Source organism: Chrysoperla carnea, chromosome X (assembly GCF_905475395.1).
Source record: "Chrysoperla carnea chromosome X, inChrCarn1.1, whole genome shotgun sequence".
In the NCBI taxonomy this organism is placed as follows: Eukaryota; Metazoa; Arthropoda; class Insecta; order Neuroptera; family Chrysopidae; genus Chrysoperla; species Chrysoperla carnea.
In genome coordinates this window covers 26289670-27387283 of record NC_058342.1, presented here as the reverse complement: position 1 = coordinate 27387283, position 1097614 = coordinate 26289670, and the positions used below count along the sequence as shown (strand labels likewise).

The 1097614-nt window shown below is 30.5% G+C and overlaps 14 protein-coding genes, 1 long non-coding RNA gene and 1 other non-coding gene across 22 annotated transcripts; 8 read left to right on the top strand and 8 right to left on the bottom strand.

Annotated features, from left to right (window-relative positions):
* Positions 1-58346: 58346 nt before the first annotated feature.
* LOC123303033 (probable serine/threonine-protein kinase DDB_G0282963) lies at positions 58347-109504 on the top strand. The gene is made up of 9 exons (XM_044886128.1): positions 58347-58459; positions 65906-66506; positions 103287-103508; positions 103901-104130; positions 105869-105911; positions 106038-107277; positions 108460-108662; positions 108759-109001; positions 109158-109504. Exons 1-9 carry the CDS (start codon positions 58373-58375, stop codon positions 109502-109504), a joined length of 3216 nt encoding a protein of 1071 aa, XP_044742063.1. The 5' UTR covers positions 58347-58372.
* Positions 109505-155095: 45591 nt separating this feature from the next.
* Positions 155096-155166, bottom strand: Trnag-gcc. The gene has a single exon. It is a non-coding gene; the product is annotated as a tRNA-Gly (tRNA).
* Positions 155167-168925: 13759 nt separating this feature from the next.
* Positions 168926-171242, top strand: LOC123302140. Its single transcript, XR_006535496.1, has 3 exons — positions 168926-169055; positions 169126-169230; positions 171099-171242. It is a non-coding gene; the product is annotated as an uncharacterized LOC123302140 (long non-coding RNA).
* Positions 171243-171612: 370 nt separating this feature from the next.
* LOC123302139 (protein rolling stone-like) lies at positions 171613-196242 on the bottom strand. The gene is made up of 6 exons (XM_044884945.1): positions 196193-196242; positions 177010-177109; positions 175111-175360; positions 173760-173933; positions 173146-173326; positions 171613-172049 (listed from the first exon to the last, which is right to left on the bottom strand). The coding sequence occupies exons 2-6, from the start codon at positions 177103-177105 to the stop codon at positions 171773-171775; spliced, it is 978 nt and encodes a 325-aa protein (XP_044740880.1). The 5' UTR covers positions 177106-177109; positions 196193-196242; the 3' UTR covers positions 171613-171772.
* An 18665-nt stretch (positions 196243-214907) lies between these two features.
* Positions 214908-229321, top strand: LOC123303032 (voltage-dependent calcium channel subunit alpha-2/delta-3). The gene is made up of 12 exons (XM_044886127.1): positions 214908-215063; positions 216798-216879; positions 218734-219341; positions 221135-221891; positions 222329-222574; positions 223776-224186; positions 224601-225320; positions 226671-227320; positions 228424-228625; positions 228964-229052; positions 229129-229151; positions 229305-229321. The coding sequence occupies exons 1-12, from the start codon at positions 214909-214911 to the stop codon at positions 229319-229321; spliced, it is 3960 nt and encodes a 1319-aa protein (XP_044742062.1). The 5' UTR covers position 214908.
* Positions 229322-229547: 226 nt separating this feature from the next.
* LOC123303031 (protein FAM8A1) lies at positions 229548-232981 on the bottom strand. The gene is made up of 4 exons (XM_044886126.1): positions 232783-232981; positions 231125-231395; positions 230590-230722; positions 229548-230184 (listed from the first exon to the last, which is right to left on the bottom strand). The coding sequence occupies exons 1-4, from the start codon at positions 232979-232981 to the stop codon at positions 229834-229836; spliced, it is 954 nt and encodes a 317-aa protein (XP_044742061.1). The 3' UTR covers positions 229548-229833.
* Positions 232982-234573: 1592 nt separating this feature from the next.
* LOC123302235 (U3 small nucleolar RNA-interacting protein 2) lies at positions 234574-238800 on the bottom strand. Its single transcript, XM_044885082.1, has 6 exons — positions 238638-238800; positions 238142-238577; positions 237028-237140; positions 236356-236546; positions 235472-235809; positions 234574-234809 (listed from the first exon to the last, which is right to left on the bottom strand). The coding sequence occupies exons 1-6, from the start codon at positions 238692-238694 to the stop codon at positions 234574-234576; spliced, it is 1371 nt and encodes a 456-aa protein (XP_044741017.1). The 5' UTR covers positions 238695-238800.
* Positions 238801-253055: 14255 nt separating this feature from the next.
* LOC123302251 (lachesin-like) lies at positions 253056-835366 on the top strand. Its single transcript, XM_044885108.1, has 9 exons — positions 253056-253247; positions 624584-624690; positions 649166-649373; positions 650266-650427; positions 818914-819042; positions 830735-831019; positions 831084-831131; positions 833824-834021; positions 835267-835366. Exons 1-9 carry the CDS (start codon positions 253082-253084, stop codon positions 835350-835352), a joined length of 1389 nt encoding a protein of 462 aa, XP_044741043.1. The 5' UTR covers positions 253056-253081; the 3' UTR covers positions 835353-835366.
* Positions 835367-848535: 13169 nt separating this feature from the next.
* Positions 848536-888666, bottom strand: LOC123302135. 3 transcript variants are annotated; one of them, XR_006535495.1, is made up of 9 exons: positions 888240-888666; positions 856552-856605; positions 856181-856377; positions 855960-856108; positions 855100-855235; positions 854852-854980; positions 854269-854370; positions 849711-851350; positions 848536-849619 (listed from the first exon to the last, which is right to left on the bottom strand). XR_006535495.1 is itself a non-coding variant. In XM_044884938.1 (8 exons), exons 1-8 carry the CDS (start codon positions 888662-888664, stop codon positions 850806-850808), a joined length of 1710 nt encoding a protein of 569 aa, XP_044740873.1. In that variant the 5' UTR covers positions 888665-888666; the 3' UTR covers positions 848536-850805. The 3 variants fall into 3 exon arrangements, 2 of the variants coding, with proteins under 2 accessions (XP_044740873.1, XP_044740872.1); XM_044884938.1 differs by lacking the exon at positions 856552-856605 and adding an exon at positions 887893-887919 and having other exon boundaries at positions 848536-851350; XM_044884937.1 differs by having other exon boundaries at positions 848536-851350.
* Positions 888667-921056: 32390 nt separating this feature from the next.
* LOC123303110 (neuroglian) lies at positions 921057-930193 on the top strand. Its single transcript, XM_044886208.1, has 10 exons — positions 921057-921249; positions 921653-921741; positions 922219-922348; positions 923218-923829; positions 923970-926034; positions 926214-926524; positions 926645-926811; positions 927557-927871; positions 928535-928674; positions 930058-930193. The coding sequence occupies exons 2-9, from the start codon at positions 921675-921677 to the stop codon at positions 928627-928629; spliced, it is 3762 nt and encodes a 1253-aa protein (XP_044742143.1). The 5' UTR covers positions 921057-921249; positions 921653-921674; the 3' UTR covers positions 928630-928674; positions 930058-930193.
* An 11447-nt stretch (positions 930194-941640) lies between these two features.
* Positions 941641-950813, top strand: LOC123303030 (eukaryotic translation initiation factor 2D). The gene is made up of 6 exons (XM_044886125.1): positions 941641-941787; positions 942748-943313; positions 943764-944472; positions 945979-946340; positions 948034-948076; positions 950789-950813. Exons 1-6 carry the CDS (start codon positions 941732-941734, stop codon positions 950811-950813), a joined length of 1761 nt encoding a protein of 586 aa, XP_044742060.1. The 5' UTR covers positions 941641-941731.
* An 11395-nt stretch (positions 950814-962208) lies between these two features.
* Positions 962209-970786, bottom strand: LOC123302132 (sorting nexin-17). Its single transcript, XM_044884935.1, has 6 exons — positions 970651-970786; positions 970077-970269; positions 968050-968416; positions 966569-966944; positions 965244-965555; positions 962209-964338 (listed from the first exon to the last, which is right to left on the bottom strand). The coding sequence occupies exons 1-6, from the start codon at positions 970705-970707 to the stop codon at positions 964180-964182; spliced, it is 1464 nt and encodes a 487-aa protein (XP_044740870.1). The 5' UTR covers positions 970708-970786; the 3' UTR covers positions 962209-964179.
* Positions 970787-979431: 8645 nt separating this feature from the next.
* Positions 979432-993956, top strand: LOC123302238 (cytoplasmic polyadenylation element-binding protein 2). 2 transcript variants are annotated; one of them, XM_044885088.1, is made up of 8 exons: positions 979432-980233; positions 988918-989032; positions 990011-990055; positions 991492-991628; positions 991705-991887; positions 992010-992220; positions 992838-993130; positions 993629-993956. In XM_044885088.1, exons 1-8 carry the CDS (start codon positions 979598-979600, stop codon positions 993743-993745), a joined length of 1737 nt encoding a protein of 578 aa, XP_044741023.1. In that variant the 5' UTR covers positions 979432-979597; the 3' UTR covers positions 993746-993956. The 2 variants fall into 2 exon arrangements, with proteins under 2 accessions (XP_044741023.1, XP_044741022.1); XM_044885087.1 differs by having other exon boundaries at positions 979432-980722.
* A 21654-nt stretch (positions 993957-1015610) lies between these two features.
* On the top strand, positions 1015611-1063995 carry LOC123302249 (fibroblast growth factor receptor homolog 1-like). The gene is made up of 12 exons (XM_044885106.1): positions 1015611-1015698; positions 1054305-1054436; positions 1055170-1055904; positions 1056310-1056481; positions 1056545-1056663; positions 1058048-1058211; positions 1058992-1059263; positions 1059328-1059451; positions 1060480-1061043; positions 1062212-1062405; positions 1062513-1062653; positions 1063223-1063995. Exons 2-12 carry the CDS (start codon positions 1054319-1054321, stop codon positions 1063425-1063427), a joined length of 2808 nt encoding a protein of 935 aa, XP_044741041.1. The 5' UTR covers positions 1015611-1015698; positions 1054305-1054318; the 3' UTR covers positions 1063428-1063995.
* Positions 1063996-1071416: 7421 nt separating this feature from the next.
* Positions 1071417-1094088, bottom strand: LOC123302474 (guanine nucleotide exchange factor DBS-like). Of its 4 annotated transcripts, none has more exons than XM_044885396.1 (13): positions 1093834-1094088; positions 1083179-1083416; positions 1081722-1081845; positions 1081024-1081254; positions 1080482-1080765; positions 1079022-1079451; positions 1077479-1077889; positions 1076698-1076853; positions 1076429-1076614; positions 1074760-1075499; positions 1073673-1073910; positions 1073099-1073249; positions 1071417-1073032 (listed from the first exon to the last, which is right to left on the bottom strand). In XM_044885396.1, exons 1-13 carry the CDS (start codon positions 1094039-1094041, stop codon positions 1072938-1072940), a joined length of 3492 nt encoding a protein of 1163 aa, XP_044741331.1. In that variant the 5' UTR covers positions 1094042-1094088; the 3' UTR covers positions 1071417-1072937. The 4 variants fall into 4 exon arrangements, with proteins under 4 accessions (XP_044741331.1, XP_044741332.1, XP_044741333.1 ...); XM_044885397.1 differs by having other exon boundaries at positions 1081722-1081812; XM_044885398.1 differs by lacking the exon at positions 1093834-1094088 and adding an exon at positions 1083494-1083536.
* On the bottom strand, positions 1086867-1092418 carry LOC123302506. The gene is made up of 3 exons (XM_044885460.1): positions 1092374-1092418; positions 1091332-1091692; positions 1086867-1089401 (listed from the first exon to the last, which is right to left on the bottom strand). Exons 2-3 carry the CDS (start codon positions 1091593-1091595, stop codon positions 1088112-1088114), a joined length of 1554 nt encoding a protein of 517 aa, XP_044741395.1. The 5' UTR covers positions 1091596-1091692; positions 1092374-1092418; the 3' UTR covers positions 1086867-1088111.
* Positions 1094089-1097614: the final 3526 nt, after the last annotated feature.

The window sequence follows — 1097614 nt, the reverse complement described above, 5'->3', positions numbered from 1 at the left end:
AATTTGCATCCTCAAGGGTAAACAGTGATGTTTACGAAGAAATGTTTTAAAATAAAGTTGTTAATTTTTTTATAAGGAACATTTTTTATATTTAAACTTTTGTTCTATCAAACTGACTTTTTAAGTCTTAAGCACGCTATAAAAATTTCAGCTCGATATCTTTTTTTGCTTTTGAGTTATCGTCTTCACAGGGGGACAGATAGCCAGGCAGACTACTGGAAATGGAGTTTTAGGTAATTTTATGAACACTTGTACCGAAATTTTTTTGTTAAATATCTTTAAGCGTTACAATCTCTTTATATGTTACTAGAATGAAACCCACCCCCTTGGCTGGATTTAAAAGTAAATATTGATAAAGATTGCTCTCGGTTATCCCTTTTCTATAACACTCGAGATAATGGTAAGGAATGTTTTACACAGGTAAAATATATGTATGGTTTTCTATTTTTTTTAAATGTATAATAGTCGTAATTAATCAATGAGTATATCAGAAAAGATGGCCGTGAAAATTTTCATATTGAATATTTTTACAGAAATCTGTAATTTATGGTAATGTCAAATGACTATTTTTACAGAAATCTGTAATTTATGGTAATGACAAATTAAATAAATTTATTAATTTTTTTTATTTTTTATTAATATATCTTTATAAATTATATCTCATGTGTTATTCTAAAGTATGAGCTATATTGCTGTACAGTTTCATTAAAAAACATTCACTAGTTTTAGCGTGAAAGCGTAACAAACAAACAAACAAACATGCTTACTTTCGCATTTATAATATATAGAGATAGATATAGAGATATCATGTATGAGTGATATAAAAATTTGAAAGAAATGAACTTTTGATTTCATATTCGTAGTAAAAGTATTTCGTTATAAACAGTTTTGACTGTAGCTATGTATGATTCGATAGATACTCTATAGATAGTAGTGTACCAAACTAATCTGTTTCCATTGTCCTATTGTGATCTATTGTCTTTAGTTCATATTCTATCTATTTACTATTAATATTTGTGTTTGTTCAAACATTTAATTCACTTTTTATCTAATTGTTTGATAATTATATTTTATAATAATGAATGAGAAAGCACCTTTTTTTTATTTATTAAAAACACCGATTTTTCAAATTTTCCAATTACGTAGTAAAAGGCCGTCCATATATAATGTAACATAAATTTTTTTGATTTTTTGACCCTCTCCTCTCGTCTTTGTCACAGGAGGTCACATTACCTCCTCCCCCCTCCAAACATATTTTTCAATTTTATATTTAAAAATAATTAAATTAAAACAAAAGTTTCAAAGTCCCTTGTGGTCCTATAAAATTTTTTTGAAATACTTATTTTGGCATCTGGTAGGTATTTTAGGTCGCTGAATGCGAATCGGTTGTCAGATTACACATATTCTGTCACGTATTCCGAAAATTGTGCCTAAAATTCCAGATTTGGCACAAAAACGCCAAGTATTTATCGTCTAAACTGTGTTTTAGGGGGTATGTTTGGGCGCTGATTATGAATCCGATATCCGTATTACACGAATTCTGGCATGTCTTGAAAATTATGCCACTTTTTGCCAAGAATTTCAATTTTTTGGCACAGTAACTAAAAATTAAAATTTTTTTTCTGACCCAAGTCTCTCGAAACAACTGATACCGCCTTTGATATAATTGTTTAAATGAAATATTTAGAATTTTCAACGTCAATATTTAATAATTTTTTGTGACAAAAAAAAATATTGTGCGGTTTTTGTACCAAAAAAGTGAAATTCTTGAATCCGGAAAATTCTCGGATTCGTAATCAACGACAAAAAATATCTCTTAGAGCATTGTTGGGATGATAAATACTTAGTTTACCGTTTTTGTGCCATAAAGCGGAATTTCCAAGTAAAAAATAGCATGATTTTTGGAATACGAGACAGAATCCAGTAATCTATTTACTATATGAAAATTTTAAGTAAAAATAAGCATTTCAAAACAAAAAAAATTTTGGGCTACATATAATCCCCGCTGAAGCCTTATCTTCCCTATGACTAGGTTAAGTTGGCTGCATGTTCCATCCTATAAACAGGTTAAACAAAGTTGCATTAAAATCAGTGATGTTTTCCAACTTTTCCACTATCGACACTTTTTTCCGGCTTAGTATGGTTAATTTGATAAAAAAAAATGGGAGTTTTCTATCGGATTTCCTGTTACCCACTCATCATTTCAAATACTGTACAAAAACTTTCATAAACCATAAACATGCATGAGCGTGTAACTAGTTTTTGGCCCAAGGAGTGAATGGGAAAATAAGAAATTTTTGATTGAAAATTTCGAAAATTCCATAAATCCGGAACTGCTAATATCTATTAATATTTTCTCAATTTTATTTTCTGCAATGATTATTAAGAAGCGTTACAAACCTAAGAAGAATTAAAACAAAGTAAGATAGTCTTAATATAGTATTTTTGATAAAAGCCGTATAATAAAAATATAATAATATTTCATTTATTTTTAATCTATTTGAGACATATTCCATTCAACGTTTTTTATTACAAAGATATATTCATTATAAAATAGTAGAGTGTAGATGTATGCATATATATGTGTTCTCACTTACACATTACCTTGCTCACTCTTACATACTGGTTGGTACTCCTTAATAAATAAATAAATAAATATAAAAAAAAAAAAAAAATATATAAAAAAATAAGAACCATAGATTTGAAATGTAATCTCCACATAATAGCTTTATAATTCTTCATGGGTAGTATATAGCTCTGTTAGCCCTCTATAGCCTTGTATAGTATATATCTCTGAATTATATAGTAGTGCAATACTTATTAAACAATACTACCGCATATAAATATATTTATAATATGATCTAAATATTTTTATTATGATATTTAGACGTAATTAGACAGGTCCAACTAAGGTATCTGCGGCATTTAAGCAGTGCTGTAACTATTCTTTGTGTGCATAGTTATGCTAGGGACAATAAAATCGATGCCAGCGCTTCCAGTGAAAAATTTTGGCGATAAAGGAAGCTGTTATGACTAATTTGCAATTCTTTACATGTTAATGTCACAGAAAATATCAAATTAAAATTATTAAAAAACACTAATTAATTAAACTTCATGCATTAAAAATTGTGAAAATAAGAAATCAAATTGCATAAATATTATTTTTCAAATGTAAATTGTCATAATTATTTATTTAAATTTGTGAGACAATAATATTAAATTTTCAATGTAAGTCATAAATGCAATCCATACAATTATATATGCGTTCATGCAATTACATAACTAAAGTAGTGTATCGTTATCATGAAAATGCCTCCAATAAAACTCACACACGGTTCGAGTAGGGTGCCCCCGACGAACTTTGTGAAGATGATCGTCTCCAAGATTCGGAAAGTTTGTTCAAAGTGAACATATTTTATCGAGTATTGGACATCATTATTAATCAACTGAAATCGCGTTTCCCTTCGATGAATGAAATTGTTGCCAATTTCAGTGTTTTGCAGCCTTCAACTTTAGAAATTTTAAATGAAACAGATTTATACTAGAATTTGTTGATATATAAAAAAAAGACATATCTGAATCATTTGCATTGGGAAATTGTCAGTTTTCGATCCACTTTCAGAGACGAAATAGAAAATTTTCGTGTACCTATTAGACCTTGTTCATTTATTTTTAATAAAGAATCATTTTATTTTCTGCAGCTTTTCTGAAGTATGCACTGCATTAATGTTATTTGTCTATTCCTGTGACTATAGCAAGTGCTGAACGATCATTTACCTTGTCCTTCGGAAGATTGTGATTGAATTTTATCTTTATTCTGAATTATTCCACAAAGAGTAGATTTTGGCACATTAAATTTGACACAGATTTCATTACGTGTCTTTACACTTTCATAAACGGATATTAACTTCAGTTTTTCACGTATTGATAATGATTTGAGCCTTCGTTTCAGCATTTTTAAAATAAACACCCGTGTGATAGTAAAGCAAAACTAAAACTGAAGGTCATGGAGGCTCAAAATTAGTTAAGTGCGGAATTTGCTGGTAGAATAAGAATAAGTAAGTAAATGAACAAAACGATGTTATCTCAGTTAAAATTTACTCGATGTCTCACTAAATCGAAAGAACGAATCCCAGATATAGAGGTTTGCTTCGTATCACAAAATTCATCATGAAAGTTGAAAATACGATACAAATAACTTAAACCCTAAGTCTAAAATTGCCTTGGCGCTCGTACTACCTTATTAAAATTATAAACTTGCAACTTTACGTCTCGTTTCAGAATTTAAAGAAAATACACGAATTTCCAATTTGCTTGGACTAGAAGGATGGTACGAGTTTGTCATCTCACCATTGAATTGAGATAGAATGTTCGATATATGAACTTATATTCACGCTAGCAGATAGCAGATACTAGATAGCAGATAGATAATAGCTGTATGGTGTGTTGTGTTTGAGGTATAACAACATCAAGTATAAAGTAAAAAGTATAAAGTAAAGAAGTGGGTACTATCTATAGAGTATAGAGGTACCTACCACTGTACGGTTATGTTCAATTCATTCACATGTATGGCATGAGGTAGGTAGTTAGGTATGTAGAGGATATTTATCTACCAATCAACTAACAACCAACGACCATCCATTTATTTATATAAATATATATCTATTTATTCTTTATATATTTAAAAAAGAGTATATAATCAATAGGTATATACTTAATAAAAAGTTTTTTGCAAAAAATATAACACATTCCAAAAAAAAAAAAAAAAAAAAAATGCGCAAAAAAGTAAAAAATAATAAGTATCGACCCAAATCAATAATTTCCTTGTGAGCAATAGGGAATTTTCATGAAATTTAAATTTGATTCAAATTTTTTTTCATTATTTTAGTAATTAATATATTTTTAATTACTTAAAATTAATTAATAAAAGTACAAATTCAGTGAGGGAAATTAAAATTTCTAAAACGGAAATTCAAATTTTAAAACGGACGTGACGTCATAGTATGTGGCTTGTTAGATTTGTTGACATACTGAATGGTATAAATTACTTATATTTTGTATGATATTACATTGAGTTATATTGACAAGAGAGAGCACCAAAAGGACTGCGTTTAAACATCTCAAAATTATTTTACACTCAATTACAGTTCTTAAACAGTAAAATATATTTCATCGATCTTGAGTGGTAAAGTGGTGTGTATCGAATTATAATACCGCCTTGAACAAGGCTCCAACCGACATTGCGCCGAACGACTGAGTACTTTGTTTAAGAAAAATTGAATTTAAATAATCTTTTAAAACGATCAAACAATTAAAAAAATCCTGAAAGCGTGCCTTTTTATAGCTTTTCTACAAATTTTTATACTTTTCCAAAGATATCCTTCTTTGAAGCCAATAAATGAAAATCTCTCTCTGCCTGAAGAAGATTGCCTTTCTAGACATCGATTGGCTTGACAACCAATGGTCATATGCGTGGTCATATTTCCAAAAAAAAAATTTGGTTACCTTGAGAACGTCCTCCGTTTTTTCGTCGGTTAAAAATACTAGAGCCATCTACTATGGATGTCATATAGTTGAAAAACTTTCAATCAAACATTGATTATTTTTAATTCTAATTATGAATGGCGTTTTCCTCCGTTTATTAAAGATCAACAGAAGCTTTATACTTACATCATTACACAGGCCAACTAATAAACCCAAATAGGTTTCTTACAGATTTTTATCTACTGAAACTATGTAACATATTAAAAAATTTCTAAAAATCGAAAATTCGAGGACTTAATTTGTCAGTTTGATTATATCCCAACGAATTATTGATATTAAATTAGTTTGAGATATCTATTTTATATAAACAAATATTTTTGATCAATTTTTAAGATTGCCTGAAGAAATACCGAATTTCATTCGAAAACAGTAGCGAATTCAGAAAGTGTAAAATAATTAACTGTAATTGAGTACTTTAGGATGAAATCTAGCAAATTTTGATGGAGTATTTTTTAGAAGTATATAAAAAAAATTAAAGAATTCTAACTTACGTTAATTTTTAATCATTGAAGGATGCATCTTAAAAAATTTGATGAAATAATATTAAGAGTCTATAATAGACTCCAAAACCATGATAATTAAACCTCTCCAAGTGTCCAACATGATAATTCCCTGAAAAATAAGAAAAAATGTGTATATAAATTTGCCAACCAATGAAATGTCAACACTGACATCTACATAATAAATAATGTAAAATTTATATTAAAAAAATGAGAGAAAATGGAAAATGTCCTTTTTGATGAGAATATAGGGTGTCTTAATAAAAATAAGAAAGAATAAGTATCAAATAAGATTGTGACATGATTGTAATGAGTCGTGAGTCGTTTAAGGGTATGAGTGAGGACTTGACTAGATAGATGGAGCCAATGGTTAGTACTATCCATGATCGTTCGCCGAATTTTTTTGGAGGGGGGGCAGGGAGGTAGAAGCCAACATTAGTTACAAACCAATCGATTTCTAGAAAGGATGGTAATCTTGCTTAAGGTGAGAGACATTTTAATTTATTTGTCTCCAAAAAATGTTAGAAATGTCATTTTAAAATATTATTTAAACGCAAGTTCTCTTAAAAAAAGTACCAGAATGCCGTACTCGACCGTTCGGTGTATTACGGTTGCTCAAGCGAGCCTTAGTCTAGACAGTATATGATTCCATAGACCCCACTTTTACTGATCGGGATCGATGAAATATATTCCAACGACAGAAGATAAAAAATATACCACTTAAACAAAAAAAAGGGTCATCTTAAGTACAAGGAGACTCAGCAAATTTTAAAGGTAGTGCAAAATTTCTTTGAGTACAGAATGTAATATGAATTACTCGTAGTGGCTCGTTATCGCCTTGATGTATGAACAAATCGGCGCTTTAATTGTTAACGAAATAGGCAAAAAAAATTTCAAATATTAATTAAATTCCGAAATTCTTTAGGTTTATTTGTACCTTTTTATGACAGTGTCTAGTGCTAGAGTAAATCGACTGAACCTTCGATTTATCTTAAACCTCCTAGCCCTGACTATCTTAAGAAAGCTTTGATGTGTCACCTTTCTGATATCCCAGTGTCCCATTTTAAACAATCCAGCTGAACATTTTTTAAGACATTTTTTCGCCAACCTTTCGGCGGAAATCCACTACAAAAAAAATTAGATTCGTTATTTGACTCTAAGTTTTATTCTCTTACTATTTCCGAAAATAGAGCGCATCAAACACACTTTCTTAATAGTTTAGGACAGATTTTTACATTCGTTTCAATCGTATTTATTACTTTAACGAAAACATGTTTCCCACAAAAGTTTTGTGTTATTTTATAAAGAACAACTTTTTAATTTAAATTGATTAATTTATTACGGCTTCTGTTATGTGCCCCCCTAACTTTTACTTGGGGCATTTTTTCCAATAACAGGGCACCTGGTATATTTTTCAATTTGTATATTTCTAAAAAACATATTCTGTTCGAGAATCGGAAAAATCTTAAAGGTCCTGTTATGAGGGTCTGCCTTGCACTTCTCTGTGGTGCGCCTATGGTGCCATTTACATCGTTAGCGGTGATGGTGAAAGATAGTAGCGATACTGATGAAACAAGATCACGTATTCCAAACTTAATCTGATCACGTAATGAAAAATAACATCTTTGTTAAATATCGACATCAAACTTAACTAATTCTCGTATAGCAGCTCTTTGCCATACGATAGAGTGTAGTAGGTAATATTATTGTTAGTTGCTAGTAAATGTTCTACTAATTATTATTACGTAATATGTACAGTCTTAAATGCGTTTTCGTATTTTTTTTTAACTTCTTGATAGAAAATTATTGGTGCTATCTCGAAAATCATAAACTTTGTGAAATGAAACTAACAAAAAAAAAAACTATTTTTATAGTCTTTGTAGAAGACAGACCGTGGGATACCACGGTTTTTTTTTAAATTACAAGTATATACTTGAAACTTCGTAAGTGGCTTATTTGAGATATCGTTCTGAAATATACGCATCAAGAAATTTGTCGGGCACTATGACCACTTGATAACATTAATAATTATTAAACAATAAAATATTCTGTGCGACAAAAATACTGCACCCATGAGCTTGTATTCTACCTCGAACATGCTAGCCTAAAGTACTTTTGTTTTTGAATACGTTTGCTGAATTGTTTAATAATTATTAAGTTATCAAGTGGTCATAGTGTCCGACAAATTCCCTGCTGCATTTTTTCTAAACCGTAACTCAAATATGGCTTCATCATGCTCATTTGAAAACGCAGGTAGGGAATTTGCAGGGTAGGATATCTCTCTTTACTTATTATGACGTAAAAAAAAACAAACGATTGCATAATCAAGAGCCTTAACATGGTATTTCAACAATTAACTTAGTCGACTGTTTCTTTTCACTTGTTAAAAGTAAATTGCAATTGAAATAAAAGTTATTTATTTTATACTTTTTTGTTCTTTTTGACAATAAATTGAAAATATTTTTTATTTTACTAAATTTATTAATGTTAAATAATGAATTAAATTAAAGTATTTAGTGAGATAATAATAATAATAATTAATTAAAATACATTCATAGTGGATTGAGTAGTTGTGTATGAACTATGGATGTGTTTATTTACATGTCTTGGATTATTGTTAAGTAAATAATAATTTACTTAAGTCGTATTGTAAGTAATGAATGTTATTGATTGATAATAATACGTATTAGGTACATATGCTATCTCCTATCACCTATCTTAATATTATATTATCTTTATCAAAGAGTCATGAGGATAGAGAAGATGTATAACTTATGTGATAACACACACTAAACCAGAGATGGCGAATCTTTCTGTATCAACATGCCATTTTTTCGAAAGAAATTCTGAATGAGGCCAAAGTAAAATAATTTGACTATGGTCCGTTTTAATCAAATACATGCTTAAGGTATGTGATATTCGCACGAAAGGTTGCGTACAAAACTTAATTTACAAAGAGAGTGTAATAATACTTACTTGGATTTTATGGTTTTATAATAATATACGTAGCCAAATAGACTTTTTTTGGTAATAATTTGCCATTTAGAGACGCCTTCCACAATGATAAAACATATCCTCTGTTTAAGTAGTGTTTTATTGGATGAATTTGATTTTGAGGAATGTATTTTTTATTCACCGATTATAATAAGAGTAGGATAATTATCTCGTTAATTAGGCCTTAGATCAAAATTTGGTAAAGAACATTTTCTTCTCTTTTTTCTCAGCTTTTTCAGGAGGCAATAGTTCTGCAGTCAATAATAGGACATCCTGTATCCAGCATGGAATATTTCAAACTCTATATTATTCTCTCTGGTACATACATAGGTATATACTTATCGTGCATATGTTTATAAACAAGACATAATAACATGTAACACAAATAGCTACTTAGATTAAGTGCGTATATATACATCTACATATTGTATTTACAAACAATTAAGAAAAGACACACATTTTGTATCTAAAGATTCCGAACCTACATAGGTAAATCTCTAATATTACCTATTATTTAATGGAAATTTCCATGCATAAGTATTTGTCGGATTATTTCTTAAATATAGTTATCCAAAATCGTTGCTGGCATAAACTCTTGTAAACTATCTTTTTTTTTGAATACCGTACCATTTATTATAGTCCGGGGGAGATGGCCGTAGTTTTTTTTTTTTAAATTCCAGAACTTGTGGTATTTTTCCCAAATAATTATTTCAGACCAATCTTTAATCATTTAACCATAAAAAACCCCAAAGTAATTAACAAAATTCCAATTCGATTGGCCATCTCTCCCGAGATGTCCGGGAGAGATGGCCTTGGTAGTAGAAGGATGATGGCATTTACATTACTCCTTTTTTACTTGATTGCGCGACGCAAAGGAGTAGTAATGTGTCAATCTATATATTTATATTCCTTTGTAACACACTAGAGATCAAACGCGTGGCCCAATTTTGATGACTCTTACGTCAATCGATTTGCCTTAACCTTAACTGGTATGGCAGGTATGAAAATTCAATATGGCGATTACCAGAGGAAAATAAAAAATGCAAGTCGATAAACTATTTTAACTGGGGTATCATTAAATAGCCTATTTTAAGTGGGGTATCACTAAATAGTTATTAAATAGACTAATCGATCGGGAATCTTTGAAATTGCGTCACTGGAGTAACGATCAATGTCGCATTAGTTCCTTATTATTTTGATTATGTTTTATGTTAAAGAAGAAATTCCTCGTAAAGTCGTGCATTTGTTGAAATTTTTCCCTTATAGATATAAGCAGAGTGTCAAAAAAGCGTTAAAAAACTCGACTCCAAACTTTTTTTTGGAATTATTGGTTCATCAGTAGCTTCTTTACCCGGTCTACGTTTAATGCGTTTTAATCACGTATTTAGTTTGAAAAATGATTGCGTATCAAGTTCGGATACTAATTCAATGGCTGTGTTACTATAACTTGTTCGAAACTGTTTGTTTAATACGTAAATTAATACACTGAGCTTAGTTTTCCTTTAGATCGATAGATATTCAAATTAAGTAGCAAAATAAATAATGGCCGCCAGTGCTATATTAATTTTCAATTCAAAGATTGTGGTCTCTTGGAACTCTCGTTTATCCATGTTCGACTGTATATAGAACAATTTTCAAATAAATAAATAAAGTTTAAAAAGTATGAAAGCATTCATAAAAGGAGTGATCCTAACTAAGACCTAAGATTAATATTGAGTTGGTTACTTCATGTGATTGTGATACATAAATGAATCGGAGGAAAATATATACCACAACGACTATTCGCTCTGTGGTAGGTAGTAGGTACACTACCATAGTCACCTACCTACTTTAAAGTACAGTGGTTTGGTGTTACCAATACCCATCCATTACATGTATATACCATACTATACGAATATGTGTCTTATATAATGGTATGTATCTTAGTATCTATACATTTATCTACCTACCCATTATCTCTCTCTCTATCTGTATATACTTATTAACTTATCATATAGTGTATGGTATTTTTAAAATAGGTATATACTTGAGGTTTAGGAAAATCGTGATGTAAGGTGCTTTTAATTTATTGTGGGACGATAGTATATAGAAATTTTAAAGACTTGGGTGGCTGTCCTAAGGTGGGGCACACTAAGATCATAGAGTCCGGCCACTACTCCATGTATCATTTGGAGATGTTTAAGAAAAGCAAGAGGGTTTGTGTCAACGGACTTCTTGTCAAAGAAAGATTTACTCAAATGAATCCATCTTCCCATGGTAAGAGCTGGGCAGTGAGAGAGAACATGAGACATCGTTTCATCCTTTACACCATTGTGTTAGCTTCTTCAATAATCTTGATGAACTGATAGGTTAAATAGCTCAGCGAGCTGCCGCTTAGTCAGTGCCCTGTAATGGCTACAACGATTTTGCTAATAGACGCTCTTTCAAGTGATGTAAGATCTTCGGGACGCCTACCATTGTACTGATCTACTAGACGATATCTGTACTATAAGAACATATCTGTCTTGTATTACCACAAATGCGTCCCTCACTATTCTAAGAGCTTTGGGTTTGGGTTTTAAAATGTTAAAACGTTTCTATGAGACCTCATCTTAAGAATGGAGCAGTTTCTCTGGGTCGCTTTAATGGAGGATGATTTTGACATGAAATAAAATTACCGGAATCAAAATAAATATCATTAAAAGCGGATAAAGATTATCCAAAAACGAAAGTTCTTGTACTGACGACAGCATACTAAATTTTAAATAAAGATTTTTATCTATTACAGGGATTCAAATTTCGATGTTATTTTTGAATAATTTGGCATTTTGTTGTTTTGTATTAGAACACCTTGTAAATTGATATGTGACAAAAGAGTAAACATATTCCGGTAAGCGGAAATGACGAAATATTTGATATTTGAATGGTTTGCCAAATATTTTAATGGTTTGATCGCCCAAATCTTCCTATTTTACGCTTGTTAACTTCTTTCTTTGTATATATTTTAAGCAAAGGTCTACGATAATGACCCTCGAATCACAGATTGACATATTATCAGAAAGTAAATATCATTGATTTCATTTAAGTGCGAAAATGTGTCCAAAATTTGTCCGAAATTTTTGTTATTAATATGTTATTTTCAATTAAAAATAACATCCATCGATACAATATTTCGTCATTTTTGTTAAATTAAATAATATTTTTCCAATTTTTTGTTAAATTAACCATATCTTGGACAATTGAAAACCTTTTTTCACTCTGAATTAGCATTATGTAAGATAAAATTATGGACTAAAAATTGTGAATTAGCAAGTTTATTTTACGCACTTGAGAAAAATTTTCAATCAGGCGCCCCATTTAGATTAGATAATTTATTGCAATATACATGCCTGATTACTAATTTGTTAATCCTAATGCAGCACTTGGGATGAAAGATAATAGTCTCACTGATAAGCCGTTGTCCTCTTAGCTTCTAAGGTGACAAAATCTAGTTAAATCTGAATTAATTAGATATTTTTTTAGATCGATCTTAGAAATATTCTGTCTAATTCGATTCTAGAGTTATAATGGTCTTATTTGAAAAGGGGTGAAGCTGGACATTAGGTTATTGATATGATCCAGTTTCACTTTGTATATTTATAGCACTGATGAAAATACTGAGTGCACTGAAATGTAAAATATACGCACGCATTACAAGATGTCCTGCTAAAAATTTTATGGCAAAAACTTTGATGTGTTTTAAAAAAATTGCAAAATAATGTTTGTTTAAATTGAATTACTTTTTCAGTTTGTGTAGCTATTCAGATTATTAAAATTTTCACCTTTCCAGAAGGGGTAGAGTGCATATATATCGTACCACTTCTTGGAGAAAAAATAAAACATATATTGAAAAACTTTTATACAGGGAGTCTTTTTTAAGTTGACATACGCTTGATTGACAAATTGATTGACGTTAGAATCATGAAAATCGGTCAACACGTTTGGTCTCTAGTGTGCCACATAGAGACCACACTTACATTTTAACAATATGGCGTCTGAGGGTCGCAATATCTTCAGTAGCACTTGCTGGGTGAAGAAAAATAGATAGACGTAGGAATCTAGTGTGCCATATAGGAACAGGCATAGACTGATAAACACATTACCACTCCTTTTCGTTGCTCAGACCGGTAAAAAATCGGTTTATTCACAGAACTCTGGACAACTAACTTTAAAATAATAATTAAAATAATTTCTAAAGTCTCCCGATCAAATCTGGAGAAGTGGAAGCACGCTTTAAAGCTTGTTATTTATGGTGGAGCTTTCTATGAAAGGGCGACATAACACTTTTACTGAGGTACTCTATAATCACAATAATTGTTAAGTACATATTTTTTTAAAATATAATTATAGTTATATTTACAGAACTCTAGAGGAGTTATAGCCAAATAATTTCAGAAGTCCCCCAATCAAATCGGGAGAAGTGGAAGCATTACTAGCTTTAAAGCTTGTTTTTTAACCCCCGAACTAAAAAAAAGGGGTTTTTTACGTTTGACCGCTATATGTGTGTGTCTGTGCGTTTGCCTGTCTGTGGCATCGTAGCGTCTAAACGAATGAATCGATTTTATTTTTTTTGGTTTCTTTTGAAAGATAATTAACGGAGAGTGTTCTTAGCTATGTTTCAAGTGCGATAAACTAAAAAATTGGTGATGATCTTCAATATCGGTTCAGTTTGGAAAAGGTATGACGGATAATTTTAACATATAAATAATGACTATGGAAATGATTGGTCAAATAAACCTGGCTCCATTCATTTCGAAAAGTGAAATGTTAAAATAATTAAGTAATTCAAAACAATAATTCAAAAGAAGAACTCAAAAATTTCAATTTCAATGAAAATATTTCCAAATATTTGTCCCAAAAAATGATAGCTCTCTAAGTATTCTTTTCCTCTCATCTGATGTCCTTGACCATCACGTTGGTATTGATTCAAGAAGGAGTGTTATAAGTTTAAAGTGTTTATCTGTGCGTCTGTGTGTTTCTCAGTGGCATCGTATCCCCAAAACGGTCAAATCGACTTGATTGAGAACATTTTATAGCTAAGTTTCGATTTTATAGCAAAAATCGGTTTGCAAGGAATAAATCACATTTGTTGGGGCATAGAGAGGCAAAACATTTTCAGTGATGAGGACACCCTGTAATCACAATAATTGATACATACATATTTTTTGAACAATATACCTATAGTTATATATAATATAATATTCTTGACTATTTTTCTCAACCCATACCCCTCCCCCTCCCCATGTATACATATTTATACTAAGAACGTATAAAGATAGACGAAGAAGAATATGGAAAAAGAAAAACGAATAAGACAAGACAAGACAAGACACGACACGACACGACACGACAAGACACTACATATACATTCAAACACATATATAAGTTAAGTGAGTGTTGGTTGATAACTGAACAAACTGTTTGATACTGTCTTTGAGTATGAGTGCTATATCTTTTATAAAATAAACTGAACTCATCCTCTATGCTACAAAAAAGAAGAATACAACACCACACCAACTTACCTCCAAACACCCTGACCCACTCCCTCGCCAGTGTAACTCATTCGTAGTAGTCCATACCGTCACATCAAAAAATATACGGGGCTTGAAAACTGCCAAAAAACACGATGCAAGATAGAAAGGTAAGGCTATACTTAATTATTTTTAGTATCTACATCGTCATAATTTCCCCTAAATCGGAAATGCCAAAATGCACTTCCTTAAGGCTGTTATGTACAAATTTTCAACATTCTTTGATTGGATTTTAAACATTCTTTATAATTTTTATACCATGTATATATGAAATATACATAGTATATTAAGTTTAGTCCCAAGTTTGTAACGCTTAAAAATAATGATGCTAAGAAAAAAATTTTGTCATAGGTGTTCATAAAATCACCTAATTAGTCCATTTCCGGCTGTCCGTTCGTCCGTCCGTCTGTGGACACGATAACTCAAAAACGAAAAAAGATATCGAGCTGAAATTTTTACAGCGTACTCAGGACGTAAAAAGTGAGGTCAAGTTCATAAATGAGCATTATAGGTCAATTGGGTCTTGGGTCCGTAGGACCCTTCATGTAAACCGTTAGAGATAGAACAAAAGTTTAAATGTAAAAAATGTTCCTTATCAAAAATTAAACAACATTTTGTTTGAAACATTTTTTCGTAAACATCACTGTTTACCCGTGAGGGAGCTAATTAGGCGGAAATTTTATAATATGTACTATACTTGATTATCAGTTATGTATGTGTCACATGTTTGTATGTGTTATGTCATAAAGAAATCAACACTGACTATGCATGGTATTTCAACAATTAACTCAGTCAATTGTTTGTTTTCACTTGTTTTAAAAATCCTCTCAAATATTCATTGTTGGAAAAAATTTGTAAAGAAAAGCGGTTTTCCAGATAAGAATGGTTAAAGTTAGATTTGAATTTCTCTACTCTATCGCGGGTTGCTTAGATAGAAATGTAAGTAGCTAGGCTGAGAGACCGTTTTGGCAGTACAAACACTCACTCGGAGGCCAAAGAAGCAAAAGTAAAACACCATTGTGTTTTCCACCATTTTCGCTGATTATTTCGGCTCGTCAACTGAGACACATCCTTCATGCATATTGCACTACACCAACCTATTAAATTATTATTTCAGTTTATTTTTTGAAGTGTTGAAAAACGAAATTGTCTTACAAAGTCAATTGCAAATTCAACATAAGCGTCTCAAGCTTTTGAATATCATGGTTAAGGAATACATATATAGTATGTTGTAATACATGCTACTAACTAACCAAGCAAAGCAACCAAGTAACCACCACCTTATATCATGACGTACAACAGAGTATAGTATCAAAAACCCCACTACCATCCCCACCTCTAATCTCACTCCACTAAAAATATATAAAATATATAATATCATCTCATATCTTATTTCTTCTATTAAAAGAAAAGCTCAACTCAACTCAACTGTACTGAATTGAAGTGAACTGTGTGTATGTATGGTGGTGTTGTGTGCATGGGGGGAAGGGGGTAGATAGGTGAATTCACTCATACCAACTGTACAAAAATATTATTCTTGTTACTTTTTAAATGGTGAATTTATTTATTAACGATCTTTCGTTTAGTTAGTTCGTTGTCGTGTCTACTTCATTCATTTTATTTTATTTTTTAATTCAAAACTAAATCACAAAGATCACTTTAATTACAAAAAGGATTTTTATAATTTAAAAGAGACTAAGCGATCGTAGCGAGCGCAACCGTATATATTGTGTATTATACAAGTACCTCTATATTTATGGAAGTATTACAGAGATTTTATATCTTCGATGAAGAAATTTTATATTTTAGTTTTGATCTAGTTTCTAGTTGATATAGTTTTAATCTTAGTGATCAAATAATCACTTCAAGATAAAGTTAATGTTTTGAGTTTATAACTGTAACTATCAATTTAGTGAATCTTAAAACTAAGATTTAACCCATTTCAAATTTTAGTATTTTTTTGAAAGTTTTAATTCTAAAGACAATACAAAATTTGTAGGACCGCCCAACTGATAAAAAATAATGGTGGAGGTAATGGGTTGAAGTGAAGGGTGTCCCAAAATTAACGAAAGAAGTAATTTTTATAGAGAACAAAAAGTTTTTATTTAAAAGTTCTAAATTTTATTCATAAAGTATACATTATAGGGTAAAAATTGGTACTGTAAAATTTATAGTCTATCGGGTGAAAAGTAAAGTCTAAGGCTATGCTGGCACATATGAACTTTTTGTAAAACTTTTCTTTGATCATTTTGTGTAAATGTGGCTGAATTTCGTTGATACAACTTTAAATTTTCCTCGAAGTGTGGGTAAGCTTCGCTTTGTACAGAATCCGGTTCATGTAAAGTGGGATCTCGATAACTCGAACTTCAAGGGAAATGCTGAAAAATTCGAGTTAATGGGTTTTCGACTTAAAAAACAGTTCGAAATACAGAGCGGTCTAAGGTGCTAATCTTAGAACGTTGGACTATTTAGACTTAGGTTGCGGGTTCGAATCCAGGCTGCGGCAGTGTGAACAATTTATAGTTAATGGGAGTGCAGAATTGATCACATTGTCGTCGCTTGGATAAGAACGAAGTAACCGACTCCACTCACATCAAAAATGTAATTGTAAATATGTTTGTAATGGAATAGATAAAGATTAACAAATAATGATGTGGGTGGCCTCTGTGATAAGGCATGCGTCACAAAAAACGAATTTTTTGTTAGTTTTTGAGTTATCGTGTTGTCAAACGGATAGACAGACAACCAAAAATGGGCTACTTAGGTGATTTTATGAACACCTCTACCAAAATTTTTTTCGCAGTACCAATATTTTTAAGCGGTACAACTTTTGAACTAAAATTGGGAGTATATTTTGATGTAAATTACATATATACATGGTGTAAAAAGTTTTAATTTGAAAATTATAAATAAGAAAGTCGCCTTAATCTAAGATAGAGTATATTGTCCGTTCATAAGTGACTTCTGTATATAGACGTTATGTGAAGTTTCGAAATGGTTAAGTATTTTTTTTTATATGAACAAACATTGTATGTTTGTGTATGTATATGTACATGTATACGTTTCTTTAATTTTCTTTACACTCTATTTTGTTACATATAATACCTCCAGAAATAACTAAATACTTTACTACAACCAACCATGAACCAACCAACCATCCAATGCTATACTCTTACTTTACTTTCTTTTATTTGATTTTATATAATATAAGAGTTATATAAAGTATAAGAGTTGAGTTGAACCTTTAAGTCCACCATCTAACCATGTAACCATGTAAGCATCTAACCCATTAAATTTATTCTTATATTTTCATGTTCATTCTTTTCTCTTTAGGTATTATTATAAACATTTATATATATTATATATATATAAATATAAAGCATTAATACCTTCAAACATAACAAACAGATATATATTTTACGAAAGTTTTATATATATATATATTTGTTTAAAATACCAGCTATTTATACTAATTGTTTAAATTCGAGAAATGTGCTAAGCAAAATAGGTATAGTTAGTTATATAATGATCAAATATAATGTAGCTATTGAAAATCTCTATCTCTATATATTATAAACTAGCGACCCGCCCCGGCTTCGCACGGGTGCAATGCTGATACTAAATACACTACAGAAAAACTGTGAACGTTGTATATAAAAACATAGCGGCCCGCTCTGGCTTCGCACGGGTATAAAATATATAGCCTATGTGATTAAAATCGATCCAGTAGTTTTGATTTATTCATTACTGCCCGTGGCCCGCACGCGTTAAATTTGGAGTAAAACAATCCCCCTTTCCCTATACCATGAAGATTTCCTGCTATCTTTGGAATATCTAAATTCATACACTACATTTTTACTTATTTACTTTTTACATTTTTAACTATTTATCTCAAAAATAGCAGTACTTCTCCACTATTTAATGGATGTTATTATACATATAAACCTTCCTCTTGAATCTTCTATTAAAAAAAACCGCATCAAAATCCGTTGCGTAGTTTCAAAGATTTAAGCATACAAAGGGACATAGGGACATAGGGACAGAGAAAGCGACTTTGTTTTATACTATGTAGTGCTAGTGATAAATGCCAAAGTAAGCATGTTTGTTTGTTTGTTTGTTACGCTTTCACGTTAAAACTAGCGAATGGTTTTTAATGAAACTGTACAGCAATATAGCTGATATATCAGAATAACACATGAGATATAATTTATAAAGATATATTAATAAAAAACAAATAAAAAATTTAAAAATTAATTTAATTTGATATTACCATTAATTACAGATTCATGTAAAAGTAATCATTTGACATTACCATAAATTACAGATTTCTGTAAAAATAGTCAATATAAAATATTTCATGGCCATCTTCTCTGATATACTCATTGAATAATTACGACTATTATACATTTAAAAAAATAGAAAATCATACATATATTTTACCTGTGTAAAACAATCCTTACCATTATTTCGAGTGTTATAGAAAGGAGATAAGCGAGAGTAATCTTTATCAATTTTTATATTTATACCTAGCGAAGCGGGTGGGTATCACTCTAGTAGTTCATTATATGTAATTTGTAACTATTATATAGATTTATTAGTTTTGATTTCATATTGAAGAATCGTTTGTAAAGAAGGCTTTCCTATTAAAATTTTCTTTTCTTAAATTTATTTTCATTACAAGTGAAAAAGAACAATTGACTGAGTTAAATGTTGAAAACCAATTTATAGACAGTGTTGATTACGCATTCATTTGTATTTTTAACTCCCGAACTAAAAAATGGGGTATTCTAAGTTTGACCACTATGTGCGTGTGTCTGTCTGTGGCATCGTATTGCCCAAACGGATTAATTGGAAAGATAATTTAACGGAGAGTGTTTTTAGCTATGTTTCAAGTTGCGAGCTTAGAGTTTCGTACTCGAAAAAACTAAAAAATTGGCGATGATCTTCAAAATCGGTTCAGTTTGGAAAAGGTATGACGGATAATTTTAACATATAAATAATTACTATGGAAATGATTGGTCACATAAACCTGGATCAATTCATTTCGAAAAATGAAATCGTAAAATAATGAGGTAATTCAAAACAATAATTCAAAAGAACAAAGTCAACTCAAATATTTCAATTAAAATATTTCCAAAAATTTGCCCCAAAAAATGATATCTCTCTAAGTATCCTTTTCATCTCATTTGATGTCCTTGACCATCACTTTGATATTGATTTAAGAAGGAGTGTTACAAGTTTAAAGTGTTTATCTGTGCGTCTGTGTGTTTCTCAGTGGCATTGTAGCCCCTAAAAGGTCGAATCGACTTGGTTGAGAACATTTTATAGCTAAGAACACATTATATTTAACTTCGAAGTTTTTTAAATATCTTAATTAAAAAGATAAAAATTTCACGAAAATTTTCGTCCGCCAAGACAGTCAAAAGACTATATTATTTTTAGTAATTAAATAATTCCATAACTTTGATTACTAGCGATGTTATGTAATGTAAATAATTAATTTCTTGGTAAAACTTAGAGTGTATTATTGCAGTGTACTGTCCTGTCCAATCAACATTAAAATAACAATTTTAATCTTTTCAATTCATATTTGATTCAGTTTTTTGACTTTTTATTAACTTTGGTACGTGCAACAATCTTATAGTATTTTTCTATTCATAGAAAAACAAAATTAGACTGATTTATGAACGAAGATAATGATGATATTAAGAATTTATAGCTGTATCAAGTTAGAAATATCCTTGATGTATATATATAATATACGGGGTGTTCTCTAATTCATAGCAGAAAAATATACCAGTAAATTAAGCTTATCAAGACAAACGGAAAAGTTCTTTATCAAATTTTGATTTGAGGCCTAGTTCGGTAGATGTGACTATGGCAAAAATAGAAGGATTTATGCATTCATAGACCAATCAAACTCATTAAACGTAGTAGGTATCACTTTAGAATATAGAGGAGACTATAAATAAATACAACAACAAAATATCACATATTTATAAAATTATTTCACCAATACAGAGACACTTAGATGTGGGAGGTATCAACATGCGAAGGGGATTAAATTGTGTATTAATATTAGTACAAAACACTGCAGATAAGTATCAGATAATTTCCTATGATAACACAGTACTCATAGTGTTATCCTAAGACATTTGTGATACATTGTGATACACAATTTAATTCCCTCCGTATGTTGATACCTCCCATATCTAAGTGTCTCTGTATTGGTGTAATAATTTGAGAAATATGTAATCTTTTGTCGTTGTCTTTATATATAACAAAATAGTTTTTTTAGTATTGCCTACCCAATCAAATCAATTTACAATTATTATTTTATGTCCTCTCTATATTGTAAAGTGACACCAACTTCGTTTAATGAGTTTGATTGTTTTGTGAATGCATAAATCCTTCTATTTTTGCCATAGATTTATCTCCCGAATCAGACCTCAAATCGAAATTTGGTGAAGAACTTTTCCATTTGTCTTGATAAGCTTAATTTACTGGTATAATTTTCTGCTATCAATAATAGAACACTCTGTATATAATAAATATCTTATGTATGTTATGGATGTATGTGCATATGCAAATATATGACATTGATAATACTATTTTTACAGATAAATATTTAATTTATTACATTGTATAAAACTATAAATAATGGAAGAAAAACGTTCTGAATGCAATGCCAATATAGTTTCTTAACTCAACTTCTAGAAAGGGTCAATTTAATACTATATCTGTGTATTTTTTTGTTATGAAACTAAATTTTTACATTTTTCCCTCATTACATCAATTTTGCTCCTCATTACTATCATACTGAAAAATTTCCGAAGTCTTAGTCCGAAATTTTAATTATCTAATCATTCGCACTGTTTTTTGTTTTGTTTATTTAATTTTTTTTTCATAAAAATAACTGTAATGTTGAGTTTTATACTATTTTAGGTCGTTACACATGGCGGCGCCCTTAAATAAATAAATCGATATATAATAGATATAATGTATAATATAAATATATTTGATAGACAACGTTATACAAATATTGATGGATAAGTGTATTTATATAATGCTTACTAGCTTTATATAAACGTATAACGTAACTAATATACCCACATATCAAAATATTATATAATTACCTGAGTTAGTAGGTAATTTGCATTTTGTAAACAAAATCGTGAGCCATTTATATTATAGTACCTGGATGACCGAGCTTTACTCGGTATTTTTTGAGTTAAAAAGATACAAATTTAATAACTAATATAAGAACCAGTTAAATATGTTTTTGTACTTTATTTCGTCGGCAATAGATGCCAGGAAGAGTCATATTTTACAGTTTGTTTTTTCTGAAAACACGAATAAAACGACATTTTCTAGAAATGAAACCTAGCTAGATTTTTTTTTTCGCCCAAAAAATCCCCTACATACTAATTTGCTGTTTCCGAGATTGCTGATTGCTCGTTTAAATATATAAGATGAAGTAAGAAGAGTTTTTATGGACGTTCTTATGTATGAAACAGAGTAACAAATAACCATAACACACGTTCTCTCTTTTTTTATACGTAAGAACGTCCATAAAAACTCATCTTTTGTCATATGTATGACTAACGCTTACAATATGTGTAAAATAAAATACTATAATGAAAGCCAGATATGGTATAATTAGTAGTCTAGGCAAGTAGACAATTGGGTTTTGTAAAAATTCTGAAACGAGCAGAAAGAATCAACGTATAGTTTTAGGTTTTTTTCATTTTTTTAAAGGATTTGTATTCTTACTTTATATTATAGTTTTTCTTAGAAAATGGCGACCAGGTGAAAAACCGGCTAAAATATGGAAAAATACTATTTTTTGAAATGTTTCAAAAAACTCTATTTGACTACTTATATTATTATAAAAACTAAGTTTTATTACACTCTTTTTTTTGTAAATAAATTATTTTACGCAACCTAACTTGCGCATATCACATACCTTAAGCATGTAGTTTATCAAAACGGACAGTGTACTCACAGGCAAACCACACTATTATTGATACAATGTAAATGATTTTGTTTTTTTCACTCCTTCACACTATGATAAAATACATCCTCTGTTTAATTAGTGTTTTATTCGATGAATTTTATTTTTATGAATGCTTTTTTAACTTCCCGCTAAGAAAATAGGGAAGTTATTGTTTTCACCCTGTTTTGCCAAAATCGAGTTTTCATCAGATCTCGACGTTTTAAAGTGTCAGGAAGCTTCCCTGACTACTTCCGCGAGGGTGTCTGTATGGCTGTATGTATGTATGAGTGTGTGTGTGTGTGTGTGTGTGTGTGTGTGTGTGTGTGTGTGTGTGTGTGTGTGTGTGTGTGTGTGTGTGTGTGTGTGTGTGTGTGTGGATGTATGTAAACCTCTCATAACTTTTGAACGGCTTGTCCGATTTGATCGCGGTTGGTGCCATTCGAAAGGGCTTGACCAAACTTAGATTTTGGACGAATTCGAACCGATAGATCTCGAGAAATCTCAACAAAACTGCAAAAAAAAAGTCCGGTCAAAATCGGTTGATTCGTTCGTGAGTTATCGTTGACGAAAGAAAACCCAAAAAAGCGTTTTTTCGGAATAACCTCAAAATTTTTTGTTCTATCAATTGAAACTTAAAGATTCTTCATGAAGCTTCAAAAACTGCGACGAATGTCACCAACCGCGTGAAAATCGGTTTATTCATTCTAAAGTTATCGCGATACTTAGCGGGAAGTTACAGGGATGACCTGCAGGGTCAACCGTTTTCCAAATTTTTTTTTTAAATTGATTAATATAAGAGTAGGTTAATTATCTCGTAAATTAGGCCTCAGATCCAAATTTGGTAAAGAACATTTTTTTTTCTCAGCTGATTCAGGAAGCGAAAGTTTTACAGACAATCATAGACCTCTGTATATAATTTGCCAAGTGCTCTGAGTGTACGAATCCCGAAAATCGAATTTAAAAATTAAAAACCAAATATTTTCTATGTAGAAATTGCTCGTTTCTACAATTTTGATTACTTTGAATTTAAGTAATCAAATGTCTTATTTGCTTGGATTATAGTGTAGATAGTTGAGATAGTTTGATAATGTAGATACATGCTAATAGTAAAAGTACTAACGAACAACTATTCTAACTAAACCACATGATTGCTTGTACTGGTTGGTTATTGAGTAGTTGACTAGTAACTAGCAATTTATAGTATCGCATCCCATCGTACACGTACTATGGTTAGATACTATACGAATGGTATGAGTCTATGAGTATGGTATCTATTATGGATATGTGTGTCTGTTGAATGGACATCAAATGATAAGTTAATTAATATATAAGATACATAGCATATACACGTACAGTTCAACCTGTTAATTAAGGATGTATGAGCATGACAACAATGTTTGATTTAAAGGCTCAAAATTTGTTTGTAGGTAGTCTTTTACTCAAAGAATATGTGGTTAAAATTTCAGCTTAGGTATCCGTGCAAATTTTTAAGAAAAAAGTCATTAAAAATCGATATAAAATACATTGGCTCTTATGGAGGAATCTCAAAAAACGACATATTTTGGAAGTTTTTGATAATTTTCATTTGGCATGAATGAAAACAAATTTAAAAAAACTTTTTAATAGAAAGTAAACATATTAGCAATGAATTAGAAAAGAAAAAAACTAAGTGTCTCTCCGTCCATATAAGGGATGTAAGAGCAGGGTAGATTAAGGGTTGAAATTATTTTCAACTTTGATGATGAATTTTGTTATAACTTCATGAATGTAGACGAAAAATAAGAATAAAATTTTTCGATATGTGTCTTGGTTTTCGAATATCGAAAGCTAAATAATTAAACAAAATTTTCAATTTTCGATATTTTGAAAATTAAGCCAGATATCGAAAAATTTTATTCTTACTTTTCGTCTTATATCGTCAAGTAATAATATAAATTTATCATCAAAATTGAAAATATCTATTTTTAAATTTGTGCCCCCACTACCATGCTCGTACATCCTTAATTAAGGTTGATCAGACATTAACGGGATATTTTACCTTGGTGAGTAGAAAGAAATGAAAAATTTGAGTTTAAATTAAAAGAAATATATAAAAGTTATAAATATAAAGTCTTCTTTATTATTAGGACAACAAAATTAAATAAAATATCAGGGTAATAAAGAAAAAATTAATGCATCTTTGAAATTTTCCACAGCTGTTTATTAGGTTGTGAAAACTTCGTAAAAGAAGGTCGACTTCTCAGGGGCAGATAGAACAAAAATTAGATTTAATATGATTAAGGTGATTGTAAACTTATAGTATTGTAAAAAAGTTTTGGTTTCTTGCACGGTACACACATATAAACCAAATAGGTGCTTTGTAGTGAAGTAATTTTTGGCTTTACAATACCACGCAATATTGTGTGCAAGTGATGCTTATAAATTTGATAATGTAGATATCACTCTTCAATCATCAATACCGTAACTATAGTCGTCTCTGTTCATAAAATGATAGATCTTATATTTTTATGGTATATTTTAGATAGTTTTTTATCACACTCTCTAGATTTTTTGATATAGAACCTATATGATTGATAATAATAATGACAAGTGAAAACAAACAATTGACTGAGGATATTGTTAAAATACCATGTTTAGAAAGTGTTGATTACTCTGTCACATTACACCTACATACATATCACACATATGTAACTGATATTACCCATGCCCATATAATATATACTATACGATTTGCGCATAATTTGCGCTCTCACGGGTAAACAATGATGTTTACGAAAAAATGTTTGTAACAAAAGTTGTATATTTTTTTATAAGGAACATTTTTTACATTTAAACTTTTGTTCTATCTCTAACGGTTTACAAGATGGATTCTACGGACCCAAGACTCAATTGACCTATGTTACTCATTTACTTGATGTTTCTTTTCATTTTTAAGTTATCGTAATGACAGACGAACAGACGACAGACAGGCGACAGACGACAGACAGACAGACAACCGGAAATGGACTAATTAGGTGATTTTATACCAAAATTTTGTTCATAGCATCATTATTTTTAAGCGTTACTCAAACTTGGGACTAAACTTAGTATGCCTTTGTATAATTAATATACATGGTATAAAAAGCCCGATGATCTAGGAATTTTTTGTGATTTTTGGAAACTTTGTAAATAAAAAATGTATTTATAAAGTTTTATTGAAATCCCTAGTATTATCCAATTCTTGCATATCTTTTGAAGAGAGGTTTAACTGTATTTATAGTAACTAGATGTAACCAATAATACACATCGATATCTCTATATAAGTGACCACTAATTATTGAATAATGTTCAAAACGGTTACGTTATTTCATATTTGATAATATATTAAAACTAAAACACAATTATTATTTCATATTTGTGTTCATTGTAATTAAAATATAATATAAAATATTTTCTATTAAATTATTGAAAATTTTCTCTTTGTTTAGAAAATTTATAAAAGCTTCTGAGAATTTACGAGCGCTGTTTTATTTTGCCACTTCTTATTTTTCATAATAGAAATCAATTAAGGTAAACATTAGCAGAGTAGCAACTTTTAGTAAAAGGTATTTTTTTTATATGAAATTTAAATTTCCATCGTGAAAGCACTTTTATAATTGTCGTAATATAATAAAAGACTTCCACGAAACTCAAAATCCTGCCCAAACATTTATCATCCCTTGCCGCTTGCAAGCCTGATTGAAAAGGTTTAAATTGTTATCCCTCAATTTATATAAAGTTTAGAAGTGTACCAAACTCTTCAAAAATATTTTAAAACAAATTTGTTAATACCACTCGAAAGAGCATTGAGCTACAAGCATTTTGGACCAAGATCAATCAATTCGCTTTCTAAGCAAAATTGACACTGGATTTAAAACTCTGTATCATCTGAAATAATCGTCGCACTGAATTTTTTTATATCATTCGAAAACTGCCTTCTTTTAAGCCCGTACATATTGTTTCTTAAGAATTTTTACCACTACCTTATTTTTCGTTTTTAAACATGATCAAAAGTAGAAATATTCCATATTTTAGGTGTTTTTTTACCTGGCCGCCAATTTATAAAAAAAGGCTTTATTTAAAATTTTATCGTTCTCATTAGAAAACTAGTACTTTCTGGTTTTGGACCAATAGTATTTTGTTTAAAATAAAAAATTTTTATCAACCCCTGTAGCTTTGTACTGAGGATTGAAATGGTGAGAAATTCGAGCATCGTGGTATTTATTTCAGTAACTAACTTCTAACTTGCTTTTCAACTCTGTAAATTTTCCGCTTCACTTTTTAAATCGATCAATTGTATTTGATTAGATTCAGTATCAGTTCCAAATGGCTCATTTGGATTTCGTTACTATTTTGAAGGTTTATTATTATTTTTATTTCGGCTGAGATATAAAAATGGTGCCTAATGGAGACGCAGCTTTACATCCAAAGAGCTGTATGTGACTCTCAGTTTGCCGACCACTAGCATAATAGAATATTAAAATAAATTATAGAACCTAGTCGGACAACTTCGAGCATTACAGCTAGACTCTTTTAAAACATTGAATTTTTTTATATTCAAAATCACGAATTTCGGAGAAACTAATGTGTAAAAAAAAGAGTTAAATATAGATTTAGAGAGTTAAATATAGAAGTTACAAATTTGCACTAGAAAACTGCTTGCTTCTTTTTTTGACTTTTTTAATCTCTATCTTAGTCTAAAAAAAGAAAACGCAGAAGTTCACGCAAGATTTTTTTACAAAAACATGTTATGAAATACTTTGTCCTGTTCCAAAAAATTTTACCGTTCAAAAAGGGGCACATTAACAAAAAGCTTTGAGTTTGATAAATTTAATAAAAACTTGTTACTTTTTTAACAGCAAATATGAATATGAATTAATAGAAACATTTCCATTAAATACTAATAAATAAAGCACAAACCTTCGTTTAGAATATAAAAAAAATCCTTACTTAATTGCACCAACAAATTCAGTAAACGTAAATTGAATGACACGGTTAATTGAGACCAACAACAATATTTGCATGTATCCGTAAGAGCAGGTAGATTGCGGCTTACAAAACAGGCATGGGGAGGTTAAGGTTACTCAAGTAACCTGTTTGTGGTGGAGTAGGCATCTAACTACACCAAAAAATAACTTTCAATGCATAACAAAAGAGTTGAGTTTTCTGACTTTTATCCGGAAATTTGGTAAAATCACTCCACTTTTTATCATTAAAAAAAAAAAACATTATAGAATATTCAAATAAATTATATCTATTCGGACAACTTCAAGCATTACGGCTAGACTTTCTTAAAAAACATTAAATTTTTATATATTCAAAATCACGAATTTCTGAGAACTAATGTGTAAAAAAAAAAGAGTTAAGTATAGATATTTATAACCCCTGTTAAAAATAGCGTTCCCAAGATGCACCGTTCTTAGATACTAATCCTCGTCTATTGTTATATACCATCGCATCGATTTAAAAAAATAAAAGATGTATTATTTTTTTGAAAATCTTTCTCTAAATGTTTTTGATATTTCACTCATTAAATAAATAGAAAACAATAATAAGATGTTGTGTTGGTATTATGTTTAATGGCTGGGTATTATACACGATACTATGGTGGAGTTGGTGGAGAACTGAGAAGGTTATTATACCGTTTTTATTATATTCGTTGTTTTGGAAAAATAAAACGTATTATATAAATATAAGCTCATACAATCACATACAATACAATGAAAGGGTTAAATACCAAAGCTATATACATATTATACAGAGCTATATGTACTGAGTGTCCCATTGAGTGCACATAATATTTTTATACCATGCATATATTTAATATGAAAGGTATACTAAGTTTAGTCCCAAATTTGTAACGCAAATAGTGATTCTACGAACAAAATTTTGGTATAGGTGTTTATAAAATCACCTAATTAGTTCATTTTCGGTTGTATATCCGTCTGTCCGTCTGTCTGTCACCACGATAACTCACAAACGAAAAAAGATATCAAGCTAAAATTTTTAAGCGTACTCAAGACGGTAAAAGTGAGGTCGAGTTCGTAAATGAGCATCATAGGTCAATTGGGTCTTGGGTCCGTAGGACCCATCTTGTAAACCGTTAGAGATAGAACAAAAGTTTAAATGTAAAAAATGTTCCTTATCAAAAATTAAACAACTTTTGTTTGAAACATTTTTTCGTAAACATCACTGTTTACCCGTGAGGGCGCCAAATAGGCGGAAATTTTATAATATATCCTATACTTCATTATCAGTTATGTGTGTGTCTCATGTATGTATGTGTTATGTGATAAAGAAATCAACAATGACTATGCATGGTATTTCAACAATTAACTCAGTCAATTGTTTGTTTTCAATTGTTTCAAAACTAATATTTGTCACCGAATTACTAAGAATCAATAAGCCCTCTATCCTGAACTTCCGTCTGTTTTGAAGTGTTTGTTTTCCTTTTTTAGAGAATATCTCTAAGTTCAGTGTGTCTTATTGCAAAGGCCTCCTCTAACATTTTCTATTGTGCTCTGTCTCTGGCAACCCTTCTCCAATAAGGGCCCGTTGTGAGATTCAATTCATCTTTCCAACTCTTAAGTTGTCTGTCACAATTTCACTCCAATTTTCCTTAGGACTCTTTATCATGTGACCTGTCCATCTCCATTTTAGTTAGTCTATCTTCGTAAGGACATCGATAACTCTTGTCTTGGCTCTTATAAAGGTGTTTCGTTTCCTGTCTTGTTTCTTATCATGCTTCTCTCCACCGCTCTTTGACAGCATTGCAGCTTATTTCAGTGGTGTTTTGAGAAAGACCATGTTTCACACTTTTCGTTTTGTACCGATGCTAAGGTCGTTGGCCTTCATGATTTCTTTGAGTGGCCAGTATTTGTTCCAGCCGTTTGCTGTTTATCTTTTGATTTCCTTGTCCGTCTGATCCTTGAACGAGATGATCTGTCCCAGGAATATATACTCTTCCACGTATTCGAGAGGTTCGTTGATTATTGTTATAAGTCGGTTATCAGAGTTTGTTAGAAGCTTATTCTTGGTGACATTCATGAAAAGCCCTATTTTCTCGCTTTCCCTGTTTAGGCCTTTGATCATTTTCTCTAATTTTTCAGAGTTTTCTTCGACGATGACAATAACATCTCCGAATCTTAGGCGATTTAGTCTTTGCCCATCTATGTTTAAACCAAGTTGTTCCCATTCCATCTTTCGGAATATATTCTCCAATACTACAGAGAAAAGCTTGGGGGGGGGCAGTGGATCTACTTGTCTGACATCTCTATTTATATTGAAGGTATCCCCTAAGGTTTCTGGTTGTATTCTTGCTTGAGTGATGGAGTAAATAGATTTGATGGTTTGTTATGTATTGTTTGGGGATACCTTGGTTTTCTAGACCTTCCCATATAGTTTTATGGGTAAAATTTTTGTGTGTATATAATAGAAGGATGCAGATTTTTACTCGTCCTTTGGTGTGCGGTTTTTTAAATAGATTTTTAAAATAGAACAAGTCTTTTCTCTTGACTCAAATGTTACATTAGACAAATTTAGTCTGAAAAATATTTTTAAGGTTGCAGGGTCCTATATACGAAAAAATAGGCCCGTTTTCAAGCTAATATACAATAAAAATTAATTCTGATATCATCGATGGTGCCCCCTGTACAAAGATATACAAACAAATAAACAAAAACATTTGAATGACTTACTATTAGAGTCGTAGCAGAAACGTTGTTGGTAGCTATATTAGTAGATAGATTGTATACGTAGAACATTAAACGTAGAACGTAGTTTAAGTTCACTATCTCTAGTCTTTAGTCTCGAGTCTCTGTTTCTACATTTAAAACATTTATATTTTTGTTTAACTGTATGGAAGTCAAAGTTTTCTATTTAATTATTGTACTTTTAATAATTGTCTCTAAATTAAATAAAATATGTTTATGTTTATTTTCAATTTTATCTGGGGAGTTTTGACAAATTTTATTCATATTGTGCTTATTTTGTTTAAATATCTGCGTGTTTATCGAATGAAAACAAAAATACCTGTGAGTTTAATAAGTTTATAACACCTGAAAAATTGAAAATGAATATAAAGCGTTTTTAAATAGATTTACAAATAATTCTATTATTTGATTTCATGGACGCTAGGCTATGAATGTTTTGGTTTTCTGTGAACTTTTCTACCAGCACAATAATGATGAATTATTTAAGTGGAAAATTTTCAAAAAATCAATTGTATTTTTTTAATGTTTGTTACCTTAGAACATTCGGCTGGGTGAACCGATTTTTTGTTTGAAAACTAGTGCTTCCCGTGTGGTCTCTTTTCAATTTGACCCAGTCCAATGGCATCAATGAGAAAACTATTTAAGTCTTAAATTTGCATTAACTATGTGCGGATGAATAAGTCAATATCACGCCAACCGATCTCGATTATTCATTTTTTGGTGACAAATTAGTTAGTGTACTTCAGATTCACTAAAAATCACAAAATAAAAAACCTTTTAACAAAAAAATAAACCGACTTCAAACATAAACTAATCTAAAACAAATCAATATGCACTAAAAAGTAAAAATAATAATGTAGTTACATTTATGGTTATTTTTGGAGTCGGTCTCAGCCAAGTTAATGTAGCGAACTGTTTTTGACAGTTTGTCAGAACTGCGTTTTTGACAGTTTTAAAAAGGTTTAAAATTTTATTTAAGTTTTATTAAGTCTATTCCTTAGTTAACTACGAAAATACGTTTTGAGTCAATAATATTGACCTTGTGAGACATATCAATATATTTTTCAACTTTATTGAGCTTTCAAATAATAATCAATGAAAGAAATATCACATTTTACCTTAGTAAATACTTTGAAAAGTGGAATTTATACTATAAAAAGGTATGTATGCGGTAAACCCCATATTTAAATGTATATGCTGTTTGTTATGCAATGATTTGTTTATACCAAAGAGGTTATGTATAACATAGAGGCTTAAAAGCATAGGAAACGCAATGAGTAAATTATTGACTGTTAAAAAAGCGATCGAAAAAAGGGACCGTCTTCCCTCTTTATCTCTCAGCCTGACAAAGATCTATATTAATATTTGGAATTATTGTATAAGCACGAGCATGTTTGCGAAATTTTTCTAGGGTATCTCTATAACAATCCACTGTTTGGATGGCCACATTACGGTTTTATGTTATTACTTCTATGGTTTATATAGACATCAGATTTGAAAGGTATAACATATAAAGCTGTACATTATACGAGTATTATTCGTAGACATTATAGTTACATGGACTGCTAATTGTCATATTCGCCCCAATAATCATATGAGATTGTACTAACGTCAACCAGTGTCAATTTTAGATTCTTTCGTGCATTTTAACACGTCAGCACTCTTGTTGAAATGGTACATGTGGTTGGAACTTTTTCTTTCTTCATTCAATTTAATCTATTCTCGAGTTTTTAATTTTTCAGATTTTTCAACCCATCTACAGTTTTTAAAAATATATTTTTTTTCAAGTCCTTTAGAAATTGTGAGGGATTCCTTCATTACAAGAGAAAAGGTGTAAGTAAAAAATATTTTTTTTGCATTTTTCGGGCCTGTGTACTTTCGTTAGTTTAATATAAGTCGTTCTCAGTAAATTAAAAAAATTTATATACAATTATGTAGAGGTTATGATTTACAAAAGAATATATAATGCGCGAAATATTTGACGCATGTGCAGAACATGTGAGTGGTTAAAAGCAATTTAACCGTAGACATTAAAGTATATGAACATGAAGGTTATAAAGAAGGAGAACGATCGCTACGTGTTAAAGCATTAGCGCGTCTGTCCCTGAAAATTTGTAGAATTTATAGTTCATTTTTCAGCCACCAGCCGCGCTGTCATCAAGAAGTAGTATCTGCGAAGTTAGCTGTTTATGAGTACAAGTAGATGAAGTTAGTTGCATAATGTACAAATTGATATATCATTTCAAATTAGCGCACAACAGCCCGCTTTTATTGATACTACTTAGCGGTCGCAGCGCCTCCCTTATTTTATCCATATTTCGGGGGACAATATTTTCTATAGCGATCGTTCTCCTTCTTATAACCTTCATGGTATATGAACATGGCCTATAGTAGATGAACTACTACTATAGTACATAAACACGAATACTGTTACATAATCGACCTTCTCGAAAAAAAAATTTTTCCAAAAATACACTGGAAAAATATGAATAATCTTTCTAAATTACCAATACATTTGCTAAAACCAGCTGAAAGTAACGGGGTTTCTTCGAGTGTAGTCAGGTGGGGTCGGGTACGTTTACTTTGACCAATATATGACTAATATTTAGTCCATTATATCCTATGTTCATCTCGATTATCAGTCCATATACTATAATGTCGCTGGTATTATTATATAAATATAAATGTTATATTTAGAGTTGATTGATGATTATACGTTTATTGATGATGGTTAGGTACTTGTTTGTACTTTGAGTACTTATATCTATATCTACCGCTGTACCCACCCACAGTACACACACTGTACTCACAGTACTACAGTACCACAGTACCTGCTAGCTTTTTTATTAAATATTAAGGACTATACGATTTATTTTAGTCAAATATTCATAAAAACTGTCCTATAAAAAAATTTAAGAATAAGCTTTGATTGTACTAAAAAGTAAAAAATAATTTTTCTAATGGATCATTTTTACATGACTCAATTTAAAATTCAATGAAATTAATTCGATAGCAGTATTTTTTTTGCTTAAATCATTCAAAATCATTTAAAGTTGCATGCCGTCAAGTTTCATGAATGTACGTCCTTCAGATAATACTTTTTCGCAAAAAAAAAAAAAAAATTTGCAGTCGCTATCTTTTTTTGCATTTGTCTGAGTTTTTAGACAGACAGATTTGATAAATTAATCAGTTATATCCAGAGGTAATCGATTGTTTAACATATTTACTTTTTTTATCAATTGTTATTATTTTAATCAAAATACCCAGTGGCGGATTGGTTATGTATTAAGAGTAGCAAATGCTAAAAGCCTCATGGATTTGAGAGGCTCGTGCAATGACCCTCTCGGTGGCGACCCCAGGTAGATTTACGAAGACTAAAAAAACACACAAACAATAACAGACACATCCCTTGATATAATTTGCTACTATCTCCGCGTTGGTTTAATCTGCCTCTGAAAATATCTACTGATAATAATTTGACTATCTTCTCTTAATGCTGAGTGTAATAAATAATAGTAAAGTAGAGACATCTGTATAGATTTAGTTTAATTTTATTTCAGAGAGTTTTAAATAATGAATAAGTTGAATCATTTATTCACTTGTTTCATTTTGGAAATTTCCACAAAGAGAACAATGGAATAAACATTTGATTGACATGAGCACAAAATAAAACTATTCTTACCTGAAATAATTATAAAGAGTGCGTTCATATCAAATTCCGTCAGCTTCATCTACATTGTGTAAAGAGGCGAAGCTTTTTATTAGACAGCTTATTAAGTATGAAATTATTTGCGGCTAACGTTTCAAATTTTAAGGGTAGATTCTGTTAGAATTAGAGAAAATTAGAATAGTATTCTAAAATCACGAGTAAAATTTAGTTTTCTTCATATCGTAATATTTTCAAAATATAATTATTAAGTGTGCTTAAGATGCATAAAGTTTCTTTTCTGTCCTAATTGGACATATGTATCAAAGTCTACTCCACATAAAACACTATAAAAAGTATAAAAATCTGAAAGGAATCCGCGTACAAGCTAGTTAAATAACAAAAAAAATATAGTTTCTAATTAAAAAATTATACCAGTTGAACTGGACCATAAAATGAGCACATAAAGTTGTTTACTTTGTATCTACCCACTACTTTGGTTAAATTATTATATTGATGGCTTGTTAGATACCTTCACAGCATTCTAAGTCTGTTCTATTTATCTTGGTATCATTCAGTGTAAAGAAAAAAATAGGGTTATTAAAGTGTTATTATTATCTTTTTTTGCTTAGGTTAGATTGGTTATCCTGGGGTGGGATACACTTACACCACTTGGGGTACTGGACATGTATTTTCCTTTTCAGTTTATATTATAACGCAATCGTGTTTTTTGATTTTTAAATTAAGTTTTTTATTTAAAATATTCTCTCTCATTCAAGAGCAGATTGTAAACGGAACTCCTGGATGCCTATTTATGCCCTATTTTATAGACAATTTACTGGGATGTACCTGTTTATTTCTGCTAACACATATATTACAACGAAACAAATACAACATGAAATTTAGTTTTTTGCCCCAATTTCCTAGATCAATGTTTTGTATTGTATAAATATGAATTTCGACTACCAAGTAGTCATCATCAGTATGAATTAGCTAATCGTTATTATTCTTATTGTGTATGTTACTGGTTTCTAATTTGTTGGCGGACTGCACATTGATATTTTCATGTCTCTACAATTTAAACTGTTCTAAGTATCTGTCAAATTGTAATGTCAGTTACGTCAGCCAATCAGCTAATGCGCATGATCCTTATGCGTAATGATATTCGAGTATTTTTTGACGTTTAAAATGATAAACTACAAAATCAAACTTAAATTAAAAATTATAAATAAATCAGAAAAGTAAATAATCTTGTATTCTCACAATCCATTACTTATTCTAGAAATTCAACCTTGATTTTGCGATTTTTATTAAATCTGAATTTGGAATAGGTCCCTTGACCAAGTTCATTGTTTCATTACCCAGTTTTTGAATGTAGATGCTTTCATAAGCGCCTAATTCGCTCGGATTGGGTACTGATTTTAGAAGTTTTAAGTTCGATTTGTCAATTTTATGATCATTTTCGATAACGTGAGCGGCTACACATTATTTTTCTATTTTTCTATGTTTTAAATGTCCCATTTATTCTTTAAATCTTTTTCATAATTTGTCTTCTACTTTGACCTACATATTCCTTCGAACAATTTCGACATCCAATGCAATAGGGTATTATCGTTAGTCAAAAATAAATCACGAAACTTGAAAAAAATTAAAATTTATGTAAAAATATACTTAAATATACATAAAAGCACATTAACCCTGCCGTGATGTCATAGCGGTATGAGTCATAGACCATTAGTTAGTTCAGTGTAGACAGCTGGGTATAATATATCCATATATAATCAGTATTTTTATTTATTATAATCAGATGTCTATGAATATATCTGTCAAATTTATTTGTGTTATTTCGTATAATGATACCCATATTACGTCATCAAATTGGATGCCCGCGTTTTTTGACACTTTAAAAAAGGTTTATTTAATTTAAGTTTTTGGCAAGAAAGCGTGTGTATTTTTCCGAAATAAATTTTTGGTGGCTTTTTATTAGTAAAATCAACATTTTGAAGTACTTTTTCAAAAATAGTGGAATACCCTATTGATTCCCCACTGTTGTTCGTTGTTAACTTTATCTTTTGGATTTCCAAGTGAAATATCCTAGAGTTCTCATCTTAGATAATATTTATATAAACAGAACATTCTTTCTATCTACCAATATTCAACTCATATTTATATCAATACTTATTTCAAATCAGTCTTTTTTTTCATCTTTATACACATAAAAAAATAAAAATAAAATAACATCAAAGTAAAAATAATATAAGAGAGCTACCAAGAAGCATCATGCATCAAGCATGAAGCTCATAGCTCCAGCTACCTTATGCTTATTATTTCAATACGTTTGAGTTTGTAGGTAGGTAAGTCTTGCTTGTGTATTGATAACTGTTTTTATATCATTTATATGACTCTTACTACCAATCATTATTAATAATATAATATTTTGTATATAAAAATATATTTATTTATATAGAAATATATGCATAAAGATAATCAATTAAAATGTTATGTTGTATTTGTATATAATTATAATTACAGTCAAACTTCTTCTTAAAACTAGAATAGAGAAAAATTTACCCATAAGGCAAGGTTGGCGTGAGTTTAAAAAGGAACGCAACGCGTGGAGGTTTTTAAAAAATAATAAAATTAATTGTGTAATTATGCAAAAAATTACAGCCCGTTGATATTAACATTTATACATATAAGGATGAATTCTTGTTGACTTCGAGTTGAGACATAGTTATTGAAATAAATACCACGATACTCGAAATAAAATTTAGCAATTTTGAAGGAAGGAGCGTTAATGCCAGAAACTATTGGCCTAAAACTTTTGTCTGTTTTATGAATTTTCGGTAAGCAGTATAACCTAGGAACTGATGGATTAGAAAGTTGATATTTTAGCCTATCTCGTTTCGCAACAAGAATTTTATTTCGAGTATCGTGGTATTTATTTTAATAACAACATTTATACAGTTATTCAAATGTATAACAGTCTAATTCATATAGTTTTTGCAGAAAGGGAAAATTTTAATAAAAATAAACAGAAAGCCTTGTAACTCTCAATAGTCAAAGAATCTGAAAAGGACACAAAGAAGATACGAAAGAGAAAGCTCTCAACAGATGAATCTACTGAAGATATTAGTTCTTCATTATCTGGTCGGGAAACATTCAGAGTGATAGTATATCTAGTAATTATAGACTTGTGGTTGAGCTTCAAAAGGGACCAGAACAAACCAACAATTTTTACAGTAAATTTTGGTTTTTATCAATTTGTACACTGAAGAAGTTTAAAATAGAGCAAATATGTTGGTTCCGATGTATTCTTGGGATTTAAAAAAGTGCCTTTTTGATGAATATAACTACGTTCTTATTTAACAACGATAGATCGAGTAGGATAACTGCCCCGAATAACCAACGCGATTTTACAAGTTCTTAAAAACAAAGAACTTGAAACTAAAGAATTAAAAAATAGGTCTTTATTGATAGGATCACCAGGATAAACGATTGATAATTTTATCTTTAAAACGTTAAGAATTTTATCTTACCCGAATCTCATAAGAAAAACCTACGAGGGAGAGCGAATCGCCAAAAGCCTGTCGGGTGAAGGAAACTCGCTCGGTAACAGAGCCGAGGAGATCTTGAAACTAAACAGAGCTGATATTAGAGTCATCGTAGAGTTACTCACAGGGCATGATAACCTGAACAAGTTCCAACATCAGATTGGAAAAAGACAATCTCTCGCGTGTGACAGATGCGGAGAAAATTCAGAAGAAACATCGATCCACTTTCTCTGTTACTGCTCGGCGCTCATACAGCAGCGAAGGAAATGGTTTGGTCCGGCCATAGTCGAACCAGAAGAAATTAGGAAACTCAGCGCTAGACAGATCCTGGATTTCAGTACATCAGTTGGTTATAATAGCCACTGAAAAGCGTAGCGGGGATAGAGTACAAGGGTCTGTTTGGCTAGGTGCTCTAAACAATTGCTTCGAGGCCTCGAGCATGGCCCGCTAACCTCCATACCCATACCCATACCCATACCCATACCCATAGGGACATTTATCAACAAAAAAACATACATTGAATGTTAAATTTTCATATCACAAAATGTTTTACATAAAACATCGTGATTTCACTGAACTTTTTCGCTTTTTGACTTAAAAAAATTACTTATCACGTATTATTATACATTTTTTTCTTACGAATCTACAATGGATTAAACTAAGCAATTACCTCTAATCTTGGCACGCTTAAAATCGTTTGACACTCAGTCTATGTAATGTCAATGTCAAGCCATATGGCTTAAACCTTTAACAATCTCCTACCATACTTTGTTCATTTTTTACCCGTGTAAACTTCTTGAAACATTATACATTATAAAAGTAAATAAATAATTGATTTAGAGTTGGTAAATTAAATTGAATTGGTTGCATTGACTCATACTACATACCATCAGTACCAGATCCAAAGAGTCAAGTATACACATCACAAATACACAAACCATACCCATATTACCATCATCATAAAGCTCCATACCATCATAGTGCTAGCGGTAGCTCTCTGACAGATGTAATGACGTCACATGAATGTAATGAAGCAAGATAGATAGGTAAAGTAAATAATAAAATTTTATCTAATATTTACTTAAAATGATCATCATATCATATCATATCATATCATTCATTTATTCATTCCATTATACACTATAAGTACTTAGTATATTAGTAGATATATATTCAGATACCAGATACTAGATACCTGGTATCTATCATCTCTATATCTAGATATTATGACTAGTACCATTTATGTTCAAAATACAAGATGAACTACACACAAAAATCAAAGCTAGTGTAATATCACTACATATTATAAAACAAAGTCGCTTTTTCTGTCCCTATGTCCCTATGTACGCTTAAATCTTTGAAACTACGCAACGGATTTTGATGCAGCTTTTTTAATAGATAGAGTGATTCAAGAGGAAGGTTTTTATGTATAATACATCCATATTATAGTAGAGTAAGGGGTTGAAATAGGGGTTGAAAGGGATATGCTTCAAAAACTAAAAAAGTTGTGCATCGATTAAGCTCAAATATTGACACGATATACAACCAGCTTCAAAGATCTATTGTTTTTATCTACTTTTAACCTTCGGAAGGTAGAAAGGGGTAGCGAGAAAGTGGGAAGGAATTATCGAATATTTACAAATATACCTAAGTGGGGTATCAAATAAAAGAGCATGACGTGTACATTACAAAACTGTTATCCCACGCAAGGAAATGTGGAGGGAGGGGTGCAAGTGGGGATGTTGCTCAACAAAGCGGGTAGTTCACAGCTAGTTATCTTTATTTAGATGCAAGGAATGACCTATGAAAAGTCCATGAAAAAATCATGAAGAAGCTGAAGATCAGGTTGGGGAAGCAATAGTTATTAATAGGTCGCTTAGTTTATTACATGAAAAATATCAAATATCATTTTGATATAGAAATATCCAATTGAAAAGGATAACCTAAATGATTCATCGTTTTTTTCAGCCAACTTTAAAACGATAAAAAAATTAATAAAAAGCCCGATGACCTAAGAATTGTTTGTGATATTTGGTAAACTTTGTTAATCAAAAAATGTATTTATAAAATTTTATTTAAATCTCTACTTGTATCCAATCCTTGTATATCTCCTTAAGAATATTTCGGTTTACTCAATTGTAGTCCACCCTATAATATTTATACCTTGACACACACATACATGTACGACATCGCCCCCCTCATACCATTAAAACCAAGATCTAATAAAATACGTAGGTTAAGTTAGGTAAGTGTATCTTACCCTTTTATATAATAATAATAATAATAATAATAGTAATAATGAATCAATTCAAAGGGTATATTGAATTTAATTCAATTGAATTAGCTATCATCTATATTATACTTTGATTTTATACAGTAGAGCTCCAACTCCAGTTCTTACAAGCTACAAGCTCCTACAGTATAGGCAATGCTTTCTACTGCTACTACTGATGCTGTTGCTTGTGCTTGTGCTTGCTTATAAATGGTGACACAATATTTAATACATCATATTCCTATTATATAATATGACTAATAAACAAATAAATGATGTTATGTAAGTGGTATGATGATGATGAGTGGGTTGTTATATAAGAGACTGAGAGAGTTATTGGAGCTATTGGTGTATATTGGTTTGATGTTCATTCTCTTTGTACAATATATTGATGAACTATCCATCACTGAACCAACAGAACACCGATATACACTGACGCTCTTGATATAGGTGTAGTCGGTTATAACGACATCGGCTATAACAACTTGGTAGAGAACAAATTGAATTGGTAGAGAATAAACCGACCGATTTTTAACTTTTTTTAGGGGAAAGTGGATGTATATAAAGTTTCCACGTGATCAAATTAATCGTTCAACAAAGACTTATGGCGATGTATAAGTTATTTTGCGTTTCATAGCAAAAATATTAATTTTACTGTTTATGATCTATGGTAAGACAAATTTCAACGTAAAATTTCTTTTTCTGCGTTAATTTTCGTCGGCTGGTTGTTTTACTCTTCAAGAGTCAATGACTTTTGTTTATTATAACACATTTTGATAGGCATAAAATAAATTTTAAGGTATTCAAATATGTCGTTACGGATAAAATGATCCCCTTTATATACATTAAAATGATCCCTATTTTGTGTGTGAAATTATAATAGGTTAAATGATCCCCCATCATGTGTTGGCTCTTGCATGTGTTGATTTAGATGATTTTACCAGTAATTTTTGTGTTCATACTAATCGTTGATGCATTTTTTGTGAGCTGTTTTGTAAGAAACGCAGTGAGAATTTTACGCACCATTCTTACCAGTTCGGTAAAATGACCTCTTTTGAGAAATCTTGAATTGTTCAACCATCATTACAATTAATAAGCTTTAACGACCAAAATTTACTATTTTGATCATTATTCAATGAAGTTTGAGTTGTATTCACTCTGTTTTGAGCCTTAAAGGCAGTGAAGCCTTACCTATAAGATAAATTGAGCTGTATCGCTGCCATGTATTGATAAAAGGGCGTATCTTTTAAAAAGTTATATTTAAAACTCTATTATCACTTGTATAATATAGAAAAGTAGGGCCAAAAATTTAAATAAACACTATTTAGAGAAAATGTCACAAGTCTGTAACTAAAAACTGCATAAAATTTTTAGCTAGATAATTCTTCACTAAAACTGAGTTACTTATATAAAATAAGTGAAAATAAACAATTAACAAGCTAATTGTTGAAATACCTTGTATAGACAATACTGGATATGAGTGCTTACATTTTTATACCATGTATATGAAATATACGAAGGTATATTAAGTTTAGTCTCAAGTTTGTAGTCACCTAATTAGTCCATTTGCGATTGTCTGCCCGTCTGTCATTGCGATTACTCAAAAACGAAAAAACATATCAAGATGAAATTTTTATAGCGTGCTGAGGACGTAAAATGTGAGGTCAAGTTCGTAAATGAGCAACATAAGTCAATTGGGTCTTGGGCCCGTAGGACCCATCTTGTAAACCGTTAGAGATAGAACTAAAGTTTAAATATAGAAAATGTTTCTTATAAGAAACTTAACAACTTTTGCTTGAAACATTTTTTCGTAAACATCACTGTTTACCCGTGAGAGCGCAAATTATGCACAAATTGTATAGTATGTATTATAATCAACACTGTCCATACATGGTATTTCAACAATTAACTCAGTCAATTTTTTGTTTTTACTTGTTTTTTATAAATTAGAAAAGTTGAAAATATCAACAAATTTTTCCTAGATTAATATTTTTTAGAAAAGCTGGAAATAGAAGGGATTGGAAAGACTTGAAAGAGGCCTATATGGTAACTATATGTAATCAAATCACATATAGTGACCATAATTTTATTTTCCCTTTATAGTCTTTATAGCCGATTTTGACTATACTTGGTAGGTGCAAGGTAGGTAGACATAGATATAACATCCATCCATCCATCGTTTCAATATCGTTGATTACTTAAGTTAATTTGATTGAACAAAAAGGAATCAACTTATAATATATCTATTGGTTACAAACTCAACTTAGTAGGTAAAGTAGAGAGTATCTACTATGTATAAACCTATATATATATATGGTATATACCTGTGTACGAATGTACCGAGAGATTAATAAATTTTCACTGTTTTCGAGTGGGTAGTTGAGTGGACAATGGTTCTTGTGGAGAAAAATATAAAATAAAACTTTTAAATTTTCTTTAACTAAATAAAAATTGTGGATTGTAGATATCACCAAACGGTATGGCCCTGACTCGTCCTCTATAACTATTGCTACTGTTAATTTACTATTTGTCCTTACTGAACAAATCAGTAAGGCATTCACAACGATCTTGAAATAGTGATTTTCACGAATCTTACCGCGTGGAGATATCTTAATAGAGAAAGGTTGGATGTTTAAATGAACCGGATTTTCGTAATTTTTGGGTTAAAATTACCTTATAAAATGATTTTCACCAACATCAAGAACCCAAAAATTTTTTTGTTTTTTCGAAATTTTTCAAAGGGGTACCCCTTAATAAAATTGAAAAAATTCGAGAAAATTAAATTTTCTCATAATTTTCGAAAAACATCATTTTTTACTAATTTGGGTACCGCGAAAACGATCTGACCATTTAAAATACTATCTGAATTATGATTCTCAAGATATCGGCCCCACAGCACTATAATAGAAAATTCATAGAAATTAAAATCCTAATATCTTAATTGAGAAAGGTCGAACGTTTAAATAAACCGGATTTTCGTAATTTTTGGGTTAAAATTACCTTATAAAATGATTTTCACCAACATCAAGAACCCAAAAATTTTTTGGTTTTTTCGAAATTTTTCAAAGGGGTACCCCTTAAAAAAATCGAAAAAATTCGAGAAAATTAAATTTTCTCATAATTTTCGAAAAACATCATTTTTTACTAATTTGGGTACCGCGAAAACGATCTGACCACTTAAAATACTATCTGAATTATGATTCTCAAGATATCGGCCCCACAGCACTATAATAGAAAATTCATAGAAATTAAAATCCTAATATCTTAATAGAGAAAGGTCGAACGTTTAAATAAACCGGATTTTCGTAATTTTTGGGTCAAAATTACCTTATAAAATGATTTTCACCAACATCAAAGACCCAAAATTTTTTTGGTTTTTTTGAAATTTTTCAAAGGGGTACCCTTAAAAAAATCGAAAATATTCGAGAAAATTAAATTTTCTCCCAATTTTCGAAAAACATCATTTTTCACTAATTTGGGTACCGCGAAAACGATCTGACCATTTAAAATACGATCTGACTTACGGTTCTCAAGACAGCGGCACTAGAATTGAAAAATCATAGAACTTAAGGATCTTACATTTTTATTATTATTTAAGGGAAGGCCGGATGTTTAAATAAATCGGATTTTCGTCCAAATAACCTTAAAAAATTTTCACCAATATCGAAAGAAAAACTTCCCCATTTGTTTCGCAATTTTTGAGAGAAGCGAAATAGCCGCTAGTTCACAAACAAACCAAAATTCATTGAGTTGAAAAAATTGCATTCGTGTCTAGAACTCGAATAGCCTAATTGGTAGGGCGCTTGACATGAGTCCAAGAAGTCCGAGTTCGAGTCCTGGTTCGAGTGTATTTTTTTCAATTCTCTTTAATTAAAATTACTAGACAAGATATTTATCAATATTTAGTTTACGTTAGTTTATGTGTCATATTAAAACATCAAATATAATCGAATAGACCATGATGTAAATAAATATCGTATGCATGATTAAAAGTAAATAAAAAACAATAAGTAATAAACCAAACATGCCTAATTCTTTAAGTGTGTTTGTCCATTTGTTTCATAAAGTTTAAAAATAAAATATCACTCTGTACACTAATAAATATTGTTATATAATAATATCAATTAAGTATCCTCAGAGTCATAGTCAGAACCAGAACCGTTTCCTCGAACCAGGTTCACAATCAAAATAACTGACTACCGACTAATAAATAGTTGTTAGTTGGTTATAAGTTATGATAGCTACACTGCATACATATACAGGATGCTTCGAAATTAACGCGAGATTTTACCCCATTTGTTAGGTCAAGTGTTTTAAACGAAAAAATATAGATAGCGTTACAGTTTAGGATTCTTAAAAATGGAGAGCTAAATGAAAAAACAATGTTGATACCATATAAATTTGAAAAAAAGGAAACTTTACCCCTAAGCTTGGAAAAATGGGGAATGATTCTTATGTATGCTCACCGATTTCGCCACCAATTGTGATCTGATTTTGATTTTTTGGTGGAAATTTTTCCATCAAAATCAGTTCAGCAGTTTTTAAGATATGATCTAATACCTGCGTGTAACCGACTATGTTTATCTTGTTATGAAGGTAATGCTCACAAAAAATTACCAGATCTAAACTCACTAAGAAGTACAAAATAAAAAGTTTCTGCAAAAATATGATGAAAAATGAAAATTGACGGCAATGAATTGATTTTCAGCTAAGGATATAGTTAGCGTCGACTTCAAAGCACAATTGCTCACAAGGAAATTATTGTTTGGAATTGGTACTTTAAAATAATTTGTTACTTTTTTGTTTCTGTTTCCATGGCAACCATAAACTACTTTATTAATATAATTTTATGGATGGACATATAAGTTTATGGTATGGTGGACATATAAAAATATTATTTTTGGGATTACGTCTCTTATTTTTACAATAGGGGATAATACTGATGTCGGATTGGCCATATTACCCATAAAAATGTAAAACTAGACTTGTTACCATGACAAAATTTGATAGTGAAATTAAAATTGATTAAAAAACAAAGAAGTTATAAGCCATCAAAGATTGCATTCAAAGGTTGCCCATCTCCTCTTAGCAAAACTAAATTTTGAATTATATCTCCATGACGATACCCACGTATGACGTCACTAGTGGGTATTCCTCTTTGTTTAATTTGGAATTTCTAACGTTCATATCTTGCAAACTAGTAAAGATTTTTAAAAACCAACGGAAGTGAGAATTCTTGATCTGAAGTGATAAAAAAAATTTAGTTTTCAATAATTTCAATTTGATATTTACTATATCATTTACATGTGAACAATTGAAAGTTAGTCATATTTTAAATAAAACGCTTGAATTATTGCAAATTTTATAAGATAACAACGCTAAGGTCGATTTAGCTGTCCCGTCTACCTACTATGCTCCCCACCAATTGCAAAATTTAGAATTTTTAAGTAGGTTAGGCTGGGTTTTATTAGCTGTCCACAAAGGACACACTAAAGCCATAGAGCCCATTGTGATACCATATATGTGTTTTACCACCTTTTCGCTGATAATTTCATTTATCAGCTCCTCAATTTGAGAGGCTGAATGCGCCTCCTTCATGCATATACCATGCACTACACCAGCCCATCACAATTATTAATTAAATTAATTTTGTTGTGACGGCGGGAATCGAACCCGCTACGCCTTAACCAATTGAGCTAATAGCGAATGTTTAAGAAAAAACTTGTATTTTCTACCAAATTTGTTTATTGCGTTACTTTTCGGACACCATTCACTACAGGTAAGTATATTTAATATACACGTATGTAGAGTATTAATCTAATTACTTATTATGCTCAATCAATTCATTTATTTTATATAAATATAATATATATAGATATAGTAGATGGTACAGCAAATTGGCTACCCAACCCAATCTAGCTCAAGTCTACCCTATCTATAAATATTATTTTATTTAGAATATATAGATGTATAATGTTTATATAAATCTCTAAATGTAATTAGATGTTACATATTTAATACATATGTGTAATTAATTGTACCTAATGATTTATTTTGCTTTTTTTTTCAAATGTTTAAGGTATTTCTAACAAAATACGAATAAAGGTTAGTTTTTCACGAAAAATTTCAAAGATGTGTTTTTCAATGACATAAAAATCGTTGTAAGCTGTGGATATAATGAGAGTGCCAGGTCAAAAAAATTATCTAAATTTACTAAAGCTAAAAGTTGTTATACAGATAGTACTCTGTGCCCAAAAAATAGGGTGACATTGTATTTATTTTGAATTCTTCCAAATCAATTTCATCCCCTTCAAAGTAATCCCCTCCTGATGCAATGCACTTATGCCAACGAATTTTCCAATCTTCGAAACACCGGTTGTAGATACTTTTCCGGAATTCCCTTCAGTTCCGTCTTCGCTACGGCTTGAATCTCGTCTATCGTATCAAAACGGTGTCCCGGAGCGGTTTTTTGAGCTTGCTGAAAAGCCAGAAGTCGCATGGTGAAAGATCAGGTGAAAACGGTGGTTGCGGAACGATATGGGTTGAGTTTTGACGAAATGATCACGAATTATGGGTGCAGTATGGGATGGTGCATTATCGTGGTGTAAAAACCATGAATTGTCTTTCCACAATTTCGGCCTTTTTAGGCGGATAGCGATTGACCAAACATTTTACGCCCTCAGTACGCTATAATAATTTCAGCTTGATATCTTTTTTTGTTTTTGAGTTATCGTGTCCATAGACGGACGGACGGACAGAAGGACGGAAATACAACCGAAAATGGTCTAATTAAGTGATTTTATGAACATCTATACCAAAATTTTGTTCACTACATCAATATTTTTAAGCGTTACAAACTTGAGACTAAACTTAGTATACCTTGCATATTACATGTATGCATGATATAATTTGTGGTCATTTAACTTGAATTTTATTTGATTGGAAATACCTATCTTTAAAAAAGTTTCATTTAAGAGCAACGTTTTCGTAAATATCATTCAGTTCCAATATCTCAGAAATTCTCAGAGACTCTTAAAGAAGAAAATCTAGTAAAAATTGTAATGTGATTTATTTAGTACGGCATTAACTGAGGCTAAAAGACGTTGAATACTTGATAATAGACTTAATTTCACAACTAGATTTCACATGTACAGATAATGCTGGTTTCTAGAATAACCCAACTTTGTTGATTACTCCGATTTATAGTAAGTGGCGATGTAAATACACATGTAATATGCAATAAATATAAGGAATATAGAATAATATGCAATAAAAGTGTATAAATTCAAAATAAACCTCACAATAAAATGAAATTGAATGTATGAAATAATATACACATATCGATATAAAATACCTATGTATGTATATCTGTAATACTATCTATAATATATATATATATATACTCCAAGAAAATTAGACTTAAATTATGAACCGAACAGTTTCTCAGCGGAAAGTTAAAACAAATTACAAACAATAGATTATTATCGTTAGTCAAAAATAAATTATGAAATTTGAAAAAAGTTAAAATTTATGTAATAATATACTTAAATATTCTGATTTCGAGTCATAAAAGCACATTTTTCTTTAAAAGTATTAAAATTAAAAATCGTAATTTTTAAACTGTAAATCACATGACCTAAAACGCGGGTAAGCCCTGATGTGATGTCATAGCAGTATGAGTCATAGACCATCAGGTAGTTCAATGTAGACAGTTGGGTATAATATAACCATAGATAATAAGTATTTATATTTATTATATTCAGATGTCTATGAATATATCTGTCAAACTTATTTCGTATAATGATATCGATATTACGTCACCAAATTGGATGCCCGTGTTTTTGACAGTTTAAAAAGGTTTAAAATTTAAGTTTTTGGCAAGAAAGCGTATGTATTTTTCCGAAATTAATCTTTGGTGGCTTTTTATTGGCAAATTGAACAAATTACCAACTGTTGTTATCCATGTATACGTTAGGTTAGGTTATATTGGCTGTACACGAAGGACACACTTAGGCTATAGAGCCCATTGTGATACCATATATTTGTTTTACCACCTTTCCGTTGATAATTTCATTTATCAGCTCCTGAATTTCAGCGGCTGAGTGCACCTCCTTCATGTATATACCATGCACTACTTTTTTCCGATTCCTTGCATTGCTATACGGTGTCCATACAGAACTTCATAGGGTCCATTTTTCATTTTTCAGTCATTATTTTCTAAAATTTAGGAGTTCTCAAACTTTTTGAATACTCGGTATATAAATATACCACTAGTTCGAGTTACAGCTAGGCATATAACTATCACGAGTATGGCAGAGTTATATGAAGTTGGAAAAATGACTTGTATCGTGGCTTCGATGTCTTTTATGCTATACAACAGTTCTTCTGTTGTTGCCTGCACAAAGTGAGGGTCAACACAAGTATATAATACCTCTCACTTATATGCATTGCTTAACGCATTTATTCTGTCATGCTCGTGATATTTATATGCCTAAATGTCAATCGAACTACTGGTATATAATTTGCTAGGTTTTGTGAGAGTGTGGGTCTCGAAAATCCTTTTTAAGGTAGTTCCTCCGCGACCGTCCAGTCAAAAAGTTTTGGACTAATACTATCATTCAGTGCATTAACTGTGCTATGACTATTATACATATACCATATATTATTTTGACAAGACTGTAGTTCCTCACTACTGTTTCTAGTATACATATAAACACACACACTATGACATATGCCTTTAACATTAGTCTTCATATCTTTTCCACAAAAATCATCGCTAAAACGAGTTATTTATTTATATATTTTCTAAATATAGTATTCTACATTATATTAGTTTTTCATAGAGATGGTGGACGTCATTCATTGGTACATAAATATAATATTTGTAAATTTGTGTATTTTTATACACTTCTCCCATGTACACGTACAAATTGCGTCACTTTTAATTGCTAATATCTCATGTATGGCATGGTAAATCATCTTCTAATTTTAACAGCAAGTGTATTATGAATTAAATATTTTATATTCTGAGTTTTGAGAAATTCTTGGAATATCACTTTCGTGTAGGGACTACCTTAAAACTTTAAAACTAACAAATTCAAGTTGAGCATCAGCTCGTTTCAGAATTTATAGAAAATACTTGAATAACCAATCTCCACTTTTCTTGGACTAAAACGTATAGGTATAGTACCTAAGTATTATTTAACAATAACTGTGAAGTAAGTATACACTATACTGTATATTGGGTATGATGAGGTTGATATTAGGTTGAATTGGTAGGTAGCTTATATGTAGAATGCAGATGGATACACAACACAATATATACTTACATATCATATTATTCGATGGATACATATGTTAGGTTCGTATATAAGTATGTACACCTACACGGATGTATGTATATATACTTATTATTTGTAAACCATATGTTTATATCTATATTTTATTATTGTTATTAAATTACAGTCAAATATGGTTTAAGGATGTATGAGCATGTTTGATTTAAAGGATTTTTTATTGATAGACTTTTACTCAATGTGGTTAAAATTTCAGTTTAGGTAACCATGCAAATTTTTTATGAAAAAAATCATAGAAATCGATATAAAATACACATGCTCCACATATTTTGAATTTTTTTGATAAATTTTTCTTAGAATGAATGAAAACAAATATGGAAAAAGTTTTTTTAATAGAAAGTAAACATATTAGCAGTGACATAGAAAAGAAAAAATCAAATGTATCCATTCATACAAGGGATGTACGAACAGGACAGAATTAGGGTTGAAATTATTTTTATTTTATTTTAAAATTTAATTATGAATTTTATTATATCTTCATGTATGTAGCTGAAAAATACAAATAAAATTTCGATATCCGCCTTGGTTTTCGAAATATCGAAAGAGATTATTATACGCAGAGTTCAAAAAACATAACTAATAATCAAGTATAGTACTTACATATTATAAAATTTCCGCCTAATTGGCGCCCTCACGGGTAAACAGTGAAGTTTACGAAAAAATGTTTCAAACAAAAGTTGTTTAATTTTTGATAAGGAACATTTTTTACACTGAAACTTTTATCTCTAACGGTTTACAAGATGGGCCCTACGGACCCAAGACCCAATTGACCTATGATGCTCATTTACGAACTTGACCTCACTTTTTACGTCCTGAGTACGCTGTAAAAATTTCAGCTCAATATCTTTTTTTGTTTTTGAGTTATCGTGTCCACAGACGGACAGACGGACAACCGGAAATGGACTAATTAGGTGATTTTATGAACACCTATGACAAATTTTTTTTTCCTAGCATCATTATTTTTAAGCGTTGCAAACTTGGGACTAAACTTAATATACTATGTATATTTCAATATATACATGGTATAAAAATAGCACCAGGTGGTTTTATTTTCGAGATATTAATTTTGACGTAAATTGGTCAAAACTGGGAACTTTAACATTAATTATTTCGTGTATTAAACGGTCAATATTTCTGAAATTTTGGAATTTAATAGTAAGCCTTAGTCTTAGTCTGTCAAAAAAAAATTAGTTAATTTCTATCGAAAAGTGAGTTTTACTATAGTTATATCATGGGAACTGGACATACCATGATGGCGATACCTTAAATCAATTCCATTATGAATTCGTTGTTAAGGATGTATGAGCATGACAACAATGTTTGATTTAAAGGCTCAAAATTTGTTTGTAGGTAGTCTTTTACTCAAAGAATATGTGGTTAAAATTTCAGCTTAGGTATCCGTGCAAATTTTTAAGTAAAAAGTCATTAAAAATCGATATAAAATATATTGGCTCTTATGGAGGAATCTCAAAAAACGACATATTTTGGAAGTTTTTGATAATTTTCATTTGGAATGAATGAAAACAAATTTAAAAAAAACTTTTTAATAGAAAGTAAACATATTAGCAATGAATTAGAAAAGAAAAAAACTAAGTGTCTCCGTCCATATAAGGGATGTAAGAGCAGGGTAGATTAAGGGTTGAAATTATTTTTATCTTATTTTCAACTTTGATGATGAATTTTGTTATAACTTCATGAATGTAGACGAAAAATAAGAATAAAATTTTTCGATATGTGTCTTGGTTTTCGAAATATCGAAAGCTAAATAATTAAACAAAATTTTCAATTTTCGATATTTTGAAAATTAAGCCAGATATCGAAAAATTTTATTCTTACTTTTCGTCTTATATCGTCAAATAATAATATAAATTTATCATCAAAATTGAAAATATCTATTTTTAAATTTGTGCCCCCACTACCATGCTCATACATCCTTAATGAGGTTTTACTGTATTCAAATCATTGTAGTATGTAAAATAATAAGTTGTTTATAAAATATATTATAACAAACACATACTTGAACAGTGTATGTAGTCTCTAAATGTATCTATCTCTAAATACTATCACATTCATATTTATACCAAAGATACATGCATATTATATATTATGAATTCTCAAAGGAATTCAATTCAATTCAATTCAATATTATATTATATAATTGAATACAATTTTATATAATTATATTTTATTATATAATATCTACATGTGTGGCCTCAGTCCTCACTTATATTTTATATGATATTATGCAACACCAAATCTTGTACTTGACGTATTTACACGTACAAATCATTCATTACAAGTCTGTATCAATAAAGAGATATTGTAGAGTTGGTCGATCGCGGCAAGGTTATAAACTATGAATGCTTCGCATTAGGAACCTCCAGGATCTACGATTGTGAATAGTTTTAGATAACGGGTAGATGGTGGATTGACGAAGGTTAAAAAAAAGTGGTGATAAAAAAGATAATACAGACAAAGGACAGACGCCCCTCGATAGACGACAAGCAAAAAAAAAATACGAAAATTGGTAGATCCCACAGGGTGAAAATAAAGAATATTTAGAATCTAATATTGGAGAAAACTTCTAAAATCGTTAATTTTCATCCTACGTTAAACATTCGTCGAAAATTATGATTATCAGATTGTTATTGATGGTGAAAAATTTACAATCTACAAGTTTTATAAAACAGTTGTATTTCTAATTTAATAAAAGAAACGCCGTGAATCATTCTTTAATTGTGGTTAGCTCGTTAGCGTTGAATATTTTTGACAGGTAAGCTATTTTACTTTTAAAAGCTTGTTCGAATTTTTTGATGAATATGCCTTAAAGATGCTTTAAATGTGCCCAAAAACGCTAAAGCTAAAATTTCGATCTTGCTAGAAGCAAAGGGTGTTTTATTTTAGAGGTCCACATCTATGAGTTGGCAACACTCCTTTGTTTGATAACCTTAGAGGGTGGTAGATTTGATCAAATTGTTGTCGCTTGGATAAGAACGAAGTTACCGACTCCACCCACATCAAAATGTAATTGTAAATATGTTTGTAATTAAATAAATAAAGATTAACAAATAATGATATGGGTGGCCTCTGTTATAGCCAAATATGTCAGAGAAACGGAGGGTAAACCCCATTTTTATTTTTATTTTTTGATTACCTTTGACAGCAGACAGTTGCTTTGTGTTTAGTTTGGTATACCATTTCATAATAAAAACCCTCACGCCAGACCAACGCTTGCATATTCGTGAAATTTTTTATTAATTTCACGTAATGGTTATTTGGCCTCCGAAATCGTGCGATTTAAACCTATAAGACCCTATATTTCTTGTTTGGAGAAATTTTAAGTCACTTGTCCACGCCGATAAACCAGAGACAGTTGGACACTTGGAATACAATATTCGACGAAATGTTGGTAAAATAAGACCGCAATTGCTGCGAAAAGCGCATAGAAATTGGACATACAGATTTTGTCTTCTACGCGCCACATGACCAAAATCATATTCAAAAATACATGGCATAAACTTATCTTTACAGTTAAGCCAGTTTCATTGATGTTAAAAATATTTGTTTCTGTTTTATTTTACTTTCAAGTTGTGAATCTGTGAAAAAAAGCTTTGTATATGTAGATAACTTTTTAAACCATTAACAACAAATTAGTCAGAAAAACTTTTAAACCTCAAAATTTAAATCCTTATTTGATGTTTTTATTTAAATAAGAGACTAATCGATAAAGAATAAAGAATATACAAATTTCAAATTTAAAAATATGGTGGCATCGGGAAATAAGAAAAATTAAAATAAGTTTGGTTATACATGCACCACTGTCAAATTTATATCATATAAAGACATTTTGGTCTCTATATAAAAATCACGTTTTTCAAAAATTTAGGTTTTGCCATAAACGAAGTCAAAACCAGATCTTTCCATAAACTTAAATTTCATATAATATTTTCGTCTAACACATATTAAAAATTCGGATTTTTATCTATTCATAATTTTAGTGAATGTAACCTTAATAATGAATAGAAACAAATCTTTCCGGACTTATTCCAATAAATTTTTTTTATTCGATTATTTTTCTTCAGGAAATGACGATTATAAAGACAAGAAGAAGAATATTATGATTTGTTAAATATAATCCAATTCTATCAAAGAAAATTTGAAAAGAGTTCAAATTGAAATTACGCTATTTTTCCCTTTGAATATTAAAAAGTAACCGGTTATTATAAAACCGTTGCATAATAAGCATTGTATACATTACATAATAATTACAATAAAAGAAACAAATAAAATTTTCAAATGTATATTTTATATAAAATTTCATATAAATGTAATTGTCTTAATACTTTATATAATATAAAGTATTATAGATTTAATATATAATAATACTGTATATAATCTATAACGATATTATATAAACGCTATATCTATAGCTATAGAAGACGATTAGCGCAACGCAAAGCATAATATGAAACACAAACACAGTCTGTAGTACTAAAACTAGTTGGAGTGTTTAGTAGTGAGCGACGCCCGTTCACTTTATATAAGGCGTCACGACGTATTACAAAACACGAATGAGATTGAAGGGCGTTCAATGTAAGGCGGTTCTCAATTTATAACATTTACACCTACAGCCAAAGTAACGTTTTATAAACTTTATTATTATTATTATTATTATTTGAAACAAACTTTATAATATTTATTTTTGTATATATTGTATGTAATACTTTGTGCAACTTACAGTACAGAATGATGCAGTCAGTATATACAGTGAAAACCAATTATAACGACATCGCTTATAACGACGAAAAAAAGTTCCCGTTCTAATCCCTATTTAAACGCATATATTAACGTATCGGATATAACAACATAATATTTGGATTCAGCGATCCAATAAATATGGGGGCGATTATATTCACCTATTTCTTAAATATGCTCAGTCCACAAAACTAACGGATATAGCAACATAGTATTTGGATTCAGTGATTCAAAAAATTCCTGGATACTAATTTTAACCAATTTTTTTTGTTATTTTCGGGGCCATTATATTTACCCACTTCTTAAATATGCTCAGTTCACAAAATTAACGAATATAACAACATAATATTTGGACTCAGCGATCCAAAAAAAATTCCTAGATACCAATTTTTATAATTACAGTTTTTTTAGGGGGAGATTATATTCACTCATTCCTTAAATATGGTCAGTCCACAAAACTAACGAATGGAAAATTACTAAAATTGTAGTTGTGAATCAATTTTCCAAGTCATTTGGTCTAATTGACTCGGGAACATGTTTGCGTTTGTAATTTTTGGAGTAAGAGACGGATAAGATCAGTTTCACAAACTGTCAACTGAATTGTATTTCAATCCTTTGGGTAGTTCTAGAATAAAAATAAACACCATTAGGTCTGACTCATCTTTTCGATACAAGGAATTATCCCGATGATTATGAAAATGAAAGGTCCCTGTTGAATCTCTATGTAACGACATAAAATAAAATTTTTAATAAAAGATACTTTTTTTAGAAACAAACTTTTATTGTACTAACAAGTAGAAAATAATTTTTTCATCCATACATGACTTTTTGTAAAAGATGAACAGGCTCAATCTAAAATATCAAAGATAATTCTCAAGGGTCTCAAGCTTTTACTAACAGTCATGTATGGATGACTCATAGGATTATTCTTAAGTACAATAAAAGTTTGTCCCATTCTCTTTAAATGATAAAATACTTCAGAAAGGTCCCGTTTCACTGACCAACTCCAACTTTAAAAACAAAGACTACCGGATTGTTGTCTTTGCTTTCATTACCCTCACTATCCATCTTCTGTTCATAATTTTCTGGATTTTAATTTGTTGGTACGGAGCTCTTATTAAAAAAAAAGAAAGCCCATATTGCTCGCTGAGAATTTTGCTTTTTATGTAAGTGGGTTCAAATCGGTTTAGTAGTTTTTGAACTTATGCATTACAACAAACATAAAAAAATGATACTCAGTCATGGGAACTGTCAACAGAAGTGGAAGCTAAAAACTTTGGAATAATTTAATTTTTAAACTAATTAGAGTATGAAGAAATAGGATTTAGTAATTTATAAATTGAAATTATTAACGTGTTTATACAAAACTATTAAAATAATTTAAAAAAAAATTTTAACCGGATTGGATTTGAAACCCAGGTTTTTTGAGCTTAGTGCTTTTTCCCCATCCCAAAAATGCCTAACGCGTCTCAAGAACACTTGCGGCGTGTTCAAAAAGAATTTTTTTTTTTTTTTTTGGTATAATTGCAGTTCTGTCTTTAACGTCGTTATAATCGATTTTGGCTGCATGTATGAGTACAGGATGTTAGGGAATATAAATATGTGTGTATGTATGTCTCTAGGTAGTTCTTTATATTCTTTTTAAATAATAATATCAGAGCGAGAGCTATAATACAATTTCTTTTTTATTTATTTCTATTTTTATTTTATTTATTTTTTTGATATTACATTTAAAAATATCAATCAATAATTTTAATAAATAGTATAAAATATATTTTTCTTTGAATTTTTATATTTTTATTATAGCTGATAAAAATCGTCAAAATGTCCATTTTTTTTTGTTTTTCGAGTTAAATCTACCCACTATAGAAGCTTTTTTTTTTTTGCAAATTTTGTTCAAATTTACCAAAAACCGAGAAAAATTGTTATTTTCAATCCGATAAAACTAGACTTTAGTAAGTAAAGTAATTTTGACCTAAGAAAATAGATTTTATATGACGATTGAAAGATAAGTTTTCCATTTATCTTCACCTAACGGACTCGACAGACGTTGTGCTATTCGAACATTGGCTTGTCCAATTTTTTTTCTGTAATCGATTTTTTAAACCGTTAGAAATTCTAATTCAAACTTATGGATAATACTTTTATATATAATAAATATATCATGCCCTTTTTACCAAGGTCATGAATTATGTGTCGGTTCTGGAGAATGCACCGTGAAACTAGCAATTCCATCTCATTTGGATTATTCATCGAAAAATATAAATAAAAAACGACAAATTATTTAAAAATCCTGTCCATGTATGAAGTTTGTGGTTCTAAGACCTTTTTCGTAATTCTCCTGACGCAACCTATTAAATATTTTTATTATTGCCCCAAAATTGTACATACATATTAATAATTGATAATTATTAAAAATAATCCATATTTATAACCATTTATTGGATATTTTGAAAAAATTTGTCTAAAAAATGCCTAAGGGTGTTTGCCAGACAAATTGTTCCAAATTTTGCTTATTACTAACAAAAAACTTAAAGAAATCGTTGAAAATAAAGAAATCGTCTTATATTTTTTTAACTTCCCTGATGTCTATAAGTTCTTGTAATAGGTCCGATTTAAAAAATTGCGGTTTTTAACATATTTTAAAATTTCCAAGTGGAATAGCATCACAACTTAATTTGGAGAATAAGTATATGTGTGTTTGTATGAGTATTTTTACGTGCGTATGTGGTTAAAATTTTCGCGAGCAAAAAATGATATCAACTTCGTTAAGGTGTTGATCGAAGCGTATTAACGACCATATGATAAAAACCGAAAAAAAAATTATAGATAACATTTGGCCAAGTCATGTTTGCTAAAAATTAGAAAATTCTGAAAAGAAATTTTTATCAGATATACTTCTCAAGGATAATTTATAAATAAATATATAAATTTTTGATTTGTTTTCTTTATAACTCTTCATTTTACCGGGAGTCATTCGTGTGGATCCCAACGGTCGCACCAGACCTACTTCTCGGCTAATTTTTATTCTTATTTAAATAAAAAAAAAAACAGTTATAACGATGAAATGAAAGGGCGACATGAAAAATCATTATATAAACTCATATATAAAACTCACCAAATATTTCGGTTATAGCGACCAATTGTCTTTTTTCAAAGACTGCAATAACGACCAACATGTGTAAATATACACATATTCTTTCACTTTAATATAAAACTTTACATATCGTTTATAATTACGACTATCGATTGTAACGACAATAATTGTCAGTTCCGTTAAAGTCATTATAGCTTATTTTGATTGTAATATTGTATTTAGGAAAAAATAGACGGGAAAAATGTATCTGTAATGGTGTAAACTTTTGAACGCAAGAGCTAAAAACTTCAGAACTCAACCAATTCCTCTATTCCTCTATAGTCGATAAACTCAACCCAACCAACTCAATCCAGATCTATAAAATTTCCGATCTATTCGGTCTATTTTTTCCGATTACCGTAATGTCTACAAAAAAAACCGACAGAAACTTTTGGATTTCAGTTTTGCCAACAAAAATACAAAAATTGAATTTGTACCCTCAATAGCTCCTTTGAAAACTATCTAGTTTTGGGAATTATTATTCAAAAATCATCCCTTGCTGATTTGTACTGAGGGTTGAATGAGTGAGAAGTGGTATCTCTAAATCTGATAAAAAGTTTAGAAGAATACAAAAAATTTTAAAAATTATTCTACAACAAATCATCTCCAAATTTTGTTTATTTATCTTAAAAATTAGCCATGGAAAGTTCACGTACGAGTTTTCTGAATCAGGATATTCGTTTCGATATAAAAAAAATAATTTACATAAACATTTTAAAAAAAAAAGTAAAGTAATACTTCAAAAATAACGATAGATAAATAATTTGAATAGAGCGCATTATCGTGATCAAGTAATAGTTGAACATATATATAAATATAATACATATCCATCCACTCAAACTACACAAGTACGCTGATTGCATGATCGTATGCGCCGCGACGCATCACTGTATATGTGTAGGCAACAAACACTAGTATCCAAAGAAAATGATTTTGTATAATAAAATAGTAACACTGTATTGTTCATGACGGACGGCAGTATATACCATACAACACTACACACTACTCTTGTATATATCAAGTATATACTTGGTTATATACATATAAGTATATACAAACACAAACACCCGTAATCGTCGCAACCAACGTGAGAGATCCGACAATCCATCGAGGATGATACATTCTTAGTGTTATACACTCTTCAATCGTATCGCATACTGATCAGTTCGATCCTAAATCTTTATAATTCAAAACTCGACTTTTCTTAAAAACTTAAGTGGTGTTTTTTAAAAGTGTTTTTAAAAAAAAAATTGTGATTTATTTTGAAAAAAAAAATTAAAGAAAATGTAAAGAAAACTTGCGGGATAGAAAAGTTAAATTTTTTTTTAATAATAAAAAAAATGGATTTTCAAAGTGCAATGGAAACGTTTGCTGAAGCATGGGTTGCAGCGAATACTAAAACAAATCTTAATGATGTTGCTATACAGGTAAGATGATTTTTTTATTTATTTTAGTAGTTCCTTTATTTTTAAAGTAGGGTTGCCACTTTAAAGTTCCATTTCGTATACTGATTTTTCCATAACTATAAATTTTAAATAAAACCTTTTTTAGAACTGTCTCAATTTACTTGAATATGACATAAATAATCAAAAAATTCCTCCCCTGATATCGAGAGTCGGAAGAAACAATTTCTGGAGTTTCTTGAACAAGTCTAGAGAGGTGGTAACCCTATTTCGAGGTAATGTTTGTATTCTGTATTTATTTAAATTTGGAGCACAGAATACTTTTTGTTTATAATTAATTCGTTTAATTGTATACAGTCAAACCTGGTTATAGATAAAAGTGGTGGTAGTTTTTTTAGCACGCTTATTTTTAGTTTCACTTGTGAATAACTTACTAATAATGTAGTAAAATCTTAGAAGTCAATTTTAACCTACTTCTAATTGTCCGATTAATTAAAAAATTTGCAGAAGTATCAAGATCAGATAACAATACAATAATTTAATCAATTTATCCTTGTATTCTGACTTGATTAGAAGGATAAATGATTGATATTCTTATCCTTATTACTTTAATAATACCTAATAATATTATTTTGAAATATTAACAATGGGAAGGTGCAGTGGCTGGGGTGTCTGCTCCTCATGCGTAAGATCTACAGGTCAAAATTCATCCACGTTATTAGAATTCTATTTTATACAACTTTTTAACCCAAAGAGTACGGAATTGTTAATTAAGCGAGACTAAAAAATAAGAAATAAAGCACGCTTTATTTCACTGAAAATATTATTATTTCACTGGGCCCGATTCAGGGGTAGGCGAGCAGAGCGGCCGCCCGGGGTGGCAAATTCATAAAATGTGATATACAGTAATCTCGATAATCGCTATTAATAAAACCAGAAATATTCCGATACCTGGAATTGTATGGAAAAATTTATTATAATTTATAAATATAATAAAACATGAAAAAAATTTAAAGCGTCTATTTATGCGAAACTGTACATATAACATATAATACTTATTGTTTTGATTCTATTATTTTTTGGAATTACATACATCAAATGAATCGTATAACATGTTTGTTGTATATTAAGTTCTGTCCGTACATGTAGTGTAACGGTAGGCATAAAAAAAGTTACTTAGTCATATACAATAAAAGTTTTATCTATTTATACGAAATATATACAAATTGGGAAGTGAACAAGTTCTTTTCTTAAAGTTCTAAGTGGCGTGACTATGATTTCTATTGAACATAAGGTTTGCGATGCTATAAATTTGTTAAATATTTTTATTAAAGGAAATTGTTAAAGATTTTGCAGAGTAAAAAGTGCGAAAAAAATTATTTTAGTTACGAGTAATATTCTTAGAAATTAATGTTTTTTTTAACCTAATTTTAAGAATTAGAACATAATTTATATGTTGTTGTTGTAATAACATCCCATCTTTGGAATAAGAAGTTCATGGCTTATATAAGTGTAAGGGGCGGCAAATATTATTTTTGCCCGGACCGGCAAAATAACTAGATCGGGCCCTGCTGAAAAGTTCATAATAATTTTAATTGTAATGTAAAATTCAAAGCATGGGGTGCTATTTATATTCATATTTTATGTTAGTTAATTTCAATTAAAATTATTTTCAAAGTTTTAGTGCATCAAAGCGTGTTTTTTAGTTTAGTTCATAAAAATATTTTTTTTGCATATTAAAATTTTTTGATACATTTCAGCTGTATTTGCGATATGCCACTACAAAATTAAATAAATCCTTTTTACATAATTCAATCAGCCTAAGGCTTACACATCTAAATAAAATACGGGATTCAAGTTAGTAAGTTTACTTGGCTGTTGATTTTCTTATAACATTCAAATATTTCTTGAGTCAACGATCTCAGTACTTAACTCAAGTATTTGATTGTTTAAACATTTTTTGCACCAAAAAATGTTGACTAAACTAGTTCTTTTTTTCCCGAGCAATTACAAAATGAAAGTTAACGAAAAGTTAAACAAAAAAAATTTTTTTTTGAGTCAAATAAGTGTAGCCAATTATGACCGCTTTAAACGAAACTATACTTCCGGATCATGCATAATCAGGTTTGACTGTATAATCTGTGTACTTATACACCTGTGCATATTTAGAATAAAGGTGAAACTAGTAACGATATATAAATGCTATTGAATTATAAATATGCAAACATGCGTTTAAAGCGTTCACAGTGGATTAAAAAAAAAAAACATAGCGTTTAATTCAAACTATCGAAAAAAGAGTACAATTGAAAACATTTTTTTTAAGATTACAAAACAAAAAATTTCTTTTGGCTAAATATATAAAATTTAAACTAAATATATAAAATTTAAACTGAATCTAAAGTTGGAATTCTGAACCAAAGTTTTGAAAAAATTTTGTGTTTATTTTGTGAATATCTTTTACTATTCACTAAAATTATTCATGTCAAAAAACTGTACATTTAAAAAAGATCTCATATCCTGAATATTAACAATTTTTTTAAAAGGAAAATTTTGAATAGAAATTTTTTTAACAATTTACCTTAATTACCAGGTCTGTCTGTTTTTTTTAAGAAAAATATTTATTAAAAAATCGCAAAAATTTGGCCTATTTTACATATCATCAAGATGTTTGCCTATTTATAAGTAGTACAAGGCTTATTTGCCTATTTTTTTAAATAACTTTCTATACAATTAATAATTTTTTATATTGGTTTTTTTTTGATTAACCACCAATAGATAATCTAGATTTTGAAACACATATCAGATATTTTGATAACCTTCATTAAATCTTACAGGCTTTTCTATTGCTTATTGTCACCACTTTTTGCCTATTTTCGCGTTCCAATTCACTTTTTACTCCATAACAAAGAAAATCATCAATAAATAGAAGATATCGAACATACAAGATATTTAACTTAGAGTTCGATAAAAAGCATATTTAAATATTGCAATCGATTTTATTTGTGCCAATAAATACGCTCTTTTAGTAAAAGCAAGGACGATAACAGGGGGGGGGGATTCTGGCTGAAGAGGCTTGCCCTGTCTTTGCGTTTTTGGGAATTGTGAGTTCATCATATCCCAACACATTAACGATATCTGATAATAAAAATTGAAAACATGCTCAGAGGAGTATCACGAAGAAGGACAAAATATTTTCAACAATTTCGAAGTTCTTGAGATTTTCTTTTGAGAATTAACCCCCTCAAATGAATCTTATTTTCCGATTTTTTTTCCAAATAAGTTTTGCAAGAAAACCTGACATGATAGAAGGAAATAGATATTATTTTTGGATTCATCACATTTAAGGGTGTGCGAGCACCAGGGCAATTTTAAATAAAAAGCTTAAATTTTTTTAATATAAAGTTGGACTAAGTCTAAATAAATTCTGGAAATTTTAGTGGGGCGGGGAGGGGGATGTTGCCTGATGATTTCAATAAATAAATGTCATATTTAAGAAAGTAGGCATAGTTAACATTGATCTTGATTGATCTAGTCGGTCGGAAAATGTTTAAAACAAAAGTTGTTTTTTTTTATAAGGAAGATGCGTATTACGGATCCGAGACCCAATTAACCTTTGTTGCTCATTTACGAACTCGACCTCACTTTTTACCTCCCAAGCACGCTATAAAAATTTCAGCTTGATACCTCTTTTCATTTTTGAGTAATCGTGATGACAGACGGACAGACAGACAGACAACCGGAAATGGACTAATTAGGTAATTTTATGAACACCTATACCAAAACTTTCTTCATAGCATTAATATTTTTAAGCGTTGGTACTAAAATTTGGTACTAAACTTAGTATACCTTGGTATACTTCATATACATGGTATAATAACGAAAATACGAGAGTGTCTTCATCTTAAATGCGACACACCGTATAATTTAGCAAAAATATCCCACACAACTGAAGAAAAGGTTTTTGCAGACCTGTGTATTTTTTTATTTGCCTATGTTAACCTATTTCTATTAGTGCCAATTAATCCGTTCGCTAGTTATAACAAATAAAAACAATAACAATAATAATTTTTAACACATATCTGTATCAATTATAATATCACATATTGTATATGTAATATAATTGTTGCAGTGATGTAAATGATGTGATTCAATACATACACATAAAGTGAAGCTTCTGAGAGTTTCTTAATCTGGGTTAAGTGGGGTCAAAAAGCATTCAAATTCCTTGAATATAATTATTCTTATTATTATTACAATATCTAATATGTGTTACAATTTCTATTTTATTTATTTTAATTTAGTGTTACGTATTTTTTTTTTTTTTTTAAGTCATATTTATATAATCACACGTTGTGACCACAAGTCTACTATTTACGTTACATAATTTATTTACGCTTGTCTGTTATTACATAATACTTCCATCTATATATCATGTAATATTAAGTCCTGAAAATTCTATTTTTTACGATTTAAAAAAAAATTATTTTCGAACTTGTTAAGGTAGTACGAGCATGGTAACGACTTGCAGTAAAGGGTTTTATATTTAAGGATGTATGAGCATGACAACAATGTCATAGCTCAAAATTATTGTATAGACTTTGACTGATATTTGGTTAAAATTTCAGCATAGGTGTCCATGCAAATTATTAAGAAAAAAATTAATGAAAATCGATATAAAATACATTGTTCTTATAGAAAAATCTCAAAAAACGATATATTTTGAAAGTTTTTAATAATTTTCACTTGGAACGAATGAAAACAAATAAAAAAATTTTTTATTAGAAAGTAAACATAGAAAAGAAAAAAAACCAAGTGTCTCCATCCATATAAAGAATGTACGAGCAGGCTAGATTTAGGGCTGAAATTATTTTTATCTTATTTTCAACTTTAATGATGAATTTTTTTATAATTCCTGCTTGAAAATAAGAATAAAATTGTTCGATATCTGCATGGGTTTTCGAAATATCGAAAGCTGTAATTTTGTTTATCCAAAGCTATCTTTGGAATAAAATTAACGTCTCCTAGACAGAGCCCTGTTCCATAGTTTTCCTTGGTCTCGATCATGCTTTCTAAATTTCTGGAATACATAATTTTCATCCAGGCCTCCCGCGAAGTTTCTCATTCATCAAGCGAAACTGTTAATTTAAAAGTACAGTACTTTCAATTATGAATCGTCTACTGTTATCCCAACATTAAAATTTCAAAAACCAGCTTATCCGGCTTTTCGATATTCTTAGTTAGATTATTCTTTCGATAATTCAATTTTTTATTCAAACAATATATTTTTCTAAATTCCTTTTTTATAAATTTTATGCAAGATTGATTTCTTATAAAGTTTTGATAAAGCCCTTGGTGTTCGCGAAAAAATTCTGAAAGTTCAAAATTTTATATTTTATTCGAGACTCCTAGAGCGACTATAGTATCGATTTATCAAACTTTGGAAGAGGATAAAAATATGAAACGTCTACAAGACCCTTTAAATAGTTTTAAGTGATTTAGAACATTTATATTTCCTAAAGAGGCGAAATCAGATAAGGAATTCACCTTTGATTGTTAAATAATATAATTAAAAGAAATCGTCATGAGTGTTTTATAGCTATTAATTAATTAATTTTTTTTTCATTGGATTTGATGTTATTTATCACGGTTTAACTAAACTGTCTATATATGGTGTCTCGTAATGACCACCCACGGATAATATAATGGTATAATACAAAAATTAAACCTAAGGAGAAAAGTAAATAGTTTATTTGGTCCGAAATACTATCAACGAGATAATTATTCGTAATATTTTATTAATTACATTTATTTAGACCAATCATTTCTACCCTACAAACAAACAATGTAATAAAATCTTAGAAGTCGATTTTAACCTATTTCTATTTGTCCGATTAACATGACGATGATATAAAATTGGTTATCTTATATTACTTTAGTAATATTGGCAAAAAATGGTAGAAAAAAAATTTATTAAGAAAAGCGGTTTTCCAGATAAGAATGGTTAAAGTTACTATTGAACTTCCCTTTACTCGATCGCTTTTATTTCTTGTAAGTCCTGTAAATTTTCCCAGTTGTTCACACCCAGGTACTTTTTCTTATTCCGCTGTACCTGGTCGTGAACAATGAAAAGTGAGAAAATTAACAGGATGTTCCATAAATAAAAAACCCTGGGCAGCAAGAATATGAATACCTATAACATAAACAAGTTTCAAATCGATAGATTAAAGGGTATAATCGAAGTGCTTGAAGTTCAATTGTAGCATTAACCATTCATATCTGCTTTTCTTTACAAATTTTTTCTCCACTAATTAATATTTAAGGGGATTCTTAAAAAAGTAATAAAGTTTAACGCCAATGAAAGAATGTTTCACGCCAATCAAAAGTTTGTACCTAACAGGCTTCAATCAAACATTTTTGTCATACTCATAGATCCTTAATAACGAATAAAAATATCAATAAGTAGAAGATATCGAACATACAAGATATTTAACAATAAATTCGATTAAATCTGTAGCTTTTATCTATTGCGTATTTTCTTTTAAACACTATCCTTAAAGTAACCTTCGCTATAACTAATTGCCTTTTTTCCCGGGTTTAAATTGTAATTCTTAAAAATTTCTTAGAAAAATAAGTAGGATAAACTATGGTTGTCAAAAATAATAAACGAAATATATAATAAATAACACAATCATTTGCACTAGTTTTTTTGATTTCTTTTAGAATGTCAGGTAATAACAATATATAAATCTTCTACCTTCGATATAAACTTTGTCCTAGTATCCTAATCAGGATCACCAGGACAAACGATTGATAATCTTATCATTCTTTCTTTAAAAATATTATTTTGTAATATTAATATTAATTTCAACAAGGAGTTGGTGTAGTGGTTAGAGTATGGGCTTCTCATGCGGAAGGTTATCAGTTCCAAACTTACTCACGATGTAATAATTTTTTTTTTTAAATTCTAATTTGTTATTTTTAAGCCCAAAAGTTGGGTTTAAGCACCCCGAAGAAGGATGATTTTTAGTTTAAATGTCAACAACAACAACATTTCTAAGAAAAATAAGTAGGATAAACTATGATAAACAAAAATAATGAACGCTTTATATAATACAAGACACAATCATTTGCACTGTTTTTTTTTATATTCATTTTAGAATGTTAATAACAATATATAAATCTTTCTACCTTTTATATAAACGTATATACTTCGAATGATACACTTTACTAAACCTAGAAATAAGGATGATACTTAGATATTTTGTAGGTGGTCTAATAAGTATATACATAGAACTTTTATACATAGTATATACATACAAGTATATACCTTTATATAAATACACAATTATTACTAGAAGAAAAGTATATATGTATATATATACATCGGTAGTATGTAGAGTTAGTACGTATATACTTATATAGTAGATAACTGCGGAATTCAATATTTCTACATAGAAAACTGTGTTATAGAATGAAGCATTGGCATTGACTCGTACAACTTCACCAGCTGAACAAACTTCAACAACAGTACAGCAAACATCTACAGCGAAGGTTGAACACGTTCAACAACAGTCTCCGCCCATGTCTACCCTACACACCAATGAGGATAACACACCTGAACAACAACAACAACAACAACAACAACAACAACAATATAAACAGCAACAATCATCACGTATACGCTCAACAATTACAAATTCTGAAACGGTGTTACCGAATACGTTAACAGTGACTTTACGAACTAACAATAAAACACATGAATTAAATAATAACAGTAGTGAGAATTGTGATGGTGATTGTAAAAAAAATCAAACTGAGGGGGGAACAGGTACAGGTACAGGTGGTGGGGATGATGACGAGGGAGATCAACAAACTACTACGTCAACATCACCGTTACCAGCATTACCGACTTCGTCATCGTCGAGTTCGTCTTCGTCGTCGACGTCGATTTGTAAAATTAATACGAATAAAGTCGCGAAAAATTACGAAAATGATGAGGAGGATTTAGATCATGATCTAAGGATCAATGCCAGTAATAATAATTGTTATGATTTGTCGAAGAATGCATGTGGTAAGATTTTTTTTTTTCATTTATCTTAATTTTAATCTAATTTATAAAATAACTGCTATTAATCAATCAAAATATCGATTAATTTATCAATCGAATAAAAGTACACAATGTTATATTAGCAGTGTGAAATTGTTTGTACATAATTTAAACAGCCGATATTCGAACATATTACAATAGTACTTAGGCCATTTCCGTATAAGAGTAGTGGCGGAGAGGATGTCTAGAGTACCTGGGTTCGAATCCTGGCTTCTGTGTAATTTTTGCGTTTCTTCTATTTGTTTAAATAAAAATACGTTATGTGCGTAGTCCATTGAAGTGAAAAGTCTCGTCCGCATATGTATGATGTGTTAATATAGCAAAAGCTATTTAAAATATCATGTTAAAGGAAATTTGACATAAAAAGTACACAAGAATTTGAAACAAATGTAATAAAAATTTGATTTTTGAATATATTTAAAGCTACTCCAGGCCTAATTACAGTTTTTTCATTCATGATTGTTGCTGAAATAAGGTTATTTTCCCCTGGTTTTTCCTTTTGCACATGTTTTTGGAGATATGGTTCATTCACATCCATAAATCGAACAAAATAAATTCTGGGCAGTTCGATTTTATGAAATTGTTACTGTAGATAAACTGCTTAGATAAATCGATAAATCAATATCAAGAATCTTAACTATTATCAATTCAAATGTATATTTGTTTGTTAAGATTTTACGAAAAAGCTACTGGATGGATTTTGATGAAACTTTACCGTATTTTAAGCTTATATATCTTCCTGCGATAAAGGTGGCCGGAGATATAAGGATAAAATCACATTTTCTTATAAAAGCTAGATTTTATTAAATTATACAATGAATAATTATACTTATAGACGGTCGAACCCCATTTTATCCACTTTAAAGATCTATTTATCAACACCCCATGCGATCAGATACGTGAAAACAAATATTTTCATCACTCAGTTAAATCAGTCTCGGGTACATTTCTTATAAAAGGTCGAAGCCCATTTCATCCACTTTAAAGATCTATTTATCAACACACCATGCGACCAGATACGTAACAAAAATTTCCATGAGAACAATAAAAATAAGTATACACAACGGAACCCTAAAACATGCACTTTGTCTATTTATGATTATTATTTGTAATACGATGAAACCCTCTGAACCCATTGAAACTATTTTGAATTGCAGTGAAGAAAGATTAAGAAACATTAGGTATGTACGTGATTTGGTATACGGATCTTACTAACCCTTCTTTAAACTATTAAGGATGAAATGATGAGTCATTCTTGGGACAGGGTTGTTACAGATTTATTTTATTCACCTCTGTATACATGTTCCTACAGATATTGTAGTATTTTTAGGTGGTTTCCTATTTTTGACCATTGATCTTAATTTACGTTAATCATCGAAAATTGGTTTGAAAATTTAAATGCTAAATAAAAACAAGTGATGACTAACAATTGACTCAGTTAATTATCGAAATACTCTATATAGAAAGTGTTAAATGTTAGTGCTTGCATTTTTATTTTATAAATTAGAATGTATTTATTTATGGCGGCTGCCATTTATTTGGTTTTCAAAAATTTCAAAAAAAAATTCGAATTTTTTGTTTCGTTCTATCTTTCACAATTTTGGAGAAAATGGATACCAAAATTTTGTTCTAATTTGCGCTCTCACGTGTAAACAGTGATGTTTACGAAATAATGTTTCAAACACAAGTTATCTCATTTACGAACTTTAATTCACTTTTTACGTCCTGATGCTATAATAGTTCTTCTTATGTATGGAGGTTATGTGGCTTTCTTACATCAGTTTTTATTTATAATTCCACATCATTTTCCTTACGTATAATATATTCGTATACACTAAGTTTGTATGTGTCTAACTAATGCATAGACGAATAATAATTCATATCAATACTCTAGTGACTTAATCCTTACCCGATTTAATCCTTATATTAGGATTAGCACAAAAGCGGATCATTGTTACCCTCTCTCTCTTGAATATTCTAATCTATATGTGTATATATTTAAAAGTATTTACCATATATAAGTTATCCGTTGTACACGAATTCAGCTGTTCACTTCTTGTTTCATCAATATTTTTGTGAAAAGTTTATATACCACGCATATATGTAATATGCAAGGTATACTAAGTTTAGTCCCAAATTTGTTACGCTTGAAAATATTGATGCCAAGCTATAGGTGTTCATAGAATTACCTAATTTTTACAGCGTACTCAGGACGTAAAAAGTGAGGTCGAGTTCGTAAATGAGCATCATAGGTCAATTGGGTCTTGGGTTCGTAGGATTCATCTTGTAAACCGTTAGAGATAGAACAAAAGTTTAAATGTAAAAAATGTTCCTTATCAAAAAATAAACAACATTTGTCTATTTTTGTCTATTTTTGAGTTCATAAAAATGAGAAACACTTTCGAAATAATATCAGTATAGTACAGATTTTTAAATAAATATACAACTGTGGGTAAAAATATCGAGTGTAAGTAAGATTCGTTTTACACGAATCACATGTATACCAACCCAACATAGGTTCATTTAAGTACTGATAGAGACATTGGTTTAGCTTATATAAACGAATTTGTTTTACAAACTTACAAATATTGATTATCGTAAGACCATATGATCAATCGATAATCTTCTAGCTATAAACGTATATCAGAGACATAAACTTCATTATCATATATAAACCACTATGACATTTCAATAAATTTCTAGGCTAGATTTAACGAAAATACAACAATCGATACCTTTCTAGCTTAAGTTTATGATATATCAGAGATATAAATTTCTTTATCACAGTTCAGTGATCATTTTAAGCTGCATTTCTTGACAATAGATCAATCGATAATCTTCTCCGAATCATATTTGATATTTTAAAATGAGCGTCTCAAGCTTTTACAAATAGTCGGGTATGAGTGACTCATAGATAAAATTATCCCTTAAAAAGTATCAGGACTCCACAACTTGACCATGCATTGTCATGCAAACTAAGCGTGCATACAAAATTTCAGCTCAATCGGAAACCGGGAAGTGGATCAAATTTGACTTGCAAGATTTGATTACAGACAGACAACGGGACAGGTGGAACTAAATAAAAGCTTGTAATTAGGTAAAATACAAACCCAAGCCTATTTAATCACATCGGTGCTCGTATCCTGATGCACTAGTGAAAGTGATACGATTTTGTCATATATGTGACGGAGGGGAGGGGGTGCTTACACTTTGAATGTCATTGCACGTTGATGAAATTGCAAGTATTGGTTGGTGAAATATCTGTTTACAAGAAAATAAATAAAAAATACCCAGACAATTAGGAAAAATATCTCATAATCCATTATATATAAAGAAAATTTTTGGCAAGAATTAGAACCGACAAAAAATGAACCAAAAACGTAAATTTTTAATTACCTCCAAGGATCCAATACATAATTTTTTTTCTCAGAAACGACGCTTCAAAGTCGAAACAAACCATATTCTAAGCGAAAAATCGATTCATTGGCGTCCAGTACTCTAAAATTATTTTTAAAATTTTTGTGAATTTTTCGTTAATTCTATTTTTTACAAAGTACTTTTTAGTGATTTTAAGTCCGTCTACCTTCGTACGTAATAAACAAAGTCACCATGTCCTAAAATGTGTGAGTCCATACCTTAAAAACTACTGAACCTATTTTGATGAAACAATTATGGGATCATCTAGAGAGTATACCATTTCCTAAAACAAAAATATTTCAAAATCGGTGAACATGCATACAAAATACATACAACATCGAACTTCGAACATAAAACTTCCTCGTTTTTTGACGTCGGTTAAAAATTACATTACATTATCACTAGGTATTTTCTTTTATTGTGATTCTCGATTTTTATGTGGGAACAATGAAATCCTGTATAAATTGAAGTTTAGTCAGTCAACTAGGAGGTATATTTTAAAAGATTAAGATTTATGAATATTAAAATAAAATATATTTTAAATATAATTAATCACCCCATCTTTGTAAAGTATTATCTTGCAACATCATTATTTCTCTTTATCTAGGTTTGAAACTTTCAAGATTAATATAAATGTTAATTTTAAGGAATTATATTGTAGTATGAGCAAATGCGGGCGACTTAGTGGGAAAATTTCTTCCCTTACTAAACCCCCCCCCCCGCGGCCCCCCGATATTCACTAAGGTAATATAAAATAAAAATTTTTGTGAATTACTACTTTTTATACCATGTATATATGAAATATACATAGTATATTAAGTTTAGTCCCAAGTTTGTAACGCTTAAAAATAATGATGCTAGGAAAAAAATTTTGTCATAGTTGTTCACTAAATCACCTAATTAGTCCATTTCCGGTTGTCTGTCCGTTCGTCCGTCCGTCTGTGGACACGATAACTCAAAAACGAAAAAAGATATCGAGCTGAAATTTTTACAGCGTACTCAGGACGTAAAAAGTGAGGTCAAGTTCGTAAATGAGCATCATAGGTCAATTGGGTCTTGGGTCCGTATGACCCATCTTGTAAACCGTTAGAGATAGAAGTTTAAATGTAAAAAATGTTCCTTATAAAAAATTAAACAACTTTTGTTTGAAACATTTTTTCGTAAACATCACTGTTTACCCGTGAGGGCGCCAAGTAGGCGGAAATTTTATAATATGTACTATACTTGATTATCAGTTATGTATGTGTCACATGTTTGTATGTGATAAAGAAATCAACACTGACTGTGCATGGTATTTCAACAATTAACTCAGTCAATTGTTTGTTTTCACTTGTTTTGATCTCGATTAGTTTTAGTTTTTTTTCCAGGTAGATAATTGATAAAAAGGAATGAAAAAATTTAAAATATTTCGAAACGATAAAATTTTCTTTCAATATGCAGGTGAAATACATTGAATAAGCCGGAACACAGGGTCGATAGTGGAAAAATTGGAAAACAACACGGATTTTAAAGGAAACTTCTTGTCCGTGTAATCTGACATCGAATTCGTATTCATCGATCAAAAATATCTACTAGATAACAATTTAAAGCCAAAATATGAATTTCCAATAAATTTTGGGCTACAGATGACTCTCACTGGGATCTTATGCCCCAGATAGGTGAAGTTGGCTGAATGTTCCTTCGGGTCTTTTAAATTAGTCACAAAAAGTTTCAATAAAATCGGTGCAGTTTCCCAACTTTTCCATGTACCCCGACTAATTAACTGCACTGTAGATAATAGGCTTTCAAGAGTCTAATCTCGAATACGTGTACTATTTTCGAATAGATATAGAAAAAACATATATAGATTATTTATACATTTTTTCAATAACAATTTTTTATAAGTAAGCCAAAACTTTTTTCTCTTCACAAAATTACGTAAACCGTTTAGTTCAAGCAAATTTGCAATTTATTATTAGTGTATTTTCCTTAAAATATGAAACCAAGAGTATCCCAACGTAAAGTTTCAGGTTTTGAAGTTTTATTAAAGATATTTTAAGGTCACGGACCTTAATATATAAAAATCAAAAGAAAATTAACCTCAAAAAGCTAATAAAGCTCTTTAACAAGGTTTTTTAAGCCCTTTTTCAGGATATATATATATATATTTGTACAAATTTGCAAATTTTTGACAACTTTTAACAATTTGTGTAAAAATATTGCATGTATATAAAATTTTTTAGTAAAAAACAAGTAAAAACAAACAATTGACTGAGTTAATTGGTGAAATACCATGTATAGACAGTGTTGATGACGCAATCTTAAAATTTTTGACGTCACGTAAGTAAAGAAAGATATACACTCTTAGATAGCTACACATGCATAACTGATATTCCCATTTAATACATACTATAAATTTTACACCTAATTTGCGCCTTCGTGGGGAAACAGTGAAGTTTACAAGAAAATGTTTAAAACAAAAGTTGTTTTTTTTATAAGGAATATTTTCTACATTTAAACTGTTCTATCTTTAACGGTTTAAAAGATGGGTCCTACGGACCCAAGACCCTGTTCGCCTATATTGCTCATTTACAAACTCGACCTCACTTTTTACGTACTAAGCGCGCTACAAAAATTTCAGCTTGATATCTTTTCCGTTTTTGAGTTATCGTGTTGACAGACAGATTTACAGACGGACAGACAGACAGACTTTATGAACACCTATATCAAAATTTTGTTTGTATCATCAATAGTCCCAAGTTTGTAACGCTTAAAAATATTGATGCTATGAACAAAATTTTTATATAGGTCTTCATAGAATCACCTAATTAGTCCATTTTCGGTTGTCCGTCCGTCCGTCCGTCTGTGGACACAATGACTCAAAAACGAAAAAAGATATCGAGCTGAAAATTTTACAGCATTTTGAAAATAGAGATCGAGTTCGTAAATGAGCATTATAGGTCAATTGGGTCCTAGGTCCGTAGGACCCATCTTGTAAACCGTTAGAGATAGAACAAAAGTTTAAATGTAAAAAATGTTCCTTATCAAAAATTAAACAACTTTTGTTTGAAACATTTTTTCGTAAACATAACTGTTTACCCGTGAGGGCGCCAATTAGGCGGAAATTTTATAGTATGTACTATTCAGTTATGTATGTGTGACATGTATGTATGTGTTATGTGATAAAGAAATCAACACTGACTATGCATGGTATTTCAACAATTAACTCAGTCAATTGTGTGTTTTCACTTGTTAATCTTGTGTTACGATTCATAAATGATACAAAAGTAATTAAAAAAAATAAAAACCAAAGTATGCAATTATTTTCGATCCGAATGATTTGTGAAAAATCGATAATTATGTAATGTGTGTAATTATAAACTCCATAATACTTTTAATCTACAATATGTATTATATAATATAGTTGAGTTTAGCCGTGCTGACCCAACATATCTACAGATTAAAAGATTAGAGGGATTATTTCGGTTGAGTGGTGAAGCATCCTTGGGATTTTCACGTGTTCTATGTTTCTATCCGCATTCTATCTATTTAACAAACCAACGAACCAAACTAACGTATGAATAATATGTTTTAAATACCATATATATCTCTATATATTATAAATGCGAAAGTATGCATGTTTGTTTGTTCGCTTCTTTGTTTGTTACGCTTTCACGCTTAAACTAGCGAATGGTTTTTAATGAAATTATACAGCAATATAGCTAATACTTCAGAATAACACATGAACTATAATTTATAAAGATATAGTTAAAAAAAATACAAAATTGTAATTTAATTTGACTTTTGAAATTACCATAAATTACAGATTTCTGTAAAAATAGTTAATATAAAATATTTTAAGGCCATCTTCTCTGATATACTCTATGAATAATTACTATTATACATTTAAAAAAATAATATATTTTACCTGTGTAAAACAATCCTTACCATTATTTCGAGTGCTATAGAAAAGGGATAACCGGGAGCAATCTTTATCAATTTTTACTTTTAAACCTTGCGAAGCGGGAGGGTATCACTCTAGTATACAATATACATTCGTTCTGTTATTATACATGGTCTAACATATTTTTTATTAACCCGGTTGCAATCTTAATCTGACAAATTGTAACAAATAATGTCCATTTTATACGAAATTAGACAAAGTTTCAAGATTATACTTTCATGTAAATCTGCATTAAGGATACCTGTCTTCCGCAAACTATCTTCCAAGTTTTTAAAAACAGGTTATCAATTCAAATGTCTTAAAAAAAATTAAGAAATACTATTCTAACGATTTTAGACGTTCTATCACGTTAATATTCGAAATTAAGGGGACATATAACTTTGGTGAGTAGAAAAAAGTGAAAACTGAGTTTAAATTAAAAAAAAAAACAAAACAAGTGAAAACAAACAATTGACTGGCTTAATTGTTGAAATACCGTGTATAGACAGTGTTGATTACTCTATCACATTACACATACATACATGTCACCCATTTATAACTGATATTCTCATATAATACATACTATATAAGTTGCACATAATTTGCGCTCTCACGGGTAAATAGTTATGTTTACGAAAACATATTTCAAACTAAAGTTCTTTACTATTGTCCTTATTTTATAAGGAACATTTATTACATTTAACCTTTTGTTTTATCTCTAACGGTTTACAAGATGGGACCCAAGACCCAATTGACCTATGGTGCTCATTTTCGAACTTCACCTCATTTTTTTTTTATAACTCTTCGTTTTTGAGTAATCGTGATGACAGACGGACGGACAGACGACAGACAGACACACAACCGGACAGACACGTGATTTTATGAATATGCCAAAATTTTGTTCATAGCATCAATAATTTTTATCGTTAAAAATTAGGACTAAACTTAGTATACCTCGGTATATTTCATATTTATGGTATAAAAAATAGAATAGTTATAAATATGCAGCCTTGAGAAAAAAATTTTGCCCGATTTTGTCGTAATATTTTCCCTGTAGAAGTCGCAAAAAGAAAAAGGTTTTTTAAACTGTTGTCCAAATATTTCAATTTCGGGTGGTCTTAAACAAAAAAGCAGAAACAATCTTAAGGTATTCGTTATTTTACAAAAAAAAAGTTACTAATTAATTTTACGTTGAAGTTTAAAGGTGCCTTTTTATAGAAAAAAATCAACTTAATCTCAAGGTGATGAAAATCGAAAAATTGAACAAAGTGTCAGAACGTCATTTTCAGTCATATTACCATTTTCCTATGACCTAAAAAGCAATTTGTCCAAAAATGAATTCTATTGAACATTTTATTAGGTTTCATAATATGTTATATAATATGTTATACATATATATAGGTTTGTTGTATTGTTATATAATAACTTTTGAACATGTAAAATAGCATTGTAGCACCATAGCATCGTTATTCGTTGCTAGCTTAATGGAACCCCACACTTATAAATTGCTGAAAAATATAAAATAGTAAATAAAAATTTTACTATCGCCAATCAATAATTTTCTTGAGTACAATCACGCTTTGATTGAAAATCGCTTCGTTGGATTTAAAGCATAATTACTGACAAAGGGATTATCGATTGGAGTCAGTATTTATATTTTCTACTTTTTGTGCATTTTTCATCGATTCTATTTTATATATCAAGGTATACTAAGTTTAGTCTCAAGTTTTTAACGATTGAAAGTATTCATGCTACGAACAAAATTTTGGTATAGTTATTGAAATTTTTATAGCGTGGGTCAATTGGGTCTTGGGTCCGTGGTAACATCTTGTATACCATTAGAAATAAAACAAAAGTTTAAATATAAAATGTTTCTTATAAAAAAATAAACAACTTTTCTTTGAAACATTTTTTCGTAACACTGTTTATCCGTGAGGGCGCAAATTATATAGTATATATTATATGAAAATATCAATTATGTATGTTTGACATGTATGTATGTGTGTCTATCGAAGAGTGGCTATCTTTCTTTACTTACGTGACGTAAAAAATCAATCAAACGATTGCGTCATCAACACTGTCTATACATGGTATTTCAACAATTAACTCAGTCAATTTTTAGATCTACCTTCGTACGCATATAATAAACAAAAGTCACTTCTCGTATTTTTCCATATCTTTAAAACTATTGACCTGATTTTGATGAACAATTATGGGACCACCTGGAGAATACACCCTTTGAATTAAACAAAATTTTTTCAAAATCGGCCCATAATTAGTGGAGAAATTGGTGAAAGTACATAAGAATCAGTTCAGAGATGAAAATTCATAGTAGATGAACAATTAATCATTCCCTATTTTTGTACCTTCGGGAGCGAATTTTAAATTTTTATGGTTCCAACTTCGAACTAATAGTTTTACGTGATCATACATTTAAAAAAAATATATTCGAATTGGATTGAGAGAGAATTTTCCTTGGAAAAGGAACTACGACGAATTGTGAAGGTAAAAACTGAATTCAAATTTGTGTTTTAATCCGTTATTCAAAGTAATTCAAAGAAACCTTGTCCAAATCTTACACCAGTAATTATCACAGCCCAATTGATTTTAAAAGACATATATTTATTATTTATTCGCAAATTCAATAAATTTCTTACAGTTTTAATTCAGAATTCTAATACATTTCAACTCAATATATCTAGAGTATTTAAATAATTACTATTATTTGATATTATTAACCTGAATATTTGTGGCCCCATTTTCATATGACATCCACATATCATCATTTTATTACATTTACATTATAAGCACATTTCTCATTGAACCTACTACACATACTAGATATATCTATACACATACAACATCCCCCACTTTTACCCCCACTACCATATAGTATAGTATTATACCACACATAATACTGAATGAATGCACATACTTTGTTGTATGATGATTTTTAACGCTAATGGATAGTGCAGACATTTTAATCTATGGTATTAACAAATTTTATAATGTTCAGCTAAAGTGCATTATTGTATTATTGTTTGTATTAGATATACATATATATGAATGGATATATGGTAGCAGCGAAGAGCGTTACCCATTTATACAATGGGTCGTTCAGGGTTGTCTTGAGATAAGAGACGCTTGTGGGGCAAAAGTGTGTGTTTTCTAACAGAAATTGACAGTTTTTCCTCAATCAAATATACATAAAACCTTAAATTCATGTACACTCCGCTGAATTAAAAGCATTACACATTTTGTTTCTTTAAAAATACATACAGAAAATGAGCTTTGTTATCCTTGATCTTTTAAGGCTTTACTAGGGCTCAATTTAAGGAGAACGAAGTGAACTTGAAGATGCTACGAATAAAATTTTGGTATAGGTGTTCATAAAATCACCTAAAGAGTCCATATCCGGTTGTCCGTCTTTCAATACGAGAACACATAAACGAAAAGAGATATCAAATTGAAATTTTTATAGCGTGTTTAGGACGTAATAAATGAGGCCGAATGAGTCTTGAGTCCGTAGAACCCATCTTGTAAACCTTGATAGAAATTTGAACGTAAAAAAAAGTTCCTTATAAAAAAATAAACAACTTTAGTATGAAATATTTTTTCGTAAACATTGTTTACCTTCGAGGGCGCAAATTAGGTTAGAACAAATACAGTATGCATACTTTTATTGTATTGTATCAAGTATACATGTTTTTTTATAATATGAATGTGTTTGTTTATTACTATGGACACTAAGAAAGTGAGAAGTTATTACTTTGTGTGGAAGAGTGACTATGTTTCTTGACTTACATGACATACAAAAACAAACGATTGCATTATCAACTCTGTCTACATATAGTATTTCAACAATTAACTCAATCAATTGTATGTTTGCACTTGTTTCCAGTCAATTTGATGTACAATTTACAGCTGTATGATTTTTGGTCCTCGATAAAAGTATATTTGTAAGCGGGAATCGTATAATTTCAGTTAAATTGCATACCATGTGTGTTTGTACCATCTAGGCATATACATATCTGTAGTATGACAGAATACATCCGTTTAGTAATGCATCTAAGCGAGATGTATTATATACATGTATTGAACATTAGTTGGAAGACGCTTGGAGAGTGGGAGTTTTTTAGTTACAGATAACTAGTAAGTATGCAACAAAAATCCCGCTCTCTGCATGCATACAACAAAAGGTCTGTCGTATCGTATCTGTAGTCTTACAACACATGTATATAATACCTATCGCTTAGATGCATTACTAAACAGATATGTATATGCCTAGATAGTACAAACACACATGGTATATCAAACTGATACAATTAAAACATATAAGCAAGCAATGGCTAGGTTGCAGACACTGCACCACTGATCCTCTTGAGGAGGAGGAAGAAACCATGTTTAACTCTCGTCACTGTCCAGCTCTGGCTCCGAGGAGATGAACTCATTTGAATCAGCCTTTTTTGACGATCTCTCTGGAGATCCGTTGATGTTAAAGTACTCCGGCTGTTCTTAAACGGCTCCAAATGTTTCATGGAGTAAGGGTCGGGGATGTGCCACCACTTTTTCTAAGTATGTCCCAGCCCTGTGGTCTAAGTATATCCCAGCCTATCTAACCTAGCACCCGCTAACATTGCATATTGATATTATGTGTTCATGCGAAAAAAACTTAACACCCACCAACCATTAAAAACTTTTGCCACCACAAAAGTTTGTTTTGTGCAGGCAACCCTGGTTGCATGCAACCATGAATATAATGAATGGATGGTACCATATGTGTGTTAGACAAGAAAAGAATTACATCCAAAATAGAATAAATATATCTATCATTTAGATTATTTTTAGTTGTTCATCCAAATCCGTTTATTTGATTACCTATACAACATACATTTATTTACTATTTATTATATATTCACCGGTGATTATGTAATATGCTATATGCGTATATAAAGAGTGATTCAAATTCAGTTTCCAAATTTTTTTTAAAACAGACACAAATTGTAATATTATCTTTGTTATTTGTTTATTAGTCGAATATTAAGTATACTCTATTTAACAGGAAAAAATATGTCATCCAAATGATCGCCTCTGGGTGGCAGTTTCTTTCTTAGAGGTAATTTTCTGTGACTTATCGCAAGTTTCGTGGAGTTATTTTGGCTATAACTTGACGGATGATAGTTTTATGGTGTATAGGGTCTATATGGTATATAGACCCAAGACGAAAATGGCCCATTGTTGTTCATTTACGAACTCGACCTCACTTTTTACGTCTAGAGTGCGCTGTAAAAATTTCAGCTTGATATCTTTTTTCGTTTTTGAGTTGACAGACGGACGGACAACCGAAAATGGACTAATTAGACGATTCTATGTACATCTATACCAAAATTTTTTTCGTATTATCAATATTTTTAAGCATTACAAACTCGGGTGTAAACTTAATATACTATGTATATTTCATATATACATGGTATAAAAATAAACTTCTATAACTAGTATGCTATGGAATGTAAAAACTGGACAAATTGATAATTTAATAGTGTTATGTATTCAAATATTTCAATAAAATTAATAACTTTGAGTGCAGATCAAAACAATGAAAACAAACTTTTTCTAATAGTTTTTTTTTTCGATATCTCTAACGAAGCTAGGTTAATAATCGACACTATTTATCAATTTGTAGTAGGCTGAGTTTAAAGTTATGATTTCGGTTAAGTATCTTAAAAATTTGACCCCATCACCCTGTAAGACTGCAAAATTTCAAATCGATATAGGTGTAAAGAACGAAATATGAGGATGTCTTCATCTTAAATGCGACACACTGTGTATGCAATTTTGGGTCAATCGGGTAAAGGGGGTTTTTTCTATTCCGGGTTTAGTTAGAAATTTAATCCACGAATCAAAAACCATAGGAGTTTTTATACCATACGACATAAAAGACTTGAAAACTTACAAAACATACCTTGAGATCGCAACCGAACTCCCAAATTAATACACAAATGAATTTATCTAATTATTTAATTACTAAAAATAAAAAATAATCATCTTTTTGTGAATTATTTATCTTCACAATTAAGATATTTACAAAACTCTTCGTTAACAATCGAGTTACCAATTAATAACATGTCAAAGAATTCAAATCTTTATCTATACATTGCCTTAATGTTCGAACAATTTTAACGAAATTTGTTATATTTCAAACACTATTGCAAAAATAGAGATAATTCATAGGTAAAATCAAACACAGTCAATCTTCAATTTATATTTTTTTATTGAAACCAAGCTAAAAAAAGTACTTTTTATCGAAGTTTCACTGTATTTTATTCAAATTTGGCTTTCTTTAAATTTAATTGATGTTGGAGTAAATCTGAAGGTCTTATTAATTTGTAGTTATATTAAACGGTACGATCTGGATCCATAACGTATAATAAAATTACATCTAAATCACACACACAATATTTATCGAAGTTTGACTGTATTTATTTTATTAAAACTGCTACTCTATTTAAAATAATTTAATACCTAATAAAGATAGATCAAGAAGGTTTAAAACCAGGAATGAAATAAGATATTTACTTTAAATAGAAAATAGTATTTTCTACCTTATTCAAAACGCTATAGATTTAGGGGTACTTAAAGTATAGATAAATTATTATAAAGATGGTAGTAAGTAAAGTAGCATCGGTAAGAGGTGAATCCTACCTACTTCATAACCAACTAAAGCATGATGAGGTGTCTGTAAAATGGAAATACCACTTAATAACACCAAAAACAGAATATAAAGTAAAATCAATGGTCAGTTTAATCCTAGATGGCTACAATATAACAAACCTCTAGTGTTTTATCTTATAACTTGAGAAAGCTTCTATAAGCTAAGTAAATTCCATATCAAAACTATTCACAAAAGCGTTCTATTTCTCTCCTGTAAAGTTTTGTACCTTTAAAATTATTAAAACCTCTAAGCATTTAGATACCTACAAAACCTTACTTAGTAATCTAATATTGGATGGAATAGATTACCTTAGATATTATTTTAAAACAATCACCTTTATAACATTCAAATAATTAAATCACCACATGACAGTCCTCTGTACAACGTATACTATCCATTGAATGTATATTTACAAGGTAACACTAAGAATGTTCACAAAAAATTCAAATCTTTAAAGTTTTTTTTTTTTATACCATGTATACATGAAATATATCGAGGTACCTATTCGTTGTGTGCGTAGTCATGATAGGGACAATAAAATCGATGCCAGCGCTTTCAGTGAAAAATTTTGGTGATAAAGGAGGCTGTTATGACTAATTTACAGTTCCTTGCATGTTAATCTTATAGAAAATATCAAATTAAAATTATTGAAAAACACTAATTAATTAAACTTAAAGCATTAAAAATTGTGAAAATAAGAAATCAAATTGCATAAATATTATTTTTCAAATGTAAATTATCATAATTATTTATTTAAATTTGTTAGACAATAATATTAAATTTTTAATGTAAGTCATAAGTGCAATCCATACAATTATATATGCATCCATACAATTTTATAATTAAAGTAGTATATCGTTACCATGGAAACGCCTCCAATAAAACTCACGCTGCGAATACTAAGTTTTATAACATGTACATGTGAAATATATCAAGGTATACTAAGTTTAGTTCCAAGTTTGTAACGCTTAAAAATATTGATGCTACAAACAAAATTTTGGTATAGGTGTTCATAAAATCACCTAATTAGTCCATTTTCGGTCACATCGCCAAACTAAATCGATTTTTGGGTCCATTTACTATAAAATCCTTTAATTTAAATCAATAGTCCAAAAAATGCTGTCCTGTAATTGCAAATATTTTTGCTTCTTATTGTTATAAATTTGTCTATGTAAGGTGAATTGAAGCCACAAATACATAAAAACCGATAGATTTCATGCAAGATTCAATTGGAAGAGAATTTCAGATAAACAAAAAATCGAAAACGATATTTGGTAAACCATTTATCAAATCACCAAATTAACCGAAAATTCATATATTTTTTTTTTAAATCTAAAGAAATTTTTTATTAAAACTAAGATTCATTCATATGTGATGTACATCGCATTAATGTGTTGAAAACCTAATAATTACCTAATTATTACGAGTGTAAATTACAACTGATATATTACTAATTTACCAGCAGTTCAATTCCAGTAAATAATTATTATGGCATAATATTTTGATTTAAGGTAGATTGCCAGCTATTCGCACTGTGCGTGAGTTTTATTCGAGGCGTTCCCATGGTAACGATACACTACTTTAATTATAGAATTGTATGGATGCATATATAATTGTATGGATTGCATTTATGACTTACATTGAAAACTTAATATTATTGTCTAACAAATTCAAATAAATAATTATGATAATTTACATTTGAAAAATAATATTTATGCAATTTGATTTCTTTTTTTCACAATTTTTAATGCATTAAGTTTTATTAATTAGTGTTTTTCAATAATTTTAATTTGACATTTTCTATAACATTAACATGTAAAGAATTGCAAATTTGTCATAACAGCCTACTTTATCGCCAAAATTTTTCACTGGTAGCGCTGGCATCGTTTTTATTATCCCTACCATAACTACGCACACAACGAATAGCCTCGCTATCGGCGAGGGAATTAAACAAATTATCAGAAATCTTAGGGGTGAAACATCACTGTTTATCCGCGTGGTCGCAAATTAGGTTATCAACATTATATAGTATGTATATAATTATTGTATTTGTTTTAAATTTCCTTGTCACATATATTATATATGTGTTTGTTTGTTTATAGTTTATTGCTATATCTACTGAGGAAGTAAGAATAAAGATACTCTTATTACTTTGTGTGTAAGACTATCTTTCTTTACTTACATGGGATAAAAAAAACTGTTGCATAATCAACACTGTCTATACATGGCATTACAACAATTAACTCAGTCAATTGTTTGTTTTCTCTTTTTCAATTTGATATTTCAATATGGCAATAACATAATGATAATTGATATGCTTCATCAATACCGTTTAAAGCCTATCAAGGTATAATGGGAAACCATCCAACTTACGTAATATTCTAACTTATAAAAGGAGGCTTTATAGTAATATCATCTCATTTTTGGCCATTGTATGTATGGTTTTTTTAATTATCCGAGGAAAGCTGATAAAATTCAGAGCTTCGCGTATTTCAGATTATATAATATCATGAAAAAAATGCTTCAGCTTTAAAGACGCATATTTGAGTCAATTTTGGTGATAAAAAGTCGAATAAAAAATCAAAATTTGCGGAAAATTCGCCTGGTACAGAATTTATATCTAACTCTTGTTCAGTTACTCCTCATCCACACTCTTGCGGATTAGCCTCGCCAGAGTTAGTGGAAGTGAAGGACTACCACACACTCGACTTGCTGCGGCTGTACACTGCGACTGCTCGCAGTTTTCGACATGAGTCAGAGGTAACATGAGCCACTCAGACGAGTATGTCGACAAACTGAACCCTGAGAACTAGTATTTAGAATAAAATTCGGGATCTATAAAATTATAATCTTTTTTTCTGGTCTATATTTTCCGGGTCTATCTTTACGGATTACCAGTTCAAGTTGCTCTTGTTAATTTCTTCAACATCGTTTTTTTGAGCCATAGCTTTACTTCGAATAACTTTGGCGAGTATACTCCACAACAGAGTGGATAAGAGGCCAAGCTGTTAAAATTTTTGACGCCAGAGTTCATTTTTCTATTGCAAGGCATATTTTTCGATTTATCGGTACTAAATATTGTTATAAATGCTTGAAATGCATCGTGTAAACAGACAAGGGTGGTTACAATGCAATGTGCGATGGGGTGGTAAAGTTGATGTAACTTAGTGAACTCTTTTTTCCACATCATGATATTTATGTATTGTATTATAAAATATGAAGTATAGAGAGTTCGTGGAGTTTAGAGTTTTATTATATAAAATCAGTACATAATAAAATCGTCTTATAACAAAGATTACTACTCGCATATTTGTTAGTACAAAGTTTTAAATCTCTTTTATATATGAATTATAACTAAAACTATATAGTAAGGCGAGCATACATGTATGAATAGTCAAAATCAGTTATAAAGACAATAAAAGGACATACAATCAGGCTAATTTTTTCCACTGAGGACTCAAGTGCCTATGATCCCGAAAATGACAAATGCCTCAGTCTGTCTTAAAAAAAGTCCTTCTTTGGAGGCTATCACTTATGTGTTTCATTCTGGGTCCAGGACACTTCAATCTTGAAATTTATTATTACTAGTTTAATTCTGACCCCAAATTAGAAAAGTATGACATTAATTTAGTAGGATTACATACTTGGTTTATCAAAATTGGATAAAATTTGGATTTGATAGAGCAAAATTGAATTTTTTTGATTTTGATGATTTCATGAAGTTAATAAATTCGATTTTTTTGATTACACAGACAAATTTGATCCGATCTTATTAGAATTTTTATAAATCCCACTAATTTTGGGCTAAAATATTCAGCTGTGATGTTAGTCTTTCGATACCTATCAGCTATATGCCATATACCGAGACCCAGGCTCAACATTCTTGAAACCTATTACAGCTAGGTTAATTTTGGCAACAAATTTGAAAAGTATAACCCAAATTTAGTAGGATTACATACTTGATTTATAAAAAATAAACAAAATTTGGATATGATAGACCAAAATTAATTTTTTTTGACTTTTATGACGTCATTAAGTTAAAAAATTCGGATTTTTTCGATTAGACAGGCAAATTTGATTCGATCTTATTAGAATTTTTTTGAATCCAACTAATTTTTGACCAAAATTTTCAGCTGTGATGTCAGATTTTCGCTATATATCACTTATAAGCTTAATTTCGAGACCAAGGCTCCACATTCTTCAAATTTATTATAGCTAAGTTAATTTTGACAACAAATTTAAAAAATATGACCCAAATTTAGTAGAATTACATTCTCGGTTTATGAAAATTGGATAAAATTTGGATATTATAGAACAAAATTAAATTTTTTAAAGTTATAAATATTTTTGATAAAACTTAGCAATTTGTCATAATAACTGATTTGTCCTTATAAGCGGTGTCGCTTTGATAGATTTCGACTGTTATTATAAAACATTACAGTGATTAGGTTTGCATGTATACAACATTAGACAGTGAAATGAGGTAACAACCTGATAGAGACTAGTTCAAAGTAAGACAACATATAGATAGATGCATAGATACATAGATAGTAGATACAAACTCAGGATAAATACATAGGTAAATACTGTAGCTATTTGAAGTACTGATGATAAGTAACTAAAGTAAGATTTATTAGTTCATCATCATACTTATACTCTTACTTAATACTGCTTGTTTATGCTGTTCAAGCTGTTGTACATCATATATTGGTCAAACTAAACAAAAACACTACACTAGTACATCAGTCTACAAGACTAACTTTTATGTATGACCTGGAAAAATTGGCTCATAGCTTTGGTAGAAGGGTTAAAATCGGTAAAAATGGAAAAATAATTTAAATATTGCTGTTAATCCGTACCAGTAAAGTTAAGTTCAATAATCAACCCAATAAAAATCACATATCAAATCCTTTTAATATCTTTATAGTGATTTTATGGTTTAGGAGTAAAGCTAAAAATTGACATAAAATATGAATTGAGCGACCCAAAAAACGCATAGATACCAATTTTGAGCAATTTTTATAACATTTTTATATGAAATATATCAAGGTTTACTAAGTTTAGTCCCAAGGTTGTAACGCTTAAAAATATTGATGCCAGCAAAAAAATTTTGGTATAGGTGTTCATAAAATCACCTAATTAGTCCATTTCCAATAACTTGAAAACGAAAAGAGATATCAAGCTAAAAAATATCGTGTATCATTTTGTAAACCGTTAGAGATAGACAAAAGTTTAAATGTCACAAATGTTCCTTATAAAAAAATAAACAACTTTTGTTTGAAACATTTTTTCGTTCACATCATTGTTTATCCGTGATGACGCAACGTAGATTAGAACATTATGGTATGTATTATATGGGAACAGTTATGTATGTGTGACATCACAGTGGTGTTATATATACACGACTGTAACTACCTAAGAGTGACTATCTTTCTTTACTTACATGACGTAAAAAAAAACGATTGCATAATCAACAATGTCTATACATGGTATTTCAACAATTAACTCAGTCAATTGTTTGTTTTCATTCGTTAATATTGATTTATATATTTGCCTTTTATAACCCCCCCCCTGCCCGTGTGGGAGATATAACTTTTTAAATAGAAAAAAACTTAAATTTGATATAAAATGACTTGCTCTTTGTCTTACACATTGGTTTTGGTTCTTATATAATTATCTTCTTCTGTCTAGCATACTTAGTGCTGTACTTTGATCTTGCTCTTACACAAATGCAAGATCAAACAAGACTTACAAGACTAATATTAATGAGTAAGACGAAGATGTTCAATCCATTACACTAAATTCGTTAGCAAAGATTTAGCCTTTATTGACTCGACTATAGATTTTTGCTTTAATTCTATGGCGTATTCAACGAGACTGATAAGTTCAGCCATTGTATCGTCAAAACGTCAATTATAATCGAAAGACTTTTTTACCACTTGTATACAAAAATTAAAGAAATATAAAGAATAAATAAATAGGTTTTAAACAAAGCAAATAAAAATAGTTGAAAAAATTACACATTTTGGTTAGAACACGTATGACCCAGTAGTTTAAGATGCTTGACATAAAACTAAGAGATCCTGGTTCGACTTACACGATCGAGACCTCGCCACTCGAGGTAAAACACGCCACTCGAGTTAAATTTTTCTCATTTTTTTAAAAAGTTTATACACATTTTTTTACTACATTTCCAATCGAGATGTTTAGACTGTTTTCAATGACAATATTATAAATATTATATCGTTTGACTTTTAAACATTCTTTTTTACTTTCGTAAATCTTCCAAACCGTTTTTCTACCCACCCACATAAAACCGATACGATATGTATACTCGAATGTGTTCTGATATAGATGATATATAGAATTCTAGATATGAGAGAATAAGTATAAATACATGATCAATATGCAAACGATGTATGTTATATATGTATGCATGTATGTATGTGCTTTCAAACAAACTAACAAATGATAAAAACATATAAAATATTGATGTTGATGTTGACTTGTTAGGTTAGTAACTAATTCTGATCTTATACAACATACCAGATAAAGTATAAGTATAGTAGTCGAATAAATAAGTAGGAAAATATTGAAAACTTATCGTATACCAGCGATTTCAAAAACTATTGAAGTTTACCCCTTAAGGATGTATGAGCATGACAACAAAATTTGTTTGCAGGTAGTCTTTTGCTCAAAGAATATGTGGTTAAAATTTCAGCTTAGGTAATTAAAAATCGATATAAAATACATTGGCTCTTATGGAGGAATCTCAAAAAACGACATATTTTGGAAGTTTTTGATAATTTTTATTTGGAATGAATGAAAACAAATTAAAAATAACTTTTTAATAGAAAGTAAACATATTAGCAATGAATTAGAAAAGAAAAAAACTAAGTGTCACCGTCCATATAAGGGATGTAAGAGCAGGGTAGATTAAGGGTTGAAATTATTTTTATCTTATTTTCAACTTTGATGATGAACTTTGTTATAACTTCATGAATGTAGACGAAAAATATGAATAAAATTTTTCGATATGTGTCTTGGTTTTCGAAATATCGAAAGCTAAATAATTAAACAAAATTTTCAATTTTCGATATTTTGAAAATTAAGCCAGATATCGAAAAATTTTATTCTTACTTTTCGTCTTATATCGTCAAGTAATAATATAAATTTATCATCAAAATTGAAAATATCTATTTTTAAATTTGTGCCCCCACTACCATGCTCATACGTCCTTAAGGACTGTGTTATTGTTGAATTTGGATCCCGGATTTGTGCTCAGTGTCCAAGCCCACCTAGAGCCAATTTCGTAGATAAAATATTCATTTTGCAGACTATTTCTTGCTGTGGTGGTTGGAGAGGAGTGGTGAAACTTTTCCAATTTTTAAAGGTCTATGGAATACGTAGAAACAAAATTTTTTTAAATCGGTGCTGTCGAAGTTTTTAACATTTGACAGTATTTTTCGGTTTATTTACCCGACTACAAATAGTATAGAAAGGTGCTTTGTACTAGATGTATGAGACAGACTTATACTTGATCTAATACATATTCAATTCTTATATGAACTAATATATAATCCATCCTATTACAATTCCTGGATTATAAACATTCATAGAATTTATAAATGAATAAAATACTTGTGTACATATACTTATTACGATATAGAAACCAACCTACAACCTTACAAATCACCCCCTTATTCACCTCCTAGAATGTCTTATGTTTTATAAGAATTTTATTTTTAAATAGATCTAAATAATTATAAATAATTGGGAAATTAAAAATTTAAAAATGTTATTTGGTTTTCTGCAACGTAATTTTGAAGTATAAAAATCGTCTGGCAAATTTATTGCTCCATTTGTCTTAAACGGCGCCGTTCACGTTGCTTTAACGTCTCTATCGTTCAATTTATGCCACCTTTAGGAAAAAAGTTAGTTGTTTTTAAAACTAAATAAAATATATATATGCCATATATAGACATTGTTGATTACGGAATTGTTTGAAAGATAGTCACTCTTAGATAGCCACACAAAACTGATATTCCCTTATAATAGATGCTATATAATTTGCGCCTGATTTGCGCCTTCAAGGGTAAACAGTTTGTTTACGAAAAAATGTTTCAAACAAAAGTTGTTTATTTTTTATAAGGAACATTTTACATATAGCATTTAAACTTTTGTTCTATCTCTAACATATATGTTTATAATATGGATCCTACGGACCCGATTGGCCCATGTTGCTGTCGATTTACGAACCACACTTTTAATTCCTGAGCACGCTATACTTTCAGCTTGATATATATTTTCGTTTTTGAGTTATCAACTAAAAATGGATTAATTAGGAGATTTTATGAACCTATACTAAAATTTTGTTCGTAGCATCAATATTTTTAAGCGTTACAAACTTAGGACTGAACTTAGTATACCTTGATATGTTTCATATATACATCGTATAAAAACGGGACCCATTTCTATTGAAGATTCTACTACAAAAATTTCTGCATCTTTTTTTCAGTATCAACAATGATTTGTAAATTTTAACGATTACCACATTTCAATATCTACCAAATAGGATCGATAGATATTTTAAGAAATTTTTTGGAAATTTAACGCTTTGTTTATTGCTTATCAATGCAATGCTACCAATCAAACTTTTTTTCAAAACATTAAAGCACTAAAAATACAATTTAGTAAATTTCATTGAAATCAGTATTTATTTAATATTAAGCGAATCACTCTGTATTTATATAAAGTGAATAAAATATGAATTATAATATTAATTGAGATTTGACATTGAAATTAAACAAATGACCAGTTAGTTATATTTGTTATTGATATCTATTTTAATTAAATCATAGAATTTATACTATTAGATGATCGTTAATCTCAAAACAAATAATTGTCATTCAGAAAACTAAAGGAAAAATATAGTTATCTAAATAGTATTTGTATTAGTGCAGTAAATCTGTCAACGCTACAACGCATGCTTTCATATTTACATATATCTAGTTTTGCTTGCAAAGTTGCTTTCTGTAGCAAAATTGCTAATTAAAAATGTTAAATATCAAATGTTTCTACAATTTCTTTTACAACGTCATATATCGTTCAAAAAAACAACCTCTTTGGAATACTTTTTACAAAACTGCTTTTAGTCGGATGTCGTTAGAAATACCTTAAACCATTCGAGATCAGCGACCCCAAAACTCCCTTTATACGTCATAAAAATTCTTAATTTGCAAAAAGTATGAAAGTGGGAGAGGTTGGGATTGGTTGAATGTTGTAAAAAGGGCTATATTAGTAAAAACATCTAAAGTTTTGGGTTATTTTATCATTTAAAACTATTTTGACCTCTTTTTAAAATCTTTTAAGATACATTTATTCCATACACCCCTTTCCCCTAATAGCGCGGGGGTTAAAATTTAATAATTTTGCATTGAACCGTACAGACCTTTTTGAAAAATAGTTTTCTGAAGCCAAAGCAAAAAACACCCCCCAAAGCCAGTCCATACACCTCCCAAACAATTATTTCCAAAAAGTGTTAAATTTTCGGTTTTTCGCCAAAATATGGATCAAGGAGTCATTTTACGGGTAAGAAAATTCCATTTTTGACGCCATTTTGTTGATTAGACATGTTGTACCACTCCGCGAAAGTAAAAAATTTCAAAAAATACTTATTTTGATGTGAAAAGAAAAACCACAAAGTTTCGCTGAACGAACTTTTAATCCATACCCAAGGCGTAATTTTACTCTACTATACTCAAAAAATTACATAGTTCTAAGATTGAATAAGCAGAAACTATTTATCTTATAGTAAAAAATCTATGAATATTCAATAGATTTTATCAATTAGATTAACATTGAAATCAAATAACTAATGAATAAATTAATTTCTCACCATATCTGTTGAATCCAGTATTTATTGTTTCAATCCATTGCGTCTGCAATAGAAAAATCAAAGAATAAATGAATGTTTTGGTTTTACCCATTACACAGAAGAAAAAAAAGTACTAGTTGCCAGAAATATGTTCTTGACATGATTTCAAAAGAATATTTTTTTGGTTCATATTTACTTGCTACACTTACGTGTGTCAACTAATCCTTATGGCTTCTAACGAAGCAATAAGGTTCACTACTATATTTGAAAAAGTACATCAAAATGTTGATTTTGCTAATAAAAAGCTATAAAAAATTTATTCCGGAAAAATACACACGCTTTCTTGCCAAAAACTTAAATTAAATTTTAAACCTCTTTTAAACTGTCAAAAACGCGGGCATCCAATTTGATGACGTAATATCGGTATCATTATACGAAATAACACAAATAAGTTTGACAGATATATTCTAAATACTTAGTATCTATGGATATATTATACCCAGCTGTCTACACTAAACTAACTGACGGTCTATGGTTCATACCGATATGACATCACATCAAGGATTGCCCGTGTTTTAGGTCACGAGATATACAGTTTAAAAATTACGAATATTAATTTTAATATTATAAAAGAAAAATGTGCTTTTATGACTCGAAGTCAGAATATTTAAGTATATTTTTACATAAATTTTAACTTTTTTCAAATTTCATAATTTTTTTATCACTACCCTATTAAGAAACAGTATTTTGTACTGAATTAAGAAAGAGTATTTTATACCTTTGGGCGTGATACTTTATTTATCAAGTCTTATGAATCAGTCAATCATTTAAAATCACTCATTACACACAGTATGCATTAGATTCATCATAATACTGGATGTTGGTTATTTTAATCTCAACAGCTTTAATGTTCCCGTTGTACAAATTTATCCATTCATTTATTCCTTTCTCTTAAATACACATTTATTTACATCAATGTATAGTCAAAATCTGTTATAACGACTTTTAAGAAACCGTATAAGGGAAACATCAAAATTTGTTTGTAGGTAGTCTTTTACTCAAAGAATATGTGGTTAAAATTTCAGCTTAGGTATCCGTGCAAATTTTTAAGAAAAAAGTCATTAAAAATCGATATAAAATACATTGGCTCTTATGGAGGAATCTCAAAAAACGACATATTTTGGAAGTTTTTGATAATTTTCATTTGGAATGAATGAAAACAAATTTAAAAAAAACTTTTTAATAGAAAGTAAACATATTAGCAATGAATTAGAAAAGAAAAAAACTAAGTGTCACAGTCCATATAAGGGATGTAAAAGCAGGGTAGATTAAGGGCTGAAATTATTTTTATCTTATTTTCAACTTTGATGATGAATTTTGTTATAACTTCATGAATGTAGACGAAAAATAAGAATAAAATTTTTCGATATGTGTCTTGGTTTTCGAAATATCGAAAGCTAAATAATTAAACAAAATTTTCAATTTTCGATATTTTGAAAATTAAGCCAGATATCGAAAAATTTTATTCTTACTTTTCGTCTTATATCGTCAAGTAATAATATAAATTTATCATCAAAATTGAAAATATCTATTTTTAAATTTGTGCTCCACTACCATGCTCATACATCCTTAAGCGTTACAAACTTGAGACTAATCTTAATATACCTTGATATATTTCATATATACATGATTTAAAAATTTCTGCAATAGTGTCCCATTTTTGAATGTAAGGGCTTAAATCTTCAGAACTAAGCCAAATCCTCTATAGTATAATTTGATCAAAATTAATTTATGTGGAAATAAATTTAAATATTCTGATTTTGAGTCATAAAAGCATATATTGTTTTATTTTGTAAGATAGTAGAATACCCTATTATAACAATACTTCGGGTCTATAAATTGATTGTCTATTTTTTCCGATTACCAGTCGTAATAACTGAATTTTCATTATAAACGATGTCGTTACAATCGATTTCAACTGTAGGTATATACATCCATACATAAATATACATATATATGTAGACATACTAGACACCACTAGACACAACAAACACACTCTAGTCTACTTTAAAATAGTCTATTCCTAGGTTTAGGTTCTTTATATAAGTCTAATCTAAGTATTTATAAACGTACATAACTACCTACGTATGTAAGAGCTATATGGATATGTATTTTATATTATTATATGTAGTTTATAAATCCCTAAGAATAGAATACATTCCTATTATATTTAGTACTAGGTAGGTAGTATGTAGGTAATAGGTATGTACCTATTAGGTAGTAATATAATAGTGAACCTTGTACTCTATGAGCTATTTTTGTTGTTATCATCTTGTCTACTTAGAGAGGAATGTGATTTTATTTGACATCTATCTCCTCATATCATATAAGTATTTGTGTTGTGATTGATTTAAAAATAAAAATATATAAAAAAACTATAGTGATACTCACCCGCTTCGCTGGGTTTTAAAGTTCAGATTGATAAAGATTGCTCTCGCTTATCCCCTTTCTATAACACTCGAAATAATGGTAAGATTTATGTATAGCTTTCTATTTTTCTAAATGTATAATAGTCGTAATTATTCATTGAGTATATCAGAAAAGATGGCCGTAAAATATTTTATATTAACTATTTTTACAGGAATCTGTAATTTATGATAATGTCAAATTAATTAATTTTTAAATTTTTTTTTAAATATATCTTTATAAATTGTATTTTGTTATTAAAACAAGCAAACAAACATACTTTCTTTCACATTTATAATATATAGAGATAGAGATTTGTGAGCAACAGACCTCCTTACCTATGGTCATATTTTCCCTTTATTAGGTGTTTTTACTGCAATGGAATTTTTGGTGGGTGTGAAGTTATGGAACAGTTTGCTTAATTAAATTTAATTAAAATCAATTTCTTCAAATGCCATTCGATTAAATTTTAGGCTTTGATCGATTTCGTCATTCTTTCAACCTAATTATCGCACTTTTGTCAGTTTGTTGAGCTGATGGAGTTTCTTGAACCAGGAGGATTCAAATTGGGAAGCCTGTGAAAGTGACCAAACTCTCAAAAACCGAAAAAATCTATTATATTTCGGCATTAAAAATGGTAAAGGTGAATGGGAAGTTGACATCTCTAAAAGCTCTTCCTTGAAACTAAAGCAATCTAAATGTAGACCTAATAGCTCCATTTGGGTGTGCAAAATTTTTGGAAAATGTAAGAAAACGTGGTATTTTCAGGATAACTCCTCCAAATTACTAAAATTAACCTCTGTCTTAATACCATCGATTTACTGGGGAAACCAACCTATATATCAAATTTCAGACTATTATAACTAAAGGGGGCTGGTATGCCTGTAATTAGTCCGAAATAAAATTTATAAGTCTATATTTTTGTGGAACATATGTTTAAAAAGCAGATCCGAGCCACTTTTAGACTCTTGTCAATATGAATTCTTTATAATTATGTCTTATGATTCCTATCAACAAAAATCTGTAATTAGTTCTCAGAAGTTCTATTTATACCTGCAATAGATCTGCTAAAACAGCAGTGATCTAAGGATAAGCAGTAGGTGCTGGATGGGGTTGAGTGTGCAAAATATGAGTACCGCATTTTGTTAATTGATTCCTGATCAGTTAAGCTTATAGATTAATATTGTAAATCTTAAAAAAACCCTATTGGTCCAATTTTTGTATACCCCCCCCCCTCCAAAGAAACAGTTAAATGACATTTTTTTGGATCAAGTAAAAGTTACTCTTGATTCTATGGGTTATTTAACGTCAAAAAGGCCCTTTGTGATTTTCCAAAAAGGCCGTTTTAAAAGCTAAAAAAACAGGGCATATAATAAAATTTTTGAGTTGAATCATTTAACTGTTTCTTTGAAGAAGGGGGTATACAAAAATTGGACCAATAGGGTTTCTGGCAAGATTCACAATATTTATCTATAAGCTTTTCTGATCAAGATTGTTCGAGATCGAAGTGCAGAGTTATAATTAGTTAGAAAATTCCCGTTTATAATAATATTTATAGTCAAATAATAACACATATTACGTAACATCATAATAAATATTCTTCTATATATACTGATAAAAATATTAAAGGAAAATTTAAAAAACACAAAATTTTACTAAACTTTCAAACAGATGCATCTCTACGACAAGTGAAATTTAAAAAATTTAACAAACCCCCGACAAATGCGATTTATTCCTTGTAAACCGATTTTTGGAAACTTAGCTATAAAATGTTATCAATCAAGTCAGTTCGACCGTTTAGGGGCTACGATGTCACTGAGAAACACACAGACGCACAGATAAACACTTTAATCTTATAACACTTCTTCTTAAATCAATATCAAAGTGATGGTCAAGGACATCAGATGAGATGAAAAGGATACTTAGAGAGCTATCATTTTTTGGGACAAAGTTTTGGAAATATTTTAATTGAAATTGAAATATTTGAGTTGATTTTGTTCTTTTGAATTATTGTTTTGAATTACTTAATTATTTTCCATTCATTTCCATAGTAATTATTTAAATGTTAAAATTATTTGTCATGCATTTTCCAAACTAAATCGATTTTGAAGAACATCGTCAATTATTTAGTTTTTTCTGGAGGGCGGAACTCTAAGATGGCTCTTGAACTAAGATCACTCTCCGTTAAATTACCTTTCAAATGAAACAAAAAAAAATTAAAATCGATTCATCCATTCAGGCGCAACGATGCCACAGACAGACAAACACACACACATAGCGGTCAAACTTATTACACCCCTATTTTAGTTCGGGGGTTAAAAAATCATCGAATTTGGAACTACTCAGTTTAAAACTTTGGTACGCTTCCAAACTTTATAAAAAATTTGGGGATAACATTTGTCATCCTTTCAACCCGTATAAAGCGACAAGAGGTAATAAAATAGAATTCAAACCTGGAAAAAGTTGAGATTTCAAAATTGGAAAGTTCAAGCTTTCAATTAAGATGTTGTGGTTCCAAATTTGATTATTTTTCGCAAAGATACATAAGTTTTTGTGTTCAAGAAATGTTCCTTTAATACTTTTGATGAGTACCAAAGCACATGTTCAATTTTATGGTTACATAGCTAATGGCAATGAATATACATTATCGGATACATATCAATCGCATAACATATGCATTTTGAGCTTGAACTTGAAAACATGTTATTGTAGAGAAAGCGTTAAACAAAGCAGTGTTTGTTCTTGCTAAAGGCCATATCCGTTTAACAAGAGATTTTATTCATCTAATGAGAATAAAATTTCTAGTTAAACATAGATAATGATGAACGTATAATTAAAATTATAGAATGAGCCAATAATCGCACATCGAAATTATTAAATCGAAACAAAAAGCTCTCATTTACTTGCAATTGAAAAAGGGACGAGAGTTTTTTGGGGGTCGCTGAACACGAATATCGTGACAGAATCGGTCTCTGAGGTACCTGGTGCAACGGTATTCTCGTCGCCTATTGAGTTTTCGAGAAATTCGTCATATAATCAGTCCAAACTCGTTACCCGTGGTTTTTTTGCACAAGAATATCGTGACGAAAACTAAACTCGGCGGTGGCGATGCTGTTGCACCAGGTACCTCTGAGACCAATTCCGTCACAATATTCGTGTTCTGCGATCCCTAAAACACCCAATTAACTGATTATATGACGAATTTCTCGAAAATTTCAGGAGGCGACGAGTATACCGTTGCACCACATACCTCTGAGACCAATTCTGTCACGATATTCGTGTTCATCGACCCCAAAAACGCCCGTGTAACAAGTTTGAAATCATTTTCATCTCTATTAACTGAATTGTGAATTTATTATCAATTATAAAATGCATATTAATTATGCTAATTGCATATTTTTAATTTCTTATAAATCAGACTACATCACAAAATTTCCTGACGCTCTAACGAATCGAATTCCGAAAACCGCATTCAAATCCGACTTACTGCTCCAATTTTTCAAAGTTTATTCCTTCGTTTCTTCGTCTAAAAGATAATGTTTCAACTATGTATAACCTTTACGCGAGCGCTGACGGGTTAATTAAGTGATTAATTATATGGTTTTCTACCTCGATTGTATAGAAAATGCAATTCCATAGAGATTTCTCCAGTATTCATAAAACTTCACACGACCTGTGTATACAAATTTCAAGGTAAAAATCTAGAATTAATTTAAAGATAATAAATTCTAGAGTATCTCTATTTTTGAATTTCTTTAATAAGTGATTAATTGTGGGGTGTTCTACCTCGACGATATAAGGTATTGAAGGTACATTTCAATAGAGATTTCTCCAGTTATTCACCCATCATTGATGTATTATTTTGTGAGTTGAAATGAATGATTTTGAATGTATGTAGATGTTTATGTGTGTATGGTAAAGACTAAAGACTAAAGACTATACAGTGTTATAGCATGGCGTGGTTCAACTCTGCTTGGTTTCATTTCGCCTCTTATTTAGGATTATAATATAATCAGATTTGTTGAAAGATTTAGCTTATTCTCTGTCTTCTCTTCTGTTTTATACTCTTCTTGCTTTCTATATATTCTAGTATTCTATTTAGTATACAAGGTTCTAAGTAGCATCTATATTTTGTAAAAATATAGACAGGATGATTACTTCAAAATCAAAGGCCTAAAAATTATCAATCTTTGCGAAAATCAAAATTTTAGACTTAGTATTAAAATATATTTCAATTTGAAGCCCGTATTTAAAAAAAATGTGACATGCTAAGCCAACAATTTGTTTACGTTAAATTAAAGACACGCCTTTTGCAAAAATATAATAAAAATATAAAAAGTAGGGATTTGACAAAAGCCAATGAAATAATTTTTTTTAATGTTTTTCAAAATAATATAATCGAATGAAATCAGTTGATATCCCTTCTTAAGTTGTATATTATTAAATAAAATTTACTAATATCTACTGATTATCATTGGCTGCTGGTTATCGAATGATATTCAGGGAATGAACAAATTTATCAATTTTTGTCATACCTGTAGCGCCCAAGTTAGGGCTCAGATCCAAAAATGGTCAATAACTTTTTCCATCGTCTTTATGAGCTTATTCTGTAGATTCACGATCTGCAGTCAATAACAGAACACCGTGTATACAACATAGAGGCTTAAAAGCATGGGAAACGTTATAAGTGACTTATAGACTGTTAAAAAAGAGACCGAAAAAAGAAACCGTCTTCCCTCTTTGTCTCTCAAAATGACAAAGTGCTATATTAATACTTTGAATTATTGTATAAACACGTGCATGCCTGTGTATTTCATAAAGGTCATATAAGACAGACGCAGGCTATACGCGTACTTTTTTTAGGTCTATCTCTATAACGAGAAATCTTTTGGATGGCCACATTACGGTTTTATGTTATTACTTCTATGGTAAAAAAGCAAAAAAATTTAAAACATCCAATTACCTACCCATTCAAAATTAACGAAATTATGGCGTAACAATTTGAGCTTAAACTCTTGCATTTCAACGCAAGATGCCAGCGACACAAGCAAAAAAAAATGTAAACCATACCTATTAGACTTAGCTGATTTTTTCATTAAATGAAAAGACAAAAGATACCCACTTCTAATTTCCTCCCCTAGTCTTTTATAATTGCGACAGTTTTCCTACTTTTTAATATAAACTTTATAATTTGTGTGGTTATATAAATGTGTATGGTTAAGAAGATTGTATACATCATTTCCGTCAAATATTATATATCTATGCGAGCTAATACCTTTCTATCACTAGAAGAGACTTCTTAGCATTAAAATCCAATTAAGGATGTACGAGCGCTAGGTCAATTTTATGAAGTTGGACTAAGTCTAAATCAATTCTGAAAATGTTAGGGGAAGTGGGGGGGGGGTGTTTAAATAAATAAATAGCTTCAAAAGTAGGCATATTTAACATTGGTCTTATAAGAAAACGGTAGATGTTTTCATAGATTTCTCCAAAACTAGTCGGTGGGAAAAAAACTATTTAAATTAAAGTTAAAACCTTAAATAAATTATTGAAAAGAAAAAAAAACCCGTTGTGAACGACTAATTAAGAATGTATGAGCACGCTAGTAGAGATACAATTTAGAAAAATATATTTTTTTCAATTTTGATGGTGAATTATGTTACATCTTGACAATATAAGGCGAAAAGTATGAATTAAATTTTTCGATATCTGAAGTAATTTTCAAAATATCAAAAAATGAAAATTTTATTTAATTATTTAGCTTTCGATATTTCGAAAACTAAGGTAGATTTCGAAATATTTTACTCTCATTTTTCGTCTACATTCATGAAGTTCATAACAAAATAAGCTGAAAATAAGGTACAAATTATTTCAACCACAAGTCTAAACAGCCTTGGAGCTCGTAATACCTTAAGACATATTTTTCAATAAATAAAATTCCTCGTGTTCTAAACAGAAACGTACGGCGAGTGTTTATATAACTTCTATGACATATAAACAAAAAATTCTGGCACGTGAAACATAGATAGCAAATAGCAAAAGTATGGGATTAGATGATTCTCGTGTGCCGCACGAGCGAACAAATATTAATTATTATTTTGTTTACAATATTTTATATTATGAAATGTTATAAACAAAAACAACACTCAGTTTTAATAATTCTATGAAATTGATTCTATAAAATTCATAGAATTAAATCGTTACTAAATTCATCATTTATTTACAATAAATAGAAAACATTTCGAAATTTATTGTCGATTAATAAATTATGTTCAAATACGCACTGAGAATTAAATTTTTTGTTGGTATTATAATTTTCCCGGTGAATTGTTTTTTTTTTACCCGACTGAGCCACGCAAAGGAGTGGTAATGTGTTTAAAAGTCTATATATGTGTGTTCCTATATGGCATAATAGAGAACAAACGCGTGGACCGATTTTGATGATTCAGACGTCAGTCGATTTGTCTTAACCTTGCGAGTGCTACTGAAGATATAGTAGTAACGGAAACTCAATATGGCGACCCATAGACTGCATATTGTGAAAAAGAATGTAAAGAATGCAACGCGTCGACCGATTTTATTTTTTTTGACGCCAATCGATTTGTCTCAACCTTGCGATTTGTCTCAAGAGTGCTAGGGCAGTAATGAAAATTTAAAATGGCGATCAATAGATGCAATATTGTGAATGTATATGTGTTTCTATGTGGCGCAATAGAGACTATACGCATGGGCCGATTTTGATTATTCTTATGCTAATCGATTTTGCGAGGGCTATTGAAGATATGGCAATAATGCAAAATCTATATGTTGACCACCAGATGCCAAATTGAATTATGTCAACTATGTCAAGTGGGGTATCGCTGAATAGCTGTTAAACAGCTTAATCGATTAACGTAATAATTATTAAAATCGGTTCACGTGTTTGGTCTCAAAGGACCAAACATATATACATACATAAGCTGAAAATAAAAATCAACAAAATAAAAAAGATTATTTAAAAAATCAAAAAACCTGAGTTAAATATAAACTGAAAAGAAAAAAAACAAGTTCAGTAATTTACATAGCGATTTTAACAGTCGAGACCCATTAAAATCTACACCGGCTTAAATATTCCCAAAAATGGATTCCGATTCCAACAGTTTAAATCTATAAATTTGGAACCGTAAGCGATATTAAAAAATTTACTTGATATATAAACGATTTAAAGATGGTCATTTTTTTTTGTAAACATCATTTTTTGTATTATAATAAAAAATTTTCCGATTATTTCTTTGTGTTTCGTCAAATTTCGTTGAACTCTAGCTGAATTTATCGTTAAAATCATTTTCTTGGGAGCTATCAATGAGTATTTGTCCGAAAACACCCTCTATATAGTATAATATTGTTATTGAACCGAACAACCATTTTTACAATACAAAAACATTTTTTAAAATATAAAAATATGAATATTTATTATTTAAGTTACCTAGTTCATATTCATAGTTCTGTTAAGATACGTATAGGACGTTTACGTTTTACGTTTGCAATTTAAATACCTAATAATCCTGTTACGAGCTTAAGAAGCTTTCATTTTTTTCACATATTATTAGAGCTTGGTTGCTTTACCTTACCTTACCTTACCTACATGATCACTGCGTTTAGCGTAACACAATGTGTTTATTAGTGCTTATTAGTAAAAATATCTCAAGTATTTAAAAATACAGTTCAACCTCAATAAAGATTCCGAACAAACTCATTTATAACGTTCTGTTATTGGAGTTTATTGGTGTGTATTCCTTTGAAGAATCGATTTTCATATAAGAAGCCCGCTATGGAAAAAAAAATATAAGGTCGACAAAGCCGTCCTTCTATACCCACCGATATAGAAGGACTACCTATTCAGCCAACGTACATCGTATGTTTTCGGATTTTTTCGAGTTACCATATATAATTTATATTACTTAGTATATATAACAGACAAGGCATCTATTTGAAACTGACAATAACCTAACAGCACATTATACAATATCCAAGGAGTATACTGAGTACGTAAAAGGTGAGGTCGCGTTCGTAAATGAGCAACATAGGTAAATGGGTTCTTGGATCCGTAGGACTCATCTTATAAACTGTTAGACATAGAACAAAAGTTTAAATTTAAAAAATGTTTCTTATAAAAAATTAAACAACTTTTGTTTGAAACATTTTTTCTCAAACGTCACTGTTTAACCTTGAGGACGCAAATTAGGCACAAATTAAATAGTATGTATTATATGGGAATATAAGTTATGCATATGTTACGTGTATGTATGTGTGTCCATCTAAGAGTGTCTATCTTTCAACTTTCAACACTGTCTAAATATGGTATTTAAAAAGTTAACTCAGTCAATTGTTGGTTTTCACTTGTTTTAATATTCTCAGGTTCCTGTCAAATTATATATGATTTTTTTACTCAATTATGCTGACCCGTCTGAATGGCTTGGGATCAAATTTAGCAAAGATAAAGTTTATTATCTGCATTAACACATATCATTCCTTATTTCTTCCTGGACCCAATTTTTAAGTCCATGTAGACAAACACTGGGCATTTTAAATTTCCATAAGTCTAAAACTTTCACAGTATAACAAAGAAGTTGTATCTTTAATAATAAATTCAATTTCAAAACAAGAAGAAACTCTTCTGACTTCAAATGAAGGCAGGAGTAAGGAACACAGTATAAAACAAGTGAAAACAAACAATTGACTGAGTTAATTGTTGAAATACCATACATAGTCAGTGTTGATTTCTTTATCACATAACACATACATACATGTGATACATACATAACTGATATTCAAGTACAGTACATACTATAAAATTTCCGCCTAATTGGCGCCCTCACGAGTAAACAGTGATGTTTACGAAAAAATGTTTCAAACAAAAGTTGTTTAATTTTTGATAAGAAACATTTTTTACATTTAAACTTTTGTTCTATCCAATTGACCTATGTTGCTCATTTAACCTCACTTTTTACGTCCTGAGTACGCTGTAAAAATTTCAGCTCGATATCTTTTTTCGTTTTTGAGTTATCGTATCCACAGACGGACGGACGGACAACCGGAAATGGACTAATTAGGTGATTCTATGAACACCTATGACAAAATTTTGTGCGTGGCATCAATATTTTTAAGCCTTACAAACTTGGGACTAAACTTAATATACTATGTATATTTCATATACGTGGTATAAAAAGAATTTTTGAAATCGATGCTGTTTTGAAACAGGTTTTCAGCATTTTATAGTATTTTCCTTGCTTATCAATTCGATTATAAAGAACGTATTACACTGTAAGTTTGACTGTAAAGTTTCACTTGACTAACATGAGCTGATGAACAATATTCACAATATATTCACCAACATATACAAACATAATGTCTACACTCTTAACAGTATGAATGTAGTGTATAGTGTTGTACCTCTAATACATGTACTTATTATAATCTGTTTATTTACAAAACATACAAGAATGTGTGGATTACCTTACATTTTCACATACTTTAAGTATATACGTTTAAGTATTATATTTTAATATTAACATACATACATATATCTAGTAGGTAGTTAGGTATATACTATATATATATATATGTATATACTTATTATAATTTTAAAGTTCATATACGATTTTAATACGATGATTATAAAATTGATTAATAGCAGTTAATTTTATGTAATTTATGTTTAATTTTATTTTGTGTTGGATTTAAATCATTTTTGATTCAGGAGTTGATTCATGAATTAGTGTTATAATTCTTTTTTTTTCTCTTAAGGTAGTACTATCGGTAATAGACTTTGCATTCAGAATTTAATGAAACTTGGCATAGTTGTCCATTATTATATCATAATTAACTAGTTAAATTTTTAGGGGACTTCAGAGAACTGGTATCACTATACGAAATAACACAAATCAGTTTGACAAATATATTCATAGACATCTGATTATAATAAATATAAATACTTATTATCGATGGATATATTATACCCAGCTGTCTACACTGAACTAACTGATGGTCTATGACTCATATCGCTATGAAATCACAGCAGGGCTTACTTAGGTGACGTGATATACAGTTTAAAAATTACGATTTTTAATTTTAATATTATAAAAGAAAAAAGTGCTTTTATGACTCGAAATCAGAATATTTAAGTATTATTTTTACATAAATTTTAACTTTTTTCAAATTTCACAATTTATTTTTTACTAACGATAATACCCTATTTTGATGTATATGTCGCAGGTGGAATAAATTGAGTAATTTAGATGAATTAAACTAAATGAATCTATTCCTGAATTGATTATAAAGTTGTTGAATCCAATACTAATTCACAATTATAACAATTAGGTAAATCGATACCAGTTCACTGTGTGGTAGAAACAATATACTCAATAGATGATACTAATTATAATTTTACTACAAATCCAAATAATTGGAGACGTCCAATTGTTGAAGTCGATAGCTATGTCATCATTCCAGTCACAACGTACTTTCATGAATTAGTACAAGTGGCATTAAATCGTTTAGGTTATTCACCAGATAGTTCTTCGGCTGCTAAAGGTAAATATTATTCCATTTATTTATAGAAAATAGGTGAGAAAATGATTGAATTTTTCATCTCGTGGTTGGAATTTCCAATCCATTCTTATTAAATTCCGATTCAATCCAATATGATCCAATATGAAATTTCCAATTCGACCCCATTCATGAATTGGAATCAATTGGAAATTTCCGACTAGTTCTATTGGATTGAATCGGAATGAAGTGGAAATTTTTTAATCTGACTTTTTTATCAGGGTTATTTCGTAGATATATGAAAAATTTGTAAGATCAGATTTCTTTTAAAATCATACAAACTCTTGCTTTTTCTGTTCAAATCGACCAACGTTCAATCATTTTCTCAGGCAAGTCAATTAAAAAAAAATACTAATAATAATTACGTTTTGAATTAGGGTCGATTGTAATAAAAAATTGGAAAGCGTTGACATTCGATAAAATAGCGGATAATCCATTGATGACAGTAGGTGATATTTTGGGTGAATTAACGACAATAGCAACGTTAAAAATTCAAGTGTATCGTTCACGACCCACATATGCATCGGATATTAAAGATAAATTGCTACGATTTTTTCTAATACAATCTAGAAATATGCTTTTATCAACCGGATGTCCTTTAGATGAGGTATCTATCATTTTTATTTCGGATTTGTTTAAGTTAGAACGACTTGATTATTTATCTAGCCTTTTTTTTTTTGGTTTTTCATTTCTCGGTTATTGCGCATGTTTTTGGGATTATTAGTGATTACTCGATTTTTTCTAACTTAAAACGAATCCCATAACTTTTTACCCAGCATGCTACCAAATTTGTATTTTCAAATTCGTTTTGTCACCTTTTCAAAACTGTTTGCAAATTTATTGTACACCTTCTGAACTTATAATTTTCCAATGTCACTGAATTGAATAAGTCAATTGGGAAGAGAATGGATCTAGTTTTAATATAATTTTTTATCGATAAATTTCAAAATAATTACGCCTTTGTTTATGGGTTCTCTAGTGTAATTAAGCCCCAAAAAACACAAAAGTCCAGGTCATTTTACGTTTAGATGAATAATCTCTAAAATGCCATTATAAATTGCTCCGAGATATCGCTCATTCTATACTATATCGGGCGATATTTCAAAAACGGCTAGCTAAATCGTCAAATGTACTCGATTTTTGACTTTTTTGGGTCAAAATCACCTTGTAAAATGGATTATATCAAATTTTGTAACAAAAAATTTTTCCCGATTTATTCAATTTTTCTAAAGGGGTACCCCTTAAAAAAATTGCAAAAAAATCGAAAAAAAATGCTGGTTTCCGATTTCGATAAAACTCAGTTTCTAAGGTAAATTTGACCTAAAAAATACAAAAATCGGGTTCATTTAACGATAGGATGTGTAGTTACCAAGATATCGCCTAAAATCGATCCGAAATAGGCGATATATCAGAAACGGCTCATCAAATCGTCAAATAAACCCGATTTTTGTATTTTTTGGCTTAAAGTTACCTTATAAAATGAATTTGATCAAATTCTGAAACAAAATTTTTTTCCCGGTTTTTTCGATTTTTCCAAAGGGGTACCCCTTAAAAAAATTGCAAAAAATCGAAAAAAAATTGTTGTTTCCGATTTCGATAAAACTCAGTTTCTAAGGTAAATTTGACCTAAAAAATACAAAAATCGGATTCATTTAACGATTGGATGTGTAGTTACCAAGATATCGCCTAAAATCGATCCGAAATAGGCGATATGTCAGAACTGGCTCATCAAATCGTCAAATAAACCCGATTTTTGTATTTTTTGGCTTAAAGTTACCTTATAAAATGAATTTGATCAAATTCTGAAACAAAATTTTTTTCCCGGTTTTTTCGATTTTTCTAAAGGGGAACCCCTTAAAAAAATTGCAAAAAATCGAAAAAAAATTGTTGTTTCCGATTTCGATAAAACTCAGTTTCTAAGGTAAATTTGACCTAAAAAATACAAAAATCAGGTTCATTTAACGATTGGATGTGTATTTACCAAGATATCGCCTAAAATCGATCCGAAATAGGCGATATGTCAGAAACGGCTCATCAAATCGTCGAATAAACCCAATTTATGTATTTTTTGGATCATATTTATCTTAAAAACTTAGTTCATTAAATCCGGAAACAAACATTTTTCCAAAGTAATAAAATCGGGTTCATTTTACGATTCATTCCAAACACATCGTACTTATTGATTTAGGACCATAAAAATTCCATAGATATAGAATATAACTCTTTTTTTTATTACTCCACCCCCTCTCCCACAGTTTACTCGATTGATGGCAACACTGATAAATTAATTAAATAATTGGCAATTATATTTCCTGTGCTAATTACAACATTATAATTATTTTTAGTTAACACTAACCCAATTATGTCGTGGTGCTAATAACACTGGTGGTGGGATTACTAACACAAGTACTAACTGTAAAAATAATAGTGGTGGGGGTAATAATCAAAATGGCAACACTGGAGAAGCTATGGATAGTACTATTAACAATAACAATAGCAAAAATGATAAGATAGCAAATAATCAATATGAATTATCAGATGATGATCGGCGTAAATTTGATCAATGGTGGACTTCACAATTATCACCAACTACAATACAAAGAGCTGTTGTTGCAGCTGCTGTAGCGCATGCGCAACAACAACAGTCAATAACAAACAAAACTCAACATAATAGTTCCAATAGCTCTGTAACGGCAGCTGCAATAGTCAATGCAGCCTTATCACAACAATATAGCTCAACAAATGAAGCTCATAGCTTCAATGATACTGAAAATAATCTGTTATACTCGAATTTAGCATCCTATAATGCTCGAATTTTACTCGAATGTCAATCGAATCAACAGTCAACGAAAACAACAACATCGACAATTACAACGACGGCTACAACAACCACAACCACGGCTACATCCACCACAAATAATGTTGCAGCGGCTGTACTTAATGCAGCCGCTGCGGCTGCAATCGTAGAACATTCCGGACATCATCATCCGACACATACTCATATGCATCCCGCATTACAGACAGTACAAAATCAGTATCCAAATCAAAAGACACGTATGCGGACAAGTTTTGATCCAGAACTCGAATTACCAAAGTTACAAAGTTGGTTTTCCGAGAATCAACATCCAAGTCGACAGCAAATCCAACATTACGTCAAAGAGTTGAATAATTTAGAATCTCGGCGAGGACGAAAACCGCTGGATATAAATAATGTAGTATATTGGTTTAAGAATGCTCGAGCTGCCCAAAAACGAGCGGAGAATCGTACGATTCCCGCGGTAGCAAATCATTTATCGATGGGAATGGTCAATGGATATAATAATCATAGTTCAGCCATGGAGAATGATCATACGATTGTAAATCGTTCGTCTTCGTCTTCACTTGCTCCAAGTCCTTCGGGTGGTGTTTCAATTAAATCAAGTTTAATGCATGCGCTAAACGCGGCTGCGGATAATTACATGCATCATCAGCGCCGTCACGAGGATATACAGCATCATCCACAAATGATGTTGTTCAAACATTCGAATCCAGCGAGCGATTTAAATCAAGTCCATAATTTAAGTATGTCTGAAGAATTATCGAATGCGGAATCAGATGACGTGATTGATGATGACGTAATTGATAATACGGATCCTGAGAATGAACATTGTCCAATATTAAGTCCAATTGGTCCATTATCGTTAACCACAAATAAGAAGCATCATTTTGATAATCCGGAAAGTGATCGAGAATGCCGTACACCAAGATCACCTGCGCTGGTCTCACCTACAATTATTGTAAGTATACTCCTTTTTTGAAGAAGAAGAAAAGTGGCTAGAGATTCGCGAAGTCCTATAAGACAAGTTATACCTTTTTTAGTTTTAAAAGAGTCCCATTTTTTAAACATTTTTTATGGGATTGTTTTTCATCACGAATAAAAAGAACGTACTCTGAGGTTTTTATCAGTCAATTATTTTTATTTTAAGATTATGTAAAAAAATTTCAAAGAAAAATTTGCATTGGAACGAAAGTTGTACCACTCCAAAGACTCCCGTCTGAAAAAAAAAACGACGCTAATTTCCTCCACGATTTTGTCTGATTAACTTATCTGAGAGAAACAAACAAATGCATCGAATGAATTAGAATCAGGTAAAAATAGAAATACTCGAAACTTTTAGATGATTCTAGTTTATTACGTGCGTTTACATGTGCTGAGTCTCGAATTTTGATGAAGGAAAATTTAACCTCATGATAACCAGCCACTTTTAAATCACTCGATAACTTTTGTCTCAAATATGCGAGATTCACTTTTAATTTTAAATGACGAAAAAACACAAACTATGATATTTTATGTTCCTTGTACGGGAAATTTGGAAAAAATATTAGGTTAACTTTATTTCTCAACTTTCAAATATCGGGTAGTTGTAATATTAAGCTCAAAATAAGGGAAAAACAAAATTTTAACCATCTGCCAATTGTGGTCAGTTGTAAAATATTTTGTCCCATCTAAAGGACAAAAGTTACCATGAGGTTTAAAAAAACAGCTTTGAGAAAAATACGTTTAAAGTCTCAAGTTTTTATCTAAACTGGCCAAAATTTGCTTCTTCCAACTGCTGTATCTTTACAACATCTACGAAATTCTAAAAAACTACTTTACCAACATATTTAAGAAATAAATTAAAACAAAAAAGTCGGTTTTAAAAAACCCATCACTCAAGGAGACTCTCTTAAAGATAAAAGGGCAAGGAAACGTAGGAATAAGTGTAGGAATAAGCATTCAGGATCCGGAATCATAATCTGGAAACATTTAATCTCCTTTTTTCACCCTTAAATACGGATGAATTTGATATGAAGGGATGAAGGGGCTTTGTCCGATCTCTAGCCACATATTTTGGCTTGTAAATATTAATTCTAACCTTAATTTCCAGAATGAACATATAAAAAATGTGATAAAAAGCGAAATGAATTATCAAAAAATCCATCATTCCTCACCAAAAAACGAAAATACTAAACGGAATAACTTAAATAGTGATAATACCAACATGGACACATCTGACAATGAGGACCATGTCGATTACGATAATGATGAGGATGATAACGTAAATGATGATAATAATAATAGTGATAATGTGAATAATAGTGATAATATAAATGTAAATAGTAAAGATAATACTGATAATGATAATACCGATAATACTGAACAAAAAATTAAGCAAGAAACAAATATTTTGGATAATGACACTTTTTATAAATTAGATTTATCATCTCGTACAACAAAATCATCACTATTACGTAATTATCAGCATCATTATCATCAACGTAACGGATCAACGCCACCATTATCCACGGATAATTTGGGTGAAGATCGTACAACGTTAGATCGTTTAGCAACCAATTTCCCATTAGTACCAAATTCGATGTTTAGTCATAGTATCATGTACATGAGTCATTATATACCTGGCTTAGCTCAACACGGTTTACATCATCATCCGCATCATGGTGCGCATGTACAACATCCGTCACATGCGCATACACCACATCATCAACATCAACCGTCATCAGTTGCACATAATTTATCAACAACCCCCATGAATGGTATTGGTAATAGTTCGTTGTCGCCGAATATCAATACCTTACAAGCGTTAACCGCCGCAGCAGCCGCTGCAGCTGCGGCTGCCGCTTCATCGTCCTCCTCATCTGTTTCGGTTTCCGTATCAGATGAACGCCGGAAACGGAATCGTACATTTATCGATCCTGTTACTGAAGTACCACGATTAGAACAATGGTTCTCGTTAAGTACACATCCGTCACATAATTTAATTTTAAAGTATACAGAGGAGTTAAATCGTATGCCATATAGACAAAAATTCCCACGATTAGAACCGAAAAATGTACAATTTTGGTTTAAGAATCGACGTGCTAAATGTAAACGATTAAAAATCGCGTTGTATGATACAAATGTACATTCACAGTATAATAATTCTCAATGTAAACAGGATTAGTTTGATTTATTTTAGTTTTAAAACACAGGGGTCTCTGCCAACTATCTACAGGATCAAGGGAACGTTATACAGGTCGAACAAAATTTTTTTAAGACCATTTTTTAGAAATGTTTTCGAAAGTAAGTGTATTTTTAAAGAAATGCATTGCCAATTGAATTACATTCGCTTGGAACATTTTAAAATCGCAAGAATAAGTGAAAATGTTGAAAGATTCTTCAGGTTGGTTATAGAGACACCTTGTAAATAATTATATGGAGTGAGACAATGAGTCATTCTATACTAGTTGAGTAATGCTATTTAAATATCTCCCCTTTTATCTGCAATACTCATCAAAAGTATTAAAGAAAATTTAAAAAACACAATGTTTAACCAAAATTTCAAACAGCTGCATCTCTTCATAAAATCAATTAATTTAGGACCACAATTTGAGACCAGAAAACTACTAATTTCTAATTTTGATATCTATTAATCAAAAATTAATATAACCGTTTGTCGCGTAGCACAGACGGTTTAAAGAGTGAGAAATGTTATCCCTAAATTTACAACAATTATGCTAAGACTATTCGTAAATTTGTCTATTTTTCTTGAAAATGAGCTATGCAAATTGTGTTTACAAGCTTTTTGGATCAAGATATTCGGTTTTCAAGCAAAACTGACACTTTTGGATTTAATCCTCTGAAAAAATAATAAGCCCTTACATATTGTAAAAAATTTCATCACTTTTTTTAAAAACATGCCACGAAACAATATTTTTCGATATTGGAGACGTTTTTTCATTTGGACGTCCTTCTTGTAAAAGAAGGTAGTATCTCAGTTGTGAATATCCACTAAATTTATACAAAATTGCAGATTTTTACGCCTTTTTTTTTCCAATAATTTCAGCTGCCAATTATTCAATTTTAAATATTTCAAATCCAGAAATGTTTATTTTACTTGGAAAGCAAATATTTTGGTTCAAAAAGCTCGTACGGAAACTTTTTATAGCTCATTTTCATGAAAAATAAACAAACTTTTGAGTTATCTTGGTAGATTTATCGTAAAATAATTTTTAAAATTATTATTCGCTTTTAAACTTCATATAATTTAGGGATATATTTCTCAACCTTTCAAACTTCAGTATATAAAGCCGCGACAGGGAATGATTAACAGATTTTGAACTAGAAAGTTCAAATTTTCAAATGAGCTATTAAGGTTACTAAGTCAAAGATTTTTCGCAGAGATACAGCGGCTTGAAATTTGCGTAAAATTTTGTGCTTTTAAACTTTTTTTAAAATAGTTTTGGCGAGTATTATCTATCTCTAATATATCCATATCTATAATCTATCTTTATCTACAATCTAGTCTATAATCTCTAAAATAGAATTAAAATATCTAGTAATACTTACATAGTGATATATACAAAAATTTACAGGGTGTACCAAAAAAAATGGCATTATTCTTTGAAAATAGATAAAATTTATCCAAATTTTAAAATCCATTAGTCAAACAAACTATAGTCATAAAAACTGATGACACCAAAAGTGATTGAGTGGCTAGAATTGTTCATAAATGAATTTCATATTCAAGTCAAGGTTTTAATAATCAAGTGTGCATAAGCTAATCGAAAATTTGACTATCAAAGTATGTCACCATTTTTTTGTAACACTCTGTAAAATTCATATGATTAGTGATTTAAATAAATTAAAAAATTTAAAATAAATCAAAGAAACAATGTTAATTTATTTATAATTTTGTGTACAATAAAAAAAACAACACGGCTATACCTAAGTCTTTATTTAAAAAAAAAAAATTATTAATTTTAGAATATAATTAGCAAAATTAATAAAAAAAAACCTGTATATTTGAAAGTAAAAAAAATACATAAAAAAGCATTGCAATATTCTATTTATTATTTAAAAAAATAATTGTTGTTAATTATTATTTATTAAATATAATACAATTTATATTAATTATACGAGCTTAGTGTGTATAAATAAATAAAATAAAAATTAAAAAACATTCATAATTAATATTATTAGAATAAATATTTTTTAATGTTTTTTTTTTAAGAATCCTATCCCTATTTCAAGAATGAAGTTGGCACACAGAAAGGAATCTTCAAAAACATCTTAAGGTATTTTATCATGGTGAGAAAGAACGCGATGTATTAGAAAGAAAAAAATATAGTTCTTTAAATAGTAGTTGTTTTAGCGCAGTGTAGCGCATGGTCGCATCTAGAGATTCGAGAGGACAATTATCTGGACAATTTCTGAATGATAACTAACCAAGCACTTTTATAGAGTTATTTTTTTTAAAGTTACCTATTTAATAACTTACAAATAGTAATTATTGAAATTATTTATTTAATGTTTAATTTCATTTCATAAATATATATCCCGCGTTATGCTTAATAGCTTCGGTAATACGTTGTAGATATGATAAATGGCTTTAAAAACTTATTTGGTTAATTGTCCGGTAATTTACAAGTAGTTTATTGGTCAATTAAGTAAAATATATCTTTTACTGATAAAATCACATTCCTAGTCACAGTAAATGGATAAATTCAACAACGTTGACGCTTGTACAATTCACTTAACACGTAAAGGATAGGAAACCATACTATTTCGAAGTCATTTTTGAACATTTTTAGTTCGCGTTTTTTCTACAGAAAGTAAGGGAAGCTTTGACTATAAATAAGATGTAATTAATATGCGTTGAAGCAATAACAAATTTACTGAACTAATACAACTACTATTCAGACACTAAGATATTGGTTGGACAGCAGAAATGCTGAACGTCTGAGCCTGGAAGTGTGTCACTTCAGGAGCTGTCACAGTGGTGAAGAGGAGGAGACAATGTCTCACCTTCTCTGTCCCAGCTCTTGCCATGAGGAGATGGACTTACTTGAGCCAGCCTCTCTTTGACGACCTCTCCGACCTAAAGTTCGTCGACGTCAAAATACTCGTGCTGTTCTTAAAGACCTCCAAATGGTTCATGAACGGTATCACAACGGACCTTATGGTTTAGGTGTGTCCCACCCCAGGACAGCTACTCTAACCTAACCTAACCTAGACACTAAGAGAAATACTTTAGAAATCTCTTAGAAATATTTCAGGAAACTAAACTTTTATTTCGTAAAATTAACTCCCCCAACGAAAATCAAACTTATACATGAAATTTGATTATTTACCCCTTTCTTTTCAGGTAAATATGAAAGGGTTGATGGGGTTGGGGGTTGATATGTATTGATACTAGATAATCAATAAATAAATGATATAAATAATAATAATTATTATTATTATAATATGTCGTAATAAAGAAGATATGCATGTAAGAAGAAAGGTAAGTAAATACTTGAAAGGGAGTCTTGTAGGGTAAGTATGTAGTATGTAGGGTAAAGTAGGGTTTGGTAAGTATAGATGTGTATATATAATAAAATGATATATAGTAAATGGTATTATTATTGTTATTACTGTGTTATTTGTTACGTACGAAATATGTTGGGGTTGAATATATTTACCCTTCATGCATTGCAGGTAAGTTTATAGATATCCACAACGAATTTGAATTTATTAATAAGAAATTTAACTGTAGGTCAAATTGTTTCATTTGTCGATTCCCAAACTTAAGAAGACATTGTTTTAAAATTGTTTTATTGCCTCAAAACACGTTCCATATATAGCCAAAAAAATCGTGTGAAATCAATTTTTGGATAACATAAAAAACAGCGAAAATATGAAGGATCAAATGTACAAATAGCACGTAGTGACGTCATAACTTGCGATTGCCGTTGAGAAAACATATCAAAAGTTTTTTACAAAAATAATATGGATGAAATGATTTAATTGCTTAAATCTTTCATGTTTATCAAACAATTTTAAATTCTTATTTTAAATCGTTCCATCTATTCTCACTCATTTTCAAATTTTAACGAAAGATACATTAAAATTGACATGAGGACAAAGGCCTATTCTTAAATATAACTCGTTAATTTTCGTTGAGAAACATAACCAAAAGGGAATAATAACAAGTGAAATTTACAAAATTTAAATAACCCCCGACAAATTTTTCGGCTACGGAGCCCTAAACTCGCATTTGAAACATATCTAAGAACACTTTCCATTAAAATACCTTTCAAACAAAACCAAAAAAATCAAAATCGGTTCATCCGTTTAGGCACTGCGATGCCACAGGCAGACAGACACACACACATATCGGTCAAACTTATAACATCCCTTTTTTTAGTTTGGGGTTAAAAATGATAAACTTCTTGAAACTGACATTTACCTCATAAAATAGGAAAGTTATGAGTTCGGATAGTCCATCTGTTTGCTTGTTTCATCATAGTTTCTAATGAACCTGGATCAAATTTTCAATTTTTTTACTTAGATTATGGGATATATACGTTTTATACGATATGCTAGAGAAAATTTCAAAACTACGAAAAATTTCGATTCGGGATCGGTCATAAAATACCTGAACGTCAACTGGGGAGTAAAGAAATGCGACAGTTTATTGATAAATTTAATTTAATTCGTTAATAAGCTTCTTTTTTTTTACTTTTATATTATTTATAGAAGCAACAAAGGTTTTAACTGTGACGTTCTATTTCTTAGAGGAATTGAGCAAATTTTTCTCAGCCTGACTGAAAACGTAGAGGAGTCCAAGAAGGGAAAAATGTTGAATGACATATTTTATGAGATGTTTCCTAAAGAATAAAATATTTTCCATTTAAAATCATATTTTAAAAATAAATTTAAACATACTTTGAAATGCATTGTGGGTAGAAATTTTTAACAAGAGCCAACTTCCCGTATCGCTACTGTCATTTCACATTTCACTAAAAATGATATATAGTAGTAAATGGTATTATTATTATTATTATTATTATTTTAAGAAGGAGTTAAAATACATAAATAAATTTACCTATATAATATTAGATAAATATTAGTGTGTTTATTTACATCTCACTCCTTTTACATCTCATTCTTTATATCTGTGAGTTAAGAGTTACTACACAGCTACACAGCTCTTTTAAGAACATATAGCACAGGCAAGGAAGAAAGCATACGACTTATAGTCAAAATAAGTTATAACGATATTGAAAGAATTTAAAATTATGGTTTTTATGTCATGTTTATATAATAATAATAGGGTTTAACCTCCGTTTCAATGACATATACGCCTATAACAGAGGCCACCCACATCATTATTTGTTAATCTTTACTTATTTTAATTACAAACATATTTACAATTACATTTTGATGTGGGTGGTGTCGGTTACTTCGTTCTTATCCAAGCGACGACAATGTGATCAATTCTGCACTCCCATTAATTATAAATTGTTCACACTGCCGCTGCCTGGATTCGAACCCGCAACCTAAGTCTAAAATCCACAAACAATCAAAGGTAAACGCCTTAGACCGCTCGGCCATTTAGGCTCTCATCAGAATGTAATTGTAAATATATCATGTTTATATTAATTTAGCTATGCAATTTTGTAAATTAATATTTTTGATAACATCTGAATTAGTTGAAGAATAAAAATTTTTTGCAAAATATAAAATCGACGACATATGTATAAAAAAGGAAAATAATAATTTTTAAATTATCGACTCCAATCAATAATTTTCTTGTTAACAAATTAGCTTTGAAATTGAGTATACATACTTAACTTAAAATTGATTCATTAGTCAACTTCAAAGTCCAATTGCCCACAAGGAAATTATTGATTGAAGTCGATATTTTAAAATTATCTGTTTTGTAAAATTTTTATTGTAACTTTTTAGTGAGTTTAGGACTACCTTCGATCAGAATAAACAATGTCAGTTATATGTTTTAGTTCATATCTTAAAAACTACTGAACCGATTTTGATAAAGTAATTATTGTACTATCTGGAGTATATACTATTTCAAACAAAAAATCGATCCATGACAGGGAATATGAATGAATTTTTGTTTTTTGCTTTAATAAAAGCTCGTTCCATAGCAGGTGCTAGATAGAGTTGAGTTTGCAAAAGTCGAGGACCACATTTTGTCAATTAATTCGGAAAAGCTGATAGATTAAAATTCTGGATGTGGTCAGAAACCTTATTGGTACAATTTTTGTATATCCCTTCCCCTCCACAAAAACAGTCAAATGCCACTTTTTTAAACCAAATAAAACTACTCGAGGTTTTTTTGGGTAATTAGACGTCAAAAAGGCTCTTTGTGATTTTCCTAAAGTTAACCGTTTAGTTATTAATAGTTAATGTTTGGAAAAACTCCATAAAGGTTATTTTCAAAGCTGAAAATTATTGCAAATAAATTAAATTTTTGAGCTTTTCAAAATTTTGAAAACCAGCTTTTTACATCTTTTACAAAAGTTTTAAAGAGTACCCCCGCTGTTAGAATTATAGATTTGAGGTTTGCTTTTTAAATCATATAAATGCTATATTGAAGTCTTTTTAAAAGTGAGCTTCATTATGTAATATGGCTAATTTTCTTAATTTTGGAAAACTAATATTAAGTAGTTAAAAGAATAACAAATATTTTCCTATAAAAGAAATTATGACAAGAGGTACGCGTTTTTCCATAAAATTCATTTAAAGTGGTGAAATGAACGGCATTTGTATGCTATTTCTTCTATAAATCTTTAGACATCAATATCTCAAAAACTCGAAAAATTGAAAATATCGAAAAGTATTAAATTTTTCTTATTTTCCCAAATTAAAACAGAACTAACCTTCAAAATTTTTAACGTTAGTCTCAAATATTTGCATACACTCATTTTTTTTGGAAACGTCCTTAAGCGATGTCTTTATAAGAGATTTTCACTATAACAAAATCAAGTAAGCAAGCAGAGAGCTGTATATACCTAAAGAATAATGGTGTTCTGAGATGTAAAACGTTTTTGATCTCATTAATACCATGAAATAATACCAACTAATCTTATTAAAGTAAGGCATGGTTTCAAGGAAAATGTTGTACGCGAATGGGTTCAACATTTTAAATGGATTCGTTCAGCTCGGTGTGGTGAGAGGGTGAGAGGGTGAGAGGTATATCGAAGGGGGTGAGTTGGGTTACTAGTAAGGTGTACATACTATACTGTGTGCGATGGTTTGGGGTTCATAGTGGGGTCCAAATATGTACAATATTTTATTGTGTAGTCTGTTTCTTGTGTTCTTTACTTAGGAACTATATAAGTATTTTTTCTTAATTCTTTTTCCATTCAGAAATTGATTGGGTTTCCAATGTAGGTATTCCGAATTGCATCAGATGAATACATCGTTCTCTTTTAATACAGTTTGGTTGATAAATATTTTTGGTTTGAATTAAAGAGAATTGAAAAAAATACACTCGAACCAGGCCTCGAACCCGGACTTCTTGGATTCATGTCAAGCGCCCTACCAATTAGGCTATTCGAAAAAAAAAATTGCATTCGTGTCTAGAATTCGAATAGCCTAATTGGTAGGGCGCTTGACATGAATCCAAGAAGTCCGGGTTCGAGTCCTGGTTCGAGTGTATTTTTTTCAATTCTCTTTAATCCAGATTACTAGACAAGATATTTGTCAATATTTAGTTTACGCCTGTATGTAACATATTATATCAAAATATAGTCGAATAGACCATGATGTAAATATCGTGTGCATGATTAAATGTAAGCAACAACAATAAGTAATTTTTGGTTTTGAATACATTTCAAGTTACAATGCCCGTAATAAAGTTCAATGTTCGTTTTGAATAATTTTTAGTAGATGTTAAGAATAACCGTCTCCTTGGGAATTTCTAAATTCAAATTTGGTGCCAATCAATTAAAAAAGATTGTTGCTATCAAATTTGTATCTTTTTGCATGCATTTGACAAAAACTGATCTATTTTAAATCAAAAACTTTTCTACATAGTATGTTCAACTACAACTTATACCTTTAATCGAGAATTTATAGAAAATCTTGAAAATTTCATGCGAAAATTGGCCGAATAGTTTCATCAAATTGTAAACATTTTTTTTGTAGTTTTTTCGAAGGGGTTATTTTTAAAAAAATGACAAAAAATCAAGAGCAAATTTTTTAATTTAATTTTTGATAAAATTGGTGGTATAAAATTTGACCCAAAAATTACAAATATCGCGTTTATTAAACTATTAGACGATTATTTTCTGAAATATTATGTAAAATTTTCTGATTTCAATCGATTTTTAAGAATCATGAAACTAATTCTGAAATAAAGACCCAAAAATTAAAAGAAACTGGATTTTTGAAAAAATTGCATTCGAAGAGGGAGCTCCTGTGCCAGAGAAAAACTGTGCCATTGTTTAAAGAAGTAACGCAGTTGGCGAAGTCCTACAACGAATACCTAAAGGACCGTGGATCTAGTCCCGGCTTTCATAAAATTTTTTCGTTTCTATTTTTTACTTTCAATGAAAATACATAATGTACGTTCATCCATTGACGATTACAGTATCGCCTTCATATAGTGTTGCCAATCGAAAATCAGTTTCGCAGGTAGATATGATTTAAAAATTTGGTAGTTTTCATCAAATCGTGCTTAAAAGTGGGTAGATATAATCTTTCTTTTTTTTCTACGTAATCCACCGTGGTGTTCTTTTGTCGGTTTCACTCGCCCTGAACTAAAACTAAATCTTTCATCTAATAATTAAGAGAAATTCTAAATTTTCATTAAACAATTTAGAATTTCTCTTCGATAAGTGTTTAATTAATGAAAGATCATTAAAAACGTTGACAAAAAATAAAGAAACACAATATTACGAGGCATAATTATAAGTATTTTCACGGAATTTTATTAAAATTTTTAATTTTTATATCTCGCTGATTTAAATCCGACTTCAAAAAATCTTTTTTTTTTTTTTAAATAAACATATTAGCAGGTATAATGTTTTTATTTTTTTACCTGCTCGTGAAGTTGTAACAATCACATCAGTATTTTGTTCTTAAATTAATATTATTCAACAATATTTGAAATTTGTTAGAAAGTATATTACTTTCATACAAACAACTCATGTGAGTTTGTGTCAACTTCACCACTCAACCTCTTATGGTAGTTGTTTCACATTCGTTGCACCATTCGCCATATATATTCTCGCGATGAGGTTGAGACAACCTCATATCCGTTGATATTAAGAATTTTTTTTCAGTGTATTCATGCATATATTATACTTCTCCATACCACATATTTTGATCTGTATCTTTAGTAAATATCTTGAATAAAATCTTGAATGATCTTTATAAACCTATATATGTAGTACATAGGTATAAGTAAAATGATAAAGATAATGAAGTAAATCCGATTTATCCAATTAAAAAGTTGACTACTTCAAATAACCATAAATATAAAATACAAATATAAATAAATATAAATATGGTAGATATAAACATACAACGCACGCAGTATTATATCTTATTTAATACTATACTATATACATTGTCTATTTGTATTTTGTGTATTTCAAAGATTTAGTATATACTCTTATTCTTTTGCTACCAAAGATTATAAAATGGATCATATTTCTTTAAATCAATATCATGATACTATTTATACTTAGCTACTTACCGGTGTACCAAAAATATTATGCTAGTATGTAAAAATACATGGGTCATTCTACGATAAAAGATATGTTCGGCAGGCAATCGATATAAAATAGATGTTTTATCCTAATTGTTGTGGTTTTAAATCGTAGCATATTCATAAACTACACGAATTACGATTAAATACCCCATTAAAACACATTTTCTCAGAATTATAAATTTCAGTTGGAAGAAGTCTCTACTTTGACCTGTCACCTTAAGGTTTTTAGTAAAAACTTCTAGGCAGTTCATATCTTTTTTTTGTGATTGTAAATTTGAAGTTAATTTAGAATGAATTTAAATAAGTTTACTTAAGTATTATGAAGGAAAAATTCAAAGTGACGCTCAAAGACACAAACCGTCGTAAAGTTATCTATACTCTAAACATACGAGCCGTTAATCCACTGTTACTGAAAATTCATGAAAAATTTAGTTGCCACTTTGCAGATGTGCACAAATGAGTGGTTTACATAAAAATTTTATATAATTTTGATTAAAATTCTAAAATTTATGTCGTGCCGCTTTTCTATATGAAAAATGTCTCTTATCGTAGAATAACCCTTATACAGAAGATTTGATACGGGTAGTTGGTAGCTATTTAGTTAATTATTAAAAATGTTAATTGTGAATATATTTTGCGAGTCAAATATTTGTGAAAAATTAAATATAACTTTATTAAACAGTAAAATATATCAAAGTTTCAAAGAATTCACCTGCGAGTGTTTTAATTATTAATTAAGAAACCCCTTCTTTTCTACTGATACACTCTGTATATTTATAGTATACCTGTACATCTATCTATAAATAAATAAATGAATAAAATATCAAACGAAATCAATTCACAATTGAAAATATTGTCAACACTGCGTCAGTGAGTCTGTGGTAATGGTCCACGTAGATATATGTTCATGCAGGTCTTATTATTATTTGATGGGGAATATATATATATATATATATATATATATATATATATATATATATATATATATATATATATATATATATATATATATATAATCTTAAAATAGAACTTTATGACTGTTACTTTGTGATAGAAGATTTACATTATCTACCCATACATAAGCAAACTCTTAACAAACTACCCCATCTCTTACACGATATGGTTTGGTTCTCCCTGTACTACTCCCACTACTTATATATAATAGTTACAAGTACTTGTAATAAGTATAATACATGTACTGTGTAAGATGTTCTTTTGTGTTGTATTTGTTATTTGGTAGACAGAGTCTCTTTTGCTCTGATTTTGGATGAGTATTGGTATTAGGAGGTAACTAAGGAGCTGGATACACGCAAGTTTTTGTCGAATTTGTGTATATGTGACTAAAGTAGGTTAGGTTAGGTTAGAGTGGCTGTCTGTGGTACCACCTAGACCATAGGGTCCGTTGTGATACCGAAAAAGGGTTGGCCCATCCTCGGCCACTACTCCATGAACCATTTTTAGCTGTTTAAGAAAGCAGGAGAGCTTTGATTTCGACGGACTTTAGGTCGGAGAGGTCGTGAAAGAGAGGCTGACTCAAGTAAGTCCATCTCCTCATGGCAAGTAACTATCTCCTCATGAATAAAGTAGAAAACTATTAAAAATTAGCGTTGTCATCGCAAAGTTTTCGAAAGTCGGGAGATAAACCAGAAAGATCAGAAGATAATAAAATTAATCTAATTACATTAATTATCTCAATTTTTATATACTTAACCCATCAACACTCGCATGAACCTTTCAGTAATCTTTAGCTACGTGATGAGAGATTTACTCGCGTCCTCTGCACATGCGTCAAGTATTTCGCGTGCTAGATATTCTTTAACTTTCTAATTCATAACCTCTTTATAATTTTATATAAATTTATATAAAATAGTTTGATTACGTGATTATTGAATGATGTGTGAAGGTGAAAATATTAGAGCAGCAAAATAATCTAAATAATTAAATCATTATAATTAATTTTACAAAATTTCTATCACAAGTTTTGTTAATTTACTGAGTACGACTTGTATTAAAGGAAAGTGCAAGAATAGGGCCGAAAATTTTCGAAGTTACTATTTTTGGACTTACACCTTAACTCTCGTGGTGAGAGAAAATCTCACAATATCTGAAAAACTTGAAAAAAAATACAATAAAAGCTCTACACAACTATCCAATTTATTTGAATATGAAACAAGTATTCAAAATATCTATTTATTCAATGAATTCTGGATCATTTATGTTCGTACACCGAGTTAGAGGGTTGAAAATTGATATGCATGCTGAATCCGTGCCTAGAAAGTCTCTTTCGGGGGTGGTTAACTTTCCAACCCTCATCCCTCTTTTTACATCAAAATATCATGGATTTTTGTGGTTTTTGAGGCTTTACACATCATCATATTGCCCCTAAATCAAAATAGAATTTGATAAAGTCGTTTCTGAAATATCACTTGATATCCTAAATAATGAGCAATAGTTCATAATTTTTACCTAAGGAGTAAAAATTCGATTCCTTTAACAAATTGACGAATTGATACGCTTTTTAGGTCAAATTTACCTTATCAAACGAGTAAACTTTTCTAAAGCTAACAAATTTTCGGACTTTTTTTAAATTTAAGAAATTATTAATTTTAAATCTGTAGTAAAAATGAAATCTCCGAAACTTTTGATAAAATTTGGACCGAAAAAATACAAAAATCAGGCTTATTATATGACTCGGCGAATAGTTTTTGATGTTTTTCGAAATTTTAGGTAAAAAAATACAAAAATCATCGGATTAGTTGACTGAACTGAACAGATTTTGAGATATAACCTCAGATCAACATCTTACAGCGATTATAAGCAACACCATGGAAGCTACTCACATGATCTTTGTATATTCTGAGTCTTAGAATCTAAGCCTTAGATTAAGTTAAGACAGCCCAAAAACATCGATTTTTGATTAATTTTAAAGGCCCAGATAAAATTACAAAAAACTGATCTAACATACAGTTTATGAGATATCGATTGAACTCCTCCCTAGAGATCGATTAAAATCCCGCCCGTCCGTTAAAATTTGATAAAAATTTCGACGCCCAGCTCTTATACACCCAACATGTGTACATGTATATGTATGGTATATGTATGTGAAGGTACATTAGTTCATTGGTTTGGTTAACGTTAACGACTGGTTTAAGATGCTAGTTAAATGCTTAAATGCTTCGTTGATGATTTGATGTACGTTTATTAGCGTGACTTCAATCCAACTCCAATGTAAAATGCTTTTATCGTTTCTTTAAGAAGTGTACGATGTGATGATCCGATTATCTCTGTGACAACGCTTCACTTTACGAATACGATAGATACGATAGACTACGATATACGAAACATATTATTTTATAGAAAATACCTACTTTTACTTATCAGTTCAGTTCAGTTCAGTTCAATTCAGTAAAATAAAACATACAGGCTACAAGCTTTCTGCTTACTGCTTACTTCGTATTGGTAAGTATAATATATAATAAAAATTTTATACCAACGCCACATAACCTCTAAATAAAGGTTTAAGAAGAGGGGGAGCGTTGTCACCTATCTAGATTTAATCGGAAGACTCCAGAAATCGTGTAGTTTCTCCTGATTCTCAATACCAACATAAATCCCCCAGAGTTGAGTAAATAAAGAGATTTTTTGGTTGTTTGTTCATACTCTGGTAAATTAATCGGCTCAGTGGTTCAGTGAATAAAGGCGCAATCGCCTTTATCCGTTTGACTACTGACTGGGAGGTTGCGGGTTCGAGTCCAGGCAGTCGTAGTCTCATCAATAATAATTAATGGGGCGGTAATTGAACACACTATCGTCTCTTGGATAAAAACGAAGTAATTGACTCCACCCACATCATAAATTTAAATTTATATTCGTATGTAGTTAAAAATGAATAAAGGTTAAAAATAATGATGTGGGTGGCTTCTGTTAAAGATGGATATCTGAAAATTAACGAAGTTATACGCATTCAAAGATTGTTGCTCGTCTCTTTCTTCTAAACAGAGTTTAATATGTTATCCCATACTACTCTAAGCCTTGTCAATCTGCCCTCATCGATCGACAGTTTATTCTTTCTCCTTATTGATGCATCTCTTGCAACAAATTTATGATCGAATTTTAATAATAGAATTCCCTAATTTCTGTCTGTGTATTATATAATCTTACAGAAAATTTTTTTACAGTTTTAAAATGTCTCATACTTAGGGGAAAAATATTGAAAAGCTACTACTTGCCTCAGAATTGGTGAAAATGAATAACTTAAAAAAACCTACCTATAAAAGTTTTGAAAATAGTGAGGTCCCGGTACCAATATTTAAAACAAAGATGAATGTTACTAAAAAAAATTACATCAAAAATAAAAAGTTTGATCCAAAATTAGTAGAATTCAAAAAAAATTTCATTCAGATTGGATAAAATTTGAAAAAAATCATTAATTTCCAAAAAATTAAATTTTGCTCTGCTAAACGGTCATACTTTTCCAAATTGTGGTCTTTATACTGAATGTAAAGATTCCTACATCCAAGGATTGAAAAGAATCAGGCTCAATTTCAGAGACTTCACTAAAAATTCCTTGACTGTTTCCTGAAGTTTTTTTGAATCTCAAATTTCCTGATATATCTAGATTTATAATGTTTTCCTACTTCTACATACATTTTCAATCCGTGCTTTGTGCTGTGCTTTTGAAAAGAAAACTCTCTCTTAACCATTCTCACAGTATCACAACTACACTCCTCAATCAATCGTTTAATTCAGAAATAGATTGCAATTAAACGGAGGTAAAACCTTCACGATCAAAACTATATCTGTATATAGAGGTATAAAAAGCTTTAGTTGATTCTCTGTGAATAAGATCGTATCTACATATTCGCACTTAGTTTCATAAAGTAACTAAAAAGTAAAATCAACACACAAATCGAATATATTTTGAATGTGAACCAGTTTTACAGTTTCACAGTTTTACAGTATAAGACAAGACATCAAATTAAATCACATCAAATTAAATCACACAGGATCACACCAAACATCAACATCACATACATACGTTACAACGTTACATCGTTACATCGTTACAGCGTTATACACCTCAATATCATTCAGCTTTATCATATTTATCCTTTCAAGATAAATCTGTTATTGAAATCTTTTAACATTGAAAATGATTTATCCAGAGAAAATTATTACAATTTTATTTACGTCATTTTGATTGTATGATTTTCTAGGAAATCGTTCTAGGTAAGTAGTTGGAAAGTAGCTTTTTATACCATGTATATATGTAATATATATCAAGGTATACTTAGTTTAGTCCTAAGTTTTTAAAGCTTAAAAATATTGATGATACAAACATAAAATCACCTAATTAGTCCATTTCCGGTTGTATGGCCGTCGGTCTGTCGACACGATAACTCAAAAACGAAAAGAGATATAAAGCTTAAGGACGTAAAAAGTGAGAACGAGTTCGTAAATGAGGAACATGGGTCAATTGGGTCTTGTAGGACCCATCTTGTAAACCGTTAGAGATAGAACAAAAGCTTAAGTGTAAAAATTGTTCTTTATACAAAAATAAACCTTTTGTTTGAAATATCATTTCGGAAACATCACTGTTTACCCGTGAGGGCGCAAATTGTATAAAATGTATTATTTGAGAATATCAGTATGTGTGACATGGATGTGACAGTGTGATCAACACTGTCTATACATGGTATTTCAACAATTAACTCAGTCAATTGTTTGTTTTCACTGTTTTTTAAATTTTATGTAAAAGAAATGAATTCTAGGTAAAATATTTATCTTCAATACGTTACACGCTTCAATAATCAAATCAATTTATTATTATACAACCTACGATTTCCGGTGTATTAAATTCTTCCGGTGTTTCAAATAAAAAAAAAATTAGGAGCAAAAACCGAAGACCAAATGTCAACCAAATGACCGCCGTTGGACCTTCAGTAGCATTTTATTCACCAGCGCTAATTTTCTATGACTTTTCGCAAGTTTCGAGTGGTGATTTTGGCTATAAATTGACGGATGTTAGCTTTTAGGTGCTCCAAAAGCTAACATCCGTCAATTTGACTATGATCTATGATAGACGCGACTTATAAACAGAACTCTACAAAACGAAATCCAATGCTTACAGTTTTCTCGAACTGTTGCACAATGATGCGAATTTTTCGCTCACTAGGACGATTAAATTGATCCTTTTCTTCCCGTAAAAGTCTATACACAGTTCTTAAAGAATTTCTGTAGAACAATTTGATTGTTGAGTATTAGTTCATATCGAAAATGGAATGTTTTAAACTAACATTTGACGTTTAAAACAAATGAACAGATTAGGCTTCGAGTACATGATTGATCGAAATCGATTCAAGTAGTTCCTTTGTTTTAACTAGTAAGAAATGAGGGAAAAATCAAAAGGATATAACTTTACATAGGTTCATATATACTGGATATTTAAATAGTTTACTTTTTTTGTTATTATGTTTCTTGTTTACATATAAATCTATTTCACTTAATAAATTATAACGACATTAAATCGATTTTAATTAGAAAAACAATAAAATAATTTTCAAATATTTTTTTTCTTTCATAAACAGCTGACTCTGTGTGTCAAATAAATATTTCACACTGAATGGAATTTCTTTGAAAACAAGGAAAATACTTATTCCGTCTTTAAAAAAGCTATTACTATCGTTAATAAAAAACTACTTCTTGGAATTCGATAATATTGAATGTACTGGCCTCTAAAGCTCTATTAAATATAAAGTAAGTAATGCAAATTTTTCGGGTTTTTAAACTCTAATTTATTTTTTCTTATTTATTTTCATCTTGTTAATCTCCAAAATATATTTGTTGAGATTATTAAAAATATGTCAAGATCAAGGCTGAATTAATGCATGGACTAGACTGGTCCCAGTTCGGGGCCCCAAAGTGTTCTAGGGGCCCCCCCAATAATCACAAATGAAAAAAATGTGAAAAAGGGCCCCTCAAAAGTTCAATTCGGCTCTGATCAAGATAATATGATTATTAAGTTGTGGGTCAGTGGGTAATCATGGTTTTTCGAATGGTTCAGCCCATTGTGGATAATTATTTTGATTTCAAACTTATCACTTATTTTAATAAATATATAGTGAGTTGAATTGGTACATCTCGTTAAAACTTTGTCAATGTACACATTTTTAACAATTTGTATTTAATGAGCATGATAATAGTAGCCGTTTAACTGTAATTTAGTTTTTTCAACAATATTTTCGATAAAAAATAAAGTCCTGTGATGAAAAATTTCTATTAACCAAGTATGATTTATATTGAAGTACAAAAAATAAAATAATTTAATGTTAATATTATTTTGTACCTCAAAACAATGAACAAAGTTTCGTATACAGTCAAAATCCGTTATATCGACAAAGAGACTTAAAATTATGGTTGTGATTGATAGTCGTTATAAACGATAGGTATATTTTCATATTAAAGTGAAATAACCATGGCAAGTATTTTTGATTTAATAAGGTCCAATATAAATTTTATAAAGCTCAAAATAAAGTTTTATAATCCTTAATGACTCATGAATTTAGCACTCGCAATACACACTATGTCATAATTTTAGCTATATAATTATTGCGGTTTAAGATCAGCCCGATGACATACTGGCGGACGAACAGGCAAATAGCAATAATAATTGGTTGCTATATTCGATATCTCCAATCGTTATATCCGCGTTATCTCGTTATAGCGTAATATACATTCCTACTTCTGTTTATAAAAGTATTTGGCCGGGACCTTTCTATTTCGTAGTTAAAACCGATTTTGACTGTATTCACGTTAGTTTGGAGGTGCTGAAAGCATTAGGTAAAGAGAATAACTACAGAGCTACAATTCACGATTGCATTGTTTCATATTTGAACATAATATTAAGTCGGTATTAAAATTTAATTCAATTGAACTGCTTTCAATTGAACGTTACCTCTGTACATGTACATATAATTGTTATGTAACTAAATTCTGAATTCTCAACTTAATTGAATGCAATTCAAGTGAATATTATATAATAATAATATTTAGGAAGAGCTGTGTTGTTACTCTGGTGTTATGTTGCTAAATATTTTGTGAATAACTTCACATTATATTATCAACATGTATTTAAAGTAAACTGTGACTGTGGGTATGTTTTGTAGATTTAACAAGTGCATATCATCATCTTTTAACGTCTTTCTATTGTAGAAAACAATGTGTTATACAGGGTGGTAGGGAAATGTTTTGTCAACAAACGTTCCAGAATTTTGATTCTTTATTAAGGCCTTAAATATTAATATGATTGTTTTTTAATCTGGGTGAAAATTATCAAAGTATGCCTTACTAGCTCGAACCGGGCGTAATTCAGCAGTGCGGTACCCGTGGCTAGAAAAATAATACATAGTTAAGTAATTTCCTTTATCTTTATTTGTAGGCAATTTTATTACAGATATGATATACAAATTACCTAATGAACAAAATTAAATGATAATTTTATGTTTTTTCCTACGAGGTACATTTTTAGACCATAAGTCTATTTTTCGTCAGTAGATAGGTAATATTGAAAATGAGGGATAAATCATGAATCGTGGGCAGGAAAAACTACAGAAATAATATATAAGATATCAGTTGCTTTTCCATAACACATACCTACTGATATGCCTACTTTTGAGGTCAATTATTGATTTAAATAATCGAATAAACCAATTTTAAGAATTCATTTAGTAATTTTCCTTTACAAAGTGGCAAGTTCTTCTTATTTTCAAGATTTTATTTAACTTGCAAGTTTGTATGTATGTTCGGGTTAAATCTTGCAAATGGATTTTAAAGTAGTTATCCTCAGCCGATTGAGCTGAAATTTTCATACACGTTTAGTTTTGATGGCAATGTATGTGGTTAGTTAAGTGACGTCATTGAAAATCCAATATGGAAGACCATCCAAGATGGCAAGTAGTTATTTTTTATGAAAATTAACAAAAATATAGCTCATATATCATAATAACACATGAGCTATAATTTGTAAAGATATATTTAAAAATAAAAAAATTAGGGTAAAGGAGATAACTTATGGACATCTACCAATCAAGGTTACCAGACATACTTTTTACATTTAAAAAAAACTGAAAACTGATTAATTATTTGACATTTCATAAAACTTGAAAGATTCCCACTATTTATTTTCTTTTCCATTTTTGTGTCACCTTTCAGGCAATAACAAACAGTTCATTTTATTTTCTTCACTTTTTGAAGATCTTGCCAGTTATTTACGGACGAAAACGCGAGCGGAGCCGCGGGTAAAAGCTATGTTTCTTAGAACTACTACCGTAATCGAATAACTTTAAAAAATTACAGATAATTGCTGTTGAACTATATATACAAAAATAAATTCAATTTTTTATTCCTTACTAAATACATAATACCAACATAATAAATAAAATACATACATGTAGAATACCAAACTTGATAAATATCTATTATCTCAATACATTACACGGCTTGGAGCGGTTTTGAACAAAAAAAATAAAATCCACCACATCGTTTAATAAATAAAAAATGTAAATATTGAATAGAAATTTTTGAGGGTGGATTTTTGAGGTAAACACATCGACTACTTAATACTTTCTCTCCCCCACGCATTTATAAAATAATATAGAAAATCTTTGTTCAGAAAATCTTACACAAACACAATTTACCTATGCATACTTTAAATACTTAATATTTAAAGGAGGGGGAGACAAATTTCTACCTTGTCTGCTAAGAAAAATAGATAATTCTTTGAAATTTATGGGAAAATATAAAATAAATTAATAGTATATCTTTATTAAATATTAATAAATTAAAATTCCACAAGATATTATAAAACAACTAACAAAGTAATTGTTGGAATATTTTGTAATATTGAAAGGACTCCGCACGATAAGGTAGAGAAAATGGCTTCCTGTAAAACTTTTTCAAACCGTCCCCGAAACGTTCTTCGGACCATTTTGACCGAAAGCCCTCACGGCCACAAAATTTTAAACATATAGTTTCCGAGCTATGGGCGTTCAAAGCTGCTCATTGTATTGTCCGATGACGTCAACCTTAGTAACTCAGTTGATTAAAGCGTAACCGATTTCATTCGTGGGATGCTCAGGGTTCGATTCCCGTCTGCACATCAAAAATTAAATTAATTAAGAGTTGTGGTGGGCTGGTGTAGTGCATGGTATATGCATGAAGGAGGTGCACACAGCTTCTCAAAACAATTGAGAATAGCTGATAAATGAAAATATCAACGGAAAAGATGTCAAAACACGTACATTGGATCACAATCTGCTCTATAGCCTAACTATCCAAACCAGGATTACCAGGATAAACGATGGATAATCTTATCTTTATTTCTATAATATTATCTTGAAATATTATTAATAATCTCAACAATGAAAGAGGGTCTAGTGGCTAGGGTGCCCGCTCTTCATGCAGAAGGTCATTAAATTATTGAATTATCATCGAACCTAGAAACGGGTGCAAATTTTCTAGTTAATCGGATAATTCTAAGTAGGTTATAATTGACTTCTTATATTTGATTACATTTTGTCAGTAAGTTACTAGTGAAGTTAATATAAGCGTGTTAAAAAGGGCAAAATTTAAGAGTGTTATACTTATCAAATTTCACTTATTTTGAAAAACAATTCCTTGAATTTTGTGTAAATAAATTTAAAGGACGTTGGAAAGGTACATTTGTTGATTTTATATAAATGGTACAAAAGATATGGTATATATGATAAAAGTTAAAACTAAACTAAAATTGAATTGTATAGGTTATGTATTATTTTATGAATTAATATATTTTGATCAGCATCAATAAATAAACATATACATAACATACGTAGTATCTTCACATGTCTGTCTTCATTTTGATTTCCTTTCTCTACCTATGATTTGATGATTTCCTTACATTTATGTTTAACACCAGGGTTGGCTATTCGACCAGGGCTGACTTAAATTATATCACGTCAGAAATTAGATTTATACAATCATCTTTTAATTCATCTTCAAACGGAGTGAAACTTCAGGGAGGGTTCGTTAAACGAACCCAGGAACTGACATTAGATCACCCTAATGCATAAATCGGGAACTATAATTGTTATCTTTAATACACAGACATTCCAAAAAATGGAAGATTGGGTTCATTTACTGAGCTTAATTTCTTTGAATAATTCTTATATACAGTGTGTACTTGAAGATCTCCTTGACTTGTCTTTCTTAACATATACATTTTCAGAAATGCTTTGACCTCTTGGGTCACCTAGACTTCCTTTAGTCGTCTCTGATCTTTGTTACCTAGAATCCGTGCTTACCTAACTCTCTAACAAAACCTCATTTGATGGTAATGGAGAATTAAGTCGGAATAAATTTTTGAATTGAGATTACTGATAGTTAAACGAACACAGGAACTGACATTGATCACCATAATGCATAAATCGGGAACTACAATTGTTACCTTTAATTCATAGACATTCCAAAAAGTGGAAGATTGGGTTTATTTACTGAGCTAAATTTCTTTGAATAATCTGTAGTGAACAATTTATATCACTTATTTATTTGTTTTATTGACGTTTAAAAAATTTCACTACAATAATTGATTCACAAGAGCTTGCACTATTTTTTTGATTGTTAACTTGATTAAAATGAACTTCTGACCGTATCGCTCGCTATGCGTCGTTTATATAGTTAGAGTCAATTATTACCGTAGAGTCTAGCAAATTCTAGAACATTCACGTGTAATCTATTGCATATATTTTACTTGTATATGTTTTCTATCTCTGTTTGAGTAATATAAAACGATATTGTTTTTTTTCTTTTTAGAATTGTCTAGAATTCTAGACAATTCTATAGTATTTCAAAATTACATTTGTTTTTAAGAAAGTTCTAGAGTATGGTTGACTAACCATAACGAAAAAGTAATTAAGAAAGATATGAATACAACACCACAGTTGTCCTACAAATCCTTATATACAGTCTGTATTTAAAGACCTCCTTGACTTGTCTTTCTTAACATATACATTTTCAGAAATGCTTTTACGTCTTGGGTCACCTTCACTTTCTTTTCTCATCTCTGATCTTTGTTACCTAGAAATCGTTTATACCTCACTCTCTAACAAAATCTCGTTTGAAGATAATGGAGAATTAAATCGGAAGAAATCTTTGAATCGAGATTACTGATAGTTGACAAGGCAGACCAACCCTGTCTCAAACATTTTGTTTTACATAACACACGTTTGTAATATGCTTCACATTTAGATGTCTACATGAGGTTTCTACATTCTACAGATCTACACAGCATCAACCTCTGCCCATTTATAAAAGAACATATCATTATTTATATATGATATGATATCGTATGTTGTCGGTTTTCCTTCGTACTAACTACTAGTACTCTAACAGCTAACACTAGTAGGTACTATTCTAAATAATAAGTATAACTAAACAAATAAGTAATATCATACTATTTAGTATAACGAGTGATTTTGAATCGTTGATACTTATAAAACATGTGTCAAACTAATTTGGTTAAAGCAATTTATCATTGGTGGTAGGTTTAATCCACACTGTCTCAATAAAAGGTAATTCAATTAGTTGGCTTGGGGTGGTGGAATCAGTTAAGCTATCAATGAACCTTTTAGCCTGAGTGTGTCCAAACTCTTACAGCCTTGACAACCTAACTACTTCATTACAGGCTTCGAAAATTTTAATTCTGATTTATGGGCTAAATATTTAAGGCTAAAAGGTTATATATAGTCTCTATTTTTGGAATTTTTAACATAATTTAAGTCAAAAACAATAAAATTTAGTTCAATTAATGATTTACCCAATCGCTTCCAAGCTATTGGCTATAATATTTTTGAAATATCGATTTTCGTGTCCGATTTTAGGCTATATCTAAGAAACTATTGATTCAATCGCTTTATAAATTCGATTTTTGAAATTTTTGGGTTAAAATTATCTTATAAGCCCAATTTTAGCGAAATTGGTAAAAAACAAATTAGCTCGATTTTTTGAAATTTTCTTAAGGGGCACCCCTAGGAAAAAATCGAAAAAATTACAAAAATTTTTTTCTTTCAGACTTTGATAAAACTCAGTTTCTAAGGTTAGTTTGATCCAAAAAATACAAAAATCGGAATAATTTAACGATTAAAAGTGCAGTTTTTTAAATATCGCTTAAAATCGGTGGATTTTGATCGATATCTCAAAAAATGTTCATCCAATCGTCTTATAAACCCGATTTTAGGAATTTTAGAGTTAAAGATACCTTGTTAACCTAGTTTTGGCGAAATTTGGAAATAAAAAATTATTTTCGATTTTTTGGAAATTTTGTAACTAATAAATAATTTTTGAAGTACAAACCCGAACAAATCGAAAAAATTTCAAAAACTTTTTTTATTCCTGAATTTGTTAAGACTCACTTCGCAAGGTAATGTTGACTCAAATAATAAAAAAATCGAATTTATTTAACAATTGGAAGTGTAACGTTTGAAATACCGCTATAAATACCGTAAAAAGAACGGTATTTCCCAGCGATTTCACATGATTTTCCAAAAAAAATCCTTTTATTCATGAAATCTTACAGCTTTTAAAGAACATTAATAAAAAGGTATTTGAAAAGAAAATAGACGAACAACACTTCTTAGAGATGAGAGAACCAGAGAAAACTGACTCAAGTCAAGTCAGTTAGCCTTCTTATATAGAAAAGTTAGGCAGTGATAGAGAATATGGACCAAAGTTTCCTCTACTCCATCTCTGATGGACCCACATCTTTCTCTATCACGATGAATCTATTCAAATCGCTCTGAATATATAATTTAAAAGTAAGTATATAGAACCAAAATCGGTTATAACGACGATTTTACATTTTAACACTTTTTACATTCAAATTTTTGGTCTATCTCTAACGATCTACAAGATGGATCAATAAATAAGCGGATAAACAAATTAAAAAATTTATTGAGTTGAAAAAATTGCATTCGTGTCTAGAACTCGAATAGCCTAATTGGTAGGGCACTTGACATGAATCCAAGAAGTCCGGGTTCGAGTCCTGGTTCGAGTGTACATTTTTCAATTGTCCTTAATTAAGATGACTAGACAAGATATTTGTCAATATTTAGTTTACGCCTGTATGTATCATATTACATCAAAAATAATTGAATAGACCATGATGTAAATATCGTATGCATGATTAAATGTAAACAACAATAAGTAATAAAAACTTTAATGTACATATCGCTTATAACGACCATCGGTTATAACGCCGTAATTTTTATACCATGTATATATGAAATATACATGGTATATTAAGTTTAGTCCCAAGTTTGTAACGCTTAAAAATAATGATGCTAGGAAAAAAATTTTGTCATAGGTGTTCATAAAATCACCTAATTAGTCCATTTCCGGTGTTCCGTCCGTCTGTGGACACGATAACTCAAAAACGAAAAAAGATATCGAGCTGAAATTTTTACAGCGTACTCAGGACGTAAAAAGTGAGGTCAAGTTCGTAAATGAGCATCATAGGTCAATTGGGTCATGGGTCCGTAGGATCCATCTTGTAAACCGTTAGAGATAGAACAAAAGTTTAAATGTAAAAAATGGTCCTTATAAAAAAATAAAAAAATTTTTTTTGAATCATTTTTTTGTAAACATCACTGTTTACCCACGAGGGCGTTAATTAGGTGCAAATTTTATAGTATGTATTAATATAGGAATATCAGTTGTGTGTGTGTCTATTTAAAAGTGAATATCTTTTGTTATTTACATGACGTCAAAAAAACAAACGATTGCGCATCAACACTGTCTATACATGGTATTTCAACAATTAACTCAGTCAATTGTTTGTTTTCACTTGTTTTGTCGTTAAAACCGATTTTGACTATATATTATAATGTATTATTAAAATAGATATAAATGATACTTAGTCAAGGCATATATACATGATTGTATATATCAGTATCTATTTCCTCAGCAAGACTACTATAAGACTATTAGGCAGTAGGTAGTAGGTAGTAGGTAGTAGTGTAGTTATTTGAAACTAAACTAAACGATGATGATATTTATACCTATCATCTAAAACATTTATCTATCTATATATCTATAATATAATATTTATATGACAACTATGTTAACTATATAACTAACTATACAACTATAACTAACCTCAAATAATTTTAATAGAAGTGTCAATCAATCTATATGAATGTTATTTGAGAACATTTATTTAATAATATGTGGTATGTTTATCATATATCACAAACTTCACACATCAATTTTTAACAAATGATCTACGAAGATAAGCTAGTTGAAGACATCACTCATTTCATTTGGAAAATCTCTTTCAAATCATTGATGAAAACAATTGGTTTTATGCCACGCATTATATTTCTATTAACCCACTATTACATGCATGTTGGGATACTTTTAGGATAAAAATAGTGTAATGGGTAAAAATATGACTATACTAGCTGCGCCCCGCGATTAAAAGATTTATATCGTTATTGTGTAAATTAATCAAGCCTCCTTGAGAAAAATTCGCAAAAAATCTATTTCACGAATTTTTTCTCTTTTACGAATTGCTGGATTTTGATCGATATCTCAAACACTATTCACCCAATCGTCTTATAAACCCGATTTTTGTAATTTTTGGGTCAAAATTGCCTTATATACCTAATTTTAGTGAAATTGGTAACAAACAAATTTTCTCGATTTTTTGAAATTTTCTCAAGGGGTACCCGTTAGAAAAAATCGTAAAAATTAAAAATTTTTTTTAATTTTAGAATTTGATAAAACTTACTTTCTAGGGTAAGTTTGGTCCAAAAAATGCAAAAATCGGGATAATATAACGATTTAAGGTGTAGTTTTTTAAATATCGATAAAAATCGCTGGATTTTTGTCGATATCTTAAAAACTATTCATCCAATCGTCTAATAAATACAACATTTGTAATTTTTGGGCCAAAATTACCTTATAATCTTAAGTTTAGCGAAATTGGATCAAATCTCACCTTATAAGATAATATTGTCCAAAATAATGCAAAAATCTATTTATTTCACAATTGGAAGATTAACTTTTGAAATATCGCTAGAAATGCCGTAAAAAGAACGGTATTTCGCAGCGATTACATGATGATATTTCCAAAAACACCAATTTATTCATTAAATCTTAAAGCTTTTAAAGAACATTAAAAGGTATTTGAAAAGACAGAATAGACAATTCTCTCTTACGATGAATCCAAGTATATAGAACCAAAATCGATTATAACGACGCTTTTACATTTTAACACTTTTTACATTTAAATTTTTCTTCTCTTTTGATCTTTAACGTTTTACAAAATGAGTCCTATTCATAAGACCCAATATATTCTGTGGTGCTCATTTACGAAATCGATCTCACTTTTTAGGTACTTTGCACGCTATAAACGACCCTAATCGATGATTTTCTGACCCCTAAACTATTACTATCTATGCAAAAAATCATGTCGATCCTTTGCTCTATGAAGAATTAAAATCACAATTCTGTCGAAAAATATATATGAAGTGAGACTTATATTCGAAATATGGTCTGTAACCAAAATGAATATAATGTTTAGTTTTTACGAATTTTAAGGAAAACCAATTTAATAATTTTTTAATCAGGATTGTAATTTAAGAGATAACAAATGAATTAATAAATACGAAATTTTCTGAAAGATTCTGTCGAGGCCAGACGCCAGACAGAAAGATTACAGCTTCTACGTCGTGATCTTTCCCAGGATAGATGGATCCAATGTTTTGGACCCAAACATTCTGAATATTACGCCCCGCAGATTTCTGAAGGTGAAAATAACCTGTATAGAAGTTTCGCCATCCTCCATACAGGCTCCATCAGTGGGATCATTAGACAACCCCTTATTGTGAAGGTGATAGTTCAATCGATAGTGTCCTGTCATGAGTCCCACCACCCTCCTCAACTGTGCTCTAGCAACTTTCAGGCGATCACAGTCAAATGGCCTAGCTTTGTAATTTAAGGGATAACAAATGAATTAATAAATACGAAATTTTCTGTTTTCAACTTCAAACAATTCTAAACCGTTTCTAAAAAAGTGAATAAATTTGTAAAATCAAAACTTAATATACAGAGTATATAAACAATTAACTATGTAGGTAACAATGTTTCTTGTGTATGAATTGAGATTAAAATAAGACATATTTATATACATTTCAATTGAATCTAAGTTTATATTTTATATTATATTATAGATAGAGTATAGTATACAATATTTGTTATCTATTATAATAAATATATGTACCTATATCTTATATCTCTCACAGTTACAATATAAGTATTTCATAAAAAAAATAACCATATTTATATTTATTTCTCTCTCTCTTTCTCAATTTTAATTTATAATTTAATATATATTTTAGAAAAGAATAGAAATATATAAAAAAAAACAAACGAACAATATCAAAAAACCAAAGAAAACAACTTTTTAGAAAATAAAAAATAACCAACAAAATGGGAATTTTGACAAATGGGGTAAACATATTGAATTTAGTTAATATGAAAAGTCTGTAAATTTTTATAGTTTCTGACATGGAGGTTATAAAGAAGGAGAACGATCGCTATGCGCTAAAGCATTAACGCGTCTGTCCCTGAAAATTTGTAGAATTTATAGTTCATTTTTCAGTCACCAGCCGCGCTGTCGTCGGTAAGTAGTATCTGCGAAGTTAGCTGTTTATGAGTACAAGTAGATGAAGTTCATCCAAATTTATAAAGTAGAATAGATAATTTATAATTTATTCCTTAGTAAATAATAATAATAGTTAATAATAATTTCATTATTTTCTTTTTTTTTCCTTTGAATGATATTATATACACGTATATTAAACGTTGATAGATCATTTGAAATTAGCGCACAACAGCTCGCTTTTAATGAGACAACTTAGCGATCCCAGCGCCTCACTTATTTTGTCCATATTTTAGGGACAATATTTTCTATAGCGATCGTTCTCCTTCTTTATAACCTCCATGGTTTCTGAAGACATACTCATATCCACTGCATTTGAGGTTATAAGTTTTGATTAGGTATGTACAATTCAGAGTCAATGAAAAATAAGGGAAACAAAAAATAATAATGCATTGGAGAAAAAATTAAAGTAATGACAACCTCATTTCGAAGTTGGCCGTTTCATATTGAGATAAAGTAAAAATACTTTCAAACAATTGCCAAACGATTGCAACAAGTACAGCTAAATATTTGTATTTACAATAGAATGGGATTGAATCTAAAATATGAATTCATTGATACAAAATCACTGCAGTTAAATAAACAAAAGCATTACTTCTATGAAACAGATTGATTTTAATTTAAAGTCATGCATTTTATTGATGGAAAATAAGATTGTACTTAGTTGGAATATATAATCGTTTAAATAAAACGAATATACAAATTAAAATAACATATCTTTACGTTTACTTTAAATATAGAATTAGGTTAGTACGAAAACATATCTATCATGTCTAGTCCATATGTGATTAAGGCAACTTCATGAAGATTGTTGTTACCAGTTAACAGAGAGTTTGAAATATAAAATCAATAGTAATCCATACGTATAGTCGCTGGTTCAAATCCAACTTGAAGAAGTCTATTTTTTTATTTAAATAAACCTATTACCAGGTATGAACTTTTTATTTTTTCCTGCTCGTGTAGTTGTATATTATTTTCATACAAACTCATGCGTTTATGTCAACTTCACCATTCAACCCCGTATGGTAATTGTATGAAATTCGTGGCACCATTCGCCATATATGATTTCGTGATGAGGTTGAGACAACTTCAAAGGCTGGGTGCGCTGGGCAGAAATCCAAAGAATCTGGATTAGACTACTGTATGTGTCTTTTTTTTATTTCAATTCTCTTACATTAGTAAGGGAAAATGTTTATCTTTTCAAACATGTAAATGGAGAGTTGATCTTGATTTCGAAGTCGGTTAATAAATACACAAAATAAAAGAGAATAAGTTTTCAGTTGATGGTTTGTGATGATCATTGTTACAGCTGTTATGGTACACATCTCCATCTCCTGACTCCTCTAGTAATGCTTTTCATATCTGTATAAGTATATCTGTTCAACATTTCTACTGTATTATACATTATACATTATATTATATAAACACCAATTCTAAATACGACGATTGTGAATGAATGAAGAAGTACAAGCAAGGTTGAACAGCGAACATTGAACAGGAGTAGGGGTAAGAGTGGGGACTGTGGTAGTGGTTATTAATATGATGTGGTTTGAGATGATGTAAAGTTTAGATAAGTAGATGTAGATGTCAGTAATGTCATAGTAATGCCAAATGTATAACTAACCAAACAATTGTACATATATATATATACAAATACTATAAAATATTGAAAATAATATCATCATCTTTGAGAATTGAGAGAGAAGATATTTTAACAGGAAATTAACTTTCAAAAATATGTCTTTAATAAAATCACAAGTCTTTTCACTTAAACACATAACAAATGAAATCTTTTTACTTACCACTACATGACTACAATTTACAGTTGAAATAAATACAAAAAAAAAAAACACAATAAATAAATATAGATACTTAGAAATTTGTCTTGAGTGACTACCCCCTCCCCCCTCACCATAACACAATTCGCCCTACTCCCAAAACTGTATTAATATTTAGTTTTATCATTTTTCATACTCGTTTATTTTAATAAATATATTTTTTGTCGTTCGAACTTGAGAATTAGACTTGACAGTTTGACAGTTTTTAAAAATTGAATGGATTGATTAAAATTCAAATCTTTTAATTACAGTAGAGTCTTAATAATCGGGTCTGAATTAGAACCAAGGGTATTTCGATTACTGGGATTGTAATTGCGATTACTGGGTATTGCAAAAACAGCATTGGAAGGCCCTTAAATAAGACAATGCATTTAAGCGACACTGTAAAGTAACTTATATTAAGTAAAAATATAAATTCGAATCTCATAAATTGTACTATTAGGCTCGAAAATACACTTTGAAGATTCCAAGGTTGGCCTAGGTAAAATAACTCAAGTATAGTTTGTTTAATAGATTTTAGAAAATTCCTGAGCGATACTTCATTTATTTCACTTTAGTGAAAATCAGTTCATCCCATGGTGTCGTTTGAGAAAGAGGCTTTTACGGTTTTATTAACGATATTTAAATTCGAATGAAAATAACCATTTACTACAATGGGACTAAAAAATTTTTTCGCAATTTTCTCCGATAAGGTATAGTAATAGTATATTACACACATAAGGAGCAAAAGTAAAGAATGTCTCAGATCTCATATTCATGAGATCTAAGACATCCTTCACTTACTCTCGTAGTGAGTACTACTTTTCTACTCGACGGAGGCGCCAGGCGGCAACTTCATTTAACACGCGAGGCGAAAGTTGACTCTTTTCACACGGAGGAGAGAAATAAAAATTGTCTCTGATCTCATGTTTGACAATGAACATTATTTACTTGCTCCCGTGGTGTGTATACTATTTTTCCACCCGACGGAGGCAGAAAACGGCAACTTCGTTTTGTATAGTGGGCAGAAAGTTGACACTTTCTGCATGGAGGTGAGAAAATAATTTTTTTAAATAAAAACTTAATTTCAGACTGATTTGGACACGGCGAAAACTGCTGTCGGCCAAAAATCAAAACCAACTAAAGGTTTTTAAGATAACAGCCACACAATACTGAAATTTACAAGTATAAAAGTTGTAGGCTTTATATTTTAACAGGTGAATATTGGAGGCATGAATCCAAGAGACCTGGGTTTGAGTCCTGGTATATACGTATTTTTTCAATTGTCTTTAATTAAGATTAACTCGACAAGTTACTTTTCTTTATAGTTTATGCTATTGTATCATAAAAACATGAATAATAGTCGAAAGACTTTGACGTTTAAATTTGTACACAAAAATTAAGTAGACAAACATAAATAATAAATGAATCGTATATCATTAAATACAAAATTCGATGAAACGCTCGCGTAAGCTTACCTTGTAAATCAAAAAAAATTCCACCAAATCAATTTTGATAAAAGCATTTTTCTAGAGAAATACCACTTGGTAGAAAATTTCATATAATTTGCAATTCAATAAAAATCATTTTTCCTCGAAAATAATTTCATTAATAAAAAGTACGATTAGAAGAAATTTTAAAAATATTTCAAATAACAATTTTTCCCCTACCAATTTGACAGATAAAGCAACATTGCATACAACAGACATGTGCTATGATAATGATAATGATGATGATCGTTGTCATTATCATTATAATCATTCGTATTATCACTTTATTGAATTGAAAATTGAATAAGAAATGAAGTGATAAGTGAGTCCATCTACTTCATTTATATAAATATTATTATAGACACATACCTACAATGTACCTTCATATTCACAGTGTGGGCTGTAAATAGATATACAGAAATAGAAATTATCACTTTCTTTATTTATTATAGGGGTGATTCCATATGTGACTGACATTATCTTTGATACGTCATGCATCATATTATGAATATTATTAAGTCAACGATTTTATTTTTAGTATAATTTTATGGTTGATTCTACATTTATCCGCCAAATCCATACTAATATTATAAATGCGAAAGTAACTCTGCCTGCCTGTCTGTCTGTCTGTTACTCTTTCACGCCTAAACGGCTGAACGGATTTTGATGAAATTTGGTAAGGTAATAGATGGTTACCTAAAAACGGATATAAGATCAAAATGATCACGTCATCGTACTTAGGGGGTAGGAAGTAGGCAGAAAACTGAATTGAGTTAGTGATTTTTTTATGGTTTTTGCTGGGAGTTTTGCTCTATCATGCCTAAACGACTGAACGGATTTTTATGAAATTTAGTTAGGTGATAGATAGCAACCTAGAAAAGGATATGGAATATGGGGGGAGGAGTGAAAGTGGGAATGTTGCCCAGCAAAGCGGGTAGTTCACAGCTAGTGTGATCATAAAATTTTATCTTATCTTTATCTTAATTATCTTTTCTAAATTTCTTCCCTTACGAGGGGGGGGGGTACAAGGGCGTACGCGCACGCCAAATAATTTTCGACTTTTTTGAAAACATAATAAAAATAGAGATAGTTTATTTACTTCTTTACTATTCTGGACTTCTTTAAACACGTAATAAATAAATGGAAATAACTTATTTACCACATATTATGTGAAATTTTACATATTCGTTAACATGAATCACCTTCTTTCTACAAATTAAATGGATACAAAATATATAGAGCTTTTGTAATTACTTACATTAGACTCTCAAGATACCATCGAAAAACCGTCACTTTGTGAGCATGCTGGTCTGTTTTTAAAATATGATTTAAGTAAAACTCTTCCATGCAAACTACATTTTTTTGAGATTAGTCTTTCGTGGCATATTACCACAGCAACGGCTGAAAGGTCATTTTCGTCACTTTTCAAAGGTCAGACATCTGAAAAACTACCCACGAGTTAAATGGGAGAGGATAGGCTAGCAGGATTAGCTTTCATGGCCATTGAAAGACAAAAGACAGACGCAGGACTCGATATGTTGGTCGAAAAATTTGCCTTAAATAAATACTTAAAATTTATAACGTGTTTATTTATCTACAACTTTTTTTTCAATTAATTATCCATTTTTTCTACTATTGGTGCCCGCCTGAATAATTTGGTCCTAAGGACGCCTATGCTTATATATTTAAACGAGCAATTCTTGTATATCTATATTAACAATCTCGGGAATAGTTTCAACGAGTTTTATGAAATTTAGTATGCAGAGGGTTACGGGGGCGAAAAATCTAGGTTTCATTTTTAGAAAACGTCGTTGTATTCCTGTTTTCAGGAAAAGTACGTGATTCGCTTCGTATGTATTGTATGGTGTGAAGTCCGTGTGGCTTTATCAGTTTTGGTTGATACATAGCTGGTGTGATATATACGTATAACTTAGATAACGAAATAATGTACATTACCGGAACATTCAAGTAACTCTCTATAACTGTACATCCACTCATGTTGCACTCTGTATATAGATATATAAACAGATATAGATGGTAGTTAGCAGTTAGCAGTACCTGGTTCATATTTAAATATGGTGAGGTTATGTTTGTATATTCAGTCTCTTCTTTAAAGATATCTTTTTTAAATGAATATTTTTATCTTTGACACTTTCTTATTATTTGCATTTTGATGTTCTTCAATGTATTAGTCGGTAAGTATTTGTGTATCTCATAAATGTTAACAATGGGAAATTTTCCAACATCCTAGAGTACTATATTCAAGACATATTGGGAAAATTTCCCAGTTTTCTTACAATTCATCAACCCATTAGGGAAGGTGTATACACAATAACCTCCTTAACAGAGAATGCTCATAAATTAAAGGATGAGCGCCCCAGAGTGTCCCTTCTTCAAAAATTAACTAAACTGTATTAAGAATATCTTTAAACCTACTTTTTTACAGAATGAAATAAAATTTTCAGTAGTTGTTAAGGATATAACCGTCCTGTTGAGAACTGCTAACTTCCAATTTTTTTTTACCCATCAATTAAAAACGATATTCGCTATTAAAGTTTTAACTTTTTATACGAGTTAATTGTATCGGTTAACTAAAATTGAAGTACCCTACAGAATCAACATGCGGATCGTTTCCCTAACCCAAAATTTAGATTCGTTTCTACGGAATGTTCACATATAGAAAATGCTTCTTTAAGAATGTTTAAAAGGTGCTTTAAGAAGTACTTTTCACCAGAATGTCAAACTGAAACCCGCAGCATTTGTATGGATAGTTCGATGTATGAGTATTTCGACAAATTAAGTAATTTTCGACGTTTCATCTAAAATTTTATGAAAAATGTGTAACAAGTTACAAGGATGAATTTTTGTTGACTTCCAGTTGAGACAAAATTATTGAAATAAATACCACGACACTCGAAATAATCTTGGTATTTAATTGTATTTTTTAAATAGAATTTCTTAATATACGATTTTATTTCGAGTATCGTGGTATTTCAATAACTAGGCTACAAATTAATTTAGTTGGCCCCTAAAAATAATTTTTTTCTTATTAATATTCAGGAAGTCAAATTCTCAGAAACCTGCAGTGACCCAGGAATAAAATCTAGTTAAAAATATAATGTGATTTATATTTACGAAAATCCCTTGAATTTGTCCCTCAGATTTTATATCAGGATCCTGTTCAATGTAAAACAAATTAGTTTTCCGTATCCTACACGTCGAGTTATTTTGTCACTCAGCTGAGTCAATTATACATACGAAAGAGACAAAGAATACCCCAACTGTCTTTTTTCACCTACCGCCCTGTTTTTATCCAGCCCAGTTAATAGAAAAAATCTCGTTGTTATTAGTCGTGTTTTCAGAATCCTGGCAACGTTTCGTTCGCGTAAGTTTCTTACGCGAAGGCTTAGTTCTGCCTAAGTTTTGTTCGAATATTCTAAATCGATTTTTTTTATAAATTATTAAAATATTTTCACTATCCTAGTCCCAAGATCCTACTGCAACGACTTAGTATTCGTATAAAAACTATTTAGAAACGCTGCTCTATAGGTCACTAAAACGATAACGATAAAATCGTAACTGAATATTGGATATTTGTATTATAAAATGTTTTGAATATTTTGTTTGTTGAATAATATCCTGCTTTGTATAAGCAGATATATTTATTTATAATTTATTGTAAGTTTGATTCAGCACAATTTATTTAAATCCTAATATCCATTTATACAATATAGATAAATATAAAGCATTAATATTATTGACTGGACTGGACCATGCATGGACCATCATGGTCCATCATCATATAGTCGAAATATTTTACAACGACATCACTTATGACGAATCAGTTATTACGTTGAATTGGTCAGGTATAAACTAAAGGACCTGGATGATCGAGCTTTGCTCGGTGTTTATTTTTAATGAAACCTAGCTAAATTGATTTTTGGCTCCCAAAAGCTCCTGCATACTAAATATCATGAAAATGGAGCCGTTTCTGAGCTATAAAAGATTCCTAGCTACCTCGATTTTTCGACCCAAAAACCTCCTGCATACTAATCGTGTAACAACGCTATCTATTGAAACCTATCTTAAGAGTTTCAGTGTCGGTAAAGTAGTTATTTACTCCCAATTAAAGAAACAATAGTTTTTCTAATCGCCAATAGAAAGCAGTAAGAGCATTTTTCAATTTGTATCAATTTTTCCTGAAAACACGGATAAAACGTCATTTTCTGAAAACTAAACCAAGCTAGATCGATTTTTCGTCCCACAAAACCCCTGCATACTAATTATCATGAAAATTGTTGGAGCTGTTTCCTAGACCGATAGACCGGAAAAAATAGACTGAAAAAAATGTATGTAATGGTGTCCCATTTTTGAACGCAAGGGCTAAAAACTTCTCATTTAAGGAACGTTTGTGCAAAATTTCATGCTTCTTGACCAAGAGGTTTTAGCTGTACGTTGATCGATCTGTCAAACAGCCAGCCAGTTTCTTCTTTTATATTGGATATAATGACCACAATTGTACAGTACTTTTAAATGTCATTATAAGCGATTTTGACTCTATGTTTGTGTATATGGTCATTCATAAAAATCAATTACATTTATACAAATACCTAAAATAGCTATATATGTATAATATATATCTGAAAATTGAATTATATATATATTTTCGATATAGAATTCTATATTCTACCTATGAAAATATAGTATAGTTATGTAGTAGCTTTCAAGAAAAGCTACTTATAAAGAGGTCAGACGTTGTTTATAAATATAAGTAATAGATATATAGATATCCAGTTCTATACAAGATTTCACATGTATTCGATTCTAAATTCGAATTCGATTGATAAAAACTACAGTTAAACGTAGTGAAATAAAATACACAAGGGATTTCGATTCTGAGTCTCTATAACATAGTTTAGATTCGACGTTACAATGTCGCTGTTAAAATTTGCCATTTCGTCAGAGTTTTAATAATCTATGATATAATTTTAAAAAAATTTTGTCTCAAATTATGTACTGAGCAAAGAATTTTATGTGACAATCTCCTTAAAATTCCTGAAAGACCTTCAGTTTCATTTAAAACATTACACCATAGAATTTTATGGTTGTTCAAAAAGTTTAAGAATGTTTGAACGACCAAATTAAAGGTCTTTGGACCTCAAAATGTTAATTGTTCGTGGTTTTATCGGATATTTCATTAAAAAAATAGACTATGAATAAAGAAATCTATTTGGGGGAAATGTATTAACTACTCCCAAACACATGTTTTGATTTTATAGAGAGTAAAGACCTGAAAACACAATTTCTTGAAATAACTTTTGGTTAAGTTTACCGGTTTTTCGAAAGGAAGCTATAAAGGTCATAAATTATAGATTTAAGAACTAAAAAGCAAGCTTTATTCCATAAGTGCATAATAATTAATGTGAGGTAAAATTCAACTCGTGGGATGGTAGACACCTATCAAGTTAGCTAATTTAAAGAATGCATGTGGGGCACTCCACGCTTTAAATTTTATATTACAATTACAATTATTATCACTTTTTATTGCAATAAAGTGAAAATGTTACTAGTTCGGGGTACAGAACGGTGGATTAAACTTATAAAATTGCTTAAAATGTGTATGAAAGAAGTTTAACTGTATTATGTCATTTGATAGCTTATAAATAAATGACAAGCAATACTAAAATACTTATTGAATCCCTCTGACTGTTCTAGTCCTTCTATAAAATTCAATATCAATAATATTTTTTTAAATAAATATTTTAATAGATTAAAATGCTTATTATCTATCAAGAAAGAGCCTCAGAGAGCCTAGTTTGGTACGACTTACTTACTTATACTTTATACTTTATACTTTAGCAGCAGTGTTACCAACATTTTGATATATTATATATGGTAACAAACAACAGTAGGTAGGGTAAAATGTAATACCTAGAGGATCTTGTACTTTAGCTAGCGAAAAATTGACATCATAGCTGAAAAAAATGACCCAAAATTAGTAGGTTTCAAAAAAAAATTCAAAAAGATCGGATCAAATTTGTCTGTTTTCTCAAAAAATTCGAATTTTTTAACTTTATGACGTCATCAGAATCCAAAAAATTTAATTTTGTTCTATCACATCCAAATTTTATATAATTTTGGTAAACCAAGTATGTAATTCTACTAAATTTGGGCCATACTTTTTAAATATTTTGTCAAAATTAACCTAGCTCTAATAGGTTTTATGAATATGGAGTTCAGGTCCCGGAATTAAGCACATAAATGATGCGAAATCGAATCGAAAATATGACATCACAGCTAAAATTAATAACCCAAAATTAGTGGGTTTCAAAAAAATTTCAATAAGATAGAATTAAATTTGGCTGTGTTATCAAAAAAATCTAATTTTTTAACTTTATGACGTCATTCTATCGTTCAAATGAATTAACAACAGATGGTATGACATTCCATTAAGTTGAGAGCATTTGCATTGAAATGAGAGTATTTTATTTAGAATATAGGTAGGGTGAAGACTGGTTGTCAATGTGGTTTTGCACTCAAATATCATACTCAACGTTTTATAAATCATACTCAACGTAAATCATTGATTATTGGTAAGTAAGGTGTTGTACCATATTCCATTTTTAAACATAAACTTAAATTTTGAGGAGGTAAAGTTTCAAATCCGGAAAATAAAGTATCTTGAATCTAACAAAAATTTTAATTCATGGTACTACACCTTCCCCGATTATATATGTATATAAAATTGTTGCTTACATACCACAATCTTATAGTTTAAAAACACAAACTACCTATTATTATCTATGATAGCGAGCCGAGGACCGAGGACGGAGGCTGAGAACCGACCGAAGAGACTTACAGTTATCATATCTTTATTTAGCACCAAGACACCACTGTGCCTGTATCCATATTTTATATATAGGTATTTATGTATGTTCCTAAGTACCCAGAGAGACATATTCACGTTAAATTTACACCAAAATTATCTAAAAAGCCATACAATCAGCATTCAAGCAAAATATAACTAATAATCAAAATAAGAAAAATAAAACATAGTTATAATCAATCAAATACAGTGCTCAGGGTGTAAAAAGTGAGGTCAAGTTCGTAAATGAGCAACATAAGTTAAGGTCTTGGGTTTGTAGGACCAATGTTGTAAACCTTCGTTTTCGAACCTTCAAAATGTTGTAAACCTTCGAAAACAGATATCGAGCTGAAATTATAATTATAGCGTACTCAGATTTGGTCGACAATTCCAAATTTTGTTACAAACCGTTTACTTTAAATTACGACGTATGACGCCTTGTGTTTTATGTCAACTACAATTTAGGGTGGATATACCGGAAATTGATGAAATTCAGTTAACTGCATATGGTAAGTCCTTTCAAATATTTTTGTTTTTTTAAATTTACGAGGCCAAAACGACTTAGGATTTAGAATTTCGGGCGATACTATAGAAAATGTTCGTCCAATCGTCAAATAAACCCGATTTTTGGTGATTTTGGATCAAAATTACCTTATAAACTAAGTTTTATCTAATTCTGAAATAGAAAAAATTGTTTGATTTTTTCGATTTTTTCCAAGGGGTACCCCTTCAAAAAATTGCAAAAAATCCAAAAAATTTTGTTGTTTCGGAATTTCATGAAACAAAGTTTCTAAGGTATAATTGACCCAAGAAATTCAAAAATCGGGTACATTTAACGATTGGACGGATAATTTTTGAGATATCGCCAAAAATCGATCCCATTACTCGTTTTTTTTCAAAATCTACTAGCCTAATCGTCAAATAAACTCGATTTTTGAATTTTTTGGGTCAAAATTACCTTATAAACTAAGTTTGATCGAATTCTGAAACAGAAAAAAATTTTTGATTTTTTCGATTTTTTTCCAAGGGGTACCCCTTCAAAAAACGATAAAAAATCGAAAAAAAATTATGTTTCGGAATTTGATGACACACTGTTTATAAGGTATAAATGACCCAAAAAATTCAAAAATCGGGTTCATTTAACGATTGGGCGGGTAATTTTTGAGACATTTTCTTTCATCTTGTAAACTAAACTTTTGTTTTATCTCTAACAACTTTTTTTTTGAAACATTTTTTCGTAAATATCACTATTTACCTGTAAACATCACTGTATTGTATCATGTAAAAATGTTTAATATATACGTATGTGTTTATTTATTACTATGTACACTGAGGAAGTGAGAAGAAAGATACTCTTATTACTTTGTGTGTAGGGGTGGCTACCTTTCTTTACTTACGTAAAAAAGCAAACGTCTGTATATCTGTCTATGCATGATGTTTCAACAATTAAGTCAGTTGCATGTTTACATTCGTTTTATAATGTATTTTTTCTTAAAAATAAACTTAAAAATATTTATTTTAGGAAAAAATGGATCATGGGATATGTTTTGGTAGGTAATTCATGAAAGTCTATCAGTGTACGTATAGATATTAAGAAGTATATAATGGTAGCAAAGCGTGGTAGCAGCAGCCTACAACCAGCCGACGATATAATTCTAACAAGGCAGTAAATCTTAACTTTTAGAAACTAGAATACTTGGTGTGAGTATATTATTATACGTAAGAATATAACACTGTAATATATTTAATGTATATATGTACTACACTAGGGTGGTCTGTTCAAATGGGGTGTGGGGAGTAGTAGGTGATATCTATTCATACCATAGCACAGTCAAAAACGGTTATAACGACATTCCTACAAATATGGTCATTATATCCGGTAGTCATTATAAGCGATATTTTCATTTTATTCATATACCGACATTTTTGGTACATTTTTTAAATGTATAGTAATTAAATACGAATGCAGCAAGTTTTTCAGTTATTAGTACTTTTTTTCAAGAGTAAACCGATTAAGGAAATAACAATTATTTCTTTTCAATAATTGCCTCGCTTAGATATGCAGAAGCCGATTTTAGTTATCCAATTTTCCGTACATTTTGAAGGTTGATTTCGAAGATGTCATTCAGTTCCAAAAATCGTCTAATTTTATCTGATTTAATTGAAACTTTTTTTGAAACCTTCTATATTTTGATCAAACTTTTCAGTTTTGTCAGTTTTTCGTTAGCTAACACTTCTGTGCTTAATTCCGACACCAGGACTCCACATTCTTGAAACTTATCATAGCTAGGTTAATTGTAACCACAAATTTGAAAAGTATGGCCGAAATTTAGTAGGATTACATACTCAGTTTATCAAAATTGGATACTATTCGGGTATGATAGAGCAAAATTAAATTTTTTGGATTCTGATGACGTCATTCAGTTAAAGAATTCGATTTTTTTGATTACACAGCCAAATTTGCTTCGATCTGATTGTAATTTTCCTTGAAATCCACTAATTTTGGGCCAAACTTTTCAGCTGTAATGTTAGTTTTTCGTTACCTATCACATATGTGCTATATAACGAGACCAGGACTCCATATTCATGAAACTTATTATAGCTAGGTTAATTTTGCCAACAAATTTGAAAAGAATGACTCAAATTTAGTAAGATTACATACTTGGTTTATCAAAATTGGATAAAATTTAGATATAATAGAGCAAAGGTAAATTTTTTTGGATTTTGGTGACGTCATTAAGTTCAAAAAATCATTTTTTTGTATAAAAACTAAATTTTATTCGATTTGAATGAAATTTTTTTTGAAACCAAATTATTTAGGTCATACTTTACATTCATTGTGTTAGTTTTTCGCTATCATCCACTTTGTGCTAAAAACGGGACCATGGCATCTATTAAAAGTAGGTTAAACCCTACCAATTGGTTGTTATAATCGATTTGTTGTTATAAATGATGTCGTTACAACCGGTTTTGATTGTATATACTAAAAGTGGTGTACTAAGATGGGTTGGTATATACACCCTAGTATGTGGTATATGTTGTATGAAGGTACCCATCTCTTTTTTGGGTATTTAGGTATATAGGTGGATAGCGTAGACTCAGTTAGTACACTGTAAGTATAATATAAGTAGGTAGATAGGTATTATATTTAATTTAGATTGGTATGTAGTATGTAGATGAATGAGAATGTGAAAGTATAACAGATGAGGTAGCTGACTGCTGAGATGAATACCGAAAAGAATTCGAATAAGAAGAATAAACGAAGTAAACACATACCATACAATATACACATACGAGGTTTTAGGATATTTTATGGTTGTCATTGTATAATTATAACACATGAGATCCAAGACATAACTCGTCGAAAAATCCCTGCCCTATATATAATAAATGTGCAAGTAAGCATGTTTGTTTATTTGTTTGTTACGCTTTCATGCTAAAACTAGCGAATGGTTTTTAATGAAACTGTACAGCAATATAGCTGATATATTAGAATAACACATGAAATATAATTTATAAAAATATATATATTTTTTTTTAAATAAAAAAATTTAATTTAATTTGAACTTTTTTTTTTAATTAAAGATTTCTGTCAAAATTTAAAATAGTAAAAGTCAAACAAATCATGACCAACTTTTCTGATATACTCAATCGAATTACGACCATTTTACATTTAACAAAATTGAGAACTGTGCATATCAAGACGCGAAGCAAAACAAGAAGCGGGCGGGTATCAATCTAGTTAATAATATTCGTCTTTTAGCTGTCAAAATATTCGAAAATATCAAGATAAGGACAAGCTTTAATTGTACTGAAAGTAAAAAATAGTTATTTCTGTGATTAATTCTTGCAAGACTGTTTATAAAAATATCAAGGATAATTCGGAGCGCCTCAAGCTTTTACCACTTCTCTCTCCAGTAAATAATTATTTTCTACTTTTCAGTACAATAAAAGCTTCCTTTAAAATGTTTTTGTATTAAATTTTTTTGTTTAAAACTTTGAAAGGTATATATATACGAATGTTTGAATTTGATATATGCATGAAATTTGAAAAATAAGTTTAATCAAGGAACGTGCTCCAATCGAAAAACGTTAATTTCAAAGGCACGCATCTTATACGGGTATTGGATTCATTCAAGTTTTCCGGTCTAATTAAAATCTCCCTGTAATTCATAACTGGACAAACACTTTAAGTTCTTTTTTTTTTTATAAAAATGCAAACATTTTTTGCTTGAAACATTGTTTTGTAAACCGAATAGTTTAGACAGTAATTGATAGCAAAAATACCCTAAAGAACATATCAGAAACTACATATATCATAGTTTTTTGTGTGTTTCTTCATTTAATTTGAACAAAAATGGCCTTTATAGAAAAACAAACTATCCCGGGTCCAGGGCCGGATTTAAATTTCTGCCGCCCTGGGGCACTGAAGAAAATGCCGCCCTATGACGGAAATTTTATTTTAATAGTTTTGATATCATATTTTTTAAGAATTAGAATAACTAATTAATTGCAGAAAAAAGAACCGCTTCATAACGAGCTGACTATCTGGTTGCAGATAAAGATTTTAACGCAATTCTTTTTTCAGTATGAAACTGTAAGACTTCCCAGCGATGCGTCGATGCAGTAAAAAAGTTGTATAAAGTTTGTACTGTATGAAAGAATGAAGCAGCTTCTGGAGCGCATTTTACTGCGTGAACTCCAACTAAATTCATAGAATGAGCAGCACAAGGAGCATGTTCTGCAAGATATAATTTCATGAATTCTTGCCTGTAAGCCCGAATAAATCCCTGATACATTATTCGCGTTATCATATGACTGACTTTGACAATCTGAGAGATCAAGATCAAAGAAACTCAAGAACAGATAATACAGCAACTAGCAAATCTTCAGCTTTATGTCCAGAGTTCCCAATAAACATGCGAAAAACAAAATTTTTTTAATTCTTCAAAAAAAAAAAACTATATTTATCAATTCCAGAAAAAAAAATATCAAATTTTATTTTTTCAAACCTTTATGGAAATAAATTAATTTTATTTTAATATAGTTTTCACTTAAATTTAATATATTATAATATACAAAATTTTAATTTGATACATAATGCAATTATATTTCTTGAAAGATGAAATGTATATTTAAAAGAATTAGTTATTTATATATTGTATAGAAAATGTTTTCTCACTTTCCAAATTTTGTCGCCCTAGAAAATTTGCCGCCCTGGGCGCTAGCCCCGACCGCCCCTAGTGTAAATCCAGCACTGCCCGGGTCCTTTGGACGAGAAAAATCGTTAAATAAAAGAAACAATGGATTTACTTCAAAAATTTTTTGAAACTTTTATAAGACTTACTTAAAAAGACTATATAGGTTTAATGGCTTTAAATTAAATGTAAAAATGTTAAAAAAATTACCAAAATTGAAAAATTGAGAAAAATGACTATTTTTATTGAAAACTTCATAACTTTTTTAATTCTCAATGTTAAGGCCTAATAATTTAACTCAGTTTTCTACTAGTGCACTAGTACAAGAAAAGAAAAAGTAGTTTAACGGATCTTTCAAAAAGTATATTTATTTTGGAGAATAATTGCTGAAAAAAGATGAAAAAATGAAATACTCGTTTTCTTCAAAATACTCCATTATACTCCAATATATTATATGAGTATTATATTTATTCAAAATCTTATTATTTTATTACAATTATATGAAATTAATATAAACTGAATGAAACATCTATAAAAATATTATTATTTTTTTATTATCCCTGGTTAAAAAAAAAACAGGTTCAATTCGCGTTCAAATAGTCATATTCTTTCGCATTTTGTAATTTTTTATGCAATACAAATTACATGTTTGATGTAAAATTGTATAGAAATTTGGTACCAATAAACATTCATCGTTATTATATTGTTTTATATTTGTTACCTTCAATCTAAAGTCAAAATACAGACCACTTTTCAACAGCTGCCAAAAGTATACTAAGGGCTCTAACGTTACGCAAAAATGTCTGAAGGTTGGTAAAACTCTTCAACTATCGGGAAATGGTGAAGTAGACCAGTTATCATTTGCTCTAAGTACTTACAATCGAGTTGCAAAAAAGGTCTGAGTAATTTGAACCCAGTGTGCTAAGCAAAGGTTAAAATTCATTTGCAAGATTTAACCCGAAAAAACATACATACAAACATTTCAAGTTGAATAAAAACTTGTCAAAATCGTTCAAAGTAGAAAAATATTCTAGGATTATTTCGATCCGTATGACGTGGTATATCCAGATTGAGATGTTTTTGCACATCGTACATTCAATATAATGATATTGATGGTAGCCTAAGTATAAAATGTTGTGCTAGAATGCTAGATAAAAGATCACTAATCCAATAAATGAAGATTATATGAATTATGATGGGTATTTAAACGGTAATTGCAACAAAACTTAACTAAAACTCAAACTACATACCTATACGTATATAACATAATATAATAATATATAACTATATATAATAATATATAATAATTTATTATATTATATATATATATACATTATAGTTATAGAGTCCTTAAATATCTATTAAATTTAATACACATATCTTAAATTGCACTGTACTTTAGTTATGTAATAGTATAGATACATGTGTAGCATTTATTTTCAAATTATATGGATTAGTCTGAGAAAAATATATAAGTCACAGCGCGTCTGTAAAGGAAGTAAGCCGTCTTGGATTGAGGATTTTGCGACTTCTTTAAGAAATAATATGTCGTAAATTATATTATTTTTAATACAACACAGTATTTTTATTATTGAGCGTCAATTAAAAGGGACCATCGGTCCATCGGGGTCAACGAAATGTGGCAAGTCGTAGAGGGGATCAAAAGATTTGTAAAAAATCTTCTTAATTCGAAAAATCATAAAATTTGTGTGACCATTCATAAAATTTATGAATGGATCCGATAAAGGAAATATTTTTATCCAAAATAGTGAAATAATAAGATCTTCCATTCTTAGATAATCTTTTATTATTTTCTCTCATCGAAGCTAATAATTCCCTACATTTCTAAAATTACAAAATATCTTAGCATTTCCAAGCTTTACAAGTCGTTTATCATTCTATTAGAGAGTCGATCGAAAGGGCCACAGATCAAACTCTGTTAGAAGGGAAGAGGGAGGTAAACACGAATGGCCGGTAATTACGAACATGTGGGATTTATATTAGCAAATTATTTCCAAAAAAGTTTTCATTTTTTCAATTTTTATATTTATCCGACAAATTATTTAATTGGTTTCTACTATCATTTAGATTAATAATTAAGAGTCTCTAGTAAGTTTTTAATTAACAGTATCTTCCTAAACAAAATGGGGTAATTAACTTGAATACACAGTAAAAAAATGCATGGCGTTTATTACAATGCTGGTATTAGTATATGGCGTTATTTGCCACACACAATGGCGTTATGTATAATACTATAGCGTTATTTACAATGGCAGTATTGTAAATAACTCCAAAATGTATTGTAAATAACGCCATAGTATTGTAAATAACGCAATAGTATTCTAAATATGTCATATACCATACCAGCATTAGAATAATCGCCATGCATTTCTTAAAGTGTAATCGTAATCATTGTAATCGATTTTTTCTTAAATATTTTGATTAAATATTTAATCAAAGTAGTAGTCACGAACATAGATATTACAACTATTTTCAAGGGAGCTTTATTATTACTTTTATATTTTAGGTAGCTAATTATAATAAAAATATCGTCACTGAATTATGCCCCACCAAATTCGTAATTTCTCCGCCCCAAATTTGTTTATGCTACTTTAAGATACTTAAAGTTTAAATGTGTTATTGTAAAAGTTATCTAATATAATAATGGCGTTTAGCCTGCGTTTCTCTGACATATACGCCTATAACAGAGGCCACCCACATCATCATTTGTTAATCTTTATTTATTTAATTACAAACATATTTTCAATTACATTTTGATGTGGGTGGAGTCGGTTACTTCGTTCTTATCCAAGCGACGACAATGTGATCAATTCTACCGCCCTCATTAATCATAATTGTTCACACTGCCGCTACCTGGATTCGAAAACGCAACCTAAATCTAAATAATCTTAATAAAATAATATGCATCGTCCGGGAATCGAACCCGGGCCGCCCGCGTGGCAGGCGAGCATTCTACCACTGAACCAACGATGCTGTATTGTTGTAAAAGTTATCTTGTTTGTACCTAAATAAGAAGCCAAAAAAAATTGATGTCAAACCTTGAGGCCCCTTAAAATGAATTTCTTAAATACAATTTTTATTCATAATAGTAGTTGAATTTTTTTAAATTTGGAGTTTTTAGAGAGTATGTATTTTGGTGTTGGCGCAGGGAAGTAAAGAAAATCTTTTAAAACTTTTTTTATTTTTTTTTACAATTGTAAAGTTTTGATTTCATTTGAGCAAAGCTTTTATATTTTAGCATACATAAAGATTTTAAATGCTATAAAAATCATAAGCATGACTATTATAACACATTTAACTCTTGTATACATATTTTGTATATTGTTATTGTAGACATGCACACATAATACTTATATATGTAAATGTGTAACAAACTTATAAGTTAGATATTATTATGGTAGGTAGTGTAGTAGCTACTATACCAAGTATTTTGGCTCTATAATTTTCATTATCCACAGTGTACGAATTCAGACATCACGTTTATTTTTTACTCATTACGCATATTGAACAGTTTTTCTCACGCTTGACTGAAGACGGTAGTTGCCTGATATCGAATTTGTAATAATACCTATAAAATTTTAAAACTTGGCACGATAACATAACAAAATTTCAAAATGAAACTAAAACTGATTAAAAAACGAAGAAGTTATAAGCAATCAAAGATTTATGACCATCTCCTTTTAGCAAAGCAAAGTTTTATATGTAATCTCTATGGTGATACCGTGCAATGACGTCACTAAACTATATCTTCCTCTTTGTTTAATTAGAAATTTTAAACTTCTAAATATTTTCCAAAATCAACTTCATTTTTCTGCCCGTCCAGTAAGAAGTCTTCATCTGAAGTGATTAAACAAAAATTTAGTCAACATCCCTATTCAATATGCATCCTCCAGGCCATTAACTCTTGGATAGACCATTATTAAAATAGGTATTCATTTTGTTAAAATATATCCCCTTCAGCCTGCAATAAATCTAGGTAATGATTGTAGGTCCTGAAGGGGATATATTTTATCAAAATGCATAATACAGCCCACAGAAATTCTCACCTTAATTTGAATAATAAAATAGTTATTGATTGATTTCCGTGGCAACTTAATATAGGAGAATAAGAATGTTTGAATTATTGAACAATTGAATCGTTTGAAGATTGAATCCTTTATAGAAACTATTATTATAAAAACTATTGGTTCAACTTATTGAGCGCCAACTTGTAATCATATACTGCGAGCCGATCTCATCCAGTATAGACTATCGACAGATTTATATCTGAGTAAATCGGCATGCAGATCCTTAGAGATTTAAGGGTCAATTGATTTCATAGTAGTACTCCTCGGAAGGATCTAATCTTTAAATTTGAAATAATGGGTTTATTTGAAAATATTCGATTAATCATCCCCACTTTCTCGCACCACCTTTCCACCCCCGAAGGTAAAAAATAGATAAAAACAATACTTGTAGCTGGTTGTATATCTTGGCAATATTTGAACTTCGCTGCACAACTTTTTAAGATTTTGAAGCACATCCCTTTCAACCCTTTACTCTACTACATTATGCATAAAAACTTTTCTTTTGATTCACTTTATCTATTAGAAAAAATCGCATCAAAATCCGTTGCGTAATTTTAAAGGTCAAAGCAAAGATAGGGACAGACAGCGGAAAGTGACTTTGTTTTATACTATGTATTGATTCCCAAAATGATTAAAATCAAAAGAATTTTATTGAAAAATTTTTCACAAAACAACAACGTTTCGATAAAATTTATCAAAAATTAAATACCATACTTTTATGAATATTTCCATAACGCAACATGGTTAAAATATGCAAACAATAGCCAAATTCGTCTACCACGGATTATCTCTGTATTATAGTCGTACAACACCACAGTTTATAAGCATTATATTGAATATAATATGGGAATAAAGATATACGAACGGGAATAACTGAATAGCAAGCATAGTATATACTAAACTTGGGATAGGATAGGATAGAATATAGGATAGGGGAGATTAAACCTGTTGCTTATCATCATACAACTCGACGGATAAGCGTCTGTTAGGATTTCCTATCCCGTTTATATCTGTATCATGCTCTTGGTACCCTTCTTACATCTTCTATCTACACGATATACCCACTATATTCAACAGTATCTCATATCGTAGTATATACTACATGATGGGTATAGAATGTATATACGTATATATATTTATTTGTATATAAATCACATGAATACACACTAGAGATATAGACTCTAATTCATTTAGTTATTAACAAAAAATCCTTAATTGCCTCATTACTTTTAATCTAACTTTGATCCGGGATGTGATTCATTAGATTTAATTAATCTTTATTGGTTAATTATGATAGCTTAGATTCTTTGGGAATTAAATGCACAAAAATATTTTTGCAAAAAAAAGATCCGCCAATGTTAATTAAAGAATATTAGATTACAAATATAATTTTAAAATAATTGTTAATAATTTTTTTTATAATAGTTTAAGTCTTATCTATCGTATACTGAAGTTTCAATCATATTTTACCGTGTAAATTTTTTCAATAATATTGACATTTGTTGACAGTCTTACGAGATAGTAAGACCCTACCAACTTTTCTTGAATTATATTACCAGTTATCGATTAGATGAAGTGAAAAAAAAAACTGAAAATTAGTTCGAAATATTCAGGTTTCTGTTTTTGTTACCGTTAATTTATTGAGAAATAAATAATAAACTATAAAAAAAGTACTAGCAGGAAAATTTGTATTTAAGGCAGCAAGTAAATACTTTGATTTAAGACAATACTTTCTTCCTAGTCAAAAGTCAAATACTTATTTTATTGAATTAAGGAAAACGTTTCGCCGCCAATGTTAGTTTAAAAAAAATTCACAATTAACACCCAGGCAGTGAAAAGATTACCTTAAACTCAGTTCATTGGCGTTGACTTTAAAATGATTTTTTACTTTTTTGGAACACACGGCGGTTTAATTTTTTGCAAATAAATTTATTCTTTTAGTGAGTTTAGGTATACCTTCCTAGATAATAAACAAAGTTAGTTACATTTATTAGTCCACGTCTGAAAAACTACTGAATCGGTTCTGATAAAACAATTATGGGATCAACTTAAGAGAATACCGTTTCAAAGAAATTTCAATATCGCTCCACAGATGGGGGAGAAATTGGTGAAAATACATAAGAATCGATTCACAGATGAATGAAAATTCAGTGCGTGAACAATCATTTTCTATGTTTCTACTCTTAAGAGAAAAAGTTTTTCTCAAAGTTATATGGTACCAACTTCGAAGTAAACCCTATCCAATAAAAATGATTTATCGAAATTAGTGAATAGAGAGACCAAAATCAAGATCACGACCATAGTTATCTTGGTTTTCCAAAAATATGTCATAGCCTGGCAGAAACGATTCTTGGTATTGCAGAGTTGAGTCTTGGTCTTACCGAGTTGAGTCTTGGTCTTACCGAGTTGATTTTTGGTCTTGATCTAGGTCATGAAAAAATAATCTCAGTCTTGGTCTTGATCAACCGTATCTTGTTTTTGATCTTGCCTCAACCATGTTTTGAAATGTTTAGTTTCGATTGAGTCTTATTTTTAACAATCGTTACAAAATTAATGAATTGCCTACATATTAGACCGTGGGACATCTTCTAAGATTTTTTTCGAAAAAGCTGCTTTTTTAAATGAGTGTGATAACGTCATGTTTGAGTTATCGTTTTGAAAAAACGCAGCAAAGAAGACACTATGACCACTTTATACAAGTTCATTAGTGCAGTATTTTTGTCGGAAAAAATATTTTATTGTCTAATAATAATTAATGTTATCAAGTATTTATAAGGTCCGACCAATTCCCTGCTGCGTTTTTTCAGAACGATAACGCAAATATGACGTCATTATGCTCATTTAAAACGTAGTTTTTTCGAAAAAAATCATACAGCAAAGTTTGAAAGGCTCATCAAAAAGGAACCACTCACGAAGTTTCAGAATTGGGGTTTTGTCTTCGAGACGATTTCAGTCACATAAATAGAAATAAACAAATAGGTGGACATTTAAAATAATTTTTTTTGAAATAAACTTATATAAAAAAAGATTTCCGTTGTTCGGCGAGGATGTAAGTATTTAAAATCTCCTTACTCAATTCCCCAATCGTAAAGTGAATTATATATCACACATACAAATAAATCTATAATTATAAATTATACGATAATAAATAAATATTTTAAACATATAATTAATAATAATAATAATAATGATAATAATAATAAATATAAATATAAATATAAAATATGAATATATAATATAATATATGTATAATGTATAATATAAATGTTCAACAGATAAATAGCATTATATATAGCTTCACATATACTTTACTAAACAGAAACTAAATAGATACTTTTTAGCATACGATGCTGGTAGTTGGTACTACTTGGTGGTACGATGTCGACATAGCAAGCAAGCAAGAAGAAAGCCGGAAAGCTGGGTACAAAGCTTTGTGTATAATCTGTGCGCTTCATAAACTCAGACAGGTATTTATATTATATAAAATATACTTATTTATATACCCACCATAACTGTTGTAAGAAAAGTAATAAATTTTAGAGTTATAGCCCCAATAGAATGTTATAACAACAACATTATATACGTAGGTACCAGATATATGTGTAACATTGTGTTATGATATGAGGTTTGGGTGTTTGGGAGCTTCGTTTGGCTGTGCTTGCTATATCTCTAAGATATCATCCTTACTAACAGCATTAGGTAGCTATAATATACAGAGTGTCTTTAAGTTAAGGTAGTACGAGCGCCAACACAAATTTAAACTTTGTGGTTCAAATTATTTGTACCTTATTTTCAACTTTGATGATGAATTTTTATATAACTTCATGAATATAGACGAAAAATAAGAATAAAGTTTATCGATATGTGGTTGGTTTTCGAAATATCAATATTTTAAATTTTCGATATTTTGAAAATTACTCCAGATATCGAAAAATTTTATTCTTACTTTTCGTCTTATATTGTCAAGATATAACATAATTCACCATCGAAATTGAAAATATATATTTTTTAAATTTATTTCCCCACTACTAGTCGGGCACACTGGGATTTTTTTTTGTTTTTAATAATTTATTAAGGCTTTAACTTTAATTTAAATAGTTTTTTTTTTCCACCGACTAATTTTGGATAAATCTGTGTTTTGCCATAAAACCAATGTTAAATATGCCTACTTTTGAAGTCATTTATTTATTTAAAAATTCGGACAAGCCCTCCTTAAATTTTCAAAATTGATTAAGACTTAACCAAAATTTCATATTTTAAAAAATCAAGTCTTTTATTCAAAATAGCCCCGGCGTTCGTACATCCTTAAGTTAACATATGCTTGAAACTCGAAAAATAACCTTTATCGCACATCTTACGCAGACATTAAACTTCACCCAGGTTTTCAAGCTCAATGAAAAGCTCACTCTACTCCATAACTGGTAATCGATAGATGAACACTTATTAGAAAGTTGTTACTGAATAAACATTTTTTGTTCGAAATATTTTTCCGCAAAATTGTTTTTTCGCATCAAAATTGTTATTTCGTATAATTTTTTCTGCGAAATCTAGGCATTCTTCGAACAAAATTTTCCAATAAATCTAATAAAAGTGGTTTGTTTTTCCATTTTTATTCAAATTGATTGAACAAACGCACAAAAAGCTAAATTTCTGTGTATCAATTACTGTCTAAACTATTCGTCAAAAAAATGTTTAAAACAAAAAATGTTTGTGTATTTATAAAGAACAACTTTCTAATAATTTTTGTTATGAATCAGAGTGAGGTTTTAATTGAAACCTGAAAACTTTGATCGAATTCGATGCTGGTTTCAGATGTCTCCCTTTGAAACTAATATTTTTCGTTCGAAGAATTTTCCTCGATTACATTTATTTATCCAATTTCAACCATAAGTCAACTTAAAAAAGCCACCCTGTATATCTATGTATGTATTTATATAAGAACAGCTCTCATATAGCTCTCTGATATGTTATACATACGTAAATATATCGTAACAAACAATGTCTAACGACCGAAAATAGAGTACAAATTTTGTTTTTTTTTTTTTTAAATCAGTGCTGGATTGTATAATTTACTAGTTTACAATGTGAGCCTAAATGACCGAGCGGTCTAAGGCGTTTGCTTTTGACTGTTTGTCCATTTAGACTTAGTTTGCGGGTTCGAATCCAGGCAGCGGCAGTGTGAACAATTTATAATTAATGGGGGTGCAAAATTGATCACATTGTCGTCGCTTGAATAAGAACGAAGTAACCGACTCCACCCACATCAAAATGTAATTGTAAATATTTTTGTAGTTAAATAAATAAAGATTAACAAATAATGATGTGGGTGGCCTCTTTTATAGGCGTATATGTCAGAGAAACGGAGATTAAACCCCATTATTATTAGTTTACAATGTATTTATGCCTGGGAAAAGTTTTGCAGTTGTTGGCTAGATAGGGAATGCTAAGCTCAAATATATATGTTACCTATGTGGGCTAAAAGAGGGGGAGGGTAACGAATTAAACATTTTGACTGAAAATTCAAAATCAGCAGCGCCAAAATCCCCCTCATACGTCATTTAAAGTCTAATTTGCAAAAAATTGGTCTTTTTCATTTTGAGGATCTTTCAGACTCCCAAAAGAGAGGGGTGGGGGATTCATAGATTAGTTTATTACTAAAAATATCTTAAATTTGGGGTTACATTAGCATTTTGACCTTTTTATTATCTTTTAAAAGTTATCTGATTTACTTTACGATATAAACCCCCTTCATCCCAATGACGTGGGGATTAGAACTAAAAGTTCCTCTTTGAGCCATAAAAACTTGTTTTTTGATAATTGTCTGCCAATGCAAAAAAATGGCAAGTCAATACATTCAGCAAACAATTTTTCGTAAGAAATAGGTTTGTTTACTATGCTATAAATCATATGTTTAAAACTTTTCCACAGATTTTGTTTAAAAATTTTTAATAAAAAATACTTTTTAAGGTACAAGCTTTCATTTTACTCAAAAGTAGAAAATAATTTTATCTATGTAAAAGCACGACTCATAGATAATAGATAAGTGACTCATAGATAAAATTATTTTCTACTTTTTAGTAAAATAAAAGCTTGTCCCTTGAAAAGTGTTTTTATATTATAATTTTTAATTTAAGACTAAAAAAAATGTATATATATCAGATATGGTGGAAGCGATGGGAAAATTAGGACACCACAACCTTACCATACATTGTCATCAAAACTAAAAGTGCATGCAAAATTTTAGGTCAATCGGAAACCGGGAAGTGGATCAAATTTGACTTGCAAGATTTGATTATAGACAGACAACGGGACAGGTGAAACTAAATAAAAGCTTGTAATAAAATACCTTAAAATATAACGAATTTTTCGGTACAAATAAAACGATTCTTTTCCATTTTTTTAAAACAATTTATAAATATGCAACCGAGTGTGTATAATTTGTATATACATACATACGATGTCCAAGTATTATGTACATTTACACATCTGTTGTCACAAATAATGCACATATACATGAGCAATTTTTTTTTATAAACTTGACTAACTTTTCGCCGATTTAACAAATATATCGAAATCTTTCAAACCACTACTGTTTAAAATAATCATTTATAGATATTATTTATATATTTATTTATAAATACAATTATACATATCAAATAATTACAACCTTTATTCGTAATAAAATAATTAATTATTGAAAATACACACCAAATATATATTAAAATGAAATGTATCTATGATTATAAATCATAAATAAATATATTAAAGGTAACACAAACACAATAGATAAAATAATAATAAGATTCGTATAAGGTATAAAAGGTATAAGGTTTGTGATAATAATATTATTATAAAATATATACTATACTAAAGTGATATCCACCCGCTTCGCTGGGTTTAAAAGCAAAGATTGATAAAGATTGCTCCCACTTATCCCCTTTCTATAACACTCGAAATTATGGTAAGGATTGTTTTACACAGGTAAAATATATGTATGGTTTTCTATTTTTGTAAATGTATAATAGGAATTATTCATTGAGTATATCAGAGAAGATGGCCGTGAAATATTTTTTATTGACTATTTTTACAGATATCTGTAATTTATGGTAATGTCAAATGACTACCTTTACAGAAATCTGTAATTTATGGTAATGTCAAATTAAATTAATTTTTAAATTTTTTTAATTTTTTTATTAATTTATCTTTATAAAATATATATCATGTGTTATTCTTATATGTGAGCCATATTGGTCAACAGTTTCATTAAAAACCATTCGCTAGTTTTAGCGTGAAAGCGTAAGAAACAAACAAACAAACATGCTTACTTTCGCATTTATAATATATAGAGATAGGTAACGATGTTACCTACACACTAAGGTAGATTATTTAAATATCATCTCTTCTTGTAAACTCCCATTTTTCTTATATCTGACTTTACAGTTAACTAAGACCATAAATTATAAAAGTATCTACGCCATTCATAGATAGGTAGTTTTAACTTATTATTATATATCAGAATCAGCAGTAACTCTACGTATCTGCATAGCTCATAGCTTCAGAGCTTCATATACCCACCATAAATATGTAAGCGGTGTAATAGATAATGTTATTCATTTACATATGTGTGTTATATTATGGGCTTTTAATAAATTCTTACGTTTTATACCACAATCTTTATTTTCTTCATTTAAGGTTATACGATCACTATACCATCTTATTCATTAAAAATATATTATATGTAAACTTATTATTCTTATCCAATAGGGTCTTTTATCAGAAATAAACTTGTGTTGCCCTGTAATTAGAGATATATTTTTTAAAATTAAATATTTAATTTATACAAGTTATATAATAAAATTACAAGGTTTACATGTAATTAGAGAAACGGCATTTAAAGTTTATTATTTTAAGCTGTCGGTTTCCCTATCAAAATCTTTTATGAATTCAATTTCACTCAATTATCAATCGAACGAATTTTATTCAATTTATGTGTTCCTAACAATACATATCAATAATGTTGGTTTCGTTGGAGATCTTTGTTTACCGACGCCCGGGAAATCGCGGTAATATTAAAATAAAGAAATATATTTTCTTTAAAAATATATACAGTAAAATGTTATAATCATATTCATAAAAGTTGACCAATTTTATTATATAAGTTATACGAAAAATTTTCATTGACGCACAGCGCTCGGTTTTTATATCATGTGGTTTGGGTGTGATCATAAAATCCATTTCCGATTGTCCGTCTAAAAGTCTGCCCGTCTGTTTGTGGACACGATAACTCGAAAAAGAAAACACCCGAGTAAGTTTGGAATCCTTTTCATCACTATGCAATTATAAAATGCATAATATTTATACAAATTGTATATTTTTAATTTCTTATAAATCAAATTAGGTCACAAAATTCCCTGACTCTCTGACGGATCGAATGCAGAAAACCGCACTCAAATCCGTCTTACTGTTCAAAATTTTCGAACTTTGGCTGTTTTTAGTGTTTCGTTTTCACGGCTAGCATTGAATACTTCACTTCGACTAACTTTGGCGAATATACTGGGCGACCATGGGTATGGGTATGGAGGTTAGCGTAAAACGTAAAAAATTTATAGTAAAGGAATTGAAACGTCACAAGCGGGCTATGCTCGAGCATCGGGCCTCGAAGCAATGGTTCAGAGCACCTAGCCAAATAGACCCTTGTACTCTATCCTCGCTACGCTTTTCAGTGCCTAGCGCTGAGTTTCCTAATTTCTTCTGATTCGACTATGGCCGGACCAGACCATTTCCTTCGCTGTTGTATGAGCGCCGGGCAGTAACGGAGAAAGTGGACCGCTGTTTCCTCTGAATTTTCTCCGCATCTGTCACACGTGGGAGATTGTCTTTTTCCAATCTGATGTTGGAACTTGTTCAGGTTATCATGCCCTGTGAATAACTCTACGATGACTCTAATATCAGCTCTGTTTAGTTTCAAGATCTCCTCGGCTCTGTTACCGAGCGAGTTTCCTTCACCCAACAGGATTTTGGCGATTCGCCCTCCCTCGTAGCTGGTCCATGCCTTTAATTGTTGGTTTTTTAGATTATCTCCTAATCTGTTAAGACCTTCTTGGTATGGCATCCTCGCAAGCTTTTCTTGAGTGGGAGCCATGGACTGGGCGACCATACTCTGCAAGAGAATGTGGGTATAAGGTGAGTTTGAAAACATTTCCCAACCTCTTGTATATGGATTAAAAACCTCGTCCCATGATAGTAAAATTCACCAATTGTTTTATACATAACAATAAAATAAAAGATATAGATAAATTTTACACAAAATACCATTTTTGTCATATTTCATACGCGTTATCTTCAACAAGAAATCTTTCATATTAAGACAACAAACCAAACATTATATAATAATACCGTATATGTATACAATTCTACACCCATATATAGTTAGTTGTTATGTTATGTAACCATATTATATTAGTTGTTATATAATATAAAATGGTTATAATATGTATAATATATAATACAAACATCTATCTATCTACCTAACATATATAATGTTGTAATGTTATTATATTATAGATAATAGATAATGGATAGAGAGTATAAGTATTATATGTATATGCGATTCTGGAGCTAGCTATGTTGAGCTATGTGAGCTTTATGGAACTGAAGCTTGGAGCTTGTTATTGTTATTGTTACAATCACATCATATACAGAATTATATGTATTTTGTATTTTATTATTTGAGTGTTTGTATGTTATTTACACGCTAACGTGATCTAAGTAAAATATCTTCTTAGTTTTGTAAATCGAAATTTTTACGTTTTCGTGTGTCTACAGTGTTTAAGGATGTATGAGCATCAAGGAAATTTTAAATAAACAAGTGAAAACAAACAATTGACTGAGTTAATTGATGAAATACCATACATAGTCAGTGTTGATTTCTTTATCACATAGCACATACATACATGTGACACATACATAACTGATATTCAAGTATAGTACATATTATAAAATTTCCCCCTAATTGGCGCCCTCACGGGTAAACAGTGATGTTTATGAAAAAATGTTTCAAACAAAAGTAATTTTTGATAAGGAACATTTTTTATATTTAAACTTTTGTTCTATCTCTAACGGTTTAAAAGATGGGTTTTGAGTTATCGTCTCCACAGACGGACGGACAACCGGAAATGGACTAATTAGGTGATTCTATACACCTATAGCAAAATTTTGTGCGTAGCATCAATATTTTTAAGCGTTACAAACTTGGCACTAAACTTAGTATCCTTGCATATTACATATATGCATGGTATAAAAGCTTGATCTTTTTTAAATCAAAGCTGAAATTTTTAGAAGGGGTTGCCCAATTATTTAAATAAATAAATGACTTCAAAAGTAGGCATATTTAACATTGGTTTTATGGTAAAACGGTAGATGGATGATATGTCTCCATAGATTTCTCCAATTATGATATGTTTTGATAGATTTTTCCTCTAATAAATGATTGTTAACAAAAAAAACTCGTTCTGCCCGACTAATTAAGGATGTTTGAACACGGTACTGGGACACAAATTTAAAAAATTATATTTTCAATTTTGAAGGAGGATTATGTTATAACTTGACAATATAAGACGAAAAGTAAGAATAAAATTTTTCGATACCTGAAGTAATTTTCAAAATATTGAAAATTTTGTTTAATTATTTAGCTTTCGATATTTCGAAAACTAAGAAAGATATCGAAAATTTTCTCTTAATTTTGCGTCTACATTCATGAAATTATAACAAAATTCATCATTAAAGTTGAAATTTGGATAAAGATCATTTTTATGAGTAGTTTTGACCCAAAAATCAGGTTTATTTAATGATTGGGCGAATAGTTTCTAAGATATCACCTAAAACCGTGCAATTTCTAACAACATTTTATAAACCATGCTTAAAATGATCAAATAATTTCGATTTTTGAATTTTAAAGGTCAAATTATAACAGAGTTTATTTAATTTCTGAAACAAACAAAAAATTACAAATTATCAAATAATGCTTTTAACGCAACTTTGAGTATTGAGTTGCGGTGTAAGTTACAGAGCACCTAATTTCAGATTTTGGTACTTAATTAGCACCTAAAAAGTACCTTATTTAGGCATATTTTAAATGTGATTTCCGTACTTTGCGTCAGAGCTAAAAATATGGACCCCAATTAGCCATAGAGACATTAAAATCGAATACAATTTAAAAAAACAAAAGTAGAATTACTCGTGTAAATTGACATAAAACTCATCATCCATCGTGTTAGCGTGTAAGTAAACGATTGTATAAATGAAAAGTGAACAGTGTTTCAGTGTTTGGAGTCCAACAACTCCAAAAAAGATATCTTTATCTTATTCTTTAGTTATATTTATTTACATTCTAATATAATATCATAAATATCTTTTAAGAATACTCTACCATTACAAACATTTCTACATTTCTACCATTTATGTGTCACTAACCGACCGACTAACATTACTTTTATATGCGATGCGCTTTCTACAACAAACATGCAAATTATTATTATTTATGTCTTAAAGTGGTTCGTAGACGATACATGTTTTTATCCATGTGATTAAACATTATTAATACTAGCTGTGAACTACCTACTTTGCTGGGCAACATCCCCACTTTCATCCCCTCCACCCATATCCCCATACGTAGGTGTTATGGTTTTGTGAGGTACACGTCGTGCTTTCTTATTTGATACCCCACTTTCTCGCTCCATCTTTCCACTCTCCGAAGGTTAAAAATAGATAAAAACAATCCTTGAAGATGGTTGTATATCTTGTAAATTTTTGAACTTAATCGATGCACAACTTTTTAAGTTTTTGAATGCGATTTTGAAGCTCATCTCTTTCAACCCCTTTCGAAAAAGCCGCATCAAAATTCGTTGCGTAGTTTTAAAGATCTGAGCATACACAGGGATTAGGGACAGACAGACGGATTGGAGCGACTTTGTTTAATACTATGTAAAGGGGATGATTTACATAGAAACATGTTACACCACTGGGTGATAATGCCATCCCCTAACTAAACTGTATTTCTAAGAAATGTTTCTTGGGCTATACATTTACCGAATTACTTTTTGGAAAATTTTGAACGAGTTTCAAAAAATATCAATTTCAAAGCCGAAGAAAAATTAAGAAAACTTAAAAATATAAAATCCTTATAAAAATGCATATTAAAACTTTTCGTTTATTATGTTACATCGGCAGAAATAAAAACATGTTTATTTTTCAATTTATTTAAAATTTTCATCAATTAATTAAAATCAGTTTTGGATTTTTAATCAAGAACTCTTTTAATTATTATACAATTGTAGCATCTTTTATATGCAATCAGCTTTGCAGTTTAGTGACATCTATGAACCAAGTTTGATACTATTCTATATAAAATTATGATGGCGTCCTTAGTTTAGAATCAAACCTAGTTGTACCCATACAGAAATCATTATTATTCTTAGTTCTAAAATACGATACGAAAACAGCGCCATTTAATATAAACATGAAACACATGTCAACTTTGACATTTTATAAATAAATTTTACGTTTTAGATAAAATTAAAATAATTATGAGCATAGATTTCATTAAATCCTTTCAAATAATTCCTTTTGATGATAATTTATACTTCAAAAATATTGGCTAGTGGCGAAGCAACCTCAAACAAAATTTGATTTGAATTACTAATTTAAAACTTACCTTGATTGTTGATTAATTACGAGTATTGTTTGGAAAAGTTTTGGTGCTTGAAATGTGAACACGATTTTATTTACACATTGAAGGTAATCAATTTTGAAAACTGCGTAATTTAAATAACGTTAAATTTAATAGAATATGGTATTTCTTTTGTAGACTTGATGGCTTTCTGCGTCGATGCGTTAAATTTTTCGAATTGTTGCTATGCATGCATAAATCTTGGATATTTATTGCTTGGATGTGAATTTATAGTTTTTTGAGGTAAATAGTCAGATTTTTTTTATTGTTACGAGAAAATCGATTTTAATTTTCTGGCTTCGATTTTTATTTTGGTCACAGAAAATTGCAGCTCATAGACTGCAGATATGACCTTCTTGACTTTCTTACAACATTTTTGCCTTTAAATTGTCTAATTCAATCAATTTTAATGCTTGTAGGGTTGCAGGTTTTTTGGCTATTTGATTAACTCTGTGATTGCGTTCATTCACTGATCCTCGATTAGACCATGTCTCTAATAGAATCGAGTTAGTACGGGTCTGCGTGTTTTTGGTCCTTAAGTTAACCCTATGATTCACGAATTTATTTATTAATGCATTTCAAAATGAGCGCAAAATTGTTATTCACAGTTCTATGAAAAATAAAAGCTTTCATTCCCGCTAAATTAAATCTATAAATAATTTTCTGTTCTCGGTAATCATCTAGTCCAGATTTTCTAGTCTCCGACTAACCTCAGTCAAATATATAGTAACATAAATTTTCTTCTTATCTCGAATGAAAATTGCGTACTGTTTACTATGACACACAGTATTAGCAGTTATGTTAGGGGTTCGCATATTTTCAGGGCCGTAAAATTATCGCTTGTTACCTAAGATTATCATCAAATAAAACCAGATACAATCGATAATTTGTTTTTATACCGATTTTCTTTGGTTAGTTAATTTCTCACGGTGTTTTTGAGGAAAATAAATGAAAATAGTTATTATACTTATTAGTGTATTTATTAACAGCCTTGGAATAATTTAAAAATATCAAATACAAAAAAACAAAAAAAGAAATACAATTCTTTTAGAAATACAGGAACTGAATCCAAAAAAACACTTAAAATATGGAATGTGAAATTAGTGAATGTTATAATAAATAATTATTATTAATAATTGAATAAATAATTTTTCACTTGACGATGGTTCTTAAGAGGAAGCACCTATGTAGATCGGTGAAAAAAGTCCATATTCGACTCTTTTGTATCTCAACAATGATTTTCAAAAGTTATCATTCCAAAAATCTCCGTAATTTTTTGCAATGTTTGAGTTTTTTTCTTCAATTAATGCAATGCCCCGATAAAGAATATAAATTTTATTTCGAAAACGATCTATATGCCGCAGCCAACTAGCCGTTTAATTAACTGTCTAGCCTTTTTATTAAACGGCGCTGATACTTTCTACTTTCGATAACGTTTTGCTACTGTCCTAGCCAAGTCTTTAAATATAGTTCCATTTTCTGCCACCTGGTGCTGATACCCACACGCTCTCAATATGGCGCCGATAAGCAACAATATTGTTGGTGTTTCTCACTTGGAAAAAGTTAAGATGTTAACTAAACAGCTAATTAAGCTAGTTGACTGCGACATATAGATAAAAATATTATGAAAATTATCCTTGTAAATAACCCAGCAATTTTCGTTAGCATTTTCATTACTTTGCTATGGCTCTGGTAAATTTTGTTTCTTTCATTGACTTTCACGGTCTGAACTTCTAAAATATCTAGCCGGAAGTCAAAGGATCTTCTAGGACGGACTTCAATCAGTCTTAATTTTTGGACGGCAAACTATCTTTTGTATATTTTATTTCTTGAGCCGAATAAATTCAACAAAAATATACAAAATTTCTTTCAATTTTCGAGTTCAATTTTCAACTAGCTCGAATCAGTTTTCTAAACGTTTTCGAAAAATAATTTCAATTAAATAAGAGCTATTTAATGTTGGCAAGGATAAAAAGGGGAGCTGACAGGTTTTTGAATCAACTTAAGGCATTTTTTGACAAATTTCCCATATTGACAATTAAGAAAAACTAGTAATTTATAAAATTTTAATATAAAACAATCGATAAAAACTTTCTTTTTTTTTTTTCTAGTTCAAAAACTGCAATTTTGTCTATCCTGCTGTGGATACGCGTTTCCAAAAAGGTGTTCGAGGAAGAGTGTCATAAATTTTTTTAATAAATCTTCATAGAAATTGCTTTTTCATCTTTTTTAATTTGTATAATAAAACCATTTTCTTAAAACAAATTATTAAACAATTCTAAAAGTCGATTTACACTTTACAAAACCTCATATTACGGATTGATAACGTTTCATCTTTGAATGCAAAACAATCTGGAAAATCCATTCACAGTTTCATCAAAGTTTACATAATGCAATATGTATTGTCGGTCCGTAACATTGACGTTCTGTAAAAAGTAGTATTTACGTAACGATTCGTAACCTTGACGTTTTGTAAGGGACACATCTATTTTTTAACAATTTCCAAGATCGATTCACACTCAACAGAACTTCGAATTCGAGAACGATACGTCAAATCGTAGTAAATAATTGTTGACGTACCGCAAAGTGGAAGGTCCTTTTTAAAACGTAAATTTCGATAGAAAAAACAATCTCCAAGATCGATTCACACTCTACAGAACTTCGCATTCGAGAACGATACATCAAATCGTAGTAAAAAATTTTGGACGTATCGTAAAACGGAAGGTCCTGTTTAAAACGTAAATTTCGATACAAAAAAACACCAGTCTACATAGGGTGTTGCCCCTTAAACTATGATATCATTTGAACCAATCTGTTGTTCTTGAATACTATTTATAGTAACTTCATTTAAAGATACAGTTGGTATATTATTTGGCGTGGATTGTGCATCATCGATTTGCTTTGGTTTGGCACATTTATACTTACAATATTTCCGTGCGAAAACTAATAAATATGTCATGAAAAATAGTATCACTACGAATAAAATCGCACTCACGGATACGATAATACTTTTAACCGGTCGATTCCAATCTAATACTTCGTATATACTTGGTTGACCCTCCCTAAAAATAAACAAAAAAACACATTTGTGAAAACGAGCTAAATTTAAATTGTTGGAAGACTTGAAATGAAGTTAATAATTCGGGTCTTGAGAAATAAGAGGGTTCGAAAAAACAGGTTCGTCAATATCTGTCTTTGAATCAGTTGTAATTGAAAGAGTGAGGGAAGGAGATATTGGCCACAAACTCAGTTCATCCAATTCTATGAAATATATATTATTACTTTTGGGGTTGCCATCTCAAAGTTCAGGGAAGGCGGGAAATAAATCTGAAAATCGGGAGATAATGAAATTTATATAAATATTTGATCTAATTTGTTTTGTATTTCAAGTTTTTCCATAATTAAAAATTTTAAATAAGTATTCCTCAAATAATTTTAAATAAAACTTGCTTAGAACTGTCCAATTGACCTGAATATGAAATAAATAATCAAAAAATCTGTACTAAACTTTGATTTTTTTCTAAGGATTTTGAAGATTTCTGGGATCTCCCGATCAAATCTGGAGAGATGACAACCCTAACCACTTTAGACGTTTAGAGCCATGCTCGCTCGGTATTTGATCTTAACGTTTCTGTTCAAATTGTGCCCTACGTAAGTAAATGTCATAAAGCAAGCAAGAGAAAAAACTTCCATTACGCATGATTACGGATTTACTTTGAGAAATGTTAAAATCGAACACCAAGCTAACGTAACTCAAGGCAGTAATTACAGTCTTTAAAGCAGGCATGGGCAAACGGGACTTACAGAAGTCCCTCGGATTTTTGTAACTAAAATACGAGTAAGACAAAGAGACAACATTTCTTTTCTACCTATTACTATTCTCATTACTATTAAGGAAGATGAGATAAGTAGAAGAGTCGTATACCCGTCTCACTTCCTCCTCTATGAGCAATGCGGGCTTGGATAAAGAGACACACAATAAAGTTTATGGCACACAATAAAGTTATAACAATAGTGACTTCGACTTAAAATTACTCGCCCATGCCTGCTTTAGAGTTCTTAATTATCACCCAACATTCAGGATCGCTTTGTTCATTGTATGTAAGAGAAAGAAGGGAGGGGGAGTGGTAATAGTAAAATAACAACTGTAATACTTACTTTCCTTTACCGCCAGCTAAATAATAGAAATATGTAAAAAATGTATAAATAATGGCGAACAAAAATGGATATATAACATGTAGCAAATACATCGGATGTGCTACCAACATTAAATCAATCAACATTATAATTGAATTCATTGCATGCATTGCCAAATTTATGAAATTGATTTTATGGATTTCTGAAAACAGATAATTAATCATTTATTTGATAAAAAGATAATTTTTTTTATAAATAATCGGTCAGCACTCGTGTCCATCGTTCGGTAATCTTTAGTCCCGTGATGAGAGATAGGCTTACACGTTCTGCTCATGCGTCAAATATTAAATATTATTTAACTTTGTGAATCATAACCTCTACATAATTTATTATATATTTATTGTTAATGCTCTAGCTAATTAAAAATAGTTTGATTTAACGAATAGGCCCGAAAATTTCAGAAGTTAATATTTTTTTGCTTACACCTTTACTTGCGTTATGAGAGAAATTCTCACAATTTCTGAGGGACTTGAAATAAAAATATTTGTATAAAATGTGAGCAAAATGCTCATAATGCGAGTGCTGACGGTATAAGGGTTTTTTTAAATCTGAATGAAGGCCTACAAAATAAATACCTGGATTGTAAATTAAAACCCAATATAAAACGGTGATTCCAATCGCAAGTACTGCGGCCATAGCGTGAATTACTCCATAAAATTTACATACTAAATTGATCTTGTGCTGTTTTTTAAGATCCACATTTTGGTTTTGATTTGTTGCTTCTGGTGCAGTTGATGGTTGCTCTTTATCTTTAATATTACAGTTATGTTAATATACCGAGTGTTTGGGAAAAATCGTGCAAAAAGTATTTAAAAGTAGTTTGAATTCATCAAAATTAGAAAAATTGTTTATATAAATGGTAGCGTAAACGCCGTGTATTTAGAAAATAACAAATCGATAGTATTGATAAAAAACGTTTCAAATTAGTTCTGAGATATTGTCAGAAATCGCTCCCAGAGATCGAATTTTGGGTAATATTTCAAGTGATCCCAGAAACTATTCGTCTAATCGTCAAATGAATGCGATTTTTGTGAATTTTAGGTCAAACTTACTTTATAGAAGGACTTTTATCAAATTTCAAATTTTTTTCGATTTTTCCAAAGGGGTACGTACCTTGAGAAAATTGCAAAAAAATCGAGAAAAATTATTTTCCTCCGATTTTAATAAAACTCAATTTATAAGACTATTTTGACCCAAAATGTGCAAAAATCGGGTTTATTTGACGATTGGACGGGTAGTTTTCGAGAAAACGTCAAAAAACGATTCGAATTATCGTTTTTCTCAGAAAGTACTCGCTCAATGGTCGAAAGAACCCAATTTTTTATTTTATTGGGTCTAATTGTCCTTATAAACTGAGTTTTATCAAATTCTGAAACAAAAAATTATTCATGATTTTTTCGATTTTTCCAAAGGAGTACCCCTTAAGAAAATTGCAAAAAATCGAGACAAATAATTTTCCTCCGATTTCAATAAAACTCAATGTATAAGCTCATTTTGAACCAAAATGTGCAAAAATTGGGTTTATCTGACGATTGGGCGAGTAGTTTTCGAGAAAATCTTAAAAATTGATTCGAGAGATCGTTTTTCTCCGATATTGCTGATGTAGTTAACCCTTAGGCCAATTGTTTCTGAAATATCACTCCAAATTATGTACGAAAAACGGTATTTCGATGAAATATACCAATATTCGAAAATATATCTACTGTTTCAATCGTAAATTATGCAAACTTTTGTATTTCTTGGGTCTTAATTGTTCTATAAATCCCATTAAATGGACACAATTTTTTAATTATTTGCCGTATAAAACCACAAACCACAAAAAATTGAATACGGAATACAATAAAAAAATTCTAAAGAACTTGTTCACGATTTGAAGCTGTTAAATTTTTTGCACAATTTTTTTCAAAATAGGTCAATAAGTCCTACCTGATATTGTTTTCACCAGCAACTTTTCTTTGATAAAATAATAGGTATGGATTAATGTTGCCAGCAAAAATTGCAATACAATTATTAAATATCCCCAATGTGTCATGTATATAAACCATTTGAAAATTGTGTAATCGGGGTCAACTTCCAGTTGATTGATCAGTGATAAGATCATAATACCGACTGTCGTGATTGTCATTAAAATTCGATAGATCATGAACCATATTGATATATTTTGGGATTTTTGCCACTGTAAATATAAATATCAAAAATTATCACCTGGTAAAATTTTCAAAATTTCCCGACAGTTACGTATACTTTATTCATAGAGAAAGCAATCTTAAGGTTGATTTTAAGGCAATATAGAGATAAAAATCTGAATTTTGATATGTTATTAATTGTTAACTCATACGTATTAAATAATTTTTTTTAAATCTGACGAAGGGCTTTTAAGTAAGTAAGGACGTTCTGAAGGAAGAACCAAAAAATCACATTTTGTTTGGATCCCAACCAGTGTCATGTAATAGCCGCAACAACTTTGCGAACAGAGGCCTTTGGAAGTGATATAAGATCTTCGGAACGCCTGCGATTGTACTCAGACCATATCTGTCTTGTAGTGCTACAAATACGCTACTCCCTCCATCTAAGATTGGCCCTTTTTAAGACATACTCTTTGAAGAGCAACTTGCAGTTCGCAAATGGAACTTCCGGATATTTATTAATGCTTATGTCCGGTAGCATTGTGCCATTTCTGGCAAGTCGGCTTCGTAATTTCCTGGAATGTCGCTGTGTCCTGGTAACCATACCAGGTTTACATTAATTTGTCCAGCTCATTTAATTTGTCCTGTGCTACCTTTGACGTTAGATAGACGGAACTGAAGGATTTAAGAGCTGCTTGGCTGTCGGTGAAGATTGTAATGTTCCTGCACCTAAGGGTGTTAAGTCTTATACATTCCTCATGAATAGCCATCACTTCCGCTTGATACACGCTACAGTGATCCGACAGCCGAAATGATAGACGCAGATTGAGATCTTCAGAGAAGATCCCACAACCTACCTTCTTCTCTAACTCAGATCCGTTAAAGTAAAAAACGACGCCCTTTGACTTGACCAGGTTCGCATTCCAATCCTGTCTGGAGGGGATCTTTACTGAGAACCTGTTCCCGAAGGAGAAGGTAAACCGTAGTCAACGGATCTTGGATCTTCGTAATATCCGTGATCTTATCCTTTTAAGGATGTATGAGCATGGTAGTGGGGTCACAAATTTAAAAATAGATATTTTCAATTTTGATGATAAATTTATATTATTACTTGACGATATAAGACGAAAAGTAAGAATAAAATTTTTCGATATCTGGCTTAATTTTCAAAATATCGAAAATTGAAAATTTTGCTTAATTATTTAGCTTTCGATATTTCGAAAACCAAGACACATATCGAAAAATTTTATTCTTATTTTTCGTCTACATTCATGAAGTTATAACAAAATTCATCATCAAAGTTGAAAATAAGATAAAAATAATTTCAACCCTTAATCTACCCTGCTCTTAGATCCCTTATATGGACGGTGACACTTAGTTTTTTTCTTTTCTAATTCATTGCTAATATGTTTACTTTCTATTAAAAAGTTTTTTTTTAAATTTGTTTTCATTCATTCCAAATGAAAATTATCAAAAACTTCCAAAATATGTCGTTTTTTGAGATTCCTCCATAAGAGCCAATGTATTTTATATCGATTTTTAATGACTTTTTTCTTAAAAATTTGCACGGATACCTAAGCTGAAATTTTAACCACATATTCTTTGAGTAAAAGACTACCTACAAACAAATTTTGAGCCTTTAAATCAAACATTGTTGTCATGCTCATACATCCTTAAACGCACAAAAATTTACATTTACCTGACATAAATAAAAATGTTCCTGTTGAAACTTTTCATTGACACATAATACTTTTAAATGTTTGGTGAATTTTGGTGAAAATATTTTATATACCATATTTCTGCAACAAAAATACACTAATTTAAACAAAAAATTATAATTCACTCATAAACACCTAAATTAATTTTTTATAAACACTCAATTAAATTTTTTATATTAATTAATTTAATATAAACACATTTGAATTTAAAAAAATTAAATTTAAAAATATCGATAATAAAAATATTTTATAACAATAATTTTATTAAAAACAGAACTAATTATCATACATACTAATTTAAAAATATAAACACTGGTCGTTACCAGCCACTGTACCGAAAAAACTAATCAACATCCATTGTATTATTAAAAGATTTTAAAAATGTTTATGTAACAATAAAAAGTTTTATAAGATCTGGTGGTATACTATTTATACGGAGTGGTTATGAATGATTGATAATGACGGAGTACATTGCAAAAAATTTGCACAAAACTATTATTTTGTATCTAAATCATTGGAATTGATTCTAAATCAATGAGTTGGTATTAAGCTCATAAAAGAAGTGTCCATTTGTCAATTCTGGTAAACCAAGTATTGATATCTCAAAAAATTTCGATCATATTTTTCAAATTTGTGATCAAAATTAACCTATCTTTCATATGTTTCAACAATGTGGAGTCTTGGTCCCGAGATGGCGAATGGTAGCGAAAAACTATCATCAGGGATGAAAATTTTGATCCAAGTATAGTTTAAAAAAAAATTTCTTTAAAGTCGGGTAAAATTTGGCTGTGTTATAAAAAAAAACCGATTTTTTGAACTTGATGACGTCATCAAAATCCAAAAAATTTAATTTTGCTCTTTCACATCCAAATTATATCCAATTTTGATAAACCAAGTATGTAATCCAACTAAATTTGGGTCATACTTTTCAAATTTGTGGTTAAATTTAACCTTACTTTAATAGCTTTCAAGAATTTGGGGTCTTGGGTAAAATATTTAGCACAAAGTTGAATGTTAGCAAAAAACTTCCATCAGGGATGAAAACTTTAACCCAAATATTGTGGGTTTCAAAAAAAATTTCACTTAAATCGGATAAAATTTGGCTGTGTTATAAAAAAAAGATTTTTTGAACTCAATGACGTCATTAAAATCCAAACACTTTAATTTTGCTTTATTACATCCAAATTTTATCCAATCTTGATAAACCAAGTATGTATCCAATTAAACTTGGAACATTATTATCAAATTTGTGGTTAAATTTAACCTTTCTTTAATAGGTTTCAAGAATTTGGGGTCTTGGGTAAAATATTTGGCACAAAGGTGAATGTAGAATCGTAGATATCGAAAACTTTTATTCTTATTTTTCGTCTACATTCAAGTTATAACAAAATTCATCATTAAAGTTTAAAATAAGGTACAAATAATTTCAACCATAAGTCTAAAATAGGGTATTCCACTTTTGCTAATAGAAATAAATTTCGGAAAAATACACACGCTTTCTTGCCAAAAACTTAAATTAAATTTTAAACCTTTTTTAAACTGTCAAAAACGCGGGCATCCAATTTGATGACGCAATATAGGTATCATTATACGAAATAACACAAATAAGTTTAACAGATATATTCATAGACATCGGATTATAATAAATATAAATACTCATTATCTATGGATATATTATACCCAACTGTCTACACTGAACTAATTGATGGTCTATGACTCATACCGCTATGACATCACAGCAAGGCTTACCCGCGTTTTAGGTCACGTGATATACAGTTTAAAAATTACGATTTTTAATTTTAATATTTTAAAAGAAAAATGTGCTTTTATCACTCGAAATCAGAATATTTAAATATATTTTACATTAATTTTAACTTTTTTCAAATTTCATGATTTATTTTTGACTAATATCCTATTCTAAATGAGAAAGTTCCCTTAAATGTATGCTTACCATTAATCATTTAAAATCACCCGGTTTATTAAATATTAGTGGTTTAACCACTATTCATAATATACATAATATTTGTCCACTAACACACTACGTAATAAATTTTTAAGAGCTGTTTACTTTTCAAATATAAAATCAACACTTTTATTTTTTAGTTATATAATTAATAAAAAAAAAACTTTTTAAATGACTGTGCATAATATTAAATAAATTGGAGGGATTGTCTCGTGTTGTTGTCCATATAGTCTGACTACTTATTCATTCAATGATTCAATAATATAATAAATACGCAACAATTGAGTATTATTAAACAACCATTGACATATTAAACACATGTGGTACATGTACTAAAACTGAACAGTGCACATGTCAACATCGTGTGGACGATTTAGTATTGATGGTTCGAGGTAATCAAATTAGCTGTGTACTTTTTTTTATTAATTGAATAAAAAAATTAGACCGGTTAATAAGGCAATGTGATGCACAAAAAAAAATTTTTAATAAAAAATTCTATTTAAGGGACAAGCTTTTATTGTACTAAAAAGTAGAAAAAAAGTTTTATCTGAGTCACTCATACCTGACTGTTTGTAAAAGCTTGAGGCGCTTAATATCAAGAATGAATCGGAACGCCTCATCTACTCTACATGCCTAATTATTTTTCGATTCATTCTTGATATTAAGCGCCTCAAGCTTTTAAAAATAGTCGGGTATGAGTAACTCATAGATAAAACTTTTTTTCTACTTTTTAGTACAATAAAAGCTTGTCCCTTAAAAAGTATTTTTTATTAAATTTTTTTTATCTAAGATAAAAAACATGTATATATATCAAATATGGTGGAAGCGATGGGAAAATCAGGACGCCACATCCTTACCATACATTGTCATCCAAACTAAATGTGCATGCAAAATTTCAGCTCAATCGGAAACCGGAAAGTAGATCAAATTTGACTTGCAAGATTTGATTTCAGGCAGACAATGAGACAGGTGAAACTAAATAAAAGCTTGTAAAAATGTGTCTAGCTTCGATTCTTGGCCAAGGTGTTACATTTTTTTGTCATACTTTCATATTGTTTGAATGAATTTAAAAAAAATTGATCCGAAAAAAATTGACCCAATTATATACTGCTCATTTACGAACTCAAATTCACTTATGACTAATAAAAATTTCAGCTTGATATCTCTTTTCGTTTATGACGGACAGACAGACAGACTGACAACGGTCAGACGAACAGACAACCGAAAATGAACTAATTAAGTGATTTTATGAACACATATACCAAAATTTTGTTCGTAGCATGAAAATTTTTAAATGTTAAAAACTTAGGACTAATCTTAGTATAAATTGATATAAACAACGTATATACAGGGTATAAAAATACTGTTCTCGAATTAATTTCGTTGAATTTTAAGTTTAAAAAGTATCGAGTATACTTGAAACTATTTACAGTTAATTATTTAAACAGAATTTCAAAAAATTTTCTTTATTAATTAAATTTTCTTATTAATTTAAAATAATTAAAATTTACACACTGTTTCCCTGTGAACGCACATAGCAAGACAGGTTGGTGAAAAAAACTTCCTTAATTGTTAATACAATAATCAAAGGAAATTGAATGTTTCAGTGTGACCGATGTTATATTTATATTAATTGGACTAAAAACTAAAAAAAATTTTGATTCACATAAAATTAAGTTTACAGTTACACTTATTATTTTTTATAAACACTCAGTTATTTGTAAATTATATCCAAACTGAATGGTGCCCGCGGCTTTCCTACACGTCAATTGGAATGCGTAAACCAATTAAATATACCACTTGCTACTCTTTTCGGATTACTTTTAGATTTAGTCATCGAACGAAAAATGAAAAATACACATCTTATCGAAAGACGAATTACAGATCTATACGTGCATGTATAAAAGCCATGTTAATTAAAAAATTACCTTGGGAGGGAAATTACTTTCATTTTATTGGTAATTAAAAAATAATAATTTAAAATAAATAATTGCCAAATCAAAAAGGTTAATCTAGCCATTAGAGGTTATTATTAATTTGAATAAAATTGAGTTTGTAAGAGTAAAAATCATCCAATTTTAAATTTTATCTCTTTCATATGCATAATAGGTCTTTGCCCTTATGTCGATTTCACTTTATCTTTCGTTAAAATTTGAAAATGTGCTAGAATAGGTGAAACAATCTGAAATCATAGTTAAAATCGATTGATAAACATAAAAGATATCCATTTATAAGCAATTAAACAATTTTTTCTATTTTATTCTTGCAAAAAAACTTCCTTAACAATTGCAGGCTATGACATCACCAAGTGTCATTTTCCTTTCTTTTTACTTGTACATTTAAATTTTTCATATTTTCGTAGTTATTGATGTTACCCAAAAAGTGATTTCACACGAGTCATTGAATCATTGAATATTCGCTTGTTTTACATTGTACAGGATCCTGATATAAAACCCTAGGGATAAGTTCTAAGAACAAATTTTTAATATATTTTTGGCTAAATAAAATAATATGTCACCAAAGTAAGACAAAAAATTGTATGTGTCAGATTCAACGCACAACTGGAGTTTACTCCTTAAGTGGTGTATAGTATGCAATGTCCCTCAGGTTATCGTCAGTTTCAAACAATAGATGCTTTATCTGTTATATATAGTATGTAGTAAAATTTATATATCGCTCAGTAGCTATGTAGATAGGCATTCTGTATCAGTGGATAACAAACAACACTGTGTGTTTCCTCCGTCAGGTTAAGGTAAGTTTCAAACAATAGATGCTTTGTCGACAGCACACAAGTGTACAAGTTATACACATGCATTACTATAATTCAATTCATTCAATCATTAAATTTTACTTCGTTTTATCGGAAAATCGATTTGTAAGGAGTAAACTCCAAAAATAAACTGCATTAGTTTAATTTATGGCCTTGGATAACTTCGTAGTAAAAAATTTCCCTTAACACATGCAGTTTCCTGCTAATTTGACACTTTGATTGTAAATTATTTTCAGGGCCAACTAGAAATAGTTAAGAACAACAGTATTTTAGCTGAGATGCCGAAAATTTATTAGTTTATAGAACTTATCTATTTACTAGTAATTCAGAACTATTTCATGAATTTTATTCATGTCAATTTTTTTTTTTTTTTTTTAATCAAAGCTTGCATTTTAATTTTGAAATACTATAATTTTAAATAACATAAATATTTATTTATAAGTACATATTTGATATGTTTGATATGATCTTGGATTGTAGTAATTATTTATTTATATTTTTTTATTTAATTATTACGTAAACAATAAACATTTATTATTACCCACTATTACTACTCAGAACTACCTGTATTACCAACAAATAACTGATTTAAATGCTATTTAGAATCATGGTCAACGGCAATTTTTATTTTTTTTATAATTATTATAATATTTATTAATATTGAATACATTATTATGCACAGATTTCTGTACCATGTATATGTGAAATATATCAAGGTATACTTAATTTAGTCCCAAGTTTATAACACTTAAAAATATTGATGCTACGAATAAAATTTTGGTATAGGTGGTCATAAAATCCATTTTTGGTTGCATGTCTGTCCGTCTGACAACACGCACACTAAGTGAGGTCGATTTCGTAAATGAACAATATAGATTAACTGGGTCTTGGGTCCGTAGGACCCATTTTGCAAGTCGTTAGAGATATAACAAAAATTTAAATGTAGAAAATGTTGCTTATAAAAAAATAAACAACATTTTCGATGGAGACAAAAGACAAAAAAAAAAATCACGAACATTTTCGTCCGCCAACACGGGCAGAGTCCAAAGACGATTCTTTAAAATTTTTAGTAATTAAATAATTACATAAATTTGATTACTAATGATGTTGGATGTTATCTAAATTTAATTAATTAATTTACAGATAAAAAAATTTCAGATTTTTGTTTAAAAAAAATTTTAAGTGTACTGTAAAATTCCTTCAGTGTGGGTTTGCCTTGGAATAATACGACTGGATTTATTGAACGTTCAACACCAGGAAATTTGGGCTACAAATTGATTTATACGTTGTCAATCTTTCAGAAAAAATTGTCCATAAATCTTCTTCCTGAAATCCGCCATTGATATCTTAATTCCAGTTTTTTTATAATCAGAAAACTTTCATTTGATATCCTTACTGCTGAGCTCAGTGGCAAGAAGCTGTTACCCACTAAGCCGAGGCAGGGCACAACAAGAGGGACCCCCGAAGTGCATTTACGAAGACTAAAAAAAGAGGGGAATAGATAAATTTGCACAAAAAGACACGGCAAAGGAGCACGAAGTTCATAAACGAAAACCAAAAAGAAAAAAAAAAGAAAAAAACAAATTTGTAGGAAATGGCACCACAAAGAGGCACCAAGATGATTAACAAGGACTAAAAAAAAAGGCCCTATTTACAGATTTTGCTCGCTGAGCCCTTTTCCTTAAATCCGCCACTAGCTAAACTTGAAAATAAATTTAAAGAAATCACTTGCGATAAAACTGACAATAGACACTATTTATTAAATTTTCAGCAAAAAGAAATTATTGAAATATATAATCAGTAATTCGCTAAAAAGACAATTTTTAAAATAATAGCTTACTCTTAAAAATTCCAAAAAAAAAACAAAACAAAACAAAACAAAAGAACGATTTGTGCCATGTAATATAAATTTTAACAATACAAAGATAAAACTAAATTTTTGCTAAAAGTAAACACATTTTTTAACTTCAATATTTGAAAGTTAATATTTTGTTGAACAAACATTCTCGGGTTTTCCCTACAAGTCAATGATAGAAATCTATTGTAATTTGGTAGGTAAACAAAAAACTTAAACCTAAGTACATATTTTATTTATTATGAATAATATAACATCACTTTGAGAACATGCATGAGTGAGATTCATTGGAAAATTTATTTGTTATTAAATAAAATGTTAAAATTTTACTCATGTTACTTTTAAACCAGGCATGGGCGAGTTATTTTAAGTCGAATTCACCATTGTTATAACTTTATTGTGTGTCATAAACTTTATTGTGTGTCTCTTTATCGAAGTCCGCATTGCTCATAGAGGAGGAAGTGCGACGGGTATACGACTCTTCTACCTATCTCAGTTTCTCTAATAGTAATGAGATAGGTAGAAAAAAAATGTTGTATCTCTGTCTTATTCATGTTATTGGTTGACACTGTCTTACTAGTATGTTAGTTACAGAAGTCTGAGTGGCTTCTCTAAGCCACACTTGCTCATGCATGTTTTAAACAAAAATAATTCAAGGAAATGAGGTTGAATTGAAAGTTCTGTAGAAAAGGTCATGAAATTATCGACATTTGACTCAGGACGTGCAGGCCAAAAGACACAAGGAAATCATTCGTCATAAGAACCAATAAAAACAAATTTTTGAAATTTTCGCCAGTGTTTTGTCATAAGGGTGATTCGATACGTGACTGGATTTATTTAACAAAATGAAAATGTGACTGTCACTACATGCAAAAGAAAGTCGCGTTCTAGAGTGTTTTTAAATATCGAATATTTTCCTCAAAGCAGGATTTATGATTTTAAATTGTATCTGGGGCCAAAATACATAAAACAAATTATTGTAAAATTGTAAAATAAAGAACCTTAGTATTTTAGAATCAAATTTATTAGAAAAACAAGCGAAAACAAACAATTGACTGAGTTAATTGTTGAAATACCATGTATAGTGTTGCTTACTCTATCACATTACACACACATACATGTCACACATATATAACTGATATTCCCACATAATACATAGTATACAATTTGCGCATAATTTGCGCTCTCACGGGTAAACAATGATGTTTATGAAAAAATGTTTCAAACAAAAGTTTTTATTTTTTTATAAGGAATATTTTGTACCTTTAAACTTTTGTTCTATCTCTAACGGTTTACAAGACTCAATTAACCTGTTGCTCATTTACGAACTCGACTTCACTTTTTACGTCCTAAGCACGCTATAAAAATTTAAACTTGATTTCTCTTTTCGTTTTTTAGTAATCGTGATGACAGATGGATAAACAGATGACAGACAGACAGACAACCGGAATTGGACTAATTAGATGACTTTATGAACACCTATACCACAAATTGGTTCATAGTATCAATATTTTTAAGCGTTATAAACTGGGGACTAAACATAGTATACCTTGGTATATTTCATATACATGATATAATAAATCGTGACTGTCGTCACTTTGAGTTGCAAAATAGCTGTATTTTGAGTTGCATTTTAAAAGAAACCTTAGTAATTAAAATTACATCACACAAGACAAGAACTTCAAACCCATTTTAAAAATTTAAAAATGTACTAAAATGCAATTTTTGAGTACTATTACTAAGAATCATATGGTCACTAATTAAATTTAAAATATTTGTAATTTTAACGTTCTTCTAAATATATATAATGCAATTTTAATGAAAACTAAAAATTTACGAACAAAAAATATTATTAAGGTACTTAAGATACTGAAGTCCAACAGTCTTGGCACCATACTGAACTATTTTTACCATCAAAAACAATAATAGTTTTTTCCCAACCATGGAAAAACATCCATAAATAAAATATATACTAAAACTACCATAAAGAATGTAATAAATCGTTCCGTAATTTTCTATTTCACCGTTTTTCCCGTCTATAAACATACTAACTCGAATCTCACAGGGAAACACAAATAATTCAATTTGCATACTTTTTCACTTCAAGGTTGAAGTTATCGTGGTTTATGCACTTATATATAGAACATTTTTCGCATAGTAAAGATATTTGCTCCGCGATTAAAATGTATTAAGAAATTAAAAAAACAATTAAAAAATTTAAAAGCGATTTACCACAGCATTTATGAGATAGTTGCGATTAAAACTGACATATTTCGGAAAAATTGAAGTTATAATTTTTTTTGTTTGTGTAGTAGAAATATTACCATCTTCTAGTCAACTATAGTAGAGTAATGTGATCACAAGCTGAGTATTGCGTGTGTGAAGCTTCAACTGGTAAAGTACTAGACAAAAATTATACCAAATTTCACTACAAGCTCATATACTCGTATTGTTTATATAATCAAAAACTTTTTAAGAATATTGTAGAGGAGCAACGTCCTTAATTAAGATAGTTTGAGCACCAAGGCAATTTAAGAATTAGGATTAAAATTATTTGTACCTTATTTTCATCTTTCATGATGAATTTTGTTATAACTTAATGAATGTAGAAGTGTTTAATTTTCGATATTTAGAAAATTACTCAGTTATCAAAAATTTGTAACATAATTCATCATCAAAATGGAAAATAAATATTTTTATTAATTTGTGTCCCCACTGCCGTGCTTATACATCCTTAATTAGTCGGGCACAGCGGGTTTTTTTTGTTTGCAATAATTTATTAAGGTTTTTACAATTTAAATATTTTTTTTTTTATTTCCACCGACTAGTTTTGAAGAAATCTATGAAAAGATATCATTCATCTACCGTTTTACCATAAAATGTTAAATATGCCTATTTTTGAAGTCATTTTTATTTAAATAATCGAACAAACCCCACCCCCCCCCCCTAAAATTTTCAGAATTGATTTAGACTTCCAACTTCATATAAAAAAAAATTTAGCTTTTTAATTAAAATTGCCTTGATGATCGTACTTCCTTGACTGATTATTCAAGAAAATTTTTTATATTAAAATTTCCTCAGTTGTTAACCGGATGTAATATTATTAGTTTTACTACATAAATTCTTCTAGAATCTAGATGAAACTTATTTTCGTATATACAGTAAAAAAAACCGTTCTATGTAATAACCGCACTTATTGAGCAGTAATAGAGAGCTCAGATGGTCATGAAATTTGAGCTATTTTTAGTTATTGCAAAATAGAAAAAGAAAAACCGACAAAATTTCCAAAAACATTTAAAAAAAAAACGCAAAAACCAAAATATCATCAATCGCGGAAACGACTCCAACGATTTTCCTGAAAATTAGTATGCAAGAGATTTTTCGGGTGAGGAATTGATCTAGCTGGATTAAATTTGTAGGAAACGTCTTTTTATCTGTGTTTTCAGGAATAACTGAAACATTGACTGCAAAATATGACTCTTCCTGACATCTATTGGAGACGAAATAAAGTACATTACCGAGACATTCAAATTGGTTTTTGTGTGAAAACATTTAAAATGATTCTTATATTAGTGATAAAAATTGTGTCTTTTCCATAGAAGTAATAACATAGAACCGTAAAGTTGATCGTTATAGAGAGAGACCTTAAAAAAGTATGCGTGTAGCTGTCTTCGTCTGTCTTATATGACCTTTATGTAATACACAGCCATGCACGTGTTTATACAATAATTCAAAATATTAATATTCTCGCTTTGTCAGGCTGCGAGACAAGAAGGGGAGGTGGTTCCCCTTTTTTCGGTCTCTTTTTAACGGTCAATAATTCACTTACTGCGTTTCCTAAACTTTTAAGTCTCTATGTTATATAGAACCTCTTTGGTCTTTTCAACTAAAAAAATGCCGAGTAACGCTCGATCATCCAAGTACTAATTTTTAAACGAGTAGTAAACAACACCTTATTCTAACGATTTTGTGATATGGATTACCCCCTCCATCTCCCAATTAATTCATTCGAAGAGTGGGAGGTTGTAGACTACCATTTTAAACAAAATTGATTTTGTGAGAGCGGTACTTACATATCGTAAAAAAAAACTGAACCATGCGTACTCCTAATTTGTAATTAACACATTTTTTAATTGTTATAAATACATATTTCTTTAATATTTTAAACAGTTATTTTTTTGTTATTGTTGTATTTTATTTCTTTCGCACCACACAGTTTGATTACATAAAAACACTACCAACTTAACATTTCAACTTGGTTTTCTTGAATCCTAACTATATTAACATTTATTTTATTATTTTATAAAATCAATAATGTCTAATTTAAAGTATAGTAACATGAATGTTATTTGAGATTAAAAAACACGCAAGAACGCAATATGATATTCTGTGATATAGTGTTAATTTGAAATTTTTAAGTATAAGTAGTAGGTATTAAAGTACACTACTTTTAAAACTTATTAGCCATTTTTTCTTCGAAAATATAGACTTATGAATTGTATTCAAGGTAACGGGAAGTGGTGAGGATGCGTTATAAATCCGTTTTTTTAACCCTACAAATATAATAGTTTTGTTTTATTGATGTTTTGAACACATTAATTATTCATATGATTAAAAAGATAAGAAAGAGCCTAAATGGCCGAGCGATCTAAGATGCTAATCTTAGAACGTTGGACTATTTAGACTTAGGTTGCGGGTTCGAATCCAGGCAGCGGCAGTGTGAACAATTTATAATTAATGGGAGTGCAGAATTGATCACATTGTCGTCACTTGGATAAGAACGAAATAACCGACTCCACCCATATCAAAAATGTAATTGTAAATATGTTTGTAATGGAATAAATAAAGACTAACAAGTAATCATGTGGGTGGCCTCTGTGTTTAGGCATGCGTCACAAAAAACGGAGGTTAAACCCCCCATTATTATTAAAAAGATAATTTAAAAAGAACTCCAAATTTAAAAAAAAGAAAATTAATTACGTGGGTATTAAAACAGGATTTGATTTCAGTAATTTGGGTAACAATTTATTCGCAAATCAATTCAACCGCAATATATCACTTGTTACAAATCACCAGCAGACCGGATCACCCGCGATAATACATCCTCAAATCAAATCTCGCTCCAAGTAGAGATATGACCTATCCGTGGATCAGATAGTAGACAAAATCACAGAGATAATGCAAGAATCAAAAACCGGCCGACACGTGCTAACTCAACCCCATTCGAGGGATTGCCATCACGCAGAACGCATATGCATATTAATCACAGAGGCATGGCCAATCTGTGAATCACAGAGTGGACGGAATAACAGAGTCTACAAAAAGGTTAAAAATCTCCAAACCTGTGCTAACCTTAGATCGTTAAGTACATGGACTGAGCGTCGAACGATTTAAAGTGTGCCAACATCTGAGGTAATTGCTTGGGTCAAATTCATCATTGGGACGGTGTGGAAATGTCAAAACAAAATAATGTTATCATACTTGTCTTTGTAGATTCGTAAAAAAGAATGTAAATTGATACGTGATAAGTATTTTTTTAAGTCAAAAAGCGAAAAAGTTCAGTAAAATCACGTTGTTTTATGTAAAACATTTTGTGATATTAAAATTTGAAATTCAATTTATGTTTTTTTTGATAAATGTCCCTATATTATTTTAATAAATGTATTTTTTGATAAATGTTCCTAACTGATCCAAGCGATTACCTCAGATGTTGGCACACCTCTCACTGTACGAAAAGATCGGCGATGCTCTGTCTATGTACTTAATGGTCTAAGGTGCTAACTCAATCTCATTAAATACATGGCCAGCAGGAATTTAGAAAAGAAATATTTATTGTATTGTCGATAAGTGATTGGTCGTGGGTAATTTGATTTATGGATGTATTTTCATTGGGTGTATTGTCTTTGGATGAATGATTGTTGATGAATTGTCGACAAGTAAAGAGACGTACCACCGGTCATTTGAAGATAATTGCAAGTCTTAAAATATATTTTTTTTTAAGATTTTCACTGTTTGGCGCACCTTTATAGCCCTATAAAATTGAGGTGAAAATTTGTCTTAGATAGATTATTAAATTCCGAAACAAGCCATTTAGCAATTTTAAAGGAAGGAGCGTTAATGCCAGAAACTATTGGTTTAAAACTATTGTCTGATTTATGAATTTTCGGTAAGCAGTATAACCTAGGAACAGATGGATTAGAAAGTTGATATTTTAATCTATCTCGTTTCGCAATTTTATTTCGAGTATCGTGGTATTTATTTCAATAACCCCTCATTAAAATAAAGTATTTATTTATATAAGGATGAATTCTTGTTGACTTCGAGTTGAGACATAACTCGAAGTCAACAAGAATTCATCCTTATATAAATAAATACTTTATTTTATTTCTCTTAAACATGAAATGACAAAAAAATACCATTTCAATAAAAATCATCTAATGAGGGGAAAATAGGACTTAAGTGATGGAACTCTGATGCTCATGAGTTTTTTTTTAATATGAATAAAGTATGTATGGTAGTCAAGGAATACCTATAAATTATTGATGCCTGTCTTTGATGTACGGTATGAGTACATGTGAGTGGTGTAATTACCCACATGAAGTCATGAAATATGTGGTAAATTGAATAAGAAAAGAATAAATAACATTGCTCATTTTGTTATATGTTATTATTTAAACTTAAAAGAAGGCATTCAAAAAGGAATTTTTTAAGTTGGGATTATTATTTTTTGTATCCGGGTTAAATTACTTGGGTGGTCTTCGATGGTCTATTAAAGGTAAATCTTAAAAACAGTTTTTGATAATGTTTACGAATTAGACGAAGAAACGTAGGAATAAAGTTCGAAATATTTGAGCAGTAAGTCGGATTTGAATGCGGTTTCCGGCATTCGATTCTTTAGAGCGTCGGAAAATTTTGTGACCCAATTTGATTTATAAGAAATTAAAAATATGAAATTAGCATAATTAATATGCGTTTAATAATTGCATTTTAAATTGATCGTAAATATTAAATTCACAATTCAATTGAACATGAATATCGTGACAGAATTTGTCTCGGAGGTACCTGGTGCTCAAGGTAAACGGTTTCTCGTCGTCGAGTGGAGTTTTCGGGAAATTTGTTATATAAACTCCAAACTCATTACTCGAGGGTTTTTTGATCGCTAAACACGAATATCGTGACAGAATTGGTCTCAGAGGTACCTGGTGCAATGGTTCTGTTTCGATATTCGTGTTCAGCGACCAAAAAACCCCCGGGTAAAAAGTTTGGAATCATTTTCATCAAGGAATTTAATATTTACGGTCAATTAAAAATTATACAATGCATATTAATGATGCTAATTGCATATTTTTAATTGCTTATAAATCAGAATAGGTCACATAATTTTCTGACGCTTTAACGAATCGAATGCCAGAAACCGCATTCAAATCCGACTTACTGCTCAAATTTTTCGAACTTTGATCATTTTTTTGTGCCCCGTTTCTCGGTCTAAATACACTTTTGAAATTATCAACACTGTTAGAAATCGATCTATACTATTTAAATCGACTTTTCTATTATATTACGACTGATACGAAAACGCAAGTTATCTAAAATTATTCACAAAAAAGCCACAAGTATATATGAATTTCATAGATCATTTAAAGCAATTATATGGCAAGTCGCATGCGGCAGTTTGCAATTGCATGCAGTTCTCTTTGAGACCATCACTTAAACCTACACAGTATATTTGGAAGAAAATCAATTATGTATATTTCCAAGAAATTCAATTATTTAATCAATTAATTTTTTAAAACCCCATTATTATTATTCGTTATTCATTGCGCGATTTGCGACACTTACTAAGAACGAATTTTTGGAAGTTTAACTCCTAAGGTGGTGAAAATGGGGATGAAAGTTTGTATGCAAATTTGTTATTTTTGAATACACTACTAAACCTATTTTAAAAATTATTTCACCTATAGAATGACCTACGTTATCAGCGAGTAACACGGGCTATATTTTATTTTCTAGAAAAATTGGGATACCGCACCAAATAGTAATAATAAATAATTAAAACCTAGGAATTACAAGGGGAAATAAGTTAAGACAAAAGAAGTGAAGGCCAAAACGCGGTGATCGTTGTTGAGATTGCCCATCGATGCGGGCGGATAATTGCTAGTAAAATATTATGGTAATTCCTTTATATTATTTATTCAAGAGAAAACAAACTGTCTGTGCTTTAAGAATGAATAACTTATAGTTTTTCTTCTAATATTTTTACTTCTAATATTCATTAACTATGAAAATTTATTGAAAAATCGCTATTAAAATTTAACTGGCTTAAGAAAATTCACAAATAATAAGTAACAGAAATTAATTTTATGTGTAAACAAGTGAAAACAAATAATTGACTGAGTTAAAAAGTTTGTTGAAATACCATGTATAGTCAGTGTTGATTTATCATATTACACATACATACATGTGACACATACATAACTGATAATCAAGTATAGTACATATTATAAAATTTCCGCCTAATTGGCGCCCTCACGGGTAAACAATGATGTTTACGAAAAAATGTTTCAAACAAAAGTTTTTTAAGATAAAAAAATGTTTTTTTTTGATAAGGAACATTTTTTACATTTAAACTTTTGTTCTATCTCTAACTTTACAAGATGGGTCCTACGGATCCAAGACCCAATTGACCTATGATGCTCATTTACGAACTTGACCTCACTTTTTACGTCCTGAGTACACTGTTCAGATCTTTTTTCGTTTTTGAGTTATCGTGTCCACAGACGGACGGGCGGACGGACGGACAACCGGAAATGGACAAATTAGGTGATATAGTGAACACCTATGACAAAATTTTTTTCCTAGCATCATTATTTTTAAGCGTTACAAACTTGGGACTAAATTTAATATACTATGTATATATCATATATACATGGTATAAAAAGACATGAGAAAATTGCAATTTAAAAAAGGAATTTGATTATGCAAGAATTCCAAGGCGGTCGTATATTGAATATAGGTATATTAAATTAAATTCGTATGTTAAATTAATTCAAATATACAGAATTATATAGATAAGTAGTTTTAAATTAATAAATAAATATTAATGAATTTCAATTTCATTCAATAGCACACCACTTTAACTTGAATAATAATAACAATAATATATATAAATCATGATTATATTAATTAAACTGATAAATTTTATGAGAATTTTATTTTAATGCATCTTTATATATTTCATTTTAATTATATGCAATTGTACCTTTTATACCTGTTGTCAACTCACAATTAGGTTAGGTTAGGTTAAGTTAGGTTAGATTGGATGTCTTAGTCACCATTGTTATAACTTTATTGTGTATCATAAACTTTATTGTGTGTCTCTTTATCCAAGTCAGCATTGCTGATAGAGAAGGAAGTGAGACAAGTATACGACTCTTGTATCTATCTCAGTTTCTCTAATAGTAATGAGATAGGTAGAAACAAAATGTTGTCTCTCTGTCTTACTCGTATTTTAAGTTAAGAGTCCGAGGGACTTCTGTAAGTCCCGTTTGCCCATGCCTGCTATAGGGTTTGTTGTGCTACCGAAAAAGTGGGTTGATCAATTTCAGGCCGCCACTCTATGAACTATTTGAGTTAGGTTAGATTGGATGTCTTATTTTAAGTCGAAGTCACCATTGTTATAACTTTATTCTGTGTCATAAACTTTATTGTGTGTCTCTTTATCCAAGTCAGCATTGCTCATAGAGGAGGAAGTGAGACAAGTATACGACTCTTGTACCTATCTCAGTTTCTCGAATTGTAATAAGATAGGTAGAAACAAAATGTTGTTTCTCTGTCTTACTCGTATTTTAAGTTAAGAGTCCGTGGGACTTCTGTAAGTCCCGTTTGCCCATGCCTGCTATAGGGTTTGTTGTGCTACCGAAAAAGTGGGTTGATCAATTTCAGGCCGCCACTCTATGAACTATTTGAACAGAATTGGGTCCAGAAAGAAATAAAGTATATTATGTGTTAATTCAGATTTAAACTGTCTACTAAATTCCATCTCAATCAGTTCATACACATTCAAAGGAGGCATTTTATGCAAATATTTTTAAAAATGACTGTGACTCACTTGTAAAAATCATGACACAACTCTGTATATTTTAAAAATGATAAATTTTGATTATCTATACATTTTGCAAATGAAAAATCTTCAATATTTCCCATTAACTTTTATGTTTTTATGACGACAATATAAATTTTATCAATTTTCAATAAATTTTCAATGAAATATCTATCTATAATTATTATATAACATATCACTGATTATCCAAATATTATCTCCAACTAAAGAAGTAATCACGGCTTAAAATTTTACCAATTTTCCTAGCCCATGAAATTGAGTCAAAAATACGTTTAAAATTTTAACCCAGGATATACTTTCGTTTTTGAGCAATTTTTTGTCGATGTATCATACGTATATACCACGATTTTTGTTACTATTTCTTCTCTCTAATATTTCTAATCGCTACAAATTTTGGGCTCAATTTTTAATAATCTGAATTCGCCTGCGTGGGATATTTTATCTCATGATGCAAATTATAATCTACCCTTCAATTTTTATCCACATCGATTCAGCCCATGTTTATACCTAAATCCAGTCTTGGCTACATTCTTTTCAAATTTCAATAAGTATGAAAATATCTACAGTAATGACTAAGTGTGGCTGTGCATCAATATACTTATACAGCCACATGCAAGCCATTTCCTTGTCGAAATTCATAAAAATCGGTGTAGAAGTTTTGTCATGATGAAAGACAATAGTTTATACTTTTCTATATATCTGTTCAGCTATGGTACATCTCATAAAAAATCCATTCAGACAGAAAATCCGTTATAGCAAAATTTCTCAAAATATGCTCATATTTATGACAACAAACTGTACATAATACTTAGACATCGTGTGTATACATATACAAATTATAAACACACAGGTGCATATTTATAAATTGTTATTTATTTATTTATTTTTTTTGGAGAACCGTCATTTTACTACCAAAAAAATTCGTCGTAATAAATATTAATTAATTATGTGAAAATTATGCAAAAATGCCGGTTTTTATATTAGAACAACTTATAGCAACTTGTAAAGTCAAGGTAGAATCTCCGTAAACCTACTTTTTTACACAATGAAATAAAATTATGAATGAATGTTAAAAACAATCGTCTTCTTAAGAATTGCTAAATCTAAACTTGTTTGTTATCAATTAAAAAATATATTCGCTATCAAAATTGGTTTTTTTTTGGAGTTAAATGTACCAGTTGACTAAAAGTCACATAATTTAAATAAGATCTTAAGAACTTTTGAACATTATCCTATAATTTCATTCAGTAAAAAAGTAGGTTTACGGAGATTCTACCTTGACTTTACAAGTTGCTATAAGTTGTTCTAATATAAAAACCGGACTGGAAAATTAGATGTTTACTATAATTTTGTTAATTCCCATAAGATGAAGAACTATATTAATTTATTTTTAAAAATCTTGCATAATTTTCAATATTTAAAAAAATTGAATTGCATCTTAAAATGTTTAAGAATAATTCCAACGTTTTTTAATTTGATCTATTGAGCGAAACCGTAGAAAATTTAAAAATTAACAAAAAAAGGCATATATTTGCTTACGTTATATTGGCTGTCCAGGAAGGACACACTTAGGCTATAGAGCCCATTGTGATACCATATATGGGTTTTATCCCCTTTCCGTTCATAATTTCGTTTATCAGCTCCTCATTTTCAGAGGCTGAGTGCACCTCCTGCATGCATATACCCACTACACCAGCCCATCACAACTATTAATTAAATTAATTTTGTTGTGACGGCGGGAATCAAACCCACTACCTTAAGCAAACCGCGGACGGAATTGGTTATGCCTTAACCAACTGAGCTAATAGTGCCCCCTTAAAATGTTTAGGAATAATTTCTCAAAATTTTAAGTTAATGGTCTTTCTTTTCTGTAACGCCTCAACAAGCTTAACATGGGATTTCCGTTTAGCTACATGCTATATTATTTTATTGAGCGGAACCGTAGAAAATTTAAAAATTAAAAAAAATGACAAATTTTAAGTACTAATTAATTTTTAATTTAAAATAAAGTAAGAAACATTCGAAAAATCGAAAAATTCATTCCATTTTCTAATTAATGAATTTATGTTAAGTTATTTTTCATATGTTAGAAGACTTGGGACATTTAATAAAAATAAATTATTTCAATTTAAAATTATTGGATCGATACGAAAATCCATTACGGAAAAAAATCGAATATACGAAAATTAAAAAAAACATCATTTTTAGAATGATATATTTATTTGCGACAATCATTTCGAGATTAGGATAAGAATAAAATTTTATCATTTTGCCATGATGAAGTAATCTCGAAAGAATTGTAAATTTTTTTTTTTTATATATTACAAAATTATTTCAAGTTTTACCTCAGAATAAACTAGGTAAATTATTTATGACTTAAGCTAATTATAATTATTTATGACTTAAGCTAATTATTACTTAAAATCTATTTACTTTAATTTCAAATATTGACTTACATATTATTAAAAAATTCAAACGTAAATAATATAAATCGCAGAACAACACTTTAATGAAAAATGAACTCAGTCGCACATTAAATAATTATTCAAACAATACCTGACCAAAAATATAATTCCAAATTATTTAAAAAAAAAAAGAAGATATTATTATTAAAAATATTTTCAATAATTATATTATATTTACATTTTAAATTAATTTATTATTTGATATAATTATTTCATTTTTTTTCTGTGTTTTTTTTTAGTCAAAATTTTGTGAAAACATTCCGCCAAAAAAGCTATTTAAATCAAATAATATTCTTTAAATAAAAAATTCTTTTTTTTTAATTTCTTTCTTTTTTGTTTAAATAAATATACGTATTTATATTTTTTTATTTTTTTACAAGTGATTATTATAAATATTGTTTCACACTACACACTTTAAAACTCATTAATTTTATTATTATTGGACAAAAGTATTTATATTAATAATATCTATGATTGTATATTATATATGTATTACTTTACTAGATGAAACCCGATGAAAAACTTACCATACAATCACAGAGGAGTGTATATTTTTTGCAATATTCGTGGTAAGGATAATAAAAACGTTGCCATCCAGTGAAAAATTTTGGCGATAAAGGAGGCTGTTATGACTAATTTGCAATTCTTTGCATGTTAATGCTATAGAAAATGTCAAATTAAAATTATAGAAAAACACGAATTAATTAAACTTAATGCATTAAAAATTGTGAACATAAGAAATCAAATTGCACAAATATTATTTTTCAAATGTAAATTATCATAATTATTTATTTAAATTTGTGAGATAATAATATTTTCAATGTAAGTCATAAATGCAATCCATACAATTATATATGCATTCATACAATTCTATAATTAAACTAGTGTATCGTTACCATGGAAACGCTTACAATAAAACTCACGCAGGGTGCGAATACGTCGCTTTCTTCTTCTCTAAGATATCAAAATTGAATCTGAACTAACACGTTTATGAAATGAGTCAAGATGTTTCCCATATAGTCGACAAACTCAACCCAAGCAACTCGTAATTACAACAATTCTCCGGGTCTATTTTTTCGGTCAATTTTTTCCGATTGCCGGTAATAACATTCAAATGGAGCGAGAAATATTCTTAGCTAACTATAAAGACTCTAACTAAAGATATGTAATGCTAGAATTAATCTTTTGAAAAAGATGAAAAGGGCACGATTAACTGCCAAGCGTTATAAGCGCATGGTTCCCATATATTTTTGCCACAAAAGATTGATAGGTTGATTCTATGAAAAAGTTTACCATAAAAGGAAAAAATATGACTGTTTTTGATGGTTACAAACACTGTAGAAATTTTAGCTTTCAGTATCTTAAGCAGGTAAATAATATTTTTTCTTCGTAAAAGTTAGGTTAGTTTAGGTTATATTGGCTGTCCACGAAGGACACACTTATATAGAGAGCCCATTGTGTTACCATATATGTGTTTTACCACCTTTCCGCTGATAATTTCATTTATCAGCTGCTCAATTTTTGAGGCTGAGTGCACCTCCTTCATGCATATACCATACACTACACCAGCCCATCACAACTATTAATTAAATTAATTTTGTTGTGACGGCGGGAATCGAACGCGCTAACCTAAGCATACCTTGGACGGAATTGGTTACGCCTTAAAATTTCATTATTTATGTCTATAAGAACGTTAAAATTTCAATTATTTTAAATTTTATCAGTTTCTTTTTAATTTTTATTATAATTGTACTAAAAAATAGCATTTTAGTATACATTTATCTTTAAAATGATTTTGAAGTTTCTCAAAGTAAAACTATTTTGATAAAGTTTATATATGATAAAGTTTTATGAGCACATTTTATGAACTATAAATCTATATTGTAAAACTAAAACCGTTAGCTTAACACATTTCGAATCAAATGCAGTGTCAGTCACCTATACAATCACCCTGCGCTCGTCTCATGTGAAAATGTGATTTCAGAAAGATAATCTAACAATTGTCACACATTACGTGAAGAGTTATTTAAATGCTTTGCGTAAATCACATTGGAACCAACTTCTGAAGTCGCCCAATTAGCTCAGTTGGGTAAGGCGTAAGCAATTCCGTCCGCGGTATGCTTAGAGTAGCGGGTTCGATTCCCGCCGTCGCAATAAAATTAATTTAATTAATAGTTGTGGTGGGCTGGTTTAGTGCATGGTATATGCATGAAGGAGGTGCACTCAGCTTCTGAAATTGAGAAGCTGATAAATGAAATTATCAGCGGAAAGGTGGTAAAATAAGGTAACACAATGGGCTCTATAGCCTAAGTGTGTCTCTCGTGGACAGCCAATATAACCTAACTTAATCTAACATCTGAAAATTTTTTTAGACATCAATGTCTTGAAAAAATTTACTTACGATTTTAAATTTTACAATTCGTTTAAAGAGCACTAACAATTTCGTTATCAAAATTGAAAATCTTAATTATAAATATCGTAATTACAATTATGACTTCTCACATAATTGTTCTATTCATTGAATTTGTATTAGATGTTTTTTTAAAAGTTCACAACTTTAAATTCAAATCAAACTAAGAAAAATATTTTTAATATCAATGAAACTGGCTTTATTGGAAAGAAAATTTATTGCAGCCATTAATATTTGAATATAATTTTGATAGTGCAATTTTTATGTCCAATATTCACACACTTTTCGCAGCAATTGCGGTCGTATTTCGCCAGTAGCTTGCCTCGAGACTATTGCGCGCGTGGCATCCAATATATACTTGTATTGCAAGTGGGAAATAATCTGTAGTTTATCGGCGTAGATAAGTAACTTTACATATCCCCAAAGAAAATAATCTAAAAGGAGTTTGGATATTTCATAAAAATAATACATTTCAACAATTTGCAAGCGTTCTTCTGGCTGGAGTCTATTCATTATGAAATGGCAAACCAAACAAAATGCAAAGCAACTATCTGCTGTCAAATCATTTATCAAATAAAAGAGTGTTGCCAATTCAAAGATGCGAACCTCTAAAAACACCATTTACAAAAAAAAGCTGTCTGCTTCAAATTTAGTAAATTTTGACTTTTGGGCAAAACACAAAAGACAAAAGCAAATAAAAAGAGGACGCAGTATATTCAAGACAAATACACATATACTTATTATATATTAGAGTATATATAACTTATACTTAGTACGTAATAGTTAGCTTTGTCATGTCATTTAGCGATTATTAATACTATTCTTCTTTTCCTACGATTTTTGTTCACCGTACTTGACAGAATATCCTGCCACTAAGTACAAGGTATTTAGAAAAATACTGCCAATACTCTAAATACCCATAGAAGATTCTTAGCGAACCATTCTCATCATGATTTTCGCTGGAGTTAACAAAAGAAAAATTTAAAACCTAATCGAAGTCGTTAAAAATTTAAACTAGGAGATGGGTAAATCCATCCATACATATCTATTTTTAAAGACTCCCCGAAATTAGTTCAATTTTGGGGATTTATATCTCTTCTCCTGATTGGAGTGACAATATAAAATCTTGATGAAACATAGCAGATAGTACGATATCTCGAACTGAATCTCCTGAACCATTAGGTGACTACAGTCAAACCTGGGTAAGTGAGAAAACTCTATAAGTGAGAGTAATAGCCAGGACCCGTCATTTTAAACTCCCAAAACCTTTATTAGCGAGAAACAGAAATTTCTGTAAGAGAGAGTCGTTTTTCCCTCATGGACCTCCATAAGTGAGATTGCTACTTATCTATACCTCTATAAGCGACAGTCGAGTTTTTTTTATTTATATTATTTAGGAAGAACTATAGCTACATATTTACTACATTCGTACTTGCTGTGACTTGTTAATACTGCGTACGTCTATAAGAGAGAAACGCTACCCATGTATCTGCAATAGCGACAAACTCGGGTTAGTGAGAAACATCTATAATCGAGAATGAGATTGTACTCCCTTGAACTCTCGCTTATTCAGGTTTGACTGTATTTTTTTGGTGTGATCTACGCTTTTGAAATCACGTTTCAAATGAAATTAAGTTGTTGATTGTTGATCTAGTTTCGACCTTGAAAAAGAAATTTATTTTTTATAATTTATATTGTGTGGGTTTTCTTATTATTATATACGCCTCGCATATAATTCACAGCCCTATTTCAGACGACATTTTCGAATATTATAAATAATTGCAATTTATTCAATTTTATTGAGATTGTATAGTCTATTGATACATTCAATTATAATAGAAAAATTTTTGTTGAAAGAATGCTCAAATGATAATAGGTATCTAACCAAATAATAGTTAAGGTTGATGGTGTAATCGATTCATAAAATCCATCAAAATTCGTTGCTCCGGTGTTACCCCAATAAGTTCCAAAGCTCTTTAAATTTCTATCATTGTTCTTTCTGAGCCACACTAAAAAATTCAAGTTCCTCGAAAGCTCCAAAACATTGAAATTTTCACCACTCACCCTGTGATAATGTATTTGAAAACATTTGGGGCCTTCTTACATGAAACCAATGTAGAAAATATAAGTAGATTTTTTTGAACCACTCACCAAGAGATATTCCTTTAAGAAGAACGTGTAGTAACGTTCTACAACAACGCCCCCTCCCTCCACCCGTAAATTCGGTAGGTACAATAAAACAACCCTAATTGAACTCTTTGGAAACTTTGATGCTCAATGCAAATGTCCAATTGTTCCACACAAAATCAATTTCGTATTGAACTCTCCACTGACTTGTAATTTTACAGAACAAGTAACTGCACTTAGACAGCCATCTAAGTCCTTCGGATTCACACCCAATACCAGACTTGTTACAGTATTTTTATCAAATTATGTTTATAACTGAATATTCTATTAATTTTATTGATTTTCCATCGTTTCCAACAATGGTAGACCAAGTTACATGCCTACATCAGGTCTATATTCGGGTTTAAAACAATCACAAATCATTACCCTGGCTGGGAACATTCCAGAAGATCCATGAGTTCTTCAACATTCAAATGGAATAATAAGAAACATAGTGGAACCTTCAGCAAAATTCTATAAAATTATGGAATATTCTAGAAAATTCTGGGACTTTCTAGAAAAGTTGAAAACATTATAGTCTCCTACTTTGGTATTTGATTCCTCACCGATAGCGCCGGAAAATTGAAAAATTGATTATTAGGGATTGAAAATCTAAGGAACATTGAATAATAAATATTTGCCTAGGGCGATGATTTCGCAAGGTTTCGATCAGGGTGTCCAAATCGACGAAGATGATGTCCAGGACTAAAAAAAGATGGAAGATTTAAAAAACAAAAGAAGAAAAAACGTCAACAGTGAAGTTAATTTTGTACTAGACTTCGTTATAAGAAGAAACCCATTGAAACGATAACCTATTTTAACTTCCAAATCTTTGAGCTGAATCTTTTTAATTTCTACTTCACCAACCAACTTAATACTGAATACGTTTTAAAAAAGTCAAATAATATTTCAATTAAGTATTCTTATATTATCTATATTTCATGATGAGAATAATTAGCAATATTTTTGCAAAGAATTTTTGATAATTGTATTAATAAATAATTGATATTAATTATTTATAATAAAATTAATTTTTTTTTATAATAATTAATAATTTACTTATAGAGATAGGAAAATAATATATTGATAGGCATATCAATTTGTATAACTTCATCTTTAAATATAAAATGTAAATGAAACGTCGACTTATTTTTTTCCAGAATAAACTAATTATTCATAACAACAGTTGAAGACGGTTTAAAAAAATTCCAGAAAAATTATAATTTATTCACTGGCTTCGCCTGTTTACAGAATCATTGTTTTTCAATAATTGAGGATGTATGAGCATGACAACAATGTTCTATTTAGGGGCTCGAAATTTTTGTATACATAGTTAGATTTTTACTCCACGACGAAGTGGTTAGATTTTCAACTTAGGTATCTATGAAAATGTTTAAGAAAAAAAGTGTTGAAAATTGATATAAAATACTTTGTTCTTATGGAAAAATCTCAAAAAACGACATGTTTTGAAAGTTTTGGATAATTTTCATTGGAAACTTTTTCGTAGAAACATGCAATGACATAGAAAAGAACAAAAACCAAGTGTCTCCATCCCAAAAAGGGATATACGAAAAGGCTAGGTATTATATAATTATTTGTCTTATTTTATCTTATTTTCACCTTTAATTTTATATAAAGGTAGTAAATAATTTTATCTTATTTTCACCTTTGATGATTTTTAACTGGGAAGTCCAACGGCACCAATCTGTACCCCCTCCCAATCGCGTCCATGTCAGGTCCAAGAAATGAAGCGAAGCTGAAGTTATTCAAAAAGTACAAAATTACAAAAAATTACCGTATTTACCATTATTCCATATTTTTATTTTTATGTTACTCAGTATCAGATTTTTATATTGTTATTAGACAAAATTTCAGCGGATATATGAAACCACAATATTACAAGACAAATTTAAAAGAAATACAATTTTGTTAGGGTAAAAAACCCAGTCAAATATTAACCACTGGTTTCGTTAAGTGCGATTTGGATTCGCGTGATAGGAGAGGATTCCATACAAACATTCACCGTTTCCCAAGAAAATTTGGGATTTTTATTTCAATTTTTCTCTAAACTCTTTTACAAACTATTGTTTGTAGGTATTTATTTTGTGTGATTGAAATATTTTAATAAATTATATTGAAGCAGATACAGAGTGTTTAAACAACTAACTCAGTTAGTTGTTATCTCAAATTTGTTTGTTTGGTATTTTATTTAATCGCGTTTTTAATTACCCCGAAAATATAGACAGGAGTCAGTTTAATGTTCGCCAGAACACAATTTATGGGCTTTTAGAGATGTCTAGTATATTTTTTCTTACTAATTTCGGGCATCCCCGGCCCCTTTTTGTTCAAATGAGCTGAAATTAGATATGTAGGACTATTGCCAAATTTCCACAATTTAGGAAGACACACCTTCTTAATGGCTCTAAATTTCAGTATAGCCTTCCCAAATCGAAGCAGAGGGTTGAAAATCGGTATGTATGTTGAATTTGTGTCAATGATTTTCCTTTTGAGGGTGCCAACTTTCCAGAGTTTTTTTCTGTTGTCCGAAATATTATGCATTTTCACGATTTTATAGCTTTAAGGCTGTTTTCTCGATACAATATTGTAAAAATGTTGTTTACTGCATCATCCAGCAATAGTATGTATGTATACACATGCTTAGTACACATACATCAGGTATTCTGTATGATAAATAATAATGATAGGCATCTGTGATTCTGTATATAATATACATCTCTCTTCAACTACTTATACTCTAAATATAGTTGTTTTTGTTCAACAGTAAAATTTAATAACTTTGTGTAATTTTATCTCAAGAATGAAGCGGTCAATAATTTTGGGTTTTTCTTTTTTTATCCCAGAACAAATACATCAATATTCAGTTAGGTTTTTGAAAATATCTTAAATCTCGTTTTTTTTTTTTCAAGAATTAAAAAACTTGTTAAAAACACAACCTTTCCTATGCTCTCCATGTTAATTATCCGAACTTAATGAAATGAATTTATCTCGAGTTAAAGACAGTCAATCGACTTCAAGTTTTTATGGTAAATGTATTATTATATTCTTAATAAGTGTACACAATTTTAGCATTTTCTGTCGATATGCCCATAACGAGATAACAACCTTAAGCTTCATTAAAACCTCCTTTCGGTATGTAAGTTGGAATAGATATTACATCGGTAAGTTTGCAGAATCTGAAAAAGGTATGGGAAATTCCATTTCAATAAAAACCTTTTTTTTTTAACGAGAAGTATTTAATAGAGGGGAAATATTATTTAAGTGACAGAGCTCTGCTGCTCACAAGTTATTTTTTTAAATGTATGCTTATTATATCCAGGTAATAATTATAAAATAATAAAATAATAATGATAATTAGCGATTTGCAACAAGATATCAAATACTAATGATAGATAGTGAACTACAGAGCATTCAGCATGGTCACATGTGACATATCCTTACAATTCCATGTATGTATGTGAATTATAATTATTTGTAACAAACATAATATCAGCAGATGGACAGATAGACAGATAGAAATAATTAAATGATCATAGGTCATGATACCATTAGTATTTAGTCAATTAGTAAGTCAACTATATCATCATTCAACATCGGTATTCATCACTACTTACACTTAGACACAGTAGTGATGATGATGGCGACTGTGTCACGACACACGGACGCGACGGTAACTCTAATCACTCTGGTCTCAACCAGATATATTTTATGCATATTATACGGAGTGTGTATTCAGGTATTAGGTCATATACAAGTGAAATAATTTAAAGATGTACGAGCGCCAGAGCAATTTTGGATAAAAGGCTCGATTTTTTTTACATGAAGTAAGCCTAAATCAATTCTGAATAGTTTCGGAGGGGGGGGGGGGGGTTTGAAATGAAGTCATGAAATGAGGAGGTTGGAATGAAGTTATAAGCAAAATTCATCATCAAAGTTGAAAATAAAGTACAAATAATTTCAACTACTTGTACTACCTTAAGAATTATCAAAAAATCTTTTTTTTTTACTTAAAAATATTCCTTGGTATTATAGAAATATCCTCCTAAAATTTACGAATCAATTCAAAGTAGAAAAGAAATTATAAACGGGTATTTCTAGAAACTACGTTTTTCAATCTGATTCGATACTTTTAGTCTACGCGAACGATCTTTAAAAGTCAAAAGTTTTTTGAATTTCTAAATATTTTAGCGAACCTAAATAGCGTAAAATGAGGCCAATAAACTTTCGCATTAGCTCAAATCAACTTTTTGAAAAAAGCTCTCTGCAGTGATCAAAATGGACCAAAAGTGTCATAAACAATTTTAATACCATGTAGGTATATATGAAATATATCCAGATATTCTAAGTTTAATCCAAAGTTTGTAACGCTTAGAAATATCGATGCTACTAACTTAATTTTGGTATAGGTGTCCATAAAATCCCCTAATTAGTCCATTTCCAGTTGTCTGTCTCAGTCGGTCTGTCTGTGATCTCGATAACTCAAAAACGAAAAGAGATATCAAGCTAAAATTATATAGCGTGCTTAGGACGTTAAAAGTCAGGTTGAATTCGTAAATGAGCAACATAAGTCAATTGAGTCTTGTGCTCGTAGGACCCATCTTATAAACCTTAAGAGATTGAACAAAAATTTAAATGAAAAAAATGTTCCTTATAAAAAAAGAAACAACTTTGGTTTCAAACATCATTTCGTAAGCATCACTGTTTACCCGTTTGGACGCAAAGTATGTATTATATGGGAATATCAGTTATGTGTGTGTGACACCACAGTCGTATTATATAAACATATACCATTTTCATTATCGGTTTCATAAATGGTACCTACTCCTGTATTATGCCTAAAGAATTCATGGATTTCCAAAATCAAATTTTTTCATAAATAAAGTTAATCATAAATTTAATTGCAGTTTTACTTGATAAAAATTTTACTAATATGAATAAAAACTCTAAATAAACATTTGTATGTTTAGTATAGAAATTTAATTGTATATACGTTATCAGAAACTCTGTATTGGTTCCATTTGGGAAACATGGTACAATTTAAACAAAAAATTATAATTAATTATAAATATTGTGTGACATTGATCATTTATTAAATAGTAATATAGTCGTACTTTTATCAACATTTAGAGACTTTTATATTAATATCAGAATAGTATGACTAACAGCTAAATAAATAAATATGTGCAAATATTGCAACTAACTTTATTTTTAGCACTTAACCTCCTTTTAAGGATGTAGGAGCATGACAACAATGTTTTATTTAAAGGCTCAAAATTTGTTTGTAGGTAGTCTTTTACTCAAAGAATATGTGGTTAAAATTTCAGCTTAGGTAACCGTGCAAATTTTTAAGAAAAAAGTCATTAAAAATCGATATAAAATACATTGGCTCTTATGGAGGAATCTTAAAAAACTACATATTTTGGAAGTTTTTGATAATTTTCATTTGGAATGAATGAAAACAAATTTAAAAAAAACTTTTTAATAGAAAGTAAACATATTAGCAATGAATTAGAAAAGAAAAAAACTAAGTGTCACCGTCCATATAAGGGATGTAAGAGAAGGGTAGAGGGGTTGGAATTATTTTTATCTTATTTTCAACTTTGATGATGAATTTTGTTATAACTTCATGAATGTAGACGAAAAATAAGAATAAAATTTTTCGATATGTGTCTTGGTTTTCAAAATATCGAAAGCTAAATAATTAAACAAAATTTTCAATTTTCGATATTTTGAAAATTAAGCCAGATATCGAAAAATTTGATTCTTACTTTTCGTCTTATATCGTCAAGTAATAATATAAATTTATCATCAAAAGTGAAAATATCTATTTTTAAATTTGTGCCCCCACTACCATGCTCATACATCCTTAAAACTTCAATTTTTTGTCAAGATAACCGTTCTATCTCGTATACAAATCATCAGTTATGAGAAAATCACCCAGTAGAATTTAAGTAGCGATCCGCAATGGGCTACTATCCCCTATTACCATTAAATATAAAATCATCAAAGATGTGTACACTTTGACTTAAGATTGACAACAGATGCTGTAAATAATTTTTTTATGGTTTATTAATTGCTAATTACTGCAAAAATTACTATAATAGGGTTCAATAATCAATTTTGATTAATTATCATTTAAATTCTATCAAATGTAATCATTGATTTATTTTCCCAAATCAAGAATGATTGCCTTCAATATCGAATAAATTAAGACGATTTTAGAAATTATGACCAAATAATTGAAATTTTTTTCCCACATCCACATTTATATTAATTTTAGGTAATAAAAATAAAGTAATCAAGGTTCCTTGTTTTCCCAAAATATGCTCTGAGATCAGTTTTATTGATTTCCCTAAGACTAGCCTAACACGGTCAGTATTATTGAAGCAATATTATATTGACTTAATAAACGGTAAAATTTGCGTGCTTTCACACGAATCAAAATTATTGGTCAAACAAAATCATGATTTGAATAGAGACAACAGTCGTTTAGAAAATGAACGAAGTATTTTAGTTTCACGCGGTCAGTATATTTGAAATAATATTATTGGAATTATTATTACTTAGAATATGGTAAAGCCGAATATCTTTACACTCGTCAATAAAATTGATCAATTTTTATACCATGTATATATGAAATATACATAGTATATTAAGTTTAGTCCCAAGTTTGTAACGCTTAAAAATAATGATGCTAGGAAAAAAATTTTGTCATATGTGTTCATAAAATCACCTAATTAGTCCATTTCCGGTTGTTCGTCCGTCCGTCCGTCCGCCCGTCCATCCGTCCGTCTGTGGACACGATAACTCAAAAACGAAAAAAGATATCGAGCTGAAATTTTTACAGCGTACTCAGGACGTAAAAATTGAGGTCAAGTTCGTAAATGAGCATCATAGGTCAATTGGGTCTTATTAGGTCCGTAGGACCCATCTTGTAAACCGTTAGAGATAGAACAAAAGTTTAAATGTCAAAAATGTTCCTTATCAAAAATTAAACAACTTTTGTTTGAAACATTTTTTCGAAAACATCACTGTTTACCCGTGAGGGCGCCAATTAGGCGGAAATTTTATAATATGTACTATACTTGATTATCAGTTATGTATGTGTCACATGTTTGTATGTGTAATGTGATAAAGAAATCAACACTGACTATGCATGGTATTTCAACAATTAACTCAGTCAATTGTTTGTTTTCACTTGTTATTTTTGTATTATTTATTTAATGTGTAAATCGGCTAAGTGGCTGAGCGAATAATGGCGCAATCGCCTTTAAGCATTTGATTACTTAGACTGGGGGTTGCGGGTTCTAATCCAGGCAGCGGTCATCTGATCAATTATAATTAATGGGGTGATAAATTACTCGAACTGTCGTCGTTTGGCTAAGAATAAAGCAACCAACTCCACTCATATCATAAAAACTTAATTGTATGGATTGGGATCTAGTTTAAATAAATAAAGATTAATAATAATTATGTGGGTGGTCTCTTTTATAGACGTGTATTTCTGAGGAACGGAGGTTAAACCACATTATTATTTAATGTGTTTAGAATACACTGCCAAATTCGTATTATTTTTGAAATTATAAAAAATATGTTTATAACTACTTACAAAGACATGTAAAATACCAATTTTTAGCGTGTTATTTCACGCACGCATAAAATAGGTAGGTAACACTCACTTCTAAAAAACTAAAAACTAAAAATCAGCAACTTGAATTATTTGGCCTATTATATTGTTTAGGAATCGTTGACTAATAACAGGAAAGTATATTGATTGATAATCTATAAACATTAAAAACGTAAACGTGTTTTCCTTGAAATGTGGTTTTTTAAAACGGTTTCCACAATTCTGAAAAAACAATTTGAATCAACTCAAATCTTTATGCAACTTGTTGAAAATAATTAAAACCAGTCCCCAAATGTCAAAAAAGTATACTTTTTTTTATTAGTGTAGGGTAGACGCTGAGTGGGTTTCGTATGCATTTACAGGTCCCACGGAACAAGGAGTGTATTTCGCCTCAGAGTGGGAGGAAATTTGTTAAAAACAAATTAATAGGGTATTATCATCAGTCAAAAATAAATCATGAAATTTGAAAAAAGTTAATGTGACCTACACGTGACCTTAAACGCAGGCAAGTCCTGATGTGATATCATAGCGGTCTCTCCCCACTCTGAGCGATGAGCAAGTTGAAAATTTGGATTCAGTGGGTCAAAATACGTCGAAATACACTCCTTGTTAAAATGTGACCTGTAAAATCATACGAAATCCACTCAGCGCCTACACTACATTTTTTTAATCAATTTTTAACCAAAAACCCGTATTTTTTAATTATGACTAATTTTGACATTTAGAGATTAGATGAAGATATTACTAATTAAAATTAGTTTTACTTTTTGTTTTTTGACCACTAAAAGCGATGCTAGAGTGGGAACCGATTCGCACCCCCTTTTTAGAGGTATCATCGTCAACGTATTGTTAACATGTGTTTTTAGTCTGAATAATTACTCTGTGTTTTTAGTCTTGATTGAGTTAATTGTAGAAATACCATGTATAGACAGAGATAGCCAGCCATACATACATGTCACACACACATGACTGATATTCCCATATAGTACATACAGTGCAATGTTCGAACCTAATGTGTTTTCGAGAAAATGTTTCAAACAAAAGTTGTTAACTTTTTTATAAGGAACATTTCTTAATAATAAACTTTTTCTATCACTAACGGTTTACAAGATGGGTCCTACGGACAAAAGTCCCAATTGAGCTAGGTTGCTCATTTACGAACTCGATCCCACTTTTTCCGTCCTGACCACGCTGTAAAAATTTCAACTTGATATCTTTTTTCGTTTTATAGTTATCGTGTTGTCTTGTGGACAGGCAGACAGACAGACAGTCAACACCTATATCAAAATTTTGTTGGTAACATGGAGGTTATAAAGAAGGAGAACGATCGCTATAGAAAATATTGTCCCCAAAATATGGACAAATTAAGTGAGGCGCTGGGATCGCTAAGTTGTCTCATTAAAAGCGGGCTGTTGTGCGCTAATTTCAAATGATCTATCAACGTTTAATATACGTGTATATAATATCATTCAAAGAAAAAAAAAATCAAATAATGAAATTATTATTAATTATTATTATTATTTACTAATGAATAAATTATAAATTATCTATTCTACTTTATAAATTTATCTATACTACTCTATAAATTTGAATGGGACTAACTTCATCTACTTGTACTCATAAACAGCTAACTTCGCAGATACTACTTACCGACGACAGCGCGGCTGGTGACTGAAAAATGAACTATAAATTCTACAAATTTTCAGGGACAGACGCGCTAATGCTTTAGCGCGTAGCGATCGTTCTCCTTCTCTCTAACCTCCATGGTTGGTAACATCAATATTTTTAAGCGTAACAAACTTGGAACTAAACTTAGTATACCTTGATATATTTCATATACATTTTATAAAAATGGCATAAAAAAGTAAGGAGCTAGGGAGTTAGTAAGTGCCGCTCCTTAAAATGACAGATAAACAATAACTAATTAGTATCAAACCCTCAACATAATTCCTTTATTTACAAGGCAACGATAAGCAAATATACATCGGATATAAAAGCTGACATGTTTGAAAGCATGTAGATAGAATCTAAGTGTACTTATACTAATGGAAAGTCAATCCAGAATCGCTTACAGATTCTTGTTGATATGAATCATCATACATAATTTTAATATATTACACACACAGTGGGGCGTTATTATATTAGTTTCTTTATTATAAAATATTGATTTGTAATGTTGTCTTAGTTTTATTGATTTGTAAACTATCTGAACATATCCCAAGGACGTTGGCAAGTGGAGCAGCCCCCTGGACCACCGGCCGGCGACGCCCTTGCTCATAAATTAATGTTAATCAACAAATTCACTTCTAATTCACAACTAATTCACTTGTGGGGTTTGTAGAAATAATGCATATTTTTGAGTTGGCGCGTGGATGATTAGTAGCAAAAATTCAAAAAAAAAAACATTATTTATGAAAAGTTTCCGAAAAAAAATTTCAATTTTTGCCCCAATTTTTGAAATCTTATGTAATTGTAGGTTTCTGATGAATCGGTTATTATGACACATTGGAAAAGTCCTGACTGTCTACAAAACAATCACCGTTAGTTTGATTAATTTAGTGGCAGGATTTTGACTCGGGGCTAATTAGGTGATACTTGAAGTGAAGTGAAGATGAAGGATAATTTTTAATGAAAGATTCTCCAAATTAACTCCTAGAGACATATCTCTCTGGAAAAGATTTAATTATTAATCAATTCAGACAACAAATACATATTGCTTATAATGACTATCGGATAAAACAATCATAATTGTACGGCCCTTTGAATGTCGTTTTAGACGGATTTCACTGTAATTTAAGTTTTTAACCCATTTGTTCCCTGGAATAAACCTCTGGAAAAAAAGAGAAAAAAGGATGATTAATCTTCTTTGTCACTATCTACCTCTTGCAATGAGAAGACACCTGGATCTGTCATTCTTTGGTATTCTGTCAATGCTCAAAACTGTTGACATCAAATCTTTCCTACCGTTCTTATACAGCTTAAAATTAGGGACAATCTTTATTCAAGTATTATTAATAATTGTTATGATCTAAGTGTGTCTTACCCGGAGAACCACTACAATCTGGTCTAGCCTAACCAATAGAAAATATAACATAATCCTTTTTTTAAATCCATCACTAATATACTCTATTTTGTATGTACAGTAGAGTCTCGATAATCGTGATTTCCGATTACCGGGATTGTATGGAAAAATTCATCAATACATAGTATACAACAAAGTCGTTTCCCGCTGTATGTCCCTGTATCGCTTAGATCTTTAAAACTACTCAACGGATTTTGATGCGGTTTCTGTTAGATAGAGTGATTCAAGACGAAGGTTTTTATGTATAATACATGCATAATACAGTAGAGCAACACTGACAATTTTAGAGGTTAAACGAAATTGTGAACAAAAGGAGGATAAATGACGGCATATGAAGTGGAGGTTACAACACAAAATTTTTTTTGTATTTTCCCAGCGAAGCGGGTACTTTACAGCTAGTTATAAATCAAATAAAACATTACAAAAATAGCATTGAAATGTGTGTATTTAAGCAAGACTGTATACATATTAGATTTATATACAAACAAACAATATCATTTTTGAGTGATTGGAAGAGAGCGTTGTGGAAAGAGCGAGTGTACGAAAATAATAGGTTCGATTACTAGATGTTTCCGATTATCGACACTCTACTATATTTTCTAGCATGACTCATTGCTGAAAAATCTGATTGTTGGTGTAGATAAACTACATGTGGCTGCCTATTAAAAATCATGTGTTGATATGTACTAAAAATAAACCATCTATATACATATATATATATATATATATATATTATATACAGTATAAAAAGTATGCTATAATATGTAAATTTAGATGTATTATTATAACATAACATAAATGTTTTGTTTAACTGTTGCTAGAAGCACTCACTAGTCACTCACTATTCGCTAGCACTCCTCTACTCTACAAGTCTACACACGATACAATACACTTACAGTACAGTCAATTTATTTGCTTGTGTTGGGTTGGAAAACTTCGATTCAGAAATTCATTCTGAAATTGATTCATTTGATTTCGAAATTCAATGAAATCCAGGATACTAAGGCTGTTGTCTCCGTACAATATTGTAAAAATTTTAAGGTAGTTCGTCTGTTTGAGTAAGGACGGTGATTGTTCTTTTATTTTTGCTGTAGATGATAGTTAAAAGTCCCTTGATCACAATAAACATAGTTTTGAAGCCTCTTTTGAGGCAAAATGTTGATTTTTAACTCAGTACCTTATGGAAGAACTCACAATAATGTTAATTGTACAAAAATGAATCGGTGACGACGAAAATTTATCACATATTCCATTTATGCAAAAAAACTTTACCTTACGGCGCTTTCCACAAAGAAAACAAACAAAAAACTTTGGTTTTTGACGCTTTTACGATATTTTTAGAGTATTTTATTACATTTAAGTCATACAAATTGCCTGGTTGACTAGTTGACGGCCGGACTACTTTAACCCTAAGGTACAAAAGCGAAGTATTCTCGTAGTCAATATTATGTATTCTCGAATAAGAGTTTGTGTTATAATAGACATCTCTCTTCAACCACTTGTATTCTAAATATTGTTGTTTCTGTTTAACCATAAAATTTAATAACTTTGAGTAATTTTATCTGAGAATGAAATGGTGAATAATTTTGGTTTTTTCTTTTTTTAAACGAATGAATTTTCAGTTAGTTTTTTGAAAATATCATAAATCAAGTTTTTTTTTTCTAGAATTAAAATACTTGTTAAAAACACAACCCAATAATATCCCAATAATAATTATCCCAATTTTTCATGAATTTTTCCCGAGTTAAAGACGGTCAATCAACTTCAAATTTTTATGGTACATGTATTATTATATTTTTAGTAAGTATAAAAAAAATTTAAAATGTTCTGTCGAAATGACCATAGCGAGACAAGCTTTAAGCTACTACTCTATTTTACTTTCTTGAATTTTAGAAAGTACTACTACTCTCCGCAAAACTAAAAACGCGTCTTTCCAGAGAAATCTCGTTGTCCTTTAGAATAATTGAGACTTTTTCTAATCTTGTTAGTTACTTGAGAATAAGAATCAAGAAATTCGATTCCTAGAAAAATAATTATTTTAACATCTAGATTCAATAAGCAATAAAAATTGAATTAGTTAACAGTTATAATAACTTTCGTTAAACGTTTATTGAAAAATAATATACATATTATCAATGTTTTTATTTTAATAAACTATCAGTACCATATTTTTAATTTTTTTAATTGTTTCAAGTTCTGAGTATTCAATATATATATGTCATTTAACATGTCTTTGAATAAAAGCCGAAACGATTTATAAATAATCAAGTTTGCATTTGCAAGAGAGGGCTATAAAAATTGTTTATTTTGATAAGTAATTTCTCATAAGTTAAAACTATTAAAAGTTATTGTGTTTTATTTCCGGACTTTATAAGTGCAGTAGACCGCTAATTTTATAAAATTATGTTAATTTTTTTCAATTTTGATGCATCGACAGACTTTTAACTCTCAGGAAAAATCTCTAGCTACGAAAATATATAAAGGAAGGAGTACTATAATGATCCCTCTAAGAAAAAATGAAATTTATAGCCAAACTAAATAATGGTAAGGATTGTTTTATACAGGTAAAATATATGGATTGTTTTCTATTTTTTTTAATGTACAATAGTAATTATTCATTGAGTATATCAGAGAAGATGGCCGTGATATTGACTATTTTTACAGACATCTGTAATTTATGGTAATGTCAAATGGCTACTTTTACATAAATCTGTAATTTATGGTCATGTCAAATTAAATTAAATTTGTTTATTATTATTATTTTTCTTTTTATATATCTTTATAAATTATAGTTCATGTGTAATTCTGATATATCAGCTATATTGCTGTACAAGCGTAACAAACAAACAAGCAAACAAACAAACATGATTACTTTCGCATTTATAATATATAGAGATGATTGTAATGGTTCACTTAAAATAACGAGGGGTGATTTTACCCTGAGGGATCGTTTTATAGCACTTTTTTCTACATGCATACATTGCTAGTTAAATAAAAGCTTGTAAAAACGTCAGAAATTGTATTTAGTAAAATTTATTCGAAATAAATATGTTATTATTTCACAATCTAAAATATCTCTTATTATTTTCTGAATCAGAATCATACATTCCACCACTACACTAGTATGTAACAACCATGCTTAAAAATAAAAACACACATTTTCTTCCCAGATATATTTTATTTGGAACAATTACAAAGCGACGCGTCGCGACGCCGCAACCATTCAACTTGTTACTTAAGTAATGTGTTTTAAATAAAATTAAAAAAAGAGTCAAAAACGTGTATGTTTCTGTGTGTCAGTGTGCTTTTATATTTAAAAAAAATTCTAATTAAAAATGATTTAATTAATAAATATAATTTTTAATTAATTTAAAAATATTAATAATTGTAATGAAATATTTAAAATGCTAAAAAATTGTAGTGTTAAGACAAATTTAAATAATGGATATTGTAAACAATATTTATTTTATACAAATATTAATATAATTGTTATACTTTTATCGATTTTAGTCTTTAATTTTAATGTTACATCGACGTCTGCAGGACTGCAAGGAGAAACGTAAGATTTATATCTTTAATAGTTCGTGACACAAACCTTTAATTTCAAAGTAACGCGCTCTGCTTTTGTATATGTTACAGTCAAAAGTTCAAAACTATTTAACCAGTCCAAACTATTTTTGAACTTTTGTTATTTGCCAAAAACTAACTCGACCACCCAACAAAAATCAATTCTAAATAACTTTTTGCAGTCAAAATTTTCTTTGAACAATAAGATTTTTGACTGTGACTTATCTATACAGTAGAATCTCGATAATTGAGAGTCCATACAAATCAGAGGTATTCCGATTACTGGATTGGTTACAATTAATGGGATCATATGAAAAAATTTATTATACATAATATAAAGTATTGTGATAACAGTATAAAACATACACAGCTGTTAACACTTGTTATTGTGATTCTATTGTGTTTTTAGAATCATATTAGATGTATATGTTACAGTCAAAAGTACTTTTACCAAATGATGCTGGTCAAAACTAGTTTTGATTTTTTAGTATTCAATTTTTAATCGCTAGTATCTTTAAAAATTGATATTCAAAACATACACAAAAACAGGAATATGTCATGGTTAGAAACCGAAATCGATCCGACATAATCGTTTTCGTAAGAGATTTTATGCGATATCTCAGGATCGATTCATCCGATAGACGAATGAACCCGATCTTTCTAACTTTTGGGTCAAAATTACCTTATATAAAGAGTTTTTTCGAAATAGGGAATAAGAAACTTGTTCCGATTTTTTGAAATTTTCTTAAGGAGACCCCTTTGAAAAATTCGGGAACAACTTTTTGTTCAAAAACTTCAAAAATCGGGTTTATTTTACGATTGAATGATTAGTTTCAGAGATATCTCCTAAAATCCATTGCGTTGAATAATAAATGTAGCACATTTCACATGATATCTCGGAAACTATTCATCCAAACGATAAATAAGTTTTTTTTTTAAATTTTTTGATCAATTTATACCAATAAATAAATCGAATACCAATAAAATCGAAGATACCTATCACAAAAACTGTATTTTTAATAAAAAAATATTGTTGAAGGTAATTAGAATTCAAAAACATTGTTAATTTTATTAATTAAAAATTTTGTTAATTTAAAGACTGAACTACTAATTTATAAAATATTACGATTTATGAAATACTCGATACTCGTCAAAACCATTATCAACAATTAATGGTTTTGTAATTTTTTATCTAATATCTACAAAGAAAAAAAGATATTTTTTAGCTCAAAACTATATTTCGCAATTTATCCAATATGACGGCGCAAGCGGCAAGGATACGAGGTAGCAAAGTGGAAATTCGAAAATAGTACCTCAAAATCTATAAAATCATTCATTTTCAAAACTACCGGGAAACTTTCCATCTAACCCCTTTTTTTTGAACTAAATGATTAGAGTACTTGGAACAAGACAATTTCTTCCTTTCTATATTTTTTTTGAAATAGATAAATCTTTAGTTACCTAATTTGGAAAATCTTGGTAAAAAAATTAGCTAAATCTTTTATTTATTAAATTAAATTTATACCTATAAAAATTTCAATAATAACTAATAATTACATTATTAAAATGATGATTATTAATGTGATCCGATGTCTCTACTATTGATATCTATTGACGATTTTTATTTGAAAAAGAGAAAGTTTTTATTAAATAATTTATGAATATGATTATTTAATAATAAATAAAATAAGTAAAAGTAATATTCTTTTATTTATTAAATTTATAGAATTGATCGATGGGCGCAAACATTTGGCAATGAATTATGGGAACTTGGTAATACTATTACAAAAGCAGACGAAATTAAAGCTGTAAGTAAAAAAAAAAGTACCTAATATCGTCGCATTTATTTTATCAAATTATCTTTTTTTTATTGTTAATGAAATTGTCAATGTAGGGGTGTACTCCGAAATATACACCAGTATACTGACCAGTGTTACACATAACCTATTCGTTGTGTGCGCATTCATGTTAGGGACAATAAAATCGATGCCAGCGCTTCCAGTGAAAAATTTAGGCGTTAAAGGAGGCTGTTATGACTAATTTGCAATTCTTTACATGCTAATGTTATAGAAAATATCAAATTAAAATTATTGAAAAACACTAATTAATTAAACTTAATACATTAAAAATTGTGAAAATAAGAAATCAAATTGCACAAATATTATTTTTCAAATGTAAATTATCATAATTATTTATTTAAATTTGTGAGACAATAATATTAAATTTTTAATATAAGTCATAAATGCAATCCATACAATTATATATATATCCATATAATTCTTTAATGAAAGTAGTGTATGTCACAACACAGGACAATATGTCACAATTTACTTTATAGGTTATGTGCAATACTTGTCAGTATACTGCATCCGAAATATTTTTTTTGATTTAAATTAAGCGGCCCCAATATCAACTAATTATGAATTAGTCAATATCAGGACCTGTTCCAAAAATTAGTAATCACATAGGATTATCCAATATCACCATATGTTACAACAACAACAGTGCTCCATTGTCCAGAGTTCTTCAAAAAAACGAATAGAACGTACGTACTATTTAAAAGGTATTCTTCAACATACCATTGACGCGAGGAGTCATAATATTAAGTAGAATAATATTAAAAATAATTTATAAGTTAAAAAACTTGTACAGAAGAAACGAAGGAATAAAGTTCGAAAAATTTGAGCAGTAAGTCGGATTTGAATGCGGTTTTCGGCATTCGATTCCTTAGACCGTCAGAAAATTTTGAGACCTAATTTGATTTATAAGAAATTAAAAATATGACATTAGCATAATTAAAATGAATTTTACAATTGCATTTTAAAATGACCGTAAATATTATATTCACAATTCGGTTAAAAGTGATGAAAATGATTTAAAACTTGTTTCCCGGGGGTTCTTGGGGTCGCTGAAAACGAATATCGCGACAGAATTGATGTCAGAAGTACCTAGTGTCCAGGATGAACGGTATCCTCGTCGAATTCTAGAGTTTTCGAGAAATTCGTCATATAATCAATTCAAACTTGTTACTCGGGGGTTTTTGGGTTCGCTGAACACGAATATCGCGACAGAATTGGTGTCGGAAGTACCTAGTGCCCAGGATGAACGGTATCCTCGTCGAATTCTAAAGTTTTTGAGAAATTCGTCATATAATCAGTTCAAACTTGTTACTCGGGGGTTTTTGGGGTCGCTGAAGACGAATATCGTGACAAAATTAGTCTTAGAGGTACCTGGTGCCCAGAATGAACGGTACTCCCGCCGCCTTTTGCAGTTTTGATGTTGAATACGGTAGAACTTGTTGCGTCTTCCGCTTCTTCACAAAGCCCAATCCTTTCTTACAACCTGTACAAAGTAAGAAAAAAGTATAAAGTAAAATTTCTTTTTTTAAAAGAAAAGACTACTAATCTATTTTCCTTATATGCAAAAATTATTACTTTAAATTGATGAAAATTTGTTCCGCAATATTTGAACGCAATATTTCAATTTCTTTTTTGTTTCATACTCTTATCGCTTTTCTATGATTAGCATCGCTGCAATTGCAATTCCTCCTCCCCTTTAGAGTAAGAATCTCCCCCCCGCCTTATTTACATGAAATTTGAATTTTTTGATAGGGAAAATGGTTTTTCTTAAATCCGACTATAAAATAAAATTATAATTTTCAGAGATACACATCGTACAATGCACAAATTGAGAAGAAAAATGTAACAAAATTATTAAAATCCGTCGTTGAAAATGTTAGTCGAATGTTAAGTCGAAAAATGGATGCAATAAAGTGTATCCTAAACGCATCAGAAGAAATAGCTTTAAGATATGAAAGACCAGAAGATTTATTCTACCGATTTCCAGAAAATGGTACTATTAATACTGAAAACATTACATATTATAGTTCCAAATACTCACCAGTGATTAACGATGACGCCGTCGACAGTTTGGATTATTATCAACCTGAATTACCAGAAATTATAGAAAAGAATAAAAACATGTATTTACTAATGGATCTGAATCCGGATACAAATTTTTATAACATACCGGTGAACACGTCACATAGTAGTGTTCATGTTCCGACGAATGTTTACGATTTGTATGAAAATGTGCTCGATACGATCGAATGGTCAAAAGAATTGGATTCAACATTCACACAAAATTATAAATCAGATCCTGCATTATCGTGGCAATATTTTTGTAGTGCAAATGGTGTGTTACGGCATTTTCCCGCTATGCAATGGAATCAAAATAATGTCGATTTATACGATTGTCGAAAACGATCTTGGTAAGTTTATGTAATACAAATTAAAATTTTGTTCATAGATATAGTACCTACATTCACTCGTACAGAATTTCGTCAAACTATTGATAAATGGTAAGTAATCAGGTGGTCTAAATTAGAACTACTGACAAAGCGGTCTACTTCCTGTTTAATGGTACAAATTATTATCGCCAGTCGGCGGGTTTAATCTAACTTGAATTTGAATATTTTTATTGGCCTTAAAAAATGGTAGTAAGTACAAGTATTGCCATCTGGTAGTCGAAATTGTAACTACTGAATTAGGATCTTCTTCTGATTTTAGTTAGTACGAATTATAATCGCTAGTTGGCGAGTTGCAACTCCCAGTTATCAATAATTATCAAAAAAAATTGTCCTAACTTCAGATCTCCGCAAAAAATGATTCGATCTTGTTCGTATACAACTCAATCGAAAGTATACACTGAAAATGTAGCCAAACTATTATTATCATCTTCTACTGCTTAGACTAAATCGTCGAGTGTAAAAATTTATTTACCGATCGTTTAAATTTAAGTTTAACGCCCATATATCAATTACTTTAAACTTCACTAAGCATTCAGAAAAGGCAATTTAGAAAAAGGCAGTTTTCGAATAATACGAGGAAAATTTCAGTACGATGATTATTTCAGATGATACTGAATTTTATATCCAGAAGTGCCAATTTTGCTTAGAAAGCGAATATCCTGGTCCAAAAAGCTCGTACAGGAATTTGTGTATAGCTCTTTTTTCAAAATTTTGGAACGTCTCTAACCTTTTCATATAAAATTTAGGGATAACATGTCTCACCCTTTCAACTCTGCGAACAAAGCGGAAAGGATTGATAAAAATTTTTGAGCAATAGATTACAAAATTAGAAAGTACAAGCTTTCAAATGAGTTATCAAGCCAATTCGATGATTTTTCACAGAGATACTTCTGTTTGAAAAGGATTTTCAAAAACTTCATTTTTCTGTTCGTCCAGAGAGAATTCTTGATTTCAAGTGATAAAAAACAATTGACTGAGTTAATTGTTGAAATACCCTTTATAGAAAGTGTTGAATGCCAGTGCTTGCATTATTTTTAATAAAATAGAAGAGTTTAAAACAATTATGGCGCCATTTATTTGGTTTTCAAAAATTTCGATAATCAGGTATTTTCTATAATTTCTTTTCATTTTTTGAGAATGTTTAACAAGACCTCTAGTTGGTATTCTACTTGCAAATTTTCAATTCCGTATCTTTTATAATTTTGGAGAAAATGGACACCAAAGGTTTGTTCTAATTTGCGCCCTCAGAGGTAAACAGTGATGTTTACAAAAAAATGTTTCAAATAAAAGTTGCTAATTTTTTTATAAAGAGCATTTTTTATAATTAAACTCTTGTTCTATCTCTAACAGTTTACAAGATGGGAACTACGGACCCAAGACCCAATTGACCTATATTGCTCATTTACAAACTGAACCTCACTTTTTTTTTGTCTTGAATACCCTATAAAAATTTTCGCTTCATATCTCTTTTCGTTTTTGGGTTATCGTGTTGACAGACAGACGAACAGACAACCGGAAATGGGATAATTAAATGACTTTATGAACACCTATACCAAAAATTTGTTCATAGCATCAATATTTTTAAGCGTTACAAACTTGGGTCCAAACTTAGTATACCTTGATATATATTTTTTATATACAGGGTATACAAATTTTGTCATCATTCCCATTGTAATGAAATTCTGTACCTGCAATGAGTATATATTTTAGTATATACAGGATATTTAAGAGTTTACGATGATTTTCTTTCTCAGGTACATTGAAGCAGCGACTTGTAGCAAAGACGTGATTATTTTACTGGATATCAGCGGTTCAATGAGAGGCCATAATAATTGGATTGCCGGACTAACTGTATCCAGTATCTTGGATACACTATCCAACAACGATTACGTCAACATTTTTTCTTTTAACAATGACACATATGATTTAATTGATTGCTACAGTGATCGATTAATTCAAGCCACGTTTGAGAACATTAATCATCTCAAAGATGCCGTAAAATCTATAACAAAAACGGATTTAAATTCAACAACAAATTTTCAAATTGCTTTCCAGAAAGCTTTTGAAATTCTAAAAGAGTATCGAGAAATGCGTAACTGTAACAACGAACAAAATAACAATTTACAATCATGTAATCAGTTAATAATGTTGATCACAGATGGTGTTCCTTCAAATTTAACAGAAATTTATTCAATTTATAATCGGGTGCATTATAACGCGTCAGCGGATAATATGACAGCGGATACAATGAATACAACTACTTCGAATAACACGAATTATATGTCGTTAATACCTGTCCGAATCTTTACGTATCTGATTGGAAAGGAGGTTACCAAAGTACGGGAAATTCAATGGTTGGCATGCCTAAATCGCGGTTATTATGTGCATATTGAGGATCTGGAGGAAGTTGATGAACAAGTTTTAAAATATATTCCAGTTATTGCGAGACCTTTGGTTTTACAAGGAATTGAACATCCAACTACTTGGACGCATGCGTTTGTGGATTTAACGGTATGAAATTATTTGGATATATTTTTTACGAATTTCGAGCGGATATCGGGCAATATCTTAAAAACTGCATGCTGTATTACTGTGGCGATACAGCCCATTGGTTCCTCGAAAATCATTTTTCCACTTCCTTCAACAATAGCAGACCCCTTTTTTCTTAGATTTTCTTACATATCTCGCTAATTTTTCTAATTGTCCTTAAGGTCCACGTGACAGCGACTGAATTTTAAATTGAGAGCCTTAAACTTTTACAAATAGTCGCTCATAGATAAAGTTATTTTCTACTTTTTAGTAAAATAAAAGCTTGCCGCTTAAAAAGTATTTTTTATTAGAATTTTTATTTCATGTTATTTTACATCTTTTCAAATACTTATAATTAAATTTTCAACGAGTTGTTTAAATTTTTGTGCTTCAAAACTGTATTTCTTGTACTATTTTAGAGTGAAGACGATGAAGACGAAGGTGATTATCGTTTATTAACATCCGTTACGATACCAGTGTACGATAAGAAGATGAATAGTGATAATGAAACCACAAGAGCGGATTTACTAGGAATCGCCGGCACGGATGTACCTTTAGAAGATATCGAAAAATTAACTTTGCCATACAAACTTGGAGTGAACGCATATTCATTTGTTGTCAGTAACAATGGATATTTATTAAAACATCCCGATTTAAGACCGTTTGTAAGTATTTATTCCTTTCTCTTACCCTTCTGTCCTCTTCCTGTAAAGTAACTCGTCCCCTGATCTGTCTTCAGACGACGAATTGTTTCCAGGAAGGTTGTCTTCGAATGACAGGTTCCATTTTACAAGAAGCTATCGGATTATATAAAGACTAGAAGTGAAACAGAAAAACAAAAACTTCGATGTCGACACTGCCGCGCATAGGTCCAAATTTCTTAAATTATCAAAGTTTACAATTGGTTCAGCTGTTCTTAGGTATAATCTTTTTTCCTCCCGCTACATTTGGGGTCCTGTTGCGGCTCCCTCTTTAGTTTAAATCAGCTAATATTCGGTATGTAGAGTTGTTCATTAAAACGGGGATTCATTTCAGCAATTTGGAGGAAATTCCCAGGGAGAAAACCGATTTTTTCGACATTTAATAGGCTTTGATCATCTGTAAAATCGCTCCTAACCAATCATACGAATTGGAAACGCGTACGTTGATTGAGTGAGTGCCAAGAAAGTGCTTTTTAGAGATATCAACTTCCCAGAATTCATTTCCCTTTTTTATGTCAAAATATCATAGAATTTCGCGGTTTTTAAGATACTTTTTCAAATTGAGTTAGGGGATTGGAAATTTGTCTGAGAATTGATTGTAAGAATTTTTTTTTTTTCATATCACTTCCAAAGGCCTCTGTTTGCAAAGTTGTTGCGGCTATCACAGGACACTGGCTGGGAGGCAAGCATGCTGAACGCTTAGGCCTGGCTGTGTATCACGACTGCAGGATGCTGTCACAGTGGTGACGAGGAGGAGACAATGTATCATCTTCTCTGTCACTGCCCAGCTCTTGTCATGAGGAGATGGACTTACTTGAGCCAGCCTCTCTCTTTGACGACCTCTCCGACCTAAAGTCAGTCGGCGTCAAAGCCCTCTTGCTGTTCTTAAACAGCTCCAAATGGTTCATGGAGTAGTGGTCGGGGATGGGTCAACCCATTAACGGTATCACAACGGACCCTATAGTCTAAATGTTTCCCACCCCAGGACATCCACTCTAACCTAACCTAACCTAATTGTAAGCAAGTGTCTTTTGGTAGTTTCGGCCCTCAGTTGTTCAAAAACATAAAGAAACAAAAATATAATTTCAATAAAAAGCGTATAATTAGGAGGAAAAATATGACCTTGATGATAGAGTTCTGGAGCTCACGATTTTTTATTTTTTAGTATCAAGGAGTATTAAAAGAAAATTACAACAGCATCGATTTAATGGAAGTGGAACAAGTTGACGATCACAATAATTTAGGTGTACGAGAATTGAATAACATCACACTAAAATTACGGGAGTCATTAGTAAATCATGAATTCGGTAACATCATGGATGTTCCAATAAAATATCATTGGGATAAAATGAGACGAATCCATGAACAATCGATGGACTATTACTTCGCACCATTACATAATACACCGTTTTCAATTGGTTTGGCAATACCGAATAATTATGGTGATATGTGGATCAAAGTTGGCGATGAACTGAAGAAAAATTTACATATGGGTCAAGATATTACAAAATTTTTTAATACAAACTTGAATAACAATACCAATGTCAATATTAATTGGAGAGTGCATCCAGAATGGGTAAGTTGATGATTTTTTTTCGATTGTACCCGATTATATACTAGCCCTGATAAAAAAGTTCGATTGCAATTCAATCCAATAGAACTCAATATGAAAATTCCAATTCAATCCCATTCATTAATTGCAACCAATAGGAAATTTCCGATTAGTTTTATTGAATTGAATCTGAATTCAATAGGAAATGTTTTTCCAATTAACCCCGATTCGTTTCAATTAAATTTCTATTCAAAATTTTAATTGGATTCAATTGGAATGAATCGGAATGAATCGAAACCTTTTCTTAGAATTGAATCGTATTCATTCCGATTAGTTGAATTGGAAATTTCCGATTCATGAATGGGATTTTTTTATCTGGGGAGATTGTACTGTATTTGAATATTGGACTAAAATAAACTAATCAAAATTTTCTAACAGGTTTACTGTAAATATCATTACGTCGAAGGTCACGAATTTAACTCCAGTGAAAGTGAATTAATACACTTTCTAAAAAAAATGTCCAACGATTTACCAAATTGGAAATGGTCCGAACAGTATGAAGCCGATCCCTTACTAGACGATATTTCATGGGGTCCAAATGGTACTTTAGCGGAATCGCGAGAATTTAATTGTGGTCGTAAAACACTAAACGATGACGACTATTATTGCAACAAAGAATTGGTACAGCGATTAGTATTCGATGCCAAAGTTACTGAACCATTTTTATACGATAATTTTGATACTTTAAATACCACCAGCGATAATCAACTATATAAATTGTATAACGTTTATTTGCGATTTATTGCAACAATGAGCGGATTAACTCGTTGGCAATACATGAAAAATCAGGATAAACATACACGAAAGGAATTCGGTAATGTTCATCCAAAATCAATTGATGAAACTTGGTATAAAAGTGCGGTTTTCCAACATGAAATCGATGATAATTCGTATATTTTATCGGTACCGTTTCAAGAACCAACAACATCACCGAAAAATAGTTATAATAAAAATGACAAGACGAAATTATTGGTGACGGCTTCACATGCGATTTTCCCGAGAGATGGCGGTAACGAAGCACCTGGTTCGGTTGTTGGTTTTCAATTTGAACTTAGTAAAATGTATGAACGATTTATGGAGATTACGTCGAGAGTTATTGTAAGTATCTAATTTCAGTTATTAAAATTAATCATTTTCGAGGGTACTGCACGATTCTTATCCATTTAAAAATCAGTTTCATGAATGCTAAAGCGAAATTCAGACATTCCGCATAAATTCTAAACGAAAATTAGAAAATTTGACCCAAAATTAGTAGGAATTGATAAAAATTTCATTCAGATCGGATAAAATTTGGCCAACCTATGCAAAAAATTGATTTTTTGAACGTGCTAACGTCATCAGAATGAAAAAAATTGATTTTGCTGTATCACACGCAAATCTTATCACATTTTGATAAACTAAATATGTAATTCTACTGAATTTGGACCATATTTTCCAAATTTTTGGTTAAATTTAACTTATTTTTTCTCAATTTAAGAAAATCACCATCCTAGTACCGACATTCCGTACAAGGGTATCTATTAGCAAACTATTACCCGTAAAACTGAAAAATTTGACCCAAAATTACCAGGGATCGATAAAAATTTCATTGAAATCAAATAAAATTTGACCAACTTATGCCAAAAGTCGATTTTTTGAACCTACTGACGTCATCAGAATCATAAAAATCAATTTGCTGTATCACACGCAAATCTTATCATATTTTGATAAACTAAGCATAGAATTCTACTAAATTTGGGTCATATTTTTCAAATTATTGGTTAAATGTAACGTAGCTTTAGTTAATTTAAAAAAAGGCTTCATCCTGGAACCGACATTCCGTACAAAGGTAAGTATTAGCCAATTTTTAACCATAAAAATGGAAAATTTGACCCAAAATTAGTAGGAATCGATAAAAATTCCATTCAAATCGGATAAAATTTGACCAACTTATGCCAAAAGACGAGTTTTTGAACCTGGTGACGTCATCAAAATCATAAAAATGAATTTGCTGTATCAAACGCAAATCTTATCACATTTTGACAAACCAAGCATGTAATTCTACTAAAAAATTTTCCAAATTTGGTGGTTTAATTTAACGTTTCTTTAGTCAATTTAAAAAAAGGCAACACCCTGATCTTCTTCGTCCTTTATGAGCGTTCATAAACTACCCTGGCTCAATTCCAGCCTCTTTGGAACCCCTCCTTCACTCCATGTATACTACCGAAGCCTTTACTATGATGGATAGTTTTCCCTCCTCCGAATGGGTAATTTTTTTTATTTATCAAGTCAAAAAGACATTTTCTGAAACATTGGCATTGCCATTGTAAGAGTATGGCGTTCAAAGGCTAGGTCAGCGTAGCTTTTGAAGTAATCCCACCCCCCTTTGACTGGGTCACATTTATGAACGTTTTGTTATAAGTTTACCGAAATGATGGTTCTTCTTAAACAAATATTTTTCTGTTCCAGTGCCAAACCGATACCGTAAACAAGGTCAACAAATGTAGTGAGAAATGTCAAGGTGACAAATTAGATTGTTACGTCATCGACAGCAATGGCTATGTCGTTTTAAGTGAACAAATGTCAGATGTAGGACGATTCTTCGGTGAAATCGAGGGAGCTGTAATGGAAACAATGATTAATTTAAATATTTATAAAAAAATCACAATCTACGATTATCAAGGTTTATGTTTCTTCGAGCATTCATACTTCGATGACGCTTCTACAAACACCTTTCATATTCTTTCGAGTGTATTCAACATGATTAAATTGTTTGTAACGAGAATTGTTTATACACTGCTCGAAACAAATTTATATCAATTATGGAATTCAGTGAGCGCATCCATAGAGGAAATTTTACCATCCACGTTACCAACACAAGAATATGTTAGTGCATGCGCAAAACCAGAAAATTGGTCTCAAATGGTTGTGCCAAAGAAGAAATTACGGAAAGGACAGAATCAAGAGGAGGAAGATTTCTTTAATAAACCAAGAGAGTTGATTTGTGAGCGTAAACATCGAGCGTGTGATAAACAAATTGATTTGTATATATTACAGCAAAAAAAATTTATTGACGGGGATATACGATATAATGGAAAAGTTCCAACAACTTGTTCTAGGTTGGTACTACTGTTAGACGTACGCTCCATTCAAACGTCAAGTGACGTACAACGTTGGCGTAACAACTTCTGATTGGTCAAAGCCACTCAACGTCTGCGTTTTACGTTTGTATGTTTACACTATGCAAACAATCTAAAAATTTAGGGATTCAGCTCCCTGTAAAACGATGGCGTTGGCTTCTGATTGGCCAAAGCTCCCCAACGCTAGTGTTTCACATCTACGTGTTTTGACTGCGTAAACAATTTAGCAATTCAAGGATTCAACTTCATTGACTAATTTAATGACGTAAAATAGTGACGTTAGGTAGCGTCAAACCAAGAGAAGCCATATTTGATTACTTTACGTTAACGTTAGTCATCCAAAACCAGCGGTTTACGTCAAGTTTCAATGGAGCGGAATTTTAAACCTTTGAGAACAGTTTCCTAGCAGCAGAGCTACGCATCCCTGTACAATTGAACCCGCGATTTAAACTGTTGTCTGCGTTCAGCGAGTGCAGATCTACTTAAGCGTTTTGCGACCCCATGCCTCTGATGGGGTCGAACTAACACGAGTCTTCGGGTTTTTTAGCTTTTGATTTAATCCTGTGAATGAAATACCCAGACTCAAATAAATCACACTCCGTGTGATTGGAGTCGAACTAAAACAAGTCTGCGTTTTTTTTTGGTTCTTGAGTTAGCCCAATGATTGTAATATCCATGCGTTCTACGAGTTTGTCATGTCTGTCTTGAGGTCAAGTTAGTAAGGCCTTTCCGAGTTATTTGCCCCTTTCGATAACCATGTGATTCAAATACCCAGACATTCCTCGATTTTCCTATTGATGTACTACGGGTTCCGGTGATCGTTTCCGAGCGATGACGATAAGTCAGTCAAGATCAAAACGATTGAAGGATAACTTTTCGTGATTTAAATGACGGGGGGATGAATTTCCGATGAGGATGAATCGACATGGAATCAATATTCTGTATTTACGTTGTCAAATTGTCGGTTTGGCGTTAACTTAGCGCTAATTCGACAAATTATAGACACATATCGAACACAGCTCGTATATCACGGCTCCAAATTGACCAGTGCATCTAAAACTATTTCATTTTTTTTGTTTCAGGCCATTTTATATAAAGAGAATTGTCCATACAAACTTATTACTAGTCGTGGTCGATGGTATGAAGCCAACTTGTTACACCAAAATTTTTGCATTACCCAGAGACATTATTTACGACAATTATACGCAACCGCCATGTCATAAACTTGCATTAAATGATTTACCTAGGCGTCGTTTGGCTGGCTGTTATACAGAACATCCATTGGTAAGTCTATCTTTTATTTGCATCGAACACAGTCTAATTCTGATAAGTTTCAAGTAACAAATTTGAGCCACGTTTACTTGATAAAATCATGCGCAGTGTAGAATTTGTATTAGTCCGGCGCAGAGTTCATATTAAGTAAAAACATCATCAATTCAAACGCCAAGTGAACGTAGCTGTAGGTTAGGTTAGGTTAGAGTGGTTGTCCTGGGGTGGGACACAATTAGACCATAGGGTCCGTTGTGATACCGTTTATGGGATGGCCCATCTCCGGCCATTTTACCGAAATTCGATTAAAAATACTTCAAATTTTTACTTTAAAAATTAATTTGTTGTTTCAGGAGGAACAAGTGGAAGCCTGCGGGGATGCAAGTTCGATAGTTGTAAACACAAGTATCCAATTGTTGTTATTTATTTATATATTATTTATTTATTGTTCATAATTATTTAAAAGAAATTTAAATAAAATAAATTTAATTTATCTAAAATCGTGTATTTTTATTTAGTGCAGACACTGGAAGGGGCCAATGTAAATTTTACCCGAGATATTGCTTGCGTTTCAAAATCATTCTTCATAATGTGAAATAATAGGAAAGAAATCTCAAACCACAGCAAGTTGCCACATATTTAGGATGCATAATCATTTTCTTTGTCCCATAGAATTGATTTTTGATGATTTCAGACTCATCCGCTCGATAAACTTTTTTCAATCCAAACTTTTTTTCGTTTTTTTTATCGGAAAATGGAAATTGCGATAAACTGACCGAGCAGATGAATCTGAAATCATAAAATACTAAAGAAATCTGAAAGAAATACTAAATAAAACACCCTGTATATACATAAATATAATTTAATAGATTTATATAATTATTTACAATTATATGTATATATATAAATATATTATTTATAAAAACTTAAATGGTCCCATCTCTTTTTTTTTAATTTTAATTTTAGTACAGAGTGGCGATGTAAAGAGTGCTTAATTAATTTCTTAAATATTATCCATTTCTTAATCGGTAACATTTTTTTTTCCCAAAAAAATTCCCCTACTTTCCCATTTGAGGGGAAATCTAATATATCATTTCAAAATAAACGATCATCTTTATTTCCCTGACTTAGAAGTTAAATCCCGTGACTATTATAAACTTTTCGATTTCCCAGTATGAATCACCATCTCTGCTTGAATTTGTTTTTGTTTTTTGTTTTTTTAATTAATTAACACGATTTCGATTATTATTATTATGAATTAATTGTTGCGGTACTAATTCAACAACACATGAATTGCAAATAAAATCGTACCCCGTACGATTATAACTAAAGAAATAAATAATAAAACACATTGGGAATAATAATAGAATAATTAAATTTTTAATAAATGATCGTATGAATGCAACCAAATAACCTAAATTTGTACCCGGGGATATAAGCACAACAATCATGTTATTGTTGCGAACATTGACTAAATGATGTATTTGTGTGGCGTGAACGACACGAAGGTTCATGAATAGTTTACCAGGTGTGGCACCGCCATGTCCATCTCTATGTCCAGATAAAAAATATGTCTAAATTCGAGAACAGATTGAAATTAAAACTAAATATCGAAAATGTACGTTTAAATATTTCGTTGTGACTAGATTTTTGGTCTAGAATATTCATATTAATTTTGGTTTTTACCTCTCGACAAAAAAGACGGCGTCCGCATGCCTGTGCCATCGAAGGTCTTAATTTTATTGCAAGTCTGGTTTGTTAATGTCATTTTTGACAAAAATCTGTTCACCGCATCTGCCACCGCAGATGGATCTCTAGCACCTAGATCAAGAAGTCATTTATGCCCTTGTGAACGTTTTTCAAATCACTCTAGATGTGTAAGGGATCATGGACGATATATCGGAATTGAATATAATTTCCCCCACGATTAATATGAATATCAAAACCAAAAAAATTAGCCACAACATGTAAATATTTACCTCGAATGTGCACACAATTGTACGATGTAATATTTCAAATATAAATATATCGACAGTCATATCGATGGCGTCATTGGCATTGCCATCGCTTAATGTTTTATGTATCGTCTCAAAGTCGTATTTTTTTAATGGCCTATAAAACAAAAACAAAAAAATCGTTATAGATCAATTTTGAAAAGAGACTGAGCAAACAAACTGACTTAATTTACGAGAATTAAACGTTTAATAATTTGACGGATCATTCAAAAAGTTAATGATTGTCTAGCAAGTATCTTTTGAGTGTCAATTTCAATTATCATATTTTTTCGCGATTTTTAGAAACTGGTGCACCTCAGAGATAACGTTTTTGCGGTTGGCCGCATCATGAAAAAAATGCACGCTAAACGTATCTCTGCGTCACAAAATGTGCACGTGTTTTACCATTCTAAGTGATATTACTATTTCTGCGTCACAAAATTTGCACGTGTTTTACCATTCTAGGCGTATCGTGTGATCTTAGATTAAAAAGATTTAAATATTAATCAAATATACTTACAATATATTAAATGTGTTAACCAATAGTCCCGTAAAAAAGAATTTTATAAAAAATAGTATAATAAAATCAATTGTTTCAGCTACCATTCGCTTCCATATTGGCGGTATTTGACATCTTAGTGATTGTTGTTGCATTTGTTCATTGTTATTATTATCATTGACATTGTTATTAAATAAAAAACCTGCAGCACCATTGGCGGCGGCTCGTACACCGAATCTATTCGTACGTCTTCGCACATCGTTATTGTTTGGCAGTAAACCCGGTGGTATCGCTATTTTAAATTTTTTTAATCATTTTTTTTTAATGTTCATGTAATTAGATTAATAATATTACAGTTAAACCTGGTTAAATGAAGCCTTAAACATTCCAGAGGTTGGAAAAATAATTTCATTGTTGGGGTAGATACAGAGACGGAGCTTGGATTTAGCAATAGAAACTCGCAACAGTTATGAAAAATGCATTGAGGCACATTTTTAACTCCTGGCGCAAAAAGAGGGGTGTTATAAGTTTGACCGCTATGTGGGTGTGTCTGCCTGTTTGTAAATCTGTCTGTGGTACCGTAACTCTTAAACGGTTTGAAAGATAATTTGATCGAGAGTGTTCTTAGCTATGTTTCAATAAAATTTGCCGGAGGTGGATGGTATCGGAGGTTTATTAGATTTTGTAAATTTCTCTTTTATTGAAGAGCGTTAAAAAGGAAATTTTTGTAATTTATGGGACAAAATTACCTCATAAAGTGAGTTTTATGGAAATCGATAAAAAAAAATTTGTGTGATTTTTTCGATTTTTCCGAAGGGGTACCCTAAAAAAATCACAAAAAATCGAAAAATTTTATTATTTCCAATTTCTATAAAGCTCAGTCTGTAAGGTAATTTTGACCCAAAAAATACAAAAATCTTGTGCATTTAACGATTAGGCGAAAGGTTTCTGGGATATAGCTTACCTCGAGGTCATTTTAGATGATTTTTCGAAAACAAATCATCCAATCGTCAAATAGATCCAATTTTTGTATTTTTTGGGTCAAAATTACCTTATATGATGAGTTGTATCGAAATCGAAAATAATGAATTTTCCTCGATTTTTTGCAATTTTTTTTAAGGGGTACCCCTTTGGAAAAATCGAAAAAATCACCCAAAAAAATTACTTTCCAATTTCCATAAAACTTAGTTTATAAGGTAATTTAGACCCATAAATTACAAAAATTAGCTCTATTTGTTGATTGAGTGCGCGGTTTCCGAGATATCACTGGAAATCTTACTTAAAAAGCAACGTCTCGAGACCATTTCAGGCGATTTTTCGAAAACTACTTTTCTAATCATCAATTAAACTAGATTTTTGTAATTTGTGGATCATAATTAATGTGGATAGCCCATAATCGCGTTCTCTCCCCAATAGGATTCATCCCAAGGCCAAAGGAGACAGGCTGTTGTGTTAAATCAACCGAATCCGACCAGTTGGTTTTTTATTTCATAAAAGAATGATTTTAGTAAGAGAACCACCACAAAAGCCCCTAGTAATACAATAAATGAACTGTCAACCATTAAGAATTTTCGTCCCAAACAGGCTGACCCTCAGGATTATAACCAAGTAGCCCTATAGACGACTTCACTGACATATCCAGGTTTAACTGTAGCAAACTAAGAGCAAAAAATACTTACAATAATTACTGGAATTATTAATATGATTATAATTATTTAATAAAGTATTTACATGACTTAAACATGTAAATAATCGATTAATTTCATACCATCTGTTATAATTATCTAACCATATTCTTAAAGCTTCAAAATATTCATCATTTGTTTTAAAATTATTATTATTTACTATCTTTGTATTATCAATCACCTTATTTGACATTATATATTTATTTAAACAAATATTATATTTATTGAATTAATTAATATCTAAAAACAATTAAATGTTAATTAGTTAATTAATTTAATAAAATGATTATTTTTATCATACTTTTTTTTTAAACTACAAATTTAAAAATAAACATTACAATATTTATTATGTACTTCAATACTGACATACACTGTACGGTGGTTGTGCAAAAGGTGTGAGTGTGTTATGATTTTATGACACTGACAGTCAGTGTTACCAACTGTATGCATTAATAATCCGTCAAACTGATGAAAAAAATGCGCTATTTTCAAAAAAATTTTGATTTTTTTAAAAATATGACATTTTTATTATATTTTTTTAAAGAATAAAGTCATGCGAAACTTGTTTTTGATAAAACTTATTATTTAGGATCCAAAAAGTATTTATTTGATGATCTTTTGATGTTTGAACATGCCCTTTGATTACTGGGATACCCTTTTTTAAGCAAAATCTCAACATCACACAATTTAAGTACTTTCTTTACTCTTTAAAAAAAAATCGCAAAATAATTTTTGTTTCGGAATTCGAAACATATCTTCGAGTTTTATCGAAATCGGAAATAACATATTATTTTCGATTTTTTTGAATTTTCTTAAGGGGTGTACCCCTTTAAAAAAAATCGAAAAAATCGCAAAATAATTTTTGTTTCGGAATTCGATAAAACTGAGTTTCTAAGGTAAATTTAACCCAAAAAATTCAAAAATCTAGTTCATTTGACTATTAGATTAATAGTTTCCATGATGTGGACTGAAATCGGTCTGATTGTAGCTTTTCTCAGAACTTATTCCTCCAATCGTAAAATGAACACGATTTTTGTATTTTTTGGGTCAAAATTACCTTATAAACTGAGTTTTATCGAAATCGGAAATAACATATTATTTTCGATTTTTTTGAATTTTCTTAAGGGGTACCCCTTTAAAAAAAATCGAAAAAATCGCAAAATAATTTTTGTTTCGGAATTCGATAAAACTGAGTTTCTAAGGTAAATTTAACCCAAAAAATTCAAAAATCTAGTTCATTTGACTATTAGATTAATAGTTTCCATGACACGGACTGAAATCGGTCTGATTGTAGCTTTATCTCAGAACTTATTCCTCCAATCGTAAAATGACCACGATTTTTGTATTTTTTGGGTCAAAATTACCTTATAAACTGAGTTTTATCGAAATCAGAAATAACATATTATTTTCGACCCCTTTAAAAAAAATCGCAAAATAATTTTAAAAAACGATCAAATCTCATGTTTATGAACTCCTCAGTTTAATTAATATTTGTCTCCAAAATTGTGAGAGAAATTCATTTATCTGATAGCTCTTTTCTATTTAAAAGAGGACTAATATCATTATTTTAAATCTGAAGGTCATCTTAATTTCTTACTTTAAAAAACTCGAGCAAACCCTGGTCTAAACTTGGAAGCTGATCGGATTTAAAGATTTTTTATTTACAGTAATACCCACTCAAAAATTCACTGGCTCTTGGTCCATTATAATCGGGGGGATAAATAATAAAACAGAAATTAACAAAAAAAATAATTATTCTTTATTTGACAAAATTTTAACTTACAATTAATTTTTTTTATTTTTTTTAACTAAAGGAATTATAATTACAGAATTAACAGCGTCCGTTTTGTTCCACCACCGACCGCTACGATGTTCTCGGCCGATGGCGGCTATTAAATAATCACCATTTTGAGAGAACATCATTTGATTCACAAATCCGTTGACTGGAATTTCCAAAATTTGTTTCATGTTTCGAAATGAATCAGTGACTTTCCATAATCTAATAAAACCGTCGTATGATCCTGCAACAAAAATTTATCTGATTACATACTAAAATCATATTAAAAGAAGGATTTCGGTCTTTACAAGGTACATTTTGGGTTAGTTAGTGTAAGATTCTTTGCGGGATTATTTTATTTTGACTCAAAAAATACAATTAACACATTCCTAAAATTTTTGTATTGCCTCAATCGACGTTCGTTATCGAGCCAAAACATCGTGAAATCAATTTTTGGATAACATCAAAAACTACGAAAATATGAAGGATTTTAATGTAGAAATAGATAGAGAGGAAAATAGCACGTTATGATGTCATAACTTGCGACTGCCATAGAGACTATAGATTAAAAGATATTTTTCCAAAAAAAGATAGAAAAAAAATTATTTACTTGCTAATATCTTTTATGTTTATCAATCGATTTTAATTTTTAATTCAGATTTTCTCATCTATTTTATTATAAGGATACAAATAAGATTTCAGAAAATTGGATTTCGGAATTATCGAAAAATTCACAAAAACTTTATTAGAGTTTGATGAACGAACTGTGACAAATAATAAAAAAGAAAAGAAAACAAACGATTGTCAAAAAATTGCAATTTCTATCTGTATTTTTCTCTAGTAATCCGTGCAATTATGATAGGTTCTACTTATTATTCGAAACATCCTGTACAATATGAAACAAACCTGATGCAACTAAATCCGAATTGAGTAACGCAGCTATACAAACGATCCAATTGGGTAAATCGTTGGTTGAATCGATACCATGTGCATTTTTAATCGTACAGAGCGGTTTCTTTTTCATGCTGCCCCAAACATGTAAGGAGCCATCATTTCCTCCCGATACAAAAGTTTGTTCATTGATTAATTTCACACAGTCGATACTCCCCGAATGTCCATTGTATATTAATTGTGAATCCTCTGGAATTTTCCATACGCGTAATGTACAATCGTATCCACCGGACGTAATGGCACGTTCTCGAAATAACGCATCGATAGACGTTATACCACTTTGATGGCCAAACCTAGAAGAAAGAATTTCATTAAAAACATGTTGAAAGCAAAATGTATACGGGGTGTTTTATTGAGAAAAATTATTCAAACAAAAAATTATTCGACCTGACCTTTCAGGTAAAATGAAAAGCTCCCTCTGCTTAAAAAGTTATTCCTAATTTAAAACGTAACATTTTTTGGAAAACTGCATCTTTAAGACAGAAATTGATTGCAAAATCGTAGCCAAAATTACCTCCTACTTTCTTTTCAAAGATTGAATTATGAAAATTTACAAAAAGGTTTGAAAAAATGCTTCGAATAAAATTTTTTGGCTATTTAAAAAAGTACAACTTTCCAATAAAAAGCATTCTTTTTCTATCTTTTATCACTTATGAAGCTGAATGAACTTTTCATTCTCCTTGAATGTCGAGGTCGAATTTAATGTCTGCGTAAAGTGTGCGCTCATGAACTAAATCTTTTTGTGTGAAGCATATTTTTAAGTTTCAAGAATATGTCAAGTTTTAAAAATACCCCATATTTATTGCTTATGACGACCATAACTGTAAAATTTTACTTACAAAGTTTCAATGTAGCTCATTTGATCACAGGACCATACTTTTACAGATCGATCGTTACTACAAGAAAATAATTGATGACTATCTTGTCGAAATACAACGCCTGTGACGTCAGTTGAATGTCCTTTAAAGATGTGTACTTCATTTAATGATTTCCCATCGCGAATTATTATATTTTTACCCTGCGCCACTGCCTATTCAAATAAAAAACATAAAATTAGTCTATAGAAAAATCTCTACAAGGATTAAAATATCTTTACAAAACTCGAAAAGGGTATCTATAGAAATTGGAATTCTCTAAATTAAGGGCTTTTATTCCTGAAATCCTCCAAATTATAGAGGTTCTTGTCCCAGGAACCGTAATAAAAATCTTGCACACTATGCAGGCTGAAGAATTAATTCCTGTTTGCTGCAGCCAATATACTGTGTTCGCCTGTCAGAGCTAGATAAATTTTGCGTTCTTAAACGGCATAAAATTTTCGAAGTCATGTTTGTTGGCCGACGAAGATCGCCGATCGTCAAATTATGGACGATTTACGATCATTGAACGAGAAAATTTAATTTTATCCAAATAATTGTTAAAAACTCTAAAGGATTCAATTTAAAATTCATCAATCATCTCAAAACTCTTATCGTAACTAAATCGTAGAATACATCGTGTAAAAAAATACTCACCAAAAATTTATTATCGAACGATATCGATAAATCCCGTATATGTAATTTTTCTTGAGGTTCCTTAACCTTTTTAAAAGGTAATGAGTGTGTTTTCTGTTTGGTTTTTAACGAATCTAGAAAGAAATTTAAAACGTTATTAAAATTAAAAAACGATCATCCTTCGTTAATCAAAACATCGAAAAATAAGGAAGATCAAATACATTTAACGTCTATGGACTCTTTAAAAATTACCCTAATTGAGGATTGTACACTTGTTTCAAATTAATCAATAGGGTATTCCACTATTTTTGAAAAAGTACTTCATAGACATCTGATTATAAGAAATATAAATACTTATTGTCTATGTATATATTATACCTAACTGTCTACACTGAACTAACTGATGGTCTATGACTCATACCGCTATGACATCACAGCAGAGCTTATCCGCGTTTTAGGTCACGTGATATACAGTTTAAAAATTACGATTTTTAATTTTAATATTATAAAAGAAAAATGTGCTTTTATGACTCGAAATCAGAATATTTAAGTAAATTTTTACATCAATTTTAACTTTTTTCAAATTTCATGATTTATTTTTGACTAACGAGAATACCCTATTAATCAATTAAGCCAAATTTTGAAACACTCCTTGATAAAATTATAGTTAAACCTCGATAACGCTGTATCAACAATTAAAAAAGCTTCACTTTCCCACCTCCTAGTGCGTTATTTTGATAAAATATGGAATATCTTGAGTATTGGTTCTCAGCAACTCAGCAGATAACTTTTCAAGGTTCTACTGTTATTAACCCGTCAGAATTCGCATCAACCGTTTGGTAATTTTTAGTACCTTGATGAGAGAATTGACCTATGTTGCTCATTTACGAAGTCGACCTTACTTTTTACGTCCTAAGCACGCTATAAAAATTTCAGCTAGATATCTCTTTTCGTTTTTGAGTTATCGTGATGACAGACAGACAACCGGAAATGGACTAATTAGTTGATTTAATGAACACCTATACCAAAATTTTATTCATAGCTTCAATATTTTTAAGCGTTACAAACTTGGGACTAAACTTAGTATACCTTGGTATATTTCATATACATGGTATAAAAACTTAAGAGTACTTACACATGGTAATCACACCACTCTTCGTCGCCGAATACAACGTGTCATTGTCCTTCGATAAAACAATACACGTAACCGCATCTCGATTACATTTTGTTTTCCATCGATGAATACTTTCAACATCAACACGATCAATCGTATCCGCGATATTTTTATGCAGTCGTCCCGTTTGCTCCAATAAATCATCTTTTAAACGTTGTGACACATTCGATTCATGAAATTCTTTTTCTTCAGCACGTTTTTCTTCTTGTCGTTTTATTTCTTCTAAATATACTTTGGCTAATTTTAAACGTCGTTCTTGTGTTGTTAAATTTTCATCTTCAGAACTTTCTTCGGCATCGTTTAAATTGTTTTGATCCGATTCAAAATCTGAATCGGATGATATTTCTTCATTTTCTGGTTGTTTCTTAAATTTTTTGGTACTCTTTTTATCTGAAAACTAAAAATTGGTTGAAATTTTTCGCTAACCTATAAAAATATTTATTTTTGTAGTACATACTTTTCTTTTAATTCCACTTAGTTTCTTGTTTTGTCCTTCACGAATAAAAAATGACATTATTGAAGATTTGCTGTTTGATATATTCAAAAATAAATTATCTGTACAATTTTATTTGAAATTAAATGAAATTTTTATTATTTTACAAATATACATGTTTAATACACACGTGTAGTCATTTTTATAAACATCCTAACATATTTTCATTGAGAACATTTTTAGTAGTTCCATCTATCATGACATTAAACTGTTATTAGTCTAGATACAAACCATAAGACAGTCGCCATCGCTGGTCAGTTATAATAATTACTGTAATTTTTAAATATCTCTTACCCACAGCGAAATGAAATAAAATATTCAAAGCAGTGGCACGTAGATGTAGACCTGGACCACATAGCTAGAGTCCTGAAACGATTCACAATATCTCTAAATAGTCGAGGTTGATCCCAAATGGACAAGGACAGTTGATTTTTAAGAGGGGCATGAGCCTAAGATACCAAGAAAAAAGCATATTTTCGTAATTTTTTTTACAGAGCACCTTATTATACCATGCATATATTATGTAATATGCAAGGTATACTAAGTTTAGTCCCAAGTTTGTAACGCTTAAAAATATTGATGCCACGCACAAAATTTTGATATAGTTGTTCATAGAATCCCCTAATTAGTCCATTTCCGGTTGTCCGTCCGTCCGTCTGTGGGCACGATAACTCAAAAACGAAAAAAGATATCGAGCTGAAATTTTTACAGCGTACTCAGGACGTAAAAAGTGTGGTCGAGTTCGTAAATGAGCATCATAGGTCAATTGGGTCTTGGGTCCGTAGGATCCATCTTGTAAACCGTTAGAGATAGAACAAAAGTTCGTAAATGAGCATCATAAGTCAATTGGGTCTTGCGTACGTAGGATCCATCTTGTAAACCGTTAGAGATAAAACAAAAGTTTAAATGTAAAAAATGTTCCTTATCAAAAAATAAACAACTTTTATTTGTGACAATTTTTCGTAAACATCACTGTTTACCCGTGAGGACGCCAATTAGGAGGAAATTTTATCGTATGTACTATACTTGAATATCAGTTATGTATGTGTCACATGTATGTTTATGTTATGTGATAAAGACATCAACACTGACTATGCATGGTATTTCAACAATTAACTAAGTCAATTGTTTGTTTTCACATATATTGAAATAGTTTCTGCTTATAACATGACGATTTAAAAGTTGGAACGCGCTCTTTTTCAAGAATGATCGAACACTGCTTGCTGCAAAGTTAAAAAAACCTAAACACTCATTGATTTCGAAGTGATTCACTCATTGAAGTATTAGCCTTTGTATAGACATAAGTAGTTATGCATACATTATTCTATTCGCTGTGTGCGTAGTCATGGTAGGGACAATAAAATCGAAACTGTTTACTCGTATGGTATAGTATGTATTATATGGGCAAATCAGTCGTGTGTGTGTGTGTATGACAGTCAATTGTTTGTTTTTACTTGTTTTATTCCATAATTGCAATTTTAATAATTGGAAGCAGTTTAATCCTTTACCTTGATGGGTACCCCGAGGCTAACAATTAACTACATATACTAATCGTTTAAAAGTGTTTGCACCATTGACGTTAGAGTTACATAGACTGAGTGTCAAACGAGTTTAAGCCAACCAATAACTGAGGTAATTGCTTAGGTCAAATCCATTGTAGATTCGTAAGAAAAAATGTAGAGTGATACGTAAAAAATATTACCCCTCCCCCTCCCTAAAATTTTCAGGATTGATTAAGACTTGGCCCAACTACAAAAAAAAAACTTAAGGCTTTTATCCAACATTGCGCTCGTAAATCCTTAACACACACAAAAATTTGTACTTTAATTTAACGTTGTGTTATCGCTTGAGTTAAGACAATAAATTTTTATTTTCCGTTTCATATAATCTGACATTAAATTTATTTCAGCGATCAAAAATACCTACTACAATGAGGGACAAATATGACCTTATTGATAGAGCTTTGCTGCTCACGTGTTTTTAATGTTATTCCAGACAAAATGTAAATATGTATTTAAATAAAGTAAACAAAAAATTGTTATGATATGTTAAAATATACAAGAGTTATTTAAAAAGAAGAGGAAAAAAATGTGTTTAAAGATTATATTACATAATTGTTTCAATTATTTAATTAATTTCATTTTATTTTTACTTTGTACAAGTTTTTCGTAAATAATTGATGTTATGTAACTATCAAAACTATCGTATATACATTCGTCTAAGAGATCCGCAGTTTAGGGTGATGATTACCCCAAAAAAATAATTTTTGTCAAAATTGGAGACAAAACAAGTGAAAACAAACAATTGACTGAGTTAATTGTTGAAATACTAGAAAATAATGTATAGACAGTGTTGATTACTTTGTCACATTATACATACATGTCACACATATATAACTGACATTCCTATATAATAGTTACATAATATACAATTTGCGCAAAATTTGCGCTCTCGCGGGTAAAGAGTGATGTTTACGAAAATATTTTTTTAATAAAAGTTGTTTATTTTTTAAGGAACATTTTTTACATTTAAACTTTTGTTCTATCTCTAACGGTTTACAAGATTGGTCCTATGGACCCAAGACCAAATTGACCTATGTTACTCATTTACGAACTTGACCTCACTTTTTACGCCCTGAGCACGCTATAAATTTCAGCTTGATATCTCTTTTCGTTTTTGAGTAATCTTGATGGCAGACGGACAAACAGACGACAAACAGACAGACAACCGAAAATGGACTAATTAGGTGATTTTATGAACACCTATATAAATATTTGAATACAAGTTACTTATAAAACAATATTCATTATAATTTCGTATTCACTTAATTAAACAAGTTAGAACAATCTAATTGATTTCTGATTAGTACAACAATATATTATATAATCAAATAAAATACTGTTATGTATCAATATAAGTACCAATCATTTTTATAATTGTAAATAAAATTACATATTTATTTATAGGCAATGTTATTTACATCGTTGATATAATTTATTGCATATTTTTATATTTAAGGAATTTATGGACAACTAAAAGACAATAAAATTCTCATATTCAGTTTTGATTGTGATTATCAACGGAAGCTGTGTTGGCATGACAGAGTGTTGAACTAATAATCAATGAGGTTAGGGTTCAAACCTTGGTTAGGTCGTTCAATTTCAATGGTTCAACATGCAACGTGAACTGAAAGTGCAAGGGAACTGAAAGCACAATACCGATTCGTCTCGATTATAATACAAGAAAACTTAGAATAAAACGGATCAAGTCATTCTATTACCAGATAAGTTCAATTGAAAAACATATGGCGAGCCTTTTATACTTAAATATTCTGATTTAGAGTCATAAAAGCACATTTTTCTTTTATAATATTAAAATTAAAAATCGTAATTTTTAAACTGTATATCACGTGACCTAAAACGCGGGTAAGCTCTGCTGTGATGTCATAGCGGTATGAGTCATAGACCATCAGTTAGTTCAGTGTAGACAGCTGGGTAAAATATATCCATAGATAATAAGTATTTATATTTATTATAATCAGATGTCTATGAATATATCTGTCAAATTTATTTGTTTTGTTTCGTATAGTGATACCCATATTACGTCATCAAATTGGATGCCCGCGTTTTTGACAGTTTAAAGAAGGTTTAAAATTTAATTTAAGTTTTCGACAAGAAAGCGTGTGTATTTTTTCAAAATAAATTTTTGGTGGCTTTTTATTAGCAAAATCAACATTTTGAAGTACATTTTCAAAAATAGTAGAATACCCTATTGTTGAAATACCATGTATAGACAGTGTTGATAATTCCATCACATATACCTATACATGTCACACATACATAACTGATTATCCCATATTAATACATACTTTTTAAGTCCTCAGCACACTATAAAAATTTCAGCTTGATATCTCTTTTCGTTTTTGAGTAATCGTGATGACAGACTGACAGACATACAGACGACAAACAGACAGACAGATAAACCGACAGACAACCGGGAATGAACTAATTAGGTGATTTTATAAACACCTATTCCAAAATTTTGTTAATAGCATCAATATTTTTAAGCGCTACTAACTTGGGACTAAACTTAGTATAGCTTGGCATATTTCATATACCGGCCAAGTGTGAGTTTAGATTTTCGTACCTTTTTTTTTCTTTTACAAAGTATATTTAATAAAAAATACATAGTATCTTGTGCGATAGTATGTAACCCTTCGTGTGCCAGTTCAACTTGACCAAATTATATGGAATAGCTATAAAATGGCTCAATAGTTAGGTAATGCCTTTTCTTTGCAAGTGTCCAAACTTAAAAATATATTATTTTTGCATTTCGTGCAAAACTTCTTCTTTACATATAAATTTATCGCGCTATATTTATAAAAATAACTTGAGATATATTTTAAAGAAGTATTATATGTTTCTATTTATAGACAACTGTATATACACAAATGCTATGACACATTGCATATACATGAATGAAGTATAAGCAACAAACGAATTATGAATAAAAATTGCATTGTATGTACATACACACGTATACATTCACTAGTGAATGTACAACAATCACACACTCCCAACACAAGAAAAAAAACAACCTGATCAGATAAACTTTTTTCCGTAGTAATGTTTACTAAAACGAAACTTTGAATATATGAAGAAATATTATATTGTAATGAAAACAGCGCATGCGTTCTATAATATATACACGCGAAAATATATGTCTATCCGTCTGATGATGTCTGACTGAAACTATGAGATACAATGTGATAGCGATGTTCTTCTGTCAGAGAAGCATCGGACGCGAGTTCACCGACAACCGAGACCGATTTGAAGTAACCGTTCGGTGTAAGTTATAACGCGTGTTGTTCACTTTGCGTTCTATACATCGACCGTTTGGTGTTGTGCTTTACTGTCAAAGCGTGTTACACACGTGCTTTCATTTCATATATTGTTGTACGAAGCTTTTTTTTTTTAAATAAAAAGCACGTGCTTTTTTTTTTTAATAACAGAACTTGCTTGGATATTTTTTGTAGGTTTAATTTTTGTTTTCTTTTTGAAAGGAAAAATTTTTTTGGGAGGTGAAAAATCAATGAAAATTTATTTGCAAATTTGTTTATGTGATGAAAATGGTGAATGTTTTTTTCTTTATTGGTGAAAGTGCAAAGAAATGGTTTTTCAGTGATTTATGTGGATAATTTTTATATGAAGTTTCATTAAATTATCGAATACATTAAAATAATTAGAAAATTTTATTCAGCATATGCAAATGATTTTCCTCCGGGAATTTAAATTTAATTTATGATAATGTAGTGGAATTAAAAAGAAAATTTTTCATTTCATAGAATATGAAACTTTATTATTTTTAAAATAATTAATTTGTCGAAAAAAATAAAACCGACTTCAAAAAACTATTATAATTTTGGAATGAAAAGCACAAAATAAATTTGATGTCGGTTAAATTTATATTTTTGAAAAAAAAAAAAATTTCATTTTTTAAGTAGTCACTCCTATTCTTCATATTTCCCAGTACAAAACAATTTTTTTTGGTGGCATAAGTTTTTCTGTCTAAGTTCTACTGCCTTTCTAAAGTAAAATTTCAGTTTTCTCAAGAAAATTCAAACAATTTTAAAATTATAAAGTTTTACAGTAATTTATCATAAGCAAAGAAGTAGAAAATAAATTATACTATACAAATAAGAATTTGTTCTGTAGGTCAGAGAACAGAGAAATTTTAGATTTTAATGTTCAAATACACAAAATTTGGAATTTTATCCAGAAGTAATGGTTTTGTATCCTAAAAATCAAATTACCTGAGTTTATCAAAGTTTATCAAAAACATTTCACATCGTTCCGAAAAAATATTGAAAAAAAACGAATTAAAAGCTTTCTCATTTATTTATAAAAATCGGTTGAAAAAATTTAAAATAGAACTTTGGTGTTATACTTTTAGACATTGAAATAGATTTAAAAAAAAGTACAGAATAACCCAGAGAAATAGAAAAGTGAATTTGAATACAACCCGAAATAAATGCTTCAGTTTAAAAAATTTTGAAGATTTAAATTTGAATTATTTCAGATTTTTAAAACGAGAAAAATAGGATGCATTTTCAAAATAAATTCCTTTTAAAATAATAAAATATCTTCAAATATTCGATCGTAATTCGATTGGCGAGACTCAAAACTGGACAATAAACCATTAAAAAGTGAATTTTTATTATTTTTATGGTTTTTCCAAAAATTTCAAGAACACAATCTTTTATAGGGGTGAATTTACCCCTGTACAAAAACAGTAGGGGTAGTTTTCATACTTTTTAGATATTTTTTGTCTAGTTTTTATTGTAACAAATCAAAAAAAATTTTGGTTTTTAAAGATTAGTAGCTTTGACTACGAAAAAAACATCGTACCAGTTTGAAAAACGTAGTTTCGAGAAAAACGAATTTTTTTACAAAGCGTCAATTTTATAGAAACCGGTTTATGTATATGATTATAACTTTTTTCTACTTCGAATTCTTTTAATTCTTCATAGGTATTTCTATAATACTATGAAACATTTTTATGTAAAAAAAAGTTAATAAATATGGTGGGAGCGCAAATAAATACACATTTTATGTATTAAGAATATATATCGCATAATTTAAGTGCGCTTCCACCATTTAATTATTACATTTTAATACAGACAAATGTCGAATATTCCTTTTTAGTTCAAAAGTTAAGTGAAGAGAATGAAACTTTGGTTATATTTAGTTGAATGGATGCATACTCTGCCAGGAAAATTTGAAAATTAACATAAAAATCAGCTTTTCTAAATTTTTTGTAATATTCCCTTTAACTAAGAAAAAGTTTCATACAAAAGTTTTTGTTGTTTTGACTTTCTAGTTTCAAAATTGTCTGAGATATTCCACTTTTAAATATGAGTACTTTTTCGTATGTTAATATATAAGCTAAAATGTACGATAATGATATGAAAAAAGTACTTGTCGTAAAAACTGGCATATCTTAGGTAATTTTGATGATGGGAAGTCCAATTATGTGCAGAATTACGTTAGTTATTAAGTTATTTCAGGTAAGCCAATAAAAACTGTTTATATTTTCAATTTTTATTGTGAATTATGCTGACGATAATAAAATTCTTCGATACTTGATATAATTTCCAAAATATTGAAAATTGTAAATTTTCTTTAATTATTCAGCTTTCAATATTTCGAAAACCATTGCAGATATCGATAAATTTTATTCTTATTTTTTGTCTACATTTATGAAGTCATAATAAAATTAATCATCAAAGTTTGAAATAAGGACTTTCTTATTGGAGACACTTAGTCTTTTTTTGTCTATGTCATTGCTAATATGTTTACTTTCTATTAAAAAGATTTAAAAAAAGTCTGTTTTCATTCGTTCCAAGTGAAAATTATCAAAAACTTTCAAAATATGTCGATTTTTTCTTAAAAATTTGCATAAATATCTAGCTGAAATTTTAATCACATATTCTTTGAGCATTTAATAATTTTGTGCCTTCATATAATTTTAAATAATTATTTGACATAACTATATATAACCAAAAAACCTCGCACAAATTAGATGTAATCTGCATTTCGGTTAAAATTTTTTAAATTTTGGGAAACGATAGTTTGAGTCATTTAAAAAAAAACTTCCCATGGTCACAAGTCATGAAAATGACAGGATTGATGTTATAGCTAAATTCAAGTTGGAAAATGTACTTATTTGTATAATATATTCCTATGTGTGTTTAGGCAAATACATATACAGATATGTATAACTACATGCATACGTGTGTTTTTTAATGTAAGGATGTTGTTTTTTAAATCTTGTTTTATTTGAAGACTATGTTACGAAATTCAAAGAAGAAGTAGTGTTAAATGTTATGAATTGTTAAGATCAATATTTTCAGCTACATATATACGTAACGATAACTTGAAAATCTGTCAATTTCATGACTTGTGACTATGGGAACTTTTATTCAGAATGACTTAAACTATCATTTCCCAAAATTTTAAAAAGACTAACCAAAACGCAGATTACATACAATTTGTGCGATGTCTTTTGTATCTAATTCACGTAATTTTTGATTTCAAAATCTTTATTGTCTGTTCTATAATCTTCTCCTAAAAATAAAAATTTGAGCACATGTCTTCGTTTGTTTTTAACAATAATATTATTATTTCTCGATGTATTAACATAATTATTCAAGATAAATATATTAAAGTAAAGTAAACCGTAATCTTTGAGTAAGCTTAAATCTGTTTTTGTTGATAACTAGTTAGTAATTGTGTAACCCCGTGCATTAAAATATTTACAAGGTATCTTGAACGCTAGTACGGTTACTATTCTACTATTCTAGTAATAGTTATGGTACCCACTACCAAGTTTAGGTACTATTACCTACTACGAACTTGCAATATTTTGAATTAATGTTTACATTTATATTAAGATAATATTACAAAAGTTTATACAGAACTAGAGTGACACTCACACGCTTCGCTGGGTTTAAAAGTAAACATTGATAAAGATCGCTCTTGCTTATCCCCTTTCTACAACACTCGAAATAATGATAAGGATTGTTTTACACAAATATATGTATGGTTTTCTATTTTTTTAAATGTATAATAGTCGTAATTATTCATTGATTACATAAGAAAAGACGGCCGTGAAATATTTTTCATTGACTCTTTTTTTAGAAATCTGTAATTTATGGTAATGTCAAATTCAATTCATTTTTAAATTAATAATTTTTTATTAATATATCTATATAAATTATATCTCATGTGTTACTCTGAAGTATGAGGTATATTGCTGTACAGTTTAATTAAAAACCATTCGCTAGTTTAAGCGTGAAAGCTTAACAAACAAACATGCTTACTTTCTCATTTATAATATATATAGAGATAGAGATATTGTATTTGCTTGTTATACCCTACCATTTAACCATTTACCAGTGCAATGCACGAAACTTACATTAAATTCGTCCATAAACACTTTCATTTAAGCTTGATCGAACGTTAAGACAATATAATAGATACAAATTATATAGTAAACAAGTGAAAACAAACAATTGACTGAGTAAATTGTTGGAATACCATGTATAGATAGTGTTGATTACTCTGTCATATTACACATACATATTTGTCACACACATATAACGGATATACTCATATAATAATACAATTTGCGCATAATATGCACTCTCACGGGTAAACAGTGACGTCTACGAAAAAATGTTTCAAACAAAAGTTGTTTCATTTTTTATAAGGAACATTTTACATTTAAACTTTAGTTCTATCTCTAACGGTTTAAAAGATCTATGTTGCTCATCTACGAACTCGACCTCGACACCTTTTACGTCCTAAACACGCTATAAAAATTTCAGCTTGATATCTCTTTTCGTTTTTGTGAAATCGTGATGACAGACGAACAGACAACCGGAAACGGACTAATTAGGTGATTTTATGAACAACCATACCAAAATTTTGTTCCTAGTATCAATATTTTTAAGCGTTACAAACTTGGGAGTAAACTTAGTATACCTTCGTATATTTCATATAAATAGTATAATAATTAAAATAATAAAAAATAATTTTATTACTGTTGTATGACTACAAGTTTTTTTATTTGATCTCGAAAATTTTTCGAACTTGCGTTCATTCTCAAGAGATTCAATTTAATTTATACAAAATTTGTTTATAATAAATATAACAAAATAAATACCTTGGTTTTATAAAATTTTTTGACGTTAGTATGAGTTATCAAAATTATAAGTAAATAATAAACAAAAAACTTTAGAAAAAGAAAAATCAGGTATTTACCAAATTAATTGTGTAGAATACGTATGTGGGGCAATGTCTCGTAACGTATGTGGGGCAATCGGGCCGCAATCGGGCCGCGCATTTAAAAAGGAACATAGTGCATCCATTCGACTTAAAAACATTGATGCAACAGCTTTTTCAGACCATTACATTCTAAATGCCCATAAATTTGATGATAAATTCAAAATTTTACACACATGCGAGAAAGAAAAGCTTATGAACGTTTTAGAAGAGTTAGAAATTAGGTTAAATTCAAAAACAACGTGTAACGATAAAGAAGATGTGCTACGAACACCTATTTTGAGTCTAAATTTCAAATTTTGTGTACCTCTTGAGAATGAACGCAAGTTCGAAAAATTTTGAGATCAAATAAAAAAACTTTTTTTTTTCATTTTAATTGTTTTGTAATGTTTTATGTTCTGAAAAATGCTTCTGGCACATTTTTCTTGACATCATTCCGAATCCAACAAACTATTGCACGTATTTTTATGACTATTATTTTTATATTTCACCTATTTGAAATTGTTAACCAAACTATAACAGAGTTCGTTAAAAATACTTATTTTTTGTATGTTGGGATATTCTTGGATAAAAATGAGAAGTCTTGGGCACCTGTTTGTAGATATCAAAAACTAGAGCTGAACGAAAGGTTCTAATTATATGATTGGGCTAACAACAGCAAAAATTTTCCCGACAACAACTAAATTGTAAATTAATGTTTCTTTGAATGTATGGACTGTTTTAAAACTATCAGGTTCTATAAAATAAGAACTTCTAAAATGTAAGTATTAAATAAACTAACTTTAAGTGTCTTAACACTTATTGTTCAAACTTTTTGCACCAATGTGGCGCTTCGCCGCACCGTTCTATACGATACTATACGATACTTCTAAGATATTATTTCTTATTTTATTAGAAAATTTTCAACACTGAATAAAATATCATTATGAAAATTGTTTTAAATTGCAATGGAAAATAATTTTATTGCAAAACCCCGGGCAAATTTCTTACATCCAGATATATTTAGAAATTGAAATGGGATCACAATGCTACAAAATTTATAGAAATTTTTTTCTAAAAGTGTTGAAATGACTAACGTTTTATAAGCATCAAATGTCAAAATGTCATTTTTCCATCGATTTTCCCGAAAAGTGTAAAATATAAAGGAATGAAAGATTGGATAGTACTTCAGCATACAATCAGGTCATTTTTGAAGAATCGAAAATTAAATAATTTGCAACCCAGTCAGCCTTCGCGTTATAAGCATTTTGCTCATGCTCGTTTTAAAATATAAATAACTTTTATTTTCTCAAATCTCTCATCACGCGCTTAAAGATTATCAAACGGTTGACGCAAGTGCTGACCATCGAAACTAACGCAAAGTATATTCAAATTTTGCCAAAACAACATTATTAACTGCCTCATACTGTAGTGTATAAGTTTATGCAACCATGAATTGAATATAAATCATCCGATTAAGGACAATAAAAAAAAAAAAAAAACTATAAATATTGTTTTTTAAATAAAACCATCCTGAATAGAGATAACTACTCGTATTTAGTTAGAATTACACTCATATAATAGAAAATAGTAAACGAGCTTGTTTCAAATCTCTATATATTATAAATGCGAAAGTAAGCATGTTTGTTTGTTTGTTTGTATGTTTGTTTGTTTGTTACGCTTTCACGGATTGAAAACTAGCGAATGGTTTTTAATTAAACTGTACAGCAATATACCTCATACTTCAGAGATAACACATGAGATATAATTTATAAAGATATATTAAAAAAAAATTATTAATTTTAAAATTAATTTAATTTGACATTACCATAAATTACAGATTTCTGTAAAAATAGTCAATATAAAATATTTCACGGCCATCTTTTCTGGTATACTCAAGGAATAATTACGACTATTATACATTTAAAAAAAATAAAAAACCATACATATATTTTACAGGTGTAAAACAATCCTTACCATTATTTCGAGTGTTATAGAAAGGGGATAAGCAAGAGCGATCTTTATCAATCTTTACTTTTAAACTCAGCGAAGCGGGTGAGTATCACTCTAGTTCAAAATAAATAAATAAATATATACATATATATTATTCAAAAAGTTGATGACTATTAATAATATTATTTGCTAATTTTAAAATACTAATAAATATATATTGTATCCTGTTATGTGTTGGCAAAATATGGGAGGAATATAAACATTGCCACGGTAATTCCCATATGTAATAGACACAAATAATTTTATTAGCATTCTATAGGAAAACTTTTCCAATGTGTTTGCATAAATGCAATATGCAAATAAATTTTCATTTAATATGAGCTGGTGTGAAAGACCCAATAGGATAAATATGTTATTTTGGGCCCTATTGGTTATTCAAAAACTGTTCATTAAAATTAAATTATTTCATTTATATTTATTATAATTGCGATTATAAATAATTTTGTTTGTTGAATTCAATGGTAAAATTTATTGGAATTATAAAGCTCTGAAGAGGCAAATCGTTAGGTAATATTTCGATGTCATGGTAGAAAAAAGAACTTGATTTCTGTCCCGGTATCAAGATATTTAGATAAAAGGCTTTCCCTTATAGTTAAATTAAGCAATCTAAGAAGATATGCAAGAATTGAATAATACTAGGGATTTCAATAAAACCTTATAAATACATTTTTTGATTAACAAAGTATCCAAAAATTACAAAAAATTCCTAGGTCATCGGGCTTTTTATTAATTTTTTTATCGTTAAAAGTTGGCTGAAAAAAATGATTAATCATATAGGTTATTCTTTTCAATTGGATATTTCTATATCAAAAAATCTGGAGAGTGTGATAAAAAACTATCTAAAATATTTAGACAATCATGTAGTTTATTATAATACCATAAAAATATAACTTTGCCGATTATATAAAAACAAAATTTTAATTTAATTATGAGTTCATAGAAGATCCATCATTTGAAGAAACAGAGACGACTGTAGTTAGAGTATTGATTGAAGAAAGATATCTATATTATCAAATTTATAAGCAGCACTTGCACACAATATATTATATATGTTTATAACTAAATATTTTGAATATTATTAATATACCTCTCTAGGTGAGAAGTAATTAATAGAATTGAGGAACCTTTCCTGTCCCTTCAATTCTCTCTTAACCATGTTTGACTGTAAATCTCATATATGACATTAAAATTACAAAAAATAGTCAAACGAATAATTTTGTAAATATTTCAACTGAAAAGATAAAAATTATGAAAATTTTAATCCGCCAAGACGGACAGAATCAAAAGACAAATATTTATTATTTTTAGAAATTAAGGTTAGTAGTGTACTGTCTGATCCACCTTATTGGCTGATTGGGCTCATCATCATGCGACATTGAAAGCAATGTAAATTATTAAACTTCTTTTATCAAAAGTGTCCAGTTTGGGCTACTTACCGTGTATTACTTGATTTTCATTGGCTTATTTCGTGAACTGATTCAGTAAATGATCAGACAATAAAAAAACTTCGTCGAAACATGAGGTTTGATGAATTTTCCTTAAAAGTAAGCATAGTTTTGAACAATCATCATTAAAGATTAGGCAATAATAAATTCCTATTTCAGGACACAAAGACAAATTTATTCAATAAATTGTATCATTGAATTTGTGTAAGGATTTAAATATCCTTTTTATATTGGGTGTTCATTTTAATTTACCACCGCCAATATTTAACCAGAAAAGTCACTAATCCAAAAAAAATAATGATTGTGAAACTTTTTGGAATCGAAAGGTCACATCTGATGGAGATATTAAATTTAAATTTGGACCTTCAGACTGTGTTAGCTTTTTAGCTTCTAGCAATCCAGCCTTGTCAAAATGCACTTTTTTAGAAATTTTGGCAAGGCTTTTCAATTCGTCTAATATAATTTGACATAAATTTTGGTATCTTTTCTTTCTGTGAAAGGATGCCAATTTTTTCCGGAATGTTTTGACTCTTATGCTACTGGAATTATCCTGGCTTAATTATTCCTATTATCATGTAAACCGCTTCAGCTTTGTGTGAAGACAGGAGTAGTAAGCCAAGAATACAAACTCACCATCAAAGTTTAAGAAACTAGGTTCCTATTACCAGAGCATCGTGAACAGGGTCTAATTATGTTAGGTTAAGTTATAGTAGCTGTCCTGATGTGAGACACTATTTGACTATAGCGTCCATTGTGATATTGAAAAAGGGAGCTGGTACATCTCGGGACACTACTCCATGAACCATTTGGAGCTGTTTAAGAATAGATACAGTGCTTTGGCATCAACGGATCTCAAATCGAAGAGGTCGTCAAAGTGACCCTGCTTATTTTTGAAAATTCCTCTGATGAAATATTGGCGGTGATTGCTTAAACCAAGGACACCCGTTATATTAATCGCAATTGTTTCTTTACAGATTTTCTAAAAAAAAAAACAGTGAGTGCTTTAATTGAATAAAAAGAAAGAAGACAGAAAGTGGTGTGTGAATGTGAAAGACAAGAACATAAGAACATTGTAAATAATTAAGAGAGATATTTATTGAAACTATTTTAGTTATATTTTACAAAAATGTTGTTGACCAATTACAACAGTGGTGGAGTATGGTCAGTGCGGTCAATTCTTGTGCGACGTCGTGCAACGGATAATACCATCAGAATATTACCAACACAACGGGATACACATCGTAATCACATGTGTCTTCTTGTTATCTACATGGTCACAATTGTTAGTCAAGGTAAGTGCAAGTGCAAGTTGTTAGTGTAGAACGCACACTTTTTTTTTATATACTTCCATTCTACAACGATTTAAATAAAATTAACATTGTAGAACGCACACTTTTTTTTATATACTCCCTTTCTACAACGATTTCAATAAAATTACCTTTGTTTTCACACAATAACTTTTAAAGTTCGACGCAAAAATAAATTAGTATTTTAATTCAGTAAAATTTCTCAAATTTATTGAATGCGGATACGATCTCTGATAAGGAACAATTTTGTAAATTTTTTTTTCTAAAAAAAAATGCAAAAGTAAAATAAAAATTTCATCTAAAATAAAAATTTAGATATATAACAAACAAAAAACAACACACGAAGAAAACAGTGAACGAAGCGAATCATTAATGGAATTGACGATTGATCGTGTGGATACACCTGAATTGGACGGTATGTTTCGTGTATTCTTATGTTGGTTTTTACCAACATGTTTTGGAAGAGTATTTGATAGTCCAAGTGATTTCCAGAACTTTTGGAAGAAATCCTTAACAACTTTAAAGAAGTTGAGCCCGGAACTTCAAGTCAAACGAATAATAGCCAAAACAATACAAGTGGTGAACAATTTATGGACGGACCTACCAGCGAAGGAAACTGTAGATGGATGGGCAAATTTAGAGAAGAAATGTCTAGAAGACCATTTATTTTGCACAGAATACTTCGATGCCGAAATAAACGAGAAATTAGTGACATTCTTAAGGAGTTGGAAAAAAGAGTCAGCCGATACATGGGACAAATTTTGTGGGTCTCAGTCCACGACACAAGTGGATGGGAACACATCCACACGGTCCACGACTGCTCTTTCAACAAAAAACAATGTAGGTGCGGGATTCTCGCTGGATTCGATGTTGCGAAACCTAACGACAACGCCAATATCGCAACCTACAACGTTACAGACGAACGACTCCATGCTCTCTACGAGTATTTGCATAAGAGACCACGATCATTTAGATACGTATACGGCACCGAAACGAGAAGGGACAGATTATTTTATCCACCTGCGTGCAATTCCACTACATGTGGTTACAAATCCGAAAATCGACAAATCGCAGTACTGGATGCATGCGAGGCAAGAGCTGAAATTTTTCGTGAACGAAACAGGAACAACAGAAATTTCTCAGAAGTTTCTGGAACTAACGAGCACAGTGACGAAACAGATAACGGAGGATCCAGAAGTGCACCACGAACAACGAAAATTCAAGAACTGGTAAAATTTATGCTGAGCATAGCGACTTGTCCGATAAATAATACATGTGCAACGGTGGAATATTTAGATTCGAAATGGTCAACTATTAATCGAGAACATAAAATCTTCCAGATTGCTTGTAATAGAATTAACAGAGAGTTCCAGCATAAAACAATAGAATGGTTTAATGAATTCTATAAAACAAGCAATCCGAATTTCAATTGTTACGACGGAAGAAAATATATGTATTATTACGACGAAACCGACTCGACCGAAAAACTTAAAAGATTGTTATTGTTCCAATGTGACAATAATTACGACGCATATACTGATTTTTTAACAAATTTATATAAAACTTTAAATAAAATAAATGGCAAAAAAAATACAATTTTAATTAAAGGTCCCAGTAATGCTATGAAATCATATTTTGTACACATCATTACATCGTTTTTATTAATAAAAGGTCAAATACACAATATGAATAAAAATACATCATTCCCATTGGATGACTGTACTGACAGACGAATACTAACTTGGGACGAACCAAATTTCAGTAGAGAATATTTGGAAGATATAAAATTATTATTCTCAGGAGACCCGTGTGGAGCCAATGTAAAATATCAACACCAAACACAAATTCAAAAAACACCAATTATTGTCACGTGTAATAACGATCCTTTTCCTAACAACGAAGAATTCTCTAATCGAATGGTACGATATACATGGAAAATACCAGATTTCAGTCATACTTACACAAAGCAAATATGGCCGATTGCATTTTATAATTTATTGGAAGAAGCTGGAATAACAAACAACTATTTTGATTTTTAAAATAAAACAATTTATTGTATATATATGTATTTTTTATTATAATAAATTTTTAAAATTACATTATGTTTTTGTATAAAATGTTAAATTATATTCACTTAAATAATAGGCATTAGGTAGCTGGCGATGTAGTCCAAATTTAACAGCATAACGACCATCTTCAGATATACGAGTTAAGTATGAACGCTGATTTATATGTAACTTTGTCCATCCATAAAATTTAACGTTTGTATATTGAAAACGTAAATTTTTTTGCGATTTTAAATCGCTAGAATCACCCTTAAAATAAACTACAACATTCGTAATACGGGATCTACTTTCGGGTGCTGTAATAGGAGAAAGAGCATCACTATCTGTATCAGTAGTTACAGTTGTCCTTGTCTGATCTGGTGTCGATGGTTGAACAGTAACCATAGATTCATCACCTGTGCTTGTATCCATAACAGGAACTGAGGTACTATGCTCTTCAGGTAATGGTTCATTTTGTTCCGTAGTATTACCATCATCTACTACGTCGTGTAGTTTAAAGCTCCGAAAACAGAAGGATAATTATAATAATTAGACACTTTATAACTACCAGTATTATGTACACTTTGTTGATACATTCCCAAATTAGGATCACGTTGCATTACACAATTAATGTCCCATTCTATATCTATTTCGGAATCAATTTGCCAAATCGCAGAAACATTTACAAATTCGGGGGGTACACTTAAACCATCATCAGGTGCATTTGCTTGACAGGCCAACACACCAAAATGAACAGAAGGTTGTAAAACATTCATCGAAGAAGTTTCATTCATCATTCCTTGGAACATATCATCAATGAAAGTCTCGTTGTAACTTTGATATTCACGTGATCTTAAATAAACAGAACTAGATTTAGCTATGTCTACATTATCACCTGTACCAGTTATTTCACAAACAGCAGTTGGTTGAATATTTAAATGAATTTTTTTTGAAGCTTGAACCAAATTATGGACCATTTTTTTATGTTTAATATATCCATTAACGGTCTTATATTCATAATTAATAATAGGTTTTTTAACATGACCAGAAAATTCCCACATAGTAACATACTTCGACAAATCGAATGTTCCAACATTAGAGAAATATTCTGTTGAAGGTTGAAAAACTGAGGTATACCATGGCAACGAACGTATAACACCAAAAGTTGATGGTAAATGAACAGAATCATTTTCGGTTGCAAATAATCTATTCCAATCTGAAGGTGTCACAACTTCTACGGATTCAATCTCCATAGGACTTGCTGCTTTGCGTGATTTAACTTTATTTGCCTTAACAAACCCAGTTCTATTTAAACCAATAGAATGTATTCCAAACAAAGTTTGTGTTGAATTTGTCCAGGCAGCATTGGTTGCATTCGTAGTAAAGCAACATTGTGATCCAACAGGGGTAACTTTTACACGTACAGCAGTTACTTTTGCATTAAAATTTTCTAAATTTATATTTTATACTAAAATAAAATTTTCATCTGCCATTTTTGCACTTTTAATTGTTACTGATTCACTGTATAGTCAACTATACTTGCTGCTGCTACTCTTTTCTATTTATATGATTTTTTCCAGCTATTTTTAATGAAAATTTTTATAATTTCCCTACCTATACCGTCACCGCCGCACCCGAGACGGGTTTGACTTGTTGTTGTGTTTTTCTTTTAACCTTGTACACGTGTTTTTCTTTTAACCTTGAAGAAACTATGGTTCTGATCATGGCCATGGCCGCAGCCGGCCGATCAACCGGTTTCTTCAAGGTTAAAAGAAAAACACGTGTACAAGGTTAAAAGAAAAACACAACAACAAGTCAAACCCGTCTCGGGTGCGGCGGTGACGGTATAGGTAGGGAAATTATAAAAATTTTCATTAAAAATAGCTGGAAAAAATCATATAAATAGAAAAGAGTAGCAGCAGCAAGTATAGTTGACTATACAGTGAATCAGTAACAATTAAAAGTGCAAAAATGGCAGATGAACCACCAACTAAAAAACAAAAAACAACACACGAAGAAAACAGTGAACGAAGCGAATCATTAATGGAATTGACGATTGATCGTGTGGATACACCTGAATTGGACGGTATGTTTCGTGTATTCTTATGTTGGTTTTTACCAACATGTTTTGGAAGAGTATTTGATAGTCCAAGTGATTTCCAGAACTTTTGGAAGAAATCCTTAACAACTTTAAAGAAGTTGAGCCCGGAACTTCAAGTCAAACGAATAATAGCCAAAACAATACAAGTCATACAGTTGAGAAAACAATACAGGGTCATACAGTTGAGAAAAAGTTCTTTTTTCTAAAGAATTATCAGTACAGCAATTGAAAAAAGAAGTATCATTACATGAGTGTTTCCGTAGATAAAAAATTGAGAAATATAAATAGTTGGGTTTTCCAGTATGAATGATATTTTTAAAATTTGAATATAACAAAAATAATTAAACGCCTGTAAGGAAAAAGCAAAAAATTGCAAACAAATTGTTAAACCATGTTAAACCAAACTAAACACAAAGCAATTACAGTAAAAAAGTGTTGCCAACTTAAAGACGTAAACCTCTATAAAAGAATCATCCTGTAAATTGAGTGAAAGATGATGAGAATTAAACTTTCATTATCATGAATTCTCATTGTTAATTTAAAGTTAGAATATGGCTAGAAAGGGGGATTGGAAGTCATTCACTATCTTTACTAGGTTCGACACAGGTTATTTTATAAAAAGAAAAAAAAATTCCTTTCTGTAAAAATGTATTTATGAATTCATAGAAACAAAAAAAGCCGCATGATTGTAGTAACCTAAGCAAAGAAGGAGTTTTCTTTGACATCAGAATGAGAAATAAGAGCATGCAAAAAAACAAAAAATAATAAATTTAGCAGAAAAAAAAAACTACACAGATGAAACAATAAAACAAAGCTTTGAAGATAAAACTAAACTTAATCAACGAGATTTGTCAGGATTTATCTATACTTATAACTCCACAGCTACTCATACTATCAGCTTTATTGTTTGCTACCTTCAGTCACTGTTTGCTATCCTAGCTTTGTTGGTGCAGTATACTATACTACAGTATAGTACTAGTGACTAAATGGCTGGAGAGCTGGTGGTTTTTTGGTCATATGGTTTTAATATAGTTTTGAAAATAATATGGAACGAAGATATTTATTTATAGACCTAGAATAGAGCTAGACATATTTTTGTTCGAGACCATTTTACAGTACACTAAAAAGTTTAAATCTGTAAATTAATTATTTTAATTTAGATAGCTTTTAACATCTCTAATAATCAAATTTATGTAATTATTGAAGGTATTTCGATACCAAAATAATGAAAATGATCCAAAAATTAGAAAAGTTTTGAAGTTCTTAATTTTAGGGTAGCGGGTTTGATTCCCGCCGTCGCACCAAAATTAATTTAATTAATAGTTGTGATGGACATCTTCTTCACATCACTCGTTCTGTAGTTAACTTGAAGAATGTGTACTGTAATCTAACTTCTTTTGTAATCTCTTCGATAGTAATCTCATTTGTTGTAATCTCTCTGTATTGCATACTGTGCCCTGTTTATATAATTACAATCAACAGCCTAGCAAATTCTAGAACTGTCACGTATGTTCTGTTGCATATATATTTTTTGTATATGTTTTCTATTTTTGTTTACGTAATATAAAACGATATTGTTTATTTCTTTTAAGAATTATCTAGATTACATTTATTTTTAAGATAATACTGTATGTGTGTCGCGGGTTAATTGTTAACACCACATCTACATTGCGGTAATGTCCGATCAATCAAAACAGTTTTCTTGGCTTTAAAAATTAGAAAACTATTCAAAAATTAGTTTAAAAAACTAGATAAAATTTCGATTACCAGCTCTCAAACCAATACTGTATAGCCTATCTATGGCAACCACCAAACGATCATTCTACTCCCAAACGAAATTCTTTCTATATTCTCTCTGCTTATATGTATTTTAGTGTTGGGTATATTCTAACAAAGTCCTGTACACAAATCCTTATCCTTTTATGTCAAAAGATAAAACAACTATTATAGTTAATTGTTTAAATATCCTATTTATACTGATATCTATTGACATATGGTGGCCATATTAAAAAATAAAATAAAATTCTCTGACTTCTCTAGGTTTTCCAATTAAAAATTTATTCTATTAAATTATTAAGATTAATAGTAAGGAATTTTAAAGGAACGAATTTTAAAAGTTCTGTGTCTCTGAAGGGGTTGACAAAAGATTTATATCACTTCAAAATTTTTTGATTCGTGTAATCGATATTTGATGGTTTCAGACTCATTTGCCTTTTCCGTTCTTGTCCACCCTTTTTTAGCGGTTGAAAAGACACCCTTCATCGGATCTACTCAAAAAGTATGTCGAACCTCTACCAAGACCTGAAGAAATACGCATCCCGGGAACTCGATAGTTCGAAAAGATCTTACAACAGACATGGGCGAGTTATTTTAAGTCGAAGTCTCCATTGTTATAACTTTATGTCACAAACTTTATTGTGTGTCTTTTTATCCAAGTCCGCATTTCTCATAGAGGAAAAAATGAGACGGATATACGACTCTTCTACCTATCTCAGTTTCTCTAATAGTACTGAGATAGGTAGAGAAAAAAATGGTTGTCTCTGAAATACCAAAATTTAACTCTAGATCCACACCTGTTTCCAGATAAATAGGTCTAATTTTAAAATAAAAAATGAATTTTGCGTTTTCCTATATTTTTACTTGAATTTACCTAAAATTCATACTTTTACCATTCTCCATAAATCAACTTGACCCCTTCTTTGCCATCGGCTCACGACGCTCTTGCTACCTGCACAGTTGGGTATTATCGTTAGTCAAAAATAAATTATGAAATTTGAAAAAAGTTAAAATTTATGTAAAAATATACTTAAATATTCTGATTTCGAGTCATAAAAGCACATTTTTCTTTTATAATATTAAAATTAAAAATCGTAATTTTTAAACTGTATATTACGTGATCTAAAACGCGGGCAAGCCTTGCTGTGATGTCATATCGGTATGAGCCATAAACTATAAATTAGTTCAGTGTAGACAGCTGGGTATAATATATCCATAGATAATAAGTATTTATATATATAATTAGTTGTCTATGAATATATCTGTCAAACTTATTTGTGTTATTTCGTGTAATGATACCGATATTTATAAATAAATTTTTGATGGCTTTTTATTAGAAAAATCATCATTTTGAAGTACTTTTTCAAAAATAGTAGAATACCCTATTGTTGGTCGACTGTATCGCCATTATATTTTAAGTTATTTGAAGCGTGTGTTTAAAGACCCTGCACTAAAATACTGATATTCGACTTGAGCAAGTTGGACAAACGAAACACAAAATTTACTTTTTTTTATGCTAAAATAGATATACATTTTTGTTTTTTGTATATTTATGATTATATATATTTGTTTTACTGTTTTTATTCAGAGGATACTCCGATGAAATATTGTTTTATCAGTACAAAAGCGATTTTTGTACAGTTAAATTGTGTTCAAGTTCAATCCTTAGGATTCCTTATCAAAATCTCCATACTTTTTATAAATGAAAAATTTTCGAAAGTAATTTCTAGAATTTTTATCGTTTTTCGAGAATGTTTAACAGGACCACTAATTCAAGCTACCTGTAATTTTCAACTCACTAAAGTTTTGACCTAATTTGCGCACTCGTGGGTAAGCAGTGATGTTGATGAAAAAATGTTTCAAACAAAAGTTGTAAATTTTTTTTTAAGGAATTTTTACACTTAAATTTTTTTCTATCTCTAACGGTTTACAAGATGGGTCCTACGAATCCAAGACCTTAACCTATGATCCTCATTTACGAACTCAACCTCACTTTTTACACTCTGAAGACGCTATAAAAATTCAGCTTGATATCTCTTTTAATTTTTGAGTTATCCTCATGACAGACGGGCGGACCGAGGGACAGACAGACAGACAGACAACCGGGAATGGACTAATTAGTTGTTTGTGACAAAATACAACTTGAGTCTTTAAGGAAATAATTATCAAATCAAAATCGGATAAAAAGACATTGAACATACCCACAATTATTGGAGAAAAGTGAAACCCCGGCCGTCAAAAGACAAGCTACAATATCAAAGAATCATGTTGGTATGCCCCAACTTGAATGAATTCCAAGACCGTGGGAACATCTCAGGTTACGGAACAACGTCCATGGCTTCCAATACTATAAATCCAGCCCTGAATTAAATCCATAGCCACCCCTCCCCTCTCCTGAGTTTAAAGTATTAGCTGGCACCTGCTCCTTCGCCGACTGCTTAAATTCGTCACTATTCACTGAAAAAATTACTGGATTGTAAACGCAGTAATAATTTCCAATACTTAATTCAAGAAAATAAGTATTTTATTGCTTAAAAATTTTCTCGAACCAAGAAAATATTTACTTCCGACCATATTAAGAATATATTTTTTTGCAATTAGTAATTTTTTTCAACAAAGTTGGCAACAATTCAAAAAAAGGCTGAAAAACCTACGGACCTGCACATAAACAATATGGAAAATAAAATAATAATTTAAAAAAAAAAAAAAAAAACATTGATGAGATGAAAAACTAATTATCCAGAAAACAAATAATAATCAAATCTGGTGATTTTAATTAAAGTGGAACCACTCACAGTTTTATAATAATTATAACCACTTTTAAGTGAGCAATTAATTTATATTTAATGAATTCGAATATTAAAATTATAAAAAAACAAATTCACACACACACAAAGATAGATTTTAATATTGTTTTTTTACTCTTTCTTTTTTGTTTGTTACTTTTTGCTATTTTTAACAAATTAAACTTCAGACTACAGAGAATTTTTTTCTGCATTAAATTACAGGAGTTATATTTTTTATTTAAATAGGGTACTTTCGATAGTGAAAAATTAATTATGAAATTTGAAAAAAGTTAAAACTTATGTAAAAATATACTAAAAGATTTTGATTTCGAGTCATAAAAGCACATTTTTCTTTTATACTATTAAAATTAAAAATAGTAATTTTTAAACTGTATATTACGTGGCCTAAAACTAATATTACGTGGTGTGATGTCATATCGGTATGAACCATAGACCATCAGTTAGTTCAGTGTAGACAGCTGGGTATAATATATCCAGAGATAATGACAGACGGACAGACGACAGACGACAGACAGACAGATAACCGGAAATGGACTAATTAGGTGATTTTATGAACACCTATACCAAAATTTTGTTCATAGTATCAATATTTTTAAGCGTTACAAACTTGGGACTAAACTTAGTATACCTTGGTATATTTCATATACATGGTATAATAAAGTTTTCTCATATTCTGTATCAAAATTTTCCTTGTTGTTGTTTTTGATGTTTTGATTTTTCAAAAATCCAGTGAAAAACTAAATTTAGTTCACTTGACTATTGGAGAAGCATTTTCTGCAATATCGTCTGAAATTTACTCGAAGAGCGTCTACTTTTAAAATATTGTTTGAAATTGGATTAAATAACGATAAAATCACAAAAAATTGCCTATCGGCATATTCCCCACTCCATTTTCGTGTGCTATAACATTACTAAACGTAGACAAAATAATTCTCTTGTTACGTGGGCGAATAACAGCTCACATTTCGTCTAAATGGCATGACAGTAATAACAAATGATGTAATACAAATTGCCTATACGTATTAAAACAATTAAACGTCGATGTAGGTAGAAAAAACAATTGCAAAAAAAGATTTGTGTTCCATTATAATAATTATTAGCCAATAAAAATAGTTTTTCTTTTGTTATGTTATAAGTAGAATCATTATGAAAATTTATTTAAATCGAACAGATTCGAAGAAAACTCATTTAATCTGAATAAAACTAAAATAAATTCTTACAAAAGTGTTTATAAAGTGATCCATAGACGTTCAACATTTATTTTACGAAATAGGGTATTCTACTATTTTTGAAAAAGTACTTCAAAATGTTGATTTTGCTAATAAAAAGCCACCAAAAATTTATTTATAAATATCGGTATCATTACACGAAATAACACAAATAAGTTTGACAGATATATTCATAGACAATAATTATAATGGAGTATAAATATTTATTATCTATGGATATATTATACCCAGCTGTCTACACTGAACTAACTGATGGTCTATGGTTCATATCGACATGACATCACATCAAGGCTTGCCCGCGTTTTTAGTCACGTGATATACATTTTAAAAATTACGATTTTTAATTTTAATATTATAAAAGAAAAATGTGCTTTTATGACTCGAAATCAAAATATTTAAGTATATTTTTACATAAATTTTAACTTTTTTCAAATTTCATAATTTATTTTTGACTAACGATATTACCCTATTCTACTCTAACCAACTGTTATGTCGGTTCTAAGATCTGGGGCAATAGTTTTCTATTGCATACCTTCTTAGTTTTCTGTTGCGTTCTTCTAACTGATGGTTTTATGTGAAGTCTGACTTTCGAATTTATAAACTTAATCGGAAATCTAAGCAAAAATTTTAGTTTTATATGGCGGGTAAATGTAAAAAAAAAAACGCGTCAAAAAAAACAGAAAAGTTTGTTATACAATTTTTATATTTTTATTTAGCTGTCAGGGATAGCTGTTAACCGACTTCAAAAAAGAAGGATGGTTCTCAATTAGGTTGTTTTTATTTTTAACCCCCGAACTGAAAAAGTGGTGTTATAAGTTTGACCGCTGTCAAGCTGTGTTATGTGTCTTTGTGTGTGTGCCTGTTTGTGGTATCGTAGCGCCTAAACGGATGAACCGATTTTGATTTTGCTTGAAAGGTAATTGAATAGAGAGTGTTCTTAGATATGTTTCAAATGCAAGTTTAGGGTACTCGAAAATTTTGTTGAAGGTTTTTAAAATTTTGTAAATTTCACTTGTCGTTTATAAACCGACTTTTTGTTTGAAAAGAGATATTCTCAAAAAAGTGCCCCTATAATTGTTTCATCAAAATCGGTAGTTTTTAAAATATTGTCTAACACATGTAACTGACTTTGTTTTTACATACGAAAGTAGATTGCTATAAGCTTACTAATTGGTACAAAAATAAAATTTTTTGCGTAAAAGTAGAACTATGGACTCCGATAAGTTGTACAAAAAAGTTCCGACTCCAATAAATAATTTCCTTGTGAAAAATTACACTTTGTAGACGACACCAATGAATCGATTAGATAGGAAATGGTTAGCATTGACTTCACACTTAAGTTGCTCACAAGGAAAGTATTAAAAAATATTGATTACTTTTTTGTGCAATTTTTGGAGTCGATTCCATTTTTTTCATTAATTTAATCAGATTCATGTACTCTATAAAATTGAGGAGTACGATTATGATTACTTTCTTCTAAAATAAAATCAAGGGTGCTTGTTTTTTATCAACATTTCTATATAAGAGTTTTAAATTATACATTAAAAATACAACACATACAAAATCGTTGATCACTTTTAACAATTTTAATTGAAAAATTCTCGAAAAAAATATTTGTGTATATATTTTGAATTAGAGAAAGACCAGAAACAGCATATTAGTACAATGAATATACGCGGATTTAAACAAACAAAAATTACTGTATGGCTCAAAATAATTATTCACCATTGTATTGAAAATTTTATATTTGAATTATCGTCTGTTTTCAAACGAAAGTCAATAATAATAAAAAAAAAAAAATAGGCAGTCATAGGGACAGTCGAGGTGCTCAAATGTTATTTCTTCAGTCTCGACCTCTGAAACTTGTTTAATCGTCAACTTAATCTAATTTTCTTGGCTATAGATTGATTAGATGAAGAATAATCTCGATATTTTCAGAATCGGTCCCAAATGCAAGCTTTATGTACAGAATTTTAGTGGATATCCCAAAAACTTATTGTTAGATGAACCCAATTATTGTATTGGGCCAAAATTACTCTGTATTTAAACTCTAAATCAAATTTCGAAACAAATTTTTTAAACACCGATTTTAATAAAAATCAATTTCTAGACTATTTTGATCACAAAATTGTAATAATAGGGTCTATTTGAAGATTGGATCCTATTTTTAACATGTCAAGCAAAATCGAATGCGAAGGTCCACCTTCTACGACAAAAAAAGTCTAACATTACTAATTTCTAAAGAAGCTCATATTTTTTCGTAGACTAACAGCCATACTAACAAAGGCTGAAAAATGATGCGGAATCCCGAATCCTACAGACTTACGGGGTCTCATTTTTCGAGTTTTTAGGGGGAGATTTGCCTCTTCTTCTCCGCCTCATTTTGGTGACGTCCTAGTTTATTAAAATCAATTAAAAACACGTGAAAATAAGCAATTGACTGAGTTAATTAATGAAGTACTATATATGGAAAGTGTTGAATAAGGAATCGTTTCTTATTTTATCATGTAAGTAAAGAAATATAGCCACTATTAGATAGCTACACATTCATACATAACATAACTGATATTCACATATAATATATACTATGTAATTTGCGCCCTCTCTGGTAAACAGTGATGTTTACGAAAAACTGTTTCAAACAAAAGTCGTTTATATTTTTTAAACTTTTGTTCTATCTCAAACGGTTTACAAGGCGGTTTCTACGGACCTCATTTGAGATCGATCATCGGCCTCACTTCTTACGCCCTGAGCACGCTTTAAAATTTCAGCTTGATATCTTTTTTCGTTTTTGAGTTATTGTATCCACAGACATACAGACAACTTAAAATGGACTAATTAGTAACAATTTTTTAAGCGTTATAAACTTGGGAGTAAATTTAGAATACCTTAAGGATGTATGAGCATGAAATGTTTGATTTAAAGGCTCAAAATTTGTTTGTAGGTAGTCTTTTACTTAAAGAATATGTGGTTAAAATTTCAGCTTAGCTAACCGTGCAAATTTTTAAGAAAAAAGTCATTAAAAATCGATATAAAATACATATGCTCTTATGGAGGAATCTCAAAAAGCGACATATTTTGGAAGTTTTTGATAATTTTCATTTGGAATGAATGAAAACAAATTAAAAAAAACTTTTTAATAGAAAGTAAACATATTAGCAATGAATTAGGAAAGAAAAAAACTAAGTGTCTCCGTCCATATAAGGGAAGTAAGAGCAGGGTAGATTAAGGGTTGAAATTATTTTTATCTTATTTTCAACTTTGATGATGAATTTTGTTATAACTTCATGAATGTAGACGAAAAATAAGAATAAAATTTTTCGATATGTGTCTTGGTTTTCGAAATATCGAAAGCTAAATAATTAAACAAAATTTTCAATTTTCGATATTTTGAAAATTAAGCCAGATATCGAAAAATTGTATTCTTACTTTTCGTCTTATATCGTCAAGTAATAATATAAATTTATCATCAAAATTGAAAATATCTATTTTTAAATTTGTGCCCCGACTACCATGCTCATACATCCTTAATGTATATTTCAGATATACATGGTATAATTCTATAAATGAGTAGTGGACAATTTAAATAAACCATTTAGTACAATTACGTTAGTGATTGGTAGTATAATATGCATGGTATGGAGAATCAGAACGATTTAAAACTACAGAGCAAAGCGCGATGTAACCATATGTTTACATGTAGCTTTGTTGTAGCTCTAGTTACTCGTGCTCATTTGAAAACGCGACCCAAAAATAAATTTCATTATACGAGATACAACACAATATTACAATAAACAAATGTTTCGTTTTTTATTTGGACTACGTTTCACTACCGTTTTGTTCTCTGCTACGTGTTACGTGTTTCACTACTGACCACATAACTTTCAAGTTTTTCGAATAATAATAACTGGATAACTGGATATTCATTTTCTCAACATGAATTAATCGTACATTGTGTTTTCTACAAACTACAAAAAAAAAAAAACAATTGAAAACAAACAATTGACTGAGTTAATTGTAAAAATACCATGCATAGACAGTGTTGATTACTCTATCACATTACACATACATACATGTCACGCATACATAACTAATATAACTGATGTTCCCATATAAAACATACCAACTATGCAATTTACGCTTAATTTGCGCCCTCACGGGTAAACAGTGATGTTTATGAAAAATTATCTCAAACAAAAGTTGTGTTCTTTTATATAAAGAACATTTTTTACACTTAAACTTTTGTTCTATCTCTAACGGCTTACAAGATTGGTTTATTTTTTTATAAGGAACATTTTTTACATTTAAAGTTTTGTTCTATCTCTAATGGTTTACAAGATGGGTCCTACGGACCCAAGCTCCAATTGACCTATGTTGCTCATTTACGAACTTGACCTCACTTTTTACGTCCGCTGTAAAAAATTGCATCTTGATATTTCTTTTCGTTTTTGAGCTATCGTGTTGGCAGACAGACGGACAAACGGACATACGGACAGACAACCGGAAATGGACTAATTAGGTGATTTTATGAACACATATATCAAAATATTGTTCGTAGCATCAATATTTTTAAGCGGTACTAACTTGGGACTAAACTTAATATACTATGTATATTTCATACATACATGGTATACAAAGCGATACAATTTTTTTTCTTTTGGTGAGAGTACGGACGGCAACGAACGACATCAGGTGATTTTTCGAATCACATCTCTCGTGTGCTGATCAAATATTTAAAATACAATTGTTAGTATGCGTGGAATCGTTCTTGTGTAGTCTCGTAGTATGAAGCTTGTTGTATAGTTTTTTTTTCTAAGTTTTCCGATAGAAAGTTTTCGTATTCGGTTCGAAATTTGAAAGGCAAAATGGAAGAAAATAAATTATTAAATAATTATACAAGGTCATTTTAATCTATACACCTAAATATCACGCTTTGTATTTGGCTTATCAAAAAGAAATTAAGCAAAAGTTGCAGATTTTGATGAGGGACATCCTCTTTTGACATCAAATTGCACCTACTTCTTCGGGTTTCTTTAATAGCTAGTTTAGTTCCTAAATGGTAAGAGAGAGAATAACCCTTTAAATTAAAAAGTTGATATTTCTTTTCGTTTTTCGTTGATCCTCATAAAAAAACTGACAATTTTTGTTTAAAACACTTTTCCGAAAAACATTAGCTTTCGGAGAAAATGCGACTTGAAATGCAATTATTGGATTTAATGGAATGAAAATACACTTAAAATTTTTTTCCGTAATGAGCGTGTTCTTTCGATTAAATGCAATAATAGAATATTTTTAAGCCTCATTTCCTCCAAAAGCTAACGTTTTCTAAAAAAATGTTTTAAACAAAAATTTTAAGTTTTTTTATGATGATCAACTTTCTTACTTAAAGTGGAAACTCATCTTTTACAGTTTTGGATCTAAATTGGCTATTAAGGAAACTTGAAAAACTTGGTCCAATTTGATGTCAGAGCATGATGTACCCCTTCAAACCCTGTAACTTTTCTTTAAGTTATTTTTTGATTGGTTAATTACAAAACGAGATAGATTAAAATAGCCCAACCTTTATAAAACAAAAATTTGGGCACCTTGCCGATCAATTAAGAGAGTAATTATTAATTAACCGCCTCCAAATGAAAGATGGTGTAGAAACTAAATAAATCTGAAATTTTGGAAAAAGGTTATCTACCATCAAAAAATATTTTGAACATAAATTGATTTTTAATGCAGGGCAACTAGTTTTCGACTATCGTTCGCTTTCCAATCAAATCAAACTAAATTTATCAAAGAAAACAATAATTTCTTTGTGCAGAAAATACTTGATCTGATTTCTAAGACCGTTTTTCTCAGTACGGCTTGTTTTTGTTGTTATTTTTTGCTGTTGTTTGTATATAAACAAGATATAAATATTGTATCTCCCGACATTTAAATATGCATGAAAATTCGAATAGAATTATCACAGTTGTGTGTGCGCGAATTTTTTTTTCCTCGCTCGTTCATATAAAATACAGTTGAATCTCATTATGCTACACATATATATCTATGCGAGGCTCGTTACTACAAAATAGCATTCCGTATTTCAAGAAGACAAATTTCATAAGAGTATATATTCGTAGAAATTCCTAAAATAAGAAAAATGTAATCGTAATTTTGGCTGTAGACTCTTTTATTGATAAAGCTCTTTGAATAGGAAATTTGGAGTATAAACCATTTTTCTGATCGATTAGGGTGGCTGTCCTAGACACACTAAGATAATAAATTTCCTTGTGATTCTGAAAAAGTACTCTATGAACCATTTGGAGCTGTTAAAGAATCGGAAGAGTGGATTGACGTCAACGAATTTAAGAAAATTCTGACTCAAATGAGTCTATCTCTTCATGGCAATACGGCTTGTGTACCTATCGCTAAGCCAGTGTCCAATAAGTCCTGTCAGTCCTAAGATAAGTCTTTCTTAAGATATCCTTATTCAGGATCAACTTTCAGTTTGCAATGGGATCTTCCGGATGTCTATCAGTGCTCGTGTCCGACAGTTTTGAGTCATTTCTAGGAAGCTTGCTGGCTTCACCATTCCCTAGAATGTCCCTGTGTCCCAGTATCCGTATTAATTTTATATTCATTTGTTCCGAGAGCAGATTTAAGGACATTCAGCAGCTTTGAGCTACTTTTTAGAAATTCGCGGCTAACTGCAACAAAAAAATTATCCCTCACTATGGAAAAATGAAAATCCGAGCGTCATTAGAAAAGCTGGGGCACTAATGGATCGGTTGCGGTCCAGTTGTGAACTCAATCCAACAATGAACCTACGGGACTGTTGATGCTAAAATAATGTACTCATAATTTGATAAAGCGATACCGAACCCTTTGTACATGCGTCAAATTCATACTTTTCACTAATTTTTTTTACATTTTTGTAGTAATTTTTGTTAACAATAAGTTTATTGTTCATATTCACCCGAAATTGTCTACATTGTTCAAATTTTTTTTACAGTAAAATCTCGCTTGTACACAGGCCCAAATGTCATGAAACTTTACTTTATCGTACGAAATTTTAATAAATTAAAAACGTAAGTTTACTAAATTTGGATTATTTTAACTTTTCGGTTGAAAGTACCTTGTATATTCTTTTTTAGAAAAGTGATCGCAGTCTAATTTTTTTCAAAATTGGGAAATGTTAGCTCGTAAGGAATATAGCAACGAAAACCAATGGCCCCAAAGATGAAAAATTTGTAGTTTTCATATGGAAATTGAAATATTTTACTTCAAAGTATAATATTTCGAAAACTGTTTAGCTTTGTGTCAATTGATCTTTTCTCTCGTCTACACGATGCGTCACATTCTCCTGTAAACATTACTTGACAATTTCTCGATAACCTGCCCCTCCCCCCCCATAAACAAAATTTTATATGGTTTAAAATAATTTATATATACATTAAGATATTATCTAAAAAATTTTGGTTATTCTATATAATTTTTATAAAATTTAATAATCGAATTTCCACGAAAAACGGTTTAATAGATAACAAAAAAACATGTTTTTTTTTGCATATAGAAAAATGCAAATAAAACATTATAGTTATCAAGTTACAGGTAAAACAAGAGAATTAAAAAATAGAAAAAAAAAGGTTTTTATGTTGTTGTTTAAAAAATATTTAACATCAAATTTCACAGCTAAAAAAATTGAAAATAATATAACATACAAATGCCTACACGATTTAATAATTTTCAATATTTAAATAAAATATTTTATTTTTTTTTCTCACCAAAAAAATTATTATTAACAGTGGCGGATTTTAAGAAAAATCTGTGAAAATAAACAATTGAAATTCTTGTGTATATAATATGCAAGGTATACTAAGTTTAGTCCCAAGTTTGTAACGTTTAAAAATATTGATGCTATGAACAAAATTTTGATATAGGTGTTCATAAAATCATCTAATTAGCCCATTTTCCGTTTTCTGTCCGTCTGTCCGTCTGTCTGTCAACACGATAACTCAAAAACGAAGAGAGATATCAAGCTGAAATTTTTACAGTGTACTCAGGACGTAAAAATTGAGGTCGAGTTCGTAAATGAGCAACATAGGTCAATTGTGTCTTGGGTCTGTAGGACCAATCTTGTAAACCGTTAGAGATAGAATAAAAGTTTAAGTGTAAAAAATGTTCTTTATATAAAAATACACTACTTTTGTTTGAAACATTTTTTCGTAAACATCACTGTTTGCCCGTGAGAGCGCAAATTATGCGAAAATTTTATAGTATGTATTATATGGATATATCTGTTATATATGTGTAACATGCATGTATGTGTAATCAACACTGTCTATACTTGGCATTCCAACAATTAACTCAGTCAATTGTTTGTTTTCACTTGTTTTAATTTTAAATTCTATCTTTTACAGTCTATGTTGGCCGGTTAAATCACCTTTAATGTCCTAAACACGCATAAAATTTCAATTCGATCCTTTGGTGTTTCAGGTTGGCATTTGACCACCAACTTTCGTTTTTCTTCGGAAAATTTTAGTGTAATTTAAGCCAAATAAGTTCTGATAAGTACTGTATTTTTTTGTCAGGGGTCATTGCTCTTTGCCGATTCCATAAATCCGCCACTGTGGTCTTATTTTTTTACTAACCAAAAATCTGTAAATAATTTGTTTATTTTGTAATTATCTGCTACAATTTGTGAAAAATGTTACTACTTTTTTCACTTTACCAGAAATATAAGTACAGTGAAATCTGATTATGAAGTAAAGTATTTAATATGTTGTTGTTGTTTTACAAAATCGTCAGTTGTTTTACAAAACAGTTCCGTTATGCAAACAAAGTTCAGGTGGATTGCGATTGCGATTCGTTTGTGTCAGCACTCGTGCGCACATATTACGCAGACATTAAACTTGACCCAGGTTTTCAATCTCAATGAAAAGCACACTTAACTGGTAGTCGATAGCTGAACACTATAAATAAGAAAATTGTTTTTGATTAAAAAAGTAACATTTTTCGTTCGAAACATTTCTCCGCAAACCGTACAGTTTAGCCAAGAACGGAGTGATAAATTTTACCCAAAAATATTTTTCGTATCAAAATTGTTATTACTTATATCTGTTTCTATAAAATTTAGGCATTCTTCGAAAACAATTTTCCAATAAATCCAATAAAAGTGGTTTGTTTTCCTATAAAGACCATTTTTGTTCAAGTTGAATGAACACACACACAAAAAGATAGATTTTTGCCATGAATTACTCTCTAAGCTATTCGCTTTACAAAAAAATGTTTCAAACAAAAGAAGTTTTCGTATTTATAAAGAACAACTTTCGAATTTAAAGCGATCATCTTATGTTTGTCAGTTATGAATCAGACAATTTTTTTTCAAAGTAACAAAAAAGCAATTTAATCTCTTTGATTGATTTATTGGTTTGCAAATTTTTGATTTGCAAGTATTTTGTTAAAATTTTTTGTCTTTAAATCTGAATATCTTATAGTTCGAGCTTTTTTCTAACCTCAAAAAAGAAGATACCCGCCATATATAAAACTAAAAATGAATAATTAATATCATAATAATTGTTAACAAGTTTAGATACAGTAAAACCGATGTATGATGTATAGTTTAAATAATTATCATAGTTTATTACGTTGTTAATGAACATTGTCGTTATATAATTATTAGTATATTCGTTTAGTTTTAGTGTATTATATAATATTATTGCTTTTAGCATAAATATCAATTTTATAGTTTTCTGTATTATGTAATATGTGAGAACGATATACATTTCAAAATTTACGATAAGTGACTATCCCATTCATATCAACAATGAATTTATTTATTCAATTATTTGTTAACTAGGATTGTCCCTAAGATTTCTTTCTTCACCTTCATATTTGCAAGGATTATCACGTCAGATTGTCTTGAAAACTCTTTTACAAAGGCAAAAATCGGAAATTAGATCAGTTGAAGAGGCTAGCAGGAATCAAAAGGAATAAGTAGGGGTTAATAGCGTGCTCGAGGTCTGAGAAATTATCAGTTAACCATTTTTGTTTTCGAAATATTTTCTGGATATCATTCCAAGAAAATTAATACTATTCACCTATGTACTCAAAATCGGGACCTGGCTCCACATTTTTCAAACCTATTACAGATATGTTTAATTTAACCACAAATTTGAAAAGTATTACCCAAATTTAGTGTAATTCGATATTTGGTTTATTTAAGTTTGATATTATTTCGATATTATAGAGCAAAATTCAATTTTTTTGATTTTGATGACGTCATAATGTTCAAAAAATCGATTTTTATCATAATACACCCAAATTTTATCCGATCTTAATAAAAATTTTTTTTAAATTACTAATTTTGGGTCCCATTTTCCATTTTTGATGTTATTTTATAGCTAACATTCACCTTTATGCGAAATATCGCTACCAAGACCCCACTATATTCAAAACTTTTAAAGACCGGTTAAATTTAACCACAAATTTGAAAATTATGACCCAAATTTAGTCAAATTTCATATTTTTTTTATTAAAATTGGATATAATTTAGATATGATAGAGCAAAATTCAATTTTTTTGATTTTGATGACGTCACAAAGTTCAAAAAATCGATTTTTTTCATAATAACCCTAATTTTATCCGATCTGAATGGAATTTTTTTTAAAGGTTACTAATTTTGGGTCACACTTTTCATTTTTTATGTTTTTTTTTTAGCAAAACTTCACCTTTGTGGTGAAATATCGGTACCAGGACCCTAAATTCTTGAAACCTATTAAAGATAGGTTATCCTCTATTATAGTCATATCGCAATGAAACATTTTTTGGTGTTAAGGATGTATGAGCATGGTAGTGGGGAAGTAAAATTTTTCGATATCTGGCTTAATTTTCAAAATATCGAAAATTGAAAATTTTGTTTACTTATTTAGCTTTCGATATTTCGAAAACCAAGACACATATCGAAAAATTTTATTCTTATTTTTCGTCTACATTCATGAAGTTATAACAAAATTCATAATCAAAGTTGAAAATAAGATAAAAATAATTTCAACCCTTAATCTACCCTGCTCTTACATCCCTTATATGGACGGTGACACTTAGTTTTTTTCTTTTCTAATTCATTGCTAATATGTTTACTTTCTATTAAAAAGTTTTTTTTTAATTTGTTTTCATTCATTCCAAATGAAAATTATCAAAAACTTCCAAAATATGTCGTTTTTTGAGATTCCTCCAGAAGAGCCAATGTATTTTATATCGATTTTTAATGACTTTTTTCTTAAAAATTTGCACGGTTACCTAAGCTGAAATTTTAACCACATATTCTTTGAGTAAAAGACTACCTACAAACAAATTTTGAGCCTTTAAATCAAACATTGTTGTCATGCTCATACATCCTTAAAACACTAGAAGAATCTAAATTTTATTATAAATGTAGAAGCCTAATCGTGAATCGGCAAAATCTTAAAACAAAGGATTAATGCCACCATGTGCACCCTGATTTAAAATACAGACTGTATATAGAGGGCACCATATTTTTTCTTTTTTTTTATTAGTATGGATGGCTCAGATGTTTCACGTCTATAAAGCTTTAAGTAATGAAATTTGTTTATATTGTCAATATAAATGGATTTACTATAAAATTAAAAATGTATATTTTACTATAATGATGTTCTTCAATTCTGTATTATATTTTATAACTTTTTTATTTCATCAATTTACACAATCACAAATTTTTGGAGTTTACTCCTTCAGAATCGATTTTTATATAAGGAGCCGGGCATAGGGGCCCTAGGATCAAATTATTCGGAGGGCATCAATAGTAGAAAAAAGAAAAATGGATAGTTAAGTGAAAGAAAAGTTGTAGTTAAATAAACAAGTTATTAACTTTAGGTATTTATTTATGGATATCAAACAAAAAAAGTACCTATCACGACAAGAAGTAAAAAAAGCCATTTTTTAAAATTACAATGAAAATAATAATAATAATGAGTTTGTTGAAATACCATGCATAAATAGTGTTGATTACTCACATTACACATACATATAAATTATATAATACATATAAATTATAAATACATTTATACAATTTACGCCTAATTTGCGCCCTCACGGGTAAACAACGATGTTTATAAAAAAATGTTTCAAACAAAAGTTGTTTATATTTTGATAAGAAACATTTTTTACATTTAAATTTTTGTTCTATCTCTAACGGCTTACAAGATGGGTCCTACGGACACATAGGTCAAGATCCAATTGACCAATGTTGCTCATTTACGAACTCGACGGACGGACAGCCGGAAATGGACTAATTAGATGATTCTATGAACACCTATACCAAAATTTTTTTCGTAGCATCAATATTTTTAAGCGTTGCAAACTTGGGACTAAACTTAATATATTATGTATATTTCATATATACATATAAAAAAAATCTGCCCATCTTAAATCAATTTTTCTAATATGCATAGCAAATTTTTCGACCGACATATCGAGTCTTACATCTGACATCAGCTCAGCTGTTTTTTGCCTTTCAATGGCCATCAAAGCCAATCCTGCTAGTCTATTATCTCCCATTTTACTCCTTAGACAGGTTTTCAGACGTCTGAGTGACGAATAATATTTGAAAAATAAACCACCATGATTGCAAAGTGACGGTTTTTCGATGGTATCTTCAGAGTTCCTAAAGTTAGTAATTGCAAAGGCTCTATATATTTTGTATCCATTTAATTTGTAGAAAGGACATGAGTCAGTTGAATGTGTATGCTATTTGTTTTTGTGGTGTTAGATATTTTAAGACGTGCTTTTTGAAAAACTTCTTCTCTTTCCAAAATTCATTCGATCGAGAAAAAATTATGATTATCTTGGTACGGTATTCGATTAATTTCTTACAACTCTCAATAAATTTGAAGAAAATGCTCCGATAAAAATTATTACAACAAAATTAAGCTTGTGTTTAAGCGTCATGAGGAAAAGCGTAATCTATGGAAAATATATGCCATACAACCATATATGCTAATTCTAATATTGACACTCATTTATGCTCTAGAGAATCAATTTTTCCATCAATTAATTTAAAGAGAAAATCAATATGTTGAAAACGGTTGAGTGTAGAAGAAAAAAGTATTATCTTTTCGTCAAAAACCAATTTGGACGAGAAAAAAAAAAATGGTCTATGTAAAAGTAAATTTCAAAACATTACAGAAAATATGTCAATCAATTCATATGTATAGAAATTTCTATTTCATGTGAAAATGATAGATTTATTAAATTAATATCTATTTAGGATGAAAGCTTTTCATAATGTTATTGTTAATAATTGATTATAGTTGACCTAATAATTTTGATTAACCTATTAAGTACATTTTCATATACATAATAATTGATATTAATTTTCCTTAATATAAATGTATTTACTATATTCAAACAGGTGTATTTTCCTTACAATTTTCACTAGATTAATCTTAATTCCTTAACAATAATTCAATACTCAAATAAATTTTCAAAATCAAGCTCAATTTCAAGAAGGCGAGAGGGCTCGTAATGCCACAAGAATGACAAGAATGAATGTAAAAATGGAACGGAGCCTGGGAAGTTAATAGCCCCAAAAGGAACTTTCTTTACATTAACTTCTTAACATTATCTCAAATTTAACATTCAACTGATTTGAAGGCAAATATTTTCAAAAAAAAGATAATAGATGGTGTCATTTATTATACCATGTATATGAAATATATCAAGGTATACTGAGTTTAGTCCCAAGTTTGTTACGCTTAAAAATAATCATGCTAGGAAAAAAATTTTGTCATAGGTGTTCATAAAATCACCTAATTAGTCCATTTCCGGTTGTCCGTCCGTCCGTCCGTCTGTGGACACGATAACTCAAAAACGAATAAATATATCAAGCTGAAATTTTTACAGCGTGCTCACGACGTAAAAAGTGAGGTCGAGTTCGTAAATGAGCAACACAGGTCAATTGGGTCTTGGATCTGTAGGACCCATATTGTAAACTGCTAGAGATAGAACAAAAGTTTAAGTGTAAAAAGTGTTCCTTATCAAAAAATAAACAACTTTTGCTTGAAACATTTTTTCGTAAACACCACTGTTTACCCGTGAGGGCGTCAATTAGGCGGAAATTTTATAATATATACTATACTTGATTATTAATTATGTGTTTGTCACATATTCATGCTACGAACAAAAATTTGGTATAGGTGTTCATAGAATCATCTATTTAGCCCATTTCCGGTTGTACGTCCATATGTCTGTCCGTCTGTCTGTCAACATGATAACTCAAAAGCGAAAAATGATATCAAGCTGAAATTTTTATAGCGTGCTGTGGACGTAAAAAGTGAGGTCGAGTTCGAAATGAGCAGCATAGGTCAATTAGGTCTTGGATCGGTAGGACCCATTTTGTAAACCGTTAAAGATAGAACAAAAGTTTAAATATAAAAAATGTTTCTTATAAAAAAAATAAACAACTTTTGTTTGAAACATTTTTTCGTAAACATCACTGTTTACCCGCGAGAGTGCAAATTAGGCGCAAATTGTATAGCATGTATTATATGGGAATATCAGTTATGTATGTGTGACATGAATGTTTGTGTAATGTGATAAAAGTCATCAACATTGTCTGTACATGGTATTTCAACAATTAACTCAGTCAACTGTTTTTTTTCACTTGTTTTTAGATAAATTTGATAAATATAACAAAATAATTAATGAAAAATCGAAGCCTCTGACATATGACACGTTTAAGTTAGAGTTTTCAATTGAAAATATTCATAAACAAATGTTAAAAAAGTGGTGTTAGTAATATTTATCCTTGTCGATTTAAAAAAAAAAAATATCTACGAATTTTTCACCGTGTATTCGATAGAAAGAGATGGAATATATGGTAGTTTAGTAATGTGGTCAACAGTTATTACGAACAACAATTAAAATGAACCTTAAATAGATATTCAACAAAGCATGAAACCGGAATACAAATAAAATAAATTTTCTGAGAAAATACATTCTACATTCATATTCTATGGTTATACGAAAATTTATACGTATATGTACAGTCAAAATCAGTTATAATGACAGAATGCAGGGACAATTGTAGTCATTATATCCGATACAAAAATAAAACTAGCTTAATGCAGTCACGCTTCGTTGTGGCTTTCTCTGATATTACTTATAAGGGGAATAAATAAAAATAGTTGAGTTAATGTCTTAATTCCCGTTTCTGTGTCTATTTTGTAAATTAAAAATAATAAATTTTTAAATATAAAGATATAACGACATCTGTGAATATTTAACGAAACTATTATCAGAGTTATGAATCAATATATGTTACTTATGAATATTAAACGAAACTAAAAAATTATAATTATGATTTAATACCTATAGTGCCGCCTATGAATACTAAACGAAATTATTTGACATTTATATGGATTTCATACCTTCTTTTAGTTATTCAGAACATCAATGCAAAGACCTGTCAAAATTTGCCTGTCAAGTCAATCAAATACTTCTCCAGAATGCGGTCACAAACATACAAAAGTTAAATGTTACTAGTTCCGCTAAAAATCACTCTTCCTCGGAGAAAAATGGAAATACATTTGGTGTTTCCCTCACCCCTGTCTTCTGATGAATGGCTTTCCTTTTTTTTTGGAGAAGGATGATTTCAGTGAAAGAACTACCAAATAAGTGTGTTTTAAAATAGTAATTACTGGTAACTAAGTCATACTTATGTTGGTTCTCTTGCGGGTAGACATTCAGTCGGTTGTGTTAAAAAGAGTGTGGCATTGACGCGTTAACCAGAAAGCTTTGTAGTTGTCCTCGAAAATCAAGTGAGTTCGACTTCAAATTAAGTTTAATTTTCAAAATAGTATGTATTGGTCCTTATAGACGACTTATGATTGTTGGTCACTATAACCAATATGCCCTTTTTATCTCATGTAGTTTTCAATAGTGTTTTCACAAACGTATTCATGTGTGAATTCCTTGTTAATTCGTCGTAATAACAGATTGGTCGTTATAAGCGATGTCGCTACAACCAATTTTGACCGTATTTGAAAACAAATTTTCATTCATTTCCATTAGAATAATTAACATCAATGTTTTAAAGGTGAAGGCAATATGTTTATGTTCCTTAAGTTTATTACAGAATGTTACAGAAGTAACGTTTTGAATTGAACACGCGTTATTTATACATCCTGTATAGGTATAAAGGCCATATGATCTTAATTCATTGCTGGGTTGAATTTTTGAATTCTTGAATTTTTTTTTTAAATCCGCGACAAAAAAATTTAGATTTAACTCAATTAAGGTTCATATCTTGAAAAGTACTAAAAATTAAAGAATAATATCTGTTATAAGTCACTTAAACTTGACTATTTGCAAAAGCTTGAGAAGCTCAATTAAAAATTTTCGTACACTCACCTTAAAAAGTATTTTTTATTTAAAAAAATAAAATACGCATGATAAATATCGAGGAAGCTATGGGAAAATCAAATTTCGATTGCAAAATTCCAGGATATACACACAAAGTTAAGTAAAAGCTTGTAAAACGAACAACAGCTATTTATTACAATTGATTTTGAAGTCTCAAAATTACGTAATTATGATCCAAAATAACGTGAAGATTGTCGTTGAATGTAAAAATTTGGGACAAAATACACAGTAAACAAGTGAAAACAAACAATCGACTGAGTTAATTGTTGAAATATCATGCATAGACAGTGTTGATTACTCTATCACATTACACATACATACATGTCACACATACGTAACTGATTTCACCTTATAATACATACTATACAATTTACGTCTAATTTGCTCCCTCACGGGTAAACAGTGATGTTTACGAAAAAATGTTTCTAGCAAAAGTTGTTTATTTTTTGATAAGGAAGATTTTTACATTTAAACTTTTGTTCTATCTCTAACGGCTTACATGATGGGTCTTACGGATCCATAGACAAGACCCAATTGACCTATGTTGCTCATTTACGAACTTGACCCACCTTTTTACGTCCTGAGTACGCTGTAAAATTTTCAGCTCGATATCTTTTGTCGTTTTTGAGTTATCGTGTTGGCAGACAGACGGACAGACGGACAGACAACAGAAAATGGACTAATTAGGTGATTTTATAAACACCTATACCAAAATTTTGTTCATAGCATCAATATTTTTAAGCGTGACAAACTTGGGACTAAACTTAGTATACCTTGCATATTACATAAAATTAAAAATTTTTTTTTTTGCATTTTTTAACTTTTTTAAATACACAAATAAGAATTTGACTTGGCTGTTGATGTTCACATAAGAAGTAAATTTTTCTTGAAACAACGATCTCCATTCTTAATTCCTGAATATTAGTATTCTGGAGTATAACCGATGTTTCAGTTTCTGGTACACGTAATATATATGTTACGTTTAAACTCTCACAATTTTCACTTTAGAAAATAACAAAGTTTTAAACAGAAAACTACAATAAACAATATAATATCTCAGAGTCTAAAAACATATAAATTTTCTATACTTTTTCACCAATTTTCTCTCTTTACCATTGTAAGATAAATACATTTATTTGTGTTCAAGGAAAACTCCTACAATAGAACACGTGACCATCTTAATTCATATTTTTGTTCACCCTATTTTAACTTTCTTTTTATTTTCCACGTATGTTTTTCTGTTTTTCACAACCAAAGTCGAACAAAAAACTAACATCAATATAAAACATATGTTTTATTAATTATTTAAAAAAAAAAACAGGTATTGGACGTGAATTTTCATTTTTTATGAGAGTTTTCTCTGATTTTACATTGTTTTTCGAAAAGTTTTAGAAAATATGTCACATTAAGAATAAATAGTAAAAAAAATTGGTAAAAAAAAACTAAGAAAGCACGCTGTATTAATATATGGACTAAAATGTACAAAATCATTTTAAATATTTCATCAAATTCAGTGCTGAAAAGTGTGGGGTGTTCTTTACAGTCGTTAGTCTAGTAATAGGGTATTATCGTTAGTCAAAAAAATTATGAAATTTGAAAAAAGTGAAAATTAATGTAAAAATATACTTAAATATTCAGATTTCGAGTCATAAAAGCACATTTTTCTTTTATAATATTAAAATTAACAATCGTAATTTTTAAACTGTATATTACGTGATCTAAAACGCGGGCAAGCCTTGCTGTGATGTCATATCGGTATGAACCATAGACCATCAATTAGTTCAGTGTAGACAGCTGGGTATAATATATCCATAGATAATAAGTATTTATATTTATCAGATGTCTATGAATATATCTGTCAAACTTATTTGTGTTATTTCGTGTAATGATACCGATATTACGTCATCAAATTGGATGCCCGCGTTTTTGAAAGATTAAAAAAGGTTTAAAATTTAATTTAAGTTTTTGGCAAGAAAGTGTGTGTGTTTTTGGCAAGAAAATTTAACTTTAATTAACTACCTCACGTAGATTCGATATATGACCGTAATATGTCAAGAAGATGAATAGATTTGACAGTGATCAAAAGGTTAAAGTAATCGTACAAGGCAAGGATACGGAAGAGGGGTTAGTTAGGAATTGGTGAAAATCAGACTTGCCTTTCCTGTGCCTCTTCCTGTACTATTACTACTACCATTGGCCTTGAAAATTTAAACGAAAATTTTGATCATTATTTTGAAGTCAGTAAAACCAGCCGTGTTTGGATCGATTTGAACTAAATAATATCAGTAATTTCATAAAAAAATCTCACAAATTGTGTTTTAAGAAAATGGAAAAATATTAAAATAAACAAACAATTGACTGAGTTAATTGTTGAAATACCATGTACAGACAGTTTGATTATTCTATCACATTACACATATATATTATATGCATATCACACATACATAACTGGTAATCCTATATTAATACATACTATAAAATTAGCATCTTATGTGTGCCCTTGTGAGTAAACAGTGATGTTTACAAAAAAATGTTTCAAAGAAAAGTTGTTTATTTTTTGATAAGGGACATTTTTTACACTTAAACTCTTGTTTTATCTCGAACGGTTTACAAGATGGGTTCTACGGACCCAATTGACCTATGTTGCTCATTTACAAACTCGACCTCACTTTTTACGTTCTGAGTGCGCTTTAAGAATTTCAACTTGATGTTTTTTTTTTTTCGTTTTTGAGTTATCGTGCTCACAGACGGACGGACGAACGGACAACCGAATATGGACTAATAAGATGATTCTATGAACACCTATACCAAAATTTTGTTGGAAGCATCAATATTTTTAAGCGTTACAAACTTGGGACTAAACTGAATATACTATGTATATTTCATATATACATGGTATAAAAATTTCATTAAATTTATTATTGAATAATTTTCAATTAAAGTATGGTGTCATGTTTTTTTTCTCAAATATTCATTTTAAAATGAGGAAAAACGTTGAAAAAGAAAAAAGGAAATTTTGTAATTTTAAAAATTTCCAGTTGAATAATAATAATAATAATAGTAATAATATGAAAAAATATCTCATAAAAAATCATTAGAAAATTTAAATATTTAATAAAATTTATGAAGTGTATAGTAAGAGAGAAAATCGTGTATAAATTTTGGAAAATCGTCTAAAATACTTCATAAAAAATAAAACGGCAAACGTTTTTGATATACAATATTTTTCGTTTATATAACGATGAATATAATGTAGAGTCGCATAATAACGAGTCAGTCGAGGGTGTTAAAGGGTGAATGAATTTTATTTTCTTAAGGTTATTCACACACCCTCTGTATATAAATTTTTTTATACCATGTATATATGAAATATACCAAGGTATATTAAGTTTAGTCCCAAGTTTGTAAAGCTTGAAAATATTGATGCTACGAAAAAAAGTTTGGTATAGGTGTTTATAAAATCATCTAATTAGTTCATTTCCAGTTGTCTGTCCGTCTGTCTGTCCGCAAGCACGATTACACAAAAACGAAAAAAGATATCAAGCTGAAATTTTTAAAAAGTGTGGTCGAGTTCGTAAATGAGCAATATAGGCCCGAAGGACCCATCTTGTAAGACGTTAGAGATAGAATACAATTAGAGAAGAATAGATTGATACAAAAAATATTCCTTATTAAAAAATAAACAACTTTTGATTGAAACATTTTTTCGTAAATATCACTGTTTACCCGTGAGAGCGCAAATTATGCGCAAATTGTATGGTATGTATTATATGCTTATATCAGTTATGTATGTGTGACATGTGTGTATGTGTAATGTGATAGAGTAATAAACACTGGCTATACATGGTATTTCAACAATTAACTCAGTCAATTGTTTGTTTTCACTTGTTTTAATTTTGAAAATAGCTTTTTTTCAGGCGATTGATACATAAGAGGAGTTTTAAGATTCATTATTGATTTTAATTTCTATTATTATACGAAAACCGTTGTAATCATATCAGTTTTGTAGTACGGGGATTTCAAAAGTGTAAAAACAAATTTCTGCTAGCCGTACGCCGTACGTAAAACAGTTTTCAGAGCTTGTCTCCGAAATTATAAGCATTACAAACTTCAAAATTGATATGCAGCTGTGAATTGTGTTTTTTTTTTGTGCCTAATTTCACAACAATTCTATAGAATAATATAAAGAGAGTGGAAGGGTTTAATTCAGCCCCTTAAAACATTTCGAAATATCGAAAAGTTTTTGTTATTTCTGATAAAAAAGGTAATAAAATAAGGATTTGAGTTGAAAAATTAAAAATTTGGGTTGTTTTAACGATTGGACGGAATAATTTCGCACATTGCGTTACGGTGGATAAAAAGTTTATTGGTAAAGTGGATTCTCAGATTACACGTTCTCGTATTTTACCGCTTAGATTTTAATTTAGAAAATTTAAAATTCACAGTTACACGAAATATCCTCGCCGTTATTATTCGGGAAAAAAACTGCCCCTTTCACCTTTCATCTTTCACCTCAAGTATCAGCTTCGCATTCTCGTTCCTCACCCGACTTCATGCTACTTCGCGTGACAGAGTTCGGAGGAAGATTTGCTCGTGGGAAATTTTCAAATGATCTTTCCCAGAAACACTATTAAGTTCAAAGGTTGTATAAATTTACAGGCATTATGAACAACCTTAAGGGTTAATATCAGTGTATAATAAAGCTTTTTGAAGTAAATGGGGGGGATGGGGAGTACGATGGATACATGGTATGTGTCTATGACGACAATACCGTAACGAGATGTTGACGACGCGTTATACTACACCAGCACACACCATATACATATCTTAATTAAACAACAATGTAGGCCGTGTACCACAACCCCTTCATACTATCAACCCCAACTCCTTAACCCCTTACCATTCGTATTACAACATATTATACTATATTGTTATTTTTTAAATAATTTAATTTTCATCAAAAAAAAAAAAAATTCATTAAATTTCTTTAAAATTATTTTTATTTTCAACAACAATGTGTTTTTCCTCCTTCAATCATTTAATGAAAAATACAATGGGAAAATTTGTTCCCTTGGGTAATAATGTGTCATACAATTAACACGACCATACATTGTGTCTCAAAAAGCTCCAACTATCTCGAGTATCAAATAAGCACAGCAAAATTATGAGTTAAAAGATATGTCCTTAGTAAAATTTTTCCACATCTGTCGACATCTGACATAGGGCGAAAAAATCTGTCGCCCTATTAGCTCAGTTGGTTAAGGCATAACCAATTCCGTCCTCGGTACGATTAAGGTAGCGGGTAGCGGGGTAATTTAATTAATAATTGTGATGGGCTAGTGTAGTGTATGGTATATGCATGAAGGAGGTGCACTCAGCCTCTGAAATTGAGGAGCTGATAAATGAAATCATCAGCGGAAAGGTGGTAAAACACGTTTATGGTATCACGATGGGCTCTATAGCCTAAGTGTGCCCTTCGTGGATAGTCAATATAACCTAACCTAACCTAAAAATCTATCCACATATTCGATTTTCATTTTGATGTACCAAGCCGAAATTTGGTACAGTTTTTTGCTTGTCGTAAGAAGAAAAATTATAGAAAAACTTGTTCCATGCTAAGCGATCTAGCCAACCAGATTTCAAACTTTCATTCTTTAAAATTTCACATCAGATAGAATAGGAAATTTAGAGAGGACACTTTTTCCATTGTATAGGAATATCGTTAGATAAGTTTCTCACGTGAAAATTTTCTACCTTTGAAATTGTTATCGAAATTTCTATTCAGCAACCCAAAAAATATAAAAATATCAAAAATTACCGTGTGTTTTGCATTTTTGCGAAAAATTGATGGCACATTCGCAGATATTCAACGCAATAGGACATTAGGCGATGTTTAACTATTGGAAAAAGCGCTTGGAAATATTGCGACATGTTGATGTTTTAAGATTCAAGTGTGAAAAAAAAGTTTAAGAGAATTTGACAATCTGTTCTTTAGTAACAAGGCTAATTTTCATTTCAATTGTTACGTCAAATAAAAATTGCTATATTGGGCACGTAATAATCTCACAATATTACATCAAAATCTTTCTCTAATATTGTATGGTTTACGATGAAGTCTGAGAAATCGAAAACGTGATCCTATAAAATCGGGACCGCTCCCGCAATTAATTCATCTTCGAATTTTCTTTTTCGAAGCGACATACTTTTTATCTTTTCACTTTATTTCCTCTAGAAGTGGTCAATTTTTTTCGAATTAGTTGTAAAGTTTTGACACACTTGGTATTATTGTGTTTTTTTTAATGGAAATTTGTTGGTTTTCTGTATCGACGCATCAAAATTTTTAAATTGCATATTTAACATACTTTTTTTTTAATTGGGAAATTTGGTTGTGTTTTATTTCTGCAATATGAAAAATGTTTGTTTTAATTATTGTCGGAAAATTTCTCTGTACAATCAAATACAACTATCTGTATTGAAATAGTTTACGGAAGGCGTGTATGCGTTTTCAGATTTTTATATGCAGAGCCTTTATACTCTGTGTATATCAAAATTTATATCAAGGTATACTAATTTTAGTCCCAAGCTTGTAACACTTAGAAAAATTGACGAAAAAAATTTTGGTATATGTGTGCATAAAATCACCTAGTTAGTCCATTTTTACCTAATTCACAAACGAAAAGAGATATCAAGCTAAAATTTTTATCTGCCAGGCTGTAAAAAGTGAAGCTCAATATCATACAAAAGTCAATTGAGCCCTGGGTCCGTAGGGACCCAACGTAGCACTCTTCTTTTAACCTTAAGAATTAGAACAAAAGTTTAAATGTAAGCAAATAAACAATTTTTGTTTGAAACATTTTTTTCATAACACAACTGTTTACTTGTGAGGGCACAAATTATGACAAATTTTTGCTGTCAGTTTTCTGTAAAATATAAAAGATGGGGAGCTACAAATGTTTCAGGTACCTTCAACTAGTAGTCTTGTAAAACATTCTCAAAAAACCAAAGCAAATTCTAGAAAATTCTTTCGAAAAGTACGAAAATTTTATTAAAAATTAGATAGCGGCCTGTAAAACTAATGCAAGCACTGACATTTAAAACTCTCTGTACAGGGTATTTCAACAAATAACTCAGTCAATTTTTTTTTTCAGTTGTATTTAGTTATATCGTAATGAAACTTTTATGGTAGATAAATAATACTACAAGAATCTAAAAAAAACCCAGTCGGAACAAAAATGGCGTAAAAAATCAATCCAGCTCTTCAAGTTCTCCCAAGACGAAACATTTTTAAAGTTTTTGAAGTCGAGTTTTACAAGGAATTTTTTTTTAAGGATTTTGTTGGCATATTTTCAAAAACAACAAAAACAAAAACAAACAATGTATATAAAAATTGTTCTATATAATTTGGTAGATCATACTTTCGAAAAAGAAAATTCAATTTATTTTCGTCTGTAATACTTACACCATGGTAATAGTATTTAAAGAAAACTGTTCATTGATATTTGTTATTCATAGTTGTGAAAATAAGTTTTTCGTCGAGAAACTTTTACACAAATTTATTCATAAGTTCATAAGAAAAATCGTGCCCACATTTTAGCGTACATTAGTAACATAGTATATACTTTTTTGTCATATTTTTCATGAAAATATAGACTTATTAGACATTGTAGCGAAGGTCAACGGGAATTCCTTAATTGTGCCCCACTTATTAAGGATGATTAAACACGGTAGTAGGGATATAATAAAAAGTCGTAGAATAATATAACTCAATGTAATACCATGCAAAATATAAGTAATTTATACCATACAGTATGTTAACAAATCTGACAAGCAACATACTATGACTATGAATTTTCGTTTTAGTAATTTGAATTTCTCTCACTGAATTAACTAAACCATTATTTAAGTAATTAAAAAGATACTAATTACTAAAATAATGGTTTAGTTGAAATGACCAGCCAATAAATTTATGGAAAAAAAAAATTTGAACCAAATTTTTTCATGAATATTTTCTAGTACCCAATAAACAGAAAGCATCTTAGGACGGGGAAATATAACCACAGAGATGGAGCTCCACTGCTAAGAGATTTTTTTATTTTGTTTTGTCTTGTTACCAATTTTTTTTTCTTTCCGTTCGTTTGTTCGTAATCGTATCGATACCAATACGATACTGTGTAGTGTGTACTGTGTCGTTGTAGGTATTATTATCAATTTACGATATTAAATTTAAAACAATATCGATAACGAAAAGTATTAAAGTTTTAGCTTAATTTATGTCTAATTCAATTTTTAAACAAATGTTTTCAATAAGAGGTGTTTGTTTTTCTTTTTATCGGATTTTTCACTAAGAGTCATATACACATTTGAAAAATTGAAATTGAAAAAAATTTTAATCAAAAATACTTTTTAAGGGACAAGCTTTTACTGTACTAAAAAGTAGAAAATAATTTTATTAATGAGTCACTCATACCCGACTATTTGTTAAAGCTTAAGGCGCTCAATTTAAAATTTAAAAAATGAATCGGAACACTTCATCTACTCCACATGCCTTATTATTTTTCGATTCATTCTTGATATTAAGCGCCTGAAGCTTTTATAAAAGTCGAGTATGAGTGACTCAAAAAAATGTATATATATATCAAATATGGTGGAAGCGATGGTAAAATCAGGATGCCACAACCTAACAATGCATGGTCATCCAAATTAAATGTGCATGCAAAATTTCATGTCAATCGGAAATCGTGTAGTAGATCAAATTTGACTTGATTACAGATAAAAAACGGAAGAGGTGAAACTAAATAGAAGCTTGTAAAATTTAAAGAGATTACAATTTCCACAAGCTTCTCCTATGCCACGTGTGTTAACATGAGACAATTGCAATTTTCTCATGTTTGGCGCTGTATGGGGTATGGGTATGGGTATGGAGGTTAGCGGGCCATGCTCGAGCATCGGGCCTCGAAGCAATGGTTCAGAGCACCTAGCCAAATAGACCCTTGTACTCTATCCCCGCTATGCTTTTCAGTGGCTATTATAACCAACTGATGTACTGAAACCCAGGAGCTGCCTAGCGCTGAGTTTCCTAATTTCTTCTGGTTCGACTATGACCGGACCAAACCATTTCCTTCGCCGCTGTATGAACGCCGGGCAGTAACAGAGAAAGTGGATCGATGTTTCTTCTGAATTTTCTCCGCATCTGTCACACGCGGGAGATTGTCTTTTTCCAATCTGATGTTGGAACTTGTTCAGGTTATCATGTCCTGTGAGTAACTCTACAATGACTTTAATATCAGCTCTGTTAAGTTTCAAGATCTCCTCGGCTCTGTTACCGAACGAGTTTCCTTCACCCAACAGGCTTTTGGCGATTCGCCCTCCCTCGTAGCTGGTCCATGCCTTTAACTGTTGGTTTTTCAGATTATCTCCTAATCTGTTAAGACCTTCTTGGTATGGCATCCTCGCAAGCTTTTCTTGAGTGGGAGTCATGGATTTGGCGCTTTAAATTGTTTTTAAAATTTAACAGCGTTTGTATTAGGCTTTTACTTACTTATCTTTATAGCTTAAGATTTCTTAAGCTCAAAAGCTTAAGAAAAAAAAACTCCTGTAGTTGTTTCCGACGTGTAACAGTAAATGTCTAGCCTTCTCAAAACAATAACCTTTGTCATGATATTAAGTTTCTTCTCGTTGCTCATGATAAATTTATGCATCGCTCACCGCCCGTAACTAATTTTAAAGTATATAAACAGTCCCGAAGAATACATAATGTATGGTGATGTGTCAATGTTCGAAACTCAAACTCAAGCTCACATCTGCGCAGCATTATTAAAATATACCTAATAATATTATAATGCGACAAAAATGATGATTCTATGATAAGTTGTAGTACCTATGTGGAAAGCTTTTATCATAAAACATCATTTTCATATGTTAATCAGCTTATCAAGTATTTTCCAATGTGTTGTATTTATAACAACACATATTAGGAAAATGTATGAAAATAATTCAACTATTCGATTTTCATCATATTAAAATATGAAATATTTTTAATAATCAAATATTTTCTTTATTCATACAAAAGAGCTTTGTCAATGTTTATTTTACAAAATTTCTGCACACAAACTTTTCGATGCATTCAAATTCGAGTTTTAAAAGTTATACTGAGATTTAAAATAATAGATCATTCAAGTATTATGTAAGCAGGTTTATTAAGGGAGGTTGTTGCTTGCTTTTTTGATAAACGGGGTGGGGGTAATATAAGGAAACGTTTATTTACGTAAAAAAACATTAAAAATATTTTAAAAACAATTTACCCAAAACTGTGAGTTTTAGTGTAACTGATCCTTTTCTAACCATGTTTTAGTCGGCAAAACGAAATTGAATCAGCGGGGGAAATCTTTTATATGCTAACGTGAGGGGAGATGGGGGAGTCCAAAATCGTCAAAATCATGCTTACGTAATGAATGAATGGCCCCTTAAGGTAGTACGAGCGCCAAGGTAAGTTTAGATTTGTGGTTGAAGTTATTTGTATCTTATTTTCAACTTTGATGATGAATTTTGTTATAATTTCATGAATATAGATGAAAAATAATAATAAAATTTTTCGATATCTACCTAGCTTTTCGAAACATCGAAAGCTAAATAATTAAACAAAAATTTTCAATTTTCGATATTTTGAAAATTACCCCAGATATCTAATAGTTTTTTGAAATTTGTGTCCTCACGACCGTGCTCATACATCCTTAATAAGTAGGACACAACGAGTTTTTTTTGTTTTAATAATTTATTAAGATTTTAACTTTAATTTAAATAGTTTTTTTTTTAATTTCCATCGACTAGTTTTGGAGAAATCTATGAAAACATATCATTCATCACCGTTTTACCTATGTAGTTTGTGCTCTTATATTTTTGTGAGCCTTGGATGCTCAAAATTAACAGAAAATCAGAAAATTAAATGCTTTTGAAATGTGGTCTTGTCGCCAAATTCTGAATGTAAAATGGACTGACAAAGTGAAAAATGAAGATGTGCTTAATAAATTCGATATATCATTGGTCAGAACCATAAATATGAGACAAACAGCATATTTCGGGCATTTAATCCGTAGGAAAAATTAAGAGCTACAAAGAGTAATTTTATCGGGTCAAATGAACTATATTACAACAAAGTATGAGGTAGAGAAAAAGTCAAGTGGATAGTTAATATAAAAGCATGGAAAAATTTAAATTTGGAAAAGTTAATTAGATATATTAGTGATAGAAATAAATGGAGGAAGGTGGTCTCCGAGATTCCTTAAAAGAAATTTGGAACATACAACAACAACCGTTTTCCCATAAGATGTTAAATATGCCTACTTTTGAAGACATTTATTTATTTAAATCGGGCACCCCTCCCTAAAATTTTCAGAATTAATTTAGTCCAATAAAAAAAAAACCTTTTAGTCAAAATTCCCCTATCGCTCGTACATCCTTAAGCTAATGTAATCGTGTTAAAAATTATAAAAGGAAAATGACAGAAGTTACAATAATTGAGGTTTTACTGTAATATTATAATATTTAATATAGTAAGGTGAACTATCGCTCCCATTCCCTTCTCTACGATTGAATTGGCGTAAAGTTGAACAAGTAATGGTTGTTTTTAAAATATTAGATAAAACATTGTTGAACATAATATATAAATGGTAACTGGACACATTAGAGCAACAATATTTTGTGGATGTATATGTGAATGTTGTTTAAGTTGAAAGATAATAGGTGACTTGGTAACATGGTAACATGGTAACGTGGTAATGGTAAGGACGTAAGGACGTAAGGTTCGAAATATAAGTTATGAAGTAGTTTTTAGCATGCGGTATATAAAACTTTTTATCGACTTGTAAACTTTTATTACATTAAATAAAAACTAACAAAATAAGGGAAACAAAATAAATATAGCAAAAGAAAAAAATAAAAATAAAAAATATAAAACAGGACAAATATTCATTCCTCACATATCTAAACAAGAATACCTCTATACACAGGATAAAGGGATCTATTTGCAAATGGGGGAAAATCATTTGAGGATACTGTCGGGTACTATTCTTTCTGACCAGTTTAAAAAAATCAATCTCACAGGAAACTAATTATCTTTGATTTCGGAAACCGGAAACATTCTGTGTATAAACCTGAAAGTGTCACTTCCAAATGGATTGATCTACACTTTAAGTGAAACAAATGAAATGTCGCCCAGGAATATCCTAAAACTAATTAAAGTTGTAAGACTTTTGAAGCACATTTGAAGGAAAAAAACTGGAGGCAGTACAAAAGACTTACTCTCAACTCCAATCTAAAGGACTCACTTCAATCAAAATCTAATCTAAAGGGTTCTATGAAGTTATTGTAGCAAACAGTACTTGAAGGGATTGGCATAAAAAATGGGAATCAAAAGTGTCAACTTCTCTCCACAAAATTGCGATGACAAAGAAAAAACTATAGAACAATTGCGATGTCGATGTGTGGCATTGAAACAGTGTTCTAAAATATTTTTTAAATGGTATGGAAAATTCAGTGCTTTGAGAAAAGCTGGAAAAGCATCAAAAACAAGGTTTAAGAGAGGCTAATGTATATTTTAGAGAAGGGTAGCATAATCGACTTTCGAATGAGTGTCGATATTGTCAAGCGATCCTTTCAATCTCCACCTGAAATAGGAAATGCCAAGGTTTTTATTCGAATCGAGGATCGAAAGCATTGAAGCAATAGCCCAAGCCTGGAAGAGGCTCAGTTTTTTCAGGAATCGCAATTAAATGCTTTTCCAACCCTCACTCAAGGCTCATAGATTGAGCCTTGGTATTCCGGTCTTTATAAATTTTTGTTTTGATAGTTTTGGCCAAGTCTCCGCCAAGGCCATTAATAGCCAAATCTAATTCCGCAAGCCTTATTTTATCACTTTGTCACGGCTAATAAATACAGTTTAACTCAATAAACTAATTTTATCCTCAACTTCTTAATATTTTTGATAGTTTGAGTTCATTCCTGGTATTTCCTTGCTATATCTAAGCCTAATCTAATGAACCAAAGCTTGGTTTGCTAGTTTTTGTTCAAGCTTTGATCGAGGTTAATAAATTAGGTTTTTTGTTCATTGGTAGATGGAAAGAAATGAAAGTGTGTCTCATGAAATATGAAGCTTTTATTTTGTAAATGTATAACGCAAGTTAATCAGTAAATTCTGTTGATTTTTCATAAAAAGTGTGGGGCCTCTGCTTATTTAGCGTTTTTTGATCTTGAAATTCGGTATGAAAGTGGTATTTTTGGTATGACATACCTTTAAAATGAAGATTAATGGAAAATTTACGACTTTAAAGTTTGTACACGGAGATGATAAAAAAAACAGGACAAATATTCATTCCTCCTCTATACACAACACACATATCTGAAAAATGTTTGATAAATTCAAGTCAAGTTTAAGAAAATGTGTTCAGAGAGGAAAAACTAGAGCATAATTTGTATAGTGTGCAATGCATATCTCTATATATTATAAATGCGAAAGTAAGCATGTTTGTTTGTTTGTTTGTTAAGCTTTCACGCTAAAACTAGCGAATGGTTTTTAATGAAACTGTAGAGCAATATTGCTCATACTTCAGAATAACACATGAGATATAATATATAAAGATATATTAATAAAATTTATTAATTTTAAAATTAATTTTAATTTGACATTACCACAAATTACAGATTTCTGTAAAAATAGTCAATATAAAATTTTTCACGGCCATCTTTTCTGATATACTCAATGAATAATTACGACTATCATACATTTAAAAAAATAGAAAACCATACCTATATTTTTAATGTATAAAACAATTCTTACCACCATTTCGAATGTTATAGAAAGGGGATAAGCGAGAGCAATCTTTACTTTTAAACCCAGCGAAGCGGGTGAGTATCATTCTAGTATCTTTATATATATGTATGTAAGTAAGGAAAAACTTTTATGCACATAAATGTATGTGTGTGTCTATCGCGAATGCTGCGATGCATTTTCATTGTCGAATTCATCGGAAAATTCGTTTTATATGCGCCTCAACAATTTGACAAACTATGATTATTCATCCGTGTATTTTGGAGTTGAACTTAGAGTAAAGTATTATTGGTATCGTTCTTCACCGTTTCTAAACCCAACACCCTCTACCCTCTACCCCCACCCCGTTTTACATTTGTTACGGTTATTGTGCTACTTTTACATATATCGTTTATTTCTTTACATCCTATATCCTCCTTATCGGTTCGGTTACTTCCACTTATATCAATTATTTTGTTTTGTTAAAAAATATTATGACGATATATATATATCTTGTATAACATTGACTACAGAAGGGTATATTAAGTTTAATCTAACGTTTCTACCACTAAGAAAAATTGATGATAGAAACAAAATTCATGTCGTGATCATACAATCTTACAATCTTGCTATTTCAGTTTAAAACAGAATATTTCATTAATCCCTAATTTTTGACAAAGGAGGTAATCTTTTAACGTAGTTTGATTGATATAATCCAATTAAAAAGCTTACATCTCTATTGTGAGCAGACCATAAAAGTTATGAGCTGTTTTTGTCTAGAAAATTTGATTGAAATCTTCCCCAAAACTATTTGAAATAAAAATGATAGTTGTATTACCGATTTAGAGAACGAGAAATTTTTTATAAAAAATTTTCTAACAGAAATTTTGTTTTTTTTTACACTGCAAGGAGATAAAAAGATACACAGACTTGTTATGTGTTTAAAATAGTCATGAGAAAAATTAGTGTCGATCTTGCTGTCTTGTTCTTGCAAATTTTTCAAGAACACGAACAAGACTAATGTAGTATCACTTTGACAAGACCAAATACCAAGACATTATCTATATGAATCAAACTCAAGGTCAAGACACAACTCTGCAAGACCGAGACGTAACTTTGATCATGACCTCAAGACCAAGACTTATTCGCACAAGACTAAGATTCATAAAAAGACTTCTAATAATTTATTGTTGAAAATAATAAATGCTCTAGAGAATTTTTGAATCGCAATCGACGCAATCGAAACTTAAAACTTCACAGAAAAGTTGATACAAGATCAAAACAATACTCGACTGACCAAGACCAAGATTGAGACTATTTTTGCTGGACTAAAATCTAGACCAAGACACAACTTTGGAAGACCCTGATCTAAAATGAATGCAAGACCCTGACCTAATAATGCATGAACGATACTCAAACTAATAATTCAATCGTCAAGATCAACGCCAATACCAGGAAAATTTTTACAAGTATCTGGGATTTTTTTTTCTTGAATGTTTCACAAAACCACTAGTTGAAGTAAACCTGAAAATAATAACACTTTTTTTTATACTTTTGGAGAAAATGGACATCAAAGTTTTTTCCAAAGTTGCAGCCTCACGGGTAAACAGTGATGCTTACGACAGAATGCTTTAAATAAAAGTTATTAATTTTTTTATAAGGAATAACTTTTACATTTAAACTGTTGTTCTATCTCTAACGGATTACAAGATTAATACTTTTTCGTTTCATTGAATGAGCAAAAAAATTCAATTTTAAAATTGGCATATCTCGGTCAATTTTGAAGCTAGAAAGCCGAAAGAAAACCAAAATTTGCAGAAATACTTCAGCTAGAACTTTTAATTGAACTTTTTTTTTATTTCATGCATTGTTCTATTGTAATTTGTATAATACTTATTAAAATCCCGAACCCCCAAAAAGGGGGTTAGGTACGCCCCTGAGAGATCGAAAATTTCAAAGATGCATTAATTTTTCTTTATTACCATGATATTCTATTTAATTTTATTAGACTAATTATTTTTCAGTTATTTGCAAACATGTATACATGATATGTAAAATCCAACTTGATGATACTAAAATTTTGATATTTCAAGAAGCCGCAGGCTATTGTGTTCAAAATATAGGCTTTCCTTTATACTAACCCTGTATCTACTTTTATCATCGAAATATAAATTTGGAAAGGTAAATTCGTAGGCGTGATAATTGTTTGGATTAATAAAATGTTTAGATTATAGCCGGAACTATTCGAGTGTAGAATATCATCGCTATCGGTAAAGCCGACCAGAACCATACACGGATTATAGAATAGAATAGAATAGAATATGCTATGAAATGTAGAATGATTCGATGTGTGGTCGGTATTGTTAGAATGAAAGGAAGCGTAAGTAAGTCGAACGTTTTTCTATGAACGCAATAATATTTAAAAGTAATGTATTTGGGTTTTATATGTATTTAAAAAACTTTATCATGTTTTGGTAATATTTTTCACATAAACTTTTAAAGTTTATTATATGTATTAATATACGCATCATGTATGAAACATATGTATATTGTATACGTATAAACAAGTTACAATGATCCTCAAAAGTAAAGAACCATCTGGCCCGCTCAAAATAATGTTTTTGCGTGAACTTGTTCAAAAATAAAATTAAAACAAGTGAAAACAAACAATTGACTGAGTTAATTGTTGAAATACCATGCATAGTCAGTGTTGATTTCTTTATTACATTACACATACAAACATGTGACAAACACATAACTAATAATCAAGTATAGTATATATTATAAAATTTCCGCCTAATTGGCGCCCTCACGGGTAAACAGTGATGTTTACGAAAAAATGTTTCAAAAAAAAGTTTAAGTTTTGTTTAATTTTTGATAAGGAACATTTTTTACATTTAAACTTTTGTTCTATCTCTAACGGTTTACAAGATGGGTCCTACGGACCCAAGACCCAATTGACCTATGATGCTCATTTACGAACTTGACCTCACTTTTTACGTCCTGAGTACGCTGGACAACCGGAAATGGACTAATTAGGTGATTTTATGAACACCTATGACAAAATTTTTTTCCTAGCATCATTATTTTTAAGCGTTACAAACTTGGGACTAAACTTAATATACTATGTATATTTCATATATACATGGTATAAAAACTAAAAAAACAAAAGGTTTCGGCATCTTGTTTAAGACCCTACTAACGCGCAGTCTCAAAAGTGCTGGGATTGCGTTAATTAACCCTATGTATACATAAAAAAACGATTTTTGGTCAATATCTCGGAAACCATCGACTTTATGAAAATCAGTTTTACTATGATATAAGAACTTTGTTATTAGATGACTTACAAATTGCTTTGCAAATTGTATTATGGATAGATTTATTTATTTTATTTGTAAGGATTAATATTCCTTAAATATTTGACTTCTCAGTTGAATTCATAATAATTAGTACATTGAAATTGAAATTATACTGGTTTCATTTTAATAGAAATGAATTTTTGTTTAATTTATTATTTATTTTTATATTATAACATATCTATTCAACTGAGAAAATATTTTAGTTTGATTTATGTAATTTACAGTTTAATTTTTTTATGTACTTCATCTAAGTACCACTTATATTCCAAATCCTTAACCGAATCACACTATGAGTGATACTCGAGAGGTATTTGATATTTTTGTATCAGGTACCGGCTATCCTACCTATGGCTTACCATGGTTTTCCATTAGGTTTGTACGAGGTTAATACCGGGATAGTTCCTAGCAAAGTCAGCCATAGCTGCATACCTTTCTTTATTTTTCCCTTTCCCATTTAATGACATTGTTCTGTACAATATTGTTTAAAAAAATAATGAATATATTGAATTGAATTGAAATTTTCATTGTTATTAAAATTGCAGATGAATTAAGTTTTTGACTTTTTTAAATCATGGTAATATTAAAGTCAGATATCGTAAATGTTCTACACCCAGAAAATTTTCAGCAGTACAATAATAATTATATGTTATTTCACATAAATTTTAATATTTTGTATAACAAGAGAAGTAAAATGCCTATATTACATAAACATAACATACCCAACACCAACACCACTTTTAGTGTAGTTTACTTCAAATTTAACCAACATATACCTACCTGGTATGCTCTTCTTACTGTTCTGTTTTGTTGCTAGCTATAGTCAAAACCGGTTATAGCGATATTGAAGGAATTAGTACTGGATACTGGGGAACAACGTCTAGCGGCCAATTCCTCGGTTTGCTGGGTAAAATTTAATTTTTATTGAAGTGGAATAATTATAATTCTTTTAGTAGCGAATTTGGACACTCTGTTACTAAAACTTATCATTCTTCGAGATAAAATGAAAGTCAGATCGTGCTATAACGATTTTAAAGGAGCCTAACGGGCATATTCTATAAACTACTCGGTTTACGAGGTAAACTTTGATTTTAATAAAAAATTGGAATAATAGGGATGTTGACAAAATTTTTTTTTTGATAACGTTTAAAATTCCTAATTAAACAAAAAGGAAGATATAGTTTAGTGACGTCATTTCATGACATGACCATTGAATTTACATATAAAACTTTGTTTTGTTAAAATAAGATGAGCACAGTCATTGAAAGCTTATGACTTCTTCATTTTTTAATGAATTTTTATTTCACTTTCAAATTTTGTTATGGTATCACGTCTAGTTTTATATTTTTATGGATAGTAAGTTAAAAAGAAAGCACGATCGTCAAAGTTGAAACCCCAGGTTGAAGGTTCAACCCAACTTTTTTGTTTCTTTTGACGACCGGAATTTCGAAACGACCGGGCTTTTTTTTATTGAAAGATTTAATAATATGATTTATTTTTGGGACCTAATTTATACTGGTGTCGACTACATTTTCGAAAGAAGTTCTATTAAGTTAACAACTTATTTCCAACCACTAAAAATGTTTGAAGTGTTGAAATAAGCTTTATGGTTTATGGAAAGTGTTTAGATTCTTGGCCATTATGGTCTGGGCAAGACCGATAATGCTGCCTGATCGATGAAATCGAAAGCTTTCCTACTAGTTAATAACTAATTTAAGATTCTAATCGATGTCACTATACACTATTTTGACTACACTAACAACAGAAATGGTCGAATCTAACGGTCTTCCATCTCATGTAACACACAGCACAAAGGAACATTGTTGGATAATAATATTCTCAACGGGTTTCTCATACTATATATATGGCCTACACATATATATTTATTAATCCTCATCTGAATTCTGAATCAGGTTAGTTCAAACCGTCTTTTCGAACTTTGTTTTGGTACCCTACTAACTTCATTCTGTGTGTAGGGGAGTTTCGTACAAATTATAATATGACCCATATTTTCCTTTAATTAATAAGGTTTTATGTCTCTTAGGTTATAATTTCCTTGTAAAATGATTTTTAACGAAAACAAATATATTGTTATTTCTTCGATTTTTCCAGTAGGTATTTAATTTTATTCTCTTGATATCTTTTTTTGAATCTATTTTATTGGTTAATCATGCAAATTTTCGACAAACTTTTTTTTTAGTTTTGGAGAAAATGGACACCATAATTTTTGCGCCCTCTTGGGTAAACGGTGATGTTAACGAAAGAATGATTCAAATGATTCAAAAGTTGTTAATTTTTTTTATAAGGAATAGCTTTTACATTTAACTTTTGTTCTATCTCTAACGGTTTACAAGATGGATACTTTTTTATTTGATTGAGTGAGCAAAAAAATTATGTTCAAATTTCAATTTTGAAGCTAGAAAGTCAAAAAAATAAGAAGTGTGCGAAAATACTTCAGCTAGAACATGTTTGAAATTTTTTAAATTTAATATACAGTTTGTTTGTACTTTGTGGGTTAGGTACGCCCCTGAGAGACTTTTAACAAAAACAACTTTGGAAATTTTCAAAGATGCATTAATTTTTTCCTTTTAGATATTTAGTTTAATTGTACTAATAACCTATATTGTTGTTTTTTTATAATATTTTGGTAAAATATTATTAATTCTTACCCAAGTTTCCCCTATAACATATATGTAAACACATATAGTGATTTACATCTCATATGTTATAATGTATAATGTAACTAATAGAACATAGAGATACATACACCTGGTGGTTGGTTGAGGACTGGTGGCTGACCCTTTATTAGCATTACTTTATTAGCAACTCGACTCTCAACTACAACTAAATTAACTAATTCAAGTAATTAGAAATATTTTTTATGAATTTCATCAATACCTACATAATTTAACATTAATTTCATTTAATATGTTCACTTTTAGTTTTGATCTAATATAGAAACTATTAATAAAGATTTAACCAAGTTTCCAAAAATTACAAACAATTCCTAGGTCATCGGGCTTTTTATTATTATTTGTATCGTTCAAAGTTGGCTGAAAAAATGATGAATCATATAGATTATCGTTTTCAATTGGATATTTCTAAATCAAACAAATGAAAACAAACAATTGACTGAGTAAACTGTTGAAATACCATGTATAGACGGTGTCGATCACTCTACCACCTCACACATACATACATGTCACATATATATAACTGATATTTCCATATCGAACATACTATACAATTTGCGCCTAATTTGTGCTCTCGCGGGTAAACAGTGATGTTTACAAAAAAATGTTTCAAACAATAGTTGTTTATTTTTTTATAAGAAACATTCTTTACATTTAAACTTTTGTTCTATCTCTAACGGTTTACAAGATGGGTCCTACGGATCCAACACCCACTTGACCTATGTTGTTCATTTACGAACTTGACCTCACTTTTTACGTTCTAAGCACGCTATAAAAATTCAGCTTAATATCTCTTTTCGTTTTCGAGTAATCGTAATGACAGACTGACAGACAGACGACAAACTTGGGACTAAACTTAATGTACTATGTATATTTCATATATACATGGTATGAAAATGAAGAGAGTGTGATATAAAACTGTCTAAAATATTTAGACAATCTTTTAGTTTAATAATACTATAAAAATATAAAGTTGTCGATGATATAAAAATAAAATTTTAATTTAATTATCAATTGATGAGCAGATACGACTATAGTTAGAGTATTGATGATTGAAGAGCTATATCTATATTATCAAATTTATAAGCATCACTTGCATACAATATTTTACATATTTTTATAGCAATAACCCAAAACTTTTTTACAATACTGTAGGTTTACAATAAGCTTAAAATGAAAATTATAAACTTAAGGAGTCTTTTCAGTTAAAAAAAAGCATGCTTCGTTTTATTATATTTTTGAAGTTTGCTTTGTCCTGAATGACTGACGGAACAACGTACGGCCTAAGCTGCTAATTGTAGAGACATGAAATTTTGAAGGACTGTTCTTTGTATGACATAGGCAAACGAAGAGAAAGGATTTTCCGAATTTCTACCCCCAAGAGAGTAAAAAACGGTGGCTAGTAAAAAAGTTTGTATGGAACAACGTGACTTGGTCCAATCTACTTACTAACAAGATGAACTTACAATTTTGTCTCATATTTTTTTATTTTGATTTTTCCTACTGAAATCGATGATAGAGTAAAAATAGTTAAAGTTAAAAGTTTCATCATATGAAATGAAAAACCCTTTATATTTTTACAATCAAATCTCGTAATTTATTCAATAGAACAGTATCGATAAATTATTTGAAAATTAGAAATTTGCTACATGAAAAAAGCGCATAATATATTTCCAGGTATTTGATTGGTAATTTTGGTGCACTCAATAAGTAATCATCGTTAATTTTACACGGATTAAGATGTATAATTGCATGTTAGGTATTGTATTGTAAATTTAATGTATTGTAATGTATTGGATTAAATAAAGCACCATACACACACACACACCACCTTTCTCACTCTATCCCATTTGTTCTATCACTAAATTGTATCATTTTTCACCTAATACAACAAACAGCTATACAACAATGCAATAAATGCTGCTTGTATCCTTGTTCAACACATATATATCTATTGTAATTCATACTCACTTATCTCAATGTAGTCTAAGAGGTGATTGGTTAAAAAAAAAGTATATAATTTATCCCTAGGATATTTGAGAAAAGTAGCTTTTAGACTTTTAATCTATATGAAGAAAACAATATGGTTCTCTAAATAGTAGTTGTATTAGCGCAGTAAATCTGTCAACACTACAACACTCATCTGTGTACACAGAGCAAGCAGTACAATGGTTACAGCACAGAAGTAAATTGAACGACGTTGCCGCTTGTACAATTCACAAAAATTAAAATGGTACGAGCACAAATTCACGTTAAGACTTGTGGTTGAAATTATTTGTACCTTATTGTCAACTTTAATGATGAATTTTGTTATAACTTCATGAACGTAGACAAAAAATACGAATTTTCGATATCTGCCTTGGTTTTCGAGTTTAGACAAATATTTGAAAAAAAAAGACTCAAATTGACATGCAATTTTTATTATACGCCTACCATTGTCTCATCAACTTTCAATGGGTTTGAGGGTCGTTTTTTTTTTGGGTGAACAGCTGCTAGACTATATTTACAATACATAACAATTTCAACACAACACCATAATTATATAATAAAAAAGTTTTTTAATGCAATTGTACCTATATAGAGTAACAGTTCCATGTTACAGCGGCTACAAATACAGTTTACAGTTTACAACAGTTACAGTTTTGTATTTATTTCAAATCCTATATATCTTTTAAAATTTATTTATATTGAATATAATTTTATTATAGACTACAAATCCATGCAAAAAATTTTCGGGGGAAATGTCCCACTAGGAAGCATGTTGAAAAAGATGCTTCTTTATGAAAAAGTTAGTTAAAGAAGCATGGCATCAGTTTTGCATGGTTTAGATGAGAATATTGAATGTAACACCCCTTGGTGTCTCACTCCTGCATCAATAAATATGTAAGGTGTTGCTGGATACTAATGCTGTATAAGTATTCGAAGCAAATTACATAAATGCCGTGCAGAAATAAATCACGTAGTGTTTCGGAAATTGACGGGAGATCAAAACTTCCGGTACCGAAGTTAAACTTGACGCCATGGTACTTAAACTTACTTTTTCAGATAGGAGTTACTTTTTCAAAATGATTCCTGGTGGGTCATTTCCCCCGAAAGTTTTTAGCATGGGCTTGTAGCCTATTAGGAAAATAAATATAGTCCATTCAGAAAATTATATTAAATTTAAAATTAATTCCATTATTTTTAAAACAAACCGATTCCCGCTACCTTGTTCGAAGTTTCCAAAAAAGTCAGTTTTTGATCACTTGAAATATTTACATAAAAAGGGGGCTACTGAATTTATCAAAAGGCACTTCCTTAACATTAACTCAATTCTCAAATAAATTTTAAACCTTTCAGTTCAATTTGAGAGAACTTTAAAGGTTCGTAAAGCTTTTAAAGTTGTGAAATATTCAAAAATGGGGAAGGGAATGGCAAGCTCAACACTCATACGGTTCTGTTTTGGCACTGGTTCAACCTACATAAAGATTTGCTTCTCTGTAACTCAAAAAACAGTGGCTAATAAAGTCTCCAAAATTACTTAAATTCATGATATTTCGACACAAAAAAGGGGAGCGAAATTGTCACTTCCAAAAAGTATCACCTTGACAATAATCCTAACCTTCATAATGATTTTGAACTCTCCAATTTAATTGAAAGGGTTTGTGAAGGTGAGAAAAGTATTAAGAGCGTTGCAAAAAGAGAGCCTCTTCCTTGTAGTCTCTTCCAAACTGCTAAAATCCATTGCTCTTTTTGTAACATTAGCTGACTAGTAAACAACCGGAAATACCGAATATCATCTCATTTGGATTAAGGGAGTTGCTGGAGATGTCCCATGCAGGATATATATCAGACATTCCCGGAATCTCTTAAATCGTTAGAGAACGGGTTTATATCAATTCAAATGGGAATTACAGGCGATTACGTTACATGATCTAACATGTAGAGGAATGCTTGCAATAAGTCCCAGCAAATAACTTCCTGTTGAATCCGTCTGTTCTCCCCTACCACCATAAACAAAAGTGACGACATAAACAACATATTATTAATTGTAATTTTTTTAGAGGCTCAAAATTGGATCACCCAATATAAATGTTTATGGCGATATACTATCATAAACAACTTTTGTACAAATCCTTTTTGCTCTAAGTAAAAATATATCTATTATTACAAGGTAAAATAGCAAATAGTACAACAATAAAGTACCCTCCTTCTCAACTTAGTTTTATGTTTTCGTTCGTTCATTCGCATATCAAAAATGTTGCAGTTCCATAAATATTTTATGTAAATTTTTATTATAAAATAAAAATATTTTTCATTGTTTAGCAAGGAGAAAAAAAGAAGAGAGAGGATGAGAAAAAAGGAAAACAAGACAACAAAACTGAATATTAAAAATATATTTATAGATATTATTTGCTAAGAAAATGCACCTGAAAATGATGAAAATAATTCAGATGTATAGCATATAAAAACCTCATGTATATGAGCCCACTATACTGTTATGTGCATGCATTGATCTCGATAGTCTGTCTGTCTGTCTAACTAGTATACAGTGTGACTCCTACATTGCATTTTCTTGTAAAACTCATTTAAGGATGTATGAGCACGACAACAATGTTTGATTTAAAGGCTCAAAATTTTTGTGTAGGTAGACTTTTATTATTTTAAAGAATATGTGGTAAAATTTCAGTTTAGGTACGCATGCAAATTTTTATGAACACAAGTGAAAACAAACCATTGACTGAGTTTTTTGTTGAAATACCATGTATAGACAGTGTTGATTACTGTCACATTACACATACATACATATCACACACATATAACTGATATACCCATATAATACTACAAATTGCGCATAATATGCGCTCTCACGGATAAACATTGATGTTTACGAAAAATATTTTGAACAAAAGTTGTTTAATTTTTTATAATGAACATTTTTAACATTTAAACTTTTTCTTCTATCTCTAACGGTTTACAAGATGGGTTATACGGGCCCACGATCCCATTGACCTATGTTGCTCATTTACTAACGCGACCTCACTTTTTACGTCCTAAGCTCGCTATAAAAATTTGAACTTGATAGGTGATCACATTGTCGTCACTTGGAAAAGAACGAAGTAACCGACTTCACCCACATCAAAAATGTAATTGTAAATATGGATGTAGTTAAATAAATAAAGATTAACAAATAATGATGTGGATGGCCTCTTTTATAGACGTGTATGCCAGAGAAACGGAGGTTGAACTCCATTATTATTTTAATTTTATAAAGAGCGTAAGTTGTCATTAGACAGTTTTTTTTTCTTAATTTTCTAGCGTGAAAATCATCAAAATATCCAATCTTTTGAGGTCAATTATTTATTTAAATTTTCGGATAGCTTCCATTTAAATTTTCAGGATTCATTTAAACGTATTTTAGTCTATGATACGAATTAAGGTCGCACCTTCACCTTTTACCTATTTACAGAATGAAACTATTTTGAATGAAGTATAAAATTAGAAGAGATTGCCTTTTGTAAAAATACCAAGAGCAGAATTTTTTGTAGCTTTTTATTGACGGGTTTGTCTTACAATTTTTAGTCTACTCGAAAGTAAAAACATAAAAATTATGCATCAGCTGAGTTGCTTGCCTCTTTTCATTCTCTATTATCGCATATATAAAAATTGGTTATATAATTACGTTCATCTGTTAATTCATTGAATCGTATATCAAAATAAAAATAATTTTGTTTCAAAAAAAAAAATTTCGATTTAGATAAAGTTTAGAGAAAATTAGTTTGTTAATTGTTGGATGTATAGATTTCCGAAACAAAAACATTCTAACATAATAATGATTTCACGAATTTTGTAAAGTTTGTATACACATTCTCTTTTTGAGTTTACAAAACAAAAAAACTACATGAAGAAACTTTTAAAAGATTAACTTGCCAAAAAACATACCATCACACATACATGAATATATTTTTTATGTAAGTACAATTGTAAACTCATTGACTTATAACTTATCTACTAGATATTATTATTACTTTTTGTTTTTGTTTACTTTTAATCATGCATACGATATTTATTTACATCATGGTCTCTTTGATTATAATTTATGTTTTTAATATGATACATACAGCGTAAACTAAATATTGACAAATATCTTGTATAGTAATCTTAATTAAAGAGAATTGAAAAAAATACACTTGAATCAGCGCCCTACCAATTAGGCTATTCGAGTTCTAGACACGAATGCAATTTTTATCGTATGCATGATTAAAAGTAAACAAAAACAAAAAGTAATAATAATAATTAAGTGGATAAACAAAGTAAAAAATTCAATGAGTTGAAAAAGTGCATTCGTATCTAGAATTCGAATAGCTTAATTGGTATTGCGCTTGACATGAATCCAAGAAGTCCGGGTTCGAGTCCTGGTGCGAGTGTATTTTTTTCAATTCTCTTTAATTATCTACTAGACCTTATAAGTTCAATTATTGTTCGAATTAACTCAAATACATTTTTGGAAGTTCTTTTAGAGGAAATTTTGAGAAACTTTTGGCTAGCAAGAAGGATTTGTGATTGATTTCAATCATGAATGTGCCAAAAATGAAGTAGAGGAAGGTGGTCTATAATGATTCCCTAAGAAAAAATTTAATTTATAGCCTACTATTCAACATATGTACAACGTCTAAATATTTTTGGATTCTTTATTCAAATGTTACAATATCGGCATGGAAATTTCTTTTGATCTGTTCAAATTTTTAGAACTATTCAATATTTCTCAAAAGGGATCGTTTTGACCGACCTTATAAAAATAGTGGGTAAAATGATCAAATGATTTAGAATCATCTTTATTATTCATTCATTATTAGATTATAAAGAAAAAATTTGTTATTATAAAGAAAAGCGGTTTTCCAGATAAGAATGGTTAATGAATATTTAAGAGAACTCTTAAAATAACTATAAAATTTCACGTCAATCAAAAATTTGTACATAATAGCCTCAATTTACCAAAAATATCCCTTGTAGCTGAAAAATTATTGTAAACTTGTGTAATATTAGAAAGAACAAGTTAAGGATTCAAAAAGTGAGTAAGTCTATGATTTTCGATTCGAAGACTGACAGAATTGCAAGGAATAAACCATATATATAGAGTGATATTGAAATAAGAGACGAGGATTTTGTATATCGGTGGAACGTGGTACGGGAACGAGGAGTATTATAAGTTGAATACTACATATATGGGTAACATTGAAATGAATCCCCATACCATCGTCCTCAAAACAAGCAAAACACTCTTCTATCTTCAAATAACATACAACACCAAGTTCATCAAATATTTACTATAGCCAAAAACGCCAATATTGCCGGGATTCGATTCCGTGTGCAAACTAACATAGTTTTATGTTATGTCCGTGACTATTTTTAGAATAGCTCATCAAAATACGGTTTCAATTTTTAATGGTCGTAAAATGGACGCAGTTGTTGCTGTTATGTGTGTATATATGTGGGAATGGGTAAGTGTGTATGTGTGTATCCCATTACTAGTACCTACTACTTGCACATCAAGAATTTTAAATGCATGAAATGAATGCTAGTCAATAATAAACCTTACTCGCGCGCTTGCTACATATTATATATACAGTTGCTTTTATACTCGCAGTGCATAGTACTACAGCTACGATAGTCTATTCTATAGCGTACAAATATATTTATAATATATGTACTAAACCTTTTAGTTTTTACCTTATGGTTACTGGAAAATCATCCCCCATTCATACAGGAACTAATAATAACAAGTGAAAACAAACAATTGACTGAGTTAATTGTTGAAATACCATGCATAGTTAGTGTTGATTTCTTTATCACATTACACATACAAACATGTGACACATACATAACTGATAATAAAGTAAAGTACATATTATAAAATTTCCGCCTAATTGGCGCCCTCACGTGTAAACAGTGATGTTTACGAAAAAATGTTTCAAACAAAAGTTGTTTAATTTTTGATAAGGAACATTTTCTACATTTAAACTTTTGTTCTATCTCTAACGGTTTACAAGATGGGTCTTACGGACCCAAGACCCAATTGAAATATGATGCTCATTTACGAACTTGACCTCACCTGTTTTTGAGTTATCGTGTCCACAGACGGACGGACGGGCGGACGGACGGACAGACGGACAACCGGAAATGGACTAATTAGGTGATTTTATGAACACCTATGACAATATTTTTTCCTAGCATCATTATTTTTAAGCGTTACAAACTTGGGACTAAACTTAATATACTATGTATATTTCATATATGCATGGTATAATAATAATAATATTGGGTTTTAACCTCCGTTTCTCTGACATATACGATTATAACAGAGGCCACCCACATCATTATTTGTTAATCTTTATTTATTCATTTACAAACATATTTTACAATTACATTTATGATGTGGGTGGAGTCGGTTACTACGTTCTTATCCAATGTGATCAATTCTACCGCCCCCATTAATTATATATTGTTCACACTGTTACTGCCTGGATTCGAACCCGCAACCTAAGTCTAAGTAGACAAACGATGGGAAGACTAGCGCCTTAGACCGCTCGCTCACTTAGGCTCTAGGTATACAGGAACTAGATAGGTATGAAAATTTAATTGAAAGTTTGGTTGTGCCGGTAAACATTCAGAGTACAAACGCTCATGTACTTTTTAATAAGCAAAGGTAAAAATAGAAAAAAATCGTATATTTTAAGGTAATATGAGCACCAAGACAATTTTAGATTTAGGGTTGAAATTATTTGTACATTATTTTCAACTTTAATGATGAATTTGGTCATAACTTCATAAAATGACCTTGACGCTCGGTCATCTTTAGTAATATGTGTACGATGATTATTCTGCATGTGGTACTAGTTGCGACATAGTGCCCACATATTTTTTCATACGTAAGGGGATGTGTTTTACCATCTTTTTCGCTGATTATTTCAGCTTTTCAATTGTTTTGAGTGGCTTTGATCTGATAAAAGAAGACTTTATTCATTTGACGATTGGAGGGAGCTGAAAAAATATTTTTTTTCGATTTTTTTGCAATTTTTTTTTCCTTCGAAAAAATCGAAAAAATCCGAACAAAAATTTTTGTTCTAGAATTCGATGAAACTCAGATTATAAGGTAATTTTGACCCAAAAAATTCAAAAATCGTGATGATTTAACGATTGAGTGAGTAACTTCCGAGATATCGTTCCTTGCATAGAGATTTTCAGCGATATTTCAGAAACTACACCTTCAATCGTTAAATGAACGCGATTTTTGATTTTTTTGGACCAAAATTACCTTAAAAATACATTTTTATCAAAATTGAAAATAAAATATTTTTCTCGATTTTTTGCAATTTTTTTAAGGGGTACCCCTTTGAAAAAATCGAAAAAATTCGAAAAAAATTTTTGTTCTAGAATTCGATGAAACTCAAATTATAAGGTAATTTTGACCCAAAAAATTCAAAAATCGTGTTGATTTAACGATTGAGTGAGTAACTTCCGAGATATCGTTCCTTGCATAGAGATTTTCAGCGATATTTCAGAAACTACACCTTCAATGGTTAAATAAACGCGATTTTTGATTTTTTTGGACCAAAATTACCTTAAAAATACATTTTTATCAAAATCGGAAATAAAATATTTTTCTCGATTTTTTGCAATTTTTTTAAGGGGTACCCCTTTGAAAAAATCGAAAAAATTCAAAAAAAATTTTTGTTCCAGAATTCGATGAAACTCAGATTATAAGGTAATTTTGACCCAAAAAATTCAAAAATCGTGTTGATTTAACGATTGAGTGAGCAACTTCCGAGATATCGTTCCTTGCATAGAGATTTTCAGCGATATTTCAGAAACTACACCTTCAATCGTTAAATAAACGCGATTTTTGATTTTTTTGGACCAAAATTACCTTAAAAATACATTTTTATCCAAATCGGAAATAAAATATTTTTATCGATATTTTTAAGGGGTACCCTTTTGCAAAAAAAAGAAAAATCCGAAAAAATTTTTGTTATAGAACTCGATGAAACTCAGATTATAAGGTAATTTTAGCCCAAAGAATCTCATATACTTTACTGCGATTAAAGGCTATATCAGAATCAATTCTTCCAGTCGTATAACTACCTACCGATGAAATCACAAATCGATACATCCTTATAGGTTTGTGCAGGGTTTTTTGGTAATGAATGTAACACTTTTATGAGCCACAGTGTAATAAAAACGGTGTAACTATGGTTTAAAGTCCATATACCCTTGATATGGTCTAACTTAGATATGTTTGTAATGTACAATACAGTTTATATAGTCTACGGTCTACAATAGGGTAAGGTTTAGTACCTTGCATCAAAATTTATTTGTCTTTACATTTATTTGTTTTTAAAACCATACACTAAAAATAAACTTAAAGGACAAGCTATTATTACACAAAAAAGTAGAAAATAATTATTTCTACGACTATTTGTAAACATATACGTCATGTAAAAATATGAGTGACTCATAAAAATAATTATTTTTTACTTTTTAGTACAATAAAAGGTATTTTTTATTTATACTTTAACTAAAAAAGTTATGTATATCAAATATGGTGGAAGCGATGGGAAAATCATATCAAGCTTATTTTGTTATTCACATTCTTCTCAATAAACCCTTTCATTTAATACCCATGTCATGGACGTCCATAAAAAATAACTAGTGCATCATCATCTTGGGTAGTCCACCATATTGGACTTAGAATAACTTTCACTTAGCTGACCATGCATTGTTATCAAAAATAAACGTACATGGAAAACTTCAGCTCAATTGGTTAAGGATATTTGATTTAAAATTCAGTTGCAAGATTAAAGGCGAACATACACTCAAGCATTGAAAGTTAAATAAAAGCTTATTGAAAATATGCAACTGCCAGCTTTTAATTAGATAGTCAGAAGTCATATTATTAGTTATTTCGAAAACAAAACCATATTGACAACCGGTTTTCAGCCTCATAAAAATGGCCTAGTTTACGATAGTTTTACAGCATTTTCCTACATTTACGTCATACAAATTGTCTAAATGAGTAGTTGATTAGTCACGTGACAGCCGAACCACTTTAACAGCGATATCTACCTAGAAACTATACACTGATTCAAAGATCAAGGCAATAGGGTATTCTACTAATTTTGAAAAAGTACCTCAAAATAATGATTTTGTTAATAAAAAGCCACAAAAAATTTATTTCGGAAAAATTCACACGCTTTCTTGCCAAAAACTTAAATTAAATTTTAAACCTTTTTTTAAACTGTCAAAAATGCAGGCATCCAATTTGATGACGTAATATCGGTATCATTATACGAAATAACACAAATATGTTTGACAGATATATTCATAGACATCTGATTATAATAAATATTTATTATCTATGGATATATTATACACAGCTGTCCACTGAACTAACTGATGGTCTATGGTTCATACCGATATGACATCACATCAGAGCTTGCCCGCGTTTTAGGTCACGTGATATACAGTTTAAAAATAACGATTTTTAATTTTAATATTATAAAAGAAAAATGTGCTTTTATGACTCGAAATCAGAATATTTAAGTATATTTTAACATAAATTTTAACTTTTTTCAAATTTCATAATTTATTTTTGACTAACGATTAATGAAAAATACTCTATTGTACTCCAGGTACTGTATCTCACCCAACACATTTGTATGTGAATTATACAATTTTTATGGTAATAATTTAACTATTTTTTGTTAACAAAAAGAAATACAAATAATAATAAAAAAACTACGACTACGACTAGAGAACATCCATTTACTTCATTTTTGATTCATTTTTCAAACGTACCTCATAAAATTTTCTATGAATTGTCATCAATAATATATATTTATATGCTGTATATTGTATATTGTCTGCGAATGGCAGCTGCGCTGTTTTCCACATTCGTTTGTTTTATTTCCATTATTTTGAATTTTATGAAACCATTTTACAGTCCCATTCTCTGTATCATAACTTTGTCACAGTTTTTATAGTCCTGGATACGAAAACCTTTTCTTCAAATCATTAATAGCCTGGTAGTTTTTTTGTAAGCACTTTTATTTTATCGAGACGTTTCGATCTATATAAACTCTTATAAGTGGAATATTATCTTTCACTCGGCCAATAAATTTTTAATCACTCGTATAAAAGCTGCTCACAAAAATTAGTCGGTTTTTAATAACTTGGAAAATAGTATCCAGGAATATTATTAATGGATAATCAAATTTTTGACATTCGCATTGGTACCTCCAGAATTTATGAAGTTATATCGACAATAACCTATATAATGGGGTTTAACCTCCATTTTTTAGACAGCCTTTCTATAACAAAGCCACTCAAGGTTAGGCTAGGTTAGGTTAGATTGGCTGTCCATGAACATGACACACTTAGGCTATAGAACCCATTGTGTTTTCATTTATCAGCTCTTCAATTTCAGAAGTTGAGTGCACCTTCTTTCATGCATATACCATGCACTATATCAGCCCATCACAATTATTGATTAAATTAATTTAGCTGCGACGACGGGAATTGAGCCCGCTACTCTAAGCATACCGCGGACGGAATTGGTTACGCCTTAACCAACTGAGCTAATAGGACGACAAAAAGCCACCCAATATATTCAATTTATGATGTGGGTGGAGTCGATTACTTTGTTCTTATGCAAGCGACGACAGTGTGGCCAATTTATCACCCTATTAATTATAATTGATAACGGAACCTCTCAATCAATAGTCAACCGATTTGGCCTTGCATTGAGACGGTTCTGCTTCTAAATGATAAAAATTCAAAGCTTGATGGCGTGTATACAACTTTCCACTAAACCATTTGATATTACCAAGATGACAACTTAGATGAGAACTTATCGGAAAAAAAGTAAACACCAATGGTTCCATCTGGCCACAACGCGATTGAGACTCCACTTTTGGGCTTGAAAGGAAGTCCCTTAAATTAAGGAGCTTCTCTAAAGGATTTATATTTGGGAATTTTTCTTGTCCTATCGGCAAGATATGAATATTGTCTTGCGAAGTAGTCAATGTGTACCCAATTCTTGGATTGGATTAATTGGAAGTAGATCTAAAAAAATTCTTTCGTGACGTAAAAATTTTCAATTTTCGAAAAATATATTTTTAAATATACGAAAGTTTTCTAAAATATTCGAAACTGATTTTGAATGTTTAATATAATATAGTTTTACAAAGAGGAATGTGTAAAAAAAAAACACACGTATTTCTGAATAAAACAAATATATTCTGAAATATTCATGTGACTTCTATGTATAGGTAAACACGTTGAATTTCCACGAAATTTTCTTCAGTTGGCCAGTTTATCCCGAGAGACTTACGGAAAACGTTAAAATTTACGTCACTCATTGTGCCTGATCATAGTGAACCCCTCCAGTACGTCCGAGGTCACTTCAGTAACTACATTCCTGGCATAAAAAGAATTTTGGCCTTAATTTAAAAGGTTAATTTAACCCTTTTGTCTTGGGCTTTGACTTTTATGTTTCTAAACCTGATTCGAATGAAATCCTGTGTAATATCATCAATCCATCATCTTTGAAAGGAAATTTGATTGTACTGAATACTTGATACCTAATAAAACTTTCTTGCTTACTCAAGTTCAATTGTAAATGGTCTAAAACAATTCATAATTTTTCGATATTTTGTATCCAAAACTAGACGAATCCATGATTCTGCATAATTACCATACAGAGGTTAAAAAAACACACCTATATACACTGCGTAAACATAACAGGACGAAAAAAAAAAGATAAAATTCCCTAACACAATAATATAACTGTGAATGTTTACTGAAATCATTTTAAATCAAATGAAACGCGAAAAATTAAATTAAATTTTTACAATGTAAATAATACATGGAAAACACCACTCACTATACAAGAGTGCCAACCAGAAAAACATATTATACCAAAAAAAAAAAAAAAAAAAAATACATGAAGTTCGTTTCGTGTACACAAACTTTTAATATTTACACTAAAATGAATTTAAACCATTGTAGAGAATCATATCAAACCATTGTTGCTACACTACAACTGGATATGAGATTCTGTGCGTATAGGCTAAATCGGTAAAAACGACATTGACGTGATCTACACTTATGATCATTTTATCGGATACTACATTTATATAGCAATACTAGGGTTAGGTTAGGTTAGAGTGGCTGTTCTGAGGTGGTTGTGCCAACACCGGCCACTACTTCATGAACCATTGGAGCTTTCGGACGGACTTTAGGTAGGAGAGGTCATCAAAGAGGGGCTGGCTCAAGTAAGTCCATCTCCTTATGGCAAGAGCTGCACAGTGACAGAGAAGATGAGGCATTGTCTCTTCGTCTTCACCACTGTGACAGCTCCTGCAAGCGTTCAGCATGATATCAATACTAGATAGTATACGTTTAATTTGCTGTCGCCTTGACCGTCATTAGAGCCTTCTCTCCGCTCCTCTTGATCATCAAAGAGGAATTCAACCAGACTTTGCTCTTCAACATCAGAGGTCTTCACTTGTAAAACAGTAAAGATGTAATTATGTACCGACTCCTCTAAGACAGTCCTTTAGTTTATGTTCTCGGTCTTTCACCTGGCTTTAGTCTTTGGATATAGAGATTTCCTTCCCTGGACAATTAAAAACTACTAATGGTAGTCACGAAGCCCTTATCGTTGTAAAACTCGCTTTTTAAAAAAAACTAGCTGGTGGTGTCTCATTTTCTCATGTTTTAAAGACTCAAAATAAAGTGAATACGTCAAAAAATTAAGTTGATTAAGATCAAAATAGTGATTATAGACAAGGAGTTTGCTTGATAGGTAACTTGTTTTATCGGATGTTGTTATAAACGAAATATTCACATATGTATTTACTTTGAACCGTCATTATAATCGATGTCGCTATTACTGATTTCGACTATAGCAAAAAACAGACATGAAATGAATGTACGGACACCTTTGCAATATACACAGTTCACGCGGTTAGGTGGATTGGATGGTCTCGGTCACCAGTTAACAATATTTGTTCAGTATTCAATTCCCAAGTAAACCAATAGATGTCGGTCACCAATTTATCACATCTTCATCACTTGATAATGGCTATTCCATACACAACAGATCATATTTCTTTCTTAACAAATTCTTTTATTCTATAATTTTGCACTTCAAATACTTTTGGACTGTAATTCAAATAGATAAGAAATGTATTAATCTGAGTAGGTGATTATAAACTAGGATTCTCTAAGAATACAAAATTACGGGACTTTTGAGCTTGTGTTTCTTTCCCATCAATCCTAACATTAGCTTAAACCTTGTTCTGTAGTCCTTGATTACAAATCAGTGAATTCTCATACCAGAACTAGGAAAATGTCAGAATGCAATCCAGAAAGGTGCTACTATCGCTAAGATCGATCGCTTTAGAATTCAATATCTACTAAATGACCATCACTGACAAAAACTGCAAGATTGTAGCAATCGAAATAATTGCCAGATTTCAAATATTTTTCTGGCCAGGAATTTCAATGTAAGCTCCACAGCTCACATTCGTTAGAATAAAAACACGTGCTTTTTGACATAAACAAATTCTCGCCCCAATCTTATTTGTATGGTATTCATACTGACAGCCTAGTTTTAAAGACAGGGAGTAATGACGTAAATAAATCTTGGAAATATGAAGCTTCGTAAGATTTTAGCCTGACCACAATTTGTGTTAGTTGAAGGTGAGATTAGAATCAATCTGGGAGCTGTAGCTTATGTAGTTAAATATTAATAATGAGAACGCGCATGCGTATCTCGTTGGAAAACTAATAGAATGGAAATTGAATTTGAAAAATTTCTCCCAAAAGATCGATTTTGGGTGAAAGTGTTTTCAATTAGGTATAATATTCTAAAGATAATACTAAAGATTATTGGACTCTTGTAACGTCTTTGAGAAAAGAAGGTAACACTGATCCAATTGGTTGAAGTACAAATCTGATACTTGATTGGCCTCTATGGTAGTTGTCACATACCTAATGAAACTTTCATGGAAAAAATACTTACTTTATAGAAATGGGAAAAATACTTCAAAGAAAAAAGTGTAGAAACAAAATAGAAGGAAATGTGGAAATTTTAAGTATTAGGGTCCATGCTGTAGAAATATATTCACATAAATGTGACACTGATCCAAGCACCTGGACACAAACACAAACACAAAGTATGTACATACAATAATTCTTTGTACAAATGTCAATGGTCACACGTTCTAAATTTGCTTGCTCCACTAATAAAAAATTCATTAAATGGTTAAACATACATTGAACTCAGGTAAAAGAGTGGCTTTTTTTTCTCCAGTATCATTTTCTCAAAAGGAGTCTTATTATCGATTTTCTTTTACAATTATTTTTCATTCGAGATATTTTGATTCTGTTGTTTGAATATGTCGTAACCATTTTCATGTTAAATAGCTCGACCCGTGGAGAATTCCATATTACCGGTGGCTAAAATGAGGATAGAGAAATAATATATAAGTGATAGTTTACTTTCTTTTTATTTATAGGCAATTTTATTACAGATATGATATACAAATAACATAATGAAAAAAATTAAAAATTAATATTATTTATCTAGCCTATTTTTTCTCAAGCAGCATATTTTTAGGTCGTGAGTAGCCAGCACGATAAGGTTTAATATGAGGCGTAAATTATGAAATTTGAAAAAGGAATTAGCAAGATATCACGTGGACAGGAAAAAGCAGGCTAGAGAAATAATATATTGCTAAGATTTAAAAAAAAAATCGTTTTCGGAGGCTCCCGCGAGGGACCTTACGCGCCTACCCCCCCCACCAACGAAAGGCCCCTACTACTGCGCAACGTTTTTCTTGAGATCATTTTAATCATCCATTTAGTAAGTCGGTTAAGTTCCGTTCCATCGTACAAGATATAAGTATTCTTTATTTGCAAAAGATAATAAAATACGTAATCCTTCATGTGTGAGTCCGACTCACACTTGATCGGTGTTTAGGTATAGCGGCAATAGTACTACACATAACATTTAAGCTATTTATCAGATATAGCTCGCTGACAGGCAGATGGACCGATGGACAGCAGAGTCTTAGTAATAGGTTTCTGTTGATTACTCTTCGAGGTTGGAACCCTAAAAAATGGCACTCTCCATTGGTTTTGGTTGAAAATTTTGCACCTCCGAAGCTTTTCCTTGGGACCCCGGGACAGAGTATGCAAAAAATTAACAATTCCGTTCAAAAGGAAATGTTTGGTCACGTTAATCAAGAGATAGATTTTCTGTGCTAAATAGTTAATTTGGTGAAAGAAATGTAAGCGATTTTTTTTGAATTTCTAAATTAATTATAAATTTCATAAATGGGTTTCGAACACAGGTTTTCATAGTGGAAGTTAACCATCAATACCGCTGGTCCACCGATCAGATTTAATTCACTTCACTTCAATAATAATAAAAGTGTACTTAAAGATGATGTTACGAATCACAGCCTAATGAAGAATATGTTTGTGAACATGAAAAATAAAAAGTAATAAAAAGCAAAACATCAAATTAAAAATGTCTACAAATATTTAATATAATCAAATAAGTACATTTACACTCTTAAAACACTTACTTGTAAACAGTTGTAAACAATTATATTTTGCAAGAATCAGAATGAATCACTGGGACAATGTTGTGTTGCTATTATGTCAACCGTGAAATGTTTATAATTACCGGCAAACGTTTACTGCAGTTATATCATAAAGCTATGTACACACTTGTACATAACGATGAGAAATTGTGGATAAATTGATGGGGAACAAATTCAAAAGCTTCAAAAATTGATATGATTGTTTGTTAGAGCCACAAGAACAATGATTAAGTCGTTACGTATATTTATACAAACGTAGGCGTTCAATTGAAAATATCAAAAATAAATCCAAACGCCTCATCTACTCTACATGCCTAGTTAATTTTCGATTCATTCTTGATATTAAGCGCCTCAAGCTTTTACAAATAGTCGGGTATGAGTGACTCATAGATAAAATTATTTTCTACTTTTTAGTACAATAAAAGCAAGGGACAAGCAGTAAAAACAAGTATTTTTTATTAAAATTTTTATTTTAAGACTAAAAGAAATGTATATATATCAAAGATGGTAGAAGCGATGGGAAAATCAGGACGCCACAACCGGACCATGCATTATCAATCAAACTAAATGTGCATGCAAAATTTCAGCTCATTCGGAAACCGGGAAGTGGATCAAATTTGACTTGCAAGATTTAGATTACAGAGAGACAACGGGACAGGTAAAACTAAATAAAAGCTTGTAAAAAAAGGCCGAATCTAGTAATGGAACGTGTCACATTTTTCCTTACAATTATAAAAATGAATACCTATAATATTTATAGAAGGTGGTATAAATTTGATTGGAGTGTTTGTTAGATATGATGATTATTATAAATGGGGTTGAGACTCCCCCACCAATCATCCCACTACCACAGTATCTACACCGTTTTGAATATGATGAAATATATAATATGGCATGTATTATATATGCAGAGGTGTCGTCGCTTTCGATTGTCGATGGTTTCAATAATCATACATACACATAGACAGCACATCACACACAGAGCCTCTCAACCCTCAACCCTCAAGTCGGAGCACACTCCTCTCTATAACATTTTAAATTATTTTTACATTTTTTCGATGATTTTAATCTCAATTTTTATTTGTCTAGAGGATTTGTATGTGCACTGAAATCATTCTCGATATGAATAAAAAAGTCTATCCGTGTGTTTCATACAAAAGGTGTATATTGTACAATGTGTCAAGGAATAAATGGTTAGGGGTTACTCAAATTTTAGATTAGCAACCTTAAAGAGGTGGTGCCTTTTGTTCTTATTTATATGTAAAAAATATTAAATTAAAACTATTTTCAAAATCTAAGTTAATAATAATATTTAATTATTATTTTATTATAGTAAACCGATTTTATTTTCATATTTCTCTAAAAATAATTAAATTAGTTTTCAAAGAATTTATTTTACTCTACACCATCGGTGGGCACCGCACAGTGAAGTATTTATACCAAATTTCCGGACATATTATAATGAGGATTTATATGCTCAAAATTGATTCAATTAATTTTTCAATAATGAATTTTTTTTAGTCATATTGGTCTTCAAACCCAATTAGTTCATTTTCTTCTTCAATTTTTTTTGCTTCTGAGCCACTTCTTATCTTTGTCCTTGCTTTTGTTTCCACGTAAGGTGATTGTAGAATTATAAGTTACAAATTTTCACTGAAAAACTGTTTGCTCCTTTTTTGACTTTTGACTTAAGCTTAACCTCCATTCTTATCTAAGTCTTAAAAGAAAAGACGCAAGTTCGCGAAAGATTTTTATGTAATAAACATGTCATTGAATACTTAAACTTTGCCCTGTTACAAACAATTTTACCGGGCAAAAAGGGCCACATAAATAAAAAGCAAATATGAATCACTAATTAAAATTAAAAACTAAATACTTATAAACATTAAAATTAAGCACAAACATTCAACTTAATTGCACTAACAAACACAGTAAACGTAAATTGAATGACACGGTAAATCGAGAGCAACAACAATAATAACATGCATCCGTAAGAGCAGGTTCAAGAGCAGGTAAGAGCAGGATCTTTTTGTGATGGAGTGGTTATCTTACTACACCAAAAAACAACTTTCAAGCCAAAACAAAAGAGTTGAGTTTCCTGACTTTTGTCCGGAAATTTGGTTTAAATACTCCATTGTGTACCGGTTACTCAATTTACTCAGTAAGTACTGCAGGTAGTTTACGTATCCTCCAATGAGTGTAAGCAAGAGGGGTATGTTCTGAGATGAGACTCACTCATTATAAATACAGAGTATCCTACCGAATTTAAACATTTACCAGGGAAAAAAATTTAATATTTATTAAATTCTTTTTATTAACTTAAAAGCAATGACCTTTCTCATTATTAAAAATACTTAAAAAATGCGTTTTACTTTTTCGATTCAAAGTAACCCTCGAATTAATTTAGAGATGAATGAATAACCAAACAATACTATCCCCATCCCAAACCTTATTATTGGCATGTGGATAGTAAGTTAAAATCCCTCTTGTAAACCTTCTAACAACTGTAAACAATTTTCTGTTTAAACTATTTTCTGTTCTGATTCTAAAATCTAAACAGGTAGCACTCTGTATTGAAACTATTTTTAACACTTTGGAGCATACCTTTCTTGCTAAAAGCCATAAAGTAAACCAAACCAAAGTAAAGTAGTAACCGAAAATCAAAGCCTGCCCAGGTATGATCTATCTACACAACTATGACTTATGAATTTATTTTAAATAAACCGATGTTCAATTTAGAGATTTCCCGGGGTGCTAAGTTGACTGGAAAGAAATAAATATAACGCTTATTGTACTCTGTTATGACATTGTCTATCGACTATTTTATTTTTTTTGTTCAAATAAAAATTATACAATAAAATTTTAAAAGTAATATTTAATTAAATTTAATTTGTTTCTAAACTGTGAATAAGTTAACTATTTCTTTTCGTTGGTTTGTATGTGGTAATAATATCTCAAAATAATAATAATTGCCAAGTTTTGTACCATAAACTCATGTAAAAAAATTATGAAAATTGTGCTAAATTTAGTAAAGAGTTTTAAAAAATTCTTACGTATTATGAAACAGATTTCATGAAAATACGTACTCAGTGGTTTTTTGGGGAGAAAAAACGACTCAAACAAATTTCATGAAAATACGTATACAGGGGTTTTTTGGGGAGAAAAATCGATCTAGCAACATTTTTAGAAATTTTTTTTAATCCGTGTTTTCAAGAAAAACTGAAAAATGTGACTCTTACTGCCATCTATTGGCGAGTAGTAATACTGTTATCTTTTTTAATTGGGAGGAGCTAACTGCTTTACCGTCACTTAAACACTAAGGCTAGGTTTCGGTAGGTGGAGTTGAAGTAACACACTTTTAATATGCAGGGATTTTATTGGAGAAAAATTGATCAACCCAGGTTTCCAACGATTTTCATGAAATTTAGTATGCAGGGGGTTTCGGGTGCGAAACTAATTGCGAGTAGATTCGGTCATCCAGGTACTACAAAATATTATCCACCAAAGACAAACTTTTCAAAAATTTGACAATCATGTGAAGATATTTGTGAACTTCTGATTATTATCTACAGACCCGAAAAGAGTTTGGTTCAAAAAATAATTAAATAGCGTTATCGCCATTTATTCCCGAACATCCTGTATATATGTATGTATATATATATGATGATCGTATTTAAATGTTTCTCAGGTGTCTTGCGAATATGATTTAAATTATTTTTTTTTTTGTGTAAAAAATGGGTGAGAAATATAACAGTTGCAATTTTTTGTGTAAATGTATATATCACATGAAACAAAAGACAGTCGGAGAATAATCGATATTTTTATATCCAACATAATATATATACGATATAAATATAGGGTATTAGGGATTTTGTATTTTTTTCAATGGTTAGGAAAAGGATTTATGTAACTTCAAGTGAAGTGAAACTCTAGAAATTAGTTGTTTATGTAAATTTACATTTTCAAAGAACATATAGTTTTAAAAATATGGGGTACGCAACTCAACCCTTAAATGTTCTCAGTAGTGGGTAGTTTAGAGCACTGTCAAATTTGCAAGAGAAGGGCACTACAAAAAACCACAAGGAAGGCTAAAGAAAACAAAAAAAAACATCGCCTAGGATCCCCGGAGAAATGCATTTCCTAGAGACCCCGGCATAGGTTAATCCGACACTAAGTTTTCTAGCTTGTGTTTTGATAACTAGGACTGTGTGTTTCCTCGAAGTAATTTTAGTGTTCTAGCCATCAAATTAAACCTAATAACATAATAATTACTAGTAACTAATTCATTTTTATGTAAAAATAAAGAGACTCTGTTCAAAATAGTGAATGTTGGTCGTTATAGTCGAGTAATTCTAATGATTCTTGGTCACTATAAGTAATATGTCGTTTTATCCAATATTGTTATACACAGAATTTTCACATATGTATTCAGATTTGAATTCAGTTAGGAATCCTAGCCAATTCGTCGTTATAAAGGTTGTTGGTATAAAAGTTTTTAAGTAGATAACGAAATATGAAAATTGTAAATTATTTTCAATTTATTCCAATTTCCAGAACCATTTCTTTATGGTAAATATGTTCGCAGGAAAACCTCAATTTCACCCGTAAAACATGTTAAATCGGTTTTTCGTGTTAGAAAGATGATGAAAAAGGTTTCAAATCATGAGACTAGAGTTTGAAATAACGTCAAAGTCATTTTGACATTTTGCTCTCAATAATTGTATATGATGGTGCAGTTTAAAACGCTACTCGCCGAAACAAAGCTGATTGGACAGAACAAGATTCTTTATTTAACTGAATCGGGCTCAGTGATCAAGCGAGTAAAGGCGCAATCGCCTTTAACCGTTTGACTACTGACTAAGAAGTTGCTTTTTAGAATCCTGGCAAGGGCAGTTTGATTGATCACACTGTCGTCGGTTGGATAAGAAGGAAGTAGTTGACTCCACCCACATCATAAAAATTGTATATTTTTATGTAGCTTAAAATAAATAACATGATTAAACAGAATGATGTAAGTGGCCTCTGTTATAGATAGATATATAAAAAACGGAGATTAAATCTCATTATAATTATTATTAGTTATTATTTTATTTTCCTGAGCTAATTGTAAGATAGTTTCAGAAATAAAACCTGCAATTGTATAAAATCTTGTCAGGGAGGCTCTTATTTTTCAATGGGAAATTCTCCATTGTGCTGATATATTTCGCGTGAATGCACGATCTTATACCAGCTGGGAAAATGCAGAGATTCGTTATTACTCAGAGTGACTCAAACTTTCATGTGTATTGTTGGTAAATCCTTCAGAAATCAAAGACTTGAGTCTCGACAATGATAAATCTCAGTACAGATTGAGCATTCATTTCCACTAAGTATTAAATACACATAAAAATAAAAAATATGAATTGAAGGGGTACATTATTCATGACCACACAGTAACATCGTATGCAGATAAAATAATTAAGTGTTAGGTCAATTAAAAGTATCTCCATAGATGCTTCATTAAAAATTCATAATTTATTGAAACGATAAAAAAAAAAGCGAGAAGTGAGTAATATTCTTTCATAATAAGTTTGACATAATGTTGGACGAAAGCCTCATACACAATTATTACATTGTGCAGTCTCATCCACTCCTCCGTCCTCTCACCCAACGTCACGAAGAACTTGATTTACTAACAAAACTTTTAAAAAAGTTTTTTTTTTTTAAACATAAGAACTTCTAATGGTTTTTTTTTCATAAAGAGGTTACGTTTGGTTCGTATAGGCAATATTTATAACATAGTTGCATATTGTTTTTAAAAACTATAAATTTTTGCATTTTATATTCTTTTACCAACAATCTTTTCTGGTTTAGTGAAATTGATTTATGAAACGAAATTTTCTTTTATGAGTCATGATTCTTTGTTAGTCAGTTTTTATTTTTTCCCAACATTAGCGAAAATTTGCTTATATTTTACAAGTTTTTGTCGTCCGATTCCGCGATATGCTTAGGGTAGCGGGTTTGATTCCCGCCGTCGCAACAAAATTAATTTAATTAATAGTTGTGATGGGCTGGTGTAGTGCATGGTATATGCATGAAGGAGGTGCACTCAGCCTCTGAAATTGAGGAGCTGATAAATGAAATTATCAGCAGAAAGGTGGTAAAACACATATATGGTATCACAATGGGCTCTATAGCCTAAGTATGTCCTTCGTGGACAGACAATATAACCTAACCTAACCTTACAATTTTTTAATTTTGAAATCAACTCCTTTCAAAATCGCCACAATTTGTGATATTGAATTGAAATCAGTGATTCATATTTAATCCTTAAATTAATTAAAAATGCTTTCACGTTCATAAAAGGAATAAATCAATTTTGAAGTACCACAGGGTACGATTCCAGGTCCTTTGTTATTAAAATAAGCAACTTCTTTTGTATCAAAATCAAATAAAACTTAAGTTGAAAATAATTAAAGAAAAAGTACGTAATGAATTTTTTTATTCTGAGATAAAAAAAACAATGCTTATAAAGCTTTAGTATGAAAAAAAAAAATTAATTTTCATAACAGCGCGCAGCTCGGCGTTTTGTAGTAGTTATTTAGTGAATGAAGTAAGTATTTTTACAAATGGTGTATAAAAAAATTGCATTATTTTATTTTTATAAATATCATATCAGTGGCGTTTCTTATTATTTTTAAGTTATTTACAACTTAAACAAATATAAAAACAAGTGAAAACAAACAATTGACTGAGTTAATTGTTTAAATGCCATGTATAGACAGTGTTGATTACTCTGTCAACACATACATTCATGTCACACAAATATAACAGATTTATCCATATAATACATACTATATAACTTGTGCAAAATTTGCGCTCTCACGGGTAGACAGTGGTGTTTCCCAAAAAATGTTTCAAACAAAAGTTGTTTAAATTTTTATAAGGAACATTTTTTATACTTAAACTTTTGTTCTATCTCTGACGGTTTACAAGATGGGTCCTACGGACCCAAGACCCAATTGACTTATGTTGCTCATTTACCAACTCGAATCCACTTTTTACGTCCTCGGCACGCTATAAATATTTCACCTTCATATCTCTTTGCTTGTTTTGAGTAATCGTGATGACAGTCGGAAAGATAGACAGACGACAGACAGACAAACGTTTCACAAGATGGGTCCTACGCACCCAAGATCCAATTGACCCATGTTGCTCATTTACGAAGTCAACTTCACTTTTTACGTCCTAAGCATTAAATTCACTTTTTACGTCCTAAGCTATAAAAATTACAGCTTGATATTTTTTTTCATTTTTGATTAATCGTGATGACAGACGGACAGACGACAGACATTGTCTGATGTATGCATATCATCAATATTTTTAAGCGTTACAAACTTGGGACTAAACTTAATATACCTTTATATATTTCATGTATACATGGTATAAATATAGTTAAGCCGCCACTGTCAATGATATACTTTTTGTAAGAATAGTAGAATATATAAAAGTAAGAAAAAAGGCCATTGAAATTGAGATAAATTTGATCCCTTCAAGGTAATAGAAGACTGTATAATGTTTAAGTAAGTATAGTGACTTTTTTACCGTTGCATTCGACATGGTATACCGTTTCTACGGTACACAGTTTATACGGTATCTTTAAATGTTTGTTTTTAACACGCGCGTTCGTTTAAGAGCACACTTTACATAATACTTTTTCATTGTATTTTCACTTCAAATAGAACAGGTTTGTACGGTATGGGTGCCTTGAATTAATCGAAAATTTCATTAACATGTTATTAATAAATAGCACCTGGATGTCCGAGCTTTACTCGGTATTTTTTGAGATAAAAAGGCACAAATTTTATCCTAAGACACACTAATATAAGAATCATTTAAAATGTCCTCACACAAACACCAATTTGAATGTCCCGAAGAATCACATTTTGCAGTCAATATTTCAGTTTTTCCGGAAAACATGGTCAAAACGATGTTTTCTAAAAATAAAATCTAGTTAGATCGATTTTTCTCCCCAAAAAAACCCTTCATAGTAATTTTCAAGAAAATCATTGGAGCCGTTTCCGAAATTGCTGATGACAAAAGCCAATCACTGACTTTTCCTTGCTGATTTCAATGTACTGAAACAGGCTATGGAAATAGACTAAGGAGAAATAATGAGCTTCGAAAATAAAATAATTAGACCGGCTCAGTGGTCGAGCGGTCAAACGCGTTAGTCTTTGACCGTTTGGATACTGACTGGGAGGTTGCGGGTTCGAATCCAGGCAACGGAGTGTGAACAAATTATAATTAATGGAGGCGGTAGAATTGATCACAGTGTCGTCGCTTTGATAAGAACGGAGTAACCGACTTCACCCACATCAAAATGTAATTGTAAATATGTTTGTAGTTAAATAAATAAAGATTAACAAATAATGGTGTGGGTGGTTATAGGCGTGTATGTCAGAGAAACGGAGGTTAATTCCATTATTATTATAATAAAATAATTATTCAATGTCAAGATAAATGAGTTTTAAAAACGGGGTAACCTAATGGGACTCGAAATTGAAGATTCGCGCAAACAGAGCGCTTGAACTCAATTTCAATAAAAGCTAAATTAAGCCAAACATTATCATTCATTTGCATTTGAAGTTCTGCTGTGAAAAGTTTTTTTCTCCGGCAAAGCATGGTCTATATATGAAATTTTTCTTCAAAGGTGCTAATATAATATTTATAGTATCACAGTTTGGAGCATGAAAATTCGATTCAACTACCTCGAAGAATATACTCAAGTGTAACCAGCTCCCAGAATGTATATAGAATTTTCGATGGTATAAATGAATTATAAAATCTCATACAAAAATGAATCACAGTTAATAATATTGAGTAATAGAAAATTGATCAGAATTGAAAATGAATAATGACAAGTTTTTAATGAATTAATAACAAAAATGTAATTAAAATGTAATATTATGTAATAATATTATATAATAATATAAATTTTGAAGAAAATATTGTATAGGAGAAAATCTATCTTTATGTATGTATCAATTGTTGGTGCGTCTGTTTGTTATCGTGTACTTATAAATGACTTGACCGATGGATATCAAATTCATCCTATCTATATATTTGATTTGTCGAGACGACCAATTTTAAATTTATTAGACCTTTTTCGGAACTCCTTCCCCAGAGTAGAGAAAACGTGAAATAAATTTGCGCTACTTAACCCTTATGTATGAACACTGGGAGGTAAGTTTCCACACGTATATATGCAGAGATCAAGGTCAAAGGCCATCAAATGGGAAAAGACATAGTCAATGTGACGTACATGAATTTTCATCGCTTGCCTTATTCCCACTTGAGTGATTTAAATCTAAGTGCTTATACTGTAATTGAAGCAAAACGAGGTCTGATGCAAAAAAAAAACCGAAAGCAGGACGAAAGCCTTTTTGTGATTTAAGGTAAGGCACCTTTTTGTCGACAACGAGGCCCTATATTGTTCAAAATAACAAATAAAAATATATAGTGTGGTGATATTTTTATTATCAAGTTGTTAGTATTTTTAATATAATGCGATCAGGACAGATAACGGCTAGTAAAAATATAATATATTGGCGTTACTCCATATTACTTAATAATTATTATCATTCTCGAATAATATATTGTACCAGTAATTGAATGCTACACTTTAATGGAAAATTATTTAAGGAAATTTACTTTTCAATAATTACTCTTTATTTTGTTTTTCACTTCAAATGTACTTAACATGTACCTCGATTTACTTATTATTCCCTCCGCGATTTCAAGATTAGTATATTTTAGAATAGGCGCGGTAGTTAAATGCCTAAGCTAAGGGTTAAAGAACTGGCAGTTTTCTTATTGATCGTTATGAGAACTCTTAGGGTGGAGTTTCAAGTTTCGAAGAGCCGAATCGTACTCTATTTTGCACCAGGCGAAGGTTGCCGAAAGAAATTTTGTAGACTTAAAGCGTAAAGTAGTGAAGGCTATTGATATAAGCTATAGATATTAAGTTAGTAAAATTTAACTGATGGTCTATGTTTCATATCGATATGACATCACATCAGGGCTTGCCCGCATTTCAGGTCACGTGATATACAGTTTAAAAATTACGATTTTTAATTTTAATATTATAAAAGAAAAATGTGCTTTTATGACTCGAAATCAGAATATTTAAGTATATTTTTACATAAATTTTAACATTTTTCAAATTTCGTTATTTATTTTCCACTACCGAAAGTACCCTATTGGAGATTAATTTTGATTTTCTTCAAACTTACCGTTTCGTTTCGTTATATCAATGTAATTTTCTTTTTTCGGAAAACATCGAAGAAAATTTTAACGATAAATTAAAAAATTTGACTACTACAAATTTTAGAAGTGTAAAAACGCCATGGCATAATTTCTGTAAGGAAAATCTTTTCCTACATAAGGTTTAGGTAAACACTGGCAGTTTTCACGTCGATGTGTAACTTAAATAATCGATAACGAAGGGTAAAAATGGTAAACAGTGGACCAAATAGAAAAATCTGTTGTCAATAAAACGTATTCCAATATACTACTTGATAAAACATTTTTATTTTGTAAATTATAGGACGGGGAATACCATCTTTATATACCAAACTGTACCAACAGCAACCATTACGAAACAGAAAAAATATATAAGGAAATATCCAACCAATGAATTCGAAAAGTAAAAACAAAAAATCACTCAACAATCTATGAATTACTTATGAGGTAACATCGTTTTTTTTTCTCTTCTTTAAGATGTTACGTATTTTTTACACCTCCATCTATTCAACCCCTTATTCGGGTTGAAATACGTATCTTATTATGTGCTGCCGGGGGCTGGGAAGCGGACATTACTAAAGGGTACTTTCTTTGCTTTACGCCATTTAGAAAGAAATTTTATAGCTAATTTCGACCTAAAAAAGAAGAAAGCTCCTTAGCTGAAGACAAGATTCTAAAAGATACTTTAAGCTCCTTGCTTGACATTTACTTTGCAGTCATACATATTTTAGGCCCTATATTTTAATTTGGAAAGTCTGTAGAGGTGAATAAATCCTGCAAAACTTGACATTTTGACATAAAAATTACTGAAAACTGACTCAACCCCCAAAAGGAACTTAATTGACACCGACTCAACTGACATATAAATTTTCAACCCGCATGCTCAGTTTTAATTTAAGTACAAAGGTTTTAAAACGCAAAACGCAGTCTTATCCTTGAAATCAATTACCTACTGCTCTCAAATAGTGTTCTGGGAGTAATACAACAAAACGAATCTATAACGTACTTCTTCCCGTCCCTTCTCGATACAGTGTGTGCGTCTATATTTTCGGAAAAAATTAACAAGTGAAAACAAACAATTGACTGAGTTAGTTGTTGAAATACCATGTATAGACAGTGTTGATTACTCTATTACACATACATACATGTCACACATATATAACTGATATTCCCATATAATACATACTATACAATTTACGCATAATTTGCGCTCTCACGGGTAAACAGTGATGGTTACGAAAAAATGTTTCAAACAAAAGTTGTTTATTTTTTTAAAAGGAAGATTTTTTACATTTAATTTTTTGTTCTATCTCTAACGGTTTACAAGATGGGTCCTACGGACCCAAGAACCAATTGACCTTATCCGCTATGAAAATTTCAGCATGATATCTCTTTTCGTTTTTGAGTAATCGTGATGACAGACGGACAGATGGACAGATAGACAACCGGAACTAATTAGGTGATTTTCAATGGACTAATTAGGTGATTTTAGGAACACCGATACCAAAATTTTGCTCATAGTATCAATATTTTAAGGCGTTACAAACTTTGGACTAAACTTAGTATACCTTGGTATATTTCATATACATATAAAAATGAATTTTTTACGGAACTACCTTAAAAATAATATGATATGTATATAGAAGTTAAAGAAGCCTAAACCAGATTTTTTACCATCAAATATAAACAGTCAACTTTAAATACTTCATAACCTCAATATCTCTTTTCCCAAAAAAAAAAAAGAAAACTCGTAAAAGCATGTTGATTGAAACAATAAATTTAGAGCGAGAAAAAAAAAACACAATTTTGCTGGATCCATTTTCAGGAAAATTGATATTATAATTATATAATATCAATCATTAAAAATTTAAACCGATATAAAATGTATTGCCTTCCATAAAATTCATCTAACAAATGCGTTCTAATCAAAGAAGTGTCAGATGAGGTTCGACCATTATAATATCTAATGGCAACCTTCATTCTAAATTCTTATATGTTTTACAAAGTGTTACAAAAATTGAGTAACTGGATGGCATAATAGTCCTTACGTCCTTTTTACATCATGTATATGAAATATACCAAGGTATAATAAGTTTAGTCCAAGTTTGTAACGCTTAAAAATATTAATACTAGAAACAAAATTTAGGTTGTCTGCCTGTCTGTCGTCTGTCGTCTATCGTCTGTCCGTCTGTCATCACGATTACTCAAAAACGAAAAAAGATACCATGCTGAAATTTTTATAGCGTGCTAAGGACGTAAAAAGTGAGGTCAAGTTCGTAAATGAGCCACATAGGTCAATTGAGTCTTGGGTCCATAGAACCCATCTTGTAAATCGTTAGGGATAGAAAGTTTAAATGTAAAAAATTTTTCTTATAAAAAAATAAACAACTTTTGTTTGAGACATTTTTTCGTAAACATCACTGTTTATTCGTGAGAGCGCAAATTATGCGCAAATTGTATAGTATGTATTATATGGGAATATCAGGTATGTAAGTGTGACATGTATGTATGTGTTTTGTGACAGAGTAATCAACACTGTCTATAAATGGTATTTCAATAATTAAATCAGTCAATTGTTTATTTTTATTTGTTTCCAATTGGTTTTTGTTAAATTTTTGAAGTGCTAGTTATCATAAAAATTTCATTACGATACGAATAACATTGAATTGGAAAAGTCAAAAATTTTAATTATGATAGTTTTAATATAATTGTTTTCGGATAGATTCGGGGGGGGGGGGGTGATATCTTATCCTGGCTGACTAAGGGAGTGGAGGGATATTACAAACCGTGCTTAAGTTTTAGTTAGTCAACGACTATTTTATTTCCTAAGTTTACATAAAAATACGTAATGCCAGAACCAGAACGCCTTCCAGTTCTTCAACTATTCTTTTACTTCGTATCACTTATTATTATAAGAATTCTCAAATTTGAAATGAATACGGAACACCCGGTAAAAATCATGTTCTTGACGATGAAGATGAAACAAAATCTATTTTATTTTTTTCAAAGTATACTCGTAACGTATAGTATAGCAATAAGTTGGATAAATAACACCAATTTGTCTTTTGAATCGGCCAACTTAACTGCTGACCGACAGTGCCACTCATGTAAGAGTGACGTCTTTCATACTCTCCACTATACATTCCATACACTTTTCGATATGCGGTAAAATACTCCAAGCATATTAGAAATTGGTTACTGGTGTAGGTACTTTTTTTATATTCTAAAAGGAGCAATTTCGGAACGAAAATTTGTAGATTCTTAAGTTCTAAGAAGGATTTTCGGAACCTGTACTCTCACAACACCTGGAAACTCCTTCCTCTATAATGATACTTCTGAACCAAAATAAATATTTTCCAGTTACGAACTATGAATTCGTAATCATTGCCCTCGAAAACTCTCCAATATTTTGTCGAAATATATTAATTTTGGTTAAAAAGTTTCATTATAAGGGGAGGAGTTGCCAGTTACTGTGAGAGGTACTTTTATAAGTTGAGAAACCTCTCGCTTCAGAATTTCCAAATGTCTAACTTGCTTGGACTAATAATGACCCTTCACTTACACATTGATACTTACGTATGAACATGATACACAACAACAAGCATACAACGAAAATTAACCTCCTACTTTTCCAGTGAGATTGGAAAATCGTTTTTATTTTTCTTGTTATGTTTATCGTTTGATATTTCGTGAATTAACGAAATAATAGCTAAGAATTATATCTGTTTTTTTTTTGTTAGAAAGAAAATGGGTATATCATAAAATAAAAGTCTATACCATAATAAAATTTCAAATTTTCCCTAATACCTTGATCAATTTTTGTTTTCTAAGTATTTCAATCTTAGTATAGTCATCATCAGTATGAATTAGTCTCGTCGATAATTTTGTGACACTTCCACAATAGAAAACCTACAGTTTTTATTTATTTTATATGAATTTTAATTCGGGAATACAGGTCTGCAACTGAAAAACTGCACAGACTTTTTAACTGCTTTTTATAGATTTTTACCTACTAAAACTGAGTAACACATTAAAAACTATCACGTTTTTGAAAATTTTTAGTTGATTGATTCCTACAAATTACCAATATCTGATTAGTCTGTGATATCCATACGGGAAACAGAACATAGTCAGCGAAAACAAGGGTTTCTGGTTTCTCGACCTTTTTTATTTCTCGAGTTTCTCCAGTATATCGAAAAATTTAGAAATTTATTGAAAACACAATACTGTATTCGAAAGATTGCTTTATTACAAATTAAACTTATAGATGAGATCATTTAAATGAAATGGTAAATTTTTAATTAACATAAAGTGCCCTTATTAATTAACAAATCAAAAATGGCCTGAGTGGCTTTTCCACTTAGTTCAAATAATTCATTGTCGAGTTTCAGATTCTCTTCATTTTCTTGGGTTGCGATATTGGAAACTTTTGTGGAACTATAATTTGAGCTTGAATATAATCTATGATTTTCGTTTTATATGCGTGTATTTTTTTTTTACCTAGCGCACAGAATTGATTTCTCGAGAAAATATGCTCGGAGTAGCATCAATATAGAAGAAGACGAACATGTTTCAAAGGGGCAAATATCATCGTTAGGTTAGGTTAGGTTATATTGGCTGTCCACGAATTACACACTCAGGCTCTATAGCTCATTGTGATATCATATATTTGTTTTACCACCTTTCCACTGATAATTTCATTTATCGGACGGAATTGGTTACGAGTTAACCAACTGAGCTAATAGGGCAATATCACTCTTGGTCTTATACAATTCAATTTCAGTGGTTAGTTTCATTTGTGCTAACTTCTTCAATTAATCAAATTTGAATTTTTTTCTTTTTTAAATGAGTTTTACAAGAAAATCTGTTGTGATAGAAGGAAATTGATAAAATTTTTGGATTCAACAAAATCAATTAAAAATTTTCACAGGTAAAGCGACTTTATTTATAAATGCTGACTTTCAGAAATGGGAAACTTCTCACAAAACCAATTTAATGCCGGAAAATATTTTTAATCCTGGTTCTAAATCCAATTCTTTGATGTAGAGAAGTGTTAACATTTAAACGCACAAAAGGTGTAAATATTTGAAGGAAAATGTATACGAAAACACGTGAAATTTATTTCCGAAAGTAATTTCGAATGAATAGATAAGTGTTTGATTAAGTAAGTAAATAATAACATCGTGTTTGATACTAAGATGATAATTAAACTATTATTATTGAGGGTAAAATACAATACAATGGATGTTAGAGGGGTTGTAAGTGTGTAGGAAATACAGAGAGGGGGTAGAGGAATGTGCGATTTTGAAAACACTATATTTATAAATCCAATCGAGAATTCCACTTTATCTCTTTACCACCGTAAACTACATAAAAAACCTTTTAAGTAAATTAAGGTACAATATACGTAAACCGTCTTTATTAAAAAATTTGAAATTTAAAACAAAAATTTTGAGTAGACGTTAATAAAAAACCACCCCTTTGAAAATTGCTAAATTCAAAATTTTCATAAAAAATATCCCTTTTTTTGTACAGGGGTAAATTTACCCCAAAAAATGGCGTGTATTTGAAATTTGTAGAAGAACGTTTATAAAAACGATAAAAATAATAATATTAACTATTTAAAGGTTTACTGTTTTGTTTTCCCTGATCGAATAAGGTTTGAATTTTTGATAAAACTTTCTAAAGAAGGAAATCAGAAAATTGTCGCACTAGTTGAAATGCACTAAATTAGCGTAAATTAACGATTATTAATTAATACGAATATGAATCATACTGGGTTGGATTTATATACCCAGTATGGGCCTAACAGCAAACTAGTATAATAAAACGGTCTACTTTCTGGTTAAATGGTTTACTTTTTTTCAAATTAATCTTCAGAAAAAGCACCGCAAAAGATATTAAAAAATTTACCTGCTCAGAAAGGGCATTAAAGAGGATGCATGTACACGATTTAAAGACTTTCCTAGGAATACGGCAAAAAGTCTGTTTTTTCGTAATTGTAAATGGAAAAGTACGCTTAATTTGCTGCAGTAATGATTGGATTTCTTTTTACAACGTTTTCTAAATCGCACACATCTTTGCCCTACCCTGCACTTTCCTGAGGGGGTGGAAAATTGGAGGATGCTATAGAATGTATAACAACATAACAAAATGAATGATTGCGTGTGAATTTGGTGTTTTATATAAACCTTCACACCCATACTCTCATCCTCGAATTCAATCCAGTCTATGTACGGAACACCCTCGAAAGTATTCGAATGATATGATATACGTTTCGTAACTAAACACCGGAATAATTGGATGAAATTGCTTGTAGTTCTCTTTATTCGATGAGAAAAAATATATATAATAGAAAAGTTTCTATGTTCATTTTCTAAGTTTTATTCCTTGTAAACGAATTGTTCTTTTTGAAATTGAAACTAAGGTTTTTCTCATACATCTATTTTCGATTAGCTAATTTGATTGTAGAAATGCATTGAAACATGGATGTTTTAGTTTGTACAGTCGAACTTGTATAAACGAAAAAACTTCTCTAATTATAATAATTAGCGATTTTCGTCACTTTTGTGCTGGAATGTCTTGTATTGTAGACAAGCGATGAATGAAAACATCCCGGTTGGCAAAAATGGTGAAATACCTACTCCATTGATGAACGTTTGTAAATGAAGGATGTTCCCTTTTTATTTTGTAACTATAGTAACGTCCTTAAGCAGTTGTATCGCTATGGGCATAGTTACAGATAATTTTAACTTCTTAAGTATTTATAATACAATTATCATGAAAATTCGAAGTTGATTGACCGTCTCTAACTCAAGATAATTTTATCCAAAGTTGGAACATGGAGAGCATAAGAATGGTTGTGTTTTTAACGAGTTTTTTAATTCTAGAAAAAAATCCAGTTTTAAGATTTTTACAAAAAAACCAAATGAACGTTCATGTATGTATTTACAAAGCGACTTAAAAAAAACCAAAATTATTGACCGTTTAAGAATGTACGAACGCCAGGGCAATGCTGGATAAAAGGCTTGATTTTTTGTATATGCAGTTGGACTAATTCTAAATCAATCCTGAAAATTTTGAGAGGGAAGGGGGGGGGTTGCCCGATTATTTTCAATCAATGATTTTTCAGTCAATGATTTCTAAAGTAGTCATATTTAACATTGGTATTATGGGAAAACGGTAGATGGATGATATGTTTTCATAGATTTCTCCAAAACTAGTCGGTGGAAATTAAAAAAAAAAACTATTTAAAATAAAGTCAAAACCTTAATAAATTATTGAAAAATATGCACGGTGAGCATGGTAGTAGAAAAACTTTAAAAATATAATTTTTATTTTTTATTTTTCAAATTTGATGGTTATTATGTTATAACTTAACAATATAGTTTTTCGATATCTGGAGTAATTTTCAAAATATCGAAAATTGAAAATTTTGTTTAATTATTTAGCTTTCGATATTTCGAAAACCAAAGCTGATATCGAAAAAATTTTATTCTTATTTTTCATCAACATTCACGAAGATAAAACAAAATTCATCATCAAGTTGAAAATAAAGTACAAATAATTTCAACCACAAGTATAAACTTGCCTTGGCGCGAATAATTAACTACGTTTGATGAATGAATAATTCTCTTATCAACAAAACAATTAATTATTAACACCTGACAATATTCTTGGTATTATAAATAGTTGAAGCAAATTAAACATTTGATTTAATTAATTCTTTTTTAGTTTTTTTATATAATAGATAAAACTTCTTGCTCCTCTCACCAATGGTACGTTGAATTATACCCCATATAACACATACTTTTCTTATTAATTAATGACGAGTTAGAAAAAGGGAAGAAGAATTTCTTCTTCTCTTTTTCTAGCCCATCCACAAAAAAAAAATATATATATATATATATATATATATATGTAATGGGCTGGTGACTCTTATTTCTTTTAAGTTTCTCTTTAAGTTTCTTTTTTATTAAGTTACTAGCTGTGAACTATCCGCTTTTCTGGGCAACATCCCCACTTGCACCCCTCCCTCCACATTTCCTTGCGTGGGATAACAGTTTTGTAATTTACACGTCATGCTCTTTTATTTGATACCCCACTTAGGTATATTTGTAAATATTCGATAATTCCTTCCCACTTTCTCGCTACACCTTTCTACCCTCCGAAGGTTAAAAGTAAATAAAAACAATAGATCTTTGAAGCTGGTTGTATATCGTGTCAATATTTTATCTTAATCGATGCACAACTTTTTTAGTTTTTGAAACATATCCCTTTCAACTCCTATTTCAACCCCTTACTCTACTATAATATGGATGTATTATACATAAAAACCTTCCTCTTGAATCACTCTATCTATTAAAAAACCGCATCAAAATCCGTTGCGTAGTTTCAAAGATTTAAGCATACAAAGGGACATAGGGACATAGGGACATAGGGACAGAGAAAGCGACTTTGTTTTATACTATGTATTGATTAAGTTATAACAAAATTCATCATCATAGTTGAAAATAAGGTACAACTAATGTCAACCCTAAACCTTAAATTGCCTTGGTGCTCGTACTATCTTAAATTATACTAAAACAAGTGAAAACAAACAATTGACTGAGTTAATTGTTGAAATACCATGCATAGTGCAATTTATATAATACATACTATACAATTTACGCCTAATTTGCGCCGTCACGGGTAAACAGTGATGTTTACAGAAATATGTTTCAAACAAAAGTTGCTTATTTTTTTATAAGGAACATTTTTTACATTTCAACTTTTGTTCTATCTCTAACGGTTTACAAGATGGTTTACATAGGTCAAGACTCAATTGACTTATGTTGCTCATTTACGAACTCGACCTCACTTTTTACGTCCTGAGTACGCTGTAAAAATTTCAACTTGATATCTTTTTTCGTTTTTGAGTTATCGTGTCCACAGACGGATGGACGGACAACCGGAAATGGACTAATTAGGTGATTTTATACACACCTTTACCAAAATTTTGTTCGTAGCATCAAAATATTTTTAAGCGTTACAAACTTGGGACTAAACTTTGCATATTACATATATGCATGGTATAACAATAAAATATAATCATCTTAGTTGAAATTAAGTCAACTACTCCAAAATGTACACTTTCGCACATAATAATCCGTGCTCAATTAAGTATAAAATGGAATATAAATTGATGAAACACAGTAGCAGTAGATAAAATACAAAACACACCTTAGCTATTGTTCTGGTAATTAATAATTGTTTGTAAACAGTAATTGTAATTAATAAAATTGACAAAACAAGTGAGAATTTTATTTGATTGTGACTCTCTTTCATACAATAAACCTTTTGGAGTGGATTTGGCTTTTGGAAGCCAGCTCAATGTATTTCTCATGAAAGAAATATCGATGGTTTTTGGCTTTAATAAAAGTTTATTCATGTAACAAACAGTAAAGAAAAATTATTTTTCAAATTTTTAGTTTTTTTCAGAATAGCGGAAATTGTTTTGTAAAACCACATTTCGAGGGAAATACGTTTAAAGTTTTTTTTTTTTTAAATGTATATTATCAATATAGTTTCCCATCAATTAGTCAGCAATTATTGAACCGTCCAATAAGCAAAACAATTCCTCATTTTATTCGTTCTACTCCGAAAGATTTTAAATTTTAGTTTTTTTTTTTTTTTTTAGAAGTGATTGATCTTACGCAGATTCTTTGAAGGGGAATCATTTTACTTATTATAGTTTTACAAACAAAATAGGGATCATTTTAACAAATATAAAAGGGATCATTATTCCCGTAACGACAACTTTTGAATATTGTCATAAAAACTGACCTTAAAATTTATTATACGCCTATCAAAATGTGTTATAATATTATTAAAAGTCAACAAAAGCCAAGAGTAAAACAACCAGCCGGTGAAAACTATCACAAAAAAAGAAATTTAACGTTGAAATTTGTCATACCATGGATCATAAACAGTATAATTTTTGCTACGAAACACATAATAGCTTATACATTACCATAAGTCTTTGTAGAACGATTAGTTTGATGGCGCGGAAGCCCTCTATCTTTAATGGTTCACTTATAACAACGAGGGACTATTTTCCGCTGAGGGATCATTATAGACCACTTTCCGCTATGTTAAAAACGCAAACTTTATATAAGAGCTCAAATCTATAAATTTAACACCGTAAGGAGTATTAATGAATATAAACGATTTCAAGATGATCCTAAGTAAACGCGATTTTTTGATCCAACTTGGAAACGTCCTTAAAAACTTATTTATAATTTCAAAAATAATATGAATTTTACTTTATAAAAATAAAATAATACAAAAAAGAAAAAAACTCGATTTTCTTTTTTAAACTGAGAAGACCCCTAGAAGATATTGTTTCTTTTGCGAAGTCAGAAAATAGATTCACTAAAACTAATAATCTGACAAGCGAATAGAAATAAGTTGATTATTAATAACGCTGGTTTAATTTTGATTTCGTTTTTTGGGATGAAGACAATTTATTTCTACCTACAACGCACGTTAATAATAATAATAATAATAAAACCATCCAAAATTGTTATTGAATTGTCTTTTGTATAAGGTTATGTTTTATTATGTATTTTACACTCACGAGTTACGTTATTTCGTTGGAAATGTATGGTGAATATAGAAGGGAGCACAGTACAGGTTATATGTTCGTACTTTATTATTTTCTATAACTGAATTTAAATTTTATATTTATTCAATGTTAGGTTAGGATCGTTCCTTCTTCTTTCTATATGTTGTCTGTCTCATATGTGTATACAAAATTTACACATACAAAACGAGAAATAATGGAACTTGTATACCATTAGGCAACCATGAATGCATATACAGTGTTACCAGAAATTTTATTCACCCACAATTGGACATGTAGATGAGATTAAATTGTCTCTTCCGCACTCTCGCATTGGATGAGGAACGATAATAAGTAGGTGATTCTTTTGGTGTGTCGTTAGTTCTCGCCTCACGTTGATAGACTTCACTAAAAATGCGGCTTATTTGGCGAGTACAGGCGAGCTTCATCGTACAGTGTTTAAAATTTTAGCAAATATAAACGTTTATGTTTAGACACAATAAAGATCTTGTTCGTTATTCCAGAATCATATGCCGAGAAGGCACAATTATCCATTCAGAATTCTGAAATATTTTGATAGTAAGCAGTAAGTAAAAACATTACATCACGTCTGCATTGTTTTGAAATTGTCGAGAAATTTCTTGAATTTGAGTGGCTCGATCCGTAAGGAATTCCGCAGTGTGATACTTATGGCTGAAAATAGGCTAGAGATAAATGAAACAAAATATCAATAGTAAACTTTCTTCTACTTATAGGCAATTTTATTACAGATATGATTCATAAAGTACATAATGAACAAAATTAACTCTTCTATTTCTTCCTGGTCTATTTTCTCCGGTCTATTTTTTCCTAAATGGAAAATTTAAAAAAACTATTGAAAATCTTTAGGATTTTCAAGTAGAATTTCCAAATAAATTCAAACTTCTTCAAATTAATTGAAAGAAAGTAGTGAAAGATATTCGAGCAACGAGAGGCTTTAGACCTACTGTAAAAACCGAGTCTTGAACAGTATTCCATAATCATATCACAAAAATGGTGATCAATTATCCCTAAATTCCAGAGAACAGCCTGTATATTTTGATAGTAAACAGTAGGTATAATGGTATCGTTTGTGTAAGTATTGTGACAATTTACGGTTTGTAATACGGAATTTGTGTTTGCCTTACTTTTGCCTGTTTGTTCATCTTTATATTTTTATTTTCTTCGTAGTATTTTTTTTCTCATTTTGCTCCCACTCCTCATTCCTCCTTTGATAGTATATATATATATATATTGCTCTATACAACTATTACTACACTCCTATAGCAGTCAGTGTATTTTTAACTTAATCGAAGAAAGCGATTAAAGTCATCCTGAAAATCTAAATTAAAAAAAATCATAACCTCTTTACGTTTTGAAGTGTCCAAAATGTTACTACTTGACAAGTATACGGATTCTACAACCTAACTAAGAAAATGAGTCTGATTTCGGACCTATACTTTTTTGTACATATCCGTTTCGAAATTCAATCGATTATCAAGAATAGAAAGTATTTTAGCCAATTTTAAGTGGAACAGTTAATGCAGGGTGGGCAACTTTAATCTATAATGGCTAATAGCTCGTTTTAAAGCTACCCAATAAAAAAAACTTAAACAAAAGTTATAGCATTTGATGGGGGATACCATGGTCTGACTGGTCCTAGTTCTTCGAGTTTCTTTAATAGCCAGTTGAGATCCCAAATGGTAAGAGGTAGAATAGCACTTTAAATTAGAAAGTTGATGCTCACAAAAAAACTAATAATTTTCAGCTAAAATTTTTTTCGAAAATCATCAACTATGGATGAAATGCAGCTTAAAAATATGTCATTATTGCATTTAATCGAAAGGAAACACGCTAACTACGGATCCTCTGACACTCTGGTTGGAACGGTAATGAGAGAACAGACAAGCTGGCCAAACTGGGAACCACCATGGCTCCCACTCAAGAAAAGCTAGCGAGGATGCCATACCAAGAAGGTCTTAACAGATTAGGAGATAATCTGAAAAACCAACAATTAAAGGCAAGGACCAGCTACGAAGGAAGGCGAATCGCCAAAAGCCTGTTGGGTGAAGGAAACTCGCTCGGTAACAGAGCCGAGGAGATCTTGAATCTAAACAGAGCTGATATAAGAGTCATCGTAGAGTTACTCACAGGGCATGATAACCTGAACAACTTCCAACATCAGATTGGAAAAAGACAATCTCCCGCGTGTGACAGTTGCGGAGCAAATTCAGAAGAAACATCGATTCACTTTCTCTGTTACTGCCCGGCGCTCATACAGCACCGAAGGAAATGGTCCGGCCATAGTCGAACCAGAAGAAATTAGGAAACTCAGCGCTAGGCAGATCCTGGGTTTCAGTACATCAGTTGGTTATAGTAGCCACAGGGATAGAGTACAAGGGTATATTTGGCTAGGTGCTCTGAACCATTGCTTCGAGGCCTGATGCTCGAGCATGGCCCGCTAACCTCCATACCCATACCCATACCCAACTACGGAAAAAAGCTTTAACCAAAAGTAGTCAAGGCTACTAGAAGACATTCTTTTGTGTCAATGATTTTAACTTATGATATGACTTATTACTAATTTTCCATTAAACGTATTAAAGAAGACTAACGTTTTCCGAAAAACTGTTTTAAACAAAATTGTTTTTTTTTTTTGTATGTAAATAAATATGGGAATATTGTACTAATTTACTTAATCAGAAAGTTGTTGGTATGACGATCTAAAGTAATAGCCATGACAACTTGTTTCTTATGTTTTAGTGGATATGTGCTATATATACATCTAACATTATTATTATATGAGAAGTACCTTTTAAAAAATAAAACTAGCATTTGAAGCCAAGTTAAAAATATATTTAGAAGTCACGAACATCCAAAAACAGGTAAAATGTATTTTCATATACAGTCGAAATCGATTACAGCGATCGCAAGTCTAAAATTTCCTTGACGCTGGTACTATCTTAACTTTGAACTAGAATTATTTTATATTGAGCTTTATTGAACTATTTATGTAAGCTCGCATAAATATATAATACTAGCTGTGAACCACCCGCTTTGCTGGGCAACATCCCCACTTGCACCCTTCCCTCCACATTTCCTTGCGTGGGATAACAGTTTTGTAATGTACACGTCATGCTCTTTTATTTGATACCCCACTTAGGTATATTTGTAAATATTCGATAATTCCTTCCCACTTTCTCGCTACACCTTTCTACCCTCCGAAGGTTAAAAGTAGATAAAAGCAATAGATCTTTGAAGCTGGTTGTATGTCGTGTCAATATTTTAGCTTAATCGATGCACAACTTTTTTAGTTTTTGAAGCATATCCCTTTCAACCCCTATTTCAACCCCTTACTCTACTATAATATGTATGTATTATACATAAAAACCTTCCTCTTGAATCACTCTATCTATTAAAAAAACCGCATCAAAATCCGTTGCGTAGTTTCAAAGATTTAAGCGTACAAAGGGACATAGGGACATAGGGACAGAAAAAGCGACTTTGTTTTATAATATGTAGTGATTTCTAAAGTAAGTATTTAAAATGTGGTACATCTTTTGTTTTTTCATTCAATGAAAAGATCAACTGAGTCTAACAAATATGATTTACATATTTTTGACTCGTGACGCTGGCATCTAAGGGTTAAATTCCATAAACCGTGAATTTTTTACTATTGAGCCCTAGTGTTTGGGACAAAAATGGTTAACAATTATTTAAGTTTTGTAAGACACACATTATTTCAAATTTCTATCTACAACGTAGTAATCAGTATGAAATAGTTACTAGTGAATGATTCACTACTCTTCTTAGAGCAAAATTTCGAGTCCGGTCATCAAAAGACAAACGGAAACTGAAGGGTCGGTTTGGGGCACCAAGGCAGCTTTGATGTATCTTCTCTCGCGAGAGGAGTTTTAGTGTTAGTTACTAAAATAGCTCCAAATGACGTTTTTATCTATAAGAGTTTGTAGAGATAAAATGAACATAGCTATATATAACTATCGGATATAATGCCTATGAATTTTAGTGCTTTGGAAGTCACTTTAAGCGATTTTGACTGTATCAATACTATAGGAGTTTGTTGTGTTATCTATTTGCTTTAAGATATATCAAATGTTACGTAATCATGTTATTTTTATTCGACAAAGTATTTTACGTTGTGGTGTATTCTTGTTTTTGTTTTTGGTGTTTTTATTATTTATGCTTAATTTTGTGGGATTTTCATTTTTTTTTAAATGGTAGCCAAAAATAAAGAAACATTATCAAATTACACAATTTTATCGTCAACAAAGTAGTAGCAAACCGACAGGCCTTAAAGATTGTTACGGAACATGTCGTGATCAGCATTGCTGGTAAAAGGCTCCTGAAGAAGGGACAAAATAGGGTATTTCTTCGATTCGAATTCAGGGTAGTAACTATCCGTCAAAGAAGAATATCGATATGACTTATTTTAATGGACCTTGTATCATTAATCCCCGAGGAAACATGAAAAAACTTTTGATATTTAGCTTGGCTTTCTACAACCATGCTATCCGATTTTTTTTTTTCAGAGAAGGATGGTTTTAATAGAAAAGCCCTGGGGGCTGACAAGTTTATTAGTGTTGCCTGATGAGGAGTAACAGCTTAGATTTCATACATCGTTTTCTGAGTGAATTCGATGAAGAATATCAGGAAACTTTATGAAACGAGATCTGTTTTTGTGAGAAAAAGTGGCAACTGCCCGTTTTTAAGAGTTTCTACGAAGGATGTTTGATTCTAGACTCGAAAAAATAATTTATAGATTTGCTACCAATGCAATTCACTGGCATGCCCCCTATTTCATCCAACTTTTGAAAACTATTAATTCCCCTACTCGGTCGAAACGCGACAATGAGGCTCCGTTATCTTACACTGTTTCACTGTCTACTGCATTAATCCTGTTAGATGTGACCATATGGGGAATCAACTACATTGCCCTGTTTCTTCGGATCTTTCAAATTGACCACCGCGGCTACTTTTTTTTTGTCTCCACTTAACCTTAAATCTTAACTGTTTTTTTTTTTTCTTTAATCAATCTAAAATCCGCGGTTTGTACTTTTTTTACGCAAACGATGTCATAATTTCGGCTTGTCGACCCCCTATTTACTTCCAATTGACACCTTATTTTCGCTTTAGGAATGACTGGTTTATAGAAAGTTTTTCTAGCAGTATACGCCAGTTAACGTATATAAAAGTAGGGTCTTTACTGCAATAAAGAATAATAAACAGTCGACTGTGAATTGTGGTTGATGCAAAGTTTTCAACAATAATTCATATTTAAAAAAAATAGCGTAATTCCGTTATCATCCAGGTTGCAGACATAATATCCTATATTTAAAATTGGTTTACAGTTACTAGCAAAATAAAAAAAAAAAACTACTATAAAAATTAATATCCATTACATGAATTGGATTATGTTGGTAACAATAAGTGTATTAAAATTATGTGGAACATATTTGTACGGAACTACTACGGAACAATATTTAAAATAAAAACGAACTTGTTTCCTAAATTCAACAACATCGAAATTGTACAGAATATTTCAAGTAAAACTGGTGAATGTTGGTTTTTGGTACTAACAGGAACGGTGGTAACATTTTACGATACCCAGAAGATTTGTGGGTAGATGAATGAAGAGGTGGGGTTTTAATAGTGGGGATTGATGGTGTTATTGTGACTGCTACCACCTTGTACAACCCCCGCGTGATGTCCCAACGGTGGTGTCTCTTAGAAAACTCATTCCGTTGTAGTGTTGCTCTGTTTTTTTTTTTCGGGTAGGGTGTTGTATGACAGTAGCGACAATTTCAGCTTTCACAATTTGTTTTATTATTTATATATATATAAATATATTTTTCAGTTGTCTTACTTTTTTTTGTGTTTTGTTTTTATTTTTTGTGTCATTTTGTTTCATTCGGGGTACGAGAGATGTTCTTTTTTCCGTTGTTTATGTCCTGTATATTTATTTAATAAAGCAATTGACTGTAGTTTGTTTTCGTCGTGTAATTCTAGTTTTAGTGCTAAATATTGCATTTGTAAATACTACAAAAACAAACTTTCTACAATTTATCAAACGAGACATTTCTCATAAATTAAGGTCTTTTCAGATTTTAAACTTACATATTTATTGCAAATAATATTACATAATATAATGCAAGTATTAAGCCGCCAGCACTCGCGTTATGGGCAGAATCGAATTTTATTTATCAGTGGAGGAAGCTTTTTCTATTTTCATATCATTTGATATATTTTCAAATTATGAATATTTCAGAATTTTTCAACTTATCTGCTGTTTTTAAAAATATATTGTTTAAGTCCTTTAGAAATTATGAGAATTTTTCTCATCACAAGAGTAAATGTGCCAGCGAAAAACTATGAACTTTGGAAAATATGAACTTTAGTTCAATGAATTATTTAGATTATTTCTCTGCTCTAATATTTTCACTCTCAAACATCATTCAATTATCACGTAATCAAACTATTTTTATTTAGCTAGTGCATTAAAAATAAAATAAATTTTAATACAATTATGTAGAGGTTATAATTTACATTTGATTCATGCAAACCTCTTCACGCTACTAAAGATTACCCAACGGTTTAGACATCGCAAAACTTAATTTATAACAAAATTCATCATATCAAAGATGAAAGATTATATAAAACAAGTGAAAACAAACAATTGACTGAGTTAATTGTTGAAATATCCTGTATATAAAGTGTTAAATATCAGTGATTGCATAATTTTTTTATAATTAGGAGAATTTAAAAAACCAACGCAAGTATGGCGGCCTTTCGGTCGTCATTCATTTGGCTTTCAAAAATTTCGAAAACCAACTAACCTTAATTGCTCATTACAAACTTAGCCTCATTTTTTATGTCCTGAGTACGCTATGATAGTTTTTGAGTTATCATGCCCACAGACAGACGGACAGACGGGCGGACAACCGGAAATGGACTAATTAGGTGATTTTATGAACACCTATACCAACAATTTGTTCGTAGTATCAATAATTTTAAGAGTTACAAACTTGGGACAAAACTTAATATACCTTGATATATATTATATCGGTGTGGCTATCCTCACAATACCGTCTACGGTCTAGACCGTCCACGGTATACCGTATACGGTCTATTTAGACGCGGTATGAAATTATTTTTGCCCTTTTATACCGTGGGGCCCTTATACCGTGCACGGTATACTTTTTCACGGTATACTCTTTATGCCGTCGAGCCCTTATACCGTGTGCGGTATAGTCTCGTCCACGGTATACACAATATAGATTGGAAGGCTTATTTGAAGCAAATGAAATATACCGTGTGCGGTATAGTCTCGTCCACGGTATACATTATACAGATGGGAAAGCGTATTCTACAGAAATGTAACATACCGTGTGCGGTATACTCTCGTCCACGGTATACACAATACAGATGGGAAAGCGTATTCTACAGAGATTTTTTTGCCGTGCGAGGTTTTTAACAGCACACGGTAAGCTATAACACACGGTATGCGTTTATATTGGGATTATTAAGCCGTGAATGGTTCTATACCTCACACGGTAAGCTATAACACACGGTATGCGTTTATACAGAGATTTTCAAGCCGTGCGAGGTTTTTAACCACAGTATTTTACTATGACTTGTGCAGTGGAGCACAAGTTCTTCAAGTTCTATCTAGACGTATACAGTCTATTATGACATACCGTGTGCGGTTAAAAACCTCGCACGGCTTGAAAATCTCTGTATAAACGCATACCGTGTGTTATAGCTTACCGTGTGCGGTTAAAAACCTCGCGCTTTCCCATCTGTATAATGTATACCGTATAGACGGTATACCGTATAGACGGTATACCGTCTATACGGTATACCGTATAAACGGTATACCGTGTAGACGGTATACCGTGTAGACGGTATACCGTGTAGACGGTATACCGTGTAGACGGTATACCGTGTAGACGGTATACCGTGTAGACGGTATACCGTGTAGACGGTATACCGTATAGACAACCGTGTAGACGGTATACCGTATAGATGGTATACCGTATAGATGGTATACCGTATAGATGGTATACCGTATAGATGGTATACCGTATAGATGGTATACCGTATAGATGGTATACCGTATAGATATACGGTCTACACGGTATACAGTCTATACGGACTAACTCCCACCAACTAACTTCGGTACTAATTACAGCTACGGTCAGAAATGTCGTCTTATTTCTCTACACTGTCAGTTGGCAAAAGAAGACGGCATTTATGTCCGTAGCTGTACTTAGTACCGAAGTTAGTTGGTGGGAAAGTTAGTACCTATGTGGTCGAACTAGCCCTCTGTCTACTAGGAAGTAAACTACTGTGACTTGTGCTCCACTGCACAAGTCATAGTAAAGTACTGTGACTTGTGCTCCACTCCACAAGTAATAGTAAAATATTGTGACTTGTGCTCCACTCCACAAGTCATAGTAAAATACTGTGACTTGTGCTCCACTCCACAAGTCATAGTAAAATACTGTGACTTGTATCAGTTGTACATTATGTTTTACTTTATTCATCTATTATTGTGCGGATAGCCACTTCGATATTATATATATACATGCTATAAAAATTCAAGCATTAATCTACCATACTCGCACTTTCCTACCTAAACTAAGCTGTAATGTTTGAAGTTTCGAATCAAAATAAAATTTTCGAAGTATGTACAAGGAATTTATAAAATAATGGTAATGCATTGGATAAAAGTAGTTTACGTTATTAGGTAAGTTTGTTTGATAAAAATATGAAGTGTTTGTATGTAGTAATCGCATGTAATAATGATAATAATCGTTATCCGCACAACATATAACATATACATAGAACAAGCACAACAAACTTAGTGATAAGTAATAAAAATGTAGCATAGAGATGATGCTAATACCTGTTTAAAAAGGTATCAAAACATAGATAATCAGTGAATGGTATATAAATATATTCATTCCGTTTATAATAACAATTAAAATTCATACCACTTGTACTTATACGAGTACAAGTACTTCTACATTGTTCATTGTACTTGTTTTCAAATTCCACTAAAAAGGGAAATGGAAAACTTGTATATTATAACAGGATGTCACTCACTCTTTCGCTTGTTTCAAACGTCAAATGTTACTTTGATACAATCCATTTACAATATAAATCCTTTATCTAAAAGATGTCGCCAGAATAAAGCTAAAGGGGGGGGGGGGGGGCGATTGCTTTATGTATAATGATAAAAGTATGAACTGTAGATATATTCAAATAAAAATATACAAGATTTATTATACCATGTATATATGTTATATATATATAAAGGTACACTAAGTTTAGTTCCGTAGCGCTTAAACAAATTGATGCTACGAAATAAATTTTGGTATAGGTGGTCATAAAATCACCTAATTAGTCCATTTTTGGTTGTCTGTCTATCTGTTTGTCCGTCTGACAACACTATAACTCAAAAACGAAAAGAGCTGAAATTTTTACAGCGTGCTAAGGGCATAACAAGTGAGATTGTAAATAAGCAATATAAGTCAAAGTCTTGAAAGCCGAGATAGAACAAAAGTTTAAATGAAAAAATTGTTTTTTTATAAAAAAAATACTTTTGTTTGAAACATTTTTTCGTAAATATCACTGTTTACCAGTGGGGTGCAAATTAGGCGCAAATTGTATTATATAGTATGTATTATATGGGAATATCAATTATGTATGTGTGACATGAATGCATGTGTTATGTGGCAGTGCAATCAACACTGTCTTGACTCAGTTAATTGTTTGTTTACATTTAAAATTTGACCTATTTTACGATTAATTTAATCTGAAAACAGGCGTGGATCTATAGGTAATCGCGGACTTCTTTTTACCTTAAAACTTCTTTTTTTTACTATCCTTTTTTCCCCTTTCAATGCCCTTTTTCCAAAAACTGAAATATATGTCAGAGTATATTAAGTTTAATCCCAAGGTAGTAACGCTTAGAAATATTGATGCTACGAACAAAATTTTGATATAGGTAGTCACAAAATTAACCTAATTAGTGCATTTCCGTTTGTCTGTCCGGTAACTCGAAAACAAGAAGAGATATCGAGCTGAACTTTTTTTTTTATACCGTTCTAAATGAGCAACATGGGTTCATTGGATCTTGTAAACCGCTAGAGGAAGAAAAAAAATTTAAATTTTTGTATATAATAAATAAAAACAACTTTTGTTTGAAACATTTTTTCGTAATTAACTTTATTTTCCCGTGAGGATCCAAATTATGGCAAAAATTAGGTCTCTTTTTCAAAAACTATCTTCATTCTAATCGCATACTAAGCCCATCCGATAAGTAACTGAAATTTGTAATTCACTAGAATTTTACATTTATAAAAGAAGAAGGTTTTTGGATTCATTTTTGTGTATCTCTAGGAGCGGGGGCAGCTGCCGCTACCACCTCCCTGGTGACGCTCATAGTTTAACTATCGCTTAACGCTTACAGTTCGAGAGAGTGTAAGCGTTAGACAAAGAGTAAGGAGTGTGCATCCGTAGCGGGTGCTCAGTCAAGACTACGCCAGGGCATTTGTTTTTGTGGGGCTTTCTTAAGAGTCGTTCCTATGTCAATTAAACCTACAAAGTTGTTACCAAAAACTTGCTCAAAAAGGTGCAGAGATGACCATTTGGCTGACATTATTTTCATATAAAATAATTTATTTTTCTGTTTTGAGTTGCTGGTGAGTCTTCCTGTAAAAATAAGCCGTCTACTAGCGAATAGTACAGTATAGTATATCGTCACTAACTCTAGCATAAGCGTCAACATCATGAGACGAACCAAAGAATATGATAGCTTACACCATATTGTACTAACGCAATACGTGTCTAGATCTCGTAATCATTTTGAAATGTAATACATAACGTACGTTCATTGTATGTGTGTATTAGAGTGTGTGTTCCTGTCTTAAAACCGTTTCAAAAACCTTGTTTGTATCCATGGAATATAACAATGTACCGTATATTATAGGTAACTTATTCTAGCTTTGTGTGTGCGGTTTCAACTTGAATACCAAAATCGAATTTCTCATTGAGCTTTGTAGGAGACACTATTTTCTAATCATGTTATCAAATGTTCGATGATGATATTTTCTGAGCTTCATGCCATGAAACGTTTTTTGGTTGAAACCGGAGTTTCTTATAAAAACATGACATCAAATTCACAAATGAGCGGTGCTAAGAAAATAAATCGATGTTGAAATAATCGATGTTCTAAATAATCGATGTTGAAATAATCGATGTTCTGAATAATCGATTACGTATAATCGATTATTGACTAAAATCATCAGTAAAAAAGTGAAAACAAACAACTGACTGAGTTAATTGTTGAAATACCCTACATAGAAAGTGTTGAATACCAGTGCTTGCATCATTTTTTAATAAATTTGAGTTCGGCCGAAATTTATTTGGTTGAAACTACCTGCAAAGTTTCAACTCTCTATCTTTCATAGTTTTAGAGAAAATGGACGCCAAAGTTGAGTCCTAATTTACACTCTCACGGTTAAACAATGATGTTTACGAAAAACTGTTTCAAACAAAAGTGTTTATTTTTTTATAAGGAACATTTATATTTTTAAACTTGTTCTACCTCTAAGGGTTTACAAGATGGGTCCTAAGACCCAATTAACCTATGCTACTCAATTACCTCGACCTAACTTTTAACGTCCTAACCACATTATACAAATTTCAGCTTGATCTCTTTTTTAGTTTTTGAGTTATCGTGCTTACAGACAGGCAGACGGTCAGACGGAAATGATGTAATTAGATGATTTTATGAACATCTATACCAAAATTTTGTTCACAGCATCAATATTTTTAAGCATTACAAACTTTGGACAAAATTTAGTTTACCTTGATATATATTACATATACACAGGGTATAATAGGACTAACCAAATTTAAATAAAAATATCATTTTTAATTGTTTTGTATTTGACATTAAGTTGTAATTATCGAATGAAAAACGTCACTGTTTGATACCTCTATTTTATTTTACCCACCTTTAATGATGATGACGTCATTACGCACAAAATATTAATTTTTCATGAGAAAATAATTTGATCTAAAATGTAGGTAAAATTCAACCAGAAATTTGAAAACAATAACCCAATTTTCATAAAAATTCATATTAGTTTATTTAAAATAACATAAAATTTGCGTTCAATATAGCACGTTCAAAAAAACGTGCATTAAACGTGTACGTACATTTAATGCATCGTATGACGTTATCCGTAGAGATTGTAAAAAGATAGATTTATAAAATAAAATTAAACATAACATTGATAGCTAATTAATTCGAGATATTTAAACATCATAAAAGCTTTTGCGTGAATCAATGAATCATCAAAAGTGATTGAATTTATTCTTCTTGGTTAGATCGAATTTGTTGACTGTTATGTGTGTCTGTGTGTGTCATCATTCACTACATTTACTACATCATTAGCTCAACAATATTCTGTGTACCATAACAATACATATATCATCACATCATAGGTTGCTTAAAGCATATATACAGGGTGTTTTGTAATTGGCAATAGAACTAACCTAAATAAGCTTATAAAAACGGACGAAAAACTTCTTTACCGAATTCCGATCTAAGGCCTAATTTCCAAGACATTATTATAGAAAAAATTAAAATATTCATTCATTCCACAGAACAATGAAAGTTAGTAAGCCTGGAAGGAAAAATATTGATGATACGAACAAAATTTTTATATAGGTGTTCATAAAATCACATGATTAGTCCATTTCCGGTTGTCCGTCTGTCTGTTTGTCCGTCTGTCCGTCTGTGATCACGATAATAATAAAATAAAAAGAGATATCACTCTGTAATTTTTATAGCATGCTCAGAACGTAAGATGTGAGGCCGAGTTTGTAAATAAGCAACAAAGGTCTATCGAGTATTGAGTATTGAGAACTCAACTGATTACGACGTGACCTACTTCGCTGAACCATATGTGTGTCACGCTAAGTGGAAAATGATATATGGTATTCTTTATCCTCGTATGTACAACTCATTCATCTGAACGATAAAGTCGTTTGACGTATGACACTGAATACTCCCTTATTTTGCGTTGAACACGATCCTATATAAAACTCTGGGAATAAATTCTGGGAAAGAATTTTTTAATATATTTTTGAGAAAATAAGATAATAATACGGCTTTCAGAGAAGAAACTAATAAATTTCATTATTTATGTCTTTAATGTCATAGTATATAAATCACATTACACTTTTAACTAGGTTTTCTTCGAGAGACACTGAAGGATTCTGAGAATTTGGTAACTATGTCAAGAAAATAACTTTAATTCTAAATTATTTTTAGAGCTTAACTAGAAATATATAAAAATAACAATACAATATACAAATAAATTAGATTGTAACACTTTTCCAAAAATATCTACTCACTTTGAGTCCTTCTTATGTCTCTATAACCGATTTTGACTGTAGTTCCAGCAGTACATCTATTATATTCTGTTCTATTAATCAGACAAAGGACTACTTCGATATTCCGAATAAGTATTTTGATGTTGTTTGTGATCGAATAACAGCAATTCTGTATTTGAATTCATGTGGTTTTATGCATGATATTAGGAAAGTATATGTGCGTTTGGAATTTCCGCTACGGTTTAAACCATACAACTTAAACCGATCAATAGCAAGTGGATTCTATGTATTTGAAAATAGAAAAGACGCAGATTAAACGGCAATTACCATTTTCTTATTATAAATAGAACACACGTGCCGTGGGAACTGTGTAAACTAAACGAATTGATTTTAAATTATATTGTTGAGAAAAGTTTATCACTGATTTCTTTCCCTATTGAACTAGGGATGACAGCATCTAATCGCTAGAATATCGTAATTTTATAAATTGAACTAATGTTAACTTATTATCTGTGGTGCCTCAATAACTCAATCGATTACCGGTCCCAAGCCGGATAAGAAAAGAAATATCCAAAATATCCAGTTTTAAGGTAATACGAGCGCCATGGAAATTTTAGACTTATGGTTGAAATTATTTGTACCTGATTATTTCAAATTTAATGATGAATTTTGTAATAGCATTATGAATGTAGTCGAAAAACAATAATAAAATTTTTTGATATTTGCCTTGGTTTTCGAAATTTCGAAAAGTAAATAATTAAACAAAATTGTCAATTTTCAATATTTGGAAATTACTTCAGATATCGAAAAATTTTATTCTTACTTTTCGTCTTATATCAAAATTAAAAAAATATATTTTTTTGTGTCCCTACTACCGTGCTCATGCATCCCGAATTAGTTGGGTACAACGGTTTTTTTTTTGGTTTTCAATAATTTATTAAGGTTTTAACTTTAATTTAAATGGCTTTTTTTTAATTTCCACCGACTAGTTTTGGAGAAATCTATGAAAACATATCATCCATTTACCGTTTTCCTATAAGCCCAATGTTAAATATGCCTACTTTTGAAGTCATTTATTTATTTAAATAATCGGACAAACCACCCAAAAATTTTCAGAATTGATTTAGACTCAATCCAACTTCATATAAAAAAAAACAAGCCTTTTATCCAAAATTGGATAAACAGCGCTTAACAGCGATTAAAAAAATTCGATGCCACTTTTATTACAATAATGTAAAACAAGTTGCCTATACAACTCAAACTAAATAATTATATTTTTGTATAAAATCTTAAAGTCAACTATGTAATGATATTGCCTGCTCTTATATCATATTAATTTTTTGACGAAAATCATAAAAAAATAAAATCAATTTCGATTCATTATCAATAGAATAAAAAAAAAAAAAAAAAACTTTGTTAAAATTTCGACTAAAAAAAGAAAACAGTATGACATTATAAAAACCACTTGTGATATAAAAAGTACTTCATGTTCAATTGATGAGAAAATCAAAATTTATTTAGCGAATTATTACGTAGGTAGGTATAGGTTGGTAGACGTACAGACGTTGGAGTTTGTCGAGTCAGTAGTCGGCAGTCGGTACCGACAGCAAACCAAGATAAGTATTCAAAAACACTCTGAAGTTTCAACGTTATAACACATATCTATCGAATAGATTTCGGCGTTAAAGTATTATCATGTTCCATTTAATATATATAACACAATGGTTGCCCAAAAAATACTTTTATTCATCCTATTTAAATCCTCTAAAATTGAAATGTTATTACCAACCCTTAAAGATATCAAAATCAATTTTGCCTAAAATTTCAGTTCTCATGTAACCAACCAGCTTCAAACTGCTAAAATTCAAAATCGTCCCGAAATAGGACACAGTGACATATCCACAAATTTTCAATTGAAATTTTGAAGGGTTTTACATTCCAAGCAACTTTGAAATCGACTAGCTTCTTAGAAATACTTCAAATGTTAACATACGCTGCTTCTAAAGGAACTTATCTTAAGTAAAGTTTTTTTATATTATATATAGGGTGTCCCGTGATTCGATGGTCATAACTTGAGTGTTTTGGACTTTTGTCCAAAACCCAATAGTGAAGGAGTTATGGGAATTATTTAATTTAACCCAATAAAGACATTGTTTAGGCCGTTCAATCACGAAAATGTTGAACGGACACTAAATGTTCTGTGTTTGATTGATTAAATCATTGAGGTTGGTAGCGCTTATAGTTTAAATATGATTAAACAACTAATAAACGTAAAAAATACGTGTTTTGGACTGTCATTCTGTTCCGTTTTTGTGCCGGCTTGAGACACATGTTCTCAATACCATTTCCTAAATTAATTTCAAAGTTTAATTTCATTTAAGAATTAAGTAAAATTCTTGATTGAGAAGCATCGCTCTCAATTTTTTTCTAAAAGTTTAATTTCTAACGTTTCATTTCATTTGCCGTGGTTTCTTCAGTGCTATATCTTTTTTTCCTTTATTTCACCTTCAAATCGAAACTGGAAATTGGTCATCGAAACACACGCACGCAGTAAGTTATTCAATCATTCAATACAGTCCTACTATCTCTCACATTTACATTTTTGGGCAATTGCTCCGAACAGACATTTTTGTAGTTATTAATTAAAAATATTAATACTAAAGCTATAACTGATGTAATTCGGCACATTTTCGGGTTTGTTATTCAACTTTTTGGTTTCAAAATTGGCTGAGATATGTTTGTCACTTATTACGATAAGTACTAATATCTAGGTTAGGTTAGGTTAGGTTAGGTTATATTGGCTGTCCAAGGACACACTTAGGCTATAGAGCCCATTGTGATACCATATATGTGTTATACCACCTTTCTACTGATAATTTCATTTATCAGCTCCTCAATTTCAGAGGCTGAGTGAACCTCCATCATGCATATACCATGCACTACGCCACTTCTGTCCTGCCCTTATCTTCTTCATTCCTTTATCAAATTCCATGATTCACCCCTAAATTTCCAACTTATTATGTCTAGGTTTGACGAAAAACGACAGACTAAACTACGTTTGGTCTGTCAACAAACTTTTCATTTTTTTATCGTTTTTATTTGGTAGAAATTTAAAAACCCTAATTGTTACAAAAACTGATGCCAAATGTAGTGTTTAAATTCAGGATCCTAAGATTAAAAATCTAATGCTAATATCAACTGTATATGAAATATGATTTTTTTTCCAATTTAAAAGGCTTTATAAATTGGGACAACACTGTATTAAACAAATATTATATAGAATAAATTTGATATCGAGGTCAAATAGAATGTAAAATATTTGAGGAGCAGCGGGGTGAGGTAGTTGAATCGATATATTTAAAACTAAAATAATAACATTTTATTAATGTTATAAATATAATTGATTTGTTATTATTGAGACAACGTAAATTCTTACCAGGATTGGATTACAAATCAATTTTTTATCGAGTTCGATCCTCGATGCTGTGTAATTTTTTCATATGTAACAACTAATGATAAAAATGTTAACATGTCTTTAAAAAAATCTGACAAAAGGTGAAATATTAAAAATAAATTCGACCAAAAAATACTATTCAGAGGGGAAAGTGGTCAATAATGATCCCTCAGGGTAAAATGATCCCTCGTTGTTTTAAGTGAACCATTAAAGACATCTAGTATATTTATCGATAGATGGCTTCCGCGCGATCAAATTAATCGTTCAACAAAGACTTATGGTGATCTATAAGCTAATTTGTGTTTCGTAACAAAAATAATTTTACTGCTTATGGTCTATGTTAAGACAAATTTCAACGTAAGATTTCTTTTTTTGTGTTAGTTTTTACCGATTGGTTGTTTTATCCTTGACTTTTCTTGACTTTTAATAATAACACATTTTGAAAGGTGTATAATAAGTTTCAAGGTCAGTTACAGGTAAAATGATCCTCTTTATACAAGTTAAAATGATCCCTATATTGTGTGTAAAAAGGAATAGGTAAAATGATCCCTCATAATCTGACGGGTCTTGAATGTGTTGATTGAGATGATTTTACCAGTGTTTTTTGTTTTCATACTAATCGTTAATGTAATGTAAAAGAACAATTAATATTTTATGAAAACTATTTGGTAAAAAATTTATTGGGAGCATTTCACTCAATTATTATTACTTAGCCAGTAAAATGATACCTTTTGAGAAATATTGACAAATCAAAAGAAATTAGCATGCCAATAATGCAACACTTGAACAAATAAACCAAAAATATTTCGATGTTATACGTATTTCGAATAGTTTGGCTATAACCTATATTTTTTCTTAGTTGGATCATAATAGGACACCTTCCCCTACAACAAAAATGAAAAAAATTAACAACAAATTTCGCTTTGGTGAAGACTTGGCTTGTGGAAGGATTGAAATACCAAAGCTTAGTTTCTCAACGCTGGTCCAATCTCGATTATCTCGTCAAGTTTAGGATTTCCTACTTGGAAAATATGTCTGTTCGAATAAACAGTCTGCCTTAATCCGATCCTGTAATTTTATAACAATATAAGTAAATAAATTAATAAATTAACAAAATATTGTGTGTAATAGATTCAATTTTCACTTGTAATAAATTTAATAAAAGCTATGGGTTTTTAATCATATCAATGGTAGTGGCAGAATAGATAATACTCCCTCCCCTCCCCAATGAGTGGTAGCAATGAAGCAGGTAGGGTAATGAATTATTATTACGAGCAGATTACCAGCATTTAATTTACCAATTCATCAATCAGTTTTATTTTGATTTAGAATTTCATTTCGAAAATTAAAGCTTCAATTTTTCTTTATTACTAAAAAAAAAATTGTAATAAAAAATACTTTTTAGGGGATAAGCTTTTATTGTATTAAAAAGTAGTAAATACTTTTATTTATGAGTCACTCATATCTGACTATTTGTAAAAGCTTGAGGTGCTTAATATCAAGAATGAATCAAAAAATAATTAGGCATGTGGAATAGATGAGGCGTTTTGATTCTTTTTTGATATTTTAAATTGAGCACCTCAAGCTTTTCCAAATAGTCGGGTATGAGTTACTCATAGATAAAATTATTTTCTACTTTTTATTACAATTAAAGCTTGTCCCTTAAAAAGTATTTTTTATTAAAAATTTTTAATTTAAGACTAAAAAAATGTATCAAATAAGGTGGAAGCGATGGGAAAATCAGGACGCCACAACCTTACCATGCATTGTCATCCAAACTAAATGTGCATGGAAAATTTCAGCTCAATCGTAGACCGAGAAGTGGATCAAAGGTTACTTTCTTTACTAACTTATATAACATAAAAACAACGATTGCGTAATCAACCCTGTCTATGTATGGTATTTCAACAATTAACTCATTCCATTGCTTGTTTTCACTTGTCCAACATAACCTTAAATTGTGAGAAAAAAACCTGGTTTTTATTTCACAAAATTAATTTTACAAAAATTGATGTTTTACCCTGAAAATCATAGACCATTTGAGTTAATCGCTTATTAAACATCGTCCTCGTTACGGCGCAACTCCCTGTACTTTTTCGACACCCCTTAACCGAAGAAAAGAAAGCTTTCAAAAGTTTTAGCTTCAATATGAAGACACGTGTTTAATAAGATTTTTGTAACAATTTAATTAGATATTCATATATCACATAGCATTACGTAGGGGGTGAACAGGGTAGATAAGGTAAACAAGGGTTAGATGAGACACATAATCTAAAGTTATTGTACAAATATATGAAGTTAATAAATTGTAATCCATGGTAACAAAAACAATTAATAGTTTTGTATACACAATAAATACATTCATTCTATTCACTTTCTGATTAAAATTTATGGTTTTCATTCTGAAAACTGAAACCGAACTTTTTACGTATTCTTTAAAATAAGTTCTCATTCAATTGCGAACGTCTGTGAAATTATGGAGTCATATTTAAGACCGTTGCAAATATGGTATCACCTATCCCTAAGAGCCTAAGTGGCCAAGTAATCTAAGGCAATAAACTTTGACCGTTTGTCTTCTTAGAAGTAGGTTGCGGGTTCGAATCCAGGCAGTGTGAACAGTTATAATTAATGAGGCAGTAGAATTGATCACATTGTCGTCGCTTGGATAAGAACGAAGTAGTCGACTCCACCCACATCATAAATGTAATTGTAAATAAGGATGTATTTAAATAAATAAAGATTAACAAATAATGATGTAGGTGGCCTTTGTTATAGGCGTATATGTCAGGGAAACGGTGGGTAAACCCCATTATTCATTATAAGATCGAAAATGTTATAAGAAATGGAAATTTGAGTAGTAGAGGACACGGAAAAATGTATTGTTTAGCGTGAGCGATTATTTTAAGAATTAATATTGAAAAATTAAGAAATTACCTTATTTTCACATGTGGATTAAAAAGTACAAAATAATTATCATTGTAATGTGCAGTTCAATTTTTGAATTGAACTGAATGAATTGAATTTATGACATTACAAGTAATAGTATTTTATCCTTTTTAGTTCATATGTGAAACGGTATAAGGTCGACCTTCATCCATCTGATAATCAGATGAGATATATTTTTTATTAAGGAGTAATAAAATAAAGTTTTTGATTAACAAAGTTTCCAAAAATCACTAAAAATTGGATTATTCTATATCAAAATTATTTTTCAATTGGATATTTCTATATCAAAAACTCTAAAGTGTGATTAAAAAATATCTGAAATATTTAGACAATCTTGTAGTTTATAATAATACCATAAAAATATAAGGTTGTCGATGATATAAAAACAAAATTTTAATTAAATTATGAGTTCAGCAAAGATCAAATTTTTTTATGAACAGAGGCGACTATAGTTAGTGTATTCATGATTGAAGAGAGATATCTATATTATCAAATTTATAAGCATTCCTTGCACACAATATTTTATATATTTTTGTAGTTGCATGGTATTGTAAAACCAAAATTAACTCATTACTTCACTACAAAGCATCTATTTGGTTTATATGTATGTACCGTGCAATAAACCAAAACTTTTTTACAATATTGTAGGTTTAAAATCACCTTAAATACGCCTATGATAGAAAATTCTATCGAAAAGTGTTAATGACTTTTGTAAATTTAATTAATTTTAATCAAGTTTTTTTCTTAACGTTTCATAACATTTCAATTAATTAAATTTCATAAAAAATATGTCTCATCTGGTAATCAGATAGAAGGTCGACCTTATACCGTATCCTGTACTATATGCAATTTTTTACATCTATATTAATAAGACTCAAAAACCACCAATAAATATATTTCTTCCCTGCGCCTTCACCATTTCTATTTTCTACCGTATTTTCGAAGTCGATTATATCAGGTATATGTTCTTGTATTGCATTGTCATCGATTCTCACGTCTGCAAAATAAAATCGATATCCGGAATTAAGTGAAAACATAATTTAAAAAAATCCATAAAATTCATATATGAAGGTGTTTTAAATTGGAAATGGAAATGTTTATCGCCAGAAAGCTGTTAGATTTATCGCTGACGATCATATTCAGCAAAGTGTGTATGTGATGTAGCTGTAGTAATGACATGAACAAGAAACAAAATCAATTTAATTCACAGTTGTTAATAGAAACTTAACCACATAATTACTGAAACAGTTCTATGTATTCAAATAAATGTGTCTATGAATACCGTTCCTGCTTCACACTGTTTCATCCATAAAATGCCATAATTCACTAATTTTGGTTTATTTGTGGTGCTGTCCATGCAGAATACCTGTTCACGTATAGATATGGCATTTTGGAAAAAGTATCAGCAAGTGGACAAATTTTTCTTTTTTTCAAAAATCATTAATTTTAAGTTGTTACGGTTCCGAGTATGTTAATGCTGACATTTTATTACATTTTACGATCAATTTATGATAACATAACCCAAAAATTTGCTGCTGACGAAATTTAAGAATCTATTGAATTATATGAAATAATGATTGAATCACAGATTTTTCCTTCATTGATGATAATTGTACACGGTTAAGAATGTACGAGCGCCAGGGAAAATTAAGAACTAATTAAGGATGTATGAGCACGGTAGTGGGGCCACAAATCAAAAATATATATTTTTCAATTTTGATGGTGAATTAAATTATAACTTGACAATATAAGACGAAAAGTGAGGATAAAATTTTTCGATATGTGAAGTAATTTTCAAAATATTGAAAATAGAAAATTTTGTTTAATTATTTAGCTTTCGATATTTCGAAAGCCAAGGCAGATATCGAAAAATTTTATTCTTATTAATCGACATCATTCATGAAGTTATGACAAAATTCATCATCAAAGTTGAAAATAAGGTTCAAATAATTTTAATTCTAGGCCTAGAATTGTCTTGGCGCTCGTACTTTGTGTGTAAATTCAGTATTGATAAGCTTAGGTAAGGTTGCTATGGTTGTCCGAATTTGTTACACTCTGGCCACAATGTCCATTGTGATAGCTTTTTCGCTGATTATTTGAGCATCGCGCTCTATTTACTATATCTATTTACCGTGTTCACAGACGGACGGACGGATGGACAGACAACCGGAAATGGACTAATTGGGTGATTTTATAAACACCTATACCAAAATTTTGTTGGTAGCATCAATATTTTTAAGCGTGGGACTAAACTTAGTATATCTTGCATATTACTTATATGCAGGGTATAAAAATTTGTATAATGGAAAATTTGAACGGTAGAAAAGTATACATTTATATAGAATTCTTAAAATAAAAATCATATTTTTCAAGAATGTATATATCAATGTTACAACTATTATTTACAGAACGCATATCGATGCAAATACGCTCTTGCATGAGAAATATGTGCAATGAAGCAAACCCTCTCGATATATTGTACGAAAGTTCCCACCTATCCATGTTGTGTCACGCAAACAACATAAGGTTGTTTTGTGTTTTGTACCATTTGGAAAATGTGAAGTAGTCAATGCTGTTTTCATGTAAGATGCACGTATACAGGGTGTCAGTTTATCTCCAGATTGGAATAGCTCAAATTTTTCGGATAATTCAAAGAAAAACCTTATTGAAAAAATAAAATTACCGAAAACATTTCAATTTATCAAATATCTTAATTCGAATATGCGACTGACAGCTATCTAGTTTTTTTAGTTTTTTCCAATTTGAAGGCTGATTTAAAAAAAAATTCAATTCAATACAAAAAAACGTTCATATATTGTTATAACTAGTGAAAAAAAACAATTGACCGAGTTAAATGTTGAAACACCATGTATAGACTGTGTTGATTACACTGTCACATTACACATGCATACATGTCACACATACATAACTGATATTCCCATATAATATGTACTATTTAATTTGAGCTCTCACGGGTAAACAGTGATGTTTACGAAAAAATGTTGTGAAACAAAGTTGTTTATTTTTTTATAAGGAACATTTAAACTTTTGCTCTATCCCTAACGGTTTACAAGATGGATCCTACAGACCCAAGACCCAATGGACCTATAATGCCCATTTACGTACTTGATCTCACTTTCTCGTCCTAAGCGAGCTACAAAAAGCACGCTGTAAAAATGTCAGCTTGATATCATTTTTCGTTTTTGAGTTATCGTGTTAACAGACAGGCGGACAGACAACCGAAAATGCACTATTTAGGCGATTCTGAGGAAATAATAATACTTATAAGTAAACAATTTCTCATTGGACCTAAGCATACAAACCACACACATTGTCACATAGTTTGTTTGTTTACGTCCAATAATTTAATGTTTTTGCAAAATAATATAATCCACTTATAATTTTTAAAGATCCCTACCTTAGTTGAACATTATTAAATGAAATTTAATAATATCTTCTGATTATCATTGGCTACTGGTTATCGAATCATAGTCAGTGAATAAACAAATTTATCAATTTTTGTCATACCTGTAGCTCCCAAATTAGGGCTCAGAGCCAAATTTGGAAAAGAGTTGTTTTGTTGCTCTTGATGAGCTTATTTTGGGAAGTTAGGTTTCTGCAGTTAGTAACAGAACACGTTGTATATATATATTTTTCCCCATTCTACCTTATATCACAACTACAATATGAACAATATTTTATGTATATTTATTTTTATCAATAGTGTCTGTCTGTTCAACACTCCTCAGTCCTCAGTCCTCAATTTTCACTCCTCTTTCCGTTCGAATATTATTTTCTGCTCTAATTTTTGTTTTGTTTATAAATTTTGTTTTCGAACATATTCAAATACGTATTATTTACATAGATACATGTTCTATCATTTCGATGCTGTTTTTTGTTGTTTTCGATTTAGAATTTCTAGTATGTACGGTAAGGATTTATGAAAATTTAATTGAATAATTATTTTTGTTTGTTTGTATAAACTTGAATAACCGTCGATGACGTGAATAGAATAATAATAAGTGCGTTTTTTGCGATTTGATATGTTAAATATGACGATCTTTGGATGATTTCAAATTGTTTGAAATCGGCTTCAAAGATTTTGGACGGTATCATAATAAAAAACTGACCAATCATCAAATGACTCCGATTTTTTAATTATTTACATCAAAATTCCTCCTTTTCTAGGTTTTATTAAATAATTTTAAATTATTGAAACAAAAATTTGATTTCGATTTTTTCTATGGGGCTTTCTACCCCTTAAAAAAATCGCAAAAAATAAAGAAAAATTTTATGTTTCCAATTTGGATAAAACTCAGTATATAAGGTATTTAAGACCCAAAAAATTCAAAAATCGGGTTCATTTGACGATTCGATGCATAGTTTTTGAGATATTGACCAAAATCGCTCCAGATATTGCAATATCTCAGAATTTATTTGTCTAATCGTCAAATGAACCCGATTTTTGAATTTTTTGGGTCAAAATTACCTTATATACCAAGTCGGATCAAAATCTGAGATAGAAAATTTTTTTCGGATTTTTCGATTTTTTCGAAGGGGTACCCCTTAAAAAAATCGCAAAAAATAAAGAAAAATTTTATGTTTCCAATTTGGATAAAACTCAGTATATAAGGTATTTAAGACCCAAAAAATTCAAAAATCAGGTTCATTTGACGATTCGATGCATAGTTTTTGAGATATTGACCAAAATCGCTCCAGATGTTTCAATATCTCAAAATTTATTTGTCTAATCGTCAAATGAACCCGATTTTTGTATTTCTTGGGTCAAAATTACCTTAAATACCAAGTCGGATCAAAATCTGAGATAAAAAATTTTTTTCGGATTTTTCTATTTTTTCGAAGGGGTACCCCTTAAAAAAATCGCAAAAAATAAAGAAAAATTTTATGTTTCCAATTTGGATAAAACTCAGTATATAAGGTATTTAAGACCCAAAAAATTCAAAAATCGGGTTCATTTGACGTTTCGATGCATAGTTTTTGAGTTATAGACCAAAATCGCTTCAAATATTGGAATATCTCAGAAATTATTTGTCTAATCGTCAAATTAACCCGATTTTTGTATTTTTTGGGTCAAAATTACCTTATAAGTTTGATCAAAGTGTGAGATAAACAATTTTTTCATGATTTTTTCTATTTTTTTTAAGGGGTACCTACCCCTTAAAAAAATCGAGAAAAATTGTTTGTTTCCAATTTCGATAAAACTCAATATATAAGGTAATAACAAGGTCCAAAAAAATCAAAAATCGGGTTCATTTTACGATTCGATGCAAAGTTTTTGAGATATAGACCAAAATTTCTCCAGATATTGCAATATCTGTCTCTTGGTTAAAAAATACTAAAATAAAATTTTTTAAGAGAATACGAGAAAAACTGTTTTCTAATTTAATGATACTAGTAATAAACCAATTAACGTACAATTTTCAAGATACCGTTTAAAATTCTATAAAGACATCCTATTGGCTACTGTTATGACAGGATAGATTCATTTGTACAAACCACAGATCACAAATTTCGAGTAGATCGAAAATTAAATTTATACAATATTCCTTTAACTTCCGGAAACGAAAATAATTTTACTAAAAAGATAAACGAAAGAAAATTTACACATAATTTTTAATTGAATTTTCATTTTATGAACAAACAAAGAGCATACATGATGCATACATTAAAATAGAAACAGTACTCGAATGAATTCCTGCCGCTCCAGCAATAAATTAACAGGAATGATGTTTTATTTAATGTGTAAAATATTCTTTTATTATACATTACATGTGTTTGAGATTTGACCACATTAGAAAAGCCCAAAGGATCAAAGGGATGAAAATTTATGCTTATGTATGTATCTTAAACCACCGTCTTAAATAAGTCAGATAGATAACTGTACTATAATGTACAAACGCCAACAGTTTGGCTAATATTTATTGTCTGATATTGCAGAATTATTGTTCTGAATAACTTTGTTTATCGGTAGTTGGTCGGAAAATTCCAAAAAAAATTGGGAGAAATTCTATATATTTTTTTATATACTGCATGTAATAGAGGACCGCCTCAAAAGCCGAGCGAGTTAAGGTCGTTGAGTTGACCCTGTAGACCCCCTGACACACATAGCATAATCTATTGGGATACCTTTTTTGGCTCCTCGCGCTCTGTGCTACAATCTAATAGTACCTAAAGCGAAGTGCTTTAACTACTATTGTGGACTGTTATTTACTTCTTATGAACCCATTTTGAAAATTTAATTGCACATTTTCTTTTTCTATGAAAATTTTATGATGAGCATAAAGTGTTTCATATTCCTCCAATGTGGAAATTCTGGGATTGATTCAAGATTTTGAAAATGTACAGAAAGTATGTATTTAAGACTATAACTATCATAGACATATAAGAATAGACCACGCTTGTAACGGAGGATCATGTAAGTAAGATTCCAGACTCGGTAAAAAGAGAACGATACTCTGACTTACGTTTTGTCTCTTTTTTTTTGGCGAGACTTACTGGCGCACTTGTCTACTTATAGTAAGCACTTGTCCAAGACTGTTAACTGTACTGTTGCGCAAACGCAACTAAAAAGAAACAAAACGTACGTCAGAGCATCGTTCTCTTTTTATCGAGTCTGGGCAGATCACGCCCACTTCTTCAGTCTATTCTTATTGTTCTTAAGTCTATGATAACTATTCATAGAGACATGATTTGACGGAGTTGACAAATTATGAGAATCTGTTGGTATCTGTGAAGCGGTTAATAATGGTAAACTCAAAGAACGCTGTTAGGGCCAAATTAAAATCAAATACCTTTCTAGCTTCGAACAAAGCTTTTTCTTCCTTGGAAAATTCTCCAATACATGAAATTGTTGCCTCATTAGAGTAAATTTCTATTCATGTTATTATTGTTATTAAGTACTATTGTGGACTGTTATTTACTTCTTATGAACCCATTTTTTCGAAATTAAATGTTAAACCAAATTACCTCCCTTTACTTTACTACTTTCCCGGAGTATTTATTTGTCCAAATGTTCCCCTGGAAAAATGTTATAGTCAATTTTATTAATATTTTCGCTGTGTTTTAAAATGAATAAAATATTACCATTTTCGCAATCAGTTCCTTTGTTTTGAGATTTTTCTTTCAAAAAAAATTTACAAGGTATATTAATTCAGAAAAAAGATCTCAATAATGAAATTAGTTTGGAAAATCTTCACTATGTATTTATTCTATATACAGTTTTAAAAAATACAATCCGTAAAGTGTTTATGTATCCCGTTTGTATAATAAAATAAATAATCCAGTGCTCTCTTAAATCTTCAATAAAAAAAAAAAAAAAAAAAAACATTGTTTTCCGTTTGTCAAAATAGAAGTGATGGTCATTTATTTACGGTGGATATAATTGCTAACGATCTGATTGGATTTGGATGTAATTATTGTTGTCAGAAAATTTAGAAAGATCTTCAACTTCTTGAAATTTATGGTTTAATTGAAATATATATACTACTAAATGAAGACTTTGGGTAAGCGCCTCAATTTAGAGCAGCTCATTGAAAGAAGTAGAAAAGAAATAAATCTGAACTTCAGGTGGAATTATTAATGCATCAAGAAATATTGAAGCATGAAAATATCAATTTTTACAAAAAAAATCATTGTTGTTTTTGTTATTAGCAATATTGATATGCCTAGGTTAGGTTAGGTTATATTGACTGTCTACGAAGGAGAAACTTCAAAACCGATTCGCTAAGTTTTGACGCTTGTTGCGCATGTTCCGAGCAGCACAGTAAGCAGTTATTTCATCGTATTGGCTTGATTTTGCTGGCTTAATATTAAGCCAGAGCTGTGTATACAAGAGCTAATAAAATCTAAGCAAGTACGACTCGCCATGAAGTGTCTCATTCTATTTAACTGTGTTGGTTTGAAACGCTGACTTGCTGGGTTGAAAAAATTGTCCAAGTGTGTACGTGGTTTGAGCATAAAATCTCATTCTAGTTCGTTTTTTTTTACTAGTTTGCTGGCATAAAAATCAAAATATGTTTAGCCAGCGTTTATTTGATGCCGTTTTTACGAGCGTGCTGGCTGAAAAACCTAGACAATTTTGTCTACACAAGATCAATTTTACTGGCATGCTAAGGTGAAATACACCGCTAAGGATCAGCATCGCGATTTGTACCAAATCAGACATAATTTTTCGATCATCTTTGTATATAAATTGTTCAAAAAGTAGAGTTGGTACTTTTTAAAGACCATTCTGTATTTATATCCATTCCCAGAGTTATACATTTGAAGTATTCGTTTTACCCATACATTATATTATACCCTTTATGTATATTTTACAAAACAACCCCTTAAACTTGTTTGAATGAATATTAAATGTACAATATAATTGATTATCAACATTTTATTACATTTGAATATATATATCATGGCAAAACGTCATCTACCAACGAATACCAACCAAATTATGTAATTATTGCCACCTTTCCCTTATGTATAAAAACAATTTTTTTTTTTCAAGTATATTTCTCACCAACATTGGATAATGTTATTAAGTTTTTGATTGAAATTGTAATAAAAAAAATTAAAAGTTTGTTTTTAAAGTTTAATGTTTTCAAACTTTTTTGTCTTCTATTTTTAACTTCTGACAAAAAAAAGAATTTTAATTTCAGTCGTCTAATCGGAGATAGCGTAAGCTTCTAATAGAATGACTCAATTTTTAGCGGTTTTTTTTTACAGTTGATGTAAGTTGGAATAGTTTGCGCAATCTTATGTAGTTTTATTCACATCTTGTAAAAAACATCGTCAAACAAAAAAACTTTTGTGCGTTTTGGATGGAATTTGAAAATTGAAAACAAGTTCTGATAGTATTTTCTATTTTATTCAAAGAGATTGTGAATTATTTAACAATTGCGGGAAATCGAAAAATAATTTTCCCTCCGAATCGAAATCGGTATGAAAAACTTAACGATCTGATAAGTGATATTATCTAAAATTGTGTAAGATTTCTGCTTCATTTCGTAAACTATTGGTCAGACAGTTTTGAAAGATATATCTCAAAAATAAAACCATAAAAAAAATTCACTTTATTTAATCAATTTTCAAAGATTAAATCTTAAAATTTTTAGTTCATGGTCTCAAAGATTACAGAATTAAATTCCAAATAGTTTGCCTGAAACGTTATTTAATAAGACAAACAACATCTTTTTAAAAATAAATTCTACTTAATGAAATCTCTGAAATAAATAAATCACATTTGAAATTAAATTTTCAAACTGATCACCTCAATTAAAGTATTTGTTACTTTTAAATAGCCATTTTAAATGGTTGAACATCCTAAACAATATTATAAATGCGAAAGAAACCCTTTCTGTCTGTTTCTCTGTTTGACTATTACAGGCATACCTTGAATCCTGGAGATGAACCTGGACCACTTTTCTGAAAATTAACACTAAAAAGGTTAAAATCTTGAAATTATTGTATTGTACTTACTGAAATTAATAAAATTGAAGGACTTAGAGGCGGATTTAACAAGTGGGTAATGGAGCAGTTGCTCCTTGGGCCCTTGATATACAGCACCATAACGGGGCACGAAGTTCATTAACGAAGACATAAAAAACTGTCTCTATTTATAGATTTTGCCCACTGGGCCTTTTCCCTTAGAGATTTTGTGAGATCATAGGAAAATGTTGAGGGATCTATAAGAGGGCTGAGGGGCATGGAAACTTTGTGTAATCCAACTCAAAAGCAAAATTTGTTCCTTATGTAGTTTTGCAAATTCAATCGTTTTATACATTTATTTTGAAATAAATTTTTATAAATATGGCGGGTAATGGCTAGCTCTAAATAAAATACTTGTAAATTTATTTTTAATGAATTGTAAAATCACTTGATTTTAATTCATTGTACAGAGTTGGGTATTATATTAATGAAAATTGATATGGGTCATTAGAATAATAAAATAAAATATAGATGTACTTTTTGTACTCCCCATTTTCATTTCCTCAGAAAAGTTTATATTGTTATCAGTTTATTTTTCAAAGAATGCTTTTAATCGGTTTTACGCAATCCTTAATTTTGAAAATTTAATTGCACATTTTCTTTTTCTATGAAAATTTTGTAAAGCATAAAGTGTTTCATTTTCCTCGAATGTGGAAATTCTGGGATTGATTCAAGATTTTGAAAATGTACAGAAAGTATGTATTTAAGACTTTAACTATCATAGACATATAAGAATAGACCACGCTTGTAACGGAGGATCATGTAAGTAAGATTCCAGACTCGGTAAAAAGAGAACGATACTCTGACTTACGTTTTGTCTCTTTTTTTGAGCGTGACTTACACTTGCCCACTTATAGTAAGCACTTGTCCAAGATTGTTAACTGTACTGTTGCGCAAACGCAACTAAAAAGAAACAAAACGTACGTCAGAGCATCGTTCCCTTTTTATCGAGTCTGGACAGATCACGCCCACTTCTTCAATCTATTCTTATTCTTCTTAAGTCAATGATAATTATTCATAGAGACATGATTTGATAGAGTTGACAAATTATGCGAATCTGTTGATACTGTGAAGCGGTTAATAATGGCGAACTCAAAGAACGCTTTAATGTTCGGGCCAAATTAAAATCAAATACCTTTCTAGCTTCGAACAAAGCTTTTTGTTCCTTGGAAAATTATCCAATACATTAAATTGTTGCCTCATTAGAGTAAATTTCTATTCATGTTATTATTGTACCACGGGACAGAGTCGTACTTTCAATAAAAGACTTAAATGAAATAAGTATTTTGATCTAAAATCAATCATCTTAAGAATTAAAAATGATTAAAACATAAAAAAGCTCTTAAAGTGAGACGCAATTAAAACATATTTAACGATAGCATTTAAACAAATTAGGGATATAAATGTATAAAAGATTACTATTTAAAAAAAAAAAAAAAAAAAAAAAAAAAAATGTCGTGCATAGTCGCATGACTTCTGTATATAATAAAGAATAAAATTATTAGAACTTTACATCCTGTTACTGTAGTCAGTAGTCATTTGACGTTACCATAAATTACAGATTTCTGTAAAAATAGTCAATATAAAACATTTCACGGCCATCTTTTCTGATAGTGAATGAATAATTATGACTATTATACATTTAAAAAAATAGAAAATCATACATATATTTTACCTGTGTAAAACAATCCATACCATTATTTCGAGTGTTATAGAAAGGGGATAAGCGAGAGCAATCTTTATCAATCTTTACTTTCAAACCCAGCGAAGCGCGCGGGTATCACTCTACTAAGTTCATAATCAGCTTAAACTGACTGTGATATAAAAAATTTTTAAAGATTCAACCAATGAATCTAAACGAATCAAGTGCTGTACATATGGAAGTATAAAAAGAAAACTTTTTATTTTCGTATAATTTTTTCTGATAATTTGTTTATTTACACATTTGTTTTTGTGTCTGTATGTATATTCTTCACATTTTTTTTAGGCAACCCTTGTTAACAATAACGTTACTTTATTGTTGTGAAATACTTTATTCCCCCACTAAACTCATCCCCTAACCCCTCTCACACACTACATGTTGTATATGTAAGTAGTGTTTATATATTATATAGAGTAGTGAACTGCTAAAATAAACTGGTCTGACGCACAAAAGTATGAGTTGTTTGGTGGGGGGTACTTTGTGAGATAGTACGTGGTGCTGGAAGTGGGGAGGGGGAGAGATAGCGATACACAATACGTTGTAGTATGTTCACACGGAATGAGATTTTATGGTCTCATACCATTTATTTATACACTCTTACATTTTCTTCGTCGAATGTCTCTCAACGAATGAAAATGTTGATTCGGGGAAGAGATAACTAGGATGAGTTAGTTTTCTGATACTCAAACATTGTATAACAAGAGCATATATGATAAAATGGCATTTGCATAAGTTCGCACTTTAAACGCCAATGATTTTATTATTGTTATTATTATGTGAGTTTTTTTAAACTAGGGTTGTACAATATTTACGCGCTAAAAAGTCAAAATATTTTTCCATCGATATATTATTTTTGTCTAGATATATACAGAGTGTTCTAAAAAAATTATAAACGAAAATTATAACAGTAAATTAAGCTTATCAAGACGAATCGAAAAGCTCTTTAACAAATTTCGATTTGAGGCCTCATTCGGGAGATGTGTCTATGGAAAAAATGGAAGGATTTATGCATTTACTGATCAATCAAACTCATTAAACGAAGTAGGTGTCACTTTAGAATATAAAGGGGACTATCATAAAACAAAAATTGATTGCACATTGATTTAATTGAGTAGGGAATACTAAAAAAACTATTTTGGTATTAATGAAAAAAAAAAAAAAAAAAACATATTTTTCAAATTATTTCACCCATACAGAGATACACCCACACATACCTTGGATGTGGCTGATATCAACATACGGAGGGCTGATATCAACAGATTAATATTAGCAGAATACAATGCGTGTAGTGTAGAAAATGATCTCTCTGCAGTAGCTACGTTGGCCGGAAGAGTTACGCTACAAATCTTGGTAGCATGCTTCAATGAGATGAGCTACCCTCGACATACCGCGAACGGAATTGGTTACGCCTTAGCCAACTGAGCTACAAGGGCTGACCCATATAATATAAACTATATAATTTGCGACCTTAAGGGAAAACATTGATGTCTACGAAAAAATGTCTCAAGCAAAAGTTTTTTTTATAAGGAACATTTTTTACATTTCAATTTTTGTTCTATTTCTTAAGGTACTTGTCTACCTATGTTGCTCATTAAAGAGCTCGACAGACAACTTTAGCTTGATATTACTTTTCGTTTTTGAGTTATCGTGCTGACAGGCAGACAGATTTATGGACAACCGAAAATGGACTAATTAGGTCATTTTATGAACACCTATACCAATATTTTGTTCGGAGTATTAATATTTTCAAGCGTTAAAATCTTGGGACTAAACTTAGTGTACCTTAATATATTTCATATATACATGGTAGAACAACATAATCAGTATACCATTTAAGAAAGAAAAAATTTATGAATTTCAATTACAAAAACAAAAATATTTACCATCCTTGTGAGAAAAAAAAAGGAAAATTACCTTTAAGTTTTCTTTTTTTTTTCGTTGAGGAGTTTAAATATATATACATATATATATATATATATATATATATATATATATATATATATATATATATATATAATTTTTTTGTATAACAGATCTTTATTAAGTCTTTTATGAAAACATCTTGAAGTATTTTAGAGAAAATTTTACATCTTCTTTTGTTATGAATTTTTCTCTCATCATTTCCCTTGAATCACATACACAGAGTTATATCGTCAACATTAATGGCTTAATTGTCACAATGCTAGATACACATTCAATTTTTTTTATATTTTATTCAAACATAAAACTGAATTTTCCAGACGTGCAAAATACGCTTTTCATTTCATACTACAGTCATTTAAAATCAAGGCAAATTTTTCATGAAACGTTGAGTCCAATATTAAAATTTTGCAGCGTTTCTGCTTAACAAATTTTAATTGCAAATACATATTTAAAACAGTTTTTAAAACAGCCGATTTAAAGAGAGTGATGATCACAAAACGAAAATCCTTATTGAAATATTCACAGGATCCGAAGAAAATGCGATCAAAGACTTGTATGTGTTTTTGTATGTTAGATGGATATATATATAGACAGCTGGGTATAATATATCCATAAATAATAAGTATTTATATTTATTATAATCAGATGTCTATGAATATATCTGTCAAACTTATTTGTGTTATTTCGTGTAATGATACCGATATTACGTCATCAAATTGGATGCCCGCGTTTTTGACAGTTTAAAAAAAGTTTAAAATTTAATTTAAGTTTTTGGCATGAAAGTGTGTGTATTTTTCCGAAATCAATTTTTGGTGGCTTTTTATTCGCAAAATCAACATTTTGAAGTACTTTTTCAAAAATAGTAGAATACCCTATTCACCATTCTAACAAAACAAAATAAAAATTTCTACAACATTTATGCAGCCATTACATTTATTTTCGTTAATACTTGTGAGAATCAATTTACCTTTATTCAAAAAGTGAAACGTTAAAGCCCAAGATGATCGTACTATCTCTTCTTCACTTAAGAAGAATTATTCACATTAAGATGATGTGTGTGCTATACTTTCGTTTATTTTTTCGACGTCGAATTATTATTATTAACTTTACGATTGTATTTTTGTTTTGTTTTTTTCTTTTTTTTTTTAGTGGTAATATCAAAATCTAACAGAAATATAATAACAGTAAAACGAAAAAAATTTGTTCGATAAAATAAAAATTTCCCAATAAAAAAGAAAAAAATTGGTGGAGTTATTTTTTTTCTCCTTTATGTCATAACGTTTATACGGGGTGTTTGGTGAAAAATTTTTTTATATATAGATATTGTTTTTTTTTACACAGCAGTCTTTTGTAGCGTTCTCTTTAAGTCAAGAAGTAAAACCGAAAACAAATGATTTCTATATAATTCTCGTAATCTACTAGATTTAATAGCCGGTAAAATTTAAATTAACAGTTAAATGTTTACTGTACAAATTTTACAGGCTTTGATGTTCACAGAAGTTTCAATAGTTTTTCTAAACTATTAAAGGGTTTTTTAACTAATTCGCGGTTTTGATACTTGATTATGAGACTTCAGCAGAAATTTTCATAAAATGACTCATCTATTCCTGATAGAAGCTTCGGTACAATTTTCTTTGATTTAACTCACCAGCACTCGCGTTGTTATTCAAAAATAATTTTTATTTTCCCAATGGTTTTTGTGGTAGAAACTTTTTCTAACTTCATTTAATTTTATCTATTATCGAATACTGTTTTTTTTTTTCAAGTCCTTCAGAAATTGTGAGAATTTCTCTCATCACGATAGAAAAGATGTAAGGTGTGTATTTCGTTTATTTTATATAAGTCACGTAATAAAATTATTTTTAATTATTTAGTGCATTAAACAATAAATTTATGTAAAATTATGTCGAGGCTTTGAAAGTAAAAGAATATTTAACACGCGAAATATTTGACGCATGCCCAGAACACGTCAGCAAATCTCACATTTTTGGATGAAGCTGTGGTCTCCTTAACAGAAAAGTTATTTGACGCAGGGATTTTAGATAGATCTGTTTTCTTGCCCACAAAACGTGTAGAACTTAACTAGAAACTAAGGAGCATTCTGACTACAATCTTCAGTCATTTTCTAAATCTTTGATATTTTTTCGAAAAAAATAGCTACATTTTTGTTATCAAAATTTGTCTAAGCTATAAAGATAATAATCGCAGACACGATGAAGTGAAGTTCAAAAAATTTATGCAAATTGCATATTTTTAATTTCTTATAAATCAATAGGGTAGTCGACTATATTTGAAAAGTACTTCAAAATGTTGATTTTGCTAATAAAAAGCCACTAAAAATTTATTTCGAAAAAATACACACGCTTTCTTGCCAAAAACTCAAATTAAATTTTAAACCTTTTTTAAACTGTCAAAAACGCAAGCATCCAATTTGGTGACGTAATATCGGTATCATTATACGAAATAACACAAATAAGTTTGACAGATATATTCACAGACAACTGATTATAATAAATATAAATATTAATTATCTATGCATATATTATACCCAGCTGTCTACACTGAACTAACTGATGGTCTATGGTTCATACCGATATGACATCATGCAGGGCTTGTCCGCGTTTTAGATCACGTGATATACAGTTTAAAAATTACGATTTTTAATTTTAATATTATAAAAGAAAAATGTGTTTTTATGACTCGAAATCAGAATATTTAAGTATTAAAATTTCATAATTATTTTTCACTACTAAAAGTACTCTATTTGGTACATAAAATTTCCTAACACTTTAACTAATCGAATGCCGAAAACCGTATTTAAATTTGACTTACTGTTCTTATTTCTCGAACTTTGACCCTTTTTAGTGTTTCGTTTCTGCAACTATATAGGTATGTGGGATAATTGTATATGAGGCGAGATTAAAATCACCCCAAATAGTCTATTAATACAGGTACATATTTATGAATGGTTGTATGCAAGCAAGCCTTTGGAGGTGTTCACACAGCTTTTCCGTGTGTATATCATGATATAAACTTCATGAATAACAGTCGAGTAATACCACATTACCGTGGTAGGTACTCCCGTAACATAACACAGTTACCTATTCTACATATCATGCAAGAAAATTGTATGAAAAAAAAAAGCATAATAATAAAATGTGGCCGTATGTAGTTTTTGCACGTTATATTGTGGTGAAAATTCACGTAAATTCGATATATTTATATGAGGAAAAATTTCGAGCCAGATTGTATACCGATTCTCATCTATATTTATGAACTATAAGTTGAAATGTATGTACGTATGTGTTCGTACGTACGATGGAAATTTTTAGTATGGAAAACAAGTGAAAACAAACAATTGACTGAGTTATTTGTTGAAATACCATGTATAGGCAGTGTTGATAACTCACATTTCACATTCATTCATATCTGACATATTTAACTGATATTCTCATATAATGCGCAAGTGTTGATGCGCATTCGTTTGTTTTTTTGACGTCACGTAAATAACAAAAGATATTCACTTTGATATTCCTATATTAATACATACTATAAAATTTGCACCTAATTAACGCCCTCGTGGGTAAACAGTGATGTTTACAAAAAAATGTTTCAAACAAAAGTTTTATATTTTTTTATAAGCAACATTTTTTACATTTAAACTTTTGTTCTATCTCTAACGGTTTACAAGATGGGTACTACGGACCCATGACCCAATTGACCCATGTTGCTCATTTACGAACTTGACCTCACTTTTTACGTCCTAAGCACGCTGTAAAATTTTCAGCTTGATATCTCTTTTCGTTTTTGAGTAATCGTGTCCACAGACGGACGGACGGACGGACAACCGGAAATGGATTAATTAGGTGATTTTATGAACACCTATACCAATTTTTTTGTTGTAGCCTCAATATTTTTAGGCGTTACAAACTTGGGACTAAACTTATAATACTATGTATATTTCATATATACATGGTATAAAAAAAGGTGTATGTGCGAAACTCATAAAATCGATTAGATATTTCGATATGAGTGAATGTGAAATATAGTTTGTATCGATATCGTAATATAATTAGATGTGTGGTACTCATTTAACGATAATAAAATTGGGTTCGTAAATAAAATGTTATAATTTTTTTGTAGGTAATACTTGTTTTTCAAAAAAAAAATAAATTTGTTTTCTGGTATTTTTATAACAATTGATGCAGTACCATTGCTTATTCTGGCGAGTGATAGTTTTAGTACCTAAGGGGCACAATTTTAGGGGCGGCAAAATTTTAAAGGGAAAATAATTCAAGGGCAATCCGAAATTTTTCAATAAAATGTATTGAATAATCTAATGATTATTCAATAGGTTTCTGTCAATATTAGTCTTGATCGATAAATACTAATACTAATTATTTAAAAAAAAACAAGTGAACACCAACAATTGACTTAGTTAATTGTTGAAATACCATGCAGTGTTGATTACTCTATCACATTACACATACATACATGTCACACATATATAACTGATATTCCCATATTATACATACTATACAATCTACGCCTAATTTGCGCCCTCACGGGTAAACAGTGACGTTTACGAAAAAATGTTTCAAACAAAAGTTGTTTAATTTTTTATAAGAAACATTTTTTTACATTTAAACTTTTGTTCTATCTCTACTGGTTACTCATTTACGAACTCGACCTCACTTTTTACGTCCTAAGGACGCTGTATAAATTTCAGCTTGTAATCTTTTTTAGTTTTTGAGTTATCGTGTCCACAGACTTGCGGACGGACGGATGGACAACCGGAAATGGACTAATTGGGTGAGTTATGAACACATATACCAAATGATGTTCATAGCATTAATATTTTTAAGCGTTACAAACTTAGGACTAAACTTAGTATACCTTGTATATTACATATATGCATGGTATAACAAGAAGATAAGAAGAGTCTAACCCGTAAAAAAGTAATCACTCTCTTATAAAGAAAAAAAGTGGCTTCAAGCCTAGATCCGCCACTGATTCCGACCTTGGTTTATAACTTATTATTTTCCTTTTTAGAAAAGTTCGTTGAGAAGAATTTCCGAAAATATGTATTCTAGATGTGCATTTTAAGTAAATAGAATGTCTCCAATTTTTGAAACATGGATGTTTGAAGTCCAAGGCATCAATAAACGTTTTCAGGAGCTTCTATCTGGCATAATATTTCCTGTAGGACAATCGTTACTGAAAAAATTATATATTCACAATATAGCAACCCCTGAAATATAAAATTTCTAAAATTATAAATTAATAAATAAGAATTTTATTATAAATTTTTGCTGGGGAAATTAAAAATGCGAAGAGAAAATAACTTTTCTTGGTAATAGAAATCTTTGTGAGTCATAAATTATATTTTCAGAAAAACAACCGGTTATCGAAAAATTAACGAAAAGTCAACATCGAACCAAAATTTGTTGAAGTGAAAAAAAAAATTGAGAAATTATTAAACATTTTTCTTTAAATAAAAGCGATAGAACATTTTTAATGAATAAAAGTGTAATTTAAACGCCGTCATCTAAAAAGGTTTCTAAAATATATTTTAAATAAAAATATCTTGTATTAACGCTATCTAACCTCTATGCACAAATTTTAATATTATCCACGTATCAGTATCGTTTATTTGCTATCAATTTTCATGTTATGACAATGAAAGCTCATCATGAAAGCATAATAGTTATAATGTGCCCTTTTTCATATCATATTAAAACACTAACATGAAGACATTTCAAAAGCTTTTTCTTGACAATCATTACAAAATTCTGCGCTTAAAGCACTACTATCAAGAGATATATCGTATAAGACGTGTATTTCGATAAAAAAAAATAGGTCCTGGCGGAATTATTCACTAGAGAACTATGTTAAAGGAATTAATGACGTGGCTTTTCACTAAAACCGTCGCTCATTGAGGAAAAATGGAAGAGTTGCAGTGAAAGTATAATCCGAATCGAGATCTAAATATGAATTAATTGTACAATACCGTCTTATATTACACGTTACCACTTATAGGCGTCTCAGAATTAAAGGCTTTCACTCTGTAGTTGAAGTGATGTATAGTAAGGGTCCTTTTCATTACATAATATTGTGTCAATTTGTATTTAATAACTTACTAGCTGTATCCTTCCAAGCATCGCTGTTGCACTTTATGGTTGGATTGAAATAGATGAAAAGTTTCACAGCTAGTAAATTATATAAAATTTATAAATTTCCAATTACCATTTGCACCGGGGTTAAAAAGATAATAATAATAAGATCAACAAGTGAAAACAAACAATTGACTGAGTTAATTGTTGAAATACAATATAAAGACGGAGTTTATTACGAAATATTTTTTTGTACGTCATATCAGTAAAGAAAGATAGCCAAATACACATCATACACAATATTTCACCTCGAAAATCGTCTCCCGAGGGTTTTTGAGGTCCTTGATCATGAATTCAAGGTTTAAAAGCAACCGAATATCGTTTCAACCCCATTAAAACTACCCCTAGAAGTGATAGACAAAAACTTCATTAAATTCAAAATTTTGCATCAGAAATCGTCTCTTGTGGAGCTTTTAGGATCGCTGTTCACAAATTCAAGCTCAAAAAGCAACTGAGGATGGTTTTTAACCCCATTAAAACTACCCCTGAAATGTCAATGATAAAAAAAATTCGCAATTTCTGAAAAAATCTCAGTCTCTCTGTAGTTTTTGAAGTCGTTGAAAATGAATTTGAGGGCAAGAATTTTTTCTCGCGTATCGTCTTTCGGGGGGTTTTGGGGGGTCGCTGATCACGAATACAAGATCAAAAAGTAACTTGGATAGTTGCAACCCAATTAAAACTACCTCTAGAAGTGTTAATGATAAAAAATTTTTGAAAATTCTGAATCTCACCTCAGAAATTGTTTTTTTGCTGTTTTCGGAATCGTTAATCATCAATTTGAGGACAAAAAGCAACTGAATGTGAAGCAACTAAATGAACTGAACGGACAGACGGACAAACAACAGAAAATGAACTAATTAGGCGATTTTATGAACACCTATACCAAAATTTTGTTCGTAGCATCAATATTTTTAAGCGTTACAAACTTGGGACTAAACTTAGTATACCTTGCATATTTCATATACATGGTATAAAAATGTTATTAAAACCATCTTCTAAGCGGGTGCTAGAGCCGTTTGAAGGAAAGTAGGTACAAAAGATCAAATTAGTTGCAGTACAAAAGCTATTCGAAGATTAACCTACTCCTAATAATTTCGAATTAATTTTATAATCTCTAGTTTTTAATATATAGAGGTTCAAAAATTTTAATAATATAAAATGGATGTTTTCTCTATGAAACAGTGAAAAAAGATCCCTTGATAAAATATAAGTTGAGAACTTAATTAATAATTATTAATATTTTAAATGCATATGAACTGAAAAAAGAACGACGCGACGCGTTGAATGAACGAAAGTTTTTTTTTTTTTTCAAATAAAAAAAGGAAAAAAAAAAAGAGAAGACAAACTGTTTCAGAAATGATATTATCTTCAATGCTATAATGTTCCAATAAACCACTTTCTTTATTTTATGTTCGTTTCTTTAGTCATAACATAGCGATGTCTTTTTCTACTTTATTCTAAACTACCATTTGTGTACCCGATGATAACTGTGAACAATTTTTATTGCTGCAATTTGTTGCTCCATTATTTGATCTAAAATTACATAAAGCGCATTTTACTCTAACTAACATTTTCAAGATGTTAAATGTTTACTAATTTTCAGGGTTCGAAAATATCCGATATTTATTATAAATATCAAAATATCGGATATTTTTGATATATATCCGATATATATCAAAATTTTGATATTTAAAAAAAACTAAAATGTTTTATTTACTTATGCACTTCAAATCAGACAAATGGAACCAAAACATAAAATATTCTTCTAGATCAGACAAAATAATAAAATTTTTATAAATAAAAATCAATTTTAAAAGAAAAAACAATTTTATAAATTGTTATGAGCCAATGATCATACCTACACTTAGGCAATAAACATTACAAATAGTAACTCTAGAGTATAATCAGTCTTTTAATTATTATCAAATCAGTCATCAGTCATTCGTAATAAACTGTTAATTATCAAATAAAAAAAAAAAAATGTCGTTTCATAATTGCGCTTGGTTTGACTGCAAGGAAGATAAAGCTAGATCATCTTTCGATTCTGAATCTTAGTTAAACCTACTCTTTAGTAACGAACTTTTTCTGACACGACACGATTTGAACTTAGTATTAGTAGGTTTTAACTCTACTCCAATGCCATCAAAATTTGGGAAGTAGAAATACAGTTACAAACGGCAAAAATTACTAAATAATATTTAATTTTTTTAAATCATTTTTGTATTGATATATATCATAAAAATTCACGTGATATATATCGGATATATATCATGATATATATCCTCGAACCCTGCTAATTTTTGCGGTAAAAGATCATTGAAAGTCCCTTGATCACAATAAACACTGTTCTGGGGCATATTGTAGGGCAAAATTGTGAATTATTTTATTTTAAAATTGTGATTTTTAACAGTAAATTAGAGAAAAAGTAAATTGTACAAAAATTAATCTGTGATTGAGCTTCAAAAAAGTTTTCATTATGAAGAAAATCTATCGTCAAAAACTAGTCAAATTGAGGTATGAATTTTATCTTTTAAGATATATTTAAAGAATTAAAAAACATTTACGTGATACAAATATTATTTTATTTATAATTTTATTCATAACTTCAATGAATATAAATTAGTTGCTAACTTGACTAGTCATGTGACGGCCGAACTAAGGAAATAATTATTTAATATTTTTGAAAATTTTCTCAAAATACCTGTCCTTGTTCTTCCCTTCTATAAATTTCTTCCCTAAAATTTGCATTCCATAATATCCGCCAGGGGAGATCCATTTGCGAACTGTAAGCTGTTCCTGAGTGAGGAAGTCTTAAGAAAGGTCAATCTTAGATGGGGTGAAGGGAGAATCGCTTCTTCACTTGTGATACTAAAATACAGAAAAATCGTTGCGACTGTTACACGAAAAAAGCTAGGCGGAAAGCACAATGAATGACTCTATTACTTCTAACTCAAAGCATCCCTGATTTGTTTATTTACATATATTTAGTTTTGTTTGCAAGAACACGAACTAAAAATAATTAAAAAGGTATTTTCAAAGTTATGAATATTTATTTATTCGTGTTATGAGCATTTTGCTCACGCTCAATTTAAAACATATAACTGTTATTTTTCAAATAATATTTATATTTACAAAATTGGATACGAGAGTTACGTTTTTGATGTATCTATAGAATGTAAGGAATCGACACGAAAACCAAGACTTGGGAAATTACTTCCCAGAAGTATACTTAACAAAGTAAGAGTGATGACAGTAAACTAGAATGATCGCATTAAAATAGTTGCAATAATCATTTCCCAGAAATATTTTTCTTTTAAAATATTCAACTTAAGAAAAGTTTCTGGTAACGTTTTAAAGAAAACACACGGTATAATAAACGAATAGAGTGTAACATTATTTTGTACGAACGGGAGAACTGAGAAAACGTTTGACGGTGAACGAAACCCTATCAATGATTGTGTAAGATGTCATATCCGTTGTATTTTGCGTTGCTAAGCTGATAATGCAATGTGTTGGAAATTTTTAGATGAAGTAAAAAACTTGATAAAAAATATAAAAAGTGAATCGATAATTTTTTGTACTTTACATGTGCTTTGCTTCTTTTTTTTTTTGAATTATTTATTATATTCAAATTTTTAATAAAATAAGAATTAACGAATCGTTCATTTTAAAGTACCTTTATTTTATTTTTTATAAGATTTATCTTACTCAATACTTCATGGTGTTGTTTTACTGTTTTTATACCATGTATATGAAATATATCAAAGTATATTAAGTTTAGTCCCAAGTTTGTAACGCTTATAAAAAATATTGGTGCTAAGTTATCTTTGGTAAAGGTGCTCATAAATCACCTAATTAGTCCATTTCCGGTTGTCTGTCGTCTGTCCGTCTGTCATCACGATTACTCAAAAACGAAAAGAGATATCAAGCTGAAATTTTTATAGCGTGCTGAGAACGTAAAAAGTGAGGTCAAATTCGTAAATGTGCAACATAGGTCAATTGGCTCTTGGGTTCGTCGGACCCATTTTGTAAACCGTTAGAGATAGGACAAAAGTTTAAATGAAAAAATTGTTCCTTATAAATATGCCGTATAAAAAAATAAACAACTTTTGTTTGAAACATTTGTTCGTAAACATCACTCTTTACCCGTGAGAGCGCAAATTGTATACTATGTATTATATAGGTATACCAGTTATATATGTGTGACATGTATGTATGTGTAATGTGACAGAGTTATCAACACTTTCTATACATGGTTTTTCAACAATTAATTCAGTCAATTGTTTGTTTTCACTTGTTTAAATATAGATTCTTAGTACTTTACCTCCATCTTTATTTCTAGTGTGGAGTGTTATTTTAGATAGCATCTCACTTGTCAGACAAAGGCCTCTTTCAATGAATTCCAGGTCTGTTTGTCTGCAGATAGTTGTATTGAATTTTATTCCCAACGACATTCTTTACGTCCTCCTTCTCCTCCGTTTTTCGGCATACGGTTTTCACGTAGTGCATTTTTTTGCCCAGCGCTTATGCTTCAATCTGGCTACATGACCGGACCAGCTCTTTAGGTTTTTTATAAACAAAATGACGTCTTACGAGAGATTACTCGATTGCCAAACCGATGGCAACACATTCAAAAATATCATCGAAAATGAACCACCTTATAAAATATGCGCGTATTCGAATACAACGTTCTGTCAAAATTTCAAAGTAATTCGAACTTTCGCAGATTTAAAATTTTTAAAAATTTAACAATCACAAACTAGTACTTTAAATTAAAGAAAATTGGAAAAAATACACTCGAACCAGGACTAGAACCCGGACTTCTTGGATTCATGTCAAGCGCCCTACCAATTAGGCTTTAGGAGTTCTAGACACGAATGCAATTTTTTCAACTCATTGAATATTTTTTACTTTGTTTATCCACCGATTTATTATTATTACTTTTATTTTTTGTTGTTTACTTTTAATCATGCATACGATATTTATTTACATCATAGTCTCTTCGATTATAATTGATGTTTTTAATATGATGCATATAGTGTAAACTAAATATTGACAAATATCTTGTCTAGTAATCTTAATTAAAGAGAATTGAAAAAAATACACTCGAAAAGAACTCGAACCCGGACTTCGTGGATACATGTCAAGCGATATTTGTGTATATTTAGCTTACACTGTATAAATCATATTAAATACATCAATTATAATCGAAGGGACCATGATGTAAATAAATATTGTATGCATGATTAAAAGTAAACAACAACAAGTGAAAACAAACAATTGACTGAGGTAATTGTTGAAATACCATATATAGACAGTGTTGATGCGCAGTCGTTTGTTTTTTTGACGTCACGTAAATAACAACAGATATTCACTTTTAAATAAACACACACACAACTGATATTCCTATATTAATACATACTATAAAATTTGCACCTAATTAACGCCCTCGTGGGTAAACAGTGATGTTTACAAAAAAATGTTTCAAACAAAAGTTTTTTATTGTTTTATAAGGAACATTTTTTACATTTAAACTTTTGTTCTATCTCTAACGGTTTACAAGATAGGTTCTACGGACCCAAGACCCAATTGACCTATGATGCTCATTTACGAACTTGACCTCACTTTTTAGGTCCTGAGTACGCTGTAAAAATTTCAGCTCGATATCTTTTTTCGTTTTTGAGTTATCATGTCCACAGACGGACGGACGGACGGACAACCGGAAATGGATTAATTAGCTGATTCTATGAACACCTATACCAAAATTTTTTTCGTAGCATCAATATTTTTTAGCGTTACAAACTTGGGACGAAACTTAATATACTATGTATATTTCATATATACATGGTATAAAAACAAAAAGTAATAGTAGTTGAAAGTTATGGTTAATGGACTAAAATGTGGAAGTTACATGAGCCGTACATTTCGATATGATAATTTCTTATTTCACTTTACACTCGTTTCGCCACTTTTAATAAATTTAATAAATAAAAACAACGACTGTTTTAATCAAACGAACTACTTGACACGTATTTTTTATATTCTTTATTTATCTACTTTAGATAATTTTTGATTATGCCATTTCTCGATGCCTTTTCGGGAAAAAAGCAAACAAAAACGAAAACCTTCATATAAAAAAATAACCGATTTAAAGATAATATTTTCGATGTGATCATAAACTTTGGTGATAAAAGAATGTCGACATTTTGATACCTTATTTTTTCGAGTGTTTGTTCTTCTTGTATTATTTCTAAACTATTTGTTTTCCTAACAATTTACGGTTTAATGATTGATGACGAAGCCAACAATAATTTCTATAAATGTAAGTGATTTTTTGAGATAAAACTATTCGGTTTTTTATTTTTTAGGGTAAATTTGGGAAATTTTTCGAAGTTATACGATTTTGATATGTAGCGATTTTAATTTACGGTTTAATCACTGATGACGGTTTTTATTTTTATACCATGTATATATGAAATATACATGGTATATTAAGTTTAGTCCCAAGTTTGTAACGCTTAAAAATATTGATGCTACGAAAAAGATTTTGGTATAAGTGTTCATAGAATCACCTAATTAGTCCATTTCCGGGTGTCTGTCCGTCTGTCTGTCTGCCAACACGATAAATTTTATAGCGTGTTTAAGATATAAAAAGTGAGGTCGAGTTCCTAAATGAGCAACATGGGTCAATTGGGTCTTGGGTCCGTAGGACCCATCTTGTAAACCTCTAGAGATAGAACAAAAGTTTAAATGTAAAAAAAGTTCCTTATACAAAAACAAACTACTTTTGTTTGAAACATTTTTTCGTAAACATCACAGTTTACCGGCTAGGCGAGGGCGCAAATTGTATAGTATGTATGTGTGACATGTATGTACCTGTGTGTAATGTGAGAGTCTAATCAACACTGTCTGTATATGGTATTTCAACAATTAAATCAGTCAATTGTTTGTTTTCACTTGTTTAGGGTAAATTTGGGAAATTTTTCGAAGTTTAACGATTCTGATTTGTAGCAAATGGTTTACATCGTCTTAAATCTAGCGAAACAATAGCAATGTGGGTAAGCTCATTCCATTTTCGTGTTTCCTGGATGCAAGTTACTTTGTAAAGCGCCCAATTAGGAAATAATAGTTGCTTCAATGATAAGATCCTATTAAAAATGCTCGTATAATCTTCATTACTAATCAAAGCTTGACCAAAGGTGTAATGTAAGTACAGAAAGTATCGTTTTATTTTTACCTGAATAAATCCCTTGTCGATTTTTTTATTCACTTTTTTCCCCACTTTCCTTTACTTTGTACGCATCAATACCACAATCTAGAAGAAAAAAAATGTGTGATTTGATTGAAAAATCTAAGCACACATAGGCGAAGCGAACCATACTGATGACTAAAAATAATTTTTGAGTAACAGGAAAGGATGAAAAACAATTATTTATTGTAAAATAAGACGTCATTCACGTCATGGTTAAATAAGTATTGAAAACATACATTTTATTATGTGAATAGTCCTTTATATCGAATATTCTTTCAATACGCACCTACAGGCTGGTCTATTAACAAACGATACACATAAAAAAGTTTTTTAAAAAATTGTTTTTGACAAACAAGCTTTTATTGATTGTACTACATAGAAAAAACCATTTTTCCTTATGAGTCATTAATACTTGACTATTTGTAAAAGCTAGGGATGCTCAATTTAAACTAACAAGGATGATTCAGAGTGCCCCAAGCTTTTAAAAATAGTCAACTATGAGTGAGTTGTAAGAAAAATTATTTTTTACATTATAGTACAATAAAAGATTACAATAAAAGATCGTTTCTTAAGGAGGGTGACTCACCAGTGATAGAAAAAAATTAATTAGTAGATAATATTCGAAATTTTTAGTATGTTATAGCAAGCAAAACATATTATTACATTTTAAAAATATTGGGGCATCTTACCGATTAATTAAGAGAGTAATTAATTAAATAAAAATTTACTACGTATCATAACCTGTTATGAGAATGTTTATGTTATTTAGTATATCTTTATACAGTTTTTCGCATTTAAGATGAAGACACCCTCACACTTTCGTCATTAAGAGGAATATCAATTTGAAAAGTTTCACAGGGGGATAAATCACATTTTTAAGTTAATTTTAAGCCAAAAATTTCAAAACTGGAGTCCATTTCACGAGAGTTTTGAAAGAGAAGTTCATTTAGGAGAGTAGGTAGTTTTCGAGGTATTCGCCTTATATTTGAGGCCATACTTTCAATAATATTTATCCCATCGTCAAATGAACCTAATTTTCGTATTTTTTGGGTCATATTTACCCTATACACCAAGTTTTATCCAATTCTGAGAGTAAAATTTGTTCAGTTTTCGATTTTTTTGAAGGGGATATTAAGAAAATTTAGAAAATTGCCAAAAAATTGAGAAAAAAATTTTATTTCCGATTTTGGCAAAACTCAGTTTATAAGCTAATTTTGACCCAAAAAAAACAAAAATCACGTTAAATTCGCAATTGGAACGGTAGTTTTGGAGATATTGCAAATTCGCCCAATATTTCTGGCCATATTTCCAAAATTACTTATCCGATTGTTAAATGAACCCGATTTTTGGATTTCTTGGGTCATATTTACCTCATAAACCAAGTTTTATCCAATTCTGAGAGTAAAAAATTTTTCCGGTTTTTTCGATTTTTTTGAAGGGGTACCCCTTAACAAAATTGCAAAAAATTGAGAAAAAAATATTATTTCCGATTTTGGCAAAACTCAGTTTATAAGCTAATTTTGACCCAAAAAATTTAAAAATCACGTTTAATTCGCAATTGGGACGGTAGTTTTGGAGATATTGCAAATTTGCCCAATATGTCTGGCCATATTGCCAAAATTACTTATCCGATTGTTAAATGAACCCGATTTTTGGATTTCTTGGGTCATATTTACCTTATAAACCAAGTTTTATCCAATTCTGAGAGTAAAAAATTTTTGCGGTTTTTTCGATTTTTTTGAAGGGGTACCCCTTAAGAAAATTCATCATCAAAACTTAAAAATGATGTATCGAGCTGACAGATATCGGGAGTGCTCAGAACTTAAAATATGAGTTTGTTAATCAACAATGAAGGTCCATTGGGTCTAAAAGTTTAAATGTTTGAGCTATTTCTTATGAAAAAGGATATCTTTGAAACATTTTTTCGAAAATATCTTTGTTTTCCCGTGAGGGTCAAAATTAAGGTAAAATTTAAGTTTCCATTTTCTAAAAAACTTTAAAAGATAAGGAGTCAAGAGATAAAATTTGAAGCTAACTTCAAAAAGTGAGTTTTTTTTATTTTAGTTTCAAATTAAACCCGTCCAATAATAATTAAGGTGGTCAAATTTTTCAGACAAACAATTTCATTTTAAATTCGCCACTTTATATATTATATACAAACTGTCGCCGTCACAAAAGAAAAGTATTACTGGTGGTGTGAGTAGAGGGGGAAAGGTAGTGAACTTAGTCGTGTGTAGTAAACCTTTTTACTCTCTGAATTCATTCATATCGGCATACATAGTTATTGTATATAGTTTAGTCTGTTAGTCGCAGAAACAAAACACTAAAAACGGTCAAAAATTTAAACAAATCGAATTTGAATGCGGTTTTCGGCATTCAAGACATTTTGTGACCTAAATTGATTTATATGAAATTAAAAATATGCAATTTGCATAAATAATATGTGTTTTGTAATTGCATTTTAAATTAACTGTAAATATACTTAATTCACAATTCGGTTAATTGTGATGAAAATAATTCCAAATTTAGTACTCGGGAGTTTGTGGGGGTTGATCTCCGAGGTACCTGGTCCCTAGGATATCATGAATATCCTGTGTCGCGATATTCGACTGCAAAATCAGATTGTATAACGAGTCTGGAAAACGAGTTTGGAACGATTATATAACGAATTTTCCGAAAACTCGGAATACCGATTACCTTGGGCACCAGGTAACTTGGAGAACAATTCTAAGCGACTCCAAAAACCCTCGAGTAACATAAGTTTTCAATCCACTTCCTCAAAATTAACCGAATTGTGAATTTAGTATATTTACGGTTAATTTAAAATTCAATTATAAAACGCATATTATTTATGCAAATTGCATATTATACCATGCATATATGTAATATGCAAGGTATACTTAGTTTAGTCCCAAGTTTGTAACGCTTAAAAATATTGATGAACTTCATTACACAGTTTCTGCGACTATATTTTCTTCGTTATCTTCTATTCGTATGTTTCACCTTAGATTGTGTTTTTGCTTTTGTTATCCTAGTGTAAATGTTGACGGTCAGTCACTACCGTCAGGATCATACAAACACATACAGATATATTTTTTTATGTAATTTACCTCCAAAACACATCAATCAATATAATTAATATCCCTTTTTCAATCAAATATAAATAACAAAAAAATATTAAAAGGAGAGAAATGTATCATCTCGTTGTTATGAATGGTATGTTTATAAATACGTATTTCGATTACCATGGAATAATTATCAGTTTGAATTAACAAATTATTACCACGAAGTAGAAATTACGTTCTACCTTCTTTTATTCTATACTCCAAGTCAGAAATAAAAAAGTAAATATGGAATTTTTGGAGTATTTTAATATATACCCCTGAATGTTTCTTTTTGTAGTTAATTCAAAAACAAGTGAAAACGAACAATTGACTGAGTTAATTGTTGAAATACCATGCATAGACAGTGTTGATGACTCTATCACATTACACATACATACATGTCACACATACATAACTAATATTCCCATAATGACATACTATATAATTTACGCCTAATTTGCGCCCTCACGGGTAAACAGTGATATTTACGAAAAAATGTTTCAAACAAAAGTTGGTAATTTTTTTAATAAGGAATATTTTTTACATTTAAATTTTTGTTCCGTCTCTAACGGTTTACAAGATGGGCCCTACGGACCCAAGACCCAATTGCCCTATATTGCTCATTTACGAACTTGACTTCACTTTTTACGTCCTGAGTGCGTTGCAAAAATTTCATCTTGATATCTCTTTTCGTTTTTGAGTAATCGTGATGACAGACGACAGACAGACTGACAGACAACCGGAAATGGACCAATTAGGTGATTTTATGAACACCTATACCAAAATTTTTTGCTTAGTATCAATATTTTTAAGCGTTACAAACTTGGGACTAAACTTAGTATACCTTGCATATTACATATATGCAAGGTATAATAACTAAATTGCAGAGTTTGATTTGTGATAGAGGATACCATGTTTTGACATCAGATTTGACCTAGTTAATCGGGCTTTAATAGTCAACTTATATCTTAAAAGTTAAGAGATAGATCAAAACTTTCAATTAGAAAGTTGATCCTCATAAAAAAACTAACAATTTTGACCCCGACAAATGCGATTTATTCTCTGTAAACCGATTTTTGGAAACTTAGCTATAAAATGTTTTCAATCAAGTTGGTTCGACCGTTTAGGGGCTACAATGCCACTAAGAAACACACAGACGCACAAATAAACACTTTAAACTTATAACATTCCTTCTTAAATCAACATCAAAGTGATGGTCAAGGAGTCCATTTTTTGGGATAAGTTTTTGGAAATATTTTAATTGAAATTGAAATTTTTTGAATTATTGTTTTGAATTACCTAATAATTTTACCATTTCACTTTTCGAAATGAATTGAGCCAGGTTTATTTGACCATTCATTTCCCCTAGTAATTATTAAGTGTTCAAATTATATGTGATGCCTTTTTCAAACTTAATCAATTTTGAAGATCATCGCCAATGTTTTAGTTTTTTCGGGTACGCAACCTTATGCTCCCACTTGAAACATAGCTAAGAACACTCTCCGTTAAATTACCTTTCAAATGAAACCAATAAAATTTAAGTGGGTTCATTCGTTTAGGCGCTACAATGCCACAGACAGACACACACATAGCAGTCCAACTTATTAACACCCATTCTTTTTAGTTTGGGGGTTAAAAACATACAATCTCAATAGACATAACGATACTTCATGTTTTCCATATGGTTTAACTATGGTTGATATCCAACTTAATATATTCCAACAGGATTTTAAAACACTTAAGGATGTGTGAGCATGACAACAATGTTTGATTTAAAGGCTCAAAATTTGTTTGTAGGTAGTCTTTTAACTCAAAGAATATGTGGTTAAAATTTCAGCTTAGGTATCCGTGCAAATTTTTAAGAAAAAAGTCATTAAAAATCGATATAAAATACATTGGCTCTTATGGAGGAATCTCAAAAAACGACATATTTTGGAAGTTTTTGATAATTTTCATTTGGAATGAATGAAAACAAATTTAAAAAAAACTTTTTAATAGAAAGTAAACATATTAGCAATGAATTAGAAAAGAAAAAAACTAAGTGTCACCGTCCATATAAGGGATGTAAGAGCAGGGTAGATTAAGGGTTGAAATTATTTTTATCTTATTTTCAACTTTGATGATGAATTTTGTTATAACTTCATGAATGTAGACGAAAAATAAGAATAAAATTTTTCGATATGTGTCTTGGTTTTCGAAATATCGAAAGCTGAATAATTAAACAAAATTTTCAATTTTCGATATTTTGAAAATTAAGCCAGATATCGAAAAATTTTATTCTTACTTTTCGTCTTATATCGTCAAGTAATAATATAAATTTATCATCAAAATTCAAAATATCTATTTTTAAATTTGTGCCCCCACTACCATGCTCATACATCCTTAACTCTCTTAGTTTGTATACCTTCATTTGTTATTATTATAAAATTGAAGATCTTTCATTAACGTTTAAAATGGTTTATGTACCCCAAACGTTCTAAAAAAATATTGTCCATTTTTTTTAGGACATTCATCTACTCGGCAATAATAATGTTGATTAAAACGAAAAAAATTTAAATAAATTCGTTAGTATAAAAATTTTAAATGCAATTTAACGACAAACTTTTTATGGGAATCATTAAAAAAAAAGGTATATTTTTTTTAAAAATAGAGAGGAATAGTAAATATGTTTTTATTTTTAATTGGGACACAGAGAATGATTTGTGTCACCGAATAGAGCTTAACGAAGGAACAAATAGACACACACAGATACAGAAATACAGATACAACACCATCAACCAACAATGGCAGTGGCGGATTTAAGCAGTCAATAAAGGGGAAATTGAGCCTTAAGTTCTTTTAACAGACTGAATTTCATGGTCACTTCAAGTAGGATTAAATTTTTGTTCCTTATAAATTTTACAAGTCAAATTTGATCGACTTCCCCGTTTCCGATTGAACTGAAATTTTACATACACATTAAGTAGAGATGACAAGGCATGGTAAGGTTATGGCGTCCTGATTTTTCCATCGCTTCCACCATATTTCATATATATACATTTTAGTCTTACATTAAAAATTTTAATAAAAAAATACTTTTTAAGGGATTTTTTGGATTTTATCTACGAGTCACTCATACCCGACTATTTGTAATAGCTTGAGGCGCTTAATAACAAGAATGAATCGAATATTAATTAGGCATGTGTAGTAGATGAGGCGTTCCGATTCATTTTTGATATTTTAAATTGAGCGCCTCAAGCTTTTATTATAGAAAATATGAATACGGTCACTTTAAGCGTATTTTATTGAAAATAAGTACCGCTAGGAATACTTTTATAAAGAAAATATTTGTCATTTTTTTAACTTATCAGTTTTTCAAATTAATCCTTAAAAAAATTATCTTTGATGGATAGAAAATTATCCCTTTGAGAACAGTTCCATATTGGATTTGAATGTTAAAAAACGCAAACTTATCATATCTTACTTGAGCACCGTAAGAAGAAATACAACACGCCATAATAATTATAAACAAGTGAAAACAAACAATTGACTGAGTTAATTGTTGAAATACCATGCATAAGTCAGTGCTCATTTCTTTATCACATAACACATACAAACATGTGACACATACATAACTGATAATCAAGTATAGTACATATTATAAAATTTTCGCCTAGTTGGCGCCCTCACGGGTAAACAGTGATGTTTACGAAAAAATGTTTCAAACAAAAGACATTTTGATAAGGAACATTTTTTACATTTAAACTTTTGTTCTATCTCTAACGGTTTAGAAGATGGGTCCTACAGACCCAAGACAAAATTGACCTATGATGCTCATTTACGAACTTGACCTCACTTTTTACGTCCTGAGTACGCTGTAAAAATTTCACCTCGATATCTTTGTTCGTTTTTGAGTTATCGTGTCCACAGACGGACGGACGGACGCACGGACGGACGGCCAACCGGAAATGGACTAATTAGGTGGTTTTATAAGCACCTATGACAAAGTTTTTTTCCTAGCATCATTATTTTTAAGCGTTACAAACTTGGGACTAAACTTAATATACTATGTATATTTCATAAATACATGGTATAAAAATGATACCAAGAAAAAGTGATTATAGAGGAACATCTAAGGAATAGTTATAGGTGTCTGGATTGAAAAAAAAAATGTAGCAACTTAATATTCTTGTTTCAAGTGACTTTTTTCACTCTGGCATGGCGGAAAAATAGTTCTTCCAACTTCTATACATAAAAAGTAAGTTTCAACTTTGGAAATCAAGCATTAAAAAAATGGATCCCGGGTCATTTTTTTTTAAATCCGACACTGAACAACGGGTGATACGATGAAATATTAATTATGAAAAACTGAATAGTGAAATGGCGCGCAATGAATCATATTGTTACAAATACCTTCATACACATACTGGGTCATTCATGAGTTATACACACATTATCTCAGACAGTAAGTAGTATATTATCATAACCTACTGGGTGTTTCAGTATTCTAAGTGTGGAAAACCTTCAACGAAACTTTAAAACCAAATTCGACGCTTCTGGGACTTTGGCATGTAAAAGTTAAATATTGGCTGTCACGATGTTGAAGAAGCAATGCAAACGAAAAAATTGATGAAGCAACCCGAAAAATATTTCATAATTGAACGTTGAAAATCATCTGATCTTCTAAGGCAAATTTCTTGAATAAACAAAATTCGCAAATGTTTGTGGCAGGGTTCGAGGATATATATCATGATATATATCCGATATATATCACGTGAATTTTTATGATATATATCAATATAAAAATGATTTAAAAAATTTAATATTATTTAGTAATTTTTGGCGTTTGTTACCGTATTTCTACTTCCCAAATTTTGATGGCATTGGAGTAGAGTTAAAACCTACTAATACTAACCTCAAATCGTGTCGTGTCAGAAAAAGTTCGTTACTAAAGAGTAAGTTTAAGAAAGATTCAGAATCGGAAGATGACCTAGCTTTATCTTCCTTGCAGGCAAACCACGCACAATTATGAAACGACATTCTTTTATTTGTTATTTGATAATTAACAGTTTATTACGAATGACTGATGACTGATTTGATAATTAAAAGACTGATTATACTCTAGAGTTATTATTTGTAATGTTTATTATTTTGTTGCCTAAGTGTAGGTATGACCATTGACTGATAAGAATTTATAAAATTGTTTTTTGTTTTAGAGTTGATTTTTATTTATAAAAATTTTATGATTTTTAATTGATTTTGCCTGATCTAGAAGAATATTTTATGTTTTGGTTTCATTTGCCTGATTTGAAGTGCCTAAGTAAATAAAACCTTTAAAACATTTTAGTTTTTTTTAAATATCAAAATTTTGATATATATCGGATATATATCAAAATATATCCGATATTTTGATATTTATAATAAATATCGGATATTTTCGAACCCTGGTTTGTGGTCATTCGACGTCATTGAGTTAAATCCTTAAACTGTACGAGAGCCAGGAAATCCTTAAACTGTATAGATATACGAGCACCAGATTAACCTTGGATAAAAGGCTCGACTTTATTTTATATGTAGTTGGACTAAGTTTCCCGATGATTTAAATAAATAAATGAATTCAAAAGTAGCCATATTTAACATTGGTTTTATGGTAAAAGAGTAGATGGGTGATATGTTTTCATAGCTTTCTCCAAAACTAGTCCGGTTGATGTATGAGCTCGGTTTCATCAAAGTTGAAAATAAGGTACAAATAAATTCTCTAGACTTGCGTGGCCCTCGTACTACCTTACACGCACTTTATCCAATTATTTTTGGCATAAAATCGAAGGTAATTGGGAAAACATGTGATTTAAGAAAGAAGGCCACACAATACGTGAAGATTTCGTTAAAATACAAGAATGACCACATAGAAGGGATATATAAATAGTTATGCATTTTATTGGATTATAATCCTGATTGATCCTGTATTTGAACAGATACATAACGAGGCACACTAACGATGATTGGTAAAAGAATTGTTCGGGTAGAGGAACTCTTGGTGAGTGGTTGATGGTACATAGTTATCAAGGGACTCAAACTCATTCCTATTATCATTTCAGAACACTGTCCTGCTGGTTTTTTTTTTATTATGAATTCATTCGTGCTGGTGTACAAGTGGGTCATTATTTTACTAACAAACACCATCTTACCCACAATACAGGGTGACACTCTCTTAGACAAGAAAACCCCAGCACACGAGTAAAGAAAATTTTATTATTTAAAGCTAAGTATAACCATTTGATCAACTGCATGCGTTCTTTTTGCGCAATTATACGATCTTGTTCCATGATTCTTCTTAACTTCAGGTGTTTTTCACCCGTGCAGGATCTCGCAAAGTAGGCTTCAGATCCAAAATTGGTAAATAACTTTTTTCTTCGTCTTTATGACCTTATTCTGTACTCCCACGTTCTGCAGTCGATAACAGAACACCTTGTATACGCAAACCTACCCATAGCATAAGAAGACGAAGATACTATAAACAAATGAAGTCATTTAGGTATAAGAAAAGTACCTGAGTAGCCTGCGTTTTAGGCAGAATGTCAAGAAGACCCGGGTTCGAATTCTAGTGGTATTTTTTCATTTATTTAAGTAGAATTAATAATATGCGTTAATCTATTAATGTATACAGTTTCTCCCTCAAATGGTATGTGGTGTACATTTGCTTTCATAATAAAAACATAAAAATAGGATGTGTAAATTTTTGGACAACTTGTATTATTAAATAAAATAAAAAGTAATATTAAATTAAATCGAATTTATTGACATAAATTAATACTTTAATCATAATAAATTAGATTGTTATTACAATTGATAGAAATATTATTTAATTATTATTAGTATTTATCAATAATTTTAAATTGATTTTATTTTATTTTATTATTCTTATCGTTATCAATAACAATTTATACTTCACATCTAAAGCATCTTCAATTTCAATCATTAAATATAATTGAAAAGGAATGTACAATTTTGTTATATTTCTTTTCGTAAGTTTACATTTTTCGTTTCCTTATTTACTTAATAACATTTGAAGTTTTATATCGCAATGTTACTATCAAAGGACCTTGCATAAATCAAATTCAAACCGCCATTCGGTCAAAACTCTGGAAATTTTAAATCTCTTGAAAAAATTTAATATTAACATGAATAGTGTTCCTGGGTCCAAACTTTTTTTTAAATGAATAGTTTTCAAAAAATTTGAGTTAACTACGGAATATGATTCTAGAAGACTTTATTCTACAGGCTATTCCATAAAATTTTTTCTCTCTTCTTTTGATGTTAAACTTACAATACTAATGAGAAGATGAAAAACTTCAAAACCCAGAATCATGTGAACAAATATTGAAACCAGCCGCCTGATCCAAAGTCTGAACTGTCGGAAATTATTGTCCAGGCAACGTTGATAAAACTGACCGATGAAATCCAAATTTATCCTAATTCAAATTCGTAAAAATTCAAATTCTTTCCTGACCTTTTTTTGTTGCTAAAATGGAAAAATTTGAATTATTTTGGTAAAGAATTTTAAGTATGATTTTGAAATATATTAATTACAAAATTAATTTTGTAAAAAATAGAACCGACTCCAGTGCACAAAACAGTACAAAATAATGTTAAAGTATCGACTCCAAATGACAATTGTCTTTTAAGCAATTACGCTTTGAATTCGTCGCTACTGATATGATTTTTAGCCAAAGAAAGTTTTGATTAGAGTTGGCACTTGAAATTATTTTTTCCTTTTTTATTCTTTTTTTTGCAGGCGATTAAATTTTTTGCTTTATAGTTAGTTTAGGTCTACCTTCGTACGATATAAACAAAGTCAGCTACATGAATTAGTCCAGGTCTTAAAATCAACTGAACTGATTTTGATGAAACATTTCTGAGACCACCTACATCCTATCCTTTACATACATAAAAATATACATACATTCGAATATACAACGACTTCTTTTTTTGAAGTTGGTTAAAAATAAAAAGATATTATCTTTCAGACAAATGAAAATGACCGTTAGTGACAGTTATCGTTCACAAAAATGGACAAGGTAAAAAGAGGTAGATTATGGATAATCATAAAATTTGATAAAATAACAAACACAAAAAGATTGGGTAATTGTCATTTAAACTCAATTATTTTTCAGTTTTTTCAAGAGCCACAATGTTTCATTTGTTATAATCTTTTTTTTTTTTCGTTAATTATTTTTACCAAAGATAATTCATTTTTGTTTGAAAAAATAAAACAAGTTTTCATATTATTTTCATGTATGCGTCCTACACTTAAAAAAATACTTTGAGCATTTTTAATTTTGCTAATTATAACACAAAATAATATTATTAACATTTTTAAAAAAAACCGGTGTGCTTAGGAAAACAAATACTTGCAGAGTTGTAATTGAGTCCAGAATATTGAAGATACACTCAAGTTTCGGGGGACGAATCAATATCCGAAATTTTTTGGCTTCCTTGTCTGGAAAGGCATTAACCTTCTAGTGGCGGTACTTACCGGTTGCTGCAAGTTTCAAAACATTTCCATCCTTCATGGGGCTGAAGGACAATGTGGTGTATTGTGACGAAGTAGATGAGACGTCACTTGGTATTCACGAAACCTGGTATGTCTCGTCCCCGGCTTAACCAAAATGATTGCGTTCGGGGTGAAATAACTAGAGTATAGCTATGTCTTGTCATTGGAAAGAATGGATGTGATGGCAACCAAAGAGCACAGTCAGAAGTGACGATTGGATCGAAGTGAGGTCGCCATTGAGCAGATTAAAATATACTGCGTGTTATCCAGATTGTCGCCCTATTAGCTCAGTTGGTTCAGGCGTAAAAAGGCGATTCCCGCCGTCGCAACAAAATTAATTTAATTAATAGTTGTGATGGGCTGGTGTAGTGTATGGTATATGCATGAAGGAGGTTCACTCAGCCTCTGAAATTGAGGAGCTGAAAAATGAAATTATCAGCGGAAAGGTGGTAAAACACATATATGGTATCATAATGGGCTCTATAGCCTAAGTGTGTCCTTCGTGGACAGCCAATATAACCTAGCCTAACCTATCCAGATTGTGACAAATTGATGATACATTCTTTAACCTTCCGGCAGAATGTCCTCAATTGTCAGACTAGTGTCGACTTACTTTCGACTCAACCAAAATGGTTTCGCCCTAGATGAATCAGTTCAAGTACGTTCTTTCATTTGAAAAACAAGTCGGGTGGTTTTGATAGTATCCAAAAGGCTAAAGGCCCTAAACCAGGCATATTAGAGAGTGGATGTGCTTAAGGTCGTTCATGCGTGTACCTGTTTTGCTATGTGCGTTCCTAGGGAAACAGTATGTAAATTTTAAAGAATTTTAAATTAGTAGAAAATAGAAATTTTTTTTGAAATTCTATTAAAAGTTTAAATAATAGTTAACTGGTAAAAGTTTCAAGTATGGTTATCGATATAATTTTTGAAAAATATCGATTTATATCTTCCATTTAGTCTCATGTTAAACCTTACTTTTAGTCACTTTTTAAACTTAAAATTTAATGAAATTAATTCGATAACAGGATATTTTTCCTGTTTTAAATCATAGAAAATCATTTAAACTATCGCTTTATCATATTGTTTTTAATTTCTCTACGAATATCGTTGACGCATGAACGTCCTTAAGTGAATGTCTCATGTAAGAAGTATCAAACATGCAGCAGGAATCGATGTTGGACCAATATTGCTCATTCCAGCCTTCGCATTTTAGTCCTTGTCCGACTTTTAAACAAATCTATTGAACCAAGCCCTTGTCCAAGCTTTCGGCCAATGTTAATAAATCAAGTTTCGATTATGTAATCTCAATAATCTTTACCAATGAGAATTTAATTAGGGGTCGGTAAAATACTTTTTGGCTTAATTAATTAACATTATTTTAAGCAGTCTATTAATACAGTGGTATAATGTCACAAGAAACAAATTGTCATTATAAACGAATTTCGCCATACATTTTAATCTACATGCAGAGGTTTAAATAAAAAAAACCTGTCTACTTTTATTAATTAAATCCGGTACTGTATGAAAGGTGATAAACGGTAATGTATAGATGATGTGTGGTAAAAATTTTCAAAAGGAAATTGATAAAAAAAAGGTTCTGTATTTTGTTGTTAATCTTTCCTGTATTTAAAAAAAAAATGCTCGACCATATATATTTACATATTACTCGTCTACTTTTACGTACTTTATGAATTTTTTTTATTTATTTATTATGTAATGAAAATTGTTTATCTTATAATCATCATACTTGTTAATTATTAAAAGATATTTGCATTTATTTACTTTTCTATAAAGTGATATTGAACTTTATTGCTTCATTTGATTTTGATCTGCCTGTGATTTATATTTTTGAACGTATTCGTTGTGTGCGTAGTCATGGTAGGGACAATAAAATCGATGCTAACGCTTCCAGTGAAAAATTTTGGCGATCAAGGACGCTGTTATGACTAACTTGCAATTCTTTACATGTTAATGTTATAGAAAATGTCAAATTAAATTTATTGAAAAACACTAATTAATTAAACTTAATGCATTAAAAATTGTGAAAATAAGAAATCCAATTGCACAAATATTATTTTTCAAATGTAAATTATCATGATTATTTCTTTAAATTTGTGAGACAATAATATTAAATTTCCAAATGCAATTCATAAATGCAATTCATACAATTATATATGCATCTATACAATTCTATAATTAAAGTAGTGTATTCTATACCATGGAAACGAAAATATATACGAAATATATCAAGGTATACTAAGTTTAGCCCCAAGTTTGTGTTAAAATCATCTAATTTATTCATTTCCGGGTATACGTCTGTCGACACGATAACTCAAAAACAAAAAGAAATATCAACCTAATTTTTTTTCCGTAAACATCACTGTTTATTCGTGACGGCGCAAAATAGGATAGAAAAATTATATAGTATGTATACAGGTATTGTATATGTTTTAAATTTATACGTTACATATATTATGTATGTGTTTCTTTATAGCACATACTAAATCCACAGGAAGTGGATATAGTATACTCTTTTATTACTTTGTGCGTAAGAGTGGCCATCTTTCTTTTCTTACATGACGTTTACAAACAAATGTTGCACTCAAAACTGTCTACACAAGTTATTTCAACAATTAACTCAGTCAATTGTTCATTTCACTTCTTTTTAACTGAAATGACCTTTTTATGAAATAGATAAAATTGAATGTTACTGTAACATGAACAAAGTGTGTCATAGAAGGTTTTGACTGTAATATTACATAACAAGTAGGATACGCAACGATGTAAGAAGGAATAGAGTTTGTAAATCACACTATCCTTTCATACATAGCGAGAAGGTAAGGATGTGACGCTTGTTAAATAAGGATTTAAACTGACTTTAACATAAATGTCCATACAAAATACTAAGAAATTTTCTAGATCATTGTTATGTCAAATGCATATATAAAATATAGAAAATTTAATGTACCTTAATACCACTATAGACTCTGTATATAGGGGAAAGTGCAATACCTATATTAAAAACATACACGAATGACTTTTTTAGGGGATCTTTTAGTTAAGGATGTATGAGCATGGTAATGGGGGCACAAATTTAAATATAGATATTTTCAATTTTGATGATAAATTTATATTATTACTTGACGATATAAGACGAAAAGTAAGAATAAAATTTTTCGATATCTGGCTTAATTTTCAAAATATCGAAAATTGAAAATTTTGTTTAATTATTTAGCTTTCGATATTTCGAAAACCAAGACACATTTTGAAAAATTTTTTTCTTTTTTTTCGTCTACATTCATGAAGTTATAACAAAATTCATCATCAAAGTTGAAAATAAGATAAAAATAATTTCAACCCTTAATCTACCCTGCTCTTACATCCCTTATATGGACGGTGACACTTATTTTTTTTCTTTTCTAATTCATTGCTAATATGTTTCTTTTTTTCTATTAAAAAGTTTTTTTAAATTTGTTTTCATTCATTCCAAATGAAAATTATCAAAAACTTCCAAAATATGTCGTTTTTTGAGATTCCTCCATAAGAGCCAATGTATTTTATATCGATTTTTAATGACTTTTTTCTTAAAAATTTGCACGGATACCTAAGCTGAAATTTTAACCACATATTCTTTGAGTAAAAGACTGCCTACAAACAAATTTTGAGCCTTTAAATCAAACATTGTTGTCATGCTCATACATCCTTAAGACAAAAAATCGATATTTTTAACCTCCGAACTAAAAAAAGGGGTGCTATAAGTTTGACCGCTATGTGTATGTGTCTGTGTGTTTGTCTCTCTGTAGCATCGTAGCGCCTGAACGAATGAACCGATTTTAATTTTTTTGGTTTCATTTGAAAAAAAATTTAACGAAGAGTGTTCTTAGCCATGTTTCGAAAAAACTAAAAATTTGGCGATGCTCTTCAAAATCAATCCAGTTTGGAAAATTTAACATATAAAAAGTTACTATGGAAATGAATGGTCAAATAAACGCGGCTCAATTCATTTCGAAAAGTGAAATGAAAAAGTGATTAATTAGGTAATTCAAAACCATAATTCAAAAGAACAAAGTCAACTCAAATATTTCAATTTCAATTAAAATATTTCCAAAAATGTCCCCACAAAATAGCTCTCTAAGTATCCTTTTCATCTCATCTGATGTCCTTGACCATCACTTTGATATTGATTTAAGAAGGAGTGTTATAAGTTTAAAGTGTTTATCTGTGTTTCTCAGTCACATTATATCCCCTAAACGGTCGAACTCACTAGATTGAGAACATTTTATAGCTAAGTTTCCAAAAATCTGTTTTCAAGGAATAAATCGCATTTTCGGGGTTTTTTAAAATTTGTAAATTTCACTTTATTATTTATGACAAATTATATACAATGGTCTGCTTTTTGACAGACAGAAGAATCCAACTTTTTGAATGTTGAAGTTTATTGGAAAATAAAACCACATTGACAACCAGTATTCAGCCTACTTGCTTCTTATAAATATCCTAATTTTATTACAAATTTTCCAGTAAATAGTGATATCTGTATAGAGACTACAGAATGATTCAAGGTACATCGTAGTTTAGGTACTAAATCTTACCCTATCTATGTCTAGTAACATGTAGTAACATCTCATGTAGGTACCTGCTATACCTACCAGGGTACCCCCGTTAACGTACACACATAACATACGTATTAGTTTGTGTATTGTGTAACGCTAACGTCACACTCAAATTTAAAGTCGGTATTTAAATTGTTGACATGAAAATGTCAAGTAAATTATAAAATATGAAAAGCCATTAATCTAGATCTAATTTTCTAAGTGTTCGCAGAAAAATGTGTGTTTTTTTTTCTTAAACTTTCTTACGAATAAACATTCTGAGAAAAATAATACTTTCATAGCAAGTCAGAGTTCAAGTTGTTATGATTCAATAAATGTGAAGGATTGCTCTTCAAATTGTTATATAATATATGTTTTTTTGAAGTAATCCTAATCTGGAATTACGAACTTTGATAAAAGAAGTATACTCGAATTAAAAAGTCGAAAAATGTTGAAATTCTGTCGGACAAAAGCAACTTCAAAAATTGTTTTTTCTGTGTGTTCCTTATACCAGGTACATTCAACTCCCTGTTTTGAAACCTCTGCCTTGTGATGGAAGTTCAAATGAAGTTAATTATTTAGATAATTTCTCTGGTCTAAAATTTTCACTCATTTTCAAACATCTTTCATAATCTTTCAATAATGACGAATCAAAATATTTTGAATTAGTGCATTAAAAAAAGAAAAGTATGGCCCAAAACTAGAAGGATTACATACTTGGGCTATCAAAATTGGATTAAGTTTGGATATGATAGAGCAAATTAAATTTTTTAGTTTTTGATGACGCAATTAAGTTTGATCCGATCTTATTGGAATTTTTTTTAAATCCACTAATTTTGGGTACAACTTTTCAGCTGTGATGTCAGTTTTTCGATAGCTTTCACTTATGGGCTTAATTCCGGTACCAGGACTCCACATTCTTCAAATCTGATAAAATTAGGTTAATTTTGATCACAAATTTGAAAAGTATGGCCCAAATTTGGTAGGATTACATACTTGGTTTATCAAAATTGGATAAAATTTGGATAGGACAGAGTAAAATTAAATTTTGGTATTTTGATGACGTCATTAAGTTAAAAAATTTGATTTATTTGATTGCAAAGACAAATTTGATCCGACCCAATAGCATTTTTTTTTAAAACCCACTAATTTTGGGCTAAGCTTTTCAGCTGTGATGTAAGTTTTTCGCTAGCTATCACTAATGTGCTTAATTTCAGGACCAGGAGTCCACATTCTTCAAACTTATTATAGCTAGGTTAATTTTGACCACAGTATGGCCAAAATTTAGTAGGATTACATACTTGGCTTATCAAAATTGGATAAAATTTGGATATGATAGAGCAAAATTAATTTTTTGGATTCTGATGATGTCATAAAGTTAAAAAATTTGATTTTTTTGATAAGACCAGCAAATTTGATCCGATCTTATTGGAATTCTTTTAGAATCCCACTAATTTTGGGGCATTCTTTTCAGCTGTGCTGTCAGTTTTTCGCTATCTATCACTTATGTGCTTAATTCCGGGATCAGGACTCCAAATTCTTGAAACTAATTAGAGCTAGGTTAATTTTGATCAAAAATTTGAAAAGTATGACCCAAATTTAGTAAGGTTACATACTTGGTTTTTCAAAGTTGAATAAAATTTGGATATGATTGATACGATTTTATTGGAATATTTTTTGAAACCAACCTTGCTTCATATAAAATTATGTAGAGGTTATGATTTACAAAGTAAAAGAATATTTAACGGGCGAAATATTTGACGCATTTGCATAAGGAAATCTCTCATCACGCGACCAATGACTGGCGAACGTGACGTGAGTTCTGAAGAGTTAAAGGCGTTAATCTCTGTATCTTTATCATGAATATTTCTATTCTTGATTGTTAAAGTTACTTTCTAATTTTGCAATGAATTCAAATCGTGTTTCATTGGACTCCCATATGTTACTTAGTTGAAATAAAAGCCATGAACATTCATTCAATATTTGATAATTTGCTATTGACAATAAAAATCATATAATTAGCCACAATAAAAGCCCATGAAAATAATGAATAGAAATAAACATATTGTTGTTAAAGTAATTGAATAATAAAAACAATAGAGTTTGGGCTTTTATTAAAAAATTAATAACAATTATTTCAATTATGAATATTTTAGCATGATTGCATTCAATGTGTGTGTGGCTATGTGTGTGTGGCTATGTGTGTGTGGCTATGTGTGTGTACAAATAACAAAACAATATCAACAACATTTACCACAAACAACAACAACAACAAGCATTTACTATCCAAATCACTGTAAGAGTAGCTGTTACTAGTTACTACTGTATTGTACAATTAACTGCTACAGTTTTAGTAACTACATATATGCATAATTATCTGTTCAACTGATGCACTACAGTCAAAATCGGTTATAGCGATGTCGTTTATAATGACGAATCGGATTGTACAACGAATTGACATGATAAGGTATGTTTTTTTAGAAGTGCAAATCTTTGAACTGACAACTCTTTTGTTTTACAATCCATTTGACAGCAGACATTTGCTGTGTATTTATGTTTGATTATGTTCACATCAGAGCAATACTTGCACATTCTTGCATGTATATGTTATATGCAAGATATACTAAGTATAGTCCCAAGTTTGTAACGCTTAAAAATATTGATGCTACGACCAAAATTTTAGTATAGGTGTTCATAAAACCACCTAATAAGTCCATTTTCTTTTGTCCGTCCGTACGTCTGTGAACACGTGACTCCAAAACTAAAAAAGATTGCAAGCTAAAATTTTTTCAGGAACGTAAAGGGCGTAAAAAATGAGGTCGAATTCGTAAATGAGCAACATAGGTCAATTGGGTCTTGTAAAACGTTAGAGATAAACTCACAAGTTTAAACGTAAAAAATGTTCCTTATAAAAAAATAAACAACTTTTGTTTGAAACATTTTTTTGTAAACATCACTGTTTACTCACTAGGGCACACATTAAATGCAAATTTTCTAGTATGTATTAATAGGGATTATCAGTTATGTATGTGTGACATGTATGTTTGTGTAATGTGATTGAGTAATCAACTGTCTATGCATGGTATTTCAACGATTAACTCAGTCAATTGTGTCTTCACTTGTTTAAATCAAAATAATGGTTTTGTTCGGCTACATGGTCGAAATCATATTCTAACATTAATGGCGTAAAATTATTTTCCGAATAAAACTGGTTTCATTGTTATTAAAACTATATTTCTTCAAAACGTAAAATAATTGACCAAAGTGTAAACAATTCCTTTATAGCCTTGAAAAAGACCCTATTGAGGTCGAAACGAGGCAAATAAAAAATTTAAAAATAAAATACACTTTATTTGTGTCCTTGCTTCCCAAGAAAGCCAACACTCATTTACTTTCAAGGACAGAGACACCGTTATTCAGTATTTTTTTGAGTTTCAGTAATGTGACCCTTAATCCGATTAGAAAAATATCACCAAAAATTAAAAAAAAAATGGCCCAAATTTTACATTCTTGGCATATAACGTTTGGACAAAACTTGAATAAGATAGGGTAAAATGGATTCTTTTGGGTTTGGCAGACGTTAAAAATTATAAAAATTTCTTGATCTGATTTTGATGAAATTTGTTTTAAAACTTCACTATTTTCACCAAATATTGAACCGATTTTGGTTCCAAAAACAAAAATTTTTTTAAACAGTTTAGACAGCACTGTTCTAGATTAATTTAATGAAATTTAAGACGAATATGTTTATAAATTGAAGAGGTTAGATGTGGGATGTGAGGAGCTGTTTTCTAACAATCAAAGCAGTGGCTTGATGGAGGAGGTGGTTCATAGAGCTACATATACATTGTCAAGTGGTTCTTCAGTCAAGTTGATCATTTAAAATGATGTACAGCGCTATGTGGCAGTTCTAGAAAACTATATTTTATTACTTGCCTTATAAACCTATATCAAATGTTTATGCTACGCTTTTTTTTATACTCTTTTTACCTGCATGTTTTTGTCTGAGTCTCCCAAGCTATACAGTTAATAGGGTTACAATCCCAGGATATAAAACTGTTTGGAACTGACTGGGGAAAAAAATGTTTTACACAAAAATAAAACCGACAAAAAGTGCACAACAAAGTAAAAAATAGTTTTAAAGTATCGACTTCACTTTTTAATTTCCTGGCGAGAAAATAATTACTCCTTGAAGGCAACGCTAACCGTATCTTTAGCTAAAAATCGATTCAATGATATCGCCTTCATAGCTAAAAATACTTTTGTATTTTAGTGAGCTTTGGTCTACCCTAAGATAGCTACACTTATTTGTTGAGATCTTAAAATTTTTTTACCGATTTTGATGATACAATTATTCTCAATTCAAAGAAAAAAATCCAGTGGGTGAACAATCAATCGTTCCTAATTTTTCTACTTTAGGGATCAATAACTATATCCTATTCAATAATACATGAAAAAAAAAAACGAATTGATTTGAGATTCTCCTTTCCCTTTCTTGATTGTTACGTGCAGTTTCAAAAACGGAATATTGCTAGGAGCGAGCGTCAAGTGTTTTAAGACAGTTCTGGAATACCAAAGGGTTGGGCTGGCATGCCACACTTAGTTTAATTTCAAAAAGAAATAAAAGTGACTTTCGTAGTTTTGCTGCCTTCCTGTTAAACAGGGAATGAAGTTTTACATCCAATTTAAAAACGATGCAAAAAAAATGTTGTAATCTCTTTTAAGAAAGCGGAATCTGGAAATGCCATGGTAATATATTTTTAAAAGCAAATTACCGGAAAGTCTAAGCCTTTAGGTGTATCACGATTAACCGCGTTACCTCGATGAAGAGCAGGATTAGATCATGACTCACTATCTCTGTCTACCTTACCATGAGAACATTTTTTGGTCGACTATTCTGAGACAACATCGCCAATTTTAAGTACGTTGATGTCAAAACACTATTGTTTTAAAACAGTTCCAAACCAGGCTTGAATTGATCCTTATGGTCTTCGTGTGTTTCAGCCATTATGATTTAATCGAATCTCAAAGGGAATCATATATGACTACCGTAATTTTCCAATGAATTTTTCTCGCTTTTTTTTCTGCACATTCAATGTATGGAGGTTATTTGGAGAATAGAGAATATTTGTAGTGTTTCTGTTGTTGTTGCAGTGATAGTAGTCGTTGTGATTTCCGCATGGTATATTATTGGATCCTTCAAACTACTTATTTTCTTAAATACAATTTTTATTAAGGTTATGTAAATAGTTAGTGCGGTTAGGTTTGATGAAGATTGAGGATGCTAACAGACTATTAAATAAAATAATCTTTATATATATATTTTTTTAACATAAATTTTTTTTCTTTTTGAATTTTAATCGTAATTTAATATCAATTTAAGGTATTTCTAACTACATACGACTAGAAGTAGTTTTACACACAGGACCGTCTTTAACTGAGGAATGCAAGGGTTGAATAGAGTCTTGGAGACGTTAGAGTCGGATTCTTCCCTTCGTTGGATAATTTTTATAATTAGACGCTTTTGATTAAAATTGTGCGGAATGAAGAGCGGTTGAAAAGATGACCAGATGTCTGGTTAACTTTGGAGAGGTTAAAGAGATTTACAAATGCTCAAGAGTCGAAAAAAGCACATTGAATATTAAAATAATGACAATCTCATCCCGAAATTGGTCGATTCATATTGAAATAAAGTAAAAATACTTTCAAACAATTTCCTAATGATTGGAACAAGTACAGCTAAATATTTGTATTTACCATAGATTGGGATTGAATTTTAAACATGCATTCATTGATACAAAATCACTGAAGTTAAATAAACAAAATTAATACTTCTATGAAAGAGATTGATTTTAGTTTAAAGTCATGCATTTTATTGATGGAAAATAAAATTGTACTTAGTTGGAATATATAATCGTGTAAATAAAGCGAATCGGCGAATTAAAAGAACATATCTTTACGTTTGCTTTAATTACAGAATGAGGTTAGCACGAAAACATATCTATCATGTCTAGACCATATGTGGTTGAGACAACCACACGAAGATTGTTACTAATGGACAGAGATTTTGAAATAAACTTATTGATCATTTTTATAATATATAGGATAGAGTAGTGCAGTGGTAGAGTAGTGCAGTTGGCTGGTTCAAATCCGACTCGAAGAAATCTTTGTTTTTTTTTTTTTTTTAAATAAACCTATTAGCAGGTATAAACCCTTTATTTCTTTTACCTGCTCATGTAGTTGTGACAATAACACCGGTATTTGTTATAATATTTATGTCATAGAACTTATAAAAGTAACATTGTTTAAAACTATGTTGTATTCCAAAACAACAATATTTGCTCATGCATTTGTGTCAACTTCATCATTCAATTCCGTATGGTAGTTGTATCATATTCATAACCCCATTCGCCATAGTTGATCTCGCTATGATGTTGAGACAACCTCATATTGGTTGATATTAAGACTTTTTTTTCAGTGCAGTTTTTCTCTGAGAATCATATCAAATTTCAACATCATTCCACATCACATAAAATGTGTTGTAAAGGTTAAAGAACGAATTTTTAACACATCCCATATATTCCCTTCGAGGTCGATTTTCCATACAGTGTATAAGTCTATATTTTGTGGAAAAATGACTAAAAAGTGCATTTTTCATAATTAATGCATTACAATTAATAGCGTTGTTTTATTAGCCAATTAGTTTCTATTAAAAAGAAAATTGTTTCACATTTCACACAATCTATTCATAATAATAGGTGAAGAAAATGCCTCAAGTGTGTATAGAAACACAACCATAAATGGTTCATACGTTTCATGAATAACACATAAAAATAAAATTTCAATGATGCATGTAAATGACATTCAGTATATTTAATTCGAAAATGGAAAAGTTATTGTTTTCGCCTAGAAAATGAAGACCAAAATTTGAATATAATGTATTTGTATGGGTTTATTATATTTGTACCTGTGAGCAAGGCTGCCTATGATAAAATTTTGGACACATAAAAATAATGCGATTAAATAGAGTTAGAATTGTTTAAAATGACATTGGAGGAATTCAAAATTACAGTCGTTATAAACGATATGTACTTTTATATCGATTTAGAATAATAATCTTCTTTGAAAAATGACACTAGGAGCTAATTTGTGGGATTATTTCACTTAAAATCATCCTACTTCGAAAAAAAATGCTAGGCAGAACGTCGAGAGACAATCTGTTTATTAGAAATTTAATAAACTTCTACGATATTTATTAGAAATTTGAAAAACTACGAAATTTCGAAGCTCGTAGATTTCCAGCTAGAAGAAAAATGGGGGCTTAGAAGAGCCAGGAGTATAAAATTTAGGTAGGTTAGATTAAGTTATATTGGCTGTCCACGATAGACACACTTAGGCTATAGAGGCCATTGTGATACCATATAAGTGTTTTACCACCTTTTCCGCTGATAATTTCATTTACCAGCTCCTCAATTTCAGAGGCTGAGTGCACCTCCTTCATGTATATACCATGCACTACACCAGCCCATCACAACTCTTAATTAAATTAATTTTTGTTGCGAAGGCGGGAATCGAACCCGCTACCCTGGGCATACCGCGGACGGAATTGGTTAAACCTTAAGCGACAGAGCTACCAAGGCGGCAATATTTGGGTAAAGAGCTTCACAAAAAATTCCGCCTTTTTGGACCTCAGATTCGTTGTCTTACACTTATTTTTGAATATCTTGTAATTTTGATTTTTTGTACTAGAATGTCTTTTGTTTTGACATGTGGGAAATTTAAAAATAACGAAAATGAAACCTAATAAATTATTGTTGACCAGGAAGTGCATGGTCTGGAAAAAAGGTTATACCCATCACAAGTTTGTTTATAATATAAATTACAGGTGAAAGATTTAATCTATGTGTGAAGTTGTACACATTTTAATTAGACGTTATGTATTCAATAAATAAAACATTCATTTTTGGATTTGGAAAATTGTCTATTTTGTTGCGCACGGTCAGTATATTTATGTCTATATAATAAATTATTCAAATTGATTTTATAAATATTTTAATTTTAAATGAAAAAAAAATCATTATTTTGCGACATAAAAGCATCATTGATTGATTTATTTTATTCATGTTTATTTACTAAAGGTATACAAATTTAAACGTTCAAGTATTTCGATTATAATTGATGCTTTTTATATAATGGTGCAACTATAAAAAAATATCCAAATATCCATGAGTTCAGTCGCTTTAAAATTTCGTGACGTTGCTAGCTTTTAAAGAAACCTGATTTAACTTTTTAGAGCAGCTCAAAAGAAAAATAATTTGAAAGTTCAAAATGAAAAAGTCATTTTGAAAACCATGAACGAAAGCACATTTCTACATACTACTTCTATTATAGACTATAGGACATCCACGAAAAATCCACGAGCTTCCCCCTTTCCCTCTATCTCAAAAATGGCCGCTCGGCCATATAATAATGCTCCACAATCACTCAGGAGTTTTATTCACCACGTGGCAGAAAGTTAGCGTTCATGGATTTTTTTTACGTGCTATATCTTAAAATATTCTACTTCAATTAAGCACCTTTTAGAAACAGTTCTTGAATTTTGAGAATAATATTTAAAATGCTTATAAAAATGCTGATTTTTGAAATACATGGTACTCAGATGGTTAGAACTGAATGAAAACAATCATTTGTTCGTTTTCAACTATAAATGGGTATGGTTTTGTATTAGTGCTCTTTGTGTTCAACTAGAGTTTGTCCAGCTATAGTGGTTGTTATTACCTATGAATGAATGTGAGGTTATCAGATTGATACATACGTCATATCCTATGATATACAATGGGGACAGGCGTAAGTATATCATATGCATATACATTAAAAAAAAAATATCGCGACACTTTGCGTTAAAAAATATATAATATTTGCCGGTATATAACTTTGTGATCCTTTTTGGGGTCTGAAAAAGCCCACAGTTTGAAAGTTCAATTCGTTGTAATTAAGATTAAGCCGACAAATTATTTATATATAAAGCTTACACTATTGTATCATAAAAACTATCAATAACAATCGAAAGACTTCGGCGTTTAAATGTGTACAAAACTTTGTTGACAAATAGACCCATTGAAAACCTCTTTGTATTCACGTTTTCAACTCTAACTTTCAGCATTTGTGATTTTACGAAAAGGTTAAAAAGAAGCACTCTATCCAAATTTTTAGAGGATTTCACGTCAAGGGGCTTTCAGGTATGAACAGGGACAGTAGGATTAAGAAAAACTTACGTCACACGGGCTTAAAGGGGGTGGGGTTAAATAAAAAAGGGGAATATATGGCGTATGATAAACGGAAAAATAAGGTAAAAAAGAAATAGTCCGGCAAAACGGACGCTAACGGCTACACGGTAAAAAATTTTATGTGGATTGAGGGGATAGTAACATTATCAATAGCTATGGCGGACGAGTCAAGATCTTAAAAAATAGCTGGGATGAGTTTGACATGCTTTGAATGGCGAAATTGCGAACTTTGCAGCTTTTTATCTCGCTATCTAAACGATAAAAAATTCGGCAAATTTAAGATTTCACAGCTAACTTTATTCTGAGTCTATGAAAAAAAATCTGCCGACAAGAGCATTCATGCTGGAAATACCTTAAATAAAAAATTGGAAGTAATTTATGAAAGCAAAATAATTATTTAAGAAAAATAATTTTTCACAAGATTCAATTATTTCTAAATAAAATCAACATGCTCAATTAAATTAAAAGAAAAAAAAAGCCATCCTGACCTAAAACATGATATCCTGAGGTAATCAGTTCATTGCGATACATTTTTTGCCATAGTTGTTTAAACTGATTCAAACTTTTTCAAGTTTGAAATTTTGACTTTCAAAATTGGACCATCTTAGTAATAGGACCATCTTAATTTTAAATAAAAATGCCAAATGTTGATTAAATTTTGAAATCTAACTAATAGCTTTTTCTATTTTTTGTTCCAGGTAAGAATTGAGGAAGAAAATTATTTAAACTTAACAAGACATCGAAGGTATTTTAGAAAAACAAGCTGAAGTAAAAACAAATTCATATCTCATCAGAATCAAAATTAATTAACCTATAAGTAAGAGTGTACTCAGTAATAAAACAAATATTTAAAGATTTTAGAGCATTGTTTTCATATTAAACAATGCTTGTTCTTGCATCGCTACTGTTATAGAAGATGATTCATAGAATATTTACATTTCATTACTCACACTCCGGTTACTGAATTTAAAACCAATTAAAACCAAAATGACTGAGTAATTTGTTTTAAATAACGTTCGAGTAGTCGATTTCGTACCGTTGATTATTTTACACCCGACGGTTTTCTAATATCTGGTGATTTTTATGCGAAAGTTGATAATCAATTCATAACCTAAATGATAAATCTGTAATATAGACAAAATCGGTTCTACATGACGGATAAATTAAATAAACGGTCCGAAACATTGGACAAGACTTTATTATATTATAAAATTGATATATTATTCTTGTAATATTTTTATTGAAAGCAGCCAATTGTAAGAATTATTTAAAAACAAGGAAAAGCTTCAGTTTCTTAACTTCACTTATTTGGCTAAATTAAGTTTTATTTATTTATTTATTTGATTTATTTGATTATGTGAACAATTTGAATAATTATGCGATTTTATCATGCGATTTTGCATGAATTGTTTTATTTCACCTGCACTTGAATGTAAACAGTTTACTAAAAACCTGTAAGAATTAGTTTTTACTTGAAAAAATCTAACTTGCCTTACATTACCAGAAATAATTTTTAGAAGGATGTAGTTTGGTAAGGGCGAGTTTAAGCAAAGATTACCAAGTAACAAAAGTTACTTAAAAAGACATTTTAAATAATATTTGATCAATTTTGAATAGGGTTGATTTGACCACTTTGACGATTTCAACCTCTCCAGGTTCACGGCTCCATGGGGAGGGGTCCCAGAGGGGAGTTATATCATACCTAGGACCTTGTTGATATAAAACCTGATACGAAGTTTCTCTGCTGTCCTCTCAGCCTCTCCCTAGAAAATCCCATTTTCCTGTATTTGGAAAGGTTTTCCCTAGGGTGTGGGCCTTCTCGAATTTTCCCGGATATGTGGCTTATACCAATCCTAGGGACACCTTAAGGTCTAGCCTTGTGCCAAGTTCAATCGAAATCGTTAGAGCCGTTTTTGAGAAAACCCCAAAAATCTTGTTTTGGTCTAGAGGGAAGTACCCTTGAAAAAAAGCCTAGAGAAAAAATGAAAAAACCGTCTGGAATTATGACCAAACTGAACCTATGTACCGAGTTTGAGAAAAATTGATTGAAAATTAAAGGCTCCAGCTTGGTAAGAGGCATATCAACATTCCAACATACCGACGGACGCAATATTTTTAAAAAACCACTTTTTTGGAATCAGGGAACCCCCAAAACGTGTATTTCCGTTGAAACCCCGATATCGATTTTTTTTCGATCACAATACTTTATTATATTTATAATATAACCAAGTCAAAAAGTCAAAAAGTGGACCATATATCTAGTCGCAGAAAAGAGTTAAATTTTTATTCCTTAATATTGAGAATTAAAAAAGTTATGAAGTTTTCAATAAAAAGAGTCATTTTTCTCAATTTTTCAATTTGGTAATATTTGGTAATTTGGTAATATATTTAAATTTAATTTAAAGGTATTAAATCTATATAGTCTTTTTTAAGTAAGTCTTATAGAAGTCTCAAAAAAGAAGAAAATCTATGCGAAAGTTCCGGGGGTGATAAGCGTGTTTACTCCAGGGAGGTGCGGTAAGCAAAGGCTAATTAAACATGAAAATAGGTCAAGTTAATAAAATCCTGTAAATATTATGAAAAACGCTGTCTCCCCTCTTGCATTCATTTTATAGACACGCGCTTCTCTCAAAGAACAATATGGAATGATGATTCGAGTGCATATTTGTTTGTTGATGGTAAATATGATTTGAAAGAATTAAAATATGTAAATAATATGTAATATATTCAGTTGCATTCACCAATATTCACATTATAATTCCATTCCTAATTAATAACCAATATATAATAATTATAATACGATAAAAACATATCGTATGACAATAATTATTATCAATAATCTATAAACAATAAAACAAAAGTTGTAAGAGCAATCAGCATCATCATATTATAGTTACCACTACCAAATCATTCTATTTATTTTAAATGAAATTTATGTACTGGATCTTCTAACAATATGTGGCATTTATTTTGAATAATTGGGGAGCCGGATAAGTGCCCTTATACGCACATATTGCTCCGATTGTTAGATAAAACTATTCGGTTTTTTATTTTTATATTAAGTTTAGTCCCAAGTTTGTAACGCTTAAAAATATTGATGCTACGAATTTCTTATAAATGTTCATATCACTTACTTAGTTCATTTTCGGTTGTCTGTCCGTCTGTCTGTCTGTCAGTCTACCTGTCCGTCTGTCTGTCTGTCCGTCTGTATGTCTGTCAACACGATAACTCAAAAACAAAAAGAGATATCAAGCTGAAATTTTTACAGCGTACTTAGGACGTAAATGAGCAACATAGGTCAATTGGATCCGTAGGACCCATCTTGTAAATCGTTAGAGATAGAACATACATTTAAATGTAAAAAATGTTCATTATCAAAGTAAATTTAAAAAATGTTCCTTATCAAAAATAAACAACTTTTGTTAGAAACATTTTTTTGTAAACATCACTAGGTTTACTCACGAATGCACATATTAGATGCAAATTTTATTGTATGTATTAATATGGGATTATCAGTTATGTATGTGTGACATGTATAGGCATATTTGTGATAGAGTAATCAATACTGTCTATACATGGTATTTCAACTATTAACTCAGTCAATTGTTTGTTTTCACTTGTTTACACTTAAGTTTTGTTCAAACTCTACCGGTTTACAAGACTCAATTGATCTATGTTCTTCATTTACGAGCTCAAACTCACTTTTTTCGTCCTACGCTATAAAAGTTTCAACTTGATATCTCTTTTCATTTTGAAGTTTTCGTATCCACAGACGGACAGAATGACAGACAACCCGATATGTACTAATTAGGTTACTATATAAACACCTATACCAAAACTATCTTCTTATAAGCAATATTTCTAAGTGTGACAAACTTGGAACTAAACTTAGTATACCTTCATATAAATATATTTCGTATATACAAGGTATAAAAGCCTTTTTTAACTATGTAGGCATTTTTTTTTACAAAAAGTGTACGTACCTAAGCATAATTTTATTAAGTTGACTGTAACGGACATTATACTTCAATTTTTTTTTCATGAAACATTCTGTACATGAATGAAATTTCAATATAAATAAAATGCACATTATAATATATCCATCCTCTATTCTCTGTTCTTCCCCATGTGAGATGAGGCTGTGATCCAATCCTAACCGATCCAATCCAATCGAATTCAACTCGTATCGTATTCGTTCGTATTTAGTTTAAATTTATTGTTATTATTATTTCTATATTATTACGTAGTGTTATGAAAATTATTAATATCATAATAAATATAAATGTGAACATATCATTTATAATATTATTGTATATTTATTATACTTCAAACTAGCTGTTGCTCGCATGCTATTCGTTGAACGATATTAACTTTTTTCAAACATAATTTTTGAAACTATGGTTTAGAACACTTTTCTGGTATGACTAAGAACAAACTATTAATAAGAAGATGTTATTAGGGATAATACTAGGCCCTGAAATTGAATGAGATGATACTCAAGATCTGTTTCCCTCAAGGGCTATCACAAACTAATCAAGAGTCATTTTTCTTTTTATCAATCAATTAGGTATGTCTAAGACTGCGAGGTTTTCTCCTGAGTCATGATTGCCTCCAGAATTCCTCGAATTTTCGATTTATCAAATGCCATCGACCATCTGATTCTATTGCATCAACTACTGATTTAACAATATTCTCTAACTTCTAACTTTTTTTAGTTTAACCCATACGAGAAACAGATAATGAAAAGAAGAAGAAATCAAAGACAAAAAAGTTAAACTGATAGTTTAACAGATCTCAGGGATTTTTTTAGTGTACGTATCAATTAATCAAATTAATCGGATTCCCGTTTACTCCAATTCTAAGGCTTGTTTTTAAATGAGTTTCTATTGGCAAGAAAATTTGATTTTTCAGTATAGCATCCTAATAAACATATAATTTACCTGCTCGAATTTTTAAAAACTAAACGCAATTAACACAGCAAAGCGAGTAAGGTAATACTAAAATGTACCTAAAGTAACACATCTTAACACTACAGCACATGCTCGTAATATGCAAGTTTGATTGATGAGTTCGTTTTAGAACCTCCGAATTATACGACTCCGTTATACAACCAAATCAAGCCAACATCGAGCATAAACTGACGAATTGCATAACGGCTAATAAGGCAGTTACTTCCTTTTCTTTATAAAATTGGTCTTAAATTCTGCAATGAATTCTTGCAATAAATATATAAAAAAACCTTATTTTGCTCTAAAGCTGTTTTCCTGTGATACGCACGTAGTAAAAATTCGTTATCATTTATACTAATATAGATAGGTGGGTAGCTCTGTTTTGTATTACATTTTATGTATTATGTGTTTGTTCTACCCTCTGACGGCCGGCGGCACCACTACACAATATTTTAAATATTCTATTCATCAATGATATATATGTGTTCGGATATAATTGCATAGTTTAGAAAAATTATTCCTATTAATAATTATGTGGGGATATTCTCGATCCTTAAAATACAAAATCAACATGAATTGAGCTTTGAATGTATTGATATCGGGATAAGAACTTATTGCTCATTCTTTTTTGCATCAAATCGCTCCGAGATGTCATTCTCAAAAAAATAAAAATAAAAAAAATCAAGAAACTGCCAAATGAACCCAATTCTTGTGTTTGTTGGGTCAAAATTGCAATATAAATTGATTTTTATAATAATTCTTTGAGATTATTTTATATGTTTCGAGAAAATTACTTTGTACTCTATTAAAACTTGGTAAATAGGGTAAACTTGCTAAAAAAAAAACACAAAATTGGCATCCATTTGACGATTAGTTTTTCAGATAATCGCATCAAGCTATATGCTTTTTGACGACATCTCAAAAATTATTCTATCAATCGTAAAGTAAAATCAACGTACTCAAATATTGTGCTGTTGAATTTTTCAAAATTTTGATACTATATGGAAGTTACTACATCTGTATACGGAGGTATCTAAGAACAATGCTAAAGTTTTGATTTCAAACATTGAAAAAAAAAATTGCCTCTGATATTTATGACTATAGAAAATGACGTATTTATAAGTTCATAAAAATTTATTCATGCAATATATCATTAGTGGAAAATTTCCAGGAAAATTGTGATGAAGTGAGTAATTATGTTTGTTTTTATTTTTGAAAAATTGGTGATATTTTAACCACTAATATCGATGGGTGTTCATCCATTTGAACACTCATCAATATCTGATCTTAATAATAAATCAAATAACAATTAATTGCAATGATATCCACTAACGATTATTGTTTTAAAAATACCGGGTGTTTTAGTGTACATTGCAAACACAGAGTAGAAGAGGCTTTGAAATCGATTTTGGGTGATTTGCAGTAACCTCTGAATAATCTATAGCGTCAAAAAAATTAATCAATAGTTTAAAAGTTGATTAAGGCTCTTTGCATGAATCCAAGACACCCAGTTTCGAATATTTTTGATAACTTTGGGGGCATTGAATATATTAAAAAATTGGCAGAATGGAATTTATTTTTTGAAATGAATATAATCCAAAGTTGGACCAATTTAGGAAGATATTTCCAAAAACAATTAGATTTGCATTCAAAGCATTGCCGCAACTTTCCTAAAAAACGATCTTTTTTCTCTATTTACCGATACTTCTTTGACAAAGTCGCTAAATTAAAACTCGTTTTGCTCTCAAGATGATTGCTCTTGACACTCGTGGCACCCTCCAGCTTTGGCTGCGCGTCTGTGAAATAAAAACCGCATCTTAAAAATTGTAACTGATAAGGGGGTAAGTTTTAAAGGTGCTTTTCCTAATTTCGGGGGTTTGTAAAATAGGGAGTGAAATTTTTCGAAATTTTCTGTTAATTTGACTTTATTTCGGGTTGATTGGTAAAAATCACAATCTTTCTAGCATGTATGTAACAGAAAAACTATCCGTGGTTTTTTTTTACGACTTTTTTTTTCTCTATTTGCCGATACTTGTTTGACAAAGCGTTTTTCAATTTGGATACATATTAATTATACACCAAAACAACGACTTTGTTGTAATTTTTTAACCGCCCGTTCATCCTGAAGCATTTTGTACACTTTCAATAAAACGACAATGTGTTTTATGAATTTAAGGACGTTCATGCGTCAACGATATTAGTAGAGAAATTAAAAACAATATGATAAAGCGATAGTTTAAATGATTTTCTATGATTTAAAACAGGAAAAATATCCTGTTATCGAATTAATTTCATTAAATTTTAAGTTTAAAAAGTGAATAAGAGTAAGGTTTAACATGAGACTAAATGGAAAATATAAATCGACATTTTTCAAAAATTATATCGATAACCATACTTGAAACTTTTACCAGTTAACTATTATTGACACTTTTAATAGAATTTCAAAAAAATTTCTATTTTCTACTAATTTAAAATTCTTTAAAATTTACATAAAGTTTCCCTATGAACGCACATAGCAAAACAGGCACACGCATGAACGTCCTTAAATATACTTTGACCAGTTGTGTATAAACTGTGACTATATAATATATTGCCAAAAGGGCTTCCAACTTTTTATTCATGAGCCCTAATTATTTTTTGGATTCACAACAGAAAAATTTGGGCGAACCACGACCGACCTTGAAGGAAAGATTTATTCAAATACTGCTACTGCGATAGCGTCTGAGATCTTTACTACATTCCTTCTCTTTTGGGATTTTCTATAAAGTCTTGGCAAAGACCAATCAAAAGAATAAACATGATATTTCAATTTTAAATTTTTGAAGCTATTGTTCTCATGAAGGTTAGGTAAGGTTAGGTTATATTGGCTGTCCACGAAGGACACACTTAGGCTATAGAGTCCATTGTGATACCATATATGTGTTTTACCACCTTTCCGCTGATAATTTCATTTATCAGTTCCTCAATTTCAGAGTGCACCTCCTTCATGAATACCATGCACTACACCAGCCTATCACAACTATTAATTAAATTAATTTTGTTGCGACGGTAGGAATCGAACTCGGTATCCTAAGCATATCACGGACGGAATTGGTTACGTTTTAAATAACTGAGTTAATAGGGCGATTATTCCCATGAAAATTTAAAATTGAATCAATTTGGAATATAATTGTTTTTTACATCAAAAACAATTATTTCTTTCAAGAGCTATAAAAAAACGACATATTTGAAAGCAGTATGTTTTTATTTTTAGCATCGCTCACTTTACAAGCAGATGCATATTTGTGTAAAACGTGCTCGTCCCAATGAAAGTTTATTTCAATATAATTGGTGGATTGTAACCGAATATACATTCGATTACAGGATATTATTTTAGAAACAAATATTTTAATCCAAGAGCTAAGCAGTCTAAAATTGTTGTCATTTTCACAGGATTGGAAAGTTAAAATATCATTTTTTCATAATTCACTGGTCATTAAATATTATTTATTTACATAAATAAAGCCAGAATATAGACACTCTATTCATCGATCACGTTTTCAGAAGCAAGTAATTTGAAACAATTCGTTGTGTGCGTAGTCATGGTAGAGAAAATAAAATCGATGCCAGCGCTTCCAGTGAAAAATTTTGGCGTTAAAGGAGACTGTTATGACTTACTTGCAATTCTTTATACATGTTAATAGAAAATGTCAAATTAAAATTATTGAAAAACACTAATTAATTAAACTTAATGGATTAAAAATTATGAAAATAAGATATCAAATTGCACAAATAATATTTTTTCAATGTAAATTATCATAATTATTTATTTAAATTTGTGAGACAATAATATTAAATTTCCAATGTAAGTCATAAATGCAATTCATACATATGCATCCATACAATTCTATAATTAAAGTAGTTTATCGTTACCATGGAAACGCCTCCAATAAAACTCGGTGCGAATAAAAGAATAAAAACCAGTCTAGTGCGAGTTAGATTCGCACACGAAAGGTTGAGTACCATCATACAAACTAGATTATGCTGGATACATAAAAGGATGCTTACCGGGCACATTATTTAGGAGATTGCTAAAATATTTGGAAGACTTCTCATTCATTTTTGGGAGCTGGCGAATGTTTGTGGTTTTCCGAAATGGTTTTTTAGGACATTCAGAATAGCTGCTTCTCCCTTAAAATGATCTCGAATAATTTTGTGTTTCGCATTGGTTCCTCTGATTGAAAGCATATACATTAGGGGATATTTATCTTTGAAAATAGAACGCTTAGCTCTTGGGCTACAAATGATGGACATTAAAGTTAAAATATCCGATATACATACAGGGTGGATTTTAATCAATTGTGACCAATAGTTCGTTTTTAAGTTAACCAATCAAAAATAACTTAAATAAAAGTTACGTTTTGTGGGGGACATCATGTTCTGACAGAGATTGGTCCGACCTTCTGACATCAATTGGTTTAATAGTAAATTAAGATCTTAAAAGGTATCTAAAGGAAACTTTTTGCATAGGAAATATTGCAAATTAAAATCACCTGCCAAGCTATTTTAGCCCCCACCAAATCATGCCATGCAATGATATTTCGTATGATTGAATACTAGACTTTTAAATGGTGTAAGTTTCAAAGTGCCTCAAGAACATTTTTTACATCGGAAAACATTGCAAATTAAAAATTACATAGGTAACTAACGCCACCCCCCCCCAACCTCCCAATCAGGTTGTCGGTTTCACCATTCACACATTCGCAAGCTATCAACCTTTGAAAAGTCACTACTGGAATTGTCAACAGTGTGAGAACCACGTCTCAAAGTAGATTGACAAGGATAGTAAATGTCGAGGCCTGGTCATAATACGCATGTGTTAATATACAACATAGTATCCTGGCGCGTATTTAAAATAAGATTATACCACTTTTAAACAAAGTTAAAACAGTATATTTTGTACAAATTACCATTTTACCATTTTTAAAATTTTTTTTCATTGAATTAACACAAAATTATTTAACAATATTACTCGTTTGAACGTTAAAACAAAATAAAACTTTATTTATTTATTTTAAGCACATGTGAATTTGAAATATAAACACATCATTGAAGCAGCTGATTCCGGTTATACGATCATGCGCATTGAATACCAGACCTCCAAAATGGTGTTTCTCCGTCAGCTGTTTGAATATTGTATTTTCATCTTTGTTAATCTACTCTGTGACGCCAAAATATGCATATATACTTGGTATACACTGGGCTTATCTATTTAATATTTTCAATGTGCCTCAAATATGTACTCAAAAAAGCCAATCAGCTCTCCAGCTATTAAGTTATTTTTTGATTGGTAAACTACAAAACGAGTTATTAGCCATAATATATTAAAAAAGTCCACCCTGTATATTATATAAATGAAGTAAATTGTATTGTTTCAAAATAAATAAGCTAAAATTGTCCAATACCTTTGATTTACAAAATAATATGTGTCCTTGTGTTGTGTCCAATCCGCTTGGTGAGCTAGTATGTTGTGTATGTATCCTATACTTTTCTATTTAAACAACTATCACTAGCTTTTTCGAATATAATTTTATGTTTTATTTGTTTGTGAAATTCAATATTGTTTACGATAAATGCACTGTATATTTACTAGTCGCCATTCATTTATTGGGTCTTTCTACGTTCAATTACAGTTTTAATAAAAGCATATCATAGTATTGACAAGGTTTGAAATACCCCACTGGTCATTTTGGTCATAATCAAGACATTCCTGGATCGTCCTCGTTAATTGCCGTATCTCCCCCCCCCCTCATCCAATTTTACGATACGCCACCACATAAGACTTTTTTTACAAATAATAAATAAATTAGGCTAGTAGAATGAAGTCAAATAAGATCAAAACTTTTTCTAGGCCTTTTAACCGGCTACGTCAGCGAATAAAGGCGTAACCTTTATCCGTTTGATAAATTAGATTGGGAGGTTATGGATTCCAATCCAATCAGTGACAGTCTGATAAATTATAATTAATGGGGCGGTAAGTAATCGACAGATACATCATCAATTTTATTGTATGTATTCGGATGTAGTTTAAATAAGTAAAGAATAAAAATAATGATGTGGATGGCCTCTGTTATAGATATGTATGTCTGAGGAACGGAGGTTAAACCCCATTATTTATTCTAGACCTTTTTTACACTGCGCCATGTCTGGTTTATTTCTTCTTATCCTTTCACTGTTTTAAGAAAAGCAAGATACTAGGTAGCCGATATTAACTTCTTTTTTTACGAAAAGCAAGGTAGAATTTCACTTTAAGTGATACCCTCTGGAATTCTTACATTTCGGTCGTGTCGAAAGATAAATATCTTATTCTGGTTTTCGCCGAGTCTGATTCTTGTCTTCCAATTCTTTCAATGCCGGCACTACCCCTTTTTTTACGAAAGGCAGGATAGAACTTCACTGAAAATGGCCTATGGAGTTCCTTCATTTCGGTTGAGTCGAAGATCAATAACTTGTTCTGGTTTTTGGGGGGACATTCTGCTAAGATAAGAGTTTTAGCGTAGAGGAATGCGAGTTTGAAAACTTGGTGTTCTAAGGAGACGTGACATTTGCAGTTCATGACCAGTTTCAATTTTATTATTTACTTTTAACTATTTAAGGTAGTACGAGCGCTAAGGCAATTTTAGACTTTGAGGGTTGAAATTATTTGTACCTGATTTTCAACTTTGATGATGAATTTTGTTACAACTTCATAAATGTAGATGAAAAATAAGCACAATATTTTTGAATATCTGCCTTGGTTTTCGAAATATCGAAATCTTAATAATTAAACAAAATTTTCAATTTCCGATATTTTGAAAATTTATTCAGACATCGAAAAATTTTATTCTCTCATCTCATCTTTTATTTTCAAGTTTATGACAAAACATTTGTTTATTGACATTAGAAGGAGGGAATTTCAGCGGTAAATACGAATAAATAGGTTAGGTTAGATTAAATTGGCTGTCCACGAAGGACACACTTAGGCTATAGAGCCCATTGTGATACCATATATGTATTTTACCACCTTTCCGCTTATAATTTAATTTATCAGCTCCTCAATATCAGAGGCTGAGTGCACCTCCTCCATGCATATACCATGCACTAGACCAGCCCATCACAACCAACTGAGCTAATAGGACGACAATAAATGACTTATCTATGAATGATTTTTAGCACTCCTCAGTTGCCAAATTTTCAATATTATGTATTTTCAACCACTAATATTCTACGTCTGTGGATCATTATTACAAGTAGAACACTTTATCATAAATATCGTTGCAAATATTGAATTTAAATTTTGGAAAAGTGTTAAAAATATGTGAAAGTCACTGTAATATTTTTGATCATGCGCAATCAAATTCAATTCATGTGCATTTATGTTTATTAAACATTTAAAACGTATTTAGACATTAAATTCTATGTAATATCCATTTCACAATGACATTATTGTGTAAATTGATACTCTACGAAATTCGAATCAGTTCATGACACAATTATATAGGGACGATTTTTAACTCGCAATTCATATTCAATCGCAAACAATTTTTGAAGATAAACATGTGTTCTCATCAAATAGGTTTACTTTGAAACCTTGTTTCTTATCAAAGACGTTTAGTTAGAAGTAAATCAATCCAATCTGAAATCTAAGAAGAAATTTTGTTTTAAAATTCAACTTTTTCAAGATATTATGAAATAACTGGAGTGATACTCACCCGCTTCGCTGGGTTTAAAAGTAAAGATTGCTCTCGCTTATCCCCATTCCATAACACTCGAAATAATGGTAAGGATTGTTTTACACAGGTAAAATATATGTATGGTTTTCTATTTTTTTAAATGTATAATAGTCGTAATTATTCATTGAGTATATCAGAAAAGATGGCCGTGAAATTATTTATTGACTATTTTTACAGAAATCTGTAACTTATGGTAATGTCAAATTAAACTAATTAAAAAAAATTTTTTTTTTTATGAATATATCTTTATAAATTATATCTCATGTGTTATTCTGAAGTATGAGCTATATTGCTGTACAGTTTCATTAAAAACCATTCGCTAGTTTTAGCGTGAAAGCGTAACAAACAAACATGCTTACATTCGCATTTATAGTATAAACAAGAGGTTGTCTTTAAGAATACCTTTGTATTATTATTTGATTGAAGATGGGTCTTTGAACCGATTAAAGTCAAATTAAGTAATGACATTTAACACATTGTAAATAAAATAATAAAAAATTTAACTCGTCATATTATTATTTAAATTGTAAAGTGGCATAGTTTTCCATATAAAAAATAAAAAAGTTTTTCTTCATTGAGTTAAATAAGTTCAAATTATGTACAATTTCCACTCGAGATTATTTTTCTTATTCACTTGAGAGTATTTCCACACTTTATATTTATATACAGATATGATATATCGCAAACTTTTCTTTTTTTATCGTTATGCGAGTAATACTATACGATTTTGTATATCATGTAGAAAATAACATTTACTAGAAATTTTCCTACTTGAAAGTTTCATTTTTATACAAAGAAGTTGACGTTCTAAGTTCTACGAAAATTTTTTTTTAAAACGCATGCAAATTTTATCTGATCTGAATGAATTTTTTTCTTAACTCACTTGGAGTCCAATTTTTATACCATGCATATATGTAATACGGAAGGTATACTAAGTTTAGTCCCAAGTTTTTATACCATGCATATATGTAATATGCAAGGATGCTACGCACAAAATTTTGGCATAGGTGTTCATAGAATCACCTAATTAGTCTATTTCCGGTTGTCTGTCCGTCTGTCTGACGACACGATAACTCAAAAACAAAAAGAGATATCAAGATGAAATTTGTATAGCGTACTCAGGAAGTAAAAAGTGAGGCCGAGTTCGTAAATGAGCAATATTTTAAAATAATTAAAATACCTCCTTCCTTGGCAATATTTCCGGTTACGGTTCCGCCACAGGATATTGAATCATGTACATTAGGCTTCTAAGGGTACATGGGGGACCATAATATCAAAAGAAAATAATCTAGCCACATAATCTCACCATTTTTGGTAAAAGCTTGGATCGTTTCGTGGAAACTACGGCTTTCGGATTTTTATGATCGAATTTGCTTAGAATTAAAATTCAGTTTTCATAGAGTGTCGCCTTGCAACAACGCCTATTACTAGGGTTTTCATTCCAAAACTCAATTTTATTGCAAAAAAAAAAAAAAAAAACGCAAGCCTTAATATTTTCGTAACCCTGTAACTCATTTTTAAACAACCATACAAAGAATTGAGTTTTCTTTTTCGTAGTAAAAAAGAGTAATATTAAATTTAAAGTTTGAATATAGACACAAAAAGGAAAATTTATTTGTAAAATTACGAAATATGTATTTGTAAAACAAATCAGGAGCTTTTTGAAAAAATTGTTTCATATTTTCTACATAGCTATTATATAGTGTGCTTCGTTTAAAAAAATGAACAAAATTTTGGTGTTCATAAAATCACCGATTTAGTTCATTTTCGGTTGTATGTCTGTCTGTCGTCTGTCTGCCCGTCTGTAATCACGATTACTCAAAAACGAAAAGGGATATCAAGCTGAAATTTTTAACGCGTAAAAAGTGAGGTCGAGTTATTAATGAGCAACATAGGTCAACTGAATCTTGGGTCCGTAGGACCCATCTTGTAAACCGTTAGAGATAGAACAAAAGTTTAAATGTAAAAAATGTTTCTTATAGCAAAATAAACAACTTTTGTTTGAAACATTTTTTCGTAAACATCACTGTTTACCCGTAAGAGCTCAAATTATGCGCAAATTGTATGGTATGTATTATATGGAGACATCAGTTATGTATGTGTTACATGTATGTATGTGTAATGTGACAGTGTAATTAACACTGTTTATACATGGTATTTCAACAATTAACTAAGTCAAATGTTTGTTTTCACTTGTTTATTCAACATTCCAATATAATTTTTGGTGTTTCAGTCTGTTTTTGCCAGCCGGCCTTGCATTTTCCTTTGAGAAAGATGAGTTTTAGTAAAAGTGTCGCCAAATTAGGTCCTTTCAACAAAAAATCAGGCAAAACGACTGATATTAAATATACAAAACAATAGTTATTTATAATTTTCTGTGTAAAGATGAAAATTAAAATTTTCATCTGTCACTCGGTATGCATATTTCCTTTTATTGGAATACCAATAATCGAGAAAAATATGAAATACACATAAGTCCAATCAAAATAAAAATGAAAATGGAGGTAGACTTTTATTATTGACAAGCCTTTGTACAAATAAATAAATAAAATTTTTTTATATTGTTTCCTTTAAAAAAAAATTTACTTAATATTATTAGGCCTTTAGAAAGCTTTTGTAAAGGCGATGAAATTTTATTCGGAGCCAAGAAGATTATTATTTTGCTGGGTTTATGTATGCAAAATTACACGTAATGATAAGATAGATTGTTTAACACCCAAATTTTCGAAAAAATTCGAAAAAATTAATTTTTATCATATTTGAATAAAAACATCATTTTTTACTCATTTTGATACGGCGAAAACGAGTCGACTACTTAAAATACGATCTGAATTATGGTTTTGAAGATACCGACCCTACAGCACTAGAATTGCTCATTTGAGTTACCCTTTCTTTGATAAGTTCGTTGACGTCAAAACATTCTTGCCTAAATAGTATCCGCGATAGGCCAAATCTGTTTTAGATATAACAACGGATCCTATCGACTAAGTGTATCTCACCCCAGAACAGCCACTTTAACCTAACTTAACCTATGTTCCGATTCGAATAAACTTGAAGAAGAGTATAAAATGAATTTTATAGAAGCCATTGGTTAAACACAACACAAGACGATATGAATTTAAGTACAAAACAATTATGGGGGTCATAAACTGTGGCCAAACACTCATGTGTGAACCAAAAGTGACTACAAACACTAAATAAGAGCTTTTTATGACGTTCATTTATTTTTGAATCAAATAAAAAGTATATAAAAAAGAAACGAAACAAAAAATTTCGAAACACGAAAGTACAAAACAGACACTTAAATGATATATCACACATAATCGATTCGATAAAAAACAAAAACAAAAACAAAAAAAGATGCGAACTCGAAAAACATGACGCTGTTAATGCCCTTAATAAAAAAACATACATGCCTCTTCACTCCGTCAAGCGTTGTATAGAGTAAGGCCGTTTAGTTAAAGGAAATGGTAAGGGAAAAAATATTGGTGTGAATTTACCGCAAAACATCTATCTTCAGAATAGATATTTCTCGGAATTTTAACGTCTTTGAAGATTGTGGGAAAAAGTATGGTAGCATTAAAATTGTTACTAGTTTTAAGGTTAGGTTTGGTTATATTGGCTTTCCACGAAGGACACACTTAGGCTATAGAACCCATTGTGATATATGTGTTTTACAACCTTTCCGCTTATAATTTCATTTATCAGCTCCTCAATTTCAGAGGCTGAGTGCACCTTCTTCATGAATATACCATGCACTACATCAGCCCATCACAACTATTAATTATATTAATTTTGTTGCGATGGCGGGAATCGAACCAGCTACCCTAGGGCGACAACTAGTTTTTAACTCAACCAAGTGATCTGCTTATTTAAGTTAGATTCACGGAGTCTCGGGGAAACTACAAAAATCTATCGAAACCAAAATTATCTTATTGAAATGCCAATCTCCTCAAGAAATAATTATTCTGCGCCAATCCAGGGCGCAATGAATGGCGTCTATAGTAGAGTCCCGATTAATTTTTTGGACTAAATACTGTAAAAAAAAATTTTTTTTTTGTAATTTTTTATGTTGCTCAAATTGGATCAATTTTTATGAATTTTGGTACCGCTACCAACATTTGCTAATCATGTGCTGTTTCTGTTTCAAGGAAACCAGTGCAGTGCCTATGGCTTGTACTAACATTTTAGACGTTTTTTATTTGAACTGCAAGAAGAAGCAGAAATTGATATTGGGATAATAAAAGCTTTGCTTAAGTATAAAGATACTTCAAAACAAATTAACCTGGAACACATAGAAATTATTTTTTTATGTATGGAGGTGAAAAACAGAATGTTTTTCGTATAAAAAACAATATTTTACACTTTTATTTATATATTTTTTTCTGTTTTTTAGTCATATTTACTCCGATGAAAATATAAACTTATGCCATGTATCGAAGGTCAATGGAGGGGGGGGGGGTAAGTGCAGTGCGTAAGATTTTTTTGAGAATATCTGATATATACTTTCAACAATTTAGGGGGCGGGGGTTGGCGTTGTTTTTCTAGAAAGGAAATTTCGCTATTTTGACATCGCGCATTATTTCAAATTGATCGATTTTAAAGGCAATGAAAATCCAATTGGAATAAAAAGCACTTTATAATAACAGGCACCTGATGAAGGGAAAATATGACCTTAGCGATGGACACATGCTGCTCCTGAATTTTTTTTTCTGTTTATAAATAAAAATGAATACTACTTATATTATTAGGTTGGCACTTCCGAATGTATATGATATGAACCAAAGAAAAGTAGTAAACTTGCTGCTACGTGAATTTACTATACGTAAAGTATGTCTGTCTAAACATAAAACAACCCCAATGATAACATTCTTATATAAGAAGGAGGTAGGAGATTAATATCGGATGTATCCCCTTTTAATATTCAAACTGATCTGTTTAATCTTCGACAAAAAGGAGGAGTTATTAGTTTAAGGTTCTTCTTAAACCTCCTCCACACTCCTGCAAAATACGAAGTCGGGCTTTGGCACGAGATTGTGTATGTTATAATTGAGGTGTCTGGTCTGTCCTGACCTCATCTTGCCGTCTTTTGTAAACAAGTTGCAGGCAACACGAAACATCCGGACGACTACAGAAGGAGTTTATGTCGTTGAAAGCTATCTCTTTGTACAATTTCGCTTAGACAATTTTTTTCGTGTCAGTTTCATTTTTTGACATCAAATTGGTTTTCTTGGCTTAAGAACATACCTTGAATTTTTTAGCTAAAAGAGAAACAATTTTTGCGCAAATAATTCTGGATTCAAGTAATTTTATCTCGCTTCAAGAACATGTGTTTCGTGAAAACATTTCTTGTGTATTTTTTTATGATAAAATTTTGAAAGGTTGATATCCTGTACTAATATTTTTATATTCATTTTCGAATAGTGCGTAAGTTTACTGTTCATCGGTTAGAAAATTTGTATCTTAGAGATCTAACAAGAGGTTGAGAAGATCAAGTTCATCTTTCTCTCTTTATGAAAACCGAAAAGATTATTTTCATTTATGTTATCTTTAATATAAAAATGAATCGCTGAATGTGTTGCTAAGCACAAATCTCGAGAGAAACTGAACCGGGAAAGTGAAAAAATTGAGTAACGTTAGTATCGTATAAATATTAAAGTCAATATTTATTAATTCTTATACTTAGTGTAACATTACTCAAAAACAAATTGTCTGTGGTAAAATGTCAATTGAAATGTAAACGTATCTTTGCTGACCCGGTGTCTCGAATAGCAGAATAAGTATTTAAAAACAAGAATCAAAACTTTTAAATTTCAATTATTAACCCTTTCTTTAAACCATTTCATTGAGAACAGGTAGGTATACAACATTGTCAGTTATCAGTGCAAACAATTCGAACCATAAACTTGTTAATTATGTTTCATACTTGATCGATATTTATGTTATTATTTAGAATCGTATAATATTTGTTATTGTTATGTCTATATAATTTTTTCTCATTGAAAAATTGTTCGGAAAACAAAAAAAATACGAAAGTTGTTTTCTTACAATGTGTTCAATAATTTTGGTTGATTTAGATGTTTTTAGATTTTTATCCAAATACCAAACAAATATTGAATCCATGCTTGATTTTGGAGATTTTATTCGTACGTTTCAATATCAACAAGATTCAAAATTTTGCCGACAAATATATATGGACTTATGATACCATGTATGATACCATTGAAAGTACTCGTCCAATCGAACCTGATTTTAGTATATATTGAACCAGAACTACACTACTAAGCGAGTTTAATCAAATTCCCAAACAAAAAACTTCGTTTTTTCTCTCAAAAAATGACGAAAAATTTCTTGTTTTCAATTTCGATAAAACTTTGTATGTAACGTAATTTTGCCCCAAAATGTACAATATTCGCGTTAACTTCACGGTTGAGCGAATCGGTTTTAAAATGTCGACCAAAATTGTTTCATATATTGTGATATCTCAGAAACTCTTCGCCCAGTTATCACATGAATCTGATTTTTTGAATCATCTTTACCTTATAAAGTAAGTTTCATCAAATTTTCGGTGATTTTTACTATTTTTTTCCAAGGAATACCCCTTAAAAAATTGCAAAAAATCAAACAAAAGAGAAACTTAGAAGTTCGGGTGATACTATAGAAAATGTTCGCCCAATCGTCAAATAAACTCGATTTTTAAATTTTTTGGGTCAAAATTACCTTATAAACTAAGTTTTATCGAATTCTGAAACAGAAAAATTTTTTTGATTTTTTTCGATTTTTTCCAAGGGGTACCCCTTCAAAAAAATTGCAAAAAATCCAAAAAATTTTGTTGTTTCGGAATTTCATGAAACAAAGTTTCTAAGGTATAATTGACCCAAGAAATTCAAAAATCGGGTACATTTAACGATTGGACGGATAATTTTTGAGATATCGCCAAAAATCGATCCCATTACTCGCTTTTTTCCAAAATCTACTAGCTTAATCGCCAAATAAACTCAATTTTTGAATTTTTCGGGTCAAAATTACCTTATAAACTAAGTTTTATCGAATTCTGAAACAGAAAATTTTTTTTGATTTTTTTCGATTTTTTCCAAGGGGTACCCCTTTTTAAAAAAATTGCAAAAAATCCAAAAAATTTTGTTGTTTCGGAATTTCATGAAACAAAGTTTCTAAGGTATAATTGACCCAAGAAATTCAAAAATCGGGTACATTTAACGATTGGACGGATAATTTTTGAGATATCGCCAAAAAGCGATCCCATTACTCGTTTTTTTCAAAATCTACTAGCCTAAGATTTTTGAATTTTTTGGGTCAAAATTACCTTATAAACTAAGTTTTATCGAATTCTGAGTTAATAAAGTTATTCTAATCCGAAAAGGAAAAAATCGAATTTATTTGATGATTAAATGCATATCTTCTGAGAGACTTTTTGAGCACTCTACAGACAGAAAAAAAATGGTATTTTTAATTTGACTTTCACGACCCGTATATTATAATTTTATCTTCATGGTAAAACAGAAAAAAAAACTCGTGAGCAACAGAGCTCCATAACTGAGGTCATATTTCCCTATCATTAGTGGTTTCTTATTGTTTTAACACAATTTTCTTAACACATTAAATATTTACAATGTCTCAAAAACCGCGGATAATTCAACATGAAATAGAGGAAGGGGCCTGGGAAATTGACACACTCAAACGGCACTTCCGTAGCTTTAGCGTAACCCACATACAGATATTCAACCATCTTACTAATTTTGGAGGGGCTGGATATGCGTGCAAATAGTATAAAAGGTTGAAAAAGGAAGTTTACACAGGGGACGTTCCTTCCAAATTGCTGCAATCAGCCTTCTTCGACGATTTGTTTAGAAAACAAACCCACCAACCGGATTTCAGATCATTAGAGTTAAAAGAGGTCGTTGGAAGTACCCAAAAGTAGCGGGAGACAAATGGTTGCCCAGAACCCTATATAAATCATGTTATTAGGGTTATAAAATGAATTTATAATACCCCACACTGTTCCCCGTTGACCTTTGATACTGTGAATAAGTTTGTATTTTTGAGAAAATACGATTAAAAAGAAACGAGAACAGAGCTGGGAAATGGAAAATGGGGAAAGTCTATATACAATGTATTTATACTGCTTTAGTTTTACCCTTTGTGAATAACGAAATTCATCTTATCATCTTAATATATTATTTAGAAAAGTGGTGTAAGTTTCTGTATATTCTTTTTTTTTTTTAATTAATGCTAATGAATTTTCATATTGAGTGAAAAGTGTAAGGAAAAAAATATACTTTTAAATTTATTATTTTCATTTGGATGGAAGTCTTTCTCTCGTCTTCTCAAACATAATTACACACTTTATTTTCGATTCACAAATTATTTATGCGAATCATTTTTTTCCTCTTGTTTTATATACAGGGTGCGACTCTCACAGGGTGCTGTACGATGCTCAACCAGCCAAAGCTATGCTCAAAATAAGCTTTATGTAGCAATAACATTTTTATTCTATGAAATGTTGTAAATAAAACAAAAATTGACGTTTTCCAGCCGGCGAATTTCGTCAAACACCGGACGCTCTCGGCAATCTCCGACTCTCTCGTGCAGCACACGAGAAAAGTTTGCGTTTTACTCGTATTTCATAGAAATTGGATGAGCACTCGCTGTGTGCTTCTGCTTAGCTTAAATTGTTCCTTCATCATTTTCTGAATATTGAAAAGTTAGTAAATCAAACGTTAGCTTCAAAGTTAGTCGCAGCAACAAAACACAAAAAACGATCAAAGTTAGAAAAGTTTCGCGACGAATATCCCGACAGAACTGGTCTCCGAGGTACCTGGTGATCAGGGTAAACTCGTCGTCTCCTGGAGTTTTCGAGATTATCGCTACAGAATCGGGCAACAAGTATCTTGTGTCTGGGGTCCAAATCGAAGATCGATTTGGACCGATTTTATATATTGAATTTTTCGAATACTTCAGAAGACTGGAGACGTGGGCACCAGATACTTCGGAGACCAATTTTACTGATATTCGTGTTCAGCGACTCCAAAAACCTCCGAAAAAGTTTGGGATCATTTTCGTCACTACTAAGCGAATTGTGAATTTAGTATATTTACGGTTAATTTATGTAAATTGAATATTTTTAATTTCTTATAAATAAATTTGGGTCGAAAAATTTCCTGACGGTCTAACGAATCTATTACCGAAGACCCCATTCAAATCCGACTTCCTGTTCATTTTATATTTCAATTCATTTTCTAACTTGTCATTACATTGTAATAACTGATTAATTTTTAAGGGATGTCGATAACCGATTTATACTATATAAAGAAAATATTGATTATTATATAAATATTTATGATCTGTGTAAAAATCAATTTTTATTAGAAATACAAAATTTGAAATACACTTCGAATGTGCTATAACCAATAAATAATATCAGGTTTATTCCACACATAACCGTTGAAATGCTTACGCCAAATGCAATTTGAAGTTTTATAAAAAACTTATTTCTTCATTCTTTTTTTTTTTAAATCTCTATCTCTATATATTATAAATGCGAAAGGAAGCATGTTTGTTTGTTACTCTTTCACGCTAAAACAAGCGGATGGTTTTTAATGAAACTGTACTGCAATATAGCTGATATATCAGAATAACACATTATCTATAACTTATAAAGATATATTGATTAAAAATAAAAAATTGAAAAATTAATTTAATTTGTCATTACCATAAATTACAGATTTCTGTAATAGTAGTCATTTGACATTACCATAAATTACAGATTTGGGGCCGTTCATAAAATACGTCACGCTAAAATTAGGATTTTGAGACCCCCTCCCACCGGTTGTCACACTGTGTCACACTTTCTGTGACCCCCCTATAAATATTACGTCCCAAAAACTAAGTCTCCCCCTTAAAATAGCAAATTTTGATTAATAGTACACAAATTTCTATATTAAAAAATATTAATTTTTATTCCAATAAAATTTAAATAAATTATCAAAACATCTTGTCACACTCAGCAGAACCCCTCCCTCCCCCTTGAGTGCGAACGTATTTTATGAACGGCCCCTTTCTGTAAAAATAGTCAATATAAAATATTTCACGGCCATCTTTTCTGATATACTCAATGAATAATTACGACTATTATACATTTAAAAAAATAGAAAACCATACATATATTTAACCTGTGTAAAACAATCCTTACCATTTTTTCGAGTGTTATAAAAAGTGGATAAGCGAGAGCAATTTTTATTAATATCTACTTTTAAACCCCGCGAAGCGGGTGGGTATCACTCTAGTGTAGAAATAACATTTTCCACGTTTAGTGAAAAACTAGAAAGAAGTAACTTTTTATAACCATAATGAATAATTCTTAGAAAAATATTCATTTTTCTAAAATTGTGTTTTCTTTGTTGTGATGAGTGGGGAAAGATGCTCGTGATTTGCTAGTGCATAATGTTTGGTTTGAGGTGACATGAAAAGCTTGTGTAATAATGTCAGTGAAATTAACTTACAATTTACCATAAATAAAGGCACATTCACACTTTCATGCATTTTCAATATTACTAAAGCGTTTTGTGACAACCAAATTGGTCTGTACATTCCTAGATTCTCAAAAAGTAGGTTTTGATGCTTATGTCTACGAGTAGCAAAAAAACAACGAGTAGCACTTGTGAGCGAGTTGCAATATTAACATTGCAGGTTAGTTGATATAGACGCGCCTCTTCAGAAAGCCCTACAAAAAGAAATCCAATATATTTGGCTGAACGCACACTATGCTGGTAGACACAGGTTACCCTATCCAATGCATATAGTTTCCTCGAAGTTTTGCAGAATGACACAAAACCCGTAAAACCGTTTGAAACAAGCAAAATATTCACTGTATTCTAACAGAGTTTTAGTCGCTCTATTCCGTCCGCGGTATGTTTAGGGTAGCGGGTTCGATTCCCGCCGTCGCAACAAAATTAATTTAATTAATTGTTGTGATGGGCTGGTTTAGTATATGGTATATTCATGAAGGAGTTACACTCAGCCTCTGAAATTGACGAGCTGATAAATGAAATTATCAGCGGAAAGGTAATAAAACACATATATGGTATCACAAGGGACTCTATAGCCTAAGTATGTCCTTCGTGGACAGCCAATATAACCTAACCTAGCCTAACAGAGTTTTAAATCTGGTAGAGCAAATAGAATGACCGCGAATATAATTAAAAAATTTTTCAATAAGGTAAAAAATTTCTAATAAACCTTTAGATATAATACAAAAATCGAGTTACCAACTTTCCTCTATATAATTTTAAATTTATATGTTAATTTTGTACAAACTTTGTCAAGGGAATGGAAAGCATACAATTACTTTGTTAGAACGACAGACATATATCAATTTTCATATAATATTGTTCGGAAAACGAATGCAAAATTTTCTAGATCAATATAAAAGTCATCAAAAACTAACAACGTTCAAATCGTTTTTGACGTTCAACAGACAAAAGGTGAGGTGATTCTTTATTTTTATTATTTGCTAAACAAAAAAGTGAAAACAAACAATTGACTGAGTCAATTGTTGTAATACCATGTATAGACAGTGTTGATTACTCTGTCACACTACACATACATACATGTCACACATATATCATTGATATTCCCATATAATACATACTATACAATTTAATTTGCGCATAATTTACGCTCTCACAAGTAAACAGTGATATTTACGAAAAAATATTTCAAACAAAAGTTATAAATTTCTTTATAGGGAACATTTTTTACATTTTGTTCTATCTCTAACGGTATACAAGATGGGACCTACGGACCCAAGAACCAATTGGCCTATGTTGCTCATTTACGAACTCGGTCTCACTTTTTACGTTCTGAGCACGCTATAAAAATTTCAGCTTGATATCTCTTTTCCTTTTTGAGTAATCGTGATGACAGACGGACAGGCGACAGACGACAGACTACAGACAGACAGACAACCGGAAATGGACTTATTAGGTGATTTTATGAATACCTATACCAAAATTTTGTTCATAGTATTAATATTTTTAAGCGTTACAAACTTGGGACTAAACTTAGTATACCTTGATATGTGTCATATACATGGTAAAAAAAGTCGATCATCTCTCATAGAAAATATGAATCTCGTGTTTTCTTCTTTTTTTTTTCGAAAAAAAATAAAATTTTAGGTATTGTGAAAAAACAAAAGATGTAGTTAAGCGATTTCATTTTGATATTTATAATCAATATAAAAGAGAAAATGTTTAAAATTTGTCAGGCGAAAAATTGAAAATAACTGTTGAAACAAAAGACTACAGTTGAACTTCTTTATACTTATATCGAAAGTTGATGGTACTTACAACAGGAGCAGATGAAATTGACTTTTTTAATTTCCTTTTGAATACATTATGTATTTTTAATATCGATAGTATTCCCCGCACTTTTTTAATAAATAATTCTACGAAAGTTGATACAGATAGGATAACCCTTTTTCGATTACATCGCATTGGCATTATATAAAATGATACAAACGTAGATCAGCTTGGGCCTGGCAGTGTATCACGCCTGGGCCTGGCAGTATATCACGACTACTGTAGGAGCTGTCACAGTGGTGAGAAGGAGAAGACAATGTCACCTTTTCTGTCACTGCCCAGCTCTTGTCATGAGGAGATGGATTTACTTGAGCCAGCCTTTCTTTGACGACCTCTCCGACCTGGAATCCGTCGACATTAAAGCTCTCCTGCTGTTCTTAAACAGCTGCAAATTTTTACTAAAAATCACCGTTTTCTGACGCAAAATGAAATCGTCAGTCGTTAAAAACTGATGATGTCTCAAATCTACTTTATGATGTTCCAGCTTATCTTTTGACAGGCGAGCTCTCATTTTTCCTCGGATAAAAATGATTATAGTGTTGTAGTCACCAAATGAATCCCTAGTTGCATTATAATTACTAACTCAACACACTCGCCTTATTGTTTTTCTCTGGCCTTGCTTATCGGTCTTTTTTTGCAACTGAAAACTCGAAGTAAATAAATGCTTCTAAATAAAGTCTTTATTAAGTTGCCAGTGGCTACACATGGCTACACATTTTCAATGCAAATTCACATAGTAAAGTTATAATTCATGAGGATGTTAAATAATATTTTAAAGAGATTTCACTGTATTTATAAAGTTCATTGAATGGATGGATTATCATCATTGAGTAAAGTTAAACTGTTGTGGAAATGTCAGGAAAATCGTGTGGAATAAACTAGATGCTCTGTAACTTAAATCTGCCTCGTTAACTATTACCAATTCTTGATAAAATATTTTATAATGGAGTTTTTCAAATGTGTATTATTTCACATACATGTAAGTATATACTTTTTCGTACTTTTTACCCCCCAGTCCCGATCCCACTCGCTTTACTGCTTTTTATACAGACAAAATCTGTTACAACGACTTCGTTGAAGGTTTTCAGATTTTCTTTTAAGTGTTAATAGAAGCTGCTTGGATGAAACTTCGACTAAAAAACAAATCCTTCTCCGAAGCAAAACAAATCCTGCTTTTTGAAAGATAAGCCTTAAGGACGACGTTGTTTTATACAATGTTGTTAGAAAAGATATGATTAATTATATATTTATATTTGAATTCAGTTTACGAGCTTACGAATTGGTCTTAAGGTATTTGTCTTTGTACAATATTGTAAAAATAGTGTACTACATCATACAGCAGTGGTATGTACGTATAGATATGCTTAGCACACTCAAATAAGTATTAATTTTAACATGCTTTTAACTCAACTGTCCATTTATCATGTATTCTGTATGAAAATAGCATGATAATAAACATCTGTAATTCTGTATATAATAGACATCTCTCTTACACTACTTATCCTCTAAATATAATTGTTTCTGTTAAACAAAAAATTTAAATAACTTTGAGTGACTATATCTCAAGAATGAAACGGTCAATAGTTTTGGCTTTTTGTTTTAAACTCACATGTATAATCTAGTTTTTTTCTAGAATTAAAAAACTTCTTTAAAACACAACAAAACGCAACCTTTCCTATGCTCTCCATGTTAATTATCCGAACTTTAATTGTATTTAACTCGAGTTAGAGACGGTCAATCGACTTCAAATTTTTTTGGTTAATGTATTATTATATTCCTAATAAGTATACACAAATTTAGAATTTTCAGTCGATATGCCCATAGCCAGAAAACTATCTTAAGAACCGTTTCTTCGCTACAATCGATGTCGTTGTAATCGATTTTGACTATACTTTGTATATAATTTTTATACATTATTTTATTTTTTGTTTTACTTAACTCATTCGTTTGTTTTTTATGATGGCTAATTTTTATTACAAATTATTTTTACCAAAATAAATTTATTCCTGTTGTAAGTATCTCATCATTTATCAATTTGTTAAAGAGTAATCCAATTGGAGCTCGGTATGTTTGCGAAATTCTCAATTACACGTGTGTTTAAACATTAAATTTTATTTGGCTAAAATTAATTTTCGAATTGGGTGGCTTCTATCCAAGAACTGTAGAACCAGGAAAATATTGGTGATTAACACTGAGTTACTATAGCAAGTTTTATCGAAAAAAGGTACAAATTATCTAATAAAATGAATCTGAAGTGATTTTATCCAAAATAGATAGAGTTTTTAGAATATTTTTCCCAAAATATCGGGTGATTTTGTACAAAATACTTGAACAACTGTTAAATGAACACAGTTTTGGTTTTTTAGTAAAACAATACTCTCTTTATCGAATTTTATCAAAAAAACTTACTAAATAAAGTAAATTTGACCCAAAAAATTGAAAAATCGGGTTCATTTATTCACAGTTTCTGATATTTCGTCTTAAATCTAATATGAAAATCGATTTATCTGATCGATTTTACGAATTTTATAGGAAAATGTTTATCTAATATTAGAAATAACCAGATTTTCATATATACCAAGCTATATTAAGTTTAGTTCCAAGTTTGTAACGCTTAAAAATATTGATACTATGAACAAAATTTTGGTATAAGTAAATTGTTTGTTTTCACTTGTTTTTCGTATTTTTTGCAGTTTTTCAAGTTTGTAGTTTGAAAAAATCATAAAACAGCTTGCAACTTTGTTGTTACATTTATCTTATAACCAATTTTCAGCCATTGCCGATATAACAATTTCTAAAGTTTATAAAAACGGCTTCAAAAATAGCTTTGAGAAAATTTGCCGAATGTTCTTAATCTGGCCAATCCAAAAAGCATGCATGAGCCTTTAAAATTAATCTAAAGGGCTAAAAGAGAAAATCGTAATCAAATCCTGAAACACTTTGTATTACAAACGTATATTCAATTACAAATATACTCGTCTTTATAAATGTCGAAATAATATAGTCCGTTTATGGTACCCGTCCTTTGCAATTTTGAACTGAACAGTTATAAACAGTTCGGTTAAGGTATATAAATTAAATAAATATGAACTTCCATACATGAAAAATAATGTATTACTCACGTAAATTGGAAAAACCCTAAGTAAATAATAATATTTTCATCAATTGTTTTTATTCCACAAGTTATATTCTACCTACCGATATAGGTATCGTTATTGTCTCTTTATTTGTATTCTGTATCTGTGTGTGACTTTTTAGATACGTGATGATCTGTAAACTTCGTGAAAAATTTGGAGAAATTTTACTGCGTAATATATAACTATAATTTATTTTCTTTTTATTTAATTTCAATTAAACGATTGTGAACTCTTCGGGTAATAAAGTATAGAATAAAATAAGATTGGATGGGTTTCGCCCTTTGTGGAATGGGCACCCCAGCCACTGCACCATTGCATTGTTGAAATTACTATTTGTATTTCAAGATAATGTTATTAAGAGTTAATCAGACCATTATAATTAGGCTAAAATTGACATCTGGGATTATATTAGATTGTTACTTAGTTTCAAGTGAAACTACTAAAAGTGTGTTAAAAATTTAAGGAGGTCCCTCTGTGTGACAACTAATTTTTTAAGCATTTTTGGGGAAGTGTTTTTGACGAATTAAGAAACAATAGAACTTTCTGGTCTTTTATAATTTATTTATTATTATTTTAAGATTATGTAAAAATAATTTCAAAGACAAATGCTGATTGGAACGGAAGTTGTATCACTCCGAAGAGACCTGCCTTGAAAGAAAAAACGCTAACTTCCTCCACGATTTCGATTGATTGGTTTATCTGAAAGAAAAAAACAAAACGACATTTTAATCTAGAAGTCCAAATGCTTGGAATGAACTAGAGTCAGGTTAAAATAGTGAAAATTTTTGGCAGACTGCTGAAAACTTTCAAATGTCATGACCTTTTAGATGATCTAGTTCATTTGGTGCGTATACATTTCTACCGTATAAATTTCAAGTGAATCGGTTGAGCCGTTCTCGAGTTACGATGGAGGAAAGTTTTGAAAAAAATAGTTTTAAAGTTTCAAGTACTCATCTGAACTTGCCAACATCTGCTTCCTTCTTTTAACTGCTGAATCATTATAATGACTCCGAATTAAAAAAAGTAAATAAATGAACTTTACCAACATATTCTATACATTTTAAAGAAAAAGTTTACGCAAAAAAACTTAATTTTATGAACCCATAACACAGGCGCGGTCTCGCTTAAGCTAAAATTCACAAGGCAACGCAAATTTGAAAAAAAAAAATTGGTATTAAAATTCAAAACTGAATATTACTATTTACTAGAATGTAAAAAGTACTTAAATAGTTTTTCATAAACCGTACAGAGAATCGATTTGAATTTTTTATTGATACACAAAAGTTCAAATTTTTTGTAATGTTTTCAGCTAGGTTTCGAAACTTCTTAACTTTTTTCGAAATCGCAAATATTAATTTTTATGTGCAAGTTAACAAATCAGCTTGTACATTTGTATCCTTTTTTTTACACAACTGTGAACTGAAATCACATAAAACGAGAGAAACGATTTTTATTTGGTACGTGTGTTCGTAGAAGAGATCATGGATTAATTATTATCTGTTAAATTTAATACGAAATTTTACATTTAAATAATTTTTAATTAATTAATTTCATTCGATTTAAATTCATTGTGTTTTTTGATATTTATTTATGATCTAGCTTTTTCACGCTACTGCGCTCTCAAATATATAAATAAATAAAAATAATAAATTTTCGTCGTAGAGACAAACGGTTGATTAAATTACATAGAGAATCGGAGGGGTAAGTTCGATTAAGTTGAATTGGCTATTCGAGGGTTTCATACAATCAAACCACAAAATCCGTTGTACTAACTAACCCTTATTAACCGTATTAGTTCAATTGGTTAAGGAGTAACCAATCCCGACCTCGGTATGCTTAAGGTAGCGGGTTCGATTCCCGCCGTCGCAACAAAATTAATTTAATTAATAGTTGTGATGGGCTGGTGTAGTGCATGGTATATGCATGGACGAGGTGCACTCAGCCTCTGAAATTGAGGAGCTGATAAAGAAAATTATCAGCGGAAAGGTGGTATAACATATATATGGTATCACAATGGGCTCTATAGCCTAAGTGTGTCCTTTGTGGACAGCCAATAGAACCTAACCTAACCTAACCTAACCTAACCTAACTAACCCTTCATCAACACTCTCGCGGATTATACTCGCCATAGCTAGCCCAAGTAAAGCACTCATTATCACACTTTCCTCTTTTTTCGCGAGTATCATTTACTTTATGTAACAGCATGGATCGACTGCAGAATACATACGCCCGTATTGCAAGCGTCTCAAAACAATGTTTATATCTTAGTTCTTTGAGCATCAAAAAACTGAGCCAGTAGTAACGTAGCTATATAATTTGTTTTTTTAGAAATTACTTAATTCGAATTCAACAGCAAACACACAAATTTTATTTTAAATTTATTATCACATGTGACTCTCTTGAATTTTTTTATCAATTTCATTTTGATAACTCAGAATTGTTATATCATGCATATATGTAATATGCAAGGTATACTAAGTTTAGTCCCAAGTTTGTAACGCTTAAAAATATTGATGCTATGAAACAAAATATTGGTATAGGTGTTTATAAAATCACCTAATTAGTCCATTTTCGGTTGTCTGTCCGTCTGTACGTCTGTCTGCCAACACGATAACTCAGAAACGAAAAAAGATATCAACCTGAAATTTTTACAGCGTACTAAGGACGTAAACAGTGAGGCCGAGTTCGTAAATGAGCAACATAGGTCAATTGAGTCTTGGATCCGTAGATCCCATCTTGTATACCGTTAGAGATAGAACAAAAGTTTAAATTTAAAAAATGTTCCCTATAAAAAAAGTTATAACTTTTATTTGAAACATTTTTTCGTAAACATCAGTGTTTACCCGTGAGGGCGCAAATGAGGCGTAAATTTTATAGTATGTATTATATGGGGATATCAGTTATGTATGCATATGTAATGTGTCAGAGTAATCAACACTGTCTATGTATGGTATTTCTCAATATAACTCAGTCAATTGTTTGTTTTCAATTGTTTTAATTATGAGTTGGTTGGGTTGAGTTTATCGACTATAAAGGAATTGGTTGGCTTCTGAAGTTCATTCTTTATTTCTTGTTTTTACCGTCGATATCCGTTTTGAAAACAAAAGCAAAGGGAAAGAAAACATTTTCAATTTTAGAACTTCCAGAAAGTTAAAGTATAAAACTAAATCTAGAAAACTAGAACATTGAAAGTTGATGAAATTTTAATAAACTGAATGAAAAAACTGTTTTTCAATACCTCAAAATTTTATATAGTTCATTGAAATGCCAAACAAGTCTTGCATATTAACCAAAAACTATTTTCACAATATGAGCATTTTCTTTTGTGACTTGGAAAACCTTTATAGGTAAAATAAACATTTTCATTTGTCAGTTTCAAAATTATGATTTAATTTCATTACGATATCGAACCATGGACAGTATCGAAATTGTTTTACCAAGAGGGGTAAAATTAGAATTAACTAATCGAATGGAATTTCTTAAATAGATAATAAAAGAATGAGAAGGAAAATTGAAAATTTCATATTCTAAATAGATATTATCAACTGTAACAATATTGAAAATATTATGGAAATTATGGAGAGATTTCCGCATGATATACATATGAAAATCACTAATGCAATTTCACATTTTAAATAAATGAAGTCTAGCTGTACAATATGCATCAAAATTTCGTGCCAAACTTCATTAACTAAAGGATCATTGAATATCCATGTGGAAAATGACTCATGGTAAAAGTTCTGTGATGTAGTGGTTAGGTTAAGTAAGGTTATATTGGCTGTCCACGAACGACACACTTTGGCTAGAGAGCCCATTATGATACCATATATGTGTTTTACCACCTTTTCGCTGATAATTTCATTTATCAGCTCCTCAATTTCAGAGGCTGAGTGCACTTTCTACATTCATGTACCATGCACTACACCAGCCCATCACAACTATTAATTAAATTAATTTTGTGGCGACGGCGGGAATCGAACCCGCGGCTCTAAGCATACCGCGGACGGAATTGGTTACGCCTTAACCAACTGAGCTAATAAGGGCGACAAATAGTGAAGAATAGCACAAAAGTTTTCACGTTCATAAAGAAGTAAATCTTACTAAATTTTCTTCAACAAAGTATGTTGTTATACTATGTAAGTATATGAAATATACCAAGGTATACTAAGTTTAGTCCCAGGTTTGCAACGCTTAAAAATATTGATGCTATGAACAAAATTTTGGTATAGGTGTTTATAAAATCACCTTATTAGTCCCGTTTGTCTGTCTGTCCGTCTGTCATCACGATAACTCAAAAACGAAAAATGGTATCAAGTTGAAATTTTTACAGCGTGCTCAGGTCGTAAAAATTGAGATCGAGGATCGTTTATGAGTATCATAGGTAAATTGGGTCTTTAGTCTGTAGGAAACATCATGTAAACCGTTAGAGATAGAACAATAGTTAATGTATAACAAAAGTTCCTAATAAAAAAATTAACAACTTTGGTTAGGTTCGAATATTGTATAGTATATATTATATGGGAATATCATTCATGTGTGTGTGACATATACATATGTATGGCTGGCTATCTCTCCTTACTTACATGACGTGAAAAAACAGAGGATTTCCTAATCAAAACTGTTTATTCATAGTCTTCAAGAATTAACTCAGTCAATTTTTTGTTTTCACTTGTTATATCACTAAATTTGGAACAAAAATTTTTGATCTTGAACTCCAAAGCATTTTTTTTTCTGAAAACTCTTAGACGCATGCGTTCGCATAAAATAAAACCTCAACTTCTGAGCAAAATATTTTGATAACGATCGAAACGAAGCATTTCAAATTTGTAACGTTGAAGATTTAAGTTCTCACGAGTTATTCCAAATTTGATTGGGTGCAATTTTTTACCATACCAGGTTTTGAGAGACTGAAAACTTGACTTGTGTGTATATTGTTTTTTAATACTTTGTAGAGCATTTAAAATATTTATAGAATAATTTCATCCAAAAAATAATATGTATTTATGCATCCATCATATACTACATGTAGTCTTTCCAGTAGTGACTAGCGGCGAATGATATACTAGTCACTACTAGTCACTACAGTCACTATTCACCTACATTTATCAACATGACTGCATACATAATCATATTATTAAATTATGCTACCTAACATCTATATTTACAAAAAGTTTTTACCAATTTTAATAAATATTCATACCGGAGTTTCTAAAATTCTGAAATATGTTCAGAACTCCTTCTCTATACAGGTTGTCTCAAAAAGTGCTACAAAGTGAAGTCCTCCCAAAAGCTGTCTTTGACCTTCCTTAGTAGGGAATACCAAACTTGATAGTGGAATCGAGGTTGAATCAATATCGATTTGCCAAGCCGATTGGTCATGGCTATTAAATCATGCCATCATATTTATTCTTAAACTAGCTGTGAACAACCTGCTTCGCTGAGCAACTTCAATTTTAAATACAAAGATTATTGTGTTTTAACCTTCACTTCATGTCGTCACTTACCCGCCTTTTGTTCAAAATTTCGTTTAACCTCTAAAATTATCAGTGTTTTTCTACTATATTATGCAAGTATTATACCTAAAAACAAACCTTACTCTTGAATCACTCTATCTATTAAAAAAAAATCGCATCAAAATCTGTTGTGTAGTTTTAAAGATCTAAGCATACATATGGATATAGGGATAGACAGCGGGAAGCGACTTTTCATAGCCTGGCTTTCACATCCTTTCACCCTTCATTTTCTATGACAAGCTATAGGTGGGGTGATCCAGTAAGTAACCATATTTACCGAGTACTTACTAACTTTGATGAAAATTACCTTAGCTTAAATATTGGAACAATTTCCTAAACACCCTGTTCATGTTTCTTGTCTCGTTACGACATATGTAAATGCACTCGTTGAAAATATTGTAAGCCAAAGCTAAACCACAGTTTTTCTGCAAGTCAATATGCAATACACATACATATTTTTTATCACAAATTATTTATCGATCAGGAAAATCAAATTATGGATTATGATTAAAAAAAAAAATATTGTGGACTATATTCCAAGCACAGATAATGATTATGATGTAACAAGTCAGTCGTTCTATAGATACAAAAAAAAAAATGTAATGACACAACAGCAGAGAGAGACGGCAATAGTTATAAGTTATATAATTAATCATGTTTCCTTTCCAATTTGTATGCATGGTACGGTTATCTGTAATTGGACGGTCGTGTGGATAACCTACAAATAAATATAAGTACGTTACGTTTGTGCTTATGTGCTTTATGTACAGGAAGCTCCCCACCAAAATCTCTCGTTTGAAACTGGCACGAATTCGAATTCTGATAGCGGTTATGGCTAACGAGTTTTAAATGGATTAGGTTAGCTTAGGTTAAATTGGGTGTCCTGGTGTAGGACACACTTAGACCATCCATCCTTTAGAACTGTTTAAGAACAGTAGGAGTGCTTTGACGTCAACGAACTTCAGGAGAGAGATCATCAAAGAAAGATTGAGTTAAATGAGTTCATCTTCTTATTTCAAAAACACTTTTCAAATTTCGTAGTATACCATGAAAATTTTTATCTTTTAAAACAATAACCACATGTATTCCAGGTATAAAAGACAAAATCCGGGCATATGGAATTATTTGTTCTGTCGTCTTGAACGGGTCAGTCTGTACTGGTTACTCTTTTAGTTCGAAAGTCTGTACCTCATTACTTTCCCTATATTAAAAACCCATGAACCTCCGTTAAGCTTTCTATTGAAAAAAATTCCAGTTTTTAGCAAGGATTAAGAAACATTTAGATTGTTGTCTCAATGAACACTTTAGACGACCCATTAGTCTGACCCAAAACCCAATTGACCTAGGTTGCTCATTTACGAACTCGTCCTCACTTTTTACGTCCTGAACACAATATAAAAATTTCAGCTTGATATATCTTTGCCCGTCGTTATCGACAGACGGGCAGACAGACAGACGGACGGACAGTATTAGAAGCTTTACCATTTTTGCTCGTAGTACAATGTTTTTAAGAGTTACAAAATTGGGACTTGACATATACCTATATATTTCATATACAGGATATAATTAACCAATAAATCTACGATTAAGCATTTTAAACTACTAATTCGACCTATTTGTGACGTCATATACTATGTTTGTTATAAAAAGTCTGCTAAATTCTGTTTTGTTAGAAAGAGATACAAACAAATCTTTGATGGCTTTTATTTTGGTTGTATTTATATGAAAAGTAATTTTTCTCTGCTTTGTTAGTTGATATTCCCCATTTTGAAGGACGCTCTGTCTGTAAGAAGCTTTTTACCTTCACTCAAAAAACATAGCCCCCATACTCTTGTATGTGTGTGTTATTATGTCACTCGTAAAACATGACCACACACATTTGAGGCATTCAAGAACCAATCTTAGGATTGATAGACAGATGAGAAGACAGCAACGACACACTAACACAAATGAACATGGGATGTGCACAACCATCCATGGTCTTTCTGGACCAGTAATGAATTGTTATGTTTTTGTTGTACTTACATATAAATATTAGTGTTAAACTGTCTAAAAATTTGTTAGACATTAGAGTCTTCTTAAATAGTTATTTGTGTCGTTCGTTTTTACTTAGACATTTCGATTTTCGAGCAATTCATACATATTTTGGAATTACAATCATTGAAAAAGGTTTATAAAAATTACCACAGAGTAGATTTAATGATTTAGATGGTTTCCATTCAATTTGCAATGCCTGCCTGATTTGTATAGGATTTTGTAAAGAGCCTAAATGGCCGAGCGGTCTAAGGCGCTAGCATGAGGAAGATAGACTATTTAAACTTAGGTTGCGGGTTCGAATCCAGGCAGCGGCTTGGATAAGAACGAAGTAACCGACTCCACCCACATCAAAAATGTAATTGTAAATATGTTTGTAATGAAATAAATAAATATTAACTAATAATGATGTGGGTGGCCTCTGTGATTGGGCATTCGTCACAAAAACGGAGGCTAAGCCCCCATTATTATTATTATAGGATTTTAACAAATCCAATTAACCATTTTTTGAGCACAAATTATTGTTTTTCGAAAAAGGAAACAGATCTTCTTTATTTTCAGAAATTTTTCCCCTAATCATCAGATGAACGCTTTTTTTAGGTTCAAATTCTTAGGTTAAGATTTTTTTGGTTTTTTTCAATTTTCTTTTTTTTTTTAAATCAAAAAAATCACAAAAATTTTTTTTGTTTTAAATTTTGATAAAACTATCTATACATGCGTAGGATAGTTTTTGTTCAAAATATATCCAAATCAGATATATTTAGCGACTTTTTCGAGCTATATCTCAAAAACTATTTGCCCAATCGTAACTGACCAAAAAAATACAAAAATTGTTTTTTTCTTTACAATTGGATTAAATTGAGTTAGTTTTTGAGATATCGCTTGAAACCCAATCCTATAGCAGGGACAATATGTCGCTTGGGAGAGATTTCAAGCTATATCGTTAAAATAATTCGTCTTATCTTTAAATAGTGGCCACATTATCTCAGTTGGTTAGGGCGTAACAAAATTAATTTAATTAAGAGTTGTGACGGGCTGGTGTAGTGCATGGTATATGCATGAAGGAGGTGCACTCAGCCCCTGAAATTGAGAAGCTGATAAATAAAATTATCAGCGGAAAGATGGTAAAACACATATATGGTATCACAATGGGCTCTATAGCCTAAGTGTGTTCTCTGTGGACAGCCAATATAACCTATCTTCAAATAAATCACATTTTTGGGGTTATTTAAACTTCCATTGGTACAGGTGATCCAAAAGTAAAGACACAAGGTTTTGGATTTGTATACCTCTTTTAGAGCCTATCGATTTTATAAGAACAGTTTTAAAAACGAGAACAAATACTTATCGAGTCAGGACAGGAAAGCCCCAGTAGTGTTTCGGATATTCTGAGAAAATTGTGCATATTCTAAGGAAATTTTCTAGCCCAAGAATATATTGATCGATCAAAAGACAAAAATAAAAACACCAAATGTTTTTATTTCATAACAAATAAAAAGAGTTTACATGTATTTTTGGGTAATATATTTAGGTAATATTTTTTTTTTTTATGTAGTCCATTTTCTCTCGTTACTGTAAGGCAAGCTGCCTGCCAGCCAAGCACCAGATAGAAGCACCACACATACAAAAAAATAAAAATAAAAAGTATGTGTTAATGAAATTTTTTTTTTTACCTAAATAAAAAAATTTATTAGAACTGTTAGCAGGACATTTTATAATACAAAGAAGGATGGTTGATTGCCCGCGGTCAAATTTTCTCATATATGTTTCGTAACGTTACGAGTCGAGTGAGTATGAAATGTGTTCATGATACGATCTCATACAAAAATTTAACGCCAATATCAGATTCGTTTTTACCTCTTTCTACACATGTTCTACTCCAAGTACAGGTTGCATTTATATACCATGTATATATACGAAATATACCAAGGTATACTAAGTTTAGTCTCAAGTTTTTAACGCTTAAAAATATTGATGCTATGAAGTTTTGGTATAGTTGTTCATAAAATCAAATAATTAGTCCATTTCCGGTTTTCTGTCTATCTGTCACGATAACTCAAAAACGAAAAGAGATATATGAAATATGAAGTAAAAAAAATTCAGTGCAATAAAAACATCTGACAGTAGGAAGTATATAATGAGAGGAAAATCAGACCTTGGTAGTGGACCTCCGCTGCTCCCAATTTGTTTTTATAGATATTTTTTACATTTTTTCATATCGGATAAAATTTTGTAGTTGAACAAGAAACTAAAATGCAATGCTGTATACAAAAGTTACACGAAGATTTTAAGTGAAGTATTTATTCTTCTAGATTAGAAATCAATCGATAAAACAATTTGTTACAGTTGAATTGTATAAACAGTTTTGTACAGTCAATAACAGTTTCAAACTAAATGAGTTCCATAAAATTGAATGTGGCTCATATGACGTACTTAGTATCCTAAACTATTATCATTATATTCAATTATATTGAATGTTCGATGGGAAAAACTTCTTGGGTGTTTTTACTCATTAATTTTCAGAATTTTCGAACTTCAGATTTTATACAATTTATAGAAGCACTAGCAATTCTTTCGAGATTAATCTTCGATAACTTCGATAGATCATATCTTGAAAGATGTGTCATGGTAGGTACACTGATATCGTCCATTAAGTGGTCTTTTCAGGAATAAAAAAAACTGACATATTTTCTATTTCAAGACAATTTTTACTCCTTTATTTTAAGTCTTAGTGTTTTGGATCGATTTTTAACCCTTTTCTCCTGTAATCCAATCAAGCTGAAGCTTTACAGGCAGACTCGTGGCGACGATAAAAATTTTGAAAAAAAATTCAAATAAAGATAGGGAGTATAATAAAAACTTGGTTTTTATACGTTAATTTTTTTATAACTAGATGTATTTTTAAAGTGATTGTTAGCCTACAGTATTGTAAAAAAGTTTTAGTTTATTGCACGGTACACTCTTTTAAACCAAATAGATGCTTTATAGTCAAGTAAGGAGTTATGTTTTTTGCTTTACAATACCACGCAACTACAAAAATATATAATATATTGTGTGCAAGTGGTGCTTATAAGTTTGATAATTAGGATATCGCTCTTCAATCATCAATACTCTAACTATAGTCGTCTCTGTTCATCAAATGATGGACCTTCGAATTTTAATAATTAAATTAAAATTTTGTTTTTATATCATCGGCAACCTTATATTTTTATGGTATTATTATAAATTACAAGATTGTTTAAATATTTTAGATAGTTGATCACAATCTTTTGATATATAAATATCCAATCCAGATATCCAGATTTTTTGATATATAAATATCCAATTGAATAGGATAACCTATATGATTCATCATTTTTTCAGTCAACTTTGGATGATAAAATAATAATAAAAAGCCCGGTGACCTAGGAATTTTTTGTGATTTTTGGAAACTTTGTTGATGAAAAAATGTATTTATAAATTTTTATTGAAATCCCTGGCATTATCCAATCCTTGCATATCTCCTTAAACAGTCAAATAATATTTTTTTTTTTTTGAAATCCCATGTTAATTCATTACTAAGCCTGCCACAGCTTCATAGTTCCCCCTTCCTTGCATGTTGTCTATAGCTTTTTATGACATGTTCTGTACAAAAGTTTTATTATATAGATTTTCTGTCATATATAGATTTTCTGTCAAATGGAGCATATTGTCTCGTTTTATCTTCAATTCCCAAAAGTTGCGTTAATATTTTTTTCTATTTGTTCTTGTATTATTTGGATTCTTCAACGAGTTTGAAGGTGTTTCGTGTAATCATAATAACATTTTTGTATCCTCTACAATAATTTTTTATGAAAAGTAATTTCTGTATACACAAAGATAGATAGACGTAAGCGTTGACTAATGTATCAAAAGGAGATAAATGATTATGTATAGCCTTCGCTCTATCCCATATATAATGTACAAAATTCTCAATTGTTGTTGAAAATTTGTTGTCAACAATAATAACACGTCATATGTCCCATGTTAGGTGTTATGAGACTACCATATAACATTCGTGGGTTTAGTCATTGGTATGGGTTCATGTTTGATGCGGTGTTCGAACTGAGTATACAGTCAAAAATGCTTAAAGCGACATTGAAGGGACGCACGATTATTGTAGTTGTTTAAAACGCAACGGTTTATTCCACTAAGCTTAACTTTTTGAAAACAAAGTCAACATTTGGTGATATGCAGAGTTTAATGAGTAGAATCCAATAAAATAAGTATAAATATTATCAAAGATAATAAATGAGGATATTTCGGAATAAATTTCAACTTTTGCCCCGATTTCCTAGATCAATTTTTGTATTATATAAATACGTCGACTACCAAGTAGTCATCATCAGAATGAATAACCTAATCGTAATTACTCTTATTGTATATGTTATTCGTTGTTAATTTGGTGGCGGACTGCACATTGAAATTTGCGTGTACCTATTCAATTTATACTATTCTAAGTATCTGTCAAATTGTAATGTCAGTGACGTCAGCCAATCAGCTTCCTTCAGTTGACTAGTGCTTGATCAGTGTTTTGATTATTTTTAAAATTACAAAATCAAACTTAAATTAAAAATTATAAATAAATTATAGAAGTAAATAATATTTTATTTTCACAATTCATTACCAATTCTAGAAATTCAAACTTGATTTTGCCTTTTAAAAGAAAAGAAGATCCCTTATTTATAGTGTATTTCATTATTCACGCCATACTGATTTAATTTTTAATACAGTTGGTACCATGAACTACTTACAATAACGCGGGTGATAGAATAATAACCGCCATTGTACAGTGAACCACAAACTACTGCTCAAATTGACCTATGTTGCTCATGTACGAACTCGACCTCAATTTTTACGTCCTAAACACGCTATAAAAATTTCAGTCTGATATCTCTCTTTTTTCTTGAGTAATCGTCGTGACAGATAGACAAACAGACATTTGGACAACCAGAAGTGGATTTTATGAACACCTATATAAAAATTTTGTTGGTAGGAATATTTTTAAGCGTTACTAACTTGGGACTAAACTTATTATACCTTGATATATTTCATTTATACATGATATAAAAAATTGTCCATAACAGACAGTGTCATTATTTGGATTAAAAATGGTGAACTGAATCATAAATAATTAAAAATTAGGAAGGTTAAAATTAAATAATTTTTTGTCAAATTTTATGTCACATATATTTTTCTTTTGGATTTAATTAGCCATAATAACAAGTTTGTCGCCACAATAGATGTCACTATAAGCGATTCTGACTGTATGTTGTAGTATTTCGTAGTTGGAATGAGCTATTATAAATGGTACATTGTTTTATAATTTATACGATATTTTAAACATTCATAATATATTGTGTTCATTATTATTTAGACATACTGTATGTTATGTATTTATAGTTTATGTATCATTTACAGTGTTCATGATATGGAATGATCTATTATTATAGTTCTTAAATATTCTTAATTATACACTAAGCGAAAAAAAAAAATAGCCCGATACTTTTTGTTTTGTTTATTTTTTTTTTAATACACAAAATTTGCAGGTATATAATTTTGTTATCATTGGTCCTCTTGGGCTCACCATGACTCATTTAAAGGATAAGGAAGTTAGATTCAAACAAAGTGTTTTCATGGCAATCGGCAATTAAAGGCTATTTGTAAAAGGAAAAAAGTAAAACTAACAATTGACTGAGTTAATTGTTGAAATACCATGTATAGACAGTTTTCATGACGCAATCGTTTGTTTATTGACGTCAGGTAAATAAAGAAAGATTTCCACTCTTAAATAGCCACACACACATAACTGATATTCCCATAATAATACGTACTACAAAATTTTCACCTAATTAGCGCCCTCGTGGGTAAAGAGTGATGTTTAAAAGAAAATGTTTCAAACAAAATTTTGTTTATTTTTTATAAGGAATATTTTTTACATTTAAACATTTGTTCTATCTCTAGCGGTTTACAAGTTGACGGTTTAAAAGACCCAATTGACCTATGTTGCTCATTTACGAACTTGACCTCACATTTTACGTCTTAAGCACACTATAAAAATTTCAGCTTGATATATCTCTTCGTTTTTGAGTTATCGTGATGACAGACGGATAGACGACAGACGACAGACGACAGTCAGACAGACAGACATACGGAAATGGACTAATTAGGTGATTCTATGAACACCTAAACCAAAATTTTTTTCGTAGCATCAATACTTTTAAGCGTTACAAACTTGGGACTAAACTTAATATACTATGTATATTTCATTTACATGGTATAAAAAGTTCAAGGTTTATCCTGACACAGTCACTGCATGCCCTTTTTGCGGTTTTCTTTAGAAAATACTATTTTCCCTTCGAATTTAGTATGCGTTTCATACTTAAATTTTGATTTGCTATAAAATTTTAAACATAGATAATTTTACCATTAAATGTATCGGAATATGCACAATAATTAGGGCGCATGTCAGTATTGGTGCCAGATCCATAATGACTTGTGATATCCACAATACTTCTGACGAATAGTACTATTTAACACTCTAATGTCACTGATTATATTAATAATATACCTGCAATATTTATTAAAATCATGAAATAGGTTTAGAATAATGGAGTGATGAACAGTGTGATAACAAACATAGCGTTTATCCCTATTCGTTGTGTGTGTGGTCATGGTAGGGACAATAAAATCGATGCCAGCACTTCCAGTGAAAAATTTTGGCGTTAAAGGGGGCTGTTATTACTAATTTGCAATTCTTTACATGTTAATGTTATAGAAATGTCAAATTAAAATTATTGTAAAACACTAATTAATTAAACTTAATGTATTAAAAATTGTGAAAATAAGAAATCAAATTGCACAAATATTATTTTTCAAATGTAAATTATCATAATTATTTATTTAAATTTGTGAGACAATAAAATTAAATTTTCAATGTAAGTTATAAATGCAATCCATACAATTCTATATTTAGTAGTGTATCGTTACCATGGAAACGAAACTCACGCACGGAGCGAATACCATAAATGCCATGCATTTCTTACCGTATATTTTACACGATTCCTTTTCTTTTACTTCGATTTTGTTCGAAAAACGACATATTTTATGAGGTTCGTTTTTCTGAAAACAATAAAATTGAAAAGATTCCTTTATGGGGGCTCTGTTGATATACGAAGATCTAATTATTTTTGAACCCAAATACATCACGTTGTAAAATTTATATTAAAGAATATTACAATAATCTATTTAGTATAATAATTATACGATCAAAAACATAAATAATCTTATTTTGTTGTCGACTCTAGGCTGGTTCAGGCCGAGGCTTAGGCTGAGGCTGACTTGTACTTGACTGTGCTAGTGTTAGTTTGTGTAGCGTGTACGTACTCTAACTAATAGTATGTTTACATGCGTTCTATTTTATTTATATTTAAGGAGCTGACATGTTTTTTTTGTAAAAATTTTAACCATCTGTTGGTTACCTGGTTGATAGTCTTCTGAAGTATTAAATTACATTACATTATTCTTCTGTTTGTATTAAATTTGCCTGGGGAACTCGGCGATTTTTAGCTGTTGGGCGACGTTATTAATGAACCTAAAATCCAAAAAAGAGACTTCCAGTTACCATAGTCAGACAAAAATTTTCTCTGTACCATTTTCCCACAACCCAAGGCACTATATCTCAAAAAACCCCGAGTTTCGGCCGTATGCCGATACAGCTTCGTTACTATCACCCTGGTTATTTCATAGTCCGAGTATTTCCACGTAAATCCATGGTCCAGTCATTTCATCTTCGAAAATCCATTCTTTAATCAATTGGTTCATGGGAAACTCGCAGAGAACATTACCCCTCGAATACATCACCAGTACTCGTAATAAATACATTCCGAAGTTTATTTTATAAGGTAATTTCTATACCTTCTATTAAAACACAGGGATTAAAATACCCACAGAGCTGTGCTAGTTCGACCTCACACTTGGCATGGCTAACTCGAATAACGTTTGGGTTTTCCAAACATAATATTTAAATAATTTTAATTAAATTTAAAAAAAAGGTTATATTCCAATTAATACAAAGAATGTTGTTAATCAAATGTGGACTTTCTGCAACAGATTGTTTGTTCGAACTAACTTTCTATGACTTTTCACAAGTTTCGGGCGGTTATTTCGGCTAGAACTTGATTTTTAGGTGGTCTAACGTTATAGATTTTGGTTATAGACACAACTGTTAAGAAAATTCATCAAAAAGAAAACAAGATTTTAAAAAACTTACTCTGTGCCGAAAAAATAAGGTGACATTGTATTTATTTTGAAAATTCTTTATTTATTCTTCCAAATCAATTTCATCCCCTTCAAATTAATCCCCTTCCGATGCAATGCACTTATGCCAATGGATTTTCTAATCTTCAAAACACTGGTTGTAGTCACTTTCCGGGATTGCCTTCAGTTCCGTCTTCGCTGCGGCTTGAACCTCCTCTATCGTATCCCCGGAGCGGTGTCCCCGGAGCGCTCTTTTGAGCTAGCAGAACAGTCAGAAGTCGCACGGCGCCAGATCAGGTGAATACGGTGGTTGCGGAACGATATGGGTTGAGTTTTTAACGAAATGATCACGAGTGTAGTATGGGATGGTGCATTATCGTGGTGTAAAACCATGAATTGCCTTTCCACAATTCCGGCCGTTTTAGGCGGATAGCGTTACGGAAATGACGCATAACGTTCAAATAATATTCCTTGTTGACTGTTTGGCCTTCCGGAAGAAATTTATAATGCACAACAAACGCGCGCAGTTTAAATTCAAATGTCATCTTATTTTTTGGACACAGCATTATAACATTTACATATTACCCTTTCGAGGGTGAAATGTACGGGGGCTGAATCTTTGTGTTGTCGTTTAGGACATATACAAAAAAATACATGTCAGCTCCTTAACTAGTCGGTTAGCTTATGTTATTTAAACACCATCCATGTTTTAAAATATGTTTTTACTTTTTTACCTTTTGTTTCTTGTTTCTTGTTTCATATTTTACGATTATTATTATATTGTTAAACAAAATTCTTTATATAATATACACCATGTTCACTTTTGTTTTATTTTCTTACAAATAACCTATTACGTAACATATTATATAATTACGAACTCTTTAACGTTTTTATTTATTGATGATTACCTTGGTGCGCGGCGGTGTGCCACGTTGTTGCTTTTCAATTTATTTTGCCTACAACAAATTAACAATGTTTTTTATACCACGTAAATCATTTCATTTTTTTTTTAAATATTCATTTTTTAATTGTTGTCAAAACTTTTATTGTTCTTACTCTTATAATTTAATATCATAAATTTTAGAAGGCTTGTTAGAATATCGTTAAAAATATGGGTAATTTGTCCCTATTTAGTTCAAGAAGTATTTAACAAGAAAACAATGTTAAATGAAGAAAGTGGAAATATTACATTGACGCCAGGAATGGAAACTCGAACCTCTCTTCTATCGGAAGTGTTCTTTATAGCGTCAGCACTAGCGTTATGAGCATTTTTCTCACGCTCGATTTAAAACATTAAAGACTTTTATTTTTCAAATCGGATATATAGTTGACCTTTTTCTATCTTCATATAATTTTATCGATTATCGAATTATGAAATTTTCAGATTTTTCATGACGAGAGTGAAGCTATAAGCAAACAATATCAACTTATCAGCAATTTTCGGTTCTGTTCGTGCATTTTCATTAGTTTATTAATAGTGCCTGGATGACCGAGGTATTTTTTGAGTTAAAAAGACACAAATTTTATCACTATCACGATTTTTTATCCCGATTTAAAATGTTTCCACACTAATATCAATTTGAATGTCCCGGTAACGTACTTTATTTCGTTAACTATGATAAACATCAATAGATGTCAGGGAGAGTCGTATTTTGCAGTTTGTTTAAAAACATAAACAAAGTATACAATAAACCTTCAAAAAAAAGAAAAATATAAGAAAAACAAAAAAAAGTATGATTTTTGTCGATTCATTAAATCTTTTAAAAGTTCATAAAATATTGTTCAAGACGATATAGTGAGAATACGTAGTGTTGTTGGCAGGAAAAATTGTGTTGGATACTAAATATACCCCTCACCTATGTCAATTACTAGATATGTGTTGTATTTATGACATATGACACACTTATATGTCATGAAAATGTGACAAACATTTTATTCAAACTATATAATTGCTATATACAGAGCTATACAGTTATACAGTACATACTATAGCACTGGTAACTAGTACTATTCACATGATAGAATGTACTACATCATTCGGTTTATGGAGTTTGCTCTTGCTTCCCTTAAATACTCCTTTAATAGACTCCAGAATTATACATACAAAATTCTTTCTTTTTTCCTTATAAAAACTACTGGAATATATGTTACTGTTAAAGTCATAAATTGTATGTTATTATATAAATATATGATAACAAAATATGATAAATATATGATAAAATATATGATAAAAATTTAAAGTCGATTGACCGTCTCTAACTCAAGTTAAAGACAATTAAAGTTCGAATAATTAATATGGAGAGTATAGGAAAGGTTGCGTTTTGTTGTGTTTTTAACAAGTTTTTTAATTCTAGAAAAAAACTAGATTTAAGATATTTTCAAAAAACTAACTGAACATTCATGAATTTGTGCATGTGAGTTTAAAAAAAACCAAAACTATTGACAGTTTCATTCTTACTCAAATATAATTACTCAAAGATTTTTAAAAGTTTTGTTGACAGAAACAATTATATTTAGAGTATAAGTAGTGTAAGAGAGATGTCTATTATATACAGAATTACAGATTTTTATTATCATGCTATTATCATACAAACTATTTTAGTAATAATTTTGAATGAAAAATTTACAAGAGTGCCACATTGTACGTAATAAAAAAAAACTAACATTTATGTATTAAAAGGAATAAATATTTTGTATAAAATTATACGTTCGTTGCTTCCTATTTACAGTTGGTTTGAAAATAAACTTTTTTATGATATTTGTCTCCCGTCTGATTTGCAACTCCGCACACAATAAAAATTATAGTCGTATTGACACACTCAACTTGTGTGTGAATTTGTCGACAAATTATGCAGTAAATGATTGTATATATATATATATATATATATATATATAGAAAAAAAACATATATACGGTAGTTCGAAACTTCGAAATCTTATTTATATAGAACGCCCCCCAATAGAATTGAATATCTCCCCAAACGGTTTATCATCGTTGGGAATATATTTATTATGGTACGGTGCCGTTTTGTTATAATGTCGTTTTTATTTTTATTTTTTTTTAATCATAGCAGGCAAAACTAAACCCCACTTTTTTTGTGTATTGCGGTATTTCGAAATTATTTATCTGCAAAATAAGTAGGTAAGAACAATTAATGTTTCGTGCTTTACTATGATGAAGCTCGTTGAGTAAAAAACTCTTGGTTTTTTGTTACCCGGGCCCATTCAAATATTACATAAACAACCAGGGGGAGAGCTCAATTTTGTCAACCTTTTGTTGAAAGAGGAATCGGGGGAATATTAAAAATCTTACATAAGATAATATTTTTCGATATCTGAAGTAATCTTCAAAAATATCGATAGTGAAAAATTTTGCTTAATTATTTATCTTTCGAAATTTTGAAAACTGAGACAGATATCGAAAACTTTTATTATTATTTTTCGTCTACATTCAGGAAGTTATTTCAAAATTCAAGGTTGAAAATAAGGTACAAATAATTTCAAATACAAGTCTAAACTTGGCTTGGCGTTCGTACTACCTTAATATAACAAAAGCTACCCAAAATATGATGCATGAGAGACTATGACCCTTATAAAAAGTACACAAAAATTTAAAACAAAAGTCGATTTGGTTTGATAATATAGAAATCCTTAGAAATTGTCTGATTCTTAAATAATACTAGCTGTGAACTACCCGCTTTGCTGGGCAACATCCCCACTTGCACCCCTCCTTCCACATTTCCTTGCGTGGGTTAACAGTTTTGTAATGTACACGTCATGCTCTTTTATTTGATACCCCACTTAGGTATATTTGTAAATATTCGATAATTCCTTCCCACTTTCTCGCTACCCCTTTCTACCCTCCGAAGGTTAAAAGTAGATAAAAACAATAGATCTTTTAAGCTGGTTGTATATCGTGTCAGTATTTGAGCTTAATCGATGCACAACTTTTTTAGTTTTTGAAGCATATCCCTTTCAACCCCTATTTCAACCCCTTACTCTACTATAATATGGATGTATTATACATAAAAACCTTCCTCTTGAATCATTCTATCTATTAAAAAACCGCATCAAAATCCGTTGCGTAGTTTCAAAGATTTAAGCGTACATAGGGACATAGGGACATAGGGACAGAAAAAGCGACTTTGTTTTATAATATGTAGTGATGATGATTGGACAGAGGATCTTGAATAAAATAAAATAAATACGTAGGTATATATGGTAGAAGTTATCAATAAAAACGTTGAGCTGAGCGTTTAAATTGTATGGTCTATGGTCGATGGTCGATGGTCGATGGTCTAGTGTATATGGTAAATGGTTTGTTGGGTTCCATTCTACACAACATATACAAATAAAAGTTTTTATCATTATTTTTTTCGTAATTAGTTACCCATTTTACTACACATTAAACATTACAAGTTGCCTATACTAATTGACTTTATCTAAAAACATTGTTGTTACAGTTATGGGAAGGTAATTGTTGAATAAAATTTGTACTTTTTTTTGTAGTTTGTTTATAAATGAACTTTTGTTAGATATTTATAACAATTTTTCTTTTTTGTTTAAATAAAGAATTGTTTCAAAGCCGAACAAAAAATATTTGATTTAGAATTTCAGGCATACCTACATTACAGTTGTTAAAAGCTTTAAACACATTAATGAAAGAATGAATTTCGGAAGCTCCTCATCATAGGATTTCAACCTAAAATTTTCAGGAAGCGGGAATATTGTGAAATTAATCTAGTTTTGTACACCGAGTTTTTCCATGATTCAAAATTTAAATTAAATTTCTCCAAATAATCAAATAATGTTTTTATTTAATAGGGACGATTTATGTTGATATCGGGAGTTGAGTAAAACTACACGATTTATGGAGTACGCAAATCAAATCTGGATAGATCGCAACACTCCGTGGAAAATTGGCCACAATATACGAGGCAATATGTGCCAGTAAGCCATTTCGACCATGGCTGGAAAGAATTATTAAAGTATACTAAGTCCTAGAAAAAACTTGAAAAACCGTGTTTGAATGTACCAAAATCCTATTCGTTGTGTGCGTAGTCATGGTAGGGACAATAAAATCGATGCCAGCGCTTCCAGTGAAAAATTGTGGCGCTAAAGAAGGCTGTTATGACTAATTTGCAATTCTTTAAATGTAAATGTTATAATGAATGTCAAATTAAAATTATTGAAAAGCACTAATTAATTAAACTTAATGCATTAAAATTTGTAAAAATGAGAAATCAAATATTATTTTTTAAATATAAATTATCATAATTATTTATTTTGAGAGACAATAATATTAAATTTTCAATGTAAGTCATAAATGCAATCCATACAATTATATATGCATCCATACAATTCTGTATTTAAAGTAGTGTTTCGTTACCATAGGAACGCCTCCAATAAAACTCACACACGGTGCGAATATAAATTAGAGCAAAATCAAGATAAATTCGAAAAAATCAATTCAAAATCAAAATAACAATAACAAAAATGATTTGACAAGATGAAAAAAAAATAAATAAATCGATTTCTTTGATTTTCTCAAATAAATTCGAACATTACTTTGATATGAAACGGTAAACAATTTCTTGTAGTTCATAAAATGAATTGAAAAATTTCAATATAAAATTGAGTGTTTTTGTTCTCGTAATAATAGCTTTATAAAAACTTTGTTTGTTTCAAGGTAATCTATGACACAATTTCCAAGATTATTGATAACCAACAAAAAGAAAGAAATATTTTGCTAGAACAAATACACAACAATACCAACATACAAAAAAAAATACATTATCTAACTTAGTTCTAGTGTTTTTAGTTTATTAGTATACCACAAATATTATAGTAAACTGTTGTGTGAGCTCCGGCCTAGTTTAATGAAGTGGATCCAAAATGACTCATTTGGTTAAAGCGTTTTAACATCCGTGAGCTGTATTGCTTCAGTTGCGGACTCGACTCTCCGCTATTGCAATGGAAATTAATTGAAATAACACTGGACTGATACAGTGCAATAATCTATCGTAGAAGATATATGCCTGAAGAAAATATGTACTGAGCTTTCGAAATAAATTAGAAGCTAACAAATCATCGGAAAAGCTACGCCCTAAAAGTTTCGGACCCAGGCAACCTTCTCAGCCTAACCTAACCTCAAAATAGTGATTCCATATTTTTGAGTTTGACTTCGGCAGCAAATATTCTTATGAATACATCTTTGAATATGTAAACTTGGCTCTTCTTTTAGTCAGCAATTTTAGTCTTTAGGAGTCAGCAATTACTTTACCTATCAATTTCGATTCTTGAAAATAATTTCTTTTTTCCAAGAGCCCATTTATGGAATATATCAGCGGTTGTTACATATCACTGGCTAGGAGACAAGCTCTTGAGGCCATCATGCTCAGTAAGGAGGAGAAAGAGACAATGAATCACCTCTATCACTGCGTAGGTACTTCTATTAGAAGAAATTTGGTGAGCCAGTGAGCCAGTCATTGACCACCTCTGGGAACTGAAATTCATCGACGACAAATCTACTGCTCTTGAATAGCTCTAAATGATTTAAATCACTTTTTGCGGGGTAGTCTCTGCTTTAGGTATAACAATGGACCAAGGGAGTTACAAATGTCAAGTTCAAAAGTGGACTTACAGAAGTCCCTCGGACTCCTTTCTTAAAATACGAGTAAGACAGTGACACCCTAACTAGTGACAACTTAAAATACTAGTAAGACAGAGAGACAGCATTTTTTTTCTATCTATCTCATAACTATTAGAGAAACTGAGATAAATAAAAGAGTGGTAAACCCGTCTCGCTTCCTCCTGTGTTAGCAATGCGGACTTGGATAAAGAGACACACAATAAAGTTTATGACACACAATAAGGTTATAACAATGGTGACTACGACTTAAAATAACTCGCCCATGCCTGGCCTAAGTGGATCTAATTTGGACAGCTGCTGCAATTCTACTTAACTTAAGATTGGCAGAAAAGGAGGGAAAATAAACTCGTGTGCAAGTAATTTGTAGCATTATGTGTGTATTTCAAACAAATAATATATATATTATTTTTTTCCAACCCTATAGTTTTAGAAAAGTAGATATTATTGCTTGTGTATGTTATTTGAAGGGATGCAATGGTCGAGGGAATAAAGACATTTATAAAGAAAGCAACCAGCACTCAGCTAGCGAACAGTTACAGTTATACAGAACACACGATACTGCCGTCATGTGAACAATTTTATTACACATGGATGGACGGAACGATACGATACACCAACATATATGAATGTACTACACTTTTACTAACTCACATCACAATGTGTTGTACAGAACGGACCCCTTTTGTATTTAATACTCTTGTATTATTTGAAAAATGAAAGGGAAAACTTCTTTTTTTTTTGATGGGTTAACGAATTGTTTGATGTTTTCTTCGAATTTTTTGTTTAATGATTCTTTTCTCTTATACGGAGATGAATGCACCCTTTTTGGTACTTTTTACATTAAATCACATGATATTTTGATGTTTTCATGCCAATTTTTTAGTGTTTTGTGCTCAAATTGTAAAACAGGAAGACTTATGTACTCAGAGGACATTTCGGTTATCTACACCTCTCATAATCGACATGAGACTGATGCTCGTCAGTAAAAATACCTGCCTCTCTTAACCATGTTCGAAAAAAAGTGCAAACTTTTATAAACAAGAAAAATATCCGAGGTACTTCTTAGGTATTTTCTGGAATACAGGAAAATTTTGAACGCTTTTTTCTACTTTGACGGGTTGTAGAGACGAACAAGGCTATTAAAACATCGGAAAATAAGGTTTTTTCGTTGGGAATCCCTCGAAATTAAACAAATTTTTTTGAAATAGTGTGAAACAAACAAGAACACACCCATTTAGGGTTTTTCGATGGGTACGATGCCACAGACGGAACACAGATACACACGTTAAACACCTCTCGTTTACGCCAGGGGCTAAAACGTATAATTTTTCGCATTCATGCCTTTTGTATTATTAATAATTAAATTATATAATTTTTTATGTGACAACTTTCGCCCTATTAGCTGAGTTGGTTAAGGCGTAATCAACTCCGTCCGCGGTATGCTTAGGGTAGCGGATTCGAATTCTGCCGTCGCAACAAAATTAATTTAATTAATAGTTTTGATGGGCTGGTGTAGTGCATGGTATATGCATGAAGGAGATGCACTCAGCCTCTGAAATTGAGGAGCTGATAAATGAAATTATTAGCGGAAAGGTGGTAAAACACATATATACGCTATCACAATGGGATCTATAGCCTTAGTGTGTCCTTCGTGGACAGCCAATATAACCTAACCTAACCTATATGACAACTGTGAACATTTTTATTACATTATTTGAATTTACAAACACTCCTATTTTTCAAATCTGGGCTCCTACGGTATTTCACCCATTAGGACATTGTAATATTTCAACGTTTTCTAATAAAAATAGGGATCGAATTGAACCATTTTCTTTCTCGAAAACTTTTATCTGTAATTTCCACCCTGATTGAATATTTCGAATTGTAATTTTCTACATAAAAGAGAAAAATCTGAACAAGAAACAAGGGAAAAACTCCATAAATAAAATTAAACAGAGTAATTGTATAACGAGGGTGACACACTACATATTCGTTTCAAAACCTGTTTAGGGACCACATTTCTGAAATATATTACAAATAACGTCGACAAAACCTGAAAATTTATATCACCTGAAAAAAAAAGAGAATGTCACATCATTTCAGTGAAAATTGTTTGTTGTACAATATAAACAGTTTCAGTCGTATAGAAGCTATTATTATTTTATTATTATGTTATGTAACTAATATGAAATTTTGTTTTTTTGTTTTTAGTATGTTGGTATTGTTTCATTTTAATATTACGTTAACATTTATGTTAAAATTCAATTAAATTAACAGTCATTTATCTTTTCAATTGACCGACATGTTTTTTTTTTTTGTTTTAATATCATAGGGTAATTATTGTCGGCGTAATGAATTTGATCAATTACAGTGAAACCTCATTTTAAAGGAAAAATTTAAACTTCAAAGTAGTCCGGCTGTTGTTTAGTCAATTAGGCTATTTGTATGACGTAAATGTAATAAAATGCTCTAAAAATATTGTAACAACCAAAGTTTTTTTATGTTTTCGTTTTGGAAAGCACCGTAAGGTAATTTTTTTTTTGTATAAACAAAATCTGTGATAAATTTTCTTCATTATGAAAGCTTTTTTGAAGCTCAATCACCAATTAATGTTTGTACAGTTAACATTATTATGATTTCTTCCATATTAGGTACAATGTTAAAAATCACAATTTAAATTAAAAAATTCAAAATGTTGCCCTGAAGAGGCGCCAAAACAGTGTTATTTTGATTAAGGAACTTTGAAATGACCCGCTATAATCAGATTAAAATCTATAATTTTCTAGAGGAAAGCCGATTTTATTTTTCAAAATGACTTGAATTAATCGTTAGAGCATTCACGTTGGACTTAAAAAATCACAGTCAAAATTGATAACTTACTTTAATTTAAGTCTTATGAGGCGTTAAATAAGGCTAACTTACGTGTAGGCTCAGGTCAGGTCATCACGAGTAACCAATATGAACTGTTTATCAGGAATAATTATGTTACTTGAGGTTTATTTGGTGTCTCTTTGACTAAAAATCTTCTTTCACCGAGGAAAAATTAAGGCCCGGTAAGCAATCATGTTGGAACATCAAAAGGTTGGCAAGGTATATCAAACGATAAACAGTCAGTTGTTATTGACGATATAACTCAATCAAAAACCTTGTAGTACACGGTAAGTAACCCAAACTCAACACCCATTTTGATTAAGGTATTTGTCTTTGTACAATATTGTAAAAATAGTGTACTACATCATACAGCAGTGGTATGTATGTATAGAAATGCTTAGCACACTCAAATAAGTATTAATTTTAACATGCTTCCAACTCAACTGTCCATTTATCACGTATTCTGTATGATAATAGCATGATAGTAAACATCTGTAATTCTGTATATAATAGACATCTCTCTTACACTACTTATACTCTAAATATAATTGTTTCTCTCAACAAAACTTTTAAAAAATTTTGAGTACTTATATTTGAGTAAGAATGAAACTGTCAATAGTTTTGGTTTTTTTTAAACTCACATGCACAAATTCATGAATGTTCAGTTAGTTTTCTGAAAATCTTAAATCTAGTTTTTTTTCTAGAATTAAAAAACTTGTTAAAAACACAACAAAACGCAACCTTTCCTATGCTCTCTATGTTAATTATCCGAACTTTAATTGTATTTAACTCGAGTTAGAAGACGATCAATCAAATTCAAATTTTTTGGGTTAATGTATTATCATATTCCTAATAAGTATACACAAATTTAGAATTTTCTGTCGATATGCTCATAGCAAGACAACTAACTTAAAATGTTCAATTATTTGCATTTATTTGTTGGTAAATATTGCTAATGTTGCCTGATGATTTTCCTAAAATTAATTGCATGCGCGTGCATGATATCATATGTCACATAATTTGTCGTATAATACTCTTCCAGCGAAACAAAATGATACACAACTAGGTATATCATTTTGGGCTCGAAAATTTATATGGAGCGGGTTTTGCTGTAAAAACCATACATATTTTATTCATAAGGTACAGTTAATCAATTTATACATTTTAGGAAACAAATATTTCATTCTCATATCATGCCATTTTTAGATAAAAATCATGTGTTTTTTTTTTCACTATACATACACTTGCAAAAAAAAAGTTACGTGATTGGTATATGTTTCAGCTAAAACATTTTAGCAGGTACAGCAGCTCTCCTCTAAGGTAGACATATCAATAAAGTAAGGAATTTGTTGAATATATCATTTATACCCTACATTTTACAAAACATGTTATCAAAACAATTCCAACATTTTCATATCGGGGTTTCAACGGAAATACACGTTTTGAGGGTCCCTGATTCCAAAACAGTGGTTTTTAAAAAAATGTTGCGTCCGTCGGTTTGTCGGTATGTCGGTATGTCTGTTACAAAGGTGGAGCCTTTAATTTTCAACCGATTTTTCTCAAACTCGGTACATAGGTTCAGTTTGGTCATAATTCCAGATAATTTTTTCATTTTTTCCCTAGGCCATTTTTCAAGGGTACTACCCTCTAGGCCAAAACAGTATTTTTGGCGTTTTCCCAAAAACGGCTCAAACGATTTCGATTAAACTTGGCATAAAGCTAGACTTTAAGGTGTTCCTATGATTGGTATAAGCCACCTATCCGGAAAATTTGAGGTCCACACCCTAGGGAAAACCTTTCCAAATACAGGATAATGGGATTTTCTAGGTAGAGGCTGAGGGTACAGCAGTGAAACTTCGTATCAGGGCTTATATCAACAAGGTCCTAGGTTTCATATAACTCCCCTCTGAGACCCCTCCCCCTGAAGTTTGGGTTTTAGGCCCGTAGGACCCATCTTGTAAACCCTTATAGATAAAACAAAAGTATAAATGTAAATGTTCTTTATATAAAAATATACAATTTTTGTTTGAAACATTTTTTCGTAAACGTTTATCTGTGAAGGCGCAAATTCGGACAAGACTTTGGTGTCCATTTTTTTTCCAACTTTGGGGTTGAAAATTTATCGGTTTTAAAAACTTTAAAAAATTGGCTTTGAAAAATTTTGGAAAATCTTCAGCATTTTTTAACAATTTCCTCACAAGTTTTCTTTTTTACACCTTTTCTAAATTCTTCTTTAATTGGTTGAATCTGCGTTATCGAAATGACTTGAAATACCATAAAATAGATGGTTAATAATAAGCTTCGAAAATGTTCGGCAAAGAATTGACTAAATGAGAGTGGGGGGTATTAAAGTAGTATACGTATAGCAATGGTGTATAGTTCATTAACTATAAAAGATAATTAATTAGTTTTTCGAAGTAACTTAATTGAAACAACAACAATACAATCTATATCGAATATTCGAATATTTTCTAGGTATATTATTGATTTGAGTAATAGTTTTGTAATTATGTAAACTGGTTACTACTAAATTATTTTGTTAATTACATTTATTGATCACGTAAAAGCTTTTCATATCAAAATAATTCGATTATACATACAACATTAGAAAATTTAAGAAAACAAGGAAGTTAGAATGAAAACTTATGAAATATCTATGATTTTCAAAAGCAAGGTAGTCTTGGATCAAACTCTAATAATCTTGGATATGGCATGTAAAAAAATCTATGAACCCTAACTTTCTACCGCGTGGTAAATAAGTTCCTAGTCGTCAAATCCTAAGTTTAATTAATATTTTTAATTATTTTTTATTAATAAAAATTTTTTACATTTAAACTTTTGTTCTATCTCTTACGGTTTACAAAATGGGTCCTACGAACCCAAGACCCAATAGACCTATCTTGCTCATTTACGAACTTGACCTCAGTTTTTACGTCCGGAGTACGCTGTTAAAATTTTAACTTGATATCTTTTTTCGTTTTTGAGTTAGCATCAATATTTTTAAGCGTTACAAACTTGGGACTAAACTTAATATGCCTTGGTATATTTCATATATACATGGTATAAAAACATATAGAATGAAAACTTTACTTACAATTTTCATAAGTTAATTTATGAATAGTTTTAGCAATAAATACAATTATATACTGACTGACTATGTTTAAATAATATCTGATCCTTTTCAATTTTGAACTATTCAAGAAATATAATTCTTTACCTATGACATGAATGTCCTTTCATCACAAAATGTTTCTATGTCATTAGTGATTCTATGTTTGTGAATGTTGTGTTCTCGAATTAATTCATTTGACTGGCTCTTTGTATGTCAATTATTTCAATTTACATTACCGATCATTATGAATCTTTAATGTATTTAGTAATTCTAACAACAGTTAAATCGGATGTGTATAGGATCATTAGCCATAGGCTAACTTTTATATTTTGTAAATTCAATATAAAATTTTTTTTTTTTCAATTTGATTTTTTTATTTAATTTTTGATCTAAGAAATTTTTTGAGGAACATTTCGAAAAAAGTATGTATAATAGGGTATTCTACTATATTTGAAAAAGTACTTCAAAATGTTGATTTTGCTAATAAAAAGCCACCAAAAATTTATTTCGGAAAAATACACACGCTTTCTTACCAAAAACTTTTTTAAATCTTTTTTAAACTGTCAAAAACGCGGGCATCCAATTTAGTGACGTAATATCGGTATCATTATACGAAATAACACAGATAAGTTTGACAGATATATATCTGTCATAGATAACTAATTATAATAAATATAAATATTTATTATCTGTGGGTATATTATACTCAGCAGTCTAAACTGAACTAACTGATGGTCTATGGTTCATACCGATATGACATCACATCAGGGCTTACCCGCGTTTTAGGTCACGTGATATTCAGTTTAAAAAGTACGATTTTTAATTTTAATATTTTAAAAGAAAAATGTGCTTTTATGACTCGAAATCAGAATGATTAAGTATATTTTTACATAAATTTTAACTTTTTTCTTTCATAATTTATTTTTCGCTACCGAAAATACCCTATTCTGCCAAAGAGATTTCTCATTAATTAAGAAAAATTATGAAATAGAAAAAAAAAGTGACTTAATAAACAAATAAAAGAGTATTTTATGCCGGTGTACGCGAGGGGATACGATTATAAACATTTTTTTTTTCTTTCGAATTCGAATAAATAGAATAGAAGAATACTTTCGAATGAAAGTATATTTTGTTGAATAAAAAGTATTTCAAAAGATTAATCATAACATATACAAAATATATACACAAAAAAAAATGTTTGTATAGTCAAAATTAGTTGTTATGACATTGACGAAACTAAATTTTTGTTTTCTACTTATAAACTTCGTGATGATAGACAGACAGACAACCGAAAATGGACTAATTAGGTGATTTTATGAACAACTATACCAAATTTTGTTCATAGTATCAATATTTTTAAGCGTTACAAACTTGGGACTAAACTTAGTATACCTTATATACGTGGTATAAAAACTAAAGAAAAAAAACCTTAAAAGTAGTCGTACAGGGTGCATAGCTTAGTATGCCTTGTAATTAAGGCCTTACTTATTAAGTTCCCTTTTGAAAAGTTTAAAATAAAGAAAATACAATTCAAAATTAAGTAAATAACGTTCGAAATCGAAATAAATATTAAACGTTGTAGGTCGCTATAATAGATTTCGACTTTATCCGTGTATTCAAAGCATGCTGGTGAGTATACAGTGTATTTATTTAAATATTTCTTCACCTGGGACATTTGTCAGTGACCCTTTTGTGTTCACAGTTTTTATTTTGTTTTGTTTGTTTGTTTGCTTTTTTTTTTGTGTGCACTTCTTCCGGATTCCAGATACAAATCAAACACCTTAAGTACATCAAGATATCCGATTTCATTTCTTCGGAATATTACTTGCGACAGACTGACTTAAATAGTCTAACCCTGTGATGATACGGCTCGTGAAAAACCCTGGCCTCGAAAAAAAGCCTTCTTTGACTCAGGTCCTGAGAATTTTTTCTCCAGATTCTTAACCCATCGTTCTCTAAGTTCTCTGGATGAATGATAATTTTCTGGATAAGGGGATATAATGAAACTCTTTTTAGATATTAATTTTTTTTATGAAAACGAAATTTAATTATGTAAGAATATGTAATTACGTTATTATAAAAATATTAATAAAATATATATAAGTAGCTTGATACCCGCCCGCTTCACTGGGCTTAAAAGTAAAAACCACCGCTTTATAGCCTCCAGTTTTGAATTTTCTAAATTATTACTTCTTTAAATTTTTACAGAAATCTTTAATTTACTGTTCAAAAAGATGATTATTCTACTCCATCTGTGATCATCATTTTGAACAATAAATTTAAAATTTCTGTAAATATTTAAAATAGTAAATGTCAGATTAAATTTTATTTTTTAAATTTATTTTTTTTTAATATCTATATCTTTATAATTTATAGCTCATGTGTTATTCTAATGTATGAGCTATATTGCAGTACAGTTTCTTTAAAACCCATTCGCTAGTTTTTGCGTGGCAGCGTAACAAACAAACATGCTTACTTTCACATTTATAATATATAGGGATATAGATATTTTTATGTTGTATCATTGTATTTAAATTTTTTTGATATTTCATTGTTGGGCACCATTTACGAACTCAACCTTACTTTTAACGTCCTTAGCCCGTCGTTTTGGAGTTATCGTGTTGATAGACAGATGGACAGACAACCGAAAACGGTCTAAGTAGGTGATTTTATGAACACCTGTACCAAAATTTTGTTAGTAGCATCAATATTTTTAAACGTTTAAAACTTGGGACTAAACTTTATATACCTTGATATATTTCATACACATACTATAAAAAGAAAACATCATACTATCTACTTGGATCATCAGCAATTGAGATTTCCGACTATGATATTTTAGCAAAGATGTTCTAAATGGTTTAGATTCTAGAACACTTGATGGAAATGATCACCGAAAAATAAAGAGTTTCGCGAATGTCTATAAATATTTCTAAATGAAAAACTCTTAGGGTTTTAATTTCATGCAGCACAATGGGTCTTATGTCTCTCAGAGAGTTTGTTCTTAGATAAGTTAATTCTAAGATAAAATACATTTTTTTCCAAAATTTATCTTCGAAATATTGAAAAGCTCGAATATCGAACCTTCTGCAAAACGGTATTTATGCATGCATGATAAATTTTCTATTTTTTTCCTTTTTTGATTTTTTTTGTTGTGTATTTGAATGTGCTGTTAAGTATGAGTGTGAATGACACTATATGACAGACGTAGAAGTTTTCTGAATTTTTTTTTTCTGTTTCGAGTTCAACATTTGAAACAACTTTCTAATAAAAATGACTCTGGTTTTATTGACGTATCTCAATGTTATATTTATCATAAAGTGTTTAAAATAGTATGTTACTTCCATTTACATCAACAGTATAGAAGATTTCTGCCAATGTTTAATTATCTTTTTTTGGTAGATATGGAAATGTCGTGACCTAGGAAATATTTTGGTCAAGCTTGAGAAATATCTTTATGTGATTTTGAATTAGTTTATCAAAAATAAATATATCTTATTCATTTCTAGATTATGCCAATAATTTTTAGAATATATCCTAAAATCGATTCGAGATTTCATTTTTGGGTAGGTTTTCGGGCGATATTTAAAAAAATACTTCTCCAATCCTTAAATGAACCATATTTTTGAAATTTTTAGGTCAAAATTATTCTTTAAACCAAGTTTTATTAAATTCCAAAACAAAAAGTTGGTTGTGACTTTTCCAAAAGGGCCACCCCTTTAAAAAATTAGCAATAAATTGAGAAAAAAAATTTTTGTTTCATATTTCGATGAAACTTTATATATAAGGTAATATTGACCCAAAAATTCCAAAAATTACATTCATTTAACGACGGAGTTACCTCATAGGTTTTGAGATATCGATCAAAATTTCATCAGATCTTGGGATATCTCAGAATCTATTTGTCCAATCATCAAATAAACCCAATTTTTTTTTTTGATCAAAATTGTAGTAAAAATTAAGTGTCATCGAATTTTGAAAAAAAAAATTCCCCACGATTTTTTCTAAAATTCAAGAAATCGAAAATAAATTTTTTGGTTTGGATTTCGATAAAACCTTATTTATAGGATAATAATGGTCCAAAAAGTATTAAATTGAGTTCCTTTGATGATGGAACGAATAGGTTTTAAGACATAGCCAAAAAGATTAAACTACGAAAAATCTACTACTCTTCCCAGCTACTAAAATTTCTAGCAATTTTCTTTTTAATTTCTAGCCACCTTCTAGTCTAAGAAGGCAACCGGTTAAAGGCGATTGCGTCTTTAATTGCTCGGCCACTTAGCCGATGAAAAAGTTTCTAAGATCTTGTTTTAAAAATTTCAGCTCTAGTCAATTGCTACATTTGACGCATGCAAAAAGTTCCAACTTTGATAGAGTAATAGAATAGCTCTAATTTTGAATGAAACAATTCTCAACAGGACTGTTATTCTTAATATCTACTCAAAATTTAATTCTGTAAAAAATAGGATTTACGGACATTCTATCTTAAACGGACCAGGCTATAAACCGTATCTAGATTAAAAATATTTATAACCAACAGTTAAAAAATAACCTAAAGGCCATTTAACACTCATAAAAAATATAGTGACCAATAATTTGACAACATTAATAATGAGTTTACTGTTGCAAGAAGTTATAATTTGATACCGACTTTAATGCACCAAACACATAATATAATAACTCTAAAAATCCCATCTTTAGTAAGAAGGTATTTACACATAAAAATGTGCTGTATACATGTTGTTCTACTTTTGATAGCAGTAAATTATATCAGTAAATTATGCACATCAAGACAAATGGAAAAGCTCATTACCTTAAATTTCGATTTGAGGCCTAATTCAGGAGATGTGACTATGGAAAATATAGAAGGATTTATGCATTCACAGATCATTCAGACTCATTAAACGAAGTAGGTGTCACTTTAGAATATAGAGCATAAAACAATAATTGATTGTACATTGATTAAATTGGGAAGGCAATACAAAAAAATAAGTTCGTTATAAATAAAGACCACAAAAAAATAACACATATTTATCAAATAATTTCACCAATACAGAGACACTTAGATGTGGGAGGTATCAATATACAGAGGGGATTAAATTGTGTACTAACAATTCACTGCAGATAAGTATCATAATTTCTTATAACACAATGCTCTATCAAAGTTGTTATGCTATGATAAGACATTTGTAATATTTATCTGCAGTGTATTGTACTAATATTAATACAAAATTTAATCCCCTCCGTATGTTGATACCTCCCACATCTAAGTGCCTCTGTATTGGTGAAATAATTTGATAAATATGTATTATTTTTTTGTTGTCTTTGTTTATAAAAAAAATAGTTTTTTTAGTATTTGCTACCCAATTAAATCAATTTACAATCAATTAATGTTTTATTATCTCTATATTCTAAAGTGACACCTACTTGGCTTAATGAGTTTGATTGGTCTGGTAATGCATAAATCCTTCTATGTTTCCCATAATCACATCTTCCAAATAAGCGTCAAATCGAAATTGGATTAAGAGTTTTTCTATTTGTCTTGATAAGCTTAATTTACTGGTATAATTTTCTGCTATTAATAATAGAACACTCAGTATATTGCAAGACAACTCCTAAAAGACAAACCCCCCTCCCACACCTACCTTTGCACTTTCTTCCACTTTTACACTACGCCAGTTGTGCTCAATCATAAAGCAATGAAATCTTGTGTGTAAAAATATCACATGATTTTTCTTTTCGTTTAATGACTAAAACACGCATCGATTGTGCATGACAAATTTTTCTTATCTATATTGAAGGTTGTTTGGGAAATTTTTTTTAAAGAAAATGTTGCTATTGATTTTGTTTTAGGAATCTCGCGAAATTTTCTTCAAATTTTGATCATACCAAGTATAAGGTCTTTCATTAAGAATGATAAAATGAGTTAATTTTTGAAATACCCTATATAGACATTGTTGGATATCAGTGCTTGTATTATTTTCATAAGTAAGTTAAAAAAAAAAGATTCATGTAGGAATGAACGACAATCATTTTTCTTCGAAAGTTTCGAAATTGTTTTTTCATTTTTTGGGAATCTTCGTGGTTTGAAGCGAATTTCAAAATATAACAATTGTTCCCCAAAAACTTATACCTTTCATCCCTTTAATATTATCCGATGAGTTAAATATGAAAGTAGAATCAGCAAAACCTCTTTAGTTTCGCCTTCATTTGGACCTTCACGGAAAAACAAAGATATTTACGAAAGTTTCAAACAAAAGTTATTAATTTTTTCATGAGGAAAAATTTTAATATTTAACTTTTTTGCATCTCTTACGCCTTTCAAGATGGATGATTTTTTCTTTCTGTGATGAAAAACTTGAACCAATTTGGGTATTTTCTTTGAGTTTATTATTATTATTGAGTCATTCTGAATATATCTGAAAATTGAAATATTATGTCAATAAATTACAAAGAATTCTAAATATCAACTTTCAACTTATAATTCAAACTAAAGGATTGCTGTACTTGAAAAACTTCTAATTGGGCCAGTATAAAAAACATTCTTAAAAAAAAAACGAAGTTCTCGTAAATTTTGATTCATTCGAATAAGGCAAATTTGTTTAGCTTACGCAGCTCCTCCACCAACGAATTTTTTTTATGGCAATCATTATTCATGTACCTGATTTTGTGATATTATGACAAATTTTTGGGGGTCATACCGCACCACGAATATTATTGTTCGAGGTCGACAAAAGTTTGTAAAATGAATGAAAAAATTGTAAAATGAATTTTCGGAAAACTCATTTATTTATTTCTAGTACTATGAAAATAAATTTCCCCTAATATTCCCCTCCGATCTCTTTGTCAGCAAAAGTAAGAAAAAATTAAACTACCCCCCCCCCCATCTTTATTAAACCTGTTTACACAATACTTAATATATCAACAAAGTTTTCGATCGAGGAAATTAAAATTCGAAAATTTTTATAAATTTATTCGTGTTTTCATCGTGTAGGAAAATAATTAAAAAGTGGTGAGTGTAATTAGATACGATCGGGTACTAAGGGATTAATTAGAGATATAGATAACCAATAAAAACAGACCTAATTGTTGGTTTTAAGACTGATAGTAGATTTTACTATTTGGAAAAACAATTAACATTTAAAAGTAAAAAAAAAAAACAACAAGTGAAAACAAACAATTGACTGAATTAATTGTTGAAATACCATGTAAGTAAAGAGAGATAGCCTGCCATACATACAGTAACACACATGACTGATATTCCCATACTACCTATACATTGGTACTACTATGTTTTCGAAAAAAAGTTTCAAACAAAAGTTATTTATTGTTTTATAAGAAACATTTCTTATATTTAAATTTTTTTTTACTTCTAACGGTTTACAAGATGGGTCCTACGGACCCTAAATCCAATGGATCCTATATTGCTCATTTACGAATTCGACCTCACTTTTTACATCCTAAGCACGTTGTAAAAATTTTAACTTGATATCGTTTTTTCTTTTTGAGTTATATCGTGTAATCAGCCGGGCAACCGGAAATGGCTTAATTAGGTGATTTTATGAACATCTATACCTAATTTTTGTTCATAGTATCAATATTTTTAAGCGTTACAAACTTGGGACAAAACTAGTATACCTTGATGTGCACATTCGTATACAGAGTAAGTTAAAGTCGTCGAAAGGGAGGATGGGTTTAACACCATTACAGAGATGAATGTGAAACATTAAACTTAACACACGTGGTCAAATGTAAACGTAGCCACTTCAACAAAACATTTACTTAAGGTAGTACCAGCATGAAATCACTTTTCGACAGATTTGGCCGAATTTTTTTTCTCGGGTTTATAATAGCTTTATTTATGAATTCCTAAAATTTCATAATTTTTGACCGTTTAGATCGCGAGATATTTAAAGGCAAAGTTCGCGATTTTGAGGGTCATGTTCCATTTAAAGCATGTAAAATGGCCGGTCTCTCCAACTATTTTTTATGATATTATTATATATTGAAGAAAAAGTAGAAAAAAATGTTTATACAATAAAATTCTAAAAAAAAAATTTAGAAATTAATTTTCACTTTCGAGATATTAATTTTGACGTAAATTGATCGAAATTGGGACGTTGGCATAATTATTTCCCATTTTAAACGGTCAAAATTTCTGAAACTTTGGGAATTAATAGTAAGCATTATTAAATTCTTAAATTTAATTTTTCGTTAAATTCTGTCGAAAAAAAAATTGTACCATTGCTTTAACATAGAAACTGCAAATACCATGCTGGAAATACCTTAAAAAAAAAAACCGACGTTTTTTATATATGTTTAATACGATTTATAAATTTCTTCAAACTGCAATAGGGTATTCTACTATTTTTGAAAGAGTACTTCAAAATGTTGATTTTGCTAATAAAAAGCCACAAAAAATTTATTTCGGAAAAATACACACGCTTTCTTACCAAAAACTTAAATTAAATTTTAAACCTTTTTTAAACTGTCAAAAACGCGGGCATCCAATTTAGTGACGTAATATCGGTATCATTATACGAAATAACACAAATAAGTTTGACAGATATATTCATGACAACTGATTATAATAAATATAAATACTTATTATCTATGGATTTATTAACCCAGCTGTCTACACTGAACTAACTGATGGTCTATGGTTCATACCGATATAACATCACATCAGGTCTTGCCCGCGTTTTAGGTCACGAGATATACAGTTTAGAAATTACGATTTTTAATTTTAAAATTATAAAAGAAAAATGTGCTTTTAAGACTCGAAATCAGAATATTTAAGTATATTTTTACATTAATTTTAACTTTTTTCAAATTTCATAATTTATTTTTGACTTATTTTGACTAAGGATAATACCCTATTTTAAGCATCTATTTTTTTTTTTTAAGTAAGGCCTTTGCCCAGCCAGTGGGCTAAGTAGGCTTTTATTATTATTACTATATCTTACGTCAAAGTCTGTTATGGAAAATGCTTTAAAGGAGAAAAAAACCACGAAACTGTTATTATGACTTTAAAAAAAAAATGATTGCCATCAAGAGATTATTGGCTTCTTTATAACCTTCATTTCAAAACAAGGAAGACGGGAGATGTTTCGAACAAACGTATATGGTGTTTATGTTGAATACAATAACGATAGACATAAATTCATATTTACCCCCGAAAAAAAAACTCTGTATAAAAATTTGTATGTTTTGCCTGTTTTAAAAATGCTTGCGAAATATATTATTCATATATGTAATTTATCAGAAAGCTCGGCTCACTGTGTGACCTACATAATCTAAGGTAGACATCATCTAGTCGCACATACACAGAAAGTAAAAACATTTTTTGGTATAGAAAAAATTCTGATGTGAACGTCATAGTACCTCCATATAAAGTTACAAGAACATTAGCTTATATTACACTTTTATACCATGTATATGAAATGTACAAAGGTATACTAAGTTAAGTCTCAAGTTTGTAACAAAATACTGATGCTGTGTATAAACAAAATTTGGATATAGGTGTTCATAAAATCATCTAATTAGTTCATTTCCGATTATCTGTCTGTCTGTCGTCTGTCGTCTGTCTGGCCGTCTGTCATCACGATTACTCAAAAACGTAAAGTTCGTAAATAAACAACATAGGTCAATTGGGTCTTGTAAACCGTTAGCGATAGAACAAAAGTTTAAATATAAAAAATGTTCCTTTTAAAAAAATAAACAACTTTTGTTTGAAACATTTTTTCGTAAACGTCATTGTTTACTTGTGAGAGCGAAAATTATATAGTATTATATGGGTATATCTTATATATGTATATGTGTGACATGTATGTATGTGTAATGTTACAGAGTTATCAACCCTGTCTATACATGGAATTTCAACAATTAACTCTGTCAATTGTTTTTTTTACTTGTTATTTATAAGCTTGCAGTGATTGTGTTTATTTATACAATTGTCCTTAATCCTTTAATTTCTTCGGCTGGGATGTTGCAGGATCGAATCCAGGCAGCGGAAATCTGATGAGATATAATAAATGGGGCGGTAAATTGATCACATTGCCGTCGCTTGAATAAGAAAGAAGGAAGCTACTGCTTCCCTATCATTAATTTAATTGAATAATTTTTACCCGGCGCAGTGGTCGAGCGGTCTAAGGTGTTAGTCTTTCATCGTTTGGCTACTGACTGAGAGGTTGCGGGTTCGTCCAAGTCCAATTGTAATTAATGGAGGTGCAGAATTGATCACATTGTCGTCGGTTGGATAAGAACAAAGTTACCGAATGCATCCACATCAAAATGTAATTGTGAATGTTTATGTAATTAAATAAATAAATATTAGCAAATAATGATGTGGGTGGCATCTGTTATAAGGCGTGAATGTCAGAGAAACGGAGGTTAAACTCCGTTATTATTATTAATTTAATTGAATTTATTCGAATGTCTTTAAAAATAAATGAAGATTAAAAATAATGATGTGGGTGACCTCTGTAATATGATACCTATGATATTTCAACAATTAACTCAGTCAATTGTTTGTTTTCACTTGTTTTTTACAACTTTATTTCGTTGAAAACTCCATCTTTGCACAATTTCATGCAAATTATGCCCTAAATACCCGAATAAGAAAGTAACGAAACTCAAAGCGCAAAGTGTCTCTTAGATGGAGGTAAATAAACTCACAAGAGATAGACGTATATTTCGTTACTAATGTGTAACAAAGTTAGATGGTATAGGTGCGCCGAGCCGTGTACATATGTATGCTCGGCTCACATTCTTGTATGCTGAGTTGAGGGTTCTTATATCATCGGATATGAGTATGTAACAAAACATATAAGTGTACCGAAAACGCATCAAGTAAACTTCGTTTAAAATACACTTCCCAGAATATAATTTGACTGTATTTCTTTTTTCTAGAAGTGTATACGAAATATATGTGTTTGCTCGTATATATTGTATGAATTCTATATGTACCAGGTGATTTATTTTTGTAGGTTCGTGTAACGTTTCGGATTAATATTAAAACTTCATCAGACTCCTTCATAATACAATTGAGGAACGGATGAAATTAGTGCGTTTTTTGCTTATTCGTTGTGTGCGTAGTCATGTTAGGGAGAATAAAATCGATGCCAGCGCTACCAATCAAAAATTTTGGCAATAAAGGAGACTGTTATGACTAATTTGCAATTCTTTACAAGTTAATGTTAAAGAAAATGTCAAATTAAAATTATTGAAAAACACTAATTAGTTAAATTTAATGCATTAAAAATTGTGAAAATAAGAAATCAAATTGCACAAATATTTAAAAAAAAACTGTACAGGAAATATAGCTTATTCTTCAGAATAACACATGAGATATAATTTATAAAGATATATTAATAAAAAAAATAAAAATAATAAAAATTAATTTAATTTGACATTTGACGTTACCATAAATTACAGATTTCTGTAAAAATAGTCAATATAAAATATTTCATGGCCATCTTCTGTGACATACTCAATGAAAATGTATTATATATTTAAAAAAAAAAGAAAAAAAAAAAGAAAACAGAAAACCGTACATGAATTTTACCAGTGTAAAACAATCCTTACCATTATTTCGAGTGTTATAGAAAGCGGATAGGAATTAAAACGTAATTGGGCAACGAAAATCTCATTTCTATTGAGAGAACCACCCTCTCCCCAATACCAAACTTTTTTTATCAAACAAAAAATTGGTGGATTGGGTGCTGAGAATTAATTAGAGCAATACTTCTTTAAAAGTTTATTATTCAATTAATTTTGAAATCAGATTAAAATAATAGATAGTTATATAATCAACAATGAAAAGATAAAAAGGTAAAATTTTTTGGAAAGAATGCATATTAATTTCTTTCTAGGAATACGTGTTTACACAACTTTTTGAAATTTCTACATTAAGGGCTTGGGTCCATTTAAAAAAAAAAAAAAAAACTTATATATCACGAACAAACACGGTTTAACGTAATTTAATATTTTTCATACAATCGAACATCGAATTTCGATAAAGAAATACAAAAAGAAATGCAATTCATTAAACCTATTTTCTCGATTATTTTACATTTATTATTTATTTTTGTGTACTGAATTTTGTATACAAATTTAAACGTCGAAGTCTTTTGGTTATTGTTCAGTTTTTTATAAAATTTGTTTTTTACATTTTAATTTTTGTTCTATCTCTAACAGTTTACAAGATGAGTCCTATGGATCCACGACCTATGTTGCTTACTTTGCTCAGTTTTTACCACTTGAGAACGCTACCTATTTCAAAATTTTGTTAATGGTATCAATATTACAATATTCCTAAGCATTACAAACTTGGTATTAAAATTAGTATACCTTGATATATATTTCATATACAACGGGTATATAAATACGCTCGTACCAGCAATCGAACCTAGGTTACGTTAGGTTAGGTTATATTGACTGTGCGCGAAGGACACACTTAGGCTATAGAGCCCATTGTGATATCATATATGTGTGTTACCAACTTTTCGCGCAGAAAATTCATTTTTCACCTGTTCAATTATTTTGAGTAAACTTCTTTCATGCATAAACCATACGCTACGCCAGCTCATCACAGATATTAATTAAATTAATTTTGGTTTTGATGGCGGAAATAAAACCCGCTACCCTAGGTATGTCGCGAACGGAATTGGTTACGCCTTAACCAAGTAAGCTACTAGGGCTGATCAGTCGAACCTTGATCTCTTGGCCATACATGGTCTATGAACAATGTATAATTTTTATTGGACATATTTCTGTATTGGGGTGTAAAAATATGGTTAGAACCACGTATGTAGTATTTTAGCATAAACATGTAAAATACCATCATATTTCGACCTGATACATGAGTGAAATACGAAAAACAAACCTCTTAACCCTCTATGTGAGATATCATTTATTAGACCTTTTACACTAAACCCACCGCATCTATATCGTACACTGAAAAAAAATTAAAATAATGACAAGTTCATTCCGAAGTTTCATATTGAACATGTACAGCTTAATATTTTTTGTATTTACAATAGAATGAGATTGAATTTAAAATATGAATTCATTGATACAAAATCACTGAACTTAAATAAACTAAATCAAAGAAATAGATTTTAGTTCAAAGTCATGCATTTTATTAATGGAAAATAAAATTGTACTTGGTTGGAAAATATAATCGTGTAAATAAAGCGAATACACAAATTAAAATAATATATCTTTACGTTTTCTTTAAATATATAATTAAATTATTACAAAAACATCTATCATGTTTAGTTCATATGTGATTGAGACAACTTCATGAAGATTGTTGTTACCAGTTATGTAACTAGCTAGCATTGTTTAAATCATTGTTGTTAAAATCAATAGTGGATGTCGCTGGTTCAAATCCGACTTGAAGAAAACTATTTTTTGTGACAATCACATCAGTATTTTGTATTTTTATTAAAATTATTCAAAACATCAATTTTTGAAATTTGTTAGACAGTATTTTTATACAAAGAAGTCATGCGTTTGTGTCAACATCACCACTCAAACCCGTACGGTAGTTGTATCACATTCGTGGGACCATTCGCCATTTTTGAGACAACTTCATATCGGTTGGTTGATGATGATATTGCGTTCATTTCAAGGACCAAACATAGACTTGTCGAGGTTTTCAGAGAGCTAGAACAAAGAGCTACTGCGGCCTCGTAATCAATGATGACAAAACTCAATACATGATCGCGTCAGCTAATAAAACTCAAAGACTAGTAGACATTGAAATTGACAACAGAACTTCCTTCAAATACCTTGGGAATCTGATTGATAATAATGCACAATGTTCAACATCTATCCAAGAACGAATACAAGATGGATTTAGGGCGTATTATACAAATATTAGTCTGCTGAAGAACTCTCCGCACTGCGAAAATGCAACTTTACAAGACATTAATCCGACAACTAGTGACGTATGGCCATGAAACATGGACGCTGACAGAGGCTGATAAAGAAAGATTGAGAAGTTTCGAAAGAAAGGTCATCAGAAAGCTATATGGAGGCGTCAAAGTAGGAGACGAACGAAGAATCCGATACAACTCAGAAATTGACTACATATTACAAAAACAAGACATTATTCGTTTCATCAAGTCACGAACATTACAGTGGTTTGGACACATTCAACGCATGGACGACTCCCGGATGTCTAAAAAAGTATTGAATGCTAAAGTGTACAACACGAGACGAGTAGGGAGACCCAAAATCAGATGAATGGACGATGTCACGGATGATCTCAAAATCATGAATGACGTAGGATGAGGTTCCAAGTCAAAAGATAGGACACAATGTAGGTCGATTGTTGAAGAGGCCTACGCCCACACAAGGCTGTAGCGTCGTTTGATCGATCGATCATATCGGTTGGTATTGAGATTTTTTTTTCAGTGTATCTACCTAATATATGAAGGTGTATATAGTAACAACATTATCTCCTCCAACTAGCTCTTTCCTCTCCTGTTTAAACTAGCCCTGCTCCTTCAATGATATCACATATATAGTGAGCTATATAGCAAACATATCATATTATATTACGATCTTATTTACAATTTTAATTTTAGAGTCAAACACTTCAACAATATTTACAGTCTCTTTTTTTTCACAAACATAATTTTTTTTTTCGTAATAATATTAGCTCAATTGCCTTTGAAAAGTGTTCTTTAATGTGTTTTCAGACGTTATAATTAAATACACTTACGCGATGAGAATAGGGTTGCCAGATCTTTCTGATAAAAATTGGTAGACCGTAGAAGGTGTTTATATTCGTAAAGAGCGCGATGAAAACGACATCTGACGACAATATTCAGGTGATTGTAAACCTACAGTATTGTGAAAAAGTTTTGGTTTATTACACGGTTCGAGTTATTTTTTATTTTACAATACCACTCAACTACAAAAATATATAAAATATTGTGTAAGAGTGGTGCTTATAAAGTTGATAATATAGGTATCAACTTTTCACTTAATCGCGTCTATTTGACGCGATTAAGTGAGTAATTTTTGCTATATCGTCTTAACTAGTTCAGTAGACTGACATATTGTTTCGATTTTAGACGATTTCTTAAAAATATTCAACTAGTCTTCGAGGTCATCTCATTTTAGGTCGAAATTATTCTGAAAAAAAAATTCATAAGTGGTTTAAATTCAACAGAAAATATAGAACTGTTACGTAGAGATCAGAGGCTGATTCATTCTTCAAATAACGATGTGGTTACGGAGCTGATACGAATTTTCACCGGCATTTTTCACTCGAACTATTTCGGCAGTTAAATGCTTGGATTCTATTTTCAACAAGCTTTAGTTAAGGATTTTCCAAATATTGAAATTTTTAATATCATTTAGCTTTCGATTTTTCGAAAACCAAGGCAGATATCGATAAATTAATCATCAAAGCTGAAAATAAGATACAAATAATTTCAATTACAAGTCTAAACCTACCTTGGCGCTCTTTCTACCTTAAATTGGTCTAGTAAAAACATTTTTGGCAAGATCTGTCGTTTCCTATAACATATCCAATTTTGCAGAAAATATATAACAAAATTTAAATAATTTCCTACCTTTTGAAAAACATTTTTGTATTGTATCATTATATCATTTTATCATTTAATAAATAATTGTAAAGTTTTTCTTTGTATCAAATGCAGTTCAGAAAGAAAATACTAAAAGTGTAGAATTGGTTCGAATTGCGAAAATATAATAACAACAGAGAAACCAGACAACATTTTGTATAGAAAAGCAATGTGTATCATAAGAAAATTCTCTCTCGTACATCTTTTTATTCTAGCCATTACTCGCCCGTTTAGCTAGTCATTTCTAGTAGTCATAAATTCTTTTTAGTCCTTTTGACCCTTGTAGGACCTTACTGACTCTATGTTTTAGAGCTCCATTCGTTCGAAATATGGTATAATTTACTTGCGCTTAAGATGGCACTATTCCTAAGATGGTATATTCTGAAAATATCATACTTGTAAACGTTCGAATAAGTTTAAATTCCGCGCTTATGTTCAGTTAGTGCCATAGATAAAACTGCAAGTTCATATCAAAGGTAGGGAGCCGCCATCTTTGAAGTGGTTTTTAACACAAATTTGCTTCAGGTTCAAGGGAATATCTAAGAAGATAAGTGCTGTTTGTATCTTTTGTTAGTTTTCATTCCACTTATTTCAATTTCCACTCCTCAACGGAGATAAAAGAGGGGTAGTAAAGTTAGATAGTTCTTGACCTGGTTTCGGCACTTTTTCCTTAGCACGCATTTGTCGCAAAATAGTATTTACACCCCTAAATGTATAAATGGTATCCACATTTCTAATGTACATAAGCTCCAAAAAAGGGTCATGTCCAGGGGAGGGGGATATTCTTGAAGGCCTCCGGCCTAGTTTTGACCTTCTGTTTGACTTCACATCTCTAAATAAATTAACACTTCTGGGAGTAAAGTGAACGATGAGATTGGCAGTTCGATACTTTAACGATTTTGTACAGACGCACCAACGATTATTCTTACAAAAATTGTATATCGTCAAATATATAATATGTACACTAGACCATCACATTTGCTGGCTTGTTTGCCTATACTCTAACTTAACCTTACCTCCCCCCCTCCTACCATTGAACGATCATATGATTAATAGTATGGTCAATTCTAAAGTTTATTTTAGAGAGAACATTTTATTCAGTAAAGCTTTTATCTTAATATCTTTAATATTTTATTAGTGTAAGAGTTATTATATCTAAAACCAATGAATTCATCACAACTGAAAAAGGTAAACGCTTTCTCGACCCATCTATCTTGAGAATGCAATTAGGTTAATCGAAAATATTCGAAAAATTAATTGATTTCGGTATAAACAGGTTATAAAACTGTACTTAATGTTCGTTTTCAATTGAATTCATTCGGAATTCGGTCAAACAAATTTGATTAGTTTAACCTCAAATTTTTCTTTCTTATCATTTCCCTTTGATTTTCTTTCTCTTTTCAAAATACTTTAAAGTAATCGTTTAAATATTCACTTAGAACTTTCAAGTTATTTTGTTTTTGAGTTGCTCTTGAAAATTCAAGAAATTTTTCAATAGATCCAAAACTCTCAAGGACGTTCTACAATATTTTTCTAACTAACTAAAATTCTAATTTACTTTGGAATTTCAAGTATTGTGCTCTGCGAGGACCTCTTGAAAATTATTGAAACTCATAATGGTCAAATTTTCAGCTATTGATACACGGTCCCGGTTATAAGATTCTAAACGAGAAACAGTAGTTAATGTGGTGTAAGCGCCTATGACTTATTATCGCTTCCATAAAATAGTAAAATATTGAAATTCTGAACTACGAAAGATAATACTCAAAGAAAACGAACCACCAACTGTAGGTCTGTCTGAGAAATTCGTTTTATAACGTTTGAATTATCCACAAGAGTACGGATTTTAAAGAAACCGGCCGGATTATATTTATTATACATTTAAAAACCTTAAAGAAAAAGAAATCTGGGAAACCGTATTTGTATTATATTATATCGATAGAATAATATTTGTGGAGGCGAAGTGTACGGTATAGATATAGATTTAGAAATAATAAAGCAACATTTAACCACACACATAATACATATAAAAGGTTTTCCAATAAGAATGTCTGAACGTTAAATTAAGCAATTTATTTGTTTAAAAATTCGTCGTATTCTTCTAAGCAAACTATTTCATTTGACATATATCATGTGAATAAAAAATAACTGGTCCAACATCTTTTCCGTCATATTGGATTTAAAATGACGTCACTCAGCACCGTGCATTGTTATATCTGGTAAAATTAATCATCTAAAATTTCGACTTAAATTCATGAAGTTCACTTTTAACTACAAAATAAAACAAGTGAAAACAAACAATTGACTGAGTTAATTGTTGAAATACCATGCATAGACAGTGTTCATTACTCTATCACATTATACATACATACATGTCACACATACATAACTGATATCCCCATATAATACATACTATACAATTAACGCCTAATTAGCGCCCTCACAGGTAAACACTGATGTTTACGGAAAAATTTTTCAAACAAAATATGGTTTTTTTTTCTATAAAGAGTAATTTTTACATTTAAACTTTTGTTCTATCTCTAACGGTTTACAAGACCCGATTCTCCTATGTTGTTCATTTACGAAATCGAACTCACTTTTTACGTCCTGAGTACGCTGCAAAAATTTCAGCTTGATATCTCTTTTCGTTTTTGAGTTATCGAGTTGACAGACAGATGGACAGACGGACAGAGAACCGAAAATGGACTAATTAAGTGATTTCATGAACACCTATACCAAAATGTTGTTCATAATATCAATATTTTTAAGCGTTTCAAACTTGGGACTAAATTTAATATATATATGCATGGTATAAACAAATTTGTGGAATATTTGTACACTCTTAATGGATCTCTTTACATATAGATACATATTATATGAAAGATGACTGGTAAGGAAAAAGAGATTAATGCTGATGATGCCACTATGATTTGAATATATTGATTTTTTAGTAAGAAAAATTTGAATTTTACTGCTGCTTCAAAAAAAAAAAAAGAAACATTGTTATATGCAAACACCAAAATGAATATTTTGTTCAGATTGTTTTTAAGGTGGTTCATTCATCACAGTCAATGCTAAAAATTGATTATGAAACCGGTGGCCATAGACGCTTTAAGAGCAATATTTGCACCATCTGTTTTTTAAGATTTTAGTAATTCCCGTTTAAGACGATTTTCGAAATTTTGGTATAGGTGTTCATAAAATCACCTAATTAGTCCATTTCCGATTGTCCGTCCGTCCGTCTGTCAACTCGATAACTCAAAAACGAAAAAAGATATCTAGCTGAAATTTTTACAGCGTACTCAGGACGTACAAAGTGAGGTCCAGTTTGTCAATGAACAACATAGGTCAACCGCGTCTTGGGTCTGTAGGATCCATCTTGTAAACCGTTAGAGATAGAACAAAAGTTTAAATGTAAAAAATATCCCTTACAAAAACAAAACAACTTTTTTTTAATACATTTTCTCGTAAAAATCTGTGTTTACCCGTGAGTGAGCAAATTAGGCGTAAATTGTATGGTATGTATTATATGGGAATATCACTTATATTAGTTATGTATGTGTGTGTAATATGATGAGTAATCAACCCTGTCCAAGGTATTTCAACAATTAACTCAATTGACAACAGTCAATTGTTTGTTTTCACTTGTTTATTGGTAATATGGCCAAAACAATTTTGTTAATCAGAATAAAACCATTCAGTAATTCCACTTATAATCCTCACTGAGAAAATAAATTTCTGCGTGATCACCCTTAACTGTCAAATACTTACGCCAAATTTCATTTTTTATATAATTTTTTTAATAATATCTCACGGTGTTTGTCATTGCGGTATCAGAATCATTAATTACCACAATGTCATCTAATTTTTTTTTTAACGTTAAGGTTCCCACAAATTAGTGTAAACAAGTGAAGAATGGAATTACTTTTATTACAACATTTATCTTTTATTCATTTTTCTTAAAACTGTTTACTTAACGTCAGGAATACACTTTCTTAAAATTGATGTACTACATATAAAAGATATTTACATTTTACAAAGAAATCGATAAATCAAATTATATGGACATGTCGATCGGAAGTCATAATTACAAAGAGAGTAAAAGCTTTGATTTAAATCATTTTAGTACAGCCAAAATAAGGTATTCTACTATAAAAAAGTACTTCAAAATGTTGATTTTGCTAATAAAAAGCCACCTTTCCAAAAACCTTAAACTAAATTTTAAACTCTTTTTAAACTGTCAAAAACGCGGTCATCCAATTTGGTGACGTAATATCGGTATCATTATACGAAATAACACAGATATGTTTGACAGATATATCGATAGACAACTAATTATAATAAATATAAATATTGATTATCTATGGATATATTATACCCAGCTGTCTACACTAAACTAACTGATGGTCTATGGCTCATACCGATATGACATCACATCAGGGCTTGCTTGATATACAATTTAAAAAGTACGATCTTTAATTTTAATATTATAAACGAAAAATGTGCTTTTATGACTCGAAATCAGAATATTTAAGTATATTTTTACATAAATTTTAAGTTTTTTCAAATTTCATAATTTATTTTTCACTACCGAAAGTATCCTATTGGCTATAAAAACATTGATTATAACAACAATTCAGATTTGAAAAGAGCAGAAAATTTTATACAATCATGACCATGACTTTCAAAATCATTCCAAGGTCAAAGACCTTATAATAAAAATAATGGGGTTTAACCTCCGTTCCTCAGACATAGATGTCTACAACAGGGGTCATTTCAACGTAATTATAAGCAGTTTTGACTGTATTTGTAATACATAGAAGATAACGGAAACTTTGAAAGCTTGCAATTTGCTCGAATATACTTTTTCAATTATGTTTGATCGAATAAACAAATATTTCTAAGCCGAACGTAGGTGTAACGTAAATTTATTAAAAATGTTTTTATTGAAATATCAATATTTGTTCGCCCTCTCATATCGGACGTTATTAAACAACAGTGGGTAGGTATCGATAAACACAGTACAATAACATAATATGATTTTAAGCAAACATGAAATCGAGATACAGAAAGAAATGGAACTTTTTCACCTCAATGAAATCTACCAAGGCTTTATTAGGCTAAAGCTAAAATTATCTGGAATATAATTATTAAAAAAGATCTTAGAAAAACGAATGCGCTGGTCTTCGGATTGTGAAGAAAGATAACCAACCTGAACCGATAGCATAAATTTCATTAGAACTTTTGATAGCTCATCGAGATGAAAAATTTTAATAAAAACTACCTTTTAAGGGATAAGCTTCTATTATACTAAAAAGTAGTTTTATCTATGAGTCACTCATACCCGACTACTTGTAAAAGCTTCAGGCGCTCAGTTCAAAATATCAAAAATGAATCGGAACGCCTCATCTACTCCACATGCCTAATTATTTTTCGATTCATTCTTGCTATTAAGCGCCTCAAGCTTTTACAAACAGTCGGATATGAGTGACTCATAGATAAATTTATTTTCTATTTTTTAGTATAATAAAAGCTTGTTCCTTAAAAAGTATTTTTTATTAAAATTTTTAATTTAAGACTAAACAAATGTATATATATCAAATATGGGTTGAAGCGATGGGAATATCAGGACGCCACAATCTTACCATGCTTTGTCATCCAAACTAAATGCGCATGCAAAAGTGAATCAGATTTGACTTGAAAGATTTGATTACAGACAGACAACGGGAAGGTGAAACTAAATAAAAGCTTGAAACTAAATAAAAGCTTGTAAACAGATATCTACCCCTTGCCGAACTTTGCTAAAATCTGGAAATATTTAAAAATGAATGTTTGAGTGATTTATGGGCTCGAGATTTGAGTAAGGTAAGTTTGATAAACTATGAACTCTAGAAGTGTGTCTATATAAGAAGTATGTCGGTAATCCAGTTCGATGTTTTCGTATTGGGTTGTCGATTGTATAGAAATGATAGCATATTTACTTTGGCGATTTGTGTTTACACTGATATTAGTGTTTCATAATCACATATAAAATCATTTTCATGTATTAATTTATCGAATATGTATATTTATTTGGTTAATCAAATTCTAATTTATCGATATGTATATTGTACAGAATGCTCTATTATTTTGGGCTATATTCATTACAAGATTTTATTGTACTAAAAAGTAGAAAATAATTTTATCTATGAGTCACTCATACCCGACTATTTGTAAAAGCTTAAGGCGCTTAATATCAAGAATTAATCGAAAAATAATTAGGCATGTGGAGTAGATTCGCTCAATTTAAAATGAACGCCTCAAGCTTTTACAAATAGTTGGGTGAATAGTTTTAATACAAGAAAAGCTTGTCCCTTAAAAGCTTTTTTATTAACATTTTTTTATATTTTGAATCACGAAAATAAATTTCGATATAATCCCTCAATTTAGGGTAGAGATCGAAAAGCTCCCAAAAAGTTCATGGAAACTTTTCCATGATTGTACGAAAATAAGTGGAAGAAATGTCCCCTAATTCTGTAAAAAAAAAAGAAATACCTTTTTGTAAATTGACCCAAAAATATCGAGATATCGATATTATTTTGTTTTCCGGAAAAGATTCTTTCTCACTTCTTTTAAACTCATATTTTGTCTTCTTAGCATATTTTCCACTTCTGCACTAATGATATATCAGCTGTCACTCTGAAAATAATACAACGAACACGTATGCCTTAGGTATCGAAAACAAAAAAGTGGTATTGTTGGGCAAACTAAGCTTGTAATTTGTAAAAATAATCATTGAAAATTAAAAATTTGAAAAATTTGCTACACTTTAAATATCTGATACATGTTGTATTGAATCTGGGATAGGGTTAAGTGAATATTTCCACTCCATTAGTGGGAAAACTATTATACATTTAAATGTTTATTTTGTTATTAGAATCACTTATCCTATTTAGGAAAAACTATATATAGAATAACATTGGAAAATACTATATACATATACTTAAATACTTTCGAACTATTAAACGGAATTTAGATTGAAACAAAAGAAATTCTTTTCCAATAAAATTGTTTATTTATATTACAACTTTAATGTTTAAACATTTTTTTTTTCGTTTTGAAAAATTTTGTTGTTTTTTCTCTTTACCAGTAACTATCAAAAATTTACAAAATTTCTCGCTAAGAAATAAAAAGTACCATAACTTTACCAAATGGTTTCGTAAATGGTACCTACTCACTCGTCTCGTAAATGGCTATCAATAGTTTTCTTGGTACTAATAAAATAAAGCAAATAATTCACTGTTAAGGTAGTACGAGCGCCAAGGCAAATTTAGATTTATGGTTGAAATTATTTGTACTTTAAAAAACAAGAATCTAATTTTTCGATCTACCTTGGATTTCGCAATATCGAAAGCAAAATTTAATTTCAATAGTTTTTTTAAAAATTTCCACCGACTAGTTTTCGAGAAATCTATGACAACATATCATCCATCTACCGTTTTACCATAGAGCCAATGTCTACTAATGTCTACTTTTGAAGTATTTATTTAAATAATAGGGCAACCCACTCCTCCTCTCAAATTAAAGACACACCTTTTATTACGTAATTTGTTTTTTACTAATAATCTAATGTTTTCTTGCAAAAATATAATAAAAATGGTAGGGATTTGACAAAAACCAATGAAATCAGTTGATATCTCTTCTTAATTTGAATATTATTAAATGATAGATACTAAATCTACTGATCATCATTGGCTGCTGGTTATTGAATGATATTCAGTGAATGAACAAATTTATCAATTTTTTGTCATACCTGTAGCGCCCAAATTAGGGCTCAGATCCAAAATTGGTAAATATCTTTTTCCATCGTCTTTATGAGCTTATTCTGTAGGCCCACGATCTGCAGTCAATAACAGAACTCCGTGTATACATGGTATAAAAATAGGTCAATTTTGAAATTTTAAATTGATAATATTCATAAAAAAACCGACCAATTTGCTTCATATAAATTAAAAATGTCTGCTTGATAATTGAAATACCTGTAACGTGGTTTAATTAAATTAGATAATCATTATATTATTTATTATCTTTTATAATTAAATTGTTTATTTTTTTTAATAATACAATTTCTATAAATATTTGCTTATATAAACATGAATATTGTTAAGTTAGTATCCGTTTATATTCGTAGTTTGTAGTCCGTACTTCGTAATAGTACATAAACTATATCATGTTAGCCACAAAATATAGTAACATCATTCTACCACTATTATAAAGGAAACAGATAGTTACATTTAAATTGTTTGGTTTAGTAGTATATTCATCAACTGATCAGTGAAGAAAGGTCCATATATTCTACATGTATAGATTGGCACCCTTCTCACTTAAGATGATTTAAGGTGGTGAGGTCACGCATACAAAATATTAAGAAATATTCAAAACTTTTTCTACTCAATTTAAAAAATAATAATAATTATAATGGGGCTTAACCTCCGTTTCTCTGACATATACGCCTATAACAGAGGCCACCCACATCATTATTTGTTAATCTTTATTTATTTTAATTACAAACATATTGACAATTACATTTTGATGTGGGTGGAGTCGGTTACTTCGTTCTTATCCAAGCGACGACAATGTGATCAATAAGCATCTTAGTTGAAGATGTTGGGTGCGTAGGATCCATCTTGTAGACCGTTAGAGATAGAACAAAAGTTTAAATGTAAAAAATGTTCCTCATTAAAAATTAACAACTTTTGTTTGGAACATTTTTTCGGTAAACACCACTGTTTACCCGTGAACGTGCAAATTAGTACCAAACTTTAGTGTCCATTTTCTCCTAAACTACAAAATTTAGGGAGTTTTAAGTTTTTAAGTAGCTTCAACTAGTAGTATTGTGAAACATTCTCGAAAAACAAAAAAAATTCTAAAAAATACTTAAATGGCGGCCGAAAGGTCGTCATAGTTGTGTTAGTTTTTTAAACTCTTCTAATGCATAAAAGAAATTTTGCAAGTACTGCTATTCCAGCCTTTCTATGCATAGTATTTCAAAAGTTAACTCAGTCAATTGTTTGTTTTAATATATTTTTGGGTAAATGCCTTATATGCCTTCAAGATTTCATTAACTTGTGGCTTTTAATGTCGTAAATAAATCACGTTACACTTTTGACTATATTTTGCTTGATAAAACCTGCAGGTTCGAGTCTGCGAGTTCATTCCTTTGAATGGTAATTAAATTTATAGACATAATTTCTAGTTTTTAACACTTTTTTTAGGATTTTGTAGCTGAGACGCGTCAATTTCTTAGTTTCGTGACTGCCCATATGCCATATTATTCTCATAAGAACTTGCTGTTCCCAAAATGTATATGTAGGGCCACTCAATAGGTATAGGATAACAGGAATAGAATGGATAATAATGGTTTCGAATATACACAATTGGTTTGAATAATAAGGTGGTTGTTGATACCATCGCCAAGGGATGAAACGCACCGCATCGACTTATGATCATATAATATAATAATATAATGATTAATATATATTAAAACATATTTCAAAATGGGCTTTAAGCTATCTAATGTTATAAGGTATCGAAAATAGTTGAATGTATTTGATGTGGGTGTAGATAGATACGAAAGAGTGACTCCAACGTCGAGTGGAGTGGGGGGAATGTAGTAGGGAAAAGAAGAAGGTTTGGTACATAGATATGATAGTATTAAAATAACATCATCATCTTTGGAGTACATATTTACACCCTGCTGAATTTATTAAATTGATCATCATCAGAATTATAATGTAAATGTGGGTGGGAGAAGAGTGGGGGAGATAAGCAGTATGTTTTTGGTTATATTATTGCAATATGAGGTTAGGGAGTGTGTTTTTGGTCTATTGTTGTTCTATAGTATCTTGTGTACAAAATTACCTATGCAAATTTATTGATTTTTCATTATATTTTAAAATATTGGGGAGGTACTGTACTTTATAACTCTCTAACCCCCACTCTCCCCCACCCCCACCAAATATCCGCTGTCAGATAATTATAATATTGGTTGATTTACAATATTTTAACTTATTTTAAATAAATTAATTAATGAAGCACAAAGCATGGTATATATTACAATAATGAGGTACATAAGTAGATTTACAGTAAAAAAAGTACAGGAAAGGATGTTAATTTGGAATACTGGTAATTTGAAATACTCAGTTAACTCAATAGGGTATTATCGTTAGTCAAAAATAAATTATGAAATTTGAAAAAAGTTAAAATTTATGGAAAAATATACTTAATTATTCTGATTTCGAGTCATAAAAGCACATTTTTCTTTTAAAATATTAAAATTAGAAATCGTAATTTTAAAACTGTATATCACGTTACCTAAAACGCGGGTAAGCCCTGCTGTGATGCTATAGCGGTATGAGTCATAGACCATCAATTAGTTCAGTGTTGACAGCTGGGTATAATATATAAATAGATAATATGTATTTATATTTATTATAATCAGATGTCTATGAATATATCTGTCAAAATTATTTGTGTTATTTCGTGTAATGATACCGATATTACGTCATCAAATTGGATGCCCGCGTTCTTGACAGTTTAAAAAAAGTTTAAAATTTAAGTTTTTGGCAAGAAAGCGTGTGAATTTTTCAGAAATAAATTTTTGGTGGCTTTTTATGAGCAAAATCAACATTTTGAAGTACTTTTTCAAAAATAGTAGAATACCCTATTAATGTAAATGCCATCAGCGTTTTAGGACCGTAAACATCACATGATATACAAAGTCAATGATTACTGAAAACGCGGCACCACCTTAACTTTTCTGCTGTCAGCCACTCGGGAACAAAATGTCTGTTTTGAAAACTTTTTCGGCTAGAATGCAACCCTTAATAATTATTTTCTACAATATGCAAAATCTCTATTGTAAGTGTTTAAACTATTAAGTGACCTAATTAGTTTATTATTTCAATTTTATTTTGTGAATATTTCTGTTAATACAGATCTGACATGGAGATTTAGATTAGGAAGCCATATTGTTAATTTGAAATACCGAAAGTGAACATATTTTGGAATATTTTTGGTCAGCCTAAACTGGATCCTTAATAACTATTGTGATCTGTATGAGTCCCACAGGAATATTTACGGTAACACATTACGGTAAATCAAGTACTAAGAATAAATATACTTTTATTCTTAATATCTGTATATCCACTTACGCCTCACTTATTGATGCTTATACTAAAATTAATTAATTCTGAATATTTAATTTATGTTAATTATTAATATATCATTTTTTTAAACATAAATAATCCGAAGCTTCGATAGAAAATTATTTATTAACAGAATTAGTCCAGCGGCTAATGTAATATTTTTTTATTACATCGTTTCAAAATGATATTTATTTGAATAAATTGAATTATGTTCTCTAGTTTCAAGTTTGTTTGAAATCTAGTTTTCCTGAAAATTGAAATCAAACAAATATGAACGCATAGTTTTTTACATTTTGAGTGTATCCAAATCTACCAAAAAAATTTGGAATACGCTCCTGAACAGTATTGATACTATTGTTTAATATACCTTGAAAAATAATGTATGAAGATCGGTGAAGGGGGTAGTGTTTCTAAGTAGAGATTAGGCAACATCTGTAATAACTATCAGAGAAGTTCGCTAAAAGAAAAGTTGAATACGCCTGATGTTTTCTTCGAATTCGATATGGACGCGCATTGTTTTAGAGAAAATTGCGATACAATTTCCAATAGATATGTAATAATCCTCGATTCTTTACAAATTTCTTTTTATGTAATTTAAAACTTTAAAGTTTTTCTTTCACGAAATTGTATTTTTTTGTTCACAATTGGTGAATTTATTTTATATATAGCATGTCCCAAAATTAACGCAACACCATTTGCTTGGTAAAATGTTTAAGCGAAAAAGTGAAAAAGCAAAGACAACCTGAGAGCTAAGAATTTTTTAAATTGAAGGACTAGACAAAAAAGGTGCACCTGTTAAGTTTTGAAAAAGTACAGCCATGGCAGCTACAGGTTGTGATTTTCGTATAAAGTGGTTGAAGGACTGTGTCTGGCAGAGGCCTGTGCCTGGCAGAGGAAGTGGAGACAATGTCTCATCTTCTCTGTCACTACCCAGCTCTTGCCATGAAAAGATGGACATACTGGAGCCAGCATCTCTTTGACGACCTCTCCGACCTAAAGTTCGTCGACCCCAAAGCTCTCCTGTTGTTCTAAAACAGCTCCAAATGGTTCATGGAGTAGTGGCCGGGGATGGGCCAACCCTTTTTCGGTTTCACAACGGACCTTATGGTCTAAGTGTGTCCCACCCCAGGACAGGCACTCTAACCTAACCTAACCATGCTTGGAATACTGATTTACTTTCATCAAATGTGAAATGACAAATTTTTAAAAATTAAGAGAGATAAGACATAAATCTGAGGTTTATGACAATGAGTCTACGATCACCCACATCTTGAAGAAGGAAATTTAGAGCTAGATCAACGTAATTCAGCTGCATTTATGCAAAATAGTCCAGGAAAATTTCGACAAACAAATTTTGAATTTCACCTGATATTTTTCGACCTGGAATTTTCGACCTATACTGCGTGCTTTAATAATGAATAAAAAAATTACTACTTTTAATTAAAAAACTGTCTTTTTAATCAAAATTATGTAAACTTTGGCGCACACCCTTTATAATACGTAAATAGTAAATGAAAAAATTTGATCAAAAAAACATTATTTAATTGTTTTCGATACAGTGTAAAGGTAGGGGAGGATCAATATTTCAGGCATCAGGTGATTTTGTTACGATTATTTTTTATTTTTAAGTAAATTGGTTAATTTATTATTTTTGTAACTTTTTTTTTTTTAATTTATTACAATGCTTTGTTATCGATACGTATCGAATGATCGATTCGGTCTCATAATTTAATTTTCAGTCATGTGTTTTCCCGAAATTAGAGCCTTATTCATTTCATCGAGGCGTGATAAATACGTTTTATAAGCCTTAGAACAGGCATGGGCGAGTTATTTTAAGTCGAAGTCACCATTGTTATAACTTTATTGTGTGTCATAAACTTTATTGTGTGTCTCTTTATCCAAGTCCGCATTACTCATAGAAGAGAAAGCGAGACGCCTATACGACTCTTCTACCTATCTTAGTTTCTCTTATAATATTGAGATAGATAGAAAAATAATGTTGTCTCTCTGGCTTACTCGTGTTTTTGGTTATTTAATTATAATCGTTTTTATTATTAATAATTGTATTTTATACTCATGTCAATAGTTTTAAGTTTTCACTTCAGTTGACAGTCCCCATGATGACTGACTATCATTTTTCTCCGTGTAATGGATCAACACATAGCATAATTTTCTATAAAACCAAAATGATCAAATTACATTACATAACCATCAATTATTAATAAATAAAGTAAAAAAACTGTAACTCCATTGAATGAAACAGCTAAAGGTGCTTAATACCTTTATTTTAATTTAATTTTTTTATATTTATTTTAAAATCGTCTATCGACATACTTTAAAAATTATTTTTTTTCAAAATTGACTTTATGGTGGTAAGTAACAACGCATAATTGATTGAATTTTAATAATCCAGATTATATTAATTCAGAAAACATAATTAATTATTATCGGCGAACTTTTTAAAAGTTTCTTTTTTTCATATTTGTTGTTTTCCTTCTTTTTATAATAGAGGATTATTTCCAAAAAGTTTTTTTAAATTATTTTAAATTCTGTGAATAAGAGAAATATACCTTATTGATTTTTCATTGATTTAATATATGAAATAATAAAAATTTGATTGATTCATTAGTAATTTTGACCCCAGAGATTCGAAAATCCAGTTAGTCTAGCGATAGAAATACGGTTTCTAGAATATCGTTGGCAACAATCGATGTAAGACTATAAGCGCAATGCTGGAGTATTCATCGCTCCATTTAATCTAATTGAATGACAGGGAAGAATTGACATCATTGACTTAAAAACACGATATAATTCTTTATTACTTAATTCTCTTAAAATGTTTTTTATGTAGTTTCAGATTGTAAATAGATATTTTGACAAAATTTATAGGATTTCTTGTGACAGCATTTTCAAAATAACACAAATTTTAAGAAGGCTTTGTAGAAAGAACTGAAATCGTATTAATTTGATTGAATTTATGTGATACCTACACAAATTGCATTATAAAATGAAGGGCAAAAGGGAAAAATATGCTAAGACACAGACATTGAAGTGAGATATTTGCAATTAAAGACTTTTACACGAAAAAAGTTTTCAAAATACAGACAAAAATATAGAAGAGCACATAGAAGTTTGTAGTCGCCCAGAAAAGATTTTCTATAAAGATTTGTTGCTTTAAAAAAATTTTTGCTATAATGAAAAAGATACATCAAGATAAAAATTTTTTGAAAAAACAAATAAGTGTATTAATAATTAATTATCAATATTAGTTTTGTGGTACGCTACCTTGTAGATTTAGTGTAATTAGTTTCTTGTAAATAGTTTTTTTATTTTTTCCCCCCCGGTACTGTTACATACTTGGGCATTGGTATTTCTGAAACTTTAAAGCATTAATTTTAAAGAAATAACTAAGTCAAATAGCCTAAGTGGGCGAGCGGTCTAAGGCGCTAGTCTTCCGATCGTTTGTCTACTTAGACTTAGGTTGCGGGTTCGAATCCAGGCAGCGGCAATGTGAACGATATATAATTAATGGGGGCGGTAGAATTGACCACATTGTCGTCGCTTGGATAAGAACGTAGTCACCGACTCCACCCACATCAAAAAATGTAATTGTAAAATATGTTTGTAAATGAATAAATAAGGATTAACAAATAATGATGTGGGCGGCTTCTGTTATAGGCGTATATGTCAGAGAAACGGAGGTTAACTTATTATTTTTTTATGAGTCAAATACTTGTTTTATTGTTTAAAGATTGAAGTATTATGGCTACTTTAACTCTATACTTGGAAATACTTTATGAATTAATTGTAATATTAGTTTAAAAAAGACATACTTCTGATTGAGTAATCAATTCAATGTCGGATTTTGGGGTCGTTTTAAATTGTTGCACATTTTTTAGGGGGTTAGTTTAGCTCATATTGGCTGTCTACGAAGGGTACACTTAGGATACAGAGCCCATTGTGATAACATATATATGTTTTACCACCTTTCCGCTGATAATTTCATTTATCAGCTCCTCAATTTCAGAGGCTGAGAGCACCTCCTTCACGCATATACCATGCACTACACCAGCCCATCACAACTACAAATTAAATTAATTTTGTTGCGACGGCGGTAATCGAACCCGCTACCCTAAGCATATCGCGGACCTCCTTTTACCTCCTAACCAGCAAACTAATTATAACGTGCGATGAGGAACATAGTTTCAAAAAAAGTTAGACTTAGTATGTTCTTTCCCTGTGCCCTTTGAATACCTACAAGCTGACGATACCCGGTACGCGGTACACGGTATTAGGTATTAAAGACATGTCGGTAACGGTATGTAGAATGTAGAATGTAGCAGATTCAAATCTTTCATAAATTTCAATCATCTTTGTTGAAGTACCAATAGCAAAATGATAAACTATGAAATTATTATATAGATACTTGATTATAATTGACGTGAACGAAGTCGAAGCACAATATATAATATACAATATTATGTTTGAAACGAAGTGCATTTACTTAGTACAACCAACAAATGACATACTGCTTATGTTATTCATTTCTGCATAACTTGCTCAATAATATTCAATGGGTAGATATGTATCTATAGATATTTTCTATTGTTCCAGCCAATTGTTCCTTTGGACAATGGAATTTAAATTGGCTAGACCGAGGGTGGCGAACCTTTATGTATCAATAGGTAAATTCAGAAAAATTAGACCCAATAATTAGAAAATACCCACGAATTTTGTTGTACTCACGAATTAGTTGGGTTAAGTTTGTCGACTATAGAGGAGTTCCTTGGGTTCTGATGTCTTTAACCCTTGCGTTCAAAAATGGAATACTATTACAGAAATTTTTCTCGGTCTTTCGGAATTTTTTTTTCCTGGTATTTTTTTCGGTTTTTGGTATTGTAGTCTACGATGTAACTACAACAACAAACGAGGTCGCGTTTATAAGATCACTATTCGTTCCTAATATAATACTTCAAAGTTAACTTTGTGATCGGTGGCGTGTCTAAAATATTATGTCACGTTTCATTTGTTTGCCCATGCCTGTGATAAACAAAACACAATAATTAAAAGTAATTAAGAAAAAATATACGCATGCTAGGGCTTGAGCCCTCTTTTAGATTCATGCCCAGCGCCTAAACTGGGAGCTCCTGGGAGAGACTTCCGATAAATTCCATCTTGTTTTGTTGAGCCAAGTACCTAGGCCGTATATTTAAAGCTATAACGCCTTTTAGCATCCTTAGCTTAAATATTTTGTAAGTAAGTTAAAAACTTTATAGCATCTATCTTATACTTCAACTTACTAAAAATTATTCTATACTAGCTGTGAACTACCCGCTTTGCTGGGCAACATTCCCACTTTCACCCCTTCCCCCATATTCCATATCCTTTTCTAGATTACTATCTATCACCTAACTAAATTTCATCAAAATCCGTTCAGCCGTTTAGGCATGATAGAGCAAAACTCCCAGCAAAAACCATAAAAAAATCACTAACTCAATTCAGTTTTCTGCCCACTTCCTACCCCCTAAGTACGATGACGTGATCATTTTGATCTTATATCCGTTTTTAGGTAACCATCTATTACCTTACTAAATTTCATCAAAATCTGTTCAGCCGTTTAGACGTGAAAGAGCAAAAGTCCCAACAAAAACGACTAAAAATCACTAACTCAATTTAGTTATCTGCCTACTGCCTACCCCTTAAGAACGATGGCGTGATTATTTATAGCCTATGACCATTTCTAGGTTATCATCTATCACCATACCAAATTTCATCAAAATCCGTTTAGGCGTGAAAGAGTAACAGACAGACAGACAGACAGAATTACTTTCGCATTTATAATATTAGTATGGATTTCGACTTTTTAAATCTTCTACATGAGCTACCATATTACTACTATTAGAAATGCTTCCTGTGTGTGTAGCTTTTTTCGGAATCTGTTTCTATACCACATTTTGTGGAATCCCTTTAGATTTTTAAAACGGAACTGGCTAAGCTTTGGAAGCCTGTATTTTTATTTCTGATTTGAGATCAGAAAACAGGTTTTTTATAGCCCCATCGAAATATGCCATTCATATTTGAATACATTTAAAGTGTTCCTCAATTTATTTGTTGGACTATTTAAAAAAATGTATCTTGAATTGATAGTTCGACTGCATTTTCAATTACAATGGGTACCTTCATTTCAAACGAGAGTATCATAATGATATTTATCTTTAATACCTTCTATAAATTGCTGTTCTTATTTTGTACATCGAATTCAATATAACGCTTACATTTACATTTCAATATGATCGGTTTTAGTTTTTCTATGTAATAAAACTATGGTAAGTAAACACAACCTCATCTTTTATGAAATGACAAGAATATTCAATGACAGTCAAATAACAACCGCAAAAAAAAAGTAGTGTGAACAGACACATAATTTATCATAATTCAATTTATTCGCCTTAATTTTTCAACACTTTATTAAATTCCTTCAAAATGTTTTTAAAAAATTACTTTTTATACTATGAAATATACATGGTATATAAAGTTTAGTCCCAAGTTTGTAACGCTTAAAAATATTGATGCCATGACCAAAATTTTGATATAGGTGTTCATAAAATCACCTATAATTAGTCCATTTCGTGTTGTCTGTCTTCTGTCGTCTGTCGTCTGTCCATCTGTCATCACGATTACTCAAAAACGAAAAAAGATATCAAGCTAAATTTTTTATAGCGTGCTGAGGACATAAAAAGTGAGGTCGAGTTCTTAAATGAGCAACAAGAGACATAGGTCACGTGGGTCTTATGAACCGCTAGAGATAGAACAAAAGTTTAAATATCAAAAATGTTCCTTATCACAAAATAAACAACTTTTGTTTTAAACATTTTTTAGTAAATATCACTATTTACCCGTGAGGGCGGAAATTATATGGTATGTATTATATGGAAATATCAGTTATGTGTGTGTGACATGTATGTATTTCTAGCTATCTAGGAGTGGCTATCTGTCTTTATTTACATGTGGCTATCTGTCTTTATCAACCGATTCCGTAATCAACACTATCTACACATGGTATTTAAACAATTAACTCAGTCATTTGTTGTTTTTGAATTTCAACTGTCTCCAGCGCAGGTGTATTCAGAGAATTATATGAGCATTGAAAGAGTATAGTCAGGATATAAATAATTTCCAAAGTTTTTTAACTCTAATAATCAATTTTTGGAGATTTCAACCTCGTCCGCTAGCCTCCACCACCTTTAGCTTGGTTCCAAAAACTCTCTCTTATAAATTGGTAATTTTATTTTCTGACAAATGTATGAATCTTAATTTTACTCGAACATTATCAGGTTTTACCCGATTGAAATAAACAAATACAACTCATAGAAAATGTTGATCGTGTTTTTTGTAGTGTCTTGTTAAATTCATAGTTCAGTCAATCTGTCAAAAAAATGGAACAAAAAAAACTCTCGTGATGAAAGTTGATGAGTCGTAAAGAACAGTTTTTCTATTTAGAGCATAGCTGAAAAATGAAAATTTAAGGGCGAAAAAGTTAAAAAACACTTTTTTTGACACTTTAGCGCCACCTACCGCGCACATTTTTTGTTTGACAACATTGCACCAATGACAGTAATTTTAGATAACAATGTCTTCTACATTTTTCTTACAATAAATTTTTCTGTAGAATGCATAGTTTTCGGGGAAAAATGCTTTTCAAAATTTCTTGGAGTTTTTTCAAAAACCCACACAGAAAGCAAGGTAGCAGGTTGCCATGCCCAAGTAAGATTTCTTACATCATTTTCTAACAACTCACCAACTTTCATCACGAGGGTTTTTTTTGTTCCATTTTCATTTATTTTTCGACAGATTGACTATACTATCAATATAGATTTCTAGAATGCAAGGTCATGATTCGACCATGTTCTCTAAATCGTGCAGTATAATAAAATGCATACATTGCAACAACATAGTTTTAATGATAGTTAAAATATAGTAAATTCAAATTTAGCTCCAGATCCCAGTCCAATGAGTTGTAAAGTTTTATAGCATATTGTAAAATTATATGATTTTAGTATTTCCGTAATAATTATTAGTTTAGAAAAGGAGTTTTACAACAGTCGCTCTTTAAATTTGGTCAAATAGAATCGAGTTGACTTAAATACTTTAAAAAAACAATCACATTCTTGGCATCAATGATTTAAGTATATTAACTTGAGGAGATTGTAAACCTACAGTATTGTGAAAAGTTTTGGTTTATTGCACGGTACATTCATGTAAACCAAACCCTATTACAGAAACTAGTTTTTCGCTTTTCGGGTCTATTTTTGCGGGTGTATTATTTCCTAAACCCTACCAACTCATAATTACAAAAATACTCCTGGTCTATAAAACTTTTCGGTCAATTTCATATTCCTTAGTCTGTAAGCATTCGATTACACAGCTTCTACTATAACGGGGTCGAGTATTTTAGCTTATTTAAAATTTTGACTTAAGTCCTTTATATCTGACGACGAATATTTTCTAATAACATGGTTTACAAATAATAAAGTGCTTGCCAAATAATTGATAGTAGACTCATCATCATACATAATTTATTATAAACACATTGTGTTCTGTTTAGTTTGTACGTCTGATAGTACGGCAGCCAACCGTCAAAATTATCTCATCTTGCTTTTTGTCATGCACAATTTAAAAGGCCAACCATGCCTAAAATATTGAGCGATTATCAGTTATGATCTTGAAACAGAACAAAAATACACTCGCTTGATCCTTTGTAAGTAGCAAAGAAAGGCGAGGGATTGTTTTGAATTGAAAACTTTTATAGGCATGTTAGGCGATTTTTGGTAGGGTAAAAGAGGTTTTACCCTACCAAAATTCACTCAGTTAATTGTACAGCTTTAACTATTATTACATAGTTTCCTAAATCTCGATGTTGTATCTGTTGTTATATCATCGTCAGCATGTTGATGATGATGATGACGTAGCATTGCTAACGCGAATCTATAAGCTACGTCTTCAATCTGTGTCAATCAACTGTGAGATCCCAAAGTTACAAAATTTTTGGTCGTTTAGATCGCGAAATAATCAGCTGCATTGAAAAAAAAAGTAGAAGAGTTGAACGGAATGGTTTTAGACGTAAACTGGTTAAAATTACGAACATATTATCTATTGGGCATTAATTATCTCGTATTGTCAAAATTTCAGAAACTATGGGATATAATAGTAGGTCTTATCCTTAGTTTGTGAAAAAATTCGTTAAATTCTGTCGAAAAGTAGATTTTACCTTAGTTTTAGCATAGGAACTGCAATTACCTTTCACGAAATCCTTTAATTTTCAAAGTTGTCTTGGAATGAAGTATACTTTTAGAGTTTGATGTGTAATGTGGTAAATTCGATGACAGTCATCGATCCAATTTCCACGATGAGCTTCCGCACTATTTCTAAGACAGTAACGTTCAGTAAAACTGTACTGTTAGCTTGTCAAAGGATACTGGTTGCATTCAAATCATCAATACTAGGAGTTAGTAACAGAAACTTTATCAGAACTGAACAAGAGTTTAATATTCATTGAAGTGAATATCTAATCTATATATTTACTATGGTTGCACTCCGAAAAGTACTCAACTATTTTATCGATAACTTTAACTATATATAATAAATAATCCCTCGCCTACCGTCACCACCACTTACACGGAGAAAAATACACGGATTTTATACGATACTACTATCGTAATTTTTCTTATATATTATTGTAACGCTGGACTATACTTTTAAGCAAATAATTTTACGATAAATTATCGTAAATTTTATTCTTAAAGTAATGCTACAATAAAAAATAAAAAGATGTTAAAAAGGTGTTACCATTTTTGTATGTACCTAATATATACGCTCATAGAAGCATCATATCATGATATTGTAACAACATTAGTCAGATCGATATTTACAATCCAACTATCGTAATTTTTACAATTGTAGTATTGTAAAATGTCTTATTGAATTAAATAAAATATTTTCTTTGTTTCTTTTCTCCGTGTACGTTGCTCCACAGTTTCACAGTTCCACTCAAACCATAGACTTTGTTGTGTTCTTTAACAAGATACAATTATTACTATATTTGATGATTTTATGTTCTTGGAAATATTCAGAATACATGAGATATTTTTATTATGAAACCAAATTTTTACCATCAATCATTTGATGATTGGTTCCATAGTTTCTGAGATAACTTCCAAAATCACAAAGTAAGAGCTATTTCTGTAATCAATTTCAGACAGTTGTTTAGAAAATGTTAGCCTGATAATCAAAATTTGATTTTCATGACTACTAACAAAAATCTAGAAATCGAAACAAATTTTTTTATATAATTTTATAGATTTTAATCGCATCTCGTGTTCAGTTTGAGTAAGGCTTTAGAAACAAAATCAAATTTATGATTGTTTCCAGTGTACAAACGAATTGTTATTTATACAAGTAGGATGTTTGAACATAATTCAAGGTATTGGTCTATTAAATTCATTAAATCTGATTAGTACTATTTACGAAGACATGAGTGAGGAAAGTGTACGTATATATTGTGTATCTCATAATAGCAGCCATACGTAGAACTATGCGGCGTAAGTGTGATACATGTAGCCGTAGCGGGTATACAAATGAAGGGCACAGGCAAAAAACATACTTTTTAAACAAAAAATGTCATTTTATATTTCAAAGGTAGTAGAGAATGCTCCGTTTTGCTCTAGTAATCGTAGTCACGGAGAAAACGGGCTTTAAAATTTCTTATACAGTGAAATAACATGCTAAGTCAAAAAATATACCAAGTTCATGGTTTCATACATTGGCTACTGATAAGGAGGTTGCGAGTTCGAATCCAGGCAGCGACAGTCTGATCTATTATGATTAACGGGGCTGTAAACGAAAGATACGAACGGATAAGAACGAAATAAACAGACTCCACCCAAATCATAGCCTTAATTGCATTTTCGAATGTAGTTTCAAATAACTAAAGATTAAAAACGAAAGCGTTGGTGGACTCTGTTATATGTTTTCAGCCCCCGAACTAAAAAAGGGGTGTTATAAGTTTGACCGCTATGTGTGTGTGTCTGTTTGGCTGACTATGGCATCGTAGCGCCTAAACTTTTGAACCAATTTTGGTTTTTTTATTTCGCCTAAAGAGTAATTTAATGGAAAGTGTTCTTAGCTACGTTTCAAGTGCGAGTTTAGGGTTCTGTTCCCAAAAATTTGCCGAGGCCTTTTAAATTTTGTAAAATTTCACTTGTGTACAACTAACATACAATATTAGATAGGGAATTAAAGTGATTGAAATCATTTTAGAATTTTATTAAAGGATTTTATTAAAGACTATTCAAAGATTTTACACAATTCAATATTGGTGTGTTTTAGAATGTTGTTTCCCTGTACCCTTCAAGTGTTGTATACACTTTAGTACTTCAATGGTTGCCCTTATACTACTAATAAATAATAATACATGACAGCCTTAGTTTGTTGTTCAATCATGTTGAGGTAACAAACACTTTACAGTTAAATCTTTGTATACCTCTTCATATAACATTCTCCTCCCCAGTTATTCCTGAATTTATCCTAAAGAGTGGTGAAGGTTTGTCAAAGAGAATCCTGTAACATAAGCTACTAAGACAAGAAAAATTTCCTATGTAAGGATTCGTTTATGGTTGGTATACTTATCGTAGGAGATACAAGAAAAATCCTAAATGAGGCCTGGATGATAAAATTAGAGAAGGAATTGAAAAAAAGGAAAAGAAAGCACGTGAGATTAAATCTTGCCTTGAACCCGTGTACCTAGAAAAGATAATATTTATTTATTGATAAGCTTGATACCCGCCCGCTTCACTGGGCATAAAAGTAAATACCACCACTTTATAGCCTCTTCCTCTCTTGATCTCATTTATCCCCCTTCTACAACACTCGAAGGGATTGTTTTATACAGCTAAAATATCTGCACAGTTTTCAATATTTTTTAAGTGTAAAAATAGTCATAATTCATTGAGTATACCAGAAGAGATATTGTTTTACATTTACTATTTTAAATTTTTACAGAAATGTTGATCATAGATGTAGCAGTAAAATGTCAGATTAAATTTAACTTTTTAATTTTTAATATATCTTTCTCCAACGCGATGGCGTGATGATTTGGTCAGTTTTGCGGATGTTCAATGGTCGTCAAAAGCGAGAGATAGAAACCAATGGCGATTTTTAGGTGAGGCCTTTGCCCAGCCAGTGAGCTTAGGCTTTTATTATTATTATTTATTATTAATATATCTATATAAATTATGGCTCATGTGTTATTCTAATCTACGAGCTATTTTAGTGCTAAGTTTCATGCAAATCCATTCATTAGTTTTTGCGTGAAAGCGTAGCAAACAAACAAAATACAAACATCCCTACTTTCACATTTATAATATATAGGGATAGGGATCTGTCCTACTGTGCTAACCAATCTATACATTGGTTTTGATCAATTAGTAAAACTAAAATATTTTAAGTATCATAAAAACTAAAAAAAAAAAAGTAAAACTAACCCGCCAGAATAGAGTGCCTGATTGTTTGTCAGTTTGTCCTTAACCGCCGTTATATGACATCAATCCAATGACTCAAGGAATGATTTGATGAATGATACAAATGTGGAAGCGCTTGGGTAAGTAAAAAGTGCAAATGACAGTTAAAATTAGAATATAGAGGTATACAAGAGGAGTTTTTCTGTAATTATTTTCAATTTTGAATGGCAATGTTAAAGTTTTTTTTTTTTTTTTTTTTGATTGATTTCTTTTATTAAGTTTAACAAAAGTATACATCGTAGCACATATGAACGCATAAAACAATATTAAATTCTTATCATCCATCATTTTTGAATAGGTTTCCAAGGAAAATCTACCCTTTTTCCATTGAACAAATATAAATAATTGTTTTTTTTTATTAACTTTTTTTTTTTTAAATTCAAGTTCTTTAAAAACTTCTCATTTATACTTACAATTTTCTTGTATATTATCCGTCCTCTGTCTACACACCACCTAAATTATGGATTTTGATTATTAAGTCTTTATTTTATAATTTTCCTTTCAAATCTACGACTTGTCCTTCATTAGAGCAATCTTTTACCAAGTATACAAAAATAAACAACTTTTGTTCGAAACATTTTTTCGTAAACATCACTGTTAACCCGTGAAAGCGCAAATTGTATAGTATGTATTATATGGGAATATCAGTTACATATGTGTGACATGTATGTACGTGTAATGTGAGTGTAATCAACATTGTCTAAACATGGTATTTCAACAATTTACTCAGTCAATTGTTTCTTTTCACTTGTTTTAAATTGACAATTATGAAATATTTTGAGAAAATTCGAGAAAAATGTTTTCTTGATTAACACTTTAGCATAAAACAAATGTACGTAAAAAATTCACGAGGAATCAATTTGATAGTAATTTAAACTGACCCCAAGGAATACAAATATTTGGGCAAACAATAACAAAATAGTACACTAATCTAGAGGTATATGATTATAGTATCGGTCGTAAATTTATCATAATTTTTAATACCAGCGGGAATAATCATTTCAAACAAGAAGAAAAAATGACTATCGTATGTTTTTTTGTCTGTTATTTTTTAACTTTCAACAGTAAATATGAATAACAAATGTGTATCAGTTGTCTCTTTTTAAAAAACATCTTTCTTTGTCTACACATACGTTACAAAAACACGTATTTAAAAATGTTTTTAAGGTAGCATACTCATATCACTTCCATATGCAATTTAAATTACTTATCGTTAGACTTTGATCGTGTATTTAGACTTAGGTTGCGGGTTCAAATCTAGGCAGTGGCAGTGTGAACAATTAAAAAAAAAATTAATGCGGGCGGTGAAATTGATCACATTATCGTCGCTTGGGTAAGAACGAAGTAACCGAATCCACCCACATCAAAATGTCATTGTAAATATGTATGTAGTTAAATAAAAAAGATTAACAAATAATGATGTGGGTGGTCTATGTTATAGGCGTATATGTCAGAGAAACGGAGGTTAAACCCCATTATCATTATTATTATTATTAACTTAACGAATAAACCGGCAAAGTGCGAGTCAAACTCACACACGAAGGATTCCGTACCATCGTACGAGATATAACACTATTTTTTTATAATTTGCATGGTGGCCATTTTGCGAAGTCTTAGTAATAGGGGTTTCGTTGGTTCTAGCTACATCCATTGAAAATAATATCATTTTGGACTAGTTTTTCCCTAAACAGGCAAAAATTTTCTAAAATATACCGTACATAGCATGGAGGTTACACAAAAATATATCGCTTACTCTTAACCGGTATCGTTAAGAGTTTACTGTTTTGCTTCATTTGCATCGTATTATCACAGTACTTTTTTTTTAAAAAGTCACTAAAGATGAGGGGGTATAAAAAAGCTAGCACATCAAGCAAAATACAGGATGCTTCTCTCTCAAAAATGAAATGTGTAAAAGTAAAAATAAATGCTCAAAACATATTTACGTATTTTTTAACCCCAGAACTAAAAAAATGGATGTTATGAGTTTGACCGCTATGTGTGTGTGTCTGTGTGTTTGTCTGTCTGTGGCATCGTAGCGCCTGAACGAATGAACCGATTTTAATTTTTTTTTTATTTCATTTAAATGGTAATTTAACGAAGAGTGTTCTTAGCTATGTTTCAAGTGCGAGCGTAGGTTTTCGTACCCGTAAAAATTTGGCGATGATCTTCAAAATCGATTCAGTTTGGTAAAGGCATAATATACAAATAATTACTATGGAAATGAATGGTCAAATAAACCTGGTTCAATTTATTTCGAAAAGTGAAATGGTAAAATAGTTAGGTAATTCAAAACAATAATTCAAAAGAACAAAGTCAACTCAAATATTTCAATTTGAATTAAAATATTTCCAAAAATTTGTCGCAAAAAATGATAGCTCTCTAAGAGTATCCTTTTCATCTCATCTCATGTTCTTGTCCATCACTTTGAAATTGATTTAAGAAGGAGTGTTATAAGTTTAAAGTGTTTCTCAGTGGCATCGTAACCCCCCAAACGGTCGAACCGACTAGATTGAGAACATTTTATAGCAAAGATTCTAAAAATCGGTTTACAAGGAATAAATCGCATTTGTCGAAGGTTTAACGACATGAGACTGAAAGACAAAATTGTGCAAAGATGTACTTTTCATACTTTTTGGGGCGGGGAGACAGCTTGTACACATGTCTGAATAGCAATGGATGAAAAACTCCTACGCGTACATTATGACTTTGTTTGCTTTGTTTTAATTTTCTATATGAAATACATTCATCTCACTCGATCTTTCACTTGGGTATTCGAAGAGGGAAAACAATTATAAAGATACTTTTATTTTTTCGAATGTAGCTAATTTTATTTATCTGTTATAGCCATAGTTTTTCAATTATACAGTAAGGTGCGTTTTTATTCGACATGGAAAAATGTCTTTTTTATATCGTTTTCTAATTTTATTGTTGTACAGAAAATTTTTTTGGTTAAAAACTGAACTTAACAATTGAAAACAAACAATTGAATGAATTAATTGTTGAAATACCATGTATAGACAGTGTTGATTACACTGTCACATTACAGTGATGTTTACGAAAAAATGTTTCAACCAAAGTTGTTTATTATTTTATAAGGAACATTTTTTACATTTAAACTTTTGTTCTTTCTCAAACTGTTTTCAAGATGCGTCCTACGGACTCCAAGTTCCAATTCACCTATGTTGCTCATTTACGAACTCGACCTCACTTTTTACGTCTTAAGCCCGCTATAAAAATTTCAACTTGATATCTCTTTTCGTTATTGAGTTATCGTGATGACAGACGGACAGACAGATAGATGATTTTATGAACACCTATACCAAAATTTTGTTTGCAGCATCAATATTTTTAAGCGTTACAAACTTGGGACTAAACTTAGTATACCTTGATATATTGTTAGCGTCGACTTCGGCCTTAAATCGGTTGAAAATTGGGGAAGAAATTGTTTAATATACATAAAGAATCGATTTACACATTAATATTCAATGGATGAACAATTCATTCGCCATTTTCTACTTTTAGGGACTTTATATGGTTATTAGGAAATTTATATGGTACCAACATCGAAATTTACCCTAACCAATCAACATGAGAAAATCTTCATTTTTCGTCGGTTACAAAGAGTACTATTTGCAAGAAATTATATTCTTAACATGGTAACAAGTAAATATTTTCTTCATGCATGAAAATATTTACTTGCTACACTTTCATTTTTAAGCAGTAAATTTTGTATTTTCTTGAAGTAAGTATTGAAATCGTTGACTCAAGAAATATTTACTTGTTATAAGAACATCAACAATCAAGTTAACCCGTTTACTTCAACCGAGTATTTTTTTTACTTCTTTGTTCATGGAATGTATCTTTCACCTATTATCTGAGAGAAATGCCACTGTGAGTTAGTTTGATGAAGTTATAAAACATCCTCCCCCAAGGAAAAAGTCGTTTTAATTCGAATTTTCCACGTAGAAGAATGATTTAAGTAAGAGAATCACAAAATAAACCCGATTCGCCGTTACTAAAAGCTGAATTCGATAATTTACGTAAGCATTGATGTCGAATATATAAAAATATCAATTGAAGAATGAAACCATAGATAAATATGAAAATTAGCCTCTAAGAAAATTCTATATTAAGAAATTTGATAAAAATTATTAGAGAAAAATTTAATTTAATAGTTTTCAAACAAAAATATAAAAACGAATAAGAAAGATAAAAAAAAATTGTCTTTTTTTTTTTTAAATAAAAAAAAAATGGAGAAAAATCCGTATAAAATAAATTTAAAAAAGTTAAAAGTTGTGCATAAGTTTTCCTTGAATTAAAATCAAATATTCTTCATAAATATTAATATACGGGAAAAATTATGTATGATAGTAGAAATTTCACCTCTATAGACGAATCATTTTAGATCAAAGAAGGCTAAAATGAAGAATTTTTATGTACCTCAACCTATCAGGCCAGTTTTTTTTTTTTTAAATGTTCAGGAAGGTCCATATATCAAAATCTATCCGTATTATAATAGGTAATTTTTGAAAATTTCTAATCCTTGAAAATATGCAACAAAATGGGCTGGAAACGTACACTTGGGGGGTTTTTGGGATCGCTGATCATGATTCTGAAGTCAGAGTTTCGATAGACTTCCCCCCCCTGATGGGGTAATTCACCCTGCTGGTCTAAATTGAATATTTATAGAAAATTTCATTGTTAGGTCAACGAAGAGTGAAAAACCCTAAGAAGGGGGGAGTATATCCCCATTATAACTTCGGAGTCATGATCAATGACTCCAAAAACTCCCGAGTATACTTTTTTGGTCCATTTTGTCAAATATTTACAGAATATTGCAGAACAGTGGGGGCGAATAACCCCAGAAGAAGGGAGTACATATTCATTCTAACTTCGGAATCGAGCTCAGTGACCCCAAAAACCCCTGAGTATACTTTTTTGATCCATTTTGTTGAAAATTTACAGAATATTGCAATTTTGGAGCAGCGAGGTAAATTACCCCAAGAGGGGGAGATAATATCGAAAATCTGATTTCGAAATAGTGATCAGAGACCCCGAAAACCCCCGAGTATACGTTTCTGGCCCATATTTTCAAGGTTTTAAAATTTTCAAAAATCACCTCATAAATGGATTCTAATGATTTGCCTGTGTGGCCCATAGCCAAAATCAAAATTTTCTAGCGGAAAAAAGTTAGATGTAGGTTCCGAAATATGGACCTTCCAGATCATTTAAAAAAAAAAAACTGGCTCGATAGGTTGAGGTACAAAAAAATTCTCTATGAAATGCTAAAATGACACGACTAATACGGCAACACAAATATACATATTACAATTTTTTAGGGGGTAAAAAATCCTTTTTCATAAGTTACACAACAAGGGTATTATATGGATATTTGAAGGTATAACAGCGAACACGCACTGTTGGACGTATAATTGTCAAGTGGTGGCAATGAATAAATATGACCATATTTATGACACGGTTTGGAATGTTTACAGTATGACAACAATATTTACATTTTAAACTACCATATGTTTCAGGTGGATCATTTTTACAAGCTTTTATTTCACCTGCAATGTTTGTATGCATGTGTGTAAATATGTTTGTTCGGTTTAAATCAGAGCAACTGAATTTTAAAGCATTTATTCGCAACAGATTGAGCTCAAATCTTTAGTACACGTTTAGTTTGGAAGACATTGAAGGGTTAGTTAAGTGACGTCATTGTAAATCCAATGTAAATTTTATCCAAATTCGTGATCAAAATTAACCTAGCTCTAATAGATTTCAAGAATGTGGAGTCCTTGTCCCTGAATTAAGCACATAAGTGATAGCTAGCGAAAAAGTGACATCAAAACTGACACGAATGATCCAAAATTAGTGGGTTTCAAAAAAAATTCCAATAAGATCGGATAAAATTTGCCTGTGTTATCAAAAAATCGAATTTTTAAACTTTATGACGTCATCAAAATCCAAAAAATTTAATTTTGCTTTATCACATCCAAACTTTATCCAATTTTGATAAACGAAGTGTGCCATCCTACTAAATTTGGGTCATTCTTTTCAAATTTGTGATCAAAATTAACCTAGCTCTAGTACGTTTCAAGAATATGTAGTCCTGGTCTCGGAATTTGGCACAAAAGTGATAGCTAGCGAAAAAGTGACATCAAAACTGAAAAGAGTGACAAAAAATTAGTGGATTTCAAAAAAAAATCCAATAAGATCGGATCAAATTTGCTTGTTATCAAAAAATCGAATTTTTTAACTTAATGACGTCATCAAAATCCAAAAAATTTAATTTTGCTTTATCATATCCAAATTTTATCCAATTTTGATAAATAAAGTGTGCCATCCCACTAAATTTGGGTCATTCTTTTCAAATTTGTGGTCTAAATTAACTTAGTTCCAATAAGTTTCAAGAATGTGGAGTCCTGGTCCCAGAATTAAGCTCACATGTGATAGCTAGCGAAAAACTGACATCACAACTGAAAAGAATGATCCAAAATTAGTGAGTTTCAAAAAAATTCTCATTAGATCGAATCAAATTTGCCTGTGTTATCAAAAAATCGAATTTTGTAACTTTATGACGTCATGAGAATCCAAAAATTTTATTTTGTTTTATCATATCCAAATAATATCCAATTTTGATAGACCAAGTGTGTAAGTCTACAAAATTTGGGTCATACTTTCCAGATCTGTGATCAAAATTTACCTAGCTCTAGTACGTTTCAAGAATAGTCCTGGTCTCGGAAGTTAGCACAAAAGTGATAGCTAGCGAAAAAGTGACATCACAACTAAAAAGACTGACCAAAAATTAGTGGGTTTCAAAAAAAATTCCAATAAGATCGGATCAAATTTGCTTGCCATCAAAAAATCGATTTTTTTAACTTAATGACGTCATCAGAATCCAAAAATTTTTATCCAATTTTGAAAAAACCAAGTATGTAATCCTACTAATTCTCTTTTTCATCATTTTTATCTAAAAAAAAACTTGATTGAGTGACCTGATTTTCTTGTTTCCACCATTTTTGAAATACATACATTTTTTAGTTTTAGTAAAAACTTAAATAAAAATACAAGCTTTTATTGTACTTAAAAGTAGAAAATAATTATTTCTATGAGTCACTCATATTCAATTATGCATACATGACTAATTGTAAAAGCTTGAGATGACAACAATACACAAAATTTAAGCGGTCGAACTATTGAGATATCGCGATTCGTTCCATATGCGTATTCGGATACGGAACCCTGACGGTGTGGGTCATAAACCAACACAAAAATCCATCTTTTGTTAGAGATCAAAGAAAACTTCAAGGATTTTCGTCTGATTAAATAAATTTGAATGGAACACTTAGTACGTACGAAAAAAAAAAGTTGTTTTAAATACGAATTTTAAAATGTAACATTTAGTGCTGAATATTTACACTGGCACCTCCCCTCTTCCATCACAGATATCCTCACCCATTTGAATTGACTGTTATGTGTATTCTCGTTTAAACTTGATTAAAAAAATATTCAAATTGTTTGTGTGAGAATGCTGGCAAAAAATTTATTTATTTTAGCATTTTTTATATGTATATATGTCGAAGACGGATTGCTAAATCAATAGGACACTTTCGGTAGGGAGAAATAAATTATGAAATTTGAAAAAAGTTGAAAGTTATGTAAAAAACAAGTGAAAACAAACAATTGACTGAGTTAATTGTTGAAATATCATGTATAGACAGTGTTGATTACTCTATCACAATACACATACATATATGTCACATGTATATAACTGATATTCCCATATAATACATACTATACAATTTACGCCTAATTTCCCTCACGGGTAAACAGTGATGTTTACTTTACGAAAAAATGTTTCAAACAAAAGTTGGTTATTTTTTTATAAGGAATATTTTTTACTTCTAAACTTTTGTTCTATCTATAACGGTTTACAAGAGACTTATGTTGCTCATTTACTTTTTACGTCCTTTACCCACTTTTTACGTCCTGAGTACGCTGTAAAAATTTCAGCTTCATATCTTTTTTCGTTTTTGCGTTATCGAGTTGACAGACGGACGGACGGACAACCGTAAATGGTCTAGTTGGGTGATTTTATGAACAGTAATACATCAATACTTTTAAGCGTTACAAACTTGGGACTAAACTTAATATACCTTGCATATTACAAACATGCTTGGTTATGAAAATATACTTAAATATTCTGATTTCCAGTCATAAAAGCATAATTTTCTTTTATAATATTAAAATTAAAAATCGTAATTTTTAAACTGTAAATCAGGTGACCTAAAACGCGGGCAAGCCCTGATGTGATGCCATATCGGTATGAACCATAGACCATCAGTTAGTTCAGTGTAGACAACTGGGTATAATATATCCATAGATAATAATATATTTATATTTATTATAATTAGTTGTCTATGAATATATCTGTCAAACTCTGTGTTATTTCGTATAATGATATCGATAACCTCCAATTTAACCTCATTTCATTTTGAGCTTAGTAATTATGAAAAACCGCTTTCCGTTGCTTTGCATAACGGAACTGTTTTATTACACAACTATCGGTTATGTTAAATAGCTGATTAGACAATCCATCTGCAACATATATACTTATACGGACGAAACGTTAGGTTAAATAATGTTGTTTACGCATTTATTAAATAGTTTTCCAGAACGTCTATATTTGTGAAATGAAAATGATAATGTTTTTAAGCTCTATTTGCTTTTTGTGTGTATGTGTTTTGAGAAAAAAAAGTATAAAAGTTTCAAAAATACAAACCGTTTGATGGTATCTATTCAAATTGACTTGTACAGTAAGTCCTCTTTAAGGAAAAATGGCAAATTAAAATTACCTACCAGGCTATTTTAGCCCCACCAAATAATGTCAGGTGATGATATTTCGTATGATTAAATATGATTTCAAAGTGCTTCAAGAACATTTTTTGGAAAGGAAAAATTGCAAATTAAAAATTTCATAGGTCACTAACGCCCCCCAACCTCCCAGCCAGGTTGTCGATTACACCATCCTTATTGTCGCAAGTTATCAAATTTAATAAATTCAATGTGCCTCAAATATGTACTCAAAAAAGCCACTCAGCTCTTGGACTAATATTTTCAGCCAATCCAATATAAAATAATGGTTTTGGCTTAGCTCAGGACTATCATCTCCGATTACCTGTATTTCCGATTTGGTTTGGGTCCATGGGCGAATTTGTTTTTTTGCTAAGGCACGGGCAAATTTATTTACTAAATTGTGGTTTAGAATGATTTAAAGTTTATTATCCAATTTTTGACAGAGGAGTTTTACTGTACGATTTTCATTTAAATTTTTTTGTGTGGATCGATTAAAATAGTCAATATTAAGTTTTTATAAAAACTATTTTCGTTAAAGAAACAAAATATTAAAGGGCTTTCTTGTATAAAGAGCCATAAAACTGTATCGTCGAATCGTATTCAAGATATATTCACCTGATTAATATTCCTGATAAACATTTAATGAGATAACATATACAACTTTTACCCGTTAAAAAAAACATTTTTCTTTTTTTGGAAAAGGAAAATTCATACCCAAAGATTAAAGGGATAAGAAAAATATGAAATATTCTGAATGCAATATAAGAACATTATACATAACTTGTAGTTTTCTAAAATGAACGCTTGAATAATTTTCTATCAAAGGTAGCAAAAGTAGAGGATTGTATATAGTCAAAACCGTTTATTACGATATTGAAGCAACTCTGTATTTCAACCATTTAGACATACCTGTCGATAATAAGACATGTCTATCGGAGTGTGACAGAATGCAATATCTTGTTAGTGAAAAAATGTAGTTCTTTAAATAGTAGTTGTATTAGTGCAGTAAATCTATGAACGCTAAAACGAATACTCTCATATAATGCTCATCTGTGTACACTGTAGATGACAATAAACGTAGACAATTCATTGTCGACACAGTATAGCAAGTGTTATAGCAATAAATTGTACAACGTTGCCGCTTGTACAATTCTATAATCGTCAACTAAGCGGTCAGTTACCAATTTAAAGTCGATTCATCTTTCTTCATTATAGAATTAATGGTCTTACAACTTATAAATTTATTTGCATAAGGGGCTCACATAACTGCTCTGCTGTCTTGTATAACGATTTATAACTAAAATATACTTGTCAATTAGTCATAATAACCAAATGGTCCTTATTTAGCATATCGTTATAGCTGCTTTTGACTGTACAATGTAACATATGAAAGAAATTACATGATCATTGATTCAATTTCTAATTCGAATTTATTTTCATTCGAGTGTCCTTATGTCGATTTCAATATGTTTATTTTAGAAATGATACAAGGTAAGTTTATGAAGACTTTTATCAAATGAATTCGTTTTACATGGTTTTACAATCATTTGCTATAATGAAATCGTTTATAACGACGAATAAGTTACTACGACAAGGTGAAGGTACTGACTAAATAAAAATATACTAATTTGACCCGTACAGAATTCCGTAGTGCGGTACCCGTGGCTAGAAACAGCCTGGAGAAATAATATTATATCAATAGTAATCTACTTTATTCTTATTATAGGCAATTTTATTACAGGTATGATATGCAATGTACATAATGAACATAAGTAAGAGGAAAAATTATTTCCCAAGCTTGTTTTTTTCTAAGTGGTACTTTTCTAGACCGTAAGTCTATTTTATGTTATATGGCAAAATGGTAGATGGGTGATATGTTTTCATAGATTTCCCCAAAAATAGTCGGTGAGAATCAAAAAAAAGAAATAATTGAAATCAAGTTAAAACCTTAATAAATAATTGAAAACAAACAAAAACGGTAGTGGGGACACACAAAAAATTCGAAAATTATTGGAGGGGCAAGTGCCTATCCGTAAGGACGCCTATGCTTGTGTGTAACTTCGAACCATAATAACGACGACGTTTTCCTTGCTTTACAGACTAAATGTATTATTTTGAAAGTTTATATTTACTAGAAAATAAATATTTCCTAGAAATATTACCATAATTTTCTTAACACCCTTTAAAACCTAGTTTACTAAAAGTATTATAGGCTAAAATTTTAAGGTTTTATTGGACATTATTAGCATTTTATCGATCATCTATGTGTTTGTTATCAATATATTTATGTTGATAACAACTCCACTACCAAAGTTTTCGTCCTTATCATATCAAAATTGATTATAATCTTAAATGGTGCTACGGTCTTGATAGCTTGCTGGTTCTGTGGTTCTTAAAATGTTTACATAAGATTCTAAAATAATACAAATGGTATTAACAGTAGTTGAATACGAATCACGTTCTTAGCATTAATTCGTATAAATTTTGTTTGCATATTTGTTTTAAAATTGTTTTGTGTATTAACTCTAATATACATATACAAATCAAGTTTATTTGAATTCAGGATACCCTATCATTCCAAGTTACTTAAAAAATGGCCCGTAGTTAAAGAGAATCGACAAAAAATACACAACCACACAACGGGAGTTGAATCCGGGTCTCTTGGATTCAGGCCAAGTGCCTTAACCAACTGGGTCATATGTGCTTTAGACACAATGTGTAATGGCCAGTACTTTCAGTTTTATCATAGTTAGCTGGTTAGAATGGAAGGTATTAGACCGAGGGACAGCACGGGTTTTTTTGAATGGTAAATACATACTTGAAACTTCGTGAGTGCCTTACTTTTGACGAGTCTATCAAATTTTCACCTTCGATTTTTTTCGAAAGTGCTGCGCTTTCAAATGATCTGATGACGTCATATTTGAGTTATCGTTCTGAGAAAACTCCGGACACTATGACCACTTGATAACATTAATAATTATTAAAAAATTCAACAAAAATGAATTATGTGTGTATTTAAAACAAAAATACTTAAGTACGACATGTTTGAGGTGGTAGACAAGCTCATGAGTGAAGTATTTTGGAATATCGGGACATACAGGACATAATTCATCTCGGAGGTACCTGGTACAACGGTATCACCGTCGTTTTCTGGAATTTTCGAGTAATTCGTCATATTATCAGTCCAAACTTGTAACACGGGAGTTTTTGGGGTCGCTGAACAAGAATATCATGGCGACGGGGATGCCGGGGGCGACCGGAATACCGTTGTACCTCTGAGACCTTTGAAACCGAAACCAAAAACCCTCAAGTAACGAGTTTGAACTGATTATATTTCGAAAACTCCAGGAGGCGACAAGGATGCCGTTGCATCAGGTACTTCTGAGACCAAGTACTCTTTTGACCGATTATATAAAAAATTTAACGAAAACTCCCCTAAACGAAGAGAAACCGTTTACCCTGAGCACCAGGTACCTTTGAGATCAATTCCGTCACGATATTCGTGTTCGCCAACTCCAAAAACCCCCCGCGTTACAAGTTTGAAATCATTTTCATCACTATTAACCGAATTGTGAATTTAATATTTACTTCAATTTAAAATGCAATTATAAAATGCATATTAATTATGCTAATTGCATATTTATAATTTCTTATCAATCAGACTAGGTCACAAAATTTTCTGACGCTCTAACGAGAAGAGAAGAAAGAGAGAGCGAAGTCTTATTAATAGGGTCCCGTTGGCTACTCTTCGAGTTCGGAACAATAAAGATTTTTAAAGATTGGTCACTTTCTAGAAGGTAGAAAGTGGTAACAAATTATCGAGCTAACTAATTCGTACGTTTAACACATGTTTAACCACACGTGTATATTGCCAGTTGGTTGGTTTACAGTGCAAACCAGAAATTGTATCATCCTTTCGAACCTTTAGTATGTTCGATTTGTTGTAGTCGATATCGAATAAATAATTATAAAAAAAAAATTATTAAGTCTGTGAATAATAAACACAAATCAATGGTCATAAATTCTTATTAGAAAAGTGGTATTAAAATATGACAGTGTTCACAAAATATTAAATTCGAATATTCGAATAACGTATATTCGGTTGCCTATATATTATTGTTATATGGTATTTATTATATGGATTAAAGTAAAAACTCACTGTACACTGGTACATTGTTGGTTGTAAGACTTTAAGAATACAAATGAAATGATTATAATACCAAACAATTTATTTGTGTGATAGGCAGAAAAATATTATTTCGAATAAGACTTAATGGATTTTTCCATTTTCTTTTAATTTGCTTGTCAGTTTAACAATAACATAAATTCCAATGTTTAAAGATGCTTTGCGTCCGTCTATGTTATATATTGTATTTTTACAATACATCAACTTTAACCTTTTTACACCGCCATATTTAACCCTTAACATAGGAGGTTTTGTGTAGGTATTTATACGTTTTTATACCATGTATATGAAATATACCAAGGTAAACTAAGTTTAGTTCCAAGTTTATAAGCTTAAAAATATTGATACTATGAACAAAATTTTGTAAAATATAATAAAAATATAAAAAGTGGGATTTGACCAAATCCAATTAAATAATTTTATACTTTTTTAAACATCCCTTCCAATTATTAAATGAAATTGACTAATATCTACTGATTATCATTGGCTAATGGTTATCGAATGATAGTCAGTGAATGAACAAATTTATCAATTTTTGCCATATCCGTATCTCCAAAATTAGGCCTCAGATCCAAATTTGGAAAAGAGTTTTTTTTGTTGCTCTTGATGAGCTTATTTTGGTAAGCCGGGTTTCTGCAGTCAACAACAGATCACGGTGTATATGAAAGTAAGGCATGAGTGTCTTTACACAATACAATTTTTTTTCTGTATCGATTTCACACAAGTTATTCAGAATAATGAATTACATGGCTCATTGGTTTAAACTGGTATCATACAAATGCTTTGATATAAATTAACTGTACTGTTCAGTTTAGTACATTGGTTCAGCTTAGGAATAGAGAACAAAGAATCATATTACAAATTTTAAGTACTACTTTGAAAATCAGTTATCCCTTTAGTCATTAATATCACTTTTTTGTATCTTTTCTACATAGTATTAATTGAAATGATGAAATCTCTAAAAACAAGCCGTGATGAATATGATCCTTAGTAGGCATGCTAATAATTTCTTTACGCTCTACAGAGTGCTTTCATATACTACGTCGTTCAATTGCAGAAAAATTTTTTAAATTTTGATTTTGGAGATCAATGTTGAATTCCTTATATGCAAAATACCAGAGAATGCTTTAAGAGATTGGCTATTTATGAAACCGGTTGCCAAAATGTTACTTTTTGATGCATTTTAATAAAAAGCTAAATATTAATAAAATGAAAACAAACAATTGACTGACTTAACTGTTCAAATACCCTGTATGCAAAGTGTTAAATGTCAAAACTTGCATTATTTTGAATAAATTATATAAGTTTAAAAACTAATACAATTATGTCGGCCTTATTTCGGTACTTGCATTATTTTTAGGAAAAGTTTAAAAACAACACAATTATGGCGGCTTTATTTCGGCTTTCAGCGTTTCCTGAAACTATTTGCTAGATTTTTTTTCTTTGTTTGAGAATTTTCACGAGACCACTAGTTAAAGCAAATTTTCAACTCTATCTTTAATAGTTTTGGAGAAAACTATCTCTAACGGTTTAGATGACCGAAAAACGACTAATTATGCGACTTTATGAACACCTATACAGGTTTTGATATTTCATATTTACAGCATATAAAAATTGATTGCAAATAAATTTTTGTTCGGAGCAGAAGAAAACCAACTGAAGAGTAGAACGAAAAAAAAAGAAGTGGTACGGTTATGGCTATTTCCCCTGAGCACTGATAGAAATGATAGATCTAGGGTATCAAGCTAGTACTACATAATCTGAAAGATTTCTTTAAGTCGACGTATAAACAGTGAATTTGTTACTTCTTTTCTATTTCGTTTGAAGTAAGTTAAAAAGATGATTACAAAACAATAAAAACTTATTCTGAATCCATTTGTAAGAAGAACACATGGACAATTGATATTACAAAACTGTCTCATTCTACTTGAGAGCTTCATAGCATGCTCTAGCTCCAAACAAACAATTGCACATCATAACATGTCGTCATGATTTCAATGACTGCATAAAACGGTTGTTGTTCGTTGATATACTTGTACGCTATTGTACGCAATAACGATATCTCATACATACCTACACGCTAAATATATATATATATACTAGCTGGATACCCGCCTGCTTCACTGGGCTAAAAAGTAAAAACCACCGCTTTATAGCCTCCACCTCTTTTAATCTTACTTATCCCCCTATCATTGAAGGGATTGTTTTACGCAGCAAAAGGTATTCACAGTTTCCAATTTTTTTAAGTGTAAAATAGTCATAATCCATTGAGTATATCCTGAAAGATGGCCATGCATTGTTTGACATTCAACTATTTTAAATTCTTCCCGAAATCTTTAATTTATGGTTCAAAATGATGGTAATTCTGTTCCATCTGGATGGTTCATTATTTTGAACCATAAATTAAAGATTTCTGTAAAAATTTAAAATAGTAAATATCAGATTAATTTAATTTTTTTTTTTTAAATATCTATATCTTTATAATTTATAGCTCATGTGTTATTCTGATGTATGAGCTATATTGCTGTACCATTCGCTAGTTTTTGCGTGAAAGCGTAACAAACAAACATCATTACTTTCACATTTATAATATATAAGGATAAAAAAAAACAAAACTCAAAAAAAAAGGAAAATAAAAGAAAATAATATACATATAAATTTTCTGGAGTATCTTTTGTATAAGGTAGTTTACTTCTTGTACAGAATGTCAGTATAGTTGTGATATAAACAAAAGTTTTCCTATATCCATATATGTGAGACTGTGGAAGGCTTACTGCAATGATTTGAAGAGGTAGCAAACACCCCCAAACTAGCTATAATCTAGGTGCCAGGCTACTTTTCATACCGATGGAGATCAAAAAGTGTATCGACGTATTTTTACGTACTTAAGTGTTTTTGGTGTTTACTCCTTAAAGATGTACGAGCACCAAGGCAATTTTAAATAAAAAGCTTGATTTTAAAATAAAAGTCTTAATCAATTCTGAAAAATTGGGGGGGGGGGGGGGGGGGTTTGTCCGATTATTTAAATAAATAAATAACTTCAAAAGTAGGCATATTTAACATTGGTTTTATGGTAAAAGGGTAGATGCATGATATGTTTTCATAGATTGCTCCAAAACTAATCGGTGGAAAAAGAAACCCATTGTGCCCGACTAATTAAGGTTAATTGAAAAATTGTACTTATTCTTATTTTTTGTCTACATTCATGGAGTTCAAGTTGGAACAAAATCATCATCAAAGTTTAAAATAGGGTAAAAATAATTTCAACCCTAAATTTAAAATTGCCTTGGTGCTCGTACTACCTTTAGAACCGATTTTCATATAAGGCGCCTGGTATGAAAGAAATATGAGGAGTTAAATCTAGTGATCAAATGATCGCACCTTTCACTTTTTAGTAATGCGTATGTATACGTATAATATACAAAGCATCTATCATTCGAAACTGACAATCACCCGATGTACACAGCACACAGTGTAGCTGTTACCCACCGATACAGAATGACTACATAACTACTCAGCCAACCTATATCGCACGTTTTCAGTTTTTTTCGGGAAAGTTTGAACTCATGGACTTTTACCCGGTTAAATCGTCCTAGTGAGAGAACAATTTGCATTTCTGAGCAATTTGAATTTCTAGGAAACTATAAGCATTGGAGATAGAGTGCGTTCATCGTTGAATACGCCATTGGATTTATTTTTGTGGGATTTTCATGAGAGTCTTATATCTATACAAACAAACTTGCAACGTTGGAGCACCTAAAATCTAACATCCCCCATGTTGTAGGCTAAATAACTCCCCAAAACTTGCGAAAAGTCATAGTAAATTTTCTCGATCGAATAACCTACTGCCAAATCCCCAAAGGCGGCCATTTGACTGACATCATTTTTCATATTATATGGATTATTATATATTTATATTTTTGGATCACCTTTATATAACATGTTGAAGAGTTCCTCAACACTATTCAAGTTGTAGTTGTTGTAGGCTGAAGCTGCTACGTTACGCTCCTAGGTAAGTTTAAAGTGTAGTGGTGCTTAGTCAGACTAACTATACCTAAACATTTTGACATAAAGAGGATACTTTTCTTTATCTCATAGACTCATTTTATATTCAATCATACCAACTATATACAATATACAATGTTTTAATATTCGACTATATATTACCTACCTCTTACATAGAAGTGTCGTTCTTCGAGTTGGATGGAGTTACTACATTTACTTATGATGCATTGTTGTACCATGTCAAGTTCTTTGTTTATTGTTTAAAAGTCCTCTTAGAGTTAAACATAGATTCATAGCGACCAAAATATCTTGTTCTTGCTGAATTGTGATAGTTCTTAAAGATAGGGGGAAGGTGCAATACGAATCGATCCCCAATTTGTGAAAAAAAATTAAATAAAAAATACTTTTGAAAGGACAACCTTTTATGATAATATAAAGTAGAAAATAATTTTATAGGAATCACTCACTCAAGCTTGAAGTACTCAATCATTGATGATATTTTATATTGAGATTCTCAAGTTTTTCCAGATAATCATGTATGAATACCTCCTACAAAATTATGTTCTACTTTTTAGTACAATAAAAGCTTGTATTTTGAAAAGTATATTTATTTGAGTTTTTTATAACTTAAAAAGGCATGTATATCAAATAAGGTGGAAGCGATGGGAAATTTAGATCATGTTTACCATAAAAATACATTATTTCAAATAAGTTGCACATAGATTTAAGTCAATATATTTATTGTTTTACAGTAAATATACACATATAGGAAATAAAAAGGCGAATATTGGTTCGGTCTAGTCTTGAAATAATATCCGATCTTTGTCCAAGTAAGAGTGTAATGAAATAAAAAAATTTATATACTTAGACAAGGGCTGGAAAACCAAGACTTATTAGCCTTAGACAAGGTTCGGGAAAAATTGTTGACAAACCATTACATATAGAGCCATATGATTGCTTGGATTTAGGATTGCTTGTAGGTTACCGACTAAATGCATGTAATCTTGCAGGAAATGTAATCATGTAACTTTTAAACGCTTGATTGATTGACATAAATTTTTGATATATTAATCAGCCCCCCCACATAAAATTTAGAGGATGAAGTAAGGAATATTGGATTCGAGTGCCGCTTTGAATTTTGTTAAATCGCTTTAAAAGAAAATCTAATCTTAAATAGTATATCTTCGTTATACCATATTTCAAACGAGGTGAACTTTGGTGGCTAAGACCGAAGCCTTAGTTAAATTATAGTCTTATTTGATGTCTAAGGGAATGGGGTCAAAGGGACATACTATGACAAGCTAGAGTAATGCAGGGAATATTCTGTAGTGATGTTTATTTATTTGAAACTAGCGTGATACTCACCCGCTTCGCTGGGTTTAAAAGTAAATATTGATAAAGACCACCGTGTTATAGCCTCCACATCTCTTACTTTCATTTAACCCCTTTTAATAACACTCGAAATAATGATAGAGATTGTTTTACACAGGTAAAATATATGTACGGTTTTCTGTTTTTTAATATTTAAAACAGTCATAATTCATTGAGTATATCAGAAAAGATGGCCGTGAAATTTTTATATTGTCTGTTTTTAGTAAAAATAAAAATTATTTAAATTTAACATTACCATAAATTACAGATTTCTGTAACATTTTTTTAGTTTTTACATTTAATTCAAATTCAATTAAATTTTTAATTTTTTTGTTTAAATATATCTTTATAAATTATAGCTCATGTGTTATTCTGATGTATGAGCTATATTAGTGTTAAGTTTCATTCAAATTCATTCATTAGTTTTTGCGTGAAAGCGTAACAAACAAACAAACATCCTTACTTTCACAATTATAATATATAGGGAATTATCCAGTGAATCAAACGAGTAACGGCTAATACCAAAGAATAAATAACGAATTTTTCTAAATATATTTTATTCAATTTAACGATTGAAATATTCGTTTATTTATAACAGACTATAAAGTTTTATGTGCCACAAACTCTTACAATGCAATTCAATTTGTTTGTTTATTCTTGTTAAATAAAAATCCTGTTTTTTGTATGTCTGCAACCTTTATTGATGAAATTTAAAATGACCTCGTAACAGTCGTTTGAATTAATTGATCTAATTAACTTCAACAAACTCAATTTGGCCTATATTTGTCAATATTTACAATGGAGTTTGTTTATAATTATAGAGCTTTATAATGATATGCTTATTTGAACAAAGTAATCGGACAGGTCTTCCTTCGCCCTCTTAAGGTAGTACTATCCGTAATAGATTTGCAGTTAAATTTTTAGGGACATTCAGAGAACTGAAAGATAGGTATTTTAAAGATAGTTTAACATTGATCCTTATGGGAAATCACAGATTTTAGTTTAATTCACAAAACTGCACGATCAGATTTTCAGTTCTCTAAAGTTCTCTAGGCCCCTAAAAATTTAACTGGTTATTTATAATATAATAATGGACAACTATGCCAAGTTTCATCAAAATTCTGAATGCAAAGTCTATTACCGATAGTACAACCTTAAAATATGAATCAATTTACCTATTTAGTTTAATCACTCTAAAAATTAATTAACTCAGATCTTCTGATCTGAAGGTAGCTTTACTGATCTGAAGATAGCATCAGAAATCTCATTAAATCAGAAAATGATTTGTATGAAATGAAGTACAGTTAAGTCCATATCGAAATCGGTTATAATGACGAATCGGCTTCAACGATGAAATGGAAATGTCCTGACCAATTCTCTATACAAATATGTTCATAAATGAATGTATCGGCTATAACAATATCAGATAAAACATATCGACTATAGCGACCAATATTCAGTGCAATAAGCCTATAATATCGGTTATAACGACCAACGTATAAATTTTATTTTATTTTATAGCCTTATTAATTTTATTTTGAACGTTATTTACTTAATATTCGATCTTATTACCTCCTAAATAGTTAGCGACCAATTGTGATTGGAATAAGTACATGCTTTCACTTTAATACAAAAATACAGCTATCGCTTATAGCGAATATTGGATATAGTGGCCATACTTGTGGGTGACTTCAATGTTCTAATAACTTATTTTGACTATTCAAAGTTAGTCTTGACAAAAGAGGCTGTCAAGACTAATTTGCAGTCCTTTGCATGTTAATGTTATAGAAAATGTCAAATTAAAATTATTGAAAAACACTAATTAATTAAACTTAATGCATTAAAAACTGTGAATATAAGAAATAAAATTGCACAAATATTATTTTTTAAATGTAAATTATCATAATTATTTATTTAAATTTGTGAGACAATAATATTTAATTTTCAATGTAAGTCGTAAATGCAATCCATAAAATTATATATGCATCCATACAATTCTATAATAGTAGTGTAGTGCATCGTTACCATGGAAACGCCTCCTATAAAGCTCCATTATATTCCATTAAAAACGTATCGGGTAGCTTATTAAAATCATCTTCGATTACTAAAGATTTTACCTTTTTATGATTAAATTGAAAGCATTTATTTCTCATATTTGAACGCAGTGTTTATTCTTACCGCTCTCTCTTCTCAAGAATTTGATTGGAAAGAAATTTTAGATGAACTTACACATTTGCAAATTTAAATATCTATATATTTTAAATGCGAAAGAAAGCATGTTTGTTTGTTTGTTTGTTTGTTTGTTACTCTTTCACGCTAAAACTAGCGATTTTAATGAAAACAGCAATATAGCTCATACTTCAGAATAACACATGAGCTATAATTGATAAAGATATATTAATAAAAAAAATAATAAAAAAATTTAAAAATTAATTCAATTTGACATTACCATAAATTACAGATTTCTGTAAAAATAGTCAATATAAAATATTTCACGGCCATCTTTTGTGATATACTCACTACATTATTTCGAGTGTTATAGAAAGGGGATAAGCAAAAGCAATATTTATCAATCTTTACTTTTAAACCCAGCGAAGCGGGTGGGTATAACTCTAGTCTTAATATAAAAGAAACGATTTATGTAAATTTTTATGAATGAGAATGTTTTTCAAAAATACAAAATGTCGAAATATCTTTAATTTAGAAAATTTTCAAAAGTTTCAAATCTTTTCTTGATGACACTCATGTTTCACGCAAAGACATCACAAATATATTAAACAAAATATTACTAAAAAAGTTTTTATAGAAAAAAAAGTTTAAAAATAGTTTTATTTATAAAAAGGTTAAAAAATCGTGGCAGCGCGCTCGCTACAAATAGAAATATTGTTAGAAATATAATCATATAAACTGTATTTAAAATAATATTTTTGTAAAATTGTAGTGCACAAGTAAACAAGCCGTGTCGACAAAAGACGGGCCCATTGGGACTTAATATATTGTACGTTGGGGAAATTAATACCAAGTGTTTTAATGCAGGGGGCGCTCTAACCGATCATATTTAAATAAGCCGCTAACATTGTGTGTGTATATAATGTACGTACCTACAGATATACAGATACAGAGATATACTGTATCTAGATACAAACTCTCTGATATTAATCGAGGCGCCAGACCACTTTTCCCAGCCAATGAGGTTTTAAATAGTGTCCGGCCGAAGGTTCGGTTTCGGTCAGTTTTGGCCAAAAAAACTGCATCAGTTTCGGTTTCGGCAGAAAATCTGCCCAACTTTCGGCCACACCGAAACCTTTGAGTGAGTTTGTGTATGCTGAGTTTGCCGGCCAGTCCGGTGTAATTTTGTTGTGACTTTCTGTGTTGTGTTGTGTATGCGTTCTTAGATTTGGTTTTGTTAATTTTAACCACCCAAACATTAAAATTACTACCTGCTATCGCTATAATATAATATAAGTCTCGTATAAGTATAAAAAATAAGCCAAATTACAGTAAACAATCAATTTTTAACATGTCTAAAAAGGTTTCAAATTCTGTTTCGGTTTCGGTTTGAGACAGATATCGAAGATTCGGTTTCGGTTTAGGTAGAAATTCCAATTTCGGTCGTTCACTAGTTTTAACCGGAGGTAACACTTTTCACTATAATAATTTATAGCAGAATTGTTCTTCTAGGCATCGTGACACTAACTTTTTGTTCAACTGTTTTGGAAGTTTATTTATACTTTTAAGGGGACTTTCTCATTTAAAATTGCGAAAAATGTGTTTTCTAAAAATTTGGAGTGATTTTACCCCTGTTCAAAAACGAGGAGAGAATTTAAGTTTACTGCGTAGTTTTTATTATAATGAATCAAAAAACTCCTGGTTTAACTGGGTAAAACACATCGTACAAGTTGAAAAACATAATTTCCAGAAAAACGCGTTTAATTTTTTAAAAACACGTCGCTTTGTAACCGGTTCATGTATATGGCTTTAACTTTTTTTTAAGTACCAAAAATGATTTTTTGAAAATCTCTTTTGTAGTTGTGACAATCAATCACATCAGTATTTTTTTATAATATTAATATTATACAAAACAGCAATATTTTTAATTTGTTAGACAGTACATTACTTTCATATAAATAGCTCATGCGTTTGTGTCAACTTCACCACTGAATTTCGTACGCTAGTTGTATCACATTTGTATCACTCGCGTTGAGGTTGAGACAACCTCATATAGGTTGGTATTAAGAATTTTTTTTCAGTATATGTTTTAACAAACTGAGTCAATTGAATTGTGTTAAAAAATAAGTGCCTTAACACATTAAATAAGTAAGAGAGAAATTCGATATCGCTTTGCACCTTCATTGGCTACGAAAAGTATCTTGGCGTCTGGAATAAAAAACTCTTCGGTATGGTGTGTATGTTTGTGTATAATGGCACGCTCGCCACGCCAATGCGAGTGAATGTATAACTATATTCTGCCGCAAAACTCGAACATTACTAGACTAACCTACATTATTAGGTTGAATAATATACCTGTATAATGTGTTAGTGTGTACTGGTACTGTGTACTGTACTACTTGATATTTAACATCATCATACGAATGAGTGCTATAACTAAATTTTACTTCGTCAATTTCAAGTTTTTGTTATTTTAATTATAACACTACGTCATAAACATTCTACCAAATTTGTTTCAACAATAAACTTTTGACTTTCATTTGAAAAATTTTACACTTACTTTAATTATTTTACAGTTCAACCTCATAATATTATCTTCTTACTACAGTCAATCTACAAATTATTATATATTCAATTATTCGCTCCGTGCGTGAGTTTCGTTTCCATGGTAACGATACACTACTTTAATTATAGAATTGTATGGGTGCATATATAATTGTATGGATTGCATTTAAGACTTACATTTAAAATTTAATATTCTTGTCTCGAAAATTTAAATAAATAATTATGATAATTAACATTTGAAAAATAATATTTGTTCAATTTGATTTCTTATTTTCAAGATTTTTAATGCATTAAGTTTCATTAATTCGTGTTTTTCAATAATTTTAATTTGACATTTCTATTACATTAACATGTAAAGAATTGCAAATTAGTCATAACAGCCCCCTTTAACTCCAAAATTTTTCACTTAAAGCGCTGGCATCGATTTTATTTTCCCTACCATGACTACGCACCAACGAATAGCTTATCTCAAACTGTTAATAGTATTAAAATAGTTCGGTTGTTTGAGCAAGTGCTTTCCCCAAAAGTAGTCAAGGGCAATAAAGGACATTCGCCTGTGTCAATGACTTTGAACTACAATTATCGATAAACTTTAAGCGTATTTTCTTTCGAATAAATGCAATAATCACATATTTTTTAGTCGCATTTCCTCTGAAAGATAACGATTTTCGAAAAAATGTTTTAAACAAAAATTGCAAGTTTTTTTTATGAGGATCAACTTTCTAATTTAAAGTGTTATTCGATCTCTTACGAGGATCTAAATTGGCTATTAAAGAAACCCAAAGAACTGGGTCCAATCTGATGTCAGAACATGATGTACCCCATCAAACTCTGAAGCTTTTGTTTGAGTTACTATTTAATTGGTTAACAACAAAACGAGATATAAGTATAAAACGAGTAAATGCGAGTATGGGTTCTAGCGTTGACAGATTTTCTCCTCTAATACAACTACTTTTGAGAGAACTTTATATTTTTATACCATGTATATTTATGTAATATACAAATTATACTTAGATTAGTTCCAAGTTTGTTACGCTTTAAAATATTGATGCTACCAACAAAACAATAACTCAAAAGCGAAAAAAGATATCAAGCTGAAATTTTTACAGCGTACTCAGGACGTAAAAATTGAGGTCGAGCTCGTGGATGACTAATATAGTTAGAGATAGAACAAAATTTTTTTGTAAAAAATATTCCTTATAAAAAATTTCTGTTTACTCGCGAGGGTGCAGATTAAGCGCAAATTGTATAGTATGTATTATATAGGAATATCAGATATGTATGTGTGACATGAATGTATTTGTAATGCGATAAGACTCATCAACACTGTCTTTACATGGTATTCCAACAATTACCTCAGTCAATTTCTTTTAAAATATTGCGCCCTCTTATTATTCACTTAGAAACGAACTGAAGGGCGCCTTTCTCTATATAGTAGTAAAGTACGTCTTCATTTAACGAAATCAGGTTAATTTTGAATTGAATTTTAATGATAGTCAATTTCATTTTGAAAACAATTACAAAATGAAATCAAAATAATCGTTCTTAGATTCGATAAACCCAACTATTTACTTCAACTGATACAAAATATGTGAATTGTAATTTCTCAAGCATATATATATATATATTTATATTATAAATATGAAAGTAAGCATGTTTGTTTGATTGTTTGTTACGCCTTTACGCTAAAACTAGCGGATGGTTTTTAATCAAAATGTACAGCAATATAGATAGATATATCAGAATAACAAGAATAACACATGATCTATAATTTATAAAGATATATTTTTAAAAAATTAAAAAATTTAATTTAATTTGACATTTACCATTTTTTTAATTTTTACAGTTAGCGGATCTATGATTATCATTTTGAACCATAAATTAAAAAATTATGTAAAAATTTAAAATAGTAAATGTCAATCAAATCATGGCCAACTTCTCTGATATAATCAATGAATTAAGACTATTTTACATTTTAAAAATTTGAAAACTGTGTATATCAAGAGGAGGCTATAAAGCGATGGTTTTTACTTTTAAGCCCAGTGAAGCGTGCGGGTATCAATCTAGTATATGTATATTCTTTGCTTTTAAATGAAAATATGAATTTTCAAATACATGTATGTACGATATAAAAGTATTTTTCATCTTAAAATATACTTTACGTATGATCGTACTCCCACAATCACCCCCACTCTCAAGTTAGAGTCCCATTGTGTATATATTTCAATGTGTTTATATTATTATAACAAACTTGTTTAAGATTCACACCATTGATGTAGTCACAGTTGTCTAGATAAAAACGTAACCTAGTTCACAAACCAAAAATTTGTTGAAAAACTAATGGATCGATTACGTACACAGTTTCTTTTCACCTCCATATTTAGACTTTGTATATGCCTATATCAAAAAATCGCAAAAATCGAAGAAAAAGTTTTGCTCCAGAATTTGATGAAACTTTGTATACAAGGTAATTTTGACCCAAAAAATTCAAAAATCGGGTTCCTTCAACGATTTGGTGATCAGTTTCCAAGATATCGCCTCACCGAAGTGAATTTCGGACGATTTCTTAGAAACTATTCATCCAATCGTTAAATGAACCCGATTTTTGAATTTTTTGGGTCAAAATTACCTTATATACTGAGTTTTATTGAAATTGGAAATAAAAAATTTTTTTCGATTTTTTGCAATTTTTTTAAGGGGTACCCCTTTATAAAAACCGCAAAAATAAAAAAAAAAGTTTTGCTCCGGAATTTGATAAAACTTTGTATACAAGGTAATTTTGACCCAAAAAATTCAAAAATCGGGTTGGTTTAACGATTTGGTGATCAGTTTCCAAGATATCGCCTCACCGAAGAATTGACGGTGAATTTCGGACGATTTTTTAGAAACTATTCAGCCAATCGTTAAATGAACCCGATTTTTGAATTTTTTGGGTCAAAATTACCTTATATACTGAGTTTTATTTAAATTGGAAATAAAAATTTTTTTTCGATTTTTTGCAATTTTTTTAAGGGGGTACCCCTTTATAAAAATCGTAAAAATCGAAGGAAAAGTTTTGCTCCAGAATTTGATAAAACTTTGTATACAAGGTAATTTTGACCCAAAAAATTCAAAAATCGGGTTCGTTTAACGATTTGGTGATCAGTTTCCAAGATATCGCCTCACCGAAGTGAATTTCGTACGATCCCTTTATAAAAATCGTAAAAATCGAAGGAAAAGTTTTGCTCCAGAATTTGATAAAACTTTGTATACAAGGTAATTTTGACCCAAAAAATTCAAAAATCGGGTTCGTTTAACGATTTGGTGATCAGTTTCCAAGATATCGCCTCACCGAAGTGAATTTCGTACGATTTCTTAGAAAATATTCAACCAATCGTTAAATGAACCCGATTTTTGAATTTTTTGGGTCAAAATTACCTTATATACTGAGTTTTATTGAAATTGGCAATAAAAATTTTTTTTCGATTTTTTGCAATTTTTTTAAGGGATACTTTGAAAAAAAAATTAATATACACGGTAATTTTGACCCAGACAATTCAAAAACCGGGTCTATTTGACTATGGGAGTAGTAGTTTCTGAGATTTCACTGAAAATTTGTGTGTTTGGGTCTCAAATATAGCATAAACTTTCAAAAAGAACAAAAAATTATTTTTTTTTGTTTCTTGCTCTAAAGTAAATATATAGAGGTGGCAGGTGAGTGTTTTGACACCATTTGATATTTTAATTTTAAATATGAGCCATTTATATTGATGTATGAACAATATTTACTAGATAAAAATAAAATAAAAAGCACAAAGCTTTTGAATGTACAGAATTGCGCAGATAATTGTGCGATTTTTTTAACCATACCATCACTCCCTAATCCAAAATTTGATTTAAAGCAAATTTAAGCTAGGCTTAAAGCACTGAAAGAGAGGATACGCCAAGAAGTGGTTTAAATTCCACGTATAATTTTTTCGTTTAAACTTTTGGTCTATATCTAACGGTTTACAAAATGGATCTTACGGACTCAAGACCTCACTTTTACCGTCCTGAGTACGCTATAAAAATTTCAGCTTGTTACCTCTTTTCGTGTGTGAGTTATCATGTTCTAGGATGGACAGACGGTTAACCGGAAACGGACTTTTTAGGTGATTTTATAAATAAAATTATTTATTTCCAACATCATTATTTTTAAACGTTACAAACTTGAGACTTTACTTAATATACCTTGATTTATTTTATATATACATGATATAATAAAAAAATTCATTTAAAAAATCAAAAAACCCGCCTTAAATATAAACTGAAAAAAAAAACTAGTCCAGCAGTTTACATAACGACTTTAACAGTCGGGATCCATTATTGGGAATATTTGAGCCGATGTAGATTTTAATGGGTCTCGACTGTAAAAGTCGCTATGTAAACTGCCGGACTTGTATTGGTGTTTGGTTCTTTGAGACCAAGCGCATGAACCGATTTTAATGATTATTACCTTAATCGGTTTGTCTATTTAGTAGCTATTCAATGATACCCCACTTGACGTAGTTCGCCGACTTTCATTGCTTTTTCTCAATATGGCGTCTGGTGTTCGCCATAATTAATTTTCATTATTACCACGTCTCCAGTTGCACTCGCAAGGTTAAGACAAATTGATTGATGTCAGAATCAGCAAAATAGACGTTTGTCTATAGTGTGCACATAGTTTAGGTTAGGTAAGAGTGGCTGTCCTATGGTAGGACACACTTAGACCATAGGGTCGGTTGTGATACCGAAAAAGGGTTGGCCCATCCCCGGCCACTACTCCATGAACCATTTGGAGCTTTTTGAAAACAGCAGGAGAGCTTTGACGTCGACGGACTCCAGTGTACCACATAAGAACACACATTTTGACAATATGGCGTTAATTGGTCGCCATATTTAATTTCATTACTGCCATATCTTCAGTAGTACTCGCAAGACTCAGACAAATCAATTGATGTAAGAATCATCAAGATAGGACCACACATATGTATATAGACTGAAATCACATTACCACTCCTTTGCGTTGCTCCTTTGAGTCGGGTAAAAAATTAATGTGGTTTATTTCTACAATGTTTTCAAAAATCACACATTGTTTTACCCTGTCCTATGCTATACATGCATATGTATATCATTTTGAACAATTTATTAATAATATATATAAATATTGTATATATTTTGGCGTAATGCCCTAAAATAATTATATAAGAGCTGATGTTTTATTATCAAATATAAATTTTTATTAGTTGTTATATAAAAATTTTTCGTTCGTTATATAATCATCATGATCATCATCATTTTTTTGTCGTTTTTGTTGTTTTAAATTAATGCCCTTGTGTCCATTGTATAAAAATAGTGTTAAAATAACATTATTAGTTTTTATTTACTTAACTGTAAACTCAAATGTATGTACCGGGTCATTGGGTGATCAAAAATTTATTCTACATACTGAAAAATAAAATAAAATAATGACAACCTCATCCCGAAGCTGGCCGTTTCATATTAAAATAAAGTAACTAATACTTTCAAACAATTTCCTAATTATTGGAACAAGTACAACTAAATATTTGTATTTACGATAGAATGGGATTGAATTTAAAATATGAATTCATTGATACAAAATGATTGAAGTTAAATAAACAAAATCATTACTTCTATAAAAGAAATTGATTTTAGTTTAAAGTCATGCATTTTATTGATGGAAAATAAAATTGTACGTAGCTGGAATATATAATCGTGTAACATTTCTTTGCGTTTGTTTTAAATAGAGGATTTGGTTATTACGAACACATATCTATCATGTCTAGTCAATATGTGATTGTGTCAATCGAATTGATCATTTTGATAATATATACCAAATTTTTTTCGTTTATATAAAACAAGCATCGCAAGCGCAGTTGGTTCAAATCCGACTCGAAAAAAATCTAATTTGTTTAAAATAAACTCATAAGCAGGTATTAACCTTTTATTTTATTTTTAAATAATAAGTTTTTATACTTGCTCATGTAGTTGTGACAATCACATAAGTATTTTGTTACAATATTTATAAGTGGTAGAACCAATAAAAAAAAGATTGCTTAAAACTATGTTGCTTTCAAAACATCAATAATTGAAATTTGGTGGACAGAGTACATTACTTTCAATCAATTAATCAATAAAAATCAAGCTAAAGTCTTTGTAAACCTCACGTAGTTTTTGGGATGTAAAAACTTGGAATTTTAACAATTATTTGATTTTAATAACAATTGTTTTTTTTTATTTACAGGTGAGTTTTCCAAAATACTCTACATTATTTTGGTAAGTGATAAATTTTGCCGACATTTTGACAGTGTGAGTTAAAAAAATAAACAAATTTATTTGCAGATAAAATTTTAAGATATCGAATATAAAATTTTTATAGAAATCTAGTCGAAGCAAGTAGGGAATTCTACATTTGAATCCCTCCTTTTCGATTTTCGTTCCTATTGATGAAGCACAGGAGCCTTTGTAAATGTTCCAAAGTATGTGTTATAATGGTTACGTTTTTTTTCAGGATTACCATATGTTTTATTTTTAGAAATATATCATACTAAAAATTAAAGACAATAGAGTATGGGAAATTTATAAATTTAAAGAAAATAAGTATAAAGACGAAAAATCAATAAATGTCAAATAGACATTTGACTTGATGAACGAAGCGAAAAAGGATCGTTCCCAAGAGGTGATTAAGACTGTCAAATATAAAAAAAAATTCGAAAACGTAAATGATAAAAATTAATGTTCAATTGAAAATGATTTGTCTCTGAAATGCAAATAAACAACAAAAAACAGTTTGGTGTTAAATTTCCATAAAACCTCTATATATATATATAAATAAAATTTAATCATAAACTTTTGGGTAATATCTCGCCCAATCGCCATATAAATTTTGTAAGTCAAATTTTATTTATTAAATTAAACGGGGTTTATAAAATTACGAGATCAAATTGTAATTCTTATTTTCTCAACTTATTCAAAATGAACCTTTAAGAAAACTCGAAGTGATTTGCTCACGCGTTCTGCAAATACGTCAAGCATTTCTCGAGTTAAATATTATTTGTAAATCATAACCTCTACATAATTTTATATAAATTTATTTTTAATGCACTAGCCAAATAAAAAAAGTTTGATTACGTCATTATTGAATGAGGTTTGAGAGTGAAAATATTAGAGCAAAGAAATAATCTAAATAGTTAAATTCATTTTAACTCATTTTATAACATTTCCAACACCAATTTCCAAGTTTTTTTAATTTATTGAGTACGACTAATATTAAACTAACGAAAGAATACGACCAAACCCGAAATTTTCGAAGTACATATTTTTTTGCTAACACCTTTACTCTCGTGATGAGAGAAATTCTCACAATTTCTCACACGGTTTGAAAAAAACAGAACTGCAGATGAGTGCTGACGGATTAAAATGTCCTCATTTAGAAACAGATAGCAGTTGGCAAAGTAAACTACATGATGTCTAGTGAAACTTGTGTCCCACAGACTTGTACATGGAGACAAAAAAGGTTTTTGTCAATATTTATTTGTAAACAAACAAGATAGAATATATGTGTAGAACGGAAATAAAGAAAATATCGAATTGAAGAAGAAAAACTCAATTTCACACCATATGTTCGCTCCAAGTTGAAAATAAAAAAAGTATATACCTAAATTATCCTAATAATATACTAATATAGTTTTCATACAAGAAGGGTGCAGCGAGCAAAACAACCCTAAATATTTCAAAATGTATAGCATATCAAATTTGTGATTGGTATGTTCACCCCCACCACTCCACGTGTATGTGTGTTTGCGTGTATGTTTTTGTACATTTTTACGGCTTCGTATAAATGCCTATAAAAAAAATCTAGTAGTATCATAAAATTTAAACAACTCGTTTATTTAGTGTATGTTACTTATCCCCACCCGTGTTTTTTTTTATTCCTAAATAATCATATTTTCCGAAAATATGCCTTCCAAAATTTCATTTGAATGTTATTGAGTACAAATTTATTATTCAGGGGAAATTTATTTAATTCTTTATTAGTAATTTTTATTTTGATCATCAAAATTTTTTTTTATACTAAGAATAAATAGTCTTTACGCATAGTCTCTTGCGATTTTTATCGGCTCAATTAACTTGAAGTCCGTCCAGTCTTATAACACATATGAAATATTAAACACAAAATATTGGTAGCTGTTCAAAAGTTTATTTCTCATTTGGAAGAACACAAAAATTTAAGATAAAGAGGAATTTGATATTAAAAAAAATAAAAAAAACAAGTGAAAACAAACAATTGATTGAGTTAATTGATGAAATACCACGTATAGACAGTGTAAATTACTCTGTCACATTACACATACAATTATGTCACCCGTACATAACTGATATACCCATGTAATACATACTATACAATTTGCGCGCTGACGAACTAACAGAAATGTTTACGAAAAAATGTTTGAAACAAAAGTTGACTATTTTATTATAAAGAACATTTTTATATTTAAACTTTTGTTCTATCTCACGTTAACAAGATGGGTCCTACGAACCGAAGACTCAATTGACCTATGTTGCTCATTTAAAAACTCCGCCACACTTTTTACGTCCTTAGAAGGCTATAAAAATTTGAGCTTGATATCTCTTTTTCTTGAGTTATCATGCTTATGGACAGACAGACGGACAAACAACCGGAAATGGACTAATTAGGTGATTTTATGAACACCAATACCAACATTTTGTTAATCAATAGCATAAATATTTTTAAGCGTTACAAACTTGGGACTAGACTTAGTATACCTTAATATATATTTCATATATACATGGTATAAAAATTTTTACCACTTTATTTCACTCGCCTTCTTTTATTTTCGTCACAAAGATTTTCATAATTTATACTGAATCACTAACTATTCCGAACATAGAACAAAAATTTTCATGAGAAAATTACTCTAAAAAAAAAAATAAACAACTTTTTTTTTAAACATTTTTTTCTAAACATCATTGTTTATCCGTGAGGGCGCAAATTAGGACAACACTTTGGCGTCCATTTTTTTAAAAACTATTAGAGATAGAGAGTTTAAAATTTGCAGGTAGCTTGAACTAGTGGTCTTGTGAAATATTCTTGGAAAACAAAAAAATATAAAATACTTTCAAACATTTTCGAAAGCCAAATAAATGACGATAATTTTGTTGGTTTTTTAAACTCTTCCGCAATAATTGTGGTGGATTTTTAAACTCTTCTATAATTCTATTGGAGTAAAATATATTCTCGACAAGTCTATGAATACTCGTAGTCCAAAAGTTGAGGACAATGTTATTGAAATCTTAAATATTAAATGTTGAACATAGATTTTAATTAAAGATTGATCTTTTAAATAATATATAAATGTTAATAATAAAACAGTTAACAGACAATATGTAGGTATGCATGAATTTTAGCTTTAGTAAATATCTTTAACTCTAACTCGAACCGTGTGTAAAAAAATATCGGTACCCTAACTTTAATTGAAAATAATGATTATAGAAAAAATTAGAGAAAAATACATAAGTTGCAGGGGTCAAAGAATTAGATGAGGTGATGTAATGAACTTTACCTTAAAGTCGATTTTCAAGGTTATTTTGTACCAAAGTTAAGAATTCAAGAAGTTAAAAAGAACGAGGAACCCATATCCCGTAATAACATTGAAAGGTTTAGAAAATCGACTTCAATCAACTTGAAAAGTTTTTTAGGCTCCTTGAAATCGATTTTCACGAGATTCTATTAGATTTGATGCTAACTTCGGGACATGCGTATATGCTTTGGCGTAAAATTTTTTACTCGATTCGTTTTCGATGTCAAAAAAGGTTATTTTGAAAGTCGTTTTCTAGATCAAATTCAATGTCAACTCTTCAACTTTGCTATTAAACATTTTTTTCTAACAGAATTCTTTTCCGAGTAATTTTCAGATAAGGCTTTAGTTTTTTATACCCTGTGTGTAGAATTCTATGTTATTTAAGGATGTATGAGCATGGTAGTGGGGGCACAAATTCAAAAATAGATATTTTCAATTTTGATGATAAATTTATATTATTACATGACGATATAAGACGAAAAGTAAGAATTAAATTTTTCGATATCTGGCTTAATTTTCAAAATATCGAAAATTGAAAATTTTGTTTAATTATTTAGCTTTCGATATTTCGAAAACCAAGACACATATCGAAAAATTTTATTCTTATTTTTCGTCTACATTCATGAAGTTATAACAAAATTCATAATCAAAGTTGAAAATAAGATAAAAATAATTTCAACCCTTAATCTACCCTGCTCTTACATCCCTTATATGGACGGTGACACTTAGTTTTTTTCTTTTCTAATTCATTGCTAATATGTTTACTTTCTATTAAAAAGTTTTTTTTAAATTTGTTTTCATTCATTCCAAATGAAAATTATCAAAAACTTCCAAAATATGCCGTTTTTTGAGATTCCTCCATAAGAGCCAATGTATTTTACATCGATTTTTAATGACTTTTTTCTTAAACTTTTTTCTTAAATTTGCACGGTTACCTAAGCTGAAATTTTAACCACATATTCTTTGAGTAAAAGACTACTTACAAACAAATTTTGAGCCTTTAAATCAAACATTGTTGTCATGCTCATACATCCTTAACAGTTTGGGATTTTAAATAAAATTCTACAAATTTTCCGAGTTATTTTCAGGAATTGGCTTAGGTTTTTACACCCTGTATATAGAATTCTCTGCTATGTAACAATTTGGTATTCTAATACTGTTTAAATAATACTCAACAAATTCTCAATAGATTTTGCATCAGATTACAACTATGTTGCCCTAGTATAGTGTTCATCTGTTCATCTGTACCTACAGTAGCAGTTCTACAGCGACTGTTCTGTTTCGTGTTCTTTACCAAAACTAATACAGCGTTTCTAATAATTAACACTACTTTATACATATATGTATACATAATACCTGTACAATAAACAGAGTGGCCTAAGTAAAAACTGTCTACTAAATTTTCGCAGTCAGTGGTGACTCCACCCATATGGCCATCATGGGCATATCCATCACCTAAATAGACTTATGAATTAATAAAATTAAAAAAAACAAAAAAAACAATGAATCGCTTTAAATACTTAGTCTATTGTTCCTAATTTCATACTGAAGCCCCATCTGATAAGTTTTGAGGGGAATATTTTTTATTCTTTAAAAACGTTTTTTTTAAAACTCGTTTCAAATCATATTGATTCGGTATCGGTAGAAGAGGACATCCGGAAATCAATTTACATACCCTTATATTAGATTCCGTTATCAATGAACCAAATGCCGGTGTCAAGTACTTGAATTTCGATATCCAGAGTGAAAAAAGTGGTTCAGATGCTCCAGTGATGGTAGTGAATTAACTTTGATAAATGAAAACGGACTCTGGATGGCCAAATGGAAAGCAATGTGAAAATAATTCGGCCATATTAGAGTCGGTAGCTCATCTCATTGAAGCATGCGACCAAGATTTGTAGCGTAACTGTTCCGGCAAGCGTAACTCCCGCAGAGAGATCGTTTTCTACACTTCACGGGATAAAATCTTGATTGCGTGTCTCAATGAGTCAGGAAAGATTATTTGGACTTCTTTTCCTTAACATCTAGAAATCGATGATATTATCAAAGCTTTAAAACTGAGGGATTCTTTGAAGAAATACTACTCTGTGTCCAATTCTGTGGACCAATTTGTATAATAGAAAAGGTACATATATCATATACATATAACCTTAAATTAGCCTTCTACAATTTTAATTAGAATATGAAACTTATTTTATTAAGTTCGGTCCTATACCAAATAACTCACAGCTAAATTTGTGCTATATTACACCTTCATTCAAACACACTCGCCAGACTCGTTTTTACTCGTCATTATTCGTGGAGTCTTTAAGTTAAAAGCTTTTATACATACCCTACAAACAAATATATCCGAGTACCTATATAGTACCAATTTTGAAACGCTTAGAAATATGATAAAAACAAACTTTTTGCATAGGTCTAAATTTAACTTTTGTTTGAAACATTTTTTCGTAAATAACGTTGTTTTCCCTTGAGGGTCCAAATAAGGGCAAAAATTTAGTTTTCTTTTTCTCAAAAACTATAAAAGATGGTGAGTTGACAATTTGTGGGTAGCTTCATTTATTCTAATTTCATTCGATAATATTAAGCGGTATTTGAATTAAAAAATCATGGGTGCTTCGAAACAAAAATGTTTTACTGGACAGAAATTTTTTATACCATGTATATAAAATATACCAAGGTATACTAAGTTTAGTCCGAAGTTTGTAACACTTAAAAATATTGATGCCATGAACAAAATTTTGGTATAGATGGTCATAAAGTCACCTAATTAGTACAATTCCGGTTGTCTGTTGAAACGAGATATCAAAACGAAAAGAGATATCAAGCTGAAATTTTAATTTATTAGCGTGCTGAGGACCTTAAAAGTGAGTTCGTGTTCGTAAATGAGCAACATAGATCAGTTGGGTCTTGGATTCGTAGGACCCATCTTGTAAACCGTAAGAGATACAACAAAAGGTTAAATATCAGAAATGTTTCTTATAAAAAAAAAACTTTTGTTTGAAACATTTTTTCGTAAACATCACTGTTTACCCGTGAGAGCGCAAATTATGCGCAAATCTTATAGTATGTTTTATATGAGAATATCAGTTATATATGTGTGACATGTATGTTTGTGTAATGTGACAGACTAATCAATACTTTCTCTACAAGGTATTTCAACAATTAACTCAGTCAATTGTTTGTTTTCACTTGTTTTATTTTGGAATCTTGTAGGACGTGTAAGATTTTTTTTAATTCGATTTTATTAATCAAACCATGATGTCATTAAAAGTAAAATAATTGACATATTCGTTAATGTAAAAGTTAATCAAACATCTATAAAACAATTTAATTGAATTCTAAACAATAATGATTGAAAATGTTGTGCATATTGGTACTTGTACATACAGGTGACATGAGTATTTAAATGAATTTTCTTTTGTTTGTTATTTTCTAATATATGTGGTCTATTGAAGTAAAGTTCGGTATAGAATGATGCTACTTGAGTTGATTAAAACATTTTCATATAAACACGATAATGTCAATCAATTATTATGAGTGAATATACAATGTGCTTCAAAAGTAATCCATTCAAAATACAGTCGAAATCTTTTAAAATGATATTGAAGGGAAGTAGAAATGTCTAAAATGGAATGGTTATCTTTTGAATATTGATATGTTTGAAATCTTTTGAAAAGAACACATCGAAACTAGAAAACACCGAAATCATGTAAAGACAAATGAAATCGTGATCGTAAAGGAAAAGGTAAAATAAAAAACCTCAGGCTGAAAGCTTTGCTCACGGAAATTCAGTGGCATAGCTACGATTTAAGGAACTCTGTTTTAGACCCATTGGAAGTGGCCCCTCGAAAGTCGAGATCTTTGAATGTCACGATTATAGCCTGTGTAAGTATGTAATTTTTCAAATTAAGTTGCGTCGAACTTTCGTTTCTGCAAAAGTATCAACTAACTGTCCAAGTTAATTTCTCAAAATTTTTACAATTTTATATTCGATTGACAGCGAACTAAAACTATTCAAACGGGATTCGCCCGTACTGTTTCTCAAATAAGTTTTGATCAATTTTAACTTTAAAAATTATCGTTCAGCTGTGACCGTTAAATTTTAATTAATAATGATAATATAATTGATTAATAATAATGATTAAAGGTCAAATAAATTGTCTGTTAAACCTCAACTTTTTGGAGTCCCTTGAGTAGTAGGGTCCAGGTGAAACTAGCCTCTCAGACCAGTGCTACTTTTAAATAAAATCTACTCAGAACTGATGAATTTATCTGAATATGAAACATGTAAAAAAAAAATTTTTTTACTGAATTGTAGAGAATTTCTTTTTGATATCATAAATCGCGAGAAATTAATCAACTTTTGGAGTCTCGCGATCAAATCTAGAGCAACGTATCAACTAAAAAATGAAGTTATACGCCCGAATTTACTCTTCAATGAATGAATCATCGTAGATTGCTTAGATAGAAAAATTTTAAATGACTTAATCACTGAAATTTCCTATGCTGTTCCAACTTTGGAAACGCACGGTATATTCTTGTGTATAATGTCATGTATGCGTGTATTATATCATTTACATAGTTGTCACATTTGAAAACACATGTCGATTTTCTTATCAGTTAATTATCTATGTTATAAAATTATTCTCAATAAAGATATAAACTGGTTTAGCTATTATAGTTAACAGTTAATATTGTTTGTGCAAATAATACCAGAATATGCACACATACCTTTTCATCAGTCAAATGTATATTATTGATAAGTATACTAGAATAATGTTTATTGATAATTCCTCCATAGCTAAGTGTTATGCTTTAAGACCATCAAATTTTCCGGAAACATCTTCTCAAGCTTCCATCTAACTTGCATTTATGACTCGATTTTTGCATTAATGAGATTGTGAAATGCGGTTGAAAGACTAATACGGCAACATTGGTTACAGAACAATGCATATTTTAATATACTACTCCATTATGCTATAATAATAATGAACGATACCTATGTGCCCCTATTGAACTAAAGTTTCCCCAAACAATTATTCCTTTTTTAGAAATTTTTAGGGATTTTAATATGTTATGACTAAAGTGCTTAACAACTACGTTAAATAAAAAGATAGACCCCGTTGATGCTATAAAAATTCAAATTACTTTCAGGCGTGTGAAAATATCAGTAAATTAAGCCTGAAAAGATGTAATTAACTGAGACTAATAAAGGTTAGGTTAGGCTAAGTTAGGTTATATTGGCTGTTCACGAAGGACACCCTTAGGTTGTAGAGCCCATTGTCATACCATATATGTGTTTTGCCACCTTTCCGCTAATAATTTCATTTATCAGCTCCTCAATTTCAGAGGCTGAGTGCACCTCCTTCATGCATATACCATACACTACACCAGCCTATTACAACTAATAATTAAATTAATTTGGTTGCCACGGCGAGAATCGAACACGCTACCCTAAGCATATCACGGATGGAATTGGTTACTCTTTGACCAACTGAGCTAATAGGGCGACGAGACTCATACAAGATTGCGGCAATTTTGGTTTTCAAGCTTAATCCAATGCTCAACGATTTCCGTGTTGATCCGGTTCTTATTTCGTCCTTAGATTGCCCGGTAAAATGAGGTAAATGTAAAAGATAAGATGTAGAACCTTTTCTAAAAGTGAAAATAACTCATAAATGATAAATGGAATGAATGGTGTTGTTTTCGAGTGTCGATAATATCAGAAGCTGAACACAAAAGTTAAACGTAATAGTTGTCATTTATGTTTACGAACAATAATCGTGTCTCTAAGGGATGTTATGCTAGCGGTTATCAATTAATGAAAGCTACAGATGAAATGAGACACCAGATAATATTATTGCATCTCATATTCATTTACAATGCTACAATGGAATGGATGACAGAGACAGATGGTTTACCGCTGGCTTTGAGTGGACATTTTACATTTTAGCTATCTATTTATTATCCACTCTATTTCATATAAATTTATGTGTTTATTTTATAGTCAGTCATTATTCTATTAAATTTTCAAAAAATTATGATTATTTTTTAAAGCGATTGATGCATTCGAACAATTTCACAAGACTTTCTCATTTAGAATTTTCAAATAATCAATTCTACTCGAAACTTATGCTTTGTGTCATAAAAATACAAAATTTTATGAAAAAATTCGTGGAAAAATAATTATAACCATTGAAAATATTTATATACATGAACCGGTTGTTATAAAAGGGAGCGCTTTATAAAATTAAATTGGCAGTACATAGTCGGTGTGGTACTGAAGTCGCGTGTGTGTGACCCCTGTAGTACACGATTTAACATCCCAGAGGGGGAATATTAAAAAAAGGTCTTGTTAGCCTTCATAGATTATTCTTCGAACATGCACTGCAGCTTATGCTGGAAAGGTCATTATATCCATAGATAAATAATGACCGTTCTAACATAAGTTAATTTATCTCCATAGATTTTTTATCCACTTTTCAGATTCTGTTTATTCAGTTTTTTCCAGTTTTTTAATTACCATTAAAAAACGGCTCAATTAGTTTTACTGAAAACTCTTTCAGTTTTTAGCGATTACGCGTCGAATAAGTCCAGTCACATGTTAATGTCATAACTGGTTCGCGAGATAATCGAGGCGAAAGAATACGCACATACGAACATACGCACACGCAGATATCACATTGAAAAGGTTTGATTCGGATATTGCCCCCTTGAAACCGCGGAAATATGTAAAACTGGAGATTTTTAAAATCGACCCCATTACATTAACTTCCTCTGGGCTTCTAACTTTCTCGAAATTTTCTATTCTAACACCTACAATGACATCCAAAAGTACTATTACTATAAAAAAGTAAATTGATGGTTTATCTAATTATCATATTCATTACGAAATGAGAATAAACTTTTTAAAAAAGTGGTTTAATGAAAAATTGTTGACAAAGCTCAAGAATTAAGTAACAATTCATTTTTCACGAAAGATTTAAGGTATACCATTAAGATATTATATTATTTGTATAAAGAAACCTATTTTAAGTTCGTACAAAAATCTTTAAAATGTACTGTCGTAGACAGTAGTTTAACAATTCACGAAGCTATGGCGAAATTGAAATTCTAACTCGCTTATTCGGGGCTTAAAATCTATATTCCATGCACCATAACTTTGAAAATATTATTTTCACAGAAGCAAAATTTAATTTCGGCTTCCTAGATAATTTCCTAGATAAATTTTAATAAATACGTATTTGGATTACCAAGCAGTATGAATTAGCATCAATATGTATTAACTAATCATAATTACTGTTATTGCGTATGTTACTTGTTGCAAAATTGATGAGGGTCAGCAGAATTATATCAGGTACAACTTTTATACTTAACTTTTTATCAGTTCCTCCAGTTTTGCAGGAATTCCGTTTTTTATACCCTGTATATATGAAATATATATCAAAGTATACTTATATAAAGTTTTAACGCAAGATTGTAACACTTAAAAATATTAATGGTACTGAAAAATTTTTGATATAGGTGCTCATAAAATCATATAATTATTCCATTTCCGGTTGTCTGTCCGGTTGAGGTCGAGTTCGTAAATGAAAAAAAGGTCAATTGGATCTTGACTTATGATGCTCATTGTTGAACTGTTACAACAAAAGTTTAAACATGAAAAATGTTCCTTATAAAAAAAAAAAAAACTTTTGTTTGAAACATTTTTTTGTTAACATCGCTGTGAAGCCGCAAATTGGATCAAAATTTTGGTTCCCCTTTCTCCAAAACTATAACAACTGGGGTGTTGAAAATTTGCAGGTAGTTTCACCTTTTCAAAAACCAGATAAATAATTATGTTGTTGTTTTAAACTCTTCTAATTGATAAAAAAAAATGCAAACACTGGCAATTTTTATACATGGTATTTCAGCAATTGATTCAGTCTATTTTTCCATACGACACCAACAATTTACATCCCTTCAGCTACAAATAACAAAATGTATTTGGTTTTCAATGAATTTCTAAAATTTTTCATTATCCCTATTTATTGAGCTATATGACTCAGATTATACTCACCTGTGCGTACCTTAGATCATATATTTTAAATAGATAAGCCCAGTGTATACCAAGTATGTATATTTTGGCGTCACAGAGTAGATTAACTAAGATGAAAATATAATATTCAAACAGCTGACGGAGAAACACCATTTTGGAGGCCTGGTATTCAATGCGCATGATCGTATAACCGGAATCAGCTGCTTCAATGATGTGTTTATATTTCAAATTCACATGTGCTTAAAATAAAGAAATAAAATTTTATTTTGTTTCAACGTTCAAACGAGTAATATTGTTAGATAATTTTGTGTTCATTCTATGAAAAAAAATTTTTTAAATGGTAAAATGGTAATTTGTTCAAAATATACTGTTTTAACTTTATTTAAAAGTGGTATAATCATATTTTAAATACCCGCCAGGATATTATGTTGTATATTAAGACATGCTTATTATGACCAGGCCTCGACATTTACTATCCTTGTAAATCTACTTTGAGACGTGGTTCTCACTCTGTTGGCAATTCCAGTAGTGAATTTTCAAAGGTGCGTACATATTTTTAGTACATTCTGTACACTAACAGCCATACATACAATATGCATTCAGCATTCATATATTTGTTGACATAAACAAAATACAACGACACGACACGACACGACAATCTATAATAAGTTCATGGCATAATAACAGTGCATTATATTATTAGATGATACTACACAGAGATATGATTGTGAAGTCATACCTATCTACCTACAATGGTAATAGTTTCAGCCTGATCGTCATCATCCTGAGCGTCATCGTCATGAAGCAAGCGAATGACACGACACGACATACATTCCACAATTCTGCATCCATATCCACCCACATACCCGACACACATTCATTTATGTTAGACTGGGTGACATAAATGCTGGCATTCCGTAATTAGGATTGAATTTTTATTATTATCCGAAATATTTGACCTATAATGGCTCTCAGACTCGAGAAGATACACTGAAAAATCCAAAACAGATTTAGGAAAAACCCGACCGAGTAAATCAAATATACAACTACTGAGAATCGAAAGGTATGTCAGCTTTGGTAAATACGCCTCGATATGCCAAGTTGAAAATAAACAAGTGAAAACAAACAATTAACTGAGTTAATTGTTGAAATACCATGTATAGTCAGTGTTGATTTCTTTATCACATTACACATACAAACAAGTGACACATACATAACTGATAATCAAGGATAGTACATATTATGAAATTTCCGCATAATTGGCGCCCTCACGGGTAAACAGTGATGTTTACGAAAAAATGTTTCAAGCAAAAGTTGTTTATTTTTTGATAAGGAACATTTTTTAAATTTAAACTTTTGTTCTATCTCTAACGGTTTACAAGATGGATCCTACGGGCCAAAGACCCAATTGACCTATGATGCTCATTTACGAACTCAACCTCACTTTGTACGCCCTGAGTACGCTGTAAAAATTTCAGCTCGATATCTTTTTTCGTTTTTGAGTTATCGTGTCCACAGACGGACGGACGGACGGACAACCGGAAATGGACTAATTAGGTGATTCTATGAACACCTATAGCCAAATTTTGTGCGTGGCATCAATATTTTTAAGCGTTACAAACTTGGGACTAAACTTAGTATACCTTGCATATTACATATATGCATGGTATAAAAACTCAAATCAAATAGTCAAGCTGCGCTAAAAGAATTAAATTTACCTAAAACAAACTCCCAAAATGTTTTGGACCACATCGAATTTATTTAAAAACGTGGGAAACACAAGAAAATCTTCATAAGGTGAGAACCTGGATACTCTGGAATCGGTGGGAAATAATTAGGGTGATAAAGTATTCAAAATGGATGTATATTTATCATTAAACGAATAAATAATATACAAGTTCAACCACTGTTCTCAAAGGAGGGAAAATAGATCAAACTGGTCGCTGTACTAAAAATTTTCTAAGACTTTCCTCAAATTTAACCTAATCATATATACCCTAAAGAAAGAGTTTCGTTTCTGTATAACTGTTATATACGATTAAAAATTTCTGTAATAAAGCTCATTTCTGTATAAGAGCCAGAGCCTAAATGGCCGAGCGGTCTAGGGCGTTAGACTTTGACCGTTGGACTATTTAGATTTAGGTTGCGGGTTCGAATCCAGGCAGCGGCCGTGTGGAGAATTATTATAGAACAAAGTAACCGATTCCACCCACATCATGAATGTAATTGTAAAATATGAATAAATAAAGATTAACAAATAATGATGTTAGTGGCCTCTGTTATAGGCTTATATGTCAGAAAAACAGAGGTTAAACCCCATTATTATTATTATTATAAAGGCTCATATTTACATGAAACCATTCAAGAAAGACCTTGAATTTTGTGCCATCATATACAAAAGATTCTGAATCGCTGAGTTTTGTAAACATTCCAGGTATTTGTGAGAAAATTAAATTAGTATCTGCGGAACGTTGGCACCCACACTGCCTAGCCTATATAGAGTGGTTGTTTCTAGTGCATATTTGTAAATGATAATTGAAAATAGTGTGCAAAATTAATTCAAATATTCGGAATGTATATCAAAATATAATATCTGTACATGTATGTATTTCTCTATTTCAATTTGAAAATATGTTTGTTTATGTTATTATTATTACAAAATCGGTTCAACTGTTTATATTTTGTGTGAATGCATTCATTCAGTTTGCAATGGGTATTATCATTGTCTACAAATGAATTCATATCACAAGATTTATCTTTTTTTAACCACGGTTTTAGTAACTTACTTTCTTGTCTTACCAAACAAAGGGATGTGCATTTTATTTCTGAAATGAATGATTTCCGATAGGAAACAGGCCTCAAAATCGCAGTTTTCGTGTAAATAAGATGAAAATATAAAATTACGACTTTACAAAATGATACTCGTTGTTTTTTAATGAATTCGTTTTTTTTCTGCTCAACGTCTCCACAAATATTGATATACGTGTGATTCCTGAGCTTCGAATTTACGCAGCATCAAATTTTCCGACTATAGGGACTTTAAATTTCACACAACTCATCTGATAATATTCAGGGGGTTCATACTAATGTTAACTTCGCCGACTTTCGTATTTATATAATACAAAAATTCATCTAGGGAACTGGGGAAAATCGAAATTTAATTCGAAATATCCAAGAGTTCCCATTTATTTTCTTTAATAATATTTGTAACAAGTGAAAGCAAACAATTGACTGATTGAATTGTTGAAATTTGAAATTTTTCATATAAGTAAAGAAAGATAGCCACACATACATACATGTCACACCAACATATTAAACATACACTGATATTCCCACTTAATACATAATTTGCGCCTAGCTTGCGCTGTCACGGGTAAACAGTGATGTTTACGAAGAAATGTTTCAAATAAAAGTTGTTTATTTTTATATAAGAAACATTTTTTATATTTAAGCTTTTGTTCTATCTATAAGGGTTTACAAGATGCAAGGCCCAATTGACCTATGGACCTAGCTTGTCCACAGACAGACAAACAGACGGACGGACGGAAAACCGAAAATGGACTAATTAGGTGATTTTATGAACACCTATACTAAAATTTTGTTCGTTTCATCAATAGTTTTAAGCATTAAAAACTTGGGACTAAACTTAGAATACCTTGATATATTTCATATATACATGGTATAAAAATTTCTCGTAGTAATAGATTCAAAGTTACAGGTTTAACCAAAGTAGAACGCAGGAAATTGCCACTTTTTATAAAATGCTGTTGGCAACCCTTTTGTCCTATTTTGTGCCTTATTTCACAATATTGGCATTCAGTGCCAAAAAAATCGAGAGTGTTTCGAAAAGTAAAATATAATTTTACAAGATCATATACTGTCGATTCCTCTGAAAATTTTCCCAACATTTTACTTAACACTTAAAGTATTATTCGGCTCTCTTTCAAGTTCAAAGCGAGAAATGAGGCGCATTGACCTGTCACCATCTTTTACAAGTAGTTTCAGATACGATTAATTGAACACGGTAATAACAATAATTGTAAGACAATATGATAATATCCGAGAAGTGTTAATGTACCGTCACAATATTAGACTTTTGAGTGTGTCGTGTGTCGTGTGTCGTAAACGATTAGATACAATAATAATTGTTACGTGTTTGTGACGATTTACTATACCTATGCACGGGAGAGTGTAGAACCAGAGATCAAAATTTATCTTCAGATTCTTTTTTAAAGCCATTTAGCTTTTAAATAATTTAATAATGAAACGAAATATATGAAATAGTCTGTGTTTTTAGCACTATTCTTCCTACACGCCATTTATTTTTTGAGAATTTAATCGTTAAACATCTGTGGTTAGAAACTAGTGATTAAAGAATCAAACAAGTATTTGACTTCTAAAATTAATTCCTTAAGTTTTCAGAAAAATATCTTGTTGATAAAAAAAGTAAGCGCTACATTTATAATGTACTAAGGTACGAAGGGAATATAATTCCTTCCGGGTGTTCCACGACACCTTTAGATTTTTTTGGTCATAAATAATAAAGTTTCCCTTAAAAAAATGTTTGTCTAAAAACCTGAAAATACCTTTTAATATCAAAAATATGGGAAATTTTTACGCTATATCTGTGGAGAAACTGGGAAAAGGTACATAGTAATTATTCGAGGTTCTTCACTTTCTCCCATGCTGCTTGTGTGCGTTCGACTGTTTCTATATAATCTAGTGAGTACATTGCATTCTATATTGTACTAATCATTCTAACTTCTAAGTATACACGTTGCAAATGCTTTGTTCTACCTAGAAATCAGTTATTTGGAGAATGCATACCATGTTAGCAAGTGTCTGCCACATTTTCATTTAAGTTTCCCCACATAATATCTCCTTTGATGAAATGTGATTTTAAGAAAACTTCCGATTATTGAAAATTGAATTACATCAATTCGATTGAAATAACCTGCTTTGCACCTGACAAAAAAATTGATGGAATAAGTGTATTGATTTGTCCATTATTGTTCCAGCATTTGTTAAACTACGATTTTAAAATTTGTTTGGGTCAAATTTACCAGATCGACCGTTTAATGAAGCAGATTGCTTAATTGGTACTGTAAAATTAGATTATATATTGAAAGTTGTATTGGAAACGGGGGCAGAAAAATTTCTTCCAGTTTTCGAAATTTTTTAAAATTTTGGAAAAGATCGACAAATCATCCAAATTTTGTTTGTTTCAAAATTTGATATAACTTTGAAAAGAAGGTAATTTTGATCAAAAAAATTAAAAAATCGAATTCATTTGACGATTGCCTACGTGATTTCTGAGATTATTCAAAAAAGTCTAGCGTATAGGGGATATGTCTGAAAATGCAAGTTTAAACGTAAAATTTGTCACATTTTTAAATTTTTTGGCTCAAAATTACTTTATATTCATATTAATTTTATCGGAATCGAAAGTAAAAAAATTTGCTCGATTTCGAAAAAATCACCCAAAAATTTTGGTTTAAGATTTGGATAAAACTCACTATACAAGGTAATTTTGATCCAAAAAAAGCACACACCCGTTGCGATTTCAAATGTAATGTCAATAACTACTTATCCAACCGTCGACTGTAGAAAATTAATTACATCTTTCTACGGTGTTAACAACTACATAATTCCTGAAAAATTTGCAAAGTCGGTAATATGGTCATATGAGCTACGTTAAACAACAAAAATACTAATCCAATTCGGTTATTTCGAATCCGAAGTCTCAATCAAGTACATGAACATCGTACAATTGTAGTACTTTTCTAGTTTAACATTCAAATATAATAGTCCAAGATAAAGCGTCAAAAAAACGTACAGATGTGTGGCGTTTATGTATTTCAGAACAATTATAACCACTTTTATACCCCTATTTAAAATGTAAAAAAGCTTTACGCCTTCTTTCGTTTGGGACTCTTCAAATCCTTAAGCTACCGTAAAAGCTACACCTTACTATTTTCGAAAAATTAAGATTTTACTAAAATTTCTCACTTCGGCACTCCCAAACATCAATTTGATAATCGTAAGGGACTCATTGTATGCTTAATCAACATTATACAGGGTGTTCCGTGACTCGATTGCCACAATTTAAGAGTCTATTTTCTGAACAATTTTAAGACGAAAGTGCCTTTTGGACTTTTGTTCAAAACTCCATAGTTCAGGAGTAATGGGCACTATTAAATTTAACCAATAAAGTCAAGACAATGTTGAGTAAAGTAGTTACTGTATTAATTATAAAAAATGATAAAATTCACAAAAAAGCGGTGAACCGCATCTATTTTTTTCAATCAAAGGGAAAAAGAATTGTTTGCCAATTCGGTTCAATTCTTAAAGGCATGGCATGGACTATGTAAAGTCTTGATAAAAACCCAAATTGTTTAAATTTAATATTACTAAAGCAATGAACAAATAAAATGATATATCTTTTATCTCTATTCTTCTACATCATAAGAATATAATCCATTTCTTACTGGCACAATAAAATTCAATATATACAAGACATTTCTTAGAGTTTTAGTACGTTGACTGTATTTAGTATATAGTCTAGGAGCTGACATTTTGATTACTGATACTCATTTTAATAAATCGTTTTTTAAATCAAACTTTTTCTTGTTGATAATTAAGTAAAGTTGATCGTACGTTTAATTCTTTAATTGATAAAAACAAATAAATTTATAAAAACTCTGAATAAACATAATTTGTATGTTTAGCTTAAAAATTAAACGTTTTCAGTTGCTCTGTACTGGTACCATTTAGGGAACAGGTTACAATTTAAAAAAAGAAGAAGCCAACATGTCTGATTTTTTGACATCTTTATTCACGTCATTTAACTGTATATTTTCCTTTAGATTATACATTATCATATTTCGCATAAAACTCACCATTTATGACAAAACCGTACGGGAAAATTTTAACTTACACCCCTTCGAACAGCGCAAGGCTCAGTATGAGGATAACTACGGGTTACCAGCCAATTATTAAGAACGTTCCCAAAAAATCACTTTTTCTTAGAATCATCTTTAAATCGTGTATGTGGATTTTCATAAATGCTCTTTTTAAGTAGATAAATTTTTTAATACGCCTTACTGTGTTAAATTTATAGATTTGAGGATGTATGAGCATGAAACAATGTTTGATTTAAAGACTCTAAATTTTCGTCTCAAAATCCACTCTCAAAATTTGAAACGTAAGTCTCAAATATTTGCATACACTCATTTTTTTGGGAACGCCCTTAAGCCCTACAAGTTAAGAGTTTAATCATCAATTACTAGTCATCAGACGATTATGATTTTTTCATGAAATTATATGTCAGCTCTTGATCTAACACTCTACAGCAGTGTATAATCGTATATAACATTATATTTTCTGTTATGTCGAAAAGTGCTTACTATGTCAGAGTCAAGAACTGTCGTTATCAAAATTAATAATATGTTCGGCCGTAACGACACATAACTTCAATTGATTATGTAATATTATTATGTAACTCTTTGCTCTGCTCAAACATTCATAATTTGACCTCAAAACAATCTACTTAACATAATTATTATTAAAGACAGTGTAATTTTAATTATTATCAGTGGCAAATTTGCGCGATCGAAGGAATTTCGTTAGGTGATTTTCCGTAGATCCGACAATAATTATTAAATAGGTACCCTACGAATTTTCTTTTGTCCTAGGATGTAAGTTATCAAGTTATCTTGAATACAGGACTTTAATATTTTTAATATTTTTAACTTTATTTAATAATTTTAACATTTGATTGATTTGCTCTCTATTTGGGTTTATTACCACTCTGCGTGGTAGAATTTGATTATCGGTAAATCTGATAAACAACCCTACCTTCGAAATTTAATTTTATTTCAACAAAAACGAGAAGTGCTGGGACACTTGGTTGGAACTATGCTCCTATAGCTTCGTAGCTTCATATATTATAAATGTAGTGCGTAATTTCTCAAATTTGTTTTGGTTTTTCTGCTGGTTTGAATGATTGATTATGCACATGTTCAATTTTGTAAGATCATTTTGTGCTTTTTCTGTGCATGGATAATTCTGAAAATTTATAGTAATAATTTAAAAAGTCAAATATTTGTTTTATTTAAAAAAAAATTAAATAATGCTACTTTAACTCTATACTTTATGAATTAATTGTACCTAATATTAGTTTGAAAAAGACTATACTTCTGATTTAGTAGTCAACCCAATATGTATGTACTTACCTTCATTTGGCTTGATCAAGATATTTTTTATTATTATGACATAACATAAAATTTCCTTGTTCTTACTTAAAATTATCTCTATTATGTTTAACTTCTTCTGATAACTCACAACTCATTTTTATGAATGAAATAATAGTAATTTTAATAGTATTCTAGCAGTAGGCATTCACTTAAACGCATAAGTCTACATTTTGATTGAAAATGTAATTAAAAAACTAAACTAGAGGTTTTGACCTATTAGAAATAGAATTTTATTATAAATATGCTAATTAGAAATATGTTAATTAATATTACAAAACATTTGAGGTGGTGCTATTTATTATTTATGTTTATTCATATTTTAATGTTTACCGTTTGCATAATCGAAATTCATATTAAATAATTAAAATAATACAAAATTATTCATTTATACTCCCGTATATATCACATCACTCAATTTGAAAGTGACTCTACACTTCCATGATGTCTCATAAACATGAGTCCAGTATTTCAAGCCAGTAAAACTTGTTTCATGTAAACAGGTCTCTCTTGAAATGACTTCTTTCGGAATTTAATCATTTACCCGCACCAGAAAGTTTAAAAAAAAAAATATTTCAATAACTATCGAAGTCAACAAAAATTCATTCTTATAAGTCTCTCTTGGTTTATCATTTCTGTTTGTTTACTAATTGTATACAAATTTAACATTAAAGTCTTTTCATTATTATTCATGTTTTTTATGATTCAAATAACTAGTCGAGTTAAATAACTGAATTTTTTGATACTGACTTGTCTTCTTCAAACCACAAACCCGTGATGTCACTTTTCCTGGCCAGAAAACAAGAAAAATTGGCTTCGTTTTAACATAATTGGCCTTGTTATTAAGCCAGAAAAAACATCCAGCCAGCGTCCTAAGTCTTTAAAATAGAATGAGTTCTGTTTTAAAGTTACTGGCTTGTTCCACTATATTTCCACAATTATTGCAATCATACTGGCTTCAAATTTGTTTGCTCTTGAAGACAGAACTGTTCTAATGTCAAGCCAGTAAAATTAACCTCTTAATGTCTTAATGCCAGTACCATGGAATTCTACCTCACTTTCAAATACCTATTTAGTTATAACATGCATAATTCATCATAAAAATTGATAATAGGTATGTATTTTTTTCATTTTTGTCCCCACTACCGTGTTCATACATTCCTAATTAGTCGGGCACAAGAGGCTTTTTTTTGTTTTAGATAATTTATTTAGGTTTCAACTTTAATTTTAATAATTTCCATCGACTAGTTTTGGAGAAATCTATGAAAACATAAAATCCATCTACCGTTTTCCCATAAGGGTACTCTGGCACTCTTACATCCTGAAAAAAAAAATTGGCTTTAGAAAACTACTAAATGTGAATTTTGATCCCTGAATCTTCACTTCAATCAAGCTTTTTATTTAAAATTGCCTTGGTGCTCGAACATCCTTAATAACATTTATTTGTCAAATTACGATAGTCTGGATCTGATCAGGTAAACTTCAACACTTCAAAGTTGAATAGTTGAGAGTGTCCAAAAATTTAAAATGTTAAATTATGATTAAAATAGTCCAGAATTTGTATTTGCTAAAATCGGTGGTTGTGATTTAAAACTAAAATATTTACAAAATTATATCAGCAAGTTAGTGAACGAATTACTTTAAAAAGCTAAACACTTTGTACTTTACGAAAATTGTATTCACTTATCTAAAAAGAACAAATTCTATAGCATTGTGTGACGTGACGATAAAGTGAACAATCGCGTAACTGTTCAAGCATCATTTTCAAGGTCAATAAAAACGTAAACAATTGAACAAAAAGGAGCAAACGAAAAACACTAGTCATTATGATATCACATAAGGGAATATCTATCCACTTTTTAGCCGATGGTAATAGTGTGATACATATCTGAGCACTTGAATAAAATGAAATAGAGCGGAAATAATATCTACTACAAAATGATTAGAATGATATAGATGTCATCACAGTCGAGTGTTGTGTGTGTGTATCTGTTTGTATGGTATTGGCGACGCCATACTATATTTCGTACACTGTTAAAAATGGGTATTTTATGAAAATGCAGGTAGGCTGGAGACTGATTGTCAATATGTTAGTTTTTAAATAAACTAAAAATTAAAATTAAAACCTGACCAATGTATATTTTTTTATAAATCACTAGCGAGTTGGTGCTTTTTATAAGGATGTACTATACATATATACCTTCCGGGAAAAATTATCCACACGATGGTGAAAACCATTTCAAAATCCATTGGTGAGTTTAGAACAGACGTGAGGGGCGATTTTCTTTTATACAATGTACATATACTCAATATAAATCATCCGTAAATCATTAGTTATTTGTACTTTTGAGAAGGTTTCAAATAATGTACCTTGAATCTACAACATAATGTACCATTGATACAGGATACTGTGTACCTATACACTAAATTTTACAATTATTCTTATTTTTTATGGGTTTCCAAGTAGGTATAGGTAAACGATGTGAAGACAATAAATGCCATTCACCTCAAGTCGTTAAACTATTATTTGGAGCTTTTTCTGGACGGTCGGAATAGTTGATGCTTGTAAGAGAAATGTGTAAGGTTTCCGATGTTCAATTACATGCATTCTATTGAAAGTGTTCCCTAAAGTGAACTGTAACGACTACACATATAGAAGAAAGCGTCTTCATGTATAATCGATTGTGGTGTTTCTAGGTAAAAAAAAGAGTTCGATTCATGGTACAACGTGAAATTTTATCATAGTTCACACATTATATACCATGATTCAAACAGTTTTATTGATAGTTGTTTAAATTCTCAAAAAATTACATAGTGTAGAGGAATAATAGTGCTACAAAGAGAGATTTTCACAAAAAAAAAAAAAATAATAATAATAATAAATGGTACTGCACTTTTCCCTATAATTAAAAATTAATTGCTAACTAAAATTGGTATATTTTTTTTTCTCGTTATTTTGCGTTGTGTTTTAACAGTGTAGTTTGCTTGCATTCTACAAAAGGGCTTGGTGAATTCGAATTCATATATAAATGTATCGTTGATGTTTTTCGAAGTAAAATAAGAGCATACAAAATACGATTTAAATGAGATACTGAATATATCTTTGTACCTTGTTTAATAATCAAATAATGAATATCTTGATGCGAATATTTCACGATACATGAAACAGCAACAGTTTTTATGTTGCACTGATTTTATTCAATTGCTCTTGATAGGAAAACTTCAAATTGTTGAAGTAGTAAAATAGTTTAAAACTCATTATTGATCAATAGGATAATTTTTACTACGCATCGAAATTTCTCAAATCTTTCTATATATTATAAATGCGAAAGTAAGCGTGTTTTTTTGTTTGTTTGTTTGTTACGCTTTCACGCTAAAACTAGTGAATGATTTTTAATGAAACTGTACAGCAATTTAGCTGATATATCAGAATAACACATGAGATATAATTTTTAAAGATGTATTAATAAAAAATAAAAAATAATTTAAAAATAAATTTAATTTGACATTACCATAAATTACACATTTCTGTAAAAGTAGTCATTTGACATTAACATAAATTACAGATTTCTGTAAAAATAGTCAATATAAAATATTTCACAGCCATCTTGTCTGATATACTCAATGAATAATTACGAAAATAGAAAACCATACATATATTTTACCTGTGTAAAACAATCCTTACCCTTATTTCGAGTGTTATAGAAAGGGGGTAAGCGAGAGTAATCTTTATCAGTCTTTACTTTTAAACCCAGCGAAGCGGTTGGGTATCACTCTAGTCATTGAATAAATCACTTCATCAACCCTTGAATTTAACATCGAATGATAATATCAAACTTCAACTTTTTCATTACAACCAAACGGAAAATTGAAAAAGCACTCTCAAAAATTACATTTTTCTGCATGCCAGAAAGGTGGAGCTTTCACCAGTCGACAACTAATAAAGCAACTTTTCAGGCAGAGTATCTTATTTAGGTGTCCTTCAAGCACAATTACAAAATTTTACGTACTGCCTTAAGAATGTAATCCAAAATGTTCACCATCTCTACTATTTTAAGTCGTTAACCAGATTAATTAGTGTTGGCTGAGACCTAGGAGAAAATGGAAAACCAAATATTTATACATTAGATTTGGCTAAGTCTTAGACAATAGTTGTTCGAAAGTGAATTTATTGGCGATGCGTTGGTCTGGCAAACCAATACTTTGTTCGTTTGATTTGATTGAAGCTTATGGAACGGATTTGGGAAAATAAAATCATAGTAAAAGCAAAAGAAACTCAAACGAAAAACAAAACAATAGAGCCAGGTTTTGTGAATCTAAAATATTTTTTTCTTCGTTATCAATCATCATTTGTAGGACGGAGTTTTCTGGTATGTAAAAATATGAACGTAGATAAAATATCCGACTAGTACCTACAAATATGATTGAAGTTCATATGAAACACATGGTACATTTATCTCAGTTGAACAATCTCTATTTCATGTTAATTTGAAAATGGATGAACCTTTATCAAAGAACTATTCAAGGATATTAACTTGTAATAGTGTTGTATTCTCTGTGTTAAGGGTACCCATTGTGCTAAGAAACTTCCATTTACCGTGCTATGATACGGAATACACCGATAGTAATACGAGTATACAGTTAGAATGGATACAAACAAGCCTATATAAACTGTATTTACTCTGGTTAATGTTTACAGAGGCAGAAAACCAGTTGAAAATTCGATGCCAGTCTCACGAAAAAACATAAATTGTCCTTAAGGATGTATGAGCATGGTAGTGGGGGCACAAATTTAAAAATAGATATTTTCAATTTTGATGATAAATTTATATTATTACTTGACGATATAAGACGAAAAGTAAGAATAAAATTTTTCGATATCTGGCTTAATTTTCAAAATATCGAATATTGAAAATTTTGTATAATTATTTAGCTTTCGATATTTCGAAAACCAAGACACATATCGAAAAATTTTATTCTTATTTTTCGTCTACATTCATGAAGTTATAACAAAATTCATCATCAAAGTTGAAAATAAGATAAAAATAATTTCAACCCTTAATGTACCCTGCTCTTACATCCCTTATATGGACGGTGACACTTAGTTTTTTTCTTTTCTAATTCATTGCTAATATGTTTACTTTCTATTAAAAAGTTTTTTTTAAACTTGTTTTCATTCATTTCAAATGAAAATTATCAAAAACTTTCAAAATATGTAGTTTTTTGAGATTCCTCCATAAGAGCCAATGTATTTTATATCGATTTTTAATGACTTTTTTCTTAAAACTTTGCACGGATACCTAAGCTGAAATTTTAACCACATATTCTTTGAGTAAAAGACTACCTACAAACAAATTTTGAGCCTTTAAATCAAACATTGTTGTCATGCTCATACATCCTAGGCAATTTTGAATAATCGGCTTGATTTTGTTTTATATAAACTTGAACTCTAAATAAAATCTGAAAATTTTTAAATGTAAATTGAATAAAATTTGAATGTGATAGAGAAAAATTAAATTTTTCGGATTTTAATGACGCCATAAAGTTAAAAATTTGATAACACATGCAAATTTGATCCGATTTTATTGGAATTATGTAAGAAGCTCTCTAATTTTGGGTTGTTCTTTTCCGCTGTTATGTCAGTTTTTCGCTAGCTATCACTTTATATGCTTTAGTCCGGGACCAGGACAGCACATTCTTGAAACCTATTAGAGCTAGGTTAATTTTAATCACACACTTAAAAATATGGCCCAAATTTAATAGAAATACATACTTGGTTTATCGAAATTCGATAAAATTTGGATGTGATACAGCAAAATCAAATTTTTTGAATTCTAATGACGTCAAAAGTGAAATCGATTTTTTTGATAACACAGGCCAATTTGATCCGATCTTATTGGAATTTTTTTTGAAACCCACTAATTTTGAATCATTCTTTTCAGCTGAGATGTCAGTTGTTCGCTAGCTATCACTAATGTGCTTCATTTCGGGACCAGGACTCCACATTCATTAAACTTATAAGAGCTAGGTTAATTTTAATCAAAAAATAGAAAAGTATGGCTCAAATTTATTAGGATTACATATTTGGTTTATCAAAATTGGATAAAATTTGGATGTAATAGAGCAAAATTAAATTTTTTTGAATTCTAATGACGTCATAAAGTTAAAAAATTCAAAATTTTTTGATAACATAGCTGTGATGAGAGTATGTAAAGAAACTTTTTGAGTACCGAAAATGGGAAAATATAGCACATTGGACGAAGAACAAAATGATGTAAAATGAATGTTTATATATACTGGTGAATACATTTCCTATAAAAAAAGTAAACCTCTAACCCTTGTCTTGTTTGTAAATACGAAATAATTCCAGCTTATTAGTATTTGTTACAAATTTAAGCCAATATGTAATTTTATTCCATTATATAATATTATGTACCATATATATCCCTCTCATGTTGAATGAATATTTTAAAATAGTTTACGAAAATTCTGTTTTGTTCATTATACTTCATACTCGAAAAAGCAACATAGTTTTATCTAGAAGTTTCTAAAATAAAATTGTTTTATTGCTTAGAAGAAATCAAATTCAATCAACTCGAATGTATGTCGTTATCTAATCAAATTATATCATGGAAACAACTTTTTTAAAAACAAGTTATAATTTATTTTTATAATCAAAATCGTTTAAAAAGAAATTTACAATTTATCCTCTCTAGTCGTTATAACCGCACGCTTTATGCTCTCAAGTCGTGATGAGTGAGACCAAGACCAAAATCAAGATCGTTTTTGACATTAATTGTTTAACGGACTCTCTTAGAGTTTTGATAGATCTTATATACAACCCAAAGTATGCTAGACAGAACCAGTTAATTAAAAAAGACCAAGGCCAATGTGTAAAACAAAGAGCAAGTTCAAGCCTGTTATTATTTTATATATTTCCAAGTGAAATGTTACTAGGAGCTAATTTTACGACCCCTATTAGCTCAGTTGGTTAGGGCGTAACCAATTCCGTCCGCGGTATACTTAGGGTAGCGGGATAGATTCAAGCCGTCGCAAGAAAATTTAATTAATAGTTGTGATGGGCTGGTGTACTGCATGGTATATGCATGAAGGAGGTGCACTCAGCCTCTGAAATTGAGGAACTGATAAATAAAATTACCAGCGGAAAGGTGGTAAAACACATATATGGGATCACAATGAACTCTATAGCCTAAGTGTGTCCTTCGTGTACAGCCAATACGACGTAACCGTACCTTATTTTATGACTCTTTGAAAAACTATAAGTAAGGTTCTAACCCAACCCTTTGGTATTCCAGCTTATTTTTTGACAATCTTCGTTTCATTTTGCCTCGGAAAAAATAGTAAAAGAACAAATTAATTGGCCTCTGGTTTACTTGAAAGGCAGCCGCAAAACTTGAAAAGCAGGAAAAGTGTAATGAAAAATCGATATAAAATTATATATCCTATTCGTCGTTTAAAGGAATGTTGCTATAATATTTTTTGACTATAGTTACAGGATATTATGAATGTGTTGGAAGATTAATATCCTGTAAAGATGTTGCTATTTCCTAGAAATATTTGCTGGTCTTCGGAATTAATATTTATACAGCGAATCATTTTGTAAGCTTTCAAAATCCTGTTTTCTGGGATATTTGTTTCTACGAAGATAATCCTGTTATCCTGAACTAATACATATATAAGTTAAATAAACATTTTTTTAACCCATCAGCACTCGCGTCAACTGTTCGGTAATTTATTCGTGTGATAAGAGTGCTCCCGTTCTGCACATGCATCAAATATTTGAAGCGTTAAATATTCTTTAACTTTGTAAATCATAACCTCTAATAGTATCAAGTGAAATTTTTAAAGAATTCTCAGGGCGTAAAAAGTGAGGTCGAGTTCGTAAATGAGCAACCTAGGTTAATTGAGTCTTGGATCCGTGGTACTCATTTTGTAAACCGTTAGAGATGGAACAAAAATTTAAATGTAAGTATTGTTCCTTATAAAACGATAAACAACTTTTGTTTGAAACATTTTTCGAAAATATCACTGTTTACCCATGAGGGCGCCCGTCGGTTCGAACATGGTACAGTATATATTATATGGGAATATCAGTCATATATATATTATGCCTGACTGTCTTAGAGTGGCTTTCTTTCGTTACTTACATGGCGTGAAAAATCAAACGATTCCGTAAACAACACTATCTATACATGGTTTGTCAACAATTAATTCAGTCAATTGTTTGTTTTCACTTGTTTGAATGCTGTTTATATAAATTAAGCAAAATTTTTTTTGATAACTTTTTTTCATTATTTATTTATAATTAATTATACTGTAAGGAAAATGAAATTTAGATGTTAATTATTTTGAACAGACTGAAAGTGGTTAAAAAAGGTGATTGTAAACCTACAGTATTGTTAAAAAAGTTTTGGTTTGTTGCACGGTACACACATATAAACCAAATCGATACTACTGAGTTATTTTTGCTTTTACAATACCACGCAAAGACAAAAGCATATAATATATTGTGTGCAAGTGATGCTTATAAATTTGATAGTATTGATATCGCTCTTCAATCATCAATACTCTAACTATAATCGTCGCTGTTCATAAAATGATGGAAGATAAGATAGTCTAAATATTTTAGATATTTTTAATCACACTCTCTAGATTTTTTGATATAGAAATATCCAATTGAAAAGGATAACCTATTTGATTCATCATTTTGCAGCTTACTTTGAACGATAAAATAATAATCAAAAGTCCGGTGATCTAGGCATTTTTTGGTGATTTATGGTAACTTTGTTAATCAAAAAGATGTAGTAATAAAGTTTTATTGAAATCCCTAATATTATCAAATCCTTGCATATCGTCTTAAATAACTTTGAGAATAAAAAAAAAGAAAAAAAAGAGAAAGTTTATAAGATAAAAAGTAAAAAGTCTCATTTTATAAATATATTAATTTGATAAATTCAAAACTTAATATTTTAGATTAAAATAATTTAGTTGAAGCTTATAGCTTATTTAGTTAATTTCACATCCATGTTAACTTCTTTAATTCTTCTCTTAAAAAGACTAACAACAAAACAAACATATCTGTGTGAGTTGTGGTAGATTGTAGATTGTAGATGTACTGATGTACTCGTGTACAGATGGATATGGATGTATTAAGGTTGTGAGAGGAGGAGTACGTAATGAAGGCTTGAGCCTCAACCATTTAATATTATACATAATTTGCATAATACAACTATATAATAACAAGATTGTTATTATTATTTTCATGTAATTCACAAGAAACTTTTCATTATTTCCATCAGTTTATGTTATATGTACACACAACGCAAATACAAATCATTCCAATCTTTTATTTTTGTCTTAGGGTAACGAGTTCGCTAATTTAATTTAATTAATAGTTGTGATGGGCTGGTGTAGTGCATGGTATATGCTTGAAGGAGGTGCACTCAGCCTCTGAAATTGAAGAGCTGATAAATGAAATTATCAGCGGAAAGGTGGTCAAACACATATATGGTATCACAATGGGCTCTATAGCCTAAGTGTGTTATTCGCTGACAGCTTATCTTTCCCACTTTGAAAATTTTTACACGACTCTTCGTTTCATTCAAATTTTGATTGTTTTTAACCCCCGACCTAAAAAAAAGGAGTTTTATAAGTTTGTCCGCTATGTGTATGTGTCTGTCTGTCTGTATATCTGTGGCATCGTAGCGCCTAAACGGAAGAACTGATTTTGATTATATTTGGTTACAATTGAAAGATAATTTAATCGAGAGTGTTCTAAGCTATGTTTCACGTGCGAGTTTAGGGTTCCGCACAAAAACAAACGATTGCGTTATCAAGTCTGTCTTTACATGGTATTTCAACAATTAACTCAGTCAAGTGTTTGTTCTCACTTGTTTTTTCTTATTTTTTAATTATTTATTAAAAAAAATCCTTGCTGATTTGACTAAATTATCAAATCCGTCACGGAAATTTTACAACCTTTAATAAGAATAATATATACAAAATTTAACAATGATCCTAAGAAAACGTAATATTCCAGTGAAAATTTTTTGTCGAATTGGAAGAATAGGTACTTCCGGCTAATGTACATGTAATGTATATTGGAAGAACAACGCACATAATGAAGAAAGAGAACAGTGCATAACATTTATTTAAGGGTAAAAAGGTTATATGAAACCAAATCCTTACCAACTCATACTCCCGTCATCTGAAGTAATTAAAATTGAATAGTCATCCGATTTTCAACTAATCAAACAAACTTTCATTCTTATTCAGTCTGAGCTGAAAATTCAATTCAGTATTATTACATTTTATATATATTTGCGACAAATTAATATTTATACCATGTATATGAAACATATCAAGGTATGCTAAGTTTAGTCCCAAGTGTGTAACGCTTAAAAATATTGATGCTTGGAACAAAATTTTGGTATAGATTTTCATAAAATCACCTAATTAGTCCATTTTCGGTTGTCCGACCGTCCGTCCATCTGTGGACACGATAACTCAAAATCGAAAAAATATATCAAGCCAAAATTGTTACAGCGTACTCAGGACGTAAAAAGTGAGATCGAGTTCGTAAATGAGCAACAAAGGTCAATTGGGTCTTGTAAACCGTTAGAGAACAAAAAATTAAATTTAAAAAATGTTCCTTATAAAAAACAAAACAACTTTTGTTTGAAACATTTTTTCGTGAACATCACTGTTTACCCTGTTATCAGTTATGTATGTGTGACATGTATGTATGTGTAATGTGACAGAGTAATCAACACTGTCTATACATGGTATTTCAACAATTAACTCAGTTAATTGTTTGTTTTCACTTGTTTCATTTATCATTTTGGTTGTCTGAGTGGTTTTGTTTTTTTTCTTGAAGAATTTAAAATGGTTTGGCGGTTGTCACAATTTCATGTTTATTTTACCTCGTTTATAAGTTTTTCAGTTGTTTCTTCAATTATTAAATTGTTTTCCTTACTAAAGCATTTCTCTTGTACATAAATACAGAAAAGTATAACATAAGTAGATTTTCCATCGAGATAAGGAAAAGAGTTTGCAGTTCAAAAATTATTCATCAAAATTGGATAAAATTTGGATGTTATAGAGCAAAATTAAATTTTTTGGATTCTTATGACGTCATAAAATTAAAAAATTCATTTTTTTTTGATAACGCAGACAAATTTGATCCGATTTTATTGGAATTATTATATTATTGGTTGTTCTTTTCCGCTGTTATGTCAGTGTTGCGCTATCTATCACTTATGAGCTCAATTCCGGGACCAAGATTCCAAATTCTTGAAACCTATTAGAGCTAGGTTAATTTTGATAACAAATTAAAAAAATATGAACCAAACTTAGTAGGATTACACACTAAGTTTATCCAAATTGGATAAAATTTGGATTTGATACAGCAAAATTAAATTTTTTGGAATCTGATGACGTCACAAAGTTGAAAAATTCGATTTTTTGATAACACAACCAAATTTGATCCGATCTTATTGGAATTTTTTTTGAAACCCACTAATTTTTGGTCATTATTTTCAGCTGTGATATCAGTTTTTCGCTAGCTATCACTAATGTGCTTAATTCCGAGATCAGGTGTCCACATTTTTGAAACCTAATAAAGCTAGGTTAATTTTGATGAAAAATTTGAAAAGAATACTTCAAATTTACTAGGATTACATACTTGGTTTATCAAAATTGGATAAAATTTGGATGTTATAGAGCAAATTATTGGAATTATTTTTGAAACCCATAAATTTTGGGTCAGTTTTTTCAGCTGTGATGATAATTATTCGCTAGCTATCACGTATGAGCCTTAATCACAATAGTATGACCCAAATTTTGTAGGATTACATACTTGGTTGATCAAAATTGGATAAAATTTGGATGTGACAAAATTTTTTGTATTTTGCTGAAATCATTGAAGATTTTGAGTGTTTCACTTCGTCTAACTTTGACGATAATACTCCGCGAGAGTGTGTATTCAAAAGTAAGAACCGAAGCAATACCAGAATGCTCCATTTATTGATAACATAAAATAGTTCGCATCGCATATAAAGAATATCATAAAATTAACATATTTGATGAAGATCTTTGTAACTAGAATATTTTCATAGATAGTAATATTTGTTAGTAAATAGTTTTATTAACATTCGTATGTATGTACGTACGTCGCTCGTTCGTTTACTCGTATGTTGTAACTTGTACTCATATGAGTTGAGTTGAGTTGGTTGATAAGTTGAGTTGAATGCGAACAGTCCATCTGTTTGAGTCAGTCAACAGTAAAACAGTGCGATGAAATAATTGTCAAGTGTTTATGTGATTGTAACGCATTAGCATATTCATGAGTTGATTATTATAACAACATAACATATAGTTAGGTTATGGGTATGGTTGCTTATACACTGGGTGTACCATAATGACAGAACTATCGTAACGATTAGCCACTCATGAAAAATACAGTCGAATAGATTATACCGACGAATTGGGAAGGTATACCCTGAGACCAGTGGCGTATCTCGCCTTGGAGGAGCCCTGTATCAAAATTAGTTGGGGGGTCCAAATTTAACCTAAAGATTTCTCACTGTCTGATAGCCATTCCTGTCCCGTCGAACTCCTTAGTCATGATCGTGTTTAATGCATAACAAGGGAATATTCTGTCTCTCATACACCGAGCAACGTCGTCCAGCTGAGTCAAAAAAACAAAGAATTCCACCTGTCTTTTACCGTCAGCTCGGCACAGTTATCAGTTGAGTTATCAGAATCCTAGTAAAATATAACATGGGAAGTTTTCTTTATGTTTTGATACAGTTCAATGTCGTTATAAACAGTTTTGACTGTAGTTTGTTATAGTACACTGTGTAACCATAATGACAGAACCATCGTTTAGGCACCCAATGAAAATATATATGTTTTGTTTATATGTTTATTTGTGTGAAACTCAAAATATCGTGAGTGGTGCGACATTCGCATTAAAATTACTTATTATTTACATGTTCGCAACAATTATTTTATGATAATATGGCTTTACATACTTTTATAACCTTAACACCTCATAATCTTTTACTTGGAACGAGCAAGTGCATTACCTTTTAAAATAAACTTTTTAACCGACTTCAACATTGTGGGTTCTTCTACAAGCTACTGTGTTTAAATACAATTTTAAGATGAAATAAATCAAAATTTTGCCCCGCAAGAGGCCCTAAAACTGGGTTTATTGTGATCAAGGGACTTTGAACGATCATTTACCGCAAAAATTAGTGAACATTCATCGCAGTTGCTCAAACAGCCGAACTACTTTAAGATTGATTCAAATTCGAGGATATTTTAAAATAATTATCTACCTCGTATATTTTTATTTTTATTTGACTAAGAAATAAGTGAAAACAAACAATTGACAGAGTTAATTGTTGAAATACCATGTATAGACAGTGTTCATTACTCTGTCATATTACACATACATACATGTTACACATATATAACTGATATTCCCATATAATACATGCTATACAATTCGCGCTCTCACCGGTGATGTTTTAACAAAAATGTTTGAAACAGAAATTTTTTATTTTTTTATAAGGAACATTTTTTACATTTAACTTAAGTTCTATCTCTAACGGTTTACAAGATGGTTCCTACGGACCCAAAACCCAATTGACCTATGTTGATCATTTACGAACTCGACCTCACTTTTAACGTCCTAAACATGCTATAAATTTCAGCTTGATATCTCTTTTCGTATTTGAGTAATCGTGATGACAGTCGGGCAGACGACAGACAGATTGAGGATCGGAAATGGATCAATTAGGTGATTTTATGAACCCCTATACTGAAATTTTGTTCATAGTATCAATATTTTTAAGCGTTACAAACTCGGAACTTAACTTAGTATACCTTGGTATATTTCATATACATGGTATAAAAATAATGCAAATAATAGTGAGACGAAACTAGAAGAGAAACATGCATTCGTGTTAAAAGAATATTTCGATCGTTCCCACACAACATAAAAAGGGCACTTTATAGTGTCAAGACGTATCAAGTAAATGCATGTTTATATAAAATAAAAGTGTCTTATGAATCAACTTTACCAATATTTCATAATATTCAAATTTAATGATTCTCAATGCTCATTTATCAATTTGACAAAAGAAATTTTTCCACTATGATAATAACACTCGATCATCTACATAGATACACTTTCTACTTCTCTTTTATCTTTGTCTAATATTAATATCCCCATCAAAAGTTCCATAACCGTTGGATAGATGTCATATATACACGACTTTGTTTAAAAAAAAAAACATATCATAAAGTCCACAAATATTTTATAAGCCTTTAGTCTTTACTCTTTATAAGACACATCAGTTGTTGGATGTTGAATGTGGAGTACTGTTCTGTTCCTTTAGTTCGTTCATGTATTACAAATGATTTATTTAAATTAAATAAAAATGTGTAATCATTTATCTTATCAAAATTTTTCCACAAACATTGTGTTTTGTTTGTACAATATGACCCAAATGTTGCTTAATACAAACAAGAAGTTAGCTTAAGATATTTATAACGACATGAGACTAAAAGTATCATATTATTTTTTGCACATTGAGATTTTCCTGGGAACACAGTCCAGTGCTAAAATCCTTGACGTATCATCAGTTTTGCTTCTGCCAAATTAATTACTAGGCGAAGACACGAACAAGTAAGTTCGAAAAATTTGAGCAGTAAGTCGAATTTGAATGCGGTTTTCCGCATTCGATTCGTTAGAGCGTCATAAAATTTTGTGACCTAGTCTGATTTATACCAGGTACCTGTGAGATCAATTCCGCCACAATAATCTTGTTCACCCACTCCGAAAACCTCCGAGTAACGAGTTTGGACTGATTATATGACGAATTTCTCAAAAATTACAAGAGGCGACGGGAATACCGTTGCACCAGGTACCTCTGAGACCAATTCTGTCACGATATTCGTGTTTAGCGCCCCCCAAAAACTACGTATAACGAGTGGGGGCCGATTACATAACAAATTTCGCGAAAACTCTATTAGATGACAAGGAACCGTTTACCATGAGCACCAGGTACCTCTAATACCAATGCTGTCACAATATTCGTGTTCAGAGACCCCAAAAACTCCCAATTGTCATACTAGCTGATCTGCGTCATACCAGCTGATAAACTTTTCTGTGTTCCTAAACTGTACTTATATAATATTAGTACTAAAAAGTAACTAATGCTACGCACCCGTGGCGCAATGCTCAGCACTTTGGACTCGCAATCCAATGGTCTTTAATTCGAACCCTAGCACAACCGTAAAGAACGTCAGCCTTAAATTAAATAATTTGTATATCAAAGTGAGTAAGAACAGTAAATGGGAGAGAAAATTGCAACAAATTGACACCCGATCCTTGTTTTCCATACTTGGCAAGGCGTTACCATCTAGTTTTAGGCCAATGATTAGGATCAATACAGTTTTGCAAGAAATTAAAGCATGCTTGGAGTTAGAAATTGATGAAGAAAGTTCCTTGGACTTGGAACGATTGAAATTGTAAGACTAGCAAGTTCATATGTCAAAAACAGCAATATTTTAAAGATAAAGTAGTGGCAATTTTATTCGACACGCTGAGAATAATTCAAAGAGGTTTAAAAATTTCGACAAAAAAATTTTAGCACATCTTAGAGTTTTCTAAAAAAATTTACAAAACTTCTTAGAATCTTATATTACTTGTGACATCTTGTAATGATATGTAAGTTGCGCATCAGAGTATTGTCGCTTATGATATTCGCTTATGTTGTGTTCCAAAGAGAAAAAAGAGAAAAAAAACACAGAAGACACAGTCGAAAGAAACGACAAACAGTGATCATTTATCACAAAGATGAAAAAAAAAAAAAACATTTGTTAAGAAAAAATTATGCTCAGTGCAAAAATAATTTTTTGAATGACAAAAGTAACATGTATATTATTTTTTCCAAAAATATATATAAAAATGTCAAAAATATAAAATTCTACTTTTTTTTCTGTTATTTCTCTTTAGTTTCTATATATTTTTTTTTTGTTCTTTGCTTTAACAATGAAACGAATGGATACCATTTTTTTTAAATATTTTATAACTTACGTGTCATCTTCTAAGTAAAAACGTATTTTGTTTCGTTTTTTTTTCCTTCGAAACTGTTCTTATAAATATTTACGAGTAATTATCAAAAAAAGGTATTGCGATTTGGTAGTAAAGAAAGGTAAGTATTTGACCCAAAAAATCTAGTTAGACTTTAAAGGGCATCACATGTCGTCTCCAAAAAAAACTGCTGTTTTGAAAAAAAAGGATAATGTAAGCTTTTTTATTTAAAAGCTCATTTAATTCTCTATGAAAATTTTTAGTATAGTTTTGGTGGAATTCGACTTAAAAAACATACTGACTTTATATTTAATTTCTTTCGAACCATTAACAGCCAAAGAGGGATGTTCCAAGTATATTAATTTATAAATATGGTAATAGTTACTTTGAGACTTGGAACAAAAGAAGCTTGAGTTACGAAGCCTTTACTAGCTTTTATATTTAATCATAAAAATACCTATTGACTATCGTTATATCTCTTAGAATGTTTTAACTTATTTGATGTCAAACTTATTGTTGAAGATTTTCAGGTTGGCATTGTCTTCTTCTATGCCATCAAATCAAGTTTTTTCGGACAACCTTGTTCTTCTACGCAAGTGAAACAAGTGTCGCCCTTGAAAAAACTTTAGTTTATTAAATCTGTAGGACTTCTGGATTACTTTTAAAAGAAAGAAGGTACAACAGATCGAACTGGTCGCTGTACAAAATATCTTCTATTACTAACTTCTAACTCAAATGAAATCTAATCTAATCCAGGCATGGGCAAACGGGACTTACAGAAGTCCCTCTTACCTAAAATACGAGTAAAACAGTGACTTTGCTGTTTGTCTCTTTACCATATCACTGGGTTGGCTTCGAAAATAGCCAAGACTTTCGACTTTTGAACTTCAAATCTGAAAAGGCCGAAAAAGATGAAACAATATAAAAAATGTAGGTAACCTTGACCTAAAAAAAAAATTGCCAACAATATTTATATGACATTATTCAAATAAAAATATTTGATTTTATTTGACAATAAATAACAAAGGTAGAAAAAAAAGATGATTCTGAATAGGAAATAAATTTTTAAATAAAGTTGAAGGAATTGAAAAGAAAAATGTATAGAAAAAAAAATTACCTGAAGAAATAATATAATTCAAATTGTTTTATAAAAATAATGCGCTTACCCAAAGTTATTGACATAACAAAATACTTGTACTGTATTTTGTGCTTGGGAAATGTAAGTTTAGTGAAAATACAATATAGCTTACTATAGCTTGAGCTTGAGCTTGAGTTAGTACTTACTTACATCGAGTTTCTGAGACAAGAACATACATTATTTTATACATAAAATAGTGTATCAGAAATCGATATGCATTTACGAATATTTCGTGAAATTGACTTGAATTATTGTATTTTTGAAACAAATCAATGTTGTTATTGTTCGCTTGGGGGTTTTATGATATCAGTTTGTTGTGTGTGTATAGAGAGTACTATCTACCTATTCTGTATAGAGGAAACTTGTACAAAAGTACGTGGCATAAACTAATCACTGATCCAATTTCGACAGTTGGCGATCTGATCGAAAAATTGATAAGCAACAGGTGCCAAAGACGCTTTAACCAGCTGAGTCTCTTGTTCAAATCTTACAAATCCGTATGTAGTATATTTGGGTTGTGGGCTTAATTCGAATTGTCGTTACAACCCTGTCCATAAGTAGCAATACAGTGTACTTGCGTCTAATGTTTTTGAAAATGATGACTATCATGTTAGCGCTACTTTTAGTGCTACACGGCCACGGTAAGCGCTACACGATGAGCGTTACTTTTGCATTTTTTTCTTATATTTTTGGAAAAATTAATGGGTCAAGCACGAAATTCCAACTTCCTTCCTTTGTTTTGCTTGAAACTGTCTTAGGGTAAAATATTCTGAGGAACTCATTTCACTTTTTGATGATATAGTTGCAAATTCTTATGAACATATATTCTTGAATACTTTTTATATGAAGTTGGACTAAGTTTAAATCAACTGAAAATTTTAAGGAGTCGGGGGGGGGGGGGTGGTGTTATTTAAATAAATAAATGACTTCAAACGGGAAATTGGATCACATTTGTCTTGCAAATAAAAGCTTGTAAAAAGCAATTCGCTGAAAAGTTGTTGTAGTTATTTGTAAGCATGCAAAATAAATTAAAGAGAATTGAAAATATTAACACATCCTGGAAGTTGATTCCTGGGTCTCTTGGATTCATGCCAAGCATCTTAACTTTGATGCTTTAAAAAAAAATTGCCCAAATTATAAAAATGAAACCAAATCTCTTGAAGAGCTCAAAAAAAATTTTACGTTTTCGGAGAAATGTGATCATTATTTTCATATTTCGGCTTATCGAGAAGACTGGGTTCTAAAATCATGGTAAGTTTGCTGACGTAATACATGAACGTCCCCTTTTTCAAATGAACGGGCAACGGGGCAGGTGAAGCTAAATAAAAGCTTGTAATGAGCTTCAAATTAACCACGAATCTTTTTATTGTTTTAGGAAGTTGCCAATGAGCTATATATCCCAGGATTCCTCTACTCTATTTATAACATTACATGTTTGTATCAAGTGCCTGCCAACAGTTTGCCGTATAATATAGTTGTTTGGTTTTGCTATTCTGCACCACCAAACACGGCAATTTTTCTAAGGTGCGAATAATGGGGAAGGCTTGACAGTCTTAAGACTTTCATAGTCTTCACAATGTTTGTTTGTGTTTTATATATATGTATAAGCATTTACCCCCCTTTTTCTAAATGTGCTACCTCATAAATATATCTCAAATGACATAGTACTGAGCAAAGTAAACTATACATTTACACCCGTCTCGACCTCTTTACTAAACCATCCTACTTTTTCTATAAACGTAATATCGTGGGTGATTTTTATATCTTCGAATAACCTAGTGCGACAGCTGGCAATTTGTTTGTTAAGATGGTTGAATTTCGAATAACATTTTATACCATGCATATAGTTTGTAACGCTTAAAAATATTGATGCCACGCACAAAATTTTGCTATAGGTGTTCATAGAATCACCTAATAAAACCATTTCCGGTTGTCCTCAAAAACGAAAAAAGATATCGAGCTGAAATTTTTACAGCGTACTTAGGACGTAAAAAGTGAGTTCGAGTTCGTAAATGAGCATCGTAGGTCAATTGGGTCTTGAGTCCGTAGTATCCATCTTGTAAACTGTTAGAGATAGAACAAAAGTTTAAATGTAAAAAATGTTCCTTATCAAAAAATAAACAATTTTTGCTTGAAACATTTTTTTGTCAACATCACTGTTTACCCGTGAGGGATCCAATTAGGCGGAAATTTTATAGTATGTATCATACTGGAATATCAGTTATGTATGTGGCACATGTATGTATGTGTTATGTGATAAAGAAATCAACACTGACTATGCATGGTATTTCAACAATTAATTCAGTCAATTGTTTGTTTTCACTTGTTCTTTATTGAACTTAGATAAGTTTGAAGTCCATCTTTCATTTAAGAGCGGCTGCATTCATTACCGCGGGATGCATGTTTGTACAACAAGGATATTTCTGTCTGAAAAATTAAAGAAATTGCTCCATTATAGGCGATTTATCGTAAACTACTTATTCGATCATGAAATCAACCCAATTTTAAAATTAAAAACAAAGTTTTTTGGGAAACGAAAATAAATAAAGTTTCTAGATTTTTCACAAATGTTGTAGGACACTCTTTTTTTAAAACAATAAAAATAAATCCGTACAAATTTTTTCTCCACAATTTGAAAAATTTAACTTAAAAGGCATATCTTGAAATGTTTTCAGGTGTTATATCGAAAACTATTCATTCAATCGTTAAATAAACTGCATATTTGTGTTTTTAAGTTATTAATAAGGGGCCAGTAATTAATTACGTGAGTATAATTTTGGCGATTTTTGACTCCCTCCTAAGATTAAAATTGAATAAAGAATTAGAATGAAGAAAACGATTGGGCATTCGAAATGAAACTAGATTTCTAATACTTAATTTCTACTTACAATGTATTAGGTAAGAATTAAGTGTAAAAAAATCACTCCTTTTGACTTGGTGACAGTTCAATTTATAATTTACACTTTAAAAAAATGAATTTACAACACAGAATTTACACACGTTATTATTAAGTTTCTAATAAAAAATCGTAGAATAATATAGCCCAATGTAATACCATACAAAAAGTAAGTAATTGATACAATACAGTATGTCAACAAATCTGACAAGCCACATACTTTGACGTCACGTCTGTTTTAAAATTTAAATTTCTGTTTAAGAAATTTGTATTGTCTCACTGAATTTGTATTTTTATTAATTAATTTTAAGTAATTAAAACGATATTAATTACTAAAATAATGAAATGTCCACCCAATAAAGTTACGGAAAAAAAATATTTGAAGCAAATTTCAATTTCATGAATATTCCCTATTATCATGATATTTATACCTCTCGATAAATATAACGGACGTGACGTCAAAGTATGTGGCTTGTCAGATTTTTTGACATACTGTATTGTGTCAATTACTTACATTTTGTATGGTATTACATTGAGCTATATTGTTCAACGATTTTTTATAAGAAACTTAATAATAACGTGTGTAAATTCTGTGTTGTAAATGTGCTCTAGACCGGGATATTATACATATTGACGATCCAAAATTCTCTCGGTCAAAATTTGACCTAGCCAGGGAGACTTTTGAATCATCAATAAGTAAAATAAAAATATGAGGTAAAAAGGAAATAGTGAATCTTCTATGGCAATACAGTTTAGTTTCGTAGTGTATGATTCTCCATACAAAACAATACTATCTTGTATAGTTCGAATATAGTAGTTGTAGTTGTATCTTGTATCTGATATGACAGAGACAACTATATATACAGAGAGCAGACAAGTATCAAGAAAAGAAAAAGATAAACACACATAAACTAAAAGATATATGAGTGGTAAGAAACAAGAAACAAAACATTCAGAAGGTAAATAGCACAAGCAGTAGGAAAATTAATTCACCTAAACCTCAAAGATTTTGGAACTAACTGAAAATTTAGGTATTTAAAAGGATGTAGAATAGCAGGTCCAAGTAATTATCGTTTGGAGTATTTGGAAAATTTTTTTCATTTGGAAAAGGCAAACTGTTCATGTATTACGTCAGCAAACTTACCATGATTTTAGAACCCAGTCTCCTCGATAAGCCCAAATATGAAAATAATAATCATATCTCTCCGAAAACGTAAAATTTTTTCGATCTCTTCGATTAATTTTGGCATACTTTTTTTTAAAGCATCAAAGTACTAAATTAATAAAATAAATAATTAAAAAAAATAAAAAACCCGACTGCGTTAAATCAAATCTGAAAAGAAAGAAACAAGTCCAGTGGTTGGGGCCCATTATTGGAAAGATTGGAGTCGATCTAGATTTTATTGGGCCCCGACTATTAAAGTCGGTATGTTAACTACTGTATTTCTTTCTTTCATTTCAGATTTGATTTAACAAAGACGGGTTTTTCATTTTTTTAATCATTTATTTTATTTTAGACTTTTAGTGTCCTAGCACAAAAAAGGCTGCTTATTATACTATATTAAAACATTTTAAAGTAATTTATTTTTCCTAATAAATTAAATACAAATAACTTATATATATTTTTGTAAACCTCTTTGAATTTTCTTTATTTTGATCCTACTGGATAGATTTTATTAATTAATTTACAAGCTTTTATTTAGTTTCACCTGTCCCTTTGTCTGTCTGTAATCATATCTTGCACTCACCGGTCAAATTTGATCCACTCTCCGGTTTCCGATTGAGCTGAAATTTTGCATGCACATTTAGTTTTAATGACAATGCATGCATGGTAAGGTTGTGGCATCCTGCTTTACCCATCGCTTCCACCATATTTGATATATATATACATTTTTTTTAGTCTTTTGAATAAAAAATACTTTTTAATGGCCAAGCTTTTATTGTACTAAAAAGTAGAAAATAATTTTATCTATGAGTTACTCATACCCGACTATTCGTAGAAGCTTGAGACTCTTAATATCAAGAATGAATCGAAAAATAATTAGGCATGTGAACTATATGAGGTGTTCCGATTCATTTTTGATATTTTAAATTGTGCTCCTCAAGCTTTTACAAATAGTCGGGTATAAGTGACTCATAGATAAAATTATTTTCTACTTTTTAGTCCAATAAAAGGTTGTCCCTTAAAAAGTATTTTTTTTTTTTAATTTTTAACTATAAATCTGTATTTCTTGTACTAAAATGTAAATGTAAGAAAATACTTCTACATCTCTAAGATATTCTTTGTTTTGTTATAAGATGTTAATAGTATTGCAACAAACAGAAGAAAACGCGCCCCCACTTTTAAAGGTTTTATAACACTTTGCACAAAGGTGTAGTATATACATACATATAAATAAAGAGATACCAACCCCCTTATCTAATTTTGAATTATTTCCCAAAAATTTTCTACACGTTATTTATCATGTATAAAACGGTCGAAAACAGCCATACCATATGCTTGTAAGAATTTGGTGTACCAACTATTGTGGTGAATACAATGGTACCAACTTGTTATATGTATGTTGTATGTGATGGTGGTTTGAGTGTAAATTAAAAGTACCAACAGTAAAATATTATTTTTATTAACAAAATACTTTGTTCATATACATAATAAATAAATATACTACTAATTTAAAATAGAAATATGGCTTGAAAATTTTGTTTTCCAATCTTTCCTGGTTTTTCTTGTGTATTTATGAAAGTTTTCCCTCATAATCCTTTTCTTTGCTTAACTTTCTATATTTACTTAAGATCTTTCCTTCAATTCGCTCGAGTAAACTTCGATAGTTTCAAAACTTTCTAGAACATTTTGTCATATTTTTCAAAATGATTTATTTTCAGTTTAAACTATACGCAAAATCAAGTTCTCGAAAAATCCAAAATATTCTATTAGATTCTAGAATATTCCGAATCAAAAAAACCTCCTCGCTGGAAATCAAGTCGAGAACTTGAAACCATTCAAGAGAGACCGTTTCGTGACCAAAGTCTGGCTAATTATTGTTGAGCATTGGTTCAAGCTTATAAGCCAAGACAGCCTCAGTCGTATTTTACCATTGACTGACAACATCGTATCAATCTTAGGTATCAGATAAGGACACCAACATAGGTTCCGTCTCCATCCAAGTCTGACTGAGCTTCTACTTTCTGGCTATATATTTTGTTATGCACACATTTGAGACTCAAATAGGTTTCCCAAATTGGAACGAAGAACTGTATTTGATTTCCAATTAGGCAAGCTTTATAAGATTAATTAGCTTCCAGCAAGAACGGAAAAATAATTATTTACGATTCCATTTTTCAGGTTGGCATTTTATACTTGGGTGCCTTATGTTGTTAGGTTACTGAAAGAGAGATGCGGCGTTTCAAGATTTACTCGTAGGCTAGACGTTAATTGTGTCACCCCCAATGTGTTTTACGACGTTTTTCACTGATTTTTTCATCTCCTTATCTTAACTATTAATTAAATTTATTTGTGACGGGAATCGAATCCGCTTCCTTAGACATACCGCGTAAGCAATTGGTTACGCTTTAAACAATAGGGTACTTTCGGTAGTGAATAATAAATTGTGAAGTTTGAAAAAAGTTAAAATTTATGTAAAAAATACTTCTGGTTTCGAATCATAAAAGCACATTTTTCTTTTATAATATTCAAATAAAAAATCATAATTTTTAAACTGTATATCATGTGACCTAAAACGCGGGTAAGCCTTGACGTGATGTCATATCGGTATGAATCATAGATCATTAGTTAGTTCAGTGTAGACAGCTGGGTATAATATAACCATAGATAATAAATATTTATATTTATTATAATTAGTTGTCTATGAATATATCTGTCAAACTTATCTGTGTTATTTCGTATAATGATACCGATATAACGTCACCAAATTGAAGCCCGCCTTTTTTGACAGTTTAACAAAGGTTTAAAATTTAATTTAAGTTTTTGGCAAGAAAACGTGTGTATTTTTCCGAAATAAATTTTTGGTGGCTTTTTATTAGCAAAATCAACATTTTGAAGTACTTTTTCAAATATAGTGAGCAACTAGCAATATTTTTTTGCACATATATGGTTTGTGAGTGTAAATTAAAAGTACAAACCGTAAAATATCATTTTTATTAACAAAATACTCTACTCGTAATATTGTTAAAATTTTTTGTTTCTGGTTGTGAAAAAAACAACAAAAACAATATCATATAATGCAAAATATGTGCGCCATCTTTGTTTATTCTTCGCATGTTTTCCTTGTCTATTGTTAATGTAATAATATATATATGTTTAATTTACAAGTATATTATTTATTTTTAATTATTATAATTAATATTAATTAATTAGTTTTTACATATATTGTATTTTATAATAATAATAATAATTAATATTATTTTGTTTATGAATTATTGTTATTAAATATTATTTTACAACTGAACTGGAGAAAAACGGAAATTACATATTATCAGGATGAGAGATTACTAACAAAATTTTTATTTTAGGCCGGCCAAAATAACTAAAAACAAACTAGTTCATAGTTTATTTATTTCTAGTTTAACCATACTAACGCGCAGTCTCAAAAGTGGTAGGGTTGGGTTAATTAATGCTATGTATACATAAAATAAGTTGGTTCAAAAAAATATTTGGCTCGAAGCATTCAGAAACGGCAACTGGAATTTTTGAGACACATTAGTCGGGGGCATTGAAGCTGTGGCACTCACGGGGAAAGTTTGGGGGTAAATCCGGTAGGGGTAGAAAAAGAGCCAGTTACTTATCAATCTGCCTTGTGAAAAATGGACCACTGAAAAAATAATCCACACGGTATACGATCGAAGCCTGTAACGATTTTTTGTCAATATCTCGGAAACCATCAACGTTATGAAAAACAATTGCAACCAAAAATTGTCGGAAATTTTTTCCTAAAAAAAATGTAGAATCTCAAATTTTGATATCTTCAGCCATTTTCCTGAAAATTGGGAAAAACGACGAAATATATATTTATATCTTAATAAACAATATCTAGAAACTAATTGATTTTATTTAAAAAATTTTCAGCTAAAATTTGTCAGTAAAAAAATCGAAAAATCATTTTAATGAAATTTTTGACAGAATTTGATTTAACTCAGTTTGTAAGGTAAATTTTACCTCTAAGCTAAGTATTCAAGATGCACTCCTTCAAACTAATTTCAAACTAGATGCACTAATTTTATTTGTCGAAATTCTCTGAAAAATTTTAAATTGCACTTGGAATTTTGTGGTTTTTTGAAAAATCAATCACTTCCATTGGTGTCATCCCAAAGCAACTCTTTTGCGTTCCAAAAGCATTAATGAATTTTGTGTCCTTATATCAAATATTTGTCATGTTTGGACAAGAAACAAACGTGCTGCAAATTTATGACTGTAAAAAAAACAAATCTTTTTAAGTGTATCCAACATAAAAAAAGGTTGGGGTTAAATGGTGGTTTCCTATTATGGTTGGTAACATTGTTTCTACATCCAAAAGAGAATGAATATCTTCATTGAAACTACTAGATCTTTTCTTCATAATATAGGGGTAAGTGATGTACCTTTGGAAAATGTTTAAAAAAAAACTGTCATCTAATTAAAATTCGGACTCACAGTAACCGTGTCCATTGACTTTATTAACCATGCAAGATTAGTATCAAAGTAATTTTAATGAAATTAGTTGAAAAGTAAGAAAAAAATTTTTCGGTATATGGCTTATTTTCGAAATATCCAAGATTGAAAATTTCGATTTGATTATTCAATCTTGTGTCTCAAAAATTAAACAATATATCCAAAAACCACGCTACCTGAATAACATACACTTTCTAGGGTTAGGTCTATCCTAAAATGACTTTCAAAGTAAAATATTTTCTAAATGTCCATAGGTACAATATCTTCCCTAAAAATAAAAATGGTTTTTGGTGTATCACGTTAAGTGTGTTCTCAAACTTATGTGATTGCGTATTCGAACACGTAACAAAAATAATTCAAATAATAAAAAATTAACCTTTATTGCTTGTTGTATGTGATTTTATGACGTTTTTTTTTAAACACACCATGAACGCTACCGAACACAAATAACTTTTAGACTTGAATAGGTAACTTTTATATTTATTAAAATTTATTCGTTGTACAATGTTTAAAGTGCTTGGATCGGAATTAAAAACTACAGAAAGAACAAGGTAAATCCTTAAGTATCCTAAACATAGACTCTTTTTAACATCCCAAAAAAAAAAAAAAAAAAAAACAACCGAATCAATCAAGCCTGGGTGGGGATTGTTGAGCAAGAAAACTGATCTGATCTAATTTTCTTTATACTTTATTTTCAGTGGATAAAAATCTGTTAAAGTAGTTTAACTGTCACTGTCACATGAGTAGTCAAGTTAGCATCTAGTTAAGTTAAGAATAAAATTAACGTTACGAATAAAAATAATATTTGTATCACGTAAAATTTTTTTATACTTTAAAAATATCGTAACAAATAAAATTTATACGTCAATTTGACTAGTTTTTGACGTTTAAACGACACGTTCAAGTTTTCTTTTTGGAGAGCATCGTAAGGTAATGTTTTTTTTTGCTTCTGTGTTAAATTTTCTTTATGATCTTAGTTTTTTAGTTCCAGACTTACGACCGGGATTTGAACCAATGTGTGATGAAAATTTGTCATTTCTCCTAAACCATTCTCGCTACTACTATAACCGTAAAAAAACTTGTTTTATTAGCCAAGAAGAAGATTTGATCTTAAAATATTAGCCATGATTTCATCCTGTTCAACCAATTCACCTAGCACAAATAACTTGCAAAAAGCCTTTCAGGAACATAGAAACAGGGATAAAGTTTCCCTCAGAGCAGAATCTAGAAAAATGGGTATCTTGGTTGGGCGGCTGGCATGCTGAACGCTTCGACCTGGCAATGTATCACGACTACTGCAGGAGCTGTCACAGTGGTGAGGAGGATGAGACAATGTCTCATCTTCTCTGTCATTGCTCAGCTCTTGCCATGAGGAGATGGACTTACTTGAGCCAGCCTCTCTTTGAAGACCTCTCCGACCTGGAGTCCGTCGAAGTCAAAGCTCTCCTGCTGTTCTTGCTCCAAATGGTTCATGGAGTAGTGGCCGGATATGGGCCAACCCATTTTTCGGTATCACAACGGACCCAATGGTCTAAGTGTGTCCCACCCCAGGATAGCCACTCTAACCTAACCTAACCATTGGTAGGAAGCCGTTAATTTAGCTTTTGAAATATTTTATATTGTAGTAAAACTTTTCAAAATTAATATGACATAATTAATTTGTGATAAAGCAAATTTATTATTATTTTCAATATTTTATTGGTCTATTGTTTGTAATTAGATTACAATCAATGCATTGTTTCGATATTTCTACATGGAATTAAATTTTATACAATTTATTGTGGGGGTTCTATACGTCCAATATACAAAAATATGGACTATCAAATGTATTGTTCATTTGTGTCCCGCTGCTGAGATAACCATCGAAATTATTAATAAAACTCGAATAATAAATTTATGTTCAAGGAGTTAACTTTTTACGATCTCATCAGCTTTGTCGAATTCAAAAATTTGTAGTATTTAAGTTGCAAAGGAGAAAATGACTCACCTGAATCAACAATTGATTGAGGTAATTTTTGAAATACCATGTATAGATAATGTTGATGACGCAATCTGTTGTTTTTTACGTCATGTAAGTAAAGAAAGGTAGCCACTCTTACACAGATGTGAACAGGAAATGCTCGATACTGAGCAGAAGAATGGAAATAGAAAGTACCACTACCTTTTAAACAGTTTAACATAAAAATTATTTTGTACTTTTTAGTATTGTATGTTCTTAAGACTATATTTCATTAAGCTCAATTCAAAATAAACTAAACAAGAAATAAACTAAACAAGAAAGCATTTCGAGAGTACCTCTAAATTCTAAAGATGTGAAAAATGCAATAAAATCACAAATCTCCTCCGTTAAGGCGATCTTAAATATTTACAAGCAGTAAAGGAATATAAGCTTTGAATCTTATGTACATATTAAATTCGATACAAATAATCACTTGTGTAAATTTTCGAATATATAGTTCGGACACCAATAATTGTATACCCAGAAAGTAGTTAATATTATAACCAAATAATAACAAAACCTCATATGTATACAGATGTATGTACAGCATACTGGGTACACATAACTGATTCTGTGTCAATCTACAGTCACAACCGGTTATAATGACATTAATTATGGGTACTATAACTATGTTGTTATCCCCGAAAGTTTTTAGGAACAATGCAGAAAAATTCAATTATATGAAATTAGTAGAATTTGAATTAGGTTTTTGGTAGTACATACTATATTATAGTTAATAATTAAAATATTAAATAATAATTTTATTATTGGTGTATGACTAAAATTTTTTTTATTTGATCTCAAAATTTTCTCATTCTCAAGAATTAAATTAATTTATACAAAATTTGTTTATAATAAATATAAAAAAGTAAATACCATGGTTTTATAAAATTTTTTGACGTTATTATGAAAATTTAAAGAAAATTACTTGAAATTTAGACTCAAAATAGGAGTTTATAACACATCCTTTCAATGGTTACACGTTGTTTTTGAGTTTTTCCAAATTTCTAACCCTTCTAACGTTCATAAGCTTTCCTTTCTCACATGTGTGTAAAATTTTGAATTTATGATCAAATTTACGAGCATTTATAATGCTCGTAATGTTATAATGCTCTAATAAAAGTGTTGCGCAAATGTTTTTTAGTCGAATAGATGCTCTATATTCCTTTATTCTTTCTTTGAATGCACGGCTTGATTGCCCCACATGCGTAACGGGACATTCTGTACAATTTATTTGGTAAATACCTGATTTTAATATAAAATTAACAATTACCTACATTATACCATGTAGGTATATATGAAATATATCAAGGTATACTTAGTTTAGTCCCATGTTTATAACGCTTAAAAATATTAATGATACAAATAAAATTTTGATATAGATGTTCATAAAATCATCTAATTAACCCGTCTGTCTGAAATTTAAAGCATGCTTAGGACGTAAAAAGTGAGGTCGAGTTCGTAAAAGATCAACATAAGTCCGTAGGACTCACATTTCGTAATCCATTAGAGATAGAACAAAAGTTTAAATATAAAAAATGTTCCTTATAAAAAATAAAACAACTTTTGGTTGAAACAACAACTGTTTCCTTGGGGATCCATTTTTTTATCACATCAGATTTTCTTGCAAAAATCAATCCAAAATTCGAGATAAATTGAAGGGACTTAAGGAGTGACTCACAGAAAAACCTCGAGATGGAAAATTGCCAGTTAATTTTTTTGGTTTTTGAAACATTTTCTTCTTGATGTTCCTCCGAGAATGTTTTCTCTTTTATTCTTCTATTTAAATATAATTCATTAATCTATTGTCTTAATCAAATCAAGACTTCTAAGTTCCCTCTTGAGTCAATATCCCCCGTATCATACCCAGGGCCGGATTTAAATTTCTGCCGCCCTGGGGCACTGAAGAAAATGCCGCCCTATGACTGAAATTTTATTTTAATAGTTTTGATATCTTATTTAAAAAAAAATTAGAATAACTAATTAATTGCAGAAAATTTATTATGTATTACATATTATTTATTACTGTTCTTTTAAATTTAAATTAATTAGTGTTATTGGATTATTCTCCAATTTTAGGAAAATTCATTTATCAATTTAAGTTTCTGTTATCAAAAAGACATAGATAATTTGAAAATATTTTAAATTCTTCAAAAATCTATATTTCTGGAATTTATCAATTCCAGAAAATAAAAATATCAAATTTTATTTTTGCAAACCTTTATGGAAATAAATTGATTAAACTATTTTAATAGTTTTCACTTAAATTTCCTATATTATAATAATATACAAAATTTTGATTTGATACATAATGCATAAATTATATTTCTTGAAAAATTAAATTTTTATTTAAAAGAATTAGTTAATTATATATTGTATTGAAAATATTTTCTCACTTTCCAAATTTTGCCGCCCTAGAAAATTTGCCGCCCTGGGCACTAGCCCCGACTGCCCCTAGTGTAAATCCACCACTGATTATACCTCTAAATTCGTCGAAGTTTCGATTTTTTCAAATGAATTTTTCAAAAAAAGACGTGCTATAATATTTTACCCAATTCCAGTGGTTAAAAATCTATAAGAAGTCATTATCATTATAAAAGATTTTGACTGTATGTATGTGTTCGATATGTTCGAGGTAGTTAACTATCGAAATCGAGTATACTGATAAAATAGGATCCAATATTATCATTATCAACCATTATCTAGCTTGAACAATGTCCAATCTAGTGGCTTGTATGATTATAACTGCTTGACAATAGGTCTTCTCTCGTTACAACAAACCTATTCACATCATTTTACAAGCTACTGGATGATTCATACGCATTTGTGAAATTTTCTTGATGAGGATAACATTTTTTATGAACTGAATATCATTTATAACAGGTAAATAGTTAATTTCTTTTAAGGTGATTGTAAATCTATAGTATTGTAAAAAAGGTTTTGGTTTATTGCAAGGTACACATATACAACGTGTTCTGTTATGAAGTGCAGAAACCTAACTTCCCAAAATAAGCTCATCAATAGCAACAAAAAAACTCTTTTCCAAATTTGGATCTGAGCCTTAATTTGGGAGCTACAGGTATGACAAAAATTGATAAATTTGATTATTCAGAATGATAATCAGAAGATATTAGTATATTTTTTTTTAAATAATATTCAACTAAGGTAGGAATTTTTAAAAATTATAACATGATTTGGTTGGATTATATTATTTTGCAAAAACATTAAATAATTGTACGTAAACAATCAAACTATGTGACAATGGGTGTGGTTTGTTTGCTTAAGTCCAATGATCTAATGATCCAATGAAAGAACTCTATATCATAGTAGTGTATAGTAAAGCCCATTCTCGGAAAACTGATTTTTGTATTTGTAGTAATAAATTCGGAAATTCGAAATTTAAAATACAAAAATACTAAAAAAATTCAACTTCCTGCGTACCAACGTAATACTTGAATGACCTCTTATAGATAAAGTAGGTGGGTTAAAAAGTTGATGATATATAATTACTGTTTGACTGCTGAATGTTTAACAAGCATTATTTGCGCTTATGTAATAAATATTTGATATCAAATAAGAAGTAATTAAAGCAACATTATTTACCACACAAATATGGTTAATCTATTTTCCATCTTCTCTATGATGAATTAATACTATTTATCATAATTTCTATTTTGGAAATGTAAAATATATTTGTCATAGAACTGTCATACAAATACGAAAAATGATTGTCGAGAAAGAGGTTAGAGTGAACAAGAGAATCGTATTATATAGTATCATTTCATCCGCTTTTTTTTTTCAAGGGTTCCGTTTTGTACATTTAACTGTCCTCGTAAATTTTTCCATCATTTTCACATATATTTTCTACATTATTACACAGATTAATAGAGTATTCTACTATTTTTGAAGTACTTCAAAATGTTGATTTTGCTAATACAAAAGACACAAAAAATTTATTTCGGAAAAATACCCACACTTTCTTGCCAAAAACCTTAATAAAATTTTGAACCTTATTAAACTGTCAAAAACGCGGGCATAAAATTTGGTGACGTAATATCGGTCTCATTGTACGAAATAGCACAGATAAGTTTGACAAATATATTCATAGAGAAGTAATTATAATAAATATAAATATTTATTATCTATGGATATATTATACCCAGTTGTCTACAATGAACTAACTGATGGTCTATGGTTCAAACCGATATGACCTCACATCAGGGCTTGCCTGCGTTTTAGGTCACGTGATATACAGTTTAAAAATTACTATTTTTAATTTTAAAATTATAAAAGAAAAATGTGCTTTTAAGACTCGAATCCAGAATATTTAAATATATTTTTACATAAATTTTAACCTTTTTTCAAATTTCAAAATTTATTCTTGACTAACGATAACACCCTAGAGAAATTTTAAAATGTTCAAGAACTCTTTGAGATACAATATTTAACTTCGAATTTTCTAACTTATAACGAAACGCAACAACTCTCTGTGTGCCTTTTCATTAAAATTCAAGTACAATTCATATCAGCTACATAATTTTAGCACGACAGATCTATTCGAAAGAGAAAGTGACGCTGAGTAATCTATTTTTATACCCTGTATATATAAAATATATACAAGGTATACTAAATTTAGATACAAGTTTGTAACGCTAAAAATTTTGATGTTACGAACTAAATTTTGGTATAGGTTTTCATACAATCACCTAATTAGTCCATTTTCGGTTGTCTTTCCGCCTGTCTTTCAACAAGATAACTCAAAAACGAAAAAATATGCCAAGCTGAGATTTTTATAGCGTTCTTAGGACATAAAAAGTGAGATTCAATTTGAAAATGAGCAATATAGGTCAATTAGGTCTTACCGACCCATCTTGTAAACCGTTAGAGATAGAAATAAAGTTTAAATATGAAAAATAATTGTTATAAAAAAAAAAAAACTTTTGTTTGAAACAGCACTGTTTACCATCGAGGGCACAAATTAGATCAAAACTTTGGCGTCCATTTTCTCCAAAATTATAAAACATAGGGAGTTGAAAATTTGCAAGTAGCTTCAACAAGTGGCCTTGTGAAACATTTACGTAAAATGAAAAAAATTCTAGAGAATACTTTCGATAATTTTCGAAAACCAAACTACTTGATCTTTCGGCCGCCATAATTGTGTTAGTTTTTTAAACTGTTCTTATTTATAAAAAATTACGCAAGCTCTGATATTCAACACTTTCTGTACAGGGTATTTCAACAATTTACTCAATTCAAGAAAAATTTTTTAATCATTAAAAAATACATGTAGTTGTTTATGCATCAAAGAAACAATTCTTCGCTTGTGTGTTATATGTACAAGAGAGTGAAGAGCAACGAGCAATTTTTGATTTAAGCGATTTTAAATGATTACGCGACCACCATAAGTAGCCATAACAACGCCATTTATGTGTCAGACCGGGGACTTATCAGCCAACCCATTATGTGAAAGATTGAAATCTTATGCAAAGATTGCTAGAAAAGACGACAGAAGGTACTAGAAAGGTAGGAGATATAGGGAAGTTTGGGAAACTTTCCTAGGGAGTTGGAATTATTGTATTAAGTTGCGGGAAAATGCTAATAATCTTATAAATTAAATTTTGTGCACACATGAACCATATTGACATCGATTTTCGTTCTTGTCGCGAATATTCTGTTTGAGTTTAAAATGCTATTATATCCTATGCATCATAGCAGCAAAAAAAAAAAAAGAAAAGATGATTGTGAAACTTGAACATTAAAGTGTTAAGTTAAGGTAAAGTAGAAAAATAGATCTATAACAGTCATGGATCTAGTTACGATTCTAAAATAAACTCCAACAACAACCCCTCCATTCATATATTACCTACAGTTTGTACAGTTAGTTGTACACACTTCTCGAATGCAGTAGGAACGTTTTCGCCTCTTTTCGAATAATATATTTGATATAAAGATATACCTATGTGGATAATAGCTGTTATAACACTTCTGCATTGTATACAATATATTTTGTGTATAGTTTGTTTCATGAAACTCGCGATTTTAGTGAAAATCGTTTATCGAACCACCTTCTTTTTGATTCGACTTATCTTATATCAGTGTCATTTAATGTTTTCCGTGGTATGATATGCTAAACTCGAATATTACTCAAATATTACTTATCTTAAGAATCACGATATTTGGTAGTATTTTTTAACCAATTGTACTCTTGGGAAAATAGGAAAATTCAAAATATTTTAATGTTACGTATACGTCAGTCATAATGATTTTCTGGTACCGCTTGGCCCCAAATATATTAGCTCAGTTGGTTAAGGCGTAACCAATTCCGTCCACGGTATGCTTTGGGTAGCGGGTTCGATTTCCGCCGTTGCAACAAAAATTAATTTTATTAATAGTTGCGATGGGCTGGTGTAGTGCATGGTATATGCATGAAGAATGTGCACTCAGCCTCTGAAATTGAGGAGCTGATAAATGAAATTATCAGCGGAAAGGTGGTAAAACACATATATGGTATCACAATTGGCTCTCTAGCCTAAGTGTGTTCTTCGTGGACAGCCAATATAACCTAACCTAGATTAAAGCATCGTGAAACATCTTAATAATCACGAATTTGGTAGTATTTTTTACCAACTGTACCCTTGGGAAAAATCGGAAAATCCAAGATATTTTAATGTTACATATACGTCAGTGATAATGACTTTCTTATACCGTTTGGCCCCAAATGAAAATCAGACGATTCGATTAATAGAATACATGACGTTGTGGTTTAAAGGCTCCTGTCTACGATTTTAGACGATAGTTCGTCCGCCCGCACTTTCTTCACCGCTCTGTAGGTACTAATCAGTTAAAAATAACATTGTTTGTTTGTGCATCCATCTCATAATGTTATGATTCTAATAACGCAATACCTGCTTTTTTCTGTGGGTACAGTCTCACTTAAATACATATTTTGTGAGAGTCTACTTAAGACTGTTTTTGCAATACAATTTACTTATTTAATTTTTAATAAATTTTTATACCATGCATATATGAAATATATCAAAGTATATTAAGTTTAGTCCCAAGATTGTAAAGCTTGAAAATATTGATGCTTCCAGCAAAATTTTGGTACATGTATTCATAAAATCACTTAATTAGTCGTTTTCGGTTGTCGGTCCGTCTCATGATACACTCAAAAATTATAACTCAAAAATAAAAAGAGAAATCAAACTGAAATTTTAAGAGATATCAAGCTGAGGTCAAGTTCGTAAATGAGCAACCTAGATCAGTTGAGTCTTAGGTCCGTAGTACTCAAAATTTTTTTGTAAACAACACTGTTTACCCACGAGAGCGCAAATATGATGCAAATTTTAAAGTATGTATTTTATGGGAATATCTCAATTATGAATGTGTCGCTATTTAAGAATGGATATCTTTCTTTACTTGTCGTAAAAAAACAAGCGATTGCGTCATCAACACTGTCTATACATGGTATTTCAACAATTAGCTCAGTCAATTGTTTGTTTTCACTTGTTCTACACAATTTCAGTAATTGGAAACTGTGCCGTAATCGAAATATCTCTGCCTTTTTATTGAGTCCATTACGGTGACTGTATTTGTTTTGAACAAAGTAGAATAAAATTTCGAATAAACATTTGGTATAAACACTTATAATACCATCTCACTCATACATTTCAGTTGAACTGGTGATCGATGATCCCTCTTTCGTTTCTAAACAGTTGAATTCTCTCGGTAGACATGGTGGCATGGCATGCATGGCAGCGAGTTGGCTACCACTTCAAGAAGCCCATATATTTACTATGAGAGGTGTATACACATACAATATATCTATCTACACTATAATAGGTAGGTAGCTCTGTAGAAGTGATAAACCGTTACAAAGACTACGAGGCGGCACTTTAAAAAAACATTAAAAACACCCTAATATATATACATATATGCACATACCTTTTTTTCCTTTAACGCTTTCATTTTCGTTATTTTTTTTATTTCGTTTGAGGTATTAATATCTCAATATATATATTTTTTCATTTCAAAAATTTTCATTTTTATCCGAGTTGTTTGTTTTCTTGTTTTTTTTTTTTTTTTTGGGATATAAGTATGGGATTCATATGCGACACTTGTTGGTAATGGAAAATTACGAAATGCAAGGCAATGGATTGGTTATTCAGTTTATGTCTGTTCCTATATGGCACATTAGAGGCCAAACGCGTCCGCCGATTATGATGATTCTTAACGCAAATCGATTTGATTTTATCTTACGAGTACTACTGAAGGTATCGCCGTAATGAAAATTCAATATGGCGACCTCCAGATACCATATTGTGGAAAAAGAATGTATGTGTGTTTCTATGTGGCATAATAGAGACCACACTCGTGGGCCGATTTTGATGATTCTGCCGTTAATCGATTTATATAAACCTTATGTACAGTGCTAGTGTACATAAAGCAGTAATGAAAATTCAATATGGCGACCACCAGACACTTTATTGTGGAAATGTAAGTGTGTTATCATTATCTACTCATTTATTTCTTTCTATTACTGCCGAGTCATCTTTCTTAACAAATACATACTACACCAAATCTCTTATTCATAAGTCAAACGTGGATCTAAAAATTTAAGCACTCTTCCCAAAAGTGATTTTGAATATCGATATCAACACATTACCATATTATGTGAGATTATTATTTGCAAATAAGCGGTCTGATCTGAAGCAGCAAAATTAGGTTAGAACAGTATCAGCAAGAAGGGAAAAAATCCTCAATCACTTGCATGTCACCTAATAGACCGGAAGATTTAGAATTCGACCACTTTAATAAAAATAGAAAAGTTTGCAGAAGGATTAAACCTCCAAATATTTCAAGAATATCTCCAGTTGTAGTTATTGTCACGTTTATAGCAGAAATTATCAAGCTTTGGAAAAAAAAAGTTCCCATTCTAGTGAAGTGTAGTTTTGTAAGCAACCTAGAGGAGAGGATCGAAAAGAAAATAACTCGTTTTGAAGTTGAAAATGCAATCGATTTCGGGCAAATTAGAGTCAACAATAGGCTAGAGGGCTGTAAAAAGTGCGGTTAGTGGCTCAAACTTAAAACTTCGCCAATCTCTCCTCCTTCTTATCTTCATCTTCACCACGACAAATTATTTTGAGGCACATTTACGTATTTTTTTGAAAAATTTTCGTAACAACGGTGCTTGTATATCCTATTCTATATGGTACGGCGTTGCCAAATACTGTATTAAAGTTTAATTATGTTATTTTGTATTCATATTTTATAATTTAATAACTTTTATGGATTAGTTTTGACTTTTGTAAATATTTTTCGTTTGTGAAAAAGAAATTTTGTAACAAGATTTAGCGTGTTGTTCTTTTTCTAGGAATAAGTTATTATAAAGTTCATTTACATTTAGAGAAGATGCTCATTATCGCGTGAGCAAATGAAAAGATACAAGTTTGAAAAACATTAGTCATAAATTTTTTGAAAGTCATAAATTAATAGGTACAGCCTGGGAGTGGACAGCAGATAGGTCTGTATAGATCTAATCAAATTCTTCAGTTCAATTTTTACTAACTTTCGTGTAAAATCTGAATACGCATTGGAAATTAGAACGGTTGTCGTGAGGTGAAAACATTTGTCTAATTAGTGTGATTGACGTTTTTATACCATGTATACATGTAATATATATCAAGGTATACTAAGTTTAGTCCCAAGTTTGTAACGCTTAAAAATATTGATGCTACGGAAAAAATTTTGGTATTTGCGGTAATAAACTCACCTAATTAGTCCATTTCCGGTTGTCTGTTTGTACGTCTGCCCGTCTGACAACACGATTACTCAAAAACGAACAGAAATATAAAGCTGAAATTTTTACAGCGTGCTAAGGACGTAAAAAATGAGCCGAGTTCGTAAAAGAACAACATAAGTCAAGGTCTTAGATCAATAGGACACATCTTGTAAACCGTTAGAGATAGAACAATTAGACGCAAATTGTATTGTATGTATTATATGGGAATATCAGTTATGTATGAGTGACATGTATGTATGTGTAATGTGAAAGTGTTATCAACATTGTCTATACATGGTATTTCACCAATTAACTCAGTCAATTGTTTGTTTTCATTTGTTTAATTTTCACTTTCAATAGTTTTAGCCCGTAAGTGCTTCATGAGGCACCTGAGTACCCCAGAAAGTTTTAAAGTTTTAGATAAAAAATTTTTGCGTTTATGTATTTAACTTTTGCAGTAAGTAGTTGCCATTGACTAGTTCTGCAGCTTAATTCTCCAGATACATGAGTCCGGGGGTATCCAAGTACCCTATTGAAAAGCATTAACGTATAGGCATATTAAAATTGTAATTGTAAGTTTGTGATAATTTTCTGAGAATTTTATCTTATACTACCTGTGAACTCCCGAATCGATGGGTAATTTCAATTTTAAATACAAAGAATATTATGTTATAACCTTCACTTCATTTGTCGTCACTTACCCTCCTAAAAAACCAAGTTTTTTTTTTCAAAATCGCCTTGGTGCCTTGTACATCCTTAAATTCAATTTCCTTAATAAACATTAAGCAAAGCATGCACACACGACGAACTTTTCTGTAAGTTATAGTCTTAAGTCAGTGTTACTCATTCTGTAGTTCTTAAGTGTGCCCAGTTTCTTTAGAACACATTGTATAACTAATATAAAAATGAAAATAACATTTAAAAAAATATGAAAATTAAATATAAAAATAGAATTTTCACTATTAAATATAACATGTATATGAATGCTAAAAAAGAAGAAAAAAAAATTGTTCCATTGGTGGAAAAGCAGTTACAACAACACGAAAATAATATGGTGGGTAGTGGGTATTAGTTGTACGACAACTAGCATACGAAAATTTTGATATATGAATATATAAAAATATCCAAAAACTATCCATGCGCGAACATACCATATTTTATAAGGATACTTAGGATGAATTCACACTCTGCTGCGCACCATTACCGTTGATATTTTCTACGCGGGATATTCTTCAGGCACACAAAGAATGCACAAAGATAACATACCAAACAAGCGGTTAACATGCTTTTTTTTTGTAACTCATACCGTGTTAGGTTGTTAGTCCACAACCGAAGTTTACTTATATGTGAATGTGTTTAGTTATAACAAACTCTTCTCACAAGTTTATCGTCAGCTTTTAGTATCATACCCCCTCCCTGTCCCCCTATTTCCATCTTTATCACACTTATTTAATCATCTTATTTTCTAAAATATTCACAGATTATAGAGCCGCATTTTTAGATAGTTATCAAAAGCTATAATTAAATATAACATAGCTTCTTATTCGAAATAAAATATATTTTTCATACATCCAAGAATATAAATGTGCTTCTTAGGTTTCGGCTACACAGGCCTTAAAACAAACAACTCGTTTTCAATAAAGATCAACATTACATTATGTTAAATATTCAGTCTTTTGACTGCTCTGTCATTTTTGCTCCAACAAAAATGATTTGTAGTGAAAAATTCACCAATTTAATTCCTAATGATATTGCTCTCTTAAAGGTGCATAAAATTTTTCCATAACTTATAAGCCTTGTTCTGGCGTAAGTCTGTCCTTGGACCATCACTGTTAAAACTTAGAAGTCTAAATAAGTGTGGTACAAGAGACAATGCTGTCAAAGATCATTACGGCCCAAAACATTCTTGCAATATCTAGCCACAGCATTGATTGCTTGACTTGTTTTATCGAGGCTAACATTCAAAAGAACAAAGTAAATGTTTAAGGCACACAGTTTAATTTTTTAAGTAGTTTGATTTTTAATTCTGATTTAAAATAACTTATATTCAGCAAAAATATTAATTCGAATCAATTAAATTGTACAATTAGGCTCGAAAACACACTTTAAAGTTCAAAAAGTTGTCCTGGATAAAACAACTGAAGTATAGATAAAGCAATTTTTACAAATCGTGTCACAAATCTAAGCAAAGTTATTATTATTTTTTTATATTAAAACATGCCTGATACCTGTCCTGTTTGCTGGACAAATCAAACTTAAAAAAATGCTTTTTCTCTTATTCTATGTAAATCTTCCTTGCCCCGAATTAAGCTTTCGTCCAGACTTTGATCTCTACTATTCGACTAGCATCGTTCGTAATGGTACGAAAATTTAAGCTCATACAAAAAGAGTAATCATACAGGAAGGAGAGAAGTCAAGAAGACCTTTAGCAGTAGAGCTTTCGATCTGGCTTAGGACTTTTTTAACTCGATATTATCCTGACCTTACACCATCAGGGAGGGGATGATAGAACATCGTCGAACACCATGGATTCGACAAAAGAAATATAATGTAAACCAAGTGAAAACAAACAATTGACTGAGTTAATTAATGAAATACCATGTATAGACAGTGTTGATGACGCAGTCGTTTGTTTTTTGACGACACGCAAGTAAAGAAATATATCCACTTTTCATCAGCCACATACATATTCATAACTAATATTCCCATATAATACATACTATAAAATTTGCATCTAATTGGCACCCTTGTGGGTAAACAGAGATGTCAACAAAAAGTTGTTCATTTTTTTATAAGGAAAACTTTTTTTTCAAACTTTTGTTCTATTTCTAAAAGTTTACAAGATGGATCCAATTGACCTATGTTGCTCATTTACGAACTCGACCTCACTTTTCACGTTCTGAGCACGGTGTAAAAATTTCAACTTGATTTCTTTTTTCGTTTTTGAGTTATCGTGATGACAGACGGACAGACGACAGGCACAGACAGACAGGCAGACAATCGGAAATGGACGAATTAGATGGTTTTTTGTACTCTTATACCAAAATTTTGTTCGTAGCATCAATATTTTTAAGCATTACAAACTTATTTTCAGTCAAGTTGTTCAAAAGCTGAGCGATAGCAACTCTTGGAAATCTTCCTTGGGGAAACATTTTTTATTAGATTTATTAATTAAATAATTACTTCGGCAAACTATAAGCAACGTTTTCATAAAATTTCAAATAATAGAGAAAATTGGAAGAAGCAATAAAACATTCTTGCGATTGTATTATATAAACAACGTAAGGTAAAACTTAGTGTCCCGATCACATAGCACAGCTCATTTAAAAAAAACTGACTTCACAACAAACCTAATTATTTAAAAACCACTTTATTTATCACACACATGTGACAACTAATATTTATCAACAGCAGAGCAGAGTAGAGCAGTAGCACAGAATAACAGCATTCAGAAAAAATAAGAAGGAAAAGAAAAACAGTAATGGCAACTTTATATTCTTACACAATATTATTATGATTATAATAACCGTTTGTGTAGTGAAAATTTATCAAATGATATGAACGAGGTTAAGAAAAGAGTACAGCCAAGTGTACTATAGAGGTGTTGGAGGCTAATGTGAGGTGTGGGGATGCCATTCAATGCCGGGGAACGGGAACTTTGTTGGTATGAAGTGTTACAAGAAGACATAAGTTTTGTTAAGTACTATTTACTGAGTGGTGCAATAAAAGTGCTACCCTGACCTTCTTACTAGCCATTGTAAACTCAAGAAGCATATAGGCACACAACCAATCTCACGGGGACCGCATACATCAGATTTTATGATGGCGATGAGGAAATCGGACTACATATTTTGTAAGGATGCGAAAGTTTCTCTCTCAAACGAAACTACCATTGGGATGAACTGATCACCACTTAGGTGAAATAAATTGAGTTTAGTCTAGGAGTATCATAAAGCTTATTAAAGCTGTAGTACCTTTGAAGGACTTTTGAAACATAGGAGATAAATCATCAGAGCAAATAAGTCGCAATACAGGAGTCTCGGAATATTCCCAGACTTACTACTAGCTAAAATCTAATATAATCTTATCTATCCTGAAAAAAAACATAAGGTCATTCACTTGTGAAATCAGTTTTTCATTCATCTGTCCATCCAAAAAAATCGGAGAAACTACACCATTTTCTGAAGTCTTCCGATCAAATATGTAGAAATGGCAACCCTATTGAAAATTTACATGATCTCTGAAGGACCATCTTGTAAATAGACGAACGATACTAAAATTGGAGAGTTAAGACGAAGAAGACGAGGGGAATGTATTATGTAGTTATACAAGTACACCTAACCTCACAAAGATGTGAGTTAAGTATTAGAATGAGATAGTATGGTGTTCACACATACATATGGTATGGTGCAATCTAGGTATAAGGAAATGGGGGGAAGAAGTGGGAGGAGGAGAGGTATGTGTGTCTTAGATTATTATAACTGGAGCAGTTATCATATTTTATTTGTATCATCCTAAAATATGTTTAAACATGTATGTATGTTGAGTTCGACGGTATACGCTGCTAGCGAAGCACATGCGGGCGTATCTGACGGGAAAAAATTTCGAATTCAATATCTTGAAGGATGTACGAATGCCAGGCCAATTTTAGATAAATAGCTTGATTTTTTAAAGAAGTTGAACTAAGCCCAAATCAATTCTGAAAATTTTAGGGGTGGTTGCCCGATTATTTAAATAAATACTTCAAAAATAGACATACTTAACATTAGTCTTATGGAAAAACGATAGATGGATGATATGTGTTCATAGATTTCTCTAAAACTAGTAGGTAGAAATTATAAACAACCATTTGAATTAAAGTAAAAACCTTAATAAATTATTGAAAACCAAAAAAAATCCATTGTGTCCGACTTATTAAGGATGTATAAGCACGGTAGTGGAGACACGAATTTAAAATTTTGATGGCGAACTGATGTTATAACTGACGATATAAGACGAAAAGTTAAGAATAAAATTTTTCAATATTTGGAGTAATTTTCTAATAATTGAAAATCTCTTTAATTATTTAGCTTTCGATGTTTCGAAAACCAATGCATTAAATTCATAAAGTTATAGCAAAATTCATCATCCTAGTTGAAAATAAGGTACTAATCATTTCAATCACAAGTCTTAATTTGCCTTGATTTATAAGAAATTAAAAATATGCAAATTAGCATAATTAATACGCATTTTATAATTGCATTTTAAATTGAACGTAAATATTCAATTCACAATTTGGTTAATAGTGATGAAAATGATTTCAAACTTGTTACACGGAGGCTTTTGGGGTCGGCAAACACGAATATCGTGACAGAACTCATCCCATAGATACCTAGTGCAACGATATCCCCCTCGCTTCCTGAAGTTTTCGAGAAATCCGTCATATAATCAGTCCTAACTCGTTACTAGGGGGTTTTTGGGATCGCTGAACACGAATAACGAGTTTGGACTGATTATATGACGAATTTCTTGAAAATTCCAGGAGGCGACGAGAATAAAGATGCACCAGGTACCTCTAAAACCAATTCTATCATGATATTCGTGTTCAGTGACCCCAAAAACACGGGTGTAACGAGTTTGGACCGATTATATAACAAATTTCCCGAAAACTTCACCAGACGATGAAGAACTGTTTATCTTGAGCACCTTTGAGACCATTCTGTCACAATTCTTCGTCTATAAAGGAATGTCTTTTATAGTTGAGAAATAGTATCGGAAATTTTTCCCCAAAAAATGCGCCCGTATGTGCTTCACTATGCTGTTTGCTTGGATGAAACTAAAAACCACAGCATAAAGACGTTAAAGAAAACCTGATGTTTTAGTTCTTATATAGTTTGTATTATTATTATAACGTAGGACTTTCAACTATGATAGGTATCTCCAAGCCCAGTACCCAGTACCTACCCAGTACCCAGCTCCTTACCTGAGAGCTATGAGCTTGCTTGTGAGTATGAATCAACTCCAAACTAAAACTTTACATTTTAAAACATAAAATATTAATTTGAAACAATATTTTAAATAATATTGTTACGTGTGCGGTATGCATACGGATGTTGAATGTGTGCGATGTTTATTTTGCTGGTGGTATTATTATTCGCAAAAGATAAAAGATATATTCTTAGCATCATCCACACTCAAATAATGGCTTTGAATATGTTTGGATTAAATATGAAACAATCATTCTATTGTGTATAATATTTATTATATCATTGTTTTGAATGTTCGATGTATATAGTAATCTTACCTGAGTTTTAACACTATCATTTTCACACTGAAAAAAATTCAAATAATGACAACCTCATCCCGAAGTTGACCGTTTCATATTGAAATAAAGTAAAAATACTTTCAAACAATTGTCTAACGATTTTAACAAGTACAGCTAAATATTTGTATTTACAATAGAATGGGATTGAATTTAAAATATGAATTCATTGATACAAAATCACTGAAGTTAAATAAACAAAATTATTACTTCTATGAAAAAGATTGACTTAAGTTTAAAGTCATGCATTTTATTGAGGGTAAGTAAAATTGTGCTTAGTTAGAATATATAATCGTGTAAATAAAGCGAATCGATGAATTAATGGAAAATTCCCTTGCGTTTTCTTTAAATAGAGTATTTAGTTATTATGATCGCATATTTACTATGTCGTGCCCATATGTGATTGAGGCAAGATCATGAAGATTGTTGTTACCAGTTAGCAGAGAGTTTGAAATAACAATATCAATCGTTTTTATAACATCTACCAAATTTTTTGTATATATGTAACAAGCATCGATGGCGCTATAATCAATAGTAAGCCATATGTCCCTGGTTCAAATCCAACTTGCAGAAATCTAATATTACCAGGTATAAACCTTTTAGTTTTTTACCTGCTCGTTGTGTATTTTATTATAATATTTATAAGTGGTAGAACCAATAAAAAAAAAATTGTTTAAAACTCTGTTGCATTTCAAAACAACAATATTTGAAATTTGTTAGACAGTATATTACTTTCATACAAACAACTCATGCGTTTGTGTCAACTTCACCACTCAGCCCCGTATACATAGAGTCACATATACATACATGTCACACACACATAGCTGATATTCTTATACATTATACACAATATAATTTGCTCCCTCGCGAGTAAACCGTGATGTTTACGAAAAAATGTTTCAAACAAAAGTTAATTTTATTTTTTTATAAGAAACATTTTTATAAGAAGACATTCAAACGGATAACCGGAAATGGATTTTATGAACATCTATATAAAAAATCAATATTTTTAAGCGTTACAAACTTGGGACTAAACTTAATATATCTTGATATATCTCATATATGGTGTAAAAATACTCTTGAAAGTACAACTCCTTTTGTACTATAAAGTAGAAAATAATTTTGTAGAAGTCACTCATACAAGACTATTCGTAAAAGTTTGAGGGGCTAAAGTAAAAAAAAAAATAAATTACTTTAAGTTTTTTAACGGGTTAGTGTGTCATTTTAAGATAAATTGGAACACGTCAGTGTATGTAATGAGAAACTTGTATAACTAAACAATCATATGTGACACATTTATGATACGATTAATGGCAAGTCGATTATAAATAATTGGTTAAGAGTTTTAGTGTACGATCTACGTTCTACGACCTCTAGACGATGTCAATCATTCACTGTGTATCTGTCATGATCGTTCTCATGTTATTGTGTGCTGTCTTACATATCGAAAACATTGCAATAAAATCAAAAAGATATCATAAAAAAGAATTTTATCTTTTTTTATTTCATCCTAAAATTATCATGAAAAGTCTAAAACTTTTTCTAAGTGCGACTGAATAGTCGGCTCTGTAGTAATTTTTTTGATAAGTTGTTTTTGGTTAGCTAGTTCAAGCCCCCAATTAGGAAAGTTTTTTTTTTTTGAGGTACACACGTCGTGACCATGGGATATGGGTTCAAAATGTTATCAAAAACAAAAATCCAAAAAAGTTGAACAAAAGTTAGCCCCGGAACGATATTTTTTGGCGGATTTTTTGAAAAAATTGACAATCAGGCGGTTTTTTGGTTTTTTTTGTGAAAACTATTGATTTTTGCTGATAACATTAAATAGGAAGACTGAAGATAATTCAAAAATACATATTTTGAGTCAAGATTCAACTCTTTATCTTTTGACATATATAACTCCTGTAGTATATTTTATGTAACCTCTTTGGTTAAAACCCAGGTACGAATAAAAAATTAGGACTAAATATGTACAAAATATTTGGGGTATTTTTCCAAAATTAATTACAATTACATTTTTAGTTAATAATAATAATTATTTATTTTTTTTTTTTTAATATTAAAATTATTATTAAAAAAATGTCCAAAATGCCTAAATTTTTGAAAAACATGCAATTACTGCCACACAAGTTAATAAAAAAAATTTGTTTTTTTTTATATTTTGTAGATTGTCAGCGGGGTCGATCAATTTTCAAAAACAGACATAGGCCCATTTCTATTATTAATACTAGTTCGAAAAAAATATCATAAATAGTAGATAAAAAATGCTTGATTGTGCCCCCATTTACAATCAACTTTAATTGCTTATAACTAAAGAATGGGTAACGATAAAGGGTCGAATCTTGGCTCTAAATAGGTATTTTTGAATTATCTTCAACCTTATCATTTAATGTTATCATCGAAAATCAATAGTTTTTCTAAAAACCCAAAACACCACTTTTTTTTACAATATTTTTCAAAAAATAGGTACCGGAGCAAATTTCAACCCCCTCCCCTTATGAACTTAGTCCAACTTCATTAAAAAGCCCCGGCGCTCGTACATCCTTGACAAGAAAATTTTTTTGAGATCAATGAGATTTTCTTATCTATAATAGCGGATTCATGAAACCGGTTGGTGATACTTTTTTATGGATTTAAACAAACTCCAAAAATAATAATTAATAATTCTATTCTAATATCATGGATATTTCTCCCTTAAAAATGGCTGGCTAACTTACAGGATTGAATGAATCAATGCATACTAGAAATGTAACATGAATAAAGTGATAAAAAAAAAGTAAATGAAATATCACGAGTTAATGACTGAGCCATAGTAGTAATTTTATTTTTATTATGACATATTATTTATGTTTAAATGTACGTACTACATATAAAAAAAATGAGAATGGTAGATAAATATTGATGGTTAAACTTAGTCCATTCTAGCCTAAATACGTTACAGAATTTGTACAGCTGTATTGGGAATTGGTTGCTCCCGCTACAATTTTGATAATGGATATGTAGAACCAACTGCTTGAGTTGAGTTGTGTATGCTGGATTACTCGATGTGTTCCTATGTGTTCCTACTCAAACTGTAGACCAGGTGAATAGAGAGGTATTCTGTCTCATACAAAATATCTATATCTGTTTCAATCGAGGGGATAGTAGTAGATCTATTGCTATGTACCAGGTGTCTTGGACCACACGTCCCACCTGTTTCCAAATACAAAATATATTGTTGAATATAAAACAAATTGTACCTATATTAGTTAATTTCAAATTGTACCTATATTAGTTAATTGGCCATGACGGATTGAATCGAAATTTAAAACACTTCCGAGTGAGGAAATGATTTCGTTCTTGTTGGAAAACTTGATCTCGTTGCAAGAGATAAAGGAATACATCCAATAAGAAACTTTTCTTTGTTGAAAATTCGAACCCTAACAATGGAATTCAAGTTGGCCCAGTTTTACTTTGACCGACTTTGCGCAAGGTATGGCCAGAAATGGTTTATCAGTCCTTGCCAAAGTATTGCTTTCAAATGCTTTCCTGACTTAAACAATGAAATTGAGATTGGCCCAGTATAAATTCGACCGACCTTGCGCAAGGTTGGACCAGGATTGGTTTTTCTGAAATTAGAAGATGTATTTATTTGTCAGCCATTACCGAAGCATTGGTTTCAAAAGCTTCTCGTATTCTGGATTATGCTTCAACCACAAGATTTTCATTTTTCTTCGGAAAAGGATGATTTGAGTCAGTCAACAAATCAGCTAGCAAGCGATAAATAAGTAAATATCGCCTACCACGATTATCTGATACAATATCGTTTCCTTCAATATCGTTATAACCAGTTTTGACTTAAGAAATTTAATTTTTTGCATTTAACGAAATATTAAGAAAGAGTGGCTGGGTGGTTTAAGACACCCGTTATACCCTAAGTGGAAGAATTTCTTATTTTCGAATGTGATACCTTATTTGATATCAATTTATTGTACGTTTTCTAGCCTCGCAGATTTCACATTCGATACAAACATAAGATGATAACCAAACCATTTCTACTACTATGTTCTCTCATCCCCTATCCTATATTCCCCCACTCTTCTCTCCATCACATACATGTCAATAAATTTTCCTTGTATATGGAAAATAAATTTTTATTCTCTTACTTAATTTTCTAAATGTGTACTTGATGATACAAAAGTTATTGAATGTTGCGTGTTTACCAACCGTTTTCGGCTTTAGTCAAACTCACTTCTCAGATCCTCTCAGGATAACGTTTCAAGCATCATTCTTGGTAAAAAACCGATAAAATTTTTATATTTTTGTTCCTTACAAGAATAAAATTGGTTTTTTTCTTCAAAACGCTATGCGAAAAATTCCGCTTCAATCGTTGCTAAGCTTTCCTTAGCACACAGTTGCTCGTGTAGTATTCCATAAGTTTGGTAACCTTTTACCACACATAATTTCAAAATATATGTACAATATCGAAGGTCAACGTGGGAGAGGGGGTATATTATAAATCCCATCTATAGCCCACCCCGAACACAATTTATATGATTTTAAAGATGTCTGATATAAATTTGTTTCATTCTGAAATAGAAAAAATTGTTTGATTTTTTCGATTTTTTCCAAGGGGTACCCTTCAAAGCAAAAAATCCAAAAAATTTTGTTGTTTCGGAATTTCATGAAACAAAGTTTCTAAGGTATAATTGGCCCAAGAAATTCAAAAATCGGGTACATTTAACGATTGGACGGATAATTTTTGAGATATCGCCAAAAATCGATCCTAGGACTCGATTTTTTCAAAATCTACCAGCCCAATCGTCAAATGAACTCGATTTTTGAATTTTTTGGGTCAAAATTACCTTATAAACTAAGTTTTATCGAATTCTGAAACAGAAAAATTTTTTTGATTTTTTTCGAATTTTTCCAAGGGGTACCCCTTCAAAAAATTGCAAAAAATCCAAAAAATTTTGTTGTTTCGGAATTTCATGAAACAAAGTTTCTAAGGTATAATTGACCCAAGAAATTCAAAAATCGGGTACATTTAACGATTGGACGGATAATTTTTGAGATATCGCCAAAAATCGATCCTAGGACTCGATTTTTTCAAAATCTACCAGCCCAATCGTCAAATGAACTCGATTTTTGAATTTTTTGGGTCAAAATTACCTTAAAAACTAAGTTTTATCGAATTCTGAAACAGAAAATTTTTTTTGATTTTTTCCCATTGATTTTTTGATAAATGAAATTATCAGCGGAAAGGCGGTAAAACACATATATGGTATCACAATGGGCTCTATAGCCTAAGTGTGTCCTCCGTGGACAGCCAATATAACCTAACCTAACCTACCCTTGGTACTGAGAAATAGAAAGTATGTTTAAAAGAATCTGACAAAATAGGTCCGAATAATTCTGTTTTCATATTTCAATAGAAACATAAAATTGTTCCGCTAATTAATGTCAGTAAATAACGTATTAATTATTTAAATTGCCAGTGATAATAGAACTTATATATAACACAAATTTTAAAGTCGATTAACTAACGCGAATATGCGATATGGTGTTAGGGAGTCGAGCTTTAAGGTGCGAGCTATAAGGTGACTGTAATAAGGGAAACACGTTATAAAGCTGAATATAAATAAAGTATTATTTTTTTCATATTCTTTTCTGTATACTAAAAAAAAAAATAACATCTCGAAAAATTTTTTTTAATAAACTTTTTTAAATGTTGAATGATGTGGTAAATAAATTATGGGGATGGGTAATATACTTTGTGTAGTTTTATGTAAAGGGGATCATGAACGTTCTCTATTTTTTTATCGAATGCTAAAGGCAATATAGTCTTTATTTTTGTTGTTACTTTATACGAACTGTTTGGGTAACAAGATTTGAAGAAGTATTCTACGCGTCATTAAAGGTTGCACTGAGAACTGTCAAGATTATTTTCCATTAATACTGGGAACAGAACACATATGGAACTGCATTCCAGAAAATTGTAAAAGTAACGAGCCCGATAAAATTGTATAGAGCTGCCAGCCATAATCATTTTTAGTTTCATTCTATGTGGTCCAAAATTCTTACATAATATGAGCAATATTAATTATAATAATAATAATGGGGTTTAACCTCCGTTTTTCAGACATCTATCTATAATAGAGGCTACCAACATCATTATTTTTATGCTATGAACAAAATCATAATACTATGAACAAAATTTTGGTATAGGTGTTCATAAAATCACCTAATTAGTCCATTTTCGGTTGTCTGTTTCTCTGCCATCTGTCTGTCCGTCTGTCATCACGATTACTCAAAAACAAAGATATCAAGCTGAAATTTTTATAGCGTGCTAAGGACGTAAAAAGTGAGGTCAAGTTCGTAAATGAGCAACATAGGCCAATTGGGTCTTCTTCTTCTTTTATCTATCAGTCACTTATACCCGACAATTGTAAAAGCTTGAGGCGCTTAATATCAAGGATGAATCGAAAAGTAATTAGACATGTGGAGTAATGGAGGCATTCCGATCCATTTTCGATATTTTAAATTAACCGCCTCAAGCTTTTACAAATAGTGGGGTTGGAGTGACTTAAAGATAAAATTATTTTCTATTTTTTTAGTGCAATACAAGTATTTTTTATTAAAATTTTTTTGTATTTTAGGACAAAAATATTGAAGGTATTTGGATAACTTTACAATAAGAAAGAATTTAGGGGTATTTGATATTATGTGAAACATATTATAAGAGAATGACAATATCTCCATAAACGCGTACATATTTTGATATTCAACTGTTCACACACAACCGCTAAAGACTAAACGCTTACAGAGATTCGTTCATCTTCATCGTTTTTTTGAACATAATCAAATTTTTGTTGATTTTATCATTTATTTTTAAATGCATGTAAAATATATAACTTTCAAATTGTTTTAAACATATAGAAACTTAATGTATATTTAACAAGTTATGGTGCATGTGTATATGTTTTATAGGTTATGATATAGTGCAATCATCTTGGGTTTTCACCTATCATTTATTGCATTTTGGTGACATAAGTCAAAAAAAAAAAAAATTGATTTGTTTAACGTGAGCCAGACATTCAACTTTTGACTTTTTTTGTCATCATCCACGAATAGTAGCTTTCGGTTGAATTGTTCCTGTTCAAAATGTCGGTTGAATTCAAATACGATCCCATTTACGGTTTTCAAGATATCATTTTATAGTTCCAAAAATCTGAGAGCTTTGAGATCCCATATCATAAGATCCTTAAGTCATACGTACAAAAGCAGATTTCGTTACTGATTTTCATTAAATTCGAGAAGAATATACTTTTGTAAATAACGAAATTTTTCAAAGCGCAAGTTCTTAAGAAACTCGCAAAAATTTGAGAAAATCTATTTATCTACGATTTTACGGCTAATTTGGACCCGCTGATTAAAATACGATCAAATTTAGGTATCGTTTTCAAGATATCATTCTTATAGTTCCGAAATTCCAAATTCGAGAAATTGCAGATTCAATATCTTGAAATCCTTATGTCAGGCGTTAAAAACTATCTGATTTTCGTTATTTTTGGACAAAATTAGCCCAAGCAAGTTATTTTTATTTAAATCCGGAACAAAATATATTTTTGAAAATTACGAAATTTTTTAAAGGGGTACCCTTAAGAAAATCGCAAAAATTTGAGAAAATATATTTACTTCCGATTCTGATAAAAACATGGTTTTAGCCTAAATTGAATCCGGTGTATACGATATCATTGGCTAAAATAGAAAGTGGGGATTTTTTGAACTACTGGTGGAGAATGTAGGGAATTTTAACACTGCAAGTAAGTGAACTAAATGCTGACAGCAACACTGGTGCGAGGTAAAAACCCAAGATGATTGTAGTATATGTGTATGGTTATGGTTATAATGTAGAAGACAAGACTTTAAAACCGAGTTTACGTTTTGTTTATTTAAACTGATTTCAATTTTGTCTACACATCCTTACTTTGATGCTGATGCTCTTAACACCAACCATACCACTTCTCTACTAACTTTTAATACTTGTAACATATAAATTCATTATTTTTTGTTATGTCTGAATTTAAACCATACTGTCTGTCTGGATGATAAAACTTTTCGAGGTAAATAATTCCTTAAGAGTTAACTAGAGCTTTTTTTCTTGAAAGGTCTATGCAAACGCTCTACGAGATAAATCTCAAAATAGGATAATATTGCTTTTTTTCAATTTAAAGTTTACATCTTTGAGTTGGCAACAAAGGAGGCCAAGGGGAGGGGGTATTCCCTTGGCCTCCTTGGATTGGAGGAGAAATCGATGAAGATGTATAATTATCGGTTTACAGTTGAAAATCTCAGTTGAAAATATATTATTTCCGACCCAGAATAAATAAGATCAATAATATGTTAAGAAATCAAAAGTTAAATAGAACAAGAGAAAACAAACAATTGACGGAGTTAATTGTTGAAATACCATGCGTAGCCAGTGTTGATTAATCTATCACATTACACATACATACATGTCACACATACTTAACTGATATTCCATATTCCCATATATACAATATATACATAGGTACTATACAATTTACGCCTAATTTGCGCCCTCGCGGGTAAACAGTGCTGTTTACGAAAAAATGTTTCTAACAAAAAAACAGTTGGTTATTTTTTTATAAGGAATATTTTTTATATTTAAACTTTTGTTCTATCTCTAACGGTTTACAAGATGGATTCTACGGACCCAAGACCAAATAAATTGACCTATGTTGCCCATTTACGAACTCGACCTCACTTTTAACGTCCTGAGTACGCTGTAAAAATTTCAGCTTGACATCATTTTCCGTTTTTGAGTTATTGTGTTGACAGACAGACAGACGGACAGACAACCGAAAATGGACTAATTAGGTGATTTTATAAACACCTATACCAAAATTTTGTTCATAGCATTAATATTTTTAAGCGTTACAAATTTGGGACTAAGCTTAGTATACCTTGCATATTACATATATGCATGGTATAAAAATGAACATAAAATAGAAAAAGCGAGTATCAGATTGTTAATTATTGATAAAAATTGTTGGTTAGCTTTTCTGAAAAGATCACTCACATACAAACAAAATAGACAATGCAATTATTCTAATAATAAAACTAATTGTCTATAATCGACTATAAAAAAATATAAAAAAGTGTGGTTATGTTTTAATACAAATAATAAAAAAAAAAATAAAATAAAATAAAAAAGCTAAGAAGAAAAATAATAGATTTTCATCTTGTTCAGTCACTCACTCAGCTTTTCATAATATTATACTCTTTATTCACAAACTGATTGTAATAATCATATTTATACAGTGAAGCCAGATATGCGCATTCATTGCTCAAACCATGCACCACTCACTATACGATGGATCTAGGACACATAACAGGGATGATTCTCGAATTCTGTTCGAATTTTAATTTTTTTATGTATCGATATTGGTAACAGTGGCAAAGATAAAATCCTCTGGTTGTGGAGTTTAATGGTTATTGTAGATTAAAAAGGCATTTATAACTAATGGCAGAAAGTTCAAACAAATTCAAAAATGGAATATATAGACTTCGACTCGAACGAAATGAAGGAATCGAAAGTGAAACAAGGGGAGCTCTGTCTTGGCTTTTGTTAAGGAGGTAGATAGAGAAAACTAGCTACGTCTAGCAGCAGGATACGGTTAAATTGAAGATTGCTAATAAAGTCCAGTAAAGACCTAATACCTTCTTGCTAGGCTTATGCCCCTCGACATTTCTACTTCTCCTGATATTGACAGCATTTTCGAAAAGTGCACGTCTATGTTTTGCATTAAATAATAGATACTTTATAATGCAATAGACGAATTTTTTTACTCAAATTTCCAGAGGTTGAACGAAGAAATTGTAAAAACTACATATGAGTGCTATCAAATTCCGTAAGTTCTTTGTGGTATTTTCCAATTTTCTTATCGGAAACTAATTTATTTCTAACTTTAACTAAGGGAGGGTTGATCATGGATAATATAGTACTTAGATTGAGCATCCGTATAGTGAGAGGTGTGCCAACATCTGAGGTAATTGCTTAGGTCAGCTAGGGATATTTATTAAAAAAATACATTTATCAAAAGAATATAGGGAAATTTATCAAAAAAACGATACATTGAATATAAGGACATTTTACAAAAAAACAAACATTGAATGTTATATCACAAATTTTCATATCACAAAATGTTTCACATAAAACATCGTTATTTCACAAAAATACTTATCACATATAACTTTACACGTTTTCTTACGAATCTACAACGACTAGTATGAAAACAACGCTTTGTTTTGACATTTCTACTCCGCCGCCATGATGGATTTGACTTAGGGAATTACCTCAGATGTCGACATGCTTAAAATCGTTTGACGCTCAGTTTATGTCACTTAATGGTCTAAGGTGTTGACACTTATGTTCGATGACTTTGAAATCATAGAATGTCACATTTCGATATCATATCTGACTATGAGATTGTGGTTTGAAATATGTATAACGGGATACTATCCGACTATATATTTACGTATAGAGCAACTATAGTATGCCATACTATATTCTATAATATGGTAAATACAATCGAAACCGGTTATAATGACATAGGTTGTAACGATGAATTGGCTAATTCAACCAATTGGTAAAATCTCAAATTAAAATATAAAAACATAATACGGTCTATAACCTTAAGAATTTTCCAAACAACAAATACCAAGTTTTGGTGTTTAAACCGGTATAAAAATCGTCACAATCGGCGCGTGTTTGTTGTGCATTATGAATTCCTTCCGCCCGGCCAAACAGTCAACAAGGAATATTATTTGAACGTTATGTGTCATTTGCGTAACGCTATCCACCTTGAAAGACCGGAATTGTGGAAAGACAATTCATGGTTTTTACATACTGCACTCATAATTCGTGATCATTTCGTCAAAAACTCAACCCATATCGTTCCGCAACCACCGTATGCACCTGATCTGTCGCTGTGCGACTTCTGGCTCTTCAGCAAGCTCAAAAGACCGCTCCGGGGACACCGTTTTGATACGATAGAAGGGACTCAAGCAGCAGCGAAGACGGAACTGGAGGCAATCCCTTAAAGTGACTACAGCCAGTGTTTCGAAGATTGGAAAATCGGGAGAGGATTACTTATGAAATTGGTATGGAATAATAAATAAAGAATTTTCAAAATAAATACAATGTCACCTTATTTTTGGGGCACAGTTATATAGAGACATGGATGTAGTATCAGATGTTACAACTATAATTGTAGGTCCTTACAATGTCGTTATAAGTGGTTTTGACTGTACTTTAATATGGTATAACACAGAAAGAATATAACAGAACGTTTTACTAAAAATCGTTTAACACGACACACTAAAACCGTTCACTCATATGATTAATGTTCAAATCTTTAGTATAATATTCCACCCGTTCTGATAATATTTAAAATTAAAATTTGTCATACAAATGACTCATCATAATATCTCATTCTCATTCAATATTATATTTTTTAAATACAATCTATTTTTATATCCGTTTTTCATTCTTCAATCGAATCGATCATCGGGGGTTTTTTTTTTTGATTTTTGAAAACATTTCATATCAAAATATTTTTATAAATGGTGACCTTCATATTTTAATAATTTCTTCATATTTTCATATATTGAGTTTTTGGAGCTGATTTCATTAGGAACAATAACTCCTGACTGAATATAGGTACCTTCACATGACCTGGGAAAGTGGTCTATAATGATCCCTCAGGTTAAAATGATCCCTCGTTGTTTTTAGTAAACTATTAAAGCCATCTAGTATATTTATCGATAGATGGTTTCCGCGCGATAAAATTAATCGTTCAACAAAGGTTTATAGTGATGTATAAGCTAATTTGTGTTTCGTAGCATTTTACTGCTCATGATTTAAGACAAATTTCCATGAAAGCTTTCTTTTTTTGTATTAGTTTTTGCTGGCTGGTTGTTTTAACTCTTGACTTTTATTGACTTTGAATAATATTTTAACACATTTTCATAGTCGTATAATTAATTTTAGGATCAGTTTTTATTATGAGATTCAAATATGTCGTTACGGGTAAAATGATCCCCTTTATATAGGCTAAAATGATCCCTATTTTGTATGTAAAATTACAATAGATAAAATTATCCCCCATCATGTAAAGGGTCTTGAATGTGTTGATTTAGATGAATGTACCAGTGATTTTTCTTTTCATACTAATCGTTGATGCAATGTCAAAGAACAGTTAATATTTTATGTGTACTGTTTCATAAAAAAAGCAATGGGATCATTTTACCCACTACCCTTACAAGGTCAGTCTAAACGATACCTTTTGATAAATATTAAATAGTTCTAAAAATTAGAACAGATCAAAAGAAATTTACGTAGATATCAATATTGTAACATTTGAATAAAGAATTCGAAAATATTTCAACGTTTTACATATGTCGTATTCTTTGGCTAAGATTTACATTTTTTCTTAGGGGGGGTCATTTTAGACCACCTTCCCCTACTTTGAATTTAATGAGTCGAAATTACTCTAACGACTTTGGGCGGTAAACTTTTTTTTACAAAATAATTTAACAAACAACTGAATTTTTCTTGATAAATCTTTAATTTTCTCGAGACATGTTTATATTTTTTTTAAACAAATGTAAACCATCAGCACTCACGTTATGAGTATTTGACGAGCAGTTTGCCGAACAGTTGAAGAAAGTGATTACGGGTTAATAATTTTGACTTAAGAAATAGCATGTACATTACTGCCGCTCCAACCTTAACCAATCAAATCATGGAGGACGTGTGCTTTCTCACACCATTCAATTTATTTTCTTAGTATAGCTTTGAAAAAGCAGTTATGAAGAATAATTTTAAAAGATTTGAACTATAACTCTTCATTTAAATTGATCAATTCAAATCAATTTAAAAATATTTTTTCCAGAATAATTGTTTAGATTGTATGCAATGAAATAAACTATGGAATAATGAAATAGTTACGATGCTCAATTCTAAAATGAGGTCAGCGTCAACATAGCTACATCGAAGTTGGTTTCGTACTCTCTATGCATATGAGTTAATTTTTAATAACACATTTAGTTTAAAACAACAAAGTCAATTCAAAATGTTATGATACAACCTCATCAAATTTAACGTTGCCCTATTGACGACTGACGAGTACCGTTGAATATCGTTCGTATCGTCGAATAGAGAGAGTGCCAGTGTCGTCCGACTAACAAAATAAATATAATAATTTGGCAAATCTCCAATTAAATGTTCGAACGACATTTATTATTCGAATAATATTACGATATATAGAAAAAAATCTTTTATGATCGTCCTATAACCTCAATATATAAATTATAGCATTGTCCCGTGGCACATCAACTTATGGAGAATCCTAGCCTTCCAAATGAAATTTTTCTTGCTTATTAGCTGCATATAAATAGTCACGGATTTACAATTTAATTTAAGGATGTATGAGCATGGTAGTGGGGGCACAAATTTAAAAATAGATATTTTCAATTTTGATGATAAATTAATATTATTACTTGACAATATAAGACGAAAAGTAAGAATACAATTTTTCGATATCTGGCTTAATTTTCAAAATATCGAAAATTGAAAATTTTGTTTAATTATTTAGCTTTCGATATTTCGAAAACCAAGACACATATCGAAAAATTTTATTCTTATTTTTCGTCTACATTCATGAAGTTATAACAAAATTCATCATCAAAGTTGAAAATAAGATAAAAATAATTTCAACCCTTAATCTACCCCTACTCTTACATCCCTTATATGGACGGTGACACTTAGTTTTTTTCTTTTCTAATTCATTGCTAATATGTTTACTTTCTATTAAAAAGTTTTTTTTTAATTTGTTTTCATTCATTCCAAATGAAAATTATCAAAAACTTCCAAAATATGTCGTTTTTTGAGATTTCTCCATAAGAGCCAATGTATTTTATATCGATTTTTAATGACTTTTTTCTTAAAAATTTGCACGGATACCTAAGCTGAAATTTTAACCACATATTCTTTGAGTAAAAGACTACCTACAAACAAATTTTTAGCCTTTAAATCAAACATTGTTGTCATGCTCATACATCCTTAAGGATTTGAAATACAAAGATTTTGAATTACAAATATACAGGATATAACGTTTTTTACCGTTAACAAAATAGTGTCATCATTTTATATTATACACATAATAGTATGTATACATACTTGTCATATCATAAGTATTAAGAAGGGGAGAGAAAAGAGTGGAAGGTGTTTGTGGGGTGAGATGCGATATAGATGAGTAAGAAAATAGACAAAAACTACTCAGTAACATACCAGCATCGTCACTTAACACTTACATTCATACACAACAGAGAATAGAAAAATATAATTAATTGTTTTCAAAGAAAATGTCAGGAAAATTGTTGAAATTCGTATGAAAAATGAATCGACCTCGCTTAGAAATACTTCATACCTCATAAAAATACGTTATTTATATTATTATTGTTACAATATTTGTCCTATAATCATCACCTATATTATATGTGTCGGCCATATTTATTTGTGTCATTTTCCTAGCTATTGTCTTCTATGTATTTCAATTGGTTCATGTTGGTAGAACTTACAAAAAAATAAAAATAAACAAGTGAAAAACAAACAATTGACTGAGTTCATTGTTTAAATACCATGTAAAGACAGCGTTGATTACACTGTCGCATTACACATACATAAATGTCACACATATATACATAACTGATATTCCCATATAGGTGAGACATACTACACAATTTTCGCCTAGTTTGCGCTCTCACAGGTTACCAATGATGTTTACGAAAAAATGTTGCAAACAAAAGTTGTTTATTTTTTTATAAAGAACATTTTTTTCATTTAAACTTTTGTTCTATCTCTAACGGTTTACAAGATGGGTGATACGGACCCAAGATCCAATTGACCTATATTGTTCATTTACGAACTTGACCTCACTTTCTACGTCCTGAGCATGCTATAAAAATTTCAACTTGATATCTTCTTTCGTTTTTGAGTTATCGTGGTGTCAGACAGAAAGACAGACGGACAGCCGGAAATGGTCAAATTAGGTGATTTTATAAAAACCTATACCAAACTTTTGTTTGGGGCATCAATATTTTTAAGCGATACATTGGAACAAAACTTGTGAAGCTTGATATATATTACATATATACATGGTATAAAAAGTCTAAATAAAATTTGATTTTATTGAAAGCGGGAGAGTTTTAAGTCAGATTTTTTTAAATTTTTAATTACATATTAAATAACGATGAAGAATATACAATACAGTTAGAGTTTTTCTTCTCTTCCTCATCTCTGTAATGATTTTAACTCGGTTAAGATGGGGTTGTAAACCTACAGTATTGTAAAAAGTTTTGGTTGATTGCACGGTACACACATATAAACCAGATAGATACTTTGTAGTGAAGTAATGAGTGATTTTTTGGCTTTACAATACCACGCAACTTCAGAAATATATAGAATATTGTGTGCAAGTGATGCTTATAAATTTGATAATATAGATATCTCTCTTCAATCATTAATAAACTAACTATAGTCGTCTCTGTTCATCAAAATGATGGATCTTCGATGAACTCATAATTAAATTAAAATTTTGTTTTTATATCATCAACAACCTTATATTTTTATGGTAATTTTTATAAACTACAAGATTGTCTAAATATTTTAGATAGTTTTTTTATCACACTCTCTAGATTTTCTGATATAGAAATATCCAATTGAAAAGGATAACCTATACGATTCATAATTTTTTCAGCTATATTTGAACGATAAAATAAATAACTATAAAAAGCCCGATGACCTAGTAATTTTTTTGTGATTTTTGGAAACTTTGTTTGAAAAAATGCATTTATAAAGTTTTATTGAAATCCTTAGTATTACCCAATCCTTGCATATCTCTTTAAGACATATTTGAACCAGTTCGTAACCTAGAAAAAATCTCGTATGCTTTTTAGAGACTTAGGTTAGTTTCTTAAACCGCAAAACAAAATTTCTAGACTTTCTTCTAGATATTTGAACTACTACGCACAGATCCGCTATTGAGAATTCCATTTCAGTTGTCCTATTTGCTAATTTCATCCACTGTCAAAGCTCATAAATCATTCAGTACAACAAAAAAAAAATACTAATTGTAATTGTGAGTAATTTTTACAACATATTCATTGTTTAAATAATACTTGAAGAAGTATAAAGCTCATTTATAGTATTATAGTGATGTAGTAGATATGTATAGAGCTATGAAGCTCATCTCCACAGCTCCAACTCCAGTAAACAGTAACAGTGTCCATTGTTTTCATGTATAAGTGTAACTAACTATACAACATAATGAATTTTCCCTTACGTCATAAATTTATTGTTTTATCGACAATAGTCGTATCGTTAGCATCTTTATAAATAATAAAATATAAACGATGTGTTTCTGTTTACTTAAATAAATAAAAAAAATAGAGAAAAGTTTTCATTTATTTAAGGTAGTACGAGCGCCAAGACAAGTTTAGACTTGTGGCTGAAGTTATTTGTACCCTATTTTCAATTTTGATGATGAATTTTGTTATAACTTCATGAATGTTGACGAAAAGTAAGAATAAATTTTTTCGATATCTTCTTTGATTTTCGAAATATTGAAAGCTAAATAATTAAACAAAATTTTCAATTTTCGATATTTGGAAAATTACTTCAGATATCGAAAAAGTTTATTCTTACTTTTCGTCTTATATTGTCAAGTTATAACAATCACCATTAAAATTGAAAGTATATAGTGTGTCCCCGGATAGAGGTAACTATACTTGTAAATTTTTTTATTTTGCATTTTAAGAAAAAAAGTCATTCTTTATAAGAAGTTTTGCTTATTCTGAAAAGTATGTAGGTATATTTAAGAATTCTTAATAGTAGCCAAAAATTTGGAATCTCCATTTTTATTTTTAGTAAACTACCCTTCTTTTTTTATAAATTGGCGAAATGTTACTGAGAAAAGTTACTGCAAATAACAATTATGACTCAATGCAAAATATCAAGAAGATCCGTGAACTTTAATTATTGCATCATTTTTTATTTGAACAAAAGCTGTAATTATAAAAAAACGTAACAAAGAAAATAATAATAAATCTTTCTATTTAAATTCTTTTTGATTCTGAGTTATCGTGTCTACAGACAGACAGACAACCGGAAATGGACTAATTAAGTGATTTTATAAACACCTTTACCAAAATTTTTTTCGTAGCATCAATATTTTTAAGTGTTACAAACTTGGGACTAAACTTAGTATACCTTAATATATATTACATATATTCATGGTATAAAAAGAATGATTTCTCTTGTTTAATGATATATAGGAATCAATTTCTCAATTAGAGATCTGATAGAAATCTCTAATTAAAAATTGAGCATTTGAAACCATCATTTAACAATAGAAATTTTCGTGAGTGTAAATATTGAATTGCCAAAATAATAAGAAATAAATTTATAACGAAATAAAATAGTACCTACCCATTTTCGAAGAAATTTGATCCGAGGATATTTGAAGTCCTACATTTATAATCCGAACAATATTCCAATTGGATTCACAAAGAAATTTACCACAATATGTTCTAAGAAAAATCGAATTGCAAAATCCTTTTTCTCTCGATATTATTATATATTCCCAGAAAATATATTCATATAGCACAGTTGATTATCAACAACAACAGAAAATGGGAAGAAAAAAAATATGAGGTGGTAGAAAATAAAAGCCGAAGAATTCACTTTGATATTAAAAGGACACATCAATGAACTGATTCTGACGATGGGTATTAGATTTGTATGTAGAGTAAGTAGGGTAAATGTACGATTGGCATTTAAATATTGCACAAACGAATTTACTTATGAATATCTTTAACAATTTCTTTTTAATACAGTCAAAATAGATTATAACGACATAAATGGAGAGTCCTATTCGTTGTGTGCGTAGTCATGGTAGGGACAATAAAATCGATGCCAGCGCTTCCAGTGAAAAATTATGGTGTAAACGAAGGCTGTTATGACTAATTTGAAATTCTTTACATGTTAATGTTATAGAAAATGTCAAGTTAAAATTATTGAAAAACACTAATTAATTAAACTTAATGCATTAAAAATTGTGAAAATAAGAAATCAAATTGCACAAAATTATTTTTCAAATGTAAATTATCATAATTATCTATTTAAATTTGTGAGACAACAATTAATTAATCATGAAAGTTGAAACTATGTTAAATTAGTCGTAATAACCAATATGTCTATCTAACCGATATCATTATAACAGATCTTGACTGTAGTTTTGAATATCTTTATCACTTTCTTTTTATTAATTTCAAAAGAAAAACGTCGTACCAATTCTACTAAATAATATTATTATCGTCGAACGAATCTTTTTATCTTTACGAATTTATTATTGCATATATTTTTGACTTGATATCTTATACGAATATTCAATTGATATTACATACAGAGTGATTCAAGAAAGTACTGCGTGTTTTAGTAAAATGCACACAAAATTTTTATGAGCTATCTATCTTTTAATTTTTACAAAAATTATCCTAAATTAAAATAACGCACGAAAATAATTTATCACTAAAATCATCCTGCTCATTTAGAAATTTGAAAAAATCGATTTTTTTTGTATTCATATTTTCAATGGTTTAAAAATATGCCCTTAAACGGATTTTTCAAAATTAGAATTATTTTCGGAGATACTGCGAGCTTCTGCTTCTTCAAAAGAAGGCAGAACAGCTTGTATACCAGAAATAACTTTGCAAGACATTGCTAATAATGTAGAAGAAGGCCCAATGTATGGATCGCCGATGAATCCAAAGTGAGTAGGGAATATTATTTTCCGAGTTACTCTGTCGAAATTGTCTCTCAAACTTAAAACGTGTTTTTATCGAAAATACATTTTTCCAGGTGGTGGATATTATACCTCAAGTACTACTCGACTGGTTCCTTTGAAATTTGGTGGGAATCTTTTTTCTTAATTTGTCTATCGTCTGTACCTTGGATTTTAAAAATTCCAATTTTGGGTATTTTTAAAAAATTCGAAATTTAGGTTACTACCAGAATACCCCATTAATTACTGTATTGTCATTTGACCTTGTTACCTGGGCAAATTAAGTAAATCGGACAATAAGAAGTAAGTTAAATAAAATTGACTTCCAAGATTTTTATACCATGTATATATGAAATAAATCAAGTTTAGTCCCAATTTTGTAACGCTTAAAAATATTGATGTTACCAACAAAATTCTTAGGTATTCATAAAATCACCGTAGTTTTAATTATTAGCCCATTAGTCCATTTTCGTTTGCCTGTCCGTCTGTCTGCCCGTCTGTCTGTCCACCTGTCTGACCACCTGCCTGTCTGTCTGTCAACACGATAACTCTAAAACGAAAATTAATCAAGCTAAAATTTTTATAGCGTGCTCAGGCCATAGGCCGTAGGACTCCTCTTGTAAACCGTTAGAGATAGAACAAAAGTTTAAATGAGAACTTTAGCTTGAAACATTTTTTTCGAAAGCATCACTGTTTACCCGCGAGAGCGCAAATGAGGCGCAAATTAAATAGTATGTATTGTCTGGGAATATCTTTAATATGCGTGTGACTATCTAAGAGTGGCTATCTTTCTTTACTTACATGACGTAAAACAACAATCGATAGCGTAAACAAACTGTCTACACGTGGTATTTCAACCATTTTTCTCAGTCAATTGTTTCTTTTCACTTGTTTTACTTTTTTGTTGGCTAGTTACAAGTGAAGTTAACAATTTTTTACAGTCAATTTTTGTTTAAGAATCCAAGCCCACAAGAAACTGTAACTTATGTATAATAGAAGAGTCACGTTTTTTGTAAACGTATTGTAAGACGCATGCGGGATAAATATGCTTTTTTTTTCCTACAGAATTGTGTTTCTTATACACTTCATGTTATAATATTGTGTATAGAGTAGTATAGCATAGTTTTATGCTACAGGGGTTGGAAAATGTTTACCCTGACATGATAAAGTAATGAATTCATTAGTTTGAGTGCCAGTATTTCATTTAAATATTTAAAAAAATACAATTAAGAAAGTGCAAACATGCCGAGAATGGATGAGAAAATGCATGATTGCATGGATAAAATAGAAGAAAAACGAAATGAAAAAAACACATAGCAAATAGCTTATATCGTACTCACTTGACGCGCGACGCCTTCTGGTGTTTTTATCTTTACACATTTTAAATTTACGTCTATGTACAAATTGGGTGCTGACCGCGGGAAATCCAACATGAAGTTAGTTCAAAATTAATGAAAACAAACAATTGACTAAAATAATTGTTAAAATGCCCTGTATAGAAAGTGATGAATGCCAGTGCTTGCATTATTTTTTTAATAAATTATAATAGTTTGAAAAATATTTAATAAATTATATTTTATTTAAACTTTCAACTGCCTAACATTTATAGTTTTGAAGAAAATTGACATCAAAGTTTTGTTCTAATTTGCGCCCTCGCGGGTAAACAGTGATGTTTACGAAAACATGTTTCAAACAAAAGTTGTTAATTATAAGAAACATTTTGAAAAATTCCAATAAGAATTTTTAACATTATGACGACTTCAGAATTCAAAAATTAAACTTTGCTCTATCACATCCAAATTTTATCCAATTTTGAAAAACCAAGCATATTATCCTACTAAGTTTGGGACATACTTTTCCAAGTTGTGATTAAAATTAACCTAACTGTAATAGTTTTCAAGAATTCGGGGTCCTGGCCCCGGAATAAAGCACATTAGTGATAACCAGGAAAAATTGATATCACAATTGAAAATAATGACCCAAAATTAGTGGGTTTCAAAAAAAATTCCAATCAGATCGGATCAAATTTGCCAGTGTTATCAAAAAAATCGAATTATTTTACTCTTTCAGAATCCAAGCATTTAATTTTGCTGAATCGCATTCAAATTTTATCCAATTTACATTTAAACTTTTGTCCTACCTTTAACGGTTTACAAGATGCATCCTACGAAGCCAAGATCTTGACCTATGTTGGTCAATCTCATGTTTTACGTCCAGAGTAAGCTTTAAAAATTTCAGCTTATTTTTTTCATTCTTGAGTTATCTTGTTTACGGACAGATAAACAGACAACCGGAAATGAACGAATTAGGCGATTTTATGAACACCCATACCAAAATTATGCGCGCAGCATCAATATTTTGAAGCGTTACAAACTTGGGACTAAACTTATTATACCTTGATATATATGTCATATATACAAGGTGTAGAAATGAAAAGCGAACTCAAATTACTTAACTTTATGTTATGAATGCAAACTTAAATTATATGCCAATACTATCTTAAATCTATATATAGAGGTTTTATGGCGTTTATATCTTATGTTTTTCTTACGTTTAAACGCTATTTGACGTGTAAGCGCAAATGTAAATGTAATTTTTTCACTAACATAAGTTAAAGACTTGTTTAATAAGTTATATCTAATAGTCAAGTTATCAAAATTGATAATCATTTTTTTATTATTTTTAAAGGCATAAAGTCAAGATTATGCCAGACATTTGTTAAGTGAAAATGAATGGTCATTTTCTCATTTCTAGATATCAGATTCTTTACTAAGAAGTTCATGGTGGATATTTATGTATATAGGGGAGAGCAGCCAAATACGGACCCGTACTTAATTCCTAATACGTACTGTACGGTTTTCTCATAACTGGTGGTTTTATCTGGTAAATCTGACGAATAATTCATATAAAATGGAAGATAAATCGATAATCTAAACAAAAATTTGTAGGATAAAGCAGAAAATAAAATAATAATAATATTCTTATTGTACTAAAAAGTAGAAAATAATTTTATTTATGAGTCACCCTTATCCGACTAATTGTAAAAGCTTGAGGCGCTCAATTTTAAAATATCAAAAATGAGTCAGAACGCTTCATCTATTCCACATGCCCAATTATTTTTCGATTCATTCTTGATATTAAGCGTCTCATTCTTTAACAAATAGTCGAGCATGAGTGACTCAAAGATAAAACTATTTTCTACTTTTTAGTACAGTAAAAGCTCGTCCTTTAAAAAAAATTTTTTATAATCATTATTAATTTAAGGCTAAAAAATGTATATATATATATATATATATATATATATATATATATATATATATATATATATCAAATATGGTGGAAGCGATGTAGAAATCAGGACGCCACAACCTAATGTATTGTCATCCAAACTAAATGTGCATGCAAAATTTCAGCTCAATCGGAAACCGAGAAGTAGATCAAATTTGAATTGCAAGATTTGATTACAAACAGACAACGGGACAGGTGAAACTAAATAAAAGCTTGTAAAAAGTAAAATCAGACTGATGAAAGTAAAGCGAATAGTGAATCAAACTCTCCCCTATGGATTTACGATTGTTGCATAAATAACATATTTACGTATAAAAGTTTATAAGAAAATTGCTGAACATACAATAGTTGATAGAATTCACAAAAAATAGATGGAAAATTAAATTTTCTTTAACAAAAAAAAAAAAAAAAACCATAGTAATGTATTTGTTAAAAATGAGAATTGATTATAAATAAAATGTAATCATGAATAAAATAACATCAGAAAATAAGTAATGTTTCAAAATATATAGACTACTCTAGCTATTACAATGTAGTCTTGTACAGGGTGTTCAAGAGAGTTTTTGTATTGAAAATCTTATCACTAGAGTCGACCTTGGATAACCAAATTAATAGCCAACGAATGGATGCATACGTCCAATTGTGATACCTAAAGAAAGGTTGTCCAACAAGAAGCTTCTACTCCGTAACGTTAGCCGACTTTAGTTCCTAAAGGACGCCAATGAAGGACTGATGAAAGTGTGGTAGTTTTTTCATTGAAAGTGCTGAGCGGTGTCAAAGGAAATACGTCAGAGTGGTCAGTATTTTGTCTGCCAGTCAGCTTTTTGAACTAGCCGCTGCAGTATTACGTATAATGCATCCGATTTTATTCTGACCATGACTGTTTTCCAGTGCCATAAATACGTCCGTCTCCCCACCAAATGTATGCCTCTCTAAATATGGTCTTATTCCGAGATATCTAGAATTCAGAATCCGCAATTCTGTGTTACTTCCAAAAACACAGACAGAGAATAAGCTCTTTTTTGCTCTCTTGTATAATTCCACTGTAGATTTTCACATCCACCAGGAACTTGTCTACCGAGATATCTCGTGATATGCAATTACAGCTATGACCTTGACCTTCTGTATGATATTTTAGGTTTAACTGATACATTCTGTAAATATCGCCCTCTGAACCAATTTACTAAATTGATGTTTAGCCCCCTCTAGTGCAATTTTGTTTAAACATTCCATTCTATATGTATGTTTTGGTGATTAACTTCTCTGTATTATAAATTAAAACCAACTCGATGTCTTGTCTAGTTCTAGTTGTTCGAATTCTATATAAATACATATTACATGTATCACTCTTAGAGCTGGTGGTACTGACAATAGAGTTTTTAGTTTGAGAATTAATTTCTGGGGTCCCTTTATGAAGGTCAACATTGGAGATACTGGAGGAAGACAACAGGAGAATAAATATTTGGGAAGCACCTAACACAAGAAGGACATATTCCTGACCAAGATATGGAAATTTTGCTTTTTGCCCTAAAGGGTTAAATATTAAATCTATGAGAAGCCATTGAGATATACAAACATAAGAGATGAAGTTCAACTTTACTTAACGAAAATTTTATTTCGACCAATGGGAAATATTTTTTAAAGGACAAGCTTTTATTGTACTAAAAAGTAGAAAATAATTTAATCTGTGAGTCACTCATACCCGACTATTTGTAAAATCTTCAGGCGCTAAATATCAAGAATTAATCAAATAATAATTAGGCATGTGGAGTAAAAATAATCACGCGTTCCGATTCATTTTATATATTTTTAACTGAGCGCCTCAAGCTTTTACAAACAGTGGTTCATGAGTGACTCATAGATAAAATTATTTTCTACTTTTTCGTACAATAAAACTCCAAGCAACGCTACGAATTAAGCAATCATTATACCATGCATATATGTAATATGCAAGGTATACTAAGTTTAGTCCCAAGTTTGTAACGCTTAAAAATATTGATGCTACCAACAAAATTTTGGTATAGGTCCGCCCGTCCGTCTGTGGGCACGATAACTCAAAAACGAAAAACGATCTCAAGCTGAAATTTTTACAGCGTACTCTGGACGTAAAAAGTGAGGTCGAGTTTGTAAATGAGCAACATAGGTCAATTGGGTCTTGACCTATGGGTCAGTAGGACCCATCTTGTAAACCGTTAGAGATAGAACAAAAGATTAAAAAATGCTCCTTATAAAAAAATAAATAACTTTTGTTTGAAACATTTTTTCGTAAACATCATTGTTTACCCGCGAGGGCGCAAATTAGGCGTAAATTGTAAAGTATGTATTATATATATTGTATATGTCTGTGCAATGTGATCAACACTATTTATGCATGGTATTTCAACAATTAACTCAGTCAATTGTTTGTTTTCACTTGTTTTGGTTTGAAATATGATGAAATTATCTTGCGTATCTCGAACTAAATTTCAAATTCTATCATGACCAGCTTCCGGAGTGTATAGTTACTCGAATACAATATATAGTTATTTCTATGTTACATGATATAGTTTTCGATAATAATTATTATTTAACTGTATTGTTTTAATAAAATTATTATCTTGTTTTCATTTGACTTGAATGAGAAGAGGTTTGAGAAGTAAGGGGTAAGAGAGGGTTTTAATTGTTTTCACTGTTTCTTAATGAAGTTTATTATTTTCCTAAAATTATCTTTTGATTTGTTGATTTAATTTGCATTTGTAATAGAAATTGAAATAGAAAATTGGAAATTGTAAAAAAATTCTTTGATCTAGGATCTTGATCGCAACAAGTTTTAATTTTTATTGCTAATTCATTTAATTTTTCTGGAATTATTTTATTTAGGTTTTGTCACCTAAAAAATACCGTTTTCTACTGTCATAAGCTATTGATTTATTTAAACTTCAATATCTTTGTTTGTAACAGTAATTGCTTACTCTTTTGCAGATAAGCCATTTTTCAAGATGATATAAGTAAGAAGTTGGAAATTACTCTCGTCTTGAGAGAAATAAACCGAATTTTTGATTTTTTTGGGTAAAAATTACTTAATGTAGACAATTTTAACGGAATAAAAAGTACAACTTTTTGATCGATTTTTTGCAATTTTTTACCCCTTGAAAAGAAAATCGAAAATAATCAAAAAAACTTTTTGTTTTAGAATTTGATAAAACTCGTTTTATAACGTAATTTTGACCCAAAAACTTATTCATTTGACAATTATTCGAATAGTTTCTCAGATATCCTTGAAAATCCCCGGAACAGGAATTCGTAAAATAAACCTTCTTTCCAGTTATAGGCTCTCGATTTGGTCCAATTTGTATTGTAAAATATTTTCTCAGGAGACGTAAATAAAAACCTTCTTCCCTGAACGTTAATTGGTTCGTTAAATAATACTTTGTTTTTGTTTTTTTTCAGTGATGACAGATGATCCACGATTTGCTGAACCAATTCCTAACGTGACAGTGGCACTGGGACGTGATGCGAATTTGCCGTGTGTGGTGGAGAATTTAGGCTCGTATAAAGTAAGTATTCTCATAAAATTTATATCATCTTCGAATGTGCTATGTCCGATTTACAATGTCCTACCTAGAAAGTTGACATTTTACATGCAAAACATTTTTCGCTGAGAACTGTTGTCAAACTTTGTTCATCAAACACACATTTTATGAATAATTTTTCCTTTACAATCTTCTTATTTAGGAAATTTTCCCAACTCATACAGAAAACTTTCACATTACATAATTTTCTTTGTCAGATAAGGTTAGAATGACTGTCCTGAGGTGGGACACACCTAGTCCATAGGGGCTGTTTTGATATCAATAAGAGAGTTGCCCATCCCCGGACACTACTCCACGAACTATTTGAAGCTGTTTCAGAACAAAAAGAGTGCTTTGACGTCAATGAATTTCATGTAGGAGAAATCGTCAAAGAAAGACTGACACTCTGCACAGTGATAGAGAAGATGAAACGTTTGCTCCTTCTCTCCACTGTACTGATAAGCCCAATCATACAGCGTGACTGCTGCCAAACCAGTGTCCTGTAATATCCCCAATGACTTTACTTATAGAGGACCTCTGAAGCAATATAAGATCTTCGGAACAACTTCGATTGTACTTAAGCCATTTCTGTTCTGTAGTAACACAAGTGTTTTCAACCCTCCATCTAAAAATTAACCTTTCTTAAGGAAACCTCATTAAAGAGTAGCTAGCAGTTCGCAAGTGAAACTCTTGGATTCCTATCGATACAATTCCCTGGAATATCCCTGTGTGGCGGTACTTATTTTAGGTTTACATTCATTTGTTCCGCCAGCTTATTTAATAAGGACGTTCAATAGTTCAGTGATAGGTTAGGTTAGATTAGGTTATATTGGCTGTCCAAGGACACACTTAGGCTATAGAGTCCATTGTGATACCATATATGTGTTTTACCACCTTTCCGCTGATAACTTCATTTATCAGCTCCTCAATTTCAGAGGCTGAGTGCACCTCCTTTATGCATATACCATGCACTACACCAGCCCATCAAAACTATTTATTAAATTAATTTTGTTGCGACGGCGGCAATCGAACCCGCTTCCCAAAGCATACCGCGGATGGAATTGGTTACACTTTAAGCAACTGAGCCAATAGGGCTATCAGGATACGTTGAACTGTTTTTTTTAATCAAATTTGGAAAAGTATCGCCCTTAATGGAAGACTTTCTTTTTTTCAACGGATTTTCCATCGCGTAATATTAATAAAACGCAAGAAAAATCATTTTAAATATTAAAATAAACATTATAATTCAAGGAATTATTTAAAAAAAAAATAAAAAAATCTCTCAGGTCATATATTTCATTCCACATTCGTTGTGGATAAAACTTTTCACCATAACGTAATAATATAACCCACTCATTCAAGTTGTTTGTTTTACACTCACAAATGGGAAAAGTTCGTAAAACTCTTTTGCATAGATTAAAATTATGAACATTTTTAAATTTTACCTATGAGAGATAAGATATTTGCCAGCAAAAAAAAAAAAAAGAATCATGTCGAAATTTTTATTAGATTATTTTTGTGTATGTTTAACTTTAAATAATTTTAAATCATTTTTATATATATTCATATCGTCACATTACTTCCATGTATTATGTTGTTTTCGTTAAGTAAATTTATGATTTCTTACTCTCAAAATTCCATTTTTTAATAACAAAAATGCAAAAATTTACTTCAATCATTTTATGAGTCATGCTCGCTTGAAATACCTTTGTGTAATTACTGTTTATTTATTGAATTTCAAATAATTTTGATCCTAAAATAAAAAATCCCCATTTATTTGATGAGGAGGCGAGTGATTTTTAAGATATCGCTTAAAATCTCTATTTAAATCTCGAAAAACGCACAACTTCAAAAGAATATTCGTCTTATCGTGAAATGTACCGACTTTTTGCATTTTTCGGGTGAAAATAACACCTCAACCTGCCAGCGTTCAATCGCACGGTATTCTTTAGTCACGTGATGAGAGATTTGCTCACCGGCTTTACACGTTCGTCAAATATTTTGCGATATAAATATTCTGTTACTTTGTAAATCATAACCTCTACATGATTTTATATAACTTTATTTTTTAATGCTCTAGCTAAGTAAAAGTAGTTTGATTACATGATTATTGAATGATGTTTGAAAGTGAAAATATTAGAGCAGAAAACGACTTATATTAAACAAACGAAAGTACACGAACAAGTCTGCAAATTTCCGAAGCTAATTTTTTACAGCTTTCTCTCGTGATGAGAGAAGTTCTCACAATTTCTGAAGGACTATAATATATTAAAAAAAACTGTAGATAGGTTGAAAAATATGAAAATTCATATTTTTCATATTTTCATTCGAAAATAGATAAAATTATACGGATAAAAAATAAAAGTTATTTATGTTTTTTAAATCGAGAGTGAGCAAAATGCTCATAACGCGAGTACTGGTGGGTTAATCTGTCGAAAAAATTATTTTTATATCAGATTTCGATAAAACTTAAAATTTTGATAACAAAAAATTCAAAAATCGGGATAAATTATCGATTGGACCAGTTATGTCTATAAAATATCCTCTTAAGTTTCTACACGATGAATGATACCTTACTTTGTTTTGTGTCCTAAAAATCCCAGTATGATCCTTTTAAAGGATTCTAAATAGAAATCAAGTAAAAATGTAACTTGGAACAAGTTTGATTAAGTATGTAAAAGCAGTAGTTAAATCGAGACGCTATAAATGTTTATAGCTAAATTGTTATGTAGTGACATCGGTACATATTTATTTTATAGCTTATAGGTGAAGGGTACAGCGAAAGAACATGTTACGTCACATTTATATGTTTTTATAACTAAAAATTTTACAGTGCAGGGGTAGTTAGAATGCTACGATGGAAACCTTTAGGCGCAAACAAGCGTAGCCATGTATAATTTTAATATCCTAAGTCAGATAGGTCTTGCAATAAAGTTATCTGTAACTACTCGTTAGGATTTTGTTAGAGGATTATTAACAAATTTTGGAAAAGTGAAAATTTCATATTTAAGCATTTTATTGAGCCCTTAAAATAATAACCAGTGCAACTTTGGAAAAAAGGCTTAATTTATTTTTAATATGAAGTTGGAATAAGTCTAAATAAATTCTGAAAATATTAGGCGGGGTTGCCCGATTATTTAAACAACTAATTGACTTCAAACGTAAGCGTATTTCACATTGGTCTGATGGAAAAACGGTAGATGGATGATATGTTTTCATAGATTTGCTCCAAAACTAGTTAGTGGAAATTAACTAAAAAAACGATTTAAATTAAAGTCAAAACCTTAATAAATTATTGAAATAAATAAAAAACCGGTTGTACTCGACTAATTAAGACGAAAAGTAAGAATATAATTTTTCGATATCCCTATTAATTTTCAAAATATTGAAAACTGAACAGTTTGCTTAATTATTTAGCTTTCGATTCTATTTCGCACCATTTCGCGCCAAAATTTCACGAGTTATGGATCTTACTTTAATATTATATAGAATTTTATCAAATATTTTTTGAATATCTGTCCCTATACCATACCAGCAATGTAATAAACGCTATGCATTTCTTACAGCGTGGATAAATATTTTAATTAGTTTTTTTGTTTCCCATAATGTTATGGATTTGTTTCCCATAAGTGCATTTTTAGAAGGTTTAAAATCTTTAATTGAAAATATGTCAGTTCAATGGCTGTGTGACTTAGTATGTTCTTCTCATGTTGTAACTTCATGTATATTCCGGAAGCAGGAGCACAAGAAATACATCCTGAACATCTCGTTATTACAATACGACTATCCAGAGAGCCGTTATTTTACACAACTAAATTATAAATTCAATTTTCACTATTGCATATAATGAATGAACAGCGTTTCAAAAATATATTATCATACAAAAAGCACTTAGCTTTAATTAAACTGAAACAACTCGTATCAGTTTATAAAGCTAAACATTACGTTATGTGTGCAGTGTGCAGGGTTTGTCAAATACTTTTAATACCCTGTATATATGAAATATACAGGGTGATTTGTTATTGACTGCAGAACGTGGACCTACAGAATAAGTTCATAAAGATGAAGGAAAAAGTTATTTGCTAATTTTGGATCTGAGGCCTACTTTGCGAGATAATTAACAAAATAAATTAATATAATATTAATAAAAAGTAAATAACTTTATCGAATCACAGTTCAATAAGATATACAATTCAATTCGGGATTGCACTAAATATTCGTCTATAAGTAATCTTTGTTTATGGTTTTTTCGTAAACTAAACAAATAATTACATCCTATTTAAGCTCAAAGCAACCCTAATTTGCTTATTTACAGTTTTGTTTGTAAAGTTACTTTCTGTAAGTAAAACGCGAACTAAAAATGTTTTAAAATGTCTAAATAGAATGGATTCCTATCCGTTACGTGTTAAGTATGCACAACTTGAAAAATTTGTAGCAACTAGTATAGACGGCCAATGGCTGTACAATTTTTTTTAAACCTTATGTCGTTGGAAACTATTCTTTTGCATAATTTCTTGGAAAACTACTTTTATCTCATATTGTTAGAAATACCTTAAATGATTACCGCAAAGCTGCATAGTGCAGCAAATAAACAATAAAGAAGCAACAACTATAGAAAGTTGTTTTTAAAAAAGTATTCGAAATAAAAGTGTATATAAATTTTATTCTAGGTAGTATATAAAGTTCAGCAAACCAAACAGTTTGTTTGTTCTCTGGTTTTATAAAACATATATAAATATAGCTAACTATCTTTGTCTGATCTGCAATATAACATATCATGTGGGAGACAGAACATAGAAATTCTATATATATACAGAGTGTCCGAAAAAAACAAATGTAGACACTTTTTTTATCTATTGTTTATGTTTGTTTACTAAATCTTGTATCCAAAATTTAAACTTTGAAGTCTTTTGATTAGCATTAATGTTTTTTATGGAAAGATATTACTTTTCGAGCTAATATTAATTAAAGAAAATTAATACCAGCCTATAATATCTACAATAATTAAAATTATTTAAATTTTTAGAATTTCACAAAATTTTCAATTTTTCTATTTAAATTCTGTTTTTATATACTTCTATTTTTGGAACATGAACGTCCTTATTGATTAGATAGCCTTGAAGAACAAAAATTGGTTTGAAATATCTTTTTTATCTTTATAAGCGTAAATAAACTTTGTGAACTCTCATTTCATCCAGCACCTCAATTGTGAGCCATGCAGTTTCATCTCAGTTTCATTGAAAACATTTTAGTAGGCCACTCTGTGTATGTATATTTGTCACCGAATTTCGTAAGAATCGTTAGTTTATAATAAATCTAGTAAAATTATAAACTTACGATTGATTGTGAACAAACATTAAAATTCAATTTACGCCTATCAAAATGTATTATGAAATTATTAAAATTGAACAGAAGCCAAGAGTAAAACAACCAACTGACGAAAACTAACCCAAAACAAGTGAAAAAAACACAAAGGACTGGGTTAATTGTTGAAATACCCTGTATAGAAAGTGTTGAATATCAGTGCTTGGATTATTTTTTTATAAATTAGAAGAGTTTATTTTATTAAGAGCCATTTATTTGGTATTCAAATTTTTCGAAAGTATTTACTGGAAGTTTTTTTCAAACATGCTTCACAAGACTAGAAGCTGAAGATACCTACAAATTGTGAACTCTCTATCTTTTATAGTCTTGGAGAAAATGGGCACCAAAGTTTTGTCCTAATTTACGACCTCACGGATAAGAAGTGATGTTTAAAAAAAAAGTTTCAAACACAAGTTGTTTAATTTATAAGGAATATTTTTTAAATTTAAACTCTTGTTCTATCTTTAACGGTTTACAAGATGAATCCTACGAACCAAAGACCCAATTGACCACCTATGGTGCGCATTGCCGAGTTCAACCTTACTTTTAACGTCCTGACCATGTTACAAAAATTTCAGCTTGATGAACAACCAGAAATGGACTAATTAAGTGATTTATTTCATCAATATTTCTAAGCGTTACAAGCTTGGGACTAAACTTAGTATACCTTTATATATATTTTTCATATATACATTGTATAAAAAGAAATTCAACGATGAAATTTATCATATTTCAAAAGCAGTAGAATTAATATTTTTGCTACAAAACTCCAAATATCTTACACATCGCCATTAGTCTTTGTTGAACGATTAATTACATAGCTTGGAAGACATCAATCGATAAATCTACTAGATGGCTTTAATGGTTCACTTACAACAACGATAGATCATTTTAACCTAAAACATCCTTATACGGCTAGTTCGATTAACATTTTTGCATATAAATATCACAGAGTATGACAGAGTATATGTGTTAAGCAATGCATCTAAGTAAGAGGTATTATAGATGTCACATGAAATTGCAAAATTGACTTGTATCGTAGCTTCGATGTCTTTTAAGCTATACAACTGTTCATCTGTTGTGTACCTGCAGAGAATGGGGATCAACACATGTATATAATACCTCTCACTTAGGTACATTGCTTAACGCAGGTATTCTGTCATACTCGTGATATTTATATGCCTAAATGTCAATCGAACTAGTGGTATAGCACTTTCCTCGAAATCTAATGTTGATGCACTATTGTCAATTTACAGTATGACTAGATTTATTATAAACTAACGATTCTAACATTATTCCGGTGACATATATAACACAAAAAAAGAAGGGTATCACTTTACAAAGGTATCATATAAATTAACTTGTTGCATTATACAATTCTCATCATTGAATATATCCAACCTCCTTTTCAATACACATAACATATACAATGCTATCCATTTCGATAATCGGCTTTATGTTGTCATTCAAGAAATTCAAGAAATAGAAGAAAAAAAACTTCATGTTTCCCATAAATAACTAATGTTCGAACTCATATATATTACTCACTTTTGGTCAGTAAATATATATATAGTGTTTATTGGGTATTCCTTTATGTTATATTTTAAGGGGCGTTCAAGTATTACTAAAGTAGGGTAGCCATCATCCAAGATTCGATCGGGGGCCCAAAATCTAGTAGTATTTCCCGACTTCCGATGTCAACATAAATTCTCTCGAGCTCAGTAAAAAAATATTTTTTGATTATTTTATATATGTAAATTATTTTCTGTTCTTCTTTATCTTCCTTATTTCTTTATCAAATTCCATGATTAACCCCTCATTTCCACGGTCTAAAAATGTACCGCTTTGGAAAAAACACGCTAGACAAATAATTTAAACGAAAAAATATCATAAATTTAAGTAATAAATTTATTAGGAAAACATGTTAGTATTTACAGATGTTCTCCTAATACTCCAGACATATAATTACTACTTTTTATACATGTTCTCCTAATATTAATTTAAGAACTTTTGATTTTTTTCTCCACTTTCTACGAAATTTGTTGTTTGTCGTTTTTAGCCACCGGTACAGGGTAACCACGGGTTACGGTAACTAAGCGAAATTCCACACGGGTTAAGTTAGTTTGTTTCATATTTAGATAACTTGGACAATTTTGAGCAGCTTTTATTTTAAATTACTTGAAGAATATATATTTAAATATTTAATTATGAAAAAACTGGATACACTAAACATAAAAAATATCGAACAGTTTATAACCAAATAAATTTCACTAAATCTCCCGACTTCTCGGAACTTAGAGATGGAAACCCTATACATAAGCAAACTTTCTATTATTTTAGACCCCAACCTCGTTGTTATAGCATACCCCACTATTTCTAAAAGCTTAAGGCGCTCAATTTAAAATATCAAAATCGGAAGGCACCATCTACTCCACATGCCTAATTATTTTTCGATTCATTCTTTATATTAAGCGCCTCAAGCTTTTACAAATATTCGGGTATGAGTGAATCAGCGATAAAATTTTTTTCTACTTTTTAGTACAGTAAAGATTAAAAAAATGTGTATGTATCAAATATGGTGCAAGCGATGGGAAATCAGGACGCCACAATCTTATCAGGAATAGTCATCCAAACTAAATGTGCATACAAAATTTCAGCTCAATCGCAAACCGGGAAGTGGATCAAATTTGACTTGCAAGATTTGATTATAGACAGACAACGGGGCAGGTGAAACTAAATAAAAGCTTGTAAATAAATTCGTCGGTATATTTATTTGTTTGAAGCTATCCTAGCACGCTGGAAAATCTCTGAATTGAACATTAATTTATTTAACAAACACTGTTATGCATTTTCGATTTAAAATATATCAGTTTTAGCCAACTTTTACTTAAAAGCTCATGAAAAAGTTTCAACTTTGATAACTAATCTCTTTTTTAATTGATGGGTAAACAATTTGAAATTTAGCAATTTTCATGGGAGCGATTATTCTGAACATCTATTACACAAAATTTTATTTCATTCTGTAATAAATTGGGTTTACTACGACGGCCATTTTACATTAAACAAATCGTAAAACTAAGACCTTAAAACTTAACGTCTGGTTTTTCAATGTAATTTTTAATCAATTTTTTCTCTATACTCACTAAAATTCGATTCCAACAATTTTATAGTGTTTTTTTACAAAGAAACTTTTCTAATGAAGACATTGCTTTCTAAATTGACTTTTCAGCTTGTGTATTCAAAAATAGTTAGATAAAAGTAATATGAGTGTTTTTAAATTGGAAAAATTGAAAATGAGTCACGTTTTCAAGTAAAATCGATTGTGTATAGTATATATTTTCACCAATAAAATGTTTAAAATAATTAAGTAGCTATGCTCTGACTGAACCAGTGAACGATTGATATAAATTAAATAAGTTTACCGTGAACACTCCGTGCTATCATGAAAAGAGCCATAAAGGGGTGATATCAGAGTCCAGATGTTCAATATATATTTATTCGATCTCGAAAAAGTATCTATCATATTATTATTCAGTAATGTAATTGATATAAAGCAGATTTTACACTGGAAAACCTTGTTGCGAGAAAATATGTTCTTGGTTCCAGATAGGGTTGCCAACTTGGTCAGGTCTCTGGCCCGGCACATTATGAAAGTGGAGTTGTGGAGGGAGGGGGTTGCAGTGAGAAGCGGGAAATTTAAATGAGTCCAATTTCGGCATATTTAATTTATTTCAACTACATCAAAAATATAAGTATGAAGTTATATAAATATATCAGACATTTGCACATTTTGTCCATAATTTTTCACAAAACTATCAGTCAGTTTGTTTTGGCATTAATCCTTAGGTATCTATCAACACTTACAGACATACAAATTTTACACATTCATGACTCAAACAAAACGAACAAACATGAAAATTCTGCACGATCGTGACTTAAATAGAACGAATATAAAAGTTTTACTACTGACTTTTAATCGTGATATCAACAAAATAAGCTGAAAAGTCCTATGAACACTAAAATCATGAACAAAATCAATTCTCACTACTCTAGGTGCTGAGGTCAAATCCATCGTGATGGCGAATCAGCAAACAAAATGCTAATTTTTTCTTTTTCGACCCTGACCACGCAAAACCTTCTAAGCCCATCACTGCCCTAAAGAAAATATTGTTATGCTTTAATTTTTAAGTAGCCAAGTTCAAGTATTATGTTTCCGATGAACGAAACGAGTCGATATATGGTCGATTCATTTTGAGAAATATTAAAAACTTTGTTTATCTAAATTTAAAAGAAATTTTTTCAAATATTGAAACTATCTATGGAGGGTAGATGTAAGAAGAATCATTTCTGTATACAAAATCTTCATTGAAAAGCAGTAAAAGGATAGCGCTGCTGTAGCAAAAATGTAAGTTTAAAAAAATAATAAGAGTAAGACAAAGATCTATACAATTTGTAAAAGAAAGATAGTTCAAGTTCATATCAAACACCGTTTACTACACAAGCGCCATTCTGAGCCATTTTAGAACTGTTATTATCTTTATTCAGCTTGACACTTATTAACTTTGACCCCTATTTAAGGTTGTCCCACTTACTTCTACTTTCCATAGAACTATCGAACAGTGGATGCTCATTTTTAACAACAACAAAAAATACTAGCTATAGTATAAATGAGGCTTTACCAAATGAATGTCATTTATATTGACAAACGAAGAGGTCGTATCTATTTTCATAATAAAAATGAACAAATTCAAACATTCTTTCATCAAATTTATCCTTTTTACCAAAGTTCTTTCGATTTATTTTTTTTAAAATTTATTTTCGTTTAAGATTAATTATCGTGTTATCTAATTCCGTAAAGTGATAACTCTATACCACACAATAGAATGATATTTATACCCTGCATATATGTAATATGCAAGGTATACTAAGTTTATTCCAAAGTTTGTAACGCTTAAAAATATTGATGCTACGAACAAAATTTTGGTATAGGTGTTCATAAAATTACCTAATTAGTCCATTTTCGCTTGTCCGTCCGTCTGTCAACTCGATAACTCAAAAACGAAAAAAGATATCAAGCTGAAATTTTTTCAGCGTTCTCAAGATGTAAAATGTCAGGTCGAGTTCGTAAATGAGCAACATAGGTCAATTGGGTCTTGAGTCCGTAAGACCCCTCTTGTAATTTGTAGAGAAAGAACAAAAGTTTAAATATAAAAAATATTCCTTATAAAAAAAATAACCAACTTTTGTTTGGTAAAGTAATGAGTTATTTTTGTCTTTACAATGCCACGCTACTACAAAAATATATAAAATGTTGTGTGCAAGGGATGCTTATAAATTTGATAATATAGATATCGCTCTTCAATCATCAATACTCTAACTAAAGTCGTCTCTGTTCATCAAATGAAAGATTTTCGATGAACTCATAATTAAATTAAAATTTTGTTTTTATATCATCAACAACCTTATATTTTGATGGTATTATTATAAACTACAAGATTATCTAAATATTTTAGATAGCTTTTTATCACACTCTCTAGATTTTCTGATATAGAAATATCCAATTGAAAAGGATAACCTATTGATTCATCATTTTTTCAGCTATATTTGAACGATAAAATAAATAATTATAAAAAGCCCGATGACCTAGTAATTTTTTGTGATTTTCGAAAACTTTGTTAGTCAAAAAATGTATTTATAAATTTTTATTGAAATCCCTAGTATTATCCAATCCTTGCATATCTCCTTAACTGCATATGATAACGAAAACCAAGCCTTACCCAGTATTGATTTAGCTGCGAATAGGCCAAACATGGATGAAATGCCTCGACCCAAAATATTTTCTTCTCGGATGTTATGTTGTTTTAATTCCCATTATTTTCGAGGATACGGGCGCAGTCAAAGCTAAAACGATACACCTTCCTAAGTATTCTAAATGAAAATAGGATCGAAAATTGTTCAGTATATTCATTTGTTATATAATATCTTTTTTCTCTTCGTTCCCTTTCTTTTTATTGTGTTTGTATGTGAAAAATTGAGGGGGGAAATTGTAATTAGTTAAGTATTGTTTTAAGAAACAGTTTCATCAATCATGTTCTCTTGTTCGAATAACCTTTTAAACTTTCGATAGTTTCATTTTTCCAACAGGGCAAAAAAATAATAATCGTTAATTATCAGTAATAATAATTAGTTATTGGAAAGTTTATTAATTAAAATATTGATACATAATATAATAAAAAAATTATGTATATAAGAATCACTATATTGTTTGGAATCCGATATTCTAGCCCAACCAGAATAAGTTTTAGATTACTCAGCTAATATTATTGACTCAATAAATGATAACATTCGGGTGCCCTCACATCAATCAATAATTTTGGCCAAATACAAAGAGTATAAAATAGAGGAGAAGGCTTTCATTACTGGCAGTGTTTGGCAAAAGAGTAAACGAGTTTCAATGCCTCTAGTGATTGGGTCTAGTTATAAACGCTTTTCACCTTCATAATTTTTTTCTACAAATTCTGTTAGCAGAACATAGTTTCGATCTAAGGACCTGTGTTTTATGAGCCCAGCAGATGTTGACTATAAGTATGGTTTGGCTAGTATAACAGACACGCTCGAATATTAAAACGATATACGGAAGATAGTAAGAACAGTAGACTTCGAAAGAATATTAGTTAGAATGTATGTTTGCTATATTCATGTATGTTCGAGGTAGGCTGACTGAAATGTCATTTTGATAAATGAACGTTTGCTGCAAGAAGAGTCTCAATGACGTGTCTCAACATTCTTTTTATACCCTATATATAAAATATATCAGAGTATACTAATTTAAGTTCCAAGTTTTTAACGCTTAGAAATATTCATGCTAAAAATATGAAGAAATATTGTCCGATAACTCAAAAACAAAAGGAGATATCGAGCTGAAATTTAGAAAGCGTTCTCAGGGCTATAAAATGACTGAGAGTTCGTAAATGAGCAACATAGGTCAACTGCGTCCTAAGTCCGCACGCCTCATCTTGTAAACCGTAATAGACACAGCAAAAAATACAAAAAAATGTTATATAAAATTTAAAAAATTGAAAATTTGTAGGGAGCATCATACAGTGAGTCTATTGAATCCAATTTCATATTAAATTTTCGGGGAACATAACAATTTACTGTTTTTGTTTAAAAATTCCTTTCAAAGCATATGGACACCAAAAAAAATTTTTCGAGAAACAATGACCGTCATTTTATCCAACGTATCTTTCTTTTAAAACTATATTATTTATAAAAATAATACAAGAACTGAAATTCAACACTGTCTATATCGGGTATTTTAACAATTAACTCAGTCAATTGTTTGTTTTTACTTGTTTTTTATTCTATTTTATATTGAATAAAAACTTTCAACTAACAATATTTGCGGCATCTTTCAACATTTTGTTATTGATTATGCTACTAAGACAGTTTACACCTAAGGCTGCTATTATCAAAAAAATTAACGAAGTACGTAACGAAATCGTTCTTGTCGTCAAATATTTCCAATCATCTACCAGACTTTGTATTTTGCTTCTTTATTTCTTTAAAAGAAGAGTAGCCTATTGACTTCTGGTGTTTTAAGCATCGGGCGGTACTTAATTATGTCTCACAACTTAATCTTGATATTTAGTCGCTATAACCAACATGTATTTTTATTCGATTTGTTATAAACGATATTATATAAGGTTTTATTTAACTTCCAATGTTTGCACGCAAGTATGATTGGATTAAATGTTGCAACTGAATTTTAACTACGATGTTTTGCATACACGTTTAGTTTGGATGACAATGTATGGCTTGTTAAGTGACGTCATACTTAATCCAAAATGGCGTACTTCTCAAGATGATGGACTAGTGTGCTTTTTATACATTTCCACTATATGGGTATCAAATGAAAGGGTTTCTTGAGAAGCATATGAACTAAATGTATAAATCAGATGAAAATGGATTTTTAAGGTTACGCATGATTTGATTTTTCCATCACTCCCACCATATTTGATACACCTACCATGCATATATGTAGTATGCAAGGTATACTAAGTTTAGTCCCAAGTTTGTAACGCTTAAAAATTTTGATGCTATGAACAAAATTTTGGTATAGGTGTTTATAAAATCACCTAATTTTTACAGCGTACTCAGGGCATAAAAAGTGAGGTCGAGTTCGTAAATGAGCAACATAGGTCAATTGGGTCTTGGGTCTGTAGGACCCATCTTGTAAACCGTTGGAGATAGAGCAAAAGTTTAAACTAACTTTTGTTTGAAACATTTTTTCGTTAACATCACTGTTTACTCCCGTGAGGGCGCAAATTAGGCACAAATTGTATGTATTGTAGGGGAATATCAGTTATGTATGTGTGACATGTATGCATGTGTAATGTGACAGTGTAATCAACGCTGTCCTTACATGGTATTTCCACAGTGAACTCAGTCAATGGTTTGTTGTCACTTGTTTTTTGTTTAAATTTGTATTTTTGAGATACCCTGTGAATTGAGAATTTTTTATTAATATTTTTTCACACAATTGTATTGTGTTATTTGAATTCAGTTTGTACTTTATCAATTGGTCGTAATAACCGATTCGCCGCTATAACCGAATTTGACCGTATAAATAAAATAATTTGCTTACTCAGAAAGTGTTTTCTTAATGCCAAATTCAACTCATACCTTGTTTATTTTTTTGCATTCTTGGAATCTCTGTATTAGATATGTAAATAATAAATATGAAAATTTTATATTAACATATCTCATATCTTAACTAATTATCCCGTCTCTTTTACACATTCATACACAATCAAAATACTTCATTAAGTTTGAAAGTCAATGAAAAGAGAGACAGAAATGGTAGGGATGAAGGGGGGGGGGCGGTAGTTGTTATTATTGTAAAGGGATTCACAATGGAATTCGTGTGTTGAATATAAACTGTTTTATTTATAGTTGCATTTTACGAACATACCCACTTGCATTCGCGGTAGATCAGTAAACATCTCACGAACTTTATTAAAACGAATATCATGTTTCTGTTTTTGATTGTAGTCAATTGAACAACAACGAAAAAATTGGGAAATGTCCCCGTATATACCTTGACCGTTAATTAAGTTGATAAATTCCTTAAATATATTCTTGATGGCTTTTTTTGGGGGTGAAAAATTGAATAATCTTATTTATAGTAATACTAGCTGTGAATTATCCGCTTCTCGGGCAACTATCATTTTTTATTGTGTTATAACCATAGACATATAAAAATAGACCACGTTAATAATAAATGATAGTGTAAGTGGGATTTCAGACTCGGTAAAACGAGAACGATGGTCTGACATACATTTTTTTCTCTTTTTTGAGCGTGACTTACTGGCTCACTTGTCCAGTTACAGTAAGCACATGTCAAAGACTGATAAAGACAAAAAAGCAACAAAACGTACGACAGAGCATCGTTCTCTTTTTTATCGAGTCTGGGCCGATCCCGCCAACTTCTTCAGCCTATTCTTATATGTCTATGATATGTATTAGAAGTGAGGGTTAAAAACTAAACTTAACAATTGAAAACAAACAATTGAATGAGTTAATTGTTGAAATACCATGTATAGACAGTGTTGATTACTCTGTCACTTTACACATACATACATGTCACACACATATCTCACGGATAAACAATGATGTTTACAAAAAAATGTTTCAAACAAAAGTTGTTTATTTTTTATTATCATTTTTTACATTTAACCTTTTGTTCTATCTCTAACGGTTTACAAGATGGTTCCTACAGACCCAAGACTCAATTGACCTACGTTGCTCATTTACGAACTCGACCTAATTTTTTACGTCCTCAACACGCTTTAAAAATTTCAGCTTGATATCTCTTTTTGTTTTTGAGTAATGGTGATGACAGACGGACAGACAGACAGACGACAGACAGGCAGACAGATAGACAACCGAAAATGGATTAATGAGGTGATTTTATGAACACCTATACCAAAATTTTGTTCATACCATCATTCTCAAGCGTTACATACTTGGGACTAAACTTAGTATACCTTGGTATATGTCATATGCATGGTATAAAAATACTTTCTACTATTGAGTTGATATTTTCGATTGAATCTACTTTAGTATTCGCATTCTATTAAATAATTAATTGAACAAGTATATTGATGAAATTGAATAGTTTCCACAAACTGACAATAATGATAATAATAATAACAATCATAATAATAATAATAATAATAATAATAATAATAATTCGTGAAAAACATTTTCTATTAATTGAATACTTCAGTAAAACAATAAAATAATATATAATTTACAGCGTGTCTTAAAAGAATGTATACAAACGAGATATATTAAATTAGGTAAGGTTATATTGGCTGTCCACGAAGGACACACTTAGGCTAATTTCATTTATCAGCTCCTCAATTTCAGAGGCTGAGTGAACCTGCTTGCACCATATACCATGCACTACACCAACCCATCACATCTATTAATTAAATTAATTTTGTTGCGACGGCGGGAATCGAACCCGCTACCCTAAGCATAAAAGCAAATGATAATCAAAATATAAAAACTTCTATGGGACACATCGTAAAAAAATTTATGTGGCACAAATCGTAGGAGTCACTGTACATTTTATATAATATATAACATAGTCTATTTTAAATCTGTATTTGTAAATTTATTTTAGTCGAATTGTAATTAAATATTTATTAAGAGTAATTAATGAATTACTGATGAAATTTTCAAATAATCATTTCAATATGAATATCTAAATAAATATACAGTGGTAAGTATATATACAATATACATGCTTTTATATTCCATATGTACGGGCTGTATCTTTTTAAACTATACATAGGAAGAATACTCATTCAATATAACTCTTTTATCATATTATTATCGTCTTATGCAATGAATCGAACGGAGAGCCTATAAAACACGATTTATAGGCTTTTGGAGAAGCCTACACCCTCGGCAAATAAATGTATACGGGGTGTCTACAAACAAACAATACCATTTTTGAGTGGTTTCTGGAGTGAGCGTGAATGGGCGAAAAGTGTTCCATATCTACTTCTTTTCCTGAACGGTTCGGCTTTTCAAACAGCCCCTATTTAGTTTATATGAAATGTAGGAGGGTTTGAAATCTTTTTTATTGCTTTAAGAATATTTTCATGTTTTAAGGCTTTACCAACGAAAAATCTAATTGAAACGCAAATCTAATCGAGCTGACAATCCTTACCCTAAAGAAGTGAAAACAAACAATTGACTGAGTTAATTGTTGAAATACCATGCATATTCAGTGTTGATTTCTTTATCATATAACATATACAAACATGTGACACATACAAAACTGATAATCAAGTATAGTACATATTATAAAATTTCCGCCTAATTGGCGCCCTCACGGGTAAACAGCGATGTTTACGAAAAAATGTTTCAAACAAAAGTTGTTTAATTTTTGAACAGGAACATTTTTTACGCTTAAACTTTTGTTCTATCTCTAACGGTTTACAAGATGAGTCCTACAGACCCAAGACCCAATTGACCTATGATGCTCATTTACGAACTTGACCTCACTTTTTACGTCCTGAGTACGCCGTAAAAATTTTAACTCGATATCTTTTTTTGTTTGTGAGTTATCGTGTCCACAGACGGATGAACGGACGGACGGACAACCGGAAATGGACTAATTAGATGATTTTATGAACACCTATGACAAAATTTTTTTCCTAGCATCATTATTTTTAAGCGTTACAAACTTGGGACTAAACTTAATATAAGTACTATGTATATTTCATATATACATGGTATAAAAATGAGCCATGAACCTAAAAAAAATTAAGGATAACAAAGTTACATGCCTTCAAATATTGTGTATTTTCCACGAAAAAAAAAGTGTCTTTTTTTTGTAAGTGTATAATTTGAAAAAATACAGTCTGTATGTTTTATGAACAAATCGGCGATAGATACCCTTTTATCCCGTTGCAACCACTACGAAACAACCCCAATTGTATATGTATAAACAGTATAAATATATACATTGGAATTTATGTTCATATGCTTTAATAGGGTGATTTATTTATTACCAGTGGTATGGAAAAACTAATTAAACATATACCCCTAAGAAAATTGCAAAAAAAGAAAAAACGAAAAAAATATTTTATTTCCAATTCCGATAAAACTTTGTATATAAGATAATTTTGATCAAAATAATTGTAAAAATCGGAGTCATTGAACGACTGGACGAGTAAATTCTGAGATATTGCCTATATAAGATCTATTTTCGGCGATATTTCGGAGACTAAAGATCCAATCATCGAATAAACCCGATTTTTGAATTTTTTGGGTCAAAATAACCTTATAAAGTAACTCACTATATCAGGTAATTTTGACCTAAAACATTCAAAAATTGGATTTATTGATGACTAGATTCAGAGATATTGCCTGTATAAGATCGGTTTTCGGCGATATTTCGGAAACTGTCGGTCCAACCAACGAATAAACCCGATTTTTGAATTTTTTGTGTCAAAATAACTTTATATAGTTTGTTTTATCAAATTCGGGAAATAAAAATTTTTTGGGGTACGTACTCCTTAAAAAAATTTCCAAAAATCTAAAAAAATTGTGTGTCTCCGATTTCGATAAAACTCAGTAATTTTAAAAAAAAGTAATTTTGACCCAAAAAATTCAAAAATTTGGTTCATTGAACGATTGGAAGACTAGATTCTGAGATATTGCCTATATAAGATCGTTTTTCGGCGATATTTCCGAAACTATCAATCCAATCATCGAACAAACCCGATTTTTGAGTTGATTAGGTCAAAGTTACATTATAAAATGAGTTTTATCAAATTCGGAAACTAAATATTTTTTGTGATTTTTTACTAAGGGGTAAGTAAATCCACCGAAAATGTTTTCCCATAAGATTTATTAAAGAATTTTAATTATAGGAACTATTATATTAGGAATCGAATCATCTAGTAACTATATTGAAAACTCCAGCTGTGATTAACATCGAATATTGTTATTTCAAAAACTCAACATAATATCACAAAATAATATTGTGTTTACAATATAGTTAGTCTGTTTCTGAATTATATACTGAAAAACATCTGCCAAAGTAATTGCGAAAAACCTCTCCTTTTACCAGTTTACAGTTTACAGTTTACATTACACCATTACAACATGCAAATATCCACCATTCTATCCAGATTTTAATCAACCGGTAGTATTCACTATTCGTATATTTATCGTTTAATAATTGTTTTTTCAATTGCACATTCAAAAAAAAAAACTGCATTTGATGAGTTTTGATTACGAATTATTTTTACTTAATTGTTTTGGCAAACACAGTTTATGCTTTAAGGTTATACGATCACTAAGGCAGGTAAGGGCAAACGTGACTTATGGTGGGTTCACACGATACAGACTATTGTTTGAACAGACTGAAAGTCTGAGTAAAAATGTTCATGAAAGATTTTACCATCATACCCACTTTTGTTTGTACTGATTTGTTGCGCAGACAAAATTCTATAGAAGTCTGTGTGAAGTTGGTATTGTGTGGACCTACCATTAGAGAAGTCCCTCAGAATACGAGTAAGTAAAATACGAGTAAGACAGTGACAGCCTAACTAGTGACAACCAAATATATGAGTGAGACAGAGAGACAACATGTTTTTTCTACCTATTTCATTACTATAAGAGAAACTGAGACAGGTAGAAGAGTCGAATACCCGTCTCGCTTCCTCTTTATGAGCAATGCGGACTTGCATAAAGAGACATACAATAAAGTTTATGACACACAATAAAATTATAACAAAAGTGATTTCGACTTAAAATAACCCGCCTATGCCTGCACTAAGGTCATAAAACAGATGGTGTTGCTGAAGCGGGTGGTGTTGAAGAGGATCAGTGCCTTTGTCCAACTAAGCATGACCTGTCAAAAGCTCCGATCATTGTACAACGTGAAGTTGGAATGGAATAATCAATCTAAGGCTGCGTAATGTGGTAGATGATTAGGAAGGAAAAAATCAACTAAATATTTTGTAAACTGATGGCTTTGCCATCTGTTAGATGTCAGATGTCCCGAAAGGATCAGAAACGATCGATTATAGGAAAGAACCCATTGAAGCTGTGATAAAAGGAAGAAAGTGGATATAAATTGGTCTTACACTTCAAAGAGGATTATAGAAATTGCCACACTAGACTGGAATCTTCAAGGGGTAAGGAAAAGTGCGTGACCCTAGAAAATATGAAGAGGGACAGAGGAAAGAAAGAAAATTATAAATCGAAGCAAAACTAACTCAAGACAGAAATGGGTGGATAATATCCTATGCGTCTTATGCTCTAGGACGAGCGACTGGAACTACTGATCATGCTGAAGGTCATACTTCCCCTCTGTAAATGTTTTTTTATTGAATTGGGATTTTTATCTTTACTTCCTCTTGAGAACACAAATGTTTACATAAAAGGGCAAAAAAAGGGAGTGGAGAGTCGACATCATCAAAAACACCCTTGACACAAATTCATTTCACATAAAAATTTAACTCTTTAAGAAGGGGTGCAAAGATTTAAAAAGGGGGACGAGACTAGGTAATTGACAACACTTTATAGCATTCTCATCGCTTTGCGTTGATTTTCGATACAATAACATATACTTCCGGGGAAAATATGACTGAATATTTGATCTGTAAACTGTAATTTTATTCTTTGAGAGAAAATTATTCGCAGAATTTTAATGAAAAATGAATGATGAAATTTATAAAAATTGAGATACACACAAATCTCAAAATTTTACTTATTATTTTGAACAGTTCGATGTAGTCCCGTGAATTATTTCCAAGTATTACAAACTGTGCGATCACTGTATGGCAATTAAACTTCTCATTCTCCAATAAATCTTTTAATATACTGTCATTTTCTTTATTAAATAATAACCATCTAAGAATGGTCGAACATTTACTAATTATAGTCTTTACAGGATGCTTGTTTAGATATTAAACCAAAGTATGTTATTGGAATAACATTAAACTTTTCGATTACTATTTGAAGGAAAACATTACTGATATTATCATTTATAATAAAAGTATTTTTATTTCACCAATGTTACGAATTTTTTTAAAAACATAGATTCGATACTTTGGAGTTAATTTCAGAATCTAAGATTAACTGTTAAAAATCTCATATAGGGAAGCCTATTTTTGTTTTTTTTTTGCTTAACGAAGACTGATGAAAAGCGCTGTTCACAAAGTAGGATGATTTAAAAGCAAAGATGTCTGGTGTATGTTTATAAATTACTCATGCTCAAAATAGGAATTCACGAACTTCTCATAATTATTTAAGACCTATTCACAAAAACCGTTACTCAAATGGAGAATAAGAGGAAGTATTATCTTGAAGTGTGTCATAGGAGAGGAAATTCATCAAAGAAACATGCCTCTGGAAATTGTGACGTTATATTAGCAAGAGGGTGGAAGAAAATGTGACAGCGGAACGATTAGTTCAAAAAGACGAAATTTTGCATGGTCTAGTACAATCCTAGGCTTGCAAAAGATCTTATTTCGCTTCAAAAGGTCTCTATAAGCAAAGTCGTTGTCGGCATTACAGGACACTGCTTGAGGTTTGAGGAGATGGACTCTGCCTTTCTGGGTCAACCTTTCTGGGTCTGCCTTTTTGGGTCGACCTGAAGTCTGTTGATGTCAAAGCACTCTTGTTGGTCTTAAACATCCCCAAATGTTTCATAAACGGGACTCTATGGTCTAAGTGTGATCCCCCCTCAGAAAAGCCACTCTAACCTCACCTGACTCACATGTTCATGGCAAATTAATCCTAAAGATGAATGTGGCTCAATCATAAATCCAGAACAAATAAAAACAAACTAACAAACTCGACTGGTTAAATAAAATGATATTAACTAGAATAATAATACTCATCTGGTTTGGTATATAATTTGGAGAGTTGATCATACCTAAAATCAGTATAGGAAATGAATAGGAAACCACATAGGATTGGTAGACACGTCAATGTCTACTATAACTGAACTACTCACTACCAGTCACAGACCATATGAGCTAATATTAACATATTCTACTCGAATATTACTTAAATGACAATTTTGTACCGATGCTGTATATGTGCGGGTTTACCTATCATTATCATTTTCAAACAACATTTACCAGCTTGTAAACGGTGTTACAAAAGCAAGATATTCACGCCATTTGATACTTTTTATTGAAAATGGAATTTTCTCTTCTCACATTTTCGAGTAAATAATAACAAGGCCCTTTCTTTACAATAACCAGGCTAGGTAAGATTAATGTGGCTGTCCTGGGGTGGAACAGACTTAGACCATAGAGTTTGTTGTTGATATTGAAAACTGGGTTGGTGCATCGCCGGCCCCCTACTCCAAAAACATTTGGAGCTGTTTAAGAACAGAAATAACGCTATAATACCAAATTACTTTAGGTCAGAGAGGTTGTTATTACATTCCCGAGAAGGGCTCATATCCTATTCAAGTGCGATTTTTCGTTTTTAAGATATGAAAGTTCTTTTAAACGATGTTTTCACAATATCTTCAAATGCTTGTATCCCGCAAGCCCAGACGTAAATGTTCTTTGTAAATCATAACCTCTACATGAATATGAAATACTTTTATTTTGAAATGCACTAGCTATTTTTTTGCTTACATCTTTAATCCCGTGATGAGAGAAATAATCACAACAGCTGGAGGACTTGAAAAACAAATTTTAGGAACTGTGGATAGGTTGAATTAACCTGAAAAATTCATAAGTCGGATATAGATAAAATTATATGAAAATAGAAAAAGTATCAACCACATATACGCTGACGCGTTAGACATGCAGGTTTTCGATAACAGTTTTCTCGGATCCTGTAAATAATACGAAAATTTTCTTAAGAAATGTAATAATAGACAATTTTGCATTCTTTAAATCGGTTACACAACTTTTTATTAATTTAAAATATTTTAGGAGATATTTGCAAGTAAAGTTTTTCTATGCAAAACAGGTCCAAAATTTTATATTAGACTCACGTAAGAGATATTTTTACTTGATTCTACCCATCAAACTCCATATGTTACAAAAAGTTCACCATGTTTGAAAAAAGTGCGATGTTGGTTGAATAATCTAATGTGGTGTCGGTTTTTCAAACACCTTGTATTAAAAGTAGTATGAAACCAATGACTATTAAATATTACCTCTCTCGTAATATTTCCCTTATAATATACTCAAACATTATCAAAACCGTATTGAAACCCCTAAAATTTTTCGTTAGGTACCATTTCATATGTGTATTGTAATAATGACTGCGTTTCTATGTGATTATATTTATAATTTGTTTATATATATTCTTTAGTCCATGGTATTTACTCTTTAATGGACCATATAGTGAAATGTTTTGAACTTTTTCTATGCCTTATTTTTACTTTTTCTATGACTATCTGTACTCTTTAAATTAATTTTTTTCAATGTCTTTTTGGAAGTAAAAGGAAAATTATGAAAATTATTTGTCAAGGCAATTTTTTGGATTTAAATGACATGATTCAGGTCAAATAATTTTTTGATAACATTGACAAATTTTATCCGACCTGAATGGAAATTATTTGAATCTCTCTAATTTTGTAAGTAAATTTTTTCGCCTTTGCTGTTAAATTTTCGCTACCATTCATCATTATGCTAAATATCGGGAGCAGGACTCCACAATCTTAAAACCAATTAAAGATAGATTAAATTTGGTACAAAATTCGAAAAGTATGTCCCAAATTTAGTAAGATTACATACTTGGTTTATCAAAATTGTATAAAATTTGGATGTGATAGAGCAAAATTAAATTTTTTTGATTTTAATGACGTCATCGAGTTCAAGAAATCGATTTTATTGATATTACAGCCAAATTTTATCTTATTTGATTGGAATTTTTTTTGAAATCCACTATTTTTGGGTCAAACTTTTTTTAGTTTTTCGCTAATGTTCATATGGTGCTAAATATTGGGACCACGACGCCACATTCTTGAAACCTATTACAGATAAATGAAATTTGATAACAAATTCGAAAAGTATGACCCAAATTTAGTAGGATTACATACTTTTATCAAAATTTGATAAAACTATAATATGATTGTCATCAAGTTAAAAAAATCGAATTTTTCTACAGCTAAATTTTATCCGATCTGATAGGGATTTGTTTTGGAAACTCACTATATGTGGGTCAAACTTTTCTCCATTGATGCTACTTTTTGGCTGCCATTCACCCTCGATGGAAATGTTGGAATCAGCCTTGAAACACCTTGAAACGTAGTAAAGTTCGAAGCCAAATTCAATCTGTCTCAATGAAATTTTTTTAAAAACCAGTTAAAAAGCTAAAAAATCTGTTATCAGGATGGTCAAATAAAGCGCTAGTGTTCACTAGTTCAGGTAACAGCAAATGGCATAATTTTGGAAAAAATAGATAGTTCACAATAATATTAGTACAGACAATAGAGATTTTTAGCTCAAAAATTCCGTGAAAATGACGATATTTTGGCCATATGTAGTTGTAATAATTTTGAATACAGACCGAAATAAAATATAAAAACTTAAAATGAGAATTCGGTCATGAAAAACGGTATATGGGTAAAAAAAATATTCTAATCAACTTTTTCTAATAATTTTTGTTCGATATCCCTAACCATCTCTGACACTAGACAAAGTATTAAGAATCGGTCCTATTTGTCAATATGTAGTCGGCTGAGTTCAGAATTCATAGGATTATATGTCCATCCATACAATTATATTAATAAAGTAGTATATCGTTACTATAGTTACTCCCTGAAATAAAATTCATGTCCAGAACGACTAGCATATAAATAAAACCAGTTTTTCACCCATGTGAGTTAATACATCGTACATTCTTGACAAGTGAAAACCACAAAGACCTTAAATAATTTCTATCCACAATTTCAGTATTTGAGACCATATTAAAATATTTAGACATAAGATACTTGCTCGTATAGAAATCCGTTTCTATAAAAAGCCACATATGTAAATATGTTTGGATGTTAATGTTAAATGTAAATGTTGTGTTATGATTACAGGTAGCATGGATTCATATAGACCGTCAAATGATATTAACAATTCACCGGCATGTAATATCACGTGTGCCACGATTTAGTGTGTCACACGACAATGCTAAAACATGGCTATTACATGTAAGCAGTGTACAACAAGAGGATCGAGGCTACTATATGTGCCAAGTGAACACCAATCCCATGATCAGCCAAGTTGGTTACTTACAAGTTGTTGGTAAGTTTAATCAATGTATATACAACCATTCACTACATTACCTATCATATTAAACTTCTATATACAGGCTGGTTCTACTTATTATAAAACAATTATGTACTATTGTTGACTTGCTTTCACAAAGAGAAGCAAGAACTCGTACGGGATTGGATACTAACTCACCCAAAAAAAGTGAATATTAAAGTTCTGTTCAGTAAAGTAAAGACTATGAATTAATTGCTTAAACATCGTTAAAATACTTGGTGTCAAGGCTATTCATCTGAAGACAAGTCGTCTAACGACATTACGCTCGATCAAAATACCCTGCAGACCAAATGACCTTTGACAAATCATTCGACTACAAGTGTCTTCATGGAATTAACAAATTTATTGGTCAAAGCCAAAAATTAACATAGTTCAATTTTGTTTAAATAGTTAAAACGACCGTAATATTCTAAATCGCTTGCTTCCGCCCATTCTCTGTTTCAAGGATTGGCCATGCCTCTAATGTGATTGAGTTAGCACGAGTCTGCGAATTTTCTTTTACTTGGCTTTGTTGTGTTAACCCTTTGACACCACTTACTCGATAATCCAGGAAATCGCTATATTTTTAATGGAATAAAGATTTGATTTGTGAGTGATTTTTCGCAAATGAATTCTCACGCGTATATTCACTAAAAAATAACCGAAGGCTACCCAAAAACAGAAGAGGGTTCAGATTTGAATGTTGAAAAAGGATACCTAAAAATTATGGAAATACTGGCGATTGGAAAATTCAACGTTTTATGATCATTGAAGCGAAATGTAAACTTTAAGATTAGCTTTTTAAAATGAGTCTTTTCACAGTCTCTTGCTCGTGCTTCAACTTGAAAATAGTTTAAGTAGTCACTTGAATATTTTGTTTTTATTACAGTACCGCCGAATATAATTGACTCGGACAGTACACAATCTACGGTGGCTATAAGGGAGAATCAAAACATCACACTCACATGCCGGGCGGATGGTTTTCCAACGCCAAAAATAATGTGGCGTCGTGAAGATGGTCAAGGCATCACTGTCGAACGGCGAAAGAAAGGTAAGAGTTCCATATTTTAATATATTTTTTGTTTTGTTTTTGAGTTTCATGAATATGGCTTCAAAAATTATTTTCAAAATATACTGATCCTAAGAATTAATTGAAATCATAGAAATTAGACTTTTGTAATTATTATAAAGTGAAGATTATGATTTAATTTACGACTTGTTAGCTTAATGTTGAATGCAAGTCTCTTTAATGCAATCGTCCGCCATCTTAAATCGTGTGGAAAGTTTATTCTACGATTTTCTGTTTGTCTGTCCGTTAACAATTAAAAAACGAAAAGAGATATCGTGCTCAATTTTTTTATATCGTGATCCGGATCCAAAAAGTGAGTTAGCGTTCGTAAATTAGTAACATGGCTCCTTTGAGCCTTGTAAACCGTAAGAGAAAGAACAAAATTTTTAAATGTAAAAATTTTTTGCATATAAAAAGTCTAAATTAGGGCAAAAATTAAGTTCACTTTTTCTCAAACTCTATATAAAAGATGGTTAGTTAAAAATTTGATTCCACTTTCATACTAAACTCATCCGATAACTGAAATTTTGAATTCCGTATAATTTTACTTTTTTAAAGCAAGTGGGTGCTTTGTGCCATTTTTGTGAACCTCTAGAGAGAGACAGACGCACATGCTCAAAATAAAGTCTATACGATTCAAATTGAGTAAATTTATTTTAAAATAGTAAGATTTGTTCGTTATAAACTATTAATTCTAATGCCGTTTTATTCGATATTGTTACAAAGAATATATTCACATGAAAACCAATTCGTCGATATAACCGATAACTTGGTGATGGATTTTATTTTCAAATGAAAATCGATTTAAAAAAAAAAAAAACACAATCATAATAAATATACTAAATTAATTGATTTGAATTGATTACACTTATATAATTGAAAATCAATTAATTGAACATAATCGACTTAATTAAGTGTCAATTTAAATAAAATCGAATTAAACTGTTTTAACATTCATGTGTACGTTTATTGAATTGTATGAAGCTATTTGTGTAATCTTGTTCAAAGACTAATATACGTATACATACCATCCCCTACCTCAACATCCAACATCCCCACACATTTTAACCCCTAGCTCTAACACTTCGTACCTTTTGTTATGTCACATAGTTTAAACACTGTTCAAAGATGTTGAAGTTTATTACGATATTACTTCACTTTATAATATAGATGTATATATATTGGAGTATTAACTTTTTTATAGCACATTAATTGCTTAAATACTCGAAATATACTGAGTTTTATTGGGTGATTAATTCAGCCTTCCAACACTGTAAAATAAGTTTCTGGACTGAAGTAAATCAGTTTAATTGGCTGTTGATGTTTTTATATAAAGTAAATTTTCTTGACTCAACCGTTTTCTTGAACCAAGAAAATTTTTAATTGCAGCCATGCTATGAACATATCCAGTAATTTGCAATTTTTCAGTGTGAGACATATATCGATAGTCGGAACAAACAGACTTAAAACCTTAATAGACCCGGAGTATTCTTGTATTTACGAGATGGTTGGGTTGAGTTTGTCGACTGTAGAGAAGTTTGGTTCAAAAGTTTTTGCGTTAAAAAATGGGACATTTTTTCCGGGGTCTATTATTTTCAATCTATTTTTTCTTAATTCCACACATATCTTAAGAGGAAAAGTTTAACATTTCTGATTTCAGTCAGGGAAAATTTTTACGAGATTAATATATCGCAAAACTGGTTTTTCAGGTATGAAAGAACATACCGGGAGTATTAAAAATAGTATCAGCATAAGGTCTGCGAATTTGCTTAGTAAAATAATTGTCTGCAAAATGAAAAACTCAGCTTACTCGCAAATTTTACCCTTGTTTGACAGTTTTCTCAAAATTATTTTTGTCGATCTTTTAGATTTGGTAATAATCGACTTAAATAACTTGGATCTTAATTGCTTTTCATTTCTTACTAATATTATAAATACGAAAGTATTTCTGTCGTAAATGTTGGTTGCGATTTCATGACTGAACGGCCGAATCGATTTTAATCAAACTTCACATGGGAATACCTTGAACTCTTGAGATAAAAAAAGATTCTGTATTACTTATATAGTGAGCGAAGTGATTTCTGAGACCAGAGCTGGAGACCTCAATAAGAATCAGGTCGGATATGTTTATCTGTGCACATGGTTTTCACAGAATAAACTTTTGGGAATAGCTTGTATCCTGAAAGTGAAGAAGATTATTTTACTTATTAATTAGAAGGGGTATCATGAGATAGAAACGATAGCTTGGAGGGGATAAAACGGTTAAGGGGCTATTTTGCTATTTCTCATATTGATTTTGATAATTATTTTTGAAGAAAGTTGAGATCATTTAAGGAAACGGGTGTGTAACAGCTAGTGAATAAAGAAACGTATTACGTTATACCACTGAGATTGATGACGGTAGATGGCTTTTACAGCCTGAATGCACATAAATTTTGATGAAGTTAAGGGGGATACCTTCAAGCTTGAGAGTGAAGAAGGCTTCTACTAAACGGGATACTAGCTATTAAGCTTTTAAGCTAGCCTCCAAGTTGACTAATTAGAAGAGGTAATGAGGTAGGGAGATTTTTATTGACGAGGGAGGAAGCATACAATTTTGACAATTAATTTTGATAATTTATTTTGAAAATTAAATTTAATAAAAATGTTAAAATCATCCAGTGAAGCAGGTAGGTAACAGCTACTGGAAAAAATAAACATATTACGTTACCACAAAAGCCATCATAGTTTTTCCAACGAAATCATTTTTCAAATTTTAGCAGGAAATTGTTTGATTACACATGAATGTACGAATTTGTCAATTTGATTGTGAATGGATTTGTCACATAAACAATTTTTTGTAAATAGGTACTTCAAAATTAATAATTTTCACGTCAGCGTCGTGTTGTTTGATGTATAATGATATAATTGCACACAATTTTCACACTACAAAATATTTTGTTTTTCATAATGATTAACTAATCACTGTAAATTAAATTGCAAAATAGTGATAACATACAACTGTGTCATTAATGTAATGTGATACATAAATACTAAACAGTACACTTTATCGAGTTCAATTTTATATAAATATTCGAACTTTGGGGACCGAGTTCTTAATTTTTCGTACTTTTTCACAAGAACGACTCTAAAAATATGTTTTTTTTCTCAACGGTACCGAATTTCACTATACATATTATATAACATTTCGTTCAGATAGACTTATCAACAAAAAAACACGAATTTTCGGTATCTCCACGAAAAATGATCCGATCTAATGATTGTAATCGGTTTAAAACTCATTCACTATCACGCCCTTTCAATTTTTTGAAAATATAGCTCAAAATTATAACCATTTCTCCATCGCTTTGCAAATTTAATTTATATTTTGCCGAGTGCGTGAAAAACAATGTTATTATTTTTGCGTTACCATTTACCTTTGTGCTAAAAATTGGAACCTAGACCCCAAACTTTTGCAACCTATAAACGGAAGGTTAACTTAGACAAAAAATTCGAAGAGTATGACTCAAATTTAGTAGGATTACATACCGGATTTATCAAAATTAGTTATAATTTCGGTATGATAAAGCAAAATTAAATTGGATTTTAATGACGTCATCGAGTTCAAAAAATCGATTTTTTCGATATTACTGCCAAATTTTATCCGATCTGATTGGAATTTTTTTTGAATCCCACTAGTTTTGGGATCAAAATTTTCATTTTTTATGTTAGTTTTTCTCTACAATTCACCGTTGTACCAAATATCGGGAACAGGACTCCACAATCTTGAATCGATTAAAGATAGATTAAATTTGACAACAAATTCGAAAAGTATGGCCAAAATTTAGTAGAATTATATATTTGATTTATCAAAATTGGTTATAAATTCGATGTGATAGAGCAAAATTAAATTTTTTGGATTTTAATGACGTCATCGAGTTCAAAAAATCCATTTTTTCGATATTACAGCCAAAATTTATTCGATTTGATTGGAATTTTTTTAGAATCCCACTAATTTTGGTTCAAAATTTTCATTCTTGACGTTAGTTTTTCTCTACGATTCACCATTGTGCTAAATATCGGGACCATGACTCCACATTCTAGAAACCTATTAAAGGTAGGTTAAATTTAATCACAAATTCGAAAATTTTGATCCAATGTTAGTAGGATTACATGCTTGGTTTATCAAAATTGAACATAATTTGAATTTGATAGAGAAAAATAAAATTTTTTGGAATTGATTGACGTCATTAAGTTCGAAGAATCGATTTTTTCGAAGTTTTTTTAATCCTACTAGTTTTAGGGTAAACTATTCATCTTTGGTATTATTTTTTATAAATTTGATAAATCAAGGCTATCTCAATCTTTTTCCAAACTGGACAGAAGTCTGAGAGGGAATTGTCTTAAACTTTAAGGAACTGCATCACGGATTCTATAAAAGTTATTGACCCTTTAAAAAAAATATATCGTTTGTATCTCTTTAAAAAAATTTTTTTTCATAAATAATAATAAACTACATAAGTTGAATAATGTATTCGGTTTGAATATAGTTTTAGAATAATGTCGAATAGTAAAGTAATTCTCCTACACAGAAACTTGGTTAGGAAGCGAGGGGACTACAAACTTAGGCTCTGTATATATACGTATTTGTATGTATTATAGTATGTAGATCTTTAGAATTTCATGAGAGGCAAAACATATGCTCCTCGAAGTACATATAACGTCGTTTCGAATACGAGGCTAGCAGTGTAATATAATATGGGGAAAGTCGAGTACCTTGATCAAATATATGTACACTCTTTGTATCAACAGACGTGCTATTGTACATAATACTTAAACATCGTATGTATACATATAAAAATTATACATACACAGCTGCATATTTAAAACTAGCTGTGAACTACTCGCTTTGCTGGGCAACATTCCCACTTTCACCCCTACCTCCATATTCCATATCCTTTTCTAGGTTACTATCTATCACCTAACTAAATTTCATCAAAATCCGTTCAGCCGTTTAGGCATAATAGAGCAAAACTCCCAGTAAAAACCATAAAAAAATCACTAACTCAATTCAGTTTTCTGCCTACTTCCTACCCCCTAAGTATGATGACGTGATCATTTTGATCTTATATCCGTTTTTAGGTAACCATCTATTACCTTACTAAATTTCATCAAAATGTATTCAGCAGTTTAGACGTGAAAGAGCAAAAGTCCCAACAAAAACGACTAAAAATCACTAACTCAATTTAGTTATCTGCCTACTGCCTACCCCCTAAGAACGATGGCGTGATTATTTATAGCCTATGACCATTTCTAGGTTATCATCTATCAACATACCAAATTTCATCAAAATCCGTTCAGCCGTTTAGGCGTGAAAGAGTAACAGACAGACAGACAGACAGACAAACAGACAGACAGACAGACAGACAGACAGAGTTACTTTCGCATTTATAATATTAGTATGGATTTTTTTGGAGTATATTGGAGCTTACTCCTTAAGAGTCGTTTTACATATAAAGTATGAGAAAATATTAGGGTAAAAATCGAAATACCTCTTTACGTTTTTGGTGCGCAATCTATTGTCCGCACCTTTCACTTTTTAGTAATATGAGTGTATAGCTTGTGTGTTGTCGACAAAACAACTATTGCTTTAAACTGGCAATAGCCTGACGGACACAGCAGGCTATATAACATTTAAGGAGTAAATTCAGTCATGCGTCGGAGATAGCACACACAATTTCTGTATTCATCTTTTTAACCAAGCGGACAAAAACCATTTTCTGGGTACCAAATAATTCGTCATAAATTAAGAAAACACAATTCAATTCAAAACCAGAACTCATCAGGCTTTACCTATAAGCATAAAACGACTATCAAAATTAAAATTTTCTGTAAATGTCTAAGGTACATGAGCTTCCCTTACACGGCTGGCTCATACAGCCCAACCGGTTCAAACTTATATAATGTTGAGTTCGTCCGTCATTACCTCATTGGTATGTGTCTTCGACTTATGCATACATAATTTACTATGAAATACTTTCGAGTTGTCAGAGCGTTCCCACTAGAGGCTTTTCGCGAATATTAACCTATTATTGTTAATCTCAGTTTAGTTAAATGATTTCCTAGTTAATGAATACAATTAATTAATATTCATTCATGTCGATTATCTTTTGTTTTTCTTAGTTATCTTCTTTACATTGCATTGGTCGAGAAGAAAAAGCCAGCTCGAATGTACCAACAGGAAACAATAGAGTTTAGGAAAGTCTAGTATGCATAACCACAGGAGAAATCATAAGAAATATAGTTGCTTGACTGAACTTGAAAGGAATATTAAAACTCCTGTCTTAATATCGGTTCTAAAAATTTCCAGATTCGCCCAGAATTATGGATGTTCCAACGGAGTAGGTATTTTAACCAGATCAAATTTTCATTCTTGTTTATCTCTTGATTTAGCTTGTTTTGAAACTTATTAAAACTGTTTGCTAAAATAATTATTATAACAACAAATTATTCACAAAAGGCTTCTGTGAAGTCCTCAAGTAAAGGCTAACTTCTTTCTTTACTTTCTTAACATACGCCTAAATTGACCTTATCTGATTACTTCTGTTTGAACCATGTTTATGCTTCTAAATTCTTCATAAAGAGCTCCTGAAAAGCTTCCGAGAAGAGGCGAACTTTAACCATAATTTGTAAAGTTTATGTTGTAAACTACCCTAATCTGATCTCCTGTGTACAAATAGGCGATGAGACGTTAATCTCTTAGTTCTATTCTGAAAGCTTCATTTGAGAATTAGAGCGGCAAAATATAGTCTATTCATGTTTCGACATCTTTGGATTAAAATACTATGAGATAACGTAGTTGTGCCGTTACATAGCCGCAGATAACCGGCAATTTTTTTTTCAGGCAAGGCTTTCTAAACGCACAGGAAGAAATTTCGTAAGTCGACACAAGTAATATACATACTTAGAAAAGAAACTGGGTAAGTGGAGGATTAAGAAGGGCTATTTAGTTTTAAAAACAGGTTAACACAATGGGCCGCAGATCTCTAAATTCAAGTACTATTAACGTAATATAGTGAAGTTGGATGTAAAAAGAAACCAATTTGTAGGTCAATAACAGAAACTTAATCATTATATTTGAGAATCCTAGCAATATATTATTCGGATTGAATTATTAACAGGACATATAGTGTGATATGAAATAAATCTTTGATACATCAACTTTCATTTCAATTTTCAAATGTGTCGTTTCAGTTCGTGTTGCATTTTCCATCGTTTGACATGCGACTAAAATTTTCATGTTTTTATGGTTACTTATAAATATTTTTCATTGTCAATTAATCAGAAAAATTTTCTATATTTAATTTTTATTTTAACGATCGAAAAGGGTCGTAAGTGTAATAAGTGGTGTCGTTTACTAATTTCAAAATAAAGTCTATCAAGACTAATCATTTTTATTCAAAATTAGTTAATTTTAAGGTATTATTTGAAAAAAACAAGAACATTTTTGATAGTTTTACAACATTGTACAAGATTTCAAAATTGTACAAGTCATTAGGTTAGCCAGCCTATTAGCTCAGATCATTACCATTTTTGATATGAAGTGCACGGTTATGGAGATAGAGACCAAAACGGTTTTCCTTAAAATGGAGGCACTTCCCCCTCCTATTTGGATATTGTGTATTAACATTCAGTACCTGATACTGAACCTATTTAACTAGAAAAATAACTCTTAAGAGCCTAAATGGCCGAGCGGTCTAAGGCGTTTGTCTTTGTCTGTTTGTCCATTTAGACTTAGGTTGCGGGTACGAATCCAGGCAGCGGCAGTGTGAACAATTTATAATTAATGGGAGTGCAGAATTGATCACATTGTCGTCGCTAGGATAAGAACGAAGTAACCGACTCCACCCACATCAAAATGTAATTGTAAATATGTTTGTAATTAAATAAATAAATATTAACAAATAATGATGTGGATGGCCTCTATTATATTCGTATATGTCAGAGAAACGGAGGTTAAACCCCATTATTATTATTATTATTATAGAAAAATAACTTCTGTAATTTAATGCAGAAAATAATTCTCTCTAGTCTGAAGTATACCTTAACAGAGCAAAATAAGAAAAAAAAAAACCAACAATACTTCTAACCAGTTTTCAAAAACAATTACGTAAGAACATCAGTCACTTTTACCATACATATTATATAACATAATAATATTATTCACTGTGTATAGCTCTCAAGCTCATATTACGTTAATAACACAAAAAACTAATTATTATATAAAATTAAAATTCATGTTGTTTTTACAATTGGGCAATTAACTAAATTACATTTTTATTTTAATAATAAAAAATAAAATTTTAAAAATAATAATTTTTTGTTCACTGTTAAAAAAAAAATTGTGAGCGCCAAACATATAAACTGAGGACATATTTCTCCCCTTTTTTATTAATATTGGATTTATGTATTTATTCATATTTTTGAACATATTTACAAAAAAAGGATGGAAAACATTTCAGGTAGTCAACACAACCAAAAGGCACTTCCTTAACAGTAGCTCATTTTTGAAACACATTTGAAATTGTCTAACTCAATTAGGTGGGGCTGTAGAAGTATGTAAATTTGTAAAAGCTTTAGGAATGGCTAAAAAGTTGACACTTCCCAAAAGGCGTTATCTTAGCACTTTATTCATCTGTACATCGATTTGCAAGTTTCTAACTAAATTTAGCACGCCTGTTTAGGTGCACAAAATCTTAAAAACGGCGAAAAGCACGGGATTCCCTCTGCTATTGAATTTCAACTCATCAATTCATAGTAAAAAACAAAGTGGCTTTCCGCCTGTCTGTCCCTAATCCCTATGTATGTTTAGATCTTTAAAACTACGCAATGGATTTTGATGCTTTTTTTTTCTAATAGATAGAGTGATTCAAGAGGAAGGATTTATGTATAATACATGCATAATTTCACAATATAGTAGAGTAAGGGGTTGAAAGGGATGTGTTTCAAAAACTCAAAAGCTGTCGATTAAGCTTAAAAATTTATTGAAAGATATACAATCAGCTCCAAAGGAATGTTTTTTATCTATTTTTAATCGGGGGGGGGGGGGGGGTGGAGCGGGAAAGTGCGGATGAATAGTCGAATATTTTCAAATATATCCAAGTGTGGAATCAAGTAAACAGTACATTACAAAACTGTAACCCCTACGCAAAGGAATCAGGGAGGGGAGAGGGTGACAGTGGGTAGTTAACAGTTAGTTTCAAATAAACTGGGCTGGACTGAACCTATACCACACCACCATCTGTTCTCGTTGGCCTTCGATATAGTGCATAAGTCTATATTTCCATGGAAAAAACGGTTATTGTAATCTTTCATGAAAATTGCGATGCATTTGCACTGTGCAATCTTAATTATTTTACTTCGAGTCTAGGAGCAGAACGCCTTTTTAAGAACTGACTAAACTATATACTAATCTACTGATTGGAAAGTTGATAACCTGATGATAAGACCAGACCTTTGTTTGGTCTACACTATACTTAGCTGGTAACCCAGTTGTTTTTAAAATATTTAATGTTGGGCAGTTTGGAGTTTAAAAATCTACCCAAGTGTAAAGGAAACAAAAGCATTAGCCTATCACCAACTACCACCCCAAACAAATCAGTAGACAATGGGCCTTTGTCATACAATTTTTTTGTTGCTTCGAAAGATGTACGTTATCGAGTGAAAACATCGTGTGAAATAAATTTTTGGATAGCATCAATAACTACAAAAATATGAAGGATTTAAATGTACAAATAGAAAGAAAGGAAAATAACACTTGGTAGCGTCATAACCTGCAATTATTTTCTCTGTTACTGCCCGGCGCTCATACAGCAGCGAATGAAATGGCTTAATCCGGCCATAGTCGAACCAGAAGAAATTAGGAAACTCAGCGCTAGGCAAATCGTGGGTTTCAGTACATCAGTTGGTTATAATAGCCACTGAAAAGCATAGCGGAGATAGAGTACAAGGGTCTATTTGGCTAGGTGCTCTGAACCATTGCTTCGAGGCCCGAGGCTCGAGTATGGCCCGCTAACCTCTATACCCATACCCCATACCCAACCTGCAATTGCCTGCAAAAGTTTTGTTGCAAGAATACGATTATTTAATTGCTTATATATTTTTTATATTTAGATCTTTTCATCTATTCTAACACATTAAATTTTAACGAAAGATTGAAATTGACATCAGGACAAAGGTCTATTAGGATAAAAATGAGATTCAGTTCCTAGACTATTCTTATGCATTTGTTCAACCCATTTTTGTGTCCATAATATATTTTTAATTGGTTCAAATGTATTTCTTTTGCTGAAACGAGTACTAAATGATAATTGAAATTATTCGTGGTGTGATAACTTTCTTTATATATTTATAAAATAATCATCAAGTTGTTTGTAAAAGTTTAAACGACCCCACACTTTCCTTTTGAGAAATAGAGCTTGGTAAAACTATTTAAAACAAAATTCGGAGAATTATAACAAAAAAATCTCTGCTGGCATTATATCCTAAAAATTTTAGTTTCAAATGTCAACCTTACCATCTCTGAAACCTACACGGTAAGAAATTTCCTGATATCTCTATTTAAGTATAGGCGAGAACGCAATACTGTATGGTTTCGATGATTTTGATTTGCTATAAATTTTTTAACCTTTAATTGTGCCGTAACATGAATAATACTTAGCGCGCATAAGCTGATGTCAAGCACATACTGAGTAGTGATACCCACAATACTTCTGGCGAATAGTACTATTTAACACTGAAATGTCACTAATGGCACTACTAATGGCATACCAGACCAGCAATATTTATTTAAATGACATAATAGGTCAAGAATAATAGAGTGCCGAGTAGTGTGACAACAAACATTGCGTTTACACCTTTATTAAATAGAATCGTAGTTCAACAATGCGTATTGATAAACACGCCAAAAACCATAGGGGGGAAAACAAGTAGCATTGCGATATTTGCAATTTCGTAGGGGACTCAAGATCATAATGTCTAGTTGAACTTAGTATTTACTAAAGTAAGTGGCGCCGAAGTTTTTATACCATACAGTATTGTAAATATTTTTTTGAGTACCTGCCCCTATACCATACCAACATTCTAATAAACGCCATGCATTTCTTACCTTGCATCCATGTTATTAACATTTTATTTAATTTTACTTTTTTACCCAAAGAGTACACAATCTTTAACTTAGCCAGGCTAAAAAATAAGCAAATAAATCCTACTTTCTAAAATAAATTTTCAACAATTTCTATCTTTTATAAAAAACCCCAGTAAAATTTAAAACTAATTTAGTTTTACTCTATTAAACCCAAATTATATTCAATTTTTATATACCAAGTAGGTCACTCAACAACCCAACACTCAACCCAACCCAACCCAACACTATAGTCTTGCTAAATTTGGATCATACTTTTCGAATTGGTGGTCAAATTTAACTTCACAATAACAGGTTTCAAGAATGTGGGGTCCTAGTCCCGATATTTAGCACAAAGGTAAATGACAGCAAAAAATTCACATCAAAGATGAAAAATTTGAACCAAACTTAGTGGGTTCCAAAAAAACTTCCATTCAAATAGAATAAAATTTATCTGTATTCCCGAACAAATCGATTTTTTAAACTTTATGATGTCACAAAATTAAAAAAATTTTATTATGTTAATAAAGCTAAATAGTGGATAGTAATTTTAATTGAAATGTAAAATTTAAAGCGTGGGGTGTTAGCTACATTCTTTGACTCTATAATGCAGTAAAATTAAAAATCCACTTTTTAGTGCAATCAAATGTTTTTTTTTTTTATTTAACTATAATTTATTTACGTTTGTTTCACTATCAAATTAGTGAGACAATTTTGAGATACCCTGTAAATTGAGCATAGCATATACATATCTATACTCAAAACTGTTTAGAGACACAGAATCGCTTATGTAATACTACACATGTACACATTCAAAGAACATAAACGGGCGTATTTATAGAAAAGGGTACCTACAGGATTTTGGTGGAGACACATACCAGAATATTGAGGGGTTTTAAGAGAAACGGGTAAAATTTTGATAGTGTGTGGTACTATACGCTCTCTACATGTAAGACTGTATATATATTGTGTAGGTATGTATTCAACATTTTGGGGGGGTGTATATTTTGTAATGTCATAACGGGGAATATACAAACACTTTGGGGTGAGTAATCCCTGATCTGCACAGTTTGCTCGCTTGTTTCTCTTATGATAACATACATAGTTTATATATAATATATACATTCATACATACATATAATATATATATATATATATATATATATATATATATATATATATATATATATATATATATATATATATATATATATATATATATATATATCAACTATTACAGGATGCTATCATACATTCAGCCTACTATTTTTTAAAAAATACTGTAAATGAAATCATAAAAACTTTAGAAGAGTTTTCTTTTGTCTAAACTAAAAGTTTGGGGACGATTTTTCAATGTATGTCATCTAAAAGACCTGGTTCCCATACTTAGCACAAAGATAGGATAAAATTTGCCTGTACACACATATAACTGATATACCCATATAATACATACTATACAATTTGCGCCCTCACGGGTAAACCGAAATGTTACGAAAAAATGTTTCAAACAAAAGTGCTCATTTTTTACATTTAAACTTTTATTCTATTTTTAACAGTTTACAAGATAGGTTCTACGGACCTAAGACTCAATTGATCTATGTTACTCATTTACGAATTCGACCTCACTTTTTACGCCCAAAGCCTTTTCGTTTTTGAGTTATCGTGATGGCAGACGGACAGACAGACGACAGACAGACAGACAGACAAACGTAAATGGACTAATTAGGTGATTTTATGAGCACTTATACCAAAATTTTGTTAGTAGCATCAATATTTTTAAACGTTACAAACTTGGGACTAAACTTAGTATATTTCATATACATGGTATAAAAAGATACCTACACCTTAAAATTTATTCTTAGGGAGACGAAATATTTCAGCCCAAGCGAAGCTGCGTATCAAAAAACATCCTTTATAAACGAAACGACGTTGTATGTACAATATTGGAAAGATGGAGTCAACTTGTTATAAGTAGTTACAATATTAACTTTCTTGTTGATGTAGAGTTTTGCATAATTGCATCAAATACTAAGTTAACCGACACCCTCTCAATACCATCCAAGTATCTTCTATGTATCTAGAATGTTTGTATCAGAACAGACACAGACACAGACACATACTGTGATGCACCAAGCACCATCGAGAAAGACAAGCAAGCACACTGTCTGATTTACATCGTCATCAGAATACTTTTCTAGTGGAAACATTTAAACACCCATATTTATGCCTTATTACACATACAATTCATTCATAACGACCACCATTACACCATATCAACCCCAAAACTCCCTCATTCCAATCTCAATTCTTAAACAATGTTCATTCAATCAGTTCAATTACTTTTTAGTATACCATGACTGTTATTTAATCAAACTAGTTAAGGGAATCAATTGAACACGCTGTATAAATTCGAAATTAATCAAACTGTTACCCCAGTTATCGATGAATCTTTACGTACAAAACATATTTCATAATTTTTTCATGCAAAGTAAACCAGGGATGAAATAATTATCCCTTCGGTGACCCCCTCGAGAAAAACTTATCAGCAGAAGGTGAAGCGTTAATAAATCAAAGGAGCTATTTTAAGCAAACTTCGGATAAGATTCTGTCGAAGCCTACAGAAAGTCCTCAGTTCGTGTTCCAGGATCGACGGGCTCAAAATTTTGACCCTACGCATTCTGTATCTGACTTCCTTTAAGCTTCCACAAGTGTAAATAACATGCATGGTGATCATCTGAGATTCCCATATTATTCAGATGATAGTTCAGCCGATAATATCCTATAAAGACCCTTCTCAAGCTGTGGTTTTGCACAATTGAACCCATCTTACAGTGGAGTATTTATATCAAATTACTGAACAAAAGTTAGAAAACTCAACTCTTTTGTTTTGCTTTGAAAGTTGATTTTTGGTGTAGTTTTAGAACCACTCCATCACAAATCTCTCGATTTACCGTGTCATTCAATTTACGTTTACTGTGTTTGTTAATTCAGTTTGTCAATTAGTGCAATTCAGTAAGATTTTTTTTATCGAATACGAAAGTTTGTGCTTTCTTTATTAGTATTTAATGTTAAAGTTTCTATTAATATAATTAAATATTTGTGGTTCATTAAAATTTCTTTTTATTATTGCCAAATAAAAAGTACTATTACTTCTAAATAATCTTTTGAATCAATTTTGATCATAAAAATCCCTTCTTTATATTTTGTCCATGCGCAAAAATTTTGTATAAATACTCCACTCTGCGTCCCTTGCATTTCACATTGAATTTAGGGAAACAATCTTCCTCTTGTCAAAACCCTTTTAACATATTTTGAAACAAATTAATTAAGTCAACTCAATTTCTTACCTTTTTTTTCTCAAACAGATATCGTTTGGAAATTGTCAAAAATTAACAAAAAAATATCAAATCTGCGAAAATTTATTAAAATCCTCACAAGGCTTTGTTTGGAGAGTAATGACTTACTAAATTTTCCCTAAATCAAATATATCGTGACTAAAATTCCATTATATTCTCGTATTCTAAATTTATTATGGAAAATTCTATGGGAAAAATATTTTTATTGATCTTTGAAAGTAATAAAATTTTAATATTCATTGAAAAACACTTAGACGAAATGTTAAATATAAGTGTTAGTACATAAAATGTACAAATATTATCTATAAAAATATGCATTTGTAAATAATCATGTTACTTCCGTTATTTAGTATAAATTTATATACTATTATCTGATAAAGTTTTAAATAGTTTGAGGGGGGAAACCATTTGATTTTATGGAATTATATTCACATTTTAAGTTGTAAGAGATCTTTTAAGAAAGTTAGGAAATTCGGATGCATACTTTAGTTTTGTTTTTATTATTACTAATAGCAAAGGGAATCTCACGATACGGTGGTCTCTTTTGGTATTAATTAGACATGATCCGTGGCGTATATGGAAAAGACCCAGGTGAAATGTTACCAAAATATAATTCCGCCATTATGTGACTAAATTCATACATCTGTCAAGAAAACTTCCTTCCTTCTTCAGTACTTTAGGTCAAACATTGAAGGTATTTTGCTTTTAAAAATTTAAAAATCATAAGTCATGGCGTCTAGTGGTTAAAATTCTAACTATAATAAAGTTGCATGATATTCAGCCAATACCTAAGATTCATTCTATAAATAAAATAATATAAAATAAGACTGAATTAGTCCGTCAGGTTACTGGAATTTATTTTACAGTTAGTTACTGGAACTTATTTTACTCTTCGAGTAAAATGCCATACTAAAAATTACTGTACTTTAGCTTAGTGGTAATCATCGCCTAACTTATCGATAAAGTTGTCACACGATTATTTATTATATTTAAGGTCTTGGCTAATACGGAAGTAGTTTAACCGAAAAAAAAATTTGATAATAATTTATTTGTTCTAAAATAATTACTTAGAATTCGACCCTATAACATTTTTCGAAGTGTATATATATTTTTATAAAAACAATTTTGAAGACTTGGCAATGTTCCTAATATTTCATAAAACTTTTAATAATTTAAGAACGAAACTTATTGCAAATATTACTACTTGGAGTTATATTACAGTTACATTCAGAGCTATAGAGCTCTATACACACTCAAACACAAGCCTTGAAACATTCAACTAAAAAAAATATATATATAGTTACAGGGTGTCTAACAAAAAACACATAAAAATATTTTTATTTGTATGTGTTTACATTTTTAATAGCTTTTCTGTATACTCTCTTTTCGAATAATATCTTTGTTTATATTTATTTGGCTTGTTTACTGGTTCAGAACCAGATGTTTTTGTTCACATTACATAATCATAACTAGCATTAGTCTGGCAAAAATTTATTATTTAATGTTATTATATAATATACCTATAACTATATGTATATGTGGGTGCTATTTATTACGATTCTTTTATGCTTTCTTTACGATTTTCTCTTTTTAATCTTTGATACACTTAACGGTTTAATACTTTGATAAATACCAAGAAAATTTTGCAAAAAAATTGAATCGACGAAAACTACACAAAAAAATAAATAAATTTTAAAGTGCCGACTTCAATCAATAATTTTGTTCGAAGCAATTAAACTTTGATGTCGACACTAATCACTATGTTAAACTAACAAACTTAATCGATTTATTCTTATTTTGTACTTTTTAGTGAGCTTAGACCAGGCATGGGAGAGTTATTTAAGTCGAAGTTTTTATTGTGTATCGTAAACTTTATTGAGTGTCTCTTTATCCAAGCCCGCATTGCTCATAGAGGAGGAAGCAAGACGGGTACATGACTCTTCTACCTATCTCAGTTTCTCTAATAGTAATAAGACAGGTACAAAAAAAAATGCTTTCTCTCTGTCTTACTCGTATTTTAGGTTGTCACTGTCTTACTCATATGAAAAGTTAGGAGTCCGAGAGACTTCTGTTAGCCACATTTGCCCATGCCTGGTTTAGACCTTCGTATGTAATAAATAGTCGTATTAGTTCATATCTTAAAAAATACTGAACCGATTTTGATGAAACAATTAAGGAACTAATAATAATATATAATGTAATTTAATCACCATTTTTCGGACATCCATCTGTAACAGAGGCCACCCACATCCTTCTGTTTAATCATTATTTATTTTAAACCACATTCGAATATACACATAAATGTATGATGTGGGTGGAGTCGATTACTTCGTTCTTATACAAGTGACGAGAGTGTGATCGATTTATTCGAACCCGCAACCTGCCAGACGTTTGCACCTTTACTCCCTCGACCACTGAGTCAGTTAATTCTGGCACTATACCTGGAGATTATACACTTTCAAACAAACAAAATTTTCAAAATCGTACTATTGGGGCAGGAATCGGTGAACATACATAAGAATCGTATGAAAATTCAGGGGTGAACCTATTTTTCTACCCGCAAGAGTAGAAAAACAGTATCTGGACAAATAACAAATTCTAGACGAAACTATTATTTCAGATTTATGTCATACCAATTTCTCTGCTCTGTAAAAATTTATGAGGGTTATTATGTCAGGTTTCGATAAAATTAGGATTATATTAGGTTAGATTAGATTTGAGATAGAAACAAGTCTTTAACTTTGAACATCTTTTGTACTGCGAATAGTTTTATCTTTTGTACCCCCTTTGCATCAAAGGTACTCATAGAAATACTGTAGCTTTAATAAAGTTCAAAATATTCTCGGAAGATACTTAATTTATTTCACTTGAGTGGAAATCAATCCATCGCAATTGGTGGTTTGAGAGAGAAAGACTTTCGCATTGACAAAGAATGTGTATTCCGGTTTCCTTCATAACAGGGATCGTTTGCTGTTAGATTAATTTTGTGAAAACCCTTTAATATGAGTTTGCTGGTACTCTTGGACATGGATGGTTCCCCAAGAATTGGTATACTATCCATTTTTTTTTAAATTCTTATAATACTTTTCGTTACCCAACGCAATGGTTGATATCCTATATTAAAATCGATATCTGGGGGGTAATTTCAGTTAAAGGTGTCATTGCGTTAGTGTGTTTCGAAACGCTCGGTGTATACAAATGATCGTATTTGCTATTTGGTCGTGTTTAAAAAGATGTCACACATGGTTATACTTATAAATTTTAAGAGATATTTATTTGATATTTTAAAATTTGTTATTTATTTTCTTCGTTTTACTTCCATATACGTAATTTGCATGAAGTTTTGAAGTTTTAAGATAAACAAAACATTTTATCCTCCATGTTTCTTTGTTTGTGTTCAACGCAAAGTGTTTCAATTTTAATACGAATGCTATTCAGTAATTATCGTTTTTATTTCTGGTGTCGGAGAAAATTGCCATTTTCTTCCAAATAGGCTTCAATGATTGAGGGAAGTTATTTATTTGCTGTATCGAAGACAGGAATAAACGTAAATTTATTGGCTTGATATAAAATTACTTAAATCAGGCAGCTTGAGGCACTTATATCAAGAATGAATCCAAAAATAATTAGGCATGTGGGGTAAATGAGGCGTTCCGATTCATTTTGGATATTTTATGTTTAGCGCCTCAAGCTTTTACAAATAGTCGGGTATGGGTGACTCACAGATAAAATTATTTCTACTTTTTGGTACAATATAAGCTTGTCCCTTAAAAATTATTTTTTATTACAAATTTTTTTTAAGGAAATCAACAGCCAAAGAAAAGCGTAATTCAATCAAGTAATTTTTTCCTGTGAATACTTGGGTGTTTTCTAAGTTTTCTTTTAAAATATATAATACGCAAGTCATTTTGTGTTAAGGAAGTTTCCTCACCAGTAATAGAAAAAAATAAATTAGTAGAAAATGATCCAAATTTTTAGTATGTTGTAGTTAACGATACATATTATTAAATCAAAAAAAAAATTGGGTATCTTATCGATCAATTAAGAGAGTAATTAATTAATTAAAAATACACTAAATAACATAATCATCCTCATATCATGCTTTGTTATTTAGTATTTTTTTAATCAATTAATTACTCTCTTAATTGATCGATAAGATACCCCAATTTTTTTTTTTTATTTAATAATATGTATCGTTAACTACAACATACTAAAAATTTGGATCATTTTCTCTCTTAATTGATCGATAAGATACCCAAATTTTTTTTTGATTTAATAATATGTATCGTTAACTATAACATACTAAAAATTCGGATCCTTATCTACTAATTTATTTTTTTCTATTACTGGCGAGGGAACATCCTTAATAACACAGTTTACACAAAAAAAAAGAATTTTTCTTCACCTATGTCAGTCGAAATAATAAACTAATAAAATTGAAATAAAAACTTTTTGAGTCGTATAAAATTATGACCGACCGTTTATCGTTACTTCTTAGCATGACATATGAAATTCAGTGTCTTAAGCGTATACTATTTTGAAAGGAGGCGAGCCAAGTAAGCAATAGTTCGTTGACGTCCTTCTCATATTACACTTGTTCCTTTATGACCGGTGTACTAAACTAAGTTTATGAAGAAAATGATAGTGCTGTTATTACAATGCTATAGGACTTTCCTTTTCTTACACTTAGATTCAAGTGCATACACTTGGGTATAAAGAGAACGTACACACTATTTGTTCATGGTATGTACTGTAACTGACTGTAACAACTGTACTTATTGCAATATGTTACATAAACTATTATCCTATTACCACAATTTCACCCACACTTTGGCCAAAATTTATTCTTATATGCATTGCTTTCTGACAATAATTCACGTATGTTATGTGAGCATGTATATATTTGGAAATTTTCGATACAATCTACGTTTTTATTACTCTTAACATTAGGACGATTGATTCATGACTGACTAATGGAACGGTTTTCCAATGTGAATCAAGAAAACAATTTGGTTGATTACATAAGAAATCTTGGAATATTTTTTTACTGCGACCAAGATCTCTTGTACCTCCTATGATTCTTGAAGCACAATAACTTTACTAACTTATAATATTCCTAAGTGAAACTTCATTTGTTTCACTTGAAGGAAGATCAGTCCATCCCAACGTATCGTTTGAGAGATAACTTTCGAACTTGACTTCATGCGTATACTAATTGAATTTGCAATGGCTAGTTAGTATCCTCAAATATAAAGTTTTTTAAAAGAACTTTTGCATGGATTTGACCACAAGTAGTTTTTACTGGTCTTTTGATGATTTTACTTGCTTTAAAGAGCACGAAAAATTTTTGTCTCTGTTATTATTTTAATCATTATATAAGTTGTTTCTGGAACATCGTTTGAAAACACTCTGAGCAATCGGATTGACTATAAGTTTTTAAGTGATATCTGAAAAATTACTCGTACAAATACCTATATTTGTATTTTTGGGGCAAAATTATCCCATAAAAGGAGCTTAATCGAAACCAAGTAAGGGAAAAAATTACAACAAAATTTTTATTTCAAAACTAGGATAAAACCTACTTTAACGATAGGACGAACATTTTCTGAGAAATCACCCGAAATTTCTTGCGTGAAGAGTGAAATTTTAATTCGATTTCGTTTACTGTTCCCAAAAACTAAGATGACATTGTATTTAGTTTGAAAATTCTTTATCTATTCCTCCAAATCAATTTCATTTCCTTCAAAGTAATCTCCTCCCGATGCAATACACATATGGCAACGGATTTTCCAATCTTCGAAACACTGGTTGTAGTCACTTTCCGGGATTGCCTTCAGTTCCGTCTTCGCTGCAGCTTGAATCTCCTCTATCGTATCAAAACGGTGTCCTCGGAGCGGTCTTTCGAACTTGCTTAACAGCCAGAAATCGCACGGCACCAGATCAGGTGAATACGATGGTTGCTGAACGATTTGGGTAGAGTTTTTGACGAAATGATCACGAACTATGAGTGCAGTATGGGATGGTACATTCTCGTGGTGTAAAAACCATGAATTGTCTTTCCACAATTCCGGCCTTTTTAGACGGATAGCGTTACGTAAATGACGCATCACGTTCCAATAATATCCCTTGTTGACTGTTTGGCCGGGCGGAGGGATTCATAATGTACATCAAACGCGCGCAGTTTAAATTCAAAAGTCACCTTATTTTTTAAACACAATCAAAAACTCAATAATATTAATTTAATAAAAAAGTGATTTGATGAACAGAGATATTAACCGCAGAGATAAAACAGCGGAAAATATGAAAACTATGCGTCCATCAAATATATGGACAGTCCTTCAATAAAAATTTAAACCGTTTTCATTTTTTTCCCTGAGTATTCAAGAAACTCTTCAGACGATTCATATATTATGTGAGCCTACACTAAATGCGGATAAAGCGGGCAATCCATTATAATTTCCCGTATCATGATTTAACTACAAATTCTTCAGATGGTTTTTTAGGTGTGACAGGTAAAACCACATTGTTTTTTCTGTATGTGTTAAATGGTGTTTATTACCAATGGGAACTACACACGGTTGAGGTAGAAGGTAGAAGGTAGCAGGTAACAAGCTCAATTAGTGGTTGTAAGCTCAGATTTTCATGAGTAGTTTTTAGTTTACCTGTTTTTACATTCCTTTTCTATATCAGTTTTGTCCAGTTGTTGTCAAAAATATATACAATATGTTTAAATAAAGTAAACAAGTGAAAACAAACAGTTGACTAAGTTAATTGTTGAAATACCATGTAAAGACAGAGTTGATGACCCAATCGTTTGGTTTTTGACGTCACGTAAATAAAAAAAGATATCCACTTTTAAATAGCCACACACCCATAACTGATATTCCAATATTAATACATGCTATAAAATTTGCACCTAATTTGCACCATCACTGGTAAACAGTGATGTTTACAAAAAAATGTTTTGAACAAAAGTTGTTTATTTTTTTATGAGGAATATTTTTTACATTTATACTTTTGTTCTATCTCTAACGGTTTACAAGATGGGTCGTACGGACCCAAGACCCAATTGACCTATATTGCTCATTTACGAACTCGATCTCACTTTTTACGTCTTGACGGACGTAAATAAGACGGATAGACAACCGGAAATGGACTAATCAGGTGATTCTATGAACACCTTTTTTTCGCAGCATCAATATTTTTAGGCGTTACAACTAACTTGGGACTAAAGTTATTATACTATATATATTTCATATACATGGTATAAAAATAAATGTATAAATTAAATGTATAATTTAATTGAAAATTGTAAATTTACCGATAAGATAATTTTCTTCGAGAACCACATATGTAATTAACCTAACGGAATCTAAGGGACTATTTTCAAAAGACAAGAGAGACCGATAAATATAAAACGATAAAATTCCCGTAGGTTAAAAGAAAAGAATTTTTTTTAGTTTATTTTTTTAAACAAATTCTTGGAAATTGTTTATTAAGTTTCCCTCTCGAATATGATTGAAACAAAGTTGTACACTATTGTTTACATAGTAAACATACGGTATTTTAATTATAAAATGTATTTCGTACATAAATACATAAACATGAGTACAACAGTGGTATTAAAACAATCTTAACAAATATAACACTGACATACTAGTTTAAATCCACCAAAACCGCATCGTACCGCTCGCTTCACTTTTATCAAAATATAAACAACTAACACTAAAGTAATAGTCGAGGAGCTGACATGATAGTGACAATAGGGTATTATCGTTAGTCAAAAATAAATTATGAAATTTGAAAAAAGTTAAAATTTAATTCTAATTTCGAGTCATAAAAGCACATTTTTCTTGGATAATTTTAAAATTAAAAATCGTAATTTTTTAACTGTATATCACTTGACCTAAAACGCGGGAAAGCCCTGCTGCGATGTCATATCGGTATGAACCATAGACCATCAGTTAGTTCAGTGTAGACAGCTGGATATAATATACTTATCCATAGATAATCAAGTATTTATATTTATTATAATCAGATGTCTATGAATATATCTAACAAACTTGTTTGTGTTATTTTGTATAATGATACCGATATTACGTCATCAAATTGGATGCCCGCGTTTTTGACAGTTTAAAAAACGTTTTAAATTTAATTTAAGTTATTGGCAAGAAAGCGTGTGTATTCTCTGGAATGATCTCTGCAGATTATGTAATGAAATGGAGAAAACCGGAATTAATATTCTGTGTGAATGCGAAAATCTATTTTTCAAACGACACCATCTCTTGCGATGGCCTGACTTCCACTCCAAGTGAAATAAAAAATGGGTCAACTGGAAACATCCGATTGTGAAGCGGAGCATATAATTTTAAACTTGACTGATAAACTCAGCGTTTTCGAGATATTATAAGCCTTAGACTGCTGGAAAGCTGTATATTCAAAAATCTTATCCTACCTTCCAAAATGATGCTATAATTAGTGTCTTATCGCATGGCTATAAGTTCATAGGGTATTCAATTACACCCAGAAAGGATTACCGAAAATAATTTTCCATTTTAACCACTTTTAAGTCCTTGGGCTATCAATGTCTCGTAAAAGCTGAATTAACCATTCAAGTAAAAAAGAAACAAAAGCCTTTGGACGATTAAAATTTTTACATGCAAATAAATGTCAGCCCCCATTCTATAATGTTACGTTGAATTAAAAACTGCTTTCTTTTCATGGAAGGTAAAATAACACGCAAATTTGGGCAGTGATGTATGAAAATTTTCTCGAGAATGTTTTCAATATTAGACATCAAGTTTATGGCAAGTCGAAACGAGATTGAATTTATGATTTTAGTTATCTTGTTGAGATTGTTTGTAGTTTCTGAAATGAAAAAATTAGACTAATTTAATTCAGAAACAATTGAAGACTCTAAGTATGAACATTCATCGAATAATTCAAAACAGAATTGTTGTAATCGAAAAACTCCGACTTAAAGGATAAATTCATGCCTGCAAAAAAGCTGTTGAGGACATTGGAACGAAGTTTTGTGCACAACATAGCTACAAATTGTTTATTACCCAATTTTTGAAAAGTATCACTCGTATTGTAAGACTGTACGTAAGACCCCGCTGAAAAAACTTTTGTAGGAAAACATTTCATATTGATTAAAATTAGATTAAAGGATTAAATACAAGTTAATTATAATTAAGATAAGTTGTCATTATGATTTAGGAAGACATTCTATGACTTAACACACCGTACTTTTGTTTTAATGTACCTACAGGGCTACTCAAAAGTGTGATAACATCTTATAACTTAATAGTACAGGCAATAGAATCAAATTATTTTGTTGTTGGGCAGGTTTGATTTATATTTATTTTATTAGTATCTTATTTTGATTTAAATTTTAAGGGTAGTAATTCTACCCAGATTTATTATATTTTTTCTTTTTATCTTATTTTGGTATTTTATTTTGAATATAATTTTAAGAGTTTATACTAATTCTAGAGTCTAACTATTTAATAATAATTTGATAAATCCAGCAAAATATTTTTATTGTGGATCCGGAAAGGTATATATTTTAAACAAATACAGCCTACAGAAATACTCATCTAAATTTGTTAGGTTTTAATTTGTTACAAACACTATGTTAGGTTAGGTTATATTAGGTTAGAGTGACTGTTCTTAGGTGAGACACTTCGGTGACAATACCGTCCGTTGTGTGTGATACCGAAAAGAGGGTTAATCCTTTCCTGTACATTACTAGGAAGGTAGTAAAAAAATTTATTTTTGTCTTAGCTCTGTGAATTTTCATAGGTACTACTGCAGCTCATTTTGCTAACCTTAATGCTACCTATCAATTCAAACGTTGAATAATTCGACTTGAATTGTCGATGAATCAAATCCGACATTCAATGAACTATATGTCGGAAACTGTTATTTTTACTCGAATTACTTCCAAAATTACACGAATTACAAAATTACTCCTTAGCCATTTATAGTATATGTAATAAGAAGACTCTCATATATGAAGTAAGACGTTCTTATGCAGTGTTGTACAGCAATCACATAGCCAGGCAGGTTTTGTGTGTCTATTGACAGCGATCATGCTTTATTTAAGACACTGTCTCTTATGTGTTATGATCACTTTTAATCGACACACCAAACCTGTTTACCTATGTGAATGCTGTACAACACTGCTGTGGTGTTTGCTTTGTTTTATAGATAAGAACGTCTTACTTCATACATGATAGTGTTCTTGCTTCATATATTGTAAATGGCTAAGGAGATGGTTGCCAAACTGATTAGTATTATTTCAATTAAGTGGACGGTTTTTCGAGTTATCCGCGAAAATAAGCTTATTACTTCTCCTACAAACTCTCGCAAAGTATTTTCACCGAGTATACTTGCACAAAGTTAGCCGAAAAGAATCACTGACTATGGCTGACAGCATTACTATGACTCACATCGAAATAGCAACAGCGGCTGTGGTATTTTATACTTTTGATGCGCCCTGTACGTCTTGCCACATTGTACTTTCATTTGAATATATAATTTACGTACTTATAAAGTCGTCTTTTATTTTGTGTTTATAGAAATCTTCTCTGACGTTAGTGCCAGTATGAGACATAATAAGTATACTCTAGCAAGCATAATATGAGATACTATATGTATGTATACATATATATGACTATATGACTTGTTTATGTTACGTAATATACAAATTGTACTAGTTTACTATAAACTAAAGTCGACTTACATGTTGAGAGGGAAGGGAATTTTCTAAACTCTGTATAGACCATGGAAAAAGTGATCCAAATTGAGATTCCTTATCTTAATTTAAAAAAAATCTAATATTAACTAGAGAAATTTTGTCTGCCGATTGGCCGTCTCTAGATCTTCTGCAGCAGTTAATTCGTTCGAGATACCAGCTTAAGGTAGTACAAGCACCAAGACAAGTATAGACTTGCTGTTGAAATTATTTGTACCTTGTTTTCTTTGATGAAGAATGAATGAATGTAGACGAAAATTTATAATAAAATTGTTGGAAATCTGCCTTGGTTTTCGAAATATCGAAAGCTAAATAATTAAACAAAATTTTCAATTTGTGATATTTTGAAAATTACTCCAGATATCGAAAAATTTTATTCTATAACTTTTCGTCTCCAAATTTTGGAAAAATCTATGAAAACATATCATCCATTTACCGTTTTCCCATAAGACCAATGTTAAATATGCCTACTTTTGAAGTCATTTATTTATTTAAATAATTAGGCATACCCCCTTCCCTTAAATTTTCCTCATATAAAAAATAATTCAATCCTTTTTCCAAAATTTCCCTGGCGCTCGTACATCCTTAAAACGTTAGAAAAATCAATAAAATTTTATTTTGCTCTATCACCCCCAAATTATTTGCAATTTTGTTAAACTAAGTATGCATCTTATCCTATTAAATTTCGATCATATTTTTCAATGTTTAATCTAATTTTACATATATTTAATATATTTTAAGATGGGGTCCTGGGTCCTATATACACTCGAAATCTTCCTTATTCCTTTATACAATTCCCTGATTTTCCTCTCATTTTCATCCTTATCGTGCTGGCTAATGAATAATGAAAAAAAGACTGATGGTCTAAAAATATACCGCTTAGGAAAAAACAGGCTAGCGAAATAATATTGAGATTTAATTTTATTTATTAAATACTTTTTATATCATACCTGTACTAAAATTGCCTAAGAATAACAAGAAATTATATTACTATTGATATTTTTTCTTATCCCTAGCCTGTTTTTAGCCACGGATTCCGAACTGTCGGACTAGTTACTATCTAGTATAAGGGCAAATAGTAACATAGCACTAACATCAAAAATCAAAAACTTGTCCCAAATCAGTATTTTACAAAAAAAAAAAAAAATACTTCGTTTAGATGGGATAAAACAACCGGTTTTATTAACTTTATTAACCTATAGGATTTCTTAAATACGCCCCTGTGTAGATGTGTACGTATTATATTTTACAGTAAACATAATATAAACAATCTTATTTGCTGTTAGTGAAACAATAATGTTATTATCTAAATTTAGGAAGGAATAACATAGAATCGAGTTCGAGCAATGTTTCATACGAACATTATGACATCCCAACATATTCTTACTATACCATAAGTGTATTCTTGACAACTGTCAAGTATGTACATATTAACATCTTTGAGGGTTCGAAATTGTATATAAACAAACGCAAGCTTCAGTATAATCAAACCTCACATGCCGTTCAAATAATTTTTTTACCTGTGGCTATTCATGATTCTAAAAAAACACATACCAGGAACTGAACCTTAGTCCCTTGGATTCAGGTGAAGGGCCTTTACCACCTCAGTCATATGTACTCTAAGCACAGTGTATTATTTTTTTAACTCATCGAATTTTTTTTTTTAAGGACTCCCGGCAAATATTTCGAATACGAAACTCTGAACTGGCATTTGAAACATATCAAAGAACACTCTCCATTAAATTGCCTTTTTCTTTAAACCTTTTCCAAATGGATTTGGAAGATCATGGACAATTTTTAGTTTTTTCGGGTACGAAACCTTTAATTTCCCACCTGAAACATAGTTAAGAACACTCTACATTAAATTACCTTTCAAACAATACCAAAAAATCGATTTTAATACCAATTGATTACGTGATTATTGAGTGATGTTTGAGAATGAAAATGGTTGAGCAGAGATATAATATAAATAGTTAAATTCATTTTAACTAATTTCGTCATATTTCTATCAAAAGTTTTTTTTAATTTACTGAGTAGGACTTATATTAAACTAACTAAGATTACTAGACAAGATATTTGTCAATATTTAGTTTACGCCTGTATGTAGCATATTACATCAAAATTAATCGAATAGACCATGATGTAAATAGTGAATGCATAATTATAAGTAAACAACAACAATAAGTAATAATAATAAATAAGTGGATAAAGAAATTTAAAAATTCATTGAGTTGAAAAAATTGCATTAGTGTCTAGAACTCGAATAGCCTAATTGGTAGGGCGCTTGACATGAATTCAAGAAGTCCGAGTTCGAGTCCTGGTTCGAGTGTATTTTTTTTTTCAATTCTCTTTAATTAAACTAACTAACTTTTTTGTTTACACCTTTACTCTCGAGAAGAGAAATGCTCTCAACATTTCTGAAGGACTTGGACTATAGATAGGATGAAAAATTCGTAATTCGTAAATAAATAAAATTTATATGAACATAGAAAAAGTTTCAACCGCATACCATTTAAAAAATTAAAGTTATTTATGTTTTAAGTCGAGCGCAAGCAAAATGTTCAGACCGTGAGTGCTGACGGAGTACCATTGAAAATTTTGTTTTAATAGAAAAAAAAGTTTAATGAAAAAAAAAAAAAAAACAAATTCATTTTATATTGAAAATTTTAAACAAAAACGAATTTTCGAATATTATATAACTATGAAGATCTCATTAATATATTAAGCCATTGTCAATAGGAGGATTTAAACTTAATTGGAGCGAATAATAATTCAATTTATAACTACATATATGTATATTTATATATAGGGTCTTCAATTGATACATATTTAGAAAAAGATATTTAAAACTTTTCGGTCAAAAACAAGTTGAGATCTACCCTTGTAGTTTGACTATTGCATCTACATTAGCGTCTGTCGTCTGTCTGTCGTCTGTCTGTCGTCTATCTGTCGTCTGTCTATCGTCTATCTGTCGTCTGTCTGTTGTCTGTCTGTCGTCTGTCTGTCGTTTGTCTGTCATCTGTCTGTCGTCTGTCTGCCGTCTGTCTGTCGTCTGTCTGTCGTCTGTCCGTCTGTCATCACGATAACTTAAAAACGAAAAGAAATCTACTTCGTAAATGAGCAACTTAAGTCAATTGAATCTTGGGTCCGCAGGACCCATTTTGTAAACCATTTAAGATAGAACAAAAGTTTAAATATAAATAATGTTTCTTATAAAAAAATAAACAACTTTTATTTGAAACATATTTTCGTAAACATCACTGTTTACCCGTGAGAGCCCAAATTCTGCGCAAATTGTATAGCATGTGTTAATATGGGAATATCAGTTATATATGTGTGACATGTATGTATGTTTAATGTGACAGAGTAATCAACACTGTCTATGCAAGGTATTAACTCAGTCAATTGTTTGGTTTCATTTGTTAAAATAAAGAAATAACACGACGTCGTTTTGTTTACGACATAAATATTTTGACGGAAATTGTCGAAATTGGCAACGGAGGCATGAATTATCTCGTTTTTTAAATGGTCAAAATTTCCGAAACTATGGGATTTTTTAGAAAGCCCTATTCTTAGTTTGTGAACAAAAATTTGTGAAGTGGGTTTTACCACAGTTGAAAATATCTTAAGGATGAAGAAAAGTAAGAATAAAATTTTTCGATATCTGGCTTAATTTTCAAAATATCGAAAATTGAAAATTTTGTTTAATTATTTAGCTTTCGATATTTCGAAAACCAAGACACATATCGAAAAATTTTATTCTTATTTTTCGTCTACATTCATGAAGTTATAACAAAATTCATCATCAAAGTTGAAAATAAGATAAAAATAATTTCAACCCTTAATCTACCCTGCTCTTACATCCCTTATATGGACGGTGACACTTAGTTTTTTTCTTTTCTAATTCATTGCTAATATGTTTACTTTCTATTAAAAAGTTTTTTTTAAATTTGTTTTCATTCATTCCAAATGAAAATTATCAAAAACTTCCAAAATATGTCGTTTTTTGAGATTCCTCCATAAGAGCCAATGTATTTTATTTCGATTTTTAATGACTTTTTTCTTAAAAATTTGCACGGATATCTAAGCTGAAATTTTAACCACATATTCTTTGAGTAAAAGACTACCTACAAACAAATTTTGAGCCTTTAAATCAAACGTTGTTGTCATGCTCATACATCCTTAAGTAATTTGACAATGAATGGATAAATTTGACTTAACATCAAAAATTAGTCAATAAATTTCGGTTTTTGTTTGCTCTATCATTCAAAATATGGTTCAAACACCCTGTGTATGTGGATGTATGGATATACGCAATTGTATATATGTAATATTGTTGTGTTATTACAATTACTGTAACATGTCGAGTAACAAACATATGTTTAAATTTAGTCATGCGCACAATTTTGAACATAATGAATGACGTCACCTGCTATTAAGGGTGACAATGCATACATTGAACAGTGAACATCAACTGTTCACTAGTACAATATGTCTACTAATACCCCCTACATACACAATGACATACTAAATTCAACCTCAAAACGGAACGGAAGGATATTTTATTTATGAATGTACTCTAATCATTTCATGCAAAATTAATTTTTAGGGTAAACAATATTCCAAGATAATTCATTCCTTGGTTATATTTCCTAACCAAAATACATATTAGTCCGAGCAAATTTGCAATTGGTTTTTAGTGTACTGTATTTAAATTCTGAAACGAGCAGTTGTAGGTTTTTGTAACCCGTATTCAAATGATGATAAAATGAGACAAATATGTAGATCAAATATTAGTTTAACCAAAATTCCAGTAAAACCCTCATCAGAGTTTTTTGAATGCTTTTTAAAAGCTTCTCACGACAGGAAGACTTAGACTGCCGACTGCCGACTATGACACATTACATACTAAGTATGTTATGAAGTCCATATAGCTTAATCAGTAAAGGTGTGACTGTCTAATTTGTTATTTTAGTGATAACTTAGTTCGAATTCAGAAGCAGTTTCAAAATTTTTGTTATTTTATCATATTTATTAAATTGATTAGGATATCTAAGTCTTGTTTTAAGTACGAGTTGATTGGGTTGAGTTTCTCGACTATAAAGGGGTTTGTTGGGTTTTGAAGTCTTTAAAGCTTGCGTTCAAAAATGGAACACTATTACAGAAAACTGAGATATTTAATATTAAATTTTATTGACTTTACAATATATACATAATAATATAATTATATATAATAATAATAAATTTAATGTAAAAATAAAATTAAATAATATTTAATTTAAATCTAGTTGTATTTGATTGTGTCACTATTGGTATCGGCAGCCGGCTGCCTATTTGTTCCTGTCGCGAAACGTTCGTTTTTCTGAAACTTATATTTTTGTCCAATTTTGATCAATTTTAGACACTTTTATACTATATTTAACATATTTGTGTAATAAAACTGCCTATATTTATACATTTTTGAATTAAGGAATTCTGTGTATACAAAATTAATAGGCGCTGTTAAGGGCTTTAGAGGCATTTTGTCGTCAAAATAATACTTGAATTACATATTTATATAATTTTCTTTCAAAAATTTCATTTATTTACTGAATATATAAACATCAAGATCTAAAAATCAGCAAAAATAGATACATATAAACATAAATCTGTATAAATATATACAATTTTCTAGATTCTTTGTGGGTCCCGAAAATCCTTTTTAAAATCTAAAAAAAGAAAATCACTTTACATTGAAAAACTGCTGATATCAGAATTTTTTGCTCGGAATATATGTCAAATATATATAACAAATGTTAAGGTGGTGATCGATTTGAGTATCTCAGAAATGAGATACTTGATAATAAATTATACGTCAGCTAGTAACATTTTCGAAAGTTCGTTTTTAAACTTTTAGTAACGTAAAACGCTGACCTAGACACTGACGATAAACTACGTAAGGGGAGAGGGGGGCTTTTTAAATAACCGTGTGTGGTCTGCAAACTGTTGAATTTAAAATATTGAAAACACAGAAAGTCAAAATCAATATAAAACCCGAGAATATTCGCGTTATTTTGAGCCACACTGTTTTCAAATTATATTACTCAATTTAATGTTCGTATAGCGATTATTATTATTATTATTATTATTATTATTATTATTATTACAATTTTATTGTTCAAAAGTAATGGGGTGGAGGGGGGAGGATGTAACACAATTCATAGTGAATTCAATTGGATTTAATTCAGATATTCTCAATAAATTCAAATTAATAATTTCAATAATTGAATTATTAAATGAACTATTTTTAGTAACCACCTGCTAGTTTATCCTACCTGCGAGACTGTGTGTGGGATACGTTCATTCTAGGTAGCGTTCTTAGTATTACACGACCTTCAGTGGCGGTTTTATAATAGTGCGGGTGGTGTCGTTTCACGAGACGCCGTCATAAAAAGGCGCTGAGAATAGAAAAAATTTTCTTAAATTTTTAATTTTAAGGTTAAAATTCAAATCAGTTATATCGCCATCGCTACACATTCTCGTTTTTTGCGCGACGTCCTTACTTCTCGAGAGTGTGTAGAACATTAGATGGGAATGAAATGAATTTCAAAGCTCATTATGTCAAGTCATTGGAGACGCTATAATAAAATCTCGCATCATCTTTAAAAATTTTAAATAAAAAATACTTTTTAAGGGACAAGCTTTTATTGTACTAAAAAGTAAAAAATAATTTTACCTTTAAGTCACTAATACCCGACTATTTGTGAAAGCTCGAGGCGGTTAATTTAAAATATCAAAAATGAATCGGAACGCCTCATCTACTCCACATGCCTAATTACTTTTCGATGCATCCTTGATATTAAGCACCTCAAGCTTTTACAAATAGTCGGGTATGAGTGACTTATAGATAAAATTATTTTTTACCATTTAGTACAACAAAAGCTTGTCCCTTAAAAAGTATTTGTTATAAAAATTTTTTATTTAAGACTAAAAAAAAAGGTATATATATATCAAATATGGTGGAAGCGATGGGAAAGTCAGGACGCCAACCTTACCATGCATTGTCATCCAAACTAAATGTGCATGCAAAATTTCAGGACAATCGGTTGAAGTTGTCTACTTCAAAATTGAGTTCAAAGAATCCACCGTAAAATACATACATACATTGCAAGCTAAATAAAAGCATTTAAAATTGGCAAGGACCGCTCCTGAAAAATTCATGCTAGACAACTGTTTATAAAAAGTAAAAACACAAACATCCACAAATATTTTATATAACTGAATATTTTAATTATTTCTCACTTGAAAAACTTTCATAAATATCTCGAGGATAGTTTTCGCAATTTATTAAAATACTCGAAAAGTTTTTCTGGATGACTTGCACTGATATATTAAATGTTCAAAAATTATATTTCATATGTTTCAATATTTTAAATGGATTTGCAACAAACACTTTACTATAAAGGATGTTCTTAAATTTTTATACAAAAATAAACATTTCAGTAAAAAATACTTTTTCAAAGAGCAAAGCTTTTATTGCATGTACATGAAATTAGAAAAAAATAATTGCTAAAAGTCTATTAGACATGATTTTTAGTAAAAGCTTGAGGCGCTCCTAATTATCCTCGATATTTGGAAGTTATAAATAATACAAGTTTATAAAAAAAAATTCCAAAATATAAGGTGACATTTGAATTTAAACTGCGCGCGTTTGTTGTGCATTATGAATTCCTTCCGCCCGGCTAAACAGTTAACAAGGAACATTAGTTGAATGTCATGCATTATATGCGTAACGCTATCCGCTTTGAAAGGCCGGAATTGTATATAAAGATATATTTTTAAAAATAAAACCCATAAAACCCTTGCAAAATTGAAACCCCTATTTCGAGTGTTATGGAAGAGGGATAAGTGGTGACAAGGCAATCGGAGGCTAATTTTTAACGTTAAGAGACTAAAAGACAATATTACAAGCAAAAATTTCTTTGGTTTTTTCTTTCAGTCCACTGAAAGCGATGCTAGAGTGGAGATTCCCACCCCCTTTTTTAAGGTATCATCGTCAATATATTGCAAAAATGTGTTTGTAGTCGAAAAATTGTTAGTTCTATTCTCATTATTTTTTTTTTGCGAGAAATAACAAGTTTCTCCAAAAACGTCGATTTTTTGTCTAAAAAACTGAAAAGACCCTTTAAGTGTATGTGTTATTCATAACGCCACCTGTATGTATAAATATGCACATAAATTAACCCATTCCTTCAAAATTTCGTGCTACTCGTGGTGTAACCATTACACTGTTGAGTAAACAAACACTATATACCAAGATTATTTCAATATTGCTCTATGTTTATATTATATTTATTACAGGGTGTCACAGTAAGAAGTGCATTACACTTCTTACTGTGAAATTTTAGTACACTCATTTTGAGCTTTCCGCTACTCACTTTTTGCAAACAAGGTAAGCTTTTCATAACATGCAGAGCTTGCTGTATAGACTCCAATAAAAACAAGTGAAAACAAACAATTGACTGAGTTAATTGTTGAAATTTCATGCATAGACAGTAGTGATTACTCTATCACATTACACATCACACCAACATACCTGATATCTCCATATAATACATACTATACAATTTACGCCTAGTTTGCACCATCACGGGTAAACAGTGATATTTACTAAAAATGTTTCAAACAAAAGTTGGTTATTTTTTTATAAGGAATATTTTTTACATTTAAATTTACAAGATGGGTCCTACGAACCCAAGGCACAATTGACCTATGTTGCTTATTTACGAACTCGACCTCACTTTTTACGTCCTGAGTACGCTGTAAAAGTTTCAGCTTGATATCTTTTTTCGTTTTTGAGTTATCTTGTCCACAGACGGACGGACAACCGGAAATGGACTAATTAGGTAATTTTATGAACACCTATACAAGAATTTTGTGCGTTGCATCAATTGCTTTAAGCGTTACAAACTTGAAACTAAAGTTAGTATACCTGGCATATTACATATATGCATGGTATAAAAAGTAAGCAACTTTGACGTGAGCCCAACATAAAAATTTTCAAACATATATCTAAAACTATTATGTCTCTAAAAAAAAATTATGTATGGTGTCAAGTATTGCGTAAGGAAGCTTAGGGGGAGGGGTAAGTAAGTTCAATTGTTTTTCTTATTTTTGTGAAAATAATTAAGTTATAAAACAATTTTATCTGAATAATAATAATAGTATTTAATTACTATTTTGTTATTGGTATACCGAATTTATTTTCATATTAATTACTGAAGATAAATAAATGGCTTTTCCGAGAATTTTCTTTATTCTACACTACAAAGTATAGATGATGTTCAATTACAGGAATTTACGGTAAATAAGGATAGCTTGAAACAAATAAATGCTACGTTCTCTGTTATGGCATTGTCTTATTGAATTTGTACCCAAAACTTTTTAATGTATAAACAAAAAAAAAAAAAACAAAAAAATCATCATTTGTGTCAAAATTTCTGGTCAACAAATTTTTTTGCTCTTAAGGATGTATTAGCCTCCTCGCCCTGTTAGCTCAGTTGGTTACGGCGTAACCAATTCCGCCCGCTGTACGCCTAGGGTGCGGGTTCGAATTCCGCCGTCGCAACAAAATTAATTTAATTAATAGTTGTGATGGGCTGTTGTAATGCATGGTATATGCATGAAGGAGGTACACTCATCCTCTGAAATTGAATAGCTAATGAATGAAATTATCAGCAAAAAAGGTGGTAAAACACATATATGGTATCACAATGGGCTCTATAAACTAAGTGTGTCCTTCGTGGATAGCCAATATAACCTAACCTAACCTAACCATGTATGAGCATGTTTTTTTTTGTGTTGTGACTTTTACTCAAAGAATATGTTGTTGAAATTTCAGCTTAACATGCAAATTTTTAAGAAAAAAATCATTGAAAATTGATATAAAACATTCTCTTAAGGAGAAATCTCAAAATATGTCGTTCTTTTACATTTCTCCTTAAGAGCAATGTATTTTATATTGATTTTCAAGATTTTGATAATTTTCTCTTGGTGTTCAAATTTAAAAAAAAAAAAAAAATTTTTAATAGAAAGTGAAGTTTGTAACGCTTAAAAGTATTGTTGCTTTGAACAAAATTTTGGTATAGGTGTTCATAAAATCACCTAATTAGTCCATTTGCGGTTGTCCGTCCGTCCGTCCGTCTGTGGCCACGATAACTCAAAAACGAAAAAGATATCAAACTGAAACTTTTACAGCGTACTCAGGACGTAAAAAGTGAGGTCGAGTTCGTAAATGAGCATCATAGGTCAATTGGGTATTGGGACCGTAAGACCCATCTTGTAAGCCGTTAGAGATAGAACAAAACTTTAAACGTAAAAAATATTCCTTATAAAAAAATAACCAACTTTTGTTCGAAACATTTTTTTGTATATATCACTGTTTACAAGTGATGGTGCAAATTAGGCGTAAATTGTATGGTATGTATTATATGGAGATATCAGGTATGTTGGTGTGATGTGTAATACGATAGAGTAATCACTACTACTATGCATGGTATTTCAACATTTAACTCAGTCAATTGTTTGTTTTCACTTGTCTTAAATTTTATTAACAGTTCTCATTGTGTTTACTAAAAAAACCAAAGTGTATAGTATACACCCTATACTTGATTACATATATACTGAGTTAACGAATTATATTTTGAACATGTTATGAACAGTAGGAATTGGATGTGAGATTATTGTATACAATTATGATTATGAAACATAACGACAAACAGAATTCCAAAATTAAGTTTGTTGAAACCAGACAATCTAAATCATATTATGTAATATTATATAAACCCTTTTAATGCAGTTGCTCGATATAGTAGCAACCTACCTATACCTACCTTTGAAAATTTATTTCACTTAATTGAGGAAAAACTTTCATTAGATCAATTTTGGTAATTAACCTTGCATTGTGCGAAACAGGGGCATAAGTCAAGCTTGCAAATAAGGTAAATGTGCATTATTGCGGGGTAATACGTTATTTCGGGTGTTTGATATACTTGGGCCAAAACTAGTTTATAAAGCCAGTTTCATCAAAATTTTGAACACACAATTTTTTTGTATTTTTTCGATTTTTTGTACAAAATTGCAAAAAATCGAGAAAAATTATTTGTTTCTGATTCGGGTAAAACTGTGTATATAAGTTAATTTTGACCCAAAAAATTCAAAAATCGAGTTTATTTGACGATTGGGCCAGTAGTTAACGAGATCCCGACTAGAAATTTTCACGTGCTCCCATTTGGGACCCAGCTTGGTTGCCCAATTGGGACCCCAAATTGGGCTGTAACGCAGAAACTTATTTGGGGCCCGGTGGGGCTATCCCAATTGGTTCCCAATTGGGCAGTCCCTATAGGTTCCCAAATGTGCAAGCCCTATGGATTCCCAATCGAATAATCCCGGTCTGTTCCCGCTTAATTTACCTTATTGTAAATCATTTGCCCCTTGTTAATCAATACAATCATGATGTAGCCTATAGCTTCAAATTAAAAATAAACTGGAAATTACCAAGCAAATTTTTTTATTTATAAATTTATAAAAATACAATAGATTCAGTCAATAGAATGATCATTTTTTTAAACGAAGAAGACGATGGCCATCCCAATCTCGAGCACCTTGTATCACTGCTGTCATTGCCTTCAAAATTTCTTTATCGTCTAGTGGGTTTTCGGGACTGGAAGCTAGTTTTTTAATAAAGACATCTATAATAATTTAAAAAAAAAAATTATTAATGTAAGAACTATTTTTTTAAATAATTACAATATAACTTGTGATCGAAATTTTTACCTTGTATACTTGAATAAAAACTTCTGGTCCGTAGAAGTCCAAGTTCACATTTTACATAACCTCACTTTCAATTACACTCAAAAGTTCGTTACACATATGTCAAAATAATATAATTCAATTAAACGTAAATGCACTTAAAAAAATTTTATGATATAGTATGATGCTGAATTTTTATAAATTAAAATAACAAAAAAAAACTATAAAAAATCTCTTATTTTCGATTCATACTCGATCGTTTGTTAATCACAGTGTTTTTATTATGACAAATAAAAAACTTCTCGTAGCGCCATCTGTTGAAATGTTTTAAATAAATAAAACGCGGAAAATTCAAAAATGAAGAACTGATACTTTTGATTCAAATAGAAGGGAAATAGCAATAACAGAATAATATTAAGAGAAAAAAATAGATTATGTAAAAAACGAAAAGTTTATAAATACTCAAAGTACAGAGTTAAAAGTGAAGTAAAGCGTTTTGAATTAAAACTTTTTTAGGGAAATTATTTTTTTCTAAATTTATAACTATTTACTTACTATAAAAAAATAACTTAAACAAAAAAAATTAATTGAAAAATTATGATTGTTTTTAATAAAGTAGGAAATTTTTTAAATCAATTAACTGTACTAAGATTAAGAACATATATATTTGCTTTATTCAAAGCAATCAAATTTTTCAAAATCCGGTAAAAATATAGTAAAGATTATTTAATTTTTACATCGGGCTATCCCAACGTGTTCCCAACCAGGTCCCACTCAAACAATTAAACCGTTGTGTTTATCATTTAATTTAATTTGGGCTTTCCCAATAGGTTACCAAATAGGCCCCAGTTGGGAAAAACTATTTAAAATCGCCTATTTTTACATTGGGCTATCCCAAAAGGTTCCCAATTGGATCCCAATTGGGATAGACCTATTTTAATTTAATTTGGGCTTTCCCAATAAGTTCCCAAATAGGCCCCAGTTGGGAAAAACTATTATAAAATCGCCTATTTTTACATTGGGCTATCCCAAAAGGTTCCCAATCGGATCCCAATTGGGATAGACCTATTGGGACATGCCCCAACAAATCCCAAGCGGGCCCCAATATAAGTACTGGGACAATTTCTAGTCGGGATATTGCCTATATGAAACTGATTATTGGTCATGTTTCACTAACTACGTATCCAATCGTTAAATAAACCTGATTTTTGATATTTTTGGGCCAAAATTAGTTTATAAACCGAGTTTCATCAAAATCTGGATCACAAAAATTTTTTGAATTTTTTCGATTTTTTCTAAGGGGTACCCCTTAATAAAATTGCAAAAAATAGAGAAAAATTGTTTGTTTTGGATTCGAGTAAAACTGTGTATCTAAGTTAATTTTGACCCAAAAAATTTAAAAATCGAGTTTATTTGACGATTGGGCCAGTAGTTACCGAGATATTGCCTATATCAAACTGATTATTGGCCATATTTCATTAACTACGTATCCAATCGTTAAATAAACCTGATTTTTGACATTTTTGGGCCAAAATTAGTTTATAAACCGAATTTCATCCAAATCTGGAACACAAAATTTTTTTGGATTTTTTCGATTTTTTCTAAGGGGTGTACCCCTTAATAAAATTGCAAAAAATCGAGAAAAATTGATGGTTTCGGATTCGAGTAAAACTGTGTATATAAGTTAATTTTGACCCAAAAAATTCAAAAATCGAGTTTATTTGACGATTGGGCCAGTAGTTACCGAGATATTGCCTATATCAAACTGATTATTGGCCATATTTCGTTAACTACGTATCCAATCGTTAAATAAACCTGATTTTTGACATTTTTGGGCCAAAATTAGTTTATAAACCGAGTTTCATCAAAATCTGGAACACAAAATTTTTTTGGATTTTTTCGATTTTTTCTAAGGGGTACCCCTTAATAAAATTGAAAAAAATCGAGAAAAATTGTTTGTGCCGGATTCGAGTAAAACTGTGTTTCTAAGTTAATTTTGACCCAAAAAATTCAAAAATCGAGTTTATTTGACGATTGGGCCAGTAGTTACCGAGATATTGCCCATAGGAGAGCGATTTGAGTCGATATATTAGACCATAGCCAAACCTCAAACAAAACCGATTTTTTACTAATTTAGATTAAATGCACAAGTTTGCAAATTCTGAAACAAAAAAAAAATATGCTATGTTAGTTTTTGCGTGAAAGAGTACCACACATCCTCATAAACTTTCTCGATTATAATATACATCAGATTAAGCGGAATAACAGCGATTTCTAGTTCAATTGAGCGTTTAAGAAAACTCGATAGGTATATCGGTGTAGGTTTAGTGTATGGGACATCACTATGTGATAAGAGAACTCCATATGCTGACAACAAACATGAAGTATAAAGCTGATTCTATATTACCTATATATCTTTCAAGAGATGAGGGAATCAACAAATCCGTCACTCTATGCCAATAAATCTTGTCTGTGAACGATGTTTTCAATACATACACATTAAATACCTACACAGTGTCCTTATTCCAACTTTAAAACGTCGCCGAATTTTAATCGTCCACAGCTGAAGTCGAATCATTCAAGTTTTAATAATAGGAATCCACTTTTTTACAGAATGAAATAAAATTTAAAGTAGATTTTAAGAATAACCTTTTTCTTAAGAATAAATTCAAAATTGTTAGCCCATCAATTAAAAAACATATTCAATTATGAAACTTTTTGCCTGGCTTAAGGAAGTACCAGCGCCAGGTCAATTTTGGATAAAAGGTTAGGCTTATTAAGGATGTATGAGCACGGTCGGGGGGACACAAATTAGAAAAAAAAAATATTTTCAATTTTGACGAAAAGAAAGAACAAAATTTTTCTATATCTGAAGTAATTTTCAAAATATTGAAAATGAAAAATTTTGTTTAATTATTTACTTTTGGATATTTCAAAAACCAAGGCAGATATCGAAAAATGGTATTCTCATTTTTCGTTTACATTCAGGAAGTTATAATAAAATTCATCATCAAAGTTGAAAATAAGGTATAAATAATTCCAATCACAAGTTAAAACTTGCCTTGGCGATACTTAATTGTACCAATTTCACTAAAACTAAACCTTTTAAGCTCATCATAATATCGTAAAAACTTACAGATTTACTTAAGCGCGTTGGGCATGTTTGGGATATGGAAAAAACGCTAAAAATTTATAGGTCAATGGTATCGATGCTGGACTGCCATTTAAAAAATCTGCGTTCGAAGCTCAACCTAGTCAACAAAAATTTTTTTATTATTTATAATCGCTTTTAGTATTCACAGTAATAATTAATTAAAAAAAAAACATTTAGTTATTTAGTTTTAATATTTCACTTCTATCGATAGTACCCCTGACTGGTATGTATTTCTCGATTGGGAATCATTTTCAAGGAATAAATAACAGGATTCGACTTAAGTTTGAATTTGACACTGTGTACGGTATGTACTCTGAAATATTCATAAAACACTAATACATAGCTTGAGTGTTTTGTCTTCTTATATCTGCCTTCATACCATTCCCCACTTTTATCCCTTCTCTTTGTGACTGTCCTATACACAAAAACTCAATCATTTTTATTTTCCCTAGCCACAATTTGATTTACAATCAAAATTGGTTACAACGACATAACATGAACTTACAATTCTAGTCATTATATCCGATAACTGTTATAAGCGAGTAAGTATTTTTTGATCTAACTGGAACATTTATGAGAGAAATGTCACAAGAACCTAGTTTTTACTGAAAATATGGTTAGCGTTGACTGAAAATATGGAAGCGCATTTTCTTATAAGGAAATGATATAAAATTATTTTTACTTTTTAGTACATTTTTTAATCGGTTCTATTTTTTGCAAAAAATTGTTTTATTTTGTACTTTTTAGTGAATTTAGGACCTTACTTACACGTATTAGTCCATATCTTTAAAACAACTGAACCGATTTTGTTTTTTTGAAAAAACACATACAGTTTAGCATAGTATGTATATATAACTGTATCTTCCTTTTTGAAACTGGTAAAAAATAATTATTCCCCGAAAAAAAAATAAAAGTCTAGAAAATTTTAAGATGAAACATCAATTTCATTTGTAATCAGGTGTGATCATGACAATTTGTCATTATAACCGATTCGTCGTACAAGCGATGTCACTATAAACGATTTTGACTCGATGTATGTAGATGTACACAATACATTATAATTTTACATAAACTGATAAGTGACGCAATATCTAACGAATGAAAATGTTTAATGTGAATGAGGATATATCGAATCCATCAGCTAAATTATTTAATATTATCGAAGAAACAAAATATATTGGGACGTATTATGGAAATTAGATATATACAGGATATAAAGTTATTTAAATACCAAAATTTTTGATACCACAAAGTGGGTTGGCCAATCCCGGGCCATTACTCCATGAACTATTTGAATCTTTTTAAGAACAGCAAGAGTTCTTTTGACTTCAGATCAGAGAGTTCGTCAAAGACAGGCTGGTTTAAGATAGTCAATTCCTCGTCACAACAGCTAGACGGTAGCAGAGCAGATGAGTTATCGTTTCCTCTTTCTTTCCCTTGTGACAGCTCCTACAATAATCTTGATGCAATGGTACGTTTAGCGTGCCTGCCGCCTAACTAATGTCCTGCAAAGATTTTGCTTAAAAGGGAAGTTAGATAAGATCATCGGAACGCCTACAATTGTACTTCGACTATATCTGTCTTATCGTACCACAAGTGCGTTCCAACCACCATCTTAAATTCCACCTCCAACCACCATCTTAAGATTTTCTCATTCAGGAATAGATTCACAATTTGCTATAATATACTTTTCGTCTCGTTCCTGCTCAGGTTTACATTCATTTGTTCCGCCAGCTTATTTAAAGACATTTGGCTGTGCTGTACTACCTTTCAAGTTATGTAAACCGAGCTTAATGATATATCATGCTGCTTGGAAGATGGTGAGGATAATAATGTCGCTCCGTTAATAGCCATCACTGCCAATTGATATACTCTACAGTGATTTGAATGCCGGAATGAAAGCCTAAAATCTGTGAGTTAGGGTAAGCCACACAATATATTTTGCTCTCTACTTCCTTTTGTCTTTTGGCTTAGGTTAGGTTATATTGATTGTCCACGAAGGACACACTTAGTCTATAGAGCCCTTTGTGATACCATATATGTGCTTTACCACCTTTTCTGCTGATAATTTCATTTATCAGCTCCTCAATTATTTTCAGAGACTAAGTGCACCCCATTCATGCAAATACCATGCACTACACTAGCCCATCACAACTATTAATTAAATTAATTTTGGTTGTGTTGACGGGAATCGAACTCGTTACCCTAAGCATACCGCGAACGGAATTGGTAAGGCCTTAACCAACTGAGCTACCATAAAACTAGTACAAATTTTAATATTGACTCAACCTGTGTATACTACATAGATACCTTGTGTATATAAATGGGGTGACATAATAACAAAAAATGAAAGGATATGAGGTGAAATATCGATACCCCTAATCTGTCACGTACATTACGACGTGTACCAAAGAAAAACCACTAGAACTCTGTATATATGTATATATGTATATAAAATATCACATGTATGATACACGATGGTTATGTACCTATACCCATCCCTTCTTGCACCCCCTGTTTAAGGAAAATTTTTACCAACGATCATCTAAAAACACATAAAATTTATGCCTCCATCAATATAAGTATTCAAACAACAGGTATGAGATATTCACATCCTTTGCCTTCTGTTCAAAACCTCCGTTGTTCCTTCCTTAATTAATATGATCGTTTTAACTTGAAACAAAATATGTATGTTCAAAATCATTGTTCGGATTGAAACTTGCTACCGAGTTTTAAAACAAAGCTTTAACCGATTGACATGAGAATTTGTAAACACGATTAGTTTAGATGATAATGCATCCTAAAAATGGAGGATGGATTTCGTGAGAAAAAACAAAAACAAAACAGGTGTTTAGTCTAAAATTGATATGAAAATGGCAAAGAAATTTTGTATTTTTGACAGATTTTTTACATTTGGGTACTAGTTTTAATTTTACAAGCTTTTATTTAGTTTCACCTGTCCCGATGTTCGCCTGAAGTCAAATTTTGCAAGTCAAATTTGATCCACTTCCCGATTTCCGATTGAGCTGAAATTTTGCATGCACATTCAGTTTGGATGACAATGCAATGGTAAGGTTGGTGTCCTGATTTCCCATCGCTTCCACCATATTTGATATATATATACCTTTTTTTTAGTCTTAAATTAAAAATTTTAATATGAAATACTTTTTATTTAGCTTTTATTGTACTAAAAAGTAGAAAATAATTTTATCTTTGAGTCACTGATACCCGACTATTCATAAAAGCATGAGGCGCTTAATATCAAGAATGAACTGAAAAATAATTAGGCATGTGGACAAGATGAGGCATTCCGATTCATTTTTGATATTTTAAATTGAGCGCCTTAAGCTTTTACAAATAGTCGGGTATGAATGACTCTTGGATAAAATTATTTTCTACTTTTTAGTACAATAAAAGTTTATGCCTTAAAGAGTATTTTTTATTAAAATTTTTATTCAAAGGGAATCTTTTTTCCTTCACCAATTACCGGTACGGAATTTGGACCGAACATAAATAAATCGATAATTTGAAATTATATATCGCCTCCGTTAGTTGATAAAAATAATTTTTTTTACAAAATGTTCTAATCGGCTTTATATCGATCAACTTGCTGTATTCCAAGTAATATTAGTAACATGATAGAGTATTCATCGGTAGTAAATACTGATACAAATAAGTGTGACAAAGATCGCACGATATAAACATGAAGAAAAGACGTAAAGATGAAACTTAAGTAAGAACGGTATACCCTAGTTACGTTGCTGCATCATGTTAGTTAGTATCGTATCTTATCGATGAGATACATATTATTATTTTTACTCGTCAAATTTTATATTAGGTTATTAATTTTATTATAATTTTACAAAATTTTCATAAATTTCCACTTTACTTTTAACATGTTCATAATTATTATTTGTATACAAATATACATGCATAACACCCCAAGTACCAAGTGTTCAAAAACAATTTGTTACAATATATTATCTTATACAATTGTTTTATTACAATGTTGATACTTAGATTCTTCAATTGTTTCTGAATGAAAGTAGTCTAATTTTTTAATTTCAGAAACTACAAACAATCTCAACAAGATAATTAAAATTATAAATTTAATCTCGTTTCGACTTGTCATAAGCTTGATATTGAAGACATTCTCGAGAAAATTTTCATACATCACTGCCTAAATTTGCGTGTTATTTTACCTTCCATGAAAAGAAAACAGTTTTTAGTTCAACGTAACATTATAGAATGGGGGTTGACATTAATTGCAAAATGTTAATCGTCCAAAGGCTTTTGTTTCTTTTTTACTTCAATGGTTAATCCAGCTTTTTCGAGACATTGATAGCCCAAGGATTTAAAAGTGGTTAAAATGGAAAATTATTTTCAGTCATCCTTTCTGGGAGTAATTGAATACCCTATGAACTTATAGCCATGCGATAAGACACTAATTATAGCCCCATTTTGGAAGGTAGGATAAGATTTTTTAATATACAGCTTTACAGCAGTCTGAGGCTTAATATCTCGAAAACGCTGAGTTTATCAGTCAAGTTTAAAATTATATGCTCCGCTTCACAATCGGATGTTCCCAGTTGACCCTTTATTTATGTCACTTGGAGTGGAAGTCAGGCCATTGCAAGAGATATTACTTTAATTTTATTATTTATTACTTTAATACAAACAACTCATGCGTTTGTGTCAACTTCACCACCCTCCCCATACGGTAGTTGTATCACATACGTCGCCTTTCGCCATATTTGATATCCCGATGAGGCGGAGACATTCATATCGGTTAAAATTAAGAATTTTTGTCAGGGTGTGAATACCTTCGCTTGTTTCAAACTAGTGTTTCTGATTTTTTGATTAAAATAAAAAAACTCCCAGAATAATGTGCTACCCCGTAATAATGTACATTTACCTTAATTCTAAATTTTTGTGTGTTAAAAAAAAGGAAAATTAGGAGACATAATTTAGAACATCCTTTTTTATCTGAGCAAAATTGTGTATAGCTGAGTTCATTTCATTCTCTATATAGTTTTGAGATACACGGTATGTATATGTATGTATATATGAATTTTATAGCTTGAAAATTTTTGAATAAGTAATGACTTGTTTTTTGGGTAACTATAGGAGAGAGAAAAAGAGGTAAAATTTTATAATATCTTCAAAGAGAGATGATATAAAAATTGTTCATTTATTACAAACAATAGGTATGAGAAGCTAGAATCTACAACCGTAAAATATGATAATAAAATTTTCAAAAAATGGAACCGACTTAAATACATCTAAAATACTTTTTAAGTATCGAATCCAATTAAGAATTTCATTTTTAGCATTTAACCATATTCTTAGCTAAAAATCGATTCATTGGCTTCGACTCCAAATGGTGATTGCTCACGAGGAAATCATTTTCTGATGGCACTATTTTAACATTATTTTTTTCCTTTTTTGTGTATTTTTTATCAGTTCTATTTTTTGCAAAAAAATTTTTATTTTGTAATAAATAAAATTTTGTAATATAATAAAAAAAAAATCACTTACACGTATTAATCCATGTCTTAAAAACTATTGAACCGATGTTGATGAAACAATTATGGACCCACCTCGAAAGTATACGTTTTCATTTAGAACTACATGTTTGTACCAGGCTTCAATAGAATCGGTTCCCAGATGAAAATTCACCTTACTTAATAATCTGTCATTCCCTAGTTTTCTACCTACCCTTAAGGAAACCCACCCTTAGTAGGAACTTCAAAGTATACCCTATTCAATAAAAAAATAATTTTTGTAATCGTACTACACTGTAAAAAGTTATGCATGCTCAAAAATTTAAAAAAAGGACACAAACCGGTTAACTTGAGAACGTCCTAAGTTTTTCCGTCGGTTAAAGAGTTGCTTCGTATATGATAATTAAATTAAACATGCATGCCATCATTTTCTAATATTATCCCCAAAAAATATTATATGAAGTGTTTTATTTTCATCACAAACGACATCTATCCTCATTTTTATTAAATAATTTTCAAGTATCTATTACAGTCAAAACTGGGTATAACAACATTAGAAGAACCCACAATTAATATCGTTATATCTGTCATGTCAGTCGTTTAGGTTAATTTTTTATCTATCTGGAACAATTATCTTCTGGAGGAAAAGTTAATTTGTTGGTACTTTTAATAAAAATAATTATTCTCTAGAGAATAATGAATACCCAGTCGTCAAAGGACAAGCTGGAACATTAAAAGGTCAGGTTAAATGTCCCAACCCGATTTCGATCTAGTATTTTGAACAATCAAAAAAATAAATTGTCTATGTCGTAGATGGATTGCCGAATCAGTTGTTTAGCAAAATTGCAAAACAGTTCCGTTTTCCACAACCGTTGAAAGATGTTTATCATTATCAAAATATAAATAAACAATAAATTCAATCATAGCCATGCATTAATTTGACTTGTCATAGACAGCTTCTATTTTCTACCACTAGACAGCTCTAGAATCAGTTCCCATGGCGAATACAACAAACTTTTATGTAAAATAACTAATTTAGCAATCCACCTGTGACATTTATAAATCTGCTTAATTGATAGATTGATATATTTTTGAATAAAAGTAAATACAAGACTAATGAAATTGATTGTAAACAAATATTTGGTATTGATATGAAAACAGTTGGTAATTCTGATAACGCGAAGCCTGTGCTTGTATGAACTTACATATATTTACATTTATCGTTTGTTAGATAATTATTAAACATATAAATAAATAATTATTGAAATTAATAAATTTGTTTAGTACACTCGGATTCAAAAGTGCGCAAATTTTCACAGTACTTATTTAAGGTGATTGTAAACCTACAGTATAAGGTATTCCACTATTTTTGAAAAATGACCTCAAAATGTTGATTTGGCTAATAAAAAATTTATTTCGGAAAAATAAACACGCTTTCTTGCCAAAAACTTAAATTAAATTTTAAACCTTTTTTAAACTTTCAAAAACGCGGGCATCCAATTTGATGACGTAATATCGGTATCATTACACGAATTGACGCAAATAAGTTTGACAGATATATTCATAGACATCTGATCATAATAAATATAAGTACTTATTATCTATGGATATATTATACCCAGCTGTCTACACTGAACTAACTGAAGGTCTATGGCTCATACCGATATGACATCATAGCGGGGCTTGCCCGCGTTTTATTTGATGTGATATACAGTTTAAAAATTACGATTTTTAATTTTAATATTTTAAAAGAAAAATGTGCTTTCAGGACTCGAAATCAGAATATTTAAGCATATTTTTACATAAATTTTAACTTTTTTCAAATTTCATAATTAAGCTTCTCTTTCTAAAATACTGTGTCCACACTCACTCCGAAAAAAATACCTTAACTGATGCTGAGTTCGAGACTTGAATGAAGAATTTAGTCTTTGGAATTCCATTCAAGAGACATATATTTGTATACCAGGTATATTAAATATATCAAGGTATATTAAGTTTAGTCCCAAGTTTATAACGCTTGCAAATATTGGTGCTACCAACAAAATTTTAGTACAGTTCATTAAATCACCTAATCAGTCCGTTTTCGATTGTCTGCCCGTCTATTCGTCTGTCTGTCAACACGATAACTCAAAAATGAAAAAAGATTTTTATAGCGTCGCCAGGATGTAAAAAGTGAGGTTGAGTACGTAAGTGAGCAACATAGGTCAATTGGTTCTTTGTTCTGTAGAATCCATTTTGTAAGCCGTTAGAGATAGAATAAAAGTTTAAATGTAAAAAATGTTCCTCATAAAAAAATAACTTTTGTTTGAAACATTTTTCGTAAAAGTCACTGTTTACCCACAAAGGCGCAAATTATGTACAAATGTTTTAGTTTGTATTTGGAAATATCAGTTACATGTGTATGGCTATATAAGAGTGGCGATGTTTCTTTATTTATATGCTGTAAAAAAACAAGCGATTTTATCATCGACACTGTCTATACATGGTATTTCAACAATTAACTCAATAAATTGTTTGTTTTCATTATTTTCTATACGTGATACTTAAATTTTCCAGCTATTTCCTGAGTTTTTTTTTTTTAATCTCAACCGGCGCAATTTTAATATAGGTACAATGTTTGTTTCTTTTAGATAAAATTTTTTTTAATGTTTAGAAAAAAAATCGTGTAACTGACAACACTCTTGCGCTACGCCTTTTTGATTTGTTTCAAAAAAGTTTGAATATATTTAGTAGACCGTTTAACAAAGCCAAGGATGTTTGAAAATAGACAACAATAATGACACAATAAAGAATATATTTACTGAAATAAAAAAGTTTTTTGTTGTTTGAATGTTCGTGTAAATAAAATTAAAATATTAGATTTGATTGTATTTAATAAATGATGTACTAAATTCAAATTAATAATTATATAATTAATAAATAACTTAGTAAATAAATTTTATTCAATAAAATTTATTCAATAAAATTTATTATTTAATCATTTAATCATATAATAAATATAATATTTTGAAATATTATTCAATTTTGTTTTATACAGCGTGGTTCAAATTATATCAGCAGGACTTCCTTCATTAAGGTTATTGTAAACCTACAGTATTGTTAAAAAGGTTTATTGCACGGTACATACATATAAACTAAATACACGTTTTGTAAACAAATAATGAGTTACTTTTGGATTTGCAATACCACGCAACTACAGAAATATATAATATATTGTGTGCAAGTGATGCTTATAAATTTTATAATATAGATATCGCTCTTCAATCATTAATAAACTAACTATCGTCGTCTCTCTTCATCAAATGATGGATCTTCGATGAACTCATAATTAAATTAAAATTTTGTTTTGATATCATCGACAACCTTATATTTTTATAGTTTTATTATAAACTACAAGATTGTCTAAATATTTTAGATAGTTTTTTATCACACTCTGCCCGAACGTTTTATTTTAACGTTATCCACCGTTGGATGAATTCCAGTTGTTAATATTACTCGAACCACCTTGTCTAATGTTTAATTTGTAAAAATATTGTACATTAAAAGTCTATTAAGTTGCCACGGATATTCGTAAGCCGATAAGAAAATAAACCCTAATCAAAAAGTATTTCGAATACAACATAGCCTTCATCAGTATAAATTAACAAATGAATAATTGTCAGTTTTTACTTATAAAAGTTCTTGCTAAACAGTATTTTAGATGTTTTGCCAGTTTCTTACAATTTTGTCAAAACCTTGAACGAATATAAATAAAAAATAAAGGTAATTTTTTTATGACTTGGGGTAATTAGAACTCAAAAAACACATTTTTGTCGATTTGATGAGTAGTTTCTGAGATATTAGCCGATGTCTCGTAACTCTCTTCAATTTTTTGGGTCAAAATTACCTTATATACTCAGTTTTACCAAATTCTGCAATAATAAAATTTTCGAAACAAAAAATCGAAACAAAAACTTTATTTCTGATTTAGATAAAACTTTGTATATAAGAAAATTTTGACCCAAACAAATCGAAAATATGGTTAATTTCACGATAGCTATAGGGAGAATAAATTTCTGGTATATCGCTTAAAATTTCTCGATATGTCGAAAACTATTCGTTCAATAAAATATACCCACGTTTTGAACTTTTTGGCTTAAATTCGATTTTTATCTAATTCTAAAACGTATTTTGTGAATTTTTCGATTTTTCTTAATTCATTAAAAAGTACTTAAAATTGACACGAATTCGGAATGAATTTGTGACATGTCTTTCATAGCTTGATGGTCTCGGATAATATATTGTCAATTGACAATTATAAAAAAAAGTATACCTATTGTTTGCATTAAAGTCCATTCAATTGTGTGCTAATTTTTACACTTTTGTTTAAATACGCTAATATTGGAATTATCAGTGACGCATGTAAATATTGAACATGGTGTATTCAGCCAAATATTTGCATAGTAGCACACATGAAAATTTAATAACTCTATTTTAGCGTAACGGACTTAGCCAACTTAAACAATAATAAATTGTTCAAAAGTTCAAAGGAAGCCAGATGACCTGACTCTGTTCATCCATGGTGAGCATTCTTATCTTAAAAAGGAAAAATTTGGTAGAGTTTCTTCCTCCGAATAAAAATGAAAGAGCAGTCGTCATCACGTGTGGACGCTTCAAAAGGATTATTGTTTTTATTCAAAAGGTACACGGTAAGAAATTTCGTATGAATATTTCTATGTCAGTATCGGTTTGAACACAATTTGACCATTGAGAGAATACTAACATTAGTAATAGTTATGGCGGAGGAGTCAATGCGGTAAGGGCGTTAATTTCATAGTAACAATTGGCGATATCACAATACTTCTGGTGGACAGCCCTATTCAATACTGTAATATTACTTATGCTAAGAAAAATACTATAATATCTGCCTCTATACCATACCAGCTTTGTAGTAAACGCCATACATTTCTCACAACGTACCAAATTATCTAGTACTGTTACTTCAATCTGGTATATACTCCAAAAGTATTTCTAACCTGACAGGGTGCATTATAAACAAGTGAAAAAACAATTAACGGAGTTAACTATTGAAATACCATGTATAGACAGTGTTGATTACTCTGTAACATTACACATATATACATGTCACACATACACAACTGATGATATTCCTATACAATACATACCATAAAATTTACACCTAATTTGCGGCCTCACGGGTAAACAGTGGCACTTACGAAAAAATGTTTCAAACAAAAGATTGCATACTTTTTTATAAGGAACATTTTAAACTCTGTATCTCTAATTGTTTACAATATGGGTCCCCCGGAGCCAAGACCCAATTGAACTATGTTGCTCATTTACCAATTTGACATCACCTTTTACTTGGAAATGGACTAATTAGGTGATTTTATGAACACATACACCAAAATTTTGTTCAAAGGATCAATATACCTTGTGTATATTTGATATATACATGGTATAAAAAGCACCCGTTTATACTAAATCCGCCTTTACTAACGATTAAAATTGGTAGTAAAGTTTTAGTGCAAAATCATTTAAAATACATCTACTTAATACAAAAGTCCATAGTCATTAACATTAAGTATTATCCCAAAATTCTAAATCACACAAGCTCTAGCTAGTTAGATACTACATAAAGAGAAATGTCCTTTTGTCAAAATGGAACCATTTAATATAGATAATGTAAATATATGAGATTTACTGTACGTGGATACCTGAAACATACATTTCATGAAACGTACAGTTTCATAAATAGTCATATATGTATATATATATATATATTGCACGATTCAAAAATGTAATTGTGTCTGTTCAAATGAAATCTAGTAAATTTATCATCTGTAAATATTTGATGACTTCAAATATATGGATATACACGGTATTTAAAAAGTTCAAAACCAGAATTTTTGAAAAAAAAAACAAGCCAATTGTTGCAAAATTTCGCTTGTGCAATCTAACGGTGAAATTTCAAACTCTGAGGGAATTCTCTCAGCTAACGCAGCTCTTGCGCTGCAAATTTTTATACCATGTATATATGAAATATACATAGTATATTAAGTTTAGTCCCAAGTTTGTAACGCTTAAAAATAATGATGCTAGGAAAAAAATTTTGTCATAGGTGTTCACTAAATCTCCTAAATAGTCCATTTCCGGTTGTCCGTCCATCTGTGGACACGATAACTCAAAAACGAAAAAATATATCGAGCTGAAATTTTTACAGCGTACTCAGGACGTAAAAAGTGAGGTCAAGTTCGTGAGCATCATAGGTCAATTGGGTCTTGAGTCCGTAGGACCCATCTTGTAAACCGTTAGAGATAGAACAAAAGTTTATATGTCAAAAATATTCCTTATCAAAAATTAAACAACTTTTGTTTGAAACATTTTTTCGTAAACATCACTATTTACCCGTGAGGGAGCCAACTAGGCGGAAATTTTATAATATGTACTATACTTGATTATCAGTTATGTATGTGTCACATGTTTGTATGTGTAATGTGATAAAGAAATTAACACTGACTATGCATGGTATTTCAACAATTAACTCAATCAGTCAATCATTTGTTTTCACTTGTTTTTTAAATAAGGTTCTTAAATTCGAATAAAATTGCTGATTGATTTTCATAGCTTTGCTTAGAAAAACAAAAAGAAAAATACATTTGAAAAATCAGATGTTTTCACGTTAAACTTCGCATCGATTGTCGAGAGAAAAAATTTTGTTGTATCTATAAATAGATTGTGAAAAATACCGCAATACTTTTAAAGAACTGTAAGCAAAAAAAAAACAGAAAAATTTTGAAAACAAAAATGTCTCATAACAAGAGAAATGTACATAATTTTAAAAACACCGGCAAATACAGTATTTTTCTTGAGAATCACTCCAACCTGAACAGATTTTCTTGAAAGAAAGCCTCTCGATTAAATCACCAGGAAACCAAAAAATCAAAATCGGTTCATCCGTTTAGGAACTACGATGTCACAGACAATACAGTTAACAACACATTAACATTGCTCTTTTTTGCTGGGAGATAAAAATAAAAAACACTTTTGTTCAAATCAATTTTTCGAAAACCCATAAGGATTAGGCCGAAATTCGACTCGCTATGCAAAACTTCTAACCCACGTACCTCTAAAAGGGGACGTTTGGGATACTTTTTTTTATACAAAAATGTTTGTTTTAGTGTATTTTATCACCCCTTAGATTATTTACCATTTATTCTGACACACCCGGTTTATATAACACCATCACTTCACTGGTGCTTCATTTTACACCAACAGTAAAATACCGAGTGGCTATAAGTAATTGGAAGTCTAAGGTCGTCAGGCTAATTTGTAATAAACATGGTTCTAGTTTTCAAGTTTGCGACGCCTTTTTATGGCATTAAAGTTCTCTTCATTTGACGATTTAGTAATTAGTTTCTAAAATATAAACAAAATTCACTCCGACAAAAAAGAAATTTATAAAATTTAAAATCCCCCATAAATGCGGTTTCCCTTGGGGTTTTTCCTCTGAAACTGAACCGATTTAAAACAAAGATAAGAACATTCTCCATTAAATTACTTTCAAACAAAAAAAGCCCAAAATCGGATCATCCAATTAGGAGCTACAATGCCACAGACAGACAGACAAACACACATAGCGATCAAACTTATAACACCTCTATTTCGCGTCGGGGGTTAAAAACTCTTTCCGTAGAGAGATGTTTGACGAAATCACAAAAACTGCTTGCTTAATCGTCAAAGAAACCCATTTTTTGTAATCTTTGGATCAAAATAGGTTTTTATGGTAATCCTGTCCCCAAAAATTAGGTTCTTTTGTTAATTGTGCGAGTGAATTTTAAGATATCACTTAAAATCCTTTTTTAAGAAGATCAATATCACGAAGCGATTTTTAACAAAATCTCGGAAACTACCCATAAATAAATAAAATGATGTTCCCCCTTTGAAATTAAAGGAAAAACAAGTGAAAATAAACAATTAACGTATTTCTTTGTTGTATGTATAGACAGTATTGATTACGCAATTGTTTATTTTTTATGTAAGTAAAAAAATATAGCCACTCTTACGCACAAAGTAATAAGAATATCATTCTTCTCATTTCCTTATTGAAAATAGTACAGATAGGCGTACAGCCGGAAATGGAACATCTATACCAAAATTTTGTTCGTAGCATCAAAGCTTTACAAAATTGGGACTAAACTTATTTTACCTTGATATATTTCATATATACATAGTATAAAAATTATGGGTGAAAAATTTGGTTGGTATGGTAGTTGAATTGCAACCGAACTGTATCTATATGGTTAGCCGTCTACTCGGTTACGAGTAGAGATACTGGCCATCGCTAACAACATCAGTGTTTTATACATAATATTGCGGAGTATCAATGCTATTGAATTGCAGTATGTTTTCCGCAAATAATATATATATATGTGTACGTTTTTCACAATATCCATCCAGTGGTTTCAAATTCAATATATAGATTAGTCTGTTGAGTGTCCCAGAAAATTTTCAAGTATATAAATTTATCATTTAACTTCTCTACTAAATTATAAATTTCACTCATGTCTTAAGGTATTTCCCAAGAAAATATGTTGTCTTTAAAATTTGATCGTAAATTTTTTTATTTGAAACGTATTCGTTTCTCATTAGTCGTGTGATTTTTTATGATTCAAGAATTAAAAATGATATTTTTTTATTTCTTTTATTTCATAAACAATTATATTTAAGTTGTCAGCACTCGCGAAATAAGCATGTGGTATATGTGGTTGACGCTTTTTACTATTTTCATATCCCTAAATATTATAGATATGAAAGTAAGAATGTTTGATTGTTTGCTTGTTGGTTGGTTTGTTACGCTTTCACGCAAAAACAAATGAATGGATTTGAATGAAACTTGACATTAATATAGCTCATACATCAGAATAACACATGAGCTATAATTTATAAAGATATATAAAAAAATAAAACAAAATTTCATTTCATCTGAGATTTTTCTGCTCCATCGATAGTCATCTTTTTGAACCATAAAGTAAAGGTTTCTGTAAAAATTTAAAATAGTAAATTCAAAATTCATGGCCATCTGTTCTGATATACTCAATGAATTATGACTATTTTACACTTTAAAAAAATTGAAAACTGCACATATTTTAGCTGTGTAAAACAATCCCTTCGAATGTTATGGAAGGGGGATAAGTGAGATCAAGAGAGGTGGATTCTATAAAGCGTTGGTTTTTACTCTTAAGCCCAGTGAAGCGCGCGGGTATCAAGCTTGTATAATTTTATATATTTTCGAATTATGAATTTTTCAGAAATTTTTTACCTATCTACAGTTTTAAATATATTTCTTTGAAGTCCTTTAGAAATTGTGAAAATTTCTCTCACCACGAAGGTAAATGAGTAAGCAAAAAAATATTAATTTGGGAAATTTTCGGATTGTTCTTGTTCTTTCGTTAGTTTAATATAAGTAAATAAGTACGATCAGCAAATTAAAAAACTTGTTATAGAAATATGCTGAAATAAGTTAAAAGGAATTAAATTATTTTGATTATATCTCTGCTCTAACATTTTCACTTTTAATCATCATTCAATAGTTACGTAATCACACTATTTTTAATTAGCTAGTGGCATTAAAAAATAAATTTATATAAATTATGTAGAGCTTAATATGATGTACAAAGTTAAAGAATATTTAACTCGCGAAATATTTGACGCATGTGCAGATTATCGAACGGTTGACAGTGCGAAAAGTGCTGACGGGTTAAAGAACTGATCATTTCAATAGATGATATACATTTTGTGTAATTTTTAATCAAGAAAAAGAAGAAAATATTTCAAAGACAAAAAGATAAATTGACAATTCAGAGTTTAGTATCATCCAAGGGCTTCGCCAAAGGGGGCAGGTAGGGACAGCAAGCCTCTAGAGATTCACAAAAATGGTTCAAAGCATCTACTTGCATTAAAAAGGCCCTCTCTTTGCCAACGGCTGGCAACGCATTTGGTATGATAAGTGCCATCTTAACTAACCCCTTCAAAAATAGAGTTTCCGATTTTTTGCTATTTTAAAAGTTTTGCAAGATAATCTGATGCGATAGAAGGGAATGGATGTAATTTTTGGACTCAGCACTCTAATTAATACATCTTATAAATTACCAAAAATATTCTATTGAGTGAAAAGTTTTTTTTTCTTTGTAAATCGTTCTTGTTTAAGATTTCACCCAATATATTCGAATTTATATACCTATAGCTGTATCACTCCACAGTACTATGAGATCCTATTTTATAACGGTAACGTAACCCATTGTTTCATTGTCTAATTATTAAATTAAAATCTATTTATTACTGATGTAATAAACCAACCGTTTTATAATCAGATACCAACAAAAATTTTAACTATTGTCAGACAGACAATATCTATATCTAAATAAAAAACGAAATCTATTATAACCTCTGTATACTGACCTCTATATACAGTCAAAACCGGTTATCATGGCCTTGGTTATAACGGTGAATCGCTTATTATGACTAATACAACAAAAGTGAAACTTACAAAATTTAAAAAACTCCGACAAATGCGATTAATTCCTTGTAAACCGAGTTTTGGGAAACTTAGGGGCGTAGGTTAGTTTAGGGGCTACGATGACACTGAGAAACAGACAGACGCACAGATAAACACTTTAAACTTATAACACTCCTTCTTAAATCAATATCAAAGTGATGGTCAAGGACATCAGATGAGATGAAAAGGATACTAAGACCTATCATTTTTTTGGGAGAAATTTTTGAAAATATTTTAATTGAAATTAAAATATTTGAGTTGACTTTGTTCTTTTGAATTATTGTCTTGAATTACTTAATTATTTTATCATTTTACTTTTCGAAATGAATTGAGCTATGTTTATTTGACCATTCATTTTCATAGTAATTATTAATATGTTAAAATTATAAGTCATGCCTTTTCCAAAGTGAATTGATTTTGAAGATCATTGCCAATTTTTTAGTTTTTTTCGGGTACGGAACACTAATCTCGTTGAAACATAGCTACGAACATTCTTCGTTAAATTTCCTTTGAAATGAAACCAAAAATATTAAAATCACACACACCCAGGCACACACACATAGCGGTCAAACTAACACCCCAGTTGTTAGTTCGGGGGCTAAAAAATAAAACCTTATATTTATATTTCAAAATATTTTCTGTTGCAATATTGATACTAACAAAATTTGTACGTATTTTACTAACCGGCAGACATAGATGCTATTTAGTTTTGTTGAATTTTCTTTTCTCGGAGCTCTTTCACACGTTTACGACTTTTCTCTTTGTATCTACAATAATGCTGTGCTTGGGTGAAGGTCACATTCCAACTAAAAGTAAAGAGGAGAATTAGGGTGCAAGACGTTACTGTGAACGACTTTCATTTCTTATAAGATCCTTGTAACCAAACTTAATTATGAACAAGTGAAAACAAACAATTGACTGAGTTAATTGTTAAAATACCATCCATAGTCAGTGTTGATTTCTTTATCACATTACACATACAAACATGTGACACATATATGTACATAACTGATAATCAAGTATAGTACATATTATAAAATTTCCGCCTAATTGGCGCCCTCACGGGTAAACAGTGATGTTTACGAAAAAATGTTTCAAACAAAAGTTGTTTAGTTTTTGATAAGGAACATTTTTTACATTTAAACTTTTGTTCTATCTCTAACAGTTTACAAGATGGGTCCTACGGATCCAAGACCCAATTGACCTATGATGCTCATTTACGAACTTGACGGACGGACGGACGGACAAACGGAAATGGACTAATTAGGTGATTTTATGAACACCTATGACAAAATTTTTTTCCTAGCATCATTATTTTTAAGCGTTACAAACTTGGGACTAAACTTAATATACTATGTATATTTCATATATTCATGGTATAAAAAGTCCTACGAAGAAACTTTCTTTTTCGAATTTGGGCCGCATTTTTGGCTTTCGGTCGCATTGTGGGGGATTATTTTAAAAAACGTGGGCTAAAGGATATTCTCCTTAATAAATTTTTGCAACTTTGCTGTAAGTTTTTCTATTACGTGAAGGGAGGGCAGCTTTGAGGATAAATGGCCACAGTTTCGTGACAAGGAATTAGTTTAGAATTTGACAGCATGTCATATGTTTGGTATGTCTTAGATATTCGAGCTTCCATATCTTCTTCTATGCCTCCATCTTCATAAGCTCTGTTGCCAAGGTAGCAAAATATGGTGGATTTCATGGCAAGCACGCCTCCAATCAGAAATGTTTATTATACAGAGGTTAAAAATTTAAATACAAAATCATTAAAAAATATAAATACAATAATATTTTTTTTTTGTTTTAATAAAATTTCAAATATTTTTAATTCTTGAAAATATTTTATTGAAAGCACAGATTTTAGTGTTTTAATTTTAGTGTAGGTGGTGTGAGTGCTTAGTATTCGTGTTGGAATAAATTCGTGTTGGAATTGACATATTTTTTTCTGAAACTGTTTTTATACCACACATATATGCAAGGTATACTAATTTTAGTCCCAAGTTTGTAACGCCTAAAAATATTGATACTACGAACAAAATTTTGGTGTAGGTGTTCATAGAATCACCTAATTAGTTCATTTCCGGTTGTATGTCCGTCTGTCTGCCAGCACGATAACTCAAAAACGAAAAGAGATATCACAACGAAATTTTTATAGCGTACTCAGGACGTAAAAAGTAAGGTCGATTTCATAAATGAGCAATATAGATCAATGGGTCTTGGATCCGTAGGACCAACCTTGTAAACTGTTCGAGATAGAACAAAAGTTTAAATGTAAAAAATGTTCCTTATAAAAAAATAAACAACTTTTGTTCAAAAAATTTTTTTGTAGACATCACTTTTTACCCACAAGGGAAAATTAATTAGGTGCAAATTTTCTAGTATGTATTCATATGGGAATATCAGTTATGTGTGTGTGGCTATTTAAAAGTGGATATCTTTTTTATTGACGTGACGTCAAAAAACAAACGATTGCATCATCAATACTGTTTTAGCATGGTATTTCAACAATTAACTCAGTCAATTGTTTGTTTTCACTTGTTTTTTTTTTTTTTTTTAATTTGGTCGATGCAAAAAATCGTTTATTTTATTTTTAACTTTATCATTCAAAGCTAACACAGATTCCAGAAAATAAATGATTCCAGGAAAAATACCAGTTGTTTTATGATACAGATTATTTACTATTCCCGATAAAAATTAAATCGGCTTTTATAAATTTTATACTTTGTGTAAGTTTGATTCGGATTACACAGAATTTTTTCAAAAATAATTATTATAACCTACGCTTTTCAGGCGCAAACACCATCAGCGAGAAAAATATTGTAACATCACCACTGCCTATTGGCAAGACAGACAGAACAGAAAATGAAATTTTATGAATGTGATTAAAATTATTTTCAACTATAAAGTTTGTTACCATGCCTTAATTAAACTAGTGTTGATTTTTATGATCAGTAACTATGTTTAGTCCAGCAAAATAACGGTTTATCTGCTTAAAAAATTCAAGTGAAGTTTTGTTACCAAAATTATTTTTATTCGGATGCAAGAAATGACCTATGAAAAGTCTATTGCAAAGTAAATTATTCAAGCTCAAAGGTTGCTTAAATAAAAAAAGTTTCTACCAAATTTTCGTAGAATAAATTGTTTTATGTACATGATTTTGCTATGGATTTTTCATAGGTGGTTTTTTGCCGAATAAAGATAATCCCTGTGAAAAAACTTCACTTAGATTTTTTAAGCACATCGGCTCTTTTTTTGTCTTATTTCTCTGGGTTATGTTCACTTTGACAGTGTTGATTGACGTATATAGACACCTGTTTAGTAAACAAAGGCAGTGGCGGGTTTAAGTGGGAGATCGAGCAATGGTCTCATAGGTTTCCCTAACGCACCCCCCCCCCCCCCGGAAGCCCGTTTACCTATATTTATGCCTGTGTGAGGTTGTGCAGTCTGTTTCTAAGACAGTCTCCAATCGTGTACCTTCTCACTGCGATACTGTAAGATAATTTTTCCCCGGAACCGTTTTTTCTTTAACCTGCCACTGAATACAGGTTCGCTATACGAGTGTCAGAGAGTTATTATTGGTTGTATATTATAAAAATAAAAATATATATAACCAATTAAAAATTCTATTTTTTTGTGAAACCGTTTTATTAATATTTACATACTAATTATAGAATGATTTTTTTTGTGACCGATGATGTATGGTACAGCAGTCATAAATTTTTTATACACCAGTAAAATTTCTATGACATAAAATGATAAAAGTTACAATATACCTACACAGTGTACAGAGTATTTCATGAAAATTGGCCTTATTGCGTACCAACGCTTTAATACTACGAAAAAAAATTAGAATAATGACAACCTCATTCCGAAGTTGGCCGTTTCATATTGAAATAAAGTAAAAATACTTTCAAACAATTTTCTAATGGTTGGAACGAGTACAACTAAATATTTGTATTTACAATAGATTGGGATTGAATTTTAAATATCAATTCATTGATACAAAATCACAGAAGTTAAATAAACAAAATCATTACTTCTATGAAAGAGACTGATTTTAGTTTAAAGTCATGCATTTTATTGATGGAAAATAAAATTGTACTTAGTTGGAATATCTAATCGTGTAAATAAAGTGAATATACAAATTAAAATAACATATCTTTACATTTGCTTTTAATATAGAATTGGGTTAAAACGAAAACATATATTTCATGTCTAATCCATATGTGATGGAGACAACTTCATGAAGATTATTGTTATCGGTTAACAGAGAGTTTGAAATAAACATATTGACATAAGATTTACTATATTTTGTTAGGCTTAAATCAATAGTAATCCTATTAGCAGGTATAAAATTTTTATTTTTTGCTTGTGTAGTTGTGACAATCACACTACTATTTTGTTATAATATTAACATTATTCAAAACAACAATATTTGAAATTTGTAAGACAGTATATTATTTTCATAAGAACAACTCATGCGTATGGTCAATTTGACCACTCAAAACTTTATGGTAGTTGTATCACATTCGTTAAACCGATCAATTTCTTCAAAACTGACGTTTGTCAATCGAAACCTGACTAATAAACTAAATGAGAAATCTCTAATCACGACAAAACATTACAAATAAATGTTGTAAATGATGTTTTATTGTAGCGGACCTACGGGGGAATAAAATAGAAAAGAAAATTTTTGTTCAAAATTCCTCAAAGTACACACTCCTCTTCGAAAGCAATAAAAAATGTATAACCAGCTATGGGGACTGTTAACGGACATAAAAACTTAAAACTTTGGAATAACTGTGTTTCTTTTGAATTTTTCAATTACTTATAGCATGAATAATTTAAAATTTATAACATTTAAGGTAGTACAAGGTAAGTTTAGACTTGTGGTTGAAATTATTTTTGCCTTATTTTCAACTTTGATTATGAATTTTGTTATAACTTCATAAATGTAGATGAAAACTAAGAATACAGTTTTTCGATATCTACCTTGATGTTCGAAATATCGAAAGCTAAATACCTAACAAAATTTTCAATTTTCGGTATTTTGAAAATTCCTGCAGATATCGAAAAATTTTATAATTACTTTTCGTCTATATTGTAAATTTATTACATAATTCACCATCAAAATTCAAAATGTAAATTTTTTCCATTTGTGTTCCCATTTCCGTGCTCAAACTTCCTTAATTATGCACAAAGTTATTTTTTTTTTAATTTCCACCGGCTTATTTTGGATAAATCTATGAAAACATGTCACCCATCTACCGTTGTAGCATAAAACCAATGTAAAATATACCTGCTTTTGAAGTCATTGATTTATTTAAATTGCCTTGGCTCTCGTAAATTTATAAAAAAAAAAAAAAAAAATTCGGCTGGGTTGGGTTTCGAACGCAGGTTTTTTGAATGGCAGGCCAACAGCAATACAACTGCTCTACCAGATTAAATTTTTAATGTTTAAGTTTTTTCCTCATTCTAAGAGTTTCCAACGCGCCTAAAGGAGCTTTTATTTTTAAAAAATATTGAATTTATAAGTGGACACCCTGTATACTGTATATAAAATATGTGCATTCAGAGTATCGTTGTAATTAACAATAACATTAATTATTTAAGTGTGGTAGTCATAGAGTATAACCAAAATGTTACAACAATGGATGTGAATGAATGAATGTTTCGACGTCGAATTATCTATGTTGTATGGTACCCATTCCAACACATCCACCTACAAATACCAATGAATTCGTCTATTTATTAAAATTTCATCACTTTGTTGTTACTACACCATATATACAAAGTGTGAATAAAATATAGGAGACAAAAACGGCGAGGACGATTTGTGTGCGATGTTGTTCGACCAACGATATTAACCATTTGTTTAAATGAAAATTTTGTAAATCACGCACCGCAATATCAATTTTAAGCTCTATTGAAATTAGAACAATTATCTATCTCTATTTCATTGAAAATGTAATCAGTTTTGATGAATAAAGGTGGAATGTTTTCGGAAATTGTACATGTACAACTGATGTTCCGTATTATAAAGCAACAAACGACTTTTTTTAATAAATTAACTAGCGACCCGCCCCTGCTTCGCACGGGTGCAATGCTGATACTAAATACACTACAGAAAAACTGTGAACGTTGTATATAAAAACATATCGGCCCGCTCTGGCTTCGCACGGGTATAAAATATATAGCCTATGTGATTAAAATCAATCCAGTAATTTTGATTTATTCATTACTGCCCGTGGCCCGCACGCGTTAAATTTGGAGTAAAACAATCCCCCTTTCCCTATACCATGAAGATTTCCTGCTATCTTTGGAATATCTAAATTCATACACTACATTTTTACTTATTTACTTTTTACATTTTTAACTATTAACCTCAAAAATAGCAGTACTTCTCCACTATTTAATGGATGTTATTATACATATAAACCTTCCTCTTGAATCACTCTATCTATTAAAAAAACGCATCAAAATCCGTTACGTAGTTTCAAAAATTTAAGCATACAAAGGGACATAGGGACATAGGGACAGAGAAAGCGACTTTGTTTTATACTATGTAGTGACTAGCACAAAATTGCCAATTTAATTTAAGAACCATTGCGTTATAGCTTATAGCCTTCACCTGTTTTGCTATCATTTATCCCCCTTCCGTAAAACTCGAAATACTTTTCATAATGATTCCAAACTATTTAGTCTTTTCTTTTACAAGTGAAATTTGCAAAATTTATATAAAAAAATCGGATACGGAATCCCAAACTCGCACTTGAAACATATCTAAGAACAGTCTCTTTTAAATTACTTTTTCCCTTAAAGCCTTTTCCAAGCTGAGGCGGTTTTCAAAATAATCGCCAATTTTTTAGTTTTTTCTCTTACGAAAGCCTAAACTGACACTCAGCAAAGAACACTCATCACTGAATTACCATTCAAACGAAACAAAAAATATTAAAATCGATTCATCCGTTTAGGCACTCCGTTGCCACAGACAGACAGATGGACAAAATCTGTGTTTTATTCTGATGTATAAGCAATCTTGTAAAGTTTCATTAAAATCCATTCATTAGTTTTCGAAATCGTCCAGAGAAGTGGGCGCGCAACTGCTATCTTTCTTAATTATAAGATATGTGTTATCCTCCTGTATGAGCTATATAATTGTAGAGTTTCATTTAAATCTATTTAGTAGTTTTCGAAATCGTTCAACGAAGTGAGCTAACTACTATCCTTATTAATTATAGCCTATAGGTTTTATTATTGTAAACTTTCATTGAAATTCATTCAGTAGTTTTTGCGTAAAAGCGTAACAAACAAACAACCAAACAAAAAGCTTTCGCAATTATAATATAAAAAAATAGGGAAAGGATTTCAGACGCCACTAAAAAAATTGGATGTAAATTGAATGTGCAAACTGTAAATTAAATTTTATGAATTTTAATGACGTGATAAAGTTCCGAAAATCAACTTTTCGTCATATTTTCCCCAAAAATATAGACTTATGTATTGTACCGAAGACCATATTGGAAGAGTGTGTAATAAATCCGATTTATGAAAAATTTGTGTGAGTGCTAACATGGTACCTAGCAAAAATGATATTTCAATAAAGCGCATTTCATAAGGGGGAAATAAGACCTAAGTAATGGAGCTCTACTGTTCACGATTTTTATAAATCCATTATTTTTAAGTTTTTATGTGTTTTACAATATTCCATCATACAGGGTTGTATTTCCAGAAAATTTTGTAGCGGGGGCCAACACAGCTTTTTTTTTTTAAAAAAAAGCATGTAATATTTTAAAATAGTAACGAAAAAAAGACCTATCAAAAGTTTCACTTTGTATTTTTCGCCAGGAGGCATTTCGTTTTTCTTTGGAGGTATCAAATGAGCCACTATCGTTAATTTCTGCTAAATTCTACTCATATTGATTCTTCGCTGTAGTTCAGTGACGATTGCAGTTAAGTCTCACCGCTGATAATATTCAAAATAAAGTAACTAAAACTCAAAATTAAGTTAACAATGTTTAACAAAATATAAATTGGGCATTAAAATTGACTAATAATTGGCCGTTATAACCGAAGTGACGTCACTATCTGATGTTTTTATTGACGATATGTTCACATATTTATTTATATTTAGATTGATTTTCGACTTTCTCAATTCTTCGTTAGAAACGATGTCACTGTAATGGGTTTTGACTGTATGTATTAAAAATTATGATAAAATAAATAATTCAAATTATTTAATCTGAAAAATGGAATTTTGATTACCCCTTAGACTCCTATGATCAATTGAAACAGACAATAATTTGTACATGTTCTGACTGAAGAATGAATATCTATACAATGGTGGTATATCCATTTTGAAGACACATTCATTCAAACCTTTATATATTTATTTATGTGTTTCATTCTTTTAAGGTTCCGTATAAACATATTTCAATTCCATGTGAATTGTCTGACAATTGAAAAAATAGACCCAAAAAATGGACCGAAAATTTTATAGACCCGGAGTATTATTGCAATAATACGTGTTGATTGAGTTGAGTTTGTCAACTATAGAGGAGTTGGTTGGGTTCTGAAGTTTTTTGACCGTGCGTTCAAAAAAAGGGACCGTATTATAGAAATTTTTTCGGTCTATTTTTTCCGAGTCCAGTCTTTTATTCCTAAATTAGAATTGTCTTGTTCATTTTCTAAAACTAGCCTTACATAATTCATTAATATTATAGAATTGGGTTGATGACTGATATCGAGATATCGAATTAATTATAGAATTGTATGGATGTATATATAATTGTATGGATTGCACATTATCCATAAAAATGTAAAAGTAGGCTCGATACAATAAAAAAATTTGAAAGTTAAATTAAAATTGATTAAGAAATGAAGAAGTTATAAGCATTCAAAGATTGTTTCTCGCCTCTTTCTTACAAAACAGAGTTTTTTTATGTAATTTTGGAGTTTCAAACGTTCATATTTTTAGAGCAAAATATTGAGTAAATAATACCGTATTCGCACCGTGCGTGAGTTTTATTGGAGGCGTTTCCATGGTAACGATACACTTCTTTAATTATAGAATTGTATGGATGTATATATAATTGTATGGATTGCATTTATGACTTACATTGAAAATTTAATATTATTGTCTCACAAATTTAAATAAATAATTATGATAATTTACATTTGAAAAATAATATTTGTGTAATTTGATTTCTTATTTTCACAATTTTTAATGCATTAAGTTTAATTAATTAGTGTTTTTCAACAATTTTAATTTGACATTTTATATAACATTTACATGTAAAGAACTGCAAATTAGTCATAACAGCGTTCTTTATCGCCAAAATTTTTCACTAGAAGCGCTTTCATCGATTTTATTGTCCCTACGATGACTACGCACACAACGAATCGCCTCAATCCAATATTAATGGTTATTCAATCAATACTAACTTTACATTTCCTTTCACTTTTTCCAAAAATTTCACCTCTAAGAGGGTGAAAAATATTTTTTATGTTATGAAACCCTATATCGTAAAGTTTTCGCACTTAACGAAACAATTTTTTTTATTAAAAAAAACTTACACGTATTTAGTAAATTTTTTTGTTTGAGAAAATTAACGAGCTTTTTTTCTTCTAGTATAATATTTGTGTCTATATAATATAAATATATATCTAAATTGAATTTTAATTGTTTTTTCTTAATACTTCTAGTTTTCAAACTTTATTTACTAGCATCGTTACCTTTTTCATGAATTCAAACAAACAAAAAAAAAAAAAATGATAAAAAAAATTATTGTTTGAATTTTAGTACTTTTATGGGTGGGGGGGTGTGGTGCTTGGAAAATCTATCTTATAATTTTATCTTCTACTTAAGCGCTATTTTTTATCCTTTGTAAGTTTTAGCACCAATTCTGTAGGCTCAAGCAAGATGTACTGTGTACACTTTTTTGACAGCATGTGTGTAACTGTACATAATACTTATACATAGTTTGTATACATATAGAAATATATATATAAATTAATTTTGTGTTTAAGGTATTATTGAATTGTTTTAGAGTGAAATATATAGAAAAAATTTTAAGATATGATTTAAAAAGATTGAGTTTTAATTAACTAGAACATTTCAGGATGTATTATCCACAAAATTCAGTTTTATTGCCCATTAGCTAATAAGAAATTGTTTAAGAATTATGCAGGATATATTAGTAGTTTTGAATTACTGCCGTTTACTCATAAAATTATTTTGTTTATTTCAGGTTAGTATCGATAGTTTGATCTCCATTTTTGTAAGTACCCATATATTTTTTTCTAAGAATATTTCTAGGTATTAAAAATTAAGGATTTCATGTGGAATATATTTTTATAAATATGGAAGAGATATAAAAATTATAATTTAATAACATATATAATGATTGCATTACAGTGAAATCCCATTATATTTTGTAAAATTTTATAATAAATAAGGATATCCAATGGGATATATATATATATATTACTCTCTTTCTTGGTCTCTGATCACTATTCCGAAATCAGAATTTCGATGTAATCTCCCCCTCTTGGGGTAATTTACCTTCCTGGTCCAAAATTGCATGTTCTGTAAATATTCAACAAAATGGATCAAAAAAGTATACTCGGGGGTTTTTGGGGTCACTGATCACGATTCTGAACTTAGAATGAAGATATACTCCCCACTTCTGAAGTTATTCGCCCCCGCTGGTCCAAAACAGCAGGATTCTGTAAATATTCGACAAAATGGGCCAAATAAGTATACTCGGGGTTTTTGGGGTCACTGGGCACGATTCCGAAGTTAGAGTGGGGGTATACTCACCCCTTCTAGAGGTTTTTCACCCTTCGTTGACCTAACACAGCAATTTTCTGTAAATATTCAATTTGGAACAGCGCGGGGTCACCTCAAAAATGAATTATTATAATGGGCTTTTTTGGCCAAACTTTCTAGCGGCAAGAAGTCAGATAAAATTTTGATATATGAACTTTCCTCTACATTAAAAAAAAAAAAAAAAACTGGCCCGATAGGTAGAGGTACATAAAAATTCTTCATTATAGCTTTTTTGATCTAAAACGATTCGTATATTTCAAGTACGTTAATTTTGAATCGACTATTAAAAAAAAAGAAAAGGAAACTTATGATCTTAAAGGAGTTGAACTGTACATATATGAGCTGTGAAGCTCAGTAGACCAGTAGACCATAGGTACATATATTTTTTGTGTTAAATATTTAATAAATTTCTAATTAAAAATTTAATAGGAATTGCAATATTTTCTCAAAGAGAATAAATACAAGAGCTGAAAACAGTTTTTGGTACGTAACTAACAATCATGCGCTGAAAAAACTAGAATTTACAATGTAATCATAATTTTATTAAAAATTTATTACGAAAAACTCTTGTACCATCCACCTAGTAAAAACTCGTGAGCAGCCGAATTGCGTTGCCAAGGTCATATTTCTCACGCATTAAATGCTTTTTATTGTTTATGGAATTTTTGTCATTTAATGGTTTTGAACATCTCTATATATTATAAATGGGAAAGTAAGGATGTTTGTTTGTTTGTTTGTTACGCTTTCGTGCTTAAACTAGCGAATGGTTTTTAATGAAACTGTGCAGGAATATAGCTCATACTTCAGAATAACACATAAAATATTTTGCTGTAAAGTTAACACCTCTAAAAGGTACATTAACGCAAGCCCTTAAAAGCGCGAAAATCTTAATGACAGAAAAAAGGAAAAAGAGGTCTGGGAAATCTACATTTCTAGAAGGAGCTTCTTGAAGTAAGTCAGACATCCCCAGAATCTAATAAATCAACTTTTTTTCTAAGAGTTATAAAACGGATTTTTAACGCACCCCTATTCTGTCTGGTTGATCTGTCATGATGGATAAGTCTACATTTTTGGGGGAAATATGACACAAAAAGGGGTACGTATATACCTATTATATCTGTTGCTGTTGTCGAGTTATACACGTCTCATATCATAATTTTCACTGATTCACCGATTCATGCAATATCATTTACTAGGGATATGATTTTTATGCCAATAAAGTAACCATGAAACTTTCTAAATTTCTTTCCTTGCATGCGCACTTTTTCTGGATACTAGATTTTCAGATCGAGTGACTTCTAAAATGAAAACACAATGATATATATTGTTTGCACCTATCTTGATGGTCGAATTAATAAGCCAAAAAATGTTGAAAACGCGCAGTTTCTAAATTCTTATATCTACGATATCCGTAGACCTTTAAGAACTTCACCAATTAACTTTACATTCATCTTTAAATTGGGGGAGTTTCAACCCTCCCCCCTAAACCACACCAACAAGAAACATTCTATAAAATGAATCTTTTGCCTCCGGAATTAGAAACTCTGGGAAGTTTTTTTGCTCATCACGAATCTGGGAATCTAAATTAAACAGCACAACAGGACCCATCTCGTAAACCGTTAGGGATAAAACAAAAGTCTTAATGTAAAAAATGTTCCTTATTAAAAAATAAACAACATTTGTTTGAAACATTTTTCGTAAACATCACTGTTTACCCGTGAGAGCGCAAATTATGCGCAAATTGTGTAGTATGTATTATATGGGAATATCATTTATATATGTGTGGCATGTATGTATATGTAATGTCACACAGAGTAATCAACACTATCTATACATGGTATTTCAACAATTAACTCAGTCAATTGTTTGTTTTCACTTGTTTATATAAAAAATTCCACCCAAGATGGCAATCGAAATTTTTTTTTGGTTAATACACCGGTAGGAATTGTAGTAGTGATGAATATAGACACAGTATTCGTGATCAGCAACCAAAAAAACCCTTGAACCAATTCCAGAAACAAAATTTTCATTCTGTCGAACAGAGTATTTTCTGGCTTATTTACTTAACTATAACGAATCCATAAAAATCTTGTCTTTTGTGTTTGCCATATTTGTTGCAGGGAATATATTTGCAATAAAAGCACTGGTCATTCTTTTTATTGGAAAACACAATTAGCATACAAAAAAATGTAAATATTTTTGTGATACTAGCTAATTAATTTTAGATTATACTTCTGTTATATTTATGGTTGGTTTGCATCGTTATTTATATTTCAACTGCACTAACATTTTATCCGACAAGAAAAGGGGAATAAAAAAGAAAAGTTGTCTGAACTGCTTATTCATTGAAAAGTTTCTTATTTTCCTATCATGTTTTCATTATTTTAAAAGTAGTTTTTCCTTCGAAGTTAATAAATCAATTAATAAAACTATGTATTCAAAAAGAAAATTTTCTTTACCAAAAAGATAAAGCACAAAATTTTTAGTTAGGTCTAATTTAATCTGAGAAGGAAGAAAAAACGATGTCTCATCTTGTCACGAGGAGGTGAACTCGCTTGAGCCAGGCTTTCTTTGACGGTCTCTCCAACCTGAAGTTCATTGACATCAAAGCACTCCCGCTGTGCCTAAACAGGACAACCACTCTAAACTTATCTAAGATATAAACTAGACTTTTAAGCACTTTTGTAGTTAGATTCCAATTCAGGCAGTCAAAATGAAAAAATAGTTATTTTACATTTTAAGTTAATGAACTTACTAGGAATGGCACAAAACTTGCCGACACAAGTATCAAAAAATCATCCGGGAGTACCTACTGCGGAAGCGTGCTGGTCCTTCGTGAAACTACGTGCGTGAAACTACGTTCTGTTAACAGAATTTTTTCTAAACACAACTATGGACGTACACAGCGTTTATGACTGGACCCAATCACAATAGGGGTTGAAGTATCTCAATCGCACAAAGGTTTGCGAGGACAAGCGAGGTATCACAAGTATCATAACTACACACTCGTTCCCTACCCGAATTCATTCCACCTCGCGAAAGTATAAGGGGGAGGGGGGGTTGTTAACATTTTTAATCATTGCATGATTTGTTTCATATGTTTAAATATTTATGTAGTTTGAGATTTTCATAAAAATTTTATTTTGTGAGTAAAAAAAAAAATAATTAAATTTCAATATGGTAACTACTTTTTAGATACATATACGAAATTTTTTTTTTATTAACTAAATGCATTTATTTATGAATGATAATGGAAAATTTATGAAAATTTATTCTCTAACATATAATACATAAATCAACTATGACTATATTTTCCAACATTGTACTCACTTTTCTAAAAACAATCCGTAGGCGATTTTCAATTTTTTTTTTATCTCCTATTTTTAATAAATAAATATATAAAAAGTTGAAGTAATTTTCTGTGAATGATGTGATCGATTTTTAACTTCCGATGAACACTATGCTCAACGTGCTAATTTAACAATAATGCACTTTTCACTCCAAAGAAAAATGTTACAAGAAGGTAACTTGATGATGAATTCTTTAAAAAATTACCCATTATGAAGTGAAACTGCAAATCCTGTCATCAAAAGAAAAACCGGAACATCCAAGGGTCAAAAACTTACTTCTTTTTCACCCCGGATTCAAACTTAGCTCACCAAAGTGAAACATACACTACCAAAGAAATTTTCCCCTTTTTCCTCTGTGATTCAAGAGTCTCTTTTTAATCGGTATCCATATTTGGCCACAATTGTTTAAGGAATAACATCATCGATCTTCATCGATCTTTAAGCAGTTAGATTGATACATAGTAAACAAAAAATTTTGTAGAATAAAGTAAACTCGTTGGGCTGTTGATAACATGTAAATATTTCTTGAGTCAACGATCTCAATACTTAAGGATGTAAGATTGCCTTGGCGTTCGTAATACCTTAACTGTGCATTATTAGATTTATTTTGTTATCAACAAGAAAAAGTTTGATTTTGAATTCTATGAGTTTCTTTTATATAATACCGGACTACCATTTAGGAGACAAGTCAGGTTAGCTTAGGTTATATTGGCATTGTAATACCATACATGAGGTCTTGGTGGTCGTACTACCTTAAACAAAACGCCTGTGTGTAGTTCCTTGTTACCACCTAAAATATATCTTAATAAAAAGGACCTCCACATATGCAGGCGTACTAAACCCTCAACAGTGTGGTATATATTCAGACCCATCAATATTTTATTGCTGCAAAATGCATTTTTCATTAAAAGTGTATTATATTCATGTTAATGAAACATACTTTCTCCATATTTGTACAAACATTATGAATAAAAAATTAAAAAATAAAATATAAATATTGCAAAAAAATTAATAAACAGACGTGAACGGAGAACGGAACATGAGATTTGTGTTCGATTTTATGATAATATTTACAAACTAGTGATGCCGCAAAAGACGATGGAGACAAAATCCTTCATCCATACTCTTGCAGAATATCTTTGCCGAGTACCTATTCGTTGTATGAAAAATTCAACGTTGTATGAAAAGTTCCAGTGAAAAATTTTGGCGATAAAGGACGCTGTTATGACTAATTTGCAATTATTTACATGTTTATGTTATAGCAAATGTCAAATTAAAATTTTTGAAATACACTAATTAATTCAAGTAAATGCATTAAAAATTGTGAAAATAAGAAATCGAATTGCACAAATATCACGCACGGTGCGAATACTTCCCAAAATTAGACGAAGTGAAGCTCTCATTATCACACTCGCGTCTTACTTCGCAAGTATCTCATTGCTACAGCTGATAATTACATCGAAGTGGCCACAACTGCTTCGGTAACTCTTTGTGCTGATGATTTACCGAAAATTCCTTAGTTTCGGGAACTACCAGTATATTAGGTACTCAGGACGTAAAAAGTGAGGTCAAGTTCGTAAATGAGCATCATAGGTCAATTGGGTCTGTGGTCCGTAGGACCCATCTTATAAACCGTTAGAGATAGAACAAAAGTTTAAATGTAAAAAATGTTCCTTATCAAAAATTAAACAACTTTTGTTTGAAACATTTTTTCGTAAACATGTTTACCCGTGAGGGCGCCAATTAGGCGGAAATTTTATAATATGTGTACAAACTATTCACTAAATGTCGGTCGGTAATGCAGAAACCTATAAAGTCATATACATATGTACTATACTTTATTAGTTATGTATGTGTCACATGTTTGTATGTGTTATGTGATAAAGAAATCAACACTGACTATGCATGGTATTTCAACAATTAACTAAGTCAATTGTTTGTTTTCACTTGTTAATGCATAAACTTTAATTAATTAATGTTTTTCAATAATTTTAATTTGACATTTTCTATAAGATTAACATATAGAGAACTGCTAATTAGTTATAACAGCGTCCTTTAACGCCAAAATTTTTCACTGGAAGCGCTGGCATCGATTTTATTGTCCCTACTATGACTACGCACACAACGAATAGCATCAAATTTCAAAAGCATTAATTGTTTTTATTATATTTACTGTCAAGGTTCAAGTTTCACAAGCATAAAGAAAAATTGACCTCACGTTACATTTGAAAAACCACACACGTATACTTTTGTTTATTTTTTTTGTCCGTTAAGAACTTTTTTAGTTTCCATAAATGCACCCTTTTCTTGCCCTACTCTTGGTGACTAAAACACTAAATATTACCCTTTTCCGAAAAAAAAAGTAAAAGCTAACCTGAAATACCATTTTAGTGTTTCGGCTTGTCTTTTAACGTTTAACCTTTTACTTTTACATGATATTCTCGCCTTCCCCTCGCTTCGCGGCAAAACTAATACAAACATAGCTTTACATTGGATTCATAAATAAGTTTCTTTGATATTGTATATGTAATTATATTTTAAATATAATAAAAAAAGGATTTATTTATTAAAAAAAATAAAATAATTATTCCTTTAAGATATCACAAAGTCATGATTTAATAAACTTATAGTTTATTTAAACAGGAAAGGAAATATCTATATATTATACAAACTAAGCTTATTTATGGAGGGTAAAACATCTTTCTTTACTTTCTGATCAATTTCTCTTCATTTCTAACTATAAAGTAAAAAGCGATTATAAAGTGACCATTACCTTTTCTAATTGATATTATGTCTATGATGTACTGTTCAAAATTATAAAAATAAGAATTATTATCAAAAAGCTGTACCTCTGCGAAAAATCGTCGAATTTGGAACCCGAATAGCTCATTTGAAAACTTTCGCCAAAAATTCGTTTTTTTCAAAATCTACCAGCCCAATTGTCAAATGAACTCGATTTTTGAATTTTTCGGGTCAAAATTACCTTATAAACTAAGTTTTATCGAATTCTGAAACAGAAAAATTTTTTTGATTTTTTCCCAACACAACCCAACTCAACCCAATTTCAAAAAAATTCAAAAAATTTCAAAAAACGAAAAAATTTTGTTGTTTCGGAATTTCATGAAACAAAGTTTCTAAGGTATATTTGGCCCAAGAAATTCAAAAATCGGGTACATTTAACGATTGGACGGATAATTTTTGAGATATCGCCAAAAATCGATCCCATTACTCGTTTTTTTTCAAAATCTACTAGCCTAATCGTCAAATAAACTCGATTTTTGAATTTTTTGGGTCAAAATTACCTTATAAACTAAGTTTTATCGAATTGTGAAACAGAAAAAAATTTTTGATTTTTTTCGATTTTTTCCAAGGGGTACCCCTTCAAAAAATTGCAAAAAATCCAAAAAGTTTTGTTGTTTCGGAATTTCATGAAACAAAGTTTCTAAGGTATAATTGACCCAAGAAATTCAAAAATCGGGTACATTTAACGATTGCACGGATAATTTTTGAGATATCGCCAAAAATCGATCCCATTACTCGTTTTTTTGCAAAATCTACTAGCCTAATCGTCAAATAAACTCGATTTTTGAATTTTTTGGGTCAAAATTACCTTATAAACTAAGTTTTATCGAATTCTGAAACAGAAAAAAATTTTTGATTTTTTTCGATTTTTTCCAAGGGGTACCCCTTCAAAAAATGGTAAAAAATCAAAAAAAAAATTATGTTTCGGAATTTTCTATTTATTTCTCAAAAATTATCATCACTTACTGTCGCTTTGTACTCAGGATTGAAAAGGTTATGTCTGTAAATCCCTACATATTATAAATGTGAAAGTAAGGATACTTGTTTGTTTGTTACGCTTTCACGCAAAACTAGCTAATGGTTTTTAATGAAACTGTACAGCAATATAGCTCATACATTAGAATACCACATGAGCTATAATTTATAAAGATATAATTAAAAAAAAAAATTACAAGGAAAAAATGGGCTTGTTTGGTTATTTTCTTTGAGTTTATTATTTTTCTTCCATTGAGCTTTTACACTATGTATATATGAAATATATCAAGGTATACTAAGTTTAGTCCCAAGTTTGTAACGCATAAAAATATTTATGCTACCAACGAAATTTTAGTATTGTTCATAAAATCACCTGAAGAGTTCATTTCCGGTTGTCTGTCTGTCAAAAACGAAAGGAGAAATCAAGCTGAAATTAGCTTTAGAGCGTGCTTAGGACATAAAATGTGAGGTTGAGTTCGCAAATGAGCAACATAGGTCAATTGGGTCTTGGGTCCGTAGCGACTGCTTTACTTCGGCTTACTTTGGCGAGTACACTAAGCGAGGATACTGCAGCAATGGTTTTTTTTTCAAGCGATGTATATATCTTACCAATGGATCTAGAACAATTTTCTGTGTTAGAAACATACAGAAAATAATTTTCTATACACCAAAAAATAACAAAATATTTAATATTTTCTAAGGGGAAATTTTATATACTTCTTTCATGTACACAATTTTCACAGCATATAGAGAATACGGACAGAACAAGTGGAGAGGGGTAAAGTAAAGGGGGCTGAATATGAAGGAAGACACACACAGTGCAATACAATTATGTGGAAAACATGAAAATAATGGAAAACATCTCATGCAAATAACGTGTTTTTTGTTGTTATATGTAGGGCATAGACATGTTGTATATGTATGACATATTGAGAGTCCGGAAAAGGGTTATATCATTGCCTAAAGAAGTGCCCTTAAAATGCATGAAGTTTTTTGTGAATTCACCCATGACACATCGGCATTAATAAAATCTTTAAAATACAATGTTTCACAATGTATACTTCACCCTTATATGTTCAAATGTACTCATGTTTTGAGGTTATTCAGTTCACCCACATATAACACGTACCTATCTAAACCTGCTAGTTTTATTTTTATGGTTATAGTTAAAATATTTATAGGAATTTAAAATGTACATTTAATTACCTATCATTTTAATCTCGAAATAGCGAATTCTAGATGTCTTTCTCTGCGTGTACCTGGTAAGGAACAGTTATGTATTATTGGTACAAAAACATGCTTTAGAAAAAAGAGATCGTGAGATGTTTAGTTATGAAGTTAGGTAGCTTAAAGGCCACGTTCGTGATACTGCTACTCAACTATTTCAGCTCCTTTCTTATTTTAGCGGGTTGAGTACACCTTCTTCATACATGTAATATGCCACCAGTCCAACATTACTGTTCAGTTATTACGACGGGAGTCGAATCCGCAACACTAGGCAAACTTCGAACGATATTCATAACGCTTTTACCAACTGAGTCACTAAGGTTGTCTTGAATAATAAAACTTCTAGTCATTTTATTTCGACCGTTAAAACCTTGTAGGCTAAATACGAGGGAAAATACCTCGACGTCATTCTGTGTGGCATTTGACTTCGACAGATCCTTGTAGTTTCATTTGCTTAAAACGATACTCTTCTCTAAAAGATAAGTTCCAAGATATTACAAAAGATCTACAGTTCTACAGGTATTGTTTGTTTTTTGGAAGCCTGGGTGTGGCTGAAGAACTGAGACAACAAAAGTGATTTCTACCTAAAGCTATAGCTTTCACCTTGAAATAAGCTTCACTTTAAGCGAAAAATCTTTGATGAAAAATTGTTTCTTCTTGTTCATTACATTTCCTAAAATATATTTAATTAAAAGTAAACCATTTTTTCTTCTGATCGCAGATTCCAGATATAACTATCTATATATGGCCATGAATCAATCGTATCGATTTTATCAAATGTCTCCCAAATAGAAATCCACACAGAAGAAATAACATACGAGCCTAACGTTTGGACAAAGACTGAGAAAGCAATGTTGGCCAAACCACAATTTTCATTTGACAAGCTTGGATTTTCCTATATGGATATATATATACTCTTCGCACGGTCGTTTCTAAGTCTAAGCATGGAATAAATGGTCCTCACGTATCCCTGTTTATGTCTCTTTTACACAATTTTTGAAATATTTTGGATCTACGAATTCTAAACAAATACTCGTACAATCAATCCAAAAAGAATTCACCCATACTGAATGAAATGAAATATTAACACCCCTCAACATAAAATGAAGGGTGATATAAGTTTGACGTGCCAATATGTATTTTCTTAGCTATGTGTCGAGAAAATCAGGTGAGAGTCAGAAGATTTTCGAATTTTGTAAATTTCACTTGTTTAAGAGATTAACCAGCAATAAGGAATATCATGTATTTTTTTTATATTTTTATTCATTGTTTACGCCGTATAACATAGTAAAAAATATAAATACTGTTTAAGAACTGTAATTAAGTGTAAAAAAATATTTAATATGGAGAATAATTTTGAGATGTTTAAATTTTTATGCAGTCTTTTTGGCGCTCTCTTTTGATGACGTGTTAAAATGCGATCTATCAGTTTTTGACACTTCAATGTACTGTTTATTACAGGTGTCATACCCACGGATGTAGTAATTATAGTATATATCCATGGTAATATCATACAAAATATAAGTAATTAATACCATACAGTATGTCAACAAGTCTAACAAGCCCATAAAAGCAATAACATTATACAGAATGTTCGATTTACATCTAGGCAAATAAATGTCATGAGTAGGACAGAGTACATGCGTTAAGCAATGCATCTAAGAAAGAGGTATTGTAGGTATTATATGAAATTGCAAAAGTAACTTGTATCGTGGCTTATCTGTTGTAGTTCATCTCTTCAACTAAGAAACTCCCACTCTCGAAGCGTCTTACAACTATCTCAATGCCAGCGATGCTTTAACACATCTATATAATACATCTCACTTGGATGCATTGCTTAATGCATGTTTTCTCTCATACTCGTGATATTCATATGCCTAGATGTAAATCGAACATTCTGTATATAACCTCTTTGGACAAGCCACATACTATGACGTCACGTCCGTTTTAAAATTTGAATTTCCGTTTTAGAAATTTGAATTTCTCTCACTGAATTTGTACTTTTAAAAGTAATTAAAAATATATTAATTACTAAAATAATGGTTTAGTTCAAATGTCCAGCCAATAAGGTTACGGAAAAAAAATATATTTGAACCAAATTAAAATTTCATGAATATTCCTTATTTTTTGAATGTTTTTTTGTGGAAGAAGCTTTTTTCTACTCCACACTTTAAAAAAATATAACAAAAATCTGTCCCTTGATTATACTTGAAAAAAAAAGACGGGCATACATTATGAAACAATATTTAAATATTTTTTTTGTTATTTTTTTATTATGTTTTATTTCGAATAAAAAAGCATAAAAATAAGCTAAAATGCTTTTGTATAGCTCATATTTAAATATCCATATGTAAAATACTTTTTATTACCCCCTCTCTCTTAAATTCATATTTACATTTTTTTTCTGTCATTCGTCTAAAAGGAGATTATATTACTTGATGATTATGAGAATAATAATAATAGTCCTTGTTATTTTTAGAATCAACTGTTGTCAGCTGTGTGAATGAACTAAATTCTTCATTTTTAACCCCGTTTTTAATTCTTTCAAGGAAGAATGGATCTAAATTGATTTTAAAACGTATAAAAACTACTTTTTAAAGAACATTTTTTTTTAATGTGCTCGGTTTTCAATGCAAATTCATTCGGTTTCCGTATCTAGCAAGAATCTATCTAGATTCTTTTCTTTTTAAGCCATATAACCACTCTCTAAAATAAAATTAGTGAAATTTCACTAAATCACGGTGGAATTTCACTAATTTTTGCAATTGAAATCCAGCAACCTAGAATTAGTGAAAATTCACTGAATGATTCAGTTAAAATAGAAATCACTAATTCATCAGTGAAAAAAAGATTCACTAATTGATAAATGGAAATATATTTCACTAATTTTCACTAAGTGAAAATTTAAATCACTAATTTGTGAGTGAAAGTAATTAATTTAATAGTGATACAGTACTTTTCACTAATCCATTAGTTACATCAAACGATTTATTGAAATAGTAAAAATCGCCAATTAAATTAACAGAATTTACTCATTCTTTCATTGTTGTGAATTAGCAGAATTCACTAATTTATCAGTTAAAAATACTATTCTATTCGATTAGATACTTTTAGTCGCCCTATTCTGTCCGCGGTATGCTTAGGGTAGCGGGTTCGATTCTTTCCGTCGCAACAAAATTAATTTAATTAATAGTTTTGATGGGCTGGTGTAGTGCATGGTATATACATAAAGAAGTGCACTCAGCCTCTGAAATTGAGGAGCTGATAAATGAAATTATCACCGGAAAGGTGGTAAAACACATATATGGTATGACAATGGGCTCTATAGCCTTAGTGTGTCCTTCGTGGACAGCCAATATAACCTAACCTAGTGGGCAATGAAAAGGAAAAAAATTGTTTATTTTTGAACCAATGAAATACTAACATACCTTCTGTTACAGATTATTCAAAGTATGGTCTCTATACGTTTTTTAAGACACGTTGTGTAAATAAATTTTGAAATATCCATTAGGTACACATATCAAAATATCTTATTCATAATCTGTAAATGAGTTTAAAGTAATGATCGTGTAATTCTATGAATGAGTCAAATAATTGTCTCACTTTCATCTGTAGATGACAGTCGTACAGTCATATTCCATTTAAATAATAATATCAGCATTGTTAAGTATCAGTTTAGTCAGTTATGTTATATACATTGCATACATTTTATTTTAAATAGGATTCATTTGAAAATACAATATGTTTTTGCTATCAATTTCAATTATTTTATATTTTCTTTTAATTACCAACTTTAACAGATTTTTTTGAACATACTTTTCATTCATGGCGAAGAGCAAGGGGACCGGTAATACAGTTCATTGCCCTCACAAAGTATGAAAAGTATGAATAAAATTTTTCGATATCTGAGGTAATTTTCAAAATATAGTAAAATGCAAATTTTGTTTAATTATTTAGCTTTCGATGTTTCGGAAACCAACGCATATTGAAAAAATTTATTCTTATTTTTCGTCTACATTCATGAAGTTATAGCAAAATTCATCATCAAAGTTGAAAATAAGGTGCAAATAATTTCAACCACAAGTCTAAACTTGCCTTGGCGTTCCCGAAAAATTGGTAGGTTGCGTTTTGGAAAATTATATTTTTCGAGCCTTTGCATTCAAATTAATACTGTGGATACCCGATAAATATCAAAAATAAATAATTATCCGATATGTATCATAAATATTCAAAAAAAAATTTATTTGATAACAAGTGAAAACAAACAATTGACTGAGTTAATTGTTGAAATACCATGTATAGACAGTGTTGATTACTCTATCACATTACACATACATACATGTTACATATATTCAATTTGCGCTCTCACGGGTAAACAGGGATGTTAACGAAAAAATGTTTCAAACAAAAGTTGTTTATTTTTGTATAAGGAACATTTATATTATATTTAAACTTTTTTTCTATGTCTAACGGTTTACAGGATGGGTCCTACGGACCCAAGGCCCAATTAACCTATGTTGCTGATTCACGAACTCGACCTCACTTTTTACGTCCTGAGTACGCTATAAAAATTTCCGCTTGATACCTCTTTTCGTTTTTGAGTTATCGTGTTGACAGACAGACAGACGGAGAGACAGACGGACGGACAGACAACCGGAAATGGACTAATTAGGTGATTTTATGAACACCTATATCAAAATTTTTTCATAGCATTAATATTTTTAAGCGTTACAAACTTGGAAATAAACTTAATATACCTTGGTATATTTCATATACATGGTATACAAATGGTAAAAAATATCCCAACGAAAATTTATTTGATGAAAATCATGTCCACTTTAATACAAAGATTCAATTTTAAACACAAACCAAATAGTTACAAGTAAGCCTCTTCACACAAGAAAAACAATAATTTTCCCATACAAAATAAAAAATTCACATCACATGACCTCATAAAATTGATACTTCGATACATACATAAATAGTTATCAGAAAATGGTGTGTTTTTTTCTTCTAGAGAGTAAAACTAGTAGAAAATTTTTGAGTGAATGATCTACCGAATGTTCTGTACTTTGTTACATTGCATCGTTAAAAAACTTTTGAGAATACTTGAGTAACTGTATGTACAGAGTGGTACGTAAGTGTATATACATTATTGTTTTTAGAAATAGTTGTTTGTTCTGACTGTAAGCATTAAATGGAAGACCCAGGTCAAAAAAAATTCGTTGAATTTACAAAATATGATCATTTGAGGATTGGTTATAGTGGATTATATTGGTTGTGTACACACACATACTGCGATCAGTCAAGCAAACGATAGAACAGGGGTCAGATATATACACTATCGACACGTTATGTTTTACGTGGTACTTAAATGAATATACTAAAGCTGAAAATTTTTATACAGATTGTATATTGAATATAAATAACAGTTATGACTGTCAGTCAGTTAGGTGTTAGAACAGAACTGGTCAGTCAGTGCTTATGTATGTATAATAAATAAATAAGATTTACTTATGATTGCCGTGGTATTTCAATGAGTTTATCAAAGCTGAAAACTGTTATAACAGTTATGATAGTCAGGAAGTTGAATATTTGAACATTTCTATTTATTTTTTTGGCTTGGCTCTTAATCCATTACATGTTACAATATCACAAGTTTAAACTTGCCTTGACTTGCGTACTACCTTAACTATGTATTACTAATTTTATTTCATTATCAACCAGAAAAAGTTCGATTTTGGATATGAATAAATTTCTCTTATATATTACCGGAGTACCATTTAGGACACAGATCAGCTTAGGTCATATTGGCTGTTCACGAGAGACAAACTTAGGTCACAGGGCCCATTGTGATACCATATATGTGTTTTACCACCTGATAATTTCATTTATCAGTCCCTCAATTATTTTGAGAGGTTGCACTACACCAAACCATTACAATCATTACTTAAACTAATTTTTGTTGCAAACCGCGTACGGAATTGATTACACTTTTACCAACTGAACTTAGGGTTGGCATTTAGGGTACAACTTAGTATCAACAACTCTCTTTAAAGTTAAGGAGTAAGATTATAGCTACTCTTTCCTAACTGTATATCCATCAATGCTACACTCTGTATATGCTATATATCGTGTAGATAAGTTTGTGCAATATTTATTGTGGCCGACATACGATGAACATAACATAAAATACAGTACATCTGTACCAACAATGGTATGTTGAATGTATATAATTTTATATGGCATTACTAACAATGCATGTTGTATCCAAGTGTATTTTGTTATGCTGAAAACATTGATCCAAACGAAGAGACTATACACGGATACAACCGCTATATGTAAAGTGTTTAGTGCCACGCTCTTATGTTCTTTTACAGTGTGCTCGTGCTTTTTTACAAATCTAAATAAAATTTAATTCTATGCAATTTTTACAAGACGTACCTACACAAGGCACGAGAATGTTGATGTGATGCAACAAGTTGGGACCCACAGTAATAAATACATGACGTTTATTACAATGCAGGTATGGTATTCGTTGTGTGCGTAGCCATGGTAGGGACAATAAAATCGATGCCAGCGCTTCCAGTGAAAAATTTTGGCGTTAAAGGGGGCTGTTATTACTAATTTGCAGTTCTTTACGTGTTAATGTTATAGAAATGTCATATTAAAATTATTGTAAAACACGAATTAATTAAACTTTATTAAAATTATGAAAATAAGAAATCAAATTGCACAAATATTATTTTTTAAATGTAAATTATCATAATTATTTATGAAAATTTGTTAGACAATAATATTAAATTTTCAATGTAAGTTATAAATGCAACCCATACAATTATATATGCATCCATATAATTCTATAATTAAAGTAGTGTATCGTTACCATGGAAACGAAACTCACGCACGGAGCGAATAGGGACAGATACTAAAACAGTATCTGATAATATTGCTATAAGATCCATAACTATTGCGCTATTTACAATACTGTATGGTATCAAAACTTTGGCGCCACATTAGTTAATAGTAAGTTAAATTCAACAGTATGGTCTTGAGTCTCATACTAAATTACAGATGTCACAATTATACTTGTTGTTCCCGCTATGATTTTTGGCGCGTTTATCAATATGCATTATTGAACTACGGTCCTTTTCAGTATAAGTGTAAACGCTATGATTGTTGTCACCCTGCTCGTCACTCTATTATTCTTAACCTATTTTGTTATTTTAATAAGTATTACTCTGGTATACCATTGGTAGCATCAGTGACATTATAGTGTTAAATAGTACTATTCGCCAAAAGTATTGTGGATATCACCAGTCAGTAAAGGTCTGATACCCATCAGCCTGATAGACATCGGTTCATGCGCCTTAACTGTTGTTCATGTTCCGATACAATTAATGGCGAAATCTTGTACGTTTACAATTTTATAGCGAATCAAAATCATCGAAACTATACAGTATTGCGTTCATGCCTATACTTACATAGTGATAGTGGCAAAAAATTTCTTACCGTGATACTGGCTTTACACATAGAGAGCTACCGTTGCATTAGTAGCCATTTCGATGTCAGCCATAACAATGAGATACTTGCGAAGTAAGACGTGATTGTGATAGTAAGTGTTGCACTTCAGCTAACTTTGATACTCGGTGAGGACACTCGATGATATTGTGGATGGGGGTTACTATTGAAAATAAAGTACAAACCATACGAAAAAAAAAAACCGCCTGATCCTCTATATATGCCGTCAACAATTTGTGTCACCCAGTAACATGATTGCTATGTTACACTATCAAATCCATAACTACAGGATACAAACAAATTACTGGTGTAACTGAGGCTCAAATTGTCAATAAATGTAAATTTTCCAAACATAGATTCAGTTGGGACCAAATTTTATATCAATATTTGATACGTTAACCTTACTGTTTGTTTCGATTTCAAAACAATTTTTAAAATTTATCAAGTCTTTTTTTATCTCTATTCTTCTGTTTATATTAAGAGTGAAATGAATACGAACCAAGGAATTTTCGGCATCTTAGTTAAAATATCATGAAAATTGTGTTATAAAATTTTTTGTTTCTGTAATATGCAATTTGGTTAATTTACTATGACATAAGGTCATAAATTAGCGTGTTGTTTAGTCAGACCTGTACAGTCAGCAGAGGAATTCGCGTCGTAATCAATCTCAGAATCATCCCTCTCAGGGTTCTCAGATTCCTCCTATTTACACAGTAAGAAATTTTTGTGGAAATTACTTGGCAGTATTGGTGGGAATTCCATACTGATTTAACCATTGAACAAATAGAAACATTAGCAATAGTTATGGCAGACGACTCAATACAGTATAGGCGTCAGGCCCATACTGGTTGCCGATATCACAATACTTCTGATGGATAGCCCTTATACCAGCTTTGTGGTCAACGTCTAAAGGGCTAATTTTAGCGATTTGATATGTAAGTTTTTAGAATAACGTTAAAAATTTTATTTTTTTTTAAGCGGAAGATGACTTTATAAAAGTATTTACTGCTCGAAAAGAAACAATTTAAAAAACACTTTCTGGCTGTCTAACTAAACACTGTCGCCTTGTTATCCCCGTTGGAACGAAGTTGTAAGATTGAAAGAATAGGAAACTACAGAAAACCTCCACAGACTCAAACGCTCACATCGCAAGCTCATTGAGTATTGCACCTTACTTGAATATAAGCAAAATGGTTAATTGTGAATAAGTATAAAGAGTAAACACAATTCTGCATAACAAAATATGTATAAATTAGTATAAATGAAAACATTTAAAGTGTTTGTTTTCACAAAATTTTCACAGAATTTATATGAAACAAGTGAAAACAAACAACTGACTGAGTTCATTGTTGAAATATCATGCAAAGACAATGTTGATTACTCTATCACATTACACATATACCTATACATGTCACACATACATAACTGATAATCCCATATTAATACATACTATAAAATTTGCTTCTAATGTGTGCCCTCGTTAGTAAACAGTGATGTTTACAAAAAAATGTTTCAAACAAAAGATGTTTATTTTTTTATAAGGAATTTAAACTTTTGTTCTATCTCTAACGGTTTACAAGATGTAACCCAATTGACCTATGTTGCTCATTTACGAACTCGACCTCACTTTTTACGTCCTAAGAACGCTATAAAAATTTCAACTTGATATCTCTTTTCATTTTTGAGTTATTGTGACAGACGGACAGACGACAGACAACCGAAAATAGACTAATTAGGTGATTTTATGAACTATACCACAATTTTGTTCATAGTATCAATATTTTTAAGCGTTACAAACTTGGGACTAAACTTAGTATACCTTGATATATTTCATATACATGGTATAAAAAGCAAGAAGAAAATGAGAAAATGGTTAATTAAAGTAAAAAATATATATATTATGTGGTTTTTTTTAAGCAATTATATGTATTGGGAACAAGTAGGTAGCTGTAGCTCTCTCCCCCATTTAGAATAACGTATTATTCTAGTGAATGAAACTGTGACACATCTCTTTTAGTCCGCCGGCCAGTAGTGTTTTTCTAATTTGTACTTACTCCATGTATCCCGTTTACTAAGAATTTTGTGGACGATTGATTTAAAACTGAATCATCCAACAGATAAAATTCTAGAGTTTTCCTAATTGTAATCTCCATTTTTGTGGTTTTCTAGAGACATTTCAAGAACAGTATGATTCTCTCACAAGAAAATGTGTATGTTTATCATAAAAGGTTTCGAGTCGGTCCAAAATTGCAGCGAAAAGTCATTTCGATCAGTTGAATTTTTGGTGACATTTCTGAAATTAATGCTACAATCGTTAAATGGATGCGATTTTTATATTTTTTGGGTCAAATTAACTTTCTGTACACAGTTTTATCGGGATTAAAAATTGGCTTCATTAGACGATTGGACATGTGGTTTCTGAGATATTGCCTAAAATGAATATCATAGAAGCGATATATCCGAAACTGCACGCTCTATCGTAAATTTTAAATTTTTTGGGTCAAAAGTACCTTATATACACATTTTTACCGGAATCGAAAACCAAAAATTGTTCTCGATTTTTTTCTTAAGGGGTGCCCTTTGAAAAAATCGCTAAAATTTTTTTTTAGAATTCGATGAAACATGATAAAACAATAAGGTAATTTTGACAACAAAAATTACAAGAACCAGAATCATATATTGATTAAACGAATAGTTTCTAAGATATCATTTGATTTTTCTATACGATAGTCCCCAAAATACAGTTAAAATAAACAAAAAAATGTTGTTATTTTCCTGTGCCCTTCATATCCCTTCTGTATCCATTACGTTGCAGAATCTCTCCTGACCGCCGTACTATGCATCTGTTTAGTTTGACTGGCCTGGTTGGTACTGGCTGATGTACGGTTTGGTTTGGTTGCTTGCTTGTCTGAGAATAACAAATAAATTTTATCTAAAAGGGTAAATTGTACAGTTTCATTTCAACTGTAATTTATATTAATTATAATTTACTATATATATATCATCGTAACAAGATTAACAAAAACACATTCACAAGCATCTCATAGGCGTAACTTTCATTTTAAAGGAGAGGGGGTCATCCAAACACACACTGACTGATATGAATATGTGCTGTGCACCACTGTTTAATCATTAGCTTTTGTAAATAAAATATCATTGCCAATATTGTTGGTTTCTATTGAAAGGGTCCTGTTTCAAAACATATAATTAATCTCATTACAATTCAAATTGATCATAACGACTTCGTTGCTTATAGCGATGAATTGCTCGTGCCAAAATCATGTTCGTTGTCTTCCTTATTTTGTACACAGTAAGAAATGCATGGTGTTTATTACAATGCTGGTATGGTATAGGGACAGATACTAAAAAAGTAATACTCTATATAATTGTGCTGTAAGATCCATAATTATGGCGTTTTTATACCATGTATATATGAAATATACATAGTATATTAAGTTTAGTCCCAAGTTTGTTACGCTTAAAAATAATGATGCTAGGAAAAAAATTTTGCTTTAGGTGTTCATAAAATCACCTAATTAGTCCATTCCGGTTGTCCGTCCGTCCGTCCGTCCGTCTGTGGACACGATAACTCAAAAACGAAAAAAGATATCGAGCTGAAATTTTTATAGCGTACTCAGGACGTAAAAAGTGTTGTCAAGTTCGTAAATGAGCATCATAGGTCAATTGAGTCTTGGATCCGTAGGATCCATCTTGTAAACCGTTAGAGATAGAACAAAAGTTTAAATGTAAAAAATGTTCCTTATCAAAAATTAAACAACTTTTATTTGAAACATTTTTTCGTAAACATCGCTGTTTACCCGTGAGGGCGCCAAGTAGCCGGAAATTTTATAAAATGTACTATACTTGACTATCAGTTATGTATGTGTCATATGTTTGTATGTGCAATGTGATAAAGAAATCAACACTGACTATGCATGGTATTTCAACAATTAACTCAGTCAATTGTTTGTTTTCACTTGTTTACAATACTGTATGATATAAAAACTTTGGCGCCAATTACATTAGTAAATAGTTTCACACTCTCTTATCTTACTTTCCAAGTATCTTATTGTTATGGTTGACATCGATGGGGTAACTGTTTCTGCGGTTGCTCTGTGTGCGTCGTAATAAAACTTTTGAACTGAACGACATAAGAATTCACGGAAATATGAAGAGGATATTCGCATAAATGCGCGTGTTCTTCGGAGTTGGACAAGGCGAGGTAAGACCAAAGAGGTTATATATAGAAATAGGAAACGCAATAAGTGAATTATTGACCGTTAACAAACAGACCGAAAAAAGCGACCGTCTTCCCTCTTTGTCTTGCAGCCTATCAAAGCGCTAATATTAATATTCAGGTCTGTGTATTTCATAAAGATAATATAAGACAGACGAAGACAGCTATACTCGTACTGTTTTTAGGTCTCTCTTTATAACGATCAACCGTTTGATGGCAACATTTCGGTTCTATGTTATTACTTCTATGGATAAGACACAAAAGTATCACCCCCTACATTCCCCTTTCTAGCCTAACTTCGTGCTACTGCACGAGAATTTGGAGAAGGAATAAGAAATTTTACTTTCATTTTCCATAGTAGATAATATAGAAACTTACACAACCATGTTCTGTTGCAAAATAAGTTATAACAATTACTTATATTCCTACGATCAGATGGAATGAAGATCTTAGAAGAATGAAAGAAACAAAATATTTGCAAAAGTTTATTTTGAACACAATAATAGAAATCGAAGTAAAAGTAGAGATAATGTCAGTCTCAAATATCCTAATCAAAATACTATATGAACTAATTGACATTTAGCTAAAAATGATTTGACGCTATTATTGAATTCCATTTCAAACAATATATTGTTTATACCGGGTGTTTAGATCACCTGCTCATCCTGTGGCACTTTTTGTTGCGTTAAAAATAGAAAGTATTTGCAAATATGTAACTTTATAGTACTTGACCCGGTTGAACTGAACCATAACTCATTTTAAGGGTACATGAGCTTGAAGTAGTCCTACTTCGATATACTCTAAGACTCAAGTGTTGTCCGAATGCCATATTTTCCAGACTTTTTGTAAAATTATGTTCTTGAAGGTCTTATTTTCTCCGATTTTTGGCTACTATGAAAATCTTATTTAAGGATTTTATTACAAGCTTATTTATTTAGTTTCACCTGTCCCGTTGTCTGTCTGTAATCAAATCTTGCAAGTCAAATTTGATCAACTTCCCAGTTTCCGATTAAGCTGAAATTTTAGGTCGATATGTAGTTTGCATGACAATACATTTTAAGCTTGCGGCGTCCTGATTTTCCCATCGATTCCACCATATTTGATATATATACATTTTTTTTAGTCTTAAATTAAAAATGTTAATAAAAAATATTTTTTAAGGGACAAGCTTTTATTGTACCAAAAAGTAGAAAATAATTTTATCTATGAGTCACTCATACCCGACTATTTGTAAAAGCTTGAGGCGCTTAATATCATGAATGAATCGAAAAATAATTAGGCATGAGAAGTAGGTGAGGCGTTCCCATTGATTTTTGATATTTTAAATTGAGCGCCTCAAGCTTTTACGAATAGTCGGGTATAAGACTCATACATAAAAGTATTTTCTACTTTTTAGTAAAATAAAAGCTTGTCTCTTCGCGAGTTTTTTTTTAATATTACAGGGAATATAATAAATACACCCGGTGTGTGGAGAACAACTTGAACATTTTCATATCACAGAAGTGATATTATTATTTTAAGACAACAGCATATCACACCAACACTAATACTAATATACACGACTTCGTAGTATAAACTACGATATGACTACACTATTTATTGACAATGTAAATGATTGAATTGCAAAGCTTTCTCAAATAACTTAAACTTCTATATATGGTACGTAACGTATCGTAACGTAACGTGCAGTAGAATAGTCCAGGCAAATAAGAAATTTGGATACATAAATTCTGAAATACGCAGTTTCTCATCGTAAAGTAAGGTTTCTAAGTGCTTAAAGTTTTTTCAGAACCCGTACTCTCCCCGTACAGCACTTAGAAACAAATTTACAGCAAGGATTTAAAAAATCTCGTTTAATGTTTTACTGGCATTTTGTAATTAGGGTAGTGCGATCACCAAGACCATTTTAGATTTAGCGTTGAATTTATCTGTACTTTCAACTTTGATGAAAAATTTTGTTATAACTTCATGAATGTAGACGAAAAATAAGAATAAAAATTTTCGAAAGCTGCCTTGGTTTTCAAAATATCGAAACAAAATTTTCAGTTTTCGATATTTTGAAAATTACTACAGATATCGAAAAATAATATTCTTACTTTGCGTCTTATATTGTCAAGTAATAACATAATTCACCATCAAAATTGAAAAAATATGTATTTTTTTTAAATTTGTGTCCCTCTTATCGTGCTCATACATCCTTAATTTTACGGGCTAATCGGTTTTTTATTTGTTTTCAATAATTTATTAAAATTTTATTATCCAAATGTCTAATTTTCTTGGAGTAGTAACGTGGAGTAAAGAAACCTACCTCGACAATCATTTGCTGCTTCATATAGAAATGCAATCATATATTTTATTATTCAAGATATTCATAGATTTAGTATGAATAGATTTGTAATATTCATTGCCCATATTGTTGATTACTTCTCTATGTGTATTATACAGAGTGTCCCAAAAACTGTATACAGGTTGTTTTGTCATTGACTGAAGAACGTTAGCCCACAGAATAAGCTCATTAAGACGAAGGAAAAACATATTTACCAATTTTCGATCTGAGGCCTAAAAAGTAAATTATGTATTTTTTGAGTATTTTTATTTTATGTATGTAAATAGAATGTAGGACAATCTACGAATAGTTTATGTAATACCAGCCTTCAATATCTTTTTGAACTGTGATTCGATAAAGTTATTTGCTTTTTATTAATATTCTATTAATTCATTTTGTTAATTATCTCACAAAGTAGGCCTCAGATCCAAAATTGGTAAATAACTTTTTTTTTCGTCTTTATGAGCTTATTTGGTAGGCCCACGTTCTGCAGTCAATAACAGAACAATCTGTATATTCTTTTTGCCCGTCGACTTATAAATTTTTGACAAATAATTCATTTTTTTACAAAACATTTTGAATTTTGTTTATGATTTTAAATATGACTCATTTTGACATTTAAGGACTTTGTGAAGTATGGAAAACATGCTTCAATTAGATTAGCTACGGACTCTTTGATGGTCGAATTATTTTAACATTCAATCTTTCATTTGGACATCCAGCCGGTACACTTGAACCACTTTTTTTCACTGCCTGGATATCGATATGCAAGTACTTGACGCCAACATTTGGTTCATTGATAACGGAATCTAATATTGGGGTATATAAATTGATTACCGAAAGTGATCAGGCGGGAGTTTAGTATGAAATTAGGAACAATAGACTAACAATTTAAAGCGATTCATTGTTTTTTTTATTGAATCATAAGTCTATTTAGGTGATAAGCATGCTCATAATGGCCATATGGATAGATCCGCCACTGACATCGATCATACACTTTTAAAACTATTCGAATGGATTATAATAACCAAAGAGAAATCTCACTTGTATATCTTAAGATAAGAATTCAATGAATAATAAAGTTGACACTATACGTTATCTTTTTCACCACAAAATTGATAGTTCTTATAAAAACAAAAACCTTTTAGATACCAGAATTGTGTATAATAGGAACGAACTCGAAGTGTAGCGTTCGCAACAATCGTATACATACATACGTATTCAAACCATTTAATATTGATAATAGTAAGTAACCTTTTTACGACTTTGTCACAACCATTGTTAAATATTATTTTAAAGTTTATGTATACCGGGTGTTTTGATTACTTATACACCTAGGGCTGTCATGTCTCCAAGTTTTGGTTGGAGTCTCCGATTTCGAGGTGTATCTCCGGTCTCCGAACAAAGGTATGACTTATCAGAATTAAAGGTAAAAATATGATTATTTTTCTATTCAAAAAAAGTCGATAACTTTTCAAAAACTTTTAAAACACTTGAATCAGATTCTAATCATAAAACTCAAAAACTTTTTCAAGACTGAAAAACAATGTAAAAAATATAAATTTTTTTGCCAACATCCATCCAACATCCAACATTGGTAACAAAATCAATATTGTTAACAAAATCTTGGAGTTATTATAAATTATTTTAAGCCTTAATTTTTAATAAAACTTCCAGTTTTCTAATTTAGTTTGCTTCAAAAACTAATACTTCATATTCAATTTAATTTTAACTATTGGATTTTTTCCAACAAGAAAATATATAATTCGTAAATAGACAATTTAACGAAAAAAGGTCAAATTCTTCTCATATTCCCGGAAATAGTGACAAATAAATAGTAATCGAACAACAAGTGAGACAAGTAAATAATTAAATGCGAAAAATAAAGATAACAAATTGCTAATGTATTGGATTTTTACTGTCCAATTAAATTTTATAATTTTTAATTATTCCTTCCATATAAGATAGTGTATGCCTGCCATGTTTACAGACATTGTGAATGGTTAAATTTTTTGATAATTCTCATTTTAATTTTGTTTTGTACCATAGCCATATCTTGCAAATTAGGCCCCACACCCAAAATTGGTAAATAACTTTTTCCTTCGTCTTTATGAGCTTATTTTGTAGGCCAACGATCTGTAGTCAATAACAGAACACCCTGTTTATATATATTTCTAGAGATGATTATAATGTGATAATGTTTACCACCATTTCAGCATTGTCTAGGCTAAATTATTATATGATATCATACCATTCGCATATATTACTACCCTCGTCTCTTCCACATTCTACAATTACAACAACTACACGAATATTTTAAGATAGTAACAAATATATTTTCTTTGTTTTTCATTTACAGCAACAGAAAAACATTATACTACAAAAAAAAAAAACATATAACATTTATTATTTCAAATGTATTTACTAACTAATAATGTCTTTTTCAAGTTACTTTTGCTGTGATTTATTTATATTGCACTTATTACAATTGGAGCACAAAATATTATATCAAGAGTGGAATCACGGGAGGAGGGATTGTAGTGCTCATAACTCTCTTGCAAATGAGAAAATTAATTCAGCTGCACTAAATATGACAAAAGCGACATTTTTTGTTTCGTTAGATACACAATATTTACAGGTATATGTTATATTGTTATCTTTGGTTCTTTATTCTCCACCAAAGCTCATTTTAAGAGTAAGAAAGTGAGCAATAGGGGATCGAACTAAATTTTTTTTATCACCTAAGATGAAAAATTTCCACTTTAGAATAGAAAATTGAAGTTGAAAATATTTATTATGCCAGATATGAATGTTCAAAATTCCTGATTAAACAAGGAGGAAGATATCCTCTAGTGACGTCATACGTGGGTATCGTCATAAAGATTACATATAAAACTTTGTTTTGCTAAAAGCAGATGGACAACTTTTGAATGGAATCTTTGATTGCTTATAACTTCTTCGTTTTTTTATCAATTTTAATTTCACTTTCAAATTTTGTCATGGTATCAAGTCTAGTTTTACATTTTTATGGGTAATATGGCAAATTCCACACCTGGATTATCGCTTATTTGACTTTCTTCTTAAGTTATACATAAATAAGTTCCATACATAATTTGATAGGTGATTTCTAATGAGTTTAATCATAAACACTTGTTGCTAGCCTACCTTTGATTTTCTATGGTTTTTTACTAGGCTTGTACAAAGATAAATACTGGGATAGTTCCTATCAAAGCTAGCTAGAGCTTCTTATCCCCCTTCCATTCCTTTCATTTTCCGAATCTCATTCATGACATGCTCTGTACAATATTTTTATTGTTAACAAATATTGATGAACATGAAAGCAAACAATTAACTGAGTTAATTGTTGAAAAACCATGTATAGACAATGTTGATTACAGAATTGTTTGTTGTTTTAGTAGTACATAGTATATTAAGTTTAGTCCCAAGTTTGTAAAGCTTAAAAATAATGATGCTAGGAAAAAAATTTTGTCACAGGTGTTCATAAAATCACCTAATTAGTCCATTTCCGGTTGTCCGTCCGTCCGTCCGTCTGTGGACACGATAACTCAAAAACGAAAAAATATATCGAGCTGAAATTTTTACAGCGTATTCAGGACGTAAAAAGCGAGGTCAAGTTCGTAAATGAGCATCATAGGTCAATTGGGTCTTGGATCCGTAGGACCCATCTTGTAAACCGTTAGAGATAGAACAAAAGTTTAAATGTAAAAAATGTCCCTCATCAAAAATTAAACAACTTTTGTTTGAAACATTTTTTCGTAAACATCACTGTTTACCCGTGAGGGCGCCAATTAGCCGGAAATTTTATAATATGTACTATACTTGATTATCAGTTATGTATGTGTCACATGTTTGTATGTGTAATGTGATAAAGAAATCAACACTGACTATGCATGGTATTTGAACAATTAACTGAGTCAATTGTTTGTTTTCACTTGTTTACAATAAGTTTTGGCGAAGCTTACATTAGTAAATAGTAAGTTCAACTTGACAGTATGATCATGAGTCTCATACTAAATTGCAGAAGTCACAATGCTACTTATTTTTCCCACTATGATTTTTGGCGCGTTTATTGATACGCATTATTGAACTACAGTCCTTTTTGAGTATAAGTGTAAACGCTATGTTTGTTGTCACCCTGCTCATCACTCTGTTCTCATCATTCTTAACCTATTTTGTTATTTTAATAAGTATTACTCTGGTATACCATTGGTAGCATCAGTGACATTAAATTGTTAAATAGTCCTATTTGTCAGAAGTATTGAGGATATCGCCAGTCAGTATAGGCCTGCTACCCATACTGTCATCGGTGCATACGCCCTAACTCTTGATCATGTTCCGATACATTTAATGAAAAAATCATCTATTTTTAAAATTTTATAGCAAATCAAAATCATCGAAATCATTCAGTATTGCATTTATGACTATTCTTACATAGTGACATCGGCAAAAAAAAATTCTTACCGTGAAAATACTCACAACGCACCTCAAAATCGAACAATTTCCCATGAATGTATCACGGTAGGATGTATAAAATATTACAAAATAATTGTAATAGATCGTCCCAAAAGTAATCCCTTTCGTATACAAAATATAGTAGACTCGTCGATAGTATCGTTTCGTATGGTACATATTACTAATAAACGCATCCACTTGTTAAAAATCGAAAATTCGGTAACATTTAATAAAAGCTGCCAATCACTTGAAATATAAACAAACTATAAGTAAACTTTTATATGTTTACATTTGAACAATATTGAAGTTTTAGTATACAGTTCAGTATCAGTACTATAATACCATACATATGTATATGGGGTAGTATTGTATATAGGGGAGCTATACCAAAACCCCATCTCTATCCCCAACCCCAACACAATACCTCCAATATCTGTGTTATATATATAGTCAAAATCTATTTTAATGACAGAAACATCTTGCCCTTGGAAACGCATCATTTGCTGGGTTAAACCCATTACTCAGCCTTAGCAGTTAGTTGGACGAACATCTGAAACACCGACTTTGCAAGCCTTACATTCGGCCTGTCTGGTTTAACGTAGCCAAATAGATACTTGTAATCTATCCCCGCTACGCTTTTCAGTGGCTATTGTAACCAACTGATGTACTGAAACCCAGGATTTGCCTAGCGCTGAGTTTCCTAATTTCTTCTGGTTCGACTATGGCCGGACCAAACCATTTCCTTCGCTGCTGTATGAGCACCGGGCAGTAACAGAGAAAGTGGATCGATGTTTCTTCTGAATTTTCTCAGCATCTGTCACACGCGAGAGATTGTCTTTTTCCAATCTGATGTTGGAACTTGTTCAGGTTATCATGCCCTGTGAGTAACTCTACGATGACTCTAATATCAGCTCTGTTTAGTTTCAAGATCTCCTCGGCTCTGTTACCGAGCGAGATTCCTTCACCCAACAGGCTTTTGGCGATTCGCCCTCCCTCGTAGCTGGTCCATGCCTTTAATTGTTGGTTTTTCAGATTATCTCCTAATTTGTTAAGACCTTCTTTGTATGGCATCCTCGAAAATCTTTTCTTGAGTGGGAGCCATGGTGGTTCCCAGTTTGGCCAGCTTGTCTGCTCTGTCATTACCGTTCCAGCCAGACGTAACACAATAAAGTTATAACAATGGTAACTTTGATTTAAAATAACTCACCCATGCCTGTTATAAACGATGTCGATATAACTATTTTTGACTATACGTATGTAGCAGTGTATATCTTTAAAGGGTGAGTATGAGATTCATCCCTTTACATCAGAAGCAGATCATCGAATCAGTGTGTATCATCTATCGTTCAAACTTCTAAACCACATTCAATTTATATAACGTTATATCGATGGAAATTTTTATTTTATATTGTTTTATTATTCCAAACTGAAAATGGATGTTTCACGCGCACAAATTATTATCGAACATCAAACGAGATTCAATCGAACGAATAGAAATCTTTTATTTTTGACTTTTTGTAAATTTAATGCACAATCTGTCTTAGTATAGAATTTCAAATGAAAGTAGTAGCATACTGTTTCAGCAAGTACGGTGTATGTTAATTTTAAGCGGTAAATGGTAGTTCAAAGTCCCTTGATTACAATAAACACAGTTTTGGGGACTCTTGCGGCGAAAAATTTTGAATTATTTCATGTTAAAATAGTGATTTTTAACACAGCAGGTACCTTATGAAAGAACTCACAATAATGTTAATTGTACAAAAATTAATCGCTGAATGAGCCTTCAAAAAAGTTTTCATTATGAAGAAAATTTATCACAGATTCTGTTTAAGCAAAAAAACATTTTCTTACGGCGTTTTCCAAAAAGAAAACAAAAAACAAAAAAATTATTGTCAAACAAGAACCAAAATTATTATTGTCTTTTCAATATTTTTAGAACATTTTCTTACATTTACGTCATACAAATTATCTTTTTGATTAGTTGACTAGTCACGTGACACCCGAACCACTTTAATTAATATTTCTATTCGTTGTGTGCGTAGTCATGGTAGGGACAATAAAATCGATGCCAGCGCTACCAGTGAACAATTTTGGCGATAAAGGAGGCTGTTATGACTAATTTGCAGTTCTTTACATGTTAATTTAATAGAAAATGGCAACTTTAAATTATTGAAAAACACTAATTAATTAAACTTAATGCATTAAAAATTGTGAAAATAAGAAATCAAATTGCACAAATATTATTTTTCAAATGTAAATTATCATAATTATTTATTTAAATTTGAGACAATAATATTAAATTTTCAATGTAAGTCATTAATGCAATCAATACAATTATATATGCATCCATACAATTCTATAATTAAAGTAGTGAATCGTTACCATGGAAACGCCTCCAATAAAACTCACGCACGGTGCGAATAGAGAAAATATCATGAAATACCCAATACTTGTTTTTAGTTAGCCATAGAAACAATTAACCGGTCAGCATGAAGAGAACTTTACTCACGCGTTCTGCACATGCGTCTCAAATATTTCGTAAATTAAATATTCTTAAACTTTGTAAATCATAACCTCGACATAATTGTATACAAATTTATTTTTTAATGCACCAGCTAATTAAAAATGGTTTGATTGTGTGATTATTTTTGAGAATGAAAATATATTAGCAGAGAAATATTTTCTATCATAATTTTTTTTATTTACTTAGTACGACTTATATTAAACTAACGAAAGTTCATGAGCAGGTGAAGTTAATATTTTTTTGCTCACATTTTTATTCTCGTTATGACAGAAATTCTCACAATTTCTCAAGGACTATATATACATATAAAATCTGAAGATAGGTTGAAAAAATCTTTAAAATTCATTATGTTTTTAATCGAACGTGAGCAAAATGCTTCTATCACGAGTGCTGGTGGTTTAAGGATGTATGAGCATGGTAGTGGGGGCACAAATTTAAAAATAGATATTTTCAATTTTGATGATAAATTAATATTATAACTTGACGATATAAGACGAAAAGTATGGATAAAATTTTTCGATATCTGGCTTAATTTTCAAAATATCGAAAATTGAAAATTTTGTTTAATTATTTAGCTTTCGATATTTCGAAAACCAAGACACATATTGAAAAATTTTATTCTTATTTTTCGTCTACATTCATGAAGTTATAACAAAATTCATCATCAAAGTTGAAAATAAGATAAAAATAACTTCAACCCTTAATCTACCCTGCTCTTACATCCCTTATATGGACGGAGACACTTAGTTTTTTTCTTTTCTAATTCATTGCTAATATGTTTACTTTCTATTAAAAAGTTTTTTTTAAATTTGTTTTCATTCATTCCAAATGAAAATTATCAAAAACTTCCAAAATATGTCGTTTTTTGAGATTCCTCCATAAGAGCCAATGTATTTTATATCGATTTTTAATGACTTTTTTCTTAAAAATTTGCACGGATACCTAAGCTGATATTTTAACCACATATTCTTTGAGTAAAAGACTACCTACAAACAAATTTTGAGCCTTAAAATCAAACATTGTTGTCATGCTCATACATCCTTTATATCGAATTACATCAGGATAAGCCGATTAAAAAGACGGTTTGACACATTCAAGTGAATAAATAAAAATCAATCTTCCTGGTCATAGAAATTAGAAACTAACTTCAACATGTAGTTTTTATGCCCCAGTGTGCGCGTGCATCATCAAAATTCACTCTCAGCTTGTTTTTTATAACATGCCAAAAGACGTATAACTTCAAAAACATCCTCTTTCAGCTTCATAAAGTTTTCGTCTCATTCGTAAAATAACTGATACATTCTGTACACAAATTTGATATGAATAAAGTTTAAAAACTTATATAAAATATGTATAAATTGAATGAACTATAGATAAACACAATAGACTTACATAGATTGCAGTAACTGGTAGCTGGTATTAGTAAAAAAGAGTGTACACTGAAAAACATATCACCCAACAATTTAAAAGGAAATTGATATCCTTTGTATATGGTGAATAACTTTACAGATTTTTTTTATTTTTATTTTTGGTTACGGTGTTCTATTGTTTTTTGTTTTCACAATTTTTATGTTGCACACAAACTACAGTTAAAATCAGTTAGAACGATTTCAATTATAGCGACGATTCGGTTATTACAACTAATTTACGGGGCTCACTAAAAGTTGCTACTCTGCTTGTACCTATTTAAATTTGAGGCCCATGATTTTATTTTGAACCTCTTATGAGGCGTGTAGTGTAGGATACCCGGAGAAGCCTACGTGCTCCTAAGAAAAATGAAAATCTTCCGTGGAAAGGCAAGTTGATACGCCAAAAAAACGGGTTAGAGACCCAAGTGGACTTTTTGTTTATAATTATCTTTAATTTTTAGGAAATGTGTTATCCAATTAGCTCCTAGTAATATTTCCCGCAGAAAATGATTTGAAGTTGGATTAAGTCTAAATCAATCTTGGAAATTTTAGTAGGGGGGGGCGAGGTTGTTTGTACATAACCATACATTTAATCGTAATCAAAATGCATGCACAAAATATTAATTCGATAGTTCAATATAAGAAAAGAAATTTTCTTAAATTAAAATAAATTAGAATATAAATAAATTCAGAAAATTATTAAACTAACAATAATGGACGACGAAGTGATTCACCATAATATTTGGGCGTTTTCAACGCCCAAAATAATTACAAGAATTTTGAAATATATGCGGTTCAATTTATAAAAAAATAACACACAACGTTTTTAGAAACAAAAGGCTATGTGTAACCGCATGAACAATCTTCAAAATTATCGAAAAAAAAATCAAAATGTACATATCTTTTGGATACGAATATAATTTAAGGTAATTAAAAAATAATTTGTAATATATAAAATACTTTTCCTAGAATATGCATTTTGCGTTTTAGAATTGCAAAAAGCAAAATACTTTGTGCTAATAATTACTTGTTTTTTTTTTTTTTTTTTTTTTTTTTTAAAGTGGAATAAATTTTAAAAAAGAAATTAAAATAAACTGATAAATTACTTACATTATTTTCAGTTGTGCATTATCGAGTGTATTTATCAAAAGCTCATGTGTTATTCTGATGGTAAGAGCCTAAATGGCCGAGTGGTCTAAGGCGTTTGTCTTCGAATGTTTGTCCATTTACACTTATGTTGCGGGTTCGAATCCAGGCAGCGGCAGTGTGAACAATTTATAATTAATGGAAGTGCAGAATTGATCACATTGTCATCGCTTGGATAAGAACGAAGTAACCGACTCCACCCACATCAAAATGTAATTGTAAATATGTTTGTAATTAAATAAATAAAGATTAACAAATAATGATGTGGGTGGCCTCTGTTATAGGCGTATATGTCAGAGAAACGGAGGCTAAACCCCATTATTATTATTATTATGTTATACATTTTCATCGAAATCCATTCGCTAATTTTTGCGTGAAAGCGTAAAAAACAAACAAATAAACAAAGAAACAAACATCCTTACTTTTCCATTTATAATATATAGGGATTGAAACTTTTAATAAAAGGTCTCTTAAATGTCGTTATAACTAATTTTGATTGTATTAGAGCTTTTGTTTTTACAATTTTTGTGTAGCATACAAACTATTTTTCATTGAGTGAGTATAGTGTTATTATTTATTATTCGTGGTTTTTCACACTTTGTATCAAATTTTCTTTTAGCATATACATGTTATATGTTATATGTTTATAACGGGAATGTAGTTGTGTGGGTACTTTATATGAAATATTATTTTTACAGTACTTGAATTTTCCATATATTTTTAAGATGTGTTTTCTTTATATGTGTATAAAATATAGTTTTACATCTATGTACTATTTTAAGGTAGTGCGATCACTGTGTGCTAAATTGAGATAAACTTTAAAATAGTATATAAAGAGTCTGTTGTAGTAAGAATGTGTAGTAGTCCTTAGAACTTATAAGAATGTTATAAGTGCTAAGGAAATAACAGCTCAGTTCCCTACGGAAAATCATTGACACAACAATGCACTGTAAACAGTTTTTTTATCAAATTTTGAACCAGTATTTTTATGAAATTCTGTAACAACAAAAAATTTCTTCCGGAATCACTCAGAAAACTTAGTGTATGAGGTAATCATAAATGATGACTCAAAAAATCGTGTTTATTTGATAATTTGATACTTCATATATAATATTTGATAATTCATATCTATGGATCGGAAATAAAAAGTTTTTCCCGATTTTGAGCAATTTTCTCAAGGGGTACCCCTTAGAAAAAAACAAAAATTTGCAATAAAATTATTAACCTAGAATTTGATAAAACTCAGTACATATGATACCTTTGACCCCAAAAATTCAAAAATTGGGTGCTTGCGACGATGGGACACGTAATTTCTAAGATATCGCTCAAACTGGAACTCGTACATACGATATATCGTAAAATATTCACCCCATCGTAAAATGAATCCGATTTTTGAATCTTTTAAGTCAAAAATACCTATAATACATACTTTTATCGAAATCGGAAATAAAAAGTTTTTTCCTATTTTTGCAATTTTCTTAAGGGGTACCCCTTAGAAAAAATCGAAAAAATCGAAAAAATCGCGAAAAAATTTTTGACCAACAATTTGATAAAACTTAGATCATAAGATAATTTTGACACCAAAAATTCAAAAATTGGATGCATTTGACGATTGGATACGTAATTTCTAAGATATCACCCAAAATCGAACTCGTACATGCGATATATCGTAAAATATTCACCCCATCGTAAAATGAATCCGATTTTTGAATCTTTTAAGTCAAATATACCTATAATACATACTTTTATCGAAATCGGAAATAAAGAGTTTTTTCCGATTTTTGCAATTTTCTTAAGGGGTACCCCTTAGAAAAAATCGAAATAATCGTAAAAAAATTTTTGACCAAGAATTTCATACAACTCAGTACATAAGGCAATTTTGATCCCAAAAATTCAAAAATCTAATTTATTTTACGTTTGGATGTGTGGTTTCTGAGATATCACCCAAAATGAAAATTTTATCGTAAAATACTCTCCCGATCAAAAATTGATCCATTTTTTGAATTGTTTGGGTAAAATTTACCTTATACGCATACTTTAATCTAAATGGGGGAAAAAAAGTCAATTCGTTAATGGTCTGTAATGGTCTACAATTGGAAACAATAAACAAATTATTTACTTAATTAGAGTGAATAATATTTTCAGTTAAACTACAAAATCTTCCAAAGAGCAGTAAACCCAAAGATCCTCACCAATTTAATAAAATCAAATTTCATAATATGAATGTTCATTGTCCCGGAAACAATAGTTTGAAAGAAATACATGAATGCCTTTTAGTCTAACATACGATATGAGTATGTGTGCATCAACAAGCTATCGAATAGTAGAGATGTTACCCTAAAAGATCTATCGACTTAATATACACAGTGTTCCAAAACAATGTACACACTCATGAAGTTTCAACGAAATGTACTAACGTGATTAAAGTCACAGGCGGAAGAGATGCCATCAAAATTCTGTGCTCGAAAAGTACACAGAACTTTTTGAAGTAAAACTTCTTTACACACACCACCAAAACAAGAAATACAGAGAGTGAATCCGTAAAAACGTCATCAAATTTGAATGTTACGAAACTTGAAACTCCACCCCTTTTTTCACATTCTTTACAAATAGCACTCGTAGTTTTAAAATTTAACTATAACCGCCATCCACATTACAGTATTTAAGGATGTATGAGCATGGTAGTGGGGGCACAAATTTAAAAATAGATATTTTCAATTTTGATGATAAATTTATATTATTACTTGACGATATAAGACGAAAAGTAAGAATAAAATTTTTCGATATCTGAAGTTATAACAAAATTCATCATCAAAGTTTAAAATAAGATAAAAATAATTTCCACCCTTAATCTACCCTGCTCTTACATCCCTTATATGGACGGTGGCACTTAGTTTTTTCTTATGTTGACTTTCTATTAAAAGGTTTTTTTTAAATTTGTTTTCATTCATTCCAAATGAAAATTATCAAAAACTTCCAAAATATGTCGTTTTTTGAGATTCCTCCATAAGATCCAATGTATTTTATATCGATTTTAATGACTTTTTTCTTAAAAATTTGCACGGATACCTAAGCTGAAATTTTAACCACATATTCTTTGAGTAAAAGACTACCTACAAACAAATGTTGAGCCTTTAAATCAAACATTATTGTCATGCTCATCCATCCTTAAGACATAAACCAAGTGTACACATTTTCTGGGACATTCTGTATATAACAAGCAGCAAAGTGAATGATGGTAAAACCACTTGATAACAACACAAAACACACGGAGTGCCTACGACTAGGACTACTAGTGAAATGTTAGCAAATAGATTTGTACTAAACAGTCAAAAGTTTTAATTTCATTTAACAGAGGAAGAATATATATATATATATATATATATTATATTATCATAGTAAATAATGTAAAAACCTGTCGAAAAATTAACAACTTCCTTAGTAGGGCTTTTCATCATGTCTTAAGCGTAAGCATAGACTTCGATTTTTCGTACTGGCATTAATAAGTGAGACTATGTTAGAAGATATTTGTTATTCATGTTATCATCATTGGTTATCAATCATTGTTTTCGAAACAAAAGTGAATCGTTATTTTATAATGAAAGGCCTCTGACCTTATAGCTCTACAAGTAAGGAATTTTTAACGTCTCAGCTAAGTTTAATACACGGATATACCTGCTTATTGCATCTATTTCTAACTGGCCAATTATAAAAATTTAAATTAAAATTAAAGCAAGTGAAAAGAAACAATTTACTGAATTAATCGTTGAAATACCATGTAAAGACAGTGTTGATTACTCTGTCACATTACAAATACATATATACATGTCACACATATATAACTGATATTCCCATATAATATATATTGTACAATTTGCGCATAATTTGGAGTCTCATGGGTAAATAGTGATGTTTAAAGCAAAAGTTGTTAATTTTATTATAAGGAACATTTTTTAAATTTAAACTTTGGTTCTATCTCTAACAGTTTACAAGATGGGTACTACGGACCCAAAACCCAATTAACCTATGTTGCTTTTTACGAACTCGACCTCACTTTTTACCTATTAAGCATGTTATAAAGCTTGATATCTCTTTTCGTTTTTGAGTAATCGTGAGGACAGACGGTCAGACAGACGACAGACAGACGACACAGGCGGCAGACAGACGACAGACAAATGATAGACAGACGACAGACAGGCGACAGACAAACGACAGGCAGACAGACAGACTAATAGACAGATTACGAAATGGCCTAATTAGGTGATTTTATGAACACCTATACCAAAATTTTGTTCATAGTATCAATATTTATAAGCGTTACAAACTTGGGACTAAACTTAGTATACCTTGATATATTTCATATACATGGTATAAAAATTTTCCATCTCTAGTCAGACGGTTTAAAAGGTGGAAACTATTCTTCCTAAATTTATATGAACTCACGGAAAAATTCTGGAAACGTACAAAAAATTCTGTAAATGATTTTACAATTATTTTACAAGTGTACTATGAATATTCAATAAAATGAAAATGTATTGATAGGTCTTATACATGGGTAAATAAATGTTCAAAGAGTAAAGTTTAGTAGTTAATAAATTTGAATCGTAAAGGAGTAAAGCAGGGCTTTATATATCTATATATATACTTTACATGTAGGAATGATGTATATGTTACACCATCTATGTATATAATATATTGAATAATTGAAAAATTTTATAGAAAGAAATTAGTTTGAAACTAATCAAAGATATATATAATGATACAGTAATTTATAATTATGAAAATTAGGTTAACTCTTTAATTGAGTTGTAATTAAGTTGTCAAATTTGACTTCAATATTTGCACTAACTTTGAATATTTGCATTTCCCTGAAGCATCATCATTTCTACTATATATATATACATATATATTCATGTACGTATATACCATATATACAAGGTGTTCTTTCTAAGGTATTTCTAACGATTATAAGAAGTTTTTTGCACGAAATTGTGCAAAAAGGTATTTTTCAACGACATAAAGTTGTATAAAAAAAAATATTTTATAAAAAATGCTTTTTAAGGGACATGCTCTTATTGTTCTAAAAAGTACAAAGTAATTTTATCTATGAGTCACTCATACCCGACTAACAGTAAAAGCTTGAGGCGCTCAATTTAAAATATTAAAAATGAATCGGAACGCCTCATCTACTCCACATACCATGTATATGAAATATACTAAGGTATATTCAGTTTAGTCCCAAGTTTGTAACGCTTAAAAATATTGATGCTATGAACAAAATTTTGGTATACGTGGTCATAAAATCACCTAATTAGTCTATTTTCGGTTGTCTGTCTGTCGTCTGCCCGTCTGTCATCACGATAACTGAAAAACCAAAAGAGATATCAAGCTGAAATTTTTATAGCTTGCTTAAAACGTATAAAGTGAGGTCGAGTTCGTAAATGAGCAACACAGGTCAATTAGATCTTGCAAGCCTTTAAAGATAGAACAAAAGTCCAAATGTAAAATTGTTCCTGATAAAAACATGTACAACTTTTGTGTGAAACATTTTTTCATAAACATCAATGATTACCCGTGAGAGTGCAAATTATGCGCAAATCGTATAATATGTATTATATAGAAGTATCAATTTTATGTATATGTGTGACATGTATGTATATGTGATGTGACAGACTAACCAACACTGACTATACATGGTATTTCAACAATTAACTCAATTGTTTGTTTTCACTTATTTTTCGATTCATTCTTGATATTATGCACCTCAAGCTTTTACAAATAGTCGGGTATGAGTGACTCATAGATAAAATTATTTTCTACTTTTTAGTACAGTAAAAGCTTGTTCCTTAAAAAGTATTTTTTATTAAAATTTTTAATTTAAGAGTAAAAAAAGGTGTATATATCAAATATGGTGGGAAAATCAGGACGCCACAACCTTGCCACGATTGTCATCCAAAACAAATGTGCATGTAAAATTTCAGCTCAATCGGAAACCGGGAAGTGAATCAAATTTGACTTTCAAGATTTGATTATAGGCAGACAACGGGGCAGGTGAAACTAAATAAAAACTTTTAGTTTTAGCCACCCCAACTTTTGTACTATGGCATAGGCATGAGGATCTGAAATCAATTAATCAAGAAATTCATTCTTGGGTTAAAAAAATCAATTTTTAAATCTATATAAAGTACTGAGCTCACCCATTTTTTGTGAATCGATTCATCAGATTTCGATTCGAATCGATATTTTTCGAAAAGAAAAGCCATCTCCACTACGGAAAGTACACAAATTTGTAGGCCATTTTTGTGTTCAGTACATTAACTTTCATATGTAAAAGAAAATATATAATAGAAATCTAGATACCAAAATCATGTCATTAAGTCAAAGCATTAGAAGAGTAGAGAAAGACTTTTTTTCTCGAACACTCAATATATATTTTCTAACATACATGTTGATTTTCAATCTCCTTTTGGGTTTACTGTTTCAATATTAATTATTTTATGATAATTATTAATTATGAGCCACTATAGATTTTGAGGTTTTGAAATACTGATTATTTATTTCAACATTCAAATTTGTTTTTACTTACTAGGAAAAGGGTTTTTTCATACTAACTGTGTTTACTGGAAAAAGTCATTAAGATATATTTATTTAGAAAAATGTTGTTTTAATCAATTAATATTCAAAATCACAAATATAAATGTAATTTTTAAAGGTATAAATGAATAATTTAGCATATATCGGCACTGCAGTTTTGAAAAGAGTTTTTGTCAGGAACATATATAATAAGGACATGGAAGGACTCTCCAGTTGAGTTTCACGTCCCCACATATATATGTTCTTCGTTTGTGCACATATGTCAGAAAACGACAAAAAAAATTTAATAAAAATACTTTTTAAGGAACAAGCTTTTTTTGTACTAAAAAGTAGAAAACAATTTTATCTATGAGTCACTCATACTCACCCATATTGAGGTGCTCAATTTAAAATGAATTGGAACACCTCATCTACTCAACATGCTTAATTTTTCGATTCATTCTTGATATGAAGCGTCTCAAGCCTCTTCAAATAGTCGGGTATGAGTGACTCTCATAAATAAAATTATTTTCTACTTTTTAGTACATTAAAAACTCCCTTCAAAAGTATTTTTGATTAAAATTTGGTGGAGCCGATGGGAAAACACCGATGGGAGGACGCCACAACCTTACCATTGTCACCCAAACTAATACATGCAAAATTTCAGCTCAATCGGAAACCGGAAAGTGGATCAAATTTGACTCTCAAGATTTGATTACAGGCAGACAACGGGACAGGTGAAACTAAATAAAAGCTTGTAAAAAAATTGCAAACATATTGCAAAATCGTGTTTGATCGATTTTGATTAGCACCTGCTTTTTTCTTTCTAGCACATCTTTAATTAAACCTCATGAGGCAAGTGCTAAGTTTGTTTCACCTAAATAAAAACGGTTTTAACAGTTTTTCCAAAAATCGCACAAAATAGAAAATTTATTTTCGCAATTAAAGAATTTTTATAATTTACTTCGTTAATTTTTATCAATATAACTAATTACAATATCATCATACATTTTACATTTTATGAGAAACACTTTGAAAATTTTATTTAAGAACTTAATTAGAAAAAGTAGCAATATTATATACAAAATATTGCAATACATGAATGATATACAATAATATTTGTACTACACTGTCAGTGGCGGATTTTATCAAACGGCGGCCCCCATAATCTGGTAGAATCAGCTCTTTTTATATATATATATTAAATATATCAAGGTATACTAAGTTTAGTCCTAAGTTTGTAATGCTTAATAATATTGATGTTACGAACAAAATTTTGGTATAGGTGTTTTTTCGCGCCGATTTGTTCATAATAACAGATCTTTATCATTAACTCAGTCAATTGTCTGTTTTCACTTGTTATTAGAGAATTTGAAACCTTTATTAAATTCATTATATGTTTGACTATGACTATGAACAAATATAGTCAAAATCGGCGTAACGGACATCGCTATAATGACGAATTGGTAAGGTCTTGACCCAGTCCAAATATAAACAAGCCATATAAGTAATTATTATGTTTTAAAAGGTTTATTTATTGATTTTCACCAAATAAATCCTTCGCCAAAGAAAAACGAAAGTCCGGTATTTTCCATCGAAAAAGATGTGTAAAATTGAAAAAGTCCAGAAATTAGCTTAGTGGCATTACTCCAGAGGGGTACTTAAAATGTAAAAAATAACAAGTGAAAACAAACAATTGACTGAATTAATTGTTGAAATACCATATATAGTCAGTGTTGATTTCTTTATCACATAACACATACATACATGTGACACATACATAACCGATATTCAAGTATGGTATATACTATAAAATTTCCGCCTAATTGGCGCCCTCACGGGTAAACAGTGATGTTTACGAAAAAATATTTCAAACAAAAGTTGTTTATTTTTTGATAAGAAACATTTTTTATATTTAAACTTTTGTTCTATCTCTAACGGTTTACAAGATGGATCCTACGGACCCAAGACCCAATTGACCTATGATGCTCATTTACGAACTCGACCTCACTGTTTACGTCCTGAGTACGCTGTAAAAATTTCTGCCCAATATCTGTTTTCGTTTTTGAGTTATCGTGTCCACAGACGGATGGACGGACGGACGGACAACCGGAAATGGACTAATTAGGTGATTCTATGAACACCTATAGCAAAATTTTGTGCGTGGCATCAATATTTTTAAGCGTTACAAACTTGGGACTAAACTTACTATACCTTGCATATTACATATATGCATGGTATAATAATAATATTTTTCGAATAATTTTAAATTTTTAAGTAAATTTTTACTATGTAAATTGAGGAGTTTATTGTGCTGTGGGCATTGTTTCTTAAATCCGCCACTGACTATTCCATTATTGCTATCAGAAATTTGCATACAAGTGTATATTTAATTAATAATACTAGTTGTAAACAATATTTTACATTATAAGACTTTACTTCTACTCATTATATTACACAGGGTGTTCCCAATTCAGTCGGTACCATCTGGACAACTTCTTTGTTATTTGTTTAATGACAAAAAAGCAAAATTAAATAATTAGAAATCAATTTTTTGCCTTCGTATACGAGGTTTGTCGAAAAATTTCAATTTTCTTCAGGAGTAAAGTTACCTTTACTTTTAACAATATGGACAACAGACATAAATAATAATCAATCAACATAATCGTTATAACAGTTTTTAATTGTAATTTGAATCAAATCTAGCATCGAATTTATAGCAAATAAATATGCGATCGTTAACGTGGAGCACTCAATACTTACACAAATATATTCGTTTATTCAAAACTTAAGAATAGCAACATATTATTTAATGTAACTTCAAAATTAAATATCTTTTTAACAAACACATAAAATTTTGTAATAACAGTATTTTTGAGATAATGAAAAAAACCCGAGCAAAAAATTTATTTATACTCAATTATCATTAATATTTTGCTCTGTTTATTGTAGCAGTTAGTTGTAAAGAGTCTTGGTCTTGCGAAATTAAGTCTTGAACTTGTAGAGTTGCGTCTTGGTCTTGGTCTTGATTCTTGGTTGCTGGATCTTGTGATTGGTCTTGCTCATAGGCGTTGAGACAACATTTCAAACAAGTCTGCTTAAAATCAGAACTACCGGATTTGACGTTAGCTCTGATGTATAAAGTTACGTCGATAAATTTTGAAAGGCTTTATCTCGGAAAGTCCATTTTGCAGCAAATTTAGTCTACTTTAAAATTGTTTTGAAAAGGATTTATCAAAAACCTAGCCTTTTAGAGTTATAATCGCAAAATCCGAAATTTGCACGGATTTTTCGATTTTTGACAAAGTTGAGTTGGGTGCTCGAGGTCAGAAACTTGAATTATTCTTTGGAATAACATCATAAACAAGTCTGAGAAAAATCAGAACTACCGGATTTGATGCAGACCATAATATATAAAGTTACTATATTAATTTTAATGCAAAAACAGAAATCCGTATGTTTGGAAAAACTAATTTTCAGTTTTTTTTTTCACTCCATCTAATCGATAACTGGTAGTATAATTCAAGAAAAGTTGGTAGGGTCTTACTTTCTAGTAAAACTGTCAAATGTTAACATTTCTTAAAAATTTTTGCACAAAAATTTACACAATATAGTAAGATCGAAACTTCACTATACGATAGATAAAGTCTTAAACTATATTAAAAGAAAACTATTTTTCCTTGTTATCTAATATTTTTTAAACATTGGCGGCGAAAGGAACCCTAAATCGCAAATTTTACATAAAAACTTCCGGTCCGAAATAAATGCGAGATCAAACGATGTCATAATACACGATTTTGGCTATATGTAATAAAGTATTTCAGCAACGGACACCCGAACGGCAAAGCAGAAAACTGTGATAAACCATGAAAACCTTCATTTTATTTTCCATTTAAAATTATTTAAATGCACTTTATACACTTAACATACTCTACTCTAACTGTACGAACGATATAGTCAAACAGTCATACCAACCTCCCACCACCATCCCTTCCCTTCACTCTCTTCATTAAACCTGCAGCTATTACCTCACTTACCTCATCCTCGTCGCCAACATTTGAGTTTAGTAGATTTTGGTGTTCATATCAAATATACTAACACAACAAAGATAGACAACACAGCTTCCAAATAAATTAAAATAGATTTACTGATATTGAATGTGCTAAACATTTTGTGAATAAATTGTACCTAGAGTAGTTTCAATTCTAGTGGCTCAGTTGCTAACAGCGGACTAGGGTAGCGAGTTCGATTACCTTCGCCATTCAGCTCAAAATAGTTTTGTAACAAAAACAAGCAGCGTAAAAGGGGAACACAAATAATGAACTACAATGGGCCTCTGGATTTCGAGTAAGTGACGGTCCTACCGAATCTGCCCTACCTTCAACTTACCTACCTTGGAAGAACAATTACTCAAGTAAGACATGCAGAAGTAACGATGCAATTGAGGTTTGAAGAATTCCGATTAAATTATGGTTAGCCAGTCTTGCCATGGTTAATAAATTCATCCATAGATTGCCAACTCTGACCCAAGTCTTGATCAAGGCTAATAAATCAAAGCTTGCTTTGTCAGCCCTGTCTAAGGTTGAACCAACACTGGTTTACTAAGCTTTGGCTTTTTAGCCCTTGTTTTAGTCTTGGCCAAGGCTAATGAACCAGTTGTTGATAGTTTTTAGTATTATAGTAGTAAAGTGAATTGCCATGTGAAGAATAGCGTTTAGCTTACAGCAAGTCACCAAATTAGCTTTTAGTGGCATCATTCACAGAAAACATTTATAAATCGCTTATAACGATTTTTGGTCATAACAACCATAATTGCATACAAATTTTCATTCGTTCTGTATACTCATATGATTGTCTGTTTAAACTATCGAATTAGATTGTCTCAGCACAAAGTTCCACCCACATGTGTAACTCTTTATATTAATAAAACATTCCTATTTAGTTCTATGACAAAGGCTCTATCAGGTTACCGTCTTATTTTTCAAATAAATAAACATAAAATTTGAAAATTATGACTGAAAGAAAGGACCTGAACAAAAAGTCATCATTGCGTCAGGGGTTAAGAGGTTTTGGTGTTTAAAAAGAGGACCGACTAAGTTTATTTGTGTCGCCTTGGTAGCTCAGTTGATTAAGGTGTCACCAATTCTGTCCGCGGTATGCCCAGGGTTCGATTCCCGCCGTCGCTACAAAAAATTTTAATTAATAGTTGTGATGGGCTGGTGTAGTGCATGGTATATGCATGAAGGAGGTGCACTCAGCCTCTGAAATTGAGGAGCTGATAAATGAAATTATCAGCGGAAAAGGTGGTAAAACACACATGTAGTATCATAATGGGCTCTATAGCTTAAGTGTGTCCTTCGTGGACAGCCAATTTAACCTAACATAGCCTAAGTTTATTTCTGAATTCTTTCCACTTCTGCTACAAAAAATGTTATACGGGAGACAGAAACTATTTCATCCTGCATGTTGTCAAACGCATGGAATACTTAACTTTTAAATTTGCTTCCGCCCTTCGCTTACGTCTTACAATTTTTTTATGGCCTGTACCATTTCCGTTAATAGTTTTAATGTAGATGGTTTTGATATCTTATTTTGCGTCAAAACGTTAGAATTCTTCCTATTTGTGTTAATAACCTGGCAATGACCTTCAATTTCATTGGCTTCTTAAATAAATAAATACATAAATATAACAAAAACTCAATAAGTACGTTACCCCGGTTCTTATCCATCAGACGTCAAAATTAAATTTTCAATTTAAAAAAATTTCTTGTAATTTAGCACTTTTGTCAGATCAACCATAATTGGTAACTTGCGTCAAGAACTTCGTTTCAAAATCTACTTTTCTTGGTTCAAGCTGAAACTAATCGACAATAGTATCGGCAAAATTGCATAAATACTTTCCTTTAACAATCAACAAATTGAAAAGAAACTTTTTCTTTGATATATTTTCTTTGCCAAAAGTTAAACAATGAATTTAATGACCACTCTCTTAAGATTGGAAAATAAACTCTCTTTGTGATATTAAAAATGTTTTATTTTGTGTGAACAAAGTATTTTGCATAGCTCGTTCATTTATCATAATACATAATTTACTGAACAATTCCCTGTCCAATCGTAAAGGCTTTTATTTATCATGACTAGGCATGGGCGAGTTATTTTAAGTCAAAGCCACCTTTGTTATGACTTTATTGGGTGCCATAAACTTACTTGTATGTCCCGTTATCCAAGATCGCATTGCTCATAAAGGGGGAAGAGAGACGGGTATACGACTCGTCTACCCATCTCAGTTTCTCTTATAGTAATGAAATAAGTAGAAAAAAAATGTTGGCTCCCTGTCTCATTCGTATTTTACCGCCTTACTCGTATTTTAGATACAAAAGTATGAGTGTCTTCTCTAAGCCACGTGTGCCCATGCACGCATTAGTCCATGTAAGGAAATGGCGTTAATTCTTGTTACTTGCGGTACAATTTTTAGGCAAAAATAAGGATTCGTCCTTTTATTGTACAAATATCGCAATGAATTTTTTTTCTAATTTTCAATCTCATCTTTAAAAGAGATATCTGATTTTTCCTAATAAGTAGTGTCTTTTAGTAAAGACAGTTTCTTTTTTTGACTCAAATATTGAATAGCGGCGAGTTTTTTCAACGAGTTTTTCATTCCAGGCTCCTACTAGTGGTTTGATATTTAACTTACAACATGTTAGGTTAGGTTTAGTTGATAACAAACTGTATACGATATAGCTTCACAGTACATTCTATGTAAGGTCTTCCAATAGGAGTGATACTTTTTAAAGTTTAAAAAAGTCAAAGTCGAATGAGTCGATATAGAAGTCGACATTGATATTGAAGTTTTGTTGTGAAGAAAATATCTTGAAAATATCAATCAAGATTTTTTTTAATCCTTCAGACTAGTGGTCTTTCGTACAGCAAATATTGTGATGAAAAAAAATCTCACGCTATTGCGCAAGCACAAAGAACGAAGTTTCAAACTTTCTTTACAATATGTTTTTAGGTTATATAACGTGTAAAAATACATTAATTCATATGAAAGAATAGTATATTAAATTTACTTATTTATTAATTCTTCTCGATAGATAATGTCACTTTTAAAATATGTTATATAATAATTAGTTATCAGATTTTATTTAACTGTCATCTATAATTGAAAACATAGTGTATCTACGGAGATAAACGAAGTATAACGAAGTCATCCGAAATGCGTTTTTTTAACCGACTTGTGATGAGAAAAAAATCTTTACTTTATATTATGAATTAAAAATTGTATTAACAATCCTGTAAAAAATGTAGTTTTTTTTAAGAAAAAAAAGCGTTTTAAAATAAGGTTGAGAGAATCTATCTACGCAACCATTCGGTTGCGTAGAGGTTAAGGTTTGAACAAAAGCTTTGGTGAACATTTTTAAGATATTTTGTACAATATTTAAAATGCAAAATAAAGCACAATTTTCCTTGATTTTTTTGTATTTTATTCAAATAAAAAAAAAGTATCACTCTTATTGAAAGACCCTTAATAAAGTAGTCAAATGTGTCTATGTATGAGGTATCGTTCATTACACAAAGATACTATAGCTCTTATGTTAGTGCTAGCATCTAGCATCTAGTTGTTAGTGCTAGCATCTAGCATCTAGTTGTTAGATGCTATGAGTTTTGACATCGTGTGTTCTCATTCAATTTATTAATAATTAAATAGAATTTAAAGTAATGGGGCACATATGCTATCAAATAAGCTACAAAACCCACAAAGCTTCACTACTTCTACTTATTTTTTAAGCATAAACCCCAATCCCTCGCGCATTTGAAAAACTTTTTAATAGTTTTTTAACATTTGAAATAAAAATGTTGTTTCTTATTGCATCCTGTACATGTCATGGATGAGGGCTCAATGCCGATTTAAAGTAAAGCAGACCCTATCCATATCATCGCTTGTCGTTTGAGACCAGATGAATACTTTTGGGTTAGGTTAGAGATTCAGTCCTGGGGTGGGACACACTTAGTAATCGAAAAAAATAGACCCTGAGTAGTGTTTTAATTACGAGTTCGTTGGGATGAGTTCATCGACTATACGTTAAATTTAGCCATTACGTTAAAAAAATGGGACACAATTACAGAAATTTTTTTCGATCTATATTTCCCGGGTCTATTTTTTCCTAAATCCTCTAAGATATTAGGCCACTGCTCCATGCACCATTTGGAGCTGTTTAAGAAGAGTGGGAGTGCTCTGACGTCAACGAACTTCAGGTCAGAGAGGTTGACAAAGCAAGACTAACTCATGTGAGTCCATCTCCTTATGACAAGAGCAGGACTTGGAATGAGTACTTTTACTTTTCAGTGAAAAAAATTGAAAAATTATTTAAGTGTTCGACCGAACTAACGTAGTTTTAAACTGTTTCTGATTGTTAGGATGCCCTAGCTCGACCTTAAAGTGAGACTTCTTGTCTTTTGATGACTGGTTTTTTCCTCGAAAAATCATCAAATGAGCCCCTGGTAACATTAAAATTTTTTGTACCTTCTTATTCCAATGGTCTCCAATTTCAGGGCCTTGCCAATTCGCCGTAATATATTTAAAATTGAGAAAATAGGCTGCTACTTTTTTCAAGCGGTTTTGATGAACTCATGATTCGAACAAAAGGCATACGTTATTCTTTATGTGTTTTGTTCGTTTTGGAGTTTAAGGGGGTATTCAAGCCAAAAGGAATTTATACAGCCGGGGGTAGCCAACGAGAAATGAGGAATATTGCATGACGATATAATATTGAAGAGCAGGAGAAAGAATTTTAGGAGAAGGGAGTGGCTACGAGATAATTGCTCTTTTGACCATCACTTAAATTCACCAATGGAGAGTATGTGTATACGATCAAGGGAACTTAAGCAAAGATCAGCTTAAGAGACGTCATGTCAAAAAGACTTAAGCGGGGAGGGAATCAAAGAGTAAACAGGATTAAATATTGTGTGATGATATTTGTTTATTTAATAATAATGGGGTTTAACCTTCTTTTCTCTGGCATATACGTCTATAACAGAGCCCACCCACATCATTAATTGTTATTTATTTAACTACATCCATATTTACAATTACATTTTTGATGTGGGTAGAGTCGGTTACTTCGTTCTTATCCAAGCGACGACAATGTGATTAATTTTACCGCCCCCATTAATTATAGTTGTTCACACCGCCGCTGCCTAAGTCTTAGAAGACAAACGATCAAAGTCTATCGTCTTAGACCGGTCGGCCACTTAGGCTCTATTTGTTTATTTAATTTTAATGGTCCAACGAAGTCGACGAGTATCGGCCGTGTAGTGCGCAATATAAAAATGACTAAAAGAAACTTTTTTTTTCTTTTTTGTATCAAAATAAAAATATATATTTAAAAAAAAAATTGAAATAGAAAAATATATTTTATATACACATTTGTCTTGCCATTTTTCCTCCTTTTGTAGATAATTGAAAACTTTTATACATGATGAAGAAAACTATTTGATATTCTAAACTCATTTTCAAGATGTGCTTTCAATAACTACATTCAGTGAAGTCATTCACCAAACCAACCACTGACTATTATACCAATGCCTTGATGCCATTTGAGTTCGACTAAAGAGTTCGAGTTGGAGTTGGGTAGTTTGAGTTCCCTCATAATATTTTCATTCTTCTTTAAAGCATCATGCATAGTATTTGTAGGTATATGATGCTGTCTCGTTCTAACTGTATAGGCATCGCATCATTATTATTACAATCACTAAGTACTTATTCACTCAAATATACAGTACACCTAGGGTTGCCAACTTTTATTGACAAAGAAAACGTATCGCAGAAACGATACACTAATATCGGTCGAAAGTTCGAAAAATTTAAACAGCAAGTCAGGAAATTTTGTGATCTAAATTGATTTATAAGAAATTAAAAATATGAAATTTTCATAAATAATATGCATTTTATAATTGCATTTTAAATTAACCGTAAATATACTAAATTCATTATTTGGTTAATAGTGATAACAATGATTCCTAGTACTACTTAACTTGTTACTTGGGGGTTTTTGGGGTCAAAAACCTCAGGATACGGCAGGGATACCGTTTACCTTGGGCACCAGGTACCGCGGAGATTAATTGTGATACGATATTCGTGTTCAGTGATCCCAAAAATCTCCGAGTAACAAGTTTGTCACTTTTGGACATCACGAATATGATGCACCTCGTGACCAGAACGGTTTGATTATATTCTTATCCCCAGAATAATCTTAAAAATGTTGTACGATGTCTCAAATACTTCTCGGTTTATCTGAGGATCAGTCACAGACATCGTCTCCAATAACTTTTTATACATTAGATATAGGTTTGTCATCTCTCCAATTTTGGACTGGAGACTCCGTTTATTAAAACTTTTCTCTGTTCTCCAGACGATTAACGACATCTCCGGATGAAAATGAAAATACAAAAATAATTTTTCTAAAATTTACCGGTATTTCTAAACCGATTTACATACATTTACTTATTTAGAATTTCTAGGTAACTTTTGTGTGTTTTATTACGATTTTATTAAAAAAATCATAATTTTTAATTTTTCTTTGCATATAAGTTTTATTTTAATACAACGAAAAAATATAAATTATATTCTCTGGCTTAAAATTTTATTTTTAAACCGGAGATTTTCTTAATCTTTTAAGAGCCCTAATTAGGTATGAAATACATTCAAACACTTCACATGCACAAACATTAAAAACTCTTTTTTTTGTATTTTTATACCATGTATATATGAAATATACATAGTATATTAAGTTTAGTCCCAAGTTTGTAACGCTTAAAACTAATGATGCTAGGAAAAAAATTTTGTCATAGGTGTTCACTAAATCACCTAATTAGTCCATTTCCGGTTGTCCGTCTGTGGACACGATAACTCAAAAACGAAAAAAGTCCTGAGTAAGCTGTAAAAATTTCAGCTCGATATCTTTTTTCGTTTTTGAGTTCGTGTCCACAGACGGACGGACGGACAGACAACCGGAAATGGACTAAATAGGTGATTCTATGAACACCTATACCAAAATTTTGTTCGTAGCATCAATATTTTTAAGCGTTACAAACTTGGGACTAAACTTAATATACTATGTATATTTCATATATACATGGTATAAAAATATTGTAGAAACTTTTATAGAAACATACCTTCAGTTGTCCCATCTACTAACTCATGCGGTTGCCTCATCTATACCAAACCCCGAACGGCAGTTGTATCAGATTTTCGGGGCTGGACAAACTCATACCGGTTGGCAATAATAATTTTTTTCAGTATGTTTAAAGTATATTTATCGAAAATAAAGTAGGATAACATAGGATAACGTTATTAGTTGGCAACCCTAAGTACACCTCATATACCATGTCTCCCATACGTATTGGGTGATTGAAGGAGTGGGTAGCCATTATCGTACCTAGTCCTGAAGGGAATTTTCTCATTTAAAATTATCAAAAAATCATTTTTTATATAAAAATGTTCCTTAGTATCATATAAAACTACGAAAATTTTATTAAGAAATTCGAAGACGAAACAAGTTGAAACAAACAATTGACTGAATTAATTGTTGAAAGACCATGTATAGACAGTGTTGATTACTCTGTCACACTACACATACATACATGTCACACATACTGATATTCCAAATAATACATACTATACAATTACGCCTAATTTGCACCCTCACGAGTAAACAGTGATGTTTAGGAAAAAGTGTTTGAAACAAAAGTTGTTTATTTTTTTATAAGGAATATTTTTTTACATTTTGTTCTATCTCGAATAGTTTACAAGATAGGTCCTACGGACCCAAGACTCAATTGACCATTGTTGCTCATTTATGAATTCGACCTCACTTTTTACGTCCTGAGTGCGCTGTAAAAATTTTTGCTTGATATCTCTTTTGGTTTTTGAGTAAACGTGATGACAGACGGACAGACAGACAACCGAAACTGGATTAATTAGGTGATTTTATGAACACCTATACCAAAATTTTGTTCATAGTATCAATATTTTTTAGCGTTACAAACTTGGGACTAAACTAAGTATACCTTGGTATATTTCATATACATGGTATAAAAATTATAGTCATATACTTGAACCGATTTTGTATACACTGTATATACTCAAACATTCGTTTCTCAAACTGGTATGACGTTTTCTCGTATAAATCTACGGAACCACCATGTTCTACAGGAATGTATGTGAAAATCTGAATTGAATCACCCGTTACAAACACACACACAAAATTACTTTAAAAAAAATCTCTAACAAGTTATGAATATATTTTATTCCATTAGATTCCAGAGTTTTTTCTCTGTATGTGAATTGTGACATAAAAGGAATATTCATTTGTCTTTTTTATTTTAAAATATTAAATGTTTTTTAGTCTTTTGATTAATGTCAGCGATCGTCAAAATTCATCACTTTTATGCACTACAGTCAAAATCAGTTATAACGACGTTGAATTACAGTAGGCCTTTGTCCTTAAATTTTTTTATTGCTTCAATCGACGTTTGTTATCAAAACGAGGCAAAATATCGTTTGAAATCAATTTTTGGATTATGGCAGGTCACCACCATAACCACGATACCAACTTCACGCAGACTTCTATAGAATTTTGTCTGCGCAACAAATCAATGCAAACAAAATTCGGTATGATGGTAAAAGTCTTACATGGACATTTTACTCAGACTTTCACTCTGTACAAACAATAGTCATTATCCTGTGGACCCACCATTTATATAAAAAAAATAAGAAAATGTGAAGAATTAATGTATACAAATAGAACGAGAGGAAAATAGCACGTGGTGGTGTCATGACATGTAACTGCCATAGAAACATCGGAAAAAATAGAACGAAAATTTTATGGACTTGGAGAATTGTAATTACGAGTTGATGGGATTGAGTTTGTCGACTATAGAGGAGTTGGGTGGGTTCTGAAGCCCTTGCGTTGAAAAATCGAACACTCATACAGAAATTTTTTTCTGTTTTTTTTCCGAGTGTTATTTTTTCGGTCTATTTTTTTCTAAATCCATAGAAACTCCACATCAAATGTTGTTTTGCAAAAAAGAATAAAAAACAAGTGAAGACAAACAATTGAATGAGTTAATTGTTTAAAAACCATATATACACAGTGTTGATTACGAAATCGTTTGTTTTTGTTGTCATGTAAGTAAAGAAAGATAACCACACATGCATACAAGTCACACGCATATAATTTGCGCCTAATCTGCGCTCTCACGGGTAAACACTGATGTTAACGAAAAAAATGCTTAGAACGAAAGTTGTTTTTTTTATAAGGAACATTTTTTATATTTAAACTTTTATTCTATCTCTCAATGTTTACAACATGGGTCCAATGGACCCAAGACCCAATTGACCTTTGTTGCTCATTTACGAACTTCACTTTTTATGCCCTAAACACGCTATAAAAATTTCAGCTTGATATCTCTTTTCGTTTTTGAATTATCGTGATGACAGACGACAGACGACAGACGGACAATCGGATCTGGACTAATGAAGTGATTTTATAAACACCTTTAGCAAAATTTTGTTGGTACCATCAATATTTTTAAGCGTTCCAAACTTGGGATTAAACTTAGTATACCTTGATATATTTCATTTATAAATGGTATAAAAATTATTTATCGCATTTAATTTTTATTTGAGATTTTGTCATTTATTCTCTCAAACTGTTAAATTTTAACGAAAGATCGGCATCAGGACAAAGACCTATTATGATATTAATAATTTACCGACTATTTCACTTACAAATACCACATCCCCAAGGAAAAATAAAAAGCACGCTCATCGAAAAGACAAGCAAAACATCAAAACGTTGCCCCAACCCAACATTTTATCCAGTTTTCAAAAAGATATAGAATGCCATTACTTTTCTTTCCCCCTAAATAAAGTTTCAAAAACCGTATGAAAATCGTATGAAAAATTAAACGCATATTCTAAATAATTGGAATGATTTTTAAAATAAAATATCAAATAATAAAAATAAATATTGGCCTTTGCAGTAATAAACCTTGATGTATAATAATATTTCTTGAGTTAAAAGACTAAAAAACCGGTCAAGTGTGAGTTTAACTCGTGTGGAGATGGTTCTGTAATGGTACCTACTTTGTAAAGAAGCCACTGGATAATATATGTTGTCTTTTCTTGAGTTCTGACTTGTCGCATATTCTTGAGTAAGTGAACTAAGCCAGATTGATAGAGGGCTTTCGAATTATTAGAAAATTTAAATTCCTAAACGTATATCTTACTTTTTTTTGCATTTTCTTTAACTAAGGATCTTAAATGTTATTAAGTAATTTTCTAATAATTCGAAAGTCCTTTATCAGTTGATCTTTGAACTTACTAAAGAATACACGACCAGCCACAATTCAACAAACATATCCAGTAATTTCCTTTAAATCCTCCAAACTATAGAATTTTAATCATATATTGGCATTCCTAATAACGAGCCCTTTCATTTGATGATGTTCATGACATACTTGGGAGATCTGATCTAAACTCTACCTTTGTCCCAAATCCCAACTTTTTTCGTCAATTAGATTCGGAGAAAATACCCTATGGCAGTCGGACAAGCAGTCAATGACGTAGCTACCGAAAGGCTAGGCGGTATCGTGCAACTGGACTCCTGAGCCCGGGGGTCCTCAAACGCTGACCAGCGCACTTTGTATTAAACTAACCAAAATTTTTCCCACATTCGGAATGTAAATAAAATGAGATCCAACACGACTTCAATTATGGCAACTCATTTGAAAAAATACAGGAGAATTCCACAAATTTTACTTCTCTTCGAAATTTGTGGGGAATTCGTCCGTATTCTTTCTGTTGCTGTGCAATGTTGCGTTGCCAAGTTGAAAGATTCGCAGTCACATTTATCGAGATAATCCGTTAAAAAAGTCAAAACTTGCAACAAAAATATTTTATAGTGGTGCGTGTAGACTTCTACTAGAAAGTGTGAATTTCTGTGGATAGTGACTCAAATAATGTGGCCACTGCAGATTTGAGAAGAAGAAGATTTGAGAATTATTGTAGGGGCCTATTTTCCTCACAACAAGACCTTTGATTACCTAGCTGCGCTTCTGTAAGCATTCATAAATGTGATCTTATATAAAGGTTCCTTTTGTTCATGGAACAACGGAACCCTTAATATAAAAATGTAGTATATGAGATGATAGTAACAACACTAGGTAACTTCAGACTACAGTAGTATATCTTAAAGAAAATGTTTCAATGTTGAATTATTAATATCATGAAACATACATAGAAATGAAGGTTGTTCTACATCTTGACGCTGATGTTTTACTACGCTGCGATACTGGACTACACCACAAAACTTTATCGAATTGTCTATTTGCACGCCAACCTTCAAATAACTTAAATTATTTCATGTAATTGGCACGTCAAGAAGAAGTTCAGTTTGTGTATACTAAATTTTCAACAATTTTTCTTTTACATTTCATCAACGATTTGTATGAAAACAAAAGTCACAGGTAAAATCATCTAAATTATCGCATTCAAAACCCCGCCACATTATGTGGGATCATTTTACCAATTATAGTTTTACACACTACATAGTGATCATTTTAACGTATATAAATGGGATCATTTTACCCATAACGACATATTTCAATATCAAAAGGTGTAATATTATTAAAAGTCAACAGAAGCCAAGTGTAACACAAAAGAGAAATTTTACTAATTGAATTCATATTAGGTTTTTGGCACTTCATACTATATTATAATAAATAATTAAAATAAAATAAAAATAATAAGTTTTTTTAAGGATGAATTCTTGTTGACTTCGAGTCGAGACATAGTTATTGAAATAAATACCACGATACTCGAAATAAAATTGTATATTAAGAAATTCTATTTAAAAAATACAATTAAAAATCATACAGCGGACTTACATGTCGCTAAATATCGATATTTCGATTGCAACGCAATCATCGACAGTAGCAAAATTTATTCGTATAACACATTACAAACATTTTACACAAAATTAAAAATAAACAAAACATTACCAACAAAACAGTAACGATTTACAAAAGATAAATATACAAAAATTATCACAAATTTGAAGAAAAAATTTCTCAATACCACCAAACTTTTTGGAAACATTGCACAACAAATTATTTAGTGGGTTTGAAAAATTCCTTTATCGACCTTAATTTATATCTAAAATTTGGTATCGTTTGTGAGATGGGTGTGTCCAAGCTCGCTATAACTGACGAGAATTGTTTTATGGCTTGACCTTAAACAGTTGTCCATTTTATCAATTCAGAGTCAGGTATAGGACCTTTATCCCAGTTTAGAGTCTTATTGCCTGCTTTATGGATTAAAATGCTTTCATAAGCATCTAAACTATTGTGATGTCTAACTGATTTAATTGACTTGGCAGGTAGAATTTTGTGTTATGTATTTAAAACATGGTCCGCAATGCAAGATTTCTCGATTTGATGGTTCTTGACATCGCTTATATGTTCTTTTTCGCGGATTGACATCTGTCTCTTGGTCTGCCCCAAATAAATTTTAGGACAATTCGAGCAAGAAATTTGGTAGATACCCGATTTCTGGGCGTCCGGAATTGTATCCTTGGTTTGACCCAAGGTGTGTTGTAATTTCTGAGATGTAAAACCAAGTGAAATTCCAGATTTGTTCAGAATCCATATAGCCTAACCTAACCTACGTAAAAATTTTTCTAACCATAGATCATAGGCAGTAAAATTAATATTTTTGCTACGAAAAACAAAATAGCTTATACATCGCCATAAGTCTTTGTTGAACGATTAATTTAATCACGTGGAAGCCATCTCTTCACTTTAAACAACCAGAAATCATTTTCCTCTACTGCATTTTGTACGACAACAAATTTTTTTTGTTGAGAAATGCACCTTTTTTTCTGTTCAGAAATATTTTTGGAGTAAAAATGTTATCTTACCCCGAAATTCGAATATATGTTATCATGTAAAGAGTCGAACATCGAAACTTTATATAGCAATCGATTATTAAATGGTCAAATCTTTTATATTATATATGTATGTACCGTAAAGTTATTCGATATTAATATACTGTATAAACTTTTCGAAGTACTTTATTTCATTTTCTTAATGTATTATACTACCTACTACTATTCTATAATATTTTCTAGAAGGTAGAAGAGTCGAAGCTAGCACAAAACTTGAAAACTTGACTGAAATTTATTAAAAAACCAAATTAATAAAATATTTTTAAATAGTGTTTTCAAATAATATTTCTTATTTTCTAAGTATTCTAAATTTAGTGTTATTTTTTTTAACGTTTAAAAATAATCACAAGTGAAATTTACAAAATTAAAAAAACCCCCGACAAATGCAATTTATTCCTTGTAAACCGATTTTTGGAAACTTGGCTTTAAAATACTCTCAAACAAGTTGGTTCGACCGTTTAGGGGCTACGATGCCACTGAGAAACACACACAGACGCACAGATAAACACTTTAAACTTATAACACTCCATCTTTAATCAATTTCAAAGTGATGGTCAAGGACATCAGATGAGATGAAAAGGATACTTAAAGAGCTATCATTTTTTGGAACAAATTTTTGGAAAATTGTACAAGATTCAAACTGAATTCAATTATAACGTGTATAACAACATGAGTTAAAACGATAAATCGGTTAAATTGACCGACCATGATTAATATTACTTGTCTATGACGACCAACAGTTACTATTTTAACCCTCCAGAACGATTGCGTAGAAAAAATTTCACAGGCTTATTTTCAAATGAAATGACCACTTTTTTTTTACTTTCACAAAATTTCATTCTTTACAGGCTAGTTGATAACATTTTTTTTTTAAACAGAAAATATAAAGGAAAAAAAATTAATTACCAGGTGTGAGAGTTTTTCTCATCACTACAATAAAGTAGGTTAAAAAAACCGCAATTCAAATGGCTTCGTTATATTTCGGTTATCTCCGTAGATTCACTGTCCGTAGTTCATTGGCAGACAATAAAATATGATAACTAATTAATATTAAAAAATATTTTAAAACTGAAGTTATTTTTCCGAAATACCAAAAATTGAATAATTCAACAGAAATTTTCGGTATTTCGAAAACTAAGCCAGATATCGAAAATTTTTACTTTTCGTTTTATTTCGTCAAGTAATAATTCATCATCAAATTTGTAAATATAAATCTAACAAAGATTTATACCTGAAACTACTTTAACACTGATCATATCCATTTTTTTTCATCGAGGTATAATAATAATAAGAATGGGATTTAACCTCCGTTTTTTAGGTATTTATCTATAACAGAGGCCATCCACATCGTCATTATTTTAATATTTATTTATTTTATTTTAAACTACATCCAATATACAATTAAATTTTTTTGATGTGGGTGGAGTCGGTTACCTTGTTCTTATCCATCGATGACAGTATGATCAATTTTATCGCCCAATTATATACCGTATAATTTCTCACACTGTCGCTCCTCGATTCGAATCCGCAAACTCCCAGTCAGTAGCCGAACGCTATAAAGACGATTTAGATCGCAGGACCACTGAGCCGGCCTCTTCCTTCGAGGAATAACGAAACCCCGATCGTCACAATACAAGCTGAAGCATAAAACGACCGAGAGTTAGATTTCAATCATAGCCCAATTTTAAAAATAAAAACACCAAGAGATATGGACTTTGAAACAGATTCGCAATAATTTGTAAGAACATTTTATAAAAAGCTCTTGTGAAGTAAGCTTTAGTGCAGCCACCACAATAATGTTAACCATCGCAGCGATATTGCACAAAATTATAATTTTTACAAAAAGTAAATAAATAATATTAAAACTGTCAGCGGGATTTTTTAGTATTTAGGGTTCGATATTCTTAAAAATTATTTTTAGGTTAATAGTTCACAGTCATATCTTAAATTGAATTGTTTATTTATTAAAAATTTCACAAAATATAAATAAAAACTCAAAAAAAACATAATTTATAGAAAGTACAAATGCCAATTTAATTTTGGATAAAAGACTTCATTTTTTTATATGAAGTTGGATCTAAGTTGAAAATAAGACACAAACAAGTGAAAACAAACAATTTGCTGAGTTAATTGTTGAAATACCATGTATAGCCAGTGTTTATTACACTGCCACATTACACATTCGTACATGTCACACATACTGATATTCCAAATAATACATATTATACAATTTGCGCTCTCACGGATAAACAATGATGTTTACGAAAAATTTTTTCAAATAAAAGTTGTTAATTTTTTCATAGGGAACATTTTTTACATTTAAACTTTCGTTCTATCTCTAACGGTTTACAAGATGGGTCCTAAGACCCAATTGCCCCAATGTTAATCATTTACGAACTTTTTACGTCCTAAGCGCGCTTTAAAAATTTCAACTTGATATCTCTTTTCGTTTTTGAGTAATCGTGATGACAGACGGTGAAACGACAGACGACAGACAGACAGACAGTCGAATATGGACTAATTAGGTGATTTTATGAACAACTATATCAAAATTTTGTTCATAGTATCAATATTTTTAAGCATTACAAACTTGGGACTTAACTTAATATACTAAGTATATTTGATATATACGTGGTATAACCTTAGATCATATATTTTAAATAGATAAGCCCAGTGTATACCAAGTATGTATATTTTGGCGTCACAGAGTAGATTAACAAAGATGAAAATACAATATTCAAACAGCTGACAGAGAAAACACCATTTTGGAGGACTGGTATTCAATGCACATGATCGTATGACCGGAATCAGCTGCTTCAATGATGTGTTTATATTTCACATTCACATATGCTTAAAATAAATAAATAAAATTTATTTTGTTTTAACGTTCAAACGAGTAATATTGTTAAATAATTTTGTTTAAATTCTATGAAAAAAATTTTTTTTAATGGTCAATGGTAATTTGTTCAAAATATACTGTTTTAACTTTATTTAAAAGTGGTATAATATTATTTTAAATACGCGCCAGGATATTATGTTGTATATTAAGACATGCGTATTATGACCAGGCATCGGCATTTACTATCCTTGTCAATCTACTTTGAGACGTGGTTCTCACTCTGTTGACAATTCCAGTAGTGAATTTTCAAAGGGTATAACAATGTCAACCACTTGTCTTGGAGATCGTAGTACCTTAAGGAAACATTTAATTCTTTTGAAGGTCCTTGATTGTACACCTACAGCATCATAAAAATATTTTCTTAAGAGTTAGTTTTTCAAAAGTAACTCGATGCATTTACTATTTATATCATATATTTTTCTTTTACTTTACCATTTTTTTTATACATATTTATCATTTTTTAATTAAAAAAAATTTATGTTACCAAACATAAAACATACAACAAACATCTCAGATAGTTTTATTTTCAATTTTTATTTAAATATTTTTATTTTAAATGATTATTTGCATTTTCAATTCATATGTAAATACAATTTTCTTTTTTATTTCATTTTTCATGATGATTTTTCTTTTAGATAGGATCAAACTAATCTAGCTCATTTTTCTAGTTGTTATATTCTTGAAAATTTTTTACTTTATTTCCCGTAACATAGATTTTCATAATTAAAAATAACAAGTGAAAAGAAATAATTGACTGAGTTAATTGTTGAAATACCATATATAGTCAGTGTTGATTACTCTATCACATTACACATACATACATGTCACACATACATAACTGATATGCCCATACAATACATACTATACAATTTGCGCCTAATTTGCGCACTAACGGGTAAACAGTGATGTTTACGAAAAAATGTTTCAAACAAAAGTTGTTAATTTGTTATAAGAAACATTTTTTACATTTAAACTTTTGTTCTATCTCTGACGGCTTACATGATGGGTCCCGAGCACGCTATACAAATTTTAGCTTGATATCTTTTTGCGTTTTTGGGTTATCATGTTGTCAGACGGACAGACAGACAGACAGACAGGCGGGCAGACGAAAGAACAACCAGAAATTTTATGATCATCTACACAAAAATTTTGTACGTAGCATCATTATTTTTAAGCGTTACAAACTTGGGACTAAACTTAGTATACCTTGATATGTTACATATGTACAAATTATAAGAAGATCGTGCATAATGATGTATAGACCAGATATTATGGTATTATAAAAATTTAATTTTATAAGACAACAGTCATCGAAAAATGTTACGTAATAATTCAAAAAAAAATGAATACTGATTATATAATATGATTTATGTAATAGAATAAGGATAATAATATAATTGAAAAGTGAGCTGTCAAAAGCATATAGAACTCTTTAGATTTGAATCATATATAGTTGACTTTGAACGTAGTGGACAGATATGGAATAAACGCAATTTTCATTGTTCTTCATGAACAGAGTGGAACATAAATATATATAGCTTAGCATATTGTTGAATATTTGTAATCAATGTTCAAAAAAATTTTAATGAAAAATACTTTTTTAAGGGAATACCATTTATTTCACTAAAAAGTAGAAAATAATTTTGTCTATGAGTCCCTCATACCCGATTATTTGTAAAAGCTTGAGGTACTCAATTTAAATTATCAAAAATGAATCAGAACGCCTCATCTTGTCCCCATGTCTAATTATTTTTCGATTCATTCTTGATATTAAGCGCCTCAAGCTTTTATAAATAGTCGGATATGAGTGACTCATAGATAAAATTATTTTCTACTTTTAAGTACAGTAAAAGCTTGTCCCTTAAAAAGTATTTTTTATTAAAATTTTTAATTTAAGACAAAAAAACTGTATATTAAATAATTATTCAAATATGGTGGAAGCGATGGGAAAATCAGGACGCCAAAACCTTACAATACTTAATAAGCATGCAAAATTTCAGCTCAATCGGAAACCGGTAAGTGGATCAAATTTGACTTGCAAAAATTGATTACATACAGACAACGGGACAGGTGAAACTGAATAAAAGCTTGTAAAATATATTATTTAGTTTATATTTTATATAAATTTGGATAAAGGGCTTGATTTTTTTAAAATATGAAGTGGGAATAAGTCTTAATCAATTCTGAAAATTGAAAGGGGGGGAGGGGGTTTCTTGCCCGATGATTTAAATAAATAAATGACTTCAAAGTAGTCATATTTAACATTGATGTTATGGGAAAACGATAGATGACTGATATGTCGTCATAGATTTCTCCAAAACTAGTTGGTGGAAAACTAGTTGATGGTGAATCATGTTATTACTTTCTCTGTTATTGCCCGGCGCTCATACAGCAGCGAAAGAAATGGTTTGGTCCGGCCATAGTCGAACCAGAAGAAATTAGGAAATTCAGCTCTAGGCAAACCCTGGGTTTCAGTACATCAGTTGGTTATAATAGCCACTGAAAAGCGTAGCGGAGATAGAGTACATAATTTCAACCACAAGTCTAAACTTCCTCAAAGAAAATTCCACTTTTTCCCATATATTTTAAGAACTAGTTTAACAGGTTTATCTGTTTTCTAATAGAATGTTTTCCTCAGAATTTTCGAATACATATTTTTTAAGATTTTTATTATGTATATAAGATTTTTCTATATTTTTTAAAATCTGAAAACTAATATTTAAATTGACAATATTTGCGAATGTTCAAAGGAATGTATGTATGCAAATAAAGATTTATATTTGAGATTCGAAACAGGAATAAGCTCATAGCTTCTTGATTCTTAGGCTATGGATACAAAGGATTTTTGTTTTAAGTTATAGTAGTAAGCTATTGCTATTTTAATTTAAAAGTAAGTAAAACTTGCTTCATGTAGGCACAAAACTTGAGTTATTTCTTAAATTTTCAACTTTGATGATGAGTTTAGAAAAAAGTAAAAATGCATTTTTTCGATATTTGGCTTAATTTTCGAAATATTGAAGAGTGAACAATTAAGTCAAAATTTACAATCGTGGATGTTTCGAAAAAGTCAGATATCGAAAAATTGTAGGCCTACTTCATTAAGGTAGTACGCGCGCTATGGTTTAGACTTGTGGTTGAAATTATTTGTACTTCATTTTCAACTTTGATGATGAATTTTGTTTTAATTTCATGAATGTAGACGAAAAATCAGAATAAGATTTTTCGATATCTGCCTTGGTTTTGGAGATTGAAAGCTAAATAATTAAACAAAATTTTTTAATTTTCGACATTTTGAAAATTACTCTAGATATCGAAAAATTCATACTTTTCGTCTTATATTGTCAAGTTATAACATAATTCACCACCAAAATTGAAAAAATATTTTTATACCATGCATATATGTAATGTGCAAGGTATACTCAGTTTAGTCCCAAGTTTGTAACGCTTAAAAATATTGATGCCACTCACAAAATTTTGCTATAGGTGTTCATAGAATCATCTAATTAGTTCATTTCCGGTTGTCCGTCCGTCCGTCCGTCCATCTGTGGACACAATAGCTCAAAAAAGAAAAAAGATATCGAGCTGAAATTCTTACAGCGTACTCAGGACGTAAAAAGTGAGGTCGAGTTCGTAAATGAGCATCATAGGTCAATTGGGTCTTGGGTCCGTAGGATTTATCTTGTAAACCGTTAGAGATAGAACAAAAGTTTAAATGTAAAAAATGTTCCTTATAAAAAAATAAACAACTTTTTCTTGAATTTTTTCTTGAACATTTTTTCGTAAACATCACTGTTTAGCCGTGAGGGGGACAATTAGGCGGAAATTTTATAGTATGTACCATACTTGAATATCAGTTATGTATGTGTCACATGTTTGTATGTGTAATGTGATAAAGAAATCAACACTGACTATGCATGGTATTTCAACAATTAATTCACTCAATTGTTTGTTTTCACTCAAATAAATTTTCTAATATTACGCCAATTAAGTTATTATTCGTAACTTTAATTAGCTGAATTTGAACTTTTCATCAAAAAATTGAACTAATTTGTAGGTAAATACACAAATATTATTTCAATTATTATATAATTATATATTATTAAACAATAATTAGAAACAGGAGAGTTTATCAAAATAATTAAAATTGTTTTTAATATCAACCATTATTTATAAATAAAACTCTTTTAGCAGGTTTATTGGATATTAATTGATCGTATGTACAACAAACAAAATAGTTTTTATACCATGCATATATGCAATATGCAAGGTATATTAAGTTTAGTTCCAAGTTTGTAACGCTTAAAAATATTGAAGCTACGCAAAAAAATTTGGTATAGGTGTTCATAAAATGAACTAATTAGTCCCTTTCCGGTTGCCTGCATGTCTGTCGTCTGTCATCTGTCGTGTGTCTGTCCGTCTGTCATCACGATTACTCAAAAACGAAAAGAGATATCAAGCTGAAATTCAGGTTAAAATGCAAGTTCGTAAATGAGCAACATAGGTCGATTGGGTCTGGGGTTCGTAGGACCCATCTTGTAAACCGTTATAGATAGAACAAAAGTTTAACTGTAAAAAATATTCCTTATAAAAAATAATTAACTTTTGTTTGAAACATTTCTTCGTAAATATCACTGTTTACCCGTGAGGGCGCAAATTAGGCGAAAATTGTATAGTATGCAATTATGGTAATATCAGTTATGTATGTGTGACATGTATGTATGTGTTATATGATCGAATCATCAACACTGTCTATGCATGGTATTTTAACAATTAACTCAGTCAATTGTTTGTTTTCACTTGTTTGGAATTGCGAATAAAACAACATCGTAATGACTGTAAAAACAACAAAATTTTAAACGATTATAAAGCAGGTCTAGTGGCACATCATATTGATAAACAAAATAGTTTTTTTTTGTTGATAAAACGGTCCTTTAGGACAGAGAAAATTTTTTGGAATAAACGGAACATGAGGGAAAAGAGAAGACCATCAATGTACGATCAGATACTCAAAATGTAAGTGTAGCCTATACATATAAAATGCTTTATCCTGAATGACTGATTAACTGACTGACGAATCAACGCAGAGCCTAAACTGCTGATCGTAGAGATCTGAAACTTGCGGAATGTATTCTTTGAATGCCGTAGGTAATCTATATAAAATTAGGTTTGTAGAGGTTATGATTTACAAAGTTGAAGACATTTAACGCAAGAAATATATGATACGTGTCTAGAACGCTTAAGCATATCTCTCATCATGCAATTAAAGATTACCGAATGATTGACGCGATTGCCGACGGGTTAAAAATAATTTGAAAGGCATAGAAATAGGTAGAATTTTTTTTAATTTTATCAATTTTGAATAAATTTAGTCTTATTTTATTAAGACTTGCTTGATATCCTCCCGCTTCACTGGACTTAAAAGTAAAAACCACCGTTTAATAGCCTCCACTTTTCTTGATCTCACTTATCTCCCTTCCATTACACTCGCAGAAATTGTTTTACACAGCTAAAATATATCCACAGTTTTAAAGATTGTTAAATGTAAAAAAGTCATGATTCTTTGAGTATATTAGAAAAGATGGCCATGAATTGTTTAACATTTAGTATTTTATATTTTTATAGAAATCTTTCATTTATGGTTCAAAATGATCATCACACATGGAGCATTAAAATGTCAGATTGAATTTTATTTTTCTTAAATATATCTTTATAAATTATAGCTCATGTGGTAAGCTGATGTATGAGCTATAATGTTGTACAGTTTTATGAAAATCCATTCGGTAGTTTTTGCGTGAAAGCGTAACAAAAAAACAAACGTCCTTACTTTCACATTTATAATATACAGGGATTGCCTGAAGAAGAATTTGATTCGAAAGTAGAAGCGAGCAATAAACAAAAAAAATATCCAATAAAGCTGCTAAAAAGAGTTTAAGGAAAATAAATTTTTGGGAAAAATTCAAATTAACAATAATTTCATGGGTGTATCGGATGGAAGGCAAATCAGGACAATAATCCTCCTTCCGATTGATTCAGTAGGCTAAGTATATGACAAAATAATGTTAAATTTCTGAGATTAAGAGGAAGATCACATAGTTTTCCTATACCTTAAATAGCTCTTTAAGAAGAATTTCTTTTCTTTTTTTTTTTTGGTAAACATTTGAGAAAATTGAAAACGATATACTGAACCGTTTAAACATGCATTCATTTTTACATAATCGTTGTTTGAGTGAGCAACAATATGTTACGTAATATAGATTAAAATAAGATAGCTAGATGCATAAATTTACCATGTGCATATCAAAAAATGCATTGCATTGATGTTTTCAAGGAAAAATATGGTCAACGATACAATTTTCATATTTTAATGCTGTATCGTTTTCATTGATTTTGTTTTAAACATATCTGTAAGGAATTCTTTACATGTTAATCTTATAGAAAATGTCAAATTAAAATTATTGAAAAACACTAATTAATTAAACTTAATGCATTAATAATTGTGAAAATAATAACTCAAATTGCACAAATATTATTTTTCAAATGTAAATTATAATTATTTATTTAAATTAGGGAGACAATAATATTAAATTTACAATGTAAGTCATAAATGCAATCCATACAATTATATATGCATCCATACAATTCTATAATTAAAGTAGTTTATCGTTACCATGGAAACGCCCCCAATAAAACTCACACACGGTGCGAATACGTGATCCAAGTGGCTCAGTTGGTTTAGCAACATCTGTACATGATATGACGATGATATAGTGGGAACCGATTCACATATACTAACAAAACTGGACGTTCGGATTCTCAGTTCTCTGATGGCCCCTAAAAATTTAACTATGGTTAATTATGATATAATAATGGACAACTATGCCAAGTTTCATTAAATTCTGAATACAAAGTCTATTACCGATAGTACTACCTTAAATTGAATGTTCAGAACGCATGCTGTATATAAGAACGATGTATTTAAAATGCATTCAGTGTTATCTATAAGATATTTAGTTGCTTCTATCAAACGATCAATTTTTAACTTAAAATACTTATTTCTATTAAAACGATTTTCCTCTTTTAATAAATTATATTGAAAATCATTTATTTCTAGTTTTTCCACAATTTTCTATTACACGTTCATGGTAATTGTTTCGAAAATTATAATACATCGTAAAACGTTTTTAAGTTACCGAGTAGAAATTTTCATAGGGGAACGTCCTAAATTTTGTTTATCATTTCAGAAGAAGAATTCACATTTTACGGATAGAAAAGTGAAGTTGGATTGCCGATAATGTATAAAAAACTACCCATGGTTGAAATAATTGTACAAGTATTTTGACTGGGTTGAGTTTCGAACGCATGTTTATTGAATATCAGTCCAGTAGCTTTACCACTGATACATCAGGCAAGTTCAATTTTTAGTTTTTAGTTTTCGACCGAGTCACGCAAGTTCAATGCTTTTTCGCCGCCCCAAAATTAGCAAACGCACTTAAAAAGTTTTCACTTAAAAAAAAAATTGGAAAAATTTATTGGTACTTTAAAAATGATTGATCTCTAGTGTGCTACATAGGAACACACATACATTCTTTTTAACAATATTGCGTTTGTTTGTCGCCATATTGAATTTTCATTACTGTCATATCTTCAGTAGCACTCGCAAGGTTAAGACAAATCTATTGACGTCTGAATCATCAAAATCGGCCCAACCGTATAGTCCCTAGTGTGCCATATAGAAACCCACATATATACACTGATAAACACATTACCACTCCTTTGCGTTGTTCAATCGGGTATAAATGAGCATCCTGTACTTTAAAACTGACTAATAATTCACGTACAAAAATAAATTGATCATATATTATTAATAAGAAATATTTTGTGTTCGATATTATGAGAGTAGACTTTATACATTAAGAATAAACGAATAGCAGTCAGTCAGCCGTACCAACTAGAAAATATTTCTTAAATAAGCTTCTTATTTCGAAATATATATTTTTTTAAACTGAGTGTAGGTAATGCTGTTCGTTCTTCGATGATGAGAAAAAAATTGATATTATTTATAATTCAGTGGATGAAAAATATTATTTTCTTATTTTCAATTTCTATAAATTAATTGTATGTTTAAAAATTAAACGATTTTTTTCTCCAAATATTTAAAATTCAATTAACTGATTCCGACTTCGAATTTTCAATACCGTGTGTAAATTCAATTAATTTGAAGGGTATTATCTGATATAAAGTTGATATAAAATTCGATACTAGGTGACCGAGTTCTGTTATTGACTGTAGAAACCCGACTTACCAAAATAAGCTCATCAAGAGCAATAAAAAAATTCTTTTCCAAACTTGGATCTGAGGCCTAATTTGGGAGATGGCAAAAATTGATAAATTTGTTCATTCACTGAGTATCATTTGATAACCAGTAGCCAATGATAATCAGTAGATATTAGTAAATTTCACTTAATAATAGAAGGGATTTTTAAAAAAGTATAAACTTTTTTTATTTTTATTATATTTTTACGAGAAAACATTAGATTATTAGTAAACAAACAAATTACGCCACAATGGGCGTGGTTTGTTTGTTTACGTCCAATGATATAATATTAACTCAAAATTGTTACTATAATTGCTCTTGATGAGCTTATTTTTATAAGCCGGATTTTTGCAGTCAATAACAGAACACGGTGTATATATCAACAATTCAAAGTCACTTATCTTTTTTGATATTGGAGAGAAAAAACTTCTGAAAACGAAACAACACAATTTAGTATCGTGAGTATGGAGGGTAAAGATAAGGAGAACCATCTTAACTAGGGGCTAAAGTCAAAAAGTGTCCAGCTGAAAACAGCAAATAACAGTAACAAAATTGATCAGAGTGGCGCTTGTGTAGCAAAAGGTGTTTGATGTGAAATTGTCTCTCCTTCTCTAACAACTTATTTAGATTTCTATCTTACTCTTATTACTTTGAGCACTTCTTTTAAAACTTGCACTTTTGCCACAGCAACGCTATCCTTATTTGCTGCTTTTCGATGGACAATTTTTGTATACAGAGATGGTTCTCCTTATCTCTAACCTTGATATCCCAGAGGTTTCCAGACTTTCAGTATGTAATTTTACTAAATTTGGATCACACTTATCAAATTTGTGATCAAATCTAACCTAGCTCCTGTAGCTGGTCCCATAATTAAGCTCATACGTGATAGATAGCGAAAAACTGACATCGCAGCTGAAAAAATAACCCAAAATTAGTGGGTTTCAAAAAAAAATTGCAATAAGATCGGATCAAATTTGCCTGTGTTATAAAAAAATCAAATTTTTTAACTTGATGACGTCATCAGAATCCAAAAAATTTAATTTTGGTCTATCAAATCCAAATTTTATCCAATTTTGATTAACCAAGTATGTAATCCTACTAAATTTGGGCTATACTTACCAAATTTGTTGTCAAAATTAAGCTACTTACAATAGGCTTCAAGAATGTGTAGTCATGGTTCCGTAATTAAGCTCATACGTGATAGCTAGCGAAAAACTGACATCACTGCTGAAAAGAATAACCCAAAATAAGTGGGTTTCAGCAAAACTTTCAATAAGATCGGATCAAATTTGCTTGTTTCATCGAATTTTTTAACTTTTTATGACGTCATTAGAATCGAAAGAATTTAATTTTACTCTATCAAATCCAAATTTTATCCAATTTTAATAAACCAATCCTACTAAATTATATGACATAGGTGGTTTGGTTCAAGTTATTGGTATTTTCTGGAGACGTATTTTCATACCAAATCGATTACTTAAGCCACTTTTATAAGAAATTTAATTGGGCCTCCTAAATATTTTTCAAAGAAGTTGGTAAGAAGAAATTAGAAAATATAGACGAAGAAATATCTGAATTCATAAATGATATTTATTACTGGGTAAAAGCCTTGGTATTCCCACTACCTTAAAAGATCTGACACAGTGGCACAGTTGGAATATATTTCACTGAATGAAGTAAGCATATTAGAGTATATAGAATGCATATAAACATGTTTTTTGATTGCATTTAATCTGGCTTTCAGATATAAATAAATAGATATAATATAATAAATAATATAATTTAAAATCTGTGTACAAAATACAAGATTTAATTAAAATATAAGTCAATGTTTAGTGAATTTAATTGCTTGAATTCATTAATTCAATAACAAAAATGAATATGGTAAACAAATACAAACATACGTTCGTTTGTACATCTTATAATAGATATATATTTAGTCGAAGAGCCCGGCAGTGACGCGCTTAGGACGTTTTGTCGGGTGGCCGGGGTGGCTGGGTTTTTGAAAATTTTACCGGACCGCCGCGGGTCAGGGTGGAAAAAGCTAAAATTAACATTATGATTGCTGAATTGCCACCACGATGGATTTGACTTCAGCAACCTAAGTAGTGAAAATTGATTTAGTTCACGATTTTAGTGTTTATAGGACTTTTCAGCTTATTTTGTTGGTAATGACGAAAAGAATTCAGTTTTAAAACTTTTATATTCGTTCTATTCAAGTCACATTCGTGTTCGTTTTGTTCGAGTCATGCTTGTATAAAATTTGTATGCCTGTACCTTGTGATTAAGTATTTATAGATACTTAAGGATGAATGCCAAAACAAACTGGCTAATAGTTTTCCTGCAAAATGATGGGAAAATGTGCAAATTTATAATATATTTAAATTACTTCATGCTTATATTTTTGAAGAAGCTGAAATAAATTAAATATGTCGAAGTTGGACTTTTTTGAATTCCCCGATTCTCACTGCAATTGTGTTTTTATACTAAGTTTAGTCCCAAGTTTGTAACGCTTAAAAATATTCATGCTACGAACAAAATTTTGGTACAGAAGTTCATAAAAGCACCAAATTAATCCATTTCCAATTTTTTCTCCGCCTGCCATTCTGCCCTAGTTCGTAAATGAGCAACATAGGCCAATTGGGTCTTTTCTGATATACTCAATGAATTATGACTATTTTACATTTAACAAAATTGAAAAATGTGTATGTCAAGAGAGGGTGGAGGCTATAAAGCGATGGTTTTTACTTTGTCCAGTGCAGCGGGTGGGTATCTATCTAGTAAACTATAATTTATTATTTGCTGTATACGTATTTTTCCATTTTCGATTGTTAATTTTAAAGCTCCTAGACTATATACGCTTAATATATAAAGCCTTCTGCAGTCAATAACAGAACACGGTGTATATATCAACAATTTAAAGCCACTTATCTTTTTTGATATTGGAGAAAACTTCTGGAGAAAACTAAACAACACAAATTAATATCTTGAGTATGGAGGGTAGAAATAAGGAGAACCATCTTAAAAAGGGGCTAATGTAAAAAAAAATCCAGCTGAAAACAGCAAATAACAGGAACAAAATTAATCAGAATGGCGCTTGTGTAGCAAAAGGTGTTTAATTAACAACTTATTTAGATCTCTATCTTACTCTTATTATTTTGAGCACTTCTATTAAAACTTGCACTTTTGCTACAGCACGCAGCGAAGCTATCCTTATTTGCTGCTTTTCGATTTTCGATTACTTAATTTTAAAGCTCCTGGACTATATATGCTTAATATATATTATAAACTATCTTGAAGAAGCAATCAGATTATTTCCTAAACATTAACCCTATGTACATAAAGTACACACAACATGGAACATACATAAACATAAACATTATGTACGTATTTTAATGAGGTTGAAATGTGAATAACAATGCTGCAATACTTACAATATACTTCAATTGAGGTACTTGCTTACTTGCTACTTGTCCCACTAGTCACTACAGTCGAAGTCGGTTATAGCGACAAATCAATTATTAGATTCTATAGGGCTTTTCATTTTAAAATCACGATTCACATTTGTTTCGTACTAAATGATTTATAGCCAATGTGATAAAATGAATAACAAATATCTTCTATCTTAGTCCTACTTATTGCTGTCAGTACGAAAAAATAAACTCTGCACTTGCGCTTATGACATGATGAAAAATCCTATTGGTAAAGTATAAACTGAATCCAAAAAAATTTATTTGTCTTTTTCTACAAAATGAACTGGTTGTAATAACAGAAGAGTTAAAAAGTAATGCGAGTAAGAAAGAAGGAAGAGTACGATTTTGGATTTTTTTAACTTAATGACGTCATTAGAATAAAAAAACTTTAATTTTGTTCTATCATATCCAAATTTTATCCAATTTTGATAAACGAAGTATGTAATCCTACTAAATTGAGGTCACACTTTTCAAATTTGTCATCAAAATTAACCTAGTTCTAATAGGTTTCAAGAATGGGGAGTCCTGGTCTCGGATTTAAGCACGTAAGTGATAGCTAGCGAAAAACTGACATCACACATGAAAAGAATAACCCAAAATTAGTGGATGTCAAAAAAAATTCCAATAAAATCGGATCGAATTTGCGTGTGTTATCAAAAAAATCGAATTTTTTGACTTTATGACGTCATCAAAATCTAAAAAATTTAATTTTGCTCTATCACATTCAAATTTTATCCAATTTTGATAAACCAAGTATGTACTTCTACTTAATTTTTGTCAGAATTTTCAAATTTGTGATCAAAATTAACCTAGCTGTAATAGGTTTCAAGAATGTGGAGTCCTGATCCCGGAATTGAGCTCATAAGTGATAGCTAGGGAAAAACTAACTTCATAGCTGAAAAGAATGACCCAAAATTAGTGGGTTTAACAAAAACTTCCATTATGATCGGATCAAATTTGTATGTGATATCAAAAAAATAAAATTTTGTTACTTTATGACGTCATCAGAATCCAAAAAATTTGATTTTGCTCTATCACATCAAAATTTTATCCAATTTTGATAAACCAAGTATGCCATCCTACTAAATTTGGGTCATTCTTTTCAAATTTGTGATCAAAATTAGCCTAGCTCTAATAGGTTTCAAGAATATGTAGTCTTGGTCCCAGAATTAAGCATATATATGATACCTAGGGAAAAACTGACTTCACAGCGGGAAAGAATGACCCAAAATTAGTGGGTTTCAAATAAAATTCCAATAAGATTGGATCAGATTTGAATGTTTTATCAAAAACATCGAATTTTTTAACTTTATGACGTCATCAAAATCCAAAAAAAATTTAATTTTTTTGTCGTATTAAATAATACTGCAGATTCCTGAAAATTTGTCACTTTGAAATAACAACCATAATTTTAGACCCCTTTAAGGATGTATGAGCATGACAACAATGTTTGATTTAAAGGTTCACAATTTTTGTACAGGCAGATTTTTACTCAAAGAATATGTGGTTAAAATTTCAGCTTAGGTATCCGTGCACATTTTTAAGAAAAAAGTCATTAAAAATCGATATAAAATACATTGGCTCTTATGGAGGAATCTCAAAAAACGACATATTTTGGAAGTTTTTGATAATTTTCATTTGGAATGAATGAAAACAAATTTAAAAAAAACTTTTTAATAGAAAGTAAACATACTAGCAATGAATTAGAAAAGAAAAAAACTAAGTGTCTCCGTCCATATAAGGGATGTAAGCAGGGTAGATTAAGGGTTGAAATTATTTTTATCTTATTTTCAACTTTGATGATGAATTTTGTTATAACTTCATGAATGTAGACGAAAAATAAGAATAAAATTTTTCGATATGTGCCTTGAAAATATATATTTTTTAAATTTGTGCTCCCACTACCGTGCTCATACATCCTTAATGTCGTTTTAACCTGTTTTAACTGTACTTGTATCAGAGACATTTTACTAACATACATTTGAATAAATTTTATATTCAAATCAAATGTTTTTTTACATGTTCAGAGACTGTTCATCTATTGAAATAAAAATGCAACCAATTTTCATGAATTATGTAAATACATAATCAATCAACGATGATATGCAGCTAAAATACTGCATGTGTTTTTTTCGAAAGGTATATCTTATGCTTTTGAATAAATTTTCATGGCTGAAAGGAGATGCACAGTTCGCCAAACGTCAGGAGAATTGTCCAGAAGTTTATTTTTTCCGCATTATAACGATCATAAAAGTTACAGACATGCTACTTCCTCTTTTTCGATACATTTTCTCCAAAAACATAACACATTCGGCACAATATCGAAACGGTTTGCGAAGTTTGACGTTTATAGCTCTGACTAATGGCATATACAGTCAAACCTGGGTAAGTGAGAACTGGATAGGTGAGAAAACTCTATAAGTGAGAGTAATAGACAGGACCCGCCATTTTAAGCTCCCAAAACCCCTATAAGCGAGAAACAAAAACCTCTGTAAGACAAAGTCGTTTTTCCCTCGTGAACCTCCGTAAGTGAGACTTATCTACACCTCTATAAGCGATAGTCGATCTTTATTTATTTTTATTATTTAGGAGACATATTTATAACATTCGTACTTTCTGAAACTTGTTATTGCTGCGTACCTCTATAAGAAGTCTTCGAACCAGTTTTTAATTTGTTATTAAAGATCCCAAATCAAATCAATTTACGATATAAAACAATATTTTGCATAATGTATAATATTTTGCTAGTTAGTTTATGCATTTCAATTTTAAAATGATTGTTCCATAATTGGAAATAAATTAAATTCATAATATTCATGCCCATTACATCCAAAATAGTCTATTTACCATATTCAATATAGCCTAATCAGTGGCGTAAGGTATCGATTTAGATGTATTCCATTGAGAAAGATGGCTCCCTTCCCTCTATGGACCCCCACCATTTTTAGTTTTGCAACAAGTAAAAATAACGAATTTTTTTGCCCTGAAATTTATTTGTTTAGAATTTATAGAAAATAGACCGAAAAAAATTTCTGTAATTGAGTCCTACTTACGCACTTGTACTATGGGTGATTCTATATGTGACTGACAATACATAATGTTAATTTTATGTCATATTATGTTATCGGCTTTAGTTTTAGTACAGTTTTATGGTTGATGTTACATTTACCCCTCTGTAGTAAAAAATATGCTCATAAACCTTTATCATATATGATTTATATAACAAACAGCAAATGTGAATGATACTACAAGCAAAAGGAAGTCGCGTTTGAGAGTGCTTTTAAACTTTAAATATCCTTAAACTTTATATGATAAAATAAAGAACCTTAGTATTTAAGAATCAAACTTATTAGAAAAATCAATTGTGACAGACACTACAGAACAAGACATAACTAACACTATCGTCAGTTTGCACAACAAAATAGTTGTATTTTGAGTTGTATTTCAAAAGAAACCTTAGAAATTAATATTCGGGACACAAGATGGCAACTTCAAAACCATTTTAAAGATATAAAAATGTACTAAAATGATATTTTTGAGCACAATTAATATGAATCAAAAAGTTATTAATAACATTTAAAATTTTAATAAAAACTAAACATTTACGGCGAAAAAATATTATTTTGGTACTTAAGCATGTATGAGCATGACAACAATGTTTGATTTAAAGGCTCAAAATTTGTTTGTAGGTAGTCTTTTACTCAAAGAATATGTGGTTAAAATTTCAGCTTAGGTATCCGTGCAAATTTTTAAGAAAAAAGTCATTAAAAATCGATATAAAATACATTGGCTCTTATGGAGGAATCTCAAAAAACGACATATTTTGGAAGTTTTTGATAATTTTCATTTGGAATGAATGAAAACAAATTTTAAAAAAACTTTTTAATAGAAAGTAAACATATTAGCAATGAATTAGAAAAGAAAAAAACTAAGTGTCACCGTCCATATAAGGGATGTAAAAGCAGGGTAGATTAAGGGTTGAAATTATTTTTATCTTATTTTCAATTTTGATGATGAATTTTGTTATAACTTCATGAATGTAGACGAAAAATAAGAATAAAATTTTTCGATATGTGTTTTGGTTTTCGAAATATCGAAAGCTAAATAATTAAACAAAATTTTCAATTATCGATATTTTGAAAATTAAGCCAGATATCGAAAAATTTTATTCTTACTTTTCGTCTTATATCGTCAAATAATAATATAAATTTATCATGAAAATTGGAAATATCTATTTTTAAATTTGTGCCCCCACTACCATGCTCATACATCCTAGATACGGAGAGCTGAAAGTACTACATTGTTGGCACCATACTAAAGAATTTTTACCATAAAAAACAGTAATATTTTCTTCCATAAATGGTACACCTTTTCATGGAATCGACCCCATGGTGATCGACTGTTTGGAATCTCATAAACCGCAATATTTAAACAGCTGAAATTTTCATAGAGTGTGCATTACTATTGCCGCTGTAACAAACAAGATGGGTACCAACTGGTAGTGAATATGAATCATTCTCGTATTATAATATCTTGTACGATGGTACGAAACCTTTGTGTGAGAGTCCAACTCGCACTTCATCAGTTTTTAATTTTTTTTTAATTCATATAGATTGTATCAATTTCACATTAAAGTAGCTACTTTTCTAAATATGCAAGCCAAATTATGTACTACTGATTAATTATAGATTACATCGGAAGTATTTTTAAAAAAATACAATATTTGGTGGAATATAAATTTTTGATGACGCGGTTATAATCACGCAAAAGTTTCGTTGATGCACAATTTTTTTTTACTCTGAATTATGATTACAATAGAATGTATTTAATATAGAAAAACCAATTTTAATTAATCAGCAATCAAATATTATTGGCATATTTGAATAATTGATTAATTTTAGCTGAGCATCTGACAAAATATTTATTCACATTGCCTACACACACGAATATTTCATTTAAATGTCAGAGGAGCATATATGAGCGCATCCGTCGGGAAAAAATTTCTTTGTATATTGATTCGAAAATATCACGAATTGTCAGACAACAAACTCTTTTCTTTTTGCAACTATCAAATGTCAATTTTTTTAAGCAAGTAAGACTTATTATATTATTACGATTTTATTGTTCCTAAAAGGCTGCTCCAATTTTCAAAACTGGTAATAATACTTATAAATTAAATTTTTAACCTTGCCAGAGTCCAACAATAATATTTGAACTATCCTTAACAAATTCCTGAGTAGTAATTACAGAAGGGTTACTTCTCAATTGTTAAAAACCATTATTTTCGAGTAAAGAATTATTATTTTCGACTCTCTTTTTTGCAGGGTTCGAGGATATACATCAATAGATATATATCATCATATATATCCGATATATATCACGTGAATTTTTATGATATATATCAATACAAAATGATTTAAAAAAATTTAATATTATTTAGTAATTTTTGGCGTTTGTTACCGTATTTCTGCTTCCCCAATTTTTATGGCATTGGAGTAGAGCTAAAACCTACTAATACTAAGCTCAAATCGTGTCGTGTCAGAAAAAGTTTGTTACTAAAGAGTAAGTTTAAATAAGATTCAGAATCGGAAGATGATCTAGCTTTATCTTCCTTGCAGTCAAACCAAGCACAATTATGAAACGACATTTTTTTTTTATTTGATAATTAACAGTTTATTACGAATGACTGATGACTGATTTGATAATTAAAAGACTGATTATACTCTAGAGTTATTATTTGTAATGTTTATTATTTTGTTGCCTAAGTAGGTATGACCATTGACTGATAACAATTTATAAAATTGTTTTTTGTTTTAAAATTGATTTTTATTTATAAAAATTTTCTTATTTTTAATTGATTTTGCCTGATCTAGAAGAATATTTTATGTTTTGGTTTCACTTGTCTGATCTGAAGTGCCTAAGTAAATAAAACCTTTAAACATTTTAGTTTTTTTTAAATATCAAAATTTTGATATATATCGGATATATATCAAAAATATCCGATATTTTGATATTTATAATAAATATCGGATATTTTCGAACCCTGCTTTTTTGTAATTTCAAGTGTATAATAGGTAAAATAACCCAAAAAATCAAAAATAGCTTGAATTGTTTCAAAAAAATTGACATATGACACTTCTCTAAGAGAAAATTGATTTTAAAAAAAATTCGCCCAACCCAAAATTTTTCTCGGCGGATGCGCCCGTATGTGCTGCTCTATGTACATATCGATATCCACTATAAATTATAAAAATTGATACTCACTCGTCATAATTGGTATTAAACTCTTGTAATATATTTACAGGATGTTAACCAAATCATTAGACATACTCTAATATATAAAAATCCAGCTTTCATATTTTGACTACAAGTTTACAATACAATCCATGCAATAATAAAATTGTGGCATGTATACTATATGTGGATATGGATTTTATGAACGCGTGGGGAAACTGGCAGACTTATTATTAACATTACGAACAAGATTTTGGTATAAGTGTTCATAAAATCACCTAATTAGTCCATTTTCAGCTGTCTGTTCGTCTGTCTGTCAACACGATAGCTCAAAAACGAAAAAAGATATTAAGCTGAAATTTTTATAGCGTGCTCAGGACAGAAGAAGTGAGGTTGAGTTCGTAAATGAGCAACATAGGACAAGTGGGTCTTGGGTCCGAACGACCCATTTTGTAAATCATTGAAGATAAAACAAAAGTTTAACTGTAACAAATTTTTCTTTAATAAACAACTTTTGTTTGAAACATTTTTTCGTGAACATCACTATTTCACCCGTGAGAACACAAATTATATAGCATGTGTAATATGGGAATATCAGTTAAGTGTGTGTGACATGTATGTATGTATATTGGGCTATCTTTCTTTACTTATATGACGTTGAAAAACAAACGATTACGTAATCAACACTGTCTATACATGGTATTTCAACAATTAATCGTTGAAATTGTTCAATTGAAGTCAATTGCCTTTATGTGGTTTTGCAACACCCCAATTTGTTATTCCCTTATAATTTCCTATATTTTGATACCCTTCTCGACGAGTTTTGTTAATTTTCTTTTATAGACGTACTCCTATTTCGAAATAAAATTTTGCTTTTTTCAAACACTTATCAAAGGGCCCTTGGATTCTTCAAACGAGTATAATGATAATATATCCTGTCTTTTGGAAGATACGAAGTAATAAACAAAACAAACAAACGTACAAGATACCACTTCTTGACAGTCGGTTATAAAAAAGGAAAAAAGAAAAGCTCCCTTCTCTAATAAACTTTTTTGTTTTGTTTTATTGTTGTAAAAAAATTAGCATAGTTACAAATATAAAAACATACATAATCGTTATAAATAGTCTTATAATTAAATCGAAACTATTTAAACAGAAATAATGAAATAAAAACATGTGATTCATATTCATATAAAACAAATATGAAACATTTTAAAACAAATATTTTAAATATAATGTCATAATTGGTGTATATATGTTAATACCATAGGATTGTATTTATAAGCCCTATACAACAACATTTATTTTACACTGACTGGTCTGAGTCTAGCCCCTACCTACTCTACTATAGACTTATATTACACGACACTACACCATTATACCATACCAGTTACTAGTTACAGGGAAACAGGGAATACAAAGTACACTCTAGTAGCTGGTCACACTGTCAGTAGAGAAAATACTATAAAATATTTAAAACCTGTCGGACAGCACCAATGTAGGCGCAGTTCTAGCGCTCATAAAAGGTGATGAGCACGGCACAGCCACCCGAAAATCGGTTAAAATCGAGTGGGAGTATGAACTCGCTCATGATCGATATAGTGCATTCCTACAAAGAAGATGTTTACAAAATATATGACGCCCGGATTAAGATTTTGTACAGTGTATGGTTGCACTTGGGCAAAGTCGTAGGGCAAACACTAGTAAATTAATAAACCTGTGAAATGTTAGTTTGTGCGCTCACAAAAATTACAAAAGTAAATGTGTGTTTGATTGCACATCATTGTGTCACATTTAGACTTAGAATTATATATTTTATATTTATGTCCTATGATCCCGAGTCTGTGCCATGGACTTGACTTCTCTCCAGGATTTGCCTTCTTCAGTAATTTCTTGCTCCAGGGTTCTTCGCCAGGTATAACGAGGTCGGCCCACCCTTCTTTTTCCTTGGGGATTCCATTCAAGTGCTTCTTTGGCAATGCTGTTGTTTCGCCTGAGTGTGTGACCAATCCAACCATATTTGCGTTGCTTGATGGTGTGTGCTACTGGAGTTTGGTGACAGGTGTCCAGCAGGTTTTCATTGGAAATCATGTTGGGCCAATAAATGTTGAGGATGTGTCTGAGACAACTGTTGAAGACTTGCAGTTGTCTGGTGATGCTTTGCGAGACTTTCCAGGTTTGACATCCATACAGAAGAACCCTTTTAACATTAGTCTCGAATATTTTCAATTTAGTGTGTCTTCTGAGTTGGTGTGATCTCCAGATGGGTCGAAGTTTGGCTTTTCTGAATCTTTGTTCTACATCTTTGTCAGTGCCGCCATTTGCAGAGACAATACTTCCGAGGTATTGGAACTGTCGTACACGCTCTATGGGTTGGTTGTTAATGATAAGGTCTTAAAAAGGTAAGATCTTCGTTATTGGCGTTGTTTATTCTCAGCTCTTTGGTTTTTCTTTCGTTGATTTTCAGTTCCATCTTGTTACCTTCTTCGACTAGGTCGTTTATTTTGTCTTTAATGTCATTGATATTATGTGACATAATGCAAAGATCATCAGCATAATCAATATCTTCTAGTCGTTCTGCCATCTTCCACCTGATACTTCTGCGTCTGTTTTCATTGACCTTTCGCATCACTTTGTCAAGTACTATTAGGAATAGGAGGGGACTCTAAATTACTGTAGCAATTTTAATGAAAATTAAATGCTATAAAAAATTAACTTAAAGGCTAGTATACATTTTACATTAAATAATTTTATTTAGGGACTTACTTAAATCACAAATTCAAGCTTTCGTTTTTTTTTTGAGAAAGCGTTGAGAATGTCATCCATAACCAGGTGTTTAAGAGAGCTAGCCCGAATAATCTATCCAGTGCGAATAAGACACGCAACCAAGATTTTTTCCCTCGAAGTGCATAAAACGATCTCTCTGCAATAGCTGACGCTGACCGGAAGAGTTGCCAATATTTGTAACATTTTTATATTATGGTACAAATCTAACTCGCATGTTTTAATGAGATGAGCTACTCTGGTATGGCGAAATTGTTTTCACATTCTGTTTTCCATTTGGCCACCCAGAGTCGGTATTCATTAATAATAGTTGATTGATTCACTATCATTAATGAATCGCCGGTGCATCTGAACAACTTTTTTCACAGAATGGATATCAATATCCAAGTCCTTGACACCAACATTTGGTGCAGGTAGTAAAAATCTTAACTGAAATTGATCGAGTACCTCAGGAGACAATCTTTTCCCCAAATCATTGATAACGGAATGTAATAGGGGTGTGTAAATTGATTTTCGAAAGAACTTTTCTATGATTTCGCTAGGATTTTTTTCGATTTTAAGAATATTTTGAAACGAATTTTTAAACAAATTCCCTCCAAAAATTATCAGATGGGATCTAGTATGAAATTAAGAACGGGAAAAGAAAGAAAATCTTAGCAGCAAAATTGTTTTTATTTCAATTTTAATTCAAAAAAGAGTGTTTTTAGTGTGTTTTAAATTGGCACCAATCCCGTACTGTAGTATGTTATTGTATATTACCAAATTTCGAAACACAGTTTCTCGTACGCAACAGCGTATAGATGAAAATACTAGAACACAAATTTTAAATCATTAAATATGCATCACAAAAATGTAAATGTGCACCTGCGGGCTGTGTCGGCGTTAGTCAACACGAGGCCCTGAAGCGTGCACTTTTTGCGAGGTCTCTGCGGTTTAGTTTAAATTCGAGAAAGAATTGTCTGCGAATTTCACATCGAAATCAATACAGAAAAAAAAAACACACAGATGACAAATGAATTGTGAACATAACCTAAAACAAGTGAAATTAAACAATTGGCAAGACCCAATTGACCTATGTTGTTTTTTATTATTTACGAACTAAGCCTAATTTCTTAGATCCTGAGCACGCAATAAAAATTTCAGCTTGATATCTCTTTTCGTTTTTGAGTTATCGTGTCCACAAATGACAGACAATCGAAAACGGGCTAATTTGGGGATTTTATGAACACCTATTCGCCATAAGAACTGATTCTAGCTCTGTCTAGTGGTAGAAAATAGAAGCTGTCTATGACAAGTTAAATTTATGCAAGGCTATGATTGAATTGTTTATTTTGATAATGAGTGAAATAAAAAAAATAAATTATTTAAACTTTTGACACGATCGTACTCTTATTTCTGTTGAAATTTGACTTGTTATAGACAACTTCGATTTTCTACCACCAGACAACGCTGGAATCAGTTCTCATGGTAATATCAATATTTTTTTTGTGGCATCAAGACTTAACCTAGTATGCCAAAATTGTTTTATGTCCTTTGCCGGATCTGAAACTGCCACTGCCTACATCAAAAAACTATTAGAATATCCAAAGTTGTCTTCCGTAGCTCGAACTGTGCACGCAACTATCACCAGCTCCCAGATTGACAACAGTAATACATATACTTGTACAATGACTGGTGGAGAGTGGAGAATACGGTATGAGTTGAATATGTTGTTCAAAAGAAGTTTTATATGTGAGTAGTAGAATGTCATGATATCCAAACGGCTTAAATTATCTTAACTGGTGTGCTTGTGCAACATTTAACAAGAAGATGTGAACTTTTAAATTTAAATTTTTTGACTAAATCATATTATTTTAACTTTGTTGCTCTTTTTTTTGTCACAAATAAAATAAAAATAAAATGTATCTACAATTATCAAGTATCAAGGGATCTACAATTATGATATTTTTATCCGATATGAACATTTTATTTATCTGGAATAATTATTTTCTGAGAGAAATGTTATTAGGAGCTACTTTAGTGATCTCTTTTTTTTAAGGTAGTACTATCGGTAATAGACTTTGTATTCAGAATTTAATGAAACTTGGCATAGTTGTCCATTATTATATCATAATTAACCAGTTAAAATTTTCGGGATCTTTTATTATTAGGAAGTGGCTATCCGCACAATACCGTCTACGGTCTAGACCGTCCACGGTATACCGTATACGGTCTATTTAGACGCGGTATGAAATTATTTTTGCCCTTTTATACCGTGGGGCCCTTATACCGTGCACGGTATACTTTTCACGGTATACAATTTATGCCGTCGAGCCCTTATACCGTGTGCGGTATAGTCTCGTCCACGGTATACACAATAAGCAAATGAAATATACCGTGTGCGGTATAGTCTCGTCCACGGTATACATTATACAGATGGGAAAGCGTATTCTACAGAAATGTAACATACCGTGTGCGGTATACTCTCGCCCACGGTATGCATTATACAGATGGAAAAGCGTATTCTACAGAATACGCTAATTCTGTAGAATACGCTTTCCCATCTGTATAATGTATACCGTGGACGAGACTATACCGCACACGGTATATTTCATTTGCTTCAAATAAGCCTTCCAATCTATATTGTGTATACCGTGGACGAGACTATACCGCACACGGTATAAGGGCTCGGCGGCATAAAGAGTATACCGTGAAAAAGTATACCGTGCACGGTATAAGGGCCCCACGGTATAAAAGGGCAAGAATAATTTCATACCGCGTCTAAATAGACCGTGTACGGTATACCGTGTACGGTATACCGTGTACGGTATACCGTGTACGGTATACTGTGTACGGTATACCGTGTACGGTATACGGTGGACGGTATACCGTGTACGGTATAACGTGGGCGGTATACCGTGGACGGCTTTCCCATCTGTATAATGTATACCGTGGACGAGAGTATACCGCACACGGTATGTTACATTTCTGTAGAATACGCTTTCCCATCTGTATAATGTATACCGCCCTCACGGGTAAACAGTGATGTTTACGAAAAAATGTTTCAAACAAAAGTTGTTTAATTTGTGATAAGGAACATTTTTTATATTTAAGCTTTTGTTCTATCTCTAACGGTTTACAAGATGGGTCTTACGGGCCCAAGACCCAATTGACCTATGATACTCATTTACGAACTTGACCTCACTTTTTACATCTTGAGTACGCTGTAAAAATTTCAGCTCGATATCTTTTTTCGTTTTTGAGTTATCGTGTCCACAGATATCTCAATTAGGTGATTTTATGAACACCTATGACAAAATTTTTTTCCTAGCATCATTATTTTTCATCAGCGTTACAAACTTGGGACTAAACTTAATATACTATGTATATTTCAAATATACATGGTATAATAATTGCAAGCTAAATCGATTCAAAAAGTGTTTGTTTCCTTTGAGGTCGTTTTAAGTTGTTGCAGATTTTTTGGTCTTATCTCTCAACCAGCAAACAAATTATAACGTGCGATAAGAAGCATAGTTCCAATAAATTAGTGTATTGTCATCGGACCTTGATAGATAAACAAAGTCTCTCAAGTTAATTGGAAAATTAGAAGTGGGTTAAATTTGACGTCAAAGATTTTATTACATTGTTAGTTACAAGTGAAGTTAATTAATATAAGCGCGTTAATAATAATTTAACATCGAGACATAAAATCAAAATGCAAATTATACAAAATAAAAATGATAAAAATACCCGGTGTTTCTGTGTACACATGACCGTATAATCAGTATAATTTAAATTTATATGCACGTTTAACGATAAAATTATGAGCGAAATAAAATGGATGCATGTGAATGGGTCGGTAGGATGCTAACAGCACAAATCAGCAAATCTACTAGACAGACAATCTAAATAACATACATCTATCCGCAGGTGAATGACTTTTGTAGCGTAGTAATTAATTATATTCGGTGGTAAATATTTTGTCAGTAGTTTTTCCACATACCACAGCAATACAGCTGAAAATTTTTGGTATTTATTTATGTGGTATTATATTATTTTTCATTGGAATATCTATACCATTTTATTATATTTGATTTAATTTAAAAACATGTAACAATATTTGATGTGCGGAAAAAAATTTACACACGTTTATTTTACAGTAAATCTTCTCTAACAAATATTGTACGAAATCAAATAGTAAAGTGATGGTAGTTTTGTAAAATTGTAGAACAGTTAAAGAAAATACATACAATATCCATCTATAAAAAGTTTTTCATTCGAAACATGTTTGCCTAATACATTTTCTAGTCTAGCCTTCTTTGTCTACTTTTCGCCAGAAGCCAATATGATAAGTTCGAAAAAACAAGCTGGAAAAATCTCTATATATTATAAATGCGAAAGTAAGCATGTTTGTTTGTTTGTTTGTTACGCTTTCAAACTAAAACTAGCGAATGGTTTTTAATGAAACTGTACAGCAATAACGCTAATACTTCAGAATAACATTTGAGATATCATTTATAAAGATATATTAATAAAAAAATTAATTTAAAAATTAATTTAATTTGACATTACCATAAATTACAGATTTCGGTAAAAATAGTCAGTATAAAATATTTCACGGCCATCTTTTCTGATATACTCAATGAATAATTACGACTATTATACATTTAAAAAAAAAAAAGAAAACCATACATAGATTTTACCTGTGTAAAACAATGTCGAGTGTTATAGAAAGGGGATAAGCGAGAGCAATCTTTATCAATTTTTACTTTTAAACTCAGCGAAGCGGGTGGGTATCACTCTAGTAACATATAAAGATTTGTCGTCATCGAATTATCATCCATCCGGTACGAATTAAGCACCAGTATTCAAATAGGCTACTCTTCCCTATTAAGTTCACATGAATTATGGTTGAAAATCTTCATACAAAGTAATAAGTTTTTTATATAAATTTAAAACTACATAAATGAAAAAAGCACTTTGTAATCAAAATATTAGGAATAATAGATTTGTGGGTGGTTTTATGAAAGTAATAAATGGATAGTTATTTGGAAAGTTTTTATTTAAAGAGGGTAATATGAAAATCATTTATCGATAAAGAAGGTATTTAATATATCATATTCAAGTAAAATGAGAACAAGAAATTTATAATGAAAATTATGATATTTTGTGTTCGCCTCATTCAACTAACTATGTTAGTGCGGTGCGGTAAAGGTGTAGAAATACACGGTGTCTTATTTGATGGGGTAGAATTTATTTTTTATTTTCTTACTCTTACAAAGGCTTGTTTCCTGTTGCATGAAATGCGTTCCTCTCTGTTAAACCTCACCCACACTTTCGGAGAGTATACTCAAAAAAATTCTGATAATGCTCTATTGACGTTAGATCCATAGTTATGGCGTTATTTACAAAACTATATGGTATAAAAACTTTTGACACCACTTACATCAGTAAAAAGTAAGCTCAACTTGACAGTATTTACTTGAGTCCTATACTATAGTGCAGATGTCGCAAAGCTACTTGTTTTTCCCGTTATGACTTTAGACTCGTTTACCAATACGCGTTATTGAACTACGATCTTATTCAGTAAAGGTATAAACGTTATGTTTGTTGTCACACTGCTCGTCACTCTATTATTCTTAACCTATTTTGTCATTTTCATTAATATTGCTGGTATGACATTAGTAGCATTAGTGACATTACAGTGTTAAATACAGTCAAACCTGGTTAAGAGAGAGTTGAAGGGGTCTTGAATTTTTTTTCGCTTATAGAGATTTCTCACTACTTCGTTTCGAGCTTTTACAGGTACAGGTAGAGGGTCTGTCAATGATATTCAAAATTTTTAGTTATAAACAAAGTAAAGCATAAATAATTGGCATACATAGCAAATGTTTAATTGTCGCTTATAGAGGTACAGGCAAGGGAGACTCTCAATTATAGAGGTCAGGGCAGGAAAAACGAACGTTACTTATGCAGGTTTTTGTCTCTCACTTATAGAGGTTTTTCAGAGGTCAAAGTCCTGAACCTGAGAAATATTCTTTTTTATAGAGTTTTCCCTTACTCAGGTTTGACTGTAGTACTATTCGCCAGAAGTATTCTGAATATTACCAGTCAGTATGAGCCACTCATACTGTTCCGATACATTTAATAGTAAATCCCTGTTTTCCTTAGGGGGTTAAAGTTACAGGACACAAGGAGAAAACTCAAGTAATTGTCATTACTTGAATTTTCTCGCTTATATAGATCTTACTTATCCAGGTTTGACAATATAACTAGTTTAAAATGTTTTAAACATAGAAAATTTTATTCGAGTTGTTTCGGATCTCGAAATCGAAAATCGAACAACGTGTACACAATAACAAGTTAGTGGTTTTTATGTTGATGAATAGATTCTAATTGAAACTTTAATTATAACTAGTAACAGTTTCTGATAATAAAAAATAAGGTTATGGTGGAAGTTTTTATCATATTAAAGCTCAGTTCAGTTCACACACCACATGACATTCAAGCTTTCAAGCTCACTTTTTTGTAATAACGATATTCATGTCACACAAGTAAAGTACACCACCACTTACTTTTGTGTTTAACACACACACACACACACAGCAGAGCTAGAGAACTGTAGAGAAAGCTTCATTCAGAGCTTAAAGCTTACATAATGAATTGAAATGTTATGTTATGTAACAATTTGAAAGACTGTGTTCAAATAAATTATGTATTAATTATTACAAGTTTGAGTGATTAAATATTTTATTCGATGAATAATATATCAAAGTATTCGAAAACAACTTTTTTTTATCAACTATCTTATTTTCTATTCTGGTTCTATGTTCAGTTCAATTTTTCATTTCTTTTTGTTTTGTTTTTATTGCCACAAATATTAATTTAGTTGAAAATATCTTTATACCCTGTGTACAAATATGTTATGGGTATCGCTAGACTGATACCGCTTCGCTGGGTATAAAAGTAAAGATTGATAAAGATTGCTCTCGCTTATCACCTTTCTATAACACTCTAAATAATGGTAAGGATTGTTTTACACAGGTAAAATATATGTATGGTTTTCTATTTTTTTAATGTATAGTAGTCGTAATTATTCATTGAGTATATCAGGAAAGATGGCCGTGAAATATTTTATATTGACTATTTTTACAGAAATCTATAATTTATGGTAATGTCAAATGACTACTTTTACAGATATCTGTAATTTATGGTAATGTCAAATTAAATTATTTTTTTATTTTATTTTATTTTTTTATTGATATATCTTTATATAAATTATATCTCATGTGTTATTCTGAAGTATGAACTATATTGCTGTATAGTTGCGTTAAAAACCATTCGCTAGTTTTAGCGTGAAAGCGTAACAAACAAACAAACAAACATGCTTACTTTCGCATTTATGTTATATAGAGATGTAATATATATCAAGGTATATTGAGTTTAGTTCAGAAAATCACATAATTATCCCATTTCCGATTATCCGTATGTGTGTCCGTCTGTGATCAGAATAACTCAAAAATGAAAAGAGATATCAAGCTGAAATTTTTATAGCGTGCTCAGGACGTAAAAAGTGAGGCTAAGTTTGTAAATGAGCAATATAGGTAAGTTGGGTCTTGAGTCCGTAGGACTCATATTGTAAACTGTTAGAGATAGGACAAAAGTTTAAATGTTCCTTATAAAAAATAAACAACTTTTGTATGAAACATTTTTTCGTCAACGTCACTGTTTATTCCTGTCCTGTAATATTAATTTCTAAAGTTTCTTTCAAAATACAACTCAAATAAAACTATTTTGCAATCCAAACTGACAGTAGTGTCAGTCATGTTTTGCTCTGTAGTGTCAGTCACGATTTATTTTTCTAATTTTGATTTCAGATCTTGTCATCTATTCTCGCCCATTTTCAAATTTTAACCAAAGAGACATTGAAATCGACATCAGGACAAAAAGCCTATTTTGTTTATTAGAAATTAACCGTTATCAATAAAAAGTTCGCTACCACGCGTGTGAAACTGCGAATAAAAACTAATTTCATACATAACAAAGTTGATCAAATCTAAAAATATATTTTTTTGGGGGACAATATATACTTTTTTTTTCTGTGTATACAAATTTGTTTCCGATGTATCATCATCATCATTATCACCTATGATCTTTGCCCCTTACACCTCGCCTCTCCACCTCTCCATTCACTCCGTTCATATCTATTCTGCACTTAATGTATAGTTTGTGAGTCAATTCGGTGCTCGGTACTATCGAAACAAAACAACCTCGTAACCCAAACAATTATGCCATATATCTCCGTTCTCGACGATGTGTCGTTATAATACTCGACCCCAAACCAATGTTGAATGTCGACCTATTTATGTATATATTATATACTATGTGGCTCATAAACACGAACCCCTTTGCCACTGAACTAAAAACTAAATGGCCTACAGCTTCTGAGTGACTATAGACCAAGACTTGTAGACATGGTAGCCTCCAAATAACGTTTGCATGGACTTTTTTTGACGTATCATTAAAAGAAGGTCGACAATTATCTTGAATCTGAATCTACATCCTGAATCTTCCAATTGTGTCCTTAATTTGATTCGCCATGTTTTAAAATACCTATGATGGTAATATTATGTTATAGGTATAGTAGTACTTGGTGTATGGTGAATAGTGTATAACAGTAGTATAACTGTATGCTCTGTACAGGGTGTCATTACTAAGGCATTACTAGAGTAGGATACTATACAAATCAAAGGCATTAGTAGAGTAGGATACTATAAAGAATACGAATTTTCTTTAACAGGTTTTGTATCTCTTGCACTGTTAAAAAATTGTAGATTAGGAACCGCGTTAATTAAGCGAATTCCCTCAGAAATTGAAAAAATAACACATTATTCTTTAAATACAATATTGCATTTTAAGTTTTCCAAGAATTTTTATTTCCTAAACTAGGCACCTAGAGAAAAAACCACAAAGATACAAAAATCTTTTTTATTTTATCAAAACTAAAAAATTATGAAAATAATCTCACAGCATGTCAGACATTTTGATTTTTCATATTTTTAAGAAATCCTGTATATGAAATATATCAGAGTATACTAAGTTTAGCCCTAAGTTTGTTACGCTTAAAAATATTGATGCTATAAATAAAGTTTTGGTATATTGTCAAGTACCTGGCTTGGTCCAGAGAATGATGCTGCCACCAAAGGTCTTTGTATTTAGAAAGGAGAGACCTTATGAATCCTTTGTAGAATGAAAACGACTTTTTTTAATATTTTGAATAATATCACTTTATTGTTTGACAACAACATAGCTCCATTATACGTCTTGGGTCCGTACGACCCATCTTGTAAACCGTAAGAGATAGAATGATAGTTTAAATTTCAAAACTGTTTCTTATGAAAAAATAAACAGCTTTTGTTTGATATTTTGTTTTTCCGTGAGTGTCCAAATTAGAGAGTTTTCATTTTCTCAAAAACTATAAAAGATAAACAGTTGAAAACTTGTAGAAAGCTTCAAATAGTGAGTCGTTTGATTTTAATTTCGTACTCAGTGCATCCCAATATATTAAAGACATCGAAGAGGGGGTAATTTTTTTGTTTAGAAATTCCTTTCGAAACATGTTGATTCTAAAAAAATTCCTAGAAAAACTTTCGGAGAAAAAATGGCAAAATTTTCATGTTGATTTTGCTAATAAAAAGCCACCAAAAATTTATTTCTGAAAAATACACACGCTTTCTTGCTAAATTTTAAACCTTTTTTAAACTGTCAAAAACGCGGGCATCAAATTTGATGACGTAATATGAGTATCACTATACGAAATAACACAAATAAGTTGGACAGATATATTCATAGACATCTGATTATAAGAAATATAAATACTTATTATCTGTGATATATTATTCCCAGGTGTCTACACTGAACTATTTGATGGTCTATGGCTCATACCGATATGATATCACAACAGGGCTTGTCCGCGTTTTAGGTCACGTGATATACAGTTTACAAATTACGATTTTTAATTTTAAAATTATAAAAGAAAAATGTGCTTTTATGACTCGAAATCAGAATATTTAAGGATATTTTTACATAAATTTTAACTTTTTTCAAATTTCATGATTTATTTTTAACTAACGATAATACCCTATTGTGTGAGGGAAAGGACACCCTATCAAACACAACACTAAGTCTAAACTGATGGTTTGAGTAACACAGAGCCTAGCAATGTAATGTCATATAATATAATATGATACCTTGTGCATGTAGTGTAGTTTGTAGTCTATGTTTGTGTATAATGCTCACTCGAACTCGACGTCGACGTCGACATTTTCAATGAACTGGTTCGCTTGATAGCATTGTATACAGTTTACCACCCAATCATCATATTTGTATCATTTTGTAATATTTTAAGGTTATATTCACTCAAATAAGTGCACGTTTTTTATGTTTTTTATTTTTATTTATTATTATTTTTTTTTTTTTTGGTTGCTATCATTATTAAGTATACACAAAATAACCCTTTTTTACCTCCACATACACGGAGGTTATGGCGAATTTGTAAGTTTTGATTCGTTTTATTAAAACTCTTTTGGTTCGCGGTACAATAATCTTGTGCAGCCAATCCGATATCACGCCCTGAGAAAATTTGATAAGAATAAGAATTTGCAATGATGAAGATATTAGGAAGCAGAAAGCCCTTTTTACTTCCATGTACAAAGTGATTATGCTCTGGATGTGGAAATCATTTGATGAATGAATGTGCAGACTAAAAATGATGTTCCCAAAGAGTTTAGGAAAAAATAGACCGCAAAAAATATCTGTAATAGTGTCGCCTTTTTTTTGAGCTAAAAAAGGGGTGTTAAAGGTTCGATCGCCATGTGTGTCTGTCTGTCTGCCTGTCTGTGACATCGTAGTGCCTAAAGAAAGAACCGAATTTGATTTTTTTTGGTTTTGTATGAAAGATAATTTAATGAAGAGTGTTCTCAGCTATGGTTCAAGTGTGAATTTAGGGTTTCGTATCCGAAAAAACTACAAATTGGCAATGATCTTAGAAATCGACTCAGCTTGGAAAAGGCTTTAAGGAAAAAGCCTTAATGGATAGTGTTGTTAGATATGTTTCAAATGCGAGTTTAGGGTTTCGTAAAAATTTGTCGGAGGTTTTAAAAATTTTGTTAATTTCACTTGTTGAACGCAAGGCTTAAAAGCTTCGGAACGCAAATAACTTCTCTATAGTCGACCAACTCAACCCAACCAACTCGTAAATTGCAAGAATACTTCCGGCCTATAAAATTTTCGGTCTTTTTTTTTTGGGTTTATGACCCTGCAAACTAAATTTTAACAAAAATTTTCTTTTCCGATTCCGGTGAAACGGTTTTTGATCCAGATAACTCAAAAATCGGATTCACTTCTATGATACTAAGGAATATTTTTATGAAAATCAAAAATAGATTTTATTTAAATTGAATATAGATTCTATAACATCGCTAAGACTCAATAAATGTCATTTATTAATTAGCTATCGATAATAAGGATAATTCCTAATCGTTTTAAAATATGAAAGATATTGACATGTTTTGAAGTTAAATCAACACACATATTGATTTTAAATGTGGCGGATACACTAGTGGCGGATTTAAGCATTGGGTAAAATGGTGACTAACTCTTTCCAGCAGAATTACTTCTATTTCAATTAATTTTATTTCGAAAACTAAACGCCTAGAAAAATAAAACACAAAAGTGATATCTTTTGCTTAGAACTAATCAAAAATTACAAATTTTGTTCCTTGCACTACTCTCCATTTCCATCGGAAATTCGCTAAAAATGAAAATCCGGCCATCAAAAGACAAATTACAAAGCCAAAGATCGAGCCTATTTCTATGAAATAGAATGATTAATGCTTGCGCAAGAGTCACCAAATTGACTTCTATAGACAGTTTGGAAGATTTATAGAATTTTTTGCTTACACTATTTTTAGGGTAAAAATAGATTTGCCCCCATATGAATGACCCCATGAGTCTTTTTTTTTTTAAAATCCGCCACTGGTTATAAATGTAATAAGTAAAATCTAAGCGATTTAATACAATATTTAAAAATTAAGAATGATAATAAAATGGTTTGATGGTTTGATGGTGATGTTTGATGGCATAACATTTATAATTCTATAGAAATATGAGATTACAAAATTATTATTTATCAAACAACCAGATTAACAATCATAATTCTATTTCCTTTAACCTAATCTCTCCAATATTTATTATATACTTATTTTACAGTCAAACTTCTTTTAATCCATTTCCAATTTAAAGCTCTCCGTGTTGAAATTAAAAATGGTCGCTTCCGATATAGTTTTTACAAGATATGGTTTTTACAATTCTATTCAAGATTTGGTGAAACTTAAGAATAGTCGGCAATAGGGAATATTCATGAAATTTAAATTTGGTTCAAATATTTTTTTCCCGTAACTTTATTGGCTGGACATTTCAACTAAATCATTATTTTAGTTATTTATATCTTTTTAATTGCTTAAAATTAATTAATAAAAGTACAAATTCAGTGAGAGAAATACAACATTTCTAAAACAGAAATTCAAATTTTAAAACGGGAGTGACGTCATAGTATGTGGCTTGTCAAACTTGTTGACATACTACATGGTATTAATTACTTATATTTTGTATGGTATTACATTGAGTTATATTATTCTATGACTTTTTTTTAGAAAACTTAATAATAACGTGTGTAAATTCTGTGTTGTAAATTCTTTTTTTTTTCAAGTGTAAATTATACATTGAACTGTCGCCAATTGACTTCTCACATATTATTACGTCATCAACAGAGAGCGCCAAAAGGGCTGCGTTTAAACATCTCAAAATTATTCTCTATTTTAAATATTTTTTTAACACTTTATTACAGCATTTTTAAACAGTATTTATATTTTTACTATGTTATAACGGTGTAAACAATGAATTAGAAATATTTAAAAAAAAACATGAATATTCCCTATAAGGATTTTCATGCCAATTTTCTTGCTAAGAAATGAGGCATTCAATAATACAATTCTTAAAAGTACATGTTCTATTCATAAAATTTCGATAAAATCTGCATTTAATAGAGCAAAATTCCGTCAAATTTGATAAAGCTAGTGTGGAATGGAGCAAAATCGGTGTTTTTTATTTTCGTGACGTCATTAAATACAAATAATATTTTTTTAAATCAAATTTTATTCTTAGATTTGCCCTGGCATCTTCCATTCTCCAGTAAGATAAGGTACCTCGTATGTAAAAGTTCGTGAAAAATCTGGCTAATGTAATATTGGAAGTGGATTTTCATCGTTTTTTAATATTCTTGATGGTGATTTCCAAGACTTAACATACAAACGTGTTTCGACTTTATATTTTGAACTCGATTTTTTTCCGATGTTTCTATTCGAAGTTGGAGCTACAAAATATCCTTGAAAATTAGTTTCAAAAGTAATTCTGAGGTAGCAATAATTTTGACACACCCTGCATGTAAGTATAGACACAATGGCTTCTATACCTGATAAGAAACAAAGCATTGCCCTTATGCAGTTTAAAATTTTCCAATCAATAAAAATTTTATTCAGTTACAAGTTTCACTGTATAATTTTCACTCATTTCACATATATTTTATATACAGTTATTGACATTCACCCTTTCCATTACCCCCATCCTTTTACATTAATTTTCAAATCTTGTCTATTAAATAATTAAATGTTATAATTCTTTAATTCATTGAAAAATTTTGTACAGATTAATAAAAAAAATTTTCCCGAAGATTAGTGGTATTTTTTTTTCCGAGAGTTTAATACAGTTACTTTATTAAGAAATAAAATTAATTTTTGATAGATTTTTCAATGGAAATAAAAAGGAAATTGAGTTATAAATGTAACGAGCTATAATTACAGCTCAATTTAAAAAAAAAATACAGCATTTTAAAACAAAAAGTACCTATTATTAACTTGTTTTATAATTACCAAATCCTCCTACCCATCAAAAAAAGAAAGGTGGGAAATATAAAACGGGGTTATTTTAGTATTATGTTTCAAACAACATGTCTACATATTAACGATGTTACGGATATTTCATCACGAAAAAATAAAAGAAGGAATAACTGTATAAAGACAAAGCATATACTGAAAACACGTTTGAAAAGAACGAGTTAGTAGGGTATTCAAGCTATTTTTGAAAAAGTACTTCAAAATGTTGATTTTGCTAATAAAAAGCCACTAAAAATTTATTTCGGAAAAATACACACGCTTTCTTGTTAAAAACTTAAATTTTAAATCTTTTTTAAACTGTCAAAAACGCGGGCATCCAATTTGATGACGTAATATGGGTATCACTTTACGAAATAACACAAATAAGTTTGACAGTATATTCATAGACATCTGATTATAATAAATATGAATACTTATTATCTATGGATATATTATACCCAGCTGTCTACACTGAACTAACTGATGGTCTATGACTCATACTGCTATGACATCACGGCAGAGCTTACCCGCGTTTGTCTGAGTAAAATATAATATATCTGAATAATATGTCGTTCCAGTTACTCGTAACATCACTAAGAACAATTTAAAATTAGTACATGAAATAGGAGTTGCATTTTCTAACATACAACTCCTGTAAAACTCTTCTCTTGATTTAGAATGTTTCAGTAAAGGGATTTGTTTATTTATTTGGTTGAATGATCCGTAACAGAACTAATAATATATTGATACATGTATTGTTTTTGTGTACATATATAATAATAATTTATTATAACATAAAATAAATCATTAAACGACACTGATTTTTCAAAATTTATATGTATTTTATTACTACCTATTACCGAATAACTATTCGACCCATAAATAATTTTACATGTTCATTTTCTGTTCTGTGTGCAGTGGCGGATTTAATAAAATATGAGCAGGGTAGATTAAGGATTGAAATTTTTGTACCATGTATGTATGAAATATACATAGTATGTTAAGTTTAGTCCCAAGTTTGTAACGCTTAAAAATATTGATGCTACGAAATAAATTTTGGTATAAGTGTTCATAGAATCATCCAATTAGTCCATTTTCGGTTGTCCGTCCGCCCGCCTGTCAACACGATAACTGTCAATATCAAACTGAAATTTTTACAGGCGCACTCAGGACATAAAAAGTGAGGTAGAGTTCGTAAATAAGCAGCATAGGTCAATTGGATCGTAGGACCCATCTTGTAAACCGTTAGAGATAGAAGAGAAGTTTCAGCATAAAAAATATTCCTTATAAAAAAATAACCAACTTTTGTTTGAAACATTTTTTCGTAAAAATCACTGTTTACCCGTGGGGGCGGAAATTAAACGTAAAATGTATAGTATGTATTATATGGGGATATCAGTTATGTATGTGTAACATGTATTTATGTGTAACGTGATAGAGTAATCAACACTGTCTCTGCATGGTATTTCCACAATTAACTTAGTCAATTGTTTATTTTGATTTGTTTAATCTAACTTTCAACTTTGATGATGAATTTTGTTATAACTTGATGAATTAAGACGAAAAGTAAGGATCCAGATATCGAGAAATTTATTTCTGTTTTCGTCAGTCAACACCCTTCTTTTGGGTTGAATTTTTTTTAACGGGCGACAGTGATCCATCTTTTTTGTAAGGAACAACTTTACAAATTTGTATCTACAATATACTAAACATCAGCATGAAATAATTATGAGAGTTGGTGTCTGGTTGTCAAAAAACAAGCAGAATCACAAAATGGTTTGTTTGGGACGATTTGGCTGTTTTATTTTGTCTTAAAAATAATAAGGTGTTTCACTCTTGAAGATAACTTTTCCAACTTTTTAATAAAAAGACTTTTACTTTTTCAAACATAGTAGAATACTCTATTAATACGCTGAAAATGGAATACCCCATAGTAATTGCCTACTGGGCCTTTCTTTTGAAATCCGCCACTGTCTGTGAGTATTTATTCTAGTTCATGTTCAAAACGTAGTACTTGTTACAAATTTTTTTATAAAAAGATAACAACAATATATAAATAAATAAACAAAACTCAAATAAATTTTTATAAACGTTTTGAAATTTATTATTGTTTTCCTCCTAAACAACTACCTACCACCTTGTCTAGTTTTTTTTGTTTATTGATTCGATCAATGCACATTGTTATATCAAAATGCATTGCTATACTGATAATGCTCTAAATTTGTATCTTGTTCTGTAGCAATTTCGGGAGAACTTCCAGTAGCGGATCCGACCAGTGGCGGATCCGGCATGCCCATCACCTAAATAGACTTAAAAAAATAAAAAACAATGACTCGCTTTACATAGTTAGTCTATTGTTCCTAATTTCATATTAAACCCCCATCTGATAATTTTTGGGAAAAACTTTTTTTTTTGTTTAAAAACTCGTTTCAAAGCATGTCTCAAAAATCAAAAAAAAAAAAACAGTGAAATTGGTAGAAGAATACTTTTGGAAAGCAATTTACATACACAAATGTTGGTATCAAATACTTGAATATCGATATTCAGGTAGTGATGTTCAGATGTACCGGCGGTTCATTAATGATAGTGAATCAACTGTTATAAATGAATACTGACTCTAGATGGTTAAATAGAAAACATAATGTGAAAATAATTCCACCATGTCACCAAGATTTGTAGCATAACTCTTCCGGCCAGCGTATTTACCACAGAGAGAAAGATTATTCGGGCTTGCTTTCCTAAACATCTGGAAATCGATGATAGTACCAACGCTTTCGCGAGAAAAAAAAACGAAAGTTTGAATGTGATTTAAATAAAGCACGTAAATAATAAATTTGTACAGTAGAGTCTAAATGTAACACTGTGATGTGTAAACAAACGCACATTTACTTTTGTAATTTTTGTGAGCGAACAGATTAACATTTTACAGGTTTATTAATTTACAAATACACTGTACAAAATCTTGAAAACCTTGTCCAGGGCGTCATATATTTAGTAAACATCTCCTTTGAAGGATCGATCAAGAGCGAGTTCATATCCCGATTCGCATTACGCTGATCTTCGCGTGCTGTGCCGTGCCCATCACTTTTTTTGAGGGGTATATTCGCGCTTAAGAACTTCCTATTTGGGTGTCACATTATTACCTTATACATTTTTCGGATATGACGTAATCAAAATCAAATCTCATACAATATGCGTAAAAAATAACACAGCGAAAATGTTGATCGATGAAATCCAAAACGTCCTCCTAATCGTTGTTAACTTTTTCTTCTCGTGATGCGTTTATAAATGATCCTGGTCTTCCAGGATGGTTTTTCGGGAAATCCCTTTCTAGGTCCTTCTTCAATCTGTCACCCAAAGGAGTAATTGTGAGTCGCGTTCGTACATCTCGTTGAAACTTCATCAGTGTATACATTTTTTGGGCCACACTTTACGAAGGAGTTCAAAAATTGGCAAAACAATCATGTTACTGATGATGGATGCATGTTACTTTGAAAAGTGTAGTTCGGAATATTTTTCCATTAACTTCAAAAAGAATAAGAAAGGGTGTCGGGAAATTACATAAAGCGCTTTGTTGACACAAAGTTCGGTTTTAACATTCGAATTTTTAACTCTTTAGCTCAATTTGGAAGAGCTCTAGAGATACGCAATGGCGAAAATAGCTATAGATATAAATCAGATATCTCGAAATCACCATAGATAGTCGCCCTATTAGCTCAGTTAGTTAAGGCGTAACCAATTCCGTCCGCGGTATGCTTAGGGTAGCGGGTTCGATTAACGCCGTCGCAAAAAATTAATTTAATTAATAGTTGTGATAGGCTGGTGTAGTGCATGATATATGCATGAAGGAGTTGCACTCAGCCTCTGAAATTGAGGAGCTGATAAATGAAGTTATCAGCGGAAAGGTGATAAAACACATATACGCTATCACAATGGGCTCTATAACCTAAGTGTCTCTTTCGTGGGCAGCCAATATAACCTAACCTAACCATGACTAAAAGACTATTAAGAGCCTAAATGGCCGAGCGGTCTAAGGCGTTTGCCTTGGACTGTTTGTCCATTTAGAGTTAGGTTGCGGGTTCGAATCCAGGCAGCGGCAGTGTGAACAATTTATAATTAATGGGAGTGCAGAATTGACCCCATTGTCGTCGGTTGGATAAGAACGAAGTAACCGACTCCACCCACATCAAAATGTAATTGTAAATATGTTTGTAATTAAATAAATAAAGATTAACAAATAATGATGTGTGGGTGGCCTCTGTTATAGGCGTATATGTCAGAGAAATGGAGGTTAAACCCCATTATTTTAATTTTTAAAAGACTATTAGCTTTGGCTTTCAAAAGAAATTAAAACTATTGGTTTTTTTAAACCGAAGAAACAACCATAGTAATGAATTACTTGTGTATGTTAATGAATTATCCGTTTCATATAACAGGAATAATGAATAATATTCCCATTTTCCATTCGCATTCATATGACGTAATGTTTGTGTGTGCAGAGCAATTAAATAATCCACAATTAATAAGGGATGTAATATATAGTTTGAAATTGATACAATTTAAATCTTTAATAACAATGTTATGCGGTAAACATGGGGAAACAGTTTGCATTGAAGGAGGAAGATAAATTGTAAATTATTGAGAATCACTGATTTATTTGGTACAACGATGACACAAATTATGTTTAGTCAATAAAACCAATATATACATTCACAATGTATATACATATATTGGTTGGTGCCGATATCATCAGAGTTTCTAAAACAATGGTCTATGAACATCTTCCACCATCTTGTACGAGCAAATTTGGTTTCTTAAATAGAAACTATGGAAAAAGAATATATTGATACCCACCCGTAAGTAAGAAGAGTTCTTACGGTCGTTCTTATGTATAAAACAAAGAGGGATTGTATATATGTATATATGAACACAGCCTAGCTGCTCAGACTTATCACTTGTGATTGAAATTGTACACATACACTATCAATCACACACAGTAACACAAAACCATAACACACAGTACACATTCCCACTTTGTTTTATACCTAAGAACGTCCATATAAACTCTTCTTACTTCATATATTTTGTATGGCTAACGAGATAGCTCACAATAGAATATTCTACTATTTTTGAAAAAGTACTTCAAAATGTTGATTTTGCTTTGTTGCCAAAAACTTAAATTAAATTTTAAACATTTTTTAAACTGTCAAAAACGCGGGCATCCAATTTGATGACGTAATATCGGTATCATTACACGAAATAACACAAACATGTTGACAAATATATTCATAGACATCTGATTATAATAAACATAAATACTTATTATCTATGGATATATTAAACCCAGCTGTCTGCACTGAACTAATTGATGGTCTATGGCTCATACCGATATGACATCACTGCCAGGCTTGCCCGCGTTTTAGGTCACTTGATATACATCTTAAAAATTACGATTTTTATTTTTAATATTATAAAAGAAAAATGTGCTTTTATGACTCGAAATCAGAATATTTAAGGATGTACGAGCATGGTAGTGGGGGCACAAATTTAAAAATAGATATTTTCAATTTTGATGATAAATTTATATTATTACTTGACGATATAAGACGAAAAGTAAGAATAAAATTTTTCGATATCTGGCTTAATTTTCAAAATATCGAAAATTGAAAATTTTGTTTAATTATTTAGCTTTTTTTTAGCTCGATATTTCGAAAACCAAGACACATATCGAAAAATTTTATTCTTATTTTTCGTCTACATTCATGAAGTTATAGCAAAATTCATCATCAAAGTTGAAAATCTACATCTATAATCTACCCTGCTCTTACATCCCTTATATGGACGGTGACACTTAGTTTTTTTCTTTTCTAATTCATTGCTAATATGTTTACTTTCTATTAAAAAGTTTTTTTTTAAATTTGTTTTCATTCATTCCAAATGAAAATTATCAAAAACTTCCAAAATATGTCGTTTTTTGAGATTCCTCCATAAGAGCCAATGTATTTTATATCGATTTTTAATGAATTTTTCTTAAAAATTTGCACAGATACCTAAGCTAAAATTTTAACCACATATTCTTTGAGTAAAAGACTACCTACAAACAAATTTTGAGCCTTTAAATCAAACATTGTTGTCATGCTCATACATCCTTAAGTATATTTTTTCATAAATTTTAACTTTTTTCAAATTTCATAATTTATTTTTGACTAACGATAATACCCTATCGGTATACAGGATATAAAAACATTTTGATATTTGCTGTAATAATCACTCTCTCTGTACATACACATTCACATATTTTCATACATATTGTATGCAATTCTATTAGTGTTGTATAAACCGAACAATCCAGGTTTTACTCTTTGTGTACTGACTACAAATTATCATTGTTCGAACAACAACAAAAACGGAAAAAAAAAAACAGAGAATTTATGTGAAATAGATGGTATACGTTTTTATTTTGACATCCTCATAAATACTTCAACCATTTATTAAATCTCTAACATGATCGAATCCAATCCTAATTAAAATCAAAATTTCTTTCACTTAACACTAATTTCACATAGCAAAATAAAAATATAGTGAAAACTGCTTATATCGACATTGGAGGAACCTGCAAAAGATCCCCCAACGTTAGATAGGAAAATGGCTTTCTGTGAAACTTTTTCTAAACCACCCTAAAATGTTTTGGGTCATTCTGATAAAAAGCTCTCACGGCCACAAAAAGTTTTTTCGAGTAGTTTTCGAGATACGAGCAATTAACGCTACGAATATATTATAGTTTTAGTATATGACTAGGATAATAGCTTTCTGTGAAACTTTTTCAAATAGCCCCCAAAATGTTATTCGGATTTCTCTGATCAATTGATTCTCATGGTCACAAAATTTTTAACGGGTAGTTTTCGAGAAACGGGCTTTATGACTATGTATGAATAGCTTTGGGAGCTCGTAACTTGAAAACTACTGGTTAAAAATTTTTGTAGCCGTGAGAGCTTTTGATTAGAATGATCCGAAGAACATTTAAGGGTGGGCTAGAAACAGCTTCACAGAACCCATTTTTCTATCTAATATTGCGGGGTTGTTAAGTCATTATATCCGGTAGTCGTAATAAGGGATATTTAAATTTTATTTCTCTATAATTTGGTGCACAGAATACTTAACGATTTTGGTACCCAGAACTATTTTTTATGAAATTTAACGCCATGAACACGGAAAAGGAAACCAAATTTGATTTAATATACGAAAATTATTTCATTATAGAAATATAAAACCCCCCTCCTTCAAAATGCGTCAACATTTGATTTGTATCATTAGATTTTTTTTTTAAACATCTTTTTCATTTTTGACTTATGGTGATGACAGACACACGAACTCAGACAGTTACACAAACAGAATTTGACCTAATTAAATCATTTAATTAACACCAATAAGAATTTCTAAATGACAATATTTACCAAATTTGGACTAAATTTAATATACTCCTGATTTACTACATAAATGCAGGGTATGCAAATTTATAAAAACATTCAGTTTTATTCCTTGTTTAGTCCCAAGTTTGAAGCGCTTAAAAATATTGATACTAAGAACAAAATTTTGGTATAGATGTTCAAAAAATTACTTAATTAGTCCATTTCTGCTTGTCTGTCTGTTTGTGAACACGAAAACTCAAAAACGAAAAAAATACATCAAGGTGAAATTTTTATAGCTTAGGTACTTAGGACGTAAAAATTAAAGTCGAGTTTTAAATTTATAGGTTACTTATATTATGTATGTGTTTGTTTATTTATAACATAATATATCCACTGAGGAAATGAGAAGAAAGATACTCTTATAACCTTGTGTGTAAGAGTGGCTCTCTTTCTTTACTTGCATGACGTACAAAAACAAACGATTGCGTAATCAACACTTTCTGTAGATGATATTTCAACAATTAACTCAATCAATCAACAGTCAATTGTTTGTTTTCACTTGTTATTGCGTATTTTTAAACTTTTTTCGTATTTTTGGAAAATTTACGAGTGTACTTCATATTATATGTATTCGATTTTTATCGATTTTTTCGATAATTTCGTTATTAAAATGATTATTTTTCATTTGTTTCAGTTCATGTCTACGATGGTGAATTATTAAATTTGACACGTATAAGTCGAACAGAAATGGGTGCATATTTATGTATTGCAACGAATGGTGTGCCGCCATCTGTTAGTAAACGTATTATTGTCGACGTCGAATGTAAGTATCCCCTAACACTTTTTATTTTTCGTCATATTATCACTGTTATCAAATCATATTCTTGTCACAAATTACACATATTTAGTTTTATTTGTTTTATAAACGACCTTCGAAAATCTACTACGGGAAATAAAACCAAGACATACTTCCACGGAAAAAAAATACTTTTATTGGGTGATCTAACTTCGATATGATGACTCGTCCAAATTTTCTTATCTTAGTGGGTTTTGGCGTTTTTTCGGTTTAGCCGCTATTCAATTATTTTTGTGGTTTTAATGACTTATTTCTTCTATCTTCTGGAGGAGTATAGGGCATTAATTCTCTCCAGATCTTACCTCTTTCCTTTTCAGGTTCCTCGAAATCTACCTCTTCTTCTGCCGCCTTTAGAATTCCATTCCAAAGCTGGTGATTTTACAGATAATCTTAAAAAATTCCTACAAATTTAATTTCCTGTTTTTGGATTAAATAAAAAAAATTTTTGAGAATCTAAACAACCCAAAATCGTTCGAGATACAGCATCTTCATAAAGGTATTCTGGCGTTATATCAAAAATTACTTGAAAATTAAATTCGAGGAAAAGTTTTTATCCCCGATGCTGATGATACTTTCAATATAAGCTAATTTTGATACAAAAACTTTAAAAATCGGATTAATTTGACCATTAAGCTAGTAGTCTCAAGTGAATTTTTAACTTTTTGGCCCAAAATTGCTTAATATTCTAGTTTCATCGAATTTCTAAAATACATTTTTTTTTTCGAATCTAGCGATTTTTTCAAGGGGAAATCTACTTAAAAAAATACACTACGCAAAAAATTACCAAAAATTAATAAATAAAAGTACAAATTCAATGAGACAAATTCAAATTTCTAAAACGTAAATTCAAATTTAAAAACGGACGTGACGTCATAGTATGTGGCTTGTCAGATTTGTTGACATACTGTATGGTATTAATTACTTATATTTTGTATGGTATTACATAGAGTTATATTATTCTACGACTTTTTATTAGAAAACTTAATAATAATGAGTGTAAATTCTGTATTGCAAATTAATTTTTTTTAAGTGTAAATTGAACTGTCACCATTTGACAGGTCACATATTAATACGTCATCAATAGAGAGCGCCAAAAGGACTGCGTTTAAACATCTCAAAATTATTCTCTATTTTAAATATTTTTTTAACACTTAAGTACAGCATTTCTAAACAGTATTTATATTTTTAACTATGTTATATCGGTGTAAACAATGAATTAAAAACATTAAAAAATACAGGAATTTTCCGTATCAAAAAATATACATCTTTAAAAATACAAAGGCATTCAATAATAATTGAAAATCGAAACTTTTTTTTCGAGTGAGTGATGCCGTGCAATCCAATTTAAAAGATCTGTAAGGGCCTTACATATATAATACTAATTTTGATATCTGCGTAGGTTAGAAACGTGATCACTGCAGTATCAAAATTAAAAATTCAGATAGCCAGGCTAGAATGAAAATGGAAATAATATTTAAGAACGTTGATGATAAAGCATACAATTAAACCACATTGTAAATGGCTCGTTTTTTTTTTACTGAACTTACTAAAATATTAAAATATGCTATGTAATTATTATTATTATAGGCAATGCGTATTTTTTGTTCGAAGATAGAGTAGATAAAGGTTTCTTTTTTACTTCCATATACTGATCAAAATTTCAAATAAAAAAAATGGTTGCGTAACCGATTTTACCCGTCAGCACTCGTGTTCTTAGTATTTTGATCATGCTGTACAGCCAAAATAAATTGGCAGTGCATAGTCGGTGTGGTATTGAAGTCGTGTGAGTGCGACCCCTGTATTGCACACGACTAACTTCCCAGAGCGGAAAAAAACATAAAAAAAGGTCTTGTTTGCCTTCATAGATTATCCTTCGAACATGTACTGCAGCTTATGCTGGAACGATAAATATCTCCATAGATAAATGATGTATTTTGTCCACTTTTCAGATTTTTTTTCCAGTTTTTTCCAATTTTTTTCAGTTTTCTCCAGTTTTTTACCATCAAAAACAGTTCAACTTACAAACAGAGACATCAAATTGAAAAGGTTTGATTCGGATATTAAGGCCTTGAAACCGCGGAAACATGTAAAACTGGAGATTTTCAAAATCAGCCCCATTACATTAACTTCCTCTGGGAAATTAATTATATGAAGATAGCAAATGGTTCAACCACATATATGATTTGAAAAATAAAAGTTATTTAAGTTTTAATAAAGTATAAAACAAATGCTCATATCGGAAGTGCTGACGGGTTAAAAAACAAACGAATGTCGTCAATAACATGTAGATAGTTATTGCGTTAATTTTAGTTAATAATGTACGCGTATATCTTGTTTGTGTGTATGGAAGTTGTGTGGCGATCATATAATATTTTTATGTAACATGTTACCCAAAATATAAAAAAAAAGTGTATAAATAATTAAAACAACACATTTGATGATAAAATTCTGGTAGTGAATAACGTATAAAATTATAGAAGACATAACGTAACGTTAACGTTAACGTTGTAATACAGTGCTGCGTCTAGAAGAACAATCGTTAAAGTTAAAGAACATCGTTATGTTTGAATAAAATATCATATAAAAAAAATACATAAATACAGTCAAACCCATTTATAATGATATCGTTTATAACGACCAATCGGTTTTAACGTCCAATTTACAACGACAAATCGGTTGTAACGATCATCATTGCAATGATTTACATGTTAATGTTATAGAAAATGTCAAATTAAAATTATTGAAAAACACTAATTAATTAAACTTAATGCATTAAAAATTGTGAAAATAAGAAATCGAATTGTACAAATATTATTTTTCAAATGAAAATTATCATAATTATTTATTTAAATTTGTGAGACAATAATATTAAAATTTCAATGTATGTCATAAATACAATCCATACAATTATATATGCATCCATACAATTCTATAATTGAAATAGTGTTTCGTTACCATGGAAACGCCTTCAATAAAACTCACACACGGTGCGAATAGCGAGACAACAGCCTTAAATAAATATACTTCAAATAATTTAACATAAAAACTGCTCCGAACTTTCCAATTTGCCTAAATTGGAAACAAATAATCTAAAAATTTTCCTTTCTGGAAGATTTTTGTTTTGTTTCGATAGTCGGGAGAAACTATACTATTTCTAGATCCTCCTGATCAAATCTGCAGAGATGAGAAATCTACCAGTTTATTTTTTGACAATCCGTCTTTTATTTTTTCGGAGAAGGATGATTTGTAGTGAAGAAGTAATATTATTCCCTAGTCATCCTTCTCTCAGAAGATAATTATCCCAGAGGGATAAGGACCATAATAGGGTATTATCTGGGTATTCTGATTTCGAGTCATAAAAGCACATTTTTCTTTTAAAGTATTAAAATTAAAAATCGTAATTTTTAAACTGTATATAACGTATTTAAACTGTATATAACGTATTAAACTGTATAAAACGTGGACAAGCCCTGCTGTTATGTCATATTGGTATGAGCCATAGACCATCAGTTAGCTCAGTGTAGACAGCTGGGTATAATATATCCATAGATAATAAGTATTTATATTTATTATAATCATATGTCTATGAATATATCTGTCAAGCTTATTTGTGTTATTTCGTATAATGATACCGATATTACGTCATCAAATTAGATCCCCGCGTTTTTGACAGTTTAAAAAAGATTTAAAATTTAAGTTTTTGACAAGAAAGCGTGTGTATTTTTCCGAAATAAATCTTTGGTGGCTGTTTATTAGCAAAATCAACACTTTGTAGTACTTTTTCCAAAATAGTAGAATACCCTATTGTACTGTACTTTAAATGTCATTATAACATATTTTGATTGTATAATGTATAAAAAAATACATATATATGAGTATATGCCAGGCAGGATCAGAAGCAGTTTTTCAACTTTCCGAAACAACTTTTCGACACACATAAGAAAACTTTGAATTGGTTGGAATGTATGTATAATTGTTGCGCGTGGTTTAAGAGGAGTTTAAGCGTAACGATAAAATTAAATGATACTATAAACGCAATTGTATTTTCTCATAATATTATAGCTATAGTTATGCTACCTACGTTTTGTATTTTATTTTACGTTATACGCTATATTTTATTACGTTATGTATATATATATATATATACCTAGTACTACAATTGTAAACCTAGTTGTGTATATATTTATAAACACTCATAATACCGCGTGTTTAATTGAAATGACTGGCAGTGACAATCAATTCACAAACTAAATGGCAAATCGGAAATCTAGACTAATTATTGCACATTTTGTTAAAATATATCCCATTCAGGATCCACAATAAACATATTTTGCTAAATTATAAAATTATTATTAATTAGCTAGACCGGTTTCGATTGCTTTGGCAACCCTTTTCAGTAACATTACTTAAACCTCTTAAGGATGTATGAGCGAGGGCGTGGGGGTAAAAATTTAAAAATAGATATTTTCAATTTTGATGATAAATTTATATTATTACTTGACGATATAAGACGAAAAGTATGAATAAAATTTTTCGATATCTGGCTTAATTTTCAAAATATCGAAAATTGAAAATTTTGTTTAATTATTTAGCTTTCGATATTTCGAAAACCAAGACACATATCGAAAAATTTTATTCTTATTTTTCGTCTACATTCATGAAGTAATAACAAAATTCATCATCAAAGTTGAAAATAAGATAAAAATAATTTCAACCCTTAATCTACCCTGCTCTTACATCCCTTATATATGTTTACTTTCTATTAAAAAGTTTTTTTTTTAATTTGTTTTCATTCATTCCAAATGAAAATTATCAAAAACTTCCAAAATATGTCGTTTTTTGAGATTCCCTCCATAAGCCAATGTATTTTATATCGATTTTTAATGACTTTTTTCTTAAAAATTTGCCCGGTTACTTATGCTGAAATTTTAACCACATATTCTTTGAGTAAAAGACTACGTACAAACAAATTTTGAGCCTTTAAATCAAACATTGTTGTCATGCTCATACATCCTTAAAATTAAAAATAAATTACCAAAATACGATAAATAAAATAAAATAAAATAACTGCAACACCCTAAAACAAATGATAAAAAATTTCCTCTGAAAATTTTGTTATAATATTTTGTTTTCTACTTCCTTTATAAAACTACGATCATTTCACTATTTGAGGCTATCCTTTTTTTGGAGATGGAGATACAGTCCAAAAAGGGAAATTTTTTATGTGATGTATTTGATCAATGAACTATTAAAGATAATTTCTCAAGAATCACAATGTATTTTCGAATATAAATAAAGTGAATGAACAATTTCACATAAAACCGAATTTTGTTGAATATGTGTGAAATAAAGGTAGCTCTTCAGTCTTTTAGCTCTGTCTGAAAGTTGTTGCGACCACATATAACATAAACACTACGTATTGTATATTATAATAATAGATATACTGAAATATAAAGTGAAAATCGGTTATAATGACATTGAACAACATTTCATTCACTTAGAGTACTGCGAAAGAAAATTTTGGAATTTTTATTTCACCATTTTAATTATTTAATTTTTATATCTGTCTTGGAACTATAGAAAGTTTTCTTATTCCGTCTAAGTGTGAAAAATGAAAATTAGGAAAATTAACAAGATTTTCGAGAAATAAAAGCCCAGTACTTGAAGCTACATTGTAACTTAAAACCATTATTATCTGAAAACCCACTTTTCCTTATAATTTTTTTTTAACCAATGAATTAATTAAGTGTATTCTTATTCAAAGACTGTTTAAAATTTGTACATAACAGCCTTAAGATATGATTAAAGGTGGTTCGGATGTCACATGACTAGCCAACTAGTTTATTTTGAGCCCACAAAATTGAAATTCCTTTTATCTTGTGTTTAGGTAAGGATTTTAATTTTGATTTCAGATCTTGTCATCTATTCTCGCATATTTTTTAATTTTAATAAAAGATACATTAAAATTGACATCAGTTTTTATAACCAATGTCGTTATAAAGAGTTTTGACTGTAATGATAATAATATATAAATAAATATAGTACAGTGACGACATTACACATATATAGAAGTACTTCGAAATTCTAAAAGACTACAAACAATATTAGAACATAAGACACAGCACCCACCGTCCTTATTATGTTCAAATCCAACAAGCAACGCCATGTCTGATGTCTGAAACCACCACGTTATTTAAGCAATATCACGCTCATATATGCCATATCCATAGAACATCGGGTGTATCAGTAATTAAATTCAATATCGTAAATTGTCTCATGGTGGATCATATTTTTTGGTTAAATTTTGAATATAGAACATTTTTTATTTAGTATCGAAATTTCTAAATAGTCTAAATGAGAAAAAATATCGAACTTTGCGTCATATTTTTCAAATTTTTTTTACATTTTGACGTCAGGTAAATCTAAAAAGTTTAATTTGTCTCTACTAATTGTAAATTTTATCTAGTTTTATTAAACCTGATATCTAAATATAATTAATTTGAGTAAAATTTATCGAATTTCTTTGTTTGATTTCGAATATCGAATCAAATTTATCCACAACTTTGAAAAAATATATTTTTTGTACTTAATCACGTCATCAAAATCTAAAAAATCTAATTTTTTCGATCACATCCAAATTTTATCCAATTTTAATCAACCAAGTATCAAATTTCACCCAGTTTAGATCATATTTTTCAAATTTTTTGTTGGATTTCGAATATTTACATTGTTTTTGTACATTATGACGTCATGCAAATCTAAACAATTGGATTGTTCTCTACTAAATACAAATTTTATTCAAATTTTATTAAACCTGATATCTAATTACAGTTAATTTGAGTAAAATTTGTTGAACTTCTTTGTTTAGTTTCGAATATCAGAACAAACTTAACCATAACATTGGAAAAATAAATTTTTATACTTAATGACAGCAAATTGTCATAAAAAAATTTCACTTTAATATATTATTATCTCACAAATTTAAATAAATAATTATGATAATTTACATTTGAAAAATAATATTTGTGCAATTTGATTTCTTATTTTAACAATTTTTAATGTATTAAGTTTAATTAATAAGTGTTTTTCAATAATTTTAATTTGACATTTTCTATAACATTAACATTTAAAGAATTGCAAATAAGTTATAACAGCCTCCTTTAACGCCAAAATTTTTTACTGGAAGCGCTGGCATCGTTTTTATTGTCCCTACCATGACTACACACACAACGAATACAAGTTCAAAATTATTTATTAATAAATAATTCACAAGCCAGTATTTAACTTTACTTTTTTCTATCACATCCAAATTTTATCCAGTTTTAATCCACTAAGTGTCTAATTTCAATTTTATATCATATTTATCAAATTTTTTCTTGCAATTAAAATACAGTGCAACCTCGATATAACAAATTGGTAGGGAACAAGAAAGTATTCGTTATATCAAGTAATTCGTTAAACTGAGGCTTGTTATATTGAGGTTAGGTTGGTCTAAAATTTGTTATAAAGAGGTAATTAATTATGTTTCGTGTTATATAAAGGTTTTGGGTTGACAAAATTCGTTAATTAGAGATATTTTTGATAGTTTAAAATTATTGCACTTTTTTTGGATAGTTGAAAATTCGTTATAAAGAGATTGTTCTCAAAAAATGTTCGTAATGTAAAGGTTTATTTTACATTGACTCTTATGGGCAATTCAAAGGGATTACGAAAAATTTGTTAAATCGAGGAATTCGTAATATTGAGATACGTTATATTAAGGTTGCACTGTATTATATAAAATTTGATCATCGTCTTGAAAGATCAATTTTTGGATGTCATCTAAATCCAATAAATTTGATTTTTCTGCATCAAAAATTAATAAACTAAGTATGTAATCTCACTAAATTTGAGTAATAATTTGAGCAATTTACTTAATGAATTGAATTGAAACCATCTTACTGCTACACAGTGTACCTATAAATATATACATGTAATATATATAGTAAAGGGCGTCTGATTTATTGTACGCAAATAATGAAGATGCCACGAACGCTTATCACCTGTGCTTCACACCTCGCACATTTTCATAACACAACAATCATATATACAAAATCCTATAAAGACTCAAACTCACATCCAGTGGCGGATTTAATCGGTTGGCAAAGAAACAAATATTTCAAAGACGTCCTCAACAGATAGATTCCTATGGCACGACATTTTACTATTTCATAGGCTAATTTTAATCGAGAAAAAAATTAATTAATTATTTTTTTTCAATCAGAAATTTTATATAATATATTTTATATTTTGTAAAATAAATCTTAGTAAAAGAGAGATTGATATAAGATAAGATGAGAAAAGAGAGATGAGAATTAAAATTATGATGATAACATAATAAAAATGTATTATTATTATGATGATACATAATAATAAATCAGTTAATTTTATTTGAATTAGATTTAAAAAAAATGATTGAATTATAATTATGTACATAATGGAAATAGAGAATTAAAATTATGTACATAATAAAAATGATTGAATTAAAATTATGTACATAATGGAAATATATGGCACGCCGTTTTACTATTTAATATGAATTAAGATTATGTACATAATAAAAATGATTGAATTAAAATTATGTACATAATAAAAATGATTGAATTAAAATTATGTACATAATGAAAATGATTATTATTATGATGATAACATAATAATAATGTATTATTATTACGATTTTTTTTTTTCGGACATTAAATAGTAAAATGGCGTGCCATAGATTCCACGGCACTCTCTTTACTTTAGATTACTCTTTATGGCGTTTAACAAAAAAGGTATGTTCCGAAGTGTTAAAAATAGTTTAAATATAACGTGTCTACCTGTTTAGAATCTAAACAGAAAATAGTTTACCGTTGTTAAAAGGATTACAAGAGGAATTTATATTTACTATATACATATGTCAATGATAAGGTTTGGGGGTGGGGATAACTTTGTTTGGTTATTCATTCATCTCTGAATTAATTCGAGTGTTACTTTGAATTGAATGAATAAAAGTAATTTTTTGCTAGTGATTTTAATAATGGCAAAGACCATTGCTTTTCTGGAGTGCTAACAGAGTATAAAGAGTAATCGGTGCCCACAAGTGCCTTCAAGACATTCTTCCATTCTTTTTTGTAAAAAAATTTATTTTATTGAAGTAACAGAGAGTGAATCGGTAAAACAACGTGACGTTATCACATTAGATCGTTTCGAAATTTGAAACCACTCCTTTTTTCTTATTTTTCCTGTTCACACATGGCGCTTATGTACTAAAATTTAACAATAGTTTTATTTCCCATTCACAGATAGCGCTGACATACTGTTTTCAAAAGTAAATTTTATACTTTGAAAATTATGTTCACAATAGGAATTATATACAATCTGGGCCGTTTTTCTTAGATCCGCCACTGATCGCTACACAATATACCCATACTCTTATCCTATACCCATCCTGCTTAACATACAAGTTGAAGTTAGTACCAAACCGACACCAACAACCTACTCGAAACAATGTACTTTATTAAAGACGACCACAAGATACTTGTCATATCGGTTGCTCTGGCTGTTCTTGTTTTCTTGTGATCTTTTGACTTTTAACCGAAGCTTTGTACCTGAATATATTTATTTATTTATTTAATTGAAGAGAAGGAATTGAAGAAAATCCATGTTTTCAAAATAATACATATTCACAGCTGGTACCTACATCTAAGACATCTAACACTAGCATGCACTAAACAAATTTTCTCTTAGGAATGTAGGCTAAAATATCTATACCATCTATTGGGGAAAAAAGGTCTCACAGCCACAAAATTTTTTATCGAGTAGTTTTCGAGCTACGACTAATCAAAGCTATACATATATTAAAGTTAAGTATATGACTATCGACTTAATAATGATACATCTAACACACCAACTGACAAGGAAACACAGCATAATACAACAACCGTGGCTCGAAAATTACTCGATAAACAATTTTGGCGGTTTGAAAAAGTTTCACAGAAAGCCAATTTCCAATCTAATCGTACGTTGTCCTTTGATAATAAAAAAATATGACTTTTCCACGAATATTGAGTATAATCCAGAAGTGAATTGTACAAACGGCAAAGTTGTTCAATTTATCAATGTGCTGTGACCATGTGCTGTTTACAGATTTACTACACTTTACGAACTCCGATAGAAATATCTTAAGGTATTTGGATGACTTAGACCACAATAATATTTATAAGACTGCCATATGTTTTAAGATGATGACACATTGACTATGCACACACACACACACACACACACACAAACTAACACCCCCCTCCCCATGCCATGATGATGATAAAAGAGAATGTACGTTATAAACTTGTTTAAATAAATATTTACAAGGATCAAACTCCCTAATCCAAACCTCGAATTCAGCCACAATTCATTTCAACACCAAAATATGAATATTATAAACTGTGTACAAAATATTTTCGAATAAGATACATCTCACGAGTGGCTATACTTGTAACTAACTAATGAAAAATGTAATAAAATCTAAGAAGTCACTTTTAACCTACTTCACATCAAGGAACACAATAATTTACTCTAATCCCCTAATACCCTAACCACGACTGCCAGGATATACGATCGATAATCCTTATCTTGCAATACTAAAAGTTGTCGCCCTGTTAGCTCAGTTGGTTAAGGTGTAACCAATTCCAGCCAAGGTGTGCTTAGGGTAGCGGGATCGATTCCTGCCGTCGCAACAAAATTAATTTAATTAATAGTTGTGATGGGCTGGTGTAGTGCATGGTATATGCATGAAGGAGTTGCACTCAGCCTCTGAAAATGAGGAGCTCATAAATGAAGTTATCAGCGGAAAGGTGATAAAACACATATATGGTATCACAATGGGCTCTATAACCTAATTGTGTCCTTCGTGGACAGCCAATATAACCAAACCTAACCTAATACTAAAAGTAATCTCAACAATGAAAGCTTTATTGCACTTTTTAGTGTGATTTTATTTATTTTTTTCAAACTTAATTATTTTTAAGGATGTAAGAGTACCAAAGCAAGTTGAAATAAAACTTGATTTTTTTGATATGAAATTGAACAAAGTTTAGTAATTTTCAAAATATCGAAAATTGAAATTTTTTTTCAGTTCAATTGAAGTTACTCGTAGAAAGCTGATTTTTAGTAAAAGAGTCACCACATTTGCTTCCACTGATATTTCACTGCGAAAGAAAATTATTCCAATCATTCAATAAAAAACTAGTTTTACCCTAAAATCCTATTACCCTATAAGAATTTCCCCCTGATTTATTATTTCAGAAAGATCAGGTTGGGACGCTTTAACCAAATCCTTCGAAGCTCCAGTCTGTCTTTTTGATGATTTTTATTATAAGAATCATCAAATTAGCTCCAAATTACATTTTAATCTGAAACATAATTTATTCCATTTTTCTATAAGAAATCAATACCACGAAAAAATTGACGAACTTCGCTCCTGTTCGAAATTCAATTTTTTTTTTTTCGATTAAGTAGAGACTACAAATTAATTTTTCTTGAATTATTGAATTACAACAATTATTTTAAACGAATTTAAAACTTCCAAAATTTTATTGCTGACAGAATAACATGAGAGATATATATGTTATGTTTATTTCAGTTTCACCGATGATCTGGGTACCAAATCAATTAGTTGGAGCCCCAGCTGGTACTGATGTCGCTATCGATTGCCATACTGAGGCATATCCACGAGCAATCAGCTATTGGGTTTACGATAATGTCATGATTCTACCAACAAAGAAATATGGAACAGAAATTACTGAAAATAGCTATCGAACACACATGAAATTAATTGTACGTAACATTCAGGCTGGTGATTTTGGTAACTATCGATGTGTGTCGAAAAATTCACTTGGTGAAACAGAAGGATCGATTCGACTTTATGGTAATAACATTATTTATATAAAAAAACGATTTGGAGATTTGGTAATTTGAATTTTTTTTTGCAGAAATTCCAATGCCATCTACACCACCAAGACTCACGGATAAAAAAGACGGTAAAGTATATTATTATTTTTGAAAAAATTTATTAAGGCTACTTCTAGAACAAATTATACAATTTTTAAATCAATAGATTAAACTACAAGCTTTTGGAGAGCTTATATCTGACTTATAACTTTCATCTAGTGAGGAATTATAGACCTAGACGCTAGACAATTGATTTCCATGTATTTTTCATATATGCAAGTAACGGAACTAAAATGCTGTAAACATTGCTTATATAACTCTCAATGATTGATTGAAATGTATACAAGTTTTATAACTAGAATGCTATAAACATTGCCTATAATGTATTACATTAGAAAATTTTTAACATACACAGTGTAACAAAAATCCTAAAACACCTTGAAGACTTTCGTATAACGCCTTTTGCTTTCAAAAGCCGCTTACTAACCGAGAATTTGTCTAAGAGATTGAAAAAACTTTTCAGTAATTTCTTTTTGTGGGGACGTCAGACGACCAGAGTAGTGTTGCCACCTCGACATATTTGAACAGAAGACTCCAGACTTCGTATAGCTTCTCCCGACTTCTAATATCAAGCTAAACCCTCCAGAGCTCAGTAAATAAAGATATTTTTCTTATTATTTGGTTTTTATTCAGGTTAATTGGATAGTTCTGAGCAGCTTTTATCCCTATATATTATAAACGCAAAAACTACTGAATGGATTTGAATGAAACTGTACAATAATATAAGCCATACATCAGAATAACACATAAGCTATAATTTATAAAGATATTATTATTTTAAACAAAAAGTTAAATTTGGTTTATGACATTTCACTCCATCTATGAGAATCATTTTGAAATTTCTGTAAAATTGTAAACGATATACAATTAATGGCCACCTGTTCTGATACACTCAATGTATCAAGACTATGTAGCATTTAAAAAAAATGAAATCTATACATATATTTTACCTGTGTAAATCAATCCCCACCTCTATTTCGAGTATTATGGAAGGGGGATAAGTGAGAGTAAGAAAAGTGGAGGCTATAATGCGCTGATATCTTTACTTATCAAATTTCACTATCTCTCACGTTTTTGAAACTTCGAGGTGACAACCCAGGATCAGGACCTTCCAGAATGGTTTTGCAAAAAATTTCGGACAGTTCTTTCTTCTGCAAACTGATTTCGATAACAAGTACTTATGCTTCACGCTAAAACATGTTGAAGCTTCATAAGTACATACTTTATTTTAGCATACTGTGTGTGTAAAAGTTTAATTCTATTATCCAATTGGAATAATTTTAGTTTTTATGTTTGAAAAAACCGCAGTAAATTAGAAACACATGAATGATAATTCAATAATTTAGGACAATTGTCTCTAACAATGTTTTTTTGACTCTGAACAATCAGACAACAAAATGACAATTTGCAAAATAAAATAATACCTTTCATGTTTTAAAATATTAAATAGTTTTCAAAGTCGAATCGATTCTAACTTAACTTTGTTACATTTGGTGACATCTAATAATGATACAACTAAACGAAACTACCCCACAACACAACACAAGTCAAAACTTTTCACTTAAATTTTAGTACTCTAATGAAAATTATTTCAAGATTAGTTTTCCATCGTTACTTTCAAATCATTTTCTACATACATAGATAACTATGATGTATTTATAACAATTCGTTTGTCTTTTGATCAGGATCGGCTTCTAGAATATTCGAATCGATTTCGGAGACTGATAATGCCTATTATTCAAAGCAAATTAAAACAATTGGTTATTAGTGTATTTTCTTTAAATTCTGAAGAGAGCAATTTCTTAACGTAGAACTTAAGGTAAAACCTTCAACAAAATTATTTAAGCTCTTATTACAGTTTCTATAAGTTTCTTCGGTAATAGGTTTCTATATACCATAATTATTTTTTTAGTCTATTTTTAACATATTTGTGTAAAAAAATTGCTTATGTATTGATAAAATACAATATAATAGCCCATTTGAAGCTGAATGACTCACTGACACACTGACTCATCTATAGAAATTCTAAGAGACTTCTAGGCATGCTAGAAAGGTGCAGTATTCGGCATTAAACGGGAAATTGCTTGAAATCTAAGAGAAAAATCGAAAAACTGTTATCATTAAAACCCCCTCTTCCGGAAATGGGAAAAACCACCTCAAAATAACGAGTTTTAGTTCTATACATGCTAGAAAATGGGTAAGTTCGAAAAAAAGGTAAAAGACCCCAAAAACTACCCTTTATCTTCTTTAAAACCTTTTTTTCTATGATGCGGGGTCATGACCGAATGTGGGCCTCAGGGGTCAATGGGAAACCCCAATTGTGAGAAAAGCTAGTAAAATTTCAACTATATACAATCCGGAAACTTAACGAAAAACATGTCATTTACAGTTTTTTCGTAAAGATAACGAAAATTTTCAAATCTCCGAAACAAATTTGTTATAAATCTTGGTCTTCAGATTGAAAGAATTTCGAAAATCGTAAGCACCTTGAATTCAAAAAGCTTCACCATTGACTCGAAAGCTTTGTTCGGATAATCGAGTATTCAACTATTTTCTCTATTATGTAAATTTGATTTTTAATACTTCTACCAGTTTGAAAGAAAAAACCTTGGGATAGTGAAAATCCTTACTCGCCACTGGTCATTTTATTACATTTTATTTACACGATTTATACTAAATTCAAATTTGCTGTGTTATAATGTTTTAATTATATAATTTTAGGAATACAATCGACAAAAAATATGCTCTCGGAAGATATGTTGCCAGCAACATCCTCAAGTGGAACGAATATTGCAGGATCTGGTTCAAATGGTAATCAAAATACAATGATTAGTAGCAGTGGATCTGTCGATTCTGGATCAAATTCATTAGATACACAAATTGATATATATCCAAATCAAATTGACGAGAGTAATTCTGGTAAAATTCATTGTTTTTATATTGAAATGGCTGCCCATAGACTACGCTACATTCTTGTCATCTATCATTGAGTCTTAATTTCATCCTATTTTTATAGACCGAGGCACACTTTAAAAAGTCGAGTGACAATATTGGACTCATTATACAGTTTTTACTCATGCGTGAGTCAATTTTACGGAATTGTAGCAATAGGGATAACTTGACATGGTATTGATCGACCTGGGAAATCTGAAAAACCTAGATAATGAAATAATTATAATGGGTTTTAACCTCGGTTTCTCTGAAATATGCCTTAACAGAGACCACCCACATCATTATTTGTTAATCTTTATTTATTTAACTATATTCGTATATATACAATTACATTTTATGATGTGGGTGGAATCGGTTACTTCGTTCTAATCCAAGCGACGACAATGTAATCAATTCTGCACCTCCATTAATTATAATTGTTCACACTGCCGCTGCCTGGACTACAACCCGCAACCTCCCAGTCAGCAGCCAAACGGTCAAAGACTAGCGTCTTAGACGGCTCGACCACTGAGTCGCGAAAAAACCTAGGTATGTGAAACCTTAAAATTGAGGACATATTAGTTAATAGTCTGGGAATATCAAATATCAATCAGGGAAAATGGTGAACAAATAGTATGAGTGTCTGGAATTAAATTCTGAAAACATGATTCTTCATCGATATCTCAGAATATATATATTTTGCACCAATTTTAACTACAAAATCTCCATTTTTTTGTTCCATTTTCCTTGAGGAATGTTATTTATTAGAATATGACGTAAATAGAAAATTTTTTTATTTTTCGAAAAGAAAATTTCAAATTATAACACCTTAAAAACAGCTAGAAAATATTTTTGCTATAGTCATGGAAATGTCAGGGAATTTCATAAGAACAATTCGATCGCCACTTTGTCAATATATATTGGACATGGGTGTACCAACGGGGACGTAAGTCATGGAAGTTGCCCCCCTTGCATGTGGACTTGATTTAGCTGACTAAGAATGCGCTCGTTTATGACAAAATACTGTCAAATTTATGATATTTTAGGCCAAAAATTGGGTCAAATGAGGGAGGAATTTTTTCCTCTGTGTTGGTTTTTGGACAGTTTCTAGATAATTTACTTTTCGGGCGTATTTTCGATAATTTAGGTTTTAACCTTGCTGTATTTTATGGGCAGTCTAAAAATAATCCAAGTTCAATATTTTTAAACTTTAAAAATCTTTTTTTCGAACAGGTACATCGACAACAATTCGAAGATACTCCAAAGTGGTAATAATGTTTACATCAACAATTGTATGTTTTGTCTCGTCAATTAATTAAGAAAGAATCCTGTGCCAAAAATTAAAAAAAAAAAAAAATTAATAATTAAAAAGTATTTAGTTAATTAAATCAATATACAAAAAAAAAATCAGAAAACCAAAAAAAATATATATATTAAAATCGCTTTTTGGTTGTATTTGCTGAAATAAGAAAGTCTGGTTAATGTAATAAAAAAAAAATCTTCCTAAACCACACACAATTTATTTAACCAGATCGATTATTTTTTGAAATTGTTTAGACAAAATATTATAAATATTCATAATATTTAATCAATAATTTTCAACAACCACCATTTTAGCTTCATCAACAAAAAAAAAAACTAATATTATGTTATGTAAGTTTAAAAAAAAAAAAAAATTAAAAATCATCAAAATCGACTGAGAAAAAATTTCATTTTTTTCAACAAAATTCATCGAAGTATGTTAGAAAACCATGGGGTTGAATTCTATTCAACTTTGAACGAAAATATCAACTTGCAAATTAATCATTACAACATTTCGAAAAGTCGTGCCCTGGTATCGATTGTAGCGCCTTCTCAATGAACTGTCTGAAACCTAGGACTTCAAGGTGGTGAGCGTGAAGATCGTCCTTAACCTTTTGGAGGCCCTGGGTACATAGGAATCACGAGGTTCCTTTTCTTTGTTAAACTGTAACAGAATTCGGAAATCGATTGGCACTTTCCCAGAATGCCAATTGTAAAAAAGACTATGAGTGTCCTGAAACTATCAGAGATATCCTAGAAATCGAGGAATAGTCAAGAAATTTTAATACTCTCCAGAGAAAATGATAAAATACTCTCTAAAATTGAATTCTGTGTCAATTTTGATCATAAAATCTCCGCTTTTTTGAGATTTCCGTATTTTCGAATAGAACAATTTCAGAAAAAATCAGGGAATTTTTGCTATAATCATGAAAAGGTCAGGGAATTTCATGGGAACAATTCGCTCACCATCTTGGATGAAGTATTTGGAACTGTTACTGTTTAAAATATCTAGTACTACTAGCAAAAAAATTTTTAGAGAAAGGCTGATACACAATGGGATACATATCAGCATTTTCTCAGACAGTTATGCCGCACTTCGAGCTCTCGAAGTTCCAAGAGTCCAATCGAGGATTGTGTATGAATGCTTCGAGGAACTAAACCACATGGCACTAAATGACACAGTCAAGATGATCTAGATTCCAGCTAAACTGTACTGATGAAAACGTTTTGCTGGCGAAAAACGAAACAAATCAATTTTTAAAATAAAAAAAGGTACTGTTTTAGTTGGAAAACGAAAGTGAGATACGAAAACGCTACAGGCAAGAAGATTGAATTCATAGGAATAGACGCAGATTATTCGTAAGATAACCTACACACGTATCTAAGGGCCTAAGGTTACAAAATACCGCATGCGTGGAAGTTACCGCTAGATAGGCACCAATGAGATGTTTTCTTAGGGCGCTCTTGACATTCATTCCACTTCTGCGTTCGAATAATGCCTTGTTTTCTCTTCGAGACAAGGGATAGTAATCAGGCAATTGAATGGCATGAGGACGAGGGAATAGCCTAACTTGAAAATATTAAAAATTCATTTTCGACAAACAACGAATTACTTACTATTAAATTTAAAAAAATTTGTTATAGAAGCTGACCTGTATTTTTATGTAAAAATCCTAACCAAGCCAGCAGAAAAATTTAGCTTTAGCCGCATTTTCGGGACTAAAGAACAATATTAAAAAATAGGAGGCTGGAAAGGGTTAAATTTTAAGATTTGTTTCCTGTTAGCCTAAAATCATTCATTTAATTTTCAATAACACCCAATAAGAAAGACAGAAAAATTCCTTTTTAAGCCCTATCAGCAGCCCAGAGCACAATATTTCAAAAACGTCGGATTTCCCAGTCAAAGGTAAAGAAAACAAAAGTATTAAGTGCCGTATTTAACATTTAGGCAGACTAGGCGCTTTTTAGTGAAAGGACTCCCATGCGGGGCCCTAGGTAGATTAATGAGGACTAACAAAAAAAGAAAAAATGAAGAAATAGAAGGGAAGTCTAACGAAGTAGACAAATTTTTGGTAAAAATGCTCCCGTTTTTGGGGGCACCAGGTAGATTAAGAAAAAAAAGGGGGCCTCCACTAAAAATTCACCTACGGGCCTCGACAATTATAAATGCGGCACTGACTAGAATTTTTACATGAAAATTTTTGTCAGCACCTTATCTATCTGAGTTTATGTGCTAAAAATGCAAATTAAGTGTATGTTGAATGATTAATTTGTAACTTGGTTAAAATAAAAGTGTTAGATAATTTTATGTCTTAAAAAAACATATAAAAATTTACAAAATAAAAATTGCTCATAATTGTGCGCGTTCCTTCTCTCATTTGGGACACAAAAACAAATTAATTAAAAAAAAAATGAAAAAATACTCGTATTTTAACACAAACCGTTAACAAATAATTAATTTTCATTTTTATGATAAGAAATAAAAGTAAAAAAAAAAAACAAAATGCCGTTTTTATTACTGCATACGTATTTTTAAAACAATATTTTCTTAAATTAAATGTATACTTAAAAATTTTACCTAAGTATGTGTACAAAGTACTCTCATACAGTATGGTTCAAAATCATAGAACACCCTCTTAAGGTATGAAAGTTCAGTGGCGGAGTTAAAAAGTACGAGCAGGATTGATTAAAGGTTGAAATTTTTTTAATCAAATTTTCCACTTTGATTATGAGTGGTGCCTAAATTCTATAGAGGTAGGAGGGGTCTAGCGAGCAACTGTTCCTTTATCACTTAAATCTGCTACTGAGAAAATTTATATGGCCTAAAAACAAGTTAATGAATCAAAAACTTAAAAACGACAGCACTTTATGAGAAAAATAATCCTCTTTATGGGTGCTTTGAATAGCTGGGTTACTGATAATGTGAGAATGCCTCGATCATTCTAATTGATCGTTCTGTATCTCTATAGATCTCGAGAAATTTGAGAAAAATAGCCTCCCGAGAAAAATAATATTTTGAGTATTTCAAAGATATGATAATTTTGTTTTTGTTTTGTCCATTTCGTATCTGTCTGCTTCGGAGATTGTGTGGTGTAGGACAGGCATGGGCAAACGTGACTTACAGAAGTCCCTCGGACTCCTTATTTAAAATACGAGTAAGACAGAGAGACAACATTTTTTTTCTACCAATCTCATTACTATTAGAGAAACTGAAATAGATAGAAGAATCGTATAACCTTCTCGTTTCCTCCACTATGAGCAATGCGGACTTGGATAAAGAGATACATAATAAAGTTATAATGGTGACTTCGACTTAAAATAACTCGCCCATCCCTGGTGTAGGAGACAATTCTTTGACGCATCCACTTAAAATTTGCCACTGGTGACACCCAAAGGAGTGTACATTGAATTTGAACCATGCTGTATTAACCTTCTAAAAACCTTCTAAAAATGATACATAAAATATTCAACGTTTCATTTCACGTTTACAAAAAAAAAAAAAAAAAAGAAAAGAAAAGAAAAACTGCACTCTCATATTCTTTTGTTTCTTGTTAATATTTTTTTATTGTTTTTAATTTTCACTAAACTCCAACCATTTTGTTTTTGTTGTTTATACGTGTATCTTTCAGTCGTTAAATTGGTTCATTTAAAAAATAATCATCATGTTTTTTGTGTTTCAATTACATAGAAAAATTCATTTTTCTGGGATTCATTATTAAAGCCAGGGTCATTACATAACCAAGGTCGTAACGCCTTTTCGTCGTTCCAAGTTCGTCGAGCAAAAACAACATCAAAATAATTCATTAAGGCCCCCAAATATTTTTGTTGTTGGTCCGCCAACATGGAGTCCTTAATATAATAATCAAGACTTGTCTGCGAGCATATTGGTGGACTAATCAGACTAATTGTGATCAACTTGTACAAGTTAGGGTTGTTGCTCGTATGTGAATGGAACTTTTTAAGCAATACCTGATTGATTGGTAGATTTTAAAGCGCTGTGAAGCGATTCGTATCCGCTAAACAATAAGAATAGTGACTAAGAATAAAAATATGTTCGAATTAACAAGTATTCTCCGAAAAATCGGCTGTACCTTTTTTGAATGAAAGCTAGAATTTCTCGAATAACAGCATTTCCTTTTTCGTTATCTATAAATACTGAGTCGGTGAGGTTCTATTGTGAAATCGAAAATATATATTCAATTTCCACTCTGTTTTTACAGAACTTAACATTAAGGACACTTTTTTACAGTCGATTGCCTCGAAAAACTTGCAGCTAATCAAAAAGTACTTTTAATTTCGGAAACCTGGCATTTTTTTCGCAAACTACAGCGTCTGATAGTGCACAATCCCTTTCAACTTTACTCCACTTTATGTCTTCCAAAAACGATTTCCATTTCCAAATTAAACAATCAGAATTTTTTAGCGGATAGCTCGAGAAAATTCAAATGAAAAACCCTATTTTCTGGAGATCATGATGCCCCAAAATGATGGGTCATATTGAACGCTTTTGAAATTGGAAAATTGTCGAAATCGAAAGAGGTGAAAAACATGCAAAACATTTTTATCGGCATTTCTCTAATAATGAGTTCAAAGGTCCGCCAACCATGAGTCGCCTTGCCTGAGCAGCCATGAAAAACAAGGAAAAGGACCACAGTAAATCCGATTGACTTCCTCAAAGGGAAAAATGTCTTCGAGTCTTGCAAAAAATTTACTTCTGGCGTTTGAAGCTGGTGATTTTGCTTGATGCCGCAATAGCTCAGCTCAAAATTACATTCTGATTGACTAAATTTAATCGCAAATAACTGGCTGAAAAGAAAAAATGTCTTCGAATTTTACAAAGAATTTACATCGATTTTATTTGAAATTGCATTAGCTCAGGTCAAAATTACATTCCAATTGGCTAAATTCAATCGTGAATAGCTTCCTCAAAGGGAAAAATATCTTGTAAATTTTACTTCTGGATCTTGGATTGTATCAATAATCGCTATTCTTATTGTTTAATCGAAAGTTCTATTTCCAACTGCAAATCTCTCATGCTAGCTTAAGATTCTCAACGGCTTCCTTAAGAATAAAATCCTCTTTAAAAATACGAACATGGCTAATAATGAATCCAAAAAAAATTATTAAGTTAATTGGTTTCTTGTTAATTATTAACGAATAATAGGTTCCTATTTATTTTAGAAGAACCTAAAATTGTTTTGTTTTTTAGATAAATTAAATTAGATTTTAAAATGCTAGTTTGTATATAAAAATAATATTTGCTCATTTCATTCTTTATATAAAATATATACGGTGCCAAAAAATACGATACAGGGCGGCCTCTCAATATAATTTCGACATCGATTCTTTGATATATTACATTTGGAGAAAATTATGTATGATTAATTTGAGCTTTAATTTGGATGTAAGGTTGAGAATACAATGATTGTTTAAAAAATTTGAGAGGACGTCCTGTATACACATATTTGGATACACAAATTTTTATGGTATACAAATATGGTGGATGAATGCAGTTCTTAAGAAATTATTTTCAATTATCAGAGAAAAATCAAAAACCCAATTGTCAACTTGCTTCAATATTTTTATGTTGGCAACTCTTCATATTTTTTATTTAGGTAATTTTACAAAAAGGTCCTAATGCCACGTACGAATTACTTTATCCATCAAAGTTTTGGAAAAATGTCAAAATATCCTATTAAGCGCCATTTTACACTGGAAAGTTTTGGTAGTTTTAATTTTAAGCTCATTATATGTTTGATCAGTGGCGAATCCACGGAGGGGGGAGGTACTTGGTTCAATCCCTCCTCTCAGTACTGGGAGGAGGGACTGAACCAAACACCTCCTGCCTAATAATTCAAAATCTCAAAAATTAAAAAAAAAAAAGAGGAAAATGATTAAATAACCCCCATGGACGAAATCCTGGATCCGTCACTGTGCTTGGTGATTGTTGATTGATGAGAAAGATTCAGAAAGATTGCAGAAATATATTCATTTTATGTTAAAACAAGTTTAAATGAAAAGGGGGCTCGAAAAAAGAGTGAAAGAATTCGGAGGGCCAAAATTATTCAGAAGTTCACTTTTGGAATTGAGTTTTCAGCCTGCATTCCTGCCTTTTTCTTCACTTTGGATGTTATTTAAACTTAAAAAAATAGATTTTAAGTATACTTCGCTCATTTTTTCAATTTTTCCAACGCAATTGACACCTTCTGATGCTTCCCCTTTCTACAAAACTAACTAAGCATTAAATGAGTTTAAAATTAAAATTTCCACAATTTTCCATTAAAAAGCGAATACTAGAATTGGTAACATGGAAAAATGATGGGAAATATTTCGTACAAGTGCAGAACAGAATTCATCTCAACAAAAAAAAAGTGAAAAACGGAAAATTTAAGAAGAAAAAAAACACTTTAATACTTGTCAATTGTAAATTATATTTAAAAAAAAAGAAAAATTTAAAAAGGAATAATTGTTAATTTAAGAAAAGAAAAAATTGTATATGAAAATGTAAATTGTTCGTTTGTGTGAAAATTTTTAAAATGATTAATGTTTGAAGAGAAAAAACATATCAAAGTTTTTGCGAAATGAAAAAGAAAAATTATTCCGTCAAGTTTTTACATATCAAAAACGAATTTAAAATTTTAAAATTGATTTTGTTCATTGTTGGGTTTGAATCTAAGATTAGTTTGTAAGTATCATCATAGATGTCACCAAATTCTTTCAGTAAGAGTTGAATAGAATTATTTTGAAAAAAAAGACTAAATTTTACTGTCCGGCACAATTTTGATAGCTTGAATAACATTAATTAACCAGCTGCACATGAAAATCGGAACCAAATTTTTCCAGCCCGTCATGCCTGAGTTATAATATGAAAAGTATTTCAAGTAAAGTCCCCTAGTTCCCTTTAATTGTTGAAACACTTGACTTTCATCCTAAATCTGCGTTTAAAGCTCGCTTCCTTACTTGTCTGGGCAGGGCTACGTAATTAACAAATGCAAACCTGCTAAAATTCACCTCAAAAATCGATCTAATCACCCTCGTTTTGTCACACAGAGATCAATACAAATTTTCACGTTCGAAATGAAGCCTTAAGTCCAAAGTCATCTCATAGAACAATTTTAGGGGATCAAAAAGCTTTACTCCTTGAATATCTATCAAAATAAATAAAAATGGGCCAAGAAAAACGAAATTTTGGAATCACCTAAGCTCACTTTAGCCCTCAATATAAGTTTTTATATTCAGGATGAATCCTTGAATTAAAAATCAGATCATGAGATAATTTAAGGAGGTATAAAGCCTTAACTCGTTGAGTATCTGCCAAGTAATGAGGGTATATGAAATAGTTTTCACGCTAGGCCTTCAAATCGTGACGTAATAAGTGACAGACTTAGCCACCCCGGCACTTAATGTATTTCGTTACAAAAAATTCCAGCCACTGTGTATGCTAGATAAGCTTACTATTTTCGTGTTGATCAAGATTGTAGAAAATAATTATTTTGATACCAAAAAGAGCAAAATTTGTTCCGCAAAAACCAAGAAAACATAATAATCTGAGTAGTCCAATAAATCCGGATCTCTGAAATAAAAAATTTAAAAAAAGTAACAATAATCTTACTGAAAGAATTCCCAAAAATCATCTGTAATTATTTTTTGATATACGTTTTTTAAAAAACAAAACTCCGTCACTCAAAAAACATATCATTCCATATCGAACGGCAACTTCGAAAATTTTCCACATCGAACATTTACATTTCCATGCCAAGGATTGCACAAAAAAGGAAAAAAATGTTAGGTTTAAAAAAAATTAATCATTTGTATATAAAAAAAAAAAAGTATTTTGTAAAATGAAAAAAAAAATATTTATTTGTTTTAAAATGAAAAATAAGAAAAAAAAAATGCTTCCATTTTCCAAAAAAAAATAAATAAAAAAGAAAAATCGTTGTAAACAAGATATTATGAATCAAACGCTTATCAATATTATTTTTGTTAAACACTTTTCTTGCATGGTATAGTTCCATAATCGTACGGAAAACTATTTTCATCGAAATCGTAATTTTTGGTTTTCTTTTCAGAAAAATTCTAAACCATTAAAATCGGGGAATGATATTTTTTGACCAAGGCAAATAAATCAAAAGAGAGGCATAGCAAATGGGTCCTTAGCACCTAGACCAAGGAGTCCTCTCTGCCCTACTTAATGAAAACAATCACCCGAAAGCGAGACGTCTCCGTGTAAGAGATGCTATTTTAAGCAGATGAAGCTCATAGGATTCTGTGGAGGTTAAAGATCACGCTGAAATCCCACAGCTTCTCTGCCGGGATTTCTCCCTGGATTAATGAATCCAAGGTATCGAACTCAAGCAGTCTAAATCTGACGCCCTGCAGGTGTGAATAACATGTGTGGAGGATTCATCATCCTCCATATACAGGCAGAGATCCTCATGTCCCCATTTCATGAAGGTGATAGTTCAATCGACAGTGTTCCGCCATGAGTCTCACCACTTTTCTTAACTGTACTCTACTAAGTTTCAGTAAATCACTTTATAGATTTCAAAGTACACGATTTTATTACGATTTAACGAAAAGTAGGCAAACATGGTTCCAATAACCTTTGTAACGTGTATTAGGGGACTCCTCAAAGGATCACTTCTCTTGGCTTAATGCAATATTAGAATAAGGCTCGACTTAACCCATGGGCAAACTTACTTCTTTCCGTGACAATATATTCAATAAACTCTCGATTAAATGAGACAGGCTTCAAGTCTTATTGAAACCTGTTTCGTTCCAGAACAAAATAAGTTTAGTGTTGTTTAGGGGGTGAATTTTTATTGATTGTATTTGTAAAGAGGCATTTTATCAACTGCAATCAGAACTCCTTATTTTATAATGACTCAATTAAATCTCCTAAGAAAATTCGCATCTTTATTCAACGAGAAAACCTTTCGAACTTCTCTTTATACTTGCTGAAATCTCTCAGACAAGGTCAACTAATTCACACCAGTTTTCAAATCTGGATATGATAAATCATCGCTTCATAAATTTGCATAAACCGGAGCTTCGAGTTCAATATTAGAACCTCCATCTATCCTCAGAATCTATAATCTAAAACTTTTTCTAGGCTTTCTCACGAGTTACCTGATGAATAGTCGCTTTCTAAACACACTAAGCTCTTTCAAATGTTCCATTTTTTGAAGATCCACGCATGGAAGATCTCCCTCCGCAATTTTCGTTACTTATGAAGCTAAAACCGTCTTCAAAAAAGTTTTTCGGAGTCATCCTTATTTTGAGTTTTTAGATAATGTAATCTGCCAAAATTCTCATTCCTCTCCGCCTAATTCAAGTCTTCCTTTGAAGCACCCGAGTTTTACGGATTTTCATGACATAAACCGTTTATGAGCAGAATTCTGAGAAAAAGACCAAAAATAAAATTTCTTCGAAATAATTTACCGATTCGATTGTGTATCTTATACATTTCTACAAACTTTATCTCTCTCCTGAATGTTTAAAAAAAAAATTTCCAATAACAGAAAATGTTGGAGATCGAATTTCTAGTTTTTATGATTCATTTTCATTGATTTGCCCTCCAACATTTTGAAATTTTTCTAGGTAATAACAAAACAAAAAAAAAAAAACGTATAAATTTAAAGAGATTTAATGTTAAATTAATTGCTCATATTTACGAATAGAATAAAAATTATAAATGCTGTGTACCCTTTTCTCCTCATATCACTCAAAACTTAATCAAAATCGGTTACAACGACATTAAAACGATTTAATTATGGTCGTTATATCCGACTGTCGTAATATGCCATATGTTCATTTTATTTTTTGGAATAATTCATTAACCAACAGAAATTTTGCCGAGAAATGTGAGTTTACTTTTCCGTAGATTTTTGTCGTGCTGAATCCGAATCTAAGAACGAACTATTTTTTTGAGAAATTCCACCCAAAATGTGTAGAGAGGAGCGCGTAAGAAGTTATACTTCTTCGGTAATAACAAACATAATAATTTATAAATAATGTAAGCAAACAATAACTTCTAGAGTTTAATTTATCTATTGCGTTCATAGATGACACTTACTTTATTATCTTTCTATCCTTGCTTATTGTGAGTGACATTTCGTTTATCGACTAACTTCATAGTGTTAAAAAATTGTAACTAACTTCAACATGTAGTTTTCGTGTCACCCAGAGCGTGCGCATCATAAAAATTCACTCCATCTTTTCACAACGCGCTCTAAAGAAGTACAACTTCAAAAACTTATTTTTTCTCTACATTCGAAGTCATCGGAAAGTATTTTGTTTCTTCGAAACAATATATAAAATTATAAAGTGACATTCCTTTCCATTCAAAAACCATTTTGAATTTTTCCAATATTTTTAATTTTCTCGGGAAAATTTAAAATGGCTTTTGAAGGGACCTAAATGATACTTTATCATATTGTTTCGAGGGAAGAAATTACTTCCCGTATAACACGACTTCTAACACAGGGAAAAAAGAGATTCATGCCATATTTAAAGTCCAAATTGTTGACAGTTTTGGATTCAGATTCTGATTTAGCATGGAAAAAACCTTTCGCCAAGTATAATCATGTTTCTTGGCATCAAATTTTGTTGTTCTGTGTTATCTTCTAAACGAAAAGTAACTAAGACCTAAATTGATGAATCTTACACTCGAAATCGACCTTCTTCGTAGAAAATTGAGAGCTCTTTCGTTAAAAGACAAGTTGAAACAACGAAGAGTTAGATTGTGTAGTGACAGACCTACTTTCTTGATGATGTCGGAAACAGCTTGTCTTTTCTTGAACGGGAGTTCATTTTTCCTTGAAGAATGACGGTTTTAGTGAAAAACAAACCATCAAATTAACCCCTTATCAATAAATATTGTGTTTGGGTTCAGTTTTGATCTTCCCAATCGTAATAACCGATTCATCGTAATAAACGATGTCGTTATAATCGATTTTAATTGACCTAAAAAACCAAAAGAAACCAAAAAAACGTAATCTGTCATACCTTTTATTAAAAATTATATAGATGAACTGTAAAAAAATTACTGACCTTTTCAAAATTCCACATATCACCAAAACCAAAAAATTGTATAAAAATTATGAAACAAAAAAAAAAACAAAAACAAAAACTATATCTTATTCAAAATAAAGAATATTCAATATTTAAAATTGTCTTTTTCTTCCTCAATAATCCCATCCCCACTCACCGTTATTGTTCCTAAAAAAAAAACTCATCAAGAAAATTCACAAAACTTAAATAGATAGATTTTCACAGGTCTATATAAGGACCAGGCGAAATATTTGACAGTCGTTTCAGGACGGTTGAAATTTGAAAGGATATTGTTGAAGGTTATAGCAAACAACTTTCTCCTTTAAGAAAATTTTCATATCTAAGGATAAGAAAATTTAAGAAATGGTCCCTGAAATAACATTCATATATTTAAAAATTTCAAAAAGCTGTATCTACGAGAAAATGCTATAATAGGGATCATCTACAACTCATTCAAGAGCTTTTACTTTGCAGGTTGGAACCTCCAACATAGAAGCTTTGGGAAAGAGCCTTCGTCACCGCTTCGTGTTGAGAGTTGGAAGGAATAAAAAAAGCTATCGTATAATTTTCTTAGAACTTAGAAAGAAAAATCCAATATAAGTATACGAAAGATTGTAGATCTTTCTGTAAAATGCATTTTTTCGCATACTCGTATCAGCTTTTTTGACCAAGTTACTCACTGGCAAAGCAAATTCGATGCTTAAACTTCTTTAAAAAGTTTAGTAAATTCTTATTACATTCGACAGCTACATTTCTAGGTAGAATGAGCTTTTACGTACTTTCATCCGAGTCTTTTTGACTAATTTCGAATCTACTATTTAATCAAATTCGAAACTGTCGAATTTTTTTTACAGTGCGTAACTTAGTTAAAAATATATGAGCAAGAATCTATAAAAGAATTTCTCAACGGTGACGGTAAAGTCGGATATAGGTGGTTGTTCTTCGTTTCACAGTTTCAAAATTGCAATTTTAATCGTCTCGAACAATGAACTTTTCATTTTTTCCAGACAAAATGATTTTTTCATTTCTTTTATTCAACCCTGAAAGAAAAGACCCAAATTTTATCAAATTTGAATGAACTTAAAATTCACAAATTTGTGATTATATTTATAAACATCCAAAAAGCGGTTCTCCATTCCTAGCGTGTTCTGCCCATCGTTGAATAGCTCCAAAAAACTATTCCAACGACCAGATACCATTTATTGTCTTGGTTACCATTATTTAGCTTCGTGGTCACAAAAGATCTCTGACGTTCTTGAAAGAAAGCTTCAAGGATTTTGGAAATAATAAAATGAATTGTTATAGAGAAAATTTTTTTTATTATGAATGTGTTTTAAATTACATGATATAATTATTTACAACGAAAAACAATTAAATAATCTTATAAATAAAAATTTATTAGAAATTAAGAAACATGTTTAAAAGATTTTTCACGAAAATATATTTCTTTTCTTTTAAATAGTTTAACTATACATTAATTAGTGCAGGCGTTAGCAGCATTTCTTATGTTTTTTTAATTCGATCAGTTTACCCCCACCACTTATTTGAAGATTAAGTGAAAAAAAAAATTGAAAATGTAATATTTGTTATTTATGTCAAAAGATCCTAGAAGGAGTTTTTCCAAAATTGAGCCGTTTCGAAGATATTTCTGGAAACTTACGGAGGCACAGAAACCAACAAAAATCGATTCTAGAAGTTAAAAAAACATAAGAAATTTTCTTTATCTTGAGTAAATCTTTCAATGTCCCCAAAAAGCCTGCTAGTGCCTGGAGTAAATTTATTGTTGTGTTTACAGTCGAAAGGATCAAGATGTTCACAAAAATATTCCAAAATAAAAAAAAGAGCAATTTCTGAAAGACAAGAAATCTGTTAAAACTCGATATTCGATCCTTTCTTAGCATTTGAAACGTTCTTAAGTCTGAATCCAAAATTAACTCGAATGGCATTGTAACGTAAAATTTAACTTTGAGTTTAACATTCAGAATCAGAAGAAAGTTACTACAGGAAAATAGAAGAACATTTTTTTGAAAACCGAAGAAATTCAGGAGAAATTTATCTGCACTTGTGACGTTAAATTCTCCTCCGAATTTATTTGGTTTTAAAACGGCTTTTTTTTTAATAAGGAACAACTTTTTAATTTATGTGTTCTTTAATTTTTTATCAGCTATGAATCGGATTTAAAGTCCACAGATTTCGTTTGAGACATTTTTCCATGAAATGTGATCCCAAAAAGTTTTATTTAATTTTCATCTCGTCGAACAAAAACCATAGAGATGCTATAAAGAATAGAGGGCGCAAGTGCCTATGATAGTCTTAAGTGAGGTAGTCAGCAGGTAAAAGAGAAAACGCTGTCGAGCTACGATATCTCTATGTATCATATGATGAGGTCAACATGATATGGTAGCTCGGCAGCGTTCTCTCTCTTATCTGCGGACACTCTCAGTCTTCTCTGGCGCCCTCTTGTTATCCACTTGCTCTTTAATATATTTTGTTCCATTTTTCTGAAAATCCTGGACAAATGAAAAGATCGTAAACGGTTACGTTTCCTGTAAATACAACAAACGATTTGTTTTTTTAAAGATAATAGTTTTATAATATGATTTCTCTTTGAACAACAGTCTGTTAGAATAGTTCAACGAATATCGAACAGATGGCGCACCGCACTGCAAAGTATCGAGGAAAATTAAAGAAACTTTTAAATTAAATATTAATTAACAATAAAACATATTTTTTTATACAATCACAATTTTAAAAAAAATTTTGTTTATTTTAAGTTGGCAATGTTGTTTTTAATTTGTTTTGAAATGAAACTTCTTTTTCTTGCGATGTAGAGTCAAATTATAAGGTTACGGGCACGGCGGAATCGATGATGAAATATTATGAAACATTTTGAGTTACTTGACCAAAAATTCATGATTTGCTAGCCAAGAGGGGGGAGGGAAGCACAATTAACGGCTCTTGAGCAAAATTCATGGCCGAGACCATGCAAAAACTCTTGTAAAGGGCTTTTCATAGAAAAAAAGTTCAGAGAGTTTGCAACTGAAGCCAAATTTTTTGAGAATACTTACAGGGTTGGTCACTGAACATTGTCAAAGACCGATCTCTGACTTTGTAATGAGGAGGACGAAACTCAAATTTGCATTCTGTGTGAATGTGAAAGCTTATCTCTCTCGCTCAAACGCCATCATCACTTAGGGTGGACTGATCTCCACCCAAGTGAAATAAATGAAGTCTCGTCTGGGAATATTCTGAAGTTTATTAAAGCAATAGGACTTCTGGAGCACCTTTGAGGCAAAGGAGGTACAATAGATCAAAGTAGTTACAATACAAAAGATCTTCTAGGACTTACTCTTAACTTAAATTTATGGAGATAAAGCTGAAAGTATTAAATAACAGTTCTAGAATTGACCAGAATGTCAAAAGGGCGCTTGTATAGCAAAGTCCTTCTCTAATAACTTGGTTAGTTCTTTATCCTATTCTTATTACTTTAAAATTTACACTTTGGTTACAACAGCACTGTGTCAAATTTTAATGCTTTTTGACGGACACTTTTCCTCCTACCTTCTACCCTCCATACTCAAATCTTAACCAATCGAGTCTAGCCTTCCTGCAGATTCATCAGACCGTTTCCTTTTTCTTTCTCCTAACCCTTTCAAATTTTAATACCTCACATATCACCAAAGAAGTTTCAATTCTTTCACGCGCACTCAATTTGCACATGTCTTTATGTTTTGTTTTCGGGGGAGGAGAGTCATCTAAAAAACAGATGAATGCTTTTATAAAATTCGTCCACATTTACACACAAATTTAAAAAAAAAAAAACGTCTTAATACCCAACGCTCCTCGGGTATGAAAATTTAAAACTTAAAAAAACTTTCACTTTAAATTAAAACAGTCTTTCAATGTTTTTTTTTTATACGATCAAAACCGGATATAACGACATATTGGTTATAGCGACCAATCATTATTGGAATTAGTCGTCTATAACGAACAAAATTTATTTTCAAAATTATTCACTTAATTTAAAACCGAAGTAACTTTTTTTTTTTTAATTTACCAACACAAAGCAAACTGGGCCAAAGCGTCGGGGTGCCAGCTTATTTGGTACGAAAATTTCAAGCCTGTTCCATTTTTTGTAAGGAACAACTTTATGAATTTCTATCTGTAATGTAAATTCATTAAAAGTCATTCTTCTCCGAAGAAAAATACCTGGTTCGACGTTTTTGAGTTCTAGTTTGTCTTTAAGTAACCAGGCTGTTCTTTTTCTTTGGAAAAGCGTGGTTTTAAGTGAAAGAGTCTAAAAATTATCTACTCTGAAAATCCGCGACTATCAGATAAAACGTCCATAATTGTAGATGTCGTGAATGTCGCTATAACCAATTTTGACTGTATATAGTTTAGGAAGTTACACAAAGGTTTTATCTACTGTTGATAGATGTCTCTGTTGATGTTGAATTCATATCTTCTAATAATTTAATTAACTGTTGATTTGTGATAACAATCATCTGATTTTGTATGCCATCTCGTGGATCGGGTCGTGTACCCTCTCGCGGTTCGACTCTATGATTACGATGTCGTGTTCGATGGGTTGTTGTCTCTGCTAACAATGGTGGACCATCATTTTGTAGCAATGTTTCTGTTGTACTTTCAAAATTGATGTTTATACTTAACGGATCGAAAAATTGATAATGACAATGATTACGTTTTAATTCGTTTATTTTGGATTTATCCATATTTGCTGGGATTTCAATTGTGCATAATCTTAAAGTTGGTAAATATGAAAATATTGGACTTTGAGCATCGGTGGTTGTGGGTGAACCGAGGACGTGTTGCCGATGTTCATGGTGTTTTCGGTTATGTTGGACGGTATGCTGCGGTTTGTCGATGTCGTTGGATTTTTGTTGATGGTTGGTGCTGAGTATTTCGTGGAGGTCGTATATTTGTTGGGGCTTTGGATTGTTTGCTGTAAACAATCAAAAAATTAGTATTATTAAATCATGTAAATTAAAAATAGTTCAGAAGAACAATCAGAAAACGGAACGAAATAAACGGACAAAAACACTTTCTGCGATTATCCGCATCGAGCTTTCTAGATCAGTTTTACAGGATTTCAGATAATATTCGGAAGTTAGTAGACTTTCGGAATCGCTCCTTTACCATTTTACTCGCAAATTTGTTTAAAGAATTTTATAAAACCCTGTCTATAAGATAAGTATGACCGAAAAAACACAAAAATGGAATTAATTTATCGATTGGATGAAAAGTTTCCGAGATATCATTCACTACCTGATTTTTATATTAAATTTGAGATGATATCTCAAAAATTATTCGCCCAAGTGTCAAATAACTCGATTTACGAATTTTTTGGGTCATTATTACCTTATATACAAAGTTTTATCGAAATCGGAAACGAAAAATTTTTCTCGATTTTTCGTAATTTTTTTAAGGGGTACCCCTTAGTAAAAATCGAAAAAATCGAAAATAATTTTTTGTAGCAGAATTTGATGAAACTCAGAAAATAAGGTAATTTGGACCCAGTAAATTCAAAAATCGACTTCATTTGACTATTAGACGTATGGTTTTTGAGATATTGCATAAAACTTCAATCCGAAGTGGGATATCTCGGAAAGTAATCGCCCAATCACCGAATAAACCCGATTTTTGAATTTTTTGGGTCAATATTACCTTATATACAAAGTTTTATCGAAATCGGAAACCAAAAATTTTTCTCGATTTTTCGTAATTTTTTTAAGGGGTACCCCTTAGTAAAAATCGAAAAAATCGAAAATAATTTTTTGTAGCAGAATTTGATGAAACTCAGAAAATAAGGTAATTTGGACCCAGTAAATTCAAAAATCGACTTCATTTGACTATTAGACGAATGGTTTTTGAGATATTGCATAAAATTTCAATCCGAAGTGGGATATCTCGGAAAGTAATCGCCCAATCACTGAATAAACTCGATTTTTGAATTTTTTGGGTCAATATTACCTTATATACAAAGTTTTATCGAAATCGTAAACGAAAAATTTTTCTCGATTTTTCGTAATTTTTTTAAGGGGTACCCCTTGGTAAAAATCGAAAAAATCGAAAATAATTTTTTGTAGCAGAATTTGATGAAACTCAGAAAATAAGGTAATTTGGACCCAGTAAATTCAAAAATCGACTTCATTTGACTATTAGACGAATGGTTTTTGAGATATTGCATAAAATTTCAATCCGAAGTGGGATATCTCGGAAAATACACGTCCAATCGTTAAATTAATCTAAATGTTTAATTTTTGGGGTCAAAATTATCTTATATTTTGAGTTTCATCAAATTCTAAAACAAAAAATTTTTTTGGATTTTTTCGATTTTTTCTAAGGGGTACCCCTTGAGAAAATTGTAAAAATCGAGACAAATTTTTTTGTTTTCGATTCCGGTTAAACTTTCTATATGAGATAATTTTGATCCAAAAATAATTTTGATATGACGAATAATTTGGAAGATATCTGCTGAAATTCTTATAAAGAACGATGTTTCTGAGCGATTTCCGGTTTAATTTCGAAAAAGAAACATCCACTGATCAAAATAACTGAATTTGGAAAAAAACTGATCTAGAAACCGAGGAAAACTAGAAAGGAGATTTCGAAATAATTATGAGAATTGTCTTTCGGCTAAATTGCCTGATTTGGTGAAAGGCAACAGGACAACAAAAACTGTTCATGTTAGAAAATCCTTTTTTTAAAACTTCAGCCAATTTTGCCTTTTCGAAAACCATTTCCCAAATAAATTCTACAGTTTTCGTTATTTCATACTTAATTTCTTTAAAATTTCTATTTTGTTAATCAAACAAATTCAAAGAAAAAGCTTTAAGCATATTACATAACTTGGAAGCTGTTAAAAATATACATATTTGTATAGGCAATATAACATTCGTGTATTAAAAGTTGCCTAAATTAAATATTAAATGCAGTCTAATAACATTTTTTATGGCTAATCGCTAAAATAAACAAAATAAAATCGGGAATTAAGCTAAAATAAACTAAAAAAATAACCACGCTAAGTATATGAGTGTATCCACCCGCGCAAAAAAAGAGAGAAGAAAACTTCTTTTCAAATTACTCAAAATAAATCTTAAGGTGTTACATGTATAGGCAATAGTGCACAGCATTCTTGTATTAACAATTGCCTATATCAAATATTAAATGCAGTCTAATAACGTTTTTTGTTTCTAATCGCAAAAATAAACAAAATAAAATCGGGAATTTAGCTAAAACAAACCTCAAAAATAACCATACTGAATATGTGGGTATATCACCTCCCGCAAAGGAAAAAGGGAAGTAAACCTTTTTACAAATTACCCAAAATAAATCTTTAGATGTTAAATGTACATATTTATATAGGAAGATAACATTCTTGTATTAGAAATTGCCTATATCAAATATTCAATGAAGTCTTAAAACATTTTTTATGGCTCATCGCAAAAATCAACGAGATAAAATCGGGAATTTAGCTAAAATAAACTCAAAAAATATCGATACTGAGTATGTGGTTATTTCACCTACCACAAAGGAAGACGGAAGGAATCTTTTTTAAAAATTATCCAAATTAAATCTTAAAATGTTAACTGTACATATTTGTAGAGGCAATAAACATAACAGTCTTGTATTAATAATTGCCTAAATCAAATAATAAATGTAGACACTTTTTTATGGCTAATCGCAAAAATTAACAAAATAAAATCGGAAATTTAGCTAAAATAACCTTTAAAAATAACTATACTGAGAAAATCTTAAAATTATTTCAAAAATTCGTTTGTTAGGCAAAAATACAGCAAAAAAAACTCAAGATCGTTAGTTTTATGTTAAATAATTTCAAAAATTTGTTTTAGAACTCACATGCAGTAGTTTGACTAGCCTGATTATTGTTGAAACAGTCCAAATGCTTGAAATATTTATTTGCTGGCAGCACTGTGCCTTCTTGATCTTCAATCACAACACCTGGAAAATTCGAACAAATTAATACACGAATATTTTTCAAGAATCATAATTGAACGCTAACGTTTTCGATTTGAGGTTAGGTTAGAATGGCTGTCATGCGGTGGGACACACTTAGATCATAGGGTCCGTTGTGATACCATTAAGGGTGGATCCATCCCCGGCCACTGTTTCATGAACCATTTGGAGGTGTTTAAGTACAGCATGAGTGTTTTGACATCAACGGACTTCAGGTCTGAAAGGCTGACTCAAATGAGTCCATCTCCTTATAGAAAGACCTGGACAGTGACATATAAGATGAGGCATCGTTTACCCCCCCCCCACTGTGACAGCTCCTGCATAGTCTTTACGCCGTGGTAATATGGAATAAGTTTTTGAAATTACCGTCACAAAGTAAAAAAAATTACTGCATCTCAATACTTAATTCAAGAAAATAAGTACTTGATAACATGTTTTCTTGAAACTATTACTCTTTGAAACTTACCAAGTCCTAAATTTCGCCCAGTTTTTAGCCAACTTTTCGCGGCTGGTCGAATATTAAATTCAATCCATTCGCCAAAATGTTTATTATCGTATACGTAGATCATTTTGCTGTCAGATAAACGTCGTTTTACTGGAAAATAGAAAATTTATATCATGTTAATTTCATTCTTTGGTTCAAATGTCATAAATGCTTGGTCTGACTCTTCTAAGTTTCAATTTTGGCCACATAGGCGGTAATTTTAGACTTACCTCGATGTTTTTTTAATGATCGTGTATACCAGTAAATGGATACTCGAATTTGACGATCTTCTTGTTCCAAGAAATTTAAATTCGAATTGTCGCCACTATTTTCTTTGGTTGAATGATTTTCATTTTGAGTGAGATTCTAGAAAGAAAAATACGAATTAATTGTATGCGAAAAAGCGAAATACGTTAAGATCAGGAAGCACATTTTCATACCATGTATATATGAAATATACATAGTATATGTATTAAGTTTAGTCCCAAGTTTGTAACGCTTAAAAATAATGATGCTAGGAAAAAAATTTTGTCATAGGTGTTCATTAAATCACTTAATTAGTCCATTTCCGGTTGTCCGTCCGTCCGTCCGTCTGTGGACACGATAACTCAAAAAAGAAAAAAGATATAGAGATGAAATTTTTACAGCGTACTCAGGACGTAAAAAGTGAGATCAAGTCCGTAAATGAGCATCATAGGTCAATTGGGTCTTGGGTCCGTAGGACCCATCTTGTAAACCGTTAGAGATAGAACAAAAGTTTAAATGTAAAAAATCTTCCTTATCAAAAATTAAATAACTTTTGTTTGAAACATTTTTTCGTAAACATCACTGTTTACCCGTAAGGGCGCCAATTAGGCGGAAATTTTATAATATGTACTATACTTGATTATCAGTTATGTATGTGTCACATGTTTGTATGTGTAATGTGATAAAGAAATCAACACTGACTATGCATGGTATTTCAACAATTAACTCAGTCAATTGTTTGTTTTCACTTGTTAAGAATAGTATAAGCTTTTAGCTACTTCTTACTCAGGAAGAGGTAGCTTAGTTGTAATGGAAAAGGAGTCTTAATTAAACCTCAACGTACCTCTGGTGAGATCCTAAATAAACTAAGGGTAGCTTTTGCGATGTATAAATTGTATCCCTCCCTAGGGGATGATATATTTATATTAAAATACAGATTCATATTTGTACTATCTTTCCAAGTTTCTTCATCCGTATTCCTTGGAATTTCACCTAGAAATCATACAAAAAACAAACATCATCATTTTATTCAAAATTTTTGTTGAATGATTTCGGAATACTTACATTTTGGTATAAAATTTTGATATTTTTCATTAATTGCAAAACTTTTCGATGTACCCTTTGAAAACATGTCACTAAAATCGGGCATTGTATCAGAATTGAGTTTATTTGTAGGTGTCGACGTATCTAGAGACGACTCTGTTCGTCCAACCAGAAATAATATTTGTTTTTTTATTTCATTCTTGCGCGTTTCTTTGTCTCTGCAAATGAAAATATAATTTTTTTTTATAGAAAATTTCCTGCATGTTTTAATACAAATGTTAATAATTGAAAGCCGTTCAAAAGCAGCAAAAAAAAAAACAAAATTATTTTGAACAATTTAAAGCTATTTATCAAGCTTCAAAAATATAAATTTTTCATGCAATTTAGCTTACATTTTTTTATTCCATTGACGGTTTAATTTTTCATCCGTTTCAATATTATTATTACTGAAAAGTTTTTGTAATGAAAATTATTTGAATTTAAGAAAAACTAAATAATCGAAAAAGACCTCGCACAAAATAGATGTAATCTGCATTTCGGTCAAACTTTTTCAAATTTTGGTAAATCAAAGTTTAAGTCATTCTAAAGAAAAGTTCCCATGGCCACAACTCATGAAAAATGACAGGATTTCATGTTATAGCTAAATGTAAGTTGGAAAATGTACTCAATTGTACAATATATGGCACTGTGTGTATAGGCAAATACATATACAGATATGTATAACTACATGCATACGTGTGTTTTTTAATGTAAGGGTGTTGTTTTTTAATTCTTGTTTTTTTTTTAACAGTATGTTACGAAATTCAAAGAAGAAGCAGTGTTAAATGTTCAGTAGATCAATAATATGAAGTGTTAAGATCAATATTTGCAGCTACATATATACGAACATGATTTTTGATAATTAAATTACAATAATTTTTTTACAAATGAGTACATTTTCCAACTTTAATTTCGCGATAACTTGAAATCTTGTCATTTTCATGACTTGTGACCATGGAAACTTTTATTCCGAATGACTTAAACTATCATTTCCCAAAATTTGAAAAAGTTTGACCGAAATGCAGATTACATCTAATTTGTAGGAGGTTTTTTAAAAAAGAATCTTTATGGCGAATTGGATGGGTCTAGAGTTGATCTATAATTTGTTGATTTGAATGAAATATGTACTCAGGCCGTTTTTTTCCACGGGGATTCAAGCTTACCCTGAAAAATCATTCTTTGGAGCCATACCGCCATTCTACGCATTAAGTATACGACACTTAATTATTTTACGGTTTATATTACGTTCGACATATTTGGAAAAAAGTTATTCCTAAAAATAGAGAAATTTGAGCTAGGGATATATTAAAATAAGGTTATATTAGCAACCTTGTATTTTTAAAAAAAGTTAATGATTTATGATACGAAAAGAAATTGGGCCTCCTCAAATATATTCCTATCTAAATTAATGAATCATTTTATGTAAATGAGATTATGATATTTTATTTGTAAACAAAATTTGAAAATTTATGAATAAATTTATTGAGTTAGTTTTCACCGGAATTTTATTCTTACAAACAACACAAAAAAACAAGTTTTTTGGAGTGTTTTTTAATGAGGAAATATTTTATAGTAAATATTTAAAAAAAAAACACGAAATTTACAAAAATATCAAATGTCTGAACCGATAAAATATTTTATTTACTTCCATGTAATGGTATACCAGAGGTTCCAACCCCAATCGTGGTGACATTTTGGCATACCAGCTGGATTCTTTACGATCGTGCTTTCATTTTTATTCTTAGAAAGATGCTTAAGCTCCTGGTAACACAACAAATTCTAGTCACAGAATAGGGTATAATCGTTAGTCAAAAATAAATTATGAAATTTGAAAAAAGTTAAAATTTATGTAAAAATATCCTTAAATATTCTGATTTCGAGTCATAAAAGCACATTTTTCTTTTATAATTTTAAAATTAAAATCTTAATTTTTAAACTATATATCAAGTGACCTAAAACGCGGGCAAGCCCTGGTGTGATCGGTATGAAACCATAGACCATCAGTTAGTTCAGTGTTGACAGCTGGGTATAACATTATAATCAGTTGTCTATGAATATATCTGTCAAACTTATTTGTGTTATTTCATATAATGATACCCATATTACGTCATCAAATTGGATGCCCGCGTTTTTGACAGTTTAAAATTTAATTTAAGTTTTTGGCAAGAAAGCGTGTGTATTTTTCCGAAATAAATTTTTAGTGGCTTTTTATTAGCAAAATCAACATTTTGAAGTACTTTTTCAAAAATAGTAGAATACCCTATTGTATGAATTAGTAAATATTATGTTACTAGGGACTCAACTTTTGTTGGCAAAGTATGTGTTTATACCAAAATGGCGTTGAACTAATGAAATTTTTAGGTCAAAAATTCCAAATTTGTCTCCGTCTAGGCCATAAATTCCTGTTTTATCCTCCCATGAGCCAAAACCTTGGTGGTTTACACCAAAAAGTCGGTCTAGGACGAGCTCGCTTGATTTTTTTGATGTCTCAAAACCCGACCCGCCCCATTAATTTTCTTTCAAGGAGGGTGATTTTTTAGGTTATTAGTGACCAAATTTGCTGTGAGTGACCTTTCTTTCATCACCCTAGGATCATCATACATACGGAGGATATATGGAGTCTCATGTCTGAACCGATAAAGTATACATGTATTTTTTTTCATTAAAAATAACTACTAATTTATTTAATATATTTCAGTTTTTTTTTAATAAATTTTGCTTATTCATTAAAATATTTTTACATTTAAAAACAATTCTATTTAAATTTTCACTGAACGAACGATAACAGGTGGAATCCATTTATGAAAGAACAATATTCTAAACATTCTTAAAAATATATACTGTACGCTTACTTCTGGAAAATCTATACGAATTTATTTCAATATTTAAAAGGAAGCAATGGAAAATTAACAAAATTGATTCATTTTTATACTTCCTATCGTTTTTTTCTGAAAAGACAGACGAAATCATTTTTCCAAGTATCATTTTGCTTAAAATAAACATTTTTGCATGTGAGCACGCAAAAAACCGTAATTCTTCATTTGTCATCATTTTTCCCGAGAAATTCCAGCCTTATATTCGATAATACAAACAAAAGTACAATCTCACTAATTCGGCGTTTCAATAAACTGATACGTCCAATAATACAGCAATCGATTATTTTCGGCAGATTTTTCGGGTACGGTATCCTAACCTCTCACTTTAAACATATCTAAAAACACTCTCCATTAAATTATCTTTTTCCTTAAATCCTTTTCCAAGCTGAGCCGATTTTTAAGATCATCGCCAATTTTTAATCCCTAATTATTTTCGATTCGTTCTTGATATTAAGCGCCTTAAGCTTTAACTATTCGGGTATGAGTGGCATATAGATAAAATTATTTTCTACTTTTTAGTACAATCGAAGCTTGTCCCTTAAATATATCAAATATGGTGTAAGCGATGAGAAAATCAGGACAATAATTGATAGATAACAATTAAAAAAATCAAAAATAAAATTAAAAAATTTATAAAAAAATTTCTTTTTCGGACTAATGCATTTTTTGACATAAAGGTTTTAAATCGAATGACATGGGCGTAATATCTGCGGATGATGACTAAATTGTAAATCGAAACATATTCCTTCCGAAAAAAAAAAACAATCAAGAAATAAACGTATTGTACAATTTTAAAATAATAATAAATTACAAATAAAATTAATTAATAATCAAAAATTTTTAATCAATAAAAATAAATGTTTGAAAATAGCTATTTTTTCCTAGTTTTTGTCTGAAATTTTAATATTTGTAATGTTTAATATACAAGTTTCATGACCTATGTAACAAAAAATTGATTTCAGATTCCAAATATATATTATTAAAAGAATTATATTATTAAAATTTAATTGTTCTTGTAAAGGCTACGATTTAACCGTATTTGTAAGATATTTGATTCTAAAATTTATATTTTGATTATTGCAACCTGTTTGACACATGAAAAGTGCTTTTTAGTGATTTGCATATTGACCTTGAACAAGTAACACCTTAATGATGAGCTGACCACAGCTTTCCACCCCCCCCCCTGATATTTATAATTCCCCCAAGTGGCTCTGAGAGTCTCTCAAGGTTGTATGGTAATACGCATGATCTAAATAATTGAATAGAAATCCAATTAAACATGCCACTAGAAATACTTAACCGTGAATTGGCGAAAATCTTGAAAGCCAGGAAGCGCCTCTCTTACAACTTAAAAATTCAAAAAAGGAAGAAGATAATTCCTTGGCCATCCTGTACAATAAAAATTCTTAAGAATTGAGTGTTTGTGAGGAAGTCTAAATGATTTCCTAATGATAAAATGCAAAAGAATGACTATCATAAGATGTAAGAAGTTTAAATAAACATTCGAGTTTTTATCAAAAGAGATTCGTAATTATTATTTTTAGTCACATTTTCCATGAAAATATAGACTTATGCACTGTATGGAAGGTCAACGGGAAAGGATTGGGTTGTGCTATGAATCCACTTTTATAAGGTAACTGGCATAACCAGTTCCGTCCGCGCTATGCTTAGGGTAGCGAGTTCGATTCCCGACGTCGTAACACAAATTAATTTAATTAATAGTTGTGATGGGCTGGTGTAGTGAATGGTATATGCATGAAGGAGGTGCACTCAGCTTCTGAAGAAAATTGAGGAACTGATAAAAATGAAACTATCAGCGGAAAAGGTGGTAAAACACATATATGGTATCACAATGAGGCTGTATAGCCTAACTGTGCCCTTCGTGGACAGCCTATATAACCTAACCTATAATCACTAAAACACTATTTTTGCCAAGTCAAAGATCTTACAGCAAATTATAGGCTATTTCCAGGGTAAAAACCGCTTTTTCGACCATTTTTAAAACTTTGTTAATCTCTACAGCCCTAGAGTGTTAAAAATCGTCATTAAAGTTGGGTTATTGCCGAGAAAGTATCTTTTCGGGATGTCTACTTCCCAGAATCTCTACTTCCTTTTTTGTGTCGAAATACCATGGATTTGCAAGGTTTTTGAGGCTTTGCGTTCCTTTAAATTGACCTAAAGTTCTTTTAGATTGACCACGTTTTTGGAGTTGCAAAGCCACCTCCAAATTAAGCCGAAGTTTTTAAGTGGATTTTTAATGTTTTTAAACATTGGCGCATCTCTAAAACTCCCCAAGTTGAGCTGGAGGATAAAAAATTTAATTAGAATTAAGTTAATGAAAGTGCCTTTTAACAGTGTTAACACAAAAGACAAAGACTCATTTCAATTAAATAATAAGAAGCACCAAATGAAGGAGAACTATGACCTTAGTAATGGAGGTCGACGGCTCATGAGTTTTTTTAATTTTGTATAACGGGACGTAGACGGACAGCACAGGGCTGCGACGGACCCAGACGGACCTGCGACGAGCCACGGACGATGGACAATTCTTAGTAACTAGATTCTAAGATGTCAAATCGTATGTGTCGACCTCAGCGTCAGCTCTAAAGTACATTACATTATTATACAATAAATAAATATATGTTTATGTACTAGTCAATAGTCGCTACGTCGCTAGTGCTAGCTAGACATGCTAACCACTTTCATGCTATGCTAATGTTATCATTTTAATAACCCTTTCATACACGCGTTCTCATTCTCTTTTGATTTTTATCAAATATGCTATTCTTATAACAAAGTCGTGGATAAAGATTTGAATTCGCATTCTTTTACTTTATTTCTTATCTTAAGAGGACTTTCCTATTAAAAATTTTCAAAAAATCAATGTTACATAGGCATAACAATGTTTCGACAATCATTGGTAATTTAGAAACTAAGCCATAAACATTTTAGTCTTGTACATAGGCAAAAAGTATAAATTTTATTAGATTGAGAAGAAAATTAATGAGAGCATAAAACAAAGAAACTGACATTTAAATTTTAAAAATTTAATAATAAAAGTATAAGTTCATACGTGTGCACTGAAGGGTTAAAATATTTGTAAATATTTTCAAGTAGCAATACAATACAATGATAAACATAAGTAAGGAATCATTTTACACTAAGTTCTTTGAATTCATCTGATGAATCAAAGTCCTTTGTGTTGACCCAGGTCAGGCAAATCAAAGACCATATCAACCACAATATTTAAATTATAAATGGTGTGTTGTCCAAGTTCCCTTTGTGTTTCATGACGCGTCGATTCATTACCTTTTTTTTTATGAGTTTAAAGACACCCAAAAATTAAACGTTGAGTTATGTACGTAAGTACCTTGAAAAAATCGTAAAAAATTATGACATCCGATTAATTTAAGGAGCGACACGGCAAGTTTAGACTTGTGGTTGAAATTATTTGTACTTAATTTTGGATGATGAATTTTGTTATAACTTCATGAATGTAAACGAAAAATAAGAATACAATTTTTCGATATCTGCGTTGGTTTTCGAAATATCGAAAGCTAAATTATTAAACAAAATTTTCATTTTTCGATATTTTGAAAATCACTACCGGGCACTCTTAATTAGTCGGGCACAAAGGGTTTTTTTCAATAATTTATTAAAGTTTTAACTTTAATTTTAATAGACTTTTAGAACAAATCGATGAAAACATTCTATCATCTATCTACCGTTTTCCCCAATTAAATATGTCTAGTATTGAAGTCATTTATTTATTTAAATAATCGGACAATCCCCATAAAATTTTTAGAACGGATTTTCAGAAAAAATGTGGTCATTTGATTAGTCGAGTATTTTCAATGATCCAAAATCTATTTATGTGCTCTATATTTTAGAATGATTTTCGACGGATCTCGAAAACTAATCGATTTGTCAATAAATGAAGTAAATTTTTGTGTTGTTGAATCTGTGGGTAGGTAATTAGATTTTCTACGAAACAAAGCTAAGAACACTCTTGAAAAGGCTTCAAATTTCTTCCAATCATTTTCAGCGTAAAATCTCAAAAAATTGATTATCGAAAAATCGAAAAAAAAAAATTAAGCTGTCTTTGGTAAAATGAATCCAATATACATAGTCGTGCTCAGCTTTTGTCTCAAGCGGGGGGGGGGTGTATTAAACAGGAATTCTTTGACTGAACGGGAGCAAATCAGAAATTAGTTTTGGCCTTAAATTTGCATAAATTTAATAGTATTTTTGCTTAAAAACATACTTAGCCAATATGTTATCCAGGAACAGATGCAGGAATACAGCGGGAGGGGGAATGGTTTCTAAAAAAATCCAAATTATTGAGTGTTGGATAGTTTCCTTCTAATATTCAGGTAATTTGGGCAGTTCTGAGCAGCCACATTTTGTACAGACGTATTACTATTCGATGATTGATCTAATAAGATTACTTTCAATCATTGCCAGCATTCTGGTTGATTTCCTAACTTCCGGAAACATTAAGGTGGCAATTCTACCTCGATTTCCATTACAATTTCTTATCAATCATTTTTTTTTTAAATTTTGACTTGCCTTGTAAGCAATCACAAGATTTAAATATATAAAATAAAAAAAGTGTTACTTAATAGGCACCTGAATCTTCTTCGTCTGGGTTGATCATAATAATATACACATAATGTAATTATTTTTATGATCATTAACACTGCATGCTGTCACTGAGAATGTGCCTACCTAGTGCCTACTACCTAGTCACTAGTCACTACTGCACTGCCCAGAAACTACTAACTACTAATCACAAGTCAACTGTTGATTATACTCCAAGAAAGTTAGACATTTAATTACTTAAATTCCGAAACGAACAGTTTTTCAACGTAGAGTTACAGAGTTTTCATTTTTTAATAGATTTCCGGGACCCGTACTGTCACAGTACATAGCTCGGAAAATAACTTGTACCGATAAAAATTCAGCCATTAAACTTGACCTCAAGCTCAATGAAAAACTAAAGCAACTTCACAACTAGTAATCGATAGACACTTTAAATTAGAAAATTGTTATTTATTAAAAACTAGCTGTGAACTACCCGCTTTGCTGGGCAACATCCCCACTTGCACCCCTCCCTCCACATTTCCTTGCGTGGGATAACAGTTTTGTAATGTACACGTCATGCTCTTTTATTTGATACCCCACTTAGGTATATTTGTAAATATTCGATAATTCCTTCCCACTTTCTCGCTACACCTTTCTACCCTCCGAAGGTTAAAAGTAAATAAAAACAATAGATCTTTAAAGCTGGTTATATCGTGTCAATATTTGAGCTTAATCGATGCACAACTTTTTTATTTTTTGAAGCATATCCCTTTCAACCCCTATTTCAACCCCTTACTTTACTATAATATGGATGTATTATACATAAAAACCTTCCTTTTGAATCACTCTATCTATCGCATCAAAATCCGTTGCGTAGTTTCAAAGATTTAAGCGTACAAAGGACATAGGGATGTAGTGATAGTTAAAACAAATTAAACAGTTGATTCAACAAATTCTTTTTTAGTTTTTTTTATATAATTGATAAAACTTGTTGCTCCTCTCACAAATAGTACGTTGAACTATACCCCATATAACACATACTTTTCTAATAAATTAATGAGATGTGATAAAAAAATGAAAAGTATTTTCTTTTATTTTCTTATCACAACTCCACAAAAATAAAAAAAATATATAAATTGTAATGTGCTGGTGATTCTTATTTCTTATTGATCGTATGTCGGTATGCAAGATCAATGAGAATCATGGTTACCATCTCGTACATATTACTTATAGACAAAACAATAAATTATTAACACCTGACAATATTTTTGATTTTATAAATAGTTCAAGCAAATTAAACATTTGGTCCAACAAATTCTTTTTTAGTTTTTTTTATATAATAGATAAACCTTATTGCTCCTCTAACCAATGGTACGTTGAACTTACACCCCATATAATGGAGTGTAGTTCACTCACTTTTTACGTCCTAAGCACGCTATAAAAATTTCAGCTTGATATGTCTTTTCGTTTTTGAGTAATCGTGATGACAAACGACAGACGACAGACAGACAGACAGACAACCGGAAATGGTCTAAATAAGTGGATTTATGAACACCTATACCAAAATTTTGTTTATAGCATCAATATTTTTAAGCGTTACAAACGTGGGGCTGAACTTAATATACCTTGGTATATTTCATTTACATGGTATCAAAATGATAATAAACAGATAGTTTAGAATCATTTTGGTAAAATTTTAAATTTGATTAATTTTGAACTCTATTGTAATAGCTAATAACAAGCCTGTTTAAAAATACACTAGTTACGAATTGCTAATTTCCTTGGACTAATAGTCAACTGGTGATTAGTGACTACTGTATTTAAGAAAGCAACTCCTTATTTTTTTTCAAACCATCAGACATTCACTTCAGACGTTTAAATAAATATTAGCTTTTTATTAAAAAAAACCAATTCGTGAGTAGGAAAGCGCCATCACTAACGTCATATTTCCCTCTTTTTAGATTCTTCTTATTTGATGTTTTCTTTTTAAATGGGATTTTTGTCTTTTATGTTTTTGAAAAAAGGAGTTGGAGATGTCGATACCCTCAAAAAGATTCTTCCTTGACTTGAAAAGGCTGTGGAGACGCACAAAGTCGCAAAAACCGTGATTATCTATGATACTTCAACATACTTCCTTGAAACTTAAATCCAATTTACATACAAACCGATTTTTAACTCGTTAGCTCAATTTGGATGAGGTGCGCAAAATCTTAATAATCGGCCCCCTCTCCAGATGAGCTGAAATTCGGTATGTACGATTGTTTACTACTCTTTGATAGCGCTAGTTGATTTCAATGATTTAAAGGGAATTCTCAGTGGGAAGACCGCTTTCTTTTCGACATTTTTAAGATTTTGTACAACTGTTCAGTTCCTCCGAATCGAGCCAGAAAGTACCATTTGGGGATATAAATTTTCCAATTCATCTCTTCCTTTTTTATATCGGAATATCATTGATTTTCGATGCTTTTAACCCTGTTCTCAGATTTATAAAACAACCCAACTTAGTGCATGAGTCTATATTTTCGGGAGCAAATTATTATAAAAACGATGAAATAAATCCTAGATTTTTAATGTTTACTTTATTGAGTTTATTTATTTATTTTTTTCATTTTTTAAATTTTGTACACAGAGACTCGAGTAGCTTACGACTTTTAGTACAATCAAAGTAGATTTAAACGACATTAGTACGGTGACTAGGGAGATTCGCCTTCTATTCAACATTTTTCCATCAATTTCCGGTTTTGCTAGTCAAATTTGGGATTCAAATATGGAAAGCTAATTCAATCATTCAATTTCTCAGTCTCTTTTAAATCCAAAGTTATTGAAAATTAAAGGTCTAAATATTTAGATTAAAGGTCTAAATAGATTGCTCTTTATTCAGTTTTTTATCGCTTATAACGGTTTTCGGATATAAGGACCGTACAAGTACGTTATTTTCAATGTCACAATAACCGGTTTCGACTATATACGTAAACATTTGGTTACTCACTTATCAATTTATTGAACTGAGTCTGCGATTATGTAATACCTTGCTAAATCTTATTTTGACTGCAAATTTATATGAGTTAAACAATTTTTGGTAAAAATTTTTTCTCTGGTACGAGGCACCCGGATGAATAAAGACAAACTCGTGTACTTTGATTCGGATATAAGAAACCGCCTTTTAAACAAATTCGGGCAAGGTGAGGTGAGATTTAAGAATAGGGAATATGTTTTTTTTTAAATATTTTTAATTCATTGTTTACACCGTGATAACATAGTAAAAAATATAAATACTGTTTAAAAATGCTGTAATTAAGTGTTAAAAAAATATTTAAAATAGAGAATAATTTTGAGATGTTTAAACGCAGTACTTTTGGCGCTCTCTGTTGGTGACGTATTAATATGTGACCTGTCAATTTACAACACAGAATTTACACACGTTATTATTAAGTTTTCTAATAAAAAGCCGTAGAATAATATAAGTAATTAATACCATACAGTATGTTAACAAATCTGACAAGCCATATACCATGACGTCACGTCCGTTTTCAAATTTGAATTTCCATTTTAGAAATTTGAATTTCTCTCATTGAATTTGTACTTTTATTAATTAATTTTAAGTAATTAAAAAGATATTAATTACTAAAATAATGGTTTTGTTGAAATGTCTAGCCAATAAAGTTACGGACAAAAAATATTTGAACCAAATTTAAATTTCATGAATATTCAGTATTAGGGTAAATTTGGATTTTTGTTTATATTCCATGTTATGTAAAGATCACAAAAATCAGGAAATGGTTAGCCCTAGATCGTAATAATTGTAGTTGTAAGAGTAGGAACGTGTATGACACAAGAACGCACTCCACGATGTTATCTCATGCAGTTAAAGAACCTCTTATAAAAAAAAAAAACCATTCTGGTGTCTGTTCTGTTGTAAACTGCCTTAAGTGTCTGATTTCAATAAATTAAAATAATTTTTTATTTTGATGTAAAAAAAATTTACATCTCTAACTTTAAATGAAAGTTAACTGGCAAGTGTAAGTTCAAAATGTCTAATATTGTACACTGCGTATCAAAAATATGCTCTCCAAAAATTCCATTAATTTTTTTAGTTTTGTAAATTATGTCAAAATTGGTATTTTTGTTGAAGTAAACAACTTATCAGTTTTTTTAGAAGCATAACTATTTTTAATATTAAATCGAGTCTGTCATCGTGGTGACTATTAAGGTAGTTTTTAGAAAGAATCTAATAAAGTCTTACACCTAAGCTTGCCGTGAGAATTAAAAAAAAAAAAAAAAGAGGAAGGTGGTTTTCCTGGAAACGATATAAATGAAAATGTGTAGTTATGGGTGCTATGGAAATAATAGCTCAGTATTCTACGGACAGTCACTGTGAATCGTTGAAACAACAGTGTGAACTGTTAAATTGTTGTAAAATATATTAGTTGTAAATATATTTGAAAAGCAAGATTGTAAATTGATTTTGTATGTAATAATTAATAAACCTTTGTAATAAACATTAAACTATATCAAAGTTTTCAAAGAATTCATCCAGTGGTGTTTTATTGTATCGAACCTACAGGCGGTGGGAGGGTTTGTAAAACGCGTTACAATATTAACAAAAATGTCAGTCTTAAGAAACATCAATTTTTTATAGAATTTTCCACATTTTGTTACTTATAATAAATAATAATTAGAACTTGTTATTTTCATTTTTTTTTGTTTTTGTTTACTTTTAATCATGTATGTATACGATATTTATTTACATCAAAGTCTCTCGATTATAATTGACGATTTTAATATGATACATACAGCGTAAACTAAATATTGACAAATATCTGGTCCAGTAAGCTTAATTAAGGAGAATTGAAAAAAATACACTCAAACCAGGACTTCTAGGATTCATGCCAAGCGCCTTACCAATTGGGCCATTCGAGCTCTAGACATTTTCATTTCGACCGATTGCAAATTGGAACTACCAGACTAATGTCAGCCAAACCTTTCTTCCATTCTCTCTTTCTACGATAAACAAAATTTGTTATGTGTTTATTTTTTGCCTGTTTTTAGGACCAAATTCTTCAATTGCAAAGTTGGCTAAGAAAAATCTAGACATGGAAATTTAAAACAAACTAAGAACATGATTTTAATTTGTAGGATGCAGATTTTACGTCTCTTCTGAATAGTGTCTAGAAAATCGACCATTCTCAGCAGTGGCGGATTTACCGGGAAGCAAAGGAAGCAATTACTTGGGGCCCCGCTTGGACAGGGGCCCCAAAAAATGGCAAATTTTGAAAATACATTCGAAAATATGAAAAAATAAATAAATAACACATGAAAAAAAGAAAAAATCCATGTCAACAATATCGATCATTCATTGTCCCCAAACGATTTGAAATTAGTTTAAATCTGTATTTCCCGCGTATAGTTGGCGCTTCGGTCGCTCGTATTTGTGTCTTCGTCTGAACAGCTGTAATTCTAAAAGCATTATCGTCTCTTACACACAGAGTAATAGGTAATTATATTGTACCTCAGATTTCAATAACACAAAAAAACTCACTTCAAACTCACTTTGAAAAACTTGACTTTGATGATGTCATTTGTCAATTTGCGACTGAGAAAAGTAGAAAAAAGTTGTAATTTAGATAGTAAATTATAAGTTAACTGTAAAATATATTGATTATGCAAAATTAACTAGTTATTCATTATTTTGAAATATCGGGGCCCCAAAAACCTGAGGTTGCTTGGGGCCCCGTCAGAGGTAAATCCGGCACTGATTCTCAGGGTCAAAGTACTGTACTAAAAATACCTGGAGTATAATGATTTTTAAGCCCAGTGGTTCTAATATCATTTAACGCGTAAACTTGGATATTTGAACTTTGGGAAGAGTAAAATTTTATGTAACTAGTTCTAACTTTTGATTAGTAGTGTAAATAATTTATACACATATTTTATAGTATCCCATATGTATTGGGAACTTGCACTTAAGTGCTTACTACTCAGTCTATCAAATGTCTGACTAGTTTTTTTTTTTCTAATATAATATAAATTTCTGTATGTTTAGAATTCATAAGCAGTTATTCAATGAATTTCCACTTTGTATTATGCATACGCAATTGCGATTTTTTTTTTTTCAACTTTATGTTTGTCTATTTTTAAGTATTATAAAAATTTATTTTATACTATTTCGTCAACGAGTTTTTTGATTTTAGAACAAGCAATCATTGACTTTAGAGTTATATAGACTGAGTGTCAAACGATTTTAAGCCTGCCAACATCTGAGGTAATTGATAAGGTCCAAACATAGGGTATTATCGTTAGTCAAAAATAAATCATGAAATTTGAAAAAAGTTAAAATTTATGTAAAAATATCCTTAAATATTCTGATTTCGAGTCATAAAAAGAACATTTTTTTTTAAATCGTAATTTTTAAACTGTATATCACGTGACCTAAAACGCGGGTAAGCCGTGCTGTGATGTCATAGCGGTATGAACCATAGACCATCAGTAAGTTCAGTATAGACAGCTGGGTATAATATATCCAGAGATAATAAGTATTTATATTTATTGTAATTACTTGTCTATGAATATATCTGTCAAACTTATTTGTGTTATTTCTTGTAATGATACCGATATTACGTCATCCAATTGGATGAACGCGTTTTTGACCGTTTAAAAAAGGTTAAAAATTTAATTTAAGTTTTTGGCAAGAAAGCGTGTGTATTTTTCCGAACGAATTTTTGGTGGCTTTTTATTAGAAAAATCAACATTTTGAAGTACTTTTTCAAAAATAGTAGAATACCCTATTAATAAGAAAAGTATGCATTATATGGGGTGTAGTTCAACGTACCATTGATGAGGGGAGCAATAAGGTTTATCTATTATATAAAAAAACTAAAAAAGAAGTTGTTGGACCAAATGTTTAATTTGCTTGAACTATTTATAAAATCAAAAATATTGTCAGGTGTTAATAATTTATTGCTTTGTTGATAAGTAATACGTACGAGATGGTAACCATGATTCTCATTGACCTTGCATACCGACTTACGATCAATAAGAAATAAGAATCACCAGCACATTACAATTTATATATTTTTTTTTATTTTTGTGGAGTTGTGATAAGAAAATAAAAGAAAATATTCTTTCATTTTTTTATCACATCTCGTTAATTTATAAGAAAAGTATGTGTTATATGGGATATAGTTCAACGTACTATTTGTGAGAGGAGCAACGGAGCAAGTTTTATCAATTATATTAAAAAAAAAAACTAAAAAAGAATTTGTTGAATCAAATGTTTAATTTGCTTAATAAAATGTAGACACTGGTCTTATTGGAAAACGGTACATGATTTGTTTTCATAGATTTCTTCAAAAATAACCGTTGGATATTATTTTTTTGATAAATGTCCCTATATTATTTTGATAAATGTATTTTTTTTATGAATATCCCTAACTGACCTAAGCAATTACCTCAGTTGTTGCCACGTTTCTCACTGTACGAAAAGATAGGCGATTCGTAGTCTATGTATACTCTAAGGTTAATGCGAACAATAGATAAATTAATTAATTAAATAACTCTAGCCTCAATTTTAGCACCTCAGCTAAGAATTGAATAAAATTCCAAACTTGTATCCTATCTATTATTTATCTAACTTGGTTTTTCCTGTCAACGCGATATTTTCCTCATTCCGTAATTAAATTTTATGATTGAACCCTCATTTTCATACTTGGTTTACTGGATGCTGACATAAAATCGACTAATGGTCTAAAAATGTACCGCTTAGGAAAAATCAAGCCAGAGAAATAATATTTACATTTAATTTTGTTCAATATGTAAACTGTATATCATATCTGTAATAAAATTGCCTATAAATTAAAAAAAGTAAATTACTGTCGATACTTTTCACTACTTGTAGCCATGGATACCATACTACGGAATTTCACGCAGTTCGAACTACTATCCTTTACAAAAATACATAATAGCAGCTACTTGACCTCTTTGAGGAGTTGTAGGGAACCATCGTGTGTTGAGTAAGAACAGCAAGGGAGAGTTCATCCGATCTTTAAGAAAATAACTCTTCTAAGTGAACCAAGTTCCTAGGTCGAAGAAACCTACATGAGGGTGAAGGGGGTAGGTAAGGTTAGTTTATATTAGCCTTAGCTTACACTTAGGCTTTAGAACCCATTGTGATACCATATATGTGTTTTACCACCTTTGATAATTTCATTTATCAGTTCCTCAATTTCAGAGGCTGAATGCACCTCCTTCATGCATATACCATGCACTACACCAGCCCATCACAACTATTAATTAAATTAATTTTGTTGCGACGGCGGGAATCGAACCAAACCCTAAGCATACCGCGGACTTAATTGGTTACGCCTTAACCAACTGAGCTGATATTGTAACTAGGGTGGAGGGGTGTAAGGTTAATAAAAAGTTATGAACGGAAAAGGGAAAAAAGTCACGAAACATACAAGATAATTGTACAAAAAAATTTGCCCTGAAAAATAAGAACAATAACGAGTATAATATATTTTGGTTTTCGCCTAGATTTTGCGATTTAACGTCTGCTGACTCCTGACTTCTGTGTTACCAAAATATTATTCGATTTTTATCACAAAAATTTTAAAATTAAAATAATATTAAAAGATATTATATGCTCACTAAAACACTTTATTAGGCAGACATCACTAAAGAAAGAGTAAAACCACTAGTTCTAATGGCAAAACCACTGAGTTGGCAACAGTGCGATCCAGAGAATACGAATACATGACATTTTAGCACAAAACACCAACATTGGGGCAAATTTAAAAATAACAATGAAAATTTAACACTTTTAGTATGTGCATGATTCGGTATCCCTTAAATTGTAAACGAGTTTTTGATAGCGTTTGACGGGTACAATAAAAAAAACATAATTGAAGATGAATAAAGTAAAGTTGTTAAATGAGGTATCATAAAAATAAATTGCATAATTTTTGCTTGTTAGAAGACAGTCCTCAATTCAAGCCACAGCCACTGTGAAACCACTGACTAGCCAGCCACTGGTCAGTCTATCCAATATAATTAATAAATTAAAAATATATTTACAAGTCTTATTAATGTTGATATTAATAAAAATATAATTTATTGTTTTGTCCAAAGCAAATCAACAAACAAAAACAGTACTTGAATCAAGTACTCTCAAATACATCAACAATTGAACCAGTTACAATGACATTGAAGTCGTCTAAAACAAGTGAAAACAAACAATTGACTGAGTTGAAATTGTTGAAATACCAAGAGAACTAATTGTTGAAATACCATGTATAGACAGTGTTGATTACTCTATCACATTACACATACATATATTTCACACATACCTTCCCATATAATACATACTATATAATTTGCGCATAATTTACGTTCTCACGACTAAACAGTGATGTTTACGAAAAAATGTTTCAAACAAAAGTTGTTTATTTTTTTATAATAAACATTTTTTACCTTTAAACTTTTGTTGTATCTCTAACGGTTTACAAGAGAGAAGAAGAAGACAATTGACCCATGTTGCTCATTTACCAACTCGAGGTCCCTTTGTACGCCCTAAGCTCACTATAAAAATTTCATCTTGATATCTCTTTTCGTTTTTGAGTTATCGTGATGACAGACGGGCAGACGACAGACTGCCTTGCTTTGTATCGTGGCTTATCTGTTGTAGTTCATCTATTCAACTAAGAAACTCCCACTCTCCGAGCGTCTTACAACTATATCAACGCATATCGAAGCTTCAACACATGTATATAATACCTCTCACTTAAATGCATTGCTTAAAGCATGTATTCTGTCATACTCGTGATATTTATACGCCTAGATGTAAATCGAACATTCTGTATAAGTGAATAATTTTCATTATTTTTATTTATAGGCAATTTCCTTACAGATATGATGAAATACAAATTTCAAAATGAAATTAAATTTTATCATTATTGCTCTAGCCTTTTTTTCCTAAATGGTACATTTATAGATTGTTAGTCTACTTTCTGTCATAAGCCAGCACGATAAGGTTTAAAATGAGGAGTAAATCATGAAATTTGATAAAGGGATATTAAAAATTTTCATGATATTTTCAACTGAGAAACCGAAAATTAGTTAGTTTGTACACATATATTTAAATTTGTTTCAAATAAATTGAATATGAGTGTACATGTTATGTTGTAGTGTGGCTAGTCGACTAGTCAAATAGAGTGGCTAGACAGAATCTCCTTGTTATCGGAGTTAGAGTAGCACTAGTAAAAAACAATGACATCATCTCTTTAACTCGTAATCTAGATTAATATTGATAACAAGTGAAGTGAGATTTGACATCGGACAATTCGATTTATGTACCAGACTAAACCAGACCAGACCCCAGACTAGACATTCTAAACTAGTCTATTACCATTACCATACCATTACTTTTTAAAATGTAAATAGTTTTACTGTATGGTTCAAATATACTGGCCACCTCCACTTAAACCTTTTCCACACTCTCACGAAGTACCACAAAGTCGAGCGAGTAACACAACAAAAATAACAAGACAACAAGGAGTCCAAGGCAACTCGAAACACCCAGACGAGTACAGGCGAAAAGTTGCTGAGTTTGATGGGCAATACCATGTTCTGGAATCTGATGGGACCTACTTCTTCGGGTTTATTTAATAGTAAATTTAAATCTTAAACGTTAAGAGATAGAATAACACAAAAAACTAACATTTTTCATCTAGACCATTTTTTTTTTTCGAAAATCGTCAGCTTTCTAGGAAATACGACTGAGAAATATGTCATTATTGTATTCAATCGAAAGAAATAACGCTAACGACGCAAAATGCTTTAGCCAAAAGTTGTCAAGGACATTCGTCTGTGTCCATGACTCTTACCTATAATTATCGACAAAGTTTAAGCGCATTTTCTTTCGATTAAATATAATAATGCCATATTTTTAAATCAATTTCCTCCGAAAACTAACGTTTTTTGAAATTTCTGATAACTTTCTAATTTAAAGTGTTATTCTATCTCTTACTGTTTAGGTTTAGAATCTAAATTGGCTATTAAAGAAACCCGAAGAATAAGATCTTATCTGATGTCAGATCATGATATCCATTTTCACAGAATTATATTAAAATTTTTAATTTTTTATTAAAAAGTTGGTAGATTTTCCTTGCAAGGTAAATACAACCATTTTGGTTAAATTGTACAAGTACACCTCCTTGCTCTCTCAACTTTTGCCGGTATCCTTAATAAAGATTACGAATGTCGAGTGAGTATTTTACACTCGATTTTTAATATAAATTTTTTTTAACTATACTTTTATGACATGAAATTTTACGTACAGTTCACATTTTTCGAAACCACTTTGTATAATTATACAACTTGTATATACATATTTAGATTAAGAACATAAAAAAATAAATAAAATTATTAAAATCATTTAACAAAATTCATAGATCTTAGAAAATTTTGTAATGTGCAAGAATTTTCCAAATGAAGTGAATTTTTGTGTTTTTGGATGCTCATTATTGAGACCAAATAGATGCTCAATCCAGTTTGTGAAATAATAAAATATTTTTTTGCTTGGGTTTAAATTACCTTGAAACTGTTTCAAGTTAAGAGGTATGATTTTAACAACACTCCCCTCCCCTTTGATCCCTAGATAGTTTTTTGGAGGTAAATGTAAGTTTAGTCTGTAAAATGTGTTAAAGCTTAATCTTTATTAAAATGCCATTAGCCACCAGTAGTCGCATCAATGAATGTTTTTACTCAGGAGTGCTCAATAACAGGACTCAATAATTGGACGTTTTTGTCCAGAGGGAGGAAATAATCTGGAGGGGGAATAGGCAATGTCGCGATTGATATATCGACGCCGAGTCTAAATCGCTAATGATAGAAGTTTGAAATTTCGAGAGGATATTGATTTTATACTGTCGGTGTAATTTAAGAAAAGAATTTTTCGAAATTCATTCAATAAAAGGGTGAAATAAGGGATGGCAGTTCGTATGAATATTTCTGATTTTAAATAATGTACAAAAAGAATCATTTTGAAAAAAAAAAAAAAAAACATCAAAATCGGAGCTGTTATTGAGGACTCCCTAAGAATGGCTATTTTATGTATTCCTTTATCCGACTACAGTACAAATATGTCATTAAGGGCTAAAACTCAATTACTCCCTGTGTATATACATATAACCTTAATGAAAATCGTTACTGACACATCTTGTTTTATCATCTCTGATACATTCTGTATAAATTATCGTGTAATCAGTGAATAAACCACTGATCTCAGGTTCTTAGTATTCAATTTAATCGTGTATTTGATATGTCTACACAGGCCAGACCCGACATATGATCGTGAAGAGTCTAGTGATAACAAAAGAAAATTCAATAAAAAAAAATTGTTCTTATTGATTGTTTGAATAAACCGCGTTGTGGGGAGAAAGCCTTTGAGACAGGAGATAATTACAACTAATAAAACCTTGATTTAAAATATTACTATAAAATAATTTCCCTATCAATAAAATACACAAGTTAATTTTATTTTTACGGGGTGTACCAAAAAAGTGATCGGGCCATACAATAACTGATGATTGATTGATAATGCGTAAAGTCGAAGTGAAGGCTATTAAGGGGATTTTCTAGTTTAGGGGACATTCTCGTTCATGGAAAAAGGTTTCAGAATTTTTGCAACTGAGGATATTAATCGGACTGCTTACTGGCCAATTTAAATTCCATAAACACATGCACAAAACTGGAATATTCTGTGTGATTGCAAAAACCTCCTTTTGAAGTTTATTAAAGCTGTAGGGCACCTTTGCACAAATCTAATCTAATAAAGCTAATAACCGGGTAATATTTACTACAATTTTCTACAGAAGAAATTTTCCCGTGGGAATATATTCAGGAGAATCCCGATTCAGTAACCATCTTGAAAAACAGGTTCCATCAAATATCTAGTCAGCCAACTTTGCAGTGCATCGTACGACAAAAATAGTAGGGTTCATTTTCGTAGATAATAGCATTTTTTACAACTTTTATTCAAAACTTTTTTCTGTATAATGCATAGATTTTTATTTATAGCGTTATTATAATATAAGCAATATAGTTAACGGTTCATGATATAGAAAAAAGTTTCAAGTAAAAGATATAGAAAATGTTATTATCTACAAAAATGATCCCTACTCTTATTGTCGTACAATGAACAGTTTACGAGATATTTGATAAAACCTGTTTTCCAAGATGGTGGCTGAAGCTCGAGCCCGCTTTACATTCAGAGGATACCTCTGAAGATATTCCAACAAGAAAATTAGAAAATTGTATTTCTAATATACACTTTTCTTGATGTTTTTATAAGAATCTAATTTTTTTTTTTGTATAGTTCAATTTTTTGAGCACCCAATATAAAAATTTATTAGTGATATATTATTAATAATTTTGATTCATAATAAATATGCTTGTTACAATAACATTTAACTCTATTATTGATTTATAAGCATTATTAATAAATAGTAAATAATTTCATTGATATTTCATTTACATTTATCACTGACATGCGGTGAGTTTTCAATCAATGCAAGACTAAATATTTTTAACTCAAAATATTGGAAAAAAAATCTCGTTCCATCACTCAACTCATATTTACCGCTCATTAGAAATACAATTTTTGTCTTTTTATACCATGAACATATGAAATATATCAAGGTATAATAAGTTTAGTCCCAAGTTTGTAACGTTTAAAAATATGGTTGCTACAAACAAAATTTTGGTGTAGGTGTGCATAAAATTACCAAATTAGTTTATTCCCGATTGCCCGTATGTACGTGAACACGATAACTGAAAAAAGAAAAGCGATGCCAGTCTGAAATTTTTATAACGTGCTCAGGACGTAAAAAGTGAAGTTAAGTTCGTAAATAAGTAGCATAGATCAATTGGGTTCCGTAGGACCCATCTTGTAAACCATTAGTATAAGAAAAAAAGTTTAAATATAAAAAATTATTTATGTAAAAAAATAAACAACTTTTGTTTGAAACATTATTTCGTAAACATCACTGTTTACCCATGATGGTAAAATTACGAAATAAAAACAAAATGTGAAAATAATTCCGCCATACCAGAGTCGGTAGCTCATCTCATTGAAGCATGCGACCAAGATTTGTAGCGTAACTCTTCTGATCAGCGTATCAATCGCAGAGAGATCGTTTTCTACACTTTACGGGGTTAAATCTTGATTGCGTGCTTAAATGAGACAGGAAAGATTATTCGGGCTTGCTTTCCTAAATATCTGGAAATCGATGATATTACGTAAGCTTGAATTTTTTATTTAAGTAAAGAACCAAAATAAAATTATTTAATGTAAAATTTATACTGGGGTTTGATTTAATTTACAGTTGTAAAAATTTCATCAAAAATGGTTCAGTATAGTTTAAAGTGACATGTGGCAATGTGATGTGCAAACAAACACACATTTACATTCGTAAGCGAACAAACTAACATTTTACAGGTTAATTAATTCAAAAATACACTGTACAAAATCTTAATCAGGGCGTCATATATTTTGTAAACATGTCCTTTGTAGGAATGGACTATATCGATCATGAGCTAGTCCATACTCCGATTCGTATTTAGCCGATTTTCGGATGCTGTGCCGTGCCCATCATCTTTTTTGAGGACTGATAGAAGCAAATGTACATTATTTTTGGATTCAGCACTATAATAAAAATTTAAAAATATGTACAAACCGGGAATATAAATTTAGTTCAAAAAGAAAGAGGGGCTTATTTTACCAAATAATAATTACTCTCTCTAGAAAAAGATATAACAATCTAATCGGTTATTATAACGTCACGATTTTACCTGTATCACTAACTGTAACAAGAAATTTATCACCAGAAAAACAGTACTCAAATAATTTTTACTCATTTCTGGGATTCAGTTTGACGTCAAAATATTTCTTTTAAATAAATATATAAAAAATAAAAAATAAATAAAATTAAAAGTCATATAATGAGGTTTGGTCTTCGCCTATGTCTGGTCTGGAGTTTTTAAGTGACCTTTTAATAACTAAACTAAAAAAAAAAAATATTTTTAGTTTTATACTTATAAATAAATAAATATAAATATATATATATATATATATATATATATATATATATATATATATATATATATATATATATATATATATATACACTCTAATATTACAGTTGAATTCTATTTGGAATGAACGAATCTTTAGAATTTAGATGTTGTGATTTAGATTTAGTTGATTTCCGTTCTATTCTGAAACGAACAGTTTATCAATGTAAAGTCGACCTATTAGCTCAGTTGGTTAAGGCGTAACCAATTCCGTCTACGGTATGCTTAGGGTAGCGGGTTCGATTCCCGCCGTCGCAACAAAATTAATTTCAATAATAGTTGAGATGGGCTGGTGTAGTGCATGGTATATGCATGAAGAAGGTGCACTCAGCCTCTGAAATTGAGGAGCTGATAAATGAAATTATCAGCGGAAATGTTGTAAAACACATATATTCCTTCGTGGACAGACAATATATCCTAACCTAACCTAACCTATCAATGTAAAGTTGAAGGATCTGTGGTTAACCCATTTTCTACATATATTAGGGACGTGCTGAATACCCGCATTCGCATTCACAAATATTCTCATATGCGAATGTTTTTAACAAAAAAAAAAAAGAATTTATGTAAAGATATGTATAATGAAAAAAAAATAAAAATAAAAAAAAAATATATATATATATATATATATATATATATATATATATATATTATCTAATCCACAGGCCTAATTATTTTTAACAACACATGTATAAAATACCTCTCACTTAGACGCATTGCTTAACGCATGTATTCTGTCATACTAGTGATATTGGTATCCCTAGATGGTACAAAAACGGCCTGTAAGTATATATATATATATATATATATATATATATATATATATATATATATATATATATATATATATATATATATATATACTTACAGGCCGTTTTTGTACCATCTAGGGATACCAATATCACTAGTATGACAGAATACATGCGTTAAGCAATGCGTCTAAGTGAGAGGTATTTTATACATGTGTTGTTAAAAATAATTAGGCCTGTGGATTAGATAAGACGTACCGATACATTTTTGATATCATAGTGACTCATAGATGAAATTATTTTCAACTTTTTAGTACAATAATAGCTTGTCTTAGTATTTTTCATTTCATTTTCGATTTCATATAAAACCAAGTGAAAAGAAAAATTGACTGAGTTAATTGTTGAAATACCATGTAAAGACAGTGTTGATGACGCAATCGTTTTTTGACGTCACGTAAATAAAAAAAGATATCCACTTTTAAAGAGCCACCCACACACACATAACTGATATTCCCATATTAATACATACTATAAAATTTGTGCCCTAGTGGGTAAAGTGATGTTTACAAAAAAATGTTTTAAATAAAAGTTGTTTATTTTTTTTTATAAATAATATTTTTTACATTTAAACTTTTGTTCTATCTCTAACGGTTTACGAGATGGATCCGTAAGACCCAATTAACCTATATTACTCATATACGAACACGACCTCACTTTTTACGTCCTGAGTGCGCTATAAAAATTTCACCTTGATATCTCTTTTCGTTTTTGAGTTATCGTGTTGACAGACAGACGGACAGACAACCGAAAATGGATAAATTAGGTGATTTTATGAACACCTATACCAAATGTTTTTCGTAACATCAATATTTCAAGCGTTACAAACTTGGGACTAAACTTAATATACTATGTATATTTCATATATGCATAGTATAAAAATCATTTTATCCAAAATAACCCTGGCGCTCGTAGATAATTAACTAGATCTTATAAAAGAATAATTATCTTATTAACAGAACAATAAATTATTAAGACCTGACAATATTCTTGTTATAATAAACTAGCTGTGAACTACCCGCTTTGCTGGGCAACATCCCCACTTGCATCCCTCCCTCCACATTTCCTTGCGTGGGATAACAGTTTTGTAATGTACACGTCATGCTCTTTTATTTGATACCCCACTTAGGTATATTTGTAAATTTTCGATAATTCCTTCCCACTTTCTCGCTACACCTTTCTACCCTCCGAAGGTTAAAAGTAGATAAAAACAATAGATCTTTGAAGCTGGTTGTATATCGTGTCAATATTTGAGCTTAATCGATGCACAACTTTTTTATTTTTTGAAGCATATCCCTTTCAACCCCTATTTCAACCCCTTACTCTACTATAATATGGATGTATTATACATAAAAACCTTCCTCTTGAATCACTCTATCTATTAAAAAAAACCGCATCAAAATCCATTGCGTAGTTTCAAAGATTTAAGCGTACAAAAGACATAGGGACATTTATAATATGTAGTGATAGTTAAAACAAATTAAACATTTGATTCAAGAAATTCTTTTTTAGTCTTTTTTATATAATTGATAAAACTTGTTGCTCCTCTCACTAATAGTAAGTTGAACTATACCCCATATAACACATAATTTTCTTATAAATTAATGACATGTGATAAAAAAATGAAAAAATATTTTTTTTTATTTTTTTATCACAAGTCCACAAAAAATAAAAAAAAATATATAAATTGTAATGTGCTGGTGATTCTTATTTCTTATTGATCGTATGCAAGATCAATGAGAATCATTGTTACCATCTCGTACGTATTACTTATCAACAAAACAATAAATTATTAACACCTGACAATATTTTTGATTTTATAAATAGTTCAAGCAAATTAAACATTGGTCCAACAAATTCTTTTTTAGTCAATACATATTATAAAACAAAGTCGCTTTTTCTGTCCCTATGTCCCTATGTCCTTTGTACGCTTAAATAAATCTTTGAAACTACGCAATGGATTTTGATGCGGTTTTTTTTAATAGATAGAGTGATTCAAGAGGAAGGTTTTTATGTATAATACATCCATATTATAGTAGAGTAAGGGGTTGAAATAGGGGTTGAAAGGGATATGCTTCAAAAACTAAAAAAGTTGTGCATCGATTAAGCTAAAATATTGACACGATATACAACCAGCTTCAAAGATCTATTGTTTTTTTCTACTTTTAACCTTCGGAGGGTAGAAAGGTGTAGCGAGAAAGTGGGAAGGAATTATCGAATATTTACAAATATACCTAAGTGGGGTATCAAATAAAAGAGCATGACGTGTACATTACTAAACTGTTATCCCACGCAAGGAAATGTGGAGGGAGGGGTGCAAGTGGGGATGTTGCCGAGCAAAGCGGGTAGTTCACAGATAGTTTTTATATAAAATAGATAAACCTTATTGCTCCTCTAACCAATGGTACGTTGAACTTACACCCCATTATAGTTCACTCATTTTTTACGTCCTAAGCACGGTATAGAAATTTCAGCTTGATATGTCTTTTCGATTTTGAGTAATCGTGATGACAAACGACAGACAACAGACAGACAAACAACCGGAAATGGTCTAATTAAGTGATTTTATGAACACCTATACCAAAATTTTGTTTATAGCATCAATATTTTTAAGCGTTACAAACGTGGGGCTGAACTTAATATACCTTGGTATATTTCATTTACATGGTATCAAATATTTATATCATGGTAAAATTTAAAATTTGATTAATTTTGAACTCTATTGTAATAGCTAATTAATATGTATTTACAGTCCTAGAGCTATTTAAATAAAAATAAACACTTAATATGTAGTCATATTTTCCCCAAAAAATATAGACCAATGCACTGTATCGAAGGTCTGCGAAGAGGGCTTATGGTGTGTTATACATTTATTCTATAATCCTTAGATTATGATCGATATAGCTGTTTGTTTCCCGTCTACTTTTTGGCACCTTCAGTGACCCTCGTTGGTTCAAATAAACTGAAATTCCGTAAGAGGGCTTATGTACTAAGAAAATATATGTTATTAAGGCAGAGGTTAATTTCAAAAATTTAGGATTTTTAGGGGGAAACCACATTTTGAAATTTTAAGACTGTGCACCTGCAAAGTCCTTCCAAATTATGCTAAATGGTTGAAAATCGAGATGTAAATTGAGTTAAAAAAAAAAATATCATAGATTTTCACAGTTTCAAAGGGTTGTTTCGTACCTTCAAGGCTAAATTTGGTATGTTGATTAAGAAAGTGCCTTTTGGGGATTATCAATATCTCAACAACTATATCCTAACTTATCGAAATACATATAATATTCTTTACGTTTTTTACGGTTTGGCGCTTGAGTTAGAGGGTTAAAATTTTACCATAAGATGAAGTTACTGTTAAGAAAATGTCTTGTGGCAGTGCATTGATTTTCCGCATCACTTTTCACCCAAAAAAGAGATCAAAAACATCTCAAGAAAAGAAAAAAATCTCAACAAAATGCATCTTAAAAAAGAGAGGGAGAAATATGACCTTAACCATGGAGCTCTGTTGCACTGGATTTTGATACCATGTATATATTGAAATATATCAAGGTATACTAAGTTTAGCCCCAAGTTTACACTGCTTAAAAATATTGATGTTACGAACAAAATTTTTGTATTGGTGTCAAATAAAACCACCTAAGTATAGTCCATTTTCGGTTGTCCGTCCGTCCATCGTTCGACTGTCCGTCTGTCGTTTTTAGAGCGTGTTCAGAACGTAAAATGTGAGGTCGAGTTCGTAAATATATACATCAAATAGGATCAATTGGATTATTGGGTGCGTAGGACCCATCTATTAAACCGTTTGCGATAGATTAAAAGTTTAAATGTAAAAAATATTCCTTATAAAAAAATAACCAACTTTTGTTTGAAACCTTTTTCGAAAACATCACTGTTTACCCGTGAGGGCGTAAATTAAGTTAGAAACATTAAATAGTATGCATACAAGTACCTCTATAATTTTGTATACGTTATATATATATATTATATATGTGTTTGTTTTATGCCACATCCACTGAGGAAGTGAGAAGAAAGATACTCTTATTAATTTGTGTGTAAGAGTGACTATCTTTACTTACTTGATGTAAAAAAACAAACTATTGCGTAATCAACACTGTCTATACATGGTATTTCAACAATTAACTCAATCAATTATTTGTTTTCACTTGTTTTTTTTTTTTTATTATACAGCGTAAATTCGTTAATTCATATGTAATAATTACTACCATACATTATAACATGATATTAGGAAGTCCACAAAATATTTCAATATGAACACAATTTTTTTTTTAAAGAATTAGTTTTAATGTCGTCTGACTATAATATTTTTTAAATATTATGTTTGTTTGTTTTTTTTTTTTGTCATTAAAAAATTTTGTATATGGTCGCCACATGACTTCCGTATACATATTGGATTTTGCAATATAAATTGAGCTTCTTATAAGTGCAACACTGTAAGCTCAGTAGCATCTGTAATTCAAACTAAAAATGATATTTCGCTACATCAGCATGGTGAAGGAGGGGAGTGGGTGCAACGGAGAAGGAGAGGTTAGCATGACTCTCCAATAATCCTCAGCTTGATCACATTAAAAAAAGTACTGAAAAAAACTACAAAAATTTTTGATCATATCTCGATGAATTTTTCCTTATATTAAAAAGGTCTCAATATTTTTCCTTTAAAAAGAAAGAAAAAGAAAAGTTAACTCAAACCAAAACATATTGTTACTAGAATTATTTAAATAGCGTATTTTTCTATATTTGAAAAAGTACTTCAAAATGTTGATTTTGCTAATAAAAAGCCACCAAAAATTTATTTCGGAAAAATACACACTGTCAAAACGCGACATCCAATTTGGTGACGTAATATCGGTATCATTATACGAAATAACACAGATAAGTTTGACAGATATATTCATAGACAACTAATTATAATAAATATAAATATTTATTATCTATGGATATATTATACCGAGCTGTCTACATTGAACTAACTGATGGTCTATGGCTCATACCGATATGACATCACATCAGGGCTTACCCGCGTTTTATGTCACGTGATATACAATTGAAAAATTACGATTTTTAATTTTAATATAATAAAAGAAAAATGTGCTTTTATGACTCGAAATCAGAATATTTAAGTATATTTTTACATAAATTTTAACTTTTTTCAAATTTCATAATTTATTTTTCACTACCGAAAGCACCCTATTGCCATCGTAATTTCTGATTAATGATTCTAGAACGTCGAACACGTTATCGCTAGAAGTACAAACTCCGTTAAAGCTTGTATATAGAGGTTTAAAAAAAGTTGTTAGTTTTATTTAATTGGTCAAGGTTAATTAAGAACTGGTTACATAAATTTTTAGTTATTTGGTAATTTGTTTGTTTCAATTTTTTTAGAAAATAGCATTGCTTTTCCGTTCTCAGAAATTTTCACGTAGTAAAATATCAAATGCCATTGTTAATTACAAAAAAACAATTTGTCTGAAACTTTTTCCTGGAAATAAATCTGATAGGTTAACGCGAGGGAAAATGTCTATTATATTTGTTTTTTTTTTACAAAATAACCATTCCGGTCGGATAAATTTTCACGTGGTATTTAGACACAATTATTAATTTTTTCTCAAGCAAGCAAGATAAAATTTTCCACTAAAAAATCAACCAGATGAGATCGTAATTTTACAACTGCTAAGGCCTTTTTTTCGCCTTAAAGCAAATGCAATAGAGTTGTCACCTCTCCGGGAGACTCCGGAAATCATGTAATTTCTTCCCGATTTCCAAAACCAATATAAATCCTTCAGAATTCAGTAAATCAAGAGATTTTTGATTATTTTTTTCATATGCAGGTAAATTTGACAGTTGAGCAACCTTATTTAATTTTTTATTATGGCTTCAGTATCTTTTATGATTCGGTCGTATAATTATTATCTCCTGACTACCTGGAGCTTTGAGGCGGCAACTCTACTTACTTTAAAGATATTTTTGATAAATTTTATATTACGGCTGTACTAAAAATTCCATGCAAAAAACAACAACGATTTGTAAATAATTGCATATGAAAGCTTTTTTTCGACAATTTTTTACATATTTCATTCAAATTGAACAAAAGACAGGCAGAAAATTAATCAAAGTATTTGAAAGTGCATGCGTAAATAAAAACTTACCTGAGGACGTACCTCTGTTATTTCTTTCAAATACTTTGATAATTTTAGGTTAAAATTTCTTTCATTAAAAAACAAAAAAATCAAAAAAAATTTTTAAAAATTTCATGCTTTTGCTATATCAAGTGCTTTTTTTTCTAATTTTCAAAAACATTTATTTTGTTTAATTAATTTTCATTCCATTTAATTTGAAGGATGATCGATATGAAGTCAATTGAAAGTTTTGGAAAAACTGAAAAATCATACTGAGCTTACGAAGTCATTCCTGTTAAACCTCTCGAATTTTTAAGTTTTCTGTAAATTTAATTTACATTTAATTCGGTCTCTGCACACGAGCTTCATTGAGCCTCGATTGCTTACACGATTTTGTCTTAAACATTTCAAGGTCTCAACTTAGTCTCAGAAAGTTGCAAGAACACTTATTTCGAGTAAGAAAAATATTTTGAAGGTTAAGATGATTTAACGTCGCCCTATTAGCTCAGTTGGTTAAGGCGTAACCAACTCCGTCCGCGGTATGCTTAGGGTAGCGGGTTCGATTCCCGCCGTCGCAACAAAATTAATTTAATTAATAGTAGTGATGGGCTGGTGTAATGCATGGTATATGCAGGAAGGAGGTGCTATAAGCCTCTGAAATTGAGGAGCCACAATGGGCTCTATAGCCTAAGTGTGTCCTTCATGGACAGCCAATATAACCTAATCTAACCTAAGATGATTCAAGGGCTACTTGAACGGTAGCAAATTTTAAATAAATGTAGGAGATTTCCATGTCACTATTGTAAAATTAATTTGGTCTTCTCTCCTTTATTTTAACAAGCCTAATTAGTCACACCGTAATGTGACAAGCTTCCGAAATTCCAAATACCCTTTTCTGATTATATATAATTAATTTGCCGTTTCTTCTTTTGGATTGAATAAATTGAAAAGATCTTTAACTCGCATTTAAAAAAAGACATTTTAATCGCAATTATTTTTATAAATATAACAAGATCATAAATTCAAGTAAAATTTGGTTACTACATACTACGCTAATGATAAAAACTTTGATTTAACTAATACTAATCAACAATCATATATTGTTGATTAGTAGATGATTTATTTTTGTAAGCTCAATAGATCTTTATTAATTTTATGTTAAGCTGATGACTTATTCTCATAAACTCAATAGATTTTAATCAAGTAATTTTAAATTTTATGTTAAACTGATGACTTCTTTTCGTAAACTCAATAGATTTTAATTAAGTAATTTTAAATTTTATGTTAAACTGATGACTTCTTTTCGTAAACTCGATAGATTTTAATCAAGTTATTTTAAATTTTATGTTAAACTGATAACTTCTTTTCGTAAACTCAATAGATTTTAATCAAGTTATTTTAAATTTTATGTTAAACTGATGACTTATTTTCGTAAATTCAATAGATTTTAATCTAGTTATTTTAAATTTTATGTTAAACTGATGACTTCTTTTCGTAAACTAAATAGATTTTAATCAAGTTATTTTAAATTTTATGTTAAACTGATGACTTATTTTCGTAAACTCAATAGATTTTAATTAAGTTATTTTAAATTTTATGTTAAACTGATGACTTATTTTGTAAATTCAATAGATTTTAATCAAGTAAAATTAAATTTTATGTTAAACTGATAACATATTTCCGTAAACTCAATAGATTTCAATCAAGTAATTTTAAATTTTATGTTAAACTGATGACTAATTTTCGTAAGCTCAATAGATTTTAATCAAGTAATTTTAAATTTTATGTTAAACTTATAAATTATTTACGTAAACTCAATAGACTTAATCAAGTAATTTTAAATTTTATGTTAAACTTATAAATTATTTACGTAAACTCAATAGATTTCAGTTTTGATAAACAGGGTTTTAAACAATCAAGACGGTTGTTTTTCTTAAGGTATATGAAGCTTCAAATGAATTTTTCCCATATTTTGGGATGATTTTTCAAATCTATCATAAACCAAAATAAAGTTAAAATAAGACTGTTTTTGAAAATTGAAAAAAATTAAAACTGAATAGCAACATTTCATGCGACAGAAAAAAATAACAAAATTTCGCAGGACAGAAAAACTTGTGACAAGACACGAACAATTTTATTAATATATTCATCCAAAATTTTACCTGTCATTGTACTGTTGATCAATATTGCTGTTAAAGAAGAAAATTTTATTCATAAGTAATGCAAAAATATATATAAAAATTTATTACAAAATTTGCAAAAATAAAATTTTTTTTTTCAAAATTTTATATACAGCTGATTTTCATGTAAAACAAAATTTAATCTAGTCGATATAAATATATATATTTTTTGTTATTAAATTCGCATAGATCGCATGATACCCCCCAAAAAAAAAAAATTATTTTATTATTATTTTTATACCAGAGTGTAAAAAATAAATCAAGTCGCCCACCAAATTGACGTAATTCTAAAATTATAATTTCGAAAAAATAATAAAAAAAACACTTACATTTCTTGCCGTTTATATTTCAACGATAAATTATCGTTCCATGTTTGTTGATGCGTTTGCTGTTGCGCAGATGTTGAATTGATCAATTTCGCTAATGTTGTATTCAAAAATGGAAAATATAAGTTTCCAATTGTATTATTATTTTCCTCTAATTTTCCAATTTTATGTAATTTTGTTAAACCACTATCATTATGCGTTTGCATTACACTTTCATCGTTTTGATAATCTTCATCGAAGTTATTAGGTTTTCGATGTTCATCGAAATAATTATCGATATAGGAACTAATCATATTTTTAAGCACATCACTCTTTTTTAACTGTTCAATGTCTTCACTATAATAATCGTCATTATAATCGCTGTTGTAATCGCTGTTTACAAATGTTGGATAACAATCGCTTAATTTTATTAACGTTAAAACAAGCATAATTTTTAAACACATTGTTAACGATTTTTTTTTGTAAATACTCGATTTAAAAAAGTTTTACCATCATTTTTTCCGAAAATTTTTTTTAAACCACTTTTAAAAATTTTTTTCGTTTTTTTTGCACTAAAAAGTAAAAAAAAATTTTTTGTATTAATTCATTTGATTAAAATTTGAAGAACGTGAACGGTTGAGTTGAAATAACGCGATGTAGACTAAATGTCTACTTCAACAAGTCTACAGTCTAGTGTAAAGGTAAGTGAAATGAAGAATCAGAATCAGTTTGAGTTTGAGACACTGTGTATAATGTTTTAGTGTACGTACTCTTACATCTTTATAAAATAATTCTTAGATATGTATTATTTCATGTTCATTGAGTATACCACGATCCGCATGTTATTTTATTTTATTTTTTTTTAAATAAATAAATATGTGTCTGGCTCCGTCTCACTTCAACACAATTCATTTCAAATATAATTTCGAAGCGACTGTTCAATTTATTAATTTGTATTGTAAAAAATATCGGAACACAATTAAAACAATCATCTTGGATTTTCAACTCTTACTTTTTGCAAACTAAACTAAACTTTTAGTGGCATATAAAGTTTGATGAGTTGAATTCAATAAAAAAATTTGTTTACATATCTAGCATATATGCATAACATACAAATTTTGGGCTTTTTTGCGCAGCTGTAGTTATGGAATATAACTCTTTATAAAAATTTCTTAAAATTTTGAATTGTTGGATCTAAGTCAGTGGCGTAGCTCGCCTTAGAGGAGCCCTGTATCAAAATTAAGTTGGGGCACCCAAATTAAGGATAAACATTTCTCACAAATTGAAACAAAAATGCTTGCTTAAATTCAATTAAAAATTTATCTCTATATATTATAAATGCGAAAGTAAGCATGTTTGTTTGTTTGTTTGTTACGCTTTCAAACTAAAACTTGCGAATGGTTTTTAATGAAACTGTACAACAATATAGCTCATACTTCAGAATAACACATGAAATATAATTTATAAAATATATTAAATAAAAAAAAAAAAATTAACAATTAATTTAATTTGACATTACCAGAAATTACAGATTTTTGTAAAAATTGTCAATATAAAACATTTCACGGCCATCTTTTCTGATATAGTGAATGAATAATTATGACTATTATACATTTAAAAAAATAGAAAATCATACATATATTTTACCTGTGTAAAACAATCCTTACCATTATTTCGAGTGTTATAGAAAGGGGATAAGCGAGACCAATCTTTACTTATCTTTATTTCTTTTATGTTATCGTGTTGACAGACAAACAACAGTAAATAGACTAATTAAATGATTTTAGGAACACCTATACCAAAATTTTGTTCGTAACATCAATATTTTTAAACGTTACAAACTTGGGACTAAACTTAGAATACCTTGATATATTTCATATACATGGTATAATAGTAAATTAAAAAAATTTGTATTTGTAATATTAAAAAGTTTTTTTTCTTTAATTAAAAATACAATAATGACAAAAAAGACAATAAGGATTGGCTTGAATAATGAACCTGATTACGTTTTTATTTAAATTTCTGATAATATTTTGTCTAAGCTGATCGTTGTAGTTTCTCTTTTGAATAGAAAATCAATGTCAATTAAAAATTTATAAATTAATTCTCAAATATTTGAATATTTCAAAAATAAATATTAGCTATTTATGACACAACTATAAAGTCTCATGCACACACGTCCTTTTTAAATTAACGCGCGACTATTTATTACCGAGATATATTATTACCTAAGTCTTGAATACTAAGTAACATAATAAGAGTGGTTTTATCGTACACACACTGTTTAGATATATTTAGTCGCCCTGTTAGCTCAGGGCTTGGGTAGCGGGTTCGCTTCCCGCCGTCGCAAAAAAATTAATTAAATTCATAGTTGAAATGGGCTGGTGTAGTGCATGGTATATGCATGAAGGAGGTGCACTCAGCCTCTGAAATTGAGGAGCTGATAAATGAAATTATCAGGAGAAAGGTAGTAAAACACATAACTGGTATGACAATGGGCTCAGTAGCCTAAGTGTGTCTTGCGTGGGCAGCTAATATAGCTTAACCTAACCTTCATATATTAAATTTGTAAAAAAACAAGTGAAAACAAATGAGCTGAGTTAATTGTTGAAATACCATGTATAGACTGTGTTGATTATTCTATCACATTACATATACATACACGTCACACATATATAACTGATAATCCCATATAATACATACTATACAATTTTCACATAATTAGCGCTCTCACGGGTAAACAGAGATGTTTACGAAAAAAATTTTCAAACAAAAGTTGTTTATTTTTTTATAAGGAATATTTTTTACATTCAAACTTTTGTTCTATCTCTAACGGTTTACAAGATGGATCCTACGGACCAAGACCCAACTGACCTATGTTGCTCATTTACGAACTCGACCTCATTTTTAAGTGAGGTCGACATCTTAACACTCTAACATCTTAACATCTCGACACTCGACATCTTAAGCACGCTATAAAAATTTCAGCTTGATATCTCTTTCCGTATTTGATCGTGATGACAGACGGACAGACGACAGACCGACAGACAACCGGAAATGGACTAACTAGGTGATTTTATGAATACCTACACCAAAATTTTCTGCCTAAACATGGGACTACTTAGTATATCTTTATATATTTCATATAGATGGTATAAAAAAATTTTAATTTCCAACGATAAGTTTTGAAGAAATCTATGAAAATCATCCGTGTACCGTTTTCCAATAAGACCAATGTTAAATATGTCTACATTTTACTAAGCAAATTAAACATTTGATTCAACAAATTCATTTTTAGTCTTTTTTATATAATTGATAAAACTTGTTGCTCCTCTCACAAATAGTACGTTGAACTATACCCCATATAACACATACTTTTCTAATAAATTAATGAGATGTGATAAAAAAATGAAAAAATATTTTCTTTTATTTTCTTATCACAACTCCACAAAAATAAAAAAATATATAAATTGTAATGTGCTGGTGATTCTTATTTCTTATTGATCGTATGTCGGTATGCAAGATCAATGAGAATCATGGTTACCATCTCGTACGTATTACTTGTCAACAAAACAATAAATTACTCAGTACTCAGGACCTAAAAACTGAGGTCAAGTTCGAAAATGAGCATCATAGGTCAATTGGGTCTTGGGTCCGTAGGACCCATCTTGTAAACCGTTAGAGATAGAACAAAAGTTTAAATGTAAAAAATGTGCCTTATCAAAAATTAAACAATTTTTGTTTGAAACATTTTTTCGTAAACATCACTGTTTACCCGTGAGGGCGGCAATTAGGCGGAAACTTTATAATATGTACTATACTTGATTATCAGTTATGCATGTGTCACATGTTTGTATGTGTTATGTGATAAAGAAATCAACACTGACTATGCATAGTATTTGAACAATTAACTCAGTCAATTGTTTGTTTTCACTTGTTTTGATCTGAAATGATTCGTCTACTCAGTAGAAATATATCTTGAAGACGCCACGCCACGCCGCGCGTCACATAATACATTTCTACAGAATTACATATATTGGTAACACAATAAATCTATGGTTTAAAATTACGGTCCGGATTTTAAATATTATGTTTAGACTGGCAAAATAAATTTTTAGTTAATCAATTATGAAATAATAAAATTTTGTTGTGATAGGTCAGTAATTGATTATAGAAAGTTTATATTATCCACAATTTGTATATTATTGATTATGATTAATAATAATTCGTAATCGATTTATTTTTGATCATTGGAATGTCCAATTATAAAGCCTGTATTACATTCAGTTCTAATATCATCTGTTTTCAAAATTTATGCTTTCATTTTTTTTAAATATCTAAGGCACGAGATAAAAGAGGCGGTAGCAATAATCGCATCCCTTAATTTTAAAGATCAATGGCACTAATTTGTTTTACTTTAAAAAAAATTTTCTTTATCGAAAATAAAGTTGATTTATTTATGCGTTCCTGAGTAAAAAATGTATTTCTAGTCAATTATTATCCCATGTATATGAAATATACCAAGGTACCTATTCGCACCGTGCATGAGTTTTATTGGAGGCGTTTCCATGATAACGATACACTACTTTAATTATAGAATTGTATGGATGCATATATAATCGTATGGATTGCATTTATGTTTTACATTGAAAATTTAATATTATTGTCTCACAAATTATGATAATTTACATTTGAAAAATAGTATTTGTGAAATTTGATTTCTTATTTTCACAATTTTTAATGCATTAAATTTAATTATTTTAATTATGTTTTTCAATAATTTTAATTTGACATTTTCTATGACATTAACAAGTAAAGAATTGCAACTTAGTCATAACAGCGTCCTTTAACGCTAAAATTATTCACTGGCAGCGCTGGCATCGATTTTATTGTCGATACCATGACTACGCACACAACGAATACTAACTTTAGTCCCAAGTTTGTAACGCTTAAAAATATTGTTTCTATGAACCAAATTTTATGGTGGTCATAAAATCACCTAATTAGTCCCTTTCCGGTTGTCGTCTGTCCGTCTGTCATCACGATAACTCTAAACGAAAAAACATATCAAGCTTTTTTAGTGTGCTTAGGATGTATAAAGTGAGGTCGAGTTCGTAAATGAGCAACATAGATCAATTGGATCTTGTAAACCGTTACAGATAGAACAAAAGTTTAAGTGTAAAAAATATTCCTTATAAAAAATAAATAACTTTTGGCTTAAACATTTTTTCGTAAACATTACTGTTATTAATGAGGGTTGAAATTAGGCGTAAATTTTAAAGTATGTATTATATATGAATATCAGTTATGTATGTGTGACATGTATGTATGCGTAATGTGATACAGTAATCAACACTGTCTATACATGGTATTTCAACAATTAACTCAGTCAATTGTTTGTTTTCACTTGTTATTAATATTTTCGATATTTATTAAAATGTATCAAAAAATATCAATATGACAATCGGTTTCATAAATGATTCTCAACCGTTTCCTAAATTTGATGCCGGTATTTTATATACTTAACTCACTGATCTCCTAAATCAAAGTTTTTCTCATTGCTGATAAAATAAAAGTTAATAATAGACAGTTAAACTGCAGTATTTCAGTAACTTGGTTCCATTTAGGAAACATGGTACAATTTAACAAAAATCATAATAACCTTTGTAATCGGGTATTCTACTATATTTGAAAAAGTACTTCAAAATGTCAATTTTGCTAATAAAAAGTCAACAAAAATTCAAAAAATACACACGCTTTCTTGCCAAAAACTTAAATTAAATTTTAAACCTTTTTTAAACTGTCAAAAACGTGGGCATCCAATTTGGTGACGTAATATCGGTATCATTACACGAAATAATACAAATAAGTTTCATAGATATATTCATAGACAAGTAATTATAATAAATATAAATATTTATTATCTATGTATATATTATACCCAGCTGTCTACATTGAACTAATTGATGGTCTATGACTCATACCGCTATGACATCATATCAGGGCTTACCCGCGTTTTAGGTCTCGTGATTTACAGTTTAAAAATTACGATTTTTAATTTTAATATTTTAAAAGAAAAATGTGCTTTTATGACTCGAAATCAGAATATTTATGTATATTTTTACATAAATTTTAACTTTTTTCAAATTTCATAATTTATTTTTCACTACCGAAAGTACCCTATTAAAAATATTGTATGAAATTGATTTCATCAAATAGAACAATGGATGTAGCGCGATTATATAGCACCTTGTATCCTAGTGTAAGAGGTATTTCTAGTACACGATGAAAATTGAGTAGGTCGGGCTTTCGGTATATGAATTGTCCAAAGTCTATTGATTCTATTTCAATTATGACAGAGAAATATATAATAAATATATTTCATACCCCCCTCTTCTCTTACACAAGACAAAACAAAGTATACTACTATTTTTTTCAATTTTTATACCATGCATATATGTAATATGCAAGGTATACTAAGTTTCGTCCCAAGTTTGTAACGCTTAAAAGTAGTGATGTCCGTCCGTCCGTCTGTGGACACGATAACTCAAAAACGAAAGAAGATATCAAGCTGAAATTTTTACAGCATACTCAGGACGTAAAAAGTGAGGTCGAGTTCGTAAATGAGCAACATAGGTCAATTGGGTCTTGACCTATGCGTCCGTATGACCCATCTTGTAAACCGTTAGAGATAGAACAAAAGTTTAAAAGTAAAAAATGTTCCTTATCAAAAAAGAAACAACTTTTGTTTGAAACATTTTTTCGTAAACATCACTGTTTACCCGTGAGGGCGCAAATTAGGCGTAAATTGTATAGTATGTATTATATAAATTGTATATGTATATGCAATGTGATAGAGTAATCAACACTATTTATGCATGGTATTTCAACAATTAACTCAGTCAATTGTTTGTTTTCACTTGTTTAATTAAAAATTTCTAGAATATCCATAATTTCAAATAATAAATTGAATATTATTAAATTTGACAATGCACAAATTATACAATAATATTTATTGATTAATTTAATAATTTCAACTTCAATTTAAATACAGTTGACTGAATTAATTGTAGAAATACCTTATACAAAAAGTATTGAATTTCAGTGCTTACATTACTATATCCTGTTTATAAGAAAAATCAATCAAGATACACTAAGTTTAGTCCCGAGTGTGTAACGCTTAAAAATTTGATACGAACAAAATTTTTGTATAAATATTCATAAATAATATAATTAGTCCATTTCGGGTTGTGTCCGTGAGCACGCTTACACAAAAATGAAAAAAGATATCAAGCCAAAATTTTTTTATCGTACTCTGGACGTAAAAAGTGAGCAGAGTTTGTAAATGTGCAACATAGATCAATTTGTTCTTGCTATACAAATTTCAGCTTGATATCTCTTTTCATTTATTAGTTATCGTGTCAAGACAAACCGACAAATGGACGGAAATGGACTAATAAGATAATTTTATGAACACCCATATCAAAAATTTGTTCGTACCATCAATATTTACAAACTCTGGGCTTAACTAAGTATATCTTGATATATATTTCATATACAGAGAGACGTATTTATGATAAAGACACCCGTATATTTTCGTTGTTTATGAGAAAATCGAGTCACATTTTTTAAGATACCGAAATCTAAATTGTAAACTCAGCCTTCTACAAATTGACAAATAGGGCCAATTCTTAATATTTTGTTTAGGATCAGACATGAAGAGACATGAAAAATTTATTGGAAAAAGTTTTAAATTTGCATTATTTTCGTCTTTACTCAAAATTATTACATGCTTATTGAAATATTTAAATACATAATACAATTAAATTATCAATTCGTTCAGTTTTTACATTCCATAGCCTCATTTGAGACCAAAGTAATAAAATAATTAAAAATGCGAATTTTGGCATAGAAAAATCGGTATCTCTAATAATCTCTGAAGCTACGCAAAATACTAGAAATCGGTCCTATTTGTCAATTTGTAGTAAGTTGAGTTTAAAGTTCAGACTTCGGATAAGTATCTTAAAAAAACCATCACCATGTATGACAAAATTTCAAATCGATATAATAAAAAATATGAGGGTGTCTTCATCTTAAATTCAACACACTGTATATACAGCAGGCATGGGCAAACGTGGCTTATAGAAGTCCCTCGGACTCCTAACTGAACATACGAATAAGACAGTGGCCACCTAAAATACGAGTAAGACAGAGAGACAACATTTTTTTCTACCTATGTCATTACTATTAGAGAAACTGAGATAGGTAGAAGAATCGTATATTCGTCTCGCTTCCTCCTCTATGAGCAATGCGTATTGGATAAAGAGACACACAATAAAGTTATAACAATGGTGACTTCGACTTAAAATAATTCGCCCATGCCTGATATACAGGGTATAAAAATTAATTTTATTACTACAATTTAATATAATTTCCAATCAATAAAAAATCTTGATAACATTACAAAAAAAAAAATAGTTCAGACTAAATTATTAGTGAATAATAATCGGATTAACTGTTTAAACAACTTTTTCATACAAAAAAAAAAACGTAGACGGTTTTTTATATTCATTCTTAAAATTTTTATTGAATTATTTCATTAATAAAATTTTTAATAGTGCAGGTGACTTACAACATCTATTTAAGGTGATTTGTACATTACAGGAATTAAAAAAATTAATTAATTTTTTATACTCCCCAAAAATAAAAATTAGACAATTATTGTTTCGTTAAGGTAGTACGAGCGCCAAGGCAAGTTTAGATTGAAATAATTTTTTTTTTAAACTTTGATGATAAATATTGTTATAACTTTTTTAAAAATAACAATAACATTTTTTCGATATCTGCCTTTGTTTTCGAAATATTGAAAGATAAATAATGAAACAAAATTTTCGATATTTTGAAAAGATAGATATCGAAATTTCTTCGAAAGTTATAACATAATTCACCATCAAAATTAAAAAAAATTATTTTTTTAAATTTGTGTCCCCACTACCGTGCTCATACATCCTTAATTAGTGGAGCACAACTGATTTTTTTTTTTTTTTTTGTATTAAATAATTTATTAAGGTTTAAAATTTAATTTAAATAGTTTTAATTTCCACCGACTAGATTTCGAGAAATTTATGGAAACATATAATCCATCTACCGTTTTCCCATAAGACCAATATTAAATATGCCTACTTTTTAAGTCATTTATTTATTTAAATAATCGGGCATCCCTCCAATTTTCAGAATTGATTTAGACTAAGTTCAACTTTATATAAAAAAAAAAATCAAGCCTTTTTATCGAAAATTTCAAAATTTTTATCCAAAAGGGGTACAATTGTGGCTACTCTCCCCTAATTATATGAAAATTCATTCCAAAAGACTCTAAAAAGCACCGTTTCTCAAATTTTGATTCACAGCTGTCAGATCACTCTTAATCGGATATAGAATTAATAATTTTGTTCTAAATTAATGAGCTTTGGTTCTTAATAAAAGACATTTATTATTATTTATTTAATAAGCATAATAATTAACAGTGTTAATTGTTTAAACACTTTGTAAAAATAGCATTGTCGTTGAAATTTTCGATCTTTTATTACTTGACTCGAAAAAATGATTCCGAGCCTCAATCTAATAAATCTTCAGAGATTTTAAAATGTTTGTTGACAACCTTTGTTTGAATTTTTCAAAAATTTTGAGAAACTTTACTATAAAGTGTGTTTAGGAAACTAGACTTAATTATATACGTCACTAATTGAAAATTTGTGAAAAATTTACCTTGTTTAAAGATAGAAAACTAATTTTACTTAGAAAACACTTTCCGGAAAAATAACACTAAATACAAAAAAAAAATGTGGATTTTAAGAGCGAAAAAAAATTGAATGTTTAGACGCAAACTAATTTGTTTTGTAAAATAATTCAAAATAATGCGATTAATACGATTCACCTGCCTTTATATAGTCACACATTTCTTGAAATTCATAAATAATTGAGAGGCCCTTTAGGACGAGACAGAATAAAATTTTGATCATTTTAAGTATATCAATTCTATTTTTTTTTTTTTTTCATTGATGTAGCAAAATTAATAGTTTTGAATTAGCGCGCTAAAACAATGCAATCACGTGATTTTTTATAAGCAAAATTTATTTATTTTTTTTATCAAGACGGAATTTTTGTTGAAAATTTTTTAATCAGCAGAAAATTTACAATTACTTACAATTTTAATTTCGTTTGTTTTATTATAACATAAAGCTTTATTTACTACGAGCCAATTAAATTTGAAAGCGGTCTAAAGTGCAAAAAATTTTATGTTTGGGACTGCAAAGGTACGGATTCGAGTTATTTGTACAAAAGACACATTATTGGTGAAGATCTCTCGAATTCTAGACGACTGTTTTCATAATTCCGATCAAAAGTCGACTACAGTCACATTAACTTTCAATTCCTACGCTTTATAAAACATCAGTAATGACCTAAATTTCGGGTTAAATAGCTTGAAATACAAGATCCGTATTCTATTAAGCATCGTCAGGAGCGTCCATAAACTACGTGGCTCAATTCCAGCCTCTTTGGAACCTCCTTTCATGTAGTCTAAGGTGGCCTTTACTGTGATTCTTTGATTATGTGATTATCAAGACATTTTGTAGGTATTTTCTGAAGCATTGGCATTAAGGCATTGTAACAATATGGCGTTCATAAAAATAAATGTTTGAAATCTGACGTAGCTCAGCGTATCTTTTGAACTAATACCCTCCCACTTTTTATCAGGCCACGTGGTTTATAGATACTCTCTTAGGATTTTGTTACATAGGGAAGTAGTCGAGAATCGGAAATAGTAAATGGCCGAGCAGTCTGAGGCGCTAGTTTAAGAACGTTGGACTATATAGACTTAGGTTGCGGGTTCGAATCCAGGCAGCGGCATTGTGAACAATTTATAATTAATGGGAGTGCAGAATTGATCACATTATCGTCGCTTGGATAAGAACGAAGTAACCGACTCCACCCATATCAAAAATGTAATTGTAAATATGTTTGCAATGGAATAAATAAAGATTAACAAATAATGAAGTGGGTGGCCTCTGTGTTAAGGCATGCGTCACGATATTGTTCAAGATTGGTCCAATCTTGATTTAACATCGAATGCCTGATTTTTACACAGGTCTGTATCACCGGACCTTTTTTATTATCTTTAGTCAAGGCATGGGAAAAAATTGTCAAAACTACTATTTGAGGTTTGGGCATCGGTTATCAAATAAAATCTTGATTTATTACTCTTGATCAAAGATTGACTAAAAATTGACTATTAAAAGAATTGGTCTTAGACGAAACTCAGGCAAAAAAAACTGCCAATCAAAGGATTGGCTCATTAGTTAAGGATCAGGTAAGCAATAGCATACCTAAGCTGGACTGCCCAATGTTGAGCAGTCCAGCTTTGGGCTGCCCTTCCTCAAGTTTAACCTAAATTCTGGTTACCTTAACCTGAAAAAATAATCCTTATCTACAAAATTTCCTTAATATTCCTCTTACTGTTGGATAAAATTAAGATATCATTGTAGCGTTGCGTGCATGTGATTTTACGAACACGTTACATCAAAAATATGGTCGTTTGTAGGACAATACTTTATTCCACAATTTGTACACTATTTAGTAGGAAATAAAAATATGTAAACGATATTCAATTTAATAAGCAGAAACGGTCCAGACATCTTCGTGAATTAATCAAGTATCAACTAGGCGATAGGCGTACATAATCTTATTGCGTCGTTTTTTCTTTGTTCATTTACATATGATACATATTTTTTGTCACATCATTCTTTTAGGATACCGTTTCAAACGCATCCTGTAAAAAAAGTACTCGATGTTTTTAAAATTCGATGAATCAATTATTTTATATTTACTATTAAAAATAATCGAAAACAAGTGAAAACAAACAATTGACTGAATTAATTGTTGAAATACCATGCATAGTCAGTGTTGATTTCTTTATCACATAACACATACATACATGTGACACATACATAACTGATATTCAAGTATGGTACATACTATAAAATCTCCGCCTAATTGGCGCCCTCACGGGTAAACAGTGATGTGTACGAAAAAATGTTTCAAGCAAAAGTTGTTTATTTTTTGATAAGGAACATTTTTTACATTTAACGGTTTACAAGATGGGTTAATACTCAATTGACCTATGTTGCTCATTTACGAAATAGACCTCACTTTTTACGCCCTGAGTACGCTGTAAAAATTTCAGCTTGATATCTTTTTTCGTTTTTGAGTTATCGTGCCCACAGACGGACGGACGGACGGACGCACAACCGGAAATGGACTAACTAGGTGATTTTATGTATACCTATACCAAAATTTTGTTGGTAGCATCAATATTTTTAAGCGTTATAAACTTGGGACTAAACTTAGTATACCTTGCATATTACATATACCTATGCATGGTATAAAAATTTATAATAAAATTTTTATCGTGTTTATGTAAGTACAACTTTTTTTTTTTTTAATTAACTATTCATTTTTTCTACGATAAGTGCCCCCTGAATAATTTGATCCTAGGGACGCCTATGGTAATAAAACCTATTTATATGCAGAAAGAGTTCAAAATGACAGCGCGCTGTTTTCAATATTTTCCTTAAATAAAATAATTTTGTTACTAACGTTTTTTTTGTGAATTGAATTTAAATTTTATTGGTCTTATTTAATTAATCATCGAGAGTAAGCATGTCTTTCGAATAATTGACATAATCGATTATTTCGACATCGATTTAGTTTCTTAACATCGCCCATTACTATTCCCTTGATTAAATATATCGATATTCTGCTCATATTATATGAAATGAATATGTTTTCTCTATACCGGACCATTTATTGTCAATGATACCTGCATGGTCAATCGAATTTATGAATTGATATAATAATTTTAAAAACAACAATTCGTTAAATTTTTTTGTTAATTGATTTATTTTTATTATTTTTTATTGGGCAATTTAAGCGCCAAAATTTGTCCTTATAACAAACTGTTCGAATTGATTCAGGGGCTGATATCAGATATAGGAATTATATGTGACTAAAATAAAATCACCTGCCAGGCTATTTTAGCCCCCACCAAATCATGCCAGGCGATGATATTTCATTTGATTGAATATTAGGCTTTAAAATGGTATAGATTTCAAAGTGAATCGAGAACATTTTTGGCATAGGAATAATTGCAAATTAAAATCACCTGCCGGGATTTTTTAGCCCCACCAAATCATACCAGGCAATGATATTTCCTATGGTTGAATATTAGACATTAAAATGGTTTAGATTTCGAAGTGCCTCAAGAACATTTTTTACATAAGAAAAATTTCAAATTAAAAACTTCATTGTTCACTAACGACCCCTCCCCCCAAACCTTTCAGCCAGGTTGTTAATTTCACCATCCACATATTCGCAAGTTATCAACTTTAATATTTTCAATGTGCCTCAAATATGTACTCAAAAAAGCCACTCAGCTCTTAGACTATAATTGTACAACCCTTTACAATACATTTTGACTGTGCGTTGAAATTTTCTAATGCGTTCGTCAAGTGATTATTTGAAACAGATTAGGTCAAAGTTAGTCGTAATTAATTTTGCAAAACAATGTGACCTTGTAATTAATGTCATTTTTTTTTTTGTAAAATAGATTTTGTAACACAATAAATAGAATTAAAAAAATAATAAAAAAAAAGAATTATTCCTTGATATTTCGCTGACATTATTTTCATCATACATCCGGATAATTCTGTATTTTTTTTTTTATGTTTACATGGAATCATATTAAATTGCTGACCTAAGACACATTTTACACAGTGAGTACAGGATGTTAAGACACATTCAAATGTTGTAATACATTTACAAGATAAAAAATATAATTACTCAACATAGGGGTTTTTAACCTCTTTATGTAAATAAAATTCACAAAATATTTATTGTTTGCAGACACCCTGTACAAAACAGTCTCCTCATTTTTATGGTTCCTTAGTCAAACAAAGAACCCTTTTAATAAGTCCCAAAAAATATGTTTCGTTTTAATTATTTTGATATTAAAAAAAAAATTGAGATTAAAATGACTCCTGTCAGAGGCCCTAGGTACCATGGAGGTTATAAAGAAGGAGAACGATCGCTATAGAAAATATTGTCCCCAAAATATGGACAAAATAAGTGAGGCGCTGGGATCGCTAAGTTGTCTCATTAAAAGCGGGCTGTTGTGCGCTAATTTCAAATGATCTATCAACGTTTAATATACGTGTATATAATATCATTCAAAGGAAAAAAAAGCAAATAATGAAATTATTATTAATTATTATCATTATTTACTAATGAATAAATTATAAATTATCTATTCTACTTTATACATTTATCTATACTACTTAATAAATTTGAATGGTACTAACTTCATCTACTTGTACTCATAAACAGCTAACTTCGCAGATACTACATACCGACGACAGCGCGGCTGGTGGCTGAAAAATGAACTATAAATTCTACAAATTTTCAGGGACAGGTGCGCTAATGCTTTAGCACGTAGCGATCGTTCTCCTTCTTTATAACCTCCATGCCAGGTACACTGTAAAAATTTTATACTGTATAGTTTCGAAGATTTTGATTCGCTATAAAATTTTAAACATAAATGATTTTACTATTAAAAGTATCGGAACATGAGAAACATTTAGGGCGCATGAGTCGATATCAGCATGGGTGTCAGACCCATACTGACTAGTAATATCCACAATACTTCTGGCGAATAGTACTATTTAACACAGTAATGTTGATACTAATGACATACTAGCAATATTTATTAAAATGACAAATTAGATTAAGGTAGTTCTTTCACTGGCTGGAAATAAATTGTGAATATTGTTTTAAATTAACATTGGCGGTGGAAGGGTCTCTTTAATTCAATAAAATAAGTATTTGACTTCTTAAGAATTAAAGTATAATAAGAAAATATTATCTTAAATCAAAGTATTTTACTTAGTGCCTTAAGAGCAAATTTTCCTGCTAGTACTTTTTTCAGCTTATTATTTATTTCTCAATAAATTTTACGAAAAGTTCAGTATTTCGAAAAACTAATTTTCACTCCATCTAGCCGATAACTGGTAGTATAATTCAAGAAAAGTTGGTAGGGTTTTACTGTCAACAAAACTTAACATTTTTGAAAAAATTTTTCTCAAAAGGTAAAGTATGATTGAAACTTCACTAAAGTTATTTTTTCTTGTAATCTAAAATTTTTTAATTAACATTGCGGCGAAAGAATCCCCTTAAGAATAATAGAGAGGTGAGCAGTGTGACAACAACCATAGCGTTTACACCCATACTGAATATACTGAATAGGATCATTATTCAATAATGCGTATTGATAAACGTGCCAAAAATCTTAGCGGGAAAAACAAGTAGCTTTACGACATCTACAATATAGTATGGGACTCTAAATCATGCATGAGCAAACGTGACTTACAGACTTCTAACCTAATATACGAGTAAGACAGTAACAACCTAACCACTGACAACCTAAAATACGAGTAAGACAGAGATACAACATTTTTTTTCTACCTATCTCATTGGACTTGGATAAAGAGACACGCAATAAAATTTATGACACACAATAAAGTTATAACAATGGTGACTTCGACTAAAAATAACTCGCCCATGCCTGCTAAACCATACTGTCGAGTTGAAGTTACTATTTTCCAATTTTAGAAACCCCAAAGTTTATGTGCGTCGTTTATATAGTTACAGTCAATTATTACCGTAGAGTCTAGCAAATTCTAGAACATTCACGCGTAATCCATTGCATATATTTTACTTGAATATGTTTTCTATCTCTGTTTGAGTAATATAAAAAGATATTGTTTTTTTCTTTTTAGAATTGTCTAGAATTCTAGATAATTCTATAGTATTTCAAAATTAGTTATGGATCTTACGGCAATATAATATAGAGTATTACCAGATACTTTTTGAGTATCTGTCTCTATTATACCATACCAGCATTGTAATAAACGCCACTTATTTCTTACTGTGCATATTACGATTTTGATAGCTACGGAACTATATCTTCAAATTCGCCTTGCTACGCACTTAATCAAATAAATTTTTTTTAGCTGGCAGAGTGAAATTTATTTGAAATATGATCAGGATTTAAAATTGAATTGCGTAGTAAAACGATTTACGTTTCATAGAGGTCGTTATCCACTTTCGACGACCTTTGATCCAAGGGCATCATGAATGAATCATCTGCCCGTTTAATTAAGTGTTAATTAATTCGCACAAGTGACTGCAGGAATTTTAATTTGCTTCGAAGATCAATTTATTTTGTATGGTACATGCCACGCATTTCATGTACGATGTTTTGTAAGTGCGATGTTAATTATTTAATTAGTCATCTGTTCCAAAATAATTTATTATATAACACTCAACTATACGATTCTAAATTGATCGTCACATGTTTTTTTTTTCTTTTTGAAAACAAACAAAAAACATGTGAAAACAAATAATTGACTGAGTTAATTGTTGAAATACCATGCATAGACAGTGTTGATTACTCGATCACATTACACATTCATACATGTCACACATACATAACTGATATTCCCATATAATACATTCTATATACAATTTGCGCTCTCATGGGTAAACAGTGATGGCAAAAAAATGTTTAAAACAAAAGTTGTTTACTTTTTTATAAGAAACATTTTTTAAATCTTAACTTTTGTTCTATCTCTAACGGCTTACAAGACCCAATTGACCTATGTTGCACATTTACGGACTTTACCTCACTTTTTTCGACAGACAGACAGACAGACAACTAGAATTGGACTAGTTACGTGATTTTATGAACACCTATACCAAAATTTTGTTCATAGCATCAATATTTTTAAGCGTTACGAACTTTGGACTAAACTTAGTATACCTTTGTATATTTCATATACATGGGATAACAAGTGAAAACAAACAATTGAATGAGTTAAATGTTGAAATACCTTGGATAGAAAGTGTTGAAAATCAGTGCTTGTATTATTTTTGACAAATTAAAAAGAGTTTAAAAAGCCAATACAGTTATGGCGGCCTTTCGGCTGCCATTTATTTGGTTTTCGAAAATTTTGAAAACTTTCGAAAGTATTTCTAGAAGTTTGTTTCGTTTTGCGAGAATGTTTCACAGGACCTCTAGTTGCAGATACCTGCAAATTTTCAACTCTCTATCTTTTATTGTTAGTTATGAGAAAATGGACATGTTTTGTCCTAATTTGCTTCCTCACGAATAAACAGTGGCGAAAACTGCTTCAAATAAAAGTTGTTTAATTTTTTATAAGGAACATTTTTTACATTTTAACTTTTGTTCTATTTCTAACGGTTTACAAGATGGGTCGTACGGACCAAAGATCCAATAGAGGCTATTTAGTTCATTTACAAACTCGACCTACCTTTTTACGTCCTGAGCACGCTGTAAAAATTTCAGCTTGATATCTTTTTTCATTTTGAGTTATCGTGTTTACAGACAGACAGACGGACAACGGGGAATGAACATATTAGATGATTTTATGAACACTTATATCAAAATTTTGTTGGTAGCATCAATATTTTTAAGTGTTACAAACTTGGGACTATACTTTATATACGTTGGTATATTTTACATATACATGGTATAACAACACATTGACAAAATTTCGTTAATCGTGTATTTTACTACACTGTGTAAGGTTCATAAGGTTCATTTTTGTGTAAATATTTCTATTGGAAACCATTTTGAAAGGTTTACATTTTTCGGAACATTTGACCCAAAATGCGTGTTGTTTTGCGTCGGATTATAAATACTATTATGTTAAGGTAGTAAGTGTGTTTGAAATGATTTGTACCTTATTTTCAACTTTGATGATGAATTTTGTTATAACTTATATGAATGTAGACGAAAAATTTGAAAGCTAATTAATTAAACAAAATTTTCGATATTTTGAGAATTACTCCAGATATCAAAAAATTTTATTGTTACTTTTTATCTTATATTATCAATTTATAACCGCCAAAATTTGAAAAAATTATTTTTTTAAATTTGTGCCCCCACTACCGTGTTCATACATTGTTAATTAGTCGGGCACAGCGGGTTTTTTTTTTCAATAATTTATTAAGGTTTTCACTTTAAATAGTTTTTTTAATTTCCACCGACTAGTTTTGGTGAAATGGATACATATCATCCATCTGCCATTTTACCAATGGCAAAATGGCAAAAAACCAATGTTAAATATGCCTGCTTTTGAAGTCATTTATTTATTTAAATAATCGTTCAACCCTCCCAAAAATTTTCAGAATCTATTAAAAAAAGCTTTCTATTAAAAATTATCTTGGTGCTTGTAAATCCTTAACATTAAAATATATATTTCATATTTGAACAATTTCACGAAAAAAGGATTGGAAGAGAACTTTCATAGTCAAATTTTATAATAATAAATCTTAAATAGAAATCAGAGACTCCAATAGGGGATCCTGAAGTCAAATTAGCCATATTACCCATAAAAATGTAAAACTAGACTTGATACAATGACAAAATTCGAAAATGAAATTACAATTGATTAAAAAACGAAAAAATTATAAGCAATCAAAGATTGCATTCAAAGGTTGCCCATCTCCTTTTAGCAAAATAAAGTTTTATGTGTAATCTCTATGGTGATACCCACGTCTGACGTATCTTCCTCTTTGTTTAATTAGGAATTTTAAACGTTCATATCTTGCATACTAGTAAAAATTTTTAAAAACCAACTTCACTTTTCTATTCGTGCAGTGAGAATTCTTCATCTGAAGTGCTAAAAAAAAATTTAGTCATATCCCTTATTTTGAAGAATTTCATAGAAAGAGAGTTTGGTGATGCTAGGCAAAGGTATAAAATTATAATTGAACGAATGAAATGGCGTAGGTTTTTCATCTAACAGCTCTTTAGACAAATTTAAGTGGTGTAATAAACAAGTCATTTAATTTGAAACAAAAAATATAATTGTTTGTAGGTATGTAGTAAGTGAAAAAAATTAAAATTAAAAAAAAGACGTTCACTAAAAATATGATAAAAATAAATAAAAAATAATAATATCTTGATTCTAAAGTATCTAAAAATATCAAGTCAATGTTCTGATGCTTCTCCTATCTGCTACTACTTAATGCTTCTGTCTTCACATAAAAATTTAAATTCACAGTTCATTCTGACTCTAGACTAAATACTACAAGCAATTGTTTTTAAAATACCAGTAGAGTCAGACCTCAGACTCAACTCTCAGTACCACCTCACTACCTCAGTGCTCAAGTCTCACATCTCACTCTCAGTAATACAAATTATAATACAACATAGTTATTATTCATTACCTGTATTCACTATTCCAATTGAGCGGAACATAGTATCCTTTATAGTTTTCAGATTCAATCAAGGTTTGTTGTCTTGCTATGGGCATATCGACAGATAATTAACATGGATAGCATAGGAAAGGTTGCGTTTTTAACAAGTTTTTATAATTCTAGAAAAAAACTAGATTATATACAGAATTACAGATGTTTATTATCATACAGAATACGTGATAAATGGACAGTTGAGTTAAAAGCATGTTAAAATTAATGCTTATTTGAGTGTGCTAAGCATATCTATACGTACATACTACTGCTGTATGATGTAGTACACTATTTTTACAATATTGTACAAAAACAACCACCTTAAAACCTCACTCTGATTCATAACTGACAAAAATTAACTGAAGCCTTTAATTAGAAAGTTGTTCTTTATAAATACGCAAAAATTTTTGCTAGAAATATTTTTTTGTGAACCGAATAGGTTAGACAGTAATTGATAGCAAAAAAAAAAGGTTTTTTGTGCGTTTGTTCATTCAATTTGAACAAAAAATGTCTTTATAGAAAAGTCATGGTAGGGACAATAAAAACGATACCAGCGCTTCCAGTGAAAACTTTTAGCGATAAAGGACGCTGTTATGACTAATTTGCAGTTCTTTACATGTTAATGTTATAGAAAATGTCAAATTAAAATTATTGAAAAACACTAATTATAATTAAACTTAATGCATTAAAAATTGTGAAAATAAGAAATCAAATTGCACAAATATTATTTTTCAAATGTAAATTATCATAATTATTTATTTAAATTTGTGAGACAATAATATTAAATTTTCAATGTAAAACATAAATGCAATCCATACAATTATATATGCATCCATACAATTCTATAATTAAAGTAGTGTATCGTTACCATGGAAACGCCTCCAATAAAACTCACGCACGGTGCGAATACACCCAATATTTTTCGCTTGAAGGATTTTTATCGATAAAACTTATTTCAAGCATATGTCAACTTAAAAAAGATGCCAATATGTCAACTTAAAAACTTTCTTTAATCATTTAGCTTTAGATATTTCGAGCCCCAAGACAGATAAAGGCGGGGCCCTGTACACTAGCCCACATTGCCCAATGGGAAAAAGGACCTGTCTAGTGATATATCTCTCTAAAAAATAGTTACTCCAGAGAGATAAAATGTATATATCGCTTATAACGACTATCATATATATCGACTTTAAAAGTCATCATAACAGATTTTGATTGTATTCAAATAATTTTCTCAATATTCGTGAAAAAATATTGAACCGCTTTTAAAAATGTTGAATGTAAATTTTGAGTAGCAAATGTGCCAAAAGTATATTTTTATTTGTAAAAATTGGAGAAAAATTTATCATTGAGTGATGAAGGAAAAATTAAAAATATTTGAAAAATCTAAAATTGTGTAAAAAATTTATTTTTTACTGAATAAAAATTTCAACATCATGTAAAATTTCAAAAAAAAAAAATAATAATTTCTAAATACTCACATCACATGCATAATTGTATTCTAAAAAAACTATTTTCTCAAAGTCTCAAATAATAGCAATCTTTTAAAAGAAATCTTTCTAATAAATTTCTAAGAGAAATTTTAACGATCGGAGAACCGTTCTGTGGAACACTTTTTAATCTTAAAAGTTCATCGACTGTTTTGATAATTTTATCATAAAAATTTCAAGATGAGAATTTTATCTTGTTTCATACTTTTTACAAGCTTTTATTTAGTTTCACCTATCCCGTTGTATGTCTGTAAAATCTTGCAAGTCAAATTCGATCCACTTCCCGGTTTTCGATGAGCTGAAATTTTGCATGCACATTTGGTTTGGATGACAATGCATGGTAAGGTTGTGGTGTCCTGATTTTCCCATCGCTTCCATCATGTTTGATAAATAAATGTTTTTTTAGTCTTAAATTAAAAATTTTAATAAAAATACTTTTTATGGGACAAGCTTTTATAGTACTAAAAAGTAATAATTAGGCATGTGGAGTAGATGAAGCGTTCCGATTCATTTTTGATATTTTAAATTGACCGTCTCAAGCTTTTACAATAGTCGGGTATGAGTCACTCATAGATAAAATTATTTTGTACTTTTTAGTACAATAAAAGCTTACCCCTTAAAAGTATTTTTTATTAACAAATTTTTAGAGCGTCATTTTGTAAAAAAAGGTTTTAATTTTCGCACTTTATTTTTAATTATTTGATTTAACAAAATAAATAAATAATACGACACCATTGCTGATGATACAGTGTCCAAACGTGAATGCAACCTAATTTTGAAGCTGAATCAGCGGGTAACATAATCTAGTCTCAAATAATACCTACTTAATTAAGAAGAGAATACTTTTAAAAACCAAGGACTAATTTGAAATTTTGTCAACGTGTAAAATTTCCTGATTCTCTAATTTCTTAATTAAAAGCGATGCCATGCAGTGTAAATTACATATATTGAAATTTTAAACAAATGTAGGCATATACTAGGGCGCAACGAGTATTTCAAAAATAAAAATTCTTTAAATTTGGTCAAAAACTAAATGTCCAGCAAAGACATTTATCGTAGCTTTAGAACAATTACTAAAAGGTTAGATAGACACTTTGCTGTTCCAGTTTGTCTTTTGATAGCCGGGCTATGATTTTTCTCGATGAAAGAGGATTTTACTTAATTGATTTATAAAAAATTAAAAATATGCAATTTTCATAAATAATATGCATTCTATAATTGCATTTTAAATTGACTGTGAGTGTCTCCAAGGTACCTGGTATCCATGTCGTCTCATAGTGTTCGAGAAGTACGTTTTATAATCGGTATAAACTCGATTATATAAGGAATTTCTCGAAAAATTCAAGAGACGACGAGGATACCGTTTATTCTAGGCACTAGGTGCCTCGAAGATTAATTTTGACGCAATATTTGTGTTCGTTGATCCCCAAAACCAACGAGTTACAAGTTAAATAATAATTTTCATCACTATTAACTTAATCGTCGCTCCATTAGCTCAGTTGGTTAAGACGTAACCAATTCCGTCCGCGGTATGCTTTGGGTAGCGGGATCGATTCCCACCGTCGCAACAAAGTTAATTTGATTAATAGTTGTGATGGGCTGGTGTATTGCATGGTATATGCGTGAATGAGGTGCACTCAGCGTCTAAAATTGAGGAGCTGATAATTGAAATTATCAACGGAAAGGTGGTAAAACACATATATATTATCACAATGGGCTCTAGCCTAAGTGATTCCTTCGTGGACAGCCAATATAACCTAACCTAACCTAACCTAACCAAATCGTGAATTTAGTTTTACGCGTCAATTTAAATTGCATATTATTTATGCAAATTGCATATTTTTTATTTCTTATAAATCAATTTAGGCCACTAAATTTCCTGAATCTCTTACAAATCGATTGGCGAAGACGCCATTCAAATCCGACTTACTGTTCAAATTTTTCGAACTTCATTGCTTCGTTTCTGCGACTATAACTTGAATCGAATGGAATAGTTAACATAGACGGTAGACGCGACGCTACTTATGAAATAAAAATATTAATATTAATACACGTAATTTAATTCTAAGAATTTTTGAAATTTGAGTAAATTTGCTTACTTTGTTATTTCTATGATACAAATACAACCATAATTTTAACTGAATTATTTAACTCAATGAAATATTACAAAATAAAAAAATTACAATTCTCATTCTGAATATTTACTATACTTTGCTAATCAACATTTATTATTTAGTTGGAATATGCTTACAAAAAATTTGTAAATAATCCTAATTCGATAATGCTTACAGGGGCGGAGAGGAATGTCCTTTTGCGTACCAGTTCTGGGATCTTATCACATTTTTAGACAAATTAGACGCAACTTATATAGTATGTATTATATAGGAATATCAGTTATGTATGTGTGACATGTATGTATGTGTAATGTGACAGTGTAATCAACGGAGTCTATACATGGTATTTTAACAATTAACTCAGTCAATTGTTTGTTTTCACTTGTTTTCGTTTTAAATTTTTAATGAGTAATGGTCAAAAAGTAATTTAATACCCTCTAGCGGTGATTTACCAAGTTTTTATTATGCTTCAACTCTAATTGATATAATTTTAATGAATTCGAATATTTGATCTTAATTTATAATTTAATGAATTCATGTCTGGCATAATATTCGTAGAAAGCAAAATAAAACTAATCGAATGTCCGGGTCACTGAATTTTTAATAAACAGTTTTGTCGTTACTGCGAATAATATCACCACGATTGACGACTATACCTATTATCAATCAACAAACAAAATTTTTTTGAATTGCAAATTAACTTCTGTCCCATGTTTAAGGCTAGACTCACACAGATAATTTTATTGAATCGATATCGATATTGAACAAAATATATTGATTGATACATTGCAAATATATACGGTGATATATTGAATCACCGATTAGTATGATAACAAAAAACACTGCTAAAGTCATCTAAATCAACACATTCAAGACCCGCCATATGATGGAGAATCATTGTACCTGCTATAATTTTATACGCAAAATAGGGATCATTTTAACTTATATAAAGGGGATCATTTTATACGTAACGACACATTTGATTATCATCTTAAAAACTGACCTTAAAATTTATTATACGCCTATCAAAATGTGTTATAATATTATTAAAAGTCGACAGAAGCTAAGAGTAAAACAACCAGCCGACGAAAATTACTTCAAAAAAGGTTTGATTGAAAGATTTTGCATTGAAATTGACAACTTACATCATAGATCATATGATCAGTAAAAATAATATTTTTGTTACGAAACACAAAATAGTTTATATATTGCCGTAAGTCTTTGTTGAACGATTAGTTTGATCGCGTGGAAGCTATCTACCGATAAATAGATGGCTTTAATGGTTCATTTAAAACAACTAGGGATCATTTTACTCTGAGGGATCATTCATATAGCACTTTCTCTTACACAAAATATTGAAGAATTGTTAATACAGTCAAGGGATTTCAAAGATTAAAAAGTGTTCCACAGAACGGTCCTCCGAAATGAACATTTAAAATTTTTTTTTACCAATATTATTGACTCGTGTCGAGGCATCCAAATTTTACCACAAGTAATGTCAATAATATTGTGTCAGTAATATTGATCGTGTGAGGCTGGTCTAATGTTCAATATTATCATTATTATTATTATTATATTATGGAACTGGATGCCAAGTAAATATTTTTTTTAAATATTATTTTTCAGAATCGATTTGATATAATTACATATTTATGAGAATTTTATTTTAACAATGTGTATTCAATTTAATCCCACATAAATTCAAATTTTTTTGCCTTAAATCACTTTAACTGTATTTTAAATATGACTAATCTGTCAATCAGAAGCGTATAGATACGGGTCTACGCAGTTCCGTCCGCATTCTAATATTAGAAGCGAGTTCTTCCGCCCCAAATACCCGATAATTTTCTATCTCCAATTTTTCAAAATCATTTAAAACTTGCAAATAAATATACTTCAATACACAATATTTTGAGGATTTTTTTCTGCCTTGAAAGCTTTTTACCACTGGAATAAAATTTACCCCTAAAACAAAAAAATTTTTAGAAACCTTCCTGCTGGCTAGAAAGTTGAATATAGAGCCATCCTCCCCTCTCCTGCCAAAAATTATAAACTGATTATAGTCTCTTCTTTAACAAAATAGTTTTAACTACGCTACTGCTCTATTATTTTTAAAATACTAAGAAAATATATGTTTTTTTCTACCGGGATTTTCCGTTTTTTTTTATTTGGTTTTTGGAAAAATTAGTAAACAAGCATTTGAAAAAAATATTCCATACTTATACATATCTAAATGTAATTACATTGGGTTGACCTTTTTTTAGTTATGATCAACTTAAATCGGTTGTGATTACCCATTACTCCGTGCAGGCGGGGGGAGTGCTCTCTCTTGTAAGAAAAAAATAAGTTATCAATGCATGAGGGTCCTAAATTCACAGAGAGAACGTTCGCTTTTAAAAAAGTTTGGACAAAAGTGAGTATGTTTTACCTTCGACCATTGATTGTCGTGATTTTGATATATATTGATTGCTCTTATTCGACCATAAATGTCCTTACAACATTTATTCAAATTTCAGAAGAATTCAAAGAGTATTTATCAAATAATTTTTAAAAAATAGGCCATACTTTAAAAAGATAGAGAGCTATGCCCTCTGATATTAAAATTATAACTAGAAGAACTCTATTGGAGAATAAATTCTTTGACTCGCATCTTTTAATCAAAAACTTATTTAGTTAAATCATATTTTAATAGATGGCATTGTATTTTACATACATAATTATTTCTATCAAGTGTATACTATATACATAACTATAATGCTGTACACATTGCCTAAGCGAATTATAAAATTAAATAAATTACACGGTCATGTTTAAAATATGACAACAGTAAAAATGTCTTGTCCATTTCGTCAATATGAATAGGTGGTGAAAATAACATCTGTCACTAATCAACCAATTAGATCCCATTACGTATATAGATTATTTTTTGCTGTTTCCATATCTAGATTGTAACGCGAAATGTAAATATACTTTTGATTATGCAAAAAAAATCATCTTGTTACAGAAGTTACAAAACGTAAAAAATAGTATGCCGAGCATTAGAAATGGACTTTTTTTACTTCAAAAATTGCTGAAAATATTTTTAAAAAAGTTATTTTTCACGAGGGTCAATTTAAAAAAAAAAAAAAAAAACAAACTATTTGGTTACAAAAAAGTGTTAATAGCACAAAATCATGGATTTTGATAGTTTTTGGGATATTTTTGGATAGAAAATATAGCGTTTATTTATTAATACATACTCTTATATTATTTTCTGAAGGTGGTTAATTTTTCTAGTTCAAGTTTAAGAAACTTTTCTTCTCCAGTCATCTTCATTCTTTGCTTGAGTCTAAAAAGAACTAAAAATGTGTGGGCACTAGCAGCGATTCTGAAGAAATTGAATAGTTTTCTTATAAAAATTAAATAGATGGCATTGCTTATCACAATCCAAAGCAATCTAGTGAGTATATTGTACACTAATATATACAATACATTACAATAACGTAATGAATATTGCCTATAACACTTTAAAATTACAATTGAGTGAATAAAAACAATATAATTGAATTAATTATAGAGATTGTTAAGAAAGATATGAATATTAATTAAAAACAAGTGAATATACATAATTGACTTAGTTAATTATTGAAATACCCTGTATAGATACTGTTTCACTTGTTAAAAAGAATTGTATGTAACAAAAATGCATACAATAAATCAGAACAGTACATGTGGATGTGGTAATTTCATTTTATTTAAAAGTTGAATAATTAATTATCAATACAAATACGTGACAATATTTATGAATATGTTGATTATATCATACTTATACCTAATTATCAATGAATCATTATTTATATTTTAAACAAATGAAAAACTATGTTTCAAAAGAAATTTTTATACCATGTATATTTGTAATATATATCAAGGTATACTAAATTTAGTCCCGAGTTTTGTAACGCTTAAAAATATTGATGTTTCGAACAAAATTTTGGTATAGGTGTTCATAAAATCAACTAATTAGCCCATTTTCGGTTGTGCGTCCGTCCGTCTGTGAACACGATAACTCAAAAACGAAGAAAGATATCAAGCTGAAATTTTTACAGCACACTCAGGGCGTAAAAAGTGAGGACGAGTTCGTAAATGATCAACATATAGCTCAATTGGGTCTTGGGTCCGTATGATCTTCTTGTAAACTGTTAGAACAAAAATGTAAAAAATGTGCCTTCCTAAAAAAAATCAACAACTTTTACTCGTGAGAGCGCAAATTAGACGCAAATTGTATAGTATGTATTATATGGTAATATCAGTTATATATGTGTGGCATGTATGTATAATGTGACAGGGTAATCAACACTGTCTATACACGGTATTTCAACAATTAATTCAGTCAATTGTTTGTTTTCACTCGGATTTAAATAAAATAGGTTCAATGTACAGTTAAACCTGGATAAACGAAAATTCAAGAGACCGCAATGTGATTTTCGCTTATCGAAGTTTTCTTCGCTAAATCAGTTCTCGTTTATAGTTGTCTTTATAAGTGCAGGACTGGTTTTTCTTACTTATACAGGTTTAAGACAAAAAATGAGTGTTAATAATTTCCACGAAGAATGAGTCACAAATAGCAGTTGTTAAAAAATATAATCAAGTAGCAGTCTCAGTTATAAAGGTCCTTGAGATAAAAGAGAAAAAAAAGACTTTCGCTAATAGAGGTTATACTCCAAGCAAATTGAAATTGACAATTGATTGTTATTGGTCATTCATTAATTACGTGATTTTGACGATTTTTGATTCTCCACCCCCACGGCAGCATACATAATATTTCTCGAAACACCCTCTCTCTTTTTACGTAATTAATGTATACAAATTCTAAGGGACTTCTAGACATGTTAGAAAAATGCGTTTTTTTTTTTATTCGACGCTAAACCGCCCGAAAAATCGGAAAAACATCCCCCAAAATTACGAATTTCTGTTGTATACAAGCTAAAAAGATTCCTTACATCATAATTCCCCGAAAATGAAAAAAAAAAACCACCCCTAAAACTACCCCTATTCTAGCTAACTTTCCTCTTTACAAGCTAGAAAACGGTTTTTTGCTTTTTCAGGCAAATGATTTTTTCTGTGACGCCGAACTAAGGTCGGAGGCACCACAGGCGTCAAGGGGAACACTCTTGCGAGCAAAGCGAGAATACCGCCTAGAAATAATGATGTTACAAATAAATTTTTAACTCCCGAATCAAAAAATAGGTGTTATAAGTTTGATCGCTGTGTGTGTCTGTCAGTGGCATCGCAGCGCCTAAACGAATAAACCGATTTGGATTTGTTTCGTTTGAAAGGTAATTTAATGGAGAGTTTTTGCTTCAAGTGCGAGTTTCTTGGGGGTTTTTTAAATTTTTTAAATTTTACTTGTTGGTATAGGTGTTCATAAAATTACCTAACTAGTCTAATTCCATTTGTCCGTTTGCCTGTCTGTCTGTCATAATGATAGGTCAAAAACGAAAAGAGATATCGAGCTGATCTTTTTATAGCGTGCTTTGAGTACAAAAATTATAAATGCAAAAGAAAAGTTCTAGAAAAATATAAAACTTTTGTTTAAAACATTTTTTCTTAAATTCCTTTCTTTTCCCGTAAGGATGTAATTTAGGGAAAAACTTTAGATTCCATTTTCTCTTAAACTTGAAAAGATAGAAAGTTAAAAACTTGCAGATAGTTTCGAATTAGTAAGTCTATACTGATTATATTTTCATACTAAATTCATTTGATAATATGAACTTTTGGGGGAAAATTTCTAGAAAATACTTCGAAAATTTGAAAATAGTAGAGCCATCTTTATACCATGCATATATGTAATATGCAGGATATACTAAGTTTAGTCCCAAGTTTGTAACGCTTAAAAATATTTATGCTATGAACAAAATTTTGTCATAGGTGTTCATAAAATCACCTAATTAGTTCATTTCCGGTTGTCCGTCCGTCCGCCCGTCCGTCTGTGGGCACGATAACTCAAAAACAAAAAAAGATATCGAGCTGAAATTTTTACAGCGTACTCAGGACGTAAAAAGTGAGGTCGAGTTCAACAAATGAGCAACATAGGTCAAATTGGTCTTGACCTACGGGTCCGTAGGATCTATCTTGTAAACCGTTAGAGATAGAACAAAAGTTTAAATGTAAAAAGTGTTCATTATCAAAAAATAAACAACTTTTGTTTGAAACATGTTTTCGTAAACATCACTGTTTACTCGTGAGGGCGCAAATGAGGCATAAATTGTGTGGTATGTATTATGTAAATTGTATATGTATGTGCAATGTGATAGAGTAATTAACACTATTTATGCATGGTATTTCAACAATTAACTTAGTAAATTGTTTGTTTTCACTTGTTTTATCATAAAATAGAAGTTTTCTTGCATATTCTAGGCTATGAGACGAAACTGCGTAATATCAACATACTTAATTCACCAAACGAATTTTCTAACTACGCTCCTGAACTGTCATACAATCTATTAAATTAAAAGACTTCAAGAAGCACAAATAGTTAAATTTAATTGAATTGCATTATTACAATTAAAGAACTGAATACGAGTTACGACTAATTATAATTATTTATTCAGGAAATAAATAGTTTCACGTCAACTAATAACTTCTGTCTCATTTCCTTATTAATATTAATCCTTCTATATTTTCCTTTGATGAAAATTTATTTGATTGTTTCAAATTAAACAATTGTTACAAAATGAATAAATTTTTAATACTTTTTTAACATGTCAAAAATTTTATCAAAAATAATTGGTTATAACTTACATATTATTTAAATTCAATTTTAATAATCCTTGAACTTCAGAAAGAGTGGGTGTATTTCATTTGAATGACTCATTGTATCGAGATTTTACTAGGGGAAAATTTGAAACCTTAGTCAAAGTATGTACCAGGTCTTATCAAATTCCCAAACAAAAAATTGTGTGATTTTTTTCAATTACCCAAAAATTACAAAAATTGGGTTCATTTACCGATGAGACGAGTAGTTTTCGAGATAACGTCAAAAATCGATCCAAGATAGTGTTTTTCACAGGAACTATTCGCCCAATCGTTAAAATAATTCGATTTTTGATTTTTTTGGGTCAAATTTACCTTCTAAACTGAGTTTTGTGAAATTCCGGTACAAAATATTTTTTTTAATTTTTTCGATTTTTACCAAGGACTACCCCTTAAGAAAATTGCAAAAAATCGAGAAAAACTTTTTGCCTCCAATTTCGATAAAACTTACTTTATAAGATAAAATTGACCCACAAAGTACAAAAATCCGGTTCATTTAAAGATTGGACGGCCAGTTTTCGAGATAACGTCAAAAATCGATCCAAGATAGCGTTTTTCTCTAAAAACTATTCGCCTAATCGGTAAATAAACTCGATTTTTGAATTTTTCGGGTCAAATTTACCTCATAAACAGAGTTTTATCATATTCCGGTACTAATATATATTTTTTTTTTTTCGACAAAATTTTTGTTTCCGATTTCGGTTAAACTCAGTTTTAAAGGAAAATAGAACAAAGGATAAAATAGTATTTTCCTCAGAAACTATTCCCCTCATCGTTGAATTAATTCGATTTTTCAATTTAATTCTAGATTCATGCTTGAATAATATGCATTAATATATTTCAACTTAGAAACCGCCTCTATTTTAGTGTCCCAAAAAACCATAAAAACTTACTTCAAATTTCGGACCCTAACAGACCGCTCCCCTTTTATCACAATGACTAAATTGAGGTAAATTTAAAATTTGATAAAAATCTGTATGTTTAGTGTTTAGTATTTCCGTACACAAACAGGTGGCATAACCGGTGTAAATTAAATAGAAGTCCATTGACTTTCGAATCAAATTCTAAATGAACTGAATCGAGTACCTTGAATAGAATGAAATGAAAATTCAAATGTCCTGAATCAATTTGATAAATCTAAATATAAAAATCTTGACTAGTGAACTAATTAATTAATAACAATCTGTTCTGTTATCGTTGCTAAAAATAAATTTTCAAAACAAATCAAATAACTTGTTGAAACTCGAACAACTGAGAAATATCATCAACATTTATTATATTGGATATTCTGTTTTTAACTTCCATGTACAGTGATATATTACCTCTATATATAGTATCTAATATTACCTCTATGTTCAAACCGCAGTCAAAACTGCTTATCAAAATATCAAAGAGACCTACAATTATATGTACATTTATTTTATCTCTTGAGAGAAATGTCATTAGAATCTAATTTTTCGACTAAAACACTAAAAATCATTGAATCACTAAACAAAAAATGAAAATCAGATTGCCAAAAAACAAGGATCGAGTTCGCGTGCCTAATTTCCATTTCCAGTCCCTTTAACTTACTATGCTATTCACAGGTCTTATGCCAATATTTGAATTTGTCTCACTGTATCTACTTTCACACTTTCAATTGGCAGAAGCTCCTAATATGAAAAGCAAAATGGACAATTTTCGGCATAAAATCAGGTGCTTATTTCAACCCTTTTACTGCTTGCAACTTTTATATCCATGGTTTTTCCGTGCCAAGTTCTTTCAAAGCATTCATAATAAAAGCAGCTATACGGACAAAAAATGGAAGACAAATTTTTCACTCTGTTTGAAGATACAAGCGAGAAAATGGGGTACCAGAGGGGAGGAAAATGGTGGACAGATAAATTTTAGCTGTAAAATGAGGAATACAAAGATTTTTAAAATAAAACAACTGAAAACAAACAATTGACTGAGTTAATTGTTGAAATACCATGTATAGATAGTGTTGAAACGATAATCTATACCATGTATAGATTATCTATACCATGTATAGATTATCGTTTGTTTTTTGACGTCACGTAAATAAAAAAATATCCACTTTTAATGCATACTATAAAATTTGCATCTATTAAGCGCCTTCGTGGGTAAACAGTGATGTTTACAAAAAACAAGAACATTTTTTACATTTAAACTTATGTTCTAACTCTAACGGTTTACAAGAACCCAATTGACCTATATTACTCATTTACGAACTCGACCTCACTTTTTACGTCCTGAGTACGCTATAAAAATTTCATCTTGATATCTCTCTTCGTTTTTGAGTTATCGTGTTGACGGACAGACGGACAGTCGGCCAGACAACCGGAAATGGACTAATTAGGTGATTCTATGAACACCTATACCAAAATTTTTTTCGTAGCATCAATATTTTTAAGCGTTACAAACTTGGGACTAAACTTAATATACTATGTAGGTTTCATATATACATGGTATAAAAATCAAATTAAAGAAATTCACAAGGATAAAATATGATGCGAAATCCTGTTAACTTTCCCAAATCTCTTCTATTTGGTGCCACCCTTACCCTTCCGTCACCTTTTTCTATCTAAAAGCACATTTGCAATGTAGCTCCAGCTTATCAAGCTAGAATCAAAGGCCACATTTACACTTTCTTTAGAGCCAAATTTCTAGCTAACGCACTAGGTAGAGCGTTTGATAAAGATAAATAAAGACGATAAATGTGACCTTTTTCTAGTCAGGTAAACTCTACCTACAGCGTTCTTAAATTTTCTCTTGAGCTCTTGAATAGCTGTCAAGACGTAACTAAATCGTAGTGTTGCCAGATTTTCTCCAGGTAAATCTGTAGAAAACTAGAAAACTCTTCGAAGACTCGTCAAGAAATCTAACTAGAGCTTAGAGTGTTTAGCTAGACTTGTCGAATAATCTGTTTACATAGAGGTGATGTGATGATGACATGTTAACATTTATAATATTGGCCAGCCTGTTTTTGTTTTTATAGAACACACACTAAAACGCTACACTGCTTGTGCAAAGCTGTTCATCGACCGCACCTATATGAATACATACTAATACACTACACAATTATTACTCCGGCAATAGGTGTGTTTTTAAAAACTTAACAAAAACCAAAGTGAATTACAGTGTTGTGAACGAAAAATATCAAAAAATCCAAACAAAACACCCAAAAAAATATCCAAAAATAATGGAATTATAAACAATTGAACAGTGATTTTTATTTTATATAAAAAAAAAGTGAGTAAAACACCGAAAATTTGTTATTGATTTTCCTGTGATTTGTACTTAAAATATATAAACCCATCTTTGTCTGCCATATAAACAAATTAAAAGTGATTACGGTTAATTTACATTTTTCGTAGTTTTTAAATCAAACTAAGCTAAATGACGTAATTTCTATTTATTTTTTTTGAGTCAAAATAAGTGTTTGTGATAGTTTATTATTGAAATATGATTTCATAATTTTTTTGAGTAAGGTATTAGGTCAATACTGTAGTCGGGTCATTTTATAGAAAAATTTCTTCAGAAGATGATTCAAAGATACCGTTTAAATATATACAAATGAGTCATTACATCTTATTAAGATTAATTAAAAACATTCGTTAATAATCAAATTGTGTATTTTTTTTCTCTGTTACAGTTTTTATTTTTTTTTTTAAATCATGGCAACTAAAATCATTTTAGTGAATCTTTTACTATTTAACTTAATACTAGTATCAAAATCTCTATGTAAGTATTATCAAATTTTTTTTTAAATTATTTAATTTGGATCTTTTTTGGAAATCCCGTCCTAGAATTTTTTTGCGTAATGATAGGTTTTGATCTAAAAGGATTAAATAAGGACATTTAAGGATAATATCTTATCCATACCACCCCCAAATATTTACTTTTTTTTTGTGAATGAAAAACAACCTAACGAATTTCTTTCTGCAATGTTGACTAATCTGGGTTGGACCCCAACCCAGCCCTTTGGTATTCCCCGTTTTGACAATCAGGGTTGTATTTTTTCTAGGAGTAAGTTGGTTTTTAGTGACAGAATCACCAAATTAGTGACGTTTCTCTCAAAAGTTAATTATTCCAGAGAGATAAAATGTGTTATTTGTACCATCATGGTTTCGCAAAAAATTCTGAATTAGGGATTCCAAAAATTATTCATAAATTTTTTTCGGATTAAAGATATATTGGTTTTTTTTTTTACTTAATTAGTACATTCGCCTCCACGGTTTGTAAAGCAACCGCCGACTGATGAGTTATTGTTTCAAGTTAAACAAAGTTCTGGAGATGTTGATAAGCCTTTTATTATTGAATGTGAAGCGGAAGGAGAACCAGCTCCTAAGTAAGTAATTCCTATTATCCTGAAACTTCCTGTAATGTTATGATGTCATAATTATGACATCATTCATTTAAATTATACTTCAAACTTTTCTTAGTATTGTCTGCAATGTTATGACGTCATAATTATGACATTTAGTAATGATTGTTTTTTTATTTGGGGGTTATGTTGACAAATAGGAACAGTTCATCGAAACCCAAACATATATAGGATTTTTAAACAATTAACTCTGTTAGTTGATATCTTTAATTCTTTTTATTTTGAATTTGGAAAAAATTTCAATGATTCATTCGATTTTTCCGGCAACTGTCGAAAGCTATGACGTCATACTGTGAGTCAAAAAGTTGGCAGTATCTACGTGTGTTTAAAGCATTAAATTTTAATGGCGATTGATCTGGAAATGGACTTTCAGAATCTGGTATAACTCGGGAAATTTGAATATCAGTTAGGGAAATGATTTATTAAACGAAGTTTCCGTTCCTTTAATTTCTTACATGGATGAGCTATTAACACGAACAAAAATTATTTCTATCCGTGAATTTAGTTAAAGTCACGGATGAAGAATTTTCTCTGGCGTGAAAATTCCTTTTCTTATAGTTGATGTTTTCTTACCTGAAAACTTAAATCGAATTCGATGTCGGTAGTAAAGACGTGTGTCTTTGAAACTATCATTTTTCGCTTAAAGCATTTTCTTGGATTAAATTTATTTGTCGAATTTCAAGCATATGTCATCTTAAAAAGACATAGTTCGGGAATATTTGCTATAATCATGGATAAATCAAGAAAATTCCTCATGATAATTCGATCATTACCCTTCAATATAAACTAGTTTTTAGAATCAATTGTAAATCGTTCAATATTTAAAATAACAGATATCGATGGATAAAGAACGGAAAACCGTTCGCATGGGAAGCGTATGACGATCGTATTCTACAGCATCAGTATCGTGGAACTTTGGTTGTGACAAAACCACGTGACGAAGATTTAGGACAGTATCAATGTTTCGCAGAAAACGAGCACGGTACAGCCACTTCAAACAGTGTGTTCGTACGAAAAGCCGAATTGAACTCATTCAAAGATCAACCCGTTCAATTAGTTGAAGCAAACGAAGGCGAACCATTTAATTTGACATGTCATCCGCCAGACGGTTGGCCAAAACCAAATGTATATTGGTTAATACAGAATTCCGACGGTTCAATTAAATCGATAAATAATTCACGTATGACCTTAGATCCGGAGGGTAATTTATGGTTTGCGTATGTTACCAAAGAGGATATGTCTGATAATTTTAAGTACGCTTGTGCAGCTACATCTGTGTTCCGAAAAGAGTATAAGATTGGTAATGGTTTATGGCTGAAAGTTATTTCAGCTGGTATTTCGGCAGCTCAAAATAAACAAGAACCCGTCCGACAATATGTTACTAGGAAAAATGAAGTGGCTTTACGTGGAAAACAAGTGGAACTGTTCTGTATATTTGGTGGGATGTAAGTAACAATTTTTTTTAAATCGAAAATTTACAAACCTCTACAGCCCTTCCTACTTCCCAATCCGTCCCTTTTTTGAGATATTTCTTATGTCTAATAACATGAAAAACAAAAACCCTATAATTTTTATTTTTGTCTAGACCGCTGCCGCAGATAGTTTGGTACAAAGACGGGATACCTATACGAGCTAGTGATCGAGTTTCGCAAGAGAATTATGGTAAAAGTTTAAAAATCAAGCATGTCACATTCGAAGATCAAGGCGCATACACTTGCGAAGCAAGTAACGGTGTTGGACATGCACAATCGTATTCAATAAGTTTATCCGTACTCTCATCACCATATTTCACACGTGAACCAGAATTCGTAAACGCCGCCGACGATGAAACAGTTGAAATACATTGTGAAGCAAAAGGTATCCCTGATCCCGACATCAAATGGATTCATAATGGACGACCAATTGCTGAATCTCCACCAAATCCACGACGAAAAGTATCATCGAACACGATTCGTATTGAACGATTACAAGCGAACGATACCGGTAATTATGGATGTAACGCAACCAATGTTCATGGATACGTATACAAAGATGTGTATATCAATGTACTATCGTTACCACCAGAGATTACCGAGCCCCCAGGTCATGAAAGTACCGTCGATTTACGAACAGTTACGTTACGGTGTCGTGCTTTCGGTGCCCCTAAACCAGAAGTGAAATGGTTACACGGTGGTCTAGAATTAACCGGAGGACGTTATAATATCCTTGAAAATGGTGATCTGGAAATTAGAGATGTGGCGTTTAGTGATAGTGGAAATTATACATGTTTTGCGATCAATAAATTTGGAAAACAGGATGCTTCGGGTAGTTTAACAGTTAAAGAACATACTAAGATCACTGATGAACCCGAAGATTATGAAGTATCCGCTGGAACACCTGCTACATTCCGCTGTAATGCAGTTAGTGATTCTTCGTTAGATCTTCAAATCAATTGGTTGAGTAATGGATTACCGATTGATTTTGATGCGGAACCGCGATTTGTTCGTTCTTCAGATTATTCGTTAACAATTACAAAAACAACTGAATTGGATTCGGGAACATATACTTGTGTTGCAAAAACTGAACTAGATGAAGCCGTAGCTCATTCTACGCTTACTGTGCAAGATGTACCAAATGCCCCACGCTTAGAAAAAGTCGATTGTGGTGAACATACAGCTAAAATTTATTGGAAACCTATGGGTGATAATCGTTCCCCAATTTTAAGCTACACAATTCAAGGAAACACCAGTTTTACCCCTGATACTTGGGATGATTTAGTTTTAACAGTTCCAGCTACGGATATGTCCTATAGTGTGGAAATTAGTCCATGGGCGAATTATACTTTCCGTGTAATCGCACGAAATAAAATTGGACCTTCAATTCCATCCCAACATTCAACTGTTTGTATCACTCAACCAGAAGTACCGCATAAAAATCCCGATAATGTAGAAGGTAAAGGTACCGAACCAAATAATTTAGTTATATCTTGGACGGTGATGCCCCAAATTGAACATAATGCACCCAAATTTTTGTATCGCGTTTATTGGAAGAAAAACATACCAGGCGAAACGTGGATCACTGAAGATGTCCCAAATTGGAGACAGAATAAGTTAGAAATATTCGATCAACCGACATTCGTTGAGTATCGTATCAAAGTGGTCGCCATGAATGAAATGGGTGAAGCTGATGTCACAGCCAAAGAAGTTATTGGATACTCTGGGGAAGCTGAGCCTTTACAAGCCCCCACAAATTTCACATTAGTCAACATACATTCATCCACAACTGCAATGCTACAATGGAATTCTGTCCCACCAGAATCAGTACGTGGACACTTTAAAGGATATAAAATCCAAACGTGGACCGATCGGGATGGCGAAGAAGCAAAACGTGAAATACAAATCAAGGGTGATGAAAATCGTGCACTTGTATCGAAATTTGTTCCACATACGAAAAATTACGCTCGAGTTCTTGTCTTCAATGGTCGTTACAATGGACCTCCTAGTGAAGTTTTATACTTTACGACACCAGAAGGTGTTCCAGGACCAATCCCTGGTATTGACGCATATCAAATGGGAGCATCTGCTTTGTATTTAATTTGGAAGAAACCTCAACAGCCAAATGGTGTACTTATTGGTTATCGAATTTATTATCGAGTTGTTAAAGGAACATTGGTAAGTCCTTTTAAATGATTTCTTAATGATCGAAACAAATAAGATAAGAGGAACTTCATGGGAACAATTTGTTTGCCTTGGATTGCAAGTATTGAACTATTTGTCCAATTTGTTTGGGTCATCAGTTCACGATTTAGATCCGCAAATTAAATAAATAAATTTTTCTTTTCTGTTTACAGTTAGAATCTTTAATTGAACGTGAACCTTACATCAAGGATCCAAAACAAACTCGTGCCAAATTAGCTGGTCTTTTACCAAATTCAAAATATCGTATTCATGTACGTGCTCTAACACGAGCAGGAGAAGGTGACGACTATTACATTGAAACAAGAACACGTGTTGATAAGCCAGCAGTACCCGATAAACCAAGTTTCACTTGGACACGATTACCAAGCGATACAGACAATGGTTTAGCTAAAATTAAGGTGACTTGGTTGCCATCGTTAGGTGGAAATCAAGTACCTGGATCTCATTTCTTTGTTAAATACAAGTAAGTAAATATTTTTCATGGACTTAAAAGAAAATATTGAAGCAGAAATGGCCCTACGACCCGTTAGACCTTGAATTCAAAAGATCTGATAACTCCAAAATAAATTTTTTTTTGTTGCAGGTTGAAAGGAAAGACTTTATACGAAGAAACTCATCCACAAATGAAAGAAGATTACATTGAAGTGCGCGGTTTATCACTTGGTGAATTATACGAATTCAAAGTAGTGGCTGTTGATGGTGATTACATGACTGAAAGTGATCCACAAGATGTTGATACTTACGGAATTGGTATGTAAATCTTCTGAAATCAAGCCTAGTATTTAATACTCATTTGAGAACGACTAGAAAATTGAAAGGCAGTTGTGAAGGTCGTGTATAATAAATTTTTAGTCGAGGAATTTTCTTTCGGGGAACCTGGAAAATTATTAATTTCGCAGCTAGCTTTAAATAAAGGATGCAAATTTACTCAAACACTCGGTTGTTCGATTTCTTCTATTTCACAGTCCAGTTCTTGCCATAAGTAAATGAACTCATTTGATCCAGGTCTTTCTTTGACGACCTCTTCACCCTTAAGTTCGTTACACTGAACTTTACAAGACACTGAAGATGGTATTATCACCTTCATAACATAGGGATATCCGTGGATCCCATTTGTAGGGCCTGTATGTAGAATTGTGTAGTATTTTCGGGTCCGGAACCTAGGAAAAATCCCGGTGGAGAAGCTGTGGTCTTTCTGCGTGTCGTCTGGCCTCAACAGAATCATATAGCTTCATCTGACTTTAATAGCATCTCTTACGTGACAGGTTGTTCTCAAAGAGGGCACATAGGAGCCCCTGGTCTAGGTGCTAGAGAGGTACCCCTCTTACGTTTTATTATTATTTTTATTAAAATAACCATTTCGTTTTAAACTATCTCTGCGCAATTTCGTGCAAAATTACTTTTTTATCGGTGTATACATATTTTTTGTGTATCCTGTATTTTCATAATCCACAAATACAAATCACTTATCCTTGAATTTTATTTTCTGTTACAGAAGGTCCAATAATCCAACCAAAAGAGAATGTAGCAACCGCTGGATGGTTTATTGGAATGATGCTTGCAATCGCATTCTTGTTGCTGGTATTAATCATTGTATGCATCGTAAAACGTAATCGTGGCGGTAAATATGCTGTGCACGAGCGTGAACAAGCGAACGGACGACACGACTACCCTGACGAGGGTGGATTCCACGAATATTCACAACCGTTAGATAATAAATCACATGGACGTACTTCCATGAGCAGTGAACCGAAACAAGCGCCAGAGAGTGATACAGATTCGATGGCGGAATATGGAGAAGGTGATACCGGTACGTTTGAAAACTTATTTATTTTCAGCAATTTTGCTAAGAGAAGGGGTCAATTGAAAATCGTGTTAAATGAACCCGATCAATTTTTTGTACGTTATAAGGTAAACTTGTCAAAAATCAACCCAGTAGTTTTTCTCTAAAAACTATTCGCCCAATCGATAAATAAACTCGATACTTATATTTATGAAATTTCGGCACAAAATATTTTTTGTGATTTTTTCGATTTTTTCTAAGGGGTACTTAAGAAAATTGTAAAAAATCGAGAAAAACTTTTCGTCTCCAGTTTCGATCAAAGTTACTTTATAAGGTAAAATTGACCCACAAATTACAAAAATCGGGTTCATTTAAAGATTGGACGATCAGTTTTCGATATAACGTCAAAAATCGATCCAAGATATCGTTTTTCTCTAGAAAATATTCGCCCAATCGTTAAATAAACTCGATTTTTGAAATTTTTGGTTCAAATTTACCTTGTAAACTAAGTTTTATGAAATTCCGGTACAAAATATATGTTATGATTTTTTCAATTTTTTCTAATGGGTATAAAGCACCCAAAATATGACCCCTCTTCTTAGTTACATCATTTGAGCTTAAATCATTTTCATTTGTTTTTTCATATTTATTTATTTTCGTTTTGTTTTGTTTTATTTTATAAAATTAAAGAGGGGATGAACGAGGATGGATCATTTATTGGCCAATATGGTCGACAACGAAAACAAGGCGATAATGCGTCGCAAGGTTTCGCTACTCTAGTCTAAATTTGTTCTCAATTTTTAATTTTTCAAATTTATTTTATCGAAGAGGTATTTATTTTTCTTTATTTTTATTTTTTAATTATTTTTTTTTATTGCGCCTGTGTGTGAATTTTATTCATTGTTTTTTCTTAATGTACTCGTCCACAATTTTTTACGGACCTGTTTGCTCGACATAAACATGATTGCGATCGATCGGAAAAAGTTAATTTTATTATCGGTCAAGAAAACCGATAAAAATATTCTCAGAATCTAAGAAATTAAAGTCTGAAAAAGAATTCTTCGGTTTTTGGATTTGATTTACCTTAGTGAATGTTTTATTGAAATACAGAAAATGACGAAAAATTTTTGCTATAATCGTGCAATTCCATAAGAACGATTTGATCGCCACTCTATTAAACGACCGAGCAAATAAATGTCAAATAGGATGATTGCAAAACTCATCCAAGGCTATGAACACTAATTACTGTAAAATAATTGTGGACGATTAAATTAAGTACGTTTTTAAATTTTTTAATAATACCAGAAAAATATTTATTATCCCCAAAAAAGGAATTTCATACTAGAATTCGGCCATTTTAGGGAAAATAACAATGCAAGAACTCTTTATAAAAAGTTTTTCTTGGTACAAGGCTCCTGAATGTTCGAATCTCGAAAGAAACCAATTGAATATACTTATTCTATTATGAAAATCGTAATTGGTCATTGGGAGGTTTATGTCCTCCTTAGAAGCATCCTGTCACCTGGAAAAAGGAGTGGGCTCATTCTGGTGACATAATTTTTGCAACCTAGCATCTAAACCTTAAGGTCCTCTGGCTCGATGACAATATCAGATGAACAACAAGCGGCTTGCAATCAATAGTTTTCTCAACTTTTATCATCAATGAATGAGGATATCTTAAAAAAGGTCAATCTAAGATGGAGCGAGGAACACCTTGTGGTAATCGTAGGCGTTCCGAAGATCTTTTATCGAATCAAAGGACCTCTATAAGCAAAATTGTTGCGGTTATTACAGGACCCTGGATAGGTAGTAGGCACGCTGAACGCCTCAGCCTGTCAGTGTATCACAATTATTGCAGGTGCTCTCACAGTAGGGAGGAGGAGGAACGATGCCTCGTCTTTTCTATCACTGTTCAGTTCTTGCCATGAAGGGAGATGGACTTACTTGAGCCAGTCTTTCTTTGAAGACAATCACCGATCTTAAGTCTTTTGACGTCACTTCTTCTAAAGAGACGGGCCGTCCCTTTATCATAACTTACTCTTTGGTCTTAGGGATATTCCATCCCAGGACAGCCACTCTAACCTAACCTAGCCTAAGGTTGTTGGTCAAATTATTTGATCGTATTTGGGAGCCTTTAAAACATCAGTATCAAATTCCTTGAATCAATTTTCTAAGATATATTAATTTATATTATTTGTTTTGTGGATATCCAGGGCGTTTTACTGAAGATGGATCATTTATTGGTCAATACGTACCAGGCAACATGAAACCTCCAGCTACATCAACTGCAGATCATGGTACTCCAAACAATATAATGGCCACATATGTTTAGCTAGCTTCATAAAACTTGTAACGAATCTAAACAAAAAAAATGTCTCTATCGTACAATTTTGTGGCTAGTTGTTTATCTCAAAAACAAAATCTTCTAAGTATCTCATGTGAGCCAGTATTTCACTGCCACTTTTTTGCAAAAACAAAAAAAAACTAATTTTAAATATAAAAAATTTGTGTTTTTAAAAAAAAGAAAAGCCTCAAGCACACATTTTTTACAAATCACCCTAAAAATTTTCTTTTCAAATTTAATTTTCTCGTTGTACTTTTTTTCGCGCTTCGAAAAACTTTAAATCCGAAAATAATATATATGGGGCAAACTATTTAGCCGGGGGGTTGAATTTCCAAATACTACTTAAAAAAACTAATCGTACGTGGTGATTTTCATTTTCTCTTTAAATTGTTAAAAAAAAAAGAAAATTTTTAACACTTTTTTTTTTTTAGTAATATTTAAAAAATAGTATAAAAATAAATAGGCCATGCGGTAGAAACGAAATTTTAAAATCTAAACTCAGTACTAAATATTTTTTGGAATCAAAAGACTATGGTCCTGGATTCTTAAATATTTGGTAATGAATTTACAGGGAATACATCTACCACACGGACTATAAATGTATATATATTTATATACACGAAGGCAAAAACATGGCGGCTAAAAATATTCCCGATTCGAATATCATTTAGAATCTCATTTTTTTATATATATTTTAGAATTTCATCTCGAATTCACTCAGAAAAAACGTACATTTTAATATAAATGGGATATAACTGAAATTAGCCATATAGTCCAAGAGAAATAGACATAAATTCTAAGAATCAGGGCACTTTAATGGATAAATTTGAAAATTTTTATATCCTTAAACCATTTATAGGATCGATGGAATAGAATTGAATCCAAAAAGATCTGATTTATTCATCGATATCTCCGCTTGTTGCCGCTTTATTAAATAGTTTGAGCCGGTTATCGATGGGTCAAGTGATTATGCAGTCCGCTCCCGAACCATGACATATTCTACATAAATTTTAACCACAAAGTCTTCGGTTTTTTGTTCGATATTTTTTTATTAAAATATGGTGCAAATAAAGATTTCTATATTTTTCGAATCGAAAATTTCGAAATTAATACTTCAAAAACAGTCAGAGAATTGAGGGATGTTATTTTAATAATGGTTTCAGGTCATAAATCTCTTCAAATTGATCTTTAAAGTGTCCTTAATTCAGAATTTAGGGAAAATTAGTATATATATAAAAATTTGCTATTTTTATTGGACTAAATAAAAATTTTATTTCGATAGCCTAATAAAATTTTTTAAGCCTTATTATGTAAATATACATATATATAAATATTATATAATATATTATATAATTAATTATATATTCATATGTTAGATTATGTTTAAATGTTGACATGATAATTAATACAGTCAAAATATCGGTTATAATGACATGGTCATTATAAGCGAATATGTTTAATTTCTCTAAAAATCATTCTTCTCCGAGGAAGCATGATTGTTAAAAGACCTGATTGAGAGACCTGAGATTGTCAAATTCCAAATAAGGCGGCAAGTTTTTTTGGATTTAATTACTTAAAACGTTTTTCATCTAATTAGGTCTAAAAATTCTGAGCTGAATGTATACGATATTTATGGAAGAACACCTTTATATTTAGCGGCTAAATTCGTTAGCCATGAGGTAGAAAAAAACAGTGGAAGAATAGGGACCTCGTATGCAATGGGGGTCACCATTAATCTCAAAACTTGAAAGTGATTTACCAATTTGTTGTAATAAACAATTCGTCATTATAAGGCGGTGTCGTTATAACCGATTTTGACTGTATGGTTAAAAATATATTTAAAAAAAAAAAAAAAAAAACTTTTTAAAAACAATCAAAAAATATTTTTAACATTATTTAATGTTCTGCGCGCTAGAAAAGGGCTATACTCTAATCAAACTCTATTTGTTTTATTTTTTCTGTTCTACTAGTCAGGATGTTTTCGATGAAATCAATAATCTAAAGATAAATTCTGGAACGAGATAACCGGATTAGTAATTTTTTCAAGCGGTGTAATTCATTTTCTAAATAAGTTTTCTCTTTTTGGGGGAAATATTTAAAAATTGAATTCTGATAAAACTGATTCTTCATCGATATTTCGGAATTGTATTTTTTATCAGAATATGATGCAAAAAGAGAGATACAATTTTTTATATCTTTTATAGCGTATAAGGTTATTCGTTTCGAATTTTTCGTTTATTTGATGTACAGTGTCTTTCATACTCTGTACATCAAATAAACGAAAAATTCGAATCGAATAACCTTATACGCTGGAAAAGATTAATCAAATGTATGATATTTTATTTTCTTCATCATTATCAATAGAATGAGAAATCGAATTAATTAAAAGAATGGGATCATGGATATGTGATCAAATTAATTGAAAGAATGGGTTCATGGGCATGGGATCGAATTAATTGAAAGAATGGGATCATGGACATGGGATCGAATTAATTGATAGAATAGAGAAATCGATTATATGTATTAAAATATCTGTTTTAGATCATTCCAGAAATATTATTTAAAAAAATGAAAACAAAAACGGGTAATTGGGAATTTTTAATAAATCACAAAAAACATCCTGCTTAAGTATTACGAAAAATATGTGAAAAACAAAGAAAACCACAAAACTCTCTTTATCTCGAATAATTAATTAATTAAAATACGATTTATGCTTTTTGTATTCTTATTTTATATATAAAACAATTGAAAAACCAAAAAAAAAAACAAAAATTAATCTAAAATAATATATTGAATAAAAAAAAAAAAAAAAAAAACAAAAAAATTTTTATAATGCCTGAACTTATATAAATAATAAAACAAAAGAATCCACTAATATTTATTTATTCACAGAACACATTACAAAATTCATTTTTTTTTCTTCTCGTGTCACTGTCATGATACAAGCTCAACAAGATATGTCATTCTTCTCCTCTCATAAACGAATTTTCCGTAGATAAAATGGATTTTATTATAAAGAAGCGAGGATTTTTGCTTTAAAAATTAATAATATATCAATACAAACTTTATGACTCATATTTGCGATATTTTCACCGTTTCACCGAAAATTTCCTAGTTTTTCTTTGGCAAACGTCATCGAATGACATTTGTAGATTGACACCTGGAAAAAAGATGGAAAATTTAAAATATTACCTCTTGTTGAACGACTCATAACCTGACATGAGCGAATCTCATTAAGTCAATAACTTCCTAAAAGTTCTAGAACTTTTCAGATCTAAGGTAACAAGTATGGCCGCAACTGAAAAAGAGCGAAACATATCTTGTATCTTTTGTATCATGAATTTAAAAAAAATTCCCAGATCATATAAATCCCGTACTAGATTTTAGCAACAGCCCAAAAAAAAATGAATTTTCCTTGTTAATTTTGTTTTTTTTGCGTGTTTGTGGAAAAAAAACCATATCAAGACATTTTCTTCTTAACGATAATGATTCACAACGAAATATTTACAATAGTTTCTTTTAATATGTTTACAAGCATTACGCATGCGTTTTAATTTTTTTTCTAAATGTATATATATATACTAAATGTTTCAGGGAAATTAAAGGGCAATTTTGAGATTATACACAGTCGAAATCGGTTAAAACGACAACAAAAATGATCATTTTATCTCTCTGAGAGAATCACTTGCGTTCCATCAATTGCATGCGTACAATTGGGTCACCATCCCTGCCCTAGTAACATAATGATTACTGAAGAAAGGCTAAATTTTCGAATAATTCAAAATTGTTGCCTAATTTTTCATGAAACATCCTGTTAAATTTAAGTAGAAAATGTCTTAAAAATATTTAAGTTATGTTTGTTTAATTTTTTTTAGTAACATATAAATCGATTTCAATCGATCGATTTGTGTGCGAATCCTTTCCGGTCCAATTGAATTTTTTTTTGTTAGTAATTAAGTTTTATATATTATGTAATATAAACGATATTAATTAATATTAATGAGTAATTAAAACAAAGAATATTTTTTATATTATGATTTTTTTTTCTTTGTCTTTTATTAAAGAGTTTATATATATATAAATATTTATTTTTATCTTTTTTTTATTCGAATTAATTCGGGATCTTGGGTCTTTTCTCGTATAAAATTTAAAATAATCGTACCAAAACTAGATTTCATGTACTTTTTGTTGCTGAAAATGAATCTAATTCAAGTAAAATCGTGAAAAATGGTATATTTTGAAACAAATTTTATCGTAAACAAGTTGATTTCGATTTTAGGCAAACCAGATCTTCCTAAAAAGAGTTTCCTTAAGAACTAAGAGTTGTTCAAAGCCTTAAAGGCAAAGAAAAACCCATGAATTTTCTTCATACAAGGGGAGAAGAGGGACTGAAGATTTTACACTACCAAAAGGTACGTACTTTCTTAGCATTAGTTCAATTCAAATTTTCAACCATCTAATTCAATTTGGAGGTTAATAATCCGCGCAAAATCTTAAAAATCGGGTAAAAATGAAACCTCTACCAAAATGGTAGAAACGGCAGCTATAAAAGTTGAAAACCCCAAAAAACAAATCCTTAACACTAACTCAATTCACAGATGTGCAAAGCGTAAAAAAAATCGCGGTTTTTCCTCCAAATTACTAAAATCTAGCCCGGTTTGTATCATATTTTTCTGCTTAGTAAACAGTCTTACATTTCAGCTCAGTTGATTGAAAGGGAATTGCCGGAAGTGCTAAAATGTATACTTCCTTAAAACCCCCAAAAATTATGTCGATACAACTTTTCCCAGAAAACTGCTAACAAATGTGTAGGTTTTCATTCAGTTTTGGAAGGCCACTTTAGATTGGATACAGGAAGAGACCCAATTCCTAAATTAAAGGCTTTTTCTTTAATTCTTTGGTAAATCAGTATTTTTAATTCCATTTGAAAATTGCGATTAATTTTAGTGTGGGTAAAATCACATAGTTGGGCCGTAAAGGTTTTTTTTTTCTCGAAACAGTGACGGATTAAAGTGGATCCCGATAAAATAACATCTGGAATTTGAAAAGATGGATTTTTACAATTATTCGTAGAAAACTCAGAAAAACAGAGAAGTATGTGCCCAGGAGAGTAAATCGCTGTACGTTTAGCTGAGCGTGTTCGGTACGCTGAAAGGTATTTAAGTCAAAATCCCGCACAAAACGCTGCCTAAACTTCAAAAATTTAATCTTTTTCACGAATAAAAATTATTTAAAGGAAAATTTATGTCTTTTCGATCCGTCACTGTTTTTTTTATTTGGCGGCATTTTTTTTTTAATCAAATTTTTATGTAAAAGCATTCCGTAAAATTTTTCGAATTATTTTTGCACGATTTAAAAGAAAAAAAAAAGTAAGAAGATTAGAGGATACCTTTTCATTGTTAATTTTTGTGTATTTTGGATTCGTAAAAAAAATCCTTTTTTGGATCTTTTTTTTAGTTACGTTTTTTGGTAAAATAATTAAAAATAAAATGCTTTTTTGAATGGCCTTTCTTGTGATAAATTTAAAAAAATAAAAATTATATATCAAAAAATGAATAAAAATTACAAAAAAAAAAAAAAAAAAATCCTACAAACGTAAGTCTTGTAAATCAAAATTTTTTCAAAATAACGTTTAGCAATTAGGGACAAGGATAATATGCAGCAATACAAATCAAAATTCTTTTTTTTGTTATTCAATTTTTTCTGTGGAAAATATTAGGTTGTTCATAATTTTGTTAACAGGTATTTACGGTTTTCGCAAATCGCCTCAAAATGCATTTATAATTTTAGGAAGAGTTGACAGTCGGGTGTTTTTTTTTACATTTTTTATTTCCAAAATGGTAAAATTTTTGAAATTTCCTTCAAATGAATGACCCCCTAAAAAAAGGGTTTTTTTCTAATCTAAAAAGGTTTGGACAAGTAAGTATGATGAATTCGAGAAAAGTATTTGTGGAAAAGTTCTGAAAATTGTTTTCAACTATAAGAATCAATTTTTGTTGACTTCGAGTTGAGACATAGTTATTGAAATAAATACCACGTTACTCGAAATAAAATATAATACATGTTACTTAAAAAATATATTAAAAACATACAACAGACTTACATTTCGCTAAATATCGATATTTTGATTGCAACGCAACCATTGTCAGTAGCTAAATTTATTCTATATTCTTTACAGAGTTAAAAATAAATGTGTAAAATACTACCAACAATTACAGTAACATTTTAACTTTGTAATATGTTATATAAATAAATTTAGCTATTGACGATGGTTGCGTTGCAATCGAAATATCGATATTTTAATATACCATTTTATTTCGAGTACCGTGGTATTTATTTCACTAACTATATTTTTAACTATTTCACCACAACATTTCCCATTCAAATCTACAAAGGAATTCCTCAAAAAAAAAAATACCCTTTTTTAAATATCTGTTAACAAAATTATGGAACACACTGTAAATGTGATTGTTCTACAAAATTTACTTGGAAACATGTTTAACCCAATAAATAAAGTCAATTGTTTTGATACCAAAAGCAATCGAATTCGTCGAAATTTTAAACTTTCGCCAAAATACAAGATCGTATTATTATACAGAGTATATCAAAAACTTTCAATTACGTAATCTTCAAATCAAAATACAATAAGTATTAATGTTATGAATTATTCATTCAAATTATTTTTGAGACACTCTGTATTATAATTTAAAAGGGTAATGTGTATCAAGTTTTAAAGTGCAAAAAAAAAAGAGTGGAAATCCATAAGAAAAAATTTATGGTTCTAAAATATGCAAATAAATAAATGTCACTTGGAGCTAATTTTGTGTCTCACTTAAAATCATTCTTCTCCGAACAAAAATGCAAATTCGATCGTCTGAAGACAAACAGGAAAGCTAAAAGGTCTAGTTTTCCATATGATTCCAATACTTCAAGTGGTATTGGGGGGTCTCTAGCTTCCCCTCAAAGTTGTGGGAAAATATGCATGAGCTAAACGAACTGTCAAAAACCTGAGGCCAGAGTGGCTTTGTTAATTTTCCCAGAATCACACTTTTCCACATAATTTCCAATCCCTCGAATGATACTGGAGATCACTATATGTGTCTTAAACTCGTACCACTTTAGTGGGGGATAGCGATTCCATTTTAACTAGGAGGATTGGAAATTATGTGGAAAATTGTGACTCAGGGGCAGTCTACAAAATCACACTTGTTCCAGGGTTTTGGTAGTTCGTTTATGCATATTTCCGTACAACTTTGAGGGGGCCTGGAGATCCCAGTACTACTCGATAGAATAGGTTTTTGGCAGCTCATTTAGTTCATGCATATTTTCCTATAACTTTGAGGGGGAGTGGTGGTAGACCTACAGTTCCACTCGAGGGATTGAAAATCATATGGAAAAGCTTGGTTCTGATCCGAACTACAACATATGTCAAGAACTCGAGGCGAGAAATTTCGATATTTGCCCCAATTTCTTTGATCAACTGCTAAAATACTCAAATATCATTGGCCAATAAGCATCACGCTCATTGGCTAAACACGAATTACCTGTACGAAGAAAAATTGATTTAGAAAATTGTGGCAAACATCGAAATTTATGTCAAGAAGAAAATTTTGGCAGTTAACGACATTCAAGTGTTCACGGGTTATTGCAACCAAATTTATTTGACATATTTTTGACCCAGAAATTCACTTTATGGTCCTTACAAAATATGTTCAATTATCCATGACTATAAAAAATTATTTGTAATTGCATATTTGTATTTTTTAAGTCGACGAATTAGACATATTAAAGAAAAAAAAGTATGGTTACGAAAATCAAATCGAATATCGAATTTCTTCGACATTTTCAAAGAATAATTATTAAATGCTTCCCCAACAAACAAGTATGAAATTTGATATTCGATCCAAAAAGATTTTGATTCATGATTAAAGACCTTCAAACGTGATACAAAAAAAATAATTTTTATGACTGATTTGTAAGCGAATTTTTTGTTTTCGAGTAAAAAAAATTTGATGACTTTAATCATTAATAAAAATTTTGAGCTTTTTTTTGATTGAATGTAAAAAAAAATTAAAAATAAAAATAAGAAAATATTTTGCTATACAAATTTCGAATGGAACTAATTTTGTGAAAGTTGTGTGGGGGGAAATCGGGGATGAGCTTTGCACGTTAGATTTTAAAATAATGAAAATATTAGATTATAATTTTTTTTTAATGTGAATCAGTGACGGATTTAAGGAAAAAGGTCTAGAAGAGATTTGACCTTTTACAGTCAAAACCGGCTGTAACGAAACTATCATGCCACTAAAAATCATCCCTGTGGGTTTGATGGGTACCTAATGGTCATAGGTAACTAATTAGTACTAATGTTGGCTACTAGGGGGCCGTGAAGTCCGTTTATAGAATAATTGCTTCTTTTCCAATTGTTTAAATCCGCCACTGATATGAATAAATTTTGAGCACTCTATTTACTCACGATTTGAGATTTATTTCATGTTATCAATGTAATAAAAAAAATAAAAAATCGATTAAGATGTTTAAAAAAACAAAAAATTTTGAAAATACAAAAAAAATTTTCCCCAAATTTTCTAATTTGCTTCAATTTTTTTTTTAAGAATAATGTTTTTTATTTCAAGGAAATAAATTATTGATTTAAATAAAAATTTTTGTGAAAAGTTTATCTTTTATTGTTTTTATTGACACAAATTTTGTTGGTAATTTTCGAGGTGTACGAATTCTACTTAAAACGTAAGAAAATTACTACAAAACTTTATTTAAGTTGAGCTTACATCTCAAATATTTTTTATTTAGACATAAAATTATACAATTCAGAGAAATATGTGAAAATTTTTTGTTGTTTCATTTATAATTTGAAAAATAATTGGGAATTAAATCAGGGGATACGCTTTCAAAAATCATAAGGCTGTGCGGTTGTTGTCCTATCTACCGATTTGAAAAAACGCAATGGGGCCTACAGCGTCAATATTTCCAAGGGTCAATATTCCCTAAAAATTCGATTTTTAGGTAGATAAAGTGTGGCATGATTCGGTTAGAAAATCAGGATAGTTTCGACGTTAAGCAGTTTTCTAACTTTGACTGTCACACTCCTTAGTCCTCTTCATGGGCGGACTGTTGGTAAGCGGCCCACCGGAAATTGAAGGAAGGGTTGGCTCAATGCGTAAAACAAGGTACACAGATTTTACTGACTCCTAAGTATTTATCTGACATTGTGTTGCAAAAATGGACACAAAACAGCTGGTAGACAAAAAAAACAGTAATTGATCGTTTTTTCTCTCTGAGCCCACCGGACCACCGTGAATTCTCTCGATTTCCCGTATAACCAGTCCCTAGCTCTAACACATTAAAGGTACGTAATTTTCCGTCAGAAAAATTGTTTTTTCTAAAGGATACTTCACTTGATATATAATAGAAAAAATTTCCCGAACATTTTTCAAATTTTTATGGAAAACCCAAAAGATTGAGAAGATAGTCTATAAATTATATTTGAAATGTAAGCAACGAAAATATACCTTAATTTTTCATGAAAATGCACCTGTGCCTTATAAGTGGGCATGTATGCTTTGTTTTTAGATTTGTTTCCCCGTTTTAGAAAAATAATTTTCTTTATTAAAAATTCCGTATCTGTAATTCTAAGGAAGAAAATAGACAAAACAAAAGTATATATGGAGTATTTGGATAATTTTTATTTTTGTACTTGGAAATAATCAATTTTCCCAACAATTATGTTTTTCTTGATTTTTTCTTTAAGTTATTTTTCATTTCATATGTAAAATGGTAATTAGAGCTTTTAATTATTAGATAATTAATTAATTACATAAGAAAATAATTATTGTAATGAAAATACAAACACAATTCAATAAAAAATATTATTTTAAAACATTTTAATCTGTTGCCTTTTTATTTTAAATCCTTAAGATCAGTCAGGCCCTAGGGCGACAAAAAAGTAGAAGGTCCCTAATTATTTTTCAAACAAAATAAACAATTTTCATTTTTAGTTTGTTTCAATTATTTATTGTAAGCCCCGGGCCCGATCTACCTATTTAGAAGCGCCGGGCAAAAATAATATTTGCCGCCCATTTACACTCATACCATAAACAGGGTGTCTTTTTTAAGTTGACATATGCTTGAAACCCGAGAAATAAAGTTAATCGAGGAAAATGCTTCAAACGAAAAATATTACTTTCAAAAGATCACATCTTATACCACCATCGAATTCGATTTAAGTTTTCAGGCTCAATTAAAACTTCACTGTCATAACTGGCAAACATTAGACGAACACTTTAAATTAGAAAGTTGTTCTTTATAAATACGCAAACATTTTTTTGTAAATAGTTTAGACAGTAATTGATAGCAACAATCTAACTTTTTGTGCGCTGTTCATTCAATTTGAACTAAAATGGTCTTTATAGAAAAGCGAACCACTTTAATTGGATTTATTGGGAAATTTTTTTCGAAGAGTGTCTAGGTTTCGCTGAAACAATTAGCCGAAAGAGTACCAAAAACAATTAAACGAAAGAGGTCCATCCCAAAAAATACAAAATCCAGTTTAATTGACAACTTAATGACTAGCTCTAAAGATAATGTTGAAAATCTTTCTCAAGATACAGCTGGCTTCATGTAGGATTTTGGGTTTGGGATCGAGTAATTGTTAAAATTACTCGATCCAGGTCCGCGCGCAGGAATCATCCATTATGTCAAATTGGATATTCAAGTTAATTTTGTGAGATACAGCAAAAACTTTTCCAAAACGCTATGCGCATCGACCTCTGCAAGACTTTGAGACGACGCAAAACTGAAAAGGTGCGTTCATTCGTCACTGTTGTCAGAGGTAAAACTGCCAGGACACGCAGCATTTGTAGTGGCGGAAATGAAACACTAAAAACAAAGTTCGAAAAATTTGAACAGTAAGACGAATTTGAATCTGGTTTTCTGCATTCGATCCGTTAGAGCGTCAGGGAATTTTGTGACCAAAATTGATTTATAGCTTGTTACTCGGGGGGGTTTTTGGGATCACTAAACATGAATATCGTGCGTCAGAATTGATCTCTGAGGTATCTGGCGCTCAGGGTAAACGGTATCCCGGTCGCTTCCTGGAGTTTTCGGGAAATTCGTTATATAATAACTTTCATTTTCTTTCTTTTTTGTGGATAATTTTCACGCAAAATTAAAAAAATTACAATTGTTTGAATTTATTGGTCAAAATTGTTTATGAATTGTCCAATATTTAGATATCCTGTAATACCTACAAGAATTTTCTCAATTTATAAAATAATTTTAAAGAATTTTAATAAAAATTTGTTATATTCGTGTAATTGCAAAAGAAAATTTTCCTCCGATGAGAAATATTTGAAAAAGTGGTTGTATTTCGTATTTTCCACCCTTATACAACGCCATCTCTGATTGAACTATTTAATAAAAATTGACAGCAATTTGATTTTAGTGAGTTTATAATTTTTTTTAGTGTGTTGTAAATTTACGAGTTGAAGTTTAAATTGTTTTTATTTTTCGATAATTAGAACAAAATGTTTTTAAAAGAATTCAAAATTAAAGGGAAGAATGCATTGAAGACGTCCGAACGGTATTTATATTACTTTTTCAAAACAAATCCATAAAATTTGAGGTTATCCTAGTAAAAAAAAACCTAAAAATTTATTTAAAATACGGATCCCATCTGATAAAAGACAAGAAAATCTTGGCATGTATGTAGATTTCATCAGTATGTGTCACTATGGAAAATTTTACATGTCGGGAAATACTGATATGCATAAAATTCATCGTTTTGCAGAGGATTAAAATTAGATTTTCATTAATATTGTCGAATGAAACTGAAAGAAAATTAAAAAAGCCAAATCCACTTTTGCGTCCAAAGCCGATATTTGGTAGAAAGCTTCTTCAGGCAAATTAAAAATTTTCTTGTATATAGCGTTTTATGTTGAGGCAACCGACAAAATCGGGTTTTCGTCATGAATTGATGTTGTGGACTCTCTCTGTATATTTAGCACCTCCATATCATGATAATCTGTTCTTTTCTTCACGGTCCATCATCATATGATCACATGCATTCTGAAAGAACACAGGTTTATGTATGGTGAGCTTTGTATAGTTTTCTTAAGATGTAAATTCATAATGACGCTTTACGCGGGCTTTGAGCGTCAAATCAGGGTTCCATCTAGTTGAAAAAAATAAAGTTATATCCAGCGTCAGCGTCAAATTGTAACTATGAGCTACAAAAAAGTTTATTAATGTCGAAAGTCGATATTTCGAGATATATATACTAATAGTCATTCCCTGTGTGGAAAAACGTAGAAAATTTTTGGTTTTTCCGAAATCACCTCTTTTTTCATCTGCACATATGAAATTTTTTATTCTACAGATAGAGAGCTAAAAATTGACATAGGTAGCATTGCTGCCTCGAAAACTACAACAAATGAAATTTCATCTAATTTGATGGGACTATAATAAAAAGCATTTAATGAGGAGTAAATATGACCGTAATGTTGGTGCTCTGTCGCTCACGAATTTTTATTTTATTTTTTAGAAAAAATTTACATCAAACGATTTTAAAACAATATCCAAATATAACACAGGAAAAATTACGGGAATATATGCCATTAACGGACACACTTTTTAAAATACGAATATGCACCTGTAAAGGAATTCAATTATATGTATATTTAGTCGATCAGAAGCCCACATTCTTCAAATTAGATTACGACGATCATTTATATCCAACTGTCTTCACATTATGGACATGGACATCTTTATTACCGGCATTTACCACCTACAAAGAAGTATGGCCACGATTGTTGAATGGAGCGGATTTAATGTGCCCTGGTGTTTTAACAAAACCGCAACCAAATTCCAATCACCATAAATGGGGTACACATCCAAAAGGGCAACTGGTTTACATCAATTTAACGTCAAATGAATCCGCACATGCTGTGGGCATTACGGCATTGTCTAGTGATGATATGTTTATGTCCGCTGGACGGGGTAAATGTGTTAAGATCTTACATAGGTATTCAGATTTTTTATGGCGATTATGTCCGTTACCTGTCCCTGAAGTTGGTCCACCACAATGGTTATACGATTGTGGTCAAATGTGTTAGTATATTTATTCATTTTCAGTCTTTGTTTCAAAAGTTAGTTGGTACAATCATGGGCGCCACACAGTGGAGTATTTATACCAAATTTCCGGACAATAATCAGAAAACCCAACTCTTTTGCATTGAAAGTTATTTTTTGGTGTAGTTAAGTAACCACTCCATCACAAACAGATTACTTGAGTTACTTTAACCTCACCCCCGCCTGTTTTGTTAGCCGCAATCTATCTGCTCTTACGGATGCATGTTATTATTGTTGTTGCTCTCGATTTACCTTGGTTTTCTCAAGGAGGACACAGAGAACCCCTTGTACCCCTTTATAATTTTTGGGGTAGATGCCTCGTTTTGCCTCCTCCAGGTACTTAAATCTCAACTAACTTTTGGAGTTAATTATCTATTTTTGAGGTAGAAGAAAAACACTATATAATAAATTTCCTTTATATTTTTTTAGATGAAAAATTAACTGCTCAATATTATCAAACATCAATCAGTGATTATGTAAATGAAAACACAGATGACGATGCAAAAGCTTCTGAAGAAGACATAATCGGAAATACAGAAACACCAAATAATATTGAGAATGAAGTGAATAATGAGTCAGACAATGATGATACTGAATCAAAATTAGATCCAACATCATCCTCGATATCACCTAGTGAAGAGATGGATACACGCTTAAAATATAGTCTATGTAAAGTTATTAAGTTACATTTTAAATCAATCAAATTACCTATGTTAGTATCAACATTTTATCGTAATTACATGTTACTCGCGGTACCGGAACACCTAAAAATCAACATTAAACAATCATCGTATAAAAAATTGAACATCTTCCTAAAAGAAATGCAAATATTAGGATTCTTAACATTCACCGAAGTGAAATTAGTACAATATATTCAGACGTTAAATAACACACATCCGGATGTAATTGGCTTTAAACTTTGGGATAATGATACAATTACGGGAGCGGAAACGAAGAGTGCAGAGGAATCAACGCCAGCGTTAAATACGACAGTTGTACCAAATGAATTCTTTTCGGTGACAATGCCTGTTTTGAGGTTATTTAATTATGCTGGATATAGTCGTGGAGATATGATTACACCGAAGGATATTCGAAAACATTTAACGTTTTATGTCAAAGAACATCAACTAGCTGTTAAGTATGTTTTTTTAGTTGTTTTAACTCGGATGATTTCACTTATTTGGCTTGCATGGTTGGGCGATTAAACCTTCATCCCTTTTATTTGCACTTTCTTGCCGAACGTCCTTAAATGAATTGGCGGAACAAATGAATTTAAATCTGGCATGGGTACCGGGACATAGAGACATTTCAGGGAATTGTGAAGTAGTTCCGTTTGCTAATAACAAACTGCTCCTGAATGAAGATATCTTAAAAAAGAGTAAATTTTAGGGTGAGGGAGGAACGCGATTGTGGTACTACAAGATAGATATTATCCGAGTATGGTCACTTCAAAGGGCCTCTATAAGCAAAATCGTTGCGGCTATAACAGGACACTTACTAGACAACAAGCACGTTGAATGCCTGGGGCTTATAGTGTATTACGATTATTGCAAGAGCTGACAGTGGGGAGGAGGAAGAAACGATGTTTAATCGCCTGTCACTGTCTAGCTATTGCCATAAGAAGATGGACTCACTTGAGTCAGCATTTCTTTGACGACCTCTACGACCTTAATTCCGTTGATGTCAAAGCACCCCTAGACACTGACTAGACAACAAGCACGTTGAATGCCTGGGGCTGATAGTGTATCACGATTATTACAGAAGCTGACAGTGGGGAGGAGAAAGAAACGATCTTTAATCGCCTGTCACTGTCTAGCTATTGCCATAAGAAGATAGAATCACTTGAGTCAGCTTTTCTTTGACGACCTCTCCGACCTTAATTCCGTTGACGTCAAAACAACCCTGCTGTTCTTAAACAGCTCAGAATGATTCATGGAGTAGTGATTAGGGATGAGCCAATCGGACATTTGGTGTAGGTTTGTCCCATCCCAGGACCGCCTCTCTAATCTAACCTAACCTATTTGCTTTTAAAGAAGCCTACATCGATCCTGGAAGGAATCCCCACAGAAAATCAATGGGTTTTCCGCACTGCATCATCAGAAACTTGTTACTTCACTTGCTTAAAGTAACGCCTTCCACTTGGAGATTCTTCACCTCCAGGTGACTAGTTGTTTTTAAGGAGGGCACAGAGGACCTCTTATTTGCAGTACCCCTCTTACCATAGGCGTACCGACGGGACATGCCTCTGTCCATAATTATTACATAATACAAATTTTATGAGAGGATTTCCGGGAAAAAACAACTTTTATCACGATTTTGAAAATTTGCATTCCTCTACAGTTCCTGTACGTTTAAAAATGGAGGGAGAGGGGTAAAAATTTGTATTTGAATTAAATTAATATCGAGGAAATGTCATCCTGTCGGAAGGGATGCTTTCCGTCTTTTACAGCCTATCAAATTGAATTATAGGGTTGAAAATGTAGCCCATCCCGACTCTCCTTTTCTTCCTTTTATGTAGATTCAACATGTTTTTAAAAACATGAAAAAACAAAAAGAATCTTGTAATGAGTGGATGTCCCTTATTTTTTGGTGCCATGGTATAAAAATATTCATATTTAAAAGATGAATTAATTATATTTTGCAGAGATAAAATTCAACCAGATGAATTTATAGAATCGTTAGTGAAAACAAAAGAATTAACAGCATGGGCGGATGTAATAAATGCTATAGCAGGACAAATGACCCCATATCATGGTAGCACAACAGAGAAAGTTGAACGTGGAAAATTACGACCCATACAAATGTGTGTACAAACACGCAGCGGTAATAAAAAAGTCACCCTTGTCGATAACTTAGAATTATTTAATATCAATGTACAAGAGTTCGCAAAACAATGTCAACAAGGTGTTGGTGCCAGTGCAACGGTTCAAACTCCAACTGGAAAAAAATTAGCACAGCTATTAGTTCAAGGAAATCAAATTTTATTTATTCACAAATTATTAACAGGTAAATTTTTTTTATATCTATCAGACAGGCAATATCAATGAGTCCCTTCAATTTGGTTATAACCGATTTTGACTCTTAAAACGGAAAAATTTGTTGTTAAAAAGAAAGAGTATTACAGAGTAATATCTCGAACTTACGCGGTAGGTGGGATTGAATGATAACCGCGTATGACGAGATCTACAGAGTGTACCATTTTAATCAAAAAGTCGATAAAAAAATAACTTATACAAAAGTTCCAGGGTTTGATAGGGGGCATCATGTTTTGACATCAGACTGGACCTAGTTCCCAGGGTTGCTTTAATAGTCAATAGGGGATAGCCCTGATGTCGAATTAGCCATATTACCCATAAAAATGTAAAACTAGTCTTGATACCATGACAAAATTTGAAAGTAAAAGTAAAATTGATTAAAAAACGAAGAAGTTATAAGCATTCAAAGGTTTCCCATCTCCTTTTAGCAAAAAAAAGAAATCTGCAAGGCGTTAGATTCCGAAAGTTTGGGCCCAAAACCTTGGATCCATCTATCCTGGGAAAGATCCTGACGGAGAAGCTTTGGGCTTTCTGCGTGACGTTCAGTCTTTGGGTGGCAGATCGTTCTCGAAAAGGGCACAGGGATACCCCTCTTTTGATTTATTATTATCTCTTATCTTTTAGGATCTTAACTGACTATTAAAGCAACCCGGAGAACTAGGTCTAATCTGATGTCAGAACATGATGCCCCCCATCAAACTATACAGTTTGTTTAAGTTTCTTTGTTAAAACTACAAAACGAACTATTTACCATAATAGATCAAAATGGCCCACCCTGTATCTTGTTCTATAAACCGTCTTATGAGATAAGGTTTGAAATAGGAAGATTTAGGAACAGGGTTCGAAAATATCCGATATTTATTATAAATATCAAAATATCGGATATTTTTTATATATATTCGATATATATCAAAAATTTGATATTTAAAAAAAACTAAAATGTTTAAAGGTTTTATTTACTTAGGCACTTCAAATCAGACAAATGAAACCAAAACATAAAATATTCTTCTAGATCAGGCAAAATCAATTAAAAATAATAAAATTTTTATAAATAAAAATCAACTTTAAAACAAAAAACAATTTTATAAATTGTTATCAGTCAATGGTCATACCTACACTTAGGCAACAAAACAATAAACATTACAAATAATAACTCTAGAGTATAATCAGTCTTTTAATTATCAAATCAGTCATCAGTAATAAACTGTTAATTATCAAATAAAAAATAAAAAAATGTCGTTTCATAATTGTGCGTGGTTTGCCTGCAAGGAAGATAAAGCTAGATCATCTTCCGATTCTGAATGTTTCTTAAACTTACTCTTTAGTAACGAATTTTTTCTGACACGACACGATTTGAGCTTAGTATTAGTAGGTTTTAACTCTACTCCAATGCCATAAAAATTGGGGAAGTAGAAATACGGTAACAAACGCCAAAAATTACTAAATAATATTAAATTTTTTTAAATCATTTTTGTATTGATATTATATCATAAAAATTCACGTGATATATATCGGATATATATCATGATATATATCCTCGAACCCTGTTTAGGAATCGCGTAAATCGAGGTATTACTATATTTCAAAGACTTTATATAAATGATATGCCTATGACATTTTCATGACTTCGAAACAACTAAAATATATGTTTTGTTTTTTTTTAGAAAAGTATAAAATTCCAAAAAATATGGTAAATGGTTTACAAAATGCTCCAAAAGCAAAGAAAAAATAAAAATTGAATGGGGGGCGAGAAATTTTCTTCATAATTTTAAGCGTTGTGTTCAAAAACTTCAAAATAGCAATAAAATTTTCCAAAATCATAATTTTCAAGTGCCTCTATTTTTTTTTACCAGCAATCGAAGAATTGATATGTTATTTGTTTATAATTTATTGAACCGATTTTTAATTATATGCCAAATTTTTTTTTTTGTATTTTGGATTCAAAATAAATTAATTCCAGTGTTTTATTGTGATTTATTTAATTATTTTTATACATAGTATATTAAGTTTCATCTCAAGTTTGTAACGCTTAAAAATATTGATGCTACGAAAAAAATTTTGGTATAGGTGTTCATAGAATCACCTAATTAATTCATTTCCGGTTGTCCGTCCGTCCGTCCGTCTGTGGATACGATAACTCAAAAACGAAAAAAGATATCGAGCTGAAATTTTTACAGCGTACTCAGGACATAAAAAGTGAGGTCAAGTTCGTAAATGAGCATCATAGGTCAATTGGGTCTTGGGTCCGTAGGACCCATCTTGTAAACCGTTAGAGATAGAACAAAAGTTTAAATGTAAAAAATGTTCCTTATAAAAAAATAAAAAACTTTTTTCAAATATTTTTTTGTAAACATCACTGTTTACCCACGAGGGCGTTAATTAAGTGCAAATTTTATAGTATGTATTAATATAGGAATATCAGTTGTGTGTGTGTGTCTATTTAAAAGTGAATATCTTTTGTTATTTACGTGACGTCAAAAAACAAACGATTGCGCATCAACACTGTCTATACATGGTATTTCAACAAATAACTCAGTCAATTGTTTGTTTTCACTTGTATTTAATACAATCGGGTTTTTGATTTTTTTTTTTTTTAAACCAAAAAAACGTTATTTACAAAAATTATCAACAAAAAATAAACAAATATATTTTAAGGAAAAATTATCTAAATATTACATTAAAATGATTTTTATTTAGTATGAATACGTTTATGACCAATTAAAGAAATTTTATGTCGAAATGTTTTATTGCAAATATTACATGAAAATGATTTTTCTACGGTGTGAATTCGTATATGTGAAACTAGCGAAAATTTCCGAGTAAATGATTTATTACAAATATCACATGAAAATAGTTTTTCTCCGGTGTGAATACGTTTATGTATAACTAGCGAACCTTTCTGAGTAAATGTTTTATTACAAACATCACATGAAAATGATTTTTCTCCGGTGTGAATACGTTTATGTTTAACTAAATTACCCAGCAGATTAAATGTTTTATTACAAATATTACATGAAAATGGTTTTTCTACGGTGTGAATTCGTATATGTGAAACTAGCGAACCTTTCCGAGTAAATGTTTTATTGCAAATATTACATGAAAATGGTTTTTTTCCGGTGTGAATTCGTATATGTGAAACTAGCGAAAATTTCCGAGTAAATGATTTATTACAAATATTACATGAAAATGGTTTTTCTCCGCTGTGAATTCGTTTATGTTCAACTAAATGGTGTTGATAAGTAAATGATTTATTACAAATATCACATGAAAATGATTTTTCTCCGGTGTGAATACGTTTATGTTTAACTAAATTACCCAGCAGATTAAATGTTTTATTGCAAATATTACATGAAAATGGTTTTTCTACGGTGTGAATTCGTATATGTGAAACTAGCGAAAATTTCCGAGTAAATGATTTATTACAAATATCACATGAAAATAGTTTTTCTCCGGTGTGAATTCGTATATGTGAAACTAGCGAACTTTTCCAAGTAAATGATTTATTACAAATATCACATGAAAATGATTTTTCTCCGGTGTGAATACGTTTATGTTTAACTAAATTACCCAGCAGATTAAATGTTTTATTACAAATATTACATGAAAATGGTTTTTCTACGGTGTGAATTCGTATATGTTTAACTAGCGAACCTTTCTGAGTAAATGTTTTATTACAAATATCACATGAAAATGATTTTTCTCCGGTGTGAATACGTTTATGTTGAACTAAATTACCCAGCAGATTAAATGTTTTATTACAAATATTACATGAAAATGGTTTTTCTCCATGGTCAATTCGTTTATGTTCAACTAAATGGTGTTGTTCAGTAAAGGTTTTATTACAAAAATCACATGAAAATAGTTTTTCTTCGTTATGAATTCGTTCATGTAAAACTAAATCACTTTTCTGAGTAAATATTTTAAAACAAACACGACATAAAAATTGTTGTATTGTATTTATTGCTCTACTGTGTATTCGTTTATGTTTAACTAAATAACCTTGATAAGTAAATGTTTTATTACAAATATCACATGAAAATGATTTTTTTTCATAATTATCTTGTACTGGTTCATAATTTGTTTCATCTTTAATTATGAGCTCTGTATTTAATTGTTTTTCAAGTTTAATGTTTTCGTAGTTAATTAAAGTAGTTGAATTTTCCAGTTTTTCATTTTTAGTTGGTATACATTCCAATGAATAACAATCGTTTAGAACTTCATTCTTAATTCTGCCGCCATGTTCCATTGTAAAACTATTTTCCAGACCTTCTTCAATGTGTCCACTTTCCATGTTGACATCGATGTCTTCTAATATTTCTTCTTTTATTATAAATTCTGTATTTAATTGTTTTTCCATTTTAATATTATTTTCACAGTTGATTGTAATTGAATTTTTATCATTTTCATGAATGTTTTCAGGTTTCATATCACTACTGGTATCTGATTTTTCATATGTAATACGTACACGCTCCATTGTAATTTGTTTCACTATCTTCCAGAAATTTATTATTTAAAATAAATTTTATTGCAAAGTAAAATATTAAATAAATCTTTGATTATATAAAATATTTTTAACAGTTTATGTAAACATGTTATAACCTCAAAGTTATTTCAATGATTTGAATGATTTTAAGGTTGATGATCGTGATGACTATATTATAATAAAGGGTGCGTTCCGATATACACTGCGACTACTGTGAAAGATGGCGTTTATTCAGTATACTTTTATTGCCAGCTGTTGACAAATGTTAAATAATCAGGTGGTCTAAATTGGAACTGCTGAAAAAACGGCCCATTAATTTTATTGCCAGTTAACGGGATTTATCTGATTTGAATTTGAATATTTTTATTGGCCTTAAAAAATAGTAAGTACAAGTACAAATTGTAACTACTGAATTCGGGCCTTCTTCTGATATTAACTAGTACGAATTATTATCACCATTTGACGAGTTGCAACTCCCAGTTATCAATAATAGTTACTGGTTAAAACGGAATACAGTTCAATATGTACTGTCACCCCGTTTTTGAACACCATCCAATCAAATAACAATAATTATACCATGTATATATGAAATATACATAGTATATTAAGTTTAGTCCCAAGTTTGTAACGCTTAAAAATAATGATGCTAGGAAAAAAATTTCGTCATAGGTGTTCATAAAATCACCTAATTAGTCCATTTCCGGTTGTCCGTCCGTCTGTGGACACGATAACTCAAAAACGAAAAAAGATATCGAGCTGAAATTTTTACAGCGTACTCAGGACGTAAAAAATGAGGTCAAGTTCGTAAATGAGCATCACAGGTCAATTGGGGCTTGGGTCCGTAGGATCCATCTTGTAAACCGTTAGAGATAGGTTTTTTCGTAAACATCACTGTTTACCCGTGAGGGCGCCAATTAGGCGGAAATTTTATAATATGTACTATACTTGATTATCAGTTATGTATGTGTCACATGTTTGTATGTGTAATGTGATAAAGAAATCAACACTGACTATGCATGGTATTTCAACAATTAACTCAGTCAATTGTTTGTTTTCACTTGTTGTTTTATATTTTCAGTTTTTAAAATATTTTTATTCATTATCCTGTTAAGGATGTATGAGCATGACAACAATGTTTGATTTAAAGGCTCACAATTTTTGAATAGGTAGATTTTTACTCAAAGAATATGTGATTAAAATTTCAGCTTAGGTATCCGTGCAAATTTTTAAGAAAAGTCATTAAAAATCGATATAAAATACATTGGCTCTTATGGAGGAATCTCAAAAAACGACATATTTTGGAAGTTTTTGATAATTTTCATTTGGAATGAATGAAAACAAATTTAAAAAAAACTTTTTAATAGAAAGTAAACATATTAGCAATGAATTAGAAAAGAAAAAAACTAAGTGTCACCGTCCATGTAAGGGATGTAAGAGCAGGGTAGATTAAGGGTTGAAATTATTTTTATCTTATTTTCAACTTTGATGATGAATTTTGTTATAACTTCATAAATGTAGACGAAAAATAAGAATAAAATTTTTCGATATGTGCCTTGGGTTTCGAAATATCGAAAGCTGAATAATTAAACAAAATTTTCAATTTTCAATATTTCGAAAAAAACGCCAGATATTGAAAAATTTTATTCTTATTTTTCTTCTTATATTGTCTTCTTAATATAATTTATCATCAAAATTGAAAATATATATTTTTTAAATTTGTGCTCCCACTACCGTGCTCATACATCCTTAAGTATTAAATTTGGGTCATTCCATTTGAAATTGTGAAGAAAAAAAGTTTTAAAGTTAAAAAAGGAGCGTTAAGGTTAAAGGAATAATTAAATTAACTTGCGATTAATTCTTTATTACAAAAATATAACATGAAAATCATTATCCTCGGGAATGGTGAACACCAAAGAGTATAAGATAGAGGAGAAGCAAGAACATATATATAAGGACTTGAAACTCCTATACCGAGCTATAAGCGCCCGTGGCCGAATTAACGGCTATCTGGGCCGGGTTAAGTCATTGGCCATTGCGTATGTTGCTCATTTACAAACTTAACCTCACTTTTTACGCCTTGAGCACGCTATAAAAATTTCAGCTCTATACCTCACTTCGTTTTTGAGTTATCGTGTCCACAGACAGGCGTACGGACAAATGGACTAATTACGTGATTTTATGAAAAAGAGCGACCCCAAAAAACCTCGTTCCTCGGGGTTTTTTGGGGTCGCTAAACATGAATATCGTGACAGAATTGGTGTCAGAGGTACCTTCAGGGAGCGGTATCCCCATCACTTAAGGGAGTTTTCAATAAATGAAGTCAAATTTTTCAAATTTCATTGCATCGTTTCTTCGACTACTTATATTCTTTGGTGAACACGTTTATGTTTAATTAAATTACTTTGATAATTAAATTTTTTATTACAAATATCACATGAAAATAGTTTTTCTTCGCTATGAATCCGTTTATGTTGAACTAAATTACTTTGATTATTAAATGTTTTTTTACAAATATCACATGAAAATGGTTTTTCTCCAGTATGGACACGTTTATGTTTAATTAAATTACTTTTTTGATTAAAATTTTTCTTACAAATATCACAGGAAAATGGTTTTTTTCCGTCGTGAACACGTTCATGTTTAACTAAATTACTTTTTTGATTAAAACTTTTATCACAAACATCACATGAAAATGGTTTTTCTCCACCATGAAGAAGTTTATGTTTAATTAAATTACTTTTTTGATTAAAATTTTTCTTACAAATATCACATGAAAAGGGTTTTTCTCCGGTATGAACACGTTGATGCGTAATTAAATGACTTTCTTGATTAAATGTTGCATAACAAATATCACATGAAAATAGTTTTTCCTCGGTATTAATACATTTAAGTTCAATTCTTTGTTTTTCTTCACCATGAATCCATTTATGTCGAATTAAAGAATTAAGCTGATTAAATGTTTTATCACAGACATCACATGAAAATGGTTTTTCTCCACTATGGATTCGTTTATGTCGAACTAAATTACTTTTAGTTATAAATGTTTTATCACAATTATCACATGAAAATGGTCTTTCCCCACTATGAATCCGTTGATGATCAACAAAATTACCACGTTGACTAAATGTTTTACAACAAATATCACATGAAAATGGTTTTTCTTGACTGTGAATTCGTTTATGTTGAAATAAACCCTGATGATGAGTAAATTTCTTTTCACAAATATCACATGAAAATGTTTTATCACCGATGTGAACACGTTTATGTTGAACTAGATTACTTTGATGATTAAATGTTTTCTCACAAATATCACATGAAAATGATTTTCCTACGCTGTGAAAACGTTGAATATGTCGTAGTAGAACATTACGTTGATTGAATTTTTGATCACAGGAATCGCATGAAAATGGTTTTTCTCCGGTATGAACACGTTTATGTCGAACTAAATTACTTTTATTTTTAAATGATTTATCACAAACATCACATGAAAATGGATTTTCTCCACTATGAATACGTTTATGTTCAATTAAATAACTTTTTCTTTTAAATGTTTTATCACAAACATCACATGGAAATTGTTTTTCTTCACTATGTAATAGTTCTAAATCACTTTCATCTAATTTTTCTTCTTTAATTTCTGTTTTTAATTGTTTTTCAATATGAATATATTCAAATTTGATTGTAACATCACTGTCTAATTTTTCATTTTTAATTTCCTCAATTTTCCGATCTTCCATTGTAAAATTAACTTCTTTAATTTGTTCATTTTCTAATTGAATATCACTGTCTTCTAATATTTCATCTTTAATTATGAGTTCTGTATTAATTTGATTTTCAAGTTTAATTGCCATTTTCTTTTCCATTTTTCAAACTGATATACATGTGATGATTTCGATTTTAAAGAAAATATTTGAAGAATCGGAGAAAAAAGATACACAGAATATACACACAAATCATAAACTTCTGGTCGAATTTACTACCCGAACCAATAACCTCGAAATTAAGATACATTTATTTAACTATTTTTAGTTTAAACATTGTAATTCGAAGCTTTAAAGCTTATTTTGAAAATTAAAGTATGAACTTTAAACTTATATATATTAAAATCCACTAGAAAAAAATAAATATTATTTTATTTGACTCGTAAAAGTAGTTTTGACAGTTTGTAAATTTATTACAATATAGGCAAAACACATTACGAGCTACTTTTCTATTTTTGAAGTAAAAAATTTAATATTTGGTGACAGGAGAACATGAAAAATTGATAAACAAATAGTGAGTTTACAGACAACTACCTTAAAATATTATAAACGGAATACTACCTTAACAGATGAATAAAATAGACACGCCTTCTAAAAAAAGAGTGCGTTGTATACAATAATTATGTTGAACTAAAAGAGACAAATATATTATTAATAAGATATTCCTATTGGTCAATAATAAAAAAAACATGGCTGCTTTAATATAAAAGAGCTAGATATATACATAATTGAATATAGTTAAGAGAGATAACGAATTTAATTTATAATAAAAGTGAGACATATATGAAAATAAATGAACCAAAAAAGACAAACTACCTCCACAGATGATAAAAATAGATACGCCTTCAAACAAAAGAGTAACGTTATAATAAAAAAAAAATATGGCCGCTTTAATATATAAGAGTTAGATATATACAGAATTAAATTTAGTTAAGAGAGATAACGAATAAAAGTGAGATATATATGTAAATAAAATGAACCAAAAAAGACAAACATATCATGCGATATAGTTATATTTAACATGTTATCCTATTACCAAAACTTATAAAATTTCTCTGAATTTGGATGATTTGGATGGATTTAATTGGATTATTTCTATGTTGAGATCATGTCTTCCTAATACACAAACTTAAAACATGTTTTTGAAACAAAACAACAACAACAAAGTTCGTAGTTAATTTTATAAAATATAGATGGAAGCGCTTTTTTTACAGGAATCTGCATCTCCTTTGATTACACAGATTTCTTTTATTAAATAAAATAAAAAACTGTACTTATAAATGAATATTACACAAATAGATGGCTTTATTTTACAGAAGACTGCAATTAATGTTTAAAGTTTTCTTAATATACTTTTAGATGGCATTACCTAACTATATCTCTCCATCCTTGTCTACGATTTCGTAAATTAGACTGTGAATTTAACCAGCAATGTACAAATTACAACATTATTTTCAATCAAAAAATATTATTTTCAATGAAAATACTACAGAGATAAAATGTCACTTCCCAGTTCATTCACAGTCTAAGAACAAAATTATTATTAAAAAGTTATTATTATAGTGTTATTATCTACCTTGAGTTCAAATTAGTAAATAAAATCCATTTAAATTTTAAAGTCATCAAAATTTTTATTTGAATTCCTAAAATAGTTTTGGACATTTTATTTATTATTACGGATACAGGCAAAACACGTTACAAGCCAATTTTCTATTTTTGAAGTAAAAAATTTAATATTTGGTGATAGGAAAACATGATATTACATTGCACAGAAAAGTGAATTTATGGTTATACTACCTTAAAAAAGGTATACGGATGTACTACCTTTAAATTTAATATCTTGCTTAACAAGAGAGTAAAGTATATACATAGCTTCTTTGTACCAAGAGAAACAAATATATTATAATAAAGCTATTCTATTGGTCAATAATAAAAAAACATGGCCGCTTTAAAATAATATTGTAAGAGAGTTAGATATATACATAATTGTATATAGTTAAAAAAGAAACACATCTTGCTTATATTTGCATATACTTATATTTAACATGTTTTCCTGTTACCAAATCTTATAAAATTGCTCACAATTGGGAAAGTAGTGAGCCCAAATAAAGTTGAATTCTGATCATGTTCTCCTAATGTCAAATCTTCAAAAAATGCTTAAAAACTTTAAAAAATGTTGAGAAAATTTTTTTTGATTTTTTCGATTTTGATCGACGGACGAATTAAAAAGGGTTCTGGAAGATTGAGTGAACTTCTCTATCATTCTCTAATAACTTGTTTAGTTATGTATCCTTCTCTTATTACTTTGAGTACATATTTTAAAATGTACATTTTTGCTACAGCAGCGCTATCCTTATTTAATGTTGTAGAACGGACACTTTTATATACAGAAATGATTTTCCTTTAGTCCCGGCAAAATTCGTCATTGAGTATGATTAATTTTCGCAAGGAAAATTTTTGCAGGATCTTGTTGAAAACATGCTAACATTGCAGGTTGCCGGTGGGTAACTCGGTAGGATATTGTTAAAACTAATTTTTTTTTAACAAATGAGTAATATTGACCGAATTGCTTCGGAAAATTTTATCTTATACTTGAAAAATGTTCTTAGAGATTTTTCATCCCTCAAAAAGCCTATGAAAATGTATAAAAGCCTATGAAAATCTATGTGATTTTCAATATGTATAAAACTTACGTATTTGTAGTGCAAAGCTTACTCAACAGTATCCCGCAAAAATTTTTGGCCTTATTGAAATTTAAGTGCTTGATTGCTTATTGTTAAGAGAGCGCGCGGAAAACCACCCAATGATAACGATTTGCTGTTTTATGCATGCTAGAAAGATGGGATTTTCACCAAACGACTCAAAATAAGTCAAATTAATAGAAAAGTTCGAAAAATTTGAATTTATTTCGAGTTGATTTGTGAAAATCCCATCTTTCTAGCATATATAGAACATGGGTGATTTTTCGCGCGCTCTCTTAACAATTAACAATCAAGCACTTAAAATTCAACTAGGCCAAAAATTTTTCGAGATATAGGCCTGATAATTGACGATATTTTTCATAGAAAATTGTCAAAAGAGATCTAGGGTCCAAAAGAAAAAAAAAACACAATCAGTCAAGTATAAAATATTTTTCTGTATATTTTGCCTTCTGTTACAAAAATTAATAATATAATATTGAAAAAACATTTGAATCTTATGCCTGATACACTCACATCCAAATCATTTTCTTCGAAAAAAAAATTTTCCCGACATATTAATTTTCTAAAATATTTTGGACAACTTCAAAATTAATTTCGGAGAAAATGATTTAGAGATGGCTTCAGTCACATTTTTATTATATTTTCTATTACATATTAGTACACCAGTCTATTCACACGTTAGCGTAATCATTTATTATGAATATTAAAAAAAAAAATTCAAAATTCCCTGACATTTAAAGATAATCTGCTCATTACAAATGTAGCTGAGTATGAGTAAAAACATTTGGATTTAAAACACGTTGGATCCAAAATTACTTTACAAGAGACGCTATCGTGTGAAGATCGCTTAGCGTACATTATATTATTTGAATTGGATAATAATAGCCCAGTGAATGAGAGTAAAAAAAAAACTCATCTCCAGAATTGCATTCAAAGTTTTGGCACATGGGAATTTACCTTGAGATCAGGTTGTTTAAGGAAATTCCAGGTGTAAGCGAATACGGGAAAACCAATTTAAAAACATTAAAAATTTTCAATTTTACTAAAAAACATTACTTTTTGGTTTTTTTGTAATCGATGGGCGAAATAACCTTTTTATAGTCGAATTAATAAGCCGGAAAATGTTGAAAAACTGCCGAACAGCACCGATTAAAAAAAATTCTTCGTGCTCCTTAAGACCTTCAGGAACATTAATCACCACTTCATTTGAAAATTGGAAGAGTTTCAATCCCTTCAAACCACCCCAACAAGAAACAGTCAATAAAATGGATATTTTACCTCCGAAATTGGCTCAAGTGATCTCTTCTCGCAACAATTTCGATATTGGAATCCAGTACTGGAATGCATCGTGATCAGAAACTAAAAAAACCCCCCAAAGCCAATTCCGGAGGTAAAATTTTCATTGGATATACTTATTATGGTAGTTTGGGGTGGGGAGTGTATTTTTGACCAAAAATGGCACAAATCCCCTACTGGAATGTGATATTGTTGAATTTAGAACCCATATTCGTGATCAGAGAACAAAAAAATTACTTAGAGCCAATTCCGGAGGTAAAATATTCATTTCATAGACTGTTTTTTGTTAGGGTCGTTTGGGGGGAGTGTATTTTTGGTCAAAAATGGCACAAATCTCCTACTGGAATGTGGTATTGTTGAATTTAGAGACCGTATTCGTGATCAGAGACAAAAAAAAAAACACCCTAAAACCAATTCCAGAGGTGAGACTTGTTTCTTGTTAAGGTAGTTTGGGAGGGGTTAAATTCCCCCAATTTTCAAATCTAGACAGAGGTTGGTGGTGATGAATGTTCCTCAAAGTCTAATTTTTGAAATTAGTGCTGTTCGATAAATTTTCAAAAATTGGCAGTTTTTTCCGGCAACTTTATTCGACCATTAGACAAATCTAAGGAAAACTTGCTGTTTTTCTTGATAAATTATGGATGTTTTATAAAATTATTTTCGGGAGAGAATGGGCGAAAATTACTAAGTTAAAATTTATTTTAGGTTATATAGTTTCTGCCTGGATTCGTTCTACTCACAGTATGTATATGTTCCAAGGTGCCTAAAGGAGCCTTAACTTACTTTTGGATGCAATTTTGGGAATCAATAATCAAATTCATTGGGTTTTAATATTATGTATATAAAATAATTTACCGAAATTAATATAAATTGGTATCGATTATAACGATTTTCTTTTATTTTTGGAAAATACATATAAATTTATATTTTTAACTATTTTCTTTAATAAAATTTTCATGTACACTCGCATATAATCAAAATGAACCAATCGAATCATAATCTAAAGACAAATTTATTTCTTGTGTGTTCAATTTTATCCTTGAAATTTCCGCAAAGGAATTTTTAAAATCGTTGTTCTCCGACAAGTTTCCAACATTTTCTGGCTTATTAAAGTGGTTTGGCTGTTTGAGCAAGTACGGTGAAGTACGTGCAAGTACGGGCCTCTTGCGGGGCAATTTTGAATTATTTCATTTTAAAATTGTGATTCGGTGAATGAGCTTCAAAAAAGTTTTCATCATGAAGAAAATTTATCACAGATTTTCTTTATGCAGAAAAACATTACCTTACGGCGCTTTCCAAAAATAAAACATGAAAAAACTTTGGTTTTTAACGCTTTTTCGATATTTTTAGAACATTTTTTTACATTTACGTCATAAAAATTTCCTAGTTGACTAGTCACGAGACAGCTGAACCACCTTAATTCGACTATAATATAGACGATCCTAATATCGGATACAAGATCTCTACGGATTGGGTCACGTTCAATTGGTTCAAATTTGATTACGTTTTGAGTGTATCATTTACACCAAATCTAAATACTTTCTGCTTGGACAAAATATTTAGATTTTCCCCAAACAACATTCAATCTATAAATTGTACGTAACTTTCATCAAACACATGTATACAAACAAAAGTAAAAAATTTTCTCGATCATTTTAGGCTATAAAAAATTTAGAAAGGGAGGGAGGGGGGCAACAAATTGAAAATTTAAGTGTTAAAACGTTTTAAGTCTAATAAAATTAAATAGAATATCATGATAATATAGAAATAATTAATGCATCTTTAAAATTTTCATAAATAAATTTTTAAACCTAGGAATACCCTACAGCCAAAGTTTTTATTGATTTTCATCGCATCAATACCACTCTCAAGATCAACCTATAGGGTTAATTTAAAAAAAAAAAATTGAAATATAATTTAAAGCCTAAAATGATCAAAAAAAGGAGCCATAGGGTCCCATTTTTCACACACAATCATTTTATTTACACAATTCACACATTCCCAAAATAAAAAATATTAATAGAAGATTGGTCGAGAAAACTTTAGTGGAAATATTATGCGTCCCAATTATTACTAAAACTATTCTAGTTTTACTCGAAACACAAATGAGAAAGTTTCTGATTTGCTTTTTCAGTTTGACAAAAAGTATTATTATGGCAAGTTTATATTAAATGCATATTAGGTCTAGGGTCACATGTAGTATTTGACAGTCAATTCAGAATGACTGGAAATTTGAGAGACTTTCGTCAAAATCGTTTCTTATCACTTTTTTAGAATACACAAACTTTCATGGCCAAAGTCTTTTCTTACGTTTTTCTAAACAAACTAAATTCCAATCCACCGAGTGGATTAGGGATCGCTATCCACCGTAAAAGTATGTAACTTTGGCGGAGCATAGCGAGCCGTGATATTACTTGCGGATTTTTTGAAAAATGTGGTTCTGGGCTAATCTACAAAGCTTAAAAGGTCTCAGGTTTGTGGCAGCTCGTTTAAGTTTTGCATACTTTCCTACAACTATGAAGGGAGGGGTGACTAGAGACTCTCAGTAGCACTCGGGCCTAAGCATTAATCCAGCCAAGATCTAGGCTGGATTAATGCTTAGGCCCGTAATGTCTGGGTCTAAGCGATTAAGAAAAATCCCCTGGAGCCATTTCCAGCAAACATTCATTTTATAAAGTGTCATCAGCGATCAAAAAAATCATCTGAGTGGCTAGAGGTTCTTAGTACCATTCGGGGGAATTGAAAATGGAAAAGTTTGGTTTTGATCTGACCTACATTTGTCAATGTACTGTTTTTGGCAGCGAACAACATTCAGAGGTGCTTGCCGAGTAATTTAACATTTTCCAGACATTCCCTAAAATAAAAGTCCCCCAGTTCTGAAATGACTGTCAAATACTACGTTTGACTCTAGTATCTTTAAGTGTTTATGGAAAAATTGAAAAAGAAAATCCCCTAAAATCGATTTTTGATGACATGTCTCGAGTAACTTGTAAACATTTTTATTATGACCGTTGTAAAAATACTTAGAAAACTAAAACTCCCTGTAAACAAAAAATTGATAAAAAAAACTATGGAAAAAAGTTGGCACTTTTGAATTTTTCCCTAAAATCATTTGTCAATTGTTTCAGTCGATTTTAAAACAAAAACAAAAGCCATCTTTGTCATGTGAAAGTGGGCAAAAAGTTTGACGTAGTAATTTTTCGTTTCGCCAAAAAAAATAAAATATAAAAAACTTAACTAATTGAGTAATGGAACATTAATTTGTACCACAAGTCTACTTTACATACATATAGGGTCAAGGTTTTAAAACCAAAAAAAAAAAAGAATCCCTGTTTCCATTTTCATTCGAGGACATTGTTTCCTCATAAATGTGTTCCTAAAAAATTGATTTTTCTTTGGTTTAGAAATATCAAATTAGCATTAATGCCAATTAACAAAGTGATTCAGTAAAGGACTAATTACAAATTTTCCATTTTTTCTCTAAACTAATTTTTTAACAACTTCACTGGAACACCTTGTATTTTTTTACAACAATTTTTTGGTAAAATCGTTAAATTAAATTATAAACATTCTAAAAATTTAAAATTATAGCCAGTAAATTAAAAAAAATAATCTCTTTTGTTTTAAAAATTTGGAAAATATCCAAAGGACACTAGAATCCACTATATTTTTATTCGTCGTATGAAATTTTTGACGATATCTCAGAAACTACGCAATCAATCATTAAATGAACCAAATTTTGCCCTCGAAGTTGTAATAAAATATGCAAGACGACCAAAACGAGCTGCCAAAAACCTGGGGCCATAATGGTTTTGTAGATTTGTCCAAAACCATAATATTCCACATAATTTCAAATTCTCCCAATGGTACTGGAGGTCGTTATCCCCTTAAAAATCTTTGGTGGGGGAGATAGCGCACCCATTTCCACTTTGTGGAAAAGTGTGATTCTGGCCTAACGTATAAAATCACCCAGGTTCCAAGGTTTTGGCAGCTCGTTTAGGTCATTCATATTTTCCTACAATTTTTGGGGACAAAATTATCTTTTGTACTGCGTTTTATCGAAATTGGATATCCCTTTTCGTCGAAATTTGCTAAAACTCGGTAAAATTTGCTGATATAATACAAAAATCACGTTCATTTGAGAATTCATCGAATATTTTCTGTGGTAGCGCCCAAAACCCTGTATAAAATCAGACTATACCTTCGTAATAGGGTTCCGTTGGTCACCTTTTGGGTACGAAACTCAAAAAATGCGATGTTTTGGTATAAGTTTCTAATCTTTTGATTGCAGTTTTTTTTTTGGGCGAACAGTTTATAATTTAGTTTAACGATTTTCATCTAATAATTTAGAAAGTGTTAAAAACAAATGTTCGTACAAATATCACGTTGAACGTTCATTTTGCTCTGAAATAAAAGCATGTAAAAAAGTCGTTAATCATAGACTTTTTTTCAAAAATTCTCTGCAAGTTTTTCAATTTCGCCAATTGTAGGTCTGTGGCCAGGTATATTATTTGAAAGTCACTTTAGAATGGCTGAAAATTCGATAGAAATTTATCAAGGTTCTGTCTTAATACTTTTAGTCGGATATTACACTTTCTAATGACCCTAGAAAAGTGAGAAGCGGATCCCCATCACTAAAATCATATTTCCCCCTCTCTGTTAGATGTCAAATATTTTGGGGTAAAAAAAGGGAGGGTTGGGAAGTTGTCACCCTCAAAAAGCACATCCTTGACATTAACTCAACTTATATAAGTTTCAACACTGTAGCGGAGCTTTGAGGGTGTGAAAAGCCTTAAAAATCGCGAAAAAAAAGATTTTGTGGTATAGAAAAGGAGGTAGAAGTGCTGTGGAGTTAAAAATTCTAAAAGGTACATCCTCAACATACGTACCAATTTTCAACACTGTAGTTCAATTTGGAAGAGCTATAGTAGTTTGGAAAGCCTTAAAAACCGCTAAAAAAATATGATTTTGTGATATAGAAAAAGAGGTGGAAGAAGAAAAATTAACACTTTCAAAAAACACATCCTTGATACTAACCTCAACATACGTATCGATTTTCAACCTAAGGGCTCAATTTGGAGAGGTTGTACGGAAGTTCAAAGCAGTAAAACAGTTTTTCCTCTAAGAATCCCCTCCTAATTGCTAAAAACCCCGTTTTTATAACATCAAAAATACAAAATTAATTTTATTCGATATTCAGCAAGGCAGAATGCCCATCGGTCGACGCCTGAAATTTTTCACTTTTTAAGGTGTAGAGCAACAGAAGTCTCAAGAGAGTTGCAACAGAAAAGTTCTTGGCTATGAAAATTATCGTATTTTAAAAAATTACTAAGCACGACAATGACAACAATCCCCAAAATTTACAGCCATTCTAAAATGACGTTTCAAATATTACACTTGCTCCTAGATTAGTTAGTCTATGATTTTTATCGACCTATAAAATTCAGTCAAAGAATTTAAAAACAAAATTATTGCACAAAGTTAATAAAAAAAAAAACAAAATTTCTAAAAGCGATTTAGAAGCGATTCATTTCAGTCTAGATCATCCCTTCTTTGTAAAATAAAAATTTACAAATCTTCATCACCGATATCTTCAAAGGCATCGTTCTCAATAAATTGATTGTTTCCGCTCATAAAACGACTTAGAGCGCTGTTGCTGAATTTCTCTTGTAATTTTTTTATTGAAAATGGTTCACTCCATTGTTGTGATGATCGTGGTGTATTTTCCTGAAACACATATTACATATTTGCAGTCAAAACTGGTAGTTTACGATGAAAATTTAAAATTTTTTTATTTTTACCATAAGTCTCATGGAATTTTAGCTCGAAAGTAAAAAACCGCATCTTTCTAACATATATAAGAGAAAAGAGGTAGTTTTGGGGGTGTTTTTACCATTTTCGACGGGTTAATTCGTCTTTATTACGTGCCGAATAGAAAAAAAATTTGAATAAAAGTGAAAAGAGTAGTTTTAGAGCTGTTTTTCCTATTTCACCCTCTTTAAGAGTTTTATTTTCGCGACAAAAAGTATCCTATGTCCTTTCCCATAGTTCCGTTTATCTCTAATCCGAAAATCTTAGGAGAGTTTGGAAGTTTAGGCGTAAAACGTGGTTCGTAAGTTTAGGTGTAAAAAGTTTTCCAGAAAAGTTTCAAAATTGCTTGTAAATAAAAGAGGGGTACCGCAAGTGCGCCCCTAGCGCCTAGACCAAGAGTCCTCTGTGCCCTCCGTGAGAACGGCCTGTAATCCGAAAACGAAAAGTCTTCGGATAGGAGGCGCTTTTAAAATCGGACGAAGCTAAAGGATTTTGTCGAGGCCAGACACCACGCAGAAAGCCCACAGCTTCTGCGTCGGGATCTCTCCCAGGATTGATGGATCTTAGGTTTTGGACCCGAACATTCTAAGCCAGGACCGCTAGCTAGACGCCCTGTACCATTATAGCGACTAGACACTATTTTTTAGTCATGACACTAATCAGGGGACTCTTCTTGTTGGGGCGTCCAAAGGACCCGGACTTCATTTGTAATTGCTCCTAGTAATATTTCACTCAAGAAGATAATTATTTCAAAGAGATAAAACGTACATATTGCTTATAATGACTATCAGATATAATGACAATTATTTTACTCTACTTACCACATTTTCTGGCGCATCAACAGATGAATTTAGATCAATTAAAGAGATAGATCCGTCACGTTTCATATAGGTCCATGAATGATTCTTGGCATCAATATTATTAAATTGTTTAGTGGCTCCACTGCTGTCTCCTACCCCACCACTAAGACCATTCTTCTTCAATAAGAGTTCGTCGACCACCGATTGTAAACATGTTGACATAAATATGGCATGTGGACTTGATATATTGATCCAACGCAGCTTATCCTTCGATAATAAATACTCAAACGATAATTCCAGTTGTGGTTCTGGGTCACAATCGTTTGTGTCATTCTGTTTTAAACAAAAAACAAATAAATAAATAAAGTCAGTCATGGGGACTGTTGACGGGAATGAAAACTTAAAACTTTGAAATAACTGTTTTTGAATTTTTTAATTAATTATATAACACAGTAAATAAGCGGGAAAATACCATCAAATGTGGAAAAATGGAAGAACAGCTCCGATTTCAATAAAAATTTTAACCTAACCTCGCCAGTACTTTGAAAACTAAGAAAATTGCGGTAGTTTTCCCATCCCCGAAGCACTTCAAATGGTAACAGTGAAATAAATTTTAAACAATTAAAATTTCATCTAGGAAATTGCCCCCCGAGAGTTTTCGAAGTCGCTGATCATAAATTCAAGGATAAAAAGCAACTGAATACGACAACAACTTTTTAACCTTGAATTCATGATCAGCGACCTTGATTTAAAAAAATTTTTTTATCACTATGTAACTATTTGGAGTGCTTTGGGGATTGGAAACCTACACTAAATTTCTCAGTTTTCAAAGTAATGTCGAGTAATGCCGATCAGCGACCAACAACAAACCTCTGGTAGAATTTTTCGCAGCAAAATGTTTATATTTCAATTTTCGCCCAAAAAAAATGAGTTTTTTTTCACCAAAAATGGCACGAATCTCATACTGGAATATGGTGTTGTTGGAGCATACTGTGTATGCCACTGGAGTGTGGTATTGATGAATTCAAACCCCGTATTCGTAGTCAGAAAACAAAAACCCCCTAGAGCCAAGAGGCAAAATAATCATTTTATAGACCGTTTCTTGTTGGGGGGGGGGGGGTGATTGAAACTTCCCCAATTTTCAAATTAAGGCATAGGTTATTGTTGATGAATGTTCCTAAAAGTCTAAAGAACACTTAGAAAAACCAATTTTTTGAAATACGACAGGTTTTCAACATTTAAAGCATTTTCTGACTCCATATATTAGAGTCTATAATACTAACTTGACTGTTTGAGGTTAATCTTAGATTAACCATAATAATTTCCGGTCAATCATATTCGCTTACCTTGCGAACAGTTGTAATACGCCAACATCGCATACGTGTAACTTTAAAACAACCTTCGCGTGTGTTACATTCTGTCGCACTCGGTAATCGCATACTCAACTCTCGTTTTCCAATCGCAATAATGACACGTGTATCCGGTTGCGGATAATCACTAATTGCATAACCAAATTGCATATATCCATAATATTTAAGTGTTCGTGCTAATTCCAAGTATTGCTTTTTAGCACCACGCGATTGTAAATCGGCTAATTGTGCTAACACACTTTTCGTACATATGATCCAGCCACGTTCTACATCGCTCACAGTTTGCACATACAGTAGATTTAACGATACCGGATGACACATCAGTTCCAAATCGTATTCGGGATCCCAACACCTTTAAATAAAAGAGACTGTCAAAAAACTGAAAATGCTGGCTGTTTTTAAAGTATCTTAATTTGAAATTTGATTCGAAAATTCAAATTCAAATCTTCATTAGGGTCACATTTACTTTAGTCGATAGCAGGGATTCCATGGACACAAAGGGTTTTTTACCCGAGTGAGCAACGCAAAGGAGTGGTAATGTGTTTATCAGTCTATGTCTATTCCTATGTGGCACACCAGAGGCCAAACGCGTCGGTCGATTTTGATTATTCTTGATTCTTTTAACCTTGCGAGTGCTACTAAAGATATAGCAGTAATGAAAATTCAATATAGCGACCACCAGACGCCATATTAATTAGTAAAAATTTAGTATCATAATAAAACAAGTGGACTTCCGGCCGCTATTTATTTGGTTTTCGAAAATTTCGAAAATAATTTTCTGTAATTTTGTTTCGTTTTTCGAGAATGTTTCAAAAAACCACTAGTTGAAGCTATCTGTAAATTTTTAACTCTCTATCTTTTATAGTTTTAACTCTCTATCTGGAGAAAAAGACACCAAAATGTTGTCCTAACTTGCGCCCGGGTAAGCAGTGACGTTTACAAAAAAATGTTTCAAAGAAAAATTGTTTATTATTATGTAAAGAAATATTCTTTACATTTAAACTTTTGTTCTTTCTCTAACGATTTACAAGATGGGTCTAAGACCTTGACCTATGTTGCTCATTTACGAACTCAACTTCACTTTTTACATCCTGAGCACGCTATAAAATTTTCAGCTTGATATCTTTTTTCGTTTTTGAGTTATCGTGTTGTCAGGGAGACGGGCTGGCAGACAGACAACCGTAAATGGACTAATTAGATGATTTTATGAACAATTATACCAAAATTTTGTTCCTAGTATCCATATTTTTAAGCGTTACAAACTTGGAACTAAATTTAGTAAACAAGGTATAAATAAGTGTTCTAGGTGTCATAAAACGGAATTATATCCACCACTCACGTTGACCTTTGATACATCTTTCGGGGAAAATTAGACTAATCAAGTAAAATGCTTTTCCCTCAGTGAAATCGTGCAGAGAACTGCGTTTCCAGAATATAAAGATGGAAGTATAACTTACATTTTTCGTAAATATATCCGTTGTACATCGCTGTGTTTAGAATTTTCGTATAACTTTTGAGAAATATACGGTGATTCAAAATCTTCTAATTTTCGTACAATTGTAATATCACCATTTTCGTTACGACGTATACAAAACAGCGCAAAATAATCGATATACTCTGGTGGTAAATTGATTTGCTCGCATACTTTTTTTAAAACTGTATTCGTTTGATCCGTTGTTAATAAATGTATCTGTATTTGATAACCGTTCATTAAATATATATCCATTGTTGTCTGTTCGGTGACGGAACCTTCGCTCTCCTGTTGTGCATTTCGTAAGAAACTGTTCAGAATGTTCGATGTTATTATCCGTGATTCTTGTCCAACTATAAATTTAAAAAAAATCGCAAATCAATATTGAATAAAATAAAAAAAATCGTGAGCAGCTCCATCACTAAAGTCTCATATTTCCCCCTCACTATTCAGAAAAATTAAGAATAAACTGCTTGATTTTAAGAAAATTTTATGAAAATGAAAACGTAATCAGTTAGCTATAGGAAAGTTGATAGTTTTTGGCAAATAACTACATTTTACATGTATTGTTGACATAAAATACAGAGCGTCTATTTAATTTGAACAAATTACTATCGTTTAAAACTTGTTTTAGTCATAATTTTGGGACAACCTGGGCAATACGTAATTCAATTATTCACAATTGCACCAAAAAACTGAATACATTAGTAGACTCCAAGTTAAATCGAATTTGGTTTGAAAAACGGATATAAGCTTTGAGAATTTATAGGTTAAAATTTTCACTACATTTTCAAAAAATACATAACATTTCGAAAAACGTGAATTTTAAGTGAGGTAATCTTTAATGACATTCAATTTTATTTTGATCGTAGAACCTGAATATAAAATAATATACAGGGAGTTCCATTTAAATAACGTTTCCCGGACATCCAGTGCAGCCATTATACCTCTATCGGTCCCAAAACCAAAATTTGCTTAAAATCAAGCAGAAGATGCTTTTTTATTGAAATGGAATTTATCTATATTTTGCAATTTATGAAAATATGCGATATCTACATAAAAGAGCGGAAACGAGGGAGGTGGGCTAAAATGCTGACAACTCTGAAAGACACATCCATGACCCTAATCCAATTTACATATCGACTTTCAAGCCTCTAGCTTAATTCTGAGGGATGTACAAATATTCAAAGCCATAAAAACTGCGAAGTAAGATTAGCATGATTTGGAGAGGCTATGAAAGAACGCAAAGCATTAAAAACTGCGAAAAAATGATATTTCGACATAAAAAAAAAAAAAAAACGGTAAGGTTATCCGGACACACTCGTGTGTCAAATGGCTATCTTTAGCGACTTTTCAAATTAAAGTACTTTTTACGTAGATTACAAATCCGTTGTTGTAGCTGATGAAAAATTAATAGGTTTTCTCTATGGTATTGCGTTCATTTTATGATTCACGGATTGGCTATGCCTTTAATGGGGTCGAGGTAGCACGAGGCTGCGAGTTTTATGGCTTTTTGGATAACCTTCTGATTGCGTTCATTAACTTATCTTCATAAAATCCGAGAAAAGCTCGAAAAACTAAGATAATATTCGGTTAAAGCTGATCATCTACTCCAAATTATCTTTAAAAGAAAGGGAGAAGTGAGCCTGGGAGTTGACTCAGCCAAAATACTTTTCCTTGACACTAACCTAACCTGTAAACAAATTTTCAGTTCTTTGTTTTTAACTTTTCTTTCATCTCTTATTTGAGACGTTCACAAAATTATAATCACCTTTTAGGGAAAGAACACGCTTTTAAAATATCAGGATGATATTTCTTTACGTTTTTGATTGAATAACAGACGAATTTGTGGGAAACAGTTTTACTTCAGATCCCAATATTTCTTAGTTTTAGAACTTGAGATAAAAATACTTTGCACCACTAATCTCAATCGAAAATGACTAAATTTATAATTTATTGTAAAGGAATATTTTTTTAGGATTCAACTAATTTATTTATGATAAAAATACTCACTTGCTTGAACATATTTTTCTAATTGAGCACGACGGTCATATAGTTGTGACGTAGTTAAGGGTAAGAATTTCTTTGGTGGAAATTGTGGTAAATTTGATGATCCACATTTTCGTTTTAACTGTTCGTGTAAATTGTGTAATTGCTTATATCGGACCGTACAATGGTACACACCATTTATATGTATATTATACCCCTGGAAAATTATAGGAAATTTTAGAAAATATACCACCAAATGTTTTCATATACTTCGTTGAGAAAATACACCATAAATTTTATTATAGTTTCTTTGAAATAGATTAACAATGTTAAAATGGTTTTAACTTTTATTGGAGTTAATTCATTTTGGGCTACGGAAAATTTAGTAAATTGTGAAAGTTGATTTTTAAGATGAATGGATTTTGATTTGTGGTAAAACTTCCAATGTCTCTAAGATTGTAATTTTGTAATATAATTTTCCTCATCATTAATTTCTTCTACCAAATTTTCCCAAAGAGGGAATGTTTACATACAAAAAAAATATGGAAAGCTTTTGTGTTATTTATTTTGGGAAATATGGTAATATTAAGTTACTTACGATATAAGAACTACCATTTTCCGTGTACTCCTTCGTATCAGGTATTGAAAAATGCATTTTTCTAAATTAAAAACTACATAAATGAAAATTAACTTGAAAAATTAGAAATTTTTTAATAAAAACAAAAAAAAATTAAATTGACAGATATACTTCCTAAACATACTTCTATAAAAAATTACTTGACAATTATACAAACCATTCTAATGAAAATATCTACATTACCGACATCTAGTTTATAAACCCCTCTTTCTTCTCGGTATAGTGTCAATTACATACAAACCATTCTGTCAAACACAGTCAAAATCGGTTATAGCGATATTGAAAGGATCGTACAATATGATCGTTATATGCGATGGTACATTTATATTACGATAAGTTCAGTAGTACAGTTTATCTATCAAGGATAGTTAGCATACAGAGAAGGGGGAGGGATGGGGAGTCCAATACGGCTTTTTAATGATTCTGATTTTGACAAACTTTTATTTTTCTTCGGAGAAAGGTATTATTAGTCATCAAATTAGGTTCTTGGCAATATTTCTCTTTGGAAGATAATTATCTCAGAAAGATTAATTGTGCATATTGCTTAAAACGACTGATGGATATAATAGAGCATAATTTTAGAATTTCCAGTTTCGTCATTCCTAGAAGTGTCAATACTTTAGTGAAAAAAACCAATTAAAGCCATACTAATGTTGGCAACATTATAGATAGAAATTTACTATAGAAAGTTGTTCCTTACAAAAAATTAACAACTGTCGATAGGGTTGCTACCTCGAAGTTAAACCAGAAAGTCTGGAGGCAGTGAAATTCATCTAATAATATGATCGAATCAAAACGCTGCGTGATATTTTTTATGTTTAGTAAACTCAGTTTATCCAAATTTAAAAATTGAAATAAATATACTTCCAATAATTTATAATAAAAGCTACTGAGGACTGTCAAATTTACTGTAAAGTAAATTGGAAAGGCTATAATAAGCAAGTCGTCGTTATAATGAATTTTGACTGTACATCGAAGATCTTATCATTATTAGATATGCTTACAAGATTGTCTATTGGTAAAGGGTGCTTTCACACTAGAAACGACACCTACAACACAATGGATGTAGTTATACGATGAGACTGGGCGCGCTTTTTTTTAAAAACAAACGCGTCCTCTAAAAATTTAGCAAAGTGTACAAAAAAACTTTCTTACGTGACAATTATGAATTTGTAAATTCGCTCTTTAGGGGCTATTCACAAACTAATCTGATTATATTAAGAGAATCAAAGGAGTTCATTTTTGAGAAAAATTTTGAAGCATAAAGATTTCAAACAAAGATTACTTCGAAAATATACGGAAATAATTTTTCTAATTTATGAAAAATAATACAAGCACTGATATTCAGTACTGTCTATACAGAGTATTTAAACAATTAACTCAAGTAAATTGTTTATTTTAATTTGTTTTCCTTTTTTTTTTTAATATTTTTTATTAAGCCCAAGATTAATTACAATTAGTCTAAACATGGCCTTATAATATTTGAAGTGTATTTTGATTTGTTAAAACTTTCCATAATCCACAAACATAATTGCATTTATTTAATTCATCAAACACATGACAGCCAACTTAATCACATTAAAATACTTCAATGACGTAATTATTACAAAAAATTTTCTGAAAATACATGAAAATCTAAAAAATCAATAGTAAAATTTTAGAATTACCAAAAAAAACAAATGAAACTGATCATAGCAAAAAAAAAGGCTCAATTTTAAATACATATATTATTTAATTTGGGGGTGCATTGATGTTAACCCGCTTGAGTTGAATATGAGGGGAGAGAATTGACGCACATGGACGCCAAATATATATACCCTTTTTAATACAATGACCTTATTGCCTACATTATCAAATATAGTTAATTTATCATTATTTTTTCTTGCGTCATCGAATTCTTATTTAACTCGAATTTTCCATTGAGAAGAATAGTAGAGTGAAATTACGCCTTGTGTATGGATTAAAAGTTCGAGCAGTGAAACTTTGGGGTTTTTCTTTTCACATCAAAATAAGTATTTTTTGAAATTTTTTACTTTCCCGGAGTGGTGCAACATGTTTAAAAAACAAAATGGCGTCAAAAATGGAATTTTTTTCAGAAATTTTATCATTTTTATTTTATATTCGCAAAAGGAGACATCGGTGCATATCCAAATTTGGTAGGTTTGTAGTCAATGATAAGAACTACTCCTCATATTTTTTTGGTGGAGTTTCGTCCCTTCCCCTCCCAGTTATATATATATGTATACATACATATGGTAAAACAGTTCATTTGATTGTAACTTGAAAAATATTCAATTGATTTTAATGAAACTAATATCAATAGTAGGTTTTATTACTTACAACTTTCGGTTAAAATTTTAGCGAAATCCGTTAAATAGTTCGGCCAAAATTTCCAATTTAGTGAATTGTTTAAAATGGCTGCCATTTTATGCCATTTTGTCCTACGAGGTTAAATTTTTTTTTAAATTGTAGCATTTTTTATTATCTTTCGATTTTATAATAAGTGACTTATCCGTAAAATGACTCCTTGATCCATATTTTTGCGAAAAACGGAAAATTTAACACTTTCTGGAAATAACTGTTTGGGGGGGTGTATGGACTGGCTTTGGGGGGTGTTTTTTGTTTTGGCATGAAAAAACTATTTTTAAAAGAGGTGTGTATGGTTTAAAGCAAAATTTTTAAGTTTTAACCCCCGCGCTGTAAGGGGGAAGGGGTGTATGAAAAAATGTATCTTAAAAGATTTTAAAAAGAGGTCAAAATGGTTTAAAATGCTAAAGTAACCCAAAATTTTAGCTGTTTATATTAATATAGCACTTTTTACAACATCCACCCCTTCCACTCCCGCTTTCATATTTTTTGCAAATTCAAAATTTTTAGGACGTATAAAGGGGTTTTTGAGGTCGCTGATCTCGAATTTTGCAATAGATTATCAAAAACAATTGTAATATTTTTAGGGGGTGTACTTATTTGGGCCAAAAGTTCGAGATCAGCGACCCCCAAAACCCCTTCATACATCTTAAAAATTTTGAATTTGCAAAAAATATGAAAGCGGGAGCGGAAGGGGTGGATGTTGTAAAAAGTGCTATATTAATATAAACAGCTAATATTTTGGGTTACTTTAGCATTTTAAACTATTTTGACCTCTTTTTAAAATCTTTTAAGATACATTTATTTCATACACCCCTTCCCCTTTACAGCGCGGGGGTTAAAACTTAAAAATTTTGCTTTAAACCATATAGACCCATTTTAAAAATAGTTTTCTCATGCCAAAACAAAAAACACCCCCCAAAGCCAGTCCATACACCCCCCAAACAATTATTTCCAGAAAGTGTTAAATTTTCCGTTTTTCGCAAAAATATGGATCAAGGAGTCATTTTACGGGTAAGTCACTTATTATAAAATCAAAAGATAATAAAAAATGCTACAATTTAAAAAAAAATTTAACCTCGTAGGACAAAATGGCATAAAATGGCAGCCATTTTAAACAATTCCCTAAATTGGAAATTTTGGCCGAACTATTTAACGGATTTTGCTAAAATTTTAACCGAAAGTTGTAAGTAATAAAACCTACTATTGATATTAGTTTCATTAAAATCAATCGAATATTTTTCAAGTTACAGTCAAATGAACTGTTTTACCATATGTATGTATACATATATATATAACTGGGAGGGGAAGGGACGAAACCCCACCAAAAAAATATGAGGAGTAGTTCTTAACATTGACTACAAACCTAGCAAATTTGGATATACACCGATGTCTCCTTTTGCGAATATAAAATAAAAATGATAAAATTTCTGAAAAAAATTCCATTTTTGACGCCATTTTGTTTTTTAAACATGTTGCACCACTCCGGGAAAGTAAAAAATTTCAAAAAATACTTATTTTGATGTGAAAAGAAAAACCCCAAAGTTTCACTGCTCGAACTTTTAATCCATATAACAGCCTTTTTTTGCTTAGATTTACTCCAGTAGAATTATCTTTCATAAATGTAAATTTTACGAATAATCATAACAGTTTTTTATAACATATTTAAATGAAATATATCAAGGTAAACTAAGTTTAATCCCAACTTTTCAACGCTTAAAAATATTGATGCTACCAACAAAATTTTTGTATATGTATTCATAAAATAACCTAATCAGTTCATTTCCGGTTGTCCATCTGTCATTACGAAAACTCAAAAACGAAAGAAGATATCGAACTGAAATTTTTATAGCGTGCTTAGGACGTAAAAAGTTAGTTCGAGTTCGTAAATGAGTAACATAGGTCAATTGAGTATTGGGTCCGTAGGACCCATCTTGTAAACCGTAAGAGATAGAAGAAAAACTTAAAGGTAAAAAATGTTTCTTATAAAAAAGTTAACAACTTTTGTTTGAAACATTTTTTCGAAAACATAACTGTTTACCCGTGAAGACCCAAATTAGGTTAGGAACATATAGTATGTTCTTGTACCTTTCTTTACTTACATGACGTAAAAAACTAAACGATTGCGTAATCAACACTGTCTATACATGGTATTTCAACAATTAACTCAGTCAATTGTTTGTTTTCACTTGTTTTTCAAAAATATTAAATTGACGTAAATGCTAAATTAAATACACGTAATTAATTAAGTATGGTTATATCAATCTATTAAGGTGTCTGGTGCAATAAAAGAGTGGCGACAAACCGAAAAAACAGTGCAAATTTTTACACTACCACTTCGATTCACGTGTTAAATCTTCCCTTTCTTTGCACGAACATATCCTAACTAATATTATAAATGTGAAAATATTTATGTTACGTTTTCACGCCTAAGACACAAAACCAATTTTGATGACTTCCGACTTAGAGATAGATGGGACCTTGAAAAAGGACATAGGATACTTTTTGTTGCGAAAATAAAACTTGAAGGGGTGAAATAGGCGATAAAAGGGGGAATAAGACTATAATGTATTTTAATATCCGCCGGAAATAGGCAAAACATTTCTAAAACTACCCTTTTCACTTCTGTTCACGTAGAATAATGAAGTTTTCCCATTCGACGTGTAATCATGTCAAATTAACAGAAAACTACCAGAAGTTTAAAGATATACGTCGCAATTCCCCGTAAATGAGAAAATACCTCCAAAACTGTCTATTTTCTTCTATATATGCTAGAAAGTTGCGGTTTTTCCTTTCGGCGTGAAATTTGATGAAATTTATGGTAAAAAATCAAAAACATTTAAATTTTCACCGCAAACCAACGTATTTTGTTTCCCGGAAATTTGGTGAATATGTTTTCATCATAGACTTTTTTTTCATTTTTTTGTGGGGCCTGTCATGTAGGCTGCCCGTGCAGCGATAAAATTTGGTACAAAATTTTCAACCCTTAATCTCTTGTTCGTACTTCCTTAACAAAGTAATCCATCCTGCAATAATTAGTTCTTCCCGTAAAAACTTTTTAACCTGTCATGTGGGTTTTCCTTCTTAAGTTTATTTTTATATTTAACTACCTTAAATTATATTTTATTTGCAATAAATAATAAAGTTTATAAAAAAATCCAAAAAACGTAAATTTTTTGTCTACTAAACTGAAAAGATCCCTTAAGAACATTTTTGAAATGTCGCCACGTAACAGTTCAAATAAAAAATATGTACAATATTTGTGAATAAATTGTGATAAACGTACTCTGATACTGGTACTGTGTATCACTGTTTATATTACATTATTTCGTTCTTTTTGTCTCCGTGTATTTACACTGGGTGTAAGTAAAAAGAGACAAGTGCTATCATAGCACTATAAGGATATCCTTTTCTAAATACACTCAGTGCAAATAGTGTATACACTAAAGTTCAAAGAGAACGTCGTTATTACGTATATACTCATTTACTCACTACGTATGGTGAGTTCGTCGTATTTTAAAGGTATAGGTATTTAGTTTACACCTCCATGCATAAAAAACAACCGAATATGTATGGTGATCAGGTCACCAATTGAGGAAATGGATGAAACAAGGGCGTAAGTTCGCAAATTATATTTTGAGAAAAACCGCTAATAAAAATTTGAAAAGTTATTTTGATTCAATTTATTTTTTTCAAGGATATTTTATGCTTAGTATGTATTAAAGATGTAATTTCATGGTGACGCTTGACGCTGGCTTTGAGCGACAAATTAGGATTCCACCTAGCTGAAATAAATAGAACTATGTCCAGCGTCAAATAGGGCTTTTCATTTTAAAATCACGATTCACTTTTGTTTCGTACTAAATGATTTATAACCAATGTGATAAAATGAATAACAAATATCTTCTATCTTAGTCGTACTTATTGCTGTCAGTACGAAAAAATAAACCCTGCACTTGCGCTTATAACATGATGAAAAGGCCTATTGTAAAAAGTAGCGGCAAAAAACAAAAACGTTTATTAATCTATAACCTCATTTTTAATAAGATACTTGGTAATGATAAACAACTATATCCATAATGGGTAGTGATAAACAACTATATCCAATACTCTCAAAATTAATCCTGATAATAAAAATTGTTTAAACTTTAAAAAGTCATTAAAAAGTCATTTTAGGCCGTAACCTAATTTGACGCTCAAACTCAGCGTCGAGCGTCATCATGAAAACACACCTTAAGAATTATCTATTTTCGATCTCAAAATAAATATATTTAAAATTTTCAACATTTCCAATATTGTTTATACGCCTTCTTCCATAAATTCAAATAAAATTTACAGGCATGGTTAAAAAAAATAACTATATTCAAACAAAATTTGCATTTTATAACATAAACGCAATAAAGTTGCAAAAAATTTTATGATCCAATCTCTTTTCAAATCCTCGGCTTTTTGCTGATTTATGATAGCATTAGCATACGAGGCAGATCCTTCTATAGTAGTATTTTTTAGTTTTAAGGACAAGAAACAGTTTAATCAAATAAGCAACTATTTTGAATTGTTTTTATACAATGATACAAAAAAAGTGACAATTAATTAAATTAACACAATATAATTGATTAAATTTAGTATTAACAATAACAATAATTAAAAATCGTAGAAAAATTTTTAAAAACTTAGTTGACAAAAATTTAACTTTCAAATTCAATTATATGTCATTTAATGATGATACCACTCATGAACGCGTTATATATAATCTAAGGAATCTTTTACCATTAAAATTCGTGAGCACAATGCGTTTTAATATTTCCGATTAACAATAGAGACAGAAACTTATCAATAGCATACGGTAACCTTATGCCTTAGTAGATCAATTAGATACATAAAGGAGAGAAGAAATTCCAAAGAACCTGAAATTGAGCCACAAAATTTATGGACGCTCCCAAATTATTTATATTTGAATTGAATGGATTTATGATTTTTCCCACGTTTATTTTCTGCGGATCTACTTTTTCCGGATCTATTCCTCCAGGTCTATTTTTTCCGGATCTATTTTTTCCAATTACCGAATTGAATCAGTTTCTAGTCAATTTATTGTAATAACTGGTTGGTCGTTATAACAGATTTGGATGTTGGTGTAACCGATTTTGTCTAAATTGAATATGGAAGTTGTGTGACGTCTGCATTGAATCTGAAAAAAGAGTTATTGTATAATATATTACAAGAATACTGTGTACTCTATATCTGTATGTTAGTTGTTATTTTTGTATCCTAATATGTGTACACTATTTACATTAAGTGTAAATAGAAAAGGAGAGTCTTATAGCATTGTAAATAGTACTTAATCTTTGTCTACTTACAAAAAGTGTACTACACCGAGGTAAAAAAGAACAAAGTTCACTGGTGAAGTTAAAAAAGTATTTAGCAATGTACATATTGGTACTTGTGTTCGTTCCGTTCGTGTATTCTATTTGTAAGGTGTACCAACCTAAAACCATACCAAATTCAACACTTATTTACTGTGCAAACTGTGCTGGTAGTGTGGCAGTACTGTAAACGAACACACGAACATTGAACACTACACTCACGAACATTGACGAACACGTACAGAGTTTATATACGCAATCGTTGTATAAATAAAATTGAATTGGATAACATTGAACAGAACACACAACAGTGAATTTAACAGCGGGGAGCGACAATCGATGTCGATCAGCTGAGAGGCGTCGCACTTGATGCCAGTAACTACTGCGCATATCTGCAATGCAACCAGAGCACAGGACGTGTGCCGTGCGTTCCTGAAAGCACCTGTACCTCCCGTTCCAGATATATATTCTTAGTGCACTAAAACGTCGAACGGGTTCAAAAGACTTCAATTTCTACATATATTTTTTCGGACACACATAACAAATTTTATCAAATTTTTATTAGTTTTTCGTTCGGTATTTTTTGTGTAATTTTTAGTTTCTTTTTTTTTTTTTTTTTTTTGAGAGAGTAGATTTAATACTACAGTAAAATTTTATAAGTGTATGTATGATTACAGTAAAATTTTTATATCATTTTTTTATTTCGTTTGAAACGAAACAGTGAACATAAGAGCATATGAAACGTAGAGGTCTCATTTTATTTAAAATAAATTTTATTTAATATTGTGAATTTAATTTTTTTTTAGTGTTTTTTAACCTTGTGATTTAGTTAGCTGGCTAACTTAAGTTTAATTTTATTTAAAAAAAATTCACTTCTAAATATATACACATATATACCATTTCAAAAAATGTTATATATTTATATATATATATATACTTATAAAATTTTTTTCTAATTTCTAGCTCGATTTTGTTCACTGAAAAATATCTCAGAGTACCTAAATACAAAATTTTTATGTACGTTAAGTGTTAATTTGTTTTAATTGTATGTGTATGGTGATAAATAGATACCTAGAAAGTGAAACTCTCTGAAGACGACGTCCAAAAAAAAAAAAAAACTCTCTGAAAACGACGTCCATGAATGTGTAAATCAAAAATAAATTTAATTAGTGAAAGCAATGCAAGATGAGACATCATCTACAGCAAGTATTGTGACAAGTAGTGACTTAAAATTAGCTGCAAACGTCAATGTAGTGACGAAAATATCATCTTCAACAGAAAAGAATTGTGTAAACGTAGATAATATGTCGTCGAGTGGCGCATTGAGTGCCGTCTCAACATCGGTTGTTATTCAACAAAGTGGTAATCAAACTGGTAATCAACAATCAACACAGAATCAATCAAATCAACAATCAAATCAAGAGAATAAATTGAAAACAGTGGTGAATTCAAATAATAATCAAAGTTCACCAGGAAGTGGTACAGTGATTGTTGATCAACAACAATTAGTGTCAACAGTTGTGTCATCGTCCACCGGATCGGTTGATCATCAATCGGTTGTGAGTGCTGGAACTGGAGGTGTGGTGAATAGTGCTGGTACAACTGTTGGGGGTAACGTAATGGTCAATAGTGATGGAAGTGTGCAAGTAATCACACCTGGGACAACTCCATGGGGTACAGACGCTGTTGATTCGTCATCAACAGCTTTCTTGTCTGGGTCTGGATCGACCACGAACGGGAGTAGTCAAGGTGCAGGCCAAGGTGGTTTTGGTCGTCAAAACTATCAACAAGGACCGCCACAAACAAATTCATTGGTCAGTCCATTAGGTCGTAGAGCAATCACAGCTACACATAACTATTTGCATGCCGCTGGTGGCGGAACTAGACAACAGATGCCACCCTCTGGACAGTATGTTGCAGCGGTTGCAAAAAGTGGTGGATACGCGAGCCAAGGTGGGGCGGCTGGTACAGGTGGGGCCTGGCAACCGCAAGGTACTGGAGGTAATTGGACTTCCAGTGGTCTATCATCCGGCTCGACTGGCGCTGCAGCATGGTCACGTGGTCGTTCTGTACCAAATATGTTGCCAATACAGTCAGCCGGTGGACTGCAGGTGGGTCGTAAACCAAGTCCCACCTTTAGTGTACAATCGTCAAACGTGATGTCGTCACCAGTTAAGTTTCGACGCAGCACCTCGTACCCCGGCAAGGGCATGTTCCCGGCAAATGTTGTTGGTCAACCACAGCCCACATTTGAAATCACTAACATGGACGAGGGATGCGAGATGCTGCTACCCTCTTATCAGGTACATTACGAACGAGACTACGCACCCACATATCAAATATCTCACGTATACTATACTAGGACACGCCATAGGTCCACACTCTGCGCAGAAACAGCAACACTAAAGAAAGCCTTCCCTCAAATGATGCCAATATTCTTGTTTATCTAGTCGGGGATTTTACATCTCTCATTGTCATTACACAGATGCAAATCACGACCGATTAAGTCCAGAAACGGTTTATTACGTTATGGTTTATTTGTTTGTCGGATTACGGAATGTGTTAATCGGAATTTAAAACGAAGTTACATTTTCAAGGGAAGGTAAAATAATACGTTCGAACAAAAATGGAAGAATATAATTTTTCAGTATGATTTTGAAGGGCGAATCTCGCTCTTTTCACCACTGTCAGAAGGGGAAATTCAACCAGGCTACATAGAATTTGATTTACTTCGCAGTTGAAATTTTACTAGGAAAAATGAAAATCTGATTGCCAAAAGCCAAACTGAAAAAATTAAGGATAGAACGATGCAAAGTGGTTGCCCAGCAAATTTTTTGACGAATAGGAAATCTCGACGGTATTTTGAGACTAGCAAATTTTTCACCTCTTTAGAAAGAGATAACTTTTAGATACATGAATCAAATTTGCGATGAATAATACTCGATCTGAGCATGACTATATCTTAATCGAAATGCGCATTTATAATACCAAAATTGCCTAGAAATTAGGATTTTTTACATTTTTTAGGAAATTTAACGTCATATTGAAAAATTGAATCCTTTCATTTTTTGTTCGGGAAAGAGTATCTTTGTAAAAACAGATAAAATTCTGTACCGATTAGAAAAACAAGAAAAATTCCATCAGAGCAGTTTTCCAAGCGATTGTTTGCCTATGTCTGTCCTGCTCCACAAATACATTTACAATTGTTTTTTTTTTTTTAAACGTGTTATATAACCCCCACCACTAAATTCAATCACTCACGTTGCGTTCTATTGTTTTGTTTTTTTAATATATTTTTGTTGTTTTTGCAAAAAAAAAAAAGAAAATTGCATTCAAAATCAAAAAACCACAGACCGCCTGCCACCCCAAAAATACCTTGCTACAAATTTTTTTTTGTAAAATGTAAATACAGCTTTGTGCTTTATTTTTCGCTTAAATTCATCAAATTCTAACATTAGCACTTAAGTTCATTAAATAATCACTTGGGTTAACCATTTTGGAAAAACAAATTTTGGTATATCTAAAATATCTTGTGAAAAATCGATTATAGTGACATTGAAATGACCGTCCAATTATGGTCATTATATCCGATATATGTACATTTTATCTCGCTGGGATAATTATCTTCCAATGAGAAATGTCATTAGGAGCATATTTGGTGACACACTAAAAATCTTCCATTTTCGAAGAAAGATGAAAATCTGATTGTGAAAAGGCAAGCAGGAACATCAAAGAGTCGGGTTGGGGAGTTTGAGATTCCCCAAAATGACGCGTGTTTTGTGTTTTGACGACCGGGTTTATTTTTTATGGGAGAAGGATGATTTTGATGGAAAAGTGGCTTTTTCACTCAAATCATAATTTTCCAAAGAAAAATAAAAACCTGATTGTGAAAAGACAATCTGGAAACCAAGATTAATCTCAAACCTCTAACTGCAGCCTTTGGTGTTCCAGCTTTTCGGATTTTCATTTTTTATCAGAGAAGTATGATTTTAGTGGAAAAGAGTCACTAAAGTCGATAATGGTGCCGCTAGTAGATTGCTTTTTCACTTAAATCATCATTTTCCGAAGAAAAATAACTTGATTGGAAAAAGACAAGCTGGAAATCAAGGAGAATCTCAAATCTATAACTCGAGCCTTGATGTTCAAGCTTGTCTTTTGGCGACCGGATTTTCATTTTTTTTTTCGGAGAAGGATGATTATGGTAAAAAATCACCAAATGTGCCCCTAGCAACATGATCATTACGGCTATGGATTCAGCTTGAACCTTTTTGCCGATTAAACGGTTTTACTGTATTTTCTAATTGAAAAAAAATTAATTGAAACAAAATCACTGGATTGATTGGAAAATTGATTGTATGATATGAAAAAAAAATTTGTTTTTCTTTTGATTCAAAAATATTAATAATTTGCATGAACAAATGAAAAATTAATCGCTTTAATAAATTTTGTAAATAATTTTTTTCTCTTTTTTTTTTTTCTTCAAAATTTTTATAATTTTTTGCTAAATAAAATTTTATTTTTTGTTTTCTTTTTGTGTTTGGTGTTTTTTTACGTTGCATGAGTTGCGCATTGTGTTTTGCTTGAAGATTTAACCACAAATTTGCCAGAAATATCAGAGCTTTATTTTTTTTTTTATTTGACCTATTTTTATGCAAAATTGTCCCCATTTAAAAAAATATAGGTCACTAGACTAAAGGAGGGTTTATTGACTTGTTTTAAGTGAATTATGCTCATTAATTTCGGGTTTATTAGGCTTAAAAATTGTTAGTCGAAATTTTATTAGATCAAAAAAACCTAACTATTTAGTTATTTTTGCCCAGATTTTTTAGTTCAATAGTTTCTTTTTTCAAATCAAGAAATCCATACAATCCATGGATCTTTCAGTTAGTCAGTTTTATTTATGATTAAACGAATTTGGGTCATTTTAGAAAAAAACGCAGTCTGGTTGAATCACAAAAGCTATTCAGTAATGATTTTAAGCTAGCTAAAGAAATCCAAAAATAAAAGTAAATCCGAAAATGCCTTAACATTTTTCAAGCAGTATAGGCAATATGTATTAAAATCAGCGAGCATTGAATAAAAAACCTTCGAGTTCGGGACATGAATAGTTTTTCAAATTTACAAGGACTCCAAAATCGAAAAAACCTTTTTATTTCTATGCAATTTTAAAAATTTAATTTGCTCAAAATAAAAAGTGATTTTTAAAATTTCAATGACGTCTTTATGAATGCGAAAATCAATATTTATTCTATGAAAATGTACACACGAAAAATCTGGGTTCTAGAATAAATTTCTGGACACACACACATTTTGACTGCGCTTTTTTTAGGTTATTTTTTTTTGACAGATCAAAGAAAAATTTTTAAGAAAAAAATGTTTTTATTTTAGTAAAAATTAGCAGCTCCTTTCTAACAAAAAAAAAATTGAATTCATGTCAATTTAAATTTAAAAAAATTCCACGTGGAATTAAAACGATAAAAAAATAGGTTAGACTAAATTTTTTTTTTGGACTTAGGTACCTTCAATTACGGTGAAAGTGAATTTGAATAATAACGGTTATTTTAATATACATTTGTAATTATCATCGATTAACAAGTCTATGTAAATTTTTAATAATTGAGAAACACTTTTAATTGTTACTGAAAGTGACATATTTTTTTTTCCATTTCCATCAGATTAGATCATTAGAGAAGGCGCTAAAGAGGGAAGGAATAGTACAAGCAAGAGATTTTAAACTTAAAAATTTTAGAGACTTGATGAATATTTGACTGTAGATGTGTACAATTACATAAAGTAATTGTCATCAGGAATATTTGGAAAACTAGGACATGGAAAATGTCAATTTTCCACAGATAACTTTTAAACTCATATAAAATAAATTTCAAACAAAATTCTGCAAATTTTCATTTTTTCTACGACTTTAAAATTGAAATGAACTACGTTAAGTTTTAATAAAAGTTATATAAAATAACAAAGGATTAGGTTCTCGTTCTGATTAAAATAAAACTTACTTACCTACCGCCAAATTGAATGTAACATTTTACTTGTCAAAAACTGAAGTCGAATCAAATGTTAAGTAATGATAAAACGGAACGTAATTTAGTAAAAGCTCTAAAAATGTTTTTGAAAGTTCATATTTTGATTCGAGCCAGGGTTGCCAGATAGGGCGACTTATCGCCTTTTAGGCTACTACTTTTGACAATGCTTGACGATTAAAATTTTACTGAAGGCAACTCGTCGCCGATGGGCGACTTTTGAAATTAAACAATGAAATGAAAATTGAATAGTATTGTGCGCAACAAGTATTGTTTAAGCTAATTTAATTGTTTGGAAAATAAATAAGTTTAATCATTATTTTGAGTTGCAATACGTATTTAAAAATTTGTTGAATAATAATAATGATAATAATTCTATAATTCTTGATAAATTAGAATTGAAAAAAAATTTATTTCACTTTTACCATTTGAATTAATCGCGGCGACTTTAGCGCCACGGGTCGTCGACGAGTCGGAAAAAAAACCTGGCAACCCTGGTTCGAGCAGTTGTCAAAAAATTATACAAGTAATGACAAATACAATAATATTTTCTATCTTTGTCAAACAGAACTGTAGACAAAAAATAGAAAATATATGGCATCTCCCTTTTCAAATAATTTTTTGAAGTTTTTTTTCTAAAATAAAAAGGTCTATTATGACGAAAATAAAACCAATCGAATGTTTTGTATATTTTATGAACTTTAATGATTAAGTTTTATTTTATAATATGATTAAGTCAGTACTGTTACAAAAAGGCACCTTGCGATGCTTTGGACCTAATTTTAATTTAATTTTAACAAAAATTTTGTAGTAATATCTTCTAATCCCTAAATTTCAAAATTTGTCATAAGTTTAGAACAGATCTTACGGCCACAACGCGTTGTAGTTTGTTTAAAAAAACATTTTGTTACAAAAAAGGCACCTTGCGATGCTTTGGGCCTAATTTTATTTAATTTTAACAAAAATTTTGTAGTAATATCTTCCAATCCCTTAATTTCAAAATTTGTCGTAAGTTTAGAACAGATCTTACGGCCACAACGCGTTGTAGTTTGTTTAAAAAAACATTACTCTTAGGAGTTTCTTAGTTTCATCATCTTCTGATTCATCTTCTGATTCTTCTTCTGATTCTTTTTCTGATTCATCTTCATATGAGGAATTAAATTTTTTTAGGGGTCGTTCATCAGTTTTTGGATTATTTTCTTCTAAATTTTGATTAGAAACCTCTGTAGTTGGATTACTATCAATTGGATTATGATTAACTAATTGAGAATCAACCTCGGCTGTCGATGTGGCATTTGATACCATTATTGAAGGTACCAATGTTGGAGGGTGCTCTAGTTGTGAAACTACCTCGGCTGTCGATGTGGCATTTGATACCATTATTGAAGGTACCAATGTTGGAGGGTGCTCTAGTTGTGAAACTACCTCGGCTGTCGATGTGGCATTTGATACCATTATTGAAGGTACCAATGTTGGAGGGTGATCTAGTTGTGAAACTACCTCGGCTGTCGATGTGGTATTTGATATCCCGATGGAAGGTGCCATTATTGGAGGGGGATCTAGTTGCGAATCTGCTTCGGCTGTCGATGTGGAAGGTACCACTGTTAGAAGGGGATCATCTTCGTCGAAATCTTGTATCATATCACTTTTACTAGCATAAATCTGACGTGCTAGAAAACTACCAGTTTTATATCGAACACGTTTCTCATTAGTTTTCGGTTTTCGTTGCATTCGTTCCTGTCGTTTAATTTCTTCCATTTTTTTTTTATTTAATTGTTCCTCATCGAATAATTGTTTATCTCGATCTAATGATTTTTGTAATTGTTCTAAATCAAATGTGCACGGATTCAACAAAGCTTTATCAATTAATTGAGGATTAATTTTCTCTTCTTTTTTAAATTTATTTTTTATGTCACGTCTAGTACGATTTTTAAAATATGTCGACATCATTGAAAAATTTGTACCAATCATTTGAAGTACACGATAAAATTTTTTCGTTTCATATACACTCCAATCTCCTTTACGTTTACCACGTTTGTAAGAGCCGTATTTGGTGTCTAATTCATCGTAATTAATCGCTGTTTCAGATAATTCATGTGATTTGTTCATACGTTGTTTTTTTTGATCGGTTGTTTCAATTACCACACTTTGCTCATCTAAAACAACTTCTCCATTTTCACCAATTCGAACTTGTGGTTCAAGTTGGATATTTTCTTTTTCTGAATCATCAACGTTCTCTTCTTCCACTAGTGTTGACTTTGAAAAAATTGAATCATTATCACTAGAATCAACCGATGATGACGAGTCCGAGTCAATTTGAACACTTTTAGTTTTACTTGCTTTGCTTGATGTTGATGTTTGCTTTAACATGGGATTTGACGTTGGATTATAATAGATAAGATCCTTCATTGTTAACTCTTTTCGATCTGGTGTTCTTGTACGAAATTTATTATAAAAATCACGTTTTGCTTCGGCGATATCGGAACGACGTGCTTTACGTTTTATTATAGGTTGTTGTTGCTTTTGGATTTGTTGGATATTTGAACATCGTGACATCGAGCGTGTTCTAGGTCTACATTCGGACGAACATGGATGAACAACTGACGTATTTTCATTTTCATCCAGTTTTACAAAATTTGATGATGATACGTCATCCCTAACAGGTTTCTCTGTTTCGGTATTTATATTACGACGTATTGATGAAATAGTTTCGATGGAAACTTTTTTATCGTTATTATCATTTGATGTCGCCTTGTTTTTCTCGGTTTCATCTAACAGATCACTCCCCGACTTTTCTGTTCTGTTGCCAGTGTTTCTGCGGGCGGGTACGTTTAGAACAGCCTTAATTCTTGTACGTCTCATGTTGTTTAGCCGACTGTTTGCTTTAAATCAAAACTTGTGCCCTATGTTTTTAGTAATAAATAAATAAATTTTTGTTAAATTTAAATTAATAAATTATTTGCTGAATTAGATACCTATATTTAAATTAAATATAAAAAATTTTTAATAACACTTCTTGATGAAAAAATTATATGCCTTGTTTATCGAGCTGCAGGATTTTGTTTCGTAAACTCTTAGAGCCTCTCTCTAGCGATAATAAAAAGAACTAGTTTGATAGTCCATAGATATATAATATTTATATAGACACGCTTGTTTAAAATCTTGTAAAACATACGCACATGCCATACGCATATAAAAGAGGTTAATGTAACAGTTTTTACAACACAAATTTTGTTAAATAATTATATAAAACATTAAAATAATTGTTTTAATTTGGGCCATCATGTTGTTTAAAAAAGTAAATCGCGAGGTATTTTTTCATAAATTTCCAAATACCTTATATCATCTGCTTGTTATTCTGAAGATGGCTGGTTCAAATCTTAGCTAATCCACAAAATTTTTTAAAATGACATCATAAACATATGAATTTGTGTAACGCTCAACGGTGCCGCTTTAGTTGCGTTTGCGCATTAACAGGACAAGTGCTTACTGTAAGTGGACAAGTGCACCAGTAAGTCACGCCCAAAAAAAGAGACAAAACATACGTCAGAGCATCATTCTCTTTTTACCGAGTCTGGAATCCCACTTACACGATCGTCCGTTACTAGCGCGGTCTATTCTTATATGTCTATGGTTTGGATTCGATACTGATGGCGTTGCTATTTAGCAGTTTTGCGTTGCTAATGCATTTACCAATATGACTGTGAAAAAAACTTTAGAACTTCTTTCACGCATAGCTTTCGTGTTATTTGTGAAACTCAGATTTTTCCATTTATTAATTTTTCAACGTTCAACAAGACAGTAAAATTGATAGTTATTTTTCAACCTAAAGTCAAATTTTCATTGAGTCCCTAAAATGTTTGAGCTCAGAGGTAATGTTTTTTTTTTCTGAATTGCTTGTACTAGGAAATATGCAAGAAAAATTATATCACGATGTTTTTTCTTACAATAATTTCAGAAAAAATTTCTTGGCATAATTTTTCACTAACGGACCTCTAGCGCTTAAATTAAATTAAAGATCTAGTTTTAGTCTGGTTCGTTAGCTAAAAAGATGGTCTTATTTTGAATCGAAAAGACTCGTTTTCTTTAAATTATCTCATTTTAAGATCCACCTTAAAAATCAGTTATCTCTATATAATCTCTAAATCGATTTTTCCACGTATGCAAAGTTGTTTCAAACTCATTTTAAGGAGTTGTTTCCATTTGATTTTAGAAGTTTGAAGAAAATGTACGATTTCGAGAATTTCTTGTGTAGCAATCTTGAAAGTGAATCACAAAATCGCATTAAAAATATGTTGGGTTAAAACGTTTCAGAATTTTTTTGGTAAAACGAACGGAATTGACTTTTGTTTTTAAGCTAAAGAACCGAACTAATAAGAGGAATTTCTTGTGTTAGGTGTCCATACATGAAATATTATGTATATAAGGAGGCGAAATTTTGATCGTATTTTGAATAATTACAGGATCGAAATGTTCCTGGAAATACAAACAGCACAAATCCTTTAGAAAATATGCGAAGTCTTGAACATTATTTAAACGACATCATGCGTGTTTTACCAGATCAGAATGATGTCAAAGGTTAGTATCATTTAATTCAAGAATAATTGTGCTCCAAAGTCGATCTTTATGAATTGGAATAAAATTCGAATAACATTAGGGAAATAATTTAAAAAAAAGCTGACTTTCATTTTATAAATTAGGATATTCTCATCTCCGATTTTCATAATATTTAGGTCAATTGCTTGTTGGTACTGAGAGGAGGGTAGGTTAGGGTAGTTCACATCCACCCTAGAACTGAATTTATCTTAAAATTTTTTATTTAATTCCATGAATAGTATGTAATATTCGTAATAACCCTGATAAAGGTATGGCAATGTATTTCACGAAAAAAAGTGTCTTAACGGCAAGTTATATTTCTTTAAGCGCGAGAGAAAAGTTATATTTTTTTAAAATAATTACGAGATTGAATTTTTATGATGCGCGCGCACAGGATGACGCGAAAACTACATGTTGAAGTTAGTTACAATTTTTTTAACACCATGAAGTTAGTTGATAAACGAAAAGGCACTCGCAATATAGGCAAAGTTAGATAGATGACAGATTGAGGGCCATCTATGAATACAATAGACAGGGTAGCTGGAGTATGTATTTATTGTTTACATTATTTATAAATGAGTATATTTGTTATTATCGAAGAAGTAAAACTACATAATACCAGCAGAGATAAAATTTTGCTTATTAGGCTGATAAATTGTTTAAATATATAAGCCGACTTATAAGAATGAAGTTCTACTTTAGCACAATTTTCTTGTTTAGTAATGGGCGACTTAAAAATCGATTTACAACGTTAAGTTGTCCATTACTAGTACTTGTCTTTTAAAGGTTGCGTTTAGCCGAAAAAAGCGCTTATGAATAGTAAGAAGCCAGTTAAGTCCTACTTGACAGTTCACTGTGAGTCGGTTACTTGAAAATTTTGTTATAGAGCAACCAGCGCTCATTTCGACTAAACACAGCATAAGTAAACAATAAAACTAAAATAATCGCTGTTATTTTTAGGATTTATAAATTCAAATACTTTACAATCGCTTGGTGCTTTACAAGGTAAGTACACGTGAAATTTACAAAATTAAAAAAACCCCTAAAAAATGCGGTTTTTCCTCTGTAACTCTATCCAAACTATACCGGTTTTCTTGAAACTTAGCTATAGATAACTGTCGATCAAGTTGGGTTATCCGTTTAGGAGCTATGATGCTACAGATAAACACATCAAACTTATAACACACCTCTTTTTGTGTCAGGGGTTGAACCGATTTTGATGAAACATGTCTAGAAAACCATTGCTAGAAAAACCTGCCACAGTTACGATGCCACAGATAGACATACATAGCGATCAAATTTTTTGTGCCGGGGACTTAAAATATACGTTTTTTTCTAACAGTAAATCGCAAATTAGTTTGAAATTTTTGCCAAGCTAAAACAAACAAAAAATGTTCCTGTTTTGGTTTAAATCCTTCGATGTAAAAGGAGATTTAATTTTAGTGAACTGTTTCAAAAATGTTTTGTAATGAAAAACTAAGAATAATTCATAATACAAAATTAAAGAAAATTGATAACATCGACTTACATTTATCCAAATACCTAGGATAAAACTGAGAAAATCGGGAATTTGGTTATCTTATCCAGCTGCAATTTGTCGCCAATAATACACTAGATTTTTAATAATTTTGGATTATTTTCTTACACGATCCACGATTTTTATTCACTCTATCAAATTATGGAAAACTAAATGTATTAATATTCATAAAAACAGGGTTGTACCTATCAGTAGCCAGGGTCATCTTAACCATATCGTGCGCCGGGGTGCGGAAATCAGATGAGTGCCGTTTTTTAGGCTTTGTAAATCAATCTGGTGCCCTTATCGTACAAATTTGTGTTTCTTCGTTGTTTTATTTGCCGTCGTAAATATCACTGGCGCCGCTTTATCTATAATGAATGGTATGCCCTCCCAAGACTCTGTATCCGGGAACCACGCACTCCTTGCACTCCCGGGTAAGGACGGCCTTGTTAGGAGCAAGCTTTTAGTGAAAGTGTAAACAATCTCTTGTTCTCGTAAGCTCAATATTTCAGTATATAAAGAGTATTTATATAATTAATTAAACTATATCTGTTTTTTTTTTCTTTTGTATTTTTATCACCACTTGAGGTCTCAGAATAATAAAAAATTTAAGGTGCTAGTAGAATTTGAAAGGCCAAATTCGTTGGGATAATTTCGAGCGTATCTAAAGAAGGTTAAGAGGGAAATTATTCTTAACACTCGTTATATCTTTTAATGAAAGACGGATTATCCGTAAGGCAAACTAGGTACGTGTTTAGGGGCGCAAGGTTACAAAGCAGCGCGTATTATATAAGTACTAGTTAAAAATTATAATTTATTTAATACGCCTCTGCTTTTAATTGAAAATATGTTTCTTATCCTGGCCCTCGCCAAAAAGAACGTTTATAGAGAATTATTTTATGATATAAAATTAAATTTTTAGGCAATATCATTGGAGGAAAATCTACTTTTGGCTTAGACGATCAAGCGGGTGTACTGTTAGAAGAACCTGGACATTTAGTTGATCCTGCTGCTCCACAGTCGTTATCATCTCCATCGAGATCTTCGCCCCACTCACCAGTAAGTAATGAAATGATTCAAAATCAAAACTAATCCAAAAAAAAAAAAAATGTATACATAAATTTTATTTGAACAGGGTTCGGAAGGTGGTGAACGATTTTCACGTAAAGTTTTCGTTGGTGGCTTACCACCGGATATCGATGAAGATGAAATAACAGCTAGTTTTCGACGTTTTGGACCATTGGTGGTTGATTGGCCTCATAAAGCTGAAAGTAAATCGTATTTTCCACCAAAAGGATATGCGTTTTTACTTTTCCAGGTATAAATTTTATTTTCTAAACCTGTTCATACGATGTCTAGAAAACGAATCATATACGACGCCTTAGTTTGTGAATTTATCTAAGTGTTGCCTAATTCTAAGTGTTGAATATTCTGTTTTAGGATGAAACATCAGTACAACAATTGATTGACGCCTGTATTACTGACGAAGATAAACTATATTTATGCGTATCATCGCCAACAATTAAAGATAAGCCAGTGCAAATCCGTCCCTGGCGTTTATCTGACGCTGATTTTGTACTTGATGCATCAATGCCTTTGGATCCACGAAAAACTGTATTTGTTGGTGGCGTTCCAAGACCTCTTAAAGCAGGTATGTATGCAACCAAAAACAAGATTAAGTTAGCATCTGAAAAAAGTTTGCCCTCAAATCACTCATATTCCTTGAATCACTTGGAGTTGTTCAAGAACGTCAAAATCAAACCGTCTGAGCTTCAGTACCTACTTTTCCACGCGACCAAATTGTTTTGGATGTTTTATTATCACGGATAATGATGCCGAAGCAAAATGTGTAGCCGCTGCAGTGGCCATCTTTGTGCTTGATAAACACGATGATTCGATGGCCTACTGCCCCCGATTGCTCGCAATTACCTGGAACTCTCTATGATCCCTTTGAAATCGATATTGTACCTTAGCGACAACTCGTTCAGCGGCGTTGGAACAAAGATCAAGTTTGTCCGCCCGGCTATCAGGTAGCCAGGTCCGTGTGTACTTTTATCGATTTTATGACCTAACAAGATTAACAAAAATTTGAATTAGAACCCCACTCACCTCCTTAATGATTTCTGCGCACGGGCCTACAGGTAGCATAATATCTTAACATGAAAAAACAGAATGCTGAAATATTGTGAGCGCTTTAAAAGTGACTGAGCTTATTTAGATTTCAATATATACAGGTTTTTTAAACAATTAATTTGGTTTGTTTTGCAGTGGAATTAGCAATGATAATGGATCGTTTGTATGGTGGCGTATGTTATGCTGGTATTGATACTGACCCAGAATTGAAGTATCCAAAAGGAGCTGGACGTGTTGCATTTAGCAATCAACAGAGTTATATAGCTGCGATTAGTGCCCGTTTTGTACAATTACAACACGGTGACATTGATAAGCGTGTGGAAGTTAAACCGTACGTTTTAGATGATCAAATGTGTGATGAATGTCAAGGACAACGGTGTGGTGGCAAATTTGCACCATTTTTCTGTGCAAATGTCACCTGTTTACAAGTAAGTTCCAAAGTTTCTCTAATAAATGTCTTACATTATAACAGTTTCTGTTTTTGGAAATAATTATTAATCGTTCTTTGATGAAAACGTTAGTAGTCCAAAAAAATAGACATTTGGTTACGTAAATTCCGAAACGAGGAAAAAGAATTGTAAAAAGGATTTTCAGAAAAAATATAAAAATGTAGGTCAATAGAGCATTTTTTCAAATGAGAGGGGTAAAAACATTGTTAAAAATCAGGGAAAATTTTTTCCCCTGAATTTATTTAAACGGATTTTACAAGATAAATTTAATCCAGAGATAACAAAAATCGGGTTGATTTAACGATAGGGCGAGATAATGTCAGAAATCACGAAAAGTGGCTATCCGAAAAGTGGCAGTAAGCAAAGAATTGAACTACAAAGTAGTGCCTTCTCTAAATTCCAAAAAGAAAAATTGTTATAATGTACTGAATATTTAAATTGAATACGTTTAATGGAAAATTATATTTGAAAATTTAGTATTATTGTGAAAATTGTTGGGCAACAATACATTCACGTCCTGGACGAGAATTTCATAAACCATTGGTAAAGGAAGGCGCTGATAGACCACGTGCAGTGCCCTTCCGTTGGTGTTAACGATGTAGGGCTTAGTTCCAGCGCGACAGATGTACAAAATGCGAGCAAATTTTGGTGATGAAAACAATGTTAAGACAATGATTTTTGCACTTTTTAAAATCACTTATACATAGCTAGTAAAAAAAAAAAACATTTAGGTAGAAAATTTATTTGATAAAAATTATTGTCACACTAAATCGCATCACCAAATCGCATTTCTGGCAACATTCTGTCCCACCAAATGAATAGACATAATTATATTAATAATTAAAAAAATAACTAGTAGAAATTTTTCAAAAACAAAACAAAAACTGTTTTTTCGTGTCGTTCTTTTTAAAGTACATGAAAATTTTTGTATTTTCATAGAAACAAAGCCATTCATTGTATAGTTTTTACACAGAATGCAAAAAAAAAATGGACAATGGAAATTTTTTTGTCAAATTAATGTTAAAAATGTTTACGTCAAATCTTTGGTTGTAAATATCCAAATATGGATCAATGTGTCCCAAAAAAAAATAAAAACAATATGTATATATTAAGTTTTTCAACAAAAGAAAACTTGGGACCATTTTCCACTGATTGTTATTTTAAAGAAAGAAAAAAAGAAATTTTATTAAATTATTTTTTGAACAGGGTCCTCTGATTTTATGTATATACGACTTTTTTTTTTTTAAATATTTATTTTATATTTTTATTAATTGAGATGAAACGTCTCAAAATTTATCAATTGAAATATATATTATCCAAAATCTACGCTGGCCGTAGAATTGACAACCAATTTTTTTTAATTTTTGAACAGAACTAATTTTTTTAGTGCAATAGTGAATCCATATATTTTTTAAATTAATCACGCTAAAATATCTTTTATTGATAAATTATTGAGATCATGGTTACCAGTTTGTTCTATTTATAATTTTAGAACTGATAATTAAGCATGCACATTTAACAAATGTCACCGTCAGAATGTAAACGGGCTGTCAAAAATCACCCCAACTCTTTCTTATTCAATAATCAATCTATAACACTTTGGAATTAGGTTGAGTTAGCACGGGTTGGAGTGATTTTAAGAAAATATGATTAAGCATGCGCAGTTAACAGTTAAACGTTTAACTTTGTATACAATATCACCGTCAGAATGTAAACGGGTTGCCATAAATCACTCCAACTCGTTCTTATTCATTCAATAACGCATTAAATTGGGTTGAGTTAACACGGGTTGGAATAGTTTTTAAAATAGATTACTAAATATGCGCAGTTAACAGTTAAACGTTTAACTCTGCTTATAATTACCGTCAGAATGTAAAAGCGATATAAAAAATCACCCCAATCTTTTCTAATTCAATCTAACACATTGGATTGGGTTGAATTAGCACGAGTAGGAGTGTTTTAGAAGAGATTTTTAAACATGCGCAGTTAACAGTTAAACGTTTAACTCTGCATACAAATGTCATCATCAGAATGTATACGGGCTGCCAAAAAACATCCCAATCCTTTCTAATTCAGTCTAGTTGGATTGTGTTGAGTTAGCACGAGTTGGAATGGTTTTTGGAAGAGAAATATACAATCTCAAAGGCAATTTAAAAGCTGCTTTCGACGCTGTCAAAAAATAAACCGCATAAATCAAATGAAAACGAAGGTTTAATTTTGAATATTATGCCTATTTCATAGACAAAACCCTTGAAAATGGCTAATTTTTGCAATAAAACTAGAAATCGACAAAATGTTTGTAGAAGTTTGTAACGACATGATATACCAAACTGAAGTTGCATGAATGGTATCGATTTAGACACATGCTACACTCATGGCAATTCCGTATGACGTATTAATTGAATTTTATGCCACAATAGACGACGCCTACAATAGGCAACACTAAGAAACAGGCTTAAAAGATTCACAATTAAATTTTTTATGCGATCATTGACAGAGCTCGCGTACAAGGTTCTTGAATTACAAATGGAACAAACATTAATTTTGTTAATTGACAGAGACATCTATGATTTTATAAAGTAAACTAATTAATTGTTTTTTATTCTTATAATTTTTTTTAAAGTTTTGTTTTCAATATGGGAACATGTGCAATAATATATTTGAAATATAAAATTAAGTACTTGTTAAATAATCCAAACATTTGATATAAACATTTTTATATAAAAAATTTATAAACAATTATAAACATTTACGCATGCGCATACGATACAATATTATATACAATTTTTAGACTATACTAATGAATAACAAGTGAGAGAACACTAAAAACGAAAAAATAATGTAATTCTTTTTATAAAAATAATTATGCTATCAAATAGCTATAAAACTATAAAAAAAATTGTTTTTGATTTTCAATAATTTTTTGATTTTCAATTTGTTTGTATATTTCAAAGGAAAAAAAAAGAAAAAAAAAAATGAGAAAAGTTGCTCTACAAATTTTGTGGTAATTTGTAAGAAACAATTTTTTTAGGTAAAATATTATATTGACATAATATACTTAGGAAAATACTAGTGTAAAGGAAAAATTATCAATAATAAGAAAAAATTGAAAAACGAGGCGTTTTTCATACACCTCGATGATAACCCAATTTATAAAAATATTTTTATCTGCTAAGAAAATTTAAACAAAAATTTTTTTTGATTTACAATGCACCAAGTTTTTTTTGAGTTTGATTTTTTTTTTTTTTTTTTTTTTTTTTTTTTTTTTAATATACAACACTTATTATGTAACAGGGTTGTATTCAGATGATTTTCATTGGAAAAAAGTATTTTCTATATATACCAATTAATAAGGGACAATTGCATTAAAAAGTTTTAGTCTAAATTTAATTTTTTTAACATACTTGAAAGCGGTCTAAAATTCTTGAACTCACTCGGGAACATGCGTATTTTGTGGAGAAAATTACTATTAACTGAAGGGGGCAACAAATTAGGTATATCTCCGGAATATTAATACCTAGAAAATTCTAAATTTGCAGCCAAAGCGGTAAACCATAGAAATTTTTGGGCGTGTTCATGATAGTTCCTTGATTCCGAAAGAATTAACGTAGTACTAAGAAATTTTATCATGATCACAAAGGACTTTTGGGGGAGTAACAATTACGGACAGCCAAATTTGGGCTTCATTAAAAAAGCCAGTACATGCCATATGAGGCTCAAGACCCCTCTAAACTTTCCACAAGTTCTTTCAAAAGACACAATCTGCTTTCTTTAACGGAAAATTGAGATGATTTTCTATTGTGTCCAAATTTTTTGTTTTATAATTTTCGAAATTAATCGATCAAAGAAATCTGGGGAATCCCCTTAAAAAATCTAGCTGAAAAATTCGATCTGTCGAGTTACTTCAAAATCCTTTTTTAGACTGAAATGGAACACTTTGAATTTGGATAGAACTTTTAATGCCCTAACTGATTTTAGACTTTTATTAATTGAACCTATAAATGCTTTTCTTAGCACACGTTCTAAATACAAATGCGTGTACAAAAGGAACTACCATTTTTAATTCTCAATTTAATTAGATGTTAAAAATATCCAACTTAGAGAGAGTGTTGCCCACACCAAAAAAAATGGGCAACAATACATTTTTAATCCCAAAAAAAAAAGTTGAAAAATCTATTAAAAAAAAAAAATTAAATGTTTTTATATAACTTGTTTATACAAAATTTTTTGTATCTTTTTACAATAATTTATAATTACGAAATAATTATAATTTTTGGGTGCGCCAATTAAAAAAAAAATTATTGTATAAGAAAATTTTAGAGGTTAAAAAACAAACCAAATTTGAAATCTCAATGTTTTCGTGTTTTTTGTTAACTTTTTTAAAAGCATATTTTTGATTCCTATTATTTTAGTATTGTACATATAGCTATGTTCGTGTCAATAATTCTAAACTGTTTTATAACATATTATATAGTTATTCCTTGCGCATAAGAAGTATCGGACAGACATTTCGACTGTTTTTGATTGAAATTACTGGTTGAATTAAAGTTTTCTCTGTTTTTAAAATCTGCTAAAAGTTTTCCACAAAAACGCATTTGAATGAAAAAAATTTTCTTTAAAATGCAAGTTTACAAAACTAGTACGCAATTATATCCGTTTTTTTATTAACTCGCAATTTCTGAATAAACGATTCTGACATATTGTCAAAATTCGAATCGAAGGAAAAGAATTATTTCGTAAAACTTAACTCGTAATAAGAATAGAGGATTATCTTCGGATTCTCGTATAAGTTAAGTCTCAGGCAGCTGAACGCTATTCGATATAATAGTGTTTGGAAAACTACCATCTTAAAAATTTCAAAAAATATGGAGATCGGTTTAACATGACTTGGAAGCCATGATTTTAACATGCCAGAAATATTTTTGTCTCTCTTAAATCAGAAGAAATTATTTAATTAACAACGTGAAATCCAGACAGTTTATAATTATTGGCAAAACCATAGCTGTTTAACGAATTATTATTAAAAAATCATTGGTTTTACTGATTTTTTTTTATTTTTGGGAGGGGGGCGAATTTTTTTTATAAAAAAAATATTCCAACGCTAATTTAAAACCAATATCGTAAATATTAAATGCCCAGATAGAAAAAAAGCGCGAAATACAATTTTTTTCTTTCAAAAGAAAATTTATACACATAATTTTTACCAATTTTTATAGTTCCCAATGAAAATTTTTACAATTTTTCGTGATAATTAAAAAAAAAAATACTTATTATTATTATTTGGTTATTTTGAAGTTTTTTTTAGTATATTTTTATAATTATTATTAATTTTGAAAAATTGATTGTGATCAAGAATTTGGAAGAACTAAACACACACTTAAATGGGTACCATTCAACAGTGTGAAACTTTAAAAAGGAGTACGTTCAACAATACATTTGTTTAGGAGAGCGATTTAAAACGAATTTAAATTATATCGTTTTGTATAATAGTGAAATTAAATTTGGCAACAATTTTTTGTCAATTTGTTGGATTGGTCGGTTCAGAGGTCGGTTTATGCAACTGTTGCTCCATAAGTACAAAATATTATCCAAATTTTTGATCCATGTCAATTATATTTATTTTTATCGTGTTTTTTAAGTAGATTTTTGTGAGTTTATATTAAAATAATTTACAGAGTGGTTACCAAAAAACGTTCAAAGTATGGTTATTTTTTTTATATAGCCACAATTTTATGGTCAGTTTGTTTTACATGATATTCCAGAAATCATCCAAAATATCAGGTCATGGTTGCCAGAGCTATCTGGATTGAACACACGGGAGCCATAAGGCTTTTTGTGACCATAATCGTCTTTAACCTTTTAGAGGCTCTTGACAGATAAGGATCATGGGCTCTTTTTTTTGTAAAACTTCATTTGACAGCTAGATCGAAAACGCACTCCATTTTCTATATCTAGGGCCACGTGATGTGTTAAAATAATTTCATAAGGCATGTTTTGAGAGAATTGCCTGCATATTGAATTGCGGGATGAATCTTGCCACCTTATACTCCTAACAAAAAATATTTCCATCATTAATTCGGCGCTCTTGAATGATTTTTTGAATATTAATCTAAAACAAATGATTTTGAATTTATAACAGTGATATTTATGTAACACTCTGTAATTTGAATGTTTGATTTTAATATTATTATTTTTTTGTTTTTATACTACAATCAAAATCGGTTATAATGGCATTGATCGTAAAATTACGGTCATTATATCCGAAAGTCGTTATAAGCAATATATGTACATTTTATCTAAATGCATAAATTGTCTTCCAGAATGAAATACCACTATTGCCTTCCAGAGAAAAATAGAAGCCCGATGGTCAAAAGACAAGCTAGAATATCTAAAAGGGTCGGATTGAGGGCTCAAATTGATCCTCCGATAAAAGAGCAACCAAAGAGTCTCAAAGTCTTGAAGTCACCCGGAATAATGATATTTTGGGAAGAAAATTATGAATTCGGCTGGGTAACCAGTTAACATTTTCACAATATTGATACCTAGACAATTCTAAACTGGCGACCAAAGTGGTAAACCATAAAATATTTCAGCGTGGTCATAATAGTTTTTTGTTCCCCCTCTAAACTTTTCAAAAGCTTTTTTAAAAGGCACAATCTGCTGTGTTTAATAAAAAGTTGGGAAAATTTTCTTTCTATTGTGGCTAATCTATGGTTTATAACTTTTAAAATTAATCGATCAAAGAGATCTGTGCGATCCCACTAACCAATTCGTGCAACAATCCCACTAATTTATATCGGATTGTGGGCGCAAATTGAGCCATTAATAAAAGTCATCAAATGAGGCCCAACACGACCTTTTAGAGTGCAAACTTGTTTTTTGACGACTAGGCTTTCATTTTTTCTCTGAGAAGAATTGTTTTAGTAGAAGGGTAGCAAAATAAGTCTCTAGTAACATAATAATTTCTAATTCATGTTAAGATTGACTGCATTATAGATATAAATTCGTTATTTCAACCAACCATTAAAATTTTTTTATCCCAAACAGGATGGCATCCCAATACTAATTCACTAGCTCTGTGGTTAAAACTTCACTGTTTATACGGTTCAAAATAAAGTGAATACGACTCAAAATTTCAATATAACACTTTATTCATTGACGCAATTTTTTCTTGAATCAACAATTTTAAAAGTAAGTAAACATATTTTTGCAATCAGAAAAATAACTATCCCCATAAGGGATGGGGGCCAACCCACTTTTTGGTATCACAATCCTATTGTCTAAGTGTGTCTCACCCCAGCACTTTATCCTAATTAAATGCGATTTCAATTTAACCGATTTTGAGTGATTTTTTATTTTTTATTTTGTATAGTGTAATTTTTAGTCACTTGTTCTAATCGACGACGCTAAGTCATATTAAGAATGAATCAATCCTACAAACTTTTTTTTTAGAAAAAAAATCATTTTTTAATATTAATATTTGCTAACCAATTATTTTTTTTTTGTATATGTTAAATATTTTCAGAGGTTTTATATTTAATTTAATTCATTGAATGTGTTAAGAATTATTTTTTATTCTTCCTAGTCTATTTTATTAGAAAACATTAAAAAAAAGTTGAATTTTTTGATTTTTTTAAAAAACAAAAAAAAATACTAAAAAATATGAAAAAAAAAAGATTTAATATATAATATGGAACCAAAAAAAAAAGAAAAAAAAACAACAACAACAACAACAAAATTGTAAATATACTCGTCAAACACACATACACTACGCAGACGCGTACATATGCGCAGTGGAGTATACTTTTTTTGAGTATATACACAAATTAATTATATCTATTTGTAAAATGTGTTGCCATCTATATGTGAAAGCTTTAATCAGTGGCCGGATTCTATAACTTTTTAACGACACTTATAGTTATCGTTAGACGGTGGTGTTTATTTTGACAAATGTCAGCCATATCCGTATATTTGAACTAATCATCTACCAATAACGATTTCGAGAGCTGTCAGAATACGGATAAAGAATGCATTTGAGTGGAACTGGCAAAAAGCAGATGTTAAATCGATAATCGTTCATTTGACTGAAGACCAGCCTCACACGTTCATTATTATTGAGTCAATATTGATTTTGATCAATATATTGATAGTCTGAGGAGTATATTGAAACAATAATATTTAAGAAAATGAAAACGATTTGATTTTTATTGATGATCAGTTAATATATTTGTTAAAAGCATGGTTATCCGATGCTGTCTCTGTTCTAATCACAAATTTAATCGATCAATATTATTTACTCATATGAGAGTACACTACTTTTAGCATATACTGAGTCAATAATGTTGACACTATGAAACTAGTCTAAAATAGGCAAGAAAATTTTGATTTAATTTGGATTGTAAAGTTTAAAAACGTTGATTCCAAACTCGAATGCACTCTTAGAATGTACTAAGGCTACAATTTTGTGCAATATTGTAAAAAAAAAAACCGTACTAAGGTAATACTTCTTACAAATAGAACTTTTTTAGATGGCAAATACACAAAATGGGCAAATTTAAAATGGAATTTTTTTTTATATTAAAAAAACGGAAAGGCTTATTTTTTAGTTACCATACATTTATAGGTTTTTTATATTTACCTTTTTTTGTTTTGATTCCAGAATGTTATCGATGTGTGTCAGATGTGAATATGTCGATTACGTTTTAAATTTGTCCCTAAAAAAATAAAACAAAATACCAAAATTATTTCTGAGTGCAATTATACAAAAAAAATATTTAAAAATTATTATTAAAAAAAATATTATAATTAGCCTAATGTGAAAGTTTTTTGATTTTGTTATATACTATAAAAAAAAAAAAACAAACATTTTTGTTTTTGGCGCCCAATTTTTGAAAACGCCAATCCAAAAATATTGAAAATTAAGTATAAAAAAAATTTTCTAAATATTAAATATAATAAAAAATATTAAATATAAAAATTAATATGTGTTCTTAAAAACAAATTTTTTATATTATTTTTTTTTTAGGAAATAATTTATTAAGCCAGAATTATTATAGTAGGAAAATTTTTTGAAAAATATTTCTCTAATTTTCTTTTTTTTATATATTGAAATGGTGTTTTATTTTCTCTATTTTGAATGATGATTTTTTTAAAAATTATTTTAAAATAATAATTAAATAAAATTATGACGATTAGAAATTTTTACATGTCCGAAACCGTACACAAGGGATACGTTCAGTATAATTCTACATGTTCAATAACTGTTGATAGAATAAAAACGAAATAGCTTTCGTTTATGACAAAAGTACTTTAGAAAATTGCGCAGAACTTTCAGATTTTATATTGACTATAATAAAAGTGGTCACAGGTCCTTCTTTTCTATTAAATACTATGGGAAAGTAACCAGGGTCTTGCCCATTTTAAGAGTGTAAGAAGGTCTCCCTGAATTGAAGATTGTCTGGACCAAAAACAATATACCCTTGAATTGAAGATTGGGTACATTGAAAACAGCTCATCGCCTTTAATCGTGCAAAGTATCCAGGGCCCAAATAGGTAAAGGCAGCTCTAGCATAAATACGCAAAAAAGTAAGATAAGTATGGAACCCTTCTAATACTGCCGTCGAGTTGTTCGTACAACCAAAAAACATGAGATTTTCCTCTTGCATTTATTACAGGCCCCACTCTCAATTTAACGATTAATAATATTGCGATAAAAAAAAAAATATCCGTTAGGCGCTACAAGGTTTTGAATAAAGCTTCATTTTACCGTAATCTTTCTCTCTCAAGTTTCAATGATTTCTTGAAAAGATTCGCCAAGTGTTTCTATAGCCAACTTACATGCGCAAGTTAAGCTTAAGTTTGAAATGTGGATTAAAAAAAGTCCCAATTGATTTGTTAAAAAGACTGATTTTAGACTTGAAGTCTGGACAACGAAGTATTTCTAATCGTTATGAATGTACATTTATGTCAAAATTTGACGTATTTTTTTTACGTATACGTTACTTCTTGGAACTGATTTTTTTATATAATTTTTGTATTTAGTAACGCAATACTTAAATTGAGACGTTTCAGAACAATTTATTTGAGTGATAAAGATTATCATTATCTGTCCCCATTCTTTTCAGTATTGTTTTTTTTTTTTTGTAATATTAATCTGTCACTAATTTAAGAAGCGGAGGATACAGGATAATGGAATCTTTGTTTTAGTGTTCAAATACTCATCTCGAATTAAATTTTAAAAACGCTTTGCCGCTGCGCTGCGCCTTTCTAGCGTTATAAATATAGACTGATGAAAATAATGTCAAGTAATTGTCAAAAATGTATAATGGTTTTTTTTTCACGCATACCAAAGAGTAAAAAACGATTTACACACAATACACAACACTCTAGGAAAAATCTCATCATTCAATTTTAGGAAAAAACACGGAATAAAAATATCCCACACATCTTATTACCCCCACCTAATTAATTAAGAATTTTTTTTTTGAGGTTTTTAATATATTTTCTTTTTCTATAATAGACAAATTAGTTGAATCAAATTTTTCTGAAAAATGATTGGTTCAAAATAAAGTGTGATAGTTGTATGAAAAAAATAGGAAAAACTTTTCTTAAAAAATAAATTTAGTAAAAATTTTTCTCACTATTGTAAAAGAAAATGCAGACAATTAGGTAAATTTTTAAACATACGTTTTTCGTGAATGGTTTCAAGTAGTATAACGAAACGGTATTGATGTATTGAAAACTAAGTGGAACAAACATAAATTGTGTACGATTACAGCGCTTGCGTGGCTATAATTCGAGTTAAATTTTACGTATTACATAAGAATTTAGCTTTTTTATGTAAAAAAAGTATTTCAGTGAAGTTTTTGTTCGGACTTCGGACGAATATTTTTTCAGGTGGCTGAAGAGGCCGTTTATTGTCGGTCGGAGCTTCAAAATCTTATAAATTTATCGTGACTCTATTCAAATCTATCAGAAGTGTAATCTGTACAGTTTTCACAGAGACATGCGCCAATAGAGTAATATTCCTAGAAGGAAGTTTGTTTGAAGTTTTGTTGGACGTTTGGGCCTGACAGTGCCTCACGATTATTGCAGCAGCTGTCATAGTGAGGAAGAGGAAGCAACGACGTCCCATCTTCTCTGTCACTGTCCAGCTCTTATCATGAGGAGATGGATTTCTTTGACGACCTCTGCGATTTGAAATCCGTTGACGTATAAGCACTTCTGCTGTTCTTAAACAGGATAAAATGGTTCATAAAGTAGTCTAACCCTACCTATGTCTACTTTTTTGTAACAAATTTTATTTCACATAACTCGAATCGAAAATGTTTTAAGCAGCATTTAGCGTATCAAAGAGTATTAATGTTGCATTAGAATTTTCCCGAAACTTCTAAAATTTGCAAGAATATTTCAGATTGTTTGATAATGATTTTAAATATTCGCAAACTTTTCATTTAGAATATTCAAGATTGGAATTAATTAAAAATATCGATGCAAAAAAAGGCAAAGAAACTTTCTTAGAATTTCACCCTATATATCATCCTGTTTTGGGGGACACAACCTGTATAAAAGTTTTCCATACGTCAAAACTAGTTTCGTTATATAACAATTTATCAATAGCCGTTCGTCGGAAAATTTGTATGTAAATTTTTTAACAAAATAATTGCATCAAACTAAATAATAAAACTAGAAAAACAAATTTTTACCATTGAATGAAATGAAAATGAAAAAAAAAAAACTTTTCTTTCCAAAAATAATTAATAATAATAAAAAAAATATATTTTCAATTTTTGTATGTTAACTTTTGTTATTAATAATATTTATTAAACTATTTCTCTTGTTAAATATTGTAATTCATTATTGCTAGTGGAAAAAAAATTACTACAATTAACCTAAAAAAAAACAAACTTTTTTAAGTAAATTAATTAATTAAATTGAAAAAATATTCAAAACATCCAATTAAAACATACCTCCACTCCTCAATCCCAAACCCTTCATCCCTCTATCTCTCTTACGTTTCCTCTGCTCGTGCAATAGACAACGTTTGAAAACACTTTTCTTTTATAATATTTTTTTTTAAAATTTCCTAAGGCAGCTCAGCTTAATTGAGAAGAAAACTATGTTTTGAGAATACTTCCGTGGAAAATGTGTGAAATTTGATTTTACAAGAAATTTTTCATTCATAAATATGAGGTTCTTTTGGTCCAAAATTGATTGCACCTTGGCTGATTATTTACATTTTGAGAGGAAGTATTCTGTGAGATAAGCTTCACGGCTTCAAACTAAAAACAGTTCGATCTAGTTTGAAGGAATTTTCCTGATAAATTTTACCTCTACCCTTCTAATATGCTCTAGCCATTACAGTACACTAAGTCAGGTTTTTTTAACTTTACAAAATTGAAACTTTAAGGATATTTTAGTCCTAAAACATAAACTATGAAAGCAATATCTCCTTTAAGGTAAATAAATTTCGATTCTGGAAAAATTAAAAAAGCTCGGTATCGATTATAGTACAGCCAAAGATGTAACAGATTAAGAAAAATTGAAATAAACCGCAAACTTGTGATTCTTAGGTGTCAAGTATGATTCCTAAACAATAAATTCGTTAATAAACGCAACTTGGATTACGTATACGTTACACATGTATAGTAGTTTTTCGACTATTTGAAAAATACTAACATATACGTAATGCAAGTTGCCTATTTATTAATTTATAAATTCAACTTTTACATGAAGGGCTTCATTTAATTAAGAATTTATTGTTTATTAACAAATAGAAACATTTGCGCAACCGATGAGCGGTTTATTTTATTTTCCTTGATTTTTGTAACATCTTTTACTGTACTATGACTAAATACAAAGTGTTTAAAAAATGAATACTCTTTGAAACAAGCAATTTATCAAAAGTTATCAGATTTTTGATTCTTTCTCATTGGTTGTAGCTTCTAGCAAATTGGACACCATTCTGCTCTATGGTCATGACGTCAGTTGGCTGTGTAAACAAATGCGCTGATATTTTGTATGAAAATTGTTTATAATTTAAACTTTTTAGTTTACATAGTGAAAAATTGAAAATCATATTAGTGAAAAATTGAAAATTGGATTAATTATGATGAATTATAAATGTCAAGTTTCATACATTTTCCTTGAATGATTCAGTTCGTATTTCCAGCTAAAGTTTTCACATATTATAAAGAAAAACTTGTGTTTTCAAATAGATGTCACTAGTGTGATTCCGAATATTTTTTTTTTGTAAATAGGAATAAAATTTTTTTTGCACACAAAAATTTGTGTAATCATTTGAAACAAAATGTTTAGAAAAAATGTTAGTTTTTAGATTAAAGAAAAAAAAATCCAAAAAAAAAAAAAATGGAAAAAAAACAATTTTTTGCAAATTAGCAATGTTTAGAAAATAATTAATATTATTCTTTATATGGCTGATACAAACAAAAAGAAATCTTAAAATACTGAAATACTGTTTCCCAATATAAATTTGGGTCGAAATTATTCCATAATAAATATGCAAGTTAATTTTCCAAAAAATTCGAATTCGTTAGCCAAAATGTTGAAGAATGATCGAATTTTATAATCAAATTTTTATATTGGACCGTCCAGAGAAATGGCTGTCTATAGTACATGTAGGAAAGTTCACGTACTGCCCTCTATTATTAATTACTAGAATTTTTTAGACGTTTCGAAATAGATTGTTTAATCAAATTTACTGTACCATGAATTTTTCTCCGTGTATTTTTTCAAAAACGACTTCATATAATATCTTATTAGAATCGTAGTGTATTATTTACAAAATTTAACGCCTTATTAAAACTAAAAACTATAAGAAGTGTTTTTTTTTATTGGAAAACAATCTCTGATTTTTACGGGAAACACATTTTTTATATACTTTCCACTATTTTCTATTAAGATATGGGCTAGAAAATTGACTTGTATATTCGAAATCAACTGATTTGTGGTTCAATTCTGAGAGATCTAACGATTTAAAACGTCTTTAAAAACAGGCTGTCAGATCTCCTTTATTGGATCAGATAGTTTGTTCCATTTGGATTGAAATTTGGCACTGTTTCCAATCACAGATTTAGTTAATCGTATTTTTTTTTCTATATTCAACAGAAGCGTTAGTGAGTGCATTTTTAATTCCATAAAATATTCTCAGCCGGAAATCCAAGATGGCGAAAGCGATCCAACTTATTAGAAGAGTAATACAGACGCAAACAAAGGGGCTGAGATGAGGGTAAAGTGCTATTGGTAATAATCGCTCCCTATTTCACCTTCGTCGACTATTTTATTAGTGATTGTTCTTGAAATACGTAAACACCCAAAACAAGCGTACTTTTCTGTGTAAGATCAGATCTTCTCCCTATTCCCACTTCTCGATGTTTCAATGTCACTTTGTATTGCAGTGCCTTTAGAATCCAGAAGAAAAGCGTATCATCGCTTACTTAAACAGCTGGAATACATTGACGTCAATGCTATTCACATGGACGTCAATTTCAACGCAGGTTATAACTGCTTTACAAATTATTTGACACTTGTGTGATTTCAGCCTAATCCAAAATTTGTTTACCCAAAATAAAAAGTACGAAAAACAGCAGAAGATAAATTTAATTCCTTAGAAAGACTAATAATTGATTCGCTTATTGAAGTCAATTTTAGTACCTAAATGATGGCGTTGCTATCGAAGAGTATATGTATATATCTATACCAGGGCTCGACAGTGATATACACTTTTCGATAGTAGCGCTATCACATAGGTTCTAAAATTGGTGAACTAACTAGCCTACAAAAAACAAATAGTAGAGTATTGCACCCATTTTTTTAAGCATCTCTATAGTGCTAATAAACCACTAACAATAAACAAAATTTTTACTCAATCGATAAGTGCCATAAAATGGATTTAAATTTTACATTCGACGACATTTGACGGAAAGACTCGAATAATAATAATTAATTGCTTTGTGGTCATGACGTCAGTTGGCTGTGTAAACAAATGCGCTGATATTACTTACACTATTAAATATTATTTTATTTACACAGCCGTATGACGTAATAACATGGCAGCTACATATTTCATGGGTGGTTTTTAACAACAGATAAAACAGCATATTATTTCTCGTATATAGTAAATCCTATTCTACAATTCTACGTTTTGGATTTTATTTTAGAAAGAAAAATTTTGGATTAGACTGAGGGTATTTTCTGAATAATAAGCGACTGAGTTTTTCTGTTAAAATTGGGGACGGATAAGTGAAGGAAAAAAATGAAACAAACTAGAAACCAAATCAGGAATGGATTTTTTAAAAGTATGATCACAATTGTAGTTGAATTTTATCAATTATCAAAAAATAAACAAAAATATACAAAAAAAAGTGAATTTTTTGGTATAAATAGATTTTTTTTAATTTTTAATTTTATGTTTATAAAATCGGGTACAAATTTGATATTTTGAAAAATGTTTTTAAAATAATAAAAAAATTAATAAAAAAAAAAAAAAAAAAAAAAAAATGAAATAAATAATGGAAAAATGCATGATTTGTAATCAATTTACACTCTTTTTCTACAATTATATTAATTCTAATAAAAAAATAATTATTATAAAAAAAAAATAATGAAAGTAAAATTATGTCCTTTTTAGCACGGTTAGTCCAAAATATTTCATACTCAAACCAAAAAAAAAAAAAATATCAAAGATATTTCCAAAAAAATGGTCAGCAGATTTATGGCTTTTACCCTGCTAAATATGATTAACACGTTATCGATAAGTATGTATGTTCATTGCAGGACAATTGAGCCAATTTTGGACGAAAAGATTTTTGTGACAAATTCAATCAAAACCGAGCAATGAGGCTGTGTTTATCGGACAAACGGGATTATAGATCCCAATAGGATAGTAATAATAATAATACATAAGGGAGGTGCCGCAAAGTAGGTCCCTTGCATCTAGATCAAGGGATCCTCTGTGACCTCCTTGAGAAAAACCTGTCAGTCGAAGGGGAGACGTATCCGGATAAGAGAAGCTATTTTATGAAGATGAACCCTGAACACCCACAGCTTCTCCACCGAGATATCTCCCAGGGTTGACGGTTCCAAAGTTTCAGACTCAAACATTCTAAACTTGACGCCCTACAGGTCTCTGCAAGTGCAAATAACATGTATGGAGGTTTTTACCCATACAGGTCCTGCAAGTTGGATCATCAGAAGCCCTCATGTTACGGAGATGGTAGTTCAATCGACAGTGTCCTGTCAAGAGTCTAACTACCCTTCTCAATTGTACTCTGGTGAGTTTCAGGCGAGCACAGTCGAATGGCCATGCTGTGGTTAAACACAGTTTGACCTGCCCCAAGTCGCAGTAATCAAGATGGACTTGTCGTAGCCATTCCTTGATCGGTCCAGGTTGGATAGCGATCGAACTTGAAATGTTACGGAATTTTGAGAACCAAGATCCTTTCCCTCCAAAATTGAGTAAAATTTCTAATGAATACGTGTACCAAAAATCGTATCATGTTAATGATATTTTGCAAGGTTGCTATGGAAAAATTTGCCATAAAATCTTCTAACTAAAAATGAGTTCGAAATACAACAAAAAATATTTTTAGGTAATGAATTTTTTCAATTCATTTATATTCACACAGTGTGCGCGCGCATTCACTTACTTAAAATAAGTATCAAAATGATAAGTATCAAAAGTCAAAGTTCAACAACGAACCATTCAAATTTCACCATCTTATTTTTGACTTTTGGATAGAGCATTTTTTGAGTGAATAATCCTTTTTTTTAAAGAAATTTAGAAAAGACCTAAAGTGGTAATTATGTACAGTTTTCTAAACTAATTAATAAAGGTAATTAAAGATAAAAAAACAAAAAAAACAAATTAAAATCATTGATTTCGAGATTATAAATTTTGAAATCAATGAAATCTCACTTATATTTAAAAATCAAATGGCTAAATACATATTTCAATATTGTTATGTTTTTGGGTCTAATGTTTTTTTTTTAATCGTAAACTTGGATCGAAAAATATACAATTACTTTCAAACTGTAAAAATCAATTGGTTTTGTACGTTCTGTTATAGCTTACGAGACGAGCCGATAGATGTCAGTATCCACAAATACAATCTATTTAGATTTTGAAGCACTTAATTTTTATACTTTCCAGGATTAGTAATTAAAATTTCAACTAAATACCCTGAAATATTAATTATTCTGGTTTTGAAGATCCTTTTTAAAGTGAAGAACTAAAAGATTTTTTCTTGATTATGAGAATTTATTTTTGTTTTTCACAATTACAGCTCTGGATAACTGATGTTCTAATATTTTGGGATCGGAAAAGTCCCAGAAGAGAGGGAATAGACATAGGCAAATAAATGAGTTTTGCTAAAAATTGGAAACGTTAGCAAAGCTTTTCTGATCATTGTAGGGATCTGCATTACCATAATTAAGTAAAAATAACAAGTAAATTTAGTAATTTTTACACATTAATAACTCGAAACGTAATTAAATTTGGTATTTAAAAAACTCGTCTTTCCCCCCATGCTCAAAAATTGTTAAATTTATTTAGGTTATTTCAACTTATTGAGGGTAATTGAAATATTTAAAATTCAACCGATGTCTGAAGAATTAAAGTTAATGAGTTTTAAAACAACCCATTTGGTGGTTCCAGTTTATCGCAATAACTGATTCGCTGTTATAAATGATTTTGATTCTATTTTTAGATTGATATTGGTTTAAAACTCTGATACTGACATCTATCGGCAAAAAAACTAAGCATGTTTATATCAAAGAAAGAAACCAGAACAAAGCGATTGATTGAGATTTCGAAAAATCGATGATAATGCTTTCCGTTCAATAAAATGAAACAAATAGGTAAAAATTAATAAAATTAATTAACAAAAAAAAAGTATATTTATAAAAATTAAAAAAAAAATCCAATAATTTAACAAAAAATAAAAAAAATAATTCATAAAAATAATGATTATGTCGATAAAATCAAATACTATATAGGTTTGCATTCATATTACAGTTTATAAAAACAATTGTAATCCACGCGATTTCTTATTTATATTGTTATACTTTTTAGCAAAAAATGTTAAATAAAATTGTGTTTCTTCTGCAAAAATTATTATTTTCTTTTATTATCCTAAATCCAACTTTTGATCCATGTTGGGCGAAGTGTCCAATCAGGGATTTTTTGCTTTAAAGAAGAGGGAGTGATCTTCAGGAATTTTTCGCCTAAAAATTTTATTAATTAGTCCAACCAAATTAGACAGAATTTTCGAGATCCGAACTCTCACAGAACCTGACAATCCTTTTTAAACTTTACGTTGAGATAGGAGAGTATTGTGAATTTGTGGGGTTCTGGGCTAATATTATTTAGGGCCAATTTTGCGCAATTTGCAAAATCTTGCACATTTCATCACTTGTATTTTCTTCCTGGTTTTGTGATTTTATGCTCCCTGTAGTAAGATTAAACACAGCTGACAGTTCCAACAACATCAAAGTCAATTTGTCTCTGGTTTGCTAATCAGATTTTTTGCCGGTTTGCCAACCATATGATCATATGTTTTTTTACCTGTGTTGACCCACCCCTGTGTTGAGAAATTGCCCTTTTCAGAATTGTAATATCCAAATGTCAAATTTGCTTGGATTATATGACCCATAGGCGACGGGTTTTCAAATAGAAATCTATGAGGGGCTAATCCACCTGACATCGAATACATATACTGATCATTCCAAACGAAACGCCCTGCTTATCTGAGCATGTCATTCCCAAAGCAAGTGAACAGCTACATCAAAATCGATTATTCCGTTTGTTTTCTAACACCCAGTAATTAAAGTTTTTTAATCAAAGACACAAACCATTTTAAATTGAATAAAACGTTTGAAGTGGATTAGTAGAGATGGAACCACAACATGCCAAAAATCAAAATATGAATGAACTGAAATAAAAAATCTATTTTTAAATATTTCGTATAGAAATAAGTAGCTGCGCGGCGTAGCCTGGCGTGGCGTACATTGACTGTCCAAGATTTCATTTACAGATGAAAATTAAAATAGTTAAGTAGCTGACATATAGTTTTTTACAAAATTCTTTATCGTCTGATAATTGATAAGATGAATTAAGGGAATTGATCTTGAATCCGGAATTGAGTCTATGGAGTTTTTTAGTCGCCAACACGAATACGAGGTTCAAATTCAACAATACCTCACTCCAGTACGGGATTCGCGCCATTTCTGGCATAAAACTAACTTTTTTATGCGAAAAATGTATAATTTGTTGCGAAAATTTCTCCTAGGTGTTTTTTTGGTCGCTCACACTCCAGTACGAAATGTTAGAGAATATTTATATTTTGTTTTTTGGCCAAAAATGGCAAAAATCTCGTATAGGAGTTGAATTAAGAATCCGAATTCATGATCAGTAACTGAAAAACTCTCCTGCGAGAAATTCTCACAGGAAAACATTTATATATCTATTTTCGCAAAATAAAGTCACGATAGGGGCTTCAGACAAAATTTTAAATTAATCCCTTTAAGCAGCCTAAGGCCCAACTACCCAATATCTTAATAACAGCGGGTAAACAAAGTAATGTCTTATCATTAACTATTAGGCTACCAACCATACAGGATTTTTACATTAAAAATTATGTCAGCTCCTTGACTAATATAAATAAACATTAATTCAATTTTCTTGCGCATAAAAAAATTTTTGAAAACATATTAATAATTTTAAATATTTGTGTATTAATGAAAAACTACTTCCTTTCCAAACAATATTTAAAAAAAATAATTAAACATGATTTTCCAAAGATTTTATGTGAAAATTCAATTTACGTAAAATTCATAGAAATACATGAAAAATCGTAATGTTAAACCGTGTAAAAGTTTTTTTCATAGATTTATTATTATTAAATTTTCCACCAAAAATCTGAATTGCATGTAATATGCAAAGTATACTAAGTTTAGTCCCAACTTTGTAACGCTTAAAAATATTGATGCTATGAACAAAATTTTGGTATAGATGCTCATAAAATAACCTAATTAGTCCATTTTCGGTTGTCTGTCCGTCTGTCCGTCAACACGATAATTCAAAAACGAGAAAATATATCAAGCTGAAATTTTTACAGCGCATTAAAAAGTGCAGGGCATAAAAAGTGAGGTCGAGTTCGTAAATGAGCAACAATGGTTAATTGGATCTTGGGTCCGTAGAGATAGTCCTACAAGATATCGCTATTCGATATATTTAGATTATTAGAAATAAAAAGAATTATCGAAATTGGAAAGAAAAAATAATATTGCTCGATTTTTTGCAATTTTCTAAAAGGAACCCATTATAAAAAATAGTGAAAAATTTTTTGTTTCAGAATTTAATAAAACTTACGTTTATAAAGCATAACAAACCTGAACATTCGAAAATGAAGTTCATTAGATGATTGAGCTCAGATCAATTTCGGACATTATCTCGAAAATTATTCGTTACAAGAAACCGATTTTTTACTGACTGGGTTTTATCGAAATTGGAGAGGAAAAACTATGCTCGATTTTTTGCATTTTTCTTATGGCGTACCCCTTAGAAAAAATCGAAAAAATCGTGAAATTTTTTTTGTTTCGGATTTCGATAAAACTCAGTTTATAAGATAAATTTTAGGCAAAAAATTCAAAAATGCAGTTCATTGGAAGATTGAGCGAATAGTTTCTATGAAAAACGATATCTCGGATCGATTTTTGACGTTATTTCGAAAAAAATTCTTCCAAATGTTAAATAAACCCGATTTTTTAACTTTTTGGATCGAAAAACTACATAAATTAGGCAAACCTAATTCGTCCTTGAGGTATTCCCACATAATAAAATTAATAATATGTAGTCGGAAAATAGCAATATGGGAAATATTTACCCTTAGGGCTTTTCAATTTTGATTCACTTGTGAAAATGACATAGATGGTAAAAATTTTTATTGCATGTCAATAAAACTTTGTTGCAATTTATTACAGCTAGTCCAAGTAACTAAGACATAAACTTAAATTCGGAAACAAGCAGTTTCTGAACATAAAGATACAAGTTTTTAACTTTTGTAAAAGATTTTCGAGCTACAGGCAAATTACATATATTTAAATATGTTCGAACCAGCTCAAATGGGCTTTTTGGAAGACGTTCTTTGTAGCGTTTTAAATGAACTAAAAGTTCCTTAAAAATGTCTTTTAGGAACTGTAACATTTGTAATAAAGTATACAAGCTTGCCTTGAAATACTATGTAACTTTTAACTCTAATGTACCACGCAAATATTTCTCATACAATATATAGTGTATTAAGTGAGGTTTAAAATTCTGTCAATAAAGATATCTCTTTTCAACGACCAATACTCTAAGTATAGCTGTTTCTGTTCAACAATAAAATTGATTAACTTTACGTTATTATATCTCAACAATGAAACGGTAAATAATTAATAATTTTGGTTTTTTTTTCTTAACTCAGAACAAATTCATCAATCTTCAGCAGTTTCATTCAACTAGTCAACTAGGCAATTTGTGTGACGTAAATGTAATAAAATGCTCTAAAGATATCGTAAACTAGACAATTTGTATGGCGTAAATGTAATAAAATGCTCTAAAAAGATTGTAGAAGCGTCAAAAACCAAAGTTTTTTTATGTTTTGTTTTTGGAAAGCGCCGTAGTGTAAAGTTTTTTTTTGCATAAACAGAATCTGTGATAAATTTTCCTCATGATGAAAACTTTTTTTAAGCTCAATCACCCATTAATTTTTGTACAATTGTCATTTTTGTGAGTTCTTTCATCATCGTGATCAAGGGCCTTTGAACTATTATCTACTGCAAAACAAAAATAAACATTCGCCGTACTTGCTTTAACAGTCGGACTACCTTAATAATGTATGGACTTGTGGAGCCCTTGAAATAAAAGCTTATAAAAATAAGATCTCATCTTAATAATTCAATGGTTGTGACTCGAGTCGAATGGTTTGCGTTAGTGTTAGCTATGACTACGAATTGATGAGTGACGTAATACAAAAAGTTTTTATATTAGAAACATAAGTTTGAGAGAACTGAGAAGAATAATCATTTATTTAAAAAACAGTACAACACTACTCAGTACTCAACACTAAACGTTGAACACTGAATACTGAATACATTGAACAGTTTAGCTTTAAGTGTACGATCGTTTACGTTTCAGACTCAGTAGCATAACATTGAACACTGAAAAAACATTATTTGTGTTTCAGTTGTTCAACAGACGGCTCTTTCTAAACATTCAAAAAATAAAAATCAAATTCATTCAAAAACTTACGCGCTATTTTTTGAATGAACAACGATTCCTCACAACAATATAAACTATTGTGCAGTGTTTTTAGGCCTCGAAAAGAAACAAGTGAATGATAAAAAAAGTTTTCTTAGTGAATTTATAGTGAACAATTTTCGAGAAAACAATAATGTAAACTCGATTATAAAATAAAAATTTTTGTGTCCTATTTTCCAAGTAGTGTGTATTGTTGTTCCCGAATTTTACCGAAGAATTTTGTGAAAATGTATGTAAACAATTTTTTTTTTATTATGAATAAATCAACATATTTTCATATGCATTTCTGAGCATGTTGATTTGTGAAATCAGCGTTGCGACGCTTTATAACGACGCCTCCGTAAATTTAAAAAAAATAATAATTTCTGGAATTTTTTTAATAGAGATTTAGATTAATTGAAATCAACTAAGAAATATTTTCTTTAGAAAAACGAAATTATGACAGATTTATAAGATGTTTTTCTTTCTATTTTAAACAATTATTTGGGAAAATTCTTGATGTTTCTATACAAATTTTCTCTTTGCATACTTTCCATATTTGTTACAAGGTTTCGATAAAATTTTCTGAATTTGCTAAAAAATTTCTAAAAGTTAAATTTTAATAGCTTATAAAACGACTTGGGTTAAAAAACGTTCCTCCTAGAAATACCCAGATAAACAACATTTCTCTTTCAAACTTTGGAAATTCTTGCAAAACTTTAAGCAGAGTAAAATTTTACTCTTCAGAAAACAGTGAAGTAATGTTTCTCGAAAACTTGGATAGAATTTGCTAAACATTTCTAAAATTGTATTTTACGAAGTATTTAAACCAGAAGGAAGTTTTCGATTTCCGGAAGATAATCTTTCGAGGAAACAAGGAAGTTACAACTTTGCATCTTTCAATTTGGAAGCCTGACAAGAATAACAAAATTTTTGTAAGCCTCAATTCAATCGAGTAAGGAAAAATAATTTTGCGAGCCTCATAGTCGAATAAATAAGCCGGAAAATACTGTAAAATGTTGAAAACCTGTCGGGCAACACCGATTTCAAAGTTTTTTTTTTCTGCGTGTTTCTTAGATCTTAAGGAACATTTATCACTACTAACTTCTGCCTTGAATCGAAAATTTGGGAAGTTTCAAGCGCCCCAAACCACCCCAACAAGAAATAGTCTATATAAAATAAATATTTTCCCTCCGAAATAGGCTTTACGAAACTAAATTCCAATACCAATACGGGATTTGTGCCATTTTTGCCAAAAAACCCACTTTTTAGGGCTAAAATTGAAATATAAACATATTGCTGCGAGAATTTCTCACAAAGGAATTTTTGCTCGCTGATCACGAATTCGGGGTTCAACATTAATAATAATTTGGGCCTCAATGGATTTATTTGAAATACGAACTGGATAAAATTTCAATCAAAATTCGTTTAAAATTTTAAAAAATCGTTTTTAAGAAATTTGAGAAAACATCCTAGTGAACAGAGAATTTTTTAAGAGGGTTGTTTTACAATATTAATCAAATCTTTATATGTTTCCTGTTTCCGGTTACCTGTGAGGGATGATCTTTTTAAAGTACAACCGGAAATGGCATTCATTAAATTTTTATGTCAAATAAAAATACTTTTTAACTGAAAATAGGCTAAATTTGTTTTAATGAAATTATTCCGAAATATGGATAAAATTTATTAATCGAGATATTTTAAACTTTGTATCCGAATTCGAAAAACTATAATTATTCTGTCTGTCTAAGTCATTTGTTGTAAAATTATTTAAAAAAATTTTGTGGATAATATTTCTCACCCTTTTAACCCTCAGCACAAAGTGGTAGAAGGGGGTAAAAATTTTTGAGCAATGCTAGATAGTACAAGTTTTCAAACGAGCTATTCAGATTCCAAATTCGATGCTTTTTCACAGAGATACAGCTGTTTGACATTTTAATAAATTTTTGTACTTTTAAAATTTTTCTTTGATATTTTTGATTAGGATACTCATTTTTTTTCAAATTTTAGCCTATTTCTCAGAATCTTATATCCGGTACTGAGTAAGCAGGAAATGATTTCCAATTGTAGGTTTAGTATGGGCAGAGGGCTCATGTAGATGGTATTAGACAAATTAATAATATATAATTATATACCGGATGTTCCATTTTATACAATCCAGCTGAAAATTTCTTCAACGAAGAGTTTTTTAAAAAAAATGACGCACGTAAAATTTGTTCTTCTAGGAGGGGGACATTCCATAGAAACCGTAAATTTGACCATGCCCTGAATTGATAAGAGATAGATGAAAATTTTAAATTTGAGTTTAACAGACAACCTCATGCCAGAAATTGAAAGTAACTTCAAAACTGATTAGATTCCATATATTTCAATTTTTGAATTCGATTTCTGCTGAAATGCCGTTTTCAACAAAAATTATTTTTTATATTATAAAGAATAACTTTCAAATTTCAAATTTCAAATTTTTATTTGTTATTTGTTATTTTATTAAAAAAAATCTTTCTTATTTAAACTTGTACTCTTATCTTTTATCGATTATGAACTTGAGTTGATTTTCAAAAGACCTTGCAAAGTTATGTCAAATTTAAGGTGAAAATTTTCAATTGTATTGTTTCAAATGGGCCACCCAGTAAATAATATATAATAATTATTTATGATAATGGCAAGAAAACCATATTAGATTGATAATTTTGAATTATCATAATAATTAATAAGGTCTTAGGACGATTATAGTTATGCGACAACACAAAACATTAGTTTAGTTTATAGACCAGGTCATATAGACGCAATCATTCTGAAATGAATTCCTTTTGTACTTTTAGTAATATTTTTTTCCCGAAAGTATTGAATTATCACACGTTATCGAAAATCAACGAGTAGGGACAGGGGATATGTAATAATTCCGTTTGATAACCTCTAGAACATAATATATGAGATTCCTAGGTTCCTAGATTGGGGGATATCCCCAGTTTTGGATATATTTATGTATATTAATATTTTATGTCCTGTGTTAGGATTTTTATTCCTCATATATTTGAATTCTCAGTTGAATGGATAAAAGATAGTACATTGAAATTTAAATTATATTGGTTTCATTTTTGACAAGTGGAAAAAAACAATTGACTGAATTATTTGTTGAAATACCATATGTATAGACAGTGTTGATTACGGAATCATTTGTTTTTTCACATCATGTAAGTAAAGAGAGATTAGATCCACTCTTAGATATCCAGACATACATACATGTCACACACACATGACTGATATTCACATATAATATATACTATATAATTTGCGCCCCCCACGAGTAAACAGTGGTGTTTACAAAAAAATGTTTGGATCAAAAGTTGTTTACGAACGGTTTACAAAATGGGTCTTACGAACTCAATACCTCATTGACTTATGTAGCTTATTTATGAACTCGACTTTAATTTTTACATCCTAAGTACACTATAAACATTTCAGCTTGATATCTCAGACAGACAGACAGACAGACATTAAGGCGGAAAAACGGAAATAAACTTTATGAACGCCTGTACCAAAATTTTGTTCGTGGCATCAATATTTTTAAGGTTTTTACTTTTAAGCCCAGTGAAGCGGGCCCAGGTATCAAAACTGGTAATAAAAATATTACTATCTGTGATATCGTTCAAAGTTACCATCTATGATAAAATGTATTTTTATAAAATTATTGCCCATTTGACCTAGTCTATAGTTATAGCGTGTTGCGATTGCTTATATCTAATAAACAATTATATTTTATGTATCGTAAATAGTTAATTTATTTCAATTATACTAATTAAAAATCGAATTATTATTATTATTATTTATTTAATTTTTTTTTTTGTTGATAAATTGCAATTAGATACAAGACAGGAGGTCTACAGAATAGACGAGTTATATGATTTTCGGTATTAATTTTCTGAATCTCGGTTTACGAAAGCCGTGTATGCACTTAAGGTTGTTGCCTCGCTATTGCCATAGTATTAGAAAATTATAATATGATATTATAATACAATTACCTACCTTAAAATTTGAAGTCGATTGACCGTCTCTAACTCAAGACAATATTAAAATAGAGTTCGAATCATTAGCAACTCAGCAAATTTAATCAATTTGATAGGGGATAATCTTGATGTCAAATTGGCCGTATTACCCTTAAAAATGTAAAACTAGACTTGATACCATGACAAAATTTGAAAGTGTAATTAAAATTGATTAAAAAACGAAGAAGTTATAAGCAATCAAAGATTGCATTCAAAGGTTGCCCATCTCCTTTTAGCAAAACAATGTGGGTATCCTCCTCTTTGTTTAATTAGGAATTTTAAAGTTCATACCTTGCATATTAGTAAAAATTTAGAAAACCAACTTCATTTTTCGATTCGTGAAGTGAGAATTCTTCATCTGAAGTGATAAAAAAAATTTAATTCGATCCCCTATTGTTGTACAGAAACGACTCAATTTAGAGTATTGTCAAACGTTGAGTGGTACAGTATAGATAAAAATTATACATTATTTCACTACAAGCTTATATACTATAACCGTGCATAAAATCCAAAATTTTTACAATATTGTAGGAAGACAAGAACGTTAGTTTCTTCGTTTTTACAATTCTTTAGAGGCCATATCCTTGATTTTCAGAAAAAGCAATGAGACTAGACTGGGTTAAAAATTTAACACCGTTTAGGGCAGGCATGGGCACATGCGGCTTAGAGAAATCCCTAACACTTCTGTAACTAAATAACGAGCAAGACAGCGACAACCCAATCAGTGTCAACCAATAATACGAGTAAGACAGAAAGACAACATTTTTTTTCTACCTATCTCATTACTATAAAAACTGAGATAGGTAGAAGAGTCGTATACCCGCCTTGCTTCCTCCTCTATGAGCAATGCGGTCTTGCATTAAGAGACACACAATAAAGTTTATGGCACTCAATAAAGTTATAACAATGGTGACTTTGACTTAAAATAACTCGCCCATACCTGGTTAGGGCTTTTCCATTTTTATTATCTCATCTGATTATACCGTGTATCTCAAAAACTAAAAACTTTTTCATTCGAAAAAAGTTATTTTGCGGTTGTAACCCATAGGCGCCGAATATCTAAAGACAAATCTGTTTGGATACAGCTGAGATATGAAATAATATTGACGTATACCTAGTTTAAAAATTTTAATACTCGAATTAGGTTATAAAGAACATTTAGTTAAAATAAATGTACCGTTTAAATTATAATTTCAAGTAGTTAAGGAGCTGACACGTATTTTATTGAAAAATTCTAACCGTTTGAGGTTTGGTAAGTTAATGTAAGTTGAGGCCAGGACCCTAAAAATTTTTTAATAATATAAACAAAAACCATCAATTTAGAACATTTGAACCAAAATTAAGAAGAATTAAGACATTCGTGTAAGCAACTTACATATCAAAACTCTAAATTTATTGCGCAAGTATCTTACCATTATTCTGTTCTGTTCGAGAACTTGATTGATCACGACGCGATTTCCTCCGCGAATGTGCCGGACTGTCTAAACAGCTTGATGGAAAAAGATAGGTAGTAACCTTTTTCACTTTTGGATTACGTCACTCGACGTATGGGGTACTGAATTTTTGCTTGTTTTACATTGAACATGATCCTAATGTAAAGCCCTAGGGTAAATTCTGGAAAGGAATTTTTATTATATTTTTGAGGAAATAACATGAAAATATGTCTCCCAGGCAAGAAAAAAAGTAAACTTCATTATTTTGGTTTAATTTCTGGTCTTAAGGATGTACGATCGTTGGACTAAGTCTAAATTTTGAAAATTTTAGGGGAGGTTTCCCGATTATTTAAATAAATAAATGATTTCAAAGGTAGGCATGTTTAACATTGCTTTATGGGTGCTTTATGGGAAAACGGTTGATGGATGGTATGTTTCAAAAAAAAAACTATATAAATTAAAGTTAAAATCTTAATAAATTATTGAAAAAAAAAACCCACTGTGCCCGACTTATTAGGGATGTATAAGCACAGTAATGGGGGCACAAATTTAAAAAAAGTATATATTTTCAAATTTGTTATAACTTGACAATCAATATAAGGCGAAAAGTAAGAATAAAATTTTTCGATATTTGCAGTAATTTTCAAAATATTGAAAATTAAAAATTTTGTTTAATTATTTAGCTTTCGATATTTCGAAAACCAAGGCAGATATCGAAAAATTGTATTCATAGTTTTCGTCTACATTCATGAATTTAAAACAAAATTTATCATCAAAGTTGAAAATAAAGTACAAATAATTTCAACCACAAATCTAAACTTGCCTTAGCGCTCGTACTACCTTAACGCCCTAGTAAATAAATCACATTACAGTTTTTACTAGATTTTTTTTTAGAGGACAATTAGAAATAGGTTAAAATAATAGTATGTAAATAAATTAATAATTTTTTATGATATTTTAGCTGACACGCGCGAAATTACTTTAGTTTGTACGACTCCCATATCTCTAATACGCTGAGTGTCCCAACGAAGTGTATAGAAAATAAAATTTTGATATCAGACAGTTAGGATTTTTACATAAAAACGAATGTGAGCTCCTTGACTAAAAGTTTTTTATGTTATTATTTGTTAAAGAAATGAACTGTTTGATGGAAGCCAGACCAGAAGACTCAAGACACTGTGACTGATCACTGTTTTAAAACCACAAGTAGCCACTAACTCAATGATTATAATCAATTTAAAACTCTGTATAATGTATTTAACAATTTCGCATTAAATGTCCCAATCGTCATTATATATTTTTATTTTCAGTACAGTATGTTTCATGTAAAATTGTCTACTTATTTACTCTAGCAATGGCACAAAATTGGTAAAATTTATAATATTTATAATACTTTAACATTCTAACCCCCGTAGGTTCGATACAATAAAACGCCACTAGTTGAATTATTTGAAAACTTTGCTATACTTTAATGTTTGACACAAAGATACATTAACTATTCCACAGGAAATCAATTTACTACCTTGATTTCCAAATATATTAACGACGAATATATTTAAAAATATTTCAACAACTACTGTTCACACTTCAATGTTGTTTGAACTATCCACAATGACTGTCCATAGAGAACTCTTCATACTGAATTCACCATATCGACTGTCTTGTTATTTTACAGTACCCATAACTAGAACTTTAAATTTTCATGGAAACCATGTACTATTTTGGAATATATTTTAGAATTCGATTGGAAATTTAATAAAAAATTTACAGTTTGGGTATTATTTAATCAACCAAATTAAAAATAATTTTGAAGAGCAATGTACTTTAGGGCATTATGAAATGTGCTGAAGCCTCCTAGAATCTTCCTGTAAACATTAAAAGAAACAAATTTACGGATAACATGTCATTAAAAAATATTTGAACGTAAAATTTTGTAAAAAAAATTTTAATAAAATATACTTTTTATAGGATAAGCTTTTATTATACTAAAAAGTAGTATATACTTATTTCATACATGAATGTTTGTAAAAGCTGGAGGCGTTCAATCTAAAATATCAAGGATGATTCGGAGTACCTCAAGCTTTTATCAATAGTCATATATGAGTGGCTTGTACTTTAAAAAGTATAAAAGCTTGTGCTTTAAAAAGTATTTTTAATTTCAAAATAAAAAAGGTAGGTATATCAAATAAGGTGGAAGAGATGGGAAAATCAGGACGTCACTTAGTGTACCATGAATTGCCATCTAAACTAAACGTGAATGCAAAATTTCTGCTGAATCGGTTGAGGATAACTGCTTTAAAATTCAGTTGTAAGTTTAACCCGAAGAAACATACATTCCTACAAACATTGCAAATTAAAGTGGTTCGGCTGTCTGAGCAAGTACGGTGAATATTCTTTTCTTTTTGCGGTAAATGGTAGTTCAAAGTTCTTTGACCACAATAAACACAGTTTTGGGGTCTCTTGTGGCGCAAAATTTTGAATTATTTCATTTTTAAATTGTAATTTTTAAGACAGTACTTTATGGAAGAAGAAAGTTTTCATCATGAAGAAAATTTATCACAGATTCTGTTTATATACAAAAACTTTACCTTATGACGCTTTCCAAAAAGAAAACATAAAAAAACTTTAATTTTGACGATTTTTCGATATTTGTAGAGCATTTTATTACATTTACGTCATTCAAATTGCCTATTTTACGATAATTTTAGAGCATTTTCTTACATTTACGTCATAAAAATTGCCTAGTTGACTAGTCACGTGACAGACGAATCACTTTAAATAAAAGCTTGTAATAGTTATAGAAATACTTGTTTTTTAGATTTATGTCAAAAGTTACGTGCAAAACTTAAATGCACACCTTAACAATACTATACACAAAAATAAAACGATTTTTTTTTTGTGACAATATTAAAATTGTTGTAAATAAAAAGATTTTAATTACATAAGAGACGATTATGTTCAATTGATTTAAATACGGGTAGCTTTGAATGCATTATTTAGTTAGTACTGTACTTTAATGATGTAAAAGACCTGAATCCATAAATAGATAATAATATTGCTATAGTCAACTTTGCCCCTTATCAATTAATATGTTTGCCGTTTTGTAATTTAAGTAACATTAAATATAATTATTTCTTTAAAAAATTACTTCGAAATTTCACTACTGATTGCAATTATTTTATATTTATATAAATTTATTTATAATCTCCCCTCTCCCCTGTATCTTTCTACAATTCTCGAAACTCATTTCTATTTCAATGAAACGATTTTTAATAAGATAATGATGCTTTATGGGAAAATTTGGAAACTACCATATTTGGGAGTCGGGTGGAATTTTTGAATTCTTTATGGACCTTTGCATTTTTCTTTCAATTATTTCATTGTTTTTATACCATGTATATGAAATATATACCAAGGTATACTAAGTTTAGTCCCAAGTTTGTAACGCTTGAAAATATTGATGCTTGGAACAAAATTTTGGTATAGGTGTTTATAGAATCACCTAATTAGTCCATTTCCGGTTGTCTGTCTGTCTGTCTGTCGTCTGTCTGTCCGTCTGTCATCATGATTACTCAAAAACGAAAAAAGATATCAAGCTGAAATTTTTATAGCGTACTGAGGACGTAAAAAGTGAGGTCAAGTTCGTAAATGAGCAACATAGGTCAATAGGGTCTTGGGTCCGTAGGACCCATCTTGTAAACCGTTAGAGATAGAACAAAAGTTTAAATGTAAAAAATGTTCCTTATAAAAAATAAATAACTTTTGTTTGAAAAATTTTTTCGTTAACATCACTGTTTACCCGTGAGGGCGCAAATTATGCGCAAATTGTATAGTATGTATTATATGGGTATATCAGTTATATATGTGTGACATGTATGTATGTGTAATGTGACAGAGTAATTGACACCGTCTATACATGGTATTTCAACAATAAACTCAGTTAATTGTTTGTTTTCACTTGTTCCTTTTGCATGTCACTTCAGGACAGATCTAGGAGATCAAGTTGTTGCAAACACTTTGTTACTATTTACTTTAGCTTTACAGCTGTCATGTCCTGTACTCCTGTACTCACAGAAACGAAGCATTGAAGTTCGCAAATTTGAACAGTAAGACGAAAATGATTCAAAACTTGTCATTCGGGGATTTTTGGGGTCGCTGAACACGAATATCGTGACAGAATCGGGTACCAGGTACCTCGGAGACCAATCGATATTTGTGTTTAACGACCTCGAAATACCTCGAGTAACGAGTTTGGACTGATTATATAACGAATTTCCCAAAAACTCCGTCTCACTGACTATTGACTGTTTCGATCGATGAACTCGATGAACTCGATCATTAACTGTTTTTAGTGTATCGTTTCCGCGATTACTGACATATTGAAATCACTGAAAACCCAGAGATTTTTCTTAAATCAACTAAATAATATGAACCCTTCAACTTTACGTTGATATACTGCTCGTTTCAGAATTTACTCGGGTAAACAAATGTCTTATTAGCTTGGAGAATCGTGACCATTGTAACCATACGTAATATATATTTTATTTCCACAATATATTTTTTTTTAAAGATTTTATTTTTGTGGGGGTACCTGGATGGATATAAATCGTAAACAAACACATTTCATTTATATTTTATAATATACATGAATCGTCACTGGACACACAATATTATGCATATGGGGGACATATGGGTGCGCAGTGGGGAAGTGAAACGTTTTATTTAAAAAAAAAAAAAAAAAAAAAAAAAAAACGTGTTGAACAGACAAAAGTGTAGGTTTGCTGTTACCAATCGACTCTCAATGTTTACATTATTTTATTAGATCGATTGCCAAAACATTGGCAATCAACACTGGCCAGTAGCGTACACGATAAAAAAACAATTATAGTTTTAGAAAAATTCACTTTTTATGTTGAAATAACATATGGGTTGTTCTACAAACTAGGGAACAAAATGAGCCATATTTCGATTCGACATTTTTTGTGTGATTCTAGTTGTGAAGTTCAGTCTATTATCTTATGTTAAGTGGAACAGTCAAAATATTTTAAAGTTTTAGATTTATGGCCAAATTTAAAAGGAATCAAGCGCAATTAAAGTATTTTATGCGTTAACAGAAACTTTTTTCGGTTTATTTTTTACTAAATCCAATATTTTCACTTTTTTTGGTACAAAAACGTCAAACTAGGTGATTTTTTTGCTGATGATCTAAAACCCGATGTCCGATTATACGGACTATGCTCATCTTCCAAAGAATTTCACTTATTTGGAGGTATTTTTGATTGCTGATTACGAATCCAATGTCAGATTACATGGATTTTGGTACGTCTTCCGAAAATCGTGCCATTTTTGTTCAAGAATGTCAAAAAAACTGCAATCTATGTATTTATCCTCGAAATTGTGCTCTAAGTTTTGTTCGCTCCTTACGAATCATAGAATCCGTTTAATCGGACATCAGTTTGGTAATCAGCGGCAAAAATCGACTTTCTAGAGCAAAGTTTTTCGATAATTACTTAGTTTATCGGTTTTGTGCCAAATTTTTGACCAAAAATGGCACGGTTTTCGGAAAACGTGACAAAATCCGTTAAGCTGATATCAGATTCGTAATCAGTGACCAAAAATATCTTCTAGATAACAGTTTGGACGATTAATGCTTAGTTTTCTGTTTTTGTCTCAAAAAGTGAAATGTCGAGTTAAAAATGGTACAATTTTTGGAATACATGACAGAATTAGTGTAATCTGACATTGAATTCGTATTTAGCAACCCAAAATACGTACTAGATGACAATTTCAAGCCAAAAAAGCTTTAAAAATTTGGGGCTACATTTGCCTCCTTATGACTAGGTTAAGTTGGCTGAATGTTCTTTGGGGTGAAATAAACAGGTTATAAAAAGTTTCATTAAAATCGGTGCTATTTCCCGACTTTTCCACTTTCGACACTTTTGTCCAGCTTATTCATTGTATAATTAATCAATATTATTGTTTCAATATACTCGTTAGACGTTAAAATTGAGTAAATAGTATAGACCGTGTGAGGTTAGAATTACTAAAAAAAATATATACTCCGTCCATGCAGATAATATTGGTCGTTCTAGTTGATTTGGTAAACTCAATTTTTTGTTTTAAAGAAAACGGTTCAGAGTGTGGGCGGATTACAAATATATCTTTCAATAGAACACTTAATTGGTTGCGGATGTAACGTTTATGTGAAAAATCATGTATTGCACAAAAATTTTCCAAATCAAAATTTATTATTTATTGATTTTTCATTTAAAAAAAAATCTTAGATATATATTTTTTAATTTTCAAGTACGTACTTAAGTAAAACTTATCACATTTTGAATTTTTTTGAAAATCATATAGAATTTTCAATGAATTTCCTTACATCATTTTTCCAATTGTTCTTTATTAAGTGTTTTGATTATATTTCGAAAGTATGAACTCGTACTTTTTAATTTTGCAATCTATTGCTCAATAATGTGTATCACTCATTTCCGCTTTGTACGAAGGGTTGAAAGGGTGAGAAATATTATCCCTAAATTTGGTATAAAGTTTAGAAGTGTAGAAAAATTTTAAAAATTATTTTACTACAAATCTTCTAGGACTACTCGAAGCTTTGTTTATTTAATGAAAATTTTTGGACCAACAGACATGCAAGAAGTGAATTAAATAAAAGCATGTAAATTAAAAAAAAAAAAACTGTTTATGATTGTGACAGCCTGACAGGGTGTGTCAGTAAATTCTCGCAAGAAAGATTACAATCATTTTGTTTGGAATACTGAATCTGAATTTGGCAACAATATTTATTTAAAAAAAAAATACAAATACCTTTGACTAAATATTAATAAAGAATCAATTCAACTGATTTGCAGATAAACCAGTGGCGGATTTAAATGGTTGGTAAAAGAACCATTGCCCTCTAGGATTCACTAGCAGACAGATCACAAGTCCTCTTTTAGCAGAATCAACTACCAATCTCGTTAGTTAGAATATCCTTGAATCGTGTCAGTAATGTCTCAAAGCGGGAAGATTTCGTTTTCTTCAAGGATGGCGATAATGTTAATTATACTAATTGTCCGTCGGAACACGGGTCGAAGTTTAGGATAGCCTTCAAATGTTTTAGGAGATTTTCCCTCATGATGGCTGATTCTAATAGAACACGTCAGGAATTGCTGGATGTTTGTCACGATTTCATCAGCCAATATAGTTTGGAGGAAAGTCGTCGAAATCTATGCCTAGCCTCTGAGTTCAAGAGACAGTCATGGGAATTTTAGGAAGGCCAGTATCCTAGCTTCGTACATACAATGTGTTAGAATTTTGCGACGACCAGTTAGAGCGAGTTGAGTGGGGCCGAGATTGAATTGGTTTTGTGGTATAGAGGTCGAAATTTTCTAAACGTTTTTAGAGGGCTTGCTCTTAACTTTGGGTTGCTACATTTACAAATACATAGCAGGACGATCGATTATCTGTTTCACCTCTTGCACAACAAGATCAGAGATTTTTGAATGTGTCTAGCACCACTTTGGACTTTGGAAATCTCGAACGTAACTCCGTTCATACGAGTAAAAAGAATGGTAATAAAATCACGTTCGTCTAAACCACCATAGATCATTTCTTTCGCAAAATTGTAGGAGATTCATGAAAAATGGTAGCAGAGGAAAGGAAAATCAAATTAATTTGTAACCTTTGTCTTTGTGAGCATGAAACATCCAGGTTCATGACTTCTCTAGCAAATCCTGTCGTCGAAAGACAAACTGAAACATTAAAAGATCGGATTGGGGCGTTTATTTTCACTCTTGAAGAATATATTCCAACCTTTCTATAAAAAGTGAATCTTTACCCTGAAAAGTCGGATGCTCTATAGGAACTGTGCCCTGAGTCTTTTGTTTGAAATCCGCCACTGCAAATACCTTTGTCTAAAAATCAATAAAGTATTGAATGTCGAATCGAACTGATTTTATAGATAAATTAAAATTCAATGTGTGTACTATAAAACGGTTGCTGTTGTTGCGTTTCAATTGTTAAAATTCATCAAATGTGTCAACGCTGCGCTGTGTTCTTAAGGCGTAATAAAAATTAAAAAAATTTAATTTTTTTTTTTTACTATTTAAATGCAAAGTATTAACTATTGACAGGAAATTTGAGTATGGTTTTGAATACTTAAAATCATTTATTGTTGCTGTATTGTTTTAAAAATAAAATCGACCCACGACTCTAAATGCTTGTTGTTGCAATGTGAGCTGGTAGTAAATTTTTTAAATACAATCAAAATCCTTTGTTTTTTACGGCTTTTATTTAGTTCTACGTAATGCAAGCACTGACTTTCAACCCTTTTATAAACGGTATTTCTACAATTAACTCAGTCAATTGTTTGTTTTCACTTGTTTTTTACTTTTTTTTTTTACTAAATTTAGAAAAAAACTGTAAAAATCTTTTTTGGGGTGATTCTACCCCTATATAAAAAAAGGTTTATGGTCTAATTTTTATTATAACAAATCAAAAACCTTTTGGTTTTTAAAGATTAACTAGGCATGGGCAAATGTGACTCACAGAAGTCCCTCAGATTTCTGTATACGAGTAAGACAGAGTGACAACATTTTTTTTCTACCTATCTCATTATTATTAGAGAAACTGAGATAGGTAGAAGAGTCGCATACCCGTCTCGCTTCCTCCTCTATGAGCAATGCGGACTTGGATAAAGAGACACACAATAAAGGTTATGGCACACAATAAAGTTACAACAATGGTGACTTCGACTTAAAATAACTCGCCCATGCCTGTCGTAGACTACGAGATAAACTACGTACCAGTTTGAAAAACGGTGTTTCAAGAAAAACGCGTTTGAAGTTTTATTAGTGCAACTGTATGTTATTATTACTTTTTATCTACTTCGAATTTCTTCATAAAATTTTTGAAGGGCATTTCTATGATACTAAGAAACATTATTATGCGTATACTAAGAAACATGCACATGCGCCAAATATTTCACGCGTTAAATATTCTTTAACTTTGTAAATCATAACCTCTACATAATTTTATATAATATTATTTTTAATGCACTTAACACAACTTAATTTAAACTAACGAAAGTACATGAATTGTCTCAAAAATTTTCTCTTGATGAGAGAAATTCTAACAATTTCTAACGGACTTGAAAAAAAAAATTTTTTTTTTAAATAGGTTGAAAAAAATCTGACAAATTCCTAATTCTAAAATAGATCAAATTATTTGAAGATAGAAAAATTTTCAAGCACATGTACCATTTTAAATCGAGCGTGAGCAAAATGCTCATAACGCGATTGTCAACGGGCTAAGTGTTAATTTTAACTACCAGCTCACTAAGTAAAACTAACGAGTATTGAATATGAAGTATGTACAGCGTACACTAAACACTTGTACAGGTGTAAAGCGAAGGCTCTTTGTATATTAGGCTCTTCAGTCTTCACTCATACATACAAAACACCACCGCACCGCACCGTTTCTATGTGTGATCAAAAAGATTCGTTAGTTTTGTGTTTATGTTTATCGAAGAGATTTAATCCTGCATACTAATTAAGGTACTTAAGTACAAAGGACTTTTTGGACGTAGTGGGCTTCCTTTTCAATTCAGTACCTAAATTTAAAAAAAACAACCGCATGATGATAACAAATAACTAGTACAGAGATGGATGTTAGACATCCATTTGAGTTACCACTCTTGTTTTTATTAATTGTTTAAATATCCTGCGTATACTTCATTGAAACAGAGAAATAAAAAGCTCATGTGGAAATTAGTTTAAAAAAATTTTCGCATGTTTTTAAAATTTAAACCTTAAAAAATATTTAGTAAATTCACCCGATAAAATTACACCCTCAACAAAGCGGGGTTGCATCTATTTTTGGCTATAAAAATCAAATTCAAAAATTAACCTATTTCAATTTTTTTTTAAGTTTTGTTATAAATTTCTGCGTTTCCATTCATTTTCTGACCTACGGGTTAGCCATACATTTAATGGGGTTGAACTAGCATGGATCTGCGGGTTTTTGGTTCCTATTCTCAGACATTCTAGCACGCATATGCGAGTTTTTCAGTCCTTGAGTTAACTTGGTGATTCAGAACAGTCTCTGATCCACGGGTTGGCCGTATCTCTAATAGGGTTGAGTTAGCATGGATTTTTGAGTTTTTGGTCTTTGCGTTAATCCTGTGATTTTGTCCACTCTTTGATCTGCGGATTAGAAGAGGCAGTTATAGAAGGCAGTTTAAATTTTTGATTGATATGAGATAAATTTCCATGTGATGATTATTTAAAAAAACATTGGATTTTAAATCCAAATTGGTCAATTTTGCTTAGAAATTTTATACCAAAATAAGTAACATTTCTCACTGTTTCAACTCCGTACAAAGCGGCAAGAAATGGTAAAAATTTTCTAACTGTAGATTCCAAAACGAAAGTACAAGTTTTCAAATGAACTTTTGATGTCCCAAATTCGATGATTTTTCGCAGAGATAACTACTATTGGAAATTTTGGTAAAATTTTGTGTTTGTTTCAAAATGTTCCTTTAATAATTTTGGTGAGTATATTTCATCTCATTATTAATATTTCCCAAGAATTTCTAAAAAATTGACGAAGAATTTGACGAATTTCTTAAAAATTAAAAATTTTTCTCCTGCCAGTTAAACAAGATACACACCCCCGTCCCTTCCTCATTTATCTTGAACAGTAAAATATCTCCAAGACTAAAGAAATAAAAATGCATAAATTCAAAAATTTGACCCCATATGTTTAAATTTGTCAGGTAATGTGTGGATGACTTCGACCTTTTATGGCATTCATTATTATTTATGATTCCCACGAACCATTTATGGTAGGGTTTAGACATATGGTTAACGGTTGTTATTTTTTTTAACATTCATAAAAACTATTTTCTCTCTTAAACATTCAACAATGAAGTCAAGCGATGTTATTGTTTGTATACTATACTTCCAATATATTATATTTAAAATAATATATAATTCGTTAAAAAATTTGATTGAGTAGAGTATATCGGAAGTACTGATAATGCAATTATCATAACTCAAAATAGCTATACGCTATACATTATACTACCAATATAATCTATTTAAAATAATACTACCTAAATTTTTATTTTTTATAACCACAAAAAAAAAACTTAATAATAAACGATTATTCATGGTTTTAGAAGTTTTTTGTTGAGTAGATTATGTCGGAAGTATTGATAATACAATCATTATAATAGGTCAAGAACCAAATGTAGTATTTGGCAGTAATTTCGAAACGATTGAAAATTTGAGATACTGTTTCCAAAGTCATGTCTAAGAAATTTTTTCCACTAAAAAAATCGTTGGACTTTTTTTCAAGCAGCAAGCTTACAATTATAGTCCTTTTGTCCAACAGTCGTTATAATCATTATATATTTTTTAACTGAAATAATTTTCTTCTGAGATAAACGTCATTAGAAGCTATTTTAATGACTAAGCCGGAAAAGAGTATAAAAACCTTCCGGGCAGCAGCAATTTCAAAAATTATTTTTCCACATGTTCCTTAAATCTTTATGATCATTCATCACCAATCAAGTTTCAAACACCCCCCCCCCTTAAACTATCCCAACAAAAAAGCAAGAGTTGTTAAGTATTTTCGAAGCATTTTGTGTTCAAAATTGACTCTGGAGGGGGTTTTTTGGTCGCAGATCATGAATCCTGTGTCTAAATTCAAAAATATCACGCTCCAAAATAGGATTAGTGCCATTTTTGGTCACAAAACCTATTTTAAAGGTCTAAAAAAGGTTCTATGGCTAAAAATGGCCCGAATCCCATACTGTATTTGAGGTATTGATGAATTTAGACCTCGTATTCATAATTAGCGACCAAAAAAACGTCCTGGAAGAAATTCTCCCAGCAAAATGTTATATATTTTAATTTTATCCCTAAAATGACTCGAATCCCATTCTGAAGTGTGGTATTGTTAAATTTAGACCCCATATTCGTGGTCTGAAACCAAACAAATCCCCTAGATTCAATTTTGGCGACAAAATATTCATTTTAAAGACCGTTCCTTGTTGGGGTGGGTTGGGAGGCGGTAGTTTGAAACTTCCCCAATTTTGAGTTGTTGAATGGTTCCTAAACGTTTAAGGAATATGTAGAAAAAGTATTTTTAAATCGGTGCTGTCCGACAAGTTTTCAGTATTTTTCGGCTTATTTATTTGATTTTCATTCAAACTTTCAATAAAAATCATCCATCTCCGAAGAAAATGAAAATTTTGGTTAGCATTAATTTTAAAATTGCATTTTAAAAGTTAAATTTTCATAAAGAAAAAATTTATTGTTTACGACCTTGAAAGCATTATCTCAAATTTTCAAACGTTTGAATAATGCGACTGATCCTAGACCAATAATTTTTAAATAGTATTTAAGAAAGCCACTTGTTTTTTTTCCAGCTAAATATTTACATATTCACTGAAGGGAAGGAATGCATTAATTTAGATTTAGAATTTTTAAAATAAAATTTGAAAAAAAAAACATTAATGGTCAACTCATCTACATAACTTGCATATTTAATTAGATTCAAATTATTTGAACAGCGCTATACTTGTGCAGTGGTCCTTAAACCATAAAGCAATGGAAATGGGAATTTTTTTTCGGTGTGTATTCTCGGTCAATCCTAGAGTTTGAACCTGAGAGGTGACAAATTTTTTGTTTCAAAGTAATACGAAAATCGGATTCATTTTACGACTGGGCAATTTTTCGAAGAGCGATATCTTGTAAAATACTCTTCCAACTGTCAAATCAACACAATTTTTGTATTTTATGGATCAAATGGGTGTTTTATTGAAATCGGAATTAAAAAAATTGTTTCCAATTTTTCTTAAGGCGGTATCCTTAGAAAAAATCGAAAAAAATACAATTTTGAGTTTGATAAAAAAGAGAACACAAAAATTGGGTCCATTTTAATATTGGGCGTGTATTTTTTGAAATGCCGCCTAAAATTCTACATTGAAGCGATGTGCGATATCTCGAAAATACTCGCCCAATCGCCAAATGGATTTCTGTATTTTTTGCAATTTTCTTCAGAAAAAATCCTTAGAAAAAGTCGAAAAAATTTAATTTTTGTTCGAAATTTGATTAAACTCAGTTTAAAAGGTAAATTTAACCCATAAAACACAAAAATCAGTTCCATTTTACAATTAGACGCGAATTTTATCAGATATTGCCTTAAATTCTACACCGAAGAGCGATATCTCGGAAAATATTGAACCACTCGTCAAATGAAACCAATTTTTGTAAATTTGGGTTAAAGTTACCTCATAAATTGAGTTTTATCGAAATAATTTTTCTGGTTTTTTTGAAATTTTTGATAGGGTAGAAAAAATCACATTTGTTTTTATAAAACTTACAATTTATTACCAGTGGCGGATTAGCCATGTAGCAAAAGTAGCAAATTTTACATACCCCCGCACATGGGCCATCCTAGTGGGAGCCCCAGGTAGATTTACGACGGCATACAAAAAATGAAAATTGAGAAATAAAATAAAAGTGGAAGGAAGCGTACGAATTTTTGGGCAAGGGGCCCCAGGTAGTTTTACGAAAACTATAAAAAAAGCGGTCCGGCACTATTTGCTTTGACAAATTCATAATAAAGTATGAATTAAGGAGACTAACGAAGACTAAAAAGAAAATTGGAAGGAAGAATACAAATTTTTTGCTAAGGGGCACCCTCTGGGACTCCAGGTAGTTTTACCCGCCTAGGACTATTTTCAAAGACAAATTGATAGTGACGTATTAGACAAAGACCCAGAAAATACAATAATCTGAGAATCGCCTTAGATTCTATACCGAAAAATTATATCTCACTAGAGACAGATTAATCATTAGTTACTCTTCCTAGGAACTACCTGGGAACCCCGGGAAAAGAAAAAACCAAAAGAGAAAAGAACTTTGTTGAAGAAGAGCGATAATTTAATTTACGATGAGTTTAAAAAAGCGTTGCCGGTTGATGTTCGATTTCCAGGCTATGGGCCCCGATAATTGAATACCCTATGGGCTCCGGATTGAGTTAATCCGGCACTGTATCTCGGAACGGAAATGAATATTAAGATTCACTGGTATACATATAAAAAGGACTAAGTAAGTGCAGGTACTAAAAACTAAATTAAGGTATAAAATTAAAACTAATTGTGATACTCATTGACAGATTTACAAAAACTTTCTGTTACATAACATGCATACTTAAAATTAAAGATTTCTAATATTTTTGTTGTTGTTGTTGTTACGTTTGAAATATTTAAGCGTTGTCGCATCTCGCATATCGTTATTTGATCCGTTTATTACAAAAATGAGGATATTATATGTATGTTCGAAAAGGAATGACATTTCCTCTTCTGGTATTTTGGTGTACAATTAAAAAAAAAAAATCATATAACGAGCGACGACCGACGGAATAAAAATTGTTAAATATAGTTTTTAAAATATTGTTACATCCGGTTTTTTTTTCTATTAAAAATAACTTTTGATTTTGATACACATAAAAAAAATTTTTTGTTCATTGACTTGAGATATTTTCATTTTGACATTAGAAAAAAAATTTTTTTAAATCAAAAACAAACAAGTGACTGAGTTAATTGTTGAAATACCCTGTATAGAAAGGGTTGAATGTCAGTGCTTACATTATTTTTAATAGATCAGAAAAGTTTACAAAATCAACACAATAGGGTATTCTACTATATTTGAAAAAGTACTTCAAAATGTTGATTTTGCTAATAAAAAGCCACCAAAAATTTATTTCGGAAAAATACACACGCTTTCTTGCCAAAACTTAAATTAAATTTTAAACCTTTTTAAACTGTCAAAAACGCAAGCATCCAATTTGGTGACGTAATATCGGTATCATTATACGAAATAACACAGATAAGTTTGACAGATAAATTCATAGACAACTAATTATAATAAATATAAATATTTATTATCTATGGATATATTATACCCAGCTGTCTACACTAAACTAATTGATGGTCTATGATTCATACCGATATGACATCACATCAGGGCTTGTCCGCGTTTTAGGTCACGTGATATACAGTTTAAAAATTACGATTTTTAATTTTAATGTTATAAAAGAAAAATGTGCTTTTATGACTCGAAATCAGAATATTTAAGTATATTTTTACATAAATAACTTTTTTCAAATATCATATTTTATTTTTCACTACCGAAAGTACTCTTTCGGCCGCCATTTGTTTTAGTTTTCGGAAATTTTGTATTTTTACACGACCGTTGAAGGTATCTGTAAATTTACAACTGCCTGTCAATTATATTTTTTTCGGAGAAAATGGATACCAAATTTTATTCTAATTTGCGTCCTCACGGGTAAAAAGAGTTCAAAAAAAAAGTTCTAAGAAAGTTGTAAGAGAACTTTTTTTACATTAAATTTATGTTCTAACTTCTTTGTTACCTCTAATGGTTTAAATGATGGGTCCTACGGACCCAAGACCCAATTGACCTATGTTGCTCATTTACGATTTCAACTCAATTTTTACATCCTGAGTAATTACAAATTTTTCAGATTTTTCAACCTATCTACAGTTTTTTTTAAAACCATATTTTTTTCACATCCTTCCGAAATCGAGTGAATTTTTCTCATCACGAGAGTAAAGATGTAACCCAAAAAATATTAGTTTCAAAAATTTTCGAATCTGCTCGTGTAGTTTCGTTAGTTTAATATAAGTCATACTCAGTAAATTAAAAAAAAAACTTCTGATAGAAATATGGCGAAATTAGTTAAAATGAATTTAATTATTTCTCTACTCTAATATTTTCCTTCTCAAACATCATTCAATAATCATGTAATCAAGTTATTTTTAATTAGCTAGTGCATAATAAAACTTATGTAGAGGTTATGATTAGAAAGTTAACACGCGGAATATTTGACGTATTGAGCAGAGCGCGTGAGCAAATCTCTTATCACGCGACTAAAGATTACCAAACGGTTGACGCAAGTGCTGACGCGTTAATGAAAGAGTCGTCAAATTGGCTGTTATTGACAGTTCATTTTATACCAGATCCGCCACTGGTATTAAATAATTTAAATGAAACAAAAATTCACGCGTGGAGTAAGTTGAGACTTTCTATCAAATTTCAAATATTATTGAAATACTATCTATAATGATTCATAAAATTTATTATTCTAAAATTATTTTATCAGTCTGAAGTCTGAAACCCAGACAAAAATAATGGTGTTAATTATACCATGTATTTAAAGAACTATACCAAGGTATACTAATTTTAGTATCAAGTTTGTAACGCTTAATAAAAATTTTAATAAAAAAAATACTTTTTAAGGGACAAGCTTTTATTGTACTAAAAAGTAGAAAATAATTTTGTCTATGAGTCACTCATACCCGACTATTTGTAAAAGCTTGAGGCGCTCGATTTCAAATATCAAAAATCATCGAAACGCCCCATCTACTCTACATGCCTAATTATTTTCGATTCATTCGTGATATTAAGCGCCTGAAGCTGAGTGACTCATAGCTTCAGCTCAATCGGAAACCGGGAAGTGGAGCATATTTGACTTGCAAGATTTGATTACAGACAGACAACGGGACAGGTGAAACTAAATAAAAGCTTGTAAAAGTATTGATGCTACGAACAAAATTAAACATTTTGACTGAAAATCAGCGATCCCAAAAACCCTCTTATATGTCATTAAAAGTCGTAACTTGCCAAAAAATTATGTATTTCATTTTGAGAATCTTTCAGACCCCTAAAAGAGAGGGGGAGTTGCCTAAAGGAGTCTCTTAATAAAAGTATCTTAAATTTTGGGTTACTTTACCATTTTGACCACTTTAAAATCTTTTAAAAATTATCTAATTTACTTCACGATATAAACTCCTTTATCCCAATGGCGTGGGGGATAAAACTGACAAGTTTCTCTACATAGACTTTTTAGGATAATTTTCTGATGTCAATGCAAAAAACCGCAAGTCAAGTGACCCAACAAACAATTTTTTCCAGTGGAAAAGATTCGTTTACTATACTAAAAGACTGCAAGAAGTTGTATTCTTGATAATCAACTGAATTTCGCAACTATAATATACAAAAAATGTTTAATCGAAAGCCGATTCATTTTCTTGCTTGTTTGTAAAACAATTCTTATATTGTTTTGAATAAGTCAAACCATAATAATTGTTTTACAAACAAAACAATTGAAAATTACAAAAATTTGTGAATGTTTATTATAAAAATATTTTGAAATATTTTTTTTAAATACAAAAAATCACATCTGTGCACATTTTTAAAGTAAGTACACTAAAATTCAAAATATTTGAAAGGGTTGTGGAGTTAAACCAGACTTCTTTTTATCTCTTAAAATTTAACGAGATGTCAAAAGTGAGCTATTTCGGGTTCGTTTACATTTTATTTCATAAAATGTTTCTAGCAAAATTGTTTGTTCCTAATATTTTTAATTAGCTAGTGCAATAAAAATTATATAAAATTATGTAGAGGTTACAAAGTTAAAGAATGTTTAACGCGTGCAAATCTTTCATCATGCGACTAAAGATTGAATTTGACAGTTAATTTAGTCAACTCAGTTTTTAAAAATGTTGTGTATGATTATACCATGTATATGAAATATACAAAGGTATACTAAGTTAGTCCCAAGTTTGTAACGCTTAAAAATAATGATGCTATGAACAAAATTTTGGTAAAGGTGTTAATAAAACCACCTAATTAGTCTATTTCCGGTTGTCTGTCTGTCGTCTGTCGTCTGTCTGTCATCACGATTACTTAAAAACGAAAAGAGATATCAAGTTGAAATTTTTATAGCGTGCTTAGGACTTCAAAAGTGAGGTCAAGTTCGTAAATGAGCGACATAGGTCAATTGGGTCTTGGGTTCGTAGGACTCATCTTGTAAATCGTTAGAGATAGAAATTAAATTGTATAGTATTATATGGGTATATCAGTTATATGTATATGTGTGACATGTATGTATGAGTAATGTGACAGTGTAATCAACACTGTCTATACATGATATTTCAACAATTAACTCAGTCAATTGTTTGTTTGCACTTGTTTTTAATTACTGGCAATACGTTAATTAAATTTGATAAATAAAATCTTATAGTTTTCATAGATTTCTCCAAAACTAATCGGTGGAAATTAAAAAACATTATTTAAATTAAATCTTAACAAATCATTGAAAATAACAAAAAACCCGTTGTGTCCGACTAATGAATAATGTATAAGCAGGATAGTGGGGAATCAAATTAAAAAAATGTATATTTTCAATTTTGATCGTGAATTATGTTATAACTTGACAATATAAGACGAAAAGTAAGAGTAAAATTTATCGATATCTGGAGTAATTTTCAAAAAATCGAAAATTAAAAATTTTGTTTAATTATTTAACTGTCGTTATCTCGAAAAGATATCGAAAAATTTGATTCGTATTTTTCGTCTACATTTATTAAGTTATAACAAAATTCATCGTCAAAGTTGAAAATAAGGTACAAATCATTTCAACCACAAGTCTAAACTTGCCTTGGCACTCGTACTACCTTAAAGTGGTTTAATTTTTATTGAACCTGAGTGTACATAGTACAAGAATCTAATGTATTTAACTGTGAAGATGATCTGTGTGTATTACCTACTCGACCCGTCGTCATTTGACAATGATTTTCTTTTCAAAGTTTGAAACTTTTTTTTTTTTGTCAAACGTTAGTTACACGCTTACTGCTCTCAGCTTCAGTACATCCATCAGTACATCAGTGATCAGTTGATCTAAGTACATCTGGCCACAACATGTGTGATGTATTTATTATACATGACATAGAAAAACATTCGACAATCAACCGTTCGTTTAGATGCGTGACTTTCTTTAGCTACCTTCATTCTAAATAATCGATGATGTGTGTACCTTGCATGTTTCTTCATAATAAATGGTTCCGTTGTCTTACATACAATAGAGTCAAATATTCACCTTAAGCTCAATTACGTCAAGAAGGCGAAAATTTGGTTATATGAGGGCATCCATAAACCACGTGGCCCAGTCAAGATGGAAAGGGAATTAGTTCAAAAGCTACGCTGAGCTATGCCAGAAGAAAATGCATAATTTTGACGATTTTTGACCCTTCCCCTCACGTAAGCTTACAGAAGATTTCTGAATGGCGCACTTGATTCGTTGATAACTCATGTCGAATCAATTGATTGAGTTAATTGTTGAAATATCATGTATAGTCAGTGTTGATTACGCAATGGCTTGTTTTTTTACGTCATGTACATAGCCACTCTTAGATAGCCACACATACATACATGCCAAACACATTTAACTGATATTCCCATTCCCACATAAAACGTACAAAATGTTTCAATAAAAAGTTTTTTTCTTTTTTATTTTATTTTTTATCTTTTAACTTTCGTTCTATCTCTAACGATTTACAAGATGGATCCTACGGACCTAAGAGTCAATTGACCTATGATGTTCATCTACGAACTTGACCTCACTTTTTACGTCCTAAACACGCTATAAAAATTTCAGCTTGATATCTTTTTTTCATTTTTGAGTTATCGTGTTTACAGACTGACAGCTAACCGTAAACGGACTAATTATGTGATTTTATGAACACCTATAACAAAAGTTTGTTCGTAGCTTCAATATTTTTAAGCGTTACAAACTTGAGACTAAACTTAGTATACCTTAAAATATATTACTACTCTCTTGGGAGACAAAATTGTTCATTCAAAAAGAAACAATCGCAATTTCTAGCGAAAAAGAATTTTTTTCGTTGAAATGAACGATTTTTGAGTTATTAGTGAAAAAGTGTTAAAATTTGGGGTTTCGCACATAAGAGCTTATAGAATGACATGAAAAAACGCGTAGTCCATGCAAAATACATTAAAAATGAATAATTGTAGATGTTTTGGTACGGATCACTAATTGAAGTTTTACTTCAAGTACTTAAATGAAGGTTCACCCAAAAAGTCCTTCAAATTATTACCAGATGTGATAGACTTATTATTTTATGGCATTTTGTTTCAAGAAGCGAAGGTAAAAAGCATTAGTTAATTTTAAAATTTTAAAATTCGTGTCAATATTTAGATGAATGTTTTTTGTATTTTAAATTCGTATTTCGACTACGATGTAGTCTTCATGAATACGAATTCATTTAAAATTTTCTTATAGCCCTAGGACTATAGAAAAATTTCAAAACTTTCTTTCATTATTTTATTGGGGGAGTATTTTTACCTGTCCTGGGACTATTCGCACCGTTCGTGAGTTTTATTGGAGACGTTTCCATGGTAACGATACACTACTTTAATAGGGCTTTTCATTTTAAAATCACGATTTACATTTGTTTCGTACTAAATGATTTATAACCAATGTGATAAAATGAATAACAAATATCTTCTTTCTTAGTCCTACTTATTGCTGTCAGTACGAAAAAATAAACTCTGCACTTGCGCTTATGACATGATGAAAAGGCTTATTATAGAATTGTATGGATGCATATAAATTGTATAGATTGCATTTATGACTTGCATTGAAAATTTAATATTATTGTCTCACAAATTTAAATAAATAATTATGATAATTTACATTTAAAAAATAATATTTTTGCAATTTGAATTCTTATTTTAACAATTTTTAATGCATTAAGTTTAATTAATTACTGTTTTTCAATAATTTTAATTTGACATTTTCTATAACATTAACATGTAAAGAATTGCAAATTAGTCATAACAGCCTCCTTTATCGCCAAAATTATTCACTGGCAGCGCTGGCATTGATTTTATTGTCGATACCATGACTACGCACAGAACGAATAAGAAATTTTTCTTATTCCACTGTACCTGTGTATGAAAAATGAAAATTAGGGAAAATTAGAAGGATTTTCGAAAAATAAAAATACCCAGGGCATGCAGAATATGAATATCTATAACATATCCAAATTCCAAATCGATATAGTAAAGGTTATAATATACTATTCGTAATTATAAGCGATGTCATTATAACCGATTTTGACTATACATTTCTGACAAGACCGGATATAAAATATTTTCATCACAACAGACAAAATTGTGCCTGTTTTATATTAAAATGAAGCAAAAGGTGAAATTAAACTTAAGTGAAACAAGTGAAAACAAACAATTGACTGAGTTAATTGTTGAAATACCATGTATAGACAGTGTTGATTTCTTCATCATATTACACATACAAACATTTGACACATACATAACTGATAATCAAGTATAGTACCTACGATAAAATTTCCGCCTAATTGTCGCTCTTACGGGTAAACAGTGATGTTTACGAAAAAATGTTTCAAACACAAGTTGTTTAATTTTTGATAAGGAACATTTTTTACATTTAAACTTTTGTTCTATCTCTAACGGTTTACAAGACCCAATTGACCTATGATGCTCATTTACGAACTTGAACTCACTTTTTACGTCCTGAGTACGCTGCAAAAATTTCGATATATTTTTTCGTTTTTGAGTTATCGTTCCCACAGACGGACGGACGGACAACCGGAGATGGACTAATTAGGTGATTTTATGAGCACCTATGACAAAATTTGTTTCCTAGCATCATTATTTTTAAGTGTTACAAACTTGGGACTAAACTTAATATACTATGTATATTTCATATATACATGGTATAAAAAAAATCATTACAGATGAATCATAATTTTTGCAATATTTAAAACGTCATAAATTCATAAATACATGTTATTTTATTTAAAGTTGAAAATCTATTTTTAATATTTTATATTAAAACGATAAAAAATAATTGTTTTGATTTTATATTAAGAGGAACCGGATTTCCATTTTCCTTCCGATTACGTCAATGCGTTCGATACCGATTATACCGATATTATGCACTTAAAAATCAAATTTTTCCATGTTCGTTCTGAATATGTTGTATCGGAAGTACTGAAATACAGTTTTATTACATTTTTTTGTGTATATTTTTGTTGGTGTGATTTACACGATAACGTTTATAAGTCCAAATCCAAACTACGCAAAAACAAATGAAAACAAACAACTGAGTTAATTGTTGAAATACCATGTATTGACAGTGTTGATGACGCAATCGGTTTGTTTGTGGCGTCACGTAAGTAAAGAACGATATTCTTAGATAGCTACACACAAACTGAAAATCCCATATAATGCAGACTATACAATTGGCACATAATTTCCGCCCTCGTGGGTAAAGAGTGATGATTTCGAAAAAATGTTTCAAACAAAAGTTGTTTATTTTTTTATAAGGAATATTTTTTACGATTAAACTTTTGCTCTATTTCTAACGGTTTTCAAGATGGATCCTACGGACCCAAGACTCAATTAACCTATGTTGCTCATTTACGAACTCGGCGTTCAAAGCACGTTATAAAAATTTCAGCCTGATATCTCTTTTCGTTTTTGAGTTATCGTGTTGCGAGATGGGCAAACAGACAGACAGATAATCGGATATGGGCTAATTAGGTGATTTTATGAACACCCATAAATCTTGTTCATAGCATCAATATTTTTAAGCGTTACAAACGTGAGACTATTTTCACGTGAAATTAAAAGGTTTTCATTTGAATGGAAACGTTCGTATAAGTTTTTGTATAATCTTATATATTATTACTCAAGAGCCTAAATGGCCGAGCGGTCTAAGGCGTGTGTATTAGACTGTTTGTCCATTTAGACTCAGGTTGCGGGTTCGAATCCAGGCAGCGGCAGTGTGAACAATTTATAATTAATGGGATTGCAGAATTGATCACATTGTCGTCGCTTGGATAAGAACGAAGTAACCGACTCCACCCACATCAAAATGTAATTGTAAATATGTTTGTAATTAAATAAATAAAGATTAACAAATAATGATGTGGGTGGCCTTTGTTATAGGCGTATATGTCAGAGAAACGGAGTTTAAACCCCATTATTATTATTATGTCTAGGTTTGACGAAAAATACCTACTCACGGTTTAAAAATGTACCGCTTAGGAAAAAACATGCTAGAAAAATGATTTGAACGAAAAAATATCAAAAATTTAAATAATAAATTTAGTAGGCGAACATGTTACTTTTTACTGATGCTCTTCTAATACTCTAGACATATAATTACTATTTTTAATACATGTTGACATTAATTTAACTTTTGATTTTTTTCATCAATTGTCGAACGAAATTTGGTTTATTGTTTTTAGCCACGGGTTACAGTAACTACTGAAGCTAAATTTCTCACAGGTCGAACTAGTTATTATTAAATAGATCTCGTAGTGAAAGGTTTTAATTTAAAATGTTGCAGACAAAAAAACTACATATGATATTTTCACGTGAAATTAAAACGATATCGTTTAAACATACACGTTCGTATAAGTTTTTGCATAATTATGTAAATTTGAGATTATGAATATGTGTAGTTTGTTGATTCTTAATTGGTTGAAGTATTTGGAAGCGTGGGTTTTTTATTTCAATTAAAGTTATAACAGTTTCGTGTTATTTAAGTGGATCGCGCTCAAAATAACATTCGTCAAATCAATAATCACAGGCGTTATAAATTTTGAATGATTTCCAAAACAAAAAAAGCGCCAGTTTGACGTGAATTGAACAATTATTTTTTTTTAAAAATACTCCCAATCGAATATTTATACCATGTATATATGAAATAAAAATTCGTAGCGCAGAAACTGCGTTAGCTAAGCGAATTCCCTCAGAAATTGAAAGATTGACACATTTTTCTTAAAAAAAAAAGAAAATTTATTATTAAATTATTTATTATATTATTAAATTATTAAGTTATTTTCAATTTTGATGGTGAAATATGTTATAACCTGATAATATAAGACGAAAGGTTAGGTTAGGTTATGTCATATTGACTGTCATGAAGGTTATAAGAAGGAGAGCGATCGCTATAGAAAATATTGTCCCCGAAATATGGATAAAATAAGTGAGGCGCTGCGACCGCTAAGTAGTATCAATAAAAGCGGGTTGTTGTGCGCTAATTTGAAATGATATATCAATTTGTACATTATGCAACTAACTTCATCTACTTGTACTCATAAACAGCTAACTTCGCAGATACTACTTAATGATGACAGCGCGGCTGGTGGCTGAAAAATGAACTATAAATTCTACAAATTTTCAGGGACAGGCGCGCTAATGCTTTAACACGTAGCGATCGTTCTCCTTCTTTATAACCTTCATGTTGACTGTCCACGAAGGAAACACTTAAGCGATAGAGCCCATTATGATACCAGTTATGTGTTTTACCACCTTTTCGCTGATAATTTCATTTATCAGCTCCTCAATTTCAGAGGCTGAGCCCATCAGTATTAATTAAATTAATTTTGTTGCGACAGCGGGAATGGAACCCGCTACCCTATGCATACCGTGGACGGAATTGGTTACGCCTTAACCAACTGAGCTAATAGGAAAAGTAAGAATAAAATTTTTCGATTTCTGGAATAATTTTCAAAATATCGAAAATTGAAAATATTGTTCAATTATTAAGCTTTCGATATTTTGAAAACAAAGGCAGATATCGAAAAATTGTATTTTTATGTTTCGTATACATTCGTGAAGTAATAACAAAATTCATCATCAAAGTTGAAAATAAGGTACAAATAATTTCAGCCCCATGTCTAAACTTGCCTTGGCGCTCATACTACCTTCAAAAAGTATTTTCTATTAAAAATTCAGTTTGCGACTTTTTTTTTTTTTAATGAAAAATTTTATAATTCTATGCAATTTAAAAGAACAATACTGGAATAAAGTATTCAATTTCGAATAACATCTTTTTGTTTTAAAGGAGAAACGAAACGACACTCAGTCATAACGACATCCGGTGAACTTCACCAGATGTCTGAAATAAGAAATATGAAACAATTTACAGACGCCTAAACATTTTTATACACATTCATATATCACTATAAATTTTATTATCTTTATCATTTACATTCACCAATCCATTCTTTATTTCTTTTTAATTTGACTTCAATTTACCTGTGTCCTTTTACAGGATGATACAAGAATCAACTTTCAAAATTCCTTCATGATTTCCGATTTTTATACCATGTATATATGAAATATACATAGTATATTAAGTTTAGTCCCAAGTTTGTAACGCTTAAAAATAATGATGCTAGGAAAAAAATTTTGTCATAGGTGTTCATAAAATCACCTAGTTAATCCATTTCCGGTTGTCCGTCCGTCCGTCTGGGGACACGATAACTCAAAAACGAAAAAAGATATCAAGTTGAAATATATATATTTATAGCGTACTCAGGACTTAAAAAGTGAGGTCAAGTTCGTAAATGAGCATCATAGGTGTATTGGGTCTTGGATCCGTAGGACCCATCTTGTAAACCGTTAGAGATAGAACAAAAGTTTAAATGTAAAAAATGTTCCTTATCAAAAATTAAACAACTTTTGTTTGAAACATTTTTTCGTAAACATCACTGTTTACCCGTGAGGGCGCCAATTAGGCGGAAATTTTATAATATGTACTATACTTGATTATCAGTTATGTATGTGTCACATGTTTGTATGTGTAACGTGATAAAGAAATCCACACTATGTATGGTATTTCAACAATTAAGTCAGTCAATTGTTTGTTTTCACTTGTTAAGGTTTTAACTTTAATTTAAATAGTTTTTTTAAATGCCCATCGACTAGTTTTGGAGAAATCTATGAAAACATATCATCCATCTACCGTTTTCCCATAAAACAAATGTTAAATATGCCTACTTTTGAAGTCATTTATTTATTTAAATTATCGGGCAATCCCCCCCCCCCCTTAAAATATTAGAATTGATTTATACTTAGTCCAACTTCATATTTACAAAAATTAAGCATTTTATCCAAAATTGCTGTGGCAATTGTACAACCTTGATTAATCAAGGAAAAAAGAATATTAAAAAAATTTTGTTTTATAACTTGGGATTAAACTTAGTATACCTTGATATATTTTATATTTAAATGGTATAAATATAGAAGAAGACTTAGCATATTCTTCCCCTGTGCCCCCATTTCTATAATTCTGTTTCTCTGTTGCTGTCAGTTCTGTCGTAATCGTTCAGTCCAGTTGAGTTGAGTCTATCATTAACTAATCTATTCTTATTTAATTTTTATTAAATCAAATACTGTAGTTAAAGTAGCCATCATACGCTTATACGCTCATACGCAGAGCGTCCAGCATCAAGCATCACGAACCTCCAAGAAATAAATAATGTCATGCATGTACTTAGGAATTATCATCTGTCATAGACTTATCAAATTATCATCATCTCTATCGCAAGTATACCGAACCATTTATGGTAAAAATAACAATTAGGTGATTTTATGAACACCTATTCGTTGTGTGCGTAGTCATGGTAGATACAATAAAATAGATGCTAGCGCTTCCAGTGAAAAATTTTGGCGATAAAGGAGGCTGTTATGACTAATTTGCAGTTTTTTACATGTTAATCTTATAGAAAATATCAAATTAAAATTATTGAAAAACACTAATTAATTAAACTTAATGCATTAAAAATTATGAAAATAAGAAATCAAATTGCACAAATATTATTTTTGAAATGTAAATTATCATAATTATTTATTTAAATTTGTTAGTCAATAATACTAAATTTTCAATGTAAGTCATAAATGCAATCCATACAATTATATATGCATCCATACAATTCTATAATTAAAATAGTGTATCGTTACCATGGAAACGCCTTCTTTAAAACTCACGCACGGTGCGAATACCAAAATTTTGTTCGTTGCATCAATATTTTTAAGCGTTACAAACTTGGGACAAAACTTAGTATACCTTGATATATATTAAATATATACATGGTATAATAAGTATATCATGAAAAAATATGGTTTCGAAATTTGATAAAACGCAGTTTTAAAGAGAAATCTGACTATGAAAATTCAAAATTGGAGTTCATTTGATAATCAATCGAATAATTATTCTTAGTAAAATTATTTCTCAGATCGATTTCGATCGATATCTCGAAAAATAATCTCCCAATCGTTAAATGATCCCGATTTTTGAATTTTTTGGGTCAAAATTACCTATTGAATTTTATCGAGTCAAAATTACCTATTGAATCGAATTGGAGAGGAAAAATTTTGCTAGATTTTCAGCAACTTTGGGTAAACTTTTACTCAAATATCTGCTGAGATTTATCAAATCGCAAAACTAAAATTTTTTCGTTTCGTTACGATGGTCGAAAATACCTTAAATATTTTATAGGTCTATGATTTCGAGTGTATTTTTTCATGTAATGTTTATGATGAATATTGCCATGACTGCCATCAACGGACAATTCAGTAAATATTTCACAACAATAAACAAAATAATAAGTTGAATATTAAGGCAGGCAAGCAGGCTAACAATCAGTGGCGGATTCCACAAAAAAATATTATATAATGGGCAATTCTGTAGAAAATTAACATAATTCGATAAACATTTTAATTATTAAAAAAAATAAATAAATATTTTTAAAAGGACAAGCTTTTATTTTTAAAGCTTGAGGCGCTCAATTTAAAATATCAAGGAGCGTCTTAAGCTTTTACTTGAGCGCCTCAAGCTTTTACGAATACAGTCATGTATGAGCGAGTTTTAGAAATAATTATTTTCTACTTTTTAGTACAATAAAAGCTTTCATAAATATTTTGTTTTTAAATTTGTTATTTAAAAATACATGTATACATATCAAATATAGTGGAAGCGATGGGAAAAGCAGTTCATCTTTACCATGAAAACGCATTGTTAATGAAAAGTCATTGTACAGTAAATAAGTCGAAAAATATCATAAAATATGGAAAAGTTGTGGAACAGCTCTGATTTCAAAAACTCTTGTTTGTACGTGTTTTCTTAACCTTCAAGAACATTCAACACCACTGACCTGCGCATTCGGTCGCTTATCATGGATCCGAAGTCAAAAAGCAACTGACGATGGTTGCTACCACATTAAAACCACCCCTTAAATTGACAATGATAAAAAAAATTCAAAATTGCAAGTCAAATAAAAGCTTGTAATTACCAGTTCAAATTTTATAATAAACAAGAGCTGATTTCCTATAGGAACTTATAGCGGAGTTGCTCCTTTTTGACAGCTTAAATGCGCCACTGCTAGCAAAAGCATTAAACTAGAGGCTGGCACCCGCACTACACTGGCCGACTGACTAAACTAAAGTTACATAGGCGTCAATTAAATATGTCAAGAGATTTATTACATACAAACGGATTTATTGTTGCTTGATTTCAAATGTTTTGTTTCAAACAGAACAAATGAACAGATGAACGTAGCGGGTTGCGTAGCGTAGGACTTGATTACAAAACCCTACAACACTGACTAGTGATTAGTGACTACACAAATAAAATTACAAAACAAATGCAATTGTTCAATTATTGATTTATTATTCATAGAATTATCAATCATCAACTTATTATACAGAGAATTGGATTTAATTTACTAAGGACACGCTTATATTGTACTAAAAAGTAGAAAATAATTATTTCTATTAGTTCCTCATACTTGACTATTTATATAAGCTTGAGGCGCTCAATTTAAAATATGAATGATTCTATTTTCTATTTGTCAGTACAAAACAAATTTTGTACTATGGATAAAATCTGAAGCTCGTTGGTGGTTTATTTTTGGCCCACAGAGAAAATTTTCGGGAAAATCCGCGGGTTTTTTTTTTTGTATGTAGAGGGCAATCTGTTTTTAGAGCATCAAATCAATCTTTAATCCGCGGGAATCTTTCTTTTTTTGAATCGGTCTAGTTAATCTTCAATCCACGGACACCTTTTCATTGGTTCACCTTATCATTCATGCACAGTGATCTGCTTTTTACTCGGGGAGCCCATGGAATGTGGGACCTTGGGCACTTGTTCACAGTTTCTGGTGGGGAAAATGTATATAAAACGATAAAAAAAGAGGTTAAGAAGACGCCACTGAAACAAACAAAAAATAAAATATAAAAAACCGTAATAATATTAACAAATTCAATTAATCGAAATGTCCTTAAAACTAAATTCAATTAGATTATTTTAATCCAAACATCTCACAAGTGGTTCTTATTTGTCATCAAGTTGGTATGAGGGAGATATTCGACCCTACTATCTGTACAACTCTGTCTTACACCAAAAATCTTTAAAGTTTAAACACAGTGTCCAGTTCACAGTTCAGTTGATCCTAAACATACCCGTATAGATCCCGCATTTATTCTCTTATCGAATTTTCGCATATCTTATATATTATTATGTACTCTAGCAAGTTTTTTTTCTGTCCTACACTTATCTTCCTTATTCCTTTATCAAATTCCATGATTCACCACTCATTTTCAAGCTTATTATGTCTAGGTTTGACGAAAAATATACTCAGGGTCTAATAAATGTACCGCTTAGAAAAAAACACGATAGACCAATAATTTGATCGACAAAATATCATAAATTTAAATAATAAGTTTATTGGGCAAACATGTTAGTTTTTACAGATGCTCTTGCAATACTCTAGACATATAAATACCATTTTTAATACACTTTTCTACGAAATTTGTTGTTTGTTGTTTTTAGTCACGGCTTACGGTAACTACGGGAGCGGAATTCCCTCCGGGTCGAGTTAGTTTATAATATAGATTGCTATATAAAAATTTAAGCGTCTATAAAAATTTTTAGACAACATTTAACACATTTGTGTAAAAAAATTGCCTATATTTAACAACTTTTTGAATAAAAATTCTGTGTATATACAAAATATATAGGCCTTGTTAAGGATTTTCCTGACATTTTGTAGTTAAAATAATACCTGAACTACATTTTTTCTATCATTTTCCTTTCATAATTTCATTTTTATGGCATACAAAAATTTAAATATCAATTTTTTTCTTAAATCTTCCACTGCTAAAATCTAGATCCTACTAAATCCTCCTTTTTCTCTTCTAGTTTTCTTCCGTAAAATAAAATGGTAGCAAGCAACATTAAGACAATCATAATGAAAACATCTGTAACTTTAAATATAGAGATAAAATCTAGTTTAAACGTCATGTAACCTCCATGTAGAATATCAAAAATATAAGATATTGTAGTGTGTCATATTGATTGATTCGAAAACTTTTTCGTAAATCACGAATATCACTAAAAGCCTGTAAGATGGAGCTCTTACGTTTGAAGCCTTTTTTCGTTTCTCTCGAAGAGAGCTAATAGTGTATCAGTTTTTTCCGCGTGGTTAGCGTACCGAAAATTTTGTTTTCCATTTATCGAAAATATCACGATTTTGTTGACTCAGCCATGTTTACTGAACTGTAGACGTAAGGGTTTCAAAATATAAAAGGATTGAAATAGACAATTTCTGCATGATATATTAAGACCTAAGATCTGTCAATGGCCTAGTATGTTTGAAAATTTTTCCTTTTTTTCTCTGCTATTTGTTACATGAATGACCTTTTCATCAAAACAAAAAAAAAACATCGATGTTCCCTATATACATTATACAATGTGACATACATAGACAGCTAAAACTGGATCAACCAACAATACTTGTATATAGAGGACATTTTTTGCACAGAGTTATTCGCACAATTTACTTACAAAAAACTTGAGAATGTTTGTTGTGATGTTTGTTTTTTGAGTCTGTAAAGTCTATTTGGATTTGGTATGTACAGTCAAAATCGGTTATAACGACATTGAAAGGGCCTGCAACTATGATTCTTATACCCAATGTCAGCTGACCGATTTACCGATTTGACAGCTGACAGTAATATTTTTCTAAATTTAAGAGACAACAAATGAGTATATAGGAACATGAAAATTACTATGAACCGTAGGTGCCGCCACGGAAGGCGGGAGGGGGGTAGATCACGCAAATCTCCTACCTTTCAATAATCCTCAATTAATTGAACAAAAACAACATTTTCAGGCAACTTTTAATATATTTGTGTAAACAAAGTTGCCTATATTTAATACTTTTTGAATGAACAAATTAACATTTTATGGTTAAAATACTACATTAATTACATATTTGTGTAATTTCCATAATTTCATTTTTGGATTCGATATTTAAGATATAAACCTCAAAATACTAAAAAAATCAGCAAAATCAATACATACAGAGTGGACCCTTTTAATATATACACTTAAATACCTCGTTTTGTAATCAAACAAACAAAAAACAACTAAACAAAAGATGCAGAGTTTGATGGGGAACATCAGATTGGACCTAGTTCTTCGGATTTCTTTAGTAGTCTATTTAGATTCTAAACGATAGATAGAGATAGAAAAGATAGAATAACATCATAAATTAGAAAGAAACTAACAATTTTTTACAATGAGAAAATACTCGTCACAGTATTCAAAAAAAATGCACTAACAACCAATTGCTAATTTGCTTGGACTAATTGGTACCTTTTTAATTGGTGATAATAATCAATATGTCGGTGTAAGCGATGTCGGTTTAACCGATTTTGACTGTATAGGTTAGAAAATATTGTATGTACACTGTACGTACACTGAATTAAGACTTTTTATTGACAAAAAAAAACATATACGGCTATTTTTAGTATGAGACGCGTGCATTATCTAAAAATATATAACACTTACTTTCATAGCACACAAAAAACGTACATGTGCGGTGCGGAACGCTCTCACCAGCAGCCAGTCAGCCTGTCAGCGCTACCAGTCGCACGATTATTTATATTTTTGTACCATTTTTGTCATCACATATTAAACGTATTGTGTGGAATACGTTCATACTCTCTTACAAATTTGGTTCAAAGTACTTGGATAAAATCATCACTAGGTCAGAGGTTTTCAAACAAATTTTTCAGCGCCCCCAAAAAGTGTTATATCAGTTTTATCCTATAAAAATTAGCCTTACCGCAACGCCCCGATATTGGTCTCTAGGGCCTTCAAGTCGCACACTTTTCAGTAAGATTGCCTTAACCCACAAACTCCGAAAATCGTGTTCATGTCCGAAATCGATCTGAGATATCGTTTTCTCAGAAACTATTCATTCAATCATCAAATGAACTCCATTTTTGAATTTGTTGAGTTAGATTTGCCTTAAGGTTTCCTTAGAAAATGTAAAAATTTTTTTATCTAAAACTTCAATAAAACTCCATTCAAAGGATAATTTTGGACCAAAAATACAAAAATTAGATCCATTTAACGATTGGGCGAGTTTTTTCTTAAGGAAATCCTTAAGAAAATTGCCAAAAATCGAGAAGAAAATTTCCTTCTTCAATTTCGATAAAACTGAGTATATAATAATCTGAGTAGGTAATAATCGCAAAAAAAATTCAACAATCGGATTTATTTAACGATTGGATTAGTATTTTTCAAAATAACGACCGAAATCGATCTGAGATATCGGTTTACTCAGAAATTGTTCTTCCAATCGTCAAAAAAACTCGTATTTTGAATTTTCGGAATCAAATTTACTTCAAAAACTGAGTTTTATCAAATCCGAAACCAAAATTTTTTCACGATATTTTTCTAAAGGTTACCCCCTGAAGAAAATTGCAGAAAATCGAGCATAGTTTTTACTCTCCAATTTCGCTAAAAGTAAATAAAATAATTTTGACCCAGAAACTACGCAAATCACGTTTATTTAACAATTGCATGAGTAGTTTTCGAGATAACATCAGAAATATTCTCAGAAGCTATTCGGACGATTTGTAAACAGAGTTTTAACAAATTTCGAAACCACATTTTTTCATGATTTACTTATTTTTTCTAAGGTAAACCAAATCTTTTTATCCAAAAATAGAGAATTTTCGTAGTTAAATAAATTATCGTCTATATTTCAATGACCAATAAAGTATTTAGACGGCATAGAATTCAAGCAATAAATTTTAGGTAAAATAAAAATCCATAAAATGCCTTTATGGTCACGTTTGAAGTGGTTAATAGGGCACTATGTTAATACAGACCCTTAGATTTCTGAAGTACAAATAAAGGACAGGAACAAATCATATTTTTGAGTATGTTTTCAAAAATTATACAATTAAAGATAATTCAATTGTCCCGTGTTTTTGATAATTAAATGAATATTACTAAAATAAGGGTGTTTTTTGTATATAAAAGTACGGAGGGGTGACTTTTTGTGAGGTCATTTATTATAACTAATCATCTCAATAGCCAGCTAAATTGCACGTATTATTAAAATAAATCTGCCCTTGTTAATAACAATCAACCCCCAACAATAATAAAAATAAGTGAAAACAAACAATCGACTGAGTTAATTATTGAAATACTCTGTATAGACAGTGTTCATTACGCAATCGTTTTTTTTTATGTCATAAAAATAAAGAAAGATAGTCACTCATTTTTAAGCTCTAAAAGTAACTCATCAAAGGGGCCAAAAATTAACTGTTTTTTATTTATTGTTGCAGAAAATTGAAAGAAAATGCTGTCGAATAAATACGATCAGAAATATAAAACTCGAAGAAAAAGAAAATATGTCTGTTTTCTTTCGATAGTTTTTATGTTTATGATTTCTGAAATTGAATGCAGAAGTATTTTCGGTAAGTTCTAAAATTTTCCTTAAATTTTCCAAAATGTGTACATACCATCGATTTAAAAACAACTTAGGGTATAATGGGAGTCCCAGATTTCTGAAAGGAGTCACTTTACAAGATATAAGCCGGCCTATTCGTCTCCTGGACTCTCCTACGAGAATCTTTTCAATCATTCAACTGACATGAGATTCTGTCAGTTGATATCTTTAAACAGAAGTTGAAATCACCCTGGAACCCATGAAACAGCTTTAAATGGTTATCAGTCGTGAAGCTTTAAATGGTTATCACTTTTAGTCCATTTTGACCGCTTCAAAAGGCATCTTCTTAAAAGTGCATTTCGTGAGACACAAAACTGCATAAAAAACCTTTAAAAAGTTAATTTTTATTGTTTTTATGATTTTGATAAAAGTTCTCTTAAAAATTTCAAAAAACACAACCTTTTTTTCGGATAAATTTACCCCTATACAAAAAAAGGAGGGACACACTACACTATGAAAAAAAAACGTCATATCAGTTTGAAAAACGTAATTTCGAGAAAAACTCTGACACCCCTAGTCCATATTGTACCTATCGTTAAAAAGCATTGATTCGTATGCGAAATTTCGAAATCCGTTTAAGTGCAGTTTTACTGTCACGGACTCCCAACTTATTAAACATGGGACTCCATTACGCTCCTAATTTATTTAATTTTTCGATAGATCTTCATTTTCTAAACAAATTTTCTTTAATTTTCCCTCAGATAATATACGTTTTAAGAGATACGTAAAAGATACGAATAGAAATGTCACATGTACAGATCCAGAATTATGTAAAATCGGTAATCGTTTATCAAGTTTATCCACAAACTTAGACACCGATAATAATGGACAATCCGCATTACCTGACGACGAAGATTACGATAGTTATTATAACAGTGACACAGATCTATTACCGCCAGTGAAACCGTCCAAGAAGAAGTTATCGAACACAGTCACCGAATCTAGTCGAATAATCATTGTTCGGCAGGGTGATCATCTCGATCTAAAGTGTCCACTAAGCGGTGATATCATCTGGAAACGTCAAGACGGTAGTATTCTGTCACATACCAAAGATCATTTTTCTTTTAAAAAAGCGAATTTATCAAATACCGGCATTTATATTTGCCACTCTAAAAAGGAAAAAATTCAGTATTATTTTAAAATATATGTGTATTCAACAAGCGATAAGCGAAAACCGATTATTTTGGAAACCAAAAAAACTGGAGTGGTTCATGTGAACGCTACGGTGATCTTAAATTGTGATCTGGTCAAAGATCCATCGCAGAAAGTGAAATGGTATAATAATTCAAATCATTTAATACGCCAGGACGCGTTTCCGTTTCAACAGATCTTGATCTTACAAAAATTGTCCCTAAATGATGCTGGAAATTATACTTGCTATACGGAACGTGATGGTTTCGGTAAAAATAGTACAGCTATTTTGAAAATTGATTCAAGTAAGTTTTAATGCGCATGTTTAAACATACAAAACTTGTTTATATGAGTCGATTAACGAGGCCCCTTTGATATTTCTCTTCAAAACAACACGAGGAAGCAATCTAGGTTTAGAGATTCCCTGATATTTCCAGGTTTTTCAAGTCGATCGCCACCGTGATAGAAAATCACACCTTAAAATAAGCTCTGGCAAAACAAGTAAAAAAATATTTGGTATATTCACTATTTGATCAAAAGGATGAATTCAGAGGGGAGTGCAAAAAGTATCGCTACTCCACGATTAAACTTTTGTATTTACTCTTTCACTTTACTCCTTTTTTTGGCCGAGTTATCCGACTGATGTAAACTAGACTTCAGTTTTAATCCAAAATTTAAGGATTTGAATCACATGATTAAATTTCCCACAGGAGAAAATGTATCAGCTCCTGTATTCACACGACCCGAACGCATGCATAAAACGGTTGTCAAACCAGCAGGGAATACGATTACGTTAAAATGTCCGGCAGAAGGTAACCCAACACCGAATATTACATGGTATAAGAATGGTAAAGAGCCTACTCGACAACTAGGAGACTTCCGGTAAGCAAAATAAACTAAAATAAACAGCAATCCAAATTTACCCTTTTTTCATTGAATATTTAGACGGCAAAAATGGATGTTAATTATTGAGGATATTGTAACTCATGACACCGGAAATTATACATGTGTCCTTTGCAACGAATGGGGATGCATCAATTTTACGTACAACGTCGAAATTGTTGGTAAGTTTGGGAAATTTTTACTGTAGATTGGTGTATACTCTCACCGAAAAAAAAGACGAAAATTTCCGAGTTAAATACCAGAAAACGCTGTAAAGAATATTTCTATGCAAATATCCGGTTAGAGTGTACATCAAATTTTTATAGATTTATCTTAGACAATATAATATTAGGTTTCTAGATCTTAAAGTTTAAAGTTTAAGAAAGAATCTTTTGACTCCCCATTTTTGCAACAAAAACTTTCAAACAAGTTTTATCCTCGAATGAAAATTCCACGTTTTATTAGCTCGAGGAGAAAGAGGGAAAGAGGCTGGATAGTTGACACTTTCAAAAGGTATTTCCGTGGCACTAGCTCAATCAATATGGAGGGGCTGTAGAAATGCGGAGATGCGAAGGGGCTGTTGAGATGTGCATTGACACTTTAGGCTCATGGGGCCCTTTTGCTATAAAATATCTGCGAGGAACGTCATTCAGCCGCTTAGTTTAAGAAATTAGGGGCTCCTCTAATGGTGGAATTGGTATTTCACTTGGTTTGGAGGCCCCTCGAATGGTAGGATTGGGGCCCCCCTTCATTTGGGGGTCTCTTGAGCACTTGAGACTCAATAATGACTGGTATTTTTCTCCTCGCTACTTTGTCACTGTTCAAAATTCGAAAGTCAAAAATTCTAAACCCAAATTATTATGTTGTCTAAGGATTTCGTAAGAATAAAATTTTACGGAATCTTTTCACGAAAATTTTACGTTACAAAATCAGAGCGTTTTCCATCCAAACCATATATAAAAGAGGGCTATCCAACAAATGTGACTGCCTTAGTCAATTCAACAATCAGATTCGAATGCCCGCCAGTGGCTGATTTAGAGGCATACATGTCCTGGTACAAGATGAATACAAGTGTTCCAGAAAATAATGATTTGCCAAACACAAAAACAATCAAGGTAAAACCATATCGCATATGATTTAACGATTGGTGATTGGGAGCTTCCAAAAATGGAAATATGGTGATTGGTAAACTTGGTGATTGGGAACTTAAGCTCTTTTTTTTCTATTTTCTATGCATTTTCTTTTAATTTTCTTTGGTGGAAGGCTTTTCTTGTATTGGGTGATCAAATTGGGTTTATAAATTTTTAATTTGAAATAAAAACAAAACGGTATGGGATATCAATATGATTTTTTTTTTTAAATTTTAGACTGTAGCATGACATTTGGCAAAAATACTATGATTCATTGTCTAATATTTAAAAAAAAAAAATCACATTGACATCTTATACCGTTTTGATTTCAATTTAAAAATGTTTAACATTTATTTGATCACCCTTAATTTTTTTTCTATTGTGCTAAAAAAAAAGCAAAATTTGCATACTATGTGAAATGAATGTTAATTTTTAGAGCGTATAAGACATAAACCAATATTAACAGAAGGTCCTGGCAATGTGACAGCGGTGGTTGGGTCAAATGTGACATTTCATTGTAATTTTCTATCAGATTATTCCTTACATGTGGAATGGTTTAAAAATCGTACGGCTGAAAATCAAAATGATACCGTATTGAAGGTAAACAAATATTCTAAAATATCTAACAAAAATTTAATTTTCGATATTAATTCTACCACATAATACGGTTCAAAATAGAACGATTTTAACATTCGCTCGCTTTCGAAAACAAACTTTCGAAACGTAAAACTTTTAAAGGCAAAATAATTAATTCAAGGGCATTCCGAATTTTTCAATAAAATTTATTGAATAATCTATCGATCGATAGATTATTCAATCGATCGATAAATAAAAATTACTTAAAAAAGATATTGGCAATGCTAATTTCAAACTTGCCTACACTAAACTCATTCTATTTTGTTGTAACATGAATGAAATAATTTTTATTATGCTAACAAAATTTGTTCTAACTCTTTTATGTTGGTGAGTAAAAACATATAATTGCGATTTTGATCCAAATTTTTCATATTTTCATGATAATTTTAAAGTTACAGACAGTTTTAAAAGAACTTTTCAAAAGAGAAACGAAAACGCCAAACAATATAAATGTTCGTAAAACATAGACGTCACATTATAATGTTAACTGAATAGTATACACTGTATACAATTATTAATTAACATTATGACGTCACACGATCTTTTACGAACATTTTTTCTGTCGGGTGTTTTCGGTTCTCTTTTGAAAAGTTCTTTAAAAACTGTCTGTAACTTTAAAATTGTCATGAAAAAATAAAAACAGTTTTGTTATAAAAAAAATTTTTCCATTTTTCTCAAACAAAATTTGATTCAAAATCCCAATAGTTAATTTGCTTGATTAATTTAAATTTTATTGAAATGTAGGAATCTGGTAATGGAACCATGGAAGCAGAAGTACTCGAATTAACGAATGTAACACACAGCGATGAAGGTTGGTATGTATGTGTAGCTGCAAACACATTAGGCAGTTCACATGCAAGCGCATATTTACAAGTGGTGGATGTACTCCCGGAGGAACCAATACAAACACCAATTCGACAATCAAATTCGCTTGTATTCATTTTGGCTGGAGTTTTATTTACCATTTCATTGGTGGCAACAATTACTTTTGTTTGTACATGTCGACGTTTGAAACGGTAAGAGTTTTATTTTGTTACTTGCAGCTTCACACGCTAGCTAATGATTTATATTTTATTTTAGAGAAAAATTAAAAAAATTAATTGCAATTGAGACGGCGCGTGCGGCTGTTGTTACACAATGGACGAAGAAAGTTATTGTTGAAAAACAAACACTATCAAATTCACCAAATGTTACTGAACCACTGGTAAGTAAAATCATCATTCAATAATCGTCGTTATTGACGGATTTAAGCGTTCGGTAAAAGAAGAATAGTCAAATAAATAAACCGAAACATTCACCGGAACTGTAGGAACGTTCATCACCACTGACTTATCCGCATTCATTTACAAATTGGGAAAGTTTCAATCCCCCAAACCATCCCAACATGAAACAGCCCATAAAATAAATATTTCCCCCCTAAGGGGGTGTTTTTGATCGTTGATCACTAATCCGAGGTCTAACTAAATTCAACACAACACACCCGTACGAGATTCGTTTCATTTTTGTAGAAAAAAATCATTTTTTTCGCTCCAAAAAGTTTTTGGCCAAAAATGGCATGGATTACGCATGCAAGTGTGATCTTGTTGAATTTAGATCTAGATTCATGATCAGCGCCAAAAAAAAAAACCTGGTAGAAATTATCGCAGCAAAATTTTTCAATTTTCGCTTAAAATAAGTGAGTTTTTTGGCCAAAAATGGCATGAATCGACGCACGGGAGTATGATTTTGTTTAATTTAGACCCCCGATTCGTAATCAACGACTAAGAAAACTTCCTAGAGCTTATTCTGGAAATATTCAATATAGTTTCTTGTTGGGGTGGCTTAGGGGGTTGAAACTTTCCCACTTTTTAAAAGAATGTAGAGGCTAGAGCTGATAAATATTCCTAAAGGTCCGGTGAACATTCCGGCTTATTTATTTGACTATTGGCATACTTGGGAAAACTTTTATTAATTTCTAACTGAATCCCCGAAACGACGATGCTGTGAAGACAGTAAGATAGGTTCTTGGAAGAGTTTTCACAGAAAATTATTGGATGAAAGAAAACTACTATCCACTATGCCTTTTTTTAAATAGCCAAATTAACTGCAGGGGAAAATTTTGGGAAATAAAACCCAGTATTATTTCAAATTCTTACATCACGATTAAACGGTGAAAAACCATAAAAAACGGTCATCCAAAAAATTGGAATCTTTTTATAAATTAATACTAATATTAGAAATTATTGTTTGCAGCTAATGCCAATTGTAAAAATTGAAAAACAAAAATCGCAAAATTTAAATGTAAACGAATCTGGTGTAATTTCCGAATACGAGCTACCAATCGACGTGGAATGGGAAATACCACGATCATTATTAACACTTGGCAAAAGTTTGGGTGAAGGTGCATTCGGTAAAGTTGTAAAAGCAGAGGCACAAGGTCTTATCAAACAGGATTCAAGCACAATTGTTGCTGTGAAAATGTTAAAAGAAGGGCATACAGACGCCGAAATGATGGATCTCGTATCAGAAATGGAAATGATGAAAATGATTGGAAAAAATATTAATATTATCAATTTATTAGGATGCTGTACCCAAAATGGACCATTGTATGTGGTCGTTGAGTTTGCACCGTATGGTAATTTACGTGATTTTCTGCGACAACATCGTCCATCTTCGGGTTATGATGGACGATCTTCGGGTTATGAATCGACGATTGATAGTCAAATGTTAAAAGAGAAGAAAACGTTAACACAAAAGGATTTAGTATCGTTTGCGTATCAAGTAGCACGCGGCATGGAGTATTTATCATCCAGGAGGGTAAGTAAAGAATTTGATCAAGGAATGAAGATTTGCGTTCCATCATACAAGATATAACATAAACATACTTTTATACAAGAAACAAAAAATACGGAATCCTAAACTCGCACTTGACTCTTTTTGTAATAGCGGCCAAAGTAAAACACACCCTGTCGAAATTTCAGCTGTGTAACCATTGCGGTTTATGAGATACAGCGGACAGTGAAGTTTTAGTAATAAGGTTCGTGTTGGTTAGCCTTTAGATACGGAATCCTAAAAAGATCAATATTCTGGATCCTTTATTCATAAAAAACTACATATACCTTTTTCGAAACTGTTTCCATACTAATCATTCGAAATATCTGCTCCAATAGGACTAGCGATCAGGGTGTTTTACTCTTTTAACATCGGTAGTTAAAACCACATTGATTATTATACCACCCCCCTCCTACTTAGCTAAACCTGATAATACGTGCGAAATTTTTACTCCCCCAAACAGGCACCACCAAGTATGCACTCGATTTACCCTCAAATAGGTAAAAGGGCCTGGTATTTCAATTTTTTACATCTAAAAATATATCAAATATAGGCAATGTTTTTACACAAATATATTGAAAATTGCATATATAAAATTATAGAATCATCGGTCTTGAGGGTTTGTTGGTTGCGAATTGCTGGTAATGTAATAATAATTAAGCCTATTAACTATTGAGCAAACTGCAGGGCAAAGGTCTCCCCCAAATCCCTCCACTTGTTAGTTGTTGCTGGTAACACAAAATGGAATAATCTTTTATTTTTAAAATATATTTATTTTCGTAAAGTTTTATTTTGACAACTAATACTTTTTTATATATTTTTCATAGACGTATATAATGGTACGACCATAGACGAATTAAATAAAATAGACTGTTTATCGCTCCTTCAGTCTTATTTCATTTCAGGTGCGAACAGGGTTGCGAACATCCACATTTACGAAAAAATGTTTCAAACAAAAGTTATTTACTTTTTTATAGGGAACATTTTTTTATTTAAATTTTTGTTCTATCTCTAACGGTTTACAAGATGTGTCTACGAATCCAAGACCCAATGACCTATGTTGCTTATTTACAAATTCAAACTCACTTTTTACGTCCTGAGCACGCAATAAACAAAACAAAACAGCTTTAATAATTTCTTCTTTACATTTTAGTGTATTCATCGAGATTTGGCAGCTCGAAATGTGTTAGTTAGCGAAGATTATGTAATGAAAATCGCCGATTTTGGTTTGGCACGAGATATTCATTGTAACGATTATTATAGAAAAACTACAGATGGTCGATTACCAGTAAAATGGATGGCACCAGAAGCTCTGTTTCATAGGCTTTATACAACACAATCTGATGTGTAAGTGTCAAAATAATAGAAGCCATGTACATGGATGTATTAAGGGCGAATTTTAACGCCCTAGCAAAAAATCATTGTTTGAAAATAACAAATTTAAATTGTTTTAGATGGTCCTATGGAATCTTATTATGGGAAATAATGACGCTAGGTGGTACCCCGTATCCATCAGTTCCAAGTGTGGAAAAACTATTTCAATTATTACGAAGTGGACATAGGATGGAAAAACCACCATGTTGCTCAATAGAAATGTAATTTTTCACTATTTTCTTTAAACTTTTTCTTTGATACTCAAATCTTATGGAAAAACATTTTCACTGGATTCGAATACATCCCCAATAAATCGATTGTTCATGAGGCCTGTTTTAAATTCGATCTCTGATAAATTCTAACGAGTGGCAACATCAAAATTTCTCGAATACTCACGATATTATTCCGAACACAATTTTTTATATAAATAACATTTTGATGATAATACGGTTAGAATGATATCGTAAATATTCGGGAAAATTCGATATTGTCACTGGAAAATATCTGGCAGAAATTGAGTACACGCCAACAGGTTTTTAATCACAAATTTAAAAAAATATTTTGGACCAGAAAAGTAACTTAGTTAATTTTTACCCGAAAACGTCTCGTCTTCGTATGACAGGTCGTTCTCAAGGAGGGCACAGAGGACTCTCGGTTTAGGTTCTAGGGATCCACTTGCGGTACCCCTCTTTTGTTTTATTATCATTACGAATCCATCGAAAGTGTTTCCCAAACAAATTTGCGTTAAGATCCTTTCATTGTTTTATTTTAAAAAAATGTATTTTTTCAGATATATGTTAATGCGAGAATGTTGGAGCTATCAAGCAACAGAACGTCCAAATTTCTCAGGTCTTGTTGAAGATTTAGATCGTATATTAACAATAACCGCAAACGAAGAGTATTTAGATTTGGGTCTACCACAATTAGATACGCCACCGTCCAGTCAGGAATCGGGATGTTCCCAACAAGATATCCCATTCCCATACGCCTTATAAAGTATTAAGAAGTGTTCTACATAAAAGTATTCAAACACGAGATTCAATAAATTTTGAGCCTTCTCTCTGTTAAGAATTTGTTTCGCAGTGCAATATTAATTTTTTTTTTTTTTTTTTTTTTGAAGTATTACTTAAGTTATAACGGGAAAAATTCCCAAAATTATTTTTTAAACAATCCCCTGCATTTATGGTTTAGAGTTTAGTGCTATTAAAATTAGTTAGAACGTTTTAAGCCGAAATAATACACGATTTGGGTCAATTCCCAAACTGAAATGTGTTAAGGGCTGCCTTGTCAAAAAGCCTGCATCATTTTCGTAAGATTGGAGATTGGTTGGATTGCTAACTTATAGAACAATTAAACTAAATATCTAAAAGGAAAAATTAATGTATCTTTGAAATTTTCCACAATTGTTTATTATTTTGTAAAAACTTCGTAAAAAAAAGTCGACTTCGCAGAGGCGTTCCTAACCTATATTTCACAAAAACACTAGTTGAATTTAACCTGAAAACAATCATCACACTTTTTTTATAGTTTTGGAGAAAATAGATACCAAAGTTTTTTCCTAAGTTGCGCTCTCACGGGCAAACAGTGATGCTTACAAAAGAATGATTCAAATAAAACTTGTTAAATTCTTTATAAGGAATAACTTTTATATTTAAGCTTTTGTTCTATCTCTAACGGTTTAACAGATGGATACTTTTTCATTTGATTGAATGATCAAAAAAATTCCATTTTAAAATTGGCATATCTCGATCAACTTTGAAGCTAGAAAGTCGAAAATGTGCACAAATACTTCAGCTAGAACTTTTAATTGAAATTTTTTTTTATTTGATGCATAGTTTTTTGGTAATATGTAAAATACTGATTAAAATCTTCAACTACCCCCCCCCCCCAAAACGGGGTTAAGAACGCCTCTGAGAAGTCGACTTTTTTCACGAAGTTTTTACAATCTAATTAATTGAATTTTTTATTAATTTAATGCATTGTTCTTTTGTAATTTGTAAAAAAAACAGATTACAACCCCCAACTACCCCTCAAAAAGGGGGTTAGGTACGCCCAATAAACAACTGTGGTGTGTTGTTGTGCTATTAAGGAATGTTGCATTTAACTCCTTATCTTGCGAAAAAAAACATAAGTTTCTATTTGATTTAATATATTAGAAATTTTGATTTTCTTTAAAATTAAACATTTCTTTTTGGATGTAATATTATTATGGAAGTATGAGTTAGGTAAAAAAAAATTGTGCTCTCTAACAGATTAAAAAAATTGTAATATATAAAAAACAAATCTTTTTTTTTATAAAAATCATTTAAAAAAATAAAGAAAATTGTACAAATGTTAATTAAAAATTGTTTGTTTTATTTAAGTATTTATCTACAAATTTTCCTAACATCCTTTTTCGTAGAAAATGCCTTGCAAATAATTCAAAAGACGAATGATGCACCAAACTTGCAATAACTCAAGTTTTGCAATTTTCTCTCATATAATTATGTGGGATTTTCTTTCGGTAAGGGCTTGCTTTCAACTTATAAAATAATACCAGGCCGGAAAAATGATAAAACTTAATACTTACAATCGTGCTAGCTTCGATGCTATTGCATAAAACGTATTTTTCTACGCATAACACCTTAAAGTACAAAAATATTATTTATTGGCCAATCTACGGACGTTTCAAACCAAGCGCTTCACGTCGACCTTATGCCATATCATTTTTGTTTACAATTTTAACCATATCTCCGGTTCCATTGGTCGTATCAAAACGAATAACGAAAAATAAATATTTCTTTTTTTATGTAGAATAAAATGGTACTAATTATTTCCTAAAATTTTCAATAGTTTAGGAGCTATGACCGTAAAAACAATTAATTTGTTTATAAAAAATTTCCCCGCACTCTGAGCGATGAGCAAGTTGAAAATTCGGATTCAGCGGGTCAAAATACGTCGAAATACACTCCTTGTTCTGTGGGACCTGTAAATGCATACGAAATTCACTCAACGCCTATACTACGGTTAGGTTAGATTGGCTGTCCTGGGGTGGGACACACTTAGATCATAGGATCCGTTTTGATACCGAAAAAGGGTTGACCCATTCCCGGCCACTACTCCATGAACCATTTAGAGCTGTTTAAGAACAGCAGGAGTGCTTTGACGTCGACGGACTTGAGGACGGAGAAGTCGTCAAAGAGAGGCTGGCTCAAGTAAGTCCATCTCTTCATAGCACGAGCTGGGCAGTAACAGAGAATATGATACATTGTCTCCCCCTCCTCACCACTTTGACAGCTCCCGCAGTAGCCGTGATACACGTCAGGTTCAGGCGTTCAGTGTCCTGTAATAGGGATATAAGATCTTCGGAATGCCTACGGTTGTCTTGTAGTACCACAAGTACGCCCCTCTCCTCTATTTAAGATATTCTCTTTAAGGGGCAGCTTACAGTTCGCGAACGGAACTACCAGATGCTTATTGATGATTGTGTCCGACAGTAATGTGCCATTTCTAGCAAGCTCGTTGGCTTCACATTTTCCTGGAATGTCTCTGTATCCCGGTACCCATACCAGGTTTACCTTCATATATTCCGTCCGCTCATTTAAGGACGTAGCAGCTACACTATGAGAAAAAACATAATTTTATTAATTTACTAATTTTTATTTGATCAACAGTAGTTTTTTTTTTTTTTTTTTATAATAAATATAACAGATATTTAACAGTAATTATAACAAATCAAATTGACTTACAACAAAAATAATTATTCTCAGTCTGATTAATTATGCACATTACGATTTCAAAACTCAAAAATTTTAAACCAAAAAAAAAAACGTTCAAGCAAAATACTTTTATTTAGCCCGTCTAGTTGATTTTTTTTTTCGTATATAAATACACTGACCATATTTTTAATTGTAAAAAAAGCAAACCAGTATACGATTCTCTATTAAAATATCTCTGGCCATTTTAGGATTGCATTTTTGGTAAATTTGTAGTTTTAAACTCTATAGTCCAGGCGACAAGTTCGGATTGATGAATGAACTCTAGGAAAATTTACTGGAAGCTCCTTGCCATGAGGAGATGGGCTTACTAGAGCCAGCCTTTCATTGATGATCTCTCCGACCTAAAGTCTGTCGACGTCAAAGCACTCCTGCTGTTCTTAAACAGCTCCAAATGGTTCATAGAGTAATGGCCGGGGATAGGCCAACCTTTTTCCGGTATCAAACGAACCATATGGTCTAAGTGTGTCTCACCCCAGGACAGCCACTCTAACCTGACGTAACTTCAAAAATTAAGTTTAAAAAATGGCAGACCATTTTATTACAAATTGAAATGAAATTAAGATTTCATTTCGAATTCGATCCAACTATTTACCGCCTATTCCGCCACTGCCTCGAGTAACGATTGAATGTATTTTAAAGCAAAATTTAAGATACTTCATGAAGATGTTGGAAAAACAAGCAGTAATTTCTGGTTGTCAGATCCAACGAGAAATATTTTGAGATATGATATTCAAACCAACGATTTAGAAAATTCTTATATAAAAAAAATAAAATCAGTCGTATGGTCAGGACCAGACACTTTTCCAGGGCCCCGCGATCGATGAGGCTTTCGTAGGGGGTGAGATTTGTGGAAGATGTGGAAAACGTGTTAAATACGAATCCATGAATTTAATTGTAGTCTTTGTTTCAAATTAAAAATGCTTATGAAATCTAAAGGACTCTTCCTCAAATAAGGATTATCCTTTTACAGAAAAAATATGGTCAGCGCAAATATAAACATATAAAAAATACTTTTTTTGAAACAAAACTGTCTTTTCTTCATTCGAAAAAATGTTAACTAAAAAAATTAACCAATCGTTTGTTTTGTATTGTCGTTAAAGCATTAATACTTTTTTTTTTTCCTTGAAAGCAGAGCTTAAAATTTTTTTTTTTTATATTGTGATTTTTTTTAATTCAAAAATTGACAAGATATATTTTTATTATTGTCGAAGTCAAATTTCTAGTGAAATATTAAAAAAAAATTGAATAAAAGAAATAATGAATGAGATCGATAATAATCAATGCCCACTTTCGAGATTTTCGAGAACTATCATTCTTTTGGTTTCGTTTTTCTATTAATCCCATACCTCCACCATTTTTTTCTAAAACCCATTATTTTAGTGTTACATGTAAATATTTAATCGGATCTTAAAACACCAAATGAATTGTAATCAATTTTTTGGACCAAATTAAACGACGATTTTCATAATCATCGGCATTTTTCGGCGGTAGGTTCAAATATTAAGTAAAGAGTGGTATAAAATTTTTATTTAGAGTGGATGCTTTTGCGTACTTTGACCCCTTTATCCCTTAACAGAGAAGGATCGGCTCAATGGGAATAAAAAGCATCATAAGAGCATTGGGTTCAAAAAAGGAGTTGAATGTTTTTTTTAGCAAGGATTAACTTCTAAAAAGAAAAAAGACACATATGGTCTGGGTAAAATCGTAGGCGTTCCAAGGGCCTCTTTTAACAAAGTTGTTGCGACTATTACATACCCTGGCTGGGCGGAAAGCATACTGAACGCCTGGGCCTGACCGTGCACCACGAATAGTGCAGGAGCTGTCACAGTGTGGAGTAGGAGGAGACGATTTCTCACCTTCTCTGTCACAGCTCAGCTCTTGCCATGGGAGATGGGCTTACTTGAGCCAGCCTTTCTTTGACGACCTCTCTAAAGTTTGTCGACGTCAAAGCACTCCTGCTGTTCTTAAACAGCCCCAAATGGTTCAGTAATAGCCGGGGATGGGTCAACCCTTTTTCGGTATCACAACGGATCCTATGGTCTAAGTGTGTCCCACCCCAGGACAACCACTTTAACCTACCCTACCTTCTAAAAATGAGTTTAAAAAATGGCAGAGCATTTTATTACAAATTGCAATGAAATTAAGATTTCATTTGGAATTCGATCCAAATATTTACATGTTTTAAAACCGAATCCCATAAAACGTAACCTTCAAATTAGGAACACTTTATTGTTATAATCTAAAAATTCTAAAATTAATTCATAATTCCAAATACATACTTCAATTTTTAATTTAACATGGTCTCGATGGAATTTAATTTTCTATGAATACCTGGAGTCTTGGTTCCGAGAACTTTCAGAAAATATTTTGAACATCAATTCATAATCAATGACCTCGATTCAGTTGTGGATTAACCCATGCCGGGGCTGACAGGTCACACCAAATGATCTTGTAAATCACTTTGGTGCTTCCTTATGTGGCATCCTTCCGTATAAACTTGTCTTTTCCCCTTCTTTTTTTACTTTTCCCCGGAGATCCTAGAAACCGGGGCGCCTATTCCGCCACTGCCTTGAGTAACGATTGAATGTATTTTAAAGCAAAAATAGGAAATGTCATGAAAATGAGTCGTATAATCAGGATCAGACATTTTTCCAGAGGCCCGCGATCGATGAGGTAATCGCCTGCCCAAGAAATCATTCTTTGCAATCATATTCCCTTTCAACGTATTAAGTACACGATTCAATGACAAAATCATTGATTTGGAACGCGAATTTTTATAAAATTGATGTGAAGGTTAAGGCTAAAATTAACTAAAATTTTCCAAATTAGCTGACAATCCAGGTTTTTTCAAATTTTCTATTCGATCGAGCCTAATTATCCAATTGATTATGTATTTGGACTATCGTAAAAGTATTGTATTTTGATTAGGTCTGTTTGTACTTTGAAAAAAACCTATTTTTAATATTTCACTATGTTTTTAAAACCTTATTTTATTTAAATTGAAATATTTTTAAAGAAATGGACGACTCTTTTCTTGACGTCAAATCGACTCATCACAAAGGAACAACCATATTCAATATTTAATTCGATTCGGTCAAAATAAGAAACATCGTCCAAACCTTTCTCTTGTTTTGAATATTTATTTTGAAATGAAATCAAAATTTTTTTGGAGGGGACTTAATTAATACAATACTATTTTTTTTTTTTTTTTTTTTTAAATTTTTAAACAGTTGGTATTAAGAGTTATCGAAGCTAAGAAATATTTTTAAAAAATTTATGTAAAATTTTCCATCTTTTTTTAATACTGATCTCAATGGTTATTTAGTGAGACGATAGGGGCAGTAATTTGAATACAATTTGAAAGAGATTATTTTTTTTATTTATTAAAAGCTATTGTGAATACGGATAAACCGATCACTTCTTAAAGATACCAAATTTGAATCCATTTTAGGAATATGTAAACCATTTATCTGAAACACTCTGTATAAATAGTTACATATTATTATTGAAAATAAATACCACGATACTCGAAATAAAATTGTATAATAAGAAATTTTATTTAAATGATATAATAAAAAAAATATACAACAGACTTACATTTCGGTAAATATCGATATTTTGATTGCAACGCAACCATCGTCAAAATGTTATTTGGATTGTTCTGATCAAAAGCTCTCCCGCCCACAAAATTTTCTTAGAGGATAGATTTCGACCTACGGGCGGTCAAAGCTGTTAGTACGGGAATACACGGAAAAGTTGAGAAACAGCACCGATTTTAATGAAAGTTTTTGTAACGTCTTTATAAGACCCCAAGGAACCATTGCATTTTTCACGTAAAACCAAACTGACCATTTACTATACCCTAATTTGACCCATCATAACATATGGCAGTGAAAGTTGGGCCCTACCTCCGAGCCAACAGAGAAGTACAGGAGATCCTGAAGGGAGAAGATATTGTGAAGTTCATCAAATCACAGAGACTCAGATGGTTCGACCATGTGCAAAGAATGGAGGAAGGAAGGTTGCCCAAGAAAATATTGCATGCCACACGAAGAAGATGCAGGCCTCGACTCAGATGGTTGGACCAAGTTATCGATGACCTGAAGGTGATGCAAGTCACTGGATGTGGATCCGCTGTCATGTGCGGAGCAATCTGGATGGTTGAAGAGGCCAGAGCCCACCCCGGACTGTAGCGCCTATTGGATTGATTGAAAGAATGTTTGTAATGTGTTATATTAATAAATTTAGCTACTGGCGATGATTGCGTTGCAATGGAAATATCGATATTTAGCGAAATATAACTCTGTTGTATGTTTTTTAATTAAATATTTTAAATATAATTTCTTAATATACAATTTTATTTCGAGTCTCGTGGTATTTATTTTCAAGAAATATGTTTCAACTCGAAGTCAAAAAGAATTCCTTCTTAAATGGGTACATATTACTGGAATGGATATTTACTTAAAAAGTATTTAACTAAATATTTATCGAAACACATTGTACAATGTGTTTCAGTAAACATTTCGTTAAAAGTCACAAAGAAACCCTCACAAAACATATTGAAAATGGATTTCAGTTTAATCAGCTGGAATAATATAATCTACAAAGTTTGGAAATATCCCGTGTTCGAATGAAAAATATCTCAGAAACTGATCGATTAAACACGATTATTATTAGTTTACCCCCAACTTCTTTCCAAATAAGGGGGTTAGATAAACCCCTGAGAGGTCGAATTTTTGTTTATGAAGTGTTTACAACCTAATAAACAGCTGTGGAAAATTTCAAAGATGCATTAATTTTTTCCTTTTAGATATTTAGTTTCATTGTACTAAATTCTCCACTTAGACTGAAATTAATTTTCCAATGTATTTTGTAAGGGTTCCTTTGTTGTTTCATTTTGAAATTTGGTCCGATTTTAAATTACATGTACGAGAAAAACTTAAAAAAGAAAAAAAAAGGAAAGAAAATTTTGTGTAATTTATTATAAAAATTGGATTGTTACCAAAGTTTCATTTTTCATTTAGGTACAAATTTTTAATAAATTTTTTTTTTTGAAGCATTTTTTCATCTTGCTTAAAGTGCCTCAATTATATATATATAGATTTTTTTTTTTAATTTTTGATATAAAACTAAGCGTATATGATAAAATTTTGTTTTTGCTTAAAAATTAATTCGAACTATGTTAAGGTACTAAATTTTTTGAGAATTTTTGTTTGAATTTGTTGTGAAAATACATCATTTCGAATTTTTCACTTGTATTATTACCGACAACACCTTAGAAAGCATAAAAAAACACGTGTGACAGAATCGTAACCTGCGATTCATCCGAAACTATTTTTAAAATGGCACTAGCTCTGCAATTCCGAGCGTTGCCTTGGCAAGAATATATGACACGTGTAACAGCCTCGATTTTTATCTAAAATTTCAAAGCATTTTCTAAAAAAAACATCCCTGTAAATTCTAGAATTTTGTGGAAAATTCTAATACATAACTGATACTCTCTGGCAGACTAAAGGTCGCTCAAAATATTTAGACAATGATAGAAAAACTCGTCGAGAAGAGTTATTATTTAAATTTCCCCCATGAAGTTTCTTGAAGAAATGAGATCCCTTGTTTGATTAAATCCTTTCTGCGATTTAGAAAATCGTTTTAATGAAAACAGCATCAATTTGGATAAGAATTCTGTGAAAAAGAGGATGAAAATCCAATGAATTTCATGTGAGTATCCAATTTTCGAGAATGCATCAAACAATTTCCTGAATTAGCATCTAGATTGTACGATTTTCGAAGAAAATCATTTGAATGAGACGCTTTTGACCGATATCTTAAGTTATTTTCATAATCCATTGCCTTCTTCTAATATCAAAGCCGAAAAACATAGCCCTTGGACTCGGAAAAACCTTCAAAGATTTCTTATGTCATGTTACTAAAGCTGCCTGGATTAAAGCTGCCATACATCTACCATCAATTCGATCCCAAACATGGATTCGTTTTACTCCTAAGATAGAAAACATTCAGAGGGGGGGAAGTTTAAAATCAGATTCTAACTGATCAGATTCTTTTGAAAATTCGCATACACAACAAATTAAAACAATGTTTGATTGAACCTTAACCCGGGAAGTTTAAATCTTCTTTCAAATTTCTACATTACTTCCAAATTCATAAAACTTAAATAATCGATAAATATTAAAAACTGAAATAATTCCGTCGCCACTCATTTAACTTTGATCGAGTTTTTTTTATAGGTTACCTGACTCTGAGCATAACTACACACCGTGCGCAGACGTAGTTCTTTTCCCTACCAAAATGATTAGGGAAAAAAAACCGGGGACCCATAAAAAAATAAAAAACTCGATCACTGTTAAATGGGTGGCGGCCTGATTATAATCAGTTTGGAAATAATGTTAAAATTTAAGATTTTATTTTTTCGAGAAATACTGATGAGAAATATTTTAAAACTGATTTTGGTAATGCAAAAAGTACAATGGGTTCGTAAATAATTGATAATACATATTATACTTGTAATTTTTCTGAGAAAATAACAACAGGGAAAGAGAGGAGGAGGAAGGGGGGGGGGGTGTAAATTAATATGTACGGTCATTTAATTACGATCGCCCTGTATATATGATGAATATATTAATTTTAAATCAAGAAATTAATGGCAAATTTTTGCCATGATTCATTTTTTTTTATAAATAGTTAAATATATTTGTAAGCTAAAGGGGATATTTAAAATTCGGTTTTGAATTAGTCACTGAGAGCATCCTGACTTCGATACCGATTCTTTTTACCACTAATCGGTTCAAGATAAGCAGCTGGTGCCCAACCTTCTTTGGTCGAATCTGTAATAAAAGTTTACGATTTAAAACAATACAATTGAATTTTATTGAGTTTATATGGATTCTTACTTGCAAATCTAACAAACCACCAACCAGCGCATCCAACTTTTAACAGCTCAAAAATATCACCCTCCTTAATACTAACTTCATTATGCCCAATTGCGTTATAATCAGCTAAAGCCACATATTTTCCACGATTCATATCTGTTATTCGTTCATTCTACAAAAATAATTCAAGCAGTCACAACAATGTCCAAAATTTTTTACAAAGGTTTTTGGCCCAAAAAATACATTAAATTTTAAATCAGTGGTGAATTTAGGCTTGATGCCGCCTTAGACACGATTTGATATGCCGCCCTTTTTGATTTGTGAAATTAGGTGCTCTGTAACTTACACCGCAACTCAACACTCAAAGTTATTGGATCGTGAAATTGCTTAGTTAATAAACGAAAGCCTCGAATTTCGCAAAATAACAGATCTAAAAATGAGGTGTCTCTAAAACGTGCCTATGCCTAAATCCAACACTGAATGAGACGAGAAAGAGGAAATATCACCAATTTTACGAGATCCCATATTTTTGGACCAAAAACCTTTCGTAACTATTTTCGTGGAAAAGGAATCCAAGATAATCTTTTGTACTTACTAAAGTAATTGAAGATCCTGTCGTTGAACCAATATTTGAAGATTGTTCAACAAATGGGTCTTCATCTTCACTATTGCTATAGTCCGAAGACCAGCATACATTTGATTCGAGCGTTTCTTCAGGTGTTGATCTTAACGCTGTGTCACAACTCATTGTACGTTCTGGTAAAGCACAAGCTGCACTAGAACTAGTCGTCGTGGACACTTGGCGTTCCCAAGAAATTGTTTGTCGTAGAGGTCTATAAAAAAATATAATTTATAAAATTACTTCGTAACAATTGAAAACAAACCGCAAATGGGTCCTTAGAACCTAGACCCCGGGGTTCTTTGTGCTCTCTTTGGAAACAACCTGTCACCCGAAGACGAGATGACTACGGGTAAAATATGCTATTTTAAGAAGATGAAGCTATAGGATTCTGAAGCTATGGTAGGAAGCCCAAAGTTTCTCCCCCGGGATTTCTCCCAGGATTGATAGATCCAAGGTTTCGGACTCAAACATTCTAAACCTGAGCCCCTGTAAGTTTCTTACAAGTGAAAAAAACATATATGGAAGTTTTATCATCCTCCCTACAGGCCCAAAGAGATTCCCATGTTATGAAGGCGGTAGTTCAATCAAGGTTCTCGTAGTTATTTTTTGATTTGGTAAATTACGGAACATCTTGCTATGGGAATGGCAGGTTTAGATGAAAGGGGCGAATCCGTTGCTTCATTTCCTTTAACGCAAGATGTGGGCCGGTACCCAGATCAGCCTGACTGTATTATTCAGTACCAGGCGCTTCCACGTTCCACGAAGCATTTATAGACTATGAGATAATTGAAACTATAGGGCTATTTCGAGACCAGCGGCCAAATGTAAGCTAACTAGCTAACCACCCCCCCTCCCATCACCATTTCAAACGATCTCATTTCGACTATATATTTTTTGGATTATAAGTTGATTAAAACCGATTCTACCCTTTCTGAAATCAGTTCAAACTTGAGACAGACACTACAACTCTTGCACTCTATTGATCCCGCTTTGAGAACGAGGCTAACACCGATAGATTATTAAATCGTGGAAAATAAGGCAAATAAACTGAAAAACTTACTTGTGAATTAACGATGAATATTGCTTAATTTTTTCGCCCTTCAACTCTTCCAACTGATTGAACAAGACTCGTTTAATTTTACTAACCCACTCTTGTTTCTGTTCAATTGTAGCCGCTTGTATCGTATGTACTTCTTGACGACCTTGTAACCATACTTCAAATTTCTTATGATCACCTTTCACCGATTCCGTTAAACCAATTTCGCTCATATTCAACGAATGCTTAAATTGATACATCGCTTTCGTGTGCGTTGACTTCGCAATCGATTTACAGAATAAGATCACTTTTTGGTATAAGAATATGTGACGTTGCATTGTTTTTAAACGTAACCGTAAATCTTTTTTACTTTCTGTCCATACAGAGAAGGAGCCTTGAAGTAGGAGTTCACCTTGTTGAGATAAATCGTTTGGATAGCCTGTGATAGCCACATGTAGCATGCTATCATTTACACATTTTAATACTAGTAGCATACAATTTAAAGCTTCTTGAAGCTGCTGATGGTCGCAAACTGCATGCGGATCATCCTGACTATATCGATGCAGGTCCTTTAATAATAATTGGTACTTTGTGATCCGTTGTACTGGCTTTAATAAATATGCAGCCAATGGTAACTGATGATTTAATTTACGTTGTAATGATTGTAATAACGCATGCGCATCCGATGTTAATTGTTCACGTAATTGTTCAGAACGCGTTAAATTTTGACAATAGGAACTGTATAATCGGAAAAAATTGTCTTTCTGTAAAAAAAATAATAGTGTAGTTGTAGCGAAGAGAAATTCTTTTCTTTTTCTTAAACAAATGTGGAAAAAAGTAATGGAACAGCTCCGATTTAAAAATTTTTCTTGTAAGTGTTCCTTAGACCTTCAGAAACATTCACTCCAAATAGTAAAAGTGAAAAAAAAATTAAAATTTCACCTCGGAAATTGTCTCCACTAATTGGAGTAGTTGTCTAGGCTAGAACGAACTACCCCTAGAATGACCTGAAACCCGGAGTCAAAAAGCAACTGAAGAAGTGTTGCAACCCCATTAAAGCTACCCCTAGAAGTATCAGTGACACAAAATCAAATTAGAAAATTCTGAACTTCACCTCAGAAATTGTCAAAGCGGTTTTCGGAATCGCTGATAATGAATTTGAGATCAAAAAGCAGACTAAAAGCAAAAGTCTCTCGGGGGTTTTTGGGGTCGCTGCTTACAAATCCAAGGTCAAAAAGTAACTGACGATGGTTGCAACGCCATTAAAACCACCTCTAGAAGTGACAATGATAAAAATTTGGATAAAGATTTGGGTCGTTGATCACGAATCCGTGGTAAAAAAAAACTGAAGATGTTTTCAACCCCATTAAAATCATTTTAAGCAATATTTTAATTCATTGAATCCAAAATTCGCACACATATCATGTTGGACGTTTGCCGAAAACACCCAAGAGACGATTTCCAAGGCGATATTTAAAATTTTCTACATTTTTTTAACATTTTCACTTCTAGGGATAGTTTTAACAAGGTTGCACCCACATTTAGCTGCTTTTTGACCTTGAATTTATAATAAGCAGACCTAAAAACCACCGAGAATCGATTTTCAAGGTGAAATTTAAAATTTTCGAAATTTTCATCATTTTCTCTCCTCTATATTTCACCAATTTGAATTTGTTGTTTCGACTAATATTACCTGTTGAACAAAACATGATGCAACCAAATCCATAGATGTTATACAATTTTCTAGCTCACGTAGAAAAATATTCGCATGAAAATTATATAATTCATCTAAATTTCCAAATAGTACATCAATTTTATCGGATAATATTGCAGGTACAAGAGGTTTAATTTCTTCGTTTAATAATTCATGTTTATATCCCTACAAAAAAAAAAACAAAATCAAGCGATAATTTTGGCTTCAACAAATTTCTATAGAATCTTAGAATGTCAAATTTAATTTACCTTTAAAATCGAATACAATTCTTCGACGTAAGTTTGTTCAGTGGTTAATAATTCGCTTAGAGTGTGCCCCCGTCGAGCACCTCTTGAATCTGTATCATTTTCACATGTTGTCAAATGATTTAAATGATTCGAAGTAATACCATCGCTACTTTCGACCTAAAACAATACAATCATATTTATCGTATTCGAAATCATTGATGTTATTGTAAGGTGTTTGTCTTTGAAGCTTTCGTATTTTACAGGGCTTATTTACTCATCTCGAATATAAAAACGTTCGAGGTTAAAGCAAATTTGTTTTATGGAAATAATTTTATTAATTTTATTTCGAAACATTTCTCGAAAACAAAATAAACTTGGCAAAAATTTAATTCATCACGCACCCTCCCTTCCTTTTCCTCACACTTCATCACAATTTCTAGATTCCCTTATGTGAATGGAGACAAACAATTGACTGAGTTAATTGTTGAAATACCATGTATAGACAGTATTGATTACGCATTCATTTGTTTTTTACGTAATGTAAGTAAAGAAAGATAAACAAACAAACACATACATAATATATACATACTACATAATGTTTCTAAGCTAATTTCTCACGGAAAAACAGTGATGTTGATCAAAAAATGTTCCAAACAAAAGTTGTTTACTTTTTTATAAGCAATTTTTTTACATTTAAACTTTTGTTCTATCTCTAACGGTTTACATGATAGAAGTTATGAATTTAGAAAACTCGGAAGACAAATGCACCTAAAAAAAGGTTATGGAAAAAAAAGAATCATACTCGATTTAAATTATTAATAGAATGATGTCCAGTACGAAGTATGCCCTTACATAAAGGTGGTGCTCCGCCAGCGGGTTGTAATGGCATTGCTCGTTCCGGAGTAACAGTTTGTACAGGTCTCGGTGAGCGTATCGTTAATTTTTTCAAACTTGCAATACGTTTGTCGCACATTAATGATACGTCATCGATACGTTGCAATACTTGCATCACTAATGCCTTGGTTTCAAGCGTTATAGAATCTTGGAATACGTAGCGGAATTCTTTTGGACTATTTAATTTAAATTCAGCAGCGGAAGCAATGAATTGTTGTATCTCATGCAATGATTTTTCAGCAAGCTCCGTTGAAGTTGAACATTTTTCAATGTGTTGTGATGCTAATAATTCTACGCCACGGGTACACCAGGAATTGGCCTAAAATGTTTTTATTAGGATCAGGGTTTTAAACGAATGATTTTTGTTTTAGTAGTCCTTTACACATAAGAAGTTTGCCCAAGTTTTAACAAAGCATTTTAGTTACAGAGGATTATGAAATGAATTTTTTTTTTCGGAAATTCATGCTAAGCTCCAAGCTTCTTTTGAATTTTTTTACCTTAAGCGTTGAAAAAATGGTCAAAGTTTCATATTATTCACGGTGACCTGTGGAATTAACTTTAAGTCCCTGAGGATTCCCAATTTTCCAGTATTATTTATCGTACTTTTCCCTGATTTTTCAAAAAAAAATCAAGAATCAGTTTTTTGTTTCGGAATTGGATAAAACTCGGTATATAGAGTAATTTTGACCCAAAAAATACAAAAATTGGGTGTATTTAGGTCTGCGACCATGCGTAGTTTCAGTGGGTTCTTTCCATAGAGATAATATCATGGAGTTGCAAAGTCGCTGCCAAAGCGGTTGATCGAAGTAGAGAGGGAACAGATGAAGTAGGCGCATACAGCTGTAGAAAGAGAGATAAATCTCTCTTATACGCATACAATTTCTGCCTCTTTAGGCGTTATCTCAAAACAGTTTGAGATAACGCCGGGCGATGTTAAAGCAAACTACAGTGGAATCTCGATAACTTGAACCTCGTTAAGTCGTAATCCTCAATAAGTCGAAAACATTCCATTCCCTTCCGCTGAACTCCTAAATACGCGATTTCTTGAATTATTTAGACTTTTTAACTCGAACAAAATGTCACTTCCCTGCGAGGTTCTAATCTCTCGCGCCTTTCTACTTCGAAATTTTAGCAATATGTATCTCGAACTACTTGTTAAGTCGAAAACTTATGAACTCGAAATTTTTTGCATTTCCCTTGAGATTCGAGTTATCGAGGTTCCACTGTGTAACAACTTTAGCCAGCTTTACTTGGAAGAAAAAACTTTGACCACTTTCTTAGATTAAAACTTCTTATGTCTAGGATTCACTTTTAAAGTAAAACAAGACAGTAATTACATGTTCATTTTCAAAGTTAGAAAACATTCAAAGAATCGAAAAAAGAAATTTAGTTTGCGTTTCTGGAATTACTGTCATGTTAAAGCCCAAAGAATGAATTGATTAAAAACAAACCTTTTCAACGCGTTCCATTAAATCACGACATTTCGTTAGCGTATCCAAACGTCGTGTTAAACGTTCCGACAGAATATCACACATACGATTCAATTCCGAACATTTCGGTTCAATACAATCCAACGACAATGAATTTTTGATTTGCAATAATTGTTGACCAGTTGATACTAATTCTTCGGCTCGATCAATGTCATACAAGCATACTTTTTGAAAATCAGTAGTTTCTTGTATTAGGGTATCGACACGATTCACAGTTTCACCAATTTCCGTCATTTCGCTAACTGTTTTTAAGTGCGTATCAAAATTACTTTGTAACTCTTTAAAACTTTGTTCAAAACGACGTAACTCTAAGCATTGCTGTAATTTTGCAAAATGCTGTTGCCAAAATTCATCAAATGTACGCTCAGTTTCTTCTAATTGTACCAATAATCTAAAAAAAAAAAGAAGCAGAATTTTACAATCAAAATCAATTATAACGACATCGAAGAGACCCACAATTATGGTTGTTAAATCCGATAGTCATTATAATCGGTCGATTTAACGGTATGTTCTTTTTATCAGGGACGGATCGTGAATTTGTTAGGGCCCTACTTAGGGACTTGCCTTATTACTCAACTAATTTCCATTTTGTCAAACTAATTGCCAAAATATTTTATCTTATTTAAACGAGCAATTCTTGTATATATATCATCAATCTCGGAAACGGCTTCAACGATTTTCATATAAATTAGTATGCAGAGGGTTTTGAGGCGAAAAATCGATCTAGCTAAGTTACATTTTTAGAAAATGTTGTTTTAGCCGTGTTTTCAGGAAAAGCTGAAACAAACTGAAAATATGACTCTTACTGCCATCTATTGGCGAGTAGTAATACTATTATTTTTTTAAATGGGAGCAATTTACTGCTTTACCGATACTGAAACACTAAAGCTAGGTTTCAGTAGATGGCGTTGTTAAAAAACACACGTTTAGTATGCAGGGGGTTTTAGGGGTGAAAAAGCGATCTAGCTAGATTCCATTTTAAGAAGAAAGAAGTCGCTTTCTCTCGGAAACGAGTCCATTGATTTTCATGAAATTTAGTATGCAGGGGGTTTCGTCAATCATCATCAATCTCGGAAACGGCTCCAATGAATTTCATGAAAATTAGTATGCAGGGGGATTTTAGGGCGAATTATCATATACAAACAGCAATTGTACGACATTATTGCAAAATAAATTGACAGGTTATGTATAGTTATCCTAACTTTTATTATAAATGCGAAAGAAAGTTTGTCTGTCTGTATGTATGTTACGCAATTACACCTAAACTACTGAACCGATTTTAATGAAATTTGGTAGAGATAGTCTAGAGTTAAAGTGGATATGAACGATCGAATATTTTACAAACTTAACCACTTCCTTCAGAAATCATAAATATGTTCAATTTTGCCCAACCTTTTAAAAAAGAGTAAAATAAAAATTACCTTTCAACAGCGAATACATTCCCTAATTTATCAGTATTGTCGGTTAAAGTCGGCTCGGTACACTTAGATGCGGGGTTTTCTTTAATATTTAACAGTAAATGTTCACCATGTTTTGTTGCTGATAGAATTTCATCTTTTAATTCAGCATAAAGTATACCTTGTTGATTTAATAATTGTTGTGTTGCTTCCACATTATTTGGAAATTCTGTTTCTAAAATACTTGATAGAAATATATCTAATGCTTGTGAGATTTCTTTTGTCATTACAGAAAATTTTTGTAATTCCTAAAACCAAACCGAAAATTTAGTTATTTTTTTTTGTGTGGTTACTTTTTAATCATGTATACGATATTTATTTACATCAAAGTCTCTCGATTATAATTGACGATTTTAATATGATACATACAGCGTAAACTAAATATTGACAAATATCTTGTCTAGTAATCTTAATTAAAGAGAATTGAACAAAAAGTTTTGGTATTTTTTTTTAAATTTTCTTTAATTAAGATGAAAAAAGAGAAATGTGAAAAATCAAGTACTTACAATTCGTTGCTGAATCCAATCATGATGGGAATACTTTAAGAATCCACCTAACTCTTGCGTGAGTTGAGATCGGTCAATATATTCGTGCAACTCTTCAACTCGACTACAAACTATGACACGAAATTTGAATTCTTCCTTAAATAATTTATTGCTAACTTCTGAAATAGCTTTTTGTAATAGACTAGCAGGCCGTATCACATATGCAACATGAATAATTCCCGGAAAATATCCCTGAAAAAAGAAAACATAATTCAAATTTCGTATGTTGTAATTGCAAAATAAATTATCCAAAACTTTGCCTATATAGTACAATGAAATATCTAAAAGAAAAAAATTAATGCATCTTTGAAATTTTCCACAACTCTTTATTAGGTGGTAAAAACTTCGTAAAAAAAAGTCGACCTCGCGTACCTATCTGGACGATGATATTACGGACCTGGAAATCGATGATATTATCAACGCTTTCGCGAAAAAAAACGAAAGCTTGAATTAAATCTTGGCCAGGGCGTCATATATTCCTAGGAATTCACTATATCGATCATGAGCGCCTTCATACTTCGATTGTCATTTGGATTTTCGGGTGCTGTGCTCGTCACCTTTTTTGAGGGCTGAATCCGCGCTTGCATTCGCCCCCATGACTAATATGGACATTGTTTTGGATAATTAAGTGAAGTATCAGATATCGCATGAATACTTACCGATATTTTTAAAAGTACAGCTTTAACAGAATTCCATCGATCTTTGCGACGATCAATAATCAAATGAAATCCTAAATCAGCTTCTTGTAATCTAAAATGTAAACTTTTGTACAACACTGGTGTCCTAGGGTGCAGTTAGCAGTGAGCAGTGAGTGTTAGACAAGACATATTAACAAACAAAAGAAAAAAACATTGTTGTGGAAAAATTTTGATTAGTGATAAGAAAGAAAATTTTGAGCAGGGGCGGATTTAGGTTTTTATGTTAACCGCCCCTTGGGCTGCAAACTTTTGCGACCCTATTTAAACTCTTAAATTTGATAATTCGATATCCAATAAAATAAATTTAACTTTAATCGTTTACAAAACATTCCTTACAAAACAAGAATCCACTAAAATTTTGAAATGGTTCCTGTAAAATTTTGGAATGGTTATGCCTGAAAATTTATTTTTCAAAGTGTAAAATAGTCATTATTCATTGAGTATATCAGAAAAGAAGGTCATGAATTTTTCTACATTAAATATTATAAAATTTTTACAGAAATCTTTAATTTATAGTTCAAAATGATGATCATAGATGGGGCAGTAAAATGTCAGATTAAATTTAATTGTTTTTTAAAATATAGCTTTATAAATTACAGCTCATGTGTTATTCTGATGTATGAGCTATATTGTAGTTTCATTCAAATACATTCGGTAGTTTTTGCGTGAAAGCGTAACAAACAAACAAACATCCTTACTTTCACATTTATAATATATAGGTAAAAGGATATTTTAATAAATATTTTCATCAAAATTGAATTAAAACTAATTAAAATTTTTATTTTTGACATTTTACTGCGCGCCCTCTATGAACGTCATTCTAAAGCATAAATTTAAGATTTCTGTAAAAAGTGTAAACGGGATACAATTTATGATATACTCAATGCATTGGTTATTTGAAATTGATTATTTATTACTTTTACGTGTGTAAAACAATCCCTATTTCGAGCGTTGTGGAGCGGTGGTTATTTACATGAAAAACTAGATAAAAATCGTATCCCAGGAAAATTAAGGTTTTTAAATTTCCCATAAAATTTAAAGAAAAAATTTAAAAAAAAAAAAAATTTAATATAAATATTCTCATGAAAAGTCAAATTTTCTGTTGCGAAAATCTTTTATCGTTTAGGCCCTACGTTTCATGTGACATAGTAACGCTATATGTCTATAATTAGGTCACATAACTATCAATTTTTTTTCCTCTAGTAGATTCGGAAAAATTAAGACCGGCGAACAGAAGGTTTTTGTTTTTACACCTCGTATACAGTGCCCAAAAATACCCAAAAATTAGCTATTGATTTGGTTTGTAAGGAATCCTTTGCTTTCGTAGGCTATAGCCCCCCATTTGGCTCCCCTAAATCCAACACTGCTTTCAAATTAAAATAAATGTGCACTTAATAGAAAATTGAAAATTTACTTACGATGGCACAGATGTTAAATACATCATAAGTCGTTGATATTCGACATCGGTGATGTTTTGGAAATTATTGTTGTCGGGAAATGTTATAATTGGACACATGTCCTTCGTTTTCCCACCGGTAATAATTGCATATTGGGATTGTAATAAATTTAATACATCCCGAACAGCAATTTCTTCCACTAACGTCCCATTATTCGATCGTCGAGATTCACAATCACTTCGAATACTTTCTACATCATCTATAACAAGCAAACAGAAAAATTTTCTCACTACCGGAAAATTAATTTATGCGGAAAATCATAAACAATAAACACACCCAAATTTGTATATACCCTCCACCCCTTCTACTTATAATAAACTTAATAATTGTTGAATTAAATTTTTTTGAAAAAGAAAATTTTCGAAAAAAAAAATCACTTTCAAAACAAATTTGTGAAAAAATTATCTCTGAAAATTTTCTTGATAAATTTCGTGAAAACTCATTGCAAGTAAAACATTGAAGTTTTGTTTTGATTGTGAAATGAGAAAACTAGGTTATGAATAGACATGCGCGAATTAACAATTAAAAATTATGTAATATTTCCTTTGATATTTTTCCCATTTATATAAATGACAATACATAAATGCTTTTCATGAATAGTTTTCCGGTTTTTCTTCTCATCATTATAATAAAAACGATATATATATACACCTTTAGGCAAAAGTTTTCACAATGATGCATGAATAATTGCATATATAAAAGGGTGTATTGTATAGAGTTTTTATACTTCCGTGTGTCATAAAAAAAATGTATATAAACAGAGATGTTGTAATGGTAAATGAACATGGAAGTGATGAAATGTGTTTTTTGAAAATTAGGTCAGCTTAAAATTTAATTTTAACTCTAAACTTTAAAACGAGAGTACGTAAAATTTCGTTAGTCGACCGAGTCATTCTTCAATCCGCGGAGATCTTTTAATGAGATCCGGCCACCTTCGGATGCTTATTTTACACGCAATCTTGAAATCCGTTGACAGTTACACAAGAATTTGGCCCAATGGGAAACAAGGACCTGAATGGGACTCTATTATGTACTCTCTTGTATTTTTTTTACATATCAGAGACTTAAAAAGTTTCGGCATTCGAAATTATCTTTGGAAGAACGTGACACGGATTTTAAGGCTTGCCAAAAATTATCCCATTTTTCGAAATATTATCTGATTATTTAAAAGTAATTATTGTTCAGATTTGTAAATAGGAAATACTCCGTATAATCATATACATGGAGGTTATATGCATTAATATACCGAGTGTTTATGTTCAATATTATTAAACACTAATCAATAACATACCTAAACTGAGATATTCACAAGTTTTCATTTAAAATATCTGACAGTTTAGTCAGTGCTTCCAAATTTTACATTAAATTTTCAATTTTGTTAACTACACAAGGTGTGTCAGTTTTCGGATGAATAAAAATAGAGCACTCTGTATAAATTTAATTACTGTGTAACTTAGAAAACAATTAAAAACAGGCATCTGTATACCATGTGTATACAGAAAAATTACAGAAGAAAATGTTCATTCAATTGTTCGACGACTTTTTGATTCATTTTCCGCGCTATGGCAATTTTCACCTTTTTGTTAAAAAAAACGCATTTTGTTCAGCTTTTTTCGATTCGATGCCAAAAAAAGCTCCTGATCTTCCCCATCAACAATTTTCTAACAATAAATATCTATATCTAATTGGCCCCTGACGCACCAAAATTGAGATAATTGGAGAATAAAATGGGTCTAATCTTCACATGAATTTCCCAGCTTTGAAAGTTTTACGATTTTTGTTTGTACCAATCGTTAGCTAACGTTAGCACAGGGACTAATTTCATTTGCACAAACAAAAATTTTTACAGGGGCGTAGAAAAAAAGAAAACTTTTCCCAGTCCCTAAGTTTTAATTTTATTAATTCGAAACCTGGACTGTTAGTTTGAAGTTGCCCCTAATTTCTAATCCGTTAGAGATAAAAGAAAATAGTAAGGGAATAATGTTTCCTGGAATTTAAAAAGTAAAACAGGAATTTTAATAGGAAAAACAGTGGAAACTAAAATTTTCTTTAATAAGTAAAAAAAAACTTTTACTTGTAATTTTTATTCTGTAAAAATATGTATAATTTGCTTTTCAATATAAATACAATTTTCATTTTCATAAATTATTGAGATAAAAAATATTTAAAAAAATTAAAAGAAAATTACAATTTTTCATGATTTTTTGTTTTATACAAATTTTAAAAGAAAAACGAAATAGAAAAATTTATTAGGAGTATAAAAAATCTTATCTCGAAATATCATCTCACTTCTATCGCATTGTAAGGTGCTCCCAAAACTATCGCAATCGAGAAATTCTTAAAATTACAAACGATGATTATTAATTAACTAACGAAGCACCATCTCGTTAATGGTACTATAGAATCGGAAAAAACGACAAAGGAACTTAGTTCTTAGTATTTTATTTTGTATTACACCATATTTTTCTAATGCGATAATTTTGGAACACCCTGCATGTATAAATATAATATATATCTCACTCTAATAGTTACGTAACTTCTTGAAACTGTTTAGCGGATAATAGTCGAATAAATAAGCTTGGAAAAATTATTAAATGTTGAAAATCTATCGACAGCACCGATTTCAAAAATTCAATTTCAAAATTTCTACGAATGCCTTAGACTTTTAGATACATTCATTTGAAAATCGGAGAAGTTTCACTAGCCCCTCGCCCCTCCTCCAACCAGAAACAATTTGTAGAAAAAAGGATTTTTGTAAATCGGTACTGCTCGACAAGTTTTCAACATTTTTCGGCTTATCAATTCGACTAAATACCTTATAGGCCATTTTCATCTGCTAAACAATTCCATTGTATATTGCATAATTCATAATTTACAAGAAAACAAATATATTGCTAACAATTTATTGTTTAATTCTCGCTCAAAAATTCGTTACAAAATCAAATTCGATTTAGATTTATTACAACGGACAAAATTAGATTATCAACACGCGCCTCTGATGGTCAAAAGATGTAACTAACAGTAATGACCATAATATACATGGGGATCGAACTACGCAAGAAGGTCGACCTCAAACGGGAAAATAGACAAAATTTTGTACCACTAGCGTCGCTAGTTTTCCTTTTGCACCAAAGTGAATATAGATTAATAAAATAGGAATGAAGTAAGCAAGAAATCAATTTTATTTTGAAGTGAATAAATATACGAAATAAATACGAACACATACGAGAACATACGAACGAAATACTACATAAATGCGCCATATTTTTAAAATTCAAACTCGTCTTACATTCCTCCTCCAATATCCTGTTGCAAAAAGAACACTACTGACATTTTATTTTTGACAGTAATTTGTTTACATGTAATTCGATCTCCTGGTGTAGTCTCCATTATATTATACTCCGAGTCAATTGCTGCGTCTAGCAGTCATAGAGATATACCATAGAGCTGTATAGACATAAGAAACCCAATAAGGCTATCTACTGCAGCTTCCAACTGATTGATCTGTTCGCTCCACCCGCTTATCAATATTCCCATTACAACCTATTTGTACTGTATTATCCATTAAATTACCTAACTGATACCCCTTTTTCTACCCCATTTTCTAGTATTGGTACGATTAATTTCTTGATGAATTCACTAATACAAGCACCAAATGTGTCTCTACACAAATACCAATTTGAATGTTCCGGTAATGTACTTTATTTCGTCGCCAATAAGGTAGAGAGAATCGAGGTAGAAAGAAACAGAAATTGTAAGCGTATAAGAGAGACGAAGACAGCTATACGCGAATATTTTATCTGTCTTTCTCTATCTTTCTACAGCTATACGCGCCTACTTTATCTGTTCTCTCTCTACTGCGATCAATCGTTTGGCGGCAACTTTTCAGCTCTTTGGTATTATCTCTATGAACAGAACTGAATCTATGGACGATACCAATATTCATTAAATTAATCAATGCTAGATTTATAAGGGTCAAGTTAGTTCCATAATCGTTAAGCGTTTCACATAAATTTTTAATTAAAATAATAAAAAAAAAAAAAAACCTTTTGATTAAAAAGGGATAATTTTTGCACATAAAATGTATTAAGACTAGATTTTTCGTAATTTTTTCAGAGTGACGATCGAATAATTTTATAGTAGCCAGTAGTACGCCAGGACAGGCTTAGAAGAATTGATTTAGACTTAGTCCAACTTCATTTTTTTAAAAATCAAGCTTTTTATTTAAAATTACCTTGGTGCTCGAAAATCCTTAAATAATTTTTTTTTTGTTAAAAGAATTTGGTAGTTACCTTAAAAAAGGAAGTCTTTCGATGGATAAGTACTGTGTCCTTTTTTATAACTACGTTGGAACGTTCATGAGGACGTTACTAGCATTGTTTCCAATAATTATCGGAAACAATGCGAGTACTGAAACCGCATTTCGATTCCAATCGAGGATAGTTTATGAATGCAGCGAACTCGTTGGCATGAGAGGGGTCGTCACAAAATGACGGTCCCTGACATTTCCTGGTTTTTAAGGTCGATCGTCACTCTGATTTTTATACGGTTTCACTTTTAAAAATTCATTTCTTTATAATTCGTCTTTTGTACAAACTTCTAAATTAAAATAACTCAAATCTCTTAAATAAAAAATAAAATCACATAATTCCAATTAAAAAAAATAAAATCAATTAAATTTCGGAAAATTCTACCTTATTTGTTTTCACATAACGAAAAATGGACATGCTATCTGACCAATTCATGATTTGTAGCTACTTCCTGTTAGCATTCGTATCATTCTCGACAGAACTGGATCATTTTTTGGAACCATTCTGTATTTTTTTTACATGCTGAAGCCGCAAAAAAAAATTTTCTTAAAGCACAATAAAAAATATCGTTGTCTATAATTCGCTCACATTCGATTAAAGCTGTAGGACTGATGTTGATTTGCCATCGTCGTCACAATATTACCTTGTTCATTGATCACATACCCCGTATTCGTAATTTGGTAGGGAAAAGTCGTAGTATTTGTAGCATGTTGTGTCGCACCCCCACCACTTTGTTGCATGGTAACTAAGTTACCACCGTTCGGTATTAATTGTGAAACGGGGGCAACTAAGAATGTTGCTTGTTGATGCTGCTGACCGGGACTTCCATCAGCTGTCGTTTGCGACACAACCAACGGTATTACTTGTTGCACTTCGTTGCCTGTTATCACCGATTTAAGTGTTGTCTGTTGTTGATCATGCGTAGTCGATGATTGTTGAATTTTATTCAGATCATTACTTACAACTTGTGAATTATTTTTTGGCTCAACTTTACAGAATCGTACATGCGGGAATAATTCCTTTAAAAAATGACGAAATGTTGAGTATCCCATTAATTTAACACCCGGTTCGATTATTTGTCCATATTCTTTGTACGCGTTATGTAAATTTTTTCGAGTTATATCCCAAGGTAATTGTATTGGAGTTTTCGAATTTGAAATATTCGTTTCGCCTGTTGTCGTTTCTAAATACTGTTTTAGGAATTCCGTTGCATGTTGATAGATATCCAAGGAGAATGTGTTGTGAGGTTTTTTACCATGGTTACCATGGACACGTGGAGCAACTCCATGTGTCATTACATGCTTTCGAATACGTTTTAATTGATAATGAGTACAGTTTTCGAGATATAAAAATGCATCGAGACAAACACGTCGACCTTGGTACACGTATTGTGCACGTAATCGTTGTCGCTCCTTATGACGGACCGTAATATCGGGGTTTGCCAAACATGCCATTGTCACACCCATTAAATACATATCATGTTCTCCCTTTGTAAGTTCTGCAATGTTTAAACGATGCTTGTAAACACTTTCAGCACTTAAACCGCGAAAACAACTTTCGTCCTGACATTCACAGCCACGTTTGAATCGTTCCTTAACTTGAGCAACATTATCTTCTAATTTTGTAGGATCCCAATTAACGATCGACGATGGTTTCTTTTTTTTCGTTTTTTCAATTGTTTTTGATGAGCTTTTTAAATTATTTTTCATTTTCACTTTTTTGGATTTTTTCACAGGAATTATAGTGGGTTCGTGCTGTTGTTGGGTGGTTTGTTGAGGTTCTTGCGTTTCTTGGACTTCATCTAAAATTTGTGGGATTGCGTCGAATTTTATTTCACCGTTGCCAACTTGAATTGTGTGGCCTTGCCAAACTACCTACAAATTTTAAATGAAATTATTGATTTTATAAAGACATCATTTCAATTTCTCAATGACTTTGCTTTCCAAGCTAATTTTTTTCTAGCGTGGTACATATTTCCCGAGATATATGTAATCAAGGTGCTTCGTCAAATACATTGAGTAAAATCTCAGTTCAATTTCTGTTCAATCGTTAAATCAAGTTGATTTTTGTATTTTTTGGGTCAAAATAACCGTTTGTACTGAGTTTAACTAATTTGAAGACCAAAGTTTTTTTTTCCGATTTTTTGCAATTTTTATTAGGTGTAGAAAAAATCGAAAAAATCATGAACAATTTTTGATTTCGAAAAATGATAAAACTCTGTTTATAAGGAAAATTTGACCCAAAAAATTCAAAAATCGATTGCATTTAACGATTGGGCGAGTAGTTTCTGAGAAATACGAAATTTGGGATCGATTTGTGACATTATTTCGAAAACTACTGATCCAGTCGTTGAATAAACTCGATTTTTGAATTTTTTGGGTCAAAATTACTTTATATACTGAGTTTTATTGAAATTGGAGCCCAAAATTTTTTTTCGATTTTTCGTTATTTTCTTAAGGGGTACCCCTTAGAAAAAATCGAAAAAATCACAAAAAAATTTTTGTTCCGGAATTCGACAAAATTCAGTTTATAAGGAAAATTTGACCCAAAAAATTCAAAAATCGATTGCATTTAACGATTGGGCGAGTAGTTTCTGAGAAAAACGAAATTTGGGATCGATTTGTGACATTATTTCGAAAACTACTGATCCAGTCGTTGAATAAACTCGATTTTTGAATTTTTTGGGTCAAAATTACCTTATATACTGAGTTTTATAAAAATTGGAGCCCAAAAATTTTTTTCGATTTTTCATTATTTTCTTAAGGGGTACCCCTTAGAAAAAATCGAAAAAATCACAAAAAAATTTTTGTTCCGGAATTCGACAAAATTCAGTTTATAAGGAAAATTTGACCCAAAAAATTCAAAAATCGATTGCATTTAACGATTGGGCGAGTAGTTTCTGAGAAAAACGAAATTTGGGATCGATTTGTGACATTATTTCGAAAACTACTGATCCAGTCGTTGAATAAACTCGATTTTTGAATTTTTTGGGTCAAAATTACCTTATATACTGAGTTTTATAAAAATTGGAGCCCAAAAATTTTTTTCGATTTTTCATTATTTTCTTAAGGGGTACCCCTTAGAAAAAATCGAAAAAATCACAAAAAAATTTTTGTTCCGGAATTCGACAAAATTCAGTTTATAAGCTAAATTTGGTCCAAAAAATTCAAAAATCGATTGCATTTAACGATTGGGCGAGTAGTTTCTGAGAAAAACGAAATTTGGGATCGATTTGTGACATTATTTCGAAAACTACTGATCCAGTCGTTGAATAAACTCGATTTTTGAATTTTTTGGGTCAAAATTACCTTATACACTGAGTTTTATCGAAATTGTAGACAAGAAATTTTTCCTGATTTTTCGTTATTTTCTTAAGGGGTACCCCTTCGAAAAAATCGAAAAAATCACTATCACTACGATTTTTCGCACTTTAGAAAAAGTCGAAAACATCATGAAATCCAAATTTTTTGTTCCGGAATTTAACAAAACTCAGTTCATAAGCTAAATTTGACCCCAAAATTCAAATATCTGGTACATTTGACAATTAGAATTGATTCGAATTTCGAATTTTATTAAATTGTATTTCGGAAGCTATACATAAACTCCCTGAAATTATACTATCTTAATTTAACAATGATTCTTTCAAGCTAATAAATTTAGTGCAAGCTTCGAAAAACATCTAAATAATCTTGCCAAACAATATTTTTAACGTTTCCGCTCCCCCAAAATATTCAAACTCAATGAGAATAATTTGAACATTTCTAAATAAAAAAAAAAAAAATTGGCGGGAAAGGAAAAGCTTACATCATGAACTTGCTGTTCGTCTATCGTTTGTGGAAAATGATCTTCGAACAATGAATGCGTTGTAATCGCCACATTTCCTTGCCATTGTAACGTTCCATTTTGTGGATTTGTACCATTTTGATTGGAAGCATTATTCGATTGCTGTTGATTCACTGTATTATCTTCCTGCTTAACGATACGTTCAACCGACAACAATGAATGTAAAACTTCACTTGCTTCTTTTTCGGCCGCATCCACACTTGCCATACTATTTGTCAACGCCATCTCGTTGAACCGTCTTTTTTTAATTCAAACATTCCTAAATTTTTAAATCAGCTTTCAATTTTTTTATTTTTTAAACAGAATATAAGGAAGGCATGCTCTGAAATATAAATAACATTTTTTTGAAAAAAAAAGAACACACGATTAGTATGTACAGAGTGATTCAGACAGAAAATGTGTTTGCCCATTGCCCTTTGGATGTACCCCAATAATCAGAGATTACTGAAAGAATTTTCTTGTTGAAATATGCCCATGGTTGTTCCACGAATGTAAACTCAAGTTATCGGAACGGGGAAGGGGCGCTAGCTTCAGCACCCGCCTTGGAAAGCACGTTTTATCAATTATCTCAAACCATGTGTCGTACGACAAAATTAGTAAAGATCATTTTCATTTCAGAACGAAAAAGATGTCAAAAACTTGAAAAAACAAAAACCGCATTTCAAAATATGACCCAAGTGATTTTCTTGCAAAAAAAAATCGTGTTTCTTTTTGAAATTATCGGTATACAAAATTTGAGGTAGAATCCTTTCAAAATTCTAACCAATTATAGGAAAGTTTGTCATATCAGAAAATATTTCGTACCGTAAAATCAAAAAAATATTTTCGACTCAATAATTGTATGAGAATAAATTTTATCTGATTATAACCCCCAATTCTGATTCATTCTGTACATTGATATATTGAAAATTGACAAAAAGCTCATAATCGCTCAAATCGTATGAGTACTTGCCAAAGAAATATGAACCTTAATGCAAATTGTATAAAATTGTATAAAACTTACCTTTGACAATAAATTTTTCACAAAATTATTACAATGATATTAAATATCATTAAAACATATCATGAAAATACAATTTTCATGAAAATTCATTATTTTTATTAAAATTTTAACACCAATCAATAGAAATTTTAACATATAATAAAAACTTATCAATATGGCGTTTTTAATAACTCAATATCTAATTACAGATGGCCTTAAAGGATATATTCAAGTCCATGAAATCTGGTATATCATGTTATGTCTAGCCATTTTATAAAACAGATTCGTAGCTATTCGCGATTCCAAGACATTATAAGTACAAATTCCCTTTTTATGTCATTTAGTTATATGTATGAACGGTAGAGGTAAGAATCACAATCTTAAATATAGATCAAAGTAAAAAAAGTGTGCACTTGACAATAGAAAACAAAAGTTCTAAAATTGACCAAAATGACGCTTGTTTAAATCTTTATCTTACTCTTATTACATTCTTTTAAAACTATTTCCACAGCAGCGCCACGAATTTTTTGCTTTTCGTGGACTCTTTTTAGATACAGAGATGATTCGCCTTACCTCTACCCTCCATATTTACATATTTTAAGATAATGTTTGCACCTTCCTCTTCATTTCAGATTTAAATCAGTAGAGGTCAGCTCAGTATTTTTGAGTCACGAATTGGTCGAAACATCTATCGCTTATAACGACGAATTGACAAAGTACAAACTGAATTCAAATAGAAATATATATGTGACGATGCAATTTAAAACAACATCGGATAAAATGACTTATCGGCTATAATGACAATATAGATTTACTATTTTAAGCACTTATTTAAATACAGAAATGCTGAACCGGAACTTTTGATGTTCCATCTTTCTTTAAACGATCGGACTTACATTTATCCTCGGAGAAGGCTGATTTTAGTCCGTCCGCTTGGCCATTAAGATAAGTAAAAAAGGAAAAGAGGTAGCAAGATGAAATATCTACAGCGCGTTCTAAGCATAAAAAGTGACTTTTGAGTTAAGCCATGGATTAGTGGGACACATTTTTTTAATTGAAGGCCTAGCAGAATACAAACATATTCTTTTTGGAAAAACAAACGACTCAATTTTAGCTCAAAATAATTAAAATTTTATTATGTTACTTTCACTTGCAGTCAAATATTAATATTTTGTTTGAAGTGTCATTACTACCCTTTTGACGTTTCAAATAAGCGAAAAGCGTTATTGTAGAGTTTTTAAAAACACTTAGACAAAATCATGATTTACCAGATTTTTGTTAGCCTGCAACAGATACACCAAATACATAATACGCATGCGTTAATAATAAAAAAAATAAAAAAAACAATAAATTTTACGTGTTAAAATACAAAGAGTATTAAGGATGAAAAATTGATCGAAGAAAAAAACACACCAAAGAATCCTTTTCGAAAAAATATTTTCTTTTTAGGAGATTTAAAACAAAATGATTTATAATCTTACCGGTGCTCGTAGCATCATTATTATCGAATTTCGCACTTTGTGAACGATTTACAGCCGTTGTAAACGTTGATATACCACTTAAACTATCCACAAAACATTCATCCGAAGCGGGACGTTTATCTTTTGCTTTGGATGCAGTTCGTTTAAACTGTCCTAGAAAACTATCAATTTGTGTTTCTATACTATTCGTAGCCGGGGGTGTTGACATGTTCGGATTTTTCCATAAAAACAAAACAAAACAAACGAAAAACGGAAAACAAATGAACAACCCAAAAACTTTTCACGCCCCAAAACTCATAGAAAAATTAAAACACTTAACAAAACTTAAAAAAAGATTAGATTTTTATGTTAAAATTTATTTTTAGATAGGTTTGTTTACATTTTGGATTCGAATTTTTAAAACACTGTACACTTTGATTTGAAACGTTTTTGGTTTTATGATATTTTATAAATTAAAATGATAATTTGACTTAAATAAAACATTTTTTGAGTTTTGAAAAGTTCTGTCATTTTGACACATGTCTATGTAACAACCCTAAACGTGACAAACTATACCAACATTAGGAAATGAAAATACCCCCAAGTTTATATTATTAACTTGTCTGCTATAAAATTATGGTTAACACACCGAAAATCGAAATAAAAATTACACATGTCTGGGGAACCTCGCATCATTTTCCAACAAATTAACGTTACTTTATAGGTCTGTGAAAAGGTTTGCGGGAAATATAATAAAAATCCAAAATAATATGAATGAAAACTCTACGATTTTCGTTTTTGCCCCTAATTCCTGATTCAATTTTTGCATTATATAAATACGTATTTCGACTTCCAAGTAGTCATCATCAGTATGAATTAGCTAATCGTGATTACTCTTACAATTAGCCTATGTTACTCGTTGCAAACTTTGGTGACGGTTTGCACGAGAGAAACAAAAGATGATAAATGAAAATGAGGTCGAAGAAGCGTCAAGTAGAAGAAGAAAATGCTACAAAGACATAAATGATAAACTGATAATTTCCCATCTTTTTGTGAGTCAGTATTATTCCTAATCGAATCTCCAAATTTTGTCTTTTTTAAATGGGTTTTGCAAAATTTGGCTACCGAATTTATATCCGCAAAAAATTTAACAAAAAACAACTTCACCTAACGATATTCGCTATATGACTATTAAACATAATTGGAACGTAGCTGTAGGTTAGGTTAGGTTAGAGTGGCTGTCCTGGGGTGGGACACACTTAGACCATAAGGTCCATTGTGATACCGAAAAAGGGTCGGCCCAAGGAGCTTTGACGTCGACAGACTCCTATGTTGGACCGTTAATTTTCTAGCAATTTTTAATATTGGCGGATAGATTGGCCACCACAAAGTCTCGGGAAGTCAGGAGTAAAGTTTGTAAACACAGTTTTTCCACAATTAAAAATTTAAAGAAATACTCTTAAAATAAGAACCAGAATATGAAAGAAATACTCGAACTTTTTATTAACAGAACTCGTGGAGGATTTATGTTGATATCAGAACTTCAGAAGCCAGAAAAAATTACACGATCTCTGAAAGGTGGCAACCCTATTGATAGAAAAAGAACCAAAAATCCAATTTTTTAAATCATACGGCTGTATTAGTATAATTATTTTACTGAATAAATAAATTGTTGGTCTGGTTTTTAAAAAGCATACCCACCGTAGGTTGTTTTTATTTCTAGTGGGGTGAAGAGACCAAATGGTTGTATCGTTGTATGTAAACTTCGGCCATTGACATTGTTACCACTGCATTCAAGTTTATCATGATTACGCGTTGCATTCCCAATATTGATTTCAACTTTGGCGTCATAAACATGGGAGACTGGGGGAGAGAGGTAAGGATTAGTTGATGAGTAATATTGTTTTTCATTTATTTGGGGCTACGTATCTTAGCAATGACTAAACATGCAATATTTTACGCATTTCATTTTTTTATTCGTATTTTCAATAATGTGTTGCATGCGGACATGTCCCTTTTCTTTACTCTCCCTCTCAAGAAAATAGAATACACGCCTATGTGGTATTAAACTCCACCTAACAATTAAATAAGTAGTAATGATAGAGATTCCTACTTTATTGGCATTATAATAAAATCTTAACAGATTTAATAATTATTATAGTTAATTGTTTAAAAACTCTGTGTAGCAAGAATCGAAAATCGATTTCGATCGTAATTTGATTTCTGCCAGAAACCACAACCAAAATTTATTCGATCTGGTTGGAATTTTTTTTGAATCCCACTAATTTTGGGTCAAAATTTTCATCTTTGAAGTTATTTTTACGCTACCATTCACCTTTGTGCTAAATTTCGGGACCAGGATCCCACATTATTGAAACTTATTAAAGGTAGGTCAAAAATTCGAAAAGTATGACCCGAATTTAGTAGGATTACATGCTTAGTTCATCAAAATTGAATATTATTTGGATGCGATAGAGAAAATATAATTTTTTTGGATTTTGATGACGTCATAAAGTTCAAAAAAACCATTTTTTCGATATTACAGACAAATTTTATCGGATTTGGTTGGAATTTTTTTTGAATTCCACTAATTTTCGGTCAAACTTTTCATCTTTGATGTTAGTTTTACGCTACGAACCTCCTTTGTGCTAAATGCCGGGACCAAGGTCCCACATTCTTGAAAGCTAATAAAGATAGGTAAAATTTGATCAAAAATTGGCCCGAATTTAGTAAGATTACATGCTTGGTTTATCAAAATTGGATATAATTTGGATGTGGTAGAGCAAATATAATTTTTTTGGATTTTGATGACGTCATTAAGTCTAAAAAATCGGTTTTTTCGATATTACAACCAAATTTTATCGGATTTGATTGGAATTTTTTTTGAATCCCACTAATTTTGGGTCAAGCTTTTATCTTTGTAGTTAGTTTTACGCTACAATTAACCTTTTTGCTAAATGTCAGGACCAGGACCCCAAACTCTTGAAACCTATTAAAGGTAGGTCAAATTTGATCAAAAATTCGAAAAGTATGGCCCAAATTTAGTAGGATTACATGCTTAATTCATCAAAATTGGATATAATTTGGATGTGATAAAGCAAATATAACTTTTGTGGATTTTGATGACGTCATAAAGTTCAAAAAACCGATTTTTTCGATATTACAGCCAAATTTTATCGAATTTGATTGGAATTTTTTTTGAATCCCACTAATTTTGGGTCAAGCTTTTCATCTTTGTAGTTATTTTTACGCTACCATTCACCTTTGTACTAAATGTTGGAACCAGGACCCCATATTCTTGAAACCTATTAAAGATAGGTAAAATTTGACAAAAAAGACAAAAAGTATGGCCCGAATTTAGTAGGATTACATGATTGGTTCATCAAAATTGGATATAATTTGGATGTGATAGAGCAAATATAATTTTTTTGGATTTTGATGACGTCATTAAGTTCAAAAAATCGATTTTTTCGATATTACATCCAAATTATATCCGGATTTGATTGGAATTTTTTTTGAATCCCACTAATTTTGGTTAAAACTTTTCATTTTTGAAGTAAATTTTACGCTACTGTTCACCTTTGTGCTAAATTTGGGGTCTACGATCCCACATAATTGAAATCTATTAGAGGAAGGTCAAATTTGACCAAAAATTCGAAAAGTATGACCCAAATTTAGTAGGATTACATACTTGGTGCATCAAAATTGCATATAATTTTGATGTTATAGAGCAAATATAATTTTTTTGGATTTTGATGACGTCATAAAGTTAAAAAAATCGATTTTTTCGATATTACAGCCA

Excerpts from the sequence above, each read along its gene's own strand:
- LOC123303033 (XM_044886128.1), top strand. The coding sequence starts at position 58,373 with ATGGATTTTCAAAGTGCAATGGAAACGTTTGCTGAAGCATGGGTTGCA. Across the intron at positions 58,460-65,905 it reads TTAATGATGTTGCTATACAG|AATGAAGCATTGGCATTGAC; the intron begins GTAAGATGATTT and ends ACTGTGTTATAG. Across the intron at positions 66,507-103,286 it reads TTTGTCGAAGAATGCATGTG|AACAATTAGGTAAATCGATA; the intron begins GTAAGATTTTTT and ends ATTCACAATTAT.
- LOC123302139 (XM_044884945.1), bottom strand. The coding sequence starts at position 177,105 with ATGGTATATAAAATATTTTCACCAAAATTCACCAAACATTTAAAAGTA. Across the intron at positions 173,327-173,759 it reads GGTTTTAATTTACAATCCAG|AAATCCATAAAATCAATTTC; the intron begins GTATTTATTTTG and ends ATCTGTTTTCAG. Across the intron at positions 172,050-173,145 it reads TTAGCTGGCGGTAAAGGAAA|GGAGGGTCAACCAAGTATAT; the intron begins GTAAGTATTACA and ends GTTTATTTTTAG.
- LOC123303032 (XM_044886127.1), top strand. The coding sequence starts at position 214,909 with ATGCTAAAAAATTGTAGTGTTAAGACAAATTTAAATAATGGATATTGT. Across the intron at positions 225,321-226,670 it reads AGATTACGTCGAGAGTTATT|TGCCAAACCGATACCGTAAA; the intron begins GTAAGTATCTAA and ends TTTCTGTTCCAG. Across the intron at positions 227,321-228,423 it reads GTTCCAACAACTTGTTCTAG|GCCATTTTATATAAAGAGAA; the intron begins GTTGGTACTACT and ends TTTTTGTTTCAG.
- LOC123303031 (XM_044886126.1), bottom strand. The coding sequence starts at position 232,981 with ATGTCAAATAAGGTGATTGATAATACAAAGATAGTAAATAATAATAAT. Across the intron at positions 230,723-231,124 it reads GTTAACACATTTAATATATT|GCCATTAAAAAAATACGACT; the intron begins GTAAGTATATTT and ends TTTGTTTTATAG. Across the intron at positions 230,185-230,589 it reads CAATTGTGTGCACATTCGAG|ACATATTTTTTATCTGGACA; the intron begins GTAAATATTTAC and ends TCTCGAATTTAG.
- LOC123302235 (XM_044885082.1), bottom strand. The coding sequence starts at position 238,694 with ATGTCATTTTTTATTCGTGAAGGACAAAACAAGAAACTAAGTGGAATT. Across the intron at positions 237,141-238,141 it reads GAGTGGTGTGATTACCATGT|ATTCGTTAAAAACCAAACAG; the intron begins GTAAGTACTCTT and ends ATTTCTTTCTAG. Across the intron at positions 234,810-235,471 it reads TTCGGATTTAGTTGCATCAG|GATCATACGACGGTTTTATT; the intron begins GTTTGTTTCATA and ends TTTTTGTTGCAG.
- LOC123302251 (XM_044885108.1), top strand. The coding sequence starts at position 253,082 with ATGTTGTTGACCAATTACAACAGTGGTGGAGTATGGTCAGTGCGGTCA. Across the intron at positions 253,248-624,583 it reads GGTCACAATTGTTAGTCAAG|TGATGACAGATGATCCACGA; the intron begins GTAAGTGCAAGT and ends GTTTTTTTTCAG. Across the intron at positions 819,043-830,734 it reads TATTATTGTCGACGTCGAAT|TTTCACCGATGATCTGGGTA; the intron begins GTAAGTATCCCC and ends TGTTTATTTCAG.
- LOC123302135 (XM_044884937.1), bottom strand. The coding sequence starts at position 888,664 with ATGCTTGTTTTAACGTTAATAAAATTAAGCGATTGTTATCCAACATTT. Across the intron at positions 855,236-855,959 it reads TATTTAGGATCTCACCAGAG|AATCTCACTCAAAATGAAAA; the intron begins GTACGTTGAGGT and ends TTTTCTTTCTAG. Across the intron at positions 854,371-854,851 it reads TGGGCGAAATTTAGGACTTG|GTGTTGTGATTGAAGATCAA; the intron begins GTAAGTTTCAAA and ends CGAATTTTCCAG.
- LOC123303110 (XM_044886208.1), top strand. The coding sequence starts at position 921,675 with ATGGCAACTAAAATCATTTTAGTGAATCTTTTACTATTTAACTTAATA. Across the intron at positions 926,035-926,213 it reads GAGTTGTTAAAGGAACATTG|TTAGAATCTTTAATTGAACG; the intron begins GTAAGTCCTTTT and ends TTCTGTTTACAG. Across the intron at positions 926,812-927,556 it reads TGTTGATACTTACGGAATTG|AAGGTCCAATAATCCAACCA; the intron begins GTATGTAAATCT and ends TTTCTGTTACAG.
- LOC123303030 (XM_044886125.1), top strand. The coding sequence starts at position 941,732 with ATGTTTTTAAAAGAATTCAAAATTAAAGGGAAGAATGCATTGAAGACG. Across the intron at positions 943,314-943,763 it reads ATACGATTGTGGTCAAATGT|ATGAAAAATTAACTGCTCAA; the intron begins GTTAGTATATTT and ends ATATTTTTTTAG. Across the intron at positions 944,473-945,978 it reads GAACATCAACTAGCTGTTAA|AGATAAAATTCAACCAGATG; the intron begins GTATGTTTTTTT and ends TATATTTTGCAG.
- LOC123302132 (XM_044884935.1), bottom strand. The coding sequence starts at position 970,707 with ATGCATTTTTCAATACCTGATACGAAGGAGTACACGGAAAATGGTAGT. Across the intron at positions 970,270-970,650 it reads AAAATGGTAGTTCTTATATC|GGGTATAATATACATATAAA; the intron begins GTAAGTAACTTA and ends ATAATTTTCCAG. Across the intron at positions 964,339-965,243 it reads TTGATGCGCCAGAAAATGTG|GAAAATACACCACGATCATC; the intron begins GTAAGTAGAGTA and ends TATGTGTTTCAG.
- LOC123302238 (XM_044885087.1), top strand. The coding sequence starts at position 979,598 with ATGCAAGATGAGACATCATCTACAGCAAGTATTGTGACAAGTAGTGAC. Across the intron at positions 989,033-990,010 it reads AGATCAGAATGATGTCAAAG|GATTTATAAATTCAAATACT; the intron begins GTTAGTATCATT and ends TGTTATTTTTAG. Across the intron at positions 991,888-992,009 it reads ATGCGTTTTTACTTTTCCAG|GATGAAACATCAGTACAACA; the intron begins GTATAAATTTTA and ends ATTCTGTTTTAG.
- LOC123302249 (XM_044885106.1), top strand. The coding sequence starts at position 1,054,319 with ATGCTGTCGAATAAATACGATCAGAAATATAAAACTCGAAGAAAAAGA. Across the intron at positions 1,055,905-1,056,309 it reads TATTTTGAAAATTGATTCAA|GAGAAAATGTATCAGCTCCT; the intron begins GTAAGTTTTAAT and ends AATTTCCCACAG. Across the intron at positions 1,061,044-1,062,211 it reads AGTATTTATCATCCAGGAGG|TGTATTCATCGAGATTTGGC; the intron begins GTAAGTAAAGAA and ends TTTACATTTTAG.
- LOC123302506 (XM_044885460.1), bottom strand. The coding sequence starts at position 1,091,595 with ATGGCGTTGACAAATAGTATGGCAAGTGTGGATGCGGCCGAAAAAGAA. Across the intron at positions 1,089,402-1,091,331 it reads ACGAACAGCAAGTTCATGAT|GTAGTTTGGCAAGGCCACAC; the intron begins GTAAGCTTTTCC and ends TAAAATTTGTAG.
- LOC123302474 (XM_044885396.1), bottom strand. The coding sequence starts at position 1,094,041 with ATGTCAACACCCCCGGCTACGAATAGTATAGAAACACAAATTGATAGT. Across the intron at positions 1,079,452-1,080,481 it reads AATGTATTCGCTGTTGAAAG|ATTATTGGTACAATTAGAAG; the intron begins GTAATTTTTATT and ends TTTTTTTTTTAG. Across the intron at positions 1,077,890-1,079,021 it reads TAATGGAACGCGTTGAAAAG|GCCAATTCCTGGTGTACCCG; the intron begins GTTTGTTTTTAA and ends AAAACATTTTAG.